Consider the following 1,105,812-nt stretch of genomic DNA (forward strand, 5'->3'; position numbering starts at 1 on the left):
ACTACACACACCATTGTTAATTGTATTTACATTACCTCAATAAATATATTTGTGTTTATTCCTAATCTCCACGTCGTCTCCCTGTTTGTTACAGACTTCGAGCCGATTCGTCCGGGATCATAAGGTAGCTTCCTAGACATTCTGTCGTACAGCACTTTGTTGCGTTATGAAGGACTGATACTAGCTTCGTTGGGATTACCAGTATGTGTGTTGTGTTTGGGAGAAACTCGGGAGGTGCTTTTGTTTGCATCTTTTGTTGCATCTTTTTTTGAGTTGTAATGTTTGGTGCCCAGAACTGGTTGCCTTTGTTTGTTTGGTAAACTTGCCACAGCGGTGGATAGTTGTGTGCTGCGTTGGGAGAGAGTACATTGGTTAGTTTCCAGGCCCCTGCCCAGGCTGGACACTCTTGCTCTACTCGCTGTTGTGACATCGGTCCGAGGAGGTGAGTACAGTCGGCTGTGTACCTCAGTAGGAGATTTGAGTAGGGTGGTGACACTTGCTGCCTGGAGCTATAGCCTTTTCCCCCCGTTAGGCTTAGCGACGTGTTTCACTTTGGAATACGTTGGGCATGGTTATTTTGTTTGTTGTTTTTGTGTGGTGTCTGTGGCCTGAGGGGGCACATCCGTGGCTTGGGGGAATCTGCCAGCGTGCTGGGTGGTTTATTTCCTTGCCAGCTGGCTACAGTGCATAATTACCCACCACAAATCCGCATGAAGAGTACGGTTGAGTTACTGTAGGTTTTGGGGAAGCTCCATATATGTCTCATCTCTCTTCTGTGGTGCCTGGTGTGATTGTCATTTCTCTGGTTGTGGTCTGGTGTGCTTAGCAGAGGGGAAAAGCGCTATTATTTGGGGGGGGGGGGGATTTACTTGTGACGGTGGCGTCGAATGCAGACGAGTTCATTCACTTTCCGTCAGAGGAACTGTTAGAATGTTGTACTAAAGAACAGCTGTTGAAGACCGCTGTACACTACAAGGTTGAAATTAGTGATAAATGTCAACAAAACAACAAGAGCGTCTACAGTTGGTTAGGGAAGGAAAGCTCTCGGGGGACAGTTTGCTCTGGGAAGGTGACCCAGATTTATCTAGGGGTCGCTCCTCTCTTGGTCATGCCCCGGACTCATTTGATATTTTTGGAAACTTACGTATGTTGCCAAAATGTCATGAGAAGGACTCTGAGACGCTCTTTTTGTTGCAGCTCGTGCGCCCTGTTCCTGAATGTCTACGTGATTGTCCTGTTCTGACGCTCCTGTCTGTTCTCTTCTGGTCTCGTTTTCTTCTTTCCTCTTAAAGGTTGCTTCCTGTGCACAAAGGTTGCTGAGGTCTGGGGAGGACGAGGTTGGCTGGGGCAAGTGGAAGTGTGAACACATACCCCCTTATCAATTTGGGACACAGGCTGGGTCAATTACTAGGATCCAGGGCAGTATTTGTTTATGTGTGACTGGTATGGTGTTCCGGGGTCCGTGTTGGTCCCTGGTTTTATGGGGGGGGGGGGGGTGACGACCCTCCCACTCTGTCTGCCGTTTTCTTTCTCTTTGCGCCTGTTTGCCTTATTAGCGGGCGGAACAGGGAGGGTCGTCAGCGACATGGGACACGCCTGGTCCCGGGTGTGTCCCGGGATAAATACACCTCTGCCCCATTCATTGAGGAGACTCTCTCCATGCAGACACACTGATAGAGTTTGGTTGTGGCCTTTTTGTTTGTTTGTTTGTTTGCGTTGGCACCTTTCAACAGCCCTCATGATCACATTTATACACGCAAACACTCACTCGCACTGCTGATTACTGACTACACACACCATTGCTAATTGTATTTGCGTTACCTCAGTTAATAAATATATTTTTGTTATTCCTGATTTCCACCTTGTCTCCCTTTTTGTTGCGGACATCGAGCCGTGGCAGCGTGTGCGCTTGGGAATGTGTGTACTACGATCTAGTCTGCTCAGCATTTAGAAAGGGTGGGCTTGAGGAAAGGGTCAGTAAAGGGATCGGATTACCACACCCCAGTCAGTCCCTAAAGAAAGTGAACATACACAGGGACTAGCAGTAGTGCCCCATCCCCGACACTTGCCTGCTCTTGCCTTGATTCAGCCCCATCTGGCCCGATTGTTTCACCAGCAATTTTGCAGGCAATCCCCAATCTGGCTGCATTTACTGCTGGATAAACTGCTGGATCCCAAATGTTGCTTGGATAGGGTATGAGATTACAAAACACTGTGTGTGTTTGCATATGGCATGGGTGTATAGGGTGATTTTGTTTGTGTGTGGGGATTTCTGTGAGTGTGAGCAGCCGCACCGGACCTAACTGACTCACCAGTCCAGGGACAAAGCCAAAGCCCAGGCGGAGTAGAATGGAGTGATGTGGAGAGATGTGATGTTTGATGCAATGCACTGCTACAGGCCTCTGAGCTATGCAGCACAATATTAAGCAGGCGGGCAGACCAGGGGAGATCGCTTCCTGTTTACCAGGTGCATCTTCAAAGCAGAACCGATCAGACAAGCCCCTCCAGAGCCAACAGGCTGACTGGGATGTCTCAGTTAGGGTTAGATACAGCGAGTCATGTTGTGGTCTACTCCAAATATACAGCGGAGGTGCTAGTTCACATGTATCGTAAAGCTTGATTTAAAAGAATGCCCAGTACAGTTTAGACCACTCTCAGCAATAGCTTTCCAGGTTTGTGGAAATAGCTGGATAGGTTTGCTGATCCAGACAACAGCGCACAAATTCTGAATAGACAGATGTGATAATGCACACCCGGATTATATTACCACTCACACAGACCTCCTACGCCCTGCTCACGCCCTGAATCACTTTCTAGACACACGCGCACGCACACACACACGCGCACACACACACGAAAACGTCCAGCTGCATGAGAAGAGTTTAACCCAGCCAGTCAGAAAAGGGGTGTGGTGAAGGAGACTGAGGAGGAGGGATAGAGAGAGAGGGGGCAAAGGAGAGAGGCCATATGAAACCAGCAGAGCATAAGCCACGCTTTATCCTGCCAGTCTGTCCCGCTCTGCGAGCACAGGAAACACGCGACTCCCACATCCCTCACTCACTCACTCACTCATTCATCACGCTCTTTCACACACTTCTACAGACACACACACACAGCGGCTCACAAAGGACTGGAGGATGGCTGTGTCCATGAGAAGAATGAATGGGTCCTGGAGAGGGATGGCTCTAGCCCTGGTTCTCTGTACTCTGCTCCTACACAGTGAGTACTACACCTCTTAAAGCCTCCCCACCTGGCTCTGTCTTACATGCTCAGTCTTAAACTATGGTTAAGTCAGCAAGCGAACTCTGCAAGCGCGGCACCTCAGTAAACGGATCCTTGTAGTCCTTTGTCTTCTCTCTGAATCTGAGAAGCTAGGAGAGAGTTAGAAGGTGACCAAGGCAGAGTACGGGGGAGAGAGTTTATGAGCGAGCAGGATGACGCAACATGAACTCGTAACTTAAACTTTATGCCAAGATGTGAACGTGCATGTGAGTTTTCTCACATGCGTGTTCAGCAATGCTTGTGTTATTGTGTGACATGAAGCAGTTTGGAGAGTTATGGGGCTGGTGAAAAGTTCTAGCGGTGGCCAGCTGACAAAGGGGCCTCATGCAACTGCTCTGGAGTGGAAAGTTGCCGTTGAGAATAATTGGAGACTACATCCTGAGAAGGGTTTGTGTGTGTGTGAACATAAAGATGTTTCATTGTCCCATACACCGGATAGGCGCAGTGAAATGTGTTGTTTTACACAGGGTCAGACAGAGTAGTACTGCGCCCCTGGAGCAAATTAGGGATAAATGCCTTTCTCAAGTGCACATTGACAGCTTTTTCACCTTTGTCGGCTCGAGTATTTCGAACCAATGCTCTAACCGCTGGTCTATCTGCCGTGTGCGTGTGTATGTGTGTGTGTGCGTGTGTGTGTATGGGTGGAGAGCAAGCTTTTACCAAAACAGGCTCCGCTCATTTCTGAAACATGGAGGTCCATTAAGCATATTTTATTCAGACATAATCTTCTTAAAACGGGGAAATATACTTCCGGGAGTTTAATCGGCATCTCTGAAGTGTGTTTGGGGGTCTTTCCATCTGCGTCCAGAAGTTTCATCGGAGAAGGAAGCTTATCCTGTGTCTGATTTCCTGCTTGTCCTCTGAAGATGCAGGATGTGTGTGTGATGGGGAATTTGCCCGTACATTATCTGTTGATTCAGCAGGGAGTAAAAATAGGTCCCTTAAGGGACGCCCCTTAGGTTGGTGGCAACCGTCAAACTGTATGTGTGGTGGAGATTTCTGTTTAAACGGGGACCTCTTTTTCCCTCATGTTGGGAAGGTGAGGGTAGAAGGTTCAGCAGTCTGGTCCAAATCACACCGTTAAGTCTGTTAATATAGATGATAATTGCAAAGTGTTGTGGCTTGGAGAGTTTAGTACCGGCTCAGCTGGACACAGGGACAGTAAAACATTAGTTCTCTGGCACATTGTGAACACTATGCCAGACCAACCAGGAGGAGGAAAATAAACGGTGTAGGGCTTAATGTTACCCCGAAGTGGACCAGAAGGCGTCCGAAAGAACACGCTCTATACGCACGGCACATTGGAAAGGCGCATGTGTCACGAACCGGCCTGAAGTTCGTAACAAAAAGGGAGACGACTTGGAGATAAGGAATGACAAAATATATTTATTAACTAAAGTAAACTAAATTAACAATGGTGTGTGTAGTCAGTAATCAGCAGTGTGAGTGAGTGGTTGCGTGTATAAATGTGATAATGAGGGGTGTTGAAAGGCGCCAACGCAAACAAACAAAACAGACACAAAAATGCCACAACCAAAATCTCAGTGTGTCTGCATGGAGAGAGTCTCCTCAATGAATGGGGAAGAGGTGCATTTATCCCGGGACACACCCGGGCCCAGGTGTGTCCCATGTCGCCGGCATCCCAATAAGGAAAACAAGAGCAGAGAGGTAGAATACGGCAGACAGAGTGGGAGTGTCGTCACACATGCCAATTGGAGCAGTCTGCTTATTAGATTCACAAGATTTTAATGGAAGTTCATTAAGGGACAGCCCCCCCCCCCCACCCATAGGTGATGAAGGAAGTGGTTTACTTTTTGGCATTAAACAGCTATACTGTAATTTTTTCCCTTTTGATTGTATCATTGGAGAGAACCCTAACAAATGGTTAGATGTTCAACTAACTATCTAGGTTTATATTGTGAAATTGGTTGAATCAGAACACTACTGGACGTCGGTAAAATGTTCCCATTCCCATTTCAGGTTAGCATCTTTTTCAGCTCTTGCTTTTCACTTAGAGAATCAATAGCACAGGGGTGTTGCCACAAGTCCTCCCTATCTCCTCCCCCATTCCAGACACAGCCAACCACGCTCCACTGGTCACACTCACCTGCAACATAGTTGACACTTGTGCCAAAGGCACCGCTATGTGAATTTGCCAGTGAATGCTCAGCATTTGGAACATATTTGAAAACCCTCTGCCAAACCCAGAACATAAACCGCTGTAGATTGTTGCCAGGGTGATTCAGTTCTGTGTGTATGGCCGAGATCTTTGGCATGTTTTGTAGAAGCTGGTGGTACTGCTTTTGAAATGTAAAGATATTCACTCCCCTAATGAGTCTATAGAGAGGCCCTGTGTTCCATATCAGCCCACTGACACTTTTCTGTCCCTTTTCTAAACTACATGAAGAGGTTGGATTTTAAGTTCCACGAAATGACATATTGTCAAAGAGAAATACTATTTTAATGTTTCACAGTGAATTAACATTGTATCTATATTGGGGAGGGTTTTTTATCATGTCTTGGTAAATTGATGAATCCAGCATCAGTCCAGAGGACAGTTGTAGTCTTGTTCTTGAAGGGTATTTGCTGTGGATAAGGTTTAATCAATGACACAGTGGAATTAGGGCCAGTGATGTAATCAACCCTGGGAGGAGAGGCAGCTGATTCCAGAGTTCTATTAAATAACCTTGTTTGTGCTTCTACTCAAAAGAGCCAAACATGAGCCATTACAGTACAGGCCTCTGGCTATATCTGGAAACTAATAAACTCATACCCCAGGGGCCACTGGGCTTATCTTTCATACAAACATGCATGTTTGTGGATAGTCTGATGGCAGCATAGCATGGAAAGCCTCTGGGGAGATATCATTGAGGTCAACCACATGACCCCCCCCCCAAGACACTGGAGCTCCACTGTGGTGAGTTACAGTTGGAAGCTACAGTTAGTTGGACCGTCATCTGCAGCAGTTGCAGCGTGGCTATGGTGACTCAAGGTTTATCGTGGGTAACTGAGATGGGAGTTCTCTGTAACTGTAGTCATTAGGGCTCCTAAGCACCTGACCACAGAAGGCCATGCATTCCAGTAGTAGATGCAGGGCTCAGATGTTACAGCAGGAATGCCAATGCAAACCTTTTTAGAGGTGTCAACCACTGAGACCAACAACCCAACCAACCAAAATTGGTTGTGTGAAAGTTCCCACAACTTTCATTAGGTCGCGGCAAGTGTTTTTGTAACACAAAAACTGTCCAGTCGTGCTGATGATAATAGAATTTTTGTACCAAATATTTGCCTGATGTTCTCAGAACGTTCCTAGAAAACATTTAATCTGTTATTTTAAGGTTCCCAGAATGTTTCATTAAGTTGTGGGAAAAAATATGTTCCCAAAACACAAACTGTCCAGTTGTGTGGATGATTCTAAAACGTTTATTTTAGGGGTGCAAAAAACATTCACCTGATGTTACAAGAACGTTATCAGAACGCATTTTGTCTGTTCTGTAAAGGTTCCCAGAACGTTTCTTTAGCTTGTTGGAACATTGTGGGGATATGACGAAAGAAAGTTTGTTTTTTTATACACACTAATAATTCGATAATCATAATAGTCCAAATGGAATACGCCGACTTTAAAACATCTGATTTTCTGAGCAGTCTTTCAGATGATCAGGACAAGTAAATGGTTTAACCGTGTTCCCGCGGTGTATTTGAACTACGCAGGTGCCAGCGCCAGCCTCCCTCTTATGCGCGAGTGAAGTGAGTTCTGAAAAACTCGAAATATACGTCTTTAAAATAGTTTTCACACACAAACTTCATATGTCCATATTTTCGGGAATAGGCTTCTCAAAAATAGCATGGTTGCTGTGGTGGAACGTTTTATTTTGATTGCCGATTTTCCTGCATTTAACCTATCAGGTATTCTGAGTTCAGATGTGTCCATGTACACAGGGTTATTATTGAAATCGTTCGTCTTGCAAAACATTCAAATATTTAAATAAAACTATATTAATCTGAATATTCACAATTATCATATTATTGTGTGCATGTAACCAGTGGCGGCCTGTCATCCAGGGCAGGTGGGGCTCCACCCTAACTGTTTTGAGACCCACATTTTTAGCAAAGAAATATACTTGGGGGGGGGGGGCTTGCCTGTTTTGCATGTTATTTTGGCATTAATACATGTCACATCAGTTTGCAAACAATGTCAAAAATATACATCATTGAGTTAATAAAGCCGCATAAAAACATGGTCTCTTTTGTTTTCTGGAGTAAGGCAGCTCCAAAATGCAGGTTTTTCAGCCTAGCTCAGTGCTTTCTGTGGTGGTGGGGCAAGCCAGCAGAAAATAGGAGTGATTGGCTTAATGTTCTGTCACTCATGGGGACACTATGTCACCACCAAGTGTAAGTCCTTGGTAAGGGTAGACATCGAAAGTTCAAGCCCTTTGGGTCAGGCCATAGTTACATTAGTAGTGCCCTTCCAAGAAGGCTCAAGGTCATTGGCCACAGATAAAATGACATCAAATCACGTTATATGTACAGTAGCTTTGATTGGACTGATGTCAACATCTAACTTTGAAAATCTTAGCTAGCAGTCATCATCGTGAATCAAGTCGACAATCTACTGGCAAATCCTTTTTAAATTATAGATCAAATGTATTGGTGCTCATCGGCCATTGGACATAAACATGTGAGTGGTTTGAAAGGAATCGGTTACAGTGGCTAACGAGCTCAGACTGGGAAAATAAGTGCTGAACGGTCATCCAACTCGGAATTGTAAATCCGGCCTCTTTCTCTTTCGTTGATGAAATGAAGGACCGACGCACATTTCCATAAAAAAATAAAAATGTAACCTTTATTTAACTAGGCAAGTCAGTTAGCAACAAATTGTTATTTACAATGACAGCCTATCCAGGCCAAACCCTCCCCTACCCCGGCCAAACCCTCCCCTACCCCGGCCAAACCCTCCCCTACCCCGGCCAAACCCTCCGCTATCCAGGCCAAACCCTCCCCTGCCCCGGCCAAACCCTCCCCTACCCCGGCCAAACCCGGACGACTGTGCACCGCTCTATAGGACTCCCAATCACGGCCGGATGTGATTCAGTCTGGATTCAAACCAGGGACTGTAGTGATGCCTCTTGCACTGAGATGCAGAGCCTTAGACCACTGCACCACTTGTCAAACATGTCTTATATGCTGCTGCATAAATGATGTAATATGCCAGGATGATATGTATACTGTCGCTAAGAAAGTAATACTAAGTGTATGTTGTGTAGTAAGCTGGGTTAGGCTTAGTTATTGACTACGTCCATCCTGGCTCGCTCATTAATGTCTGAATCGAAATTATGGATTGCCTCTTATCTGCTTGTCATCCCCTTATGCCATAGTTTGTACATCTCAATTGTCAGTAGAAACCATATTTGTTTAAGCAAGTCAGCCATATCAGCTATGGTTTTTTTAAAGGCCGTAAATGAGGCTGAATGAACTGTTTCACTGCCAGACAAGTCTCTGCCGATAGCCAGGTGTAGCAGTGGTAAGATGTTGTGGCAGCTGTTGGGACAGCTTCATGTAGGCCCTAACAGTTTATGGGCACCGTTTGTCACCGTTATAGTGCAATTCATGTATTGTGTAGTGTTGTGGCTCTGCTGGCGTACATCCCACGTTGTTTGCTTTTTGCCTCACCATGACATACATGCTCAAATCATCACTGCATGTAACCGTACTCTGAATCAACTCAATGGTGTGTTGGGCTAACCTGACGTTCTCTTCATATCCAAGCCTGCTGTTTAAACTACGCACTTTCCTCACAAACACTGATATCGTTTGTTTCCGTTTCCCATTGCTTCGATTCAGCATCTAGACAGTGTCAAATATGCATCACCGAAATGGACTGGGTCATAAATGCTTCATGATGTCATATCAACGCCTCTTGGAATACATGAACGCGAGGAGCCGTGGCGTCTGTAGAGAGGGGGGAATCTAGCTCTACCTTTACAGCTATATGGAGTAGAGAAAATTACACTTGAATGTGTTTTAATTTCACGGTTGGGTTGGTACTCCAGTAGCTGCTAAATGTGTCACTAACTCAGTGCTTGTGGCACAGTGGAGTGAGCCATTGCATTCCAAAGTATTTGCATCCAATCCGAACGGCTGAAGTGTGACAGACACAATGTGCATTCCTATCATTTGGGGGAATTCCAATCCTGTGCTCTCCTCACACCACGTCCTTTTACACGTCTGAGTATTTTGTCTCTATGACAACCGCTTGATTGATGTTTTGATAGCCCGGCTAGACATTCAGGTTAGCAGTGAAGCATAAAGTCTGGACAAAAATACGGACACCCAAAGCAGCACAGTGAAGACCAACACAAAGAGGAGTGATGGCTCTATGTTTGAGCCGGTTGGACGCCAGAGTATCCATAGTTGGAGTGGGATCGGTTCTGAATCTCGTTTCTGTGATATAAACTAACGGACAAAATACAAAGTTCAGTTTAAGGAGAGGCATTCCATTACCAATGGGGAGATAAGATTGTGCCCTTCAAGTCTCCATGCTTTGACTCTGCAATGCTCTCAGACAACATCTCCGGCCAACATAAACAAGGGCAGAATATTGGCACATTTTCTCATGGCCCTCGGATATTGACTAGCATTCCATCAGTCCCAAGTCAGAATGGTTAACGTTGGACTCACATCATCCAGAGTGGGGTGTGGGGCTTTTTAACATAACAGGCTGGCAGATAACGGTCTTATGACCGAGTGAGAGCAGGGTGTTGGGTGTGTGTCCTCTTTGAACTAGAGCTGGATGACAGTTAACTGGCAGTTTCCTCAGTGGTTTTGTAAAGACAAATTATGTATCAGTCTAAATGAAGTTGAAATCATCTTGTTTGTCGGTGTCATTTCTGGCTCGAGGGACCGACAGGAAATTTTCTCACAAACAAACAAACACAACCGCTCCCCTTTGTCCAGTCGATTACCTCAAACTCTGGACTATATCAACACACGCGCGCCATATGAAAGACCTCCTCCAATAACAAAGAGCCGTTCTCTTCAACAGAAAATCTCCATTTGGGCATTGGCTTCTATCAAAACTTAAACGAAGGCAACAAACCCAAGGTTAAGCACAATCACTACTGCCGACATTTACCTTTCCAGGACAAGGGACTGGACAAAGACAAAAGACTGTAGACTCTAGCAACAATATTTACGCAGCTAAACAGTCTTAATGAATTAGAGACGGTGGGTTACCATTCAAATATTGCTCTCATCATTATGACTGTTTCTAGCAATCTTTTTGTTCCTTATTCCCCTGGCACAGTTGTACAGCTGTTGTGGCTTTAACAAAAGCTGCATCCCAAATACCACCCTCTTCTCAACATGGTGTACAACTTTTTAACAGAGCCCTATGGACCCTAGTCAAAATGATTCCACTCCACTAGGGAATTACGGTGCCATTTGGATTATACCAAGGAGCAACAACATTCAACTCCTCTCCGTCACATTCTCTTTCATTTCAACTCACCACCGCAACCTGCCAGAGAGCAGAAACATTTTGGGAGCTTCGAGACAACACTCCTCCAGACTAAAGTCAGTGAATCTCATGAACAACCATGAAATTAGGGGACATTTCAAAACACCGACATGGACTCACGCTGTGTCTGTGCGTCTTTCTCCAATGCTTACATGAGCTCAGCCTCTGTGTTGAAACCTTATCACAAATTTAACTCATGGTCATTTGACGTCACAGATTGTCAGAATAGAAAACCACAGTGGGTTTACAAGAACAGTAAGTGTATGGCAAGTGTACATCGAAGGCAAGACATGCTTGTCAAGAGAAGGCAGAGTGAGGCACGGCTCTCAAGGGTGTTTAGTTTAGCCTGGGGAACAAAGGATTTTTAATGAGGGTTGGCTGAGGCTCTTTCACTGCTAGAGTAATTGCTCCTGGTAATTAATGTTCAGCTAGAAACTCATTGGGGCCCTTTATGCTGCTGGCTAAGTTGAAAACATAAGATTACATCCTGTTCCTGCTTCTAATGGCACTTTCTCTCTGTCTGTGTGTGTGTGTGTGTGTGTGTGTGTGTGTGTGTGTGTGTGTGTGTGTGTGTGTGTGTGTGTGTGTGTGTGTGTGTGTGTGTGTGTGTGTGTGTGTGTGTGTGTGTGTGTGTGTGTGTGTGTGTGTGTGTGTGTGTGTGTGTGTAGGGGCCCTGGTGTCTGGGAAGGTCTCAATGTGCGGGGTAATCAGGGTGTTTAACCAGTCAGTCTTTTATTCTTCACTCCCTAAACCACTGCATAAAGCCATCCAGTGGAGGAGGACTATAAATGTAGATATCCTAAACACAGCCTCTCCCCATTCTCTTCCCACTCTGATGTCAAAAAGCTGTGGGAACTCATCCAGCAAAATCTGCACTCAGCAACAGTAACAGCCCAGGCAGCTTTGGTTCTGACAGTGGGAGCTGTGAGGCGAGGAACAGGCCTGTCAGAGCAGCTGGTATTTGGTCTGTATCCCAAATGGCACCCTATTCCCTACATAATGCACTACTTTTGACTGGAGCTCTATGGGCCTTGGTAAAAAGTAGTACACTATGTAGGGAATAGATTGCCACTTGGGATGCAACTTTGGTGTAGAGGAGCGAGGAGCCGGCCCAGTCCTATCCTTCAGTAATGAGATGAATGGACTATTTAGGAAACAGAGGCTTAAGTTACGGAGGGGCTGCCTGCCCAAACTATTTTGATGAGAGCGTTGTTAGTGCTGGAAAAATACCATGCCCATTTATTAAGCTTATAACAAAGCCTCATCCACATTCAGGCCTTTTTTTCCCTAGAATTGATTTCAAAAGCAGACTTATGGAAATCGATTCTTGGCATAGTCCACAACAAAGTTGTGACAGTCACAATATATAGAAATATGCCTGTGGCAGTATAGAACCTTACATGTAGCCTATGAGTGATGGCTCTCTGTCGTTATGAGGTAATTGGTGAACCTGCTGTGTGTGTTTCTATGGGAGGCCTGCTGGGTATTATCGATGGCCCCAGCATACTCACCTCTGAGGCTTAGTGAAGTTTCAGCATGCCGCGTGCCGTGAGAGCCATATCCTGTCCAAGGATGTGCATGGATCATAACATTCCACCGTCGGTCGCGAAAAACACTAAGATGTTGCCACAGTGGATAGCAGCCGTTCTACAGGCTAAAAGACCAATTCTGCTATTGTTTTTTGTTGTTGCTGATTTTAACTTGTTCGAGACTATCCTATCAACGGGACTTGAACTGTAATGTTCTTTGTTTCAAGGAGTTGTCCCCACAGTGACCAGTACAGATGGTCTAGCTGACTAGTAGGAATGGGATCCCTTTCCAGCCTCCGTGGAAATCCACCCTGGCCTGGGTCTGAGGGAGGGGGGGGGCTCTATTAGGAGAACACGAGACTTCAGTTTTATAGCGCAATTGATATTGAAAGGGAATTACCAATTGAGCCGACATACAGTATCAGTCAAATGTTTGGACACACCTACTCATTCAAGATTTACTATTTTCTACATTGTAGAATAATAGTGAAGACATCAACTATGAAATAACACTTATGGAATCTTGTAGTAACCAAAAAAGTGTTAAACAAATCAAAATATATTTTATATTTGAGATTCTTCAAAGTTGCCACCCTTTGCCTTGACAGTTTTGCACAAAGAATATTCCAAAACATGCATTCTGTTTGCAACGAGGCACTAAAGTAATACTACAAAAAAATGAAAAGAAATTCACTTTTTGTCCTGAATACAAAGTGTTATGTTTGGCGCAAATCCAACACAACATATTACTGAGTACCAATCTCCATATTTTCAGGATAGTGGTAGCTGCATCATGTTATGGGTATGCTGGTAAATTGTTAAGGACTGGAAAAATCTTCCGGATAAAAAAAGAAACAGAATGGAACACAGTCAAAATCCTAGAGGAAAACCTGGCTGTCTGCTTTCCACCAGACACTGGGAGATGAAATAACCTTTCACCAAGACAATAACCTTAAACAGAAGGCCAAATCTACACTGGAGTTGATTACCAAGAAGACAATGAATGGTCCTGAATGGCCATGTTACCATTTTGACATACATCTGTTTGTAAATCTATGGCAAGACCCAATGATCAACAACCAACTTTGACAACTTGAATTTTGAAAAGAATACTGGGCAAATGTTGATCTTAGACTCACTGAGCGACTCACGGCTGTAATCGCTGCCAAAGGTGATTCTAACGTATTGACTCAGGGGGTTGAATACTTATCTAATCAATATACTTTATATTAATGTGTATTTTTTTACCATGTTTTTAACATTTTTTTTTTTTTTTTTTTTTACAAATGTCAGCATTTTTCTTCTCCTTTTGACATTAGTATTTTGTGTAGATCATTGACAAAAAAAGTGACAATTAAATACATTTTAATCCCACTGTAACACAATATTGTGGGGAAAGTCAAGAGGTGTGTATACTTTGAAGGCACTGTATATGTACTTATTATCGCTAATAATGCTGTGTGCCTTTTTAAAAATCTATAACTGTGGTTCCTGTTGTTGCAGGAACTGCCATCTATGTCAGTCTGCTTGTGGAAATTAGTTTATGGTTAACAAAATGTACCTGTTAGCGTGCATCAAGGCACATCACCCGAGGGAGGGGGAAGTTCCCAAGCCCAGAAAATAAATATTGGTTCATAAGCTTAGCCAAGTGTGCCTCCTTTGTGAGTGTCTCCAGAAGCTGACGATGCATTGACAAACGCATTCTGTCCAAGAAGTATTAGTGCACTGTATTGACGAAATAACTGCTGCGTTAATGAAATGCTGCTTAATAGTCTTGCCGTCCTGAGGAAGTTCTGTTTTGTGTATTATTTGAGTCCGCCTCCCCTTCAGTTCGGAGGTGAGCCCAAGGGTGTAGGCCGAGCCTGAGGCCTGTCTGACTCTGAGTGGCTTCTGACGTCAAGGGGCTCCTGATCGTCTGCCTGAGACTAGGCAGGGCTAGGGAGAGAGACAGACAGGGATTCCCCAGAGAGACTGACATCTGCAGTGCTGAACCCCACCCTGTTGGAGGCCCCCAGAACTCTACCCTGCTACAGGCCAGGCCACATCCACAGCCCTCCCCAGGCCCTAATTACAGAGGGGTTAGAGAGGCCATGCTCTCTGCGTGACCCTTTAATTCAGTGTGGAGATGTTTGTTTTGGTTCAGTCTCTATTCTCCTTCCCCACCCTGCATCTCTTACACTAGGATAACAAAAAGGGTCTATCGCAATGGGAAAAGGTTCCCGGAAGGAAGAGTAGAGGGAGCGAGGAAGAGACAGGGACACGTGAGAGTAAGTGCGAATAGCAGACATCTTCACAATAAATCAGCAAAAACGTAATAATATTTACATAACATTTTAGTCATTTTCAGACGCTGTAATACCAAAAGCAAGCATCTACAAAAGAGCCCAGTAAATCATGGTTTAATGGTCTGTAATTGAGGCATTGTGGTGGGCGACGAAAGCAGACAGATACGTGGCATGGCCAGTGGTGCAGAGTAAACATGATGCCACACAGTTTGTTGATCTCTCCACACGACATTCCTCCTGGCTGGGCTGGGGAGTCGGCCGCGTTCAGCTAGATCCTTTACAGCAGCCAAATGGCAAAAGTCACTCAAACCTCAGTCGTGTGCTCCTTAGACCCTCCTGGGGATATGGAGGGGACACTGGGTCATTTTCTAGTGCAAGGTCACACACATGGATACCAAACGCACACATGAAGATTCACTGGGGCTTGAGGTGAGTGGACATGTTCCACTGTTCTCCATGACCTCTTCTATTAGGCGTGCTCATCAAGACGTCTCTCTGTTTCCGTTCAAATCAAATAAAAGTGTACTGGTTGCGTGCACAGTTTAGCTGATGTTATAGTGGGTGCAGAGAAGTGCTTGTTTTACTAGCCCCTAGCAGTGCAGTAAAATGTCAAACAAGTACACAAATAATCAACAATAGAAATCAAGAGATGTCAATGAATCCAGTTAACAACTCGAACACTATCAGTAATCCAAATGCAATCTATGCGTATATACACCAAAAATATATACTAAGAATGGTTCTTGGATGTACACAGAGAGCAACATTAATAATATGCATGTCAATCTCTCCTGGCTCAAAGTGGAGGAGAGATTGACTTCATCACTACTTGTATGTGTGAGAGGTATTGACATGTTGAATGCACCGAACTGTCTGTTTGAACTACTGGCACACAGCTTCGGACACCCATGCATACCCCACAAGACCTGCCACCGGAGGTCTTTTCACAGTCCCCAAGTCCAGAACAGACGATGGGAGGCTCACAGTACTACATAGAGCCATGACTACATGGAACTCTATTCCACAGTACTACATAGAGCCATGACTACATGGAACTCTATTCCACATCAAGTAACTCATGCAAGAAGTACAATTAGATTTAAAAACCAGATAAAAAATACACCTTATGGAACAGCAGAGACTGTAAAGCAGCAGGCACAGACACATACACACACATAACATACACACTATACACACACACGAACACATGGATTTTGTGTTGTAAATATGTGGTAGAGTAGGGGCCTGAGGGCACACACTTAATATGTTGTGAATATATTGTAATGTAAAAAAAATGTATAATTGCCTTAACTTTGTTTGACCCCCTGGAAGAGTAGCTGCTGCCTTGGCAGGAACTAATGGGGATCCATAACAAATCCCAGGATGAGTAGCTGCTGCCTTGGCAGGAACTAATGGGGATCCATAACAAACCCCAGGATGAGTAGCTGCTGCCTTGGCAGGAACTAATGGGGATCCATAATAAACCCCAGGATGAGTAGCTGCTAACTTGGCAGGAACTAATGGGGATTCATAATAACCCCCAGGATGAGTAGCTGCTGCCTTGGCAGGTACTAATGGGGATCCATAATAAACCCCAGGATGAGTAGCTGCTGCCTTGGCAGGAACTAATGGGGATCCATAATAAACCCCAGGATGAGTAGCTGCTGCCTTGGCAGGAACTAATGGGGATCCATAATAAACCCCAGGATGAGTAGCTGCTGCCTTGGCAGGAACTAATGGGGATCCATAATAAACCCCAGGATGAGTAGCTGCTGCCTTGGCAGGTACTAATGGGGATCCATAATAAACCCCAGGATGAGTAGCTGCTGCCTTGGCAGGTACTAATGGGGATCCATAACAAATACAAATACACTGAGTGTACAAAACATTATGAACACCTGCTCTTTCCATGACAGACTGACCAGGTGAATCCAGGTGAAAGCTATGATCCCTCATTGATGCCACCTGTCAAATCCACTTTAATCCGTGTAGATGAAGGGGAGGAGACAGTTTAAAGAATGAGTTTTTAGCCTTGAGACATGGATTGTGTATGTGTGCCATTCAGCGGGTGAATGGGCAAGACAAAAGATTGAAGTGCCTTTTCACGGGGTATGGTAGTAGGTAGTTTCCTGTGTGCATCATGAATGGCCCAGCACTTGACACTGTGGCATTGGAGTCAACATGGGCCAGCCCCCCTTGTGGAATGCTTTCGACACCTTGTCGTCCATACTCTGACTGAATGGAGACTTTTCTGAGGACGAAAGGGGGTCCAACTCAATATTAGGAAGGTGTTCCTAATGTTTTGTTCACTCAGTTTATGTACAGCAGTATATATTTCAGTGAGATATGTCAAGAATCCAGTAGATGAATAAACAGTGTGAAAACAGTATAAAATAAATGGTCCAATGTTTTAATGTCTTTATATACTGTACACGGGACATCAGCGTACCGGCCTGGTAGACAGCTTGTGATTTCTGTTCAACAGTCTGATGGCCTATTGATAGAAGCTGTTTCCAAGCCTCTTGGTAACAGCTCTGATGCACTTGTACTGTCTGCTAGACTGTAGCAGAGTGAGCAGTCCGTGGCCCGGGTGCCTGAGGTCCTTCATGACTTTCTTGGCCTTCCTTCGACACTGAGTGCTGTAAATATCCTGGAGGGCAGGCAGCGTGCCCCGATAGCGTGCCGGGCAGACCGTACCACCCTCTGAAGAGCCTTGCGGTTCAGGACTGTGCAGTCGTCGTACCAGGTGTTGATGCAGCCAGCTCTCAACGGTGAATCTATGGACATTCTTCAGCCGCCTGAGGTTGAGGCACTGTTGTTCCTTCTTCACCACGGTGTCGATGTGACGGGACCATCGACCACCGTTGGTCCTGCTGTGATCAAACAGTTTTTACCCCGCGCTGTCATCATCTCACCTGGCATGGGTCCTGTCACACTCCCTGTGTGTGTGTTTTCCAAGTGGGTTAGGTATACTGGCTGCCCCGTTCCTGACCCACAGACTCACTACACTGCTCTGCCATGTGCACTAGCAGTGTGGAACAAACAAATTATCCTCTTGCAATCTTTCCCCTCTGCGCTCTTGCAAATCTGGCAACCAAATGTTATGCGTTTCGTTTTGGAGACCCGAGCTGCTCAAGAGCACAATCTGTTCCGTTGGTGCCACGATGACATCAGAGTGAAGGGCCCGGAAACACTCTCCACAGAGCTGGATAGGGCCTGGACCCTGTCTGAGAGGAGCTGGCGACACATATATACACACACACACACACTGGACTCCTCTCTGCACAAACACAGACACACCCACAGTCACATCTCAAACACTCACTGTAAGAGTCTGTCCTCAAATTCAACAACTATATCCGCTTGGATTGTCGGATCTTTTGGTTTCATTGTCTGTGTACCGCTGTGTATATGTGCAATGAATTGAACCGTAAAAACAGCAGCCATCAACTATTATGGGCGAATAGATTCATGTGTATAACTCTCTCTAGTCCCCTCGATATGCAACTTTTCAGGGAAGCCAGGAAGCAATACACACAGTCAGTTAGGAAAGCAAATGCTAGCTTTTTCAAACAGGAATTTACATCCTGCAGCAGTAATTCCAAAAAGTGTTGGGACACTGTAAAGACTATGGGGAATTAGAGCACCTCCTCCCAGCTGCCCACTGCACTGAGACTAGGAAACACTGTCACCACTGATAAATCCATGATAATCGAGAATTTCAATAAGCATTTCTCTACGGCTGGCCATGCTTTCCACCTGGCTACCCCAACCCCGGCCAACAGCTCTGCACACCCCGCAACAACTGGCCCAAGCCCCCCTGCTTCTCCTTCACCCAAATCCAGACAGCTGATGTTCTGAAAGAGAGGCAAAATCTGGATCCCTACAAATCAGTTGGGCTAGAAAATCTGGACCCTTTCTTCCCACAATTATCCACCGCCATTGTTGCAACCCCTATTAGTAGTCTGTTCAACCTCTCTTTCGTATCGTCTGATATTCGTAAAGATTGGAAAGCTGCCACGGTCATCCCCTGTTCAAAGGGGGAGAGACGCTTGACCCAGACTGTTACAAACCTATATCCATCCTGCACTGCCTTTCTAAAGTATTCGAAAGCCAAATGAACAAAGGGATCTCCGACCATTTCTAATCCCACTGTACCTTCTCCACTATGCAATCTGGTTTCGAGCTGATCACGTATGCATCTCAGCCATGCTCAAGGTCCTAAACGTTATCATAACCGCCAATCGATAAAAGACAGTACTGTGCAGCCGTCTTCATCGACCTGGCCAAGGCTTTAGACTCTGTTAATCACCGTATTCTTATCGGCAGACTCAACAGCCTTGGTTTCTCTTATGACTGCCTCGCCTGGTTCACCAACTACTTCTCAGATCGATTTGACACACTGAACTCTGTGGCCCTGTTGTCCGAACCTCTGGCATTCTCTATGGGGGTGCCACAGGGTTCAATTCTCAGGCCAACTCTTTTCTCTGTATATATCAATGATGTCGCTCTTGCTGAGGGTGATTCTTTGATCCACCTCTACGCTGGCGACACCATTCTGTATACATCTGGTCCTTCTTTGGACACTGTGTAAACAAACCTCCAAACAAGCTTCAACGCCATACAACACTCCTTCTGTGGCCTTCAACTTCCCTTAAATGCTAGTAAAACAAATTGCATGCCCTTCAACCGATCGCTGCCCACACCCGTCCACCCGAACGGGAAATCGCTACTCTGGACGGTTCTGACCTAGAATATGTGGTCAACTATAAATACCTAGGTGTCTGGTTAGACTGTAAACTCTCCTTCAAGACGCACATTAAGCATCTCCAATCCAAAGTTAAACCTAGTATCGGCTTCCTAGTTTGCAACCAAGCCTCCTTCACTCATGCTGCCAAGCATACCCTTGTAAAACTGACCATCCTACCGATCCTTGACTTCGACAATGTCATTTACAAAATAGCCTCCAACACTCTACTCATCAAATTGGATGCAGTCTATCACAGTGGCATCTGTTTTGTCACCAAAGCCCCATATACTACCCACCACTGCGACCTGTGTGCTCTCATTGGCTAGTCCTCGCTAAATATTCACCGCCAAACCCACTGGCTCCAGGTCATCTATAAGTCTTTGCTAGGTAAAGCTCCGCCTTATCTCAGCTCACTGGTCACCAATAGCAACTCCCACCCATAGCACCTCCTTTGGCTGCCTTTCCTTCCAGTTATCTGCTGCCAATGACTGGAACGAATTGCTAAAAAAAATCACTGAAGTTGGAGACTTTTATCTCCCTCACTAACTTCAAGCGTCAGCTTGAAGAGCAGCTTACCGATCGCTGCAGCTGTACACAGCCCATCTGTAAATAGCCCATCCAACCAACTACCTACCTCATCCCCATATTTGTTTTTGTTATTCTGCTCTTTTGCACACCAGTATCTTTACTTGCACATCCTCATCTGCACATATATCACTCCAGTGTAAATTGTTCAATTGTAATTATTTCGCCACTATTTCACTATTGGCCAATTTATTGCCTTACCTTCTTACTTCATTTGCACACACTGTATGTTTGTTTATCCTATGTGTAACTCTGTGTTGTTTCTGTCGCACTGCTTTGCTTTATCTCGGGCAGGTCGAAGTTGTAAATGAGAACTTGTTCTCAACTGGCCAACCTGGTTAAATAAAATAAAATAGTCCAGACACAATCCCCCATGCTCAATCGCTCAGCATATGCATGTCAGGATTAGTGTAAAGGGGAGGTATAGAGGGCCCATATATCTCAGATTTAGCTAGAAGGGCCAAATGGAGGTTGCCTGGATGGTTGGGAAGCAAAAACAAATGTGGGATCTGGCTTTCATACAGACATCAACACACATAAATTAATGATAAGAGACATCCTTCCCTCCCGCTCATAATCCTCTCCCTCCACTCCTCCATGGTTGGTTTACCCCGAGCAGCGATGGGAGGACTTGGTCTCTCTCCAGGCCAGGAGCAGAGCCCATGGGGCTTCTAACATCTGCTATGGTAACCTTGTTTGCTATGGCAACAGGGCCAATAAAGAGAACTACTCTCACTGTTTTTCAGTGATTGTTGTATCAGCTCCAACAGGGGAGCTACATGGGAGAAGAACCTATTATGTGTTTGTGGGGCTTATGAATGTACCATAAGTTTTTAGGTCTGTACATTTGGGTGTGTGCGTTCATAGTGATAGTGGTGGTGGCTCATCGTTAAAATGACCTGTGATTTATAAATCCAATTTATTCCTTGTGACCTCCCTTGAACTCTCAATAAAAATAAAAAACGATTGTGTACGGTCGTGAAATACACACTTTCGGGGATAGTACACACGTATTTATGGATATGTAGATACTATAGACAGTCACGTTGTACATATATCAAGTATGTCAAGTCAGTGACCTCATCCAGTGACATACACCGCTCCCCTAAGACAATATAACCATGGAGTCAACCTCCTCATCATAGATCAACCCATCAGAAATATCTACAGACACGTCTTTGCAGTCTGTCATGCAGACACATGGCTGTCCTCTCCTCTTACTTGGCCATAGAACCTTACTACTAACTACTGTATCATGGGCCAACAGTGTAATTACGGTTGATGGGTCAGGCCACAGCCACGCTGTAGAGGCAGACCACAGGGACCAGGCCCCTGTCACGGCCACACTGCAACCCATGATTTAGTGGCCTATGTCGGCCATGCCTCATCACCACACTGTGATACATGCTAAAACAGACAGGGTAGCATTGGCTGTGGATGGCTGAGTGTATTGAAGAGATTGTGGCCACCGCCTCACACTAGGTCAATGGTTATACTTTCACTGGTTTTCAGGCTCAATGCTCCAAGACCTCCAAAACAAAACATACTCATACAGGAAAGAAGAAAAGGTGTGTGTTTATGTGGAGTGTGATTTTTTTAGCGCACCTGTGTGTGTGTGTGTGTGTGTGTGTGTGTGTGTGTGTGTGTGTGTGTGTGTGTGTGTGTGTGTGTGTGTGTGTGTGTGTGTGTGTGTGTGTGTGTGTGTGTGTGTGTGTGTGTGTGTGTGTGTGTGTGTGTGTGTGTGTGTGTGTGTGTGGGCTGAGAGCAAGCTCATGTGGTGGTCTGACACGGTAGTGGAGTGTGGGGCTAACGGAAGGGCTTGGCTGTGGGGTAGGTAAGATTTCTCAATCAGACCTTAGCTGTGCAGTGTCCACTGAAGCCTCGCTCCCAGACGTGCTTAACACATTCCTTGCTCGCTTCGAGGCAGACGATACTGAGCCATCCAGGAACACTCCGGACGACCAGGTGTTTTCGATCTCCGAGGCTGACTTGAGGAAAACTCTCAAAATAATAAATACTCACAAAGCCACCAGCCCAGATGGCCCCTTGCGTGTGCTCTGACCAGCTGATGGGCGTCTTCTCAGAACGTTTCAACATGCCCCTGTCCCAGGCTGCCGTCCCCACTTGCTTCAAGGAGACCACCATCGTCCCAGTGCCCAAGAAGACCAAGGTGACATGTCCAAATGTCTATCGTCCCGTCCCACTCACTCCGGTCATAATGAAGTGCCTTGAGAGGCTGGTCATGGCCCATATCAAGGCCAGCATGCCAGGCACACTGGATCCACTCCAATTTGCCTCCCACTCCAACAGAACCCCGGGAGATCCATTTACATCGCTATTCACACGGCCCTAACACATCTGGGCAAGAAGAACACCTATGTGAGAATGCTGTTCATTGACTACAGTTAATTATTCCAAAACTCCATCCCACCAAAACAGGCTGAAATTTCAAGCAGTCTTTTCAAACAGCTCTTACACTAAAAGGGCATTGTCAATTTCACGGTATTATTACAACCTCATAGTGTGTAAATGTGTATATAAAACACAGAAAATTCACATTTTTGACTGCACTGAGCCTTTTTAAACATTGAGTTCATTCCCAGCTAAGCCAATTAAAATGTATACCCTGGTCTGCACAATGTCAAGATTGAATTGTAGCACATTTTACAGGGCTTAGTGTGCAGTTCTGTACACACGCTATCACTGTGGCTACTTGGCAACTATTAGCCAAGGAAAATATTGAGGTAATGCTTTAAACTTGTTGACGATGCTAGCTAACTAGAACTAGCTAACTTTCTAAACCTTACAAAGAGGTTGGCTAACATCCTCATCTGTGGTTGGCAGTATGTTCAATTCTTAAATTCATCATCGCAATAGAAGAAAAAGGAAGTTATTAAGATAAATAACATGTTGTGGTGTGCTCATAAACTCTGATTATGCCGCAGCGTTGGGTAGATAACTGTTCCAGTTATAGATAGGGCTTTACAAACCACACTTGTTTCCACCCACATCAGGAAGTGTTTCAACTGTTAACTTGCAGTGTAAAGTTAGTGCCGGTTAGCCATACACAGATGTTTTTATTTATTTGATTTTATGTGTGTTTTACAAAACAGTGTTTTGCTAACTTTAAAGGGTTGTGGCCAGAGAAATGTGAAATATGCTAAGTTTACCTCTTTGAGCCAGTGCCCAGAAAACAGTGGTTATCTTCATGTACTGTACCATATCTCAGTAACCCTGCTTTTAACAACTTGTACACACGGAGACAAGCACAAGGCCTCCGCTGTGTTAGGGTAGAAGAATACGTGTGCCTTTGTAAGTGTAACTAGATATCCCAGCTGAGGGGTATTGACGGTTGTGGAGCACGGCCAGTCCTTTCAGATGGAGCGTTAGCCTGCATTCTGGAGCCTGGGTGACGATGAGTTTGTACTCTAGAATACCAGCTCACACACTAGCCTGTTAGTGATCCCTCCATGCACCTATCTCTTTAGAGGGGTCAATTTGACAACACCCAGTGAAGCTGCAGAATTCAAACTACAGAAATATCCACATTCAAGATAACTGAAAATATTTGTGTAATAGATCAAAATAAAGCTTAATTTCTTGTTAATCCAGATTTCAAAAAGGCTTTACGGCGAAAGCAGACCATGAGATTATCTGATGACAGCGCCCCACACAAAAATATATGAAAATCATTTTCAACCAAGCAGGTGGTGACACATAAGCCAGAAATAACGATATAATAAATGCCTTACCTTTGAAGATCTTCTTCTGTTGGCACTCCAAAATGTCCCAGAAACATCCCATGGTCGTTTTGTTTCATAATGTCCTTCTTTATATCCCCAAAATGTCTATTTATTTGCAGCATTTGATTCAGAAATACACCGGTTCCAACTCGCCCAACATGACTACAAAGTATCTAATAAGTTACCTGTAAACTTGGTCCAAACATTTCAAACAACGTTCCTAATCCAACCTAACGTATCCTAAAATGTAAATAATCGATACAATTTAAGATGGGATATACTGTGTTCAATACCAGATAAAAATAACTTGAAGCGCGTTGCAGTTCACGCGCACCAAACAGAGTCCGCTTGGCTTGACACTCACAAAGAACAGCAGTACTTCTTTATTTCTCAAAAGAAAAACATAAACCAATTTCTAAAGACTGGTGACATCTAGTGGAAGCCGTAAGAACTGCAACCAGGTTCCTATTAAATAGAGATTTCATTAGAAAAAGAATGGGAAATGGGACAATGGGACATTATTTTAGCAGTTTCAGAAACTTTAGAGTGTTTTCTATCCAAATCTACTTATTATATGCATATCCTGCTTCTGGGCCTGAATAACAGGCGGTTTACTTTGGGAACGCTTTTCATCCGGATGTGAAAAATACTGCCCCCTATCTTTAAGAAGCTAGCTCATCTGCCCATAGGAACAATGCTGAAATTGCTCAACATTTGGACAGATAAATCATATCAAATGATTTTCAAAATGTACTTGCTCGTTATGAATCAGCATTCTAGGGTAGGGTAAATTTCTGCCCTGCTAGAGCTGCCCCGGTAAACTGTAAGTGCTGTTATTGTGATGTGGAAACATCTAGGAGCAACAAAGGCTCAGCCGAAAGGTGGTAGGCGACTCAAGCTCACAGAATGTCACCCCCGACTGCTGAAGCGCGATGCGCGTAGAAATTGTCTGTCCTCTGGAGCAGTGGAAAAGCGTTCTCTGGAGTGATGAATCACACTACCCGCCCCAATGCATAGTACCATCTTTAAAGTTTGGTGGAGGAGGAATAATGGCCTGGGGCTGTTATTCCAATGAAGGGAAACCTTAACGCTACAGCATACAATGACATTCTAGATGATCCTGTGCTTCTAACTTTTTGGCAACATTTTGGGAAATGCACTTTCCTGTTTCAGCATGACAATGCCCCCAGGCACAAAGCAAGGTCCATACAGAACTGGTTTGTCGAGATCGGTGTAGAAGAACTTAACTGGCCTGCACAGAGCCCCGACCTCAACCCCATCAAACACCTGCATTAATTGGAAAGCTGACTACGAGCCATGCCTAATTTCCCAACATCAGTGCCCGACCTCACTAATGCTCTTTTGGCTGAATGGAAGCAAGTCCCCACAGCAATGTTCCAACATCTAGTGGAAAGCCTTCCCAGAAGACTGGAGGCTGTTGTAGCAGCAAAGAGAGGACCAGCTCCATATTAATGCCCATGAAATTGGAATGAGATGTTCAACAAGCAGGTGTCCACATACTTCTGGTCATATAGTGTATCTTAGCAATGGTATCAGGTCTACATGTTGATTCATTTTGGTTTCTCTCGCCCAGATGAAGTTCACTGTCAAGATTCCATTGATACACCTCATACATCCGATGCCAAAGATGCCCCGGGTGCTGCACCCACAGCCTCCCCGGGTGCTGCACCCACAGACGTCCCAGGTGCTGCACCCACAGCCGCCCCAGGTGCTGCACCCACAGCTGCCCCAGGTGCTGCACCCACAGACGCCCCGGGTACTGCACCCACAAATGCAACAGGTAAGATTCCTGACCAAAGTCCACATCAAACCTTTGAAGTCAGTAGTTAGGCCTATATGCTATGGAGGATCCAAGGAGATGACAAAGGATCATGATTTTAAGATGTAGTAAAAGCACCTATTAAAATGATAGGAACATAATATTGATAGAAGTAGAGACTTTGTATAGCTCTGGATAATGACTATAGGGTAGAGTAATGAGTATAATACCTTTCCATTAACCAATGGTCAATCATCTATAAGTGAATTACATTCCACCCATTTGTAATGCATTTAATGACATTTATAACCTCAGCAGAGCTACTAGGCCTAGTGCTCAGAGTTCTAACGATCACACTGCTCTGCCGGTTTAGGAGTTCCAGCCCACGCAGACGACACTCAAGGTACTGATGTTTATTATTATTCCATCTGATAGTCCTCTTACTTTTTGTTCTTCATTTCCTTCTCTCTATTTAAAGAACATCGAACTAGATACAAATTGTGTTGATAAAAAAAGATGACGCGAAAACCAAACAGAACTCGTCCCCAATAACAGTCTTCCTCCCAAATGAACTTCAATCCACTTGACCATTCGTTTGGTCACCTCCCTTTCACAACTGTCGGTTTGTTATTATACGTTGTCCTGTCCACCTGTCCAGTAAGTTCGTTTCTACCAGTACCTGTTGCATGTTTGTTTGTTTTCTTCTTCACTTCCATTGTCTTCCATCAGGTGACTGGGTTAGGATAGGTCAAAAACTAGGGTTGTGATGGGGCATGTGGGTGGGATTGTGAGGATTCCGGAGGGTGGTCAAGAGGACTGGGTATTCAGAACTGTATGTTTTCAATAAAAATAAAAAATAAAAAAACAGGTACTGATGCCACCATCGAACCCCAAGCCCCTGTAGACGACAAGGCCACTACTGTCGCTAACTCCGCAGCTGACAACACTTCTGGGACCAGTACTCCAGTACCAGACCAGGACACTACCTTCATTCCAGTACCAGACCAAGACACTGCCTTCACCTCCATGGTGCCAGATCATGACCCCTTAGCCACAGGTGACACCTCTGGCACCACAGCTGACACCTCTGGCACCACAGCTGGACCTGGTGTTGACACACAGGCCACTGAAGCTACTGATGACCCGGGCGCACCTATTGTGCATCAGGCCCCTGTTTTTGTTCTTGTGAGTAATACCCAACTACATCATGGTGGGGAATGCCTACAATGCATTTAGATGCTGTATCATATTAACGTGCTAAAAGAAGGCTCAAGACAGTACATTTCTTCCAAATTCCCTGTATCATAATTCAATGTAAAGGGGCTGCTGCCAATATACATAGACTTGAACACTGGCCACTTTAATAAATGGAACACGAGTCTCTTTAATAATGTTCACATATCTTGCATTACTCATCTCATATGTACTGTATATACAGTATTCTATATTATTCTACTGTATCTTAGTCTATGCCACTCTGACATTGCTCAGATATTCCATATATTTATATTTTCTTAATTTCATTCCATTGTGTGTATTGGGTGAATGTTGTGAAACACAAGCACTTCGCTACACCCAATAACGTCTGCTAAACACCTGTGACCAATCAAATTTGATTTGATTTGAGGGAATGTAGCAGATGATTAGTGAATGGAGAGATACGTTTACAAAACTGATGTCAATTACTGAGTTGAAAGCTGCCGTCTCTGTCTCTACAGCCCACTGTTGAGTGTGTGGACAAGGAGGCAGTGAAGGACAAAGACACAGTCAAGGTGGAGCTTTCTTCAGAAACTAGCTGTGTGAGTATCGACATGTTTTACTGTTGTTATGAAATACATCCTTATGGGCTTTTCACATGCCCTATTAGCCTCTGTGGTGTACCACATGACCAGGTCTCATCTGTTACAGTACAGTATAGTCTAAGCAATTAACAAGGGTATCTCTGGTACAGTTACCCTCCCCCGTCCTCTACCAGTGCATACTGTGCTGTACTCTTTTCCCAACCACAACACTAACAGAGATATCAGCCTGTACCAACCAGCTACCTGTGAGACCGACATGCAGACAGAGATAGACAGACAGGAGGCAAAAGTTGTGGCCCCTTACCCCTCAATCCTGGTGCGACATTCCTTTATACCCTGGCCCTTATCTGGCTCCCAGCACCTTGGCCCGGGAGGAAGTCTCTGTTTCATTCCACTTAGCCACGGAAAGATTAATACGTCTCAAACTGCTCGTTGGAAATATGGGGCCTGATAAAGGCAGATGTTTTCTCAGATATTCTTTAGCCGTTCTAAATCATCCGTCCATCTGTCGTCATAGGAGATAAATGAGGAGGAGGACTGATGTCTCTTCCCTGGACGCCTCTGTGGGCTTTAGGGGTCTAAGGTCAGTGGAAGAATAGTAGGGGTGTAGCATGAGTCGCTGGCAACTGACTAGGTATTCCCCTTTCCCTTTCCATTAAACGAGATCCATTCCAAAGAAGAGGAAAATCTCTCAATGAGAAAAGTCATGTAATGGAGTCTCAAAAAAATGTGCCCTGTAAATTCCCATGAGAAGCAGTCCCTTTTTCTGAAGAACCAGTCAACACTCCCTATAAATAGCAGCACCTAATAATAACACAATTGTTATAAAGAACAGAGACATTAGTCTCACTCAAATGTCAATAGAAAACAGCACTCTCGCAGACCTAGAAATAGAAATGCAGACATGGAGTCGTGGTTTAAGAGTGAGGCGCGACGGAGAAGGGTGACATCTTACGAGTTCCTACCCGACTTTGCTATTTAGTGACTTTTTTGTGTTTTATCTATACTTTTTTTGTACAGAAAGTTCATACTATTATTACATATGTCAAAGCACTTCTTCTGGACATCAGATTATCAACCTCGATTTCGACTTCAACTTCTACTAAGCTGTTCCCTTGTTCATGTATGGCCTTAGCCCAAATGACAGGTGATTGGCTAAAGAGTATGGATGACAGGAATTTAGTGGGTACAGTGTTGTTAGACGTTAGTGATTCTTTCGATGTAATTGATCATGTGCTATTGACAGGTAAACTCAAGTGTTATGGATTCACATCCACTTCACTATCCTGGATGGAAAGCTATCTATCCAGAAGAACACAGATTTCTATTAATGGAAGTTTCTCATACAGTATACACCTAAGCTGTGGGATTCCGCAAGACAGCTGTCTAGGCCCCTTCTGCTACATTTTTACAAATTATTTACCATTTGTAATTTAAAAAGCAAGTGTGGTAATGTACGCTGATGACTACTATGTATAGACAAGAAAATGCTTTTACTTTGTCAGGTGATTCAATCTTTGGTCCTGTCACACCTAGAGTAGTGGCCATTAATATGGTCATCTGCAGTAAATATATATCCAGTACCAGTCAAAAGTTTGGACAAACCTACTCATTGAAGGTTTTTTCTTTATTTTTTACTATTTTCTACATTGTAGAATAATAGTGAAGACATCAAAACTATGAAATAACACATATGGAATCATATTTCAATACTATTATACATATTTATTACCCTTGTGTTACTATTTTTAGTATACATTTTTTACTCTGCCTTGTTGGGAAGGGTTCGTAAGCAGTCATTTCACAGTAAAGTCTACACCTGTTGTATTCGGCGCTTGTGACAAATAACATTTTATTTGAGAGGCCCACTGTGATGAACATAGAGATCCGGAACCCTGCTTTAAAAAGTCACTGGTGAGTGAGTGAGTCTCTTCCATTACGCAAAGGCATATGGCGTGGTGAACGCACGGACATAACAGCCTACTGTAATGAACACGATGGAAGACAGAGAGCTAGTTTCAAGTGCAGGGCACAGCAGGTGTTTATTGTAAAGGACCACAGGAGGAGGCAGGTAGCTGGGCAGAAGGTCATATACAAGGGATCCAAAAAGACAACAGTACGGGCAGGGAAAAGGCTAGTAATGTCGTCCAGGAGATCAGGCAAGAGGTCAATAGGTCAAGGCTAAAATACAGGCAAAAGGCATCGTTAGTGAGGCAGGCAAAAACTATCATACATGGGTATAAATTACAGGAAACCCAGGGCTCCGAATAGAAGTGTGTCACAAAACAAACAATACCTCACAATGACGGGGTGCAAAGAACTGAACTAAATAGTGTGTGATAATGACATACAGGTGTGTGAACAGGTGATTAGAATTCAGGCGATTGGGATCTGGAGAGTGAGCTGCGTTCAGGGAATCTATGTGTTTGAGAGTGTGAGCTGGAAGGTGGGTTGCAAAGTGAGCTGCGTTCAGGAGATCTACGTACTTGAGCGTGTGAGTTGGAAGCAGACGTTACACCTACAGTAACCTTTAACACTCTGCAAGTCTACTGTGAAGCACCTGAGAGGTATCAACACTACAGAGAGGGAGAGAATGCAGAGAGAGAGCATCGTGTACATTTGTGGGAACACAGCAGACGGCTCAAATACTGGCGTCATTGTGTGTTTGGTGTGGTGATGTTCAGATGAGGATTGACATGCCCTGCTTAGGACACCACCAACACAGTCTGAGCAGCCAAGTTCCTTATACTCACTGTACAACAGGGCATGCCAAAAGACTGTAGGGAACCCCGCCTGTCTGTGAGAACAAACAGATTAGAAATCAGTGTTGGGGTTTTAACATATTATAAATAATTGTATGTCTTATAGTTCAAATAGTGAGCAAAACGATATGATCGTTAATCTGAAATGTTTTTCCCATAGTCAGTGACCAAGAGAATCATGGAGGATTCAGCCTGGTGCACAGGAGACTGCAACCTTAAACTGTTCCAGGAGGACAACTCTAACACACTGGTTTTGACACGCTCTAATGGTAGATTTACCTGTGTTGTCTGTCATACTATAATGTGTTCGATTATTTTTTTAACATTTTGAATATTGGAATGATGAGTATTTGATTATTGGAAATTGAAAGGTGCCTTTTTCACAACTGCCATTTATCTCTCCCCTAACAGGTGGAGTCAAAGATTTGTCAGAGAGCCTGAACAGCCAAGACATCAAGGGCCAGGTATGATCCCTGTTAGCACTAGAGATGGAGTGTTCAATACTGTATTTATTCATGTTATACTATGTTTTCTACACGACTCTGAATGTACTGTGACACGAGTGCCATGACGGCTTTAGTTAGTTGTTTCATAGCAACCGCGACAGCAATTTGTTTATAGGAGAGACACCGCGAGTATAAAGAACCAAACGGGGAAGGGAAACACAAGGCCCCACTTACAAATCACTTGGACTTAATATAAAACCCGGGAGTGAACAGTCCCGTCACCAGGGTGAGGAATCTCTCCCAGCTTCCCAGAGTCCCCTTCACCCCAATGACGCCTCTACCAACTGACACAGCTCTGTGATCACAACGATGGCGAGAGTCCCTCCTCCCCACCATCTCTCTGTGATGTTGTCTTGTCCTGAGTATCCCAGTCTAGGTTACAAACTCTACCTTGGTCCCCTCCTAGATACAGTTATTGAGCCCATTCACTTTAATCACTTGAACAGCCATATTGAAATGCCAATGAGTGAGGCTAAGGTTAAGACGGTCGGTGCTATCATTATTGTCATGCCATGTTTCCAATTGGCTCATTCATCCCCCCTTCTCTCCCCTGTAACTATTCCCCAGGTCGTTGCTGTGAATGAGAATGTGTTCAGTCAACTTACCTGGTAAAATAAGGGTTAAAAAAATATACAATCAGCAATGGAGTTCAATTGGCAAGAGATCTGGTGGGATCTAGGTTAGCACATTGGCTAGCAAGCAATCCTAGATTCATGAGCAGAGTAGCTAGCTGCATGTCTTTTATTTTTGGGATGTATTTGCTGCATTGCCACTGGCTAGCAAGGTCACCAATTCATTGCCACTGGCTAGCAAGGTCACCAATTCATTGCCACTGGCTAGCAAGGTCACCAATTCATTGCCACTGGCTAGCAAGTTCACCAATTCATTGCCACTGGCTAGCAAGGTCACCAATTCATTGCCACTGGCTAGCAAGTTCACCAATTCATTGCCACTGGCTAGCAAGGTCACCAATTTGAAAACTGTCAATGTCTTCATAATTTACACTTTACTGAATTCACAATTAGTTTAGCTTTACATCTACACTGCTGATGACAAGATTGTGTACGAAGCTATCGTCTCTGCAAGCCAGCAAAAAATCTACCGTCTATGTCGTAAACGTCTCCTTCTTCGACTGCTTTCAGCATCCGTCTTCATCTGCCAATCTTTTTTAGTTAGCTAGCTAACTTGTTGGTGGCACATTTTTCCCGTTTCTGGTCCATCTACCCACCACTCTTTGAAAGGCAACTTTCCCTGCAAAATCCAATATGTCTGCCAACTGATGAAAGCCTTTTCATCTGTTTAGATGTTCTGTATGTTTGAAAGTCTAATTGCCTGAGAAATGTTAAATATAACATATTTGCAGTAGGGTCACTATGATTAAATAACTCAGTATTAACCAGTCATCTCTGTCTCTCTATTTATTTATTTCTCGTTTGTTCATTCTCTCTCTTTCTCTCGATTTCTTTTCTTTCTCTGTAGCTGGGTGTGGTGAAGGCAGCTCCTCAGTGGGGTAAACACTCTTCCACCGTGCTGGTGTCTCTGCTCGTCACTGGTCTGCTGCTGGCTGCTGCCCTCATCGGAGGCTACTGTCTGAAGAAACACTGGAGACACAACGCCAAGGGCATGAGGCTGGTCAGTCATCGTTGTTAGGCTATTTACTTACAGTCAAATCAAATCAAAGTTGTCACGTGTGCCGACTACAACAGGTGTAGACCTTACAGTGAAATTCTTACTTACAGGCTCTAACCAATAGTGCAAAAAAAGGTGTTAGGTGAACAATAGGTAAGTAAAGAAATAAAACAACAGTAAAAAGACAGGCTATATACAGACACCGTTTAGTCAGGCTGATTGAGGTAGTACAGTATGTACACGTAGGGCTATTCACCTGTTTACTGTTGTGGTTGACCGTTGTTTCAATGCATCTAGATTCTAGTTGCAATATGTAGGCTACCCTAGATCTCATTTGTGAATGACCTTAGGGTGCTACCCATTAGTTGATCTGTATTGTATTGCAGCACTGATTAACCTTGAGCATGGGCCAGATGTGCCCTATCCCCTTCGCTGAAGCTCCACCGGGTTAAATTGTCAATGATTTGATTGTAGATGGTACACTGTGCAGCTTAATGGAGTTTTTAGCATTGTGTGATTTCAAACAATGTTTTCACTGACCTGTGTTCCATTCATTCAAAATGCAAAGCTCGGTGCTTTCAATAAAATTGTACATTCCCCCAAAATATAATACACACATTTTTGTAGGCAGGTTTTTCAGTTTCATGATATTTCTAACACTCATACAAATCAAAATGAGAAAATAATCAAAACACTTTGTCACAGAGGAACTTTTATAATTTTTTTCTTAAAAAAAAATGTAACCTTGATTTATCTAGGCAAGTCAGTTAAGAACAAATTTGCATTTACAATAACGGCCTACACCGGCCAAACCTGGATGATGCAGGGCCAATTGTGCGCTGCTCTGTGGTACACCCAACCACGGCCGGTTGTGATAGAGCCTGGATTCGAACCAGGGAGTCTGTAGTGACTCCTTTAGCACTAAGATGCAGTGTCTTAGACCAATGCACCACTCGGGAGAACTTACAGTAACACTGTGAGTTCCAGCAGCACACACCCTATATAATGAGATCTATATAGCTGTGTGTGTGCGTGCAACGGTTTCATCTCCTTGCCAAAGAGCTACAGCTGTTTTTTTTTCTAAGACCACTGAGGTCACATGATAAAAACCCTCACCAGGTATGTGCCTTAGAGAGAAACCCAGAGAGTAGAGCCATATTGCGGACGTCACTGCTTTTGTTCAGTCACTACTGTAGCTCAAACCCAACTGCAGCTCAACTCCTCGAAGGGATTTTGATACTTTCAATCAATTCCAGTGATTATTAGATTCTAACATTCCAAATCGGTGGTGTGTACTGTATACAGTAGCATATTGTTAAATATATCCATCCACGTTTGTTTGTAATAGTCCAGCAGCATGTTGATGTTATGTTGACCGTGTTTGTGTTTGCCCAGGCTGAGGATGCGTACCCAGTGGATGAGGAGAACCAGGGGAACACCCTGGTGTCTGTGGCGCCTCTCAACCCCCTTGAGACCCGGGAGAAGCCCGCTAACGGGGATTCCCAAGAGGCCGCCAAGACCCAGCCCCCTCCCACCAACGGCCACTCCACCGCCAACTTGGCAGACACAGAGCTGTGAAGACCCCACTAGAACCCCTGGAGAAGAATGAAACTTACCCCTCCATCCCTCCAACACCAACCCTTCCCCTCAGAACACGGCAGAACTCCAGCGACCCCCATCCTACAGTGGACATCAAGGACAAAAACTGCCCCTCATAACCCCAATAACCCCCACATAAACACTCCTTCAGACTCTCCATGTCCCCCACTTCGGCTACATACAACTCCATGGTAAAGACAGATAAGATTGATGATGATAAGGCTTGATAATAATGTGAATGATGATGATGATGATGATGATGATGATGATAATGAGGCTGAGGGCTGTATCCCTGTCCCTTGGATGTTTTCGTCATTCAGGCCTGGAGGTTGGGCCGAGGCAGGACTGGGTGGGGAGGGTTTTATGTTGTTAATCACCACTGGCTCCAAGACGGCAGCTGGGGTCCCATCAACCACTCCATGTGCCCTGCCTGCCATCAGGTTTAAAGCTTCCTTCCAAAAATCCGTTAACCATAAATAGAAGCAAAGCTTCACGTTCAATTCAAATTGGTCCTTAGACCTTAGTTGATCGCCAAAAAAAATAGCAAAAAAAAAGTAACATCCTTAAATCTGTTTACAAAGTTCTGAGTGGAATAAAGGAGCGCTCCGAGCTTGTTTGTTCATCTTTGTGCATGCTTGTGTGTTTGTGCTTGTTTTTTTGTGTATGGTTGTGTATTTGAGCTAGCAATTTTGTGTGCGCAAGACTGTCGGCGTGCGTGTTTTTGCGTGTGTGCGCCAGCTATACATTTGTTTTTCTTTCTCAATTTTGTAAAATGAATAGACAAGGTGATGGCTTATGGAGTTAGGTCCCCAGTAGTGGTGAGGAGAGGGGTCCTCTTTTGGCGCTTAATCTCACTGCCAATCTGTAGGAGATGAAGCAGGAAATAGTATCCCCTTCATTACTGCAAGCTGAACCCAGATCAGCCAATGGTCTGACAAGAGGTAGAAAAAGAAGATCCACACCGTGTCACCATGGCAACTGCTGAAAACCACCCCAGACTGATTTGTATAATGTCTGGGTCACAGTGTCGTGTGTATATAAAGAGGTCAGGTGTGCCAATCCTTTCAAATAAGTCAGTATTATGATATTAATGGTATCAAATTAGACACTTAATACATACAGTATTATATTGAACAATGTTATATAATATGCTTGTTTTATGTTTTGTGACTCTTGTGTACTCACACTTGCTTTGTTCTAAGCCACAGAAATCATTTTCACCAGCTTGCCATGCAGACATTCTGTATAGGAAGGAGTGATCATACACAGAAATCATTTTCACCAGCTTGCAATGCAGACATTCTGTATAGGAAGGAGTGATCATACACAGAAATCATTTTCACCAGCTTGCCATGCAGACATTCTGTATAGGAAGGAGTGATCATACACAGAAAGTACTTATAGCTTCTTTTTGTTTTTCATTTGATGTCATACGAATTCTGAGGTTAAGGTATTGTTTGGGTCTCATTTAGTGTGTCTGAAACATGTCTTTAGCATAGTTGCCCATATACGCAGGTAGCCTAGTGATGAGAGTGTTGGACCAGTAACCGAAAGTTTGCTAGATCGAATCCCTGAGCTGACAAGGTAAAAGAAATCTGTCGTTCTGCCCCTGAACAAGGCAGTTTAGCCACTGTTCCTAGGCCGTCATTGTAAATAAGAAATTTGTTCTTAACCGAGTTGCCTAGTTAAAAAATATACATGTTGCGCAAATGCTTGGCAATACATTTTAGCAGAACTGCATTTAAAACACAGCCCAATCTATTGTTTAAAAGTACACTCGGCATGTATAGCAGGGTGATTTCTTGTTTATAGACCTCTACAAGTAGATGAATTCATATAGTCTACCCTTAAAATCAGGAACTAAGAGGAATGTTACAATATCCATTATGCATAACATTACATCACTGTTTTTGTTTTATCTAACTGGAGGAATTTGCCATTTAAAAAAACAAACATTTGAACACATAAGTGTTACCTTACTTTCATTTCTACTTTTCAGAAATGTTGTCATGCCAACAGTAAAGCATCCTGAGACCATTCATGTGTGGGGTTGCTTCTCAGCCAAGGGAGTGGGCTCACTCACTTTATTTTTTGCCTAAGAACACAGCCATGAATAAAGAATGGTACCAACACATCCTCCGAGAACAACTTCTACCAACCATCCAGGAACAGTTTGGTGATGAACGATGACTTTTCCAGCATGATGGAGCAACTTGCCATAAGGCAAAAGTGATAACTAAGTGGCTCGTGGAACAAAACATTGATATTTTGGGTTCAAGGCAGGGAAACTCCCCAGACCTTAATCCCATTGAGAACCTGTGGTCAAACCTCAGGCGGGTGAACAAACAAAAACCCCCAAATTCTGACAAGCTCCAAGCATTGATTATGCAAGAATGGGCTGCCATCAGTCAGGATGTGGCCCAGAAGTTAATTGAAAGCATGAAAAAGAAGGGTCAACACTGCAAACATTGACTCTTTGCATCAAATTAATGTAATGTCAATAAAAGCCTTTGACACTTATGAAATGTTTGTAATTATACTTCAGTATTCCAGAGTAACATCTGACAAAAAAATCTGAAGACCCCGAGGCAGCAGACTTTGTGAAAATTAATATTTGTGTCATTCTCAAAACTTTTGGCCACGACTGTACACAGACAAGGTTATGGCTGGGGGATTTTTTATTTTTTTTTAAAGCTCAACACCGCTGTAAATCCCATACAGCCAATAAGGTCACACAGCTGGTTTGCATAAGCAGTAGTAATGACATCACTTTCACTGTTTGGGTGGGGCAAAGAAAGCATCCCACAGCTGTCTCTCTGTGTTGGTCGTGATAACCAAGTGCCCGACAGGTTAAGGTTGATAGAGAAACCGACAAGTTTATTATTTGCAGTCTCTCTATAGACAGTTTGTAAGATAAGAGAGTAAAATATTGCTCAGCCCACCGTGATATCTACACACCCAAGCTATATTCAGCCTGTACTTTTGGATATAGCACTTTCTGTCAATTTATCTACACAGTTGGTCAACAGATATCTGCCACCATTTACACACCCCTCCCAGTAATCACAAGACACCCATGTGACCCCCCAAAGGGAAAATATTCATCCAAGGCCGTTAGTAAGATTATGAATGTGCCCTCATACCAAGAGCAAATGTGTCACAGACACTAGACAAAAGCAAGGCAATGCCTGGGGACAGTCTAATCAACAACTCTGACTTTATACAGATATGCCTTTGTCCAGAAGAGGAGTATAAACAGTATATGACAGTAGAGAGGCAGTATTACAATCACAGTACACAGTAGAACCATAGCTTATTAGAATGACAGTATTCTCTGGCACCATAGCTTAGAACACATAAAAGCATGAACATTCTGTCTGTAAATCCATCTCTCTACTGTTATCTTTTGTATCGTTGATAATATTGGCAGGAAAGTCATATTGGCAGGAATCTTGCTCCATATTGAGAAATTGCTGCATGATTTAACTTTACCTTTATTTTACTAGGCAAGTCAGTTAAGAACAAATTCTTATTTTCAATGACGGCCTAGGAACAGTGGGTTAACTGCCTGTTCAGGGGCAGAACGACAGATTGTGTACCTTGTCAGCTCGGGGATTTGAACTTACAACCTTTCGGTTAGTAGTCCAATGCTAACCACTAGGCTACCCTGCCGCCCCAAACATGATTTCACCAGGTAATTTTTTCTGTAGAGGTGAGGCAACGTTCGGAGAGAAGCCATCTATATTTTACCGGACAGACGTGTCTGGGCTGGGGTGGAGCTGAGTTTTGTATTTACTGTGTGGGAGGACCAGAGGAACCCACCCATGTGAGACAAATGAACGACGAACCTCCGAGAGGGGGCAAAGGCCGACCGCGGTACTGCAGGCATTGTTAACAGAAAGCAGTAAATGGGAAAAAAATGTCGATCTTCATTGTTCATCTTCGTGTAAATAAATAAAACGTTCAAAGAAAATCATGTTACCAACAGTTATTTCTAATAAACCAGATGTCCTTGAACCGATTATTTTAAAATCGCACACAGAAGTAGTTATAAGGATAATTTAGTTGCTAATGGCAGCCTGCAGTACCCCGGTATGCCTTCAACGTGAGTTAACCAATGAGAGGCAGCAGCACTGAGTTAGCCTGCAACGTTACGGCCACTTCAAGCCATTCACTCCTCCCTTTCACCTTTATACCACTCCATCCCTCTAACCCGGCCCTGTGTGTGACTAGGGTAGTCAGAGATTATGAACACATCTCAACTGGCTGTTTTCATGGCGGGCGGGTCTCCCTTGGTGTAGACACAGCTGTGCGGCACGTCATGTTTTTCCTCTTCCTGCCAAGACGCGCCCCTGACACCCCATCTCCCCTCACTGATGGTAAAATAATATCCGGCAGGAATGCAGGGAGAGGACAGGCCCGTAGCAGGTAAATCTGTCCCATAGGATTAGTGTCGCCAACACGTAATGGCAGAGAAGACTGATGATTCAAACTGTCAAGTAAAAATGAACTAAATCATTCCCTAATCCCACTGATATTTTTTTTAGGACTATGTAATGTTATAGTAGTTACATACTACACACAGACTAAGGCATAGTTTCTCAAGGAATAGTGTGGCAGCACAAGTATGTATCGTCCGTTCAATACTCACCAGTAGTCATTGAAGGTGGAGTCATGGCAACAACAACTGAAAATAATCAAAAGCGCTCCTATTTTAGATACGGGTGTGTTTGTAAATTCAATCTAGAGTGCGCTCTGGGCATGCGTAAAATCACAGTTTTGTCAGATTGTCCATTCATAAATGCAGAGCGTTGTTCAGAGCGCACACTGGATGCTGTGGCGGAGGAGCAGGGTGATCCTCACAACCGCAGTCAAGCACCCAACGCTAACGTGGGCTAGCTTGCAAGCTACTTCCATACACAATTTGTACTCGCCCTTGCAGAGCTGGTTAGGGTGTTTTCATGTTATCTAGCGCGTCGGTGACTGTAAATGCTGCTGGCAACAATTTAATTACGCCTTTTACCGACTTCACTGACACCGGCCATATTCAATTGGTGTTGAGCGTTCGTAAATGAATCAGTTATCCTGCGCTCTGGCTCTGAAATCGGAGTAGATAGCCAGAGTGAATTTACGAAAGCACCCTACTTCTTGAAATTTATCTCAGCATCAAACACCCTCTTCATGTGCCGGACGTATTGCGTTACATCCCGTGCTTATTTTTGAGCCGGATCCACCTCTCAGGTTTGGAATGTTTTGTTCCGGAACCTATTTGCCAGTATCCGGTATGTCTCCTGACATGAAACATACATTTCACTGTTTCTAATCCGAGTTGCCTCCTCTGTAATTCTGATACCCCTTAAAAATATGTAGACTAATGTGAAAACGTTCATTTTCAGCCTGCGGCCGATAATCTAAGAATTGTTTTATTTTGGGCCAGCCCAGGTTTATGATTTGCGCAACATTGTAGCCTAGAGACCAACTCGCGGCAGTTGCTGTTGTGTGAGAGAGAAGCCTGCCTGTATCACTCACAGAACCAGAATGAGATGAACTTTCTATGATCTCTCTCCCTTTATCTACTCTGATAGACATGAACCTGCAACTCTCATCTCTCCAGCGTTGCACTTCATCATGTATTTCGTTGTAGAATCATAGCCATGGGAAGGGTACTTCATCGGTTATTTCGTTGTAGAATCATAGTCATGGGAAGGGTACTTCATCGGTTATTTCGTTGTAGAATCATAGTCATCGGAAGGGTACTTCATCAGTTATTTCGTTGTAGAATCATAGCAATGGGAAGGGTACTTCATCATGTATTTCGTTGTAGAATCATAGCCATGGGAAGGGTACTTCATCAGTTATTTCGTTGTAGAATCATAGCCATGGGAAGGGTACTTCATCAGTTATTTCATTGTAGAATCATAGTCATGGGAAGGGTACTTCATCAGTTATTTCGTTGTAGAATCATAGCCATGGGAAGGGTACTTCATCATGTATTTCGTTGTAGAATCATAGCCATGGGAAGGGTACTTCATCAGTTATTTCGTTGTAGAATCATAGCCATGGGAAGGGTACTTCATCAGTTATTTCATTGTAGAATCATAGCCATGGGAAGGGTAATTCATCAGTAATTTCATTGTAGAATCATAGCAATGGAAAGAGTACTTCATCAGTTAATTCGTTGTAGAATCATAGTCATGGGAAGGGTACTTCATCAGTTATTTCATTGTAGAATCATAGCCATGGGAAGGGTACTTCATCAGTTATTTTGTTGTAGAATCATAGCAATGGGAAGGGTACTTCATCATGTATTTCGTTGTAGAATCATAGCCATGGGAAGGGTACTTCATCAGTTATTTCGTTGTAGAATCATAGCCATGAGAAGGGTACTTCATCGGTTATTTCGTTGTAGAATCATAGTCATCGGAAGGGTACTTCATCAGTTATTTCGTTGTAGAATCATAGCAATGGGAAGGGTACTTCATCATGTATTTCGTTGTAGAATCATAGCCATGGGAAGGGTACTTCATCAGTTATTTCGTTGTAGAATCATAGCCATGGGAAGGGTACTTCATCAGTTATTTCATTGTAGAATCATAGTCATGGGAAGGGTACTTCATCATGTATTTCGTTGTAGAATCATAGCCATGGGAAGGGTACTTCATCATGTATTTCGTTGTAGAATCATAGCCATGGGAAGGGTATTTCATCAGTTATTTCGTTGTAGAATCATAGCCATGGGAAGGGTACTTCATCAGTTATTTCGTTGTAGAATCATAGCCATGAGAAGGGTACTTCATCGGTTATTTCATTGTAGAATCATAGTCATGGGAAGGGTACTTCATCATGTATTTCATTGTAGAATCATAGCCATGGGAAGGGTATTTCATCAGTTATTTCGTTGTAGAATCATAGCCATGGGAAGGGTACTTCATCAGTTATTTCGTTGTAGAATCATAGCCATGGGAAGGGTACTTCATCAGTTATTTCATTGTAGAATCATAGTCATTGGAAGGGTACTTCATCATGTATTTCGTTGTAGAATCATAGCCATGGGAAGGGTACTTCATCATGTATTTCGTTGTAGAATCATAGCCATGGGAAGGGTATTTCATCAGTTATTTCGTTGTAGAATCATAGCCATGGGAAGGGTACTTCATCAGTTATTTCGTTGTAGAATCATAGCCATGAGAAGGGTACTTCATCGGTTATTTCGTTGTAGAATCATAGTCATCGGAAGGGTACTTCATCAGTTATTTCGTTGTAGAATCATAGCAATGGGAAGGGTACTTCATCATGTATTTCGTTGTAGAATCATAGCCATGGGAAGGGTACTTCATCAGTTATTTCGTTGTAGAATCATAGCCATGGGAAGGGTACTTCATCAGTTATTTCATTGTAGAATCATAGCCATGTGAAGGGTACTTCATCAGTTATTTTGTTTTAGAATCATAGTCATGGGAAGGGTACTTCATCAGTTATTTCGTTGTAGAATCATAGCCATGGGAAGGGTACTTCATCAGTTATTTCATTGTAGAATCATAGCCATGGGAAGGGTAATTCATCAGTTATTTCATTGTAGAATCATAGTCATGGGAAGGGTACTTCATCAGTTATTTCGTTGTAGAATCATAGCCATGGGAAGGGTACTTCATCGGTTATTTCGTTGTAGAATCATAGTCATGGGAAGGGTACTTCATCAGTTATTTCGTTGTAGAATCATAGCAATGGGAAGGGTACTTCATCATGTATTTCGTTGTAGAATCATAGCCATGGGAAGGGTACTTCATCAGTTATTTCGTTGTAGAATCAAAGCCATGGGAAGGGTACTTCATCATTTATTCCATTGTAGAATCATAGGCATGGGAAGGGTACTTCATCATGTATTTCGTTGTAGAATCATGGGAAGGGTACTTCATCAGTTATTTCGTTGTAGAATCATAGCCATGGGAAGGGTACTTCATCATGTATTTCGTTGTAGAATCAAAGCCATGCGAAGGGTACTTCATCAGTTATTTCATTGTAGAATCATAGCCATGGGAAGGGTACTTCATCATGTATTTCGTTGTAGAATCATAGCCATGGGAAGGGTACTTCATCAGTTATTTCATTGTAGAATCATAGTCATGGGAACGGTACTTCATCAGTTATTTCGTTGTAGAATCATAGCCATGGGAAGGGTACTTCATCAGTTATTTCGTTGTAGAATCATAGCCATGGGAAGGGTACTTCATCAGTTATTTCGTTGTAGAATCATAGCCATGGGAAGGGTACTTCATCAGTTATTTCGTTGTAGAATCATAGTCATGGGAAGGGTACTTCATCAGTTATTTCGTTGTAGAATCACAGCCATGGGAAGGGTAATTCATCAGTTATTTCGTTGTAGAATCATAGCCATGGGAAGGGTACTTCATCAGTTATTTCGTTGTAGAATCATAGCCATGGGAAGGGTGCTTCATCAGTTATTTCGTTGTAGAATCATAGCTGTGGGAAGGGTACTTCATCAGTTATTTCGTTGTAGAATCATAGCCATGGGAAGGGTACTTCATCAGTTATTTCGTTGTAGAATCATAGCCATGGGAAGGGTACTTCATCAGTTATTTCGTTGTAGAATCATAGTCATGGGAAGGGTACTTCATCAGTTATTTCGTTGTAGAATCATAGCCATGGGAAGGTTAATTCATCATGTATTTCGTTGTAGAATCATAGCCATGGGAAGGGTAATTCATCAGTTATTTCATTGTACAATCATAACCATGGGAAGGGTACTTCATCATTTATTTCGTTGTAGAATCATAGCCATGGGAAGTGTACTTCATCAGTTATTTCGTTGTAGAATCATAGCCATGGGAAGGGTACTTCATCAATTATTTCGTTGTAGAATCATAGTCATGGGAAGGGTACTTCATCAGTTATTTCGTTGTAGAATCATAGTCATGGGAAGGGTACTTCATCAGTTATTTTGTTGTAGAATCATAGTCATGGGAAGGGTACTTCATCAGTTATTTCGTTGTAGAATCATAGCCATGGGAAGGGTACTTCATCAGTTATTTCGTTGTAGAATCATAGTCATGGGAAGGGTGCTTCATCAGTTATTTCGTTGTAGAATCATAGTCATGGGAAGGGTACTTCATCATTTATTTCGTTGTAGAATCATAGCCATGTGAAGGGTACTTCATCAGTTATTTCATTGTAGAATCATAGCCATGGGAAGGGTACTTCATCAGTTATTTCATTGTAGAATCATAGCCATGGGAAGGGTAATTCATCAGTTATTTCGTTGTAGAATCATAGCCATGGGAAGGGTACAGGACAAGTGCTGCAGCACCCCTGATAAATTGGAATACATTTGCCAAAGTTCAAATCAAAATCAAAAACATTTTATTGGTCACATACACATGTTTAGCAGAAGTTATTGCGGGTGTAGCGAAATTCTTGTGTATCTAGCTCCAACAGTGCAACAATATCTAACAAGTAATATCTAACAATTTCACAACAATACACACAACACACACACAATTTTAAAGTAAAGGAATGGATACAGAATATATACATTTTTGGACTAGCAATGTCTAAAATGACTAAAATAGAGTAGGATAGAATAGAATACAGTATATACATATGAGATGAGTAATGCAAAATATGTAAACATTATTAAAGTGAGCTTGGAGGGTACTATGGTGTTGAATGCTGAGTAATAGTCAAAAAGTGACTAGTGTTCCATTATTACAGTGGCCAGTGATTTCAAGACTATGTATATAGGCAGCAGCCTCTAAGGTGCTTGAGATAGAAGCTGTTTTTCAGTCTCTTGGTCCCAGCTTTGATGCATCTGTACTGACCTTGCATTCGGGATGATAGCGGTGTGAACAGGCAGTGGCTCAGGTGGTTGATGTTCTTGAGGAAATTATGGGCCTTCCTATGACATCGGGTGCTGTTAGTGTCCTGGAGGGCAGGTAGTTTGCTCCCGGTGATGCGTTGGGCAGACCGCACCACCCTCTGGAGATATGCGTTTGCTGGCGGTGCAGTTGCCGTACAAGGCGGTGATACAGCCCGACAGGATGCTCTCAATTGTGTATCTGTAAAAGTTTGTGACGGTTTCAGGTGCCAAGACAAATTTATTCTGCCTCCTGAGGTTGAAGAGGTGCTGTTCACCACACTGTCTGTGTTAGTGGACCACTTCAGTTTGTCATTGATATGTATGCCGAGGAACTTGAACTTTCCACCTTCTCCACTGCGGTCCCATCGATGTACTCCCTCTGCTGTTTCCTGAAGTCCACAATCACCTCCTTAATTCTGTTGGCGTTGGGTGAGAGGTTATTTTCCTGGCACCACACTCCCAGGGCCCTCACCTCCTCCCTGTAGGCTGTCTCGTCATTGTTGGTAATCAGGTCTACTACTGTTGTGTCATCTGCAAACTTGATCATTGAGTTGGAAGCGTGCGTGGCCACGAAGTCATGGGTGAACAAGGAGTACAGGAAGGGACTGAACACGCACCCTTGTGGGGCCCCCCGTGTTGAGGATCAGCAAAGTGGAGGTGTTGTTTCCTACATTCACCACCTGGGGGTCGGCCCATCAGGATCTCTAGGACCCAGTTGCACAGGGCAGGGTTCAGACCCTGGGCCCCAAGCTTAATGATGGGCTTGGAGGGTACTATGGTGTTGAATGCTGAGTTATAGTCAATTAACAGCATTCTTCCATAGGTATTCCTCTTGTCCAGATGGAATAGGGCAGCATGATGGCAATTGCATTGTCTGTGGACCTATTTAAAAAAAAATATGTATTTTCTATTTAACCTTTATTTAACTAGGCAAGTCAGTTAAGATCAAATTCTTGCCTACAATGATGGCCTAGGAACAGTAGAGAAGGAGAAGGAGAGCACACAGTCCTTGGTAGCTGGCCGCATAGCACAGTGTTATCCTCAAAGCGAGTGAAAAAGATGTTTAGCTCATCCGGGAGCAAGACGTCGGTGTCCGCGACGTGGCAGGTTTTCCCTTTGTAATCCGTGATTGTCTGTAGTCCCTGCCACATAAGTCTTGTCTCTGAGCCGTTGAATTGCTACTCCACTTTGTCTCTGTACTGACGTCTTGCCTGTTTGATTGCCTTACGGAGAGAATAACTACACTGTTTGTATTCTGCCATATTCCCAGTCACCTTGCCATGGTAAATGCGGTGGTTCGCACTTTCAGTTTAAACTCAGTCACCCGTAACTGTGTATTCGTCGATATTATTGTCAGAGGTTACCCGGAACATATCCCAATCCGCATGGTCAAAACAATCTTGAAGCATGGATTCCGATTGGTGTTATAGAATTACTGCCATATGTTCATAAATAAATGAAATAATTCCGAGTAAAACATCAGGAGTAGATCAATAATTTACCCGAAGAGGATCAATAGCCTATTTGTTCTAAAATAGCCTAGCTATGGATTGTGTGTAGACCAATCACAAGGCATTGCCTACAGTCGGGAACACTTGGAAAACCTGTCAGTGAACAAACAGCATGCGGCCAAAATGACATGGAATTGCTTGAAATGCGTTGATTAAAGCGCCTCTACTCTAATGCGCTAGTCTAGACCTCTATTCACATGGGACAATATGCATGCGATTTTCCGGTCCCTCAGAGCTCCCAGGTCACCCCCCTCTCGCGCTCACTCTTTGTTCTGGCACCTCCAGATTTACAAATTAAGTACTGTTTACATCATGGCCACCCATGCTCAGGAGTGTCCCATTAGGAAGGAATGTTTACCAACTTCCTGTTTCTCTGGGACGGTGTTCCCGGTTGGCCTGTTGATGTTGACTCGGAGCTTATCTCTCGGCAGTGTAGACTCAACATCTGGCCTGACAGAGCAGGGCAGAATAACCTCTGGCAAGAACCCTTTCCACGGCTACAGAACAGATGTCCACGTAGTGTCTATCTGAGACCCTCCCCTGGTACCCTGTATGGAAATGGGAGAGGGATTTATTTTTACCTAGGAGTTGATGGAGAACTTGAAATTCTTTCTAGAGGAAATTGGCATTTCGCTGGTTATTGGATAGTGGTAATGTAGTACAACAGATAAGGATATGTTTTATCCTTTATGAGCATTTTAGTTGATACATGGCACTGCTTTATGATAATAACGATTGGCTCAGGAGACAAATATGAAATCATTTAAATGGCAATGTCATTCCTCCCCTTGACTATACAATAACAGTCACCATATGGACACATCTGAACCTTTAATGACAGTAGAGATGCATATAATGATTGAAATCAATGGGGAAATCCATAGAGTTCTCTCAAGCTCCCAAAAATGTTACACTGTAGTCATGAGGCCAAACAATAAGGCGTAGAACAGAATCCCAATCGGCCAATCTCAGTTTTCTAAATCCTGGAGTCAATGAGGCGGAAACAACGGCTGCTAACGTGCGGGCGGGATATCTGCAGAGTCAGGGGAGTCTAGAACGGTCTGGCTGTGTTCTCACTCTGTTTAGCCCTGAGAAAGCAACCTCTCAGACCCTCAGTCTGTTTCAACAAATCTGTAGTTGCAGTGTGGAGGGCGGAGAAGAGAACAGATTATAAAAGAGTTCTTTCATCAGGAACACAATATAGGCTGTCAGTTTGCTAGCCGAGGATCAGGTGCTTTTATAACCGAAGGAAATGTCTCATTTTGACAGGGCCTTTCTTTTTGGGGGAAATACCATTCCAAATTGGCACAGAGAGTTTTACCGTAATGAGCTACAATATGAATCAACATCAGCTGTAGGAACGCTTGTATCAGCTGGCCATTGAGAAGAGAAAAGCATGTCAAGGTCTCATTTCAGAGGGGGGAAAGTAGACATACATTTTTAGGCAAGTCAGTGAAGAACAAATTCTTATTTTCAAAGACAGCCTAGGAACAGTGGGTTAACTGCCTTGTTCAGGGGCAGAACAACAGATTTGTACCTTGTTAGCTCAGGGATTTGATCTCGCAACCTTTCAGTTATTGGTCCAACACTCTAACCACTAGGCTACCTGCTGCCCATACATCTTAACCGGAAGGTCAGCTAAGGACAAAATAACTGCAGCAAATAGATGTCTGATTATACACGGCGTGATGCCATAATGCCTAATATATATGGAACTTAATCTGACCGCTACCCTGACATGGTTAACCTTTAGTTGGGAATGGGGATCAATGTGTCCAACCCAGCCCCCACCGCCTGCACCCACCCAGACATTGGACAGTTATTTTGCAGATGTTATCACAGGTGCAACAAAAGGCTTTTGTTTCGAGCTCCAATAGTACAGTAATACCTAACAACACAAAACAATACACATTCATCCCAAAAATATAAAGAACGAGCAATGTCAGAGTCCGGAATAGAAATATACTCTGAGTGTACAAAACATTAGGAACACCTTCCTAATATTGAGTTGCACCCCTTTTTCCGCTCAGAACAGCCTCAGTTCATCGGGACATGGACTCTACAAGGTGTTGAAAAGCGATCCACAGAGACGCTGACCCATGTTGACGCCAATGCTTCCCACAGTTGTGTCAAGTTGGCTGGGTGTTCTTTGGGTGGTGAACTATTGATACACACGGGAAACCGTTGAGCGTGAAAACCTCAGCAGCGCTGCAGTTCTTGACACCCTCAAACCCGTGTGCTGGGCACCTACTACCGTACCCCGTTCAAAGACACTTGAATCTTTTGCCTTGCCCATTCACCCTCCGAATGGCACACAATCCATGTCTCTATTGTCTCAAGGCTAAAAAAATCCTTCACTTTACCTACACTGATTGAGGTGGATTTAACAAGTAATAGCAAGAAAGGACCATAGCAATAGCAGGTGTTCCTAATGTTTGTACACTCAGAATACATGTACATGATGGCGTGTATCGACAGTATAAGAATAGAAAAGGTGTGTGCAGCAGTAGTTAGGATGAGCCTTGACTAGATACAGTATATGCAGTGCCTTCAGAACGGATTTATTTAGTCCACATTTTGTTGTGTTACAACTTGAATAAGACGTGCATTACTGAACTATACACACAACACCCCATAATGTCAAAGGGATTTCACCACGAAGCCAATGGTTACAGAGTTGAATGGTTGTGATGTGAGAAAACTGAGGATGCATAGACAACATTGACCACATTGACGTGTGTACAGTATTCCGGATAGTAGCTCATATCCCGTTTAAGGTCTTATTCGGGATAAGCAGTTTACATGCACCTTTTATATCCTTCTCATGAGTATCATTGTATCCATGAGTAAACAGAATATTCCTAATTTAATTATGAATTAAATGGAACAGTAATTGAAATATAGACAATGACAGTAGGCCTATAACTTCTCACATGTAGAGTATTATAATAATAACTCTTGCAGAATTAGGCTATGTATTTCCTGCAGTGAAATTATAAAATAATTGCTATTTTTGTCTCAGTAACAGGAATGGAGAAATATGATTGATTTATTTCAGCATGTGAATGAGTGTGTAATGTGTTGTCTTTGACACTGTTATGCAAGCAGACAGTATTTCAACCACATAAAATACAGTATGTACCTAAGACAAACTGAAGTCTTATCGGAAACGCGTTTGGTTTTCTCAGCTTTAATTTCCTTAAAACGGGTCAAACTGATGACATTTGGACATTTTGCCAGGACCAACCTTTCCACTGTTTTGGAGTTTCCTCCCCGGTCTTAAACGAAACAGACAACTTTACCGCTGTTAACTAGATTACTAATGCATTTATTCTATCGATGATGACATTATTCTGGTGAGCACTACTTAATTTAAGCTTCTAGGTTAACAAGTTATGACAGAAGAGAAGCTGCATGTATCAAACTATAGTTGACAAACAAATGGCCAGTAGTAAATTATAGTAAATTCATTATAGTAGGCTAAATCATTATGGAATTATTGTGGTGGAGCGAACTGCACATCAAATCAATCAAATCAAATATATTTATATAGCCCTTCGTACATCAGCTGATATCTCAAAGTGCTGTACAGAAACCCAGCCTGAAACCCCAAACAGCAAGCAATGCAGGTGTAGAAGCAATTGACATTATGGGGTGTTGTGTAATATATAGTTCAGTAATACATGTTTAATTCAAGTTGTAACACAACCTGTATCCTACTTTATGAAGTGATTTGCTTGACAACCAGATGAAAACATCATCACACAACAAACATGGTATGTGAAACAGCCTGTGCAGCCCACAAAAACAACAGTAAACGGGATAAGATGTTTCATGCCACAGTATCCCATCTTAGATCAGCTTATCCCAAGGACCTTATCCGGGTTCCTCATAACCGGGATACAAGCTTTTTTGGGTTATTGTAAACAGGATATGATGTGCATATGCGTCAAATCAAAAACAGAATACTTATCCTGAAGTATAGTATCCTGAATAATAACGGTGTCACACCCTGACCATAGTTTGCTTTGTATGTTTCTATGTTTTGGTTGGTCAGGGTGTGAGCTGAGTGGGCATTCTATGTTACATGTCTAGTTTGTCTAGTTCTATGTTTGGCCTGATATGGTTCTCAATCAGAGGCAGGTGTTAGTCATTGTCTCTGATTGGGAACCATATTTAGGTAGCCTGTTTGGTGTTGGGTTTTGTGGGTGATTGTCCTTGTTTCTGTCTCTGTGTGACTTTGCACCAGTATAGGCTGTTTCGGTTTTCGTGTTACATTTCTTGTTTTGTAGTATTCGTGTTTCCTTTGTTTTATTAAAACATGAATCTCAATAGCCACGCCGCATTTTGGTCCGACTCTCTTTCACCTAAAGAAAACCGTTACAAACGGTATATTGGTGTGCATGTAAACGTGGTCTTTGTAGTTACTCCGCAATACTAATCTAAATGACAAGAAGAAAGCCTGTGCAGAATAAAAAATATTCTAAAAAATGCATCCTGTTTGCAACAAGGCACTTAAGTAAAAAATGTGGCAAAGAAATTACATTTTTGTCCCGAATAGAAAGTGTGATGTTTGGGGCAAAACCAACACAACACATTACTGAGGACCACTCTTCATATTTTCAAGCATGGTGGTGGCTGCATCATGTTATGGGTATGCTTGTCATCGGCAAGGACAAGGGAGTTTTTTAGGATAAAAAGAATCGGAATACAGCTATAAACAAAGGCAAAATCCTAGAGGAAAATCTGGTTCAGTCTGCTTTCCAACAGACATTGGGAGACAAATTCACATTTCTGCAGGACAATAACCTAAAACGTAGAATCAAATCTACACTGGAGTTGCTAACCAAGACAACGTTGAATGTTCCTGAGTAGCCTAGTTGCAGTTTTGACTTAAATCACCTTGAAAATCTATGGAAATATTTGAAAATTTATATTTAACAATAATCAACAATCAACTTGACTGTGCTTGAAGAATTTATGAAAGACTAATGGGCAAATATTGAACTATCCAGGTGTGTAAAGCTCTAAGAGACTTACCCAAAAAGTACTCACATCTGTAATTGCAGCCAAAGGTGCTTCTTATATAAATGAGACATTTCTGTATTTCCTTTTCAATGAATGTGCAAACATTTCTAAAAACATGTTTTCACTTTGTCATTATTGTGAGTAGATGGGTGAGAAAAAAATAGATTCTATCCATTTTTAATTCAGGCTGTAACACAACAAAATATGGAATAAGTCAAGGGGTATGAATAGTTTCTCAAGGCACTGTACATATAAAGTGTGTCGCGCCCTGGCCATAGAGAGGCTTTTTATTCTCTATTTTGGTTAGGCCAGTGTGTGACTAAGGAGTAGGAAAACCTGGTGGGCGCGGAGGACGGCTGTGACCTCCTGATCAAGGCTAAGATCCAGCTGGAGGCCAGGGTCAAAGAGGTGATGGAGAGGCTGGAGGACGAGGAGGGGATGAACGCCTGCGTGCTCGCCAAGAAACGCAAGCTAGAGGACGAGTGTGCTGAGCTGAAGAAAGACATTGATAACATAGAGATCACCATGACCAAGGTGGGAAGTTGAGGGGCACATAGCCTTTAGCTTCACGGTTTGTTTTGTAGTGTTTATTGTTTTGTTCGGCATCTTTTTAAATAAAGAAAAAATGTACGCTTATCACGCTGCACCTTGGTCTAGTTCTTTCGACGGCCTTGACAGAACTTCCAACCACCAAGGGACCAAGCAGCGTGGTAAGGAGGAGCAGCGTGTTCAGGAGTCCTGGACATGGGAAGAGATCCTGGACGGGAAAGGACCCTGGAGGCAGGCTGGGGAGTATCGCCGTCCACGGGAGGAACTGGAAGCAGCCAAAGCGGAGAGGCGACGTTATGAGGGAACACGGCGGGCAAGGAAGCCCGAGAGGCAGCCCCCCAAAAAATGGGGAGATGGGGAGTGTGGCAGAGTCAGGTTGGAGACCTGAGCCAACTCCCTGTGCTTACCGTGGCGGGCGTTGTACTGGTCAGGCACTGTGTTATGTGGTGGAGTGCAAGGTGTCTCCTGTACGCCTTCTTAGCCTGGTGCGCTACATCCCAGCTCCCCGCATCTGCCGGGCTAGGGTGAGCATCCAGCCAGGACGGATTGTGCCAGCCCTGCTCTCCAGACCTCCAGTACGTCTCTACGGCCCAGGATATCCTGCGCCGCCTCTGTGCACTGTGTCTCCAGTGCGTCCTGTGCCTGCGCCCCGTATGTGCCGGACCAAAGTCACCATCCAGCCAGGACGGGTTGTGCAGGCTCTTAGCTCGAGGCCTCCAGTACGCCTCCACGGCCCAGTGTATCCGGTGCCTCGGCCAAGGACAAGGCCTCCTGTATGTCTCCCCAGCCTGGTGAGTCCTGTGCCTGCTCCCAGAGCCAAGCCTCCTATGTGTCTCTCCACTCCAGTGATGATCCATGGCAAGAAGCCTCCAGTGATGATCCATGGCAGGCCAAGGTCAAAGAGGTGATGGAGAGGCTGGAGGATGAGGAGGGGATGAATGCCTGCGTGCTCGCCAAGAAACGCAAGCTAGAGGATGAGTGTGCTGAGCTGAATAAAGACATTGATGACATAGAGATCACCATGACCAAGGTGGGAAGTTGACTTTGTTTAGGGCACATAGCCTTTAGCCTCACGTAGTGTTTATTGTTTTGTTCGGCGTCTTTTCAAATAAAGAGAAAATGTACGCTCACCACGCTGCACCTTGGTCTAGTTCTTTCGATGGCCGTGGCAAAGTGTGTAAAACAGTATGTAAACATTATTTAAGTGGCCAATGTTCAATGGCTATGTAGATAGGGCAGCAGTCTCTAAGGTGCAGGGCAGGGTACTGGGCGGAGGCCAGTTAGTGGTAACTATTTAACAGTCTGCTGGCCTTGAGATACAGTAGGAGTTGTTTATTGGTCTCTCTTCATAGCTTTGATGCAACTCTACTGTCTCCGCCATCTAGATGGTAGCAGGGTAAACAGGCCATGGCTTGGGTGGCTGAGGTCCTTGACGATCTTATGGTTTTCCTCATTCATTGGGCTGATCGTATCACCCTCTGGAGAGCCCTGCGGTTACCGTGAAACAGCCTGACAGGATGCTCTCTGGTACATCTGTAGAAGTTCATGAGAGTCTTAGGGGCCAAGACTAATTTCTTCAGCCTCTTGCCTCGCTGTTTCACCTTCTTCACCACACTGTCTGTGTGGGTGGACCATTTCAGATTGTCAGTGATGTGCACGCCGAGGAATTTGAAGCTTTTCATCCTCTCTACTGCGGCCCCGTTGACGTGGATGGGGGCGTGTTCTCTCTGCTGCTCCTGAAGTCCACGATCAGCTCCTTGGTTTTGTTGACGTTGAGAGAGAGGTTATTGTCCTGGCACAACCACCAGGGCCCTCACCTCCTCCTTGTAGGCTGCCTTGTCGTTGTTGGTAATCAGGCCTACCACTGTTGTGTCGTCTGCAAACTTGATGACTGGTATGGAGATGTGAATGGTGATGCAATCATGGGTGAACAGGGAGTACAGGAGGGGGCAGAGCAAGCACCCTTGTGGGGCCCTGTTGAGGATCAGAGTAGCGAAGGTGTTGTTGCCACCTGGGGTCGACCCGTCAGGATGTCCAGGACCCAATTACACAGGGTGTCGTTCAGACCCGGGGTCTCAAGTTTAGTGATGAACTTGGTGTTGAAGGCTGAGCTGTCGTCGATGAACATCATTCTTACATTGGTATTCCTTTTGTCCCGATGAGATGGGGAGTGTGCAGTGCTATGGCGATTGCGTCATTCGTCGATCTGTTGGGGCTGTATGCAAATTGTAGCGGGCCTAGGGTGTTGGGTAAGGTGGAGGTGATATGATCCTAAACTAGCCTCTCAAAGCATTTCATGATGACAGAAGTGAGTGCTATGGGGTGATAGTAATTTAGTTCAGTTACCTTCACTTTCTTGGGTATAGGAACAATGGTGGACGTCTTGAAGCATATGGGGACAACAGACTGGGATAGGGAGAGATTGAATATCTCCAGACAGCTGGTCTGCACATGCTCTGAGGACGCGGCTAGGGATGCCGTCTTGGCCGGCAGCCCTGCGAGGGTTAACACGCTTAAATGTCTAACTCACGTCTGTCACAAAGAACGAGAGCTCACAGTCCTCGTGAGCGGCGGTGGCCAGCGTCGGCGGCACTGTGTTTACCTCGAAGAGGGAGAAGAAGGTGTTTAGTTTGACCAGGAGCAAGGCATTGGTGCCCACGACGTGGCTGCTTTTCCCTTTATAATCCTTGATTCTCTGGAGTCCCTGCCACATACGTCTCATTGGTACCGTTAGTGGTCGTTTTTGCAAGGAGATACCAGTAGTGGAGAATGCTCTGGAAAGCTTGATCCAAAGATCTAGGCAGAGAATATTTAAGGTATCGTAAATCTTTAATGCAAGCAGCTGTAGGGGAGATCTGTCTCTCTGATCACAGATCAGGGAAGGACTCGGTGGGGAGATGGTTGGATGTCCCTCGTATAGAGGGAGGTGATAATACAATCATATCTGTTACACAACAGCTATTTTATGCAAGCAACAGATCCAGAACCCAATGGCCTTGTGTTAGGGTGCAACAGTCTATGAAATGCAGTTCGTCACAGTTCACCACATCACAGAGCATAAACCATGAGAAGTTACAACAGCTCACCCCAAATTCCGCCACCACAATGCCTTTCCAAACCTGAGAGGGTTAATGAAATGGAGAGATACGCTGTAGCTAGCTGGCTCACATTCACATCATTTGACCCCTGTGACAGGGCTGGAATGTCCCACTGTACATCATACACATACTGTGTATGGTTAAAACACACAGGCACACCTCACACATAAATACATATACACACACATGCACACTTACACACACTCAACAATATCCAACAGAAACACAGCTGTGACATAGTAAGATATCCGCCAAACTAAACGCAGCATGGCAGGTTTTCTCAAGAGATGGTGAGGATGAGATCCATTAAAAGGGTGGGAGCGACATAAAGAAGCCAGTCTGGGTCCCCAGTGACTGGTCTGAGCACATGAGGGACAGGCCAGACACATCCACCCCAACCCCAGCCAAACACTGTCCTATCTCTCTCTCTCTCTCTCTCTCTCTCTCTCTCTCTCTCTCTCTCTCTCTCCCTCTCTCTCTCTCTCTCTCTCTGCCTTTTGTAAAAAAAAACATACATGTATGTAGTTCTGTCTTTGAGCTGTTGTTTATTAATGTTCTGTATTATGTAATGTTTCATGTTTTGTTTCATGTTTTGTGTGGAGTAGCTGCTGTTATTGCAACAGCTAATGATAATGAGGATCCTAATAAAATACCAAACACCAAAATAGTGGCTGTTAGTTTTATTAGTAACACAGAGAGAGATTTTACACAAGGAGCCCTCTCTCCACATACCACTGGAGGCCACGGTGAGGGGCGGGATAACTGGACAAACAGTTTTCACGAGTTCGGTTTCGAAAGGGTAGTAGTTGGTATTCACTAACATTGGACCTTCTGATCTTTCTACCATTTTTCCCGCCTTCACATATGAGACAGACTGAACTGCCCTGGTTTTGGCAACCTCCATCTTTTCCACCATATTTGGACATTACAAGGATGTTGCCTCATGCTCTCCACCACAGTTACATCACTTTATTAATTTGCCACTCTCTTCTGTTAAACAGTCTCCATCATGGTGACTTTCTCCGACACATCCCACATCTCAGCTCCTGTCTGTAGACACTTTCTACATGTCCAAAAATTTGACATCGCTTACACTGCAAAGTCCTGGATACGAAGGGTCTGAAAGGTTAGTACACGTATCCCAGCTGCAGTAGGGTTGGTAGGGACTCAAAAAACACAAGGACAGACAAACTCTTCTCCTTCTTTCCATTTAAACACACGATTCATCCAGTGGATATCGACCACTGCAGGAATTCCGTTTAGTGATACAATGTCAACTTCTTCGAAGCTCAAAACAATGACTCTTTAAATAGGTGCAATGATTTTACTTTACCCAACGCTTTCCCACGCCACTGTGGATGTTTCCACTGGGTTCACAAAGTGGGGCGTACATAATCCCAGAAAACGTACCCCTTCCAGATACGATGGGGAATTATAAACAGTGGCCATTTTCTTTCTCAGATAAGATGACAATGAGCTATGTAGCATAAATATCTGGTGCAATGTTTGTTGTACACTGTCCCTGTCAAGTTAAAATACATGTAATTGTATTGTTTGCATTAGACATCACATCCAAGTGTGCATAAGTGATACAAACATATGTTTCACACAAAGCAGAAGTCCTCTGATGTGAATGGAAATCTATGAGGAAACTCCCTGTTAAAGCACATCTGTTGTGAGGAACAAGAAATCATCTGGAAAACGTTGTCTCTTTCTCTCCACTGTGATTCAATGTTACACTCAACCAAGTTGATTTCCTTTGGCCCTTTAGTCAAACACTGGTCCATGATACACTGTTTGAGGCGCCACACATTCATTTATCTCCACATTTCATTTCTGCTTAATTGTTGTAATGTAGCCTAATATTGACATTAATTTTTATGAAGTATTTTCTTAGACACTACCTTCACCACGTCAATCAAGTAAAACTGTGAAAGACTGCGTCAGCGCATTAGTATAGGCCAAAAGCCACGAAAGATATGGCAACACAGTGAGAGAGAACAGCACTGTTCACTGTTCCAAAAGCAATAGAATGTCCTTCAAACCAGGATTTCTATCCTTGGGAGAGTACGCCCCCTTCTGTACTCATGGCCGTTCTACCTTTTTGTAAGGGTTTCAATAGGTTATTATTGAAAGGGAAAACTGAAAGAAACGAGTTAATTTCATTAGCATAATGGCACATTGTAATTATTATTTAATCAGAGATGTAGTTTATGGACAGGTAGAACTATTGTTTTATTGGGCAGTAGGCCTAGGCCTATGATAGGCTACTACTCTAATTGCGCTTCACCATCATCGTACAAATAAATAAAAAACACCGTGTAAAATGCAGACTGGTAAAATGGCTACATTTTAACGTGTGACAGGTTCAAACGTATTTAAACATGCGTCAAAAGCATGTGATTCCAGACGACGCGCCATTACGTTTTTGTACAGCAGCCAATCCAAAAGCAGGGGTGTGTGAGAGGGCGTGGTTTGAATGGGGCGCTCTGGAAAATTCGATGGATTAGCTGGTTTTAAAAGGAAACGTCTTGAAATAAAGGATCCAGGGACCAATGCCAGGATCATGTATTGTTGTCCAGAATGTCTATAGGACTTGCTATATGTGCGTCATAGATGAGTCCTTTCTGGCCAAGAGGGATGAAGCATGGATCATCATCACACACCACCATGGCTGCAGCCTACTGTCATTGTCAACGTCCCAGGTTATCACAGGTGACATTTTTAAAATTTTACATGTAGATAATCAGGAAATAACTGCTCACATTTGTATTGCGTGCTCCAAAATGTCTGGGTAACTGTTCTATAGTCTTCAAGCAGTTCCTGTTTCTAATATTTTATTCATGTTCATAGACGAGTCAGTCTTGACGTGTAGGCTACGGGGTTATGAAACAGTTGTTACGAAATATTTTTACAGTATGAATAAGCTACTGCGTACAAATGTATGATCGCATAGTAACAATTTGCGTTTTTACAAGAGAATAGTTCAATAAACTAATTGAAGACAGGATGGTGGGGAGGGTACCATAGCAGTAAAAAAAAATAGAAGGATGCTGCGAGAGAAGGGATAAGGGCTTGGCGCCTTGGAGAATGTTGCGTAGTTCTATTTACCTGCATGTCCGTATTTCTCTTAAGATGCTGCTTCTCAATAATGAGTGGCATAGCAAGTTGCGTTATATTTTGGATTGAGGTCAATTTACACCGTTTATATTATAAGGAATGTATACTATCTAAAGAGATCTGCAGAACTTCAGAACATATGTAGATATTAATAATGTCATCCAGTAAATGGCCTAAAATACGTCATTCTGTTTTCTTTGACTCTGCTAATGTTTACCGAAGTAGGCCTTTTGATAAATGACATGTTCATTGAAAGTACGTGAGATGCGCACTTATTATTTCTGATGTAAACAACAACAACAAAAAACATTACTCTTCTTGGACGATGGGTGTCGCTGTTCTGCAGCTCAGATGAACATGCATACATCTTTTTTCAATACTGAACGTGGACAATGAACGGTATCGACTCATCATCAATGTATCTGATTTTTCCACTTTAAATGATTTTACCTTTACATGGAAATCGCTTGACTCGTGAAACATTTACAGCAGTATTTCAATTGGAGTTCAATAAAATCAGTGATATTCCTTTTCCCCCCAGAGCAGGGTTTCCCAAACATGGTCCTGGGGCCTTCCAGGGGTGCATGTTTTGGTTTTTGCACAGCTGATTCAAATGATCAAAGCTTGATGATGAGTTGATTATTTGAATCAGCTGTGTAGGGCTCGGGCAAAATCCAAAATGCAGGCCTCAGGGCTGAGTTTGGGAAACCCTGGTCCAGAGGTCAGGTTTATGAGGCTGGCTGGCACATCCATCTGCTGTGTGTGCGGGTGTGTGTGCGCACGCTCACATGTGTGGGAAATAATGACGACGGCTCTCGTGACATCAAGGCCTCGAACCCTCAAGAGTACAAAGTGACGTCAGTGGATGCCAGCCCACGCAATGTTGATCTTATTATCTCCGCTATACAGAGATCTCTTTTTAATGGTGTGCAGATGTGGGCGGATTAAATCAATTACCTTTATTAAAGTCAGGATCTGAGTCAGGATTCAATGGATTAAAATAACGTCTGTGATGATCATTCTATCAAAACACTGATATGGATGCAAAGGGGGTCAAAAAGGTAACAAGCGTAGCACCAAGTATCATCGCTATGTAGGCATGGGCTCGATCATCAATCTACTCCTGTTATTATCGGATGCAGGGGGGAGCAATGTGTTTACTGTGCAAGAATGTACATGTGTATAGAGCTGCATAGGCCATATCCTGATATGAAGTGTTGAATAGAGTTTCATTGCGTACATATTCATCCACATACCATTACATTTCTTATCTTTCAGTAGACCAAAGGTGACACACGGCGTGGGCAGTCCAAATGATAGGTAAGTGTATACACAACATGATGATAATAATAAATACCAGATTTCTGAGTGTGCCAACGGCTGAGCCATATGATGTTATATTTCAGGGATGGATGGCGAAGGCTGTTTCCCATACAGCAACTACAACAGCAGCCATCCAGACCAGGGCACGTACCTTCCCTGAGAGGGAGATTAGGGTTTAGGAAGTGGAGCAGGCCTTTGAGATGACATGGCTAAAATGAACCCCGTGCCTAGTGAATGCGTGGTATAAATAGCTGACGGGAAGATCTCCAGGTTGCATGCATCATTAGTGACTGCACGTCACTATAAACACTGTCAACAAACATTGCCCGGCCATTGTAAACATGACACAGATTGGGATTGTTCTTGATATGATGACTAGTAGTGGTGTACTAGTCAACTATGTCAGGCTTACTGGGCTTTCGATGTACACAAAGATTTACAGTAAAGGCAACAATATGAGGCATATTTGTAAAGGATTGGTCTTATTGATATTTCTGAAACAGTATTTATGTCTACTGAAGTGTTGATCTTGGTATAGTATCTTGTAGCACATGTATCAGGGGCGGATCCTGGCTTTAACCCAGTCCACTGGTAAACCCTCACACCATGAGCCTACTGCTTCTGTTCCACATGTCTTATGTTGTGCTGGGTTGTTTAATCTGGGGATCTACTGACTGAGAGGAGACCAGATCGCCACCTCTCTTGTGAATACTCCTGCATGTACCATGTCTCCTCAGAGAACACACGCTTTAATCAGACAGATCCCTTACATCTCCTTGCTGCTGGCAGAGAGAGAAGCAGTGCGGAGATAAACGCTGATTATTTTACCGATAAGACTCCTTCCCTTCCCACCATGGTAAGATGAACCCAAGGTGTGAATGCTGAAGTGAACGCTCTCCCTCTTTTTTTCTCTATCTGAACCTGAAATGGGTCAATGCAACATACTGTCCTTACAATATGTAATTGGCTGTATCGTTAAACTGTTCCTTAAGCTGTTCCTTGACATCCATTTTATTATCACGTTATTACGGTATCGTCTTCATCCAAGTCAAAAAGTTGCCTATTCAATGCTCAGTCCAGTTGTGTCGGATGGGGTCAAACGGGAAAGAAATCAAGTTACTTTACACTTAGTGGTCTCGAAAACAAACGCTTCCTTTACAGCCCAGATAACAAAGTTAGTTTCTAGTCCGCGAGAGCTGTAGACAGACATGTTGTGGTAAGCCTTGTGGTGCGTAGCTAAACCTAATGACGGTTCTCCAGCCCTGCCTATGTCTGCTGGTTAGGGCTCCTCATTGTAATTCTCCAGCCATAGCTAACACCAGACACTTCCCACAATAACAGAAAGTGTGATCATCACCACAGGCGAAATTGGACAATGATTACAGGACTTTCTTTAAAACGGTACACGTTGAACATCACATTTCCCAGGTCCTTGGTCGTCTTCTGCTGCACCAATTGTTCTCGTGATGGCATTAGGTCTGTTTTTGAATATTGATGTTGTAATATCTTGGATGGTTCCTTGTCCTCCCCCCACTCCTATAAACGAGAAGCACCTGTATTTAAGAGGCTTTATGTACCTCTCTGTTTTTTGTTTTTTTTTGCTTGATGTTCCTTTAAAACAAGTGGCTAGTCAGGTGACCAAGGAGAGGAGGCTCGTCTCTGTCAGCTTAGCTCTCAGCTGAGAGAGAGAGACCCAAATTGAAAGGGGACACGGGGGAAAATGGGGACACAGGACACAGGATCTGTTACAGTCAGAGAGAAATGGGTGGATAGAGTGGGAGGTGGTAACAAGGTCTCTTTAACTGCAGCCCCAGCTAGCTGTGCTTAGCTGTCTGCTTGGCAGCCAGCAGTGAGCTGCTGGGTCGAGTTCTTCAAGAAGCGGCTGCCTGCGTTGGTGTGTGTAGCCACAATAGTAGCAGCCGAGAAAGCCCTGAAAATGAGTGCTGCGTCACACCGATCGAGGAAGAGAAATAGAGAGTGATCGTAAACTGGTGTGGCGTGCTGTTTGTGTGTATGGTCTGATCTGTTGGCGCATATCTGTGTCCGTGCAAAACTAGCTGTCGGGAAGAGCAATTCTGCTGTTGCAACAAGATGAAAATAGAGTGTGCGTGTGTGTCTGAGGGAGGTAGGGAGAGAGGGCTGAAGAGAGGGGGAAGAGAGGGAGGGACTGAGGGGGGGGGGAGAGTCAGAGAGCGAGAGATTTTGGATTAGTTGCTACGTCACTTTTTCACATCGAGGGGGGGAAACAGAAGCTAAGATAATAGAAGCCCGCAGTCATCCAGTTTTCTACCTGAGAGTTGGACGCAATGGTTACGGCGAGAACCCCTGCCTCCTCAGCCTCATCCGTAGTGCTTGTTACCAGCTTCTCCCTCAGCCACTACATCTGTGTAGTAGTTAGGCAGGGATCGTCAGAGAAGACTTCCAACATGGATGCTGAAGATGTGACAGTTAGTTTGTGTGGGTGTTTGGTGTTTTGATGGCATTGTGAGGTCGGAGTAAGGGGTGGTAAGGGGTGAGGCGCAGGGGTTATCGAAAGAACGTTCTGGAAGGTTCGTAATGTCAAGACGACGCATGTTCAGAGAATTATCGAGGTAATCGAATATTGCTATTATATGATTACATATATACCAATACATGATTACATAAATTATTACGTAGATATAGATATGTGTGATGTGTTGTCTGCCCTTATACAAAACCACATAGTAACCGGTATGGAGCTAATCTGCAGTCATTTTCTTCCATAGTACCTCCTAGAAGGTGCGAACCAGGCAATACAGTTTGTTTGTATTGCTATTCAGCATATTTGTGTGTTTTTACCTTCAACTTGTTGTGATTAACTCTTCATAGGGTCGAAGGCAGGAAGGAGGATGAGTGAACCCGGGATCGAGTAAACCCGGAATCAAGTAAACCTGGGCTTATTTTGTTATTAGGGAATCCAACAGGAGACCTATTTGGAGCCTTTATTTTGTGGCAGACCAGTATTTTCTTGTGATTTGTTTTCAGTCTCTAGGGCCACTGGCTGGGATTTAGTGGAAACCCTCCCTGAGGCATTTGTTTCTGCGTAGTTAGTGGAGACCGAAACAGAGGTGGTGACGCAGTCCTCCACTGAGCTGTACCTCTATGACAGCATGGCTGGACTTGTGTTTTTCTCTCCCCCATGTAGCTCTCTCTCTCTCTCTCTCTCTCTCTCTTGTTCTCTCTATCTCTCTATCTCTGGGAGGGAGGGAGGGAGGGCAGCAAATAGGGTCTAAATGTCATGGCTCGAGTTCAGAGAGGGAGAGAAAGAGGGAGGGAGACGGAGACAGTGAGAAGGAGAAATGTTTTACCTTGCTCTCTTGGTAACTCTGCACTGGCAGCTCTCCAGTTCACATTGACTAGACTTCCTGAAGCTGCTGCATCACAGGCCCCAGTGCCAGAGCTGGCCTCCCATTGGGTGGGAGGAGCTCCCTAGACACTGCTGGTAGCACAATGCTATTGGACGGGCACAAGGGAGCAGGTGGAGGACAGCTTCTGATTGATGGAGAAGTAGTGTTATTGTGTATGGATTTTTCTTTCTTAAAAAAAAAAGATGTTGTATAAGTTCTATAGGGGTTCTAATGAAATTTGTACAGTTACAGTATATGGTTTTGTTTTTACATTATTGTTTCTTTTCGACGGCACATGTGGCTGTATGTGCTCTATATTAGAATATATCATATTATTGTTTGTTCTATTCTGGAAGGAGTGGAAACATTATGTGCACTGTAGGTACACACATGAGTGTGTATCTGTTTGCTAGTTTCCAGTAATGTCTTGTGTAATCTGTTCTCACAGTCTGATTGGCTTGTGTTCTGTGTTGCTGACATTGATCAGCTCCTGTCTGTTTCCTGTGATACTGGGGGCCAACCACAGTCCACTTCCTGCTCTGTCCAGCTTCCCCTTCCCTTCCCTGATGAGCCAGCTTCTCAGTCTTTTAATAGTGTTTGGTTTGGTTGCTGTAGTACGGTTACGGTCCCTGAGACCGAGGGTTCTCTGAGCTGGCATTCTGTGATGTCACAAACCTGCCACATTGGCCATTTCTAAATTGATGGAAGAACAACTGTTTGCCAAGGGTCTGCATTGCAGCTGCTGCTGCTGCAGTTGGCACCACACTTTCGCTCTCAGGAACACTCAAGCGTGCACACACACTCGGTTTTTACGAAACGAAGGCAATACACACGCTCAAACACACACACTGAGTCTGTCTTACGCAGACGGCCCTCATCTCGGAGGTTGAGGGTGCTACATCCCGGTGGCACCCCATGGGGAATCATCTCTGATGAATGAGGATGCAACAGGAGAGGGTTAGCCTGCCAGTGTGTGATGGGGGCACACACAGAAAGTAATTAGAAGGATACAGGGAGGACACCCATACTTGTGTGTGTCCCCAGCACACGCTGGCGTGTGTGTGTGTGTGTGTGTGTGTGTGTGTGTGTGTGTGTGTGTGTGTGTGTGCGTGCGTGCATGCGTGGCACTTTCTTTTCACATTAATAGGTAACGTGATGCTTCTTTTTTAATAGATATCTATTATCACTTAGTCATGGTAGAATAATTTGATCCTGAATGGGTTAATAGTCACTTCAGGGTGTAATATATTACTCCTACGCATGTGTTCAAACCCCCTGTAATGGGCTGTTTGGATCGGGTCTACACAGATTAAGACCACCTTAGTGAGAAAATAATAACATTGGTTTAGGCTTCAGGCTATATTCTGTACATCTGGCTTATACTTTGGGTTTAATTTAGTTTTGATGGTGTTTCTTGATCAGGGTGAACTGGCTAGATTGATTATATTGAATAAAATGCTGTTGAAAATGTACTTAAGCAAATATACATATTTCTATATATATTTTATATAAATCTAAATCTAGGCAGGCCAGTGCTGTCTGTGTTGTTTTGGATGCACATGGAAAGGCTCCTGTCCCTTTAACTCTTTTATGAACATTACACAACAGGTCCAGGGAACACAGGCAACAAACAACCCAAAAAAGAAATCTGCCTGCCAGGGTAGGGTTGAGCCAGGGAGGAACCAGACACCCTGACCTGTCACGGTGGCCAATGAAAATAAACACTGAGTTCCCTTGACTCACTTGACTCTCCAGTCTGTCTATAGGTCAGGTTGATAAGAGCTCTAGGTTGCCAGGGTCTTTGCTCTTCCTCTCATTGTGGAAATCAAAGTAAATATGCATATTTGAAATAGAAAGAAAAAAAACAGGTAGGGAATATTTTGGCAGGAGCCTTTACATCCCTGACCCTCTTTTAATCAGATAAAGTACAAGGAGTGTTTGTGGGCATTGTCGAAGAGAGGGAAAATAAAAACAGATTAAGATGGGGGGTAGGACGGAGGAGAGATGATGGAGCTGAGAGAATAGAACAGAGAGAGTTAGACGTTGAATTACATAGAGGGTTGAAGGGGATTTTGGGAGAGAGGTTCGGCAGTTTTGTATTTCGCCGAGCTAATCATTTGGCACCACTGTAAGTCAGTGAGTTGGCCACTGCCTAATACCACGCCCTTACATTGTGCCTGCGTCATGGTTCTCTCCCTGACCGAAGCTACCTGAACACTTCCCCGGTGTTCTCCATAATGGCAGTAGTAGAGAGCTGTGAGTGTGAATACCACACCACTGTGAGGAAAGGCGAGGGGACCGAAGTCAAACGTCCAGCCAGCATCTGTCTCTGTCTTCAGGGCTGCAGGTAAAACTAGATTTAAAATATATATATATTTATGTTGATTTAGCATGCGTTGCTCCGCTCCAAGCATGACTGCTTTGTTTGGATCAAGTTTCAGGTTTGCTAGGAGGGAGTATGTGTGGTGTTCTCGCAATGGTTTTACATGTCTCTCTCTCTTTCTATCTGTTAGTGATGGGAGAAAAAAATCGACAGTTTCATATCGGTATATTGTTTTTGACCATACTGTATTCCGTATCGTTTTGATATCGCAATATTATTTTTGCGCTAGTTGGCTGTACCTGCACCAAAACTCCAGTATTTTTCCTTCTTCACTTGTTCTCCATCTTCTTTTTAAATAGGAGCAAATTTGTTATCAGCACTTTTATTTCCATGATCCAAACATGTGTTTTCTCGTGGCTCTCTCTTGTCCCTCTGCAGCAGACATATGGTGAACAATATGAGCAATGTTTGGAACATCAAATCACAATAAAATCACAGTATCGAATCGCAATACGTATAGAATTAGTAGGTGTGTCCAAACCTTTGACTGGTACTATATATATATATATATATATACTGCTCAAAAAAATAAAGGGAACACTAAAATAACACATTCTAGATCTGAATGAATGAATGAAATATTTTTATTAAATACTTTTTTCTTTACATAGTTGAATGTGCTGACAACAAAATCACACAAAAATTATCAATGGAAATTCAAATTTATCAACCCATGGAGGTCTGGATTTGGAGTCAAAATTAAGGTGGAAAACCACACTACAGGCTGATCCAACTTTGATGTAATGTCCTTAAAACAAGTCAAAATGAGGTTCAGTAGTGTGTGTGGCCTCCACGTGCCTTTATGACCTCCCTACAACGCCTGGGTATGCTCCTGATGAGGTGGCGGGTGGTCTCTTGAGGGATCTCCTCCCAGACCTGGACTAAAGCATCCGCCAACTCCTGGACAGTCTGTGGTGCAACATGGCGTTGGTGGATGGAGTGAGACATGATGTCCCAGATGTGCTAAATTGGATTCAGGTCTGGGGAACGGGCGGCCAGTCCATAGCATCAATGCCTTCCTCTTGCAGGAACTGCTGACACTCTCCAGCCACATGAGGTCTAGCATTGTCTTGCATTAGGAGGAACCCAGGGCCAACCGCACCAGCATATGGTCTCACAAGGGGTCTGAGGATCTCATCTCGGTACCTAATGGCAGTCAGGCTACCTCCAAAGAAATGCCACCCCACACCATGACTGACCCACCGCCAAACCGGTCATGCTGGAGGATGTTGCAGGCAGCAGAACGTTCTCCACAGCGTCTCCAGACTCTGTCACGTCTGTCACGTGCTCAGTGTGAACCTGCTTTCATCTGTGAAGAGCACAGGGCGCCAGTGGCGAATTTGCCAATCTTGGTGTTCTCTGGCAAATGCCAAACGTCCTGCACGGTGTTGGGCTGTAAGCACAACCCCCACCCGTGGACGTCGGCCCTCATACCACCCTCATGGGGTCTGTTTCTGGCCGTTTGAGCAGACACATGCACATTTGTGGCCTGCTGGAGGTCATTTTGCAGGGCTCTGGCAGTGCTCCTCCTTGCACAAAGGCGGAGGTAGCGGTCCTGCTGCTGGGTTGTTGCCCTCCTACGGCCTCCTCCACGTCTCCTGATGTACTGGCCTGTCTCCTGGTAGCGCCTCCATGCTCTGGACACTACGCTGACAGACACAGCAAACCTTCTTGCCACAGCTCGCATTGATGTGCCATCCTGGATGAGCTGCACTACCTGAGCCACTTGTGTGGGTTGTAGACTCCGTCTCATGCTACCACTAGAGTGAAAGCACCGCCAGCATTCAAAAGTGACCAAAACATCAGCCAGGAAGCATAGGAACTGAGAAGTGGTCTGTGGTCCCCACCTGCAGAACCACTCCTTTATTGGGGGTGTCTTGCTAATTGCCTATAATTTCCACCTTTTGTCCAAGCCATTTGCACAACAGCATGTGTAATTTATTGTCAATCAGTGTTGCTTCCTAAGTGGACAGTTTGATTTCACAGAAGTGTGATTGACTTGGAGTTACATTGTGTTGTTTAAGTGTTCCCTTTATTTATTGAGCAGTGTATTATACAGTGTTTCTTTATTTTTACTATTTTCTACATTGTAGAATAATGGTGAAGACATCCAAACTATGAAATAACACATATGGGTCCATATAGCAACCAAAAAAGTGTTAAACGAATCAAAATACATTTTATATTTGAGATTCTTCAAAGTAGCCACCCTTTGCCTTGATGACAGCTTTGCACACTCTCTCAACATTCTTCACCTGGAATTTGGCATTATCTCAACCAGCTTCACCTGGAATGCTTTTCCGACAGTCTTGAAGGAGTTCCCACATATGCTGAACACTGCTTTTCCTTCCCAAACCATCTTATTTGGGTTGAGGTCAGGTGATTGTGGAGGCCAGGTCATCTGATGCAGCGCTCCATCACTCTCCTTGGTCAAATAACCCTTACACAGCCTGGAGGTGTGTTGGGTCATTGTCCTGTTGAAAAACAAATAATAGTCCCACTAAGTGCAAACCAGATGGGATGGCATATCGCTGCAGAATGCTGTGGTGGCCATGCTGGTTAAGTGTTTCCGGCGCCGGTAATAGTGTTAACGGCGCCGACAGAGATGGCTGCCTCGCTTCGCGTTCCTAGGAAACTATGCAGTTTTTTTTTTTTTTACGTGTTATTTCTTACATTAGTACCCCAGGTCATCTTAGGTTTCATTAATACAGTCGAGAAGAACTACTGAATATAAGAGCAGCGTCAACTCACCATCAGTACGACCAAGAATATGACTTTCGCGAAGCGGATCCTGTATTCTGCCTTTCACCCAGGACAACGGAATGGATCCCAGCCGGCGACCCCAAAAAACGACTTCGTAAAAGAGGGAAACGTAGCGGTCTTCTGGTCAGACTCCGGAGACGGGCAAATCGTGCACCACTCCCTAGTATACTTCTCGCCAATGTCCAGTCTCTTGACAACAAGGTTGATGAAATCCGAGCAAGGGTAGCATTCCAGAGGGACATCAGAGACTGTAACGTTCTTTGCTTCACGGAAACATGGCTCACTGGAGAGACGCTATCGGAGTCGGTGCAGCCAGCTGGTTTCTCCACGCATCGCGCCGACAGAAACAAACATCTTTCTGGTAAGAAGAGGGGCGGGGGCGTATGCCTTATGGCTAACGAGATGTGGTGTGATCACAAAAACATACAGGAACTCAAATCCTTCTGTTCACCTGATTTAGAATTCCTCACAATCAAATGTCGACCGCATTATCTACCAAGGGAATTCTCTTTGATTATAATCACAGCCGTATATATTCCCCCAAGCAGACACATCGATGGCTCTGAACAAACTTTATTTGACTCTTTGCAAACTGGAATCCATACATCCTGAGGCAGCATTCATTGTAGCTGGGGATGTTAACAAGGCTAATCTGAAAACAAGACTCCCTAAATTGTATCAGCATATCGATTGCGCAACCAGGGTTGGCAAAACCTTGGATCATTGCTATTCTAACTTCCGCGACGCATATAAGGCCCTGCCCCACCCTCCTTTCGGAAAAGCTGACCACGACTCCATTTTGTTGATCCCTGCCTACAGACAGAAACTAAAACAAGAAGCTCCCACTCTGAGGTCTGTCCAACGCTGGTCCGACCAATCTGATTCCACACTCAAAGACTGCTTTCATCACGTGGACTGGGATATGTTTCGTATTGCGTCAGACAACAACATTGACGAATACGCTGATTCGGTGTGCGAGTTCATTAGAACGTGCTTTGAAGATGTCGTTCCCAGAGCAACGATTAAAACATTCCCAAACCAGAAACCGTGGATTGATGGCAGCATTCGCTTGAAACTGAAAGCGCGAACCACTGCTTTTAATCAAGGCAAGGTGACCGGAAACATGACCGAATACAAACAGTGCAGCTATTCCCTCCGCAAGGCAATCAAACAAGCTAAGCGTCACTATAGAGACAAAGTAGAATCTCATTCCAACGGCTCAGACACGAGGTATGTGGCAGGGTCTACAGTCAAGGCCCAGACGGCATCCCCAGCCACGCCCTCAGAGCATGCGCAGACCAGCTGGCTGGTGTGTTTACGGACATATTCAATCAATCCCTATCCCAGTCTGCTGTTCCCACATGCTTCAAGAGGGCCACCATTGTTCCTGTTCCCAAGAAAGCTAAGGTAACTGAGCTAAACGACTACCGCCCGTAGCACTTACTTCCGTCATCATGAAGTGCTTTGAGAGACTAGTCAAGGACCATATCACCTCCACCCTACCTGACACCCTAGACCCACTCCAATTTGCTTACCGCCCAAATAGGTCCACAGATGATGCAATCTCAACCACACTGCACACTGCCCTAACCCATCTGGACAAGAGGAATACCTATGTGAGAATGCTGCTGACTACAGCATTTAACACCATAGTACCCTCCAAGCTCGTCATCAAGCTCGAGACCCTGGGTCTCGACCCCGCCCTGTGCAACTGGGTACTGAACTTCCTGACAGGCCGACCCCAGATGGTGAGGGTAGGCAACAACATCTCCACCCCGCTGATCCTCAACACTGGGGCCCCACAAGGGTGCGTTCTGAGCCCTCTCCTGTACTCCCTGTTCACCCACGACTGCATGGCCACACACGCCTCCAACACAATTATCAAGTTTGCGGACGACACAACAGTGGTAGGCTTGATTACCAACAACGACGAGACGGCCTACAGGGAGGAGGTGAGGGCCCTCGGAGTGTGGTGTCAGGAAAATAACCTCACACTCAACGTCAACAAAACTAAGGAGATGATTGTGGACTTCGAGAAACAGCAGAGGGAACACCCCCCTATCCACATCGATGGAACAGTAGTGGAGAGGGTAGTAAGTTTTAAGTTCCTCGGCATACACATCACAGACAAACTGAATTGGTCCACCCACACAGACAGCATCGTGAAGAAAGCGCAGCAGCGCCTCTTCAACCTCAGGAGGCTTGTCACCAAAAGCACTCACAAACTTCTACAGATGCACAATCGAGAGCATCCTGGCGGGCTGTATCACCGCCTGGTACGGCAACTGCTCCGCCCACAACCGTAAGGCTCTCCAGAGGGTAGTGAGGTCTGCACAACGCATCACCGGGGGCAAACTACCTGCCCTCCAGGACACCTACACCACCCGATGTTACAGGAAGGCCATAAAGATCATCAAGGACAACAACCACCCGAGCCACTGCCTGTTCACCCCGCTATCATCCAGAAGGTGAGGTCAGTACAGGTGCATCAAAGCTGGGACCGAGAGACTGAAAAACAGCTTCTATCTCAAGGCCATCAGACTGTTAAACAGCCACCACTAACATTGAGTGGCTGCTGCCAACACACTGACTCAACTCCAGCCACTTTAATAATGGGAATTGATGGGAAATGATGTAAAATATATCACTAGCCACTTTAAACAATGCTACCTAATATAATGTTTACATACCCTACATTATTCATCTCATATGTATACGTATATACTGTACTCTATATCATCCACTGCATCTTTATGTAATACATGTATCACTAGCCACTTTAACTATGCCACTTTGTTTACATACTCATCTCATATGTATATACTGTACTCGATACCATCTATTGTATCTTGCCTATGCTGCTCTGTACCATCACTCATTCATATATCTTTGTGTACATATTCTTTATCCCCTTACACTTGTGTGTATAAGACAGTAGTTTTGGAATTGTTAGTTAGATTACTTGTTGGTTATTACCGCATTGTCGGAACTAGAAGCACAAGCATTTCGCTACACTCGCATTAACATCTGCTAACCATGTGTATGTGACAAATAAAATTTGATTTGATTTTGAAATAAATCACAGTGTCACCAGCAAAGCACCCCCACAGCATCACACCTCCTCCTCCATGCTTCATGGTGGGAACCACACATGCGGAGATCATTTGTTCACCTACTTTGCGTCTCTCAAAGACACAGCGGTTGGTACCAAAAATCACAAATTTAGACTCATCAGACCAAAGGACAGATTTCCACCGTTCTAATGTCCATTGCTCGTGTTTCTTGGCCCAAGCAAGTCTCTTCTTATTATTGGTGTCCTTTAGTAATGTTTTTTTTGCAGCAATTTGACCATGAAGGCCTGATTCACGCAGTCTCCTCTGAACAGTTGAGATGCAATTTCTGAGGCTGGTAACTCTAATGAACTTATCCTCTGCGGCAGAGGTAACTCTGGGTCTTCCTTTCCTGTGGCGGTCCTCATGAGAGCCAGTTTCATCATCAGGCTTGATGGTTTTTGTGACTGCACTGGAAGAAACTTTAAAAGTTCTTGAAATTTTCCAGATTGACTGACCTTCATGTTTTTAAAAGTAATGATGGCCTGTTGTTTCTCTTTGCTTATTTGAGCTGTTCTTGCCATAATATGGACTTGGTCTTTTACCAAATTGGGCTATCTTCTGTATACCACCCCTACCTTTTTACAACAAAACTGATGGGCTCAAACGCATTAAGAAGGAAAGAAATTCCACAAATTAACTTTTAACAAGGCACACCTGTTAATTGAAATGCATTCCAGGTGACTTCCTCATTAAACTGGTTGAGAAAATGCCAAGAGTATGCAAAGCTGTCATCAAGGCAAAGGGTGGCTACTTTGAAGAACCTCACAAATGAAATGTATTGTGATTTGTTTAACACTTTTTTGGTTATTTCATAGTTTTGATGTTTTCACTATTATTCTGCAATGTATAAAATACTCAAAGTAAAGAAACTCCCTGACATGCCTTCAGCTTTTATCCCATCCCATTTCCATTGGGTCAGAATTTACATACACTCAATTAGTATTTGGTAGAATTGCCTTTAAATTGTTTAACTTGGGTCAAACGTTTTGGGTAGCCTTCCACAAGCTTCCCACAATAATTTGGTGAATTTTGGCCAATTTCTCCTGACAGAGCTGGTGTAACTGAGTCAGGTTTGTAGGCCTCCTTGCTCGCACACGCTTTTTCAGTTCTGCCCACTAATTTTATATAGGATTGAGGTCAGGGCTTTGTGATGGCCACTCCAATACCTTGACTTTGTTGTCCTTAAGCCAGTTTGCCTTCTTTCCTTCTTCATGATGTCATGTATTTTGGGAAGTGCACCAGTCCTTCCTGCAGCAAAGCACCACCACAACTTTCTGCCACCCCCGTGCTTCACATTTGGGATGGTGTTCTTCGGCTTGCAAGCCTCCCCTATTTTTCCTCCAAACATAACGATGGTCATTATGGCCAAACAGTTCTATTTTTGTTTCATCAGACCAGAGGACATTTCTCCCAAAAGTACGATCTTTGTCCCAGCTTTGTGCAGTTGCAAACCATAGTCTGGCTTTTTTTATGGCGGTTTTGAAGCGGTGGCTTCTTCCTTGCTGAGCGGCCTTTTAGGTTATTATTATTTTAGGCTCAAAGAGATTACAAATTGGAAGGACAGGTTGGAATTCACGGATATTTGGAGCCTTCAAAAACCTGGATATCCAGCTAGTCGTATATATTTTTTATGTTTTATTTTTTTATTTTCTATGGTACCAAAAGTGAAATTATGGATTGAGGATCGAATGCGATCAGACCATCAGTTTATAGCCCTCCATGTAATTATAACAGACTTTCCACGAGGGTGGGGATATTGGAAATTTAACCTGGGGTTTATTGACTGACACTACTTTCTTTACAAAAACTAGGGAATTCAGAAAACAGGCTTTTTTCTTGCACAAAATCTCACCAAAGAAGGATTTGAATGAGGAGGTAAAATACTGTATGTTCTCTGGTCAAGTTCCTCCAAGCTCACTTGACGATACGTTTTGTGATATCCTTCTCCCAAAACATCATGTTAAACTATCTAAACTACACAAAAAAATTATTGTGAAGGCCTAATTACACATGGCAAACTATGGTTGGCGTTAATTCCTTTCCATTCCAATATAGATATGTCAAACTTTATGAACTACTGTAAGATCCATTACTATCATGTTTGAATTACTCATATAAATGGCAATCTGTCATACACACAAAAATACAGACTGATCTTTCTTCTACTGAAGCAGAAGCTAGGGGGCAATACAAAGACCCAATCTCTTAAAAAAATTGGAGGCCCCTCACAAAATATTGGCAAAATGTATTGCTGAGAACATTGAATTGTCAAGAGACATAAAACAAGGTTGCCCTCTGTCACCATACCTATTTCTTATGGGCAAAAAATTAAGGGATTAGAGACAGAAGTATCAATGTATGCCGATGATTTAAATTCTCTTGAGTCCTCAATCTTCAACCTTGAAGGGCCTCATTGAGGACCTGGATAATTTATCCAGTTTATCTGGATTAAAACTCAACTAAACTCAGAAAAAAAGAAACATCCCTTTTTCAGGACCCTGCCTTTCAAAGATAATTAATAAAAATCCAAATAACTTCACAGATCTTCATTGTAAAGGGTTTAAAACACTGTTTCCAATGCTTGTTCAATGAACCATAAACAATGAATGAACATGAACCTGTGGAACGGTTACAGTTTACAGACGGTAGGCAAATTAAGGTCACGGTTATGAAAACGTAGGACACTAAAGTGGCCTTTCTTCTGACTCTGAAAGAGTCTGAAGATGCCCATGGTCCCTGCTCATCTGCGTGAACGTGCCTTTGGCATGCTGCAAGGCGGCATGAGGACTGCAGATGTGGCCAGGGCAATAAATTGCAATGTCTGTACTGTGAGATGCCTAAGACAGCCTACAGGGAGACAGGACGGACAGATACGTGTAACAACACCTGCACAGGATCGGTACATCCAAACATCACACCTGCGGGACAGGTACAGGATGCAACAACAACTGCCCGAGTAACACCAGGAACACACAAGCCCTCCATCAGTGCTCAGACTGTCCGCAATAGGCTGAGAGAGGCTGGACTGGCTTCTAGGCCTATTGTAAGGCAGGTCCTAACTAGACATCACCGGCAACAACGTCGCCTATGGGCACAAACCCACTGACGAGTCGCGATTTTATCTTACTAGGGTTGGTGGTAGGATTCACGTTTATTGTCAAAGGAATGAGCTTTACACCGAGGCCTGTACTCTGGAGCGGGATCGATTTGGGGGTGGAGGGTCCGCCATGGTCTGGGGCGTGGTGTCACAGCATCATCGGACTGAGCTTGTTGTCATTGCAGGCAATCTCAACTCTGTGTGTTACAGGGAAGACATCCTCCTCCCTCATGTGGTACCCTTCCTGCAGGCTCATCCTGACATGACTCTCCAGCATGACAATGCCACCAGCCATACTGCTCATTCTGTGAGTGATTTCCTGCAAGACAGGAATGTCAGTGTTCTGCCATGGCCAGCGAAGACCCCGGATCTCAATCCCATTGAGCACGTCCGGGACCTGTTGGACCGGAAAGTGAGGGTTAGGGCCATTCCCCCCAGAAATGTCCGGGAACTTGCAGGTGCTTTGGTGGAAGAGTGGGGGTAACATCTCACAGCAAGAGAAAATCTGGTGCAGTCCATGAGGAGGAGATGCACTGCAGTACTTAATGCAGCTGGTGGAATGGTAAACCAAACAAGCATATTTATATAGCGAACATGAGTTTGGAGTGTTGAATATGATTAAACCTCTCTCTTAAAGCCTCCATTGGACCGTAATCGTGTCTAAATCCAAAGAGTTTGTCTGTCCAGGTACTCGGAGAGGCCCATCCTATGTTTAAGAGTGGGCTCTTTGCCTTTTTGCAGATTAAAACCTTACATTTTCAGTGGATTGACAATGGATCCCTGTTTAAAGTATGCTCCTTTTTAAATGAAGTCATGCAGAGTTGGCTACCATTTCAATTTCATCCTCCAGAAAAGGCCAATCTAATATTACAGCAAATAATGGCTAAACTCCAACGTAATGATATATATATATATTACAAGAAGGGTATAATATTTAGAAAGTATATTGTAAACAAGAACGGTAAGAATATGTCACACAAGGAACTAACAATAGTGCATATTATCAATTAAAAATTATAACCAACTTATGGTGGCACTGCCACAAAATTGTAAGAGACAATTACTAAAAACAATAATTGACACATCAATCCATTCATTTCAATTTAGGCTATAATATAAAATACTTGCTACAGAGAGAATGCTCAATATATGGGGCATTGACCACGATCAATCAATTGAAAATATCATTATACTATTGGGTAAAGTATTTATTTTTCGGGCAATATCGGTAGAAAAGTTACTAATAGGAGGGTTCAGGACCCTCGTAAGACATCATAGTGAAAAGGAGGGATGTTCTACAAGAGGAAATGGCATACTGGGAAAGATGGGTTCATCTGTGGAGATCGGTGGGTTGGAGTTCAAATCAGAATGAGTGGTGGATTAGCTGCTGTGGGTGAAAATCCAGCACTTGAAGAAAGAGGAATATATGTTGAATTATTGAACTACAGGTACCGTAGATGTGATTGAAAATAACTGTAAATAGCAGTAGAGGTATTGTTGTCCATTAGTTTACTCTAGAAGGGGTAGGGTAGGAGGGGGGGGGGGGGGTATTTAAAAAAAGAGGGGATTAGAAATGATGCTATCAACAAAATTGATAGAATCTACAATCTGCAATATTAAAGCTGATGGACCCAAAAATGCAGCAGACGTCCAATGGAAGCCCAGATACAACAGAGTGAATCCTATAGCCATGTACAATTGACTACCAGTTCTCCAATGACAGACAGGTATAATGGAGGACTCCAGTTTGAAAGATGTTATCAATCCTCTTTCCTTTACTGCCTACTGAGAGCATCCAGAGAATTGGAATACATGATGCATTACTCTATACAGAATGACCATGCATTACTCTATACAGAATGACCATGCATTACTCTATACAGAATGACCATGCATTACTCTATACAGAATGACCATGCGTTACTCTATACAGAATGACCATGCGTTACTCTATACAGAATGACCATGCATTACTCTATACAGAATGACCATGCGTTACTCTATACAGAATGACCATGCATTACTCTATACAGAATGACCATGCATTACTCTATACAGAATGACCATGCGTTACTCTATACAGAATGTCCATGCATTACTCTATACAGAATGACCATGCATTACTCTATACAGAATGACCATGCGTTACTCTATACAGAATGACCATGCGTTACTCTATACAGAATGACCATGCGTTACTCTATACAGAATGGCCATGCATTACTCTATACAGAATGACCATGCATTACTGTGCAGTTACCTTTGAATATTTCTCATTTGTACTTAACAAAGCAGTGATGCCTCTCAGATAGTATTTAAGACCACTATTTGAAGCTGTGGTGGGGAAACGGAGGACGTTCCTCCATCAGAGATTTACAAGATTAAAGTGCTCCAGTCATGCTCTCAATGCGTGTCCCTCAAATGGCACCCTATTCCCTATATGGTGCACTCTTTTGACCACCACAGCCCTTTGGGCCCTGGTTGTTTGCCTCATTCTTTGTTTGTTGTGTAGTAAATATTTCAGCTTGCATTGTCAACGTGTTTAATTATTTTTTTCCTGCAAAGCACATTGCATTGCATTCCATGTCTGAAATATGCCGTATAAAGAAAGCTTGATTTGATATAGGGAATAGGGACGCAGACAGTCTGCATCAGATCCTCCCAGGTCGGCCTGCCAGGGTATTTCATTGTCGCCATTGAAAATTGCCTGGCGATGTTCAGTTTCCAATGACTGAAAAGGCTGGCCTTTGCTGTGTTGTCTTCCTCGTCTTGTTTAGGGCGTACGAGTGTGCCTCTCCTCTCCCTCCTAGCACAACTAACATTTTGGACTTCAGAGGACAATAACACAGGTGATGGACGTGGAGGCAGGGTCTCAGGAGGAGACAGATTGTGTCTTATTAAAAGTGCTTGGGTCGGAGATCAACCGATTTTACTTTTGGTTTTACTTTTGGTTATACTTTTGGTTTTACTTTTGGTTATATTGGTCAAGTTTATTTGCCATATGCACGGGATACACATGCTACACAGTACAATGGAAAGATCACAGTACATCACTCTAGACCATGCGACATAAGAATAATAAAAAGGAATAATCAAATAAGTTCAATGGAATAATAATAGTTATTTGCAGGAATGTTTATACAGGGAAAGCACTCAAATAAATGTAAACATGCCAGGAGGGAGAATGGGGAGAAAGGTGTTGTTCAATAAGAGGATAAAGTGGTACCATACTATTACTATGTTATTACCAATTTATTCTGTGCTGTAATGCAAAGTGCTAATGAATGTTTCGTGTGTATCAGAGGTATCAATCGTGTTAAATCAGACACACCTCCCAAGCTGTTTGGTAGCTTGACAACCTGCAAACATTTGTATCGTACATTGCCAGCCTTGGTTACATCATACATGTTGACATGACAGTTTCTCTGCTAGCTAGGTGCCACTTAACCTGATTTAACGCTTGTCAAACACCCATCAACTCCGCAAAACGTGTGAGAATTTGACTTATGTGCAGCACATGACTCCATGAGCTCTAACGTGTATCCTAACACTTGCAATGATGAATCATTTTGTAACCAAGATGAATACTAACCATGTCACATTTTGTGTTCTAATGTCCGGCAGGTTCAGTGTGTCGTTAGTTTCATCAGTTAAGGTTGGCGTGATCTAACAATGCTCCTCTTGGAAGCTGGTTTCAGGTGGTGGCTTAGAGTGTTGTAGTCATTATCTAGCACCATTTGAAATCAGTGTTCTTGGGGTGGGAAGTAGCAACGTCTTCGCTGCGCCTCGGACCATCAACACCTAACCAAACACCCCTGGAATGACTGGAGTTGACGGACAAGCAGCCGAGTGAGAAAAAGATACTTCATATTGAGTGGGGGGAAACACTAAGGCCGAGATTCAATCAGCTTTAACCGGCGATAGCTGACACCTGCATAGCTGATGTTTTGGTGGTGTTGGGGCTGTCAACTCGGTGAGGAGCTGCTCTTGTGATCATTGTCATGGAAGCCACACCAGTCCCACTCCCGTTAGAAGTTCAGAACGAGAATGTGTGGGCTATATAGAAATAATAATGCTCAAATTGAAAATCATTCAAACAGAATCACGATTTCTATCAGCCTTATTGGGGTGTAGATTACCGCTCACATTCCAGTGTTCTAACTTGTAAACAAGGCTGCATGGGATTTCTCATAATGTGACTCCATGCAGCCGATGGCAATGTCCCCTTCGGGTATAATGCCGGCAGTCGCTTGTGGATTTAACAGCTCTAACGCAGTTCCACCTCCGACACATCAAAACATCAGCTATGTGGATGTCGGCTAAAGTGGATCTGATTAAATTGGTCCCTAAGTGCCATTGACTATATCCCTCAGTGGTGTAATGGCCTCTAGTCATCACGGATGTCACAGGAGAGACAGACAGACACCTCCGGCTAGTTGTCCTATCACCAAGGGTGACCGATTTCTTTTGGTGTTCAGAGTCTTGTTGTGTTTCTAGCACCATTTGAAATCGGTTACAATAAAGGACAAAGTCAACTGGACAGACTCAGGGGAAATGACTGCATTGAGTGAAGAACCGGACTTCTGAGGGGCTCTTGCTGCATCCCAGATTATGGGGTACATTCGTTTAAAATGGACCATGCATTTGTCAAACATTGCACACTGAATCACTTCACTTTAATGGGTAATAAGGTATTAGAGGCTGGTCAAAGGTAAATAACAATGCAATGAACATAAATTAATCAGACATTGCCTCTGTCTTTGCAGTGTATACACCAGCCAGGAAATCTGATGTAATTTGCAATTTAGTCCACCAGGTGGCAATGATCACATGAACACAGTCTCTCAGTGTCTTTCTCACAGTAGGAATTTGTCATCGCCCATAGTTTTCCTGACCATGTCACCTGACTCAGAAAGTATATATATATATATATTTATTTTTATACATGCATATTTATTTTAGTTTGGTAAATACAGTAATGGAAAAATAGAGGTGCAACATTTTCAAAGATTTTACTAAGATACAGTTCTGAAGGAAATCAGTCAATTTAAATAAATAAATGAGGCCCTAATCTATGGATTTCACATGACTGGGAATACAGATATGCATCTGTTGGTCACAGATACCCTTTTTTAAAGTAGGGGCGTGGATCAGAAAACCAGTCAGTATCTGGTGTGACAACCATTTGCCTCATGCAGCGCGTCACATCTCCTTCGCATAGAGTTGATGAGGCTGTTGATTGTGGTCTGTGGAATGTTGTCTCACTCCTCTTCAAAGGCTGTGTGATGTTTCTGGATATTGGCTGAAACTGGAACACTCTGTCATACACGTCGATCGAGAGCATCCCAAACATGCTAAACGGGTGACATGTCTGGTGAGTATGCAGGCCATGGGAGAACGTTGACATTTTCAGCTTCCAGGAATTGTGTACAGGTCAAGAGGTGATGGCAGCGGATGAATAGTATGACAATGGGCCTCAGGATCACGTTACAGTATCTCTCTGCATTCACATCGATAAAATGCAATTGTGTTCATTGTTCGTAGCTTATGCCTGGCCATACCATAACCCCAGCGCCACCATGGGGCACTCTGTTCACAACGTTGACATCAGCAAACTGCTCGCCCACACGTCATACGCGTGGTCGGCAGTTGTGAGGCCTGTTGGACATACTGCCAAATTCTCAAAAACAACGTTGGTGGCGGCTTATGGTAGAGAAATTAACATTTAATTATCTGGCAACAGCTCTGGTGGATATTCCTGTAGTCTCAAACTCAAAAAGGTCTGGGACACTGTAAAGTCCATGGAGAATAAGAGCACCTCCTCCCAGCTGCCCACTGCACTGAGGCTAGGAAACACTGTCACCACCGATAAAGCCTCAATAATTGAGAATTTCAATAAGCATTACGGCTGGCCATGCTTTCCACCTGGCTACCCCTACACCGGTCAACAGCCCTGCACCCCCCGCAGCAACTCAACCAAGCCTCCACATTTCTCCTTCACCCAAAGATTGGAAAGCAGCTGCGGTCATCCCCCTCTTAAAAGGGGGGGACACTCTTGACCCAAACTGCTACAGACCAATATTCTACCCTGCCTTTCTAAGGTCTTCGAAAGCCAAGTCAACAAACAGATTACCGACCATTTCGAATCCCACCGTACCTTCTCCGCTATGCAATCTCGTTTCAGGCCTGTTGTCCGGAACTCTGGCAGTCTCTATGGGGGTGCCACAGGGTTCAATTTTCGGTCCAACTCTCTTCTCGTATAACGTCAACGATGTCGCTCTTGCTGCTGGTGATTTTCTGATCCCCCTCTACGCAGACAACACCATTCTGTATACTTCTGGCCTTTCTTTGGAGGCTGTGTTAACGAACCTTGTATGGCATTGAAGATGAGCTTCAATGCCATACAACTCTCCTTCCGTGGCCTCCAACTGCTCTTAAATGCAAGTAAATATAAATGCATGCTCTTCAACCGATAGCTGCCCGCACCTGCCCGCCTGACTAGCATCACTACTCTGCACGGTTCTGACTTAGAATATGTTGACAACTACAAATACCTAGGTGTCTCGTTAGACTGTAAACTCTCCTTCCAGACTCACATTAAGCATCTCCAATCCAAAATTAAATCTAGAATCGGCTTCCCATTTTGCAACAAAGCATCCTTCACTCATGCTGCCTAACATACCCTCGTAAACTATCCTACCGATCCTTGACTTCGGCGATATCAATTACAAAATAGCTTTAAACACTCTACTCAGCAAATTGGATGCAAGCTATCACAATGCCATCCGCTTTGTCACCAAAGCCCCATATACTACCCACCACTGCGACCTGCTCTCGTTGGCTGACCCTCGCTTCCTATTCATCGCCGAAAACCCACTGGCACCAGGTCATCTATAAGTCTTTGCTAGGTAAAGCCCCGCCTTATCTCAACTCACTGGTCACCAGACGTGCTCAATGGGATTGAGATCCGGGGTCTTCGCTGGCCATGGCAGGACACTGACATTCCTGTCTTGCAGGTAATCAGACACAGAACGAGCGGTATGACTGGAGGCATTGTCATGCTGGAGGGTCATGTCAGGATGAGCCTGCAGGAAGGGTACCACATGAGTGAGGAGGATTTCTTCCCTGTAACGCACAGCGTTGAGATTGCCTGCAATGACAACAAGCTTAGTCCGATGATGCTGTGACACACCGCCCCAGACCATGACAGACCCTCCACCTCCAAATCGATCCCGCTCCAGAGTACAGGCCTCGGTCTAACGCTCATTCCTTCAACGATAAACACGAATCCGACCATCACACCTGGTGAGACAAAACTGCGACTCGTCAGTGAAGAGCACTTTTTTTTCTGGTGAGGACCTGCCTTCCAACAGGCCGACAAGCCCTCAGTCCAGCCTCTCTTGGCCTATTGCGGACAGTCTGAGCACTGATGGAAGGATTGTGCGTTCCTGGTGTTACTCGGGCAGTTGTTGCCATCCTGTACCTGTAACAGTATGGACATTGCAGTGTATTGCCCTGGCCACATCTGCAGTCCTCATGCCTCCTTGCAGCATGCCTAAGGCAGATGAGCAGGGACCCTGGGCATCTTTCTTTTGGTGTTTTTCAGAGTCAGTAGAAAGGCCTCTTTAGAGTCCTAAGTTTTCATAACAGTGACCTGTAAGCTGTTAGTGTCCTTTTTTAAATTTAACATTTTTATTTTACCCCTTTTTTCTCCCCAATTTTGTGGTATCCAATTGTTTAGTAGCAACTATCTTGTCTCATCGCTACAACTCCTGTACGGGCTCGGGAGAGACAAAGGTTGAAAGTTATGCATCCTCCAATACACAACCCAACCAAGCCGCACTGCTTCTTAACACAGCGCGCATCCAACCCGGAAGCCACCTGCACCAATGTGTCAGAGGAAACACTGTGCACCTGGCAACCTTGGTTAGTGCGCACTGCGCCCGGACCGCCACAGGAGTCGCTGGTGCGCGATGAGACAAGGATATCCCTACCAGCCAAGCCCTCCCTAACCCGGACGACGCTAGGCCAATTGTGCGTCGCCCCACGGACCTCCCGATCGCGGCCGGTTATGACAGAGTCTGGACGCAAACCCAGAGTCTGTGGTGGCACAGCTGGCGCTGCAGTACAGCGCCCTTAGCCACTGCACCACCCGGGAGGCCCAGCTCTTAGTGTCTTAACGACCGTTCCACAGGTGCATGTTAATTCATTGTTTATGGTTCATTGAACAAGCATGGGAAACTGTTTTTAAACCCTTTACAGTGAAGATCTGTGAAGTTATTTGGATTTTTATGAATTATCTTTGAAAGATCGGTTCCTGAAAAAGGGGCGTTTCTTTTTTTAATGAGTTTAGATACAGTATATATATATTTTTAAAGGCACACTTAGCCTACAAATCAACACATGCAAACTGTCTAGGTCAAATAGGGGAGAGGCGTTGTGCCGTAAACTGTTGCTTTATCTGTTTTTTGAAACCAGGTTTGCTGTTAATCTGAGCAGTACGAGATGAAACGGCGTTCCCATGCAATAATAGCTATATTTAATACTGTACACTTTCTTGAATTGGGAACTGTGAAAAGACCCCTGGTGGCATGTCTGGTGGGGTAAGTGTGTGTGTCAGAGCTGTGTGTAAGTTGACTATGCGAACAGTTTGGGATGTAAAAAAAAAAATTCTCCCCAATTTTGTGAAATCCAATTGGTAGTTACAGTCTTGGTCCATCACTGCAACTCCCGTACGGACTCGGGAGAGGCGAAGGTCGAGAGACATGCATCCTCAGAGATACGACCCTGCCAAGCCGCACTGCTTCTTGACACATTGGTCGCTTCACCCAGTAGCCAGCCGCACCAATGTGTCGGAGGAAACACCGTACAACTGTCGTCCGAGGTCAGCGTACATGCCCCTGGCCCGCCACAAAGAGTCGCTAGAGCACGATGGAACAAGGACATCCCAGCTGGCCAAACCGTCCCCTAACCAGGACGACGCTGGGCCAATTGACCGCCGCCTCATGGGTCTCCCGGTCGCTGCCGGCTGCAACACAACCCAGGATCAAACCCAGGTCTGTAGTGATGCTTCTAGCACTGCAAGGCAGTGCCTTAGACCACTTACATTTGCAAAAATGTAAAAAAAAAAAACAACAGTTTTTGCTTTGTCATTATGGAGTATTGTGTGTAGATTGATGTAGGGGGGAAACGATTGAATCCATTTTAGAATAAGGCTGTAACGTAACAACATGTGAAGAAAGTCAAGGGGTCTGAACATTGCGGAAGACACATTTCAGTTGTACAGCTGACTAGGTACCACCTTTTCCTCTTTTATCGTTGGGTTTATTCATTGTGTTATTATTTTTCTCTCTGCATTGTTGGGAAGGGCCCATAAATAAGCAGTTAGTCTGCACTTGTTATTTACAAAGCATGTGACAAATACAATTTTATTTGATATTCAAGATTCATTCTTGATTATCCATAATCACGGTAGCATCCAAGTGGTTAGATATTCTTGTTTTGGAAAAATATATATATTTTCGATTGGGCACAACATAATCCGAGACAAAAACAAACTGCAAAAGCATCCAAAAATCATGACTACTTTCAAAGGGATTCTCCAGTACTTGTGTATACTTTTTAGCCAATAGTTCTGAAGTAGCAAAAACATTTCCCTGAAAATGACACATTTGTACACCACATCATTGCTCTCTCTTGCTCTGCTGTGGGTGCATCATGTGCATCTTGCTAGCCGTCACTGATATGGCGAGGGGCTGAAGCTCATTGGTTGAACTTGAATTGGTAGGGGGCTGGCTCACGTGGAGGAAAATGCACATCTTCCAGAAAAACTGTTGCTTTCAAAACTAGGGATTTCTTGGATAATTGAGGTAAAACAGTAATTCTGCTCATAGATTATGTATGAACTACACGTCGACACATCCAGTCCAAAGCAGGAAGTTCCGGAGCATATCTTTAACACACAAATTCATTTGTCCAAATACTTATGACACCTTGAAATGGGGGGACGAGATAGATCAAATCCGAGTTTATTGGTCGCATACACAGTTTAGCAGATGTTATCGCAGGTACATTGAAATGCTTGTGTTACTGGCTTCTAACAGTGCTGTAAAAAAATGTCAAGCAAGTACACAAATAACAAATTTGAAACAAGAAATCACAAATGACAGGATGAATCCAGTTAACAACCCAAATAAGACTAATCAGTAATCCAAATTCAATCTGTGTATATAAACCAATATATATATATATATACACACACCCACACACAAAGAATGATATGTACAGCAGTAGATTTATTACAGTGAACTATGTCAATAATTCAGTTGATAAATACAGGCGGTGTGCAAAACAGTGTAGCAACAATGCAATGCACAGTAGTAGATCTATTAGAATGAGCAATGTGAAGAATACAGTATATGAACACACAGGGTGAAAACAGTATAACAGAAATGGTCCAGTGTTTAATGTCTCTATATACATGGGACAGCAGCGTTGGCTGTGTGTGTGTGTATGTATACCAGTGGTGGTCTGTGCCATTTAAGATGAGGGAAGAATTATTTTATGTGCGAGCATGTCCTTATTTCTATTACAGCATATTGGATGACTAATTCATATTCCATTCACCTAGTTCAATGTAACAGCGATAGGTTTAGGCTACAACATGATTCTCAATTTTCCCCTATACCCATGAGGTTGCAACAACCTAGCCTATGAATGTAAGTTTACAAAGTAGGCGCACGGGTCAAGAGAAATTTGAGTAATCAAGGTGACGGACATCGACACATTCAATACCGCTTTGCACACTCTTGCCTGCATCTAGCTGATCTAGGATGTGATCATTAGTCCAATAGTTGCAAAATAGTTTATATTGAACAAATTCAGGTATGTTTATTCCCACTTTGTTCAGTCTTAGAATTTGATCACACGCAAACAGTTCATTTTCATAGCCGCCACATACAAACAGCACGAACCCTTTTATTATCATCTCGCATCTACGCACGCTCCTCCTCTCACCTTTTCCCTTCACGTGTGGACATCAGCGATCACAACCAGGCAAAAAAAATAAAAAATAAACTAAGCCAAACCGTCATATCATAATTGAAGTCAATGTACCCAGAGGACAGAAAGTAGTTGTCCTCAGGCTACACCATTGTGTTGTTGCGGCTTCTGTAGACCTTCAGTGCAAAACAGTGTGTGTATATAAATAATTGCATGACGTGAATATATTTAGTATAATTTTTCTCTATTTGAAAAATAATACATTCACTACGGATGGTCCTACCCTTCCTCCTCTGAGGAGGCTCCACTGGTATGTAGGTGTATATATGGGAGTATGGCGACTACGTGTATGAGGTGTGTGAGCTTGTGTGTGTTTTGTCTCTTACTTACTCCAGGAGTACTACTTACTACAGGAGATGGTTGTTGGCTGATCAGGAGTCTGATCGCTTTAAGATACAAGCTGTTTTTCAGTACAGAGCCATGTTTTAGCTTCACTATCCAAATAAATACACAGGGGAATCTTCTTGGATATTTTAATAAATATGATTTCCTTCAAATTCTTTATTTCAAAAGGGTGTAAAACTGGCTTTGTGATGCAGGGTTGCCCTAAAGGGGAGAATTGTAACTAAGAATGTTGGCAATGAGATAAAGCAGGCTCAGATAAAGAGATATTTGTGAAGTACACTGGAAACATGAATAGTTATTGAATAAATCAGGTTTGGCCACTCATTAAGCACAAGCTTCCAAATGAGAGTGAACCAATTCATTCTTCATCATGAGGTTTCTAAACAATCACGTAATAGAACTTCCTTTGAAAGGATATGAACCCGGTGTTTGGGAGAGGCTGCTACATTCATAAGCAGGAGGGTAGTGCATTAAATCACAGCAGCATGTTCACTGTGACTCCCTTCAAGGATGCAAGAGGAGACTAAAGCAAATCAGAAGACTTGGTACTGAAAAAGAAAAAAACAAACAAAAAATACAGTTAAGACAACCCCAGAAAATACATTTCACATTTATTTCCACACATTCTCTGTGTGGATGGGTGGACCTGTGGAACATAAAACGGATAAATCTGTTGGACTTTGACACATACAATATATATTGAAAAGTATGTGGACACCCCTTCAAATTAGAGGATTTGGCTATTTCAGCCACACCCGTTGCGGACAGGTGTATAAAAATCGAGCACAGTCATGCAATCTCAATAGACAAACATTGGTAGTACAATGTCCTTACTGAAGAGCTCAGTGATGCTCACCCATCAAAATAAAAACATTTAGCATTTCACTCAATCACGTCACCCATATTTTTTTATTCCATCTTATTTCAATACAAAGCGAGGTCCATACAAAAATGGCTTGTTGAGATCGGTGTGGAAGAACTTGACTGGCCTGCACAGAGCCCTGACGTCAACCCCATCGAACACCTTTGGGATGAATTGGAACGCCGACTTATTATATGAACTCCGAAGTCCGAAGTCCATCTTCTTACTGTGGCCAAGGGTGCTACAACTCTTTGTCTTCAGAGTTACTAATGGCCACATTTCCTGAGTATCCAACTCGAGAGCTGTAACACAAAAGTCGAGCACTGGTCACCATGTCTGTATTTCTGGGTGTCCAGCAGGCCAAACCGAGCGTGCAACTCAGACGTGCTTTGTGCAAACAAGCCACTCCTTGCCACATGTCACATGCCAAACGGTTTGCTATATGGCACGGAGTGGTAAGGAGTGGAATGTTATGGATACCAGACTAGGCCAAACCCATTGGTCTCATCAATCTGCCACCCTTGCCTGCCATGTGTGTGACAACCCCTCTGGACCTCTTCAACGACAGACACACCAACTAGCTCAATGTTTAAGAACACTAGAAGATTTCTGGGACAAAATGGCCATTGCATTTACTTTGCAGCTCCACTACTGTGGCTGGTGTGTGTATATTGATGTTAAACACCAGAAAGCTTTGCAAATATAAAGCATGCAGCATTTAGCTGAAGCAGCATAGGTGGCTATAACAGCAGCAAGAACTCAAAAGAACACATGAAACTGAACAGTTGTTTTAGTGAGCGCAAAGAAAATAGGGAGGAGCCATGACAGGAAACAAGCCTGGATTGGATGTTAGTTAATGAAATAAGAATTTCTTACCGTGCTTTATATTTGTAGATTATAAATAATATAATACAACCAACGACTAGAAAGAAAAAGGAGACGTTTATAAGGTATTATTTTGTTTAACATATGAAGTAGTTCATTTTTACTTGTATAGAGTTTAAAACCACAACATTCCTTCTCCTTACTGTGAACAACATTAATAAATAATGGGATGTCAACAGAAGGGGGTATTGTTATAGGTTTGTATACCAGTAACAATAGAAAAGTATTACAAATAACTTCATGTCTGTCCTGCAAGAAAAGGCTTGAATAGAATACTACCTAGGTAATAAAAATACATTGGTGAGCATATGCTAGAAAATAAATGAAAATGTTCAACATAAAAATAAAAAAAATACTGCTTATCCCGTTCGTCTTCATAAGATGGAATATAATACAATTCTTGGAACTTGTTTTTGAGAAGATGGTATGACTTGATTTAACAGGTCACCATATTGTACTGTTACTGTCATTATCCACTGCAACTTACCAAGTACACTTAGGACACTCCCTAATGTGATCCAAGTGTGGTCTGTAAGAGAAACAAACAAAACGAGGGAAGGAAGATGCCATCATGAATTTGCAGTGAAGATGAATCATCACTAAATAGCCTAAACACTGCTTGAACCATCAAAGAGATCATACACTGTACAACATGTACGGATGAGCGCTAACTGTTGTAATTTCATACACTGTACAACATGTACGGATGAGAGCTAACTGTTGTAATATCATACACTGTGCAACATGTACGGATGAGAGCTAGTTGTTGTAACATGTACGGATGAGAGCTAACTGTTGTAACATCATACACTGTACAACATGTACGGATGAGAGCTAACTGTTGTAACATCATACACTGTGCAACATGTACGGATGAGAGCTAGTTGTTGTAACATGTACGGATGTGAGCTAACTGTTGTAACATCATACACTGTTGTAACATGTATGGATGAGAGCTAACTGTTGTAACATCATAAACTGTACAACATGTACGGATGAGAGCTAACTGTTCTAACATCAATAGGTAAAAGCTGGGTGACCGCTTACTTTTAGCATCAAGGGGACCAGGTACGCGATCTGTAACACAAAGAAGAGATATTAAGGTTTTTTTGCACACACACACACACACAATAAATACTTTATTTGAATCCAACAATCAAATGTACAAAAAAAGGATCCAAACACTTCAAAAGGTCCATGTATGCATGGCACTCAAGGGTACAGGAAAAGCTTCCCACGACAGCTGAAACAGAGCAGTACCTAGCCAACTGCTTTGCCCTAGTTTTCAGGCTCGCCACCAGCTTTCACCTGCACCCATTTCCATTCATGTTGCGACAGTTGAGGTTCATACTCAGAAGTACGGCCAGGTATCCCCGCCCACTACATGGACTGGGGATGGGTCGTGAATGCTCCATTGATGCTGGTAGACTCGGCCATTGAGTAGAACTTGTTTGAAAGCTTATTTTAGTGTTGTAACAAGCAGAAAAATAAAAAATTGTCCAAAATATCATCCAACCTTTACTGCATTAACGGTGGCAGTTGTTATGCTAGTAAATAATCATGTTTTACCACAGAGCTGCAGCACTCATGTCTGGTCGTGGCGAGCACGCACACACACAGTCTTACACAGCTAACCTTGTGGGGATATACAATTCAGTCCCAATCAAAATCCTATTTTGGTCCACACACACACAGAAGAATGGCCTAACTGAAGAGCTCAGTGACCTTCAACGTGGCACAGTCATAGGATGCCACCTTTCCAACAAAGCAGTTTGTCAAATCTCTGCCCTGATAGAGCTGCCCCATTCAACTGTAAGTGCTGTTATTGTGAAGTGGGAATGTCTAGGAGCAACAACATGCAAAGTGGTAGGCCACACAAGCTCACAGAACGGACCTCGGAGTGCTGAAGCGCGTAAAACCATCTGGTTGCAAAACTCACTACCGAGTTCCAAACTGCCACTGGAAGCAACGTCAGCACAAGAATTGTTTGTCGGGAGCTTCATGAACTGGGTTTCCATGGCCAAGCAGCCACTCACAAGCCTAAAATCGCCAAGCGCCGGCTGGAGTTGTGTAAAGCTCACCGCCTTTGAACTCTGGAGAAGTGGAAACGCGTTCAATCGAGTGATGAATCAGGGCTTTACCACCTGCCAGTCCGACAGACGAATTTGGGTTTGGTGGATGCCAGGAGAACGCTGGTTGAGAGAATGCCAAGAGTGTGCCAAGCTGTCATCAAAAATATTTGTATTTGTTTTAACACTTTTTTGGTTACTACATGATTCCATATGTGTTATTTCATAGTTTTGATACCTTCACTATTATTCTACAATATAGAAAATAATAAAGAAACCTGGAATGAGTAGGTATGTCCAAACTTTAGACTGGTACTGTATACATGGAAGGCGTGAAAGCACCCTAAGGAGGACATCTTTCACTAAGTTAGTTCTCTGCGTCAGACAATATTGTACTTCTAGTGTTATGACGTGTGTGTGTGTGTGTGTGACAGAGAGAGGCTGGGAATTGTCAACAACCTCACGATACGATATCGCAATACTTAGGTGCTGATACGATATGTATTGTGATTCTCAAGATTCCATACGTATTGCGATTAGATACTGTGATTTTATTGCGATTCAATGTCCCAAACATATTGCTCACCATAGGTCTGCTGCAGAAGGACGCCAGAGCCATGAGAAAACGAATGTTGATCAGTCAAATAAAAGTGCTGAAAACAAATTTGCTCCCATTTAAAACGATGGAAAACAAGCTATGAAGAAGTTTTCGTGCAGGTTCAGCCAACAAGTGCAAAAATATTATTGCGATTTGGTCAAAAGGGAGTGTTTCTACATTCATGTGGATGCTACCATGACTACGGAAAATCCTGAATGAATCGTGAATAATGACGAGTGAAAACCTCCCATTATTGTATCATTCTTCACAATTCATTCAGGATTATCCATATAATCAAGGTAGCATCCACATTAATGTAAAAGTGTTTAAAAACATATTCTCGGCCTCCCGGGTGGCATCGTGGTTAAGGGCGCTGTACTGCAGCGCCAGCTGTGCCATCAGAGACTGAGTTTGCGCCCAGGCTCTGTCGTAACCGGCCGCGACCAGGAGGTCCGTGGGGCGACGCACAATTGGCCAAGCGTCGTCCGGGTTAGGGAGGGCTTGGCCGGTAGGGATGTCCTTGTCTCATCGCGCACCAGCGACTCCTGTGGCAGGCCGGGCGCAGTGCACACTCACCAAAGTTGCCAGGTGCACAGTGTTTCCTCCGACACATTGGTGCGGCTGGCTTCCAGGTTGGATGCGCGCTGTGTTAAGAAGCAGTGCGGCTTGGTTGGGTTGTGTATCGGACGACGCAAGACTTTCAACCTTCGTCTCTCCCGAGCCCGCACGGGGGTTTTAGCGATGAGACAAGATAGTAGCTACTAAAAACAATTGGATACCACAAAATTGGGGAGAAAAAGGGGTAAAAAAACAAAAACAAATCTTATTTACAATAAAAGTGACTCCAAAATGACACAATACATTATTTACCATTCATTTCTATGACATTGTATCATCTCAAATCCAAAACAACAAAAATGTTCACTAAAAATACTTTTGTAGCTCACTGTAAAATTAGATTAGGATTGTGCCAAGCAGTATCAAAATGGACTGTACCTTCGTTTGTGGTTTTCTTTGAAGCAGTGGTAGTAGCTGCTGTGGTAGTAGCTGTTGTGGTAGTAGCTGTTGTGGTAGTAGCTGTTGTGGTAGTAGTAGTAGTAGTAGTAGTAGTAGTAGGGGGCTTTGTTGTCGTCGGAAGGGCTATAAAGGCATGCAATGCAATTAGGCCAATAACTATTCTTGTCTAGTCTGTCACATCAATGTACTGTTGTTATCCCTCCACATACCATATTGTCTTATCAAAATATTCTCTATATGTTTATATGAGATCAATTCAATTCAGAAAGTCAGTTTGCTGACACATTGGTCATCTGGCACTAAATACCAAATGAGGCACAAAATATCTGATCCAAAATACAGGATAAAGTATGTTAAGTAACACACTGAAACAAGCCTTACCTTTGCATGTGGGAATAGAAGCTGACCAGCCTTCTATTTCACATGTCAGACTGGCCTCTCCCATCATCTTATATCCATCGTTGCACTTATACCTCACAAAAGACTTGTGCTGGTAGGGGGGCAGACGACCTTCAATCCTAACGCCATTCTCAACAACAGGAGGAGGACATGAAACCACTGCAGATGTAAACAAAGAGATGTTTATTCTCTATGGTTGTGAAGTAAAGGTGGCCAAAGTCTATTTGTTGGTTTTAGGCTACTTGAAGCAATATAAACACAATGTTGTTATAACCACCTATTTATGTATATTATGCAACTAATCTTTTCAATAAATAGGCTATATTTTTGCAACTAATTTCCCCTGAGCTCAATGTTGCATCATGGTTTTAAGTGTATAGCACACATTAGGGCAGGGCTGCACATACATCTTCCTGGAGATCTACTGTCCAGTAGGTCTTCAGTCCAACCCTAATTTAGCATATCTGATTCAGCAAGTTAAGATCTTGTAGCGAAGCTAATAAGTAGAATCAGGTGTGTTAAATTAGGGTTGGACTGAAAACCCACAGGACTGTAGAGCTCCAGGAAGAGGGTTGGGCAGCCCTGCATTAGGGTGTGCACTGTTCAGACCGCTCCTTAGGCTGTCTCATGTACATCTGTATTATCAGGCTAGATACTGTGATATTTATACACTTATTTTATCATCTGGACTGTGACCTTGCTCATGATTGTGTAGTGGACAGGACTGGGTAGGTTCATTTCTAAATATAATCCGTTACCTGTCCAAAATTGTAATCAGTTACATAACATTTGGAGTACTCAAACACAGTAATGTAAGCCGATTACTTTTCCCTTAAGAGGCATTAGGAGTAGGCAAAGGATCCATCAAACGCATTTGGTGTGTCATCATAGTGGTCTCTTACTTATGGTCAGACTCGCTCTGGTGGAACAAACTTAAAACTTGCCCCGTTTTTCAAAGCTGAAATGAATGTCATTGAGAAAACAGAAAGGTGTTGAATGTAGAGGTTGACCGATTATGATTTTTCAACACGATGCCGATTATTGGAGGACAAAAAAAGCCGATACCGATCAAAATCGGCCAATTTTTAAAAATGTATTTGTAATAATGACAATTACAACAATACTGAATGAACACTTATATAATACATCAATAAAATCAATTTAGCCTCAAATAAATAATGAAACATGTTCAATTTGGTTTAAATAATGCAAAAACATAGTGTTGGAGAACAAAGTAAAAGTGCAATATGTGCCATGTAAGAAAGCTACCGTTTAAGTTCCTTGCTCAGAACATGAGAACATATGAAAGCTGTTGGTTCCTTTTAACATGAGTCTTCAATATTCCCAGGTAAGAAGTTTTAGGTTGTAGTTATTATAGGAATTATAGGACTATTTCTCTCTATACCATTTGTATTTCATATACCTTTGACTATTGGATGTTCTTATAGGCACTTTAGTATTGCCAGCGTAACAGTAAAGCTTCCGTCCCTCTCCTCGCTCCTACCTGGGCTCGAACCAGGAACACAACGACAGACACCCTCAAAGCAGCGCTACCCATGCAGAGCAAGGGGAACAACTACTCCAAGTCTCAGAGCGAGTGACGTTTGAAACGCTATTAGCGCGCACCCCGCTAACTAGCTAGCCATTTCACATCGTTACGCCAGCCTAATCTCGGGAGTTGATAGGCTTGAAGTAATAAACAGAAGAGCTGCTGGCAAAACTCACGAAAGCGCGGTTTGAATGAATGCTTATGAGCCTGCTGGTGCCTACCATCGCTCAGTCAGACTGCTCTATCAAATCATAGACTAATTATAACATAATAACACACAGAAATGGGAGCCGGATCATCTCGAAAACAAGACTTTTATTCTTTCAGTGAAATACGGAACCGTTCCGTATTTTATCTAACAGGTGGCATCCATCAGTCTAAATATTCCTGTTACATTGCACAACCTTCAATATTATGTCATAATTACGTACAATTCTGGCAAATTAGTTCGCAATGAGCCAGGCGGCCCAAACTGTTGCACACACCCTGACTCTGCGTGCACTGACCATAAGAGAAGTGACACAATTTCACCTGGTTAATATTGCCTGCTAACCTGGATTTCTTTTAGCTAAATATGCAGGTTTAAAAATATATACTACTGTGTATTGATTTGAAGGAAAGCATTGGTGTTTATGGTTAGGGCCACGTTAGAGCAACAACAGTCCTTTTTCGACGAATGCGCACAGCATCGATTATATGCAACGCAGGACACGCTAGATAAACCATGTTTAGTTATAACTAGTGATTATGATTGATTAAGTTTAATGCTAGCTAGCAACTTACCTTGGCTTCTTACTGCATTCGCGTAACAGGCCGGCTCCTCGTGAGGAAGGTGGTTAGAGCGTTGGACTAGTTAACTATAAGGTTGCAAGATTCAATCCCTGAGCTGACAAGGTAAAAATCTGTCGTTCTGCCGCTGAACAAGGCAGTTAACCCACCGTTCCTAGGCCATTATTGAAAATAGGAATGTGTTATTAACGGACTTGCCTAGTTAAAGATTAAATAAAAGGTGTAAAAAATAAAAATATTTTTTTTTTATATATATATTTTTTTAAATCAGCGTCCAAAATTACCGATTGTTATGAAAACTTGAAATCGGCCCTATTTAACCGTGCATTCCGATTAATCGGTCGACCTCTAGTTGAATACTTTCTGAAGTCAAATAATGCAAGTAATCTAGTTTTCAAAAGTATCTAATCTGATTACAATATCTTATCAGTGTGAACAGTTCATACGAACAGTTCTATGTCTTGTCAACAACCATAATTATGACTGTTTAAAACAGAAGGGGGGGAAAAGGCAAGCTTTCAACGTACTTTTACACTCCGGTGGAGCTGGCTGGAATTCTCCGTCCTTTTCACAGACTATGGATTTAATTCCAACCAGAGTGAATTCCTTCTCACAGCTATATTCCACAACACTTCCATAGTGGTACTCTTCATCAGGTGGGATAACAAGTCCACCGTTGACAATGGTGGGGGGCTTTCCACACTTCACCACTGCAGAGTAGAACACAACAGCAGTTATGAACAGTTTTGATCTTGGCACAAGCATAGAACTGTTTAAGATATTGTTATTTTCACTTGACTAACCTTCACATACAGGAACTCTGCCATCCCAGCCTTCGACCATACAGTTCCTTACACCACTGCCCACAAGCATATAGCTGAAAAAGAGAAAGATTAGACAAAAAGAGAAAGATTAGACAGTATTTGCTTTAAGGATAGCAAGGGTTACAACAGAGACAGCTCTGACCTTAAGCAAGATAGTAAAGGAAGATCATAGGCTAAACATGAAACATTTCCTTCAGCTTTTAGGGAGGGGAAGTATGATTAAGGCCGATCTGGAAATCATAAAATTAGGCCTACAAATGGACAGTTGACATGTTAAAGAACTCAGTTCAGCCCATGAAGATAGACTCATCATGGACATTGCCAATAAGGGTTTCCAGCATTTTAAAATAGCCAACTGGGTGGGGATTCCTATGAGTTGGGAGCCCAATGAAGAAGAATAAAAATGGACAACTTTAAAACATAATGGTCACAGATGCTATAATGGCACAGATACAAAGATGAGTGCTCTCTTTATGGTTCAGCCCTATGAGAGAGACAGAGAGAGAGACAGAGAGAGAGAGACACAGAGACGGACACAGAGAGAGATATGAGGCAAATAGCCTTGCACTGACCCAGTGTCACAGAAAGCAACAGCCATGGCGCCAAACAGAACCCCTGAGAGATTATATTGGCCGTTCATCACTTCTCCTGGTGAGCCACACGACCTTACTGAAACCATAAAAAATAAAATAAAAAAAGTCATGTACGGAGGAAATGTAGGCTAGCCTGACCTGTTTTGTGCCAACATTCCACTCCTTGCCACTGTGTCATATGCCAAACATGGCAAGGAGTGGAATGTTGAAAGAAAACCGGTCCAGATTCCAGGCTCGGCTACTTTTTCAGTGAGTTTTATGATTGGGCAATGAATATATCAAGTTGTGAGTGGGTGAGTAAAAACTGTTTAGTGAAAAGCATGAGCTGGTGCATACCCAAAAGAGTTAGGAGGTGCAGACTAACAGAGAGTAAACTATAGGCTATAAAAAGAGTTGCACACTGTATATACACAAGCTCCCAGCAATTTATTGGGTAAACCAACATTTCAAGATCACTGTGCCTTCTTCAGGGTAATATCATAAATGCTTGAACAGCGTTATATAATCAACCAGTGTAATTAATGCAACCAATGACTAGTGAGGGGTATGTCATAGTAATTAGGGTGCTGAGGATGAAAAAGTTACTGTTAAAAGACAATAGTTTACAGCATGTTAAATATATTAGGCTATTGTTTTCATCATATTACAACATGATTAGATATTGTACAAACACGAAAATGCATTTTACTATTTCATATATAGATTTAATTGTTTCCAATTAATTTAATCTTAGTCACATGCAAATCCTTTGGTTCAAACGCAATGCATAATAAGCATCTCTACCAGGGAACATCTTGGGTGCACACTGATAAGCTGTGGAAAGAATACGTTCATTTAGCAGACCTGGTCATAAAAAAAGGGGGACTTGTTTATTAAAAAGGGCCCGAGGTCCAAGTCAACATTCAGACCACTAGTATTTTTTTGTATAGGAGATCCAGTAGGCCTCCCTCTAGTAGTAGGGTCTCAATGTTACCTCCTCTCCTTGGTAGGAGAACATGCTCGATACCTCTTTTGTATTTGAGGGAAGAAATAGGATGGTTAGCCCCAACAGTGAGCTGCTACTGGGTAGTCAGTGTTCTTGCACCTGATTGAGCTGCGGTGTTCAGCTATGCGTTGTTTTAATCCCCCCCCCCCCCCCTTTGTCCTACATGGGTTTTCCCACATGGACAGGTGAGGAGATAGCTTCCTCCATGTGTCTTGCATGAGATGACACCACTAACAGGAATTTTTAGATTATGACACACCTCACTATTGTCATTGGTTGCACAAACTGTTTGTTTATATAGTCTGAGGTGCGCTCAGTTCGCTTGCTACATTGCAGAACGGTTTGTGCTGAACGACACGTTTCCCCAAATCGCTCTTGAACAGAGGTACATTTGCTCCCGTGTGGCGAGGTGTGGCTTGAAGCAATGAGTGACGTATTTAAAAAAAAAAAAAAAAAAGACAGAGCCACGATGACAAGGCTCCCCAACCCCTCCACGTTTTTCAACAGGTCGTTCCGTACAGCACCGCTTCGGTTTAATTGAATGCTCCAGAATGTAAACATTTACTGAGCGAAGCTCTGGTTCAAGCATTCATGATATTACCCTGAAGAAGGCACAGTGATACTGAAACATTGGTGGTTCACCCAATAAATTACTGGGAGCTTATATAGAGTGGGCGACTATTTATTTTTAGAACTAAAAATATTTACAGGAATATGGCCTAACTTTTTAGCACAATAAAAAATACAATTATTGGAAATACATTCGCATGTCAGTGTCACTGTACTCCACACGCCAGCAGTACAGGTGACTAATCGAGACCCTCTTGCACGGACATATCCAGTTGAACACTCAAAACTTGCTCTTGTTCCATTTCCAAATGTCTCTTGAGTTGATGTAAAAACCATGTTTGACCCATCTAACGGTATGGGTTTGGAGCAGTCTTGACCTGAAAACAAAGGAGACAAAATTGAATGATCAAGGTGGATAAATACTGGAGACAACACCTTCAAAACCCACATTGTCTCATGTCAGATGGGGTCATTCTAACCCGACACGCAGGAGCCATGTGTCTAACAAAACGTGGAACTCATGGTGCTTTCAAGACAACTCATACACTCGAAGGGTTAACATTTACGTACGTGTTTTGCGTAGAGCTTCCTATTGGTCGATTATTCCAAGTGGGAAGCTCTGAGCTCATTTTTCTACAGTGGGTTTCCAAGTCAAAAATGTTAGTTTTGAGCTGTCTTGAAAGCTGCATCTCTTATATTGAGGTTTTGCTCATTTTCCAAACACTAGTTCTTAGTTTTGAAAATCACGCAGATATAACGCACTGGTTACCAGAGACGGAAGTGGAAGCGAGACACCCCACTGTTCTTTTTCTGGTTCAATTAAAGGCAAATGAACTAAGTAGATCAGACTCAGTTACTATTGCATTGGTGTCTATAGGAGACCCACCCCGTTAAGTAGACCAGAATTTTTTTTACAGTGGTAAACAATCTGATTAAACCATCTTTGCTGGCTCCTACGGAAAGAAATGCTTGATCAGCTCCTCTTGCCCCAGCTAGCAGCCTTGTGCTAGCTTGTTTGAATGGCCAGTATGGTAGCTAGTTTGCCAGCTTGTTGATGAAGTTGTATGCCACTAAAGATACGGGACTGTTCTTAGAAATCATCATGCATCTGACTGGCACTGTCTCACTGCTTTGTAACGTTTGGCCAACGCGATGACGTCGCAGCTGGAACCGTTATTAACATTAACTAATCAGAACATTAATGAAAACGAATTTGTGTTATTAGATTGGTTTTTACGACTGCACTTGAAGAAACTTTCAAAGTTCTTGACATTTTGCGGATTGACTAACCTTCATGTTTTAAAGTAATGGTGGACTGTCGTTTCTCTTTGCTTATCGGAGCTGTTCTTGCCATAATATGGACATGGTCTTTTACCAAATAGGGCTATCTTCTGCATACCACCCTTAACTTGTCACAACACAACTGATTGGCTCAAACGCATTAAGAAAATACATTTCACAAAATGAACAAGACACACCCGTTAATTGAAATGCATTTCAGGTGACTACCCCATGAAGCTGGTTGAGAGAATGTCAAGAGTGTGCAAAGCTGTCATCAAGGCAAAGGGTGGCTATTTGAAGAATATAAAATATATTTGTATTTAAAAAAAAATTGTTACATGATTCCATGTTGTTATTTCATAGTTTTGATGTCGTCACTATTAATTTACAATGTGGAAAATAATACAAATAAAGAAAAACCATTGAATGGCTAGGTGTTCTAAAACTTGACTGGTACCGTACACCTAAATTAACATTGCAGGACTGTGGTTGGGTTCGGGACCAGTTCTTGTGGTAGCGTGTGGGAGTCGGACAGAAAGCCAAGAGGAGTGAAACTGGGCTGACATTCTGCACATTTTCTTATCAATGAAACTATCTGATCAATACATTTTTATGTTACCAAAACTATAATCCGTTACAAACACAGTGTACTAAGTTTCATAGACTTTGCCAAAGTTGACATTGTTTAGAAGTAGTGCAAGGTTAAATTGAGTTTGTTGTCCATCCTGCATCTGTGCACAATCTCTTCAGCACTCCACCAATCAGGCATTTATGGTAGTGGCCAGACGGAAGCCACTCCTTATTCTCCATGGACTTTTACTGAGAACACCTCCTCCCAGCTGCCCACTGCACTGAGGATAGGAAACACTCACCACCGATAAATCCACTATAATTGAGAATTTCAATAAGCATTTTTCTACGGCTGGCCATGCTTTCCACCTGGCTACCCCTACCCCGGTCAACAGCACTGCAACCCCCACAGCAACTCGCCCAAGCCTTCCCCATTTATCCTTCTCCCAAATCCAGTCAGCTGAAGTTCTAAAAGAGCTACAAATCAGCCAAGTTAGACCCTTTCTTTCTAAAATTATCTACCGAAATTGTTGCAACCCCTATTACTAGCCTGTTCAACCTCTCTTTCGTGTCATCTGAGATTCCCCCAAAGATTGGAAAGCAGCTGCGGTCAGGGGGGGGGGGGGGGGGACTCTTGACCCAAACTGCTACAGACCTATATCTATTCTACCCTCCCTTTCTAAGGTCTTCAAAAGCCAAGTCAACAAACAGATTACCGACCATTTCGAATCCCACCATACCTTCTCCACTATGCAATCTGGTTTCAGAGCTGGTCATGGGTGCACCTCAGCCACGCTCAAGATTCCTCAACGATATCTTAACCGCCATCGATAAGAAACAATACTGTGCAGCCGTATTCATTGATCTGGCCAAGGCTTTCGACTCTGTCAATCACCACATTCTTATCGGCAGACTGAACAGCCTTGGTTTCTCAAATGACTGCCTCGCCTGGTTCACCAACTACTTCTCTGATAGAGTTCAGTGTGTCAAATCAGAGGGCCTGTTGTCCAGGCCTCTGGTAGTCTCTATTGGACCGACTTCTCTGTAAATATCTTAAGGGATATTTTTTTATCAATAATGACTTAATTATGTATACATTTCAAATCAGGACTGACTAATCAGAATACTATTATGTTACTGTATAGATGTATGAATTCTTTTAATCCTAGTACGGAATATAATGTGTGTAAATATAATCAAGAATTAGAACAAAGACTGTCTGTTCCTTGGTAGAAATGAATGAACTTATCGTCAGACTGGCTAGAATGCTTATCTACACAAGAAGACCTTGGCCTGGTCATAAATTATCTAAATTGGTGGGAGGCGATGTAGGATGGCTTGAGAACTATACTGCCATTATACCGGAGAGGCGGAGAGACGGGACAGTTCGAAACCTAATGATGTCATTTTCAGTTTATAACCTGTTGTAAAATGTATCATGTTCATTACTCTCGAGAATAAACGCTAATGCTTGATTTTGAGACTGGTCTCTGCCCATTTTATGCAAATAAGTTTCTTAAAAATCCTTAGAAATGGGCTGAGTATTAATTTAATTGGGTATTAAACATATAGGAATTTAATTCCTCTAACATCATCAATGATGTCGCTCTTGCTGCTGGTGAGTCTATGATCCACCTCTACGCAGACAATACCATTCTGTATACTTCTGGCCCTTCTTTGGACACTTAACAAACCACCAAACGAGCTTCAATGCCATACAACACTCATTCCGTGGCATCCAATTGCTCTTAAATACAAGTAAAACTAAATACATGCTCTTCAACCGATCGCTGCCTGCTTCTGCCCGCCCGTCCAACATCACTACTCTGGACGGTTCAGACTTAGAATATGTGGACAACTACAAAACCCTAGGTGCCTGGTTAGACTGTAAACTCTCCTTCCAGACTCACATCAAACATCTCCAATCCAAAGTTAAATCTAGAATTGGCTTCCTATTTCGCAACAAAGCATCCTTCACTCATGCTGCCAAACATACCCTTGTAAAACTGACCATCCTACCAATCCTCGACTTCGGCGATGTCATTTACAAAATAGCCTCCAATACCCTACTCAATAAATTGGATGCAGTCTATCACAGTGCCATCCGTTGTCACCAAAGCCCCATATACTGCCCACCACTGCGACCTGTATGCTCTCGTTGGCTGGCCCTCGCTTCATACTCGTCGCCAAACCCACTGGCTCCAGGTCATCTACAAGACCCTGCTAGGTAAAGCCCCCCCTTATTTCAGCTCGCTGTTCACCGTAGCAGCACACACCTTTAGCACGAGCTTCAGCAGGTATATCTCTGGTCACCCCCAAAACCAATTCTTCCTTTGGCCACCTCTTTCCAGTTCTCTGCTGCCAATGACTGGAACGAACTACAAAAATCTCTGAAACTGGAAACACTTCTCCCTCACTAGCTTTAAGCACCATTTGTGAGAGCAGCTCACAGATTACTGCACATAGCTCATCTATAATTTAGCCCAAACAACTACCTCTCCCCCTACTGTATTTATTTAGCTCCTTTGCACCCCATTATTTCCACTGCAAATCTACCATTCCAGTGTTTTACTTGCTATATTGTATTTACTTCGCCACCATTGCATTTTTTTTGCCTTTACCTCCCTTATCTCACCTCATTTGCTCACATTGTATATAGACTTATTTTTCTACCGTATGTTTGTTTTACTCCATGTGTAACTCTGTTGATGTATGTCGAACTTTTGCTTCATCTTGGTAGGTCGCAATTGTAAATGAGAACTTGTTCTCAACTTGCCTACCTGGTTAAATAAAGGTGATATGATTTTTTTTATGTATATTTTTTTTATTGTAATTAAGATTTTTTTCTTAACTGACTTGCATAGTTAAAGGTTAAATATATATTTTTAAATACATTATGGGGTACTGTGTGTAGATTGGGGGGGGAATAATGGGGATTTGCACTGTATGTGTATTCTACTTGAACACAGCGTCCCCACATTTCCCACTCCAAATAGCCTGAAGCCACAGGCTTCTTTTCACACAGAGGTAAAGTTGGTTTTATAAATTCCACATTCGGACATTCAACGGGTGTTCTCCAAAAGCCATTTGAAAATCAATAACTAATTCACCGTTTGTCACAAAATCAGACTTATTCTATAAATGTCTAGCATAGTTTTACCTTTTTTTTGGTAGAAATTCCAGTTGACTTGATAGAAATACATACAGTGCCTTGCGAAAGTATTCGGCCCCCTTGAACTTTGCGACCTTTTGCCACATTTCAGGCTTCAAACATAAAGATATAAAACTGTATTTTTTGTGAAGAATCAACAACAAGTGGGACACAATCATGAAGTGGAAAGACATTTATTGGATATTTCAAACTTTTTTAACAAATCAAAAACTGAAAAATTGGGCGTGCAAAATTATTCAGCACCTTTACTTTCAGTGCAGCAAACTCTCTCCAGAAGTTCAGTGAGGATCTCTAAATGATCCAATGTTGACCTAAATGACTAATGATGATAAATACAATCCACCTGTGTGTAATCAAGTCTCCGTATAAATGCACCTGCACTGTGATAGTCTCAGAGGTCCGTTAAAAGCGCAGAGAGCATCATGAAGAACAAGGAACACACCAGGCAGGTCCGAGATACTGTTGTGAAGAAGTTTAAAGCCGGATTTGGATACAAAAAGATTTCCCAAGCTTTAAACATCCCAAGGAGCACCGTGCAAGCGATAATATTGAAATGGAAGGAGTATCAGACCACTGCAAATCTACCAAGACCTGGCCGTCCCTCTAAACTTTCAGCTCAAACAAGGAGAAGACTGATCAGAGATGCAGCCAAGAGGCCCATGATCACTCTGGATGAACTGCAGAGATCTACAGCTGAGGTGGGAGACTCTGTCCATAGGACAACAATCAGTCGTATATTGCACAAATCTGGCCTTTATGGAAGTGGCAAGAAGAAAGCCATTTCTTAAAGATATCCATAAAGTGTTGTTTAAAGTTTGCCACAAGCCACCTGGGAGACACACCAAACATGTGGAAGAAGGTGCTCTGGTCAGATGAAACCAAAATTGAACTTTTTGGCAACAATGCAAAACGTTATGTTTGGCGTAAAAGCAACACAGCTCATCACAATGAACACATCATCCCCACTGTCAAACATGGTGGTGGCAGCATCATGGTTTGGGCCTTCTTTTCTTCAGCAGGGACAGGGAAGATGGTTAAAATTGATGGGAAATGGATGGAGCCAAATACAGGACCATTCTGGAAGAAAACATGGAGTCTGCAAAAGACCTGAGACTGGGACGGAGATTTGTCTTCCAACAAGGCAATGATCCAAAACAAAGCAAAATCTACAATGGAATGGTTCAAATAAACATATCCAGGTATTAGAATGGCCAAGTCAAAGTCCAGACCTCCAATCGAGAATCTGTGGAAAGAACTGAAAACTGCTGTTCAACAATGCTCTCCATCCAACCTCACTGAGCTCGAGCTGTTTTGCAAGGAGGAATGGGAAAAAATTTCAGTCTCGATGTGCAAAACTGATAGACATACCCCAAGCGATTTACAGCTGTAATCGCAGCAAAAGGTGGCGCTACAAAGTATTAACTTAAGGGGGCTGAATAATTTTGCACGCCCAATTTTTCAGTTTTTGATTTGTTAAAAAAGTTTGAAATATCCAATAAATGTCGTTCCCCTTCATGATTGTGTCCCACTTGTTGTTGATTCTTCACAAAAAAATACAGTTTTATATCTTTATGTTTGAAGCCTGAAATGTGGCAAAAGGTCGCAAAGTTCAAGGGGGCCAAATACTTTCGCAAGGCACTAACTACGGCATCTATAAAATGCCATTTAAACAGTATAAATCAATAGCGTTTTCACTGACAATCAAACTAGGTATGATTTATTCTATAAATGTGTAGTGTACTTTTACAACCTTTGCTTGGAGTAGAATTTCCAGTTTTGATAAATACATAAAATCTAAAATATTGCATTTAAAGACAAAAAATATCAATAACTAATTCAGTGATTTCACAGAAAAGTGAAAATATGCATATTCTGTGGCAGTCCGCCAATAGCGTTGAATAGTCCCAGCGTTATGCAACTGTTCAGGGAAGTCAGGAACCAAGACACGCAGTCAGTGAGGAAAGCAGAGGCTAGCTTTTTCAAGCAGATATTCACACCCTGTAGCTCTAACTCCAAAAAGTTTTGGGACACTAAAGTCCATGGAGAACAAGAGCACCTCCTCCCAGCTGCCCACTGCACTGAGGCTAGGTAACACGGCCACAACTGATAAATCCATGATAATCGAAAATTTCAATAAGCATTTCTCAACGGCTGGCCATGCCTTCCTCCTGGCTACTCCAACCCGGCCAACAGGTTTTCTGAGTTACAAAAGACCAGATTGTGCTGTCATTTTGCACATTCTACAGTTCTAACAAACAGTAACATAATATCTGAATACTTCTCTGTATGCTTTAGTGTCTAGCAAGCCAAGACCACGGGACTTGGTGTATGTAGGAGCAATTTCTTATCGTGAATAGGGTGGTGAACCTAGTAAAGTGGCAAGTCTAGATATCACAGACAACTCCTTTTGAGCAGTGTCCGTCTGTTATACATTTGATCAATGGGTATAATGGTAAATCTGATCCCCAAGGGCTCACTTGGATATTTAGAGTTGGAGGTAAAGAAAAATATATAAGACTAGGACATTAAAACACTGGCAGAATTCTTTCATCCACATAAAGTATGTCTTTTAAAAGTATAAATACCTTTCTAAGACTACTGTCTTTCTGGATGTTTTAAAAGGTTTGCAAATAGTTCTTTCTGCAAGGAATGTGAATTGAAAGGGATACCCGCTAGTATAATGGGTATAAATGTGTGGTAGTTGCACACCTCCCTGCTGAATTATGTAGTGCCGATTTGGGCCAGTAGATTTATTTATTTTGGTCAGGTTTGCGCTGTTCTATGAAGGGAGTAGTACACAGCGTTGTACGGGATCTTCAGTTTCTTGGCAATTTCTCACATGGAATAGCCTTCATTTCTCGGAACAAGAATAGACTGACGAGTTTCAGAAGTGCTTTTTTTCTGGCCATTTTGAGCCTGTAATCGAACCCACAAACGCTGCTCCAGATACTCAACTAGTCTAAAGGCCAGTTTTATTGCTTCTTTAAAATCAGAACAGTTTAACTGTGCTAACATAATTGCAAAGGGTTTTCTCATGATCAATGAGCCTTTTAATGGTAAACTTGGGTTAGCTAACACAACATGCCATTGGAACACAGGAGTGATGGTTGCTGATAATGGGCCTCTGTACGCCTATGTAGACATTCCATTAAAACTCAGCTGTATCCAGCTACAATAGTCATTTACAACATTAACAATGTCTACACTGTATTTCTGATCAATTTGATGTTATTTTAAGAGACAATTGTTTTGCTTTTCTTTCACAAACAAGGACATTTCTAAATGATCCCAAACTTTTGAACTGTAGTGTATGTTATGGTTCACTCTTAGTTTTCGTTATCCCCACTGTGGAATGGCCATGTTGATCCTATTGGTCCTCTTGATCCACCAACCTGTCTTCTTTGATGACCCCTTCATCCTGTAGTTTTTTTACCCCTGTAATCTAATTTGACTTAAGATGCACATTTTATGCCAGGCCCCTTCTAATAGGGTATAACAGACTCCTTAGAACTTTGACCACGTGCCCTCTAGACAGACTACATGCCCTCTATCAAAAACTGTAATGTTTACACAAAACAAAGGTTGTAAAAGTATGCTAAACCTTTATAGAATAAATCATACATAGTTTGATGTTTGTGAAAAACGGTGAATTAGTTAATGATTTATACAGTTTTAAATGGCTTTTGGCTAATGTATGTTGAATGTCCGAATATACAACGAACTTTACCTAGGGTCTTTTCATTGGCTCTATTTCCCTGCATGGAAGCATTGCAAACCATCGGTTGGGATTTTTGACCTGGCTTCATGTACTCCTCCTGAACAACACTGCAGCCTATCGGTATGTTGTGCTATTTCTGTATAACAAAAATAATCGATGACGACCAAGTTGACGATTTTACAATGGGGGTCAATAGGAAATTGATGTTGGTATTCCCCAACTATTCTCATTGCATTCTCAAACCCTGGTCTATATGAAAAGCGTTCCCGGAAGTCTCGGAGTGTTGCGCCCCTAGGTTTAGAAACTATGTGGTACACGCTTCAAACCAATGGATGAAAACATGCAGTCATAGAAATAGAGTTCTGCTTGTAGATGACCCTACCTTGAACAGTGAGAACCATGAGGGCAAGGTGGACCATCCATATTGTCAAGAACCAACAGACGTCTTTAAAGGGCTGCATGACGTCTTCGTTTCCTGTAACGAGCAGCAGCACACAATCTCCTGAATTGGTTGGTTTGCTTGATAATCTGTACTGTAAAGTTTGTTCCCCTCTTATAAGGATGAATTTCTCAATATCCACTTGTCGTAATCACACTGTGTTCACAATAAAATACAGGTACAACTAAGTTAGCTAGCTGGTACTGGAGACTGCGAGCTAGCTAGCATGGCTAATTAACGTTAGCTAGCTACTGTGTTTGCGTACATCGCACTTTCTTCTATAACAATGTCCAATAATGATCAGTTATAGTATTAGGAAAACTCATAGTCTTACCTTATTGTACAAGTAGTCCAGCTACGACTTCTTCAACTGACAGCTCCGTCTGCCTGTTTCGCAACAGCAAATGAACGTTTATTTTGCGAATTTCCTGGTTTGCGGCGGTCTTGAAGGAAGTGAGAATAGTGGAATTTGCGGTTGGCCTTCAAAATAAAAGTTCCCCATGTAACCTAATCCAAAGAGTGGAATAATGCCATATTTGGACAAAAAAAATGCTAAACAGGGTTGTAATGGTGTTACATAACTTAAAAATAAAATACAATTATGATTTATATTTACAATAAATATAAACAGTCGAAATTCCACTGTGGATGTATTAGATCAGGGGTCTCAATTTGTCTATCACTGTGTGTCGCCAATTGATGTGATAACCATCTTGAGGGATGACAGAAATACTTTCCCCGAAACCTTCTCAATTAAACGTTAACTACAAAGTAGGCTTACATGGCAGAAGTAGTGTATATCATGAGTAAGTATGTTATTTTGATATATTATTTGTCATTTGCTAATTTAGCCATGAAATGAGCAATGGTTCTGTACTACTGCTGCTATCAACACATTAGATGGCACATTCCTCACTAGCTCGATGCCCAATTAAAGGGGAATTATACAAAAATAAAAAATATATATTGCCAGAAAATATAGTGCACGACTTTCTATTGTACACTAAGTACCTGGGGAAGAGTCACGGGGAAGAGAATAATGTGCCTACTTGAAAGCTAGTTTTGTAGCTCACAACATCTAAAAAAAAACATCTTTAAGTATCTCATTCTAGAAAAGTTTGGAGACCGCTGTATTAGGCACACTGGACTTCGAGTAAAAGTAAAGATACCTTAATAGAAAATGTCTCAAATAAAAGTAACCCAGTAAAATTATACTTGAGTAAAAGTATAAGGTTTAAAAAATAAATAAAAAGATGTCTATGTTTGCTTCAGATTTGGTCCAGTCTGGACCAGCCTTGATTTGGCCCAAACATAGATGCCTTTAAATGACATATTTTCAACTTTCATTGAGAAATGAAAATTTACCTGATTTCAATGTCTGGAAAATACATATTTTCACCTTTCATTCAGAACCTAAATCGAACTTCAACGTCTGGAAAAATACATATTTTAGACGTCTTTTCAGCGTAATTTATGCTTACTGGGACTACTCTTGTAGGCGGTGGCGGATTTAGGAATAGGCGACGTGGGCACAGGGCGACCGCACAATTTATTTTGTAATGGTGACATTTGCGTGATCTGTTTTCTATCGCTCATTTGCACGTCACGTCAATGATATCATGTCGCCATGTGGGACTGTGGGTCAATTAACCTTGTCTGAGTGGGCGCCCTGATTCTAGTTTTTGAGCTAAACAGGCTACTGCCTGGGATGGTCTCCCATTCAGAAGTATGAGGTCGGGAGGGGGGCTGGGGTAGGTTGACCTCAGGTCTCCCCACTGGAAGCCCGAGTCAGGGAGAGCGGGGGAATCTATCAAATAGCGCACCTCTAACTTTGTACAGTACTAATGCAACTAGTAAAGTTAGTCACACTACGAAATGCTACCAAATAAACCACAATTCATTCATAATACTGCGAATATTAGTTTCACAGACATATTGTTGCATTTTTTTCTGGTGTGTGCAAAATCGTTAAGAATAATATAAAACCAGTTTGCACACCACCAAGGTGAATTGGTTTAGTCTTGACTTGGTTGACAGTGTTGGGGGATGGGTAATGTATTGATGCTCGAGTGCCAAATCAACACAAATGGATAAGAAAAGGTCTAAGCCATCAGGTACCCAGTTTAGGAAAAAGAGGAAAGAAGAAAAGGAGAAACGTGCAAAATATATGCAACTATGTCATCTGTTTATGAGTATAATATTGTAATGACCTGACTAGATCATAAAATGAGCAATTGTCCAGACAGAGGCTTGAGTTTGCGAATTGACGTTTTATTAAACCAACTTTACACAGGCTACTGTTTGGGCCGTAGCACACGCCAAAAAGATAACAGATAACCCACAAGCCAATCGTGACCTTCTCTTGGGAAGCCCAGATGTAAGAGAGAGAACAAAAAGCTGAACCTGGTCTTAACTTCCAATGCTCCACCCCCCTGCCCAACCCCCCTCCACACCACTCCGCCAACCACCAGGATGCCCGGCATCAGAACATTCCAGGCATTCCCGTGATTGGCAGATAGCAGGTTGATTGACATGTCGGACCCCGCGAACACCGGGTACTGGTCAGTACAACACAACCACCTCCTAGCCTAACACATAACACACAGCTGTCTGTGCGGGTCGCTACAATATTATGGATGTAATGAAATGGGCTAGTATAACACTTATGTTTGATAGCCTATGTTGCTTGCTATGCTATTACACATAGGGCCACAGTATTCCGTTTTCTGTCCAACATGCTACATAACATTGGATATAACTAGCACATTATTGTTTTGGTTAACTTTTATTGAGGTGACAAAGGTTTTCTGTGATTGTATTGATTCGCCCACTGAACGACACACCGAATGACGACTTTCGGTGTATTGATGTGGCATTTCGCTTAGTCTCTATCTCAGTATTTCCCAACCTACGTTTTTGTGGGTATGTATATGGTTGTTGTCCTTGTTCGGAAGAGTCTTTCAGTGATGTTCCTATCAGCTGATTCGTTGCTAAATATACGAACTGACACAGTAAATCTCTGGGAGGTAGAAACTATGAAAGAACACATTTTCGCGCTTGATGTCAAAAGTGAGTGAAAAACAGACCATAAAAAAATATGTGCCTTGAGAAGTTCTGATATTAGTGCTTGTTGGTAAACAACACCACCAGGCAAATTTGTGGGGACGTCCCTCCTACGTAGTGGGGCGGTGGCTGCATGAATGCCTGACTTTGTGTCTCACTATGAGCAGACGAATACACAGGAAGTCGAAACTTTCCAATGAAAATACGTCAAATGAAAAGGTGCTCGTTCTAGCTTGTGGTTTGGATAATGTTTATAACGTTTATGACAAACGCAGTGGTAGGAAAAGTACCCAATTTTCATACTTGAGTAAAAGTAAAGATACCATAATAGAAATTGACTCAAGTTTAAGTGAGTCACCCAGTAAAATCCTACTTGAGTAAAAGTGTAAAAGTATTTGGTTTTAAATATACTTAAGTATCAAAAGTAAATGTAATTGCTAAAATATACAAAACTATCAAAAATAAAAGTATAAATAATTTCAAATTCCTTGAAATGGCACCATTTTATAGTTTTGATTTACGGATAGCCAGGGGAACGCTCTCAGCCTCAGAGAGAATTTACAAATTAAATGTGTTTAGTGAGTCTGCCAGATAAGAGGCAGTAGGGATGTTCTCTTGATAAGTGTGTGAATTAGACCATTTTCAAAATGTAAGGAGTACTTTTGGTTTTCAGGGAAAATGTATGGAGGACATCACTTTCATTAGGAATGTATAAAGTAAAAGTATAAAGTTGTCAAAAATATAAATAGTAAAGTACAGATACCCAAAAAAACTACTTTTTTTTAGTATTTTTACTTAAGTACTTTACATCACTGCAAAAATGTAATGTTGTTAATATAGTAGTGACTATATTCCATGGGATATTCAGGGTGAAATTCCCTCTTAAAACCAAGATATGGTCACTATGCAGGGTTCTCCCCAAATAAGAGGGGCGTTGCACTCCCTTGTCGGCTTGGCCGCGCCACTATGTAAAGATTTCAGAGTAAGTTAAACAGATACTTAGTAATGATAGAGTAACTACACAATATATAAAAAATCATGTGGACACCCCTTCAAATTAGTGGATTTGGCTACTTCAGCCACACCTGTTGCTGACCGGTGTATAAAATTGCCATGCATTCTCCACAGACAAACATTGGCAGTAGAATTGCCTTACTGAAGAGCTCACAGAAGGTAACTGCTGTTTGACAACAACAAAAAAGTGTATTCCCAGTGCTGAGCTAGTAGTGTGACTGACATGTTACATTAGCTAATATTTCATCCCCTCTTGACTTAGGTGAATGACCTGCAGTGGCGATTCTTGCTTGTATGGCTCCCTGGGCGAACCCCGCCACTCCCCTTAAGCCGCCCCCAACAAAAAAAGCACCATTCTGCACTAACTGTAATTTTTATTCTGACATTTGGAACAACACAAATAAATAATCATAAGATTTAAAACTATATAAATATATACAAAAATAAGACTCATAAATATAAAAAAGAAGTAACAAAGACAAATAGAAACAAATTGTAGTATATATATACAAATAAAAAAAGAGAATCAAATTATTACACTATTACCCTATTGCTAACAAAAACACACAAATAAAACTAAATTGCACAAATCCTATATCACACAAATAGAATAACACACTTATAAAGAAGAGAACCTGATTATTACACTATTGCACTTCAAACAAAAAACACACAAACTAAATTGCAAAACAAATTGTATTAGTACTTTACAAAGTAAGAGGTGCGCTATTTGATAGTCATCCACTCCCCTTACCTCAGGCTTCTAGTTGGGAGACCTGAGGTCAACCTACCTGCCCCCTCCACATCTCATACAAAAGTTGGCTAATGTTAACTAGCTAGCTAGTTCACTAACTTAGCTATTGTTTTTTCCTCAATTACATTAGATCTGAACGTACGATGAAACCAGCGGCCAAACGATTGAAGACCTGTCACACCCTGATCTGTTTCATCCGTCTTTGTGCTTGTCTACACCCCCTCCAGATGTCGCCCATCTTCCCCATTATCCCCATGTATTTGTACCTGTGTTGTCTGTTTGTTTTGTTCATCAAGCGTACCAGCGTTTTTCCCTTGCACCTGTCTTTTTTTTAGTTCCTGTTTTCTATTTTTTCCAGTTTTGACCATTTCTGCCTGTCACACCACCCTGGAATATTGACCTCTGCCTGCACTGACCCCAAGACTGCCTGCCGTTCTGTACCTTATGGACTCTGATCTGGATTACTGACCTCTGCCTGCCCTTGACCTGTTGTTTTGTCTGCCCCCTGTTCTAGTAATACACTTTTGTTACTTCGACACTGTCTGCATCTGGGTCTTCTCCAATATTTCCAGTGCAATGTGAGTTTTTATTAGTCAGTATAACAATGCCATGTTATCTGTCAGTTTCCCTAGCTAATTCCATACTTTTCACACTGCCTAGGCAAGTCAGTTAAGAACAAATTCTTATTTACAATGACGGCCTAGGAACTGCCTTGTTCAGGGCAGAACGACAGATTGTTACCTTGTCAGCTCGGGGATTCGATCGAGCAACCGTTCGGTTACTGGCCCAACACTCTAACCACTAGGCTACCTGCCGCCCCTTCCATTTTCACAAGGCTTCACTGTCATGGTGCACAGTCAGCACACAACACTATGCTAATCATGTCTTAGCAGGATCAGATGGTGACAGGTGTCCCAGCAGGGTCAGACAGCCAGGGAAGACCAGTCTACAGAGGTCAGGTGAATTTTGCAGTATATTATGACCATCAGTGAATGGATTCAAAGTTCCATCTTGAGTTGATCGGTAGGCTACAGTCTGAGATCTGGGAATAATAGTCATTTAAATTGTTGAACCATTTATTCTAATAGAATGTATGGGTAATAGAATGGGTAATGGGTAATAGAATGTATAAATGTACACCAATGGAATTATTTGTCATGACTCATCTGAGCAGGGTCAAATGGTGAAAGGGGTCTCATCAGGGTCAGGCAGCCAGGGATGACTAGTCTGACGGAGCTGAGGTGAATTTTTGCAGATACACTTTATTTCTACTATTTACATTCTCTGTGCGGCTAACGCTGGACAAGCAAAAAGATTGAAACTATTTTAAGGGAGTCTCTAAAGTTAATTTCCAAACTGTATCAAGGGTTGATAAAGGCTTTTCCCGATGACACAAAACATGTCGAACAATAGTGAGTTTTGCCACCAAAGCCCCATACACTACCCACCACTGCAACCTGTACGCTCTCGTTGGTTGGCCCTCGCTCCATACTCGTCGCCAAACGCACTGGCTACAGGTTATCTACAAGTTTCTGCTTGGTAAAGCCCCGCCTTATCTCAGCTCACTGGTCACCATAGCAGCACCCACTTGTGGCACGCGCTCCAGCGGGTATATCTCACTGGTCACCCCCAAAGCCAATTCCTCCTCTGGTCGCCTTTCCTTCCAGTTCTCTGCTGCTAATGACTGGAACGAACTGCAAAAATCACTGAAGCTGGAGACTCACATCTCCCTCACTAGCTTTAAGCACCAGCTGTCAGAGCAGCTTACAGATCACTGCACCTGTACATAGCCCATCTGTAAACAGCTCATCTATCTACCTCATCCCCATACTGCATGTATTTATTGATCTTGCTCCTTTGCACTCCAGTATCTCTACTTGCACATTCATCTTCTGCACATATTCCATTCCAGTGTTTAATTGCTATATTGTAATTACTTCGCCACTATGGCCTATTTATTGCCTTAACTCCCTTATCTCACCTCATTTGCACTCACTGTATATAGACTTTTCTTTTTTTCTACTGTATTATTGACTGTATGTTTAGTTTATTCCACGTGCAACTCTGTTGTTGTATGTGTCGAATTGTTATGCTTTATCTAGGCCAGGTCGCAGTTGAAAATGAGAACTTGTTCTCAACTTGCCTACCTGGCTAAATAAAGGTGAAATAAAATGAATAAATAAATAGGAAGACCTAGGAGACACTGTTGATGATGATGAATGGATAAAGATATGTTAGAATGCCCAGTCGTGTTCATAGAATCAGACATAAATTACTGCAGTTTAAGCCTATCCATACTATATGCCAGTGAAACTGAATATCATGCACACAGAAATGTAATTATTCTGTTGGAAGTGTAAAACACAAAAGGGGACATATTTGCATATGTTGTGGTCTTGTGAAGGCTGGCTGAATTCTGTCAAAGAGTATGTTCTTCTATCTCAGTATGTGTACAGATTCTCCCTTCTCCCTGTTTTTGTTTGCTTGGAAATGTTGATACTGGAGACTTATCAGAAGAAACTGTGTAACCTATCATTTATAGCAGCTAAGAAATGCATTGCCATTCATTGGAAGGTTGGCTATCCTCCCACTGTCACGCCCTGATCTGTTTCACCTGTCTTGGTGATTGTCTCCACCAACCTCCAGGTGTCTCCTGTTTCCCCCATTAATCCCCAGTGTATTTCCTGTCTCTCTGTGCCAGTTTGTCTTGCCAAGTCAACCAGTGTTTCTTCTAGCTCCTAGTTTTCCCATTCTCTGTTTTTTCCTAGCCCTCCTGGTTTTGAACCTTGCCTGTCCTGATGCCATATCCGCCTGCCTGACCACTCTGCCTGTTCTGACCTCGAGCCTGCCTATCCCCTGTTACTGTTTGGACTTGGAGCTGTTCACTTAACCCCTGCCTGTCCTGACCTCGAGCCTGCCTATCGCCTGGTACTGTTTGGACTCGGAGCTGTTCACTGAACCCCTGCATGTCCTGACCTCGAGCCTGCCTATCACCTGATACTGTTTGGACTCTGACCTGGTTTATGAACTCTCGCCTGTCCCCGACCTGCCTTTTGCCTACCCCCTTTTGGTGTAATAAATATCGGATCTCAACCATCTGCCTCCTGTGTCTGCATTTGGGTCTCGCCTTGTGCCCTTACACCCACAATGGATGGAAGAAATGTCAAGTTATGTATCACTAGATTGTACTTATTACAAAACTAAAGGTATACTGTGGAACTTTCATAAGGTCTGGATGCCATATGGAATACAGTCAACAAAAGGAGTCTGTATTGAAAATATGCCCACGTCATGGGAGATACCTATTAGGCAATCCCTAGCTGCTGTGCTGCTCAGTCCTAGTCTTGGGGGTCTGCCGTACTGTTGGTTGACACTGGTCTTGGCCTTACACACCTGAAACTAACAATGAATGTTGGTTTGGTGTGTTGGGTTGGTGCGCTGGGTTGGTGTGTTGGGTTGGTGCGCTGCAGGGACATAGACCCTTAGGGGCAGGACAATGGGACCCAGCTACATTGTGTGCAAGTAAAAAATATATGAATATATATGTTTCTGTGTGTTAATGTGTATGTATTTTTTTATTAAACATTTTATTTTTCCAAACCTTTCCTTGAGAGAAAAAGATAAAAGGAAGTTGTGTTGGGGCATGCAGTCGGCTCGGGCTGGTTTAATAAATAATCTTTATACTTTTTTTTTAGAGTTGTTCAGTTGTTAAGCTATTGGTTAAAGGTGCAACACAATATTGGTTATTTAATTATCATTGATCTAGTTCGGTCTTAACACTTAAACATATTTAATAATGACATCTTACCTAGCTTTGGCATTTTTGCTTACTTTATGTTCTAAATAGAGACTGCGAAAGGGTCATATTTAGATTGTGTAGAAATGCAGGAAATGAGCTTCAGATGCCCCCAAAACTGGGAGGTACCCCAGACCCCCCCCCCCCCCCAAGTTATGTCCCCCTCGCTTCTTAAACCAAAGTTGCGCCCCTGAAAATATCCATCTACTCTCATAGCATTTGTTGATCACACATTCTCAACCGAAGCTCTCAGATGGGCAGCATATACCAGACAGCACAAAGAAGCGGGGGAAATGTTATTAGCGGTATTTTGACATCCGTAAGTGAGAGAAGTGCTTTGATAAACCAACCTATGGATTACAGAATAGAGTTAGGAATTTTGATGCGAGACAGGAGTCAGGAATGTGTGTTTCAGTGAGATTGGGACTGAATAGGAAAATAGCCTATAGGGTCCAAGACAGGAGAAAATATAATTTCCCCCCATGCCTCTCGGAATTGTGAATAGATCGTGGCTGTGACAGCGATGCCTATGTAATGAATTGTGCATAGGCCTATCAAATTGGTAACTGTCTGAAGACACAATGAAAGCTCAAAGAGGCACACATTATTTTACATGTTATAGTGGTTTTCTGCAGGGTTAATTAACTGCATTCGAATCGCAATGTTAATTGTAAGTGTGACTAAAAAAAGGTTGTAATTTCCTAGGTCTTATCAACAACAATAAAAAAATACAAAAACAAGTTTCTATTGAATAAATTAAGGTAGGTCCCCCGTTTCCTTCCTATCAGGAATCAAGGTATGACCCAAGTGCAGACTGTGAAGTAACCATGTTTATTGTAACCACGGGCAGGCGAACGACAGGTCAAGGCAGGCAGGGGTTGATAATCCAGAGCAGAGGCCAAGGTACAGGACGGCAGGCAGGGTCAGACAGGTGGTCAGACAGGGTCAGGACAAGCAAAAGTTTTTAAAAAAACAGGAGGACGAGAAAAAGAGAGACTAGGGAAAAACAGGAGCTGAGACAACGCAGGTAGGCTTGAACAAACAAGACGAACTGGCAACCGACAGACAAGAAATCACGTGTCTAAATACACAGGGGATAATGGATGACACCTGGAGGAGGATGGAGACAAGCACAAAGACTGGTGAAACAGATCAGGTCGTGACAGTTCTGTTTGCTTTCGTTTGGTTTTTAAATGGTAAACGGTTTCCGTTGCGAGATGTATTGAATACACCCCAGAATGTCCAAAAAACCTCTTGTTTTTGTTGAAAAACATTTTCTGTTTTGAGTAAACAGTTTATTACAAAACACCCCAGCTAGGAACCAACCAGATCAAGTCAGTAGTGAACCTGGGTGTATTCCTACTACACCGGCTCTGACACTCGTCGGATGTGGCAGGGCTTGAAAATTGTTACGGATTACAAAAGGAAACACAGCCACGAGCTGCCCAGTGACGTGAGCCTACCAGACGAGCTAAATGCCTTTTATGCTCACTTCGAGGCAAGCAAAACTGAAGCATGCATGAGAGCACCAGCAGTTCCGGATGCCTGTGTGATCACGCTCTCTGAAGCCGATGTGAGAAAGACCTTTAAACAGGTCAACATTCACAAAGCCACGGGGCCAGACGGATTATCAGGATGTGTACTCAAAACATGCGCAGACCAACTGGCAAGTATCTTGACTAACATTTTCAACCTCTCACTGACCGAGTCTGTAATACCTACATGTTTCAAGCAGACCACCACAGTCCCTGTGCCCAAGGAAGTGAAGGTAACCTGCCTAAATGATTACCGCACCATAGCACTCAGGTCGGTAGCCATGAAGTGCTTTGAAAGGCTGGTCATGGCTCACATCAACACCATCATCCTGGAAAACCTAGACCCACTCCAATTCACATACCACCCCAACAGATCCACAGACGGCGCAATCTCAATCGCACTCCACACTGCCCTTTCCCACCTGGACAAAAGGAACACCTATGTGAGAATGCAGTTGACTACAGCTCAGCGTTCAGCACCATAGTGCCCTCAAAACTCATCACTAAGCTAAGGACCTTGTGACTAAACACCTCCCTCTGCAACTGGATTCTGGACTTCCTGACGGGCAGCCCCCAACTGGTAAGGGTAGGCAACAACATATCTGCCACGCTGATCCTTAACACGGGGGCCCCTCAGGGGTGCGTGCTTAGTCCCCTCTTGTACTCCCTGTTCACCCATGACTGCGTGGCCAAACACAACTCCAACACCATCATTAAGTTTGCTGATGACAACGGTGGTAGGCCTAATTCACCAACAACAATGAGACAGCCTATAGGGAGGTCAGAGAGCTGGCAGTGTGGTGCCAGGACAATAAACTCTCCCTCAATGTGAGCAAGACAGCGGAGCTGATCGTGGACTACAGGAAAATGCGGGCCGAACAGGCCCCCATTGACATCGACGGGGCTATTGTGGAGCAGGTCGAGAGTTTCAAGTTCCTTGGTGTCCACATCACCAGCAAACTACCATGGTCCAAACACATCAAGACAGTTGTGAAGAGGGCATGACAACACCTTTTCCTCCTCAGGAGACTGAAAAGATTTGTTATGGGTCCCCAGATCCTCAAATAGTTCTTCAACTGCACCATCGAGAGCATCCTGACTGGTTGCATCACTGCCTGGTAAGGTAACTGCTCGGCATCTGACCCCAGTTCATTACTGGGGCCAAGCTTCCTGCCGTACAGGACCTATATACTAGGCGGTGTCAGAGGAAGTCACAAACAATGGTCAAAGACTCCAGTCATAGACTGTTCTCTCTGCTACCGCACGGCAAAAGGTACCAGAGCGCCAAGTCTTGGACCAAAAGTCTTCTTAACAGCTTCTACCCTCAAGCCACAAGACTTCTGAACAATTAATCAAATGGCCACCGGACTATTTACATTGACACCCCTCCATTTGGTTTTCACTGCTGCTACGCACCGTCTATTATCTATGCATAGTCGCTTTACCCATACCTACATGTACATATTACCTCGACTAACCTGTACCCTTGCACATTGACTCGGCACCGGTACACCCTGTATTTAGCCCTGTTTTTGTTATTTTGTGTTCATTTGTATTATTTTTTTACTTTAGTTTATTTAGTAAATATTTTCTTAACTCTTTCTTGAACTGCATTGTTGGTTAGGGGATTATAAGTAAGCATTTCACGGTAAGGTCTACACCTGTTGTATTTGACGCATGTGACAAATAACATATTTGATTTATTACAACGATTCTGTTGCAAAACATTTCTTAAATGGAAGCCAACGGAACGAAATGGGGAGGGACCTACCTGAATTTGTCAAGTAGAGACTCATTTTAGTTGAGAAATGTAACATTGTCAACTGTTTGGACTAATGATTACACCCCTGAAGGAGTGGCACGCTGAGCTGGATGGATTGTTTTACTTTTAAATAATCACCACTTTGGTATTTAAAGTATCAGAACCACTCCATGTAAATGTGCTACGTAGAACAATTCTAAGTGTGACTCATGTAGAGTAACTGAGGAAACGGCACACCCTTTCATCATTTCCTGCCACTCCTCCCAGCTCTGACATAATATTTGTCAAAGCTGTAGATATGCTTCCAAATACTTGGGCAAGATATCTGGATATTTTATGCATGGTTTCTAAGCAGTAAGATACTGTAAGTATTCTTGTGTGTTTGTGGTTAACACAATATAATCCCAGCTTCCTCGCGGACAGTTCTGCTGTAACCATGTTCTTAAAGTGAGGACAGTAAAGACATTCCTTACATGTTTTACCAACTTTTATGGACACATCTGATCTCTTACTATACAGTAATCTATCACATATCAATGGTGGAAAACTTTTATGAGGTTATTAGTTTAAAGGAGGGGCTACAACCGGAAGTGGTTTGTCATTTCTGGACAAGATCTGAAAGGTTTGGCTCTCCATTATGTTGAGTGTCTACAGTGAAAAGTGACTCACGCTGTGCAACATTGTATGACACAGAGTTCCTAGGAGGGATAGAATAACAATCACCATGAGGTTATAAATGGATCATGAAATCATCTTGTCACACAACTCAGTATTCTCCCCTTCTAACAAAATTTGTGCCACAATGGAATCTTTTATTTATTACAACATACAGACGTTTATTTTTGAGCTCAACTCCATTTATGTTAAGCTTCTTTTTCCCTGTCTCCAACCAAAATCAATAAACAAGACTTGTTCTATACAGGGCAATCACAGGAAGAACACACATGGATTCCTGACAAACGCAATGAAAGTCACCAGACTCATTAAGCAACATTTGTTTATTGCATGATATCATTCACTTCCTGTTTTACTGTCACACTAGATCAGGTTTAGATCATTAATACACACAAGAATAGGCCTACAGTAAGTCAGTATTCAGACCCCTTCACTTTTTCAACATTTTGTTACCTTAGTCTTATTCTAAACTGGATTAAATAAAAAAATGTCCTGCGCAATCTGCACACAATACCCCATAGTGACTAAGCAAAAAACGTTTTTTTTTTTTTTAAATGTTAGCAAATTTTAAAAATTAAGAAATTAGTTAGTTGTACATACATTGTTAGTTGCGTGTTTGTGAAACACATACAGTTGGCTCCTAAATAATGATGCATCTGGTACTATCGTCTTAATGTTTAAAGGGATACGTCAGGATTTTGGCAATGTAGCCCTTCACCTTCTTCCCCAGGGTCATATGAACTTGTGGATACCATGTGTGTTTCTGCGTGCAGTTTGGAGGTAGTTGCTAACTAGCGTTAGCGCAATGACTGGAAGTCTATGGTAACTGTTAGTAGATACCATGAACTTCGTCATTGCGAAAATGCTGGTTAACATTGGCTCGCAAAACTACCTCAAACGTCCTTAATACAGATTTGTTTTTCTCATGAGCTCAGACTCTAAATAAAAAGGGCAGATCATTTCCAAAATCCTTAAAATTACAGAGGCCCAGAGCAGTTTCGGCAAGATAACAGACCCATCTGAGATGTGTAAATATTAGGTAAAGAATCAAAGACGGCCATGACCCAAACACAGTATACTGTAACAGTAACTATGGATACTAGTTCAGTATCAAAAGTAATCAATGGACAGACAAACGACACCGGTTCATGTATAAATGAGCTCTGTTTAATTGATTGGTACATTAAATCAAACGTGAAGAAAAAAAACGTTCATAATTGGCTGACCACAACTTACTATCTTAAGTGGTTCCACACTGATAATAAAACTGGTAATAGACAGATGTAAAGTAGAGCATTTAGAGTCAGTGGTGAAAGCTACATTATACTTAAACACATTAATATTTCATTTTATTCATTAAAAGTGCTCCTGTTAGATAGTCGTCTTAGATATAATGAAACAACCTTTTGGAACATGTATTTTCCTTCCATTTTGAAAACATGCTGTTTGACATTTAACACGGCTCTGTTTATTTAGTAGGGTACATTGATCAGAATAAATTAAACGTCAAACCTACTTTTATAGTCACCTAACATTGTGCTCTACTAAACAACAACATGGGTTCATATGAAGCAAACACTTGATTAGATCCCATGAAACATTAGAAATTAAATCGCATTTGCATCAACAAAAAAAGCTGTAAAGACCACCAGTATGAGACGACCAAGCAATGGAATAAAGAGGGGAGTTGGAAAAAGTCAGTCAAGATATCAAATAAATACAGGGAAAACTGCAGAACGTTGTGTCTTTACCATTGATAAAGCGAAGTAAAGAATCTAAAACTAACATTTCAAAATTCACTGTGCAAATTCATCTACTTTGTATAGTGAGTTTTTCTACTCTGTACTGTTGAGGAAGTAAGCATTTTCCTACTGTTACACGTGCTATTCTGTGCATGTGACAAATAAACAGATTCATTTGAGCCTTCTATATTAGTGAGAGCTGCAGGCTTCCTCCTAGAACACCATGGCCCAGTAGTCTTATTGCAAGAGACTTTGCATTTACTAAAGGCAGCAATTGAGCTGTCAGGTACGGTGGATGTTAAATTAGAAGTGGATTGAATAGCAGAGCTCCAATACATTTGCTCAATATGCTTCAGCCAGTTGCCATAATGAATCTCACACATTCAATGTGACACATTCAAGAACAGCTTACAGGGGGAAAAGTCTCAAACATGATTCATCTCTGGAAATAAGACATCGGAACATTACAGGCATTTATTTCCCCTTTATATTAAAACAAAATGTCTTCACTTTTTAAAAAAAATACATCTTTCCTTGGCTTATCTACAGTAGAACAATACAAAAATAGGCTATAAGTTCAAATAAAGATTCCAAAGCTGGATCATGAGCCAGAGCCCTTGATCCCTCAAAGAGCTAAACACACTCAAAAGTATACTCTGGTGTTTCAAGCATGGTCTCCTTGTAAAACCAAGCTTTTCAAATTCACATCACAATACTTGTCTAAGGCCAATGACTAGAGCTAAACTTGGTGAAAGCAATTGATTCACATTGAACCATCTTTGCTCTTGAGCTCCAGGATATGAGTGTTTCAACACACCTGCAACCTGCTCTAGCAAACCAATCATGTTGACCTTCGGTGGCATGACTTATATTAAGACATTGCGTCAAACACATTCCCCTATGTATTTATTTTGTCAGTGAAGCTAAAACTTAATTAGGCTCTGTACTCCAGCAGTTTAGATCAAATGTTTGATACGAGGCGACAGTACGGAACGCCACATTTGAGGGTATTTTCATACAAATCTGTTTTACTGTTTAGAAATGACAGCACTTTATGGTTCTATACTGGGAGTCTGGCTGGGCATCTTAATGGATATGATTTCCTTTATTTCAGAGCGGGCAAAACTGGCTTTGTGATGCAGGATTGCCCTAAAGGGCAGCTTCCATACATGAAAATTTTAACTAAGGTGGTTGGCAATGAGAAAGCAGGCTCAGATAAAGTTATTTGTGAAGTACACTGGAAATATGAATAGTTATTGAATAAATTAGGTTTGGCCACTCATTAAGCACAAGCTTCCAAATCGGAATGAACCAATTCATTCTTCATCGTGATGTTTCTAAAACATCACACGATCGAGCTTCCTTTGAAAGGAAATGAACCCGGTGTTTGGGAGGGGCTGGTGCATTCATAAGCAGGAGGGTAGTGCATTAAATCACAGCAGCCTGTTCACTTTGACTCCCTTATCAATGAAGCAAGAGGAAACTAAGGCAAGTAAGACGACCAGGCACTGAAAAATAAAAACCAAAAATTCAGTTAGAAAAATCAAGAAAATACATTTCACATTTTTTTTCTACACCTGTCCTGCTAAAAGAATGAACATAAACATGATAAATTTGTCTTCAGAGTTATTAGTGGGCACATTTCCTAAGTAGCCAAATCGATAGCTGTAACCCAAAAGTTGAGCAATGTATTTCATGACTGCATTTCTGGATGACCAGGAGGCCAAACCTAGCCTGGAACCCAGACCTGTTTTGTGCTAACAATCCACTCCTTGCCATGTGTCATGGCAAACTGTTTGTTATATGACAGAGTGGTAAGGGGTGGAATGTTAGCAAAAAACAAGTCTGGGATCCCAGGCTAGGCCAAACCCATTGCCCCAACAATCTGTCACCCTTGCCCGACACGTGAGTGGAAACCCGTCTGGACATCATCAATGAGACCCACCAACCAGTTTAATGTTTAAGAACACTAGAAGATTTGACAAAATGGCCATTGCGTTTACTTTGCAGCTCCACTACTGTGGCTGGTGTGTGTATATTGATGTTAAACACCAGAAAGCTTTGTAAATATAAAGCATGCAGCATTTAGCTGAAACGGCATAGGTGGCTATGACAGCAGCAAGAACTCAAAAGAACACACGAAACTGAACAACAGTTGTTTTAGTGAGCGCAAAGAAAAGCGGGAGGAGCCATGACAGGAAACAAGCCTTGATTAGATGTTAATGAAATGAGAATGACTTACCTTGCATAATATTTGTAGACTATAAATCCTATAACACAAACAAAACCTACAAAGAAAAAAGGAGAAGTTTGAATCCATGAGGTATTATTTGGGTCATTCTTACTTGGCATAGAGTTTAAAAACAAACATTCCTACTCCTTACTGTGAACAACATTAATAAAAAATAATGGGATGTCAACAGAAAGGGGTATTGTTATAGGTTTGTATACCAGTAACAATAGAAAAGTATTACAAATAACTTCATGTCTGTCCTGCAAGAAAAGGCTTGAACAGAATACTACCTAGGTAATAAAAATAAACTCAGGACCCTGTCTTTCAAAGATCATTTGTAAAAATCCAAATAACTTCAGATCGTCATTGTAAAGGGTTTAAACACTGTTTCCCATGCTTATTCAATGACCCATAAACAATTAATGAGCATGCACCTGTGGAACGATCGTTAAGACACTAACAGCTTACAGACGGTAGGCAATTAAGGTCTCAGTTACGAAAACTTAGGACACTAAAGAGGACTATCTACTGACTCTGAAAAACACCAAAAGAAAGGTGCCCAGGGTCCCTGCTCATCTGCGTGAACGTGCCTTAGGCATGCTGCAAGGAGGCATAAGGACTGCAGATGTGGCCAGGGTAATACATTGCAATGTCCATACTGTGAGACGCATAAGACAGCGCTACAGACGTCTTTATAAGATGGAATATAGTACAATTCTTGTTTTATTTAACAGGTCACCATGTTGGACGGTTACTGTCATTATCCACACAAATTCTATAGCAACTTACCAAGTCCACCTAGAACACCCCCTACTATTTTCCATGTGTGGTCTGTAAGAGAAACAAACGAGGGAAGGAATATGCCATCATGAATTTGCAGTAATAATTAAATCATCACTTAATAGCCTAAATAATGCTTGAACCATCAAAGAGATCATATACAACACCAATAGATAGCAACTGGGAGACAGCTTACTGTTGTAACAACATATACACGGAGTGTACAAAACATTCATATTGAATTTCCGCTCCCCCCATTTGCCCTCAGAACAGGCTCAATTCATCAGGGCTCGGGGACTCCCGAGGGACGCAGCGGTCTAACACACTGCATCTTAGTGCAGTGGTTCAAATCCAGGCTGCATCACATCCGGCTGTGATTGGGAGTCCCATAGGGCGGGCACAATTGGCCCAGCGTCGTCCAGGGTCATTGTAAATAAGAATGTTATTTTTTTCTTTTAAAAAACGGGATGCTGGCCCATGTTGACACCAATGCTTCCCTCAGTTGTGTCAAGTTGGCTGGATGTCCTTTGGGTGGTGGACCTTGATACATACTAAACTATTGAGCATGTAAAACCCAGCTGCATTGCAGTTCTTGACACAAACCGGTGTGCCTGGCACCATTCCCTGTTCAAAAAGGCACCTACATTTTTTGTCGTGCCTATTCCCCCTCTGAATGGCACACATACACAATCCATGTCTCAATCGTCTCAAGGCTTAAAAATCCTTCTTTAACCCGTCTCCTCCCCATTCAATTACACTGATTGAATTGGACTTAACAAGTGATATCAATAAGGGATCATAGACTGGCCAGGTGAAAGCTATGTCATGGAAAGAACGTGTAAAACATCAATAGGTAGCTTACTGTTGGCCGCTGGGGGACTAGTGGGACCAGGATCAGGTGCACCATCTGTTGCTAAAAGAGATGAAATTAGGGTTCACACACACTTAACACCAACAATTACAGCTTACTGATGTTTGATAAATCAAATAGATAAAAAAAAAGAGATGTTAGAGGCATGGCATAAACAAACTAGTGTTCAATTTCAACACAGCCAATACTTTATTTCTGTGTTCAAGGTAGTCTATGTGAAACATAACTCAAGGTAGGGTTCAGCCCTATGTGAATACAGATGGAGGTTTACTTCAAACGTTTTTGATATGGGTTGTATTTCCCCATGACTACTTGATAGGTACATTGTTACATACTGTATATTCAGATCACAAATCAATCCTTTGTCGTCTCCGGTGAAGGAGAAAAGCCACCATAAACGACCACTTGTTGGCGGCCAGGTTCAATTTGAATCTATAATTCAAGTGTCAATTCAAGTTGAGACAAGAATATATCTTTGGACACAAATAAGTAGGGGAATTTAGCGAGCATAATAGGCTGTGTACTTCACAGTACCAATGACGATTCTTCACCTCAGCCAGACTGACATGCAACTTTGTGTAGAGGTAATTTGAAAGCCTCACCACAAACACACCACTGGCTTATTCTATTACCATAAAGGATCAAAGGTTAGGCTAATGATGTCAGTTGAGGTGTTAGTAGGCCTGTGACGGTCATGTAGCCAAATGACTGCAGGTCACTGTAATAACCATTCAAAATGTTTTTGGGAAACACATTATCGCCTAGTAGGGGGCTTTGTTTTAGTCAAAAGGGCTACAAAGTAACGCAATACAATTAAGCCGGTACTTATTTTTGTCTAGTATGTCACAACAGTTTCCTGTTGTGATCCCTCAAATGCTTTAGTCAGCCAGTGTGGTCTGAGTAGAATGGTCTTGGACAAGATTCACAAATAAAGTGTTACTCAGCAGACCCTCAATGGAAGGTAAGCAGCTCACTAGATCATGGGATTGTTTGAATGGATCAAAAAGGTCAAATTTGAACACCAGTTTGTTTTAAATAGTAACCAACTTTGCTACTAAACGCATTAGGGCTGTTCTGGGGAGAAAAATAAATAATAATCTTGGTCTGTTCTTTCAACCATTGATTTTAAAACATGTACTTTTCCATATATAACCACACCTTGTGTTTTAATCAAAATCAACTATGCATTGAGATTTTCTGATGCTTTAAACTAGGAGGTCGACCGGTTAATCGGAATGGCCGATGAATCACGGCCAATTTCAAGTCATCTGCATTTTTTGGACACCGATTATGGCAGATTACATTGCACTCCACGAGGAGACTTCGTGGCAGGCTGACTACCTGTTATGCAACTGCAGCAAGGAACCAAGGTAAGGTGCGAGCTAGCATTACATTTATATTATAAAAAAGAAATCAAACGTAATCCACTAGTTAAACTAGTAATATCATCAACCATGTGTAGTTATCTAGCTTGTCCTGCGTTGCATATAATCAATGCGGTGCCTGTTCATTTATCATTGAATCACAGCCTACTTCGCCAAATGGGTGATTTAACAAGCGCATTCGCAAAAAAAAAGCACTGTCGTTGCACCAATGTGTACCTAACCATAAACATCAATGCCTTTCTTAAAATCAATACACAAGTATATCTTTTTAAACCTGCATATTTTGTTAATATTGCCAGCTAACATGAATCTCTTTTAACTAGGGAAATTGTGTCACTTCTCTTGCGTTCTGTGCAAGCAGAGTCAGGGTATATGCAGCAGTTTGGGCCGCCTGGCTCGTTATGAACTGTGTGAAGACCATGTCTTCCTAACAAAGACCGTAATTAATTTGCCAGGATTTTACACAATTATGACATAACATTGAAGGTTGTGCAATGTAACAGCAATATTTAGACTTATGGATGCCACCTGATCACTGAAAGAAAAAACATTTTGTTTTAGAAATTATAGTTTCCGGATTTGACCATATAAATGACCTAAGGCTCGTATTTCCGTGTGTTATTATATTATAATTATGTCTATGATTTGATATTTGATAGAGCAGTCTGACTGAGCGGTGGTAGGCAGCAGCAGGCTCCTAAGCATTCTTTCAAACAGCACTTTCATGCATTTGCCAGCAGCTCTTCGCTGTGCTTCAAGCACTGCGCTGTTTATGACTATCAACTCCCGAGATTAGGCTTGCAATACTATAGTGTCTATAAAAACATCCTAAAGTCAAAAGGTATATGAAATACAAATGGTACAGAGAGAAATTGTCCTATAATAGCTACAACCTAAAACTTCGTACCTGGGAATAATGAAGACTCAGGTTAAATAGGAACCACCAGCTTTCATATGTTCTGAGCAAGGAACTTAAACGTTAGCTTTTTTACATGGCACATATTGCACTTTTACCTTCTTCTCCAACACTTTGTTTTTGCATTATTTAAACCAAATTTAACATGTTTCATAATTTATTTGAGACCAAATTGATTTTATTGATGTATTATTTTAAGTTAGTGTCCATTCAGTATTGCTGTAATTGTCATTATTACAAATATATATTATAATGACAATTACAGCAATACTGAATGGACACTAACTTAAAATAATACATCAATAAAATCAATTTGGTCTCAAATAAATTATGAAACATGAGATATATATAACACATACATACAAAAAAAATAATAATTAATAAATATTTGTATTTTTTAATTTGGCCGATTAATCGGCATCAGCTTTTTTTTTGGTCCTCCCAATAATTGGTATTGAAAAATCATAATCGTTCGACCTCTACTTTAAACTCACGGTGATGAAAAAACACAAATGACTTAAGAGGGAGCCAGAGATCAAGATAACCACAAGGGAAAAAAGGTAACCTGTCCGACCATCCTCCTTCCCACTCCTACTGACATTCAGAAATTCTGCAGTTACTCTCCTGAAGTTGCCAGTAATAGGCTACACGAGGAGTCTGCAAACTTTCACATGTGGAATTCCAATTTATTTGACCATTTCTACTGATCTGCGTGCCAAGATAGGGTTTTCATATGCACACTTTGCGTGGAACAGTTTAATTTAATTTATAATAATGTCTTCGTATCTCAATATTTGTCATGTTATTAAACAAAATTCTATCCAAATGAAAATTCTACAACCCTAAAAAGTAACATCTATTGCCAACTACGTAAAAGCATTGGAGCCTGCAGGTAGAAAATATCCTGATGAAAAATAAATATCCTATAAATTACATAGACTGGCCATGCTTAGCCTGCAACAAACTTGAAACATTGTATCAACTATTAACTTGGGTCCAGACTGACATTGTATAAAATATTTTGGGCCCCTCAAGAGTTTGCTGCACCAGTGAGCTCAGGACATACACAGCTCTAGGGAATTTGCGCAAGGGATAAGAATTATTCAGGTAGGCCTATTTTATGAAATTTCCACTGGATCAGAGCATAACATTTTCCCCTTTCACGCTAATTGGTTCTCGAAAGGGAGAGAGCTGGAAAGATATTTAAAATATTGAGAAACTATTGTCATGCTCAATGGATGTAAAAACAGACTGTTTTCTTGCTGTTTGAGGTGAAGAGAGAGTGCGCATTCTGGAGGGAGACGTGCATTGTGCAGCCACACTCCCCTTCTTGGACTGTGCCATCCCTGCGGCCTCCGCAATGGATTTGCCTCGGCCTCCGCAATGGATTCGTTCACTGAGATGGGCGTGAATAAGACCGGTGTTGTGTGCCGTATAAATAAATACATTTATTTTACTGCTCGACTAAATGTTTTTAAATAATCTTGGTCGACCAACAGCCCATTATTGACCAGACAATCAACCAGTCAAATAATTGGGGTCAGCCCTAAAAAAAAACATGCAGGCGAGTAGCAAGGAATGGACTAGAAGGAAATAGATGGAAATCAAAATGACCAAATCCAAACTAATGCATACTGGGAAAATAATTACCTGAGGTTGCTATGCACAGCCATGCATATGGTGAAAAATAATGATTAGCATGAAGACTAGGCCTACCACACATCGCATTTTGTGTTATCAAAATAGTCTCAACATGTTTACATAAGATAGGGTCAATTCAGAAAGTCAGTTTGCTGACATATGTCTTCTGGTCCTAAACACCAAATGACGCACAAAATATCTAAGTTCAAATATAGGTTAAAGTGTGTTAAATAACAAACACCAAAACAAGCCTTACCTTTGCATGTGGGAATAGAAGCTGACCAGCCTTCTATTTCACATGTCAGACTGGCCTCTCCCATCATCTTATATCCATCGTTGCACTTATACCTCACAAAAGACTTGTGCTGGTAGGGGGGCAGACGACCTTCAATCCTAACGCCATTCTCAACAACAGGAGCAGGACATGAAACCACTGCAGATGTAAACAAAGAGCAATTTCGTTAGCTACTGTTGTGAACAAGGTGGGCCCAAGTCTCTCATTAGTTTTAGGCTATTTGAAGGCAATATCACAATTTTGCTATAGCCACTTATTTATGAATTCTGGAACTTGGCCTTTAATAAATAAGCTAGAGTTTTTGTTACACACTTCGTCTGAGCTCAATGTTGCATCATGGTTTTTAGAGTAGGCCCACAGTACACATAAACCATGTTTTAGACTGCTCTATTAGCCTGTGTTGTATGTTAATAGGTGGGTCTAATCCTGAATGCTGATGGGATAAAACTACATTCCGGCCTGTGTATTTCACAAGATACCACCTGCTAATCTATTTGCTATGTTCCACCGCACTGCAATCCACTGTCTCATCAACCCTGCCAGGAAATGTATAACTAATGGCGCGGAAGGAGTTGGCTGCCGTTTTAAGATCCCGTAACCAATTGTGCATGTTTTTGGTTTATTTGTAAGTTATTTTGTTGATGATGTTTCTGCCACCTTGTCTTATGACCGAAAATAGCTTCTAGATATCAGGACAGTGATTACTCACCCCGTACTGGGGGAATACTTTTCTTCAATTTACTTCAGACAAGGCCCTCATCCCTGTAATTCGCAGGAGAAAGAGACAGAGGTATCGTGGACGAAGATCCGGGTGCCTTGTTAGGATCCGTCACCGAAAGGGTATTCTACCTTTACCATCGTTCCTATTAGACAACGTGCAATCAATCGATAATAAAATAGAGACAAACTACGATCACGTATATCCTACCAACGGAACATTAAAAACGGTAATATCTTACGTTTCACAAAGTTGTGGCTGAACGACGACATTAATAAGCATACAGCTGGTGGGTTTTATGCTTTTTCAGGAGGATAGAACAGCGGCCTCTGATAAGACAAGGGGTGGCGGTCCATGTATATTTGTAAACAACAGCTGATGCACGAAATCTAAGGAAGTCTTAAGGGTTTGTGTATTTATCAAAGCTGTCTAAATACCACCGCAAACCGATACTGGCACTAAGACCGCACTGAATGAGCTATACATGGCCATTAGCAAACAGGAAAACACTCATCCAGAGAAGGCGCTCCTAGTGGCCGGGGACTTTAATGCAGGGAAACTTAAATCCATTTTACCTAAATTCTAATCAGCATGTTAAATGTGTAACCAGAGGAATATATATACAAATATAGACCACCTTTACTCCACACACAGAGAAGCGTACAAGCTCTCCCTCGCCCTCCATTTGGCGGGGGATACCTGACCAAAATTCTATCCTCCTGATTCCTGCTTACAAACAAAAACTAAAGCAGAAAGCACCAGTGACTCAGTCAATAAGGAAGTGGTCAGATGAAGCAGATGCTCAGCTACTGGACTGTTTTGATAGCACAGACTGGAATATGTTCCGGAATTCTTCTGATGGCATTGAGGAGTACACCATATCAGTCACTGGCTTCATCAATAAGTGCATCAATGATGTCATCCCCACAGTGACAGTACATACATACCCCAACCAGAAGCCATGGATTACAGGCAACATCCGTACTGAACTAAGCGTGAGCTGACCAACTGGCAAGTTGCTCCTGAATGGTGCAGTGGCCTAAGGCACAGCATCCCAGTGCTTGAGACGTCACTACAGACACCCTGGTTCGAATCCAGGCTGTATCACAACCGGCCGTGATTGAGATAGGGCGGCGCCTAACTTGCCCAGCGTTGTCCGGGTTTGGCCAGTGTAGGCCGTCATTGTAAATAAAAATTTGTTCCTAACCGACTTGCCTAGTTAAATAAATAAGTGTCCTAACTGACATTTTCAACCTATCCCTGACAGAGTCTGTAATACCAACATGTTTCAAGCTGACCACCATAGTCCCTGTGCCCAAGAACACTAAGAACCTGCATAAATGACTACCAACCCATAGCACTCACGTCTGCAGCCATGAAGTGCTCTGAAAAGGCTGATCATGGCTCACATCAACAATATCCCTCAAAGCTCATCTCTAAGCTAAGGACCTGGGACTAAACACCTCCCTCCGCAACTGGATCCTGGACTTCCTGACAGGCCTCCCCCAGGTGGTAAGGGTAGGTAACACCACAACCGCCATGCTGATCCTCAACACAGGGCCCCTTAGGGGTGCGCGCTCAGTCCTGACCTATAGGGAGGAGGTCAGAGACCTGGCTGTGTGGTGCCAGGACAACAACCTCTCCCTCAACGTGATCAAGACCAAGGAGATGATTGTGGACTACAGGAAAAGGAGGACCATGCACACCCCCATTCTCCTCACCGGGGCTGCAGTGGAGCAGGTTGAGAGGTTCAAGTTCCTTGGTGTCCACATCACAATCTAACAGGTTCCAAGCACACCAAGACAGTCGTGAAGAAGACTAAATAAAGCTAACTAGAACAGCTTAAACAAATGCAACTGCAGCTACTTTGCTGTTATTCTGGCTGCACTTTGACGTGACTAAGTTAGCCGTAGTTGGCTAGCTAGCAAGCAAGCAAGCAAGGGATAAGACCATTGCCAGCCAGTATGGCATTTAGAACGAACAACTGGGTCGCGTCCATAGACACAGAACAAAAGACTGAATGACTGGGTTGCGTCTCCAGCAATCCTACATTTGTGTCAGGAATATGTCTTGTGGAAGGATGAAATAGCATGAAGAAATTAATCAAAATAACGTTTTTTATTTGGTCAATCGCTATTTGAATATGTTGGTAACTCGTTGTATAAAAGTGGTTGTATAAATGTCCTCGACGCCGGTGTTTGGAGGATATATTGGCACGGTTTGCCGGCACTCGACGAAAACGAACAACGTTCGTGCCAATACATTCTTCAAACACCGGCTTCACGGGCATTATCACTGAAATGTCTCACGCACATCTCTGCTTATGTTATTTCTTTGTATCAGGCTAGATAGTGATATTTTTGTAATTTAAAAAAATATGTTCAGATGAGGTCATCTGGACCCTGACATTGCTCATGATTGTGTGGTGGAGGTTATATGTCTTGTCAACAACCATAATTATGACTGTTTAAAACAGAAGGGGGGAAAAAGGCGAGCTTTCAACGTACTTTTACACTCCGGTGGAGCTGGCTGGAATTCTCCGTCCTTTTCACAGACTATGGATTTAATTCCAACCAGAGTGAATTCCTTCTCACAGCTATATTCCACAACACTTCTATAGTGGTACTCTTCATCAGGTGGGATAACAAGTCCACCGTTGACAATGGTGGGGGGCTTTCCACACTTCACCACTGCAGAGTAGAACACAACAGCAGTTATGAACAGTTTTGATCTTGGCACAAGCATAGAACTGTTTAAGATATTGTTATTTTCACTTGACTAACCTTCACATACAGGAACTCTGCCATCCCAGCCTTCGGCCATACAGTTCCTTACACCACTGCCCACAAGCATATAGCTGAAAAAGATTACACAATATGAGACAGTATTTGGACCATTGGTTTTGGGATAGCAAGGGGTTACAACATACTGTTCACTGATCATGATATCATAAGCTTTACAAACATTTCCTTTAGCTTTTAGGGACGAAAAGTATTCGGCCTGCAAATTGTGAACTTTGTGAAACATGACATGTTAAAGTACTCAGTTGAGCCCTATTAAAGAATGAGAGTGCGCAAGCACAAGAGAGAGCGAGAGTGGGGAGGCAAATAGCCTTGCACTGACCCAGTGTCACAGGTAACCGCAGCTCTGGCACCGAACAGAATGCCTTCATCGAGAATATATTTGCCGTTCATCACATCTCCTGGGGGGCCACACGACTTTTCTGAAAACCATGAAGAAAACTAGTCAGACTCATGTACATAGGAAATGTAGGCTAGCTTGGAATATACTTGTTTTGTGCTAACATGCCACTCCATGTCATATGCCAAACATATTGGCATATGACATGGAGTGGCAAGGAGTGGAATTTTTTGCACAAAACAAGTCTGGTTTCAGGCTAGGCTTAGGCTAGTATTTCACTGAGTTTTATGGATGGGCAATGAATATAAATACAATTATTGGAATTACTTTTGCATGTCAGTGTCACTGTACTCCACACGCCAGCAGTACAGGTGACTGATCGAGACCCTCCTTCACGGACATATCCAATTCCACACTCAAAACGCGCAGTTGTTCCCTCTCCAAATGTCTCTTTGGTGATGTAGGCTTCTGTCAAAACCATGTTGGGCTTTCCTATGGGTTTGGAGCATTCTTGAGCTGAAAGATGTGGAAGAAAGAGTTCATGTTAATGACCAAGGCAGCCAAATGCAGGAGTCAAAACCTTTAAACCATAGACTGTAGACAGGGTGAGTTGCATAGAAATAACTGATTCTAGTTGACCCTACCTTGAACAGGAAGAACCATGAAGGCAAGTTGCACCATCCCTATTATCAAGGACCAACAGAGGTCTTTAGAAGGCAGCATGACGTCTTCTTTTCCCGTAACAATCAGCAACACACGATTTCCTGGATTGGTTTGTTTGTTCGTTAGAGTAAAGTTCCCCACCTAAACGGATGATCTTCTCGCAATATCCACTTTTCGTAATCAGACTGTGTTGACATGGAAAGAGACACCATTATGTTAATGTTAGCTGGGGGTGGGTATAACGTTCCAAAAACGTCGTAAATAACAAGGTTGCCAACAAACAACGCATTCAAAGTTGTATAGCGGCAGTGTAAAATACCAGGTAGAGAGCGGGCAATTTTGTTTTTCACTCACCACGTTTATTCCGAAAAACGTCTGTCCTCACTCTGGTAGCCCATGGACAAACAATAATAAGCTATGTGGTGAGTTGATGCCTATTCGGCAGCTAGTTAGCTAGGTGAATTGATCATGCGACTTTGTATGCGTTTGTTGGCATCCTTGTTATTTACGAAGATCTTGGAACAGTTTCCTGCTGGAACGTTCCACATTATACCACCCGTTAGCTGGCACTGGGTGGAACCTGCGAGATATCTAGCCTGGCTAATTAGCTAACGTTAACTGGATCAGTTAACTACCGTGTTTGCGTACATGGCACTGTCTATAACAAATAGGTCATAATGCCAAATAGACCGTTGTTTGTAGGATATTGGCACGGGTGTTAGACCTGAGAAGAAGTCTATACAAATCTCATCAGATGAAAACTAAAATGTTAGTCTAAAATAAAATTTGAGATAATGTCTAGATGCTTTTTATAGTGGAGAACAAGTTTATAATTTGCCTGGCAGGTTTGATGAGGCATTTTAACGTGGAATAGACACCGTCTGGAATGCGCTTTTAACCAAACAGCATTCAGGATTAGACCCACCCGTTGTATAATATCCAATAATTATCAGCTATGGTATTTGAAAAAGTCTTACCTTATTGTTCAAAATCTGTATGCTTTCTTCAAAACCCAACTGTCAGTCTGTCTAGCAGTAGCAAATGTACGTTTGTGTTGCGCATTTTCTTCTTCTTTGGTGAGGTTTTAACGGCGGTTGGCATCCAATATGTTGCATTAACGTCACGAACTGGACTGGAGTAAAAATCCGTTATACTTTGCGCTACAACAACGGAAAAGGAGGGGGAGTGGGCTTCAACAACGGAAAAGGAGGGGGAATGCCCAACCTACTAACCCTACACCCCGTTCCACTATTGTGACCCTATTTGACCCTACACCAGGCCACTTGCCTGGGAGGACAGGAGACTACCATTTAATACCCCCTGTGGCTCTTCTGCAGTTAAATCACAGACAGAACAGTGAGACAGCTGTACAATGAGACGGCTGTATAAATGTGAAGCAGTGGCCGGCAGTGGGAGATGGGACCAGATGGATTTTGGCCAACATTCTGCTAATTTACTCATCAACTAAACATTTGATTTCAATACAGTTTTCTCTTCCCAAACCTACAATCTGTTATGAATAGAGTGGACACATGTTTGTAGACTTTACCCTTTGCCAAAGTTTTTAAAAGTGTTGTTGTTTAGGAGTACAAAGGCGAATTGACTCTCTTCACCGAGTGTGCGTCCCCAACGGAAATGCGCCAATAGGATCTCGCTAGCTCGTTCTTGGCTCTGCCCACCTCCTTGCTTGTTCTGCCCACTATGACTCATTTGTTCCCAATTGAAAGGACAGACTGTTGTCTAGCTTGGTTTTGTTATAAAACAATATTCGATTAAATGTTGTAATAGCAAGTACTTCTCTGCAGCTGTCACCACAACACCTATTTTCTGTGACTTAAGGTCCATTCCTACGGTACAGTTGATAACCATGACCGCTTCAAAGCCAACCTTACTGAAGTAAATTTCATTCATTATCTTATCACTGCAGTTTCACCACGCTATCCACCGGGGTCAGTGTCACACCAGACGGCGGGCATCATCGGCCCCGGGAATCTTCCGTTTCACCCCTGCCTTTACACAGGTAATCATTCCTTTCAATGGTGCACTTTTCTTCATCACAAGACCACATCTTGACCACCACATATATATATATTATTTTACCTTTATTTAACCAGGCAAGTCAGTTAACAAATTCTTGTTTTCAATGACGGCCTAGGAACAGCGGGTTAACTGCCTTGTTCAGGGGCAGAACGACAGATTTGTACCTTGTCAGCTCAGGATTCGATCTTGCAACCTTTCGGTAACTAGTCCAATAAGGTAAGAGTTTTCATGAAGTGCTTTGAGAGGCTAGTTAAGGATCATATCATCTCCACCTTACCCAACACCCTAGACCAGTGGGGTGGGGGGATACATTTGGGGATAGAAAAATGCATTTTGTGTAAACTTAAACCACTAAAACCGATTAAAAAAATTATATATATATTTTGTAATATAATGGACATTTTCCAATAACAGACCATCATTTTTCAGAATTTACAATCAACAATAAAAGCAAGACAATAACGCCCCCATTGATTTTGTTAAAATGTTTGAGAATAACACAGCATTCGACATGTCAAAATGCGTAGAAAACTGCCAAATGTTCTCTACCTGAAGGCAAAATGTATAGAATTGCAGAAAATTGTCTTTAACATTTTTAAACTTTATTTCAGCTCTATGGCAGGATGTGTGGAATTGCAGGAGACAAGCTTTGAAACTGCAAAAATGTATCTTCGCTGCCAAGATAACTTTTTTTTACTTATTCTTTGGTCTGAATGTTTTTTCACCACTCAACCCTTATGGTGGGTCGCGACTCAAAATACCCCTCCCCTACACTAACTACAATTTGCATACTGCCCCAAAAGATCCGTGGATAATGCGATCGCCATCGCACTGCACACTGCCCTATCCCATCTGGACAAGAAGAATACCTGTGTAAGAATGCTGTTCATCGGCTACAGCTCAGGCTTCTACGCCATAATGTCCTCCAAGGTCATCACTAAGCTTGGGGCTCTTCGTCTGAAACCCGCACTGTGCAACTGGGTCCTGGACTTGCTGACCCCATATGGTGAAGGTAAGCAACAACACCTCTGCCACACTGATCCACAATACAGGAGCCCCAAAAGGGGACGTGCTCAGCTCCCTCCTGTACTCAGCATAGAGAGCACACCCCCATCCACATCGATGAGGCCTTAGTGGAGAGGTTGAAAAGCTTCATGTTCCTCGGCATGCGCATCCCTGACAATCTGAAATGGTCCATCCACACAGACAGTGTAGTGAAGAAAGCGCAACAGCGCTTGGCCCCTCAGACCCTCACAAACTTCTAAAGATGCAGCGTTGAGAGCATCTTGTCAGGCTGTATCACCGCCTAGTACGGCAATTGCACATTCCTCAACCGTAGGGCTCTCCAGAGGATGGTGCGGTCAGCCCAACGCATCACCGGGGGGCACACTTCCTACCCACCAGGACATACAGTATACAGCACCCAGTGTCACAGGAAGGCCAAGAAGAGTATCAAGGACCTCTGCCACCGGAGCCACGGCCAGTTCACCACACTACCATCTAGAAGGCAGAGAGAGTACAGGTGCATCAAAGCTTGGACTGAGAGACTGAAAAACAGTTTCTATCTCAAGGCCATCAGACTGTTAAATAGTCAACACTAGCTGGCCTCCGACAAGTCTACTACCCTGAACTTAGTCACTGTTACTAGCCGGTTACCACCTGGCACTTAACCCTGCACCTTAGAGACTGCTGTCCTATGTACATAGTCATTGAACACTGGTCACTTTAATCATCTTTACATACTTTTTTTACGCACTTCATATGTATATACTGTATTCTAGTCAAGGCTCATCTTATATAACTGCTGCTGAAAACATATTTTCTATTCATATATTGTCCATAATGTCTACACACACCATCATATACAACATGTGTGTATGCAACCAATACATTTGATATGATTTGAAATGAAAACACACATAATCTAACGCCTGCCTCAGACCACTCGTAGAACAGCTAAGTGCATCGTTTGATGCTTTGTTTTTTTGCCCTCGTCACTTTTATACACAGAGGAGCTCTGCCAAACATAGAATCAATCACATGGTTTATCCACCTCTCTCTGACCTCCAATAACCTCAAAACAAAGTTGCCAATGTCTTTGTAATAGATACAAACCAGCAACGTATAAAATGATGGTTCATGCAAGACAAAGTGAGTTAGCAATATCATCACCTGTCCATGTGGGAAAGCCTACATAAGATAAATGACAAGACAATTAAAACAGCGCATAGCTGAACACCGCAGCTCAATCAGGTGAAGAACACTGACTATCCAGTAGCAGCTCACATCCTATCTCTTCCCTCAAATACACAGGCATTTAGCATGTTTCCCTACCAAGGAGAGGCGGTAACATTGAGACCCTACTACCACAGAGGGAGGCCTCCTGGTTATCCTAACCAACATTGACCCCTAGTGGTCTGAATATTGCCTTTGATCTCAGGCCCTTCTTATGAACAATTTGCTTTTTTTTATTAACAAGTCTTATAAATGAATATATTATTTCTACAGCTTATCAGCGTACACCCAATATGTTCCCCCTGTTGATGATGCTTATAATGCATTATGGTTGAACCAAAACGTTACAATTAAATGAAATTGGAAACAATTAAATATATATGTGAAATTAAATTAAACAATAATGTATGTAGATGCTAATATTATGTACAATATCTAATTATGTTGCCATTTCATAACAATAGCCTAGTGTATTCAACATGCTGTAAATTACAGTCTTGTAAAAGTTTCACTTGATAGCCTTCAATATTGACTGTTCTAGAGAATTTTAAACCGTTTTTTGTAAGAACATAGTATATCGGATTGATTTTAAGAAATTTAGTGGAGATTCAGTGAAAATAAAAATCTCATTGATTTGTCAAGACCTGTCCCCATACTTGTCTCAGAGCAGCAACGGAACGGTGCTGAAATAGTTGACCACAGTAGGTAGGCTATTGCTTCAAATCCTATTGCTTCTAACTTCAATATCTTTTATAAAGAAATAAGACCGTTAACAGCACATTACTCAAAACTAGTGAGACTCATGTCGCCAACAGTATATCTTTTTTTAAATTTTATTTATGACGTGACTCTTAGCCAATAATTAGGTTTAGAGGATTGAAGGATTCTAAATTAATATCTAAATCAAATCAAATCAAATTTTATTTGTCACATACACATGGTTAGCAGATGTTAATGCGAGTGTAGCGAAATGCTTGTGCTTCCAGTTCCGACAATGCAGTAATAACCAACAAGTAATCTAACTAACAATTCCAAAACTAATTTCTTATACACAGTGTAAGGGGATAAAGAATATGTACATAAAGATATGAATGAGTGATGGTGCAGAGCAGCATAGGCAAGATACAGTAGATGGTATCGAGTACAGTATATACATATGAGATGAGTATGTAAACAAAGTGGCATAGTTAAAGTGGCTAGTGATACATGTATTACATAAGGATGCAGTAGATGATAGAGTACAGTATATACGTATACATATGAGATGAATAATGTAGGGTATGTAAACATTATATTAGGTAGCATTGTTTAAAGTGGCTAGTGATATATTTTACATCCTTTCCCATTAATTCCCATTATTGAAGTGGCTGGAGTTGAGTCAGTGTGTTGGCAGCAGCCACTCAATGTTAGTGGTTGCTGTTTAACAGTCTGATGGCCTTGAGATAGAAGCTGTTTTTCAGTCTCTCGGTCCCAGCTTTGATGCACCTGTACTGACCTCGCCTTCTGGATGATAGCGGGGTGAACAGGCAGTGGCTCGGGTGGGTGTTGTCCTTGATGATCTTTATGGCCTTCCTGTAACATCAGGTGGTGTAGGTGTCCTGGAGGGCAGGTAGTTTGCCCCCAGTGATACCTTGTGCAGACCTCACTACCCTCTGGAGAGCCTTAAGTGGCATATCTAAGGGCAAATCTGATCTGTGAGAATATCTAAGTGGCTTTTATATAATTATAAATTAATTAATAATAATCGCTTTGTTTTAAAAACTAATATTTTGGAGATTTCATTTTCAAATAACCTAATGTGAGCGAGAAAATGCCCATACTTGAAAATGCGGTGAGACATTGTTACTAATTTGTAAATAAAGCCAGTTTATTTATTTCTGTTTTTAGAGGGAGAGAGCCCACCGTCAATTCATGAATCTCCCGGTCACGGCCGGCATGGGTATCGAACCAGCATCTGTAGCAACGTCACTGAGAGTGAGTGTCTTAGACTGCAGCGCCACTCTTAATGCTGATCAATTGCCTTGCACAAAGTATCTATTGTCCTGCTAATAGACCATAATGGCGCTGTAAATCGTGACTGGTCAGGAGTAGGCTACAGTACTACAGTAAGAGCAAAATAATCCTAACATTTACACACTCTAATTGTAGATTAACCAATACCCAAATGGAGATTCAGTGAAAATAAAAATCTTATTGATTTATCAAGACCAGTCCCCATGCTTGTCTCCCCATGTCTGACCTCTGAATGCTGTCTAAGCTATATGTTTTGAAGATTATTTTCCAGTAGGCAACAATTTGTTTACCTTCATTAGCCTACTTTGTTCCATTATTTCTGTCATTCAGTGATATTTATTCCCATAGTAATTTGTTATGAATTTCTAAGGAAATTAACATCTGCATTTTGAAAGAGTATTTTTATAATTATTTATTAACTAAAGCACAAAGATGTTGATGAAGAAATATAGTATTGTACAGTATATGCTTTATCCGACATTTTTGCGGTTGCATGAGGTCGCCTGCACACACTTTAAACATTTGGATAATAAAGCATTTTGAAGATAGACGCTGCCTGCATTTGTTTATTAGGCTACGGTGCAGTCTGACAAGTACACATCCTTGGAATAGCAGAACAGAATTCACGGTCCAGACGGCCCTTGCTGTGCCTGGTGAGCAATTGGTCAAGTTCTGTTGTCAAAAGAGGAATGGAAATGTCAGGGTGAACCGACGACCTGACGAACCCGCCAGGTATGTTGACTCTTGCTGTTGGAAGTGGAGTTCCAGAGCTCACAGGTGTGCCTGGCATGGATTGTGACAACATCTCATTCCTCGCCCTGTTCAACACGTCATTCTCCACCTGACTCTCCGCCAATGACGTGTGACTCTCCGCTAATACCGCCTGGCTCTGGACCAATGCATCAGCTGTTGCCCGTATCTTTGCCCTCAGGTAATGTTTTTCTTTCTGCTGGTCTGCCTTCAATGACTCGGTCTCGGTCTTCAAAGTTTGAATTTGAGCCATGTGCATCTTCATCAGATGAGCAGAATGGTACCGCCCTGAGCCCCCATCGATTACAGTGGCCTATGATAGAAATGGTAGATCAATTAAGAATTCAAAGTGACTCCAACACATAAATCCTGCATACACATGAAAAATAATAAGACCTCCACCAGTTTAAAAAAAACATTACTCAACACTAGTGAGACTCATGTCGCCTACGTTAGGCCTACAGTATATCGAACAACAACAACAAAAATGTCTGACGTGACTCTCCGCCAATAATTACATTTAGAGGATTGGATGATTCTAAATGTATATCTAAGGGGCATTTTATCAATTAGTATATTATAAACCACAATAGTTGTTGTATTATTTGTTCTATCTTTTCTGGTGGATTAAACTGAAATTATAACCAACTTTCTATGGCTTGTTTAAAAAATAACTATATTTTGGAGATGAACTAGTTTCAAATAACCTAAAGTGAGCGAGAAAAAGGCTATTCTTGAACATGGGGTGAGACATACAGTAGTTACTAATTTGTAAATAAAGCCAGTTTGTTATTTAGAATTATTTATTTATGTTTTTAGAGGGAGAGAAACCAAAATCCCCTCATCCCCCTGTTGCAGCCAGCACAGGTACTGAACCAGCATCTGTAGCAACACAGTCTGCAATTCACTGTCTTAGACCACTGCGCCACACAGGCACTGTACAACATAGCACAGTAGGCTACAGTACCACAGTACTGTTTCTCTTAGAATAAAAACCTTAGTGGAACAACAGTTTTAGTAGGTAAGTGCACAATTATCAGTTTCTATTTGGTTTATGTCGCCCATTCATTGTCAGTTAGAGACAAAGTAGCACCTTTTAAAAAACATTTTTTATAACCCTTCGAACATCAGCTGATATTTCAAAGTGTTGTACAGAAACCCAGCCTAAAACCCCAAACAGCAAGAAATGCAGGTGTAGAAGCACGGTGGCTAGGAAAAACTGCCTAGAAAAGGCCAAAACCTAGAAAGAAACCAGGCTTTTTTTTCACCTTTATTTAACCAGGTAGGCTAGTTGAGAACAAGTTCTCATTTGCAACTGCGACCTGGCCAAGAAAAAGCATAGCAGTGTGAACAGACAACACAGAGTTACACATGGAGTAAACAATTAACAAGTCAATAACACAGTAGAAAAAAAATAGAAAAAAAAGAGTCTATATACATTGTGTGCAAAAGGCATGAGGATGTACGCGAATAATTACAATTTTGCTGATTAACACTGGAGCGATAAATGATCAGATGGTCATGTACAGGTAGAGATATTGGTGTACAAAAGAGCAGAAAAGTAAATAAATAAAAACAGTATGGGGATGAGGTAGGTGAAAATGGGTGGGCTATTTACCAATAGACTATGTACAGCTGCAGCGATCGGTTAGCTGCTCAGATAGCAGATGTTTGAAGTTGGTGAGGGTAGCAACACACATGTGTATTAATAAACTAGCACACCTGCACCCAGATAAAAGTCTCCAACTTCAGCGATTTTTGCAATTCGTTCCAGTCACAGGCAGCAGAGTATTGGAACGAAAGGCGGCCAAATGAGGTGTTGGCTTTAGGGATGATCAGTGAGATACACCTGCTGGAGCGCGTGCTACGGATGGGAGTTGCCATCGTGACCAGTGAACTGAGATAAGGCGGAGCTTTACCTAGCATGGAATTGTAGATGACCTGGAGCCAGTGGGTCTGGCTGCGAATATGTAGCGAGGGCCAGCCGACTAGAGCATACAAGTCGCAGTGGTGGGTGGTATAAGGTGCTTTAGTGACAAAACGGATGGCACTGTGATAAACTGCATCCAGTTTGCTGAGTAGAGTGTTGGAGGCAATTTTGTAGATGACATCGCCGAAGTCGAGGATCGGTAGGATAGTCAGTTTTACTAGGGTTGGCGGCGTGAGTGAAGGAGGCTTTGTTGCGGAATAGAAAGCCGACTCTTGATTTGATTTTCGATTGGAGATGTTTGATATGAGTCTGGCTATGAGGCCAGTCCTCTTCTGGCTGTCCCAGGTGGAGATTATAACAGAACATGGCCAAGATGTGCAAATGTTCATAAATGACCAGCATGGTCAAATAATAATAATCACAGTATTTGTCGAGGGTGCAGCAAGTCAGCACCTCAGGAGTAAATGTCAGTTGGCTTTTCATAGCCGATCATTAAGAGTATCTCTACCACTCCTGCTGTCTCTAGAGAGTTGAAAACAGCAGGTCTGGGACAGGTAGCACGTCCAGTGAACAGGTCAGGATTCCATAGCCGCAGGCAGAACAGTTGAAACTGGAGCAGCAGCACGGCCAGGTGGACTGGGGACAGCAAGGAGTCATCATGCCAGGTAGTCCTGAGGCATGGTCCTAGGGCTCAGGTCCTCCGAGAGAGAGAGAAAGAAAGAGAGAATTAGAGTGAGCATACTTAAATTCACACAGGACACCGGATAAGACAGGAGAAGTACTCCAGATATAACAAACTGACCCTAGCCCCCCGACACAAACTACTGCAGCATAAATACTGGAGGCTGAGACAGGAAGGGTCAGGAGACATTGTGGCCCCATCCGATGATACCCCCAAACAGGGCCAAACAGGAAGGACATAACCACACCCACAGCCCCCACACCACTAGAGGGATATCTTCAACCATCAACTTACCATCCTGAGACAAGGCCGAGTATAGCCCACAAAGATCTCCACCACGGCACAACCCACCTTGGGACCTAAAAGTATAATCAGTGCTCTAACTCCCCTTGCACTGGTCTGGAGCAATGAAGTAGTGACGCAGTGTACCGTACTAAACCACAAATTACCTGTAAGTCCCACAGCATAATCGCAAAACTTTTTGTTGAGCAACCACTGTATGTTTGTGCTTTTCTAAAAACCGTTTTCTGTGTTCATGCAAGTGACTGATTGAACAAATCCTCACTATCAGTATCTGCAATTTGGCAGTACGCCCAGATGCTTGTTTTGAGAATGAAAGATCTCTCTGTTTCAAGGTCTCATCTTAGAGACAAGAATCCTTGTGAGGTATTGGTCTGTCACACGCATGACCCAGTATTGGTCGGTCACATGAATGAAGCCAACGTCAATGATGAATTAATGATGAATTAATAAGCTAAATCATGAAGCATGATAACTTGTCTCTATATAAGAGATCTAACGGGACTGCCCCGTTAGAGCTCCTTACAGATGTTCACTATCGTGCATCAAGTTTGTTGGAACCTCTCCAGTTAACTGATAATAAACAATGATTCCTTTAAGATTGACTTTGCGTGTCCCTGAGAAAGATTTTCCACAACAGATGTGACAAATCTTGATTTTGTGGTTTATGATAGGGTAAGCAATAGAATAGAATAGAACAAGACTCCCCAATATTTGCAGCCATAGGTGATAATATCTTCCTAGGAGCTTAGCCGTCATCATTATTGTGAAATAATTCTAATGTTAAGGTAAGATCTGAATGGGATTTGCTGATCCAAGAGCAGCGTTGCCTTTCTTTTGATCCCATCAGGATCGACACGTGCCTCAACGAAACACTTAGCGAACGTTCTCTCTGCGCGGTGTTTTTGGGAAACATATGTTACATCTTCGTCTGTTGTAGGAAAGATGCATCGTAAAACACTCGTAAGCCTAAGTTCCATTGCTATCGGGAAACAAGGTTCTGGTCTGTTTGGTTGCTAGGTGAAGACAGGTTCCTGGGTGCAGAGTGATGTGTCAGTAAATTGGCCAGTACTTGTCTTCAGAGGTGTGGCTATGCTTGTCCTTAGTCTGTCACGACAGTCATAGCTTCTCTGGCCTGAAGCAGATGCAAGACGACAAGACTGTTTTACTAGTACAGACTGGAGTTTACTACAACGGTCACAGGCTTCACAAATAAGTGCATGGATGATGTTGTCCCCACAGTGACTATAAGACTGTATCCCAACTAAAAACCATGGATTATAGGCAATATCCGTGCTGGGCTAAAAGCTAGAGCTACCACTTACAACCTGTTTAAACAAGATCACCGGGCCAAACGGAATACCAGGGCGCTTTCTCAAAGTATAACCAAACCAGCTGGCAAGTGTCTTTACGAACAGTTGTAATCTCTCGTTGTCCCAGTCCTTAATCCCAACATGTTTCAAACTGATCACCATTGTCCCTTTTCCCATAAACTCCAAGGTAACCTGCCTAAACGACTATCGCCTTGTAGACACTCACATCTGTAATTATGAAGTGCTTTGAAAGGCTGGTCATGGCACATAAACACTATCATCCCGAACACCCTGGACCCAGTCTAATTCGCGTACCGCCCCAACAGATCCACAGATGATGCAATCAACACTGCCTTATCCCACCTGGAGAAGAGGGGAAATAACTACAGTTGAAGTCGGAAGTTTACATGCACTTAGGTTGAGTCATTAAAACTCATTTTTCAACCACTCCACAAATTTCTTGTTAACAAACTATAGTTTTAGCAAGTCAGTTAGGACTTCTACTTTGTGTATGACACAAGTCATTTTTCCAACAATTGTTTACAGACAAATTATTACACTTATAATTCACTGTATAACAATTCCAGCGGGTCATAAATTTGCATACATTAAGTTGACTGTGCCTTTTAAACAGCTTGGAAATTTTCAGAAAATGATGTCATGGCTTTAGAAGCTTCTGATAGGCTAATTGACATCATTTGAGTAATTTGAAGGTGTACCTGTGGATGTATTTCAAGGCCTACCTTCAAACTCAGTGCCTTTTTGCTTGACATTATGGGAAAAACAAAATAAATCAGCCAAGACCTCAAAGGCCTCCACAAGTCTGGTTTATCCTTGGGAGCAATTTCCAAACACCTGAAGGTACCACGTTCATCTGTACAAACAATAGTACGCAAGTATAAACACCATGGGACCATGCAGCCGTCATATCGCTCAGGAAGGAGACGCGTTCTGTCTCCTAGAGATGAACGTACTTTGGTGTGAAAAGTGCAAATCAATCCCAGAACAACAGCAAAGGACCTTGTGAAGATGCTGGAGGAAACAGGTATAAACGTATCTATATCCACAGTAAAACGTGTCCTATATCGACATAACCTGAAAGGCCGCTCAGCAAGGAAGAAGCCACGGCTCCAAAACCACCATAAAAAAACAGACTATGGTTTGCAACTGCACATGGGGACAAAGATCATACTTTTGGGAGAAATGTCCTCTGGTCTGATGAAACAAAAATAGAACTGTTTGACCATAATGACCATCGTTGAGTTTGGAGGAAAAAGGGGGAGGCTTGCACCGAAGAACATCATCCCAACCGTGAAGCACGGGGGTGGCAGCATCATGTTGTGGGGGTGCTTTGCTGCAGGAGGGACTGGTGTACTTCACAAAATATATGGCATCACGAAGAGGACAATTATGTGGATATATTGAAGCAACATCTCAAGATGGGTCTTGGGTCTTCCAAATGGACAATGACCACAAGCATACTTCCAAAGTATGGACAACAAAGTCAAGGTATTGGAGTGGCCATCACAATGCCCTGACCTCAATCCTATAGAACATTTGTGGGCAGGACTGAAAAAGTGTGTGCGAGCAAGGAGGCCTACAAACCTGACTCAGTTACACCAGCTCTGTCAGGAGGAATGGGCCAAAATCCACCCAACTTATTGTGGGAAGCTTGTGGAAGGCTAACCGAAATGTTTGACCTAAGTTAAACAATTTAAAGGCAATGCTACAAAGTACTAATTGAGTGTATATACACATCTGAATGTGATGAAAGAAATAAAAAGTGAAATCATTCTCGTTAATATTATTCAGACATTTCACATTCTTAAAAGAAAGCGGTGATCCTAACTGCCCTAAAACAGGGTATTTTTACTAGGAATAAATGTCAGGAATTGTGAAAAACCGAGTTTAAATGTATTTGGCTCAGGTGTATGTAAACTGTATGTAAGAATGCTGTTCACAGACTATAGCTCACCGTTCAACACCATAGTCCCTTCCAACCTCATCAACAAACTGAGGATCCTGGGACTGAACACCTGCCTCTGCAATTGGATCCTGGACTTCCCGACAGGCCTGCCCCAGGTGGACTACCCGCCCCCTCCCCCTTCACCACTCCTCTCTTCACCATGCTGAGCAGCAACTAACCAACACTTTTATCCTTCCCCTTACCCTGAACTGGGTTTATATCCGAACCTCAATCCCGCCCCTTACCTTAAACCGGGTTCATATCTAAATCCCAGCCCTACCTTCCCTGATCCATCACATTCTTTCCCTTTGACCCCTCTGTTTATTCATGTTTTTGTTTGGTCTGATGTTTTCTTTAAAATCCTCTTTTTGTTTTTCTTTTAATTTCTACAATCGTAAAGCGACTTTGAGTCCTTGAAAAGCGCTATATACTGTACGTCCCATGTATCATTACAATTACAGAGAGGAGGTCAGAGACTTAGCAGTGTGGTGCCAGGACAACAACTTCTCCTTCAACATCAGTAAGACCAAGGAGCTGATCATGTACTACAGGAGAAAAAGGGGAGTTACAGATGCCCCCCCCCTCAACCTCCACTGTCACAGTAAGGGTGAGAGGTTAGCATGTCTTGGGGATATGTTATTTGTGCTACTGTAGCTTTCTCACTCATCATTATTCACGATTCATTCAGGGTTATCTGTAATCATGGTTGCATCCACATTCATGTAGAAATGTTCAGAAATACAATCTACTCTTATCGACTCCAAAATGCCACAATACATTATTTACTATTAATTTCTATTGGCCACAAAATAATCTGAAACCAAAACAAAGAGCAAATGCATCCAATACATTTGTAGAGTCACAAACTTGATGTCGTAATTGCGTGCTAAGAACGTGGGACCGACCAACATTTTTTTGTCTTGTACTGATTGTATGTGGGTGTTTTGATGCGCAGGGTATTGCATTCATCATTTTGTTTATAGTGTGCAAGTGGAATTCAGCAGATGAGAATGCAACAGGGTTGGGTATGTTTCCACTTGACACTGCAGAAATACAGTGGGGCAAAAAAGTATTTAGTCAGCCACCAATTGTGCAAGTTCTCCCACTTAAAAAGATGAGAGAGGCCTGTAATTTTCATCATAGGTACACTTCAACTATGACAGAAAAAATTTGAAAAAAAATTCCAGAAGATCACATTGTAGGATTTGTAATGAATTTATTTGCAAATTATGGTGGAAAATAAGTATTTGGTCACCTACAAACAAGCAAGATTTCTTGCTCTCACAGACCTGTAACTTCTTCTTTAAGAGGCTCCTCTGTCCTCCACTCGTTACCTGTATTAATGGCACCTGTTTGAACTTGTTATCAGTATAAAAGACATCTGTTCACAACCTCAAACAGTCACACTCCAAACTCCACTATGGCCAAGACCAAAGAGCTGTCAAAGGACACCAGAAACAAAATTGTAGACCTGCACCAGGCTGGGAAGACTGAATCTGCAATAGGTAAGCAGCTTGGTTTGAAGAAATCAACTGTGGGAGCAATTATTAGGAAACGGACATTTTTTTGTCCATTAAAATAACATCAAATTGATCAGAAATACAGTGTAGACATTGTTAATGTTGCAAATGGCTACTGTAGCTGGAAACGGCTGATTTTTAATGGAATATCTACATAGGCGTACAGAGGCACATTATTAGCAACCATCACTCCTGTGTTCCAATGGCACGTTGTGTTAGCTAATCCAAGTTCATAATTATAAAAGGCTAATTTGTCAGTAGAAAACCCTTTTGAAATTATGTTAGCACAGCTGAACACTTGCACTGATTAAAGAAGCAATAAAACTGGCCTTCTTTAGTTGAGTATCTGGAGCATCAGCATTTGTGGGTTCGGTTACAGGCTCAAAATGGCCAGAAACAAAGGCTTTCTTCTGAAACTCATCAGTCTATTCTTGTTCTGAGAAATGAAGGCTATTCCATGCGAGAAATTACCAAGAAACTGAAGATCTCGTACAACTCTGTGTACTACTCCCTTCATAGAACAGCGCAAACTGGCTCTAACCAGAATAGAAAGAAGAGTGGGAGGCCCCGGTGCCGAGCAAGAGGACAAGTACATTAGTGTCTAGATTGAGAAACAGATGTCTCACAAGTCCTTAACTGGCAGCTTCAATAAATTGTCCCTGCAAAACACCAGCCTCAACGTCAACAGTGAAGAGGCGACTCCGGGATGCTGGCCTTCTAGGCAGAATTCCTCTGTCCAGGGTCTGTGTTCTTTTGCCCAACTTAATCTTTTATTGGCCAGTCTGAGATATGGCCTTTTCTTTGCAACTCTGCCCAGAAGGCCAGCATCCTGGAGTCACCTCTTCACTATTGACATTGAGACTGATGTTTTGCGGGGACTATTTATTGAAGCTGCCACCAACTCATTCAAGGGTTTTTCTTTATTTTTTTACTATTTTCTACATTGTAGAAGAATAGTGAAGATGTCAACATTATGAAATAACACATATGGAATAATGTAGTTACCAAAGAAGTGTTAAACAATCTAAATATTTTATATTTGAGATTCTTCAAAGTGACCACCCTTTGCCTGATGAGAGCCTTGCAAACTCTTGGCATTCTCTCAACCAGCTTCACCTGGAATGCTTTTCCAACAGTCTTGAAGGAGTTCCCACAAATGCTGAGCACTTGTTGGCTGCTTTTCCTTCCCTCTGCGGTCCTACTCATCCCAAACCAGCTCAATTGGGTTGAGGTCGGGTGATTGTGGAGGCACGGTGATCTGATGCAGCACTCCATCACTCTCCTTCTTGGTCAAATAGCCCTTACACAGCCTGGAGGTGTGTTGGGTCATTGTCCTGTTAAAACAACTAATTATATTCCCACTAAGCGCAAGTCAGATAGGATGGTGTATCGCTGCAGAATGCTGTGGTAGTCATACTGGTTAAGTGTGACTTGAATTGTAAATAAATCACAGACAGTGGCATCAGCAAAGCAACCCCACACCATCACACCACCTCCTCCGTGCTTCACGGCGGGAACTACAAATGCGGAGATCATCCGTTCACCTACTTTGCGTCTCACATAGACAAGACTGTTGGAACCAAAAATCTCAAATTTGGACTCATCAGACCAAAGGACAGATTTCAACCAGTCTAATGTCCATTGCTACTTTTTCTTGGCCCAAGCAAGTCTCTTCTTCTTATTGGTGTCCTTTAGTAGTGGTTTCTTGCAGTAATTCGACCATGAAGGCCTGATTCACGCAGTCTCCTCTGAATAGTTGATGTTGATGTGTGTCTGTTACTTGAACTCTGAGAACCATTTACCTCGGCTGCAATTTTTTGGGCTGGTAACTCTAATGAACTTATCCTCTGCAACAGAGGTAACTCTGGGTCTTCCGGTCCCCATGAGAACCAGTTTCATCATAGCGCTTGATAGTTTTTGCAAAAGCACTTGAAGAAACTTTCAAAGTTCTTTTCCTGTGCTTGCTAAAAGTATTCAGACCCCTTAACTTTCTCGCCATTTTGTTACGTTAGAGACTTATTCTAAAACATTTTTTATTTTTATTAAATGGAAATATCACTTTTACATACGTTTTCAGACCCTTTACTCAGTACTTTGTTGACGCACCTTTGGCTGCGATTACAGCTTCAAGTCTTCTTGGGTATGACACTACAAGCTTGGCACACCTGTATTTGGGGAGTTTCTCCCATTCTTCTCTGCAGATCCTCTCAAGCTCTGTCAGGTTGGATGGGGAGTGTCGCTGCACAGCTATTTTCAGGTCTCTCCAGAGATGTTCGATCGGGTTCCTAATGTTTGGTATGCTGTAGTGTAGTCATGACAGTAGACATGACCTGTGTCAGCTGTGCAGTTAAGCTTCTTCTGACAGTTGTCTCTCTATCTGGTGGCAACACACATAGAGATCACAGGCGGTATGTGGTACCTTAATTGCGGAGGACGGGCTCATTTTAATTGCTAGAACGGAATACATGTAATGGTATCAAAAACGCCAAACAAGGGGTTTCCATGGGTTGGATACCATTCCATTTACTCCATCCCAGCCATTATTAGGAGCCAGCCTCCTCTCACAGCCTACTGTGATAGGTTACACCCAAGCACCAAAATAGAATAGGCATGATGCAGATGTTTTAACAACTGTTAAGACAAGCTATCTCAGAGGAGAGAAAGTGAATGTACCAAGTAAGTCATTGTACTAAGGTATATATTTTTTTAATAGAAGACAAGATACTGCCAGTATGAGTACAACTGGTTCTGGAACTTTGACAGCTCTTTCTCTCTCTCTCTCTTACAGTAGTCCCAATCGGAACTGTTTAGACAGCTTTATCCTTGCCCCATATCATCTCTACAATTCTGCCTGATAGTTCAATGGTATTGTATGGGATTAACATGGATTGAGTTCTCTTTCAGGAGTTCTGAATCCTAAATGGTGATGCGCTGTCCCTGTGCTCAGTGACTGAAGGTCAGTGGACCAGCTGGACTGTGAAGGGGAATGCCAGAGAGAAAGAGGGAGGGAGTTAACCGTCATACATGATCTGAGCCGACCTCCACCCCGCCCCGCCCCGCCCCTACCTCCTGGCACTCCCTCTCTACTCTTAACTGTGTGTTCTGAATGTGGTTCAACAGGCTGGACCGCCTCCAGTACACTCTAGGGCTGGGCTGGAACAGCTGTTCAAGCATGTGTGTATGTGTGTGCGTACATGTGTCAGTACATCTATGTCTATCTTCGTTTCTATCTCTCTGTGTCTATGTCTGCCTCTCTCTCTTTCCCTCACACACACCGTGCTGAGGTGCTTCCTGAACAGGGCTCGCTCTAGGACCCAGTGAGAGAGAGACTAGGGGGCGCGGTGATATTTTTAATCTGACCACAGAGCCTGTTAACTCGCTGCTGCTGTTTCCTCGAAACTGAAGACAGCTCTGACAGAAGTGCCTTGTGCCTTTTAGCATAGTTCTTCATCCTCAGTGTGATACTAACCACTGTAGGGTAGTACCCCAGGCCGCTTGGAGCAGAGACACCCCCAGGTCCCAGACAGCTGGCCCCCCCTTCATGGCCCCGTGGCCCTGTGTGTCCTGACATGCCAGGCAGCAGCAGCAGCACATGCCAAGCCCCAACAGGCCAGCCATGGAGCAGCAAGCCTGGATACTGAGGGGCTTCCTGGCTCAAGTGGAGAGCAAGGAGGCTGAGGTGGAGGAGGCGGAGAGTGGCTTCACCGGGGAGTTCTTGGTGAGTTATTCTCTTTATTTGATCACTCTGTTACAGGGGGGCTCCTCTCTCAGACACGGGACGGGTTCAGAGCTGTCTCACTTTATCAACAAGTGGATTAACTCTGTTGGCGTTGGAGTGGTGCGGTCTTTACCTCTGCTGTGATGTCTAAGCTTAGAGAGCACTGTGTATTTGTTTGGATGTGAGTGTGGGCGGACATAGAGTGCTGTTGTGAGAAGCCAAACTGTTTCATTCCACTGGACAGAACTCTGTCAATGTCTCAAGAAGAATTGTACAAAAGAATGTCATGCTCAGAGGAGAGACATACTATTTACTGTATGTTGTGCTATTTCTGTATGGGTTGTCAGTCAATCCCCAACGACTGCTTATTAGCTTCCTCTTTCTGCACTGCTGCCTGTTTCTAAAGGCCCCCATACAAGGAAGGAGATCTACAGGCAAATGCAATGTTATTGATGTAGAACGAGCCCCCCACCACCAACCACCCTGCACACACACACGCGCGCTTAAACACACACGCAGACAAATACACATATACGCAAACACACGCACACACAGACACACACACACAGTGACTGACAATATGAATACAAAGAGTGTAGCTATTCCCTCCAAGGCAATCAAACAAGCTAAGCGTCAGTATAGAGACAAAGTAGAATCTCAATTCAACGGCTCAGACACGAGGTATGTGGCAGGGTCTACAGTCAATCACGGATTACAAAAAGAAAACCAGCCCCGTCACGGACCAGGATGTCTTGCTCCCAGGCAGACTAAATACATTTTTTGCCCGCTTTGAGGACAATACAGTGCCACTGACACGGCCTGCAACCAAAACATGCGGCCTCTCCTTCACTGCAGCCGAGGTGAGTAAAACATTTAAACGTGTTAACCCTCGCAAGGCTGCAGGCCCAGACGGCATCCCCAGCCGCGCCCTCAGAGCATGCGCAGACCAGTTGGCTGGTGTGTTTACGGACATATTCAATCAATCCCTATCCCAGTCTGCTGTTCCCTCATGCTTCAAGAGGGCCACCATTGTTCCTGTTCCCAAGAAAGCTAAGGTAACTGAGCTAAACGACTACCGCCCCGTAGCACTCACTTCCGTCATCATGAAGTGCTTTGAGAGACTAGTCAAGGACCATATCACCTCCACCCTACCTGACACCCTAGACCCACTCCAATTTGCTTACCGCCCAAATAGGTCCACAGACGATGCAATCTCAACCACACTGCACACTGCCCTAACCCATCTGGACAAGAGGAATACCTATGTGAGAATGCTGTTCATCGACTACAGCTCGGCATTTAACACCATAGTACCCTCCAAGCTCGTCATCAAGCTCGAGACCCTGGGTCTCGACCCCGCCCTGTGCAACTGGGTACTGGACTTCCTGACGGGCCGCCCCCAGGTGGTGAGGGTAGGCAACAACATCTCCACCCCGCTGATCCTCAACACTGGGCCCCACAAGGGTGCGTTCTGAGCCCTCTCCTGTACTCCCTGTTCACCCACGACTGCGTGGCTACGCACGCCTCCAACTCAATCATCAAGTTTGCGGATGACACAACAGTGGTAGGCTTGATTACCAACAACGACGAGACGGCCTACAGGGAGGAGGTGAGGGCCCTCGGAGTGTGGTGTCAGGAAAATAACCTCACACTCAACGTCAACAAAACTAAGGAGATGATTGTGGATTTCAGGAAACAGCAGAGGGAACACCCCCCTATCCACATCAATGGAACAGTAGTGGAGAGGGTAGTAAGTTTTAAGTTCCTCGGCATACACATCACAGACAAACTGAATTGGTCCACCCACACAGACAGCATCGTGAAGAAGGCGCAGCAGCGCCTCAGTGCATCAAAGCTGGGACCGAGAGACTGAAAAACTGCTTCTATCTCAAGGCCATCAGACTGTTAAACAGCCACCACTAACATTGAGTGGCTGCTGCCAACACACTGACTCAACTCCAGCCACTTTAATAATGGGAATTGATGAGAAATGATGTAAAATATATCACTAGCCACTTTAAACAATGCTACCTAATATAATGTTTACATACCCTACATTATTCATCTCATATGTATACGTATATACTGTACTCTATATCATCTACTGCATCTTTATGTAATACGTGTATCACTAGCCACTTTAACTATGCCACTTTGTTTACATACTCATCTCATATGTATATACTGTACTCGATACCATCTACTGTATCTTGCCTATGCCGCTCTGTTCCATCACTCATTCATATATCTTTATGTACATATTCTTTATCCCCCCTACACTTGGGTGTATAAGACAGTAGTTGGTTGTTGGTTATTACTGCATTGTCGGAACTAGAAGCACAAGCATTTTGCTACACTCGCATTAACATCTGCTAACAGTGTGTATGTGACAAATCAAATTGGATTTGACACAGACACACAGTGACTGACGATATGACAGAAGCCTTTTAATAGGGCCAAGTGAAGCAGCGTATACAAGGTGACATCAATCACCGGTGGACTTCAACTAAAACTCTGCGGTAACACTGTTTGGATAGTCCATCTGTGGACGCTCGACCCGCTATTAGTAACATTTCAACTAACTACTAACCCTAGCTCTACCCCGAACCCTCACCCTTATTCTAAACCTAACCGTAATCTTCGCAAGCAGTTTCCTATCAACAGATAGTTTGTTGACAGTATGACAAACTGCAGTGCATCTACAGATGGAAAATCTGGACTGTCCAGATAAAGTCTGACCAACGCCGCCTCGGGCCACCCCATGGTCCTGTTCCCGTGGATGGCATCACCCGTGGACCATCGCCATGGTGAGGAGTGACACCTCTGTGACTGAGGGTGTTGGGCCTACTCTCCTCGCCTCTCTCTCTCCGCACGCCGCCCTGCTTGTGTCATGCCCCTGCCGCCCTGACCACCCGGGGGAACAGAGCTCACATCACTTCCTTGTGGAACAAAAAGAGCTCTATGGTCTGCAGGGTGCAGATGTCTGCTCCAGGCCTGTTCTGCATCAGCCTTGTGTTCGGGCCGTCTGTGAGAACTGGGCCTGAACAAAAAGACCAGTGTGTTTGAGATACAGAGGACCAGGAAGGGGCACTCTGGGGCTTTATTTGGAGTGTCACTCATTCACTACTAATTGGAATGGAGTCACTGATGACTGGAAGTTCTCTCTTAGTCTGTGTTTAGGGCTGTTTCCAGTAAGGTAATGTCTGTACGTTTGAGCCATGCCAGAGCTGATAAAAAGCTTTGGCAGTAGTAGTGGTGTCACAGTGTTACCCACAGAGTGTACAGGGTGTGACTATAACACTGAATTTAGCTCTGGGGAGGAGTGACAACTTATTGCAGTTCAACCGTCTCTCCTCTCAATGAACACTGAAGAGAACTGTAAATGCAAACCATGGTGGGCAGGTACGAGACTCAGACATGGGAACAGTGACAACGGCAACCTCATTGTCTATGGCTACTTGCTTCCAGTTCCCCAGAGGAACAAGGTAATTAGACACCCTCACATTTAGCCACATAGATCAAAGCATTAGCCAGACTGAGATAAACCCTTCCCTCCTTCACATGCAAACATACGTGTTGGGTTCTCTAATATGTGCCTCACTTCCCTCTATTGCAGAGGCTCAAACGCCAGTCCACCAAGTACCGCACTGACAAAACCTACCCCACAAAGATAGCAGATAAGCAGGAGAACGTGAAGAAGAACCGATACAAGGACATTGTTCCCTGTAAGTCAGCTTTGACCGTGACAGTCTAATGCAGTGGTTTGAAGTGGTATATTTATGCAGTCCTCACTATAACATCTCACTACAATAGTGTCCTCATTTCCCTTCAGTTGACCACAGCAGAGTGAAACTGTCCCTCACCACCTCCAAGAACGATAATGACTATATCAATGCCAGCTTCATCAAGGTAGGGTGATGGGACTTTGTCCTGGTATACTAGACTGTACAATAGAAGAGTATTTGCAGCAGAGTCCCAGGTGGACAAGTGTGTGACACTGTGCTCTGCGTACCCCGCAGGGAGTGTCAGGGGCCAGGGCCTACATTGCCACCCAGGGACCTCTTCCCCACACCGTGCTGGACTTCTGGAGGATGCTCTGGGAGTACGACACAGAGGTACAACTCTGTCTCTGTGTGTCTCTCACTCTCTCTCCCCCTGTCTCTCTTTCTCTGGTGGGGTTGGTGTACTGATGGACTGATGGTGATCTTGTCTTCTAACAGGTCATAGTGATGGTTTGCAGAGAGTTTGAGATGGGCAGGGTAAGTCACTCTCTATGCTCATGTACACTATACACTTCTCTATTATTACACTCAGTGGTGGAAAAAGTACCCAATTGTCATACTTGAGTAAAAGATACCTTAATAGAAAATGACTAAAGTAAAAGTGAAAGTCACCCAGTAAAATTCTACTGGCGTAAAAGTCTAACAGTATTTGGTTTTAATATACTTAAGTATCAAAAGTATGAATAATAAAACGAGACTATTTTCTTGTTTTTTTTAATTTACGGATAGCCTGGGGCACACTCCAATACTCAGACATAATTTACAAACTAAGCATTTGTGTTTAGTGAGTGAACCAGATCAGAGGCAGTAGGATGACCAGGGATGTTGTCTTGATAAGTGTGTGAATTTAACAATTTTCTGTCCTGCTAAGCGTTCAAAATGTAATGAGTACATTTGGGTGTCAGGGAAACTGTATGGGGTAAAAAAAGTACATTATTTTCTTTAGGAATGTAGTGAAGTAAAAGTTGTCAAAAATATAAATAGTAAAGTACAGATACACCAAAAAACTACTTAAGTAAAAATACTTTAAAGTACTACTTAAGTACTTTACACCACTGCTTACACTGCATTTCATAGTCAAATACTGTGTTATTAAAATGGTCGGTGTTGTGGCTTTATGCGCATTGAAGACTGTTTCTTTTGTAGAAAAAGTGTGAGCGCTACTGGCCAAAGAAACAAGAGGAACCTTTTGTGTGTGACCCGTTTACTATTTACTGTGTGAGTAGTCGGCTACTTCCTCTCTCTTTCTCACTCTCTGACCACTTCCTGATTTGGTTGGTCAAATGGCCTCTTAACCATAACTAGGGTATCTTCACTGCAGTGATCAGTTGTCATGAATGTTAGATGAATGCAACCTTTGAAAATCCAGATACAGGCCCTTAAATAATATGTTGATATGCTTAGTATTTTTTGCTATGGGATTCTAATTACGGGGCTTCTCCTCAAACATGCCTGAAATATGCCTAAACATTGATAATCACTTGTGTCAAGTAAATGTAGTATACTAATGTCATTCTCAGGTTAAAAAGACTAGCCTCTGCAGGTTTTCTGTGTGAAAATAATGTTAAACTACCAACTCTGTGTGTTTGTGTACAGGACTCAGAGGAGAGTAAAGGAGACTATGTGAGCAGGAACCTAAGAGTGACCTACCGCAATGTAAGTACTGTTTATACCCTTACTATAAACTGAAATGCAGCTCTAATTAGAAACTATCATGGATAGAATCTGAGGACATAAATGCTTAAAAACGCAAAGTTGTGATGGAATATTTTGTGGGTGGAAATGTAGTATACTTTGGTGCCGAGCATGTCAGCAATAAATCCCCTCAAAACTAACATCACATGAGGTAGGGGTAAACAGGAAGCCCCGTGTGAGTACACAGGTCTCCTGGTGTGTCTCCCTGTCTGTGTTAACATTGAACTTTGTTGTTTGTCCCTTAGTGGAGTCGTACCCTGAGACAGCTGCACTATATCAACTGGCCGGACCACGGGGTCCCAGACACCATCCCTCCCATCCTGGAGCTCCTGCAGGAGATGAGAGCTTACCAGGCCCATGAGGATGTACCCATCTGTATCCACTGCAGGTCAGCTCTCCAACCCCCTACTTTAAGTTAACTGTGTACTGTGTGTATGAATCATTGTCTGATATGGAGAGTCAATAAACCATCGCAAAGCACGGAAAGTTAAGTTCCTTTTGCATCTAATGCTCGGCAGTCATATATCTCTATCTATGATGCTGTGGGGTCCTTTCTCATGAAATGGTAATTGTTCCGTAGGTGGAACACATTCTTGTGGGCCTCCTGTTGTAAACCCCTTTATGCTCAGGCACCTCCCTCTTCTCTTAGACACACAGACAGGAAGTGTTTGTGGGCGGATGGCCATCAGGCGACAGTGGGTTTTACAACAAACACTCGTATATCTTTTCCTTTTCTCTGACTGTCTCTGGCCATGGTTACAGCTAACACATGAACTCAAAAGTACTTAGCACTGCATGCTAAGCCAGTGAAAAGGTAATCGATTGTAAGTCCATTGCTTATCTGAGGGCCTAGTGCTGGTGATGTGTTTCTCAACCCTGTCCTCCTTTAATAACTCTGACTGACTTTTGTGAGTAAGACACGAGAGAGAGAGAGAGAGAACAGTGCTTTTTTTCCATACTATGACCACAGTGACACACGGAAATTCCATCGGTGGTGACAGGCCTCCTCTTTGAAAGTTGCACAACGTGTTTGTCATAGGCTTGAGTCAAGTGTTGCATGACACTCCAGAAAGGAGACTCAACAGATAAATCCTCAAATGCATCAAAGAGTTTTCCACAAGACATGTTATCCCCTCTCTCTGTTCTCTATAATAAGACTATGATAGACCCTCTTTAGCAACCCGTATTAGGGCCAATTGCGAGAGAGGATTTACCCCAGTCAGATGGCATTACACTTCAGTAGTCAGTGTATAGAAGTGACTGTGTACCAGGCTGACATCCAGGCGTGGTTTACAGGAGGCATCACAGATAGATGAACCACCAGGAACGGAATGTTCAGTCATAGGCATCAGGCATGCCCGTGCCATAAGACCCACGCTCTCCTCTCTACTCAGTCAGTTAACTCACAGGCAGGATTGAGGATAGGAAAGTGTTACCGTATGAAATGACAGATCTGCTTACACACGTTTTCCTTGGAACAGTTCAGTCTCCACGGGAGACTGGGCTGCCCTCATATCACCTACAGTTGAAGTCGGAAGTTTACATACACCTCAGCCAAGTACATGTAAACTCAGTTTTTCCACAATTCCTGACATTTAATCCTAGTAAAAATTCTCTGTCTTAGGTCAGTTAGGATCACCACTTTATTTTAAGAACGTGAAATGTCAGAATAATAGTAACGAGAATGATTTATTTCAGCTTTTATTTCTTTCATCACATTCCCAGAGGGTCAGAAGTTTAAGTACATTCAATTAGTTTTTGGTAGCATTGCCTTTAAATTGTTTAACTTGGGTCAAACATTCCGGGTAGCCATCCACAAGCTTCCCACAATAAGTTGGGTGAATTTTGGCCCATTCCTCCTGATAGAGCTGGTGTAACTGAGTCAGGTTTTTCAGTTCTGCCCACAAATTTTCTATAGGATTGAGGTCAGGGCTTTGTGATGGTCACTCCTTGACTTTGTTGTCCTTAAGCCATTTTGCCACAACTTTGGAAGTATGCTTGGGGTCATTGTCCATTTGTAAGACCCATTTGCAACCAGACTTTAACTTCCTGACTGATGTCTTGAGATGTTGCTTCAATACAACCACACAATTTCCTCCCTCATGATGCCATCTATTTTGTGAAGTGCACCAGTCCCTCCTGCAGCAAAGCACCCCCACAACATGATGCTGACATGATTTTGCCACCCCTGTGCTTCACGGTCGGGATGATGTTCTTTGGCTTGCAAGCCTCCCCCTTTTTCATCCAAAAATAACAATGGTCATTATGGCCAACAATTCTATTTTTGTTTCATCAGACCAGAGGACATTTCTCAAAGTACGATCTTTGTCCCCATTGTGCAGTTGCAAACCGTAGTCTGGCTTTTTTTATGGCAGTTTTGGAGCAGTGGCTTCTTCTTTGCTGAGCGGCCTTTCAGGTTATGTCGATATAGGACTCGTTTTACTGTGAATATAGATACTTTTGTACCTGTTTCCTCCAGCATCTTCACAAGGTCATTTGCTGTTGTTCTGGGATTGATTTGCACTTTTCGCATCAAAGTACGTTCATCTCTAGGAGACAGAACGTGTCTCCTTCCTGAGCGGTATGACAGCTGCATGGTCCCATGGTGTTAATACTTGCGTACTATTGTTTGTACAGATGAACGTGGTACTTTCAGGCGTTTGGAAATTGTTCCCAAGGATGAACCAGACATGTGGAGGTCTACAATTTGTTTTCTGAGGTCTTTATTTTGATTTTCCCATGATGTCAAGCAAAGAGGCACTGAGTTTGAAGGTAGGCCTTGAAGTACATCCACAAGTACACCTCCAATTGACTCAAATTATGTCAATTAGCCTATCAGAAGCTTCTAAAGCCATGACAACATTTTCTGGAATTTTCCAAGCTGTTTAAAGGCACAGTCAACTTAGTGTATGTAAACTTCTGACCGACTGGAATTGTGATACAGTGAATTATGTGAACTATTCTGTCTGTAAACAATTTTTGGAAAAATGACTTGTGTCATGAACAAAGTAGATGCCCTAACCGACTTGCTAAAACTATAGTTTGTTAACAGGAAATTTGTGGAGTGGTTGAAAAACAAGTTTTAATGACTCCAACCTAAGTGTATGTAAACTGACAACTTCAACTGTGCCTGGGCTGTTGAGTAGAGTCTGACGGTCTATCTGTCAGTTAGGCTGTGTGGGCCAGGAGCAGGAAGGACCAGGCCTGCAGGGACAGGCAGCAGAATGTATGTGCCAGATCAGAGCTGACAGAGTTGATAGCCAGGGCGTTAATAGCAGCCTGCAGTGCAGTGACTGCTCACACTGTGTACACTCACATACACTGCAGTTTGCAGGCTGGGGTGCTAAAGTGCTGTTGCACATTAATAGCTCAGCAAGGCTTTTCATCACGCGAGTTTGTACTGTCAACAACGAATGTATAGTGTACTTGTTTGTGGTTCTTAATTAATGTACTGTGTTTTACGTTAACCTTGTTTTCTTCCTGTTTGTCCCCGCAGTGCTGGCTGTGGAAGAACTGGAGCACTGTGTGCCATCGACTACACCTGGAACCTGGTGAAAACACAGGTGAGATAATGGTACCTGCCCTACCCTATACAGTAACATCTCCTCCGAACCAGAGTGTGAGCAGAGGACCAAAGACTACTGTGTCGATGTCGTGCTGTACTGAAAGATACCATTTCTGTATCTGTTTGTGTCACCTTACCGATTGTTACCAACGCCTTTTGTGTTCATTTCCAGCTGCTCACAGAAGAATTCAACATCTATGACCTGGTCAAAGACATGAGAACACAGAGGCCTTCTGTGGTTCAGACCAAGGTAGTGTTCTCGCTTGGAGTTCTTCGTAGGGTTTTTACGTATAAACACATCCGTTGTGACAGGCTTCTTTTAGACCAAGTGTGTGTTTTCACTTCATAGTGCCATTTTAGCGTAATCACATACAGCACATACAAACAGTGTGACATGCCTCTATCTGAGCAATTATCGCAAGGCTGTAGCTCAACATTATCTGATGCCAACCCACTCGAAGCCTTAATCTGTAACAAGTAGAGCCACCTATTTAGTGCAATCTCTAACGTTGGTAGCATCTCCCCACGTGCAATCTCTAATGACTATTTTGTTGGCATGCTTCACAATAATATCTTGCCGTGGCAACTGATAAGGGATCGATTGAACACTAACAGAACTGGTTTTGTGTTTAACTACAGGAACAGTACGAGCTACTATACAGAACCATCAAGTTCCTGTTTGAGAAGTACCTGCAGTCCATGGCACCAGTCCCCCCTTCCTGTTCAGAGGAGGTGAGACAGACAGCGTGTTTGAGGGGATCAGTTTGAGCAAGGCGAGGTGCAGAATCACTGATTTTGTTCACCTAATGAGTTGTTATTTGGGATGAAAGGTGATTTGTAGATCCGAGATTCTGTGCACAATGACTCTTGCTAGGGGAACCAGGCTGGCTGTGGTAGCAACAGTTAAACCACAGGCAGAGGAACACAGCAAAACAGACACGGACTATGACCAGTGATCTGTGTTTTATGTAAATACTTTCTCAGATTAAGCGTGCAATTCTGTTGAACTGTTTAGGTGCCAGCAGCCCCCTCACCCCCTACAGCCAGTGACAGTGAGCTCTCTGACCTCAGTGAGGAGTCTGAAGCTGGACAGGAACCAGAACCTGATCCCCAGCCTAAAATGGAACCACAGGCAGAACACAGGTACCGCACAGTAAAGACTTTTCCCCCATCAACCATAGATCTGACAATTCAAGTTTTTTTCATGGTGCATTAATGTAAACCTTGAAGCATATCTCTCTAGCAAAATACACTACATGACCAAAAGTATGTGCTCACTTGCTCGACGAACAACTCATTCCAAAATCTTGGGCATTAATATGGAGTTGGTCCTCCCCCTTGCTCCTATAACACTCTTCTGGGAAGGCTTTCCACTAGATGTTGGAACATTGCTGCAGGGACTTGCTTCCATTCAGCCACAAGATCATTAGTGAGATCGGGCACTGATGTTGGGCGATTAGGCCTGGCTCGCAGTCAGCGTTCCAATTAATCTCAAAGGTGTTTGATGAGGTCGAGGTCAGGGCTCTATGCAGGCCAGTCAAGTTCTTCCACACTGATCACGACAAACCATTTCTGCATGGACCTTGCTTTGTGCACAAGGGCATTGTCATTCTGGAACAGGACAAGGCCTTCCTCAAACTGTTTCCACAAAGATGAAAGCAAATAATTACATGTAATTGTATGATATAACGTTAAGTTTTCCCTTTACTGGAACTTCCTCCTCCTCCAAACCTTACAGGTAGCATTCTCCTGGCATCCGCCAGATGGCGTTTCCACTGCTCATGAGCCCAATGGCGGCCAGCTTCACACCACAGCCAATGCTTGTCAATGCTTGTCATTGCACATGGTGATCTTCGGAAACCCATTTTATGAAGCTCCCGACGAACAGTTATTGTGCTAACTTTGCTTCCAGAGGCAGTTTGGAACTTGGTAGTGAGTGTTGCAACCGAGGACAGAGCATTTTTACACGCTACACACTTCAGCACTCGCTGATCCCGTTCTGTGAGCTTCGGGGGCCTAACACTTCACAGCTGAGCCGTTGTTTCTCCGATGTTTCAATTTCACAATAACAGCACTTACAGTTGACCGGAACAGCTCGAGCAGGACAGAAATTTTTAAACTGACTTGTTGGAAAGGTGGCATCCTATGACAGTCACACTTTGAAATTCACTGAGCTCTTCAGTAAGGCCATTCGAGTGCCAATGTTATGCTATGGAGATTGCGTGGTTGTATGCTCGATTTTATACACCTGTCAGCAACGGGTGTGGCTGAAATAGTCAAATCCACTCATTTGAAATGGGTGTCCACATACTTTTGTATGTACAGTGCATTCGGAAAATATTCAGACCCCTTGACTTTTTCCACATTTTGTTAAGTCACAGCAATATTCTAAAATGGATTAAATAAAAAATGTCTTCATCAATCTACACAAAATACCCCATAATGACAAAGCAACAACAGGTTGTTAGAAAGTTTGCAAATTAAAAAAAAACCTTTACATACAGTTGAAGTCGTCAGTTTACATCCACTTAGGTTGGAGTCATTAAAACAGTTTTTTTCAGCCTCTCCACAAATTTCTTGTTAACAAACTATAGTTTTAGCAAGTCAGTTAGGACATCTACTTTGTGCATGACACAAGTCATTTTTTCCAACAATTGTTTACAGACAGATTATTTCACTTATAATTCACTGTATCACAATTCCAGTGGGTCAAAAGTTTACATACACTAAGTTGACTGTGCCTTTAAACAGCTTGGAAAATTCCAGAAAATGTCATAGCTTTAGAAGCTTCTGATAGGCTAATTGACATAATTTGAGTCAATTGGAGGTGTACCTGTGGATGTACTTCAAGGCCTACCTTCAAACTCAGTGCCTCTTTGCTTGACATCATGGGAAAATCTAAATAAATCAACCAAGACCTCAGAAAACAAATTGTAGACCTCCACAATTCTGGTTCATCCTTGGGAACAATTTCCAAACTCCTGAAGGTATCACGTTCATCTGTACAAACAATAGTACGTAAGTATAAACACCATGGTACCACGCAGCTGTCATACCGCTCAGGAAGGAGCCGCGTTCTGTCTCCTAGAGATGAACGTACTTTAGTGCGACAAGTGCAAATCAATCCAAGAACAACAGCAAAGGACCTTGTGAAGATGCTGGAGGAAACAGGTACAAAAGTAAATATATCCACAGTAAAACGAGTCCTATATCAACATAACCTGAAAGGCCTCTCAGCAAGGAAGAAGCCACTGCTCCAAAACCACCAAAGAAAATCCAGACTACGGTTTGCAACTGCACATGGGAACAAAGATCGTACTTTTGGGAGAAATGTCCTCTGGTCTGATGAAACAAAAATAGAACTGTTTGGCCATAATGACCATCGTTATGTTTGGATGAAAAAGGGGGAGGCTTGCAAGCCGAAGAACACCATCCCAACCGTGAAGCATGGGTGTGGCAGCATCATGTTGTGGTGGTGATTTGCTGCAGGAGGGACTGGTGCACTTCACAAAATAGACAGCATCATGAGGGAGGAAATTGTGTGGTTGTATTGAAGCAACATCTCAAGACATCAGTCAGGAAGTTAAAGCTTGGGCGCTAATGGATCTTCCAAATGGACAATGACCCCCAAGCACACTTCCAAAGTTGTGGCAAAGTGGCTTAAGGACAACACAGTCAAGGTATTGGAGTGGCCATCACAAAGCCCTGACCTCAATCCTATAGAAAATGTGTGGGCAGAACTGAAAAAGCATGTGCGAGCAAGGAGGCCTACAAACCTGACTCCGTTACACCAGCTCTGTCAAGACGAATGGGCCAAAATTCACCCAACTTATTGTGGGAAGCTTGTGGAAGGCTACCCGAAATGTTTGACCTAAGTTAAAAAATTTAAAGGCAATGTTACAAAATACTAATTGAGTGTATGTAAACTTCTGACCCACTGGGAATGTGATGAAAGAAATAAAAGCTCAAATAAATCATTCTCTCTACTATTATTCTGACATTTTACATTCTTAAAATAAAGTGGTGATCCTAACTGACCCATATGACAGGGATTTTTTTTTACTAGGATTAAATGTCAGGAATTGTGAAAAACTGAGTTTAAATGTATTTGGCTAAGGTGTATGTAAACTTCTGACTTCAACTGTAAGTATTCAGACCCTTTGCTATGAGACTCAATATTGAGCTCAGGTGCATTTTGTTTCCATTGATCATCCTCGAGATGTTTCTACAACTTGATTGGATTCCACCTGTAGTGAATTCAATTGATTGTACATTATTTTTGAAAGGCACACACCTGTCTATATAAGGTCCCACAGTTGACAGTGCATGTCAGTGCAACAACCAAGCCATGAAGTCAAAGGAATTTTCCGTAGAGCTTTGAGACAGGATTGTGTCAAGGCAGCAGCATTTACAGTCCCCAAGACCACAGTAGCTTCCAACATTCTAAAATGGAAGAAGTTTGGAACCACCAAGACTCTTTCTTGAGCTGGCCACAAGGCCAAAAATGAGCAATCGGGGGATAAGGGCCTTGGTCAGGGAGGTGACCAAGAACCCCACAAGTTCCTCTGTGGAGATGGGAGAACCTTCAAGAAGGACAACCATCTCTGCAGAACTCCACCAATCAGGCCTTTATCTTGGTGGCCAGACGGAAGCCACTCCTCAGTAAAAGGCACATGACAGCCCACTTGGAGTTTGCCAAAAGGCACCTAAAGCACTCTCAGACCATGAGAAACAATATTCTCTGGTCTGGTGAAACCAAGAATGAATTCTTTGGCCTGAATGCCAAGCGTCACGTCTGGAGGAAACCTGTCACAATTCCTACGGTGAATCATGGTGGTGGCAGCATCATGCTGTGGGGATGTTTTTCAGGAGCAGGGACTGGGAGACTAGTCAGGGTCGAGGGAAAGATGAACGGAGCAAAGTACAGAGAGATCCTTGATGAAAACCTGCTCCAGAGTGCTCAGTACCCCAGACTGGGGTGAAGGGGTATTGGGTATTTGTCATTATGGGTATTGTGAGGAAGAAAATAAACAATCCATTTTAGAATAAGGCTGTAATGTAACAAAATGTGGAAAAAGTTAAGGGGTCTGAATACTTTCCGAATGCACTGCATATCACAATAGCCAATTAGGGTTATCATGCATAGAGAAATGCCTCCAGTGGCCTTACTTCAATAAAATGTCTGGATAACTCCTATTTTGTTCCAGGCACACAGAGAGCGAGGAGCCTGGTGGGATATCCAATCACGGCATACCAGTGGCCTTCTTTGCCCCAGAAGTGCATGTTGACCCACTGTGTGACGCGGCTAAGTCCTCCCCCTCAGCCATCCTCAATGCTCTGAGAGCTAGGGACAGCCAGAGGGAACAGAAGAGACCATACTCCCTACAATCACAGACTGTGAACCAGAAACCACAACCCCGCAAGAAACAGCCCAATAACATGGCCGTCAATCAGAGACCACCATATCCGCTACCGACCCAGCCTAATTACCAGAGACCTTATTTCCTACACACACAGCCTGCTAACCTGCCCACCAGCCAGGACCTGAGGCAAGAGCCCAGCCCCAGTATCCCCATCATAACCCCTCAGGTACTCAGGCCTCAGGAGTTCTCTCATATAGCCATGGAGCAAGAGAAGGTGGAGATGGATAGAGAGATCACCCCACTGGAAATACCAGTGCTTCCTGTGGACTTATTCTCCAACTCCCTCTGTCTCACCATGGAGGACCCCTACTTTGGGCCTGACTCACCCCTGGCTGCTCAGGATCCCGAAGGGTCTGATGAGGAGAAGGCTCCACTGAGCCAGTGGACAGAGAACCCCTGTTTCAACGGACCCAGCCTGACCCTTAACAGCCAGCGGATGGAGCTGCCAGCCCTCACCACCACCAACGCTGCCCCGGGTGCAGTTTCTTCAGATGAAGACAGTCCACCTCCATTACCCGAGAGAACTGCTGAATCATATGTACTGGCTGCTGGTGCAGGTGAATTTTGACACGCTTCCTGTTTAAAATGTGGGATTAACATATTCCAACGAAATATTTGGAGGGCTAAAAAAAAGATCTTCCTGTGCCTCCGCAGAGCGTTCGGATAACATCTCTAAACCTAAGATGTTAGAAATCATCCTCCCTTCTAATGCTGAAGCGGAGGCCCTCAGGGGGGGGGATGGTGAGTGGAGGAATGGTGAGTGGAGGAATGGTGAGTGGAGGCATGGTGAGTGGAGGAATGGGGAGTGGAGGAATGGGGAGTGGAGGAATGGTGAGTGGAGGAATGGGGAGCGGAGGAATGGTGAGCGGAGGAATGGTGAGCGGAGGAATGGGGAGCGGAGGAATGGTGAGCGGAGGAATGGTGAGCGGAGGAATGGGGAGCGGAGGAATGGGGAGCGGAGGAATGGGGAGCGGGGGAATGGTGAGCGGAGGAATGGTGAGCGGAGGAATGGTGAGTGGAGGAATGGTGAGTGGAGGAATGGTGAGTGGAGGAATGGTGAGCGGAGGAATGGTGAGCGGAGGAATGGTGAGCGGAGGAATGGTGAGCGGAGGAATGGTGAGTGGAGGAATGGTGAGTGGAGGAATGGTGAGTGGAGGAATGGTGAGCGGAGGAATGGTGAGTGGAGGAATGGTGAGCGGAGGAATGGGGAGCGGAGGAATGGGGAGCGGAGGAATGGGGAGCGGAGGAATGGGGAGCGGAGGAATGGGGAGCGGGGGAATGGTGAGCGGAGGAATGGTGAGCGGAGGAATGGTGAGCGGAGGAATGGTGAGTGGAGGAATGGTGAGTGGAGGAATGGTGAGCGGAGGAATGGTGAGTGGAGGAATGGTGAGCGGAGGAATGGTGAGCGGAGGAATGGTGAGCGGAGGAATGGGGAGTGGAGGAATGGGGAGCGGAGGAATGGTGAGTACTCTTTATAAACTCTTCTTGATAAGTACTCAAACATGCATTTCCTCTCAACCTCATTTCCCCCCATAGGGAGTCCCCTGTCGCCTATCCCCCCACTGCCAGAGAGAACGCCAGAGTCCTTTGTGTTGGCCAACGACGCCGGTCGGAGCACTCCTGTCTTCCCTCCCCTCTCAGTCCCTGTAGAGAAGATGGTCCAGGACAGGCCAAAGGACAGCAGGATTGGAACATCCTCGGAATGGTGTGGCCATTTAGGGGACACACCAGCTCTGGTGGAGAAGAGATCTTGGACGAGGAGCAGGAGCTTAAAAGTTAAAATGACAACACTCTCAGGTAAATTTGTCAAAGATGTATTTTTTCTCAGAATAATAAAGAGGTCTTTTTTTATTGATTGATTAAAAAAAATATATATTATACGGATAGTCACAAAACGCCATGTGATTTTAATCTATGTCTCTGGCCTTTTCCCATTACAGTATCACCCCAGGTTACAGTGTCACCCCCGGTTACAGTGCCTCCCCTAGTTGTATCTTCGGTTCCTGCTCCCTGTACATCTATAAACCTTCCTCCTCCCCCTCCCCCCCCTCTGGTCCCTACTCTCTCACCTCCAGGTAAGCAAAACTGAAACCCATTTTATGCTTTCAATGTAACTTTTTCCTATAATGAGGGGTCCTCACTGACTTGTTTGCTTTCTTGTGAATGATCAGAGAGACTGACTCCGCCTCTACCTGAGAGAACCCCAGAATCCTTCATGGTGGTCCTTCAGGATGGTGAGAACATCTCTTCATCACCACCACCTTCACAATCATCATGTGACTGCTGGTCTCGATGTTAACACTCCGGGCAGAATTCATAAACGTGTAAACGGCTGTGTGTAAACTCTGTCTCAATCGACGTAATGAATCTACTGTGTACTAATCTGACGTTCTACTGTTTGGGCAGTTGCATTTGATCAAAACAGCACCCCCTGCCTGCAGAGTCTGAGCAGCCAGACCACAACCACACAGCAGAGGATCGGTACATCCTCAGAGTGGTCGGGGAACTCCCAACCCAAAAGATTCCTGGATGGAATCATGAATCGGAGCAAGGTAGCAGACATGCTGTAGCTAGAAATAGAAATAATAGAAATAATTCAACTCCAATGGAGGATGGTTCTTGTAATTACATTTCTGTGGTCTCATATACCCATATTTAGAGAGTTGGGCCTTTTATTTTTTTAGAATTTAGAATATTGTTCTAATTCTAGACATTCAGTTACTTAGGAGAATTTAAATAGTCCCCATAGAATGTTAATGGGGAGCCAACATGGCTGCCATAGAATGTTGTAGTCATGTAAATGCATCGTAATGCAGAAACCTCAACGGCCCAACTCTCTAAATATATGGCTCTGGTCACACTACCTGACAGTAGCGACTCACAGTCTCTTACTCTACCAGTCATGTGTATTTAATGGTTAGGTCTGGAACAGGATGCTGCCAACCACCCCTTTGTGCCATAGATTAATGCATCTTTCCTAAATGCCCCTTAGAGATATAAAAATCACTAAGCATTTTTTTTGTCTTCCTTGTGATTCATGCTATGACTCAGATGTTCCAGTTGTTGTTTATACTTTAGTACATTAACACAACACTGTAAATTGTTCACTCAGAGTGTCCGGGCAAAGAGTTCACGGCAAGGTAAGCTATTTTCACGGTATTGGCTGAGAAAAGCCATCTGTCTTTGGTGTGGTTTCCTTCTTCTGCAATCGGTCAAGTCTGTCTGTTTTGGAGTTGACAAAGACTTAAGTCAACTTCCGTCAACTTAAAGTTGTTGCTCTGGGCTCTACTCCCTTACACAATCAAATGCCCTAATAGGGATCATTTGAATAGAGTCATTTATGCAGAAGCTGCACCTACCAAAATAGAAGTCAAGATGATGAGCCACAATGTCAGTGTAAAGATAGGAGGTACTCTTTCAAGCCACTGGAGGGTGGTATTGAGCTATCTGATGTTTGAGACAAAATCGATGTTGATTATTCTGTCTGTTTCCTGTGCAGAGCACCTGGCGACTGTTCATCTGGTTGCGCCAGCCGTTGTGGCCTTGGCGACAGCAGGAAGTGGTGAGTTGCAACGCGCAGAACGTAGACCCCCCCAATTACAACTCAACTCTGTCTCACTTAACTACACCACAGGCCCATGTAAATCTGATCTCTCTCCTTGTTAAGAGGATTCACCATCCGCCCTATTCCCACATAGTGATGACTCTTGATGATATTGAATTTAACTTTCATTTTTAAATGGCTACCTAACTGTGAAACATCTGACTGTTTCTTAGCTGAGATGGAGCAGCAGCAGCTGGTGGTCAACAGCATCTCAACCAGCTCTGGTACTGCTGACAACAAATCAGACAAGGACAGTGGGAAGGGCATGTCTAGAACAAAGGTAATGGCTATGTACATAGTCATAGTAACTGACAGACTTGATCTATTGGTTAAAAAAATGGAGGATCTGGTGCTTCTATACTGTGATGTTATTCGAGTATGGGGGAGTGGGGTAAATTGAGCCATTTTCTGAGTTCATTTCTGTCAAGGGAAATATGATATTCTTTCAAACAAAGAAATGTACATATGTTTCAGGATGTTGCATATCCCTAGAAATAATCAGAATTCATGCCAAAATGACTGTTTTTAAAACATAGCTGGTCCATAAAGTGGTCTCTTGGCACAACTTACCTCGGGTATGGGGTAAGTTGAGCCGCGAGACATGGTAAGTTAAGCCTCCTACACATTTCTGTCCTGAATTAAACACCACTACCTTTATAGAACCATGTCTCTTTGTTTCCCAAACACAATTCAACATAATCACAATCGCTTTTTTGTCTCTTAATCCTTTTAGGCTTAACACTTAAACACTTTGTACTTTTTTTGAAAACCTTAACATATTCCAGGCCTTGTTGTTACCTCATATCCTAGCAATAATGCCTTGTATTATGCCTAGGAAGAAAACACTTACATTTTCGTAACTTGCCATTGGCTCAATTTTCGTCAAGGATTTTTTTTAGCCCACACAGATAAAATCATGCACTTCCATGCTAGCTTTAAGAACTCATAGAAGTTTATGGAGACCCCGACTGATATATAGAACAATATTTAAATGATCTCCTTTGGTTTAGATACAAGCATCATGAAGCATTTAACCCAAATTCCTTTGACTTGGTGAAAATCTGTTTTTTTGGACATAACTTGCTTGCCACTTTTTCAATGTGGTTTCTTCCTTCGCAGACTTAATTTTGTGTATGGTTTCCTAGAAACATGGGTTTCTCAACGTACCCCTTTGTCTTAACTTACCCCACTCTCCAGCTATGTCTTATCTAAAGCCAGCAGTCTGTTTTTCTTTTTCAGAGCCTGAAGTTCTTCAAGTACAGACAGAAACGTAAGTAACAGATCCCTGTAAATGGATCTGCTGCCTGGAACATACATCCCCCCCACCTCTAGTGTGCTTTCTGCTAGCTAAAATAGTAACACATTCTTCCCACCCACAGCAAAGACAGCCCCCCCACCAGCAACAGCCCACTCTGGACCACCTCCTCCTTATGGTGCCACTGCCTCATCATCAGTGTTCAAATTTGGTAAGCATTCTCAAAGGAGATCCATGCAAATCTCATTAACCATCAATAGTCCTTTTAATTCAAAAGTCTCTCAAAGAATCACAGTCTCACAAAGTCTGTTCTCTCTCCAGGATTTGGGAGTCGTTTTGTGAAGCCTAAAGGGCCAAGGACTCACCCCGAGACGTGGTTTTAAGGCGGTCAGTCAACAAAGCTGGACACGTCTGGCCACTGTCCTGAGATCACAGGGCTGGAACCCTGCATGTGGCTAATCGATACCGGCTACTCAACTGAACCAGTGAATGCCTGGTCCCAGGCCTGCTGGTGCCGTTTTTCCAACTCCTGTGTCATTATCAAGTGAGACCAGTGACCATTCCCAGACGAATTATCACAGTGTGAAGGAAGAGTATTTCATGAAGACATGGAGGATGACATACTGTACTGTAGCATTCTCCCTCTGCATAGATTCTGGAAGGACACAAGCACGGTTTCTCAAATTGCTGTTACGGCTTGGTGATCAATCTCTGATGAGGTTACTTTTACAGAACCACCTGCTATTCATGACACATTGATTGTACTGTGGTTGCCAAAAAGGCAAATCACATGTTGGCAAAAGGATGGATGAGTTGATAAATATGTTTAAGAGAGGGCTACTTTGGACTATTTTGCCTGGTCAGATACTGTAAGGTACTTTAAATTGTCGTCAACACTTGATACATGTTATATCCAGATAGTTTTGATTTTGTTTGTTTGTGTAATCTACTTTTGATCCAGACAAAAGCTAGATCTACACCTGCACTGTTCACCACGATGGGACAACTGTTTGTAGGATAAATATATTTGTACCGGTAATATTTTTTATGGAAGTGTGAGATAAGACCAATACTGTATGTACATCACGTATAAGTTGGTGGATGCGTTTTCTTTACAGGCTATAATTTAAAAGCAAATCCAAGACCAATTGCTGTAAATTTACCCATTGATGAGGATCACTGATTTCTTCTCTATAATGCTTACAAAAGTAATGCCACTCAGTTGTTTCATACATAACAGGCATACAGTTATTTATTTTTTTTAAACACAGGAAAAGTTGATGCATTCCATTGTGTGTTTTCTCAATTTACATGACTGATCACACTTTTAATAACATAATTCTATTAAATGTAACTTATTTTTACCCAAAAAATTCTTGACTTTTTGTTAGACAACATTAAAAAAAATCTCATGAATTAAAATACAAACATCAACAACAGTAACAGTATTCGTATTAACACTACACATAGCATGCCTTGGTCATCAGCCACACTCCACACCACAACAGAATATGACTAAGCTCAAAAGAAACCATAGCTGGGTCGTTCTACTAGATATCTTAAGTAGAAAATGTGCACCAATACAGAATTTGTTCAATCCTGTTGTATTCAAATAAGTGCCCTTTAATATAGACAATATGGCGAATTCAATAAATCAGTTTTTTAAATTTTAAATATATGAAGAAAGACTTACTAAAGTGCAGAAATGCAGCATTTTGACATGTCCCTTTCAGGGACATTTTATCCCACTTAACCCCAAACTATCTCCAAGTTTTCACCATTGTAATGCCCTTGTTATTTTGTTGCTTTGACAAAGTCATTTCTGACGATTATTTATTACATGTGATTAGAGGTTCCTTTAGGTCTGTCCCTCATTTTAAGGTAAATCCTGTTACGTGAACTGAACTCCAGTTTTAATATGATGAAATTCCTTTTTAAAACTTTTAAAAACTTTTTTTTCAAAAGAAACAATGAACATCTAATAATCAAATCATAGTTTTTAAAGCAGGTGACAACCCTGAATCCATTGATAGACAGGCTAAGATGTTTTCAAATTTGGTGAAACTTGCATTCAATTGCCACTCCCTGTTGTAAATAATAGGTTTCCCCTGTCAGAAGGGGATTGATGGCTGCTTTAAGATGAAATCGTCAACCCTGTCCCTTTATTTTGCACTTAATAGGCACTTACTATATATATTTTTTATTTTACTTCACCTTTTGAAATGGGAAAACATGTCATTTAAAAACTAATTAGGCAGTGTTCATGATATATACCATGGTCCTCTATTGACTGGTAAAGAGAGTTGCTTCAGTAACTCGTGAAAGAAGTTAGGAAACTCCCCAGAGGGATTGAAGTTTCAGTTACTAAAACAAATATGAAACACTGACACTTTTTCTGACAAATGTTTCTACATTTAAATTACACACTTCGGCTGAGAAGGGGAAAAAAAAATCTGGGCTTGTCTCAAACTGCATTTACACATACAAATAATACATTATAGTCAGAATAATTTAAAAGGAAAAAGTTCAACAATTTCAAGAAGAAAATTGTGATTGTGTTTTTTGTGTGTTTTTTTTACTTTTACATAGGAATGTCAGTCATAAATGCACACAGTTGCACTCCTTTAAATAAGCTCCTCTACCTCAGAGGGTAAAGGAGGTAAAGGAGTAAAGGGGAGCAGAGGTCATTTGAGGAAGTCAGTGGGGCAGTGACGCTGTACATCATGGTGGGGTCGGGGGAGTTGTAGTTTAGACCAGGGGGAGGAGGACGGACCAGGGCCTGTGGAAGCCTGGGCTCCAGTGTAGGGGGGTTAGAACCAGAAGCGACAGGTGACAGGTGGCTGATGCCCGGGTAGGGAGGTCGCAGGTGGGCAGACTTGGCAGGCTGAGGAGGGGCTGGTTGGGGCTCTCTGGGTGGAGTAGCAGGCTTCTGAAACACTGGTTCCTCTGTCTTGGCCACCCCTCCCTGGGTCCTGTCTCTCTGTGTTGGACCAGCGCAGTGGAGCACTTTGGCATCTGACTGGGCCGGGGAGAGGGATGATGAAAAGATTTTACCTGATGTTATGCTCTGGTCGTTGGGCTTGTGTTGGGTGTGCTCCCCCCCATCCTTCTCCTCATGGTACTGTCTGAGACGGATGTGCCAGGCCAGGCTGCAGACTGCCGACACAGTCTTGAACTGGTGGATAACATTACGGGGGATGAAGTAGATGTCGTCGTCACACAGCTGCACGCGGACATAGCGGATGCCCTCCCGCCTCAGCTGGTTCAGCTTGGCATCGTCCACCCACTGGACACACTGCAGGGAGAAGAGAATTAGGGGTAGGCCTGCCTGATCCTCCTAATTTCTCCTCATTGTAAAACGAGGATTATTCCCACAAACACCATGTTGTTCACTGTGTCAACGTTTTTCGGCCATAGATCTTTAAATAAATCCTGATCCTTCCCAAACATAAAAAGTAAGCCTGACGTATCTGGTATCAAGGTCAACACTACGGGTCATTCTCTGTGGCCAAAATTAAGCCTCTCGTCCTGCTAATTGAAGCTGGAAACCAACTCACTAAATGGCATGTTATGTCCGCTGAAGCCTTCCGCATTCAAATCTGACACTTGACCAGCTATCATCCCACACAGAGGAGAATCATACATCACCCTAACACCTTCAAGGCTCAACGAGAGCTCGGTTCCTACCTGAGACACGGGGGGCTCGTACAGATCCAGCTGCAGCCTCTGGACCACATCGTTAAAGTCCTCCGCGTGGAAACACACCGCATCTTTGGTTATCCTCGGACGCTCACTCCTGTTGACCAAAAGAACCGCCACAATCGTTAGCTCACCGGACATATGGATCACACAGAAATAAATGTTGATACACAAATCGGGAAAACTCAAGTGGTTCATAACAAATAACAGGCTGTCATATTGTCATGACAACAGTATCACTGGATGAAGCTTCCCAAACTGGAACTGTTTCACCAGTACATTCCTACTGCATTGCAGCTGAGAGCAGAGACAAATGAATGCCAAACACTTCATAAATACTCATCATTCCCCAAACGACACTAACAACCCACCACTCTCCAAACTGCACAGCCTTCAGCACGCCCACTGCTGCCGTACTCTGCCAGTCGAAGCTCTGGCCCACGTGGTCGGCGTGAGCCCTGGTCCGGTCCTCAAACAGAACCTCTCTGGGCTCACTGGTCCTAGGCAGGTAGTGAAGGTTCTTGATCTCATTCATGGACCTGCAAGGTAGAGAGGGAGAGCAGGTAGTACTACAATCATCCACCGGCCGAAGTTACCCTGGGTAATGCAGGCTGAAGTGACATCATGGCTAGAAGGGTCAAATAGAGCTAAGCGAATGAATGATCCTGAACTTTGGCAAAACTACACTGTGTGTACAAAACATTAAGAACACCCGCTCTTTCCATGAAGACTGACCGGGTGAATCCAGGTCAACGCTATGATCCCTTATTGATGTCACTTTTTAAATCCACTTTGAATCCAAATCACATTTTATTGGTCACATACACATGGTCGTGCTTCTAGTTCCGACAGTGCAGCAATATCTAACAACTACCTAATACACACAAATCTAAGTAAAGGGATGGAATAGGAATGTGTACATATAAATATATGGATGAGAAATGACTGAGCGGCATAGGCAAGGTGCAATAGCGGGTATAAAATACAGTATATAGAGTAATGCAAGATATGTAAACATCATTATTAAAGTGCCATGAATTAAGTGACTAGTGATTAATTTGTTAGAATCAGTATAGATGAAGGGGATGAGAAAGGTTAAAGAAAGATTTTTAAAGCCTTGAGACGATTGAGACATGGACTGTGTGTGTGCCATTCAGAGGGTGAATGGGCAAGACAAAATATGTAAGTGCCTTTCAACGGGGTATGGTAGTAGGTGCCAGGTGCACCGTTTTGTGTCAAGAACTGCCACACTGCTGGGTTTTTAAACTCAACAGTTTCCTGTGTGTATCAAGAATGGTCCACCGCACAAACTTGACAACTGTGGGAAGCATTGGAGTCAACATGGGCCAGCATCCCTGTGGAACACTTGACACCTTGTAGAGTCCAAGCCCCAACACTTTCAGGCTGTTCTGAAGTCAAAAGGTGGGGGGGTACAACTCAATATTAGGAAGATGATCTTAATGTTTTGTACACTCAGTGTATAAATAGGCTTATACTGTATGTATTACTATGATAAAAGTCTTGTCATGGGATCTACCTGCGCCTTTTGAAGGGGGACTTGGGCATGTCAGCGGTTGGCACCATCTGCTCGCCCGGCCGGACCCACATGATGGGCCCATCATCACTCTGGGAACGACAGTCCAGCTTCAGGCTGGAGAGACTGCCCCAAGGTAGGGTCATCTGGATGGACAAGACACAGAGGGTTGGAGCGACAAACTAACATATACTGTAATAACCGTAGCAGATTTGGAGTAATTCAAGATGCGCACATTGAGACAGAAATTACAAGTAACAACCATTTCTGTCTCACTTTGTCCATAAATGATATGTACTCTATTCACAAAAACATAAAATGAATCCATGTACACTAGACAAAAATTTAAAAGCAACATGTAAAGTGTTGGTCCCGTGTTTAATGAGCTGAAATAAACATTCACAGAAAAGTTTCATACACACAAATGCATATTACTCAAAAATGTGCACACAAATTTGTTTATATCCCTGTTAGTGAGCATTTCTACTTTGCCAAGATAATCCATCCACCTGACAGGTATGGCATGTCAAGCAGCTGATTAAACATGATCATTACACAGGTGCACCTTGTGCCAGGGACAATAAATGGCCACTCTAAAACATGTAGTTTTGTCACACAACACAATGCCACAGATGTCATGTTTTGAGGAAGTGTGCAATTGGTATGCTTACTGCAGGAATGTCCACCAGAGCTGTTGCCAGATAATTTAATGCTAATCTCTCTACCACAAGCCACATCCAACGTTGTTTTTGAGAATTTGGCAGTACGTTGAACTAGGTTCACAACCGCAGACCACATGTATGGCGTCGCGTGGGTGAGCGGTTTTCCATGGTGGAAGTGAGGTTATGGTATGGACAGGCATAAGCTACGGACAACAGACACAACTGAATTGTATCAATGGCAGTTTGAATGCACAGAGATACCGTGACGAAATCCTGAGGCCCATTGTCGTGCCAGTCATCCGCCACCATCACCTCATATTTCGGCATGATAATGCACGGCCCCATGTCGCAAGGATCTGTACACAATTCCTGGAAGCTGAAAATGTCCACGTTCTTCCATGGCCTGAAGACTCACCAGACATGTCACCCGTTGAACATGTTTGGGATTTTCTGGATCGACGTGTACGACAGCATGTTCCAGTTCCCGCCAATATCCAGCGTCTTCGCACAGCCATTGAAGAGGAGTGGTACAACATTCCACAGACCACAATCAACAGCCTCATCAACTCTATGTGAAGGAGATGTGACGCGCTGCATGAGGCAAACAGTTGTCACACCAGAAACTGACTGGTTTTCTGATCCACGCCCCATTTTTTTTTTTTTTTTTTTTAAAGGTATCTGTGACCAACAGATGCATATCTGTATTCCCAGTTAATAGTTTAGGTTCTAAGGAATTTATTTTGATTGACTGATTTCCTTATATTAACTGTAACGCAGTAAAATCATTAAAATTGTTGCATTTATATTTTTGTTCAGTATATATGTTCTAAACTACTTACAAGGCCCAGTAGGCCAGTAAAACTGAATCCAACGACACTACATCTGTTAATGAAGGGTGAATTCTAAGCAAAAATCATCCCTGCCTTTTTCCTCTGACTGACCTTTAGAAAGGGGGACTCCTCCAGCATGTCCAGGAACTCTGGGAAGTAGTCCCCCACCTCCTCTGCCATGGCTCCCACCAGACTGATCTGTCTCATAGGTCCGGCCCTGTACGTCCCCGAGCAGTAGGTTCGACCCACCTGCAAACACACACAGAGGGAGAGGTCATGTTGATTTGGCTAAACCTGAAATGAATGCAATGCCAACATGAATTTGTTTTAGATTATATAATTAGGATATCGGATTAACACTGACCTGGCTGGATGGTTAGTTGAGCATAGAGCCGTGCAAGGCTTTCCAACATTTAGATAACGCTAGTTAGTGCAGTATAATCAAACAGTGCCCTAAAGACAACATTCACCATGCATTAATTTAGCTCCCCTGAACCCATTAGTAGCTCTTGGATATTCCAGTGGAACAGCTGCATTAAATTAGGCCGAGGCTAATTGTCTGTGTAAACTGCACAGGGCACTGTGTGTGTGTGTGTGTGTGTGTGTGTGTGTGTGTGTGTGTGCAGTGCTATCAGTCCTATGAAGGAAAGGAAAAGAGAGATACCTAGTCAGTTGTACAACTGAATGCATTTAACTGAAATGTGTCTTCCGCATTTAACCCAACCCCTCTGAATCAGAGATTATGCGGGGGGCTTCCATAATCGACATGTCTTCTGTGCCCGGGGAAGAGTGGAATGGAAGATGGAGCTGACGGAGATGGCAGCATCGCGACGAGCTCTTAGAAAACTGCAGTATTGGTTGTTTTTTTAATGTACTATTTTTTTTTACATTATTAGCTCAGGAAATGTGTCATTACATACAGCTGGGAAGATCTATTGGATATGAGGACGGCGGTAACTCACCAGAACTACCAGCATTACGACCAAGAATATTCCTGGAGCAGATCCATTATCCACTCTCCCCAGAGCAATTTAACTTATTCCAGAGGCCGATCCGAAACATTGCTGGCGGAAAGGAAGCACTCGAGGCGGCCTGCTGGTTCGACCACCCACCGCTCCAGAGTATATTACTCGCTAATGTTCAGTCTTTGGATAACAAAGTTGATGAGCTAAGAGCAAGGATTTCTTTCCAGAGAGACATCGGGGCCTGTAACATACTTTGTTTCACGGAAATATGGCTCTCTTGGGATACTCTGTCGGAGTCGGTAAAGCCAGCAGGATTCTCAGTACATCTCGCAGACAGGAATAGATCTCTCTCCGGGAAGCAGAAGGGCGGAGGGGTGCGTTTCATGATTAACAACTCATGGTGTAATTCTAGGAACATACAGGAACAAGTCCTTTTGTTCACCCAAACTAGAATACCTCACAATTAATAGCCAACCATATTATCTCCCAAGAGAATTCTCCCCCGTCATCGCCAAGGCCGTTTCCTCGCTTCAGGATGGTTTTGATCACGTGGACTGGAATATGTTCCGGGTAGCTTTCGAAAATAATCTGGATGCATACACGGATACGGTGACTGAGTTCATAAGGAAGGGTATAGGAGATGTAGTACCCACTGTGACTATTACAACCTACCCTAACCAGAAACCGTGGATAGATGGTAGCAGTCGCGCAAAACTGAAAGCGCGAACCACCGCGTTTTACCATGGCAAGGCGACTGGTAATATGGCAGAATATAAACAGTGTAGTTATTCACTCCGCAAGACAATCAAACAAGCTAAATATCAGTATAGAGATAAAGTGGAGTCGCATTTCAACGGCTCAAACACGAGACGCATGTGGCAGGGATGACAGACAATCACGGACTACAAAAGGAAAACCAGCCACGTCGCCGAGACCGACGTCTTGCTTCCGGACAGGCTAAACACATTCTTAGATCCACCCCAATAGATCCACAGGCGATGCAATTGCCATCGCACTGCCCTATCCCATATGAAAAGAGAAATACCTATGTAAGAATGCTGTTTATTGACTAGAGTTCAGCATTCAACACCATAGTACCATCCAAACTCATCACTAAGTTCGAGGCCCTGGGCCTGAACCCTGCCCTGTGAAACTGGGTCCTGGACTTCCTGATGGACCGCCCCCAGGTGGTGATGGTAGGAAACATCACCTCCACTCCACTGGGGCCACACAAGGGTGCATGCTCAGCCCCCTTCTGTACTCCCTGTTCACCCATGACTGTGTGGCCAAGCACACCACCAACTAACGCCTCCATCATCAAGTTTGCAGACGACACAACAGTAGTAGGCTTGATTACCAAAGATGCCGAGACACCTCCTCCCTGTAGGCTAAGGGCTCTGGGAGTGTGGTGCCTGGAAAACAACCTCTCACTCAACATCAACAAAACAAAGGAGATGATTGTGGATTTCAGGAAACAGCAAAGGGTGCACCCCCCTATCTACATCGACGGGACTGCAGTGGTGAAGGTGGGAAGCTTCAAGTTCCTTGGCGTACACATCACTGACAAACTGAAATGGACCACCCACACAGATAGTGTTGTGAAGAAGGTGCAACAGAGCCTCTTCAACCACAGGAGGCTAAAGAAATTTGGCTTGTCACCTAAAACCTTCACAAATGTTTACAGATGCACAACTGAAAGCATCCTGTCAGGCTGTATCACCGCCTAGTACGACAAGTGCACCGCCCCCAACCGCAAGGCTCTCCAGAGGCTGGTGCGGTCTGCCCAACACACTACCGGGGGCAAACAACCTGCCCTCCAGGATACCTACAGCACCCGATGTCACAGGAAGGCCAAAAAGATCATCAAGGACATCAACCACCCGGAGCCACTGCCTGTTCATCCCGCTATCATCAAGAAGGTGTGGTGCATCAAAGCTGGGACCAAGAGACTGAAAAACCACTACCATCTCAAGGCCATCAGACTGTTAAACAGCCGTCACTAGCACATTAGAGGCTGCTGCCTATAGGCATAGACTATGAGTTACTGGCCACTTTAATAATGTTTACATCTCATATGTATATACTGTTTTCTATTGTATTCTACTGTATCTTAGTCCGTTCCGCTCTGACATCACTCGTCTTAAATAATTCATACTTAGATGTGTGTGTGTGTATTGGGTACATGTTGTGTAATGTGTGAGATATTACTGCACTGCACTGTCAGAGCTCGAAGCACAAGCACTTCGCTACATCCGCAATAACATCTGCTCATCACATGTATGTGACCAATAACATTTGATTTGATTAACTTGCTCAGGGGCAGAACCAGATTTTTTACCTTGTCAGCTCAGGGATTCGATCCAGCAACCTTTCGGTTACTGGTCCAACCACTAGGCTACCTGCCGCCGCTATGCGTGTCCATTGGTTTGTCAAACAACAGTAAAACGGCATGGAACAGGCCTCTATGGAGCATAGCAACAGGGAAAGCTTGGCAAGAGTTCAGCTATAGACTTAACGTTGGTGTACTTTGGACTGAAACAACTATTGGAAGAATGAGCTAATTTATAACTTTGTTTAAGATAAGTGCTGTTGTTGTCTCAGCTGAAACATAGTCAAACAGAACACCTGATTCACTTGGTCACTTTATCAGGCTGGTTGAGGTGTTGATGATGGGCTGGAACAAAAGCCTTCCCACCCTGTAGCTCTCTAGGACCAAGATGGTGACCACTGCCAGTGTATTTAATGTCAGCTAAGACAAAAACACAGTATGAAGTCCCATACAGGTAACATCAGGTCACTGACAGGCCATTTCCATTACTGTTCCATTATTTTTAATACTCTACCTGAGAGTGGAAGTTAGCGATAGTAGTGGTCTCTATATCCTTCTTCCCCAGGATCTCCATCTTGACCGGCGTGGAGGGGAAGTTGAAGGCAAAGTAGTCCAGGAAGTCAGGAAGGAAGGCAGCAGCCCCATGCACCACAGCCAGGGCGTAGCGGGCTGCCCCTCGGGGTCTCTCAGCGAAGGCCAGCTCTAGGAACTCCTGGGTGAAGCGCTCCATCTCCACGGGCCGTAGAGAGGCCAGCTCATCAGCGTAGGCGTGCAGGACCGACGCTCCGCCGTTGGCCTGGCGCTCCTCGTGGATGAAGCGGCCGTAGACGGTGCCTGTCTGCAGAGACGAGCTGCGGATGAAGTGGTCTTGGGGGGACAGGAAGGGGGGGTGGGTGTGGTTGTGTACTCCTTTAGGAGTGTGGTGGTTGTTGGGGCCTGTACCAGGCTGGCAGTGTTTCCCCTCCTTCACATGGCCAAGGCGAGCTGAAGGACTGTGGTCAGCCAGACCTCCATACACAGTCTGGACCTCCTTGTTGAATGTGCGGATCTTCTTACCACGCTCATCCTCACGACGCCTCCTCTTCTTCTTCCTCCTCCTCAACAGGTACACCTCCAGGGACTGGGCCTGGCTGTTCTCATCATGATGGGGCTCTGGAGGCAGGAAGACGATAGCTCATTACCATGCACATAATTTGTCCATACCAAAATTGCAATTGGTTCACAACTACAAGTATGCAAAACATCCTCACCTGTTTATGCATCACCTGGCTGCTTCTTTTCAACAGAATAGTCCGTTTGACTTAATTGTAAGTTTGCATATGATTCAAGCAATTAGAGTGGTGACATTAAGAATTAATAGAATAGGCAAGAATAACCTACCTTTGTTTTTCTTACATAGGCCTACCCCATGTTTCACGTTAGCCTCTGTGTTTTCCTTCTTGAGTTTGAGCTCTTTCTCACTGTGCTTTTCCTTGTTCTCCTGTATCTTGTCCTTGGGTTTGGCCACTTTGAGGGGCGTGAAAGTGAACTGTCCAGGCGGCAGAACCGGGTTTTTTTTCCTGTCCAACTTGGCTGCTGCAGATACCACCTTCTGCGCAGGCAGAGGAGGTTGAGGGTGCGTGTCCTTTGCGCCTTTGGTGTTGTTGTGGTGATGGTGGTGATAATGCTGGTGGTGCAGAGTAGTTTTTTCGGTGCTGGAGTTGCGTGGTTGTGGTTGACCATTCTGATGCGGCTGGTGTATTCGCTGCTGTTGAACATGTTGTGGGTGATGGTGGTGGTGATGATGGAGCTTCACTTTCTTTGCTTCCTTTTCGGATGAACGCTGGCGTTTATCCGTTGATGGTGACAGCTCCCTCTTGTTCTTTTTCTTCTTTTCTTTGGCTAATTTACCAAGGCTGTCCCTTACATGATTTTCTACTTTAATACGGCCCAAGTCGACCTGTGCAGCCATTTTGCACGTATATTTAAATGGCTAGAAATTCATACTGCGCAACTCGATCTGAATTTGTAGTTCTTGTATGCATCCAGCGATCCTGTACTTGCAGTTTATCCACCCTTTCTGCTCTGTCCACACTTGATGCGCACGCTCAGTATGTGAGCTCTACGGGTTGTGTAGTTTTCGAGTTGCATGGGCTGTATGGGAGTTGAAGTTCCTTTTTGGGCAATACGTGCGTCTCTGCACGCAATCACTACAGCTGACGTAATGTTTTTTTTTATTTTTTATAATCCGAGCGCCTCTGACAGACAACCTACTGAATGTCTGTCCCGCGCAATGGCGCGCACCGTTCAAAACATTTCAAATGTAATTTGGTAATGAGCTGTCTGTCCTATGCATATCATGTTTTTCCTAAAAAAAAAATTATTCGATAATATATTCTGCATATTGTATTTGCAAATAAAGCTGCATAGTTATTTTGATACTTTCAGATATTTCAAACCAAATTATTTTACTCAACCAGTGGTTATTACAGCAGACAGGACAGATTCATTGTACCATTAAATACACTTTACACAAAGGAATATGTTTATGTTTTCAAACTTTATTTATCAGTGCATGAACAGAACGCCATGACCAGATTACTTCCTCTCACCATTTTATTTTCTTCTTAATTACTTAAAAAAATAATAGAGCGATTTACATCATTTTTTGGGGAATGAAGGTAAGTATTTATACAGGTGCTGTACAATTTATAAACATTTACAACTACCACATAATGTAGAGACCGGAGGCTGTTCTGTTGAAGCAATGCAAGGCCACATTATTATATAGACACACGTGACATGAACAATACGGATGTAAAAGGGAAACTATACATAACTGAAGAGTTCATCAAAATCAGTATACTTTTCTAAGATTTTATCAAGAGATGGCAAAATGTGAATTGAACCACACCACAGGACAAGCATGGCGGACTAATCCGTTTCTCAATAGATTTTCATTCGAAAGCTATTCCATACATTGTGAGTGCATAATTCAAGGCCGTACGTAAAAATCCCGTTTTCCATGGTTGCTAGGAAGAAAAGACTGCTTTGTTTAACAGACTTTAAGCTGGACACACAAACGTAAAGGTCTTAGTAGATATGTTTCATACATGCTACATAATTTATGCCCTAAAACAGAGTAGGCTATACCATAACAATTGTTTAACATTATGTAGTATTCGTCAAACTCGGGTTTCAGGGATTCTGATCGTTTCTTTACTTCCTCCAGGAGAGGGCACTATAGTCTAAAGTGTATCAGAATAAACCAGGATATGTTTGGTATTAACTGGGTATTACTGTAGTCTTTAGATTGATTGAATATTAACATCTTGGACTGGTGCACAATTCAAAGCACATTTTGATGTGCACGTTAGAATAAGAAAAACGGCTATGTCGCAAAAAAATAAAAATGCAAAGGTCTCTACTTTTAACGTCAATCTGTTTATACAGCTAATTTACCCCCACATTTAGATTAGGAAACACCTTGCTAAATAAGACGCATGAGATAACGTACAGTCAAAGCTACAGCAATATCTAAAATAAATACCTGTCAGCTTGTAGTATACACATTTTGCCAGAAGACCTTAAATAGCTGCTGACAACAAACAACACCACGGATTAAGGATGGAACTGGCTGTGAATGGATAGAAATAGGATGTATAGGGATCATAGACTGACATACACAATTATCTAGTAGTCCTTATGTCATTTACGTGGCTCATCCAACATGGTGGCACAGTTCAATTGATACAGTGATGCATAAGTAATGTAATGTACACTAGAACACAGTAGTCATGAGCAATTTTTTGAAGTACTCCCACAGGTGTCTATGTGGCTAAAAAACACATTTACATTTTCAGTGGTTATGTCTCTTCTACACATTCTATTTCTATGCTTAGCTCATTACATCCAAATGTAGCATATGAATACGTAGATAGTGTGTGTGTGTATGTGTATATATATATATATATATACTTTGTCATAGTTCATCTCAATAAATTACTATATGCTTCATAATAAACACACGTGTAGCAGTAAGTAAACAATATACCTAACCACAAGTGTATGGTCATCAGATAGATGCATATAAAGCGTTGTCGTAGTGATCTAAAATCTACTGCAAAGCTGATAACAGCGATTCAGAGTCTACACAGAGAGCATGACTGGACTGGATATGGACAGACAATCATTGAAAACCCAAACCCCCTTCATCTCCCAGTGACTCGAGGAGTAATCACCATCACCTCTTTTATACACCCATCAGGGACACAGCAGTGGATCAATCCCACCAGGAACACAAAACGCTGAGTGATTTTGCCTGGATACGAGCCCATCCTTCAAACCTTCATACAGAGTGACAAGCAGCATCCTTCATCAAAGCCTCCTTTCATTACCGACAAAAAGAGTTTCACAGAAAGGATTATACAGGACATGAACCAACTCCCTTCCCAGCATGTCCGAGTCTCTGATTGGCACAAAACAGATTGGATTTCACTGTCCTTCACATCAGACAGGCACCCACCACCACTGCAGAGCCACAGACTGACTGCACTTTGAACATTAAGACAGCCTGGAAAGGTTGGCTGAGGCAAACTGTGAAAAGAAGCATTGATATGCAATAGGAGGCAATGTGATGATGAGGAGTAACACAGTGATGCTAAATAACCCCGATCCCCTACACTCCTCATTGGTCCATTCTAAATATAATCAATGCAGGTAAGCAGAACTGTAGTCTTGTATGGACGGGTTAGTACGTCTACAACGCATTCAGTTACCCTCCGCATGAGGGTGGATCTTGGCTGAGCTGGGGACCTTCCACGGCCCCGGGGTGATGGTGGCCGGTTTCTTACTGCTAGGGTTCCCGTTATATGTGTGCTCCTGGATAGCAGCACTACTTGTGCTTCCCCTGGTATCACTCGGATTCTCCTCCTCAGCCGCCTCTCTGTGCTTGCTGTCTCTTCCCTCTCTCTGACCCCCCTCTCTGCGATGCAGGGTTCCGCCCTCAGAGTCTGGCCGTGCCTTCTCCCTCTGTGTCTGGGAGTGGGATCTATGAGGCGCCGCCCCCCTGTCCTTCCTACGGCTCTCGCTGGTTCCCCAACCTTCGCTCTCTCTCTCCTGTCTGCGAGTGGGGTCCTCCTCCTGATTACTCCTCCTCTGCTCTCCCCCCTGCGTGCCCTCTCCAGAGGCCGGGTTGGAGCTGGGATGCTGCTGCCCTCCAGAACGCCTCTGACCCTCATCCTGGCTCCTTGAGGGCTGCCTGGAGACGCCTGCCTCTGGATCCCTCCTAGGGGTGGTCTTCCTGGGGCTGGAAGAGCGTCCCTCTCTGCCCTCCCGGCGCTCTCTCTGGCCGTGGCTGTGGGCCTTCCTCTCCCTTCTTACGTCTCCCTCTAAAGACTCGTTCTTGTTTTCAACAGTCCCTGCCTGGCTTCGGTCACCTCTGTCTGTCTTCCTGGGGCTCTGGGAGCGCTCTTTGGTATCAGCCCGGGCTTCCGTGGCTCTCTTGGGGCTAGCATGCTTGTTGCTGTGGGACATGGAGTCACTCTTCTTGGGGAGGGTGTTGGGACTGGTGTGTCCCCTGTGGTGGCGAGGCTGCTGCCCTCTGGCCTTGTTGGGCTCCAGCAGCCTGGAGGGGGAGGGGGCAGCAGCAGCGGACATGTCCCAGTCAGAGGGCTCTTCGGGGGCAGTGATGTTGGCGGACGAGGGCGGGGACAGCTCGGAGGTGGACAGGGAGATGGAGGATGGAGAAGCGGGGGATGACTGCTGGCCGGATGCAGAGAGTCTTGGAAAGCTTGAGGGTGAAATGTTCACTTTCTCCTTCATACCTGGAATAAAGGCATTGAGAGTCATAGTGAATGAGAAATGAAATGGTTTCACCTCTAGCTAACTGAGAGAAAAAAACAAACAAACAGATTGCTGTCTTTCCAATCTGCTTCAATATCACAGTTATATTAAAGTCTGGGATGTAATTGTATATTCAATATGTGGAGGTGGTGAAGTATCTTTAAATCTCTTAAAATAAGAGCACATATAACACAATTCATTTCTTTCTCTACTTTCCCAATTATAACCTTTCAAATATGAGCTTTTGAGTCAAATAGACAATATGAATGTGAGATATGCATCAGTGGAGGCCAGTGACATCAAAGGGAGGTAGGTGCAAGGTTTTCTCCATAGTCACACAGCTGACGTTTCAATTTCCCCCTCGAGCTGATAAGAGTAGCACTGGCGTGATTGAGAGAGCAAAGATGTAGCGGAGAACCAGCAAGTGAGATGGACTTATTGGAGCTGAAATGGGGTTTTCCATTTCTATGAGGAACAACTCATAGAAATCCATTCTTATTCATCTCAGGACAGGAAAGAGTTGATACCGGTGAACGCACACACACGTTTTTAACATTTGCCCTCCTTCCCATTGATCAACATCTCATTAACGACTTTCTCCTGGTCTCAATCATTGTGATGTCGTGTGCGTTCAGTGGCGTCAGTGTTTGGGTTCTGTAATAACCTTAAAACAACCTCGGGGGCTCTAGAGCCACGTCGTTCTCCAGCGTGGGTCTCGGGCCCCAATTCAATCAGTTGCAGATAAAGAAAAACTGCAGTTTCACTCAGAATGCTAACTCTATTTTAAGGCCATGGTTAGTTTTGTCCTTGAGAAAAACAAACTGTCTTTTCATGGTAAACACCTCTAGTACTGCATGAACATTCAGAGGGAACCTGGACTGTAGTGCAATTTCCTTTATCTATGATTGATTGAATTGAAACCATAGTTAGTAAACTTGTTTCCCAGGAGCCACTGCCTCCGTTCAGACCACCTCCTGCAGGTCACAGTTAGAGAAGCTCTCATCCTACGAGACCTTGTCTGGGGCATAAGGCTGCTATGAGAAGAGCTGTCCAGTTCTGATTGAGGGGGCAAGAAGGAGAGATAGACAGAAGCTCATTTTAAAAGGAGAGAACAGAGGCAAAGAGGAGGAGAGAGGAGAACGAGGTGGTTTACCAAGGTTATTAGGGACAGACCAAGAAAAGCAGTGAGGCCACTAGTGATGCTCTGGTTTCATGTAGAAGCACAGGGTGGAGGAAGAAGAGTTCACACCTACAGGGAGGAAGAAGAGAGAGAGAGAGACAGAGTGCCAGGACAGCCAGACAGAGGTAGAGCCAGATAGAGCGGTATAAAGCGAGAGAGAGAGAGAGAGAGAGAGAGAGAGAGAAAGGTAAAGAGAGACGCCTGCAACAGCCTTCACATGCAAAAAAAGGGAGGTACTGTAAAAGCTGGGTTATAATGTGTGTGTGTTTTGGAAGGAGTAGTAATAGTGTTTGAGCAGTGTTGAGACCCTACAAGTAGAATAAATAGTGTTCTAGAAATACAATACTAGAACGCACATGGTTAGTCCATGGTCAGTCTTCTATACGTATGTGTATCTTAAGCAGCAGTAAGTGTCTGAGGAGGCTGTGTGTCGAGTTTGGATTCTAATTCTCTGGTTGAGAACATGGTCACTCTTCCGTGTGTGTTTGAGAAGAGTATTCGTCCTATCGAGTCCGAGGTCACTCACTGGGGTCGGGGACCCGGCCCAGGCCAGGTCTGAGGAGCAGCAGGACCTTAGTGCCCCCAGCCTGGATCAGCTCGATGGCCCGGGTGTGTGTGATGCCTTGGGTGGGCTCGCCATTGATCTCCACGATCTGATCTCCAACCTGTGGTAACACACACACACACACACGACATCCCACAGGGATGGGTTGGGGGAGTGTTCAGCCGGGGTAGGTCGCCATTGTAAAATAAGAATTAGTTCTTAACTGACTTGCCTAGTTAAATAAAGGTTCAATTAAAAAACAAAACATTACAGTACAACTGGGTTAAACGAGTTGAAACTGGTTCTCTCTCACAGACGCCTTTCATCACACATGTAGTTTTGTACCCATTCTCATAGAACGAACAGAAGAAGCCCCCATTTATGGGAGCAAGTATTAACGCCCTGGGTTGACTCACGTGAATCCTGCCATCTTTCAGCGCAGGGCCCTCCTCCGCCAGTCTCAGTATGAACAGGCCCATGTTGTACTCCTTCCCTCCCCGCAGACTGAAGCCAAACCCCCGCTGGCCTCGCTCCAGCTCCACGTGGAAACAGCCCTGATCCAGAGAAAATATACATCTCTACCACGTTCAATTCAGTTATTCGGCTAACGTTTAGCTATAATGTCATGATTATGTTGTAATAGATTTGTGATTGCAAGCTTGATGATATTCGGGTACCCAATGTCGCTCACTCAAGGGTAGGAAATCAACCACAAACGCAGCAATAAACAACACACGGAAAACACACAGGGTTTGACCGTTTATCGCCATAGCCTCACCTGCTTGGGGCCCGAGGTGATGAGTTGTCCCAGCTCGCTGGGTGGGACGGACTTCAACTCTAGAGGGTCTTCATTCCTAAACAGTCACAGACAAAACATCACAGTGTCTGTGTTCTCTGCATCTACAGTACCGGACAGGTTTCTTCCCTCACAGGGTTCTGAGTGTCTCTTTCCTTCAGTGTGATTGTACAGCAGTGGGCTAAATTGTACACGCTGCAATTCTGCTGAAGAGACCAGCTGCTTGTTCTGTAAACTAAAGCAGCCGCTGCTTGCAGAGCTCATGACAATCAATTGTGGGAGCTGAGCGCCAGTGATACTAAAGAGTCCTTCTTAAAAAAAGTGTGCTTTCCCAGACTGCCTCTGTCTAACGGGGAGAGTTTACATACTTAAGAGTGCCGAGTCAACAGCCTCCCTCTCTTGCTCCCCTTACTTCCAGAGACCTGCCTGACCCGAGCCATGTGTTAGAGATTACCGAGAAGGAGGAAGGGTTTGACTTGATTAGAGAAGAGAAAAGGGAAATGAGGAGAGATCCAGGGTGAAACCACATGGTGAGCAGAAAGAGAGAGAGAGAGAGAGAGAGAGAACAGAGTTAGGGGAGGAGAGGGGAATTATCGGTCTGTAGTAATGGATTAAGTCTGACAGGTAATCTGGTTTAAACAGGAAGATCAAAGACAGAGTGCAGGAAAACCACCCTCTGTTAATCCTTCTCTTTCCTCCTTTCCTCTTCAGGATGGGCCATGTAGCGGTGTGTGTGTGTGTGTCCACTCCTGTACCTGTCAGTGTGGCTGGCAGGCTGCTGGCCCACAGCTCTGTGCTGTGTTGCAGGGCTCTGCTTGGCTGAACTGGTTTCAGATGCAGGACCACTATTCTCTAAAAGAACACAGAGGACTTTCAGTATGGAATGTCATGCACACGAGCACCTCATCTTCACCAGTCATCTCAACCCCGTACCAATCAAAATAACAAAACAAAAAAACGGGTACTGCGAGACTAACACACTTCGTAGCTCTACAGTAAACATAAACAAAAAAAGACTACAGACTCCCATTTCAAGTAGGACTCGATATCCCAGAGTTCCGCGTGTCTGTGGAAGTTCTTACCATCCTCCGGCACCACAGTGAGGGTGACAGTGTTGCCGGCCTCCTTGATGAGCTGGACGATGTCATTGTGGGACAGTTCCACGATGGACTGGGAGTTGACAGCTGAGATACGGTCGCCCACCTTCAGCTGACCGTTGCGGTCCGTGGGGCTGCCCTCGATGATGCGGCCGATCTTGTGAGGGATAACTAGAGCAAGAGAGAGAGAGAACGAGATGACAGGACAATTTAGCTCAGCCCTGTCAGGTACAGTGCAGATGGTGCTTGTGAGGCAGTAATTGTTTTTCAATGTACTACCAGCCTTACTACAGCACAGCTTGCGGGACGCCACAGAATTCTATGGCACGTTATTTAAGTGTCAGCCATTGTTGCCAGAATGACGCAATTTACCACAATCTGCCACCATCTACCACAAACCGTCGCGGCGTAAGCTCCAAACTTGGAAAGGAAGAACCCCTGTAATCAGACGAGCCGAGCGTTCTATGATATGACTCTCCCTCTCTCTTACCTCCGGGAGGCGGCTTGTTCTTGGAGGTCAGGATTACGAAGCCAAAGCCTTCGTTGTCTTTGCGTTGCAGGGTGACGTTGTAGCACTCTGGGTGTTGGGGGGAGCTGGCCGTAGGGACCTCGATGCGGAGGAGCTTGGGAGAGCCGTTAACCAGGGCTGGAGCAACCTTCTGCTGACCACCACCAACGTCCTCCTCTGATCACACACACACGCACACAGGGATGGGTTCATTTGGGGGAAGCTTACCGTTTACATTTGAATCACCTCATTTTGACATTGTTTATGGTCTCTCTCAGCCATTCGTATGAAAGTTCATAGACAATAAGTGGTTTTATAATGCTCAGTTTATGCCACCACATTATCCCTTTAGGCTGATCCAATGCCGTTCCAGTGCTCATTTTAAAATGAACCCCACAATTACCGTACTGAAAGACTCTGATGTGTGTACGGCATTATCTGAACTGAGCACAGAATAGGAAATCAATATTTGGAGTGAAAATCTTTGTCAAGTCTGGATATCAGCCGCAACGCGTCTATGATTGATGCTTCATTCTTCCAGTTCAACCACGTCTAACATTACAATACATCAAATCCAAAAGCAATTTCTAAAGTGTTCTCTCTTGTCATTGAAGCTTATTTGTGTGTGTAAACAAAGCTGCGTACAGCAGGGGCTTCAGTCTGTCCATCCGTCAAGATATAACAGACCAGAACTCGTCTTGTTTCCCTGTTTGTTATGTAAAATCATCTCTCACGACTGGATCTGACATCTACACAGCACTTCTCACAGCGATCATCACTTTTAGAAGAGTTGCATAAACGCACGCACGCACGCACACACACACACACACACACACACCTGTGTGAGCGAGTTTCCTGCGGACTGTCAGCAGGACTTGTCCGTTGCGGGCAGCGTTGGTCATCAGCTCCAGCACCTGCTTGTGAGATCTGCCCTTTACTGGTACCCCGTCGATACACATGAGCTCATCACCTGCCCGCAGACGCCCGTCCTTCTCTGCCGCACCCAGGGGTACGATGGCACCAATGTACACCTGAAGCCAGGGAACAAAGGAGGGCATGATGACATTTAACTAAGCCACTCAAACACAGGGGCATAACTTTAACCAGATTTAGAGCCAGTTTCCCAGATCCAGATTAAGCATACTTGTGGTCATTGGAGGTAACCCATTTAAACCACGAGGCTTAGTCTGGGTCCGGCTAAACAGCCCACAGTGTGCCCGGAGTCTTCATGCTGTCCGAACCAGTGGTCTCCTTGGGAGGGTACTTACGGGCTGATCTGGCCCCTCTCCTCCTAAAACGCGGAAACCAAAGCCCGACTCCTGGTTCCTCTTGATGAACACATCTAGGTCCTTGGTGTTGGGGGCTGGACGGGGAAAATGAGGGAAAGAAAGAGGACACATTGAATTCACCGCTGCTATAGAAGAACAGGCAAAGACCGAACACCTTCTATGTTCAGTACTCATGAGGACAGTGAGGGTTAAGAAAAGTGATGTGTGAGACTGGCACCCCGTCGATACACATGGGCTGTCGCGTAAGGAAGTGGTATGTACTGTATACTCACGCTTGCTGTCCAGCAGGGCCTTGGACTTGAGGTAGAGTTGTGAGGGGTCGGGTTTGGGGAGGCTGAGCGCATGGTGTTGGGGGGGAAGGGAAGGGGCTGGGGGGCCGGGGTCAGGGCTGGGTCTGCGGGGCTGAGGGTCTCGGTGCTGGTGGACATCTCCTTCTCCTGCCTCTCCTGCCTCTGCTGCGACATGGGAGCAGTGCACTGCAACACAACAAACCAGACAATTCATTTAATTCAACTCTACAGCACCTTTTAAAAAAATGGCCCGTATAGCATCATCTACAACTCAAGACACGTCGGGGTAATAGTGCTGGATTTAGCAAGACAGGACTTGTTCTTCTGTACTCTCAAACTACTCTTAGACGTTTTCCACTAGTGTCTGCAGTGCCGGCCTTTGTTAACACAGTCCCTCATAAAAGCTGTAGGGAAAAAGACTTCCACTGAGCCCGATTCTTCCATTTGGATGTATTATATCTCAATACAATTCTCTGTTGTTGACCCAGTAGACACGTATACTCTGTTGTAAAAGGCGGCACATCAGAACTGTTGAACATGGATTTACAGCTTAAAAACACTGTTACACAGTATAGCTACTACCAGCCAGGATGTTAAATAGCTGTTTGCCAGGAGCACATTCACCCATCCGAGTCAGTCGGCTGCCTCCAAAAATAACACCAGCCCAGCGTGCGTGTGGCTCACGAACAGCTCCCTGAATAATGTACGGCTCTCTACAGCAGACTGCCGTTGGTGGGGAATGAAACTAAGACAAAGTTATATCAGGGCTTGTTTTAATAATTCATCTGGGGTTTAAAAGCCCTGTGTTTCCATTTATGTTCCCAGACCCGCTCGACACTCTCTAGTCCCAAATGGTACTATTCCCTACATGGTGCACTACTCTGACCAGAGACCCGGGTCAAAGTAGCACACTACATTGGGAATAGGGCGCCATTTGGGACACACATCTCTGATTAGAATCCCCCCGTAGAGGCCACGGGGAGAGTCTCTGGAAGAGAGGAGAAGGGTAATTAAAAGCATTTATTTGAACTTACAGGTTTTAGAGACTTCACAGGTGATGTCTGACCTGGGGAGAGAGAGCGAGAGAGAAAAACAACGTTATTAGACAGAAAGATGACTCAATACAGTATAATACCAATGTATTACGGAGGACAGATTCCAGTGCCTTAGAGGGATGACTGGGTTAATGTGCTGGATGTGTAGAGGTATAATAATCTCTCTCTACTTCGCCACTCTTTTACTCCTGCTCTGCTGTGGACACATCCTCTTTCATCTGCTTTAGCGCAGTGGTTCCCAAACTGTGGGGCAGGCCCTCTAAGGGGGGGGGCGAGAGGGATCGGCGGGGCCGGACGGCGCAGGGGTCAGTCCGACTTTCAAGTTGTAATAGCACAAGGTGCCATTTTCGTAATTGGGTAGTGCATCCTCAGTTTTCCTATTTTCCATCATTGTATACATTCGAGAGCTATTTATAACTGGTCAGACATGTCCAGATCAACGAGCCCATGTCAGCTGACATTTTTTAGGTTTCTTTTTTGGGAGTAATGTTCGAGTCACTGAAATATCACATGAATACACATGGCAAAATGTATAGAATAGCAGTAAAATAAACTTGAAATGTTCTCTCCTCCAACAAGTTGGGGTGTGAACAGATTGTGTCATCTGTAGTGTTTGTGGCCATAGAAATAGACGTGGCGCGCGTGGGCACAGGATGTTCCCCAATGCTGGAAGGGGAGGGGCCTGCTCTTCAGAATGAGTAGTGACCATGACCGTAGCCCCATACGTCCTGTCTCCCTGCTCTCCTCTCTGATTCTAAAGCCAGGAAGTTCATGGTTCAACTTAACCAGCTGGTGGCACTATTCTCAAGCATCAGCATGGGAAGGATCTCTGATCTCAGCAGAGCAACAGACTGAGGGAAGAGGGATGAGAGAAGAGATATGACATTGTGCCTCGCCGTGGGTTAACCTTGTAATGTATTATCCACACCTGCCACCACAAGTCAGACAGTCTATTCAGATAAGGGCTCAGCAGTTCACCCTCATTAAGAGAAGCACAGTCACCATGAAGGGATGACCCAGCGGTGTATATCCAGCTGTATGACACACAGCTAGTCACCACCTTTCATTGACCATGGGGAATGGTGACAATCCACATTGATATTACTAGTACCACATAGGGCAAGCCCCAATACTGCACAGCGGAAGGACCCCGGAGGCTTCTGAGTGTGTGGTGTGGTCAGCCGAGGAGACAAGTTCTTGTTCCCCCTCTCTGTGTTGGTCAATGATGGAGAGCTGATCAGAGACCCAGGTTCTACACCTCAGCCCCTAGGTGATCTCAGAGGGAACTCTACAGTTAAACACCCCTCCTGATAACCCTGCCAGGCCAGGCTGTGGTCGGTCTCCTGCCAGGCCAGGCTGTGGTCGGTCTCCTGCCAGGCCAGGCTGTGGTCGGTCTCCTGCCAGGCCAGGCTGTGGTCGGTCTCCTGCCAGGCCAGGCTGTGGTCGGTCTCCTGCCAGGCCAGGCTGTGGTCGGTCTCCTGCCGGACCAGGCTGTGGTCGGTCTCCTACCGGACCAGGCTGTGGTCGGTCTCCTACCGGACCAGGCTGTGGTCGGTCTCCTACCGGACCAGGCTGTGGTCTCCTGCTAGCCCCTCCATCAGTCCCCCCACATCCTTCCCTGAAACAGTCAACAGCACAACCTGAATCGGCTCCCTCCCCCCAGGCCTCCTCACAACAAACAAACTCTCTGCCTGAAAATACTGCATCTTGACTCCTTCAGAGCACTGGAGCACACGTCCCCAGGTGAACATGCTGCATCTTGACTCCTTCAGAGCACTGGAGCACACGTCCCCAGGTGAACATGCTGCATCTTGACTCCTTCAGAGCACTGGAGCACACGTCCCCAGGTGAACATGCTGCATCTTGACTCCTTCAGAGCACTGGAGCACACGTCCCCAGGTGAACATGCTGCATCTTGACTCCTTCAGAGCACTGGAGCACACGTCCCCAGGTGAACATGCTGCATCTTGACTCCTTAGCATTCCTCAGAGTATTGGAGCATATTTCTGTGGGTCAACACAACGTACAGCATCTTGGCTATTGTAGTGCAGGCAAAACGGAAAGAGCTCTTCAGTTTATTCAGTGACAGCATCCTCTTTGAAGTGGTGAGCAGGGCCAATATCACTTTCCGTCGTCCAAAATGTCAGACTGCCTCTGTTAGGCTGTCTGCCACTGAATGCTTATCTAACTATCTAGCTAAACACTAGAGACACTTGAATCTAACTCCCACTAGCATCCACTCCTCCTCACCTTTCTGGTCAAGGTATCATATTCACAGCCCCACTATTACTGCTCTCTGAGCCTGCCTGCTTGTATGCAGAGGTGCAAATGGGAAATAGATAGTGGGATAGACGAGCATGAAATTGCTTTATTAAACGGTGGCTGGCTCTGGGGCTGGCCTCTGGGAGGGCCGGCTGCTGAGGAGCTGAACGGCCATCTAATTGACTTCCTCGAGGAACTTCTATTACTACAGTACGTATTCACAGCCGCACGACCTGGTCACACTAAAAAGTCATGACATCACTAATGTGGCAGTGTACAGTTTAGTCTCGCAGCTCCTCTGAATCCCAGTATGTTGACTGTGATGAAGGCACCGCCTCCATATGCATCTCCTCCCACCATCCCCCGCTCTCTCTCTCACCTCCCCTGAGTACCAGGATGTGGACCTCGCTGCCCACCGGCAGGTCTTTGAGGATGTCCACCACCTGGGCGTGGCTCAGTGTCTGGACGTTCTGACGGTTGATCTCCTTGATAACATCCCCCTTCAGCAGGCCACGGCACCACTGGGCATCCAGGATCATCTTCACCTGAAATGACATTCCAATAGGTTTCGATTGGATTGGATTCGGTTAAGCTATGTCACATTAGATTACCTTACTTATCCTCCGGAAAAAGTACATTCCGTAACTCTTAATGAACTTTTATAAAGTCTTTGCAACAGCTACTGCTACATAAGGCATTATTATAACAATCCGGCATACACAAGGTCATAAAACAAAACCGACAACTCGTCACCCAGATATAAATGGTACCTTCTGGCCCAGGGGGCAGTCTGCGATGGCAAAGCCAAACCCTCCCGGCCCCTTCACCAGGGGCACGCCCACCAGCTCCGGCTGCAGCAGTGTGGGGTCTGGACCCTCAGGATAGTGGCGCCCCCCGTTGGTCATGGTTGGTACTGCAGTGGCGGTGGCCTGTCAATCAATCAACCCAAATCTATTTATAAAGCCCAGTTTTTTATTTTATTTTTATCAGCAGTTGTCACGAAGTGCTTCAAGAGAAACCCAGCCTAGACCCCTAACAGCAATCAAAAACAGAATCACAGTGGCCAGGAAAAATTCCCAAGAAGGAAGAATCCTAGAGAGGAACCCGGGATCAGCAGGATGGCCCATCTTCTTCTGACTGTACCTGTCTAGGAAGGGTGCCTTCTGGGCTGGTGACGTAGTGGATGTCCTTGGTGTTGGAAGTGGAAGGTGACGGGCTGGCCTCGGGGGCCAGGGGCAGGGCGGTGGCTACATCCCCTGCGGCATCGTCACTCCCACCGGTGTCCTCAGGCAGGGGGTAGCCCCGACACAGCACCATGTCCACGTACTGGTTGACTGGGACAGACTGAAACAACTGAACCACATCGGCATGAGTCTTCCCCAGGACACACAAGCCATTGATGTCCACGATCACATCACCTGGTAGAGCGGAAGGAGAGGAGAAATAGGAGGTAAGATTTATCAGCATTGGGTACTGATGGGTACATTCCTAGAACGGGACTGCGCTGTGGTTTAGTCGTGACAAGGTCCAGAGAATAGAGTCAATTAAACCGCAAGTCCGTTTGGATCACTTTGTACCAAAGTGCCCATCCCAAAGCACATTCAGGTCAAGAGCTGAAACACGTAGCCTTGGAGTCCGCTCCACAGCTGCTCTGGGGCTGATGAACGAACAAGGAAATACGGTATAGCATAACTCTATATCATTCCCCTCGTCCTCCGTCATCCTAGCCTGGGTTTATTTGCTCAGCTGGTCCCAGACAGATCAATGAAGAGTAGGGGAATGTTCTCATCTCCAACCAACACAAACATCACTGCTGGCTAGCTGGGACTCTTCTCTCCCCCCCCCCCCTCCCTGAAGGAGCCACCCGACACAATCAATAGCTGTCGCGAACAAACACATCTAACATTTCACTGTGTTATATAAATGAGCTGAACAAACCAAGATGGATCAACAGCCAATCACTGTCAGGGCAAACACGGGTAATTAAGCCCATACTTCACGCACACACACGCACGCACCCTGAACGGTTCGAGTACGAGTCAGAGTTAAGGAACCCGAGTTAACGATTAAACTCAGAAATGAGATGGGACCGCTTCAGAGACCCAATGTCCAGATCAAATTACTCTACATGCTCATTAAAATGGCACCACTCTGGCATCAATTACTGCCAGCCGCACACTTAGCCTAGACGGTTCAGAGACAGAGAAACGGACGTGGTTTGGAGAGCATCTTATTGCTGTATTATTAAGGAATCAAAATGTACAGTTGGTCATCTCATCATTTTCGAGGACAGCGAGGGAGAACGACGAATGGAAACATTTGTTCCCTTGCGGTTGTACATTTAGAACGCTGGGCAATAGCATTGTTATGGTTGTGACACAATACGGCGTACAGCGCTCCAACGCGTTATCGCAGGCAGTAAACAACTCATTAGAACTGCCACGCATCTGATGTCACGGTCTATAGAATGAATATTATCCTAAAGCATCCAATGAGCCACTGGCAGGTGTATATCACTAGTAGTAATGGTTGTTGACAGCATGGACTATATTCTGTACGTCACAACCTGATCCAAGATACGTGACCACACTTCTAGATAAGCTCGTGAGAACCATAGGTACGCAAAGAAGCACAGCCAAGGGACCTATGAAATCTGCAATATATGGCTCCTCTTCAAATCAGGGTGCCCGCCCTGATGTGGAGTTTCACTGTCAAGAGGCAGGGTGTGGACCCTGTACAGTCCATGAAGATTAACCTTGCTGGTGTGTGTGTGTAAGAGTCTTTATGTGTTCACACGCACGCTCCTACACTCACCGGAGGCCATCTTGTTGTCGTACGCGGCAGGGCCGTCTCGGAGCACGTTCTTCACCTGGAGGAACTCGTCATGGCGGTCGCCCCCGATGATGGTGAAGCCAAACCCCTGGGGGCTCTTCCTTAGAGCTGTCCTCAGGACGGAGCCCTGGAGATGGGCTGGGTCCCGCACAAAACCCCTCACACCCACAACAGGCTCATCTGATGTGGGGAGAGAGAGAGAGAGAGAGAGAGAGAGAGAGAGAGAGAGAGAGAGAGAGAGAGAGAGAGAGAGAGAGAGAGAGAGAGAGAGAGAGAGAGAGAGAGAGAGAGAGAGAGAGAGAGAGAGAGAGAGAGAGAGAGAGAGAGAGAGAGAGAGAGAGAGAGAGAGAGAGAGAGAGAGAGAGAGAGAGAGAGAGAGAGAGAGAGAGAGAGAGAGAGAGAGAGAGAGAGAGAGAGAGAGAGAGAGAGAGAGAAAAAACACTTAAGAGAAAGATTACTCAATACAAGAAAAGCACAGAGAGAGAGAGCGAGAATGAGAGATGCAAATTGTAGGAGGGAAACACTATATCAGCATTTTAACGATAATTATTATGACTGTAATTCAGCTAATTGCTCTCAAATCTTATTGACCGATTGAAGTATTTTACTTGACAAATTAGTGACTATTAATTCCTTGTTTGTTTGTGGCATTATCATCACAAGGCCTGTCAGTGTTGTTCAGCTGCATTGATCTGACAGAGAAACCACGCTAGGCTAGCGCTAATCCACGATGACAGATGACAGTGACATATCTATGCCGCTACGCTTATTTTAGTCTAATATATCCGCATGGGACAACTGTATGTGTGTGTGTGTGTGTATGTGGCAGACAGACACAGATGCGTGCTCACAGGCTGTTAGCCATCTGTCCCCTGCATCGTCACAGTGTAGGCTATCGCCACGGTGACAAGACATCTGACAGCTGCACGTCACTCAGATGATCACTAATTCGACCAACACTCAAATCACATATCAACAGTGTATGGAGGTGTATAATCAAATACAACATGATAACTAACTCATCATGGCTCTGCCACAAAATTAGAAGAGACAATTGCTTTAAAAAACTATATATATATTTTATGATTAGTTTGTCAGCCACCCATTAAAAAAAATCATTACGGGCTTAAATAGATTAGTACGAATCCGAAAAGGTTTGACAGCAATACCCAAATAAAATCCAAGTCAGTTGGGAACAGGTTTTTGATGTCCCACTACCTTGTCATCGGGTCTACGAACTGACATATAAAACAACTATTGACACATAAATCCATTCAATTCAATTTAAACTATTATATAAAATACTTGCTACAGAAAGAATACTCAATATACGGGGCATTGAACAGTCAGCAGATTCTGCCACGAGGAAGGAATAAATCAATAGAACACATTTTCTGGTACTGTCCATCGGTGGCTCTCTTTTGGATTCAGGTCCAGGAATGCTTGTTAAGTCATAATATCAGGGTTCAGATGGACCTGCAAAATGTATTGTTAGGGGGATCTGAATAAACCATGATCAGTCAATGGGGAAATAGCATTATACTCTTGGGTAAAGTATTTACTATTAGGGCAATATCGATAAAAATGTCACAAATAGGAAGGTTCAGGACCCTCGTAAGACATCATAGTGAAAAGGAGGGATGTTCTACAAGAGGAAATAGCATACTGGGAAAGATGGGTTCATCTGTGGAGATCGGTGGGTTGGAGTTCAAATCAGAATGAGTGGTGGATTAGCTGCTGTGGGTGAAAATCCAGCACTTGAAGAAAAAGATAATTAGGAATATTTGTATAATTATTTAACTACAAGTAAATAGCTGTAAGTAGCTGTAGAAGTATTGTTTCCGTTAGTTTACTCCGATCAGGGTAGGGATGGTAGGGGGGAGAAAAGTAGAGACATTTTTACAATAAATGTATATAAAAGGGGGATTACAAACGGTGCAAACAATTAAATTGATAGACCCTACAATCTACACTACATATACAAAAGTATGGGGACACCGCTTCAAATTAGTGGATTGAGCTATTAAAGCCACACATGTTGCTGACCGGTGTATAAAATCGAGCAAACCGCCATGCAATCTCCATAGACAAACACTGTCAGTAGAATGGCCTTACTGAAGAGCTCACTGACTTTCAACGTGGCACCGTCATAGGACGCCACCTTTCCAACAAGTCAGTTCGTCAGATTTCTGCCCTGCTCGAGCTGCCCCGGTCAACTGTAAGGGATGATCTTGTGAAGTGGAAACATCGAGGAGCAACAATGGCTCAGCTGCAAAGTGGTAGGCCACACAAGATCACAGAACGGGACCGGCGGGTGCTGAAGCACGTAGCCAGTAAAAATTGTTCGTCCTCGGTTGCAACACTCACTGCCGAGTTCCAAACTGCCACTGGAAGCAACGTCAGCACAATAACTGAAATAACATGAAATGGGTTTCCATGGCTGAGCAGCTACACACAAGCCTAAGATCACCATGCACAATGCCAAACGTTGCTTGGAGTGGTGTAAAGCTCAATGCCATTGGGCTCTGGAGCAGTGGAAACGCATTCTCTGGAGTGATGAATCACGCTTCACCATCTGGCAGTCCGACGGACTAATCTGGGTTTGGCGCATGCCAGGAGAACGCTACCTGCCCCAATGCATAGTGCCAACTGTAAAGTTTGGTGGAGGAGGAATATTGTTCTGGGGCTATTTTTCATGGTTCGGGCTAGGCCCCTTAGTTCCATTGAAGGGAAATCTTAATTCTACAGCATACAATGAGATTCTAGATAATTCTGTGCTTCCAACTGTGGCAACAGTTTAGGGAAAGCCCTTTCCTGTTTCAGCATGACAATTCCCCCGTGCACAAAGCGAGGTCCACACAGAAATGGTTGTTTCGAGATCGGTGTGGAAGAACTTGACTGGCCTGAACAGAGCCCTGACCTCAACCCCATCAAACAGCTTTGGGATAAATTGGAACGCCGACCGCGAGACGGGCCTTATTGTTCAACATCCACACCAAGTGCCCGACCTCTCTAATGCTTGTGGTTGAATGGAAGCAAGCAAATATATCTGAGGAACGACAATAACATGGAGGCAAACAGAAAGAGAGCTAACCTCAGTCACAACAAATTTCAGCTCTCACCATGTGACTGAGACAGGGTGAGAGGGGGATGGAGAGAGATAGGAGGGAGAGAGAGAAAGGGAGAGAAAGAGAGAGCGAGGGAGCTAAATAGATGGACTGAAAGTGATAGAGACACAGTGGATAGATACAGAGGATAATCAGATGTGGCCTCAGTCATTTATAACCCCTGACCTTGGTTTCCATTGGGAGAGTTATGGGCTGTGTCCCCCTCTAATGTTGCTACACCCACTGGCGGATGGATGGATCGAGGAGAGGTGGGGGTATCAATCTCATTAGGAGGGGTAAAGATATACACCCCTCCCCTCCATGTCCTCTACCCGTCAATGTGTCATGGGATTTTGATTTGCATAATTGGATTTTCAGCGCTCTGAGAAAACAGATTATGCCGAGTGTGATTAACATGACATTCTCGCACACCAGCAGTGTCACTGAGCTGTTTGTGTGTGAGGATATGTGTGTGTGTGGAGGAGTTAAGGGGGTGCTACATAGACATGTTTACATAGCCCTGATTATGTCAAGGTAACACAAAGGGATGGCCTATTTCTCAGGCAGGCAGGCAAGGCCGCTCGCTGTGATTCTACGAAATGCCATACAGAGAGGATTGTCAACGAAGGGTAATGACGGTCCCCTACAGCTTCAGCACTGTGGAGACAGACAGCTGTCTCTTTCTCAGAGAGGATGGTCAGACTGGGGAACTTGGTCAAAACAACGTTCAAAGCCCTCCACGTGGCAACCCCCCCCCCCCCCCCCCCCCAGCCTACTCTCCACTCCGCTGGGAGACAGACCACCATTAGCCATTAATACTCATTAACAACCCCGGGGAGTATGTGGGGAACAGGGAGCAGAGTAGAGAGCTCTGTCAGAGCAGTGCAGAGAATCACCCTGGAGAAAACGAGAGGATCAGCCAAAAGAACCGTCCAGAAAATAATCATAATAATACCATGGAAAAATGATCTTTTAGCGGGACAGAAAATGGACTGGAGCTGTGTCTCAAATGGTACCCTGTTCCCTTTATAGTGCACTACGTTTGACGAGAGCCTTATCGGTCCTGGTCAAAATTAGTGGAGCATAAAGGGAATAGGGGGCCATTTGGGACACACACCCTGGGAGTTGTTCTGCCCTAATAGGCTATGCAAGTAGAGCAGTGTTTCTTCTATTCTAAAGGGTCTGAGTTGATCTGGTACTAAAATTAGGGCCTCTGTTCAATCAAACCCTGATTATTTACCACATAGTTTACCAACAACCTCCAAGGACCTCCCCCATCGGGAAAGATGACGATGATGCTCAAAGCAAAGCAACAAAGCCTGAGGAGCACACAGCCTCCCACGGCTAATATAAGGTTTGCTGGGTTTTCCATTGGCAGGAAAGAACAGCTACGTCCGGTAAGACGAGGGGGGGGGGTCAATAGTTCAATGTCCAATATTAAGGTTGTCTCGTGGTAGCGCACCTCATGATAAGCTGTAGATCACACTGTCTACCTGGCCGTCAATTTACCACTACAAACCGTCGCTGGCACTCATACAGCTTGTTGAGTGTGGTCTAAGTCAATAAGCAAACAAGGAAATGCTCATCCAGATGCGAGCCTACCAAACGGGCTCAATGCCTTTCATGCTCACTACAAGGCAAGCAACACTGAAGCATGCACGAGAGCACCAGGTGTTCCAGACGACTGTGTGATCACGCTCTCCGTAGCCGATGTGAGCAAGACCTTTAAACAGGTCAGCATTCAGACAGATTACCAGGATGTGTACTCCGAGCACGGATCAACTGGCAAGTGCCTTCACTGACATTTTCAACCTCTCCCTGCCTAATACCTATATATTTCATATGCCCAAGAAAGCGAAGGTAACCTGCCTAAATGACTATCGCCCCGTAGCACTCACGTCGGCAGCCATGAAGTGCTTTGAAAGGCTAGTCATTGCTCACATCAACACCATCATCCCGGAAACCCTAGACCCTCTCCAGTTTGCATACCTCCCCAACAGTTCCACAGATGACGCAATCTCAATCGCACTCCACACGGCCTTTTCCCACCTGGACAAAAGGAACACCTGTGTGAGAATGCTGTTGATTGACTACAGCTCAGCGTTCAACACCATAGTGCCCACAAAGCGCATCACTAAGCTAAGGACCCTGGGACTAAACACCTTCCTCTGCAATTGGATCCTAGACATCCTGAGGGGCCGCCCCCAGGTGGTAAGAATAGACAACAACACATCTGTCACGCTTATCTTCAGCACGGGGGCCCCTTAAGGGGTGTGTGCTTAGTCCCTCCTGTACTCTCTGTTCACCCACGACTGCGTGGCCAAGCACGACTCAAACACCATCATTAAGTGTGCTGATGACACTACGGTGGTAGGCCTGATCACTGACAACGATGAGACACCCTATAGGGAGGAGGTCAGAGACCTGGCAGTGTGGTGCCAGGATAACAACCTCTCCCTCAGCGTGAGCAAGACAAAGGAGATGATCGTGGACTATAGGAAACGGAAGGCCCCCATTCACGCCCCGATTCACAACGACAAGGCTGTAGTGGAGCAGGTCGAGAGTTTCCACATCACCAACAAATGATCATGATCACGCCTTTCCACCCCTCAGGAGACTGAAAAGATTTGACATGGGGTCCCCAGATCCTCAAAAAAGTTATACAGCTGCACCATCGCGAGCATCCTGACCGGTTGCACCTGCGCCTGGAATGGCAACAGCTTGGCAGCTAGCCTTGTTGTAGGAAAGAGAACAGTGACTTGGGTGACTGGAGTATTTTACCATTTTTATGGGCCTTCCTCTGACACTGCCTAGTATATAAGTCCTGGATGGCAAGAAAGCTTGGCCACAGTGATTTACTGGGCCAGACGCACTACCCTCTGTAGTGCCTTACGGTCAGATGTACCGGGGCGCCAAGTCGAGGTCCAAAAGGCTTCTTAACAGCTTCTACCCCCAAGCCATAAGACTGCTGAACAATTAATCAACCACCTTTGCATTGACCCCCCCCCCCCCCCCCCTGTTTTTACACTGCTGTTACTCGCTGTTTATCATCTATGCATAGTCACGTTACCCCTACCTACATTAACTTGACTAACCTGTACCCCTGCACATTGACTCGGTACTGGTACCCCCTGTATATAGCCTCATGATTGTTATTTTTTAAATGTACAGTGCCTTGCGAAAGTATTCGCCCCCCTTGAACTTTGCGACCTTTTGCCACATTTCAGGCTTCAAACATAAAGATATGAAACTGTATTTTCAACATTGGGTCAACATTGGATCATTCAGAGATCCTCACTGAACTTCTGGAGAGAGTTTGCTGCACTGAAAGTAAAGGGGCTGAATAATTTTGCACGCCCAATTTTTCAGTTTTAGATTTGTTAAAAAAGTTTGAAATATCCAATAAATGTCGTTCCTCTTCATGATTGTGTCCCACTTGTTGATTCTTCACAAAAAAAAACAGTTTTATATCTTTATGTTTGAAGACTGAAATGTGGCAAAAGGTCGCAAAGTGGGCCGAATACTTTCGCAAGGCACTGTATATACAGTATATATATATTTTATTATTATTACTACTATTGTTATTTTTATATACAGTACCAGTCAAAAGGTTGGACACACCGACTCATTCAAGGCTTTTTCTTTATGTTTACTATTTTCTACATTGTAGAATAATAGTGAAGGCATCAAAACTCTGAAATAACACACATGGAATCATTTAGTAACCAAAACAGTTGGTTATATTTGTTATATTTGAGATTCTTCAAAGTAGCCACCCTTTGGACACATCTACTCATAGGTGTAATATATATATTTTTTACTTTAGTTTATTTTGTAAAACTCTATTCTCTTTGGTTAAGGGCTTGTAAGTCAGCATTTCACGGTAAGGTCTACACCTGTTGTATTCGACGCATATGACAAATAACATTTGATTTGATTTTGATCATTGGGTGTTCAGGTTTTTTTCATAGGGGTTATTGTGGTCTGTTCAAGGACAGCATTAGCAGCCTGCTACTGTCCTGTAGGTCCACGTGTCTGTGACAACCAGGGCCCTCTAGGCTAAACGCTGGGATAGCTGGTACAGACAGTGACAGTGCTGTTGGCGTCTGTGTTTTCTTATGAGTCATATTGTGAGTCAGCCTCAGTGGTCGGACGGTCGTCACTTCCTTGTCTGACATATGTTCCATTCTGTGGGCAACACAGCAGAGAAATGTCAAATGGCTGGGTGATCAATATCCTTATTTCAACATAAGACTCGCTGAAAACCTCGGAAATCACAATTACCCAAACACAAGCCTGTAGTCCAAGATGTCTCAATAACATCACTCAGCAGTCAGCACGCAAGTCCCCGCCCCTCTCACCCCCCCCCACCTCCCTCGCCATGTAGTGTATTTGGCTTGTACGCTGATATGGTCTCTAAGCTGTTGAGATCTGATTAGGAAGAATCATTCACTTCAGATCACCTTGAGTAAGACAATCTGGGTTTATGCTCTGTCCCAATATCTACACTAGACTGCCCAATTTAAATAACCAATTCATGAAATACACTGCTTTATAATAAGTGGTACACCAGTTAGTGACCATGACAATGAGCAGTCTATGGTGACACGGGGCTGGGAGAGAAGCGTTACCTGAGGGTGTGGTAGCCCCCTGCTGGCCAGAGGAGGGGGTGTCCAGGCTCAGTTTCCTCTTGGCTTCCAGGACGGGGTTCTCAAACTGGGTCTTCTGGTTGATATGGCTGCAGTACAGACACAAAAACAGGACACTAGCTGAAGAGCTCAATATACAGGTCATATACACAGAGAGCATCTGTAAATACAGAAAACACTCAGAAATACAGCGTCGAGAAAGGACCAATACACTCGTGTTTAAAAATCGGACTGAAAGTGACACCGACTAAAGGAACGTGAGGCTTTCGTGTTTTCACAGCTTGCTGATCGTTGTCGTCCTCCTCCTTTTAGAGATGGGACACCAGTTACCGGTCTCTTCACTTGGCAGCATCTTTTAATTGGGTAACAATACAACAAAAATCTTTCTCGATACGTTCTCTTCTATGCTTGTGTCGTGACAGAAACTCCAAACGGGTTCCTGTCTGTTTCCCGCTACACTCACAGAACGCAGTGTATTCAAATCCCTGATCCCTATCCAGTCAGGCAAACCTGCACTTGGCATGCACACAAACTGGTACTGTACGGACTATCATCTGTAAACCACAAACCAAAACAAACCACGCCACAGTGCCCCTGTTGACACACCAGTTTACTGCTTATCCACTCGACACATTCAGCTGACCTAAGATCAGTGGGATAACCTTATAATCTGACCAGTGTCCATACCTCTGCTCACAATGGCCACGTCGGACTGACCTCGGATCAGGAAAGCAGCCGGTGTGCCTGCTGTTGCCTGCCAGCTGTAGAGCTCTAGCGTTTCGATACCAGATTCCCAGGTCAGCACTTTGTGTTTAAACATCTACTATTCAGAGAGGAGCACCCCCCCCCCCAGGTTGCATGTAAAGCAAGGAACGCATCTCATCTGCATAATGCGCTTTAACAGTTGTAGCTCTGAGCCAGTCGTGACTAGCTTTTATAACATGCACAAAACGGATGCCACTCTCGCCCTGCTCCATAAATCAGACGCATGCTGTGTGTGTGAGATACGGTGTGTGTATGTGTGCCAATTGCCAGTGTATGTGTGTGCCTATTTGTGTGCGTGCCTGTATGTGTTTGGGTGTGTGTATGTTCATGCGTGTCAATGTGTGTCACTATGTGTACGTGTGCGCGTTTCTAAGAAAAGTATTGTTTGTGCTCTCGTTGGGCATGAGTCACGCTGAGAGCTATCCTCCATATCCAATCAGGGAAGAGAAGCGCTCCTCTGTGACTGAGTGTGCTCAGTCCGCTCCTTTGATTACCATGGCTCTTGTTCTGTACTTTAGTTAGGAAATAATGAGCCATTCTGTCCTACTGTATTCATTCAAAACAAAAAGAAAGGGAGGGAAGGAAAAAGAAATAAATGGTTGTCCCAGTGATTCCTTAGCATAAACAGATTATATTCACGTAGTCTCTCTCCTCCTCTCTTCCCCACTCTTCCCCTCTCTCCTCTCTCCTCCCCTCTCTCCTCTCTCTTCCCCTCTCTCCTCTCTCCTCCCCTCTCTCTCTCGCTCTCTCTCTGCTCCTATGGGAGGCTATGCTGGGTGAACTCTGAGTGCCTGTGCGTGTTTCTGAACAGGGTGAGGTCATGCCTGTCACCCCTCCCATGTGCCCCCTGTACCAGGCAGTGGCAACCCTGTAGGGCACAATGGGAAGGCTGTATGGGAAGGCTGTATGGGAAGGCTGTATGGGAAGGCTGTATGGGAAGGCTGTATGGGAAGGCTGTATGGGAAGGCTGTATGGGAAGGCTGTATGCGAAGGCTGTATGGGAAGGCGAGTTGGCCTTAGTCCGTCTTGTCAAACTTAATTGTTAGTACAGGTTACATTTGAAAACCACACTGACTGACAAGTTCAGGTCTGCCTGTCCAGCATCTTCGAATGATTTCAACCTGGTGTATATAAATCCCAGCTCATGAAACAAAACACGTTATTATCAAATGGCACCATCTTCTAAAAGTCTATTGTACAGTATAACACTATGAAACAACGATAACATACACACTATACACACTTGGATTTTGTACTGTAGATGTGGTAGTGGTGGAGTAGGGACCTGAAGGCACACAGTGCGTTGTGAAATCTGTGAATGTATTGTAAGGTTTTTTTAAATTGTATAAACTGCTTTAATTTTGCTGGACCCCAGGAAGAGTAGCTGCTGCCTTGGCTAATGGGGATCCTTAATAACAACAAAATACAATATTTACCAAAGCCCATCTGTGCAATCTGGACTGAATAACAGCTAAATAAATAAAAGGGAACCATGCCACAACTCCTGTATAACCACAACATTACATAGAGAAACACTGCACCCAGAAATCACGGGCGGTATACTCACTCAACATAGTAGGTTCCATACTGTGGATCTTCAATCTTCTCCCAGCCATACGGAAGCTCTGCAGGCAAAAGACAGAAGAGGAAGATGCAAATCAGTGTGCTGCTACAGCTTCTGGAACAACGGAGACACAGTCTACACACACAATGAGGCACGCGGTTCTGAATGACAACTCACTGCATGGAACTAAGGATCCAGGGTTGAAACACACCAACTACAAACTACTGAGGGGGTTGCCTTATTTGTTACCGGGTGTTTGGTAGGGGGTAGGGGGAGAGAGCGCGAGGGAGCGAGATAGGAAGTAAGGAAATGTGGAGTTATGGCAATCCTGTAAAAGAATGGCTTGTCTTCTCCCAGCGGTGTGTGAGTGGAATCTGGAGTGTGTGCTGTCCTAGGACGAACACATGCAGAGGGGAAAGAGCGCTTCACGCAAGAGGGGACTGTGGAATTGCCTTTTTGGAGATACAGTGCTGATGAGCTCTCCGCAGGTCTCCCACAAGCCATTAGGGGACAGGGGGCAGGCTGGGTAATGTAGTGTGTCACCGCATCGCTGGGGCCTGCAGGGCCACGTTTAGCTGTTTACATTACTGTCCGTCTTGTCTACATGTCACAGCCTGCAGCGGCATACAGGATCCCCACTGATAGTTCTGTCTGATGGGCTGCATTGAGATTATGGACAGTAACATGTGCGCGTGTGTTCATTTGAAAATGTTACCTTTATTTAATTAAGCAAGTCAGCTAAGAACAAATTCTTATTTTCAATGACGGCCTAGGAACGGTGGGTTAACTGCCTTGTTCAAGGGCAGGACGATAGATTTGTACCATGTCAGCTTGGGGATTCGATCTTGCAACCTTTTGGTTACGAGTCCAACGCTCCAACCACTAGGCTACCCTGCCGTGTGTGTCGGGAGAGTGCCACCTTGCTGCAAGATGCTTGTGTAAGAACGTGTATTCTACACCGTCTGTGTGTGAGAACCAGAGTGTGTGTGGTCTTGTTCCTCTTTCCTCTTATAGGGACTTGAAACGTCCCCTGTAAGGACAATAAAACAAAGGGCAATCCTCCCCCGCGCGGACATTTTAAAGGAAATATATTTTAAGTCCTCAAAAGGAGAGAAGAACAAGTGTGTGATTCTCACCTCCATCCTCACACTTCTCCGGGGGCTTGGCCTTCTTGGCCAGCCTGGGGTCCAGCCAGGTAGTGGTCTTGGTGTTGTGACTGTGGGGACAGAGAGGCACGACTTTACACGCTGAGCAAAAACCGTTGCAACTCGATGAAGTATAGATATTCTAGAAGAAAAAGAAACGCACACCTATTAAGACGAGGTGCTGGCTAGCGGAATAGAAACTTGAAAATAAAAGAGAGCCGCACACTCTAGGAGCTCAGATGCAAAAATGTAATACCAACGTTTCGACAGCCAAGCTGTCTTTATCAGGGTATAATCACAAACGCCGCGGGATGACTTGTTTATATAATGTCAAAAGACACAGGTGTCTGTAATCATGGCCAGGAGTGGCCTAATATCATTGGTTAATAATCAAATATTAAAATGTCATACAAAGAACAGCATACAAACAACAAATGGATAGCATACGATCATAGATTAATTTGACTACACAAGTTTACAAACAATTACAATGGCAAAGTCACAATAATCACAAGAATGGCTTCAGATCAAAGTCTACGTTGAGACCGAAGGGCGCAAGGGTCTTTAAATTAAAGATCCAGGCAGCCTCTCGTTTTAACAATAAATTATCAAGGTCACCCCCTCCCCTCGGGAGGGTGACATGTTCGATGCCAATATAACGCAGTGGCCTGCCTCCAAGAAGTGGGCCGCAACTGGATAAGTAAAGTTTTTACACCTAATGGTGCTACGATGCTCTGAGATACGTACTTTTAATTCGCGCTTTGTTTTACCTACATAATTTTTACCACAAGGACAAGTTATAAGGTAAATAACTGCCTTAGTGGAGCACGTAATAACACCTTTGATTGGGATCTGTTTCCCTGTTTGTGGGTGTTTGAAGGATCTACATTTATAAGTGCCATTGCATTGAGCACAGCCATTACATTTGTAATTTCCATCCAGTAGGGGCGCAAATAGACGTTGTTCAGGAATATCTTGGGGTGGTAAATCAGAGTTTACCAATTGGTCTCTGAGATTTCTGCCCCGTGAGAATACGACCAGGGGAAGGTCCGAAAACACATTACCGAGACTATCATCGGATTTTTAGGATGTGCCAATGTTTGTGAACAATTCCCTTAATTTGTTCAGAGCACTTTGAATAGCGGGTAGTTAGAACGCAAGAATGCGTCTTTTTGCGAGACTGACCTTGAAAAAGGTCATGTCTCGTTTTGTTTTGAATTTTCTCAATGGCAATATTAATATTGAGTATAGATATTCACCAAACCACAGGACCCTCGTCCTCCCTCACCATTCTGCCAAACCCCAAACAAACAAATCAAACTAAAAGCCCCTTTAAAATCACAACCTGACAGTTGAAGTCAGAAGTTTACATACACCTTAGCCAAATACATTTCAACTCAGTTTTTCACAATTCCTGACATTTAATCCAAGTAAATATTCCCTGTTTTAGGTCAGTTAGGATCACCACTTTATTTTAAGAATATGAAATGCCAGAATAAAAGTAGAGAGAATGATTTATTTCAGCATTTATTTCTTTCATCACATTCCCAGTGGGTCAGAAGTTTACATACACTCAATTAGTATTTGGCAGCTTTGCCTCTAAATTGTTTAACTTGGGTCAAACGTTTCAGGTAGCCCTCCACAAGCTTCCCACAATAAGTTGGGTTAATTTTGGCCCATTCCTCCTGACAGAGCTGGTGTAACTGAGTCAGGTTTGTTGGCCTCCTTGCTCGCACACGCTTTTTCAGTTCTGCCCACAAATTTTATATAGGATTGAGGTCAGGGCTTTGTGATGGCCACTCCAATACCTTGACTGTGTTGTCCTTAAGCCATTTTGCCACAACTTTGGAAGTATGCTTGGGGTCATTGTCCATTTGGAAGACCCATTTGCAACCAAGCTTTAACTTCCTGACTGATATCTTGAGATGTTGCTTCAATATATCCACATACTTGTCGTGCCTCATGATGCCATCTATTTTGTGAAGTGCACCAGTCCCTCCTGCAGCAAAGCACCCCCACAACATGATGCTGCCACCCCCATGATTCACGGTTGGGATGGTGTTCTTAGGCTTGCAAGCCTCCCCATTTTTCCTCCAAACATAACGATGTTCATTACGGCTAAACAGTTCTATTTTTGTTTCATCAGACCAGAGGACATTTCTCCCAAAAGTACGATCTTTGTCACCATGTGCAGTGGCAAACCGTAGTCTGGCTTTTTTATGGTGGTTTTGGAGCAGTGGCTTCTTCCTTGCTGAGCGGCCTTTCAGGTTATGTCGATATAGGACTCGTTTTACTGTGGATATAGATACTTTTGGACCTGTTTCCTCCAGCATCTTCACAAGGTCCTTTGCTGTTGTTCTGGGATTGATTTGCACTTTTCGCACCAAAGTACGTTCATCTCTAGGAGACAGAACGTGTCTCCTTCCTGAGCGGTATGACAGCTGCGTGGTCCCATGGTGTTTATACTTACGTACTATTGTTGGTACAGATGAACATGGTACCTTCAGGAGTTTGGAAATTGTTCCCAAGGATGAATCAGACTTGTGGAGGTCTACAATTTGTTTTCTGAGGTATTGGCTGATTTCTTTTGATTCTCCCATGGTGTCAAGCAAAGAGGCACTGAGTTTGAAGGTAGGCCTTGAAATACATCCACAGGTACACTTCCAATTGACTCAAATTAAGTCAATTAGCCTATCAGAAGCTTCAAAAGCTATGACATTTTCTGGAATTTTCCAAGCTGTTTAAAGGCACAGTCAACTTAGTGTATGTAAACTTCTGACACACTGGAGTGGTGATACAGTGAATTATAAGTGAAATAATATGTCTTTAAACAGTTGTTGGAAAAATTACTTGTGTAATCCACAAAGTAGATGTCCTAACTGACTTGACAAAAACTATAGTTTGTTAACAAGACATTTGTGGAGTGGTTGAAAAATGAGTTTTAATGACTCCAACATAAGTGTATGTAAACTTCCGACTTCAACTGTATGTCGTTATTTTGGAATCAAGTGGCTCTTTAAGGGAGAAATGGAGGGAGGGATGACAGAAAGGAAGCCAGCACAGAAAAGAGGGAGACAGGTCGTTTGAGGGAGAGGGAGGGATGGAGGGAGAGAAGTATTCAGAGCAGAGCAGAGGCAGACAGGCCCTCAGAGGGAGAAATTGCAGGAGGGAAGGAGGAAGAGAGGGGGGAGGAGACAGGGAGAGGGAGAGAGAGAGAGAAAGGTAGAGCAGAGAGCAGATGCAGACATCTTGCAGAAAGCAGAGAGGAGAGAGAGCAGGCCTTTGGGAGCGTTCCATTTGTCCAATTGTTTCTCCTGTTTCTCTTGCTCAGAGAGAATGAGCTATTGATTTTAGGCCGGCTACAGCACCTGGCTCTGACTTCTGTATGCTGTGTGAGCCACACAAACAGAACAGACTGGTAAACAACGAAGGGAGGGGGAGAGGGCCAACGCTTTCAGCCCAAGCCCAGCACCACGACATCAAACACAGGAAAACAATACACCTGTACTCTAGACACCAGATAGGTTAATATAATGAATCATTTCACAAATCCTATGCCATAATTACAATAATACTATTGTTCACTTAAAAATCGCTGTACTGTGAGCCGCAGAAAAACAAGTAGGACTCCGGATCGACAAGTGTAACACCGAAACTATTCTCTGTACAAACAAATCACCATCCCTCTTTGAAAACTACCTCTCTCTACTACTAGCATCACCAACACCACCCTGGCACTGTACTGGAGTCGAGAACCAGAAGACCAGTACTTACTCTATGAAGTAGACCATGCCCGTCTCTGTGTAGGCCATCTCCCAGGTCTTGGGCAGGGGCTCCTGGCTCTCGTCGTGTGGTAAGGTGTTCCAAGTCCTGAAGTCCATAGCCCCACTACTGGACTGGTTATAGCTGGGTACCGTCTTCCTCCACTCCGGCCCAGCCTTGTCCTTGTGCTCTGCGTGGGTGGCCACGGAGGGAGAGAGGGACAGGGGGAGGGAAAATGGGAGAGAGAAGGGTGGTGAGCGTGTGGAGGCAGCATGAGGAACCCTGTGAGCTCCCTGCATTTCTCCTTGCTCCTGCTACTGCCGTGCTGCTGCCCTGGACAGACTGTGGGCTCTAGACTGTTACACACAGCACAGAGGGGAGGGAGAGAGAGGACAGGGAGGGGAGAGGGAGAGGGAGAGGGGAGGGAGAGGAGACAGGGAGAGGGGAGAGAGAAAGACAGGGTAGAGAGGAGAGAGAAAGAGAGGGTAGAGAGAGAGAAAGAGAGGGTAGAGAGAGAGAAAGAGAGGGTAGAGAGAGAGAAAGAGAGGATAGAGAGAGAGAAAGAGAGGGTAGAGAGAGAGAAAGAGAGGGTAGAGCGAGAGAACGAGAGGGTAGAGAGAGAACGAGAGGGTAGAGAGAGAACGAGAGGGTAGAGAGAGAACGAGAGGGTAGAGAGATGCAAAGAGAGAGAGTAAGAGAAAAGGTGGGCGAGCGAGAGAGAAAGAGCGAGCGAGACGGAAGCGCAGCAAGTGTGCCACAGGATTTGCATGTCAGCAGTGATGTTCTGGAGTGCGAGCGGCAAGCGGGCAGCAATGGGTAGAGCTGACCTAAACTACGCTTCAGCCCTACCCAGCACAGAGCTCAGAGCCCAGACCTTATTAGCATCACACAGCCCAGCCCTGTGTGTGTGTGTGTGCTCTTATCTCCAGGTTTATATTTGCATGCCTCTGACCTAACTCGTTAATGTATTCAGTGCTCAGACCTGTTTTTCCTGATCTGAATGGAGGCAGAAAATGGCACGTAAAAAGACGAACGTAAGGAGCTACTGACAGTAGTACAGTGCCCGACATATTTACATATAAAGAGAAGGAGCTCTTCATGCTGGAGGCATGGAGGCAATGGAGGGCTCCTTTGTAACGTCAACAATAGAATGCACATAATATCTATCACCCTCCTGCAGAAACGTGAGGAATAAGAAGCTTCCTGGTGTGTGCAGACCCTGAAGTGATGAGTGTGTCGTCTCGATGTATGAACGTCGTCAGTCATTGAACAGTCCAAAGGCTTTATCAAAACAGCCTTAACGACTCCGTCTACAAGCCTGGCTTCAAGACCTAATAGTATAGTTTGATGCTTGTACAATGTCTTCGCACCCTTTGGCTAAATGACTGAATTACCTACATCTACAGTAGAAGTCGGAGGTTTACATACACTTAGGTTGGAGTCATTAAAACTTGTTTTTCAACCACTCCACAACCTCCTTGTTAACAAACTATAGTTTTGGCAAGTCGGTTAGGACATCTACTTTGTGCATGACACAAGTCATTTTTCCAACAATTGTTTACAGACAGATTATTTCACTTATAATTCACTGTATCACAATTCCAGCGTGTCAGAAGTTTATATACAATAAGTTGACTGTGCCTTTAAACAGCTTGTAAAATTCCAGAAAAAGTCATAGCTTTAGAAGCTTCTGATAGGCTAATTGACTTAATTTGAGTCAATTGGAAGTGTACCTGTGGATGTACTTCAAGGCCTCCCTTCAAACTCAGTGCCTCCTTGCTTGACATCATGGGAGAATCAAAAGAAATCAGCCAAGACCTCAGAAAATTGTAGACCTCCACAAGTCTGATTCATCCTTGGGAACCATTTCCAAACTCCTGAAGGTACCACGTTCATCTGTACAAACAATAGTATGCAAGTATAAACACCATGGGGCCACGCAGCTGTCATACCGCTCAGGAAGGAGACGCGTTCTGTCTCCTAGAGATTAACGTAATTTGGTGTGAAAAGTGCAAATCAATCCCAGAACAACAGCAAATGACCTTGTGAAGAAGCTGGAGGAAACAGGTACAAAAGTATCTATATCCACAGTAAAACAAGTCCTATATCGACATAACCTGAAAGGCCGCTCAGCAAGGAAGAAGCCACTGCTTCAAAACCGCCATAAAAAAGCCAGACTACGGTTTGCAACTGTACATGGGGACAAAGATCGTACTTTTGGGAGAAATGTCCTCTGGTCTGATGAAACAAAAATAGAACTGTTTGGCCATAATGACCATCATTATGTTTGGAGGAAAAAGGGAGAGGCTTGCAAGCCGTAGAACACCATCCCAACCGTGAAGCACGGGGGTGGCAGCATCATGTTGTGGGGGTGCTTTGCTGCAGGAGGGACTGGTGCACTTCACAAAATAGATGACATCATGAGGGAGGAAAATTATGGGGATATATTGAGGCAACATCTCAAGACATCAGTCAGGAAGTTAAAGCCCTGGTCGCAAATGGGTCTTACAAATGGACAATGACCCCAAGCATACTTCCAAAGTTGTGGCAAAATGGCTTAAGGACAACACAGTCAAGGTATTGGAGTGGCCATCACAAAGCCCTGACCTCAATCCTATATAGAATTTGTGGGCAGAACTGAAAAAGCATATGCGAGCAAGGAGACCTACAAACCTGACTCAGTTACACCAGCTCTGTCAGGAGGAATGAGCCAAAATTCACCCAAATTATTGTGGGAAGCTTGTGGAAGGCTACCTAAAACGTTTGACCCAAGTCAAACAATTTAGAGGCAATGCTACCAAATACTAATTGACTCTATGTAATCTTCTGACCCACTGGGAATGTGATGAAAGAAATAAAAGCTGAAATAAATCTCTCGCTACTATTATTCTGACATTTCACATTCTTAAAATAAAAGCGGTGATCCGCTTAAATACAGGGAATTTATACTAGGATTAAATGTCAGGAGTCGTGAAAAACTGAGTTGAAATGTATGAAGCACCAGGGATCGGTGACGTGGGTATGATGCACTACATAGGTAAAGGTAGAGCTGTGTCTCTTTCATGAAGAAAATACCCCACAGTGGAAAGACACTGAAGTGTTCTCTTCATCCCACGCATTGACCCATTGTTGTGTGTGCCCAAGGCCAGAGAGATGGTGTGCATTGGAACGGCTCAGTCCTGCACGGCATCACTCATGTGGCTTTCTTTCTGCGGAGTCCCTGGCCTGTCTAACTGTTCTTAGACCTATGCTTCAGTCCCTTGGCACTTGAACGCCAAGGTCGTGGGTTTGATTGCTTCTGGGGCCACCCATACCAAAACCGTATGCTCGCAAGATTAAATCGCTTTGGAAAAAAGGGTCAGCTTACAATGGCATATATTTAATTCTTATTTTCATGCATTCAGAAACAGTCTCAGAGTAGAAGCGCTGAAATAGGATCAGTTTGTCTTTGAGATTGTGATGAATGAGATTATATGGACAGCGGGAACCTGATCCTAGATCAGCAACACCGAGACACTTTATGAATAAGGGCCCATGCCTCAGCGACTTAACTCTACTCAGAACTGTGTTTAGCCTTCCTGCCCTCAGGGCCTGCCCACGGCTTTTCTAATATGCCTGATCACAACTGAGACATTTTAAATCAGGCAGAGAGAGGACGGCCTTGGTGCCCAGCTGCAGGCAAGACCCTAAGGGGCCCATGGCACCAAACAGACTGACCGTCTAACGGACGGGAGGGCTACATTGTCCTCTCTCTCTCTCTCGGTCATTGGCACCATTCAGACTTGGGGTGGGGGAGTGCCCTTCAGACGGACCAGGATGAGCCAGAAAGAGGACACGGGGCTATGGTCAGAAGCTCGGCAGGGTGTTCCAAACCAAACAGGGGACAGCTGTGCTGTGGGAGCAGAGAGGAACACGCCAGCTGGAAGTTCTCCAAGCCCAGAGGAGAGATACTACTGGGGGAGCCTGGAGGGCAAATGGGAACACAGGCAGATGCTGCTCCAGGGATAGAGAAAAGGGAGCGGTGGAACTTGTCATATTGTGTCCACTCACTACTCATCCATTTACCTTCCATTTCTTTCATCGGATGAGAGTGGTGCATTTCTCTGGAATGGTACACCACGAATGGTTTGTGAAGGCTGAACTTGAAAAACTCAAATGTTTGTAGGGCCAGGAACATCATGTTATGAAAATTATCACAGTACATAGGTGCCGATATAATATGTATTGTGATTCTCACGATTCTATATGTATTTCAATTCCGAATCAGTACTGCAGTTTTTTTGCTGCTAAAAACACATTCATATTATTATTAGTACTTTTCTTATTTAAATTGTACTTTTTAGATACAAAAACAACATTGTGATATCTAACTGCATCAATCCCCCCCCCCCCCCTCTCCGTTTGATAAATGCTGTCTATTCTCAACCCTTTGTGAATAACAACCTTTGGCACTTTGTTTCTGAATTTGTTTCTGGTACATGTGAGAGGATACGGTCTTTGAGGGAAACACAACAACAACAACATGTATCCCTTAACCAGGGATTTCTACATTATTGATCTAGCTAGATGGAGAAGCATATGACTACTTCACCTTGTAGCGTTCGGATTTAAAAGTGTCCTTCTGTAAAGAACAGGTCATCCTGGGGTGTCCTCTTTGGGGGAAAGAGGTCATGAGTGTGGAGGGTGGAGGGAATGAGTGTGGAGGGAACGAGTGTGGAGGGAACGAGTGTGGAGGGAACGAGTGTGGAGGGAATGAGTGTGGAGGGAATGAGTGTGGAGGGAATGAGTGTGGAGGGTGGAGGGAATGAGTGTGGAGGGAACGAGTGTGGAGGGAACGAGTGTGGAGGGAACGAGTGTGGAGGGAATGAGTGTGGAGGGAATGAGTGTGGAGGGAATGAGTGTGGAGGGAATGAGTGTGGAGGGAATGAGTGTGGAGGGAATGAGTGTGGAGGGTGGAGGGAATGAGTGTGGAGGGAACGAGTGTGGAGGGAACGAGTGTGGAGGGAACGAGTGTGGAGGGAATGAGTGTGGAGGGAATGAGTGTGGAGGGAATGAGTGTGGAGGGTGGAGGGAATGAGTGTGGAGGGAACGAGTGTGGAGGGAACGAGTGTGGAGGGAACGAGTGTGGAGGGAATGAGTGTGGAGGGAATGAGTGTGGAGGGAATGAGTGTGAAGGGTGGAGGGAAAGAGTGTGGAAGGAATGAGTGTGGAGGGAATGAGTGTGAAGGGTGGAGGGAAAGAGTGTGGAAGGAATGAGTGTGGAGGGAATGAGTGTGAAGGGTGGAGGGAAAGAGTGTGGAGGGAATGAGTGTGACAGGGAAAGAAGCCCTCTCTCATCCCTCTTTCTCTCATTTTGGGCAGCGCGGTCAGCTATTGTTGAGCCAGAACAAATCGATCTCCGACACAGTGAAAGAGACTGAATGTACAAGCAAACATGGCTCCCTGTGGTGTTGCCATCGGTTGAATTGTTATTAGCCGTGTTTAATACAACATCAATGCCGTGGACGGTCAGCTTGAGGCAGTTGAGAGGATGGGAACATGTTGTCGTAGGACAGCGTGGGCATCTCACCTGTGAGCCCGTTGACCATTGGAGACCGCTCTCTCTCCTCCTCGTCCTCCTCCTCGGGGGCTGCGCTGTCCTTCCTGTCCATCTTGCTGACAGAGGTGGTGCGTTTCCTCTGGACCTCGGTGTCAAACTCCTCATCAAACAGCACCTGATCCACCAGGTCAGGGTGCACCGGGCTGGGCTCCGCTGGGGGCTTGGGCGTCCCGTAGTAGTTGCCTGGTAGAGAACACACACACAGCAGCGTCAACAGAAACCGTCTGCGGTAGCTTCCTGGTAGACGAGGTTAGATGATACTTCGCTGGAAGGGGAAAAAAATGATTGTTTTGATTGTATTGATTTGACAACAACAAGACAATTCAACTAAAAATATGGCAGGTGCAGCCACACACACACACACACAGTTTATACTCAGAGGGGAATGGATTCCCCACGGAACATTATGCCGTGCCTGACAAGAGCGTAGGCTCGCTCCCTCTCTTTCTGTCCCGCTCTCTCCTTCCCCATCTCTCTCATATTTACTGCAGTGCTGGGCTGGGGGGGCTCCCCAGAGCCCCGTGGCAGTAGCCTTTACCAGGACAGACCCGAGCGAGGAGCTTCTTGGCGCTATTAGCTGTGTTTTATTGTCCTGTGTCGTGTGCTGTGGCGCCCGGGGCCAAAACAGCATGAATCCCCTCTGTGAGGAGAGGAAAACTCTGTGGGGAAATTGACCCAATTTCTTCACTTCTTCCAACTCTCCACTTCTAGCTAACCAGACAGAATACTATAAAGAAAGAGAGGAATGAGGGGGGGGACAGCAAGTCAGGAAGCTATATAAATATTGATTCATTTTGCTGTTCCCTCAGCTCCCTGGGAAGCCAGTCCTCCAATGCCGTTGACAGTAGAGTAGACGGCAACACTAAATCATGTAGTTTAAAAGCACTGGAGTTTCTCAGGCTATCTGGGAGTGTTGGATTACAGCTGAACGTACCATAGAGAGTTATCACATGTGGAGAAACAGCTCCAAGCTCCAGCGGTCCATCAGCTGAGCCGACAAGACATTTTAGGCAGCTTGCAGCACTGAGGGTTCGGCTCATCTCATGGGAATTTAACATACACCCTAATATCTAAGAGTAGGAGCACGCTCAGTGTTTAATGACTATACTGTAGTGTTTTGTTTACGAAACATCCCTGGACCAGACCTCCACAGCCAAATGAAAGAGTTAATTATGCTAAATCATGATCATTATTAAGTTATTAACAGACATGGCTAACATTCATTGGGAACACGGCACCATTAGCATGGGGTTGGATGTCAAAACCAAAACATCCACATTGTTTTTAGACAGAGACCCTTGGCTCGCTCTTTAATTTATGCATAATTGGAAAGCCTCATTTGAATTAATTACACCCTGTATTAGCTTATTTAAAGAGTGGGAGAGAAAGACTCGAGGGGGTTTGTGAATTAAAACTCATTAAGCTACCCTCTCAACTCCACACAACCCTATGTTCTTTTGCTGTACATAATGCAGTACGTTTAATATCTCAATCAAGTCATTTGTGTAGAGTAAATGGCACAGCCGCTGTCGAGTAATACAATACACAACTTGACTATTTGCCGGTCTCAATCGGTCCGTCTGTGACAGGGAGTAGAGGCTCTGAGAAGGGAGGCAGGAGTCGTCTTACCGTCTGTGTGACTCACACCTTCTCTCCCTGTATCTCTCTTCTCTGCACTGTTCCGTGACCCTGGAGATACATCCAACAGCCCCTAGTCTGAGCCCCTGCTGGCTACAGGTTTATTAGCTATCGGATGACACACCAAACCCAGCGGCACAACGCTGAGAAACAAAAGGGATCAACACACCTTTTCCTTAAACAGACACCCAACCGATCCATCCTGATCCATTCTCCCTCTCTCCCCCATCTCCCACTGCCGACATGCAGCCGATCAATTTGCATTTGTCAAAAGACAGCTTCATTATGCCTCAGCACGGTGAGCACGATGAAGATGAAAGATAGGAGGCTTTCTTTAATCCAGACCTGTCACCACACAGCCCAGTCATCTCCCTCTCTCTCCTCCTACTTCCCATGCGCCCTCGCCCACTCGCTCTCTCCATCTCCCTCCCCACCACTCGCTCTCCCCATCTCCCTCTCCCCCTGCCGCCCTCTCCCCCTGCCTCCCTCAATCTCTCAGGCCCAGTGGTGCGTGATTAATAGCTCATAAACACCGCTCTCCTAGTCTCTGATTAATGTGCATTAGTGAACACAGATAGGAAGAGAGGAAGGGGGAACAGGAAGAGAGGATGGGGGGGACAGAGGGAGGGGATAGGAAGAGAGGGGGAGGGGATAGGAAGAGAGGAAGGGGGAATAGGGAGCGAGGAAGGAAGGAGGAATAGAGATTTGTAACAGTATCACCATTCAGCTGAAGGGAATACGTGGGATGTGCCAGGAGACGGGTGTGTGTGCGTGGAGAAGAGAGACGTGTTAACTAAGGTAGGTACTAGGCAGAGGGTGCGGACGGCTAGAAACCCACAGTCTCTAGCTGTGTGAACATGAGATCGTAGCAAGACGGACCCGTGAGCATAATGACGGCAACAAACGAACAGGACAGGATACGGAGGGTCTTTCAGGCTGTTCGACGACTATTTTACATTTCAGCCATAGAACAGGGTTCTACGTGTACAACCAACCTCATCAACACTACTCGACAGCCCCAGGCCGACAGTTCAGTCAGGCCAGCTTTCACATACACTATGCAGCTTGGAAAGCGCTACTCTGTACAACTGGTGGGAGACATGACCTTTCAACCTTCCCTTTCGATCCTTATCCATGACCAGGCTGTGTGGGTCCAGTCCCAGGCGGATCCAGGGCTGAAATATGCAGCAGGGCCTGGGCCATGGTACTCAGTGGTACTGTATTGTAGTGTGGAGAAGTCATGCCATCTGGATAAAGTAGGCAGCAGCTGCCAGGTTCTCAACCCGTGAGAACCTCTGTAGGACGGGAGTACAGAGTACAGGCGGCAGCCTCCAAAACAGGGATAGGAAGCGCCAGTAAGGTCGGCGCTCTCACGCCTGTCCTCTCAGTTTCACTGTTCCTCCCCCGTGGTCTTGTGCTCCCGTTCTCCATCTGTCTCTGTGGTGAAAGCATAGCAGTAGCACACCAGGAGACCGCCATTATGCGCGCACCGCTTCCGGCTCTGCGATGGGAAGCGCTGAGTGTGTTAGGGATGCGGGAACTGGGGAACCCCCCCCCCCCGTGTGGAGGTTTGGAACGTTGCCTCGAGAGTCTTATCCCTTCTCTCTCTGCTCTACCACTCACCCCCCCCCCCCTCTATTTATCCCTCCACTCTCTTTCTTTCTTTATCACTGTTGCTTACCCTGCCACTCTCTCTAACCTCTCCCCCTCTCTCTGCCTCTTAACTAGCCAGCCAAGGCTGTGCACACAGACACTCTTTAATCATGGAGGATGAGCCGTCTCTCTTTCTCCTGGTTAGTTCCCACTGTGCAGCCTTGCCTAGCAGCATTCCCAGCCTTCGCAGACTAGACGGCAGAGTGCCCGAGGCAGCCAGGCAGAGCCCATCTTGTGCTCCAGAGTTTAGACAGGCTCCCTTCCGCTGCTGTCACAGTGCAGGCAAAGCTGACTGTCTCCACAGCCACCCTTGTCACCTCCACATTCCTCTGCTGTGAGGGCGAGACCGTGTGAATGGACGCCTCTGCTAGACTACAGCTGCACCCTGTACTCTAGTAGAGACGTCTAGTAGAGACACTACAGCTGCACCCTGTACTCTAGTAGAGACGTCTAGTAGAGACACTACAGCTGCACCCTGTACTCTAGTAGAGACGTCTAGTAGAGACACTACAGCTGCACCCTGTACTCTAGTAGAGACACTACAGCTGCACCCTGTACTCTAGTAGAGACGTCTAGTAGAGACACTACAGGTGCCTGTGCTGAAGGACCAGAGCTGCTGCCTCTGATCAGTTCTTCCCCAAGTTCCCACTTTAGCAAATGCACTGCCACCATCTAGAACATAACATCTGTATTCTGTCCTCTGTACTCTTTTGGACAATGCGTTTGTCTTTTTAGAGCCACAATGAAACAACCTGAAAGTCCACCAACTTGATTGTGTATTCCGCAACTCTGACATTCCTTAGCATTGGAGCGTTTCCCAATCCTCCTCCCTAGGACTCACCCCTGCCTGTGTGTGTCTCCCCACTGCAGCACCTTGACCCTTTCCTTCCCTCCTGGCCCATAGCCCTGGCTGGTCTTATCTTCAGTAACTCTGCTTTACGGGAGCGCTTGAAATACCTATCAGAGCTGCCGTGTGATCTGCTGTTCTGTGCTCTCTTACAATGCAACATCATCACTGGAAACAGCACCGCAATCCCTGGCACGACTTCTCGTTCAGAACCCCACCGAGTCAGACCCACAACGTCAACAAGCAAACCCGGACTTTCTTATCTCAGCATTTGTCGATCTTGGTTGTATTGCATCGTTGCTTTCTTTCTCTCCAATTATCTCTGTCTTTCTATAATCCATCGTTCATGTTGCCCTGGCTGGCGTCCATATGGAGCGCTAGAGATCTGGAAGCGAAGTTAAGAATTGCGGCGTGTAGACTCACCTCCCCGATCTGGAGTCGAGGCACAACTCTCAAGAGCAAAGAGTACTACTCACGGCCTATCAGCCTCTCTGTGCCTCCCGAGAAATAATACAGGGCTAACCTTTGTTGGCACTTTCCTCCCTGAGTTTGAGTCAGCTACCCTGCAGTTGAGCACCACCTGAATGAGAGGCAAAGAGAGAACCCGGTGTTGCCAGAGCAACAGGGAGAGCCCAGGCGGTAGGGAGAGAGGGTATAGAGGCTAGAGTATTTCAAAAGAGGAGCAGAGCATAGTCCACCGGTGAACAGAACCAGGGGATTAAATAGAGAGAACATGAATGAGCAACAGGCTTGGGAGACAGCAGGCAGCGGTGCTGGAGGAGGTGAAGGCTGCCTGAAGACTGGGCCAGATGAGAGCACTGCTGGGCGGAGTAATGGCCCATCATATATATATATATTATGATCTTCATCAGATGACACTCATAAGACATCATGATACACAATACATGTATGTTTTGTTCTATAATGTGCATATTTATATCCAAAAATCTAATTTTACATTGGCACATTACGTGCAGTAATGTTTTGATTCCAAAACATCCGGTGATTTTGCAGAAATACTCATAAAAAACATTGACTAGTGTTATTCACAGAATCAAAGATAGACTTCTCTTTAATGCAACGGCTGTGTCAATTTTTTTTAAACTTTACGGAAAAAGCATAATCTGAGAATGGGGCTCAGAGCCCAAAACAGTCAGAGGAATACCCGCCATTTTGGAATCAACAAAGTTAGAAACAACACCATAAATATTCACTTACCTTTGATGATCTTCCTCAGAAGGCACTCCCAGGAATCCCAGTTCGACAATGAATGACTGATTTGTTCCATAAAGTTCCATCATTTATGTCCAAATAGCCCCTTGTTGTTAGCGTGTTCAGCCCAGTAATCCGACTTCATGAGGCGCAGGCACTTCATCCAGACAAAAATCTTGAAAAGTTCCGTTACAGTCATTTAGAAACATGTCAAACAATGTATGGAATCAATCGTTAGGATGTTTTTAACATAAAACATCAATAATGTTCCAACTGGAGAATTCCTTTGTCTTCAGAAAAAGCACTGGAACGCGAGGTAACTCTGTTGGGAGCGCGCGTCATGAGACCAAGGCTCTCTGCCAGACCAGTGACTCAGAGGTCTCATGAGCCCCTCCTTTATAGTAGAATCCTCATTCACGTTTCAAAAGACGGTTGACATCTAGTGGAAGCCGTAGGAAGTGCAACCTCATCCATATCTCAATGTGTATTCGGGAGGTCAAGCTGTGAAAAACTACAAACCTCATGTCCCACTTCCTGGTTGGATTTTTCTCAGGTTTTCGCCTGCCATATGAGTTCTGTTATACTCACAGACATCATTCAAATAGTTTTAGAAACTTCAGAGTGTTTCCTATCCAATACTAATAAGAATATGCATATATTAGCATCTGGGACAGAGTAGGAGGCAGTTCACTCTGGGCACGCTATTCATCCAAAGGTGAAAATGCTGCCCCCTATCCCAAAAATGTTTAACACTTTTTGGTTACTACATGATTTATATGAGTTTTATTTCATAGTTTTGATGTCTTCACTATTATCCTACAATGTAGAAAATAGTAAAAAAAGAAGAAAAACCCTGGAATGAGTCGGTGTGTCCAGCCAAAGTAATGGCGCTGCCGGTAATAAACCAGGCTGTAAGTCACAGTTTGACTCAAAGAGAGATCAGACTAAAGTAATGGCGCTGCCAGTAATAAACCAGGCTGTAAGTCACAGTTTGACTCAAAGAGAGATCAGACTAAAGTAATGGCGCTGCCGGTAATAAACCAGGCTGTAAGTTACAGATTGACTCAAAGGGAGATCAGACTAAAGTAATGGCGCTGCCAGTAATAAACCAGGCTGTAAGTCACAGATTGACTCAAAGAGAGATCAGACTAAAGTAATGGCGCTGCCAGTAATAAACCAGGCTGTAAGTCACAGATTGACTCAAAGGGAGATCAGACTAAAGTAATGGCGCTGCCGGTAATAAACCAGGCTGTAAGTCGCAGATTGACTTAAAGGGAGATCAGACTAGTCACACATTCCCGCCTGTGAACAAAAACGCATTGTTATGAGCTGAGAGAAAGAGAGAGAGAATGTACGTGTGTGTGTGTCTCAGTTGTCCAAGAGGGGATTCCTCAGAGGTCAAAAGGCCCTACATTAACTTCTTTGGGGTAGGGGGCAGAATTTTCACATCCGGATGAAAAGCGTGCCCAGAGTAAACTGCCTGCTACTCAGGCCCAGATTCTAGGATATGCATATTATTAGTAGATTTGGATAGAAAACACTCTGGTGTTTCTAAAACTGTTTGAATGATGTCTGTGAGTATAACAGAACTCATATGGCAGGCAAAAACCGGGGAAAAGAGCTGAGGTTTGTAGGTTTTCAAGTCTTAGCCTATCCAATATACAGTGTCTGTGGGATAATATTGCACTTCCTAAGGCTTCCACTAGATGTCAACAGTCTTTAGAACGTTGTTTCAGGCTTCTGCTGTGAAGTGGGAGAGAATGAGAGCTGATTGAGTCATGGGTCTGCCAGAAGCCCATGTGCTCAGTCAGGCGCGCGCCCGTTAGAGTTAGTTCCGTTCCCTTCCATTTCTAAAGACAAAGGAATTGTCCGGTTGAAACATTATTGAAGATTTATGATAAAAACATCCTAAAGATTGATTATATACATCGTTTGACATATTTCTACGAACTGCAATATAACTTTTTTGACTTTGTCTGGACCAAGTGGCTGCACATTTGGATTGCTGTACTAAATGCGCAAACAAAAAGGAGGTATTTGGACATAAACGACTTTATCGAATAGAACATTTATTGTGGAACTGGGATTCCTGGGAGTGCATTCTGATGAAGATCATCAAAGGTAAGTGTATATTTATAATGTTATTTCTGACTATTGTTGACTCCATAACATGGCGGGTATCTGTATTGCTTGTTTTGGTCTCTGAGCGCTGTACTCAGATTATTCCATGGTGTGCTTTTTCCATAAAGCTTTTTTGAAATCTGATACAGCAGCTGCATTAAGGAGAAGTATATCTTTAATTCCATGTATAACAGTTGTATTTTCATCAACATTTATGATGAGTATTTCTGTAAACTGATGTAGCTCTCTGCACTTTCACCAGCTGTTTTGGAGGCAAAACATAACGCACCAATGTAAACAGAGATTTTTGGATATAAATATGAACTTTATCGAACAAAACATGCATGTATTGTGTAACATGATGTCCTATGAGTGCCATCTGATGAATATCATCAAAGGTTAGTGGTTCATTTTATCTCTATTTCTGCATTTTGTGATTCCTCTCTTTGGCTGGAAAAATGACTGTTTTTCCGTGACTAGGTACTGACCTAACATAATCACATGGTATGCTTTTGTCGTAAAGCCTTTTTGAAATCGGACACTGTGGTGGGATTAACAACACGTTTATCTTTAAAATGGTGTAAAATACATGTATGTTTGAGGAATTTTAATTATGAGATTTCTGTTGTTTGAATTTGGCGCCCTGCACTTTCACTGGATGTTGGTCAGGTGGGACATTAAGAGTCCCACGTACCCTAGAGAGGTTAATAACTAGCATCCTGACTGAAGCAGCCATATGAAGATCAGCCGACGATATGGCCTCCCTGCTCCCTGTGTGGATGTATAATTTATCCTGCATACTGGTGCAGTCTGGATACAACTGGCTATGACGGTACATACCCCCAGGGTTCTGTGTCACAATGCTGACCGCTGGCTTCTTAGAAATCATCAACCTACTTTGAATCACAAGTGGGACAACGCTATTCTGCTCTTGAAAAAGCTAGCCACTTCATTTCACATTTACAATGGTATGAATGCTATCTTTATATTGAGTTTATCTGATGACCTGGATGGTGGTGACAGCTCAGCAGATACTATACAAACAATGCATAATTCATGGGAGATTCATTTTGTGATGCGGATGCATCCTTAGGAAATTGTTATTACTGCGTAGGGTCCACTCCCCTCTCCATCTCCCCTGCTCCCTTCCACCCTCCCCTAGACCAGTTGTTCCCAAACTGTGGGGTGAGAGGTCGACAGTGTGTGTGTGTGTGTGTGGGGGGGGGGGGGGCGCGACGACGACGACTTAAAACTTTAAAAAGTTTATCTGCACCCCATAACAAAATGTGTAGAGGTGCATGTGCCCATAGAAATAGACGTGGGGCGCGGGATGTTCCCCGATGCTGGAAGGGGGGCCTGAGTAAAACACTTCGGGAACTACTGCCATAGACCACCTCCCCCAAAAAAACATGCCTACCGTCATAGGTTCCACTCTCAAGCAGAAGGCCACTCTCCTCCAGCACGCGGAACTCCCCCACACTGATGAAGTTATAGTCAACCCCAGGAACCTCCCCCTCTCTGGGCTGTCGTGTGGTACCTGGGAAAAGACACCACAGCAAACATAAAGTGAGTAAAACAGACCCTTTCTCTGGGGCAGAGTGGTGATGCAGATCCAGCTAGGCATGAACAGGAGAGGGGTGGACACCATTTTCATCATGCACATAGGGATGTGAATTGTGTCCTCATATCCTGCAGGACCCCATGTCAGTATCGGGCACAGCTTACACCAAGGGGGGTTACTGAGAAACCAAGCTATGAATAGGTTATTTTAATGTGCCAAATTAGCTTCCACACATTGAGCAAGTAACATTTACGGGTAAGGCAAAAGTTATAAAGCTATTGGAGATAACCTCTCTCCTCTCATAGCCCAAATGGAAGATGAACAGTGTTGCAGTTGAAGTCAGAAGTTTACATACACTTAAGTCATTAAAACTCGTTTTTCAACCACTCCACAAATGTCTTATTACCAAACTATGGTTTTGGTTAGGACATCTACATTGTGAATGACACAGGACATTTTTCCAACAATTGTTTACAGACAGATTATTCCACTTATAATTCGATGTATCACAATTCCAGTGGGTCAGAAGTTTACATACACTAACTTGACTGTGCCTTTAAACAGCTTGGAAAATTCCAGAAAATTATGTCATGGCTCTAGAAGCTTCTGATAGGCTAATTGACATCATTTGAGTCAATTGGAGGTGTACCTGTGCATGTATTTCAAGGTCTACCTTCAAACTCAGTGCTTCTTTGCTTGACATCATGGGAAAATCAAAAGATATCAGCCAAGACCTCAGAAAAAAAATTGTTGACCTCCACAAGTCTGGTTCATCCTTGGGAACAATTTCCAAATGCCTGAAGGTACCACGTTCATATGTACAAACAATAGAACGCAAGTATAAACACCATGGGACCATGCAGCTGTCATACCGCTCAGGAAGGAGACGCGTTCTGTCTCCTAGAGATGAACGTACTTTGGTGCGGAAAGTGCAAATCAACAGCAAAGGATCTTGTGAAGATGCTGGAGGAAACCAGGTACAAAAGTATCTATATCCAGAGTAAAACGAGTCCTATATCGACATAACCTGAAAGGCTGCTCAGCAAGGAAGAAGCCACTGCTCCAAAACCGCCATAGAAAAGCCAGACTACGGTTTGCAACTGCACATGGGGACAAATATCGTTCAAATATCGTAACTGTTTGGCCGTAATGACCATCGTTATGTTTGGAGGAAAAAGCAGGAGGCTTGCAAGCCGTAGAACACCATCCCAACCGTGAAGCACGGGGGTGGCAGCATCATGTTGTGGGGGTGCTTTGCTGCAGGAGGGACTGGTGCACGTCACAAAATAGATGGCATCATGAGGTTGGAAAATTATGTGGATATATTGAAGCAAAATCTCAAGACATCAGTCAGGAAGTTAAAGCTTGGTCCTAAATGGGTCTTCTAAATGGACAATGACCCCAAGCATACTTCCAAAGTTGTGGCAAAATGGATTAAGGACAACAAAGTCAAGGTATTGGAGTGGCCATCACAAAGCCCTGACCTCAATCCTATAGAAAATGTGTGGGCAGAACTGAAAAAGCATGTGCGAGCAAGGAGGCCTACAAACCTGACTCAGTTACACCAGCTCTGTCAGGAGGAATGGGCCAAAATTCACCCAACTTATTGTGGGAAGTTTGTGGAAGGCTCCCCGAAATGTTTGACCCAAGATAAACAATTTAAAGGAAATGCTACCAAATACTAATTTAGTGTATGTAAACTTCTGACCCACTGGGAATGTGATTAAATAAATAATTCACTCTACTATTATTCTGACCTTTCACATTCTTAAAATAAAGTGGTGATCCTAACTGACCTAAGACAGGGAATTTTTACTTGGATTAAATGCAAGAAATCCTGAAAAACTGAGTTGAAATGTATTTGGCTATAAGGAATGTGAATGTCTTTTCTTTTTAAGGAGATCTGAGGTCTGTTCAACTCAAAGAGCTCAAAGGATGCTATTTCTCCTCAAGGTCCATCTTTTCTGTTTTGCCAATAAGCGAAAAGCCACAGTTAAATCTTACAGTTGAACATTCTAACCTTTGTCTTTTTGTTCCTTCTCTCCCTCTCCATCCTCCTCTCTTTTCCAACCCTAAATCCCCTGAAATCCTGGTTTTTGATCTGGAAACTGCAGCACCATACAGTCATTAAACAAACCTGCGAACGGTAACGGTCTGTGTCGTGCAACTAACTCCCAACAAGCTGGTCTATTTAACATGTTGTCCCCTTGTTGAAGACATTTTTTGGAAGTATTTTCCGCATCAGGAAAATCAGCTCAGATGTAATTGGGTGTTTACCTCACGTGAACGGCAATCTGACCGGCGCACCAATGGACTCTTAATACTATCCCCCCTGCCCTCCCTCCACCCTGTTCATCTGTTACTGCTGCTGTGAGAGCACTAACATCTGGAATGCTTTAAACCTGGTTATAAAGTAGACTATTGTATTCTGAGATTGTTCCCTGTCTGCTCCTCGGCTTCAAAGGCAGTAATATGAGAATCCTTGAACAGGGAAACATGGGGAAAAAGCAGAATACTGTATTCTTGTGTTTGCACAGCCATTTGGACTTGCCTGTCTGCATGAGTGTCATATAGGTCGTCCTTGTGATGTAAAGATCTGAAATGTGAGAGGGGACGCAACTCGAGTTCAATCAAAGAATCAATCCAGTCTTTTGAGGTAGAGGATAATCAAGGACAGGTCTTTTTGATGTAGACAGCAGCGAAGACAGTTTGTGCTGGGTTCAGGGTAAATACTGTAGCAGCTATCTTTTATCGGAGTCGATGTGGGAGTCAGAGGGAGGTGATGGAGCGGGAGAAGGAGGTGAGGGAGAGGAAGGTGGAGAGGGAGGAGAAGGAGAGGGAGGTGAGGTGAGGAAGGTGGAGAGGGAGGTGAAGGAGAGGGAGATAAGGGAGGTGAAGGAGAGGGAGGTTATGGAGAGGCAGGTAAGGGAGGTTATGGAGAGGGAGGTTATGGAGAGGCAGGTGAAGGAGAGGGAGGTAAGGGAGGAAAAGGAGAGGGAGGTGAAGGAGAGGAAGGTGGAAAGGGAAGAGAAGGAGAGGGAGGTGAGGAAGGTGGAGAGGGAGGTGAAGGAGAGGGAGGTAAGGGAGGTGGAGAGGGAGGAGAAGGAGAGGGAGGTGAGGAAGGTGGAGAGGGAGGTGAAGGAGAGGGAGGTGAAGGAGAGGGAGGTGAAGGAGAGGCAGGTGAAGGAGGCAGGCGAAGGAGAGGCAGGCGAAGGAGAGGCAGGCGAAGGAGAGGCAGGCGAGGAAGGTGGAGAGGGAGGAGAAGGAGAGGAAGGTTAGGAAGGTGGAGAGGGAGGTGAAGGAGAGGAATGTGGAGATTGAGGAGAAGGAGAGGGAGGTGAGGAAGGTGGAGAGGGAGGTGAAGGAGGGGGAGGTTATGGAGAGGCAGGTGAAGGAGAGGGAGGTTATGGAGAGGCAGGTGAAGGAGAGGGAGGTAATGGAGAGGCAGGTGAAGGAGAGGGAGGTAAGGGAGGTGAAGGAGAAGAAGGTTATGGAGAGGCAGGTGAGGGAGGAGAAGGAGAGGAAGGTTAGGAAGGTGGAGAGGGAGGAGAAGGAGAGGAAGGTTAGGAAGGTGGAGAGGGAGGTGAAGGAGAGGAATGTGGAGATTGAGGAGAAGGAGAGGGAGGTTATGGAGAGGCAGGTGAAGGAGAGAGAGGTGAAGGAGAGGGAGGTTATGGAGAGGCAGGTGAAGGAGAGAGAGGTAAGGGAGGTAGGGTAAGGGAGGTGAAGGAGAGGGAGGTTATGGAGAGGCAGGTGAAGGAGAGGGAGGTTATGGAGAGGGAGGTGAAGAAGAGGGAGGTTATGGAGAGGCAGGCGAGGGCGGTTATGGAGAGGCAGGCGAGGGCGGTTATGGAGAGGCAGGCGAGGGCGGTGAGAGCGGTGAGGGAGAGGGAGGTGGTAAGCAAAAAGCTTTGGGAGAAGAAACAGCACTAGGAGACAAGACTTCAATTGACTTCCATTCTTTGTTCATGTTCTCAAAAAAGTTCACCTTTGAAGAAATGAAACAATTGAACCAAAACAATACTGAACAGAGCAGCAACAAAACAAAAACGTTATGAAAAGGTATTGGGTTGTTTGGGGTGGATGTAGTGAACATGAATTGGCACTTTTCTCCATGAGGAAGCGTATTGTTGTGGAACAGGTGGGAGGTCCAGTCCAGACAGTGGAACAGGTGGATAAATGAAGATGTACATTACTGGTCAAAAGTTTTACACCTACTCATTCAAGGGATTTTCTTTATTTTCTACATCATAGAATAATAGTGAAGACATCAAAACTACGAAATAACACATACGGAATCATGAAGTAAGGGTGGCTACTTTGAAGAATCTTAAATATAAAAAATATACTTTGATTTGTTTAACACTTTTTTTGGTTACTATATGATTCCATATGTTTTATTGCATAGTTTTGATGTCTTCACTACTATTCAACAATGTAGAAAATAGTAATTCAAAAAAAGAAGAAAAACCCTGGAATGAGTCGGTGTGTCCAGCCAAAGTAAATGGCGCTGCCGGTAATAAACCAGGCTGTAAGTCACAGATTGACTCAAAGGGAGATCAGACTAAAGTAATGGCGCTGCCGGTAATAAACCAGGCTGTAAGTCACAGATTGACTCAAAGGGAGATCAGACTAAAGTAATGGCGCTGCCGGTAATAAACCAGGCTGTAAGTCACAGATTGACTCAAAGGGAGATCAGACTAAAGTAATGGCGCTGCCGGTAATAAACCAGGCTGTAAGTCACAGATTGACTCAAAGGGAGATCAGACTAAAGTAATGGCGCTGCCGGTAATAAACCAGGCTGTAAGTCACAGATTGACTCAAAGGGAGATCAGACTAAAGTCGCACAACAAAAACCTTGAATGAGCAGGCATTGTAAATCCTTTGACCGGTAGTATGTATGTATGTATGTATGTATGTATGTATATATATATATATATATATATATATATATATAGTTCACTCAGGCCATTTATCATAGAAAACAAATGTGTCTGTTTAACTGGGTGGCTCTCCCCAAAAAAATGTGTCAGTTCTTGTCTGTTTAACTGGGTGTGCTCTCCCAATTGAATAACTTCAACGGGGTCTCCTTTCTCTTCCATCTCTGATTGTGACAAGTACGCACAAACACCCGCAGATGCCAATTGTCGCAGAAAAAAAACCTACAAAAATCAGTGTATCAGTTCACACAGCGAAGCATCACCACCGCGAAACTCTGCCAGCTGCTTAAGCTACTTACAGGGAGACCAGGAGAAACGTTAACACCTACCGCTGGAAAGCTGTTAAACATAGTCACACTGAGACCTGGCGCTGTTGCAAGAAGGGCATATTTTGTTCAATCTGACAATATGGTCATGTGAAAGGGGAAAACCAGTAGCGGTCTGAAGACGAGTCTTGGGAGGATACACCTAGAGATGTTTATTGACTTTTCTTTATCACACTAAAGAGAAAGTAATACACAAAGTGATAAACATGTTAGGTCTACATAACTTGACGCTGTATAATGTCAATAACCCAGATAGGTACTGTGAGCCATAGGCCAGGCCCTGCTAACTTTAGTCAGTGACTAAAGTCATACAATCCTGAGCAGGCAGTATGGGGCATATCATCCTGGATATCAGAACAAAAGGAACATACAGATGTTCTCTATTAAAGGCAGAGCCAGGATATAATATGTAGTCTTTAGTTTCCCAGGTATATAAAAATAAATAAAAAAGGTTTAACGTAAGACCCTTAAATCTTGTCAAGAGAAAGCAATTCTTTAAATTGAATACAGGGAGCACTTTTTATTATATTTCTGTCATCCTTCTCTCTTTGTTATCTCCCAGTGAGCCTCTTAGAGCTTTCTGTGGTGCCCCTGCGGATATTACTGCTTCGAGGAGAAGAAGAGAGGGAGGCAGAGGGTTCAGCCGAGCTTCAAGGACCCCTGGCACCGACTCTCCTTCCTTCCTTTTCTTCCCTTCTTTCTTGGGAGCTTTAATGATGCCTCTGCCTGTGTGTTCAGGAGGGGACTGGAGAGAAGCCACGCTTCTCTCTCTGAGCTGCCATTTAGAGGGCTCTAATGAGGAGAGGCAGAGCGCAGCCAGGCGGCCATTCTGGCTCCCAGGGAGAGACTGAGACCATTCCTAATCCCTGGCTCTGTGTAAGGCCATAGTCAGTCACACAGCACAGGCTAAGCAGCGGCTCCCTGCACTGTGGAAGGCCAATCACAGTCACATAGCACAGGCTAAGTAGCGGCTCCCTGCACTGTGGAAGGCCAATCACAGTCACACAGCACAGGCTAAGCAGCGGCTCCCTGCACTGTGGAAGGCCAATTACAGTCACACAAACAGCAGTGGCCAAGTGGGACAAATGCAGTGGTGGGAAATGTGCTCAACTGTCGGACTTGAGTAAAAGAAAAGATACCTTTTATAGAAAATGACTCAAGTGAAATACTACTTGACTGAAAAATCTAAAATAATCTGGTTTTATATATACTTAAGTACAGAGGTGGAAAAAGTACTAAATTGCCATTCTTGAGTAAAAGTAAAAAGTGAAAATAAATTGCTATGCATCAAATTCCTTATATTAAGCAAATCAGACAGCACAATTTTCTTGTTTTTGTAAACTTACGGAAAGACAGGAGGAAAACTCCAACACTCAGACTACATTTACAAACGCAGGCAGAAATCTGTCCGGTGCATGACACAGCACTGTGATAAAGTCACTCTACACTGGAAGTTAAAACGGAATACGACTTTTAAACCACGAAAGCATCTATTTGTACATGTCAGATTTCATAACTGGCCGGTGTCATAACTCGGCAGGAGTTCTTCTCTCCAATGAGCCATTGATCATATTTCTGCAATAGTCCCACCTCGAGAAACGTGTCATTTAACGGAGGGTCTTGCACATTTCTCCTATTTGTCTGCCTCTTTCGTCCAGGGTGCATTACATGGTGCTGTTGCCAGAGATATTATAGGAGTGCGCTCCTTGTCCCAGAATCGCCCAGAATACACCGCACGGCCCATTGACGTAGCATGGGCAACGTTTCCCATCTCCTCAAATGTCTATCTGCCATTGTGAATGTCAGTCTCCACTAAGGTACATAGATCTGCAGGTTAAACATGGTGAATATACTGGTGAAATTGATAGTGCTGGTTGTTTTAGGCGATTTTACAGCTAACTAGCTACTTTAAAATGCTGATATTGTCTAACGGTATTACCTTGTGTAGATACCTTTGCCAGCCAGTCCGCCCAGAGAGAGCATTGAACTGGATATTGGAGTGAACTCGAGCTGCAGATGTCCACAACGATTTTCCATGCTGCTACCAACCTTATTATAAAACGCCAAAATTAAACATTTGTTCATAAAAAAAACAATATTGTTCTCAGTGTTCTTTAAATACTGTAAATTAAAGGAAGGAGTGGTTTTGGGTGGATTTTTCCTTTAAATACAGCACTGGACATATGTTGACCTACTGCAGCTGAACCACAGTGGTTTTTATGATGACCACACCATCATAACGTAACCCCTATCATGGATGAGGAGCAGGCATAAACTGACAGCCATGCACTAGAGACTAGGCTTAGACTAGGGTCACTGCTTGAAATGCAACAGTGTATTACTGTACAGACACACTGTAAATGAATATCTAAACAAGCTGCCCTTTGCCCTGGGTCCTTCCAAAAAAAACGAGGCATTGAGCAAATTTCAGGTCTGCTGAGCACAAACTTGAACCTTGTGAAACTTCTGTGCAACTTCCAGCACGTCTTTACTGTGAACACTTGAGGCTGTACCCGCTGTACAGTGGTCAAGTAGGCTACTGGGGCTTTTTGATCATAATGTAGGCCTAACAGGGTGGCCTACCATCAAAAACAATGGAGAATATATCAAATGTTAACATCGAAATAGCTGTTCTATCGTTCAGCCTACAGTAGCAGCCAACGTGTGGTGTTCAATGACATAATGTACATTCCATGAGACTGTTGAAAAAAAACAGGGCTTGACATTAACCTGTTTATCCACTTGTCCTTCAGACAAGGAAGTGCCTGAAATTCTTGCTTTGCTTGATAGAAGAAACCACCTTACAAAATAAAATATACTATTATTCCTATACCATTATTACAGACAATCGGACAAATTATGCTTCCCCCTGCCTCTGCCTGTCTCAAAATACATCATTGCCCCTTTAAGACAAAAAAAAGCTCTTTACCTGACTCGTTTTTTCAAAGATGCACACGTTTGTAATCTCGTAGGAAGCAAACACTCCCCCATTGCTGACTACACATGATCTATAACTGGGCTAACAACTCACTAACTTGCAAAGGATATGAACAAAACGTCCACGAGTGGCTACATGCAGCTCTTGCTTTGATCTCAAAACGAGCGCATCTACTCACGATCACAGCTGTAAACACAGTTCAGTTCAAAGTAAAATGGCACAGATCCAATATATGGCGATGTTCTATTTGCATATAGACCTACTGCAGCTCGGATTGGTTATGCTGCACCAGTCTGTGTAGAGTACGGGCTGAGTTATCGGCAATAGAATCCCACCACCCCCCCGGATGCGTTTTGCCTACAACAAAATCTACTGCATGGTTTGTTTTGATCCGGTGTGCTGCATTGAACGTGGATAATATGACGTTGATTGGATCACAATTGCCACAGTAAAAGGGAAGCGTGATTAGGTTTAACTAAAAGGGAAAACTCTAGGAAGTTGAGTGACGTTCAATCTCGTGCTTCTGTGGTTGGCCTGATAGTTCTTCTGCGCGAAGTCCCGGGGAGCTGCTCGGCGGTCTCGGGTTACTTAGGGGGAACATCGGTTATTACTCTTGTTTTATATGATTTTTCATAAAACACTACTTAACATAAAATGTCTACCGTCGTCTATATAACCATTCATTAATTACATACTGAGAACATTAACAATGCATTGACTCATGAAACTGACAGACTAAACAGATATACTCTATTGTCTCGGGAAAAAGCAATTTATTTTGTTGCCTGTTATTCCCAATTATCAGCGTTGTACGACGCCATTCAGGAGACTGTGCACGGCTCTCCCTCATAACAAAGTCACAAATTCGATTTTTTTTTTTTAGATGTGCAAATTAAAACCCTGACTCACAAAGATTATATAAATTAGTCCCATGACGTTCATGAGTGGCAAAATGGGGAGTAATTGCCATCTAATTCGTCAGAGTAGCGTAGAGAAATCTGCACGTTGCACTTTGAATCCGGCCAATTGGCCCTTTTGTCCTTTAAAAACCACTAGGGTATAAAAAATAAAAAGCTTTGACACACCACCTATTCATCCCTGTGATTTAAAGGAATCAGAGACACTGTTACGAGAGTTCAAGTGCAGTCATCCAAAGTGGGTGGATGAAGCACAGAGTAGGTAGCACTCTTAAGCACCGTAGAAGAAGAAATGAATAGGAAATATACATTAAATTATTAAACATAAAATACATGCATATAATATTCTGGACATTAACTTCCAAGGTCTACATTTTAGTATTTGAAAACGGAGAGCAATATCTCCTCACTCATCTATCAAATAGTGGGTTGTGTGTGTGTGTGTGTGTGTGTGTGTGTGTGTGTGTGTGTGTGTGTGTGTGTGTGTGATGGCTTTTATAGTGAAGGTTTGACGGATGCTTTGCAGACCTCAGTGATGGCTGAGAATGCCCCCCAGTTCCTGAGAGGAGAGGAATCCATGATTATACACACAGAACCATGATAAGTGAAAAGGGAAGAGGGCCAGAGAGATGGGACGGAGGAAGGGAAGGAGTGTGATTGAGTAGTCAATCTACCTCTCATCACTCTCCTCCTTATTCCACCGGGGCAGATACCGTGGAGGGGCCTGATGAATGCCAAGCACTTGTGTGCTCATGGGAGAAGGGCCGTGACCTTCAGCGAACAGCAAACTGCTCCACTGTTTATTGGGCAACTGCCATATGGGGCATTGATAGGTGACGGCAGGGCCAAATAGAACCACTTGATGGGACTGTGGTAAGTTTATGTGACTGTGGGCGAGCATATTCAGCTGTAAATAAAAACAGACCAAGAAACTAGCTGGTGCTAGTGAGGTGCTAGTGGCCCACCAGTGACGTCACCCGTCTTGAGACCTAAAGGTGACCTAGTCACATGGAATTGCTGTAATGAGCAGGGACATGTGGGGTAGACAGTGACCTCAGAGGAGAACAGAGACACATGGGGAGCCCGGGAACTTTACAACTCACAGGGAATGGTGCGCAGGTACAGGTTGTCCCTGATCACCTGCTGGAGCTTGTGGTCCAGCGAACCTTTCTGGAACTGCAGGCTGAGGTAGTGACGCAGGTCTGTATTCAGCACCTTGCCTGTGAAGAGGAGGACAACACATCTGGGTCAGTACAGTACACACACACACACAGTTCATTTACACTCTCCTCGAACATTTCTAAACACCTAGAAATGCATTACCACCAGTGTGTAGACGAGAACCACCGATGATCACTTTCAAAAACTCTTCTCAACAGAGAACATTTCATTTCATTTACATGATTTAGCGGACGCTCTTATCCAGAGCGACTTTCAGCAGCAATTAGGCTCAAGTGCCTTGCTCAAGGGCACGTCGGCACTATTTTCACCTCGTCGGTTTGGGAATTTGAACTGGCGACCTTTCGGTTATTGACCCAACGCTCTTAACCGCCAGGCTACCTGCTATACCAGTGTGTCGACGAAAACCACCTATCATCTCTTTCAAAACCACTTGTCAACTCTGACAGGTGCCCGTGATAGAAAGCATGCCCCCAGCGAGAGTACGTGAAGGAGGACCATTTTCAAACTTCAAAGATGTGGCTGTGTGACAGCATTGTCGTGCATGGGAACGAGGGAGACAGAGCCGAGGCCCATCGGCTGCGTCGGTAGAGAAACTGTCACGTCAGACAGATTAAATATTCATGGCCTTGAATCACCAAGTATCCAGATGCACACATGAGTAAGAAAAGAACACAATGGCTGGCAATGTCGCTGCCTCTGAGTTTCTGACTGAGGAGCAACAGAAGTCCAGGTGGAGTTCGAGGAAGTGTGGGGGCTGTGCAATCCTCCTGAAGGAGGGGAATTCAGGCATTCCCCTCAGAGCAAGAGGAGGAGGGAGCGAGACAAAGACTAGATCGAGAGCCAACATTCCCCTGGTGTCTGAACAGGATCCCTCTCGGAGCAGTCCAGTCTCCAGATGTTTAGAGGCTGGTCCGTGTGTCCCCTCCGGGTGGAGAGGATGTGTTTTGAGAGGACGCCAGTAACAGTGTTGTTAGCGTCGATACCCATTGCTCCTCTCCCTGAGCACACAAGGCAGCCGCCACTGACTGCGGGGTACTGTGCTTTCGTTTGGCTCGCCCCAGATGAGCGTAACAGGCTGAATAAATCAGCTGTGGGTACTCCCCAGAAACTCGTATAGTGTCAATTAAAGGAGCTCAGAGCAATGCGTTTATTTGAAAGGAGGGAAAATATCTGCAAACTGAATCTGGCGAGAATAACACATTTGAAATGTTTAAGCAGCCCAGCCTACGCACGGTTTGAAATATTCATCTTTAATACCATCCATTTATAGCATCACGCGGTGTGCATGCCTAGAGGAACAGGCCCGACTGATGTCGGCTGGCTGGCTCAGTAGTTTACAGGCAGCGAGGGGTGTTGTGGTGAGTCCCCCCCCCCCCCCCCCACCTTATTCACAAATAAATTGAATCAAAACAAGCCGCAGCTTTTCCTGCACTCTGATTCGTCCCCCATGGCGTTGAAAGGGACTGCCCACTGAGTTGGCAGATTAGCTGCGTTCCATTGGTTGGCTCAGATGAATACTAATACATTCTATTCCCAACTGTCCCCAAGAGGCCCATAGTATAGTATATATAGATTTGATTCCTAAAAACATTTAGAGTGCATTTTCTGTACTTCATTCAGCACCACAATTCCCTGTGAAATGTGAGGATCTACAGAAAGCTAGTAAGAGACTTGCATAATCTTTCATACAGGCCTAGTCAATATCATGTGACAAAAAGTCAATGCCTTAATTGCCTTGTTAATGCACTAGGACATTTGTAATACACTGCAACAGAGGAGCGTGTGTCAAACGTAAACCGTTTGAGTATTGGGTATGAATGACACCCTACATGACCAAAAGTATGTGGGCACCTGCTCGTCAAACTTATTCTAAAATCATGGTCATTAATATGGAGTTCACTCTTTGCTGCTATATCAGCCTACACTCTTCTGGGAAGGATATCCACTAGATGTTGGGACATTGCTGCTTCCATTCAGCCACAATAGCATTAGTGAGGTCAGGCACTGATGTTGGGCGAGTTGGTCTGGTTCACACTCGGCGTTCCAACTCATTCCAAAGATGTTCGTTGGGGTTGAGGTCAGGGCTCTGTGTAGGTCAGTCAAGCTCTTCCACACCGATCATGACAAACCATTTTTTGTATGGACCTCGCTTTGTGCACGGGGGCATTGTGATGCTGAAAGAGGAAAGGGTGGAACCACAGAATCGTCTAGAAAGTCTTTGTATGCTGTAGCGTAAAAATTTCCCTTTACTGCAACTAAGGGGCCAAGCCCAAAACATGGAAAAACAGCCCCAAACCATTATTCCTGCTCCACCAAACTTTACAGTTGGCACTATGGTAGTGTTCTCCTGGCATCTGCCAAACCCAGATTTGTCCGTTGGACTGCCCGATGGTGAAGTGTGATTCATCACTCCATAGAACTCGGTTCCCCTGCTCCAGAGTTCAAATAAGGCGAGCTGTACACCACTCCAGCAGACGCTTGGCTGCGACTTGGCTGCTCGGCCATGAGAACCCATCCTATGACGGTGCCATGTTGAAAGTCACGGAGCTCTTCAGTAAGGCCATTCTAATGCGAATGTTTGTCTATGGAGATTGCAAGGCGGTGTGCTTGATTTTATACACCTGTCAGCAACAGCTGTGGCTGAAATAGCCTAATTCACTAAATTGAAGGGTTGTCCACATACTTTTGTGTATATAATGTATTTTCTTAGTATGAATGGTATTTTACTCAAGTGTAAGCAGTCTAGCTACACTACTGTATGGCTGAGGTAGCGAGGGACAAAATAAACATGTCTCTTTACAAATTGTGTAAGTCTATAGACATTTTAATATCACAGTTAATACGACAAATTTAGGTCGAGGGAAACAAAAGCAACCTCCCGTCATGCATTGAACTGGTAAACATCAGGTTCCAGGTTCCACGTTCTCAGAAAATGATTCTATATATTATGAGCTAGGGAACAACAGTACACACACACAAAACAGAGAGCCCCCACCGAGCACTGTTCCCATGTCAGGTTGTTAGTTGAGACGGGGACCCCCCCCCCCCCCCCAGAAGTTCCTATCCTCACAGGGTAGGTTAAGTATAGACAATGGACAGCGCTAATTGTTATCACTGAACACTAGAGCTGAAGAATTCTCCCTCCCTCCCTCCATCCCTGTGTTTGCAGGCGAGGGCAACCTTCTGTAGCCTGGCTGTCAGGTAGTGTCAGCCTGCTCAGTCATATCACACACATACTGTACAGCCTCGAGACAGCTAGCGCATCACTGGACAGCCAGGCTGCTACACAACACAATGGGCTCCTTTGTGGGTTGTCGTCTGGGCATTAGAGGAGTGCGTGTACGTGTGGGGGGAGTTGGGGAATCATTAAAAACAGAGAGAGAGAAAGAGAAGAATGATGATGATGCAAATCGCACATGGGATTGGGAACCCACCACTACCCTCCTGTCCATTCTCTCTCTCTTTATCTCTCCCTCTTCTCTCTCCCAAGTCATGGAGTCTCATCAGCCCAACCAGCCCATTCCACAGGACTCCTCACCCTCAAAACAATCTGTGAGATAACTTCCTGAAAAGCAATCAACCTCCCATTTCCTCTTTCACTTCCCTATCCCTCATTTGTCTTCTTTTCTCACTACACTGGCCCCAGCTTCCTAATGTAATCCATCCACCCGTCTCTCCTCCTCCCTTCTCTACCTCCCCATCTCCTCTCGCCACCTCCACCCTCTCGCCACCCCCTCTCCGCCGCCTCCTCCTCCTCGTCGTCATCCTCCCCTCTGCCACCTCCTCCTCTCTTCCCCTGCCTCCCCTTCCCTCTCTCGCTCTCCCTCCGTCTCGCCGCCTCCCTCCCTCCCTCCCTCCCTCCCTCAGTCTCTCTCCCTCCCTCACTCAGTCTCTCTCCCTCCCTCACTCAGTCTCTCTCCCTCCCTCACTCAGTCTCTCTCCCTCCCTCCCTCAGTCTCTCTCCCTCCCTCACTCAGTCTCTCTCCCTCCCTCACTCAGTCTCTCTCCCTCCCTCACTCAGTCTCTCTCCCTCCCTCACTCAGTCTCTCTCCCTCCCTCCCTCAGTCTCTCTCCCTCCCTCACTCAGTCTCTCTCCCTCCCTCACTCAGTCTCTCTCCCTCCCTCACTCAGTCTCTCTCCCTCCCTCCCTCAGTCTCTCTCCCTCCCTCCCTCAGTCTCTCTCCCTCCCTCCCTCAGTCTCTCTCCCTCCCTCCCTCAGTCTCTCTCCCTCCCTCACTCAGTCTCTCTCCCTCCCTCCCTCAGTCTCTCTCCCTCCCTCCCTCAGTCTCTCTCCCTCCCTCACTCAGTCTCTCTCCCTCCCTCACTCAGTCTCTCTCCCTCCCTCACTCAGTCGCTCTCCCTCCCTCACTCAGTCTCTCTCCCTCCCTCACTCAGTCGCTCTCCCTCCCTCACTCACTCGCTCTCCCTCCCTCCCTCACTCACTCAGTCGCTCTCCCTCCCTCCCTCACTCACTCAGTCGCTCTCCCTCCCTCCCTCAGTCTCTCTCCCTCCCTCACTCAGTCTCTCTCCCTCCCTCACTCAGTCTCTCTCCCTCCCTCACTCAGTCGCTCTCCCTCCCTCACTCAGTCTCTCTCCCTCCCTCACTCAGTCGCTCTCCCTCCCTCACTCAGTCGCTCTCCCTCCCTCACTCACTCGCTCTCCCTCCCTCACTCACTCGCTCTCCCTCCCTCCCTCACTCGCTCTCCCTCCCTCCCTCACTCACTCAGTCGCTCTCCCTCCCTCCCTCACTCACTCAGTCGCTCTCCCTCCCTCCCTCACTCACTCAGTCGCTCTCCCTCCCTCCCTCACTCACTCAGTCGCTCTCCCTCCCTCCCTCACTCACTCAGTCGCTCTCCCTCCCTCACTCACTCACTCAGTCGCTCTCCCTCCCTCACTCACTCACTCAGTCGCTCTCCCTCCCTCACTCAGTCTCTCTCCCTCCCTCACTCACTCGCTCTCTCTCCCTCCCTCACTCACTCGCTCTCCCTCCCTCACTCACTCGCTCTCCCTCCCTCCCTCACTCACTCAGTCGCTCTCCCTCCCTCACTCAGTCTCTCTCCCTCCCTCACTCGCTCTCTCTCCCTCCCTCACTCACTCGCTCTCCCTCCCTCCCTCACTCACTCAGTCGCTCTCCCTCCCTCCCTCACTCACTCAGTCGCTCTCCCTCCCTCCCTCACTCACTCAGTCGCTCTCCCTCCCTCACTCACTCACTCACTCAGTCGCTCTCCCTCCCTCACTCACTCACTCACTCAGTCGCTCTCCCTCCCTCACTCACTCAGTCGCTCTCCCTCCCTCACTCACTCAGTCGCTCTCCCTCCCTCACTCACTCAGTCGCTCTCCCTCCCTCACTCACTCAGTCGCTCTCCCTCCCTCACTCACTCAGTCGCTCTCCCTCCCTCACTCACTCAGTCGCTCTCCCTCCCTCACTCACTCAGTCGCTCTCCCTCCCTCACTCACTCAGTCGCTCTCCCTCCCTCACTCACTCAGTCGCTCTCCCTCCCTCACTCACTCAGTCGCTCTCCCTCCCTCACTCAGTCGCTCTCCCTCCCTCCCTCCGCCTCGCCGCCTCTCTCCCTTCCTCCGTCTCGCCGCCTCTCTCCCTTCCTCCCTCCGTCCCGCCGCCTCCCTCCATCCATCTCGCCGCCTCTCTCCATCCCTCCCTACATCTCGCGCCTCTCTCCCTCCGTCTCGCCGCCTCTCTCCCTCCCTCACTCACTCAGTCGCTCTCCCTCCCTCCCTCCGCCTCGCCGCCTCTCTCCCTTCCTCCGTCTCGCCGCCTCTCTCCCTTCCTCCCTCCGTCCCGCCGCCTCCCTCCATCCATCTCGCCGCCTCTCTCCATCCCTCCCTACATCTCGCGCCTCTCTCCCTCCGTCTCGCCGCCTCTCTCCCTCCCTCACGCCGCCTCTCTCCCTCCCTCACGCCGCCTCTCTCCCTCCCTCACGCCGCCTCTCTCCCTCCCTCACGCCGCCTCTCTCCCTCCCTCACGCCACCTCTCTCCCTCCCTCCGTCCGTCTCGCTCCCACTCGCCTCTTTCCTGCTCTCTCCACCTCTCTCCCTCTCGCCACCTCTCTTCCTCCCTCCCTCCGTCTCGCTCCCGCTCTTCCTCCGTCTCACCGCCTCTCTCCCTTCCTCCCGCCGCCTCTCTCCTGCTCTCTCCGCCTCTCTCCCTCCGTCTCGCTCCCGCTCTTCCTCCTTCCCTCAGTCTCGCCGCCTCTCACTCCCTCCCTCCCTCCCTCCGCCTCTCTCGCCGCCTCTCTCCCTCCGTCTCGCCGCCTCGCTCCCTCCGCCTCTCCCTCTCTCTCCCTCCGTCTTGCTGCCTCGCTCCCGCTCTTCCTCCCTCTGTCTCGCCGCCTCTCTCCCTCCTTCCCTCCCTCCCGCCAACTCTCTCCCTCGCTCCCGCTCTTCCTCCCTCCCTCCGTCTCGCTCCCGCTCTTCCTCCCTCCCTCCCGCCACCTCTCTCCCTCCCTCCCGCCACCTCTCCCTCCCGCCACCTCTCCCTCCCTCCCTCTCGACGCCTCTCTTCCTCCCTCCCTGTCTCGCCGCCTCTCTCCCTCCCTCCCTCCCTCCGACTCTCTCCCTCCGCCTCTCTCCCTCCCTCTGTCCGTCTCTCTCCCTCTCTCTCTCTCTCCCTCCCTCCGTCCGTCTCTCTCCCTCCCTCCCTCCGTCCGTCTCTCTCCCTCCCTCCGTCCGTCTCTCTCCCTCCCTCCGTCCGTCTCCCTCCCTCCCTCCGTCCGTCTCTCTCCCTCCGTCCGCCTCTCTCCCTCCCTCCGTCCGTCTCTATCCCTCCCTCCCTCCCTCCGTCCGTCTCTCTCCCTCCCTCCGTCCGTCCGTCTCCCTCCCTCCCTCCGTCCCCCTCCCTCCCTCCCCCCTCCATCCGTCTCCCTCCCTCCCCCCTCCGTCCGTCTCCCTCCCTCCCCCCCTCCGTCCGTCTCCCTCCCTCCCCCTCCCCCCGTCTCCCTCCCTCCCCCTCCCCCCGTCTCCCTCCCTCCCCCCCCCCCGTCTCCCTCCCTCCCCCCCTCCGTCCGTCTCCCTCCCTCCCCCCCCTCCGTCCGTCTCCCTCCCTCCCCCTCCGTCCGTCTCTCTCCCTCCCCCTCCGTCCGTCTCTCTCCCTCCCCCTCCGTCCGCCTCTCTCCCTCCCCCTCCGTCCGTCTCTCTCCCTCCCCCCCTCCGTCCGTCTCTCTCCCTCCCCCTCCGTCTCTCTCCCCCTCCCCCCTCCGTCCGTCTCTCTCCCCTCCCCCTCCCTCAGTCTCTCTCCCTCCCTCCGTCTCTCTCCCTCCCTCCCTCCCTCCGTCCGTCTCTCTCCCTCCCTCCCTCCGTCCGTCTCTCTCCCTCCCTCCCTCCCTCCGTCCGTCTCTCTCCCTCCCTCCCTCCCTCCGTCCGTCTCTCTCCCTCCCTCCCTCCCTCCGTCCGTCTCTCTCCCTCCCTCCCTCCCTCCGTCCGTCTCTCTCCCTCCCTCCGTCTCCCTCTCTCCCTCCCTCCCTCCCTCCCTCCCGTCTCTCTCCCTCCCTCCGTCCGTCTCTCTCCCTCCCTCTCTCCCTCCCTCCCTCCCTCTGTCCGACTCTCTCCCTCCCTCCCTCTGTCCGACTCTCTCCCTCCCTCCCTCTGTCCGTCTCTCTCCCACCCTCCCTCCCTCCGACTCTCTCCCTCCGCCTCTCTCCCTCCCTCTGTCCGTCTCTCTCCCTCCCTCCCTCTGTCCGTCTCTCTCCCTCCCTCCCTCCCTCTGTCCGTCAGTCTCCCTCCCTCCCTCCCTCTCTCTCTCTCCCTCCCTCCCTCCCTCCGTCTCTCTCCCTCCCTCTCTCCCTCCCTCCCTCCCTCCCTCCCTCTGTCTGACTCTCTCCCTCCCTCCCTCCCTCCCTCTGTCCGACTCTCTCCCTCCCTCCCTCTGTCCGTCTCTCTCCCACCCTCCCTCCCTCAGACTCTCCCTCCGCCTCTCTCCCTCCCTCTGTCCGTCTCTCTCCCTCCCTCCCTCTGTCCGTCTCTCTCCCTCCCTCCCTCCCTCTGTCCGTCTCTCTCCCTCCCTCCCTCCCTCTGTCCGTCTCTCTCTCTCCCTCCCTCTCTCCCTCCCTCCCTCTCTCCCCCCCTCTGTCCGACTCTCTCCCTCCCTCCCTCCCTCCGTCCGACTCTCTCCCTCCCTCCCTCCCTCTGTCCGACTCTCTCCCTCCCTCCCTCCCTCCCTCTGTCCGACTCTCTCCCTCCCTCCCCTCTGTCCGACTCTCTCCCTCCCTCCCCTCTGTCCGACTCTCTCCCTCCCTCCCTCCCTCTGTCCGACTCTCTCCTTCCCTCCCTCTGTCCGACTCTCTCCTTCCCTCCCTCTGTCCGTCTCTCTCCCTCCCTCCCTCCGACTCTCTCCCTCCCTCCCTCCCTCTGTCCGTCTCTCTCCCTCCCTCCCTCCCTCTGTCCGTCTCTCTCTCTCCCTCCCTCTCTCCCTCCCTCCCTCTCTTCCCCCCTCTGTCCGACTCTCTCCCTCCCTCCCCTCCCTCTGTCCGACTCTCTCCCTCCCTCCCTCCCTCTGTCCGACTCTCTCCCTCCCTCCCTCCCTCCCTCTGTCCGACTCTCTCCCTCCCTCCCCTCTGTCCGACTCTCTCCCTCCCTCTGTCCGACTCTCTCCTTCCCTCCCTCCCTCTGTCCGACTCTCTCCCTCCCTCCCTCCCTCTGTCCGACTCTCTCCCTCCCTCCCTCCCTCTGTCCGACTCTCTCCCTCCCTCCCCTCTGTCCGACTCCCTCCCTCCCTCCCCTCTGTCCGTCTCCCTTCCTCCCCTCTATCCGACTCCCTCCCTCCCTCCCCTCTGTCCGTCTCCCTTCCTCCCCTCTATCCGTCTCCCTCCCTCCCCTCTGTCCGTCTCCCTCCCTCCATCAGTCTCGCCGCCTCTCTCTCGCCGCCTCGCTCCCCCTCTCACAGGGCTTTATTGGCATGGGAAACATATGTTAACATTGTCCAAGCAAGTGAAGTAAATAAACAAAAGTGAAAAACAATTACACTCACAGAAGTTCCAAAAGAATAAAGACATTTCAAATGTCGTATTATGTCGATATACAGTTGTCAGAGGGAGAGGCAGTGCTGCCACGAAAGAGTCTTTAATGAGGTCATTCCATGTTAGTGGCCCAGCCCAGCTGCTATCTAATTAGCACGTCATTAAGACCAATTGGCGTTCCAGGGTCACGGCATGGACGCACACCCTCTCCGTGTGACAGACAGGTCTCCTTCCTAAAACCCTATCAATGTCCCCACATCCCCCAGAACAAATGATGCCATACTTTCACTTTTGATACTTAAGTATAATTTAAAAACCACACACTGACCTTCACTCGAGTAGTGTTTTACTGGGCGACTTTCACTTTCACTCGAGTCCTTTTCAGATCCTCGCATTAACATCTACTTCTACTCAAGTATCAAAATTGGGTACTTTTTTTACACCTTCCTTACGGGGTACAGTTAAAATCTTGAGCTCCAACAATGCAGGTCAATGTTGAAAGAAGAACAATACTCGTAACAACAAAGAGTAGAAATCCACTGAACAAAAATGTAAAACACATCATGGAACAAGTTCAAAGTTCATAAGGAAATCAGATAATTAAAATATATACATTAGGTCATCACCTATGGATTTCACATGACTGGGAATACAGATATGCAAAAGTGTATCAGAAAACCGGTCAGTATCTGGTGTGACCACCATTTGCCTCATGCAGCGCAACACATCTCCTTCACATAGAGTTGATGAGGCTGTTGATTGTGGCCTGTAGAATGTTGTCCCACTCCTCTTCAATGGCTGTGTGAAGTTGCTGGATATTGGCAGGAAGTGGAACACGCTGTCGTACACGTCGATCCAAAGCATCCCAAACATCCTCAAATGGGTGACATGTCTGGTGAGTATTCAGGCCATGGAAAAACTGGGACATTTTCAGCTTCCAGGAATTGTGTTCAGATCCTTGAGACATGGGGCCGTGAATTATCATGCTGAAACATGAGGTGGAGGCGGATGAATGGCACGACAATGGGCCTCAGGATCTCATCACAGTATCTGTGCTTTCAAAGTGCCATTGATAAAATGCAAGTGTGTTCATTGCCTGAAGATTATGCCTGCCCATACCATAACCCCACCACTACCATGGGGCTCTTTACAACGCTGACATCAGCAAACCTTTTTGGGCACTCAGAGATTCCTACAACAGTGAGCTTGGGCAGACACAGCTGTAGGCTATTTGCACAAGGTATGAGAGGTAATCAGGTAGGCCTATTTTATTCCCACGGGATCAGAGCATGACATTTTTCCCTTTCACGCCGAGTGGTTCTCGAAAGGGAGAGAGCTGGAAAGATGTTTAAAATACGTTGAGGAACTATTGTCATTCTCAATGGATGTCAAAACAGACTTTGTTTGCTTGCTGTTTGAGGTGAAGAAAAACATTCCTTTGAGAAGCTCCACAGCTCCTAAGTGGTGGAAATACTAATGGCATCCCAAAATGGGCACATTTCCCGGTCTACATTTGCATGCTGGCCAGGTAGCCTATAGGCCTACTTCTACACGTAATCAGGTGCGCGTCCTTACTCAACATAGAGAGGAGAGCTCCAAACAAAAGACATGGACTCAATTGAAAATAAATGTGTAAATGGAATGAAACAAACCAAAACTGTTTTTAATTAACATTTAATTTTAAACTAGGCAAGTCAGTTAAGAACAAGTTCTTATTTACAACAAAGGCCTACCCCGCCAAACCCGGGCGACGCTTGGCCAATTGTGTGCCGCCCTATTGGACTCCCAATCACGGCCTGTTGCGATACAGCCTGGAAACTAACCAGGGTCTGTAGTGACGCCTCTAGCGCTGAGATGCAGTGCCTTAGACCACTGCGGCACTCGGGAGCCCCTACTTTTACAAGTGGAGCATAGGTTGTGCGCTCTGGAAACGTGTCCACCCCGACAATGAGAACGGTAAAAGACTGGAACAATATATTGAATGCATTAACAGACATTACCATAACCAAGCAAACATTTTAGATTAGAAATGATATCAATTAGCTACTGGTGATGTACAGTGCCTTCGGAAAGTATTCAGACCCCTTTCCTTTTTTCCAGTGGCAGGGACTGGGAGACTAGTCAGGATCAAGGGAAAGATGAGCAGAGCAAAGTACAGAGAGATCCGTGATGAAAACCTGCTCCAAGACGGGGACAGGGAAATCAGGTAAGCTGACTAGCGGTGGCAATTCAGCAGCCTGATGGTCTGGGGGGGTAGAAGCTCTTGGCCAGTCTTCCAGTTTTTTGCCATGATGCGCCTGTACTGTGGTGATGGAAGCGGGGAGAACAGGCCGTGCCTCGGGGTGTCTGCGGTCCCTGATGATCTTCTGTAGAGCCTTGCGGTCCGCGGCAGGGGGGTTGGCATACCGCTCTGTGACGCAGCTCAACAGTACGCGCTAAATGGCGCTCCTAGAACACGGAGGCCCTCTGGGACGAGCCACTTTCCTTCAGCATCCTGAGGTTGAAGAGTCGCTGTCGTGCCTTCTTCTCCACGGTGTCTGTGTGGTTTGACCACTTCAACATTCGATAGAGAGACATTGCAGGATGGTAGTATCCTGTACAACAGAGTCAAATATGAAATAGCAACCCCCCCCAATCGCCATCCTTTCCTCCCATTAGGTTATCTGGGCTCCTTCAGAGTTCCAATTAAAGGCTTGCCCTCTCAACGAAGGGGGCCACTGTGCACAGGGCAGAGAGAAGATCGCTGGAGACTCATCTCATGGAGCAGAGCTGGCTCAAGCCAACGACCAAGGTCCTGTGGGAAACACAGGATCTAGCATTAACTAGTCCATCGGGAGGGATATTCTTCTGAGATGAGCATACTTGACAAAACTGGATCAGATATCCCTCCAGCTAGTTATTCCAGAACACGGTCACTGGTACAGCCCGCCGAGCATACAGTGTGATAGTGCCAACTGGGGAAAATGCCTTCAAGGACTCGTGGCCATGAGTCTTACACAGCACAGTGAGAGATGGAAGGAAATGGCCTGGCTTCAAGGCGTGCAGTGATGAACCCTGGTCTTTACTTCCAGACGGACTGTAGCGCAGCGTGAAAAGGGCCTCCTTTCTTACAGCACAGGCTTTCAGTGTGTCAGAGACTCTAAAGGGGGTTGCTGGCCTCGGATGAACGTTGCCAACACTCCTCTTACAGCCGTCTGGATATCAATTCTCTCATTTACTAAATGATCAGTGGACTATTGAGGCGGCCATTTGCGTTAATGTTTATTCATAATGTCTGGCGCTTTTAATAGCATAAGTGATCATCATTATCACCCTCAGCAATTAAAACAGATGGGATCTCCTCCGTGCTTAGCAGTTAGCATCCACTAACACACCGACGGCTATGGATAACTAGTTCTGTAGCCTGCTACTGTTAGCATCCGCTAAAACACTGACCGATTCGGATGACTAGCTAGCTGGTTACTGCTTTCCTCCCTGTGTAATACTGAACACTCGCGTACTGTAGGCTTCTGACTGGTGTGGAGCTGCTTTCATAGGCTCTCTGCGGGTGGATGTGGAGAGCTCCCCTTGTTAGGTATCCGTCGGTTGCCTTGTAGACCATAACACTTCTTCTGAGCAGCAAGACGGTTAGATGTGTGAAGGAGTCTTCACACATCTATCTTCTTCGAGTCAGTGCTCGTTTAGGGGGGGGGGTGAGTATTGCTTGATGACTAGAGCTCTTTGTCCTCTAATCCACCTGCCTTCACTGGTAGCTTTTTACATTAAACAAGGACGGGTCACATGGAGGAGGAAATACTAACAAGATGATGTTGTTTGTGAGGAGAGTTAAGGTGGGGTTCATGAAAGTCCTTTTGTCGGTTTGAATCCCATACGTGGCTTTGAGCGAGACGCAGAGACCCTTAACAAAAGGTTGAGAAAGGTTGTGTGTGATCTCAGCATGTTGCTCTACTGTCTGTCTGTCTGGTCTTTGTGTGTGTGAGTGTGTGTGTGTGTGTGTGTGTGTGTGTGCGTGTGTGTGTGTGTGTAACACGTCACAGTCTAATCTGGAGAATGAGGCGCCCCAGTGAACACTCGTTCATCAACGAGGCGTGTGCTATCAGGGCTTGAAGACCCATATACAATTGTTTGTTGTTGTCATATCCCAAAAATATATAAATGAACTTACCACAACAAATTTCAATAGAAAGTTAGCAAAAAATAGACAAGATGGTGAAACCATGGAGAGGTAAATACTTGTCTATTTATGAAACAAAATTACACTGATGAACTCTTTAATCATATCACAACTCATTTCTGGTGCTGCCTACTCCCGACGACTAATTTCTGGTGCTGCCTACTCCCGACGACTAATTTCTGGTGCTGCCTACTCCCGACGACTAATTTCTGGTGCTGCCTACTCCAGACAACTCATTTCTGGTGCTGCCTACTCCAGACAACTCATTTCTGGTGCTGCCTACTCCAGACGACACATTTCTGGTGCTGCCTACTCATTTCTGGTGCTGCCTACTCCAGACGACACATTTCTGGTGCTGCCTACTCATTTCTTGTGCTGCCTACTCCAGACAACTAATTTCTGGTGCTGTCTACTCATTTCTGGTGCTGCCTACTCCAGACGACACATTTCTGGTGCTGCCTACTCATTTCTGGTGCTGCCTACTCCAGACAACTCATTTCTGGTGCTGTCTACTCCAGACAACTCATTTCTGGTGCTGCCTACTCCAGACAACTCATTTCTGGTGCTGCCTACTCCAGACGACTCATTTCTGGTGCTGCCTACTCCAGACGACTCATTTCTGGTGCTGCCTACTCCAGACGACTCATTTCTGGTGCTGCCTACTCATTTCTGGTGCTGCCTACTCCAGACAACTCATTTCTGGTGCTGCCTACTCCAGACGACTCATTTCTGGTGCTGCCTACTCCAGACGACTCATTTCTGGTGCTGCCTACTCCAGACGACTCATTTCTGGTGGTGCCTACTCCAGACGACTCATTTCTGGTGCTGCCTACTCCAGACGACTCATTTCTGGTACTGCCTACTCCAGACGACTCATTTCTGGTACTGCCTACTCCAGACAACTCATTTCTGGTACTGCCTACTCATTTCTGGTGCTGCCTATTCATTTCTGGTTCTGCCTACTCATTTCTGGTGCTGCCTACTCATTTCTGGTGCTGCCTACTCATTTCTGGTGCTGCCTACTCCAGACGACTCATTTCTGGTGCTGCCTACTCATTTCTGGTGCTACCTACTCCAGACGACTCATTTCTGGTGCTGCCTACTCAATTCTGGTGCTGCCTACTCCAGACAACTCATTTCTGGTGCTGCCTACTCCAGACGACTCATTTCGGGTGCTACCTACTCCAGACGACTCATTTCGGGTGCTGCCTACTCCAGACGACTCATTTCGGGTGCTGCCTACTCCAGATGACTCATTTCTGGTGCTGCCTACTCCAGACGACTCATTTCTGGTGCTGCCTACTCCAGACGACTCATTTCTGGTGCTGCCTACTCCAGACGACTCATTTCTGGTGCTGCCTACTCCAGACGACTCATTTCTGGTGCTGCCTACTCCAGACGACTCATTTCTGGTGCTGCCTACTCCAGACGACTCATTTCTGGTGCTGCCTACTCCAGACGACTCATTTTTCAAATCATATGAGCAAAAAAATATTTCACTTAATTTGGAACACTAAGCCAGACAAAATGAAATACGCCTATAAATGAACATGAGTTTGGGTGGCTGAAATGATTAAATATTAACGCATTAATCTGCTCACTAAAAGCTTCACTCATACAAAAGTTCTACTAAAACCAGAACTGGTTCTCCAGTAGATAAGAAAGGCTCATCCGTTGTTTCAAAAATAATTGCCTTTTTGCGTTTATATGGATCACAACTTCTAATTTTTGGGCTAATTGAAAATGAAACCTTGTTCAAAGTATCGCCCTTTTTTAAACAAGCCGTACAACCTTGTTACAATTTCATCCTCCTGAAAAGACAGTACAAATATTACAACAAATATTGTGGTTAAAGGGATACTTTGGGATTTTGGAAATGACTTTTATCGAACTCCCCAGAGTCAAGTGAACTCCCGGATACCATGTTTATGTCTCCGTGTCCAGTATGGAGGAAGTTCGAGGCGGTTTTGTGAGCCAATGCTAACTAGCATTAGCGCAATGACTTGAAGTCTACGGGTATCTGCTAGTATTCAGATAACTCTGGGGAAATAGAGTCTCATTGCCAAAATCCTGAAATATCACTTTAAACTCAAATACACTTGATTAATAAAACATTTACTGGTAAACAAAATGTCTACATATACAGTTGAAGTCGCACGTTTACATACACTTAGGTTGGAGTCATTAAAACTCATTTTTCAACCACTCCACAAATTTATTGTTAACGAACTATAGTTTTGGCAAGTCGTTTAGGACATCTACTTTGTGCATGACACAAGTCATTTTTCAAACAATTATTTATAGACACATTATTTCACTGTAAGTGAAAATCAAAAGAAATCAGCCAAGACCTCAGAAAACAAATTGTAGACCTCCACAAATCTAGTCTACCCTTGGGAACAATTTCCAAACGCCTGAAGGTACCACGTTCATCTGTACAAACAATAGTACGCAAGTATAAACACCATGGGACCACGCAGCTGTCATTCCGCTCAGGAAGGAGACGCGTTCTGTCTCCTAGAGATGAACGTACCTTGGTGTGAAAAGTGCAAATCCATCCCAGAACATCAGCAAAGGACCTTGTGAAGATGCTGGAGGAAACAGGTACAAAAGTATCTATATCCACAGTAAAACGAGTCCTGTATCGACATAACCTGAAAGGCTGCTCAGCAAGGAAGAAGCTACTGCTCCAAAACCACCATAAAAAAAGCCAGACTACGGTGTGCAACTAAACATGGGGACAGAGAGAGAAATGGGAGAAATGTCCTCTGGTCTGATGAAACATAAATAGAACTGTTTGGCCATACTGACCATCGTTATGTTTGGAGGAAAAAGGGGGAGGCTTGCAAGCTGAAGAACACCATCCCAACAGTGAAGCACAGGGGTGGCAGCATCATGTTGTGGGGGTGCACTTCACAAATAGATGGCATCATGAGGATGGAAAATGATGTGGATATATTGAAGCAACATCTCAAGACAATCAGGAAGTTAAAGCTTGGTCACAAATGGGTTTTCCAAATGGACAATGACCCCAAGCATACTTCCAAATTGTGGCACAATGGCTTAAGGACAACAAAGTCAAGGTATTGTAGTGGCCGTCACAAAGTCCTGACCTCAATCCCATAGAAAATGTGTGGGCAGAACTGAAAAAGCTTGTGCGAGCAAGGAGGCCTACAAACCTGACTCAGTTACACCAGCTCTGTCAGGAGGAATGGGCCAAAATTCACCCAACTTATTGTGGGAAGCTTGTGGAAGGCTACCCGAAATGTTTGACCCAAGTTAAACAATTTAAAGACAATGCTACCAAATACTAATTGAGTGTATGTAAACTTCTGACCCACTGGGAATATGATGAAAGAACTCCACTCTTCTGGGAAGGTTTCCCACTAGATGTTGGAACATTGCGCGTGGACTTCCATTCAGCCGTAAGAGCATTAGTGTGGTCGGGCCCTGACCTTGGGCGATTAGGCCTAGCTCGCATTCATCCTGTGTTCGATGGGGTTGAGATCGGGGTTCTGTCCAGGGAGTCAAGTTCTTCCACACCGATCTCAACAAACCCTTTCTGCATAGATCTCGGTTTTTCCATGGGGGCATTGTGTACCACAGTGTCTCCTGACCCCTCCTGTCTCAGACTCCAGTATTTATGCTGCAGTAGTTTATGTGTCGGGGGGCGAGGGTCAGTTTGTTATATCTGGAGTACTTCTCCAGTCTTATCCGGTGTCCTGTGTGCATTTAAGTATGCTCTCTCTAATTCTCTCTCTTTCTTTCTTTCTCTCTTGGAGGACCTGAGCCCTAGGACCATGCCTCAGGACTACCTGGCATGATGACTCCTTGCTGTCCCCAGTCCACCTGGCCGTGCTGCTGCTCCAGTTTCAACTGTTCTGCCTGTGATTATTATTATTTGACCATGCTGGTCAATTATGAACATTTGAACATCTTGGCCATGTTCTGTTTATAATCTCCACCCGGCACAGCCAGAAGAGGCCACCCCTCATAACCCGGTTCCTCTCTAGGTTTCTTCCTAGGTTTTGGCCTTTCTAGGGAGTTTTTGCTAGCCACCGTGCTTCTGCACCTGCATTGCTTGCTGTTTGGGGTTTTAGGCTGGGTTTCTGTACAGTACTTTGAGATATCAGCTGATGTACGAAGGGATATATAAATACACTTGATTGTCACGCTGACACAGAAAAGGGCCTTCCCCAAACTGTTGCCACAAAGTTGGAAGCACAGAATCGTCCAGAATGTCATTGTATCCTGTCGCGTTAACACTTCCCTTCACTGGAACTAAGGGGCCTAGCCCAAACCATGAAAAACAGCCCACACCATTATTCCTCCTCCACCAAACTTTACAGTTTGCACTATGCATTGGGGCAGGTAGTGTTCTCTTGGCATCCGCCAAACCCAGATTCGTCCGTCGGATTGTCAGATTGTGAAGCGTGATTGATCACTCCAGAGAACGCATTTCCACTGCTCCAGAGCGCAATGGTGGCGAGCTTTACACCACCCCAGCCGACGCTTGGCATTGCGCATGGTGATCTTAGGCTTGTGTGCGGCTGCTCGGCCAAGGAAACCCATTTCATGAAGCTCCTGACAAACAGTTCTTGTGCAGACGTTGCTTCCAGAGGCAGTATGGAACTCGGTAGTGAGTGTTGCAACCGGGGACAGAAGATTTTTACGCACTACACCACTCAGCGGTCCCATTCTGTGAGCTTGTGTGGCCTACCACTTTCGTGGCTGAGCCATTGATGCTCCTAGAAGTTTCCAGTTCACAATAACAATGCTTACAGTTGACCGGGGAACCTCTAGCAGGGCAGACATTTGTTGAACTGACTTGCTGGTTGGCATCCTATGACTGTGAAAGTCACTGAGCTCTTCAGTGAGGCTATGAAGATTGCATGGTTGTGTGCTGGATTTTATACACCTGTCAGCAACGGGTGTGGCTGAAATGGCCCAATGCACTCATTTGAAGGGGTGTCCAGATCTACTCTGTCCCACAGCTATGAAATATATGTGGGAATGTTTGCTAAATTCAAAGTTATAACCAACTGCTTGCAGCATTGCCGCAGAAATGGAGGAGGCAAGTGAAAGGGGGAGAAGGTGGCAGTGTTCCCCCTATATTCATGGAGAGGGGAGAGAGAGAGAGTGTGGCTCAGAGATGAAGGGGTGGAAAAGACAAGTTCTTCACCTGGATACATGGGCTAAGGTTTCTTTCATTTGCTTCAACAACGGACCTATGACTTGACAGTTTTATCTTTTATTTTATAAAAGCATCGAGCTCTTGAAAACATCTAAGATAACTAAAAGGACAGCCTATCCCATTTCTCACTGAACCGGTCGATGGAATCTGAAGTCTGCAGGGACAGAACACACGAAGGCCTTGGAAATGCCCCCTCCCCCCCCCCTCAGGTGTTAGTCCCCCAGTCCTCTCTTCCACACACACAGAGACAGGACTCTCAGGTGTTAGTCCCCCAGTCCTCTCTTCCACACACTGAAACCGGACTCTCAGGTGTTAGTCCCCCAGTCCCCCCCCCCCCCCCCCCCCCAGAGACAGGACTCTCAGGTGTTAGTCCCCCAGTCCTCACTTCCACACACACAGAGACAGGATTCTCAGGTGTTAGTCCCCCAGTCCCCTCTCTTCCACACACACAGAGACAGGATTCTCAGGTGCTAGTCCCCCAGACCCCTCTCTTCCACACACAGAGGCAGGATTCTCAGGTGTTAGTCCCCCAGTCTCCCCCCCCAGAGACAGGACTCTCAGGTGTTAGTCCCCCAGTCCCCTCTCTTCCACACACAGAGACAGGACTCTCAGTTATTAGTCCCCCTGTCCCCTCTCTTCCACATACAGAGACAGGACTCTCAGGTGTTAGTCCCCCAGTCTCCCCCCCCCCCCGCCCCAGAGACAGGACTCTCAGTTATTAGTCCCCCAGTCCCCTCTCTTCCACACACAGAGACAGGACTCTCAGGTGTTAGTCCCCCAGTCACCCCCCCTCCCCCCCCGCCCCAGAGACAGGACTCTCAGTTATTAGTCCCCCAGTCCCCTCTCTTCCACACACAGAGACAGGACTCTCAGGTGTTAGTCCCCCAGTCCCCTCTCTTCCACACACAGAGACAGGATTCTCAGGTGTTAGTCCCCCAGTCCCCTCTCTTCCACCCACAGAGACAGGATTCTCAGGTGTTAGTCCCCCAGTCTCTCTCCCCCCCCCCCGCCCCAGAGACAGGACTCTCAGTTATTAGTCCCCCAGTCCCCTCTCTTCCACATACAGAGACAGGACTCTCAGTTATTAGTCCCCCAGTCCCCTCTCTTCCACATACAGAGACAGGATTCTCAGGTGTTAGTCCCCCAGTCTCTCCCCCCCGCCCCAGAGACAGGACTCTCAGTTATTAGTCCCCCAGTCCCCTCTCTTCCACACACAGAGACAGGATTCTCAGGTGCTAGTCCCCCAGTCCCCTCTCTTCCACCCACAGAGACAGGATTCTCAGGTGTTAGTCCCCCAGTCTCTCTCCCCCCCCGCCCCAGAGACAGGACTCTCAGTTATTAGTCCCCCAGTCCCCTCTCTTCCACACACAGAGACAGGATTCTCAGGTGTTAGTCCCCCAGTCTCTCCCCCCCGCCCCAGAGACAGGACTCTCAGTTATTAGTCCCCCAGTCCCCTCTCTTCCACACACAGAGACAGGACTCTCAGGTGTTAGTCCCCCAGTCTCTCTCCCCCCCGCCCCAGAGACAGGACTCTCAGTTATTAGTCCCCCAGTCCCCTCTCTTCCACACACAGAGACAGGATTCTCAGGTGCTAGTCCCCCAGTCCCCTCTCTTCCACACACAGAGACAGGATTCTCAGGTGTTAGTCCCCCAGTCCCCTCTCTTCCACACACAGAGACAGGACTCTCAGATCTAGCAGGGCAAGAGAAGTGCACTGTGCTCTTAGCCTCAACTTCAGCTGTCACTGACAATATGATCACCGATGCATCAAGAGAGGAGAAACATGGAGACTCAAGAACACAGAGAGGTGTATGTGTGTGTGCCACTGTCTCACAAGGCAGAGAGGGGACATCCCATTGTCATGATGTACATATAAAAACCCATACAAATGCTATAGCATTTCAAATGTAAATGATTTCATCATATGAGACATGCTGCACCTACAGATGAGCACTGTGTGTAAAGAGATATAGGAACCTTGTTCCACTTATTGCCTCCAGCCCAGAGTAAGAGGCACCCGTGTGGACACGGTGTGACAGTGTGGCGAACGCATCCTCGTAGGATGCGGAGCCACGGGAGCTGCCTCGACGTGGGTCTCTTGTTGTGTCGACCTCGTACTGCCAGGATGCATGACTCATGCGACTCCCTTCAATGCCAACGCACTGCCTGAGCACGCGCACACATCTTTATTGTCGTGTGAGTCTCCTGTAAGGCAGGGTAAGGGCCTGTGCACTTGTGTGTTTGTGGGAGAGATAGTGTGTCCAGGTCTGGGTGCATGACTGTGGATCTGTGTTTGTACAGGGGGGCGTAAAATATAATTGTATTTGTCACATGCTTCGTAGACAACAATTATAGACTAACAGCGAAAGACTTACTGACGGGTTATTTACCAACAATACAGAGTTCCAGATGATAAAAGAAAACACAAAGAATGAGTAAAAAGTGCCAGTAACCGAGGCGATTTTTTTCACTTAAACTTTATTTAACTTGGCAAGTCAGTTAAGAACAAATTCTTATTTACAATGGCGGCCTAGGAACAGTGGGTTAACTGCCTTGTTCAGGGGGGCAGAACGACATTTTAACCTCGTCAGCTCGGGAATTCGATCTAGCAACCTTTCTGTTACTAGTCCAACGCTCTAACCACTAGGCTACCTGCCGTCCAATAGCCCCTAAAGCTATGTACTGTACATGCACAATACAGTAGGTAGGGGTAGTGACTAAGCAACGAGATAGATAATAAACAGTAGCAGCAGCGTATGTATGTGTGTGGCATCAGTATGCATGTGTGTGCGTTGGGGTGTCAGTGTAAGTATGCGCGAGTGTGTGGGCAAGAGCGTTAGTGCCAAGAAGGGTCAAATACAGGTAGTCCAGGTAGGAGAAAAGGGGGTAAAATAAATTACATTTAAATAATTTAAAAAAAACAGCTAATGTGGGAAACAAACATTATGTTGTCCGAGCTGAAGTACACATTATTTTACAAACACCAGGACCAAAGAGTTTGGTCAGATTCATTGAAAAAATGTTGCCATGGAAAAAAATAATAATAATCGCAATACTGGTATCGTCCCAGTCCTAACGTACAGGGCGGCTCAATAAGCTCAGCTGAACGGACAAGAGCAGGAGAGGTCAGAGGTCAGGCATTCTGAGGAGACAAGTTCACAAAAACGCATACAACAACTTCAGAACTACTTTGCTGTCGACGTCGGTGCAGTTTGAGCCAGTCTGAAGAGCATCGCTTGGTATTTCACAGCAGAACAGATGTTTGATTTTAATCAATTTCACATGACTAGTGACGGAACGGACGAGGCAGAAGGAGTGAATCCAAGCAGCGGGGAACGTCGGCGTGTTTGTGATCCTCTTGTGTTTTTGTACGATCAGCGCATTCACTCACCCGAGACAGTCGGCTAACACCCAATCTCCAGACGCACAGCCTAGTCTGGATTACAATCGCATGATGCGTAGAGAGGTGACGGACTACAGGCCATCTGTTAGGCCAGAATGAGATGAGGACCAGACAACAGCACCACAAAAACATCCTTCAGACACCCACATACAAGCTGAAAAATCCCTGTCAGGGGTGTCATGTCATTTAACATAAAAAGGGGTCATCTCTCTCATCACCTGTCCACGTGGGAAAGCCTACATGTGATAAATGACAAGACAATTAAAACAACGCACAGCCGAACACCGCAGCTCAATCAGGGGCAAGAACACTGACTACCCAGTAGCAGCTCACTGTTGGAGCTAACCATCCTATCTCTTCCCTCAAAAAAAGGTATCGAGCATGTTACCCTACCAAGAGGAGGAGGCAACATTGAGACCTTACAACTACAGAGGGGGGCCTACTGGATAGCCCATCTAAAAAAGACACTGACCCCTAGTGGGCTGAATATTGACTGATCGGGCCCCTTCCATGAACACTTCAACCCAATGAAAATGCTTTGCCTACAGTTTGCAAGCTTACACTGCATATCACGCTTCTCATAGTAATGCTCATTATGTGTTACTGTCGAACCACAAGGAGATACGTAATGAAATAGTGAAACATAGATGAAAGCACATTAAAAATGTAACAATAATGATTGTTGATTAACATGACGTAATACACTATATCGAATCACGTTGACACGAGACCTAAATAAATGCCTCGTGTATTCAACATCTCGACATGTGGTAAATATTCGTTTCATAGTTCCACTTACTATGACACACCCCTAACTCTGTTTTCATTGGCTGCACTAATCACACTATTTCTCTCTACATCGCCCGGTTCAAGCATTTACCACGTCACCCTGAAGAAGGCACCGTGTGCCGAAACGTTGGTCGCTATACCAACTAAATATCTGGGAGCGTAATTCAAGTGCGGAACTTTTTCCTCTGTTAGCCAGCACCTCTACCAACCACTTTTGGGTGTGCGTCAACCTCTGCCTTTACTGAGCCAGTCTGAAGAGCGTCGCCTGGTATTCACAGCAGAACAGGTTTGCAATTGAATCAATCATTTCATGACTAGTGACGGAACGAACGAGGCAGAAGGAGTGAATCCAAGCAGCGGGGAACGTCGGCGTGTTTGTGATCCTCTTGTGTTTTTGTACGATCAGCGCATTCACTCATCCGAGACAGTCGGCTAACACCCAATCTCCAGACGCACAGCCCAGTCTGGATTACAATCGCATGATGCTTAGAGAGGTGACGGACTACAGGCCATCTGTTAGGCCAGGATGAGATGAGGAACAGGCCAGAACCATACTAAATCACTATATAGTATATCATCAGTAAACCAGTCTATTTGGAGAAAGGTTGGTTTCCACCTGACTGTGCAGTAATGTATGTGATTGGGTGGATGTAACTAAAGCCCACGTTGACTAAGGTCTATGACTCAGTGTGAATGGTCAGGGGGCAGAGTCCACCCGGATCAGTATAAACCTTCAACGACACAGCCCGGCGCAGCCCACTCCCCTTGGCTTGGCCGGAGACATTGCTATGAGTATGATGTCATAGCTTGGTGGAATCATGGATGCGCCCAGAGTCACGGTCAAGGGACTGATTAGCTCCATGTGTGATCTGATGGCCATGGATTTGAGGAGCTCCGAGTCATCCACATACACATGCCAACTCCCACACACATTACGGACTACATGGATTACATTATAATGGATGTTACACCCTACCACCCCTCCCAGCTATTGTCGGTCATAGAAGCAGTTTGTGTAGACTACAATCTAAATTAGTGCCTGCCTGCTTCATATCCTGCTGATACACACGCATCGTTAGAAGGGATAGAGGGAGTTCTGTGAACCAGCAGTACACTGTGAAACACGAAGCCTGTGTGTGCGTAAGTACAGCCGTGTGTGTGTGTGTGTGTGTGTGTGTGAGAAAGATTCAGAGAAAGAGCACAGAGAAAGAGTGTGTGCGCGTGCATGCCTGTCTGCCTTGTGTGTATGTGCGGTCCGAGAGGTTAGAGAGTCGGTGAGGGAGTAGTGCAGTCTTTTGTGTTCTCCTCAGCTCCTCACCCGGTCCTCAAAAGGTTCCTGTGGCAGCTGAAAGCAGCAGAAAGACGGGTCGTGACAGAACTGGGAGCAGCAGCCTGGAGCCGCTCCAAAGCTGCCTTCGCTTCTTCTCGTAACAATATATTAAAGAATAAACAGCTCAGGCTAACGGGATAAAAAAATATGAGAGGAGTCAGTGGTCTGGGCTCTGGAGAGAGAGGCTATGCATGAAGAATTACTAGCTGCTCTATTCCAGTTCAAATGTATCTCGGTTGTCCCACAGTATGACTTTTGAACTTTACACATTTGGTTCAATGATCTAATGCGAAAAACAAAAATGGTGTAATCATTCTCAAGTCTCTCCTGGCAGGCGAGGAGAATGTATCAGGTTTCATTCCAGTGACTTGAATCATTGACTGGAGGACAGAAAACCAGGGAGAAGAATAGGATCCATTTGGATGACAATTCTGTATTTAATAAGGTGTGAGGGAACTGTGGGGAAATTCATCCAGCCTCTACAACACAATCCCCTTCTCCTGAAAATATCACCCAAACCGGATTAGCACTGGGAGAAAGCTACAGGAATGACTCGGCTCAGACCGCCAGAGAGAGAGGAGGAGGAGGTAATGAGAGAGGGAGAAGGGGTAGAGAGGGATCGAGAGGGGGAGAGGGAGGGAAAGAGATGGAGGTAGATAGAGACCAATGCTTTTTTTCCTGAGGAAGACTGTGGAAGAGGATAACACCACCTGTGGAGGCCATTTGTTAAACTTGGAGCCTCTTCACACTTACTAACCACTTCTGTAAAAACACTGTCGGCTACACATATGACTCAAACGCAAACTTGCGTACTTGCTACATCTCGACAGCTACCTCCAGAGGTAGAGCACAACAATCGCCCGACAGTTGCTCCCCACCCTTGGAGCAGGGCAGTGTTAACAGCATTGTCTCGGTGAGCCAACACTCCTACAGTATAAATGGTAATAGCAGCACAACGTTTTTGAAACGGCTCAAATGTAGACATTTTCCAAAATATTTGAGGAGGCCAATCCCCCCCCCCTCCCCCCACCACCACCACCAAAAACATACAAATAGGATGTGTTGCTTCATTTGTACATTGTGTGGTGATTTAGGAGGTAGCAGGTATCAGAGTGATGGGAGGGGAATTGTTTTCCTGGGGCCCAGAGTGTTTCCTGATCTGGTAGTATGCTAACCTCACCAACTCCGGACCCTAGTTGTAGCGTATGACATGGTAATAAAAATCAGCTGTTCTATGAGCTACCATGTGGTTTAAAAGAATACATTTTAAAAAAGATCCTGGAAAAACTCCTGGCCTCAGGAAGGATGAAATCATTAAAACCCTTTACACAGACAAGAGGCATCACCTGCAGATTGGACAAAAACTAATACAAAAACAGGGCTGAGCTGGCTGTATGAAGTGCTGCATCGTGGAGGCCTTTGTATCTAAATTAAAAACACTCTCATACATTGTCGTCACTATTGTGTTGATTGATGAAACCCACGCCTTTGGATTGACACAATTTGCTTTTTACCATATTGATAAAAATGTAGCCTAGTTTACTGTACTTTTATATTTGTGTGAGAGGGTTCATCGTTCATTTTTGATAGGATAACGTTACTTGACGACATGCTGTTATAGCAACTCTGTGCTTTTGTTGCATTATTCAAGAGTGTTATGTGTTTGAGAAGAAATGTTTGTGCTTACTGTCGTCTCGCAATTAATATTAATGGTCAACTTGAGCTGCGGACCAAGAATGTCGGGTTGCCAGCCACGACGAAAAGTCCGGCAAGGATGTAATGTGAATTGAAAAGTAGAATTCTCAATTCTAAACTATATAGACAAAAGTATGTGGACACCCCTTCAAATGAGTGGATTCGGCTATTTCAGCCACACCCGGTTGCTGACAGTTGTATAAAAATCGAGCACATAGCCATGCAATCTCCACAGACAAACATTGGCAGTAAAATGGCCATATTGAAGAGCTCAGTGACCTTGACATGGCACCGTCATAGGATGCCAAATTTCCAACAAGTCAGTTTGTCAGATTTCTGCCGTCCTATAGCTTCCCCGGCCAACTGTAAGTTCTGTTATTGTGAAGTGGAAACTCTAGGAGCAACCAAAGGCTCAGCTGCAAAGTGGTAGCCCAGACAAGATCACAGAATGGCACAGCAGTGCTGAAGCGTGTAAAAATTGTTTCGTCCTTGGTTGCAACACTCATTACCAAGTTCCAAACTGCCTCTGGACGCAATGTCAGAACAAGAACTGTTCATCAGGAGCTTCATGAAATGGGTTTCCATGGCCGAGCAGACGCACTCAAGCCTAAGAACACCATGCGCAACACTAAGCGTCGGCTGGAGTGGTGTAAAGCTCGCCGCCATTGGACTCTGCAGACAAGAAACACATTCTCTGGATTGATGAATCACTCTTCACCATCTGGCAGTCCAAAGGACGAATCTGGGTTTGGCGTATGCCAGGAGAACACTGCCTGCTCTAATGCGTAGTGCCAACTGTAAAGTTTGGTGGAGGAGGAATAATGCTCTGGAGCCGTTTCTCATGGTTCAGGCTAGGCCCCTTAGTTCCAGAGAAATCTTAATGCTGCAGCATACAATGCCATTCTAATTCTGTGCTTCCAACTTTGTGGCAACAGTTTTGGGGAAGGCCCTTTCCCGTTTCGGCATGACAATGCCCCCATGTACAAAGCGAGATCCATACAGAAATGGTTTGTTGAAATCGGTGTGGAAGAACTTGACTGGCCTGCACATCGCCGCAACCTCAACCCCATCTAACACCTTGGGGATGAGTTGGAACGCCGTCTACGAGCCAGTCGTAATTGCCCGACATCAGTGACCGACCTCCCTAATGCGTGTGGCTGAATGGAAGCAAGTCCTCGCAGCAATATTCCAACATCTAGAGGAAAGCCTTCCTAGAAGAGTGGAGGATGTTACAGCAGCAAAGAGGGGAGCAACTCTATAATGCCTATGATTTTGGAATGAGATGCTCGACGAGCAGGTGTCCACATACTCTTGGTCATGTTGTGTATCTTGTAGTGGGAGTAGGACCTAGAGGTGGAGAGGGAGCAGGAGGGTGAGAGCCTCCCTGTATTACTATCCAGAGTTCAGTATCACATTAAACATAGTCCCATTGAGAATTGTGAAACCTTGATAGAAATGAATAACAAAATCATTCAGAGACTGTCGAACGGGGCTAAACATCAGGGAAACCACCTGGGGCCAGCAGTATCATCATCTCCCATGGTAACTAACTGCAATGCAGTGCATGCCCTCTGTCGGGAGGCCAGGTAGGCAGGTGTTTTAGAGTCATTACAGAGGCTGAGACAATCAGTGTGTTCGCGCTTCGCAACCCCCCGATTTTAAATTACAATACCAGATGAATACTAATCAACATGCAGGTGGTCGCTCTGATGAGCTGTGCTAGAACAGCCAGCATGTATAATGGCATACGTTTCTGTTACGTTCTACAATACGTTTGCTTGCTCTGGGGCAGGGGAGCCGGTGGGATGGTGGAACGGCAGCGTGGGTGGAATAGGCACAGTCCCAGAAATCATCTGGAAAGAGAGCTAAGGGTCTATTTTCGTTGACAAGATTTTTTAGAGATTCGTGAGAGATCTTGATTCGAGAGACATTACTGTAATGTAAACGTGCACATTTCTCACTAAACACTAACAGCAGAGCAATGCTTTTGAAACTGCTTTAATGTAGGCATTTTCATTATATATCAGACTTGTTTTTATTGAGTTTTCACCTGAAATTGAAGTAACAGCCGGTTACATTCTGAAACCATATCTTTAAGGGTGTTTCTTCCCCATTGGCTGCTCTGAGCCACCCTCCAGGCAAGAAGCATGCAACAAGGAGATAATCAACTCACCAGGGGAATTAACATTTTCAGATGCAATTTTGCATTTAGTTCATATAATGACTTCCATGATACTGATCAAATTAAGCCTGGTTTGTTCTAAGGTAACTATGCTGTAACTGTACTTTTAAATTCGTGTGAGACGGAAAGCGTTCATGTTTGATATGTTAATGTTATCAGCATACAGTGCGGCAAAAAATTATTTAGTCAGCCACCAATTGTACAAGTTCTCCCACTTAAAAAGATGAGAGAGGCCTGTAATTTTCATCATAGGTACACTTCAACTATGACAGACAAAATGAGGGAAAAAATCATTTGCAAATAAATTCATAAATCCTACAATGTGATTTTCTGGATTTTTCCCCCTCATTTTGTCTGTCATAGTTGAAGTGTACCTATGATGAAAATTACAGGCCTCTCATCTTAAGTGGGAGAACTTGCACAATTGGTGGCTGACTAAATACTTATTTGCCCCACAGTAGCTTGCTACCTGTGTTATGGTCATGCAAGCTACATTTATTTAATGTGTGTACGAACGAGAAAACCCCTTTAATTGTACAATTATTCAAGAGTGCAATATGGCTTGGTTGCATTATTCAAGAGTGTTACTAATTGTTTGAGGAAAAGATGCTTGAAACTATTCAACAATGGAAGCAACAGCAAATCCGTCACTGACCAACAACATTAAGGCACCTCAGGGGTGTGTGCTTAGTCCCCTCCTGTACTCCCTGTTCACCCATGACTGCGTGCCCTGGCATGACTCAAACACCATCCAGTTTGCTGACGACACAACGGTGGTAGGACTGATCAGACAATGGTGAGGCAGCCAATAAGGAGGAGCTCAGAGACCTGGCAGTGTGGTGCCAAGATAACAACCTCTCCCTTAACTTAAGCAAGACAAATGAGCTGATCATGGACTACAGGAAAGGGAGGGTCGAGCAAGCCCCAATCTACATCGATGGGGCTGTAGCGGTGCAGGTTCACATTACTAAGAAATTATCATGGTCCACACCCACACAGTTGTTAAGAGGGCATGACAGTACCTATTCCCCCTCAGGAGGTTGAAAAGATTTGGCTTGGGCCCTCAGATACTCAAAAGGTTCTACAGCCGCACCATCGAGAGAATCTTGACTGGCTGCATCATCGCTTGGTATGGCAACTGCAAGGCACCCGACCACAATGTGCTACAGAAGGTAAGTGAGTACGGCTGAGTACATCACTGGGGCCGAGCTCCCTACTATCCAGGACCAATATACTTTGGAAGGCCCAAAAAAATGGTGCTGACTCTAGCCACCCAAGATATAGACCATTCTCTCTGCTACTACAAGGCATGCGGTACCACACACACACACACACACACACACACACACACACAGAGACAAGGTGCCTTCAGAAAGAATTCCCACCAGAGACTTTCCACATTTTGTTGAGTTACAGCCTGAATTGCTCGCCCACACGACGCCATAAACACTGTCTGCCATCTCTTTGCCATACAGTTGAAGCCGGGATTCATCTGTGAAGAGCACACTTCTCCAGCATGCCAGCGGCCAGCGAAAGAGAGCATTTTCCCACGGGAGTCGGTCACGACGCCGAGCTGCAGTCAGGTCAAGACCGGGTTTCTGACAGTATGTTCAGAAATTCTTCGGTTGTGCAAACCCACAGATTCATCAGCTGTCCGTTAGTCTGGTCACAAGCGATCCCGCAGGTGAAGAAGCCAGATGTGGAGGTCCTGTGGTGGCGTGGTTACAGGTGGTCTGCAGTTGTCAGGCAGGTTGGATGCGCTGCCAAATTCTCTAAAATGTTGGAGACAGTTTATGGTAGAAATATTAAACATTCATTTTCTGGCAACAGCTCTGGTGCACCTATGTAATGATCATGCTGTTTAATCAGCTTCTTGATATGCCACACCCGTCAGGTGGATGTATTATCTTGGCAAATGAGAAATGCTCACTAACATGGATGTAAACAAATTTGTGCACAACATTTTATAGAAATAAGCTTTTTGTGCATTTGGAAAATGTCTGGGATCTTTTATTTCAGCTCATGAAACGTGGGACCAACACTCACATGTTGCATTTATATTCAGCATAAGGTTTCCAAAGCCTCACAAAGAAGGGCACATATTGGTAGATCGGTAAAAAAAACAGGGATTGAATAACCCATTGAGCATCATGAAGTTATTAACTACAATTTCATACAGGCATCCTTCCTAATTCAGTTGCCGGAGAGGAAGGAAACAGCTCAACGATTTCACCATGAGGCCAATTGTGACTTTAAAACAGTTAGAGTTGAATGGCTGTGATAGGAGAAGACTGAGGATGGATCAACAACATTGTAGTTACTCAGCAATACTAAAATATAATTGCCAGAGTGAAAAGGAGGAAGCCTGTACAGAATACGTGCATTCTGTTAGCAACAAGGCACTAAAGTAATACTGCAGAAAATGTGACAAATCAATTCACTTTTTGTCCTGAATACAAAGTGTTATGTTTGTTGCAAACCCAATACACATTACTGATTACCAATCTCCATATTTTCAAGCATAGTGGTGGCTGCATGAAGTTATGAGTATACTTGTAAATCGTTAACGACTGGGGAATTTTTCAGGGTAAAAAAATAAAAGGACAAAATCATTTTTGCACAGGCAGAAAAAGGAAAAACCTGGTTCAGTTTGCTTTCCACCAGACACTGGGGGATGAATTCACCTTTCAGCAGGGACAATAACCTAAAACCCAAGGTCAAATGTACAATGTAGTTGCTTACCAAGATGACAGTGAAATGGCCGATATACAGTTTTGACTTAAATACATGGGCAAAAGCTGTACAATCCAGAAAGCTCTTCGAGACTTCCCCAGAAAGACGCTCAGGTGTCATCGCTGTCATCGGGGATTCTAACATGTGTTGACTCAGAGATTTACCGGTCAGATGTTTGGGCACACCTACTCATTCCAGGGGTTTTCTACATTGTAGAATAATAGTGAAGACATAAAACTATGAAATAACCAAAAGAAATTATGGAAGTGTGCAAAGCTGTGAAAGGCGGCTACTTTGAAGAATCTCAAATATTGTACAAATAAAGAAAAGCCCTGGAATGAGTAGGTGTGTCACCTTCTTATGGTACCCGTTTAAAAGTTAACGTTTTTTTTTTTTACAAATGTTATAACTTCTATTTTACGTTGACAGAGTATTTTGTGTAGATCGTTGACCAAGAAAATACATCTAAATCTATTTGAATCCCACTGTGTAACAAAATGTTAAAGTCAAGAGGTGAGAATACTTACTGAAGGCACTGTAACATGGCCAACATGCATACTGACGCCACACACTTTCACCAGCTGCCTATCAACTATCCTATCCTAGTCACTTTACTCCTACCTTTATGTACAGTACATAGCTCCTTCAATTACCTCGTACAACGACTCGCTACAGGTACTCCCTGTATTTAGACATGTTATTTATAATCACTGTGTATTTATTCCTCATGGTCACTATTTATATTTTTGGATTAAAATGTTATATTCTTTACCTTTAACTCTGCATTGTTGGAAAATGACCTGCAAGTAGGCATTTCATTGTTAGTCCACCTGTTGTTTACGAAGCATGTGACAAATAACATTTGACTGGATGTACAGTAAACGTGACATTCCGGCTCTGCGTCTCCAAATTGACCGTAAATGTCAGTATCACGTGACACAGATATTTGGAGACGCAGAGCAAGAATGTCACGTTGTCAGCCACACCAAAATGTAAGGCGAGGATGTCACGTAGATTTGAAATGTTTCGGTACATATTATGTCAATTGAAATCTCATCTCTAGGAGGGATGATGGAGAGAGGACGCCCATAAACACTGGACAGTGTCTGCATTGAGGGCTCCACTCTTCTGTGCACCGCGTACCGGTCTGTTGAACAAGAGTTCGGTACTACTGACGTTTGCCCCCTGTGTTGCGTCATTCCTTACTCGCTCTCAACGGCTACATTAAATAGGTTCCGTTGTCCCTTTCTTCATTCTTGTGATAGCTTGAAAGTATAGGACTAGAATTAGATTCGCCGGCTTTCACTTCTCTTCACAAGGATGGAATGGTTATGGGTCTGACTAAATAACAGCTGTATGCATTCAGAACATCATTTTCTCTTTCAAACTCCCCGCGAGTTATTTTGGCTGCTGTATTTAACTTTCAGCAAACAAGAGAAAGCTTGCATCCCTCTCCTACCAGTCTATTAGTTCAACTTTATTTATTTAACAACAAAAAAGGTCCAACTAGCTATTCTAGTCTAGCTTTGTTTGGTACACGACCAGAGCTAAGGAGAGGCCAGCTGAGAGCAGGTGTGTCGGTAAGCAAGCGAACAAGACAGTGGCTATACGTTTAGAAGCGTACGCATACTAAACCATCATTCATTAGCTCAATATAAAGCTAATGCGGCATTGAATTTACTACCTGCGCTATGCAAGACAGAGGCTGAAAAGTTACCTTTCAGGCTAATTTCCCTAATGACTTATGCGTTTCCGTCACTCGTGATCACTCGCTCGCATCAGATACTCGCTCACACGGAGCCTTTTCTTAATATTGTAATGACATACTTGAATAATATATATAGGCCTATTTGGGACTAGAATAAGGTGCAGACAGTTCTCTTCTCTTCATGGGGATTGAATGAGTCTAAAATAAATACCTTCTAAAGGCCACGCGTTCAAGATGGCCGCCGCCAACAAGGCTACTTGTTGTTGGTCATAAATGTGACAAATAATTCGACATATCTAAGAACAGGCATTTTCTAGAAAATAAAACAGATAAATATTCTCCCATTATTTTCTGCAGATCCTCTCAAGCTCTATTATTCAGCCCACAGTAGCAGCCAATGTGTGATGTTCACTGTAGGCCTACATTCCATGAGACATTAACCTGTTTATACACTTGTCCTTCAGACAAGGAGGTGACTGAAAATGTTGTGGTGTTTGATGTAAGAAATCCCTTTATTAAATAAAATGCATCATTATTCCCATACATTATCACAGATAAGACTAATTATGCTGCCCTCTGCCTGTCTCAAAATACAACACTGCCCCTTTAAGACAAAAGCTCTTTCCCTGATTCGCTGTTCAAAGATGTACATTTCCAGACATGTTTTGTGCTCTTGTAGTAATCTCTACCCGTTTGCTGACTACAAATGATCTATAACTGGACTAAACTCACTAACTAGTAAAGGATATGATATTTTTTTTTTTTTTAACAAATGTTCACACGTCGCAACATTTAGCTCTCGCTTTGATCTCAAAACAAGCACATCTACCCACGACCGCTGATGCTATAAATACAGTCCAGTTCAAAGTGAATATTCTTGCATATAGGCCTACTGCAACTCTGATTGGTTATGGTGCGCCGGTCTGTGTAGAGTATGTACCTGAGTCATGCCTGTCAATGCAATAGAATCCTACTTCGTTAAGTTCTGCCTACAACAACATCTCTTGCATAGTTAATTTTGTTTCGCTATGTTACATTGAAAGTGGCTAATATTGTGTTGTTTCGAACATAATTCCCACAGTAAAGGGAAACAGGGAAAACTCTAGAAAGCTGAGTGAAGTTCAATCTCATGCGGCAGGCGCACAGCTTAGAGGGAACATTGCTGAGGAGTATTTATGTTTGTAATAAAGCCCTTATGTGGGGGAAAAAACTCATTCTGATTGGCTGGGCCTGGCTCCCAAGTGGGTGGGACTATGCCCTCCAAGGCCCACCCATGGCTGCACCCCTGCCCAGTCATGTGAAATCCATAGATAATGGCCTAATGAATTTATTTCAATTAAACTGATTAATTAAACTGATTACCTTATGAACCATAAATCAAAATCTTTGAAATTGTTGCATGTTGCGTTTATATTTTTGTTCAGTATATTTTCCTTGTAGAGCTGTTTAATTCATGGGGTGCATGACAGGTGAAGCGGAATGTAGCTGAACGCTCACAGCCAATCTACTTAATAGGCAACGTGGGAATGCTTAGAAATGAGGCAACTTTCGAGGAATAAACACCTTCAATAACCAATTATACAGTAGCCGCTAGTTGGTGAAGGCCATTAAGAAACGGGCAAATGTCTACTGCCGTGATTCCCATTGCTTAGTGTATAGGGACCCCATGTATGCCTACTGCGCTATGCGATAAAACCAATTATATTATATTATACTACTCTACTGGGTCTGTTGTGATTGAGGTTGTCATATAGAGTTCTGATAGCTAAACCCTCCATTTATTGGGATGTAAATGGAGTCTCATCTCATGTGAATTAGCAACTCTTCCTTTCTTCCTGGGGGAGTTAACGCTCAATCTTTAATGTTTTGGGTTTAATTCACCAGTGTACTGTAAAGCATGAAACACACAGAGAATCTCTCTGCCAATAGACTGCCAATAGGTACTTATCACAGTGGGAAGTTGTCCTTTCTCTTGCTCGAACAAAAGCGGCACCTGCTGCGCGCAGACCCCATAGCAGCGAACATGCCACCAGACTAGAATTTCACAGATTGATGAAGTTATAGTCCACAAACTTCACAGTGCACTGACTCATCCAAGCTGTTTTTCCCGCAATTGTATTTTGAAATACGTTGCCTTCAGAAAGTATTCATGCCCTTGATTTGTTCCACATTTTGTTGTGCTACAGCCTGAATTCAAAATGGATGAAATATATTTTCTTCTCACCCATCTACACACAATGGGCCTACCCCATAATGAGAAGTGAAAACATATTCTAGAAATGTTTGCAAATGTATTCAATTAAACACAGAAATATCTCATTTACACACAGTACCGTTCAAAAGTTTGGGGTCACTTAGAAATGTCCTTGTTTTTTAAATAAATAAAAAAATAATTGTCCATTAAAATAACATCAAATTGATCAGAAATACAGTGTAGCATTGTTAATGTTGTAAATTACTATTGTTGCTGGAAACGGAAATATCTATAGGTGTACAGAGGCCCATTATCAGCAAACATCACTCCTGTGTTCCAATGGAACGTTGTGTTAGTCTTTTAAAATGCTAAACTTGGATGAGCTAATTGATCATTAGAGAACCCTTTTGCAATTATGTTAGCACATCTGAAAACTGTTGTCCTGATTAAAGAAGCAATAAAATTGGCCTTCCTTAGACTAGTTGATTATCTGGAGCATCAGTATTTGTGGGTTCGATTACAAGCTCAAAATGGCAAGAAACAAAGAACTTTCAAAAGGGGTTTCTAATGATCAATTAGCCTTTCAAATTTATAAACTTGGATTAGCTCACACAACGTGCCTTTGGAACACAGGAGTGATGGTTGCTGATAATGGGCCTCTGTACGCCGATGTAGCTATTCCATTAAATATGTATTTTGTTATAAGTTGTTTCCAGCTACAATAGTCATTTACAACATGAACAATGTCTACACTGTATTTCTGATCAATCTGGATTGTACAATATTTGCTTATTATTCATTTAAAAATTCTTTAAGTTCTGTCAAGTTAGTTGTTGATCATTGCAAGACAGCCATTTCAAGTCTTGCTATTGATTTTCAAACCGATTTAAGTCAAAACTGTAACTAGGCCACTCATAAACATTCAATGTTTTCTTGGTAAGCAACTACCATGTATATATGGACTTGTGTTTTAGGTTATTGTCCTTCCTTCCTCTAGGATTTTTCCTATGCTTTAGCTTTATTCCGTTTATTTCTATCCGAAAAACTCTAGTCCATGCCGATGACAAGCATACCCATAACATGATGCAACCAACACCAGGCTTAAAAATATGAAGAGTGATACTCAGTGATATGTTGTATTTGACCCAAACATAACGCTTTGTATTCAGGACATAGCGTACATTTCTTTGAAAAAAATAGATAAATCATGTTTTATGATGTACAGGTACATTTAGGTTTGTATTGTAGAGTAACTACAATTTCTTTGATCCATCCTCAGTTTTCTCATATCACAGCCATGCAACGCTAGCAGTCACCATTGGCCTCATGATGAAATGCCTGATACGTTTCCTTCCTCTCTGGCAACCGAATTAGGAAGGACACCTGTATCCTTGTAGTGAACGGTGTACTTATACACTATCCAAAGTGTAATTAATAACTTCACCATGCTCAAATGGATATTCAATGTCCACTTTTTTCATTTTTACCCATCTACAGTACCAATAGGTGCTCTTCCTTGCAAGGCATTGGAAAACCTCCCTGGTCTTTGTGGTTGAATCGGTGTTTGAAATTCACTGCTCGACTGAGGGACCTTACAGATAATTGCATGTGTGGGGTACAGAGATGAGGTGGTCATTCAAAAAACGTGTTAAACACTAGAATTTCACACAATTTCACACAGAGTGAGTCCATGCAACTTATTATTATCTGAGTTGTTAAGCACATTTTTTTTAAAGAAGCTATTGATCCTCAGCACCAAAAGCACCCTTCCCGCAGCTATGTTTTCCTTCATGCACTGTGCTCTCCCCAATGCCAAATAGTCAACACTTTGAATTATGAATTCAATGGATTGTGGTCAGCAATTCCATAGGAGGTGATTGCGTATATAGGCCTACTGTTACAATAATATTTCAAATAAATCTAGAAATCAGCAAGTAGCCTACAATTACAGGTGAATCATTTTAGTAAGTCAATGAACAAGTGTTCCTGTCTAATCGATTATTTCTCCTGTTTAGCCAATAGTGTTTTAGCTACATATTGTTCTAGAAACGCCGTGGCCTTTTTAACAACCCAAAACGGCACCAAGTTTCTCATAAGGCTAATAAGAAAACATTTCCAATGACTTGAATAGGCTATGGGAAAGTTGTAAACATTGCTTCAGGAGGCGAAGTGACTAAAATGTGTCAGAAAAGTATTGGAAACATCAGGGACGCTCATCAGGTAATAGGCGGAAGTGTGTGTGTGTGTGTGTGTGTATGTAGAGAAGATGTGCATTGCTTTCAATTGTCGTTTGGTCACAGTCCCTTCTAACGTTTCCTATGCAGCTGGTGAGCATTGGAGAGGAAAACAGAAAAACAAGTAGGCCTACACGTGTTGCAGAGAGGGAATGGGGTCATGGCTACTACGCGACTGAAGAGAAAAATAATCCACTAGGCTATAACGTGCTAGCAAAATGTTCTGATCAGTCCTGCGAACAGATGAGCCAACTGTAATAATCAGGCACACTCACCTCAATTTAGCCAACATGTCTCAGTGAAAACAAAAATCGGGATATTGGTTGATTTATCGAGACGAGTCCCCACTCCCCACGCTTGTCTCAAGGCAACGTGAAGGCACAGTACCAATCAAAATGCTGCTGAAATGATCATCTAGTTAACCACACGGCAAATGCTTTACATTTATTATAACGGTTTGGATGACTTTGGGAGTTTCACATAACCACGGCCCTATGAACTAAGCCACTAAGGGCTGACCCAATATCAATCAGGGCTAAAGCCCCGGAAGCCGGGTCCTGGTGACATCCCTGGTCTCTACCTCGGCTCCTCTCTTCCTCCTCTACCTCGGCTGCTCTCTTTCGACTCCTCTACCTCGACTCCCCTCTACCTCGACTCCCCTCTACCTCGACTACATCTCGACTCCTCTGAGGAGTCACTGGCACCCCGATGCACGTGTGGGATATTATGGGCTATAATAAAAAGGCAGTGCTCTCATTAATAACCACCCACCCCCAAACCATACCTCCCTCTGCTACCTACTGTACCCCACTGCTATTAATAAACGGTGAGGAGGTGGGTGGGGCTGGAGGGATGATGAGCGAATGCTGGAGCCTGAGAGAGAAACAACCTCACTCACATAGAAGAGGATGACTGGAGAGGCCTGACAGCACTCACACGCCAATATACAGCACACTCTCATACACACATGGCAAATACACACACAGACATACCACCAACACCAAAACACACACGGAGAGGCTCACATGCCCAGATGCCTGGCTCAAACCTCCGTCACAACCAAACTCACACCTTCTGTCACAGAGAAACAAGGATACAGTACAAGATGCCTCTTACCATCCCACCTAGACAGTTAGCAACACTGCTGTTAGAGTTTACAGGTAGGACTATAGGACAGCACATACTAGAGGGGCAGCAGATACTATTAAAGCTCGATTTTCCTGTCATACATTTTGTAATAGTCCATCAATCCTGGACTTTAGCTCATCTTTATTGGCTGTGTCATACAATCTATATTAAGCCACACCTGTCTCGTAATAAAGCGGACAATTGGGACAGAGGCTAGGTTCATTTTATGGCGATCAGATAAAGCCGAGCAGACAGGACCATCTGCTCTCTCCTTCCACTGATAAAGGGCAGAGGAGATGGAAGAGAAAATGGCTGCTCTAAGAGACCGAAAGGTGCAATGTCCATCTGATTCTACAGCCACAAACACCGGGCGGTGGGCAAACAGACATGGCAATCAGACCATGGTGGATGCCAGTCATATCGGTCCTCCTTCACTGCCCATGGCAAAATCATCCCGAGGAGACTAGGGAGTGTGAGGTAGGATTTATGGATTCGGGGAAATTGTTTACGAGGAGTGATAAAAAATGTATTCAAGGTCCCAGAGCAGGTGGAAGGAGGAACAAACAAGAAACCCACAATAATTGAATTCCGAGTTTAAATGTTGGAGGAGCAGTGGCACATATTGGATGCTACTAGCTGTAGGGTCCCTTTGAATGAGAACGATAACAAGGATGAAAAATAAAAAAGACAGCCAGACATACGGGAGACCAGGAGGAGAGGAAGGCTTCAAAAGATTTACATCATAGCGTCGTCAGTGTGCCACGATAGCACAGAGTGTCAATCAGATCGAGCCACAGAACACTGCATATTCAAATCACCATCCAGCTGCCTGCCTGCACTAGATGCATTTGGCTAGGCTCTCCCGGCATCCCATCCGCCTACGTACACGGTATAAATATTAGATGCGGCACACAGTGTCAAGAAGTTCACTCACGCTGCAAACTGAGACTTGCGATGGCACAGAGAAAGAGAGTGAAAAAGAGAGAACGAGAAAGAGAGAATGCACAAACAGAGACAGAGACACAGAGAGAGAGAGAGACAGACACAGAGAGAGACACAGAGAGAGAGAGAGACAAAGAGAGAGACACACAGAGACAGAGACACAGAGACAGAGAGAGACACAGAGACAGAGAGAGACACAGAGACAGAGAGAGAACGTGAGAGAGTGGAACAGTAGGGTCGGAGTAAGAAGCTCACGTGGCTCAAGTTAAATAAGATGACTATCTAGTATCCACTACTTCCAACCTCTGCCTGAAGAGAATTTAACCCCACCAGGAGTATGAATCAAGTGAACATACGATTTTCATCCTAAAGCGCTTTCAGTATTGTCTTTTTGTTTTGAGCAGGCTCCGCTGGGGCTTCTGTCCGCTGTGTGAGGGGAAGATAAGAAGATGACGTGGCAGGAGTGATGGAGAAAAACTAAACAAATTGAGAGTGAGTCAGGGATAGAGGTAGAGAGAGACGGGCAATCACAGCAGTGCAGGGCATCAAGCTTCCTGTAGCCCTCTGGGCAGGAAGTGTGTCTGTGGTGAGTCTACAGGTTGCTTAACCAGGGAGTGGTGTTCATACAAATGTCATCAAGCACTCTTCATATTTTTGAGACGTGCTGATTAGGCTTAGGTGGTATACCGTGTTAAAAGCCAATACCATCAAAACTATTTGAAGATATTCAATACATTTGAATATTTGTAGTTACTTTTTAATCTAATACCTGCAGTCAACTTGTGCAATACATTAGGAAATGAAGCATTGATTGCGTTCTTCATTACACCCGTCACATTTTACATTGTGAAGCTTACCGTAGTTTCCCAGAACAGTTGAGCCAGTCACGTGTTTGTTTGTAAATAGCACAACGGGAGACGGCGGGAGCTGGTGAGTCCATAGAGTTCTATATCTATTGGCGAGTCTCTGTTGTGCAGAGCACATGAGGTGATAGTTACACGTAACCAACTCACTACTAAATGTTTGCCATCAAATACATTACATGACCAAAAGTATTTGGACACCTGCTTGTCAAACATCTCATTCCAAAACCATTAGCATTAATATAGAGTTTGTCCCCCATTTGCTGCTATAACAGCCTTCACTCTTCTGGGAAGGCTTTCCACTTGATGAGGGAACATTGCATTCATTCAGCCACAAGAGCATTAGTGAGGTCGGGCACTGATGTTGGGCGATTAGGCCTGGTGTCAGTGTTCCAATTCATCCCAAAGATGTTCAATGAGGTTGAGGTCAGGGCTCTGTGCAGGCCAGTCAAGATCTTCCACACCGATCATGACAAACCATTTCTGCATGGACCTTGCTTCGTGCAAAGGGGCAGTCATGCTGAAACAGGAAAGGGCCTTCCCCAAACTGTTTCCACAAAGTTGGAAGCACAGAATCATCTAGAATGTCATTGTATGCTGTATCATTAAGATCTCCCTTCCCCGGAACTAAGGGTCCTGGCCCAAACCATGAAAAACAACCCCAGACCATTATTCATCCTACACTAAACTTTACAGTTTGCACTATAATTTCTGGCAGGTAGTGTTCCCCTGGCATGTGCCAAACCCTGATTTGTCTGTTGGACTGCCAGATGGTCAAACCAACGGGACATTTAAAACTGTAATATTTTATGCTTCACGGAGTCGTGGTTGAACGACAACACTATCAACATACAGCTGGCTGGTTATACGCTGTACCAGCATGATAGAACAGCGGCGTCTGGTAAGACAAGGGGCAGCGGACTCTGTATTTTTGTAAATAACAGCTGGTGCACGATATCTAAGGAAGTCTCGCGCTATTGCTCGCCTGAGGTCTAGTATCTCATGATAAGCTGTAGACCACCCTATCTACCTAGAGTTGTCATCAGGCCTACCAATGTTCTGTACAGCTGGCATTCTTTTCCCTGTGCTTCCTACTAGCTTTTTTTCTCCTCCTTTCTTCAGTCATGGCTAGAAGGGATCCAGGTTTGTCATTACTTTTTGTAGTATGTTTAAAATAATTTACGCAGCAGGTTAGGAGAATACCAAGGATTCCTTTTTCCAAGCTATACAGAGGGTGCTCAGGCAAACAAACAGCAGAGACCTGAGGACACCATCCAACCTGTATCTGAGTGAGTAATGTTTGGTCTGATCCTATTTTAAAAGCCAAGAAGAAAAATTAAAAATAAAAGTACATTACAATGATATATTTGACTTTATGGGGACTGAATGCTAAGCTAAGGCTGCCATGCTTGCTAGGACAGACCAGATACAACATCAATTAGCACGGAGGTGTGAAGAGAGAGGTGTCGAAGCCTTTTGAACCCAACAAATGGCAGAGTCTCTCACAGCCTACCCCACCCAAATCCAGAGGACTTTGAAGCCCCATCCCCCTGTTCAGAGACGATCCACTTTGCATTTTCTACCAGAAATCTGCCTCCAGAAATAAAAGCTTCTCCCAAGTGGGTGTGACACCTAGTCCCGTTGCCTGCTGAACTGCTGCTTGGATTCCACCTGGAAATCTGTTCACCGGCTGCCCTGGCCTGTCTCCCCCTGTCTGGTACAGGTACACCTCCCCCCCCTCTAACGAGCTTTCGCTCGCCTCCAACACACACGCACTGTTCGGGGAAAATGACTCTGAACTTACAATGGCTAGCCCCAAATCATTATCAATATAGATTTTTTCTTCTGCATTTTGCCTCACAACTCCTGCATCCTTTGTTGACTATGAACTTTCTTGTTTACCCAACCATGGGACAGACTGTTTGTTTCCACACTCGGGATTCTAACTCTCTATTGGCTACACAGACTATTGGCCTCCCATCCTATTCTATCCACCTCTAGCCGGCTTTGTATTCATGTTACCTGATGATATTGCTGTACAATATGATCTTGTTGCCATCTAATGCATATTCAAATGGCAAATCAACACTGCAGAGCTCTCCCTGTACTCTGCCGTGCCTTGATTGTATTACTGTTGACGATATCTGGAAATGTGCATGTACACCCTGGCCCATCTACTGTTGCCAGCCCAAATTTTGACTTGTGCTCTGATATCTGCTTCACTGATTTCTGCTCTCGTAAAAGCCTGGGTTTTCAGCACGTTAACACTAGAAGCTTATTAGCTAAAATGGATGGACAGATCCTCCAAAGGTGAGAGAGCGGCAATCTTTACCAAGGATCACCTTCAGTGCTCGGTAGTCTCCTCCAACTCTGTCCCAAAACAATTTGATTTGTTGGTTAAGCATTACACTTTCAAAATAACTCTTTGTTGAATGTTGGGTGTTATCGTCCTCCATCAGCACCGGCCTGTACCCTATCTGCCCTAAGCTCTCTCCGAGCCCCTCACACCAAGTCTGAAATTGTCCTGTTAGGTGACCTAAACCGGGACATGCATAAAACCACCTGACCAGGTCCTAAAGCAATGGGACTCCCTAAATCTTTCTCAGATTATTACCAACCCCAAAAGGTATGACTACAAACACCCAGAAAAGGCTACACTCCTTGATGTTATCCGCACAAATAATCCTGATAGGTCATTATAGAAAACACCAGACGCATTACCTAAGTGATCACTGTTTTACAGCCTGTGTTCGTAATGGCTGCTAAGTGAAACAACCTGTTTGGATTTGTCATAGACAGTTGCTAAAAATAAAACACTCCCCCATGAAGAAAATGAGAATTAAAAACAGGTTCAGCCCCTGGTTCGACCGAGATCTTGCAGAGTTACACCACCTCTAGAATTGCATTTGGCGAAAGGCTCGGCACACGCACACTCAGACTGACTGGCTCTCGTAAACGTAGTTACTTTAAGGAGCAGTTCGCTCTCTGTGGGTCTAACCCCAAGAAGCTCTGGAAAACGGTTAAAGACCTGGAGAATAAACCCTCCTCCTCACAGCTGCCCATGTCCCTTAATGTTGATGATGTGGTTTTTACTGACAAGAAGCACATGGCTGAGCTCTTTAATCACCACTTCATTAAGTCAGGATTCCTATTTGACTCAGCCATGCCTCCTTGCCAGTCCAACATTTCCTCATCTCCCACCCCTTCCAATGCGACTAGCCCCAATTCTCCTCCCTCTTTTTCCCCTTGCCCACTACAAAGTTTCTCCCTGCAGACGATCACTGAGTCCGAGGTGCTAAAGGAGCTCCTTAAACTTTTTGACTCGCGGGCCACAATGGGTTCTAAAATTTGACAGAGGGGCCGGGCCAGGAGCATTTGGAGGGAGTGTTTGGGCCGGATATACTAAAGCATTAAATGTAGTGTGTGCAAACCTCATAGCACAGTAAGAACACTACAACCCAATTTATTAACTGTCTTTCAAATGTGAAAAATAGCCCTTATCAGTTAATAAATTTGTCTCAAGGAATATGCAAGATATGGCATTTACATACTATTTTGGAGATACTGGGAGGAGGAAATGTAAATAGATTAAAATAACATACGCACTGTGATTTATCAAGATTGCGTCTGTTTTTAATAAGTTTCAATCGAAGGTGCAAAGTTAAAGAAATCAACATTTATTGAAAAATGGAATCACTTTCAACATTTAAAACATATTATTACACAACGAAATACTCAAGCTCAATAATATCTACTTGTGTTAAACTCCGCAAAATCATGGATGGATTGTCCTGACCGCGCGCTCTACAAACTCGCCACGGACGCCCTCGCCTTCACGCGCAAACAGTACACGTGTCGTTGCCAAGCACACAGACATAGGCTGTATTAAATATCAGCTGAAAATTTAAATTTAAATTAAGAGCGATGTGCGGCGTGTTAATTAAGCTACTGTACCGCTGCTGTGCGTAAATGCGCATTGCTCTTAATTAAAAGACGCACTTCCAAACTTTCCATATGCATTTTTTCATAACACAGCAGAAAAACTCACCATTTCAGTGGGAACAGTGTTGTTGGTCTCCCTTTTTTGCCAGTGCATCAAAGTCTGGAGTTAGTTTTGTTGTGGCAATTCTCAGGACAGATCTGAGGTGTTGGTCAGTTAACTTGGATCTGTGATGGGCTTTGTTGATTTTCATGACGCTAAACGTCTGCTCACACACGTAGGTCGAGCCAAACAACACCAGCATCTTCTGCGCCGTCCTCCGGAGGGTTGGAAAAGCGGTCTCGTTAAGTGAAGCGTAAAAGTCATTCAGTTTAAGAGACTTGAACTTCTCCTTTGAGACGGAGTCAGACTGAAGATCGATCAGTTCCAATTGCAGCTCCTGCGGTGCTGATTCGGGGTCTTGTGACAGGGGACAGGACACCAGTTGAAGTGACTTGTCAATTTTTTCAAAATCACAGAACCGACGGCAAAATTCTCTGTGCAGATCGTCCAGTGATTTGCAGTATTTCTTCGCATTTCGGGCGGCCTCTTTCTGCACGGCTAGTGTGGGGAAATGTGCGAAAGATTTGTTTGACATTTGCCTGGAGAATAAAACCAGCTTGGATTTGAAGGCTCTCACATTTGTGTAAATGTCGTGCGCAAACTGATCTTTCCCCTGTAGCTTCACGTTCAGCTCATTCATGTGTGAAAATATGTCCACAGCAAACGCAAAGTCACAAAGCCAGTTTGTGTCGATCAGCTCGGGGAAATCTTCGGATTTCCCCATTAAATTAAAAAATGAGCGAATCTCGTCTTTGAGCTCCCAGACTCGTTGAAACACTTTCCCCAAACTTAACCAGCGGACGCGAGAGTGGTAAAGTAGGTCCTGGTGATCCGCATTAGTTTCTTCCAGGAACGTAATGAACTGACGATGATTAAGTCCCCTTGCTCGTATGAAGTTAACAAGTTTTACAACTGGATCCACGACGTGATTAAGCTGCAATACAGACTTACACAGAGACTCCTGATGAATGATGCAGTGAAGTAAAATAACATCCTGGTCAGGGTTTTCTTCTTTCACTTTATCCTGGATTCTTTTCAGCAGCCCGATGTTTTTTCCAGTTAAATTTGGCGATCCATCCGTGGTGACATTGGCAAGTTTACTCCAAGGTAGCTTCATTCTCTCGATGACAGCAGACACCTGTTCATATAAGTCCTCTCCTCGCGTTTTCCCTTTCAGTGATTCCATGCTCAAAAGCTCCTCCGTTATCTCAAAACTGTCGTTAATCCCTCGGATAAAAATTAGGAGCTGAGCAGTGTCTTTTATGTCGTTACTTTCATCCAGTGCTAGTGAATATAACTTAAAGGACTCCGCCTTTTTGTTTAACTCGCTGACTATATCTTCGTCAATCAGTTCCACGCGGCGAGTCACTGTCCTGCGTGCTAAACTGATTTTTTCAAACTTGGCTTTGCTCTCCGGACACAAGAGACCTGCTGTCTCTACCATGCACTCTTTCAAAAACTCGCCTTCGGAGAAAGGCTTGCTAGCCTTTGCTAATTTGAATGCCAGCAAATAACTTGCCTTGGTACTTGACTCTTGAATTGCAGTTTGTCGGTGAAAAAAGTTCTGTTGACTCTGTAAATTAGCTGCCAACCTCTGAGCAGTAGCCGCCCGTTCTTGTGTTGACTGCTTGCTAGCATAGTTTGCATGCTTCGTGGCAAAGTGACGGCTGATATTGTACTCTTTGAAAACCGCAACAGCTTCTTGGCATATCAGACATACAGCCGTTGATCGGACTTCAGTGAAGAAGTATTTTGTTGTCCACTCCTTATTAAACACTCGGCATTCGCTGTCCACTTTCCTTCTCTTTGGTCCGCTCATTTTCACAGAAGGGCTTAATGGTGACGTGAAACGAAGTGAAAATTAAAGTGAAATAAAGAGAAATACGCGCCACTCCAACAACGGTCAATGTGTTTTGAGTGCGCCATCTATTGGGGAAACGTGGGCATTGCAGGGAAAGGGGAAAAAATGAGGTTTTTACTATAATTTGGACAAGTTCGGCGGGCCGGATTAAAAAGCCTAACGGGCCGTATGTGGCCCGCGGGCCGTAGTTTGCCCATGTCTGGTTTAGACCCTTTCTTCTTTAAGGTTGCTGCCCCTATCATCGCCTATCTCTGACATTTTTAAGCTCTCTCTCCTCTCCAGGGAGGTCCCCATTGCTTGGAAGGCAGCCACAGTTCATCCTTTATTTAAGTGGGCTGATCAAGCTGATCCTAACTGTTATAGGCCTGTCTATTTTTGCCCTGTTCATCAAGTGTTGGAAAAACGTGGTAATAATCAACTGACTAGCTTTCTTGATGTCTATAGTATTCTCTCTGGTATGCAATCTGGTTTCCACTCGGGTTATGGATGTGTCACTTCAACCTTAAAAGGTCCTCAATAATGTCACCATTGCCCTTGATTCTAAGCAATGTTGTGCTGCTATTTGTTTACCTGGCAAAAGCTTTTGATACGGTAGACCATTCCATTCTTGTGGGCCGGCTAAGGAGTATTGGCGTCTCTGAGGGGTCTTTGGCTTGGTTTGCTAACTACCGCTTTCAAAGAGTGCAGCGTATAAAGTCAGAACATCTGCTGTCTCAACCACTGCCTGTCACCAAGGGAGTACCACAAGGATCGATCCTAGGCCTCACGCTCTTCTCAATTTACATCTACAACATAGCTCAGGCAATAGGAAGCTCTCTCATCCATGTATATGCAGATGATACAGTCATGCTCAGCTGTCACCTCCCCAGATTTTGGGTAAACCGCTCAACAAAGCTGTCTTAGTGTCCAGCAAGCTTTCTCTGCCCTTGTCCTTTGTTCTGGAGGTGTTCAGAACAAGGTTGTGTGGTTTGGAAAGAAGAATGCCCCTCTCCCCACAGGTGTGATTACTACCTGAGGGTTTAGAGCTTGAGGTAGTCACCTCATACAAGTACTTGGGAGTATGGCTAGACGGTACACTGTCCTTCTCTCAGCACATATCAAAGCTGCAGGCTTTGTGCTCTTGAGTGACTAGATGTTCTTTACCATTCGGCCATCGGATTTGCCACCAATGCTCCTTATAGGACACATCACTGCACTCTATACTCCTCTGTAAACTGGTCATCTCTGTATACCTGTCGCAAGACCCACATGTTGATGCTTATTTATAAAACCCTCTTAGGCCTCACTCCCCCTTATCTGAGATATCTACTGCAGCCTTCATCCTCCACATACAACACCCGTTCTGCCAGTCACATTCTGTTAAAGGTTCCCAAAGCACAAACAACCCTGGATCGCTCCCCTTTTCAGTTCGCTGCAGCTAGCGACTGGAACGAGCTGCAACAAACACTCAACCTGGACAGTTTTATCTCAACCTCTTCATTCAAAGACTCAATCATGGCCACTCTTACTGACAGTTGTGGCTGCTTAGCGTGATGTATTGTTGTCTCTACCTTTGTGCTGTTGTCTGTGCCCAATCATGTTTGTACCATGTTTTGTGCTGCTACCATGCTGTGCTGCTACCATGCTGTGTTGTTGTCTTATGTCTCTCTTTATGTAGTGTAGTGTTGTCTCTTGTCGAGATGTGCGTTTTGTCCTACATTTTTATTTTTAATCCCAACCTGTCCCCGCAGGAGGTCTTTTGCCTTTTGGTAGGCCGTCATTGTGAATAAGAATTTGTTCTTAATTGACTTGCCGAGTGAATTGAAGGTAAAACTTCTTATTTTATTTTATTTTAAATAATAAACATGGCAGGTTACAATAATTAGTTTGATATTAGGAAAAGGGTTAGGGTTAGCTAACACACAAAAACATACATTTGACAGAAGCTGGATCCCATCTAGACATGAACCCATTCCTCTCTGTGTAAACATGCTACTCTTCCAGAATGCATCACAATTTTGTTCATTAGCACAATTTCTCTCGTTCCCTTTCGTTTCTAAATGTCCACACTCACTGAAAATTACATTCGGTAGCTACGCTTGTATAACTTTATTAGCTGGATTTGCAATTAGTTTGTTAATTTTCCCTCATTAGCATTTAGCCAACATGTGTGACTTCACTATTTGTTCGTGCAAATTTTGTTAGCAGTCTGATTTTTAGGGCCCACTGCTATGCCGGTACTACCGTAAATCCCGGGATAAGAGAAGGACAGTATGACAATATGAAAATCTGGGTTGCGCTCAACCCTAGTGCTGATCGTCAGTCATGTACAGTACGGTTTTACTATTTTTGACAGCATGATTGATTCTGGTGCCTAAACCACCACCGGGAGGACTGTAGCCTACAGTACTTTAAGCCAGCCAGCCAGGACAGGGAGAAGAGAAGACAAGAGATGTTCTGCATCATGTCCTTGAAACCTGACCGCACCACAGTGCTCCACAGCGGTCCGATTTAGAGTGCAAAAGGTATGTGATGAGGCCTCTGTAGGGTAGCCCCAGATGCTGGCTGGCATGCTGCTGGCACAGACAACCCTCTGCTACCGCCACTCGCTCTCCTCTCTGCCCTCCCTCTCCAGGCTAGAGGCTCCCGTCAGGTCTCTGGGATCTGCTAGCCTTATCAGACAAGCAGCACAGTGACAGCCAGGAGCAGGGCAGTGGTCTGACAGGGCCTGGACAGGTCACAACAGAACAGACCCACTCTCAGACAGAAGAGATATCACATTTCCCCACCACTTACAGGGAGGAACTGCTGCTTCAGTGGTGTGTGTGTGTGTTTTGTTTAACTATCATTGCGGGTACCAGAAGTCCTGACAAGGCTAGTAAAACAATTAACATTTTTGCTGGTCCCCACGAGGAAAGAAGCTATTTTAGGCTTAGGGGTTAGGTTTAGGGTTACAATTAGGGTTAGGGGTTACGGTTAGGATTGGGTATAGTTTTAGAGGTAGCAGCAGCAACACAAGAGGAAAGGAAATCATGCTGGGTTTACTCCTAAATAGAGCTTTTGATGTTTTTTTTTAAAGGAGCGGGCTGAGTAACGCAATGTAACCATCAGAACGGAGAGACTCAATGAGTGCCATTGACAAGGCTGGCAGGCAGCCATACAGAGAAGGAAGAGGAGGACTGGAAGTGCAGTGAGGAATGTGTTACGGAGGCCCTCCATTAGACCCACCGAACTGGTCGAGAGCTGTTCAACTGGATCAAACGAGGTCACATTAGAAGTCGACATTCGTCATTCCCTGATAACACCATGTCACAGAGCTGAAATCTCTACCAAACACCTTCTTAGTCAAGATGACTGCCTTAGGGAGAGAAAAAAAAAGCTATGAACCACATGATAGCTGAATAAGACGAGGCATTATTGTCTTACCTGGTGAAGGATCAGAGTTGAGGGTGATGATAGGAGAGGACAGCACATGAAAAAAAGAAACAAAAAACACAATTAAATATCAGCTCTTTTTTTGAATATCAATTCAAATATCAGCTTTGAATAGACATCTTACTTTTTTTTATGTCTGTCATTTGGATCAATACTTTCTCATTCAACAGCCACTTGATCTCCTAGATGGTATTCGTGCGGGGGGCATTTTACATTTCTGGTCCATGTGCCACAGTCATACCATCTTATGAAGGTTATATTATGATAGGCAGTCTCCAAAACATGGCTACAGAAGGAGATAATGAGGCTCTGAATAAACTCAGACAAGAGAAGGCAAGTTTATTATTCACACTGGAGGCCTATAGAATGATTTAAAGCGCTTATGTATTGATGCTTGAGACAGGCTCAAGTGGCAGAGTATTTTACTCGACACAACAAATGTCAATGTGTGTTAGAATCCAGAAAGCTAACGCTAAATCAGTCAACACACCCTCTAGTTGTTTTAACGCACAGTATCTAATGACCAGCATTGCTATGGACAAAACTCTCTCTTGTTGGTTCCATCGACTACTGAGTGAAAAGGCTCAAATAGGCCATGAGCCCTTCCTTACGCATCATCAACATGAGCGAAATGTCAAACAGAGGACGCCATTTGGTTTCCACTAGACAGCACAGCCACAAAGTCAAAATTGGCTTGTAAAAATGCATGAAAACAAAAATATGCTTTTTGGTATTAATATAAAGGTTCGGTTTAAAATCTAATTAGAAAAGATGCATGTAAAAATGGTTTATGACTTTGTGACTGCGGTACCTAGTGACGACAGGTGATGACTGGAACACTGGGTTGTGTTGCATGTCTGTGTGAAAGCCACGGCACAGTCCAGCACTGTCCGGGGGGACATGACAGTCTAGCCTACTGCACTGTAACACTGGAACTGTTGACGTGCCCTTGAGCCAAGCCGCCGGGAACCTAACTTTATCTTACCCTGCTTAGCCTGCATGGGGCTAGGTGTTCTATAAATGGACGACATGAGAAATACTCATTACTAAGGAAAGTTCCAATGGTGGTTGTCTACGCATCATGTGATGTTGCGTGTGGGCTTTTATTTGCATTCACAACAGTTTTCACTTCCAGGTATTCTATGGCATAGGTGACCTCATGTGAGAGAGTTAGGTGAAAGTTTTTTTTCAAGTCTTTATGTTATTACATATAGCAGTCAATACAAACTGAAATGCATGAGCATACAAAATATGGATGGATAAGACAAAATGACAAATACAATACAAATGATTCAATTCTAAGTCAAAAGAGGTTCACTGATCTTAAAGTGACTTGTTTATTAATGAGCAGAGGTATGGGATAGGTGACCTTTTGTACTTTTCAGTTCCCCATTTTGGGATTATCAGTTGATTTTGGGATTATCAGTTGATTTTGGGATTATCAGTTGATTTTTGCTGCGGCTGTTCCTGCCTGTAGCTGTGTTTCGGTCAGGGGGTTGCCAGTTTCTGAATGGAGAATTGAGGAGGCTGACAGCAAAGTCCATACAGAGCGGTGTCCTTCTTTTATGGAGCCGGGGTTGGGACAGGGTCAGTTGTGCCTCAGTAGAACTGGAGTGTCCTCCTAAAATGATGCAGCGCACTCTCTCCTGAACACACTCCAGGTCATCAGACTGGGCCTGGGTCAGTGAGCTTTGTCAAGCAGGAGTGGCATACTCCAGGGTGGCAAGTATACAGCCGGTGTAAATACTCAACAGGTCTTCGTGTGGCACATGTCATCTTTTTAAGGTGGCGCGGGGGGGAGATAAATAAATACAAATTTGTTGCTGCACTTAGTTGCCATAGAAGCAACCTGCTCGCTCCATTGTGGGTCCTTTTGTACAATTACCCCTAAAATCTTCACATTATCTAACACTTGGAGCTCCTGCCCCGCAATCGGGAGAGGGCATGCGACAGGTGGATTTCTTGCCAGGGTCAGTGACGTTCTGCTTGGCTGTACCCACATGTTGTCCACTGCTAGCTGTGGTGCACTGATGTTTCCAGCTGTCCATGTGTGGACCAGATCGAGATTGTCCACATATTTCCACCTACTGTTGACATCCCAGGCTGTGCTGTCAATGACCGCAGAGAAGATGAGGTGGACCCAGAAGAGTTCCCTGAGCCACACCTCCTGTCAGTCTGAGAGGCTGTCTTGGTCGCGTACCAGGTCTGACACACAGTTGGATTAGATATTTAATGGTGCAGTCGATTTTGTCAGCTGTGGGCTTAGGGTGGTTATGGTGAAGTGGGATGTCTGACTTCTTGATTGCTTGTATAAACAGTCTAGGACTCCAACAAGTGTGTGAGTAGATCTTTCTGGTCTGCTTCCAAAGTGTCGGGGGTCGATGTTGGGTGGTATGTTTCCCGTCATCCAGGTGGCAGCGAAGCTCTCTGCAACATTTGACAGCTTGTGGAGTCTTGCTGAGGAAAATCCGTCAGGGGAATCTTTCATTCAGAGGCAGAACCTTTAAGAGTCAGAATAATGATCTCGTCTACAGATTACACCGCCATTCCAGTCGCTTCCTGATGGAGGGCAGTAGAATGCATTTAGAAGCCGACTGAAAATGAAACCACTAAATTCCACACCTCACTACGATGAGCAACGTGCAGAACAACTCACTGCCAACGGACTTTGACTGGAGAAGTTCTTCACAGATTCAGAGGAAGAATCAAAACAGGGAGACTCATACAGACGAGCATAAAACAGCTGGAATATCAATCGCATTTGCTCCGGAAAACATAAGCAATTTATATTCATTAACTGTAATTGGCAATCTGTCATAACCTGGACAAGTCACATGTATTGAAATGTACAATTAAATCAAAATGTGTCTTTATATTACGCTCTATAAAATCTATTGTCGTTCTTCTCAAGGATATGCTAGTGCTCAAGCAGTGGCCTGAAACCTTCTCAGTCGATAAATACAAACTGCCTTCAACTATTGACAACCCGCATGTAGAGAAGCTAAAATACTGCACTTTCTGTGTGTGAGATCTATCTATCTATCTATCTCTATGTCTGTGTGTCTGTGTGTCTGTGTGTCTGTGTGTCTGTGTGTGTGTGTGGCTGAGAGTAAATCCAGAGCTGTATGCGGCTGAGTTTGGACAAGCTGATAATTATTCCAGTGGGAGATGGACGGCCGTCTGTTCAGTGTGCTGTCGAGCGCAGTAGTCACACGGGAAAGACTGATAACATGACCTCCATGTGTTTCTCCACAGACTTCAACAACTCATTACAGCTATTCAACACAAAGAAATGATTCAGTGCTGCTTTAAATCTCAACGATTCCTATTCTCCGCTTCTAATCTTCTCTGTGTCTGTCTGTGTGTGCCTGGCTGTGTGTCTGCCTGTGTGTCTGTCTGTGTGTGTCTGTCTCTGTGTCTGTCTGTGTGTGCCTGCCTGTGTGTCTGTCTGTGTGTGCCTGTCTCTGTGTCTGTCTGTGTGTGCCTGCCTATGTGTCTGTCTGTGTGTGCCTGCCTGTGTGTCTGTCTGTGTGTGCCTGCCTGTGTGTCTGTCTGTGTGTGCCTGCCTGTGTGTCTGTCTGTGTGTGCCTGCCTGTGTGTCTGTCTGTGTGTGCCTGCCTATGTGTCTGTCTGTATATACCTACCTGTGTGTCTGTCTGTGTGTGCCTGCCTGTGTGTCTGTCTGTGTGTGCCTGCCTGTGTGCCTGCCTGTGTGTCTGTCTGTCTGTCTGTCTGTGTGTGCCTGCCTGTGTGTCTGTCTGTGTCTGTCTGTGTGTGCCTGCCTGTGTGTCTGTCTGTGTGTGCCTGCCTGTGTGTGCCTGCCTGTGTGTCTGTCTGTGTATGCCTGCCTGTGTGTCCGTCTGTGTGTGTGTCCCTCTGTCCGTCCACGCTCGTCCTGTGCCCTTACCAAGGGCATTACTATCTCTAGCTTGGCTGAAAGGTGCAACACATGTTTATCGACTCAAGACTATAGCTCCTGGCAGGTTAAGAGATGGAGTGGCAGCCAGCTCTGTGACTCTTTGGTTCAGTGTTCTAGTGTTGTTGACTCCTGTGAGGGGGCTTCTTGAGGCTGCAGACAGGCTCTGGCCTGAATGGGGGACCCAGGAACCAAGCCAGGAGGGTTAGAAAGAAGGACAGGGGCTCTTCTGCCCGGAGTAAGAGAGAGGTACTGGGGGCTCTGTTAGAGAGGGGGACCAGAGTACTGGGGACGAGCCCAGAGGCTTTGAGAGGGCCTCTCTTTGGGTTGTGGACAGCCCAAAGCAATCGTACAACCTGAGGACACACTCACCAACACATTACTTCAGTGTGACTGAAGGGAGAGGGCTTTAAAAGCAGGCATTCTCGCTCTCTTTGCAGACACCACAGCACACAACCCCCTCCGAGGGTTTTACCTCTTAGGGTCTCATCCATCTGCTAGCCATCCCTCCCAATCATTCATTCTGCTCCTCCCCCAGGTGGCTCTTCTCTGTCTGTGGTGCGATGTGTGATTAAGCTAAAAACGAACCGTAAGGATTAAATAGAATCTAAAGTTCTCCAAGAGGAGATGGAGGAAGAGAGAGAAAGAGAGAGGACTAATCGTTCCATTCAGATGGTGTTGAGGCTGTGTGTATTCCCATGTACACTGCCAGTTCTAATCTGTTATACCTAGACGGTTTGTTGTATGTGGCAGATGGGATCTGCTTATGTTTAATCTGTACCTGCTGGCAGACAGCGACATTACAACAGTACACATCTTTCAACCTCCATTAGGATCTTTAGTAGTGATGTTTGTTACCAACATTCGGACCGTAACTAAAGAAGTTAAATACTGCATACTAAGTTCTTATTTTGTTTCCTGCCACCATACTAACGAGTATAGCGATGCTGGTATGGCTAGTAAACGTGATGGCTAGTAAAATCACGTCAACAAGATCACAATATACTGGCTGAGATACAGTGCATTGGTTTGACTATTCAAGCAACACAATTATTACTACCAAGAAAATATTGTCTTGACTAGAGCAGCAACAATATCTATATTGTACAGAGATATGCCTAATGAAGGAACTCCACTGACCCACTGTGGGCATCGTCACGGGGCGTAATGAAACCGGGAGAAAGCAGACTGTGTCTTTAAATAAGCTCTCTGGATCCTGCAGTGTCCCCGTTCCATTTCTAAGTGAGACTGGGACTCATCCTCATCAGTGTTCTTGCATGTCCTCCAAATGCACCACCCCCCCACCCCCCCACCCTCCTCCTCAGGTCTCCTCCAAAAGGAGGCTTTCAATCTTTTCCTCAACCTTCGTTGACGTTGCTCCAGGTTCCCAACAGCTCATCACAACCGTCGAGGGATGGTACAACTCTTAAGTGTGGGGCGTGCAGTGCAGCCACGGCCTCGTCAGTGTGGGATGGGGGAAGGGGTTGGCAGTCAACGCTGGAGTCACAGGACTAAAGGGGTTATACATTCTGAAAGTGGTTGGACTTTTTCCACAGTTTGTTTCATTATAGCCTTATTCTAAAATTGATAACATTATTCAGACCCTTTACTAAGTACTTTGTTGAAGCACCTTTGGCAGCGATTACAGCCTCGAGTCTTCTTGGGTATGACGCTACAAGCTTGGCACACCTGCATTTGGGGAGTTTCTCCCATTATTCTCTGCAGTTCCTCTCAAACTCAAATCAGGTTGGAAGGGGAGCGTCGCTGCACAGCTATTTTCAGGTCTCTCCAGAGATGTTAGATCTGGTTCAAGTCCAGGCTCTGGCTGGGCCACTCAAGGACATTCAGAGACTTGTCCCGAAGCCACTCCTGCATTGCCTTGGCTGTGTGCTTAGGGTCGTTGTTCTGTTGGAAGGTGAACCTTCGCCCCAGTCTGAGGTCCTGAGCTCTCTGGAGCAGGTGTTCATCAAGGATCTCTCTGTACATTGCTTCGTTCATCTTTCCTTCAATCCTGACTAGTCTCCCAGTCCCTGCTGCTGCAAAACTTCCCCACCACATGACGCTGCCACCCCCATGCGGAAACTCAGTTTGGCCGGTCAGACATCTCTAGCAAGAGTCTTGGTAGTTCCAAACGTGGAAGCCACTGTGTTCTTGGGGTACCTTCAAAGCTACAGAAATGTTTTCGTACCCTTCCCAAGATCTGTGCCTGTACACAATCCTGTCTCGGAGCTCTACGGACAATTCCTTTGACCTCAGATTGGTTTTTGCCCTGACATGCACTGTCAACTGTGGGACCTTTTATAGACAGGTGTGTGCGACCCTTTCAAAATCTTGCCCCAACAATTGAATTTAACACGGGTGGACTACAATCAAGTTGTAGAAAGCATCAAGGATGATCAATGGAAACAGGATGCACCTAAGCTCTATTTCGAGTCTCATAGCAAAGGGTCTGAATACTTGTGTAAATAAGGTATGTTTTTTTATTTTGTATAAAGTTGCAAACATGTCTAAAAACCTGTGTTTGCTTCGTCATGATGGGGTAGTGTGTGTAGATTGATGATAAGAAAAACATTTTTTAAATCCATTTTAGAATCAGGCTGTAACGTAACAAAATGTGGAAAAAGTCAAGGGGTCTGAATACTTCCCGAACGCACGGTATATAAAAAATTGTCACCTTAATTTAAGAAGCAGGAGCATCTAGGAGTCAAGGCCAACTGTCCCCCAGAGGCACACGTAGAGAGATACACCTAGGAGCAACGTCTCAGAAGTTTCCGTGTATTAAGGAGATTGAGAGAATAGTATGTGCGTTTACACGTATACGGCACAGCTGGACAACAAGTGAAGTGACACCGTCTTTAATATACTGTGGGATGCATGAAGTGGTTATAAGCGATGTCCTCAGATCAGACTTAATCCTGACATGTGTTTGAGGTATTTGTGTTGACCGATGACAGTACAGCAGATTCCCCAGCTGCTTGGAATGCAGACCCCCTTCAGCTGGTGGGATTTCATTATTAACCAGGGACTCATGGGTTAATGGCTCCTCATCCCATCCATCCGCCGCGTCTCATAAACACAACCCTGAGTGTGTAAAGGTATGCAGCGGAACCCTGAGGGAGTGAGGTATGCAGCGGAACCCTGAGGGAGTGAGGTATGCAGCGGAACCCTGAGGGAGTGAGGTATGCGGTCCTCTCCTCTACTCACTTCGTTCTAACACAGCATGTGGTGGAACACGATGCCTTGTATTGCAGGGCATTGCAGGCAACAGCAGGAAGGAGCTGATTACCAGCATCCTGGAATTTGGAATTCTCATCAACATTTGAAATATTTGTGCTGGTCAAAACATTATCCAGTATGAAGCGGAGGCTCAAATTGCTTTGAGTAGAAAAATGTTGTGTTGTTCCAAATCTTCACGCACCCTTCCATTAGAAACGTGGTACAGGACGTTAAGATTGGTGTTGAGCGGATCTAGGGCTTTGATAGTAAGTTATTTAGGTCATTACCAGAGAAATTCTGATCCAAGAACGTCTCTAACTAGAGATGTTCAAATTCCAGGAACATGACCTTTGATGAATAGTGTAGCATGCACACCTAGCAACCTAACATGTTGTACAGAGGTTGAGCCAGGAGCAAACCTGGCAACAAATCAGCTTCCCGTGATATCACCACAGAGGTTGAGCCAGGATCATACCTGGCAACAAATCAGCTTCCCGTGATATCACCACAGAGGTTGAGCCAGGATCATACCTGGCAACAAATCAGCTTCCTGTGATATCACCACAGAGGTTGAGCCAGGATCATACCTGGCAACAAATCAGCTTCCCGTGATATCACCACAGAGGTTGAGCCAGGATCATACCTGGCAACAAATCAGCTTCCCGTGATATCACCACAGAGGTTGAGCCAGGATCATACCTGGCAACAAATCAGCTTCCCGTGATATCACCACAGAGGTTGAGCCAGGATCATACCTGGCAACAAATCAGCTTCCCGTGATATCACCACAGAGGTTGACCAGGAGCATACCTGGCAACAAATCAGCTTCCCGTGATATCACCACAGAGGTTGAGCCAGGATCATACCTGGCAACAAATCAGCTTCCCGTGATATCACCACAGAGGTTGAGCCAGGATCATACCTGGCAACAAATCAGCTTCCCGTGATATCACCACAGAGGTTGACCAGGAGCATACCTGGCAACAAATCAGCTTCCCGTGATATCACCACAGAGGTTGAGCCAGGAGCATACCTGGCAACAAATCAGCTTCCCGTGATATCACCACAGAGGTTGAGCCAGGAGCATACCTGGCAACATAACAACTTACCATGTTACTGCATACTATACAGAGGCAAAGCTAGAAGAGTGATTCCTCATGAAACCAGGACAAAAAAGACCATAATGGTGGAGATTTTCACTAAATGTAAAGCCATAGAATGGTCCTTTGGAGGAAGAATTGTTGACATATGACGTTTGTATCTAAAAGCATAATTGAGAAATAATTGATCAAAGTTGGCATAGTTGACATGTTGGCCTCCTTTAAGACTCCATAATGTTTGATGCTACAAAGAAATAATGGGTGTCATGAAGCTGTATTTGATCTGTACTGAGTCATATTTTGCTAACTTTTTTTTACATTAATTTATGAAAGTAAGTAAAGCACACACAATAGTGCTCACACTACATTTATGCCCCCACATGAATACTTATATTTCTGCATTAGTCAATGTTCTCTATATTCTGGGCTGTTTGTAAAAATGGGCATAATCCAGAACATGGCTAGAGGACAACAATTCCATCAGCTGATTGGGCCAGGTCTCCACTATCTGCAGTCCTGTGGCTATTGGCTAACTCTGACCCTGGATCTGTCCAGTTCTTTTACCTAACCAAGCTAACTCTATCATGATGGACAGCAGCCATTACCTCACATCATTCATGACAACCTGCAGTGGAAATTGGACAGACCGTTACTCTGGGTCAATACCGCATGCAATGGACAGTACATCCCTGAGTCAATAGGCTATGGCATCAGCATACTATTGATACTGTAAGGCAGTGGACAGCACACAAAGTACCTCTGGCTGCGAGACAATAGCATCAGCATACTGTAAGACTGAAGATGGGATTTACCTCCATGGATTTCAACCCCTTGACTTTTTCCACATTTTGTTACGTTACAGCCTGATTCTAAAATTGATTTAATATATGTTTTTTTTCTCATTCATTTACACACAATACCCCATAATAACAACGCAAAAACAGGTTTCGAAATGTTTGCATATTTATCACAATTATATCACAAATCACATTTATAAGTATTCATTCCCTTCACACGGTAATTTGTTGAAGCACCTTTGGTAGTAATTATAGCCTGTATGACGCTACATGCTTGGCACATCTGTATTTGGGGAGTTTCTCCCATTATTTTCTGCAGACGCTCTCAAACTGAATTTACCACAGGTGGACTCCAATCAAGTTGTGGAAACATCAAGAATGATCAATGGAAACAGGATGCACCTGAGCACAATTTTGAGTCTCATAGCAAAGGGTCTGTTTTTATACATTTGCAAACATTTCTAAAACCCTGTTTTCACTTTGTCATTATGGGGTATTGTGTCGTGATTGACGAAAACAAACATTTCATTCATTTTAGAAGGCGGCTTTAACTTAAAATGAGGGAAAAGTCCAGGGGTCTGAATACTTTTCAAATGTACAAGTCATAGACTTTACAGTGCAGATTCTGAGCTAGGCTATTGATTGGACCAGGTTCAGGTATGGATCGACTGCAACTGCCAAAAATGAGCTGTGCAGACAAAACATTGTCCTTGGTGAACAACATAGGCAAACAAAGCACATTCATTCATGGCGCTGCTACGGGGGAGAAATAGTTGAACATTCCAAAGCGGTTTATATCACCATCCGTCTCTGCCTCTCTCTCTCTCCCGCTGTCCGTCTCTGGGCCTTTTAATCAAAAAGGATGCATGAGCACCAACATGTGAAATTCAAAAAGGAGCATATCAAATTGGGTGTCAAATGAAAGCCAAGAGTCTATATTTTTGGGGAAATGAAAGCAGATACGTTTAAAAAAAGAAATAATAATAATAATAATCGTCAAAATGTAGCATAAGTAAAGGCTTTGATTTCTGGATAAAAAACCATCTACCAGAAAAAGTCTTAACGGGTATCGGAAATATATCAAAACACTATAATGTTGCACGTTAAGACCCCCGCTAACTAACATCAACACTCATATTTTGTTTTGGAGAAATTGTTTACCTTATGGAAGTTGAAGAAACATTGCCTCGTGCTTTGTATTTTCATTATCAAAAACTCGCATAACTTTCAGATATTTTCACATTTCTCTCCTGAGGATAATGAACGTTCACAGAAGTAAAGTAAATTACTTAGTGATTTTGCTGATATACATTTCATTTATGAATTATTAAGTGATTAAAACTCATTATTGCGTTCATAAATTGGTTAGGGAATTACCAAATAATCAGTAACAGAATTACTGCAACTGAATTGGCTACAATAGGAAATCATAATAGTCACAAACCACAGTTGGGTCACCTGCTACTGTCCTCCTTTCCACTGGGATCCTGTTATGTTCAGCTCAGAACTATTTTCTTTGTCTTTCTGTTATCTGGTGGTCAAACCAAGAGTGTTAAAACAGTCTGGACAACCCCCTCTCTCTCTCTCTGCTTCCCCTCTCTCACTCTCCAGTTAATGTCACTTCTCCCAGCTCTTACTGACACCTACCCATGAGCCTCCTCTCTTTCCATTGACCTTAACCAGCATCCTGACCCACTGAGCACTGACCGACACCGGATATGGAAGGTAGATGACATTTGGTCAGTCCACCCTGGACTTGATGTTAACGTCCAGGTCATGTGGTTTTGTAAGAAGAATGCCCCTCTCCCCACAGGTGTGATTACAACCTCCTGAGTAGAGGCATGGCCGATTAATTAGGGACGATTTCAAGTTTTCATAACAAATCGGTAATCGGACGCCGATTATGGCCGATTACGTTGCAATCCATGAGGAGACTTCTTGGCAGGCTGACCACCTGTTACACGAGTGCTGCATCAAAAGGACCTTGTGGCTGCAATGAGCCAAGGTAAGTTGCTAGCTAGCGTTAAACTTATCTTATAAAAAAACAAATCAATCGTCACATAATCACTAGTTAACTACAAATGGTTGATGATATTACTAGTTTAACTAGCTTGTCCTGCGTTGCATATAATCAATGCGGAATCACAACCTACTTCAACTTTGTCAAACAGGTGGTGATTTAACAAAAGCGCATGTGTGAAAAAAGCACAATCTTTGCACAAATGTACCTAACCATGAACATCAATGCCTTTCACAGAAGTGTATATTTTTTTAAACCTGCATATTTAGTTAAAAGAAATTCATGTTAGCAGGAAATATTAACTAGGGAAATTGTGTCAATTCTCTTGTGTTCATTGCACGCAGAGTCAGGGTATATGCAACAGTTTGGGCCGCCTGGCTCGTTGCGAACTGTGTGACCGAAATTATTTTGCCAGAATTTTACATAATTATGACATAACATTGAAGGTTGTGCAATGTAACAGCAATATTTAGACTTAGGGTTGCCACCCGTTAGATAAAACACGGAACGGTTCCGTATTTCACTGAAAGAATAAACGTTTTGTTTTCAAAATGATAGTTTCCGGATTTGACCATATTAAATGACCAAAGGCTCGCATTTCTGTGTTTATTATATTATAATTAAGTCCATGATTTGCTATAGCAGTCAGAGGTGGTGGGCAGCAGCAGGCTCATAATCATTCATTCAAACAGCACTTCACTGCGTTTGCCAGCAGCTCTTAGAAATGCTTGAAACAAAGCCTTGTTTATGACTTCAAGCCTATCAACTCTGGGATTAGTATTCTAAAGTACCTATTAGAACATCCAATAGTCAAAGGTATATGAAATACAAATGGTATATAGAGAAATTGTCGACACGTCATAATAATAATAATATTGAACCACCAGCTTTCATATGTTCTGAGCAAGGAACTCAAACGTTAGCTTTTTTTACATGGCACATATTGCCCTTTTACTTTCTTCTCCAACACCGCGTTTTTGCATTATTTAAACGAAATGAAACGTTATTATTTATGTATTATATTAAGTTAAAATAAAAGTGTTCAATGTTCATTCAGTACTGTTGTAATTGTCTATATATATATAAAATTGTCCGATTAAATCGGTATTTACTTTTTTTTTGGTCCTCCAATTAATCGTTATCGGCGTTTAAAAAAATCATAATCGGTCGACCTCTACTCCTGAGGATTCAGAGCCATACTCCTAAGAACCTCATACAGGTACTTGGGAGTATGGCTCGATGGTACACTGTCCTTCTCTCAGCACATATCAAAGCTGCAGGCTAAAGTTAAATCTAGATTTTGTTTCCTCTATCATCATTGCTCCTCTTTCACCCCAGCTGCCAAACTAACCCTGATTCAGATGACCATCCTAACCATACTAGATTACAGAGACGTAATTTATAGATCAACAGGTAAGGGTTCTCTCAAGCGGCTAGATGTTCTTTCCCATTCGGCCATTAGATTTGTCACAAATTCTCCTTATAGGACACATCACTGCACTCTACTCTGTAAACTGGTCGTCTCTGTATACCTTTCGCAAGACCCACAGGTTGATGCTTATTTATAAAAACCTTCTTAGGTATCACTCCCCCTATCTGAGATATCTATTGCAGCCCTCATCCTCCACATACAACACCCGTTCTGCCAGTCACATTCTGTTAAAGGTTCCCAAAGCTCACACATCCCTGGTCCTCTTTTCAGTTCGCTGCAGCTAGCGACTGAAACAAGCTGCAACAAACAGTCAAACTGGACAGTTTTATCTCAATCTCCTCATTCAAAGACTCAATCATGGACACTCTTACTGACACTTGTGGCTGCTTAGCATGATGTATTGCTGTCTCTACCTCCTTGCCCTTTGTGCTGTTGTCTGTGCCCAAGAATGTTTGTACCATGTTTTGTGCTGCTACCATGTTGTGCTGCTGCCATGTTGTTGTCATGTGTTGCTACCATGCTAGGTTGTCGTCTTCTCTTCATGTAGTGTTGTGGTGTCTCTCGTCATGATGTGTTTTGTCCTATTTTTTAAATCCCAGCCCCCGTAGGAAGCCTTTTGCCTTTTGGTAGGCAGTCTTTGTAAATAACAATATGTTTGTTACTGACTTGCTGACATAATTATGCATTTCTGTATCGTACAGGTCAGGGACCCATGACGTCTTTCTGTTACCATAATTCTGTTACCGGGTGTAAATCCACTTCACTTACTGTAGTTCAATAAACCCAAATATATTTTTAACTCAACGTGTCCTGTCAAGACTTTTTCTGGTAGATGTTTTCTAAGATGTGTTTATCCAGAAATCAAAGCCTTTACTTATGCCACATTTTGAAAATGGAAAATGCCACACTATATTTTATTTTTTTCTCATCTATGCCTTCATTTCCCAAAAATAGACTCTTAGCTTTCATTTGACACCCAATGTGATATGGTCTTAAGAATTTCTACAGACATCTTTGAATCGTCATTTGGAGCAAATGTTTAAATGTTTGGGGGAGGGGTGTCATCAAACTGACCGAGATTATATCTTAATTACTTTACCAAAGTTAGCATCTGCACAGTTATTCTACTAAATTAGTTTCTGTCAATTTTCAGTGGAAATTGTTCAAAGTAGTCCTTGTGAATAGTTGTATGGTTTGTTAAAAATCTGTTTTTTGTACATGTGAAAGTGAAGTGAAAGCGTATTTCCGCTACCCTGGAATCACCTCTCTCCTCCCTCCTGTGGGCTGCAGGCAGGCAGCAGCACAAGCAGAGCTGACATTCAGTATTATTCAGCGGGGTCGTGGCGGTGCTGCATGCTGGGTAAAGCAATAATATGGAGGGAGTGCATGTGTGTGTGTCTACTGGATAACGCAGATATATTTCACCGACCCTGTCGAGCAGGCGTGAGCAGCCTAGGGGCCCCCTGTCATCTTGGGCGCAACACAGAAGAGCAGAGTAGGGAATTGGACAGAGGGAATTGAATTGACTTGGCCTAATTACACTAAGAAAAAGATCTTCATTTAATGCAAGAAAAATCGGCCTAAAATCTGGAATCTGTCATTGTGAATCAGTCCGTTTGCGATATGACAACAAGAAAGCAGCTACAGCGAAAAAACAACGTTCAGATAATTGTTTTACCTCTGACCATATAAGGAGCACAGTATGTACTGCAATTTCTTGACCATGCTGTGCGACGCTCCGCAAACCAAAACATTAACAACGATGGTGGGGCGGCCAGTGGCGCCGTTTTCCCCGACTGCGGAGTCCATCTTTAAATAATCAGAATGTCGGCCTATTTGCAGTCAGATTGACAAATCACTCATTTTCAATTTAAGCTGAGACTGTTTTTCCATAGCCTGTGAGGTGAGTTTGGCAATAGCCACATATAACTCAGTCAGTGTAGCCTTTTAAATGGTGGTGTGGTTGATCTGTAAGGGGAACTCTGGTGCACATGGTGGTTTAAAGGTCAAACATGACTGGAGGCTGTAGATAGGTATTTACAGTGAAGTGGACTGAATCCACCAGATGGCCGGGAGGGGGTTAGGGTTAGGGAGAGGGAGAATTAACTGATTTGAGAGTGGGAGGAGGTTGTAAGATTGAGGATGAGCCCCTTTGAATTTATTTGAGAGAGAGAGCCAGAAGGGGGAGCAGAGAGCAAGACATGTTTGTGAGCAGCAGTGGGGCGATGCCCTTTGACCTCAGCCTCATCCACTCTGCTATAGGACACGTGATAGGACCTTGTCAATGTTCACTCACCTGTCATGGAGACTTTTATTTACAGCGCTATGGCAACAAAACCCTGGGGGTTAAACAAACCTTAGGGGTAACTATACTGGTTTTCTTTCTCAGAGTGAGCCATAGAAAGAGATGGAAGATAAGGGTCAATATGGGTGGAAGATGACGAAAGTCAAAACTACCAAGTTGCACAAAATGAACAAAATAGATTTGACCCAAGATGACAGACTGCCCTTTCTCTAAGTTGGTCCTGTGGTTGAGGGCACTAGTTTAGCTGGGAGAGTTGAGGTCCAGTTAACTACAGCACCACAGGGGACTCAGCCATTGGCTTCTTACGTATTTATCCTAATTAAATAGCCGCCATTCCAGGGGATTTGGGGCGGCTGCATTATCAACAGTTGGAACTAATTAGTGTCAAGACGCTATTTAATTACAGAAACCAATGTTTGGAATTATACACACCATTACACTGTCTTTTTTTTTTTTTTCCTTCTCTCTGTCACAGTCTGTCGCAGAGTTGGGGGTGTGAGTGGTGTGAGCAGCAGGCTGGCTCGGAATGGAGTGAGACAATGATGCCGGAAGGGTGCGTGTGTCTTCTGATGTGTGCATGTGTATGTGATATATACATATTATTATTATTATTATCATTATTATTATTATTATTATTATAAAATATACATATGCAATTGAAGTTGAAGCCGGAAGATTACATACACTTAGATTGGAGTCATTAAAACTAATTTTTCAACCACTCCACAAATTTCTTGTTAACAAACTATCATTTTGGCAAGTCGGTTAGGACATCTACTTTGTGCATGACACAAGTAATTTTTCCAACAATTGTTTACAGACAGATTATTTCAATTATAATTCACTGTATTAGAATTCCAGTGGATCAGAAGTTTACATACACTAAGTTGACTGTGCCTTTAAACAGCTTGGAAAATTCCAGAAAATGATGTCAAGGCTTTTGAAGCTTCTGATAGGCTAATTGACATAATTTGAGTCAATTGGAGGTGTACCTGTGCATGTATTTCAAGGCCTACCTTCAAACTCAGTGCTTCTTTGATTGACATCAGGTGAAAATCAATAGAAATCAGCCAAGACCTCAGAAAACAAATTGTAGACCTCCACAAGTCTAGTTCATTCTTGGGAGCAATTTCCAAATGCCGGTACCACGTTTCATCTGTACAAACAATGGTATGCAAGTATAACCACAATGGGATCACGCAGCTGTCATTCCGCTCAGGAAGGAGACGTGTTCTGTCTCCTAGAGATTAACGTACTTTGGTGCAAAAAGTGCAAAATCCTTCCCGGAACAGCAGCAAAGGGCTTTGTGAAGATGCTGGAGAAAACAGGTACAAAGTATCTATATCCACAGTAAAATGAGTCCTAGATCGACATAACCTGAAAGGCCGCTCTGCAAGGAAGAAGCCACTGCTCCAAAACCGCCATAGATAAGCCAGACTAAGGTTTGCAACTGTACATGGGGACAAAGATCGTAGTTTTTGGAGAAATGTCCTCTGGTCTGATGAAACAAAAATAGAACTGTTTGGCCGTAATGACCATCGTTATGTTTGGAGGGAAAAGGGGGAGGCTTGCAAGCCAAAGAACACCATCCTAACAGTGAAGCACAGGGGTGGCAGCATCATGTTGTGGGGGTGCTTTGCTGCAAGAGGGTCTGGTGCACTTCGCAAAATACATGGCATCATGAGAAGAGAAATTATGTGGATATATATTGAAGCAACATCTCAAGACATTAGTCAGGAAGTTAAAGCTTGGTCACAAATGGGTCTTCCAAATGGACAATGACCCCAAGCATACTTCCAAAGTTGTGGCAAAATGGCTTAAGGACAACAAAGTCAAGGTATTGGAGTGGCCATCACAAAGCCCTGACCTCAATCCTATAGGAAATTTGTGGGCAGAACTGAAAAAGCGTGTGTGAGCAAGAAGGCCTACAAACCTGACTCAGTTACACCAGCTCTGTCAGGAGGAATGGGCCAAAATTCACCCAACTTATTGTGGAAGGCGACCGAAAACGTTTGACCCAAGTTAAACAATTTAAAGCCATTGCCACCAAATACTAATTGAGTGTATGTAAACTTCTGACCCACTGGGAATGTGATGAAAAAAATAAAATCTGAAATAAATCACTCTCTACTATTATTCTGACATTTCACATTCTTAAAATAAAGAGGTGATCCTAATTGACCTAAAACAGGGAATTTTTACTAGGATTAAATGTCAGGAATTGTGAAAAACTGAGTTTAAATGTATGTAAACTTCTGACATCAACACATCTACACACACACACAAACTGGGAGGGTGTGGCACTCAGGGGCCCCTCCATCTGTCAAGCCTGTGCTTCTGCGCAGGAGTCCCTTGCGCGTTCTCACGCACGTATGAACGTGTGTGTGAGTGTGCAAGAGACTCCTCCGCAGCAGCACAGGCTGGACAGATGGAGGGGCCCCTGAGTGCCACACCCTCCCAGTTGCAACCCTTCTCTAGCTCTTGTATTGGCTCTGAGCCAACCCAACATGGCGGGTTGTCATGAGGAGCCAGTGCAGTGGCAGAGCGGCACATCGGAGTGTCTCTCTTCATGCAGCCACCGAGCCAGTCACACTGCCCCATCTCCAGGAGACGTAGCAGAGTTTACCAGTGCCACATTGCCTCAGCTGCTATCTGATATGCTGTCACTCACCTGGCACTGCGGCAGGCGGCAGCAACCCGGGCCATCAACGACATCTTACGCCATCCCACTTGATCTCTGCCTTTTCTAACACATTCACCCTCTATTCTTCTCCCTCCTTTCCTCCTCCGTATTCTCTCACTAAGGGAAACATGTTGTACCTTGGCTTCTGGAAACCCAATTTGCCGTGGTTGAAGATAGAGATTTTCATACATCTGCAGGATTTTTTTTATTTTTTATGTAGCTACTGCCCAATCTGGTTGCTCGGTTATGGACCTTAAAAAGGTCCTCAACGTCACCATTGCCCTTGATTTTAAGCAATGTTGCGCTGCTATTTTAATTGACGTAGCCAAAGCTTTTGATACGGTAGACCATTCCATTCTTGTGGGCCGGCTAAGGAGTATTGGTGTCTGAGGGGTCTTTGGCCTGGTTTGCTAACTACCGCTCGCAAAGTGTGCAGTGTATAGTCAGAACATCTGCTGTCTCAGCCACTGCCTGTCACCAAGGGAGTACCCCAAGGCTCGATCCTAGGCCTCACGCTCTTCTCAATTTACATCAACAACATAGCTCAGGCAGTAGGAAGCGCTGTCATCCTTGCATATGCAGATGATGTAGAAATCTATAACATGAAATAAATAAAGCATCCCAAGGTTAATGCTGTAGATATTGTTATAAGCGAGTGTGAGACTTTATTGTTGTTGATATAGTTTACAGAGTGCTAAAAAGTATTGCTGTTGCTAGCTAACATGCCTTTCTGTGATGCAAATGGTTAGCTGAGCTGCCGACTGGTGATAGCGTTGCATTATGGGAGATGTAGTTTTAGCCATCTAAGGTCTGAATGGGATAAAGACGATTTCACGTTGTAGCTTGTTTGTATTACAGTGTTTTTGTACATGAGTTGTTGTATTTTAATACTGTCAACACTGAAAGCACCTAGCAATGTATTGGGGATGTGAGACAGGATATGTGTTTTACCTTTCTTCATGCTCCTGTATAGAACAACTTGTCTGATGGTGCATTGGAGACTGATGTGTTCCTGCCCAGTCTTTTCATAATACTATGGCAGATCGACATAAAAGCCAAAAAGACAGCCGTGGTGTCGCTCTTCATTTCTTGGTTCTCCTGTGGTTCACATAAAGACTGCTACACTTGCATAGTGGAGTCTTTTATTTAGACATGTACTATAGCTAGCTAAACAATGAACAATAATCCCAACTCATAATGTTATGATCCTGAAATTAATCTACAGGTAACTAACCAACCAGGTTCAATGTTAGCTAGCTAATATTACTACACAGACCATACATGTAACGTTTAGCTGGCTGGCTAGCTAGCTAACGTTAGCTGGCTCGCTAACAGTAGACTAACTTGAAATGAAAACAATTTTGACAAAATTAGAAACGTGTAATAACTGAAAATGTAGCTAGCTAGACTCCCGTATACATGGATGGATGCTTCTCGCCATGGTTGCCCTTAGTTTGAAGATGTAAACCAGAGCCATCTGTGTGTTCTCTTTTCGACTCGGTCTGCATATTTGCAATCAAACGCCAGAATGTTCTCCATATCTTTAGCTATCATACTGAAATGCCACTGATTTCAAAACACAGTCCTCCAGAAAGTAGAGAGCAACACTTATGCAGTTCAACCACATGATATATTTCAAAAAAGCTGCATTAGAAAGAATTACCTACACATACATACCAGCTCATATTATCGACAGAAGCATACTACATGGCAGACCAATCCGAACTAATCTCTCGGCATGTCCAGCACACTCATTATCTCAGCCAATCATTGCTAGTGGGAAGGTTGCTGGCTTTTTCCGTGGCTAAACCAACTAGGCTCGTAATTTTTTCTTCTTCTTGTATTTACAGATGTCATACAAGTTTGTTATTGAGGCACATGAAAGTTCACATGTTCCAGAAGGCATCTGTCAGAAAACACATTTTGAAAAAAAATAACAATGTATGTTCAAAAGATGCTTATGCGAAGTTGTGACGCGCGACATATGCCTAGTGTCCCTGAAACTAGTCACAATTACTGATTTTTGACATCATAATTGCAAACATTGGCTAAGCAGATGGCAGACAGGAAGTCAAATTAGAAGTGTTCTTATTTAGCAACTCCGGCTAGTGCCTACGATAAGGCAGCAACTACAAATATTAGCCCACGTCACACAAAAATTGATTGTTTTTGCTCCAATGCAATGTGTAGGGACTGTTTCCTGTTTGTGCAACTGCAATATCCGTTACAAGAGGGAAGGTTGTATAGCCTTCATTATATATGTTTGTTCAAATCGCCGCAGGCTTTTTATTTCAGCTGTTCAGAAATATGAGGTAGAGACATAGGCTATACTACAGTGGTTCCTCCTTTAAAAGTTGCAAGCTTACATAGTGGGACTTAGAGGTACCCAGCATCTCAGCTTCATTGCTCCAGATCACCACAAGGGGGAGTTAGAGAACTCATTATGCATTTGGGTCCCAAATGTGACCAGTCATATCGAGTGGTTCTAATGACGAATTTGACACGAGTCACCCGTCCCTGGTGGCTCTCTTCAACAAAGATGTCTGACAAAACATTACGGGGGAAGCAAATGTAAGTCAATATAATGTCATAACGAGTCAAGCTAAAAATGTACAATTGAGAGGAATATGTTAGTTAATGTAGAGAGATAATTGTGCATAGTTTTAGTCAAAGTTAATTTACGAGAATCGCGATATAAGAAGTTAGCTAGTCAGTTAACATTAGCCAGCTAGCTAGCTGGTGTTATGACATGAGGACAGAATAACATTGTAATTAGTGTTGTTTAATGTCTTAGAGACTCCTGAGAAAACCAGCAAACCAGGCTGTCATCTTGGGAAACAGTGGATGTAAAGAATCTAGCTAGCTTAAACATTTATTGCAAATTGAATGTACAATTGTGTAAGCTTGCCTTGCTGTGCAATGCAGCTGAAGTAACATAGCTAGCTAACTATTTATTTGCTTATTGTGTAGTGGAGGATAAAAATAACTGTATGCCTATGGATGTGTAGCTAGCTATAGTATGTAGCCGATTTATGTATGGACCCTAAAACGTTTGGTATGAATATTAGTTCAGAACCTATAGTTGTTGTATCAACTTCAAGTATAAGTGGCATTAAATGAAGCCTATGGATTGATTTGAATATAATAACTTTGTGCCGAGGATGCAAGTCCTATATACATTTACTGAATATATTCACTGATCATGTACTTTTTCTTGGCAAATAAGTGTGTGGTTCAGGTATGAATCTCTGAGACATTCTTTTTCAGTCATATCCAATAGCAGGTGTATCAAACTCCATTCTTTGAATGATGCTGTGTCTGCAGGTATGTATTACAATTATACACTTCAAAAACCTATGCATATCTAACTCCCTTCATCTGCATTAATCTGAGGACACAGGATAGTATTTCAATGAGATACTTAATTTGAACCAGTGGACGTTTTATTGAAAGAAGTTAATTATCCAGGTGTTATAAATACATAATACATGCATTACAATTACGATAATTGTAATATTATATTACAAATACAAGTTTAATCTGTACTTCAATGCACATATGGTATGGGAGAAAGACGAGGTGGGGAGAGAGGTGTAGAAGACAGAAAGGGAAAGAGGTAAGAACAGAGGCAGACAGCATATGATTAACTATGATATAACACATATGGAACCAGTTAACTAATTCGTATTTACAAGGACAGCCTCCTCCTTCCTCCCCGTCGGTGGATTGAACCCCTGTCTCCCGTCCGCACGACACAGGGATTCTTTAGCTAAATAGCCCGGTACTGTACTGCCGACCGTCATTTTGTACAGCGCCATATTTTCCGTTCTTGGTATATAGTAATTACTTCGCCACCGTGGCCTATTTATTGCCTTATCTCCCTTATCTTACCTCATTTTCACACACCGTATATAAACTTTTTCTACTGTATTATTGACTGTATGTTTGTTTATTCCATGTGTAACTCTGTGTTGTTGTATGTGTCGAACTGCTTTGCTTGATCTTGGCCAGGTTGCAGTTGCAAATGAGAACTTGTTCTCAACTAGCCTACCTGGTTAAATAAAGGTGAAATAAAAAATAAATAAAAATAGTTCAGAAGAGGGTGAGTAAAGAGAGAAAGGTGAATGGAGGTTGAGTGTGATCAGCAGCTACGTAGAATTCTTTCTTAAATAACAGAACATGTTCCAGATCCGTAGCTTTGAGGAATACATTTCCAGAGGGTCGAGGTGGGGCTGGGCCGAAAACTCTATTCGCAGTCAAGGCCTTTGTATGAACTACTCTACTGTATCTAGGTGCTAGGGATGAGTGATCAAGGACAGTTTATTTTCTCCCCATAGCAGTACTTTGCTGTCGCATTGAGGCTCGGTAGGCCAGAGCCCATAGCAATACTCTACTTTCGCCTCTCACAGTCACAGCCTGACCCGCTATGTGAGCGTGACAAAGCCTTGTTCACAGATTTTCTCTCTCTGAACCTGCTGAGACGCATCTAATTTAAAACAGCTCACACCTGTTGGGAAGAGTCATGAAATAAGGAAGACACCGGTTACCATAGAGATAAGAGATCCGTTTTCATGTGAATCAACGCCACTGTTGAACGGTGCTAATGTAACGAGGACATCGCTGAGCAGTGAGACATATTGTCCTTACTCGGAACTAACTTAAAGATGCCACGAGTTCATCTAGACAGTCATTATACAGAGTATAAATTGATAGCTCGATTAGCAAATTTGAAATGGTTCGTGTCTAAGACTAAAAATAAATGCAGAGGGATACTTCCATGATACCATCCATTGCCTACTTCCCTCCTCTCCCCTGTCCTGTGCTGCTGTGCATTCTGGGTAGTCCTGCGGTGTCCTCACCCAGTTTAAGGAGTCTTTGTCCTTGAGACGCAGAGTGGCATATTGGTGGCTCGGCTGGTAGCTCTCAGGCTGAGTGAAGTGGAGTGGACAGTTGATTATTTATTTTTTTAAAGCTAGGGGAGAGTAAAACAGAGACTGGGACATAAACAGCTTTTCTACGCTAGATGGCATAGGCCGACCCCCAGCCTGTACCACAGTGTTAGTGCATTTAACAAAAATAAACACACACGGCTATAATGCTTTTATCCATCACCCTAGTTGGTTTCTGGATCTGAAAATGTTTTATGAAATAGTCACTTACTCAAAGCTTAGACGCTAGTTTCCTGGGAAGGAATTTGGGATATTTTAGACACCGAGCTTTTGAGACAAGCCATATCTATGCCAAATTGAGAAGAACAGCCACACCAAAAGGGTTTACAAAAACATAATTCATAATCTCCTAGGGCGGACACACACACACACACACACACACACACACACGGGGTTGACCTTTCTCAAGGACCACATTTCCCACCAAAACCACTTCCGCCTGCTAAAACACACCACAGCTCTGATTCAGACAGTGATTAGAGTATGATGGTAATAACCAGAGCATTATGAATGAATGCCTCTTTCACCCACCACACATTCCAGGAGGTACGGTACTGTCGGGAAGTGAGGGGACTGAGGTGACTAATGGCACCCACTATTCACACACAACCGGGGGGGGGGGGGCTACTTCCTGAGTGTGTCCAATACGAACACAGATTTTTGTATTCAGCTGCACAGCGTTTTGCTATGGCGTGCCCTTCTGGACACAATCCCAGATCATTGCCCCTGTTGAGGTATCTTATTAGGTGAAAGTAAAATATCCCTGTAGAGAGCTTATGTTCACTGTCTGAATGTAAAACTACTACTTCTTAAAAGTGAACTGCTAGTATCTGGATGTCAGACAGAGGACTGCCATGATCATGACAGCCTGAATCAGATGTCCAGGCTTGCTCTTGAAGGTAAAACGGCGGAGTCAAAATTGTAATATAAAAACACACTTATGACAACTCTGCCCCCGCTTTCTTTACGGAAAGGCCTCAAACGTTTGAATGAACATTCAGTTCCAAGGTACAACTTCAAAGAATACTCCTCCTCTCTCCAGAACGAATGTGACTAAGAAAGCAGCCGAGCAGAGCCTTTTCGGTTTAGTTCTGTAAAGCATAATGTTCACGTAACACCAACGCTTTCAACAATCACACTGTGTTTTAGTTAAGCAGTGATATTCCATCCACGCGCATAAAACTATTGTTGACAAGCTTTATATTGTGATTGAGGTGAGCTGAAATAGACGGGTGTAAAGATCATGAGAATGTGATCCTATTTCCTGCCACCAGTGCAGTGGTTTGTCTCAGCTTGGCTGTAATGTGGTGCCGCAATGCACGAGCAGCAGGCAGATTGTGGAGGAGGGGAGGGAGAGCGGAGGGGAGGGAGAGCGGAGGAGGGGAGGGAGAGCGCTGTACTGTCGCCCAACCAACGGGCTGCCAGAGAATCGCTACACTTAATTAACTTCTATCTGCGGAGACGGGCGCTCTCTGGAACCATCGTTAGATATCTCACAGGATAAAGAGACAGAACGGCTCGAGAGACCGAGGAAGCAGAACGCCGTTGTTTATGTGGTCAGTGGTGGACAAAACAACCCCTGTAATCCCACAGGTCAGCTAACTAAGGCCTGGCCGGGGGGGGGGGGTACCCTGCGATGTGCAAAGGGTTCTCGCTCACTCTCCAAATAATGAGTGGGCTCTTCCCTTGATATTAAATATTATTAATTAGGCTAGAAACATCCAACAAAATGGGGCAGGAGAGCTGGTATGAGAGGTTGAACATTCTGGTCCTCTTCCAATGTCAGTCGCATCTGCCACTGCCAAAGGCCATTGTGGTCGGGACCATGTCGTTCTTCCCTCAATGTTCCCCGTTTTTTCATTACTTTGATCATTTCCTGTTATCATGACTCTAGCTCTGAGTAATAGAAGGGTGTCATGGCCTCGCAGGCTGAACCCGACTCCCTGTCTGCTGACAAAGTCATTTGCAAATGTTCAACGTTTTCCATGGTGCGGGAGAAGTCACAGTAGATACTCTTTGGCCATGTTCCTAACACATTACACACACTTTCAGTTCCAGTTCTGTTTACCCAACAGCCTGTGTCAGCAGCAATGCAGCCATTTCAAGCGCAGAGACTCGCTACCTCGCTCTGAAATTACACATATTAGCATAATTATGTCAACATCCCAGCTGCTGTTCCTTTTACTACCGTACTTATTCTATGATAGCTAAGACGACTAGCTAAAAATGCAATATTAGTACACAATAATTCCTAGTTTTGAAACCTTTCTGCGTGCACTTCAAGCCTGGTCCCAGATCAGTTTGTGATGTCTTGCCAAGTCCTATAATCATCAGGCGGTGACAAGACAGCACAAACAGATCTGGGACCAGGCTACTGCATTCCACCCACCGCTTCTGAGTATATTACTAGCTAACGTTCAGTCCTTGGACAATAAAATAGATGAGCTCAGGGCGAGGTGCTCCTTCCAAAGAGACATAAGGGAGTGTAATAGGGCTGCACAATTTGGACAAAATAACAAATTGCATTTTTTGGGGGGCCAGATATTGCAATTAGGATTATGAATATGGATTTTCAAACATTTGGTAATTCCATCAGACATGGTTAAACAACTGTCAGGCTACAGAAAGTTCCCTCTAAAAATGAGATCATATGAGAGAATACATACTGTACTAACTGAACACAAAACCAAATGAAACCAATGATCACAGACGGTATAATATTATCAAAATATAGTGTGTTATAAGCGCAGCACTACTTATTCATTAATTAATGAATAACATTGTTCCTATTTCCTACTTTACCATTAAATAAAATAATATTTTTCCAGGTAGCCATTGGCTGCAGATGGGAAAGGAAGCTTATGATAATGTAATTATGTTCAAGTAGGCTCAATCATTATTAGAATTTAAATCATTTAAGTCAAAGTGCCTTAAAAACATGTAACACGTAGCCTACCAATTGCAAGGTGCAGCCTGTGTCCAAAACATTGGAGGCAGGTTCCAGTCATGTAACGCGACATTCCATTTTTCAACTTCTCCTTTGATTTTGTAATACAGTGTTGGGATGGCGACTTGGGAGAAATACGTATGAGATCGAATCTTGTATCTCCTGTCCAGCTTGTTAATCGTCTTCTTGAAGCAGTCGTTGTTGACTGTGTAAATAGGAACCGTGACTTAGGCTACGTGATAAGTTTAAGATGATGCGGGATGTTTAACAATGAATCAATGCCTGTTTAACGTAGATGGCTGGTTGTAGCTGACAGGCCACAATCAACGTTTGGGATGAATATTCTTCAAATGATTGGATAAATGTGTTGTGCTGCTGCTTGTTGTCTCCATAACCCTGAGGCACTTTTTGCCAAACCATCTAGAAGGAGGACACAGTACAGGTGCTTCAAAGCTGGGACCGAGAGACTGATGGCAATAGAATCTAGTTAATACAGTCACCACATGCCGGCCTCCACCCAGCACCCTGCCATGAACCTCAGACACTCTCAGTCACGAGCTGTCTACCACCCGGTACTCTACCCTGCACCTTAGAGACCGCTGCCCTATGTTCATGCCTCTAAATTGTTTAACTTGGGTCAAGCATTTCGGGTAGCCTTCCACAAGCTTCCCACAATAAGTTGGGTGAATTTTGGCCCATTCCTCCTGACAGAGCTGGTGTAACTGAGTCAGGTTTATAGGCCTCCTTGCTCGCACATGCTTTTTCAGTTCTGCCCACACATTTTCTATGGGATTGAGGTCAGGGCTTTGTGATGGCCACTACAATACCTTGACTTTGTTATTCTTACGCCTTTTTGCCACAACTTTGGAAGTATGCTTGGGGTCATTGTCCATTTGGAAAACCCATTTGCGACCAAGCTTTAACTTCATGACTGATGTCCTGAGATGTTTCTTCAATAGATCCACATAATTTTCCATCCTCATGATGCCATGTATTTTATGAAGTGCACCAGGCCCTCCTGCAGCAAAGCACCCCCACAACATGATGCTGCCACCCCTGTGCTTCACGGTTGGAATGGTGTTCTTCGTTTCTCCAAAAAGTACAATCTTTGTCTCCATGTGCAGTTGCAAACTGTAGTCTGTTTTTTTATGGAGGTTTTGGAGCAATGGATTCTTCCTTGCTGAGCGACCTTTCAGGTTATGTCGATATAGGACTCGTTTACTGTGGATATAGGTACTTTTGTACCTGTTTCCTCCAGCATCTTCACAAGGTCATTTGCTATTGTTTTGGGAATGATTTGCCCTTTTCACACCAGTACATTAATCTCTAGGAGACAGAACGTATCTCGTTCCTGAGCGGAATGACGGCTGCGTGGTCCCATGGTGTTTATACTTGCATTCTATTGTTTGTACAGATGAACGTGGAACTTGCAGGCGTTTGGAAATTGCTCCCAAGGATGAACCAGACTTGTGGAGGTCTACAATATTTTTTCTTAGGTTTTGGCTGATTTCTTGCAGATGTCTAGTAGATGTCCTAACAGTCTTGCCAAAACTATAGTTTGTTAACAAGAAATTTGTGGAGTGGTTGAAAAGAGTTTTAATAACTCCAACCTAAGTGTATGTAAACCTCCGACTTCAACTGTCAATAACGAATGGTGGACGCTTTTCCTGTGGTTCATTTTCATAGGCTACTCGTTTTCATAGGCTACTTTCGTAGGCTACTAATGACCATCAGCGGCATCAGAGCTTAAAGAAGCCTAATTAGCGTAACTAAACGGTGTGGCGGTAATACGGTCACTGCAACAGCCCTAGGCCCTGGTTCCCAACACAGAGAGTGATGGGAATGTGCCGGGTAGGCTTATTGTCGAGGTGGAACAATGGCTCTAGTCACCCAGTATGAATGAGTATCCAACTGGTGCCTGTAGGATATTTGTTTTACCCATTCATTCAAAGAGCTGAGATTCACTCCAGATGGTTTATATTCAGATCAAACAAGCCTCAACAAAATAGGACCATACAAAGTCCCAGTGAGGACTGCAATTTTTCCCTGCTGTTGCCACCGATGGCTTGAGCCACCCTGTCTCTCTCTCGCCGCCTCTGCGGCCTCATTTCTCCTGATCTGAGTACTTATGAATGTTGTTCAGCAACACACATTCTATTATCTGCCAGATTGCTTCGTGTGAGACTTGCACTACTTTTACACAGATCACGCCAGCCAGGGAAACAGCTAGACCAACACCAGTCTGTATTCATCACATCTCTTCACGCCAGCCAGGGAAACAGCTAGACCAACACCAATCTGTATTCATCACATCTCTTCACGCCAGCCAGGGAAACAGCTAGACCAACACCAGTCTGTATTCACATCTCTTCACGCCAGCCAGGGAAACAGCGAGACCAACACCAGTCTGTATTCACATCTCTTCACGCCAGCCAGGGAAACAGCTAGACCAACACCAGTCTGTATTCACATCTCTTCACGCCAGCCAGGGAAACAGCTAGACCAACACCAGTCTGTATTCACATCTCTTCACGCCAGCCAGGGAAACAGCTAGACCAACACCAGTCTGTTTTCACATCTCTTCACGCCAGCCAGGGAAACAGCTCGACCAACACCAATCTGTATTCACATCTCTTCACGCCAGCCAGGGAAACAGCTAGACCAACACCAATCTGTATTCACATCTCTTCACGCCAGCCAGGGAAACAGCTAGACCAACACCAGTCTGTATTCATCACATCTCTTCACGCCAGCCAGGGAAACAGCTAGACCAACACCAATCTGTATTCACATCTCTTCACGCCAGCCAGGAAAACAGCTAGACCAACACCAGTCTGTATTCATCACATCTCTTCACGCCAGCCAGGGAAACAGCTAGACCAACACCAATCTGTATTCACATCTCTTCACGCCAGCCAGGGAAACAGCTAGACCAACACCAGTCTGTATTCACATCTCTTCACGCCAGCCAGGGAAACAGCTCGACCAACACCAATCTGTATTCACATCTCTTCACGCCAGCCAGGGAAACAGCTAGACCAACACCAATCTGTATTCACATCTCTTCACGCCAGCCAGGGAAACAGCTAGACCAACACCAATCTGTATTCACATCTCTTCACGCCAGCCAGGGAAACTGCGAGACCAACACCAGTCTGTATTCATCACATCTCTTCACGCCAGCCAGGGAAACAGCTAGACCAACACCAATCTGTATTCACATCTCTTCACGCCAGCCAGGAAAACAGCTAGACCAACACCAGTCTGTATTCATCACATCTCTTCACGCCAGCCAGGGAAACAGCTAGACCAACACCAGTCTGTATTCACATCTCTTCATGCCAGCCAGGGAAACAGCTAGACCAACACCAATCTGTATTCACATCTCTTCACGCCAGCCAGGGAAACAGCTAGACCAACACCAGTCTGTATTCACATCTCTTCACGCCACCCAGGGAAACAGCTAGACCAACACCAATCTGTATTCACATCTCTTCACGCCAGCCAGGGAAACAGCGAGACCAACACCAGTCTGTATTCATCACATCTCTTCACGCCAGCCAGGGAAACAGCTAGACCAACACCAATCTGTATTCACATCTCTTCACGCCAGCCAGGAAAACAGCTAGACCAACACCAGTCTGTATTCATCACATCTCTTCACGCCAGCCAGGGAAACAGCTAGACCAACACCAATCTGTATTCACATCTCTTCACGCCAGCCAGGGAAACAGCTAGACCAACACCAGTCTGTATTCACATCTCTTCACGCCACCCAGGGAAACAGCTAGACCAACACCAATCTGTATTCACATCTCTTCACGCCAGCCAGGGAAACAGCTAGACCAACACCAGTCTGTATTCACATCTCTTCACGCCAGCCAGGAAAACAGCTAGACCAACACCAATCTGTATTCACATCTCTTCACGCCAGCCAGGGAAACAGCTAGACCAACACAAGTCTGTATTCACATCTCTTCACGCTATCGCGCTCTGCTACTGCTCTTACGGAGAGAAAAAAGAAAAATGACACCCAAAACGCCATGGAGACGTGGGGGTGGAAAACAGTCCAGACAAAAACATTAATCTTGGAGAAAGATTAATGATGTGTTCAAGGTAAAACATTTAAAAAGTGTCAATTAAATGGACAAATTCCTTTTGCTACATAGCACATTCATTGCCCAACCTCATCCTGCTCCAGATATACAAAGTCTGAGTAAAACCACGAGGTGAAACTAGCCCATTACACATTTAAATTAGTAGGTGATGTAGGCTATTCTTTATCTCAATGTATAAATACTGTGCATTATTGCTGATTATACAATGGGTGGGTCTATTCCTGGATGCTGATTGGTTAAAACCGCATTCCAGCCTGTATCTATTCCACAAGTTAGGTCCGGCTAAATCTATGAATGTTGAAATGCCCATTTACTCTGTTCCATCTGACGGTGGAATCCACGGTCTCATCAGCCCAGCCAGGTAATTTCTATACTAGATCTCCACTATAAAAAGCATCTAGACATTATCTCCCATTTCTTTTAGACTAGCATTTGGTTTTCAACAGCAGAGATTTGTATAAACCTTGCTGCCTGTCCCTCTGAAATGTGCAACATTGTTTCAATATTGAAATTGGATCTCCAGCTGTCCTATTGGTAATTCATGTGTTGGGAGTCTTGACAAGACAGGCTGGCAGCTTTTGTCAGCCAGTCGGAATCACGAATCAGCATCATTTTTATGGATATATACAAAGACATGTCGATAGAAAAACCACAAAATGCAGAGAGTTTACAGTCATTCCAGCGTCTATTTAAAGTGATAGTGTCAGCGGTGCAATTTGCTATCTCTTCTGGACAGTGGCCTGGCGAAAGAGCAACTGTATACTATGCCAGGCGGCGCACAATTGGCCCAGTGTCGTCCGGGTCAGGGTTTGGACGGGGTAAGCTGTCATCGTGAATAAGAATTTGTTCTTAACTGACTTTCCTAGTTAAATCAAAATTGTCCTAGATGTATACCCCCCCCCCCAAAAAAATCTAATAACTAGAAAACATCTTAAACAAACACAAATGCAGCTACTTGGCTATTATTCTGGCTGCACTGATGGACTTGACTGTCTTAGTCAAAGTTGCCATCCATCATGGTAATAGAACATTTAGAACAAATGACTGGGTCGCGTCCATAGATACAAAACAAAAAAGACTGAACGACTGGGTCGCATCTCTGGCAGCTGAACCGATAGAATGGACGGCCAGTCGGCTTGGGTAGCAACCCGAGATGTGTGTCGGGACAATAGCTTGTGGAAGGATTAAATGGTATGAATAAATTCATCAAAATAACATTTTTAACGAAAATATATCAATCATTATTGGAATAGGTTGGTATCCCGTTGTGTAAAAGTGATAGTGCCCTTGAAGCCGGTGTTCGGAGGATATATTTGCACGGTTTACCAATATTTCATGCATTATCACTTAAATAGGCTACACCTCGCTCTGTGTCACAGTCTTTCTGAATGAATAAGCCCAGACTACCTGTCTCTTCTCTGCTCCGGCTGAAAAGGTAATGGGCGGCTACAACATCACCACCTACAGTCACTGGGGGTTACAACAAGTCTACAGAGCAACAAAACTACAGAGCAACAAAAGAGGTGGCCTTGCAGCCCTGCTACACAATGTTCTCATTGTTCCAGCACTGCCTCAGAACTCGGTGGATTTGACTCACGACCTCTATTGGCTTTGCTGCTGAAAACAAAACACCCGGGTCCAGGGAAGAAAAGAGGTGACCTAAAGCTGCCTGATAAAAATCAACTCAGCCATTGGGGGCATTACCTTTTCACATGAAAGGATTGAGCATTTTTGGGTGAGACAAGGGAGGTTTAGAGGTGTCTGAAGCCTGACAATGTACTGCTGCATTACTGGTGTGAAGAGATGGATTGTATCCCGTTCAGTAGGAACCATGACAAGCTGCATGCCCCTGAGATCTGGTAAGAATGATCAGAGAGCTCTTTTTTTCCATGGATGCAGTGTTTCAAACAGCAGATACTAGGACAGGAAGCCAAGGGGGAGCTCTGAGCATCCGATGTGGACTGCAGAGAGGGAAAGAAGGAGAGAGGCGCCAGAAGATTGCAGCACCTGCTGTTAGGGCCATTACTCAGTGTTACACGCCCAAGGTCTCCGCATCGCGCTCTCGCACAACTGCCTCCACTTTATAACCGACGCCATTCCACCGGGAAGGGAAGCATCTCACTCTTTCTGATGCTTGCTCTCATTCTCTCTATATGGACACACGCACAATGCAAATGTACACAGTACACACACACACACACCCTCATCGGTCCATACCTACGGTTAACTAATAACCAAAGCTTTTTCACAAATAACTATTGGTATGCATAGGGAGAGGTGGTGAAGTGTGTTAAGGGAAACGGAGAGATGAGGGGTGGGGAGGCATGATCCACTGCATGCGGACACCCTGCTCCACGCGAACACGCTTGAAAGATGTGGATGGGCACTGGCTGCAGTGGTGGCGTCAAGGTCACCGGTATGGAGAAGAAGCAGCACAGGGTGGATAAAGACATTGTGAATACTGCATACTCTCAAGTGTGATCACACAGTAACACACAGCATGGACGGGCCAGGCAGGCACCGGGTAATTGGGACAGGACAACTTTCATCTAGACTGAGGGTTGGGGGAGGAGGGACTACAGGAGAACGGCTGGCCTTTCATGGAATCTATAGCTTGGTTTCTAAAGCAGTGGTGAGCAAATGACCTTCCCCCGAAAGACCCCTAGAACCACATACCGCCCGGTGCTGGAGAGAGATAAGTGACAACAATGGCCCTTTGCCTGTTAATTAAAGAGGAGGGGTGTGTGTGTGTGTGTGTGTGTGTGTGTGTGTGTGTGTGTGTGCGCGTGTGTGTGTTCTAATGGGAACCATTATGTTAATATATTCAGTGATGTAAAGTCCAGGAGAATGGAGACATGGTTATGGAGGTAATTTTCTGGAAATATTCTTCCATAATAGAGCTGCTGATAAGATTGTTGTAACTCCCGGTCGGTAATGGTCCAACTGGGGGAGTGTTTCAGACACATATCTTAATAGTGCAGCGTAGATTGTGCTCTGTGTGAAATAAGCTGGCTGAGAATAAAACATGATCACTGGGCTTTTGTTGAGGTGAACAATAGCTCTAGGCTGCCTCACTTTGGGGACGGCACCTTCTGATTAGTAAAAAGACACTACGTTACCAACTGTGTGAGATCTAAACGGTATTGGGGATGACGGGCAAAACAAAATCGAGCTAGTATGAACAGAGGAAATGAGGGCCTATTGTGTGAGAGTCAGAGGTGGAGGGAAGGCGGCTCCTTTTGGCCTCTCTTCCTCTCTCTTCTATTAGTCTACTTCCTTTTTTTTTTTTTACCCTGAAGAAACGTCCAGGAGGACCTTCATCATCTTGACACAATTAGATCTCTATACAAAAGATCTCTTTGAAAACACGGAAGGGAAAAAAAAAGATAATTTAGCCAATCTCCAGTGAGTAATGCCAAAGATTGTTTATTATATTGACAGGATAGTCTAGGGACCGCTCTAACAATGGGAATACAGGTCCACAAAGATGGAAGGCAGGCAGGAGGCGGCGAAGATCAGGTGGGACCATTCTAGCCAATGACACGCGTGTGAACAACAAAGTCATTCTTCTCAAAGTTGCTGGAATGCCACACGAATCCACTTATATCAGTAGATTTGTAACGGCCTAAAACATTACAAAACTTTCTATTCGATCAAATAAGCCTCACGTAATTCGACACTCTCTCATAGACCATACCAAAAAAAATCCCCACTTGGTCTGCTTATCTCACGCGAACAGATTTGGGCGGAGTAAATCCTTTTGCTTCGCCTCTTCCTCTCTGGTAATGCTCACTATGGAGAAACCTGTGGGTGGTACAGAACATAGCTCTGTGTATAGCAATACCTTGGGTTGCCTTCCTCTAAAACATCTCTGAGCCATCCAACTTCCTTACAGGTCCACAGACTCTAAGGCCATTTCAATGTTCCATGATGACGCTAAATGTTTGCGCAGACACGTATCTCACAATGGCATAGAATGTCAAGGTGCCCATGAAGTCATCCCACACCACCAATCACAAGGTCAGGAATCCTGGCCCTTCCTCTCTGGGCTTCCTCAGAGAAAGAGCCTACAATTCAGCCCAACAGGTCCTTACAAAAAGCAGGAAGATAAATAACCGGTAATGTAGCAGTACCTCACTGTAGCTTGCTCCAGTCTATAGAATGACAAAATAATACTCACATAACAATGCGTCCATAGCAGTAACAAGGTTACGTCAAGTTACTTGGAAAATCTGCTTTGAGGCAAGGAGACAAATTACTTTGCTGTCAAGCAATCAGTGGCCTAGTGTGAGAACACAGAATTACCCTGTCCAATAGAGGTGGCTATCATCTGGGCAATGATTGATCCTCCTAACTAGCTTTGAGACAAACAGGGAACAAAATATCCTGTTTGACTGGCAAACAATACACTGGATGGTGTTCAGAGATAGATGGGAGGGGTTGAGTGGTGCTGAAGGAGGGGACTAAAAACAAACAACTATTGTATAACAATTGTAAAATATACAGTGTCCGTAAAATGTATATAGTATGTACAGTACAAGCTGGAAGCATAAGTGTTGTTGTCCATTAGTTTACACCGGCGGTAAGTCACCAGCATTACGACCAGGAACACAACTTTCCCGAACAGGATCCTTTGTTCGCACCCACCAGGGCAATTTAACTTCTCCCAGAGGCTGCTCCGAGATGCCGCCGGCGGAGAAGAGGTATTCGGAGTGGACTTCTAGTCCGATTCAGGAGGCGGGCACACCATCCACCGCTTCCGGCTATATTACCCGCTAATGTTCAGTCTCTGGACAATAAAGTAGACAAGCTCAGATCTCCTTCCAGTACTCCCTGTTCACCCATGCCAGGAAAACAACCTCTCCCTCAACAAAACAGAGGAAGCATGCCCCTATCCACAGTGATGGGACCACAGTGGAGAAGGTGGAAAGCTTCAAGCTACTCGGCGTACACGTCAGTGAGGATCTGAAATGGTCCACCCACACAGACAGTACGGTAAAGAAGTCACAACAGCGCTTCTTCAACCTCAGGAGGCCGAAGAAATTTGGCTTGGCCCCTAAGACCCTCAAACTTTTTTTTTGATGCATGATTTGGGATCTATCGTCCCACAACTGTCCCAGAGTCTGTTTGGAACAGGCCATTTTCTTCACGACAAACTGACCAATAGAATAGGTACACTTTTGAACTATGGTGGATAGTAGATTGACATGAGCTAGTGATGTTACTCATCTTGTTGGTTGAGGAAAAGTAAATGTGGACAGTAATTAACATCTGCCATGCTGATCCTGATCACCGGTTCAACTCAAGGGTGTGTGTTTAGTCCCCTCCTGTACTCCCTGTTCCTCCTTGACTGCGTGGCCAAGCGCAACTCCAACACCATCATTAATTAAGTTTGCTGATGACAACAGTGGAAGCCCTGATCACCGACAACGATGAGACAGGCTATGGGGAGGAGGTTAAATACCGGTCAGTGCAGTGCCAGGCCAACAAACTATACCTCAATGTGAGCTAGACAAAGGAGATGATTGTGGCTACTGGAAAAGGAGGGCCAAATAGGCCTCCATTTCCACCGACAGGGCTGAAGTGGAGAGTTAAGATTCTTGGTCCACATCACCAACAAAGTATCACGGTCCAAACACACCAAGACACTCACGAAGAGGGCACGACAACACCTTTTCCCCCTCAGGAGACAAACGATATGGCATGGGTCCCCAGATCCTCAAAAGGTTTTACAGCTGCACCATCGAGAGCATCTTGACCGGTTGCATCACCGCCTGGTATTGCAACTGCTCGGTATCTGACCGTAAGGTGCTACAGAGGGTAGTGTGTAGAACCCAATACGTCACCGGGGCCAAGCTTCCTGCTATCCAGGACATACAGTGGGGCAAAAAAGTATTTAGTCAGCCACCAATTGTGCAAGTTCTCCCACTTAAAAATATGAGAGGCCTGTAATTTTCATCATAGGTTCACTTCAACTATGACAGACAAAATGAGAAGAAAAAATCCAGAAAATCACATTGTAGGATTTTTTATTAATTTATTTGCAAATTATGGTGGAAAATAAGTATTTGGTCAATAACAAAAGTTTCTCAATACTTTGTTATATACCCTTTGTTGGCAATTTCTGTAAGTCTTCACACGGTTTTCACACACTGTTGCTGGTATTTTGGCCCATTCCTCCATGCAGATCTCATCAAGAGCAGTGATGTTTTGGGGCTGTTGTTGGGCAACACGGACTTTCAATTCCCTCCAAAGATTTTCAATTGGGTTGAGATCTGGAGACTGGCTAGGCCACCCCAGCACCTTGAAATGCTTCTTACGAAGCCACTCCTTCGTTGTCCGGGCGGTGTGTTTGGGTCATTGTCATGCTGAAAGACCCAGCTACGTTTCATATTCAATGCCCTTGTTGATGGAAGGAGGTTTTCACTCAAAATCTCACAATACATGGCCCCATTCATTCTTTCCTTTACACGGATCAGTCGTTCTGGTCCCTTTGCAGAAAAACAGCCCCAAAGCATGATGTTTCCACCCCCATGCTTCACAGTATATGTATGGTGTTCTTTGGATGCAACTCAGCATTCTTTGTCCTCCAAACACAACAAGTTGAGTTTTTACCAAAAAGTTATATTTTGGTTTCATCTGACATTCTCCCAATCTTCTTCTGGATCATCCAAATGCTCTCTTGCATACTTCAGACGGGCCTGGACATGTACTGGCTTAGGCAGGGGGACACGTCTGGCACTGCAGGATTTGAGTCCCTGGCGGCGTAGTGTGTTACTGATGGTAGGCTTTGTTACTTTGGTCACAGCTCTCTGTAGGTTATTCACTAGGTTCCCCCGTGTGGTTCTGGGATTTTTGCTCACCATTCTTGTGATCATTTTGACCCCACGGGGTGAGATCTTGCGTGGAGCCCCAGATCGAGGGAGATTATCAGTGGTCTTGTATGTCTTCCATTTCCTAATAATTGCTCTCACAGTTGATATCTTCAAACCAAGCTGCTTACCTATTGCAGATTCAGTCTTCCCAGGCTGGTGCAGGTCTACAATTTTGTTTCTGGTGTCCTTTGACAGCTCTTTGGTCTTGGATATAGTGGAGTTTGGAGTGTGACTGTTTGAGGTTGTGGACAGGTGTCTTTTATACTGATAACAAGTTCAAACAGGTGCCATTAATACAGGTAACGAGTGGAGGACAGAGGAGCCTCTTAAAAAAGAAGTTACAGGTCTGTGAGAGCCAGAAATCTTGCTTGTTTGTAGGTGACCAAATACTTATTTTCCACCATAATTTGCAAATAATTTCATTAAAAATCCTACAATGTGATTTTCTGGATTTTTTTTCTCTCATTTTGTCTGTCATAGTTAAAGTGTACCTATGATGAAAATTACAGGCCTCTCATCTTTTTAAGTGGGAGAACTTGCATAATTGGTGGCTGACTAAATACTTTTTTGCCTCACTGTATATACCAGGCGGTGTCAGAAGAAGGCCCCAAAATTTGTCAGAGACTCCAGTCACCCTAATCATAGACTGTTCTCTCTGCTACCTTACGGCAAGCAGTACCAGAGCGCCAAGTCTAGGTCCAAAGGGCTCCTTAACAGCTTCTACCCGCAAGCTATAAGACTGCTGAACAATTCATCAAATGGCCACCCAGACTATTTACATTGACCCCCCCCCCACCCCTTTGTTTTTACACTGCTGCTACTTACTGTTTATCATTTATGCATAGTCACTCTACCCCTACCCACAAATTACCTAAACTAACCTGTACCCCCGCACATTTACTCAATACCGGTGCCCCCTGTATTATAGCCTTGTTATTGTCATGTAATTCTACTGTGTTACTTTTTATTTTTATTTTGTAAATATTTTCTTAACTCTATTTCTTGAACTGCACTGTTGGTTAAGGGCTTGTAAAGCAAACATTTCACTGTGAGGTGTACACCAGTTGTATTCGGCGCATGTGACAAATGAAATTAGATTTCATTCCGTCTTCAAAGTGCATATCAGAATTGGTCACGAAGGACCGTACATCATTGCATCCTCAACTTGCATGCTCCGGTAAATGACCGCTAAATTAAAATGCTGCCGCTCAAATGTCCGGTGCCACATTTTCCTGATGGAAACTCTGACACGTCTGTTGTCAGCACACATACATGGACAGTCACATGCTCTCCGTCAACACACACACACACACACCAAATCAGTCAATACCAACCCATCAGCTCTTAAATTAGAGGCAGCCAGAGACAATGTCGGTAATGAGACAATTAACTCCAGCTTTGACATTTCGCTTTCTCCAAGACAGAAAACCCAACAACCTTTTAGTTGGGGGGGGGCACTCCTTCACCTTTGAACAAGGAGGGGGGAGGGAGGGGATGCACTGAAACAGGTAAACAACAATGTAATTTGGAGAATGTCAGGGGGCGACAGCTGAATGAGAAGGGGAGAGAATGGAGGGAGACAGCGACGAGTCAAAGGCTGTGGTAGAGAAAAGGGAGAGGAGAGAGGGAGCGAGGAGAGAGAGCGAGCGAGCGAGCACAGAAGAGAAGAGAAGACAAGAGAGAGAAAGGGTGGAGAGAGAGGAGCTGAGAGCGAGAGGATACAAAGCAACAACACCGAGCAAATACTTGCAATGAGTTTCCCCTCTCCAGCCACAGGGGAGAGAGAGGGGAGAGAGGACAGAGGCGTGAGGGGCTGAATGTGTCAGAGTGAGTGGGGTTGTCAGCCGATGAGAGCCACCCTCTCTGACCTCATCATTTCAACAGGCGGGTCTCTGTGTGAGGTCCAGGCCAATAACATAGCACAGAGGCTAGACACAGAGGGAGTGTTCACTTGCCCATTACAGCAGCTACTGACAGCCACCGACAGACAGCAGAGCAACAAGAGGCTAAGTGGTGCCTAGGAGATACATTCACGCTTCCTGTTTTAAAGGGACATTACACTCCAAAATCAATGTGTCAGAGGTCCCTTCAAGGACTCAAAAGAGTATAGAGTGCCCATTATTGGGGTGAGGATCCGTTGTTTGTGGTTGTCGTTCTGTTTTGTATGGCAATGTGATCGTCTTTGAGTCAAAGCTAACAGCCTTCATGGAAAAGCACCCAGTGGTCAAACACAAAGCTTAAAGAAAAGTGTAATTTCAGCTGTCTTTCAGCATCCTACATAAGAGATCAATTCCATACCAGAGGAACCAGGAAAGCATATTCAAATGGAGCATAATAGACATACCTATTCAGTATGTAATCATGTTTGAATAAGTAACACTTTCCAGCAATCACAATTCTCTCATGTTTCCTAAGTGGTGCAGTACAAATCGATGCTCACATTTTCAGACAGACTGGGTCAGTCTCTCTGTGTCCAGAGTGGAGATGGATGAAGATGGGATGTATACAGAGTGGACATGCAGGTTGATGGAGCACAATGAGCCTGTTTGAGCCCGTTTTGAACGCAAGAGCAGGGGAACAGAAGGGAGTTGTGTCTTGTTATTGATTAGGGAGCTAACTGAGATCCTGGAGGTTCATAGCGAGGGAAGGACCAATCCATTAAGGCCTGGCTCACTGACAGAAAGACGGACAGACCGGACAGAGACAGACAGACGTACGGAGTAGAACCCATGGCTCTATGATGGAGGGGTTCGAGATGTGAAAACTGACAGATTACAGGTTGTATATTTGAGACAAGGCAGTGCAGCAAACCAGAAAACTGGCTTGAATACGACAGCTGCTGTCAGTAATTAGAAAACAGTAGTGGTTGGACCAGTGCCCTCAGTAATTCATCCCTTAGGCCAGTCTATGGACCAGCGGTCGCTGGTCACTAAATCCTGCTGATGCGGGCTCCTAGGACCCGACTGAGAAGGTTTGGATAAGAGGGGGGCTAAATCAAGAGGTAAAAATGCCAAAGACAGTAAGACACGGTTCAGTGGTTCTCATGGTGTATTAACAAAGAGTCTATGAGCAGGAGTGCTGATCTGGGATCAGGTCTCCCTCTTATTTCATTGTCATTTCAAAAGGCCAAACTTATCCTAGATCCGCACTCCTAGATGCTTTGTGAGTACGGGCCCTGATCTAGTTATTTAGTTATAAACCTGATAGTTTGACACAGACAACCAGGGCCTTCTAAATGATGCTTATGCAACTCAAAACGAGGCTTGAGACAGTCAACTACTACCACCCTGAGTGTCTTTTCATTTCAGAAGCAAAACACAAAAACGCAGACCTGGTGTGATGGTGATGTTTGCCAGATTGGGGCTCTTTCGCTCTGCAGCTTTTCCAGCTAGGGCTTAAAAAGGTTTCCTGTAAGATGACTGAAATCCTATAGGAAATTGGCTCCGATCCCAAACAAATCCAATGGGATAATTTCATGTAATTCATTGGATGATGATATGCCTTTGAACCGGAGAATGGCAGACTTTTGTTCTCTCGCGTCATTGGGTTCCAACCCTGTAAAGACGACGTGTGGCCAACCGTCTTAGTGACCAACCACGGCTCATCCCCTGATTAGACACAGGGCTACATAATCAACGTTCGGGAGGCATCACGGCAACAGGCTTGTGTCACCGCGGCAGCACCCTGGTTTATTATGTGTACATCTGTGCTCGCTCATTCCCCCCCCAGCGCTCTCCTGCAGCACACTGCTGTTGCTCCCTCCACCACACTCATGTTCAGCCCTCCTGAGCTGGCCTGCTGGTTAAGGTTGTGCGTGCTGCTCAACATGCCCAAATCCTCTACAGATAGGGCTACATCGTGGGCTCCTCCTAGCCTTGCCTTCTAAACTAGGCTGGGCGTGTTGCTGGTCATCAGACCCAAATCCTTCACAGAAAGACACACCATCATGGGCTACTCCAGCAGGCCTGGCCGGCCTGCCTGCCCCCCCCCAACCCCCCAACCCCCCAACCCCCAACCCCCCAACCCAACCCATGTAGGCTGGCTTATGATCCAACCAAGCCCTCAGCCCTGCACTCAGTCCCAAAACCCTTACATAAACGGATCAGGGGCTGGGCATATGCCCCCATGTCTCGTGATGCTAACACCACCCCCACACACAGCCCCATCCCACAACATAAAAAGAGGGAGGGAAGGCAGGAAAGAGAGCAAGAGAGAGAGGGGAGAGAGAGGGCTACGGCGCAAGAGAGGAGAGATCGCGAGAGAGGGAAAGAAAGTGAGAGAGCGAGCGAGCAAGAGAGAGAGAGAAAAGAGGCAGACTTTGTCCAGACTTTGGGCTGAACGGTGAACTGGAGAGGCAGCCAGAGGCCATTGATCACAGTCAGCCAGTCACAGAGACCATTAATACCACCATCTCCAGGCCCCCCTCCTCTCTGAGCCCTACCCTTGTTCTTATGACTCAACCATTTTTATCAGCCAACTGGCAATTCTCTCAAATTAATTCCATCAGAAGAGAAAATGCCAGAGGATTTCCATTCTGAAATTAATACAAGCTGCAGTATGTTCAGTTGTACTCGGATATCTATTGTGAAAGCCTTGCTGGAAAGGTAAAAGGGAACAGTCAGTCTGCTATATTGTACTGTACCAAGTGCTATGGGCTCATTGTACCTGTAGTAGCATGCATCGTGGGAGATCAACAGATCCAATGAGAAGGAACGCCAGGTTGAGTATTTACAGTATCGGCGGGGCCTATCAATTGGCCAGCCATCCTGGGACATGCAACAGTATGCCTCATCTCCCGCAGTGCAGTACTCTCTGAGCTGAACAGAGTAGAGGAGAGCTATTCAGGGAATGGCACTGTGAACACTGAACAGTCCCTTAGGGATAGAGTCATGGGGAGAGCTTTCTGGGGAGAGCGCTGCCTCAATGGAGACCCTTAAAAACTATTTATGCTTGGTCCGGGGGCTCTGTACGGAGGGTTTGATGCAATTGTGGTGGCTCTGGAAGCTTGCGGTGGCTCCGGAAGCTTCCGAAGGCCAAATCGAGCTCCCTTACCGCATCGTCGTGCAACAATGCGGAGGGCTCCATATAGCCAACGCATTGACATGATTGGTTGACGGTAGATGGGGGCGGTACCTCCTGTATAAACACAAACTCACTCCCTTGACGACAAACATGGAGAACTTTGACGAAAGCCTATCAGAACAAGTTCACAATCACGTTTTTAAAAACTCTGAGACACCTCGTGCAGGGATTTCCAAGACAAGAAAATGATCTTAAACTCCTAGAAAGAGATCAGGGAGGTCATAGGGATGGATGGGGTCAAGAGGTCTTCTACTGCGGATAGCCAAAATATCCTAATGATTATGATCACACTCAAAATATTAATGGTGACACTATACCAAAGATGTTTTGGTAATGATTTAGAAACTTGGTAACCAACTCGAGTTATCGGTGTAGCCTGTTATCGCCTGGACTTTTTGAAATATCTTCAGGCCAAGAATTTTGTATTTTTTTTTTAAATAAATATGAAGTAATACAGGGAGCAGTTTTGAAAAAACGAAACCTCCTCCGGAATAGCAGACATTCAGGAGTAATAATTACATTACCAACGTTCTCTGGTAATACTAGTCCCGTGCGAATAGGGCTATAGTGTGAAATACACAAACAATAGCCTAAATGTAGGCTAATTTTGCTGGAGAGATTCAGGATGGAGATGCAGGTGGGAAAACGGTGCAGTCTTTTGACGTCATTCCATCTTGGCTGAGCTCCTTCGTGTCAAGCACCGGTATGTCAAGCACCGGTATGTCAAGCACCGGTATCAGGTCTTGTCTTTTTGTTTAGCCAGTTGTTTGTAATTAACTGGATTGCCCTGAATCCCTACGAGTGGTGCAGTGCAGACCAATTTATTGGATGTGTGCGAAACCTCCCTGATGCGCAAGAAGGATGAACACTCAGACTTCGGCGGAGGCCGCGTGGCAGTAAACGCTGTACGGCCACTGCAGATGTCGGATTGACCATGCAGAGCCCATCCGCATGTCCGCCTTATGCTGCCGGACATGCAAACACAGTCATGAGAGACAACGTCATGCACATTGAGTTCCTCCTTACTTGATTTTATCTGATTCCCCTGTGTACAGAACATATCTGGCCTGGTCCCAATTATGTTTGTGCTTGATAGAAAACTCATAAAAGGTTTTGGCATGTCAATCATGTCAACGGCCATAGGAGTAGGCACTAAGCAGTTTGGGGGATTAGCTAGGGTTGGGCGATTTGGCCTAAAAATAATCTGTTCATTTTATTTTACTTGTGGGCGATTCACGATATATAGTTCGTGGCTTCAGAAAATAAATCACACCCCTTGACTTTTTCCACATTTTGTTGCAGCCTGAATTAAAAATGTATTAAATTAAGATATGTCAGTCACTGATCTAAAACACAATACCCCATAAGGTCAAAGTAGAATTTTGTTTGTTGACATGTTTTGAAATGAATAAAAAATGAAAAGCTGAAATGTGTTGAGTCAATACTTATTCAACTCCTTTATTATGGTAAGCCTAAATAAGTTCAAGAGTAAAGATTTGCTTAACAAAAATCGCATAATAAATGAACTCATTGCGATCTACAAGGTCCCTGAATCGAGTAGTGAATTTCAAGCACAGATTCAACCACAAAGACCAGGGAGGTTTTTCAATGCCTCGCAAAGAAGGGCACCGATTGGTAGATATGTAAAAAAAAAAATGCTGAATATCCCTTTGAGTATGGTGAAGTTATTAGTTAGGCTTTGGATGGTTTACTGTATCAATACACCCAGGTACCAAAGATACAAGCGTCCTTCCTAACTCTGTAGCCGGAGAGGAAGTAAACTGCTCAGTGATTTCACCATGAGGCCAATGGTGATTTTAAAACTGTTACAGAGTTTAATGGTTGCGCTATGAGAAAACTGAGGCTGGATCAACAACAATATAGTATTTACTCCACAATGCTAACCTAAATGAGTGAAAAGGAAGCCTGTACAGGATACAAACTATTCCAAAACATTCATCCTATTTGCAACCAGGCAACAAGGCCCTTGTGGCAAAGAAAATGTACTTTTTGTCCTGAATACAAAGTGTTATATTTGGGGCAAATCCAACACAATACATCGAGTACGACTTCATATTTTCAAGCATGGTGGTCGCTATGTCATGTTATGGGTATGCTTGTCATTGGCAAGTACTATAGAGTCCTTTAGGATAAAAATAAACAGAATACAGCTATGAGCACAGGCAAAATACTAGAGGAAAACCTGGTTCAGTCTGCCTTCCAACAGACACTGGCAGACAAATTCAGGACTATAAACTAAAACACAAGGCCAAATCTATACTGGAGTTGCTTACCAAGATGACATTGAATGTTGCCGAGTAGCCTAATTACAGTTTTGACTGAAATAGACATGAAAATCTATGGCAACAATTAAAAATGTCTGTCTAGCAATGATCAACAAATCAACTTGAGAGAGCTTGAAGAATCTAAAATGAATAATGTGTAAATATTGTACAATCCAGGTGTGAAAAGCTCTTAAAGACTTACCCAAAAAGACACACAGCTGTAATCGCTGCCAAAGGTCCTTCTACTATGTATTGACTCAGAGGTGTGAATACTTATGTAAATGAGATCTTTCTGTTTTTCATTTTCAATACATTCGCAAACATTTCTAAAAACATGTTTTTGTCATTATGGGGTCGCGTATAGATGGGTGAGAATGAATTGAATCCATTTTGAATTCAGGCTGAAACAACAAATTGTGGAACAATTCAAGGGGTATGAATACTCTGTGAAGTACGTCAAGGCTTTTAATGTTCTCTAACTATAAGCTTTGTTGTACTATTAGGTCAAAAGCACTGCATTCAATAATATAATTGTGAAATTATACCTAGGCTAAATATAACCATACAACCTAGAAATCATTTAAATCAAAATAGTTTAACCTGCTTTTTTTTTGCAATAATCACTAATCTGGCTTTCATGTTTGTCTATGAACTCGCCCTATTTGTAAAAAAAAAATGAAACCAGAACAACATAATGCACATTCACTAATAAAGACGGACTTCTTGTCACAGGCATTACAGAAAATGAACACAGGTCTCATAAACAATCTCTCAAGGCCATGTGATAGTGAGGAGCCAGCTAATCTTTATATGTCGAGTCAACTTGGATCTATTTGCTAGCCAACAGGGAAGAACAGTTGAATAGTTATGAGCACAAACTTCTGTCCGTCTACAACTGTTTCAACAGCATGCTATTCTGTCCACTTTGTTCAGATGTTGAAATCAAGCGGCCAACCTTATTTCTTAGAATGAGAACGAGTTGCCAATTGTGTCTTGTGCTTATTGCACATTTATAAAAACAGACTAGACAGCTAGTATAACAGTCTTTGGCTAAAATGATGCTCGTGGTACATGGTACGTAATGCCACGCGACAGACTTGAGCATTCGTTTCCCACAATCAATGTTCATTGATACTCCCGTCTTAGTGGCGTCTGCTCTGCGCGCAATTTGAGCATTTGAGACGTAAAAAGGGTATCGTTAGAAAAGGTCTCTTCTCTATTACAGTAAAATAATGTCTCAAAGTGTTTCGGGTTAACATGTGAGATACTGTTGGACCAAACCTCAAAATGTAAGTAGCGAGTTGAAACCGCTCGTCAGAAGAGCTCTCATCTTTGTTGTGAGTGGCAGGGGGAGGGGCTTGATATGTGTGTGTGTGTGTGTGTGTGTGTGTGTGTGTGTGTGTGTGTGTGTGTGTGTGTGTAAAGAGCGGAAGAAGCGAAAGATTTCACTCTCACCAAAATCTGTCCGAAATAAGCCCAATGCATTTCTATGGCCTTATTTTGGACATAAATGTATCGCCTGCCTTCGGGAAACACGAATGACTGATGAGACCAGACCCAATCTCTCCCTCTCCACAGAAGAACTGGTCCCTTATCCCCATCTATCCAAACAGAGCCCTTACTCTCTACCTCCCTCCCATGCACCATGCACTCTGGTTCCCCAGCGCCCCCCACTTCAAAAACCTCCACACACAGCCTGCCTCTACTCTCCAGCCAACCCCTTATCTGAGCAGCAAACAGCTACGATAATGAAGGATGCCTCAGAGCCAAATTGCCTGGTGGGAGAGTGCAGAGCAGAGCTGGAAATGTTGATTGCACCAGAGATTGCAGAGTGTTACCTGCCAACCCCAGGTTGGGACTCTGGAGAGGGGAGGAGGACACCGCTTCTGCTCTACTGGAACATGGAGGGTTGTTTTATTTCCCGGAACTCAAGACACCTGCCTGGCCAAGTCTTCTGAGACGTGTGTGACCGTTGATGGATGTGTTACGGATGTGTTCCCCATGGAGCCGGTTGTTCTGACCCCAATCACCCCCATCAGACACGGCTCCAGCTATTTATTCATTCCTCCATGCCGGTGTCTGTCCCTCGTAGTCAGCCAGGTCCAACATACATGCATCGTGAGAATAATGGGATGGTTCAAGAAGGGATTTCACGTTACACTACACCTATTATCTACACGGAACTATCTACACATTACACTGGGGCGGCAGGGTAGCCTAGTGGTTAGAGCGTTGGGACTAGTAACCAGGAGGTTGCAAGTTCAAACCCCCGAGCTGACAAGGTACAAATCTGTCGTTCTGCCCCGGAACAGGCAGTTAACCCATTGTTCCTAGGCCGTCATTGAAAATAAGAATTTGTTCTTAAATGACTTGCCTAGTTAAATAAAGGTGTAAAAAAAATATTAAAAAAAAAAAACACTACACCTATTAACTACATGGAACACATTTTTTTCTAGCAGCGTTCTAAAGAAACTCAACCTGGAAGGGTGAACTCTAAATCACCGCCGTCGACACCAAAATAGAACTGCACAAACCTAAAATAAGATCTAGAGGGACTAACAGTGGGATGATTCATCGAGTGGTAAAGGTAGAGACCAGGTCTACGAGCCCGAAAGGGAAGTGATGTATACAGTTAGTCCAGTCGTGGATGTATTTTGGTCTACGCTGCGGGCGGACGGTCAGTCATCCAGATATGAGGTCACTGCTGTGTGAGGTCATTAGCGTTTCTACGACCGTCTCACGTGGGTCCTCCTCTCCCTGTCACCGTCAGACTCCTGGGAACCATGGCAAATCGGGCTCAGAGAGGAGGACAGGGGATGGGGAGGGAGAAGGGGGCAGCTGTGGCAGTGGGGCGAGTGAGTGGGGGGCGCGAGAGACGAGCGCCATTGTCGTCCTCATCATCAACAACAGAGAACAGGATGGGGATGGTAGGAGAGTGGGGTCACTAAGGGATAATGAGCTACTGAGTCACTGCCTTAGCTGAGGATGCGTAGTGTAGCAGTGCATGTCAGCAGCCCTGACTAAAGACACGTGGGCAAACATCAGGCGAACGTGCCTCAACTCAGAGAGAGATCTCCTCTGGTGTTTACTTAGAGAGAGAGTCAAACGCAGAGAGCAACCTACACTACAGTAGGCTACCCTGAAGAGGAAGGAGGAGGGCGTTAAAATTGGTCTTTCCTTTTGTTGTTCACAGAAGACTTTTCTAGCGAATCAATACAGAGCCTGCTGTTTGTAAGCATTTCTTCCTTCGTCGCAGTACAAAAATGATGACCATTAAATGAGCCGAGATCAGCGGTTAATAAGTGCCCTGGGACCATCTCATTGATCTCGGGCTGATCTCGAGATCTGGGGAACAATTCATTACTGACACGCCTACAGTAGATTTAGCTGACCAAAATAGTCTGGGTCTTTGATTTAATCCATCTAGAAAATTGCTGTTTGTAATTTTTTCTGAAGTTCAATCAAACTAGAGTGGTACAGGGAATACGTTTTGGAATTCAATGACGTACGAAGGGCTTATGGAGATCTTTTTTTTTTAAATCAGATGTACGCTACTCTCTCAAAAAAAATGTAATGGGATTTGAGGTTTGCGGCCCCAAAATAGAACAATGGACAACAGGTCAAATAGGGATGATACATTCATCCAAGACCCGTCAACTAAACCTGTATATGGGTAAGGATGAGCCAAAATGACATTGCTTACTGGCCCTCCCTAACCCTGCAGAGCCCCGAGCCTGTGCAGGCACAAAACAGATATAACAGGTGCTGCAGAGAGCTGGACTGTAGCTCCGTGGTTTACCAGGTCTGGACCGGCCAACGTGCTGAAGCTCCCCCTGTTCCGGTATGTGACATTTACAGATCAATACAACACGGGGCTGCAGAACAGGAGCGATGGGCAGTAGCAGCGGGGAAGTAATACCCCATCCAGTTAATATTGGTTGATTACAGGCACCGCCACATCAAGCTAGGTTGTGACAAGATAAAAATTGAACAATATAAGCAAGGGAAAAATGGGACATGCGACACAGATCTATCAAGGCCACAAGTCCCCTTGTTAATTACAGCCAGCATTTTTTTGGGCAGGCCCCGTTCCTGTTTACATAGCAGCGAGCACGGCCCAGCTTATACATACACTAAGGTCTATTGTTCAGGGGCCCTGCTGGGAACACTCTGCTCTCGTCAGCCTCTCCTCCTCTCACAAATGGTTTCTGCCGTGGCGTTGCCGCTGCACAAAAGGAGCAACCCCCCCCCAATCCCATATGAGCATTATCTACACTGTGAAACCACAAATAAGTTTGGAGTGGAGAGAAGGCTTCACAAGGCAAATTCATCAAGCTGGATGGCTGGCTGGCTGGATGGCTGGCGCTTCCAAGCAGAGGAGGGTGGAGTGGACGGATTTAGAATTCCTGTAGCTCTGAGGTTTGCTCTTCTCAACTGCAAAGACAAATGAACACGTCAAAGTGGGAGAGGAGGACTGATGTCGAAGAAGCCTGGAACGGACGACGGGAACTCTTTACGGTCTTAATTACACAAAGATTTTACAGAGTGCCTCAAGCTGCCTCTGGACCAGGCTCTTAGCGGGAGGGTGGAGGATGAAGATGAAGTGAGGCAGGTCCAAGAATGGAGGACACATCCTTGGCCCCGCTGGTTGATGTGATGGGCTGATGCCAGGTTGTGCAGAGGGAGGCTGAGCTCAGCAGAGGGCTGGAGGCTTCTCGCATCTCTCTGTGACTGTCTGGCCGTTCTCTGTGAGCGACGGGGTCCTGACAGTCAGTAATTAGCATCGCGGCCTGTCCTTCAGTCCATAGCTGTGCCCAAATGGCACCCTATTCCATATATTCTGCACTACTTTTGACCAGAGTCCTATGGGCTCATACATAGGGAATAGGGTGCCATTTAATATACATTCCTTCAGTCTTTCAGCAGAAGTGCACCGCTAGGGATTCTGTCGGGCCTCAGCTTTAATGCAGTATTGACCAAGGGGTCAACCACCGCAATGCTGGTCAATGCATATATAGGAATGGAGCCTGAGATCAATACTGTTCTCGAGGTGGATGGTGGTGCACACTCTTTCTTGTCACGTGCATATTACAAAAACACACGCCACAACACAGTACACACACGCCAGCTGCTGCAAAACCCAATGGATCAGGGTGGATCTTTCCATTTGAGCCGTCCTCCTCTTGTGTGTGCGGAGCGACGGACACTGTTCAAGGCGTGTCATTCAGGGATAAGGGTTTGAGCCGTCCTCCTCTTGTGTGTGCGGAGCCACGGACACTGTTCAAGGCGTGTCATTCAGAGAGAAGGGTTTGAGCCCTCCTCCTCTTGTGTGTGCGGAGCGACGGACACTGTTCAAGGCGTGTCATTCAGGGAGAAGGGTTTGATCCGTCCTCCTCTTGTGTGTGCGGAGCGACGGACACTGTTCAAGGCGTGTCATTCAGGGAGAAGGATTTGAGCGTGTCCTCTTGTGTGTGCGGAGCGACGGACACTGCTCAAGGCGTGTCATTCAGGGAGAAGGGTTTGAGCCGTCCTCCTCGTGTGTGCGGAGCGACGGACACTGTTCAAGGCATGTCATTCAGGGAGAAGGGTTTGAGCAGTCCTCCTCTTGTGTGTGCGGAGCGACGGACACTGTTCAAGGCGTGTCATTCAGGGAGAAGGATTTGAGCGTGTCCTCTTGTGTGTGCGGAGCGACGGACACTGCTCAAGGCGTGTCATTCAGGGAGAAGGGTTTGAGCCGTCCTCTTGTGTGTGCGGAGCGACGGACACTGTTCAAGGCGTGTCATTCAGGGAGAAGGATTTGAGCTGTCCTCCTCTTGTGTGTGCGGAGCGACGGACACTGCTCAAGGCGTGTCATTCAGGGAGAAGGGTTTGAGCCGTCCTCCTCTTGTGTGTGCGGAGCGACGGACACTGTTCAAGGCGTGTCATTCAGGGAGAAGGATTTGAGCGTGTCCTCTTGTGTGTGCGGAGCGACGGACACTGCTCAAGGCATGTCATTCAGGGAGAAGGGTTTGAGCCGTCCTCCTCTTGTGTGTGCGGAGCGACGGACACTGTTCAAGGCGTGTCATTCAGGGAGAAGGGTTTGAGCCGTCCTCCTCTTGTGTGTGCTGAGCGACGGACACTGCTCAAAGCGTGTCATTCAGGGAGAAGGGTTTGAGCGTGTCCTTTTCTTTACACAATCACACAGATATCCCCAATCCCACTGAGACTGCCCCTGGCTTGGCTCCAGAGGAGCGAGGGAGTGAAATAGCGAGGAGAGGAGCGAGGGAGGGAGGGAGGGAAGGAGCAGACACAGCAGAGCAGCAGCTGCAAGGCAGGTGAGGCATGCGTGGAGAAAGGCCTTGAAATTAGCAGGCAGTGGAATGGACTATGAGAAATGTCAGGAAACACAGGCTGCATGGGGGAGTATCGACAAGGAATTTAAAGAGGTCTTTGTTTGCCGCTGGCTGGGCTGAACACACACACACACAGTGCCTCGGAATGTATTGCTGTGACTACTTTACAACAGTTGCATCGGTCACAGGGAGAAAATGAGCTCTTTCAATTTACAACAATGTTCTACACTGGTACGGCTTTCACACACAGTCTGGGCTTCACTAAACTAGTTAGAAAGAGAGGTAGAAGGGGAGGAGACAGCCTGGGCTTCACTAAACTAGTTAGAAAGAAAGGGGAGGAGACAGCCTGGGCTTCACTAAACTAGTTAGAAAGAAAGGGGAGGAGACAGCCTGGGCTTCACTAAACTAGTTAGAAAGAAAGGGGAGGAGACAGCCTGGGCTTCACTAAACTAGTTAGAAAGAAAGGGGAGGAGACAGCCTGGGCTTCACTAAACTAGTTAGAAAGAGAGGGGAGGAGACAGCCTGGGCTTCACTAAACTAGTTAGAAAGAGAGGGGAGGAGACAGCCTGGGCTTCACTAAACTAGTTAGAAAGAGAGGGAGAAGGGGCGGAGACAGCCTGGGCTTCACTGAACTCGTTAGAAAGAGAAGGAGAGGAGACAGCCTGGGCTTCCCTAAACTAGTTAGAAAGAGAGGGAGAAGGGGAGGAGACAGCCTGGGCTTCACTAAACTAGTTAGAAAGAGAGGTAGAGGAGACAGCCTGGGCTTCACTAAACTAGTTAGAAAGAGAGGGGAGGAGACAGCCTGGGCTTCACTAAACTAGTTAGAAAGAGAGGGAGAAGGGGAGGAGACAGCCTGGGCTTCACTGAACTCGTTAGAAAGAGAAGGAGAGGAGACAGCCTGGGCTTCCCTAAACTAGTTAGAAAGAGAGGGAGAAGGGGAGGAGACAGCCTGGGCTTCACTAAACTAGTTAGAAAGAGAAGGGGAGGAGACAGCCTGGGCTTCCCTAAACTAGTTAGAAAGAGAGGGAGAAGGGGAGGAGACAGCCTGGGCTTCACTAAACTAGTTAGAAAGAAAGGGGAGGAGACAGCCTGGGCTTCACTAAACTAGTTAGAAAGAAAGGGGAGGAGACAGCCTGGGCTTCACTAAACTAGTTAGAAAGAAAGGGGAGGAGACAGCCTGGGCTTCACTAAACTAGTTAGAAAGAAAGGGGAGGAGACAGCCTGGGCTTCACTAAACTAGTTAGAAAGAAAGGGGAGGAGACAGCCTGGGCTTCACTAAACTAGTTAGAAAGAAAGGGGAGGAGACAGCCTGGGCTTCACTAAACTAGTTAGAAAGAAAGGGGAGGAGACAGCCTGGGCTTCACTAAACTAGTTAGAAAGAAAGGGGAGGAGACAGCCTGGGCTTCACTAAACTAGTTAGAAAGAGAGGGGAGGAGACAGCCTGGGCTTCACTAAACTAGTTAGAAAGAGAGGGGAGGAGACAGCCTGGGCTTCACTAAACTAGTTAGAAAGAGAGGGGAGGAGACAGCCTGGGCTTCACTAAACTAGTTAGAAAGAGAGGGGAGGAGACAGCCTGGGCTTCACTAAACTAGTTAGAAAGAGAGGGGAGGAGACAGCCTGGGCTTCACTAAACTAGTTAGAAAGAGAGGGAGGAGACAGCCTGGGCTTCACTAAACTAGTTAGAAAGAGAGGGGAGGAGACAGCCTGGGCTTCACTAAACTAGTTAGAAAGAGAGGGAGAAGGGGCGGAGACAGCCTGGGCTTCACTGAACTCGTTAGAAAGAGAAGGAGAGGAGACAGCCTGGGCTTCCCTAAACTAGTTAGAAAGAGAGGGAGAAGGGGAGGAGACAGCCTGGGCTTCACTAAACTAGTTAGAAAGAGAGGGAGAAGGGGAGGAGACAGCCTGGGCTTCACAAAACTAGTTAGAAAGAGAGGGAGAAGGGGAGGAGACAGCCTGGGCTTCACAAAACTAGTTAGAAAGAGAAGGAGAGGAGACAGCCTGGGCTTCCCTAAACTAGTTAGAAAGAGAGGGAGAAGGGGAGGAGACAGCCTGGGCTTCACTAAACTAGTTAGAAAGAGAAGGAGAGGAGACAGCCTGGGCTTCCCTAAACTAGTTAGAAAGAGAAGGGGAGGAGACAGCCTGGGCTTCCCTAAACTAGTTAGAAAGAGAGGGGAGGAGACAGCCTGGGCTTCCCTAAACTAGTTAGAAAGAGAGGGAGAAGGGGAGGAGACAGCCTGGGCTTCACAAAACTAGTTAGAAAGAGAGGGAGAAGGGGAGGAGACAGCCTGGGCTTCACAAAACTAGTTAGAAAGAGAAGGAGAGGAGACAGCCTGGGCTTCCCTAAACTAGTTAGAAAGAGAGGGAGAAGGGGAGGAGACAGCCTGGGCTTCACTAAACTAGTTAGAAAGAGAAGGAGAGGAGACAGCCTGGGCTTCCCTAAACTAGTTAGAAAGAGAAGGGGAGGAGACAGCCTGGGCTTCCCTAAACTAGTTAGAAAGAGAAGGAGAGGAGACAGCCTGGGCTTCCCTAAACTAGTTAGAAAGAGAGGGAGAGGAGACAGCCTGGGCTTCCCTAAACTAGTTAGAAAGAGAGGGAGAAGGGGAGGAGACAGCCTGGGCTTCACTAAACTAGTTAGAAAGAGAGGGAGAAGGGGAGGAGACAGCCTGGGCTTCACAAAACTAGTTAGAAAGAGAGGGAGAAGGGGAGGAGACAGCCTGGGCTTCACAAAACTAGTTAGAAAGAGAAGGAGAGGAGACAGCCTGGGCTTCCCTAAACTAGTTAGAAAGAGAGGGAGAAGGGGAGGAGACAGCCTGGGCTTCACAAAACTAGTTAGAAAGAGAGGGAGAAGGGGAGGAGACAGCCGGGGCTTCACAAAACTAGTTAGAAAGAGAAGGAGAGGAGACAGCCTGGGCTTCCCTAAACTAGTTAGAAAGAGAGGGAGAAGGGGAGGAGACAGCCTGGGCTTCACTAAACTAGTTAGAAAGAGAAGGAGAGGAGACAGCCTGGGCTTCCCTAAACTAGTTAGAAAGAGAAGGGGAGGAGACAGCCTGGGCTTCCCTAAACTAGTTAGAAAGAGAAGGAGAGGAGACAGCCTGGGCTTCCCTAAACTAGTTAGAAAGAGAGGGAGAGGAGACAGCCTGGGCTTCCCTAAACTAGTTAGAAAGAGAGGGAGAAGGGGAGGAGACAGCCTGGGCTTCACTAAACTAGTTAGAAAGAGAGGTAGAGGAGACAGCCTGGGCTTCACTAAACTAGTTAGAAAGAGAGGTAGAGGAGACAGCCTGGGCTTCACTAAACTAGTTAGAAAGAGAGGGGAGGAGACAGCCTGGGCTTCACTAAACTAGTTAGAAAGAGAGGGGAGGAGACAGCCTGGGCTTCACTAAACTAGTTAGAAAGAGAGGGAGAAGGGGAGGAGACAGCCTGGGCTTCACTAAACTAGTTAGAAAGAGAGGTAGAGGAGACAGCCTGGGCTTCACTAAACTAGTTAGAAAGAGAGGTAGAGGAGACAGCCTGGGCTTCACTAAACTAGTTAGAAAGAGAGGGGAGGAGACAGCCTGGGCTTCACTAAACTAGTTAGAAAGAGAGGGGAGGAGACAGCCTGGGCTTCACTAAACTAGTTAGAAAGAGAGGGAGAAGGGGAGGAGACAGCCTGGGCTTCACTGAACTCGTTAGAAAGAGAAGGAGAGGAGACAGCCTGGGCTTCCCTAAACTAGTTAGAAAGAGAGGGAGAAGGGGAGGAGACAGCCTGGGCTTCACTAAACTAGTTAGAAAGAGAAGGGGAGGAGACAGCCTGGGCTTCCCTAAACTAGTTAGAAAGAGAGGGAGAAGGGGAGGAGACAGCCTGGGCTTCACTAAACTAGTTAGAAAGAAAGGGGAGGAGACAGCCTGGGCTTCACTAAACTAGTTAGAAAGAAAGGGGAGGAGACAGCCTGGGCTTCACTAAACTAGTTAGAAAGAAAGGGGAGGAGACAGCCTGGGCTTCACTAAACTAGTTAGAAAGAAAGGGGAGGAGACAGCCTGGGCTTCACTAAACTAGTTAGAAAGAGAGGGGAGGAGACAGCCTGGGCTTCACTAAACTAGTTAGAAAGAGAGGGGAGGAGACAGCCTGGGCTTCACTAAACTAGTTAGAAAGAGAGGGGAGGAGACAGCCTGGGCTTCACTAAACTAGTTAAAAAGAGAGGGGAGGAGACAGCCTGGGCTTCACTAAACTAGTTAGAAAGAGAGGGGAGGAGACAGCCTGGGCTTCACTAAACTAGTTAGAAAGAGAGGGGAGGAGACAGCCTGGGCTTCCCTAAACTAGTTAGAAAGAGAGGGAGAAGGGGAGGAGACAGCCTGGGCTTCCCTAAACTAGTTAGAAAGAGAGGGAGAAGGGGAGGAGACAGCCTGGGCTTCCCTAAACTAGTTAGAAAGAGAGGGAGAAGGGGCGGAGACAGCCTGGGCTTCACTGAACTCGTTAGAAAGAGAAGGAGAGGAGACAGCCTGGGCTTCCCTAAACTAGTTAGAAAGAGAGGGAGAAGGGGAGGAGACAGCCTGGGCTTCACAAAACTAGTTAGAAAGAGAAGGAGAGGAGACAGCCTGGGCTTCCCTAAACTAGTTAGAAAGAGAGGGAGAAGGGGAGGAGACAGCCTGGGCTTCACAAAACTAGTTAGAAAGAGAGGGAGAAGGGGAGGAGACAGCCTGGGCTTCACAAAACTAGTTAGAAAGAGAGGGAGAAGGGGAGGAGACAGCCTGGGCTTCACAAAACTAGTTAGAAAGAGAAGGAGAGGAGACAGCCTGGGCTTCCCTAAACTAGTTAGAAAGAGAAGGGGAGGAGACAGCCTGGGCTTCCCTAAACTAGTTAGAAAGAGAAGGAGAGGAGACAGCCTGGGCTTCCCTAAACTAGTTAGAAAGAGAGGGAGAGGAGACAGCCTGGGCTTCCTTAAACTAGTTAGAAAGAGAGGGAGAAGGGGAGGAGACAGCCTGGGCTTCACTAAACTAGTTAGAAAGAGAGGGGAGGAGACAGCCTGGGCTTCACTAAACTAGTTAGAAAGAGAAGGAGAGGAGACAGCCTGGGCTTCCCTAAACTAGTTAGAAAGAGAAGGAGAGGAGACAGCCTGGGCTTCCCTAAACTAGTTAGAAAGAGAAGGAGAGGAGACAGCCTGGGCTTCCCTAAACTAGTTAGAAAGAGAAGGGGAGGAGACAGCCTGGGCTTCCCTAAACTAGTTAGAAAGAGAAGGAGAGGAGACAGCCTGGGCTTCCCTAAACTAGTTAGAAAGAGAGGGAGAAGGGGAGGAGACAGCCTGGGCTTCACTAAACTAGTTAGAAAGAGAGGGGAGGAGACAGCCTGGGCTTCACTAAACTAGTTAGAAAGAGAAGGAGAGGAGACAGCCTGGGCTTCACTAAACTAGTTAGAAAGAGAGGGGAGGAGACAGCCTGGGCTTCACTAAACTAGTTAGAAAGAGAAGGAGAGGAGACAGCCTGGGCTTCACTAAACTAGTTAGAAAGAGAGGGGAGGAGACAGCCTGGGCTTCACTAAACTAGTTAGAAAGAGAAGGAGAGGAGACAGCCTGGGCTTCCCTAAACTAGTTAGAAAGAGAGGGAGAAGGGGAGGAGACAGCCTGGGCTTCCCTAAACTAGTTAGAAAGAGAAGGAGAGGAGACAGCCTGGGCTTCACAAAACTAGTTAGAAAGAGAGGGAGAAGGGGAGGAGACAAAAACAGGGACAACTCGGCCTCTTCAGTTCACATTGCTGCACTAAAAGCTTAGACTTGAAGCCCATGGATGAATGCTCAAACTTCTCCAGACAGACGGATAGACAAACTGCAGACTCATGTCTCCGCCCTTTCCCACACACACGCACTTCTTGACAGTTCAGCAAGCACAGTGCAAAGTCATTGTGTAGTGATGTATGAGTGAATGGTGTGTGTGTGTGTGTGTGTGTGTGTGTGTGTGTTGGAGTGGGGGAGGAGGGGTCCTTTAACTAACGGCACAGCTGGGGTTCCAGGGAGCTGCATCTGCTGCTAACACACTGCTGTTGTTCTTCCCCTGACACAAGAGCCAGCCAGGCACGCAATTTGCGCCACCTCTCTCACACACACACACGCACATACACACACACACTCTCTAGAATACAGTCTGCTTCCTCCTTCCATAATGCCTTTACCAGGACATGGGAGACGGCAGGATTGAGAACAATAACCTTCAACAAACCACTCCTGGTTGCTTACCAATCTCACAAGAAACATTTCCTGAAGTTTTGGGAGTGAATGTACCCAGTCTGATGTAAGACATATTGCCTGGAGGCACTGATCGAGTGTTTGGCTGGCACAAGGTGTGACCCACTTTACTTGGCCGCTGGCACACTGAACTAACTTGAAGGGCTGAATGAAACTCTGAATGTGTGTGAGAAAGAGGCGGTGCCCTTTAAAAACTCTTGTATACACACTCCTTCCTGTACACGCATTCCAAGCCTGACAGCTGAACAAGCTAGAGGCTGACCTGGGGCCAGGTCTAATAAAACGCTTGCATTCTTCACCAGGTTATATGGCTAAAATAGCACCTCCACTGCAGCCTCTGAAGCGCACACCCCATTTCTCCAGTCTCCCTATACTAGCAGGCCCATTTCAGAATGGTGAGTCGGAGACGAACACACTTAGTGGAGATTGTTATCCAATAGAGACAATTGTCACTCTCGCATCGCTGCCTACTGGTGCCAAGCTGAGCCTGGAGACGACTGGGGATGCCACTCACCAAGCTGAATGAACACAACAGCGTATAGTGAGGCTGGTCCACAATAGGAGTCAAAGCAGAAGAGAGAAGAGGGAATACTACAGGTTCCAACTTTCAAAGAACGCACTTCAATTTACATCACCTGCGCAACATCATCTGCTCTTCGACATCATTTCAAAGCGACAACAACTTCAAAAAAACGCTCATTTCACCAATGAGAGTTTTGGCCTCTGAGCACATTATGAAAAGTTAACCTTCCCTTGAAATGAGGTGTGTAGTGACGCGGTCCAACCAAATGTGGTCTTGTTTGGTGGCGGAGCTCATTAGAACAACAGCCATTGTGTAGAATAATACCCAAGCATTCAAAAGGAGGACATTACATGTTTCTACCGTCGAGTTTTAACTTAATCGTTACCAAACATTAGATCTGCAATGTTCATGTAAATCTGTTTTTAAAGTGAAAAATCAAGTCTCAGCATCATTCTGCTACTGTGGAATTTGCGCTACCACAGTAGGGGGAGTTGCCTTACCAGCACAATCCTTTATTTTTAAAGGGTTAGATCAGTTTTAATATAGATTGTAGCTTCTTTCGATCATTGTAATTTGTCTGCATCATTTCCAATCCCCCATATTTTTTATTTTAAACATACACTACCGTTCAAAAGTTTGGAGTCACTTAGAAATGTCCTTGATTTCCATGTAAAATGAATAGGAAAGAGTGTCAAAGACGTTGACAAGGTTATAAATAATGATTTTTAAATTGAAATAATTGTGTCCTTCAAACTTTGCTTTCGTCAAAGAACTCCTCCATTTGCAAATGTTCTTCTTTGTGATCCGAACACCTCAAACATAGATTTGTCTGTCCATAACACTTTTTCCAATCATCGTCTGTCCAGTGTCTGTGTTCTTTTACCCATCTTAATCTTTTCTTTTTATTGGCCAGTCTGAGATATGGCTTTTTCTTTGCAACTCTGCCGAGAAGGCCAGCATCCCTGATTCGCCTTTTCACTGTTGACGTTGAGACTTTTCACTGTTGACGTTGTGATTTGCGGGAACTATTTAATGAAGCTGCCAGTTAAGGACTTGCGAGGCATCTGTTTCTCAAACTAGAGACACTAATGTACTTGTTGTCTTGCTCAGTTGTTCACTGAGGCCTCCCACTCCCCTTTCTATTCTGGTTATAGCCAGTTTGCGCAGTTCTGTGAAGGGAGTAGTACACAACGTTGTCCGAGATCTTCAGTTTCTTGGCAATTTCTTGCATGGAATAGCCTTCATTTCTCAGAAGAAGAATAGACTCTCGAGTTTCTGAAGATCATTGTTTCTGACCATTTTGAGGCTGTAATCGAATCCAATGTTGATGCTCCAGATTAGAGGTCGACCGATTAATTAGGCCGATTTCAAGTTTTCATAACAATCGGAAATCTGTATTTTTGGACAAGGATTTGGCCTAATTTTTATTTATTACACCTTTATTTAACTAGGCAAGTCAGTTAAGAACACGTTCTTAATTTCAATGACGGCCTAGGAACAGTGGGTTAACTGCCTTGTTCAGGGGCAGAACAACAGATTTTTACCTTGTCAGATTCAATCTTGCAACCTTACGGTTAACTAGTCCAACGCTATAACCACGTGCCTGTTACACGAATGCAGTAAGAAGCCAAGGTAAATTGTATGCTAGCATTAAACTTATCTTAAAAAAAACTAATCAATCATAATCACTAGTTAACTACACATGGTTGATGATATTACTAGTTTATCTAGCGTGTCCTGCGTTGCATATAATCAATGCGGTGCACATTCGCGAAAAAGGACCGTCGTTGCACCAATGTGTACCTAACCATAAACATCAATGCCTTTTTTTAAATCGAAACCATCTACTGTATCTTGCCTATGCTGCTCTGTACAATCACTCATTCATATATCCTTATGTACATATTCTTTATCCCCTTACACAGTGTAAGACAGTAGTTTAGGAATTGTTAGTTAGATTACTTGTTGGTTATTACTGCATTGTCGGAACTAGCACAAGCATCTCGCTACACTCGCATTAACATCTGCTAACCATGTGTATGTGACAAATAACATTTGATTTGATTTGAAGCTATACTGTGACACTGGCAATAATACGAAAGTGCCTAAAAGAATATCCAATAGTCAAAGGTATATGAAATACAAATCGTATAGTGAGAAATAGTCGTCCTATAATTCCTATAATAATTACAACCTAAAACTTCTTACCTGGGAGTATTGAAGACTCGTGTTAAAAGGAACCACCAGCTTTCATATGTTCTCATGTTCTGAGCAAGGAACTGAAACATTAGCTTTCTTACATGGCACATATTGCACTTTTACTTTCTTCTCCAACACTTTATTTTTGCATTATTTAAACCAAATTGAACATGTTTCATTATTTATTTGAGGCTAAATTGATTTTATTGATGTATTATATGTCATAAGGTGAATTCACCAATTTGTAAGTCGCTCTGGATAAGAGCGTCTGCCAAATGACTTAAATGTAATGTAAATGTTATATTAAGTTAAAATAAGTGTTCATTCAGTATTGTTGTAATTGTCATTATTACAAATAAATAAATGTAAAAAAATAATAATAATAATAAATAAATAAATAAATCAGCCGATTAAATCGGTATCGGCTTTTTTTTTTTGGTCCTCCAATAATCGGTATTGGTGTCGGAAAATCATCATCGGTCGACCTCTACTCCAGATACTCAACTAGCCTAAACTAGCTTATTTAATCAGGACAACAGTTTAACTGTGCTTACATAATTGCAAAGGGTTTTGCAATGATCAATTAGCCTTTTAAAATGATGAACTTGGATTCGCAAACACAATGTGCCATTGGAACACATGGTTGCTGGGCCTCTGGGCCTCTGTACGCCTATGTAGATATTCCATTAAAAATTCCAGCTACAATAGTCATTTACAACATTAACAATGTAGTGTGTGTGTCTGTGTGTGTGTGTGTGTGTGTGTGTATGTGTGTATGTATGTATGTATATATTGCATCTATTATTTCCCCCTAACCCTATCACCCCTCCAATAATTGGAGTAAACTAAATGGACAACAATACTTAGGCTTCCTCTTCCAGGTTTTTGCGAGGATTTTGGCATCACAACACTGAAGTGTAAGGGGTCTCCAGTTTTTTTTAGGTGGACTGGATATTTAGATTTACCATATGGGTCCCGTTTCAGTAATATTGAAATGAGATCTTCTTAACGAGTATCTGATAGTCTACCAATTGTGTGGTTAAAACATGTTAATAACGAACCTTTGAGTACATGGAAAAATATATGGACTTCCTCCCCATGTGTTACTGCAGCCGGTGGTGCCAGCACTGCTACTACCTGGGTGGAGTACTCCACCAGGATTCCTACCAGCTAGGTACGAGGTCGTTAAGGTTCTCATTAGCAGCTTTGAGAAAATCCTTGTATATTACGCTCGCCCATCCGGGGGCTTTGGCTTTTGGACCAACCCTGCCAGGCAGGATCAGACTCTCGAGGGGGCGGCGCTGCTTTAGAAGGCCTCTGACCACGTCCACCTCTCCGTCGTGGCGCCGTAGGCTACTTGCAGTAGGCCTATAAAAACTTCATTAAAACGATATATTTCAAATGTATATCCCATATCTGCGCAAGAGTAAAACTCTCGGTCGGTCACAACTCCTGCTCTCAGACACACATGGGCTCTGGCATTTGCACCCATTTTCCTTACTCACTTACACATCACACTTTTCCAATGACACAGGCCAAATCTTCCTACAAACCCGCACTCCCCTCACATATAAACCTGTACATAACCACCTACTGTGACTTTTATGTCCTCTGGCATTTTTTTTATATATATATATATTTTTTTTACCTTGATTTAACTAGGCAAGTCAGTTAAGAACAAGTTCTTATTTACAAAGACGGCCTACCCCGGCCAAACCCTAACAGCGCTGGGACAATTCTGTGCCGCCCTATGGGACTCCCAATCACAGCAGGTTGTGATACAGCCTGAAATCGAACCAGGGTCTGTAGTGACACCTCCAGCACTGAGATGCTGTGCCTTAGACCGCTGCGCTACTTGGGAGCCCATGTACCTTGCTGATTCCAGCCAAATTTCGGGCTTTGGGTTATTTTGTACTTACTGTGCTTCCTTTGAGCTCAACTTTGCAGTAAGATTGCCGGGACAGACTTGGATTACTCAGGAATATCAACTTCTCTATTTGATGTTCAAAATACTAATGTTGGCTAAGGTACAGTGGTGTGGTCGTGTGTGGACCCTAGCCACTGTAATGTAGGTAAACACAAGTGCTTGGTTTCGGTTCACAGGAATGTTGACACAGTCCATGTTTACTGGCTGTAAAGGGACCAAAAAGGACAAATGTGAGTATGAGGGTGTGTGGGGTCAGAGGTAGCTTATTCTCACACTTCCAAAGTCAAGAAGAACAACAAAACTGATTGCATTCGCTAGAATTTGACATGTGTTAGAACCAGTCTGCAAATTGGCTCAAGCGTGAGCTGAATTATTCAGAACCAACCGAGACTAAACTCATCACCGTTGTTTGGATTTCGAGCAGCACTGGACTTTGGTCAGTTGAAAGAATCGAGAGAAAGGCTTTGGTGCTCACACACCGTCACTACACCCAATACTACCGTGTCTCTGTTAGGCCCATTGACTGAACAGCAATACACTTATAAACCTCATGAGGCCAAGCCGGAGAAAAATATCAGAGCACAAATCTGAGTCATTAAAACAGCAGCTGTTCAAAGTGCACTCCCGACGCAGTACGCACACTCCTCAGTCAGTCACACCAGCCAACTTTACAACAATATGGTACTTTGAGGCATAGAGACATGGCTGAGTGACTAGATCTACCCTAATCACAGCAGTAGACACAAAATGTCATGACATTTCCTTGTGGTTGTATACAATTGAAGTCATTTGGGCGTATGTTACCCCTGTTGCTGTTTCCTGACAACTCTAGCTCTCCCCAAGCCGGTATGGAGCCTGGCTAAGTTTTCTCCAGCAGGAGGGAGGGGAGGGTTGTCTGTCTGAGCCATCCCCATCTTTTGCTGCTACTTTGGCGACTGGCTGGCTGGGAGTAGCCACACTGCTGTGAACATCCTTGATTCATTCAACCCAGCATCACACACACCCCAAGCCTCTCCAACGATACACAATCTGGCATGTGCCACCACAGCTAGTGACATTCAATCAAGCACATTCCTATAAATGGGTGCCTGAGAGGTAAGTGCACTGACTGCGTGACGTGGAGTGTGTGTTGAAGCATAGGGTTAGAACAGAAGGCACCTGCAGTGCTGTGGTAATCAGACAGCCCTTTCTTCTCTTCTCCAGGGTGACAGACAGCAGGGTTCATGGTAGCTGGATAATTGGCCTCGGTCTGTGTCTTTGTTCACATGTCCCTGAACACTGGACTGTGTCCACACACACACACACACACACACACACACACAATGACCCTACTATACGCCATACTTAGGGCCATAAAAAAAAAAAATCTGTTAAATGTTTTGCCCGATTACGTTTTTCCCCAAATTCTGTTCTCGGTTTTGTTTTTCCAGGTTTCTGTTTTCCCCTGACTTTTCAGATTTCCGCTCTCAAAATCACACGTTTTTAATAGAAACACAACTAATTGGAGGTTGTAAGTCCACAGCCATGCTTAAAAACAACATTAGGAGACCACTTTTGAGGTCTGGGATTTATTTTTATTTCAATTTTGGGTGTAGTTACTTTCAGAATTTCAGTGAGCACCTAGCAAGAGGCTGTTGTTTAGCTGTGTTTTGTAGCGCACGTGATGGTAGAGTTTGCAAAACAAATACCCACTGGATTTATGTCAATAATCATGATATTATAGTGCAAGGTAAGCATGGCCTACTTTGTAGTTAACATTTAATTGAGAAGGTTTTGGGAAAGCCTTTCCATCTACCAGAAGAGTGTATTAGCATCATCGCTAACGGCTACAGAAAGTGAAAGATGCGCACACCGCAAATATACAGACGGGGAAATTCTCATTGGTTCTTCAGAAAGTGGCAGGAACTACAAATCACAGATGCACTCCGTTAATGTCTTATGATAAACTTGGGCAAATTAATTAATTTAATAAACACGACAATTTTAGAATTCCGTTTTAATGTCTGGATTCCATCCGAGTTCTCCGCATTGCGGATTTTAAGGGGCCATGCATACTGTATCATGGGCTACATTGCATACAGAGTGCCGAGGTCCAGACAAATGCCCTGCTGTTGCCCTCCAGACCTCGGCCAGTACTTACAAAGAATGCTGATGTAGGATCAGTTTTGCCTTTCAAATTATAATAAAGAGGGGAAGGGTGGGGGGCTAATCGTAGATTAGCACATTTACTGAAATGTATTGTGAATACAGACCCAGATCCCCCCCAGTACAGCAGGACACACTGCTAACACTACAGGACACATTAGTTACACCATGATTGAGACGTTAGGCTGCCGTTATATGACACAACTTGCAACTGAGTTGTTTGATTTCTTCGTGAACCCCCCCCCCCCCCCCTCCCAATTAAAATGGATGTTGCAAACCCCCCCTTTGTTGAGGGACACATTATTCCATGAATCTTGTTATGTTCATACAAATATTTACAGATGTTAAGTTTGCTGAAAATATACGCAGTTGACAGCGAGAGGACTTCCTATTTTTGCTGAGTACACACACACACATACACACATATACACACACACACACATACACACATATATATATAAATAAAACTGGCACAAATTGTTTTCTTGGTGGTGGGTTAGAGTAGACGGCTGGATACTTTTTTCCCTAAGCTTTGTGTGGTGTCAGTGGAGAAAAGAGAAAACTATGCATGGCCGCTGAGTGTCACAACAGTCTTTCAGAGCCGCGGGTCCTGGCAATTCTCACAGCCTTCTGCAAGAATGGCGTTACTAGTACTGTGTGTGTCTATGGCGACATCAGATCTGGAAAAACAGGATAGAGAGGAAACACAATGCTCAAAGAAACTCCCCGAAACCCACAAACAAGTGCGGCTAGTTTTGTGTCGTGGCTGATAGCACAGTTACACACCTGCCTCAAGAGAGAGTGACAGAGAAGTGTAACCACGGAGTTTTACATGAGACTGTATAGGTCAAATGACGCCAGAGTCCATTCCGTTCAGTGTTTCCACACCCCTCCCGCTCTAGTTCTCCCTCCTCCTTATCCGCTGAGGCAGTCTAGTTTTTCAAGCAAGGAGAAACGAGTGGATTGATCTTCGATTCCATGTCCTACAAAATTGCCATCATTTAGCAGACGCTCTTACCCAAGAGCGACTTACAGTTAGTGCATTCATCTTAAGATAGCTAGGTGAGACGACCACGCATCACAGTACATTTTTCCTCAATAAAGAGGTTATCAGCAAAGTCAGTGCTAGTTGGAAACTCATTGAATTATGGGTGAAATAAGACAGAGGCCGTATTTAACCTCTTACACTTATGGTGGCGCTATTTCATTTTTGGAAGAAAAACGTTCCCGTTTTAAACAAGATATTTTGTCACAAAAAGATGCTCGACTATGCATATAATTGCTACTGTTCGAAAGAAAACACTCTGACGTGTCCAGAAATACAAATATCTTCTCTGTGCGTGCCCTTTAACGTGAGCTTCAGGCAAAACCAAGATGACTTGGCATCCAGGAAATGACAAGGATTTTTGAGGCTCTGTCTTTCATGATCTCCTTATATGGCTGTGAACGCAAGAGGAATGAGTCTGCCCTTTCTGTCGTTTCCCCAAGGTGTCTGCAGCATTGTGACGTATTTGTAGGCAGATCGTTGGAAGATTGACCATAAGAGACCACATTTACCACGTGTCCGCCCGGTGTCCTGCGCCGAAATTGGTGCGCAAAAGTCACCTGCCAGTATTTTTCCATGGGGCACAGAGAGAGAAGCAAGCTTCCAAGAACTGCATGTCAATGAAGAGATATGTGAAAAAACACCTTGAGGATTGATTCCAAACAACGTTTGCCATGTTTCGGTCGATATTATGTAGTTAATCCGGAAAAAGTTTCACGTTGTAGGTGACTGCATTTCGGTTCGTTTCGGTAGCCAGGCGCAATGTAGAAAATGGAACGATTTCTCCTACACACAGACGCTTTCAGGAAACACTGCGCATTTGGTATGTGGCTGGGAGTCTCCTCATTGAAAACATCAGAAGCTCTTCAAAGGTAAATGATTTTATTTATTTGGTTATCTGGCTTTTGTGAAAATGTTGCGTGCTACATGCTACACAAAATGCTATGCTAGCTTTGCATACTCTTACACAAATTAGTCAATTTCTATGGTTCAAAAGCATATTTTGAAAATCTGAGATGACAGTGTTGTTAAGAAAAGGCTAAGCTTGAGAGCAAACGCATTATTTTAATTTTATTTGCGATTTTCAGAAATCGTTAACGTTGCGTTATGCTAATGAGCCTGAGGCTTAGTCACAATCCCGGATCCGGGATGGGGAGTTTCAAGAGTTAATATACTCTCTGAAGGAGGTAGGGTTTCAGATCAATAAGATAAATATATTTCATCATCGTGATGTTGGGCTGACAGATGGTTCTTGGTCAGTTTGTTAAGATGAACCCTGAGGGGCTAGCCTGGATAAACCACCAACGCAGCATTCAGTCTGGGTTCACCAGGCTACTGAGGGGCACTCCTGCCATGCCCCAACCTGTCACCAACCCTCCTCCCCATCTCTCATTGTACAGTACTGTACCAATCTCTCCAGTCAATGGAGTGGAACGGACCCCCAAATTCATCTCTGCATCCAGTCGGCGGCTCCTTCGTAACTGAGATACACACAAATAAGGACAGAGGGATGAAGAGAGAGCATTGTACAGAGCATTGTAGAGGACAGAGAGTGGGCCCTTACCACCCCGTATCACCAAGCAGGGGGATGATGGATGAATAGGAGGCACATCACAATAATAGATACAACCAGGACTGGGAGTGGGGGCAGATCGTTAGCTGAGGAGGACCAGTGTTAGGAGGGCAGGGGGAGAGGGTTGTGTGTGTGTGTCAGCCAGAGGCTGGTTCACTCTGACCTCATTTGTGAACTCTCCCAAGCCAGGAGAACAGAAGGGGGCAAGAGCCAAGTGTGCAGCTGTCTCAGTGTATGACAACACCAAGGGCCTGAGGAACCATGATCAAACAGAAGAAGAGCACATTTCTGCTCTGTCAACTGAACAACAGTGAAACATAAGCCCCGAACTCCCTGGGTTGAGCTGTGACACACAGTGGAATGTCAGCTACAGAAGACACACACACACACACACACACACAGGAATGTCAGCTAGCCTATAGCAGTGGAAGGAGGTGAGGAAGCAGTGACTGAGGGCCATGATCATCATCATGCATACAAACTTTCAGGCTAACGCTGTTATTTGCTTGGAGACAATAAAGCTGGTCACATATTTACATATCATGGCACATGCTGGAGTGCTGCGATAAACCCCCACCATAAATCAGAGTAAACAAACAAACAGGCTGATGGAACAAACGAGGGAGAACGAGAGAGAGAGAGAGAGAGAAACACAGGTACTGCAGAGTGCAGACCTGAAACTCACTCAGCCAGTAGTCTGCCAGAATCTTATCTCCATACACCATTCAATTATGTGTGTACCTACTAGCAATGGAGGATACCTATTCTGTGGGGCGGAGATAAATTGGGCTTTGACAGGCAGCCGGGCCCTCCTGGATCTTGGCAGAGTGGGGGGGACAGCCAGGTGTAGAGACCTTCCCTCCCTGGGAGAGCCATGCTGTGACCAGTCTGTCACGAAATGCCTAGTCAGCTGGAGGCCTCAGTGTGAGTGGTGAGGACAACACAGGTCTCACTTTACATAGACCAGAGTAGAATATGGACAACTGGTGGAGGGAGGTTGGTCAGGCTGAATATCAGTACAGTGGAGGGAGGTCGGTCAGGCTGAATATTAGTACAGTGATAGGATCATGGAATGTACATTATGCTAGTAGTCTATTTATGTTTATAGTAAACTTTATCATTGTTTAGAGCAAATTCTCACAAAGACCAAATCAAATCGTATTAGTTAGATGTGCCGAATACAACAGGTATTTCACCTTACAGTGAAACGCTTACTTACGAGCCCCTAACCAACAACGCCGTTTTAAAGAATATGGATATGAAGAAGAAATAAAAGTAACAAGTAATTGAAAGGTTTTCCAATGCCTCACAAAGAGCACCTAGACAGGTGACTGACATTGAATATCCATTGAATATCCATTTGAGCTTGGTGAAATTATTCATTACAATTTGGATGGTGTATCAATAGGCCCAGTCACTACAAAGGAGAAGGACACCGTTTAATGGCTGTAATAGGATAAAACTGAGTATTGATCAACAACATCGTAGTTACTCCACAATACTAATCTAAATAACAGTGAAAATAAGGAAAGCCTGCACATAATACAAATATCGCAAAATATGTATTGTGTTAAATGTTATGTTAAAATGTGTTTGCAATAAGGCACTGAAGTAAAACTGCAAAAAAGTGGCAAAGGAATGTACTTTTTGTCCTAAATACAAACCGTTGTTTGGGGCAAATCCAACAACACATCACTGTGTACCACTTTTCATATTTCCAAGCATGGTGGTGGCTGCATCATGTTATGGGTATGCTTGTCATAGCCAAGGTCTATGGAGTTGATGATCAAAAGAAACAAAATATAGAGATATGCACTGGCAAAATCTTAGCGCAAAACCTGGTTCAGTCTGCTTTCCAACAGACACTGGGAGAGAAATTCACCTTTCAGCAGGACATTAACCTAAAACACAAGGCAAATTATACACTGGTTGCTTATTTAGGAATCCAAAAGTACACCATTATGGCTAATCCTTATTGTGGCTAGCTTCACATAGATGGGTCCGACATCCATTAATCAAATAAGAACTGTCTTACAAATTAGGGTTATTTTAGATTTTGACACATAGCTATATACTTAGCAAGCTAACCATATGGCGACTGAAGCAGATGTCGTTTTGCCATGTTCTTGGGGAAGAACATTGTTTGTATCCATGAGCTAGCTAGGTTTTTTTTAAATGACCAGCACTGTAGGTGCGCGAGACAACTTTACCAAGCATCAAAGCATACGTATCGATGAATCGTTATGACATATGAAATATGAGTGACCGTGTAATCAATATGTAATAACTAAGTAAAAAATGTATGAACATGTTAACTTATCTGATGCACAGTCTTATTCAGGTCCTGATTGGTCAACAAGCTTATTTGACACGTCAAATAGGTGTTAGACACTTCTGTTATTTAACATGTATCTTTTTTGACAGACAAAGACCCAAAGGATGTTTCATAGAAATCCTGGTTGAGAATGAAACAAATTAACAACGAAACAGCACAGCAAGTATGTGAAAGAAATAGGTTTTGATTATGTTTTACTGGTAATGGGGACTTACAGTTGAAGTCGGAAGTTTACATACACCTTAGCCAAACACATTTAAACTCAGTTTTTCACAATTCCTGACATTTAATCCAGGTAAAAATTCCCTGTCATTAGGTCAGTTAGGATCACCACTTGGTTTTAAGAATGTGAAATGTCAGAATAATAGAGAGAATTATTTATTTCAGCTTTTATTTATTTTACCACATTCCCAGTGGGTCAGAAGTTTACATACACTCAATTAGTATTTGGTAGCAATGGCTTTAAATTGTTTAACTTGGGTCAAACGTTTTGGGTAGCCTTCCACAAGCTTCCCAAAATAAGTTGGGTGAATTTTGTCCCATTCCTCCTGACAGAGTTGGTGTAACTGAGTCAGGTTTGTAGGTCTCCTTGCTTGCACACACCTTTTCAGTTCTGCACACACATTTTTAATAGGATTGAGGTCAGGGCTTTATGACGGCCACTCCAATACCTTGACTTTGTTGTCCTTAAGCCATTTTGCCACAACTTTGGAAGTATGCTTGGGGTCATTGTCCATTTGGAAGACCCATTTGCAACCAAGCTTTAACTTCCTGACTGATGTTTTGAGATGTTGCTTCAATATAGCCACAGAATTGTCCATCCTCATGATGCCTTCTATTTTGTGAAGTGCACCAGTCCCTCCTGCACCAAAGCACCCCCACAACTTCAGCTTGCAAGCATCCCCCTTTTTCCTCCAAACATAACGATGGTCATTATGGCCAAACAGTTCCATTTTTGTTTCATCAGACCAGAGGAAAGTACGATCGTTGTCCCCATGTGCTGTTGCAAACCGTAGTCTAGCTTTTTTATGGAGGTTTTGGAGCAGAGGCTTCTTCCTTGCTGAGCGGCCTTTCAAGTTATGTCAATATAGGACTCTTTAGTGTGGATATAGATACTTTGGTACCTGTTTCCTCCAGAATCTTCACAAGGTCCTTTGCTGTTGTTCTGCGATTGATTTGCACTTTTCGCACCAAAGTACATTAATCTCTAGGAGACAGAATGTCTCCTTCCTGAGCGGTATGACAGCTGCGTGGTCCCATGGTGTTTATACTTGCATACTATTGTTTGTACAGATGAATGTGGTACCTTCAAGTGTTTGGAAACTGCTCCCAAAGATGAACCAGAATTGTGGAGGTCTATAATCTGTTTTGTGGTCTTGGCGGATTTCTTTTGATTTTCCCATCATGTCAAGCAAAGAGGCACTGAGTTTGAAGGTCGGCCTTGAAATACATCTACAGGTGCACCTCCAATTGACTCAAACGATGTCAATTAGCCTATCAGAAGCTTCTAAAGTCATGACATCATTTTCTGGAATTTTCCAAGCTGTTTAAAGGGACAGTCAACTTAGTGTATGTAAACTTCTGACCCACTGGAATTGTGGTACAGTGAATTATAAGTGAAATAATCTGTCTGTGTCAGTAAAAAAATAAACTTGTCATGCACAAAGTAGATGTCCTAACCGACTTGCCAAAACCATAGTTTGTTAACAAGAAATTTGTGGAGTGGTTGAAAAACTAGTTTTAATGACTCCAACCTAAGTGTATGTAAACTTCTGATTTCAGCTGTACTTAAATGCCAACAAAACAACTTTTTGGTCAGTGTGGTGTGTAACCTTTATTTAACTAGGCAAGTCAGTTAAGAACAAATGTTTATTTACAGTGATGCCTCTTGCACTGAGATGCTGTGCCTTAGACCGCTGTGTCCATGTGTGTGTGTTAACCATTTAATTGTACTAGAATGCTTAAAAGGCTGCAATTTTTTTAAATATTGGTATTTGTTTTTTGGGGGCAAGAAAAATATTGGATATCGGTATTGGCCAAAAATGTCAAATCACTAGTGGAAACTAAATGTGGAATAAGTCAAGGGGTGTGAATACTTTCTGAAGGCACTGTATGTCCAGAGCCACTTCTCCAGGACAGAGCTCGGGAGAGGTTGGCTGTCTTGAAGGATCTCAACTTTATCCATCACTGCGCCTATGTCCCTTCTGCTCTGCCAAGCCGTAGAGGCTGCCAGCCTCGGTCTGTCAGCAGAAGTGTTGAATCAGTGAAAGAGCTGGGCTCATCTCCCAGACCCTCAGGAGCCCCACAGAACAGAAACACACAGAGCTCATTTGCAGTCTTGGCAGAGGACGTCACCCTAATAGTCCTCTCCTCAAATCAGCCTTGGACCGGACGGGCTGCTTCCCTGTTGCTTTACAGCTACAGTCATTGCTGTTTCCCGGCCACACTGTTGCCGCTCTCATTTCCTCCTGAGTGCTTCAACCAGGTCAGAGAGAGAGAGAGAGAAAGAAAGAGAGGGAGAAACAGAAAGCGAGAGACAGACCGAGACCGATAGAGAGGGGGACGGGGGGGCAGGTAAGAGACATACTCAGCCTTGACCAGGTTTGTTTATGAGGGATTGGAATGCAGTTCAGGCCCAGTTCTATAGCTTCTGTGGCCCAGTTCTACAGCTTCTGTGGCCCAGTTCTACAGCGTCGGTGGCCCAGTTCTACAGCGTCGGTGGCTCTAGAGGCGGCAGACCTCGTCACACCAATCTGTTTACATACCTATGTGGTATGTAAACAGAGACCAATACCCAGCCTTGACCAGGTTTGTTTATGAGGGATTGAATGCAGTTTAGGGCCAGTTCATCAGCTTCTGTGGCTCTAGAGGCATCAGACCTCTTCATACCAATCTGTTTACATACCTAAGTGGTATGTAAACAGAGACCGATACCCAGCCTTGACCAGGTTTGTTTCTGAGGGATTGGAATGCAGTTCAGGCCCATTTCTACAGCTTCTGTGGCCCAGTTCTACAGCTTCTGTGGCCCAGTTCTACAGCTTCTGTGGCCCAGTTCTACAGCTTCTGTGGTCCAGTTCTACAGCTTATGTGGCCCAGTTCTACAGCTTCTGTGGTCCAGTTCTACAGCTTTTGTGGCTCTAGAGGCGGCAGACCTCTTCAGACCATTCTGTTTACACACCTAAGTGGATCCTTGTTTAACTAGTTTCCAATGAGGAAAAATCACATTTGAAAAACACCAGATAACCGCATTTGCATTGGCTGGCTATTTTAGTTGTTTGACCATATTCCCTTACTGTGTTGTGGCCACATCAGTGAAATTAAATTAATGGTAAATCATGTAGTGTCATTTTGGAATCACTTTTACTGTAAATAACAACACTTCTACATTAATGTGGATGCTACCATGATTACGGATATTTCTGAATGACGCACAATTATTATAGCGCCGCCCCCCCCCCCAAAATAAAATCATGCTAACCTCCCCTGCTATAATAATATTTGTGCGACTCCAAAATGACACAATACATTCTATTGGGCACAAAATAATCTGAAACACAACCAAAACAAATGTCACAAGCTCCATATCAATCATTGCATGCTAGGAATATGGGACCAAATACTAAACGTTTGACTACTTTAATACACATAAGTGAATTCTGTGAGTTAAAAATAGGGGGAAAGTGTGTACAAAAAGTGCAGGTCAATACTTAGCCTAATAATCTAGTTATTATATAATTCAGTTTTTTTATGCATCCTTGCTTCACTTGTTTATAACATGGCAAACTTTTTAGGCTATTAACTATTACGTTGCCGGCGGTCACAGAGAAACAGATAAACGTCGTCATTCTACAGGGTTCATACACACAGATGGAATTTCATGACCTTTCCATGACTTCATGAGTTATAACCAAATTTCCATGACCAACAATGGGCGGCGTCGCTATATACGCATAAAAAGTTAGCGTAATATTGTATCGACTCAGGGGGGGGGGGGGGTGAAGGGCCTCCCAAAGTAGAATACCCGTTCGGAAATGTATAAAACACGTGGTCAACCCTCAGTCTGGAGAGCTACTGGGTGTACAGGCTTCTGGTCAAGCTCTGCTCAAACACATCAGAGCCAGTTGATCAAGGTCCGGTTTAGCAGCTCACTTCCAAAATGTGGTTTGTCAGAGGGGGACAGGAATAAAAGCCTGCACACCCATTAGCTCTCCTGGGAGGATGGTTGACCACCCTTTATGTAAAACACCGCAACATTACCACCGCATACTTTATATGCCGTTTTAAATAATTAGGTCATTCAAATGTATCGAACGGCCATGGTAGGCTACAAAACGTTTTACTGAGCTGAAGCAAGCCCACAAAATTTCATGAAAATGTACCTTTTCTAGTTTGGTCACATTTATCTTAGCTACCTTACAAGCGTCTACTTTGAAGGCTGACTGACCAGCATCAAATCAACTGGAAGTATCTACAAAACAAGCCACATAATCCAAAAGAAAATGCTACATCGAAATCTTATTTCTTAAAATGAATGTTCACGATTCCCTCATTTATTTTTAGTCACTTGATTCCATTCAACCCGAATACAATGGCGATGTGAATCATTTGTTTCGCCGAAAACTGAAACGTTAGCACATATTGCACTTTTACGTCCTTCTCCAACACTTTGTTTTTGCATTATTTAAACCAAATTGAACATGTTTCATTATCTACTTGAGGCTAAATTGATTTTATTGATGTATTATATTAAGTTAAAATAAGTGTTAATTCAGTATTATTGTAATTGTCATTATTACAAATACATTTTTTTTGTTATATATAATAAAAATCGGCCAATTATTCGGTATCAGCTTTTTTGGTCCTCCAATTATCGGTATCGGCGTTGAAAAATCATAAATCGGTCGACGTCTAATCACAACACTTCAGATCTGTATACCTGGGTCAAATACTGTGTGGCAGCTTGTCGCTATGATATTCAACAAAGAAAAGAGGCTGCTCCCACACACTCTGGAGCTTATTATGAGAGAATACAGTTAAAAGTACAGAGGAAAACACGTTTCCTTTTCCTGAGAATTACTTACTTACTTACTGAGAAGTAAGACCGTGTTTCAGTGAAATAGAGGACATCTTGTGCTCCTCACAGCTCCAACAGCCAAATGGAAACAATGTGAACTGGCTGCCAGAACACCTGTTGGTAACAATACACTTCTCTTGTGTCGACTACAGCGTCCCAGAAGCACATTCTGTTCTCACCGCCATCAAACTCTAAATATCTGCATTCCTTACATGACTTAATTCCCCACAAATATTAGTCTCGTCTTTGTACTCATGATATGCAAGGGAGCTATATTTTTACAAACACGGGGACTTATGTTACAGTACTCTGAAACATGTTTAGACAAGGCATGTCATTGTTGTCTGTGCAATGTTTAAAATCACTTTACATATAATAATAAACTAGCAGATACTACAGTAATGCTTCTTGTTCTTCAAGTAGTGTGACATTTTCCAGCTTGTCCTTAAAAAACGCTATGTGTTAAAACTGCTTGGCACGTACACAATTATATCTGAAGGGCTTTTTTGAAAAGCACCTTGGGAGAACTCACTTGCTGCCATCAGTGCTGACAGATCTATTTCTCGTGACACATTGTTGCTGATAAAAAGTCAATTAAAGGCAAAATGTACATATGCTGCTTACAATACTAGAATCCTCTCGCGGGGGAAACGAGGAGAGCAGAGAGACTCAATGATCAAGAGGAGGGAACGTGGGGGGGGGGAGACATGGCTCTCCTGGAACAACCATTGGGTCATCCAACCGTGACAGGTTGTCTTAGACAGTGCATGTAAGTTCCCGACAAGTCAACACATCTGAAGGATCCACACCGTCATAGACGGAGAGAGAAAGAGTGTGCCGTCTGTGGAGGGTGCATGAAAGACAAAATGGTTTTCATGCTGTGCCATCATATGCCGAGGCAATCAGTGATCCGGATCCCCAGTCTCTCCAGCATTAGAAGTGCTGAATGAGAACTGTTAATGGGCACTCCAACAGTCACATAATCACAGGGACAATACATAGAGCCACCTCTCATCTTCTCCCTTTGACCAATACAGTTGTAAAAGGGCCAATCTCAAAAGGACTACTGAGTTTAAAAAGGCCCTTAGAGGCCCCGGTACTGAGGAGTGCTGCTTGTGAAGAGGGGCCCTGTGAAGTTGAACTGAGCTCGAGCTACAGAGAGGCCATCCAGCCTTGTGCTTTCATCTGATTATATAAAGGCCTCCTCTTTTCAGAAGCAAAAACAATCTGCAATTCATCAGGAGGGCCGTGTAGAACAGGAAATGACAATTGTGGACTGAATAAAGGAGGTTGTGTGTCTTCCAGTCTTGCCGGCTCACAATGGTAGACAACAACATACCAATGAAATGTGAAAGATACACTTTAAAACTACCAGGAAATATACAAAACATTAAGAATAGCTGGTCTGTCTGGTGATCCCTTATTGATGTCACTTGTTAAATCCACTTTTAGTTAGTGTAGATAAAAAGGGAGGAAGCAGGTTAAAGAAGGGTTTTGAAGCCTTAAGACAGTAGAGACATGGATCGTGTATGTGCCAAGATAAAATACTTAAGTGTCTTTGAACGGAGTATGGTAATAGTTCCCAGCCGCACCCATTTCACGCGCCACAGTTTCCCGCATGTATTAAATTAGGTCCACCACCCAAATTGATGGTGGACCTAACTGTGGGAAGCATTAGAGCCATGCCCGACAAATCGAGGCTGTTCTGCGTGAAGGGGGGTGCAACTCAATATTAAGAAGGTGTTCCTAATGTTTGGTATAGTCAGTGTATACTTGCTGAGAAAACACACAATTAACCCTGTTGCTATCAGGAATTCTTTGCAGCTCCACTATTGTTTTTGTGTGTGTGTGTGTGTGTGTGTGTGTGTGTGTGTGTGTGTGTCCTTCCACATGGAGACCAGGGGTCCTACCGCTATGCTATGGATGCAGGCTTAACAGGCTGAGATTGGACCGATCAATAAGCTGTTAGAAAACCTCAAATGCAAGGCCAACCAAATGGCCTGAGCAGGATTTCTGGCATCCATGAATTCTGATGAGGACACTTATCTAACTGGAGCATTGGGACTCTGCAGTATTTTTGTCTCCCCCGGCAAATACACCAATCCAATGACATGACAGGTTTTAGAAATGAAGCTCACGTCCTACACTGACTCCAGGTAACCCCATAGAGATTGGTAATAATAAATCTGAGTGGAGCTTTCCTTTCCCAGAGCCTTCGATTTTCTGCGGTCCGGCAGCATTAACCATTTTTCCACCGTACGTACTTGTGTCCATCCTGTGGTGCAAATTGTGGCCTAATTCCTTCATCTGTCCAGTGGGAGACTTTATGAGGATGCAATAGGCAGGATAGCCAGCATGCTACAATATAACCAGACATCACATCACCCTTAAAAGTTCTCATGGTTGGCACTGGGCCCAAATCAGAGCTGACAACAGCTGCAGCCACAAAACAATCTGCAATTCATCAGGAGGGTCGTGCCTATTAGTGAAGAATAGGAAATGACAAATCGTGGACTGAATAAAGAGGTTGTGTGTGCTGTCGCAACATGTTGTCTTCCAGTCTGCCGGCTCACAATGGTAGACAACAACATACCAATGAAATGTGAAAGAGACCCTTTAAAACTACCAGGACAGGGATCCCGAGTGGCGCAGTGGTCTAAGGCGCTGCATCGCAGTGCTAGCTGTGCCACTAGAGATTCTGGGTTCGAGTCCAGGTTCTTTTGCAGCCGGCCGCGACCAGGAGACCCATGGGGCGGCGCACAATTGGCCCAGCGTCCTCCGGGTTAGGGGAGGGTTTGGCCGGCAGGAATGTCCTTGTTCCATCGAGCACTCGTGACTCCTTGTGGCGCCCAGGCGCATGCTCGCTGACTTTAGTTACCAGCTGTACTGTGTTTCCTCCAAAACATTGGTGCAGCTGGCTTCCAGGTTAAGTGGGCATTGTGTTATAAAAATACCAGGAAATATACAAGATATTAAGAACACCTAATCTTTCCATAACATATCTTTTACCTGGATTCACTTGATCGGTCTAGGATCCCTTATTAATGTCACTTGTTAAAAGCACTTCAAAAATCTGTGGAGAGGAGGTGTTAAAGAAGGATTTTGAAGCCTTGAAATACAGATTGTGTGTTTGTCTCATTCAGAGGGTGACAAAAGATTCAGTGCATTGAGAAGGTATTCAGACAACCTTGACTTTTTCCACATTTTGTTACATTACAGCTTTATTCTAAAATGGATTCAATTGTATTTTTCCCCTCTCAAATCTACACACAATAGCCCAAAGCAAAAACACATTTTCATAAGTATTCAGACCCTTTAGTTAATACTTTGTTGAAGCACCTTTGACAGCGATTACATCCTCGAGTCGTCTTGGGTATGACGCTACAAGCTTGGCACACTTGTATTTGGGGAGTTTCTCCCCTGCAGATCTCCTCAAGCTCTGTCAGGTTGGATGGGGAGCGTCGCTGCACAGCTATTTTCAGGTCTCTTCAGAGATGTTCGATTGGTTTCAAGTCGCGGCACTGGCTTGTCCCAAAGCCACTCCTGCGCTGTCTTGGCTGTGTGCTTAGGGTCATTGTCCTGCTGGAAGCTGAACCTTCGCTCCAGTCCGAGGTCCTGAGCGGGTGGTGGTTAATTTGAAGGTAGGCTGATGTGGCTTTCTTTTGTTTGATTCTGGTCCTGGAGGAAACCATGGGTACCGCCACCAGAGTGACTCAAATCGATTATTCAAGGTAGAGTGGCAGTGACAAACAGCTGAGTGGGTTGAGCTGGCAGCCTGGCACAGACCACAGAGACAATCGAGAGGCCTAGATGGGGCAGGGCCGTGGTCCAACACGGCCCTGCCAGGCCTGAGATCGAGAACCATCTCTCTGTAGTTCAGTGGTTTTATTACCACAGTCAGGAGGAGCACAAAGCAAGCAGGAAGCCGCGGGGCCAGACAAAGACAGCTTCGGGCCCATCTCTCCCTAACAACACCAACCAATCCCGGAGAAAGAGAACAGAGCGGGAGAATGAATCAAAGAAAACAAAAAGAGCTCTAAAAATACAACCAGCAGGGCGGAACACCTGCAACATCACAGAGCAGGACAGGGTGGGTGGTAAATAAGGAACATCTGTGGACATCAGAATGATGACTGAGGAAAGGAGAATCAATGACAACATCAAGCCCCAGCCTGCAGGAATGAAAAGCGCCACAAATCCCATCGTTCTAATTGCATCTCCCCTCAAAAGGCCACTAGAACTGAAGAAATAATCCTCATCTCGGCCTTAATTTCTCATTCTTATGCACGTGCGCTCACTGGCGGCTCACAAGGAGGGCTGAGAGAGTTATTTGCAGATATTATGAAACCAAAGAGCCAACTGTGCCTGTTCTCTAGTGGTGGGGTGTCGAGGGGAGTGTTAGTCAGGCTGGGGAGGAGTCAAAACTAATTTTATTATAGACGTGTGTGTGTGTGTACAGAGAAGCAACCCCACCCTCTGTCACATCCTCTCCCTCGCTCTGTATATTTGCATTTCTGATCCCTCTATAATCTCTGCATCTACTTCCATGGGAAACGTTCTGGTCAGGAGATTATGTGGGCAGAGATGCCAGCTGCCTCTGCTCCCAATGACCCTCGGTGCCTCTGCAGTGTAGAAGGTCATCTCGTACTCGGGAGTCAGACCAAATTGGACAATAGCGGCATTTCATACTAGCGATCTGCACGGTTACTAGAATATCCGAACGGACAATAGTATTTGAATACTTGTGCAAGTATTAAATAAATAGGATCATTTTAACACCGAAAAGGCCTTTTTCTTAATGCAATTAAAATATCCATGTGACATTGTCACGCACAACAAAAATATTTTAAAAAATGCAACATGCAACAATTTCAAAGATTTTACCGTGTTACAATTCATCAGGAAATCAGTCAATTGAAATTAATTCATTAGGCCCTAATCTATGGATTTCACATGACTAGGAATACAGCTAAGCATCTGTTGATCACAGATTCCTTCAAAAGAGATTATGATGCTGAAACATGAGGTGATGGCAGCAAATGAATGGCACGGCAATGGGCCTCAGGATCTTGTGCATTCAAATTGCCATAGAAAAAAAGCAATTGTGTTCATTGTTCATTATTTTTGTTTGCATAAGGAACTTTGACGTTTCAAATTATGAATTGAATAAAACACACTTGAATGTAGTTATGACGTGCATGGTGCGCCCCATAAAAAGACTGGTAGCATTCACATGTAGCTTGTTGTTCATGTTGGCCAATCAAACCGGCAAAGAAGCTCAATGAGTACAAGGGGAGTGACAGTTCACTAATGCAATGCAAGATGGAATAAAATGACAGAATAAAAAAAGTGTGTGAAATGAGAAGGAGTAGCTAGGCTACAAGGAACAACCGACAGGTAGGCAGTTGTTTCATCTGAATGAGAAGGAGTAGCTAGGCTACAAGGAACAACCGACAGGTAGGCAGTTGTTTCATCTGAATGAGAAGGAGTAGCTAGGCTACAAGGAACAACCGACAGGTAGGCAGTTGTTTCATCTGAATGAGAAGGAGTAGCTAGGCTACAAGGAACAACCGACAGGTAGGCAGTTGTTTCATCTGAATGAGAAGGAGTAGCTAGGCTACAAGGAACAACCGACAGGTAGGCAGTTGTTTCATCTGAATGAGAAGGAGTAGCTAGGCTACAAGGAACAACCGACAGGTAGGCAGTTGTTTCATCTGAATGAGAAGGAGTAGCTAGGCTACAAGGAACAACCGACAGGTAGGCAGTTGTTTCATCTGAATGAGAAGGAGTAGCTAGGCTACAAGGAACAACCAACAGGTAGGCAGTTGTTTCATCTGAATGAGAAGGAGTAGCTAGGCTACAAGGAACAACCAACAGGTAGGCAGTTGTTTCATCTGAATGGAGTTGGGGAGAAAGCGCAGCATGTGGCATAAATTAGTCGAGCTAGCTGAAGCTGACTAGCTTAGCTAGCTTCTCTACACTACTCCAGTCAAGATGTTGGCTTTAGGACCACGTTGACGCCTCGGAGTGGGCGGGAAGGCTGTTGTCCTGGCTGCAGTGAACAGCGCAAGTTTCCTCTCAAAACAGTGCAGAGTTGGAAGATGGCTCGGTAACTGCTGTTTGACTTGACATGAAACTAAATGTGAGTTTTTAATCCCAGCGGCTGAGCTAGTGCGTAGAATGTTTATGTCGCTTATCAACTGAGGGGAATGAAGCTACAGCAGCCAAGGTGATAATGGCTGGAGTAAATTTTGCTTGTTTTTGGTGTTCTCCAAATACCATTTTAGAGGTTTCAAATTGTTTATAAAAGCAGTAAAGCTTTCGATTGGACCTTTTGTGCAATTGACCAATAAAGTGATCATCTTACTTGAGATCCGCCCCTCTGTGCAGTGCACACGCCATCCAATCTTCCCTGCTCTCCCTCCTTTGTTTCCCTTCCACTCTCCACTTCCTTATCTCCCTTTAAAAGCATCTGGCTGTGAATAAGGACAGTCTGTCACCACCTTCATGAGATGAACAGAAATTCATCATTGTGTGCTTCTGTCCGAGGTCGACGTCACTGCTCAAAAAGGCACATCTTCACACTGCTGCTCGCGCTGTGATAGCACCCCCAGCCTCCCACCGTGTACCTGTCTCTCCAAGCATCAAGCCATTAGCCTGAAAGCTGCTTATCAGGGTGTCCATGACAGAGCTCACTCTGCTGCACAGGGGAATGACAGACCCCGTTTGTTTGTCCACGGCTGGAGGGAGGTAAAGAAAAAGAGAAACATTTCCCTACGTGACTAGATATCTGCCCCAGGATGCATTGTCTTAACAGAACAGCTGCATTATATTCCCAGGCCATTGACTCTTACGCTTTACCATTAAGCTTGGGGATAATGTTCCCTGTGACAGAATGTGTTATTTATACTGACCATTTACAAGGCTGACCTCACCTCATCTCCAGGGGAATAAACTGCAGCCATGATGCTTCACTGCATGGGGTCAATTAACAGACAAGAGACAGCGTGCGCGTGTTGTACTGCACTTCCACAGGCATCTACGTACCTAGAGACACGGCTGCTACCGCCGACACCACACCGTGGCACGGCCACTCCACTCCCTCGGTCAGGGAAATTAAGGGGGCATTAGTGTAGGCAGCAGACATCTCCTCTGTCTGTAAAACACCCGGCCTGCCAAGTCATGCCCCCCCTTCGGACAATGTGGCTGTTAGAAAAGACCACAGATCATATTAAAACGTCATCATTGCTGCCGGTCCTATTCATTACCATGCTGACGGTCTCAAAGTGACAGACAGGACAATAAAACAGGGATAAATAACAAGTGCCCGGGACACCCGTGTCACTCTGCATCTTTGTTAGGTTTCCAACGCGGGCTCCCACACACGCTGTCCGGTTCGCCACTAGTTATTAAAAGTCTGTTCCCTGCCAGGCAAACAAACAACAGTGGAATGTCTTTTAAACGCTACGCAGCTTTGATGGGAATGACAAGTGTTGGGCCAATAGACTGGCACCATAGAGCCTCTTATGTCTTCCCTGGTTCCCTTTCCTCCTCCTCTCGTCCTGTGAGAGGGTTCAGTGGGTCTCTCATGCTCTGTAATGTGGAAACGGAGGAGTTGAAGTACGGGCCACATTCCAGGCCGTCTCTATTGCACACTGCGCAGATGATTCGATGTCTGGAGAATGACGAAAAGTGTTTCTAGAACTTTTCAGGAAGCAAATGAAAAACACAGTAATCTTCTGAGATGTGCTCGAAGTTAAAACACTTTCTCCCGACCAGATCTGATAGTCTGCGTAGCTCGACTGCAATGCAAATGACCTGGAATGCGACAACAATAAAAGATGACCTGGAACACAGCCTATATAAAAATCACCTTAGTACTGAGCGAGAGCTGCTGCAGGAGTCGGCCGTGTCAGGGGCGGAGAGGGAGGGATGGAAAGAAGGAGGGGGGATGCTTTAGTATTCACAGCAGCTGCTGCTGTCTGGGGCCTCCGCGCACCCATCCGCTCGCTCTCACTCCCTCCCTCCCTCCCTCCCTCCTTCCCCACTGACAGCCTAGCTGTCGGACAGACGGGCGGATTGGATGGTGGGATGGCGGGCGAAGGAGAGTGACAGGGTTGGGGAATGAGCCCAGAGACAGCAGCCGGTAGGAGGGAATGAAACACGTCAGGCCTGTAATACCACACACACACACTGTTACGTTCCCCAGTTTCTGTATTGATTTGGGTTGGTATGTTGCAGCTGATTGGTCGGCCCCATTTCAGATTGGAGATCTGACCCCGCCCTCTCGTTAGGAGATACAGCTGTCTGCAATTACCGACTCTTTCTGCAGCTTGAAAAGCCAGTGTTCCTTTGTTAGGGGAGAGCTTCTTTGATGGCCTGTGTTGGTTGTTGTCCAGTATAAGTTGTTGTAAAGTATTTTATAGCCGGTCCTGCAGAGGAATGTGTATGCCATAGGACTTAGTGTTTTTAGTTTATTCAAATTGTTCACAGAGTTTGGTGACTTATTCTGTTTCATTCGTTCCCAGGGGGGAAGAGGATGGCACCTTGGGAGTGTTTAGGCAACAGGCCTGCGGGCATACATATACCCATAGTATGTACTCTGTCTATGCACAGTAGGTAAGACCTGGGCGGACCACCCCCTGTATTTTGGTTAGTGCACCAGGTGGTGCTAAGAATAGGTAGGAAGGAGGTGGGACTAACTTTTACTTTCTTTGCTTTCGTTCCATCCAGACCCTTTTCCCGACAATTACCGTTTTAAGGAAATACATTTCCTGTTAGTGGTAATATTCTCTGCCTCTGTCATCCTTACCCGCACCTACAGTCACATCTCTTTCACTCCACGGGGAGTTGTGTATTAGGATGTTGTGTTCCCTCTTCCAAAAGGCGTAAGTAACACACGCGGCTGGTGGCACCTTAATTGGGGAGGACGGGCTCATAGTAATAATGGCGGGAACAGAATAAAAGGGAGCGGTATCAAACAAGTGGTTTCCATGTGCTTGATCCCATTCACTCCCATTCACGCCAATCCAGGAATGACTCTGAACCCGTCCTTCCCTCACAAGCCTCCTGTGACGCACACGCGAAGACGAGATCAAGTGGAGTTCCATCTGAATCTGGAATGCAGTGGGCCAACAACGAAAGGGAGAAGGTTCTAACCGGTCTAAGCAGGCCGGGGAGACTGTAATAATGCTTCTACCTCAAACACTGGAGCATGACTGATAAGGGCTGATAAGAACCATTACAATGACTAACAATTCCATAGTCCATGATCATGGTGAGCTATAGAGCGTCAGAACGTTGTTACAAGCCAATTAAGTTCAGAGGTATCACTCCCCTCTGTGACAGGCCTGTTGTCAGTGAGCCTCTCTGCACCATGACGGACGTAAGACTGTGACCTTCTCCGTCTTGAAAGGCACCACCGAGGCAACGCTATATACCCCCCCCCCCCCCTCCGCCCAAATGAACACATTTGATCATCGCTAAACTTTTTTTTTTTTTACTTTTGGAGAATGTGTGTATTGTACTGCTAGTTATTGCTGCATTGGAGCTAGAAACATAAGCATTAGGATATCTAGGATATCAGCAAAACTGTGTACGTGGCTAATAAACTCTGATTTGATCTAATTTAAAAAAACGGACGACTGGGAGGAGTGTGACAGTGCAATGGCTGTTACTGTCACAGTGGTTAACAACCCACTGAGCGACAGACATTTACAAGGCAACCAACACTAGTTATTTACTTAGCTGGAGCCTTCTGTAATAGCATAATTTTCTGGTAGTGTTGTCTCCTACTGACATTGTGTGAGCTGGGAACAAGGGGTACCGTTCTACCCAAATACAAATAATGAAATGGTGTTTGGTGATAAAACAATGCTGTAAGGAGGAAGACTTTCCTGCCAGTGTATGGAGACAGCCGTTAGAATGGATACAAGACTTTGTCCATCGAAGCGGAAATGTGTTAAGAGTTTCGGACAGAAGTTGCAGACGTTGTTGGCTGGGTAAAGCTACCCTCGACTGGTTGAAACAGAGCAGCCATCTCATAAAACTAGCACTGTGAGACAAACCACATTAAACACCACACTGCAGCGGTACTCTGCTGGGCTGGAGATTGTAAAAGCAGTGTGAAATGGTTCTCTCATTAATGGTTTTATCATAACGAGACACTGCTGGGCTATTTAACATCGTTCCTTCAGAAAGTAAAGTATTCACACCGAGACTTTTCCCACATTTTGTTGGTTCCAGTTTTCATTTAAAATGGATTCAATAGAAGAAGAAAAGTACACCACTTTATTTGATTTTTTTTTACAAGTTAATTAAAAATCAAAAGATGAAATGTCTTGCGTGAATAAATATTCAACCCCTTTGTTATGACAAGCACAAATAAGTTCAGTAGTCAAAATTTGAGTAACAAGTCACATAAGTTGCATGGACTCCGTGTGCAACAATGGTGTTTAACATGATTTATGAATGTTTACCTCATCTCTGTATTCCACACATACAATTATCTGTACAGTCCGTCAGTCGAGCAGTGAACTTCAAGCACAGAATCAACCAGGGAGGTTTTCAATGCCTCACAAAGTGCAAAAAAAAAAAAAAAAAATCTGACATTGAATATCCCTTTGAGAATGGTGAAGTAATTAATTACACTTTGGATGGTGTAAAGGTACAACTCATCACTACAAGGATACAGGCACCTTAACTCAGTTGCCAGAGGAAGAGGACCACTCAGGGATTTCACCATGAGGTCAATGACATTAAAACAGCTACAGAGTTGAATGGCTGTGATATGAGAAAACAGAGGATGGATCAACAACATTGTAGCTACTCCATAATACTGACCTTAATGACAGAGTGAAAAGGAGGAAGCCTGTACGAAATAAATAAAAAATAATACAAAAAATGCTTCTTGTTTGCAACAAGGCAGTAAAGTAATACTGCAAAAATGTGGCAACACAATTAACTTTTTGTCCTGATTACAAAGTCTTACTTTTGTGGCAAATCCAATACATTACTGAGTACCACACTCCATAATTTCAAGCATAGTGGTGGCTGCAGCAAGTTAAGGGTATGCTTGTTGTTATTATTAAGGACTGTGGAGTTTTTCAGGATATTTTTATTTTATTTTTAACAGAATGGAGGTAAGCACAGGCAAAATCCTAGAGGAAAACTGCTTCAGTCTGCTTACCACCAGACACTGGGAGATGAATTCACCTTTCAACAGGAAAATAACCTAAAACACAATGCCAAAACTACACTGGTGTTGCAAACCAAGAAGACAGTGAATGTTCCTGAGTGGCCGGGTTAGAATTATACTTAAAGCTGCTTGACAATCTATGACAAGACTTGAAAATGGTTGTCTCGCGATGATCAATTCCCAACGACAGAGATTGAAGATTCCAGGTGTGCAAAGCTCTTAGAGACTTACTCAGAAAGGCTCACTGCTGTAATCACTGCCAAAAAGTGATTCTAACATGTATTGACTCAGGGTTGTGTGTAGGTACGTAAATGAGATATGTATTACATGTCCAATAAATTTGCTAAGATTTCTAAAAACATGTTTCCACTTTGTCATTATTGGGTATTGTGTGTATATGGGTGAGAGACAAATGGATTGAATCAATTTTGAATTCAGGTTGCAACAACAAAATGTGGAATATGTAAAGGGGTACAAATACGTGTCTAATTGTAGATCTGCTTACAAAAGCAGATCACACAATCAGGTTTGATTCCAGGATAACACTGGATGCATTACTTCTTTAAATTTTTCCTTCATTTTTTAAAACCATTTTTCTCCCCAAATTTCGTGATATCCAAATGGGTAGTTCGTCTTGTCCCATCGCTGCAACTCCCGTACGGACTCAGGAGAGTCGAAACGTGTCCTCCGAAACATGACCCTGCCAAGCCGCACTGCTTCTTGACACACTGCTCGCTTAACCCGGAAATCAGCCGCACCAACGTGTCGGAGGAAACACCGTACAGCTGGCAACTTAAGTCAGCTTGCATGCGCCCGGGAACCACAAGCAGTCGCTAGCGCGCAATGGGACAAGGACCTCACAGCTGGCCAAACCCTCCCCTAACCCGTACGACGCTGTGCCAATTGTGCACCACCTCACGGGTCTCCCGGTCGCGGCCCGGGTCTGTAGTGGCGCCTCTAGCACTGCAGTGCCTTAGACTGCTACACTAGTCGGGAGGCCCGTAGTCCACTACTTTTAACCAGGGAGAAATAGCACCCTATTCCATTTATAGTGCACTACTTTTCTAAAATGGGCCTTGATCAAAAGCAGTGCACTATAAAAAGGGAATAGGGTCCGATTTGGGACACAGCCTCTGGCTACTTAAAGAGAGGACGTGTGCTACGTTTCCAATCCTGACCTGGAGCCACTCAGCAAGATAGAGAGAGCAGCATCACATTGGCTCTTCTCCTGTTTGGCTCAGAGCCACAGATGTAATGCTCATAGCTAGAATATGCAGTTAAGACGGGATGGGAAATGCTCTTCTGGGATCATAGCACTTTCAGTGCAAATTTAGGGTGTATTAATCAACCACCCCATACTCATTTACACACAAACACAGCATCTGGATTGCACACAATCCTGAAGATGTACGTCAATGGAACAGTACAATAATGTAGTAAGCTATCAGAGTATTATAGATAGACCCATGGTGCTGTGGAGACTGGGGAAGGGAGAGAGAGAAGAGTCAATGAGGGAATAGAATGAAGGGGAGAGAAATCACAAGACAACAGAAAACCAATGAGAAGGCATGTCCCTAGGAGGGTAGATGAGGAGGCGGAAGCAGCGCAGAGAGAAGAGAAAACAACAGAGAAGGTGGAGAGCATTGAGCAAGCTAAGAGGGTAAGGAAGTGTTGAGATAAGGCAACACTGCAATAATTCTCAAAGATATGCAATCATGTGTTACTGTAGATTACTCTACTTGAGCATTGGACTTCTATGCATACAGGTGTGTATGTGTTGTAGTAGAACTTAATCCATCCCTCAAGGGAAAATGATTCATCACCACCGGCTTCGACAAGACAAAGTACAAAGACAGTCGTCGATAGCAATAAAGTATAGCTTTAACAAGTAAGCAAAGCAACAGATTAACGATTCCAACCCAGCTTCAGCTTTTGAGCTCAGGCCAGCCCCACCATCACAGTGTAGTTCAGGTGTCTGTTGTCATAAACTCACTGGCTGCCAACAGATGGGCAGTGGTGCCATGGTTACCACTAGCCAGGCTACAGTGTGACAGTCCCTACTTGTCTATAGCCCTGTAACCCAGGCCCTGCATCTCAGGACTGGAGTTCACAACCACACCGGCCTGGTTACATTGGATCCTCAGACAGCCTCATCTAGGCATGGAGACCCCATCAAAGATAGATGATGAGTGAATTAACCATGAGGCTGAAGGATAGACAGATAAACACTACACAGAGACTGGCTGGGATAGCGACACTGTGTAGAGGCTGGCACGGCTATCAAGCGCAACAGTTTGCCAAACCCCACATTTGAACAGAAGGTAGATAACAGGCGCACTATCGATTCTAACTATCGATTCCCTCACCCCCACGTCTCCCACTTCTCTACGTTTCCGTTGAGTGAAGTTGGGTCGTTAATATTTCTAAGTAGAAATGGTGTACCAACTGAATTTATGAAGTGATGAAATGAAGTGCCTTTTAATATAGACCACACGGCGAAGTCAATTAATCCTATTTTGTTTTTATATGAAGATTTGCTAAAGTGCTAAAAATGCAGCATTTTGACATGTCCCTCTGTCAACCCTGTGTTGCCCACTTCATTCCAAAATCTCTTCAAGTTTCACCATCTTCGTAAATCCCTGGTTATTGTGTTGCTTTGCTTTGACAAAGGTTATCTCTGAAGATTATTATTAAATCCATGCGAGTAGTGATTCTTTTAAGTCTGTCCTTCGTTTGAAGGTCAACCTTGTTACATGAACTGAACTCACATTTTAATATGGTGAAACCATTCCTTTTTAAATATATGTTTTTCAAAAGAAACATTGAACATCTAATAGTGTGAACAGTGTAAAAGCAGGTGAGCCATTCCTAGTCTTTTTTTTGTGCAATTTTCTGGTGTTTTGTGGTGGAAAACGGAGCAGGTCGAGCATAACGTGTCCACCCTGTTACAAAGACAGGCTAGAAATGTTCACACCTTGTTTCATGTGCAGCTTGCATTCAATTGCCCCTCCCTGTTGCACACAACAAGATTATAGTCCCCATGGGGAGTTCTGGCTCACTTAAGAAGAAATCATCAACCCTGTTACAGTCCTCCCTGTTACTGTATTTGTCACAGTCTTTTTTCTTGTACCTCTTCAGATGAGAAAATGTGTTGTTTTTTTAATCATGTTTAACATGTGATCTTTATGACAGGATGTTACAACAAAAAGGCACTGAACTGGTGGAATGACCCAGTTTACACTGCTTGATGTACTGACATAAGCAGTCTAGGAGACACATAAAGGCCACACACACCTGATCCTCCCACTATCCTGGAGACCAAAGACGCAGCCCAATTACAAGCTTGACTATTTATTCCATTCCAACCAGAGACCCTGTGCAGTCCCAGTTCACCCCACAGCTATGACTCAGGCCATTAACTGCCCTGGGCAAATAGGATTACACCGAAAGGACAACACATAGTGTGTGTACGGGCAAGACAACAATTCAAGTCTTCTGAATGTGATTATCTGAGTGGACTTTGGGGCAGGTGAGAGTTAACTAGAAGAATGCATGTTGTCACAGCTCACGTATGGGGTCAATTAGATTTTTCACAGACCAGACCAAGGTTACCATAGTACGACAAGTACGCCATATTACGAAACACATCATGTTAAAATGCATAACTTTGAAGAGGAGGCCTAGGCTGCAAAACCTCTGAACGGTAATAACAACACTAAACATACCTGGTTTGACGGTCTTGATACGGATGGGCTCCCGAAAGTGGCGGATGACAGCGAGGGTGTCTCGGTTGGTCAGGCCGCTGACAGGGGTGCCGTTCACTTCCAGAAGCACGTCCCCGATGTTCGGTAACCTCCCGACGTGACAGACCATTGCCTCCGTAATCACATGTCCCAGGTATGGGAATTCTCCCAGCTCTGCTCCCCCTTGTACGTCCACAACCGAGCCGAACTCCTCCGCATTCCCCCATGATAGCGCGCACTCCTGGACTTTACCGGACCAGTGCTTCTTCTTCTTAAGCGTTTTGGACATGTTTAATCCCTCTTGTAAATCTTTAGAGTCCCAGACTGTGTGGTTGTTTGAGAGACGAGACAAGCAGTTATTTTTAAGATGCAGATGTGACTATTGCACAGAGATAATGAGATGAGGCAATCTGCTCACTAGTGTGTTTGTATTCCATTCCAATCATTGAGCAAATGTCATTTCAAAGCATTATCCGCATGAACATCCCGAATTATTGGAACATCACCGGTCTGCGATACAATAGTAGACTGTAGTGCAAGACTATCTGCGTCAGTGTTGTCGCAGGAGGCTAGATCGATCGCGGGGATGCTGAGGTTGTCCCTCGCACTAAATTCTTGGGTAGCTGGGCAATGAAGCTCTACTTCTGAATGAGTAGCCTACTGCTTACTTACAGTGAATCGGTCTGATAAACCATTTTATAAAAGCCTATTACGCACAATAGCCAATAACTAAATTTTGGATCGATCCGTCGTTGAGTCTATAGCCTTGACTACAGACTCTCCACTTGACTCAGTCGATGTATCAATTCCATGAACTAAATTACCCCGAACAACTAGCTATGTTGTTAAATTATTGAGCATAAACAACTGTTGCCTACACCCTCTGACAATTCTTCATCCAAAATTCGCCAGGGGCCAACTTAGTTCCGCGCATTTGTTTTACCTCCTCCACCGGTGACTTCAGCGACGCAGTCCTTGGAAACGGAACAACATACCTGGCATCAGCAACGAATGTATTCGCAGAACTCGGGTAGTGTAGCCTACTCTGCTGGCAACTTGCTCCCTATTCTTCAACCTTCGTAAGCCCAGCTCAGAGAGCGCCGTCTCGTCAGTTGACGCCCCATGTGGTCTCGTGTCAGATTCAGCCCGGTGGCTCACAGAACTGGGGAGATTTAGGCGCAGGAGTCTATGGAACTAACAATAAAACAAGAACTCACGAATAACTTTTTTGCTTGTTTTCACCGTGTTGATTTCTGGAAGGAAAGCCCATCCAGGCGCCAATGACTGCTTGGGGTTGCCTCCAATCAGATGGTGGGAACGGAGTAAAACAATGCAAATCAACCAATGGAAATGGTTGGGCGGGGCTTCTGCGCAAACTCTTTTTCAATTGACCCGCTTAGCTTGATTTAGCTCGTCAAGCTTTCTGGGTGGACTGAGTTGCCAGGTACACGCGTTGGGTACGTTTTGGGACCCGGCGCTCAGCTGAGTAAATCGAGCGTGCCCACTAGGTAGATGAAATATTGCAACAATATTATTTTATTGTAGATTACAGACGCTGTCAATTAAATTGCCATCATAGTGCTATAAAACTACAAAGTAGTCCTAACAATTTTAATTAGTAGTTTGTTAACTGGAACCAGGACAGTGCAATTACAAATCAATTTGTATAATTTTCATAGCACACTGTAGGGCCAAGTATTTTCGCGTTATTGAGGGGAGGATGTCCAGTGCGTCAACTCTTGCGTGACTGTGCCATCTTGTGGTTAAATTAACTTGTAGGTCCTGAGAATGTGTAGACACAGAGCAGTAGAGGCTCCTCAGAGGAGGAAGGGGAGGACCATCCTCAGTGAATTTCATAAAAATGTAAATGGTAAAACACTTAAGTTATCCTTTTTAGATAAAACTATACTCACGTCACCAAATAATGGATTAAAATACACTATTTTGCACAGAAGGTCGACAGTAGCCTCAACAGCACTCTGTAGGGTAGCACCATGGTGTAGCCAGAGGACAGCTAGCTTCCGTACTCCTCTGGGTACATTGACTTAAATACAAAATCTAGGAGGCTCTAGGTTCTCACCCCCTTCCATGGACTTACATAGTAATAATGACAACTTCCGGAGGATGTCCTCCAGCCTATGAGAGCTCTTGCAGCATGACTGGCATGTTGTCCACCCACAATTAAAGGATCAGAGAATGAATCTAGTACTGAAAGCATAAACTACAGCTAGCACTGCAGTGATAATGTGATTTAACCAAAGATGAGCGGTATCCATTACTGGGAGTTACAGGTTTGCCAAATCAAAATGTCAGATTTTTCATCTAACCTGGTATTGGTGATACCATCTTCATTCTCGATTCGGCCAAACGTATATCTTCTAAAATGGAAGTGTCCAGTTGCAGATGGTGCATTTTAATTTAGAAAATGCACCATTATTGAAATAAAATATTTTTTTGCTCCATGAAGTAATCCAACAATGTGTACACCGCCATCTTGTCTACTTATTGATTGGCTTTCAAGACAAAAAAAAAGTCAAATCATGATGTCAACGATCTTCAGGTCGGAAAGTCGGAGCTCTAGAAAAATGCCAGAGTTTACTCCTGTTCGAAATTATTTTTTCCAATCAGATCTCGTTTTTTCTCCCCGATTTCCCAGATGTCTTGAACGCTCTGGTGACAATTTGAATAGTCAAACCTGTAACTCCAAGTATGGAGTTAATCACATTATCTGGTGTAACAATAGTATCTAGACAGTCTGAAAATCCCTCGATAGAGCTATAGTTCCAGACAGGGGCGCAACTTTCACTGGGGACATGACACATCCTCACCCCACACACACACACACACACACACACACACTTTTATAATTTCACTGTGATACAAAAAGTGGCATAGTTGTGCTTGAGTACCATGCAGACACCTCAGAGTGGTTGGGTAGGCTGTTTGCTTTTTCTCTGAGTAGTAAAAGCAAGCAGAGAAGAAACTGGCTGCTCTTTATTTGACTGATGTAGCTGTCAAGGTAACTGTTTGACTTAACAGAAATAATTAATATTTATTCCCAGTGCTGAGCTAGTAGTGTAACTGACATGTGACATTAGCTAATGTTTCATCCCCTCTCAACTGACGTTCTTTCTGTCTGAAGAGAATGAACTAGCTAGCTAGTAGCTACCACAGCCAGTCCAGCTCCAGCCCCTAGCTATCTGTCAGGTAGCAGCATCTAGCAGCTGTTGTGTGTATGGAAATGTTTTGTAGCCTTTTTGTCCAATTTCAACATAAGTAAAATAACTTGGATAGTTTGCCAGTTGATGTACTATTAGAGCTAGCCAAAAGTTGGCTAATGTTAGCTGGGTCATTCCAGAATTGGAGTACAATTTTGGCATCAACAATTTTGAAAAATGAACCCTTTATTTGATAATTTTCTGTTATGTATTTATGAAAAAATGCAATAAACTGTCAAATCATTTGTTTCGTCCAGCTCAGGCATCAAAGGTACACTTTTTATGAGATATTTTATTTGTTGTGTGCTATGCTTGGCGCAACCCTGTTATGAATACTCAGGCAAGATAAATGTCAAAAGTTGTTTAAATTAATATAAGTCAAGTCGTATCTGAAATTAAATGAGTATTCAATGTGACTTTCTTTACTTAATGGTAAAGGATTTATTAAACATTAATAAATGTTTAATAAATAAAGGATTTAAATCCTTTACCATTAAGTAAAGAAAGGTATATTCACATTCAATGCTCATTTAATTTCAGATAAGACTTGACTTATATTATTAATTTAAGCAACTTTTGAAATCTATCTTGCCCAACTTTTCAATAGTCACACGTTTTGTTTTAACAAATTGAAAAATTCTACTAATTTCAGTATTTATCTTCAAATTTTTGCTCAAATACGTCATGCATATAAACATTCAAACTATTAAAAGAACAATAGGTTAAACCCTCATGGTCTGAAAAAATCATTTAAGATCATTTAAATATAAATGCTATGGTAACAGGGTTGAAATTAGAATAACAGTGTTGCTCAAAGTAACAGGGTTGAATGGATTACATTTCTATTGATTGTAGATCATGACATAAATGTGACAAATAATACCCAGAACCATAGGAATGTTGTTTAATAATATTGTATATATCTTTTCGAAGAAGGATCAACAGGATGAGTAGGAATGATAAAAAAATAAACATGTCAACAAGACAACAAACTGGATCTGATCAAATATTCAATGGACAAAAATAAAAAATTGTCATATCACAGTAGGCCAACAACCTGGCATTAAAATGAATGAGCATATCAAAAATAGTAATGAACTGATCAATATTTTATAAAGCCGATGTTATAATGTACCGATTTAATTTTAGTGGCTGGCCAGAGTATTCCATACCTCACTTGCGATGTCCATGTGGCGTGAGGTAAAGTTCTCTGGGGGAGGAATGAGGGTCAGCACATCCTCAAAGGGATACCAAAGGAGATCATCCCTCAATGGCCAAATGTTGTGGTCATACACCAGGGCACAGCATCTCCCCACAACCTCTGGACTGTGCCACTGCACTTCTTTGGGTGTGCTGTGCATGGGGTCTTCTATGTGGTCATCTGTGGCATTAGAGCTGAAGCTCTGTGTTTTTTGGCAATCACACTCCAGATTCCCTGTTGCAGAACACATGCAGTTCACGTTGCGGTAGAGAATTTTCCCCAGGTGAAAGAGTGACCACCCGGTGGAGCCTCATCTGGCTTTTCTTTCACTGCATCCTCCACAGCTTGCTCCTGAATGTAAAACAATTCCACCTTTGATTGTCCCTCACTCAGAGCTTGGTACAGGGACAATGCCGTGGGGATATGAACTCCTTGGCTGACAAGCCTGTCGACCCTCCTCTCCAATGTGCCACCCACACCATCTGGGGCACCTTTGCCACGACTGGCTTCAAAGTAGTTCCAGGTTCCTCTTGTAAAACCCTTCTTGAAAATGTCAGTACAAAAGAGGTCAAAATTACCATGCTGCTTGTACTGTGTGCAAGGACCGTCGCAAAAAAAAAAAAAGATGGTTGTCACATCTGGTCATATCTCTCTGATTTCACTCAGGATGGGCTCCAGGTGTTGCCATATGGCAGGTAGTCCCTTCAGCCTGGATGCCGATACAGTGCAGGAGGTAGGGGCAGATGCCCCCTCCATGTGTGCAAAGTGGCCTGTTGGTGTGATGCACCAAAATGAACAGCTTGTGCTTGAGCGCTGTACTTGCAGCCGTAGTTCTCAGAGCAGTCAATATGGACTGCACATTAATTTGCAGGGAGGTTCAGCTTCAGGGCCCGTGAGAAAGCATATTGCTGTCTGATGTTATAGAGATGGCGCCTGGACTTCTGGAGCAAAACGTTAGATGTTTCCACCAGCTCTTCTTGGGGGCATTCAAATTATTTTTTCAAAGTGATCTTTGAGGCTGCTCCAGGATCATTTTTTGTGCTCTTTGTCCACAGTGGCCCACTGAAGGTAAGAGATGCGATCGGTGTCTCTGTAGTGGCTTTTGAGTGCATAGGTATTATTGGTGCATTGCTCACATTGCTTGCTTGTGATGGCATGTGTCAGGCTCTCCACATTGGATGTGTCGAGGATGTGCATCTGGTGAATCTTTTTGGCAATAAAGCCTAGAATTTCATGTTGTTTTCGCATGCACGTGTCACGATCTGCCGATGTTGGATGCACGACCCAGTAGAGGCAAAGTGTGCAGAACAGTGAGTATGATAGACGGAGGTTGGTATGCTCACCCAGGAACTTCAAAGGGAGGTTCTTCATTGAATCCACCACTAATCTTCTCTGCATTTTCTTCTTTTCTTTTGTCACCGTTTGCTTTTTTCCAGTTCCTGCTGACATCGTCACGTAAAGATAATAATCTCACCGTTGATCTCAGGGTGGCAGCAATCCCCTCGTGTTTCTTCCTCTGGTAGCTGTAGACATTTTCATTTGCCAGTTTTGTCCACCTCCTCCTTGAAAATCCAAAAACCTCCTCTGCCAATTAACCTGTACTACCTCAGGAGGATCCTTCCTCTTTGAATGTGTACTTGTTACGTACTTCCTCAGCTACTGCTGTATGAAACAACAGGTTTCTCCTTAGGGATGTGTCCGAGATTTGCCGAACCAACTTGTTGACTTTGGATTCTGGAGATGGGTTGTCCTTTTTCGATTGTTGGAGCCGCTTTCGGTATTTTTCTGATCGCTGTTTGACTTTCCTCAACTGATCTTGTATTTTCTGCAGCTCCCTGTTTCATTTAGCTTTAGCAGCCCTCCATTTTCTTCCTCCCAACATCACATTGCCTTAAAGAACATAGAAATATATTGTCACTTATCCATTTCACCTGCAGAGTGAACTGAAGGAGATACAATCCTGTTACTGTAGTGCAACACTGTTACTTGAATTACGTCACGCTCTGACCATGGAGAGCCCTCGGTTCTCTATGGTGGTTAGGTCAGAGCGTGACTAGGGGGGTGTTCCAGTCATTTTATTTCTATGTTGGTGAGTTGTATGGTTCCCAATTAGAGGCAGCTGGTAATCGTTGCCTCTAATTGGGGATCATATTTAGGAAGCCCTTTCTCCGACCTGCTTTGTGGGATATTGTTTTTTGAGTGCTGATGTTTGTTGTAGGTTCACTTTGGATTAAAAGTATGTGGAACTCAAATCAAGCTGCGCCTTGGTCCGTCTTTCCTCACGACCTGACAAATTATAGTAGCAGGGTTGTAAATCAATGCTAATGTTAGTTTTTTTTCTCAGGAATTTATGCTAGCTGTGGAATGTGGCATTACTGTCAAGGACAAACTTTGTCATTTGTAACAAACAGAACTCTGAAATGAATTTGTCTTATTCTGATATGAGTAACAGGGTTGTGTTGGTTAGTGACACACTCAGTCAATGCTGAAAAGATTGGGAAAATATGAAAAATAGAAGAGCGGACTTACCTTTGGTCAACCCATGGTGTTTGCAAATGGCTTGATGACTTCATGTGACTCACTGTTTTTTCTCTTCCTCTGCCAGGCTAAGTAGGTTTCAGTAACAGGGCTGTGGGACACAACTTCATGTTGTGGGACACAACTTCAGTGCATCATTTATATAAGCTAAAATATGTTGATGAAACAAATTGTTTTAACAATTACAAGAGGCATATCAACAAAATCGTATCAAAAAAAGTAGATTTATTAACTTATTTTAACTGTTATATTTGATGTGCAATTTGGTCATCAAGAAGGTGGAACAAGAGAAAAATGCCATTTTAGGGGGTGCTTGAGCTATTTGGTATTTTAAATCATTTTGGAACCACTTGTTCTACAACTAGATTTACATTTAGTCTCAGGACAAGTATAATTTAAACAAGTGCATGGTTTTGTATTTTGGGCATGGATTTTTTGAAGTTCCATGGGTGGGAAAGAAAATGTCCTCCAATTTTGGAATGACCCAGCGAGCTCACTAACTTTAGCTGTAATTTTTGCCTCAATCACACTTGACCTGAATCAAAGGATGAAACCAGCGACCAAATGATTGAAGACCAATATTCAAACATTTTTTTCAGGCCAATGGGAGTTTTTATAATTCAGCATAGCAATGTAACGTTATTGATCTGTCTGTTTCCGTACCTAATTCACGACTTTTCACACTGACATGGTATAAACAGCTCTACAGGCTACGCTGTCATGGTGCACAGTCAGTACACAACACTATACTCACCATGTCTTAGCAGGATCAGATGATGACTGGTGTCCCAGCAGGATCAGACAGCCAGGGAAGACCAGTCTACGGAGCTCAGGTGAATTTTTCACTATATATTATTATAACTATCCGTGAATGGATACAAAGTTCCATCTGGAGTTGATGGGTAGGCTACAGTCTGGGATCTGGGAGTGATGGTCATTTCAATTATTGAACCATTGATTCTATTCATTGATAATAGAATGTATAAATGTACACCAAGGTAATTATTTGTCATGCCTCATCTGAGCAGGGTCAGATGATGACAGGGGTCTCATCAGGGTCAGATGATGACAGGAGTCTCAGCTGGGTCAGATGATGACAGGGGTCTCAGCAGGGTCAAGCAACCAGGGAAGACCAGTCTGTGACAGCGCTGAGGTGAACTTTGGCAGATACAACACTTTATTCTCTCTGTGCAGCAAACACTGGACAAGCCAGAAGTTTCAAATATTGAAACTATTTTAAGGCATTCTGACAAACCTCCAAAGTTCATTTCCAAACTGTATCAAGGGTTGATAGAGGCTTTTACAGATGACACAAAACATGTCAAAACAAAAATGTTAGGAAGACCTGGGTGTCACGCCTGCTCTCTCTTCCACTCCCTGTAGCTCGAGGGCGCCAGGATCCCCAGCATTACGCACTCAAGCCACCATCAGTACGCACACCTGCCTTCCCCTCGTCACGCGCATCAGCAATCATTGGACTCACGTGGACTCAATTACTTGTGACATTACCTTCCCTATATCTGTCTGTGCCCAAGCTCTGTTCCCTGGTTCACGATTAATTGTCTCATGTCCGTGTTACCCGTGTTCCGACGCTGTTCCTGTCTTGTTTCCTTGTCTGTTCCCGAATAAATGTCTGACTCCCTGCACCTGCTTCTCCTGTCTGGCGTCGGCCCTTACACTGGGAGACACTATGATGATGATGAATGTATACAGGTATGGTTGAATGCCCAGTCATGTTCATATAATGTCAGACAAATGACTGCAGTTTAAGACCCTCCGTAGAGCATACTATATGCCAGTGAATCTGAATATCATTCACTCAGAAATATAATTCCTCTGCTGGAGGTGTAAAACACAAACACAATATTTGCATATGTTATGGTCTTGTGAAGACTGGCTGAATTCTGGTCAGGAGTATGTTCTTTTATCTCAGCATGTCTACAGATTCTCCCTTCTCCCTCTTTTTGTTTGATTGGAAATGATGATACGGGAGACTGTTATTAGAAGAAACTGTGTAACCTAGCATTTATAGTGGCTAAGAAATGCATTGTCATTAATCTGAAGGTTGGTTATCCTCCCACAATGTCACATTTGATGGCAGAAATGTCAAGTTATGCATCACTAGATTTGATTTATTACAAGTTTAACGGTATACAAGATTAAGGCTCCCAAGTGGCAGAGTGGTCTAAGACACTGCATCTCAGTGCTAGAGGCATCACTGCAGACCCTGGTTCAATTCCAGGCTGTATCACAACAGGCCGTGATTGGGAGTACCATAGGGCGACGCACAATTGGCTCAGTGTCCTCCGTGTTTGGCCGACATTGAAAATAAGAATTTGTTCTTAACTTACTTGCCTCGTTAAATAAAGCTTAAATAAAAAATACTGTGCAAATTCCATGCGGTTTGGGTGCCTAATATGGAATACTGTATGACAAAAGGGGTCTGTATGGAAAACAAGAAAAAAAATTGTCAAGCAGATGCAAATGGAAAAAAATATCTATGGCACACGAGATGCCTGTCTGATTTGCCCCTGTCTCAGTGGACTAATCCTTTGAGGAGTCCGCTGTGAAATCCATTGAGGAGCCATTTCGTGGGCATTCATTGTTTCATAACTTCATTGTGTGCATTGTCTGCTGTGTCTATCAAATCCCCGTTACATATATCACTAGCATTAGCCTACATTTACCGTTAATTCCCAGAATGTCTAATCTTAAGATGTTTGTTTGGTTACGATAATTTCTGTTAATGCATTCAATATTATTACAGTCATTTACCATTCTCATTGTCAGAGTGGACACAGTGTTTTGCAGAACTCAACCTATGCTACACTTTTTTCATTCCATTTACGAATTTTGTCAATTTATTTGTCTTTTGTTTGGCTACATACAGATCGGTAGTGGAATTCCCGCGAGAGAGTAATGGTTCATGTTATTAGATGTTAATTATTTGACTAGGCCTCCTGTATTAAACATTGTTGTTATTTCGCTGAACACCAGATACTTACTCGGGCAAGAAAAAAACATCACCCAAAAATGTATAGCCCCGTTGAGAAATATAAATGGACCATTTGAAAATGTGAATCACATTGTTATTTGGCAATCATTTGGTCGAAAGAAAAGACTACTCTTTCTCGACCAAGGTTTTTTTTTTGTCTGCTACAGCCTTAGTAGAAATTGAGGAAATTAGCTTTAGATGTACCCAAAAATGTGAGGGAGGACCCCCACCAGGTTATGTCCCCCGACTTCTAAAACTAGTTGCACCCCTGGTTCCAGATGCAGCCCAAACCATGTGACAATGATTGCCATCAGCAATTTTATGTGCTCATTCTCGTCCATTAATTCCCATTCATGGACTTTGAGTATGATCTGTGTTCTTGATACCGTGTAGGGCAGAATAACAATGCTATTTACTCCTCCTATGCGTAGACAATCCGTGGAACTTTTGTTTTAGCGTTTATCTGCATTTTTATTTGACACATTCTCCAACTTCTTAGGCAAGGCAGACATATCAAAGTTACTTAAACGTTCATTTGAAAATCAGGTTGCAAGTTAAAAGTAGCCGGTACAATTGTTTAGCGCAGTCTCAAACATTTCAAACTCAGTTACCTCTTGGTTGGATCAGCTGTTTTCCTGCGCGATAGGGCATCCTCAGCCAGAGGTTGTGAATAGTTCTGGATCGGTTTGACTTCATTTGTGCAAGACCACTTCGCCTAATATTCATGGTCATAGGGCTCCGATATTTTACAAACTGATTCACAGTGGTTTAAAACACTTAGTTGTGGTGATTATCAATGTTGTCATGTAGCTAACAGAGTAGGCCTATCGATGGCCTATATGCAGTGGTGACCTGTCATTCAGGGCTGTGCCGGGTGGAGATTATAACAGAACATGGCCAAGATGTTCAAACGTTAATTGATGACCAGGAGGATCAGATAATAATAATTACAGTGTTCGTAGGGGGTGCAACAAGTCAGCACCTCAGGAGTAAATATCAGTTGGCTTTTCATAGCCAATCATTCAGAGTTAGAGACAGCAGGTGTGGTAGAGAGGTAGTCCAAAACAGCAGGTCAAGGAACAAGGTAGCACGTCCAGTGAACAGGTCAGGGTTCCATAGCCGCAGGCAGAACAGTTGAATCTGGCGCAGCAAGATGACCAGGTGGACTGGGGACAGCAAGGAGTCATTGGGCCAGGTAGTCCTAAGGCATGGTCCTAGGGCTCAGGTCCTCCTAGAGAAAGAGATAAAAAGAGAGAGAATTAGAGTGAGCATACTTATATCCTGCCTGTTTGGCACTGTCCGGGGGTATCGTCGGACTGGGCCACAGTGTCTCCCAACCCCTCCTGTCTCAGCCTCCAGTATTTATGCTGCAGTAGTGTGTGTCAGGGGGCTGGGGTCAGTCTGTTATATCTGGAGTTTTTCTCCTGTCTTATCCGGTGTCCTGTGTGAATTTAACCCCACTCAATTTGCCAAAGCACAGCCCCCACAACACTAGAGGGATATCTTCAAACACCAACCTACTACCCTGTGACAAGACCGAGTATAGCCCACGAAGATCTCCCCCACGGCACGAACCCGAGGGGGGGCCAACCCGGACAGGAAGAGCAAGTCAGTGACTCAACCCACTCAAGTGAGGCACCCCTACTAGGGACAGCATGGAAGAGCACCAGTAAGCCAGTGACTCAGCCCCCGTAATAGAGTTAGAGGCAGAGAATCCCAGTGAGAGAGGGGAACCGGCCAGGCAGAGACAGCAAGGGCGGTTCATCGCTCCAGTACCTTTCCGTTCACCTTCACACCCCTGGGCCAGACTACACTATCATAGGACCTACTGAAGAGATGAGTCTTCAATAAAGACTTAAAGGTCGAGGCCGAGTCTGCGTCTCTCACATGGATAGGCAGACCATTCCATAAAAATGGAGTTCTATAGGAGAAGGGCCTGCCTCCAGCTTAGAAATTCTAGGGACAGTAAGGAGGCCTCATGTCAACATCATACTTTCAAAATCCTAGCTAGCAGTCATCATGAATCAAGTCGACAATATACTGGCAAATCCTTTTCAATCCTTGTCATATAAAGAGAAATAATGAAGAGAAATGATAGATAAAACGTATCGGTGCTCATCAGCCATTGGACATAAACATTACACAAGTTGGAAATAGCAAATTCAACAATGAGTGGTTTGGAAGGAATCAGTGACAGTGGCCTTGTGGTCCCAAATTTGGGATTAAGGGGCTCTTTTCCAAGTTTAAAATTGTATAAACATTCAATATTGGCCATGCTGTCAATTAGCATGATTTGTGCCGCGCTCAAAACAACTTAAAAACTTGTCTTCAGTGAGTTCAAGACAACTGGGAAGTCGAGAATAAATGAGCTCTGACTGGGAAAATAAGTTTTGAACAGTCATTCAACTCGGAATTGTAAATCTTGGCTCTTTCTAAAGCTACGACCTGAAGATCAATGACGCCATTATGATTCGACCTTGTTTTTTTCCCAGTTTATGAAAGCACCATAAATCCAGAGAATGCTAGACTTTGATGACAACATTTGCTCACGAAGGACCGCGGTGCCACCTTCCTGTTCAAGTGAGCACAGCACAACAAGGTGAGTCCAAAAATGTCTTGTATGCTGCTGCATAAATTATGTAATATGCCAGGAAGATATGTATACTGTAGCTAACAAAGTAATAGTAAGTGTATGTTGTGTAGTTAGCTGTTAATAGCCCATGTGCCTCACCCTAATCATTTGGGCTATTTACCCCTCTTAATTTTGCCTACTGTTCTGACTTGGTGGTGCACATGTAGCCTATAACCTGCTTTAGAGAAATGTAATCATTGAATATTGTAAGAGCTTATATGGCCCCTTTATTTATCCTACGGTTCTGACTTGGTGTACAGGGACAACAGTGTAAGAACGCCCCATGTTCTGAATTTTCTCGCTGTACATTTCAAGTGCTAGACAGATAGTTGTATTGACTACGTCCGTCCTAGTTCGCTCATTAATGTCTTAATCGAAATTACGGATTGCCTCTTATCCCCATGTCGTCCCCTTAGGCCATAGTTTGTACATGTCAACTAGATTTGTTTAAGCAAGTCAGCCATATCAACTGTTTTTTTTAAAGGCAGTAAATGAGGCAGAATTAACTGCTTTGCTGGCAGACAAGGCTCCGCTGATAGCCAGGTGTAGCAGTGGTAAGATGTTGGGGCAGCTGTTGGGACAGCTTCATGTAGGCCCTAACAGTTTGTGGGCACAGTTTGTCATCATTATAGTGCAATTAATGTATCGTTTAGTGTTGTGTAGTGGCTTTGATCACATGCACCCCCCTTTGTTTTTGCCCCACCAAGATTGACATGCTAAAAAGAGTATTGGTATGTGATATGGGAGGTCTTCAGTTTTAGAGGAAGTGTAGCTCTCTATGTGCATGGCAGAATAATATATTTGTTTAGTCTGGGTGGTTAGTTAGTATGCAGTGTTGCAGACAGGTGCTGCTCTTGGTAATTGGAGGCAGAGGATGGATAACCCAGAGATGTATTTCTGTGCCATTTACAGCTTTTAGTTCTCCACAAGTGGACCATTACCTAAAATACATCTCCACCCCACAGCCTGGCTCTCATCATGGCCGCCTCGCTTCGCATTTCTAGGAAACTATGCAGTATTTTGTTTTTTTTGTACGTGTTATTTCTTACATTGGTACCCCAGGTAATCTTAGGTTTCATTACATACAGTCGGGAGGAACTACTGAATATAAGAGCAACGTCAATTTACCATCATTACGACCAGGAATATGACCTTTCCTCAAGCATTTCGCTATACTCGCATTAACATCTGCTAACCAAGTGTATGTGACAAATAAAATTGGATTTGGATTGGTATGAAGTGTCATTTTAATCAATTGTAGATACCAGTTAAATCCTTGCTTAACGTATAGCCTATATAATACAATTAATAAAATAGGCGATTGTATACATTTTAAATATTTTTTAATGACGCAAATCCAAATGAGAAATGGTTGTACAATTAATAAGAAATACATTATTTATCAAATGTCTCCATCTGCTGGCGAATTATAGGCCTTACCATTCAACCATCCACTTCAAATAGGAGCTCTCTCAATGCACATGTCTGTGGGGAAACACCTGAACGGAGGACACGAACAACAAAAGCCTAAAATGCTTGTGTGTAAAAAGGTAGATAGCTTTTAAATACTAGCATTACGCGATGTTCTTGACAATTACATCATTTTCCTCTCAATATTAGTTATCTTAATATTTTCTATAGAGTTATCATCAGTCATTCATTTAAAAATGTTCCTGTGTTTATAATTAAGTCAACCAACTTGCTGCGTTCTCCATGGTCATCCCCCGTTCAGCCAGATGGACATTCACGTCACAAAATGGGTATTTTCATAAAGTTGTTGATATTTGCCCACCGCCGCTGGAGAGGTTACAGGCCGGTAGGCCTACTCCTTTCAACTCCTGCTGTCCTGATATATCCCTGGTAAGTTTCCTCTAATAACTGTTAGTGATGGTTCGTTCGCATATCAGAAAAGCCGAATCTATTAATAAAAATATATAAACAATGAATCATCAAACGATTTAAATGAATATAATTAACTAATTCAAATAACGAAAATATAAATAAAATAATATAGGCCTAAATACTCTAGCGCACACATTCGTTCTGACTGTCTGCTCAGACGAACACTCACCTGTTGTTCCTGTCAATCAGACACGCAGTGTCAACCAATGAACCAAAGATGTGTCAACCAATGATCCAAAGATGCGTGAGGGAGGGCGGAGCCAACTCACTCTCAGTCACACACTTGGCAGCGGAGGAGAGAGAGGAAGGACAGCTGTGAAAACTACAGCTGGAAAATGAGCCGGAAGTACAGTAGCATTTGCGGCGGAGTCAGTACCCTCATATACGTGTTCACATTACAAAGTTATACTTTAAATGCAAATGCGTAATAGCATTATTTTTCATAACAAACCAATGCATTTTTAAATACATTGTGGTTAAGGTAGAGTATGATTTCATTTAATAATTTAATTAGAATTTTTTTAACACCAATCATAGTCAAACTAACGCAAACTGACTTGAAAAAATACAAACCATTTTTTTTAAAGAGCCGTTTGGGAGCCTAAAGACCAGGCTCTTTTTGGTGAGCTGAGCCGAACGAGCTGGATCACTGAAAAGAGCCGGAATTCCCATCACTAATAACTACAGATTTACTTGGTAACTAACAGTGAAGACGGTTTGTTCAGACCGACGCATGTGATAGTGGCACTAAGAGGAAGAGTAATTATTGTAGATAATTGACACGAAGGCCAACGACCGGGTTCTATTCATTACGTCTTGCAACTGGACAGTTAACCGTTTAAGAATCAGACGGCAAACAGACAGAACGGGACCCAAGTCAATTTGTTTTCCATTTGGAGTAAACGGTTTGTCGCAAAACGTTTTGCAGCAGACAAAACTGTTTGCAAAATAATTGGTGTAATGAAATACCCCTGATTGTGTTTACACCATGTCGTTATGTTGTAATATTTGCCACATACATTAAATACAGGAGCTTTGTAAAGAAACGTAAGTTAAAGTTTTGAGTACTTGGGTTTTTGTAATGTGGTCTTTGCCAAATAACATCTAGGTTACTGCCTATTATTGCAATACATATTATTAGACCTACAAGACCTAGACCTTTTGCTTTTTGCTGGTCAACCAAACATTTTAGCCATTATGGTGATTATTCAGGTAGTTCTATGGCCCACTAATTCAGAGTTGCTTCAATTCTGTCTTCCTAGAGATGCGAGAGATGCTAAGAAACAGGTGTCATAGATGGATGTGCAGGTGTCTTCAAATCAAAGTTTATTTGTCACATGCGAGGAATACAACAGGTTACAGTGAAATGCTTACTTACAGGCTCTAACCAATAATGCAAAAAGTTGTTAGGTGAACAATAGGTAAGTAAAGAAATAAAAACAACAGTAAAAAAGACAGTGAAAAATAACAGTAGTGAGGCTATATACAGGCACCGGTTAGTCAGGCTGATTGAGGTAGTATGTACATGTAGATATGGTTAAAGTGACTATGCATATATGATGAACAGAGAGTATCAGTAGCGTAGAAGAGGGGTGGTGGGTGGCGAGACACAATGCAGATAGCCCACTTAGCCAATGTGCAGGAGCACTGGTTTGTCGGCCCAATTTGAGGTAGTATGTACATGAATGTATAGTTAAAGTAACTATGCTTATATGATAAACAGAGTAGCAGCAGCGTAAAAAGAGGGATTGGGGGGGCACACAATGCAAATAGTCCGGGTAGCCACTTGATGCAACAATGCCTCAGACCTTCTCTGTTGTAAGCTTTATGTTACCTTGTCCTTATGTAAACTGACACTCAGTCTAAGATTAAAGTTTAGATGTGCCATTCAGCTCTGTGGAATGTATAATTGTTACATTTACCTGGCTGTTGGGTTCCCCCTGGCTGTGGTGTGGTTCTGTTGAAGAAACATACAATCTACCTGCAGGGAAGCCTCTCAACGTTAACATTACATTGTCCTCTTGCAGACGCTCCCATCCAGAGCAATCGTAGGGGCAAGCAGGGTCAAGCGCCCCGCCCAAGGGCACCACAACAAATCTCCCACCAAGTCAAATCGAGAACCCAAACCTTAGAACAAACTCCCAACCATCCAAGATCCCCCCCCCCAGTTCCCCTGAGCTGCCCCTCAGCCATCCGAGACTCCCCCTACACTGAACAAAAATATAAACACAACATTCAACAATTTCAAAGATTTTACAGTTACAGTTCATATAAGGAAATCAGTCAATTGAAATAAATTCATTAGGCCCGAATCTAGTTGCCTAAAGTACTTAAATAACTTTAAAGTACTACTTAAGTAGTTTTTTGGGGTATCTGTACTTTTCTTAACTATTTATATCTTTGCCTACTTCTACTTCACTACATATCTAAAGACAATAATGTACTTTTTACTCCATACATTTTCCCTGACACCCAAAATTACATTTTGACTTGAAAATGGTCCAATTCACACACTTATCAAAATAACATCCCTGGTCATCCCTACTGCCTCTGATCTGGCAGACAAATAATTCCTGAGTGTTGGTGTGCCCCTGGCTATCAGTAAATACATTTTTTTTTAAATACAATTGTGCTTTCTGATTTACATATTATAAGGGAAGTTGACGTTAATACTTTTACTTTTTATACTTAAGTATATTTAAAACCAAATACTTTTACTCCGGTAGTATTTTACTGGGTGACTTTTACTTGAGTCCTATACTATTAAGGTATCTTTACCTTTACTCAAGTATGACAATTGAGTACTTTTTCTGCCACTGCCCTATTCTATGGATTTCACATGACTGGGAATACAGACATGTAACTGTTGGTCAGTATCTGGTGTGACCACCATTAGCCTCATGCAATGTAACATACCCACTGTATTAAATAGAAAAACAAGTTAAGTGGATATTGTTCCTTTTGAGAAGTTGAACACTTTGGTGAAATCTCTTACGTGCAGTATACTGTATCTCCTTTCAAATGGCTTAAAACAGCCTGAGGCAAGAGTTTGTGGACAGGACCCTTTTCCACGGGACAATGTGTAAACATCTCCACCTGGTCCAGTCCAGATGCTGTGGTGCCAGTACGAGCCACTACCCATATACCTGGTTCTGTAGTCCTGGCAACCTCCTGCATTACCTATGGACCCTGAGGAATGTAAGACAACAAAGGCCGGGACTTCACCTTAGCTGTAACTACTTTGCTGAAATCGTACTCAGCAGTGCTCTTACTAATCAACTATGTTGAATATTTCTATTCCCAATATTATGTAAAATCATTATTACATTTTTCAGATACATTTAATTAAAAGGTTCAGAGAGAAATAATTGGTCAATTTAATTCCAGTCATCCACTGACTTAAATAAGATTAAATACATTGCCCTGTTCTCCAGAGGGATTTGGAGTCCTTGGATCCACTCCAGCACTTTTCAGAGAGATTAGTGTTTTTGGTGGTAAAGAAGATGGCAGCAGGCCAAAATGACAAGCTGGCCAATCAGGGGACAGCTGATGTCCCTCTCAAATGGCAGGTTCCAGAGAGGATGAAGCATCCAACTCGACAGGAGTGATGTGTGAGCGTTGGGACTTAATCTGTTTGGGAATCTGCCCCCATAGCCTAGAGTATACGTAGATGCTTGTTTAATTAACGTTCTGACTAAATATTTCTACATGCCTTTGTTGGTTTTTCTAATATCAACATGCTTGATAGCGGTTTTCCTCTCACCCCGAGATGGTCTTTTGGAATCTATACGTCTATATGAATTGATCACATTGGCTAACTGTTACCTTGCACATATCTGATTTAAAGTAATTTTGCAAATATACCTCATCAATAAGCTAACAACATTTAGGGTGACCAGTTTTAGTGGAGGACCCCTGTAAATCTGTCCTTCCCTGGCCAAAAACAGTCTGTATAATATTCTAATTAAACAAATAATGTATATTCAATCACTCCACAGCCAAGTAAAGCCTGTTGTTAGCTGTGTACCGCCTCCATGTTGTAGCCACCTATTTAATGTCATTGGGCTCTCATTCTGTGCTATTCAGATCTCTCAGGTATGACCTGATGAAGTACTGCTGGATGTGGAGCTTCAAGGACCGGCCTGTGTTCTCCGCCATCATCAAGCTTCTGGAGTCCGACACATACCTGACACTAGACATCTACATCCCAGAGGGCATAGACATCTTTGACTACACCAAGAGGGCAGGTGTGCTCCTCTAAATATCTAGCCTAAAGCATCACATTCATGAATGAAGAGGCTAAAAGCAAGCAGGGGCAGACCAGCCATCTGGTCCATTTTTAGCTCAGTGAGCTTGTTAACTTTTTTTTTGTTCAAAACTATCATTATCTGGCGACAAGCTAGAAATTGGCCAGTGAGGGGGGGGGGCTCAAAAGTAAATGGCCTGGTGTGATAAACGCCAGGGCCGATTTCTGGTCCCAGTCTGCCCCTGAAAGCAAGGATTTGGTCCCTTACAAAGCATGGCTGTAGTTTTATTCTAGGTTCAGGTGTACTGTGGCATCAACATCCAGAGAGATTTTGTTAAACCGAGATTAAATGTTGTAAATGATTTAACATAAGGGTGTGTAAGTATTGTATGGCGAATGCAACCTATAGCCTTATTGTAAAGATTGTACAAATGTTGTAGAACACTGGAGATTTTTGGATGAGTGAGAATTTCAGCACAAAATGGATGTCAGGAAGAAATCTAATGTTATTGTCACGTCACAATTCCTCACCTCACATGTTTGGTCCATCAGTAGTGAATTATTTTTTGAAATTGTACAGATGTAATAAGCGTTCTTGATGTTATCTTGTCATGAAACCAGGCAAGTCATTATAAATCACCACTTTTTATTGTCAAAAGGTACAGAATAAAAAATACAGATCTTCATAAGACGATTACTGGTTTATAATTGGGTGAGTATCACTCTTGTGCATTGAACTGTAGTAATGAGGCATGTATTGTGGTCATACAGTTGAAGTCTTGAAGTCACTGATCATGCTACGCAAAATTGGCCTTTAAGTGTACTTCACTCCCTCTACGCTGTTGATTTTGTTCATAAAATTGCTTGCCATTGACCATGATGTTAACAAACCAGCAGTTTGGACCACGGAGGTGACATTTATAGGTGTACTGTAGAGTTGCTGTTGTCAGTCTCAAGATGTTTCAAAACAAACTCGTCACATTGTCTCCATCACTCACACACACATCTAAAATCCTAAAGCGAGGCACAAACCGCCATTTTCATAACACACCCAGTCATGCGGAAATGGAATAAGTCCTTGCCCGACCGACTGGATCAAGAACAGGAATATCTAGATATTTTCACACTACTGAGCGGAGCCGAACCAAGCCAAGATGAGCAGGACTAGTTACACATAAACCATAATTACTGGAACAGTGCTGGAAAGGACAGCAGGAAAGGAAATTATCCAAGCCAGCACAGTTCGGGCCGGCACTAGTGTTATGAAAAAAAAATTAAAAAAAATACATTCAATATACCTTGGGTAAAAAGCAATTTTTTTGGTACTACTGAAAGTGCAAAGCCTCCTAAAACAGAAGCAGAGGTGCACAAATACCAAATTAAAAGCTACGTTCACAGGAGACAAAAACCTAACCATTCGTGTAAATCAAATTGAAAGATGTCAAACCCTTACTAAGAATAAAATTCTGCTCCTGTGTTTTGAGTTAAACACGAGAACCAGTTATCTTACATGGATGCTCAATATTGTATTCACCATAGCTAGCCCGTGACATCTTTTTAAAATAGCACTGTAAATTCTAGTGATTCAAATATCTGGTGGGAACGTAAGCACTAATACATTTTGCCTCCAATGAAATGAAACTAATCTCTCGTCGCAATAGTAGGACAAAAAAAATGGACAAATTTAGGATTAAAGAATGCAGTTTGATGCTCAAAAACAAATGTGGTTTTTGAAGTTAAAATAAAAAAATATTTAACAATCCCATATGCACACAATGTATTATGTACAATCACTGTGGTAGAGTTAAGTAGAACAGAAGATACGAACCAAAGTCTGTCGACCATCATTTAAAAAACAAACCGGGTGGTTTGAGCCCTAAATGCTGAAAGCCATGGTATATCAGACCTTATACAACAGGTGGGTCTAATCCTGGACGCTGATTGGTTAAAACCGCATTCCAGCCTGTGTCTATTCCACAAGTTACCACCTGTTAAATCTGATGTTAAAATGCCTATTTACTCTATTCCAGTGGTGTTAAGTACTTAAGTTGTTTTTTGGGGGCATCTGTACTTTACTATTGATATTGGACAACTTTTACTTTACTGCATTTCTAAATAAAATAATGTATGGAATGAAAAGTACATTTCCCTGACACTCAAAAGTACTAATTATATTTTGAATGCTTAGCAGGACTGGAAAATGGTCAAATTGACACACTTATCAAGAGGACATCCCTACTGCCTCTGATCTGGCAGACACACTAAACACATATGCTTCGTTTGTAAATTATGTCTGAGTGTTAGTGTGCCCCTGGCTATCCGTAAAATTAAAATAACTGCATGAGCAATTTGATATGATTTATACTTTAGATATTCAAGTATATTTAAACAAATACTTTTTTTATCCCCTTTTTCTCCCCAATTTCATGGTATTCAATTGTTAGTAGCTACTATCTTGTCTCATCGCTACAACTCCCGTACGGGCTCGGGAGAGATGAAGGTCGAGAGCCATGCGTCCTCCGAAACACAACCCAACCAAGCCACACTGCTTCTTAACACAGCGCGCATTCAACCCGGAAGCCAGCCACACCAATGTGTCGGAGGAAACACCGTACACCTAGCGACCTGGTCAGCATGCACTGCGCCCGGCCCGCCACAGGAGTCGCTAGTGCGCGATGAGACAAGGATATCCCTACCGGCCAAACCCTCCCGAGCCCGGACGCAGGGCCAATTGTGCGTCGCCCCACGGACCTCCCTGTCGCGGCCGGCTGCAACAAAGCCTGGGCTTAAACACAAATAATTTTCTATTAAAAAAAAGGTATCTTTACTTTTACTCAAGTATGAAATTTGGGTACTTTTTCCACCACTGCTGTTCCATCTGACTGCGCAATCCACTGTCTCATCAGACCAGGCAGGGAAGTTAAACTTGATCTCCTCTACAAAAAGCATCTAGACATTATCTCACATTTCTTTTAGACTAACATTTAGTTCAACAGCGGAGATTTGTATAAACCTTGCTTGTCTGTCTCCGAAATTTGCAACATTGTTTCAATATTCAAATTCGATCTCCAGCTGTCCCATAGTAATAAAGGTGTCGGGATGAGACCGGCAGTCAGCTTTTCTCAGCCAGTCAAAATGAATCCGCATCATTTTTATGGATATATGAAGAAATATCAATAGAAAACTGGTCAAACGAAACAAAGTGCAGCTAGTTTGCAGTCTTTCCAGCTCGAGTTTGAAGTGATTGTGTTAGCTGTGGTGTTGGCTAGCTCATCTGAATTTTCTATGCCAGGTGAAATTAAATGTTACTAAAAAACACCTTAAAACAAATGAAAATGAAGCTACTTGTTGTTATTCTGTCTGCACTGTAAATTAGCTGTAGTTGGCTAGCAAGCAAGGGATTAGAACGTTGCCAGCCAGTATGGCAATGGAACATTTAGAACAAACGACTGGGTCGCGTCTCTGGCAACCTAACCGATAGAACCCTTACTTGGGGCGGCAGCGTAGCCTAGTGGTTAGAGCGTTGGACTAGTAACCGGAAGGCTGCAAGTTCAAACCCCCTGAACAGTCGTTCTGCCCCTGAACAGGCAGTTAACCCACTGTTCCTAGGCCGTCATTTAAAATAAGAATTTGTTCTTAACTGACTTGCCTAGTTAAATAAAGGTAAAATAAAAAGAACGAATGACCAGCCGGCCTGGGTAGCAACCCTAGATTTGTGTCAGGACTATATATCTCGTGGAAGGGGTAAATGGAATGAATAAAGTCACCAAAATATAATTTATGAAAATCTGTAAATCATTATTTGAATATGTTGGTAACCCGTTGTATACAAGTGATAATGCCCAAGAAGCTGGTGTTTGGAGGATAAATTGGCATGGTTTGCCGGCCCCACGACTTTGTCTCGGGCCTAACGCCCGTGCCAATATATCCTCCAAACACCGGCTTCTCGGACATTATCACTTAACTATTCCATGGGTATGACAAAATTACTTTTTACTCTTCTAATTACATTGGTAACCAGTTTATAATAGCAATAAGGCACCTTGCGGGTTTGTGGTATATGGCCAATATACCATGGCTAATGGCTGTATCCAGGCACTCTGTGTTGCATCGTGCTTAAGAACAGATCTTAGCAATGGTATATTGGCCATATACCACACCTCCTCTGGCCTTATTGCTTAATTATACAATGGACTTCTTTTGTATCTGCAATATGATGAAAATAAAATATTTTGAATTAAATATGTATTACAAATTGGGAGCATGCAATAAGTTTGAATCTACCATGTTTACAGTTAGTCTCAAATGACTATTAATTACTGAAAATACTTCATAATAGTTGGAGTAATCTCAAGCACAATTATGCACACAGTACACACAAGACAGTACAGTACAATTCTGCCATTGTATTGTAAAAACATAACTAGACATTCAAACACTGTATTAATCAAAAACAAAATGGCTAAGGTACATTACATTATCCATCAAGTGGTCATGATGAAAAAGGCAGTTAAATCTTACAAAAACATTAAAACGTCCTCTTACGTCCTTTTTCGATCCGCTGTGGATAGCTAGCAGCAGCAGTCTGGGAGCTTTAGTTAACCCCGGCGGACGGCCTGTTGACAAGCCATGTGTGAGTTTGGAGCAAGGCCTTTAACTCCTACTACACTTTGCAACTCCAAAGAGATGTTGGGAACAAAATGTAGGAGACAGACCACAACAGGTAGTACACACATGCCGGAGAGAAAGAGGAACAGAACACCATGACAACTCCTGCAAAACAAAACAGGAAAAACAAATGAGATGAGTCGTCTACCTAATGAATAGCCTACCTTTTTTCATGGCTGGATTATTGTGATCTGAAACCATTTTAGAAAGCTTTCATTTCGATTTAAAAAAGGCAAATGCCACCACTTTTCATCATCATATTCATTATCCCCAGTACCAAACCAGTGTCTACATACGCGAAAGCAGAGTTTCTACAGCATTGATCTGTGGTTAAAAAGATTGTTTTAGGACTAAATGCTCCTATGCGACTTCACAAAATAGGATGATTACATTTTTTTTTTTTACACAAATAAATAATGGGATTTTTTAAAACCTGCAACGAGTTTCTAGCCAGAGGGAAGGTATTTTCTTGCTCTCCAAGTCATAGTGGATTAGGGTTAGTGTTTTATAATCAGTGCTTTAACTTTTAATGATGTCATTGGGTAGACCTTTACTTAATTTCCCACATATGTAGACATTTGTATTGTGCAGAAGATAATGAAAATGAAGTTGAAAATTGGCGGAACTGCCCTTCAAGTAAGAACTTATTCTGAATGGAGTATTCGTATTACTGCTCACATGTTTAAAGTACCTGCGGCCTCATTTATCAAAGGTGCGTGAGCATAAAAAGCCTACTTTGCTTGCACAAGTTTACCCACAAAGGTTGGTATTTAGAAATGTTGAACTTGACGGGAAAGTGTGAAAATCTTTTGTATTGCAAGCAAATATAGTTATTTTTCGGGAGATGTAAGTGTTTGCACAGGAATTATAATAATGGTAGGCTAATAAAAAGTAGCCTAATGACAAAATGGATGCATTTGCAGTTGATAAGAAGATCGTATAGCAGCATGTCACCTAATACATTTATTATGCCCACATAGGCCTAAATCACAATCATATTGTAGGCCATGTTGCTCATTTTCTGACACAACTCGTCTATTCCCTCCACACAATATTACGCTACCATTTATCCACCGCTCATTCAATAGCCAACCATGCGCGAAAGTAAATAGACCAGTAACCTACGTAAGTATGTGTAGCTAGTATTGCTGTGCAATAGGAGCTCAACATAATAGCGTGTACCAAGGCAGGATATAGATACACAATCATGTATTGACAAACAAAATATTGAACAAGAATATTTTGCATAGACGGCGGTAGGCCACATTTACTTTTAAATTCTTCAATAGACAAATCTTGCAGAATGCACGGACAGTATTTGGCACTCGCTATAGGTGGCATGCATTTTTTTTGTGGTGAAAAGTTACTGCGAAAGATTAAAACATCCTACCCACATTTCTCCAGAAATGTGATCTAATTTGCTATTCTGATTTCTTTAAGAAACAGAGATGGCCAAGTACCAACATCTCCAAATCATACAGCAAATGAGGGCGTTTTTGTTGCCATAAAAGGTGAATGGAGGGTGTTTTCCAGTCCGAGTTGTAACGCTCGGTCTCGAGCACACAAATATAGCATGGCTCTGATTTATCAATTTATTCTGCAATGGTCATGAAAATAAAATAAAATAGTAAATAGATTCCTAAATCGAATTATTTGAGACAAATATTTTTGCTCTTCTCACTAACGGCAAATGGCTGCATCTTGTGATTATGAATAAGCGTCATAATATCCCCCGTTTGAAAAAAATAAAAAAATACTTAGTTCTACTTGCAATACAATAGTACAACCACTAGAAGACACTCGCATCAAGATCAGTTTTAAAGTGGGAAAACTGGTGCATGCACATTTTGGGGTACATGTTGTTTATACATACTCACCTTTACAAATGAGGCCCCTGGTATCAACATTCCAATAGACTTCACAGGACCAAACATCCATTTTTTGAAGAATTGTTTAAACATCTCTAAAAAAAAAGGTGCTATATTAACTATCCCAGAACAGGTTTTTTTTGTTTTACAGAGTAGCTGTGTGGACTAAATTCTCTGGATGCCACTTCCCAATAGGTAAACAACCGGACCGTCTGCACATGTGCGGGATTCAATACTTTACACCGCTTATTTGTTTTTATGTAGCCATTGCTCCCTCTGCTCCGCTTCCCTTCCTCCTGTTCTCACTCGACCCACACACACGATTGGGTGTCTTTGTCTGGTGTAGAAACTTCAAATTGTTGTAACTATAAACAATCATTGTCTGTTGTAACTATAAACAACAATTGAATTTACCCCCACACACACACATTGTACCATATGTGCAGCACTTGAATTGACGCGCCTTTGGTTATTAACCATGTTTCCATCAAACCTTTTTATGCCAATAAAGTGCATGCCTATAAAAATACAAAAACATGACAGGACTGACTGAAACAGAAAACGTTTCGGTAAACTTTCCAATTGTCGATAAAACAAAATTAGGCAAGACAAGGTGGGATCTTATTGGGTCGGTAAAATTAATTATGCTGAAATAACTTCCCAGAACCCGAGGTAGTAGGAACATATCGCCACAGCTTCTAAACATCACCGTTCATGCTAATAGCTAGCCAGCGTAACGTGCTAGCCATCCTGTAACGTGATGTACACTGTTTTCAAATAGAAAAAGTAAAGATGCCATCAGAGGCAGAATGATGTACAGTATGTCGTTGTGCAGAACACTATCCCAGTAAAAAGTGAACACACAATATTTTTTATACCAATGGCAATGACGTAGAACGCTACAACTACTATAAAGAACTGGAGGAGATTGTTGGACCCATCTATGTGGGAGCTGGCTTGCCACTGGCTGTTTGTGAAGTGTCAAACTCTTCTTAGCAGATACTACAAAAGCAGCTGTGAATAGGCAGTGTATTTCCATATTGCACAAGCTCACCGAGTTCTGATTCAGAGGGTTCTCTTTGTTGCACACAGAAACAATACTGGCTCCTGGATGCAGCACACTTAGGGGAAGGTTCTACGGGTTGCGCTAGATGGTGGTGGACAGAAATCATCCGCTCCTGCCATAGGCTTCCAGTAAAGTCTCTCTGAGGCGCTCTGAAAGCAGACAATTCGTCAGAGGCTGGGGGAAATGGAGTCTGTGGGAGCACGGACAGCTCCATTGAGGCCATCTCCATTTTGAAGTAGTCCATTTTCTTTTTCTAATACTTCTATGCGTTGTTAAACAAACTGAAAGGGTGCATATGGCCACCTGGAAATGTGTTGTTTGAACAAGCATAAAGGAAATGTTGGCGATTTACTGCCACCTCAAGTTATGGAATGTTTGCTCACAAGTATAATTCATTGTCTGATCCCTCCTGATGAACAAAATGGAATTATGTGATCCTACCTTAACCCATAGGAAGTCTCACCCAATTGACTACTTTAAAATGGTGGAAGCCCTCAATGGCAATGTTCATGCAAAAATGTGTTATTTCCATGTAATGATCTCTATTGAACTGCCTGATGTCACGGCCTAGCGTCAACATCCTCGCCGGACACAACATAGTAGCTAGCTAACTAGCAAGGAGGAGATCAGAAGTTATTTTTAATGGGTGCATTTCGCAAGTGGCTAGTTTGCATCCTCTAAAAACCACTGCAAAGGTTTTGCCTGAAAACGTTTCTCAAATCGCAACATCTTTCTACAGGCTACAGAAAGTGTTTGATTTTTCAGGCTCTTGCCTGCCTACCCAAACTCTGGGATTTCCGAGTCTACTAGCTAACGGGGAAGAACTAGATCCTACAATGCAAACATGGCTGCTAAGCCTCCCATGCAGGCTACTTTCTGTCCCTAACAACAAAAAACAGAATAATATAAAATACGAATGTTTTTAATCAAACTAAAACTGAATAAAAACCTCGTAAATCAAGTCAGAAAATGAACAAACTTAACTGAATACATTTAAAAAACAAAAAACAGATGTTTCCATCAAAAATCTAATATAGAAACAGAAAACTATAATAATGGAGAACAGTGCTCATTTAATAAAGCTGAATCAATATCTGCAAGATCACATAATGATTCATTAGTGTTCTACATAACATAACTGAATATAATAGTATAATGTCACTAAGACAAAAACATCCACCTCATTTAAAAATTAAAAATAAGAGATTTTCGCAAAATATGTGCTTTGATTGAAACAAAACCCAGATAAGACAGTTTAACATCTGCTTTAAAGGTTGTTCTAAAACACTGTACATAATTCAAAAATATCTAAATGCATTTTCCCATGAAAATGGTTGGCATGCAGATGCTGCATGGGTGTTTCACCAGTAAAACGTGAAGAATAATAATTCACGATGGTGTCGTGAGAAACGTGGAAAAAAGAGAGAAAATGAACAGCAGCTACGAAAAAAAAAAAAAACATAAACCAAAAAAAGGTAAAGTAGCACAAAGTGCAGAACGTGATACAGTTGTTCTGGGGAAGAGGCTTCCAGAGGTTGGCAGGACAGGGGGGCGGAAGAGGGCCGTCGATTTGAACGTGCAGCCTCAGCTTTTTTTTTGTGTGTTTCTAACTTGAATTCTACATTTTCAAGAGCTAATTCAGCATCTCCCTACTACCTATTCTACTAGTGCAGTTTGTTAACCCTGGTCCCGGGGACCCAAAGAGGTGAACCATTCCGTCTTTGCCGTAGCACTACACTCGCCCCGTGTAACCAGCCTGATCCGGCGAGCTTATATAAACGATCCGCGCAGCAAATTATTCATGCATGCTTGCGAGATCAGGCTTGGTTGTACGAGGCTAGCACTACACATTTGATTCCACTCATCATCAACCCTTTGATTCATTGAATCAGATGTGTAGTGCTCGGGCAAACACTAAATAGTGCACTCCTTTGTCCCCTGGACCAAGAAACACCGCGTCTGGTGTATTACCTCCAGCGTAGACCACCTTCTTCCAGGCCTGTGACTCCAGGACCCTGTCGTGAGGGTAGAAGCCCTGGTTGACCATGAAGAGGATCATGGCCACAGCAGTGACCCGCAGGATCACCATGTTACCTCCGGTCAGCAGGGAGAGACAGGCCAGGATGGCGGAAGAGTAGATACATGGCAGGCCACGGTACATGAAGGGGATGCCTGGAGATGAATAACCACAGAAAGAGAGACGGGACCTAAATGAAGACCGAATCTGACATATTATTCAGTCTTTATTCAGCCTAGACTTTGAATGATAAATACACGAAGACTGAAATTGATCATGCCATTATCCTGGCATTTCATGTTTCCTTGCTTCACTTACCGCTGGAGAAGAAGCAGAGGCGGACAAACACAGACAGGACGTAGCACATGCACAGGATGTTGTCCATTAAGGCATGTGTCCTCAGGAGCAATGATGTTGCAATCCCAAAGGTTGTGAAATCTGCAAAATCATCCAGTTTAGCACCTGAACCAGACAGAACGACAGGAAGTGACCAGTTATACATTTGTCTCATGACTTGTCTCACACGTCAGATTAATGTCCACATGCTACTGCTGTGAGGTTAGTTCACTGCTAACATAAGACAAAACAAGTCGATCTAAATCTCGTTGATGCCAATGGTCTACTTCTCCCTTTCCTGTGTGCGCATTTGTGTTTATGTAAAAAGGGGTCATCTGTAGTGGAAATGTCGGTGTCAGCATAACAGGCCTGCCACTTTCCTTTGTAAACAACATTCCCGAATGCCAGTCTGCTTGTCCCCCCAGAGCAGGGAGCATGTTGTCACCGAGAGACGAGCAGGAGGTGATTCTGACCCCAGCTTCAATGAACGAGATGGAATTCCACAGCACAGGGGTCAACAATTTCAGCAATTTCAGATATGTTGAGTGCCGAAAGCATTGGGATAAAAACAGACAATTGGAGCATGAGCCCCCCGAAGCAGACTGCTTAGTCGGAAAGTGAAAGTTCAACTGACACAAAAACGGAGCCACAACAACACCCACCTGCAAAGTCATGCAGAAAAACACTGTTGGAACACAAAGCCCCTGAAATATCCGGGTGACGATGCATTGTGGTGCACCTGCTGGGAGCTATTTCAGGCAGCCGTGGGATCCATGGCAGTGTAGACGTGACTATCTGCACACAGGAGGTCGTTATGTATAAAGCCACCTGTATGTGCCTTTTTATTACGTCATATCCCGTTATGATCACTTGAGAATATGATGTGTCGTGTACAATAGGAGTTTGCTTTAAAAAAATAAAAAATTACAACTTTTTTTTTTTAATTGAATCATTAGCTAGGCTATTTCCTAATAATACACAGTCTACGGCAGACAGAAGTCAAAGACATGGAACCAGTGCAATGCAGAGAAGATCATTTACTGATCTACCTACAGAGATAGAAGCTGATCAGCAAAGCTAAATGACAGCAAGTACACTTACTGCAACGAGATTCGTTTTTCTGTGGTTTGCTATCACTCAAGTTCCCTTTGGATTCTCCCATACATTAATGAATGTTTTTAATAGGGTCTTTGTAAGGAAAACCAGTTTGGTACAAACTTGTTGCAGTATGCAACCTACTGTCCCATAGGAGAACCCTTTTTGGTTCCAGGTAAAACAAAATATTTTGGGTTCCATGTAGACCCCTCTGTGGAAACCCAACAGTTTTACATGGAACCAAAAGGGTTCTTCTAAGGGTTCTACTATGGGGATAGCCAAATAACATTTTAAGGTTCTGGATAGCACCTTTTTTGTTTATGCTGATTGGGTTCTACCTCTAAAATATGCATATACAGTGCATTTGGAAAGTATTCAGACCCCTTGACCTTTGTTACATTACAGCCTTATTCTAAAATTGATTGAATAGTTTTTCCTTCCGCAATCTACATACAATACCTCATAATGCAAAGCAAAAACAGATTTTTTAGCTAATAAAATGTTTTTGTTGTGGAAAAAATGAGATCACATTTACATAAGCATTCAGACCCTTAACTTAGTTCTTTGTTGAAGCAACTTTGGCAGTCATTACAGCCTCAAGTCTTCTTGGGTATGATGCTACAAGTTTGGCACACCTGTATTTTGGGAGATTCTCAAATTCTTCTCTGCAGATCCTCTCAAGCTCTGTCAGGTTGGATGGGGAATGTTGCTGAACAGCCATTTTCAGGTCTCTCCAGAGATGTTTGATCGGGTTCAAGTCTGTGCTGTGGCTGGGCCACTCAAAGAAATTCAGAGACATGTTCCAAAGCCACTCCTACGTTTATTTTGGCTGTGTGCTTAGGGTCGTTGTCCTGTTGGAAGGTAAAACCTTCGCCCAGTCTGGGGTCCTGAGTGCTCTGAAGCGAAGATCTCTGTACATTGCAACGTTCATCTTTCCCTCGATCCTGACTAGTCTCCCAGTCCCTGCCGCTGAAAAACATCCCCACAGCATGATGCTCCCGCCGCCATGCTTCACCGTAGGAGTGGTGCCAGGTTTCCTCCAGACGCTTGGCATTCAGGCCAAATAGTTCAATCTCCACAGAGGAACTCTGGAGCTCTGTCAGAGTGCCCATCGGGTTCTTGGTCACCTTCCTGACTAAGGCCCTTCCCCCCCAATTGCTAAGTTTGGCAGGGCGGCCAGCTCTAGGAAGAATCTTGGTGGTTCCAAAATTCTTCCATTTAAGAATGATGAAGGCCACTGTGTTCTTGGGGACCTTCAATGCTGCCGAAATGATTTGGTACCCTTCCCCAGATCTGTGCCTCGACACAATCCTGTCTCGGAGCTCTACGGACAATTCCTTCGACCCCATGGCTTGGTTTTTGCTGACATGGCTGTCAACGGTGGGACCTTAGACAGGTGTGTGCCTTTCCAAATTATGTACAGGATGATCAATAGAAACAGGATGCACCTGTGCTCAATTTTGAGTCTCAAAGGGTCTGCATACTTATTTACATAAGGTTTCTGTTTTTTATTTTTAATAAATCTGCAAAAATGTCTAAACCTGTTTTCGCTTTGTCATTATGTCAGTATTGTGTGCATATTGATGAGGAACAAATGTATTTAATTCATTTTAGAATAAGGCTGTAAAGTAACAAAATGAGGTGGGGGAAGGGGGAATCAAGGGGTCTGAATACTTTCCGAATGCACTGGAGGTTGGTAAATGATCTTCTGAATTATACATGGCATCTTTTTTTTGTCTTTTAAGGTCGTAGCCGTTGCCCATTTAGGCCATTTGATCCATCAGCTATAATGACCAGCGCCAGTAGTAGATGGCTGGGTTGTGTGCATCACTAGCCTGATCCTGTGTGTGGTGTCTTTCCCGCTCATAACTACATGTTTCAGGCTAGTGAATCATCAGTGTCTCAGTTGAAGTTTAGCCCCGGCTAGAGGTATTGGACACCACTCCACTCACCAAGTGGTGAGCATGCATCAAGTCGCCTGGCAACTGCCCCATCTGCCAAATCCAGCAGGTAGCCAATCAGGACCAGCCAGCAGGCTGCATGTTGGTGGCTGCAAAAGAAGGGTAAAATGTTGGGTTGCAGTTTTACAAAATAGAAATGACAATACTAAGACACTACATGATACAACTGTAATTACACAGTAACCTATGGATTACTTGTTTATTACCACTGTACTTATGGCAATCACACCAAGGGCTGCTTTTTAGTTTTGGATTAACTTGGATTAACTACAATAAAACTACAATAAAACTACAATAAAACAAGGCTAAAAAACAATAAACAAAGGGGAATAAAGAGCATAACTTTGATACAGAAATAGATAAACAAGATGAACAGACAGAATAAACAATAAAAAAAGACTCCATTTGACAGCATCACTTTTGATTTAAACAACTTTCCATACACGTTTGTCCATGGAAGAAGTGGTCCTTAAGTTTATTTTTCCCTGAATGCAAAAATACAGGAGATAAAAGGTGCTCAAAGTTGACCCATTTTGCATACCCCCACCATACCATGACACATCCATGTCTTCATCACTGGAAAAGAGCAATGGTTGAGTTTCATATAATGTCAAAGCTTACAGTGTGGTCAAACTATTTGATTATTTATTTCATACATTTTTTGCTAATTTATGTTAAAGAGAAAAAAATATATATATACACTAGAAATTTATTTTTGTTATCCAGACAACCCTGTTTGTAAGCGTTTAAAAAAAAAATTATATCTCAAAACGTGTATATTTTCCATTTCCTACAATGGCCAAATATGTATGGAAGGTTTTGGCAAAGTCAACGGGGTGCTGTCAAAAATGGATTGAATTTATGCAGATCATAGACATACAAGCACCAGACGACACAATCACAGAGGTCAAGTATGTGTAAAACGTTTTAAAAAGCTGACATACGGTGCATTCGGAAAGTATTCAGACCCCTTGACTTTCCACATTGACACGTTACATCCTTATTCTAAAATGGATAAAATATTTTCTCACCTCAAATCTACACACAATAATCCATAATGACAAAGTGAAAACCCGGTTTTAGAATTTGCTAACTTATTTTAAAAAACAAAATCGAAAAACCTTACTTACATAACTATTCAGACCCTGTGCTATGAGACTCGAAATTCAGATCAGGTGCATCCGGTTTCTATTGATAGTCTTCCTCGAGCTGGCCGCCCGGCCAAACTTAGCAATCGGGGAGAAAGGCCTTGGTCAGGGAGATGATCAAAAACCCGATGATCACTCTGACAGAGCCCCAGAGTTCCTCTGTGGAGATTGTACTATTTGGGCAATGCCAAGCATCAGGTCTGGAGGAAACCTGGCACCATCCCTACGGTGAAGCATGGAAGTGGCAGCATCATTCTGTGGGGATGTTTTTCCTCGGCAGGGACTGAGAGACTAGTCAGGATCGAGGGAAAGATGAACGAAGCAAAGTACAGAGAGATCTTCACTCCAGAGAGCTCAGGACCTGAGACTGAGGCAAAGGCTTACCTTCGAACAGGACAATGACCCTAAGAGTACTTCGGTACAAGCCTCTACATGTTCTTGAGTGGCCCAGCCACGACAACAAAGTAGTGAGTAAAGGGTCTGAATTCTTATGTAAATATTTAAGTAAAATGTGATCATTTTTTATTTTGAATACTTTTGCAAAAAAAAAACTGTTTTTGCTTTGTCATTATGGGGTATTGTGTGTAGATTGATGAGGGAAAATTTTATTTGATCAATTTTAGAATAAGGCTCTAACGTAACAACATTTTGATAATGTCAATGGATTTGAATACTTCCCGAATGCACTGCAGAGTAGGAGAACTTTCAAGTAATGGAAATCGCACCAGGCTAGGCAGTCCTGAAATTAAATGTGGGCTTTGTTTTGGCCAAGTTAATTCAAAAAGGGGTTCCACATCTTAAAGAAATTCTGTAGAGAAAGCCTCATTGGGAATTAAATCGATGATCCTTTGTTCCCATTGACTTCTTGAGGGAGCCTTATTAGATGGCCACAGCAGAAGAATACATTTGTAGTTAAGTGTCAAATCCTCATCCCTTGTTCCCAGTATACAAGACTTTGCACGCAGCTGGGGAGAGCATTCAAATAAACTTTATCCATCTCCTGTAGAACCTATGACCACATTTTTCTATGGAAGGCCAATTCCAGAAACAATGAACGAAAACCTGAAACTATTACAGACTGCACAAATTAGGGTTAATTCTATACCTAGACACAGGAGTGACATACAGTTGACGTAGGATCCTAAAATTGCATTTAGGGCAGCTTTGTTGACAGAAAATATCATAAACGGTATCTTCTACTTACTGACGGCTTTTCGTGCCATAGACACTTCAGAAACAGTATATCATTTAACACCACCAATGCTTTAAGGGTGGTGGTTGATGTGTGCTGTATGTCTTAGAGCCGACGGTCAGACGACCTGACCTTGATAAGCTGCTTGCGTTCATCTGGCTTCCCTCAACAGCGCAGCCTTTTTTTTTGGCAGGACATGCGCTTGTGTCAACAGTCAACAGGACATTCAAAAAAAAGAAAAGCCTCACAGATACAACAAAGATGTATGCTATAATAACATAACACTGCCACTGTCTGTTAGCTATAGTATGGTTTTGTCAAAAAAAAAAATCAGATACTGTATGCTGTGTTCACTCACCCGTTCAGGCTGCAGAGAATAGAGGCCATGCCCATGAGCATGTTGGCCATAGACAGAGCATTGGCTGCATTTTTGCGTACAAACTCCTTGAGCTGGACACCCGTGGCCTGCTCGCTTAGAAATAGCTTATTGGTACGCTGGAAGAAACCTGAGAACAGTGAGGACAGTGATTGCTATTAGCTGGTGGTCTATGTTAGATTCACTTAGCTGCTCTTAAGAGGATTGTAGCTAAAACACTACAGATACGATAGGACCATATCATATCTGATGGACATACCTAAACTGCTGTACAGTATGTAAATCCTGTTTAAACGGACATGTCAAACAAACCAAACACGCAAAAGATAATCATTGCTTTAACCAATATTTTCTTTGCCAATTATCAGCTTTAACGTGTTTGGCTTGCTACTTGTGGCCCCTCAAGACCAGGACAGAATCAGAAGCTGTACCAAGATATGAAAAAAGATGAATGCAAATTAAAAGGGAAAAAGTCAAACCTCATGCACCCAACCTACTGTGCAGCATCCAACCTACAGTAGTACTAGTAACCAGCAGATTTCAAGTATAGGCGAGAACCTAAATAAAATTCACAAGTGGTTTAGGTTGTGCTTCAAAAAAAAATTATAGTTGTTACACAGTATTAAATAATGTATTTGTTATCAAAGAATGAACATTTGCAAAGAAACTTCATTTTTTATATACAAATTGTACATTATTTACAAACCTATGCAAGATTGATTCATGTAGCTAATAAAAAGTAGTAGCACTTACCAAGTAGTATGTAAGTTTATTGGAGACCCACCATTCGATAGACTAATCCACTTTTCAGAAAAGGGGCTGCCACAGTATGTACAGTAACCATCATTTGGTAGTGTTAATTTTCTCATAGTCATTGCCACACGGAATACTTATTCAGCAAATATATAGTGCATGTATAGCTGAGACGGGCTGGTGGGGAGAGAGTAAGTGACTGTCCACACATGGTACTATACTATTGTAATGGGACTGTCCACAAATAGTACTATAGTGCAACCCTGAGATAATGAGTCTACTGGGCTGTTGATTCATTAGGCTAGTCGACTGGCAAAACAGTGACCTGGAACAATGACAAAGGACATGACAGCAACATTCACATGGATGGGTAGCTTTTAAAAAGATTCAATTGCAGTTTGCTTGTTCAGTTTTTTTTTTCTTTCTTCCATAGTTTGCATTTTGTGGAAATGTCATAGTAATTACATAATTTCCTTATACATTTGTTATGTGAAAGCCAAGTATTGCTATATCAGAGTTCCTATGAGTGTCATACTGTGTAATTCCACCATTATGGTTATTAAAGTAATCGAAGAGTGTAAGGGCAATTTAATTGGACTTTCATTGAATTAATGATGCCAGAATCTTGAAGCATTAAAAAGGCATCATAGATAGGTTATCTTACTTAGAAAGCAGGACGGTCCAGTGACGCTAGGTACTTCACTATGGCCAGGGCTGTTTTTTGTCCTTGCAATGCTGAGGGTTTTCAAAGAAGGCAAACAAAGGATCTTTGTTCTTGAGTGTCTGTGGCTTCGCTATGGAGTTTGGATTTCACACAGAAGTTAATAAGCCGAGGTGATAAAAGTAGCCAAGAGATTATTCTCTGCCGACAAAGACCCATATACCTCTACATAAAATAAACAGAAATAAAAAAAGTTACCATAGCAACCCTTTTTAAAACTAAGAGTCTAACAAACTAACGTCTGTACGTGAAAAAGGGTTAAAGTCATGTTCCTACTATTCTGTTTTGCACACAGAACTTCGTGTGATTCCAAAGCCAGTCGAGTTCAAGAGACTCTTCATCTGAAAGAAAACAGTGTATGAGACATAGCACAAGCCAACAACAACTTTTAAGAAGTTCACTTGACAAGCATGCTTCTCATTTCTGATTTACATTTTACATTACTTGGCTTTCGACAACCTAACCAGAAAACCCCAAATAGTAAACTATGGCGAATCAATAAGCAGATACATTTATCTGCTAATCTTTGTCTGTTTGCCTAGAATGTCAACAAATATTGAAAAATATTGAAATATTGACCCAGTTAGCAGCTCTCCCGGAAAAAAAAAAAAAAATTGCCAACTTGTTTTTCATAACTCAATGGAAAGGATACGTCAGGTCTGATCCCTAATCCGGCCAGTCAATACTGTCTCACCACTGGTAAATACCACCAAGTATCAAGCCAGAGCCAGATACATTCACACTTTTAAGTTTATATATTTCTGGGCTTATAGTCACAGTGTCTCAGAGTAGAATTCCCGATCTAGGATCAGTTTTGCCTTTTAGATCATAAGCAATAAGAGACAGTGGGGACCTACTCTGAGACGCTCTGTGAATACAGGCCCAGGATGTCTGCCTATTAAGACGAGCATGGGGGGGCAAATTTCACAACTGGGAAATTATGGAATATGTACATTTAAAAAAACATCATGCTCACACTTTTAACTGAGAAATAATTTCCTATTAATTTAATATTACAAAAATGATGAAAAATAATAACAAAAACAAGATATTATCGTAGCATTACATTCTACCTAATCACATACAAACTGCATTAACATTTGATTATAGATTTAATTTTGATGAGTAACTATGTATTATCCACTCTACAATTTAATAGTTGACAACTTGCTATATAACTAAGCTAGTATAAGTGCAAGAAGAAAAAAAACTGATCTGAGTTGTGAAAAATATATATATATAATAAACTACACCGGCTTTGCATGATTCTTACCAGGCCTTGGCTCTAGTGTTGACACAGAAAATCACAACCATGTCATGCACATGTGTCCAGGGGCATCCAGCAATAAGCACTTACCAGAGGATGGAGTCAGCAGAATCATGATTCTCTCTGCGTCAGTCTGCCCACAGCACAGCAGCTAGAAAACAGTCTACATTTAGAGACTGTTACCCAGAAACAGATTAAACCTAGTTCTGGACTGAAAAGCATACTTAATGAAAAGCTTAAAATATCATTTTCAGTCCACGACTAGACTTGTGTGGCCAGGTAACTGGCCCATCCACTTGACTTATGCAAGAGTTGGATTGACATTAAAAGTTGCTCTATTGGCAGGGCATGATGAAGAGCAGTTGGGCAAATTGAGACTGCTCTGATGTTGCCCCATTGGGCAGGATACATTTTTTAAACTGCAAGAATTCCAGTAGCCTAAAACTGTTCTTTCTAGTTCCGGCCCACTGTTTATTTGAAAGACGGACAATCGGTACATTCAAATAATATCACCTCGAAACATAACACTCAATTATTATTTTTCTTTAATAGCAAATGATCATGCGTTTCAGACCAATATTATACTGCATTATTCATTGACTCACCATACAAGTTAAGTTACACACTGAAGGAAGGCCATCATACTGTGTCCAGGAATGTCCGACTGATTGATCTTCAACGATAATGACTTTATTTTCATTTGGCCATCTATCAGTCTTAATGTCATGATCAACTTCATAACAACAAACAGAAAAACCACTGCTACAATAGCTAATGGCTCACGTAAATCATGTCTTATTTAGAGCTTGAGGTTTTAAGCCATGTCTATTTGTCAATGATGGTATGCTACAAAACAATTAGCACTACTGGTTTAATCCTCTGCAGTTGATAATTGACCGAGCGATCTTCTAATCATTCTCGGAATGGACTCTTGTCAGGCGTAAATGAACACTGTATGCCTGCAGTACCTTAATCACCCATCAATATCTTGGAAATTGCAATGCATGTCTGAAGTTAATTTTTTTCCACAAAAATGAATAAATGACATTAGGCTCATGGTAGCCTAGTCAGCCTAGTTGCATGCTATACCAGCACTATCTAGTCATATATATATATATATATATATAAGATTGTCATTTTCAAGGAAAATCTATTTCAAAAGCAATAATTCTAGTTCATTAACTACATGATAAATGTACTACAAGATCCTACACACTTAAAGTACTAGATTATTTCGCTACAATGCCATGGATCACAAGGCACTCAGTGCTGCTCACCTATGCTATTGATTGACCCTATTGGTTGAGCCAGTGGGTGTGCGCCATAGAGATGGATAGAGGTCTCATCTTTGTCTCAATGTCGCTGCCCATGCAATCTCCATATGTGGCTGTGGATCCAACTATTTCAGGATATTTAATTTTAGTTGAGTTTTGGACACATGAGAGAACAATGTGGTGGTGTTTTTGTCTTCCAGGAGCCTAACTTTATATTATGCTATTATATTTTGTGTAAAATAGAAATGTAGTGGTTGAAGTGTTTCCAGTACCCATTTAGGCAAATGGCGCATTAATAAAATTGTCGACAGCTTGTATGCCCTCCCAACCTATCGGTGTCATGTCTCAGGTAGCCCACAAGGATAGAATGCAATAATTGACTAATATTTGACATTCTAATAATACTCATATGTCAACGTGTCGTCACAGTACGTGCCATGGTGAAACTTGCGAGCCAACCAGAAAAGCAAGGTGAAGCAATTCACACATTGTTGAAAGTCAGGACAATCCTTGCCCTGCAAATAAACTTTATTTTTATAGTTGAAAAATAGAGATTACAATATGCCGTGTTCTGTATTATTTGTTTTGTACCCAGAACTCTGGGTCTTATTCCGGTCTGCTCTTTTACATTTAGATAAGAATTGTATACCTGTCTTGTATACCTATACACTATTCGAGTGTGTGTTCGATAAAAAAATATTTGAAACAAAAATAGAGTTTACAAGCAGAAGACACTTAGAATTAAAATGTCGAGTGGAGCTTTGTGACATCACGCACCTCTTGTAACTTCTAAATTATTTGGCTAATCATCATGTTTTATAAAAACAGTTTCATTCACTTGTCGCAATAAAAAAAGTGTCACAAAAAGAAATCCACTCTAACGGATAAAAATATTTATCTTTGGAAAATGTATCCTACTGTCGCAGCCAGCCGCAACCGGGAGACCCATGGGGCGGCGCACAATTGGCCCAGCGTCGCCCGTCCGGTTAGGGGAGGGTTTGGCCGGCAGGAATGTCCTTCTCCCATCACGCACTAGCGACTCCTGTGGCAGACCGGGCGCAGTGCACACTGACACGGTCGCCAGGCGCACGGAATTTCTGCCGGCTGGCTTCCGGGTTAATTGGGCATCGTGTCAAGAAGCAAAGGTTGAGAGCCGTGGTTGGGTTGTGTTTCGGAGGATTCACGGCTCTCGACCTTCACCTCTCCTGAGTCCGTTCGAGAGTTGCAGGGATGAGACAAGACTAACTAATTGGATATCATGAAATTGGGGAGAAAACAGGATTTTAAAAAAATTATATATTGTTTTAATCCTATATCCAATTACAACTATTTTTTGGACAACATTGCTTGTCTAATAATCTTGAGTTGATGGAAACCTGTCTACTGGCTGATAGCTCCCAACCCATAGGAATCAAAATCCAGTTGACTATAAATTGCTGAAGCCCTCAATGGCAATGTCCATGCTAAAAATGTGTATATTCAAGTTGAGACCTCTACCTATCTCTATTGTGTGCGCACACTACGCAGTTTCTTCACTACAATAGCCACGCGCAACTACATAAATTCCTTACTAACCTTACAAAAAAAGATTGCAGTCAGAGTGCAGTATGGTGCAAATACTGCGTCCTACATACGTTTTTTTTACTGCAGTAATTTTGCAGTATAACTGCAATTACTGCGTCCAAAATATCACCGTCGACTGCAGTTACTGCACATTTACTACAGTTTCAAATCTGCAATCTTTTTTTGTAAGGGTTTCCCCTAAAATGTGTAAACTCGGGTGTTAAACGCATCATTCTCACAGTAGATGTATTTTTAAAATACAATAATTTTCAAAATACAAAAACAAAATGGTTGCTGCAATTTATTTTATACAAAGTGCGTCACACATTTAGGGGACAAAATCTATAATTCATTGCCTTTCTAAATAGAATTGACTGAAATGCTTATAATAATTATATATGGAAGTCAACAATCGGTATTCTGCGCACTATATAAACTGATTTGAGGATAGTTTAAACTGTCTGACTTACCTGGAAAGACCTAAAGATGATGCTGAAATAGTGCAAATGATTGACACGGCTTCAATGGAACTAAGCAATCGTATTAAATGAATCTCTTCTGTAATAATTACTTCTTCATGTGTACAAAGTGGTTGTTTGTTGCATCCCAATAACGTTTCAGTGGTTCACCTGTAAAAAAGCATCTCAGTCTGCGTCTCTGCGCGCCTGCTTTTAAAGTCCAACAGAAGAATCCGCTAGAATATTCCACCGGATGTGACGCACAATAAACTGTCTTTCGTTTGTCTGGCTACTGTACTGTACAACATTACATTATGAGAATATCATAATTTCACTGATGGATTTTGTTGTAACACAAGTGTAGTTGGTAATCTATTTTGTAAATGAACATTAACATATGTGACGCACTCTACCATAATCAGTCGGAAGTCGCTATGGCTAATTTCCATATGGTGGTTGTCAACATTTAGATTTTTCGCGGTTTGGTTTCATCTGGTTTTAACAAAACAATTGCTTTCATAATCTGTATGTTTCAACGTATAATTCAGAGTATAAATATATATTTTTTATCTTATAAGGGTAGAATGAAACATAGCAACGGAACACTTTTCCCATCGGTTCGGCGGACGCTAGCTTGTGACACACACCAGTTTGACCTCGCATTGGTACTGTAGGCCTACTTACTTTTCTGAGTCAATTTAGGTAGCATTCATCGTCCTGCGTGTGTGTAAACCGTGGCAGACAGCATTTTAAATAAGGAGATGTGCATAAAGATAAAGATCCTATGTGTTTATGGATCATTTCCCCTTAATGTGTCTTTTCAAAGACACAATCTCTAGGTCAGTAAAATAAGGAGTCTATTGCTTCACTACTTGTTTAGTTTTCACTTCTTGTTACTAGGTAAATAACCAACAGCCATTGATAACCATAAGGTGAATACGATGAGGAAACAGTCCATGTCAGCAGGGCCCATCTTTTAATGAAAAAACATTTATTTAAATCTCTAGTTGAGTAAAATAATGTATGTTCTGATTAGAAGATAATCCAGAAAAATTGCAGTAAACACCGCCACACTCAGGCATGTTCTATTCTCCGTCTCCAATATAATCGCATAGTTTACATCTCCGTGTAAAAAGGCGTCCCATGGTCTACTTCGTCAACGAGCTCAATGTATTCCAAACACTGGTGGTAAGAAGATGATCCCAATAGTTGAGGTATCCTAGTAAAACGATGCATCCCTCTGGTATAATCTATTGTGAACTCAAATATATTTTACTTATAAAGTCAAAGACGAAATTAATTGCAAACCACTGGTCTCAAATATATTGGCATAACTAGGCTACACAGGACCCATTGTAAAATGAGAGGCTGTTCCTCATTTTAAAAAGTGCTCAAGTCCAACATGCCTTAGCTCTGCCGATTGGGGCGTGGTTTACGGAGCGCTCTCTGAAATATGCGTTCGTATCGTTGTATTCCACTGGATTGAGTTATTTTACCATAGCGGCACTATCGTATTTGCGCAAACAAAACCTACACCGAAATCGCTATTTGTTTTGAATCAAGCTGCAATGGCCTATTTGATGGGATGATTTTCCTTTGTGCCCAATCAAAAATACTGTAGTATAACATGGGCGGTAAAACATTTTTTTTTAACCTCCGGCACCACTGTCACTCGCTCTTCAGATCTGTTAAAACCCCATCATATATTAGTCAGTCACACATTGTCCCTACTTTACTGCCTACACTTTCGATAGCTTTCTACTGCATCAATGGATTCCCACGAGAGATATATAGTAACGTTGTGCTTGGAGCTGGTCTTCTTCGGCGGTGTTTATTGGCTGTTGGTATCCAATGTTATGGTGCATTACCGCCACCTACTGTACTGGAGTGTGGGCCAGAGACAGGGAGAAACTAAATCCTACCTGCCAGCCCCGTTGCTCTTAAATAATAATATTTGAGACTATATCTAATGACGTTCTAGTCAATATACTCTTGAAAATATTTTTCTGTATCCCCTTCTCCCTCATACTAGAGCTCAGCCTCTCTCTTTCCCTCTGATACTGTCCACACTGTAGCGATACATGATCCACGATCAATAATCACACTTTCCTGTTGAATGCTTTCCTATCACATAAGGTCTACACTGCACATGAATCAGAGCAAATAACTACTCTGACTGGCTTGACTTCCTCCACCCACTGCAAGGCCAACAGTATGGCCCTCAGCTCCGCCGAATATACAGCCACATGATCTGTAATACATTTCCTGACTTTCACCCCACATTCCTGTACTACAAATGCTGACCCAGTATGTCCTGTCCTTTGATCTTTTGAACCATCTGTGTAAATGGCCACAACATCCTGATGCACAGTATCCAGATGTCTATTAAACAAATCAGATGGATCAAAACCCTCCCTATCTTTCTGTAATCTCTCCAACACTTCTAGATCAACTACCGGAGGCGAGAGTAGTCCTGCTGGATTTACAGGAATAGCTACCGTTTGACTAAACTCCCTTCCATACAGTCCCATCTCCTTCACCTGGGTATTACCCACCCACCCACAAAAGCTTGTGTTCTGTCTTTGCTCATGTTCCCAGCATGCCTGTAAAATCCCTTTCGAAGGATGAGACACCCCATGTCCCTTTGGGTTGACACAATAATTCATTGCCAGCTGCTGTCTCCTAATCTGCAATGGCATATCCCTCCCATCTCCACCTGTAGTGCAGCCACCGGGGACGTCTGAAACGCCCTACTACATATTCAGAGTCCTTGCCTCTGTATGACATCTAGACTTTCCAATAAGGTCCAAGCTGCCGAACCATACGCTATACTGCTATAGTCTATTATAGATCAGATTAATACAACATACATGGTCCTCGATGAGGAACGGCCAGCCCCCCACTCCTTCCCTGTCAGACAGCACATCACATTTAGCACCTTCTTACACTTTCCCACCACTCTCTCAATGTGTTCTGCCCAGGTCAGTCTAGGGTCAAAGTACACCCCAAGGAACCTGAAGGACCCCAGCCTCTCCAAGTTTCTCCCATATAACCGCAAGCATACCTCATCTCCCACCTACCTCCTGGAAAAGAACACTTGAGTTTTCTTTACAGAGAACCTGAATACCCACATAAATGCTCACCGCTCTACCTCGTCAATTACTTCCTGTACCATCCTGACTATGTATGGCACATTTCTTCCCCTCTCCCATAAGGGCCCATCATCAGCAAATAATAGCCAGCTGTACCTGAGAGTAAACATCACTGATCAGGGTTGAGAACAACAGAGGACTAATCACGCTCCCCTGTGGTGTATCGTTATCCACCAGGTAGCTGCCTGATAGAGACTTCCCCACCCTCACCTGGATAGACCTTCCAAACAGGAAATCCTTTATCCAGTTGTACATTCTTCCTCCCATTTGTACATTCTTCCTTCCTTCCATATTATCAAGCTTGATTAACAACCCCTCCTTCCACATCCTATCATGTGCCTTCTCCACATCAAGAAAGACAGCTACAACAGTCTCCTTGTTCACCTGAGCCTTCCTGACCTCTGCTTCTAAGCAGAGCACTGGGTCCATAGTTCCCCTACCCGTCCTGAACCCACTCTGATGTGGCGATACTAGCCCCCTGCTCTCCAGGAAGTAAGTTAGACTCTCCGTAATCATACGTTCCATAATCTTACATACATGTGATAAAGCTATTGGCCGATAGCTTGTTGGCCTCGTTGGGTCCTTCCCTGGCTTCCCGGATTGGTACCACTACTGCCTCCTTCCAACTGCCTGGTAGTTTCTCCTCCTCCCACACTCTGTTGTACAACACCAATACCTTATCCAGTGCCTCATCACTAAGATGGGCCAACATAACATAGCACACCTCATCTTTCCCAGGTGAAGTTAATCCAGCCTTACCTATTGCCCTTTCACCTCTGCCATGGTAAATGGTGCATTCAACGCATTATTTATATCCTCCCTCCCGTCCAGCACTCCAGGATGCTCCTCTCTCGTTCTCTCTCTCTTCCTCTGCCCTTCCTCTGCCAAATTTGCCAAGCTATGTACTTCGACAAATGCTTTGGCCATTATCTCTGCCTTCTCATCTGTTACTGCCACATCCTTCCCACTCGTCAACACTGGATAATCCCACTCCCTTCTGACCCCACTCATCCTCTTAATCATCCCCCACACTTCTCCCACTGGTGTCGCCCCTCCAATGGTGTCACAGAACTGACGCCAACATGACCTCTTTGCCTGACGGATATTTCTCCTCACCAGGGCCTGGGCCTGCTTATACTGAATTAGATGTTGGAAGTTATGTGTTCCTTTCAGTACTCTAAATGCCCTGTTCCTACTCCTCACCATTTCCCCATACTCCTCCGTCCACCATGGGACTACTTAGCTCCTTCATCTAGGGGTCATGAAAAGGGTTGTACCAAAATGTTTGATGTATTAGAATAATTGATTATGCTTATGTTTTATTAATAGAAGGGGAGGGGTCAGACATGTGTGACTGAGACAGAACTCTGCAGGAGAGTGTGGGAGGTAAGAGACTAGTCAGACATTCTTCAATAAATCAACTTAGGGGAGGGGATATTTATTGGCTAGCTTTTAGATAACACTGAAACTCTATGTCTGTATAGCTATGGATGCAGGGTTTTGCTCTCAGGAGTAAAAAGGTAATGACGTAGTCAGTGACCTCACTAAGGTGGGACTTCGGTTTAATAAAACAACTTGAGACCTTTTGTTTGATCCAGAACTTACTCGGAAACATGCGTGCCATGTTCCTGTTTGTCAACTTCTGTCTGCAATTGCATTAATAAATGCTTTTGAAGGATTTCATTAAATATATTGTCATAATGCTAATTTCACCAATGAGCCAATGATGATTGACAAGGACGAAAGAAACGAACCCTAACAGTATAGCCTCAGTAGCTGCCCCCACTAACGCTGTTCTCACCGAGTTATTCATACTATCCACATCCCCTCTCATATACACCCGAGCCATCACCTGCTCACTCAGCTTCTGAAACGGATCCCACTTTGCCCTTCCAAAAACACACCTTCCTACTCCATCCACTGACACCTCCTCCTTCCTCCGGCCTACCGTGCATACTATGGGGTAATGATCACTCCTCCCATACCTCCCACTCACAGATTCCTGCCATCGCACTAGATACCAGAGTGAGGTCCAAGACAGACTCTTTCCCTGTGGCTACATCAATCCTGGTCCCTCGGCCATCATTCAGGCACACCAGATCTTTCATTTGTAGTTCACTACCACTATCACCCCTCCTCTCAACCACACCTCCACCACCACGTAATCCTGATCAACACCTTTGCCTAGCATCATGTAGGGAAGTCCTTGCTTTTGGAAGGTGGCACATCCCCCCCTACATCTCTGTCGCTGCGAACCACTACATATCCCTATATGATAAACTCAACAGTTGGTTTGAGCCATGTTTCCTGTGCTCAAATCACATCAGACCTGGCTGGCATATCTACAATGAACTGCTTGAATTCCTGCCCATTAGCCAACAGGCTTCCAACATTCCATTGTAGTATTACCATCATAACTAAGAACCAGTAATACATGACTCCACCCTCGACTGATTGAGGTCATCTCGAACCTCTTCCCATGTCAACCCTGTCACACTCAGATGTCTCCCAGCAGCTTTCACTATTAGCAGAATCCTCTCTGTTTTAGACTCAGCTGTGCTATTGATAGCCCTTGCTATGAACGTCAACAGCTTTCTCTTACCTATGCATACCATATCGCCGCCCACCTGCCCTGTAATCACCCTCTCTCCCTTGAACCTGTATCTCCTGGACCACCCTCACAGCCTCAGCATGACACTCTTCTCTCCACTCTCACTTGTTGCACCTCCACTGCCTGCTTCATAGCCTCGCCCCCACTATAGTACTTTTTGACACCTGCAAGCATGGCGCTTGCAACGTCAGGGTTGTGGGTTTGATTCCCACAGGGAATCAGTAGGAAAAATGTCTGCACTCACTACTGTATGTCGCTCTGGACAAGAGCGTCTGTCAAAAGTAAATGATGAGGCTCAAGTAGGCTGACTAGCAAATTAAAGCCGAGTGTGAGTGAATGTGTGGCATGTGAGAGGGAAGTGGGGGACGTGTAGCCCATGCAACCTAGCTAGTAACTTTGGGACTTGTGTGTGATGGTAAGAGATTGGTTACAGAAATGCATGAAATGGCCATCAATAATGTTAGCACATAACATTATAGCAAACATGAACCATTTACAATACTAGTTTGTGTGTGTTCACACAGGCATTTCAATGAGTACAGGTTATTGAAAATGTATTGTCTCGGAGATTATGACGATGACTGAATGGTAAATAATTATATATTGTTATTTGTCTTATTTTTCAGATTTAAAACATTAGTGCTCATTGGCAAGATCCCCGTTTCCATGAACCTCTGTCAGCTCGAAAAGGGGAAAACAAAATGAAAGGAAAAGGAGGACATCATATTTTCTTGATAGACAGCAAATCTGCAGAGGAACATTCAAGGTCCTACAGGTAAGTGTTCTTTAGAGTAATACAACTTGTTGTTTTCTGTTATTATTGGGGATGCAACAGTATTAAACAGTTTGAGGTATTTTTTATTCTTTATTTAACTAGGCAAGTCAGTTAAGAACAAAATTCTTATTTACAATGACAGCCTACCGGGGAACAGTGGGTTAACTGCCTTGTTCAGGGGCAGAACAACATATGTATACCTTGTCAGCTCTGGGATTCGAGCAACTTTTCGGTTACTGGTTGAACTCCCTAACCGCTAGGCTACCTGCCGCCCCCAAGTATTTAACCACTACAGGGATCGGTATCCCCCAGTGGGACAGTTGAGCTAACGTAGGCTAATATGATTAGCATGAGGTTTTAAGTAACAAAAACATTAGACATATTTGATACGGGCAGAAAGCTTACATTTATGCTAATCTCACTGCACTGTCCAATTTACATTCACTATTACAGTGAAAGAATACCATGCTATTGTTTGAGGAGAGTGCACAGTTATGAAATGCAATTGCTCATCATTTTGCACATACAGAGTGGCCAAATTTAAATTGCACCTGGGCTGCAATAACACATTATGGCCTTTATCTTGCATTCCACAGATGTTGGTATAAAAAAAACAAATGCATGTTTTTTTCTTTGCATCATCTTTTACCAGATCTAATGTGTTATATTCTCCTACATTAATTTCACATTTCCACAAACTTCAAAGTGTTTTCATTCAAATAGTATCTAGAATATGCATATCCTTGCTTCAGGTCCTGAGCTACAGGCAGTTAGATTTGGGTATGTCATTTTAGGCCAAAATTGGAAAAAAAGTGTTGGATTCTATCATGAATAGAAATACTAGAGCTGGGAATACGTTGTGCCTTTCAGCACATATTAAGGGCTTTTAAATTATGTATTTTCTTGTTTCAGAATTTCTACAGATAAGCTGACTGCAGTGATAAAGTTCTACAAGGAACATGGTGTGGCTCCAAGGAAGAAAAGGTGTGGTGGTCGTTTTGCTAGCAAACATTTGTGTGCATGTGTATTCAGTGGTGTAAAGTAAAAATACTTTAAAGTACTACTTAAGTATTTTTTTTAGGGTATCTATTACTTGACTTGACCATTTTTACTTCACTACATTCCTAATGAAAATAATGTGTTTTTTACTCCATACATTTTCCCTGACACCCAAAAGTACTCATTACATTTTGAATGCTTAGCAGGACAGGAAGATGGTCCAATTCATGCACTTATCAAGAGAACATCCCTGGTCATCCTTACTGCCTCTGATCTGGCAGACTCACTAAAAACAAATGCTTTGCTTGTAAAGGATGTTTGAGTGTTGAAGTGTGCCCCTGGCTACCCGTAAATTTAAAAAACAAGAAAATCGTGCTGTCTGGTTTGCTTAATATAAGGAATTTTAAATGATTTATACTTTTACTTTTTATACTTAAGTATATTTTAGTGATTACATTTACTTTTGATACTTAAGTACATTTAAAACCAAATAATTGTAGACTCTTATTTTACTGGATGACTTTCACTTTTAAGGTATCTTTATTTTTACTCAAGTATGACAATTGGGTACTTTTTCCACCACTGTGTGTATGTGCACATGTATGCATGTACACATATGCCAAAAACAAGTGCACACCACATGTAGTCCTTGCACATATCATGGCTTGAACATGTGCAGTGTGAGAGTGTTTCTGTCATATGTACACTGAGTGTACAAAACATTAAGAACACCTTCCTAATATTGAGTTGCATTGCATTCAACCTGTGAATGGCACACACACGATCCATTCCTCAATTGACTCAAGGCTTAAAAATCCTTCTTTAACCTGTCTTTCCCTTCATCTATACTGATTGAAGTGGATGTATTAACAAGTGATATCAATAAGGGATCATAGCTTCCACCTGGATTCACCTAGTCAGTCTATACCATGGAAAGAGCCGTTCTTAATGTTTTGCACACTCAGTGTATATTTCCACACTATGAGGTTGGAATACTGTGAAATTGTGAAAATTATGATAATACCCCTTTAGTGTAAAAGCTGTTTGAAAACACAGCCTGAAATTTCAACCTGTTTTGGTGGGATGGAGTTAGTTAATAGACCAATAAGAGAGTTTGAAACCTCTCTTCCAATAACAGCACATTTTCAGTTTTCCCCTCCCCACCCAGACCAATTCCAAACATTCCTAGGAAAATATTTGCTTGAGAAAGTGCTCTTTGCTAAGAAGCTAGTTCTTTTTTGACAATTTTAATTGATCACAATTGGACCTTTAATGCATGTCTGTGGATGTGACTGTATGTGTACAGGTTTGCTACAAAATAGACTAACTTTCTTTTGAATTGTAGCTGCACATTGTGCAACAAACAGGACATTAACTGTAAAGGAATATACTCAGGAGTGGGTACAGATTAAGACACAATAGTACCAGTAAAAAAATATTGAATACTGGCCAATACTGACTATTACACCTGAAATCAGGTCATAGGGATACAACACTCCTCAGTGTAGTTTAGTTTACATGAATGTATTATCGTGTTGGGCTTCGAGTGAAGATTGACGATGTCATAAAATACTAGATGCAAAAAATATGGTACCTGCTATTACCGGTAAAGTTTCCTTTCAGTCCTATGAATAAACATTATTGAAAGACACCAGTGACTCGGTGTATAAGAGTTTTTGATTTCAGTTCAATTAGATTTATGACTCACAATAAGATTGTCCAGTTACCACACAGATTCCAAGGTTGATGAAAGGTAAAAAGTAAAATAGTCCCAAAGAAACGTTTTTTTTTGTTTGTTGTCTATGTGGCTATATTCCTATTCCTATCAGGCTGCACACCTGTCCGAACTGTTGTTGCTGACGCCATCTTTACTTACTCTACAGGCAAACCCACAACCGGCCACTAGGTGTCAAAACAATAAGGGAGTTTCAATTACCATAATGTTAATACAATTTCAATACATTTCGATTTAAAATAACAAATCAATCAAATATCTTTAAACACATTTTTGTTCCACACACAAACTGGCTCTAACACTACTATTTGACTTAATGCAAGAACTTCTATTCTGGATGAAATATTTGTACATGTTTGTCTTTGGCTTGTGTTTCATGGGAAACCTATATTTGTTGGGATAATTCCCCATCCACGCTTGCAATGTAACATTCACGTAATGCAGGTGAGCAAAGCAGCAAAGAAATAAAATAAAAATATCATTTTCAAATGCTATCATTGTGATTTATTACAGCATATAAGAATTTAGCGTGCCTTATCTAATCTGATACTCATCATATACATTAAGAGATTATGCCTTCGACGATATCCATGTCAGAAACCTGATTTTGATGTAACTTCCATGGGTAACATTGAACTTTGTCAATAGGACTGGTAATAGAGAAATCATCCTCACTTTCTCAGGCCTCTCCTGTGTAAAAGGCTGGCCCATACAGTTGAAAAGCACATAAAAAGGCGACTTAATTGTTTATTTATTTATTTATTTTACCAGGCAAGTCAGTTATTAAGAACAAATTCTTATTTATAATGACGGCCTACTCTGACCAAAACCGGACGACGCTGGGCCAATTGTGCGCCGCCCTATGGGACTCCCAATAACGGCCAGATGTGATACAGCCTGGATCTAAGGGTAACGATCGTATCATTTCCAGAATGTCCTAGGACTGGAGCACACGATAACTATAAGTGAAGTATTAAATGGGAAATAAACAACCGCAAATACAGTATGGCTGCAACTGTCTACAGCGTCAAAATAAGTATATAACAACAATAATATGACTGAGAAAAAAATACCAACTACTTAAAAAATAACGACTTGCAAAAGAATACAACTCACAAGATTATAAATAGCACATGAATGTTGTTTTAATAAAGAAACCCTTGGGAAGGTCAGGAACACGAGGATTATCATCCAATGGACAATAACATTGTGTAGTACACTTCCATTCACTAGAATGTTGTGACTCTTTTTCAACATTTGCCTTTAATCTAAAAATGAAACAGACAATATTAACCATTTCAAAAAAGGTTAAATAATATCTTCATCAATAATGAAAGCGCCAATAATTACTTCATAAATAATCAGTACATCATTCATACCCAGGTATATCTTATGATTAAGACCACACATATAGGGCTTTCAATGTATTCATGATTTGTGTGACAGTTTCTCATCTGTGTTTTGGCCACAACTCCGCAATTAACACACTAACATGTCCCAATGAGTAATGGTAACACAATCAAATAGTGTAACATACAGTAGTTTAGCCTAATCTTCAATTTTGTAATCTAATCGGATAGCCCAATGCAGAGCCATACTGTATATACAGTTGAAGTCAGAAGTTTACATACACCTTAGCCAAAATCCTTTAAACCCAGTTTTTCACAATTCCTGACATTTAATTCTAGTAGAAATTCCCCGTCTTAGGTCAGTTAGGTTTATTTTAAGAATGTGAAATGTCAGAATAATAGTAGAGAGAATGATTAATTTCAGCTTTTATTTCTTTCATCACATTCCCAGTGGGTCATAAAGTTTACATACACTCAGTTAGTATTTGGTAGCGTTGTCTTTAAATTGTTTAACCTGGGTCAAATGTTTCGGGTAGCCTTCCACAATAGGTTGGGTGAATTTTGGTCCATTCCTCCTGACAGAGCTGGTGTAACAGAGTCAGGTTCGAAGGCCTCCTTGCTCGTACACGCTTTTTCAGTTCTGCCTGCCCACAAATGTTCTATAGGATTGAGGTCAGGGCTTTGTGATGGCCACTCCAATACCTTGATTTTGTTGTTCTAAAGCCATTTTGCCACAACTTTGGAAGTATGCTTGTGGTCATTGTCCATTTGGAAGACTCATTTGCGACCAAGCTTTAACTTCCTGACTGATGTCTTCAGATATTGCTTCAATATAGCCACATAATTTTCCTACCTCGTGATGCCATCTATTTTGTGAAGTGCACCAGTCCCTCCTGCAGCAAAGCAACCCCACAACATGATGCTGCCATCCCCGTGCTTCAAGGTTGGGATGTTGTTCTTCGGCTTACAAGCCTCCCCATTTTTCCTCCAAACATAACGAATGTCATTATGGCCAAACAGTTCTATTTTTGTTTCATCAGACCAGAGGACATTTCTCCAAAAAGTATGATCTTAGTCTGACATTTTTATGGCGGTTTTGGAGCAGTGGCTTCTTCCTTGCTGAGCGGCCTTTCAAGTTATGTCGATATAGGGCTTGTTTACTGTGGATATAGATACTTTTGTACCCGTTTCCTCCAGCATCTTCACAGGGTTGATTTGCACTTTTCACACCAAAGTACGTTCATCTCTAGGAGACCAAACGCGTCTCCTTTCTGAGCGGTATGACAGCTGTGTGGTCCCATAGTGTTTATACTTGCATACTATTGTTTGTACTGATGAATGTGGTACCTTCAGGCATTTGGAAATTGCTCCCAAGGATGAACCAGACTTGTGGAGGTCTACAATTGTTTTTCTGAGGTCTTGGCTGATTTATTTTGATTTTCCCATGATGTCAAGCAAAGAGGCACCGTGTTTGAAGGTAGGCATTGAAATACATCCACACGTACACCTACAATTGACTCAAATGATGTCAATTAGCCTATCAGAAGCTTCTAAAGCCATTACATAATTTTCTGGAATCTTCCAAGCTGTTTAAAGGCAGTCAACTTAGTGTATGTAAACTTCTGACCCACTGGAATTGTGATACAGTGAATTTTAAGTGAAATAATCTAAGTGTATGTAAACTTCCGACTTCAACTGTAGATGTAGAAATACACAAAGTACACATCCATTTAGCTCTAGCACAAACCAGTTGACAACCCCTTCTCGGGCTGATGTTACTGTTGGTTACCACAGTTGTTGCTCAGACACTCCACTGAGACTGTATGGACTGAGGGGTCATGGTGGGAACGCCTGGGGAGCAAGACACTCATGGAGGAAAGGTATTAAAACCAAACATGAAGGGAACAGAGGGATGTGGGGAGGCAATACACAATAACCCAAGAAAATTATGCCAAGCTTTTCTGATTGCTCTACAACAGCAGAATCAAGCCTGAAATGAAGATAAAACATTTTTGAAGAAACAAATATAAATAAAAATGAAGCAACTTTAAGTTAACTGATGGTGCTCATTTTCAGAATATTAATCAACATAATCTTAAGATTACAAAAATGAAAACGTTTGTGAACCTCGTGATGTGAATTTTGATGCCATATTTGTCATGAGGTAAACCAGTGTGGGCGAGCATGCTCATTGGAGCTACATAGGTCACAGCTAGCGAGCACCCCACCAGGGAGGTTGCAACTGCTTTCACCTAAAGTAATCGACTCTGACTGTGTGTCTGTTAGTCCCCCTCCAATGTGTCTACCCCAATAAAAAAATTAGTTTGGCATGAATGTGCTTCCATACAGTGTTAGGCACAACAGCTAACAAAATGATGCAGCTGTTAAAGAGTTCAATATCAGACTTGTTAGTTTCTAGAAGACTGTAACCAAGGCTAGTTGCTACTGAACCTGACTGAGGAGCATCTTGAGGCAGTTCTGCGGTGACCCTCCTGAGGATTTAGATGGTCGAGACTCACATTCAGTACACACACACACACACACACACACACACACACACACACACACACACACACACACACACACACACACAGTAACAGTACACACTCGCTTTCAGTACACATATACAGTTCATACACAAACATCTTATAGGGGTTTAAAGAGAGGGTGGGGGTTGAGGGGCAACACATACATACTGAACTTATAAGTACACATGTAGCCACTCACACACACTCAGACTAAACTGATATTTTACCTGACTGGCAGATAGTTCCACATGGCTGACAGCAGAAGTAAAATGACAAAATGTCTTAGAATTCTCAGAACCACTCATAATAAAAAATAAAAAACACAATACAAATCGCCATTCATTCTTTAAAACACCTTGACGTCTTTTGAGATCTACTCAATCAAATGGGACGTCAGAGGAGACACTTAAACGATGACGATTTCAGCTAATTCTAAAACCAACCTCAGATCTCATGCATATCTGGAGAACACCACAACCTCCCCAACTTCAGGAGAGGTGAAAGAAAGTAGGCACGTGTAGCATGTGTTTTACACTGATCATCTTTCAAATGTAGAAATGAACAAACACATGTACTACATTATTATAAGGAGACAAATAACCGCTAGCGGGCCGTATTTCCATGTCTAACTTAATAGCACCAGGTAAAAAATAAAAAAAAATGTTTTACAGACACAAAAAATGGCAACCATGCTAGGTGTGGGAAGGCAAGTGATTACAGAAACAGATCAGAAACGATTTGGTTGAATGGAAAAGCACGAGTACTTCTAGTAGCGTTCTGTCTGTTTTTAAAATCCTGTCCTCCCCTGAGATGTGTCTTGATGATGCTTTGTGCCATGACCCCTCCCCCAATAGCGTAACACGTCTGTAAGCATGCTCACCACTACATTTCCCCTACAGAAGTGAAGAAAGAAGGCTTTAATGTCTGCAAGTATTAACACAACTAGGCCCTATAAAAAAAAAGCCCTGGACACACAGTATTAGAACCCAAAATCAACTCTAGGACAAAGAGCAGTTATGGTTAGTTTGCATGTTTCCCCCACAAATATATAATATATATTTATATGTATAGAAATAAAAATTCAGTGCTGTAAAAACATCTCCAACTCCATAGGATCTGATCCATTGTAGAAGGCCTATGGCATTTGACTCTTTCTCATGACTAAAAGCTACTGCTGGGAGTATGAAAACTGTACTGGATCTCCTGTGTCCTTCATTGAGAATACAGCACTAAGCAAGTGAAGATTTGTTAGTATTTGTTCACTTTTTTTTTGGTTCAATGCACAGAGAGCAAAATATAATTTTGTTGAGTAGCTTTGTTTTTGGTAGCAGCAAAGCACCATGTTTTTTTTCAAACTGACTGTATGTATGTATGTGGGCAAGTCTCTGTGAGTCTGATTGAATCTTGTCTCCATAGTCTCTGGGTGTGTGTGTGTGTGTGTGGGGGGGGGGCTGCTATAGGTCTATGAGGAGCAGCGCCCAACGTTGATGCCATTCTCTGCGGCGGCCTGCAGCTCGATGGGTCTGGCTGGCTGATCTCCCGGCCGGGCGTTCATCAGAGACAGGTTCCTCACACAGCATGTGAGCCCCGAGGAGAACTTCCCTCCCGTCATCGCAGATATATCTGGGGCTCCCCCTGTAGCAAACAGACACATGAGCGCACACACACACACACACACACACACACACACACACACACACACACACACACACACACACACACGTCCTTAGAGAAGACATATTATCACCTCTTTTAGTCAGTCATTTCCCTATTGATTTTGGACACTGTACTTTTGTACTATTTAGACACTTTGGGAAAGGGTAAAGTTCACATTTCCAACAGGATATTTAAGGTACTGTATTTTCCTACTCTTTGGAGACTGAAATATAATACTTGAGATTTTCCCAACAGGAAGGAGACGTACCCAGGTATACGTTGCCTTTGGTGTTCACCATGATGCTTTTGCCTTGTGATTGTCCTCGTTGAATGGCTGCTCCGTCTATCTGAATATATCCCTGTTTACCAGTTCTGATCACACAGAAGAAAACTACCCTTACTCGTATGATCAAGACACTTTGTCACAAAGCAGAGTCCATTCATTGAGAAAATACACCCCTACCAAAAATCGATTCAAAATAGATCCATCAGTGACATTAGAAATACATTTTTAAAGACACTGTGGAACAAGAGTTGAAAAATAAAAGGTAAAAAAAGACAGTCCCTCCAGGATTTTTGGTGATATTTGCAGGCAAAACAATGCTTGATTTTGCTGAAGCAATTCAGATTTTGCATGGCAACATTTGTCATGAAAATGTGCTGACGAGGGAAAACGTTTGTTGACGTCTGGCTTGATTGAACTATTTATGCGGTAAATGTGGGGTGATTGGTTGAAATTGTGAGCCCTCTTTTTGTACTGCGGGAATGGCTCAGTTTAATTCGATAATAATATAATAATGATTTCACTGTTTTAAGTGGAAATAGTGCAGTGATTGGTCAAATATGCAAACCCTCGTATAATATGCAGGGAATTGTTGATTAATCCCCCCCCCAAAAAATTGCCAATGCAGAATGGCGGAATCCCGGAGGTACTGATAATAGGAGGTGTAACAGAACACGAGTGGAAGGTCACGTATTGTACATTACCTCACGGCAGTGACCTTGTGCCATCTGCCATCATTGATGGGCTCTCTGGACTGTATCTGAGACTCTCCACTGCCCAGCTGGTAGCTGTGGACAGATAGGGAACATGCAACAGTAGCATTATTACTGCAGTAGGACGACATACGGGAGAATGAGCAGCTATGTGTAAACACTTTACCAATCAGTTATATACGAACCGTAATTATGGCATATTCCTTAGGCAACCACAATTATCAAAAAGAAAAACAGTCATGACAGTGATGCTTTCTTACCTGAAGACTAAGTGTCCGTTTTGCAGACCAAGACTTATAAAGTCCTTGCCCTTTCCTTGATCTCCAAGCTCCTGGAAATAAAGTTGTTTAGGTGACACATAGGAAAGTTATGACAGTATATTGATATATTAAAACCATAATGGATTTTTAGTTATTTACTGAGTGCACAGATTCTCTGTTATTAAGACTTGTGGAGTTGCCTGTATTGTAGAAGATGCATACATATATTTTTTATACCCATTCAAGCTTTGATCACAAACCTGAATCAAGCTCCTTTTGGTAGTACAGTACAAGCTAAGTTACATGCAACATAACAATAAGCATTGAAGCTGCCACAGCGATGGTGCATATTACAGTAACGTGTGAAAGATTGATTGAATTGATAGCTAAAAGGCTACTCCAGCCAGAGACAACGGATGCCAAGTAGCCTTATCCAGATTGTTGTACATTTCAAAACATGTCATCCATTAGTAGTGTAAGACTGTCAAATTCTCACAATACATCTATACATGAAGTACATCACAGGAGGCTGCGGAGTGGGAGGACGGCTCATAATAATGGTTGGAATTAAGTGAAATGATATCAAAACACACGGAAACCTTGTGTTTGATTATCAAGCCATTTATTCCATTCCAGCCATTACTGTGAGCCCGTCCTCCCCAATTAAGGTGCCACCAACCTCCTGTGAAGTACATATCCTGAAATATACCATATTTACCAGGTGTTTTGGTGAGGTGGATACCTTTTTACTAGCATGCATCCTGCGGAAATGGCTAGCGCCATTAAAGGGCTCCTGGGGAAGGTGGGGGTGGGGTCGGGTGAGAGAAGCAAAGAGTCAACCAGGCAACATGCAGTGCAGGCAAACAAAACAGTGCTGTCAAACCATGCCTGGACCTGGGACTGTCACATGGCTCGCTCAGAGCCAATCATGCCAAACCGACAGCCATTCTGTAAGTTGCATCAATCTCAATGAAACGAGTAAGGCGTGAGCAGTGAGAGCCAAACATTATTAATAACCAAACAGAAAAGAGCAGTTGAATGTCAAGCGAACCCATTTGAGTCTTAGAAAAGCTATTCATACACATGAAATGTATTCTTATTAATGCGAGTGTAAAAAGGTAGGTCATTTTGTGAAGGTGGGTTATTGGTAAACGTGTGATTAGATGGTAAGGATGATAAGGAGTGCTGCGTGGTGGGGTGGGGTACGGTGGCAAGGTTAGGACATACTACTCCCTGCCACAGGATCAGGCCCTCTTTGGAGGAGGTGTTGACCTTGAGCTCCATCTCGATGGTCTCTGGAGCGTCAGGGCCGCTGCAACACACACACAGAGCCGAGATTTTAAACTACAAAGACCACGTCAATGCCTCACTACAATAGTGACAATTTTAGAGAAGGAAACTGATACAGCTTAAAGAAAGTTGCTTCCTTCCCCACTTGGGATATACTGTCTCACCTTCTGGGGAAGATAGTCTTGGGAAGAGCAAGGTAACCGTTGTCATAGAATTGAGCTGCATACTCAATGGGGGCATCTATAAAAACAGAGTAGAAAACACAACACTTTAGTTTCCTGTATGTTGCCATCAGTGGCAGCAGCCTGAATAGAACCATCCAACTGGCTCAGTTAGAAACTACAGTAGTTACACAAGAGTGAAGACAGACATGGAAAGAGGGGAAAAGACAGAGCATCTTCTTATTGTTTGACTTTAGGAACAATATTTGAATTAACATTTCAAATAACTCTATTTTTGACATGTATTCCTTACAGTACAGTATTTTAGACCAATGTTGCAGATTGAAGATTCTGTATTGACAGACAAACTGTACAAAACTCCAGTCAGATGACATTCTCCATAGTACATGTCATTCCTTACACACACACACACACACACACACACACACACACACACACACACACACACACACACACACACACACACACACACTAGTCAAAAGATACAGGCATATCAGTGCAGTGGGGACCCAGATGATGTAATACTCCATGTTATCATCTTCAGGAGTTTCAACACACCCCTCATAATGCTTTCATCCAAATACTTTTAGTGGTTAGTAACTGACAACAAACATCCTTGTTCCAATATGTAGAAAATGCATTTCACAGTCAGTTTCCACCGACAGCAGTAGTGGAGTTGTTTCTCTTGTGGTTTTGGACAGGCAGTTCAGAGGACGGAACAGAGGTTCGTGTTGCAGTGAGTGGTTGGTTATTATGTCATAGACTTGACAGGACGCTTGTTTAGGAGAGGGGAAAAAAGGGGAATTCTACATTTAAAACCTATAAGGTTTATCAAACAAGACAAAGAGAAAGTGTCACTGGCCCAAAAGCTGCTGAGACGCAACTGCAAGATTATGCTACAGTACACTTAGCCTTTAACATAGAATTCCCCTCTCCCAACATGTCACAGATAGGACCACAAGCCACCAGTTGAGTAGAGAACAGACATGTGTAGTGTTGGTTTGGTAGTACACGTGTTGGTTTGGTAGTACACGTGTTGGTTTGGTAGTACACGTGTTGTGTAATTGACTTGTTTCTCTGATTTGCTGAGTGTGTTAGGCTGGCGGCGGGGGCCCACTGGGGCTCTTGAGAGCCCTCAGGTCGGTCAGTGGGGCCCCTGACGGTTAGTCACAGTTATGTCAGGCAGAACTGAAGGGTGGGATACTGTACCATTCCCCCCGCTACCCTCCAAATTCCACAGGGCCTCGGCGAAGCTGGAGACCTGGCCTGTGTGTGTGGGATATAACCATGAGAGGCCAGGGGTAAGACACATGTGGCTCAGACACCCAACACTTCAGAGCACGGATGGATCCTATAGACTAACTGTCTAATGTTATGGTATGGAGGTTCGAGTGTGGAGAATCATCTTCATATGGGACCATTCCTTAGACGAGGGGTCTGGTTGAGGTCTAGCTAACGCAACGTCCTATGGGATAGAGATAGTTACCAGTAGACATACAGTGCCTTGCAAAAATATTCATCCCCCTTGGCGTTGTTCCCATTCTGTTGCATTACAACCTGTAATTTAAATGGATTTTTATTTGGATTTCATGTAATGGACATACACAAAATAATCCAAATTGGTGAAGTGAAAAAAATAACTTGTTTCAAAAAATGTGAAAGAATAAAAAACAGAAAAGTGGTGCGTGCATATGTATTCACCTCCTTTGCTATGATGCCCCTAAATATGATCTGGTGCAACCAATTACCTTCAGAAGTCACAATTAGTTAAATAAAGTCTACCTGTGTAGTCTAAGTGTCACATGATCTCAGTATATATACACACACACACACACACACACAACCACCTGTTCTGAAAGGCCCCAGAGCCTGCAACACCACCAAGCAAGCGGCACCATGAAGACCAAGGAGCTCCCCAAGCAGGTCAGGGACACAGTTAGAGTACAGATCAGGGTTAGGTTATACAAATTAAAAAAACATTAACTTCGAACATCCCACGGAGCACCATTAAATCCATTATTAAAAAATGTAAAGAATATGGCACCCCAACAAACCTGCCAAGAGAGGGCCGCCCACCAAAACTCAGACCAGGCACGGAGGGCATGAATCAGAGAAACTGGTCAGAATTGAAGGAATGATGGATGGCGCTAAATACAGGGAAATACTTGGGGGAAAGCTGTTTCAGTCTTCCAGAGATTTGAGACTGGGACGGAGGTTCACCTTCCAGCAGGACAATGACCCTAAGTATACTGCTAAAGCAACACTCGAGTGGTTTAAGGGAAAACATTTAAATACCTTGGAAAGGCCTAATCAAAGCCCAGACCTCAATCTAATTGAGAATCTGTAGTATGACTTCAAGATTGCTGTTCTCCTGAGGAACCCATCCAACTTGAAGGAGCTGGATATGTTTTGCCTTGAAGAATGGGCAAAAATCCCAGTGGCTAGATGTGCCAAGCTTATAGAGACATACCCCAAGAGACTTGCAGCTGTAATTGCTGCAAAAGGTGTCTCTACAAAGTATTGACTTTGGGGGGAGGGGGGTGAAAACTTGCATGCTCAAGTTCAGTTTTTTGTAAAAAATATTTTGCATCTTCAAAGTGGTAGGCATGTTGTGTAAATCAAATAATACAAACCTCCCCCCCCAAAAAAATCTATTTTAATTCCAGGTTGTAAAGCAACAAATAAGAAATTGCAGAGAGGGGTGAATACTTTTGCAAGCCACTGTAACAATCTCGCTCAATATGATAAGTGTGTATTCTAAAACTAATGTGGTGTTGTGAAGAGATTTCCAGACATTTCTTTATCTCCTAGCTACTGAAGACACAGCACTGCAAACAAAATCATCATTCACAATTATACCATACATCAGCTTTTATGGTAACAGGGCAATTCTTGGAGTAATTGGTAGAAAACTAAAATACAATATATTAAAGTGTTTTAATAAGGTTTATAATAATTCCTTATCCAGATACTTTCATCCAGAATTGTTCCATTCGCTCTGTTGGTCTCCCTCATTCTCTTTGATAACAAAGTTACATCTCAAAAGGACTAAAAGATAATATAATAGATGTCCTTTAGCAGACGCTATTATCCAAAGCGACTTACAGTCACGCGTACATGTTTAAGTATGGGTAGTCCTGGGAATTGAACCCACTATGCTGATGTTGCCACTGCCACCGCCATACTCTACCAACTGAGCTTCAAAGGACCACCAAGACCCCAACAGAGGACCAAGATATAGTGGAATGGTTGTGTTGTGTCCAGTGTATAGGAAAATAAGAGCAGTACTTACTCTGTCCACAGATGGGGCCATTGAAGCCTACGGGACACACACACTGGCCATTCACACAGCTGCCTCCATTCTGGCACTGGTCACTGCTCTGGCAGGTGTCCCTCACCACCTCACAGCGCTCACCTGCAGAGGGCACAGGGTCAGGGTTTAGAAGGGTCAAAGTGGCTTTAGGAGGACAGATACACACTGCAGTGACCCCATTTGCAAAATAGTTAACCAATAGCTACCTGGACTATCTGCACTGACCCATCTTTGCACTAACTCTTGACTCTCATCACATACGCTGCTGCTACTCTTTATTATCGATCCTGTTGCCTAGTCACTTTATCCCTGCCTATATGTACAGTACCAGTCAAAAGTTTGGACATCTACTCATTACAGGGTTTCTTGATGTTTTACTATTTTCGACATTGTAGAATAATAGTGAAGGTATCAAAACTAAACTCAGCAAAAAAAGAAACGGCCATTTTTCAGGACCCCGTCTTTCAAAGATAATGAGTAAAAATCCAAATAACTTCACAGATCTTCATTGTAAAGGGTTTAAACACTGTTTCCCATGCTTGTTCAATGAACCATAAACAATTAATGAACATGCAACTGTGGAACGGATGTTAAGACACTAACAGCTTACAGATGGTAGGCAATTAAGGTCTCAGCTATGAAAAGTTAGGACACGAAAGAGGCCTTTCTACTGACTCTGAAAAACACCAAAAGAAAGATACCGAGGTTCCCTGGTCATCTGTGTGAACGTGCCTTAGGTATGCTGCAAGGAGGCATGAGGACTGCAGATGTGGCCAGGGAAATAAATTGCAATGTCCGTACTGTGAGACGCCTAAGACAGCACTACATTGAGACAGGACGGACAGCTGATCATCCTTGCAGTGGCAGACCACGTGTAACAACACCTGCACAGGATCGGTACATCCAAACATCACACGTGGGACAGGTACAGGATGGCAACAACTGCCCGAGTAACACCAGAAACGCACAATCCCTCCATCAGTGCTCAGACTGTCCGCAATAAGCTGAGAGATGCTGGACTGAGGGCTTGTCGGCCTGTTGTAAGGCAGGTCCTCACCAGACATCACCAGCAACAATGTCACCCATGGGCGCAAACTCAAGTCGCGGTTTTGTCTCACCAGTGGTGATGGTTGAATTCACGTTTATCATAGAAGGAATGAGCGTTACACCGAGGCTTGTACTCTGGAGCAGGATTGATTTGGAGGTGGAGGGTCCGTCATGGTCTGGGGCGGTGTGTCACAGTATCATCGGACTGAGCTTGTCGTCATTGCAGGCAATCTCAACGCTGTGCGTTACAGGGAAGACATCCTCCTCTGTCATGTGGTACCCTTCCTGCAGGCTCATCCTGACATGACCCTCCAGCATGACAACGCCACCAGCCATACTGCTCGTGCATGATTTCCTGCAAGACAGGAATGTCTGTGTTCTGCCATGGCCAGCAAAGAGCCCGGATCTCAATCCCATTAAGCAAGTCTGGGACCTGTTGGACCGGAGGGTGAGGGCTAGGGCCATTCCCCCCAGAAATGTCCAGGAACTTGCAGGTGCCTTGGTGGAAGAGTGGGGTAACATCTCACAGCAAGAACTGGCAAATCTGGTGCAGTCAATGAGGAGGAGATGCACTGCAATACTTAATGCAGCTGGTGGCCACATCAGATACTGACTGTTACTTTTGATTTTGACCCCCTTTGTTCAGGGACACATTATTCAATTTCTGTTAGTCACATGTCTGTGGAACTTTGTCAGTTTATGTCAGTTGTTGAATCTTGTTATGTTCATACAAATATTTACACATGTTAAGTTTGCTGAATGGAATCATGTAGTAACCACAAAAGTGTTAAACAAATCAAAATACATTTTATATTTGAGATTATTCATAGTAGCCACCCTTTGCCTTAATTTGACTGGTATGGTATATACAAAAGTATGTGGACACCCCTTGAAATTAGTGGATATTTTTTTGCTGACAGGTGTATCAAATAGAACACAGCCATGCAATCTCCATAGACAAACAGTGGTAGTAAAATGGCCCGTACTGAAGAGCTCAGTGACTTTCAACGTTGCACCGTCATAGGATGCCACCTTTCCAAGTTCATTTGTCAAATTTCTGCCCTGCTAGAGCTGCCCCAGTCAACTGTAAATGTTGTCATTGTGAAGCGGAAACATCTAGGAGCAACATCGGCTCAGCCGCAAAGTGGTAGGACACACAAGCTCACAGAAGGGGAATTCTGAGTGCTGAAGAGCGTAAAAATCACCTGTCCTTGTGGCAACATTCACTGCAGAGTTCCAAACTGCTTCTGGAAGCAACGTCAGCACAAGAACTGTTAGCAGGGAGCTTCTTGAAATGGGTTTCCATGGCCGGCAGCCACACACAAGCCTAAGATCACCTTGCACAATGCCAAGCTTTGGCTGGAGTGGTGTAGAGCTCACTAAAAATATACTTCTGTGTATTGATTTTAAGAAAGGCATTGATGTTTATGGTTAGGCACATTCTGTTACGGTTTTCTTCTAACTCCTCCTCTGACGAAGAGGTGTAGCAAGGATCGGACCAAAATGCAGCGTGGTAATTTTCATACATGTTTAATAAACGAATAAACACGAACAATACAAAACAACAAACGTACCGTGAAAACCTAAACAGTCCTATCTGGTGACAACAAACACAGAGACAGGAACAATCACTCACAAAACACTCAAAGAATATGGCTGCCTAAATATGGTTCCCAATCAGAGACAACGATAAACACCTGCCTCTGATTGAGAACCACTCCAGACAGCCATAGACTATGCTAGATACCCCCACTAAGCCACAAACCCGATACCTAACAAAACCCCAAGACAAAACACACCACAATAAACCCATGTCACACCCTGGCCTGACCAAATAAATGAAGACAAACACAATATACTTCAACCAGGGCGTGACACATTTGTGCAACGATTGTGCTTTTTTCGCATAGCGCTTTTGTTAAATCATCCCCCGTTTGGCAAAATTGGCTGTCTTTGTTAGGGAGAAATAGTCTTCACAGTTCGCAACGAACCAGGCGGCCCAAACTGCTGCATATACCCTGACTCTGTTGCACAGAACGCAAGAGAAGTGACACAATTTCCCTAGTTAAAAGAAATTAATGTTAGCAGGCAATATTAACTAAATATGCAGGTTTAAAAATATATACTTGGGTAATGGCGTTGATGTTTATGGTTAGGTACACATTGGTGCAACGACAGTGTTTTTTTCACGAATGCGCTTGTTAAATCACCCGTTTGGCCAAGTAAGCTATGATTCAATGCTAAATTAACAGGCACCGCATCGATTATATGCAACGCAGGACAAGCTAGATAAACTAGTAATATCATCAACCATGTGTAATTAACTAGTGATTATGTTAAGATTGATTGTTTTTTATAATATAAGTTTAATGCTAGCTAGCACCTTAACTTGGCTCCTTGCAGCACTCGCATAACAGGTAGTCAGCCTGCCACGCAGTCTCCTTGTGGAGTGCAATGTATTCGGCCATGATCGGTGTCCAAAAATGTCGATTACGATTGTTATGAAAACCCGAAATCGGCCCTAATTATTCGGCCATTCCGATTAATCGGTCGACCTTTAGTTGACACCTAATGGAAAGCCTTCCCAGAAGAGTGGAGGCTGTTATATCAGCAAAGGGGGGGGGGGGACCAACTCCATATTAATGCCCATAATTTTGTAATGACATGCACAACAAGCAGGTGGCCACATACGTCTGGTCTTGTAGTGCATCTACCTCAGTTACCTCATATTCCTTCATATCAACGTATTCCTTCACTGGTACCCCGTGTATATAACCAAGTTACCTCATATTCCTTCATATCAACGTATTACTTCACTGGTACCCGTGTATATAACCAAGTTACCTCATATTCCTTCATATCGACGTATTCCTTCACTGGTACCCCGTGTATATAACCAAGTTACCTCATAGTCCTTCATATCGACGTATTCCTTCACTGGTACCCCGTGTATATAACCAAGTTACCTCATATTCCTTCATATCGACGTATTCCTTCACTGGTACCTCGTGTATATAACCAAGTTACCTCATATTCCTTCATATCAACGTATTCCTTCAATGGTACCTCGTGTATATAACCAAGTTACCTCATATTCCTTCATATCGACGTATTCCTTCACTGGTACCCCGTGTATATAACCAAGTTACCTCATATTCCTTCATATCGACGTATTCCTTCACTGGTACCCCGTGTATATAACCAAGTTACCTCATATTCCTTCATATCGACGTATTCCTTAACTGGTACCCATGTATATAACCAAGTTACCTCATATTCCTTCATATCAACGTATTCCTTCACTGGTACCTCGTGTATATAACCAAGTTACCTCATAGTCCTTCATATCGACGTATTCCTTCACTGGTACCCCGTGTATATAACCAAGTTACCTCATATCGACGTATTCCTTCACTGGTACCCCGTGTATATAACCAAGTTACCTCATATTCCTTCATATCGACGTATTCCTTCACTGGTACCTCGTGTATATAACCAAGTTACCTCATATTCCTTCATATCGACGTATTCCTTCACTGGTACCTCGTGTATATAACCAAGTTACCTCATAGTCCTTCATATCGACGTATTCCTTCACTGGTACCCCGTGTATATAACCAAGTTACCTCATATCGACGTATTCCTTCACTGGTACCCCGTGTATATAACCAAGTTACCTCATATTCCTTCATATCGACGTATTCCTTCACTGGTACCTCGTGTATATAACCAAGTTACCTCATAGTCCTTCATATCGACGTATTCCTTCACTGGTACCCCGTGTATATAACCAAGTTACCTCATATCGACGTATTCCTTCACTGGTACCCCGTGTATATAACCAAGTTACCTCATATTCCTTCATATCGACGTATTCCTTCACTGGTACCTCGTGTATATAACCAAGTTACCTCATATTCCTTCATATCGACGTATTCCTTCACTGGTACCCCGTGTATATAACCAAGTTACCTCATAGTCCTTCATATCGACGTATTCCTTCACTGGTACCCCGTGTATATAACCAAGTTACCTCATATTCCTTCATATCGACGTATTTCTTCACTGGTACCCCGTGTATATAACCAAGTTATCGCTGTATTTATTGTGTTATTACCTTTCTATTATAATAAACAAAAATTATCTCTGCATTGTTTGGAGGGCCCGTAAGTCTACACATGTTGTTCACAAAGCATGTGACAAAAACAATTGATTTGGTCAATATTATCAGAATAGGATAGGGTTATTGAATACCAATTCTTAAATCAATCTATGGCATATAGCTCGATCCAAACGGAAATCCCATAGATTGTACGTCATTTAACATTTACAATGGACTCACCCTCGAAGCCATCCTTGCAGAGACACTGGTATTCATACTCAGCAGTGGGCATGCATCTCGCCCCGTTCAGACAGGGGTTGCGGTCACAGGGACTGTTGTCCTTACACTGGACGATGGCCATGCTCTCTGTGAAGCTGTAGGACAGGTCCACCTTCTTACCATTGATGGACACCTGGACAAGGGACAATATACATGGTAGAGGTTAAAGGTCCTGTCTAGTCAAATTGTCAGGGAAAAGACATTTTGTTTTTCCCCCCTCTATTGTACACGGATATTCTTTGACTGTTCTGTGACTGGATATCTGACGTGACATTGGCAGTACTAAGGTGATTATAAACATGACATTAGTGATTATGAATGGTAATAAAGGGAATCATGAATCCTCACGTGTCTCTCTCACTCTGTGTGTGTGTGTGTGTGTGTTGAGCGCACCTCTCCAACGCATCCATAAAACATATCACTGATGTTAAGGGTCTTGGGTACAATCTCAAAGTTGGGGACTCCTCCCAGGTACATGGGGGTGTGGATGTTCAGGCCCTGGGCCTTGCCAGGTGACGACCTCCTGACCTCGGGGCCACCGTCAACCGTCAGAGAGCCGTCCTTGTCGAGGCGCCCGGCTTCCACGCGGTGCCACTGGCCAAGGGTGATCGGTTCAGGACTGCGCAGGACGGCTTGGCCTGTAAAACAGAGACAGTAGTAGCATGGTTTCCACTATGTCCACTATGTCTGAAGGCATCAGTGCTTTCTAGATCTATAAGCTAAGATTCAAGAATCTATAGCACAGCCAGAAAAAGCTTTCAGCTTGAAAACGAAAAGATAAGTTGGAGAGGATACACCAGGATGAGTAGCTATCGCAGTATTCTATATACTTATTTTCCACCATAATTTTCAAATAAATGCATTAAAAATCCTACAATGTGATTTTCTGGATTTTTTTTCTCATTTTGTCTGTCATAGTTGAAGTATACATATGATGAAAATTACAGGCCTCTCATCTTTTTAAGTGGGAGAACGTGCACAATTGGTGGCTGACTAAATACTTTTTTGCCCCACTGTGTGTGTGTGTATATATATATATATATATTTATTTTTTTACTATAAACTGGGTGGTTCCAGCCCCGAATGCTGATTGGCTGGAAGCAGTGGTATATCAGACCGTATACCATGGGTATGACAGAACATTTATTTTTACTGTTCTACTTACGTTGGTAGTCAGTCTATAACAGAAATAAGGCACCTCAGGGGTTTGTGGTATATTGCCAATATACCACGGCTAAGGGCTGTATCCAGGCTCTCTTCGTTGCATTGTGCAGAAGAACTGTCAATAGCCATGGTATATTGACCATATACTACACCCCTTCGGGCCTTATTGCTTAATTATAATGTGTCTTTATGCTCTCACCAGTCCCCAGTTCATAGCGGAATTGCACGTATCCGTCCACCATCTCCAGGGAGACAAAGTCCTCAGTCTTCATCTTCTTGCCCACGCTAAAGAACATCAGGCCGTCCAGGGCCATGGGTTTGAACTCCATCTCGATGCGCAGGTCGTTGTGGATGTTGGTCAGAGGAGGGTATGCAATGTACGAGTCCATACCGTCAAACAGGGGAGTAGTCACCAATTCACCTAGAGGAAACAAACAGCAACAAGATGTTGAGATATTATGTGACCAAAATGCCTAAAAACAAACAGGATAGAGAGAAAATCTATTATATCTAGTAAGGTGTGATTATGCCTCAATTGCAATACAGGAAAGTGGGCAATGCACAGAAAAATATTTTTTTTAAATGGTGTCCCTTACCATCCATGCACTTGTTTCCAGACTTGCCCAGGTGGCATCGACAGTCGTAGCCCAGGATGTTCTGACGGTGGATGCAGGTGGCGTCCGGTCCACAAGCCTCTGGGTGGCAATGCAGGGAGGAGTGGTGCTGGCAGTTACTCCCTGTGAATCCTCTGGGACAGCTACACTTGTACAGACTGGCCTCAGAGTCCTGGCACATCCCTCCATTCTGAAACACAACACCTCAGTGAATGAACAAATTCATAGATTCTCAAGCGGGGTCTGAGGACGTGGTTGTCAGCTGACCTGACAGGGGCGGTCAGTGCAGACGGGACAGTTGGACACGCCCGTGGAGCTGCGCTGCAGATCCTTGAAGATGATCTCGTCACCTTGGATGACCAGCTTACGGATGCACCCTGCATAGAACCAAGAACAAGAACCGATGGGAAAATGTCCAAAACAGTGATCAGCAAAGTCTTGTTTACTGTTAAGAAATAACCAGTTACCAAACAAACAAATACTGCATGTTATAAATGTGTATCTACTGTTCCCTGAAGTATGGGACATTTGTGTTGCACCAGGTGTTCTGGTTGAAAGTGAACAAAGAGTGATCTCTCACCGACAAAGCCGGTCTTGAGGCCAGCTGTCTTGGCCAAGAGGGTGTAGTTGGGGTAACCACCCACATACAACTCCTCGTTTAGATCCAGTCCCTGGAACTTTCCCTGTGATACAAGACAGGAAACAGTGTTCATGGATTAATCTCCTTGATACTGTATGTACTTTATATGAACTCAACAGTCTTTGACGGACTATGTGAAACTACCCGGGAGCGTCTGTTGGATATTCTCTTCGTGTGAATGACATTGTTGAACAGTCTCTGGATCTAAAAAGAATGAGAGCGGGACACTACCTGTGAGCTCCCATTGACGGGGGCCTCCCTGTCCACTATGATGGAGCCCTGGGTTTGGTTGCGGTAAAGCTCTATGGTGTGGAACTCTCCCAGTTTGATGGGGGTGGGGTAGCGGATGGTGGCCATGCCAGAACCCACGTCAAACCTGGCAGGAGAAAACAGGTTAGCGTTATCGCTATCATTGTCGTTTTTGCCAGCATGATTGTGATCGCCATTATCATCAGCTAATTTTGACAGAGACTAAGGACAGTTCAAGTTACCATTCATCAATAGCTTGTTTACTCTTACACATTGAGCCCATGTAGTGTTCATAGTGCGCCAGAATGACAGCTAGGTGCTCACCTGAACTCAGGCCTGCCTCCCACCAGCCCCAGAGAGATGAAGTCTGCTCCCATGGTCCTCTTCTGTCCATTGTAGATGATCATACCTGGTGGACCAGTGGAGGTACAGTTAGCTTGGTACACACCCACACCCCCTGGAGCCAGTCAGAGAAAAACAGTCCCCCTGGCACCAAGAGGGGAGCTGAGGTCACTCAAATAAGCTGCATGCTAGCAGGTTAAAGGCCAAGCTTGGGACAGTCAAAAACAGGTTCTAGTATCTGCTGCCCTGGGGCATCGCTCTGCTCTGTATCAAACTGTTCGTCTGTCTGGCTTGATCCATCTCTGCCTTCACACGGGCCGCAAGCCAGTGACACATGCTCTGCTTAACTCTGCCCAACCATCATCAGCAAGGTCAAAGCCAGGGCAGTCGAAAACCATGCCTCCTCAGAAATGTACCTGTAGCATCTATGGCTCTGAAACGTAGCGGTTATAGCAGAGAGAGATTTCTTAAATGCGGCACAATTGTTTATGTTGTTTATTATGAGGCCTAATCGCTATATAGGCTAATAAGACATTCATTTTGCAATAATAACGCTTGTCTTAAGTAGCAGCAGGGCAGTCTTGTAGGTAGAAGCTGATGCATAAAGATGAAATGGATTGTATTGATGGCATCATACTGTCCTCATCAATAGGCCAAAGTCTAATGGAATGACGGGGGGGCAACACAGCCACCATGCCTGAATGAGGACATAGACCATTCTTCAATAGGCTTCTCTCACAGCCATCAGCTGTGCTCTACATTAGGATGCATTATGGCAAGGTAAAGGGTCAACATCACTGGTGGCTTTTCAGCCCAAAAAGCATCACCTGCATCAGTCCTGAGTGTGTGAGCTCAAGCACTGCGACTCACCCGCATAGAGGATGAGACCTTCACACCACATGGGTGAGAAGAGAGGGAGTGTGTGGAGGGACCGAAGAGGGGGGTGAAATCATGTGAAAAAAAACAAGGAAAGAGAACGCACTCAACGACACAAAGACATAACAGATGCAGGCAGGATCACTGTAGTCAGTGAAACTATCTTCAAAGCAAAAGTTGCAAATCCACTGGTGCAGAGAAAGCTATTTTTCAGTACATAAGTCTGACTGTAAGTGACTACAGCCTCACCATCAGGATTGTCTGGCCTGAAGCTGATCTTGATGCTGAAGGACTTGTAGGCGTTCTTGATGGTGGGCAGAGTGAGGTAGGACAGGGGCTCCTGGGTGAAATAGGGCATCACTCGATCTGTAGAGATAAAGGATGGAGAATCATAGAGTTAGATAGATACAGGCAATATCAAAAGTTCCCCTCCGATTGAGCTTACTGCCTATGAACTAGAGATAGGGGATGGGGAACCATGGTGTTGGATACTGGCAATAATGTAACAGTTGAAGTCAGAAGTTAACATACACTTAGGTTGGAGTCATTAAAACTCATTTTTCAACCACTCCACAAATTTCTTTTTACAAACTGTAGTTTTGCCAAGTCAGTGAGAACATCTACTTCGTGCATGACAAAAGTCATTTTTCCAACAACTGTTTACAGATTCCAGTTGGTCAGAAGTTTACATACACAAAGTTGACTGTGCCTTTAAACAGCTTGTGCCTTTAAACAGCTTGGAAAAGTCCAGAAAATTATGTCATGGCTTTAAAAGCTTCTGATAGGCTAATTGACACAATTTGAGTCAATGGGAGGTGTACCTGTGAATGTATTTCAAGGCCTACCTTAAACTCTGTGCCTCTTTGCTTGACACAAAGAAATCAGATTTTTTATTTATTTTAAATTTTAGACAATTTCCAAACGCCTGAAGGTACCACGTACACCTGTACAAACAATAGTGCGCAAGTATAAACACCATGGGACCACGCAGCCATCATACCGCTCAGGAAGGAGATGCGTTCTGTCTCCTAGAGATGAATGCACTTTGGTGCAAAAAGTGAAAATCAATCCCAGAACAGCAAAGGACCTTGTGAAGATGCTGGAGGAAACAGGTACAAAAGTATCTACACTGCTCAAAAAAATAAAGGGAACACTAAAATAACACATCCTAGATCTGAATGAATGAAATATTCCTATTAAATACTTTTTTCTTAACATAGTTGAATGTGCTGACAACAAAATCACACAAAAATGATCCATGGAAATCAAATTTATCAACCCATGGAGGTCTGGATTTGGAGTCACACTCAAAATTAAAGTGGAAAACCACACTACAGGCTGATCCAACTTTGATGTAATGTCCTTAAAACAAGTCAAAATGAGGCTCAGTAGTGTGTGTGGCCTCCTCTCTACAACGCCTGGGCATGCTCCTGATGAGGTGGCGGGAGGAGATCCTGAGGGATCTCCTCCCAGACCTGGACTAAAGCATCCGCCAACTCCTGGACAGTGTGGTGGATGGAGTGAGACATGATGTCCCAGATGTGCTCAATTGGATTCAGGTCTGGGGAACGGGCAAGCCAGTCCATAGCATCAATGCCTTCCTCTTGCAGGAACTGCTGACACACTCCAGCCACATGGAGGTCTAGCATTGTCTTGCATTAGGAGGAACCCAGGGCCAACCACACCAGCATATGGTCTCACAAGGGGTCTGAGGATCTCATCTCGGTACCTAATAGCAGTCAGGCTACCTCTGGCGAGCACATGGAGGGCTGTGCGGCCCCCCAAAGAAATTCCACCCCACACCATGACTGACCCACCGCCAAACCGGTCATGCTGGAGGATGTTGCAGGCAGCAGAACGTTCTCCAAGGCGTCTCCAGACTCTGTCACGTCAGTCACATGTGCTCAGTGTGAACCTGTTTTCATCTGTGAAGAGCACAGGGCGCCAGTGGCGAATTTGCCAATCTTGGTGTTCTCTGGCAAATGCCAAAAGTCCTGCACGGTGTTGGGCTGTAAGCACAACCCCCACCTGTGGACGTCGGGCCCTCATACCACCCTCATGGAGTGTGTTTCTGACCGTTTGAGCAGACACATGCACATTTGTGGCCTGCTGGAGGTCATTTTGCAGGGCTCTGGCAGTGCTCCTCCTGCTCCTCCTTGCACAAAGGTGGAGGTAGCGGTCCTGCTGCTGGGTTGTTGCCCTCCTATGGCCTCCTCCACGTCTCCTGATGTACTGGCCTGTCTCCTGGTAGCGCCTCCATGCTCTGGACACTACGCTGACAGACACAGCAAACCTTCTTGCCACAGCTCGCATTGATGTGCCATCCTGGATGAGCTGCACTACCTGAGCCACTTGTGTGGGTTGTAGACTCCGTTTCATGCTACCACTAGAGTGAAAGCACCGCCAGCATTCAAAAGTGACCAAAACATCAGCCAGGAAGCATAGGAACTGAGAAGTGAAGTGGTCTGTGGTCACCACCTGCAGAACCACTCCTTTATAATTTCCACCTGTTGTCTATTCCATTTGCACAACAGTGGACAGTTTGATTTCACAGAAGTGTGATTGACTTGGAGTTACATTGTGTTGTTTAAGTGTTCCCTTTATTTTTTTGAGCAGTGTATTATTCTGACATCTCACATTCTTAAAATAAAGTGGTGATCCGAACTGACCAAAGACAGGGAATTTTTACTAGGATTAAATGTCAGGAATTGTGAAAAACGGAATTTAAATATACTTGGCTTAGATGAATGTAAACTTCCGACTTCAACTGTATATTGCCTTCCACAGTGTTTCTATACAGCTGACTGACCATGGACTTTAAGGGTCGTTAAGGCCTCCACTTTGCCCTGCTTGTTGGAGGCAGTGCACACGTAGGTGCCAGAATCCTCGTGGGTCACTTCGGGAACCGTCAAGGTGTTGACTACCTGTCTACACTTAGGAGGGAGTTCCCCATCCAGCTAGAGAGAGAAGGACACAGAGCTGTTACAAAGGGTCAAATCAGGATCCTGTTCACCAGGCACAAAGCAGATGAAAATGGTCAGAAACAGATAGGCACTATCTTTAATAGTTTGTTGGCTACCTTGGACCATTTGATGGCAGGCACTGGGTATCCTGATGCCACACAGGGCAGGACAGCATCTGATCCCACTGTCACTTCGTTCAGCTCTGGCAGAGCTGCGATCTGGGGTAGGGCTTTACAAACAAATATCCAACATGATCAGAGGGGACAAGGGCTATAGGAGTATGTACGCGTGTTGTGTGTGCGTCTTTGTGTCTATGTGTGTTTTGCAGACGTACAGATGCAGTACACTTCTCTTTCTACTCACATTGGACATGTAGGACCACCTGAGACTGCACAGAGCCCACGTCGTTGGTGGCAGTGCAGCGGTACTGACCAGCATCAGCATCAGACACCTGCTCGATCTTCAGCATGCCTCCCTTCACCATGATGTGTGCCGGCAGGGGCCCTCCCACCCTGCTCCAGCGCACCGTGGGCTGGGGCTCGCCGATTGCCTGGCACTCAAACTCCACAGAGTTACCCACCATCACTGTCTGCACAGCGGTGCGTACGTTGATCATCACCTTGGGCAGGGCTGTAGACGGGAGAGAGTTAATACCAACATTAAATTAATGCTGGAATGGATATATTTAGGGGGTGTCAAACTCATTTTGCCCTGCAGGCCGCATTCAGTCTTCACCAAGGTCCGGAGCACTGCATCTAAAATGTGTTATATTTCCATGCCATCAAAACTAGCAAATAGCCCTCGAGCCATCGCTTTTAAAATGTTCCATGCTCCCTGACTGTCTAACATTAATTTCATTGACTGTTAGCAAGCTGGACAGAGAAAAGATACTATAAAATGTAGGTCCACTTCTACACAGTTTCAGTTGGGTTTTTAGCCATTTCAATGTCAATTGAGATCGTTTCCCCGCCCAGAAAAAATAAAATAAAAAAGTCACTCCCCTGCGGGCCAAATTGAATGAGCTCGTGTGCCGGATCTGGTTTGCGGGCAATATGTTTTATGCCCCTGATTTCGAACAGAATTATAATAGATTGCATAGAGCGGCTTTACAAAATTCTCCACTGTTATAACTCAGGGTTGTGTGTCAAAACGCGCGTCAGTGTGTCTCAGTGATTTTGTGGATGTTGGACAGACCTTGGATGGTAAGCTTGGCAGAGTCCTGGGCCTGGCCGTGAACACTGGTGGCTCTGCAGATGTAGATGCCCTCGTTGCGCTGCTCCAGGTTCTCAATCCTACATAAAAGTACACAAACGTATCAACGCAAGACAGATGACGGAAATGCACTTCCTGATTTCACCAAGTGGGACATGACCCTGGATCATCATCTGATTGATCCGTGTTTCCTGTATGCTGGGAATTGGGAAGCAAGTTCAGGGAGTGTATTTAATAAATAAATGAACATAGACCAAAACAAGAAACACGGGTAGCTTACAGACATGAACACTGGAACAGAAACAATAACGCCTCGGGAAAGAACCAAAGGGAGCGACATATATAGGGAAGGTAATCAGGCAGGTGATGGAGTCCAGGTGAGTCTGATGTGGGGCTGGTGCGCGTACCGATGCGTAATAATGAGCAGCCTGGTGACCTCGAGAGCCGGAGAGGGAGCATACACGACAGATCATCATTTAGTTGTGTTGATCCTGGATCGTATTTAAGTTGTGTTGATCCTGGATCATCTTTAAGTTGTGTTGATCCTGGATCATCTTTAAGTTGTGTTGATCCTGGATCATCTTTAAGTTGTGTTGATCCAGGATCGCATTTAAGTTAATTCTGGACCCTCATTTATTTGTGTTGATCATCATAGGTATTTTGACTGCCTGCTGTGAAGTTTCTCTCCTGGTGGGTGTGACTCACCTCAGCACCCCATCTTTGATGTGATGGTTGGGGGGCAGGGCTCCTCCCTCCTTCAGCCACTCCATGGTGGTCCCCAAGCCTCCTACAGCAGAGCAGGTAAACTCTACAGCACTACCCCGGGCCTTTACCTCCACCTGAGGAGACACACGCACTGCCAGAGGGGCTACACACACATCCAAACATCCACATCCCCACACATCCACACACCCACACATCCACACACGAACACATTCTGTTCTGAGTTCCCAGTCGCATGGCTTTTAAGTTTGCTTTTCATGAAAGCATTTCCCATTGCAAAGTAATTGAGCTGTCGGCTCAATTTGGTTTGCCAAATAAGAACAGACAAATCTGTAACTGAGCACAGTACTTACACCTGACAGTGACTGTGGCATGTGCTTCACTGGTGCCCACTTTGTTGGTGGCGACACACTTGTAGGTGCCAGCGTCCTCGGGTGTGGCTAGGTTAATCTGGAGGTCTCCTCCTTGGACGTCAGCCCTGGTGGACAGGCTGCCATTCAGCTTGGTCCACTGGAAGAGCAGGGGGGGAGTACCATGGGCCAGGCACTGCAGTCGGATCACCTCGCCCACACGCACTGCCACGTCGTCGGGCAGGGAGGTGGCATAGGGAGGAGCTGTGTCCCCGAGACAAGGAGGGTTAGTGAGTAGAGACAGGGACTGGTATTGAGACATTAAGATGATTTGAACATTACCTGACCTGTTCACCAGACGTGCTACCTTGTCCCGGACTTGCTGTTTTCGACTCTCTCTCTACCGCACCTGCTGTCTCGACCTCTGAATGATCGGCTATGAAAAGCCAACTGACATTTACTCCTGAGGTACTGACCTGTTGCACCCTTGACAACCAATGTGACTATTATTTGACCTTGCTGGTAATCTATGGGCATTTGAACATCTTGAAGAATAATCTGGCATTAAAAATGGCCATGTACTCTTATAATCTCCACCCGGCACAGCCAGATGAGGACTGGCCACTTTTAAGAGCCTGGTTCCTGTCTTTGGTCTCTTCCTAGGTTCCTGCCTTTCTAGGGAGGTTTTCCTAGCCACCGTGCCTCTACATCTGCATTGCTTGCTGTTTGGGGTTTTAGGCTGGGTTTCTTTATAGCACTTTGTGACATCTGCTGATGTAAAAAGGGCTTTATAAATACATTTTATTGATTGATTGATTGATTGGACAATGCTACTCATGAGCGAAGCAAGGAACGGGCACCGAAGACCAACATTCAGTCACAATGCAAAGCTATGTTTCATCTACAGTCATGGACCAGTTCCTTATTATCTATGTTGTGTATCAATCTTTCAGTTTACTCGTGTTCATATCTATACACTTCCGATCAAAAGTTTAGGGTAATTTAGAAATGTCCTTGTTTTGAAAGAAAAACACATTTTTTGTCCTTTAAAATAACATAAAATTGATCAGAAATACAGTGCAGACATTGTTAATGTTGTAAATTACTATTGTGGCTGGAAATGGCAGATTACTTATGTACTTATATCTACATAAGCGTACAGAGGCCCATTATCAGCAACCATCACTCATGTGTTCCAATGGCAAGTTGTGTTAGCTAATCCAAATTGGTCATTTTAAAAGGCTAATTGATCATTAGAAAACCCTTTTGCAATTATGTTAGCACAGCTGAAAACTGAAATGAAGGTTATTCCATGCGAGAAATTGCCAAAAAACGGAAGATCTTGTACAACGCTGTGTACTACTCCATTCACAGAACAGTGGAAACTGGCTCTAACCAGAAGAGAAAGAGGAGTAAGTAAACCCACAAATGCTGATGCTCCAGATACTCAACTAGTCTAAAGAAGGACCATTTTATTGCTTCTTTAAATCAGAACAACAGAACAACATTATTGCAAAAGGGTTTTCTAATGATCAATTAGCCTTTTAAAATGATAATCTTGGATTAGCTAATACAACGTGCCATTGGAACACAGGAGTGATGGTTGCTGATAATGGGCTCCTGTACGCCTATGTAGATATTCCATTAAAAATTAGCCGTTTCCATCTACATTAGTAATTTACAACCTTACCAATGTCTACACTGTATTTATGATCAATTTGATGTTATTTTAATGGACAAAAACTGGACATTAAACAAGGACATTTCTAAGTGACCCAAAGCTTTTGAAAGGTAGTGTATGTGTACCCATATCTATCTCCATAGTGTTTCTGTACAGACTGGGAACTTGCTTTCAATGATGAAACCAATCTATCGCTCATGACTAGCTGGCCAGACCAGCGTGCACAAATTTTGAGACTCACTCTCCACGTCCAGCATGATGGTGACTTCGGTGGTGCCCATGCTGTTGGTGGCGTTGCAGATGTACTCGCCAGAGTCTGCCCGGCCAACATTGGGCAGGATCAGCGTGTTGTCCACTACCTTATGTCTCCAGGGGAGAGGGGCACGCAGCTTAGACCACGTGATCTTAGGGGCAGGGAAGCCTGAAGAGTTGATTTTGAAAACACAATGAATATCCGTGTGTGAAAAGGACTTGTACAGTCAATTATTTGTCATGCCAATTCTATGATCTTAGCAAAGATGAGGTGACTATAACATCCATTTCCTCTCAGCTCTCATTTGCATAATATAACTTTACTTAAAAGTATTCTCTGTACTAACAAGTATCAGTACAAACAATACAACAATTATTCTCTTCTCAGTTATCTTTGCTATAGTACTCCTTTGTGTAATTTAAAGGTGGATTAGTTACCGTGAGCGTCACATCTCAGTGTGGTGCTCTGTCCCTCCACCACCACCATGAGGGGGTCGGGCACAGAGGCACGGGGTGTGACGGGCACCTGGGCAGCCCCCTCCACGATCACCTCCACCCTGGTCTCTGTGGTGCCCTCATCGTTGCGGGCTGTGCACACGTAGGTACCACTGTCCTCTGGACGGGCCACTAGGACCTGCGGAAGGGGAACAGCATTACCTGGTCTGCCAAGTGTAGAATAAATAACACACCCTGTCATTTAGTTTAGCGTGAAAATGAATTATATCCAAATACTAGGGCAGGTTACCCAGACACAGATTAAGCCTAGTCTTACACCAAGAAGCCCTTTGAATTGAGAACCTAGGATTCAACTTAATCAGGGTTTAGGAAAGAATAAAAGCTCAGTAACAATGACTTGGAGGTTTCATAGGAAGTTGAGGATCAGGAACACAAATGCCTACCTGCATGACGGCGTTGGACTCCATGGGCACAGGGCTGCTAAGCATGGTGTTGCGGGCTCTGTCCAGTCTGTGCCATGTGACAGATGGGCGTGGCTCCCCGGAAGCCTGGCACTCCAGGTTAATGGGTTCACCCATCTTGACTCGCACGGGCCCCTGAGGGGTGACGGTCGCTACAGGAGACTCTAGAAGGAAGGTTGACATCATCAGGACGAACAACGATTTGGTCACTCTGTTGCCACGGCAATTACTAAGGGGGTTGTAACAGAGGGCAGATGCTCACGGTGAACCACATCAGAAACATCAACACCGTATGTGTGTGTGTGTGTGTGTGTGTGTCTGTGTGTGCCATACCTCTGATGATCAGAGAGACGATACTCTGGGTGATTCCAAACAGGTTGGTAGCCACACAGTTGTAGGTGCCCTGGTTGCTAGGGCGGGCGTCAGCGATGGTGAGGACAGTGCCGTAATGGCCAACCTTCACATTGTCTACAGAATTAAAGGTTTCATGTGGAATCTTTTAGTCTGTCAAGTACATCTCTGACAAGCAGCAACTTTGTGTGTTTGATTAAAAACATAGCTAAATATGAAGGAAATGTAACAGGATACAGACTATATTATAGTACTATATATTACTGTAGATATTGCAGGTAGTTTGCTTGTGTGGATAATGACATGATTCTGACATCTGAAATTAATATTACTAAATGCAGTGGTGTAAGGTACTTAAGTAAAAATACATTAAAGTACCACTTAAGTAGTTTTTTGGGGTATCTGTACTTTACTTGACTAATTATAAGTTACAACTTTTACTTCACTACATTCCTAAAGAAAATAATGTACTTTTTACTCCATGCATTGTCCCTGACACCCAAAAGTATTCGTTATACAGTATTTTGAATGCTTAGCAGGACAGGAAAATTGTCCAGTACATCCCTGGTCATCTCTACTGCCTCTGATCTTGCGGACACACTAAAGGGAAAGAGGGATACCTAGTCAGTTATACAACTGAATGCTTTCAACTGAAATGTGTCTTCCGCATTTAATCCGACCCCTCTGAATCAGAGAGGTGCGGGGAGCTGCCATAATCGACATCCACGTCTTCGGTTCGGCGCCGTGGAACAGTGGGTTAACTGGCTTGCTCAAGGGCAGAACAACAGATTTTTACCTTGTAAAAAGCTCAGGGATTCGATCCAGCAAACTTTCGGGTTACTGGCCCAATGCTCTAACCACTAGGCCACATGCTTCGTTTGAAAATTATGTCTGAGGGTTGTAGTCTGAGGGTCTAATTAGGGTTGCTATCCGTAAATAAAATAAAAACATGAAAATTGCGCAGTCTGGTTTGCTTAATATGAGCAATTTTGATACGTATGTAAGTATATTTTTTGATACTTAAGTATATTTAAAATACTTTTAGACTTTTACTCAAGTAGTATTTTCTGGATGACTTTCACTTTTACTTGAATCCTTTTCTACTAAGGTATCTTTATTTTTACCCAAGTATGAAAATTGGGTACTTTTTCCACCACTGACTAAATGCCTTTCTGCAAAAGACGTATGGAATTGGAGCCTCCGGAGTGGCGCAACAGTCTAAGGACCCAGGTTCGATCCCAGGCTGTGCTGCAGCCGGCCGCGTCCGGGAGACCCATGAGAAGGCACAGGGGAGGGTTTGGCCAGCCGGGATGTCCTTGTCCCATCACGCTCTAGTGACTCCTTGTGGCAGGCTGGACACACGCACTCTGACTTCGGTCGCCAGCTGTACGACAGTACGGTGTTTCCTCCGACACATTGGTGTGGCTGGCTACTGGGTTAAGCGAGCAGTGTGTCAAGAAGCAGTGTGGCTTGGCAGGGTCGTGTTTCGGAGGACGCCTGAGTCCATACGGGAATTGCAGCGATTGGACAAGACTATCTACCAATTGGGGAGAAAAGGGGTAATAGTAAAAAAAATTAAAAGTTAAGACTTATTGAACTGAATGGGAGGGGCCTCACCAGGAAGGGGCTGGTTGTTGGACAGTTTCCACTCCAGCCGTATGGGCTCTGCTCCACCATAGACTCTGCACTTGAAGCTGGCTGACTCTCCCTGTCGCAACGCTGCACTTTGGGGCTCAATGGAGATGATGGGGGTCTGCAGACCTACTCCAGGAAACACACACCATTACAACAGGACAACATTTCCTCTCCTCACTCCAGTGGTTCTAATCCTACAACATTTACCAGACGGTGTACTGTAAGTACCAGATCAAGATCATGATACTATAGGTCTAGAGCCTCCATGGGAAGCAAATACAGAACACGAGAAACTAGGAACCCAGGAAGGTTTGAACCAGGATAAGATCACAGTGTGGAATAGAAAAACATACTCTCAGAGGTCACTTTAGGGAGGGTTGGAAAACAAACAACTGGAAAAGTACCACCGTACCTGACGAAAGGCCACTAAATAAAGTTCTCTAAAAAAACAGATGTTCCTACTGTATATGCCTCTGGCTTTTTCACCATTATCCCTGGTGATATGAGTGGGGAGGATAGTTTCATTGTACTGTCACAGAGAGAATGGCTTAGTGACTTACGAGAGGAGGTGGCAGTGACTGAGACAGAGACTGAGGCCTGACGGACAGGAGTACCAGGCCCTCCCTCCACAAGACAGATATACTTCCCAGAGTCATCTGGACTGGCAGAGAGGATACGCAGCTTGGTGCCCAGAACCTACACACGCACACACACACACACACAGTACATATGAGTGACTATTCAGCTGAAATAAACAGAACAAATCTTCATGACATTACCAATTAGCCTTTACTAGCTGTGCGTGTATGTGTGTGTGTATTCCAACCTGGTGATTGGTGGACAGGCGTCCACTTTCCCTCCTCCAGGTGACAGCAGGTGGGGGGTTACCAGGGACAAAACAGTTGAGGTCCAGGCTCTGTCCCTCCTGGACGTCAGCTATGGAGGGCTGGATGGTGATGGCTGACGAGATGGTGTCTCCTCCTATTGCTACACAGCAACAAACGCAGGATACAGACATTTACAAACGTTATATTACTGTCAACACCCAGCAGTACTCCTCTGGGGTAGGTTGACCTAGGTCGTGTTCAGTAGGGCGAAAACGTTTTGAAACAGAACAAATCAGTACTATCTGAACTTGTCCACTACAATACAGCAGTTTTTATATATTGTTGCACAGCATTTTAAAATGTGTATCCTACTGAAAACGATCCAAGTGCGACCTCTCACCTCTATTGACGGTGACCTCGATGCGAGCCTCTGAGGATCCGATGGAGTTGGTGCCCACACACAAGTAGGTGCCAGAGTCAGACGACTTGATGTTAGGGATTAGCAGGGTGCCAATGTCTGTGCGCTCCATACTGGCCTAGAGAGGACAAGGCAACGATCATGAAGAGGGATGAAGACTATGTCACAATTGCCTTAAGACACGGACTACTGTGGTATGAACTACCTGACAATGATCACATCTCTACCCAAATCCAATAGAAGAACACCATACAGACACATGAGATGACTTACCTTTGGAGAAACGCCTACTCTATAAACATTGGATTTCACAGACCATGGTGCAAACAACAGACATACTTTACATGATTTTTAATCCATGAGGAGGTAACACCAACAAAATCACACCATTGTTATACGTTTGTGATTTGTGACAATGTTTGTGTTATGATAATCATTAAAAAGTCTTTTCAGCTGTGCTTTGCACGAAAGAAAACAAAAAAATCAAACCCGTTGGTTGGCTGTTGAGAATAGTTTAGTTTCATCAACATTACTATGATGACTTTACAGTTACAACTGTTGAATTGACAACAAATAATGATCACTATTGAAATAGTTACCAATGACATACAGTAGATATCTTTGACACTAGTTAGTAGTAGACTACAGTAGGTATAGTAGTATGTTTTGCCGTCCATAGTAGTATGTTTTTGGACACTTTTGTACACTTAAAATAATCGTTGTTGAACTGATTCAGTACAATGTTGACAGGAATGGGAAACTGTTAGGGAATTAAGATATATGACATAGGTCTTTGAGCCAATGGTTTCATCACAGGCAATACAAATCTTCTCTATCCATGTATGAAATCACTGGAAATGCATTACAGATGTTTCCTAATACTTACAACATCATCAACCCTATGTCTTCATCTCTAAATGAATCCCAATGTTCAACAACCAAACACAATAGTAAGACAGCGTGATCCTCTTTTCCAATGGGGAAATAATCAGCCTGTGTATGGTAATGTCAAATCGAGTCCCGAAGCAACTACTTCACACTTAACTATAATGGACAGTGGGGTGGACCTTGTCAATATTTCAAACCTTATAAAACATCAGTGTGTAAAATGGACCAGTGTTATGGCTGAGAATACACAGTAGTATACCTAAAGACAATTTAAAGGGGTGTGTCTAGAGAGAATTTAAAGGGGTGTTTCTAGATGGAAAATTTAATGGGGTGTGTCTAGGTAGAGTATTTAAAGGGGTGTGTCAGGGCTGGGCTGGGTGGATTACAGTATCTGGGAGGTGGTGGTGGTGTGGCATCCATCCGTGGATAAAGCTGCTTAGGTCCGGCCTAGTCAACCGTGAGGGCCAGGCTAAAGTGAGCAGAAGCCGTGGCGGGCCCGGCTCAATGTGTGTCTGAACCCATTCACAAGATTTCAAAGCAATCCATTTGCGAGAGCACACAGAATTTCTGCGTGGCCGCACGGCAGAGCCCGAGTCCCCCTGGGAAAAGCTGACACAACGCTGAAGCTCTCTGAGGCAGAACAAAGCCCAGGGCCTCGGGTGGCAGAGGAGACACGAGGTACGGAGGGAATAACCCAAAGCCCCTTGGGGGGGGGGACCAAGACCTGGCACGAGGAAGCAATGTCCCAAATACCTAGCTATGCCCTGGGGCCTGGGTGTGTACATAGAGGAATACTACTAATAATGTAAACAGAATGGAGGGGATCAATATTTTTTTTAGGACAAACAAATGTCAGGGATGATATGATCATGTGGACAATTTTGAAAATGGAGGACGATGGATGGATGTGACACTTATAAGACAAAAACAACAACTAAACCATGCCATACGCATCATGGAGGCTTTGTGAGAAGCTATTTGCTTATAGTGAATGAATGGTGGTTACCGTGTGTGATGATGAATCAAAGGAACGTTTGATCATGCTTTTAGTAGAGTGTGTTGAAGGGTCAGTAGAGGTGAGTAGAGATCAACAGGTGGGTCAGTAGAGAACAACAGGTGGGAAGTAAGAGACGGGACAGACAGACATCGAGACAGAGGACAGATGGACAGACCTGCAGCTCCTCAATACGTCTCAGTAACACATCGAGACTGTTGCTTTTAAACTGTTGGAAACCGTGAGAAGGAATGGCCTGAGCAAAACGGCAAGGAAAAAGGGTGGGAATAAAAAAAGAGGAGAAGGAAACACAAGAAGGAAAAAAACAACGGTATGTCAAAATACTATACACCAGAATTCACTTTTTCACCAACACAACCCACGGTGAGATACCAGCGCCAAATATTATATACAATACATAATAGTTACTCTTCAGGTCAGGATATATCCCAACCACAGTCCCAGACAGATAGAAAGGACCTGTGTTTACCTGCGGGGGGAGTTGTCCTTCCTGTTTCTTCCAGGTGAGTCCGGGGCTGGGCCTGCCTCCAGCCCTGCAGTACAGCCTCAGAGTCTCACCCTCATAGATGTCCACCCTCTGGGGGCTCACCTGCACGTGGGGCAGGCTGGCACCTGAAGCTTTCAAGCACACAGGAAGGAAACAGGAGATGACCAAATGAGTACCCAACAAGACTGGTCGACAATATGGGCCGGATTCAGAGTATTCTCAAGTAACAATACCACCCTATGAACCTGTGACATTGGCCTGCTGTTGATGTTGAGACCCACTGTGTACGTAGGGCAGGGGTTCCCAAACTTTTTGGCTTCCTGACCCAATTGAGGTGTGTTTTGAGTCGCGACCCACCATAAGTGAAAAAACATACACACAAAGACAAAGTCAAAAGTAGATTCATCATCTCTTCTTCAAAATATTCAACTGAATATAGATTTGAGTATGGTCTTTAGTGACCAATTTTAAGAAACTGACTGTATAATTATGAAATTAGTTGTGCAGGGGTTTTTTGGGGATCAAAATGGGGCTTAGATGGTGAGCGTGAGATATGGCGAAGAAACGGGCTGAATTCTGTTTGGGCCCTGGGCAAGAACATTTGAGGCGCTCATCTTGGCAGCGAAGAGACAATCTACACATTTTGCCATGGAGCTGAAAGAACATTTTGCAATTTTAAAGCCAATTTCCTGCAGTTCTATACATTTTGCCATGGAGCTAGGAGAGAATCTTTCAGTTTTATGCTTAATTTCCTGCAATTCTACACATTCTGGCATGACTAATGCTGCGTTGTAATGCTCAAACATAACAAATTCAATGGGGGGCCTGATTGTCGAGCTTTTATTTTGGTGACTGTAAATTCTGAAAGATTGTTGGCTGTTATTAAAAAATATACACAGTACCTGTCAAAAGTTTGGACACCGACTCATTCAAGGGTTTTTCTTTATGTTTTACTATTTTCTACATTGTAGAATAATAGAGAAGACATCAAAACTATGAAATAGCGCATCTGGAGTCATGTAGTAACCTTTACCATCGGTCCTAATGAAATAGACAAACTAAGATCACGTAGATCCTTCCAACGGGACATTCTAAACTGTAATATCTTATGTTTCTCCGAGTCGTGGCTGAACGACACCATTAATAAACATACAGAGGGCGGGTTTTATGCTTTTTCGGGAGGATTGAACCGCGGCCTCTGGTAAGACAAGGGGTGGCGGTCTATGTATATTTGTAAACAACGGCTGTTGCAGGAAATCTAAGAAAGTCTCAAGGTTTTGCTCTCCTGAGGTACAATAACGATAAGCTGTAGACCACACTATTTACCAAGAGAGTTTTCATTTGTATTTTTCATAGTTGTCTACATACCGCCACAAACTGATGCTGGCACTAAGACCGCACTCAATGAGCTGTATATGGCCATAAGTCAACAGGACTTTAAATGGGGACTTTAATGCAGGAATACTGAAATCCGTTTTACCAAATTTCTAGTAGCATGTTAAATGTGCAACCAGAGGGAAAACAACTCTAGACCACCTTTACTCCACACACAGAGATGTGTACAAAGCTCTCATTTGGCAAATCTCAACAAAATTCTATCCTCCTGAATCCTGCTCACAAACAACAACTAAAGCAGGAGGCACCAGTGACTCTCAGGGGTGCCTGCTCAGTCCCCTCAGTCCCTTTTCAGTCAATCAAATTTAATCAATCTAACAGATTTATAAAGCCCTTCTTACATCAGCTGATGTCGCAAAGTGCTGTACAGCAACCCAGCCTAAAACCCTAAACAGCAAGCGATGCAGGTGTAAAAGCACGACTCCAACACCATCATTACGTTTGCCAATGACACAACAGTGGTAGGCCTGATCACCGACAACGATGAGACAGCCTATAGAGAGGAGGTAAGAGACCTGGCCGTGTGGTGCAAGGACAACCTCTCCCTCAACGTGATCAAGACAAAGGAGATGATTAACAGGAAAAAGAGGACCAAACATGCCCCCATTCTCATCGACAGGGCTGTAGTGGAGCAGGTTGAGAGCTTGGTGTCCACATCACGAACAAACAAACATGGTCCAAGCATACCAAGACAGTCTTGAAGAGGGCACGACAAAACCTATTCCCCCCTCAGGAGACTGAAAGAATTTGGCATAGGTCCTCTGATCCTCAAAAGGTTCTACAGCCGCACCCTCAAGAGCATCCTGACTAGTTGCATCACTGCCTGGTATGGCAACTGTTCGGCCTCCAACCGCAATAGAGGGTAGTGCGTACGGCCCAATACATCACTGGGGCCAAGCTACCTCTATACCAGGCTGTGTAAGAGGCAGGCCCTAAAAATTGTCAAAGACTCCAGCCACCCTAGTCATAGACTGTTCTCTGTTACCGCACGGCAAGCGGTACCAGAGGGCCAAGTCTAGTTCCAGACGGTGCCCCCTGCACATTGACTCTGTACCGGTACCCCCTGTATATAGCCTCGCTATTGTTATTTTACTGCTGCATGTAAATATTTATTATTATTTTTTATCTATTTATCATCTCTTTTTTTAAATACAGATTTTTTTTTACAGTTTTTATAGATTTTGTTTATATTTTATTTTTTTCTATATACACTACCATTCAAAAGTTTGGCGCCACTTAGAAATGTCTGTAACGGTTTTCTTTAGTTGAAGGAGAGGCGGACCAAAACGCAGCGTGGTGGTTATTCATGTTTAATTTAAAAAAAGAGATAAACACGAACACTACAAAAACAAGAAACGTGGAAAACCAAAAACATCCCTATCTGGTGCAAACACAGAGACAGGAACAATCACCCACAAACACACAGTGAAACCCAGGCTATCGAAGTATGATTCTCAATCAGAGACAACTAATGTCTCTGATTGAGAACCATACTAGGCCGAAACATAGAAATACCCAAATCATAGAAAAACAAACATAGACTGCCCACCCCAACTTACGCCCTGACCATACTAAATAATGACAAAACAAAGGAAATAAAGGTCAGAACGTGACAATGTCCTTGTTTTCCATGAAAACATACATGAAATGAGTTGCAAAATGAATAGGAAATATAGTCAAGACATTGACATGGTTATAATTAAAGATTTTCAATTGAAATAATAATTGTGTCCTTCAAACTTTTCTTTCGTCAAAGAATCCTCCATTTGCAGCAATTACAGACTTGCAGACCTTTGGCATTCAGGTTGTCAATTTGTTGAGGTAATCTGAAGAGATTTCACCCCATGCTTCCTGAAGTACCTCCTACAAGTTCGATTGGCATGATGGGCACATAAGTACCAAACGGTCAAGCTGCTCCCACAACAGCTCAGTAGGGTTGGGATCTGGTGACTGTGCTGGTCACTCCATTATAGACAGAATACCAGCAGACTGCTTCTTCCCTAAATAGTTATTGCATAGTTTGGAGCTGTGCTCTGGGTCTTTGTCCTGTTGTAGGAGGAAATAGGCTCCATTACGTGCCGTCCACAGGGTATGGCATGGCGTTGCAAAATGGTGTGATAGCCTTCCTTCTTCAAGATACCTTTTACTATGTACAAATCTCCCACTTTACCACCACCAAAGCACCCCAGACCATCACATTGCCTCCACCATGCTTGACAGATGGAGTCAAGCCCTCCTTCAGCATCTTTGAATTTTTTCAGCGTCTTATGAATGTTCTTCTTTGCGATTCGAACACCTCAAACTTAGATTCGTCTGTCCATAACACTATTTTCCAATCTTCCTCTGTCCTCTGTCCAGTGTCTGTGTTATTTTGACCATCTTTATCTTTTCTTTTTATTGGCCAGTCTGAGATATGGCTTTTTCTTTGCAACTCTGCCTAGAAGGCCAGCATCCCGGAGTCACCTCTTCACTGCTGACGTTGAGACGATTTGCAGTCAGGTCAAGATGATTTAATGAAGCTGCCAGTTGAGGACTTGTGACGCATCTGTTTCTCAAACTAGACACTAATGTACTTATCTTCTTGCTCAGTTGTGCACCGGGTCCTCCCACTCCTCTTTCTATTCTGGTTGGAGCCAGTTTGCACTGTTCTGTGAAGGGAGTAGTACACAGCGTTGTAAGAGATCTTCAGTTTCTTGACAATTTCTCGCTTGGAATAGCCTTAATTTCTCAGAACAAGAATAGACTGACGAGTTTCAGAAGAAAGGTATTTGTTTCTGGCCATTTTGAGCCTGTAATCGAACCCACAAATGCTGATGCTCCAGATACTCAACTAGTCTAAAGAAGAACAGTTTTAATTGCTTCTTTAATCAGCACAACAGTTTACAGCTGTGCTATCATAATCGCAAAAGGGTTTTCTAATGATCAATTAGCCTTTTAAAATGATAAACTTGGATTAGCTAACACAACGTGCCATTGGAACACAGGAGTGATGGTTTCTGATAATGGGCCTTTGTATGCCTACGTACAATAGTCATTTACAACCTCATTTACAACCTTAACAATGTCTACACTGTATTTCTGATCAATTTGATGTTATTTTTATGGACAAAAATGTTGCTTTTCTTAAAAAAAAAAACAAGGACATTTCTAAGTGACCCAAAACTTTTGAAGGGTAGTGTATATATATATTTTTTATTTTCTTAAAACTGCATTGTGGTTAAGAGCTTGTAAGTAAGCATTTCACTGTAGTATTTGGCGCATGTGACAAATACAATTTGATTTGATTTCAGGTCTGGGCAATTGTGGAGGCCAGGGCATTTGATGCAGCACTCCATCACTCTCCTTCTTGGTCAAATAGCCCTTACACAGCCTGGAGGTTTGTTGGGTCATTATCCTGTTAAAAAACAAATTATAGTCCCACTAAGCGCAAACCAGATGGGATGGCGTATCGCTGCAGAATGCTGTGGTAGCCATGCTGGATAAGTGTGCCATGAATTCTAACTAAATCACCACTACACCATCACAGCTCCTCCTTCATACTTCACGGTGGGAGACCATCCGTTCCCCTACTATGCATCTCACAAAAACACGGCGGTTGGAACCATACATCTCAAATTGGACTCCAGACCAAAGGACAGATTTCCACCAATCTAATGTCTATTGCTCGAGTTTCTTGGCCCAAGCAAGTCTCTTCTTATCTTCTTATCTTCTTGTCCTCTAGTAGTGGTTTCTTTGCAGCAATTCGACCACGAAGGCCTGATTCACGCAGTCTCCTCTGAACAGTTGATGTTGGCATGTGTCTGTTCCATGAACTCTGTGAAGCATTTATTTTGGCTGCAATTTCTTAGGCCGGTAACTCTAATGAACTTATCCTCTGCAGCAGAGGTAACTCTGGGTCTTCCTTTCATGGGATGGTCCTCATGAGAGCCAGTTTCATCATAGCGCTTGATGGTTTTTGCGACTGCACTTGAAGAAACTTTCAAAGTTCTTGACATTTTCCAGATTGAATGCCCATCATGTCTTAAAGTAATCACGGACTGTCGTTTCTCTTTGCTTATTTGAGCTGTTCTTGCCATAATATGGACTTGGTCTTTTACCAAATAGGGTACTATTTTGTATACCACCCCTACCTTTTCACAACACAACTGATTAGCTCAAACGCATTAAGAAGGAAAGAAATTCCACAAATTAACTTTTAACAAGCCCCACCTGCTAATGGAAGTGTGCCTTGTTAAACTTTTAACAATGAATTGTTTAACACGTTTTTGGTTACTACATGATTCCATATGTGTTATTTTCGATGTCTTCACCATTATTCTACAATGTAGAATATAGTAAAAATAAAGAAAAACCTTGGAATGAGTAGGTATGTCCAAACCTTTGACTGGTATTGTATATTCTACACACTTTCTATTTGGTTTAAGTCATTTAAGTTTAAACTGTAAGTGCTTTCCATCCCAAAAAAGTATATATATTTTTATATATACTGGGCAAAAATATAAATGCAACATGTAAAGTGTTGGTCCCATGTTTCATGAGCTGAAATAAAAGATCCCAGATATGTTTCATACGCACAAAAACATATTTTTCTAAATTTGTTTACTATTTTGTTTACATCCCTGTTAGTGAGCATTACTCCTTTACAAGATAATCCATTCACCTGACAGGTGTGGCATATCAATTTATGATGTCTTTAGGTAATAAAGCCTAAAGAGCATACCAGATTTATGACGTCTTTGGGTAATAAAGCCTAAAGAGCATTCCAGATAACATGAGGTAATGTTTTTGTGCTCTACCGTACCAAGGTGAGACGGGTTCTAGTTTGGAGTAGAGAGGGCCAGACACTGGTCTTTACAATGAAAACTGTTGACACAGCAGTAACTGTCTGCTATGTTTTATAGATATCTTCCATACAAATCTTAACCTTTGAACTGTTCCTAAAATCTGTGGTTCGTCAGTGTAAGTTGAGAGGGGTGTATCTTGGTTATAAAAGATCTTTGTACTTTTTGTTGGTACTTTTCAATGGTTCATTAGAGATAGTGCATCATTGAAAGTCAAAAAGGCTATTGCAAAGCTTATTATTAAAAAATATGTAGTTTAAGTATAACTCTGACTGGTGTGTGAAGTTTGTAACTCTCTCCTCATTTAGTAAAGCAGAAATATGCCACCACAGTCCTCACCACATCTTGACCTGACTGCAGTTGGGCGTTGTAACCTACTTCAGTGGGCAAATGCTCACCTTCGATTGTCACTGGCATAACCTACTTCAGATGGTAGACAGCGTGTATGGCGTGTAAGACAGCGTGTTCCAGTTCCCGCCATTATCCAGCAACTTTGCACAGCCATTTAACACGAGTGGGACAACATTCAACAGGCCACAATCAACAGCCTGATCAACTCTATGTGAAGGAGATGTTTCACACTGCAAGAGGCAAATGGTGGTCAGACCAGATACTGACTGGTCTTCTGATCCACGTCCCTACTTAAAAACAAAAACTAATCTATATTCCCAGTCATGAAATCCATAGATTAGTGCCTAATGTATTTATTTCAACAGACTGATTTCCGTATATAAACTCTAACTCAGTAAAATCTTTGAAATTGTTGCATGTTGCGTTTTATATTTTATATTTTGGCTTCCAGCGACCCACCTGGATCCCTGCTGTGACCCACGAGTGGATCCCGACCCACAGTTTGGGAACCACTGACGTGGAGGACAGCCCGTGATGAGTGTTCTCCGTGGGTGTTGAGGGCCTTGCAGACATACTCCCCCCCATTCTCCCTCTCCACAGCAGGGATGGTCAGGACCCCTCCACGGACCACAGCATTGGGACTCATCCTATTACCGGGACCTAAAAACACAGATTTCATGTTTCCCTTCTGTAAGTAATGAAATTATACAGTGTGAATAAACATTAACAACACCTTCCTAATATTGAGATGCTGGATTTAACACGCGACATCGATAAGGGATCATAGATTTCGCCTGGTCAGTCTATACCAGGTGTTCTTAATGTTTCATACCCTCAGTGTATACTTCCAAAACTTCAAGACTAAGCCAGCATAAACTCCATTGATAAAGAACAAGACAATGCAGTTCGTGCTGGCTTAGTTAATGCTATACATTTTTCACTGGCTATAGCCAGGCCTTCCTTACCTATCCATTCGATGGCAGGGGTAGGGTTGCCAGTCACAGTACAGTGGAACTCTGCATGGCTTCCTTGCTGGATGGTCAGGACAGAGGGAGTGACAGTAGCCACTGGCTGGGCCCCCTCGCGAGCTACAATAAGACAGAGAACAGTTCAGCATGATTCAGAAATACATAACCCGCAAAATACGGGACATTCGTGTTCAAAAAGGGGCAGGAAGGGGCTTTTCTGTAGGAAGGAGCTTTGTTTACCGTCAACACTTTACAGCTACTGCATGAGCTTGGAAATTATGTCACACTTGATCAACAAACACTTACCTCATCCATTTGTATAATAAATGGTAGCAATAAAGAATATATTCATGGCTACCAGACTGGAACTTGAAGAGACTTTAGTCAGAGTGCTTTTTTGGCTGTAACGAATTTCATTGAAGCTGGGTCCTGACTCACTCAGGCCAAGACTGTGTCTGTGTGCAAATGCTTATGATGGAAGGCAGAGAGAGGGTGGCAGGACGAAGCCTAAGTACGTGGTCTACGCCCGTGCCCCTTGACAGCCAGGGCCTCTGTGCAGCCGATGCAGATGAGAGGTGGCAGGCTGGCCTTGGCAGGGCACACGGTTCTCTGGGCACAGCTCTCTGTGCCAGCTTGACTGGACACTGAGCCCCAGCCACATTCAATCCCATCTGATCCCAGGGCGTCAGAGCAAAATAAATCCCCCTTTCAGCAGCCAGGGAGGACCATCAGGCTATTTAAGCTCTGAGATAAGCCCTGGTCTGGGTCTGGGACTTACTGATCTGACAGAAACAGACACTAAAAAGGCCAATATTTCGTCATCTTTGTTTTCTAAGAGGATGGGCACTGACTGTGGTGAGCCTCAACAATGAGACATGGAAATGGGTCTGTCTGGGTCTGGGACTTACTGATCTGACAGAAACAGACACTAAAAGGGCCAATATTTCATCATCTTTGTTTTCTAAGAGGATGGGCACTGAATGTGGTGAGCCTCAACAATGAGACATGGGAATACTGGAGGAACAAAGTATACAATGATATATAATAAAGTTACAGTGTGATGATTGAATATTAGGGCTTGACTTTGATGAAGACTTATACAGTTGAGTGACCTGCGTGTGAACTTTGCAAAGTTCTCTAGTCTATTCTACAGATTACTAAAAGCTTTTCCAAACCTGCCGTTTCCTTACAATATCACTTCTGTAAATGGGTGTTGAGGTGACATCAGGCCATGAGTATTCTATCTCATTGAAACATTCACTGTGACAGTTGAAGGAGGCTGTCTGTTGTTAGCTTCCAGAGGGAGATGAGGTGAACAATGAAGATGAGAGGAATTCTCCACCCTCCAGTGAGCTAACAGCCATGATGGTGGATATGATGCGGTGTACTAGGCACAGCATGATGTTTGAAGCACATTATGAAAGCTTTCCAGACCAGTGTGTGTCCCTGTATGGGAATGGCAAGCAGACTGCAGATAGGGTGAGTGTGGGTGGGGTCTCCTCTGTGTTGAGTGTTGATTGAAAGACAACAAGCTAAGTGCATCTACATAGAATGGGGAAATAAGAACATTCTAGAATCTTTTTGAGTATGTAACGTTCCCTCTAAATAGTTCAGATACTTGAATACTATTTGGTAAAGATACAGATCTGATCTCAGTCAGATGAATGTACTAAAATGTGCAAAATGCGAGTGTGAATTACTGTGCAAATGGAAAACTTGAGGGGACCTGAGATTAAGTGCATGAGGAACTTTGTGGGTGGACTCAACCTTTTGTGGACTCAACCTTTGAGAGGAGCTTCCAACATAAATGACCATGCACCTGCACCTATGAACCCATACCATAGGAGCCAGACATGGTCTAGTAATGCTAATGTACAACCTACTATGTACTGTAATAACTAAAGTATATGATGTCAAGAGTATTACCAACATATGTTATCAAAAAGATTATATATATGTATGTTTTCAGGAATATTGTCTGTTCAAAGGCTATACGTTTGAGGAGACGAAATGCAGAGCCAGCTTCGACTTGCATTTCGGCATTTCAATTAAGACCTTTGAAGATGCATGCCTCCCTATGATAGTCCAGTTAACCGTATAACCATGTAACCGTTTTTCCTTATGTGAAGTGCAAACTGTATGTAATCCCTGTGGTTGATTGTACATGGGCATTACCAGACCACCATTTTCATGCTGACGACGGCGGTAGATGAATGCATGCGTGACCGAGAGAGTGAGAAGCCCTCCAGGGGGTGAGGTGGGGTGGAGGTGGAGACGTGTAGCCATGCCATGCCCACTTACGCTTTCCATGTCCTTCCAACATTTCATAGGTCGTGTAAAACATCTGAGTCTGTGAGGCCTCTGGAAATGGGGGGAGGGAGGAGGAAGGGAAACTGACAGGTGAGTCTCCAGGTCAACGGTGGAACACTGGCATTGGAATCATCGTCCAATGCTCCTCCCACTGAGCCTGTGGCCCAATTATTCCCCAGAATACCGTGGTCCGTCCAAGTACTGCCTGGTATTTCTTGTGCCAGTGATTTTCCAAAAAGCACAAGACAAAACAATACAACAGTAGAATGATCTGCAAGGAACATACCAGAACTTGAATGCAATAGGCACCAAATCCCCATCATGCATTTTAAGTATTCAAACAGGTTCTCCAATTCAGATTGAGAACTGAATGAGGAACAACAACTACGTATTGAGGACACTAGCCCCTTTCTTCAAAGAAAAATGTGCATTTTCGAGGATTGTCCATTTAGACACATGCAAAAACTAATCTGATTCAGCCAGTACGACACATACAGACCAAGGAGTAAGGTAGCTTTTTCATGATGATCAGAGATCGCTGTAGTTGTATGTATTCACAATCAACACACACACTTACCTTTCAATGAATTTAGGTGAGTAATTGTATGCTTTCTGAGATATTTCTGAGGTTCTGTGAATGTTGGGTAGGATAGAAACCATATCACCTTGGAGATTGTGTTGTTGCATTCATATTACATACAGGAATGGGGAAAGGGGGATACCTAGTCAGTTGCACAACTGAATGCATTCAACCGAAATGTGTCTTCCCCCTATGCTATATAAAACATTGCTGCTATGAACTATGGTCATTTGCTGGTGTAACAGTGAATAATGTCTACTCAGAAAGATTCAAAATCAACTAGTTTCAGGTATACTTCACAAACACATGGGACAAGAGCACAACAATAAGGTATGGCAGAACACAAAAAAACAAGAATACAGATAGTAGAGAGACACATTTACGAAACATGCATGTTAGTAGTTAAGAAGTCATATCTGGAGCCTTGTCCAATGAGGGTGGTAATATCTTCTGATCCATTGAAGTCTCACTCTGCATGACTCAGTATCATATCTTCAAGTCTATGATCATTACTTTAATCAACTTGATATTTTTCACAAACATTTTCAGTTAAGATTATTCATTTTTTTCAACACATTGTGATATTTGTATATTGCGTCAGTATCCGTTAGGTATTACAAATCAATTTAAATCAGTACATAGTATACTGTACAGTAAAACATGTTTGAAACGGCACCTTTGGTTATCCTGGCAGATTCTGTCTATTGGCACACCAGCGAGATTTGAATTGGCATATTTCAGACACCGAATCAATCAATGTGTCTCATAGTAAGATACTGTGTAAATATATATATATATATATATATATATATATATATATATATATATATATATATATATATATATATATATATATATTATTAATTTATGTTTTTGACAAGACACATTTGAAACATAAAAAAATGAATGCACTGACAAAACACTTTTACAAACTTTTTATCTGTTGTCAAAATAAACGTAAACTGTGTTTTTATCATGCAAGTAAATGCATGAATACAGCGTAAAATCAAGTACTAACCAATCATCTTTCCCTATCTATGTATCTTGCAGTTTATGTAACATTTCTCTAACATTTCTCAAATTTGATTGTATAGTCAAAAAATTGTATGCTTGGATAACATATTGGTATAAAAAATTCAATTATATATATATATTTCTTTTTACTGTGCCCCTGATTTATAAATGTTGAATAAGATGTTAAACCTCAACACAAATTAAACGCAACAAAGTGTGACATACGCAAGCAAGTAAGTTGACTTGTGACAGCATTGAAATCAAACTAGCCTCAATAACCTTTCAAAAGTCAAATCTTGAACACATTTTCTTGGAGCCAGATTTACACATACTGGATAGTATGATGCAAAACAAGAAGCCTTACTTACTATTGACAATGCAATGCCTTGGACCCTCTTAATAATCAGATCCATAGAACAGATAGTGAAAGCAGCGATAGATATACTACAAACATAAAGTTCAACCACAGGTTCTTTACCTGCTGCAAGGTTGATAGCACCATTTTCAAAATTAACATTCATCAAAAAAATCAGGAAAGTAACAAAGGATCAGATTTTTATACAGTGTGTGCTGGTTCTTTCCCTGTATGATCATCACGTCACACTCGAGGGAGGATGGAGATTGGGATCGTGATGGGGCTTCTATACAGTACTGTATGTCCCCGGGGTGATTGACTGAAGTCCTCTTTGAATGTCAGTCCCAGTCAGAGTCACTAAGCACCCATCTTGTCATCCATATACCTCATCAACCACTACAGCTCAAGGAGAAACCACCACCTTCCCAGCCAGGGTTGCAGAGCTCAGAAAAGACACCGAATAACCAACACCCTGCTAGTAAGAGAATTGAAGTGGCACAAACTAGTGTACAAGTGGCTAAAAAGTTACCAAACCACCACCGAACCCACAGTGAAGACAGCAACAGCTAAAGATCAGAGAGAAGATGTCACCGATGGCAACAGAGACCAAAGGACTGTCACCGATGACAACAGAGACCAAAGGATTGATAAGTCCTCACTGAGTATTAAACCAAGACGCAACTTGAAAATTAATCAAATATATGCCACTGGGCAAGACCTTATTTGGTATATCCATTGGAGGTGGTAAGACCACAGTTCATAGTAACTAAAACTACTTGAAACTCTTGAGTGGGCAATATCTTTGGACTTTGGTAGCATTGAGGTCTACTGTGTGCTATGATGTCTTAGACATGTCTTAGACAAACCACACACATATTGCATCTTAAACTGATGGACCTTTTGATTATTTTATAATTAGTATATCCACAAGCGGCATACTGCTCATGGACCAGTGATTGGTTCTGACTTCTAAACTTGAAATATTGTTAATCATCAGGTACCCTAGGGAAAGGAGAAATGGCCACAGTCTGGTTTCTACACCAGAAGTTAATAGTTATCTGTAGAAGGAATGTATATGGTTGAGGTCACTGATAAGGGTGGAGAGCTGTGAGGTCAGGTCAGGTCAGGTCAAATTCAGGGAGAAGGAACAGTTTATTACCCACGTCACTTAACTTTATGACTAACAATACAAATGTAATGTTTATAGGGAATGAGGAGACATCACCCAAATTGGGGTATATATACTTGTGCTGGTGGGAACATGTTTTTCTCTGTTCCAGCTGTCTGACCCTTTGATTGATTCAACTTAGTTTAAGCTTTACTAATTCTCCGTGAGTTTTTAGAACCTAACACTAGTAAAGATTGTACACACAGTACGAAGGTCGGGCCATTATTAGAAAGACAGAGACAGGTAGCATAGAGAGAGATTGGAAAGGTTTAAAGTGAGAGGTTATCGGAGTTTAGGAAGTGGGGGGGGGGGGGGCAGGGGGGGGAGCGGTAGTGACAGGGGTTATGCTGTTTGCCAGAAGCCGCAGACAGATAAACACATTCAACACAGTGCCTGATATAAGGGAGACCGAGGCAAAGCAAAAGGAAGGAGGGTCATGCACCATTCAAGGAGGGCTAAGGGGAGGAACTCAAAGAAATAGAGCTTGTAGGGTGGTGGTATAGAGGCTGATGGCTAACAGCATGATGGAGCCTGGGATCACGAACCTGGCACGTAGAGGACGGCAGTACCCTCGTCCATGGCAAACATGTTGGAGCCTGTACACACGTAGATGCCAGCGTCCTCAGGCTGGACGTTCTGGATGGTCAGGATGCCGTTGAAGTCCATGGCTCTGTTGGGCAGCTTGCCGTTACCCCGCCGAGTCCACACCAGGGTGTAGGCTGGAGACTGGGAGAGGACAAATGGGTACAAGATGTGAAGTAAACACAAATAAGAGAGAAAGAAATGCAACAGGGTGGCCAGTAAGAGGGGGACAATTGTGCTTAATGTGTCTGACCAAGATGGCGTAGCAGTCGGACGTGTGTTTTGGCTTGTCCCGTCCTGTCCCTTGTATATATTGTTTTCTTTGTATATACAGTTGAAGTCGGAAGTGTACAAACACAGTTGTCAAATACATTTCAACTCCGTTTTTTTTTTTTACAATTCCTGACATTTAATCCCAGTAAGAATTCCCTGTCTTTGGTCAGTTAAGATCACCATTTTATTTCAAGAATGTGAAATGTCAGAAAAATAGTAGAGATAATGATTTATTTCATCTTTTATTTCTTTCATCAAATCAAATGTATTTGTCACATACACATGGTTAGCAGATAATTAATGCGAGTGTAGGGAAATGCATGTGCTTCTAGTTCCGACCATGCAGTAATATCTAACAAGTAATCTAACCTAAAAATTTCACAACAACTACCTTATACAACTACCTTATACAAGTGTACAGGAATGAATATGTACTTAAAAATATATGACCCGAACGGCATAGGCAAGATGCAGTAGATGGTATAGAGTACAGTATATACATATGAGATGAGTAATGTAGGGTATGAAAACATTATATAAAGTAGCATTGTTTAAAGTGGCTAGTGATACATTACATCAAGATGGCAAGATGCAGTAGATTGTATAGAGTACAGTATATACATATGAGATGAGTAATGTAGGGTATGTAAGCATTATATAAAGTGGCTAGTGATAAATTGATTACATAAATGTTTCCATTATAAAAGTGGCTGGAGTTGAGTCAGTATATTAGCAGCAGCCACTCAATGTTAGTGATGGCTGTTTAATAGTCTGATGGCCTTGAGATAGAAGCTGTTTTTCAGTCTCTTGGTCCCCGCTTTGATGCACCTGTACTGACCTTGTCTTCTGGATGATAGTGGGGTGAACAGACAGTGTCTCGGGTGATTGTTGTCCTTGATGATCTTTTTGGCCTTCCTGTGACATCGGGTGGTGTAGGTGCCCTGGAGGGCAGGTAGTTTGCACCCGGTGATGCGTTGTGCAGACCTCACTACCATCTGGAGAGCCTTACAGTTATGGGAGGAGCAGTTGCCGTACAAGGTGGTGATACAGCCTGACAGGATGCTCTCGATTGTGCATCTGTAAAAGTTTGTGAGTGTTTTTGGTGACAAGCCAAATTTCTTCAGCCTCCTGAGGTTGAAGAGGCGCTGCTGCGCCTTCTTCACCACGTTGTCTGTGTGGGTGGACCATTTCAGTTTGTCCGTGATGTGTACGCCGAGGAACTTAAACCTTTCCACCCTCTCCACTACTGTCCTGTCGATGTGGATGGGGGGTGCTCCCTCTGCTGTTTCCTGAAGTCCACAATCATCTCCATTGTTTTGTTGACATTGAGTGTGAGGTTATTTTCCTGACACCACACTCCGAGGGCCCTCACCTCCTCCCTGTAGGCCGTCTCGTCGTTGTTGGTAATCAAGCCTACCACTGTGGTGTCGTCCGCAAACTTGATGATTGAGTTGGAGGCGTGCATGGCCACGCAGTCGTGGGTGAACAGGGAGTACAGGAGAGGGCTCAGAATGCACCCTTGTGGGGACCCAGTGTTGAGGATCAGCGGGATGGAGATGTTGTTACCTACCCTCATCACCTGGGGGCGGCCTGTCAGGAAGTCCAGGACCCAGTTGCACGGGGCGGGGTCGAGACCCAGGGTCTCGAGCTTAACGGCGAGTTTGGAGGGTACTATGGTGTTAAATGCTGAGCTGTAATCGATGAACATCATTCTTACATAGGTATTCCTCTTGTCCAGATGGGATAGGGCAGTGTGCAGTGTGCAGTGTGATGGCGATTGCGTCGTCTGTGGACCTATTGGGGTGGTAAGCAAATTGGAGTGGGTCTAGGGTGTCCTTGATTAGTCTCTCAAAGCACTTCATGATGATGGAAGTGAGTGCTACAGGGCAGTAGCCATTTAGCTCAGTTACCTTAGCTTTCTTGGGAACAGTAGTAGTCCGTAGTAGTCCGTGTAGTCCGTGATTGATAGACCCTGCCACATACCTCTCATGTCCGAGCCGTTGAATTGCGACTCCACTTTGTCTCTATACTGACGCTTAGATTGTTTGATTGCCTTGCGGAGGGAATAGCTACACTGTTTGTATTCGGTCATGTTTCCGGTCACCTTGCCCTGATTAAAAGCAGTGGTTTGCGGTTTCAGTTTTGCGCAAATGCTGCCATCAATCCACGTTTTCTGGTTGGGGAATGTCTTAATAGACGCTGTGGGTACAACATCACTGATGCATTTGCTAATAAACTCGTTCCCCAAATCAGCTTATTCGTCAATGTTGTTGTTCACCGCAATGCGGAACATATCCCAGTTCACGTGATCGAAGCAATCTTGAAGAGTGGAATCCGATTGGTCGGACCAGCGTTGAACAGACCTGAGCACGGGAGCTTCCTGTTTTAGTTTCTGTCTATAGGCTGGGAGCAACAAAATGGAGTGGTGGTCAGCTTTTCCAAAGGGAGGGCGGGGAGGGGCCTTATATGCATCACGGATATTAGAATAACACTGTTCTAGGGTTTTGCCAGCCCTGGTAGCACAATCGATATGCTGATAGACTTTGGGGATCCATGTTTTCAGATTAGCCTTGTTAAAATCGCCAGCTACAATAACTACAGCCTAAGGTGGTTTCCAGTTTACATAGTGTCGAATTAAGTTCTTTCAGGGCCGCCGATGTGTCTGCTTGGGGGGAATATACACGACTGTGATTATGATCAAAGAGAATTCTTATGGTAGATAATGCGGTCGGCTTTTGATTGGGAGAAATTCTAAGTCAGGTGTACAAAAGCAATTGAGTTCCTGTATATTGTTATGATCACACCACGTCTCGTTAATCATAAGGCATACACCCCCGCCCTTCTTTTTACCAGAGAGATGCTTGTTTCTGTCGGCGCGATGCGTGAAGAAACCAGTTGGCTGTACCGACTCAGATAGCGTGTCTCGAGTGAGCCATGTTTCCCTGAAACAAAGGTTACAGTCTCTGATGTCTCTCTGGAATGCTACCCTTGCTCAGATTTAGTCTACCTTGTTGTCAAGAGACTGGACATTGGCGAGTAGTATGCTCGGGAGTGGTGCGTGATGTGCCATGTCTACGGAGCCTGACCAGAAGACCACTCCGTCTGCCCCTTCTACGGCGCTGTTGTTTTGGGTCGCCGGCTGGGATCCGATCCATTGTCCTGGGTGGTAGGCCATACAGAGGATCTGCTTTGTGAAAGTTGTATTCCTGGTCGTAATGTTGGTGAGTTGACATTGCTCTTATATCCAATAGTTCCTCCCGACTGTATGTAATAAAACCTACGATTTTCTGGGGTAACATTTTAAGAAATAACACACAAAAACAATACTGCATAGTTTCCTAGGAACGCGAAGCGAGGCGGCCATCTCTGTCGGCGCCGGCCATCTCTGTCAGCGCCGGAAGTATGTTTATCACATTCCCAGTGGATCAGAAGTTTACATACACTCAATTAGTATTTGGTAGCATTGGCTTTAAATTGTTTATCTTGGGTCAAACATTTCGGGTAGCCTTCCACAAGCTTCCACAATTTTGGCCCATTCCTCCTGACAGAGCTGGTGTAACTGAGTCAGGCTTGTAGGCTTCCTTGCTCACACATGCTTTTTCAGTTCTGCCCACACATGTTCTATAGGATTGAGGTCAAGGCGTTGTGATGGCCACTCCAATACCTTGACATTGTTGTCCTTAAACCATTTTGCCACAACTTTGGAAGTATGTTTGGTGGTCATTGTCCATATAGAAGACGTATGGGAAGACCTTTTTTATGACAGTTTTGGAGCAGTGGCTTCTTCCTTGCTGAGCGGCCTTTCAGGTTATGTGAATATAGGACTTGTTTTACTGTGGATATATACTCGGCAAATAAATAAACGTCGCTTTTTCAGGAACCGTCTTTCAAAGATAATTTGTAAAAACCCAAATAACTTCACAGATCTTCGTTGTAAAGGGTTTAAACACTGTTTCCCATGCTTCTTCAATGAACCATAAACACTTAATGAATATACACCTCAATATGTCCTCACCAGACATCACCAGCAACAACGTTGCCTATGGGCACAAACCCACTGTCGCTGGACCAGTCAGGACTGGAAAAACGTGCTCTTCACTGACGAGTCGCAGTTTTGTCTCATCAGGGGTGATGGTCGTATTTGCGTTTATCGTCGAAGGAATAAGTGTTACACCCAGGCCTGTACTCTGGAGCGGGATCGATTTGGAGGTGGAGGGTCCGTCATGGTCTGGGACAGTGTGTCACACAGCATCATCGGACAGAGCTTGTTGTCATTGCAGGCAATCTCAACACTGTGCGTTACAGGGAAGACATCCTCCTCCCTCATTTGGTACCCTTCCTGCAGGCTCAGCCTGACATGACCCTCCAGCATGACATTGCCACCAGCCATACTGCTCGTTCTGTGCGTGATTTCCTGCAAGACAGGAATGTCTGTTCTGCCATGGCCAGCGAAGAGTCCGGATCTCAAGCCCATTGAGCACGTCTGGGAAATCTACTATAATTGATCGTTTCAATAAGCATTTTTCTACAGCAGGCCATGCTTTCCACCTGGCTACCCCTACCCTGGCCAACAGATCAGCCCCCCTTGAAGCAACATGCTCAACCCCCCCCCCCCCCTCCCCCCCCCGCTTCCTCTTCACCCAAATCGATCGGGAACCTCACTTTCTAAAATTATCCGCAGATATTGTTGATATTTCTTTCGTTTCGTCTGCGATCCCCAAGAGTTAGAAAGCTGCCGCGGTCACAACACAACCCTCTTCAATGGGGGAGACACTCTAGACCCAAACTGTTATAGACTTATATCCATCCTGCCCTGCCTTTCTAAAATCTTTGAAAGCCAAGTTAACAAACAGATCACCGACCATTTCGAATCCCACCGTACCTTCTCCACTATGCAATCTGTTTTCCGAGTTGGTCATGGGTGTACCTCAGCCACGCTCAAGGTCCTAAACGATATCATAACCACCAGCGATAAAAGACAGTACTGTGCAGCCGTCAGCATCGACCTGGCCAAGGCTTTCGACTCTGTCAATCACTGCATTCTTATCGGCAGACTCAATAGCCTTGGCTTCTCAAATGACTGCTTCGCCTGGTTCACCAACAACTTCTCTGATAGAGTTCAATGTGTTAAATCGGAGGGCCTGTTGTCTGGACCTCTGGCAGTCTATATGGGGGTTCCACAGGGTTCAATTCTCAGGCCGACTCCCTTCTATGTATATATCAATGATGTCGCTCTTGCTGCTGGTGATTCTCTGATCTACCTCTACGCAGACGACACCATTCTGCATACATCTGGCCCTTCTTTGGACACTGTGTGAACAAACTTCCAAATGAGCTTCAATGCCATACAACACTATTTCTGTGGCCTCCAACTGCTTTTAAATGCTAGTAAAACTAAATGCATGCTCTTCAACCAATTGCTGCCTCCACCCGCCCGCCCGACTAGCATCACAACTCTGGACGGTTCTGACTTAGAATATGTGGACAACTACAAATACCTAGGTGTCTGGTTAGACTGTAAACTCTCCTTCCAGACTCACATTAAGCATCTTCAATCCAAAAATAAATCTAGAAACCTATTTCGCAGTAAAGCCTCCTTCAGTCACGCTGCCAAACATACCCTTGTAAAACTGACTATCCTAATGATCCTTGACTTCGGCGATGTAATTTACAAAATAGCCTCCAACACTCTACTCAGCAAACTAGATGCAGTCTATCCCAATGCCATCCGTTTTGTCACCAAAGCCCCATATACTACCCACCACTGTGACCTGTATGCTCTCGTTGGCTGGCCCTCACTACATATTCGTCGAAAAAGCCCACTGGCTCTAGGTCATCTATAAGTCTTTGCTTGGCAAAGCCCTGCCTTATCTCAGCTCACTGGTCACCATAGCAACACCCACCCATAGCACACGCTCCAGCAGATATATTTCTCTTGCTCCTTTGTACCCCATCATCTGCACATCCAGTGTTAATGCAAAATTTGTATTATTTAGCCTCTATGGCCTATTTATTGCCTTACCTCCCCACTCTTCTACATTTGCACACACTGTACATAGATTTTTCTATTGTGTTATTGACTGTACGTTTGTTTATTTGTAACTCTGTTTTTTTTTGTCGCACTGTTTGCTTTATCTTGGCCAGGTCGCAGTTTAAATGAGAACTTGTTCTCAACTGGCCTACCTGGTTAAATAAAGGTGAAATAAAATAAAAAATAGTTTAATAATAAGGTATATGGTAAACAAAGGTGTTGTCAATTATAACCTGTTTCAGGATGCTAGGTGGTATTTCGCACATCACTACTTCACAGGAGAGGCAATTGAACGTCTTTTTGGAAGAATTGCCTCCTGGAACATGAACTTTCATGTGCCTTAAAAACAAACATGTATTCCATCTGTAAATACGAATAAAATTGTTAAATTACGACCCTAGTTGGTTAAGCCACAGAAAAAGACCTTCCTGCTAGCTATGATTGGCTGAGATAATGGATGGGCTGGACATGCTGGGAGATGAGTTTGGATTGGTCTGCCATGTAGCATGCTTCTGTCTATAACATGAGCTGCACAGTGTGTGCTAATAGTCCTTCTCCCGCTGCATGTTTTAAATGTATATAATGTTAGCCATCGAGACCTACAAACGTTTTTCTACTTTACTTAACAACATTGATGCCCTGAATTTAGCAGGTGCTATTGACAGATCAGTTGAAAAAGTTGTAATGGGCTACTTTCTGCACACGCCACAGTCAGTGTGAACCGGAGTGACTTGACACAACATTCGCCAAACAAAATGGAGCCGTGTTCATCCATGTATACACGTAAGAGTCTAGCTACATTTTCAGATATTCTACATTTCTAATTTTGTCAGAAAGTCGTTTTCATTGCAAGTTAAAGCATACTGTTCGCTAGCTAGCGAACGTTAGATTGATGGCTCGCTAGCTAACGTTACGTTCATGATCTGTGTAGTAATATTATAGGAATCGGAAATACATTGCTGGTTATAGCTTAATGTTAACTAGTTAGCACTGAATCTAGCTGGTTAGCTTTAGGTACCTGCAGATTCAAACTACATGACAATGTTTGTATTGGTAGTAGTATGAGTTGGGATTATGCCAGTTCATTGTTAAACTAGCTAGCTAACTACATGTCTAAACAAAAGACTCCACCTCGGACGGATTATTACATGACCCATCAAATGAGCCAGATGTGTCTGTCTGAGGGTGATTACGGCAATCTATTGTATTTTATGAACATGTGTACATGTCTAGACAATAGTGACCCACTTAGCTAGATGTGGCTGGGGGGGGGGGGGGATATAGCTTTTCTTTCACACAACCCATCAATTTACACAAGTGCGTCGGTGGAAGCATCATCTAATAATCATTCAATATTTTTTATCTGGACACTTTCGGTTTTTGATATTCAAATAACCATTTCACTGTACAGTTTATCAACTTTCAAAGCAGAATTACTTTCCCATTGTTCCTCAACTGCAGTGTATGATATACAATTTTGTAGCTTTGAGTCTCTCCTTTTATCCACTGTAAAAAAAAAAACCTGAATTTCAAATTTTGCTACATAGGACAAAATCCAGGTGGTGGGAAATGATTTAAGCACAATGCCAACCATCAAAGATACATTAAAATAAGCCGAATTGATTGTATTAATGTCTCCATGTCGGTCGCTAGTCTTACCTGGCTCTTGGCTGTGCAGATGAAGCTGACTGTTGCGCCAACTGTGACACTCCGTGCTTTGGGCTCCTCGATGGTCACCTGAATGGGTTTGTACGAGACAGCTGGAGAAAGACATGCACAGAAACCATTCAGTAAACACTCAAATGTTCCAAGTTACAATTTCTTAAAAGTTTTTACTGTCTCAACTTCGACCATCTTTTGTTCAAGTCAGTTTTAACTATTCAACAACTATCTGTTTTTTTTTACCTTTATTTAACCAGGCAAGTCAGCTAGTTAAGAACAAATTCTTATTTTCAATGATGGCCTAGGAACAGTGGGTTAACTGCCTGTTCAGGGGCAGAACGACAGATTTGTACCTTGTCAGCTTGGGGATTTGAACTTGCAACCCCTAGGCTACCCTGCCGCCCTAGGCTACCCTGCCGCCCTAGGCTACCCTGCCGCCCTAGGCTACCCTGCCGCCCTAGGCTACCCTGCCGCCTGTAAGATCAGTGGGGGGGGGGGGGAATCACAAAGGTATTCCAAATGCACTATTTTAACAGACAATTAGAAATGCGTACTTGTGACGACAATCTCAGCGCGGCTCCTGTTGGTGTTGCGTTGGTCTCTGCAGGTACAGACATACATGCCTGTGTCACTGGGCTGAACACTGGGGATATGCAGCTCCTCTCCTGAGAGAATAGGTAGGAACACGGAATGAGATTAAATTACCAAGGGGAATGGACTAGTACTTCAATAGCGTAGAAAACCCTTACAGTTTCCCATGAGTCGCACCCAGCGATTTTACTGTTGAAAGGCGCTATCCAAAGTATAAATACAGTAAAGTACACACACTACAGGGTACAAAAATATGTTTTGGGCAAAAATATATTTTTTACAACACTGAACAACAAGATGTGTGATGTCATCACCTCCTCTCTTGCTTGAGAAAAAATTGAGGAGCAATAGTGAACAACAGAGGACAGCCCCCCCCCCCCCCCACACACACACACACACACACACACACACATGTGCCGAGTCATGACTGGCCTGGACCACCTATTGAGATGTGCCTTTTGTTAAGTAAATCGGGTGTTAAATGAGGTGAAAAGGAGACTGGAATGCCACTTGAAAGGAGAAGAGTAGAGATACTCGGTAGATGGGCTTTCTATTGTTCTTAGGTCACTCTGCTCCCATTTCACACCAAGTTGCCAGGGAACTCAGTCACCTGACAGGGTCAGTCAATCACAGGCCTTATCTGGTGGGGTAACAGAGCCCCACTACCATCTGTACCTCAGTCTTTCTCTGCAACTCCAGGAGTGAATAGCAAGGTGACCAACCACCTGGCTGTAGCAACCCACAGAAGACTGACCATGGACACTTCCCTCTCTGGACATTCCCTACTGTGTAGTGCATTTATGACCATACAACCACTTCTACTAGTCCCAGCTTGCTACATTGGTGTGTGTGCAAAAAAAGTGTGTTCTGTACATCTGTCTCCTACTGGTCATTACTACACCTTCTAACAGTGGCGCAGGGACAATTGTATCTACATTCAACAATACTGGTCTTTAGTGAGGAGTGGATACTGTGCCGCTATATACAACAACAGTAATGTATGTATGGCTCTTATGCTCGGCCAAGTCATACTCCCTATTACCCAGAACTGGTCTGTCCAGTATACTGTACCTTGTCTTTGTCTGACGGCGCTGTTGGTCACCTGACGTCCGTCCTCCCTGGACCAGTAGTAGTAGTGGGGTGGAGGGCCGGTCACCTGGCACCGCAGGGTCACTGGGCTGCCCTGGGCCACCAAAACCCTCTCAGGGTACACTTTCACCACCAGGGAGGCTGCCGCTGCTGGGTCAGAGGTTAAGGGTCAAAGGTTAGGGCACAAGGATCAATCACAGAGGCTCTCTTGGTGGTTACAGTCTGGCAGGAAGAAAAAGTAGATTGATTTTGAGTTCCTTTTCAGTTGGTTCACTCAATACAACATGTATCCAAGTCTACTGGACGTTTTGGGTTCCCTTACTATTGAATGGACGACACTTAATCCGGTCTTGTGGATTTCCAACGTATCCAGTTGCACAGCTGTAGGGGACAGAGAGAAAGGCATTCATATAGAGTCAACATGACACCAGACAAGACAGTGGTAGAACGCCAAAGGACACTGAAAAGCCAGTCTGAATAGAGTAGCCTGGTACTAGCTCAGTTTGTGTTGTATAGCCATTGGCATGACAATGACCACAGGACACCGACAAGACAGAACAAACAGATCTGGGACCGGGCTAGAATAGAGGGGACCGGGCTAGAAGAGAGAGTTGTGTCAGCTTACCGCTCACAGTACTGGCCAGTGTATCCAGGCTGGCAAGCAGTACACTGATAACCACCGTTACCAAGGCTCTCACAGGTGGGGGAGAACCTGGCAAACACACACAGATAAGCAAGTACAGTATACTCCAGTAATAACTAACCCAGTGGGATCTGTTCCAAGTTGGGATGTAGGGCAAAGTTTCAAAGACAGATATGAATGACTGAGAACTACATCTTGTTCCAATGGAGGACCATATTGATACTGTTTATCGTTGTTACAGAAGCAAAGCAACGACCCCTTTTTATCCCCCATCCGGACTGAGACTGTGTTCTGTGTCCTAATCCTGTTAGCGGCTCACTACTCACTGGTTGTCAGGGTCGGTGTGAGGGCAGGCACAGGGCTGGCAGTCCTCTGGGGTTCCAGCGGTGGGATCCCCATAGAAACCTGGGGCACACTGCTCACACAGCTCTCCCTGGGTGTTGTGCAGACAGCTCTGGAGATGTGGGAAGACGACACTCGCTTGTTATTCAATGTACTTGTTTCAAATCTACTGCTATTTTGGACCTGAGGCCATGTGGGTGGTGAGCTAGGAATCATTGTGATCTCAGAGGCTGAACTGATCCTACATAACGAGATTAACCTGGGTTAAATGAAGGTTAAATAAACTAAATGAGAAATTCATCAAAACAACTGCCCTAAAGAGATTCTCTGGGCTGCATACCGTGCAGATGCCATTCTCGGGGTGGCAGGAGTCAGAGTGCCCGTTGCACTCACACAGCTCACAGTGGCCCAGGTACAGGCCCCCTCCGGTACGAGTGTAGCCAGGGGCACAGTCCTGGTAGAGAGAGAGTTACAACTGTCATCACACATCACACCGTGGGCTTGACACTCTCAGGGTGGGTTTCCTGGACACGGAGCCTGGTCCTCCTTCGAGCATGCTTTCTCCAGGAGGCAAAAAATTTTAAAGTCTGCTGACTGTTCAAACATACATACATTTACGTTTGAGGTTAATTAGTCAACATTGTCACTTGTGGCAGAGTGAGAGAGAGAGAGAGCTCCTCTTACCTGACAGGAGAGTCCCTGGTAGGCGGGCGGGCAGCGGCACTGCTCAACCTCCAGAGCCTGAGCCAGGCCGCTGTAGTTGGGCACGGCCACCTCCATGCTGACCTCGGAGATGCTGGAGGACCTCATCTCTGTGTAGTAGGAGGCCCGCACCAGGATGTCATCCAGGTCAGCCAGCACCATCATCAGGTGCTCCCTAGTGGCAGGCATGCCGTCTGGGCGACGCCAGTTCTCCTACAGGGCAGGGAGATGGGAGTTACTACTATTGTATCACCAGGATGCTAGTGTGACCTGTGTCAATGAGGAACGGATGGTAAAGGTTGCAATCAAATCCCCATTTGAGGACTGTAAAGATCGCAGCTACTGTATAACACTGACCTCTCTGAAGACGAGCTCAAACTGGCGGGACTCTCTAGTCCCCTTTCCCCTCTGCCACAGCTGGCGAGACACCAGGGTGATGTCATTTCCCTGTGGGCAACAATGACAAGGGCAACCCGTGGCAGGTGAGTGTACAACGAATTGATGCAACAGCAGTACACGTTCATAACTTGTGGGGTCCTGGGTGTGCTATGGAATGGATGCAACAGCAGTACACGTTCATAACTTGTGGGGTCCTGGGTGTGCTATGGAATGGATGCAACAACAGTACACGTTCATAACTTGTGGGGTCCTGGGTGTGCTATGGAATGGATGCAACAACAGTACACGTTCATAACTTGTGGGGTCCTGGGTGTGCTATGGAATGGATGCAACAACAGTACATGTTCATAACTTGTGGGGTCCTGGGTGTGCTATGGAATAGATGCAACAACAGTACACGTTCATAACTTGTGGGGTCCTGGGTGTGCTATGCAATGGATGCAACAACAGTACACGTTCATAACTTGTGGGGTCCTGGATGTGCTATGCAATGGATGCAACAACAGTACACGTTCATAACTTGTGGGGTCCTGGGTGTGCTATGGAATGGATGCAACAACAGTACACGTTCATAACTTGTGGGGTCCTGGATGTGCTATGGAATAGATGCAACAACAGTAAATGAGATTGAAAGCTATGTTAACTTTGGTGCATACTTACAATAATCTGAACATCAGCGTCTTCGATGGCTGTTCCTCGCTGGCCGGCTACATAGGAGATGGTATACTTCAGCTTCCCACCATACGAGTTCACCTATTGTAGAGGTGGAGATAAATACATTTAGGGCCTCTTCTATTAGAAATGTGTCTTTCTATAAGAGCAAAAAAACGTGAAGCGATCATAGAGCACATGATGTATTACATTTCTCTCAGACGTTCATCTTCTCCAGTAAAAACGGAGTCATGCTTGACCTCCCACCACTTGGAGAAGTGTCTTAGTTAAACAGGGATCATGAATCAATAAGTGCTGTACACTACACAGGGTTGTCTGGCGGTGCCGCCCTGCCCTTCATTTCCCTTCCACAGCTCTGATAGTTCAGGTGGAGGAATGGTGGGGTGGTTCTGTGGCCAAACGGTTAACCGAAGGGTAAACACCCAGTCAGGGTGCAGGAAGGCTGGGCCTGGCTCGTACTGTTACCTTATCCCCTATGAACTGCTCTGGGAGCTGCCAGTAGAGGGTGTCATCCGGGTGTAAGCTGAAACCTTTGTAGAACAAAGCGTACTGGGGCAGAGGAAGGAGAGCATGAGAGAGCAAGCCAGAGACAGAGCTCAAAAGATACGCAAGGAGAGAGAGAGAGGCATCGCAAGCACAGTAGAGAGGAGAGCAGAGAAAGGGTTTACATTTTGGTCCCCTACTAGTTAACTACTACTTGGTGACAAAGTGACACTCACACCATGCGTTAACTGGCAACCAAAACAACAGCTTCCAGTGTGTATAATGTGAAAATCACAGCTTGTAAAGGTGACTGTGCGACATGTTTAGACCCTTATACAGTATAATTATAGATTACAGATCCAGTGCTACTCTTTAAGTGAAGAACTACAGAGTACGACTTTAACAGTAATTGTGTACTGTGCTTTAAAGAGGAAAATGCCACCCTGCTTAGTCATGGAATTTATGTACATACTGCCCTTTTCAGCCCTATCTTCTCTTTCTTGTTCTTTTGAAAAAGACCCAGGCGGCGATCACCTTGACAATACTAAGGAAAACTGTACAGGATAACCCTGTGAAATATTCACTCTCATGATTCGTGAATGGATGACTTTATGATCAACCTGATCGGTTGTTGATTAACCTTCCTGGCTACAGTACACTGTATGTTATCACATGGAGGGAGGCAGTTTCCTCTGCTTGTGTTTGTCAAGAGCAGGGACATGCAGTCAGACAGTCTGGTTGTCTGTCTGTCCGTCCGTTCATCACTCAGCCAGCCAATCAGTCAGCTCGCCAATCAGTCAGTCTGTCCGTCCGCCCGTCAGTCAGCCAGCCGGTCATCATGTCTACCTGGCTGGAGGCCCCTGCAGGCCCGGGGCCACTGGGAGGACCCACTATGTTCTTGGTCCCCCGCTGTTGAGTCTGTCAACAGGACCAGGCCCAAAAATAGAGTAAACCAGTCAGTAACCACAATAACAACAATGGATGAGCTTAAAAGTTAAAGGCTTGAGTGTTTCTCATAGGGGTTATTTCAGATGTACCTTCTGTCGAGGAGAGTGACCTGGGGAGGCTGGCTGAGGACTAGTAGGCCGTACCAGGGAGGAGATAACAGAGAGGGAGGAAGGGGGAGAGGGGGGCCTCAGGGAGGTACGAGACCCGGCCCGAAACGAGGCGCTGGGGACCTTCCTCTCAGAGGAAGAGGAGGGAGGGAAGGGAGGAGAGCCGGCTGGAAAGTTGGAGAGGATTGCCCAGATCTCATCATCCAGCTTCTTCACTTGTTCCTGGGGGAGAGGTTGGGGAGGTTGGGTGCTCATGAGGGTTTCCCCAAAGGAGACCGCTCACCATGCAAGGTAAGAGACACACCAAGCATTGGGGTCTGGGGTTGTTGGTAGGGGGACATGCTGTGTCATGCTCTTAACCAGATCTACAACCCTGTGGTATGTACACAACTTCACTCACTGGGGCCATTTAACTTCAGAGTTTCTACAATCCTAAAACAGGGAAGTCTTGACGCGAAACATCCCAACACGTGGGCTATTAGACACAACATGTCTCTGCTCTTCAAATTCCAGAGCGCCTCGCAATCCCATTCAGGTCTGTTTGTAATACACGCACACATGCATTTTTACGACACGCATCTGGTAAATGTACTGTCAACGTGCTGCAGTTGCTTTCATGCTGATGTCTACCATGCTACAGTAAATATCCAGTCACATACTGTCTTAAGGGTGGTGGGATTATCTTTCAAGGATGTCATGGCAATAGACATCCCAAAAGGCCATCCATATCAGGGTGTGTGTGGGGGGGGGGCTGGGTTGTACTGTTGTCATTAGATGTGTTGTATGGACATAGCAGTGGGTGGCTAGGCTACAGTAGGAATACCTGGCTAGCTCTTTTGGACCTGGAGGTGCCATTACCCTTCGAGGACATCATCATGTCCCAAACGGACGCATTCCTTCCTCCGTTGCTCCTCTGTCCAGGCGAAGTCTCTCCAGTGTTGTGAATAAACAAGGCTCCCGTGATCACTTTCTAATTCCCAGCGTGGGAGCCAGCGGAAGACTTTAGAACTAACGGGGGACTTGAAGAACTTAAACTGCTGTTCACGACTATCAATATCGGACGTCTGTACAACTCCTCCTGACTCAGTCGCTTCCGTACATCAGAGTCATCCACCGCGTGAATGGTCCATTCAACAGAGTGACGTCTAAGTAACCGATACGCGTAGAGTGTAACCCGCGATGGCATGTGCACCTGAAATATTCCTTATATTACAGAAATGTGTGTATTAGGGCCATTACTGTATGTCGATTGCTGCTACAATGGAGCTGAAACTAGGAACAATTTGAGACCATTGGAAATGCAGGAAACCCATGCATCTCAAACACACAAAACCTTCTACACTCAAGAAAACAAGGGTAATGTATGACGCATTTATCTCAAACACAAATCAAATCAAATCAGTACGATCAAATGACAAATCACACCAATCCTTTGTTTGAATTACAGGCAAACATTTTAGTCATCAATTCTTCACAAAAAAAGGTGTTATTTTTATTTTTATGTGTAAACTGTCGTTGGTGAGGGGTTGGTAAGTAAGCCTTTCACTGTAAGGTTGTACCAGTTGTATACGGCGCATGCAACAAATACAATTTGATTTGATACGGGTCAATCCACAATCATCACCACACAACAAGCACCGCTCTGGTTTACCTGGTGCGCTCGTCTCATACGAGCAAAGAAAGCGTCCTTCTATAGAGTGGACAGGCAAACCAAGAGTAAAAATAACTCAATTACACTTGAATGACGCATAAAGAACCAACATCTTCTCAAGACAAATAATGAAATGCATCCATGTGATGCTTTCTAAAAGTAGATGCATCAACAAACAGTACAGTACTGACTTCTATGGCCAATGCTTTCTGATGAGGTTCTCACGCATGTAATACATGGTAAATTCATGGAGCATACAACCAAACGACAATTTCCCACTATGAGATTGGCCCTCAAACTTAGTGTTTTCTACGATAACTCATTTAGCAAACCCTTTCACAACAAAGACCAGCACAGACATTCAGGCAGAAATTGAGAGAGCATTTAAGCGCTGTTTAGGAGCAGGAATGCTAGAGGATTCCCGAATGAGAAGAAGCCACTTCGCACCATATAACGAGAGAGTGGGAGTAGACGTCGGGACAGCGTTTGTATCGTCTCTGATGGCCACGGTGGACAGATCCTCATCTGGGACTCACCTTATCCCCTTGGAAAGCCTCGGGCAGCTGCCAATAGTGGGGCTCCTGGCCCAGGTAGTCAAAGTTGCTGTAGGAGAGCTGGGTGCCGTCAGTGGACACCTCCACGGTGAATCCGGTGGAGATACGGATGGTGCGCTGACGGTTGACCAAAGCAAAGCCCTGGAGGTTGCCTGGGGTAAAGGTGGATGACACCTGCAGGACACACATGAAGGGAAACCAATCGCACCCAGAGAGACAGGAAAACCATTTATTCAGTTCACTAGAACTTTACTGGCAATTGCGGCAGTAGAACTTTACTGGCAATGTTTGTGTGTTGACTTGCCTATATTCCTTAATTGGTCATTGTCACGTCAAACTCAAACAAACATGAGAGCAGCGCCAGGCTACTCTCAAAGTGCTCTCTTCACATATTTACTCATATATTATTTTCAGGAAGACGTTTGCTAGTTCTTGTCGTCTGGGTACCTGGTCTCTGTCGTGGGAGGAGCTGGAGCACTGCTGAGTGACTCCCATGCAGAAGCAGGACAGGCAGCCATCTTTGTTGTCTGTGCTGAGGTGGAAGGTTCCCTGCTTACAGTTGGAGCAATCAGGGCCCTCAACGTTCATCTGAGACACAATGATATAGTGTGAGAGGTGAACCTACACATACATAGAACATGGACTTGAATGGGAATGCCATTCGAGGGATTATATTTATATGGGACAAACCTAGAGAGATAACAAGTGGATAAGGATATAGGAGGATGTCAATGTGGCTGGCGGTTTTAATGAAAAACATAGAGAAGCCTTGGTTTGCTTACCTTGCAGCGACACACGCCATTTCCATTGCATCCTTCACTTCCTCTCTGATCACAGTCGTAGCAGTTACCTGTAAACATGCCATAGCTGAGCGTTGCACTCAGTGTGCCTTCATTCCACCAAATACTATAATGTACACAGTCGCAATCTGTTAGCATGGTTAACACCGCCCCTGAGGGGATAGAGTTATATTTAATTGAATAATCTATACCTACCATTTAGATCATTGTTGCCAACAATACACGTTTGTCCAAGCTGGGGGTTGCCTGTGTACCCAGCAGCACATCTGAAAAGGAGAACAGCCAACATTTACACTTTAAAGCAAACATTTCCAGTCAAAGAGGACACACACAGGGAAGGAGCAATGGGGGCAGGAAACTGAGCGAGCCGTGTGAAGAGATACGTGATGAGGCTTGTCCTCGCAGCACACTCTTGGCCCAGAGTAGACACATGAACATACACTGCTAGTCAAATACTACGCACGATGTATACACGCTACACAACAGAGCTGTCACATTATTAGCCAACAGCAACAATTTATTCATTGTGGATTTCCATTGTCCATGCACTAGGCATTCCCCAGGTCCCCTGCATTATGGGGGGGGGTTATTTTTTAAACACTACTCACAATCACATAGGGACACATACAGCTTTGCTACACCACTTGAAAATCCACTGACTTTTGAGTATCCCAGATGCAAAAGAAGGCTAAAAGATATGTATGTATTGCCGATGTTGGAGATAGACAAAGCACAGCCAATGCTACAACTCTCAACATGGGTCAAATGTTGAAACCATCTCTCTTCTCATTAGGTTGCTAGAAGATGAACTGAGGAAGGTTGCGTTGAAGTTCATTTTCTATTTTTAAAATAATGTGTCACCAAACCTTGATAAAGACAGCAGAGCAGAGAGAATGAACCGGAGAATTGAAGTCTAAGTGCAGAAAGAGGCATCATATCACATCATGATATAACACTGAGAAGCTAAGAAGAAGCAAGCTGAGGCACTATGTCCATCCACCAAAGCTCTGTCCAGCTAAAGAGCCCAATAGGCCAGGCCACCCTAGGGGAGAGCTACCCTAGCTGCTCCAGTTCTTACCTTGTCACTGGAAGCTCCACGGTTGAACAGCCAACAAACGCACAGCTTCAATGGGACTTTGGAAAAACCTGTCCAGTCTAACTTTACAGTAAGAAGCTAAAATGGTTTTTGGAAACTATCTGACCAATGCATGATGAAGCCAAATCTGGGATATTATTATTATGCACAGTAAGCAAAAAAATAAATAATTTGAAGTACAATCACAAGGCAGCAAGGGCAGAATGAATGCTATAAATACTTAATACACCACAATCACATTTACATACACAATCATATCGATACTCATCCAATCACAATAGCAGATGGAATTAAAACAGATTTACACCTGAACATAGGGACGTCGGAAAGCTTGGGCAAACTCACTTCAAATACTTAACTGGCAGTACTGTATAGTTTACATCAGTGGATGCTGGTGGGGGGAGCTATAGGAGGATGGGCTCATTGTAATGGCTGGAATAGAATTCATGGAACAGAATCAAACATGTGGTTTCCTACTGTTTGTGTGATGTGTTTGATACCGTTCCATTTATTCCAGCCATTACACAGAGCCCATCCTCTTATAGCTGCTCCCACCAGCCTCCACTTGTATACATATACAGTGCATTCGGAAAGTATTCAGACCCTTTCACTTTTCCCACATTCTGATACGTTACAGCCTTATTCTACAATAGATTACATAGATTTTTGTCCTCATCAACCTACACACAATACCCCATAATGATGAAGTGAAAACATCTTAGCAAATGTATAAAAAAATAAAAATAGAAACACCTTATTTGCGTAAGTATTCAGACCCTTTGCTACGAGACTTGAAATTGAGATCAGGTGCATCCAGTTTCCATTGATCATCCTTGAGATGTTTCTACAACTTGATTGGAGTCTACCTGTGGTACATTCAATTGATTGGACATGATTTGGTAAGACACACCTGTCAATATAATGTCCCACAGTTGACAGTGTATGTCAGAGTAAAAACCAAGCCATGAGGTCAAAGGAATTGTCCATAGAGCTCTGACACAGGACTGTGTCGAGGCACAGATCTGGGGAAGGTTACCAAAACATTTCTGCAGCATTTAAGGTCCCCAAGAACACAGAGGCCTACATCATTTTTTCAATGAAAGTAGTTTGGAACCACCAAGACTCTCCCTTGAGCCGGTTGCCCGGCCAAACTTAGCAATCGGCGGAGAAGGACCTTGGTCAGCGAGGTGACCAAGAACCCGTTGGTCACTCTGACAGAGCTCCAGAGTTCCTCTGTGGAGATGGGAGAAACTTCCAGAAGGACTACCATCTCTGCAGCACTCCACCAATCAGGCCTTTATGATAGAGTGGCCAGATGGAAGCCACTCCTCAGTAAAAGGTACATGACAGCCCGCTTGGAGTTTGCCAAAGGGCACCTAAAGGACTCTCAGACCATGAGAAACAAGATTATTTGGTCTGATGAAACCAAGATTGGACTATTTGGCCTGAATGCAAAGTGTCACGCCAGGAGGAAACCAGGCACCGCTTCTCACCTGGCCAATACCATCCCTATGGTGAAACATGGTGGTGGCAGCATCATGCTGTGGGGATGTTTTTCAGCAGCAGGGACTGGGAGACTAGTCACCATCGAGGGAAAGATGAACGGAGCAATTTACAGAAAGATCCTTGATGAAAACCTGTTCCAGAGCGCTCAGTACCTCAGACTGGGGTAAAGGTTTACCTTCCAACAGGATAACGACCCTAAGCACACAGCCAAAAAACACAGGAGTGGCTTCGGGACATGTCTGTGAATGTCATTGGGTGTTCTAGCCAGAGCCCGGACTTGAAGCCGATCGAACATCTCTGGAGAGACCTGAAAATAGCTGTACAGCGACGCTCCCAATCCAACCTGACAGAGCTTGAGAGAATCTGCAGAGAAGAATGGGAGAAACTCCCCAAATACAACTGCGGCAAAAGGTGCTTCAACAAAATACTGAGTAAAGGGTCTGAATACTTATGTAAATGTAATATTTCAGTTTTGTAAAACCTGTTTTTGCTTTGTCATTATGGGGTATTGTGTGTAGATTGATGAGGGGAAAAGAATTTGAATCCATTTTAGAATAAGGCTGTAACGTAACAAAATGTGGAAAAAGTCAAGGGGGTCTGAATACCTTCCGAATGCACTGTGCTTGCATGATTGGGCTAAACCAAATTTTACATGTACAATTTGTCCATATAATAGGGGTAATTTATAAAGTTTAAATGTAATACTCTCTAAATACTGTATGTGTACGTCTTGAGGTAGTCTGACCCACTGGGCTAAAGGAAAATAGCACATAACAACTCCTGTAAATACACACCTTTGAATATGGTAACTGTATATTATTTCATGATGCAGCTTTAAACACAATAACAATGTTGCCTCTACATGAAGAAGTTACTCTCAACTCACGCAGTCCTTTATAAAAAAAAGAAATAATTAGACTTATTCTATAGATACAAATACATACTAAAAATAAGCATAAATATCAGGACCACAAACAGATTCTTTTAGATACATGTTGAAATTTGTTCAAGTTTCAAAATATATATAAAATGTACCTAATAATCAGGGATAATTTTGATTGGAATGGCCAGCCTTCCTAAAACAATGTGAAAAGAACCATCGGAACCATCTTGCTTCTGTTTCTTGTTCTTCTGGGATGATTTTTGATCATTCCTTTGAAGTAGTTTGAGCAGGTCCAGAACATTGGACTGGGGCTGGGCTTTCTTCTTCTGTGGACGTCTCTTGGAACTAGTAGCTTTGACTTTACTCTTCGTTGTTAACCTGGAACGCTTTGAAGAAGAGGCCGTTTTGGTGGGTGCCGACGTGGTGGTGAGAACTTTCTCGGAGTAACTTGTTTTAGCTTTTGACACTTCCTGAACTTCGTGGGACGGTGGAGCCAACTGGTATGAGTCTGGAGCAGTGGTTTCCAAGTTAGGTCTCGAGTTCCCATCGTTTGAGTCGGCTGGTTTCTTGACAACTGTTTCTTTGAGTTTAACATTGGGTTGAACCTTTGAATGAGGTGCAACTGATCTCAAGGCACTGTCTTTTTTATCGTTGCTCCGTGCACGAGAAGCATCCTTTCCCTTTTTAGCAGCTTCATTACGTGACTTGGACACCTGTGTTGGAGGCTTACGTTTATGGGATGGTGGTGCCAGCTGATATTTAGTGTTCTCCAGATCTTCTACAGCTTCCCTTGGTTTTGATTGACGTGTCTGTGTTGAGCGCTTATTAGCGGTCACATGAAGCTTGGCCATCGTAGCCTTTGTTTCAGGCTTTGTCGTACTACGTGGTCTAGTGCTAGGCTTTGTCGTACTACGTGGTCTAGAGCTAGTCCTGGGTTTACTTATGGTAGTATTTTGTCTTGGGCTGGACTTTGAATTGACATTTCTTTTGGTGGATCTAGTTAATGGTTTAGGTTTTGTAGTTTGTTTGACTGTTTTGGTGGTGGACTTATGGGCCATTGTGGCTTTCTTAGCAGGGAGATGGGGCGTGGGTAAGCTATTGGGCACTGTGGCTCTAGTTTGTGACCTGCTGGTTGTGGATTGAGTCCCGACATTGGATCTCAGTGTTGTCATGGTTGTTAATTGAGAAGTCCTGAAGGAGTGTCGAATTGTGGTAACCCTTGGCACCAAGGCTGTGGACACTGGTGGCAGAGCCATCGCCTCCTTAGCAGACCGTGCTCTGTGTCTGACGCGTTTCACCTTGTTCATCTCCTGAGCCAGAGCAGTAAACCCATCTATCACAATCTCCAGACGACCCTCCAGCCTTGTCAGACGAGTTTCCATGTCTGTGTAGCTACTCTCCAGTTCGCCCACCCTCTCCTTCTTCTCCAGGGCAGACTGTGACTGCAGCATCTCCAGCTGGGTGCTGAGATTGCTCTGCTGGCCCCTCATGGCCTGGATGCCCTCCCTGATGTCCAGGGTGTTGCTCTCCAACATGCTGAGGCGCTGGTTGAAGCGGTTCATGTGGAGCCTCATTAGGAACTGGAAGCTGTGCTCTCTAACCTCAGGGCTGGGCGTGTTCAGCGATGGAACCCTGGGTGGAGTCCTATTCAGGTGGACTCGGACCATGTCAGCTATGGGGGTGGTTGTGGTTGGGTGAGTAGGAGTCGTAGGGTGAGTGGGAGCGGGTGGGCGAGTGGTAGGGTGAGTAGGGATGGTAGGGTGAGAGGGTTGGGTACGGTGGCTGGTAGTGGACAGTAGGCTCCATGTGGGGGTGTATGGTCTTTGGCTATAATCTGTGTCCTCCCCTTTTTCCTCATCTGGCTGTTGGCTGTATTCAGTGTCCTCCTCTTTTTCCTCATCTGGCTGTTGGCTGTATTCAGTGTCCTCCTCATCATCATCATCATCTGGCTGCGGACTATAGTCTATCTCCTCCTCCTTCTCCTCGTCTGGCTGTGGGCTGTAGTCCATCTCCTCCTCCTTCTCCTCGTCTGGCTGTGGGCTGTAGTCCATCTCCTCCTCCTTCTCCTCGTCTGGCTGTGGGCTGTAGTCCATCTCCTCCTCCTTCTCCTCGTCTGGCTGTGGGCTGTAGTCCATCTCCTCCTCCTTCTCCTTGTCTGGCTGTGGGCTGTAGTCCATCTCCTCCTCCTTCTCCTTGTCTGGCTGTGGGCTGTAGTCCATCTCCTCCTCCTTCTCCTTGTCTGGCTGTGGGCTGTAGTCCATCTCCTCCTCCTTCTCCCCGTCTGGCTGTGGGCTGTAGTCCATCTCCTCGTCTGGCTGTGGGCTGAAGCGTGTGTCCTCCTCCTCCTCCTCCGCATCATAATCCTCCTCCCTCTCCTCCTCATCTCCACTGCCCTCTGGCACCACATGTTTCCTCAGGCTAAAGTTGAACACTGCCTCACCACACCCGGGCGGGAGGAAACCCTCATAGTCCTCTTGCAGGTACGGGTCCACACAACTGTCTTGTTTTCTTAATGATCAAAACATTAAAATGAGACACAGGGCAGGGTCAACTTATCAAAACATACCAAATGTTTGTCTACCCCAGTCACCTCATCGTCATCTTTGCACATCGAGTAGCAAAGAGTCGTCAAACAGACATGACATTAGAAAATAGATTTATGCCTTGTAGAGAGAATAATGTCAACATGGCCCAGGCATAAACACTGGCAGTAGTCGCCCACAGCTTCTAAACATTTTAACAAGCAGCTAAAGCAGGAGACTCAGAGAAAGTTCTGGCAAAGCAATCAAGCTAAGGCAAAGGAGAGAACGCAAAAGCCATGTGACATAAGGTTTCCTCAGGACACAACTACAAGTCCAGACACGAAAAGACTTGGTTTCACCACTTATTACTTTTCTTGTTGTAAAAGCCAGTAACACAACTCATTATGACACATGTAATCCCATGGAACACCAGACCCATTTTTAAAACAAAAATGCCCATTGATAAACACAATGTCCGTTTGCCAAGCGCATTAACACAACCCAGATATTGACCGCTCAAATAGCATGAAGAGCAGTGCTACTGCGGAGACCAAACCCGACCCAGAGAATCCTTTACTAACTAACTGGAATGGGTGGCGTTGGTTTGAGATTCGCTTCTCCCACACCACTCCACGAAACACTCGCATATCAATCATGACTGGTGGGAGAGACTGGTTTGAAAGAGGGATGCAAATCGGACAGACATGCTACTATACCCGTTTTAATAAAGGAAACAAAATGGGTGCCAGACTAGTCAACTCTGCTTTCCCGTGCTTTGGCCAGCCCAGCATCCCCAGACCACTGACCAGTAAGGCTGGAAGGGTTAGGTGGAGATGGAGCGAGTCTTACCTTTCGCAGCGCCGGCCGGTGGAGCCAGGGGGACAGTTATCACATGTCGGCTGACCGTCCGCATCCTTGTAGCAAGACAGAGAATACCTGCAGGCAAGGACAATACTTTCATCAGTGTAAACCAGTAGACAACCCTACTCTGCATTGTAAATAACAAGGTGATCGCTGACACAACAGTGCGAACTGCATGGCCAGTCAATGACAGATCAAATGTCTTCACAAAGAGCAGGTTGACCACAGAATGAACTTTGATCTCTATGAGGTTGACCCATCAGTTAAATGGAGTGTTTTATAAGTAGATGAAAGATGTTTTTTGAAGACAATAAGTCTGGAGGTTGTTCCAGAGACATTGATCCATCTAAAAGGTGTAGTTCTGTTCTGAAGAGGGGTTACCAATTTTTTTCACTCAGGGCCCCACTTCCAGCATTGGGGAAAATCCTGCGAATAATCATGAGGATTTTGCAGGTTTAAAGCTTATTTCCTACAACTCTACACATTTTGTCATTTGGTCCAAAGAAAATGTTGCAGTTTTAAAGCACATTTTCTTGTAATTCTATACATTCTGCTATGTTTAATGTGTATTCATGTGATATTTGAGTGACAAAAAAAATTACAACAATATCTATGGGCTAGAAAACCTAATCCTTCCATTCCGCACCTCGCACCCCACAGTTTGGGAACCACTACTGTAGAGCATTGGTTCTCATCTGGTTTTGCCTTGGGACCCAATTTAAACCCGGTTGTCTCAGTCACAATCCAATATTAACATTGCCATTTTTTGTTGTTGTATTTTTTGTATTTTACCCCCAATGTCGATATTGTCTCATCGCTGCAACTCCCGAATGGGCTCTAGAAGTGAAGGTCGAGTCATGTGTCCCCCGAAACATGACCCGCCAAACCGTGCTTCTTAACACCCGGCCGCTTAACCCGGAAGCCAGCCGCACCAATGTGTCGGAGGAAACACCATTCAACTGACAACCGAGGTCAGTCTTTGGGCGCCTGCCAGCCACAAGGAGTCGCTAGAGAGCAATGAGCCAAGTAAAGTCCCCCTGGCCGGACGATCCTGGGCCAATTGTGCGTCAACCTATGGGACTCCCGATCACGGCCAGTTGTGATACAGCCCGGGATCGAGCCCAAGTCTGTAGAGACGCCTGTAGCACTGCGATGCGCAAGGGCCGAAAACTACTTTTAATACTATATTTTTTAAGTAATTGCAGCAATTCTTCAAGCAGATTCTTGATGAATAATAATAATTTACAAGGTCACTAGTTTGAGACCACAAAATCAGCCAAATCCACCGGAATAGAGCTGCTAATATCTCTTAATACTGTGATTGAAGAAAAATTGTACAGAGATTAAAATATTTAATGAGTTTCTACCACTTTCAAGCTGTTTTTTAGTCATCTAGTATAAGTTCAGACCGGAGTAGTACTTTTTCATTGAAATAAATACTCAGAGACACTCGACCCAAATTTAGGTCGCGGCCAACCAGAATTGCTGCTGTAGAGTACATGAGGAGGAGTGAACTCACTGGTTGCTGGGGGAAGTGCCAGGGCAGGGGCAGGACTGACAAGCCTGAGGTCCGTCCGTCACAGGGTTGCCGTAGAAACCTGGCAAACAGTGCTCACACCTTGGGCCGGCCGTGTTGTGAAGGCATTGCTAAAAAAGGGAGACACATGAGAGGGAAGATAGAGAGAGTGTCGGATCCATCCATGGAACAGTGAAATCCTATTATGAGCCCATGTGTGTTCGGAACCTGTTTCCACATGTTGGGATTCGCCATGAAACCATTAGCGCATTCTATAGCAGACTTCAAAGCCAAGTGCAGCTGTAGCACTGTACTACTGGCATACAGTACAACCGGAGGGTGGAGCGACTTACCAAGCACGCGCCTGTCTCCAGGTCACAGCCGCTGGCGTGGCCATTACAGTCGCACCTCTCACAGGTACCCAGGTAGAGCCCAGAGCCTGTACGGGTGTAGCCCACATCACACTCCTGTATAGAAACAGATTGAAAGACATGGGAAAACAACACGGGCCCGTGGAGTGAAAACAACGCATGCAGCACAGTTGACTGTCTTGCCGTTCCATTACAGCTCTAAGAGTCCCACTCTGTGTTTCTTTCCGAGACGTCTGCAGTACCACGGAACAAAGTGAGCACACTGGAACTTTACAACTCGAAGAGGTAACAGAGGAGGAACTATAAGATCGGGATGTACAGTACATTGATTTTTGTGGTATGTGTGTGCTGTACCTGACATGATGGACCGTTGTAGCCCTGAGGACAGGCACACTCCTCCACTTCCAGGGCCCGTTCGTTGCCTGTGGAATGTGGCACTGCAATGTCCATCCGGATGTCTGAGAGACTGAACAACAGACAGCGACACAGGTGAGGCAACAACAACAACAACAACCATAACAACATCAGCCACATGGGTGTTTACAGTAGAGCCTACTGAGAGCTGTTTCCTAAACGATTCTTAAGAATCCTAATCATGTGGAATCATTCGGAGTGAATCTCAACAAGGCACCTGGTTCGGTTTTACCTGGTCTCAACCATGTTGACAGCGTAGGTGGCTCTGATCATGAAGACTGTAGTATCAGCCAAGGCCATGAGGAGGTGCTCACGTGTGCAGGGCTGTCCATCAGCACGCCTCCATGCAGACTGGAGGAAACACAGGGAGAGAGAAATGAAGCTCAGTGCAACACTGCCATGGCAAACTCAGGACTGGAGTTGGGATTATAGCCATAATTAGGTAATGGTAATCTAATTAGGTCATTTGAACAAGATCATCAACGAAGACAACATGGTATTGTATGTTGATGTTAAGATTACAAACAGTTAAGAATCTGTCAAAAAATAAACACTTGAGCACCTGAGTGCACACACACACACACACACACACACACACACACACACACACACACACACACACACACACGGTGACCCACTTCTCTGAAGGTGACAGTGACAGTGGTGGGGGGGAGGGGCTTAATCTGGGAGAAGTGTTCCAGGAAGATGCCGTTGCCTTGGAGAACCACGTCTGGCTGTCTGTCAATCACCAGGGAGCGTTGCCGGGGCTCGTAGTGCACAGTGTAGCGCAGCTCCCCGCCGTAGGCTGTCACCTGGCAACAACATGTCAGAAAGAGACGTTCAAGATTCTAGAACAACCATTCTCTTAACTCTACTGGACAGTGGAAATGTATTTCACTCCATGAGACTCATTTAAATCACACCTTGCTTCCAGAGGGAAGACTACTCAGTCAAAAATAAACGTGGATGACAGTTTCTCCTGTCCCTATAGTCTACTCTCAGGGTAAGAGGAGAAATATATGCAAGTGTAAAAAAAAAGAAAGAGTCAAAGCCTCCAACCACTCATCTCTCCCCTTGTCTCTCATCTCCCCGTCTTCTCTCTCATCTCCCCGTCTTCCCTCTCACCCCTCCCCGTCTTCCTCCTCTTCCCTCTCTCCACCGTCTCCCCTTATCTCCACTCGCTCTCCCCTCTCTCCCCTTGTCTCCACTCTCTCCCCTTATCTCCACTCTCTCCACTTATCTCCACTCTCTCCCCTCTCTCACCTTATCTCCTCTGAAGCTGTCTGGTAGGACCCAGTAGTAGATGTCCTTGGGGATGTCAGAGAAGGAGCGGTATACCACCTCCGAGGAGCCTCTCTGAGCGATGCCGTCTGTGATTGTTCTGGTATTGGCTCCGTTGGAGAGGGAGAAGAGCTGACCATTCACACCGCCACGGACCTGGGGGACACAAACACACTTTAGACCCATGACACCTCTCCTCAAAGTACAAGCTAAAAGGGTGCGGGTACATTAAGACAGGCTCAATGCACTGCTGTGGTTTGGGACGTGCTTGTACATTCCTTGTATTTCCTGACCCCTAAAGTGTCTGCACTACTTCTCCCATGAGCTGCAGAGCATGCTTCTTCAACTCACAGTGCTAACACACTTGATTCAGCCAATCGTCAAGCACCATGATGAGCTGATTATTTCAAAGTGCACTGGTCCTTCACACCCAGTGTATCTCCAGGACCAGAGCTGGAAACTCCCGGCTTGCAGTAGAAAACGGTTTGTCTGTTGGCTGACTGTTAAGAGTCAGTATAGTATGGTTACTCCCTTGTTGTTGCGTGTACATTCCTTTTTATTTTCAGATCCCAAAATGTGCCCCCCCCCCAGTCCACTAACTCCCATGCCCTATAGAAGTTGTGTGTGTGAGTGCTAGTAAGGCCGGGCCACTGACCTGGTCTCGGCTCCACGTGGAGCTGACACACTGCTTGGTGACGCCCATACAGAAGCACTGCAGACAGCCCTCTGGGTTGTCCCCTGTCAGGTGGAAGGAGCCGCTCTTACACTCGTCACACTGCGACCCCGCCACGTTGGACTGCAACACACAGAAAACATCAGCCACGCACATCTGCCATGAAACCCTGGCTGTCCGACCGGCTCATCAGTCACTGTCTGTAATCGTAAGGGATGACTGTACAATGGCAGCTAAGCTAAACGGGCTCAGGTTTATGACTGCCTCTATGAACTGACAATGGTGTTCAAGTGTCGGTGATTGAGAGTGTACTCTTCTACTATGGCATATCAAAACTTCTACATCTAATATAAAGTACAGTAGGCCATAAAGTACAGTAGGCCATAAAGTACAGTAGGCCATAGCAACGTAGTATGTTACCTTGCAGGCGCATGGTCTGCTGTTGGAATTCACTGTTCCTCGAATATCACACTTTGAGTTTGCTGAAGGAGGGAGGGAGAGACAGAGGGTGGGGAGATGGATCAACACCTGGGGGTGCTCCACCAACTCTAACCCTTTCACAATCACTCGACATACCAGGCCAATGACCACACCTTCTCAGCAGGTATGATTGATGTTAATAATTACACTGGGTCAAGACCAGGGCTCTTAAAGGTAAAGTAGGACATAAAGCATGGCATGCACTATAAAACAGAGGCATAATTTATATGTACACATGTCTCTGTAAAACTGCCCAGGTGAATAACTTTCCTAACACATTTAAAGCCTAAAAATGTACGCCACTCCCACCCAAAAAAAACAAGAAACACTCACGGGTTGTAAAACATTTGCCATTGGGCTGCAATGGGTTACCCTGATACCCAGCTGCACACCTATGGGGACAAAACAAACACTTCCATCAACATCTTTTATAACTATTCCATATATACTGAAGCTAGCATTTCTTTAAAGAATGGGGTGAAAGGGGAAAATGTCACTTCCTTACTTTTCACAGCGACGGCCGGTGTAGCCTGGCGCGCAGGCGTCGCACGTGGCCTGGGAGTCATGGTCCAGGAAACAGGTGTCGGAGAACCTGAGGAGTCACAAATAAACGTCACAGGATTTGGACATTAATATTTACAGCTGCCAGTTAATGGGTAGCGAGAGGGGTCACAAGTTGACAACACCAGCAATGAATGAATAAGCCCAATGCTCTTCTGGAGTGCTTAGTGAATCTACCCAATATGGACGTAAACCCGCTGTGTGAAAAAGCTCTTTCCATCTCTCTGTCTCTCTCCCACGGTGTGTTTGTGTGTGTGTCTGTGTGAGTATGTGTCACACAGGCTCACACAGGAAAGCTACTCTGAAAATATAGCTAACCAAGCTACCAATTATGTCACACTGGAAGAAGTTAAGCTACACTAAAGTTACCCTTAAGAAAAGTATAGTTACTTAACTTAAGATACTTTGAAAAAGTAGTTCACTACATCCCAAAATGATCATATGTAAATCTGAAATGTCAGACTGCAAATCACCAGAACAGATCACTATGTGGTGATATGTTAACAGAATGTAGAAACGTGCCTATTAAACACACAAACTTTGTTTCAAGTGAGAATTAGGCAGGTCTGATGCCGAGAGAAAAAAATAAAAAAAATAAAATAAAAATTATTGCCTACTTCTTGCAAAAAAAGTAGTATGTAGTTCCAGTAGTTAGCTACACCGCAGCATGGCAAAAAAGTGATTAACTACTGAAAACACTACCTAGATTTGAATTCAGTTCAACTACCGCCAAACTACTGGAAAAGGTAGTTAAATTACTATTCGAACCACATGTAGTTCACTACTCCCCAACTCCGGGTGTACTGTGTGTGTGTGTGTGTGTGTGTGTGTGTGTGTGACACCTCATGGTGACCCCTCACCTGCGGGATGTCTCAGTGTATGGGCAGGGACAGGGCTTGCAGTCATCGGGGCGACCTCGCCTGGGGTCACCGAAGTAGCCTGGTCTGCACTTGTCACACTGAGGACCTTCAGTGTTGTGCTGGCAGCTCTGATGGAGGGAGAGGAAGGTAGTTCAGTTACTGCCTCTATATTATGTACACGTGTCCACAGGTCATTAAACAAATAATATGCAGCAAATGACTGGTACTTTTGAAAACAGCTACTACAGTCAGGTTAACAATTCAGCCACTGACTGTGAGAGCCACCAACTCAATGCGTTTGCTAGACATTCGCGACACTTGCAACAGATTCAATTTACAGTTGAATGACATAGAGGTCGAATACAACTTCAAAGCTTTGACATTCACAGCCAGGCTTTAGTATAATGATAACGTTGTGTTGTGAGGAGTCCTCACCAGACATTGTCCACTGATGGGGTCGCAGGCGCTGGCGTGTCCGTGACAGTTACATCCAGCACAGGATCCCAGGAAGTTCCCCCCAGACACACGCTCAAAGCCAGTGGAGCACTGTTCACAGGACAGTCCTGAGTAGCCAGGGGGACACCTGGGAGGAACACACACCATGGAAGCCATTACTACTGTCCACAGAAACTATCCTACAATTCAAACACAATACAATACAACGCTATGCTAATTTATTTACTGTATACCTACAGTTGCAAGAACTAAAAGATTCTCAGCACTCCTCCTCTTTTTTGTCACGGTTTAAGTCACTTTTTAGTGCCTGTGACTCTATGGAGCGATAATAAACAACATCTAATTCAAATCTTAACCTCGGCTGAAGTCAGTCTATGGGATCTCACCTGCACTCCTCCACATCTTTGGCATTGTCATGGATGTTGTACTCCACAGTGGTGGTGTCCATGACGATGTCGCTGAGCGCCACGCTCACCATGTGGTTGTCGTAGACGGTGCGGATGCTAATGCTCTCCAGGCTGGCCAGCGTCATCATCAGGTCCTCACGGGACACCTGGCGACCCGACGAGTGCTGCCAGTTGTCCTACAAGAACACACACAAACCATCAGAGGTCAGACATTGATCATGATCACACACGGCCCAGAAGGCTACATTTAAAACAATGGTCATTAACTGCACCATGGAAGGTTTAGACAGCAACATGTCAGCCAGTATAGGATCATAGATAAGACGTAGACAAATGATCTTAAACCACTGATCTTATACTGCTGGGATCATTAATTAGATTCAGCAGACTTTTTTTTCTACAAATCATTTGTGGACTGCAATTTGACTGCAAGAAAGCCCAAATAGATCATATTTGACTAAAACATAATCATTTCAAACCTTGCTTACATTCGTATACGATCACATATTGTATATCTCTATTATGTGTGGGAATACCTTGGAACACATTTCCAAAATTCAAATCACTTGCAGTTGATTTGCTGGTATTTATACAGTCTTTTATGTCTAACAATAAAAAACAAATGTGTGTTTCGGGGAGGGTCCACATAAAATCGCCCTTGGGATAAATTTGGCCCGTGGGCCGCCAGTTGGGGAACCCTGCTATACTGTACAAATAAGGACTAGAAACAGTTACATTGTTTTGTTCATAAACAGCTTGACAAAGTGTATATGAACCAAACTAAGCTAAAAGTGGGGTGGTTGTTGGCAGATGGACCCACCTCAGTAAACTTGATCTCCTTCTGGTTGACCTCTCTGGAGGGGGTGGGGTTGCCCCTGCGGTAGACCAGTCTCTGACCGTTCCCGGTCAGGACCACGTCTGGTTTCTCCTCAGGCTCAGTCTCGCCACGGGCCAGCGTGTAGCGCACCTTGTACTTCAGGGACCCTCCATAGGAGTCAATCTAAATAAACAGACATTCCGCCACCGTATTCATTTCATAGTTATATAAGCCAGACAAAGCTCAGACGAAGGCTGTGAGGCTGAAACGCGAGCCATTAATAAGAGTAACACAAGCAGTGTGGGGGAGCGTCTTCCTTTGAATATAACTTAAACACTTCTGACACACTTTCTGTGTGCTGACACTTTTAGATGTGCATTTAAATGTCTAATTCATATAGTAGTTATCTTGCTGGTGTAAGATCATTTCAACATGATGTCAAGGTGAGTCATTGGAGAGACAAGGGTTGTGTTCTCCTGCTTAGAGGTTACTGATGCATGCCAAACCATACCAACGCCTGGATAGGCCACATCCTATGGTATAGCAGTATGGTGCCTGACGTGGCATGCAACCATTGGTTGATGCATGCAACGCCTAAACAGGGGAACACGGCAAAAGTAGTGCAGAGCAGGAATTGATGTCGTGATGACGCCGCACCTTGTTTCCCAGGAACTGGCGTGGCAGCGTCCAAAACGAATCGAGGATGAGGAAGCGCCGTGATAGGTCGACGAGCTGGAACTCCTCTTCCTCTGGGTTGATGAGGAGCTGAGTGGAGGAGAGAGGAGGGGTGCCCGGCCGAGAGGGGTAAGTCACGTTCACTCCTGGAGTTAGGGAGGGAGGCAGGGAAAATTAAATAAGAGAGTTTTCTCGTACCAGTTATGACATTCATTCTATAAACAAACATTTTCATGCTTATTACCTCTTAAATGGGGAGCCCATTAGATTTGTTTTATTTAATTCAGTCTGGTATGAGAACGGTAGCCTCTATCTGCAAAAGCAGGGTGTCTGCAGAAAGCTTGGTTATCTTAGTTATTGATCAGTGCCTTAAAATCTTTGGTGTGACTTACTACCATATATGGGCATACAAATCTATAAGGGCAGGCCCGAGCCAATGACCTCATTTCAAGATGCCTGCTACCTACATTCCGGTTAGCGTTGTGAAGCATAAACTAAATAAACACAGAATACACACCGAAAGACACCGAAAGCCGGGACTCCTCAGATCATGAAGGTGGTCTTATTTGTCTGCCTGTGACCTACCGTTATTGATCTCCAGCCCAGAGAGTCAAAATGCTTATTTTACACAACGTTTTCACCAAACAGCTTCCAAGGCAAGCTTCCATTTGGTCTGTGTTTGAGCTATAGCTACATGGGGGGTATGAAATGAATCCTTCGGTTGATAGGAATCTAATATGTGTGACTTAATGGCAACATCAAATGTCCACCGAGTGACTATATCTTGGCGCATGAAAAATATGATGTTGCCTGCTTACGAGCCGAAGGCATCCATTACACAGGGGATTGGCTACTACACCACCTTGGCAGTCTTGTAGACAATGAGATAGGCTGTCCAGGGATATGCAGTTGACCTGGGTGGGACAAAGCACGGCCTAGAACATTTAATGCGTACTATTGAATACTTTTTGTATTCGGCGCATGTGACAAAGTTTGATGTGAACTATTGCTACCCGGCTCAGAGATGAGTTGCATAGAGCACGCTACATTACATTGTAAACAGATTTTATGGCTTTAATTTCATTGCTTTAGCATAAAAGATGGCTTCTCAAGGGAGAAAAAAAGGTGGGGGGGGAGAATATTGAACAGGAGGCTAAAAAGAAGGCAGCTATGAATAAGTATACCGTCATAGAAGCTTTGAATCTAATACTGGTCGGACTCGGATCAGGGGAGCGATTTGGACAACGAGGATTTCGACTCGGCTGACGAAGATTGCCTTCTAGAAGGATTGGATCCACTTTAAGGATTGTATTCATGTCTTTATATAGCTAATCCACTATATGTAAGTTGTCTGCTTTTTATAGTTTGAATTTATCAGAGCTGATTGCAATACAGTCTGCTTTCTAACACCAACACAATGTTTGAGTGAGGTTGACATGGTAGAAATTGTTTTTATACTGAACAAATAGCATTTAGGGATTGCAAATATGTAATAGCACTAGAATTATCTAATTTACAGACATATACCACTTTGGAGAGGTTTAGGGACACATGGAAGCGTCCCGTGACCACACCCGACACCACTTACTAAAACATCTGCCCATTTCTAGTTGTTAGGTCTATCAAACCCATTTCTTTCCCTTCTGATATTGTTCACATGTTATGGAAGCCATCTGATGTGTGTTTCCAGCTCTGGTCATCAATAATTCACTTATAGCTTTGTCAATGAAAGATGACTTCAAAAACAACAAAAACAGTGTGTGCTTGATCTTGTGTGTTCTGAACTATGTAACCCCTATCTATCTTCTGATCATTTCCTCATAATCTCCCAGATGTCTTATTTTCAGATATACCACGTTTCCGCATGCCAGAATCATGTAATTACACATAGCAGTTACTTTTGGGCATGTCTATTTAGGCGGAAATCTACACTTTGCCATTACGTTTAAGAGGTTAAAGACCTTGTTTATGTTCAGTAAAATCAATTACAAATGTCTCGAGTTTTTCGCAAAATGTTTAGTTCAGAGAAAATGACATCATTAGCATTAGTATTCGGTGAAGTCCAGTACCTTTGAAGTCGTCCTCGTCAGTGAAGCGCAGATTGATCTGGTTTCGGTAGCGTCCAGTGTTCCCACAGTTCTTGGTGATGCCGAAGCAGAAGCAGGAGATACAACGACCCTCCACACTGAAGTGACCGTCGGGACAGTTTCCTGGTGACGATGAGAGAGGATGACAAAACTGAACGAAAGGACAGTACGGTGCAAATAGAAGACATTAAACAGACAGAACAGGCAAATAGATGCAGACAGACATAACATGTTAGGCATTTCATATACTCACAAAGCCATTTTATTATTGAAATAATTCATTTTATGGTCTTTATACAGTGTTGTGGTGGCAGGGAAGAGTAGTACACAATACCTGATTCCCACTACAGAGCCAACACAAACCATACCCTGCTGGCTCTGATCTTTCCTTCTCACATTGTCCTTTCCAGCATGGTTCCAGCAGATATGGTGGATGTCCTTTCCAGCATGGTCCCAGCAGCTATGGTGGTTGTCCTCTCCAGCATGGTCCCAGCAGCTATGGTGGATGTCCTTTCCAGCATGGTCCCAGCAGCTATGGTGGTTGTCCTTTCCAGCATGGTCCAAGCAGCTATCCTTTCCAGCATGGTCCCAGCAGCTATGGTGGATGTCCTTTCCAGCATGGTCCCAGCAGCTATGCTTTCCAGCATGGTTCCAGCAGATATGGTGGATGTCCTTTCCAGCATGGTTCCAGCAGCTATGGTGGTTGTCCTCTCCAGCATGGGGTCAGCAGCTATGATGGTTGTCCTCTCCAGCATGGTCCCAGCAGCTATATTGGTTGTACTCTCCAGCATGGTTCCAGCAGCTATGGTGGTTGTCCTCTCCAGCATGGTCCCAGCAGCTATGGTGGTTGTCCTCTCCAGCATGGTTCCAGCAGCTATGGTGGTTGTCCTCTCCAGCATGGTCCCAGCAGCTATATTGGTTGTACTCTCCAGCATGGTTCCAGCAGCTATGGGGGTTGTCCTCTCCAGCATGGTCCCAGCAGCTATGGTGGTTGTCCTCTCCAGCATGGTCCCAGCAGCTATATTGGTTGTACTCTCCAGCATGGTTCCAGCAGCTATGGTGGTTGTCCTCTCCAGCATGGTCCCAGCAGCTATGGTGGTTGTCCTCTCCAGCATGGTTCCAGCAGCTATGGTGGTTGTCCTCTCCAGCATGGTCCCAGCAGCTATGGTGGTTGTCCTCTCCAGCATGGTCCCAGCAGCTATATTGGTTGTACTCTCCAGCATGGTTCCAGCAGCTATGGTGGTTGTCCTCTCCAGCATGGTCCCTGCAGCTATGGTGGTTGTCCTCTCCAGCATGGTCCCAGCAGCTATGGTGGTTGTCCTTTCCAGCATGGTCCCAGCAGCTATGGTGGTTGTCCTCTCCAGCATGGTCCCAGCAGCTATGGTGGTTGTCCTTTCCAGCATGGTCCCATCAGCTATGGTGGTTGTCCTCTCCAGCATGGTCCCTGCAGCTATGGTGGTTGTCCTCTCCAGCATGGTCCCAGCAGCTATCCTTTGCAGCATGATTCCAGCAGCTATGTTGGATGTTCTTTACAGCATGGTCCCAGCAGCTTTGATGGATCCATGCATAACCAGGCCAGCTCAGATCAGCTAGGCATAGCTTAGCTTGGCCCTATAGTGTGATTCAGGCAATAGAGTACATACCTGGTTTCTGTGTGAGGCTGAGCACCCCGTCAGGGATACCAAACACAAGGCCTTTGGCATTGATGGCCTCACAGGTGTACGCCCCCTGGTCCGCCTCCTTTACGTCACGGATGGTCAGGCTGCCACGCCCATTCTCACTGGTCATTGAGATCCTGGGAAGACCGATACATATACATTGCTTACATTACACTGATGCTTCAACCACTGCAGCCTGTGTTCGACTCACCTCTAACCAAACAGTGACGATTCACTTCAAAGTTAACACCGGCGTGTCTAAAGGGCGTTCAGAGGACAAGGAATATTATGACTCTAAATCTCTTTCCTGAACTGACATATTGCTACAGGAAGTGCCATACAGCCTACCCTCTGCAACTTTAGGCTTTCAGAATGGTATTTAATAGTGATTGAGTTAACTGTAGGAGTTTATTTTGACAGATAATATAGCATAACATAGCACTTTACTGTATAAAACAGCCATTCAATGGATGTACAGTAAGCTCTGTTTTTGGACATGATTGGCCACAAAGCAATAATTGAATAACTCAATACTTAATGACAGAAGTGTTTGAAAGATGAGTCTTCTTTGAATCAAATCAAACATGACTTGTCTGTAGATATATGACAGTGCTTAATCAGCAATGCATGAAATGCTGCATTTTGTGGCCTAACGAGATTGGATGGCGGACAAATCCTCAGTCATTTTAAAATCGTTATGGTCTGTTTCCAATCAATTATACGCAAGACTCATTTCACACAATCCCACAAATTAATCCCGGCTTTCTTTCCAGAGCTATCGCCGCACAGATCAACACTCTCTTCCATAATGGCATCAGACAGACAGAGTTTGACGAGAAGCCACTTGTAATCACGCAAACAGAGGGGTTCAGAACTCCACATGAAATACTTGTATGATGTATATCAACTTTAATGTCATCTTCTGGAGTCGAATGTTTGCCAACACTCACACACACATTTTCAAACACAACATAACATCCCATTGATTCAGGAGTCATTCAGAATGGGGCCATTGGCCCAAATGTCAAACTACGTTTGTGATAAGAGCTGTTATGGGGTGAACCAGACAAGGTTTGAAAGAGTAGGAGGACTGTACCAACTCACCTGCCACTGATGGGGATATGGCCCCAGTTGAGCCTCCAGGTGATGATGGGGGTGGGAACACCAACTGCCACACAGTTGAAAGTCACCGTCTCCCCCCGCTCCGCCTCAATAGATTCCTCCGGGGGACTGGTCACTGTGGGAGGAGCTTAAAGGGAAAGTTATGAGAAAACAACATGAGCATCTATAAAGCCAAGGATGCATGCACTGTGTGACGCATGATGGCGCACACACATTTCAAAACTGGTCCCCACTACCCAACCCCAATTTAAAAACGGCAGTGGTTTATTTTTGGTCTCAATCTCTTTGGTGAGGCACAAACATGATGGAAAGTTCGGTAAAATATAACTGTTTGAGGGAGAGAGAGAGAGAGAATGAGAAGGCTGAGAGAGACAGGCAGCTAGAGCGAGATTGTCAGAGAGAGACAGGACAGAGAAAGACTGACAGGGACAAAGACAGAGAGATGGTATGATGGTCAGGGACTTACTGCAGCCGAACTCATCCGAGCGGTCAGGGCAGTCGGGCTCCTCATCACACTGGTAGCTAGATGGGATGCAGGTGCGGTCACTGAGACACACAAACTGCTCTGGGGCACACGTGTCACCTGGACCTCTGGTGGCTGGAACACAAGAAGAGATAGAACATGACTTCATCTTCATTCATGTAAACAACGAAACTCACAATTGAAAGTGCTTTTTAGTCTAAGGACTAGAAAAGCGGTCCTTTAATGTTCAATCAATAAACGTGGGATGTGAAACTCACGGCAGTCGGTCTCGTCTGAGTTGTCCTCGCAGTCGTTGTCTCCATCACAGCGCCACAGCTTGAGAGCACAGCGTCCGTTCTTACACTTGAACTCATTGGGTTCACAGGGAGAGGGAGTGCCTGGAGCCAGACAGAGGGGCGTGATCAGAGGAGCACTTCAAATCAGACACATTGATCTGGTGTGTTGACATGAAGCAGATGCAAAGCTTTGTGACTGACGATCGTGTGTGTGTGTGTGTGTGTGTGTGTGAAAGGATGATGAAAGGGAGAGATAGAAAAGGGCACACAGAAGACTATTGCTCTCCCCTCTCGCCCTCCTTCTGTGTGCCTCCCTGTGCGTATACTGCACTTTTGAAGTCTTCGTGTGTGTCCCTGATTCTCACCACATCTGAACTCGTCGCTGCCGTCAGAGCAGTCCCTCTCTCCATCGCACAGGTAGTCTCTGGGGACACATTCCCCGTTCTGGCAGGTGGCCTGGTCCACTTTGCAGGGTCCTAGGGGGCTAATGGGGCGTGTGGACTTCTTGATGGGGGTGGTGGTGGGAGGGGTGGGGGTGGGGGTCACTGGTCCAGGCTGAATCTGATCTGATCAGATCAAAATCAAAAAGAGTTTATAAATACTGTTCACACAGCCATAACCAGAGTTGCCCTGAGATATGGCTGTAGACTCCATGGTGTTAGAAGCCACAGCAAGGCAATAACCAGATATAATGCTCTTCTTAGGATACAACAAACCTCAGACCCTTTGCCACTACTCCACACTCCACCACACCACACAAATGCCATTTCCACTACACCACACTAATGCCATTTCCACCACACTCCACCACACCACACCAATGCCATTTCCACCACACTCCACCACACCAATGCCATTTCCACTCACCACAATCCAGCTCATCACTCATGTCATTGCAATCAGGTCTGTTGTCACACAGGTACTCCAGAGGGATACAACCCCCATCCTGACACGTGTGCTCATCCTTCATGCAGGGCAGAGGGTTGGGGATCACTGAGAGAGACGGGGGAGGGGGGTGGGGTTCAAGGGTCAGACGTGCACGGCTAAAAGGCCACCACACAACACAACGCTTGCTGTTCAAAAGTCTGGTTTTTAATACAAGGACACCTTCCACGGTGGAGGCTGGCGTCACTTTAAAATCGGAAGATGGGCTCATTGCAACGGCTGGAATGGAATGTTATCACAGACGCCATGTGTATGATTCCATTCCAGTCATTACTATGAACCGTCCTTCTATCACCAGCCTCCACTGACCCTCCTGGGCCACTGCAGGTCACGCTCGGGCCTGGGGCTTCTCAAAGGTCTAACAGCTTACTGTACTGTACCGTTTGTGTACCGTAGGTGGGACATGGCCTGGTTTGATAGGCAATTGAGATCCTTCTGAAGAAACTCTTGACAATTTACACACTATAGAAACTCTGAAGGTTTTTTGAAACCTATTTTTTTGCAAAAAGCAATATCTGTAACTATCCTCATGCCATGCAAAAATCTTCGCAGTCCTCTTGGGCAATCCAAAAACCAAAACGTTGTCAGACATCTACTCTAGGTGCAAACATGCAGAACGTTCCTGCGTGAACTCTCACAGATTTCCAGAGATCTAATTGTCATCTCCATGCTCCTCATCCAGAAATAGCTACAGAACAGTCATATCGTTTCTACAGCAGCTCTGGCAGTCTCCGTGCAGCAGGCATGGTACCACACCTGGGTTCAAATACTATTTTACGTCTTTCAAATACTTTTAGCGTTTGCTTCAGCCTACCTGGAGTGACAGTCTGCCTGGAGTTGGCTCTTTTGCTAGTTTTCTACTGGTTCCATTGAGCCATGCATGCTCAATCAAACCCATCTAAAGTATTTAAAATTATTTCCAATAGCATTGAACCCAGGTCGGCATGGTACAGTACAAACCTGGGACAGCCATGGGGTTCACAAGGGGCAGAGCTAGAAACCAGAGAGACAAGTTAAGGACACTACTTAGAGTTCACCTAGCCCTCCTTTTTCTTTATTTTTATATTGTACTGTTTTATTGACAGAAATAGGCCAGAATGTTGGGGAGACTTATAAAGGAGAAGTCAAAATAGTGAAGAAGAGTGAAAAGAGGGCACCACCTAGCACTTTTTTAGCTTGATGCCCTGGGCTGGCTAGCCTAGCTTATTTGAAAGATTGTAATGAGATATGATCAATGTCTGAATTAAATAAAGAATACTACAGCTATGAGACTAGACCTTTTTTTCTCTCTCTCACTTGTACAGCATTTATAGTAGGAAGATGTCAGTTACAACTTCCTAAAATGGATGCCATACCTTTGACAACTTCATAAAATGGATGCCATACCTTTGACAACTTCCTTACATGGAAGCCGCTCCGTACACTGGACAGCCCTGATAATGCGGAGTCAACATTATCCCCTGTAGTCCTTACCTTCTCCCAGGCGTCTGAACTGGAATCCCTGGACAGAGGTGATGTAGGAGGCAATGGTTCCCTCCTTCACCACTCCATACAACACGTTGCGGATCTGATTTTCGTTGTTGTTGTAGTCAGAGCCCACGTCAAGCTCTACAAACACATCCACTCCATTCTGCCTGAGCATCTTCCTAAATAGACCAGGACAGAACCAAGGGGGTTTGTTAGAGACGGACGTGATGACAATAACGATTTGGGGCGGCAGGTAGCTTAGCGGTTTAGAGCTTTGGGCCAGTAACCGAAAGGTTGCGAATGAAGGTGTAAAATCAGTCGACGTGCCTTTGAGCAAGGCACTTAACCTTAATTGCTCCTGTAAGTCGCTCTGAATAAGAGCGTCCGTTAAATGACCCAAATGTATATTTTGCAGTACAGTGCTCACGTTTGAATTTATGTTTGGCTCGGGGCATATCATGATTTTCTCATGCTAAGAACATTGATTTGTTACACGCAGCTTGGAGACTGTGTTTGCTGAATCAACCAGAGGAGAGTCTAAGATGAAGCCTCAGCATTAGCTCTGGGAACCAAGTCTTCAGATCTCAGACAAGGCTACTCGTCACGTGATCATGGTTCCCTGAACCACCTTTGTTACACCCAGGCTTAAGCAAGTAAAGTGAGTCACAGCAGCTGGAGGTGAACAGCGATCTTACTTGATGAGGACCACATTTACAGTCTGGATGCCTGAGATCTTGTTGTATTCTGACTCCAACTGTGGAAGAGAGCAAATAATACTTAGATGGGTACAAACGAGCATACAGATGTTTTAAGTTTAAAAACGTTCCGAACAAGTGCTCTTACATACATTGATGTACAGTAGTACATTGTACAATAAAGTATATTGACTAAAATGATCTACAGTATTTGACCTGCTGACAGACATGACTTGGCAGTGGAATGCAAGGTGTGAGAATCCTGCCCTGGCCTGTGTAAACGATACAGCCCCTGTGGGGAGGGAGGGATGGATACACAGTGTAGAGAATCTATTTGGCTCTGGGATAGGTCTACTGTGCACTATATCTGGAATAGGCCTACCGTGTACAGTACACGGTTCTAGAATAGGCCTACCGTGTACAGTACACAGTATATGGTTCTAGAATAGGCCTACCGTGTACAGTACACAGTGTATGGTTCTAGAATAGGCCTACCGTGTACAGTACACAGTGTATGGTTCTAGAATAGGCCTACCGTGTACAGTATATAGTTCTAGAATAGGCTGTGTACAGTATATGGTTTTAGAATAGGCCTACCGTGTACAGTACACAGTGTATGGTTCTAGAATAGGCCTACCGTGTACAGTATATGGTTCTAGAATAGGCCTACCGTGTACAGTACACAGTGTATGGTTCTAGAATAGACCTACCGTGTACAGTGTATGGTTCTAGAATAGGCCTACCGTGTACAGTATATGGTTCTAGAATAGGCCTACCGTGTACAGTATATGGTTTTAGAATAGGCCTACCGTGTACAGTACACAGTGTATGGTTCTAGAATAGGCCTACCGTGTACAGTACACAGTATATGGTTCTAGAATAGGCCTACCATGTACAGTACACGGTTCTAGAATAGGCCTACCGTGTACAGTACACAGTGTATGGTTCTAGAATAGGCCTACCGTGTACAGTACACAGTATATGGTTCTAGAATAGGCCTACCATGTACAGTACACGGTTCTAGAATAGGTCTACCGTGTACAGTACACAGTGTATGGTTCTAGAATAGGCCTACCGTGTACAGTACACAGTATATGGTTCTAGAATAGGCCTACCATGTACAGTACACAGTGTATGGTTCTAGAATAGGCCTACCATGTACAGTACACAGTGTATGGTTCTAGAATAGGCCTACCGTGTACAGTACACAGTGTGGTTCTAGAATAGGCCTACCATGTACAGTATATGGTTCTAGAATAGGCCTACCAGGTACAGCACACAGTATATGGCTTTAGAATAGGCCTACCATGAACAGTACACAGTGTATAGTTCTAGAATAGTTCTACCGTGTACAGTACACAGTGTATGGTTCTAGAATAGGCCTACCGTGTACAGTATATAGTTCTAGAATAGGCCGTGTACAGTATATGGTTTTAGAATAGGCCTACCGTGTACAGCACACAGTGTATGGTTCTAGAATAGGCCTACCGTGTACAGTATATGGTTCTAGAATAGGCCTACCGTGTACAGTACACAGTGTATGGTTCTAGAATAGACCTACCGTGTACAGTGTATGGTTCTAGAATAGGCCTACCGTGTACAGTATATGGTTCTAGAATAGGCCTACCGTGTACAGTATATGGTTTTAGAATAGGCCTACCGTGTACAGTACACAGTGTATGGTTCTAGAATAGGCCTACCGTGTACAGTATATGGTTCTAGAATAGGCCTACCGTGTCCACCACCGCATCCGAAATCTCCTGGAAAGACAGCGAGTAGATGTCCTCCATGTCAGGCCTGTACACGATGGAGTCTGTGAAGTTCACCAGAGCTCTGTAGTACGCTAGAACAGAAAGACAACGGTTAGTTTAACCACATAATGACATACAGGGACCACAGCGCACATAAAGGCCAACATTATGTACACAAGGCCACATTTGCATGAGATTTTCCTTTGGTGGTGTTGCCTTGTTCAAAAGGAATTGAGATTCATTTAGAGTTATGCTTGGCTACTGTTTGGGAACAATGTGCCTCTGGCAGAACTTGGATCAATGTTTGGAGAAAGAAACTCGAGAAACATAACTGTGGCTAAATTCAGAGCCATTTACAAATGATGAGGCATAGTTCCATATTGTGGTCTGTAGTAAACCTAACAACTGGACCGCATTTACACTCGAACGAGAGGCACAGCAGGCATAAACATGCACACGCATGCCCGCACCAACACTCACACACACAAACACACACTCTGTCTATAACACAAAACGTGCACGTCAGACACACACTTACGTCAACACTTGTCATACAAATACACACACATCCACACGTGTGGACAAGCACACACAAGTACAAGCACACTGTCAGCAACGGTGGGTCACTCACTACCTTGCGAGCTACACTTTTACTCACAGTGAACAGGTGACATCACAGTTGGAGTTCGATACTGAATGAGAAGGGAGCCCCCAGCCCAGCTACGCCCCCAACCCAGGCGGCAGCACTACTATACCAATGGCTGAGGTGAAAAAAAGCTCCAGTGAGTGATTCTCGACATTCCCTTCCCATCCATGAAGTCAAACACATCAGAGAGGCTGGGGTTCTACTGCCTACGGAGAACAGAGGCTAGCTAAGCTATGCTGACCTGGCCCTATGCAGTTCATACTCAAGTAGGTCATACTATAGATACTGTACTATCCATAGTGGTGGTCTATGGTCGGTTTATGCAACTTATAAAGTGTCACCTTCTGTAGACATACTGTAGGCAACTGTCACTGCTTTTCTACTTGGTCTCCTAGCAACTAAAGAAACAACAACTAATGGTTCGTCTTATTATTACATGGTCTATTAAAGGGTCTATTTTTATTGCAGATCTATTTTACTTTCCAAGACGCACATCTTCTCCCATACCACTCACAAATACACCTCCTTTAAATAGCCCAGGCCGGCTCACCCTCAGGGTTCACCTATTTTCACAACCCTGCCAACCTTGTTGAGCTGGCCTGGGTCTGCCAGCTTCTGTTCAGCTTGGTCTCTGCCTGGCCTGGTCCAGGTTGGGGGAAGGAAGTCAATATTTGGGTTCTTTCTTACAGTCAGTTGCTACTTGCCATGGCTCTACTGACGAGTCGTGTTTTCTGTGGGTATACCCTGGACTGGGGCCTCAAGTCAACAGAACACACACACATGCACACATCTTCCCTCCTGTCTTTCTCTTTCAGCCCCCCCCCCTCCCTTCCTCTCTGCGGTTGAAGTAATTACATACTGCTAGACGACGTGTTGCTGTGTTCCTTATGACAATGACAGCGTGTGTTCATCATGCTTTAGGAACCCTGCTGTTTAATTAAAAGTTGGATTAAGAGTACCTCACACACACGCACACACACACACACACACACACACACACACACATTGCGTTGAGGCCCTAAGGGGTCTGATAATGATTGTGCCAGTGACAGGGCAGACTGGCCGGCAGCAGTGTTATTATGTTTGGTGGTGAGAATCTGCCTTTCAAAGCAGATCTTAGTTTGCTCTAATTACAACGGGACATTGGCACAAGCTGGTCTGGTTCCTCCATGACACCTGCCACTTCTTGTTGCAGAGTGAACAGACCTCTCGAGTGGGGCAGCGGTCTAAGGCACTGCATTGCATTGCTAGCTGCGTTACTACAGATCCTGGTTCGATACCGGACTGTGTCACAGCCGGCCGCGTCCGGGAGACCCACGAGGCGACACCCAATCAGCCCAGCGTCGTCCGGGTTTAGGGACGGTTTGGCCGGTCGGGATGTCCTTGTCCCATCGTGCTCTAGGGACTCCTTGTGGCGGCCGGGCGCATGCACACTGACACGGTGGCCAGCTGTACCGTGTTTCCTCCGACACATTGGTGTGGCTGGCTTTCGGGTTAAGTGGGCATCGTGTCGAGAAGCAGTGCGGCTTGGCGGGGTTGTGTTTCGGGGGACGCATGGCTCTCGACCGTCGCCTCTCCCGAGTCCGTACGGGAGTTGCAACGATGGGACAAGACTGTAACTACCAATTGGATATGACGAAATTGGGGAGAAAAGGGGTTTTAAAAAAAGACTAAAAAATAAACCCACAGAGTGAGCTGACTATCTAGTGTACAGCTGTATGGCCTGGCATGGACATGGTCGACTGTTCCATACAGTCAGCCGGGCCTAAAAGGATATATTGTATGGTTTGAAAACAGTACCAGAAAACAAGCAACATCAAAAGGGCTGACCAAAGGGCCTCATTTGACCCACAGATAATCTAATCACTTCCCTTGGCACTTGCCCTGCAGCGAACAGACACACACACACACCCAGTAACAGACATTAGCCCTGTCTCCTCTGAGCTCTCCGCTCTGATGACACGTCACGGCCTGGTGAGCACACTCAGTGCCCATGAGTTTTTGATTACAGCATTGGGCTGTGCCCTTAACGCTAACGAGGGCTCCCTGGCCTGCTCTCTCTATGTCCTCTCCCTCTCTCCCTCTCTCTTCCTCCTCCTATCCCTCTCTCTGACGAGCATTCTGCCGAATGCCAGTTACGGGAACATCCCCCGTCAAGCACCACCAAGGGTGATGAAACTGCCTGCCGAGAGTGAGAGAGTGCGGGGGAGAGGAAAAAAATGAGCCTGGAAAAATAGCATTCCAAACTATTAATTCATAAACGCATTTAGTTATTAAAGCTGTGCAGCAGAAATGTGGCGGTTTTGTGAGGCGAGACGCCCCCCCCCCCCCCTCCCCCTCTGAACACACAGAGGCCTGTAGCAAAAGACAAAGAGCTGATTGAGCACGCGCCCCAGGCTGGCCTTTAAAGCCCAGACGCTTTCAGCCTGACCTTCAACCCCCTCCTATCCATTCAGTGCCTATGGCAGAGGAGTGGAGGAGAGAGAGGGGGAGAAAGAAAGAAAGAAAGAGAAGGCGTAAGAGAATGAAAGAGAAGAGAGCGTGAGGGTTAAAATGAACGAGAGATAAATAGAGAAAGAAAAAATTGAGTGTGGGAGAACGAGACCATGAGCCTACAAGAACGAGACCATAAGCCTACAAGAACGAGACCAGGGAGACCAGGAGCCTACAAGAACGAGACCAGGAGCCTACAAGAACGAGACCATAAGCCTACAAGAACGAGACCATAAGCCTACAAGAACGAGACCAGGGAGACCAGGAGCCTACAAGAACGAGACCAGGAGCCTACAAGAACGAGACCAGGAGCCTACAAGAACGAGACCATAAGCCTACAAGAACGAGACCATAAGCCTACAAGAACGAGACCAGGGAGACCAGGAGCCTACAAGAACGAGACCAGGAGCCTACAAGAACGAGACCAGGAGCCTACAAGAACGAGACCAGGAGCCTAGAAGAACGAGACCATAAGCCTACAAGAACGAGACCAGGGAGACCAGGAGCCTACAAGAACGAGACCAGGAGCCTACAAGAACGAGACCATAAGCCTACAAGAACGAGACCATAAGCCTACAAGAACGAGACCATAAGCCTACAAGAACGAGACCAGGGAGACCAGGAGCCTACAAGAACGAGACCAGGAGCCTACAAGAACGAGACCAGGAGCCTACAAGAACGAGACCATGAGCCTACAAGAACGAGACCATAAGCCTACAAGAACGAGACCAGGGAGACCAGGAGCCTACAAGAACGAGACCAGGAGCCTACAAGAACGAGACCAGGAGCCTACAAGAACGAGACCATGAGCCTACAAGAAAGAGGCCCAAGTCGTATCACCACGGCATCCCACGGGGAATCGGCTAAGTACGAGGGTCTCTCTCTGTCCCCTCCCCCACCGCTGGTGGTCAGCCAAATAGCCCTGTTCTACAGAATAGACTGCTTCAGAGCTCAAGGGAATGACTTCTGGCCCCAATATTACTGGAACCCCTTTGTGCTCTCTCTCCCCAAGCACACAATCTGAATGTCAAAAAACCCTTCAGGGAAACAGCAGAACACTACTATATTGACTGTTTGATTTTCCACTCTATGTCCACTGTCGTGCCATGTTTGTACAGCACTGACGAATGTATAAGGCTGAAACGCATGCGTGTTTCTGTTCCCCCCCCCCCACCTTGCCCTGTCATCCTTTGCATTGTTTTGAGCATGGAGTACGTGAGTATATTATTTTAGCATCTCTGCCTCCTTGAGTTCTTCCTTTTTATGGTTTGAGTGCGAGTACTTTTTGAGCTCTCTCTATATTTTTCCTTCTACACACCCGGCCACCTTCCTTTTTAGTGTAAACACTCATATTGGCTTTCCACTACACATACAAAAATCCTACTGGCTGGCAGTGATCCTTTCACACAATCTGTTTGCATCATTGGGGTGGACCAACCCATTATCCAGTTTAGTTCCAACACTAAGCATGACTGAACTACAACTCTGAAAATGAAATAAGGGAATATTGGAAGTCACTGTAGTGTGAAACATGTAACATGATTTTCAAGACTAAAATGACACACGGCGACTCATCAAAAGAAGAAATGAAAACCTATTTTAACCTAGATGTTTTGAGCTGGAAATGCTGGTGTCAATGGGAGGGAGTGAAAGCTATGACAAGATGCAACAACCCCATAATTTTCCATTGGCAACAGAAAACATTGCAGCCTGCCTGAAATGGAAAAAAAACTTCAGACTGGACTCAAACTTCACAAGACCAAGAATCCCAGGAATGGTGTCTTGGGGTGAATGTGGAAATGAGAGTGTTTAGCTTAACAGAGCAGATGATGATAAGATTCGTCAAGGTATTTGAATAGAGGGAGAAGGGAAATAGTAACAATAGACATAGAGATCAGATAGACTTATTGAAGTCTGCCTGGTCTGGGCTTAGAATTTCCCCAATAAATGGAGGTTCCACCAGCAGTGCTATGGTAAGGGGAGTAGGGTGGGTCGAAGATAGGGGGTTCCCGAGTGACGCAGCAGTCTAAGGCACTGCATCTCAGTGCAGGAGGCATTACTATAGTCCCTAGTTCAAATCCAGGCTGTATCACATCCAGCCGTGATTGGGAGTCACATAGGGCGGCTCACAATCGGCCCAGCGTCGTCTGGGTTTGGCTGGAGTAGACCGTCATTGTAAATAAGAATTTGTTCTTAACTGACTTGCCTGGATAAATAAAGGTTCAATAATAAAAAATAAAAAATAGGAGTCAAAAGAGAAAACAAGAACAAGTGAGACGAATCAGGAAAAAGGACAGAGTTACTCAAGGCAGGTGAGTGTGGCACGGAGTGTGAGGGGAAAGAAAAAATGGAAAGCGTTGATTAGAAAGAACAGAACATTTCTCAAGAGAGTTCTCTCAACAGAAACAGTTGCACAACTAAGAGAAAGTCCCTGGGCTATTCAGACTGAATGAATTGTGAGGAGGGCTGAGCTTTGTGGAAATTGAAAATCGGGACGTGTGAACAGTGTGAAAATAACTCGTAGGGCACAAGGACAAGTCTGTGATAACCAATGACTGTTGGTTTGAGTGCGAGTACTTTTTGAGCTCTCTCTATAGAATCCTGATGTGTAATGTAAATCCAATGGAACTACAGCATATTAAATGTGGTTGCAGTCTATCAGTAGATTTGTTACATCCCACTGTCTTTAACGTCACGTCACATAGACATATGTGAACCAGATGATAAATGAGACACACATTTAATGAATATCAGAACACACGAGTCTGAGTTGCATGAGTTGTACACTATATCGTATAGCAGCAGTGTATCTGCAATGTGATATTCCTCTGACATCACTGCCACTTGTCACAGAGAGGGAACTTACAATGTTAACAACAATAAAATGTAAAAATGCTAAACAGTTGTCTATAATTTACAGTGCATCTGTAATGACCCATACATTCAATGCTAATGTCCATTCACAGAGCAAAGTACTTCAAATGTAATGATAAAATGACAAATACTGTACATTCAAAAAATATCTGACATGACAGTCCTCAATATATGTAGAATCTAAAGAGTATAGCAGCAGTGTATCTGATCACACTGCAATGAGTGATACGACCTGCAATGCTCCTTTGACATGCGTGTCCATTCACCCACTCATTCCAGTGTGAGCTTGATGATAAATGACCAACGCACTGAATGGAAAAACCAATGACAAAGCTCCGTTGCATGACAGAGTCCAGGGAAGAAGGTCAGAGGTTATCTCTTAGGGAATTATGTCAATATATCACTGGGAGCTGAATGGAAATCCTTCAGACTGAACACACTTCCCTCCACTCTCTGCATTTGCGTGTGCGTCACAAAATGAAAGCTTAAAAGTAGTGCACTACTTTTGACCACAGGGCTCTCGTCAAAAGTAGTGCACTATTTAGGGAAGAGGGAGATATTTGGAAAGCAGCCTGCTTCTCTGATGGTTGGATCCACTCTGTAAAAAAAAAGGGGGTTTCGGACTCGGAGCGTCAACTAGGAGTTGGCACTTCCTGTTGTTCCCATTAGGATGGAAAAGGCTGGGAGACTGGACTGATTTCTCACTAAGAACCAGTGCAATACATATCACACTGGAAGAGACAATGGGACTATTTTCTGATGACTCAATCATTCTTCCATTGCTTTGGTTAGACCAGAGGACATGCTCTGAAAGACATTGAGCAAGAGTTTGAGAAGAAATTCTCATTGTGTAAACATTTATACTAGGTCATTTAAGCAATAAGGGCCTATAGGGTGTGGTACATGGTCAATATACCGCAGCTAAGGGCTGTTCTTAAGCACGACGCAACGAGGAGTGTCTGGATACAGCTCTTAGCCGTGGTAATTTGGCCACATATCACAAACCCCTGAGGTGCCTTATTGCTATTGGTTACCAATGTAATTTCAGCAGTAAAAATATATGTTTTTTCATACCCGTGGTATACGGTCTTATATACCACTGCTGTCAACCAATCAACATTCAGGGCTCGAACTACCCAGTTTATAATAAACATTATATCACTGTAGTAGACTATTCTGCAAAGAAAAACATAATAATAATACAAATCTCATTTGCATTTATATCAGTGCAATAATAAGCATTATGCAATGCTAACTCTTACAGTGAGATCCGAGCTGGAGGAACTCTTAAAAAGGCTCCAGTCCAGAGTCTGTTGCAAGTCCCCTGTCATAAACTTGAACTGCTGGTGAAGCCTATATAATCAAGTAGGTATGCTGGATCCAGCCGTGCCCCTGCTGCGCACACAGAAACACACACGGGCCTTCGCTGAGACAATATCATTGAATAGACTAGAGAGAATCTATGATGCATGCCCCTCCCTTGCTTGGCGAGGAAGCTCGTACGATTTTAATGAAGGGATCGATGTAAGTTGACGCTCTAAAAACAGAAGTCACGTCTCTAGAGGACAGATGGCTTCAGCCAGCTCTGCTTCACAGTAACATTCTCCAGAAACAGCATAGAAGTGCCTATATGTTCCTGTCAAATACATAGAACAATGACAGTGTGGTGCGTGTCAAAAGGGTGGCGGTGGCGGCCCCATCCCTAAAGGCTAAAGGGTTTGTCGGTAGTCCAGTTCATGGTGACCCAACCTAATTAGTGTTAATGAAGCATCTGCACAACTTCAAAGAGCTACTGGAAATGTTGCGATCCTTGTCACAGTCGAATTGCTGCCATGAGAGAAAGAAAAAAGAGCAGAGAGCAGAGCGTTCGTGGCTAAACTCTCCTGTTAAGTCCTGGGCTACTTACTGTTTGCCGTCGACGACTCCGTAGGGTAAACACTGTTTCAGTGACTATCTGAGTTTTTACTAGATCAAAGAGTTGTGGGTAGTTTTGTTTCCCATTCTTTTGGTCATTTCAGCAGGTAATGTGAATTAGCTTTTTCAAACTACCGGAAGAAAAGCTGTAAACCGTTTAGCGAATCCCAGGAGAAGGATTATCACTATGATAATGGACAGTTGTTTACTCCCAAAACGTAGAGCAGGAAACCATGTCGAACTGAAATACACAATGAAAACAAACTCTGCACTGGAGGGAACTTGAGACTATTGAATAATCAGCTAGATAAGTGAACCACCATTACCTATTCACATATTTTCATTGGGATGTTCCGTAGTATTTATATCCAAAGTACATCTTAATATTTACCCTCAAGTAGCCAAATCGACTTGCTGGCCTGATGAGAACACATGCAGGATTAGATTTGCGGGACAGAGATTAGTTGATATCCAACTGACATCAGCGATAACCCCCCACTGACATCCTGTCAGTAATGTAGGTCAATTAGACAGATGTATTTGTTACCATCTACTACTACAAATAAGTTGAGAATTGTATCTGAAACCGTAACAAACTGTGTAAACTAAATCTCTTGAAGAAGTGTTTGCTAAAGAGGAGAGGAAAAGTCCACTTTTCCAAGGCAACATGAACTGTTATTGGCACAACCGACTGTAGCAGCATCAAGGGCCCAGAGCTGGAGTGGATGAGTAAACTGCTTCCCATGCCCCCTTTCATCATGACGGACATCCCCTCCCCCCCGATTAAATTAACTGCTACTATTGTTACACTAATATACAGTATGTTAACTATTCAAATGTAGTTCTTAAATTTAGCCTTTTTCTGACTAAGAAAGAGTACTTACAAATACCAGTACCTGGTTCCTCGTTCATATTGAAATCAAGAAGGGAAAAAAATGAAGGAAAATAAGCCAGTTTACTATTGTGCAATGTCACATTCCTTTTTTGACTAGGGTGGGGGCAATTTGTATTGTAGATATTCTTCATTTTAAATACAAATTAAAGTGGTTTGGGAACGATTCTAAGGGTGATTATTATGTTGCATAAACATGTTTAGTGCTTTCCCCCAGAATTATGGCCTAGATTGCTGCTTCTCAGGGGACAGATTGCTGCTTCTCAGGGGCCTAGATTGCTGCTTCTCAGGGGATAGATTGCTGCTTCTCAGGGGACAGATTGCTGCTTCTCAGGGGACAGATTGCTGCTTCTCAGGGGATAGATTGCTGCTTCTCAGGGGATAGATTGCTGCTTCTCAGGGGATAGATTGCTGCTTCTCAGGGGATAGATTGCTGCTTCTCAGGGGACAGACTGCTGCTTCTCAGGGGATAGATTGCTGCTTCTCAGGGGATAGATTGCTGCTACTCAGGGGACAGACTGCTGCTTCTCAGGGGATAGATTGCTGCTTCTCAGGGGACAGACTGCTGCTTCTCAGGGGATAGATTGCTGCTACTCAGGGGACAGATTGCTGCTACTCAGGGGACAGATTGCTGCTTCTCAGAAGATAGACTGCTGCTTCTCAGCGGATAGATTGCTGCTTCTCAGGGGATAGATTGCTGCTTCTCAGGGGATAGATTGCTGCTTCTCAGCGGACAGATTGCTGCTTCTCAGAAGATAGACTGCTGCTTCTCAGCGGATAGATTGCTGCTTCTCAGGGGATAGATTGCTGCTACTCAGGGGACAGATTGCTGCTTCTCAGGGGATAGATTGCTGCTACTCAGGGGACAGACTGCTGCTTCTCAGGGGACAGACTGCTGCTTCTCAGGGGATAGATTGCTGCTACTCAGGGGATAGACTGCTGCTACTCAGGGGACAGATTGCTGCTTCTCAGGGGATAGATTGCTGCTACTCAGGGGATAGATTGCTGCTACTCAGGGGATAGATTGCTGCTACTCAGGGGATAGACTGCTGCTACTCAGGGGATAGATTGCTGCTACTCAGGGGATAGACTGCTGCTACTCAGGGGACAGATTGCTGCTACTCAGGGGACAGATTGCTGCTTCTCAGGGGATAGATTGCTGCTACTCAGGGGACAGATTGCTGCTTCTCAGGGGACAGATTGCTGCTTCTCAGGGGATAGATTGCTGCTTCTCAGGGGATAGATTGCTGCTACTCAGGGGATAGATTGCTGCTTCTCAGGGGACAGATTGCTGCTACTCAGGGGACAGATTGCTGCTTCTCAGGGGATAGATTGCTGCTACTCAGGGGACAGATTGCTGCTACTCAGGGGACAGATTGCTGCTACTCAGGGGATAGATTGCTGCTTCTCAGGGGACAGACTGCTGCTTCTCAGGGGACAGATTGCTGCTTCTCAGGGGATAGATTGCTGCTTCTCAGGGGATAGATTGCTGCTTCTCAGGGGATAGATTGCTGCTTCTCAGAGGACAGATTGCTGCTTCTCAGGGGACAGATTGCTGCTTCTCAGGGGATAGATTGCTGCTACTCAGGGGATAGATTGCTGCTACTCAGGGGCCAGACTGCTGCTACTCAGGGGATAGACTGCTGCTACTCAGGGGACAGATTGCTGCTTCTCAGGGGATAGATTGCTGCTTCTCAGGGGATAGATTGCTGCTTCTCAGGGGATAGATTGCTGCTACTCAGGGGCCAGACTGCTGCTACTCAGGGGATAGACTGCTGCTACTCAGGGGACAGATTGCTGCTTCTCAGGGGATAGATTGCTGCTTCTCAGGGGATAGATTGCTGCTTCTCAGGGGATAGATTGCTGCTTCTCAGGGGATAGATTGCTGCTTCTCAGGGGATAGATTGCTGCTTCTCAGGGGATAGATTGCTGCTTCTCAGGGGACAGACTGCTGCTTCTCAGGGGATAGATTGCTGCTTCTCAGGGGATAGATTGCTGCTTCTCAGGGGAGATTGCTGCTTCTCAGCGGATAGATTGCTGCTACTCAGCGGATAGATTGCTGCTTCTCAGGGGACAGATTGCTGCTTCTCAGGGGACAGATTGCTGCTTCTCAGGGGATAGATTGCTGCTTCTCAGGGGATAGATTGCTGCTTCTCAGGGGATAGATTGCTGCTTCTCAGGGGATAGATTGCTGCTTCTCAGGGGACAGACTGCTGCTTCTCAGGGGATAGATTGCTGCTTCTCAGGGGATAGATTGCTGCTTCTCAGGGGAGATTGCTGCTTCTCAGCGGATAGATTGCTGCTTCTCAGGGGATAGATTGCTGCTTCTCAGGGGACAGATTGCTGCTTCTCAGGGGATAGACTGCTGCTTCTCAGGGGACAGATTGCTGCTTCTCAGGGGACAGATTGCTGCTTCTCAGGGGACAGATTGCTGCTTCTCAGGGGACAGATTGCTGCTTCTCAGGGGATAGACTGCTGCTTCTCAGGGGATAGATTGCTGCTTCTCAGGGGACAGATTGCTGCTTCTCAGGGGATAGATTGCTGCTTCTCAGGGGATAGACTGCTGCTTCTCAGGGGATAGATTGCTGCTTCTCAGGGGACAGATTGCTGCTTCTCAGGGGATAGATTGCTGCTTCTCAGGGGATAGATTGCTGCTTCTCAGGGGACAGACTGCTGCTTCTCAGGGGATAGATTGCTGCTTCTCAGGGGATAGATTGCTGCTTCTCAGGGGATAGATTGCTGCTTCTCAGCGGATAGATTGCTGCTTCTCAGGGGATAGATTGCTGCTTCTCAGGGGATAGATTGCTGCTTCTCAGGGGATAGATTGCTGCTACTCAGGGCTGTTGCTAACGTTTTGGCCCTGCATGCCCAATCAATAATTCGGCCATGATTACTACAAGGTTTAGATAGCTGGCTAGACCTAGCAATCTATAACATTTTAGCTGACATGGGCTAATTTAGTGAGTGTCAGTGACTGACATAAGAGGGAAACTGCTGATACCAAATTGAGAAGTTTCACATTGTGTATTGTACTAGCCTATCTGAAAGTAAGTTGTGACCCTGACTGACCTCCTAAAATCTAAGTGTTTATGTTGCTTATGCCTAGAGACCTGCTACTGCTTGTCAGAGTCTGGAAGATAGGCAAGCTGCCTCTGGGGAGACAAATTGACTTTCTTGAGCCTACTGCCTGAGATTCAGAGAAACAGCCCTCTAATTCTATAGCCTACTAGACACCATATATTTTAGAATAATAATAATGCCAAAGTTGGCTTTCAACTCTTAAAATTAAGCCCAATATAACCATTAGCAACTATCACTCATTTTGAGAAAAATAAACTTTCTCCATTTGGAAAACATTTCGAAAGATATCATTCTTATCCGTGTGTATGAATTTACCATGTTCAATTTGACTGCCCTATTTTATGTGTTCTAAGCCAGCACAGAGATGTGAGGGTTTGTTCAGGAGAAAGAAGAGAAGAGTGCAGGCAGAGCCACAGTCACCAGTTCGAACTCATAACAGATTATTATCGGGAGCCACAAATTATGTTGTCAAGAGCAGCAATTAAGGGCTGCGCCATTATTTATGCTTGAATCTGAAGAAAAACGTAAGGAACAGCTTTAATTGTGACCGACACTCCAGGCTAATATTCCCCTGAAGAAAATGTAAGCATTTGTTCAAAAAAATAATATTAAAATAATGCTTTGGGTCCCACAGTTTGGGAACCATTCAGTAAAACCATTCGTACTGACACTGAATAATAATCAAAGACAATGCCTTGGCACTGTGAACTAATAAACAATCAAGGATTAAGGGATGAAATTGAAATGCTTAACCCCATCAGACAGTGTCCTAAAATACTACAGTTGTTTTATTTTTCTTATCCTCCCATGAGTAGTCCTCCTATCACACACTATCCCTTCCTCCCGTAGCAAGTACTGCTCAGCTTTCTGCCCCCTGTTCACGTCAGGTGTGTCTGAGTGCGACCAGTGACCCCCTCCGAGAAGGCCTGAGCAGAACAACAAAGAACACACCAACATAACTGCAGCTTCCGCCGCTTGTCCTTCTGCCCCGTGTCGGTGTGACTATCTGAGAGCCCAGGCAGTCTGACAAACAACGCCAATGACTGACACACACATCACACGTCACACTGTACTATGAAACAAAGATAAATTAGATAAATAATGATAGTGAAAAGCTTCGGGCCACCTTAAATACATTTTTGGCAAAAAGGCTAACTCAGCTCCATCACTCATTGAATCAGATGGCTTATTCATCACAAAACCCACTGATATTGTCAATTATTTTAATGATTTTTTTCATTGGCAAGATTAGCAAACTTGGGCATGACCTGCCAGCAACAAGTTCAGAATCTAACTGACCACATTTTGAAAGACAACGTTGTAATTTGGAATTCTGTGAAGTGAGTGTGGAAGAGGTGAAAAAATGATTGTTGTCTATCAAAAACGACAAGCCATTTGGGTCTGACAACTTAGTAGTGGACGATATTGCCATGAGAATGCTACCTGCTCAAATGCATAGTGCCAACTGTACAGTTTGGTGGAGGAGGAATAATGGTCTGGTGATGTGTTTCATGGTGTGGTTAGTGGTTAGTTCTAGTGTAGGGAAATCTTAATGCTACAGCATACAACAACATTGTTGATGATTCTGTGCTTCCAACTTTGTGGCAACAGTTTGGGGAAGGCCCTTTCCTGTTTCAGCATGACAATGGCCCGTGCACGAAGTGAGGTTCATACAGAAATGGTTTGTCAAGATCAGTGTGGAAGAACTTGACTGGCCTGCACAGAGCTCTGATCTCAACCCCATCTAATACCTTTGGGATGAATTAGAACGCTGACTGCGAGCCAGGCCGAATCACCAGACATCATTGCTCAACCTCACTAATGCTCTTGTGGCTGAATGAAAGTAAGTTCCTGCAGCAATGTTCCAACATCTAGTGGAAAGCCTTCCCAGAAGAGTGGAGGCTGTTATAGCAACAGACGTGGGACCAACTCCATATTAATGCCCATGATTCTGGAATGAGATGTTTGATGAGTAGGTGTCCACATACTTTTGGTAATGTAGTGTATGTGGTAGTAGAGTAGTGGCCTAAGGGCACACACTTAATGTGTGGTGAAATGTAATGTCATGTTTTTAATTGTGTATATACAGGGAGGGCATTGTGAGAATCTTCCCATGACCCCAAAGTTAAAACAAACTTCCTGGAGGCCCTTTGACCCATCTTAAACAAGTTTTTGCTGGAAATAATTTCAAATATTAATTAAAGGGGATTAATTATGTATGTTTGAATTGTTTTAAAATAAATTAGTGTAAGACTACATGACACATTGTATATACATTTCCACCTACTGTTTGCAGATGTGATTTCAAACATCACAAAAAACAATAAATAACCAAACAGTCTCGAGGTCAATGTAGTCTGTGATGAAATGCCTTTAAACCAAGGGAAGACAGACCTAGTCAGACTGGAGAGAGTGAATTTTGAAGCCTCTGGTTTAAAATTAGCATTGGGAAGAACTCTCTAACTAACCTCTGTTTCTATGGCTCTAAACAATGTTCTCTGGCTGCTCTAGGAATGTCTGCAAGGAGGCGGGTGCATGTGAACCAGTGGAATACCGAGAGATGAAAGACAGGCTGGAAGATGTCTCCCATAGAACTGTATCGAGATTTGCTGCAGAGGTCAAGAGAGGAGGTTGGGAGGGACCATGCTGAACTGAACTTCAGAACCTTCAGTGGACCAAAAGACAATAGACAAGAGGTTGAAAATAACGGTTAAAGACTCTGGATTTGTTTCTCACACAGCTTCAAATGCCAGATCAACCGGTTCAAATGTTAGGTCCCTGAGAGACTAGGAAAGGGCGGAATCTTCAACACAGCAAACACAACAGTATGTGCATCATAATGGGTGCAGAAGTGGCACCTCTACTTCCATCACTCGGGGGAGGAAGGAGAGCCGAGGGCCTACATGCCACAAGGACAACCCGCTGGACAGGAAGACTCTGCACCAACGCGTTGACCAGACAAATCCAACTCAGGAAACCAGTAATGTTCCTTCCCAACTGCTGTCATATAATGGAACAGTGAGCACAGCACACTGTTGCCCCGGCCTTCACCGCTGCCAGACAAGGCAGATTTTCGATTCTGAAACAGAAAATTCTGTCTGAGTAATGGATACAGTACTTAGTCATGGATATTTACGAACAACAAGTCCAAATTGTAACACTAACTGAACTGAAGAGCGAAAGTTAAAATAGACATTTTTACTGCCAGAAATAGCAAGTTCTTCGTGATAGCAGTAGCAAAAAAGACTCCAGTGTAGGAAAAGCATGTCGGTACAGTAGAACAGTTAGACTTGATGGTTTATCAGACAATTATTCGGTGGAAAACCCCAGAAATCCCATATATTCTCAATGATATTTTCAGACTTTCCCACTTCCTTTTGTATTTGAATACACTTTTGTGTAGTGTGTAATGCATATCTGCCAAATCTCATTTGACCCCGAGGCCACTAATCCAAGCTTCCCAGCAGGATTTTGGCCGAGAACTACAAACACGCCCCAAGTGGTGTCTGGTGTGTTCACATCTATATTCATCAAATGGGTCAACAAACCACTCATGTGCTCCAAATTGACTGTTGGAGGCTTAGAGACTTTAAATCTACTACTGCGAGTGTGATCTGCTAATGCTGTGCGCAACCCGTAACTCACCTGCTTAGTCATGGCTAACTCTGGATGCTTCAATAAAGGAGGTGTACAGTTGAAGGACTTTTGTACTCCTTACCTGGACATATCCAGCTTGCTAGGCCTCAGTGCTGAGCCATTTCGGTGAAGAAACCCTTACAACTTTTTGTTTTTAAACAGCCATTTCACATGTGTTAACTGTTTTCCCTATAATGCTTTTTTTAAAAGGATAGATCACAGAAACAACTTTCATTATTCCTATTTTTTGATAAAGCACACTTTTCTTTAACCTCAATGCCAACCTTTGACATCGTATTGTTGTTTTTAACTGTATAGATTATGTATTTTGGATGTTTTCAGTGTATGTTCAACGCTTTCAGACAATATGATTAATCACTTCTTTTTTTTTACAGTGCACTAAAATTAAAAAAAGTGAATTTGAGTTAACGGATTAACTCTGACAGCCCTATTTCAAAAATCATCTCTTTGCAGAACAGTATCTCTTCACATTCCTTCCAAAAGCAAATGCATGTACACATTTTAAAATACATAAAAATCCCTGTTAGGCCTTTAGATTAAATGAAAAAAAAACATTGGACATCTAACAATAACAGAAGCTAGCTAGCTAGGGTGAAATGAAAGGCTAGCTATCGCCTATCACTAAGCTAGCTAGCGGTTAACAATTAGCATGCGACCATTAGATACAAATGTCATAAAAAGTAACCTTCTAAAATACATATCAATATGCAAGGTTCAAATGTACACATGCAAATACACTCAATATGAGCCCTCATTTGTAAAAAATAAAACCATTTAAGAGCCAAAAACATTTATAACGGATATTTAAACAAATCAATCCGAAACGCCATCTTGTTCTCATTGACTTGCATATAAAAGTGAACTAGCTAGATATACTTAGCCTGTCTACACTCCTGAAAATCTCTCTTGTTTTTCACTCGGTCAAAACAATTAAAACATACATAAAAATGACCAGAAAACTCATCACAGTTTAGTTAAACATGTAACCTATAGATTTTGAAAACGTAACCATGCGTACAAACCAGAAAACAGAATAAAAATAAGCCACTTCTCTGTTCTTTTCGCTTCTTCCAATGTCATTGTTTTTCACATGTGAAAGTGAGATTTACACATTTGGAGTTCTTACATGTGAAACTGCAAATGTGATTTTCATATGGGAACTTGCAATTTATTTATTTATTTTTTACCTTTATTTAACTAGGCAAGTCAGTTAAGAACAAATTCTTATTTTCAATGACGGCCTAGAAACAATGGGTTAACTGCCTGTTCAGGGGCAGAACGACAGATTTGTACCTTGTCAGCTCGGGGGTTTGAACTTGCAACCTTCCAGTTACTAGTCCATGTAAGGTGATCACATGTTATTCTCCTCACATGTATATAAAAATATATATATATATATTTTTTTTAAGAGTAGTGTTAACATGTGAACTCTAAACGTTAAATTTAAGCTCACTGCGTTTGCTTTTGGAATTAATGTGAACAGACACATTTCTACAAAGAGATGATTTTGAGTTTTAATCAGTTAACCTTTTGTAATTTTAGTGCGCTTATTTTTTGTTGTTGATTAATCACATTGTAGGAAAGCCTTAAATCGAAAATACAACATCTATACAGCTAAAAACAACAATGCGATGTCAAAAGTTGACATTGAGGTTAAAGAAAGTGTGCTTTATCAATTCACCTCATTTTGCTAACTATTAATTTGGACAAAAATCAAGATGTTCTATATAAAAAGAATTACAAGAATATTGACATCTCAAATTACCGCTCAATTTGAGCAAATTCCGAATATGCGATAAATCACAGCAAATCCTTGCTATTAACTGGATTTTTTTTATTTTATTACATTTGACAGCCCTATTTTGAATTGAACAATCAACATAATGGTCAAAACATTGGGTTCTCAAGGAGACCTGGGAGACCCAGGTTTTAATCCTGCCAGATACAAAAGCACACAGGTGAAACTTAGACTCACGTGAAATGTTGGGAAACCACGTGTCATGTGAAACACTTACACGTGAGAAATCTATGTAAAACTTCACACGTGTCCGAAAACCACGCATCTGACTCATGTTCAGTTTTGGTTTTCACATGGGATTTGTTCAAATCAAAAAAATGTACATGTATAAAAAAAACTAAAAAAAACTTTGTGTCCGAAAACCACGCGTCACACGATATTTTTTTCAAGTGAACATTTTCACACGTGATTTATTCCTACATGTGTCAGATGAGAGGGTGAATTCAAGTTTGCTAGTTAACTTGTAGTAAGGACTAGTGAGCTGTATCCATCCAAGTAACAGCTATAATATTCATCTGCATTTGGATATTGCCAGCTAACTGGCAAAACATGCTAGAGGTAAACAAACAGTGATGTAAGTTTAATGGGACAGCTATACTATCTTTACTGCCAGTGTTAGCAGGTCGGGCAACACATTTTTGAGGGGCAGAATAAGTATCATGAAAATCATTTGTTGTTGTGACAGCCAAGTATGTTCATAACGACACGTGAGGCTGCTGAAAAAGTGTCAGCGGTTTGCTTAGGATCCCGCCAAAGTTAAGCTAATTACATGGGAGTAACGGGAGTACCCTATGACTGTAGTCTACTCAGGGGCATGGTCACATTAAGCTGCGCCGTGCGTATCTATTGAGGAATGCAAAACAAAGGTGTTGGTGATGTTTGCTTCAGCTCTGTATTGTTTATCTTCTCTTTCATGTGCTTGTGTTTTCACCTCAGCCATTGGACGAAAGGAAGAGATGTGAATGTTTACATCTCGGGCAAAAATCTGCCTCCCTGTGTTATGACCAGAGACTCAGCCCTGTGAAAGATGGCGCAGCCGGATGTGAGGGGGACACCATCCAGAGACAGACTAACAGACAGTTTCTCCTGGATGCATTCAAACAAGCGCATGCACGCACGTACACACACACACACACACACACTCAGCGGAACCCACAATCACAGATGGGGGAAGACACCACAGACGAGTGATCTCTTCCACAGATCGACTAAATAAGGCCCTCACAGAAACGTTTCAACAAGCAAGGAGTGAAATTCCACTGCCAGTAAATTTTGCTGTGGAAGACCCTCTATGTAATGAGGTGGTGTTTAACAAATCATCAGTTTCGTCTAAAAGACCCACCATTGTGTGGATACTGTAGATAATCATGTACACTGAGTATAAAAAACCATTAGGAATACCTGCCTAATATTGAGTGTGTGACCGTAGGGCTGTGGCGTTCATGAAAGGTCATTTTTATGGTGGAAATTATCTTCCCCAAGCTTGAAACTCGAATGCTGGGTATGTATGCCAGTTAGGCTCTACAGCTGTTGTAAAGCGGAATAATGTGCTTCATTTGAAGTTATTTGGCCATTTTAGTGATACAAACGTTATCAAAACATATAGGCCTCGACAACATGAGGTGTGCAACTATGATTTGGTTAATTGTCATGCCAGCCAGGTAGGCTATACTCCTGTTGTAAAGAGAAGCAATGTGCTTAACATTTGGAAAGTTGCGAAATAAATATAAACTCTGCAAAAAAACAGTTGTTAAGACACTAACAGCTTACAGACAGTAGGCAATTAAGGTCTTAGGACACTAAAGAGGCCTTTCTACTGACTCTGAAAAACACCAAAAGAATGATGCCCAGGATCCCTGCTCATCTGTGTGAACGTGCTAGGCATGCTGCAAGGAGGCATGAGGACTGCAGATGTGGCCAGGGAAATAAATTGCGATGTCCGTATTGTGAGACGCCTAAGACGGACATCTGATCGTCCTCGCAGTGGCAGACCACGTGTAACAACTCCTGCACGGGATCGGTACATCACACCTGCAGGACAGGTACAGCATGGCAACAACAAATGCCCGAGTTACACCAGGAACGCACAATCCCTCCATCAGTGCTCAGACTGTCCGCAATAGGCTGAGAGAGGCTGGACTGAAGGCTTGTAGGCCTGTTGTAAAGCAGGTCATCACCAGACATCACCGGCAACAACGTCGCCTATGGGCACAAACCCACCGTCGCTGGACCAGACAGGACTGGCAAAAAGTGCTCTTCACTGACGAGTCACGGTTTTGTCTCACCAGGGTGATGGTCGGATTTGTGTTCATTGTCGAAGGAATGAGCGTTACACTGAGGCCTGTACTCTAGAGCGGGATAGATTTGGAGGTGGAGGGTCCGTCTGGGGCTGGGGCGGTGTGTCACAGCATCATTGGACTGAGCTTGTTGTCATTGCAGGCAAACTCAACGCTGTGCGTTACAGGGAAGACATCTTCCTCGTGATACCCTTCCTGCAGGCTCATCCTGACATGACCCTGTAGCATGAAAATGCCACCAGCCATACTGCTCGTGTTCTGCCATGGCCAGCGAGGAGCCCGGATCTCAAACCCATTGAGCACATCTGGGACCTGTTGGATCGGAGGGTGAGGACTAGGGCCATTCCCCCAGAAATGTCCGGTAACTTGCAGGTGCCTTGGTGGAAAAGTGGGGTAACATCTCACTGCAAGAAATGGCAAATCTGGTGCAGTCCACGAGGAGGAGATGCACTGCAGTACTTAATGCAGCTGGTGGCCACACCAGATACTGACTGTTACTTTAGATTTTGACCCCCCCCCCCTTTGTTCAGGGACATATTATTCAATTTCTGTGAGTCACATGTCTGTGGAACTTGTTCAGTTTATGTATCAGTTGTTGAAACTTATGTTCATACAAGTATTTACACATGTTAAGTTTGCTGAAAATAAACGCAGTTGACAGTGAGAGGAGGTTTATTTTTTTGCCTAGCCTATAGAAAGCTGATGGAGCCCCTTATTTTTAATAAGAGGCCATGAATGTTTTCTCACGCAATTGCATAGCCTATAGAAATGTTGCGCAACATGAGCTCATGGGCTCTCATGAAGTGTTTGATTTGATTTTCGATTACATTTGCATGATTCGAGGGAGAATAGAGTGCTGAGATCCAGGCAGTTAGCAAGTTTGGTAGGCTACTAACGACCATCAGCAGCATCAGAGCTAGGAGAAGCCTAATTACCGTGACTAAACGGTCACATGGAATTTGACTGCCTTCATGACTCGTGACTGCCAGTGTGGCAGTAATACGATTTCTGTAACAGCCCTAGTCCCCCCCACCCCCTTTGCCTTCAGAACAGCCTCAATTTGTCCAGGAATAGACTCTGAAAGGTGTCAAAAGCGTTCCAAAGGGATGCTGGCCCATTTTGACTCCAATGCTTCCCACAGTTGTCAAGTTGGCTGCATATCCTTTGCTTTGTGGACCATTCTTTATACACAGGCGAAACGTAGCGGAACAAAAGAACAGCGGCATTGCAGTTCTTGGCACAAACCGGTGAGCCTGGCACCTACTACCATACCTAGTTCAAAGGCAAATGTTTTGTCTTGCCCATTCACCCTCTTAATGGCAGCACATACACAATCCATGTCTCAATTGTCTCAAGGCTTAAAAATCATTCTTTAAACTTCTTCATCTATACTGATTGACGTGGATGTAATAAGTGACATCAATAAGGGATCATAGCTTTCACCTGGATTCACCTGGTCAGTCTATGTCATGGAAAGAGCAGGTGATCTTAATGTTTTGTACACATCTATGGGACAGGTGGCCATTTAAATGAGGCAACCCTGGTGGGGGATGTGTGTTTGTTTATTAGAATCTATTTTTAGCCCACCATGTGGTTTTTCTTCCAAGAGTGCAGGGAGTGTTATGCTCAGGGCTGAGGGCTCAGGGTTCTTACTTGTGCTGATCTCAGTCACCACTGTGGGTTCTGGCGTGCTTCCATCCTCCTCTCCACTGGGCAGATCTACGGGGAAGATAAAAGAGGTGTGGTCAGAATGTTAGCACAGGGAGGACGAGGGAGGACTCATTCATTTACTCAACAGGTGGAACATACATGTATATGTCTGAAGTGCAGCAGGGTCAAATCAAATTGTATTTGTCACATGCTTGGTCAAACAACCGGTGTAGACTGACAATTAAACACTTAGTTACGGGCCCTTCCCAACAATGCAGAGAGACAAAAAATAATAATAGAAAAATAATAACACAAAGAATAAATACACAATGAGTAACGATAACTTGGCTATATACACGGGGTACCAGTACCGAGCTGATATGCAGGGGTACAAGGTAATTGATGTACATATATGTATGTACACATAGGCAGAGATAAAGTGACTATGTAAGAAGATAGATAATAAACAGTAGCAGTTGCGATGAGTCAAGAGTTAGTGCAAAAGGGGTCAATGCAGATAGTCCGGGTAGCTGATGGTTAACAATTTAACAAACTATTTACAGTCTTAAGGCTTGGGGTTAGAAGCTGTTCAGGGTCCTGCTGGTTCCAGACTTGTTGCATCGGTACCGCTTGCCGTGCGGTAGCAGAGAGAACAGTGTATGACTTGGGTGGCTGGAGTCTTTACAATTTTTAGGGTCTTCCTCTGATAGCGCCTGATATAGAGGTCCTGGATGGCAGGGGGCTCCATGCCAGTGATGTATTGGGCCATACGCACTACCCTTTGTAGCGCCCTGCGATCGGATACCAAGCAGTTGCCATACCAAGCGGTGATGAAGCTGGTCAAGATGCTCTCAGTGGTGCAACTGTATAACTTTTTGGGTATCTGAGGGTCCATTGCAAATCTTTTCAGTCTTCTGAGGGGAAAGAGGTGTTGGTGTGTGTGGGCAATGATAATTCCTTAGTGACATGGACACCGAACTTGAAGCTCTCGACCAGCTCCACTACAGCCCCATCAATGTGGATGAGTGCGTCCTCGGCCCTCCTTTTGTCTTGCTGAAGTTGAGGGAGTGGTTTTTGTCCTGGCATGACACTTACAGGTCACTGACCCCCTTCATATAGGCTGTTTCGTCGTGGTCGGTGATCAGGCCAACCGCCGTCGTGTCGTCAGCAAACTTAATTATGGTGTTGGAGTCATGTGTGGCCATCGTGGGTGAATAGGGAGTACAGGAGGGGTCTAAGCATGCACCCCGAGGGGCCCATGTTGAGGGTCTGTGTGGCGGATGTGTTGTTGCCTACCCTCACCACCTGGGGGCGTCCTGTCCGGAAGTCCGGGATCCAAGTTGCAGAGGGAGGTGTTCAGTCCCAAGGTACTGAGCTCAGTGATGAGCTTGGAGGGCACTATAGTGTTAAATGCCGAGCTATTGTCAATGAACAGCATTCTTACACAGGTGTTCCTCTAGTCCAGGTAGGAGAGGGAAATAGAGATTGCATCATCTGTGGATCTGTTGGGGCGGTATGCCAACGGGAGCTGGTCCAGGGTGTCTGGGCTGATGGTGTCGATGTGAGCCATGACCAGCCTTTCAAAGCATTGCATGACTAAAGATGTGAGTGCTACTGGGCGATAGTTATTTAGACAGGTTACCTTGGTCTTCGTGGGAATAGAGACTGTGGTGGTCTGCTTGAAGCATGTAGGTATTACAGACCCTTGTGCACCCAGGGGATTATGGTGGAGATAATAGTTACAGTAAACAGTTAGGTTCACCATGGATGGGACCACTGTTAACACTGTTTGCAGTTTTGTAAGGAACAGTTCAGGGGTAGTATGAAGTTCTGTACAGTATAGTATTGTAATCGTGATCTTAAAATATCATAAATAAAAGTTTGCCTATGAAAAGAAAGCTGGTTTGCGATCCAGCTGTGTTGACCCTAGACCCCACCTCCTGATGCTTCATCGGCAGCAAAGTCCTCGTCATCGTCCAGGAAGCGCTGAGATCTTTGGACAACAGTCCTCGATGAATCCAGGTCCTCGGGCAGCGGCACTTCTCCCCACACCTTGGAGCTCTGAGCCACCTGCAGACAGAAAACACACAACACTACTTAAGAGATTTAGTCTCATGTCTCCAGATAGGGTGCCATTTGGGACGCAGCCCTGGTTGCCTATTTGGGGCACTATAACTCATAGGACTATGGTCAAAAGTAGCACTAGGGTGCTATTTGGGATGCAAGCCCAGGTTAGTTAGGTTACACCCAGCAGGACCATTATACAGGGCCTTGGAGTGGAAGGAAAAACAAAACCTGAGATGGTGTGAGGCTGGGAGCTTCACACAGGCTGGGAGCTTTAACATTCATTATCTAGGTCAGGGATGGGTAACTGGCAGTCCTGTAGACCCATGGCTCAACCCTTCCCCAAAAAATAACTGGTTTGGTTGTGCATCAGCTCTTGTTAGCCCATGTCAGCAATTTGTTTTTTGTTGTTTTTTAGATTGGTAAGTTAGTCTAGCCAGCTGTCTAAACTTGTACTAATCATGGTCGACAGGGGGGCACCCACAGGGGGGCACCCACAGGGGGGCACCCATTGTCACGCTCAGATATATTAAAAACTGATGAGCAAAAAAGACCGTTTAACACAATACAAATACAGAGCAATTTCTGCCCAAAAATGTAGCTAATTATATTCATTTAAAAATTGGCATCCTAAAGACTGCAATAAATAAAATCTAGCTAAATTAAAATCTCCATTAACATTCTACTTTTTAAAAAGTAGAATTAACTATTGTGGCCTTCCATGGCTTTCCTGTTTCACTGGAATATAAAAATGAGGAAACAAGCATATACAATCCCTTTCATCCATCACCATGGGGAAAGGCAAAAGACTCAAATGAAAGACAAATGATGGTTTACTTTCATAAACCAGGCAATTGGTACAACAAAAATATCACCACTATTAACATGTTTAAAACCACTGGAATAGTGGTAAACATGACTGGCAAAGGACGCAAGTGTATTTTGTCCTCAATGCAAAGTGAGTCCAAGGGCCACAGTTGGCAGAACTTCGTCACATCTTGGAGGTCACAGTCTCCATATCTACAATTAAAATGCCACCTCCATGCCAATAGGCTATTTGGAAGGGCTGCCATAAAAAAAAGCCTTTGAGAGCAAACAAATGGAAACGCCTGGAGTTTGCGAAACTGTATTGGCACTTTGATTGGAACCGAGTGCTATGGTCAGATGAGACTAAAATAGAGCTATTTGGCCACACACACACCAGTGGTGGGTTCAGCATTGAAAGGATGATACAAATGCAGAAAATAACCTCATTCCTACTGTAAAATATAGTGGTGGATCTTTGATGTTATCAGGCGGTTTTGCTTCCCACTGGTCATATTGGGGCCCTTGTTAAAGTAAATAAATAAACAATATTACTTCAACCGGGCGGTAGCCTTTTCAATAGGAGAGAGAGAGAAAAGGTCTGCTCCAAGCTGCCCAAGCATGCGGCAGGGTACCCTAGTGGTTAGAGCATTGGACTAGTAACCAGAAGGTTCCAAGTTCAAACCCCCGAGCTGACAATGTACAAATCTGTCGTTCTGCCCCTGAACAGGCAGTTAACCCACTGTTCCTAGGCTGTCATTGAAAATAAGAATTTGTTCTTAACAGACTTGCCTAGTTAAATAAAATAAAATTAAATGCAAAACTCTGGGGACACACAGCTATCCATTGACACAATGTGATCATTTTTGCTCATTTTTCAGAATAAAAGCCTGAAACTATGTCTAAAGACTGTTCACACCATGTGGAAGCCATAGGGAAAGGAATCTGGTTGATATCCCTTTAAATGGAGGGAAAGCAATGGAACAGAGAGGTTTAAAAAAAAACAGCACTTCCTGATTGGATTTTCCTCAGGGTTTTCTCCTGCAATATAAGTTCTGTTATACTCACAGACAATATTTTGATAGTTTTGGAAACTTTAGAGTGTTTTCTATCCTAGTCTGCTAATTATATGCATATTCTAGCTTCTGGGCCTGAGAAATAGGCAGTTTCATTTGGGTACATTATTCATCCAAACACTGCCACCTAGTCTCAAGAGGTTAAGGTCAATGGTAGAATGAACTCTACCAAGTCCCAGGACATTTTTTGGCAAAAAACTGGTTGCCTCTGCTAAGAGGCTGAAACTTGCCCACAAGTGGATCTTCCAGCAAGACAATGACCCCAAGCACACAGAAATGGTTAAGTGACCTCAAAAAACAACATTTTGCAATTGCCATCGGTCTCCAGACTTGAACCCTGTTGATTTTAATTGACGAGGGCTGTCCATAAGCAGACTGAATGACATCAAGGATCTGGATAGATTCTGTATGGAGGAATGGTCTAATGATCCCTCCAAAAGGTGTTGTCCAATCTCATGAAACATTGTAGAAAAGGCCTGAGTGCCATTATCCTCACACGGGGAGGGTGCACAAAGTATATTCATTATTTTTATATTTTGACACCTATCTTTTTTTTATTACTCTGTAGGCAGAGGTGTGCCACGTGCACTGTAGTGCAAAACAAAGAGTCAGACAAGGAAATGCAGTTCTCAAATGGAGATTTATTAACTCAAAAGCCTTAACATGTAGCTTTGGGAATCTTCATGTCCCAAAATAAAGTTCTCACTCAAACATGGCAAATGCTACAAAACAAACACTGGCCATTTAATTCAATAACTAAAGTAAACTTAAATACTGGGGAAGACCGTCTTTTACCCCAGGGTAGAGAGTGATTCAAACCATAATCATATTGGGGTTCAATTCTTCTGGCTGGTCCAACAATTGCGGCACAGCTTCAGTGTATCCTCCTCGCACCTGTCTACCATGTGAATGCCCCTGCATGGCCTCTGTGCTACTGCAGCCCTAATTGCAGCAAGGTGTGCAGCTGCAGTTTATTAAGCCTCTGGGGATAGCTGTCACACCTTGTAACGAGTCATTTGGCCACCAGGTGGGGCCAAAAGTGGGCCTTTCCCACCCTTACACCCCTCGAGTGCTCACAATTGGTTAAGCAAAATCTTATTCTCTGAACAATTTTATTAGTATGAAATAATATAATTCTCAAATTTTTGAGCATAACATTTTGCTCATGTGTATTATTTATTTTATACAGTATTTTTTATACTCAATAAGTTTGCCAATCATTTTGGAGGTGACTGTGTCTTGAAACCAGTGGCAAGTTGAGGTTGATATCAGAATAGTTAGATGACACAAATCAGTCCTGTGTGGCTCAGTCGGTAGAGCATGGCGCTTGCAACGCCAAGCGTCGTGGGTTTGATTCCCGCTGGGGCCACCCATATGTAAAAGTAGTGGCCCCAGCCGACTTGTAAGTTGCTTTGGACAAAAGCGTCTGCTAAATGGGATATATTTTTATATTTTAAATATGTTTTAAACTCCATCCACCCAGGACAGGCAGGCAGGAGAGCTTTATAGTGGGCCCTCAACAGAGGATCAGAAAGCACTTTGTCATGGAAAGATTGTCACCTCTTGGGCTAGTAAAAACATCCTCACAGTGGAGTAGAAATCACTGAAAGGGGGGTGATCAGAAGGTGTTCCTTGATTTAGTCAAGGTGTGAAGATATTGTTAAATGCAATTGGAGAAGAGGGCAAAGGTATAAGAATTTGATAATAGTTCAATAGTGGGGGAGGGAAAGGGGGAAAGTTGTACAACTGAATGCTTTCAACTGAAATGGGTCTTCCACATTGAACCCAACCCCTCTGAACCAAAGAGGTTCATGGACTGCCTTAAATCAACAGCCACGTCTTCAGCCCCCATAGAACAGTGGGTTAACTGCCTTGCTCAAGGGCAGAACGGCAGATTTTTACCTCGTCAGCTCAGGGATTTGATCCAGCAAACTTTCACTTAGTGGCCCAACGCTCTAACCATTAGGCTACCTGCCGCCCCGAGTCTATCTCTGTGGAAGGACATTACTGACCCAAAGAACCCATACAAATCTAACTGATACCTGATCATCTTGATAATGTCTTGATGATACTGCCCAAGGTCTCCAGACGACTCGCTCAGTTCCAAAACATGAGCTTAAAAAAAACAGAGCCCTAATCTCTCTCCCTGGGTCAGTACCATCCCCACCAGTCCAAAACCTGAGCTATAGGTTTGACTACTTCCCTGGCAGCATGCCACCCTTGGCATTACCAGTCAGCATGGCATGCCAGTTCCCATTCTCATCCGCCCTCATCATGGCAGAGTTTCCCGTTTAAATGACTCTGGCTAATAAATAACTTTATCTCTCCCCCAAATCCTCTCTCCCCTGACTGAACACCCTACAACAACAATCCCGGGCCTTTTTCAAAAGGAAACCGCTGACTGCACCAATTCTTTTCACTGGAGCCAACCAGCCAACCGTTGGTGTGATCATCTCCTGCTTCCCGGTCCCACTCCCTTGGGATGGATGGGGTCCGATGGGCTTCTCTCTCTCTCTGTCTCTCTCTCTCTCTCTCTCACTATATCTCGCTCTTTCACTCTCTCCCTCTCTCACTTATTCTCTCTTTCTGGATGGGCGATACATTGCCATTTTTGGGGCAAACTTCATCAACTGATATGTTCCTCATGAAACAATGCTGTGTCAGTTATCACATTTTCACTGACAGTCAAACATAGGGCTGTGAAGGTCATGGGATTTTGGATGACGGTTATTTGTTTTCTGACTGCATGTGCTGCTGTTGTAGGAAGGGGTTGGGGGGGTGGGGGTTACCGAGGCAACCAACGATTATTTGCTACAACACCTTGCTGAAACAAGGAGCAACAAAGTTTCATCAAGTTGTAAAGAGTCCATGTTACCGTGGAAACAGACTCAAACACATGCTTCATCTTTATGAATGCCCAGTAGTCCCGTCTTCAGTCAGCTGTTCATTCCACAAAGAATTCTAAAACGTCCTAGTTTTGCCTCCTCTCGTCTCTCCTTATATCGGATGTTAGATGTAAACTAAGCATACTTTTACTTTACTGCTTTTGGGTCAAGTTTGCTGACTTGAATATGAAGTTGATAAATAAATATACATTACCAGTCAAAAGTTTGGACACAACGACTCATTCAAGGGTTAATCTTTATTTTTTACTATGTTCTACATTGTAGAATAATAGTGAAGACACCAAAACTATGAAATACCACATGGAATCATGTAATCAAAATATATTTTATATTTGAGATTCTTCAAAGTAGCCACCCTTTGCCTTGATGACAGCTTTGCACTCTCTTGTCATTCTCTCAACCAGCTTCATGAGGTAGTCACCTGGAATGTATTTCAATTAACAGGTGTGCCTTGTTAATTTGTGGAATTTCTTTCCTTTTTAATGCATTTGAGCCAATCAGTTGTGTGTGACAAGGTAGGGGTGGTATACAGAAGATAGCCCTATTTGGTAAAAGACCAAGTCCATATTGTGGCAAGAACAGCTCAAATAAGCAAAAGAGAAACAACAGTCCATCATTACGTTAAGACATGAAGGTTAGTCAACACGGAAAATTTCAAGAACATTGAAAGTTTCTTCAAGTGCAGTCGCAAAAACCATCAAGCGCTATGATGAAACTGGCTCTCATGAGGACCGCCACAGGAAAGGAAGACCCAGCGTCTTGCGTGAATCAGGCCTTCATGGTCGAATTGCTGCAAGTAACCACTACTAAAGGACACCGATAATAAGAAGAGACTTGCTTAGGCCAAGAAACACGAGCAATGGGCATTATACCGGTGGAAATCTGTCCTTTGGTCTGATGAGTAAAAGGTTTCCAATCGCTGTGTCTTTGTGAGACACAGAGTAGCATTATATGCGCATTTGTGGTTCCCACCGTGAGGCATGGAGGCATTCAACAGGACAATGACCCAAATCACACCTCCAGGCTGTGTAAGGGCTATTTGAACAAGAAGGAGAGTGATGGTGCTGCATCAAATGACCTGGCCTCTACAATCACTCAACCTAATTGAGATGGTTTGGGATGAGTTGGACTGCAGAGTGAAGGAAAAGCAGGCAACAAGTGCTCAGCATCTTTGGGAACTCCTTCAAGACCGTTGGAAAAGCATTCCTCATGAAGCTGGTTGAGAGAATGCCAAGAGTGTGCAAAGCTTCTTTGGCTACTACATAATTCCATATGTGTTATATCATAGTTTTAATGTCTTCACTATTATTCTACAATGTAGAAAATAGTAAAAAATAAAGAAAAACTCTTGAATGAGTAGGTGTGTCCAAACTTTTGACTGGTACTGTATATACAGTATAAAACATGTATTTTATTATAATTGTATCATCATATTCAATGCATTATTTGTTTATTGATTATGTATCTATTTATTAAGCAGGTTATTTGATTTGATTTTCATCCATAATCATCGGTTACACCATTACCGTGCCAGCCCTCGCCAAATGTTTTAGATTTTTCCAGAACAGGAAAAAGATCAAAACTAGTGTGACCTTTGTGTCCCTCTTAAGAGTTGGGACAAGTCCACTGTCTTGTGGTTATCATTCCCTACAGATAATTTGAGACCCTGCGACCTGCTCTGCAATTTTTCTGCACCCAACCCAACCTTGTCAATGTAAAGGAGCTACACACCCAGGCAAAGTGGTGAGGGGGAGGGGGGGAAAAACACATTCCACCCATTGTTGGAATCCCAATGTTTACTTTTGAATTAGGCTTTTCACAATGACAAACGTTTGCCTTGCTAGAATGTAAAAGGAGGTACAGACAAAAAGGGACAGGCACACATTCTGTGGGGTATCAAAGGACAGGTGAGTCCACATGGTGAAGCCTCGAGACAAGATATCCCCTCTAAGTTTGCCCAGCTGCTGTTTACAGTGCAAGAGGAGATGAATACCAACATTTTGTCTCCGTGAACAATCAATGACCAGCAGCAGGGGCAGAATGATCAGGAGGAACAGGGGGAGTTGGGACAACGCCTCCAAGATCCCATCGTAGCGTAGAGCACCATCAGCTATCCTGCATGTCTTGAGAGTCAAACATCTGCTGTCATCATAGCGAGACACAGAGCCAGACAGATGTGTGCCCATAAGATGGTGTAAATAACCTTGTTTTTACACACACACACACACACACACACACACACACACACACACACACACACACACACACACACACACACACACACACACACACACACACACACACACACACACACACACACACACACACCAGTCCAGCATTCCCATCCCCACCATGACCCTGTAACAGCCAACAGCCAATGTCTGTCAAGAGAGAACAGCGTGAGAAGAATGTTCCAGGAGATCAACTTCACCACCTAAACCAGACATCTTCCAGATACAGATACAGCAAGGTCTAACTTGTCACTGAAACTAGCTACTGGTTTACTTCATTAAAAATGTCTTACAATATAATTTTCCGGCATTACACATCTTGTAAAAAAGTTCCTCTTTGGGCCAGTATTTCCTAATTGTGCTAAAAGGTTGCATTTCTAGCCTCTTCTGAGAATGCCGATCAAAGCAAGAGCTCAGACTCCATATCTCTGTAGAGTCCAGATGGTGGTGGGTGTATGATAGCAGCAACACAGGGAACAACACAACATTCAGAAAACCCCTTCATGTTATTTCCTTCACGGCTACGTCCTAACAATATCTCCTCAGACATGAGGAGGGAGGAGAGACGACGCTACCTGGGCTTTAAACAGGAACACAACTCTAAACAGTTCAGCTAGCAGCATTAAGTGGACGAAGGCATGACACGGGTAGGCTCTTCCCTGCCTGCCTGCACACACACTATAAAGCTTTCTGGCTGCTGCCCTGTGTAGAGTCCCACCGAGCACAGCACTTCATGGCACCAGGGACAAATGCTTTATCTCTCTGACCCCAGCTTTGGGACTATATGTAGAGTAGAGACACACACACACACACACACACACACACACACATGCTCAAACGTACGCACACAGGCACATGGACAAGCAAACAGACAGACACAGACACGCTGAGGACACGCTTTTTGTCCTGTCTATCATCCTCTTAGAAATGGCCTGACATTTTTTTAACGTTTGGACGAGTGATGACAGGCTTTAGGGAAAGAGGGAGAAAGTCAGTCCCTGGGAAACACTGTTATTCACACCTATTACACTGACTTAGAAACACTGTTATTCACACCTATTACACTGACCGAGAAACACTGCTATTCCACACCTCTTACACTGACTTAGAAACACTGTTATTCCACACCTATTACACTGACTGAGAAACACTGTTATTCCACACCTATTACACTGACTGAGAAACACTGTTATTCCACACCTATTACACTGACTGAGAAACACTGTTATTCCACACCTATTACACTGACTGAGAAACACTGTTATTCCACACCTATTACACTGACTGAGAAACACTGTTATTCCACACCTATTACACTGACTGAGAAACACTGTTATTCCACACCTATTACACTGACTGAGAAACACTGTTATTCCACACCTATTACACTGACTGAGAAACACTGTTATTCCACACCTATTACACTGACTGAGAAACACTGCTATTCCACACCTATTACACTGACCGAGAAACACTGCTATTCCACACCTATTACACTGACCGAGAAACACTGTTATTCCACACCTATTACACTGACTGAGAAACACTGTTATTCCACACCTATTACACTGACTGAGAAACACTGTTATTCCACACCTATTACACTGACTAAGAAACACTGTTATTCTACACATATTACACTGACTGAAAAACACTGTTATTCCACACCTATTACACTGACTGAGAAACACTGTTATTCCACACCTATTACACTGACTGAGAAACACTGTTATTCCACACCTATTACACTGACTGAGAAACACTGTTATTCCACACCTATTACACTGACTTAGAAACACTGTTATTCCACACCTATTACACTGACTGAGGCAAACAGGAGCAGCACAGGAGACAGACAGAGAGAGAGAGAGAGATGTCCACTGGTGATGTTTGACAATTATATAAAAATAAGATATAAAAATAAATAAATAGAGTCGCACACTCTCTGTATATTTACAGTTGAAGTCAGGAGTTTACAAAAACAAGTTTAATGACTCCAACCTAAGTGTATCAACCACTCCACACATTTCTTGTTAACAAACTATAGTTTTGGCAAGTCTGTTAGGACATCTACTTTGCATGACACAAGTCATTTTTCCAACAATTGTTTACAAATAGATGATTTCAATTAATCACAATTCCAGTGGGTCTGAAGTTTACATACACTAAGTTGACTGTGCCTTTAAACAGTTTGGAAAATTCCAGAAAAATATGCCATGGCTTTAGAAGCTTCTGATAGGCTAATTGACATCATTTGAGTCAATTGGAGGTTTACCTGTGGATGTATTTCAAGGCCTACCTTCAAACTCAGTGCACCTTTGCTTGATATCATGGGAAAATCAAACGAAATCAGCCGAGACCTTAGAAAACCTTTGTAGACCTCCACAAGTGTGGTTCATCCTTAGGAGCAATTTCCAAACGCCTGAAGGTACCACGTTCATCTGTACAAACAATAGTACGCAAGTATAAACACCATGGGACCACGCAGCTGTCATACCACTCAGGAAGGAGACGCGTTCTCTCCTAGAGATTAATGTACTTACGTGAGAAAAGTGCAAATCAATCCCAGAACAACAGCAAAGGACCTTGTGAAGATGCTGGAGGAAACAGGTACAAAAGTATCTATATCCACAGTAAAACAAGTCCTATATTGACATAACCTGAAAGGCCGCTCAGCAAGGAAGAAGCCACTGCTCCAAAACCGCCATAAAAAAGCCAGACTACAGTTTGCAACTGCACATGGGGACAAAGATCATACTTTTTGGAGAAATGTCTTCTGGTCTGATGAAACAAAAATATAACTGTTTGGCCATAATGACCATTGTTATGTTTGGAGGAAAAGGGGGAGGCTTGTAAGCTGAAGAACACCATCCCAATCGTGATGCACGGGAGTGGCAGCTTCAAGTTGTGGGGGTGCTTTTGGTGCAGGAGGGACTGGTGCACTTCACAAAATAGATGTCATCATGCGGAAGGGAATTTATGTGGATATATTGAAGCAACATCTAAAGACATCAGTTAGGAAGTTAAAGCTTAGTTACAAATGGATCTTCCAAATGGACAATGACCCCAAGCATACTTCCAAAGTTGTGGCAAAATGGCATAAGGACAACAAAGTCAAGGTATTGGAGTGGCCATCACAAAGCCCTGACCTCAAACCTATAGAAAATATGTGAGCAGAACTGAAAAAGCGTGTGCAAGCAAGGAGGCCTACAAAACTGATTCAGTTACACCAGCTCTGTCAGGAGGAATGGGCCAAAATTCACCCAATGTCACGACTTCTGCCGAAGTCGAAGCCTCTCCTTGTTCGGGTGGTGCTCGGCGGTCGACGTCCCCGGTCTTCTAGCCATCATTGATCCATTTATCATTTTCTTTTGGTTTTGTCTTGTCTTCCCACACACCTGGTTTCAATCCCATTCATTACCCGATGTGTATTTAACCTTCTGTTTCCCCTCAAGTCTTTGTCAGAGATTGTTTGTTATTTCAGTGTTGTTTTGTATTGGTGAGCGACGGGTCCTCGCACCCACTATGTTTATTTGTTACATTTAGTGTTTGGAGTATGTTTCGTTTATTGTTATTAAATAATTCCATTACACTCAGTTGGATTCTCTTGCGCCTGACTTCCCTGCTACCTATACACACGACTCTGACACCCAACTTATTGTGGGAAGCTTGTGGAAGGCTACCCGAAACGCTTGACTCAAGTTAAACAATTTAAAGGCAATGCTACCAAATAGTAATTGAGTGTATGTAAACTTTTGGGGATGTGATGAAAGAAATAAAAACTTAAATAAATCATTCTTTCTACTATTATTCTGACATTTCACATTCTTAAAATAAAGTGGTGATCCTAACTGACCTAAAACAGGGCATTTTTACTAGGATTAAATGTCAGGAATTGTGAAAAACTGAGTTTCAATGTGTTTGGCTAAGGTGTATGTAAACTTCTGACTTCAACTGTATAAACTGCCAGTGATTTATTGGGTAAAACACCAAATGGGAAGAAGGCACAGTGATACTGAAACATTGGTGTTTTACCCAATAAATTACTGGAAGCTTAAATAGAGTGTGCGACTCTCTTTGTTTTGTTAGCGTCCAGTTTATTCTCCGCTAGTCAGAGCTTTAGCTCCAGCTTTTTATTGACAATGGGAGTATGACAACATGATGACTCTGTGCCTGAGTGTGTGTGTCTGTGTAAATGCAAGTGAATTTCCTGTGTACGCTTAGCCCCTTGAACAAAGTGGTGGGGGGATTGACAAACTGCCACTTGTACCACTAAACCTCAGGCTGAGACCCTCTTGGATAAAGAGGACGGTGAGAGAAGCCCCTCTGCTCTCTACAGAGCTCTACACAGAGTCCAATACAAAGTGATGCTGGGACAGGAAGGAAGCATACGAGCCTCTTTCAACAGACAACAACTCTCTGACAACTAGCTACAGTGTTATCTATTTTCAATGTTCCATACAGACATTGACACATGCAGGGTTACAATATTTCGAAATGGAAAGACGGATAGGGAGAGAGAAAATGTAAATGTATAATGTGTAAATGAGTGTGACCGCATGGTGAGCTGTCACCGGTGGGATGTTTTAGCGTATGGGCAGTGTGTGTGTGTTTGTGAGATAAAATGAACAAAAATATTAGAAATATTACATTCTGACTGCAATACTCAGAATGACTGCAATCTTCCCCCAGGCCATTCATTCTCTCCTACATACAGGATGCCATGCATGCTAACAGCCCCCCCCCCCCCCCCACACACACACACATTTTATAAGAAATGTCATGCAATTGTACTAATTCATGTAAATGTTAACTTAGTGAAAGTGACTAACAAAATTATATCTTAACAAGAGAAAACTGCTGACGCACAGCCGAATGTTGAAATTGCACCTTATGTATTCTACTATTCTCATTAAGTTGACTCCTCCCCTCCTTCTGCCTGGAGCCGGCCCTGCATGCTACGATAAGTCACCACTCCCACAGGCATTCCAGTGTGTACCAGGCCCGGTATTTCTCTCTAGACACCCTTGACTAACGTCTTGGAAGGGTCCAGAGTCAGGCTCAGATTAGCTGCTCGTCATGTTGGAGACAGCCTATAATCTTCTAGTAGTGTGAGGAGGAGCTTTGTAGCCTATGTAGAGCTGGACAAAAATCCATATTTTGCGAGAAATTGCCTGAATTGATAACAATCATGCGCACCACAGTTTTTTTTAATGACCCTTTAAACTACTACTAGTAGTTTGATGTTGTAGCCATCAATTGTCCCATTAACAATCACCCATATTGCAAACCTATTTAATTTCCAACTTCACATTTCTGTGGTATAGGCTACTGAGCGTAATGAACTATATCAGCAATGTGCCTGCGATCAAGTGATTGGTATGGTTGGAGTCGGCAATTTCTGGTTTATCGACCCAAACTCAAAGCCAACGTACAGCTCCTAGTTTGAAGTCCACCATGTGTTTCACATCACACATCTACTGAACAAGTCATTGCGGGTAGCACCTGCTGCCTCTTACCTTCAATGTATAATCTTGTATTTTTCATATTTGCTGCATATATTGACTGTATGCCTGAATAACATGAAATAGGCTGATAAAATGGGAAGTGTTGCAAAAAATGATCAAGGAAAACAAAACAAGAACACAGTTGTCGTTGAAATGGTAACTATTGAGAGTATGAGTCATTTAGCATTCACGCTCGGTGTGTGCAACCCTTTATTGTTCTTTCACCGCGGCTGATTTCAGATAAAACAAGGGGAAACTATGGCCCTATATTGGGTTTCCCTGTCGTTTTTCCACACAAGGCCCTGGGAGGAACACTGTTAAAAACGACTTCTGCCTCAGCCTGCCAAGCAGAGACTTGAGCCTTGCAAGGGCAGCGCTCCTCTCCACAGTGTGTCACTCACACACACACACACACACACACACACACACACACACACACACACACACACACACACACACACACACACACACACACCTCTTTATTTACACCAGAGCTATTGTTCAGGAAGGCATGTCAAAAGAAGCGGCTGGCTTGTATGGACTTGCAAGGTGAGACTGCTGGAGCAGCAGAGCTAGGCAAGTGAGGAGAGAAAGGAGATGTCCAAACCACAATTAGAGGGAGGGTGTGATTAGAAATGAAGAAATGTTTGGCTGCTCCGTGTCTTGCTGGGCTGGGGAGATGCTTTTCTCTTTTTCCCCAGGGACAAAAGGAACAGTGGAGTAAGCCAAAGGAGGGGAAAGGATAACACACATGTACACACATGTACAAAGAGACAGACAATTTCAAACAAAAACATTTTGTAGATGAAACATATATACAGAGAGCCTAGTATGGAATACTTTTGAAAACAGAGAAACTATCTGGGAAGTGAGGCTTTGTGAAATTAAAGATGCTGGACTGGCAGGCAGGCTTTTGCAATTATTCCTGTGACAAATGTAGCCTAAAATACGTATTGGTTAACTGGCAACACTACAATTTGAAGCACATCTCACCTTCCTTTACTGTATATGAAAACACTAACAGCCATGCTGCAATATCGTAATTGATTGTGTTTTTGGAGGCAAAGGACCTACTCTGTTACAAGTGGCTGGCGACACAGAGACCAGAGGTGGGGCTGTGAAACCAGAGAACCCTGTCAGACACCACCCTAAATAAAACATCTAAAACCAGGAGAACCATTTTCAACCTTGATGATAGCAGAATCATTGAACACCGAGTACATATTATTAACATATTATGTATAGTGAAAAAGGCATTGGAAAGACCCAAGCTGATATGTATTATTTTCCTCCCATGACGTTCCTTGTCTATGAGGAGATGAGTTGGCCTATGGAAGAGGTTTGTAACAGGCATTAGGCAATGGAGGATCCTGGAACTATACTGAACAAAAGTATAACAACAAGCAATAATTTCAGCGATTTTACTGAGATACAGTTCATATAAGGAAACCAGTCAATTTAAATAAATTCATTAGGCCCTAATCTTCGGATTTCACATGACTGGGCAGGGGTGCAGCCATGGGTGGGCCTGGGAGGGCATAGGCCCACCCACTGGGGAGCCAGGCCCAGCCAATCAGAATGAGTTTTTCCTCACAAAAGGGCTTTATTACAGACAGAAATACTCCTCAGTTTCATCAGCTGTCCGGGTGGCTGGTCTCAGGTCATCCCGCAGGTGAAGAAGACGGATGTGGAGGTCCTGGGCTTATGTGGTTAGACGTAGTCTGTGGTTGTGAGGCTGGTTGGATGTACTGCCAAATTCTCTAAAACGACATTAGAGGCGGTTTATGGTAGAGAAATTAACATTAAATTCTCTGGCAACAGCTCTGGTGGACATTCCTGCAGTCAGCATGCCAATTAAACGCCCCCTCAACACTTGAGACATCTGCATCATCGTGTTGTGTGAAAAACATATTTTATAGTGGACTTTTATTGTCCCCTGCACAAGATGCACCTGTGTAATGATCATACTCTTGAATCGGATTCTTGATATGTCACACCTGTCAGGTAGATGGATTATCTTGGCAAATGAGAAATGCTCACTAACAGGGAAGTAAACAAATTTGTGCACAAAATTTGAGAGAAATAAGCTTTTTGTGCATATGGAACATTTCTGAGGATTTTTTATTTCAGCTCATGAAACATAGGACCAAGACTTTACATGTTGCGTTTATATTTTTGTTCAGTATAGTTGACAGGACAGAGTTACAGTAACAGAAAATATAGGCCAGGGGTAGGCAACTAGATTCCGGAACACAATTATAATCATTGTACTGTACACTGCAAATTGACCGCAACTAAGGCCCAAGTTTCTTTTTGCTAAAGTCCTGGTGATTTTAGTATTTATACCAAAAACTAAAATCCTAAAAACTCTGGGGGGCACCAAAAAAAATCACATGCTGCCTGTTGCCGACCCCTGGTATTGGTTAATCCATGTGTCAAACAAACACAAGGCCCGTGGGCCGAAATCAGCCCATGACACATTTCTATCCGGTCCAAGCAATAATTTGGGTTGTGAATTCATTTTGGCCTGCTTCCATAAAGCCCGCCGTGAGTTGCACTACAAGTCACAGCAAGCACTGCCAACGTGCTGCACGCCAAACGGCAGTGCATTTCCACACACACACAACCCCTCGTCCCAGACCCACACACACAACCACACACGAGGCAGCCAGTGCTCTGTATCATATTATCACTAATGGCACTGACCCAATCTTCTACCAGACCAAAACCTGCAACAAAACACCATGAAAAGGAGAAACATGTAGGTCTATGACAGCAAACATTTAAGCAGGAGCCTTTGCTGGCTACTCAACTACAAGACATTTTGAGTGCAACATACAGCAATGTTGCATTCAACCGCACCAGTGATCCATGCAGTGCAAAACAAAGGTCAACATGTTTTAAGTTAAAATATCATAACAACCTAGCTATGTTTTGTTATTTTGAGTTATGAAATCATTTTTGATTAGGGTCGCAGCACATTATGCAAGTCGGCAAGCATACCAGCAAAGGCTGGACAAACATTTTTGATCTCTTCTTTTGTTTTAATATGTTAAAAAATCCAATATGAAGCATCCTACGTACATAAGTGGACATTATAAAGTGTTATGTACTTGAGTGAAGACCCAAAAGCGGTTTTAACAGAAAACAGAGTTCTTTAATGAAAAAACAGGAATGGCATAAATCCTCTTCCAACGTTGTCAATGGAACAAAAAGAACGTTAGTATAATGCAGGATGCACCTGCCAGGCAGACTCCGACAGGATAGGACAAGGTGGAAGCAAACGAGACGACAGCTTGCTTCTGGCATCAAAAACACAAACAAGAATCAGACACTGAAAGTAGCAGGAACAGAGAGAGAAATAGAGACCTAATCAGAGGGGGAAGAGAGAACAGGTGGGAAAGAGTGCATGAGCTAGTTAGGGGAGATGTAGAACAGCTGAAGAATGAGAGACAGAGAAGGTAACCTAAAAAGAGCAGCAGAGAGAGACAGAGTGAAGAGAAAGGACAGGAACAGACATAACAAGACATGACAGTACCCCCCACTCACCGAGCGCCTCCTGGCGCACTCGAGGAGGAAACCTGGCGGCAACGGAGGAAATCATCGATCAGCGAACGGTCCAGCACGTCCCGAGAGGGAACCCAACTCCTCTCCTCAGGACCGTACCCCTCCCAATCCACTAGGTACTGATGACCACGGCCCCGAGGGCGCATGTCCAAAATCTTACGAACCCTGTAGATGGGTGCGCCCTCGACAAGGATGGGGGGGGGACGAGCGGGGCGCGAAGAACGGGCTTAACACAGGAGACATGGAAGACCGGGTGAACGCGACGAAGATAGCGCGGGAGAAGAAGTCGCACTGCGACAGGATTAATGACCTGAGAAATACGGAACGGACCAATGAACCGCGGGGCCAACTTGCGAGAAGCTGTCTTAAGGGGAAGGTTCTGAGTGGAGAGCCATACTCTCTGACCGCAACAATATCTAGGACTCTTGGTCCTACGCTTATTAGCGGCCCTCACAGTCTGCGCCCTATTACGGCAAAGTGCCGACCTGACCCCCCTTCCAGGTGCGCTCGCAACGCTGGACAAAAGCCTGAGCGGAGGGGACGCAGGACTCGGCGAGCTGAGATGAGAACAGCGGAGGCTGGTACCCGAGGCTACTCTGAAAAGGAGATAGACCGGTAGCAGACGAAGGAAGCGAGTTGTGGGCGTACTCTGCCCAGGGAGCTGTTCTGACCAAGACGCAGGGTTACGAAAAGAAAGACTGCGTAAAATGCGACCAACAGTCTGATTGGCCCGTTCGGCTTGACCGTTAGACTGGGGATGAAAGCCGGACGAGAGACTGACGGAAGCCCCAATCAAACGGCAAAACTCCCTCCAAAATTGAGACGTGAACTGCGGGCCTCTGTCGGAAACGACGTCAGACGGAAGGCCATGAATTCGGAAAACATTCTCGATAATGATCTGAGCCGTCTCCTTAGCAGAAGGGAGCTTAGCGAGAGGAATGAAATGAGCCGCCTTAGAGAATCTATCGACAACCGTAAGAATAACTGTCTTCCCCGCTGATGAAGGCAGTCCGGTGATAAAATCTAAAGCGATGTGAGACCACGGTCGAGAGGGAATGGGAAGCGGTCTGAGACGGCCGGCAGGAGGAGAGTTCCCAGATTTAGTCTGCGCGCAGACCGAACAAGCGGCGACAAATCGACGCGCGTCACGTTCCCGAGTGGGCCACCAGAAACGCTGGCGAATGGAAGCGAGCGTACCCCGAACGCCGGGGTGGCCGGCTAACTTGGCAGAGTGGGCCCACTGAAGAACGGCCGGACGAGTAGGAACGGGAACGAACAGAAGGTTCCTAGGACAAGCTCGCGGCGACGGAGTGTGAGCGAGTGCTTGCTTTACCTGCCTCTCAATTCCCCAGACAGTCAACCCGACAACACGCCCCCAGGGAGAATCCCCTCGGGGTCGGTGGAGACCTCAGAAGAACTGAAGAGACGAGATAAAGCATCAGGCTTGGTGTTTTTGAGCCCGGACGATAAGAAATAACAAACTCGAAACGAGCGAAAAACAGAGCCCAACGAGCCTGACGCGCATTAAGTCGTTTGGCTGAACGGATGTACTCAAGGTTCCTATGGTCAGTCCAAACGACAAAAGGAACGGTCGCCCCCTCCAACCACTGTCGCCATTCGCCTAGGGCTAAGCGGATGGCGAGCAGTTCGCGATTACCAACATCATAGTTACGTTCTGACGGCGATAAGCGATGAGAGAAAAACGCGCAAGGATGGACCTTGCCGTCAGAGAGAGAGCGCTGAGAAAGAATGGCTCCCACGCCCACCTCTGACGCGTCAACCTCAACAACAAACTGTCTAGAGATGTCAGGTGTAACAAGAATAGGTGCGGATGTAAAACGATTCTTAAGAAGATCAAAAGCTCCCTGGGCGGAAACGGACCACTTAAAGCACGTCTTAACAGAAGTAAGGGCTGTGAGGGGAGCTGCCACCTGACCGAAATTACGGATGAAACGACGATAGAAATTAGCGAAGCCCAGAAAGCGCTGCAGCTCGACGCGTGACTTAGGAACGGGCCAATCAATGACAGCCTGGACCTTAGCGGGATCCATCTTAATGCCCTCAGCGGAAATAACGGAACCGAGAAAAGGGACAGAGGCGGCATGAAAAGTGCACTTCTCAGCCTTCACATAAAGACAGTTCTCCAAAAGGCGCTGGAGGACGCGTCGCACGTGCTGAACATGAATCGGGAGAGACGGTGAAAAAATCAGGATATCGTCCATGTAAACGAAAACAAAAATGTTCAGCATGTCTCTCAGGACGTCGTTAACTAGTGCCTGAAAGACAGCTGGAGCGTTAACGAGGCCGAAAGGAAGAACCCGGTATTCAAAGTGCCCTAACGGAGTGTTAAACGCCGTCTTCCACTCGTCCCCCTCCCTGATGCGCACGAGATGGTAGGCGTTACGAAGGTCCAATTTGGTGAAAAACCTGGCTCCCTGCAGGATCTCGAAGGCTGAAGACATAAGAGGAAGCGGATAACGATTCTTAACTGTTATGTCATTCAGCCCTCGATAATCCACGCATGGGCGCAGGGACCCGTCCTTCTTCTGAACAAAAAAAACCCCGCTCCGGCGGGAGAGGAGGAGGAGACTATGGTACCAGCGTCGAGCGAAACAGACAAATAATCCTCGAGAGCCTTACGTTCGGGAGCCGACAGAGAGTATAATCTACCCCGGGGGAGTAGTTCCCGGAAGGAGATCAATACTACAGTCATACGACCGGTGTGGAGGGAGAGAAGTGGCCTTGGAACGACTGAACACCGTGCGCAGATCGTGATACTCCTCCGGCACCCCTGTCAAATCGCCAGGCTCCTCCTGTGAAGAAGGGACAGAGGAAACAGGAGGGATAGCAGACATTAAACAGGTCACATGACAAGAAACATTCCAGGATAGGATAGTATTACTAGACCAATTAATAGAAGGGTTATGGCGCACTAGCCAGGGATGACCCAAAACAACAGGTGTAAAAGGTGAACGAAAAATTAAAAAAGAAATGGTTTCGCTATGATTACCAGAGACAGTGAGGGTTAAAGGCAGCGTCTCACGCTGAATCTTGGGGAGAGAACTACCATCTAAAGCGAACAAGGCCGTGGGCTCCCTAACTGTCTGAGAGGAATGTCATGTTCCCGAGCCCAGGTCTCGTCCATAAAACAGCCCTCCGCCCCAGAGTCTATCAAGGCACTGCAGGAAGCAGATGAACCGGGCCAGCGGAGATGGACCGGAAAGGTAGTGCGTGATCCAGAAGGAGAGGCCTGAGTAGTTGCGCTCACCAGTAGCCCTCCTCTTACTGATGAGCTCTGGCTTTTACTGGACATGAGGTGACAAAATGACCAGCGGAGCCGCAGTAGAGACAGAGGCGATTGGTGATTCTCCGTTCCTTCTCCTTGGCCGAGATGCGGATACCCCCCAGCTGCATAGGCTCAGCATCCGAGCCGGCGGAGGAGGGTGGCAGTGATGCGGCAGGTGGCAGTGATGTGGAGAGGGGAGCAACGGAGAACGCGAACTCCTTTCCACGTGCTCGGCGACGAAGATCAAACCGTCGCTCTATGCGAATAGCGAGAGCTATTAAGGAGTCCAGACTGGAAGGAACCTCCCGGGAGAGGATCTCATCCTTAACCTCGACGAGGAGACCCTCCAGAAAACGAGTGAGCAAAGCCGGCTCGTTCCAGTCACTAGAGGCAGCGAGAGTGCGAAACTCAATAGAATAATCCGTTATGGATCGATTCCCTGACATAGGGAAGACAGGGCCCTGGAAGCCTCCTCCCCAAAAACAGAACGGTCAAAAACCCGTATCATCTCCTCCTTAAAGTCCTGATACTGGTTAATACACTCAGCCCTCGCCTCCCAGATTGCCGTGCCCCACTCACGCGCCCGTCCGGTAAGGAGAGAAATGACGTAGGCGATGCGGGCTGCGCTCCTGGGTAAGTGTTGGGCTGGAGAGAGAACACCACGTCACACTGAGTGAGGAATGAGCGGCACTCAGTGGGCTCCCCAGAGTAACACGGCGGGTTGTTGATCCTGGGCTCCGGAGACTCGGAAACCCTGGAAGTGGGCGGTGGATCGAGGTGGAGTTGGTGAACCCGTCTTGTGAGGTCGGAGACTTGGACGGCCAGGGTCTCAACGGCATGTCGAGCAGCAGACAATTCCTCCTCGTGTCTGCCTAGCATCGCTCCCTGGATCTCGACGGCGGAGTGAAAAGGGTCCGGAGCCGCTGGGTCCATTCCTGGTCTGATTCTTCTGTTATGTACTTGAGTGAAGACCCAAAAGCGGTTTTAACAGAAAACAGAGTTCTTTAATGAAAAAACAGGAATGGCATAAATCCTCTTCCAACGTTGTCAATGGAACAAAAAGAACGTTAGTATAATGCAGGATGCACCTGCCAGGCAGACTCCGACAGGATAGGACAAGGTGGAAGCAAACGAGACGACAGCTTGCTTCTGGCATCAAAAACACAAACAAGAATCAGACACTGAAAGTAGCAGGAACAGAGAGAGAAATAGAGACCTAATCAGAGGGGGAAGAGAGAACAGGTGGGAAAGAGTGCATGAGCTAGTTAGGGGAGATGTAGAACAGCTGAAGAATGAGAGACAGAGAAGGTAACCTAAAAAGACCAGCAGAGAGAGACAGAGTGAAGAGAAAGGACAGGAACAGACATAACAAGACATGACAATAAAGGGCCATATTTAAACAAATATGGACGTTTTTTGGTAACAGGCTATGTTTGGCCCACGTACATCTTGTGTTTTTCCAATATGGCCCTTGCGCTGATTGAGTTTGACACCCCTGGGCTAATCACCCTGAATGGAAAAACATGTGAAGTATATGTTACAAAGGTAGGCAGATATTCCATCTAGTAACAGTAGATTGTAACTGTCACGCCTGCTCCTGCTCTTCCCCCCTGGCGCTCGAGGGCGACAGGCTGCCCTGCATTACGCACTCCTGCCACCATCAGTACGCACACCTGCCTTCCCTCGTCACGCGCCTCAGCGATATTGGACTCACATGGACACAATCACCTGTTAATTACTTCCCCGATATTTGTCAGTTCCCCAGCTCTGTTCCTCCGCTGTTGCATTGATTGTCGTTTATCTTTGTGTTTCCCAGTTCTGACGCTGTTCCCGTCCTGTTGCATGTCCGTTCCAAATTGAATGTACCTGCTTCTCTTCTGCAGCGTCGTTCCTTACAGTAACTGTAATCTGTGGGTGTATAGATTGAGTGGGATGGAGCACATTCCAAGACAACTTTCCTTCCTTGACTGTGAGTGTGAGAGAGGGCCCCCAGATGGCACCTTCAGACCCCCCCCCCCCTTCAATTATCACCACAGCAGGGGTGCCAACAGGGTACCTCTCTCCACAGACTACCAAGGCCTCTCCTCAGTCCAAACCCCACACTGTCAATGACTGAGGTGGCTGAGACAACACCCCACAACTGTCAAAACAACCTAGTGAGACAAATTGACACACTTATCAGTCCACTGTAAAGATCAGACTTATTCGGGATATTATTCACAGATAATGGCCACCATAATGTTATGCGTTACTGCTTCGGCCTACTATCAAAAAAGAATCCACTGACGTTGCCAACCTGAGCTGACCCCAAAACTCAAAAAATGAATCACCTTGACTTAAAAAAACATAAACACGGAAAAGCATTTTTATGCGTCTAAAAATAGAGGTCCATTTCCGGTAAGGAGCTTTAGAGAGTGACCCAGCAGGCCTCCAAGAGACAGCGGCAGCATCCCAAAGAGCACCCTATTCCCTACATGTTGTACCTCTTTTGAACAGAACCCTATGGGCCCTGGTCAAAAGTAGTCCACCGCATAGGGAATAGGGTGCCATTTGGGATGCAGACTGATCCTCCCTGACCGTGTCCAGTTCCCTCAGACGACAGCTGGGACAGCGAGGTGCTGATTGAGGTGGTCGTCTGGCAGCTCACAGGGGAAGAGCAGCTAGGGTTATTTATAACGGGATGGAAGGGCCCCTCGCCCCAGGAACGCCACACTGTGTCATTTAAGAAGCCCCGATAACGTTTCCTTCCCCTGGATAACTCCTGACTGCTAGGCTCTGTCAGCCTACCAAGAGAAGGGATCAATAGCTTCGCCATGTAAAAGGACGGACTCACCGATTGAAGCTTGGCTAGGCTCCAAGTACCTAGTGCTGAATACTAGTGAAAAGGCCAAATATATTATATTCAAGGATGATGTACATCATTCTAGAATCATACAAAGGATGTAGGATGTATCTTACAATTTGTGTTCATGGTTGTCAACAATAATAAGCAGCAAAGTTAAAAAACACTTTTGTTCAAATATCCCCTGAAGATCTATTTGAATTCATCACAGATCTTCAGAAGATAGCAATAGCACCACAATTCTCTGCTGGATGATCTACGCTTCTCATGGAGTGTTTAAGCCAAGTAAGTCAAGCTCATCTGATTTCAAGCTCTGCCGGCCAGGAGGAGTTATGAAGGAAGTAGCGGTTGCTGTTTGATGACTCTGATAAAGCTCTGGTTTCTCACACCAATAGCAGCACCAGCAGCAGTGGCAGCTTTACATTCATCCTCCACTCTGGCTCTCATTTTCGCCTCAGGAGCGAAAGTCTGACACTACCTGTTGCCTCGGCCAAGCTAGCTCACACTGTGCCACGGACCACCAGGTCAAAAGGAATGAAATGAGTTAACTCACAGCCTTCTGAGTCTTACCATAGGAAAAGTCTCATTCTCATAGATAAAAAATTCATTGCAAAGCAGGACGAGCAAAGAAATGTCAAGAAAACACTGTAAAGTCAAATGACATATTTTAGTGCAAATCAGAACATTCTCAAAAATGACCTTGTTTACAAAGTTTTGTGAGAGATTGTGAGGTAAAAGATAAGTCTAAAACTAGAAGTTATCAGTCCTACATCAACTTTTTCATTGCTAAACTGGTCCGTGTAAAAGCCTAGGGAAAGAACATCCTCACGGCCAGGGGTAATTTCACGTTGCAAAGCCACTTCCAGACTGTTCCCAACTTCACAAGGTAATGCTATTTGGGACGGCTATCTCATAATTAACTGGGAATTGGCAGTGCACCACCGTGGTGAAGCTTTTGGAATGTCGAGCGAGCAGTGAGCAACGACAACATGCCGATGCCGAGCATCTCAGACCACGAGTTCAACCTCTTTGTTTGGTAATCTGATATGCTCCTTTTCAGCGAGGATCACAACAAAAACCTCCTGCTAACAGGACAGGCCACAGAGCTTTGTGGGGGGGCCCCATCTGCAATTCAAAGACGCAATGCTCTTTCTATTTGAGACCTTGCAGTAGATATTTCAACAGACTGACAAACATGGTCAGTAGTTATTTTCTGTTGAGGGATATACAGTAGGCATTATCATTCGATAAACAGTACATAAGATGACGAGAGTAATGTCCAGATGTTTTATGTAGCAAAATTGAGCATGACACAGAAGAGGTTATGAAGACTCATGCTGACAATATCATCAAAGGCCTGTGCGATGGAGAGAGGGGAGAAGAAGGAGAAGTATTCAAAGGTTATCCACTGCTTTAAAAAGCCTGCTCCATCCTCTACTCTGGAAATGACCTAACAGCTGTTTTATTTAGCCTGTGCTCTCTGGGAAAGGCAACACTGGGATGAGAGGAGACAAGACGACTGGGGAGGGAAATAAGATCTGGCTCGACACACACACCACAACGCAATATATCCTTGGGCATGAGATCAACTTCCATTACAAACCCCAGGAACAACAGTACGGAGAGACTTCACACACGGACGTCTTGTAACTTCTAAATGACGACCACAAGTCAAAGGAGTCTGCATTTTCAGAAAACCTTCCCTGTTTTATGAGAATGAACATGTCCTAGCCAAGTGCTCATCAATAATTACAGTCTATGGAAAGTTCCCAGAGGCGATTTTTGACAGAAAAGTCTGGACATCTCTGATGGATGAGGTCTCAGTGGATGATCATCTGATACCTTGGAGTTGGTTCTGATGATAGGGCCTCTTGGGCATCAGGCCTACGGTACACATGGTTGTCATTCCCTGTATGTGTCTGTCACTCTCATTAGTTCCCATCACTGTTCATTTGCAGTGCTGCTGTTATTTATTCAAATATCAGTCCAGTAGTTGTATTAGAGGGTTAGAGGATGAGTCACTGAACCACCGTCCTGTTCTAGATGACCATATGAGTTACCACCATGGGAAACTACAAAAACCCTGCAGGTAAGAAAGTAAGCATCCCATCCCTTGGAGAGGAACGTGACTGTCTGTAGACTGCAGGGTAGAATGAGTCATGCATAGAAGAAGAAGTCTCAAAAGGCTTTGGTAAAACCTTTGGATAGGCCATCAAGAAGCGGTGCCACATTCAACAGGCTCGGGGGACAGAGAAGTCATCTCGCCCAGTGACAAAAACGTCACACAACACACAGATCTGATTGAAACTGACTGGAGCTATTCTGGAACGACTCTGAATGCAATCCAGTCTCCTTTGTTGAGATTGTTATTCACTTATTAAATCAACACAGGACAAAAAAATGACTTCAGGGTAGGAGCTATCCTTCACATACTGTAGCCTAAGGGAACAACAGTCATGACTCATGACAAACAATGAGCGATAAATGTCTGCAGCTGTTTCCACATTACAATGTGGGTTTTGGCAGGAACATCATAAGTCAAGTCCACATCAGTGAACTAAGGTAACGGCACCAGTTAATTAATCACGTCACCAGGCAGCAAAAGTGTTTCATACAGAACAACCAGCAAGTTACACAATCCATTTTCCATTCAAAATCTAACTTGCTTCTCGGCACTTTCCCCTACCCTCTGTGTTGCATATCGATAAAATGTTTCGAATAATGAAATGACCAATTAAAAGTAAAATCGGTGACAACTTGATCAAGGCTTTGTATACGCAAAACTGTTAACAAAACCATTGCTCATTCACAAAGGTAGCGGTGGTTCTCAGCAACTTGAACCAACACTGACATTTGAGCAGTGAGGTTCATTTCTCCCTCTTGGCCTTAGGTTTCTGCTCTGTTCTCCACAGATTGGGTGATGGGGTGGGATGTGCTTCAGACAGTTTTAAAGATCTTGGGAGCCTCCCATCCAACAGAAATATCCCCCTATCCCAGGAGCTTATTCAGCAGTGTGCAACATCACTATGTTTGATGTAGATCCACATGTGTTATTCTCTATCATGCAGAATGGTCAGCTCATTTTAACACATAAAAGCTCATTCTGAAATACAGATGTGGGTGATACCTGCCCCAGGGTTCCGCACGTGTGCACATTTTTTTATTCCTGCCAGCACAAACCGCGTGTTCAACTATTCATGGCCTACAATTTCGACCACAATTAGTTGAATGAGGTGTTAGTGAAGGGCTGGAACAAAAACCTGCAAAGTCCTGTCCTGTATATAAAAGAAACCCTGTGGCTATCATGACAAAAATGTGTCCTTATGTACTGAACAAGCTTTTGATCGTTCATCACCTTAATGTCCCTCACTTGGGGATGCACATAGTTTTTATTCTATTTGACTGAGCCATTTACTTTACGTTCGTATTATCTTGTATTATTTGGTATTGTTGTCGTATTGTCGAGACGGAACCTGCATGTAAGCATTTAGTGTGTATACTATACATAACATTAATAAAACCTGAAACTTGACCTCGGGAACCAGGTGCAATGTTCTAAGGATTCATGAACACATACAGGAAAACCAATAAAAGGGTTTATAGTTATAAAAAGTGACACATGTTGAGATCTCCCCACTGTTCTGGTTTTGAGGATTAGGCATCTAGGGGTTGCAGTTCATCTGTCTAATCCCCTACAAGGAGAGAGAAAGGCATTAACAAACATTGACGTACGATAAAGGAGAACGTGCCCAATTGAATTACACGCATGCATATCCAACAGGAATATATATAACATTTAATGAATACACCATTGTAGTATTGCAATGGTGTATTCATTAAATGTTATATATATATATATATATATATATTCCTGTTCGAGATGCATGCATATAATTAAATTGGACATGTTCTCCTTCATCATTTGTCAGTATTTGTTTGTATCCAATGCATTTAGCTTACATTAGGATGAAGGAGCCTTCTAATCTAGTTGTACTGCATCATATTGCCTACCAATATTAGTTATCAATGCATAAGGTGAACATGGAAGCAAGCTACGTTGAACATCAGTGTCATTTAATAACATGAATGGGTGTTCTTTTTGTACAAATTTATCACAATGCAAGCCTATGTATTGGAGAGAGAAAAAACACCAGCAGTCCTAATGCAATGTAATAATAGCTTCACAATGAAACACCACTCTTCTGGCTATTTATCATTCTTAAACAGTAAGCAAAATAGCTTACTCCGCTATTTCAAATATGTTTAGCTTCAGCCTCTGTACAATGCATAAAACCTGACCTGTCCTGCGTCCACAACGCAGTAGCAGCAGACCCAGCAATTTGTGAAAGGAGGATCCCACATAAAATGATTCCGTCAGACTTAGGACAAAGTGAACACAATAAAAGCTTTGAACATGAAAATGTTTCTCAGCTACATCAGAACAATAGTCAACACAATCAGTGTATTCTGTAAAAGTCGGGCTCCTTGTTGCAACTACAGCTTCGCTATACAGTATTCCAGTGTATGAGGCTATGATGCTGTGTACAGATTCACCTGAGTCCAAGTTTATTTAAAGATGCTTTTTTTAAAGCCTCTCTACAGCCTATTTTTGCAAAACCGTTTCCCCATTTCCCAGAACCAAAGACATTGCCATCTTTACATAGCAGCCTGCCGTAGGCTACAGTAAGCAGCACACAGCTGCTCTGAAATCCTCAAACCTTGCCATTTGAGGTCATTCCACACTAAAGAAACATGCTTTACAAAAACTCCAGTCGCAAAAGAGTGGGACACAAAACCAGCCAACGGTTGCGCAGCACTTCGGGACACCCACTCCCATACTGTTCACACAAAAGGGGACTCCAGGAATATTTAAATAGGTCATGCTTTCTGTCCGATGTTCATTAGAGCAGGCATGGGTATTGGGTACAGTAATAAGAATTCAGAAGTCTGTATTAAAACATGAATCATTTATAAAAATAAAACGTAATAAAAAAATTGCAACAGAGAACTTTTCAACAAGTCATTAGTGTCATGACGCACATCCACCCATGCTAGCCGTGTGACCCTAAGCTTGGGGCTACCAAGAACTTTCCAGGGTTTGGTCCTTCTGTGTTTTACTAGAAGTGGTTTACTTTCCTCGATCCGATTTGTGATCATTTGAGAATAATGGTGGCAAATCTTCTTTATTTATATTTTAGTTAACCAGGAAGTTATGCGCCCAAAAACACCACCAGTAGTCTCTTTAAAACCATGAACCAACATAAAGCAGGAAAAATGTGAACATTCCTGAGGCCAATTATATGGGTTCAGCATGTGAGAAGGGATCAGGTGCACACTTGGTCTGCATGAAATGCTTTGTCTCTGATTGGCTCTCCTCGGCTCTATTCTCTGGTTTAAATCCTTGGATTTAGACTACCCCTGTCACCCACTGACAAAGGATCAAGGAGCTGGCCACTCGTGGACCGACGGACCACAGGATTATCTCTTCTAGAGGCTGGGTCAGAGATGAGAGGAGAAGGGTCTGTCTGGATGAGAATCCTGGGGATATGAAGGTTGGATTTCACCCTTTGACGGGGGCAGTTAGGGAAGACTGTCTTCTACAGGTCTGACTCTACTCAAATAGGACCATACAGGTCATTATATTCTATCAAACCTTGACATTCCAGGCTGGAGTCCAGCATAACTTGAACTTCTGCATAAATATATTGAAGCCAATGGTAGATTTACATAAACATACACTGCACTTCAAAAGTTTGGGGTCACTTAGAAATGTCCTTGTTTTTTAAAGAAAAGCACATTTTTGGTCCATTAAAATAACATCAAATTGATCAGAAATACAGTGTAGACATTTTTAATGTTGTAAATGACTATTGTAGCTGGAAACGGCTGATTCTTAATGGAATATCTACGTAGGCGTACAGAGACCCATTATCAGCAACCATCAATCCTGTGTTCCAAGTTTATAATTTTAAAAGGCTACTTGATCATTAGAAAACCCTTTTTCAATTATGTTAGCACAGCTGAAAACTGTTGTTCTGATTCAAGAAGCAATTGGCCTTCTTTAGACTAGTTGAGTATCTGGAGATTCAGCATTTGTGGCTTTGATTACAGGCTCAAAATGGCCAGAAACAAAGACCTTTCTTCTGAAACTCGTCAGTCTATTCTTGTTCTGAGAAATGAAGGCTATTCCATGCGACAAATTGCCAAGAAACTGAAGATCTTGTACAATGCTGTGTACTACTCCCTGCACAGAACAGCGCAAACTGGCTCTAACTAGAATAGAAAGAGGAGTGGGAGGCCCCGGTGCACAACTGAGCAAAAGGACAAGTACATTAGAGTGTCTAGTTTGAGAAAGAGACGCCTCACAAGTCTTCAACTGGAAGCTTCATTAAATAGTACCCACAAAACACCCGTCTCAACGTCAACAGTGAAGATGCGAGTCCAGGATGCTGGCCTTCTAGGCAGAGTTGCAAAGAAAAAGCCATATCTCAAACTGGCCAGTAAAAATTAAATATTAAGATGGACAAAAGAACACAGACACTGGACAGAGGAACTCTGCCTGGAAGGCCAGCATCCCAGAGTCACCTCTTTACGGTTGACGTTGAGACTGGTGTTTTGTGGGTACTATTTGAAATGGGCCCTCCTCCATATCATAACACATGATCATAGCACCTTTTGCATGTCCATAAAGTATAGTTCTGTACACACAAGGATATGATGGGCACCTCTTGCTGAGTCACTAAAAGACACATTCCTCTTGTGGGACTTATGATGTTGTTTCAACACTGTTGTAATACCTCCAAGAGCTCCGTGCAGAAACAACTCTGGAACTCCCGGCCAAGCCAGCGTGGGGCTGGAGTGGAAGACGCAGACAGCGTTTTACGGACATATTCAATCAATCCCTATACCAGTCTGCTGTTCCCACATGCTTCAAGAGGGCCACCATTGTTCCTGTTCCCAAGAAAGGTAACTGAGCTAAACGACTACCGCCCTGTAGCACTCACTTCCGTCATCATGAAGTGCTTTGAGAGACTAGTCAAGGACCATATCACCTCCACCCTACCTGACTCCCTAGACCCACTCCAATTTGCTTACCGCCCAAATAGGTCCACAGACGATGCAATCTCAACCACACTGCACACTGCCCTAACCCATCTGGACAAGAGGAATACCTATGTGAGAATGCTGTTCATCGACTACAGCTCGGCATTCAACACCATAGTACCCTCCAAGCTCGTCATCAAGCTCGAGACCCTGGGTCTCGACCCCGCCCTGTGCAACTGGGTACTGGACTTCCTGACGGGCCGCCCCAGGTGGTGAGGGTAGGTAACAACATCTCCTCCCCGCTGATCCTCAACACTGGGGCCCCACAAGGGTGCGTTCTGAGCCCTCTCCTGTACTCCCTGTTCACCCACGACTGCGTGGCCACGCACGCCTCCAACTCAATCATCAAGTTTGCGGACGACACAACAGTGGTAGGCTTGATTACCAACAACAACGAGACGGCCTACAGGGAGGAGGTGAGGGCCCTCGGAGTGTGGTGTCAGGAAAATAACCTCACACTCAACGTCAACAAAACTAAGGAGATGATTGTGGACTTCAGGAAACAGCAGAGGGAACACCCCCCTATCCACATCGATGGAACAGTAGTGGAGAGAGTAGCAAGTTTTAAGTTCCTCGGCATATACATCACAGACAAACTGAATTGGTCCACTCACACAGACAGCATCGTGAAGAAGGCACAGCAGCGCCTCTTCAACCTCAGGAGGCTGAAGAAATTTGGCTTGTCACCAAAAGCACTCACAAACTTCTACAGATGCACAATCGAGAGCATCCTGGCGGGCTGTATCACCGCCTGGTACGGCAACTGCTCCGCCCTCAACCGGAAGGCTCTCCAGAGGGTAGTGAGGTCTGCACAACGCATCACCGGGGGCAAACTACCTGCCCTCCAGGACACCTACACCACCCGATGTTACAGGAAGGCCATAAAGATCATCAAGGACATCAACCACCCGAGCCACTGCCTGTTCACCCCGCTATCATCCAGAAGGCGAGGTCAGTACAGGTGCATCAAAGCTGGGACCGAGAGACTGAAAAACAGCTTCTATCTCAAGGCCATCAGACTGTTAAACAGCCACCGCTAACATTGAGTGGCTGCTGCCAACACACTGACACTGACTCAACTCCAGCCACTTTAATAATGGGAATTGATGGGAAATGATGTAAATATATCACTAGCCACTTTAAACAATACTACCTTATATAATGTTACTTACCCTACATTATTCATCTCATATGCATACGTATATACTGTACTCTATATCATCGACTGCATCCTTATGTAATACATGTATCACTAGCCACTTTAACTATGCCACTTTGTTTACATACTCGTCTCATATGTATATACTGTACTCGATACCATCTACTGTATCTTGCCTATGCTGCTCTGTACCATCGCTCATTCATATATCCTTATGTACATATTCTTTATCCCCTTACACTGTGTATAAGACAGTAGTTTAGGAATTGTTAGTTAGATTACTTGTTGGTTATTACTGCATTGTCGGAACTAGAAGCACAAGCATTTCGCTACACTCGCATTAACATCTGCTAACCATGTGTATGTGACAAATAAAATTTGATTCGATTTGATTTGAAATAGCAACTTATTCCCTACATGGTGGGACTACTTTTGACCAGAACCCATTGGGCTCTGATCAAAAGTAGTGCACTCTATTGGTAAGAGGGTGTCACGTGGGACTCGGACAGACAGTGGATAAGCAGGCTGTGCTGCCTGTGAGACTGAGAGTGCAGGATGGAGATATGGTTATGAATGAGAGCTAGGGGGGAAAGCTGTTAGACTGCAGATTAGACTGGGGACAGCAGGCCAGCCAAGGTCAACATGGGATGTCTACTATGCCATATATTATTTTATTTGGCAGCAGTCCGATTTAATATCTGACTTATTACCATTCCAGCTATATACCCCTTGCTAAAACATGCAACTTACTGCATTGAATTTACAGTTTTCATATCAATACTAATTTGAGTGTGTTTGTATTCATTAAAAGGCCATTTTTGTGAAGATGCCAGTGTTCTGACAGAATATCTCCATTCTCTCCCGTCTCTTCCTCCCTGCTTATCAGATATAGTCCTAGTCTCTCAGACAAAGGCCTCCAGGATTACACACAACACAAACACCAAGATAACACATCAGGCTATTGACTGTATAACCACATTACTATGTGTGCCAATCAGAGGGCTAAAGTGTAAGACGAAAAATGTAAGTGCCTTTGAACGGGGTATGGTAGTAGGTAGGTGTGTGCCGAGTAGTCGGACAAAATAAGTATCGTAATGGATATGGGCAATTTTATGGATACGATTATGATACAACTATTTTTTTTATTATCTGCTGCTCTGATTGGATAGAGTGAAGCAGTATTTCTCCTTCCACTCGCTTCATAATTTCATCGGATCACTTTCTCGCATGTTTTTGGTCTGATCATTTAGATTGCTGCTGCCTGCTACAATAATACATCACATGAAGAGGACAATTGCTATCAAGCTATCAATGTGCATAATATCTAACAAGTTGGGCAAGGTTAGGGAAAAAAAGATGAAACGCTAATTCGCTTTCTGACTGAGTGACAGCAAACTTGGATGCCCGCTGCAATTGAGGACACACATACACACCATTAATATGGAGTTGGTCCCACGTCTGCTGCTATAACAGCCTCCACTCTTCTGGGAAGGCTTTCCACTAGATGTTGAAACATTGCTGCAGGGACTTGCTTCCATTCAGCCACAAGAGCATTAATGAAGTCGGGCAATGATGTTGAGCAATTAGGCCTGGCTCGCAGTCAGCATTCCAATTCATCCCATAGGTGTTCGATGGCGTTGAGGTCAGGGCTCTGGTGCAGGCCAGTCAAGTTCTTCCACACCGATCTCGACAAACCATTTCTGCAGGGACCTTGCTTAGTGCACAGGGCATTGACATGCTTAAACAAGAAAGGGTCTTTCTCAAACTGTTGCCACAAAATTGGAAGCACAGAATCGTCTACAAAGTCATTGTATGCTGTAGCGTTAAAGATTTCCATTCACTGGAACTAAGAGGCCTAGCCCATACCATGAAAAACAGCCCCAGACAATTATTCCTCCTCCACTAAACTTTACAGTTGGCACTATGCATTAGGGCAGGAAGCATTCATCTAAAACTCAAAGATTAGGCCTATTCAAATCCAGGTAGGCTTAAGTCGCTTTCCTCCTATTCAGAAGCTGCAGATGCAACCGAGTCTGACTGAAGGTGGCAGAAGCGGAAACCTACCAAAATATTTAAGTATAATTGTGTGTGAAACTAATGAGCAATAATCCCACCATTAAGAAACTCGAACCACAAACCACACTTCAGGGATCTGGGAACTTTAGGGATCACTTTTTCGACAAACAGATGTGCAATAAAGCTGATATTCTAGCCAAGAGAGGGATCTGCTGGTAAACAAAGCCTCTGAAAGTCTGCTTCTGTGCTCTGCCCCGGTGTAAATGTGCTGCTCATTACAATTAGCTAGCCCACATAGGAGCTGGACATGAAAGAGTGCAGGAAACCACATCCCATGTCTTAACCGCTACCCCCCAACGTTGGCACATATTCAACGCAGATCATAATTATGTACCTCGTGTGGTGTACCTAACAGTTCTCTCTCTCCTTGGATATTTTCATCCAATCTAAAAAGGATTTACAAGAGGATGAAACGTGTACATACAGTACTCACAGGGAGCATGTAGGGGTAAACTCAAAAAGCCTGGGTAGATTACTAATAACGTTATGTCCCTGCGAAGTGTACCCCTTACTGGAAACAGTGAACGACATTATGGGGTTTACGGGGATTACACAGCAGACCAACAGGCTGCCATCTCACTGCCAAGAAATAAACATACCCGGGAACATCACTTCGGTCCTCCACCATTTGACAGATGCATTTCACATCACCCATCCTTTCATTCAAACACTTGGTATAATTTAGAAGGTGCGTTGCAGACTGCGCACCAACACCGACTGCTTCTTTGCCACCTACCTAGACATCTGTTTGCCAGAGGTTTATGCAACAATACAAGAAAGCAGGGGGCCCATTGCTGGGCCTATTCATCGAGAGCAGATGTGAAGCCTCCATTTCCTACTATAATACGATGTAATTACAGGAATGGGAGGATCTGGGTGTCCGTGAAAAAGTCTCCCGAGCTCTGGATTGCAATCAGACAGACAAGTCAGGTAGACTAGAAAGCAGTGACACTAACTACAGACAGTTTGTTCTTATGTGACTCACAGGCATTGTTATCATCCAGACAAGCCCTCATCATGAGCCAGTTCGTGATCTTTCTTAAAGGAAAATGACTAAAAAGAGTCATATTTCAGCCTAAACTTTCACAATACTATTTTAATAAAAAGTGTCATTTTTTAAATATTTTCCCTGTAATTTATCTAGCAATCATTTCCTCACAACCCAAATATATGAGCAAACATTCTCTTGACATGATTCTAGCAGGGTTGGGGATTTGACCAGGAGAGGCAGCAGGAGAGGAGAGAGAACAGAGCTGACTGGTTTTAAGGGACATCCCACCCTGGTCTGGGCTGATCAGACTATGAAAACTCTGAGCCTGCCCTCCCCCTGTCTGTCTCATCTGGCCTTAAAAAAATGCATGAAAAAAAACAGCTTTGCCCTGCATTATTCTGTTATGTCTGTAAATCTCCCCTTGGTGCAATCTTTTCCATTAGTTCTGCACAAGGGATCCCTAACGCCTGGCGAAATAACAGCGCTGTGCCCACAGCGGGCAAGGCTTGTGTCTGTGCCAGGGAATCTGACTGCAGTCTTGCCTCTGTGCCAAATTGCTACCACCTTCCCACCCCTTGTGCCCAATGACAGGGCCAGAAAGGGCAGACAAGGCCAGAATAGAGGCCCAGCGGGAGTAGTTCTGGTGGGGATTGGGGAAAGTCTGGGGCCCCTCACCTCCCCGGTACAACTGGAACAGCCTCCCCCAGAGGCTCTCCAGCAAGTTGACATAAATCACAAACTCTCACAGTTAAGGGAAGAACCATTTAATTACCCATTTAAAGGCAATAATTGCTTGACTTGGCTAGAGGTGCTGTTAGCTGAGTGAATTCGAACTGTGAAGCCTCTAAAGGTAGATGGTTGTGGGGAAGTTTAGAATTGATAAACAAGAGCTGACTGGACACATAGATGACACTGAACTGAAACATTAGACTCAGACATGAAACATTAAAACAGGTCTTTCTAGAAATCCATGTGTCAACTACATTCTCTAATAAACAAGCAAAGGAATCCAAGACCCAAGACTCAAAACTGTAGTAACAACAATGACATCATAGGTGTTAATTAGGAATAAAAAAAGCACGTGTTAGAATGAGTTGCAGCTGTTGTGCCCACAAGCCCATGGTTCTCATTGTGTTTACCACAAACCACACTTCAGGGATCACTTTTTCGCCACAGATGTGCAATAAAGCTGATATTCTACCATCAACTGTGTTCCCTTCGACAGAGAACGGCAAGCAGGCCCGCCGCCAATGTGCTTCCAATACACTTCTGGTGGGACTCATCAAAAGATCATTATTACTAACCTGCTAAGGTACAACTGAGTCTTGTAATGAGTAAAGCACAACTTTAGCGTTTTAGCCTGTTGTGTCATTCTGGGAAGATTCGCAGAGGTAAGCTATATATTTACTGAGAACATCTGCTCAAGTACTGAAATATGAAACAATGAAGCCCTTAGAGTCATAACTCGTGATAAAAAACTTCTGAAAGCTGTGTAAAGTTAACCTCCAGATCTGTTATCTTAATTGGACCACTCTGTTGTCCTAGAGAATTTTCCTGCGCAGGAGAAAATGCTAATTGTAGTGTATCCAAGGTTAAAAAAGGCTTCTAAAAGTTTGAAATTTCCACTTTAACATTTCCGACTTGATTTTCCCTAATGGAAAATGTATCAACCTCTACAAAATGTCCCATTCATTATAATCCACATAGTGACTCACATTTCATGTTGCTGCAGGATTATTTTCCTGATGTGAAAATGAACCTTAACCATCTGTTGATTCATGCTGGGACGAGGCTGGGTGGTATCACCTAAACACACTCTGCCTGTCTATAGATAATCTATCTTAAAGGGATACTTTGGGGTTCTGGCAATGAGGCCCTTTATCTACTTACCCCCGAGTCAGATGAATGCGCAATGACTGGAAGTCTATGGTATGTGCTCGCATGTTAGCAGATACCATAGACTTCCAGTCCAGTGTTGGCTGCTGAAGGGAGAAAGGCTCATAATAATGGCCGGAAAAGAGCAAATGGAATGGCATCAAACACCTGGAAACCAAGTGATTCCGCTCCAGTCATTACCACGAGCCCGTCCTCCCCAATTAAGGTGCCACCAACCTCCTGTGTTCCATGCATATCGCATTGTCTGGCAAAACTACCTTGAATTTCCTTTATACTGGACACAGAGACAAAAAAAATGGTATCCGCACTGGTATCCATTTGTCTGACACTGGGGAAGTAGATCAAGGGCCTCATTGCCAAAATCCCAAAGTATTCCTTTAAGATAGATTATCTAGAGGCAGGCAAAGTGTGTTTGGGTGATACTACCCAGCCTCGTCCCAGCATGAATCAACAGATGGTGTAGAGAAAATAACATATAATCACTTTAGTCTGCAAGCCGCCGAAATTCCCCTCATGACTGGTAGTCAGTACTGGGTAAACCGTTCCTAAATATATAGCCAATTGTGCCCAACTTCTGTGCACACGATAGAATGTCCCAAAAACGTAATGCGAGTTCGGGCTTATGTTGATGATTATTTTCATCTGATGTGATTGCCTATACTATTTTCATGAACATAAAGAAAAACGTAGGTATGAAGTAATTCAGTCCCATGACTAGACAGTCTCCAGTGGACACATTTGAGATTAGGGAAAGTCAGTCGTACAACTGAATGCCTTCAACTGAAATATGTCTTCTGCATTTAACCCAAACCCTCTGACTCGGAGAGGTGCGGGGGGGATGCCTTAATTGACATCCAAGGCGTTAACTGGGTTAACTGCCTTGCTCAGGGGCAGAACAACAGATTTACCTTGTCAGCTCAGGGATTCAATCCAGCAACCTTTCGGTTACTGGCCCAACGCTCTAACCACCAGGCTACCTAGTGAGTAGAACATGTCTAGCAAGCATGGTGCAATGGTCATGATTGTGATCTCTTTTTTTAGTTCACCTTTATTTAACTAGGCAAGAGGAAGAGGAAGCACTCGGCCACACACAGGATCCACATTACATCCTTGCCCACAACTTCCTCCAGTAGCCTGTGGGAGACACACTCCATCCAGTCTGAATAACAATAACAGCCCACCTTACAAGGAAAACTTGACTTTGGCCTGAACCTCAGAGACGTTACTAATAGGTAGGCACATATGTTTGCCAAGTGGAAGAGGAAATAAAATGTTATTGGTCACATACACATATTTAGCAGACACAAATCTCAAATTAAAAGGCTGGAATTAAGAAATGCAGAAATATTAGGATGAGCAATGTCGGAGTGGCATAGACTAAATACAGCAGGATACAGTGTATACATATGACAATATTTAAAAATATATATATATATTATTAAAGTGACCAGTGTTCCGTTATAAAGGTGACCAGTGATTCCATATCTATGAACATAGGGCAGCATCCTCTAAGGTGCAGGGTTGAGTAACCGGGTGGTAGCCGGCTAGTCACAGTGACTAAGTTCAGTGCAGGGTACTGGATGGAGGCTGGCTGGCTATTGACGGCTATTTAACAGTCGGATGGCCATGAAATAGAAGCTCTTTTTCAGTCTTTCGGTCCCAGCTTTGATGCACCTGCACTGTATCTTTTTGGCCTTCCTGTGACATTGGGTGCTGTAGGTATCCCGGAGGGCAGGCAGTGTGCCCCTAGGGATGCGTTGCAGAGGCCGCACCACCCTCTGGAGTGCTCAGCAGTTGCGGGCGGTGCAGTTGCTGTACCAGGCGGGGATTCAGCCAGACAGGATGCTTTCAATGGTGCATCTGTAAATGTTTGTGAGGGTATTAGGGTCCAAGCTGAATTTCTTCAGCCTCCTGAGGTTGAAGAGGCGCTGTTGCGCCTTCTTCACCACACTGTCTGTGTGGGTGGACCATTTCAGATTGTCAGTGATGTGTACACCAAGGAATTGGAAGCTTTCACCTTCTCGACTGCGGTCCCGACGATGTGGATTGGGGCGTGCTCCCTCTGCTGTCTCCTGAAGTCCATGATCAGCTCCTTTGTTTTGTTGACGTTGAGGGAGAGGTTATTTTTCTGGCATCACTCCGCCAGGGCCCTCACCTCCTCCCTGTCGGCTGTCTCGTCATTGTCGGTAATCAGGACTACTACTATTGTGTAGTCTGCAAACTTGATGATTGAGTTGGAGGCGTGCGTGGCCACGCAGTCATGGGTGAACAAGGAGTACAGGAGGGGGCTAAGCACGCACCCTTGAAGGCTGAGCTGCATTAAATGCAGACAAAATGTGACTATATCTAGACAAAGAATTTCAATCGCTCCAAACGCATTGAAGATCATAGATAAGTTCAGCTTCATCTCAAGTTATAAAATGACTCTAACCAGATCAGCCCTACTGCATCTCAAGACCCCCATGGAGGACTCCATCTCTACTTATGGAATCACAATTTCACACGTTTCCCATTTTAAATATTTTGGGATTAGATATATCTCCTTCTTTAGATAAAACCATTGCCAGAAACTTGAACAGAACTCTAAAATCATTTCAATCCGACCTCAGTAGATGGAATAAAAACCCAATTGCTTAAACCGGCAGAATATCTATTGTCAAAATGAATGTATTGCCACGGCTGAATTTCTGTAGTTCAGCTCATTTTATGGCAAGGTAAGTATACTATATACTGTATACTGTATACTTTTACAAAGAGGGAAAGATGTAGGAGGACTATCCATACCAAACTTTAAATTGTATTTCGAGGCTTTATCATTTCGTCACATCCTAAATTGGTTTAGACATGATTCTTCTGCCCCCTGGCTGAGTATAGAGAGAAATATGGTGTCTCCTATTGCCCTGGATGAGGTGGACTTCACTCATATGTCCCTTAAACAATGTAAACCACGCTTTGGTCCTATTACTGCTCACGCAATTTGCCGCAAAATTGAAAGACAATGTAACTGGGAATCAAAATGACATACCCATACTCACATATTTCACAATAACGCATTGTGATCTTGAGGGCCGCCTTTTGGATCCCCCTAATGGTCTAAATGTGGACCCTTATCGATATCATGGACAGTAATGGTTTGAGAACATTCCAAGATTTGAAAGACACATACACATTACCAGGAAACTCCTTCTTTCTAGATTTACAATTTAGATCGGCTATGCTGGCCTATGGAGGCCTATGGAGTCCGTTGGGAAACGCAACTACCTAACCGTCCAATGATGTGATTTATAAATATACACGCAACAATGCAACAATTTCATTGATTTGACAGAGTTACAGTTCATATGTAGGAATCAGTCAGTTGAAATGGATTCACTGGGCACTTATCTATGGATTTCACATGACTGGGAATACAGATGTGCATCTGTTGCTCACAGATACCTTAAAACAAATGGGCTTCTTGTGCATATGGAACATTTCTGGGATCTTTTACTTCAGCTCATGAAACATGGGACCAACACCTTACATGTTGCATTCATATTTTTGTTCAGTGTAAATCATCTGGGCTTACTAAAGGACAACTTTTGGAAATCTCATATTCTGAGCTAATCATTACAAAAGTATGGTCCACAGATCTAACAAAGAAAAGAACATGAAAAAGACTACCAGTAGAGGGTAACACAAAGGTGGGGCATCGGGAGTCATTCTATAAGTTGTTTTTCTATAGTTTATAGTTTATTACAATTGTTGCATTACTAGAGAACATTTGCTATGAAGAGCATTCCTGGTATACTGTGGGAAGCCTCATTTTGAAGTACAGTAGCCCAGGGAAAAAAAATCTCCTTTTAATTCAAGTATATTGACACAAGAAGTATGAGTAGACCTCTCATATTGAATCTCTACAAAATAATATCCAGCTGATTGCCATCAGCAGCAGTACTCTCTCAGTCTTAACTGATGCACAATGTCTCTCTCATTCACTTACTCCACACTTCTTCATCTCTGGCCAACAGATGCAGGCCAAATTCTAGTCAGATACTCTGGAATTCACGCTCACTGATATTCTCTTGTCATTACATTAGCTAACACAGTGAGTGGTTATCATTTGGTTCAAATTGAGGGTTTTTCCAAGGCGAGATAATTTGGCTAATGCCAACGGAACCTGCTGAATGAACGCTAGGCTAACAAGCCTGTATGGAACATATTACCTGACTGGACGCGATTGAAGATGTGATGGAAATCAAAATATCACATGCGGCCCTTCAGAGGGAACTATTAACAGTAAAGTATGTAGTTCTGGCGAGGTTTGGTGCTATGGGGTCCTAGGTAATTAATTCATTTCCAGGTTAAGACTTACACGGCCCCACTATGCAGCTTTGACTGTGACCAAACAGTATATGAAAATCTCTCAACAGTCGACAGTTCAGTTCTGCTTGCTTCACGTTTCCACAGATCACAGCAACTGAGTTTCAACTTTTCTTCTGAGAACGAGATTGAATACTTGGAATGACGGTGCGGTGGGTTTGTGCATGTTCACTCTACATAAGGGGATTATGGGGAAAGCGGGGATATAAACCGTGTTTTGAGTCCACAGATAAGGACGCCTGAGAGGAAAAACAGGCATGATTGAAGATCTGGGGGATTTTCTAATCCAAACACAATTCAGAGAGCAGATAGTTCCAGGGAAGAGAAGAAAAACAACACACAGGGTTACTGCTGTGGCTATGTAGCCTAGGCCCTATAGGAAAGGACAGACAGGACATGGTCTGACTGCAATGCGCACCCCGCATGGCACAGGAAAGCCTGAATAAACTTTTACTCCGGGGAAGTGGGGCTCGACTTGTCCTGCAGATAAATCCAGGTGTCATTTCCCCCAACAGGACGATGTGTCAGCACCAGGGTGGCCCCGTTCTGTTCTGTAGACAATCGCAAACAACTAACCACCACACCAAACAATGGTCTGTTAGTTGAAGGGAAGAAAAAAAAATCCTAAATCCCAACCCTCTGTCGCCTGTTGCTCTAAAGATACCTCGTGATGAGACCAATCACTTCGCCAGATTTCCTCCCTGGTTTCTCAGGATACACCAGAGAGTGCTGTGAGAAGCAAGGCTCAAGCCACGCCCACCTGGCAATACACATCTCTTTGCCAGATTTTGGCTGTATTTGAGAAGTGCAGATTTTGTCATCTAATTGCCTCTTTACCAATTACTTTCAAAATAGAAACGGACAATATTCACACGATTACCTTCATTCACACGCAAACCACCTTTTCTCCTGGACGTTACTATCGGGGAAACGTCTGAAACATTGTCGCAAAGGGGTATCGTCAGAAATCGTTGACATGGGACAAAACTGTTTTGACCCGTGTGTTTATCAAAGTTTCCATATCGACGGGGATCAAACGCACTGACATGGCAACTACATGACAAGAGAGAAGCAAAAATGGTCGACTTACAGTACGTGTTCCCCTTGGTTGGATAGAAAATAGTTGATGTTTGATTAGATTATAATGTAAGGGCCTCCCGAGTAGCGCAGCGGTCCAAGGCACTGCATCGCAGTGTTGCGGTGTCACTACAACCTGGGGTTCAATCCCGGGAGTCCCATATGGTGCTGCACAATTAGCCCTTTTTACTCCGCAATTTCGTGATAACAATCTTGTCTCATCGAGTCATGCATCCTCCGAAAACATGACCCGCCACGTTTCGCTTCTTAACACCCGCTCTTAATCTTGAAGCCAGCTGCACCAATGTGTCGGAGGAAACACCATTCTACTGACAAATGAAGTCAGCTTACAGGCGCAACAAGGAGTATCTAGAGCGTGATGAGCCAAATATAGCCCCCCCGGCCAAACCGTCCCCGAACCCGGACGACGTTGGGACAATTGTGTGCCGCCTATGGGACCCGGTTGTGACACAGCCTGGGATCAAACCCCAGGCTGTAGTGAAGCCGCAAAACACTGCGACGCAGTGCCTTAGACCGCTGCGCCACTCGGGAGGCCCCTCTAAATATATATTCTATCAATATAAAAACAAAAACATATAAAAAAGGTCCATATAGGGTTTAAAAACCTTGGCGTGTATAATTTCAAGGAAGATTTTTTTTTATATTTAACATTCATTCAGCCTAGATTACATAGATTTTCTGTCTCTCATTATACATTATTGTACAATTGTTTATGTGCTGTAATACAGTCAATATTTGATGGATTCTTTTTTATAAATAAAAAGTTGAGAATCTTACTCCATTCTGCAGCTGTTACATTTATCGGAACGGTATTTTTTTTAACCTTCTATCACTTTTCACGACCGTTGCTACTGTGAATTAAGTCACGCAGGATGAAACTCGCGCTCAGGTGGTTTGGAGATGCAGCCGACGAGAAAGGCTGTAGTGAGCACAGTGTAATTTACTCAGCACATCCTACTGTGGCTTAACCCAGCATTTTCCAAACTAGGGGTCACGACCCCATGTGGAGTCACTTGATTTGAAAATGAGGGTCACGTGAAACTTTCTGATGCATTTCAGTCATTTCAAACCATCATGCTTCCTTCCCGATTGAAATACTGCCAAAAGTGCTGTCAGACTGATTTGTAATAGATTGTCATAGCCCCAATTACATCACTTTTTTTATATGATGAGGTCGCACATTTAAAAAAATAAAAAAATGGGGTCGAGGCACAAAAGAGTTTGGTAACCCCTAGCTTAACCAAAACCCTACTCCCACTACAGAGGCTGGTGGGGGAGGCTATAGGAGGACGGGCTCATTGTAATGGCTGGAATGGAACGGTATCAAACACATGGAAACCACATGTTTGACTCTGTGCCATGTTTGACTCAATTTCAGCAATTACAATGAGCCTGTCCTCCTATATCACCTCCCACCAGCCTCCTCTACCCCACTAGTACCCCAACACAAGGCATATACATAGAAAGCAAAGTTGAATTTACAAATAACACAAGGTATATTCTGTAGAGTCTAGAGGGAAGAGAGAGAGAGAGAGAGAGTGGTTGAATTGTCCATTCTCATAGGAAGGCTGTTGACATGCTAACTCCGGGCAGACTCTTGCTGGCCTCTCAGGGGGTTATCTCTTCGCTGCTCACTCCAGTCTAATGGGCTGTGTAGGCTGAGAGAGAGGATGAGAGGGGTGTAGAGCAGAGGCCCTGGGTGCTGACTAGAGAGCTGAACACTACCAGGCGCAGGACTACAGGACCATAGGACTACAGGGCTACAGGACTACAGGGCTACAGGAATACAGGGCTATGGGAATACAGGACTACAAGAGTACAGGGCTACAGGGCTACAGGACTACAGGACTACAGGGCTACAAGAGTACAGGACTACAGGGCTGCAGGACTACAGGGCTACAGGGCTACAGGGCTATGGGAATACAGGACTACAGGGCTACGGGAATACAGGGCTACAGGGCTACGGTAATACAGGACTACAGGGCTACAGGGCTACGGGAATACAGTACTACAGGGCTACAGGACTATAGGACTACAGGGCTACAGGAATACAGGACTACAGGACTACAGGGCTACAGGAATACAGGGCTATGGGAATACAGGACTACAAGAGTACAGGGCTACATAGCTACAGGACTACAGGACTACAGGGCTACAAGAGTACAGGACTACAGGGCTGCAGGACTACAGGGCTACAGGGCTATGGGAATACAGGACTACAGGGCTACGGGAATACAGGGCTACAGGGCTACGGTAATACAGGACTACAGGGCTACAGGGCTACGGGAATACAGTACTACAGGGCTACAGGACTATAGGGCTACAGGGCTACAGGAATACAGGGCTACAGGACTACAGGGCTACAGGGCTACACAGACTTTTGAATAAAGTATCACTTTTTACAGGATAAAATGACAAAGTTGTCACTCACAGTATCAACAGAGGCCCACGAACCCAGTAAAAAAATGTAAAACATAACCAGAAGTTACAAGTCTTTTCCCCTCTTAATTATCTTCCTTTTGCAGTGAGGCAAAATGACCCAAGGGCAGTGAAATTCCCGTTGCCCGGTTTCCTCAATAAACATCAATGATTTAATAACACCCAGGGAGAATGTGCATTTTACTGGAGTTAAGAAGGAAAAAAAGTATTGATAAAACAGAGCTTTTCTTCTCGGGACAAGCAGGGGCTTGTCTGACATCGAAGGAAAGGATGGCATGGGCCTTCTAGTCTCTGTTCAGTGGTTTGGGAATCACCAAATAAGGAAGCGGATTTGTAATCAACAAACCACAGGATGGCAGGATCACTAGGAGTTAAAAAAAAGAGTTAGGTTAAAAAAGAACAATACTTTCTTAATAATATACTTTTGGCAACAAAATAGAGGCTTCAAGCACATCATTTATTTAGCCAAAGAAGCCTGGGTAAATAGGGTAACTAACCCGCTTCAAAGTTGCAGAGCAGGGAAGTCTACAACCAGGGAGTAGGAACCAGACATAACAATGCATTAACTCCTCTGAAGGAGGGCATTCAAATGTCTTAACGTTAATGCAAGGGGAAAAGACAATTATGGAGATTCTACAGAACACAGACGACGATAAAGAGCCATCGACGGGAGAAAATGTCATACAGTTAACTTAGCATTTCAATGAATCTCCAATAAGTGCAGGCCAAGAGACAGGCAGCCGGGAGAGAAAGTCTACCAGCAAAATATGAAGTATGTTTCCTAAATGGCACCGTATTTCCATAGGGCTCTAGTCAAAAGCAGTGCACTTTAGGGAATAGGGTGCCATTTGGGACACACGGGAATAGTTTCCCTCGCTGAGGCCTCCGGCCAGTGGGTGACCTTGTCATGAACTCAACTGGCTCTCTGACTGACATACATAGTTCCATAAAAGAGGTATGAGGAAGAGTCCACCCAGACTAAAGCTTATTCACTCAAGCTGAATACCCCACTAAACAGTTACTGGCATCAGGTATATTAGACCTCACATTGGACTGTTTATGTCTGGAAGGACTTCTTAGAGGCCATTCCCATTGGTCACACCAGGTCATTTTAACGTGGAAATGTGGGTAATATTTGGTTGAGATGATTGATCAATGAGATTTCAACCTTTATTCCCCCACTTGAAAAGAGTTGAATTCCCAATGGGTCATCACTACGCTTTCAACCACCTAAAAGCACAATCAAATTCCAATGGAGTTGTCATCTGAATGTGTTATCTCTGCACTTTCAACCATTTAAAAGCACAACAAAGTTCAAATGGAAATACAATTTCAGATATTTTGTATTTATACAACAATCTAATGCAGGGGTGTCAACCTCATTCCACGGAGAGCCTGGTGTCTGCTGGTTTTAGTTTCCCCCTTTCAATTAAGACCTAGACAACCAGGTAAGGGGAGTTCCTTACAAATTAGTGACCTTAATTCATCAATCAAGTACAGGGAAGGAGCCAAAACCCGCAGACACTCAGCCCACCATGGAATGAGTTTGACACATGACTTAATGTGTTCTCATATTTAATAGCAGAACCAAATGACCTGGATTGCAGTTGAGATTACATTAAAAGTACGTAATGCAAGTGATCAATGATGTTCAAGATTCTGCACAGATTATTACAGCAATTGTGAAGATCTCCGCAGACCTGCAACAGTAGGCTAACCCCAAAATGTGGCCATGGAATGTTGAATAAATACGGTTACATTAGTTTGTTAGATAGCCTAAGGCTATGTACTGTACTACAAAAATATTATCAAATTTTGTTTGGTTGACAACACAACCAAATAACATTTAAAGGATATCGATTTATTGGATAGTTCCATCTGAGCAACTGGCTTAATTCTATTGTTTAACTTTTTTTTTGGTTTAGTTGGAGACGTGAATTCAACATATAATTTGTTAATTTATCAAACAAATTCATAGGCTATTAACTGTATTGCAAAAGTGATATTGAGTTGTGTTTGGTTGTCAACAAATTCCAGTTTGTCTACAAATGAATAATTTATATGTTGGATTTAGGTGTCCATCTCTACCAAGAATCAAAGAAAAAGAATTGGACTACATTTAAAAAAACTTTATTTAAAGTGCATTTAAAGTTTGATTTGATTATGTCTTACTCATTAACTTCTCTAAGGTAGGTGGCAGCATTGGGAGTTTTGGATGAAAAGTGTGCCCAAATTAAACTGCCTGCTACTGTGCCATAAAAGCTATAATATGAATATAATTAGTAGATATGGATAGGAAACACTCTGAAGTTTCTAAAACTGTTTGAATGATGTCTGTGAGTATAACAGAACTCATATGGCAGGCAAAAGCCTGAGAAAAAATCCAACCAGGAAGAGGGAAATCTGAGGTTTGTAGTGTTTCGACTCTTACCCCATATCGAATACACAGTGTCTATGGGGTCATGTTGCACTTCCTAAGGCTTCCACTAGATGTCAACAGTCTTTAGAACCTTGTTTGATGCTTCTACTGTGTTGTGAGGGCCAATTGTGGGGGCATTTACAACCAAACACAATTCAACATGCAGTTTGTTGGATTCATGTCTCCAGCTCAACAAAAACATCTAACTTAACCTCTTGAAACTCTAGGGGCGCTATATCATTTTTGGATAAAAAGACGTGCCCGTTTTAAGCGCAATATTTTGTCACAAAAAGATGCTCGACTATGCATATAATTGGTAGATTTGGAAAGAAAACACTCTGACGTTTCCAGAACTGCAAAGATATGTTCTGTGCGTGCCCTAGAACGTGAGCTACAGGCAAAACCAAGATGAAACGGCATCCAGGAAATGAGCAGGATTTTTGAGGCTCCGTTTTCCATTGTCTCCTTATATGGCTGTGAATGCGAGAGGAATGAGTCTGCCCTTTCTGTCGTTTCCCCAAGGTGTCTGCAGCATTGTGACGTATTTGTAGGCATATCATTGGAAGATTGACCATAAGAGACCACATTTACCAGGTGTCCGCCCGGTGTCCTGCGCCGAAATTGGTGCGCAAACCTCAGCTGCAAGTATTTTTCCATGGAATTCAGAGAAGAAAGCAGGCTTCCACGAACGATATATCAATGAAGAGATATGTGAAAAAACACCTTGAGGATTGATTCCAAACAACGTTTGCCATGTTTCGATCGATATTATGGAGTTAATTCGGAAAAAGTTTGACGTTGTTGGTGACTGAATTTTCGGTTCGTTTCGGTAGCCAAATGTGATGTACAAAACGGAACGATTTCTCCTACACAAAGATGCTGTCAGGAAAAACTGAACATTTGCTATGTAACTGAGAGTCTCCTCATTGAAAACATTCGAAGCTCTTCAAAGGTAAATGATTTTATTTATTTGGTTATCTGGTTTTTGTGAAAATGTTGCATGCTAAATGCTACTCAAAATGCTAAGCTAGCTTAGCATACTCTTACACAAATTAGTGAATAGCGATGGTTCAAAAGCATATTTTGAAAATCTGAGATGACAGTGTTGTTAAGAAAAGGCTAAGCTTTAGAGCAGGCGCATTATTTTCATTTTATTTGCGATTTTCAGAAATCGTTAACGTTACATTATGCTAATGAGCTTGAGGCTATAACTGTATACAGGTTTTTTTCATAGCCAAACGTGAACAAAACGGAGCGATTTGTCCTACACAAATAATATTTTTTTGAAAAACTGAACATTTGCTATCTAACTGAGAGTCTCCTCATTGAAAACATCTGAAGTTCTTCAAAGGTAAATGATTTTATTTGAATTATTTTCTTGTTTTTGTGAAAATGTTGCTGGCTGAATTCTAGGCTTATAGCTATGTTAGCAAACAATACTCTTGAAAAGCATATTTTGAAAATCTGAGATGACAGTGTTGTTAACAAAAGTCTAAGCTTGAGAGCAAATATATTTATTTCATTTCATTTGCGATTTTCATGAATAGTTAACGTTGCGTTATGCTAATGAGCTTGAGGCTATAAATAGAATCCCGGATCCGGGATTGCGCGACGCAACAGGTTAAAGAATAGGACTAAATCTAATCAAATTTGTAATGCACTATAAATAACATCTGATTTGATGTAGTCCTATTCTTTAACTTTGATGTTGAGTTGAGCTTGAGATGTGAATCTGACATATTAATGATTAACTTGAAGATTACATTTGAAATCAACCAAAGCTTGAAACCCTATGCCTCTATGTATTGCCTATTTTTAGTTGAACCCTGGGTTGAATTGAAACCCAGCAGCTGTTGATGACTTTGCAAATACTATATAGGCCTCAATAGTATCGTTGACGATACTATTCAATTTGCTCTTTTAAACCTACCCTTTAGAATGACTTCAATAGCAACAGTGAATATATTTAGTTATAAAGAGGTCTCTAAATAATCATTCTCGCAATAGCACAGTGGTAGTTGTCAGTGACAAATATAAAAGCGGAGCTTTGTTAAAACCCTGGACGGGAGACCAAATGAATAGCTATAGATCAACTCTCCAGTAGGAGGTGCTGCCCAGCCTTGCTTATTTTTATATAGTGGCCATAACGTTAATTAAAGATCAGATATTTCAAATGTACAAAAATTCAACATGTTTCATACAAGGTTTGTCTATGTTGAAATTGGCTACAATGACAAAATAATTGTAGCCCTTGTCCTACACTTAAAACATAGCTCGTGGGTCAGTCAAGATCTAGCATAATTCCACGAGGGATGAAGAGAGCAAGATTTCTGGCCAGAATGTCACAGCAACATTCTAGTAGTTTTGGATGATGTGTGTTCCAAAAAACAGGCTAGCAAAGATCTAGGGAAGAGAGAATAGGGAGGAAGAAAGAAAGAAAGGGAAACAGGGTTTCTCAGGGTCTCCTGTTGCATCAGGCAAGGTGGCACTAGGAGAGGAGCAGGCTATGCTGCTTCTGCTCATGTCAGCACATGCTCAGTCCTGCTGTACCAGCTGAGGTGCAGCTGTGCTTGGAGTCTGCCCTTCCGCCTGACACGGACGCGACACACATGAAAGCAAAGCACACGCTCCCCATAACAAGCACAACCGCAAAGCCCACTGCATTGTGAGAAGAAATATAAGAGGTTTGTATGTAGAGCGGAGTGACAAAACAAATTATTTTCTGCTATATTAACTGTGAGTGCCAAATACTCTGCACACAAACACTATGTTTGCTCTCCGACAAATGAGTAAGAATGGTGGGAGAGAATGAATACATTGTAAAATTAGATGCTTGAGACTTCACAATCAACTTGAAACAAGATGAAGAGTACAATTTTGCATGGGAACCCTGAATGGAAATGTGTACCCCCAAGGCACAGGGCAATCAATCTCTGGGGTGAATAAATCATGAAGAGGCCCATACTGTGAACTATGAAAAAAAGAGTCCTAACCTCTATGACCTGTGTCCACCCAGGCCCCATTTGTCACACCTCACTTCTACTGCAATGTAAATAAATGCTGCCTGCACTACCTATAGTGTCTGCTGCACTCCATATGTGCACAGCCATGTGTGTGTGTGTGCGTGCGTGCTTGTGTGTGTGCGTGCGTGTGCACCTAAATATGTTTGAGGAGGCCAGGGCAAGCCAGCCACTTCAGGATAGCATTGTCCTCAGAGACAAGATGGCCTCCTTTGCCTCCTGGGGGGAGAACTAAGTCAACAATGCAATGTTTGTCAAGCCAAGTCTTCACCCAATTAGCTCAAATTATTGAGGCCCAACTTTCTAAACTGCTGTTTGCACTGCAGTGCACCAGGGACCCTGGGTGGGGGCCTTACTGTGTGAATCTTGACTGCTGTGCAGTGAACAACAGGTAAGTTAGTCAATAGAAAACGTATTGTTGCTAATCGGTTTAGAGTGTCTGTATTTTTGATTGAACATAAAAAACTGGGTGTGCAGGCAAAAAGATGAAACACTGTAAATCACTGAACCGTTGCAATTCACTCACTGAAATACTGTATGTGGTCATTTTGGCTTTGGATCCCTGCATCTAAATCTCAACACACAGACAGATCTGTGGTGACAAAGTAGCAGCACACACAGTAACAGACGGCTCTCTATCCACCGGATGTGGACCAAACTCACTAAAAGCGGCAGTAATAAAGCCTCTCTTGAAAAAGCCAAACCTTGACCCAGAAAATATATTTTAAAAACTATCGGCCGATATCGAATCTTCCATTCCTCTCAAGAATTTTAGAAAAAGCTGCCTTCTGAAGACAAACAATGTATACGAAATGTATACGAAATGCTTCAGTCTGGTTTTAGACCCCATCATAGCACTGACTGCACTTGTGAAGGTGGTAAATTACCTTTTAATTGCGTCAGACCGAGGCTCTGCATCTGTCCTTGTGCTCCTAGACCTTAATGCTGCTTTTGATACCATCGATCACCACATTCTTTTGGAGAGATTGGAAACCCAAATTGGTCTACATGGACAAGTTCTGGCCTGGTTTAGATCTTATCTGTCGGAAAGATATAATTTTGTCTCTGTGAATGGTTTGTCCTCTGACAAATCAACTGTAAATGTTGGTGTTCCTCAAGGTTCCGTTTTAGGACCACTAGTGTTTTCACTATATATTTTTCCTCTTGGGGATGTCATTCGAAAAACATAATGTTAACTTTCACTGCTATGTGGATGACACACAGCTGTACATTTCAATGAAACATGGTGAAGCACCAAAATTGCCCTCGCTAGAAGCGTGTGTTTCAGACATAAGGAAGTGGATGGCTGCAAACTTTCTACTTTTAAACTCGGACAAAACAGAGATGCTTGTTCTAGGTCCCAAGAAACAAATAGATCTTCTGTTGAATCTGACAATTAATCTTGATGGTTGTACAGTCGTCTCAAATAAAACTGTGAAGGACCTTGGCGTTACTCTGGACCCTGATCTCTCTTTTGATGAACATATCAAGACTGTTTCAAGGACAACCTTTTTCCATCTAAGTAACATTGCAAAAATCAGAAACTTTCTGTCCAAAAATGATGCAGAAAAATTAATCCATGCTTTTGTTACTTCTAGGTTACACTACTGCAATGCTCTACTTTCTGGCTACCCGGATAAAGCACTGAATAAACTTCAGTTAGTGCTAAATACGGCTGCTAGAATCATGACTAGAACTAAAACATTTGATCATATTACTCCAGTGCTAGCCTCATTACACTGGCTAGCCTCCCTACACTGGCTTCCTGTTAAGGCAAGGGCTGATTTCAAGGTTTTACTGCTAACCTACAAAGCATTACATGGGCTTGCTCCTACCTAACTCTCTGATTTGGTCCTGCCGTACATACCTACACGTACGCTACGGTCACAAGACGCAGGCCTCCTAATTAACCCTAGAATTTCTAAGCAAACAGCTTGAGGCAGGGCTTTCTCCTATAGAGCTCCATTTTTATGGAATGGTCTGCCTACCCATGTGAGAGACGCAGACTCGGTCTCAACCTTTAAGTCTTTACTGAAGACTCATCTCTTCAGTGGGTCATATGATTGAGTGTAGTCTGGCCCAGGAGTGTGAAGGTGAACGGAAAAGCTCTGGAGCAACGAACCGCCCATGCTGTCTCTGCCTGGCCGGTTGCCCTCTCACCACTGGGATTCTGTGCCTCTAACCCTATTACAGGGGCTGAGTCACTGGCTTACTGGTGCTCTTTCATGCCGAGGGGTGCGTCACTTGAGTGGGTTGAGTCACTGAAGTGATCTTCCTGTCTGGGTTGGCGCCCCCCCTTGGGTTGTGCCGTGGCGGAGATCTTTGTGGGCTATACTCGGCCTTGTCTCAGGATGGTAATTTGGTGGTTGAAGATATCCCTCTAGTGGTGTGGGGGCTGTGCTTTGGCAAAGTGGGTGGGGTTATATCCTTCCTGTTTGGCCCTGTCCGGGGGTATCATCGGATGGTGCCACAGTGTCTCCTGACCCCTCCTGTCTCAGCCACTAGTATTTATGCTGCAGTAGTTTATGTGTCGGGGGGCTAGAGCCAGTCTGTTATATCTGGAGTACTACTCCTGTCTTGTCCTGTGTGAATTTAAGTATGCTCTCTCTAATTCTCTCTTTTTCTCTTTCTTTCTCTCGCTTGGAAGACCTGAGCCCTAGGACCATGCCTCAGGACTACCTGGCATTATGACTCCTTGTTGTCCCCAGTCCACCTGGCCGTGCTGCTGCTCCAGTTTCAACTGTTCTGCCTGCGGCTATGGAACCCTGGCCTGTTCACTGTGATTACTATTATTTGACCATGCTGGTCATTTATAAATATTTGAACATCTTGGCCATGTTCTGTTATAATCTCCACCATAGCCTGGTTCCTCTCTAGGTTTCTTCCTAGGTTTTGGCCTTTCTAGGGAGTTTTTCCTAGCCACCGTGCTTCTACACCTGCATTGCTTGCTGTTTGGGGTTTTAGGCTGGGTTTCTGTACAGCACCTTGAGATATCAGCTGATGTAAGATTGGCTATATAAATACATTTGATTTGAAATTTGATTTGAACAAATCGCTTACTTAATATACCACATGGCCTGACACAAAGCATGGCCTGACACCCTGGACTCTATCACTAGCTATATCAAGATGTTGCATAAGAGTTAAAAGGGGATCGTTTTACAGGATTAAAAAATAACAAGTTTATGACAATGGGCACACAGGCTGTATATGAGCTCAGAAATCCAGGGCAACCTTTTCTTACACACAACGACCAATGAAGTCAGGGGACACTTGTGGCTGTGGTATTCTATACCGGGAGGGAGGGCTCACAGAGCCAAAATAGTCAGCAGTGCTCGGTTCTGATGTCAGACAACCAGAAAACAAAGTGGCCTCCAAACTCCAAACCGCTCGTATTATCACGAGAAGGACAGGGTGTCAGGTTCATAGAGATATACCATGATCTATATCTATGGTCAGGACAGGCAGAGAACAAGATTAGAAACCCTGGCCCTGAGTCAACTACCCTGGACAGATGCTGGTGGCTTCATCAGTGTGTTAACAATAAAACCCTTTCACTTAAATTATCCCCAACATAAGATATTTATGGTTAAAGGCAGGATGAGAGCAGTTGATTGAGTTGTATTGACATTAACCAGGTTTCCATCCAACCTTTTCATGCGAGTTAAGTACATGTCAGATAGAAAAATGTAATGACACTGCCTGATGGAAACAGAACATTTGTCAGTAAACTTTCCAAATGTTCACAAAACAAAACATGCTATGCGGGATATTTTTGTCTGTAATGGCGTCAGACCATGAGAGAAATATCGGTGGAAACGCTTTTACGCTCAAATATTTAAATAATAACCATTACATCAAAGTAAACTTGCAGTCACACGATGACATGTAGTGTGACCCTTCGGGAAACGATGCAGTTTATTAGGCTACAGATTAAATAAATGATGATGAACTTCACACGGTTGTGAAAGTGAAAGTTGATGATCTTGAGGATCCTTTACAGAAAATATCAGCGGTCTTATTCTGGTGACATGATCATTGATGCTTGGCTTTTGTCCATAATAATCTCATCATGTATCTAGGCTATACCTGCACTGTATCTGCGAGCAGTTGACTAGCGCGCACATGCCAATACCATTGTGGGCACACTCACTATATAAAGCAACATTTTTTTTGTGAGAAACCATCAGTAGAGTTGAAAATGCAATGGAAACCCATTTAACTTGTTTTTTTTTTAAATTTGGTACATGGGAATTTAATATATTATGACATCAAGCACAGCCTTTTATCTGCAACAAGTCAATTTGATGGGAGCACATCTCTCGTGGGAAATTGCGCATATTGTTTTTAATCCGATTTTAGAATATTCACATGAAAATCTGTAGCCAATTTGATGGAAACCTAGCTATTGATTGTTTGAGTTGATTGCTAGAACTGGCCCTCACATTCCAGACGAGTGAAGGGGGCCCTATGCTAACATCAGTACATATGCTTAATTGAATCAAGTGTCAAGCCTGTCACAGTGCAGAGTCAAAACGCTGGAAACAGATACTGCTCCTTGTCCCAGATAATTCAATTATGCTGCTATTGTCACCGAGGTTACTTGTAAAACTATGAGAGCCATCTGTCATTACCAACAAGAAGTTGAGTCAACCTGTATAAGATTCCTGCCAAATAGAAACCCCAAAATAAGTTGATCTTCGATAGCGATTGATGATATGCTTGAAAATGCACCCGAAACAGAAAAACCACATACTTCATTCAGCCAATTGGACATGACAACAACAACACTTTCCATTATCGTCATGTAAACCACAGGAACTACAGTGGGCTCTTCTGAAAAGGCTTAACTTTTGATCAAATTAAAAACAGAGTAGTAGCAGACAGACAGGCAGACAGACCGTGACAAATTTTTCTCTTAGAGAAAAAATAGGCGAGAAACCAGACATGATCTCGGGTATAGTCTAGTAATTATTCTCATAATGTTTGATAAAGTGGCAACTCCTACAATGCACATCACTTGAATGCAGGGTCAGGCTACATCTTATACATGATCCTTATGATCCAAGGACTGTGAAGCTCTGTCTGAAGAGGTATTCACAGACCATTTTGAATGAATTGAAAACATTATGTCACTAGCACAAGGACTGTATCAAGTTGAAAAGTACACAGATGAATATTTATACAAGAACACGTGGCATGATCAAAGTATATTGACACAATGAAGATATGTTATAGACACCAGTATTTCCCCCAAGAAAAAAAGCTGTTACCGTTGATTTCATTGCACAGTCACTAAAAAACAACCAATTCTAGATGCTGAGCAGTCTCTTTCACTACCCGTCCATCATTATTTTATGTAGCCCTAGGTTACCTTTATTGTCTGCAGCTACCACCTATAACTGAATAAACGTAATAATCGGTTCCTTCTGTGTACCAAGTGAGTTAAATTAGCTACCATTGCATCATTTTGCAAATAATGGAAATGTGGTCAAATTTAGCTAATTTTCCTGAAGTGTTTCAAGTGAAGTGAGTGTCATTCAGATATAAGTTTGAAAAAGTTTAACGCATGTAGACGCCAGATAGACTATGAATAGACTGTTTCTATGGACAGAATTAGATCAACTCTATTCCACTAGACATGACTTTTAACAGCATCTTACATTTGCACTAGAGCAGATGATCTACAAAAGCTGGTTCACCAGAAATAAATGAAACTTCAAAATAAAAGTATGCAAAAAAATAACTTACATTCACTAGATGACAGGTAAATATCAACGAGACGATAAGTCCAGAGACCTTGTGGATCCGCGTGCCCATGTTCCACCAACCCAGCACAGGCTGCAAATGCTGGGGAAAGGAAAATCAATGTCTTTCACTTCTGGCCACTGAAGTAATATAAAGGTGCGCCTCAACACGTTCTACGTCCCACACGCGGTGGGACTTCATCAACAGAAAATTATCCCTTTGTGCGTTTTGTTATGGAAGCAGAACAAAAATACTTATCAAAAGTGCCGTGAAATAGATAGATCGGTTTGCGTCACTTCGGACCCACTGTCTTTTGCACTCAAAACTTCGACTTGTAATGCGAGCGCAAGTCAGTGAGTCACTGGGAAGTCTGACGCTATTGAGACACACGAGCCACTTCCCTGCATAAAAGGCGGAATGGAATTCAGGGAGTGCTGCTGATAGGCAGTCTTAATCACTCCGTGAGGAGACGCCACAGAGGACATATTTAGCGTTACAGTTTAAAAAAAAAACCCACATTGGTTCAAAATGTGTTATAAAGTTAAAAGAACAAATTGAATTGGATCATAAATTGGATTTGATGTGTAGATTAATACTTATGCATAATTACGTTAAATGTCTCACCAATTTAAAATCCACTCGGATGCAAATGTTGTACTTTTTCCTAATCACTTGACTGGTCACACAATGATGCCCTCTTGGCATGTATTTTAGATCTACTCTCATGCCCGCCACAGTGTGGCTCGCTTTTGTCATGCATAACCACAATCCAAACCAAAAGTGGTTTGAGGAGAGAGCTATGTTTTGATACTACACGATGTGGATCACTTTACCTTTAAAGCATTAACGATCCCAGTTGAAATTACTGTAGCCTGCAGGCCTATGTGGAAAGTTTGCACCAGTGGTTTTAGTCCTACCTTGAAGCTGAGGAAGTCTGCACATAGGCTCCCTCTGTTGATCTCAAATCCGTTGCCCTGGAATCAAATGCCCTTGTGGGCCAATCATGAAGGCTTGATGACGTTTCTCCACTTTATGTCAGATCATTTATGTGATTAACAGTACATTACAGACATACTATTCTTCATGAAATCAGCACACAAAACCATAATTAAGCAAGTACTTTTCTAAAATGATAATAATGTAAGCCTAGAGTAACAATTTAATAATAACTGAAAGAATTGTGCAACTGGACTCCATTGCAAACAAAAAGAGACTTGCTCTAACAGTTCGAGCCTACAGATGAACTATTAAGCCTACTAACCTTTAGGCCTAAAGCACGTAGGCCAGGTCTGGCTATTTTCAACCCCATGCTCCCATCCCCTGAACACCTACAGAGAGAGCATTTACTGACAGTGGATTTATGTTTGTGTTCATTCATATCCATAATTGGTACAAAGAACGCCTCCATCTCAAGAGATCACACCGAGCAGCTGCTGTCAATTAAGAGTTTAACGCTGGCATTTCAGCTGCAGATTGTTGCACTATGTTTCCACTGCAACAACACTGATTAACAGATGAGATATGTGTAGTTACATAGGCATGCATGGTACAGTGTAAGTACGGTGTAATACGATGTAACTACACTATAATTACATTATACCTGCATGTAATGTATATGCAGTAAACAGTGCAATATGGAACCAAAGTTACATGGAATTCAGGTGCCAAAGTTGCATTGCACGCCACCGTTATATGAACACAGATATACATACTGTAAATTGTGATCGGCTCCAGGGTTAGAGCTGGCTCCTCTGCTCTTCCTTGGCTTTTCACCTGCCCCAGTTCCTAGGACGATGAAAGCGGTGTGCAGGATGAGAGACTACAGGCTCGTCCGTAGTGCATGCGAGGCACACTGGACCCACTCCAATTTTCCTACCGCTCCAACAGCTCCACAGAACATGCCATTTCCATCGCTATTCACATGGCATGACATCTGGACAAGAGTAACGCCAACAGCATCAGTCAAAAATTTGGACACACCTTCTAATTCAAGGGTTTTTCTTATCTTTAATATTTTCTACATTGTACAATAATAGTGAAGACATCAAAACTATGAAATAACACATATGGAATCATGTAGTAACCAAAACAAGTCCAAATATATGTTATATTTGAGATTCTTCAAAGTAGCCACCCTTTGCCTTAAGTTCCTCAGCGTCCACAACCACAAGGCCCTCCAGCCGGTGATGAAGATGGACCGTGCTCCCACCCATCCAGGACATCTACTCGAAACGGTGCCTGAGGACAGCATCATCAAGGACCCCTCAAACCCCAGCCACGAGCTGTTCACTCCCTTACCGTCGGGCAGACGGTATCGGAGCATGAGGACTGACACTAACAGGCTCAGAGACCGTTTCTACCTACTAGCCATCAGACTGCTGAACAATTGAACTAGACTGACCACCTGCTCTGATTCTCCATACCTTAGCACACATGCACTCACTCACTCACACAGGCTTGCTGCTACCAGATGTGTATTTACTATAGCTAATAATGCACAATTTAAACACCCCAATCCACCCCTTCCCCAAAGCACGTGTACATATTGGACCACACATTGTGCCTTCCTGTATTATAATTCTGTTCAAATGTTTATTATATTCTACTGCCTTTGTTTATTATATTCTACTGCCTTTGACTTTATTTCTTGTTGTTGCATTGTCAAGAAGGAACATGCAATTAAGCATTTTATTTTACCCAGGTGGGGTGACACACTTTGGGAACTTGACGATCCAGCCTACCGAGAGATGAGCTGAACATCGTAGACGTCAATGTGCCTGATGAAGAGTTCTTGTGGCCTGACTGACATTTCTCCTGTCTGTAGGCTTTACTATCTATGCTCCCCCGCCACAAGCAACCGCTTTTCCATCCTGCCTCGATGTCTTATCATCTTAAACTGCGGAAGACAAACACCCAATCATCTGCCATCTGTTGTTGTGTGTTTTTTTCTTTAAAGAGACTATGAGATTGTTTGTATCGAAAAGCGCCATATAAAATAAATATATTATTATTCTCTTGGATTCAAGAATCACAAAGGATTATTTGTGTTGCAGAACTCTGAATCCACAATGGTGTGATTTGGAATATAAATGAAAATCATCCACCATTTGATGGATTTTTATGTATTGTGGACCACAGTTCGGGAAACACTGTTTGGCGTCATAGAGTCAGATGTTGAGGATTTGGTCTGTGTATGGTATGTACACAGACCAAATCCTCAACATCTGACTCACAGACTCCATCTATTGGACACCTACCTTTACATCCATCAACTTCTACTGTGTGAAGTATTCAAATGTAATAGAGACATAAGCAGTACTATATTTATATCTAGGTGTGAATTCTTTCCCCAAGAAGCTCTCTCCTCTAGTGCAGCCAAATGTGCATGGCTTCCAGCCGAGATACTCCAATGATAGATTCTAGCGTTTGCATCATTAGATTCAGGCCATGGACAACTGAGTTAAAAATGACAATTGACTAAGGCGACAGCCATAGTGAGTCAGTCAACTCTACAGTCTCTCATTAAATTGAGTGAATGCAACGGTAACCTTCAAAAAAAAAAAAACTGTATAGAAAGACAACCAGAACAGAGCATTACACAATTATATTTGGACATCACAACATTCATGATGGTTTGGGATGAGTTGGACCGCAGATGGACGGTACATTAATACCCATGCACTGAACACCCATTCACCTTAAACTAAATCACTCAAGATGAAAACAACATATTATAAACATTAGAAGTTCTGGCTAACAGTAAAGGTCGTCAAATCAAATCAAATGTATTTATAAAGCCCTTTTTATATCAGCAGAAAGTGGTTATACAGAACCCCAGCCTAAAACCCCAAACAGCAAGAAATTCAGAAGCACGGAGGCTAGGAAAAACTTCCTAGAAAGGAAGGAACATAGGAAGAAACCTAGAGAGGAACCAGCCTCTGCGGGGTAGGCCAGGCCTCTTCTGGCTGCGCCAGATGGAGATTATTTAGAGTAATGGCCATTAAGGCCAAATCATTGTTCAAATGTTCATAGATGACCAGCAGGGTCAAATAATAACCACAGTGGTTATAGAGGGTGCAGTACCGATTCATTTTTTGCAGAGCGCTTCAAGGAAAACCATTGTTTTTTACTGATTACAATGTTTTTGATTGTCACAAAGATGTTGCAATCTTGCAAGAGCAAAAATTGAGTGTAAAAACAAGAAAATAAAGAACATTTTAAAGGAACAAACATACAATTCCAATCTTGGTCCTATAGTTCACATATCCAAATAAACATTGGTAGAGGATATTGTTTTTAATGGCACATGAAGAGACAAATGTTTCCTGAGAGTGCCGTCATGCCTGGATTGGTCTCTGGCAGGGCAGGACTTGAAAGTAGAGAAGTTTGCGTAGAAAGTTAAAGGAACCAGGCATCTGTTTGTAGAGGCCTTTGGCTGAGTTTTGTGAAACTTCATGGTTTACCTGACCACAAACAAAAACATTAATAGCTTCATAAGAGAATATCCTTACTGCCGTTCAAAATAAAAATACAGCTTTATAACACCATTTTTTTTTTAAACTATAAATTAACTGTATAGTCATTTTTTTATATATTTTTTTACAATATTAAAAACAACAAACTCACCATCATTAACATGGTGACCAGGTCATTATCGGCAGCATTGTCTTCTAAGACGTTATCCAGTGTTTCTACATACCAGGAGCCAGCTTGTGTATCTCTCCAGGAGACGTAACCTGTTCAAGCCAGACAAACAGCCATCAGGGCGACGAATGACACTTTCTTGTGATTGATCACCACAAATAACTATTGTATTTGAGAGCAACCCCCCCCCCCACACACACACACACACACACCTGGGAAGGTGGAGTAGGACACCAGTATGTCACTAGGTGTGGGCAGTGTGGCCCTAGCGTCTGGCTCATCAGACGGAGTGCTCAGAGAGTCACTGCTGGAGGACATGGGCATGGCGTCCGTCTGGTCATCTGTTCCTCCAATACAAGGCCTATCCTCGTCAGGAGTCACCTCAAAGCCGGTGTCTCTCTCACCTGCCAGACCACAACGCATATGTATTATCTTTATTAGAGATATAGATCATGAACCTAATAGACATAGAAACATCCCATCTACAGTACCTGTCCAAAGTTGACACAGCTACTCCTTCCAGAGTTTTTCTTTATTTTTACTATTTTCTACATTGTACAATAATAGTGAAGACATCAAAACTATGAAATACCACATTTGGAATCATGTAGTAACCAATAAAAAAAGTGTTAAACAAATCAAAATATATTTTACATTTGAGATTCTTCAAATAGCCACCCTTTCCCTTGAGGGCATCTTTACACTCTTGGCAATCTCTCAACCAGCTTCATGAGGTAGTCACCTGGAATACATTTCAAATAACAGGTGTGTGTTTTTAAAGTTAATTTGTGGAATTTCTTTCCTTTTTGATGGCTTTGAGCCAATCAGTTTGAGCCAACAGAAAATAGCCATATTTGGTAAAAGACCAAGTCCATATTATGGCAAGAACAGCTCAAATAAGCAAAGAGAAACGGCATGAAGGTCAGTCAATCCAGGAAAATTTCAAGAATTTTCAACGTTTCTTCAAATGCAGTCCCAAAACCATCAAGCACTATGACGAAACTGGCACTCATGAGGACAGGAAAGGAAGACCCAGAGTTACCTCTGCTGCAGAGGATACGTTTATAAGGTCTTTGTGAGATGCAGAGTAGGTGAACGGATGATCTCTGCATGTGTGGTTTGCACCTTTAAGCATGGAGGAGGTGGTGTGTGGGTGATTTGTTTGTGACACTGTCAGTGTAAGGGCTATTTGACCAGGAAGGAGAGTGATTGAGTGCTGCGTCAGATGACCTGGCCTCCACAATCACCCGACCTCAACCCAACTGAGATGGTTTGGGATGAGTTGGACCGCAGATGGAAGGAAAAGCATCCAACAAGTGCTCAGCATATGAAAGAACTACTTCAAGACTGTTGGAAAAGCATTTCAGGTGAAGCTGGTTGAGAGAATGTCAAAAGTGGTTGAGAGAATGTCAAAATGTCAAGTGTGCAAAGCTCTCATCAAGGCAAAGGGTGGCTACTTTGAAGAATCTCAAATATAAAATATATTTAGATTTATTTAACACTTTTTGGTTACTACATAATTCCATGTGTGTTATTTCATAGTTTTGATGTCTTTACAATGTAGAAAATAGTACAAATAAAGAAAAACCCTTGAATGAGCAGGCATGTCCAAACCTTTGACTGGTACTGTAGATATTAGTATCCTAGCCTGGACTCCAGCAGTTCTAGGTTTCTCAAACATGAATCCAGGGTGGTGACTGACAGAGAGAGACTGGTTTCCCCAAAATATTTCCTCCACTGTTGGAGATGTAACCCAGTGTACAGACTAGTACTACAACACATTTACAACACTATTGTTACAGTGCTGCATAAGCAGTACTAAGGGATCACTAAGCATAAGAAACTCCTTCAGCGAAGTTGTCTTACCTCCCCCACAAGCCTGGATGAAGAAGAGCTTGGGCTTGCCCTGTAGGGATGGGCAGTTCTGACCATTGAGGTAGTTTGTGATGAGCTGAACTGGGACATTGGGCCCGTCCACTCCATGCACTGCACCAGGGAAGCGATTGTGACTTACCTAAAAAAAATATGCAATGAAATAACATTATTCATCTCCAGAAAGACAAACCTTTCTACTTTCTATGCATTTGTAAAAGGATAGAAGAAGTCTCTTACCTCCGTCCCATGTGATAACATGATCACCACACAACAATCACAGTGTGAATGATCCTTCTTGGACAAAGCTGATAGCTCCTGCCTTATTTGCTGAAATATAGTTATTACTGTAAGCATTAGATCATTAGGCCAGTATCTAAGTTAAACATGAATAGATATAAAGGAGGGTAGCTGAGGAAATACTCACCTTCTGTTTCAGGTTTCTCTTGACAAGGACAATAAAGTTAAGGGATTGAAATCTTCTCTCCAGTTTGTCGCAGTCTATGTTGGACCCTGTGCGGTTATTCAGCTCTGACTGAGGCTCAAAATCGACATTGTTTATGATCAGGCAGTGTCCACAGGGGCTGGCATCCATCTTATAACTCTGAGAGAACATGAAAGAAAAGCATGCATTGATTCCACAGTATATCCAAACTATAACATTAGGGAACTGGTTAGACTCAAATTTAGACTTGTTGTAATCTTGACGAGGCAAGATACAGTATGTGGATTTATATAGCATAATATGTGAAGTTAAATTCAACAGAACTGAGATACAACAACTCCGCTGGAGAGTACTGTCGAAAACCACAATAGGGAACGGATGCTACATTTAGCCTATAGTACATAGAGCCAAAAGGCAAGATAACTTACCTGAATACTGTCACGTCTAACTCTTCCTGTTGCCCTGGGTTTTCCAAACTCCCTTTCAGGGGCTGTAATAAACATCACCACTTTTATACTTGAATATTCAGAGACATATGTCAAAGTACGTACAGAAAATTGTTGTGATCACTTACATAAACTGGGAGTGGTAGGCGTAGGCAAAGCCCTAACTGGTTGACTTGGATAGACAGGGGTTATAGGCAAAGGTCTAACTGGTTGACTTGGATAGACAGGGGTTACCACTGTGTCCACATGAGAGTCTGTCAAAATAGAGCAACATCCAAAGCAAATATGAACATTTCAGTAGTATGGACTGACATTGCAATGAATCACAGATTATATTTAACCACATAGGAATACTTACAAACTGGCAAAGGCCTAACGACTGGCCGGACAGGCAGAGGTAGAGGCTGGCTTTGTGGTTCCCCTGCCAACAGGAGATCCGGCAGGCTATGCTGCCCTTTCTCACGAAGGCACTGTATTAAAGCTGGGAAGGCCCGACTCCCACGAGTCTCCAGGTCTCGAACCAACTGTCTGGCTTGGTCTCGTCTGGATCCTGATCTCTGAAATTGAAGAACAAGGCATGGGCTTGTGAGAACTGAAAGTAGCATATGATACTTGGTTAGAATTCCAGACTTTGCTGTGTGCAAAAGCATGGAAATGAGGATAGCCTCATCATAATGATGTCTATTCCTGGGAATCCTGCAAGAGAGACAATAATAGTCAAGAAGAATAGCGTCACACCTTACCTTTATCTCGTCGATCATGTCTTGAGTAAAGATTCCTTTTGACAGAAGTCCATCATACATATCTGATGGGTTCAGTTCTCTCACGAGATTGACCCTATTGCGTTGGAGAATCCTTTTGTGTCTCTCCTCCATTCTGTAGGCTTATATGAGGCATGAAACAGGAACTCTGCAATGATTATGTGGCAGAGAAGAGAAATGACCAAATCAGTGCCACTTCCATAAGTGTTCCTAAAAATGTATGTATTTACATGGTAGTACAAAGACAATCCCAGTACTACGAAATATTAATGAGCAATACAAACAGCAAACGGGCTGTTTGCCTGTTTGAAGGAATTTCGACTTCCGCGTTATCCCAACCCTTCCGAAAGACACACAAACATACGTTGGAGAGGTTAGAGCAGAGGGTAGCCATACTGTGGGGCCCGTGGATCAGTTGTGGAGGTTAACGGCCTTGCTTAAGGGCACAATGGCAGGAGATGGGATCTAGGATTTCTATAATGCGGGTGCAAACTCACTTCTCACTTATTTATTCCCCGGCAGACCCAGGATTCGAACTGGCAGCTTCGCGAAAAATTGTGAAAATGTACCTGGCTAAGACATTCACATTCGCTAACTATCTTTATCGCCTATTGACGAGAGTATCTTCTAGCCAAAGTCGTTTTATTAAGAGCCCCAACGCTCGTTCTGAATGTTAAAATGCATCGCTTGCAGGATGGTTTTGGAAACATCTTAAAAAATATATAAAAAAATAAAGAATATATATATATTTTTTTAAGCTTTCTAGGGTTAGGGTTCCCACATGGCCATATTTCTATGTTACAACGCTTGTTCAAACAGACGGAAGACAGAGGCATACCTGTGCCAATAGCTATCGAGTCTCCAAACACCTATGTGTAAATGGAAGACGTTCACCACAATGTTGTCACTGAAAAAACTGTGTTTAAACCAGTTCATACAGTGTGAGTGTGCTAGTAAGTTTATATTTTGCATTTGTGAAATGATATATTTTAATGTGATTTGAAAGTAAAGGGTTTTATGTTTCTAGAACCGTACCCGCAATTGAGAATCGATTCATGTTTAGATTGAGTATTTGGCTGTTTTGGTCGTCAGCGCCAATTCGCCTCTAAACTGAACATGTAAGGTCCTTGGACTAAGGAATACCGTTAGGTCCTTTAGTCCATTATTGGACTAGTTAGTACCTGCCTTTCCATAACCCTTTAAATATGGTATCATAATCATGTTATGTTTATATACATATTAATGGGTCCAACACCGACTTTGAGCACATTTTTAGCAGTTGTTACTCAATTAAACTCATTAGATAAGTCCATTTAAACGTTCTGTACCATTCGCAAACAGGCTGACGTTAGCTAGCTACATAATGAAAGGACATTGACCAGGGCTAAAGTAATGTTACACGGAAGTCTTGAGCTGACTTTTACAATACAGTATATGTATACATATTTAGCTGTATACATCTAGTATACAGTTGTACATTAGAATACAAATAACACACTGAATATAATGGCAAACAGTGGTGATAAATATATATTTACCAGCTCCGTGTGATCTCCTCACAGACTTAAATGTCCCTTTCTATTTCACCACCGACTTCCTTGTTTACATCGCACATCTTCGTGATTGATGGATTGCAATAGACTCAAATTCCCACAATGCTTCTCGGTGTAGCTGGTCCCTCCTTCACACTGGATGCAGTCCCAGCAGGTTATCATTTACGGAGGAGAGATAACGTTAGAGAGCTCGGATGATGCTTCAAATTACACCCTTTCCATGCTTTTCATTCGTAGAAAAGCAGTGACATAGACATTTTAGATGAATGTGACAGAAGAACAGTTGATCCAACCAGATTCTTGAGGTGCGTGTATGTTTTTCAACAAGCTAGCCTGGATAGCTAGCGAGCTCTCTGTTATAAATTGATGGCATAGCAATGTGGTGATTCAAGTCAATGGCAATGTAATGCATGTGTTCTGTTTTAAATCTTCACATTTGGCAATTATAATGCCTTTACCTTCTAAATGCTGTGTTTAGATGGTTATTTTAGTCTGTGTATATTTCAAAGGTTTCCCATTGGCATTCAAATCTTCCTTTTACCGATACAGACTCATTTGCCCAACCTTAGCTAGACATCCCATCAGGCAGATATGTTCTATCTGACTATCTTTGTTGGTGCTTTCCAGACAAAAACACATGGCAAGAAGAACAAGGATGTTTTTGACATTTCCTGGTATAGTGGTTGTCTGTCTGCATCTTCTGGGTGGCTCAATGGAGACAGCCAATGAAGTAGACCCATACAAGATTCTTGGAGTGACCAAAAGTGCAAGTCAAGCTGAAATCAAGAAAGTGTACAAGCGCCTAGTTAGGGAATGGTAAGAACATCTTTAACTGAACCTTTCCCTTCTGGGTGTCAGGACTCAGTGAATATATTTAGCATTAAGACGAATGACCCTGTTGACAAAAATGCATGGCCAGTGATGCATGGTTCCTTTATTTCTCTAAGGCATCCAGACAAAAACAAAAATGAAGGCGCTGAAGATATGTTCATCAAGATTACCAAATCTTATGAGGTAAGAGAGTATCCAATATTTGCCAACATTAAAACCTCAGCAGTTTACTGTAAATGCGTTATTCAGAAGGGAAGGCTCCACCCTCTGGTAACCATATGCATCTGCTTTCTACCCAAACTCTAAGATATTATCCAATGAGGAGAAGAGAACCAGCTATGACCGGTATGGCCAGACTGATGACACCCAGCCGTATGGTCATGGTCACTATGGTCACCGCCACGACCACTTCTACTTCGACGAGTCCTTCTTCCACTTCCCATTCAACAATAAGGGCAACCGGGAGTTTGCCGACAGCAAGTACGCTCTGCACTTCAACCAGTATGTGAATGACGTGGTGCCTGACAGCTATAAGAGACCGTACCTGATCAAAATCACATCCGACTGGTGTTTCAGCTGCATCCACATTGAACCGGTCTGGAAAGAGGTTGTGTTGGAGCTGGAAGCCTTGGGTAGGAAAGTTATGAAATGCATTACACAAATGAAAATGACTCAGCGACATCACCTTCCACATGATAGTGTTTTACATTACATGCTAGCCATTTAGCAGACACTCTGATCCCGAGCGACATACAATCAGTGCATTCAACTAAAGTAGGTAAAATAACCATACGGAGTCTTGATTTGGCTGATTGTGTTCAACTGGTGTGTTATGTCTTAGGTGTGGGGATTGGTGTGGTGGACGTTGGTTATGAGAGACGTCTGGCCAATCACCTCGGTGCTCACCGCACCCCATCCATACTGGGGGTCATCAATGGGAAAGTGACCTTCTTCCACTACGCTGTGGTGAAGGAGCACCTGAGGCAGTTTGTGGAGGACCTGCTCCCTCAGAGACTGGTTGAGAAGGTAAAATGATATGTTTTTGGCAGATTTGTTTTTTGACTCACCATTGTAGGCATCTCAGCAATTATGTTTACAAAAAACAAACTGTTTCAGGTTACAGACAGGAACGACTTTCAATTCCTGAACAGCTGGCATGAGCAGAACAAGCCACACGTGCTTCTGTTTGACCAAGTGCCTGTAGTTCCACTCTTGTACAAGGTAAGCCATTGTCTAGATCAGTCCTCAGGGTCCTGATTGGTGTCACAACTTCTCCTCCATCCTTAGCAAACACAGCTGATTTAAACTAATTACATTTTTAACTGAAGATTATGATTAGTTGATTATTGGAGTCAGGTGAGTTAGCTGGGGTGCGGGGGCAAAAGTGTGACACCAATCAGGCCCCCGAGGACGGGAGTTGCCCTGGTCTAGATTAGTCAGTCTGGCATCAGTTTTAACCACCACTGAGAGCGCTGTTCTGACTATCTATTATGTACTTCCTTCCGGGGGAGCATAGACCATTGACGACAGCTTTCTAATACTTGCTTACAGTTGAGTTTTTTTCCCTTATATTTTTTAGCTGACTGCTTTCGCCTATAAGGATTATGTTCAGTTTGGATACGTGGACCAGGGCCTGTCAGAGACTGCGAACCTACTGAAGCAGTTCAACATCAACACCTACGCCCCCACCATGCTGGTCTTTAAGGAGAGTACAGACAAGCCTGCAGACATTATACAGGTGGACACTAGATGCTTTACTAGACTCGACTACTGTGGATCCTCTTACTTTCCCACCAGACAGTTTGATTGAATAATTAAATAGCATTTGAATACCTGAGTGGTATCTGAGGTATTACTGACATATTATCTGTATTACTGAAATATCATTGATTATATTTAGAGATGTGGTGTTTGTTGTTAATTAAGCTGATTCGAGACATGGCATTTCATGTCATTGATGCCTATGTGCCGTTGTTCTCTAGGCTAAAGGGATGAAGAAACAAATCATTGATGAATTTGTAACGAACAACAAGTTTCTCCTCGTCCCTCGACTGGTGAACCAGAAACTGTTTGATGAACTTTGCCCTGTGAAGCAGTTCCACCGACGCAGGAAGTAAGCTGATGCTTTTCATTTCCTTTTTGGCTCAAGTCTATGTCTATTTCTAAACATACCATTTATGAACAGCCAGTTTACACGATTTCACTTTTGCATCATATTCCCAAACATCTGTCTTTTAGGTACTGTGTTCTACTGATCACTGGTGATGAGGACTCCTATACCATAGGAAACCAGGCCTTCCTCACATTTGCCTCTACCAACACTCTGGAGGTGGTGAGGTTTGCCTATGTCTACCAAAGACTGCAACAATCACTGTGTGATATTCTGCTGAAGACTAAGGACAGCACACCTCCACCACCACAGGTAAGTGTATGCTAACATAGCTGTAGTGGAGATTAACTTTGTTAATGTGATCTACTTGGATGCATCTTAAGAGCCATATGGAATGCAATTCAGTTTTTGAGAGCTTATGGTCGAAGTGTCTGTATAATGAGCTACAGCCACTCATCCTCTCTCTCTCTGTTATAATGTATCACAAGGTGAAATCACCTTTCCCTAATGCTATAAGCTCATGTGGATGTGTGTGTCTGCCTGGGTGTGCTTGCTCGGCAGGTGTTCATCTTGGAGCGTCGTAACCCAGCAGGGAAGGTCCTGTACAAGGAGGTGGCGGGCGGTTGGAATGGTACTGATGAGGATAAACAACGTCTGTTGGATGAGCTGGAGAGGCTGCAGAAAGACCCCTCCATCCTCAACTACGACGCCATGCTGCCGGAGCTCAACAATGAGTTTGCCTCTGTAAATTATGTTCCACAGTATTATCCTCATTAGAAAGGCTGGCCTACTTAAGTCTCTGCAGAGCAATGGTAATGATGTAGTAATTAGTACTGTGTCCAGAGATAAGGTATTTGATCAAATGTTCTTTTATGGCATTCCAAATCTGCAATGGTTTTTAATATAATGGATAATACAGTACAATTATAGGCAGTAAATGTATCTATATTTTCCAGATGTTTCTTATTCGATGGATCTACACAGCGTACGATTACATTTCTGAAATCCTTGATGATATTCTTCATAATAATTGGTAAGTTGTCTTTTATTAAAAATTGTAGGTTTGTATTTGGGAGCGGACGACATCAGGAGGAAAGGACATAATCAATGTCTGTCATGTGTTTCTGCAGGCGTGAGATGATGCCCCTCCTGTCGTTGATATTCTCTGCCTTGTTCATCCTGTTTGGCACTGTGGTGGTTCAGGCCTTCAGGTAAAATGGAGGAACAGTGTGATTCTGCTACTCAAACACATCACCTTGAGGGAAACTGTTTCGGCTTACCGTTCTGCTTTGTGGGGTTTCAGTGACTCCAGTGAAGATGGCAAATCCAAACCGAAGGCAAAAGAAGGAACTAAGGCAGAAAATGGGTCACCGGGTAGCAGCAGCACCTCCAGGCAAGACAGCGTTTTTTATTTTAAGCTATATTGAAAATATTCAAGCTGTGACTAAAATATGATGTTTTGTTTGAACTATCTGAAAAAATTTTTGGGGGTTATATTTTGACTTTCGCTTTCAATAAATGAAAATGAGTGGTTCAGTGGTTCTGCTTTTTATTTATTTTATTTTATAGTCGCCCACCTAAGAAGAACTTTGTGGAGGTGACGGAGCTGACAGACATCACATACACCAGTAACCTGGTGAAGCTGAGACCAGGCCATATGAACGTGGTACTGGTGCTCACTGATGCCACCAAGAATGTCTTACTCAGCAAGTTCGCCAAAGAAGTCTACTCTTTCACCGGGTGAGGGCAGGATATGATCCCACATGGTCTGGTGCTTGAGGTGAAATAGACATCCATTGAATGATGTATGTTTTGTGCTTATAACATGACTATTTATAGGCGAGTGGTATGGTGAACACAACTGCCATTTCTATATTCACATTCTAAATGCTTATACATGTTTAAAGGGTCACCAGCATATCATGTCTTCTCCTCTTGCCACGACAGGAGCCTGACTCTGCACTTTTCCTTCCTGAACATGGACAAGCACAGTGCGTGGATGGAAACACTGTTGGAGTTTGCCCAGGATGCCATGCAGATAGACACCGAAGAGGATGACTGTGCCATCCACAAGATAGACTACACAGGCTATGTGCTGGCACTCAACGGCCATAAGAAGTACCTCTGCCTCTTCAAGCCTGTCTACACCGGGGAGGAAGGCGGGTCCTCCGAGGAGGAAGGGCCTGGGGGCGCCACTGGGGGAGGGAAGAGGTCTAGGTCCGGGTCCAGGGACAACCACCCACCACGCAGGTCTACGCCCAGGTCCCGCTCCACCGCCACACTGCAGATCCACCACAAACTGGACCGCCTGGGGCTGTGGATGGAGAGGCTTATGGAGGGAACTCTGCCCCGGTACTACATTCCTGGCTGGCCGGGCCTGGACAAGATCACAGGCCCCAAATAGAAATCGTGTCAATTACTTATACTGTACGTTGTGAAAAAATATCCCCAACAAGATATGCTTGGAAGTTTGAGATGCATTGCATGCACACATCCCAAGTCAGGATACAGGCCTAAATGGACGCGTTCCAAAGCTATCTGTGTTTAAAAGCCACGACGAAGCCGAGGTATCCTCATGGCTGTGTTCAGAGGCTACTGTATGTTTTGAGTGATTGCACTAGGACATGGTTTGAAGAAGTTACATTCAATAGTGAGGTTGGCTTGGCTCATTGCGACAACTGTACCACATTTATCTGCCGTCATGTTCTGCTGCCTTTTTTGCACTTGAAATATTTATTTGTTACGGAAGTACTTAGAAAAGTAGGTTCAGTAAAAGAGGGAGGGTACAGAATATGGTGGATCTCAAAGCAACAACCGTTGGAACAGTTCCTAGATTGCGTTCCCTTTCGGATCCCTTCCTCTGCATGCTGTCATTAGTTAGCTACTTAGTTCTAATATCGACTGCTGTTACAACCTCTAGATGAGCTAACTGAATCACTGTGGTCATAAGTAGACTCCTGCCTTTTTAGAACCGTCATCCATCATTATTCAAATAACTAATCTATCAGATTGTGCTTTGATATTAGCTTCACTGTCCCAATGGTGATTGGTCAGTACTGTGAATAGTGATGCATGTCTCTACTAGATCTATTTTCTTCACCATTTTGACCTCACTCCCAAAAAATATATTTTATTCTTGTGCAATATATACTGTAACTACAATGCCTTCCATTTATCCTTGGCTGCTAATATTTCATGTTCATTCTTATTCATGTAGAAATAGGCTATTTAAAAGAAAAAGTCTAACGTTATACTTTAGCTTTTTGTTACATGACCAAGTTTTTTGCATTAGTCTATTTCCCTTTATTTTTTACATGAAAGACAAGAGAAACCCGCACACTGCTCTTGCTAGTGTCACTGTTCTTTATTAGGCTTTACATATCGTCCTCTTGGCATTCGTCAGAGCTTTTTTAGTTTTACAACAGAACTTGGCCAGTGGCTTCATATAGCAATGATATAGTGTACAGTGGCTTGCGAGAATATTCACCCCCCTTGGCATTTTTCCTATTTTCTTGCCTTACGACCTGGAATTAAAATAGGTTTTTTGGGGGGTGCTTTGTGTCATTTGATTTACATGCCTACCACTTTGAAGATGCAAAATATTTTTTATTGTGAAACAAACAAGACCCCAAAGTCAATACTTTGTAGAGGCACCTTTTGCTGCAAGTCTTTTGGGGTATGTCTCTATAAGCTTGGCACATCGAGCCACTGGGATTTTTGCCCATTCTTCAAGGCAAAACTGCTCCAGCTCCTTCAAGTTGGATTGGTTCCGCTGGTGTATAGCAATCTTTAAGTCATACAACAAATTCTCAATTGGATTGAGGTCTGAGCTTTGACTAGGCCATTCCAAGACATTTACATTTTTCCTGTTAAACCACTCGAGTGTTGCTTTAGCAGTGTGCTTATGGACATTGACCTGCTGGAAGGTGAATCTCCGTCCCAGTCTCAAATCTCTGGAAGACTGAAACAGGTTTCCCTCAAGAATTTCCCTGTATTTAGCATCATCCATCATTCCTTCAATTCTGACCAGTTTCTCAGTCCCTGCCGATGAAAAACATCCCCACAGCATTATGCTGCCACCACCATGCTTCACTGTGGGGATAGTGTTCTTGGGGAGTTGGGTTTGCGCCAGACATTTTCCTTGATGGCCAAAAAGCTCAATTTTAGTCTCATCTGACCAGAGTACCTTCTTCCATATGTAAGAGAGTCACCCGCATGCCTTTTGGCGAACACTAAATGTGTTTGCTTATTTTTTTTCTTTAAGCAATGGCTTTTTTTCTGGCCAGTTTTCCGTAAACCCAGCTCTGTGGAGTGTGCGGCTTGAAGTGGTCCTATGGACAGATACTCCAATCTCTGTTGTGGAGCTTTGAAGCTCCTTCAGGGTTATCTTTGGTCTCTTTGTTGCCTCTCTGATTAATGCCCTCCTTGCCTGGTCTGTGAGTTTGGTGGGAAGCCATCTCTTGGCAGGTTTGTTGTGGTGCCATATTCTTTCCATTTTTTAATAATGGATTTAATGGTGCTCCGTGGGATGTATAACCCAACCCTGATCTATTTCTCCACAACTTTGTCCCTGACCTGTTTGGAGAGCTCATTGGTCTTCATGGTGCCGCTTGCTTGGTGGTGTTGCAAACTCTGGGGCCTTTCAGAACAGGTGTGTGTGTGTATATACTGAGATCATGTGACAGATCATGTGCCACTTAGATTGCACACAGGTGGACTTTATTTAACTAATTATGTGACTTCTGAAGGTAATTGTTTGCACCAGATCTTATTTAGGGGCTTCATCGCAAAGAGGGTGAATACCAATGCACACACCACTTTTCTGTTTTTTATTTATTTATTTTTTAGAAATTTTGAAACGAGTCTCTCTTTTTTTTTTCACTTCACCAATTTGGACTATTTTGTGTATGTCCATTACATGAAATCGAATTATAAATACATTTAAATTACAGGTTGTAATGCAACAAAATAGGAAAAACGCCAAGGGGGATGAATACTTTTGCAAGGCACTGTGTGTTGGAGAATGGACAACATTTCATGCGACATTATCTGATCTATTTTGAAATAAAAACTAAACTTTATTGTGCTTAACTCAAATTAATTTACAAACAAACTAATATTGTTGTCATGACAATAGTTTAGTTGGATTTGGAAATGCTGTACATGTTCTACCACGTCATCTGTACATATATTAACATACTGTAATACATCAAATATTTGTTGTTTTTTACATGGATTTATTATAATAATGTGGTCATATCATTCACCAATACTGTTGTTTGTTCCATTTATAAACATGTTTTTGTTACAAAATTACTAAAGTACAATGTTGACTAAATAAATTAATCTGATGTTTCACATGTCTCAAAGGTTCTGCTACAGTGCATATCCTCTTGCTGTGTGAAATAAATGCTTTACGTTCATATGTTGCCAAGACAAATTATATTAAGTTGTATTTCTCAGCTTTATCAGTATCCTTGTTTGGCATGATATGGTCACACCAAGTGATTATTTTACCTTTGATTGTATTGTTGTTTGTACCTCAGGCGGCTGAAGAAATTCAGCTTGGCTCCCCCCCAAGCCACGGACGAACTCTGCTACCGTCCAACAGATGGAGGCGGCACAGGTGCGTCAGAGCTGGAAGTAGAAGCCTAAGTGTTGTTGCCCATTAGTTTACTCCAATTAGTGGAGATGTGGTAGGGTAAGGGGAAAATAATAAAGGAAAATATATTTAAAATAATATCTATAAAAAATATATGGGGGGAGACAATTACATTGATAGAAGCCACAATCTATTTGCAATATTAAAGCTGATTCACCCCGTTATAGAGAAAGTAAACCACTGGACACTTTCTGTTTCACACTTTAAATACTGTATTCTCGTGACAGCTAATTCTAATATTTATACTACTGTACATTGTTACACCCTGATCTGTTTCACCTGTTTTTCTAATTGTCTCCACCCCCCTCAAGGTGTCGCCCATCTTCTCCATTATTCCCAGTGTATTTGTAGCTGTGTTCTCTGTATGTTGCCAGTTCGCTTTGTTTCTCGAAAGCTACCAGCGTTTGTTTGCCTGCCCCTGTACTAGAAATAAACTTGTTTCTTCGACACTGTCTGCATCTGGGTCATACATGAAACGTGATAGTACGAACTGGCCATGACTGACCCAGCAGACTCGGACCAGCTCCGCAACGCCCTCTCCTCCTAAGGAGCCACCATTGGAATGCACAAGGAGTTGCTTTGTGGACTGATGGAATGGTACCAGACCTTGGCCGAACGCCATGACTGAGCGTTTAACACATTGCTGGAGCAATTCCGTGGGTTGTCTGTTAGGTAGCCTACCACAATGGTGATCTCCCAGCCTACCCCAGTGTCCCGAGAACCCCGTATACCTACGCTGGAGATTCCGGAACCTGCTGGGCTTTTCTCTCCCAGTGCTCCCTCATTTACGAGCTGCAGCCTTCTTCTTTCCCCTCGGACGGCTCGAGGATAGCGTTCACCATAATGCTGATGCCCGGGAGGGCACTCGCCTGGGCCACTGCGGTGTAGGAGCAACAATTCGCTGTCTGCCTCAGTCTGCAGGAGTTTGTGGAGGAGGTTTGGAAGGTGTTTGATTCTCCATTGTTCGGTAGAGAGGCTTCTCTTTCTGGAGAAGAAGGACAAAACCCTTCGCCCGTGCATCGACTACCGGGGTCTCCACGACATCACAGGGGGCCACCGTGTTCTCCAAGCCGGACCTACGGAACACCTACCACCTGATGCGGATATGGGAACGGGACGAGTGGAAAACTGCCTTCAACACAGCCAGTGTTCACTACGAGTATCTGGTTGTGCCATTTGGCTTTACCAATGCCGTATTCCAGACTCTGGTTAATGATGTTCCCCTCGACATGTTGAACCGGTTCGTCTTCGTCTACCTCGATGATATCCTCTTCACCCTCTCCACCCAAGAACACGTGCTCCACGTTCGACAGGTTCTCCAACACCTCCTGGAGAACCAGCTTTTTGTAAAAGCAAAGAAGTGCGAATTCCATCGCTCCGCCATCCCCTTTCTGGGTTACATCATCGCTGCAGGGAGTGTACAGATGGATTTTGGGAAAGTGAGAGCGTGGTGGATTATCCCTACATCCAGAGTAAAGCTGCAACATTTCCTGGGATTCGCCAACTTTTATTGATGCTTTATCCAGGGCTACAGCACCCTGACTTCCCCCCTGTCTGCACTCACCTCTCCCAAGGTTCCGTTCACGTGCTTCCCAGCTGCTGACCGGGCGTTTCGGGATCTCAAACACCGCTTCACCACAGCTCCCATCTTGGTTCATCCTGACCCATCCCGCCAGTTCGTGGTAGAGGCTGATGCTTCGGATGCTGAAGTGGGGGCTGCTCTCTCCCAGCGGTCTGCCCTGGACCTCAAGTTACATCCCTGCGCCTTCTTCTCCCACCGCCTCAATGCCATGGAGAGGAACTACAATGTGGGGAATCGTGAGTTCTCGAGGTGAAGATGGCATTGGAGGAGTGAAGGCACTGGCTGGAGGGGGTGGAACATCCTTTCATTGTGTTTACCGACCACAAGAACCTGGAACATCTCTGCAACCTCAAGCACCTCAATTCCAGGCAAGCTAGGTCAGCCCTACTGTTCACCCGGTTCTACTTCTCCCTTCCATACTGCCCAATTACAAGAATGTCAAGCCGGATGCACTTTCACACCGCTATAGTCCCACGGCTACTACCCTGGAACCTGAGACCATCCTTCCCACCTCGTGCCTAGCGATGGCACACAGCTGGGGGATAGGGAAGCAGGTTCGTGAGGCGCACCGTTCCCAGCCGAACCCCGGATGTTTGTTCCTGACGCGGTCTGCTCCTTGGTCCTGGTCTGCTCCTCCAAGCTTGCCTGCCACCTGGGCTCTCATCGGACACTGGCTTTTGTGCAACAATGCTTTTGGCGGTCCTGACATCTCCGCATTCGTTGCCGCTTGGAAGGTCTGTGCGCAGAACAAGACTCCTCGTCAAGCTCCGGCTGGTCTCTTCCAACCTCTGCCTGTCCCTCACCATCCCTGGTCTCACATCTCCCTGGACTTTGTCATGGGTCTCCCCCCGTCTGATGGCAATATCGCTATCCTGACTGTAGTGGATCGGTTTTCCATAGCCGCCCACTTCATTCCTCTCCCCAAGCTACCCTCTGCCAGACGGCCCAGCTCATGGTGGAACACTTCCGGATCCATGGACTGCCAGTAGAAATGGTCTCCGAGCGGGGTCCTCAGTTCTTGTCCCTGTTCTGGAAGGTGTTCTGCACCTTCATTGGGTCATCGGCCAGCCTCTCCTCCGGGTACCATCCCCAGTCCAACGGCCAGTTGGAGTGAGCCAACCAGGACCTAGAAACTACTCTGCGCTGCCTGGTCTTCGCAAACCCCGCCACCTGGAGCCAGCAGCTTGTGTGGGTCAAATACGCCAGCAACACCCTTCCCTGTTCTTCCACGGGCCTATCAGCCTTTGAGTGTTTCCTGGGGTATCAGACCCGCTCTTCCCTGAACAGACCCGCTCTTCCCGGCATACCTTCGGCCCAGATGTTTGTCCGCCGCTGTCGTCGTACCTGGAGGAGAGCCCGGTCGGCCCTCCTCAAGCCCACCTCCAGGTATCGACGACAAGCGGATCGTCACCGGACCCCGGCTCCCCTGTATCGTTTCGGGCAGAAGGTATGACTGTCCATCCGGGATCTGTCTGTCCGGAAGGAATCCCGCAAACTCTCCCCCTGGTTTATCGGTCCTTTTCCCATTTCCAAGGTCATTAGCCCCTTTGCCGTTTGTCTTCTGTTGCCCCGTACCCTCTGTATACATCCCACCTTCCATGTGTCAAGAGGGAAACCCATGTCTCACAGCCCGTTGTCTCCTGTTTCAATCTTCCCCATTATCCCCAGTATATTTATACCTGTCTTCTCTATTTGTCTGTTACCAGTTCGTTGTGTTTCATGAAACCGTCCAGTGTTTGTTCCCCTGCTCCTGTCTGTTCTTGCTCCTGTTTTCTAGTCCTTCTCAGTTTTGACCGTTCTGCCTGCCCTGACCCTGAGCCTGTTGTTCTATACCTTTCCTCACCTCACTGGATTACTGACCCCTGCCTGCCCTGACCCTGAGACTGCCTGACCCTGTACTAAAAATAACCTTTTGTTTCTTCGACACTATCTGCATCTGGGTCATACTTGAAACCTGATATACATTGCTTTTTAATTACACTGTAAGTGAGTGTTGCCAAAATGAATAATGTTTTGGAACGTTTTTGTTCTGCACAGGCTTCTTTCTTTTCACTCTGTCAATTAGGTTGGTAGTGTAACTACAATTCTATTTTTCAATGCTGTTTTCTCCTATTACAGCCATTAAACTGTATATGTTTTAAGGTCACTATTTGCCTCAATGTGAAATCCCTGAGCTGGTTCCTTCCACTCCGGCAACTGAGTTAGGAAGGACGACTATCTTTGTAGTGATTTACCATCCAAAGTTTTTAATTAATAACTTCATCATGCTCAAAGCAATATTCAATGTCTGCTTTTTTAATTTTATGTTTACACATCTATTTATCTATCTGTTATTTTACCAGGTAAGTTGACTGAGAACACATTCTCATTTACAGCAACAACCTGGGGAATAGTTACAAGGGAGAAGGATGAATGAGCCAATTGTAAACATTAGGTGACCATGATGGTTTGAGAACCAGATTGGGAATTTAGCCAGGACACCACGGTTAACACCCCTACTCTTACGATAAGTGCCATGGGATCTTTTATGACCTCAGAGTCAGGACACCAGTTTAATGTCCCATCCGAAAGACAGCCTGGGGCAATGGGATATTTTTTAGACCAGAGGAAAGAGTGCCTCCTACTGGCCCTCCAACACCACTTCCAGGAGCATCTGGTGTCCCATCCAGGGACTGACCAGGACCAACCCTGCTTATCTTCAGAAGCAAGCCAGCAGTGGTATGCAGGGTGGTATGCTGCTGGCTGCGTCACATATAAATGATTGGAGACAGCCGCAGGGATATGTAATAGGGGGTTTTAATACTCCACCCAAAAATACAACATGCCATGAAAGACACGGGGACGAAGCCCAAAACAAACACGTATACAAAAACACAGGGTTGTAACCCAAACAAAAGAGCGAGATAAACCTCTAATAAATACATGGGATGAGACCCGTAATAATAAGTGCACAACAATACATGGGACGTGACCCGTAATAACGAACACACAATACACAAAGCACAGGCACTCACAAGACCAACAGACATGGGAACAATAACCGACAAAACAATGGTGAACAGAGGGCACATATATATATATATAATTACTAATCAGGGGGAATGGGAACCAGGTGTGCATAATGAAACAGTTCAGTGACGCCTCGAGGCCGGTGACGTAGGCCTCCGGAACTGGTGCACGGAATGAGCAGCAGTACCGGGGGAATCCGTGACAATCTAACAATAGGTGCCCTTCTTTGCGAGGGGTTGGAAAACCTCACTGCTCGACTGAGGGACCTTACAGATAATTGTATGTGTGTGTTATAGAGATGAGATAGTTATTCAAAAATCATTTTAAACACTATTATTGCACACAGAGTGAGTCCATGCAACCTATTATGTGACTTGTTCAGTACATTTTTACTCCTGAACTTATTTAGGCTTCCCATAACAAAGGGGTTGAATACTTATTGACTCAAGACATCTCAGCTATGAATTTTTTATTAATTTGTAAAAACAGAATTCCACTATGACATTATGGGGCATTGTGTGGAGGGCAATGATTATTTTTTTTAAATCTAAATTTAATCAATTTTAAAGTCAGGCTGTAACACAGGAAAATGTAGAAGAGGTCAAGGGGTGGGAATACTTTCTGAAGGACCTGTATTTTTAACTATTGTTAATGTTTGTGTCGCCCTAGGTGAGGAAGACCACTACACACAATGAAGTGTGTACCTGTCCTCGGCTCCACTCGTAGGCTTCAGGTGAGTAGCGTGTTCCACACAGCTCTATCTGGACAACCCTCTTGCAGTCCAACAGGCCCTTCTACTCACAACGTCTGAAGGGGATCCCGGGCCAATCTTTGACATCCACATGGATGAGACCCACAGGGCCGTGTCTGACAAACACAGGACACAAATGTACTATTTTACAGAAATAGATTCAGCCTAGTCCTGCATAACAAAAAAAATGTGCTCATCAGAGATTCTCCATTGAAAGTGCTCTTTATTCCAGGACTAGGCTTAATCTTTGTTCAGAAAACCGGCCCTGAAAGTATTCTAGTTGTTCTTGCATATGAAAAATGCAGGCTTACAAGTACAATACTTATTTCTCAGCAAATGCTTGGAGAATACGGTATGCTACGGTGTGATCACCAGCTGTTTAAAAAAAAGGTGGCCTATACAGTTAAACATTACAACAAATGTATCTTGAGTGCTTCGTGTCAAAACATTATAACAGTAACCTTTGTCCTGCATCTGTCAGGAAGGTTCATTCGAGCCTAAATGTGTGACGAGGAGAAAGACGGAGCAGGTGTTGTTTTGAGGCACATCTGAAAGGTAAAACTGAACACTGCCGAACTGCAGTTTAGTAAGCCTTTGCTATTAATGTCCAAAATCACTTTCCTCACATCTCAGATTGCATAGTGCAGAAAAGGGGGCTCCTCCTCACCAATAGTAAGGTGGATCAAGCCCGTGGCCAGGATTGTACGGTAGGCCTCATCCACGTTGACGTCTCCAACATCAGCCACCATCAGAGACTCATAAGGCACTGCCCGGGTGTCACTTTTGTAGGCCCTCAACATGGCAGACCCTGCTCTGATCTGACGATGGCTAAATCTGTAAAGGACCACGCATTGTCTTACTTTTGCTCCCCTAAAATGGGGGTTCTATGTACAAAACGTGCTGTAATTTCGAAACAGTTTACCCGATATGCATGAAAATACCCTCAAATTAAAGCTGACAGTCTTTAACCTTACAGTCATTGTATCATTTCAAAACCAAAGTGCTGGAGTACAGAGCTAAAACAACAACAAATGTGTCACTGTCCCAATACTTTTGGAGCTCACTGTATTTGTTTTCTGAAAGCTCTACACACATGGGTGGAAATGGGGAGAGAAACTATTTTGACATTATTATTATTTTCCTTTTTCAGGTAAATTAAATGATTTTATATTGGTGGGTTCCCACAACTTCACAGAGTGACTTTTCTATTTCCACCACAATCTGAGGTCTTCCAGGTCCACGTTGGACATGAAGCATGTCTGTACTGTAGCTCTGCCTCTTCCAAGCTCCCACTGGGCCTGCAGCCTCTCAGGAGCACCATGGCAGACTGGCACAGCAGCCAATCAGCTAACATCTTCATACCAGCGCTGTCTTGATTGGCCAGGGCCCGCCTTCCCCAGAGGCTGAGATGCAGCATGTTGGCAGCCACTCTGGCACTGCAGAGAAACAACGATATGAGCATAATCTTCAGGGCATATCTCTGATAATGTAATGGATTTGCATACTAAGCACCAAACCCTTATTTACTGAACGGAATACTGAATTCGTCTTTAATACCTTGCATACCCTTCAATGAAGTAAAGGTTTGAAAATCCTAATTTAGACTCCTACCTTATTGGGGTTCCTTTGCATGAGCAGCCTGACCACTATTTTTTATTCTTTATTTATCTAGGCAAGTCAGTTAAGAACTAATTCTTATTTACAATGACAGCCAACCGGGGAACTGACTAGAGGCAGAACGACAGATTGTTAAATTGACAGCTCGGGGATTTGATCTAGCAACCTTTCAGTTACTGACCCAATGCTCTAACCACTAGGCTACATGCCACCCCAAGCTGCATGTCAGCACACTGGCAGGTAGGGCAGGGAGCTGCTTCTCCTGGAAACACCTGCTAGCCAGGCCCCCTGTTCCATAGAACAGGTTGGCCTGGCCAAATATCTCATAGGAAATGGCACTGACAGCCCTGGCATCTGTCTTGCTGTAATTGATTACCACTCCCTGGCTTGGAACTGCAGTGGCCACCTTTGGAGAGAGCAAAGATGAAAAGATGTTCAGCGGCTCCTGGTCGAACAATCGAAGTTTGATTCAAAAATTGATAGATAGAAAGGGTTTATAGAAGGTATGGCTGAACCCATTTAGTCGACTGGTCGATAGGCTGTGGGTCGACTGAGATGTTTTTAGTCGAGCAGTCGCAAATATACAGTATGTTTTTATTTTATTTTTATGGCACACGGACACCTGTCTGATTCACGCCTGTCTCAGTGGACTAATCCATTGCGAAGGTCGCGGGGATGGCACACCAGTAGTACGTTTACAGTTCTACAATGTCTGTTTGGGTACTAGAGTTTCTGTTAATGGATTCAACATATTATTATTACAGTATTTTACCATTGTCATTGTCAGAGTGGTCATGGTGTTTGCGGACCGTACAACCTAGGCTACGCTTGTGAGGAATGCGTTTTGGTTTATTTAATTCCATTTACGAGTTTTGTTTGTAGCGCTCCTGTCAATGTTGAGTCTGGAAGTACACCTGATTGTGCATAGAATTAGGCCTAGGCTAACTGGCCTGCACGCAAATGTAGGCCTATAAATGTACCCATTTGGGGATCTGATTGAGAAATATGAAGTCATTTTTTTCTTCACCTCAAACAGCAGGTAAACAAAGTCTGGTTTTACATATATTGAGAATGACAACAGTTCCTCAACGTTTCTCTTTCGATAACTCCTCGCGTGAAAGGGGGGGGGGGGGATATCATGCTCTGATCCGGTGGAAACATAATAAAGTAGGCCTACCTGATTACTTCTTATCATTTGCACAAATAGTTTACAGCTGTGTCTGCCTGGAGCTCACTGGCACAGGAAACTCGGGGGGCCAAGAATAGTTTATACAATGTTGCAAGTTTGCTAGTGCCAGCTTCAGGCCGGACCAAGACGGAAGCCACCTGGACCAATGTGTCGGAGGAAAACTGTACAACGGGGAACCGAAGTCAGCTTTTAGGCGCCCAGCCTGTCACAAGGAGTCGCTAGAACGCGATGGAACAAGGACATCCCGGCTGGCCAAACCCTTCTCTAACCCAGACGACGCTGGGACAATTGTGCACCGTCAAACAGGTCTCTCGGTCACGGCCGTCTGTAATACAGCCTGGGATTGAACCCAGTTCTGTAGTGATGCCTTAAGCACTACGATGTAGTGCCTTAGACCGCTGCACCACTAGAGAGGTCCTCCTGGCTCCCTTTTGAGTCATTTGTTTGTCTTAATTATTTGATCACAGTGTTCTTAAAGCATAAGACAAGCTCAATAGCCTACATATAGTTGATTTTAATAAAACACATAGGGTGTGTCTGTATAAGGAAAAAATGCACCTTTTAAAATTTCAACCAATCGATTGGTCAAAAGAACAGATGTATCTCGGTCGACCAAGATTTTATTTAGTCAGGGACAGCCCTAATAGAAGGGCTTGTTTTTTTTCAATGTTCAGGTTGTGTTATTGTATTTCTCTGAGGATGATTACCTTAGGTGCCATCAGGCAGGAGTCGCCATATTTGTTCACCCATATAGAGTTGAAGGGCAGCTGTAGACTAGAGTCTTTCTGAGCCAAGCAGCAGCCACAGTCAGTGATAACCAGCTGGGGGCAACCATCTGCACAATAAAGATATTAAATAACAATACGATTACTCAATGTTGGTTGAAATGAGGAAGAGGTCCAGCAGCTGCAGCACCATCAGAGAGCCCTCTCTCCTGCTGGGCACGTTCACCTCCAGGCACTGGCGTAACTATGGAAACAGGGGGAGGAGAGGTTAGATCAGTATACTCTGGGGTGGGTGAATATAGAGTTGGACGAATCTGGACATAATACATAATGGGCCGGTTTCCCGGACACAGATTAAGCCTAATCCTGGACTAAAAAAAACAAATGCTTTTTAGTCCAAAAGTTGGCTTCATCTGGGGCTGGGAAACAGACCCCAAGACATTGAGATAAAGCTGGAGGATGGATGGAGGAGAATGATCCTTACTTCTTCATGACCAAGAGCAGAGTACGGTTGTTGCCCAGGCTCTCAGGGTTGAGTCTGGCAGGACATCAGGGTACTCCTCCTGGGCACCAGGTAGAAGGGGTACGTCCGCTGTGAACGGCCGGTACACCCTGATCACATTGGGTTGGGCAGACACGTCCCCAAAATACCTGCAAAACTAACCAACAGCTGTTCAGTCAATAGAAATCAACTTGAAAGGCACTCTTGATTGCGTGCCAAAACTCAGTTTTATGTTCAATCAATCATTCGAGAGACAATCTCAAAATATGTTGGGCTATTCTGTGTCTATTGAAAGTAAGTTGATGCTGTGACTGATTGTTGTTACTAACCCGTTTAATCCAATCTGTTCCTCTTTTTCTTGTTGCCTGGTGAGAGGGCCTGCAGGGATCAGCTCCTGGGACATGGGTCTCAGAATAGCCTTGCTTGATGAACCAGCCTGCAGGGGAACAGGGAATACAATCGTATTACTATGCCAATTGCATGCTGAATATAGCCAGTATTCTACAGTAATATTTGAAAACCAAAAGTAACACACACTCCATGTGCCCCAATAATCTGTCCTTACTTGTTGTAAGAACAGGCTATACAGAGTTTCCCCCATATTTCTTCTACCACTCCTTTTTTTTAATCCATGAAGTTCATGATATCTGAATATGGCTGTGCAATTAAATAAACAAAAATGATTTTGACAATTTTATTATTTTATTGTACTACATGTCGTACTTCCTTTTGGTAGTTCGGAAATTGTAGATAGAACCTGTAGACAGTGACAATTTTAGCATGTAAATCTTGGTGGGGCAAAAAAAAAGTGGGATGCATGCCATCAAAACCACTACACAACACAACACTGAACAATACATTAATTGGACTATACCACTGCACACCTTGCTTTCAGCAGAGCCTTGTCTGACAGTGAAACAGTTCATTCAGCCTCATTTACTGCCTTTAAAAAAACATAGCTGATATGGCTGACTTGCTTAAAGAAATGTGGTTTCTACTGACAAGTGAGATGTACAAACTATGGCATAAGGGGACGACAAGCGGATAAGAGGCAATCCGCAATTTCGATTAAGACATTAATGAGCGAACTAGGACGAACGTAGTCAATGCAACTATTTGATCAGCACTTTTGAAATGTACGGCGACAGAATTCAGAACATGGGCGGTTCTTACAGTATTCTCCTTGTACACCAAGTCAGAACCGTAGGATACATTTCTCAAAAACAGGCTATAGGCTACAAGTCAGATCAGTAGGTGAAAATAGACCAAATTATTAGGGTGAGGCACATGGTCTACTAACAGCTTCCATACACTTAGTATTACTTTCTCAGCTACAGTATACATATCTCCCTGGCATATTACATCATTTATGCAACAGCATACAATACATTTTGGACTGACCTTGTTGTGCTGTGCTCACTTGAACAGGAGGGTGGTGCGGTGGTCCTTCGTGGGCAACTTCTGTCATCAAAGTCTGGCATTTTCTGAATTTATGGTGCCTCAAGACAACTGGGAACTCAGGGAAAAAAAAGGTTGAATCATGATGACTTCAGTGATGTTCAGGTCGTAGCTCTAGAAAGATGCCCGAGTTCACAACTTACAATTCCGAGTTGGATGAAAGTTCAAAATGGATTTTCCCAGTCGTAGCTCGTTTTTCCCGAGTTCCCAGTTGTCTTGAACTCACTAGTCAGACTTTGCAGTTCCGAGTTAGCAGTTGTTTTGAGCGCTGCACAAATCATGCTTCATTGACAACATATCCAACGTTGAATGTTTATAATTTTAAACTAGGAAAAAATACCCTTAATCTTAGACTTGGGACAATAGCCATAGCCACTCCACTGAATAGCAGGCTAATGATTACTTTGAAATGCTTGCAGTTAGCCACTGATTCCTTCCAAATCACTCATTGCTGAACTTGCGACTTCCAACTTGTTTTGTAATGTTTATGTCCAATGGCCGATGAGCACCGAAACATTTTATCTATTATTTCTCTGCATTATTTCTCTTCAATGATTAAAAAGGATTTGCCAGTAGATTGTCGACTTGATTCATGATGATGACTACTAGCTAAGATTTTGAAGGTATGATGCTGACAGTCCAATCTAAGCTACTATAGATATAACGTGATTTGACATCAATCAATCAATCAAATTGATTTATAAAGCCCTTCTTACATCAGCTGATGTCACAAAGTGCTGTACAGAAACCCAGCCTAAAACCCTAAACAGCAAGCAATGCAGGTGTAGAAGCACGGTGGCTAGGAAAAACTCCCTAGAAAGGCCAGAACCAAGGAAGAAACCAGGAACCAGGCTATGAGGGGTGGCCAGTCCTCTTCTTGATGTGCCGGGTGGAGATTATAACAGAACATGGCCAAGATGTTCAAATGTTCATAGATGACCAGCATGGTCAAATAATAACCAATTTGGGTTTCCAATCTCTCCAAAAGAATGTGGTGATCGATGGTATCAAAAGCAGCCCTGTCTAGGAGCACGAGGACAGATGCAGAGCCTCGGTCTGACGCCATTAAAAGGTCATTTACCACCTTCACAAGTGCAGTCTCAGTGCAATGATGGGGTCTAAAACCAGACTGAAGCGTTTCATGTACATTGTTTCTCTTCAGGAATGAAGTGAGTTGCTACGCAACAGCTTTTCCCCAAAAAAATGTTAAGAAATGGGAGATTCGATATAGGCCGATAGTTTTTCATATTTTTTGGGTCAAGGTTTGGCTTTTCAAGAGAGGCTTTATTACTGCCACTTTTAGTGAGTTTGATACACATCTGATGGATGGAGAGCCGTTTATTATGTTCACCATAGGAGACATCCTTTTTTCTGTCGCCAATGACCTTGAACCTTCTTGGATGGGCATTTCTAATGTAACTCTATGGCAGCACCCAAAGGGGCTAGAATTTCAGAGCACTACCCTTCGACTTGGCAGTGACGTAATCCCCATGAGTGACAGAACACTGAGCCAATCACGGCGCAACACTCCGTATTTTCTGCTGGCTTTCCCCACCACCACAGATAGCACTGTTCTAGGCTGAAACACCTGCATTTTGGAGCTGCCTTACTCAAGAAAACAAAAAAAAGAGACCATGTTTGTATGTGGCTTTATTAACTCAATGTTATATATATTTTTTTACATTGTTTGCAAACTGATATTTGACACATATTAATGCCAAAATAACATGCAAAACAGGCAAGCCCAAATAAATGTGGGTTTCATGACAGGTGGTGCAGCCCAAATGATGGGTCTCCACCGCTTGTAGATCAACTTGTAGCTATTAAAAATATTGCCAGACTATTACTCTGTCCAGCTATCTGATTGGCGTTATTAGATACTGTTTGGCGTAGAAGAGAATTTTCTGGAATTGAGGAAGTATCGACAAGTTAATAATGTTGGCCGACAATTCTCTTATACGCCAAACAGTTTCTAATAACGCCTTTCAGATACCTGGAACAGATTTATGTTATGACTAGGCAATATTTTTTATAGCTACAAGTTGATCTACAAGTTATATCTACAATTTCTGAACTATCAAAAGGAAGTATGACATTTAGTATGACCTCAAATCTGCTAGTGAATGAACTGGCTGCCTAGCTAAGACTTCACTCCAGTGTTCGATCCATTGCAGTGATCTTATAGCTAGGCTATAACTAACTACAGCTATTTTTATTGTATATATTTGCTGCCTAAAGCCATGTTGTTATTTACCCGGATTTCCTGGCATGTCACAGCACTACTTTTGTCGTTGAATTAAACCCGCCCCAGACCAAAAGCACCACTTTATTTCTTGGCAAACCGTTGCTCCCCAAACCTCCCGAATCCACCGGACTGCAGCTGTGTAGCAATATCACTCAACAACGTGTGGTAATATCGGTACCGAACTGGTAGGAAAGTTTGAGGCTGAACGGTGTGGACTGGTTGTCCTACACAAAGACACTCACCTTGGAACTTTGCTGTTAGTAACCTAACTGGAAAACTGACCGTTCCAACTCCACCCCACTGCTGATGTCATGTTTTACAGACATGCTTTACCAGTAAAGCAAGTTTATACTTTCTCCATCAGTCCTCGTCGTCCATAAGATCCACAAGGACAAATCGTTATGTAAACAAACTAGAACATACAGAGGCATCCTTGTTACAGTCACCGGACGTTATTTTGTTACTTGACCTGTTTTAGAATTAAAGAGACAATTAAAAGTGCGACAATTACAATTTTACCGGCATCAGCAAATTATGCAAATAGGCCTGAAAACGATTTAAACTTTACTCAATTGTCCTAAAGCACTTTAATATTTTTGAGTAATACATCAACTATTTTTAACATTGATACTTCAATCACTTCCAATCATACACATGCAAATAGTAATGTGAATGTGAGCTGTGTAGCCAAATATAATTTGATGTAATGGACTGTATTTCCAACACTTGTTAGAAAACACATTGAGGCATTTTCCTAATTTCTGAGACACAAGTCAATATCCACTGGCATGATCTAATACTAATAAATTGTCTAGTAGTCTTGTTGGAAGTCTAACATTCTTCATGTATGTGGGTAGGGGTTATTGACATTTCATGGACTTGTAATGCTGTTATGAATGATTCCTGTTTTTCCTCTTGTCTTGTGAATACTATTATGACCCATTCTGTGTAGTGAACATGGTCTTTTTCTTCAGGTCTTCAGGTCCAAATGACACAGGAAGCAGCTCTCCTACAGTCATTTCCACATAAGACCCATCAGGCTTGGATACGGACCACTGATCACCAAACTACAAGGGAAAAGTTAGTTGGATTACTTGAGGTTGTTCCATTATAGTTGGATGGCTTTGTGATGTTCCATTAACTTTAAATCCACAGTAGATGTAGGTTTCCTGGATTAAACCTTGGATCCATTATCAATGCAGTCTTTCCCATTCCCTTTCTGTTTGAATTCAATAACTTTTTGACAGCACCCCTTTTGATTTTAACAAACCTTTTCATACATGTTTCCTCATGGAAGAAGTGGTCAGAAAGTGACGTTTTGGTCCTGAATGTCAAAACATTCAGAAAATAAATGGGCTTAAAGTTGACCCATTGACCCATACCATGAGACATCCATGTCTTCATCACTGGAAAAGGTATGGCGGGTATGCAAAATAGGTCAACTTCTAGTACTTCCATCTCTTGAATGTTTCGACATTCAGCTCCAGAAAGTCACTTTCTGAGCACTTCTACAACGAGCAAATATCTATGGAATGTTTTGTTCAAATCAAAAGGGGGTGCTGTCAAAAAGTGATTGCATAAAATTGTTATTACCATGCGATCATTCACAGATCATTGACAAATCCAAGTTGTATAATAAATAATCGACTTACCTCTTGCATGAACTGTCTGCAACCTCCACATGGTGAGATGAACTGGTCTTCCAGGTCACTACAAAATCAATCATATCATCAGCCAACATTTACCCGCAGTGGTGATTTTCAGTACTGTGTTGTTAACCAATATTTTATGTTGACAATAATACAGTGTAGTAGTATTTAAACACTTCAGGGAGATCACTTGATAGGAGTAGAATGTTTTAACCATCTACACACTCTGACGGGCAGCAGAACCCAGTGAACTCAAACAATTTCATGTAAAAGTGTTATGTCGTCTGATGAACTCAACAGGACGAAATATAACTGAATCAATCAATATTTTGGATCAACTGTTGTTTACTCGGAAACAAGGCAAAGTTCAGGAATACTGCACCTGGCAATGGCAATAGTCTTGAAACGTCTGTATCCCTCGGAAACAGCTTTTGCAATAGTTGTTCTCTCTGCACAGAGACCAAGGTTGTAGCTTGCATTTTCTACATTGCATCCTGTTAAGAAATAAGGAGGATGCTTTATCGAATCAAATACAGAACACATGTCTTCATCCTTAACAACACTATAAAAGTATTTTAATGAATCTCAATGATCATTCTTGATTCAGATAACACTTAGAGGGTTAAATGTGATGCTGCTGAGGGCAGTCTGACGGTCATATATTGTTATTGACATTTCCATATTGTATGACCTGCACTAAACAGGAATGTAAATAATCAGGAATGTAGATATTCTGTATATTTGTACATCTCTGGACTAGTCGTACAGGCATATATATATATATTTTTTTACTTTGACATTTTAGTTATTTAGCATATGCTCTTGTCCAGCAATAAGTGACTTACAGGAGCAGTTAGGGTTAAGTGCTGTGCTCAAGGGCACATAGACAGATTTTCACCTTTCGACCTTTCGGTTACTGGCCCGTTTCTGTTACCCGCTAGGTTTCCTGCCTCACCTGACCCACCCTCCACCCCTCTCTGACAGGATTAACCATAAACAATCAAAATGCTAATGTGTCAAAAATATATATTTTAAATGAAACAGAAAATTTTATTACAAGTTAGTCTCGACCAGGCAATTGTTATATCATTCAAAGCAAAACAGGATAAAAAAAACAGTATTAAAACAAGGTTTAGACCTACTGAAAACATTTTTTTGGAATAGATTAGAATAATTAGTTCTGTAGAAAGTATTCAGTGCAAAATATACATGAGGAGGGATTTTTACTTTTAAGTAAAGAAAATAAAGTCTGTGTCCACAGTGGACAAGATGTTTGACTTACCAAGCCTTTACTCTACTGAGGACTTGCATTGCAATCACTTAACATTGCAGTGTCAATGAATGCAACAAATGTAACATTGCCTTGGTCTTAACAACCAATGTCATAGTATCAATACTAATAATTACTAAGTGCACAGTGAAATCAAAACATTGGCACCACTGACCAACCTGCAATAGTCAACATTGTGAGAAATGAATCTAATGAAACACCTAAATACTTTTTTGGGGTCGAAAAGTAGGAACGACTAAACAATCTAAACGCTGATGTGTCAAAAAATATTTGTAAAAATGAAACAGAAAACTATACAACAAGTTAGTCTCGACCAGGCCAAACATTAAAAATAAAAATATTCTGTCTGTGCAGTAGTTCAACAGGCACAGGAGTTTTACCAATATTGAATCAGGAAAATGCTGTTTGTATCCACTGATGGTGGCCAGACCAGCCACTCTGACAACAAGAAACTTTATAACTTATTATTCTCCTTTTAGTAATCCCATTCCTATACAGAAGGCACATCTTCTAATTCATTGTTCATAACAATGATCTAAGCAGTCATGACTGTGCTGTTGGGCTTTATTCAAGCAATCTGAAGAGTTAAATACGCAACATACTATACCAAATAAATCAATGGAACCATTTTATCAGCCCCCAACCCATGTATTATTATTATTATATTATTTGTAAGCCCCTCACCTGTGAAAACGGTTCCATCATGTGCCAACAGGGCTGCCCCCACCCGGAACTTGCTGTAGGGACAGTAGGAAAACTCTTTGGCCCCCTGGGACTGGTAAATAAGAGTTTTAATCCAATCCTCATTCTCTTTTTCACTCGAGTGATTGCTGGCTTCTGTGTCTGCTTCGTCGACCCTGAGGTCATTGATCCTGAGGTCTGTCATAACAACACTTTCTTTGTCAGTGTCTGTGTTGTATCTGTGTCCGTGTGAGAGTGTGTTGAGAGAGAGTTAAGAGGTAGAAATAGAGAGTGGATTGATTGACAGCTGTAGAGATAAAAGCAGGTTTTTAAGAGCCACGTGAAGTGGTGCTGTGTGTTTGGTGCCTACGATATCTGTAAAGACATAGTTTAAAATCAAATCAAACCTTATTTGCCACATGTGCCGAATACAACAAGTGTAGACTTTGTACAACAAGTGTAGTGCTTACTTACAAGCCCTTAACCAACAGTGCATTTCAAGATGAAAATATTTACCAAGTAGGCTAAAATAAAAAGTAATAATAAAAAGTAACACAATAAGAATAACAATGACAAGGCTATATACAGGGGGCACCGCTACCAAGTCAGTGTGCATGGGTAGAGTTTAATGGCTTGGGGGTAGAAGCTGTTGAGGAGCCTTTTGGTCCTAGACTTGGCGCTCGGGTACCGCTTGCCAGAGAAAACAGTCTATAACTTGGGTGACTGGGGTCTGACAATTTTATGGGCTTTCCTCTGACACACCTATTATATAGGTCCTGGATGGCAGGAAGCTTGGCCCCAGTGATATATTGGGTACTACCCTCTGTAGCGCCTTACGGTCAGATGCTGAGCAGTTGCCATACCAGGCGGTGATGCAACTAGTCAGGATGCTCTTGATGGTGCAGTTGTAGAACCTTTTGAGGATCTGGGGGCCCATGCAAATGTTGTCTCCTGAGGGGGATTTTTTTTCCCCGTGCCCTCTTCACGACTGTCTTGGTATGTTTGGACCATGATAGTTCGTTGGTGATGTGGACACCAAGGAACTTGAAACTCTCGACCTGCTCCACTAAAGCCCTGTCGATGTTAACGGGGGCCTGTTCGGCCCGCCTTTTCATGTAGTCCACGATCAGCTCCTTTGTCTTGCTCACATTGAGGGAGAGGTTGTTATCCTGGAACCACACTGCCAGTTCTCTGACCTCCTCCCAATAGGCCGTCTCATCGTTGTCGGTGATCAGGCCTACCACTGTTGTGTAGTCAGCAAACTTAATGATGGTGTTGGAGTCGTGTTTGGCCACGCAGTCGTGGGTGAACAGGGAATATAGGAGGGGACTAAGTAAACAATCCTGAGGGGCCCCAGTGTTAAGGATCAGCGAGGCAGACGTGTTGTTGCCTACTCTTCTTACCACCTGGGGGCAGCCCGTCAGAAGGTCCAGGATCCAGTTGCAGAGGGAGGTGTTTAGTCCCAGAGTCCTTATCTTAGTGATGAGCTTCATGGGCACTATGGTGTTGAACGCTGAGCTGTAGTCGATGAACGGAATTCTCACATACAGTAGGTGTTCCTTTAGTCCAAGTGAGAAAGGGCGGTGTGGAGTGCGATTGAGATTGCATCATCTGTGGATCTATTGGGGCGTTATGCGAATTGGAGTAGGCCTAGGGTTTCCGGGAGGATGCTGTTGATGTGAGCCATGACCAGCCTTTCAAAGCACTTCATGGCCACCGATGTGAGTGCCACGGGCGGTAATCATTTAGGTAGGTTACCTTTGCTTCTTTGGGCAAAGGGACTGTGGTTGTCTGCTTGAAACATGTAGGTATTACTACTCAGTCAGGGAGAGGTTGAAAATGTCAGTGAAGACACTTGACAGTTGGTCCGTGCTTGCTTTGAGGACACGTCTTGGTAATCAGTCTGGCCCAGCGGCTTTGTGAATGTTGACCTGTTTAAAGGTTTAGTTCACAACAGCTACCGAGAGCGTTATCACAGAGTCATCCAGAACAGCTGGTGCTCTCGTGCATGCTTCAGTGTTGCTTGCTTTGAAGCGAGCATAAAAAAGGCATTTAGCTCGTCTGGTAGGCTCGCGTCACTGGGCAGCTCGCGTCTGGGTTTCCCTTTGTAGTCTGTAATAGTTGTCAAGCCCTGCCACATCCGACGAGCGTCAGAGCCGGTGTTGTAGGATTCAATCTTAATCCTGTATTGACGCTTTGCTTGTTTGATGGTTTGTCTGAGGGCATAGCAGGATTTCTTATAAGCGTTCAGATTAGTCTCCCGCTCCTTGAAAGCGGCAGCTCTAGCCTAAAGCTCGATGCGAATGTTGCCTGTAATCCATGGCTTCTGGTTGGAATATGTACATACAGTCACTGTGGGGACGACGTCATCGATGCACTTATTGATGAAGCCGTTGACTGAGGTGGTGTATTCCTCAATGCCATTGGATAAATGCCAGGAACATATTCCAGTCTGTGCTAGCAAAACAGTCCTGTAGTGTAGCATCCGCATCATGACCACTTCCGTATTGAGCGAGCCACTGGTACTTCCTGCTTTAGTTTTTGCTTGTAAGCAAGAATCATTGTCCAAAGCGGTTCATCAGAAATTAATAATAAAATGAAGAAGTTGTGGTTTGGCATGTGGCTGTTCCACACAGAATTACATGAGATATTTGTGTTATCCCATACTATTGCTTCTGTGTTTGCCCTCTACTCAGAGCCAGGACCATATATTTAGAGTGTTGGACCAACTTTTAAACATTCAGTTACATAGCTATATAGAAATATTTCCCATGTAATGTTAATGGGGTGCTAACATGATTGCCATAGAATGTTTGTAGCATCATGTAAACTAACATAATGCAGAAACCTCAATGGCCCAGCTCTCTATAAATACATGACTCTGCTCAGAGTCACAGCCACTGCTCTTGTTCATATGGTTTCAAACTGTGGCAAGCAGGGGTGGAATAGGAATAATTTAGGAACCCCTCTCATCCCTGTGCGAGGCATCTTTCTGGGACGTTGGTCTTGATTCAGTTGATGGGGTTGTCATTGTTTCTCACTTTAGTGTAGACTCCTGGGAAGTAAGGGTTGGCACGGCTGACTTCCCATGAGACAATGCCTTCTAAGTTTCCATTGCAGATAAGGAGTCTGCCCGAGTCACCCTTGTGGAGGAAATTAATTAATTACATGCTATGCAGTTTAATTAGACATACTATGCTGTTTTTACTTAGAGAATTGTCCATTATCTAACAATATAGTTTTTATTTATTATACTATATTCTCATTGTAGAATAATAGTAAAGACATCAAAACTATGAAATAACACATGGAATCATGTAGTAATCCAAAAAGTGTTAATAGTGTGATGGTGTGGGGGTGCTTTGCTGGTGGCACTGTCAGTGATTTATTTAGATTCAAGGCACACTTAACCAGCATGGCTACCACAGCATTCTGCACATCCCATCTGGTTTGTGCTTAGTGGGACTATCATTTGTTTTTCAACAGGGCAATGACCCAAAACACACCTCCAGGCTGTGTAAGGTTTATTTGACCAGGAAGGAGCGTGATGGAGTGCTGCATCAGATGACCAGACCTCCACAATTACCAGACCTCAACCCAATTGAAATGGTTTGGGATGAGTTGGACCGATGAGTGAATGAAAAGCAGCCAACAAGTGCCCAGCATATGTGGGAACTCCTTCAAGACTGTGGAAAAGCATTCCTCATGAAGCTGGTTGAGAGAATGCCAAGAGTGTGCAAAGCTGTCATCAAGGTAAAGGGTGGCTACTTTGAAGAATCTAAAATATATTTTGATTTGTTTAACACTTTTTTTATTTATTACATGATTCCATATTTACATTTACATTTAAGTCATTTAGCAGACGCTCTTATCCAGAGCGACTTACAAATTGGTGGATTCACCTTCTGACATCCAGTGGAACAGCCACTTTACAATAGTGCATCTAAATCATTAAGGGGGGGTGGTGAGAAGGATTACTTATCCTATCCTAGGTATTCCTTGAAGAGGTGGGGTTTCAGGTGTCTCCGGAAGGTGGTGATTGACTCCGCTGTCCTGGCGTCGTGAGGGAGTTTGTTCCACCATTGGGGGGCCAGAGCAGCGAACAGTTTTGACTGGGCTGAGCGGGAACTGTACTTCCTCAATGGTAGGGAGGCGAGCAGGCCAGAGGTGGATGAACGCAGTGCCCTTGCTTGGGTGTAGGGCCTGATCAGAGCCTGGAGGTACTGCGGTGCCGTTCCCCTCACAGCTCCGTAGGCAAGCACCATGGTCTTGTAGCGGATGCGAGCTTCAACTGGAAGCCAGTGGAGAGAGCGGAGGAGCGGGGTGACGTGAGAGAACTTGGGAAGGTTGAACACCAGACGGGCTGCGGCGTTCTGGATGAGTTGTAGGGGTTTAATGGCACAGGCAGGGAGCCCAGCCAACAGCGAGTTGCAGTAATCCAGACGGGAGATGACAAGTGCCTGGATTAGGACCTGCGCCGCTTCCTGTGTGAGGCAGGGTCGTACTCTGCGGATGTTGTAGAGCATGAACCTACAGGAACGGGCCACCGCCATGATGCTGGTTGAGAACGACAGGGTGTTGTCCAGGATCACGCCAAGGTTCTTAGCGCTCTGGGAGGAGGACACAATGGAGTTGTCAACCGTGATGGCGAGATCATGGAACGGGCAGTCCTTCCCCGGGAGGAAGAGCAGCTCCGTCTTGCCGAGGTTCAGCTTGAGGTGGTGATCCGTCATCCACACTGATATGTCTGCCAGACATGCAGAGATGCGATTCGCCACCTGGTCATCAGAAGGGGGAAAGGAGAAGATTAATTGTGTGTCGTCTGCATAGCAATGATAGGAGAGACCATGTGAGGTTATGACAGAGCCAAGTGACTTGGTGTATAGCGAGAATAGGAGAGGGCCTAGAACAGAGCCCTGGGGGACACCAGTGGTGAGAGCGCGTGGCGAGGAGACAGATTCTCGCCACGCCACCTGGTAGGAGCGACCTGTCAGGTAGGACGCAATCCAAGCGTGGGCCGCGCCGGAGATGCCCAACTCGGAGAGGGTGGAGAGGAGGATCTGATGGTTCACAGTATCGAAGGCAGCCGATAGGTCTAGAAGGATGAGAGCAGAGGAGAGAGAGTTAGCTTTAGCAGTGCGGAGCGCCTCCGTGATGCAGAGAAGAGCAGTCTCAGTTGAATGACTAGTCTTGAAACCTGACTGATTTGGATCAAGAAGATCATTCTGAGAGAGATAGCGGGAGAGCTGGCCAAGGACGGCACGTTCAAGAGTTTTGGAGAGAAAAGAAAGAAGGGATACTGGTCTGTAGTTGTTGACATCGGAGGGATCGAGTGTAGGTTTCTTCAGAAGGGGTGCAACTCTCGCTCTCTTGAAGACGGAAGGGACGTAGCCAGCGGTCAGGGATGAGTTGATGAGCGAGGTGAGGTAAGGGAGAAGGTCCCCGGAAATGGTCTGGAGGAGAGAGGAGGGGATAGGGTCGAGCGGGCAGGTTGTTGGGCGGCCGGCCGTCACAAGAAGCGAGATTTCATCTGGAGAGAGAGGGGAGAAAGAGGTCAGAGCACAGGGTAGGGCAGTGTGAGCAGAACCAGCGGTGTCGTTTGACTTAGCAAACGAGGATCGGATGTCGTCGACCTTCTTTTCAAAATGGTTGACGAAGTCATCTGCAGAGAGGGAGGAGGGGGGGGGGAGGGGGGAGGATTCAGGAGGGAGGAGAAGGTGGCAAAGAGCTTCCTAGGGTTAGAGGCAGATGCTTGGAATTTAGAGTGGTAGAAAGTGGCTTTAGCAGCAGAGACAGAGGAGGAAAATGTAGAGAGGAGGGAGTGAAAGGATGCCAGGTCCGCAGGGAGGCGAGTTTTCCTCCATTTCCGCTCGGCTGCCCGGAGCTCTGTTCTGTGAGCTCGCAATGAGTCATCGAGCCACGGAGCGGGAGGGGAGGACCGAGCCGGCCTGGAGGATAGGGGACATAGAGAGTCAAAGGATGCAGAAAGGGAAGAGAGGAGGGTTGAGGAGGCAGAGTCAGGAGAAAGGTTGGAGAAGGTATGAGCAGAGGGAAGAGATGAAAGGATGGAAGAGGAAAGAGTAGCGGGGGAGAGAGAGCGAAGGTTGGGACGGCGCGATACCATCCGAGTAGGGGCAGTGTGGGAAGTGTTGGATGAGAGCGAGAGGGAAAAGGATACAAGGTAGTGGTCGGAGACTTGGAGGGGAGTTGCAGTGAGGTTAGTGGAAGAACAGCATCTAGTAAAGATGAGGTCGAGCGTATTGCCTGCCTTGTGAGTAGGGGGGAAGGTGAGAGGGTGAGGTCAAAAGAGGAGAGGAGTGGAAAGAAGGAGGCAGAGAGGAATGAGTCAAAGGTAGACGTGGGGAGGTTAAAGTCGCCCAGGACTGTGAGAGGTGAGCCGTCCTCAGGAAAGGAGCTTATCAAGGCATCAAGCTCATTGATGAACTCTCCGAGGGAACCTGGAGGGCGATAAATGATAAGAATGTTAAGCTTGAAAGGGCTGGTAACTGTGACAGCATGGAATTCAAAGGAGGCGATAGATAGATGGGTAAGGGGAGAGAGAGAGAATGACCACTTGGGAGAGATGAGGATCCCGGTGCCACCACCCCGCTGACCAGAAGCTCTCGGGGTGTGCGAGAACACGTGGGCGGACGAAGAGAGAGCAGTAGGAGTAGCAGTGTTATCTGTGGTGATCCATGTTTCCGTCAGTGCCAGGAAGTCGAGGGACTGGAGGGAGGCATAGGCTGAGATGAACTCTGCCTTGTTGGCCGCAGATCGGCAGTTCCAGAGGCTACCGGAGACCAGGAACTCCACGTGGGTCGTGCGCGCTGGGACCACCAGATTAGGGTGGCCGCGGCCACGCGGTGTGGAGCGTTTGTATGGTCTGTGCAGAGAGGAGAGAACAGGGATAGATAGACACATAGTTAACAGGGTACAGAAGAGGCTACGCTAATGCAAAGGAGATTGGAATGACAAGTGGACTACACGTCTCGAATGTTCAGAAAGTTAAGCTTACGTAGCAAGAATCTTATTGACTAAAATGATTGAAATGAAACAGTACTGCTGGAGTAGGCTAGCTGGTAGTGGCTGCGATGTTGACACTACACTAATCAAGTCGTTCCGTCGAGTGTAATAGTTTCTACAGTGCTGCTATTCGGGGGCTAGCTGGCTAGCTAGCAAGGTTGATTGCGTTCCGTTACTTTAAAAGAACGACAATAGCTGGCTGGCTAACCTAGAAAATCGCTCTAGGCTACACAATTGTCTTAGATACAAAGACGGCTATGTAGCTAGCTAGCTACGATCAAACAAAACAAACCGTTGTACTGTAATAGTTACTACAGTGCTGCTATTCGGGGGCTAGCTGGCTAGCTACGTTAGAAGAACGACAATAGCTGGCCAGCTAACCTAGAAAATCGCTCTAGGCTACACAATTGTCTTAGATACAAAGACGGCTATGTAGCTGGCTAGCTACGATCAAACAAATCAAACCGTTGTACTGTAATGAAGTGAAATGAAAATGTGATACTACCTGTGGAACGACGCGGAATGTTGACCGGGTAGTTGGAGTTCAATTCGGTAGAGGTTGGCTAGCTGTTGGCTAGCTAGCTAGCAGCATTACCTACGTTAAGGACGACAAATCGCTGGCTAGCTAACCTCGGTAAATTAAGATAATCACTCTAAGTCTACACACTCTAAACTGCACAATTATCTTGGATACGAAGACAACTATGTATCTAGCTGACACTACACTAATCGAGTCGTTCAGTTGAGTGTAATAGTTTCTACAGTGCTAGTGGACAGTGGATGTTAGCTAGCTGCTTAGCTAGCTGCTGGGCAGATACGTTAGGACGACGAAATACGATAATTATGCAATTGTCGTTGATACAAAGACGGCTATGTAGCTGGCTAAGAAGAAATTGCTAAGATTAGACAAATCAAACCGTTGTACTATAACGAAATGTAATGAAAAGTTATAAAAAGTTATACTACCTGCGGACCGAAGTGTAGATGCGGCCGCTCGCTCCAACCGGAACCGGAACCGGTGTGTTATTTCATCATTTTGATGTCTTCACTATTATTATTATACAATGTAGACACCCTTGAATTAGTCGGTGTGTCCAAACTTTTGACTGGTACTGCATGTTAATATTTTTTGCTGATGCAGGCTTGTCTTCTGTGACTTAGTCATAAGTCTGGGTGTACAGATAAGAGCCGTTTGGGTGCGACCGCAGTATGTGGCATCCTGTTTCCACAATCTACAGGAACTTAGCTGTGTGGAAACATGCGGGAATTGTTGATCTTGTTGAAATTGTTGAAATACTACATTTTTGCAAATCTTATAATAAAGTTGTTGTTTGAAAGAATCTGCAGTCTCTCTTCCTATAGAATTTCTACCATACCCTGTAGAACAATAACACAAAAGACACAATAGTGAACAAAAGCTATGGTCCTTTTGTTAGTGCTACAAATTTACTCTTAGTAACTTCTGACCAACTCACTCCGCTCAAACTCGAGCCAAGAACTGACCCTCTCCATCCACAAAGGATGCAGCATTCATCGACTTGGCCTCTATTGGCTGACCTGACATGTCATGATTGTTTGTTTGTTTTTTGCTTATAAAGCGCTTTGAGATGTCTATTCTGAAAAGCGCTATAGAAGTTTAACACATTCATATGATGATTTTATTATTAAGAGATCATAGCATACATATCCTATGACTTGGAGACCGCTATCTGATTTCCCTTGTCTGAACACATACATTTCCCTAATCCAAACAGTATATATCCCCATTGGCTCTGGCCCAGTTTTTAAGGGCCACACCCTGTTATTCATACCAGTTTATACCTAGGCTCTTGTGACAGATGTTAAGGATTTGGTTCTGGGTGCCGAGATTAGGCTTTACCTGACAGGAGTCCTTGCCACCAAAGTGGGTCCTACCGCACATCATGTTGTCTGTGGTCCTCCAGTAGCAGCAGCAGTAGCAGTAGTAGCAATAGCAGCAGTAGTAGCGGCAGTAAGGTCTACACATCCGCAGCACAGGGGACAGGTAGTAGCTGTAGATACGGGGTGATGCCCCAGGCGCTCACCGTACAGGTGGTGTACCCTTGGAGACCAGGGGTGTTGTCTTCTGGCAGTGCGGCAGGCTGAACGTAGGCATTGAGCTCGGCTCGCTCACTGAGCTAGAACACACACAACCATAGCAAAGGCGCACAATCAGATGCTGACCAATCAGAAGCAGGGATCAACAGGGACGGCGTGAAGGTATGGGTTTTAGTGTCTAGGCTGCAGTAGCATCTGAAGATGCGCAGTGAGCAGACTAACTGAAATATAAAGTACAAACAACCGTAACACCATCGATAGGTTCCGATATCTACACTAGCATACCATTTGCCCAAGCTTCATTGTAAGTGGTATGCCTGTGTGGGTATTGAAACGACTCTAGCCTCATGGTGGTGAAACGTTAAAATAAAGTCTCTTACCTTGATGAGCATGATGTTGTTGCGGCTGTAGTGATGGAAAAACAAAACCCTTTCATTTCAATTTAGGACCAATAGAATTGTCCAAAACCCGTTCGAGATAAGATGAATCCACCCAAATATGCTATTGTGTACACTGTACACCGATATCCATCACTCTCCCATAATTGTAGTCAGTACTCACGGTTTCCAGCAGTGGGCAGCAGACACACACCTACTTGGGTCGGATGAGTGTGGCTCCACGGTAGTGGTCCCTGTTACGCCTGGTACTTGATAGAGTATGGCTGGACCTCCTGGCCTCTGATGATTCTCTTTGTAAGTGTCTCTGTGGATTAGAATGAGAGGACAGTTATTCGTCTAAATTAGTAAACTGGTTTACACAGATTCCTACACGGGCGTACGTTAAAAACCAATATGGATACACTAATTGAACAGAAGGCTGAAAAAGAAATACACAAGGCCTGATTGATGATTCTGTTCAAGGTTCTGTGGCTCTCATTAGAAAAACCATGTAAATTATGAAACCGGTGAAAACTGCATTAATTACACAAAATCACTAACCAGCTGGATATTGGCAGCAACTGTACTTTAAATTGTCATACTATTATAATGTACAAACATCATGTTTTTCACTCACACCGTACCTTATGCTGTGTATATAAAAAGGAGTATACAAAACATTAGGATCAGCTTTATTGAGTTGCACCCCTATTTGCCCTCAGAACTTCCTCAATTCATCGGGGCATGGACAAGGTGTCGAAAGTGTACCACAGTGAGGTTGGCTCATGTCGACTCCAATGCTTCCCACAGTTGTGTCAAATTGGGTGGTGGACCATTCTTGATACACACTGGAAATGTTGAGTATGAAACCTAGCAGCGTTGCAGTTCTTGACTCACTCAAAATGGTGCGCCTGGCACCTACTACCATACTCTGTTCAAATGCACTTAAATATTTTGTCTTGCCCATTTACCCTCTGAATGGTACACCAACACAATCCATGTCTCAATTGTCTCAAGGCTTAAAGGGATACTTTGGGATTTTGACAATGAAGCCCTTTATCCATGTACTTCCCCAGAGTCAGATGAAGTCGTGAATACTGCGTGCAGTTTGAAGGAAGTTGCTAACCAGCGTTAGCGCAATGACTGGAGGTCTATGGGTATCTGCTTTGTGCTAATGCTAGTTAGCATTGGCTCACAAAACTATCTCAAACCTCCTTCATACTGGACCCCCGAGACATAACAATGGTATCCAAGAGTTCATCTGACGCCGGAGAAGTAGATAAAGGGCCTCATTTCCGAAATCCTGAAGTATCCCTTTAAAAACACTTCTTTAAAACCTCTACAGGATCGGTGTGCCCCCCAAGGGACGGTTGAGCTAACATAGGATAATGTGATTAGCATGAGGTTGTAAGTCATTTAAAAAAAATCCCAGGACATAGACATGTCTTATATGGGCAGAAAGCTTAAATTCTTGTTAATCTGACTGCACTGTCCAATTTACAGTAGCTGTTACAGTGAAAGAATACCATGCTATTGTTCGAGGAGAGTGCACAATTATGAACTTGAAAATGTATTAATAAACCAATTAGGCACATTTGGGCAGTCTTGATGCAACATGTACAAACATCATTGGCTCAGTCATTCAATCAGTCTAAAACTTTTCACATGCACTGCACATGATGCTACTAAATTGTGCCCGGGGTGGATAATACATTATGGCCTTTCTCTTTCATTTCAAAGATTATGGTACAAAAAAAACTAAATATGCATGTTTTTTTTCATTGTATTATCTTTTACCAGATCTAATGTGTTACATTATCCTACATTAATTTGCACCTACATTAATTTGCACCATTGAGAGCATCCTGACCGGTTGCATTACCGCCTGGAATGGCAACTGCTCTGCATCTGATCGGAAGGCACTGCAGAGGCCGAGCTTCCTGACATCCTGGACCTATATACTAGGCGGTGTCAGAGGGAAGGCCCAAACATTTGTCAAAGACTCCAGTCACCCAATTCATAGACGCACGGCAAGCGGTACCAGAGCGCCAAGTCTAGGTCCAAAAGGCTCCTTCACACCTTTTACCCCAAGCCATAAGAATGCCGAACAACTAAACTAATCAAACGGGCTTGTAAGTAATATTTCACGGTAAGGTCTACACCTGTTGTATTTGGCGCATGTGACAAATACAATTTGATTTCACTGTACTGTTTTACACCTGATGTATGTCAAAACAAAACGTTGAAACTAACAATGTTAGTCTGATAATGGAAGTTGTTGTGTTGTACACTGTTCAATGGAAATGTACTACAGGGACTTCAAAGGTCATAAGAACCTTTTCTAAAAGACCTGACACCTTTGTTGATGATGGTAAGATGTCACATACAAAAGTTATTCAGGGATGGACTTAGGCTAATCACAGCTCTTTTTGCATTAGATTTCAAATCAAATGTATTTATATAGCCCTTCTTACATCAGCTGATATCTCAAAGTGCTGTACAGAAACCCAGCCTAAAACCCCAAACAGCAAGCAATGCAGGTGTAGAAGCACAGTGGCTAGGAAAATCTCCCTAGAAAGTCCAAAACCTAGGATGAAACCTAAAGAGGAACCAGGCTATGAGGGGTGGCCAGTCCTCTTCTGGCTGTGCCGGGTGGAGATTATAACAGAACATGGCCAAGATGTTCAAATATTCATAAATGACCAGCATGGTCAAATAATAATAATCACAGTAGTTGTCGAGGATGCAGCAAGTCAGCACATCAGGAGTAAATGTCAGTTGGCTTTTCATAACCGATCATTAAGAGTATCTCTACTTCTCCTGCTGTCTCTAGAAAGTTGAAAACAGCAGGTCTGGGACAGGTAGCACGTCCGGTGAGCAGGTCAGGGTTCCATAGCTGCAGGCAGAACAGTTGAAACTGGAGCTGCAGCACGGCCATGTGGACTGGAGACAGCAAGGAGTCATCATGCCAGGTAGTCCTGAGGCATGGTCCTAGGGCTCAGGTCCTTTGAGAGAGAGAAAGAAAGAGAGAAAGAGAGAATTAGAGAGAGCATACTTAAAATTCATACAGGACAAGACAGGAGAAGTACTCCAGATATAACAGACTGACCTGTCAGGACCCAGTTACGAACCTGGGTCTCCGGAGTGAGGAACAGTCACTTAACCAACTGAGCCACGAATAGTCAGCAGAACCCAGAAGATGAGGCAGACACAGCAGTACTTAAGACGGTGTATTTAATAAAGTAAAAAGAGAAGTCCTTCAATACAAAATGGCAAATCCAAAAGGTGGTAGGTATAGCACAAAAAAGCCTCAAGAGATACTCAAAAACAGAATTCCACAAGAGCGTCCACCGGAATCGACAAGCGTACACAGAACACTAGGGCTGGGTGCTAACATACAAACACAGAGCACAGAACTGAGGGAAACAAAGGGTTTAAATACAATCAGGGGAAACGAGGCACAGGTGCAAATAATAATGGGGATCAAGGGAAAAAACATAAGGTCAAAAAGCACAATGGGGGCATCTAGTGACCAAAACACGGAACAACCCTGGCCAAATCCTGACACTGACCCTAGCCCCCCGACACATAAACTACTGCAGCATAAATACTGGAGGCTGATACAGGAGGGGTCAGGAGACACTGTGGCCCCATCCGATGATACCTCCGGACAGGGCCAAACAGGCAGGATATAACCTCACCCACTTTGCCAAAACACAGCCCCCACACCACAAGAGGGATATCTTCAACCACCAACTTACCATCCTGAGACAAGGCCGAGTATAGCCCACAAAGATCTCCGCCACGCGCAACCCAAGGGGGGGGGGGACGGGACGGGACGTCAACCTACTACAGCCTGCACACAAACAGGCACACTCACGCATTCAGAAGTATTTACCTTTCCGAGTACTATATTTGTTATTTGTTCTCTGCTCAAAACAATGGAGTTGATCAGGCTGTTGATTGTGGCCTATGGAACATTGTTCCACTCCTCTTCAATGGCTGTGCGAAGTTGCTGGATATTGGGTGAACCTGGAAAAACGCTGCCATACATGTTGATCCAGAGCATCCCAAACATGCTCAATGGGTGACATGTCCGGTGAGTATCCAGGCCATGGAAGAGCTGGGACATTTTTATATGGTCTGCATGTGGTCTGCGGTTGTGAAGCCAGTTGGACGTACTGCCAAATTCTCTTAAACAATGTTGGAGGTGGCTTATGGTAGAGAAATTAACATTACATTCTCTGGCAACAGCTCTGGTGGACATTCCTGCAGTCAGCATGCCCATTGCACGCTCCCTCAAAACTTGAGACAGCCGTACATTTTAGAATGGCATGTTATTGTACCCAGTACAAGGTGCACCTGTGTAATGATCATGCTGTTTAATCAGCTTCTTGATATGCCATACCTGTTAAGTGGATGGTTGTCTTGGCAAATGAAAAATGCTCACTCACAGAGATGTTAACAAATTTGTGCACAACATTTGAGAGAAATAAGCTTTTTGTTTGTATGGAACATTTCTGGGATCTTTTATTTCAGCTCATGAAACATTGGACCAACACTTTACATGTTATATTTTTGTTCAGTTTATATTGGTACCCTTGACAGATGAAATGGCTCATAGGAGCAGGAGCCTACAGTACATCCTATTTCTGAAGAGTGAGGCAGCTGGATGTACAAGTACACCACCTGGACAGGATGCTAGTCTATCGCAGGGCCAAGATAACTGCCCATAAATGCTTATTGTAGCCATCAATGAGCTTGCTGCACTTTTCTACTGGAAGCTTGGCCATCTGCTGTGCTGAAAACTGCTCCAATTCTGCAAAGTTTGAGGGGTGACTTCAACCAACTGCTGCTTTCAATGTGATTCAGACATGCACTCAACGCTAGCCACTACAGAACAGACAGTATCGTAATTTCTTCTTTAACCATTCCTGGGTGTTTTTAATGGGTTTGGTGTAATTGTCCTGCTGAAAGATGCATACTCTTCGACGGAGACCCAGTTCTTGGACACTAGGTCGAACATTGGAGTCCAAAACACCTTGATTTCATGATGCCTTGCACACGTTTAAGGCCCCCAGTACCAGAGGCAGCAACCCCACAGCATCATTGAACCTCCCACATGTTTGATCCAAGGGTGTTCTTTTCTTTGAATGTTTCATTTGGAACCAAATAAAACATTAAGAGAATTGTAAACCTAAGTTTCAAAAAGGAAAATAGTTTGTGCAATGTTGAAAATCCAATAAAATGGTATGGGAGACCAAAATATTATTTCTGATTTTTGAAAAAATGGGGAATTATTGAATTTATATATTCATCCACTATAGTTACAGTGTCATTGTGATAACCGTTTACATTGTTGTCTGATCCCATCTCTGATTCTATACTCCAAACCTTGATAGGAAAATTCCCAACAGACAGAAACAGTTTTGTAGGTCAATTCTAAGCCAACTCTTTTGTTACTCAAAAATACACGGAGGACTGAGGAGTTGTACTGTGAATATACTTGTTACAAACCAGGCCTGAGCTCCTGAATGAACAAGCCTATTGACACAAATTGACAAAACAACATCTGACAGTTCCCTATAGAGCTCATCACTGCTGTGACAGTAACGCAGACTAACCTCTCCATCCCTATAAAGTATGTTATTAAGCCACTCGCTATCAGTCCCTCTTCTGCTTGATGGTTGTGACCAAAGACCAGTGGTGGAAAAAGTATACAATTGTCATACTTGAGTAAAAGTAAATATATCTTAATAGAAAATGTCTCAAGTAAAAGTAAAATATGCCCAGTAAAGTACTACTTAAGTCTACAATTATCTTGTTTTAAATGTATTTAAGTATGGTGGTGGAAAAAGTACTCAATTGTCATACTTGAGTAAAAGTAAAAAGTAAAAGTAAATGCTATACATCAAATTTCTTATATTAAGCACACAAGACGGCACAATTATTTGAATTTTTCGAACACACTCAGGCATCAATTACAAACATGGTATTTGTGTTTAGTGTGTCCATCAGATCGGATTCAGTAGTGATGATGACAACGCATTATATTGATAGGTGCGTGAATTGGATCATAATTCTGTCTTGCCTGAGCATTCGAAATGTAACAAGTACTTTTTGGTGTCAGGGAAAATGTATGGAGTAAAAAGTACATATTTTCTTTAGGAATATAGTGGAGTAAAAGTAAAAGTTGTCAAAATATAAATAGTAAGGTAAAGTACATACCCCCCAAAATGACTTAGTACTTTAAAGTATTTTTACTTAAGTACTTTACACCAAGGACTGTGATTTACTAATGGCTGTTGAGGTGGTCCAAGGGCAGACAGTGGCTCATGACTCTGCTTTATATATGGGCCTTTGTAGCACCCTGTTCCAATTATGCTCTTACGGTAAATTGGGTTTATTGAGATCATGTTCTTCTTTTCCTGAAAGGAAAAGTAGAGCGTGTCACATTACTGTATATATCACAATGTTTGCAATTCAACAGCATACGTTTGCAATATTTTCCACATATTCATAAAGGAAATAATAGAGATTTTGAAGAAAGCATTATGCAGTACATTATGCTCAAGGATGTTCTTTCCTGATTGCCACTGTGTTAGTGATATCACGTTATTATATAGATACGTTGTGTATAATGATATACAGTCATGATTCTGTATATATTTTTCCAGAAGGTTCTGTTACAGTATAAAGGATATATATAGAATACTCTATGCACATGTTAGGGTGTAATCAACTTTCTAAGATTTCATATAATTCGTCCCAATGTAGATCAAGATAAACACAAAACCTTTCTCGATTAGAGTATATGTAAGAAGGAATTAACAGAGCATTTACGTTTGACCTTTTTAGATTCCGGAACTGGAATTTAGTGAGCGCATGGTCCACTGATATCTATCTGGTACAGAAACTTAAATAACAGACACCTGAGCTGGACTGTTAGGTAAATTCATCTCGATATCAAATGTTGTTACAGGTCAGGGGTCAAAACAGTGAGGTCACCGTCATCCAGACAGGTAGGATTTGGGTAAATTCCACTGAAATTCCAGTTAATTTTCTTTACAAAAAGGAACATTGGAATTTCCGTTTTACTTCTTGAATTGACAGAATTAATAAGGTATTGACCCCAATTATCCATGACCCCAGGGATATGAAGATGGGGTAATGCCCTTGCACCATGGAAAAACAGCTTTGGTCAGCACCCAGAGGATGAGCAGCGGAGGGAGGGAGCGAGGGAGGAGGTTGCATGCTGTGTCAGACAGTGTCAGATGCAAATTTGCTGGCTGAGGGCCATTAGCTGGCTGAGGTCAGGAGGTCCACCAGGGGAAGGTGGCACTGGTGAGAGAGACAGAGAGAGGGAGACAAAGAGAGAGAGAGAAATGCAGAGAGAGAGGGTGCGTAAAATGTCACTGATGAGCCCTGTCAATGCTCTGTGCTCCATTTTTAATGATGCCCTAGCTAGGCCTGTTGGGAAGATGTACTGGGCCAAGCCTGAGGCAGTACACTGCTGCGGCGCAGTCAAACGGTAGTCAATCATTCCAGACAGTAGAGATCAATAAGATAAGGCACAATAATGATGAGGAGCTGAAAAACATCACTCTTCCCTCTCTTTTTCATTAAGACATGAAGTTGACCCATTTCTCATACACATTGGTGGTACAGACCATTTTACATACACATTGGTGGTACAGCCCATTTCTCATACACATTGGTAGTACTTTAGCCGTAAAACGCTCACCAGGGGTGATCTTATGGTAAGACAGTGTATTGCATATAGGCCTCAATTCAATCAGTTGTAGGTCAAGACAAAACGCATAGCAGGTTGTTGCATTCATTCAGAGTGTTTACACCTACACCAGTGTGTTGAACATTTTACAAAAACACATTTACTTGAAGAACAGTGCAGATGCAAATTCTGGTAACAGAATGACGGCACAGACAGCACAAACCGTCATTTTGTTACCAAACTTCGCAGCTGCGCTGTTCTTCAAGTAAATGGATTTTTGTAAAAATGTTCAGTGGAAATTGTTCAAATTAGTCTTTGTGAATAGAATTGTATGGTTTGTTTAACTTTGCAATCATTGGTTTTATGTTTGGCATGTATTTTAAAGTGAAAAATTTGAGTCTCAGCATCACTCTGCTTCTGTGGAAATTGCCCTTTTGTCCCTGAGAAACTAGAGAAAAACATCTCCCGAGCCCAGCAGCAATCAGCCGCCTAACATTTCTTCCTTTCTAATCATTAGAAAAGACTGAAAAGGTCACAGTACAGGTTATTCCAGGGGGTGTAGGCTTTACGCTGCTGCTTCAGTTACAGTGCATTCGGAAAGTATTCAGACCCCTTGACTTTTTCCAAATGTTGTTATATTACAGCCTTATTCGAAAATTGATGCAATTCAATGTGTTCCTCATCAATCTACACACAATACCCCATAATGACAAAACAGAAATACCTTATAAGTATTCAGACCCTTTGCTATGAGACTCGAAATTGTGCTCCGATTTCCATTGATCATCCTTGAGATGTTTCTCCTGTGGTAAATTCAATTAATTGGACATGATTTGGAAAGGCACACCTGTCTATAGAAGGTCCCACAGTTGATAGTGCATGTCAGAGCAAAAACCAAGCCATTGAGGTTGAAGGAATTATCCGTAGAGCTCCGAGACAGGATTGTGTGGAGGCACAGATCTGGGGAAGGGTACCAAAACATTACAGCAGCTTTGAAGGTCCCCAAGAACACAGTGGCATCCATCATTCCTAGAGCTGGCCGCCTGGCCAAACTGAGCAATCGGGGGAGAAGGGCCTTGGTTAAGGAGGTGACCAAGGACCTGATGGTCACTCTGACAGAGCTCCAGTTCCTCTGTGGTGATGGGAGAACCTTCCAACAGGACATCGATCCTAAGCAAACAGACAAGACAACACAGGAGTGGCTTCAGTCTCTGAAGGTCCTTGAGTCGCCCAGCCAGAGTCCAGTCTTGAACCTGATCGAACATCTCTGGAGAGATCTGACAATAGCTGTGTAGTGAAGCTCCACATCCAACCTGACAGAGCTTGAGAGGATCTGCAGAGAAGAATGGTAGAATCTCCCCAAATACAGGTGTGCCAAGCTTTTAGCGTCATACCCAAGAAGTCTCGAGGCTGTAATCGCTGTCAAAGGTACTTCAACAAAGTACTAACTAAAGGGTCTGAATACTTATGTAAATGTGATATTTACGTTTGAATTTTTTTTGTGCAAACATTTCTTTATTAAACCTATTTTTGCTTTCATTATGGGGTATTGTGTGTAGCTTGATAAAAAAACAAAATCTATTTAATACATTTTAGAATAAGGCTGTAATGTAACAAAATGTGGAAAAAGTCAAGGGGTCTGAATACTTTGCGAATGCACTGTATATATTGTTCCAGGACGACAGGGTGGCCATGGAAACGGACATCGGAACTAAGAAACCTGAGAATACTGTTGAGTTCCTAGATCCCTTCACCTTAAGATTGGATTAGTGTAGCACAGGTCAAGGTGAACGTCTCTGCCTGGTCTGGCCTCTCCTTTGTTTCAGCATGGACCTGCCTTCAGTTTTACTATGTATACTTCTGGAACTCCTTGCTGTGAGCTGTAAGCAAATGTTTCATTTTCTATTTTCTGGTTAATTTACTGTTGTAGTACATGGCTGTGCTTGGATGACTAGTCCATTGAATGCTGATTTTATGATTGAATGTGAAAAGACGAAGGTAAAAAATGTAGAAAGGATTATAGTAGAATTTGCTCATTATGGTCATAATATCGTAAACTTTTAACAGTTTTTCTATGTTCTGTATTTCTTGTTTCTGATGTCATAGTCCCAAGGGGTATATCTTTTTGCCAATTATTTGTCACTGTCATTTTTTATCTAGAGATGATTATTGCTACAGTTGATTTGTTTGTAATTAGGAATCCTAATTTAGAAATGAAATCACGTTGACAGTTATGGCTGAGGTCCAAAATGGGAAGAGTCATTTATCGAAAATGTCAGGCTCACTCTCATCTGAAAAGGCAAGTTATGATGTCTGACTTATTTGTCTGACCAAACAATTATTGACCAGCTACTTTTCCACCCAAACACTCATGAGGTGATTTTCTTCTCGTACTATTTTTAACTTCTTTTTTAACAGATGCTCAATAATGCATTTGTACACTAGCAAATGTTTTCACACATCAATTACAGGAAAGAGGCGTTGTATGTATCCAAGTTCAAACATGCATTTCAGTTATACCGTTGGATTGAAAAACTATGGAAGCAACGCATGTTTATTAAGCCATGGAACTTAAAATCAATGTAGTTTCAGATTAGTATCTTCAAACACATGCTCTCTGTGCCTTATAGTTCTTGTTCATTATGTGTTAGTTCCCTAGGTCTTAGTTCCATAGACTTACGTATGTCATGAACGTGCTAGTTCTCATACTGTGCTAGACAGGACACAGTCATTGTCCATTTCAAGCACATACTGTACCAGAATAAGGGTGCAGTCTGTGCAGCTTGGCATTTACTGGGATGACTCCTGTACTGGAGGCAGCTCTGCAGAGTGTTCACTAGCTGGCAGAGCCACAAAGTCATCAAATCTGATTTTTAACTCTAACCTTAACACTGACCTTAACCACACTGCTATCCCTAATGCCTAACCCTAACCTTAAATGATGGCCAAAAGCACATTTTTGTTTCCATGAATAGCCAATTCTGACTTTGCAGCTCGCCCATTGCATTTATATTTGACGTTTTAATAATTTATTAGACGCTCTTCTCCAGAGTATTCATCTTAAGATAGCTAGATGGGACAACCACATACCATCTAGTGGAAACCGCTCAGTTCTGCCTCCAGGGCAAGACTCGTGACAATGAACGTTAACGTGCAGTTCGTGCTGGGTCATATTGTATAGGGTTACCTTTCCTGCTGCTTCTTACACGGAACTGTCTAATTATAGAGTGGGACAGGATCAATATCCAGAAACGTAATGGAGCATTGGCTTTCATTCCATAGAGAGATCTCAGTTCCTGTCTGGTCTCTACCCACTGGTCACAGACGTCATTTCAACTTCTAGTTTTGATTTACATTAGGATGAGTCGTCAACTCATGTGAATTCAACGTGAAATCAACAACAAATGTCACCATGTCCTTGGATTTAGGTTGAAACTCCCTTATGTTGATGATTTTTTCAAATCCAATCCGTTTTTTGACGTTGATTCAACATCATCACGTTGATTTCTTTAGTTGAAATGACGTGGAAACAATGTTGTTTCAACCAGTTTTTGCCCAGTGGGTGGTGCTCAAACCTGGGTTTTCTGTGTGTTAACTTTATTAAATACATACTGTACATAGACTGTGTGTCCTAGACAATTTCCCCTTCTAGGACAATACAAAAAAGACAAAATGTGGCAAGTATGATGCAGATAAACTTTAGTTAATGTAGTACATAGACTTTAGTTCACCCTGGTAAAATAAAGTTTATTGTAATCTATCCTATTCTATCTTATCCTCTCCTATACATGATGAGTAAACAGACAACAGTAAAATGAGGGATATTACTCAGAAACAGTCTTCGCAAGATGCTTTATATGTATAGATATACACAGAAACAGCACAAGCAAAACAAAGCATGTCATGGAAAATAAGATCCAATCCAGGTCAAATTCAATATTGTCCCCCAAAACATGTTACCAACATGAGAGGCTACACTCTATAATGGCCACAGTGAAATGTGATTGATATTGACTCTGTGCATGCCTGAGATTGGATTTTATTGATCTGTACAGCATCTGTGCCATAAAACCTTATGATGTTGTCTTTATGAGGTGTGTGCTGCCACAGTAACTGTTACAACCGTATGTGATTGTGTTGTGTACTATATCCTTATGTTTTGTTTTTTTATATCACAGGCCAGGAGCTGATACAAGGGCGTATAGTGGGAGGATATGCACCTGCACCACATTCCATCAAATACATTGTATCAATACAGTCAACTAGAGGACAACACTTTTGTGGAGGATCCTTGATAAATGCATACTGGGTGCTCACAGCAGCACATTGTACTATAGGGTGAGTTCATTTTCATGCCCCCCCCCCGCGTACAGTATGTATGTCGCAAGCGCAAACCTGATCTAACATGACAAAATTAACCAGGTCAGATATGATATAGCTATAGTATACAGCATTACTCACTCTGTAACTTAGTATTGATGGGAAATAATGTAGCTACGGTGGCCTCAAAAGTACACTATACAGGAACTGGGAAACAATATAATAGACTCATTGACACAGGGCAGCTTGACTTGACATCCATAAGAGTGTGTTTGTATGTGCGCATGTGGTGTGTGAGTGTGGTGTGTGTGTGCATGCATGCGCGTGCGGGCGGGCGTGAGTGTGTCTGTGGGTGTGTGTAAGTCAAGTCCATTAGCAGGTCCATGGAGAGGTATCAGATTGTCCCAGCTGAAACGTATCAAGGCTGAGAGCAAGTGCCTGAAAGCGATAGGGGCACCAAGCTCACAATAAGAGGTTTTGTGCCGTGATTCTGTGGCACAGCAAACTGACTCAAGCATCCCAGGGCCCAGAGGCTAATCGACATACTTACATACTGTCACCAAAACACAGAAGCTTTTGTTCGGGAAAGTGGATTTACACATTAACCCAAAAGGCAAGATTTATGTCTGTACATTTTTATGCATATTACATTTTTTTTAAAGAATGGAATCTAGGACAGATATTGTGATGCAAGCAATTATGGCTGAGAGACCTTTGTGACACTTTTTGGGGGGGGGGTAATATGTGACTGTGGGTGTTGTTATGCATGCATTCATTAAGCCTTTATAACAGATATATAACACATTTTAATATTTGTCATAAGCTGTCATAAGTACTTTTAAATAGTTATGAGTCACAGTGTGAGATGCTATGAAACCGGTTATAATAGTTGTTAAAGATGACGGTTCATCCTGTTGTCTTATGCTCTGTCAACTGCTAATAAAAACTGCTATTACATAGTCTGTATGACTCTTATGTAGCATGACAACTCATGCTGCATAAGAGTCAAGATACCAGATTTTGTAACAGGGTGTTATGTAATTTACCAACCCGTATTACATTGAAGTAATGATGGGCGTCACAACCATGTCATATGGTGTGCAAGGACAAGTACATTTACATTAATTTTGAGATGTTATAAAACAGTGATAAGTGGGCTTATACACACAGGATGAGTTGAGAATATCACAAACCTTGACCATTCAAAGGATCTCCAAGAGAAACGTGCAAATGGGAGCACAGATGTACTTAGCTTGCCAAAAAATACAGAAAAATGTTGAAACGAAATGGATAACAAAACCAACTTTTGCATGGGACACAACAGGATTTGTGACAGCTGTGAAAAATGAATATGTGCAAGCTGCAGTAACAATGACTGCTATATCATGAAAAATTGGCTTGCTAATCAGGTAATTGACTAGTTGGTTTATGTTTCAATAGAGAGAGATAATAATGGTGTCTTTTTGTAGGCACTCACGGAGGCTAACTCCGCTCGCTATGGCTCGTTGGGAAAAGATTATGGGGAATTATTATTTTTTTTTGTAGGGTTTTGGATACATGCTGAAAATAAGGTCTGTGGTAAACTAACTGTCAGAGAAATGGAACTACAACTAGCTAAAGCTAAATCAAATTATTTTCGACGTATATCTTAAAACCCCATTATTTTCTCTAATAATTTCCACCACGGGAATGGCTAATGAACCAGAGGTAGAAAATGCTAACTCATGTAGTTTTTTTAGGACTACTAGCTGGTGAGCTATATTGCAGCATTTCGCTGACCCACTGACGGCTAACGTTAGCTATCTAGCAATCTGCTAGCGCTAAATAGCTAACTTTACTAGCTAAAGGTGGAAGTAAAAAACTCTGTAGCACATTGCACATTAACATTCTCTTTTACATTAAACACAATTACCTTTTCATGCTAATACACGTTATTTAACTCAAGCAAATTAACATTATTGTTATCCATGTTATTTGCTGTAGCTAGTGCCAATATCTCTTCTCCCATCTTATTTCCCACCTGTTATTCTGATTTCAGCAATATGATTCCCTGGCACGAGAGCTCTCAATAACATGTCATTGGATCTCCAAACTGTCCATGAAATTTCAGCTATGTTATTGTGATTTACTGACACAAAGAAGATCCAATGAAAAGTCATTAAGAGCCCTTCTGTCAGATAATCATATTGCTGAAATCGGAAGGGTCAAAAGAAGGGTTGCAGGGGCCTCCCGGGTGGCGCCGTGGCCAAGGGTGCTGTGCTGCAGCGCCAGCTGTGCCACCAGAGACCCTGGGTTCCCGCCCAGGCTCTGTGTTAGCCGGCCGCGACCGGGAGGTCCATGGGGCGACGCACAATTTGTAGGGTTTTGGATACATTTTGGACGCACTAGCGTCGTCCGGGTTACGGAGGGCTTGGCCGGTAGGGATATCCTTGTCTCATCGCGCACCAGTGACTCCTGTGGCGGGCCGGGCGCAGTGCATGCTAACCAAGGTTGCCAGGTGCACGGTGTTTCCTCCGACACATTGGTGCGGCTGGCTTCCGGGTTGGATGCGCGCTGTGTTAAGAAGCAGTGCGGCTTGGTTGGGTTGTGTATCGGAGGACGCATGACTTTCAACCGTCGTCTCTCCCGAGCCCGTACAGGAGTTGTAGCGATGAGACAAGATAGTAGCTACTAAAAACAATTGGATACCATGAAATTTAATGAGTTAGCCACCATGCTAGAGTGGCTAATGCCTAGAAATGCTAGATGTTGCGTATCACGTTCAGCTAATCACACTGCAGCAGTCTGCTGTTTACCCCTGGCTGAATGCGGAGCGCAACATCAGGAAGTAGCATTAGCTACTCCAGCATGGTGATGAAAAATGGTGTTTCAAAAAGAAAGTATGCATATTTTCATCATTTTCTTCCCGCCTTCTCGCCATTAAATTGAGTTAAGGAGGAAATTGATGCATTTACAGCCTGAATGGACATGAACAGTCATTTTTAACACCCATTATAACCGGTTTTATAACATCTCATACTGTGACTCATAAAATTGCACCCAGAAGAAGTCTTCACATGGGATTTATGGTGTCATGTGATTGATGGCTTTGTCCATTCATATATATGGTCATTGGCAAAGTGTTACCCTAGTTTGTTTTTAACTATGTTGGTTGAGCTACAGTTATGCTCTGGTGAATGAAAAATAATTAGACTGCTGAACAGTCATTCCCTCCAGTTTGTCAACACATACAATAAGGCCTACTGTGTGTTTCCATGGTTGGCTCTGCATTAACTTGGAAGTAATACAAATATGTCTCTTTCCTTTAAAGGGTGGAACAAATTATGATAGTAGCAGGAGACTATTCAATAAGCATGTATGAAGGGACTGAACAGTTCTTCATACCCCAGCTCTTAATACCCCATCCTCAGTACAACAAGATTACGAACAACGCAGATATTATGCTTATCAAGGTAAAAGAGAGGAAGAAATACTGGTAATATCTGTAGTATCTAGGTAGGCTATGTAGTATACTATACCAATTGTACCACCCTTTGGCTTGATGACAGCTTTGCACACGCTTGGCATTCTCTCAACCAGCTTCACCTGGAATGCTTTTCCAACAGTCTTGAAGGAGTTCCCACATATGCTGAGCACGTGTTTGCTGCTTTTCCTTCACTCTGCGGTCCAACTCATCCCAAACCATCTAAATTGGGTTGAGGTCGGGTGATTGTGGAGGCCAGGTCATCTGATGCAGCACTCCATCATTCTCCTTTTTGGTAAAATATACCTTACACAGCCTGGAGGTGTGTTGGGTCAGTGTCCTGTTTAAAAACAAATGATATTCCCACTAAGCACAAACCAGATGGGATGGCATATCATTGCAGAATGCTGTGGTAGCCTTGCTGGTTAAGTGTGCCTTGAATTCTAAATAAATCATTGACAGTGTCACCAGAAAATCACCCCCACACCATCACACCTCCTCCTCCATGCTTCACGGTGGGAAACACACATGCAGAGATCATCTGTTCACCTACTCCGCGTCTCACAAACACACAATGGTTGGAACCAAAAATCTCAAATGTGGACTCATTATACCAAAGGACAGATTTCCACCGGTCTAATGTCCATTGCTCGTGTTTCTTGGCCCAAGCAAGTCTCTTCTTATTATTGGTGCACTTTAGTAGTGGTTTCTTTGCAGCAATTCGACCATGAAGACCTGATTCACGCAGTCTCCTCTGAACAGTTTATGTTGAGATGTGTCTGTTACTTGAACTCTGTGAAGTATTTATTTGGGCTGGTAACTCTAATGAACTTATCCTCCAGCAGAGGTAACTCTGGGTCTTCCTTTCCTGTGGTGGTCCTCCTGAGAGCCAGTTTCATCATAGCGCTTGATGGTTTTTGAAACTGCACTTTAAGAAACATTCACATTTCTTGAAATGTTCTGGATTGACTGACCTTCATGTCTTTTAATTAAGGTAATGATGGACTGTCATTTCTCTTTGCTTATTTGAGCTGTTCTTGGCATAATATGGATTTGTTCTTTTACCAAATAGGGCTATCTTCTGTATTCCACCCTTACCTTGTCATAACACAACTGATTGGTTCAAATGCATTAAGAAGGAAATAAATTCCACAAATTAACTTTTAACAAGGCACATCTTGTTAATTGAAATGTATTCCAGGTTACTACCTCATGAAACTGGTTGAGAGAATGCCAAGAGTGTGCAAAGCTGCCATCAAGGCAAAGGGTGGCTATTTTGAAGAATCTAAAATATATTTTGATTTGTTTAACACTTTTTTGGATACTGCATGATTCCATATGTGTTATTTCAATTCTTTGATGTCTGCACTATTATTCTATTATTCTAAAAAAAAAAATAATAACTTGAATGAGTAGGTGTGTCCAAACCTTTGACTGGTACTGTATTTTTTCACTCAAGGCTTAGTTAAATGTCATCATTAGGTGTTTTATTACTCTTTGAAGGCCTTGGTAAAGGACAGAAAGTTTTTTTCTTCAAACCTAACCTGACCCACATTTCCTGTGTCTGTCTCCATCTCTTTTCAGCTGAAAGCTCCAGTTTACCTGAATAGCTATGTGTCCATCGCTCCGCTGCCCCGCCAGAGTGCCTCGGTGGCAGAGGGGCGGTTGTGCAGGGTGTCAGGCTGGGGGTTCACCAGCTCTAGTGGGGGACAGATACCCTCCTCCCTGCGCACAGTCAAACTTCCCATCGTCTCCACAGCCAAATGCAACAGCAGTGAGTCTTTCAATGGGAACATCACATCCAACATGATCTGTGCAGGCTACAGCGCTGGCAGACAGGACGCGTGTAAGGTAGGACCCACGCTATAGTTACTAGGATAGGGTTTTACCATTTCTAGTGCTATGGGTCGGATTATACCTAATACTAGACTAAAAATCATGTTTAATACATATTTTCCATTAAGCATGGCTATTAGTCGAGGGAGTAGGTTTAAGCTTGGTCCGCCAAACATGCCTTGAATCTTTAGGATATCTAGAAAAATCGAATTTGGCATCCAAATATTGATTGCCATTGCACACGGTACAGAATAGTTTGTGTCTCTAAACTCCAGGCTTTTGTTTGTCTGTTGTTTCAGGGAGATTCTGGGGGCCCACTGGTGTGTGAAGGTCGGATCTATGGTGTGGTTTCCTGGGGGATGGGCTGTGCCGATGCCAAGTACCCAGGAGTCTACACTGCTGTGTCAAAGTATCGCAGGTGGATAGACCGGATCATGTTCAGCTACTACGGACGCTGCAGCAAGTATTAGAATCAAGTGTTTCTGTCTGAAACACTAACCTTATCTTGAACTTGAAACATTTCAGAGAGCTTGATGTGAAACACGTCCAATATTGGGGATAAAAAGTCTCCCAGTGTCATGTAGCTTTTCATTACTTTTATTTTTTATAAAACATCGATAGAAACATGGACCGTTCCCAACATGTTCTTGCAGTACAGTATGTTGCTACTTGTAGTCCCCTAGCAATGCTATTCCACAAAGCAACATGACAAACAACTGATAAAATATAAATCATGTCAACAATAAAACATTTATTTAACAAGAGATGTAATGCCAAGTTAACATGGTTTAGTTTATATGAACACCAGTGTTATCAACCAGACACTAATGCATAGAGCATACACTTGAATGAAGCAACTTCAAGTCTGAGAGGTGAGTGCATGTATATTTAGACTACATAGAATAGTTAAATAATTGTGAAATTGTAAGTGTGTTATAAAAAACCGAAGTGAACTGTATGTTTTCCTTGTTTTATATAATGCATCACTACCAATTCAAGGTGGACTGGTTTTATTTTCACAATTTGTATTACAAGTGTGTCATCCAGAATTAATTGAGGGATCAAATTCTGGACAGGCATATTTACAAAAAAAAAATAGTAGAGATGTTATCAACTTCCAAAGTTCCCGAACAAATATCCCAGCTGTACCCATAATTGTATTTATTTATGTAACCCTTATTTTACCAGGTACATTGACTGAGAACACATTCTCATTTAGCAACAAACTGGGGGAAAGTTACAGGGAAGAGGAATGAGCCAATTAGATGCTGGGGATGATTAGGTGGCCATGATGATATGAGGGCCAGATTGGAAATGTAGCCAGGACACCAGGGTTAACACCCCTACTCTTGTCTGCTCATTGGTGACGTTCATCATCAAATCTGCTTATATGCTGATGATGTTTTGATATTCATCTCTAGCCCTGAGACTTCTTGTTAATACTGTTGAATTACTCCGTGAATTCTCAGGCTACAAAATTAATTTAACTAAATCAGAGGCTATGCCACTTGGTTGTCTTCCCTCTTTACCTATTGCCTCTCCCCCTTTCCTTTTAAATGTCCCCCCTCAGGTTTTACATATCTGGGTATATTTGTAACTCCTATATTCCAGCAAATGTTCAAAGCCAATTTTGTTCCCCTATTCGATACAATAAGACAGGATCTGGAGCATTGGAACTCTCTTCCGATTTCATGGTTGGATAGAAAATCCCGCTTGAAAATTAACATTTGACCTGGACTACTTTACCCAATCCAAACGATCCTAGTCTTACTTTCCAATAAGGTAATAAACTATTTAAGTGGCTGGTTAAGTTCCTTCATATGGAGTAAACACAAGCCAGGACTTGACAGTACTGCAGCTGCCAGGTTCTACGGGTGGCTTGGATCTTCCCAATATTAGGTTTTGTCAGTGGTGTGCCCACTTCTGTTATATTTCTGACTGGATCACAAATGATGACTCCTCTATTTGGTTAGATATTGAGACTTCTTTTTCAAAATACAGGATATTTTATTTTTCAGAAGGTTAAAGCCTGTAAAAGATCACTGCAATAATCCCATTTCACTTAACACACTCAAAGCATGAAGGTCAGTTCAATGTTTTTTGGGAAAGTCCAAACTTACCCCTGCTCTTACCCCAATTCTTAACAACACAGATTTTCTACCAGGATTGCTGGATGCTGGCTTTAACATTTCGCTTAATAAGGGCATAGGCAGACTAAATGTTTTATTCGCTGATAAAAATGTAAGTTAATTTGAGCAGATGGTTGAGAAATATTGACTTCCAAAGCAGGACTTTTTCCACTTTCTACAAGCAGAACATTATCATTTGAAGAGCACCACCTTAATTGGCAACCCTGATGTGTCTGTCATTCAAATTATGCTTTTTTTCTCACAAAGGGAAATGTCTGTAAGTTTATTTTATGATGCTTTGAGGTCCTTTTCTACTATTGACACACAGAGGGTCAAGCAAGTGTGGGAGAAAGAATTGTCTGTTACTATTGACGAGGAGATGTGGGAGGACATGAGGAGATACATGTATGCAAAAACAATATCTATCTGTAGTCGTACTAGAGCAATCCATTTAAGAATAATACACAGATTACATATATCCCCAAATAGCAAAACATCTTTTTACAGTAGATTCTATTAAGGATTGGCATAGGATACTATTTGAATGGGTGCCATTGGATTATCTGACATGTACATTAAATTCTAAAACAGATCAGTTCTACAAAGTGTGGGAACCTTATTTAAATGACCTAGAACCTAATTTATCAGCTAGTATGCTTGCATAATAGCTTAGTTGTCGCTGGACTACACTGTACGTTCCATGTGTTGGACCTGATTCCTTTATTTAAACTGAGCTTTTGTGTTTACTTTCTGTCTGTATGTTAATTTAATATATACATTATTTTCTTTGTTATTCTTGTTTTATCTTTGTTACTGTATCTCTTAATATGGGAGAAAATTGTGATATTCCAATACAAATACTGTTACAAAAAAAGAAACCAACCCCTCCTCTTATGATAATTGCCATGGGATCTTTAAGGACCACAGCGAGTCAGGACACCTGTTTAACATCCCATCTGAAAGACAGCACCTTACACAGGGCAATGTCCCAAATCACTGCCCTGGGGAATTGGGATATTTTCTTTTAGGCCAGAGGAAAGAATGCCTCCTACTGGCCCTCCTCTTCCAGCAGCATCTGGTCTCCCACCCAGGGACCGACCAGGCCCAACCCTGCTTAGCTTCAGGGGCAAACCAGCAGTGGGGCGCAGGGTGGTATATTCAGTAATACACTGGGAGTGGGTTAATTACAGAAATAAAATCCAGTGGAACATAGCTACCCAGCTCATTAAGGATGTGCATCAGTCTTCATTACTTGTTTTCTGAGATACAACAGCGTCCTTATGTAGCTAACCATGTGATTCAAAATTAAGTCTGCATTTGCTCAACAGCACGACTGCACTAATTTCTGTCTCAAACACTTGTACAGTAGCCCTCATCTATACGTCATCCGGATATCACGGCCACTCTGTTTGCTTAAGGTCACCATCTTTAATAATATGGTTGTAGACGGTGCTCTTTGCTTGATGAATTACCTCAAGACTGGCGTAGAACCCTAATGAAGTATGCATAGAGTCAGGCCCGGCTCTGCTCTGCAATTTCTTCTAATGTAATGACTAAGACTTTGATTGATTCCCTCACCCTGCCTGGCGGAAGTGTAAACACTAAACCAAACAGCTGGGATTCCAGGAAGGACCCACCTGCCTCTCCTAGAGACTGCCTTAACACCTTGGAGAATATGTACAGAATCGAGCCACTCCTGATAGCGCTAGGCGTATCACAACAGAATGAATAGTTGATAACCTGCTTAACGGGCCTCTCTGGTTTCACTGCTGTTGGCCAGGAGTCATAATATGATTGACATGTTTCTTGGCCTTTTTAAAACTTTGCAAGTGGTTACATAAAGAGTGGTTACCATTGTAATGTCATCTGACATTTGACTATTTTAGTTTGCCATACATACATTAACCTCAAATAAATTTGGAAAAGTTTTTGTTGTGTTTGTTTGTTGAATAAAGAGTATTGTAGGCTATCGATTCTGGCACAGACAAACAAGCAATCCCAGGGGAAAGGGCTTCGTGACTGCGAAGACAAAGCTTGTTATATAGTTTGGGGAATGAAAATGGACTTCCATAAACTAGGCCAGGCAGCAATATCCATATTTCCATAACTGATGTGTTGGATGATTTTTTTTTACATTACATCCTATGGGAGAGATTTGTGACATACACTATATATACAAAAGTATGTGGACACCCCTTCAAATTAGTGGATTTGGCTATTTCAGCCACACCCCACACCCACAGCCATGCAATCTTCATAGACAAACATTGGCAGTAGAAAGGCCTTACTGAAGAGCTCAGTGACATTGAATGTGGCATTGTTATGGGTTGCCACCTTTCCAACAAGTCAGTTCGTCAAATTTCTGCCATGCTAGAGCTTACCCGGTCAACTGTAAGTGCTGTTATTGTGAAGTGGAAATGTCTAGGAACAACAACGGCTCAACCCGAGAAGTGGTAGGCCACACAAGCTCACAGAATGGGACAACTGAATGCTGAAGTACGTAGCTCGTAAAATGGTCTGTCCTTCGTTGCAACACTAACTATCGAGTTCCAAACTGCCTCTGGAAGCAACGTCAGTACAAAAACTGTTTCTTGGGGCTTCATGAAATGGGTTTCCATGGCCCAGCGGCCGCACACAAGCCTAAGATCACTTTGCGCAATGCCTAGAGTGGTGTAAAGCTCAGCAGTGGAAATGCATTCTCTTGAGTGATGAACCCCACTTCACCATCTGGTAGTCAGACTAACAAATCTGGGTTCGACAGATGCCAGGAGAACGCATAGTGCCAACTGTAAAGTTTGGTGGAGAGCCTCCCGAGTGGTGCAGCGGTCTAAGGCACTGAATTGCAATGCTTGAGGCTTCACATCAGCCCCGGGTTCGATCCCAGGCTGTGTCACATCCGGCCATGACGTGAGACCGATGAGGCGGTGCACAATTGGCTCATCGTCATCCTAGTTAGGGGAGGGTTTGGCTGGCCGGAATGTTCTTGTCCCATTACTCTCTAGTGACTCCTTGTGTTAGGCTGGGTGCCTGCAAGCTGATGCAGTTGTTCTGTGTTTCCTCCAACACATTGGTGTGGCTGGCATCCGGGTTAAACAAGCAGTGCGGCTTGGCAAGGTCATGTTTCGGAGGACGCATGGTCCTGACATTTGACTCTTCTGAGTCTGTACAAGGGTTGCAGCGATGGGAAAAGACTGTAACTTCTAATTGGGAAGAAAAAGGGGTAAAAGTACAAACAACATCAAAAAAGTTTAAAGGAGGAATAATGGTCTGAGGCTGTTATTCATGGTTCATGCTCCTTAGTTCCAAAAAAAAACTTGTCGAGATTGGTGTGGAACAACTTACACAGAGTCCTGACCTCAACCCATCGAACATCTTTGGGATGATTTGGAAAGCCGGCCCCGAGCCAGGCCTAATCGCCCAACATCACTGCCTGACCAAACTAATGCTCTTGTGGCTGAATGGAAGCAAGTCTCTGCAGCAATGGAGATTGTGGAGGTTGTTAAAGGTTGGAGGTTGTCAATGAAGGTTGTGGAGGTTGTTAAAGATTGGAGGTAGTCAATGGAGGTAGTGGAGGTTGTTAAAGATTGGAGGTAGTCAATGGAGGTAGTGGAGGTTGTTAAAGCAGCAAAGGGAAGACAAACTCCATATTCATGCCCATGATTTTGGAATCAGATGTTAGACGAGCAGATGTCCACATACTTTCGGTACTGTATATATATTATTATATACAGTACCAGTCAAACGTTTGGACACACCTACTCATATCAGGGTTTTTCTTAATTTTTTTACTAATTTCTACATAGAATGTAGAATAATAGTGAAGACATCTAAACTATGAAATAACATATATGGAATCATGTAGTAACCCAAAAAATGGTTAAACAAATCAAAATAAATGTTATATTTGAGAATCTTCAAAGTAGCCACTCTTTGTCTTGGCATTCGGCTTCATGGGGAATGCTTTTCCAACAGTCTTGAAGGAGTTCCCACATATGTTGAGCACTTGTTGGCTGCTTTTCCTTCACTCTGCGGTCCAACTCATCCCAAACCATCTCAATTTCTGTCTTTCGGATGGGACGTTAAAAGGGGTCCTGACTCTCTGAGGTCATTAAAAGATCCCATGGCACTTATCGTAAGAGTAGGGGTGTTAATCCCGGTGTCCTGGCTAAATTCCCAATCTGGCCCTCAAACCATGATGGTCACCGAAGAATCCCAAGTTTACAATTGGCTCATTCATCCCCCTCCTCTCCCCTGTAACTATTCCCCAGGTCGTTGCTGTAAATGAGAACTTGTTCTCAGTCAACTTACCTGGTAAAATAACGGATAAATAAAATAAAATAAATAAAATCTTCACATGGAATGCTTTTCCAACAGTCTTGAAGGAGTTCCCACATATGCTGAGCACATGTTGGCTGCTTTTCCTTCACTCATCGGTCCAACTCATCCAAAACCATCTCAATTGGCTTGAGGTTTAGTGATTGTGAAGGCCAGGTTATCTGATGCAGCACTCCATCACTCTCCTTCTTGGTCAAATAGCCCTTACATAGCCTGGAGGTGTGTTTTGGGTCCTTTACTTGTTGAAAAACAAATGATAGTTCCACTAAGCGCAAACGAGATGGGATGGCGTATTGCTGCAGAATGCTGTGGGAGCCATGCTGGTTAAGTGTGCCTTGAATTCGAAATAAGTCCGTGACAGTGTCACCAGCAAAGCACCCCCACTCCATCACACCACCTCCTCCATGCTTCATGGTGGGAACCACATATGCAGAGATCATCCGTTCACATACTCTGCGTCTCAAAAAGACATGGCCGTTGGAACCAAAAATCTCAAATGTGGACTCATCAGACCAAAGGACAGATGTCCACCGGTCTAATGTCCATTGCTCATGTTTCTTGGCCCAAGCAACTCTATTCTTCTTATTTGTGTCCTTTAGTAGTGGTTTCTTTGCAGCAATTCGACAATTAATGCCTGATTCATGCAGTCTCTTCTGAACAGTTGATGTTGAGATGTGTCTGTTACTTGAACTCTGTGAGGTGCAATCTGAGGTGCAGTTAATTGCTGATTTCTTAGGCTGGTAACTCTAATGAACTTATCCTCTGCAGCAGAGGTTACTCTGGGTATTCCTTTCCTGTGGTGGTCCTCATGAGAGCCAGTTTCATCATTGCGGTTGATGGTTTTTGCAACTGCACTTAAAGAAACTTTCAAAGTGATGGACTGTCATTTGTCTTTACCTAATTGAGCTGTTCTTGCCATAATATGGACTTGGTCTTTTACCAAATAGAGGTATCTTCTGTATACGACACATACCTTGTCACACCAGAACAAGTGCAATAAATCCGCAACTTAACTTTTAACAAGTAGTAAATACAATATAGCGAAGTAAATACAATATAGCAAGTAAAACACTGGAATGGTAGATTTGCAGTGGAAGAAAGTGCAAAGTAGAGATAGAAATAATGGGGTGCAAAGGAGCAAAATAAATACAGTAGGTGGAGAGGTACTTGTTTGGGCTACATCATAGATGGGCTATGTACAGGTGCAGTAATCTGTGAGCTGCTCTGACAGCTGGTGCTTAAAGCTAGTGAGGGAGTTAAGTGTTTCCAGTTTCAGAGAAGTAAATACAATATAGCAAGTAAAACACTGGAATGGTAGATTTGCAGTGGAAGAAAGTGCAAAGTAGAGATAGAAATAATGGGGTGCAAAGGAGCAAAATAAATACAGTAGGGGGAGAGGTACTTGTTTGGGCTACATCATAGATGGGCTATGTACAGGTGCAGTAATCTGTGAGCTGCTCTGACAGCTGGTGCTTAAAGCTAGTGAGGGAGTTAAGTGTTTCCAGTTTCAGAGATTTTTGTAGTTTGTTCCAGTCATTGGCAGTAGAGAACTGGAAGGAGAAGCAGCCAAAGGAAGAGTTGGTTTTGGGGGTGACCAGAGAGATATACTTTCTGGAGCGCGTGCTACAGGTGCTATGGTGACCAGAGAGCTGAGATAAGGCAGAGCTTTACCTAGCAGGGTCTTGTAGATGACCTGGAGCCAGTGGGTTTGGAGACGAGTATGAAGCGAGGGCCAGCCAACGAGAGCGTACAGGTCGCAGTGAAGGGTAGTATATGGGGCTTTGGTGAAAAAATGGAAGGCACTGTGATAGACTGCATCCAATTTATTGAGTAGGGTATTGGAGGCTATTTTGTAAATGACATCGTCGAAGTCGAGGATCGGTAGGATGGTCAGTTTTACAAGGGTATGTTTGGCAGCATGAGTGAAGGATGCTTTGTTGCGAAACTGGAAGCCAATTCTAGATTTAACTTTGGATTGGAGATGTTTGATATGAGTCTGGAAGGAGAGTTTACAGTCTAATCAGACACTTAGGTATTTGTTGTTGTCCACATATTCTAAGTCAGAACCGTCCAGAGTAGTGATGTTGGACGGGCGGACAGGTGCAGGCAGCGATCGGTTGAAGAGCATGCATTTAGTTTTACTTGTATTTAAGAGCAATTGGAGGCCACAGAAGGAGAGTTGTATGGCATTGAAGCTCGTCTGGAGGATTGTTAACACAATGTCCAAATAAGGGCCAGAAGTATACAGAATGGTTTCGTCTGTGTAGACGTGGATCAGAGACTCACCAGCAGCAAGAGCGACATCATTGATGTATACAGAGAAGAGTCGGTCCAAGAATTGAACCATGAGACACCCCATAGAGACTGCCAGAGACCCGGACAACAGGCCCTCCGATTTGACACACTGAACTCTATCAGAGAAGTAGTTGGAAAACCAGGCGAGGCAATCATTTGAGAAACCAAGGCTATCGAGTCCGAGGCTGAGCACGTGTTGGCTGCTTTTCCTTCACTCATCGGTCCAACTCATCCAAAACCATCTCAATTGGCTTGAGGTTTAGTGATTGTGGAGGCCAGGTCATCTGAGGCAGCACTCCATCACTCTCCTTCTTGGTCAAATAGCCCTTACATAGCCTGGAGGTGTGTTTTGGGTCATTTACTTGTTTAAAAACAAATGATAGTTCCACTAAGCGCAAACGAGATGGGATGGCGTATTGCTGCAGAATGCTGTGGGAGCCATGCTGGTTAAGTGTGCCTTGAATTCGAAATAAGTCCGTGACAGTGTCACCAGCAAAGCACCCCCACTCCATCACACCACCTCCTCCATGCTTCATGGTGGGAACCACACATGCAGAGATCATCCGTTCACATACTCTGTGTCTCAAAAAGACATGGCCGTTGGAACCAAGGCTATCGAGTCTGCCGATGAGGATGTGGTGATTGACAGAGTCAGGTCAATGAATATGGCTGCACAGTATTGTTTCTTATCGATGGCGGTTAAGATATCGCTTAGGACCTTGAGCATGGCTGAGGTGCACCCATGACCAGCTCTGAAACCAGATTGCATAGTGGAGAAGGTGCTGTGGGATTCAAAATGGTCGGTGATCTGTTTGTTGACATGGCTTTCTAAGACCTTAGAAAGGCAAGGTAGGATAGATATATAGGTCTGTGGCAGTTTGGGTCAATAGTGTCCTCCACTTTGAAGAGGGGGATGACCGCAGCTGCTTTTCAATCTTTGGGAATCTCAGATGACACGAAAGAGAGGTTGAACAGGTTAGTAATAGGGGTTGCAACAATTTCGGCAGATAATTTTTAGAAAGAAAGGGTCCAGATTGTCTAGTCCGGCTGATTTGTAGGGGTCCAGATTTTGCAGCTTTTTCAGAACATCTGCTGACTGGATTTGGGAGAAGGAGAAATGGGGAGGGCTTGGGCGAGTTGCTGTGGGGGGTGCAGTGCTATTGACCGGGGTAGGGGTAGCCAGGTGGAAAGCATGGCCAGCCATAGAAAAATGCATATTGAAATTCTCAATTATAGTGGATTTATCGGTGGTGACAGTGTTTCCTATCCTCAGTGCAGTGGGCAGCTAGGAGGAGGTGTTCTTATTCTCCATGGACTTTACAATGTACCAGAACTTTTTTGAGTTTGTGTTGCAGGAAGCAAATTTCTGCTTGAAAAAGCTAGCCTTGGCTTTTATAACTGCCTGAGTATATTGGTTTCTAGCTTCCCTGAAAAGTTGCATATCACGGGGGCTGTTCGATGCTAATGCAGAACGCCATAGGATGTTTTTGTGTTGGTTAAGGGCAGTCAGGTCTGGAGAGAACCAAGGGCTATATCTGTTCCTGGTTCTAAATTTCTTGAACAGGGCATGTTTATTTAAGATGGTGAGGAAGGCATTTAAAAAAATAACCAGGCATCCTCTACTGAAGGGATGAGATCAATATCCTTCCAGGATACCCCGGCCAGGTCGATTAGAAAGGCCTGCTCGCTGAAGTGTTTCAGGGAGTGTTTGACAGTGATGAGTGGGGGTCGTTTGACCGCTGACCCATTTCAGATGCAGGCAATGATGCAGTGATTGCTGAGATCTTGGTTGAAAACAGCAGAGGTGTATTTAGAGGGCAAGTTGGTTAGGATGATATCTATGAGGGTGCCCGTGTTTACGGCTTTGGGTGGTACCTGGTAGGTTCATTGATCATTTGTGTGAGATTGAGGGCATCAAGCTTAGATTGTAGGATGGCTGGGGTGTTAAGCCTGTTCCAGTTTAGGTCACCTCGCAGCATAAGCTCTGAAGATAGATGGGGGGCAATCAGTTCACAAATGGTGTCCAGAGCACACCTGGGGGCAGAGGGTGGTCTATAGCAGGCGGCAACGGTGAGAGACTTGTTTTTAGAGAGGTGGATTTTTAAAAGTAGAAGTTCAAATTGTTTGGGTACAGACCTGGATAGTAGGACAGAACTCTGCAGGCTATCTTTGCAGTAGATTGCAACACCACCCCCTTTGGCCGTTCTATCTTGTCTGAAAATGTTATAGTTTGGGATGGAGATTTCAGAATTTTTGGTTATCATCCTAAACCAGGATTCAGACACGGCTAGAATATCTGGGTTGGCACAGTGTGCTAAAGCAGTGAATAAAACAAACTTAGGGAGGAGGCTTCTAATGTTAACATGCATGAAACCAAGGCTATTACGGTTACAGAAATCATCAAAAGAGAGCGCCTGGGGAATAGGAGTGGAGCCAGGCACTGCAGGGCCTGGATTCACCTCTACATCACCAGAAGAACAGTGGAGGAGAACAATAAGGGCACGGCTAAAAGCTATGAGAATTGGTCGTCTAGAACGTCTGGAACAGAGAGTAAAAGGAGGTTTTTGGTGGCGATAAAACATCACTGCTCTAGAGAAGATCTGCATGGAGGAATGGGCCAAAATACCAGCAAAAGTGTGTGAAAACCTTGTGAAGACTTACAGAAAAAGTTTGACCTCTGTCATTGCCAATAAAGGGTATATAACAAAGTATTGAGATAAACTTTTGGTATTGACCAAATACTTATTTTCCACCATAATTTGCAAATAAATTCATAAAAAATCCTACAATGTGATTTTCTGGATTTTTTTTTCTCATTTTGTCTGTCATAGTTGAAGTGTACCTATGATGAAAATTACAGGCCTCTCTGATCTTTTTAAGTGGGAGAACTTGCACAATTGGTGGCTGACTAAATACTTTTTTTGCACTACTGTATATACATGGGACACGACAAGACGAGGACAAAGTACGTCTGATTGCTATGCCATCTTGGAATGAAAAGAATGCCAAGAGTGTGCAAAGCTCTCAACGAGGCAAAAGGTGGCTACTTTGAAGAATCTAAAAATCTAAAATATATTTTGATTTGTTTAACACTTTTTTGGTTACTACATGATTCCATATATATATATATCCTCATATCTTAGAGGATAGATTTTTAGATTTAGATTTTTAGAAAGCAGTATGTTATTCAATTGTTTTATCTTATCTTTAACTCTGCATTGTTGCTTTGAATAAGTCAGCATTCCACTGTTTGTCTACACCCGATGTCTACGAAGCATGTAGTAAATAAAATGATGTTTGATTTAAAGCAGCATAGCCTAATTGATGACCGCAGTAGATGCCACTGAGCACCACAACAGATGACACTTTTATCTGCTACTCACAGGTGTCCAGAGAGGTTAAATTCAAAGGATAATTGAATCAGTCATGACGTTACCATTAATGGATAACAAACGTTTTAACTGATGAAATTATCCTCTACAGTTCAGACTGTCATTAATACAGAAACATACCACTCAGAGACAATTCTCCTGCCAAGATACAAACAGAGACAAAGCGATCCATTAGCTAATGTAGAAACATAAGTCATAGCTCCTGTATGGTTGAAAAGAACAGAACAAATTCCTCCAGTTAATAGTTGTCCTGTCTCATAATTGGTCTGACAGACAGTCTCAAGCGTTTACAACCAGTCAGCACTGAAACCAATTACCACTCAAATGGGGCCCATGTATTCTTCCCCCTGATTGAGAGAGAAATCGAATCGACTCAAAATCAAATAGCATGCTTGGTAAACAACAGGTGTAGACTAAGAGTGAAATGCTTACTTACGGGCTCTTCCCAACAATGCAGAGAGAAAAAAATTATCAATAATAGAAAAATAATATCAGAGGAATAAATACACAATGGGTAGCCTTGCGATGACTTGGCTACCCCGAGCTGACAAAGTACAAATCTGTCGTTCTGCCCCTGAACGAGGCAGTTAATCCACTGCTCCTCGGCCGTCATTGAAAATAAACATTTGTTCTGAACCTACTTGCCTAGTTAAATTGAGGTACAGTTGAAGTCGCACGTTTACATACACCTTAGCCAAATATATTTAAACTCAGTTTTTCACAATTCCTGACATTTAATCATAATAAAAAATTCCCTGTTTTAGATCAGTTAGGATCACCACTTTATTTTAAGAATGTGACATGAATAATAATAGAGAGAATTATTTATTTCAGGTTTCAGATTTCAGCACGTCCCCAGTGGGTCAGAAGTTTACATACACTCAAATAATATTCGGTAGCATTGCCTTTAAATTGTTTAACTTGGGTCAAATGTTTCGGGTAGCCTTCCACAAGTTTCCTACAATAAGTTGGCCAATTCCTCCTGACAGAGCTAGTGTAACTGAGTCAGGTTTGTAGGCCTCCTTGCTCGCACACGCCTTTTCAGTCCTGCCCACACATTTTCTAAAGGATTTAGGTCAGGGCTTTGTGATGGCCACTTCAATACATTGACTTTGTTGTCCTTAAGCCATTTTGCCACAACTTTGTAAGTATCATTGTCCATTTGGTAGACACATTTGCGACCAAGCTTTCACTTCCTGACTGATGTCTTGGGATGCTGCTTCAATATGTCCACATAATTTTCCAGCCTCATGATGCCATCTATTTTGGGAAGTGCACCAGTCGCTCCTGAAGCAAAGCACCCTCACAACATGATGCTGCCACCCCCGTGCTTCACGGTTGGGATGGTGTTCTTCGTCTTGCAAGCGTCCCCCTTTTTCCTACAAACATTATGATGGTCATTATGGCCAAACAGTTCTATTTTTGTTTCATCAGGCCAGAGGACATTTCTCCAAAAAGTACGATCTTTGACCCCATGTGCAGTTGCAAACCGTAGTCTGGCTTTTTTATGGCGGTTTTGGCGCAGTGGCTTCTTCCTTGCTAAGCGACCTTTCAGGTTATGTCGATATAGGACTGGTTTTATTGTGGATATAGATACTTTTGTACCTGTTTCCTCCAGCATCTTCACAAGGTCCTTTGCTGTTGTTCTCAGATCGATTTGCACTTTTCGCAACAAAGTACATTCATCTCTAGGAGACAGAATGTGTCTCCTTCCTGAGAGGTATGACAGCTGCATGGTCCCATGGTGTTTATACATGGTTACTATTGTTTGTACAGATGAACGTGGTACCTTCAGGCATTTGGAAATTGCTCCCAAGGATGAACCAGACTTGTGGAGGTCTACCATTGTTTTTTGATGTCCTGGCTGATTTCTTTTGATTTTCCCATGATGTCAAGCAAAGAGGCAGTTTCAAGGTAGGCCTTGAAATACATCCACAGGTACATCTCCAATTGAATCAAAATATGTCAATTAGCATAACAGAAGTTTCTAAAGCCATGACATCATTCTCTGGAATTTTCCAAGCTGTTTAAAGGCACAGTTAACTTAGTGTATGTAAACTTCTGACCCACTGGAATTGTGACACAGTGAATTATGACAAAGTGAAATAATCTGCCTGTAAACAATTGTTGGAAAATGTATTTGTGTCATGCACAAAGTAGATGTCCTAACCGACTTGCCAAAACTATAGTTTGTCCACAAGAAATTTGTGACTCCAACCTAGGTGTATGTAAATGTCTGACTTCAACTGTGTGTACATATAGGTAGGGATAAAGTGACTAGGCAAGAGGATAGATAATAGACAACTGGAGAAAAGCTACAGTCGCAAAATGTCGCTAAATTGAGAAGAATAGCTCAAATGCAGAGTACTGTCAGTTTTGGCAGTGTGCACCCGGGAGAGCGCAGATATAGTTAAAACCCGGAGACATTTATAAGGCCTGTAAAACACTGCTTGAAGACAAGGAGAGGGGAAATGATGTGTCCTTTCCAGGGGCAGGGAGGGACACGCATTTGTCAGATGATGAAACACATTCCCTACTCTCTGTATTTGAGCCTAGTCATAATGAATGTGCCACATCCTCACCTTCCCATCTGAGATGGACTAGTACTGTGAAGGGAGGGAACATCATATTGTAATTGCATTATATTGTACATTGATTTGGATTTCGAGTGAAGGAACATAACTGTCCTATGTTGATCCAGGATTGTCGTTTACCTGTGTTAATACCGAATCATCATTAAATGGCAACAGCATATTGCAAATGCATGTATACCGCAGAGGTGGCTGGTGATGGGAGCACTGCTCATATTAATGGCTGGAATGGAGTAGATGGAATAGGATGAAACACGTGGAAACTAAATGTGTTTCATTCCATTTTATTTACTCCCTTCCAGCCATCCCCTCAGGAGTTCCACTGGTTGTATGCAGTGAGTGTCGGTGTATTTTCATACCATATTTCATACCTTTTCGTTGTAAATTATAATCTCTTAATTTATTATGCAATCTCCTATTCTGGAAAACCAGGACATCTGCTTAGCTACAATACAGCTAATTGACCCCTCGCTAAGCCCCGGAATTGTAGGCAACCAATCGTAGCGCTAAAATGGATAGCAAAATGTTGTCAAATCCAACACCTCGGACAAGCTCACATTTGAAACACATGAAATCCATTGAGGGCATTACAAAAACAAAGAGTTTTAATCCAAAACTGTTTGGATTGTTTAAATCAGGGGTGTCAAAGTCAAATGGACGGAGGGCCAAATAAAAAATTTAGCTACAAGCCGAGGGCCGGACTGTTCGAATGTTCATTGAAAAATTTTTAAATGACGCATATAGTCTAGTGAACCTAATTGAACCTACTGAAAACCTAACAAATATATTCCAATATGATCAGATAAATAAAGCAATATTTTCTTATGGCTCTGTCAGTAATCTTTAATTTTCAACAGACACAAAAGACAAATTTCCTTTATATAAAAATCCCCATAACATGAACATTAAATGAAAGAAACCGGTATTCAAGGCACCATCAGTAGCCTATATTTTCTATTTTAGCAAAAGTGGGCTAAATTTACTTCAAAGAAAAAAACAATAATAGCAATTTTCTATCATCCACTCAACTGAAATATTTTTAAAATATAATTGGATTGAAATACAATAAAATAAAGTGCAAAAATCTATTAATCAAAAACAACACTTTGTTTAAGGAGAAGTAACATGCAGTGAAAACAAATATTAAACTTTAACTTTTAAACTTGAACTGAGTAAAAACTCTAAATATGTGATTGCACAGTAATGTTCACTTGTTTGAGGTTGAGGGTGATACTTGGTGGTGTCCCATCTTTTCCACAAGTTCATCAATGTTCGGGGTAAGGCTCTGAGCTGAGGAAATCCTCAGAATTGAGTGGAGGTGTTCAGCAGTAAGTCGACTTCTGTGTGATGTTTTGTTCAGGTTCATCAAAGAAAAAGTTGTTCACACAGGTATGTGCTGCCAAACATAGACAACGTTTGAGCAGCCTGGATGCGCAGCTGGGGCATTGTGTCGGGGAGGAAACGGGCGAACTCCGCAGCACCCACTGCCGCATATTTTGCCCTCAGTGCATCATTGCATTGGAGGTCAATCAACTCCATTTGGAGGTTTGGTGGTGAGCTTTCCACGTCAACAGCAAATGGGTTACCGAGCAGTTCCAACCTGCTTTTTTGTGCTTCAAAGTCAGCAAATCGGCGTCGAAAGTCAGCGGCAAGCATACCTATTTTATCAGCCAACTGTGCGCTCGGGAACGCACTGGTAGAGAGCTTCTCTTTCATGGTCTGGCAGCTGGGAAAGTGGCTCAAATTTTCTTTCCGCATCTGCGTCTCCCACAGAGTCAGTTTGGTTTTAAATGCCTTCACTGTACTGTACATATCAGAGATGACATGATCCCGACCCTGCAGCTGCAAGTTCATTGCAATCAGATGACTCGTAATGTCACACAGAAAAGCCATTTCACACAGAAACATTTCGTCTCGGAGTTGTGTTGTGTCTTTCCCTTTGCTGTCCAAGAACAGACAAATCTCCTCACGAAGCTCGAAACATCTTTGAAGCACCTTTCCCTGGCTTAGCCATCGCACCTCTGTGTGATAAGGCAAATCACCATGCTCCGTTTCTAACTCCGTCAGAAATGCCTTGAACTGGCGGTGATTCAAACCTTTGGCTCTGATAAAGTTAACTGTGCGCGTGATGATGCTCATTACATGCTCCATTTTCAAGGCTTTACCGCACAACGCTTCCTGGTGTATGATACAATGATAAGCTGTCAGCTCACCTGTCGCGTTTTCCTCTTGCATCTTTTCCCGTATCTTCGCCACCAGTCCGCTCCTGTGTCCACACATCGCAGGTGCTCCGTCGGTTGTCAAACCCACGAGTTTTTCCCAAGGCAGCTCCATCTCATTTACACATCTTGACACCTCTTCATACAAATCATGCCCCGTAGTTGTGCCATGCATAGGACGTAAAGCCAAAAACTCCTCTGTCACGCTTAGGCTGGAGTCCACTCCGCGGATGAAAATTGACAACTGGGCAATGTCAGAAATGTCGGTGCTCTCATCCACAGCCAAGGAATATGCAATGAAATCTTTTCCCTTTTTCACAAGCTGCTCTTTTAGATTGATGGACAACTGGTCTACTCTCTCGGCAATGGTGTTTCTGCTCAGACTCACATTTAAAAAGAGTTGCCTTTTTTCTGGGCAAACTTCGTCACAAACTTTAATCATGCAGTTTTTGATGAAATCCCCTCCGTAAATGGCCGGGCTGATTTAGCGATCTCTTCTGCCAAAATAAAACTGGCCTTGACAGCAGCCTGGCCTTGTGATTTGGCTTTTTTGAACAGAGCCTGTCGAGATTTGAGGCCTCGTTTTAATTCCTCTGCCTTTTGTAGCCTTTGTTCCATGTCCATATTCTTGTTTTTGTCCGCGTGTTTCGTTTCATAATGTCGTCTCAGATTATACTCTTTCAGTACCGCCACACTTTCTCCACACAGAAGACACACAGGTTTTCCAGCTACCTCCGTGAACATATACTCCGACTCCCACCTTGTTTGAAACCCCGGTTCTCAGTGTCCACCATCCGTTTTGCCATTTTTGATGGGTATCTGAAAGTTAATTTTACTGTGATGCTGACGACTGCTGTGCCAATAAATATTGAAATGAAGCAGCCTACTGCTCGGTGCGTCACCGTTGCATTGTGGGAAATGTAGTATTGGTGCGTGTAAAAGATCTGCGGGCTGCCGGCTTGCTGCGGTCTGCGGGCCGGTTCTAATAATAAATCAAGATCATCCCAGGGGCCGTAAAAAACCTTCTCGCGGGCCGGATGTGGCCCGCGGGCCTTGACTCTGACATATGTGGTTTAAATGGTTAAATAATTCTACAGTGCACCAGGGGTACTTGCCACTGTGATTACTGAAATGCAAAGCCTGTTGATGGAGTATTTTTCGAATCCGAAATGATACTTTTGTTACATTGTTTGCTAGCTCAGCTGGTTAGCTAGCTCTCAGTCTTATTGACCAACCAATGTTGCTAACGCTAACTTGTTTTTTCGAAATATATGTTAGCTAGGTTAGTTAGCCATGTTATGAATACAACTCTTCAATGCTGTCGACATCAGGATACGATTTAACTGCACTAGTTTGCCACAAAAGTGGTTAATTACTTACGTTAATGACGGTTTCAAGTTTTTAATGTCACGTGCACAAGTACAGTGAAATGCCTTTCTTGCAAGCTCTAAACCCAACAATGACGTAATCAATATCAGTGTAGAACTAAAAATAATATCAGATAGAACAAAAACACACAAGACATAAAAACAAGAAATAAGACGATACATTTCGTGAAAATCAATTTAAAAATGAACACAAAAAGAATCACAAAATAGAAAAGTTGTGTCGGAGCTCAAAAAACATACAGTATGGCGCCATCTTGTTGTAGTCAGTCCACCACAACAAACCCGAGACTCTCCTGATTAACAGGGAAGGGTGCAATTGCGGCCTGCAATTCTGGGCGTTCTTGCATGTGGGCATTGCTGCTTCTGCAGGAACCACTCTTCATACTTCAATTGGTACATTTTTAAGTTTGCCCGGGGGGCGCTCGAAGGGAGACGTTCATGCAGGAACCAATGGGTTGCTCAAGGGGGGGGGGGTGTTAATGCAAGAACCAATGGGATGCTCGAGGAAAGGTTAAGATCATTGCGAGGGGTTTCGCCAGTGGTTAGAAGGGGAAATTGGGCTTCTCAGGAAAATGTTGTCCGAGGTTGCAACAGTAATAACTAAGGGAGGCTTAAAGAAAATGAATTCTATACGATTGTAGATGGGTTCAGACTGGATGTAAAGTAATATGTTCAGTTGTCCCTGTTGAGGGAAATGATGAGCATGAATACAGTGAGGGGGAGAAAGACGAAAGGGTAATTAGGCCCTACTCCACAATGTCTGTTTTCCTGAAGCGGCCAGAGTGCAGTGTTTCAGTATCCAAAAGTACCATAGTCGATACAGATGAGGCACAGCCAGTAGACACAACGTGGTGGATCATTTCCTCCCTATGCTTCTCTCTCTCTCTCTCTCTCTCTCTCTCTCTCTCTCTCTCTCTCTCTCTCTCTCTCTCTCTCTCTGTCTCTCTCTCTCTCTGTCTCTCTCTCTCCCTCTCTCTCTCTCTCTCTTTCTCTCTCTCTCTCTGTCTCTCTCTCTCTCTCTCTCTCTCTCTGGCTCTCTCTCTGTCTCTGTCTCTGTCTCTCTCTCTGTCTCTCTCTCTCTCTCTGTCTCTCTCTCTCCCTCTCTCTCTCTCTCTCTCTTTCTCTCTCTCTCTCTCTCTCTCTCTCTCTCTCTCTCTCTCTCTCTCTCTCTCTCTCTCTCTCTGGCTCTCTCTCTGTCTCTGTCTCTGTCTCTCTCTCTCTCTCTCTCTCTCTCTCTCTCTCTCTCTGGCTCTCTCTCTGTCTCTGTCTCTCTCTCTGTCTCTCTCTCTCTCTGTCTCTCTCTCTCTCCCTCTCTCTCTCTCTCTTTCTCTCTCTCTCTCTCTGGCTCTCTTTCTCTCTCTCTGGCTCTCTCTCTCTCTCTCTCTCTCTCTCTCTCTCTCTCTCTCTGACAGGGTGACGATCAGGAACTGATTGAGGTGATTCAGATGAGCTGATGAATCAGTCTACTGAGATCACTCATCCTCCAGTTCCATATTTTCAGACTGCATCATAACACTTCTTTACATTAAGATGCTCTTTTACCTGTGCCCAATGCTGCTACTGTTGTAATACCATTGTACTACACAGGTATAGGAACATGTTACCCATGTTAGCCATATATCTTGATTTTATAGAGACTGTAAGCAGCAATGGGACAATATGCTTTCAGGCACATTGGCCGTTCCTTTAATTTTTTTTCGCCTCTCGTCTTGTCCTTTTTAGCGGATTAGGGAGAAACTGGAGCACTTTATTCACGGTTCCTACAGTAACTTAACTTAGAGCTGCTGCCATCAAAGTGGTGGGCGGCTTTGTTCTCAGTGGAGAAATTGCTCACAACAGCCCTTCTTGGTGCACATCTGATTGGAGGCTAACTAACACACACTGACACACTCCCCACCCCCACAGCCAGCAGCAACACGCCCTGCTGAAAACTCATGTCACAAATGTTTGACAGCAACTTTGTTCTCACCTAACGGCCTCGAATGCTTCAATACACATCTGATGTTGCAGGCGTATGTACGCATTTGCTAATATCTGCTGTAATGCGTAAAGTTTGATTTTTGTGTCATGTGTTGGTCTCATCTCGTCTGGAATAGAGTGCAGTGACTAATTAGGAGTGTTGATGCTAATTTACAACTTGATTATGAATATGAATGCGTGCCACTTGAATCTCACAGTGTGATGGGCGACAGTCAGATGGATGATGGGAGATAGGGGGAGAGAGTGAGAAGAGAGAGAACTCTGAAAAATATGAGAGACAGAGAGAAAGAGAGCGGGAGAGTGAGAGTGAGTGAGAGAGAGAGAGAGAGAGAGAGAGAGAGAGAGAGAGAGAGAGAGAGAGAGAGAGAGAGAGAGAGCGAGAGATGGAGAGAGAGAGAGAGAGAGAGAGGAAAAGCGAGAGTGATTAACACTAAAAACAAGCCCACATGATGGTGTTAACTACTGATGACAGGCTTGTCATGTTTGAATGTGGATAGCTGTCATTTCAATGCCTCAATTAACACGCCTCAACAGTCTCCTGTCTACGTAAATTGAGATTTGGGGAATGTGTGCGATCCAGTCATGTGTGATGCATGATGACGGTGGACTGGGGCAACATCATGACCCTAAAAATACAGTTAATTAGTGCAAAGACTTTTAATGAAGCTTTTGATATGATGACTTCAACGTCGATGTCACGGCATTGCCGGAAGTACTGAGAAGATCATTCTGTTATAACAGCAGCAAGCAAGTTCTAGGGCACCAATTCTGGCAAATGATTGAAATGAATGATTTTCAAAATGTGAAAATGTTGTGATCAACAAACTGACCTAAAATATTCCTACATCACCCATTGTGATGTGACTGATGGAGCTGAAATTGTGTGAGGATAGGAAGAGGATAGAAAGACACTTGCATGAGAATTATTTTTGCAGTTAGTCTTTCTCCATTCTCTGTTTAACATTGTCGTCACTCAAAATAGACCATAATCACACTTCCAGGGAGGAATAAAGAAAAAAGAACAGAACTGAATAACTCTAAAGCAGTCACGAATAGGGGAGTGTGAGAGGTTTTGACACCGGCTGGTGAGTGTGTGGTGAATTGGCTCTGAACTTCCTGTTTGAAGATGAGTCACTCAGACAGAATCTTAAATAGACAGGGCAAACAGCCTGAATGTTCAATGCAGGCAACACCCAAAGGAAATCAACTTTAAACGCTCTTTAAGTCCCAATGGATAAAAGCCTGGTGAGATAATACAAACGTGTGCTCCTCTTGCCCTGGCTTGGATCACACTCAGAGTATGACCTTTGCATTCTAACTTGTTGCAACAAAACAAAGGATGTTAGAGGAACATTTGAATTGTTAGGAATTATGATGACATTGTTCTTTTATCCAGGCATGAAAAAAACTGCAAAGCTTCTGCGACATTGTCAGGCAACAGTGCAAACACAGTAAGCTCCAAAATCCACGACTTTAAAACTAGGACTATGCATATAAAGAGACATAATCCTTGTAAATCCAGTAAGATTTACAGCTCAACAACTGTTCCTCTGACATTTCTACAACAGGTAAGTTTCAGAACTGGGTTCAAATACTTGCACACAGATGTATTTGAATATATTTTTAAAGTATTTAAAAACCAGGTCTGGTGTGTAGTGATCCAAAAGAACAGAGATATTTCTTCCTCAGTGCCCCTCAGCCAACAGAGAGAGAGCACTTCCAGCTAAAGATGTGTGACAGATAGATCACATCTCATCAGTATGCACAAGGCCAACCTCGGTGCAGGATGCTGCTCTCTGTCTGTCACTTATCACTGCGATCAATAGGATAGAGAATACCGGATGGGATATTGGAGTACACCAGCCATCGTGATCCAAACCACCTCCCATCCAATTCAACACAGAGGGAGGGGCGGGGGGTGGGAGGGGAACGGCTGGGGGTGGGAAGGGAGCTACGAGCCCGGAGGTGGGGCAGGACGGGAGGGGAGCTACGAGCCTGGAAGGCCCTGGGGTGGTGCAGAGCCGCTGTTTAATGGAGTTTATGTTATGTTAGAGAGGGAACAGGAAGAAAGTGATCTTATTGCGAGGCAATGTAAACGTGTCGACGTGCACCTTGTGGGACCCGAGCACTTAGACAGAGGACGTCTACTGTCAAAGGGGCCCTGGGGAAGAATCTGAAATATAGACTGTTTATTTTATATGTCAACACTGATGGCAAGTCACTTACCACTGTAGCCGTCTACTGCTACTTTGGAGTTATCCAACCTATGGCTTGCACTGGCAAAATGATTACAACATTTAGACTTTGTTCTAGTACCAGATGGTTCAACAAGATGGGAAGATAGTGAGGATACAATTAACAAATCAAATCTAGTAGTTAATATGGGAGTTCATGTAGGCCTCTGCGCTACAGCACCAAACACAAATAGGAGGGGTGTTTGACAGCAATGATGAAAATCCAACAAATGGGTTTATCAAGAAAAACGAACAAAATGACTAATTTGAGGCAGAACTAGTTTTTCTTGGTGGCCCGTTTGTTGTATGTTAGTTAACATGTTATGCTTAGTAGCACATCATATTAAAGCCTGTTTGGCCAATATCCTCTTGAATGATTTTTATCCATTTCATCATCTAACAACATGGGGTATGGACCTATCCATTGCCATGTAAGCAATACCCAGTTTTATTCATTAGTGGTTTGGGGCTTCATAGATTATTAAATAACTCAAAGCTCAGACCAACTGTCACCAACTGCCTCTAGTTCCTACCAGCCTATGTCCTGGCACACAACCAAACAAAATGTTGCTATGCAGATTCACTTAGCTAGTTCAAACAAGAGACCATTAGACCATTCTGAAAAATAACTTTGACTGACAATGGATGGAATTTCATCTCTATAACAACATTGATGTGTTTTCTGCGTGTTAGTTCTCAAGGCAATGCAGTAGTGCAATTCAGTCAATCAGTACCGGAAGGGTCAAAACTGTTGACAATCAGTACCGGAAGGGTCAAAACTGTTGACAATCAGTACCGGAAGGGTCAAAACTGTTGACAATCAGTACCGGAAGGGTCAAAACTGTTGAAAATCAGTACCGGAAGGGTCAAAACTGTTGACAATCAGTACCGGAAGGGTCAAAACTGTTGACAATCAGTACCGGAAGGGTCAAAACTGTTGACAATCAACGCTCATATACAGTAATTAAAAAGAATATATAATAGTTTGATATTGAAATGTTATCAATCATAAACAATTCTTGTAATTAAAAGGGACCTGATAAGTTTGACAACAAGTGCACTAGAGTAGCAGCATGGCCAGAACTGCCTCCTCTCAAACTGCAGTATAATGATACCATTATTGTCAGCCACTAGTTAGGAATTTAATTGTTTTAAATTTATTTAACTAGGCAAGTCAGTTAAGAACAAATTCTTATTTTCAATGACAGCCTAGGAACAGTGGGTTAACTGCCTGTTCAGGGGCAGAACAACAGATTTGTACCTTGTCAGCTCAGGGGTTTGAACTTGCAACCTTCCAGTTACTAGACCAACACTCTAACCACTAGGCTACCCTGGAATTATGAGTCCTTTTAGGAAGACAGAATTACCCTTCTCTTTAATCTCAGTCTCTCCACTCACACAATACAGAATATGATACAGAGGACTGTTGACAAACTAGCTGGGATCGTCATTTAACTGTGCTGATCCTGGATTGTCATTTAGCTGTGTTGAACCTAGATTGTCATTTAGCTGTGTTGATCCTGGATTGTCATTTAGCTGTGTTGATCATGGATCGCCATTTAGCTGTGTTGATCCTGGATCGTCATTTAGCTGTGTTGATCTTGGATCGTCATTAAGCTGTGTTGATCCTGGATCATCATTTAGCTGTGTTGATCCTAGATCGTCATTAAGCTGTGTTGATCCTGGATCGTCATTAAGCTGTGTTGATCCTGGATCATCATTAAGCTGTGTTGATCCTGGATCTTCATTAAGCTGTGTTGATCCTGGATCGTCATTAAGCTGTGTTGATCCTGGATCATCATTTAGCTGTGTTGATCTTGGATCGTCATTAAGCTGTGTTGATCCTAGATCGTCATTAAGCTGTGTTGATCCTGGATCGTCATTAAGCTGTGTTAATCCTGGATCGTCATTTAGCTGTTGATCCTGGATCGTCATTAAACTGTGTTGATCCTGGATCGTCATTTAGCTGTGTTGATCCTGGATCGTCAATCATTTTTGCTGATCAATGTTGTGTGAAACACCAGTTCAATAAAGTGAAATCTCTCATATACTCATGGACCTGCCCTGAAAGAGGCAGTGTTAGGTATTACAGTCTCTCACAACTTGAAAATATGGCTTTTCTGAGAACCAACAAGTGATCAGGAGACCATTGAATCATCCAGTGTGACCAATGATCGGTTGATTTATCCAGGCCCCTGGCAACCGAAGGCACCTCTCTCCCTCTCTAATTGTTTTATCTGAAAAGCTGTTAGTAGGCCACAGAGAGGCTTTTTAAATGGCACATTGTACACTAGGTTGAATTCCGCTGGTTCAGCTAAGAGTCCTGTGTTAATACACTTGAAAGCAAGGCAAATGCCCAAATACTGTACAATATTGCTTATACTGTGCACCTTAACACAGGGATGGGGTGCACCCTCCTATAAGTATCGTACTCTACAACTGATTCACAGTATCTGTCAAAAGAAAACCCTTTTTTTTCTGAGTTTGAGGCAAAATGCGAAGGTCATAACTGCATTTTGCCAAGCCTTTTAATTCAACTTCAAGGCCATTGTAATGCATATTCACAATAATTTAATATGGTGAGAGCAGACACTATTCTCTCATACAATTCCCAGTTGTAGACTCTGCTTTCTGAATGTTTTATATTCTACCCACACTTCTCTGTACACCAGAACCCATATTAACAGATAATTATTAATGAAAAGGGCGTATTGTGTCAGACTTAAATGAGCTTGATTGTGATGTCCTTTGGCACTGGATCGATATGTTGCAAGCAATCCTGTGCATGTTATCTCACAGGGTAGAATCCCCCATTCCCCATCTTCTCAGAGCCAATTGAAGATGGCTTGCTTTTCTCTCTATTATTTAAAATAATCTCACACTCTCTCTGTTTCGGTTTCTCTCTCTCTCTTTCCCACTTACTCTCTCTTTCCCCTTTTCTCTCTCTCTCTCTCTTTCCTTCTCTCTCTCTTGTTCCTTCTCTTTCTCTCTCTCTCTTTCCTTCTCTTTCTTTCTCTCTCTCTCTTTCCTTCTCTTTCTCTCTGTCTTTCCTTCTCTATATCTCTCTCTCTTTCCTTCTCTTTCTCTCTTTCCTTCTCTTTCTCTCTGTCCTTCTCTCTCTCTCTATTTCCTACTCTTTCTCTCTCTCTCTTTCTCTCTCTCTTTTTCCTTCTCTATTGCTCTCTCTTTCCTTCTCTTTCTCTCTTTCCTTCTTCTCTCTCTCTCTCTTTCCTATTCTTTCTCTCTCTCCCTTTCTCTCTCTCTCTCTCTCTCTCTCCCTTTCCTTCTCTGTCTCTCTCTCTTTCCTTCTCATTCTCTGTCTCTCACTGCCTTTCCTTTTTTCTTTATGACCTTTATTTTAGACAGAATTCTCCAGAAACATTACTCTTAGAAAGATAAAACATCAATACTGTTCTGGCCTGGTACCCATTCCATATTATAAATAGGGTTTATCATCTGGACGAGAAAGACCATACATCAGCACAACAAGACAAAGTCAATTTCAAAGGCACAACTTAAAACTTTATTCCAACTTCTATATACTTGGCCTTACAGTAACTTCAGGTGGAATGATGGGCCGTTTGCCCCCATTTCATTAGAAAAAAATAGACATACAGTTCATTCAGAAAGTATTCGAACCCCTTGACTTTTTCCACATTTTGTTACGTTACAGCCTTATTCTAAAATGTATTAAATTGTTTTGTTCCCCTCAACATTCTACACACAATACCCCATAATGACAGAGAAAAAACAGGTTTTTAGACATTTTTGCACATTTATAAAAAAATTAAACTGAAATATCACATTTAAATACTGTAAGTATTTAGACTATTTACTAAGTACTTTGTTGAAGCTCCTTGGCAGTGATTACAGCCTCGAGGCTTCTTGGTGATGCTACAAGCTTGGCACACCTGTATTTGGGAGGTTTCTTCCATTCTTCTCTGCAGATCAAGCTCTATCAGGTTGGATGGGAGCGTCGCTGCACAGCTATTTTCAGGTTTCTCCAGAGATGTTCGATCGGGTTCAAGTCTTGGCTCAGGCTGGGCCACTCCAGGATGTTTGTCTTTCTGAGTGCTTCTCCCATCTCCACAGAGGAACTCTGGAGCTCTGTTAGATTGACCACCGGGTTCTTGGTCACCTCCCTGAAAAGGCCCTTCTCCCCCAATTGCTCAGTTTGGCCCAGGCGGCCAGCTCTAGGATGAGCCTTAGTAGTTCCAAACGTCTTTCATTTAAGAATGATGGGGACCTAAAATGCTATAGAAATGTTTTGGGACCCTTCCCCAGATCTGTGTCTCGACACATTCCTGTCTCGGATCTCTACGGACAATTCTTTCTACCTCAGGGTTTGGTTTTTGCTCTAACATGCACTGTCAACTGTGGGACCTTATATAGACCGTTGTGTGCCTTTCCAAATCATGTCCAATCAATTGAATTTACCACCGGTGGACTCCAATCAAGTTGGAGAAACAAACAAGGATTATCAATGGAAGCAGGATGCACCTGAGCTCAATTTCGAGTCTCATAGCAAAGGGTCTGAATATTTATGTAAATAAGGTGTTTCTGTTTTTATATTTTTATAAATGGGCTAAAATGGGTAAAAACCTGGTTTTGCTTTTTTCATTATGGGGTATTGTGTGTAGATTGACGAGGAAAAAAATCAATTGAATCCATTTTAGAATAAGGCTGTAATGTAACACAATGTAGATAAAGGGAAGGGGTCTGAATACTTTCTGAATGCACTGCATATCAAACAACAGAAGGACAGTGACATCCTGTCACGGGATTCATGGTTAAATAACTTTACTCACGCTGGATTTGATTTGATCATCTTTCTATTGGTAAATGAACTGGCCTGCTAGCTGTTTGCTATGTAGAGGAAACAACCTATTACAATAGAGATAAAGGTAGCCGTATTTCCCAGAAAACTCTTGTTTGTGCCAATATCTTTAGATACTGTTTGTCAAGGGACAAACCTAGACCCTGAAGGGAGCATCTAACCTCTCTGCTGACATTCCCCAATAGTCTTTGGTGGAATGGATAGTAAAATGTGAGGGGGGAAAAACTGTACTGTTTACAGTAAAGTGGGCAATATCGTGATGGACTTTCCTGGATTGTGTTTCGTGGGTGTTTATATTGTGTCTCTGTAGGTCAATTAAACTGAAACACACATTAAATATGTTTGTTTGAGAGAGAGAGAGACAAGGGTAGTGTGTGTGTGCACATAAACATGTGTATGTGTGTGCGTGCACCGTGTATGCGCATGTGTTTGCACAAGCGTGTGCATGTGTGTGTGTGTGTACGTGGGAGAAGAGAATTGCAAACAATTTCTCCTTTCCCTCCATGTGGTACAGTAATGTCTCACTTGGGTTCCTCCACTCTGATTGCTCATTTTCCACCTGGTGCCTTTTAATGTGGAAGGCCATCCTCTGAGGTAATTGTTGAAATGCCATAGAGTGCCATTACTCTATTTGGTCTAGTAGATCACAAAAGTGAAAGAGCGTAGCATACAGTGGTACTCCTGTGTTTTGTTTTTTTAGCAAAGCAGCACAACAAATATATTTGATCAGTCTAGCACATTTTTAGACACATTTATGCAGTTCTCACAGTGGAACAAAAAAACAAAAAAAGTTTATAATTTACAATTTGATCCGTTGTGCTGTACCGTTGTGCTCTATTCTTTGTATTTACAAATTGGTATGTTGTTTTCATATACCGTACCCTTGTTCAGCTTATGTTGATATAGCCTACATAATTCAGCTGTAAAGCTAAAAGATCCACCACCATACTTTACAGTAGGTATGGGGTTCTTTTGTGCATATGCATCTTTCTTTTGATGCAAAAAACCCACCGCTGGTGTGATGGCCAAAGAGCTCTATTTTCATGTCCTCCAACAAATGTAAACGCCTGGAGTTTGCTAAACGGCACTTGGATTGGAACCAGCTCTTGATCAGATGACATGAAAATAGTGCTCTTTGGCCACGCACACCAGTTGTGGGTTTTTGCATCAAAAGAAAGACTCATATGTACAAAAGAATCCCATACCTCCTGAAAACCTGTGGTTTGAATTGAAGAGGGCTGTCTATAAGTACAGACTGAAGGATATCGAGGATCTGGAAGGATTCTGTATGGAGGAATGATCTAAGATCCCTCCCAATGTGTTCTTCAACCTCAGCAAATATTTTAGACAAAGGTTCACTGCCATTCTTCTCTCAAGGTGAGGTAATGAAAGGTTTTGAAAACAGGGGTGCCAATTATTTTCGACCCATATCTTTTTGACAATTAAAAAAAAAAACTTTTTAAACTAAATCTGTATTAGCAATTGTATTAGAATTGTATTACTATAAAATAATATATATATATATATATATATATATATTATATATTTTATATTTTATATTTTATTTTCCAATCTCTTTGAGCATACCATATAGCTCAGTATTCATATTTTTTGCTCATCTTTATCAAGGGTGTCAGTAATTTTGGAACCGACAAGCATTTCGCTACACCCACAATAACATCTGCTGAATTTATTTGTGGCCAATACAATTTGATGGAGGCCAAAGCCTTATTCAAACACAAACACATCCGCATGAATTTGAATGTCAAGTATCAATAAAAATGGCAGCCGTTGCAGGAATGTCATAAATCACCATACTCTGCACCGCAGTATGTCAACAGTATATCAACTCTGCTGTCGGCTCCAAAAACCATAACAATGCTGTACACACATCTCACCAATGAGGTGAGTCAGTATGCAGTATTCAATTGGCAGGAAATACCCAGCCTAAAATGGGTTACTTTGGGTGAAGAAACCAAAGACTGTTGATGCGGCTCCATCTGAATATTTTATGCGATTAAAGGGATTGTTCTCAGCTAGCTTCCAGCTGTGCTGTTGTTATGCACACATATATCGGCTGTGTAAATTACATTATTTAGTCACAGCCAGGAGACGATGAGAGTCAGACAATCAAGAACAGCTACTCTCTGAAAGTCGTTTATTCAGCTTTGTCAACAAGCCAAGGTTCATAAATCTATAATTCTGCTTTGGGAAGCATCTCTAGTGTTGCCTTATTCATGTACAAGACACTAAAGAGCTAGCGGTTTCTCCTTGTTCCAGTCCATTTACGTAGAAATATCACATATGCTCAATTCCTCTCTCATCTTTTCTATTTTATGGTTGATTTTCTGGTTTATATGGGAGATCTGATTGAGATGGTCTTGTAACTTCTTCAATATTCAATATTGATTCGCAATATACAGTAATATAGACATTTAGATCCAACCTAATGAGAATGGGTTGGCAATTACAGAAACTTGGGAGACGCCAGACGTGAAGATATTGGTAATGGTGCATTCATGTTTGGAGGCACAAAATATAATAACAATAATTGCAATCATTGTCTATCTGTACAGGAAATGAGAATGAGTTCATTCATTTCATTATCATTTTTCATTAGGGGTTTTCATCATGAGCAAACCCCAGTGAGGCTGCTGAGTTACAAGCATACTAATGGGGAAGTATCTCGAGCTGAGAATGAAAAAAGAAACAATCCCAGCTCTGTATAATTTCTCTGTTGTCTTGTTTGATAGGTTATATATGAATGCTTTGGGAGGAAGGCAGAGACAATTTCTGTCTGGACTATTTGTTTTTAGCTTGGAGTCTGACAGACCATCATTAAGTGCCCTTTGAACAGACACTTCCCATAAACTCTCCTTGGTTACTTACCTCTAAGTGCTGACGTTCCCTCTGCTCAGAAGTCTCATTAGTGCTAAGGTGTAGGCCCAGCAGGTGTCTGCCAATACATATTATCAGAGAAAAGGGAACTTATATTTTAGGAGTTCTACAACTGCATGGAGTGGCCAGCATGCAATATTAAAAATAATCTTGTTCTCAGGCAGCCAAAAAACAGAATTACGGAACTGCCACTCGATACAGTGTGGAGAAATATCAGAAACAGTGTCTGCGAAGAAATGGCATGATTTGATTAGCATTGGCCAGTGCTACGACTCCCAGAGGACTGTGGAACTAGAACACCGCCTCACATCCTTTGAGAGGTCAAATAGTTCTGTCTGTGGTCTCACTCTCTGCAGGTGAATGCAGTGTAATTCTCTGGTGGCCTAATAAATGGAATAGATAAGGTCTGCATTCACTCCACTGTGTGACCTCATTCTAGAACACAACCAGAACCGTAAATAACCTAATTCTAGAACAGAGCTATGTCTAACCCGTTTATATTGTTGGCAAGTGAAGTCCCAATCTGAATGTATCAGAATTTGAATTGGTTTCAATGAGAGATGAATGATGAACTGCGTCAAGTGAGGGAAGGAGGGAGGAAAGCCATAGCGTGTGTGGGAAATCTACACTATGCTGTGCCTTTTACGACAAGGTATTGTAAAAAAATACAGTGCCTTGTGATTTATCCTGTTGTCTTGGACATCTAATTTAATACCCCTTTTGTAATTTTTTATTGGATAATAAATTAGTCACAGCACGTATTAACTATTTTGTTCTGCGTCACCAGGCTCTAGCGTTGTTCTCACAGAACTGTCAGATCAGATATTTCTAGGTCCAACGTTGATCTTTGTAGGTCAAACGTTCACTTCTATGGAGACCTATTATCCTGGGACCAGACCATGACATGATTTCTGTTCAAGGATAGCTTGAGGTGATATGCCTGAATGTCTGGGGCGAAGCTAATGAAGACCCAATACCCAGATGCCTCTCAGACACTCCAATCGGTCCTAGAGGAGAGCAGGGGCTGAACAGAGCAGAACAGAGCAAATCTGGCCTGAGTTTGGGGGGGGATCATTCTGCCTCCGTGAGCTGTGTGAGAGTGGTCATGGCTCTAAACGCTTGGCAGTGCAGACTGGCCCTTGACAACCACATTGTTTAAAGCCCCATGAGATTACCCCAGCCATAACTGCTGTGAGGCTGTGATATTAGTTGCTGGATGGATTTACAGCAGGTGGGGTAGAGGCTGAGCCTGAAGTGGGAGCCTGTGCCTGTGGGCTGAACTGAATTGAAGTGGGCTTGCGTCTGTCTGTCTCTCCTGGGACAGGTTCTTGGACTTCAGACAGGTCTGTTTATACCAGCAGAGCAGAGGGAATATCACGCAGGGAAATATCATTTAGTCCCTATTGTGAAGGTCTGCACCACTTTTATATCAGAGAAAGTTTCCTCCCATTGAGGTCTACACCACTGTTAAACCAGAGAAGGGTGGCAGCAGAGGTGAAGGCCCTCTGGTGATGAACCTTCACTAAGCAATCACATTTTTAAAAGGCTCTCGTTACACTAAGGAACATGCAATCAGGTGTGCTGTAAATCCCATTGTTTTCAATTTCTTTGGCTCAGGACTGACTTCCCAGCTAGTACATTTGGCTCCTTGGAAGTTGCGGGAACGTACGTTTTTGGTTTTCCATTGGTTCTGGGAACGAAGCCATAAGCTTCCTGACTGGTAAAACTGAAAGCTTTTTAAACATTCTGAAACATTCCTATTCTGGGGTAATTCAGAGAAGATTTACTGTGGTTCCCTGAAAGTTTCCCATGAGAGGTTTTATAGATTACTTGAAGGTAATGAAATAACGCCCTGAGAAAATGTTTCAATAAGACTTTAATAACACTTGCTGTTTTGAACTCCAAGCATAGACAGGACATATGGAAATGCATTTTCTTAGGCATTAATCATGCAAACACTTGTTAGAGGACAGAGAGAGCTTTGTTGACACTGAGAATAGAATTTATATGTGACCCGTTTCAAGAAGCGAGGCGTATGTTGCACGTCACTGCTTCACAGGAGAGGCACTTTAAAATATTTTTTTATTTGTATCAAAAAGTTTTTTGGGGTGGAAATGCCTTCTGGAACATGTTAACTTTCATGTGTCTTAAAACCTTTTACGGCGAGGGGTTCCGCTAGCGGAACGTTTCGACAACATCCGGTGAAATTGCAGAGCGCTAAATTCAAAATAAATTATTAGAAATATTTAACTTTCATACCATCACAAGTGCAATACAACAACATACAGCTTAACTTCTTGTTAGTCCAGACACCATGTCAGATTTCAAAAAGGCTTTACAGCGAAAGCAAACCATGCAATTATCTGAGGACAGCACCCCATCAAACTAACACATGCCAATCATATTTCAACCCGCCAGGCGCGACACAAAACTCAGAAATAATGATATAAATGATGCCTTACCTTTGAAGATCTTCTTCTGTTGGCACTCCAATATGTCCCATAGACATCACAAATGGTCCTTTTGTTTGATTAATTCCGTCGTTATTTGGCGCGTTTGATTCAGAAAAACACCGGTTCCAACTCGCCCAACATGACTACACATTATCTAATAAATTACCTGTAATCTTGGTCCAAACATTTCAAACAACTTTCCTAATCCAACATTATGTATTTTAAAACATGAATAATTGATTCAATTTAAGACGGAATAAACTATTCAATAGCGGATAAGAAAGTGCCGCAAGCGCCAGGTCGCGCGCCCCAAACACCACAGTACACTAGACTTGACACTCAGTCTGAACAGCCATACTTCTTCATTACTCAAAAGAAAAACATCAACCAATTTCTAAAGACTGTTGACATCTAGTGGAAGCCCTAGGAAATGCAACCAGATGCCTCAGAAATCTAAAATCCCATAGAAAAGCAATTGAAAACAGTCACCTCAAAAAAACATTTTCCTGGATGGTTTGTCCTCAGGGTTTTGCCTGCCAAATAAGTTATGTTATACTCAAAGACATCATTTTAGAAACTTGAGTGTTTTCTATCCAAATCTCCCAATTATATGCATATCCTAGCTTCTGGGCCTGAGTAGCAGGCAGTTTGCTTTGGGCACACTTTTTATCCGGACGTGAAAATACCACCCCCTATCCCAAACAGGTTTTAATATAACAAACGTGTATGCCATCTGTAAATATGAATACAATTGTTCAATTTCGAGCCTAGTTAGTTTAGCCATAGAAAAAGCCAGGAACATTCCCACTAGCCATGATTGGCTGAGATACTGGATGGGCTGGACATGCTGAGAGATGAGTTTGGATTGGCCTGCCATGTAGAACACTTCTGTCTATAACATGAGCTACTCAATATGTGTAGATAAACCTTGCTACAGCGGCTTTTTTTAAAAACTGAAAAAGTGTTGCTACTGCTCTCAACAACATTGCCGCCCTGAATTAAGAAGGCGCTATTGACAAAGATCAGTGGGAAAATGTGGTGATGGACTACTTTCCACAGACGGTCGGTGAACTGGAGTGATTTGACACAACGGCCAAACTAGCTCCAGCTAGCTACAAACAAAATGGAAAAGACACGCTGCCAGGAAGTGTTCATCCATGTGTACTAGTAAGAGTCTAGCTACATTTTCAGATATTATAAGTTTCTAATTTGGTCAAAAGGTTGTTTCATTGCAAGTTAAAGCATAGTTTTCACTAGCTAGCGAACGTTAGCTTGCTGGCTCGCTAGCTAAAGTTACGTACATGATCTGTGTAGTAAGATTATTACAATCAGAAAGCCATTTGCATGGCTAGTTATGGCCTAATGTTAACTAGTTAACATTGAACCTATTTGGTTAGCTTTAGCTACCTGCATATTCATACTACCGCTAAGACAGTGTTTGTTTTGGTAGTAGTATGAGTTGGAATTATCCCAGTTCATTGTTTAGCTAGCTAGCTATGTCTAAACAAAAGACTCCACTTTGCCAAATGATTACATGACCCATAAAGTTAGACCAGATGTGTCTGGGGGTGATTACAGCCATCTATTGTATTTCATGAACATGCGTACATGTCTAAACAATATTGACCCATCCACTTAGGTAGATGAGGCTGGGGGGTGGTTATAGCATTTCTTTCACATGATCCATCAAGTTAGACAAGTGTGTCAGGTAAGCATCATCTAATAATTTTTAACATTTATAAAATATTTGCATCTGGACACTATTTTTGATATTGCTATTATGCAAATATGCAAGGAACCATTTCACTGTACCGATTACTTCTGTATCCTGTGCATGTGACGAATAAACAGTGATTTTATTTTATATAGTGTGTGTTTACCAGAGACAGTATTGTGAAGAAGAACATGACCTGCACCAAAGCCAAATCAGGATATAGGCCAAGGACTAGATAAAGTGTATTTTTACCTGCCGTTTTTCCTTATTGTAGGCTACTACTTTCGTCACTTTTAGTCTTGAAATATTTGGTTGTTTACTACACTCTGGTTAGCACATGGCCTTACATGTGAATCCTTAAAGTGATGGGTGGGTCTCAAGAGGGTGTGAATTATGCTGAATTGGTGTAGACAATAAACAGCCCTCCAGTAGGTGTACCAAAACATTCAAGTGCCATTTTCTCAAAAGTGGGGTGACAAATGTATCAACTTTTAAAGAATAATTACTTTCCCATTATTCCTCAACTGAAGTGTATGATATAACATTTCATAACTCTGCGTCTGTACTTTTACAGAAAAAAAAACAATTTCAAATGTTGCTACATCTAGGCGGCCATGTACAACAACACCCAAAGATTTCAAGCCTAAGGCTGGTGTCAGGACCCGGTTACTAACCTGGGTCTCCGGAGTGAGAAACAGTCACTTAACCAACTGAGCCACGAATAGTCAGCAGAACCCAGAAGATGAGGCAGACACAGCAGTACTTAAGACGGTGTATTTAATAAAGTAAAAAGGAGAAGTCCTTAAATACAAAAATGGCAAATCCAAAAGGTGGTAGGAATAGCACAAAAAAGCCTCAAGAGATACTCAAAAACAAAAACAGAATTCCACAAGAGCATCCACCGGAATCGACAAGAAAACACAGAACACTAGGGCTGGGTGCTAACATACAAACACAGAGCACAGAACTGAGGGAAACTAAGGGTTTAAATACAATCAGGGGAAACGAGGTACAGGTGCAAATAATAATGGGGAACAAGGGAAAAAACACAAGGTCAAAAAGCACAATGGGGGCATCTAGTGACCAAAACCCGGAACAACCCTGGCCAAATCCTGACAGAATCCCCCCCCTAGGAACGGCTCCTGACGTTCCTACCAGCTCTCTCAGGGTGGAGCGCCCTGAACTGACGAATGAGGTCAGGATCCAGGATGTCTTTGGCAGGAACCCAGGAGCGCTCCTCGGGACCGTAGCCTTCCCAGTCCACCAGATACTGCCAGGACCGCTGCACCCGGCGGGAATCCAGTATCCGATGGACGGTATAAGCCGGCTGGCCTCCAATGACACGAGGCGGAGGGGGAGGTCTGTCTGCCGGGACAAGGGGAGAAAAACAACAGGTTTTAACAATGAAATGTGAAATGTGGGATTAATCTTAAGGGATCTGGGTAAGTGTAGGCGATAAGAAACTGGGTTAACTCTCCTGGCAACCTTGAAGGGACCGATGTATTTTTGGGACAGCTTGCGAGACTCCACCCGTAGAGGTAAGTCTCTTGTGGAGAGCCAGACTCTCTGGCCGGGGCGCAGGGTAGGCCCGGGACGGCGACGTCTGTTGGCTTGTTGTTGGTACCTCTGTGAGGAACGCATAAGATTAAGACGGGTCTTCCTCCACATAAGCCGACAGCGTCTGACGAACTTCAAGGCTGAAGGCACTCTGACTTCTGCCTCCTGGTCCGGGAACAATGGAGGAGCATAGCCAAATTGACACTCGTGCGGGGACATACCAGTGGAGGAGGAGCGCAAGGTGTTGTGCGCGTATTCGGCCCAAACAATAAAGGATGACCATGTGGACGGGTTGTCACGAGTCATACATCGGAGGGTGGTTTCCAGCTCTTGATTCATCCTCTCTGTTTGGCCGTTGGACTCCGGATGGTACCCTGAAGATAGACTGGCAGAAGCCCCCATGAGTTGGCAGAAGGCCTTCCAAAACCTTGAGGCGAACTGGGGACCTCTGTCAGAAACCATATCTTGAGGAATGCCGAAGACTCGGAACACATGATTAATTACCAACTCAGCCGTTTCCTTGGCAGAAGGTAACTTAGTCAGAGGGACGAACCTGGCCGCCTTTGAAAACCTGTCGATTATGACTAGGATAGTAGTATTGCCATGGGATGGAGGAAGTCCAGTAATAAAGTCCAATGAGATATGGGACCAGGGTCTGTGGGGAACAGGTAAAGGGTGAAGGAGTCCTTGAGGGCGGAGGTGAGAAGATTTGCCCTGGCAGCACACGGGACAGGCATTGACGAAAGTGGCAACGTCTTCTCTTATGGTAGGCCACCAGAACTTACGCTGGATGAACTCCAAGGTGCGACCTACGCCCGGATGACAGGTGAGGCGAGAGGAGTGCCCCCACAGAAGGACCTGAGTCCTCACTGCCTTGGGGACAAACAACCGATTGGCAGGACCTCCTTTCGGGTCCGGTTCGCTAGCTTGAGCACGTCTCACGGTATCCTCAACTTGCCACGAGATCGGAGCCACAATCTTAGCAGCAGGAAGGACAGGCATGTCCGTGTCATCTCGAATGGCAGGAGCGTAGACTCGGGACAGGGCATCCGGTTTGAGATTCTTCGACCCGGGCCGATAGGTGAGGATAAACTGGAATCGATTGAAGAAAAGAGACCATCTAGCTTGTCTAGAGTTCAACCGCTTCGCCTGCTGGATATACTCCAGATTTTTGTGGTCCGTAAGCACTTGAAACGGGTGAGAAGCCCCCTCGAGCCAGTGTCTCCATTCCTTCAATGCCATCTTAACCGCTAGGAGTTCACGATCCCCCACATCGTAGTTCCTCTCAGTCGGGGTAAGCCGGTGTGAGAAGAAAGCGCACGGATGAAGCTTCTTGTCTTCACCCCTCTGAGACAGGACAGCTCCAACACCTACCTCTGATGCGTCTACCTCCACCACAAATGGTTCATCCGTAGTCGGTAGTATCAGGATGGGAGCAGAGAGAACGCGCTGCTTGAGTCCTTGAAAGGCCGTCTCAGCTTCTCTTCCCCACAAAAACCTTGCATTGCCACCCTTGGTTAAAGCTGAGAGAGGGGCTGCCACCAAGCTGAAGTTCTTGATGAACTTGCGGTAAAAGTTTGTGAAGCCCAGGAAACGCTGAACTTCCTTAACGGATTTGGGGGTGGGCCAATCCGCTACCGCCCCTACCTTCCTGGGGTCCATTTGGACTCGACCGGGTTCCACTACAAATCCCAGGAATTGTACTCGGGATGAATGGAATTCACATTTTTCCGGCTTAACGTACAGATGGCTGTCCAGGAGGCGTTTGAGTACTTGTCTGACATGCTTAGTGTGTTCTTGAAGGGAGCTCGAAAAGATGAGGATGTCATCCAAGTAAACGAACACAAATATGTTAAGCATATCCCTAAGCACATCGTTTATGAGCGCTTGGAACACCGCTGGGGCGTTGGTCAGGCCGAAGGGCATCACCAAGTATTCATAGTGACCAGTAGGCGTGTTGAAAGCGGTCTTCCACTCGTCACCAGGTCTGATCCGCACAAGATGGTATGCGTTCCGCAGGTCAAGCTTAGTGAAAACAACTGCTTCCTGGAGCAGCTCGAAGGCTGTGGCCATAAGGGGTAGCGGGTAATGGTTACGGACGGTTATGGCATTGAGTCCCCGGTAGTCGATGCAAGGACGTAATCCACCGTCTTTCTTGGCCACAAAGAAAAACCCTGCTCCCGCCGGGGAGGTGGATGGACGCATGAGGCCTGCTTCCAGAGCGTCCTTGATGTAGGTATCCATAGCAGCTCGTTTGGGTGGAGATAGGGAAAAGATCCGACCCCTGGGGGCAAGTGCCCGGAAACAGGTCGATGGGGCAATCGTAAGGTCTATGGGGTGGTAGCATGGTGGCCCTCTGTTTGCTAAACACCAGTTTGAGGTCATGGTAACACTCGGGAACTCGGGTCAGGTCGATGGATTCTAAAGACTCGGGAGTAGAACTCGGGGAATTCTGGAAAATACAAGTAGCTTGGCACGTAGGACCCCACTGCTTGATAGTGCCCACAGACCAGTCGATGTGAGGGTTATGGCTGTGAAGCCAGGGGTATCCAAGGACGAGAGGGAACTCGGAACAGGAGATCAAATGAAAGTTCATCAATTCCTGGTGTTGTGAAACTGAAAGTCGCAAGGAGGTAGTGACATGAGTGACAAGTCCAGATCCCAAAGGGCTTCCATCCAATGTAGTGACCCTCATGGGTTCACTTAGAGGTTCAGAGGGAACGCCATTCTCCTTCGCCCAGACACCATCCATGAAGTTACCTGCGGCTCCAGAGTCTACCAAGGCTTGAAGGTGAAGCTTGTGGTTGTCCCAGGAGAGGGTGACTGGAATGAGCAGACGGGAGTTGGACGGATGGGAGGAGGTTATGTTTCCCGTTACAGTTCCCCCCGGTCTGTACGGGACAGAGCGTTTCCCTGGAGCCCGGGACACGTGGAACGGAAATGGCCCGGTTTGCCACAATATAGACAGCGTCGCTCCCTCATCCGGCGGTCTCTCTCAGCCTGGGAGATGCGTGCAATCTGCATGGGTTCCGATGGAGCCAGCGAGGATAAAGGTGGGGACTCGGAGCTGGGACTGATAGGGGCTAGAGGTCTACGGTTGAGTTCTCTCTCTCTCAGACGCTGGTCAATGCGTGAGGCCAACTTGATCAGGGACTCGAGATTGTCTGGTGGTTCCCGAGTGGCCAGTTCATCTTGGATAGTGTCGGAAAGGCCTTTCAGAAAGCACACCGTGAGCGCCTCGTTGTTCCAGCCACTTGCTGCTGCCACCGTGCGGAACTGGATGGCATAGTCCGTCACGCTGCGCCAACCTTGGTGGAGAGTCAGGAGCTGTTTGGCTGAGTCAGAACCACTGCTTGGGCCTTGAAACACTCGTTTGAATTCCTCAGCAAAGGCAGAGTAGCTGGCACAGCAGGAACTATGGGCATCCCACACAGCAGTAGCCCAGGCCAGGGCTTTTTCCGACAGCAGGGTGATGATATAAGCGATCTTAGACCGGTCGGTGGGAAACGACGAGGGTTGTAGCTCAAAGGAGAGAGAACATTGGGTGAGAAACCCTTTACAAGCACTTGGATCACCTGAGAACCGTTGGGGAGGTGGAAGACGAGGTTCAGCCAGGGGGTTAACTGCCATGGGTACGTGAATCTGAGGTACTGGGACGGGAACTGTTGCCGGGGTAAGACGATCAGATATTTGCTTAATGGAAGTCAGCATCTCCGACAGAAGATGAGAATGTCTAGCCATTAAGGCCTCTTGCTGAACCAGGGCGGCTTCGTGGCGTTGGACAGTCTCCTGGTGGTGGGACAGCATGGCAAAAAGGTCCTGGGAACTGGCTGCCTCTGGGTTCATTTTTGGCTCTGTGTTTCTGTCAGGACCCGGTTACGAACCTGGGTCTCCGGAGTGAGAAACAGTCACTTAACCAACTGAGCCACGAATAGTCAGCAGAACCCAGAAGATGAGGCAGACACAGCAGTACTTAAGACGGTGTATTTAATAAAGTAAAAAGGAGAAGTCCTTAAATACAAAAATGGCAAATCCAAAAGGTGGTAGGAATAGCACAAAAAAGCCTCAAGAGATACTCAAAAACAAAAACAGAATTCCACAAGAGCATCCACCGGAATCGACAAGAAAACACAGAACACTAGGGCTGGGTGCTAACATACAAACACAGAGCACAGAACTAAGGGAAACTAAGGGTTTAAATACAATCAGGGGAAACGAGGTACAGGTGCAAATAATAATGGGGAACAAGGGAAAAAACATAAGGTCAAAAAGCACAATGGGGGCATCTAGTGACCAAAACCCGGAACAACCCTGGCCAAATCCTGACAGCTGGTTTATACCACGGGTGTGTTCGTACATTTAATCTGGAGTGCGAGAGTGTGCTCTGGGCATTCGTAAACTCAGAGCATTGTCAGATTGTCTGTTTGTAAATTCAGAGCGTTTTGATCTCGGAGCGTTCAGACAGCACACTCGACTCTCTGGCCAAGGAGTAGAGTTGATCCGAGCATTCTGACCTCACAACGGCAGTCAAGCATACAAACAAACTGGCTAACACTGGTTAGCTTGCTAGCTATTTCCAGACACAAATGAGAGAACAGCTTACCCTGACCATTTTACTCGCCCTAACAGAGCTGGTTAGGCTGTTTTTATGTTGTCTAGAGAGTTGGTGACTGAAAACGTGCTGCTGGCAACAATTTAATTACGCTTTTTTGCAAACGTTTACTGGCCAATTCAACGGGTGTTGAGCATTAGTAAATTCATCAGTTATTCTGCACTCCACTATGCAAGTACCCATTTCATTAGAATGTTCACGATGTCACTGCGACAACTATCGATAGACGTAGCTGGTAAATTCGCTCAGACTGGAGTGCTCTGAAATCAAAATAGAGAGGGAATTGACTGTCTATTGACAGTTGTCGCAGAGACATAATCTTTTGTTTCGATATGTAGCTAGCTAGCTAAACAACTAACCAGAATCCCAACTCATAACGTTACTACCCTGCATGAAACTGCAGGTAGATAACTAACCAGGTTCAATGTTAGCTAGCTAACAAATAATAATATATGAATAATATTACTGCACAGATCATGCAGGTAATGTTAGCTAGCTAGCTACAGTGCCTTGCAAAAGTATTCACCCTCTTGGCGTTTTTCCTATTTTGTTGCATTACAACCTGTAATTTAATTAGATTTTTATTTGGATTTCATCTAATGGACATACACAAATAATCCAAATTGGTGAAGTGAAATGAAAAAAATAACTTGTTTCAAAACATTCTAAAAAATAAAAACAGAAAATTAGTGTGTGCATATGTATTCACCCCTTTGCTATTGTGAGGGTTGAAAATGTGCTTGGCCTATCATGAGGGTGTCTGTGTGTGCTGGAAGTAACATTTTGCAACATATGGTGTGACTAGCGGAAAGACTATGGCTATCCTTGGGTGTGGGCCGTTATCATGAGTTGTGGGGGACACATACAGAGCATAGTGTTGCGAAAACAAACTGTCTTTTGTTAGACAATAACAGGAGCCAGATGTGTGATAACTGTATCCAGAGTGTGGGCCCAGAAGATAATTTGCACAGCAACAACTACACCTGCACACGGGAGCGTCTGGGGGCTGGGACCAGCCTGTGCGCCAACGATAGGCTTAGTGAGGCTAAACCATGCTCAGCCTCTACTCTGACAGGCCAGCTCAGAAGCGGGAACTACTTCTGTCAGAGTATAATAGAATAACTTTGTCAGGAACTAGTCAGTTCTCTGTTCTGCCCTGCGTTGTGTTACAGTGAACCCGTATATACGGAAATTGCATTTACCATTTATTGCTTGACTAATAATAAAAAACATAGAAGATTCTCTGTGACTGTGTCACCTTCGGTCCTGATGCCAGATTCGATTGACGCAACCCTAACACTATGAAGCCCCTAAATTAGATCTGGTGCAAGCAATTACCTTCAGAAGTCACATAATGAGTTAAATATGAGAATGGTGTTCATCGACTACAACTCGGCATTTAACACCATAGTACCCTCCAAGCTCGTCATGAAGCTCGAGACCCTGGGTCTCGACCCCGCCCTGTGCAACTGGGTACTGGACTTCCTGACGGGCCGCCCCCAGGTGGTGAGGGTAGGCAACAACATCTCCACCCCGCTGATCCTCAACACTGGGGCCCCACAAGGGTGCGTTCTGAGCCCTCTCCTGTACTCCCTGTTCACCCACGACTGCGTGGCCACGCACGCCTCCAACTCAATCATCAAGTTTGCGGACGACACAACAGTGGTAGGCTTGATCACCACCAACGACGAGACGGCCTACAGGAAGGAGGTGAGGGTCCTCGGAGTGTGGTGTCAGGAAAATAACATCACACTCAACGTCAATAAAACCAAGGAGATGATTGTGGACTTCAGGAAACAGCAGAGGGAACACCCCCCTATCCACATCGATGGAACAGTAGTGGAGAGGGTAGTAAGTTTTAAGTTCCTTGGCATACACATCACAGACAAACTGAATTGGCCCACCCACACAGACAGCATCGTGAAGAAGGCGCAGCAGCGCCTCTTCAACCTCAGGAGGCTGAAGAAATTCGGCTTGTCACCAAAAGCACTCACAAACTTCTACAGATGCACAATCGAGAGCATCCTGGCGGCTGTATCACCGCCTGGTACGGCAACTGCTCCGCCCACAACCATAAGGCTCTCCAGAGGGTAGTGAGGTCTGCACAACGCATCACCGGGGGCAAACTACCTGCCCTCCAGGACACCTACACCACCCGATGTTACAGGAAGGCCATAAAGATCATCAAGGACAACAACCACCCGAGCCACTGCCTGTTCACCCCGCTATCATCCAGAAGGCGAGGTCAGTACAGGTGCATCAAAGCTGGGACCGAGAGACTGAAAAACAGCTTCTATCTCAAGGCCATCAGACTGTTAAACAGCAACCACTAACATTGTGTGGCTGCTGCCAACACACTGACTCAACTCCAGCCACTTTAATAATGGGAATTGATGGGAAATGATGTAAAATATATCACTAGCCACTTTAAACAATGCTACCTAATATAATGTTTACATACCCTACATTATTCATCTCATATGTATACGTATATACTGTACTCTATATCATCCACTGCATCTTTTTGTAATACATGTATCACTAGCCACTTTAACTATGCCACTTTGTTTACATACTCATCTCATATATATATAATGTACTTGATACCATCTACTGTATCTTGCCTATGCTGCTCTGTACCATCACTCATTCATATATCTTTATGTACATATTCTTTATCCCCTTACACTTGTGTATAAGACAGTAGTTTTGGAATTGTTAGTTAGATTACTTGTTGGTTATTACTGCGTTGTCGGAACTAGAAGCACAAGCATTTCGCTACACTCGCATTAACATCTGCTAACCATGTGTATGTGACAAATAAAATTTGATTTGATTTGAAATAAAGTCCACCTGTGTGCAATCTATGTGTCACATGATCTGCCACATGATCTCAGTATATTATACACCGGTTCTGAAAGGCCCCAGAGTCTGCAACACCACCAAGCAAGCGACACCATGAAGACCAAGGTGCTCTCCAAATAGGTCAGGGACAAAGTTGTGGAGAAGTACAGATCAGGGTTGGGTTAAAAAAAATATAAAAAATATAAAAAAATATCAGAAACTTTGAACATCCCACTGAACACCATTAAATCCATTATTAAAGAATGGAAAGAATATGGCACCACAACAAACCTGCCAAGACTCACGGACCAGGCAGCCAACCAAAACTCACGGACCAGGCGGGCATTAATCAGAGGCAACAAAGATAACTCTGAATCAAATCAAATCAAAGTTTATTTGTCACGTGTGCCGAATACAACAGGTGTAGATCTTACAGTGAAATGCTTACTTAGAGGCTCCATCCAAAAGTGCAAAAAAGGTATGAGGTGAACAATAGGTAGGTAAAGAAATAAAACAACAGTAACAAGAAAAGGCTAAAAGAAAAGGCTATATACAGACTAAAAAGGCTATATACAGTAGCGAGGCTACATACAGACACCGGTTAGTCAGGCTGATTGAGGTGGTATGTACATGTAGATATGGTTAAAGCGACTATGCATATATGATGAACAGAGAGTAGCAGTAGCGTAAAAGAGCGGGTTGGTGGGTGGGACACAATGCAGATAGCCCGGTTAGCCAATGTGCTGGAGCACTGGTTGGTCGGCCCAATTGAGGTAGTATGTACATGAATGTATAGTTAAAGTGACTATGCATATATGATAAACAGAGATTAGCAGCAGCGTAAAAAGAGGGGTTAGGGAGGGAGGCACGCAATGCAAATAGCCCGGGTAGCTATTTGATTACCTGTTCAGGAGTCTTTTGGCTTGGGCATAAAAACTTTTTGTCCTAAACTTGGCACTCCGGTACCGCTTGCCATGCGGTAGTAGAGAGAACAGTCTATGACTGGGGTGGCTGGGGTCTTTGACAATTTTTAGGGCCTTCCTCTGACACCGCCTGGTGTAGAGGTCCTAGATGGCAGGCAGCTTAGCCCCAGTGATGTACTGGGCCATATGCACTACCCTCTGTAGTGCTTTGCGGTCAGAGGTCGAACAATTGCCGTAGCAGGCAGGGATGCAACCAGTCAGCTCTCGATGTTGCAGCTGTAAAACCTTTTGAGGATCTCAGGACCCATGCCAAATCTTTTTAGTTTCCTGAGGTGGAATAGGCTTTGTCGTGCCCTCTTCACGACTGTCTTGGTGTGTTTGGACCATTCTAGTTTGTTGTTGATGTGGATAACAAGGAACTTGAAGCTCTTAACCTGCTCCACTACAGCCCCATCAATCGTTGTCGGTGATCAGGCCTACCACCATTGTGTAGACTGCAAACTTAATGATGTTGTTGGAGTCGTGGCTGGCCATGCAGTCATGGGTGAACAAGGAGTACAGGAGGGGACTGAGCACGCACCCCTGGGGAGCTCCAGTGTTGAGGATCAGCGTGGCAGATGTGTTGCTACCTACCCTCACTACCTGGGGGCGGCCCTTCAGGAAGTCCAGGATCCAGTTGCAGAGGGAGGTGTTTAGTCCCAGGATCCTTAGCTTATTGGTGAGCTTTGAGGGTACTATGGTGTTGAACGCTGAGCTATAGTCAATGAATAGCATTCTCACATAAGTGTTCCTTTTGTCCAGGTGGGAAAGGGCAGTGTGGAGTGCAATAGAAATTGCATCATCTGTGGATATGTTTGGGCTGTATGCAAATTGGAGTGGGTCTAGGGATTCTGGGATAATGGTGTTGATGTGAGCCATTACAAATATTTCAAAGCACTTTATGGCTACAGACGTGAGTGCTATGGGCCTGTAGTTATTTAGGCAGGTTGCCTTTGTGTTCTTGGGCACAGGGACTATGGTGGTCTGCTTGAAACATGTTGGTATTACAGACTCAATCAGGGACATGTTGAAAATGTCAGTGAAGACACATGCCAGTTGGTCAGCACATGCCCGGAGCACACGACCTGGTAATCCGTCTGGCCCCGCAGCCTTGTGTATGTTGACCTGTTTAAAGGTCTTACTCACTTTGGCTCCGGAGAGAGTGATCACACAGTCATCTGGAACAGCTGATGCTCTCATGCATGCTTCAGTGTTGCTTGCCTCGAAGCGTGCATAGAAGTGATTTAGCTCGTCTGGTAGGCTCATGTCACTGGGCAGCTCGCGGCTGTGCTTCTTTGTAGTCTGTAAGAGTTTGCAAGCCCTACCACATAAGACGAGCATTGGAGCCGGTGTGGCATGATTCAATTTTAGCCCTGTATTGTAACTTTGCCTGTTTGATGGTTCTTCGCAGGGCAAAGCAGGATTTCTTGTAAGCTTCCGGGTTAGAGTCCCGCACCTTGAAAGCGGCAGCTCTACCCTTTAGCTCAGTGCGAATGTTGCCTGTAATCCATGGCTTCTGGTTGGGGTAAATACTTACAGTCACTGTGGGGACGACATTCTCAATGCACTTATTGATAAAGCCAGTGACTGATGTGGTGTACTCCTCAATGCCATCGGAAGAATCCCGGAACATGTTCCAGTCTTTGATAGCAAAACAGTCCTGATTGTTTAGCATCTGCTTCATCGGAGCACATTTTTATAGACCAAATCACTGGTGCGGTGAGTGGTTTCCTGTTAGCTTATTTACTTATACAGCTGACTGAGTGTGGTCTTAGTGCCAGCATCTGTCTGTGGTGGTAAATAAACAGCCACGAAAAGTATAGCTGAAAATTCTCTAGGCATGTAGTGTGTCCTGCAATTTATCACAATATACTCAACTTCAGTCAAGCAAAATCTAGAGAATTCCTTAGATTTCGTGCACCAGCTGTTGTTTACAAATATGCTCAGGGGGTGTTTTGTATCGGCAGGGACTGGGAAACTAGTCAGAATTGAAGGAATGATGGATGGCGCTAAATACAGAGATATTCTGAGGGAAACATTTTTCAGTCTTTTAGAGATTTGAGAATGTGACGGAAGTTCACCTTCCAGTAGGACAATGACCCTAAGCATACTGCTAAAGCAACACTCGAGTGGTTTAAGGGGAAACATTTAAATGTCTTGGAATGGCCTAGTCAAAGCCCAGACCTCAATCCAATTGAGAATCTGTGGTATGACTCGAAGGGGCTGGAGCTGGAGCAGTTTTGCCTTGAAGAATGGGCAAAAATCCCAGTGGCTAGATGTGCCAAGCTTATAGAGACACTGTAATTGCTGCAAAAGGTTCCTCTACAAAGTATTGACTTTGTCTTATTTCTTGTTTGTTTCACAATGAAAAATATTTAGCATCTTCAAAGTGGTAGGCATGTTGTGTAAATCAAATGATACAAACCCCCAAACAATCTATTTTAATTCCAGGTTGTAAGGCAACAAAATAGGAAAAATGTCAAGGGGGGTTGAATACTTTCGTAAGCCACTGTAACAGTACACTAAAACTTGAAATTAAATGTCTTTCTGACAAAATTAAAAACGTGTAATATCTGAAAATGTAGCTAGCAAGACATGGCTGGATGCTTCTCTCTCTCTGTCATGGACGCCATGGTTGCTCATAGTTTGAAGATGTAATCTGGAGACAGGTGTTTTATACAATAGCCTTCTGTGTGTTGTCTTTTCAACTCTGTCTGCATATTTGCAATCACACACCAGAATTTTCTCCATCTCCTTAGCTATCATACCCTAATTCCACTGATTTCAACACAGATTCCTCCAGAAAGTGGAGAGGAACACATGTATTTCTACGACGTTATATCTGTCAAAAAAGCTGCGTTAGAAAGGATTACACCAACTGACCAGCTCATGTTATAGACAGCAGCATGCTACATGGCAGACCAATCCGAACTCATATCTCGGCAGGTCCAGCCCATTCATTATCTTAGCCAATCATGTGTATCCCACACATTTACAGGGACATTCTCAGGTCTCCTGCAACATTCAATTAAAATGATAAATCACATTAATGTCAAACCAGGAATGGTGCAAGGTGATAATTATAGGAGATGGTAGACTTATTATGAACTGTCAAGATCATACAGGAATTTTCACTTAGAAATGCTACGATTATAAGGGCATTACACAGACAAGCCTCCATGACTTCTCCAATATGAATCAATTCACTTCTGCCTCTCACTTCACATAATGTATCTTAGAAATGAAATATTTTGCCAGGGTGTGCATCTAAAATGTCAGATTGTTCCCCATATACTGCTCAAATCTTAACCTGCTCAAATGAAGTGGAATATATAGGGAATTAGAGTGCCATTTCAGATATAAAATTCTTTTTTTTATGTAGTAGCCTATAAACAAACCCACATCCACTATCCCATTATTGGGGACTAATAGTGCCCTTCTTCCTACCTTTGCCACTTCAATAGAGATTTGCGTCTCACCTAATGGAAAGCTGAGGCAGGTTCATGGCTGGATATTTACAGCTGCTCCAGTCCACTATTTACATACTTTATTGTCTATCAGGTGAGCAGAGGAGGAAGCCATTTGCTGTTCAAACCCTCAGTGGTGAGAGAGGCTGACCTCTAATTTAGGTTAGAGACCAGTCACCTAACATACTCTTCTGCAGTAGCAATGGGAGCCCCATGGAACTACACAGGAAAGCAGAGAAGAGAAATGGTGGTCGCCAGATACAAATGTACTTCTACTACTATTTACAGTATCTATTACATTTACTGTATAGCATATGATATATGAAAATGGCGCCAGAGAAGAAGGCAGGCGTTTTAAGTGTCCCCAACCGATAGAGGTTTTTTGTTTGTTTATTTGCCTTATTTTTTTACTTATTATGTTCATTATGTTGCCGCTACCATCTCTTATAACCGACAATAACTTCTGGACATCAGGACTGCGATTACTCACCACGAACTGGCAGAATCCTTTTGTTCCTTTAACGAGCCCGACGCGATTGATATACTGCTTTCTTGGGAACAGGAACAGATCCCTGTGATTTGCGTGAAGAGGAAGCAGAGAAAAAGGGGCAGGAGAGTAGGCTGCCTTCTGAGAATTCGTAGGCGATCAAATAAACCCCAACTTCCTTCCATTCTGCTAGCAAACGTGCAATCTTTGAAGAATAAAATCGATGACCTACGCGCAAGATTAAACTACCAACGGGACATTCAAAACTGTAATGTCTTAACTTCATGGAGTTGTGGCTGAACGTCGACAGTATCAACATACAGCTGGCTGGTTATACACTGTTACCGGCAGGATAGAACAGCGGAGTCTGGTAAGACAAGGGGCGCAGGCTACGTATTTTTGTAAATAACAGCTGGTGCACGATATCTAAGGAAGTCTCAAGCTATTGCTCGCCTGAGGTAGAGTATCTCATGATAAGCTGTAGACCACACTATCTACCTAGAGAGTTTTCATCTGTATTTTTTGTAGCTGTTTACATACCCCCACAGTCAGGGGCTGGCACTAAGACAGCATTAAATGAGCTTTATTCCGCCATAAGAAAACATGACAATGCTCACCCAGAGGCGGCGCTCCTTGTAGCCAGGGACTTTAATGCAGGGAAACTTAAATCCGTTTTACCAAATTTCTATCAGCATGTTAAATGTGCAACCAGAGGGAAAAAAACTCTGGACCACCTTTACTCCACACATAGAGACGCATACAAAGCTCTCCCTCGCCCTCCATTTGGCAAATATGACCATTATTCTATTAAGCAGGAAGCACCAGTGACTAGATCAATAAAAAAGTGGTCAGATGAAGCAGATGCTAAGCTACAGAATTGTTTTGCTAACACAGACTATAATATGAACCGAGATTCCTCCGATGGCATTGAGGAGTACACCACATCAGTCATTAGCTTCATCAATAAGTGCATTGATGACGTCGTCCCCACAGTGACCATACATAGAGTACATACCCCAAACAGAAGCCATGGATTACAGGTCACTTCCTCACTGAGCTAAAGGCTAGAGCTGCCGCTTTCAAGGAGCGGGACTCTAACCCGGAAGCTTACGCGAAATCCCGCTATGCCCTGCGACGAACAATCAAACAGGCAAAGAGTCAATACAGGACTAAGATCGAATCGTACTACACCAGCTCTGATGCTCGTCGGATGTGGCAGGGCTTGCAAACCATTTCAGACCACAAAAGGAACCACAGCCGCGAGCTGCCCAGTGACACGAGCCTACCAGATGAGCTCACCTATTTCTATTCTCATTTCAAGGCAAATAACACCGAAGCATGCGTGAGAGCACCAGCTGTTCCAGAAGACTGTGTGATCACGCTCTCCGCAGCCGATGTGCGTAAGACCTTTAAACAGGTCAACATTCACAAGACCGCAGGGCCAGAAAGGATTACCAGGATGTGTACTGTGAGCATGCACTGAAAAACTGGCAAGTGTCTTCACTGACATTTTCAACCTCTCCCTGTCCGAGTCTATAATACCAACATGTTTGAAGCAGACAACCATATTGCCTGTGCTCAAGAACACTTAGGTAACCTGCCTAAATGACTATCGACCCGTAGCATTCACGTTTGCAGCCATGAAGTGCTTTGAAAGGCTGGTCATGGCTCATATCAACACAATTATCACAGAAACCCTAGACCCACTCCGATTTGCCCCAACAGATGCACAGATGATGCAATCTCTATTGCACTCCACACTGCCCTTTCCTACCTGAACATTAGAAACTGCTATGTGAGAATGCTGTTCAGTGACGACAGCTCAGCGTTCAACACCATTGTCCCCTCAAAGCTCATCAAAAAGCTCAGGACCCTGGGACTAAACACCTCCCTCTGCAACTGGATCCTGGACTTCCTGAAGGGGCACCCCCAGGTGGCAAGGGTAGGTAACAACACATCCGCCACGCTGATCCTCAACACGGGGACCCTCAAGAGTGTGTGCTCTGTCCACTCCTGTACTCCCTGTTCACTCATGACACAACAGTGGTAGGCCTGATCACGACAACAATGAGACCTGGCCGTGTGGTGCCAGGACAACAACCTCTCCCTCAACATGATCAAGACAAAGGAGTTGATTGTAGACTACAGGAAAAAGAGGACCAAGCATGCCCCCATTCTCATCGACAGGGTTGCAGTATAGTATCACCAACAAACTTACATGGTCCAAGCACACCAAGACAGTCGTGAAGAGGGCACGACAAAACCTATTCACCCTCAGGTGACTGAAAAGATTTGGCATGGGTCCTCAGATCCTAAAAAAGGTTCTACAGCTGCACCATCGAGAGCATCCTGACTGGTTGCTTCACTGCCTGGTATGGCAACTGCTCGGCCTCCGACCGCAAGGCACTACAGAGGGTAGTGCGAACGGCCCAGTGCATCACTGGGGCCAAACCTCCTGCCATCCAAGACCTCTGTACCAGGTTGTGTCAGGGGAAGGCCCTAAAAATTGTCAAAGACTCCAGCCACTCTAGTCATAGACTGTTCACTCTGCTACCGCACAGCAAGCCAGGTCTAGATCAAAGAGGCTTCTAAACAGCTTCTACCCCCAAGACATAAGACTGCTGGACACCTAATCAATGGCTACCCAGATTATTTGCATTGTCCCCCCGCCCCTCCCTCTTATTACACCGCTGCTACTTTCTTTTGCTGTCAATCTATGCATGGTCACTTTAATAACTCGACCTACATGTACATATTACCTCAACTAACCGGTGCCCCCGCACACTGACTCTGTACCGGTACTCCCCTTTATATAGTCTCGCTATTGTTATTTTGTCATTTTACTGCCGCTCTTTTAATTACTTGTTACTTTTATTTCTTATTCTTGTTTTGTATTTTTTTTAAACTGCATTGTTGGTTAGGGGCTCGGAAGTAAGCATTTCACTGTAAGGTCTGCTACTGTGACTAATACAATTTGATTTGATTTGATTTGATTACAAGGACAATTCAAGTGACCAACATCTCAGAATCAGAAGTTAGCCTATAGGATCATTTTCCTCTGTAGTCCCTTGACAGAGTAAATAAATATTGATAGCTGGTGACTAGAAAACAGTCTGTTTGGTGTGATATACGTCTCGAATAACCCTGGTGGTTATTAGATTCTCAACAGGACATCCCTCCTCCAGAAAACCTATGTTCCTCGGATGTTAATGAAGACATGGTTGTGGTCTGGTGTGCTGAGCAGTTATTTTTTCCCAGTTTAATGTCTTGTTAGTGGCACATCTCATTACGCTCAGCCTCCCAGTCCCTCCCCAATGTGATTTGAGGTGACTGTTTTCTCAATGCATCATCGAGACGCTCCCAGAAAGCAATAAAGTGACACAAAACACAGCAGTATTACAGGAAAGGAACATCGTGTCCCAGTCTATTCCTCACAGATTGGCAGTCTCATGAAAATATACAGTTTAGTCCATGTGATTATAGGATAGAGTCTTGGATGTTGTATTGTGTCCGGAGCCAGTTTGCATTGAATTTTGACCAGCCAGTGTGATCATTTTAATGAAGCAAGTTGTAGTTGATGTTTAAAAACTTATACAATACAGTGAGTTGAAGAAATCACGTTGTGTCCATGTTTCAGTAAAGTAGGAGGCTGTGGTTGGATTTGATCCTATCAAGATGAATAGCTCTTTGAAGCAGAGAGAGGTAGAGACAGTATTTTATTCAGCATGTTATTCAGCATAAACAGATGTTAACTTTTTACCTTTCAGCAATTGCAGTTGCAGATTGAGGTCACGGGTGGTCAGTGAATTAAATAACCCTGACCAAGAACTTTCCTCGAATCTCATTCTCGAATTCCAGCAGATTCTTCAGCAGTATCACTCTCTTAACAGTCTTGTGACAGATGTTAACATTTAAATGTTAACCAAAAATAATAGCTAGCCAAAGCATACGCTAGATTTGGCTTCTGGGTGTAATGTAAACGCAGGAAACTGGAGCAGATGGTGAGTTCAATAATAACGAACATGGAGAATTACAAAACAAGAGAAGCGTCTGGACATGAAAACTAAACCAATACTGCCTGAAGAGTGATGCTAGTGCTATATATAGGGGAAGTAATCAAGGTAGTGATGGAGTCCAGGTGTGCCTCATGGTGGTGTGCAGGTGTCCGTAATGACTAATGAGGGTTGCCAGAACTGGTGGGTCGTAGACCGGTGATGCCGTAGAGGGAGAGCGGGAGTAGAAGGGGGAATTTTTGGATGATGCTGGGATCTAGAATGTCATCCACCGGAACCCAGCACCACTCCTCTGGACCGTACCCCTCCCAGTGGTACATTATGTAAATCCCTGTTCAGTGACTTTACTTTCCTTGAGATATTTCAACAACTGGATTGGAGTCCACCTGTGGTAAATTCAATTGATTGGACCTGATTTGGAAAGGCAAACAACTGTCTATATAAGGTCCGACAGTTGACAGTGAAATAAATAATTGTCCATAGAGCTCTGAGATAGGATTGTGTCAAGGCACAGATCTAGGGAAGGGTACCAAAACATTTTTGCAGCATTGAAGGTCCCTAAGAACACAGTGGTGTCCATCATTCTTAAATTAAAGAAGTTTGGAACCACCAAGACCTTTCCTGGCTGCCAGGCCAAACTGAAAAATCGGGGGAGAAGGGCCTTTTCAGCGAGGTAACCAAGAACCCAATTGTCACTCTGACAGAGCTCCAGAGTTCCTCTGTGGAGATGGGAGAACCTTACAGAAGGACAACCATCTCTGCAGCACTCCACCATCAGGCCTGTATGGTAGAGTGGCCAGACGGAAGCCACTCCTTGGTAAAAGGCACATGACAGTCAGCTTGATTCTCTGGTCTGATGAAACCAAGATTTAACTATTTGGCCTGAATGCCAAGCATCACATCTGGAGGAAAACTGGCACCATCCATACAGTGAAGCATGGTGGTGGCAGCATCATGCTGTGGGGATGTTTTTCAGCAGCAGGGACTGGGAGACTAGTCAGTATTGAGGGAAAGATGAACGGAGCAAAGTAAAGAGAGATCCTTGATGGAAACCTGCTCCAGAGATCTGATCTCAGAAAGTAAATTCACCTTCCAACAGGACACTGACCCTAAGGACACAGCCAGGACAACGACCCTAAGGACACAGCCAGGACAACGCAGGAGTGGCTTAATAAAACAAGACCAGAAAATATCTGTGCAAAATATCTGTGCAGTGACGCTCCCCATCCAATCTGACAGAGCTTGAGAGGATCTGCAGAGAAGAATGGGAGAAACTCCCCAAATACAGCAGTGTCATACCCAAGAAGACTCAAGGCTGTAATCGCTACCAAACAATGAACTGAGTAAAGGGTCTGAATTGTGTGATAATTCTGTTTTTTTATTTTATAAATTTGCAACAATTTCTTTGCTTTGTCATTATGGGATATTTTGGGTAGTTTGATGAGAAAAAAAGAACAACTTAATCTATTTTAGAATAAGGCTGTAACGTAACAAAATGTGGAAAATGTCTAAGGGTCTGAATACTTTCAGAATGCGCTATAGCTGGAGTTGTCCATCAAAAAATATGTTTTTCAGTTTTAATGTCAGTTTCAAGCATACTGTTATGTATCAAAAGCCCTCAACACATGCACACACAGACACATGCACACGCACAGACACTCATAATTAACAAGCACATGAACACACACATTTTCCATTCATGGACATTATATGTGACCCAGGCAGTGTTTTCCTTGATTTCATCAGCTGTGTCTGAATCAGTCTGAGATCCCATTGGATCAGACTGTTTAGTGTCTGAGAGAAGGTGTCTGGAAGACGCCTGATACAGCACAGCTCCATGGCTGTACATGTGTATTGGTTAACAGTGGCTGATCAAAGGACTGGCTCAGACGGCTGTTCAGAAAGCAGCTCTGGTTGGCTCTGAGAGGAGAGTGGGTTGACTGACAGGGGCTCTTCAGATATGGGATTGGGGGATACGAAACTGTTACTTGAGTGCAATTTCTCTCTCTCTCATACACACGCGCAGGCACGCACACACACACTCTCTCTCTCTACTCTTATCTTCTTCGTCAAAGAGAATATTAAACCCTCATGCTTACCCAATAGAAACACAACAACAATACACCCAAGATAAAAGGTATCTCTTCTGGTATTTTGTCTAATCTGTCTACAACTGATAAATCTGGACAAGCTTTTGTATCCATTCATTATGACAAATTGACCAAGATGCTTATTTTTCAAAGCTGTCATGGCCGAAAGGTGAGGAAGGCTTTACTGAATAGACGAGACATCAATTGTTAGGGTACTCTTTTTTTTAAATGTTTGTACCTGTAAAAGAGACAAATGTCTTTCCTGTCTTTTCCTTTGGGTTGAGTGAAGACGATGCTGAGATTAACATGCAGAGTTTGAGTTTCCATCACAACGGGCTCTGCAGCTCCATTCATAGGTCTCAGTAAGTCCTCCACAGTTGTGATGAAGAGACCAGTCAGATGGCCTGTCAGTCTTTGATCCCAGCGTTGTTAGTTACTGCCCATTACATTAAAAAAACACTAACACTTCCTAATAGAGTATTAGCAAGGTAAAGGTTATCTCTACTGATGAAGTTCTGCAAAGATCAACTTCCTTCCCTAGCGGGTCAACACTATGACAACCACAAGACTCCAGATGATCCGTCAACCAATGAGAATGCTTTATTACATAAGGCCATCATGGCAACTTTGAAATCGACGGATGCATTGACTTATCCAAAACGCAGTTTCATTTAGAAGTGATTACACTTTCCCCTAATGCCTTCAGAGATAAGTGCTTTCAGAACAACCTAGGTACGTATTCATGGTGCAGTGCTTCATGAAGGAAGGAAGAAAGGCAGGAATGAACAACCCAGCTAGAAAATTGGATTCCTTGAATGTTGCGGGAACGTACGTTTTTGGTTTCGCATTAGTTCTGGGAACAAAGCCATGAGTTTCCTGACTGGTAAAAATTTGAATGTTTAGCCTATTCTGGGAACGCACATTTTTACATTGAAGGGAGGTTCACGAGAACGGTGTTCTACGGTTCCCTGAACGTTTTCTTGGGAGGTTTTATTAACGCTGTGATAATGGAAATTATAGGTTATTTGGATGTTTTTAATAAAACTTTCACTGAATGTTTCAATAACACTATTAGCTTATTTTGGGTTAACGTTCTGAACTCCAAGCACAGATAAGACACAAGGAATCATGCAAATACATTTATTTTTTATTGTGACAAGGCATCAGTGCAATTTGAACCTATCGTCTTCTGTTCTCTATCCATGGAATTGGTCCACTGCGCCAACAGAATGGAGCTAGCATGTAATTTTTTTAGGCATACAATGCTGTTCATTTTAGTGTATTCAAACAGACCCCATTCAAAGGAAACAAACACTCATTAAGATCAGCTGTGGTCAATTAGTGGGTGCGGTTTTACACCTGAACACACCTAACAATATAGAGGATAGAGAGAGTGTTGTTGATGCTGAGTTTTGAGTTTTGAGTTTTGTTGATGCTGAGAATGGAATGTATGTTTTTAAATCATATTCTTAGAACGTTCTTGAATGTTACTAAAGTTTTCTTGTGGTTTTCATGCAAGGTTTTTTTTAACATTCTCAGAACAATTTGAGAACATAACTTTAAATAGATCCATGGGGAAACCTGTAGGAAAGGTTATGCTGAAGTACTGAAATTCCCACAGAAGAATATTGTTTCTTAACATTGCTTTAAATAGATCCATGGGGAAACCTGTAGGAAAGGTTATGCTGAAGTACTGAAATTCCCACAGAAGAACGTTGTTTATTAATGTTGTCTGAACTATTTGAGAACATTCCTAATGTCAAACCAGTTAGAGAAACTTCCTATAATATCAATATTCATATCAATTAATATTAACATTTGAATGTAACTTTAAGGAAACATTCTGTTATTAAACTAATGAAATACAAATATATATATTTTTTTGGTCCAAGTTCCGTAAATGGGCTGAGAATGTTCTAAAGCCACTATCCTGCACCATTCTCAGAAATTTGTGGGAAGGTTGTAAGCAAAATAACTATAGGACAACCACGCTCTCCAAAACATATGGTTCTCAGAATGTGATGTGTTAGCTGGGAAAGTTTAGGGGTGAGAACGAAGGCTCCATGGAGGTCTTTGGAAATGCGCTTTTGTATATTTACGTTTGAGTCATTTAGCATACACCCTTATCCAGAGCGACTTGAAGGAGAAATTAAGATTAAGTGCCTTGCTCAAGGGCATGTTGACAGATTACCTAGTCGGCTCATTGATTCAAACCAGCAACCTTTCAGTCACTGGCCCAGCAATCTTAACCCGCTAGGCTACCTGCCACCCATACTGTATATGTAGCTTAATATCTACAAAGTTAACTTTCAACTTTTAGAACTTCCTCTGTAAATCCGGAACTAAGATGGCAGCGTCTGGCCTTAGATAAACCTTAATGCTGTATAACGTCTTGCATCTCTAATCCATTTTGATCCTTTTTTAAAGCAAGCCTCATTGCAATACCTCTCTTAACGGTACCTGCAGGGTTTCATCACAGCAGATTGACAATTTTGATAATGATTTCCTGCTGATCACAAAATGAATGTCAGCTCTCTCTGCCAGGGAACCGGAGAGGTTTCATCACACAAATGGATTGCCAAGGACTGAGATAAACCAAGCGGAACGCAATAACCAAGGTCAGGTCATCTGTACAATTAAATATGTACAATAAAGGGAAACCAATTACAGTCTGAATTTGACATGTAAGGTGTCAATTAAATACACATTTTCTTTAACAATATGATTTCAATCACTTTCTGAGGGCACCCCTTTTGATTTGAACGAAACCTTCCATACTGTACATATTTGCCCATGGTAGAAGTGTTCAGGAAGTTACTTTTTGGACCTGAATGCCAAAACATTCAGGTGTTAGAGGTGCTCAAAGGAGACCCATTTTGCATACCTCACCCATGAGACATCCATGTCTTCATCACTGGAAAAGATAAACTGTTGAGTTTGATATCATTTAAAAGCTTCAAACAGGGTTGTCAAACTGTAATATTAAGGTTTAATTAGTATAACTAGCCTAAACATCAAATGGCTTCAGAGGTGGCACTAATTTTGTATGATTTTAGATAACAATCTTACCTATAAATTGTTCTTATCAGAAGCCCATTCATATCTTATTCAGACGAGAATAACTGGGGTTAACCTCCTGGTGGTTTTAATCGGAGATAGGAGCTGGGAGAGATGGAGGGGGTAAACCAAGGTGAAGATAGCAAAGAAATATCCAGCCTTCCCTTGGCCCCTTTATGTTGTTCTTAAAAAAGCTGGACATTGCCACAATGTAATTTGGTAGCATAGTGTATGTTGTCTATTTATTTTATAGCATAAAGTTAACCCCCCCCACTCCCCCCCCGCAAAAAAAAAGTATATCAGGGACCAACTGACTCACATACTCCCAGAGTTATACCATAATTATACCAAGCCGTTTCAACACACATCCGGAGACATTACTAACACCTGGATTAATTAGCACACATAAAATAACACTTTTACAAAACAACCAACCACCCTCTTCTCTCCAGGTTATTGATTTCATAATTTGTCTCGAAATGGGGCTAACGATGTCAGTGGAGGCTCTGCCAGAAGCAAGTTAAATGGGAATGTGTCACCTTCTTACTTCCTATCTGTGCTGTGGCTGGAGTTCATCATTGTGGAGCACAGCCAATGATGTTGCAGTACGTCTATGACTGTGGAGCCCAGCTTATGCCACCGCGGTACATGAGTCTAGCAATAAGAGGAGGTCCTCAAAGGATGAAACCATATATCATGACTGTGATGTCATGTAATAAGACAGCTAATGATGGACAGGTAATGTGTATGTCTATGAGTCTAACCGGAAGAGGACCATAGAGGATGAACCCATATCATGACTGTGATGTCATGTAATAAGACAGCTAGTGACGGACAGGTAATGTGTATGTCTATGAGTCTATCCGGAAGAGGACCATAGAGGATGAACCCATATCATGACTGTGATGTCATGTAATAAGACAGCTAATGACGGACAGGTAATGTGTATGTCTATAAGTCCAACCGGAAGAGGACCATAGAGGATGAACCCATATCATGACTGTGATGTCATGTAATAAGACAGCTAGTGACGGACAGGTAATGTGTATGTCTATGAGTCTAACCGGAAGAGGACCATAGAGGATGAACCCATATCATGACTGTGATGTCATGTAATAAGACAGCTAATGACGGACAGGTAATGTGTATGTCTATGAGTCCAACCGGAAGAGGACCATAGAGGATGAACCCATATCATGACTGTGATGTCATGTAATAAGACAGCTAATGACGGACAGGTAATGTGTATGTCTATGAGTCTAACCGGAAGAGGACCATAGAGGATGAACCCATATCATGACTGTGATGTCATGTAATAAGACAGCTAATGACGGACAGGTAATGTGTATGTCTATGAGTCTAACCGGAAGAGGACCATAGAGGATGAACCCATATCATGACTGTGATGTCATGTAATAAGACAGCTAATGACGGACAGGTAATGTGTATGTCTATGAGTCTAACCGGAAGAGGACCATAGAGGATGAACCCATATCATGACTGTGATGTCATGTAATAAGACAGCTAATGACGGACAGGTAATGTGTATGTCTATGAGTCCAACCGGAAGAGGACCATAGAGGATGAACCCATATCATGACTGTGATGTCATGTAATAAGACAGCTAATGACGGACAGGTAATGTGTATGTCTATGAGTCCAACCGGAAGAGGACCATAGAGGATGAACCCATATCATGACTGTGATGTCATGTAATAAGACAGCTAATGACGGACAGGTAATGTGTATGTCTATGAGTCCAACCGGAAGAGGACCATAGAGGATGAACCCATATCATGACTGTGATGTCATGTAATAAGACAGCTAATGACGGACAGGTAATGTGTATGTCTATGAGTCCAACCGGAAGAGGACCATAGAGGATGAACCCATATCATGACTGTGATGTCATGTAATAAGACAGCTAATGATGGACAGGTAATGTGTATGTCTATGAGTCCAACCGGAAGAGGACCATAGAGGATGAACCCATATCATGACTGTGTTGGTAATACGTACACAGGATGTAATGGCAACACTTTATAGACTGGAGGTATAAGGATTGATTACCAAAAATATGTGTTTATATTGTCACATACAGTGTATTCGGAAAGTATTCATACCCCTTGACTTTTTTTCACATTTTGTTACATTACAGCCTTTTTCTACAATGGATTAAATAGTTTTTTCCCCTCATCAATATAAACACAATACTCCAAAAGAAAAGTAAATTCAATTGATTGGACATGATTTGGAAAGGCATACACATGCCTATATAAGGTCCCACACTTGAAAATAGCTGTGCAGCGACGCTTCCCATCCAACCTGACACAGCTTGAGAGGATCTGCAGAGGAGAATTGGAGAAACTCCCCAAATACAGGTGTGCCAAGCTTGTAGCGTCATATTCAAGAAGACTCAAGTGAGTAAAGGGTCTGAATAGTTATGAAAATGTGATATTTAGGTTTTTAGACATTGCAAAAATGTCTAAGACCTGTATTTGCTTTGTCATTATAGGATAGTGTGTAGATTGATGAGGGGAACAAAATCAATTTAATAATTTTCAGAATAAACTTAACAAAATGTGGAAAAAGTCAAGGGGTCTGAATACTTTCCTAATGCAGTGTGCAGTGAAATGTGTTGTTTTACAGGGTCAGCAAATTAGGGTTAACTTCTTCGGGATCCATCCACGGGATGGTTGAGCTAACGTAGGCTAATGCGATTAGCATGAGGTGGTAGGTAATAATAACATTTCCCAGGACATAGACATATCTGATATTGGCAGAAAGCTTAAATTCTTGTTAATCTAACTGCACTGTCCAATTAACGTAGCTATTACAGTGAAATAATACCATGCTATTGTTTGAGGAGAGTGCACAATGTTGAACATGAACATTTATTAACAAATTAGGCAAATTTGGGTGGTCTTGATGCAAAATTTTGAACAGAAATGCAATGGTTCATTGGATAAGTCTAAAACGTTGCACATACACATCTAAATTGCACCTGGGCTAGAATAATACTTTATGGCCCTTCTCTTGCATTTCAAAGATGATGGTACAAAAAAAAAGAACGATTGTTTTTTTCTTTGTATTATCTTTTACCAGATCTATTGTGCTATATTCTCCTACATTCCTTTCACATTTCCGTATTCATCAATCTGGCTAAGGCTTTCGACTCTGGTTCACCAACTACTTCTCCGATTGAGTTCAGTATGTCAAATTGGAGGGCCTGTTGTCCGGACCTCTGGCAGTCTCTATGGGTGTGCCACAGGGTTCAATTCTCGGGCCGACTCTCTTCTCTGTATACATCAATGATGTCGCTCTCGCTGCTGGTGATTCTTTGATCCACATCTACGCAGACGACACTGTGTTAACTAACCTCCAGATGAGCTTCAATGACATACAACTCTCCTTCCGTGGCCTTCGACTGCTCTTAAATGCAAGTTAAACTAAATGCATGCTATTCAACCGATCACTGCCGCACCTGCTTGCCCGTCCAGCATCACCACTCTGGACGGTTCTGACTTAGAATATGTGGACAAATACAAATACCTAGGTGTCTGGTTAGACTGTAAGCTCTCGTTCCAGACTCACATTAAACATCTCCAATCCAAAATTAAATCTAGCATCGTCTTCCTATTTCGCAACAAAGCATCCTTCACTCATGCTGCCAAACATACCCTCATAAAACTGACCATCCTACCGATCCTTGACTTCGGCGATGTTATTTACAAAATAGCCTCCAACACTCTGCTCAACAAATTGGATGCAGTCTATCACAGTGCCATCCGTTTTGTCACCAAAGCCCCATATACTACCCACCACTGTGACCTGTATGATCTCGTTGGTAGGCCCTCGCTTCATACTCGTTGCCGAACCCACTGGCTCCAGGTCATCTACATCTAGTCTTATCTCACCTCACTGTTCACCATAGCAGCACTCACTGGTCAATCCCAAAGCCAATTCTTCCTTTGGCCACCTCTCCTTCCAGTTCTCTGCTGCCAATGACTGAAACAAACTGCAAAACTCTGAAGCTGGAGACTCTTACCTCCCTCACTAGCTTTAAGCATCAGCTGTCAGAGCAGCTCACAGATCACTGCACCTGTACATAGCTCATTTGTAAATAGCCCATCCAATCTTCCTCATCCCCATACTGTATTTATTTATTTATTAATCTTGCTCCTTTGCACTCCAGTATCTCAACTTGCACATTCATCTTCTGCACATCCTACCATTTCAGTGTTTAATTGCTATATTGTAATTACTTTGCCACCATGGCCTATTTATTGCCTTTACCTCTCTTATCCTACCTCATTTGCACATACTGTATATAGATTTTTCTACTGTATTATTGATTGTATGTTTGTTTATTCCATGTGTAACTCTGTTGTGTTGTTGTATGTGTCGAACTGCTTTGCTTTATCTTGGCCAGGTCGCAGTTGCAAATGAGAACTTGTTCTCAACTAGCCTACCTGGTTAAATAAAGGTGAAATAAAAATAAATCAACATTTACATTTTTTTACATTTAAGTCATTTAGCAGACGCTCTTATCCAGAGCGACTTACAAATTGGTGAATTCACCTTCTGACATCAGTGGAACAGCCACTTTACAATAGTGCATCTATTAAATCATTTAAGGGGGGGGGTGAGAAGGATTGCTTTATCCTATCCTAGGTATTCCTTGAAGAGGTGGGGTTTCAGGTGTCTCCGGAAGGTGGTGATTGACTCCGCTGTCCTGGCGTCGTGAGGGAGTTTGTTCCACCATTGGGGGGCCAGAGCAGCAAACAGTTTTGACTGGGCTGAGCGGGAACTGTACTTCCTCAGTGGTAGGGAGGCGAGCAGGCCAGAGGTGGATGAACGCAGTGCCCTTGTTTGGGTGTAGGGCCTGATCAGAGCCTGGAGGTACTGCGGTGCCGTTCCCCTCACAGCTCCGTAGGCAAGCACCATGGTCTTGTAGCGGATGCGAGCTTCAACTGGAAGCCAGTGGAGAGAGCGGAGGAGCGGGGTGACGTGAGAGAACTTGGGAAGGTTGAACACCAGACGGGCTGCGGCGTTCTGGATGAGTTGTAGGGGTTTAATGGCACAGGCAGGGAGCCCAGCCAACAGTGAGTTGCAGTAATCCAGACAGGAGATGACAAGTGCCTGGATTAGGACCTGCGCCGCTTCCTGTGTGAGGCAGGGTCGTACTCTGCGGATGTTGTAGAGCATGAACCTACAGGAACGGGCCACCGCCTTGATGTTAGTTGAGAACGACAGGGTGTTGTCCAGGATCACGCCAAGGTTCTTAGCGCTCTGGGAGGAGGAAACAATGGAGTTGTCAACCGTGATGGCGAGATCATGGAACGGGCAGTCCTTCCCCGGGAGGAAGAGCAGCTCCGTCTTGCCGAGGTTCAGCTTGAGGTGGTGATCCGTCATCCACACTGATATGTCTGCCAGACATGCAGAGATGCGATTCGCCACCTGGTCATCAGAAGGGGGAAAGGAGAAGATTAATTGTGTGTCGTCTGCATAGCAATGATAGGAGAGACCATGTGAGGTTATGACAGAGCCAAGTGACTTGGTGTATAGCGAGAATAGGAGAGGGCCTAGAACAGAGCCCTGGGGGACACCAGTGGTGAGAGCGCGTGGCGAGGAGACAGATTCTCGCCACGCCACCTGGTAGGAGCGACCTGTCAGGTAGGACGCAATCCAAGCGTGGGCCGCACCGGAGATGCCCAACTCGGAGAGGGTGGAGAGGATCTGATGGTTCACAGTGTCGAAGGCAGCCGATAGGTCTAGAAGGATGAGAGCAGAGGAGAGAGAGTTAGCTTTTGCAGTGCGGAGCGCCTCCGTGATACAGAGAGGAGCAGTCTCAGTTGAATGACTAGTCTTGAAACCTGACTGATTTGGATCAAGAAGGTCATTCTGAGAGAGATAGCGGGAGAGCTGGCCAAGGACGACACGTTCAAGAGTTTTGGAGAGAAAAGAAAGAAGGGATACTGGTCTGTAGTTGTTGACATCGGAGGGATCGAGAGTAGGTTTTTTCAGAAGGGGTGCAACTCTCGCTCTCTTGAAGACGGAAGGGACGTAGCCAGCGGTCAGGGATGAGTTGATGAGCGAGGTGAGGTAAGGGAGAAGGTCTCCGGAAATGGTCTGGAGAAGAGAGGAGGGGATGGGGTCAAGCGGGCAGGTTGTTGGGCGGCCGGCCGTCACAAGAAGCGAGATTTCATCTGGAGAGAGAGGGGAGAAAGAGGTCAGAGCACAGGGTAGGGCAGTGTGAGCAGAACCAGCGGTGTCGTTTGACTTAGCAAACGAGGATCGGATGTCGTCGACCTTCTTTTCAAAATGGTTGACGAAGTCATCTGCAGAGAGGGAGGAGGGGGGAGGGGGGGAGGAGGATTCAGAAGGGAGGAGAAGGTGGCAAAGAGCTTCCTAGGGTTAGAGGCAGATGCTTGGAATTTAGAGTGGAAGAAAGTGGCTTTAGCAGCAGAGACAGAGGAGGAAAATGTAGAGAGGAGGGAGTGAAAGGATGCCAGGTCCGCAGGGAGGCGAGTTTTCCTCCATTTACGCTCGGCTGCCCGGAGCACTGTTCTGTGAGCTCGCAGTGAGTCGTCGAGCCACGGAGCGGGAGGGGAGGACCGAGCCGGCCTGGAGGATAGGGGACATAGAGAGTCAAAGGATGCAGAAAGGGAAGAGAGGAGGGTTGAGGAGGCAGAATCAGGAGGTAGGTTGGAGAAGGTATGAGCAGAGGGAAGAGATGATAGGATGGAAGAGGAGAGAGTAGCGGGGGAGAGAGAGCGAAGGTTGGGACGGCGCGATACCATCCGAGTAGGGGCAGTGTGGGAAGTGTTGGATGAGAGCGAGAGGGAAAAGGATACAAGGTAGTGGTCTGAGACTTGGAGGGGAGTTGCAATGAGGTTAGTGGAAGAACAGCATCTAGTAAAGATGAGGTCGAGCGTATTGCCTGCCTTGTGAGTAGGGGGGGAAGGTGAGAGGGTGAGGTCAAAAGAGGAGAGGAGTGGAAAGAAGGAGGCAGAGAGGAATGAGTCAAAGGTAGACGTGGGGAGGTTAAAGTCGCCCAGGACTGTGAGAGGTGAGCCGTCCTCAGGAAAGGAGCTTATCAAGGCATCAAGCTCATTGATGAACTCTCCGAGGGAACCTGGAGGGCGATAAATGATAAGGATGTTAAGCTTGAAAGGGCTGGTAACTGTGACAGCATGGTATTCAAAGGAGGCGATAGACAGATGGGTAAGGGGAGAGAGAGAGAATGACCACTTGGGAGAGATGAGGATCCCGGTGCCACCACCCCGCTGACCAGAAGCTCTCGGGGTGTGCGAGAACACGTGGGCGGACGAAGAGAGAGCAGTAGGAGTAGCAGTGTTGTCTGTGGTGATCCATGTTTCCGTCAGTGCCAAGAAGTCGAGGGACTGGAGGGAGGCATAGGCTGAGATGAACTCTGCCTTGTTGGCCGCAGATCGGCAGTTCCAGAGGCTACCGGAGACCTGGAACTCCACGTGGGTCGTGCGCGCTGGGACCACCAGATTAGGGTGGCCGGGGCCACGCGGTGTGGAGCGTTTGTATGGTCTGTGCAGAGAGGAGAGAACAGGGATAGATAGACACATAGTTGACAGGCTACAGAAGAGGCTACGCTAATGCAAAGGAGATTGGAATGACAAGTGGACTACACTTATCGAATGTTCAGAACGTTAAGCTTACGTAGCAAGAATCTTATTGACTAAAATGATTGAAATGATACAGTACTGCTGGAGTAGGCTAGCTGGCAGTGGCTACGTTGTTGACACTACACTAATCAAGTCGTTCCGTCGAGTGTAATAGTTTCTACAGTGCTGCTATTCGGGGGCTAGCTGGCTAGCTAGCAGTGTTGATTACGTAACGTTACGTTAAAAGCACGACAATAGCTGGCTAGCTAACCTAGAAAATCGCTCCAGACTACACAATTGTCTTAGATACAAAGACGGCTATGTAGCTAGCTAGCTACGATCAAACAAATCAAACCGTTGGACTGTAATGAAGTGAAATGAAAATGTGATACTACCTGTGGAGCGAGGCGGAATGTTGACTGGGTTGTTGAAGTTCAATTCGGAAGACGTTGGCTAGCTGTTGGCTAGCTAGCTAGCAGTGACTCCTACGTTAAGGACGACAAATAGTTGGCTAGCTAACCTCGGTAAATTAAGATAATCACTCTAAGTCTATACACTCTAAACTACACAATTACATTGGATACGAAGACAGCAAAGACAACTATGTAGCTAGCTAACACTACACTAATCGAGTCGTTGAGTGTAATAGTTTCTACAGTGCTAGTGGACGTTAGCTAGCTGCGGTGCTAGTGGACGTTAGCTAGCTGCTGGTCAGAAAGCAGTGTAGACTACGTTAGGACGACGAAATACGATAATTACGCAATTATCTTTGATACAGAGACGGCTATGTAGCTAGCTAAGAAGAAATTGCTAAGATTAGACAAATCAAACCGTTGTACTATAATGAAATGTAATGAAAAGTTATACTACCTGCGGACCGAAGTGTAGATGCGACCGCTCGCTCCAACCCGGAACCGGAAACAAATAATAAAACATTTCCACAAACTTCAAAGTGTTTCCTTTGAAATGGTACCGAGAATATGCATATCCTTGCTTCAGGGCCAGCTACAGGCAGTTAGATGCAGCTATGGTGGTAGCTAACTCACTTCTAAGTCTGACTAATACAGTAAACTAGGACCAACAAGCCGTAACAGTGTCATTGGCCTGAGTCTAATCCAATCTGGAGCTACAGTCAGTCTTCATCTGTAAAGCATTGAATTAGGGTTTCCACTAGGTACCACAGCCACACGTCAAAATTGGCTATATCGTACAAATTCCTGAAAACAAAAAAATGCTTTCTTATTTTAAAGTTAGGGTTAGACATAAGGATCACAGTGTAGTTAGGGTTAGGTTTAAAATGGGTTGGAACCAAAATTATTTTCCAATCTTTCCTTTTTAACAAAACCATTATTTTTTTTCATTCCATTCCACTGTTTCGGATCTTTGAATGTTTTTGAACTTCCAATTTGGTTTAACGTTGGACCAGAGCAAATGTTAGCTAGCTAGCTACTTAGCTAATCAGCTTTTGTGTGCAGAGCAGCACTAGAATTAAAAACACGTCTTACCTTTCTGGAGTTAATGAATCAGGTTGGTGACATTTGGATTTAAGCGTCCTCCTTGTTCCATATATAGGAACGGTCACAGTTAGGGCATGTCTGCATGATGCTGAGGGTCCCCTTGCTTGTCTTCTCTATGTTGCTACCATTGAACTAACATTGAAAAAGTAAATCCATTCTTCTCTAATTAACCCTTCTGTTATGTTGTGGGTCATTTGGACCCATTTCCACTTCCACTTATTCTCCCTGAAATTAAATTACTCTTCCTCATTTAAGGTCATTCCATCTCCTGCATCAGATGAGAGAGAGACAACCATCACCCAGAGAGGACAGGACATGAAAGTCTAAAGATGGTACTATAGAATGGTCACCGTCACCACAACAAAGTCAAGATAGACAGCTTCCAATGTAATCAGAATTGTTCTCGGGCCTACACGATTTGCTCTGCCCACCTCGACAAGACAGTAAAACCAGCACCACTTTTGCAGAATGCAATGAATACATCTGCAGAAAGCACACACGTACATTATATTCAACATGTGGAGAAAAGACTGAAGGGATCATTTTGACCAATAGGGTCAAAATCACACCTGAGTGTTACTGTTACTGGGAAATGCAAGACAAATGCCTACTTGTGAGAAGGAAATACGCTTAACAAATAGTTCTTAAATATAGAGTTTTTGAAATGTTCTTGTATTTCTTCTTTCTGTGTCCTGACCATAGAAAGCCTTTATTTTCTATGGTAGAGTAGGTCATATTGTGACTAGGAGTTTAGTCTAGTTTATATTTTCTATGTGGGGTTCTAGTTTGTTTTTTCTATGTTGGTGTTTTAGTATGATTCCCAATTAGAGGCAGCTGGCTATCGTTATCTTTAATTGGGGATCATACTTAAGCAGCATTTTTTCCACCTGTGTGTTATGGGATATTGTTTTGAGTAAGTGTATGTAGCACCTCTGTTGTCATGGTTTGTTTGTTTGTTTATTTTGCTAAGTTTCATAATTAAAATTAATTATGTGGAACTCAACATACGCTGCGCCTTGGTCCGTCTATACAAACGAACGTGACAGACTATCCCAGCAACAAAAGACCAAGCAGCGTGCCCAGGAGGAGAAAGTATCCTGGATTTGGGAAGAGATTCTGGATGGTAAGGGATCCTGGACTTGGGAAGAAATCCTGGCAGGACAAGATCGCCTTTCATGGCGGGAGACGCAAGGAGAGAATGGAGGACAGCGACGACGCCAGGGTTCGCTGCCACGACGCAAGCCCAAAAGACAGCCCAAAACCTTTTTGGGGGGGAGGGCACACGGAGTGGTCGGCGGAGCCGAGGAGTGAACCAGAGACTCTCAGTGAGTTGAGGGAGAATGTGGAGGAGTGAGGAGTCCAGGCACAACGTCCAGGCTCGCTCCATGGCGGGAGCCTTCCCCTGCGCCGATGTCCAGTCCAAACACGGCGTACCAGTCCAGCTCCATGGCAGGAGTCCTTCTCTGCCCCAATGCCCAGTCTTGACACGGTGTCCAGTCCAGCTCCATGGCAGGAGTCCTTCTCTGCCCCGATGCCCAGTCTAGACACGGCGTCCAGTCCAGCTCCATGGCAGGAACCCTTCTCTGCCCCGATGCCCAGTCTTGACACGGCGTCCAGTCCCGCTCCATGGCGGGGGCCTTCCCCTGCGCCAATGTCCAGTCCGAACACGGCGTCCAGTCCCGCTCCATGGCGGGGGCCTTCCCCTGCGCCAATGTCCAGTCCGAACACGGCGTCCAGTCCCGCTCCATGGCGGGGGCCTTGCCCTGCGCCAATGTCCAGTCCGAACACGGCGTCCAGTCCCGCTCCATGGCGGGGGCCTTCCCCTGCGCCGATGTCCAGTCCGAACACGGCGTCCAGTCCCGCTCCATGGCGGGGTCCTTCCCATGCGCCAATGTCCAGTCCGAACACGGCGTCCAGTCCCGCTCCATGGCGGGGGCCTTCCCCTGCGCCGATGTCCAGTCCGAACACGGCGTCCAGTCCCGCTCCATGGCGGGGGCCTTCCCCTGCGCCGATGTCCAGTCCGAACACGGCGTCCAGTCCCGCTCCATGGCGGGGGCCTTCCCCTGCGCCGATGTCCAGTCCGAACACGGCGTCCAGTCCCGCTCCATGGCGGGGGCCTTCTTCTGCACCTAGGTCCAGTCCAGGCACAGTGTTTAGTCTTGGTCCATGGCTGGATCTGTGGGATGAGAGGGTTCTTCGTTCCGCACCAGTGCTAGCAGGATGAGCGGGTGCTTCGTCCCGCACCAGAGCTGCCACCGACACTAGACCCCCCCCAACCCTCCCTTTTTTGTTTCAGAGTCGGAGTCCGCACCTTTGATTCCCAATTAGAGGCAACTGGCTATCGTTGCCTCTAATCGGGGATCATACTTAAGTAGCATTTTTTCCACCTGTGTCTTATGGGATATTGTTTTGGTTAAGTGTATGTAGCACCTCTGTTGTCATGGTTTGTTTGTTTATTGTTTGTTTTGCTAAGTTTCACTATTAAATATTATGTGGAACTCAACATACGCTGCGCCTTGGTCCGTCTATACAAACAAACGTGACATTTATGAAAGGTCTGACAAGACAAAATAAAGTTCTGGCTGTTTTTACTTGTTTCTTTGACCGTGTTGAGTGTGTTTAAACTGCGGGTCATTCTGACCCATACCACAATGGATGTCTTTTTTTTTTAGGGGTTAAACATCTCTCCCTCATTTCTGAATTATGCTTGTAATGTCATCAGTAGGCTAAAGTAAGCTTCAGAGGGGAGGGGCAGGTAGCCTATACAAATGCACACCCACTGGCAAAGATCTCTAGGCAGATGCTGAAATAAGTTTGAGTGACAGAGTGAGGTGCTTAGTTGCAATTTTGGTGGGACTGGAAAAAAATGCCCTGAACTTAAAAGTTATTAGCCAGTTCCCATGCTTTTAAAATAATGTTTCTGTTTTGGGAACAGTATAGATCAGACCACATTTGTTTTTGGTTCTGTTCCCTGAACCGGTTCCAACCCCTTGGTTTAAAATCTAATTTTAAGAGAAACTGTGGAAGTAGGGAGCCTGTATGACTGTGGCTGTGGGAACTAGTGTCGCCCTAAAATTAGCTTGACCCTAGTTACTGCCATGAGGACTTCATCAACAACTGTAATGTGTTTTATGTGAAGTGTTATTATTTATCCGGTTTGATAAACTAGTAGGTTAATTACCCATTCAAGTAGAGTCATTTTGGTTGTGAAGTGCATTATCAAAATGCTTTGTCCTTTAACAAAATTGAATTTTCCAATTGGCTGTCTATTGTATCACCCTGTCACAGTGCTTTCTAGTCAACACCACCTCATAAGATGAAGTTTGAGGATTGCCTGCTACAGTTGTTTGAGAGATGTCCAGTTTTCAACCGAACATGCAACATAGTTTAAGGACAAGGTGAGACCCAAATGCAGACACAGGAAGCAGATGGTTGAGCTCTGATATTAATATAAATCCAAGGGGTAGGTAGGTCGGGGACAGGCAAGAGTTCATAAACCGGGTCAGAGTCCAGGGTCCAGGCAGGGGTTCAGTAACCAGATCAGAGTCCAAACAGTACAGGGGGATAGGCAGGTTTGAATACAGAACAGGGAGAGCGGTCAGGCAGGTGGGTTTTTGGAGTCAGGACAGGCAAGGGTCGAAACCAGGAGGACTAGAACCGAAAGAGACAGAGGGTAAAGGGAGGGGAAATAGGCGCAAGGAATACCGCTGGTTGACTTAGCAAACAAGATGAACTGGCACAGAGAGACCGGAAACACAGGGATAATAAGCGACACCTGGAGGGGGTGGAGACAATCACAAGGACAGGTGAAACAGATCAGGGTGTGCCACATAGAGAAGACCAGCAAGGGGACCCTCAGCATCACGCAGACATGTCCTCGCTCAAACCATAAACGGAACAGGGAGGACACTTGAATGAGCTTGGTGACATTTGGTCAAAGGTCAAAACAGTTTTGAGTTTTGTCCCAATTCATCTTCATCATCTAGCCTGGTGGAACCACATATCATGAAATCTGAAGTGAAATAGAAGGAATGCAGCGATCAGGATTGTTCCACAATCCTAGTAATAACCACCAATGATAATGAAATCAGTGGTCTGTGTGTGTGTTTGACAGACCAGTATCTTTGTGGGGCTTGGAGCAGATCTATGCTGCCATGCCCATCAATGGGGCTCTGGCAAAGACCTTACCTCCAGCCTAACCTCTTGTCTGCTCACCAATGGTCGTCGATTGGGAGACCATAATTGGGTAGGTTTTATCTGACTTGTTCAACCTTCAACATGGTACCTGTTTTTGTTACAGATCTTGCCTATCCTAACTGCCATTGGTAATAGAACAGTGACTATGTGTTTACAGAAACATGTATGGAGCCAGCACATGGAGACTTGCAAGATGATGTGATGAAGTCCAAACTGACAGACAGGCTTGGTAATGATGCCTCTAAATGGAGAGAGACCTGTCACTCGGCATTAAACGTTTACTAGCTACAACTTCTACTTGTATTTTTATTTTATTTTTTATTATTGAATGGTATAAGTCAATATAGGGAGGGAGAAACTGTGTATTCTGCACCAGGGAACTTCTGTGGTGGAAATGGGACACCACACAGGAAGGTATGACCACTGACATGTTTACCAAGGTAGCCCCATTGCCACCAGACAAAATGCCGATAGGTGCAGTATCTGTATCGGCTGGGAATGACAATGATAGGGGAAAGGTACACATTGTCATATTAGTAGAACACTGCCTCTATGGTAATATGTAAATTGTTTTTTATTCTACATGAACTTGATACTACATTTGAAAGTTATCAAACTGCTTAGTTTATAATATCTACATAAATTCAGAAATTGCATTCCTCTCGTATTACTCTGCAGGCTACTGACCTCTTCAAAGCTTCCCCCGGCATCTCCCTATGCATTTGCCTGTAGTTATTGAACTCAACCTGTTTGTTGTGATTGAGTGGGGGGAAACCGCTGGGGGCAAGGGAAATATAAGATATCCCGTAAGAGCGTTCGTGCAAAACCCGACGCAATGCAAGAAGTCTAAACGGTTTGGCCATGTGTCAAGTGTTTGCAGACGGAAGGAATGTGTTATTGAAGCGTGAATGTAAAATGTTGCAACTGTGGTGTGGATCATATTCCCGAATTCCCTGAGTGCCCTGTTAGGGTGAAAGAGGTTGAGGGGTCAAGGATCAGGGCTGTACAGCAAATCTCCTACTGTATGTGGAGGCGGTGAAGAGCGTTGAAAGGGCAAGAGGCCACAGTTCTGAAGAACATATGGCGGTGGATGGACCACAACCAGTTGCAAATGTTATACGTCAATCAAGTGATCTGGATACACTTATTGTGACGCTGGCGGATTTTGTAGTATTTATAGCCACAGTTATTAACTGTACTGCACAAGTGTCCAAGACGTCCATGAAGCTGGACATCATATCTGCAGCCGAGAAGTGTTTGGGCCTCCAAGATTGAATGAGAGAAGCACTGCAAGAACTACTGTTGCCAGTAAATGTCCTGCCCTTACAGGATCCCTCGGAGCCCTTGTAGGGACCTGATTAGAGCGGAAAAACAGGCTGATTGAATTTAATACCATTTTTGTTATTGATAGCTTGTATGGATTTTCTTTTGACATGTTCTCTCATAATACATTTGTAATTCTTTACCCTGCGTTATTTAGATTTTTGGGGGGATCCTAATTATATACCTGTACAGTAGGTGGCAGAATGCACATATAATTGTTGCAAACGCCATTATACCAAAGAGGGAGAAGAAGCTGAGGGCAAGGTCATGACAGATGGGTGAGTCTTGGTGGTGGCAAGGACACACCCAAGAAACACCCACATCAAACCACACCCCAAGCCAACTCACGTTTGTCTTCTGTCGTGGCTGCCAGATTTTCTTGAGGAGCAAGCAATAGGCCAAATCAGGGGGTGCAGTTCTCCTTTAGGTACCTCGCTCAAGGGCACATCAACAGATAAGAAGGCTTAAAATACATGATTCCTCTCTGAGTAGCAAAGGTTTTAATGTACACAGCTATGTACATGTGAGCTTCTTAGATGAAATATTTATTCTGCCGTTGAGAGTTTTAAGTGGACAGGCTAGTAATGGTGGGATCGTTGGAAAGTACAGTTAATGTCTTTACATAAAACCAGCTCCAGTGCATTACATAAAAAAAGTGCATTACATAAAACCAGCTCTATTAAATCTGAGGAAATGACTTTGCTCCCAGTGAGTATTAATACAGACTGAGCATAAAGATTCAAGGCAGTGAAATGTACTGTTTCAGTATTATGAATTTACCAACACCTTCGCCATGCTTTTCTAAGACACTGGAACAGTGCATTTAGGCTTGCCCTCACTATCCTACAAGAGAAAAGTAGAATATTAAATATTCTACCATTTCATTGACTTAGCATGCATACAGTACAGGCTAAAGAAGGACTGTCTAGGCAGTGGTTGTTTATTTATTACATTCCTATCAGACTCTATTTGTTATGATGGAATAACACCATAAAGGTTTAATGGTAGTAACTTACCCCTGGTCCTCATGAATTACAACATTGTTTCGCAGATTTTTAAGGCCACAGGTTTTATGGGTTCTGAATCAGACGCTGTAGAGTACAAATGGCTGAACATAACAGAGTTGTGTGTGTGTGTGTGTGTGTGTGTGTGTGTGTGTGTGTGTGTGTGTGTGTGTGTGTGTGTGTGTGTGTGTGTGTGTGTGTGTGTGTGTGTTTCTGACTATATTGAAGTATTCCTTCCCCCTTTCTGAAGGGCCATACAATATTCATCACAAACAAGTCTTTATTTGTCAACTATGTCAAGGAGCCGAAGCCTCGTGGGGAGGCTGCTTGGGTGGAAATAATGCTGTATAATGATAATCATCATAGTGATGCCTTTGACAGTAGAGATTATTTTCTTCTCTGTTTTTTGACAGCTTTGCGTAACAGCAAAACACGGGCCAGGTCATCTCATTTGCAACTTGCAAGGTGTGCAAGTCTTTTTTTTTAGGAGCACATTTTAAGAGATTCAAGAAATGGAAAAGGTCAGCAAGCTTAGTTGGTTTGGAGCTCAGTGGGGTTGCATTTTGTCCAGTTTGTCACACAATTTGACTTCTACAAACACTACATGACCAAAAGTATGTGGACACCTGCTTGTCTAACATGTCATTCCAAAATCATGGCCATTAATATGGAGTTGGTCCCCCCTTTGCTGCTATAACAGCCTACACATTTCTGGGAAGGCTTTCCACTAGATGTTGGAACATTGCTGTGGGGACTTGCTTTCATTCATCCATAACAGCATTAGTGTGGTCGGGCACTGATATTGGGCGATTAGGCCTGGCTCACAGTCGGCATTCCGATTCATCCCAAAGGTGTTCGATTGAGTTAAGGTCAGGGCTCTGTACAGGCCAGTCAAGTTCTTCCACTCCGATCTCAACAAATTATTTCTGTATGGACTTCGCTTTGTGCACAAGGGCATTGTCATGCTGAAACAGGAAAGGGTCTTCCCCAAACTGTTGCCACAAAGTTGGAAGCACATAATCATTTAGAATATCATTGTATGCTGTAGTGTTAAGATTTCTCTTCACTGGAACTAAGGGTCATAGCCCAAATCATGAAAAACAGCCCCAGACCATTATTCCTCCTCCACCAACCTTTACAGTTGGCACTATGCATTGGGGCAGGTAGCGTTCACCTGGCATCCGCCAAACCCAGATTCATCCATATGACTGCCAGATGGTCACTCCAGAACTGACTTGCTGAAAAGCTGGTATCCTATAACGGTGCAATGGTGAAAGTCACTGAGCTCTTCAGTAAGGCCATTCCACTGTCAATGTTTGTCTATGGAGATTGCATGGCAGTGTGCTTGATTTTATACACCTGTCAGCAACGAGTTTGACTGAAATAGCCAAATCACTAATTTGAAGGGGTGTCCACATACTTTTGTACATATACAGTAGTGTATCTCTCCTGGGATGGATTCGCATCCCACCCTGTGTAATGCCCAGGTCTTCCATATAGTAGGCCTAGATTCAGATGTATGGCACGATACAGATGCACAGTAATAATTCCAGTAACATTGTTTGTCTTACGGCATTCACGCATTAATGTGTTATGTTATATCCAATTTGCCCATCTGCACACGACACACAGTAATAATTCCAGCAACATTGTTTGTCTTGTGGCCTCCATTCATTACTGTGTTATGTCTGGCATGGGCGCACTTAGCGGAGGAGCCGTACAGCGTGTTGTGTAAACGGGTGCGTTCCCAGCAAAACAGAGCCAATGTGAACCGACGGTAGCAGAGCAGGCTAGGTGGCTCATGGTACATCATGGATGTCTTCCCAGAATACTGGGGCTCAATCGCTATCTCACCATCTATTCCAGAGGCTTGTTGGCAGCGAATCAGCCACCGGAGACTGGTGTTCTTAATGAACATGAAAGAAATCTAATCAAACACGAGGCAAGACACATGGTGTGTTATGTGTTGCCCACATAATATGTGGAACACACATACATGGAATTGCTGTAAAACGCAACATATTATGCAGCAGTGAAGAACAAAGAGGTAGCAGGGAGTCTGTGGGGGACATGGTGAGGTTGCTCTGCCCTCGCAGCTGTTCTCTACCTGGCTTTCCCAGTATCTCTCTCTCTCTCTCTATCTGTAATCTAGTGAATAACGCTCAGGGCAGTGTGACACCACCACAGGCACATCCTCGTCGCCTGGTGTGCTGGGGAATACGATGTTGCGTTCCACAGCAGTTCCACGTCCGTGTGTCCCAGGAAAAAGAGCCTTTGGAGAATGTGCTAATCAGCTCTCCTGGACACCAGGCAGCAAGAGGAGAGGGAACAAGGTATGCTGTGGGCAAGACATTTCGGATCAATGAGCCATCGCTCAGAAGGGAGAGGTGACAGAGCGTGTGTGGGTGTGTGGGTGTGTGTGTCCGCATGTGTGTGAGTGTGTTTGTGGTGATTCTGTTGGGGGAGGGGGCGCACATGCATGTGTATGGAAATATTTATTTCACCCCAAGGACCAAATCAGATATTTTATATTACATTTCACATTAGTTCTCAATAAAAAGCTATCTATAATAAATGTACTCTATAAATACAAAAGTATGTGGACACCCCTTCAAATTAGTGGATTCGGCTACTACAGCCACACCCGTTGCTGGCAGGTGTATAAAATTGAGCACACAGCCATGAAATCTCCATAGATAAACATTAGCAGTAGAATGGCCTTACTGAAGAGCTCAGTGACTTTCAATGTGACACCGCCACCTTTCCAACAAGCCAGTTCGCAACATTTTTTCCCTGCAACTGTAAGTGTTGTTATTGTGAAGCCATTGGACTCTGGAGCAGTGGGAACTCATTATCTGGAGTGATGAATCAAGCTAAACCATCTGGCAGGTTGCCGGTCAAATCTGGGTTTGACGCCCCAATACATAGTGCCAACTGTAAAGTTTGGCGGAGGAGGAATAATGGTCTGGGGCTGTTTTTCATGGTTCGGGCTAGGTCCCTTGGTTCCAGTGAAGGGGAATCTTAACGCTTCAACATACAATAACATTCTAAACGATTCCAACTTTAAGGCAACAGTTTGGGGTAGGTCCTTTGTGGTTTCAGCATGACAATGCCCTCGTGCACAAAGCGAGGTCCATACACAAATGGTTTGTAGAGATCAGTGTGGAAGAACTTGACTGGCCTGCAAAGATCCCTGACCTCAACTCCATCAAACACCTTTGGGATGAATCGGAGCGCCGACTGCGAGACAGGCCTAATCGCCCAACCTCAATAAAAAAATATGTATAGAAAATAATATGCGCTTGTGCTGAATGGAAGCAAGTCCCGGCAGCAATGTTCCAACATCTAGTGGAAATCCTTCCCAGAAGAGCTGCTGTTGCTGTGGCAGCAAAGGGGGGACCAACTTCATATTAATGGCCATGATTTTGGAATGACATGTTTGACAACCAGGTGTCCACATACTTTTGATCATGTAGTGTATTTTCACACAAAATACAAAATGAACTGTATGTATTGTCTTTTGTATTCCACTAAGGTGGACTAGGGTAGATTTGTGGTTGGGAGTTTCCTGATTGTTTCCCTACAGACTGGTGATCCTCTACCTTCTCAGAGGAAGTTTATTAGTGAATATATTGACAACAACAGTTCCAGAAAATCTCACCAAAGACCAATCCATCTCAATCATTTAAACCGGAGTAAGTTGAACTGGCTCTGTGTTCTGCAAGCTCGGCAAACGAAAAACGACAGGAAGCCTCCTGTATGGCGAAGCCACAACAGGTCAGTTTGTTTGTTACATAACTAAACATTGTAAATATACACATTTGTGATGTGTTTTGAAGTGTGAATGTTATATTGTATTATTATTTACCAAAAGCTGCAGGAACTGGAGAAATGTATAATTATGATAATTATGCTTAAAAAGTATATATCCGTTTAAGAGAACTAGAATATCCTTTTTGTGAGCATTTCATTAGAATATCACATCACAAATGAATTTGGTCTGATATCTTGATTAGCATATTGACAGTAAAAAAGTATGACGGCTTCCTGGTATCCGTCTCAGTTCAGTTGGTTCTGTATCAGTCTGACAGGCGGCCCACTCTTGCCTAGGCAGGGAATTGGTTATTTTCCTGAACTATTCAATGCTCTGATTAATTGGTTCACTCCGAGGAAAGGGCTGAGTGGCCAATACCAGCCCAGCAGAGATTGGTCCGTCCGATCTACATCTAACCAAGTGGCAAGGTCCAATTTAGATGTGGTTTAATGTGGCGCGACTGTTTATGTCTTGTGGTGGTGGATACTAAACAAGACACCTCTTCGGGTAATTGTGGCCCTGAGAAGCTTTGTGTTTAGTTGATTTCTTTGTTGTTCCATATTTTGTTTAGACTAACTTCCTAACATAGAATATTGTGGAGATGAGAATCAAATCAAGCTCTCAGATTTACCATAATCAGACAAAGGCTCTATGCTCAGCTTTGATTGTCAGTAGCTGTCTAAATTTGTCACTCATATACAAAAATGAAATTCTGAGGGTATTTTTTTATTGCTTATTACACAATAGCTTAATTTCATGTAGATGTAACAAAGATCACAATCACAATGTTTTTGTTAAATAGTAAAGACTCAGTCTTTAAGAAATTAGATCAAAGAATAGACTAAATATTTTGTGGTCTGGTTCCTTCACCTGCTAGAAACAGATGTATCTTTCTTTTCTCAGTGTGTCTGCCATTTTGAGAGGGAAAAGGTCCGGCAGTCATGCAAACACATCCTTAATCCCGCTGATAGAAATATAATACACACTCAGGGGGCATGTATCTCTGTTTTGTTTATAGGTAAAACAACAAATGTTCAAAAACGACACATATTTGTGCATACTCTCATTTGTCTCCTTGGTCACGAATGTATCACAGTGTGGAGATATCACATAACAACAGCCGTGAGATCAAAGGCGTCTCATTGAGAAAGACAAAAGACTCAGCATTAAATGTCACTGTGGATATAAATAATATGTAGGGCTTTAACAAATGGCAGCAATAAACATGTCAACTCAATGGCTTGATTCCCAAATTATAGCCTAATTCATTAATCTGCTGTTGTAAAACTGTATTAAACTTCTGCTCGGGGTTGAACGCACTCAGAAAGGTCAACTGTGGAAAATCACATTATACACACGGTCTTAGTAGAAAGTATACATATTTTTCATATAAACAACCTCTCTGAAAAAGTACAAGTCCATCAAAATGTGCGTACCTTAAAACACTGTATTTACAAAATATCAAGTTACACAGAGACGTAAAAACAATTTGGGTTTGGGTGATATGTGAGACCTGGCAGTACTATGACGAGCTCAGTGTTAGTTCTCTCAAAAGTCTCGGAAATTGTTCCCTTTTTAATTGTGCTATTATCCGTCTCTCACACAACCCTCATTGTAAAACACTCAGTCTCACCAAATTGTTACAGTAAATTGAAATGGACGAACCAGAGTCTGTCTGAGCCGTCTGAAAATATATATTCCTTTCCCAAACAGAGATTTTCTTCCTTCCTTGACCCAGAAGAGCACTGGAGGAGAACTTCCCTGACAGACACTGCAAATTGTGGACAACAGGAAAGAGCCAGGGAAAGTAGGTGACCAGTGAAAGGAGAAGAGGACGAATGTGGCTCTGTGGTAATATGACACCATATCCACGTACTCTCCTCTCACACTAGAGAACTGACAAATGTCAATGTGTTGTTGTTGCTGTCGCTGATGCTTATGTTGATGTTGATATAGCACTCGTCCAGTCCATTAACTATGTCCCCTTGGCTCATCTCACATGACCCATATGACTGAGTTAGGTCAGTGTCCTTTAGAGCTTCTTCATCTCCCTCATACCCTTCTTCCTCCACCTTCTCATGCTCCACCTCTTCCTCCTCTTCTTCCTCCTCTGTGATGGAACAGAGACGGGTGGTGCTGGGGCCTCCAGGGCTGTCGGCAGGTGGCCGGTAGTGGCATTGCCCGTTGAGCAGCTTCCTCAGAGGCATCAGCGGCACCATGTCCTCCCCCAGCAGCTGCTGTTGGCAGTGCCTGAAATCACTCTGCCTCTTCAGCCGCTTGAACTCACTGAAGGCTGAGGTGGACGTCTGGTAGAGACTATGTGCGATGGCCCTGGCCTTCTCTGACTTGCTGACCAGAACAGCATGGCACCGGAGAACCACTGCCTTGTTCTTGACCTGATGTCTGTAGATCCAGGCTAGGATCTTGGGCCGGCAGGGGTCAGCTGTGCAGCAGGTGATCCGGTTCAGAGAGTATAGGTGGGTGGGCTTCTTCTTGCCTGTCTTGTCTGTGCCCATCCGGATGCCCTGCAGACCCACTGTTAACATCATCTTGACGCTCTGCTCTCCGTAGTTACTCCTTTGCCAGATCTTAGCCACAGGGTCCTGTGTGCAGCCTCCTCCTTTAGCTGTGATGGTGACGATGCTTCCCAGGTAACGAACGTTGTAGGTGTGCTCCTCTTTATTGAGCTCTACCGTCTGCCTCTTGCTCTGGAAAACGGAGCCCAGCCAGTCAAAGGGAGTGGAGTCAGGGAGCAGGTCGGGACAGGAGCGCACCAGGGAGGAGATGATGGACTGGTAGGTCAGCCCCACTCCAAGGCTCTTAGGCTTTGTCTTGGCCTCATCCTCCACAAGAACAAACTTACTTCTTCTCCAGGGCAGCATGGTGCAGGCTGAGTGAGTTTGAGGCAGCGAGCCCTCCTGCCTGTGTGTTTTTGTCAGCAAAATAGAGAGAGAGAGAGAGTGAGAGAGAGAGAGAGAGAGAGCAGAGAGAAAGAGGGAGGGAGAGAAATAAATAGAAGCCTCCCTGCCAAGCACAGAGGAAAGACTGAGAGCTGCGAGCCTCAGCCAGTCTGTTCCACCAATTGCTCCTCCTTCCTCTCCTCCTCCCTCCTCCTCATCTGTCTGCATCATCCAGCTCTGATCAGTGCTGGAGACTTAGCCCCGTGCTTCAGAAACACCCCTCTTCCTCCACTGTTTTCATTCCAAATAGCTCGCCAACCCCTCTCATTTATCTGTCCAGGTCTGAGAAGGAGATTGGGATTTCTCTGTATTTATGTTTGTCTTAACCCTGAGTACGCTGAGACAGAGAGGGTTCATCCGGATGTCATTGTATCCTCAGGGTGGATTGATTATGTATTTGATTAGCTGTTACATTATGATATGGAGGTCAAAGGTTGGAACGGTGTTCTAATTAATTTTACTTCCTTGTTTTGGTGAGTGTTAGTGACATTGACAAAAAAACTATTATCACCACCATGGGAATGTCAATGAACTTCAAAATGACCATACCAATCCTACTACTTTGGTTCCCAGCACATTTAGCTGAAAACACAAGCAATACAAACATTATAAAGGTTGAAACCCAGCAGATGCTTAGACTTGAATTATGCATAGTTAAACTCCAAATCAGCGGGATTCTGGGTTGTTATGAAAATGTATCTAATATTGTAAATGTTGGAATGTTACATGTGACCATGACATCTCCCTCCATCTGACTTTATTGTGGTCTGTGCTATGTCATGCTTGACTGATTTACTCTATATTGGGAGGGCCAATCACAGGGCAGCGTTTCCGGCTTTGCAGCAATGAATCATTGTGAGTATTATTTCTATCTGTCACCAAGGGTGCCAGAGAGTGGGACTACATTTGTCATGCGTAGATGAAGTGAGAGAATGACTCAAACTGAGAGGAAGTAGCTGTGTAATAATATGAGGGCAATTCCACGATAACAGAGTGATACTGAGTCTTACTTTCACTTTAAAATGTATGCCAAGCAAAAACCATAGGTTGTAAAGTTTAACGAACCGTACACCCCTATGCAGAGGTCTACTTTTAACATCATTGTACATTTGACTAAAACACATTTACTTAAGGAACAGTGCAGATGCAATGTTTGATAACAGAATGACAAAAGGCTGAGGGATATTTTACTATATGACCACATTTTCAAAGATGTCTGCAGAAAATAACCCACTGGGTGCAAACTGTTAGAATCAACAAGTGGCTTGTATTCATGGAAGCCAAGGGAAGCCAGGCTTCCCCCAAAAATGTACCAAGAAAAAAACATACAAAATAATTAATTTAGTCTCTATGTGTTTTCCTAATTTTCCTTCAATTCACAAGAGGCTGAATGTACTGTATCTCACCGCAGAAAGCATCCAAGCGAGCAAAACAGAGCCCCTCTGTCTCTGTATGTGTAGGCCATCTATCTGATGCTGTCTGGTCATAAAGAATATGACAATGCCCGTAGCATTGAATGCACGGGAAGCCAGCGAGCTTAGCCAATCAGCCATCAGCCGTCATTATGGGGTAGTGTGTAGATTGATGAGGGAAAAACATATGTTTAATCCATTTTTAGAATAAGGCTGTAATGTAACAAAATGTGGAAAAAGTTAAGGGGTCTGAATACTTTCCGAATGAACTGTATGCCTAGGGTTTCAAGCTTTGGTTGATTTACAATTTAATCTTCAAGTTAATCATGAATATGTCGGATCTCCATCTCAATCAGAAGTCAAAACTGGTGTGTGGGACGATATCAAATCAAATGCTATCTAAAGTTTGATTAAATGTGCATTTAAAGTTTGATTAAATTTGATTTAGTCATATTCTTTAACTTAGATGTTTGGTTGAGATGGAGATGTGAATCCAACATATCAATTATTCATTTGTAGACAAACTGGATATTAAATATCCAAATATCAGCATTTGAAGGAGATGTATCTTCTGCTTGGATAGTTCCATCTGTGCCACTGACTTAGTCTGGCTTTAATTCCTGCTTGTCTCCAAATTAATAAATAATATGTTGGATCCACATCTCCATCTCAACCAAAAATCTAAGTTAAAGCATAGGACTGAATCAAATCCAACTTTAAAATCCACTTTTAAATAAGGTTTAATTGGATTTAGTTCTACTCTTTAGCTTTTTTTTCTCGGTTGAGATGGAGAAATGAATCCAACATATAAAATATGAATTTGTAGACAAACTGACATTTTTTGACAACCAAACAATTCAATAACATTTTTGAAACACAGTAAATAGCCTATTATCTTTTGAACAAACGTTATGTTGGATTCATGTCTCCAACTAAAACAAATATCAAAGTTAAACAATAGTATTAAGCCAGCGGCTCAGGTGAAACTATCCAAGCATTAGATATCCTTTAACTGTTGACATTTGGTTGCGGTATCAATCAAATACAATAATGTTTTTGTAACACAGCAAATAACCTAATTGTTACGGTTTTCCTCTGGTGAAGGAGAAGCGGACCAAAATGCAGCGTGGTAATTTTCATACATGTTTAATGAACAAATAAACACGAACAATACAAAACAACAACCGTACCCTAAACAGCCTATCTGGTGACAACAAACACAGAGACAGGAACAATCACCCACGAAACACTCAAAGAATATGGCTGCCTAAATATGGTTCCCAATCAGAGACAACGATAATCACCTGCCTCTGATTGAGAACCACTCCAGACAGCCATAGACTATGCTAGATACCCCCACTAAGCCACAAACCCAATACCTAACAAAACCCCAAGACAAAACACACCACAATAAACCCATGTCACACCCTGGCCTGACCAAATAAATGAAGACAAACACAATATACTTCGACCAGGGCGTGACACTAATGTAACATTCAACCTTAATATTAGTAACACATTCATGGCCACGTTTTGGGGGTTAGCCTACTGTGTCTTATGCAATCATAAAAATTGTGCAAAGGTCACAGGTCTGTGGAGATCTTCACAATTGCTGTAATAATCTGCACCGAATCTTGAACAGCATTGATCACTGTCATACCCTGGCCTAAACCAAAATAGAGAATAAAAGCCTCTCTATGGCCAGGGTGTGACAGTGATCAATGCTGTTCAAGATTCGGCGACTAGGGTGTGACTAGGGTGGGCATTCTAGTTTCTTTATTTCTATTTCTATGTTTTGGCCGGGTATGGTTCTCAATCAGCGACAGCTGTCTATCGTTGTCTCTGATTGGGAATAATACTTAGGCAGCCTGTTTTGCCACCTTAGTTGTGGGTAGTTGTCTTTGTTAGTGGCCTGTATAGTCAAAGTATGTTGATGTTGATGTTGATGTTGATGTTGATGTTGATGTTGATGTTGATGTTGATGTTGATGTTGATGTTGATGTTGATGTTGATGTTGATGTTGCTGTTTATAAATAACAAGACATGTACGCTCACCATGCTAATCCCATGTCCGGTAATTTCCACTCTGACAACGGTCGTGACAATCACTTGCATTAAGTACTTTTAATGTCATCTCAACTGCAATCCAGGTCATTTGGTTGCGATATTAGATGAAGCCCAGTGATATCACATTAAATTGTTGTATAAATACACATCTGACATTGTATTCCCATTTGAACTTTGTTGTGCTTTTAAAATGGTTGAATGTGATGTCATTAAATCAAAAATAAGACAGTGTTTTTCCATTGGGTTTTGGTTTTAGATGGGCGAAAGCATAGTGATAGCTCAAACTCCTTGTTGTCTTTTGAGTGGGTGACTGAAAGGTTGACATCTGATCAACGTCTCAACCAAATATGATCAACATTTCCACGTTGAAATGATGTGGTGTGCCCAGTGGGAATGGGCCGTCAGCTGTGATATACACCTTGAGTTTGAAAAAAATCAATTTTGGTTATTGAGCTACAGTAAGTGAAGTGAATCAACCCCGGGTAACAGAATAACGGCAACAGAATTACATTGTGGGTCCTTGATCTGTTGTACAATACAGAAATTCCTAGTTATGAATGTCATTCTCTTCATGGTGATGTATCCTGAATAGGTACACGTGTTTGGGTATTATTCTACAAACTGGCTGTTATTCTAATAAGCTCCGTCCCCAAACAGGACCAAAACCGAACCAAATCTCTACCAATCATAGACGTCTGGGTTTGGACCTCACAGGACAGTACAGTAGAGTCAAGTAGAGTTCAGTACAATACAGTATAGTACAGCACAGTACAGTAGAGTTGAATATAGTTCTGTACATTTTTATGACATACTGTTCTCATGTGTACTCAACTCTACTCAACTGTACTCTAAACTAATCTTCTTTACTGTACTCTACTGTCCTCTACTGTATAGTACTGCACTCTACCGTAACTGTGGTTTGTGACTACTATGATTGCCCATTGTGGCCAATTCACGTGCATGCATTCTGTTACAGATTTTTCGGTCACTCTGTTACCAATTTGTCAACAGAGTGACGCGTTTTAATCACATCATAATTCTTTTTTTTTAAAGACCAGTAAAATCACTAAGTAATTGGTTGGTGTTCCATTACATGTTACTTCTGTTAACTTTTATAATCCTCCCTCTTCACGAGGGAGAGAAATTAGAAAATATCTTAAAGATAAGTGGGTTTTTGGTAGCAGACACTGGGTAATATTTCTTAAACTTACAGAAGGCAAAGAAGTTCAGCAAAACTAGTTACAAATGGTGATATTGTTTTTTCCAGGGTCCTTTACTTCAACATGATAGTGTTTTGATGTATTCAAAAGATATCTTTTAAAGGGAACGAATGTAGAAAATGAATTTAGATGACTGCATTTGTGAAAGAGCCATTAACATCATAGCCATTAACATAACAAGCATTATTTGGAGATTCAAAAGAGAAGACATCTGCATTCACTCCTTTCAACAATAACTACTTAACAGCATATTCCATAACCCAAGACGTGCTTAATTAAAAAGAGCCTTTTTCAACATGAACCAAATCCATAGCCAAAGGCAATGACCAACTTTTAGATCTATTTTTACTTTGGGTTTGAGAGAGACTCAGAAATAATGAACTGCAATTTCCCCCTTAATGGTTAGAGCGGAGGAGGATGGGGGATGTGCTAGATACATTAGGATAGGAGACACACTTACAGTTTGCCCTCATGAGCAGCTCAAAATATGCAGTTGAGGTCGGAAGTTTACATACACTTAGGTTGGAGTCATTAAAACTCATTTTTTTAACCACTCCACAAATGTCTTGTTAACAAACTATAGTTTTGGCAAGTTGGTTAGGACATCTACTTTGTGCATGACACAAGTCATTTTTACAACAATTGTTTACAGATAGATTATTTCACTTATAATTCAATGTATCAATTCCAGTGGGTCAGAAGTTCACATGCAGTAAGTTGACTGTTCCTTTAAACTGCTTGGAAAATTTTGAAAACAATGTCATGGCTTTACAAGCTTCTGATAGGCTAATTGACATCATTTTAGTCAATTGGAGGTGTACCTGTGGATGTATTTCAAGGCCTACCTTCAAACTCAGTGCCTCACGTTCAACTGTACAAACAACAGTATGCAAGTATAAACACCATGGGACCATGCAGCCGTCAGGAAGGAGATGCGTTCTGTCTCCTAGAGATGAACGTACTTTGGTGTGAAAAGTGCAAATCAATCCCAGAACAACAGCAAAGCACCGAGTGAAGAAGCTGGAGGAAACAGGTACAAAAGTATCTATAGCCACAGTAAAATGAGTCCTATATCGGCATAACTTGAAAGGCCGCTCAGCAAGGGAGAAACCACTGCTCCAAAACAGCCATAAAAGAGACAGACTACGGGTTGCAATTGCACACGGGGACAAAGATTGTACTTTTTGTTTTTGGAGAAATGTCCTCTGGTCTGATGAAACAAAAATAGAACTGTTTGGCCATAATAACCATCGTTATGTTTGGAGGAAAAAGGGAGAGGCTTGCAAGCTGAAGAACACCATCTCAACCGTGAAGCACGGGGGTGGCAGCATCATGTTTTGGGGGTGCTTTGCTGTAGGAGGGACTGGTGCACTTCACAAAATAGATGGCATCATGAGATAGGAAAATTATGTGGATATATTGATGTAACATCTCAAGACATCAGTCAGGAAGTTAAAGTTTGGTCGCAAATGGGTCTTCCAAATGGAGAATGACCCCAAGCATACTTCCAAAGTTGTGGCAAAACAGCTTAAGGACAACAAAGTCAATGTATTGGAGTGGCCATCACAAAGCCCTGACCTCAATCCTATAGAAAATGTGTGGGCAGAACTGAAAAACTGTGTGCAAGCAAGGAGGCATACAAACCTGACTCAGTTACACCAGCTCTGTCAGGAGGAATGGACCAAAATTCACCCAACTTATTGTGGGAAGCTTGTAGAAGGCTACCCAAAATGTTTGACCCAAGTTAAACCATTTAAAGGCAATGCTACCAAGTACTAATTGAGTGTATATAAACTTCTGACCCACTGGGAATGTGATGAAAGAAAGAAAAGCTGAAATAAATCACTGATCTAAGACAGGGAATGTTTACTATGATTGAATGTCAGGAATTGTGAAAAAACGAGTTTGAATGTATTTGTCTAAGGTGTATGTAAACTTCCGACTTCAACTGTATATATATATTTTTTTACCTCAAACTAGAGAGTTGAATATGTAAGTAACCAAGCCCTACTGAGGTCTGACCCATTAGGAGTGTGTATCTTAGGATCATGCCTTCCCTTGTCTCTCAGTCTCAATGGAGCTTGATTGAGCAGATTTATCAGAACATACTGTATGGGGCTTCATAAATCACTGATGTGATTTGAGGCAGCTTCTTTCTCGCCTCAGGGGATTAACACAGGCTGCATCCCAAACTGCATCCTATTCTCTTTATGGGCCCATAGAGCATAGAGCTCTGGTCAAAAGTAGTTCACTTTATAGGTAATAGGGTGCCATTTGGGATGCATCCACAGACCCGTACAGCATAGCTGGATTCATCCATGATCAATCACTGCTTGGCGTTTCCCGAGATGGATACCCGTGTTCAGTATTGACATATCCGCCATCAGGGTTATCACACTATTGGAGAGTCGGTGAAGGAAATAAGGAAACGTCAGAGGGAAGATCAACTCCTAAGCCCGTCTTAGATTTCCTTTTGAATCTATTGCAGTCCTTTTTGTTTCTGGAATTGTACTCCGCTCAATCTGAGACTCATAGAATGGATCTTATTATAATTCTTTTGCATGTGAGGGCAAACTGCTGAACGTTCTTCAATATCATAATAAACAGGAGGAATGAGCAGCTGCAGCTACGGTTGAAGTCGGAAGTGTGCATACACTTAGGTTGGAGTCATTATAACTCGTTTTTCAACCACTCCACATATTCCTTGTTAACAAACTATCATTTTGGCAAATTGGTTAGGACATCTACTTTGTGCATGACACAAGTCATTTTTACAACAATTGTTTAGAGAGATTATTTCACTTATAATTCACTGTATCACAATTCCAGTGGGTCAGAAGTTTACATACACTAAGTTGACTGTGCCTTTAAACAACTTGGAAAATTCCAGAAAATGATGTCATGGCTTTAGAAGCTTCTGTTAGGCTAATTGACATAATTTGTGTCAATTGGAGGTGTACCTGTGGATGTATTTCAAGGCCTACCTTCAAACTCAGTGCCTCTTTGTTTGACGTCATGGGAAAATCCAAAGAAATCAGCCAAGACCTCAGAAAAATGTTGTAGACCTCCACAAGTCTGGTTCATCCTTGGGAGCAATTTCCAAATGCCTGAAGGTACCACGTTCTTCTGTACGAACAATAGTATGCAAATATAAACACCATGGGAGCACGCAGCCGTCATACTGCTCAGGAAGGAGACGTGTTCTGTCTCCTAGAGATGGACGTACTTTGGTGCGAAAAGTGAAAATCAATCCCAGAACAACAGCAAAGGACCTTGTGAAGATGCTGGAGGAAACCGGTACAAATGTATCTATATCCACAGTAAAACGAGTCGTATATCTACATAACCTGAAAGGCCGTTCAACAAGGAAGGATCCACTGCTCCAAAAACGCCATAAAAGAGACAGACTACGGGTTGCAATTGCACATGGGGACAAAGATTGTACTTTTTGGAGAAATGTCCTCTGGTCTGATGAAACAAAAACAGAACTGTTTGGCCATAATAACCATCGTTATGTTTGGAGGAAAAAGGGAGAGGCTTGCAAGCTGAAGAACACCATCTCAACCGTGAAGCACGGGGGTGGCAGCATCATGTTGTGTGGGTGCTTTGCTGCAGGAGAGACTGGTGCACTTCGCAAAATAGATGGCATCATGAGGAGGGGAAATTATGTGGATATATTGAAGCAATATCTCAAGACATCAGTTAAACGCTTGGTCGCAAATGGGTCTTCCAAATGGTCAATGACCCCAAGCATACTTCCAAAGTGGTGGCAAAATGGCTTAAGGACAACAAAGTCAATGTACTGGAGTGGCCATCACAAAGTCCTGACCTCAATCCTATAGAAAATTTGTGGGAATTTTTTTTTAAAAAGTGTGTGTAAGCAAGGAGGCCTACAAACCTGACTCAGTTACACCAGCTCTGTCAGGAGGAATGGGCCAAAATTCACCTAACTTATTGTGGGAAGCTTGTGGAACCAAGTTTTCCTCTAGGATTTATACTATGCTTAGTTCTACTAAGGTAACATGTGGAATTGTTTTAAGATGGTCATACAAAGGACCATTTAGCAATTTGATTTGGAATTTTAGGACCCATTAAGTATAAAAAAATATATATACACATTTGGGGGGGGGGGTGAAACATTGAATTTGGTCTTACGGCTATTAGCCCATAGAAACACATTGAATAACAGATACATTTTCTTAACTGGTACAGGGGGCTACCTTTAGAAGAGACATCCTAGAGCAAAACTGTAACCCAAACTGTTCGGACGAACCATTGGAATACCTCCTTGGAATACCTCCAAGACGCAACATATGCGTCTTGTTAAGCACTGTTTTTACTCCTCAAAAAGAGTTGAATACTTACCGAAGACATTTCAGCTTCTCATTTTTTATTCATTTGTAAACATTTCTGAAAACAGAATTCCACTTTGACATCTACTGTGTAGATCAGTGACGCAACATCTCAATTTGATCCATTTTAAATTCAGGCTGTAACAACAAAATGTGGAAAAAGTCAAGTGGTGTGAAAACCTTCTGAAGGCCCTGCATGTGTTCGTGTATGCAGTCTAACATTGCTCGAACACCCGTCATACTCTCAGGAGAGCATCATTTATTCAGTTGATAAAATAGCAGACGTGGTTTCGATTGTTTCAGCATTAATAAAGAGAACAGTAATAAGAATAGAATAGTTAAAAATTCTACCCCCTTTTCATTCTGAGGGGCATCATAGAGAATCAGCTTTGTCCCCATGGCATGGTAAAAACAGTCATCACGCTGTGTAATGAAGTATTTGTGTTCATTAGACTACAGCACTGGAACAAAATGTCAGTTGAGGAAAATTTGGCAACTCCATTGCTGCTTTATCATTAACTTGACTGTGACCCAGAGGGTGGAGTCTGCTACTGCTATTAAAGGCCAGCATCCACTTTCCTGAATGAGCTGCAGTTCGGGTTTGTTTACAGGAAGCTGGAGCCTTTGTATGAGTCTTAAATAATGACCCTACTCCCTATAAATTGCAAAAACATTTACCAGAGCCATATACTGACCCTTCTCTAAAATATTACACTTCACAGGGAAACATATCAGGATACCCACTTGGACACAGCTTCAGCTCCAACCCTTAGCCCAGCTGGCTTTTTCTGGCACCCTCACCCTTGTCCATTTGTTATCAGCTCTCACATGTGCCCCAAGCCGGGGTGCAGAACGCTCCTATAGACGGATTGGTTGTTTAGCAACAAAACCGACGCATGCGCAACTATGGGGCAAAACAGACTGGGTTGGCTTAGACTGTTAATAACATGTCAACTATATTTGGTGTCCGACGTTTATTGAAAACAAAGTTGCATAAACGGGCACTTGTTTCTCCAATACATTGTTACAGTTGTTGGTTGGTTAGCTAGCTAGCTAGAAAATCTTAGACATATTTGCATAGATGTCAAAACAAGACATGGCATCAAGATCAAACAAGCTACTTATTTAACCTGGCAAGTCAGTTAAGAACAAATTCTTATTTTCAATGACGGCCTGGGAACAGTGGGTTAACTGCCTGTTCAGGGGCAGAACGACAGATTTGTACCTTGTCAGCTCGGGGTTTGAACTCACAGCCTTCTGGTGACTAGTCCAATGCTCTAACCACTAGGCTACCCTGCCACCCCAGGATTTACCACAGGGCAGTTTCTTGTCATTGTTGCCAGCCATCTGGCCATCCAGAACCATAACACACGGCCTTCTGCCCATTTGAAACACCCATAGTTGTCAATGACTACAGCAATCGAATGACTCTTATCTGAGCCCCCCCCCCTTCTGCATCAGGCAGAAATGAGCTTTTGAATCAGGAAAGTTTCCTCTCACGACCTCTACAAGCCAGAATGTTGAATAAAAGGACATTTTAACGTACTTTACCGGTTGTCCGTGCGGTTGGTCCTTTTGGTGGTAGGCATGCGAGAATATATCCACATGAAAGTATAATAACATCCACTTTTCAAAGCGCTGGTAGTGTGCTCAGATTTCTATCACCTGAAGCATGCGCACAGGATAAAAATACATCCAAGAGACACATGCATAACTGCCGAGCTCGTGCACTGGTCTGCATGGTTCAGTGGTAGGCATCTAAATGCACTACCAGCGCTTTGAAAAGTTGATGTAATTCTACTTTTCTGTGGCTATATTGTCTCACATTCCTATTAGGGTAGTTACTGTATGTCACTTTTTATAGGAGCATAGAGTTTAGATTAATTTGTGTTTTCTTTTTGCCATGGGAAATGTGGTATCGTTTTATCACAATACTGGTACGCTATAATTAGTGGATTTGGCTATTTCAGCCACACCCTTTGCTGACAGGTGTATAAAATCAAGCACACCGCCATGCAATCTCCTTAGACAAACATTGGCAGTAGAATGGTCTTATTGAAGAGCTCGGTTACTGTAAGTGCTGTTATTGTGAAGTGGAAACATTCTGTAGAAACAATGGGAAAAAAATCCCTACCAAGTTCCAAATTGCCTTTGGAAGAAACGTCATCACAAGAACTGTTTGTCGGGAGCTTCCCAAAATGGATTTACATGGCCGAGTAGCTGCACACAAGCCTAAGATCACCATGGCTGGAGTGGTGTAAAGCTCACCGCCATTGGACTCTGGAGCAGTGGAAACACATTCTCTGGAGTGATGTATCACACTTCACCATCTGGCAGTTCGGTGGACGAATCTGGGTTTGGTGGATGCCCGAAGAACGCTACCAGCCCCAATGCATAGTGCCCACTGTAAAGTTTGGTGAAAGAGGAAAAGTGGTCTTTGGCTGTTTTTCAATGTTCGGGCTAAGTTCCAGTGAAGGGAAATCTTAACGCTACAGCATACAATGACATTCTAGATGATTCTGTGGTTCCAACTTTGTGGCAACAGTTTGGGGAAGGTCCTTCCTTGTTTCAGCATGACATTGACCCCGTGCACAAAGCAAGGTCTATACAAAAATGGTTTGTCAAGATCAGTGGGAATTTGACTGGCCTGCACAGAGCCCTGACCTCAACCCCATCGAACACCTTTGGGATGAATTGGATCGCCGACTGCGAGTCAGGCTTAATCGCCCAACATCAGTGCTCAACCTCACTAATGCGCTTGTGGCTGAATGGAAATAAGTCCCTGCAATGTTCCAACATCTAGTGGAAAGCCTTTCCAGAAGAGGAGAGGCTGTTATAGCAGCAAAGGGGGGGATCAACTCCATGTTAATGCCCATAAGTTTGGAATGAGATGTTCGACGAGCACATCCTTTTGGTAATGTGGTGTATCAATACACACTTGTACATGTGTGAAGTAGGACAAATATAAGCAACCACCTAAGTATCATATGTTAAAATTGGAACTCTTTTGAGTTGAGGCATCATCTTTTAGAACTTACGCGAAGGTTACCAAACATGACATTTACAGAGAACCTTCACAGAAACATCTGACTCCCTGCACAAATAGTAATTGCTTTGTGTTCAATATATCCTGAACCCAAGAGCCTTATGAGCAATAAATACAGCTCAGCTGTCGCCGACTTTAATACAAATGTTCCGTACAGTATGTTCCGTACAGTATACAGAGGATGTTCTGAACAAGTTCCATGCAGTATGCTCAATTCTATCCCAAACATACAGCTTCATAATCAGAATCCTTAAATGCTCCTTCTTTAGATGTAAAACATTTCCCTAAACCCACTGCTCATGGAAACACATGACAGTGACTAGATTAATGGCACCTCTGTTGGAATGATTCAGCATCATTTGCATTGTGTAATTCTGCATTCTGCATGTATATTATAAACGCGCTTCACGTTTGACGTTTTCTAAAGGACAGACAGGAAGAGAAAATGAAAACCTGCCATAACACAAGCCTGGCCAAATAGCTTCATTACTCATCCTGTGCTGCTTTTGTTTAGTGTAATCCTCAAAGGCAACCCTCCAGGTTTTTAACATTCAGCACATACTGTACCTACCCAGAATGCCATCAGATTTGAATGTCTGAGTGATGTGGTTTCTGTTTGATCACATGCTTTATCAAATGCTTTTATATGCAGGAGAAGAAATAACAGGGTCGATGTTATAGAAACACACCAAAGCCATTATAATAAGTGCAGAAGAAAGAAAAAGTACTGAGTCCTTAGTTCTTTCTCAGGGTGTTTACAAGTTACAGGGAAAATCTCCAGCTCTGCTCCATAATCAGATATGACATGTTTCTCGTTGTAATATCATCAATAATCCATTTTTATATAGCCAATCTTCATTTTACATTACATATAAATTGGATTCATTTCGCAGACACTCTTATCCAGAGCGTCTTACAATTAGTGCATTCATCTTAAGATAGCTAGGTGACACAACCACATATCACGGTACATTTTTCCTCAATAACAAACTGATCAGCAAAGTCCGTGCTTGTAGGAAAAGGGTAAAGTAGTTATGATACTGTAATAGAAGTAACAGGCATCACCATCACACTGACTCATGCTCAGAGCATCATAGCTCATCCATGGTATTGTATCGTTGAGTCCTATGTTGAATCTGTGTTACAGATCCTTATCCCCCTTTTTATGAAACCGAAGGAAATACCGAAGCATACCGTACCATTCATACCAATGTGGGATGAAGAAAACAGAGAATCCATTACAATTTCTGTAACATTCCTCGCCACACATATTTACTTTTGCACATTTTGATGAAAGAGTTGGTAGAAAGAGCTGCTAGATATGAATAATATTGTAGATTCTCAGAATGAAAAGACTGGGGGATGCACAAATCTACTTGACTACCAGATGAGCATGTACATAATTCCCAATCAAAACAAGGAAGCAGGCTACATATCCAGGCCTGGAGCTACATCACTGCATCAAAGTGACTAATGTTGAGATAAAGACCTCAGGCATGTTTGGTTCCCTTTTTCAGTTGATATGGAAGAGGTTAAGCTACACCTCTCTTGTATTTGGGACTCCCGAGTGGCGCAGCGGTCTAAGGCACTGCATCTCACTGAAAGAGGTGTCACTACAGTACCTGGTTTGAATCCAGGCTGTATCACATCCGGCCATGATTGGGAGTCCCTTATTGCGGCGCACAATTGGCCCAACGTCATCAGGGTTTGGCCAGGGTAAGCCATCATTGTAAATAAGAATTAGTTCTTAACTGACTTACATAGATACATTTAAAAGTTGAATGATCTCAAAGCCTGATTCAGTCTACTGAATGTTTTTATTATATATTTTTTTAATATAAATTCCCCATAGGATTCAATGGAGAAACCAATTTTTTATATCAATAAGATTTTTTTTATATCAAATGTTTAATTATCGATACAAAACATTTTAATCGTTGATATCAAAAATGTTGTAACGATTCTCCTCCTCTTCTGAGGAGTAGGAAATATCGGACCAATGCGCAGCGTGGTAAGTGTCCATGTTGTTTATTAAAACCAGAACGCTGAAGTAAAACAAAAATAGAACAAACCGCAACAGTTCTGTCAGGTACTCACACACAACACTAAACAGAAAATAATCACTCAGAACTCAAAATGGGAAAACAGGCTACCTAAGTATTGTTCTCAATCAGAGAAAACGATTGCCAGCTGCCTCTGATTGGGAACCTTACCAGGCCAAATACATAGAGACAGAAAACATAGAATGCCCACCCCAACTCACGCCCTGACCAAACTAAAATAGAGACATAAAAAAGGAACTAAGGTCAGGATGTGACAAATGTAAATTATAGATTTTTTTTGTTTGAATTATCAATATCAAAAATGTATTTCTCCTTTGAGAAATTATTTCAAAATAATTGTTGAATTTCAGATATATTAGCACATATTTAGCATTATTAAGAGGTGGTACCACTGGTCCCAGAGTGGTGTGGGGCACGAAAAAAATCTGGGGCCTGTAGTTTTTCCTGATCTGGTAACCCAAGCAGGTAAAACTCCGGACCTTATACGGTATGACGTGATTAATATGTTGTGAAAAGGTTTAATATGGGCTATGATTGGATCAGATTGTTGCTAATCAGGTCACATGATTTAAAAAAATTCCTGGATGAAAACCCTGTCAAACTGCTGCAAACTTGTCCATATAAATGATATATTAAAGAAGGACTAAGGGGGTTTCCTAGACACAGGAAGCAACATCATTGAACAATAAAACTCACAGGGCCTAGCTTGCTTTATGCAGGTTTGCATTGTGTAGGCTAGTATTGCCCTATTCAACTGTAGGCCTAATAAAAAAATGTGTTTATTGATTAATTAAGTCTAGGTAGCCTAGTCAGCCCGAGTTTGAATATAAACCAAATTTGATCCTGTTCACATTTTCTCAAACAAAATGTTACTGCGTTGTTTTACCTGGCCAGAGGGACAGGGTACATAGAAGACTAGACTATGCAGCCGCTGTTGTTAGTAGCCTACAGTTGATCAGACTTAAAAATAGCCTCATTACCAAATCAAATCACATTATATTTGTCACATGCGCCGAACACAACTGGTGCAGATTTTACAGTGAAATGCCTGCTTATTAGCCCTTCCCAACAATGCAGAGTTGGAAATTGTGCAAATTGTAACACGAGAGGAATCAAATAAAATACACAAGAATGGAGCTATATACAGGGAGTACCAGTACCAGAGTTTCCATGCAATACAGCATGTCAGATCGCTAATATTTAGGTGTATATGTCAAGGCTCAGGAGAAGACCCAGATGCAGACAGTTTCGATGTAACAAAAGTTTATTACAAAAACAGGGGCAGGCAAACGGCAGGTCAAGGGCAGGCTGAGGTCAGTAGTCCAGAGCAGAGTCCGAAAGGTACAGAACGGCAGGCAGGCTCAGGGTCAGGGCAGGCAGAGGTCAGTAATCCAGGGTGGTATAACAAGGTACAGAACGGCAGGCAGTCTCAGGGTCAGGGCAGGCAGAGGTCAGTAATCCAGGGTGGTATAACAAGGTACAGAACGGCAGGCAGTCTCAGGGTCAGGGCAGGCAGGGGTCAGTAATCCAGGGTGGTATAACAAGGTACAGAACAGCAGGCATGCTCAGGGTCAGGGTCAAGGCAGGCAGGGGTCAGTAATCCAGGGTGGTATAACAAGGTACAGAACAGCAGGCAGGCTCAGGGTCAGGGTCAAGGCAGGCAGGGGTCTGTAATCCAGGGTGGTATAACAAGGTACAGAACGGCAGGCAGGCTCAGGGTCAGGGCAGGCAGAGGTCAGTAATCCAGGCTGGTATAACAAGGTACAGAACGGCAGGCAGGCTCAGGGTCAGGGCAGGCAGAAGTCAGTAATCCAGGGTGGTATAACAAGGTACAGAACGGCAGGCAGGCTCAGGGTCAAGGCAAGCAGAATGGTCAAAAACCGGGAAAGCTAGAAAACAGGAATTAGAGATGGACAGGCGCATGGGAAAAACCGCTGGAAGGCTTGATGAAACAAAAGGAACTGGCAACAGAGAAACAGAAAACATAGGTATAAGTACACTGGGGATAATGGGGAAGATGGGTGACACCTGGAAGGGGTTGTAGACAAGCAAAAAGACAGGTGAAACAGATCAGGGTGTGGCAGTATACTGTAGGCTGCGACATTTACGTTTAAGAGTTTTCCTTGTCTGGAGTGTCTGCCGTAGGGAGACCGGGCAATGGGAGGAGATGGCAGGACTTAGAAAACCGATCCACAACTACCAGGATTGTGGTGTTCCCCTGAGACGGGGGAAGATCGGTAAGAAAGTCCACCGACAGATGAGACCGTTGTGGAACGGGGAGGGGCTGTAACTTCCCTCTAGGCAGGTTCCTAGGAGCCTTACTCTGAGCACACACCGAACAGGAAGAGACATGGAACCTCACGTTCTTAACTAAGGTGGGCCACCAGTACTTCCCCCTAAGACCCCGCACTGTCCTCGCCACACCAGGATGACCTGAAGAGGGTAGCGTGTGAGCCCACCGACTCAATTGATCACGGACACCAAGCGGTACGTGCTTAAGACCTGTAGGACAATGTGGGGGCGCAGGTTCCAATCGTAAAGCCCGCTCGATGTCCACCTCCCATACCACCGGTGCCACCAGCCTTGAAGCTGGAAGGATGGGAGTAGGATCGATGGGCCGATCCTCGGTGTCATAGAGATGGGACAGGGCATCGGCCTTCGTGTTGCACAAAAGCAGGCGGGCATCACCGGCTTAAATAGCCCCCCGAACAGGAAGAGGAGCCACCTTCGGTGGGAGTCGTGACAAAGGTTAGTAGAATCTTATTCAAATGGATTCACAGCTGTATTGGCTGCTTCCACCAAGTATTAACTCTGGGGTGTGAAGGCATACCTAATTAATACAATTTAATTAAAAAATTCAGGCAACAAAATGTGAAGAATGGGTAAGGGATGTGTAGACTTTCACCAGCGACTGTATGTAGGAGCATGCACATGTAATCCTGCCCCCATGAAGGTCATTACCATAGATTTTTATTTATATCGAATCTCTGTGCTGCACCCAATTAGCACAGGCATACAGTGATGTAGAGATACAAATATATAAATCCACATTCATCCCAAATGTTGAAGGGAAGTACACGACAGGCCTATGCATTGTACATTTAGCATCATTGTCACACATTGTTTGTAGATGTTGCATCCTTGTCACATCTTGTCTATCGGATTTCATTGCATTAGTTATTTGACCACAAATAATTTTTAGGAAACCAAGTCCCACATGCCCCTGCCTGTAACCCTGTAACTAAATATCAAATTGGCTATGACTGTTGAGTGTGGAAAACCAGCTGACGAAGCAGAGATTTTATGCTAATCCTGTACTCATTATGATTGCCCCCAAAAAATGTGTAGGGTGCGTCCCAAATGGAACCCTTATTCCTTATAGTGCACTACTTTTGACCAGGACACAATGGGCTCTGGTCAAAAGTAATGCACTATGTAGGGAATAGGGTGCCATTTGGAAAACAGATCTAGTGAGAGAGAAGAGAATGGTGGCTGCTGCCTGTTAGACAGTGGGGCAGGACGAAGTGAGAGTAAGTTGGTGGATTTATGCACAACAGGCTCAATTGAATGGTTCTGAACTGAAGCCTGCTTTTCTCACTGCTGCATGCTGGCACTTACCATATTTCACCCTGAATAATTGAATGCTCTACATCTTTATTGCTTCTCTACACTTCTCCATTGCATCATTGTTCATTGTCCTTTATGAACGAGATCAAGTTGTGATGTGTCCCAGTTTGATATCAAGTCTTGTTATATTATCCTCTTTGGCTTGTTCAGCAAATTGCAATGGGCTCCCCTACCCATTTATGTGGGCCAACATCTTTACATGAGAAAGAGGTAACAGAAAACATTGGGAAAATCACTTGAAATCACTGGCCACTTTAATAATGTTTACATATTTTGCATTAATCATCTCATATGTATATACTGTATTATATTCTACTGTATTGTAGTCTATGCTGCCCTACCAAGCAAAAAGGCAGTAACTGCTCATAGTGTGGAACTGAGAAAAACGGCTTTGATTTACCTTGGTTTCACAGTAACTTTATGCAGTTACCGCTAACATGACCCCCATTTTCTCCAAAACACAATACAATAGAGGCAGGATACTTGTCCACATGATTAAGCAGTAACTTAATCTGCTTAATCCACATGATTAAGCAGTAATGTAGCAAAATTGACATTAACTCATCTTCGACCAAATGAGCAGTTCCTGCCTTTTTGCTTGGTAAGGCAGAACGCCGCTCTGACATTGCTCGTCCAAATATTTATATAGTCTTAATTCCATTCCTTTAGATGTGTGTGTGTGTGGTTGTGGAATTGTTATTACTTTTTAGATATTATTGCACTTGTTGGAGCTAGACACGCAAGTATTTTGCTACACCCGCAATAACATCTGCTAAACATGTATACAGTATGTGACCAATAAAATGTTATTTGATTTGAAAGTGCAGTGATGTTCACAAAATTCCTTAAACTCCCACCTTGTTTCCTGTAGCTGCATGTACTAATGTCTCTCACACAATACAATGCACATTTCTGTATGTTGTAAAAACGCTACATGGTCGCTGCCCATATCATATCAGAGGTCAGAAGCAACTGTTTGCATGTGCGTTACCACTCCACTATGTCTCCCTGTCATGGCTTTTACACCATCAGTACAGATACCAACACATCTTGACCACCAAAGTCCATTTTATGTCACAAAGCTGTCCAGTACTTAAAAAAAAATCCTCTCACCTTGTAATTGTTTCCAGTGGTTTGCAGAAGAGGATCTTTCCCTTAACTGACCCCACATAAACGTAAGGGACATATACCAGGAGCTGTGCCAGGCCTAACACTTCTGTTGACTCATCCAGCTGTAAGGCATATCATTTAATTGCTTCAAAACATCTCATACCATGTCACTGATGCGTGGTTAAACAGTGTTGTTTGATGGAGGAATTGTCTGTATAGTATTTTTTTTGGGGGGGGGGCTTCTTTTCCCCCAGCCATATCCGCAGCAGTAGGGAAATTAAGTCCTCCACAATAGTATGGGCCTTGCCTGTCCTAGCTTTTCAAATGGTCATGTTTCGTTTGTAAATGTCTGCGCATGAGTGAAAGTTTCCCGCGAGAGAGTAAGTAGCGGTTAATGTGATAATTATTTGACTAGGCTACCAGTTTTATGTTATGTTCCTGTGTTTCTTTTATTCAATAAACCACTAGAAAGGCAATACATTTTGAAGATATGTTTCATTTGGGCTACACAATATTATTTGTCATGAAATCAATGGTTCTTATTGACCATTCTAACATTGATAACCTCGCTAAACGTGATATGATCTAATGTTTTATCACAGGGCCCATAAACATAGATAAAAACGAATCTGTGCTGTGCTTTTCAATTGATAAATGATTGAACACTGCTCCCTGCTGGTCAAATGGCCACATTGAACTGACTTTATTTTGAATTGAAAAAGGATGGAACCTCCCAAGGATCAGATATCAAGGATCAGCATGTCCCGTGCGAGAAAGGCAGGTTGATGTTTCCAGGGTTAGAGTAGGGCAGAGGCAGTGAAGAAAGTAGAGGAAGATGGGTCAAGGGGGAGGGATCCTGAGAGGAGTGGTGTGAGTAGGAGATCTGTACCATTACAGAGGGATAAACCAACAAGTGATATGTTTCAGTAAGATTGGATTTTTGGCATTTATAGCAATGGTTATGAACTGTAATGCAGAGATGGAACGTAAGTCGCAGAAAATAGAGGTTGTGGTGGCAGCTGCAGAGAGTCATTTGGGTGTGTGAGACTTGACATCAGAAGAGTCACAGGATGTGTTAAGTGGTGGTCCCATCCTTTCAGGTTGTTGGCCTGGAGTGGGACTAAATAGATTTAAATAGTGGAGTATGGTATTTATTATTATTTAGAATTTTTATTGTGAGTGTAGTGTTAGATGGTAAGGTATTTGTGTGTATATATATATAAATTAAGCATTATATAAGGGAGTTGTACTCCAGTATAGTAGGTGGCAGTAATGCAACATTTATTGGATGCCAACCGCCGTTAAACCTCATCGAAGAAGAAGTAGAACATAAAATAAAAAATATTAAAAAATATTAAGGCAGTGGAGGGTGAGCACAAACTAGCAATTCGATGTGGCTTTATTTAGCTAATCTTGAAACGAAATCAATAGTTTTTAAATATAAAAGTAGCCAGTCTATTAAAATTAGCTTGTTGAGAAATATGTGTTTACAACTAACTAGCTAGCTAGCTACGTCACTGCAGGGCTAAATTGCAGAGCCCGGACCTAACTAGTTATGTTTGGTAACATTAACTACAGTAGCTAACTAATTAGATAGCTAGAGTAATGTCAACAAACCTGTTTAGTCAATCGATTTTGTATAATTGCATGATACCACATATTTTGAATTTTGGCGACAACGTTATCATTAGTATTCGAAATGGTCACTCGCCTACAGAAAGTCACTCATCAACCCAAGTTGATTTTGACTTGCCCGAAAGAGAGAACTCCAGGGTTCGCTAAAAATAGCTAGGTGGCAGTCAAGTCTCTGTAAGAATGGGTTTTTAGGCTGACAAATATAATACTGTAATTCCATGGCATTCATACATTCCATAAGGTCCAACTAACACATTGAATCACATGACCATAGCCTTATAGACTGTCAATGGCAGGGCAACAGTTGTCATCTGATTTACGGCCCAGATGTGGATCCATACACCTTCCTCTTGTGTTCTTTGACATGCTCTTTGTTGTTTCAGATCAAACAGAAGATCACACGATGGATACTAGTGGGAAACCCTCCACAGCCCAATTTTTGCTATTGGCCACCAGCTCAGCACTTACTGCAGTCTTCTACTCTGTGTACTGGAGGAGGACAACAACAGTAGCAAGATTAAAGGTAATAACATTGCAGCCTTGCCCCATCTATCTTATCTACCTTATCTCTTTAAATCTGTTAGTAGCATGTTTAGTAGTTAGGCTAAACATTGAAGGTGGTTTAAAATATTTTGTTTGCAACTTACCAGAGCACATCACTGCGCCCAGAAATCCAATGTAATGTTATCAATAGTTCAGATCATTGCAGTTGACCAGGAAACAATTTAACTTAATCACAGTGACTATAACTGCATTGACAATGAACATTTGAGGTTTTTGATTGTTATTCAATATCATTTATGTTTTACAGGGAGCCAAGAAAGTGTCTATTGATCAGGATATGAAGAACATCCTGACAGAAGCACCAGGAAAATGTGTCCCGTACGCTGTTATTGAAGGTGTTGTGAGATCTGTGAAAGAAACCTTGAACAGCCAGTTTGTGGACAACTGCAAAGGGGTCATCGAGAGGTTAACTCTAAAGGAGAAGAAGATGGTGTGGAATCGCACCACTCATCTCTGGTAAGTGCTAAAGTACACTAAAGTGTTATAATATTTTGCACCCTCTCTTACTGTTAGGAGGCTCAATTTGTGTGGATTTATTTTTTTTGTGTGTGGAGACACTTTCACACACTGACGATGGCCTAGTAATGGCTAACTTTTGTTCTGCTTATGCTACCTCTGAGAATGAATTAATAAATATGGTACCTTTTTTTTTAAAGTAAAAAAAATTATAAAAACAAACTTGATGATGAAAAACATTATACTCTATACTGCATCTTTTTGTGGATACACATCTCTGTAGGTATCTAATATTTTATGCCTGTCAGGAACGAGAGTGAAAAGGTCATCCACCAGCGTACCAGCACGGTGCCCTTTGACCTGGTGTCCCACGACGAGACTGTGGCAGCCACCATTCGGGTCATCCGTCCCCTGGACTCCTCGGAGCTGGACCTGGAGACCACCTATGAGAACTTTCACCCCACTGCCCAGTCCCTGACCAACGTCATCGGCCACTTCATCAGCGGGGAGCGCCCTAAAGGTGTGGTCCTGTGTGGCTCAGTTGGTAGAGCTTTTTCTTTTCAACAGCAGGGTTGTGGGTTCAAGTCCCGCTGGGGTCACCCATACTTACTAAACTAGGGGGGAAAAATACCATGAATTTCAATAAATGTAATCCATGGAATGGTCCTTGGGAAGAAGGATTGTTGATATATATTTTACATTTGTATCTAAAAGCATAATTTTGAAATAATTAATCAAAGCAAAGTTAATATATTTCTGCCATTTTGGACCCAGGCCACCTTCAGGACTCCATAATGTTTAATCTGTAGGTTTCAATATATTGATGAACATTACACACCCTTCAGGCATATCAAAGTTCCAGATTGGAATCGCTGCAGCTTTTAGAGTTATGATGTAGTGATGTAATGATGTAGTGGAGGGTGAACACACTTTTTCAAATAGTTTCAATATTCAAATAGTCTGGATAACCATTTGATTAGATGTTCAGGAGCCTTATGGCTTGGCGGTAGAGGCTGTTTAAAAGCCTCTTTGACCTAGACTTGGCGCTCTGGTACCGCTTGTCGTTCGGTAGCAAAGAGAACAGTCTATGACTAGGTTGGCAGGAGTCTTTGACAATTTTTAGGGTCTTCCTCTGACACCGCCTGGTATAGAGGTTCTAGATGGCAGGAAACTTGGCCCCAGTGATGTACTGGGCTGTACGCACTACCCTCTGTATTGCTTTGTGGTCGGAGGCCGGGCAGTTGCCATACTAGGCAGTGATGGTCTTGATGGTGCAGCTGTAGAATCGTTTGAGTATCTGAAAACCCATGCCAAATCTCCTGAGGGGGAATAGGTTTTGTCATGCCCTCTTCACAACTGTCTTGGTGTGCTTGGACCATGTTAGTTTGTTGGTGATGTGTTTGTTGGTGAAGCTCTCAACCTGCTCCACGACAGCCTGTCAATGAGAATGGGGGCGTGCTCGGTCCTCTTTTTCCTGTAGTCCACTATCATCTCCTTTGTCTTGATCACATTGTGGGAGATGTTGTTGTCTTGGCACCACACGGTCAGGTCTCTGACCTCCCTGTAGGCTATCTCATCGTTGTCGTTGATCAGGCCTACCACTGTTGTCATCTGCAATTTATTTATTTATTTTTAACTAGGCAAGAACAAATTCTTATTTACAATGATGGCCTAGGAACAGTGGATTAACTGCCTTGTTCAGGGGCAGAATGACAGATTTTTAATTTGTCAGCTCAGGGACTTGATCGACGGGGCGGCCTGTCAGGAGGTTCAGGGTCCAGTTGCAGAGGGAGGTGTTTAATCCCAGGGTCCTTAGCTTAGTGATGATCTTTGAGGGCACTATGGTGTTGAACGCTGAGCTGTAGTCAATGAATAGAATTCTCACATAAGTGTTCCTTTTGTTCAGGTGGGAAAGGGCAGTGTGGAGTGCAATTGAGATTGCATCATCTGTGTATCTGATGGGGTGGTATGCAAATTGAAGTGGGTCTAGAGTTTCTGGGATAATGGTGTTGATGTGAGCCATGACCAGCCTTTCAAAGCACTTCATGGCTATAGACGTGAGTGCTACGGTTCGGTAGTCTGAGACCAGGGAGGTTTTCGAATGCTTCGCAAAGGGCACCTACTGGTAGATGGGTAAACATATAAAATGCAGACATCGAATAACCCTTTGAGCATGGTGAAGTTATACACTTTGAATGGTGTATCAATACACCCAGTCACTAAAAAGTTACAGGCGTCCTTCCTAACTCAGTTGCCAGAGAGGAAGGAAACTACTCAGAGAATTCACCATGAGGCCAATGGTGACTTTAAAACAGTTATAGCGTTTAATGGTTGTAATATGAGAACTGAGGCTTGATCAACAACATTGTACTTACTCCATAATATTAACCTAATTGACAGAGTGAAAAGAAGGAAGCCTGTACAGAATTTAAATATTCCAAAACTTGTATCCTGTTTGCAACAAGGCATTAAAGTAATACTGCAAAAAATGTGGCAAAACAATTAACTTTCTGTCCTGAATACAATGTTATGTTTGGGGCAAATCCAGTTCAACACATTACTGAGTACCAGGGCATAAATGTACTTTTTGGTCTACGAACCGCTGTGGCTCAGATTTTTTTACCAGCCAAAATATTTTTGAAACCACTAAAATTACACCAACAAAACACACAAAAAAACAGATGAGCATGCTTTGTAATGTTAAAAAAAAATACATGTATTTCTTTTAAGTAACTAATGTGGTATATTGAATAATACAAACAGTATTTTAACCAAAATATCACAGATGAGACAAAAATGTTCACCTGAAGGTTACCTATGTAGCGAGAGTCGAGTCTTGTTTGTGCCTGTGATATTGAGTCTGACTAGTAGAAGTGGTTTTCTCTTTCCTAGCAGTTGAAACTCAAACGTATAAAACAACCTCGCTTGTGAACAAAACAAAGTAAATAGCCAAGAAACGCAAGGATAGTCTCACTTCAGTAGACTTTTTATTTCAAGTGAATTAGAGCATATTTTATGCCTGTGCACAGCACTTCTAAAAAGGTGTCTTTCAATCAGCTCTTCAGGTGCGTACAGCCCCCAGCCAGGCAGTGTTGCAGTGCGAGGTGTGAATGTTCCTCAGTGGCCAAGTTACAGATTTGACTTAAATCTGCTTGAAAATGTATGGCAAGACCTGAAAATAGTTGTCTAGCAATGATCAATAACCAATTTGAGCTTGAAGAAGTTAAAAAAAAAGATTAATGGGCAAATATTGCACAATCCAGGTGTGGAAAGCGCTTACACTTACCCAGAAAGTATTGACTCAGGGGTGTGAATACTTATGTAAATTAGATATTTCTGTATTTAATTTTCAATACAATTCAATTTTCAATGTTTTTTGAAATTGTTGGGTTTTCACTGTCATTATGCGGTATTGTGTGTAGATGGGTGAGGGAAAAAATGTATTTAATCCATTTTGAATTCTGCCTGTAACACAACAAAATGTGGAAAAAGTCTAGGGGTATGAATAAGGGATTTATTATTTTAGATCATTCAGAGTCTGTCACTGTTTGTCATAAGTTTTGAACAGGGAGCCTTTCCTTCGCCGGGTGGGCTGTTTGGGATTTTTTTGGTGCCAAATTGGAGTATTCCCACTTCTCCAGGCACCACTACACCACTGGTTGTGATCCAATTAGATAAAATGACCGAATGGGAAACTGTATTCAAAATGGTTGCTCTCTGCTGGTGATTTGCAGGATGTGCAATGTTTACAAGTAAGTAAAATGAGGCCTGTGATTGGTTTACATTGCCTACTATGCCAATTTCGCTGGGCCATAACTTTTAACCTAGGAGAAATCCCTGGGTAAGGCCAAAATGTCAAATGTGCCAACTTTGATAAATTATTTCCCAATTATGCTTTTAGATACAAACGTCATATGTCAACAATTCTTCCTCCAAAGGACTATTCTATGGATTATTTTGTGAAAATCTCCAAAATCATGGTCTTTTTTTTTGTCCTGGTTTCGTGAGGAATCAGTCATTTGAATAATGTAATGTACTTTGTGATTGATATACTCTTATCCAATAGATCAATCAATAAAATTCTATCCTAAATGGTATGTTATTATTATCTTAGGTATCCACGAGATGGAGGAGATGTTACGTCTGGGGGAGAGTGTGACCGGGGTCGGGGAGCTGGTGCTGGACAACAACCTGGTGAAGCTCCAGCCTCCCAAGCAGGGCCTGAGGTACTTCCTCAGCCGACTGGACTATGACTCCCTGGTGGAGAAGCAGCAGAGCACAGTCAGGTTCTGGAGGATCCTGACTATGATGTTTGGTGTAGTTGCTTCCACAACGCTCTTCTTCATCCTGTGGAAGCAGTGGGCTTACCATAGACAGAGGAGGAAGAAGAAGAATGTTCTGGAGGAATTCAAGGAGCAGCAGAGGAAGAGGATGAGGGAGCTGAATGTGGAGGAGGCCAGTGTTTCCCCTAGTGCCTGTACAGTGTGTTTGAGCCAGGAGCGTTCCTGTGTGTTCCTGGAGTGTGGGCATGTCTGTGCTTGTGACCGGTGCTACCAGGCACTGCCAAAGCCAAAGAAGTGCCCTATCTGCAGGGCGACGATAGAGAGGGTAGTGCCTCTTTATAACAGCTAATGGACAAAAATGGACTGATCTAATGTCACTGAAAAAAGGATTGTCGTCTTATTTTTCTGTTTTCTTTGCTTTTATAATGTTTAATTGAAAGATCAAGCTGACTTGTAGCTTGATTTGAGTTATATCAGTTGAAATGAAAACATGTCATATCCAGGATCCTTCTTAGTTGTAGAATCAACTCAGAACTTGAATGTTTTCACCTCAATGTTTCTCCAAAGCCCACATCAAAGCGATTTTGAATAAATAAAGACAAACAAAATAAATATATCCTCAACCTATTTTACAAATCTGTTGGCCCTATACTATCCACATACATTTATGTAAATGTTTATGGCTGCCAGGAGAGGGTGATGTCTGCCTTGCATACCTTTTCAACAGGGAAGAAAGAGTACATCGTATTTTATGATTTATATAAACCATTGCATTTGCTCTAAGCAGAAAAGGCACAGAAATCATGTACAAAATAAAGGTTTTTGCAAATTAAAAACCATTTGATCAAGTATTAAGTTTTTTAAGTGACAATCAGTAAGTTATAAAAGAAGGAGCAATACACAATGGTGTTAATAACTTATTCATGAAGTGTTGACTGTTACGGGATGTCCATTGAACCGAGAAAGTAAAGAATAAGTACAATATCACCAGTGTGTCGTGACGAGACAAGTGAATGACCCAGGAAAAAGCTGCCTCAGTCGGTGATGGATCTTCTGCCAATTCTGCTAGGGATTGTTTTGCATCGCTCTCCTACACTATTTGCATTTCTCTCCATCAGACTTTTATTCTGTAAATGACTATTCATTCTGTAAATACCCATTTATTCGTAAAGAGGATGGAACATTTTGGATAAAATGTGTTTTATGCAAGCGATATCATAGGCTACAGTATAATGTTCAGTTCATTATCAAATCATCTTTTTCACTGGCGTCTTTCAGTATCGATTATTGACTAAGCTTTTATTGTGAAGACATGTCAGAAAGTATTGCCTTACAATGAGAAAAACTCATTATGGTGCTGATGGCGACAGGTCTCCATCACCGGTCTCCTTGCAGGATGCCAACAACTTCTATTGTAGCCTACTTCACAGACTAAAAAAAACACTTCAACTCTGACAGATTGGGAGAAGTGAAAGAGGTGAGAGACTATTGTCAACCATAGGACATCTCTAAATAATCATTACAGTAAAGGCAATGAACACTTTTGGAAATAGGACAAAGGCCTAGTGTGTGTGTGTCCAAAAATACAGTCGGCCTCTTATTGGAAAATGTGTTAATATTTACCAATGGCATTACTGGACACAGCATGTAAAATTAACTTTCCCATGAATAGATCAAGGCTGAGTTGAAATCCACCATCTCGTAGTTGATGCTTGCCTGCATCCTGAATCAGAATCTGACTGAATTCTCACAATTGCGTTCTCTTATCAGCAGTTATCATTGAAGATGACAGAATAGATGGTGAGCTGAAAGACCCAACAAAAAGAACAACTGCTGGTGTCTAAAATAACCCAAAAGATGGTTGGAAGATCAAATATAGGCCTACCCTACCCTCCTTGCTCAACAAATAAACCATTTGGAGTGTTATGGCATTGTAATCCTCAGCAACTTGTCCTCCAAGTTTAGCTTGAGATGTAGACCCCCCCCAAAAAGTACTTGAGCAATTTGATTGGTTGATGATAGGCCTGTGACATCAGATCTCAACAATGATTGGAGCAGTAAGCTTAGGCTACCACATCCTTATATATACATGTTTTTTTTATAAGCGCAATGCGACTGCAAGACAGGTTGGAATGTCTGACTGAAATACGGGACAAATCAACCTTTCTAAATTGGTGGTGTTTGAATTTGTTGATAAAATGCGGGACATGATTGTTTAGTTTGCGGGGCGATCGGACAAAATGCAACACTGTCCCGCACAATCCGAGATGTGGTCACCCTACCTTTTTGCAGTGATGAAATACTGAACCACTTGTTTTTTACAGAATGACAATTGAAGGAAAACCATTTGTATTAATCATGCACTTGTTGCTGTCCCTAGTTGTACTTATGCCATTGCTCTGAACTGCCGGCTCCTATGAAACAACAAACAACTAGAATGACTTTGGTGATGTCATTTACAAAATAGCCTCCAACACCCTACTTAGCAAATTGGATGCAGTCTATCACAGTGCCATCCATTTTGTCACCAAAGCCCCATATACTAACCACCATTGCAACCTGTATGCTCTCGTTGGCTGGTCCTCGCTACATATTCGTTGCCAAACCCACTGGCTCCAGGTCATCTATAAGTCTTTGCTAGGTGAAGCTCTGCCTTATCTCAGCTCACTGGTCACCATAGCAACACCCACCCGTAGCACGCACTCCAGCAGGTATATTTCCATGGTAATCCCCAAAGCCAACACCTTTCTTTCCAGTTCTCTGCTGCCAATGACTGGAACGAATTGCAAAAATCACTTAAGTTGGAGACATATCTCCCTCACTAACTTCAAACATTGGCTGTCAGAGGAGCTTACAATTCGCTGCAACTGTACACAGCCCATCTGTAAATAGCCCATCCAACCAACTACCTACCTCATCCCCATATATATATTTTTTTAATTCTGCTCTTTTGCACACCAGTATTTATACTTGCACATCCTCATCTGTGCATCTATCACTCCAGTGTTAATTGCTAAATTGTTATTACTTTGCCACTATGGCCTGTTTATTGCCTTACCTCCTTACTTGATTTGCACACGCTGTACACAGATTTTCTATTGTGTTATTGACTGTACGATTGTTTATCCCATGTGTAACTCTGTGTTGTTTTTGTCGCACTGCTTTACTTTATCTTGGCCAGGTCGCAGTTGTAAATGAGAACTTGTTCTCAACTGGTTAAATAAAGGTGAAATAAAAAAGGTATTTAACCTACCTGGTTAAATAAAGGTGAAATAAAAAATGTAAAAATCATTTGATAGTATTGTGCTGTCGTAGGGTCACAACAGGTCACAACTGTCCCAAATATCTCAGATGATGCCAGCACATTAATTTATTCTCAGTGATACACTACATCACCAAATGTATGTGGACAGCTGCTCGTCGAACATCTCCTTCCAAAATCATGCGCATTAATATGGAGTTAGTGCCCCCTCTTTGCTGCTATAACAGCCCCCACTCCAATGGGAAGGCTTTCCACTAGATGTTGGAACATTGCTGCAGGGACTTGCTTCAGCCAGGAGCATTAGTTAGGTCAGGCACTGATGTTGGACGATTAGGCCTGGCTCACAGTCGGTGTTCCAATTCATCCCAAAGGTGTTCGATGGAGTTGAGGTCAGGGCTCTGTGCAGGTCAGACAAGTTCTTCCACACTGATCTCAACAAACCATTTCTGTATGGACCATGCTTTGTGCAAGGGGGCATTGTCATGCTGAAACAGGAAAAGGCCTTCCCCAATCTGTGTGTGACTGAAATAGCCGGAAACACTAATTTGAATGGGTGTCCACATACTTTTGTATATACAGTGCTTTTTTCTAAAATGGATTAAATAAAACATTTCCCTCATCAATCTACACACAATACCCCATAATGACAAAGCAAATAAAATAACAGAACTACCTTATTTACATAAATATTCTATTGATCATCCTTGAGTTGTTTCTACAACTTGCAAAAACCAAGCCATAAGGTCGAAGGTATTGTCCGTAGAGCTCCGAGACTGTGTCGAGACACAGATTTGGGGAAGGGTACCAAAAATGTTCTGCACTATTGAAGGTCCCGAAGAACACAGTGGCCTCCATCATTTTTAAATGAAAGAAGTTTGGAACCACCAAGACTCTTCCTAGAGCTGGCTTCCCAGCCATACTGAGCAATTGGGGGAGAAGGGACTTGGTCAGGGATGTGACCAAGAACTCAAGGTCACTCTGACAGAGCTCTAGAGTTCCTCTGTGGAGATGGGAGAATCTTCCAGAAGGACAACCATCTCTGCAGCACTCCACCAATCAGACCTTTATGGTAGAGTGGTCAGACGGAAGCCAATCCTCAGTAAAAGGCACATGACAGCCCTCTTGGAGTTTGCCAAAGGCACCTAAAGAACTCTCAGACCATGATAAACAAGATCCTCTTGTCTGATGACACCACGATTGAACTCTTTGGCCTGAATTCCAAGCGTCACATCTGGAGGAAACCTGGCACCATCTCTACAGTGAAGCATGGTGGTGGCAGCATCATACTGTGGGGATGTTTTTCAGCAGCAGGGACTGGGAGACTAGTCTGGATCGAGGAAAAGATGAACAGGCAATGTACAAGAGAGATCCTTGATGAAAACCTGCTCCAGAGTGCTCAGAACCTCAGACTGGGGCAAAGGTTCACCTTCCAATAGGACAACAACCCTAGGCACACAGCCAAGACAATACAGGAGTGGCTTCGGGACAAGTCTCTGAATGTCTTTGAGTGGCCCAGCCAGAGCCTGGACTTGAACCCGATCTAACATCTCTGGAGAGACCAGAAAATAGCTGTGCAGCGACACTCCCCTTCCAACATAACAAAGCTTGAAAGGATCTGCAGAGAAGAATCGGATAAACTCCCCAAATACAGGTGTGCTAAGCTTAGCGTCATACCCAAGAAGACTTGAGGCAGTAATCACTGCCAAAGGTGCATCAACAAAGTACTGATGAAATGGTGTGAAAACTTATGTAAATGTGATATGATATTTGCAAAAATGTCTCAACCTGTTTTTGCTTTGTCATTATGGGGTATTGTATGTATATTGAGAAAAAACATATAATCAAGCCTTTAATGTAACAAAATGTGGAAAAGGTCAAGGGGTCTGAATACTTTCCGAATGCACTGTATTGTGTAGCTTATAGCTCTTCTGAAGCATTTTCCAATATGAGTTTAAATTAAAAAACCTTCCTCTTTCATGGTTTGCTACAAACACAATCCCTGCCTGTCAATTTATCAAAGGTTCAAATGCTCAGCTGGCAGACAATGGGGACTAGGTTTGATGTGAACATTTACTATTCATTACATACCAACAGAGACTCAACATAACCTCCGCCCGAGCCCAGAGAGCGACAAGCCATCTCATTGAGTGGCAGCGGATGCTAATGTCACAGCCGGACAGGGTTATTGAAAAGATCCAGGGAAACCACCCAAACACAGGCATGAGGCACACCATCAGGAAAGGGTAGTATGATATTCTCCCTTTCTTTTCTTCCTTTTGGCTCCACAGACATGGTTTACATAACGGAGGATCAGATATCCTTGCTGCTGAGTGACTGTCACCAGGACAGTAGTGGCTCAGTGGCAGTTATATAAGATACCATGTAACTGTGAGCAATACTGGGTTCAAGGGCCTGGCTACAGTTATTGCGCTTTTCACGGGCAAAGGGCAGATGCACTACAGTTCTCTATTAGAGTTAATGAGCACCATTCACCTCATCATTTAGTACAGCTTGGTGACCTTTTCAGTGGTTACAGTATGCCTAGTTCAAATAGGACTGGTGTGTGAATTTTCAAACTTAATGGAATATGCAACGATCCTATACATCAGATGATTTTTAAAGGCATAAACTGGTTTGCTATGTCAGCTTGAAAAGTGCCCACGCATACTATAGATTAATTTGATGCTATTTGATGCAAATCAAATTGTATTTGTCAAATGCATAGATAATAACAGAGAGTAGTAGCAGTGATCCGGGGGGGTCAATGCAAATGGTCTGGGTAGCCATTTGATTAGCTGTTTAGGAGTCTTATGGCTTGGGGGTAGAAGCTGCTTAGGAGCCTCTTGGACCTAGATTTGGTGCTCCAGTACCGCTTGCCTTGCGGTAGCATAGAGAGAACAGTCTATGACTAGGGTGGCTGGGGTCCTTGAGCATTTTTAGTGCCTTCCTCTAATACCGCCTGGTATAGAGGTCGTGGATGGCAGGAAGCTTGGCCCCAGTACTTCCCTCTGTAGAGATTTATGGTCGGAGGCTAAGCAGTAGCCATACCAGACAGTGATGCAACCCGTCAAGATACTCTCGATGGTGCAGCTGAATAACCTTTTGAGATCTGAGGACCCATGCCAAATCTTTTCAGTCTCCTGAGGGGGAATAGGTTTTATCGTGCCCTCTTCACAACTGTCTTGGTGTGCTTGGACTATGTTAGTTTGTTGGTGATGTGGACGCCAAGGAACTTGAAGCTCTCGACCTGCTCCACTACAGCCCCGTCAATGAGAATGGGGGTGTGCTCGAACCTCCTTTTCCTGTAGTCCACAATCATCTCCTTTGTCTTGATCACGTTGAGGGAGAGGCTGTTGTCCTTGCACCACACGGTCATGTCTCTGACCTCCTCCCTATATGCTGTCGCCTCGTTGTCAGTTATCAGGCCTACCACTGTTGTGTCATCAGCAAGCTTAATGATGGTGTTGGAATCATGCCTGGACATGCAGTCATGAGTGAACAGGGAGTACAGTAGGGGACTGAGCACGCACCCCTGAGGGGCCCCCGTGTTGAGAATCAGCGTGGCGGATGTGTTGTTACCTACCCTTATCACCTGGGGGCAGCCCGTCAGGATGTCCAGGATCCAGTTGCAGGGGGAGGTGTTTAGTCCCATGGTCCTTAGCTTAGTGATGAGCTTTGAGGGCAATGGAGATTGCATCATCTGTTTTGTGCAGTATGCACATTGGAGTGAGTCTAGGGTTTCTGGGAATATGGTGTTGATGTGAGCCATGGCCAGCCCTTTTAAAGCCTTTCATGGCTACAGATGTGAGTGCTACGGGTCGGTAGTCATTTAGGCAGGTTACCTTAGTGTTTTTGGGCACATGGACTTTGGTGGTCTGCTTGAAACATGTTGGTATTACAGACTCAGACAGGGAGAGGTTGAAAATGTCAGTGAAGACACTTGCCAGTTGGTCAGCACATGCTCGGAGTACACGCCCTGGTAATCTGTCTGTTCCTGCGACCTTGTGAGTCTTGACCAGTTTGAGGGTCTTACTCACATCGGCTGCGGAGAGCTGTGGAGAGCGTAATCACACAGTCGTCCGGAATAGCTGATGCTCTCATGAATGTTTTAGTGTTACTTGCCTCGAAGCGAGTATAGAAGTTATTTAGCTCGTCTGGTAGGCTTGTGGCCCTGAGCAGCTCTCGGATGGGCTTCCCTTTGTAGTCTATAATAGTTTGCAAGCCCTGCCACATCCGGGATTTCTTATAAGCTTCCGGGTTAGAGTCCCGCTCCTTAAAAGCGTCAGCTCTACCCTTTAGCTCAGTGCGAATGTTGCCTGTAATCTAGAACTTCTGGTTGGGGTATGTACGTATAGTCACTGTGGGGACAACGTCATCAATGCACTTATTGATAAAGCCAGTGACTGATGTGGTGTACTCCTCAATGCCATCAGAAGAATCCCGGAACATATTCCAGTCTGTGTTAGCAAAACAGTCCTGTAGTTTAGCACCAGCTTCATCTGATCACTTTTTTTGTAGACTGAGTCACTGGTGCTTCCTGCTTAAATCTTTGCTTGTAAACTGGAATCAGGAGGATAGAATTATGGTCAGATTTGCCAAATGGAGGGCAGGGGGGAGCTTTGTGCCTCTGGATGAGCGGTTTCCTGTTTGCTTATGGCGGAATACAGCTCGCAGAGCGCGGTTTTAGTGCCAACATTGGTCTGTGGTGGTATGTAGACAGATATGCAATATAATAGTCCATTATATCATAACACCTTAATGTCCACCCCCCCCCCCCCCCCACACACACACACCACCACCAATACCACCACACACACGCACACACACACTGAGCAAACACAAGTAATTACAAGGTCTAGCTCCACACAGCAGTCCATAGAGATGCATCGTGGTGCAGATCTATAAAAATAAATCCTACCTAGTCTCAACATTGAAGCAACAACTGCACTGGGAGACGGAGCTGGAGGCTTCGAGCAGTTGCCAAGGCAACTGTCCTGGCAGTCTGTGTGGTGTGTGTTATGTGTTACGTTTTCTCAGCTCACAGTTGTCATACCAAGAGTGCCGCCATGTGTTATCACAGTTTCCTGAGGAAATTGCTGTACCCCAGGGTGTCTAACATGATGATTCCTATCACATTTTAATGATATCAGCAGGAGTTAGAAACTTCAATTAAGCCAACAACCAGACAGTGTAAGGCTAAAGTCTCACACAATGTAATGCATGGTGTGCACTGTTTTTCAACAGTATAGATCACTAAGGCTGCATTTACACAGGCAGCCCAATTCTGAACTTTTGCCAAATGATTTGCAAAAGATCTGTTTTGATTGGTTAATTAGTGGCAAAAGAGAAGAATTAGGCTGCCTGTGTAAACACAGCACAATTGCCTCACTGCCCTGTCGTATGTCTCAAATGTTTATCAGTAATTAATTCACTCATTATATTGACATGCTCCTGTAAGATGGAGAAACGCAGCATCATGATCATCTGAAAAGCAATGTGAGACCATGCTGGTGAAGCATTTTAATCTACTGTCATGTGCTGTGAATTGAAACCTGAGAAACAAGCGTCCAGATAAATGAGTCTCCATCCTATAATGTTGGTAAATGGCTCCTTTGCAGACAAAAATAATTCAGCAGATCTTTTAATCGGCAACATGTACCTTCAGTATAAAACAGGGATTGTGAGTTTTTCTTTTCCAATCTTCTTACTCTGTAACACACACACTTCAAGTCCTTCTGATTAATAATGCACATTTAGTATGGGCTGCATATTAGATGTTTGAAAGTGAGGTGTTGTTTTGATTAAGCATTGTGTGTTTTGTTCCTCGATCACGTCAGTTAATTAAGGATGATCTTTCAAAATGACATGTTGACTCCCTTCAGTTGGGGCCTATTCCTTGGGGAGCCCTCGTCATTCCACAAATGTGTTCTATTCCAACACAAGCTCTCCTGATTCAAGTAGTCAACGGACCTAATCATCAAGCTCTTGATTAATTGAATCAGGCGTACAGTGCTGGAATAACAAATATGTCCATGACATGATACTGGGTTAATATATATGTAATGGATTATGTGTGCCAGGTGGAATTACTGTAATATATGGTAGAGTTGCTCATAGTGGGCTCTTCTGTATCTAGCTGAATATCATTGATGTAGCCCTTACATCCAAACCATGATTTCAAATGATCTATCTATTGTGGCTGGCATTTCCTACTGGCCAAACAGAGCTATTGAGACAAACACACTGAGCACTGACAATGTTGTTTGTTTTATGAAAACAAATTAAGTGTATTATGTATTCATGGAAGCAACCAGTCCACCTGCCTACATAAGATAATACAAATCAACCATGAGGAAAATGAGAAATATAATTGATTAATTATACAGGAAAATGGTTCAGCTTTTATCAACCTCGTGATCATTTATAATATTGCCCCTCCTACAGCGGTAAGGATAGACACCATTCTAAATAGGAGTTATATCCGTTGTCATTAAATATGCCCCCAATTCAAAGCTAATTCAGCTATATACAATAATTGTAGATACAAATCAGGATACTAATCATCGTTGGTCATTTAAGATTGTAACCTATACCGTAACGATACTAGTACGCATACCCGTCTCTGTACTATATTTTCTACTAGCCCAGATTATACCTTTGTCTTTCTCCTTGAGACCTGGGCCTTGCCTGTGAGCTAATTGAATTCACCGGTGTGTAATTACTCTGCACCTCTGTCAGACCGATTGGGCCGTGTAATCAGTAGCTTTGAAAGGCTACAACGATTACTGGAGCAGTAGTGGATATTCAAGTGAATCTTTTGTTCTGTAACAATCTTTAACCCCGTAGTAGTGAGATAGACACCAAAGGGTGTTTCTGCATTAAACAGAACATTTCTATTCAAATATAAGGTTGGTTTAGGTACAACACCGAGCCACACTGAGATGGTAAAAACAATAGGAGATCTTCAAGGAGGCAGTGAATCAGTGAAGTTGCCCAAGTAGCTGTGATGTGCACTTTTAGGTCATCATAAAAGGATTACCAGTGAGAGGAGGGCCATTAGGTCCATCTTGCTTGATTACCTGAGAATAGTCTGGGGTCCTCAGAGAGTACCACTGTCAGTTAATACCTCCTCTGATGGAGAGTGCTGTGAACAAAAAGGGTCTCAGGGTAGCTGTAATGGTTATATGTGGTAAATGGCTTGTTTGGTTGTAGGATAGTGCGAAGAGACTCAGGGTCAGCCAGGGTAAAGAAAAACACAGTAGAGAACTCAATTTCACAATTTATTACTGCTTCAAAACTGTTTCTAGCTCCTAGCCAACTGTACATTACAAATATAGCTCTGTTCAGTGCCCTATTTTGCCCTATTTTGTTAATTGAAAAGAGTGCATACACAATATTCAAAGAAGATATTCTTCAGGTCTGTCATTCCAAGTTCCAAACAATATGTATGCCAATTTGTTTTTTTGTTGTTGTTTTTTTTACCACTTTTAGACACTTCTGTTCTGACTATTCCGTGCAGGGGCAGATATAGACAGCCCTCAAACAAACATTACAATCAGAAATGCACATTGGACCATCCGACATACACATGGCCAAAAGTATGCTGACACCCCTTAAAATTTGTGGATTTGGCTATTTTAGTCACACCAGTTGCTGACAGGTGTATACAATCGAGCACACAGCCATGCAATCTCAATACAAAAACATTGGCAGTAGAATGGCCAGTACTCCACTGTCATAGGATGCCACCTTTCCAAAAAGTCAGTTTGTCAAATTTCTGCCCTGCTGGAGCTGCCTCGATCAACTGTAAGTGCTGTTATGGTGAAGTAGAAAGTCTAGGAGCAACAACGGCTCAACCATGAAGTGGTAGGCCACACAAGCTCACAGAACGGGACCGCCGTGTGCTGAAGCGTGTAAAAATTGTCTGTCCTCGGTAGCAACACTCACAACGAGTTCCAAACTGCCTCTGGAAGCAACATCAGCACAAGAACTGTTCATCAGGAGCTTCATGAAATGGGTTTCCATGGCCCACCAGCCGCACACAAGACTAAGATTGCCATTCGCAATTCCAAGCATTGGCTGGAGTGGTGTAAAACTCTGGAGCAGTGGAAATGTGTTCTCTGAAGTGCTGAATCACATTTCACCATCTGGCAGTCTGATGGACGAATCTGGGTTTGGCAGATGCCAGGTAGACGCTACCTGCCCCAATGCATAGTGCCAACTGTAAAGTTTGGTGGAGGAGGAATAATGGTCTGGGGCTGTTTTTCATGATTTGGGCTCGGCTCCTTAGTTTCAGTGAAGGGAAATGTTAATGCTACAGCGTACAATGACATTCTACATGACTCCCACTTTGTGGCTAGAAGCTACACTATATATACAAAAGTATGTGGACACCCTTTAAAATTTGTGGATTTGGCTATTTCAGCCACACACAATTTGGGGAAGGCCCTTTCTTGTTACAGAAGGACAATGCCCCTGTGCACAAAGCAAGGTCCATACAGAAATGATTTGTCAAGATCGGTGTGGAAGAACTTGACTGGCCTGAACAGAGCCCTGATCTCTGATCTGTTGCGGGGGATTTTAACAAGGCTAATCTGAAAACAAGACTCCCTAAATTTTATCAGCATATCGATTGCGCAACCAGGGGTGGAAAAACCTTGGATCATTGTTACTCTAACTTCCGCGACGCATATAAGGCCCTGCCCCGTCCCCCTTTCGGAAAAGCTGACCACGACTCCATTTTGCTGATACCTGCCTACAGACAAAAATTAAAAAAAGAAGCTCCCACGCTGAGGTCTGTCCAACGCTGGTCCGACCAAGCTGACTCCACACTCCAAGACTGCTTCCATCACGTGGACTGGGACATGTTTCGTATTGCGTCAGATAACAACATTGACGAATACGCTGATTCGGTGTGCGAGTTCATTAGAACGTGCGTTGAAGATGTCGTTCCCATAGCAACGATTAAAACATTCCCTAACCAGAAACCGTGGATTGATGGCAGCATTTGTGTGAAACTGAAAGCGCGAACCACTGCTTTCAATCAGGGCAAGGTGTCTGGTAACATGACTGAATACAAACAGTGCAGCTATTCCCTCCGTAAGGCTATCAAACAAGCTAAGCGTCAGTACAGAGACAAAGTAGAATCTCAATTCAACGGCTCAGACACAAGAGGTATGTGGCAGGGTCTACAGTCAATCACGGACTACAGGAAGAAATCCAGCCCAGTCACGGACCAGGATGTCTTGCTCCCAGGCAGACTAAATAACTTTTTTGCCCGCTTTGAGGACAATACAGTTCCACTGACACGACCTGCAACGGAAACATGCGGTCTCTCCTTCACTGCAGCCGAGGTGAGTAAAACGTTTAAACGTGTTAAACCTCGCAAGGCTGCAGGCCCAGACGGCATCCCCAGCCGCGCCCTCAGAGCATGCGCAGACCAGCTGGCTGGTGTGTTTACGGACATATTCAATCAATCCCTATACCAGTCTGCTGTTCCCACATGCTTCAAGAGGGCCACCATTGTTCCTGTTCCCAAGAAAGCTAAGGTAACTGAGCTAAACGACTACCGCCCCGTAGCACTCACTTCCGTCATCATGAAGTGCTTTGAGAGACTAGTCAAGGACCATATCACCTCCACCCTACCTGACACCCTAGACCCACTCCAATTTGCTTACCGCCCAAATAGGTCCACAGACGATGCAATCTCAACCACACTGCACACTGCCCTAACCCATCTGGACAAGAGGAATACCTATGTGAGAATTCTGTTCATCGACTACAGCTCGGCATTCAACACCATAGTACCCTCCAAGCTCGTCATCAAGCTCGAGACCCTGGGTCTCGACCCCGCCCTGTGCAACTGGGTACTGGACTTCCTGACGGGCCGCCCCCAGGTGGTGAGGGTAGGTAACAACATCTCCTCCCCGCTGATCCTCAACACTGGGGCCCCACAAGGGTGCGTTCTGAGCCCTCTCCTGTACTCCCTGTTCACCCACGACTGCGTGGCCACGCACGCCTCCAACTCAATCATCAAGTTTGCGGACGACACAACAGTGGTAGGCTTGATTACCAACAACGACGAGACGGCCTACAGGGAGGAGGTGAGGGCCCTCGGAGTGTGGTGTCAGGAAAATAACCTCACACTCAACGTCAACAAAACTAAGGAGATGATTGTGGACTTCAGGAAACAGCAGAGGGAATACCCCCTATCCACATCGATGGAACAGTAGTGGAGAGGGTAGCAAGTTTTAAGTTCCTCGGCATACACATCACAGACAAACTGAATTGGTCCACTCACACAGACAGCATCGTGAAGAAGGCGCAGCAGCGCCTCTTCAACCTCAGGAGGCTGAAGAAATTCGGCTTGTCACCAAAAGCACTCACAAACTTCTACAGATGCACAATCGAGAGCATCCTGGCGGGCTGTATCACCGCCTGGTACGGCAACTGCTCCGCCCTCAACCGTAAGGCTCTCCAGAGGGTAGTGAGGTCTGCACAACGCATCACCGGGGCAAACTACTTGCCCTCCAGGACACCTACACCACCCGATGTTACAGGAAGGCCATAAAGATCATCAAGGACATCAACCACCCGAGCCACTGCCTGTTCACCCCGCTATCATCCAGAAGGCGAGGTCAGTACAGGTGCATCAAAGCTGGGACCGAGAGACTGAAAAACAGCTTCTATCTCAAGGCCATCAGACTGTTAAACAGCCACCACTAACATTGAGTGGCTGCTGCCAACACACTGACACTGACTCAACTCCAGCCACTTTAGTAATGGGAATTGATGGGAAATGATGTAAATATATCACTAGCCACTTTAAACAATGCTACCTTATATAATGTTACTTACCCTACATTATTCTTCTCATATGCATACGTATATACTGTACTCTATATCATCGACTGCATCCTTATGTAATACATGTATCACTAGCCACTTTAACTATGCCACTTTGTTTACATACTCATCTCATATGTATATACTGTACTCTATACCATCTACTGTATCTTGCCTATGCTGCTTTGTACCATCACTCATTCATATATCCTTATGTACATATTCTTTATCCCCTTACACTGTGTATAAGACAGTAGTTTAGGAATTGTTAGTTAGATTACTTGTTGGTTATTACTGCATTGTCGGAACTAGAAGCACAAGCATTTCGCTACACTCGCATTAACATCTGCTAACCATGTGTATGTGACAAATAAAATTTGATTTGATTTGATTTGAACCCCATCAAACACCTTTGGGATGAATTGGAACGCCAACTGCGAGCCAGGCATAGTCGCCCGACATCAGTGCCTGACCTCACTAATGCTCTTGTGGCTGAATGGAAGCAAGTCCCCGCAGCAATGTTCCAACATCTAGTTGGAAGCCTTCCCAGAAGAGTGGAGAGTGGAGGCTGTTATAGCAGCATAGGGGACACTAACCATGATATTGGAATGAGACATTCGACAAGCAGGTGTCCATATACTTGGCCATGTAGCGTATGCCTACTCCAATTCTTCTCATGGTGCAAAATGTATTTCCCAGACATAGGGTCTATATTACTGTTGGCTATTGTCATTCCGTGTAACACAATGAGAGCAGTAACTTGGAACAGCATTGTGTAAACCTTTATCCATGTCAAAACTGTTATGCTATTTATTTTTGTCAAAGTCAAGAATGGTTTAAATTAATTTATTGCACCACAAAATAGATGTACAAGCCAATATTAGCTAGAAAAGGTATCCAAATGTCATGACTTGGACTCCACTGTACCTATAATGACGATGCAAAAGTTGGAGTCCTCAAAGGCCGGCCCTCTTACGCTTGTTTCCATTCATATTCCTCACTGACATGAGGCCATTTGTCAGGGTTCTATATAGAACACAAAATATGTACTTTACAAGCAACACACCATGACCTCATTTAAAAGTGAAACAAATATGGTAATAGTTTACTGGTGCATTGCTCTCTTCTCCCAGTCTGGGATGTCTCCCCCCCCAGCTCTGAGAGATCTGTAATTTTACAAAAGGAAAATAATGCATTACACATGGACAGGATTTTCCTATCCAGTACTACATGGCAATATGTCATTCAACTCATACCAATAAAACATTTAATTTCTCACCAAATATTTTGATAATCATTCCCCATTAGCTGCTCTTCCATCTTTAATAAATCTTCCGGACTCGGGCGACTGTCCTTTAAAAAGGTCACAGTTGTCACAAAGGAGATATAGGACTCTTTTTTTAAATTTCTGAAACAAAGTAGTTTTACATTTGTTCACTTCCTAATGTTACAGCCTAATTTTAATATCATTCAAAATGGTTTAAAAAGGAAGTGTCATACTTGCTTCCGGCATAGAAATAAGGTCTGAGCCTTTGCAGCGCTTTAGTGAGGGAGAAGGAGACCGCTGTCTCCCACATGACCCATCCCTGGAGAACGAAGGCTCAAGATTCTCTGCAGTAAAATATTAGACAACATCATGTCAATTCTTGGTACAACTAGAATATCGATGGGGTTGGCTTACTTTTTTGAAGGGTCCTTCTCACTATAATTGTTTGGTGGCTTGCGCAGCATTTTAGTTTGCCATTTCCCCTCAACGCCAATACTTGGTGGCTTGCAGGGAGTTTTAGCCTCAACCCCATCGAACACCTTTGGGATGAATTGGAATGCTGACTGCGAGCCAGGTCTAAACATTTACATTACATTTAAGTCATTTAGCAGACGCTCTTATCCAGAGCGACTTACAAATTGGTGAATTCACCTTCTGACATCCAGTGGAACAGCCACTTTACAATAGTGCATCTAAATCATTAAGGGGGGGGGTGGTGAGAAGGATTACTTATCCTATCCTAGGTATTCCTTGAAGAGGTGGGGTTTCAGGTGTCTCCGGAAGGTGGTGATTGACTCCGCTGTCCTGGCGTCGTGAGGGAGTTTGTTCCACCATTGGGGGGCCAGAGCAGCGAACAGTTTTGACTGGGCTGAGCGGGAACTAAACGCCCAATATCATTGCTCAACCTCACTAATGCTCTTCAAATCAAATCAAATGTATTTAATATAGCCCTTCGTACATCAGCTGATATCTCAAAGTGCTGTACAGAAACCCAGCCTAAAACCCCAAACAGCAAGCAATGCAGGTGTAGAAGCACCTGGCTAGAAAAAACTCCCTAGAAAGGCCAAAACCTAGGAAGAAACCTAGAGAGGAACCAGGCTATGTGGGGTGGCAAGTCCTCTTCTGGCTGTGCCTGGTGGAGATTATAACAGAACATGGCCAAGATGTTCAAATATTCATAAATGACCAGCATGGTCAAATAATAATAATCACAGTAGTTGTCGAGGGTGCAGCAAGTCAGCACCTCAGGAGTAAATGTCAGTTGGCTTTTCATAGCTGATCATTAAGACTATCTCTACCACTCCTGCTGTCTCTAGAGAGTTGAAAACAGCAGGTCTGGGACAGGTAGCACATCAGGTGAACAGGTCAGGATTCCATAGCCGCAGGCAGAACAGTTGAAACTGGAGCAGCAGCACGGCCAGGTGGACTGGGGACAGCAAGGAGTCATCATGCCAGGTAGTCCTGAGGCATGGTCCTGGGGCTCAGGTCCTCCGAGAGAGAGAAAGAAAAAGATAAAGAGAGAGTTAGAGAGAGCATACTTAAATTCACACAGGACACCGGATAAGACAGGAGAAGTACTCCAGATATAACAAACAGACCCCAGATCCCCGACACATAAACTACTGCAGCATAAATACTGGAGGCTGAGACAGGAGGGGTTCCAGAGACACTGCGGCCCCATCCGATGATACCCCCGGACAGGGCCAAACAGGAAGGATATAACCCCACCCACTTTGCCAAAGCACAGCCCCCACACCACTAGAGGGATATCTTCAACCACCAATTTACCATCCTGAGACAAGGCCGAGTATAGCCCACACAGATCTCTGCCACGTCACAACCCAAGGGGGTTGTCTTCAGTGACTCAACCCACTCAAGTGACGCACCCCCCCAGGGACAGCATGAAAGAGCACCAGTAAGCCAGTGACTCAGCCCCTGTAATAGGGTTAGAGGCAGAGAATCCCAGTGGAAAGAGGGGAACCGGCCAGGCAGAGACAGCAAGGGGAGTTCGTTGCTCAAGAGCCTTTCCGTTCACCTTCACACTCCTGGGCCAGACTGCACTCAATCATATGACGCACTAAAGAGATGAGTCTTCAGTAAAGACTTAAAGGTTGAGACCGAGTCTGCGTCTCTCACATGGGTAGGCAGACCATTCCATAAAAATTGATAAGGTTTGTATCACAACCAAAGTTGCCAAATAAGTTCTTAGCCTAACTGGCATACATGCGCAGCACATGATTTTCAAGTTTGGGGAACATAATTTTCACAATAAAATGGACCTTTATAATAAAATAATTACATTGATAATCACATTTCAAATCAAGGCTAATTTATTTGTCACATGCGCCGAATACAACAGGTGTAGACCTTAGCGTGAAATGCTTACTTACAAGTCCTTAACTACAATGGTGTTTTAAGATAATAGAATTAAGAAAATATTTACTAAATAAAAAAAGAACGAACACAATATAATAACAATAATGAGGCTATACACAGTTGGTACCGGTACCGAGTCAATGTGCGGGGGTAATTTAGTCGAAGTAATAGATAATAGATAATAGATAATAAACAGTGAGTAGCAGCAGTGTAAAAGCAAAGTGGGGAGGGGGGGGGGGTCAATGGAAATGGTCTGGGTGGCCATTTGATTCTTTGTTCAGCATTCTTATGGCTTGGGGGTGTAAGCTGTTAAAGAGCCTGTTGGACCTAGACTAGGCGCTCCGGTACCGCTTGCCGTGCGGTAGCAGAGAGAACAGTCTCTGACTTGGGTGACTTTTTGTGGTCACTTTTGTGGATGGTATTTTTCTTCTAATGGAACTGTCACGCTTATAGCCTACTGCGGTGTGTGCATTGTTGCGCTTGTAATCTAAATATATAGTCTAATAGTGTATCGACATGGAGGATAGTAGATTGACATAGGCTAGTGCTTTTGCTGTTCGTTAGGCCTACTCATCTTGTCGACTGACGAAAATTAAATGTGGACAGTTCTTCCAATATCTTCAATATGCTCCTCGGAATTAGATAAGGATACATGCAGTTGCATCCCTGATGTGTCTGTCTTCACTTGTAGCTTGTGAGAAAGACCCAATCAGAGAGCCATGTGAGTGAGAGGTGCTTCTGCGTGCAGTGGGAGAAGAGAATTATAATTAGTACATTCAGCCCAAGGGCACAACGGCCAATGGCTACAAAAGGGTGCATTACAGGCACACAAACGGGTTGCAGTCAGGTAATTCAGAGCATTATCAAGTGCTTGTCAAATTGTGAATGAGAGACTGATGAAGTGTGTACAGCCTGCGCAAAAAAAAGAAAGCAGAGCTCATGCCTTTCATGCAACTTTTTTCAAATTATCATTAAAGTCGCATCATGTAGCCTTAGAATGTATTGCAAATCCAAACATATAGCCCAACATTTGTGTCACAACTAAAGTTACATACATAACTGAGTTAACTCTTTTTTAACTGTTCAGCACAGAATAGCCTCATGTGCACACATTTTATTTTATTCAGCTATGTTCAATTGTATTCTTCATACTATAAAATAGTGTAAAATAATGCCATGGAATTCTAAGCAAATCTTGTCTCCTAAATGAACTAGTGTAGCCCACAGCCATATGGAATTGCCAGATCAGGGCCTAACATACCACAACTCAGAATATTCTATTCTGTTCTTCTGAAATAGACTACATTTTCTTCATATCATGTTTCTTTAGACCTGTCTAAAATAAATAATGGATTTATTGTGAAGGTGTACCTTATATTACATGGATATATTAGACTTTTTAAACTGTAGATGTTCCAAAGGCCTCAATCAGTGGCTTGTAGGCTATGCCTTGGAAGCCGGGAGATGCCAAATAGGTTTATGTTAATTAATGGTCAATTCCCGTGTGATTGCCAGTTATTTGCTTGACAATCACCTTCTTGACCACCACAACCCTATGACTGTTCAAAATAATTTTTCCCAGTCGGAGCTTGTTTCTTTCCAAGATCCTAGTTGTCTTGAACGCACTGAAGTCAGAAGTCAGTGATTTCTGAGTTCCCAGGTCCGAGTTCCCAGTTGTTTTGAATGCTGCATTAATGCTCAGAGGGGAGATGGCAGGGTATTCCCTTTGAGTCAAAGCCAATTTATGCTTCATCCGAAAATGTGGCCGGAGGCTTTGTATGGTGATGCAATTGCGGAGCCCCCGGGGGCATGCGGTGACCAAATCAAGCTCCGTACTGCATTGTCTTTCACCTCTCAAATTTTGTAACAATGCACAGGGCTCTGTATAGCTCCACGTTGAAATGATTGGTTGATGGTAGCTCTGTAAAGTGCAAAAAATATGTTTACTCTGACTGCTTCAGAGGCCGCTTTGCAGTAAACAGCTGTACAGCCATTGCAGATGTGAGACTGACCATGCAGAGCCTTTTAGGAACAAAAACTCCATTGTAGTGACGTGTGAATGCGTTGTATGCAGCATTCGGACACATGACAGCTCAATCAGCTGTTCGATTTCACTTACCATGTCAACTGAGCCAGGATCACAGTCAAAAGGATTGGGAAGTAGGTCCGTCCCAAAGTGCTCTTCCAAGCGTTGGAGGTGAGCAGTCATCACTTGTGCCGGACACTTCCTGATGCTGTTTTCTGTTATTTTATTTTCATTTCACAGAAAGTCAACCAAGTCTGTTATTTGTTTTTACATCTATTGTGAATAACAACAGTTCCTCTCTTAATGCGAAAAATCTTTCCAACACTCCCCCTCAGTAACCACCAAGCCTCCATGGGAAGTACTGTAGACATATGTTCTATTTCACACCAATGCGTGGTGGTTATCAAGGGCGAGCGTTGGAAAGATTTTTCACATTGAGAGAGGAACTGTTGTCATTCGCAATGGATGTAAAATAAACAGGTTTGGTTGACTTTCTGTGCGCTTTTCACGCTCTGATCCCATGTCTCCACGTAGGTTTGCAAGCAGGTGTGCACATAGTCGATGTGGTTTGATGTAGTTTACAATCAAAGTTACCTGTTGCAGTATATGTGTCTCCGAGTTCTGTGCTCAGCTCTTTTGCCGCCAGTTGCTCTCGGTGTATAACGTGTGTTATTCAGTGCATCCATATGGCAGAGAGAGACACATTCATAACTGGAGTGCAGAGTCCTGCCTGCCACCCCGTGATGGATGGAGCCCCATCTGTGTAAAAGCCCGCCATTCCAGCCCATATGGAATCTGTTTTTCGTCAATATAGCCAAGTAGCTAGGGCTGTGGCGGTCATGAAATTCTGTCAACCGGTTATAGTCATGCAAAAGACTGCCGGACTCACGGTAATTGCCCATTAATTAACATAAGTTTCGTATCTCCGGACGTCCACACACTGGCTACACCCCCCCCCCCCAAAAAAAAAAAATATTTGAAAAACCTTAGGGTTATTGGCACTGAAAATTGTCCCCAAAAGTTTATTAAGAATATGTATGCTTGTAATGGTTGACGAGGAGGAGTAGTAGGAAGGATCGGGGACCAATGCGCAGCGTGGTAAGTGTTCATGATATTTATTATAACTCAGAACACTAAAGAATAAAACAACAAAGAGACCAAAATGAAACCGAAACAGTTATGTCTGGTGCAGACACAAAACAGAAAATATAATCACCCACAACTCAAGGGTGAAAACAGGCTGCCTAAGTATGGTTCTCAATCAGGGACAACGATTGACAGCTGCCTCTGATTGAGAACCATACCAGGCCAAACACAGAAAGACCAAATCATAGAAAAAAGAACATATAGACTGCCCACCCAACTCACGCCCTGACCATACTAAAACAAAGACATCACAAAGGAACTAAGGTCAGAATGTGACAATGCTCTAAGAATATGTTGGAGGCTAGCTGTATTGGTTGCAGATGACTGAACTGCTCATTTTTGTGTCTGTGTCTGTAGGTATACTGTCAATTGGTATGTTATGCAGATCACATGTACCATCCTCCTCCCTTACCTCTTCAATGAAAATCCCATAGGCCTCTACATTACGGACAAGGTATGTGTAGGAAAACCATAATCAAAACAATTATTTACATTCACATTTACCACAAAAAAAACAATAATGTCATGTGCATGTTTTGTTAAAAATATGTACTATTAAAAACATTTGGATTCACAGACTTCACCCTCCCTATACCCCTGTTGAATATAACAGTAAACCTGTAGAAAAAAAAGGAGGAGGAAGGGAAGGGCTGCTAAGGTACACAATAGTAAATTTTGGTAGGCAGAAGGTGTTCATTGGTAAAAGGGGTAAATTGGTTGTCAAAAAGAAAGGAGGACCAAGGCACTCTTCATATAATTAATTACAATGCCTTAATTTGTTCAATAGAGACAAAGTCAGGGAGTACAAAGAAATGATAATACAATGTCCTCTTTTGAACAGCTTTTCCCAATCAGCCCTAATTAGAAGAGGGAGCTGTTACAAAATTGATTGGACAACACCTAGTAAGCAATATTATACACATTAAAAAGTGAAATACTGTACACATGTTATCAAAATGTTTTACTCCAAGCTAGAAGCATCAGAACGCCTAGAAAGGTAGTTCTAACCTTAAATATGACTGTTAAAAAGCCACCACTAACATTGAGTGGCTGCTGCCAACACACTGACTCAACTCCAGCCACTTTAACAATGGAAATTGATGTAAAAATATATCACTAGCCACTTTAAACAATGCTACTTAAGATGATGTTTACATACCCTACATTACTCGTCTCATATGTATATGTATATACTGTACTCTATATCATCTACTGCATCTTTATGTAATACATGTATCACTAGCCACTTTAAAATATGCCACTTTGTTTACATACCCTACATTACTCATCTCATATGTATATACTGTACTCGATACCATCTACTGCATCTTGCCTATGCCGCTCTGTACCATCATTCACTCATATATCTTTATGTACATATTCTTTATCCCTTTACACTTGTGTGTATAAGACAGTAGTTTTGGAATTGTTAGGTTAGATTACTCGTTGGTTATTACTGCATTGTCGGAACTAGAAGCACAAGCATTTCGCTTCACTCGCATTAACATCTGCTAACCATGTGTATGTGACAAATAAAATGTAATTTGATTTGCCAAGAAAAGGAAAAGTTTCTTGTGGACTTTTGGAAGAAGATAATACGTTTCTATTGAACATGCCATACAAATAAACACATTTTAATTCATTATATGAAGAATGCCTTGGTCCTCCTTCCTTTTTGATAACAGGAAACCTGTTCTATCACCATGCACTGCAAAATCATTCTGGCTATGAATATGGAGAACATCAACACATTAACATCAACACACCAGAGGATATACCCATTGGACTTGGGGCTCTGCTGGGAGTTTACCTCATATTTCATGTTTTTTATTCTGCTTTGCCACTAAAATTATAGTGTGTTATTGTTGTTACTATTAATAATAATATGCATAACAGAGGGGGGCTAAACTAAAAAATATATTTAAAAAACAAGGGTTCTACAAGAGTTCTAAGATCCTCAAAGTTATTTGAAGAATATATATACACTACCAGTCAAAAGTTTGGACACACCTACTCATTCCATGGTTTTTCTTTATTTTGACTATTTCCTACATTGTAGAATAATAGTGAAGACATCCAAACTATGAAATAAGCCATATGGAATCATGTAATAACCAAAAAAAAGTGTTATACTAATCAAAATATATTTTAGATTCTTCAAAGTAGCCACACTTTGCCTTGATGTCAGGTGTGCACACTCTTGGCACACTAATGTCAGGGAAAGAAAGAGCACAATCTAATTTCATGGCAATCCCTGGTGCCACTGTCCGTGGCTTGCAGAAAAATCCTGTCTTACTCCATCAGTTGAAGGGTTGTACATGGAGACTTCAACCTCCCGACTGCTGCCTTCGATCCATACTAGGCCGAAACATACAAATCCCCAAATCATAGAAAAACAAACATAGACTGCCCACCCAACTCACGCCCTGACCATACTCAATAAATACAAAACAAAGGAAATAAAGGTCAGAACGTGACATCTCCTCCCATTCCGCATCCGATGACTCGCAATGTCCCCTTTCCTCCCGGCCGGCTCTCCCTTCCTGCTCCGTGTCTGAGTGACTCTTTGCGAGCTTACAGAACAGGGCTGCGGTAAGCCGAGCAAAAAAATGGAAGAAAGCTAAACTCAACCCCATCCCTTCCTCCCTTTTGCAGACCATCTCTGGAGACCTTCTCCATTCCTCACATCCCCCATTAACTCATCTCTGACCAGTGGCTGCATCCCCTGTGACTTCAAAATGGCAGAGTTGCTCCCCTCCTTAAGAAACCAACACTCGACTCCTCTGATGTCAAAAACTACAGACCAGTATCCGTTATTTTCTTTCCAAAACACTCGATTGCGCTGTCTATGACCAACTCTCTCACCATCTCTCTCAGAACGATCTTCTTGACCCTAACCAGTCAGGTTTCAAGATGGGTCACTCAACCAAGATTGCGCTATTCTATGTTACTGGGGCTTTCCACACTGCCAAAGCTGACTCTCTCTCTCTCCTCATCCTCCAAGATCTATCCTCTGCCTTTGACACAGTGAACCATCAGTTCCTTCTCTCCACCCTCTCAGGACTGGGCGTCTCAGGCTCTGCACTCTCTTGGATTGCATCCTACCTGGCAGGTCGCTCCTACCAGATGACGTGGAGAGGATCTGTGTCTGCACCACATACTCTCACTCTCGATTCTAGGCCCTCTCCTCTCGATACAACAAGTCACTTGGCTCTGTCATATCCTCCCATGGTCTATCCTATCATTGCTATGCAGATGACACTCAATTAGCCCCCCCCCACCACCCACCCACCCGACACCCAGGTGGCGACACTAAATCTGCATGCCTGGCAGATATCTCAGCTTGGATGTCAGAACACCAACTCAACCTCGACAAGACGGAGATGCTCTTCCTCCAGGGAAAGGCCTACCCACTCCAAGACCTCTCTATCACAGTTGACAACTCCACGGTGTACCCCTCCCAGAGTGCAAATAACCTTGACGTGACCCTGACAACACCCTGTCATTCTCTGCAAACATCAAAACAGTGACTCTCTCCTACAGGTTAGTTCCCTACAAACCTCAAACTCAACTCTATGTGCAATTAATTATCAGGTAGAACAGAAAACCAGTTGGCTACAGACTTCATAGGGTAAGAAATGAGTACCCCGCTCTACAACATCCGTAGAGTATGACCCTATCTCATACAGGAAGCCGGCACAGGTCCTAATTCTGGACTACTGCAACTTGCTGTTGGCTGGGCTCCCCGCTTTGTGCCATTAAACCCCTGCAAATCTTTCAGAACATTGTAGCCCGCCTGGCGTTCAACCTTCTCAAGTTCTCCCATGTCACCCCGCTCCTCTGCACATGCCACTGGCTTCCAGTCGAAGCTTGCATCCACTTCAGGTCCATGGTACTTGCATACGGAGCAGCAAGAGGAACTGAACTTCCCTACTGTGAGCGGACCAAGTACTTGGAGGTTGCTCTACAGCGGAAAGGTGGAATAAACAATTCAGGAGCAGGTTTTATTAGATAAACCAAGTTCTCTATTGAGGTATTTTTTTCCCTTCTCAAAGACTTCAACACAATAAAGGATGATATCCCAAGGAAAACACAAATCTTCACAAGAACAAGGAACACAGGTGAGTATCTTTAAACTATAACATAAATCACGGGTGTGTCACCGCCTTCACGATCAGTCCGTGGAGAGCTCCCTTCAGGTGGTCGTCCGGATCCATGGTGACCATCCCCAAGAGGTGGTGTGTCGCCTTCTCCCTTCTGAAAGGTATGTCCTCTCCTTTGTCGAAACAAACACTCTTTTCTCCCCTCTCTGCCGGTTCCCTCCTCTCTCTTGTCGGGGAAAGAGAATAGCTCATTAGTACCGTCAGCTGTGCTTAACTGCCTCTGATCACCTTGACTCACATGCCGGGCTGGGCTGCTGTCCGTGGGAGCAGCCTGCCCTCTGGTGGTCCTTCCACACTACCTACATCCCAACCCAAGCATTCCGTTCTGACATCTTTGGTCTCTTGGCCACCCCCACCTGTACGGAAGGGAAGCTCCTGCTCAGCCCAGTCCAAACTCTTCTCTATCCTGGTACCCCAATGGTGGAACCAGCTTCCGCCATTGTTCAGAACACATTCTTATTTACAATGACAGCCTACCAAAAGGCAAAAGGCCTCCTGCAGGGTCGGGAGCTGGGATTAAAAAATACAACATTTAAAAAAATTCAGAACAAAACACACATCACGACAGGAGACAACACAACACTACATAAAGAGAGACCTAAAGACAACAACATATCATGGCAGCAACACATGACAACAACATGGTAGCAACCCAACATGACAACAACATGGTAGCAACACCACATGGCAGCAGCACAACTTGGTAGCAGCACAAAACAGGGTACAAACAGTATTGGGCACAGACAACAGCACAAGGGGCAAGAAGGTAGAGACAACAATATATCATGGAAAGCAGTCACAACTGTCAGTAAGAGTGTCCATGATTGAGTCTTTGAATGAAGAGATTGAGATAAAACTGTCCAGTTTGACTTGTTGCAGCTCGCTCCAGTCGGTAGCTGCAGCGAACTGAAAAGAGGAGCGACCCAGGGATGTGTGAGCTTTGGGGACCTTCAACAGAATGTGACTGGCAGAACGGGTGTTGTATGTGGAGGATGAGGGCTGCAGTCGATATCTCAAATTGAAGGGCACATTTCCATCCCCTGCACTGGCTTTGGAGGGTAGCTCTTCAAAGCAGCGTGTAGTGTGTACCATATGTACCAGCAACAGGACCAGCTGAAGCTCTGTGTTTGATCTTCATAAAGAAATGGTCAAGATGGACTTCTGTTGCATCGCCTGTCTTTACGCTAATGAGCCTTGCTTCATCTTTATTCACGCTCTCTCTCTCTCGATATCTCTTTCTCTCTCCCACACTCTCTCTCCCGTCTACCTCCATCTATCCCTCTCTTTCTATCGCTATCCCTCTCTCTCCCCCGCTCTCTCTCCCCCCTACCTTCACCTCTCTCTCTATGTAGAGATGTGTGCTTCACCAGGTTGTGGTGTTGGTAGCATGACCAGATCCTTTCCACTGGGCACAGACGTCAGGTCAACGTCTAGTTTTGATTGACATTTGGTTGAGTGTTCAACTAATGTGAATTCAACAAAAAAGGTCAAAAGACAAAATGTCCTTACGTTGAAGACTTTTTGCAAATCCAATCAGTTTCCCACGTTGATTCAACGTCAGTGCATAGATTTTTGGGGTTGAAATGACGTGGAAACAGCATTGATTCAAACCGTTTTTGCCCAATGGGTTGTTATCCTTAATGAGCTCTTTGATTTTCTCAAGTCATGGCTCCTTCCTACACTTGTTAATGAGTCAGCTCTAGCTTACCTGACCGAGTTGACAAGCAGTCGTTAGTGAGTGATCCTGTAAAATATGAAAACACATTTTTTCATTTCAGTGAACATAGTGGCCTTTTGGTACAGACATTCTATACAGTTGCATGAGAGAACTTTGCATTTGAACTATACTGAACAAAAACATAAACGCTTCTTTACATCCCTGTTAGTGAGCATTTCTACTTTGCCAAGATAATCTATCCACCTGACAGGTGTGGCATATCAAGAAGCTGATTAAACATGATCATTACACAGGGGCATCTTTTGCTGGGGACAATAAAAGGCCACTAAAATGTGCAGTTGTGTCACACAACACAATGCCACAGATTTCTCAAGTTTTTAGGGAATGTGCAATTGGCATGCTAACTGCAGGAATGTCCACCAGAGCTGTTGCCTGAAAATTAAATGTTAATTTCTCTACCATAAGCAACCTCCAATGTAATTTTCGAGAATTTGGCAGTACGTCCAACTGGCCTCACAACAGCAGACCATGTGTAACCACGCTAGCTCGGGACCACTACATCCAGCTTCTTCACCTGCGGGATTGTCTGAGACAGCCAACAGAACAGCTAATGAAACTGTGGGTTTGCACAACCAAAGTATTTCTGCACAAACTGTGAGAAACCATCTCAGGAAAGCTCATCTGCGTGCTCATCATCCTCACCGACTTCAGTGGGAAATAATCACCTTTGATGGCCACTGGCATGCTGGAGAAGTGTGCTCTTCCTGGATGAATCTCGGTTTCAACTGTACCGGGCAGATGGCTGACAGCATGTATAGCGTTGTGTGGGCGAGTGGTTTGCTTATGTCAATGTTGTGAACAGAGTGCCCCATGGTGGCAGTGGGGTTATGGTGTGGGAAGGCATAAGCTATGAACAATGAACACTTTTGCATTTTATGGATCACCTCATGCTTCAGCATGATAATGCACGGCCCCATGTGGCAAGGATCTGTACAGAATTCCTGGAAGCTGAAAATGTCCCAGTTCTTCCCTGGCCTGCATACTCACCAGACATATCATCCATTGTACATGTTTGAGATGCTCTGGATCTACGTGTACGTCAACGTGTTCTAGTTCCCCAATATCCGGCAACTTTGCACAGCCATTGAAAAGGATTGGTACAACATTCCACAGGCCATAATCAACAGCCTGATCAATTCTATGTGAATTGCATGAGGCAATTGGTGGTCACACCAGATACTGACTGGTTTTCCGGTACACGCCCATACTTTTGTTTGAAAGTTATCTGTATTCCCAGTCATGGGAAAGCCATAGATTAGGGCCTAATGGATTTATTTGAATTGACAGATTTCCTTATATGAACTGCAACAGTAACAACTTTGAAATTGTTGCGCGTTGCGTTTATATTTTTATTCAGTGTACATAGTTGTCAAATTGTGGCGCAACATCCACTGACTATGAATAGTAGTCATGGCCATTGAGTCATTGAGAATGACACAAATATTAATTTCCACAAAGTTTGCTGTTTCAGTATCTTTAGATATTTTTTATCAGATGTTACTATGGAATACTGAAGTATAATTACAAGCATTTCATAAGTGTCAAAGGCTTTTATTGACAATTACATGAAGTTGATGCAAAGAGTCAATATTTGCAGTGTTGACCCTTCTTTGTCAAGACCTCTGCAATCCACCCTGGCATGCTATCAATTATCTTCTGGGCCACATTCTGACTGATGGCAGCCCATTCTTGCATAATCAATGCTTGGAGTTTGTCAGAATTTGTGGGTTTTTGTTTGTCCACTCGCCTCTTGAGGATTGACCACAAGTTCTCAATGGGATTAATGTCTGGGGAGTTTCCTGGCCATGGACCCAAAATATCGATGTTTTGTTCCCCTGAGCCACTTAGTTATCATTTTTGCCTTATGGCAAGGTCACCAAACTGTTCCTGGATGGTTGGGAGAAGTTGCTCTCGGAGGATGTGTTGGTACCATTCTATATTCATGGCTGTGTTCTTAGTCAAAATTGTGAGTGAGCCCACTCCCTTGGCTGAGAAGCAACCCCACACATGAATGGTCTCAGGATGCTTTACTGTTGGCATGACACAGGACTGATGGTAGCGCTCAACCTTGTCTTCTCTGGACAAGAGTTTTTCCCCAAACAATTGGAAAGGGAATTCATCAGAGAAAATGACTTTACCCCAGTCCTCAGCAGTCAAATCCCTGTACCTTTTGCAGAATATTAGTCTGTCTCTGATGTTTTTCCGGGAGAGAAGTGGCTTCTTTGCTGCCCTTCTTGACACCAGGCCATCCTCCAAAAGTCTTCGCCTCACTGTGCGTGCAGATGCACTCACACCTGCCTGCTGCCATTCCTGAGCAAGCTCTGTACTGGTGGTGCCCCGATCCCGCAGCTGAATCATCTTTAGGAGACGGTCCTGGCACTTGCTGAACTTTCTTGGGTGCCCTGAAGCCTTCTTCACAACAATTGAACCACTCTCCTTGAAGTTCTTGATGATCTGATAAATGGTTGATTTAGGTGCAATCTTACCGGCAGCAATATCCTTGACTGTGAAGCCCTTTTTGTGCAAAGCAATGATGACACGTGTTTCCTTTCAGGCAACCATGGTTGACAGAGGAAGAACAATGATTCCAAGAACCACCCTACTTTTGAAGCTTCCAGTCTGTTATTCGAACTCAATTAGCATGACAGAGTGATCTCCAGCCTTGTCCTCGTCAACACTCACACCTGTGTTAACGAGAGAATCACTGACATGATGTCAGCTGGTCCTTTTGTGGCAGGGCTGAAATGCAGTGTAAATGTTTTTGGGGGATTCAGTTAATTTGCATCGCAAAGAGGGACTTTGCAATGAATTGCAATTCAACTGATCACTCTTCATAACATTCTGGAGTATATGCAAATTGCTATCATACAATCTGAGGCAGCAGACTTTGTGAAAATTAATATTTGTGTCATTCTCAAAACTTTTGGCCACGACTGTACTGCCTTTCGGTGCAATTCTTTTTAAATGCCAAATGTCATTAACTGAACATAAAACTGGACATAAACCACAACTGCACCATTCAGGGTAACGTTCGTTATATTGTTTGTGTGTGTTACGGTTTTCTTCTAACTCCTCCTCTGACGAAGAGGTGTAGCAAGGATCGGACCAAAATGCAGGGTGGTAATTTTCATACATGTTTAATGAACGAATAAACACGAACAATACAAAAACAACAAACGTAACATGAAAACCTAAACAGTCCTATCTGGTGACAACAAACACAGAGACAGGAACAAATGAACACTAAGGACAATCACCCCCGAAACACTCAAAGAATATGGCTGCCTAAATATGGTTCCCAATCAGAGACAACGATAAACACCTGCCTCTGATTGAGAACCACTCCAGACAGCCATAGACTATGCTAGATACCCCCACTAAGCCACAAACCCAATACCTAACAAAACCCCAAGACAAAACACACCACAATAAACCCATGTCACACCCTGGCCTTACCAAATAAATGAAGACAAAACCAATATACTTCGACCAGGGCGTGACAGAACCCCCCTAAGGTGCGGACTCCAGGACGCACACCAAAAACCATAGGGGAGGGTCCGGGTAGGCGTCTGTCCATGGTGGCGGCTCCGGCGCGGGACGTGGACCCCACTCTATCAAAGTCTTAGTCCCTCCTCCTCGCGTCCTTGGATAGTCCACCCTCGCCGCCGACCATGGCCTAGTAGTCCTCACCCAGAACCCCACTGGACTGAGGGGCAGCTCGGGACTGAGGGGCAGCTGGGGACTGAGGGGCAGCTGGGGACTGAGGGGAAGCTCAGCACTGAGAGGAAGCTCAGCACTGAGAGGAAGCTCAGCACTGAGAGGAAGCTCAGGCAGGTGGTTGGATCTGGCAGATCCTGGCTGGCTGGCGGATCTGGCAGATCCTGGCTGACTGGCAGATCTGGAAGAGTCTGGCTGATTGGCGGATCTGGAAGAGTCTGGCTGATTGGCGGATCTGGAAGAGTCTGGCTGATTGGCGGATCTGGAAGAGTCTGGCTGATTGGCGGATCTGGAAGAGTCTGGCTGACTGGCGGATCTGGTAGAGTCTGGCTGACTGGCGGATCCTGGCTGACCTGGAAGAGTCTGGCTGACTGGCAGATCTGGAAGAGTCTGGCTGACTGGCAGATCTGGAAGAGTCTGGCCGACTGGCAGATCTGGAAGAGTCTGGCTGAATGGCAGATATGGAAGAGTCTGGCTGACTGGTGGATATGGAAGAGTCTGGCTGACTGGCGGATATGGAAGAGTCTGGCTGACTGGCGGATCCTGGCTGACTGGCGGATCTGGAAGAGTCTGGCTGACTGGCGGATCTGGGAGAGTCTGGCTGCCTGGCGGATCTGGAAGAGTCTGGCTGATGGCTCTGGCTGCTCCATGCTGACTGGCAGCTCTGGCTGCTCCATGCTGACTGGCGGCTCTGGCTGCTCCATGCAGACTGGCAGCTCTGGCGGCTTCTTGCAGACTGGCAGCTCTGGCTGCTCCTTACAGACTGGCAGCTCTGGCTGCTCCTTACAGACTGGCAGCTCTTGCGGCTTCTTGCAGACTGACAGCTCTGGCTGCTCCATGCAGACTGGCAGCTCTGGCAGCTCCTTGCAGACTGGCTCCTTGCAGACTGGCAGCTCCTTGCAGACTGGCAGCTCTGGCTGCTCCGTGCAGACTGGCAGCTCTGGCTGCTCCATGCAGACTGGCAGCTCTGGCTGCTCCATGCAGACTGGCATCTCTGGCTGCTCCATGCAGACTGACATCCCTGGCTGCTCCATGCAGACTGACAGCTCTGGCCGATCCAAGCAGACTGACAGCTCTGGCTGCTCCATGCAGACTGACAGCTCTGGCTGCTCCATGCAGACTGGCATCTCTGGCTGCTCCATGCAGACTGACATCTCTGGCTGCTCCATGCAGACTGACAGCTCTGGCTGTTCCATGCAGACTGACATCTCTGGCTGCTCCATGCAGACTGACAGCTCTGGCTGCTCCATGCAGACTGGCAGCTCTGGCTGCTCCATGCAGACTGGCAGCTCTGGCTGCGCTGAACAGGCAGGAGACTCCAGCAGCGCCGTAGAGGAGGAAGGCTCTAGCAGCGCTAAACAGGCGGGAGACTCCGGCAGCACAAGAGAGGAGGAAGGCTCTGGCAGCGCTGTACAGGCGGGAGACTCCGGCAGCGCAGGAGAGGAGGAAGGCTCGGGAAGCGCTAGAGAGGCGAGGCGCACTGTAGGCCTGATGCGTGGTGCTGGCACTGGTGGTACTGGGCCGAGGACACGCACAGGAAGCCTGGTGCGGGGAGCTGCCACCGGAGGGCTGGTGTGTGGAGGTGGTACAAGGTAGACCGGACCGTGCAGGCGCACTGGAGCTCTTGAGCACCGAGCCTTCCCAACCTTACCTGGTTGAATACTCCGGGTCGCTCTGCCAGTGCGGCGAGGTGGAATAGCCCGCACTGGGCTATGCAGGCGAACCGGGGACACCGTGCGCAAGGCTGGTGCCATGTAAGCAGGCCCAAGGAGATGCACTGGGGACCAGATGCGTAGAGCCGGCTTCATGGCATTTGGCTCGACGCTCAACCTAGCCCGGCCGATACGCGGAGCTGGAATATACCGCACGGGCTATGCACCCGCACTGGAGACACCGTGCGCACCACAGCATAACACGGTGCCTGCCCGGTCTCTCTAGCCCCCCGGTAACCACAGGAAGTTGACGCAGGTCTCCTACCTGGCTTCGCCATACTTCCTGTGAGCCCCCGCCCCCCAAGAAATTTTTGGGTCTGACTCTCGGGCTTCCATCCGCATTGCCGTGCCGCCTCTTCATACCAGCGCCTCTCCGCTTTTCCGCCTCCAGTTCTTCCTTGGGGCGGCGATATTCTCCAGGCTCAGGGTCCTCTCCCGTCGAGGATCTCCTCCCATGTCCAAGAGTCCTGTGTCTTTGGCCGCTGTTGCTGCTGTCCGTTACCACGCCGCTTGGTCCTGTTGTGGTGGGTGATTCTGTTACGGTTTTCTTCTAACTCCTCCTCTGACGAAGAGGTGTAGCAAGGATCGGACCAAAATGCGGCGTGGTAATTTTCATACATGTTTAATGAACGAATAAACACGAACAATACAAAAACAACAAATGTAACGTGAAAACCTAAACAGTCCTATCTGGTGACAACAAACACAGCGACAGGAACAAATGAACACTAAGGACAATCACCCCCGAAACACTCAAAGAATATGGCTGCCTTAATATGGTTCCCAATCAGAGACAACGATAAACACCTGCCTCTGATTGAGAACCACTCCAGACAGCCATAGACTATGCTAGATACCCCCACTAAGCCACAAACCCGATACCTAACAAAACCCATGTCACACCCTGGCCTTACCAAATAAATGAAGACAAAACCAATATACTTCAACCAGGGCATGACAGTGTGACCAATGGGACCAATAGTTTTTGCTTTGTCTCAATACAAACTTTTACGGCTTTATGAGTAAACACATTTTATTACGTGCAGCCCCAAACAAACAGTCAACAATCTTTTCAAAACACACAGCAGCAATGGCGAGGTACACTACATATATATATATATATAAAAGTATGTGGACACCTTTTCAAATGAGTGGATTTGGCTATTTCAGCAACACCCATTGCTGACAGGTGGATAAAATTGAGCACACAGCCATGCAATCTCCATAGACAAACATTGTCAGTAGAATGGCCTAAGAGCTCAGTGACTTTCAATGTGGCACCGTCATAGGATGCCACCTTTCCAACAAGTCAGTTCGTCAAATTTCTGACCTGCTCGAGCTGCCCCGGTCAACTGTAAGTGCTGTTATGGTGAAGTGGAAAAGTCTAGGAGCAATAACGGCTCAACCGCGAAGTGGTAGGCAACACAAGCTCACAGAACGGGACCTCCGAGTGATGAAGTGCGTAACACATAAAAATTGTCTGCATTGGGAACGCGTTCTCTGGAGTGATGAATCACGCTTCACCATCTGGCAGTTCAACGGATGAATCTGGGTTTGGCGGATGCCAGGAGAATGTTACCATAGTGCAAACTAAATTTTGGTGGAGGAGGAATAATGGTCTGGGGCTGTTTTTCATGGTTCGGGCTAGGCCCATTAGTTCCAGTGAAGGGAAATCTTAACGATACATCATACAATGACATTCTAGACGATTCTGTGCTTCCAATTTTGTGGCAACAGTTTGGGGAAGGCCCTTTCCTGTTTCAGCATGACAATGCCGTGTACAAGAACTTGACTGGCCTGCACAGAGCCCTGACCTCAACTCCAACGAATACCTTTGAGATTAATTAAAAAGCAGATTGCAAGCCAGGCCTAATTGCCCAACATCAGTGTCCGACCTCACTAATGCTCTTGTGGCTGAATGGAAGCAAGTCTCTGCAGCAATGATCTAGTGGAAAGCCTTCCCAGAACAGTGAAAGCTGTTATAGCAGCAAAGGGGGGACCGACTCCATATTAATGCCCATGATTTTGGAATGAAATGTTAGACAAGGAGGTGTCCACATACTTTTGGTCATGTAGAGTATGTTTGACCTCGAAACATGAAAAATACAACTTCGCACAAGTAAAGCCAGCCACCACAACCACTATAAGCTTATACAGATCACAATTACATTATGACATTTCTAGAGATGCGTCCCAAATGGCACCTTATCCCCTATGCAGTGAGATACTTTTGACCAGATCCCTGGTCAAATATAGTGCACTATAAAGGGAATAGGGAGACGTTTAAGACACACCATAGATCTCATCTCCGACAGCCAAATGCAGCAGAATAGGTTGACTGTGGGGGAATTGCTTTGCTCCAATTGTTGATACATCTTTTAAAACACAAACACCTGGTTTCCATGCAGCGGGATGGATGCAATGTCAAAGCCTGAGGAAAAGAATATTTCCTGAGTAAAACAACACAAGTTTATGAGTAAATATGAGAGCAAAGTACAATGCCTTGTAAAAGATAACAAGGACCAAGGAAAACATTTATATCAAATTATTCAGAACTATGAAAACATCTACAAAGAAAACATGCTGAGCATTTTGTTACAAGGAAACACAATTAATACAGTATTTCAAACAACATGTTGACGAATGGACAATGCATGACATCAGCAAAACATCCAAATACGTATTCCAGATAACCAATCGTTGTTTGTGTTGGATCATTGTTAGGCACTTATGGCTGATGAAAATACAATAAAAACACATTAAACACGAGAAGAGGAGTTCGCAAAGTTGGCAAAACGGCACAAACAGATTTTTATATCACAATATGGGTTTTGAAATGATGGTGATGATCAAACACATTAGATGCACTATTAATAATTGGTATTGTTTTGGCAGATTCTCTCATCATCGGACATCAATATGATGGACATATTAAACACAAACAAAACATATATTTTCTCTCAAATATGTAAACAGTCAGCAAGTAACTTTACAGCACGTTTACGCGAACACTTCGGATTTCTTTCACTGACCCATAGCTAGTGAATGCATGGTCTGTATCCATCCACATGGAGACAACAAGCATGCCTCTGAGAAGCTTCTGACAAGTTATCACAACATGATTAATCCAACTACACAATGCTCACAACAACCTCACTAACAAAATCATCAGAACAGCAAATACAATTATTTTGTTTGTAAAGCGTCAGTTAGCATAGTTGGATATGTCGGGGTGGAGGACGGTGCATGCGATGCGATCAGACACTGTTGGGGTTGTAGCAGAGCATGTTGAGCTGCAGGTTCTCGTCCCAGTGTCTGAGGATGATAAAGAGCTGGTTGGCAGCAGACTTGACCGAGGCTAAGTCCTTTCCTTCAGGGATGCTCTGGGCACTGAGCCACATGCTAGCCTTAGCTGCTATCAGCTCCCACTCTATGAAGTAGCTGGCCGAGCTGTGCTCCAGCCAGGCCAGGGCTACAGCCGTGGCCCACACCATGCCCTCCGTATCCAGTCTCTTCTCAGACCCAAGGGGCGCTGCTGGGGGGCTTTCCACACTCTCCGACTTCGAGCCCCGTCCGCCGTCAGTCAGGGAATGAGGGTAGAGAGGGGGCTCGGCGTAGGTGGTAGGGGGGGAGGGGCCGCCCAGGAAGAAAAGAGAAGATCCTGGCCCACCCTCCATCCGGAGACTCCTGGCCAGGTGTGAGGGGCTGTGGCCCGTCTGGCTGTGGCTGCTGACAGCCAGGTCTCCAGTCTGGTGGTGGCCTGCCAGGCTGGTCTCTGTTACTTTAGCTGAGCTCTCAAATGGAGACGGAGAGGTGGACTTTTGGCTGTCCTCTGCAGTGCTGCTGTCTGAGCGGCAACTGGCTGAGTGGGAGACGTGGTGACTCAGACTGACCCGGTGGCTGGTGAAGGGAGATGTCCACTTCAGCTTGTCCATGTGCACATTGATGGCCTCACACAGAGCGCTGTCCAGGCAGAACGCACCACATGCCAACTGTAAGGACACCTGTACCAGAGAGAGGGAGATGTAGGGTGTAAAAAGATAAACATTTATATATTCAAAAACGTTTTGTCACCACTGACCACGCACCAGAGGAATGTAGTCTTTTTTTTCAGTCTCGCTCTCTCCTACAGAGTTGCTGGTTTTGCTGTTTGAGCCAAACATGAAGCCCCTGGCAGCCCGGGTCAGAAGTCTTGTCCGGCTGAGAGTCAGCCTGTAGAGGACAGGAGAGAGATGCAGCATCTCAATATCAACTTCAAGTTTCATTCATTGCCATTTGTAAGCACAAATACATACACTGGTTTTTCTCTGTGACATAACGAAGCATACGGAGCCCTTATTTCCTGCTCCTAGCATAACCCTGCCATTCTCAGCACATACCTATAGTTCAACATAAGTTAAATTGTTTTCATTTTGAGAATGGAGGGGAAAGGGACATTTTTCCAACACTGGGAAATGCACAAATGATGCATAGCGGAAAAAGGTGACTGAGTAATGTGTGCCTGAGAGATAAGACTGGGTGAGATTAGGATGAAATGGAGAAGGGAGACATTACATCACACAAAAAACAATGTACTCGAAGTAGGGATGTCCCCAACTAAAACTAATCTTACAAAATGTTAAAACGTGTACTTTTCCATATATGTGATTTGTTTAAGGAAACTAGGCATATGTCGCACGTCACTACTTCAGAGGAGAACATGTGAACATAAACATTTATTTTCTTATCAATTTTTTTGGGGGGGGCAGAAATGCCTTCTGAAACATCTGAACTTTCATGTGCCTTAATAACAAACTTGTATTCCATCCATAAATAGAACATAAATAAACATTTTTGAAATTCCGAGCCTATTTGGTTAAGCCACGGAAAAAGACAGGAATTTTATCGCTAGCCATGATTGGCTGAATGGGCTGGACATGCCGGGAGATGAGTTTGGATTGGTCTGCCATGTAGAATGCTTCTGTTTGTAACGTGAGCTGTTCAGTATGTGTTGCTAGTCCTTTCTACCGCGCCGTTTAAAAAAAAATAAAACGTTAGCCATCGAGAACTACAAAGGTTTTGCTACTTTTCTCCACAACATTGATGCCCTGAATTTAGCAGGTGCTATCAACAGTTCAGTTGGAAAAAGTGATGGAAAAAGTGATGTTCACACGAGATGTAGCTTCAAATAAAGCGTAGTTAAATGGTTCCAGTCTGCCGTGAAATGTTCATCTGTGTATACAGGTAAGAGTCTAGCTACATTTTCAGATAAACGTTTCTAATTTAGTCAGAAAGTCGTTTTTATTGCAAGTTAAAGCGTACTGTTAGTTAGCTAACGAACGTTAGCTTTCTGGGTCACTAGCTAACTTTACGTGTATGATCTGTCTAATAGTATTATTAGAATCAGAAATCAATTTGCATTTCTAGTTAAAGAAAAAAATAACACATGACATTTTGTCCCCTTTCATGCTGAGTGGTTATCGAAAGGGAGAAATCTTGAAAGATTTTTATATAGGCTATGTTGAGGAACTATTGTCACTCTCAATGGATGTAAAAACAGACTTTGTTTACTTGCTGTTTGAGGCAAAAGAAAAAAATACCTTGAGAAAATACCTTGAGAAGCAGTAATGGTGAGTTATGACAATCAGAAATAGTAGCAGATCCCAAAACGGGCACATTTATAGGCCTACATTTGCGCCCAGGCCAGGTAGCCTAGGCCTACTTCTATACGTAATCAGATGGGTGTCCTTACTCAAAATTGACAGGAGCACTCCAAGAAAAAGACAATTAATAAATTAACAACTCGTAAATAGAATGAAATAAGCAAAAACAGGTGTAGCCTAGTAAGACTGTATCAGTTAATATATTGCATGTATTAACATAAATTACCTTAACCAAACAAACAATATAGATGAGAAATGATGGAAATGAATGGTAGGCTAAATGTACTACTGGTGATACTGGTGTGCCATCCATATGGCCTATTCAATGGATTAGTCCACTCAGACAGGCGGGAATCAGACAGGTGTCTCATGAGCCAAAATGTTTTTTTCCCAAATGTTGTTATGTTACGTTACAGACTTATTCTAAAATGGATTACATTAAAATGTTTCCCTCATCATTCTCTGAATACTAATGTGCAAAAATATGTAAACCTGTTTTCGCTTTGTCATGAGGGGGGGAAAACTATTTAATACATTTTAGAATAAGGCTGTAACGTAACAAAATGTGGAAAACGTCAAAGGGTCTGAATACTTTCCAAACGCACTCCATTTGCCACTGCTCTACTAAAAAAATCTTGGTCAACCAACCGCCTATCGACCAAACAATCAACCAGTCGACTAAATGGGGTCAGTCCGAACTCGAAGTCACTAGATCTAGCAGGTGCCCTCAGAATATAGAGTAACAGGAAGTAACAACTATCAGTTGGCAATGAGACAGCACTAGCAGTCTAGTTAGTATTTTATTCTCCACCCTGGCCCTCTCCATCACCCACCTGGCTGAGAAGAGGCTCTCCACCAACTTCTGTGATTGGTCTGAGGTCACAGACGGGCTCCTCTGGGGGGCTGAGAGAGAAAGAGAGAGAAAGACAGTCAGTCAGGGCAAGTTAGTTTTCCATTTAGCTCTCTCTCCTCTCTACCCTGAGCATCACGACTACACTCCACATCACACCACCACACAGTACACAGATAAGACACCCACAGAAGGTTGGAAGCCACAGCAGAGGACAAACACAATCTAGCAGCTGTGTGGGGTGTGTGTGTGTGTTTGTGCGTGTTTGTGCGTGTGAGCGTGCATGTTTAGACGCTATCAATGTACACCATAAGAAAACAAATGGGCTTTTTAATGAAGACATTAATATTATTTGCGAGCCAGTGATTTTCCTTGAAAGCAAAACAGGCCAGATAAAAACTCACCATTTGTAAAGCTGCTTCTTTCCCAGGCAGAGGATGAGGGGGAGCTGCATGGAGAGGCCCCATCTTCCACACCTAAAACCCAGCAAAAAGATAGGTCAATGTCATTTGAAAAGTGTCACTGTGGACAACATGAATAGTATACTACACAGGTAAAACACTCAAAGCATATTCATTCATTTGACTGTGATATGTGGTTGTCTCACCTAGCTATGTTAATATGAATGCACTAACTGTAAGTTGCTCTGGATAAGAGCATCTGCTTAATTACTGAAATATAAAATGTAAATGTTTTACATACAGATCTCACATTTCTGTATTGATTCAAACTTTTAAAATATTGTTCACAGATGTATTCTTTGTACAGTTTTTATTTATTTAATGTAGTTATTTGTTACATTTGACTGTTTAAAACCTAGCAGTACTAGTTTTTCTGAGAGTGAGGCGGATATATAGCGTTTTGCCTAAAAACATAATTATTTGTCCCTCTGAAATGAAACCATCAATTGATACATTTCGAACAAATACATGTCTGTCATTGCACAAACCCATGCCACGACTAGATAGTCAAAAAACACACAACCTATTTCATAACTTCTTTAAACAATAAAAGCTAATTTCACCATTTCTGAAAATAGCGTTTTGGAATGAAGCTTTTCATATAGAAATGACTAAAAACCTGTCAGATCTGTCTGTTTGGCAGGTGTATGACCTCTTCAAACTATCACCTGTCACACATTTTCACACGTTTCTACTATGTAGTACAGTAAAGGACTTACTGGGGTGCAGATGCCCATCCTCAGCCTCCTCTGACATGCAACCAGACTGGGAGCGGCCCAGTCCGATGGAGTAAACCTGGTTCTTCCTACTCCCCGAGCGAGAGCCCCACTTCCGACCCTCACCTGAAACACCCAACAGAGACACAGTGTATTTCCTAACCTAAAGGGTGACAGCAGTCTTAGAACTGTTCACATTTGTGGTATTAAAGGACAAAGTTACCTTGATTTTTAATAAAGGTCTGAAGAAGAGTCAATGGTTAAAATAAGCATTAAAAAAACTCTCATCCATTCAATGTGAACGTATGCATACCAAGAATTCTAAAATGTTTTGGAACACTGTAAAGTCCATGAAGAATAAGAGCAACTCCTCCCAGCTGCCCATTGCACTGAGGCTAGGAAACACTGTCACCACCGATAAATCTACGATAATCGATCATTTCAAAAAGCATTTTTCTACGGCTGGCCATGCTTTCCACCTGGCTACCCCTACCTCGGCCAACAGCCCCCCCCCGCAAAATCTGGATCCCTACAAATCAGCTGGGCTAGACAATCTGGACCCTCTCTTTCTAAAATAATCACCGAAATTGTTGCAAACCCTATTACTAGCCTGTTCAAACTCTCTTTCTTTTAGACTGAGATCCCCAAAGATTGGAAAGCTGCCGCGGTCATCCCCCTCTTCAAAGGGGGAGACACTCTAGACCCAAACTGTTAGACCTATATCCATCCTGCTCTGCATTTCTACAATCTTCAAATGTCAAGTTAACAAACAGATCACCGACCATTTTGAATCCCACCGTACCTTCTCCACTACGTAATCTGGTTTCTGAGCTGGTCATGGGTGCACCTCAGCCATGCTCAAGGTCCTAAATGATATCATAACCGCCTTCGATAAAAGACAGTACTGTGCAGCCGTCTTTTTATCAACCTGGCCAAGGCTTTCAACTCTGTCAATCATCGCATTCTTCTCGGTAGACTCAATAGCCTTGGTTTCTCAAATGACTGCCTTGCCTGTTTCACCAACTACTTCTCAGATAGAGTTCAGTGTGTCAAATCGGAGGGCCTGTTGTCCGGACCTCTGGCAGTCTATATGGGGAGGCCAAAGGGTTCAATTCTCGGGCAGACTCTTTTCTCTGTAAATATCAATGATGTCGCTCTTGCTGCTGGTGATTCTCTGATCCACCTCTACGCAGACATCACCTTTCTGTATACATCTGGCCCTTCTTTGGACACTATGTTAACAAACCTCCAGACGAGCTTCAGCTTTAACTCTGTGTTGTTGTTTTTGTCACACTGCTCTGCTTTATCTTGGCCAGGTCACTGTTGTAAATGAGAACTTGTTCTCAACTGGCCTACCTGGTTATATAAAGGTGGAATAAAAAAATAAATAAAAAATGAACAGGAGTGTCTCACCTGGGTTGATGTAGTTGATTAAAGTCTGTAGATATTCATTAGTGTCCAGATCAACAGGGACAAATGCAGTGTATTTACTGAGAATGTTACAGGCCTTGCTGGTGTGGATGGCATACAACTGGCATCTTCTGCCAGAACCTGGAAAATAACATGTTGTCACCTTATCATCTTTGATTTACATAAATTCCATTATAAACTGATTTGAAGAAGTAAACTATTACCAAAACAAAACAATAAAAGACAATCACTCCAAAGGATACCATTTGTGACTGAATCCAGGTTATGTCAAATTTTCAAGGTTAGCTTTTTCTACAGACTCAGAGCTTCAAAATGGTGTATCATACACTGCAGTTAGGGGAAACGTGATAAATGTGATAAACGTTGTGGCAGACGGCAGGGAGAGGTGAGGGGAGTGGTTATTGAGGGGAGATATCTTGCAGCCCACTGGCTCCACCCCCGAGCCTTATATGGACGTCCTGCCCCAAATAGACAAGGCTGTAGATTGTTAAGCCAGGGATTGCTTGGGGTTAAAGGAGGAAGCAGCCAGCACAAAGGATCAGAATAAGGAAAGAGCAACGTGCGTTATGAAGAGTGGGAGAAGAGAGAATAATATCTGAGATTACCCGTTGTGACCTAGACTGTCGGATTAACCCCCTTGTGTACTGAACTGGATTGGCTGAGGACCCGAGTTTTAGGATTACCCCTGGAGAACGGAACAGGCAACGAGAATGGCTTGTGGACTGTGAAGTAATTGGTGAATTCTCACTTCTTCCCCAGTGTAAAAAAATCCCTAATAACTTCCCATTTGCATTCTAGTTGTGCTACTGGTGTATGTTTTGTTATTGAACTTGGTGACGTGGAAACCCCACACCCTTGAGCATGCTACAATGTGTTATATAACTTTGGAGATAAGTAGGAGAAAAATGCCATTCAATTATTTTTACTACCATTTAGCAATGTTCACAACTGAAGCCTTAGACCCACCCATCTCTAAGAATTCATATGTAAACGCATGAGTCAGCATGACATTTTCCTCCAGAATGTGGTCTCTCTGTTATCCCCCTCCCTTTTCTCAGCCAATCATGGATCCTGCCTTTCTCCCTATATATCTCAGTGCTTTCGACTGGGCTAAACTCATTTTGAGATTTTTTTTTCATATTTACAGATCCCGTACAAGTTTGTAATTAAGGCATATGAAAGTTAACATGTTCAAGAAGGCATTTCTGCAACAACAAAAAATAATAATAATATTTTTTTAACATTTAACACCCCTACTGTGATGTAGGAAATCACATCAAACACCCCGATCCTGAATCCGGTCACATTTGAGCAATGAGATATTACCCATGTCTTACGCACCATGCTCAATCTCACACTCCTTATCTGCCATGTTTTCAAAATCCTGAATAATGGAACGTCCAGCCAGATGATGGAACGTTTCGTTCCACAGTTCCTCGTGAACTTTCTCTTCCCGCTCTCTGCCCTTCAGGTAGGGGTTTATGTCAAAGGTCACCTCCCACTTGACTGGCTTCCCGCAGAGCAGGCCCGACACCACGGCCTTACAGTCCCCCTTCACCACCTCCTGACAGTCTGGGGTGGTGTTCAGGTCTGGCGTGGCTGGAGGCTCCTGGGGGGATTCTATCTCACACAGCTGATTGGGGTAGCAGTCTGGTAACACAACAATGAGAAGTTAGACGTCTTGTCTGGGATATCAGTTATTTGATCGATTAGTGTGTCTACCATTGCTCAATGTTTGAGTGAGTGGGCGGGCTGTGGTTATGGACGCACCTGCGTCTCCTAAGCTGCCGACAGAAGGGTCAGTGGAGGAGGAGCAGTCCTCCCAACCGGTGCTCTTGGTTCCTCCTGGAGCGTGCTCTGGGTCAGCCCTGCTCCTGGTGGCTTCGGCCTGCAGGTTGGAGCCGGGGGGCTGGGCCTGCTCTGGGTCCACCTCTTGGGGAGCCCACTCCAGATGGGGGGAGGGTGTGTGAGAAGTGCCGTTGGCAGGGCGCTCCCTGGAAGCCGTGGCAGATGTGGCACACAGGTTCACTAGCTGTGGCTGTCAGGGGTTAAACATAAAGATACATGTTTAGCTAAATACTATGACCAAAGATGTTATTAAACTTTATTACAATGTTAATTTAAGTTCAGAGTAATTGCAATACATCCACTGACTTACTCCCCACGAATGTGAACCGACCATAGAACCGTACCCCTTCAAACATTCAACCCCCAGCTGCGTACCCCCTCTACTAGCACCAAGGTCAGCGCACTCTCAAATGTTTGTTTTTTTGCCATCATTGTAATCCTGCCACACACACACACACTATACAATACATTTATTAAACATAAGAATGAGTGTGAGTTTTTGTCACAACCCAGCTCGTGGGAAGTGACAAAGAGCTGTGTGTTGTCCTTGTTAATGCAGACAGAAGAGCTCCAACTTCTTAATCATAGCCTCAATTTTTTCCGCACATTGAATATAGTTGCGGAAAGTCCTTGTAATCCTAGATTCAGATCATTCAGGCTGTCACGACTTCCGCCGAAGTCGGTCCTTCTATCTTGTTCGAGCGGCGTTCGGCAGTCGACGTCACCGGCTTTCTATCCACCGCCGATCCACTTTCATTTTCCATTTGTTTTTTCTTTGTTTTTCACACCTGATTTCAATCCCACAATTACTGGTTCATTATTTAACCCTCTGTTCCCCCATGGGTTTTGTGAGTGATTGTTTATTGTATTTTCAGTCTGTCATGGTGTGCGTGTATTTGTTACTTTGTATATTTGACATTTTGAGTAAAAGTACGTTGATTACTCATATCTGCTGTCCTGCACTAGACTCTCTACACCAGCTACACATAGGACCCATTACAGAATCACTCACCCGAAGAATGGAGTCAGCAGGAGCAGACGCCCTCCCTGTTCCAGCGGAGGAGCGTGTTCAGCAGTACGCTCCCATGTTGCAACGTCTGGGCACTGCCATGGATCGCGTGCTGCAGACTATGGATCGTTTAGAGAGAGGAGGAGGTTTTTCAGTGCCTCCACCAGCCCCACTACAACTGGTCCCACTGTCCACCCCTCTTTCCCCTGGTCCCAGTGGGATTCGTCTCGCGCTCCCGAGGGAGTATGATGGGACGGCTGCCGGATGCCTGGCGACCGTCCACCCGGCTCCTTCAGGACGTGCGAGTGTGTCCGCCCTCATCTCCTGCCTCTCAGGCAAAGCCCTGGTGTGGGACAATGCCATATGGTGTGAGGGAGATGCGGCGTTATATCATTACGCAGAGTTCACCCGCGGCTTTCGGGCAGTGTTCGTTCCACCTGAGGCAGGGGACGAGGAGCACGCAGGATTTCGCCTTGGACTTCTGGTCCCTGCGGCCAGCGCGGGATGGAACAATAAGGCCCTGATCGATCACTACAGGTGCAGTCTGTGCGAGGACGTCCATCGGGAGTTGGCCTGCCGATACACCACCCTCACATTGGACCAGCTGGTGGACCTGTCCATCCGGCTGGACAACCTGCTGACTGCCTGTGGATGTCCCGATTGGGACCTGTCAGTTCCATCCCCCAGCACCTCCGCTCCGACGCCATGGAGATGGGAGTTGCTGCACTTAGGGCGACCGGAGGAGGGGCCATTCCCTGCAGCATCTGTGGCCACAGAGGGCACACTGCTAGTTGGTGCTGGAGGGGTTCCTCAGAGAGTCGAGGCAGCAGGCAGGGCACTATCATGTCACCCCAGGTGAGTCGTCACCAGGCTCACCCAGAGCCCCCTGTTGCTCACATGTATGTGTTTATTTAATTTCCTGAGTGTTCCCCGCATTCCCAGCATAAGGCACTAGTAGATTCAGGCAGAGCTGGGAATTTTATTGACCGTTCATTTGCTCATAGTTTAGGGGTGCTGGGCTTACCCTGGTTGGCCTATCATGACCCCACTATTTCGTGGCAACATAGGGCGTTCAAGGGGTGGTCACGAGAGTGCTCAGGGATGTGTGTGGGGGTTTCAATCTGTGCGACTACAGTGGAAAGTCCAGACCAGGTCTCCACCGTGCACATCCCCTCAGGATATGCCGATTTGGCGACTAAATGACCACCTCATCGACAGGGGGATTGTTCGATAAATCTCGTGGTGGGCGCAGCACTTCCCAGGATGTCACGTGTATCCTCTGTCACAGGAGGAGACGGTGTCTATGGAAATATATGTCTCCGAATCCCTGGGGCAGGAATACATTCGGCCCTCCACTTCACCTGCCTCCTCGAGTTTCTTTTTTGTGAAGAAGAAGGATGGTGGTCTGTACCCATGTATTGACTATCGAGGGATCAATCAGATCACTGTGAGGTACAGCTACCTGCTGCTTCTCATCGCCAGTGAGATCGAGTCAATGCACAGGGCGCGCTTCTCAAGAGCGCTTACAACCTGGTGCGTATCTGGGAGGGGGACGAGTGGAAGACGGCATTTAGTACCACCTCAGGGCACTATGAGTACCTCGTTATGCAGTACGGGCTGATGAATGCTCCATCAGTCTTCCAAACCTTTGTTGACGAAATTTTCCGGGACCTGCGCGGGCAGGGTGTAGTGGTGTATATTGATGACATTCTGATATACTCCGCTACACGCGCCGAGCATGTGTCCCTGGTGTGCAGGGTGCTTGGTCGACTGTTGGAGCATGACCTGTACGTCAAGGCTGAGAAATGTCTGTTCTTCCAACAGTCTGTCTCCTTCTTAGGGTACTGCATTTCCACGTCAGGGGTGTAGTGGAGAGTGACTGCATTTCCATGTCAGGGGTGTAGTGGAGAGTGACTGCATTTCAGCCGTGCATAAATGACCGACTCCCACCACGGTAAAGGAAGTGCAGCGATTTTTAGGGTTTGCCAACTACTACCGGAAGTTTGGTCAGGTAGCAGCTCCCATTACCTCACTGCTGAAGGGAGGGCAGGTGCGGCTGCAGTGGTCGGCTGAGGCGGACAGGGCTTTTGGTCACCTGAAGGCTCTGTTTACCTCTGCTCCGGTGCTGGCTTATCCGGATCTCTCTTTGGCGTTCATAGTGGAGGTGGACGCGTCCGAGGCTGGGCACGCCACCAACGCTCCGCTCCTGTGCCTTCTTTTCAAAGAGGCTCAGCCCGGCGGAGCGAAACTATGATGTGGGCGACCGGGAGATGTTGGCTGTTGTCAAGGCTCTGAAGGCGTGGAGACATTGGCTTGAGGGTGCTAAACACCCTTTTCTCATCTGGACTGACCACCGCAATCTGGAGTACATCCGGGCAGAGAGGAGACTGAACACTCGCCAGCCAAAGTGGGCTATGTTCTTTACCCGTTTTGTTTTCACCCTATCCTACAGACCAGGTTCCCAAAATGCTAAGGCAGGCACACTATCCCGGATGTATGACATAGAGGAGCGGTCTATGGATCACACTCCCATCCTTCCGGCCTCTTGCCTGGTGGTGTGGGAGCTGGACGCGGACATCGAGCGGGCGTTACGCACAGAACCCACCCCCCCAGTGTCCAGCTGGGAGCCTGTACGTTCCGTCTGCTGTCCGCGACCGTTTGATCTATTGGGCCCACACGTCACCCTCCTCTGGTCATCTTGGCATCGGACGGACGGTGTGTTGCCTTAGTGGGAAGTACTGATGGCCCACCTTGGCCAAGGACATGAAGGTTTATGTTTCATCCTGCTCGGTGTGCGCCCAGTGCAAGGCTCCCAGGCACCTGCCCCGAGGAAAATTACAATGGCCGTGTTCACACCTGTCGGTGGACTTCCTGACGGTTCTTCCTCCCTCACAGGGCAACACCACGATCCTGGTCGTTGTGGATCGGTTTTCTAAGACATGCCGTCTCCTGCCTTTGCCCGGTCTCTGTACGGCCCTACAGACTGCGGAGGCCCTGTTCACTCATGCCTTCCGGCACAACGGGGTGCCTGAGGACATAGTCTCTGATCGATACTGATAAATACTGGGGTATCAGCCAGTTCTGGCACCGTAGCATCAGAGCCAGATCAAAGCTCCTGCAGTGGATGAATTGTTCAAGCACTCGGAGGAGACCTGGGACGCCGCCCATGGGCACCTACAACGGGCCGTTAGGTGGCAAAAAGAGGGCACTGACCGCCACTGCAGTGAGGCCCCGGTGTTCGCACTGGAGGACCGGGTCTGGCTCTCGACCTGAAACCTGCCCCTCCTCCTGCCCTGCCGGAAGCTGGGTCAGCGGTTTATGGGGACATTTAAAGTCCTGATGAGACTGAACGAGGTATGCTACAGGTTACAGCTTCCCCCAGATTATTTTAATAATCCCTCGTTCCATGTGTCTCTCCTCAGGCCGGTGGTGGCTAGTCCACTCCAGGAAGCTAAGGTGCGGGAGGTTCCTCCGCCCCCTCTGGACATCGAGGGGCCCCGGCATATGCTGTTCGAGCTACCCTGGACTGGAGGTGTTGGGCGAGGGGCCTTCAGTACCTCGTAGAGTGGGAGGGGTACGGTCCGGAGGAGAGATGCTGGGTGCCGGTGGAGGACGTCCTGGACCCTTCGTTGCTGCGGGATTTCCACCGTCTCCATCCAAATCGCCCTGCGCATCGTCCTCTGAGTCATCCCCGAAGTCGCTGTCACCTCTGCCGCCTCTTCTTGTTCGGGCAGCATTCGGCGATCGACACCACCGGCTTGCTATCCACCGCCGATCCACTTTTCATTTGTTTTGTCTTTGTTTTTCCACACCTGATTCAATCCCACAATTACTGTTTCATTATCTAACCCTCTGTTCCCCCATGGGTTTTTGTGAGTGATTGTTTATTGTATTTTCGGTCTGTCATGGTGTGCGTGTATTTGTTACTTTGTATATTTGACATTTTGAGTAAAAGTAGGTTGATTACTCATATCTGCTGTCCTGCGCCGGACTCTCTACACCAACTACACATAGGACCCATTACACAGGCGATAAAAAACATCACCCGGATACGTCATTGCATAGTGCAGAAAATACACGAGTTTAGGGTTCTTGCTTTAACAAACTACATTTTCACTGTAGTGTTCAAAATGTCTTTCAAGCTGTCAGGCATTCCCTTAGCAGCAAGAGCTTCTTGGTGGATGCTGCAGTGTACCCAAGGCGCTTCCCAGGAGCAACTACTTGCACGCGGGTTACCACTCTACTATGTCTCCCTGTCATGGCTTTTGCGCCATCAGTACTTTTACTCAAAATACCAACATGAGCAGCAGCTACGTTTGGCTACATACGGACCGTTAGTGGAATTCCCGCGAGAGAGTAACGGTTAATGTGATTGGATGTTAATTAATTGACAAGGCTACCTGTATTTGACATTGTGTTGTTATTTTGCTGAACACTGAGGCTACTCAGGCGAGAAAATATGTCATCACATTTTTATTTGGCGTACCCCCGACGGCATTGCTTGGGAATACCTGCACTAAATCAAGGACAACGCCTTTTATGACATGGGTTATGCCACAATTTGAATAAGCTGATGTCAATTTGTATAAAATGTTTTCTTATATTTCTTTATACGCTTTCTGTTGATGACCATAAAACCTGTTTTGTCTTAATAAGCAGATCAATAATTTCAGCACTCAGAACCAAGTCTTGTGTGCACTAGTAACTATCACACTATGCAGATCAAAGTCAAATTCCAAGTATATCATTTGTACAAGGGCAGAAACCATGGAATGACAGTAGAGCCTTGCCTCATTATGCCAAAGCACTCTGGGCAACTTTCAGACAGTCCATTATCATTCATGAAATGATGGTGGCCCTCATTAGTGATGAGAACATTCCTCTTTTGTATTCGTGATTACACTCCAACTCAGCCCAGGGTCAGATCGCTTTCTCCCACGCCATTATTACTCATCCAACGTCACTGCAATTTCAACACTGACTTCCTGGCATATCTTATCGAAAAGACAATATAATTGTCCGAAAGAGATTTGGGGTTTTCATGTTTGTGTACAAAATGCCATATGCTGCAAGATCAACCTGTAAAAAATTATACTTTCCAGAATAATGGTTTTTACTTTTACCATGAAAGCCTATTAATTTTGCACCAATGTCTTAGGTATTCTGTGGTGTTTCATAAATTGCTTTTGTGTGGTTATGAACAAAGAATAAATTGGATTGTCACTTAAACGATTCTATTTGAAGATTGAAATCAATGAACCATGTGTATCATATTAAGACATGTTTCTAATGATTTCTATACGTGTTTTTCTTTTTGAACAATTCCCCTCGTAGTCATTTTTCTTCAGGTTATAAGTAGAGTGTGAGATAGATGAGGACAGAGACACAGTAGGAAGAGGGGACATAGGAATCGAACTGCAGTCTCCAGGGTCGAGACCCAGATCTGTTGGCAGTGCCACAAGATCACAGACACTGCACTCACGTGGTATTCAGTCTTCCACTGTGCTCCATAGTCAGGGCTGGTCTGTCCATTCAGCTCCTGGACCTTAGCTCTCCTCAGTGGGTTCTTCCCCTCTACAGAGCTGGGGTCACTGGGAGTGCAGGTCTTCTTCATGTTTTGGTTGTATTCCACTATCTGGCTGGTGCTATACACACGTCTTCTCGGTGACGTTTTGCTCTCTATTCCTATGGGTTTATGAAAAGATCACATTCATTTGTGTGCACAAACACACAGTTTCATGTCTGAATGTGTGATCATGTCTGACCAAGTGTTCGTTACCGCATGAATTGGACCAACTAAACAAAAATGGCATTTGAACCAGTGGAAAGGAAGAGATGATCTCAGACCTCTAGATTCTTACCCATGGCTTTGTGTTCTGTGGGGCCAGGGCTGCTTTCTGACATGGAGTCCAGATAGGAGTCCAACGGCAAGCTTGAGTGTATGTCCCTGTGCATCCCTGGACCGTCAGAGAAGCCTGTAGTCGTCTCTGGGTCCTCCTCTTGGGAGTGGTAAAACACTGAGCTAGCTGACACATTGGAATGCATCATACTGTATCGCCTCCTTTTATCCTGGCGGAAGAGTTGAAAGAGGAATGTCTGAGTGCTGCATCTCTACACCACTTGGGAGTATAATTGATAGTTGCTGACCGAGACATTCATTTCAAGACATAGCTTTTCGACACCTTTCATCAGAGAGGATATTTTAGCCTTCAAAAAAGAATCCACATCCTTCACTTGAATCACTTAACATAGAAACGTTCTATTGAATTGAAATAGAGAGAAACAGATGATGTGCTTGATTCTCATTCAGGAGTGAGGAGACTTTATCTTAATCACACTAAGAAATATGAATACATATTACATAGCCACTTTATGTCAAGGTGTAGGCCGACTTACAGATTTGGGATTGGGATGGTAGCGCGTGGTGTCGCACACCACGCTGTAGCCAATCAAACAGTCCCCAGGGAACAGGAATGTGGAGCCCACTGGGGAGAGCAACACCTCCTTGGTGTCAGGGAACAACCAGTCGATGGCTATGTCACTCAGCACTGGGGCCATGGTCTTCTTCAGCGACTTAATAATCTGGGAGTATATACAGATAGAGAGATGCAGTTGAAATAGAATAGAAACAGAGATCTATTGAAGTTATTCTTATGAGTTTCAGTGATCTGGGAGAGTACGGGCAGAGATGCAGAGGACATTGCCTTCCTTGAGTGCCAGCATTATAGAGGTGAAACGCGGATTCCTAGAATATCGCATTGTCTACTGAAATAATGACATTCCCTCCGTCTGTGCAATGCAATTTGTTTTGTGAAAACAAGACTAGAGCCTGTAAGCCTGGTAGAATGGAATAATAAAGGACCCTTTTAAAACATAACATATGCTGTGAATTAGACTGATTCTAATGGGCGTTTTATTCAACAAAATGAATTGTTAATTGCTAACAGTGGAGAGCACTCTGTCTGAACAATTTGCATCCACTGCATAATGGCCCTCCTCTATGACATTCAGAATAGCTGGTTGTCGCAAAGAGGAGGATAAACATGTCATTGGAAATGAGGACCTTGGGCTGCAGTCTTTCCCCTTCTGCCAAGAACTCTGCCGTTCCTTTGGAAACGGCTGCCAGTCCTGTCATCAGTCTCCTGCAAGCACTCTGACCGATGCCGAAGGTGTAGCACCTGCCAAAACAAGATTCACATCTCAGTGGCTTAGTGGCCTGGAAAGACCAGCGGCCTGAAAATGTCTGTAGGTATCGGAGTCGCATAACCGTCAGACACCCTATTACTCATAGACATTTATTCCCTCACAGAGACCTCTTGAGATGGTCCAGTAGCTCAAAGTTGTGGTGGTATATTACACCCCCCCCTCCCCCACAAAGGCTTTGGTTTATAAGTCCATGTAATTTGTTGCACATAGCAGCAGAAAACTAGATGATGCGAAATGTAGTTAATTCTCTGCAATGAGAAGTATGTAGCAAATGACAGAGCAGTGGAAGAACTTAGTGTGTCATCAGGCACCCCCAAGGCAGTCAATGAATGCATTGCGCCAGGAGTAGTTCACAAACTAGACCTCGATTCAAATGTATCGAGAAATATGAATCTGTATGCCGAGCAATCAACAAATGTGCATCGTTTAAAGCACACGTTTACAAGTCTCAGTCACAAATGACAGCTCCAATAAACCCCCTATGGTGAACAACATTGGTGCTTTCAAGACAACGGGGAACTCTGAAAAAAAAACGAGGACGAATCATGAAGTCAATGAAAGAGATCCGAGTAGGAATTCTGAGTTTTATGACCCTTCAAAAAACAAACAAAAATTCCCCAGTTGGAGCTTGTTTTCTTCTGAGTTCCCAGTTGTCTTGAACACCCTGAAGTCAGAAGTAGGAGATCTCCCAGATCTGAGTTCCCAGTTGTTTTGAATGCGGTACATGTGAACAAGAGGCTCGTAGAATCATTCATGACTCTTTTCGAGTTTTCAGTTCATCGTTTGTCTGTAAATAAAAATGGATAGGGGGTCCTAGTGGCTCTGGCCATTATTGAGTCAAATGAATGAAATTAGTCTAAAGATTCGCTCTTTTGACTAAATTATTCGAAAAGATCAGAGTCAGTAAAAAGAGCAGAAAAAGAGGACTGAGAGTGAGACGGACTCTGTTGATGGTCAATTTGATGGTCAATTTTCATCATCATGCAGCCAAATGCCATGTCTCCTTATCAGTTTTCCCCGTTAGGTTTGTCAATTTCACTTCACATGTCACACTGAGTACAAATTAGAGATGTCAATCTCCATCTCAGCATCAGCCAATGCACCAGTGATGGCCACTCTGCATAGTTGTTGGGGGCAAACAGCGGGGATTAAAAAGGAGGCGCAACCTTTAGCATAGCGACATGTCTGACGTGGTCTATGTCCAAAATGGCACCCTATTTCCTATACAGTGCACTACTTTTGACCAGGGCCCATAGTGCACTACTTTTGACACTATGTAGGAAATAGGGTGCTATTTGTGATGCAAACCTGGTAGCAGAGGTTCATTAGTATTTTCGCTGTCCCCTGACCGGGGATGTGCTGATTTGTGAGTGTGGAGCAATAATGATTCTGGGCGCGCGGACGGATTGGCCAGACCACTCTGTATCTAATCCAATCATCTAGGGGTTATTCATCCTTTAAAAAGGGGAATATTTAAAGTTAATTACATCAGTTGTAGTTCAAGAAAGGATGACTGCGGACTGGGATTGGAGATGCAACAACCATAGTGAAACAATAACCAATTCCCTGCAGACAGTATTGTGTTATTGGCGGTCTTGGTCTATCAACAGCTGGTGTTTTGATTCTTCAAGGGCATGTTCAGAGCATCTCCCCATGTTCAGATGTTGCAGTGTTTGAAAATATTAGTATATTACCATATGACTTTGTTGACACTGTGATTTGCTTTGACTTTACCATACCCAATAATGTTGCGCGGGTTGATTCATAACCAGCAGTCCGCGCGGGGCGGGTTTAGGGCCATGAAATATTGTGTGGATTAAGGGCGGTGGTGGCGGGCGTGTTGAATAAAGAGAAAACAATACCTTAAATCCATAAATGTAGCCTATCATTCTTGTGCAATTTATATCTATAGGCTACATTGGCATTTTTATTTCATCATTTTATGCTCTGGCATTTGCGCATAAGCCTGAACTTTATAGGCCAAACTGTATGAATGCCAAACAGCCTACACGCTAATCGACAAATGCTTTTGGTATCGGTCAGGAAATGTTAATGTCTGTCCATGGAGGCGAAAAGGACAATGTTGGAATTTAAAGCTGCAAAATATGTAACTTTTTGAGTAACCTTACCAAATCCACATAAACATTTGTGTTATAGATTGGTTATTCTAATTGAAAGCAAGTCGAAGAAGCAGTACATCTGTTTTATGTGCACTATTTCTATGCTTCCCGTTCTTACGTTTCGTTTTTGCATCTTTTATTTTCGGTTTTGTACACCAGCTTCAAACAGCTGAAAATACAATATTTTTCGTTATGTAAAATATATTTCACAGTGGTTTAGATGGTGCAATGATTCTCTATACTATGCTTGCTTGTTTTGTCACGTAAACTGAAATGAGGGGACTATTAGAATTTTAGCAACCAGGAAACGGAGGAGTGATTTCCGCATAGCGCAACCTTAAGTCAATAAGCGAAAAGCTGCGAAATGCGGAGTTGAAAATAAAGAAAAGGGAGGGCCAGAAAAGTAATGTTTGGAAACTATGGATACTATACCAATTGGATAGTCGCATGGCACCTCAAGGAAACTGTAGCCTACTGTTTAGATGGCTTAATTGGAAACTGAACTCTGGACACTGCAGGTCTATAACATCTTACATGACCTTTATATTAACTCCTGCAGAATTAAGCATTTCTTGCAATAAAATGATACACCAAATGTAGGCAAAATGTTGACTCGGGAACAGGAGTGGAGAAATATGATTTATTCCTTTCAGCATCTTGAAAGAACGTGAATGCAGTTCCATCTGTAGTGTTGCTATCTTTAAAAGCTGATAGTAGCCTATTTCAATACATAAAATATGGTCATTTTCAAAGCTGTTTGGTCGTTTCCATTGCTTTGTATTTCTTACAACAGGTCAAACAGATGTGATTTGGAAATTTTGCACAGAAAATATTTCCCGTTTTTTTTCTTCTCCCGGGTCTCTAAACTTCTTTGCTCAGAGAAAGAAGCAGAAATCACATGGAAAACTTTACCGAAGTCAACTAGATTGAATAATTAATAATTAATAATAATAATTAAATAATTAATACTTCTATAGATTTATGACATTCTGATAAGTAAGGGTTTATTCAGTCTTCTAGGGCAACATATAGGCCTACTGACAGAAGAGAAGCTGTATGTATATACTGTAATTATAGACAAGTTGACTAACAAACATCCCACCAAAATGTCGGAAATTATAAGCAGAAATAACTAAAATCAGGCAACAACAAAAAATAATCCTGCACCCCCTGTCAAATTATTCCATCATCTCTGACTAGCCTAGAATGCATTTTCTATATTATCAGGTTAGGGTTGGGTGTGGGCCTCAGATTTTCACTTTACCACATATAGTGCCTTCGGAAAGCTCTGGAGCAGGTTTTCATGAAGGATGTTTCTGCACTTTGCTCCGTTCATCTTTCCCTTGATCCTAACTTGTCTCCCAATCCCTGCCGCTGAAACACATCCCCACAGCATGATGCTGCCACCACCATGCTTTCCCGGGGGGATGGTGCCAGGTCTCCTCCAGGAGTGACGCTTGGCATTCAGGCCAAAGAGTTCAATCTTGGTTTCATCAGACCAGAGAATCTTGTTTCTCATGGTGCCTTTAGGTGCCTTTTGGCAAACAACAAGCGGGCTGTCATTTGGCTTTTACTGAGGAGTGGCTTCCGTCTGGCCACTCTACCACAAAGGCCTGATTGGTGGAGTGCTGCAGAGATGGTTGTCCTTCTGGAGGGTTCTCCCATCTCCACAGAGGAAGCTATGAGCTATGTCAGATTGACCATTGGGTTCTTGGTCACCTCTCTGACCAAGGCCCTTCCCCCCTGATTGCTCAGTTTGGCTGGGCAGACAGCTCCAGGAAGAGTCTTAGTGGTTCCAAACTTCTTCCATTTAAGATTGAAGGAAGCCACTGTGTTCTATGGGACCTTCAATGCTGCAGAAATGTTTTGGTACCCTTCCCCAGATCTGTGCCTCGACGCAATCCTGTCTCTGAGCTCTACGGACAATTCCTTTGACCTAACGGTATGGTTTATGCTTGGACATGCACTGTAAACTATGGGACATTATATAGACAGGTGTGTGTCATCCCAAATCATGTACAATTAATTGAAATAATGTTCAAACAAGTTTTAGAAACATCTCAAGGATGATCAATGGAAACAGGATGCACTTGAGCTCAATTTGGAGTGTCATAGCAAAGTTTCTGAACATTTATGTAAATAAGGTATATATATATATATATATATATATATATATATATATATATATATATATATATATATATATATATATATATTGTAATACAATCCCCCCCAAAAAATCTAAAAACCTGTTTTTGCTCTGTCATTATCGAGTGTTTTGTAGATTGCTGAGGATTTTTATTTATTTTATATAATACATTTCAGAATAAGGCTGTAACGTAACAAAATGTGGAAAAAGTCAAGGGGTCTGAATATTTCCCGAAGGCACTGTAGTGTCGGAAGGTTGTGTATGGGTTATTAGCAAATGCGGGTGCGGTTGAACAAACAGCTGACCCGCGCACCCCTAATCCAATCCTGATTGAGCTACAGGTTTTTGAAGTCACACCTAATAATATCAAGTAATGTGCGAACATAAGGTACATATTTCCAAGCTTAATTTTAAAAGGATTACTGAGCAATAACAGCACAGCCACCACATAACGTTCTGAGAGCCATATGTTTCTTAGAGCTTAATGAGCGTGGTGGTGTCATATGGTTATTTTGCATACAACCATCACACAACCTTCTGGGAATGGTGTAGGATAGTTGCTTGGCTTTGAAAATTCGCAACACATTTAAACATATATTTGTTGGTACTGTAGCCCAATGACCAAAAGTTCCCTCTTTGGCCTCATGGGTGGAATGTTATTCATATTTTTCATAAAGATAATTTTTTAAATGATTGAAAATCCGGTGTTTCTATATAAAACAATTGTTATATATTTCAGTCTTCTGTGTTGTATAGAAAGTGAATACATTTCAACTTTATATCTGACATGGCACTGGTGTCTTCTTTCTTTAAGCCCATAACCATGTGTGTGAGGTGTATACTTTAGTTTCAAAGTAGATTTGCCGAGGCCGACTACCAATAATCACTGTGGCCCTGATTTAGCCCACTGCAGTAAAAGGTTAACAGATCGTTTCCTAAAAGTTGAAACATGGTTACATTTAATTACATTTTTAATTTAAATGTTGGTAATGTTATATGAACGTTCTCCAACTGGTTTGACATTAGGAATGTTCTCAAATAGTTCAAAGAACTTTAAGAAACAACGTGCTTCTGTGGAAATCTCAGGACTTCAACATAACGTTTCCTACAGGTTTCCTCATGGTTCTATTTAAAGTAATGTTCTCATATTAACCCTTCGCTTAAGCCCCACCTCCCATGGTTACAGTTGCAACCTCGGACAACATTTTCCCCGGGAAGCCCATTTCCCCATACGAACCACTAGCGAAATCCCCTCGCAATGATCTCAAACTGTGTTTTTAATACATAATGAAATGAAACACAGACTACCCCTTGCTAACCAGGAAACGCTCGGGTATGTTGTGGTGGACTGTCATTACAATTGCTTTACGAGAACCTGGTGAAATTTGTTTTGTAGTGTGGCTAGCCACTGAATGGCTCTGAATTCACTGTCAGCATGCAGGGAATGCTAGTTACTGCTTTCAGATCTTGATGTCGACAGCAGATGGCAGTTGTATTAATAACATGGCTAATTTCGCTAGCTAATATACATTTCAGAAAGCAAGTTATATTAAGTGGCTAGCTAGCTAGCATTAGCAACATTTGGTGGCCAATGAGACTGAGAGCTGGCTAACCAGCTGAGCTAGCAAACAATGTAACAAATGTATAATTTCGGATTCGAAAAATACTCCATCAGGCTCTGCATTTCAGGAATCAGTAGCAAGTACCCCTGGTGCACTGTTAAATTATTTAACCATTTAAACAATGTATTTTTTTAAAGAAAACTCAATTTCATATGTTTTAAACTTAAGCTTGTCCGAGGTGTAGGACTCGACGACAGTTTTTATCCATTGGAGCACTGGTTGCCACAAATTCTTGAGGGGCTTAGCGAAGGGTCAGTTGTTCCGAGAACGTTAAGAAAACTATCCATAAAAACCACAAGAGAACGTTCTAAGAATGTTATTTAAAAACATATATATTCCGTTGTCAGCATCAACAAAACTCTCTATCCTCTTCCTTGTTAAGTTTATTGGCCACGCCCACTTATTGGCCACACCTGATCTTAATGTTTGCTTGATTCGTTTGAAATGAGGCCTGTTTGAATAGACGAAAATTAACAGTTTTGCATTATTATAAAAAAAATTTTTTTTAAAAGGGCAGGGCATGCTTGCACCATCCTGGTGGCGCAGTGGACTAATTCCATGGATAGAGAACAGAAGATTATAGACTCGAATCTTACTGATGCCTTGTCACAATAAAAAAATAATTGTGTTTGCATGATTACTGCCTAAGGAAATAAATGTCCATGTGTCCTATCTGTGCTAAGCCAAAATAAGCTAGCTGTGTTAATAAAAGTCTTAATTAAATATTCAGTGGAAGTTATTTAAAAAAAAAACTAAAAACCTATAATTTCTCATGAGTAAAACCTCCCAGAACCTCTCTAAAAGTTTACATTCCCAGAAAAGGTGAAATTTTCACTTCTGTTCTCAGATCATTTAAAGAAAGATACCAGTCAGGAAACGGCTTCGTTCCCACAACCAATGTGAACTTACAAGGAACCAAATGTGCTAGCTGGGAAGGTTTTGCAATAACGCCCCCTCCAATCCCCTAGACTTGATTACATGTCTGAATGGTATGTTGTTTATTTGCTTTGTGCATAATGCATTAGTAAGCTCAATCAGATTTAATATGACTACTGTGCTAGTTAGTGTTGTGCTGCTATTGTTCTTGTGTCCAATTCCATTACAACTCTTAAAGTGGTGCCCGAGGCCGTCTGATTCACACGTGGTATCAAATGGGGCACTTTGTAACGGGTTTAGATTAGAAGCCTCCAGCTAGGGCAAAACGAACAGCAATTTAACAATACCCATAAAACACTTTACACCATGGTGTAAAGTGGGTTTGCATACTGATTGATACCCCCAGTGCCTGTAAGAAGAGGAAGTGAAGGACAGGTATATGTTGATTGTCTGTTTACCTGGTGTAGCGGGCATGGCTGCGGACCAGCTCGATGACCTTCCCTGTGTTGTTGACAGCCCCGTCCGTGAGCAGGAAGAGCATGCGAGGATGACCTGCGTGCATTGGTTGCCTCAGGATCCATTTGAGCGGTGCCAGGATGTTGGTGCCGCCCATGTCAGCTCGGATCTTCTTGATGTACTCACAAGCCATGGTTACTGTTTCCTGAAAAATGTAGAAAGCAAGAGAAAAGGCATAGTAGTATTTAATAGCCTAGCAGTTAGAAAGGCTAGCCTGCAACCGGAGGGTTGCCAGTTCAAATCCCAGGTCTGACTGGAAAAATCTGGTGGCAAGTGAGCTGGCAACCAGAGGGTTGCTTGTATCAAATTCTAGACACTATTGCCTGCAGTTGTGCCCTTGAGCAAGACACTTAACACCCCAAAACAACAGCGCTTCGGGCGCCCAGTGTGGCAGCCCCCGCACCTCTCCTATGGGCTGGGTTAAAAGTGGAAGTCAAACTTCGGTTGGATATTGTGTGCAATTGACCAATAAAGTGATCTCTCAATAGACAAATGTGTCTCTGACTCACACTTTGATTACCTATAGTTGTCAAATCTGGCCTGCGAGATTAAGTATTTACTAATAGAGATTTTATCAATGACATGCAGTTAATTAATATTGACCTGAAAGCAGAAACACTACATGTCCTGCCAGCCTCATACCTCATCATAGCTCTGACTGGTAGTAAACAGTGTTTTGAATGTGGAGCCAAAGCCAATGATGTTGAAGAGGCTGGCAGGCACAAGGCTCTTCAGAATCACCACCATGGCATCCTGGAAACAGAACAGACATGATAGAAACACAAGGTCAAGAGGTAGAAGAGCAGAATGAGAAAAGTGGGAAAGAGTGAGGAAGAGAGCAAAAAGAAAAGAAACAAGACAGGCAGACCAGGCAGTCAATTTTTAGGTCATTGTCTAACAATCAACCTTGTTCACCTGCTGCAAGTGTTCTTTACCTGTATGAGGAAAATTGTTAAAACATTTTTGGCTGCAGCAGTACGACCGGATTACAGCTCCTCTGACACGGTCTTCTCCGGCATCAGGCTAGTTATTACAAACGGTTTAGTTTAAAGTGTTATTAGTCGTATGTACAGGACACACATGGTATACACTGTCCAACAAAATGCTTACTTACAGGTTCCTTCTTGATAATGAAACAACAATAAGAAATAAGAACAGATAAGAATATTAACAGAAAGTAAATGGCTTAGTAGAATAGACATTTTAGCATATGTATAATACAGGAAGTTTATAGTAAATTAATTACATGTATGTTTCAGGGAAGGGCGGATTTGGGTGCAAGTGTTTCAATTGTGCAGTATTAGTATTGTGCAGTAACCTCTGAGATCAACTTCATTTTTACATTTAGCTCATTAATTTACTTCCCCAATTACTGCAGATAGAGCAGCTTGCTGTGGATCGGGTAAGATAGTTGTTTACATGTCTGAATGGTGCAGGCACGAAATGAGACTGAAATTTCACGGGTGGGGAGAGAGCGAGAGAGAGGGGTAGACATGGAGGGGGCTTGGCTTGAAGAACTGAAATATCATGACATGATGTGAATTGGAATGTGTTTAGCCTATCACTAGCATTATAACTTCACCAAATTACATAATTATATACTAGACATGAGTTATCATTTTGGAGCTAAAAATAAAATGATTTACTGGTTCTCAAGAATTGACAATACTGGTTCCGTTCTGGAAAACTAGAGATCAACCACATAATCTCCTCCTCTTTTTCCCTCCTTATTTTAAGAGGTGGTATCAAATAGATGTTTAAATTTTTCATTCTCTTTATATTCAGTCAAAGGTGGTATCAAATTGGGGCCTGGCATTTTAGGGGAGTTTCTGGCTGTTCAAAGAAACAGAGGAGGAATGGTTGCATCGATTTGACCAGCCTTTAAGCCAGACTTTGGGGTATCAGAGAGTGTCGAAGGAAGAGGAGGCCCATCCCTCCACAATCAGAAGCTATCTGAGTCACACTGGCCCGAAGTGCGTCAGACTGAGAGAGGTTAGTCAAACATCACTCAGCCTGGCCCATTCAGGTAACGTTACGGTCGGATGCACTGGAAATAAAGTCTGAGCTGGGCTGAGTTTCCATTGACCATTCCATTTAAAGGTGTGGCAGCTTCACTCCATCTGTGTAAAGACTACTTTCTATGAGCAGTGAGTCATTGAGTCATTAATAGCACACCCATTTGTGTATAACCGCACTTAAGACACCTAATTAGTATACGACATCATTCCTTTCTCATTAATTAATTTTTCTTTGCCCTGAATTAACAAGTTTAGAATGTAGTTAATTATGCTTACTATATGCATTTCTTATGAATGTGTTATGTATGGGTTATTATGAAGTCTCGTACAGTACCTTGACACGGCTGATGTTGACCCCGCTCATGCTCCCACTGCGGTCAATGAGGAAGATGTACTCTCCATGCACCTTCCTCAGGTCAGAGGTCATGGACTTGAGGTCTGGGCAGAAGTTGAGCATGACCACAGGGTTGTGAAGGATGTCCTTGTGGAGACGCTTACGAATTATATCCACCTACATATGGCCATGTGACCAGAGGATAACATGGTGAGTGAAGTGCTTGAGATCTAGTCTACACATGGTCCAGAGGATAACATGGTGAGTGAAGTGCTTGAGATCTAGTCTACACATGGTCCAGAGGATAACATGGTGAGTGAAGTGCTTGAGATCTAGTCTACACATGGTCCAGAGGATAACATGGTGAGTGAAGTGCTTGAGATCTAGTCTACACATGGTCCAGAGGATAACATGGTAAGTGAAGTGCTTGAGATCTAGTCTACACATGGTCCAGAGGATAACATGGTGAGTGAAGTGCTTGAGATCTAGTCTACACATGGTCCAGAGGATAACATGGTGAGTGAAGTGCTTGAGATCTAGTCTACACATGGTCCAGAGGATAACATGGTGAGTGAAGTGCTTGAGATCTAGTCTACACATGGTCCAGAGGATAACATGGTGAGTGAAGTGCTTGAGATCTAGTCTACACATAGTCCAGAGGATAACATGGTGAGTGAAGTGCTTGAGATCTAGTCTACACATGGTCCAGAGGATAACATGGTGAGTGAAGTGCTTGATATATAAGAGAAGGGCGAACAAAAGAAAATGAGATCAAAATTACATCATGCATGCTTTGAATGAGAGCCATATCCACATATTGGAATAACTTTGTATATGCATTTGTTTTTAAATGTAGTTATCTTACAAATCACATCTGATAAGATCAGCATTAAAAGAGCTAGCTCTTAACAAAACAGTGTTCCCTTAAGCTAAACTACAACACAGCTGTTTCCTTAATGCAAAAAGGTGCATGAAATACATAGATCTAACAGTTAAACATTATCCGCGCGGAATGTTTTTGATAAACTGAATTACAGCTATGCTTCTTTAAAAAAACATATTTCATAATTCAAGGATTTTCTTTTCTTTAAGAGACACATTATTTGAGAAAGAAAGGGCACTCGATCAACTGGTGCATGTGTTCTTGCAGGTAGATCCAAGCAGAAGGCTGAGGACCTTTCATTGTTTCCATAGTAACGCCTTTTTAATCACACACACACCATTTTAGGGCGTAAGTGTTTTCTCTCTCCCTCCCGTTTAGGTCTACTGGTCACTGAGGATGTATGTGTGTCTACCAATGTTGTGCCATTCTGACATGTGGAGAATAAGGTATAATCTGTACTGACACATGATTTCACCTCAAGAAAAATTATAAACCAACCATTTAAATAACATACCGTAGCTCCAATGTGTGTCATATGTGGTTTAACAATCATTTCAGAGAGGTGGAAATAAATCAAACACTTTTATGTAATAATAATGGACACAGGAATGATGTACAATACCTGAATCATGTAAAAGTTGCAAAAGGTATGGGGGCAAAAACCCTGTGCTATTCTGGAACACGAGTACAGGACATTACAGGGCTGCTTCCGACCGTTCTACCACAAATTCTGGGAGCTGACGCTGTCATAGTCCATGTGGGGTCAAACGACCATTAGGAAGGCTAGCTCAGAACTTCTGAAAATGTATTTTTAAAGAACTGATTCTAGCACTGAAAGATTCCAAAAAGTGGCCAATTATTTCACGTCCGGTACCATCAATGGCTGCGGGTGTGAAAGATTCAGCAGGCTACTGGCATTACACAACTGGATAAAAGATTACTGTAGCTCTGTTGGAATCACTTTTATAGATAACTTTGGCACCTTCTGGAAATGGAAGATGCTCCACAGGAATGACAAAGTCCATACAAATCATCTTGGGTCCTGGACACTGTCCACACATTTCAAGGCTCCGTTGAGACAATGACTTATCAATGACACACGCCCAGCTCAGATAATCCCAATCACTGTCTGAGTTGCTGAGTTGTCGTGGTGCTGCTGCAAATGTACATTGTCCCAGGGGTGTTGGCAGACACAATGTAAGTAACTTAATTTATGTCCCTCTAACTCCCCTGAATGTCTCTGTTGATCCTACAGCTATTGTATGCAATAATCATGTGCCTATGAACCAGAGTTATACTGTTAGCATGAGGCAGTGTGCCCTAGTAGGAAGTCCACCGTGTGCAGCTCACCCTGCACAGCTCAAACATAAATACTATTGTCATGTCTACTTCTCATAAGCTTCCCAAAAAAGCAATTAAAACAATCAGGCATCCCAGAGATGTGCTAAAAATAGCCCACAATAAAAAAAGTAGGGAAAGAAACAAGGTTCGTGAAATCAATAACATGCTAGTAACAGATGACATTCATATTCTAGCTCTGTAACTCACTTGAATAATACCTTTGATGAAACAGTGATAGCAATATATGGCTATAACATGTACAAAAAAGACAGAAATGTCAATGGGGGTGGAGTTGCAGTCTATATTCAGAACCACATTCCTGTAAAGATTAGAGAGGATCTCACGTTAAATACTTTTGAAGTAATATGGATACAGGTTAATCTGCCTCCCCTAAAGCCCATTCTTGTGGGAAGCTGCTATAGACCACTAAGTGCTAACAGTCAGTATCTGGATAATATGTGTGAAATGCTTGATAATGTACAGTGGGGAGAACAAGTATTTGATACACAGCCGCTTTTGCAGGGTTTCCTACTTTCAAATCATGTAGAGGTCTGTAATTTGTATCATAAGTACAATTCAACTGTGAGAGACGGAATCTAAAACAAAAATCCAGAAAATCACATTGTATGATTTTTAAGTAATTCATTTGCATTTTATTGCATGACATAAGTATTTGATCACCTACCAACCAGTAAGAATTCCGGCTCTCACAGACCTGTTAGTTTTTCTTTAAGAATCCCTCCAAGTTCTCCACTCATTACCTGTATTAACTGCAACTGTTTGAACTAGTTACCTGTCCACACACTCAATCAAACATACTCCAACCTCTCCACAATGGCCAAGACCAGAGAGCTGTGTAAGGACATGAGGGATAAAATTGTAGACCTGCACAAGGCTGGGATGGGCTACAGGACAATAGACAAGCAGCTTGGTGAGAAGGCAACAACTGTTGGCACAATTATTAGAACATGGAAGAAGTTCAAGATGACGGTCAATCACCCTCGGTCTGGGGCTCCATGCAAGATCTCACCTCGTGGGGCATCAATGATCATGAGGAAGGTGAGGAATCAGCCCAGAACTACACGGCAGGAGCTGGTCAATGACCTGAAGAGAGCTGGAAACATCATTCTTTGGGGATGCTTTTCTGCAAAGGGGACAGGACGACTGCACCGTATTGAGGGGAGGATGGATGGGGCCATGTATCGCAAGATCTTGGCCAACAACCTCCTTCCCTCAGTAAGAGCATTGAAGATGGGTCGTGGCTGGGTCTTCCAGCATGACAACGACCCGAAACACACAGCCAGGGCAACTAAGGACTGGCTCCGTAAGAAGCATCTCAAGGTCTTGGAGTGTAAATTATTTTTTACAATGGCCTACCAAAAGGCAAAATGCCTCCTGAAGGGACAGGGGCTGGGATTAAAAATAAAAATATAGGACAAAACACACATCACGACAAGAGAGATACCACAACACTACATAAAGAGAGACCTAAGACAACCACATAGCATGACAGCGACACATGACAACACAGCATAATAGCAACACAACATGGCAGCAGTACAACATGGTAGCAGCACAAAACATGGTACAAACATTATTGTTTGGCACAGACAACAGCACAAAGGGCAAAAAGGTAGAAACAACAAAACATCAGGCGAAGCAACCACAACTTTCGGTAAGTGTCCATGATTTAGTCTTTGAATCAAGAGATTGAGAGTTTTTTGCAGCTCGTTCCAGTCGCTAGCTGCAGAGAGCTGAAAAGAGGAGCGACCCAGAGATGTGTGTGCTTTGGGGACCTTTAACAGAATGTGACTGGCAGAACGGGTGTTGTATGTGGAGGATGAGGGCTGCAATAGGTATCTCAGATAGGGGGGAGTGAGGCCTAAGAGGGTTTTATAAATAAGCCTCCACCAGAACAAGTCTACAGAGATGACCAGTTTACAGAGTATAGAGTGCATTGATGTCCTATAAGGTGGCAAATCTGATGGCCGAAGAGAATATCTAGCAGCTTGAGAGCACCCTTACCTGCCGATCTATAAATTAAATCTCTGTAATCTAACATGGGTAGGATGGTCATCTGAAACAGGGTTAGTTTGGCAGCTGGGGTGAAAGAGGAGCAAATACGATAGAGATTGAACATTGCAGATTTGAGATTTGCAGATTTGATATGTGCTGAGAGAAAGACAGTGTACTGTCTGGCCATACTCCCGAGTACTTGTATGAGGTGACTACCTCAAGCTCTAAACCCTCAGAGGTAGTAATCACACTGGTGGGGAGAGGGGCAGGTTAAAGCCAGCGAAAGCTTGATGAACACAAAGAAAATTTTGTTGTAGAGCATTTGTTGTTGAGAAAACTTTGTTGTAGAGAAAACTTTGTTGTAGAGCACCTCCAAAAATCCGGGGAGGTGCCAGCTGAGTATGACTGTATCATCTGCATATAAATGGATGAGAGTGCTTTCTATTGCCTGTGCTATGTTGTAGATGTAAATTGAGAAGAGCGTGGGGCCTATGATCGAGCCTTGGGGTACTCCTTTGGTGACAGGCAGTGGCTGAGACAGCAGATGTTCTGACTTTATGCACTGCACTCTTTGAGAGAGATAGTTAGCAGGCCCACAAGAACTGAATTGTCTACTGTATCAAAAGCTTTGGCCAAGTCAATTAAAATAGCAGCACAACATTGCTTAGAATCAAGGGCAAAGGTGAAATCATTTGGCACCATTAAGGTTGCAGTGACACATCCATAAGCTGAGCAGAAAAAAGATTGCAAACCAGAGAGAATACTATAGACATCAAGAAAGTCAGTCAGTTGATTATTGAAAAGTGTTTCCAACACTTTTGATAAACAGGGCAAAATAGAAATTGGCCTATAACAGTTAGGATCAGCTTTATCTCCCCCTTTAAATAAAGGACTCGTGTGGCTGCCTTCCAAGCAATGGGAACCTCCCCCAGAGAGGAGAGACAGGTTGTCAAAGTTCTGTTTCATTTTTGAGTGTGCTCCCTTAGGTTACCGCTGGAGGGCACCTTACTTTATTTCTAGTGTCCAGGTTCCCCTGATTGTTATTATTGGTTTCACCTGTGGTTGATTGCCCTGTGTTTGATTCACCTGTGGTTGATTGATTCTCAGTTCACATGTTGACAGGCTATTTAGTTTCCTCTGTGGGCAGGGATCTTTGCTTAGGTCTCATGTTTTGATTAGTGTGCTTGTGTGCTATTGCTTTGTTTTTTTTCTGTGAAGACCTTAGTAAATGTTCTGGATTTACCCTTACCTCTGCCTGCTTTGTTTCTCTGCGCCTGGGTCCGAATTCATACTAGTATTATTGTCACACAGGTTAAAAAGGTCAGAGATAGGCTTGGCGATGATAGGGGCTGCTACCTTAAAGAAGAGAGGGTCTAAACCATCTGACCCAGATGTTTTTTGGGGGTCAAGTTTAAGGAGCTCTTTTAGCATCTCAGACTCAGTGACCACCTGCAGGGAGCAACTTTGTAGCGGGGCAGGTGGAAAAAGAGGGAGGAGCATCAGGGCTAATCGCATTAGAAGGGATGGGAGATGAGGAAATGTTGGACGGGCAAGGAGGCATGGCTGAGTCAAATAGGATTCCTAACTTAATGGTGATAAAAGAGCACAGCCATCTTTGTCAGTAAAAACCACATCATCAACATTAAGGGACATGGGCAGCTGTGAGGAGGAGGGTTTGTTCTCCAGGTCTTTAACCATTTTCCAGATGTTCTTAGACCCACAGAGAGAGAACTGCTCCTTCAATAACTAACTTTGGCCTTCCTGATAGCCTGAGTCCACTTATTTCTCATTTTCCTGAATGAGAGCCAGTCAGCCTGATTATGCGTGTGCCAAGCCTTTCACCAAATGGAATTCTTGAGGTGGAGGAGGACCTCTCCCAGATCACGGTCGATCCAGGGACTGAACCTATTTTTAATTACACATTTTCTTTATGGGGGCGTGTTTGTTAACAATACCACAGAAAATATTAAAAAATAAGTTCCAAGTGTCTTCGACAGAAGGGATAAAGCTGATTCTATAGAAATTTACAGAGGCCAGGTCATGAAGGAAGGCTTGCTCATTAAAGGTTTTTAGCAGGCGTCTATGACAAATAAGGACTGGTCGTTTTGCTGAGCAGCCATTACGAACACAGGCTGTAAAACAGTGATCACTTAGGTCATTACAAAAAACACACGACTGATACCTATCAGGATTATTTGTGAGGATAACATCAAGGAGAGTAGCCTTTTCTGGGTGTTTGGAGTCATACCTTGTGGGATTGGTAATAATCTGAGAAAGATTTAGGGAGTCCCATTGCTTTAGGACCTGGTCAGGTGGTTTATGCATGTCCCAGTTTAGGTCACCTAGCAGGACAAATTCAGACTTAGTGTAAGGGGCCAGGAGAGAGCTTAGGGCAGCTAGGGTACAGGCCGGTGCTGATGGTGGATGATAACACCCAGCAACAGTCAACAAAGATATATATTTTTTTAAATTGAATGCTTATAATCAGAAAATCTAATTATTTGGGGACAGAATTGGTGGAGACAATCAAGCACTGAAGGTGTTGGAAAAACATGTGTTACACCATGCTATATTGTGGATAAAGAGTAACCTGTCAAACAGAACACAGAGGGTGTTCTTTAATGGAAGTCAATCCAACATAATACAGGTTGAATCAGGAATTCCCCAGGGCAGCTGTCTAGGCCCCTTATTCTTTCAATCTTTACTAATGACATGCCACTGGCTTTGAGTGAAGTCAGTGTGTCTATGTATGCAGATGACTCAACACTATACACTTCAGCTACTACAGCAACTGAAATGAACTGGTGGCAAGGAATACATTAGTCCTAAATATTTCAAAAACGAAAAGCATTGTATTTGGGACAAATCATTCACTAAACCTTAAACCTCAACTAAATCTTGTAATAAATAATGTGGAAATTAACAAGTTGAGATGACTAAACTGCTTGGAATAACCCTGGATGTTGATACAACAGTAGCTAATATGGTGAGAAGTCTGTCCATAATAAAGCGCTGCTCTCTCTTCTTAACAACACTATCAACAAGGCAGGCCTACAGGCCCTAGTTTTATCGCACTTGGACTACTGTTCAGTCATGTGGTCAGGTGCCACAAAGAGGGACATAAGAAAATTACAATTGGCTCAGAACAGGACAGCACTTAAATGTACAAGGAGAGCTAACATTAACAATAATTATGTATGTCAATGTCTCATGGCTTAAAGTGGAGGAGGGATTGACTTCATCTCTACTTGTTTTTGTAAGAAGTGTTGACAGGCTGAATGCACTGGGCTGTCTGTTTAAACTACTAGCACTGATGGACACCCATGCACACCCCACAAGACATGACACCAGAGGTCTCTTCACAATCCCCAAGTCCAGAACAGACTATGGGAGGTGCACAGTACTACATAAAGCCTCGACTACAAGGAACTCTATTCCATGTCAGGTAACTGATGCAAGCAGTAGAATCAGATTTTTTTTATGATAAAAATACACCTTATGGAACAGCGGGGACATTTTGTATTGTAATATGTAGTGGTGTAATAATATTATATGATGTACTGTTTTATTATTTATTTTATGTGTAATGCAAGTGCCTTAATGTGTTTGGACCACAGGAAGAGTAGCTGCTGGGGTCCAAATAAATACAAATACAAATATTTGCAGAAGGTCTTATTGTCTGATGAGTATATTTGAATATTTATTATACGACACACTTTTCTTCTTTAATTATAAGCATCATCTTTCCATTTTACAAAGCCTGTTTAATCTAAAAGTCATTTTCTGACAGCTGTTTCTGTCTCTCATTAAGGCTGCTGTGTAAGATGCATATCAGATCTGATGCAGCACTCACTTTCTTTTCATTGCTGGAGTCCTTCTTGGTGGCCTTGATGAAGTCACTCTTCCCCGCGAGGTGATCATCGTACTCCTCCAGTGTCATGTCTCCATCCTCAATCAGCACATGTGGTAGATGAGGATCTAGACAAAAGAGGAGATTTTGGCCATTAGACTAATGTGATACGGTATCACCTAGACAACAAGCATGTTTCCGTATGAGCTAGATAGTGGCTAGATATAGTACGTATTTTTTCTGTCACAGAAGTCCGTCTTGGATTTAGATTTCCAAGTTGTAATGATGTCGGAGTGAAAATGATAGTCCCATTACTGTTATTTCCTGCTCAAATTCTGCTCTCCACAGGCATCTCTCAAAACATCTCTCTGCAGTGAACTTTACGGCGAGCTGTTTTTATTGACCGTTTACCAAATCAATGGCGTTTTCTTTGAAAACCGACAATCATTTTTCATAATCATTCAAGTTAATTTAGCTATACCAATACTGATGAAAAACCGGCAAGCACTCCATTCATCGCTCTATTTTTGTTTCACCTTTATTTAACTAGGCAAGTCAGTTAGACCCCTGCGCCATCCATTTGGTTGAGCTCAGCAATTTCCTTGATGAGATTGAAACCCCAGCACCACATCGGGCTGAATTGAATTGCACAGCGAGCAACTGGCCCCAGGTCTGTTTGTAGACAAAGCCATCTCTTAGCGCCTGTTGAATAAGAAATCTGGGGATTTATTATTGCCTCTGGGAGACAACTGGTCCATGCAGAGGTCAAGACAACCAGAAGAGGATGTATAGACAGGGAAAGAGAGCAAGAGGGGGGAGAGATAGAGAGAGCAAGAGAGGGAGACAGAGAGTGAGAGTGAGCGAGAGAGTGGGTGGCTGGGTAAGCCCGAGGACGGCTCATACATTTGCACAAGGTGGAGGGTGGATGGAGTGGAGGGGCTGAGGGTGAACAGATATGCAGAGAGAGAGAGAGAGTGGGTGGCTGGGTAAGCCCGAGGACAGCTCATACATTTGCACAAGGTGGAGGGTGGATGGAGTGGAGGGGCTGAGGGTGAACAGATATGCAGAGAGAGAGAGTGGGTGGCTGGGTAAGCCCGGGGACAGCTCATACATTTGCACAAGGTGGAGGGTGGATGGAGTGGAGGGGCTGAGGGTGAACAGATATGCAGAGAGAGAGAGAGAGTGGGTGGCTGGGTAAGCCCGAGGACAGCTCATACATTTGCACAAGGTGGAGGGTGGATGGAGGGGAGGGGCTGAGGGTGAACAGATATGCAGAGAGAGAGAGAGTGGGTGGCTGGGTAAGCCCGGGGACAGCTCATACATTTGCACAAGGTGGAGGGTGGATGGAGTGGAGGGGCTGAGGGTGAACAGATATGCAGAGAGAGAGAGAGAGTGGGTGGCTGGGTAAGCCCGAGGACAGCTCATACATTTGCACAAGGTGGAGGGTGGATGGAGGGGAGGGGCTGAGGGTGAACAGATATGCAGAGAGAGAGAGAGTGGGTGGCTGGGTAAGCCCGAGGACAGCTCATACATTTGCACAAGGTGGAGGGTGGATGGAGTGGAGGGGCTGAGGGTGAACAGATATGCAGAGAGAGAGAGAGTGGGTGGCTGGGTAAGCCCGAGGACAGCTCATACATTTGCACAAGGTGGAGGGTGGATGGAGTGGAGGGGCTGAGGGTGAACAGATATGCAGAGAGAGAGAGAGAGTGGGTGGCTGGGTAAGCCCGAGGACAGCTCATACATTTGCACAAGGTGGAGGGTGGATGGAGTGGAGGGGCTGAGGGTGAACAGATATGCAGAGAGAGAGAGAGTGGGTGGCTGGGTAAGCCCGGGGACAGCTCATACATTTGCACAAGGTGGAGGGTGGATGGAGTGGAGGGGCTGAGGGTGAACAGATATGCAGAGAGAGAGAGAGAGTGGGTGGCTGGGTAAGCCCGAGGACAGCTCATACATTTGCACAAGGTGGAGGGTGGATGGAGGGGAGGGGCTGAGGGTGAACAGATATGCAGAGAGAGAGAGAGTGGGTGGCTGGGTAAGCCCGAGGACAGCTCATACATTTGCACAAGGTGGAGGGTGGATGGAGGGGAGGGGCTGAGGGTGAACAGATATGCAGAGAGAGAGAGAGTGGGTGGCTGGGTAAGCCCGAGGACAGCTCATACATTTGCACAAGGTGGAGGGTCGATGGAGGGGAGGGGCTGAGGGTGAACAGATATGCAGAGAGAGAGAGAGTGGGTGGCTGGGTAAGCCCGAGGACAGCTCATACATTTGCACAAGGTGGAGGGTCGATGGAGGGGAGGGGCTGAGGGTGAACAGATATGCAGAGAGAGAGAGAGGCTGATGATTCCCCCCATGTGATCTGATTAACTGTCCTCATATAAATAACAGGACATTATCTAAATGAATGGTTTGCTGCAGATAGTCAATGATTTAACACCGAGGATAAGTAAACACTGGTCTATTCTGGGTATGTGATACTGTATTTTGAAGAGGAGTGAGTAATTGTTGTGTCTGCCAGGCTGAGTGGTGGGTGGTGGATGGTGTGTCTCCTAAAGTGCAGTACCCACCGCTGGGGTAGATGAGGATCTCCACAGGGCAGTCGTAGGTGTATTTGTCAGCCAGGGTGATGACAACGCTGGTGGCTGAGCGGGCCAGGGGGTCTGCGTCGGCCCGGATTGCATGAGAGGGGCTCTCCACACCTGCACAAAAACACCTCTAAAGCATCTACAGTGTAGAATCTACAGTGTAGTATAAACAGTGGCATCCACTGTGATTTCACTTGACAAAGACATAAGTTATATACAAAAGTATGTGGAAACCCTTCAAACTAGTGGATTTGGCTATTTCAGCCACACCCGTTGCTGACAGGTGTATAAAATCGAGCACACAGCCATGCAATCTCCATAAACAAACATTGGCAGTAGAATGGCCTTACTGAAGAGCTCCGTTACTTTCAACGTGGCACCGTCATAGGATGCCACATTTCCAACAAGTCAGTTTGTCATATTTCTGCCCTGCTAGAGCTGCCCCAGTCAACTGTAAGTGCTGTTATTGTGAAGTGGAAAACTCTAGGAGCAACAACGGCTCAGCCACAAAGTGATAGGCCAAACAAGCTCACATAACGGGACTGCTGGGTGCTGAAGCGTGTAGAAATGGTCTGTCCTTGTTTGCAACACTCACTACTGAGTTCCAAACTGCCTCTGGAAGCAACGTCAGCACAAGAATTGTTCATCGGGAGCTTCATGAAATGGGTTTCCATGGCCAAGCAGCCGCACACAAGCCTAAGATCACCATGCGCAATGCCAAGCGTCAGCTGGAGTGGTGTAAAGCTGCCACCATTGGACTCTGGCGCTGTGGAAACGCATTCTCTGGAGTGGTGAATCACACTTCCCCATCTGGTAGTCCGACGGACGAATCTGGGATTGGCGGATGCCAGGAGAACGCTACCTGCCAGAATGCATAGTGCCAACTGTAAAGTTTGGTGGAGGAGGAATAATGCTCTGGGGCTATTTTTCATAGTTCATGCTAGGCCCCTTAGTTCCAGTGAAGGGAAACCTTAACGATACAGCATACAATGACATTCTAGATGATTCTGTGCTTCCAATTTTGTAGCAACAGTTTGGGGAAGGCTCTTTCCTGTTTCAGCATGACAATGGCCCCGTGCACAAAGCGAGGTCCATACCGAAATGGTTTGTCAAGATCGGTGTGGAAGATCTTGACTGGCCTGCACAGAGCCCTGACCGAAACCCCATCAAACCCTTTTGGGATGAATTGGAATGCCGACTGCAAGCCAGGTCTAATCGCCCAACATCAGTGCCTGACCACACTAATGCTCTTATGGCTGAATGGAAGTCCCCGCAGCAGAGTTCCAACATCAAGTGGAATGTTTTCCAAGAAGAGTGGAGGCTGTTATAGCAGCAATGCCCATGATTTGGGAATGAGATGTTCGACAAGCAGGTGTCCACATACTTTTGATTATGTAGTGTATCACAAAAATACTAGAATAAATCCTGTTTGTGTGTGGAGGTAGCTTTTTACTCATAGTGGAAGGATGTCTATATCAGTATGCAAGTCACTGTTGGTCAGGAACATAAATTGCATGTATTATTATACAAATGAACTGCAATGTGTAGATGGTTGTGTGTTGTGTCTCTGACCTGCAAGGAGATAGGGGGCTCTGATCTCCAGCTGGAAGCTAAACTCATAGTCGATGGAGTTGATGGCCTCTTCCTCCAGTAGCAGGGCCATGCACAGCTGGGGATTTATGGGTGTCTGGTCATGTGGACCCAGTGCACAATTATGCCTGTCCCTCCTGTGCAAAAATACCACAATACAAAATCATATCATGAACATATATATATATCTTAATATATCTTGTCCACGAGTCAGCTCTTTCTCTGTCTAGAACATTTAAAATAATTTATGTCTAATACCGGAAGGTTGTGAATAACTTAACTTCTAAGTTCACAGTCAAAGGGATACTTCAAGAGTTACAAGACTGTAACTACCAATTGGATACCACAAAATTGGGCAGAAAAAGGGGTGAAAAAAATAAATAAAGATCAAGTTTTCTTTAAAGATCAAAATGGCACTATACATTTTTTATTTGGACAAGACAGCGTTGACATTCAGTTGTGGTTATGATGATGACACATTGTCACAGCATTCTTACGTTCTGTTCTGGAAGTTAGGGGAGAGTCCCTGCTCCTCGTTGATGGTCCTCTGGACCCTCGGGGTGCACACGGAGGGTGACGTGACACGGATTCCCCCGTCCGGCAAGGTGGGCAGCTCAGAGGAGGTGCTGACCAGCACGTTGACCGTCTCCAGAGGTGGGATGACCCCCAGATTCACCACCAACACCGTCCTCTCCAAGTCCTCGTCCAGCACTATCTGTCCTGGAATACCATAACAGAACAACTCACATAAATGGTAATGTTTTGTATTTTTCTGAGCAATATTATCATTATTCACTGGATTATATTCTAGATACGTAGTTGGAACCAAAACCACTAGACTGGTCCCTGTTTGGACTGTCTTACCATCTCCAATTGTCATTGTCACACAAATGACCATAGGAGTTGGCAAGATGGCACAAATAGACCTGTGGCCAGGCTCCAGATCCACTGACCACTTCATGACAGTGTGTGACGATTCCTCTAACCTTTAGAGGTGACATGGTGTGAGACACATTCTTACCACTGCCACTCTGAAGGGCTCCATTAGCTGTAGTGCAGCAATCAAAGTAACAGTCATCCATCTTGGACTTGTCTTTGATTTGCACTGTTATTATTTGGCTGGAGATCATAGCCTCGAATCCCACAACGGTAGAGCATTCTTCCAGTGGGTAAATGAAGATACCTGCATCAAATGAAGGCAGGTAATTAAGTCAAACTAACGCAATTATGTCAATACAGCCCCTGGACAGTGCCTATGTAAATGTTTACATTGAGAAACATTGTGGAAGCTCTAGAGGCTACCTAGGAGACAAGGGAAGTAAATTCAGAATAATAATTTTAAGCACACTTGTATAAGGACCCCAGGGAATGTTCATGATCACTTGTAGTAATGATATTACTTTGTTGTATATGCTGACAAATGAGGACCTCACCTTCAATAGGATGGTCCTCGAAGTTGTTGTAGGTCATGGATGCTGTCAGGGCTAGAGTGTAACCTCTGACACAGGAAGTGATCTCGGAGACACTGAGAGGCAGAGCATTCTGTCTCTCCTTGTTGATCAGGCCTGGCATGGTGATGCTTCTTTTATGTTTGAGTTTCTTTTCATTACCAATCATAGACTAGGGGGTAAATAACAAATTGTTCAGTCACGTTTTTAATAACTCAGAAAAAAAAATATATATATACATACAAACAAACAGTTTTCATTATAAGCTCTGATATCCTCTCCCTTGTATTGTTATCCAGTAATAACATCAAAGAAAACAGAGCGGGCCTTATTAATGCCTTTGAAATAATTCAAAACTTTAACTAGGCAAGTCAGTTAAGAACTCATTCTTATTTACAATGACGGCGTACACCGTCCAAACCCGGACGACGCTGGGCCAATTGTGCGCCGACCTATGGGACTTCCAATCACAGCCGGGTGTAATACAGCCTGAATTCGAATCAGGGTGTCTGTAGTGATGCCTCGAGCACTGAGATGCAGTGCCTTAGACCGCTGCGCCACTCAGGAGCCCAAAACGTTACATCCCTGCAGGCAGGCCCAGACAGTAAAACCACAGGGAAATTAAAACTATCAGTTCAGTACATGCATGCTTAGACTACAAAAGTGATTGAAAATGAAAACAAAAACATTAGAGATAGAGAGATCATGTTTTTTACTGTAGTATGACATGAGTGGGGGTCTCTGAACTACATGTAAAGCAAAGGCAGCAAAAAAACAATATAACACATTTGTCCAAGGTTATATTCAGGACACATTTCCAGTTCCCACTAAAGAAAAAGCATGACTCATCCAACAAACAGAGGATCAACATCAAAGTTGCACTGGTCTGGTCGAATATTGCATGAATGAGTGTGTGAGATGAGACGTGGCTATGAGAAGTGGACAATGCTTATGGCCAATATTTTCATGCAAATGTCATGTTACATGGCAGCTCAACCTTTATTACCAGTCAAAAGTTTGGACACACCTACTCATTCAAGGGATTTTCTTTGTTTTTATTTTAATTTGATTTGTTTTCTACATTGTAGAATAATAGTGAAGACATAAACTAGGAAATAACGCATATGGAATCATGTAGTAACCAAAAAAGTGTTATATAAATATATATTTGAGATTTTTCAAAGTAGCCACACTTTGCCTTGATGACAGCTTTGTACACTTTTGGCATTCTCTCAACCAGCTTCATGAGGTAGTAACCAGGAATTACATTTCAATTAAAAGTTCATTTGTGGAATTTCTTTCCTTCTTAATGCATTTTAGCCAATCAGTTGTGTTGTGACAAGGTAGGGGTGGAATACAGAAGATAGCCCTATTTGGTAAAAGACCAAGTCTATATTATGGCAAGAACAGCTCAAATAAGCAAAGAGAAACAACAGAGCATCATTACTTTAAGACATGAAGGTCAGTCAATCCGCAACCTTTCAAGAACTTTGAACGTTTCTTCAAGTGCATTCACAAAAACTATCAAGCGCTATGATGAAACTGGCTCTCATGAGGACCGCCACAGGGAAGGAAGATCCAGAGTTACCTCTGCTGCAGAGGATAAGTTCATTAGAGTTACCAGCCTCAGAAACTGCAGCCCAAATAAATGCTTCACAGAGACACAATTGCTGCAAAGAATCCACTACTGAAGGACAACAATAAGAAGAAGATGCTTGCTTGGGCCAAGAAACACAAGCAAATGACATTAGACCGGTGGAAATCTGTTCTTTCGTCTAATGAGTCCACATTTGAGATTTTTGGTTCCAACCGCCGTGTCTTTGTGAGACGCAGAGTAGGTGAACAGATAACCTCTGCATGTGTAGTTCCCACTGTGAAGCATGGAGGAGGAGGTGTGATGGTGTGGGGGTGATTTGCTGGTGACACTGTCTATGATTTATTTAGAATTCAAGGCACACTTAACCAGCATGGCTCCCACAGCATTCTGCAGCAATATGCCATCCCTTCTGGCTGGTGCTTAATAGGACTATCATTTGTTTTTCAACAGGACAATGACTCAACACACATTTCCAGGATGTGCAAGTGCTATTTGACCAAGAAGGAGAGTGATGGGAGTGCTTCTACAGATGACCTGGCCTCCGCAATCACCCAACCTCAACCCAATTGAGATGGTTTGGGATGAGTTGGACCGCAGAGTGAAGGAAAAGCAGCCAACAAATGCTTAGCATATGTGGGAACTCCTTCAAGACTGTTAAAAAGCATTCCAGGTGAAGCTGGTTGAGAGAATGCCAAGAGTATGCAAAGCTATCATCAAGGCAAAAATAAAAAATAATCTAAAATAAAAGATATATATTTTGATTTGGTTAACACTTTTTTGGTTATTACATGGTTCCATATGTGTTATTTCATAGTTTTGATGTATTCACTATTATTCTACAATGTAGAAAATAGTACAAATAAAGAAAAACCCTTGAATTAGTAGGTTTTTCCACATTTTTGACTGGTACTGTATGTGGTGTTCTGGGTCTGTTGTGTCCGGAGAGCCATTGCCTGAGCGTCTAAAACTGGCTTTATACGAGGTGTTGTGAGGAAAGCAATTTCCATAGAAACTGAGAGGCTGCCCGCCTAATATACCAGTATTAGTGGCTATAAGACTACACAGACTACAATACCTCCACATAGTGAACAACTCTACCTACTTCTTCAGACAAAGAGTATTTTCTGTGAAACCTCAAGATCTTAATTATCTACATGATGGAGCTCAAGATTGTTGCTCTCCCTGGCTCCCTAGACTCGATAAGATGACAACATTTAACAGCTATTTAACAGACATTTAACAACATTTAACAGACCAGACCACTGTCATAATGCAGCCACACTTTTCAGGATCCATAATTCATTGACAAAATGCGTTCCCCCTCCTCGTACTACTTAATCAAAAGGAGGTTTTGGCTGGCCGGCACAGCATTGTCATTTATTGAAAAGGAAAAGGTCAGACAGATGCATCAACATTGCTCACGTCTGCTCTGCTCTGTTCTGCAATCAGTGTCAACCGTGCCACCATGTGTCCTAAGGGGCACAAGCTGGGAATATTGATATAGTATTATATTTAATTATATTATTAATATTGATGTTGTAGAGATGCAGTGTATTTTTCCTGTAAGACTCAAAATCTTTCACAGTACACTGATGCCATTATTCTTACTTTATTCTAAAAACATATTGAACAGCATAACCGGACTGTAAACTGTTTTAGCTATGTCATAGCTAAAACAGCTGTAAACTGTTTTAGCTATTTTTTATAGCCATGCTAAGCAATCATGGTGGGGGGAAAAGAAAAAAAAACACACACACATATATATATACATATATATATATATAGTATGCATGTTTTCTTTCTTCTTTTTCCCCCACCATGTATGCTTAGCATGGCTATAAAAAAAGTGTATGTATGTATATATATATATATATGTATATATATATATATATATATATATATATATATATATATATATATATATATATATATATATATATATATATATATACATATATATATATATACACACATATATATATATATATATATATATATATATATATATATATATATATATATATATATATATATATATATATATATATATATATATATATGAGAACAGGAACTCAAATTGAGGGGGAATGTTCACATAAAATGTTCACAATTAAGTCGATTTATCTTATGCACAAAACTATCCCCTTTCAATAATGCCAGAAACTTGCTCCAATTATTTATGTCCAGTGGTCAGAAGGCAATCTATTAGCGTTTATCTTTTAATGGGAGTTTCCTTTTTCAGTCTGACGGGTCATGATATTGATTGTGTCCAAGTGATAAACCCCATGAGACCCCCCTCCTTGTCGTATGAATCATCCTGAAATCTCCAGAGAGGTTCATCCGAACATAACCTAATTTCATCCACTATAAATATACCAGAAGCCATCATTTAATACAGTACAGACATAATAACATCACAATAACAACAGCTTTCCAAAGAAACAGGTCTGAAAAAAAACACCTGTTGATTGCTATTGCTCGATTTCATTGCACTCATATAATTGAAAAAATATCAATGCCGTTATACAATATACATGCACAATATTTAGCAACTTTTCAAATAAACAAATCATATTTAGAATGTAGAGAATGGAAGCAGCATCATGTCATGCAATCACTGACATCATCTGATATCAACACGTCTTCTTACCTTTCATTTGTGTCAACTGGGAGTGAAATTATGTCTGTCTTTTGGATGCCCACTTTTCATGAAAGATGTCCTTTCCCTTCTATTTCTCTTCCCTCCTTTTTTTCTTGCCTCTACAGTATATGGCGTAGAGGAAATGCCAGCTGTCACAGGTGGGCAGAGAAACTATTAATTAAATGGCTCTGGCTTTTCACAGAGGGACTAAACAAATCAAAGAACGACAGTTGACAGGCAGCAACCGTGGCAGCAATTCAGTCAGCACAGCAACATGTGGTTATAAAAAGTATCTCTCAGCTCAGTCGCTGTCCTCCCTCCTTGTGGCTGGAGTTAGAGGCTTTTGCTAACGGAGAGAGAGAGAGAGAGAGAGAGAGAGAGAGAGAGAGAGAGAGAGAGAGAGAGAAAGAGAGAGACAAACAGTCCTTTGCAACAGATTAGCATCCCTTTCCCCTACTACCTCTCCTTTTTGCATTTATAGCATCAGCACCATCACTCTCCTTCCCTGCAATCGATGATGCGAGACCCCATTTATGGATCCTTTTTGATAGCTGGTGGATCAGACTAGATAGATGAAATGCAGCACCAGGCATGGAGGTCTAGTGGGGAGGGGGGCATAAAGCATGTCTCTCTTGCCTCCACCCAGGGCAGGCATCAACCTTCCCACTCACCATCGCTGACAAGTGCTCTGTCTCTGGTTTATTGGAAAGCCTATAATGTTTTTATTCTAATGTGGGTAGTGGGAATTTAGCTGTCTGCATTGTGGCCACTGTTAGTCTGATCCACCTATAATTTTTTTCCACTGAGGAGGTAACCATGACAATCGATATAGAGTTCTACTGGCATCTTAAAAGACATTTTGGTTGGCATGAGGGAGGGAGTTGTGTGGGTGGAGGGTATTGGCTGAAGCTGCATCCGCTCCTCAATTATATTAGCATAATGCTGGCCATAACCCCCCTCTCTCTTTCCTCTTTTAATCTGTGTGTGTGTGTGTGTGTGTGTGTGTGTGTGTGTGTGTGTGTGTGTGTGTGTGTGTGTGTGTGTGTGTGTGTGTGTGTGTGTGTGTGTGTGTGTGTGTGTGTGTGTGTGTGTGAGAGAGAGAGAGAGAGAGAGAGAGAGAGAGAGAGAGAGAGAGAGAGAGAGAGTGATGTGGACTGTCAGGTCTCTACCTGGCTGAGTCACTTTCATTAGGACCAATCAGGACATCCATAGTCTCTTCTTCTCAAAAAGAATAAACCATATCAAATGAGATAGAAATGACATATCATTTATAGCTGTGATATGTTAACGATTAACAAACAATAGTTTAAACTGACAAGTAAAAAATAGCCAACCTTGCTTATCTGATAAAGATTGTAATTATTCCAATATAGTCTGTGGTATTGCTCATGCTAAACCATCTCCTACACAAACACATTTTGGGGTAAAACAAAGTTGATTGGAACTCAGAATTCCACTTCCGAGTTTCCATCGGAATGAATGCAGCTGAGCTAGCCAGAGCCGGTGCGCTTCAGCGGTAGCTTATTTGGCTTGGCAGGCAGCATCTCTTTCGACGCCCAGCTTGATTGCATTGTTTGTGTAGCTAAAACTTCGGAAACTTGGTCTAAAATAATATACATTAAAGGTTAATCATGGCTACTGACTCTTGGGCCCTTGCTGTCGATAAACAGGAAGCTACGACTGACTCAGTAAGTTTAAATGTATAGGCTAGCAAGTTTAGCTAGCTTGGTACAATTAGCTAGACAGCTATATTCTCAGTTTTACGAAAAGTATCTAACTTTATGCTGCTAGTTTGCGAGCCCAGCCAACTGCAACTGGGGCAATTTGTGGCCGAATTATTACTTCAGCATACCATGTGCTGGTGGTGTTCCACTTATTGACACACCGTTTGAAAGCACTGCCATTGACTGTAGCTGTGTTTGTCATGGCTTTGTTGTTGGTAGAATTTGACACATGGTTGCCAAGATTTTATGAGGGTAAGCTTTCATTCTGAGACGAGATATTTGCGTACTAATAAAACATTTTTGTTTCTCTTCCCAGTTCGCCTCCTTGGTGATAAGATCTCTACCTCGAGGTGGAGGTGATGCTGCACATAATAAGGCAAAAAAGGGTAAAACCACTGATGCCAATCAAACATTTGCTCTTGATATTCTTCCATGTATTGTCCATTTAATTTTTGTGATAAAATTATGTGATGAGTTTGTTTTTCTGCCAGGTACCACAAAGCAAGTGGAGAATGGCACCAACATCGAAGGGGAGGAAAAAGGTGTGAATTCTAGGCGTTTATTCTCATCTCCCTGTCATGTCTCCATTCAATTCGTGTCGTCGAACAGGTCATTCACCTGTCACTCTTGTCTTTTAGAGGACAAAGCGGCCCAGTCATTGTTGAATAAAATGATCCACACCAGCCTTGTGAACACTACAAATCAAGTAGAGGTTCTTCAGAGGGATCCCAACTCTCCTCTTTACTCGGTCAAGACATTTGAAGAGCTGAGGCTGTAAGTGATATCTGATTTCAAATTCAACATTGCTTACACCTCACACGAAGCCTAGATTATACAGTGTATTTCAACCCGAGTTCGGATCTGCAACGGGTTTTTTTTTGTGGCATTGTGTGGTGTTGTTTGGTCAGACTTTTTATTATATGTTGTCCTTTTCGTGGCCTCAATGCTTATTTTTTAAAATTGTACATCCATCTCAGGAAAGATAAGCTGCTGAAGGGAGTGTATGACATGGGCTTCAACAGACCCTCTAAGATCCAGGAGAATGCCCTGCCCATGATGCTGGCAGAGCCGTGAGTACCCATTTATCAATAACAGAGGAAATAGCCTAGATATTCTGGACATACGAAGGTGTTGTTGTGATGTGTGTTCTGAGGTTACACATTTCATTTCCACTTTCAGTCAATGTAGTCAAGCTAGTTGTTAACCATTGTCTATGTACACAGTAATATAGTTTGATAAAAAATTTTATGTGAAATTAATGGAATCTACCTTCTTTTAGTCCCCCATTAATCTCTCTTCAGCGTGTATTATCCCTCTGGTTCCAGACCTCAGAACCTGATTGCCCAATCACAGTCCGGTACAGGTAAAACAGCTGCCTTTGTGCTGGCCATGCTCAGCCATGTCGACCCAACTAACAAATGGGCACAGGTGAGCGGTATCTCCATCTTCAGCAATGCTATGGTCCGTTAGCATTAGTCAGGCTATGAGAGAGGTTAGACCTCAAGAGGTCAGGTAATCAGTAAGGTCAGAAAGAGTTTGCTCTTTAGGTGGATGTTTATGGGTTGTTTTATTAAGAGCACTTACAGATCAGAGTTACAGGAAAGTGTCTTAGTTTAGAGAACATCTATCACAATGTGTTGATTTTGTAGATGGAAGCCTCTTATTACTGAAACGTCTTATTTTGCCCCCTCAGTGTCTTTGCATTGCCCCAACGTACGAGCTAGCTTTGCAGACTGGTAAAGTCATTGAGCAGATGGGGAAATTCTATCCTGAGGTCAAATTGGCATATGCCATTCGTGGCAATAAATGTAAGTCTCAAAACATTCCTACTTTTGTATTTATTTTGAATACAACCTGTAATGTTTGGGTGCCTAATTTCACTGGGGAAATGGTAGGCCTATGCTGTCACTGCCAGTGGTCTCACAAATTTCATGTCGAAAGCATAACTGTCAATGAAGAAAATGCCATACGTGTATTAGAGTTGATGTTCTGTAAATATAAGATGCTGATGAAAAGCATCATTGTAACAATATCATTAACTGTCCTGTTTGTCTCTGGGTGTTGAGCAGTGGACCGAGGGGCGACGCTTCAGGAGCAGATTGTCATTGGGACACCTGGCACGGTCTTGGACTGGTGCTCCAAACTGAAGATCATCAACCCCAAGAAGATCAGCGTCTTTGTCCTGGACGAGGCTGATGTCATGATCGCCACACAGGGTCACCAGGACCAGAGCATCCGGATCCAAAGGTGAGTTCTCCATATAGAAAGTTGTAAATGCACAGTACTCTCATCTAGCAGGACTTTAGTGATGCGAGACAAGTTCATCTTGCAGGCCAGTAATCACGAGTGCTGCCATTTAACTTTGTTTACAGACACCTGTAAAAGGGCTCTTAATGACCGCTGATGATTTTCAGATGCTATTCGACTCAATAACAGCGTAACAGTCTAGTTATCTAAGGACATTTCTTTCCCCCATTCAGAATGTTGCCAAAGGAATGTCAGATGCTGCTGTTCTCTGCCACCTTTGAGGACTCCGTGTGGAAGTTTGCTGAGAGGGTTGTGCCAGACCCCAACATCATCAAGCTGAAACGTGAAGAGGAGACTCTGGACACCATCAAGCAGTATTACGTGCTTTGCAGCGACAAGGAGGAAAAGTTTACAGCACTCTGTAATATCTACGGCGCCATCACCATCGCCCAAGCTATGATCTTCTGTCACGTGAGTATCCTCAACTTATCCGAGGATTGAAGGAATTCTCTGGGGGATTTGATTTGATACGGTACATAAACTAATGAAGTAAAGAAATAAAGTAGACTTCTTTGCCTCTAGACCCGAAGGACAGCTGGCTGGCTGGCTGCAGAGCTGACCAAGGAGGGCCATGTGGTGGCGCTGCTGAGTGGGGAGATGACTGTGGAACAGAGAGCGACCATCATCGAACGCTTCAGGGAGGGCAAGGAGAAAGTCCTGGTGACCACCAACGTATGCTCCAGAGGTATAAAGACTGTCATTGAAAGCTAGATTAATGGTACCATTTATCCGAAGTAGGAGGGTGAGGATGAGTGTTTAATTCATTTTTAATTATATATATATATATATTTACATATATATACATATATATATATTTTTACATTGAATAGGCCTAAGGGCGGGCATGTTTTTTCTCTTTTTCTATTGATAGGCATTGATGTTGAGCAAGTTTCTGTGGTGATAAATTTTGACCTGCCCATGGACAAAGACGGAAACGCTGACAACGAGACATACCTTCACCGGATTGGTCGCACAGGACGTTTCGGCAAGAGGGGCCTTGCAGTCAATATGATTGACAGCAAACACAGCATGAACATTCTCAACCAAATCGAGGAACATTTCAGTACGTCGCTCTGTTTCTAGAAGTCTTCACAAGCTTGTTCATTTTGATCTATAAGACAATGTTCTAATAATTTCCTCTTTTTTTTCCATAGATAAGAAGATCAACAAGCTTGACACTGATGATCTCGATGAAATAGAGAAAATCAGCAACTAGATGCTGCTAACCTTGATCACTAATCATTTAATGCAACTATTTATGCAGTTTGGACTATTAACTAATTTGGGCTTTTGGACTTGTCACTTTAAGGATTTATTTGAATGTTTACATTAAATAACAGCTGTTAGCCATGCCTTAAATGCAAAGCATTTTCAGGACAATAGTTCATACCAAAGAGAGGTCATGGCTCGGAGGGATGTCAAAAGTTGACATTTTTTGTATTTTAGCAAACCCTAACCCTTTTCCTAACCTTAACCTAATTATCATAACCTGCAATGAAAAGTAAAACCTGACAAAAGCAGGATACCTTCATTGATACTATTAGCATTATGGTTGGTGTTCAGTTTCTATATATTTTATTTTATTTTATTGAGTGGTTGCACTAAACTAATATTTTACCCTCTAGATGTTGAAGTCTCTCTGAGGCATGTATAGGTAGCCATTGGTTGTTAGCAATATACAATATATTGAATCAAACAAGACTTTGCAATTGTTAGAATGGGGGAAGTTTGCTGTGCTGATTGGTCTTAAAAACCCTTTTGTTATAGAATAATACTAGTGGAAGGTAATGTGATTTGAAGTTGAGCAAATGGGAAGTAGTACCCAAACTGGAGAAATGTCCATTCCTTATTAATGAGAAGGCAGGCAACACATGATCAGTCTAGACTAACAATCCTCAAGTGATATAAAGCATTTCAGGATCACAACACTAAATACATTCTTGATTGTTTAGATGTGTGCCTCACAATAATCCAAAGATTCCATTGTAGTAATACTGCAAGTATTGGAGCAGTTGCTCCCTCTATTTTATTTTTTTCCCCAATAGGTTCTGCAAATCTCTATTGCGGGAGGTTGTTTCAGTGGAAACAAGTTTTGTTCAGTCACATTCAAGCTTATTCTGTCACCTGACAGAAGTTGGTCACTTTTACCAAGTAAAATAATATTGTATGGAATATACCTAAATTGTTAGGAATAAATATTAGATCTATTTCAAGAGGAAAAGCTTTATTGAGCAAAACACCATTGAATTGTTTTATTTTCTACCTCCAGTGAATATGATTTATATTTGGACTGCTTGAACTAAACAAGAGTTTAGTGTTTACCTTGGCTATGAAAGCTAAAATAGCCTCTGCTGAGCCTCTCTTCTCTTATACTTTCTGCACTTTTTTTGGTTTTGTCATTTCTAAATGGTGGTTGTAATAAAGATTACTTACCTAAAGTATGTCTGTCTGGGCTTATTCTGTGGCACAGTGGCTGTGAGAAAAGGCAAGTTTTTTTTAACCTTAAATGCAAAACACACCTTCCTAAGCACCTCTTTACAATGGAAACAAGCACTCTTTCCTCTAAAAACATATGGCTTCATTGTTAATATAATATATAGGCCTACTTGTCATAACTTTAATGTTTGTTATACTGTGTCATCCATCTTGAGTTCAGGCAGAGTCCATATCCAACTGAAAGATGCACAGTACTGATCTATTTAAAATGCCACATTGGGCCAAAGTCATGTTCAAGTCTGTGAATGTCCTTCGGAGGGGTCTATCCACAACACTCTTAATGTAGCCATCCACGATCTCAATGTAACCATGCTCATATCTGGCCCCATACCTGGCCTCTGCACTGGCAAGCACCGTCAGTAGGGTGTCTGTGGGTAGGAAGTGGTACTCAAACCTCCTACCACACGGAGCACGGATGGCAAGGAGTAAGCTCAAAGGATCAGGAGTGCCAGGGGAGAATACTGGTGGGCTTTCTGCCTCTGGGGTTGTGGCCATCACGCTGAGGTTGGGAGTGGGGCAGACCTTGCAAAGCACCTCAGACACGTTGCCTATCTCCGGGTTGCTCCGGGATTCTGCTCGGGTCCTCACTGAGGACAGCTGATGCTCCCCGTGCCCTTGCCGAGCCTGGACAATAAGGCTGTCGGACAGACTGAGCTTGGATGTCTTCTCCTCCATGCCCCTCAAAGAGATACCCTCCTCTGACGTCTTCTTCTCAATAGAGGGGAGGGGCTTGTATTTGTTCCAAGGGAAGGGAAGAGTGGGTACCTTGGGAACAGTATCTAGGGAGTCTGGGTCTTGTTTCACGCTCAGCTGGCTGCTCTGCCTGAAGAGGGATTGAGAGCGGGAGCGGAGGCAACGATCTGACCTGTCGTAGTCCATTGAAGGAGGCTTCGGGATCAGTGGTGTGTTGTGGAAGCTGTCAGCCACATCCATGTTTGGCGTGTGGCTCAGGTTGGGTCGACTACGCCCTTTCGAGGACTTTGGCCTGGTCAAATGCATTCTCCACAGCAGCCGAATGTTTTAGATGTGACTCAACTCTAAAAGATGGGAGATAAGAGAGAACTGAAATATAAATGTAATAGCTATTCTGTGACATTCTCTGTCTCATCAGTCACACTGTGAATGGCATTCTTGTTGAGAGCCTCTGGGTGTGCAGGCTTTTGTTACATCCCTGCTGAAAGTTATGTTACTGTCTGCTCATCAGGGTTGGCTCAAAAGTCTTCATACCCAGTAGCTGTTAAGGAGACTGGCCACCCTTTTTGAGAGCACTGGCCAGCTTGAAAGTTTACTAATCTTGAAATGCCAATGACAGAAAATGTCTTCTATTTGATTTCCTTGTTGACCAGTTAACGTTACCAAATTAACGTTAGGTAACTAAGCTGTCCGATCCAAGTAGGTGACAAAGAGGGAATATACTTGCCACTAGAATTACAGATAGTGCACGATAAGAATACTAACAAGCATATGCAGCATACCTTGCATTTCAGCTGATAGATCAGTCTCTTTTTTTGCTTGTCAACACTCGAGGGAAGTTTTCAAGCTTTTTCAGCAGGCAGCGTAACTCAAGTTACCGATACAGCTATGGTTACCTTGACAACGCTGCGAGCCTCACACAGCAACAAAGCTGCCCCCTGGTGCAAGTCAAGGAGCGTGCAGCATCAGTCGTATCTATTATTTCTTATCACACTGCTCCAGACTAGGGTTGCAAGATTTCAGGAACTTTCAATAACTTCCCTGGTTCTCGTAAATCCTGAGTAGACGATCCTGATTCCGTATTTCCTGTTTATTCCCTCCTGATTCAGGGAATCCTCCAACCGAGACTTTGGGGATACCAGAAAATGTATTGAAAGTTCCTGTAATTTTGGAACTGTACTGCAGACAGAGATGTTTTGCATTATGCAAATTGTATTTGAAACATTGCACTAGATTTAACGCTAATATCCATCTTCATTCTTAGGTTATATAACACCATGACACAATTATGAAGAAACATAAATCATTACAGAAATAGAACAAAGACAAAGTCTAGACTTATCAGGTCTCTGTGTTTAATTTATAATTTCATTCATAGTGAACAGAAAAAATGAAAAACTGTAAGATTAAGTGGTACATATTTTAAACAATAAACAAGGCAACAGTAAACGTCATCCACCCCCCTTGGGCCAATCAGTGTAATTTTGTAAATAACAGACTTCTAAGGCAAAACCAGAGGAGGCTCCTCAGAGGATGAACGGGAAGACCATCCTCTTCAGTGAATTTCAGAAAAATGTAAATCATTTAAAAAGTTATCATTTTTAGATAAAACTATACTAAATATAATCACATCACCAAATAATTGTTTAAAACATTATTTTGCAAAAGTCTACAGTAGCCTCAACAGTACTCTGTAGGATAGTACCATGGTGTAGCCGGGGGACAGCTAGCTTCTGTGCTCCTCTGGGTACATTGACTTCAGTACAAAACCTAGGAGGCTCATGGTTCTCACCCCCTTTCATAGACTTACACAGTAATTATGACAACTCCCAGAGGACATCCACCAGCCTATCAGAGCTCTTGCAGCATGAACTGACATGTTGTCCACCCAATCAAAGGATCAGAGAATTAATCTAGTACTGAAAGCATAAGCTACAGCTAGCTAGCACTGCAGTGTATACAATGGGGTGAGTAATTAACTCAAAGAGAATGACAGTAGTTGGAACAGTTTTGATCAAATTAAGGGGAAGCAAGAGAAAAATAGAGATTGTTATTTTTCCCCACTTTCAGAATCACTTACTTTGCTAGCAATTGCAGCTGGCTAGTTTAGCCTACTGAAACACCCTGCTCAAACAGAGTGATGCTATGTTAGCTCACTGGCTATGACTTTCCAAACTAACACTGGAACTCCTCCAAGTTGTTTTTTAATTTTTTTTCTCCAAGGTTTTTCCAAGGTAAGCTTTTGGTATTACTAATTTATTGCCATCGGGGCCTCGTTGACGTAACTACTCACTGACCGTACACTGTAGCGTTACTGCCTGCCGGGTTTACAAACGCGTTAGTTCTATTTTCTATGCAGACTATGACACTACTTTAGCTAATATGGTGACAATGATGTAGGCTGTGTGTAGCGGTTTGGCTTACAAAGGTTTTTTCCACCTGGTCACATACAGCTGATGGGTTGTGCATTGAAGTCCACAACAAAGGGAAGAGGTGAGGAGGAGAGATGCGAAAAGGAATACAACGTGGCTGTTATGAAAGTGATGTGTTTACACATTATCAGGGGTGTATTCATTCAGCCAATTCTGTTGAAAAACATTTCTTAAATGGAAGCAAATGGGAACAAACAGGGATAAACATACCTGAATTTGTCCAATAGAAACTCGTTTGCAACTGTTGGACTAATTATGACACCCTATGTCTCTCGACCTGTGTGCACCTACGCTGTAAACTTTCATTCATAGGCTAGGTTGTAGCAACCTCATGATTGGTATTGGGAAAATATGAGTATCATGTAGTAGTCTAAACCTAGGTGAATGGAATATGAATTAGTCATCCAATATCCTGTGATAGAAATAAGGCCATGCTCATGAAAAACATTTGTCCTCCCTCATCTTAAACGGCACTGACCGCCACTGGGAAAGACTCATCATTCACCCAAGTTTCCTCAAAAATCAGCCAGTGGTGCACGATTCAGAAGTTTGTTCAGCTGTTTACGTACTTACCCACAATTGCTAATAACCCATCTGCAACGACTGACTATGTGTGTTAAAGTGAAAATCTGAGGCCCGCACCCGACCCAGCAAATATAGAAGATGCCCTGTAGGCTATAGTCAGACCACAGAATACATTTTTTGACAGGAGGTGGGGGATTTTTTTGTGTGCCTAATTTAGCTATGTTCCTGCTTATAATTTCAGACATTTTGGTAGGCTATTTGTTAGGTAACTTGTCTATATTTAGACAGGCCTACATGCAACCTCTGTTCTGTCATTATATGTTGCCCTAGAACACTAAGGGCGAGTTGGTAAATTCACTCTGGCTATCTACTAAGATGTCAGAGCACTACTCTGAGTATGCCTGAGTGCAGAATAACTGATGAATTTAAGAATGCACAACTCCCGTTGAATATGATCGGTCTCTTCCAAATAAAGATTACAGTTTTGGAACTGCAGTAAAAGCGTAGTAACTAGCTGACTGTGGTATTTTGGATGCAGTAATAACTGCAATACACTGCACTGTAACTGCAGATACACTAAGTTATTTTGGACGCAGTATTTGCAACATACTGCAGTTATACGGCAATCTTTTTGTATCAGTTTACTTCAAGAAATGCTTAATTCTGCAGGGGTTAATATTAAGACTCTGTGAAAGGTTATAGACCTACAGTCAGTCTCAGGTTTTCAGTTTCCATTTAACCCATTTGAACAATGGGCTGCAGTTCCTTTGTCACACGCCATCTGGATAATCAGTGTAATTTTGTAAATGCCTGATTTCTATGGCAAGACGCATCATTCCACAAAATTGCTGTCGATTTGTCAAAATTGGGCCAGTGCGGTCCGAGATATCACGTGTGACGAACGAACGTACAGAGACAGATCCACAGTCCCCTCCCCAATTTCATTGTGGGGGGACAATTAAGGACATGTATATCTTTAGATTAGACAAGACAGACATACAACCTAAAAATATGTTATTGCATTTGCAATGAAATCATACTCTTCCCATAATACAAAACCTACTTTGAGCGCTAAAAACTGATGCATGCCTAAACAAATTAAGGAGAGACTTAAATGCAAAGAGATGTGTTGCACAAAGACAGCACTGAATGCCATAGAAATCCCATTTCACAATTCTAATTAGAAATAAATACATGGGTAATGCTGCCTTACTACATAATAATGTAATGTACATACAGTAATACACCCATCTCTATACACCAGAAATTGTCACCAAGAAACAATAAGGAGCAGCACAGATTGCCAGCATTGATGTGCTGGTTGGACTACGAGGCCTACAGTAGCCTGGTGGTCTCCGATCTATTTATGCTGTCTTGCCAACTCTTATAAACAATTCCATTGGAGTTGGCAAGATGACACACATAGATCTGGGACCACCAGGCAACTACTACTACAGTACTTCCTGCCTACTAGGGCAAGTCCAATATATTGTTCTGGGCATAGAGGTCCTCTGTCACTTGGTACACCTCAGAGATGAGCGGCAGGGCATCCCCTAGCATGGCCACTACCTGCTCTGGGGTACCTACATTCATCACATCAAAGAACGTGGCACGCCCTGGGAGAGCCCAGAAAGCTGTACCGGCAGCCTTGCGGATGATCCATGCATGGTGTTGGGAGAGGGATTCATTATAGGCCTCAGAGCACATGACAGAGGTCTTGCTTTCTTCAGTGCTGGTGCGCAGCCGTTCGAGAAAGAGCTCCAGCCAGCGCAGGGCACGGTGCAGCCTCAGGAGGGTGCGGCAGCCGGACTCGGGGAAGCTGCCTCTCTTAGTCAGGTCCACCAGTTGGTTGTCCAGTTCGTATTTGACCATAGACTGGACGGTGACGTAGTGGGCCCCATTCTCACTGTTCAGATGGTTGATCAGGATTTGGATCTTGTTGACAGCATCCTTGGCGATGAAGGAGAACACACTCCCCAGGCTGTTCATGAATCTGGATACAAAGGACAATAAACACATTTAATACAACATACACAAGTTTTTTTATTGGAAGAGTCTTCAAATATTTCATTATGCTAAATGGCTCTATATATTTTTTTATTTTACCTTTATTTAACCAGGTAGGCAAGTTGAGAACAAGTTCTAATTTACAATTGCAACCTGGCCAAGATAAAGCAAAGCAGTTCGACAGGTACAACAACACAGAGTTATACATGGAGTAAAACAAACATACAGTCAATAATACAGTAGAAAAATAAGTCTATATACAATGTGAGCAAATGAGGTGAGATAAGGGAGGTAAAGGCAAAAAAAAGACCATTGGTGACATAGTAAACACAATATAGCAAGTAAAAATAAAAATAAACCACGAATGGTAGATTTGCATTGGAAGAATGTGCAAAGTAGAGATAGAAATAATGGGGTGCAAAGGAGCAAAATAAATCAATACAGTAGGGGGAGAGGTAGTTGTTTGGGCTAAATTATAAATGGGCTATGTACAGGTGCAGTAATCTTTGAGCTGCTCTGACAGCTGGTGCTTAAAGCTAGTGAGGGGGATAAATGTTTCCAGTTTCAGAGATTTTTTCAGTTCGTTCCAGTCATTGGCAGCAGAGAACTGGAAGGAGAGGCGGCCAAAGTAAGAATTGGTTTTGGGAGTGACCAGAGAGATATACCTGCTGGAGCGCGTGCTACAGGTGGGTGCTGCTATGGTAACCAGCGAGGTGAGATAAGGGGGGACTTCACCTAGCAGGGTCTTGTAGATGACCTGGAGCCAGTGGGCTTGGCGACGAGTATGAAGCGAGGGCCAGCCAACGAGAGCGTACAGGTCGCAGTGGTGGGTAGTATATGGGGCTTTGGTGACAAAACGGATGGCACTGTGATAGACTGCATCCAATTTATTGAGTAGGGTATTGGAGGCTATTTTGTAAATGACGTCGCCGAAATCGAGGATCGGTAGCATGGTCAGTTTTACAAAGTTTTACATGTTTGGCAGCATGAGTGAAGGAGGCTTTGTTGCGAAATATTAAGCCAATTCTAGATTTAACTTTGTATTGGAGATGTTTGATGTGAGTCTGGAAAGAGAGTTTACAGTCTAACCAGACACCTAGGTATTTGTAGTTGTCCACATATTCTAAGTCAGAACCGTCCAGAGTAGTGATGTTGGACGGGCGGGCAGGTGCAGGCAGCGATTGGTTGAAGAGCATGCGCATAGTTTTACTTGTATTTAAGAGCAATTGGAGGCCACGGAATGAGAGTTGTATGGCATTGAAGCTCGTCTGGAGGGTTGTTAACACAGTGTCCAAAGGGCCAGAAGTATACAGAATGGTGTCATCTGCGTAGAGGTGGATCAGAGACTCACCAGCAGCAAGAGCAACATCATTGATGTATACAGAGAAGAGAGTCAGTCCAAAACTTTAACACTGTGGTACCCCCATAGAAACTGCCAGAGGCCCGGACAACAGGCCCTCCGATTTGACACACTGAACTCTATCAGAGAAATAGTTGGTGAACCAGGCGAGGCAATCATTTGAGAAACCAAGGCTATCGAGTTTGCCGATGAGGATGTGGTGATTGACAGAGACGAATACGGCTGCACAGTATTGTTTCTTGTCGATGGCGGTTAAGATATCATTTAGGACCTTGAGCATGGCTGAGATGCACCCATGACCAGCTCTGAAACCAGATTGCATAGCAGAGAAGGTATGGTGGGATTCGAAATGGTCGGTAATCTGTTTGTTGACTTGGCTTTCGAAGACCTTAGAAAGGCAGGGTAGGATAGATATAAGTCTGTAGCAGTTTGGGTCAAGAGTTCCCCCCCCTTTGAAGAGGGGGATGACTGCAGCTGCTTTCCAATCTTTGGGAATCTCTGACGACACAAAAGAGAGGTTGAACAGGCTAGTAATAGGGGTTGCTGCAATTTCGGCAGGTCATTTTTAGAAAGAAAGGGTCCAGATTGTCTAGCCCGGCTGATTTGTAGGGGTCCAGATTTTGCAGCTCTTTCAGAACATCAGCTGACTGGATTTGGGAGAAGGCTTGGGTGAGTTGCTGTGGGGGGTGCAGTGCTGTTGACCGGGGTGGGGTAGCCAGGTGGAAAGCATGGCCAGCCGTAGTAAAATGCTTATTGAAATTCTCAATTATAGTGGATTTATCGGTGGTGACAGTGTTTCCTATCCTCATAATGAGACAACCAGAATAATTTCAGGGGTTGACATCAATGAACCATTAAGATCAGTACTGGGATTTTGTATTTGTGTTGCTATCAGTAAATAAAAAAATCTCAGTGCAGGCTCAACTTGCCCGGGTTGGCTGACATCACTAAAATTATGCGTGCACATTGATGTGGCATGCGTTCGTATGATTCTGAATGGTCAGATAGCAAGCATCAATGACAAAAAGCTGCCATGTGGGAAATAGTAGATGGCTCATTTCAGCTCGTAGCTTATTATTGATACCATGTCTTGTTTTGACTGATGTCATGTATATGCCAATATGGCTCAAATTTGCTAGCTAGCTAACCGACAACTGTAAAGATATATTTGAGAAACAACTGCTCATTGTCAAAATTTGTGTTTTCAATAAACATTTGGAGACTAAATACAGTTTACATGTTATCAAGTCTACGCCAACCCTGTCTGTTACAACCAACCTGTCTATAAATACCATACATTGTCTGTCTTTCAATTAAACAATGGTGAGGGTCCAGAAAGATCAGTTTTAGGCTAATGGAATTCTTTAGAGTTTGGTTATTTTGTCTTTTTTTAAATTAACATGCACAATGGTGCAATCTCAGAGCAGGCTCAACTACTCACTTCACTTGCCCCAGGCAATAGGGCAACACTTAAAGCTAGAGTCCTTAGTTGCTACATCCATTTTTAAAATAGATATAATTAATTTGCAATATATACCCATTGATTCTTGAAGAATATAACGTATAAATGCCTCCTGAGCTTTAATCAACTGTTGTAGCCATCAGAACCTAAACATGAGCTAGCTTTTATTTATTTGTAAACAATGTAAACAAACACTGTAGCTATATGCCCAAAACATAGTTCAAACTATAATTTTGATACCAGGGATGGTCAGTTCTTGCATAAATAGCTCTTTCTACGAATTTGATTGTGGTAACATTTCTCCAGGCCAATCTCTCAGCATTTTATCAAAACAAAGGTTGGGTAACGCTGTGTTATTGTTTCAACTAAGGATTCTAACTTTAATGTTAATCTCTGTAATGTACATAGCAGATTTGTTTTTAGTACATATAACTAGATCATGTGCACTCAATGATTTGCCAGCTGTTTGTTTAATGTTAGCCCAGGGCTACCTAGTTAGCTAAGAATCTAGGCTAGCATAGATTTAAACGACTTACCTTACAAGACCAAGCCATCCTGCTACATAATGTTCGAGGAATACTTCTTTGTTTTCAGATAGGCATGACTTAAAAGTGTCAAGAACCTCTTGTAAGGTGAATTTCGGGTCCTCTACTGCAACAGAATCGGCCATGGCTACACGGAAGTACTATACGTCGAAAAATGATATGAATGAGTGCAGCAATTCTACAATATTGTTTACTTGCTAATACAGATCTTCATATGAATGTTTTATATTCAACATGTGGGCATCCTTAATAACCTGTTATTAATAGAATTGCTAACAAATTAACTGCATTCTGATAATATCGTACTTGCGAACTCTGTCGTCCCACGGAAGTAACGTTACTAGCTAGGTTTCCACTAGCTTCTAGCAACAAAGTCGGATTCCACAGCCACAAAATAGCAAAAAATGCAATAACAAAAAACAAAGTATACGGTTAGCAGTGTGCTTAGGGTTATGATTAAAATCACATTTTAAAAAGATAAATTGTAATAATGTGCGGGGTTTATGAAGCTATTGAAGACCAAAACACTGCGAACGGCCCTGCGCAGGTCCGAAGTTCGTGAGTACTGCAGTGCAGTTGCACATCCTCGCCAATTGGTGTCGATAATGATGGGTGAAGCGCGTTGGAACAAACAGTATAAACACCGATAAGCTAATGAGACCATCTTTGGTGTAAGTGCCACTGCTAGCTAGCAACAACACACGCTGCTAACCAATCTTTCTAAAACAAAACTGCTTCTTGCAGCCATCGAGCGAGCTAAATACATTTTTTGCAGGGAAAGCTTTGTCCATCATAATTTAGCCGGCAAATCAGTCTACATTAGCTAACTAGTCATCTACTTTTCGACCCATTCTAGTTTGAACACCCAGCCAGGATGCCTAAGATAAGTGACACCACTGGTTAAATCGAAAATTCTTCAAAATACAGAAATGTAGCTAGCCACGAACTTTAGAGCACGTTGTTTACCGCTAGTTTAGCTAACTCTCCTATAGCCTGTGATTCCACCAACGTTTCTAAGCCGTCTTTGATTTCACACTCATTCGAAAGAGACATCTGCTAGAACACATATAATATTTTATATTGACCAGATACTCTAGTGGCCGCTCTCTACTTCTTAGCTGAGCTTTAACGGCGGCTGGCATCCAATAAAATGTTGCATTACCGCCACCTGCTAGACTGGAGTACAACTCCCTTATACTTTGAATGAAAAAATAAGTAAATACCCTACCACCTAACACTACTCACAAAAAAATACAAAATTACACCACCCTACTCCACTATTTAAATCTATTTAGTCCTACCTCAGGCCAACAACCTGAAAGGATGGGACCACCACTTAACACACCCTGTAAGTCTTCTGATGAGAAGTCTCACATGACCAAATACCTCTCGGCAGCTCCCACCACAACCTCAATGTTCTACGACTAATGTTCCATCCTTGCATTACAGTTGATAACCATTGCTATAAATGCTAAAAATCCAATCTTACGGAAACATACACCACCGTTCAAAAGTTTGGGGTCACTTAGAAATGACCTTGTTTTTGAAAGAAAAGCACATTTTTGTCCATCAAAATAACATCAAATTGATCAGAAATAGAGTGTATACATTGTTAATGTTGTAAATTACTATTGTAGCTGGAAACAGCTGATTTTTTAATGGAATATCTACATTTTTTGTTATTCTTAATTTAACCAGGTAAGCTAGTTGAGAACAAGTTCTCATTTACAACTGCGACCTGGCCAAGATAAAGCAAAGCAGTACGACACAAACAACAACACAAAGTTACACATGGAATAAACAAGCGTACAGTCAATAACACAATAGAAAAAAGAAAGTCTATATACAGTGTGTGCAAATGGCTTGAGGAGGTAAGGCAATAAATAGGCCATAGTAATAATTACTTAGCAAATGAACACTGGAGTGATAGATGAGCAGATGGTGATGTGGTGATGTGCAAGTAGAAATACTGGTGTGCAAAAGAACAGAAAAGTAAATAAAAACAATATGGGGATGAGGTAGGTAGATTGGGTGGACTATTTACAGATGGGCTATGTACAGCTGCATCGATCGGTTAGCTGCTCAGATAGCTGATGTTTAAAGTTATTGAGGGAAATATAAGTCTCCAGCTTCAGTGATTTTTGCAATTCGTTCCAGTCATTGGCAGCAGAGAACTGGAAGGAAAGGCTGGTTTTGGGGATGACCAGTGAGACCTGCTAGAGCGCGTGCTACAGGGCAGTGTTGTTATCATGACCAGTGAGCTGAGATAAGGCGGAGCTTTACCTAGCATAGACTTATAGATGACCTGGAGCCAGTGGGTGGAGCCAGTGGCGACGAATATGTAGCGAGGGCCAGCTGACTAGAGCATACAGGTCACAGTGGTGGGTGGTATAAGGGGCTTTGGTGACAAAACATATGGCATTGTGATAGACTGCATCCAGTTTGCTGAGTAGAGTATTGGAAGCTATTTCGTAAATGACATCGCCGAAGTCAAGGATCGGTAGGATAGTCAGTTTTACGAGGGTATGTTTGGCGGCATGAGTGAAGGAGGCTTTGTTGCGAAATAGGAAGCCGATTCTAGATGTAATTTTGGGTTGGAGATGTTTAATATGAGTCTGTGAGGAGAGTTTACAGTCTAGCCAGACACCTAGGTATTTGTAGTTGTCCACATATTCTAAGTCAGAACCGTCCAGGTTAGTGATGCTAGTCGAGTGGGCATACAGAGGTCCATTATCAGCAACCATCACTCCTGTGTTCCAATGGCACATTGTGTTAGCTCATCCAAGTTTATAATTTTAAAAGGCTAATTGATCATTAGAAAACCCTTTACAATTATGTTAGCATAGCTGAAAACTGTTGTCCTGATTAAAGAAGCTATAAAACTGACCTTCTTTAGACTAGTTGAGTATCTGGAGCATCAGCATTTGTGGGTTCGATTACAGGCTCAAAATGGCCAGAAACAAAGAACTTTCTTCTGAAACTCGTCAGTCTATTCTTGTGCTGAGGAATGAGGGCTATTCCATGCGAGAAAATGGAAGGCTTTCTGCCATTCTATTTTAACAAACCATCTCCATTTTTAACCGACTCATACTCCCCCCCCCTCTCTCTTAGACCTCCATTCCTCCTCCGTAATCCAAGTATACGTCTCCTTATGATTATAATGCACTTCTGACATACATATTGTTATTGTCTTCTCGAGGGACGCCATTTAACAGTCTGTCACAATCAGCTCGAACCCCTCGGGATGTGGCGCTCAACACTGCATCACACTTGATGTTATTCTTTATCAAAAGCTACCGCAACACTTTTCCATTTCAAAGCGCGCTCTTTCATCCACCGTCTCGCTTCAAGCAGTCCCAGAGGCCGCTCTAACAATGGAAATACATTTCTTCAAAAACAGAAGATCAGGTGGGACCATTCTAGCCGACGAGAGGGCATATAACGGTGTGAACAACAGGCACAACTGTTACCACTAGTTGTCATGAAAGCTATACTTGCTTTTTGGTCATAAGGTTAGGTATAAAATCACATTTTCAGAAGTTAAATTGCAGAAATAGTTTGGGTGTAAGACTATGGTTGTGGTAATTAGTGACAACCAGGCACAACTCCGACAGTGTTTTTCCCTCAAAGTTGCTGGGATGTCACGTGTTCTACTTATATCGGTACACCCCTAACAACCAAATCGTTAGAAAAGTTATATTCGAGCAAATAAGCCATTCCATATTTTTTTTAAATAAATTAGACACTCTTGTTATGGGTGTAAGATGGCACGAACAAGACTGGTAACTGTCATCAATTACTTGTCTTGTCATTTAACATCCAAACAAGTCTCATTGAGCTCCATACAAAAACTCATCGCTTGGCGTGTGGAAAAAACGCAACCTGCTGGAGAAGACCAATTGTGGATCCAGTTACACCACACCAACAGTGTCTTTTCGCAAGAGTACTTTGCATAATCTAGATATGTGTGCAAGAAAAGTTCAATATACACCTTTTCTTCGGGAATGTAGTGAAGTAAAAGTAGTCAATAATAAATACCCCCCCAAAAAACGAGTACTTTAACGTATTTTTTACCTAAGTACCGACAGTGTTATTGCATTTTGGTACACCAGAAGTACATCCATTTCCAATTGAACGTTGCAGAGGCAGTTGCAGTACGCCTTGTGCGGTGCACAGATTGGATGTATCGAACATATGCATAGATGGCTTGACAGAAATGGTAGCAGAAGGCGAATGTGTAACTTTTCTTGCACACATACAGATGATGCTGTGTAGCACTTTCCGCAAAAACACTGTCTGTGTGATCGAGGCGTGAAGCTTGAAGCCGCTTCCTCTCTGGATAGAGCTCGCTAGCTTTGGTCCCTACGCATGCATTGGATGCACATGCAGTTTACATTCCTTTCACCTTGATAACACCTACAGTGTTTTGCGCAAAATGGTACGCAGCATTATCTGGATAAGTGCAGCATTATCTGGATAAGTGCAACAGAAGTTCAACATTCACGTGCAGGTTGAAGCATACATTCAACAAATCCAACGTATGCACCACACAGAACTCAAAGCAACTGCCTCTGCAATGCAATGCTGCAAGGCAAATGCAACGTTCCATTGGAAATGAATGTACCTCTGGTGTACTAAAATGCAATAACTGATCATTTTTGTTTGTATTGGAGATTATCATATGCATGTGCTCTGGGCTTTCAATCTTAATGGTCAGTTGCCATCACTTTTAAGAAATCAGTAACATTATGGATGGGATGTTGTTTGTACCTCATCCATCTGTCCTTACTCAGGTGCTGGACAGGATGTTGGCCACGGCTGCATCCTTGTCTCGATTGGGGGAAAAACTATTATGCTTGATTGTGGGATGCACATGGGTTTCAATGATGTAAGTAGCTGCATGATTCTCAATGTAACTGTCCCATTGTGTAATTTAGATAATCTTTTGGTCCTTATGATGTTCCATTATTGTGCCATTGTTGTCTTTCCAGAGACGATTCCCAGATTTCTACATAACACAAGGACAGCATGATAATGCACGGCCCCATGTAGCAAAGATCTGTACACAATTCCTCGAAGCTGAAAATGTCCCAGTTCTTCCATGGCCTGGATACTCACCAGACATGTCACCCATTAAGCATGTTTGGGATGCTCTGGATCATTGTGTACGACAGCGTGCTCCAGTTCCCGGAAATATCCAGCAACTTCGCATAGCCATTGAAGAGGAGTCGGATAACATTCCACAGGCCACAATCAACAGACTGATCAACTCTGTTCAAAGGAGATGTGTCACACTGCATGAGGCAAATGGTGATCACACCAGATACTGTCTGGTTTTCTGATCCACTGACCTTTTTTCTAAGGTAACTTTGACAAACAGATTCATATCGCTATTCCCAGTCATGTGAAATCCATAGATTAGGGCTAAATTAATTTAATTCAATTGACTGATTTCCTTACGTGAACTGTAACTCAGTTAAATTGTTTTGGTTCAGTATAGATTTATTCGCCACACTGGGTTTTGCAGCTGCAAAAACACACATACAATTCACACAAGCATATATTTATACCTTCCAATGTGGCGGAGTCACCTTGCATTTCTAGGATAAACAATCAGTCTCTGTTGGTAGGCAAGAACTGAGTCTGTTCCTCCTATTGGTGTTATCGTGGGCCAACCTGAGTCCAGAACGTTCATGGGCAGGGATGTGTGTGTATGAGATAAGACCTCAGTTTGAGTATTGTTGGGATGGACACCTCTAGCCCCCCTCTCAGAGGTTTCTTCTCTCTTCAACTTTGTCCTCACCTCCACGTCTTTCTTTGCCATAGTTCCACAGAAAATCGCCTGACCTTACCAGGAACTGAGAGTCGACTTTGGCTCTTTATCTACTTCCTTTAGACATATGAATATAAAAGGAGTTCACTCACTGCTTTAGAATGTAGTGAAATACTGGTAAATTGAAGAGGGTGCTAATAAATCAATGTCTAAACGTAGTTTTCATTCATTCAACTAATCATTAGATTCTTCTCTACCATTTTATAACCTTAATATGCTTGTACTTAACCGTGTTGAGTGAAATAAGAACCTAAGTTTGTTGTGACCGTTGGTAGTTTAAACTGCCCTGCTCTTGGTTGTATCTCTTCCATTTTCGGCATTGGGAGGTAGTAACATTATGAGGCGTTTCCACAGTTTGGACCAATCAACTAGACCGATTGTCTTCGTGGGAGGGTAGATATGGAAATTCAGTCTGTTTAGCTTTATAAATCAACAAATACATAGACCCAATTTGTTTTGTATTCTGCAGATTTAATTTAGAAAAACCCAATGTTATCACACAGGAACCTGCAGCCACTAGCTAGCTTGTCAGTTGATTTTTGAAGTTAGCACTGTTCTGGCCGCAGAGCAGTAGCAGAGTTCTATTGAGCAGCGACCACTTTTTGACCACGGTCATATTGACATTCTATTCACTCTAACCATGCTAAATTCTCAGAGTAAATATTCTAACTTGTGAACCATCTGTTAGAGACAGGATTTGCACTATTGTTCTTTTTCTTCCGGATCGACAGGGGCACACACCAACACTCAGACATCATTTACAAACGAAACGTGTGTTTAGTGAGTCTGCCAGGTCAGAGGCAGTAGGGATGACCAGGGATGTTCTCTTGGTAAGTGTGTGAATTGGACCATTTTTCTGTCCTGCTAAGCTTTCAAAATGTAACGAGTACTTTTGGGTGTCAGGGAAAATGTGTGGAGTAAAAAGTACATTATTTTCATTAGGAGTGGAGTGAAGTAAAAGTTTTCAAAAATATAAATAGTAAAGTACAGATACTGTTGTGGAAAATATTGAGTCAAATATTTACACAGATACCGGAACTTGTGAATTCAATTTAGACTAACAGAGCTGAGCCCTTCCAAGGAAAATACAAAATTCTTATATTACAGAGTCCTGCCTTAAAATTATTCTGTCTTTGCACGACATATAGAGTCCCCTCCCTCTATATGAAAATAGCTTCCCTTGACCTTTCTCCACCATTATCTTTCCATCTCAGTTCTTGCTTGTTAACGCCCACATCTGACAGCCGTCTATGTTATAATGGTAGCGGGGCCCTGGTCCTATATGTTCCATTCCTTATATAGCCATTCTGTCTCAGCTCTTCAAAGTGGACAGCCTAGATGCTGCTAATAACGCAAATGTAATCATAGTCATGAGTTTTGCTCCCACAATACCCCAAAAAAACGACTTCATTTTAATCAAAAGCTTGTCTGGGACAGCGAAACCAGGGCCAAAATCACGTAGCGTACACCCGACTTAAAACAGGCTCAAAAGTCCTCCCTCTGGACCAGCGATCACTCGCATGTTCCACACCACCTATAAAACACAACGACTTGAGCAGAGAAAGAAAATGCATCTTAATAATTTCACACCACCCTTGATGAGAATTAGTTTGGGGCAAGGACCACCTACTCGATCTGTTCCATGCCAATGGGATGTTAGATCTTCTGCTGGGCTCTGAAGATGGGACTCTATTGGTTTCCCTCACACGTTACCCCAGACTTCCCTTCAGATCATCAGAGAGAACACACTCGCTCCCTCTCCTTCGTTCGCGTATTTGGGTGTCATAGCAAACTACGAGCTTTGTAATGACTTAATTGCACCATGTAGTCCAGGAAGCCATATGTATGGCATTAACATTAAGGTTTTGATGGCATGGTAAAATAAGGCCCCTTCCATCAAGATAACAATTTTGTCTAGCATTGCCCAAGCTGTATATTCAACTATCCACATAATTTGTCCCTTAGTCCATGACCATGTGGTTACTACTGCATCTCCAACAGATTTGGCTATCCCTTTTACACTTTCACCCTCCACAACTGCAGTCAATATCAATGACACGGTGAATCTATTCACGCTGCTAGTCGAAACTCGTAATGAATTCAATTTGAGTGACATTCACTTCTCTTATAGGTGTGTCATTCACCACTAGTGCCTTGGTGAACACTTCACCATGGTTGGAAGGTGCTGTTATCGCCTGTTCACCCGTGTCTGAGTCTAACACCCCATAAGATTGTTTATCTGCTTCTAGGCTCTTCCATTAGATAACTGTCTGTTCCAAAATGATGCTGCCAGTAGTGTTTTGCTCGCACATATTGGTCAATTTAGGGGCTCGTAAAGGGATTGTTTAGCGGCTCGTAAGTAAGCATTTCACTGTAACGACTACACCTGTTGTACACCTTGTTTGATTTGATCAACGAGTTTCACTACAATTGTAGTTTTGTTAGCGTATTGCTCGGTTAACATGTTTCTTAGAGTTGTGTTATCCCAGCACAGAATGTTATTGGGTAGGAGAAGCTTTCCCCCCCCCAAAGAGAGTCTGTGTTTCCATCTTTAACTTGATACACTATCGGCATTTGGGGAACAAACATTCTTTTGACTACTCAGCCCTGAGCTACTCTCAGAAGGCTGAACATCTATGACATATCTGGGGTGGGTTTCCTGCTCCCTTCTCTCTGGGAGGATGTGAAAGCATATGGTTTCAAGAGTGTAACTTTCACCGCTTCCTCCACACCAGGGCGGTGTTGCCGCAGGTACAGTAGGAGGGACAGTCTCATCTAGTTCTTCAGACATGAAGTGCCGTTCTGCTCTCTCCAGATCCATTTCTGCAACACAATGACTCCGCCCAGGGCAGAACCCAGCCTCGGAGTACTGGTTTGTTTTTTACTCTCCTAGAACAACCCACACAGCATGTCCACAGTGATTAATGTTCTGCTTCGCACCTGTGACATTAACAGCACTTCTCACCCAATGCACCCTCTCATCTGTCCACTCTCCTATCCATTGTACTGGCATTGAAATGCAGTCATTATCATTGTTCCCCTAAATCACTACTGCTAGGAATACGGTTATCACTACACGGATGCTGTTATGACAACACTTTTCTTAACATAACGCCTACTCTCCAGTCTCCTTTTCTCCAGCTCTTCTTCCAGCTTACCCATTAGTCAGAACGGATCTCATTTCACATGAGAAGTATGGATCCACCAGAGAGAGGCTGTGGTTTTCACCTCTGTTATCGCGGTGAGGGGTACCGTTTGGGGTCCGGACCAGCTGTTTATTCTCCAAACACACCGGCTTGGTGAACTTTGATGTACACTCGGTCCCCCAGACTCAGGCCGTGCTCGCGGTTATCTCCTGGGGTTCCGTTGCTCGTGTGCTACTTTTACCTGTGAATTCACACACTGCAAGGCATGGGTCATTTTCTGATAGTAATGACAACAATGATTCTGCCATTATGGAATCACCTCCCTTAGGAGAGTCTGAGCTGCAAAGTTCAGTGTAGATTTATTGCAGCTAGAAAAGCAGACACACAATTCACACAAACATATGTTTATACCTTCCAATTAGGCGGAGTCCTTGTATTTCTAGGATAAACAATCAGACGCTGTTGCTCGGCAAGAGCTCAGTCTGTTCCTCCTACTGGTGTTATCGTGTTTCCAGCCTCTGTCCAGAACCTTTGTGGGCAGGGATGTGTGTGTGATAAGACACATTAGGAATGTGACCAAAATAGCTTTTTACCACCTGATGAACATTGCCAAGGTGCGGATGTTTCTCTCTCAGGCTGATACAGAGGGACTCATCCACAGTTTTATTACAAGCAGACTTGACTACTTTAATGCTCTCCTGTCTGTTAAATCAATCTACGATTGTGCACCCCAATACATATCAGACATGCTTTTGAGTTATGTACCCAGTAGGTCCTTCAAGTCCTCTGGCACTGGCCTTTTAACTATCTAAAAGCCTAGGACAAAGAGGCATGGAGAGACAGCCTTTAATTACTATGCACCCAGACTCTGGAATAGTCTGCCAGAGAACCCGAGTGGGACAGAAACTGTGGACATATTTAAAATAGCTCTTAAAACACAACTTTTTAGCTTTGCTTTTCCTTAGGGTGCTTTTTTAGTCTTTCAGTTCTATTGTTTTCTTTTGCTTTTTTATCCTCTCACGTTTGAGAGGGCCGCCCACCAAAACTCACGGACCAGGCAAGGAGGGGTTTAATCAGAGAGGCAACAAAGAGACCAAAGATAACCCTGAGCTGCAAAGCTCCACAGCGGAGATTGGAGTATCTGTCCATAGGACCACTTTAAGCCATACACACTCAAGTTCTGTTTTGTCTTATTTCTTGTTTGTTTCCACCCCCCCCCCCCCCCCCAAAAAAAAATGTGCGTCTTCAAAGTGGTAGGCATGTTATGTACATCAAATGATTCAAACCCCCCAAAAAATCTATTTTAATTCCAGGTTGTGAGGCAACAAAATAGGATCAATGCCGAGGGGGAGAATACTTTTTTCTTTTGCAAGCCCCTGTACCCCTGTCAGGTGGGTGAATTGTCTTGGCAAATGAGAAATGCTCAATAACAGGGATGTAAACAAATTTGTTCTTAAAATTTGCAAGAAATATTATTTTTGTATGGGATCTTTATTTCAGCTCATGAAACATGCGACCAACATTTTACATGTTGTGTTTATATTTTTGTTCAGTATAAATGACACAGTGAAAAGAAGGAAGTCTGTACATAATAAAAATGTTCCAGAACTTGTTTGCAATAAAAGTAAACTGCAAAGAATGTGGCAAAGAAATTAACTTTATTTCCTGAATACAAAGTGTTATGTTTGGGGCAAATCCAACACAACACGTCACTGAGTATTACTCTTCATATTTTCAAGCATGATGGTAGCTGCATCATGTCAGGGGTGTGCTTGTCATCGGGAAGGACTGGGTTTTTGGGGGGGATAAAAATATATACGGAATAGAGTTAAACATAGGCAAAATCCTAGAGGAAAACCTGGTTCAGTCTGCTTAACAACAGACACTGGGAGACAAATTCACCTTTCCGAAGGACAATAACCTAAAACACAATGCCAAATATACACCGGAGTTGCTTACCAAGATGACATTGAATGTATCTGTGTGGCCTAGTTACAGTTTTGACTTTTTGAAAATCTATAGCAAGACTTGAAAATGGCTGTCTTGCAATGATCAACAACCAACTAGACAGAGTTTGAATAATTATTTTAAGAATGTGCAAATATTGTACAGCCCAGCTCTTAGAGACTTACCCACAAATACTCACAGCTGTAATCGCTGACAAAGGTGATTCTAGCACGTGTTGACTCAGGGGTGTGAATGCTTATGTAAATTAGAGATTTCTGTATTTAACTTTCAATACAAAAAGATTATTTTTCTAAAACATGTTTTCACTTTGACATTGTGGGGTATTGTGTGTAGATGTCTGGGGGATATTTTTTTAAATACATTTTTAATTCAGGTTATAACAAAATATGGAATACAGTGCATTCAGAAAGTATTCAGACCCCTTGACTTTTTCCACATTTTGTTACGTTACAGCCTTATCGTAAAATGGATTAAATCATTTTTTTTCTTATCATTCTACACACAATACCCCATTCAGACCCTTTACTCAGCATTTGTTGAAGCACTTTTGGCAGCGATTACAGCCTTGAGTCTTCTGGGCACACCTGCATTTGGGGGGGTTTCTCCCATTCTTCTCTGCAGATCCTCTCAAGCTCTGTCAGGTTGGATTGGGAACGTCGCTACACAGCTATTTTTCAGGTCTCTCCAGAGATGTTAGTTAGGGTTCCAGTCCGGGCTCTGGCTAAGCCACTCAAGGATATTGAGACTTGTCCCGAAGGTGAACCTTTGCCCCAATCTGAGGTCCTGAGTGCTCTGGAGCAGGTTTTCATGAAGGATCTCTCTGTACTTTGCTCTGTTCATCTTTGCCTCGATCCTGACTAGTCGCCCAGTCCCTGCCGCTGAAAAACATCCCCACAGCATGATGCTGCCACCACCATGCTTCAACATAGGGATGGTAACAGATTTCCTCCAGACGTGACGCTTGGCATTCAGGCCTTAGAGTTCAATCCTAGTTTCATCAGACCGGAGAACCTTGTTTCTCATGGTCTGAGTGTCCTTTAGGTGCCTGTAGGCAAACTCCAAGCGGGCTGTAATGTGCCTTTTTCTGAGGAATAGCTTCCATCTGGCCTCTCTACCATAAAGGCCTGATTGGTGGAGTGCTGCAGAGGTGGTTCTGGAAGGTTTTCCCATCTCCCCAGAGGAACTCTGGAGCTCTGTCAGAGTGACTGTCAGGTTCTTGGTTACCTCCCTGACCAAGGCCATTCTCCCCCAATTTCTCAGTTTGGCCGGGCAACTGGCTCTAGGGAGAGTCTTGGTGGTTTCAAACTTCTTACATTTAAGAATGATGTAGGACACTGTGGTCTTGGGGACCTTCAATGCTGCAGACATTTTTTGGTACCCTTCCCCAGATCTGTGCCTCGACACAATCCTGTCTCGGAGCTCTACAGATGTTTCCTTCGACCTCATGGCTTGGTTTTTGCTCTGACATGCACTGTCAACTGTGGGACCTTAAATAGACAGGTGTGTGGTTTTCCAAATAATGCCCAATCAATTAAATTGACCACATATAGACTCCAATCAAGTTGTAGAAACATCTCATAGCAAAGGGTCTGAATACTTATGTAAATAAGGTATTTCTGTCATTTTTTTAAAATTCTGAAAACGTGTTTTTGATTAGGAAAAAATTGCATGTAGTCCATTTTAAAATAAGTCTGTAATGTATCAAAATGTTGGATAATTCTAGGAGTCTGAATACTTTCCAAATACATTGTACAAAACACAAGAAAACCACGTTTTTGACTGACATTTTTTGAATGAACAAATCTCGCTTAGGGCCTCTGAAAGGCTGGAGGCGGTGCCTGGCCCTGCCCTGCCCTAGTGGTCATACATACATAATAGGACCTTTATTCTGCATTGTGAATTTTGTATGATTTTATGATTTTTTTCTTACCTTTTTAATGGATAAACTGTTTTTTAAAAATGGCTGTTTAACCTTTTAACTGGCACACCAAGAAAAAGTATGAGAAAAAGTATTTTTCGTCAAAATTTGTATGTAGCCTCAATATAGGCCATAAATTAAGATGTTTATGTGCATGATTTAAACTTTGATAATGCATCACAAACATCTCAACCAGCCAGTTGTTGCCCAATTAGCGTAAACTCATTTTGTACTGAAATTTGCATAGATTTTTTCAGTCATCTAAACAATTATACATTATGTCTGCTTCATTAACTTACAATGGAAGTTAGGACTGATATCAAATATTAATAAAATATGATACGTGTAAAAATATGAATATTAGAATGCATGTAAATGAATGCATGTAAATTATGTTTAAAGTACCAGTACAATTACATGTACTGAATGATATTATGAAACATATTGAAGATAACAGTCATACAGTGAACAATGATATGGATTTGAAAGGATTTTTGGATTTGCACAGATTTGAAAAATCCCATAATATTTCTCCATTGTCCGTTATCTCTAGCTTTGACTTAATAGCATTCCGTTAATGGGCAACTCAACCGACTGGTAGAGGATGTTTTTCAACAGTTCCTAAAATTGTAAATCAACAACATATTAGTAATTTAATCATTCTGAAGTTATGTTTTCAAGGTCAACAACATTTTACAACATTCTCATTTCCCATTTTAAACACAATTAGTCAACTAAACGTGTGGTACTGTAAATGAGGTTTGGTTTTGCTCAAATGATTTAGATCCATGCTTAGGTGTTCTATAAGAAACCATTTCTATTCTGTGTTGTCATAGGGCCGCGTGGTTTGATAAGGGTCGGCCTGACATCCTCATCTCAGAGTCTACCTACGCCACCACCTCCCGTGACTCGGGGAAAGGGACTTCCTGAAGAAAGTACATGAGACAGTGGAGAGAGGAGGAAAGGTGAGGACCACCACACAGGTTTCTTCTGTCCCTATAGCTAATTGCTCTCAGGTTCTGATACCAGTCTTTGCCCTGGGAATAGCTCAGGAACTATGCATTCTATTGGAAACATTCTGGTAAGGTTTTGATTCCGAGTTTAATTTGCCAGTTCAATTAGTATAGTGATCATGGTGTCCATTTGTTAAGATGCCATTAATTGTGTGTTGATTTGGCGTTAGGCAATTCAGAAAATGATTTCACAGTAACACTCTCCTCTCCTTCCAAGGGGAGCGGATGAACATGAAGGCCCCCCATCTACTTCTCCACAGGGCTCACAGAGAAATCACCTCTACAAACTCTTCATCACCTGGACCGATCAGAAAAACCTTTGAACAGAGAAACACGTTTGAGTTCAAACACATCAAGGCCTTTGATCGCTCCTACGCAGACAACAAAGGACCAATGGGGCAGAAACATCATATTTTTGTATGCTACTGCTATAACATTACTTTACAGTTGCAAATGTTTAATGTATGTTTAGGCATTGATATGCTTTAGATACAGACAATTCCAATCATTTGTCCATTATAGATACTATTCTTCTTACCCCAGTGAATATTCTACATAGTCACTGTAGACCCGTTATTATTAGGTTTATCCATTAAATTGTGTTGGAGCAGATAGTGTGCGACTTTCTAAATGAAATTATTGAAATATCACTACTGAAAAATCTGTGTTCCATGCTGGTCAGGAATGTTGCATGCTGGTCAGTCTCTACAGATTTTCAAGAAGTGCGCTGGCAATGAGAAGAATATGGAGAGTCCCATTTAAGATCTATACCATAAGCCTCCCGAGAGGTGCAGTGGTCTAAGGCACTGCATTGCAGGTGTTAGCTGTGCCACTAGAGATCCTGGTTCGAGTCCAGGCTCCGTTACAGCCGACCATGTGAGACCCATGTGACGGCACACAATTGGCCCAGCGTAGTCCGAGTTAGGGGAGGGTTTGGCCGGCAGGGGTGTCCTTGTCCCATTGCGCTCTAGCGACTTACGTGGCGGGCCGGGCGCATGCGCGCTGACACGGTCGACAGGTGTACGGTGTTTCCTCCGACACATTGGTGTGGCTGGCTTCCGGGTTAAGCGGGCATTGTGTTAAGAAGCAGTGCGGCTTGGTTAGGTCGTGTTTCGGAGGATGCATGGCTCTCGACCTTCGCCTCTCCGAGTCCGTAAGGGAGTTGCAGCGATGAGCCAAGACTGTAACTACCAATTCGATACCACAAAATTGTGGAGAAAAAGAAAACTATTTTTTTTAAATAAAAAGTATACCATAACTTCAATTAAATGGCGAGTCTCAAATAGCCACCGGGTCTAAATGAACTGTTTACGAGGTTATCATGAATTACAATCAATGGGTTTAATGTTTGATTTGTTACATTAAAGGTGCCTTGTGCAGAAATTGCTCTGCCGTTTCCTGGTTGCAAAAATTCTAATAGTTTGTCTAATCTCAGTTTGTAACAAAATTAGCAAGTATAGTGTAGAGAATCATTGTACCATCTACACCGGTGTGAAATATATTTTTATTAATTTGTTTGAAGCTGGTGTACAAAACCAAAAGTAAAAGATGCAAATCCGAAACTTAGGAACAGGAAGCATAGACATAGCACACATAGAACAGATCTACCACTTCTTAGACTGGATTTCAATGAGAGTGACAGATCTAACTAACTGGCAAACACAAAAAGTCTATTTCGGGGGTAAAGACCCCCAGAAATTGGCCAATCGCCCTCTACTGGCAAAAGGAAGAACTGCCGAAAAATGCACAGTGAAAGTAAAGAATCAATTTTCTGTCATGGAAAAGTGTTTTTATTTTTTTTAGCCATACTAAGACAAACATGACAAAGTGTGTAAATAAGAACACATTAGTGCCGGATATGAAGAAATGTATTAAAATGCTGGAAGTGGATGCTGGAATTAAAATAATTACCACGCGAAGGAGAAAACGCTGTGCACATTAAGGAAATAGAAGCCTCTCTCAAGCAAGTTCCTGTTGTGTTCAGTGATTTAAGCAAATAAATTCCGGGCTATTAATTGAAGTTTGATGTAGATTACAGAGCTGAAGTAAATACCCATTACTGCAAAGTTGGGGAGAAAAACAATCCTACTTTTCATTTTCTGTTTATCAGATCATCATGACTGGACATTGTGTGCACGGCACCATCAGACTGACACAAGATCCTGAATTGTCAAAAGAAACTGGAGATGGAAAATAGACAAACTCTAATACAAGATGAGATTATATTGAACTTGATGTATAATCATGATGTTACTGCAGTAATAGATATCAAATGGATACGTTGATATTGAGATCGGTGAGCCAACCTGCTGAGTTTGTCCTCTGTCTGTGACCCCTGCAGGTGGAGTACATGTCGTTCAGCGCCCTTGCAGACGCTAAGGGCATCATGCAGCTCCTCCGCATGGCAGAGCCTTGCAACATGCTGCTGGTGCACGGAGAGACCAGCCAAGAAGATCTTCAAGTTCTTCAAGATCGAGCATGTCATGTCTTGTTATGTCTGTTCCTGTCCTTTCTCTTCACTCTGTCTCTCTCTGCTGGTCTTTTTAGGTTACCTTCTCTGTCTCTCATTCTTCAGCTGTTCTACATTTCCCCTAACTAGCTCATTCACTCTTTCCCCACCTGTTCTCTCTTCCCCCTCTGATTAGGTCTCTATTTCTCTCTCTGTTCCTGCTACTTTCAGTGTCTGATTCTTGTTTGTGTTTTTTGATGCCAGAAGCAAGCTGTCGTCCCGTTTGCTTCCACCTTGTCCTATCATGTCGGAGTCTGCCTGGCAGGTGCATCCTGCATTATACTACGTTCTTTTGTTCCATTGACTACGTTGGAAGAGGATTTATGCCATTCCTGTTTTTTCATTAAAGAACTCTGTTTTCTGTTAAAACCGCTTTTGGGTCTTCACTCAAGTACATAACAGAAGAATCAGACCCAGAATGGACCCAGCGGCTCCGGACCCTTTTCACTCCGCCGTCGAGATCCAGGGAGCGATGCTAGGCAGACACGAGGAGGAATTGTCTGCTGCTCGACATGCCGTTGAGACCCTGGCCGTCCAAGTCTCCGACCTCACAAGACAGGTTCACCAACTCCACCTCGATCCACCGCCCACTTCCAGGGTTTCCGAGTCTCCGGAGCCCAGGATCAACAACCCGCCGTGTTACTCTGGGGAGCCCACTGAGTGCCGCTCATTCCTCACTCAGTGTGATGTGGTGTTCTCTCTCCAGCCCAACACTTACTCCAGGAGCGCAGCCCGCATCGCCTACGTCATTTCTCTCCTTACCGGACGGGCGCGTGAGTGGGGCACGGCAATCTGGGAGGCGAGGGCTGAGTGTATTAACCAGTATCAGGACTTTAAGGAGGAGATGATACGGGTTTTTGACCGTTCTGTTTTTGGCGAGGAGGCTTCCAGGGCCCTGTCTTCCCTATGTCAGGGGAATAGATCCATAACGGATTATTCTATTGAGTTTCGCACTCTCGCTGCCTCTAGTGACTGGAACGAGCCGGCTTTGCTCGCTCGTTTTCTGGAGGGTCTCCTCGTCGAGGTTAAGGATGAGATCCTCTCCCGGGAGGTTCCTTCCTGTCTGGACTCCTTAATAGCTCTCGCTATTCGCATAGAGCGACGGTTTGATCTTCGTCGCCGAGCTCGTGGAAAGGAGCTCGCGTTCTCCGTTGCTCCCCTCTCCACATCACTGCCACCTGCCGCATCACTGCCACCCTCCTCCGCCGGCTCGGATGCTGAGCCTATGCAGCTGGGGGGTATCCGCATCTCGGCCAAGGAGAAGGAACGGAGAATCACCAATCGCCTCTGTCTCTACTGCGGCTCCGCTGGTCATTTTGTCACCTCATGTCCAGTAAAAGCCAGAGCTCATCAGTAAAGGGAGGGCTACTGGTGAGCGCAACTACTCAGGCCTCTCCTTCTGGATCACGCACTACCTTTCCGGTCCATCTCCGCTGGCCCGGTTCATCTGCTTCCTGCAGTGCCTTGATAGACTCTGGGGCGGAGGGCTGTTTTATGGACGAGACCTGGGCTCGGGAACATGACATTCCTCTCAGACAGTTAGGGGAGGCCACGGCCTTGTTCGCTTTAGATGGTAGTTCTCTCCCCAAGATTCAGCGTGAGACGCTGCCTTTAACCCTCACTGTCTCTGGTAATCATAGCGAAACCATTTCTTTTTTAATTTTTCGTTCACCTTTTACACCTGTTGTTTTGGGTCATCCCTGGCTAGTGCGCCATAACCCTTCTATTAATTGGTCTAGTAATACTATCCTATCCTGGAATGTTTCTTGTCATGTGACCTGTTTAATGTCTGCTATCCCTCCTGTTTCCTCTGTCTCTTCTTCACAGGAGGAGCCTGGCGATTTGACAGGGGTGCCGGAGGAGTATCACGATCTGCGCACGGTGTTCAGTCGTTCCAAGGCCACTTCTCTCCCTCCACACCGGTCGTATGACTGTAGTATTGATCTCCTTCCGGGAACTACTCCCCCCGGGGTAGATTATACTCTCTGTCGGCTCCCGAACGTAAGGCTCTCGAGGATTATTTGTCGGTTTCGCTCAACGCCGGTACCATAGTCTCCTCCTCCTCTCCCGCCGGAGCGGGGTTTTTTTTTGTTCAGAAGAAGGACGGGTCCCTGCGCCCATGCGTGGATTATCGAGGGCTGAATGACATAACAGTTAAGAATCGTTACCCGCTTCCTCTTATGTCTTCAGCCTTCGAGATCCTGCAGGGAGCCAGGTTTTTCACCAAATTGGACCTTCGTAACGCCTACCATCTCGTGCGCATCAGGGAGGGGGACGAGTGGAAGACGGCGTTTAACACTCCGTTAGGGCACTTTGAATACCGGGTTCTTCCTTTCGGCCTCGTTAACGCTCCAGCTGTCTTTCAGGCACTAGTTAACGACGTCCTGAGAGACATGCTGAACATTTTTGTTTTCGTTTACATGGACGATATCCTGATTTTTTCTCCGTCTCTCTCGATTCATGTTCAGCACGTGCGACGCGTCCTCCAGCGCCTTTTGGAGAACTGTCTTTATGTGAAGGCTGAGAAGTGCATTTTTCATGCCGCCTCTGTCCCTTTTCTCGGTTCCGTTATTTCCGCTGAGGGCATTAAGATGGATCCCGCTAAGGTCCAGGCTGTCATTGATTGGCCCGTTCCTAAGTCACGCGTCGAGCTGCAGCGCTTTCTGGGCTTCGCTAATTTCTATCGTCGTTTCATCCGTAATTTCGGTCAGGTGGCAGCTCCCCTCACAGCCCTTACTTCTGTTAAGACGTGCTTTAAGTGGTCCGTTTCCGCCCAGGGAGCTTTTGATCTTCTTAAGAATCGTTTTACATCCGCTCCTATTCTTGTTACACCTGACATCTCTAGACAGTTTGTTGTTGAGGTTGACGCGTCAGAGGTGGGCGTGGGAGCCATTCTTTCTCAGCGCTCTCTCTCTGACGGCAAGGTCCATCCTTGCGCGTTTTTCTCTCATCGCTTATCGCCGTCAGAACGTAACTATGATGTTGGTAATCGCGAACTGCTCGCCATCCGCTTAGCCCTAGGCGAATGGCGACAGTGGTTGGAGGGGGCGACCGTTCCTTTTGTCGTTTGGACTGACCATAGGAACCTTGAGTACATCCGTTCAGCCAAACGACTTAATGCGCGTCAGGCTCGTTGGGCTCTGTTTTTCGCTCGTTTCGAGTTTATTATTTCTTATCGTCCGGGCTCAAAAAACACCAAGCCTGATGCTTTATCTCGTCTCTTCAGTTCTTCTGAGGTCTCCACCGACCCCGAGGGGATTCTCCCTGACGGGCGTGTTGTCGGGTTGACTGTCTGGGGAATTGAGAGGCAGGTAAAGCAAGCACTCGCTCACACTCCGTCGCCGCGAGCTTGTCCTAGGAACCTTCTGTTCGTTCCCGTTCCTACTCGTCCGGCCGTTCTTCAGTGGGCCCACTCTGCCAAGTTAGCCGGCCACCCCGGCGTTCGGGGTACGCTTGCTTCCATTCGCCAGCGTTTCTGGTGGCCCACTCGGGAACGTGACGCGCGTCGATTTGTCGCCGCTTGTTCGGTCTGCGCGCAGACTAAATCTGGGAACTCTCCTCCTGCCGGCCGTCTCAGACCGCTTCCCATTCCCTCTCGACCGTGGTCTCACATCGCTTTAGATTTTATCACCGGACTGCCTTCATCAGCGGGAAGACAGTTATTCTTACGGTTGTCGATAGATTCTCTAAGGCGGCTCATTTCATTCCTCTCGATAAGCTCCCTTCTGCTAAGGAGACGGCTCAGATCATTATCGAGAATGTTTTCCGTATTCATGGCCTTCCTTCTGACGTCGTTTCCGACAGAGGCCCGCAGTTCACGTCCCAATTTTGGAGGGAGTTTTGCCGTTTGATTGGGGCTTCCGTCAGTCTCTCGTCCGGCTTTCATCCCCAGTCTAACGGTCAAGCCGAACGGGCCAATCAGACTGTTGGTCGCATTTTACGCAGTCTTTCTTTTCGTAACCCTGCGTCTTGGTCAGAACAGCTCCCCTGGGCAGAGTACGCCCACAACTCGCTTCCCTCGTCTGCTACCGGTCTATCCCCTTTTCAGAGTAGCCTCGGGTACCAGCCTCCGCTGTTCTCATCTCAGCTCGCCGAGTCCTGCGTCCCCTCCGCTCAGGCTTTTGTCCAGCGTTGCGAGCGCACCTGGAAGGGGGTCAGGTCGGCACTTTGCCGTAATAGGGCGCAGACTGTGAGGGCCGCTAATAAGCGTAGGACCAAGAGTCCTAGATATTGTTGCGGTCAGAGAGTATGGCTCTCCACTCAGAACCTTCCCCTTAAGACAGCTTCTCGCAAGTTGGCCCCGCGGTTCATTGGTCCGTTCCGTATTTCTCAGGTCATTAATCCTGTCGCAGTGCGACTTCTTCTCCGCGCTATCTTCGTCGCGTTCACCCGGTCTTCCATGTCTCCTGTGTTAAGCCCGTTCTTCGCGCCCCCGCTCGTCCCTCCCCCCATCCTTGTCGAGGCGCACCCATCTACAGGGTTCGTAAGATTTTGGACATGCGCCCTCGGGGCCGTGGTCATCAGTACCTAGTGGATTGGGAGGGGTACGGTCCTGAGGAGAGGAGTTGGGTTCCCTCTCGGGACGTGCTGGACCGTTCGCTGATCGATGATTTCCTCCGTTGCCGCCAGGTTTCCTCCTCGAGTGCGCCAGGAGGCGCTCGGTGAGTGGGGGGGGTACTGTCATGTCTTGTTATGTCTGTTCCTGTCCTTTCTCTTCACTCTGTCTCTCTCTGCTGGTCTTTTTAGGTTACCTTCTCTGTCTCTCATTCTTCAGCTGTTCTACATTTCCCCTAACTAGCTCATTCACTCTTTCCCCACCTGTTCTCTCTTCCCCCTCTGATTAGGTCTCTATTTCTCTCTCTGTTCCTGCTACTTTCAGTGTCTGATTCTTGTTTGTGTTTTTTGATGCCAGAAGCAAGCTGTCGTCCCGTTTGCTTCCACCTTGTCCTATCCTGTCGGAGTCTGCCTGGCAGGTGCATCCTGCATTATACTACGTTCTTTTGTTCCATTGACTACGTTGGAAGAGGATTTATGCCATTCCTGTTTTTTCATTAAAGAACTCTGTTTTCTGTTAAAACCGCTTTTGGGTCTTCACTCAAGTACATAACAGAGCAGTTCAGGGAGTGACACCAGGATGTCCTTGTAACCCTAACTGTATCAAGAATGTCAGGGGTTTAGAGAAAAGGATATAGAATTGCAGTGTGTGCCACATGTTTGAGGAGCTCTGGGTAGTGTTTAGTAGTAGGGCACAGCGAAATGTTTAGCAACAGAAAACAACATTCTTCTTATTAGACGAGTTCACATTTCGCAGTGGTGAGAAAAAGGTTTTCTCCCCACTGAACAGCCCTGGTATTATCCATTTATTTTGATCGGTGTTCATTGTTTGTGGATTTGTAAAAAGTTTTTTAAAACAGTCGATGCACTGAAATGAAACGTCCGAAAATGAACACTTGGATTATAGTGATGTTTGTGAGATCAGACATAATAATGTAAAATATGTTTCGATAGGTGTAACCTAGAGCCACGTGTGTTGAATTTTAATCTGAGGGTATCCTGTTATTGACACACTTGTTGAATTATGCAAGAGAATGTGACAACTAATTAATGAGGCAGTCTAGACCGCACATGCGAGTGCAGGTAGTGTAGACAGAGCAAATGTTGTTTGGTGTTTGTAGCCATGTCCCTCCCCTTTATGTTAATTTATTCATATATACAAAGGAATCAATGTATTTATTCAGATGAGACACAAATATCCAGATTTTTAACACACACACAAAAAAGACTTGATTCAATAAGAAAAAGTATACATGAGTGCATTCTAAGACAAAAAGAAGTGACATTTGAGAGTGAATTGAATACCTGATTTCCCACCCGAATCACTGAATTCCATTCATTATTTGTACTTACCAGTAAAATGTTTTATGTGCTAGAATTCAGTCGATATCTGACAAATGACAAAAAATTGAATAGTTTGGAGTATCTTCATGCATTGTCCAAGAATGTTGCATTTATTACAATTGTTTTTAAAACCTTAACAATTTAGATGACCAGTTGCTAGTGTTTGTAATTCAGGGTGCTTTATTCTCTGCCTTTGGCCTTGCAGGTTTTTGTCCTATTATTGCCCTTGGATCACTTCTCCCCCATTTGATCCCCTGCTCTCCCTGGGTGTAGAGTCTTCGGCTGGTCTCTCCAGAGCAAGCTCTTAATGAGCTGGGCCTCAAGATGCACCAGCTCCGCTTCACTTGCCGAGTGCAGCCCAATGACACGCACAGTGACCCCGACACCCCCATCAGGATCTACACACACTTCAATAGGTACAGTAAGACAAAGTCGACCATTTTTATTCTTATTTGGGTAAAGTTTGGGCATAAAATGTACAAAGTTTGTTCTATGTCTTGAGCAAAGAAAAGTATACATGTATCACAAAAAAAAGTTACAGTAAGAGGACTAATATGAATGATTCATTCTCCCATTTCTCTCTGTATTGCCTCTGTTCTAGTCTACTGAAAGGTTACACAATCCAGCACCTCCCAGGCTCGTCAGCTGAAGACCTATCAGGTAAGGAGGATGGGTGTTGGAAATGAGTGTTATTGTGCCAGACCACAGTGTCTGCTTAGCAGTATGTCTGGGTACACTGTCCATACATGGCTTGAACCAGGGTCTGCATCGCAAACACGAGTGACCGCCTGTTCGACAACGTACTAGCCAGTTGCACCACTGAAAAGCCTGAACCCTGTTGCACTATACACATTATGGCGCAGCCCACAACCTTAAAGAGTCCTGGGGTTTCTATAACTTGAGTCATCGTCGCCATATCCTGTGACGCACTTCTTTTTATTTGACCAAAAACATCTAACTACAGCTGTACATGTAGCGACCACAAGCCAGAACCTTTTAGAATCTAACCCTTTTTAGATAAACACTGTATAAATGTCAATGATATGATCAAAATACACTTTAGGTTAGTATGTTTCCTGATAGAGCAGATTTACTAATCACAAGTCAAACTACTCCATCACATTCTCAGAGAGTTTATTTCAATCCAAATGATGTCAACCTGGCTTTATTTGTAGGTTGAAGATCTGGGGAGCTTTCTGTCTACTCTGCTGAAGAAAGGACTTCCATCGCGATTGTCTTCAATATGATCCCATTGTTCAGTGTAGCTTTCTGTAAAGGTTTGTATGTCTATTGTACAAAGCTTGAATACATACAGTTGAAGTCGGAAGTTTACATACACTGACGTTGGAGTCATTAACACTCGTTGTCCAACCACTCCACAAATTTCTTGTTAACAAACTATAGTTTTGGCAAGTCGTTTAGGACATCTACTTTGTGCATGACACAATAACTTTTTCCCAAAATTGTTTACAGACAGATTATTTCACTTATAACTGGAATTGTGATACAGTGAATTATAAGTGAGAAGTTTACATACAATAAGTTGACTGTGCGTTTGAACAGCTTGGAAAATTCCAGAAAATGATGTCATGGCTGAAGAAGCTTCTGATAGGCTAATTGACATAATTTGAGTCAATAAGAGGTGTACCTGTGGATGTATTTCAAGGCCTACCTTCAAAAAGGCCAGACTACGGTTTGCAACTGCACATGGGGACAAAGATATATAACTGTTTGGCCGTAATGACCATCGTTATGTTTGGAGGAAAAGGGGGAGGCTTGCAAGCCGAAGAACACCATCCCAACCGTGAAGCACACGGGTGTGAAGCACATGTTGTGGGGGTGCTTTACTGCAGGAGGGACTGGTGCACTTCACAAAATAGATGGCATCATGAAGTAGGAAAATTATGTGGATCTATTTAAGCAACGTCTCAAGACATCAGTTAAAGCTTGGTCGCAATTGAGTCTTCTAAATGGACAATGACCCCAAGCATACTTCCAAAGTTGTGGTAAAATGGCTTGAGGACAACAAAGTCAAGGTATTGGAGTGGCCATCACAAAGCACTGACCTCAATCCTATAGAACATTTGTGGGCAGAACTGAAAAAGCGGGTGCGAGTAAGGAGGTCTACAAACCTGCCTCAGTTACACCAGCTCTGTCAAGAGGAATTAATTGAGTGCCTGTAAACTTCTGACCCACTGGGAATGTGATGAAAGAAAATCTGAAATAAATCATTCTCTCTACTATTATTCTGACAGTTCACATTCTTAAAATAAAGTGGTGATCCTAACTGACCTAAGACAGGGAATTTTACTAGGATTAAATGTCATGAATTGTGAAAAACTGAGTTTAAATGTATTTGGCTAAGGTGTATGTAAACTTCCAACTTCAACTCTACATGTATGCAAAGGTTGGTGGTTTACGATGACAAAAAATTGCTTCATCAATTGGCTTCAGAGTTTGTGAGTAGAATATAAAAAGCATACAATTACATTAGCTGATTGGATACAGTTGGAGCTAGTTTATCCAAACCAGTCACTGTCCCACAGCAATGGTATAGAGCCCCCTATTCCTCCTGGCCCAAATCCATCTGAACCAGGCCATGGAGGGACTCCACTTACAGTGACTAGTGGTGAAGTAGTAGAGCAGGGGGTCCAGACAGCTGTTGAGGCTGACCAGAGCCAAAGTCACCTGCCGGGCATTGTAGATGGCATTGGCATGGGGACAGTGATGGATGGCCCCTTGACGGCGGAGCAGGTGCAGGAAGTGAACCACATGGTACGGCAGGAAGCAGAGCAGGGTGATAGCCAGGATGGTGTAGATGACTCTCAGGGCTCCGCGGGCCGTGTTGGTCCGGATGAGAGCGATGCGCCGTGCCACCAGAGGGTAACACACCAGGATGACCACAGAGGGCAGTAGCGAGCCGAAGACGAGACTGAATAAGCTGTACGGCGCCACACGCCTGTCCCACTCGTGCTTTGAAAAGTTCTCAAAGCAGCTACGGCGCTGGGGGCGACCTCCGCCAGGTTTGCTGTCCAGAGGTCCCACTCGGATGAAGGACAGAACAGCCACCCCCGCCACCACCCACACCGCCACACTCACCACTACAGTATAACACGAGTTCCGGAGCCTCAGATAGATGTGAGGATGTGTGACGGCCGTGTATCGATCCACACAGATACAGGTCATGAAGGCGATGCTGATGTAGATATTGGCGAAGAACATTGTTCCTGTAATGCGGCATGCCATGTCTCCGAATACCCAGTCGTTTCTGTTGAGGAAGTAGTGGATCTTGAAGGGCAGGGTGCAGAGGATGGCGGTATCGGCGAGGGCCAGGTTGATCACGTACACGTTAGATGAGGTGCGGGGAGTGATCTTGAAGATGAACATGTAGAGGGCTCCCACGTTTCCTGGCAGGCCCAGTGCCATCACCAGACTGTAGACGGCTGGGAAGAGGTAGAACTGGTAGTCTGCTGGGGTACTGCAGTTGCCAGGGAAATCTCCAACAGATGTATTCATTGTTTCAGGTTGGATAATAAAAATGAGCTTGTAGGCGACAGAGCCAGTGGGAGAGTTTACTTCTGCTTTCCTTTGCTGATTATGGAACCTATGGTGAAAGTGTTCACAGTCAGATATTATCACTGTTGATGTTTTACAGAAGATATTTCTCATCCTATCCTTCTTTTGCTTGACTTATCATGCCGTAGTTCACCAATACAATCATAGCTTCCATTGCAAAAAGTTGCTGTTTGAATTTCTTTATCTGATTTACATTTTAGTCATCGAATTGAAACTATCAAGATATTTTTCAACTTATGAACACTGTGTGTATTCTGTGACTATAAGCTACAATTCTTAACTATGACTAAATCAAGTAAACTGTGTTGGTAAAAGATAAAGTATGTTTAAAGAAAAAAGTACTTGCGTTTCTGAAGAACACTCGCTGGATCCACAAATCCACCAAAAAAAGTCAGCTAATTATTACACAGTAGGCTAACAAACATGAGCACTAAACAAATGCATTGTCTGTTTCCCCCCACACCTTCATATGAGCTTGGTGTCATGGGCATGGAAATTTCTTTGTGAGATCTGTCGCGTGAGTGGGTGGTGCTCAGTGCTATATCAAACAACACAGGAAATCTTCAGTGCATGTACTGTGCTCCTCCGTGGGTGGGTTGTAATCAGACACCCATCATCCTGTCATGTCGTGGCCTCGTTATTTTTAGTTGAAGGTGTTAGACCTTATTAATAACAGTACAGGACTAGATGTCAACACAAGCAAGCCATGCCATTGAAATTTGAAAATGATCCAAGATGGCGTAGCAGTCAGACGTCTTGTTGTGTCGTGTCCCTTGTATATATCGTAAAAAAAAAAAATTAACATATTTTTTTCTTCGCATATCTTTTAAAACATTTTGCTAAACCTCAACATCTAAATACTCTCCTGCAACCCGCCTCACCCAATGTAGCGTGGATCTGCTTTTTTTTTCTAAAGTATTTATATTTACTTCGGATCCGGAACCCCTCAACTGAAGCTAGCCAGCTAACTACCAGCTATCAGTCGGCAAACCATTGCTAGCGGTCATCAGCTAACCGGTCATCAGTTAACCTTTAGCTCGGAAATCTCTCGCCAGTTCGAACAACGCGACTCTAACCAGAGCATAACGGACCTATTATTTTTATTATTTTTTTCCCCGGATTCCCACCGCAAATGGAACATTCTCATCTGGATCTTCACAACTAGCTAACTAGCTAACCGCAACCCCGGATGTTTACTCCTGGCTAGCGTTTCCATCCACTTAGCTTGAAGCTAGCCCGGCCAGAGCTCCTGTGCTACCACCGAAGCATACTCCTGGGCTACAATATCAGGACCCACGACCGATCCATCGATGTCACCGCATGAAGAGGCATAAATAGACTTAACCCCATCGCGACGTCCACCCAAAGGCTAACTTTCTAGCCCTTGCTATCTGCTTGCTTGCTAATTCGGCCTGCTAACTGCTAGCTTGTTCAGCCCGTCTGCTAACTGCTAGCTTGTTTAGCCCCGGCCTACTAACTGTCTGAATCACCGCGTCCCCAGCCAGCCCAACCACTCACTGGACCCATATTTACTTTCAATCTCTTTTCGATTTTTAATTTGATTATACCTCCCGGTAACCTGCCTCACCCAATGTGATACGGAATCGCTATTATTTTAAATTTTTAGAACACATTCAAGAACCTCCAGAAGCTAACCAGCTAACTAGCTACAAGCTATTTAGTCATTGTTAGCCACTGCTAGCGGCTTTTACCTTCTGCACAGCCAGCCAGTTATTTATATATATATATATATATATTTTTTATATATATTTTTTAACCCTGGATAATACTCGCAAGTCGAGCTTCCCTGCCCCATCCACCGCTGCCCCCTGGACACTGATCACTTGGCTACATAGCTGATGCATGCTGGACTGTCCATTAATCACGGTACTCCATTCTGCTTGTTTATGTTTTATCTGTCGGCCCCAGCCCCTGGACACTGATCACTTGGCTACATAGCTGATGCATGCTGGACTGTCCATTAATCACCACACTCGGGGCGGCAGGGTAGCCTAGTGGTTAGAGCGTTGGACTTGTAACCGAAAGGTTGCAAGTTCGAATCCCCGAGCTGACATGGTACAAATCTGTTGTTCATTGAAAATAAGAATTTGTTCTTAACTGACTTGCCTAGTAAAATAAAGGTAAAAAATAAGAACTCAGGCTCTGTGTGTAGTTAATCCGACCCTCCCTGCCTAGTCAACGACATTTTACCTGCTGTTGTTGTGCTAGCTGATTAGCTGTTGTTGTCTCACCTACCGTTTTAGCTAGCTCTCCCAATTCAACACCTGTGATTACTGTATGCCTCGCTGTATGTCTCTCTCAAATGTCAATATGCCTTGTATACTGTTGTTCAGGTTAGTTATCATTGTTTTAGTTTACAATGGAGCCCCTAGTTCCACTCTTCATACCCCTGATACCCCCTTTGTCCCATCTCCCACACATGCGGTGACCTCACCAATTACAACCAGCATGTCCAGAGATACAACCTCTCTCATAATCACCCAGTGCCTGGGCTTACCTCCGCTGTACCCGCACCCCACCATACCCCTGTCTGCGCATTATGCCCTGAATATATTCTACCATGCCCAGAAATCTGCTCCTTTTATTCTTTGTCCCCAACGCTCTAGGTCGACCAGTTTTGATAGCCTTTAGCCGCACCCTCATACTACTCCTCCTCTGTTCCGCGGGTGATGTGGAGGTAAACCCAGGCCCTGCATGTCCCCAGGCACCCTCATTGGTTGATTTCTGTGATCGAAAAAGCCTTGGTTTCATGCATGTCAACATCAGAAGCCTCCTCCCTAAATTTGTTTTACTCACTGCTTTAGCACACTCTGCTAACCCTGATGTCCTTGCCGTGTCTGAATCCTGGCTCAGGAAGGCTACCAAAAATTCTGAGATTTCCATACCCAACTATAACATTTTTCGTCAAGATAGAACTGCCAAAGGGGAGGAGTTGCAGTCTACTGCAGAGATAGCCTGCAAAGTAATGTCATACTTTCCAGGTCTATACCCAAACAGTTCGAACTGCTAATCTTAAAAATTACTCTCTCCAGAAATAAGTCTCTCACTGTTGCCGCCTGCTACCGACCCCCCTCAGCTCCCAGCTGTGCCCTGGACACCATTTGTGAATTGATCGTCCCCCATCTAGCTTCAGAGTTTGTTCTGTTAGGTGACCTAAACTGGGATATGCTTAACACCCCGGCAGTCCTACAATCTAAGCTAGATGCCCTCTATCTCACACAAATCATCAAGGAACCCACCAGATACAACCCTAAATCTGTAAACAAGGGCACCCTCATAGACGTCATCCTGACCAACTGGCCCTCCAAATACACCTCCGCCGTCTTCAACCAGGATCTCAGCGATCACTGCCTCATTGCCTGTATCCGCTACGGAGCCGCAGTCAAACGACCACCCCTCATCACTGTCAAACGCTGCCTAAAACACTTCTGTGAGCAGGCCTTTCTAATCGACCTGGCCCGGGTATCCTGGAAGGACATTGACCTCATCCCGTCAGTTGAGGATGCCTGGTCATTCCTTAAAAGTAACTTCCTCACCATTTTAGATAAGCATGCTCCATTCAAAAAATGCAGAACGAAGAACAGATATAGCCCTTGGTTCACTCCAGACCTGACTGCCCTCGACCAGCACAAAAACATCCTGTGGAGGACTGCAATAGCATCGAATAGTCCCCGCGATATGAAACTGTTCAGGGAAGTCAGGAACCAATACACGCAGTCAGTCAGGAAAGCTAAGGCCAGCTTCTTCAGGCAGAAATTTGCATCCTGTAGCTCCAACTCCAAAAGGTTCTGGGACACTGTGAAGTCCATGGAGAACAAGAGCACCTCCTCCCAGCTGCCCACTGCACTGAGGCTAGGTAACACAGTCACCACCGATAAATCCATGATTATCGAAAACTTCAACAAGCATTTCTCAACGGCTGGCCATGCCTTCCGCCTGGCTACTCCAACCTCAGCCAACAGCTCCGCCCCCCCCCGCAGCTACTCACCCAAGCCTCTCCAGGTTCTCCTTTACCCAAATCCAGATAGCAGATGTTCTGAAAGAGCTGCAAAACCTGGACCCGTACAAATCAGCTGGGCTTGACAATCTGGACCCTCGATTTCTGAAACTATCCGCCGCCATTGTCGCAACCCCTATTACCAGCCTGTTCAACCTCTCTTTCATATCGTCTGAGATCCCAAAGTATTGGAAAGCTGCCGCAGTCTTCCCCCTCTTCAAAGGGGGAGACACCCTGGACCCAAACTGTTACAGACCTATATCCATCCTGCCCTGCCTATCTAAGGTTTTCGAAAGCCAAGTCAACAAACAGGTCACTGACCATCTTGAATCACACTGTACCTTCTCCGCTGTGCAATCTGGATTCCGAGCCGGTCACGGGTGCACCTCAGCCACGCTCAAGGTACTAAACGATATCATAACGGCCATCGATAAAAGACAGTACTGTGCAGCCGTCTTCATCGACCTTGCCAAGGCTTTCGACTCTGTCAATCACCATATTCTTATCGGCAGACTCAGTAGCCTCTGTTTTTCTGATGACTGCCTTGCCTGGTTCACCAACTACTTTGCAGACAGAGTTCAGTGTGTCAAATCGGAGGGCATGCTGTCCGGTCCTCTGGCAGTCTCTATGGGGGTGCCACAGGGTTCAATTCTCGGGCCGACTCTTTTCTCTGTATATATCAATGATGTTGCTCTTGCTGCGGGTGATTCCCTGATCCACCTCTACGCAGACGACACCATTCTATATACTTCCGGCCCGTCCTTGGACACTGTGCTATCTAACCTCCAAACGAGCTTCAATGCCATACACACTCCTTCCGTGGCCTCCAACTGCTCTTAAACGCTAGTAAAACCAAATGCATGCTTTTCAACCGTTCGCTGCCTGCACCCGCATGCCTGACTAGTATCACCACCCTGGATGGTTCTGACCTTGAATATGTGGACATCTATAAGTACCTAGGTGTCTGGCTAGACTGTAAACTCTCCTTCCAGACTCATATCAAACATCTCCAATCGAAAATCAAATCTAGAATCGGCTTTCTATTCCACAACAAATCCTCCTTCACTCACGCCGCCAAACTTACCCTAGTAAAACTGACTATCCTACGATCCTCGACTTCGGCGACGTCATCTACAAAATAGCTTCCAACACTCTACTCAGCAAACTGGATGCAGTTTATCACAGTGCCATCCGTTTTGTCACTAAAGCACCTTATACCACCCACCACTGCGACCTGTATGCTCTAGTCGGCTGGCCCTCGCTACATATTCGTCGCCAGACCCACTGGTTCCAGGTCATCTACAAGTCCATGCTAGGTAAAGCTCCGCCTTATCTCAGTTCACTGGTCACGATGGCAACACCCACCCGTAGCACGCGCTCCAGCAGGTGTATCTCACTGATCATCTCTAAAGCCAACACCTCATTTGGCCGCCTTTCATTCCAGTTCTCTGCTGCCTGTGACTGGAACGAATTGCAAAAATCGCTGAAGTTGGAGACTTTTATCTCCCTCACCAACTTCAAACATCTGCTATCTGAGCAGCTAACCGATCGCTGCAGCTGTACATAGTCTTATCGGTAAATAGCCCACCCATTTTTACCTACTTCATCCCCATACTGTTTTTATTTATTTACTTTTCTGCTCTTTTGCACACCAATATCTCTACCTGTACATGACCATCTGATCATTTATCACTCCAGTGTTAATCTGCAAAATTGTAATTATTTGCCTACCTCCTCATGCCTTTTGCACACAATGTATATAAACTCTCTTCTTTTTCTACTGTGTAATTGACTTGTTAATTGTTTACTCCATGTGTAACTCTGTGTTGTCTGTTCACACTGCTATGCTTTATCTTGGCCAGGTCGCAGTTGCAAATGAGAATTTGTTCTCAACTAGCCTTCCTGGTTAAATAAAGGTGAAGTAAAAATAAAAAATAAAATAAAAATTGCCATAAGGTCAGTTGAAGATTGACTTACTTTATAATTGACCCACTGTTTAATCTTCTACTTAACTTGCATGATAGTTTAATGGATCCTTGATACTTCCCTGGGGGTTGTGTCCTCACTAAATGATGCTAAGCTTGTCAAATTGGTGGCACTTGTCAGTGCATTTGATATGCTATTCTGGGTGTCTTGACTCTTCTTCAACACTGGAGGGCGCTGAACACAAGTCAAATGTCCTTTTCTGCTGGTCATATCATTGTCTGCTGCACAGCAACAAGCCATACCGCTGACAGTAAAGCAAAATTCAAAAGCATAATTATTGAAAGAGATTTTGATCCATATATTTGCTGTGAGGGCTTAATTAAAACATTTATTTCATCCAAAATAGGATGTTTTGACGGTGACATTCAAATCATTATTTTTGAGTTATTTTTGAGTTATTCCCCAAAAAACAATGCTAAATTACACACAATAATTCAATACCGTGTATATCATCATCATGGGATATCCAGCAATGCATATCTTTCATCCTCTTGGATGACTGGAATGTTACTGAAATCCATTATTGATTTGTACTGTAAGGGTTGTTCAAAGAGAATAATCAGGTGCTGTTCATGTTGTCAACTATTCCTGAAAACCGTAGACAACTGGTTTGGACCTGGTTATAAGAACAGATGGGAACCCCCCCCCCCCCGTCACCACCAGGGAGAATCCAACACAGCCAGAGTCGGTTGGACACAGGCAGCAATCACCGGCCAGATGTACTGTAGTCTTCTTGGCCAAGCACAGCATGATGGATGGCTGACACACACACAGTCACACCCACAATGCACGGCTGATAAGTCACAGAATCAAGCCAGGAAGTAGCTCTCTCTCTCATCCTACCCTCACTCTCCAGCCCCCCCCTCTCCGCTGTGCTGTTGCCTAGCAACGCTGCGGCTGTATTCAGAGGAGGAGGGAAGAAAGAGAAAGGGGGATACATAGTCAGTTGTCCAAATGAATGTACTCCACTGAAAATGTGTCTTCCGCATTTAACCCAGCCCTGAATCAGAGAGGTGCGAGGGGGCTGCCTTAATCCACATCCACGTCTTCGGTGCCCGTGGGAAGAGCACTGCCTCTATCAGTGTTCGACACATTTTACCTCAGCCACAAGACATGAGCGAGGGCTAAGAGATATTTTGTAGCTGCTCATTTGATGGTAACTCCATACACTGTAATTTTCCAAGCGGTGTATATGTCTAAAGTAGCCTATGTGAGGGTTTAGTAATTAACCCGTGTGAAAAGTGGGTTGAGAGCTGATAAGTAGTGCTTACTATGGAATCTCTGCATTCAGATGAGGGTCAGAAACCATACATATTTACTGATGGTGTGAGGAGACAAATTAAATGAAAATGAAAGGCTGAAATGTCTTGAGTCAATATGGTAGGGCAATCCTAAATATGTTCAGGAGTAAAAATGTGCACTCACTCTGTGTGCGATAACAGTGTGTTAACGTGATTTTTTTTATGTTTACCTCATCTCCGTACACCACACATACAGTTATCTGTACAGTCTGTACTACCCTACCCTCTGTACTACCCTCAGTCGAGCAGTGAATTTCAAACACAGATTCAACTACAAAGACCAGGGAGGTTTTCCAATGCCTCACAAAGAAGAGAGGGGGAAAAAACTGACATTGAGTATCCCTTTGAGCATGGTGAAGTTATACTTTAGATGGTGTATCAATACACCCAGTCACTAGAAAGATACAGGTTGTTCTTCCTAACTCAGATGCCAGAGAGGAAGGAAACCACTCAGGAAATGGTACCATAAGGCCAATGATGACTTGAAAACTGATTGACAGAGTGAAAAGAAAGACTCCTGTACAAAATAAAACATTTCCAAAATATGCATCCTGTTTAGGACAAGGCTCTAAAGTAATACTGCAAAGTTTTTTTCAAGAAATTCACTTTTGTCCTGAATACAAAGTTTTATGTTTGGTGCAAATCCAATACAACACATTACTGAGTACCACTCTTCATATTTTCAGGCATAGTGATGGCTGCATCATGTTAAGGGTATGCTTGTAATAATTAAGGACGGGAGTTTTTCAGGATAAAAAAATTAACGGAATGGTCTTAGCACAGCATAACCTTGTTCAGTCTGCTTTCCACCAGACACTGTGAGATTAATTCACCTTTCAGAAGGACAATAACCTAAAACACAAGGCCAAATCTACCCAATGAGTTACTTACCAAGAAGACAGTGAATGTTCCTAAGTGACCCAGTTACAGTTGACTGAAATCTGCTTGAAAATCTATGGCAAGAACTGAAAATGGTTGTCTAGCAATGATCAACAACCAATTTGACAGAGCTTTAAGACTTTGAAAATAATAATAGGAAATGTTTCACAATCCAGGTTTGGAAAGCTCTTAGAGACTTACCCAGAAAGACTCACAGCTGTAATCATTGCCAAAGGTGCATCTACAAAGTATAAACTCAGGGATATTGTCAGGACCCGGTTTCGAACCTGGGTCTCCGGAGTGAGAAACAGTCACTTAACTAACTGAGCCACGAATAGACAGCAGAACCCAGAAGATGAGGCAGACACAGCAGTACTTAAGACGGTGTATTTAATAAAGAAAAAATCCTAAAATACAAAAAATGGCAAATCCAAAAGGTGGTAGGTAAAACACAAAAAGACCTCAAAAGAAACTCACCAAAAATAAACAAAAACAAAAAACAGAATACCACAAGAACGTCACCCGGAATCGACAAGAGCACACAGAACACTAGGGCAGGGTGCTAACATACAAACACAGAGCACAGAACTGAGGGAAACAAAGGGTTTAAATACAATCAGGGGAAACGAGACACAGGTGCAAATAATAATGGGGATCAAGGGAAAAACATAGGGACAAAAAGCACAATGGGGGCATCTACTGACCAAAACCCGGAACAACCCTGGCCAAATCCTGACAGATATGAATACTTATGTAAATTAGATACTTCTGTATTTCATGTTCACAAAATCAACAAAAAACAAGTTTTCACTGTCATTTTTGTGTATTGTGTGTAGATGGGTGAGAAATCAAATATATTTAATCCATTTAGAATTCAGGCTGTAACACAACTAAATGTGGAATAAGTCAAGGGGTATGAATATTTGTATCTGCATATCACACTGTATCTGTAACGGCTGTCGTGGGTTGAAGAAGGTGAGGACCAATGGGCAGCGTGGTAGGTGTCCATATTGTATTTAATACGAATACTGAACACTTGAACAAAAACAATAAAACGGCAAAAAACAAACAGTCCTGAACAGTGCAGCAAAACACAGAACAGAAAAAATCACCCACAACTCAAAGGTGAAACCAGGCTACCTAAGTATGGTTCTCAATCAGGGACAACGATTAACAGCTGCCTCTGATTGAGAACAATACCAGGCCAAACACAGAAATCCCAAACTATAGAAAAAAGGACATAGACTGCCCACCCCAACTCACGCCCTGACCATACTAAAACAAAGACAAAACAAAGGAACTAAGGTCAGAACGTGACAGTATCTGCATGTACACTCCTCTACATGTTTATTTGGACATGAAGCTAAAAAAGTTTAATTTGGCTCTTTACTCCATAAGTATTTGGACAAATTCACTTATAGTGTATTCAATTCGTCAAAAGTTTAGTATTTGGTCCCACATTCATAGCACGCAATGACAACAAGCATGTGACCACAAACTTGTTGGATGCATTTGCAGTTTGTTTTGGTTGTGTTGCGGATTATGTTGTGCCCAATATAAATGAATGGTAAATAATGTATGGTGTCATTTTAGAGTCACTTTATTGTAAATAAGAATACAATCCATTTTTTTCTGAACACCTAAATTCATGTGGATGCTACCATGATTACAGATAATCAGCAAATAACACTGTATAATGCTTACCTTCCCTGTTATTTCCAATGGCGAAAGGTTACGTGTGTTTTGAAGATATGATCTTTGTGCATCTGTTACTTTCAAACGCATTATTATTCACGATTCATTCATGAGTATCTGTAGTCATGGTAGCATCCACATTAATGTAGGAGTATTCTTATTTACAACAAAATTGACTGCAAAATGTGAATTTGTACAAATACTTGACACCTTCAAATGTGGGGCCTAGATACATAGTGTTTTCATTTCTAAACGGTAAAACAGATATGTTTGAAAATACCTTCAAATTAAAAGGGGACATTCTGTAGCGGAAAGTGTTTCTACAAAACCATATACAAAATTAATAATGCGACCAAATATTTAGGAAGAGGTCATCATTTAATGGAGTTTGTGAAGGAATAAACCACATGTAAAAAAAGAGGTAACTAAGTTAGGTCCATAAAACGGATTTTCACCAAGTCGAATGTGTGCTATGGGTTTCATTATGCTTTTACCAAACCAAATTATACAGTTTTCACATTGTTCTATAAATCAGTTGGGATCTTTCAAAGCTTCAATATGAAGTCCTAAAACGAGCATGAAAGTGCATCCATGTAGCTGTGGGCTACTATAGTAAACATTTTTGCCTTGGTGTAAATTGAGCCATTGGCCACCAAAACCTATAGAAATTATGTTTATATTTTGTCCGGTTAATGCATTATATGTATAGTATTTTTGCAATGTGTCATGCATATGAACTCAAAATAGGGCATTTTTGTTGTTATAGAGCAGACATCATCATGCCCTGTGCATACGAACATAAAACAAGCAGTCTTGCCAATGGCGTGCCGTGGGCCTGGGGTCTGGGCCTTCAGTGAAGTCCTACACAGTCGCACCCAAATTAATCCACCTCTTATTACCATCATTATGATGCCATGGCTCTAGACACTATACATTTAGACAGAGACGCAGTATAACCAGGCGTTGCGTCACCTTGAAATTGACATTTTTTTTCAGAGAATTGCAAGGGAAGAGTACAATACCTTTTCATTGTGCAGCTCCGTTGCCCTGCGCGCTTGTTCGTTGAGCTGTAGATCCACTCGGGTGTCCCCAAAAGTTTTTAAAAGCACCATTGCTTGTAAGTGCCCAGCCGTACTTTGGTGTCTCGTTGCTGCCTTGGTTAGACAACTCAAGTTTGCAAAGCCAGTGTGGCTCCAAACACCAAATCGATCACTTGCAAATAATAGGCATTCCCAGCAGTACAGTTTGCAATGCTTCTCGGCGCCTGTGAGCCATTGACAGCGCTCGTAGTTGGAACTTTGAAAGTGGCGAACGAACCCCTTTCCCACCTGTGACAGGCTTTGTAGCGTCAGCGTCGGGCGACCTCTCCTGACTATGTCTAATTTTTCTTGAAAAGTTTGTCTTGAGAATGACGTTATAATTATATCCTCAACCAAATCGATATCTTCTCCTCCTTCCGCCATTGTGGGTTGAAAAAACAGCTTAGTAGTACGCAAATTAATTAGTTTATCAAATTCAGTTTCCTAGTTCTGAGGTTCTGCATAGACCTGCCCATATAGGACCTGCCTCTGTACAATAGCCAACTCTAAAGCTGATTGGTTGACAATAAATTTTCATTTCCATTCACTTCAAGCTACAAGCCCCCGCACTGTTGATTCTGAAGGCCTGGGGGCAGATTTTAGACACCTGGCAACACATGATGGCTGAATATGATTGGATAAAATATCTAACATAAAGACCAGCCCTCCAAATCTCAACCTGGGGCTGGAAGCAATGCAACCAAGAGGAAAGCTATGAAATGAAGAGTATAACTCTTACTCTGGGGAATCATTTAATACATATTTGTGGGAAAATATATTTAAAAAAAATTATATTCTGATGCTGTTTAGGCCAGCAGAGAAGGCCTTGCTGGCCCTGACGGCCCACCACTGAGTCTTGCCCCCATTGAAGTTCTTGAGAGAGCAGACAAGGAATTGAGAGAAGGGAAGAAGTCCATTCGAGCAGCAGCAAAGGATAAACACATTGACTGAATAGCTAGAATTCCATCCAACTGTCCGGATTTTCCTTGCAAGTATTCTAAAATCTGCATAAAGAAAATATGCAGATTTTCCCACCAGTGGTGTTACTCTTGTTGTTGCAGACAAAAATCAGTGTGTGATGACAGTGCACACAAAATGTACTTTTCGATTAAGTTTTCATGTACTGAATAAAAATCTAAAGATCAATGTGTTTCCATCGCATTTTCAACTCTACGGATAGTTTTGCCGCACACCATTGCGTTACAAAGCAAATGTGCCTCCTCTGGTGTTGGTTTGTGCGCAGTTTCTAACAGCTCGCAAATACCGTGCGGGTAAACTAGTCTACTTGATGAGATTATTATTGATAAGAGCGAGAATATTTTCATTTGTCAAACAGCAGTCAAGCATCTATCATCATGTCACTCACCAGAATAAGGCCCTTGATATTTATTGGAAAGGAGAATCAAGCTCATCACCATGCACTTTCACCACCCTGTGAAATTCATCATAATTTATTTAATCTGTAGCCGAATAACTGCATAGTGTCATGAGTGTCGGGGGACCACACACCATATCATCGTGTCACTCCAAGTTTACTTCGATAAGATAGTTATTTTATCAATATTTGCGCATAAAGGCATTTCCACCATCATTTCTCGTACATTCATTTTAAAGAGACAAAAAGATTCCACCATGTCAAACTAACAAATTATCTGTAGGCATTTATAAAATTGTACAGAAACTTCCAGTGTCCATCATAGCTGTCATGATTTTTATTAATTTAGTGCATTTGGAAAGTATTCAGACCCCTTGACTTTTTTCACATTTTGTTAAATTATAGCGTTAATTCTAAAATTGATTAAATCGTTTCCCCCCTCATCAATCTACACACAATAACGCATAATAACAAGGCAAAAACAGTTTTTTTAACGTTTTTTTTTTTTGCTAAAGTATAAATCAAATTGAATAACTAATATCACATTTACATAAGTATTCAGACCCTTTACTCAGTACTTTGTTGAAGCACTTTTTGCAGCAAATACAGCCAAAAGTCTTCTTGGGTATGATGCTACAAGCTTGGCACACCTGTATTTAGGAAGTTTCTCACATTCTTCTATGCAGATCCTCTCAAACTCTATCAGGTTGGATGGGGAGCATCGCTGCACAACTATTTTCAGGTCTCTCCAGAGATGTTCGATCAGGTTCAAGTCTGGGGTCTGGCTGGGCCACTCAAGGACATTCAGAGACTTGTCCCGAAGCCACTCCTGCATTGTCTTTGCTGTGTGCTTAGGGTCATTGTCCTGTTGGAAAGTAAACCTTCTCCCCAGTCTGAGGTCCTGAGTGCTCTGGGGCAGGTTTTCTTGAAGGATCTCTCTGTACATTGCTCCGTTCATCTTTCCCTCGATCTTGACTCGTCTCCCAGTCCCTGTTGCCGAAAAATATCCCACAGCATGATGCTGCACCACCATGCTTTACCGTAGGGATGGTGCCAGGTTTCCTCCAGACGTCACACCCCATGAATTAAACTGTGACCTACCAGCACCACCAAGCACTTGTCACAGGACACCATCAAGCAGTGTCACAGGACACCACCAAGCACTTGTCACAGGACACCATCACCCACTTACTCCAAGGTGGCTCAACTTACCCTGCCCCGACGCTCAACTTACCCCATACCGGAGAACAATCTGTGTTTTTAAAGCTGTTATGTTTACATGAATTCTGATTATTTCCAGGGATACACAACAACCCCCCCCCCCCCAAAAAAAATGTAAAGAATACTAGAATTCCCTTGACGTAGTGATGCTGAATGTAAAAAAATGGCTCAACGTACCCCACTCTCCCCAACTGTAGCCTCATGAAACATTTGATCTCAAATCCAAAATACTGGAGTATAGAGCCAAATTAATAGTTTTAGCCTCATTGTCTAAATACATACGCAGGGGAGTGTGTATGTGTTAGGATTGAGGGGGGGGGGGGGACTAACAGCTGAGTAAAGCCTGCAGCTCATCTTGTCCTACCTTTCCAAAAAAACTATGTGCATCACATACATTCACCATCTGAGTCGGAATTATTGAAATAAACGTAATGTCTTAACAGTCAGAGACAATGGCTTTCAGGACTCTTATAGTGATAGCTTTGAGTCCACACAATGAAGCACTCACTCTCTCATGTTTGTTAGCACTTTCCTGGGTAATCAGCTTAATGCTAATCTTCACTGCTTCACTCACTCATCCCAGAGCAGTTCCCTTGTATTATTGGCGAATGTTCATTTCATTTTTTATTGTCCTCTCTGAAAATTTACTGGTACTTTTCAGTTATTCAAGGGACTGTTCAAGCATGGAATTTGACAAGCCTACTTTGGAAAAAGCGTGCCAGCGTACTACTTCCTGATCAAAGGAGCCATGTGCATTTGAATTGTGCTGCTTTAGCTCAGAAATAGAGGGGAGGGTATAGAGATAAGGAAAGATTTGTTTACAGTATCATGGAAGATGCTCAGCAACTAACTATTAGTTCAGGTCTTAAGAATGTCCCAGAAATCATACATTCAATGCTACATATCTATGTATTTTCACAAAGCCCAGTGTGTCCTTGTATTTCATTGTTTTGCCCATCTCTGAGTATGATCATCAAATTTTGTGAAGAACTGTTACATTCCAGTGTCATAAAAATGGCATTCCAAGACGTTCCACATGGGGTTTGATGTTCTGTATCCCTCTTCTTCAGAGCAGCTGGCAGTTTGAAATGAACAGTACTTTCTTTGTACCTGTACCAGCGGGTCTGACTATGACCCTGATTCATGTTAGCCAGCCGTGGCTTCATAAGGATACTCTACTCTTGTTGTCTTGGCTGAAGACTTCAATTGTGATTACGACAGCACTAAGGCTGCTATTGACTTTGAAACAGTGCTTCCTCTACAGCACAAAGACCTTGTCGGAAACAAAGGGGCTTTGCCTGCCTGGCTTTGACTGTCAGTCCGAGGCTCCTTAAGTAATTAGGCTTACCCAGGCTAACACGATTAACACACAATGGAGCCAAGGTCAAAACTTTGAATGACTCTTACTACTGAACATATTTAAGCCTGGTTGCTTTTACATACTTTTCTTAATGGATGTTGACATACTGAAGGCTCCTCAGCAGAGTTGTGATTAATGTCTGGATCCCTCCCTGGGTTTATATAATGTAAACGACTTTCTAGGTTAAATATATGGATGAATATCCATTTAAAGGGGCAGCAGGTGAAACAAAACATAGCGTTCTTCCTGCCCCTGTTTCGGTAAAAAGCCTAGGGATGGGTCTGAAGAAATGTAACCACTCTCAAATTCAGAGACTTACCATGCATGATATCAAAATTATAGTTGAACCATGTTTTGAGGCTAAATATTGTTTGCTTAAATTAACATGGTTTGCACACGGAGTAAAAAAAGGCAGTTAACCCTTTATTGAAAATAAGAATTTGTTCTTAACTGACTTGCCTAGTTAAATAAGGATTGAAAAAAATGGATGTAGCAACTGCAGATTGCCCCTGTAAATGTATATTTAAAGACACATGCCACTACATTACATGTATCCTGAAGAAGTGCATTACAGAACCAGCACTGCATATGAGTCATATGCACGAGATGATCATCCCATTTACTTGTCACCCAACATCATCAACATGTTTTGACAGAGTCATATTTAATGCAAAGGCCTGAGTGAACATATTATAAAATGTGCACGAAGGACCGTGACGGAGATCTAACTAAAGTACAATTTATCACCCGCTCTCTTCAACACGACTTATTGATTTTACATTTGATTGGCACTACCTTGTACTTGCTTACAGTGTCGGTAGCGATGTAATGTAGATCGATCACACACAAAATAACTTCATGTCAGTACATTGCAGCACCCAGGAATTGAGAGAGCCAGATGTGACGTGTGCACACAATAAGACACGACCAGCATAGGGAAGGCTCTTTGCTGGCTTGCCTCCAGTAGCCAATGCTACAGCTAGTGCCCTCGGCGGCAGATAGAAGGGAGGGAGCAGTGGGGCTGAAAGACTTGGTAATCAACGTTAACAGGGGCTCTTGAATTAATCATGGCTGCTGTTAGCATGTTGGCTAAGTGCCTCGGGCTGGTCTCATACCTCTCTGGTAAAGGAAACGGCATCTTACGAGCTTGACCTACAAAACGCCACGAGGGCATGAGACACATCTTGTACAAATGTTGTATACCCCAATGTGTATGTGTGATGATGTTTATCATTAACCATTTCAATTATTGATAAGGTGCTCACTCTCAGGTTATTCTCCTTCGTAGTAAAGTCTCACTAATCATTATAATTTCAGAGTAATTGTATTGTGTGATGATCAATAATGAACCACTACAAAGAACCCACTGGGAGAAACGTGATGACGTTGAAACAATGCCGATACTGATTGGATTTGCCAAAATTTAACTTAAGGGAATTTAGTATTTTTTCACCCAACATTTAACCTTAAAGCCAATGTCATGGTGAAATGTCTTGTTAAATTCATGTTGAATTCACATTAGTTGCATAGCCGTGGGAAGTAGGGGTGCTGGGGGTGCTGCAGCAACCCCTGAAAAATCAGAATAAAAAAATATATTGATAAAAAAATATATACATATATATATATATATACTCTGCTCAAAAAAAATAAAGGGAACACTTAAACAACACAATGTAACTCCAAGTCAATCACACTTCTGTGAAATCAAACTGTCCACTTAGGAAGCAACACTGATTGACAATAAATTTCCATGCTGTTGTGCAAATGGAATAGACAACAGGTTGAAATTATAGGCAATTAGCAAGACACCCCCAATAAAGGAGTGGTTTTGCAGGTGGTGATCACAGACCACTTCTCAGTTCCTATGCTTCCTGGCTGATGTTTTGGTCACTTTTGAATGCTGGCGGTGCTTTCACTCTAGTGGTAGCATGCGACGGAGTCTACAACCCACATAAGTGGCTCAGGTAGTGCAGCTCATCCAGGATGGCACATCAATGTGAGCTGTGGCAAGAAGGTTTGCTGTGTCTGTCAGCGTAGTGTCCAGAGCATGGAGGCACTACCAGGAGACAGGTCAGTACATCAGGAGACGTGGAGGAGGCCGTAGGAGGGCAACAACCCAGCAGCAGGAACGCTACCTCCGCCTTTGTGCAAGGAAGAGCAGGAGGAGCACTGCCAGAGCCCTGCAAAATTACCTCCAGCAGGCCACAAATGTGCATGTGTCTGCTCAAATGGTCAGAAACAAACGGTCAGACTCCATGAGGGTGGTATGAGGGCCCGACGTCCACAGGTGGGGGTTGTGCTTACAGCCCAACACCATGCAGGATGTTTGGCATTTGCCAGAGAACACCAAGATTGGCAAATTCGCCACTGGCGCCCTGTGCTCTTCACAGAAGAAAGCAGGTTCACACTGAGCATGTGACAGACGTGACAGAGTCTGGAGACGCCGTGGAGAACGTTCTGCTGCCTGCAACACCCTCCAGCATGACCGGTTTGGCGGTGGGTCAGTCATGGTGTGGGGTGGCATTTCTTTGGGGGGACGCACAGCCCTCCATGTGCTCGCCAGAGGTAGCCTGACTGCCATTAGGTACCGAGATGAGATCCTCAGACCCCTTGTGAGACCATATGCTGGTGCGGTTGGCCCTGGGTTCCTCCTAATGCAAGTCAATGCTCGACCTCATGTGGCTGGAGTGTGTCAGCAGTTCCTGCAAGCGGAAGGCATTGATTCTATGGACTGGCCAGCCCGTTCCCCAGACCTGAATCCAATTGAGCACATCTGGGGCATCATGTCTCGCTCCATCCATCAACGCCACGTTGCACCACAGACTGTCCAGGAGTTGGCGGATGCTTTAGTCCAGGTCTGGGAGGAGATCCCTCAGGAGACCATCCACCATCTCATCAGGAGCATGCCCAGAAGTTGTAGGGAGGTCATACAGGCACGTGGAGGCCACACACACTACTGAGCCTCATTTTGACTTGTTTTAAGGACATTACATCAAAGTTGGATCAGCCTGTAGTGTGTTTTTCCACTTTAATTTTGAGTGTGACTCCAAATCCAGACCTCCATGGGTTGATAAATTTGATTTCCGTTGATACTTTTTGTGTGATTTTGTTGTCGGCACATTCAACTATGTAAAGAAAAAAGTATTTAATAAGATTATTTCATTAATTCAGATCTAGGATGTGTTATTTTAGTGTTCCCTTTATTTTTCTGAGTAGTGTGTATATATATATATATATATATATATATATATATATATATATGGTAGATATCTAAATAAATATTTCAGCATCTCAGCTTTGGAAAAAAAAGGTAGTTGTAGAATTAAGAACCAGCAGCATACCACCCTGCATCCTACTGCTGGCTTGCCTCTGAAGCTAAGCAGGGTAGGTCCTGGATGGGAGACTAGCTATTGCTGGAAGTACTGTTAGAGGGTCAGTAGGGTCCTCAAAATATCCCGGGGGAGTGATTGGGGACATTGCCCTGTGTAGGGTGTTGTCTTTTGGTTGGGGACATTGCCCTGTGTAGGGTGTTGTAGGGTGTTGTCTTTTGGTTGGGGTGTTAAACTGGAGTCCTGACTCTCTGTGGTCACTAAAGATCCCATGGCACCTGTCATAAGACTAGGGATGTTAACCGCTGTGTCCTGGTTAAGTTCCCAATCTGGCCCTCATACCATCATGGCCACCTCGCCATCCCTAGCTTCCAATTGGCTCATTCATCCCCTATAACTACTCCCCAGGTTGTTGCTGTGAATGAGAATGTGTTCTCAGTCAACTTACCTCATAAAATAAGAATCTTGCAGGATTCAATAGTTGGAATTGTTACCCTTTCTCTGCAATTGTTATTCTAATTTAATCCAGAAAGAACAAAACCCTGTTCTCAAACATTTACATCAAAAGGTGCAAAGTTATGAGCAAAGACTCAAAACATCAAAAAGCATGTTTTTTTTTAAATAAAAATGTTGCAGTATTAATTTACCATCCTTACAAACCACTTAATGTAAACATACATTACTGTACTGTACATGGGGTGGTCATCTAAGTTTGTACCTGTAGATTTTCCATCACATAAAGAAAAACAATGCACAATACAGTAATTAAGTACACTGAGACATCAAGTGGTTTGTGATGATATGATGTGATGATGTGGCTCAGTTGGTAGAGCATGGTGCTTGCAATGCTCTGGTTGTGGGTTTGATTCCCATGGGGAACCAGTATGAAAATGTATACACTCACTACTGTAAGTTGTTTTGTGTAAGACCGTCTGCAAAAATGGAAATGGAATGACTAGACCATTTCAGTTTTCACATAGAAATAAGTTGTTTGTCAGACAAGTGTTTTCATATTCCACAAGTGTTATCAGATTAACTGTTTTGTACAGATAATTATCAGATTCAAGTTTCAAACGCTGGTAAACACTAAAATACATTTAGTTTTTTATTTAAATCACAAAAGTAGTGCACTGGGCCTTTACTTGTCCTGTATTAGTGGACCAATATAGCCATCTTCAGTTCAGGCAAACAACAAAAAATTCTGCATTACCCATCGGCAAAAAAATCGTAGCACCCCCAAACTACTTCCCGCGGCTATGGTTAGTTGACAACTCAACCAAATGTGAAAAAAACATGTACGTTGAGCTGACGTCTGTGCCTAGTGGGAAAGCACCTCCCATTAGAACAGCAACATGTATTATCTGTAGCATCCTCAGTAACCCCATTAAGTTTTACACAGCATTCACCAAGCTAGATGCTGTCAGCTGTCTGAGGCACAGGAGGTTGGTGGCACCGTAATTGGGGAGGACGGGTTCAAGGTAATGGCTGGAGCAGAATAGGTGGAATGGTCTTAAATACATCAAACACACGGTTTCCATGTGGTTAATGCCATTCCATTTGCTCTGTTCCAGCCACTGATCATCCTTGGAGAGATTCCCTCTGTTATGCAAAGAGTAGAGTGTAACATCTGGCATGCAATGGTGTCTTGATCCTTCACACTGTGGTGCACATGGATACTTCCGTTTTGACATTTGATAGTTGAAAGTTGACAGTTGAATGGTCAAACAATGACTCATTATTCCTTGAAGAGGAATTAGAGTCTACTCTGCTCCAATGAACTGTGAATGGATAATGAAGGCAGCCAATCATCATTTTAGTACTCCGTTATTCTTCACATTCCCTTTCACTCTGTAGGAGATAAAAATCGGTTAGGTAAAAAAGCTGACATAATGGGGAATAAATGTTTGAGTAGGGAAGTAGTGCGAACACACACACACACACACACACACACACACACACACACACACACACACACACACACACACACACACACACACACACACACACACACACACACACACACACACACACACACACACACACAAACACATAATATGAAATGTTCATAACAACACCCGATCCACTCCAGAGGTTCTTCGTCAACCTCTGCAACAGCAGTCAGATGGGATAATGTTACAAGCTTTGTGCTCAGTGATGTGACTCACTCGAAGCTCGCCCCTCGCACCAGCAGACCAAAAAAGGGAGAAAGTGGAATGCATACTAGGATAGTGGAAGGGAGCAAAACTAGGTCACCTTCCTAGAGACCCACCTCTCCCGATATTTCCACGCTTCTGCAGCAGTGCTTGTGTTTGCCGTGAAAGGGCTGTCCCAGAAATCGGAGCCGACAGCATCAACACCCTCGACCTCTTCTCACGATTCAGAGGCTGACATTTTACATCTGCACTCTCTGTGGTGGATGCCACGCAGCAGGGGACAGGTCATGAGTAGGGCAGTATAGGCTAGTGGAAGTCAACCCATGCTTAGACATTTACACATACTGTATCAGTCTTCCACCGCACTCTGAGGCCAAGATTTCATGATGAATATCTGCCTTTAACTGGTTGATGTTTGACAACTTTGTCTTACTATTGTCTGAATAAAAGGACCTAATGACGGCTCACTATGATCCTTTGTCATTGTTTTAGTGAAGGGCCTATGGATCTACACTGAGTGTACAAAACATTAGGAACACCTTCCTAATATTGAGATGCACTCCCTTTTGTCCCCAGAACAGCCTTAATTCATCAGGGCATAGACTCTACAAAGTGTCGAAAGCGTTCCACAGAGATGCTGACCCATGTTGACTCCAATGTTTCCCACGGTTGTGTCAAGTTGGCTGGTAGTGGATCTCTACTCTGAATAGCTAGTTTTATCTCATCCCACTGATGATAAATTGAATTGAGATCTGGTGACTGGGCAGCCCATTGCAGTAAACTGAATTCACTGTCATGTTCGTGGAACCATTCCTAGACAATCCTAGCCTTGAGGAATGGGGCATTTTCCTAGTGAAAAAATCAATTCACAGATGGAAACATTTCTGCCATGAAGGGATGCACCTGATTAGCAGTGATTTTCAGATATACTGTGGCATTCAAATGCTGCTCCACTTTTATCAAGGGGCCCAATGTGTGCCACGAAAACACACCGCACACCATCACACAACCACCAGCCTGCAATGTTGACAAGCAGCATGATGAATGCATGTACTCATGTGGTTTTCTCCATGACCTAGTGTCCTCCCATCAGCGTGAAACAGCGAGAGAAAGAGAGAGAGAGAGAGAGAGAGAGAGAGAGAGAGAGAGTACCTGAATACCTGTACCCCATTATATTATATCCTCACCTTAATGTAGAGGTTGTAGAGGGCTTTGCCTCCCACCCCCTCAAACTCCCCCAGTCTCGGAGTGTTAAAATCTAACAAGTCCTCCAAACCCCCTTGCCAGTCCCCAGTCTCTGCCGTCACCTGCAATGGTGGAAACATTGGTGGCCCCTCCCCCTTTGGCCGCTCAAACACCCCCAGTACCTCCTGGACCTCCTCCAGGAACCTCTCCAGCAGCCTAAGAGACGTTATTCCTGTTTGTTGTGCCAGGACTGCCAGGGTTTTCCACCCCTCCTCGCCCAGCAGTCGCAAGTCACCCAGCCTTATCAAATCAAATCAAATTTTATTTGTCACATACACATGGTTAGCAGATGTTAATGCGAGTGTAGCGAAATGCTTGTGCTTCTAGTTCCGACAATGCAGTAATAACCAACAAGTAATCTAACTAACAATTCCTAAACTACTGTCTTATACACAGTGTAAGGGGATAAAGAATATGTACATAAGGATATATGAATGAGTGATGGTACAGAGCAGCATAGGCAAGATACAGTAGATGGTATCGAGTACAGTATATACATATGAGATGAGTATGTAAACAAAGTGGCATAGTTAAAGTGGCTAGTGATACATGTATTACATAAGGATGCAGTCGATGATATAGAGTACAGTATATACGTATGCATATGAGATGAATAATGTAGGGTAAGTAACATTATATAAGGTAGCATTGTTTAAAGTGGCTAGTGATATATTTACAACATTTCCCATCAATTCCCATTATTAAAGTGGCTGGAGTTGAGTTAGTGTCAGTGTGTTGGCAGCAGCCACTCAATGTTAGTGGTGGCTGTTTAACAGTCTGATGGCCTTGAGATAGAAGCTGTTTTTCAGTCTCTCGGTCCCAGCTTTGATGCACCTGTACTGACCTCGCCTTCTGGATGATAGCGGGGTGAACAGGCAGTGGCTCGGGTGGTTGATGTCCTTGATGATCTTTATGGCCTTCCTGTAACATCGGGTGGTGTAGGTGTCCTGGAGGGCAGGTAGTTTGCCCCCGGTGATGCGTTGTGCAGACCTCACTACGCTCTGGAGAGCCTTACGGTTGAGGGCGGAGCAGTTGAGGTACCAGGCGGTGATACAGCCCGCCAGGATGCTCTCGATTGTGCATCTGTAGAAGTTTGTGAGTGCTTTTGTTGACAAGCCAAATTTTTTCAGCCTCCTGAGGTTGAAGAGGCGCCGCTGCGCCTTCTTCACGATGCTGTCTGTGTGAGTGGACCAATTCAGTTTGTCTGTGATGTGTATGCCGAGGAACTTAAAACTTGCTACTCTCTCCACTACTGTTCCATCGATGTGGATAGGGGGGTGTTCCCTCTGCTGTTTCCTGAAGTCCACAATCATCTCCTTAGTTTTGTTGACGTTGAGTGTGAGGTTATTTTCCTGACACCACACTCCGAGGGCACTCACCTCCTCCCTGTAGGCCGTCTCGTCGTTGTTGGTAATCAAGCCTACCACTGTTGTGTCGTCCGCAAACTTGATGATTGAGTTGGAGGCGTGCGTGGCCACGTAGTCGTGGGTGAACAGGGAGTACAGGAGAGGGCTCATAAACGCACCCTTGTGGGGCCCCAGTGTTGAGGATCAGCGGGGAGGAGATGTTGTTACCTACCCTCACCACCTGGGGGCGGCCCGTCAGGAAGTCCAGTACCCAGTTGCACAGGGCGGGGTCGAGACCCAGGGTCTCGAGCTTGATGACGAGCTTGGAGGGTACTATGGTGTTGAATGCCGAGCTGTCGTCGATGAACAGCATTCTCACATAGGTATTCCTCTTGTCCAGATGGGTTAGGGCAGTGTGCAATGTGGTTGAGATTGCATCGTCTGTGGACCTATTTGAGCGGTAAGCAAATTGGAGTGGGTCTAGGGTGTCAGGTAGGGTGGAGGTGATATGGTCCTTGACTAGTCTCTCAAAGCACTTCATGATGACGGAAGTGAGTGCTACGGGGCGGTAGTCGTTTAGCTCAGTTACCTTAGCTTTCTTGGGAACAGGAACAATGGTGGCCCTCTTGAAGCATGTGGGAACAGCAGACTGGTATAGGGATTGATTGAATATGTCCGTAAACACACCAGCCAGCTGGTCTGCGCATGCTCTGAGGGCGCGGCTGGGGATGCCGTCTGGGCCTGCAGCCTTGCGAGGGTTAACACATTTAAATGTTTTACTCACACTGGCTGCAGTGAAGGAGAGACCGCATTTTTCCGTTGCAGGCAGTGTCAGTGGCACTGTATTGTCCTCAAAGTGGGCAAAAAAGTTATTTAGTCTGCCTGGGAGCAAGACATCCTGGTCCATGACTGGGCTGGATTTCTTCCTGTAGTCCGTGATTGACTGTAGACCCTGCCACATGCCTCTTGTGTCTGAGCCGTTGAATTGGGATTCTACTTTGTCTCTGTACTGACGCTTAGCTTGTTTGATAGCCTTACGGAGGGAATAGCTGCATTGTTTGTATTCAGTCATGTTACCAGATACCTTGCCCTGATTGAAAGCAGTGGTTCGCGCTTTCAGTTTCACGCGAATGCTGCCATCAATCCAAGGTTTCTGGTTAGGGAATGTTTTAATCGTTGCTATGGGAACGACATCTTCAACGCACGTTCTAATGTACTCGCACACCGAATCAGCGTATTCGTCAATGTTGTTATCTGACGCAATACGAAACATGTCCCAGTCCACGTGATGGAAGCAGTCTTGGAGTGTGGAGTCAGCTTGGTCAGACCAGCGTTGGACAGACCTCAGCGTGGGAGCTTCTTTTTTTAGCTTTTGTCTGTAGGCAGGTATCAGCAAAATGGAGAACAACAAGCCTTATGCCGGTAATAAAATCCTATTTTCAGCTTGAGCTTCCTTATCATGTTCTCTACATGCACAGTAAAGCTCAGCTCATCATCAACCCACACACCCAAATATTTGTACACTTTAACTTGCTCTATAGTATGTCCAGCCAATGTAGCAATGACATGATTTGTAACATGCCTGGCATTTTAATCAGCTTTAAATCATACAGATTATGTTGTATGATGTTAAATGATCTTTGGACATTTTCAAAAGCTAAAGATAAACTACTACCACTTGAATAAAGAACAGTATCATCTGTATAAAAATGAACATCCTGTAATGGCTGTCTTGGGAAGAAGGTGAGGACCAAAGCGCAGCGTGGTAAGTGTTCATCTTATTTAATGAAAAAACTGAACACTGAATAACAAACAACAAAGAAGCAACCGAAACAGTTCTGACTGGTGCAGACACACAAAGACTGAAAATAACCACCCACAAAACACAATGGAAAACAGGCTACCATAATATGGTTCTCAATCAGGGACAACGATTGACAGCTGCCTCTGATTGAGAACCATATCAGGCCAAACACAGAAAATCATAGACAAACTAACATAGACAGCCCACCCAACTCATGCCGTGCCCATACTAAAACAAAGACATAACAAAGGAACTAATGTCAGAATATAACAGTACCCCCCCCCCCTCCCCAAAGGTGAGGACTTCGGCCGCAAAACCTAAACCTATAGGGGAGGGTCTGGGTGGGTGTCTGTCCGTGTTGGCGGCTCTAGCGCGGGACGTGGACCCCACAGTCCCGCGCGACCATAGTCTTTGTCCGCCTCCTCAACCGCCTCCGTGGACTCTTTCGAGCAGCGACCCTCGCCGCCGACCTCAGACTGGGGACCCTAGCACTGGGTCCCGAATGGACGGGAGATTCCGGTAGCGCCGGACAGGCGGGAGACTCCGGCTGCGCCGGACAGGTGGGAGACTCCGGCAGCGCCAGACAGGCTGGAGACTCCGGCAGCTCCGGACAGGCGGGAAACTCTGGCAGCTCTGGGCAGGAGGAAGGCTCTGGCAGCGCTGGACAGGCGGGAGCACCTGTAGGGAGGAGACGGAGAGACAGCCTGGTGCGGGGGGCTGCCACCGGAGGGCTGGTGCGTGGAGGTGGCACCGGATAGACCGGACCGTGGAGGCGCACTGGAGGTCTCGAGCACCGAGCCTGCCCAACCCTACCTGGCTGAATGCTCCCCGTAGCCAGGCCAGTGCGGCGAGGTGGAATAGCCTGAATAGCCTCACTGGGCTGTGCTGGCGAACCGGGGACACCATGCATAGGGCTGGTGCCATGTACACCGGCCCGAGGAGACGCACTGGAGACCAGATGCGCTGAGCCGGCTTCATGGCACCTGGCTCGATGCCCACTCTAGCCCGGCCGATACGAGGTGCTGCAATGTACCGCCCCGGGCTATGCACACGCACCGGGGACACCACGGTATAACACAGTGCCTGCCCGGTCCCTCTCTCTCTCCGGTAAGCATGGGAAGTTGGCGCAGGTCTTCTACCTGACTTGGCCACACTCCCCGTGTGCCCCCTCCAAATTTTTTGGGGGCTGCCTCTCGGGCTTCCTTGACCGCCGTGCCAACTCCATTCTCCGGCAACCCTCCTCACATTGTTCCAGAAAATCCCAGGCGGGCTCCGGCACTCTCCCTGGGTCGACCGACCACCTCTCTGCTACTGCTGCCCGTTACCACGCTGCTTGGTCCTTTGTTGGTGGGTGGGTCTGTAACGGCTGTCTTGGGAAGAAGGTGAAGACCAAAGCGCCGCGTGGTCAGTGTTCATCTTATTTAATGAAAAACCTGAACACTGAATAACCAACAACAAAGAAACAACCAAAACAGTTCTTTCTGGTGCAAACACACAAAGACTGAAAATAACCACCCTACTAAAACAAAAGACAAAACAAAGGAACTAAGGTCAGAATGTGACACATCCGCTGTTTCAATAAGACCCCCAATGTTGTTGATATACAAAATGAACAACAGTGGGCCCAAAATAGAACCTTGCGGAACCCCTGAGCACACCTCTATGGACTCAGATTTACAACCTTCCGCCATTACACATTGTGTATGATTTGATAGGTGATTTATAAACCAATCTAGAGCATGACCAGTAATTCCACAACATTTTAACCTTTGTACTAACACAGCATGGTTCACGGTGTCAAAAGCCTTCAACAAGTCAATAAAAACAGACACACAATGTAACTTCTTATCAAGAGCACAGTGGATGTCATTTAAAACCTTCAATGTTGCTGAAACAGTACTGTGGCCAGACCTAAAACCTGATTGCATTCCATTTAAGATGTTGTTTTCTTGGAAGTAGGTCTTTAGCTGCCTACTAACTAAGGACTCCAGTACCTTTGACAGTACAGACAATTTTGATATGGGTCGATAGTTGTCAAGTAGCGAGGGATTTCCACCTTTCAGGAGAGGCAGTACAAAAACAGATTTGCATAACTTGGGGATTTCCATCAAGCGTAAGGTTAAAAATACATGTTAAGGGGGAAGCAATGATGTCTGCAGCTAGGTGTAGGAGGCGGGGGTCTAGTTCATCAGGGCCAGGGGATTTTTTAAAATCAAATACAGATGTGCCAAGCTTGCAGTGTGACTCAAGGCTGTAATCACTGCCAAAGGTGCTTCAACAAAGTTCTGAGTAAAGGGTCCGAATACTTATGTAAATGTGATATTTAGCTTTTTTATTTTTAATGAATTTGCAATTATTTCTAAAAAACGTTTTTTTATTTTATTTATTTTATTTCACCTTTATTTAACCAGGTAGGTCAGTTGAGACAAGTTCTCATTTACAACTGCGACCTGGCCAAGACAAAGCAAAGCAGTGCGACAAAAACAACAACGCAGTTACACATAAACAAACGTACAGTCAACGTACAAACACAATAGAAAATTCTTTGTACAGTGTTTGCAAATGTGGAAGATTAGGGAGGTAAGGCCTTAGAGGCCAAATAATTACAATTTAGCATTAAATTAACACTGGAGTGATAGATGTGCAGATGATGATGTGCAAGTAGAGATACTGGGGTGTAAAAGAGCAAGAGGGTACTTCAGTGATTTTTGCAATTCGTTCCAGTCATTGGCAGCAGAGAAGTTGAAGGAAAAGCAACCAAAGTAGGTGTTGGCTTTGGGGATGACCTGTGAAATAAACCTGCTGGAGTGCGTACTACGGCTGGGTGTTGCTATGGTGACCAGTGAGCTGAGATAAGGTGGGGCTTTACCTAGCAAAGACTTATAGGTGACCTGGATCCAGTGGGTTTGGCGATGAATATGTAGTGAGGGCCAGTCAGAGAGAGCATCTAGGTCACAGTGGTGGGTAGTATATGGGGCTTTGGTGACAAAACGGATGACACTGTGATATACTACGTCCAGATTGCTGAGTAGAGTGTGGGAGGCTATTTTGTAAATTACATCGCCGTTTAGGATAGTCAGTTTTACGAGGCTATGTTTGGCAGCATGAGTGAAGGAGGCTTTGTTGCGATGTAGGATGCCGATTCTAGATTTAATTTGACATTGGAGATGCTTAATGTGAGTCTGGAAGGAGAGTTTACAGTCTAGCCAGACACCTAGGTATTTGTAGTTGTCCACATATTCTAAGTCAGAACCATCCAGAGTAGTGATGATAGTAGGGCAGGCAGATGCGGGCAGCAATCGGTTGAAGAGCATGCATTTAGTTTTACTAGCATTTAAAGGCACTTGGAGGCCATGGAATGAGTGTTGTATGGCATTGAAGCTCGTTTGGAGGATTGTTAACACAGTGTCCAAAGAAGGGCCAGATGTATACAGAATGGTGTCATCTGCGTAGAGGTGGATCAGAGAATCACGCTTAGCTCTGTCATTATGGGGTATTGTGTGTAGATTGGTGAGGGGGGAAATGATTTAATACATTTTAGAATAAGGATGTAACATAACAAAATGTGGAAAAAATCTATGGGTCTGAATACTTTCCGAATGCACTGTATGTTCATAGGTGCAGGGGTGGCCTCTCTCTCTCTCTCTCAAACTCTCAAACTCTCTGCATGGTCGCATTACACGAGAAGTTTCCTTCAAATATCGCACCCAGCGTGTTCAGATCAGTCTGCTGACTCAGTAGCTTTCAAAAGCTGTGAATGTGGAACGAGAAGAAAGGCTTTGATCTCGGAGGAAGAAAGGGAGCAAGGGATGAGAGAGAGAAAGGCCTTGATTTAAGCAAGTCTAAATTTAGGGCCTGAAGAGATGAAGGATGTAAGAGAGACTCATGGGTTTGCAGCATGCAGGGATGCTGCTTTTGTGATAGACTAGCGAACTCCACAACACCTGCTCTAGTAGAACACATTCCTCTATCCTCTTCTTGCCTCAAGGACAGTTGACCCACTGTCTCGGCTCACTGTAATGCCAAAAAGAAAGAATATGGGTCAATGGCTGTCTGTCAGATACATAGACTGAAACACAGTATTTTAATGGGAAAGAGAGGAGTTTTCTAAGTAAACTTTAACACTTCATCAAGGAAAGGAAGTAGTAGGAAATTTAATTTGCTGCCACCACAAATGTTTTTGTGTGTGCGTTTTTTTGGCACAGGGTTGGCACCTGTGTTAGAGAGTCAGTCCCCAGATTTCAATTGCGATTACTCAATGGGTTACATTTTGCAAAGCTCTAATAAATAACTATATCTTTAAATCATAATTTAAACAAATGCCTGCCCTCCATTTTTCCTTTCATACATATTAAAACCTGTCATGTATAATCTCACTCCTGGGGCACAGTAGTCCAATTTAATCACACTTTTAAAATGAAATGGTCTTGAGAGTTGAGCCAACAGTGGTGTCATTGAATGACATCAATGAAATGAACCGCAATATTATGGTTTCCAGGGTCTATCCCATGATCGGAATGTATCCATCCTTTGCTTCACCCCTTATCATCATTTAGTTTATTTAGTTCTTGTGACTTCATGCTTACATCTCCATGAAAAAAAAAACGAGTTAGTCAGGCCAAGTCTTGACTGGTAGCATTGCATCCAGCTAGTCAAGACATCTCCCCATCAGCAGAGTAGTGAGGCGAGGGCCGGGCGATGAGATCATTCCTATTCCGGGGCACAGCTAGCCTCTGAAAGCAGGGATACGAAGGAACAATAGTGTTCTATAAAAACCTGCCATGAAATCTCTAGCACTCTCTCCCTCCAGCTTTCCCATTTCCTGTGAGTTAATAATATTCTTTATTTTTGGCCTTACCTATGGGGATGGGGGGGGGGGGGAGAATGGAGGATGCACTTGAAATATGGTATTCTATATTTATGGGGTTCATTGAACAGCTGGCAGGTAGATGTTTCTCTCTCATCATCTTAGATAATTAATACACCTGTCATGAATTTCTTCCCCATAATTTCCATAGGTTGTTAGTGCCTTATTGCTATTATAAACCAGTTACCAACATAAATATAACAGTAAAAAAAAGTAGTTTGGCATCAGGTATATTGTCTGATATACACACGGCTAGAATGCTGTTTCAGCCAATCAGCATACACGGCCCAAACTACCTGGGTTATAATGTCCATCATGATGTTGCCTGGGTGTGGGTGTCTATAGTGTTAGTTATTTTATCACATAGCAATAGAAGACCATTTCACAGACTGAAGAGTTAGGCTGTATGTGACTTTAGAATCTCAGACTTGTGATTCTAAAGGGACAGATTTGGTGATGACAAAAACCGACCCATTGCATGTGTGAGAGGCGAGTAGGGGTAATAAATTCCAGATTAATAGTGGAGATTCCAGCACAGCTCTAGAGATCCTCAACTCCTTCTTGAACCAGAGCCATGCCAGATGTTAGCATCTTCGCTGTATCAGTTATCACATTGGGCTGCCAGTGAAGAAATCCTTTTTAATATCATGTTTCTCTGTGAGAATCTGTTTGCCTGTGTGAATGTGTTGCCTCCAGATATCAACAGAGATGGGCACTGGGGAAAAGAGGAATTTAGTTGTGCTTCAGTCAAGGACTGCCAGCTGTGATGAGAGGCCAAAGGTCATCTGACTGACTGAGCCTAGAGAGGAAACTCCAAGCTCAAAACAGTTAATTCACTCTGATACACTCTCAAGTATCCTGACTTTAGTACCAGTCATTCATGCAGGCACGCACACACGCACACACACACACACACACACACACACACACACACACACACACACACACACACACACACACACACACACACACACACACACACACACACACACACACACACACTGTGTGATAAGCGTCCATGAACTGCTAGGGTTCGGGCAAACTGCAGGCTATGTGCACTTATACTGTCTTTGCAGTATTGGCGTAATACCTAGACATACATTTGTTTTATTTATATTGACATCATGACCTTATACACAAATGCTGTGTGTTGTAGGCTATCATATGCCCGGTGATTTCAGTCAGGATAGATCCCTAAATTTGAGTGCGCTTTTTGTTGAGAATGAACTATGACGATAGTCCCTATTTTTGCAGCGGTCTAGCGGTTCAAATATGCCAGGCTCTTGTTTCAGTTTAGTAGCACAGTGAAGACGGGGAGAGTTGGCTATCGCTGCACATCGGAATAGTCTACATATATCTACAGTCTTCTATCGTTTATAATTTTCTGGAAATGAAATTTATGAATTAAGCTTGAAGACTGAATCCAGCCAAAATGACGGTGGATTTTGAAGAATGTGTGAAAGATTCACCCCGGTTCAGGTAAGAATTTGCGCAGATATTCTGCTCGCTTGTTGAATTCTTCAGGGATTCGCCCTATCGAGGAAGACGATTTCCAGGATTCAAACATTCCAAAACGCCATGAGTCTGCAAATAGTTGAACAGCATAGCCTTTCAATTACTTCATATTGTAAATAAGCTATGGTAAATTGCTGTCAGAGTGATTTTTTTTGTGTGTGCCTAATTTCAATTCATGTATCCTATATTTCCATTGCAAGGCAATTATTGCAGTGAATTGCATAAGGTTGGACATGGCTATTTACTATTAATACATATATTTGCCATTTTTAAAAGAAATGCGTAAAAATGTCCATTGCTTATCATCGGACAACCTTGGATGAATGGACAGTGAGCGCATGGTGAATTAACCCTGTGTGAGACCCAGCATGGATCCAAGTGAGGAAAACGAAATATTTCCCTTCAGAAATACTTGTAATAGACCTCTGATTATGAAAATAATCCGTTTTCCAAATGTAAATTTTGTGGAACAATATTCTGGAAATGTTGAACAAATGCAACATTTTGTGGTAAGAAAACAGAAATGATATCAAAGGCATTGGCATGTGATGGAACATATTGTGTAATGGTATACATATTTTTGAAAGCAGCAACTATTTAGTGGGTTTTCTATGTATGGAGACCATCTTGTCTTTTGTAATATTTGGTTACCTTTCTGACTAAACCTGACAGCCTAATTTCTTACTTCTTTACCATTAAACGAATGGTTGTCAATGGCAGTATTCTGACCTCCTCATAAATCACATAAGAAAAAAATATATAATCATGTTTGTTCTTTTATTGTGTAGAGGGAACATCAAAGTTACTCTTGAAGTATCTGCGAAATTTGCAGAACTTGGAAGGGAAACGATCTCTCTAACTTGTCCATCAATATGAATGTGGCCCTATGCCTCAGTCTGGAAACCAATGATGGCAACTGTAAGACAAATGTTTTCCTACCTCTAGTTCTGGCTCAGAATGTTGATTTCTCAATCATTTTCTTCTATATAATAACTACATCGTACTTGCATGGATGGCTTATAACATATGCTTGTGTAGGAGACCTGTGTGGTCAGACAAGTGGACAGGTTACTAAGTGTTTCAGAGGCTACTGATGCCACAATAATCATACTGACGCACAACACATACTACTAAGAGATACACCTCAGTCTAAGGAGCTGCACTCGGCAGTGTTTGACGTTATTTAATTCGTTTAGAACCATCATGTGTCATACATGTGTCATACACTGACCTTGTGTTCAACTGCACGGTCACCGTCTGTACACATGTTGGTAATAATGTAGAATTTGAATGACCCTTTGATCTTCTACTTGTTCTTTAGATAACACAATACTTTTTGTTCATGAAAAATAGCCCTATTGTCCATTCCTGAAACACATGTCCATCCCTTGTCTCCACTAGATATCGGAGTATTACTCGGAGCATCTAGAGAGATGAATGGGACTGATTAGCTGGGATGTTATATGGCAGGAACTCTCCCAACTCCAAAGTCTCTTCCTCTTTAATGAACTGTTTTCCTGACAAAACGGCCCAGTCCCAAAAGGAAGCACTTCAAAACAGTGGATCTGAGGGAAACTACAAGCTCTCACGCACTGCCTCGTGCTCCTCGTACCTACGGCTGTAGCGCTTGCTGCGAAGCACACATAGCACCAAAAGTTAGGTAAATAAAGGAGGCATTCCTTTACACCCACATCCCTTCCCAATCCCCTTCCCAGCCTCGGATCTCATTCCTCCCATAGATTCCTACCTCCCCTGCCTGTGTGTGGAAGGAACTGGAGGGGCTGTCAGGCAGGCTGTTTGGGGTGTCCGCCTGCATGCCTGGGACTTTTTTTTTTACATGTGTGTGCACCACTGCCACAGTAAAGCTCCCACGGATATAATCTGCTCTCCAAATCAAAGACTTCCAGACTTGGCAGCAGCACCTTAATGACTGCCATCTGGGCCTGAGAGAGAGGAGAGGCAGGCAGGTCTCAGGAAGCGCTGAGTGAAGGGTATTTACAGAAACCACTCTCTCCGTGTTTATGTGCTAAAAGAGCACGGCTGTACTGTAGCAACCAGAGTGGATCATCTGGCACTAGGCAGACGTTGGTGAGCCCATCTCTCAGAGCTTCTCAGAGTATCTTCCTTGAATGCCTCAAGAGAGAGACTCAATGTAATAATAAGAAAATAGATCTTTGTTTTTTTTCTCCATTGCTTTCCATTTGGAATGAAAATAACACTCCTTAAATGCAAAAGTTGGCAAGAGCTACTGACCTGTAAAATCACATAAAAGAGTTCTTATCATGTGCAGACTTTCAAGCAAAGTTGAACGATAGCTATGCCAACTCTGTAACTAAATTCTAATGCAATGAGGCTGTTTTGTACCCTGAAATGACCAGCGCAGACACCAAAAGAGGCACACTTCTGAAGCATATTCTTCCCACTGAATCCTGTCGGTGACAGGGCATTGAGTCCATATTCAAATGGGCCTTTTTGGTGGCAGTTAAAAACAGTTGAAGTATTACGTAAGAAATCCTGGAGCTGGACTGACTGACTGGGAGGAAACAGTCAAAACCAGAATAGAGGGAATCTAGCGTATTCACATTTGATATTGAAAAGGCATGCTAGGCCTAGTGGGCTACTTCCCCCGCGTATAATAACATGCAGTCCATCAATTCTGCCTGGCTGTCTTCACACTCGGGCAATGTCGGGGTTCGTCATTGTGAGCATTGTGAGCTAAGACGGCTGTGGTTCACCATTGCAATCCTCATCAATACAATTTAATGTGCAGTTGTCATATTTGTGACGGGCTTTTTAGTATGCTTGATGTAGCCTTTCTACAGCTCTTCTGTAGGACAATGCTCTTTCCACCCTCTTCAGTTGTGTTCTTACACTCTTGGATTCCAGATTACCAAGAAGCCAAATTACATGGTGCATTTAAGTGGCCACCCGTGTAGCTCCGAAATTGTGAAAATGTCTCCATTGTCCTCCATGACTGTGTGTACCCCCTGTTTGGTCTCTATGGATACACCATTGGGATGGATGCGAGAGTGCAGCCATGGCACTCCGATCCACATCTGTTTCGAGAGAGGTTTATAATGGTCACTCAGCCGTAGGGATGCATGTGTTTGTGTTTGCCGCAGCACAACATTTGGCAACATACAGTAACATTGGTGCTTGTTTCTCCCTTACTGAGATGTTAGCTTGAGGTCGCACTCACGTGCTTGTCAAACATGTCTCGTCTGTCTGTGGCCTCACTTTCACTTATGAAGGAGTCCCACATAGGGCAACAGTGTGGGTCACACACATTGCTGTATCTCACTGGTGCCGCTCTGCCTATAAACCATGTGTAATGTAACAACATTACATGATGTAATGTAACAACAAATGGTGGCATGTATAACACAGTAGCTAACATGATAGCATGTAGGAGTATTTTCCGACTGACCCATTTTCTCCTGTTAATTATGACCTTACAGTGCACTTTAAATAACACTGCCCGTGTTTGTGGGTGAGTACTGAGTATTCGTGAAGCTGTGATGTGCGGTGCGGCTGGAGAGAACAGTCAGTTTACAACCAGCCTCCTGTCAATTAATGTGACTGCTGGCACTATAGCTCTTTCTGTCCCTGCTCTGTCTCCTCCTCAGTTTGTAAGCAGAATGTGGGCATTGTTCGCCCAGTTCCCGAGTTCCATGCTTCCGCCGTGACAATACAGACTTTTTAATTGGAGCTGACTGGCTTCAGGCATTGAGCTGTTAGTGTAGGTTGAAAATAACAGAGGTTTAAGACCACGTAAAAGTTCCGTGCCGGAGTGTTTGATAATAAACAAATTCATTGGACGAGCGCCTTTGCGGATTCTACAGGATTAGCATTGACAATGTGACCAGTGGTCAGGAAATCAAGTAATAAAGTGGCTGTAGATCATTTGCAAAAACATTCCATGTATAGAATGACTGTAAACAGTTATCTTATGTAGTTAGCTGAAATTCACTACGATTGTGCTTATTTTCCACTTTAAGGGCTGTACTGCTAAATTCACTTTGTCGTTTTTGCTCGTATTGTTGGTCCGTTTAACATTTATAATTTTTTTGACCTTTATTAAACTAGGCAAGTCAGTTAAGAACAAATTCTTATTTTACAATGACGGCCTACTCCGGCCAAACCCTCCCCCCCACCCGGACGACACTGGGCCAATTGTGCGCCGCCCTATGAGTATCAAGGCACAAGGCGAGACCCAAATGCAGACACATGAGGCATATAGTTGGAGTCTTACAATGTTTATTGATCCAACGGGGTAGGCAAGAGCATGATTGTGGACACGCAAAAAGGTCAAAACCAGACCAGAGTCCAGGAGGTACAGAGTGGCAGACAGGCTCGTGGTCAAGGCAGGCAGAATGGTCAGGCAGGTGGGTACAAATTCCAGAAACAGGCAAGGGCCAAAACCGGGAGGACTAGAAAAAGGAGAATGTAAAAAGCAGGTGAATGGGAAAACCTCTGGTTGACTTGGAAACATACAAGACCAACTGGCACAGAGAGACAGGGATAAATAAGCGACACCTGGAGGGGGTGGAGACAATCACAAGGTCAGGTGAAACAGATCAAGGCGTGACAATGGGATTCTCGATCACGGCCGGTTGTGATACAGCCCAGGATCGAACCAGGGTCTGTAGTGACACCTCGAGCACTGAGATGCAGTGCCTTACACCTCTGCGCCACTTGGGAGATATTGGTTAGAAGTCTTCTGCATTTATGCAAAGACTAATGGGATATTAGAATCCTATTGTCTTATCCTGTATTTTTTCAACCTTGGCTGTTATGTATAAGCATGGATCCTCCTTCTCCATTCTAGGAAACATCTGAGGCCAGTGTGTAATGTGAGGCTGCCTTGAAGCTGACTGCCTGCCGGCCTGGTTGTCATGATGAGCTCTGACAGATTCTAGGAGGACAGCCAGGGAATTCAAGGTCACTAACCTTTGACCTCCACTGTGTGTTTGTGCGTGTGTGTGTGTGTGTGCGCGTGTCTGTCTTTGAGAGAATGAATGACTTGATACACGACCCACAGTCAGTTAACTGGGAGGAAAATCAGAAATGTGTCAGATTCCAGGATATGGCCTGCACTGGAGGAATGCTGAGCATGTGCCACAATGTCCTGCTCCGTAAAAGATGACAACTCTACCCTGAGGATACATTTAGTGTAATTTTGTATCTTATTAGGTTCTCAGAGAGCATCACATATTCTTCCAATGACAAAATGAGTTCATACAATGGCTCACATTATGCTAAATCTGAAATCCCGTTCTGAATGATCAGTGCAAACAAATTCTATTGTGATGATATTACGTGACATTACTGTACTTATCTGATTGAGCTCGATCATTTCTTATGTCTGACTGTGCTTGTCTTTCAAATGTGAATTAAGCCAAAACAACGGGTACAACTCAGCGGTAGTATAATCGCAGGGTCTAATCGCCTACTATCCATTTTGAGGCTCAGGGGAATGTAATGTGGCTTGGATATCATTTCGCTATTTAGTTGAGCTTTTACTTGCAACAATTGTTTTTAATCAAGACATGAATTGACTGTAGCTACAATTTCAGGACATAACCTCAAGCAACCTCTCCTTTCACAAATCAACATGTGACAAGTATTTACAGTGAGATTAGCTAACCTCACATTCCTAGTGTATTCTTCAAGAGCAACACACTTGTTGCTGCAAAGAAACACCCTGGATTAATCCAGTGGACTGCTCTAGGAGAAGACCTGCCCAGGGTTAGTCTATCTCTGCCAGTAACTACTAGGGAAGTATATTCCCATTCTGCTCCTCAGAATGAACACTGAAGCACTTATGTTGAAGAGGATGAAGTGGGTCTTTTTAAACATTTAAAATGGCCGTCATCCAAGATCTGCATAAGTGGTGCACTGTCCTTGCCCACAGGTTTTTCACAATCTCAGTGGTGGATGTTGTTGCTATGACGTCGGAGTGGAGACATGACACGTGTTGAGAAACCTCTCCAATAGTTCTGTATAGAAGGAGAGATATGCAATATGTTGCTTCCATGTCATTTTTATCCACATCCCCTATTTTAGAGACCTTTTTAAATGACAGTTGTTCTCATAGCAACAAGCTGTTCGGGTAATCAAGAGATTTTGTGGCTTCTCGGACATTTGAACGGTAGTTGTCCTTCTCGAAGATCTGCTTCGGACACAGCTGCTCTGAGCTGGAAGAGATTCCTTCCTGCTGCGCTTAGTCCTGTTGCTTCTGCTCTATTTCATACTGACCTGCTTCTTCCATTTTGAATCTGTGAGTGAGCCGCCCTTCTGCTCCCTTAACTTAACAGTGCTCCTCCCAAGACACCCTGACCTTGGGGGGTCATTGTCCTAACAGCAAGATGCCCATCAAGTGCATTCGACCACACAGCTATGACTGCAACTGATACCCATAGTCGTGTGGTGAAGCTGTGACGAATTGTGAGTCATGCAATCTCATTGTGAAAGAGAAAGGATACTGTTTTAGGTCATGGATGGAATGGGGTGGAATTATCTGGAATGGTGGTGCCTAGACTGTTTTATGTTTCTCACATGGTTGTCCCATTTTGAATCCCACATTAGACAAAATGCAGTTTTGTCTCTGCCGCCTTTCTCTCCCTGCTGCCGGGTTTTTGGGGCTGTTTTAGCCTCTGTGATTTAATGGCTTTCCAACAACGGGCAGGCCTACGGGCATTCTTACCATTGAGGGTGTCAGTGATACTGTGCAGCGGAGTGAAGCTGACAACTCCAGGTGAGGAAATCGGGTGACAGGGATTAAGTCAGCAGTTTGTCAGTCTCTCTTTTTAATTTTTTAATTTTTTATTTCCCCCCCTTTTTTGTAGTATCGGTAGTTACAGTCTTGTCCCATCGCTGCAACTCCCGTATGGACTCAGGAGAGGCGAAGGTCGAGAGCCAGCTGGGCCACACTGCTTCTTGACACAATGCCTGCTGAAACCCGGAAGCCAGCCGCACCAATGTGTCAGAGGAAACACCGTACACCTGTTGACCATATCAGCGTGCATTGCGCCCGGCCCACCACAGGAGTCGCTAGAGCGCGATGGGACAAGAACATCTCTGCCGGCCTAACCCAGACGACGCTGGACCAATTGTGATCTGCTCCATGGATCTCCCAGTCGCGGCTGGCTGAGACAGCGCCTGGATTCGCACCAGGATCTCTAGTGGCACAGCTAGCACTACGATGCAGTGCCTTAGACCACTGCGCCACTCAGGGGCCCCAGTCTCTCTTTCCTAATCAGGGATTAGCCCACATTCTCCCTCTCTCTGTTCTGTTCAATCCCAGGAGAGGAGGACGTCACAAGGTGTTTCATCTCACTTCCAAATAAACATATTGTGCTGCTGGTGCAATGTCACGCTGGTGGGTAAATATTATTCAAATCAGTCTATTAGAGAAGCAAATGGTTCCCTATTCTCAAAGTGCACCTCTCATTGGACACCTATTGCCAAAGAAGCACTCTGTTTCATTTTACAATTTATTAAACAACCTTCACCTCAGCAGAAGCCAGCATTGGTTTCCCCCACTTTGAAACTGAAGCCATTGCATGCAGGCAAAAAGAAAGGCTTTCTTTCTTCAAGAAATGAGATAACTCTTTTGCCACTTAGAACCCAGTCTCACCAGGCTCTGTCTCCTCCAGCCAGCCAGCCAGCCAGCCAGCCAGCCAGCCAATGTAGGGCAGTGTAACAACTTTCATTAGAATAAGGTGAAGACCAAGGTGCAGCGTGGTACGTGTTCATCTTATGGCAAGCGGTACTGGAGTGTCAAGTCTAGGACAAAAAGGCTTCTCAACAGTTTTTACCCCCAAGCCATAAGACTCCTGAACAGGTAATCAAATGGCTACCCGGACTATTTGCATTGTGTGCCCCCCTCCCCAACCCCTCTTTTACGCTTCTGCTACTCTCTGTTTATCATATATGCATAGTCACTTTAACTATACATTCATGTACATATGTACATACTACCTCAATTGGCCCGACCAACCAGTGCTCCCGCACTTTGGCTAAACGGGCTATCTGCATTGTGTCCCGCCACCCACCACCTGCCAACCCCTCTTTACGCTACTGCTACTCTCTGTTCATCATATATGCATAGTCACTTTAACCATATCTACATGTACATACTACCTCAATCAGCCTGATTAACCGGTGTCTGTATGTAGCCTCGCTACTTTTATAGCCTCGCTACTGTTTTTCACTGTCTTTTTACTGTTGTTTTATTTCTTTACTTACCTATTGTTCACCTAACACCTTTTTTACACTATTGGTTAGAGCCTGTAAGTAAGAATTTCACTGTAAGGTGAAACACACCTGTTGTATTCGGCGCACGTGACAAACACACTTTGATTTGATTCTATCATTCATCCTACAGTAGCAGCCAATGTGTGGTGTTCAATGTACTGTAGGCCTACAGTCCATTCCATGAGGCTTTTGAAGAAAACATGCAGGACATTAACCTGCTTATCCCTTTGTCCTTCAGACAATGAGGTGCCTGAAAATGTTGTTGTGTTTGATGCAAGGAACCACTTTACAAAATAAAATGCATTATTATTCCCAGGCTATTACTACAGCGAAGACGTTAATACTTCCCTCTGCTTATTGGCTACTACTAGCTTTTTCAAGCCTGTCTCAAAATACACTGCCCTTCAAAGACAAGGAAAGCTCTTTACCTGATTTATTTTTCTTTTTTGTTTCAAATTTCCAAATGTTTTTCTCTTGTAGGAAGCAATCACTCCCTTATTGGTGAATACACATGATCTCTATAACTGGGCTAATAACTCACTAACTAGCAAAGGATGTGAACAAAATGTGCACAGTGGCTACATGCAGCTCTTGCTTTGATCTGCCAACAAGGGCATCTACTCACGACCACAGCTGTGAACACAGTTCAGTTCAAAGGAAATGGCACAGATCCAATATATGGCAATGGTGTATTTGCATATAGGCCTAGTGAAGCTCTGATTGGCCATGCCACACCGGTCTGTGTAGAGTACAGGCTGAATTGTGCATGTCAATGCCAATAGAATCCTTACAACAAAGTCTCTTGCATAGTTCATTTAGTTTCGGTGTGTTGCATTGAAAGTGGGTAATATTGCGTTGATTCGATCAACCATTGCCACAGTAAAGGGAAAAGTTGATGGTGTTAACTAACAGGGAAAACTCTAGGAAGTTGCGTGAAGTTCAATCTCATGCTTCTCTCCAAATCAAATCAAATCAAATGTATTTATATAGCCCTTCGTACATCAGCTGATATCTCAAAGTGCTGTACAGAAACCCAGCCTAAAACCCCAAACAGCAAGCAATGCAGGTGTAGAAGCACGGTGGTTAGGAAAAACTCCCTAGAAAGGCCAAAACCTAGGATGAAAACTAGAGAGGAACCAGGCTATGTGGGGTGGCCAGTCCTCTTCTGGCTGTGCCGGGTAGAGATTATAACAGAACATGGCCAAGATGTTCAAATGATCATAAAAGACCAGCATGGTCGAATAATAACAAGGCAGAACAGTTGAAACTGGAGCAGCAGCACGGCCAGGTGGACTGGGGACAGCAAGGAGTCATCATGTCAGGTAGTCCTGGGGCATGGTTCTAGGGCTCAGGTCCTCCGAGAGAGAGAAAGAAAGAGAATTAGAGAGAGCATATGTGGGGTGGCCAGTCCTCTTCCGGCTGTGCCGGGTGGAGATTATAACAGAACATTGCCAAGATGTTCAAATGTTCACAAAAGACCAGCATGGTCGAATAATAATAAGGCAGAACAGTTGAAACTGGAGCAGCAGCACGGCCAGGTGGACTGGGGACAGCAAGGAGTCATCATGTCAGGTAGTCCTGGCGCATGGTCCTAGGGCTCAGGTCCTCCGAGAGAGAGAAAGAGAGAGAGAAGGAGAGAATTAGAGAACACACACTTAGATTCACACAGGACACCAAATTGGACAGGAGAAGTACTCCAGATATAACAAACTGACCCCAGCCCCCCGACACATAAACTACTGCAGCATAAATACTGGAGGCTGAGACAGGAGGGGTCAGGAGACACTGTGGCCCCATCCGAGGACACCCCCGGGCAGGGCCAAACAGGAAGGATATAACCCCACCCACTTTGCCAAAGCACAGCCCCCACACCACTAGAGGGATATCTTCAACCACCAACTTACCATCCTGAGACAAAGCTGAGTATAGCCCACAAAGATCTCCGCCATGGCACAACCCAAGGGGGGGCGCCAACCCAGACAGGACGACCACATCAGTGAATCAATCCACTCAGGTGACGCACCCCTTTCTCCGTGGCCTGATAGTTCTTCTGCGCTCTGCGCAGTCTCGGGGCTACAGCACACCCGCGCGCAGCTTAGAGGGAACATTGATGGCAACGGAATTTCATCGTTTCTGTGTACTACATGCATAACTGTGGATAACAATGCATAACTATGGATATGAATGTCACTCTTCATGTTTCTAAGTTTGGACATCACAGCACAGCATCGCACAGTAGACTACAGTGCAGTACAATACAGCACGGCAGAGTACAGTACAGTAGATTTCAGTACAGTAAAGTTCAGTACAGTACTATACTCTAATTTTCTGTACTGTATTGTACTGTGCTCTACTCACTGTACTGTGCTGTGCTATCCTATCCTTATCATGCTGAAACATGAGGTAATGGCCGTGGATGAATGGCAGGACAATGGGCCTCGGGACCTCGTCACTGTATATCTGTGCATTCATATTGCCATAAATAAAATGCAATTGTGTTCATTGTTCGTAGCTTATGCCTGCCTATACCATAGCCCCACCTATTTTAGAGTGGCCTTTTATTGTCTCCAGCACAAGGTGCACCTGAGTAATGATCATGCTGTTTAATCTGCTTAATGATATGCCACACCTGACAGGTGGATGGATTATCTTGACAAAGGAGAAATACTCACTAACAGGGTTGTAAACAAAATTGTGCACAACGTTTTAGAGAAATAAGCTTTTTGTCTGTATGGAGAAAAAAAATTCAATATACTTTTTAACATTCATGGGATGTCCGGTGTCGGTCAGTGATCGGTGGGTCAGGATGCTGGTTAAGGTCAATGGAAAGAGAGGAGGCTCATGGGTAGGTGTCACTAAGAGCTGGGAGAAGTGACATTAACTGGAGAGAGGGGAAGCAGAGAGAGAGAGAGGGCTGTCCAGACTGTTTTAACACTGACCAGATAACAGAAAGACAAAGAAAACTGTTCTGAGCTGAACATAACAGGATGCCAGTGGAAGGGAGGACAGTAGCAGGTGACCCAACTGTGGTTTGTGACTATTATGATTTCCCATTGTAGCCAATTCAGTTGCAGTAATTCTGATACCATTTTTTTTTGTTTTTTTTTGGGGGGGGGGGGGGGGGGTAATTCCATTGAATCACTTAATAATTCATAAACAAAATTGATATCAGTAAAATCACTATAATTATTTGGTAGGTCTACCATTACTTGTTACTTCTGTGAATGTTCATTGTCCTTAGGAGCGAAATGTTTTAATATTTTAAAGATATGTGGTTTTTTGATAACGAAATTACAAGCACAAAGGCAATATTTGTTAAACTTACAGAAAGTAAACAATATCTTCAAAACGAAATATATGTATTGATATTAGTTGGCAGGGGTCTTTATGTCAACATTGTAATGACATGATGTATTTTTGATACCTTTAATACTTTCTGGGAGAACGTTTTCTGAGACTCCTTTTCCATCTGTATCCAGAAATCAAAGCCTTTACTTATGCCTATTTTTTAAAGATGGAAAATGGTTGAAAAATGTATCTATGCCTTCATTTCCCCCAAAATAGGAACTCTTAGCTTTCATTTGACACCAAATTTGAAAGGCTCCTATAAACACTCACATGTTGGTGCTCATGGGTCCTTTTACATGGAAATGCCCAAAGCCGAAGCCAAAGGCAATGTGTGATGATTGCGGCGACTCTGTGATAGATCTCAAGATGAAGCACTGAGATTTCGAACTGGGGGGAATCAGGAGCACTGATACAACCTGATATTAACACTGGAGTCACAACAAAAGATGTAGCAGAAAGTTCAAAACAGAAACCATCTAGATACATCTGATTTTAATGTATAAATCGAACTGCAACAGGTTCTCTGTAGACATTATGCTGGGACATTTGTACAAATGATTTCCAGCCATGCGAATGTTACAAAAGCAAGTCCTCTAATTTCCTGTTTGTTCTATGAGTTATTGGTGCTAATGTAGACGAGTGAAGAATTCTGCTATAATGGACTAGAGGGGTCTGGAATTAGCCTGCTTGAGTGGCTGGGGACACAGCACAGGGATGATGTCATCCAAGTCTTTGTGTTGGAGAGTCCTGGCTGTCCCTCTCATTTCTGCCTGATGAATAGCAAGATGCCATTCACACAACTCCACACAAAGGGCTGTGGTGCAAGGCGCTGCATACTGAACAGGGTGATGGTGGTGGTGTGTGCGTGTGTGGTAATCCACTTTTATAGGACATTCTGCATGATGACAAAGAGACCTGGGATTTGAGCCAGCAGCCTATCACACACAGAAACCTGTCTTGCCCAGGTCTTAAGGGCACAACCAGAGTGTGTGAACACTTTATTAAGTGCGGGGAAATCTAATTGTCGAACCGTATCACTGTCACTCCTTTTTTACAACTGGCCGCCCTCTCTTTTCAACGCGATCGGCCAGTATTACCACAGGATGTGGATGCTGCGTTGACGTCATTGAATCAGCACTATGGTGATAATGGTAGTATTCACAGGGATAGGCTAAATTATGCATAGGGTTATACAGATATTATTATTCCTATCACAGGCCACAGTCAATGACTAATAAGACCCACAGACGAAGGTTCACTTTGATGTGTAACAACAAGAATCACACGGACCGCTTTCTTAATGATGTACCTTTTTGGTCTTTGTTTTGTCACAGTCTGTCTGCCTCAAAACATTACGTGCTGTGTTTTTCCCACCAGATTTAGATTTTTGGTTGGGCAACCCAACGTCTGATCTCAATTCGATAGAGCTATCAGATATCTGTCAACCGTTTTGGGGAGAAAAATCCACTTTTCTCTTGACCTATATCCGGGCGGCTCCAGTTTCTGTCAGGGAACGGTCATGTTAGCAGTAGGACTAGTCATCTGAAAAATACAGTGTGTCACTGCTACTTAGTAATCATCTAGTAATAACGATCGTCTTTGAGTCACGGTACAGGAAGGGGATGTACAGTGCACAACCCAGACGATTTTGCTGGGAAACACAGCAGAGCCTACAGGTTGCTGGAATAACCATAGGATTAGCATCATCTGTGTACTGTTAACATTCCCCTCTCGCTGACCTTCTGTTGGCGAAGAGTTAAGCAGCCACCGCCACGTGACTCCGTCCGTTGAGGTTATGGCGACGCGTTTGAAATGCGCTATAACTCAGAGTTCATATAAATCGTCTGCCTAAAGCCCCTAGTGGATTAACCATAGTCTATATTGGAGCTGTGTGATTTAGTGTAGGAAGCTCGAGGATGGTGAAACGTAGGAGGCAATCTAATGAAGATGTCAAGTCTCTCTTTGACCGCATATTGTTTCTTGTGCCCCTCCGTGACGCTATTTTGCAGCCCCCTATTTCAACACATTGGAAAATGGCATGTTTTCCTGCGGAATGCAAGAGAATATGCCCGCTCTGCTTAGGTCCAGCGTAGTAGAGCAGAGGCAGAGGCAGAGCAGAGGCGTCATCTGAAGTACTGGTCACTCCGAGACCAGAGCAAATGCAGAGAACAGAAGGGACTGGCCTCTCTCAGGGGAACATACTTGGACCAGGCTCTCTGGCCCTGTGTCTGTCGGCTCTGAATTAGTCATCTTCCAGCAGATGTTTGCCATGCCCACCGAGAGAAGACTAGTTGGATTAGTGGGAGGTAAGGAGACCTGTGCTGCACAGGAGGTCTCGTGTGATTATGCCTCCAACAGATAATCTATCCCAACATTCAATCAATTCTCTCTCACAACTACAGCAGTTTTATAGCGATGATAACTAAGATCTTTGATATTGGTTCATTGATATCACATGTGACATGCTAAAACTATAAACAAGGGGGCCTTTGGAGGTGACATAAAACACGTCGCGCTTAAATTCATTGAGGGCTGCGTCTTCTTTGAGCTGTGTCTTTGTGTACCGACTTGGCGGTTGTATCAGGTTGACATGAGAGTTATGAGTGACAGACTGCTGCAGTTTTATGGAATGCGTCTGAAGTGACATGTCTCCCCTGGCAACCGGACTGCTCAAATGTTCTCGAGAACGTACTGTATCTTGCCCTGGACACAGCAGTTCCAGGTGCGTCAACATTGCCCACCCACTAGCACCTTCACCTCGTATTGTCTGGATTTACTTCCAAGTGGATCAGGAATTGGGAGGCTGGGGTTGGGTCCCTAATGGTCACTGATAGCAGTGGCGATTTCAATCATGGACTGAAGTCTCCATACTGTCACAGACCTGCTGTGAGAGTTACTCAAATAACATTGATTCATCCAATAACTGTGTGGCATGACAGGAGAGACATTTTAAGGATGAAGTTGGAGTAGCTACACATGTCCAAGGAGGATTCAGTGTGATGTTTAGCTGTTGACTCAACAGTAAAGGAGAGAGATCTTACTGGAGCTGAATGGGTTCTGGTCCACAGGCACTCTGGGCGTTCTGGTTCTAGAATGCTGAATCATATGTAACCCAGACCAGGCACCAGGCATCTGTTTCCGATTTGGCCCATCCCACTCACACACTTTCACTCCCCTCTCCTCCTCCTCTCTGTCTTCCTGCTAGGCAGGCGATGGGAGCGGGGGCAGCAGACTTCCCGGTTCTCATCCCTCACAGGGCCCGGGCTGGAGCTGGGGAAGCATCAGGAAATGCGTCAGTCTACTGAAATATTAAAGAGGATTTTGAGTAAAGGCCATCGAGGGATATGGCCCGTGCTGAGGTGGCTGACCGGGACCTCCCAACGCCCAGCCCTGGAGCCTCCTCTCTGGGAACTGATTCACTACTGGATCCTGGCTCTAGAAATCACATGTCTGGGGGTCAGGTTAAATTACGTTAAATCACATACTATGTTATAGTGAGTTCACCAACACAGTATACAATATATATTAATATTTTACTGCAGTGGGCTGAATCAGGATCACACGAGTGAGTCTTGGTACTCTTAAACCTATCTACTTTGAAACAAAAGTATACACCTCACACACATGGTGATGGGCTTAAAAAAAGAAGACACCTGTACCATGTCAGATATAGAATTACACTTTATATACACTACCATTCAAAAGTTTGGGGTCACTTAGAAATGTTCTTGTTTTTGAAAGAATAATTTGTTTGTCCATTAAAATAACATCAAATTGATCAGAAATATAGTGTAGACATTGTTAATGTTGTAAATTACTATTGTAGCTGGAAACTGAAGATTTCTAATGGAATATCTACACAGGCGTACAGAGGCCCATTATCAGCAACCATCACTCCTGTGTTCCAATGGCACGTTGTGTTAGCTAACCCAAGTTTATCATTTTAAAAGGCTAATTGATCATTAGAAAACCCTTTTGCAATTATGTTAGCACAGCTGAAAACTGTTGTCCTGGTCAAATAAGCAATACAACTGGCTATCTTTTGACTAGTTGAGTATCTGGAGCATCAGCATTTGTGGGTTCGATTACAGGCTCAAAATGGCTAAAAACAAAGAACTTTCTTATGAATCTCGTCAGTCTATTCTTGTTCTGAGACGTGAAGGTATCATGCCACATGGCGAGACCCAGATGCAGACACAGTTGGCAGATGGTTGGAGTCTTACAATGTTTATTAATCCAAAAGGAGTAGGGAAGAGAATGGTCATGCACAGGCTAAAGGTCAAAACCAGATCAGAGTCTAGGAGGTAGAGAATGGCAGACAGGCTCATGGTCAGGGCAGGCAGAATGGTCAGGCAGGCGGGTACAGAGTCCAGAAACAGGCAAGGGTCAAAACTGGGAGGACTAGCAAAAGGAGAAATGCAACAAGCAGGAGAACAGGAAAACCTCTGGTTGACTTGGAAACATACAAGACGAACTGGCACAGAGAGACAGGAAACACAGGGATAGATACACTGGGGAAAATCAGCGACACCTGGAGGGGGTGGAAACAATCACAACGACAGGTGAAACAGATCAGGGCATGACAGAAGCCTATTCCATGCGAGAAATTGCCAAGAAACTGAAGATCTTGTACAACGCTGTGTACTACTCCCTTCACAGAACAGTGCAAACTAGCCCTAACCAAAATAGAAAGAGGAGTGGGAGGCCCCGGTGCACAACTGAGCAAGAAGACAAGTACATTAGAGTGTCTAGTTTGAGAAACAGACACCTCAGAAGTCCTCAACTGGCAGCTTTATTAAATGGTACCCACAAAACACCAGTCTCAACATCAACAGTAAAGAGGCGACTCCGGGATGAGTTCCTTTGTCCAGTGTTTGTGTTCTTTTGCCCATCTTAATAATTTATTTTTATTGGCCAGTCTGAGATATGGCTTTTTTTTCAGCTCTGCGTAGAAGGCCAGCATCACGGAGTCGCCTTCACTGTTGACATTGAGACTGGTGTTTTGCGGGTACTGTTTAATGAAGCTGCCATTTGAGGACTTGTGAGGCATCTGTTTCTCAAACTAGACACTCTGATGTACTTATCCTCTTGCTCAGTTGTGCACCAGGCCTCCCACTCCTCTTTCTATTCTGGTTAGAGCCACTTTGCGCTGTTCTGTGAAGGGAGTAGTACACAGCGGTATATGAGATCTTCAGTTTCTTGGCAATTTCTCGCATGAAATAGCCTTCATTTCTTAGAACAAGAATAGACTGACGAGATTCAGAAGAAAGTTCTTTGTTTCTGTCCATTTTGAACCTGTAATCGAACCCACAAATGCAGATGCTCCAGATACTCAACTAGTCTAAAGAAGGCCAGTTTTAGTGCTTCTCTAATCAGGACAACAGTTTTCAAGTGTGCTAACACATTTGCAAAAGGGTTTTCTAATGATCAATTAGCCTTTTAAAATGATAAACTCGGATTAGCTAACACAACTTTCCATTGGAAAACAGGAGTGATGGTTGCTCTGTACGCCTATGTAGAAATTCCATAGAAAATCTGCTGTTTCCACCTACAATAGTAATTTACAACATAAACAATGTCTACACTATATTTCTGATCAATTTCATGTTATTAAAATGAACAAAAAATGAGCTTTTCTTTCAAAAACAAGGACATTTCTACGTGACCCCAAACCTTTGAACGGTAAATATGACAAAACTGTTTGACATAGAAACATCGGATTTTGGTCTGGGTTTTTGAAAGAATGTTTATTAATGATGATGAAATTATGAAAAATAGGAATAACATTCCACCCATGAGGCCAAAGAGGGTGCTTTTGGTCATTGACTGCAGGAAAGGGCTACTGGGTGGGTCTGTTTAACTCCCTGATCATAGAATACCTTTTTCAGTCTCGTGTGATGGATGAGTTGACTATCACACTATAACCTACAATCAATTTACTTGTTTATTGACCCTTCATTGGATAAGTGTCAGCTTTGTCCTTCAGTGAAGTCATTAGCTGTTGTTTTCTCTGTCTTTGTTGATGCTCTTTATTGGTCAGGGGTCTCATTTAAAAAACATGCGTACGTACTAAACACATAAAAATATAACCTGACGTGAGAATGTGCTCACCAGTGGAGGCTCCTCAGAGGGGGAAGGGGAAGACCATCCTACTCAAAGAGAGAGAAAGACAATAGTTGAAGGTTTCAACAAATGCATTTCTTCAAAAAAAAAGGAGATTCAGCAGAGAGGGGAGAGAGAGCTAGCAAGCTATATTTAGATGTATTTTATTTGTTATTTTTCTCTGACTTATTTGAGCTAATGCAGCTAGCTAGTTCCCTTGCCAAATAAAGCATAAATTACAGATAAAGGTGAAAACATTCTGCTTTTGGTAAATAGACTGGAAGTTTATGTAAAATATTTGACATTATGGGTAGGCTACAGCATTGCTGTACGTGTGACAGAAGCGCGACATCATTGCCTGTTTAATCCTAGAGCCGATATCAAGGCAGGACATAGAAACACAATAACCTACTGACGTACTAAACACTGAACTGAAATGTGTTTGTTGCACGCCGTGGCCAAAATAATGTCAATAGTTCCACATTATACAGCAAATAAAAGGGCGTTGTTGTCCCCATAAAAAAAAGTGAATGGAGCCGTTTTCCAGGTGGAGTGTTTATGCTCATTCACGCCCGCACAGTTTTATGACAGGTCTGATTTTGTAAAGGGAAACCATGCGTATGTGTTGCACGCTGCCGAGTTTATAGATCTCAATGTCTTTGTATGTGCGTCGACTTTTCAGAAATGCAGAACGCAGATATTTAGTGTGAAATTTACACAACTGTTATAAATGAGGCCCCTGGTCTCTAGAGGCTGTGGTTTGTAGTGGAGCCCAGCGAGCCATGACTGACTGAAGCCTGCCGCTCTGTTTGTAAACTGATGCTCCGTTGCTGCTCTGCTCCTTGTTCATTTAGGCTCCACTGGGACTAGCAGGAATGCTAGAGAGAACTGTTCAACGCTATTTTCCAGCATTGTTCACTGAGGAAATAGATCTTCCATTCTCTTTCATTCCATGATTGTGATGCCAAGTGTCAAGGTAATTGGTTGTATTGTAAATGCTCCCCATTTGCCTCAAGTTAGGCTTCCTCTCAATAGACCACTCCGGAACATGTTTCTGAAGAAACCTCGACTGACTAGAAAAATCAACAATGGTGCAAGGCTCCCCTTCTCTCTCGGCAAATTAACAACAAACAAACAAAGTCCCGCCTCATAAGCTTTCACACTTTTACGGTGGCAGCCAGCCAGGGTCTTGCCAGGACCAGGCATGTGTGCGTTCACAGTTCACACAGGGGCTTGATCAACAACCTGGTCCTCCGCCCACTGGGGAGGGAGGGAGTCGTGGCACGGAGAGACGCAGGACAGATGGTGACGTCAGGGGGAAAGTGCTGACTCCAGAGTTGGAGGAAACACCTGGGGGAAAGAGGGGACAGATTGACATGGCCCAGACCCACCAGTCACCTCCATTGTTATCTCTGTGTCTGTGTGTGTAAACAGTTCTTCTCACGTGAGGTCTGTGGCGGGCAGCATACAGTGAATGAACATATTTACACAATCTGTATGACATGAACTGCATACGACTGTTGTTAGTGTTGGAATTAGTTTCCAAATGTACCAATGTACTTTGAGCATTTCTTTCCTATCCTTCAAGAACTGGACCTGTACAAACCTTTGTTTTGGCCTAGTACAAATGTGCTCAGTAAGAAATGGCCAACAATAATCGGATATAATATGACTTTTTTTGTGAGGACAGCTCTCTGAAACACAAACACTTAGTCTTTTGTTTCTGCGAGCCACATCTCCGACTTCTCAGACAGGAAAGAGCTGAATGCTTCACACGTCTGGTATGTCTTTCTAGTGCGAGCCAAGCTGCATGTTTAGCCCACAAAAATGCTGGGAAGACTCGCAGGCCCAGGCCAGCTCAGACTCAGCCCCGCTAGGCAGCACTGACTGGACATCATGGTGGGTGTCTACGAAGGGATTTTCACTGGGGGAATTCACAGGCAGTAATTTCACGGAAATATCAGGATTTGTCTTAAACGTTTTCACTCCAATGTCAGGAGTTAGGATGTGAGGATCACCTCAGATACTTGGACCAGACAGACCAGTGCTCCTTTCAATTTCTTTCTGCAGTTCACCCAGTCCATTCACTCAGAGAGAGAGAGAGAGAGAGAGAGAGAGAGAGAGAGAGAGAGAGAGAGAGAGAGAGAGAGAGAGAGAGAGAGAGAGAGAGAGAGAGAGAGAGAGAGAGAGAGAGAGAGAGAGAGAGAGAGAGAGAGAGAGAGAGAGAAACTGGCTTGGTGGGCTGCTGCCCAGAATAAGGCTCAGACTCGAGGAGGGCTGGTGCCTTGTCTGTCTGTGTACCTCATTGTCTCCCACTCCACCACGGAACATTTTCTAGGGCCCTGTTCCCGCTACCAGAGATGAAGTAGAGTCTGAGGAGCTAATTGGCAATAGAGATTTGTACTTTTCAATTCACATTACATTCTTGCCTTCCCATTGTTATGGCTGGCAACGTGGCAACGCAACATTCTTGGTCCCCAGATCAAATTTCATGTAAATATCACGGTAGCCACTAGCCAGTAAGCACAGACTATTTAACAATCCAAGAAACTTTTCTACTAGAACATATTTCAATATGAATAATGCAACCAAACCATATTACACTCTTGAATAATGCAACAGTCCACAAGCATGTGCAGACAATTAACGCTGCAATATGTCATTTCTTGGGCGACCTGATCAAATTCACAGAGAAATGTGAGCTGTCATTCTCATTGAAAGCAAGTCTAAGAAGCGATAGATCTGCTTTATCTGCTCAATTTCTATGATTCCCTTTCTTAAGTTTCTTTTTTGTGTCTTACTTTCGGTTCTGTATACAAGCTTCAAACAGCTGAAAATACAATATTTTTGGTTATTGAAAAAAATATTTCACAGCGTTTTAGATGGTACAATCAGTCTCTTGCTTGTTTTGTCACATAAACTGACATTAGACGAACTAAAAAAAAAAATCAAGACTCTTTCTCAAACAAGAATGCAGTGTGGTGTCTGCCACAGTCAGACTAGCCATCCTGTACGGTAACAGACATATTTGAATGCTATTCGGAAATAGGCCACTTCACAACCACTAGGCCTACATGCTGAGAGAGAGGCTTAATGGTCCGTGTGTGTAATGACACAAAGCGATGTGCTGACAGCCTTTGTTGCCCAGCTCTGCTCCCTGTCTGAAGTGGCGTTTCCCCATGGGCTGTGGCCTAATTGCACGACCCCAACAGTGACTGGGGAGGTTGGGTTAGCAGCACTAGCTGCATAATGCATAGCTTTTGACACCCAGCAGCTGCCTCAAATAATGATCGCCAATGATAAGGACCTCTGTTGCCTTGATTACACAGGAAGGATTCAGCATATTGAGATGAGATCTATGGATCTCTCACCAGTTAATATTAGAGGTTTTGAGGTTATGTCAGAGCGATGGAAAGTTATTTATTTTCTTGAATGTAAATTGCAGGGATGTTGCCATCTGCTGTCTTTCTTTGTTTTTCCTGCTCTCGCACGCCGACACACACACACACACACACACGCACACGCACACGCACACACACACACACACACACACACACACACTCACACACACACACACACACACACACACACACACACACACACACACGCACACACGCACATTCAGTGAAACTGGCCCTGGCTAATGAGGACAGCATACTACACTAATTGGTCATCTGGTTGGTAATATGGAGCCGTTGAGCAATCTTGCCATTCGCCGAGATGTATGGGAAGATATTGTACTGTGTCCACGTTGAGATGAGAATATGACATATTTTCATTGTTCAGTTACAAGCTGTTGCCTGATGATTCATACTGTAACACGTCTGTAATGAAGTGGCATTTTGGCACAATGTCCATTAATTCCTCACACTATATTGTTATATCATGTAATGTTAGATTGTGTGAGGGGCAACAGGATGGACACATTCTCCCATAGTCAGCACCATCACCATGCTCTGGGATTTCCAACATGACTTCATCACCATTATGACATAATACCAAGGTCATGTGGCTAGTGCTGTGAACTCTTGGTGTATGCTGGCCATGTTCCCAATCATTGTTTCTCGGTCAGTTCTGTGCTGTTTTCCACTCCAACTGCCAATTAAACATACTGTTGACAGGATGTTCGGGAGAGTGAGTGGGCAACACATAGCTAGCCTGGTCCCAGATCTGTTTGTGCTGTTTTGTCAACTCTTTCACACCAAACATTGTGACAATGCATGACCATAGAAGTTGGCAAGACAACACAAACAGATCTGGGACCAGGCTAAGCCTAACACATAGGATAGCAATTGGAGTAGCAACCAGATTCAGTCAGGCTTTCGAATCCATAAATATGCATGACATATTACCCCCCGAGCATTATAGTAAGTGGGTCCATTATGTATGCTTGAGTGTATGTCATCAGTTATTGTCAGATAATCCCATAAATCTCCAGTGGCCTGGTTTCCTGGTGTCCAGTGAAGAGGGCAGGGGACGGACTGTGCTGACCAGACCTGGACTGGACAGGTGGTTGGCTAGAGCACGTCAGAGAAATTAGAGTCGTTGTGATTTACAACCATTAGCTTAATCCATGCCGATCTGATCCGTCAATTACTCTACAGGAAGCAGACCACAGTGTCCCTGTGCCACTTCATATGTGTTGCTGTATGTGCAACACGCTATCACAGCTTAGACACAAATGACTTATTTGGAATTCGTGACAGACACACACAAAAAAGTCTACCTTTTCGTGTGGATTACAGGATTTTCATCACAATGCATTTCGTGTGTATTACATGAATTCCAGTTTGTTGTGGCTAACATTAGCTAGGCTAGCTAGGTGGCAAATGTTAGCTAGGCTAGGGGTTAAAGTTAGGGTTAAGGTTAGGTAACACAAGTAGTAAGTAGTTGCGAATTTGCTAAAGTTGTCCATGATGAGATTCAAACACGCAAATTTGGGTTGCTAGAGATTTGCATTATACACCCACCTATCCTCCCAGACCAAACTCCCTCATATCGCTTCTGTCTTAAGTAACATATTTCATCTGTGATTGAAATTCATTATATACAAAAGCGTGTACTGCACGTTTATTTTCTGTGTGCCTGTCGCAAATTTCCAATAAACAATATATTTCACAATAATCTGTTGATGTTGATGACGCATGTCTGAAAGCAGGAAACTGGAACACACCTGCCTTGACCAATCACTTCTTTCTCAGGAAGGAAGGATCCCACAGGTCAGTGCTCTGACGGCCTGCCAGTGCTACTAGCCCCCACCCCACAGAATAGGATTGAATTACTAGAATGGACATTCCCATTCAAGTTAAGGTTTTGTGATGCATTGACCCGGAAACTCATTGAATGTAATTGCCATGGTCTTGAAGGGCTTCTCCAGCTCTAGTCATTCCATTTCTATGCCCCAGCCCACCCCAGCCTCAACATCTCCCCTGGCCTTCTCCTGCCCTCCTGAGGCCTTAGCCAGAGGCTTGTCACAGACGCCTACCAGCCACACAGCCACAAATCCCAGCAGATTCCCAGATAAAACCTGGTGCTCTGGTGCTGTCCTCTCCGACAGGCACTCCCCAGTGTTTATTCCCCCTCAGCGAGACTGACAGCCCTGTGTTAGCAGTCAAATCCCTCAGGGACAAGAGAAGAATGGCTGCCTATCAGATTATCCAAACAGTTCAGGCGGTCAGAAAAGGTGCTTGTAAAAGTAACAAGAGAACAACAACTGAATGAAAGAAATGTGGACGGTCACAATAAGTTAGACATGGAAAGGTTGGGGATTTTGTGGGTCTGAATGGATCTTTGGTTATTCTCTCTGAAATGCAGTAGAGTGTGTATCTGCCAAGTAGCAGTAATATCCAGACATCTGCCTGAAAGCTGTCCCCAAGTTACAGCTTTGAACTATTAGCGGAAAAGGCTGACGCAGGAAAGAACATTTTTCAAGATCCAGCTCGGATAAGAGAATGAAACATGGTCTTTTCATAAGACCTTTTTCAATAAAAAAAAGAATGTTGCTTAGGCCTGTGACATTTTGGTTGAGATTTTAAACCACATTTCAGTATAATAATAGTGTTTCACGTACTGCATCAATCATTAATTGTTAAAGCGTGGTACTGCAACTGCACAGGTCATTTGCCCTATGAATCTGTCTGTCAGACATGGTCTCTTGTCTTGAACAGCTGCTAAAATTAGATGATCCAAATGTTTTGCCTATTTGTATGGCTTACAGTGCCCTCGGCTAGGTTAGAGTTGGCCATGATGCTACTTTCATTATTCAGGCATCACAAAATCTCCAAAAGCGTAACGGGCGACTTCACATTGTTTGAAAAAGCAATGAAGGAGCCCTTGTATAAAGCTTGAGCTCTTATCTTTTGATCTCAGTCAAAATGGTACAGCTCTTTCTTCTGACTCTCTTCCTATTTCTTTGACGTAATAAGATTTAGTTTTAAGATATTATTGACAGTTTTGTGCTGTCATTTGTTGTACTACAATAAATCTTCATCAAAATATGTTCCCTCTCTGAACAGAGGCTTGTCTCTGCAGTCTTGGTGGTCATGTACTAGACCAGGAAGTCAAGACAGACATATTCTGAAAAGAGCGGGAAAGTAGCTTCTGTACCGTAGCTTCCCTCAACTTTTGCCGCCAGTCATAACAACAGTGCTTTGTCTCTCGGACTCGCTCAGTGGATCTGTGGAGACATACAGGGTGGCTTTGTGTCCTTTGGCAGCTATTTAGCCCAGCCTCACTCATCCAGCCAGGCCATCTCTTTGGTTGGTTTTTGTGAGGTCTGAGCCTTCTGTGTGATGGGGCTATCCCAGTCGCCCAGGCCAGTCCATTTGCATGGTGGTTCATGAGTTTGTGTGGTCTGAGCCCTCTGGCAGGCCAGGTATCAGCTGCTCTATCCCCAGGGGTCAGGACACCATTTCAGGTTCACATCCAGGTCACAGCAACAGTTACACTGTGACTAATTAAGCCATTAAGTGCCAGAGATGTGTTAGCTGTACTTCCTCCAGATTATCGGAGGTAATTGATTGGTGTGTGATTAAAATGTAGCGTTATTGATTCATGCTAAATGAGACCTTGCTTTGTGCATTGATGGACTGCATGGGAAGGACAATGAGGAGCCTGGGGAGTTAGGGAGGCTGTGTTCCTTGAAGTACAACCCCTTTGCCAAGCAGTAAGACAGTTCATTTAGTATTCTCTTGTTGGCTCTGGGTGCCGAGATGCTTGATTTCGAGACCTTTCGGGCATTGAAGTCATGAAGGATTTAGTGTGGATGTGAACGGCATAGCCCTCCTCCACACACCTGCTGATTCTAAGCTGAACAAAGCTTGCAATTTCTTATTCATATAGGGCTTGGGTAAGGACTAAATGTCACTGTTGCATTTTCATAGATTTCCAAATTGATCTCAGTTGAGAGAGTCTTCTTACAGACGTATTTATGGATCTATAAATGCTCCCTGTCTACTGACTAGCCATGTGCAAATGAACTGCTGGAGTTGAGTGTTGTTTTCTGAATTTCTTGGACTCTTTTGTAGAGTTTGAACAATAACCAGACAGCTTTGGCAGCAGTATGGCAGTAAGGCCAGGAACAGAACAGAGTTCTCACGGGCCAGAGGGGGCTTATTTGGTTTGAATGTCTCTGTGGAAGAATGTGTCTCTGTTCTCTGTTCTCTCCATCTTGAGAAGACGGGATGCATGTGGTCAGATTAAATGAGAACGTTCTCCCGAGCTCAGCTCAGCTCTGGAGCTGCCTGTGAAACATTGGTTGATGTTGGACGCTACCAGCGCTGACGTCTCTCTTTCTCCCAGGGAGGAACAGAAAGTGTTTGCGCACCACGTGTCGTTCAAGGCTCAGCAAGATACTTGTAGTTCCATGTGTTACTGTGTAACGGTTCTCTGACTAACGGCGTCCGGAGCACCTTGTTTTGGTTTAAAAAAAGGGAGGCGGTACCAACAGATTCACAGCTTCTTATCCAATAGGACATTGCTAAATTGTTACAGGACAGTGCTAGCCAATACCCCGTGTCCTCTCTGACGCCCAATGAATGCACCATGAAGTTCAAAAGAAAACCACAAACTTTGAAGATATTGGACTTTCTTAGATTATTGCTATTGCCAGTGTAAACACGAACTCATCATTTCGCTTAGAATGCAGCACTTTTTCCTGCTCAACCAGTCCAAGGGTGGAGCCTTTTGTAAAGCTTTATGTGTTTGAGTCATTGACATGGTTTGAGTTATGGGGCTTATAGGGAAGCGTCATAGATGAGATGATGGGTATGGGAGGTGTCCTAATGCCGGGCTAATCCAGGATGCATGTGTATGGGCTGTTGTCCAGGGGAATGGTAGTCAGCAGAGGGGCAGCAGTGAGGCAGCAATGAGGCCGCAGGGAGGCAGCAGTGAGGCAGCAGTGAGGCAGCAGTGAGGCAGCAGTGAAGCAGCAATGAGGCAGCAATGAGGCAGCAGTGAGGCAGCAATGAGGCAGCAGTGAGGCAGCAGTGAGGCAGCAGTGAAGCAGCAATGAGGCAGCAATGAGGCAGCAGTGAGGCAGCAATGAGGCAGCAGTGAGGCAGCAGTGAGGCAGCAGTGAAGCAGCAATGAGGCAGCAGTGAGGCAGCAATGAGAAGGGCGGAGGCGCAGAAAGCAGACGGTCAGAAGTTCACCCTCAGCAAGAAGGCGGTTGGTTGGTCGTCTAGGTCAGACACAGGCCAGCCCATTGGAGGGGACGCCATGATATCTTCAGTAAAACCCTGTTGATTTTGGAGAGGTCAGCGTGCAGTCAGGCGAGGGGAAACATTACCGGGAGCCAAAAAAACGAGCCCCCGTCCTCTACAGTCCTCATCCTCTTTCCTCCAGCCTGCCATCCCAATCCCAGACGACATTCTGGATTAGCAAGGCTGGGGAAAGGACTTGTCCTTAGCACACCACACCACTTCTAATTCCAGATCCAGAGAAGAGATGAGATATCACTGTTTAGAGCTTCTCTGTCAGGCCAAAGTGAGCTCAGCTGGTCTTTGCATGCGAATAAGCCGCTCATCCCAGTGCGTGTCTATGGGGAATCCGTGTTGGGGAAAACACAGCACATGCGGGGTGTTGCTTTCACATATATTCACACGCACCACTCGGGTTTGGTGGACAGTAGACTGACTGCTTGCTGTCTCCAATCTGTCAGTCTCAATAGGTGTGCCAACTTCCAAATCCTAGCACAATTTGTGCTAGCGAGGCACCGTGGCCAAAGATTGCCGGCTGGGCATAGCATGGCAACTTTTGTGGCACGTCTGGCCTAGTGTCCTCCCTCCCCTCTGCAGTGGAAGACAGGCAGACCAGACGTGGTTGGTAGAGAATGCCTGTGCGGCTTGTCTCCCGGCCAGGAAGTTAACTGGCCTATTAGATGATGGCGCTGCCCAGATGAATCCAACGACTCAGTGCCAATTTTAGAATGTGGGACGGAATGTACTGTTTATGTGGACTCAAAATGAGCATAATTTCTCACTCTTATGCAATCTGCTCTCATATGATGCAGTCTGACAAAGAAATCCAAATGTTGTTTATTGCAGTGTTGTAGTGTGTTTTTTTTTAAAACACATAGTTCATTCCCTTGACCGACAGTAACCTTTTCTCTCTGTGTCTCACAGCTAAGGAGAGAGGGACAAATGGGGCGTGTGTTCCGGAATGGGTGAAACCATTACAGATTCCCAAGCAGGCCCGCATTCAGGGCCCTGAATCCCTAGGCCCCTGAATCCCTAGGCCCCTGTGTTTGTGTGTGTATGTGTGCACATGTGCGTGTGCGTGGGAATGAATAGGGTCAGGTAGCAGAGGAGGCTGTCATGGTCACTTTAGTTAGAGCTGCTCTCCTCTCAATGAGAGCCCTGGGGAGGCTGGCTGAAGGTTGTCATGTAGACAGCATGGCAGGAAGTAAAGGAAGAACCTAGATTCTTTTGTCATATTTAGTCACAGGCCTATTGCTCTTTCCTCAGCCAATGGTATTGCGTTCTTTTCTTCTCTTGATATAGTCATTGGATTTCAAGCAGTCATTTCCTGTTCACCTTTCCCGCGTTTGCCAGACAAGGTTTTGCTAAGCAGTGGAACAACTTAATGTCCAACTCAGCAGTGTATCTTGCGTCCAACCGTAGAGTGGTGTAATGTAGGACCCTGGTGGTCCTCGGGTTCTCTCCATTCGAAACACTCAATGGGTGGGCTGAGGGGTAACTGCGAGGGACGTGTGTGTGTGTGTGTGTGTGTGTGTGTGTGTGTGTGTGTGTGTGTGTGTGTGTGTGTGTGTGTGTGTGTGTGCGTGTGCGTGTGCGTGTGCGTGTGCGTGTGTGTGTGCGAATGTCTCGACTCTACGATGATTGCCCTGGAAACAGAGTTCAGTACATTGTTGCCACTCAGCTGTTGGCTACTTGGGGAAAACATAGGGGGGGGGGGGGGTACGAGGTGAGGAGAAACTGTTCTAGATGCATGTGGAGGGATTCTACGTCGTGCTGTGTCCTGTACGTAGACGTACAGCAGAGTGACATGGTGGACACACACACACACATGGTTGACACCTTAGACACCACGAGCCATTGTAACCATGTGACGAAAACGCGGTAGAATCCACGCCTGGAAAGACAGTAGCACGCTCTGTCTCCCGGTACGGTGTAATCAAAGCATAGAGCCATTCTCGCTTTGCAGATGTGTCAGGTCTACGGGGCCGTTAGTGCAGAGGTGTGCATTCAGGGCCGTCCGAGGGTAACGCAGCAGCACTATGATGTCGTCTCATGAGCACTGACGTGAGCAATGTTCTACAGTGGGGTTGTTGAGTGCAGCACTCTCAGGAAAGAAAGCAGTTGCAGCCAGAGGTAGAAATAGAAGCCTTCAAGAGGAAAGAACACGAGTTAAATGAGAGCTCGGCAACTTGAGGGTTTGTAAGATTGAAATAACGTGCTGAATATACTGTAGCTACTGCACGTGTTTGGGGTAGTAAGGTATTTTTGTTGGCATTCGAGGCAACTATTTTGTTCAGCTCTCAAAATAGGTTAGGATGGATTTGTTTAAGAATGGCATAGTTGACATAGTTGGGGGCATCTGTCTGACCCTACATCACACAGTGGCTGAGGTCTGGGCAGGGCATGGGGTGGTGAGGTATAAGGAGACAAGCAGCTAGCTAAGAATAACGCTGGATACAATTTAAGGCCAAAGGAAAGGGAGTGCAGGCAATACGCTCAGGGACAGAGACACACCCCCCGCCATCAACCACCCATTCAGCCATTTACAAGGGTCTCAATCAGAGCTCTTAATGCAATCAATATTCCGACAAAATGCTGCCGACCCCCAGAGAGGAAGTGCCTTCAACACAATAGGGCCCTCAGACAGACCAGGGACCCACCGTCCCCAGACCCCCCCCCCCCCCCAAATAGCCCACTCTCCTCCCCACTAAGTGACTCGAAACACCCTCTCTGTCCCCTGTCGTATAAGATTATGTTAACCCTGTCAGATAATGTTCCCCTAATGTCCCCTGTTTGTCTACATGATGATTTTTAGAGCTATCAAAGGTGAAATATTGATGAAGGCTTATTGGCTCCATTTCTAGAGAAATAAAATCAACTGGGCAATGGGCAGCATAAGTATACTCACGGTTGATCAAACACTCCAGTTAGTGATCACAAAGGATCACTTGAAGCCACTGCTCTGTTCAGTTTCACAGCTGTTCTCGCTCTCATTTGCATGCTGGGCTGTCTGAGGGTGTTCATTGGTTGATTGGATCCCCCCAATGGGTTTGGCTTCCAGTAGGTTGGTGCGTCTCAGCTGGCGTTTGGTTTGGTTGTGGCTCAGGTGTTCAGTCAATGTTCAGGGGTCAGTACCTCAATTCTCGGTCCTGTCTCTGGTTCGTTCCTCTCCTCAGCAGACCCTCTGCTCATTACACACACACACACAGGGCAGGGCAGGCCACCAGTCACCAGTCAGCTCTGCACCAGGCAAGGCTGGGTGGTTCTGGCTCTCCCAACCCTCAACTCTCAGGGGCCTCTGGCTCAGCGGTCTGTCCTCTCTTCTCCTCCATCAAGTCCATAGCAGTCTGGCCCTGCCCGCTTACTAATGACCATGACAGAGCTGCAGACTGCATTTGGAAGTTTGGCTGTGTATGGGTGTTCTTATGCATATAGGCTTAATGCAAATGTTCAGCACCACAATACAACTCCTGCCAAGAACCTCTATTCTCTCCAGGGTAGCTGCTGTGTGAATCCAGTTGGATTGAGAAGTGGCCCATGAAAGAAGTAAGGGAAAACAAAAGGCGTTTTGTGTTTGGAGTCGTTAGTTTGGCGTAGTAAACATCACCTCAGCCCTTCCCTTCCTTTACCCTGGGGAAGCTCAGTCAGCATGTCAATGGGCCAACAGCAGCCAGAGAAGCGCTTATTCAGCACAATAGTGCTGTTTATTATTTTTCAACTACACGCACACACACACACACACACGCACGCACGCACGCACGCACGCACACACACACACACACGCGCGCACGCGCACACACACGCACACGCACACGCACACGCACACGCACACACGCACGCTGCTCCAGATCTGCAATGTTCCATGTCAGAAAAAAAACCACTCCCAGATTCTGCCTGCTAGGCCAAGCTAGTACCTCCAGCACTACAGCATTAAGCTGCCCAAACCAGTTAGTGGCTGCTACTGCACTCTCTCTTGTGAGTTTGCTCATGTTTCATCAGACATCAGGACACGCCATTGAAGTGTCCAGTCAAATAGGTCAATGAGGTGGACATATCACTTCTTTGTGGCACGGAGTAAAGGAACTGAATACATGTGTATTGATATTGAGGGGCAGTAAAGGTCTGTTGATGACTTATTAACAGCAGTGGTCCATTGATTGGGCTACACAGGCTGGGGTCAAGGCTGTTGTGTCATATAACCTCTCCACTCCCTGCGGTGTGACTGTGTGTAGGGGTCGACTGACGGACTTCCACAATGGGATCCAACGTAGCCCACTTCGGGTGGGGGGGGTGGGGGTTGGTTACCACGGCAACAGGCATAGGGGGCGCCGTGTGCATCCATTATGGAAGTCATGTGTAGTGAGACGGGGCGATGGGGGGCGAGGGCCTGGGGGCATGGGGGAGCAGCTGTCCCCCAAGCCAGCCCCCGATCAAACGGGAGAAACATCTGGAAGGCTAACCGCTGCAGGGGGTCCAATCCATGTTAGCTCCACTAGGCTACTGTCGAGGAGAGACGTGTTGCCTGCAGGGGATCATGCTCTAATACTGTACAATTGACAGGAGAGGCTAGCCCCCGCCCTCTATACAGGAGTTTTTAAACTAAAGCCCTTTCCTATCTAACTTGTCTATGCTTCACTGTTGTCCTTTATTGCCAATACCAATTGTTAATCAATAGCAACACTATTGATTAGATACTGTAGGAACTCGGAAGAGCGTTTACCGTTCTTCTGTGCTCACAGTCACAAGAAGAACATCTCATTAGGGAAGTAAATGGCCGACACATGGGAGAGTAAAAGAAACACGACATTTCAAGAACACTCCCTGTCATGCTGCCTCTCAGAGGCACGAGCAAAAAACATAGCTGTACAAAAGCAGAGCTTATCATATTATATTAACGGGCTGTTTAAAACTGACATCAGCTATTAAAAAAAGCATGAGTTGTTCGCAGTAGGATTACTGGTGGGTGCGGTCAGTAGGCCCGAAAAGTCTCAAATGGGAATCAGGTAAGGTTATAAAAAGGGGAATCGGTTTAGGTCACAAAAAGGTGAATCAGTTTAGGTCATAAAAAGGTGAATCAGTTTAGGTTATAAAAGGGGAATCGGTTTAGGTTATAAAAAGGGGAATCGGTTTAGGTCACAAAAAGGTGAATCGGTTTAGGTCATAAAAAGGTGAATCAGTTTAGGTTATAAAAAGGGGAATCGGTTTAGGTTATAAAAAGGGGAATCGGTTTAGGTCACAAAAAGGTGAATCAGTTTAGGTTATAAAAGGGGCATCAGTTTAGGTTATAAAAGGGGAATCGGTTTAGGTCACAAAAAGGTGAATCATTTTAGGTTATAAAAGGGGCATCAGTTTAGGTTATAAAAGGGGAATCGGTTTAGGTCACAAAAAGGTGAATCAGTTTAGGTTGTAAAAAGGTGAATCAGTTTAGGTTATAAAAAGGGGAATCAGTTTAGGTTGTAAAAGGGGCATCAGTTTAGGTCATAAAAAGGGGAATCAGTTTAGGTTGTAAAAGGGGCATCAGTTTAGGTCATAAAAAGGGGAATCAGTTTAGGTTATAAAAAGGGGAATCAGTTTTGGTTAAAAAAGGGAAATCAGTTAAGGTTATAAAAAGGGGAATCAGTTGAGGTTATAAAACATAGAGCCATATGTTTGGTATTGATTAGGCAGGAGTATGGTTGGAATCCAAATCTAAGTCTGACCTTCGGATATTCTCTGTTCATAGTATTCAGGCATGCTCCAGTTGACTGACAGTAGTAAATGCTGTGGCAGAGCGGAAGACAAGAGCACGTGGCGTCCTTCCTCCCCTGAGCCTTGAGCCCTGCATACTGCGGCCTGAGCCAGCCAACCGGCCTAATCTACAGTACCCATGGCCAGGGGGATGGAGAGCGCAAAGGGAAGGAGAGGGAAAGGAAGTGAGTAGGAGAGGGTGAGAGAAAAGAAGGGAAGATGAGAGAGGGAGGGAAGGATTGCGAGAAGGGTGGAGAGAAAAGGAGAGAGGAGAGGGAGAGAGAAAGAGAGAGAGAGCACTGTTGTGCGCTGCGGCCTCTATCTCCTCTCGTTCCAATGTAAAACGTGAGAGATTTGCTGCTGCTTTCTGCTAATATGGAGCTGTACAGTCACCCTCCAAAAGTATTGGCACCCTTGATAAATAAATGAGCAAAAAAGACTGTATAAAATAAATACTGAGCGATATTGTATGCTAAATAAAATGGGAAAATTATATACTTTTAAACTAATACAATTGCTCAGAGGAAGAGATTTTGTTCAACAAGTAATAAAACAAGTCTAAAACAAGATATTTGTCAAAAGTATTGGCACCCCTGAAGATTCTTATAATTGAAATCAAACTAAATGTAATCTGCATAAACGTTCTACTTTTTAGAGTAAATTTCATCTTCCTCTGGTACTTTTGCATGCTTTTTAGCTAGTACTGTAGTTCTGAATCTAGCGCTCACGAGCCAAAAGTGGTCACCCGAAAATTGCTCACTTCGTCACTTATGTGTAGATACGGTATCTGTACCACATCATTTCCCTCTCTCTCTCCATCTCTCCCTCTCTCTCTCCCTCTCCCTCTCCCTCTCTCTCTCTCTCTCTCTCCCTCTCTCTCTCCATCTCTCTCCCTCTCTCTCTCCCTCTCTCTCTCCCTCCCCCTCTCTCTCTCTCTCTCTCTCTCTCTCTCTCTCTCTCTCTCTCTCTCTCCCTCCCTCTCTCTCTCCATCTCTCTCTCTCTCTCTCTCTCTCTCTCTCTCTCTCTCTGCTGTGTGTGCATCTATTAGCTGTCACTCAAATTGCTAGGAGCTAACGTTTATTGGCTGGAACTTGAATTGCTAGGGGGCTGTCCCACGTAGGGGCTGTCCCACGTAGGGGCTGTGTCCAGGCACTCCGATTCACATCCGTATTTGTATTATTATTTTTTTAGTCTTTTTTTACTTTATCAAGGGTGCCAAATCCCATTTGGAGGTGACTGTATGAGCTAAGAGGCAAGAAGAATCGATGATGTGTTTTCTAATTTACACTGACTGACTCAAGTCAAGTGTGACCTTCCCAGTCCCACAGGGTCGTGAGAAAGTATGGGAGGATGTTTAGACATGATATGGCTGGAGATGATTCAGTACCTGTTTCATTGAGTTGTTCTAATTATGTCACAGCCCTTCATCTTTATACCCCAACATCACATCACCCTTTCATATGGTCTCCAAGCAATCTGAGGAAGCCGCCACCGTGCTCACCCACAGCTGAGGCTTGTATAAACAGTGGTGTGGGCTCGTGGCTAGGGCAGGGACAGCGGTGGACCACTGTGTAACCCACTCCCTAAGAGCAGGGTAGAGGCAGAGGTCTCATATGCTTTGGGGTGGGGTGGCGGCAGTGACTAGGTGAAGAGTTTTTCGGGGGTGCGACTGTACCACAGCTCTGCTGAACATCTTGTCACTCTGTTATGTCTGAGCTCAATTGTTTCCAGCCAGTGTCTCGCTCTGTCACTTAACTTGTTAACACTTCTCCAGAGAACTCCCAAACCCGGGCCTGTTTCAGCTCGAACATGTCTGTGTTCAGATCCAAGAACATCACTGTCAGTCTAAGATGAATGTTACTTTCCCTTCTCTTCCCAAGGACATGGTAAATGTGTGGTACAGTCACGGCGTATGAAGCAGGAAAAAAAATCATTCTGCTAAACGCAATGTAACTCTTCTCTGAACTGATAAAAACGTTTTTTTAAATGTTTTATCTTGCAGGGCGAACATTAATGAAGTGGAGACGGAGGTGGTGGAGATTGAAGTGAAACTAGACAAGGTAAGAAGCCTTTATTTTAATAACCCTTTATCCTCCTTTTCAACTAGCCTCTAGATCCTATTGTCACTGTAATATAAGCCAGATTATAAACGGGGACATTTGGGTCCCTGATGCTCATTGGCTGAAACAGCATTTGAGCCGTGTGTATATCAGACAATAACCCTGGTATGACCCAAAAAAAAAACATGTTTACTGTTCTATTTATGTTGTTAACCCGTTTATAATAGCAATAAGGCACCTTGGGGGTTTGTGGTATACGGCCAATATACCACGGCTAAGAGCTGTATCCAGGCACTCCGTTTCTTGTCGTGCATAAGAGCAGCCCTTGGCCATATACCACACCTCCTAGGGCCTTATTTCTTAACTAAACCACTATTGTCCTTCTAACTGTTGGCTTCAAGTGCTCAATGGTTTTATTTTGATAGAACGCATGTGATATATCCATTACAGCATATTTACGAGTTCATTTTGAACTTACTGTACATCCCATCTACTACTACACCAATAATGGAATGAAATTCCAGGCATATAGACTGAGAATACAAAACATTGCTCTTTCCATAACATAGACTGACCAGGTGAATCCAGGTGAGAGCGATGATGCCTTATTGATGTCGCTTGTTGAATCCACTTCAATCCGTGTAGATGAAGGGGAGGGGACGGGTTGAGGAAGGAATTCTAAGCCTTGAGACATGGATTGTGTCTGTGTGCCATTCAGAGGGTGAATAGGCAAGGCAAAAGACTTCAGTGCCTTTGAACGGGGCCTGGTAGTAGGTGCCAGGTGAACCCGGTTTGTGTCAAGAACTGCAACGCTGCTGGGTTTTTCATGCTCAACAGCTTCCCGTGTGTATTGAGAATGGTCCACCATCCAGCCAACTTGATACAACTGTGGGAAGCATTGGAGTCAACATGGGCCAGCATCCCTTTGGAATGCTTTCGACACCGCGTAGAGTCCATCCCCCTGGCGAATTGAGGCTGTTCTGAGGGCCAAACGGGGGGGTGCAACTCAATAGTAGGACCCTCATGTTTGGTATAGTCAGTGTACAGGACTGTATATTGCAGGATTAAAGGATGATGGTGATAGCAGCTACCAATTTAACACCAGTTAACCTGCTACACTGGTGTGCCCCGTTTACACACACACACACACACACACACACACACGCACACACGCACACGCACGCGCACGCACACACACACACACACACACACACACACACACACACACACACACACACACACACGCGCGCGCACGCACGCACACACACACACACACACGCACACGCACACGCACACACACACACACACACACACACACACACACACACACACACACACAGAGATTACCAAAGTGGCATGCAGCCCTCCTATCTAGACAACCTGAGTCAGACAAGTAGGCTAGTTGGGGAGTCCTACTACTACTACATTTACACCCATCAGTATAACACTGTATGCTTGTAATGGGATGGCCTGACTTAAACCACTGAGTACTGGGGGCGATTAAAACGGAAAGCATAATCTCACACTGTCGACTTGCTTAATGTTTCAGCAGCTCAGGTTTGTGTGGGCTAAACGTGACGTGGCAGGGAAGAGGACCGACAACATTAGAATGCATTAGACTGGCTTTCAAAGCATTGGGTTACCCTCTAACGAGGAAGCCTGATGCTTTGTGGTAATGCTCATGATGTCACCAGTCCATCTGTTCCGTTTGACCTTGAGTTATGTGAGTTATGTGTCTGCGGAGGTTAGTCTGCTGCTTCGCTCTCCCTTCACTATCATCACTGTTGGCATGAGCAATGACCGTGAAAAGTGCAGAATGTCTCAGTGTGACATTATGTGAGGGTATGCGGCTCTTTGGCTCGTCAGATGTCATGATTTGGGTGTTAATGTAGTGTACGTACTGTACAAATAATAGAAACACTTGAGTTTTTAAAAAAGAAAGAGACTGGTCGGCAGGTAGCCTAGTGGTTAAGAGCGTTGGGCCAGTAACCAAAAGGTCACTGGTTTGAATCCCTGAGCCGACTCGGTGAAAAATCTGTCAATGTGCCCTTGAACAAGGAACTTAACCTTAATTGCTCCTGTAAGTCGCTCTGGATAAGAACATCTGCTAAATGACTAAAAGGTAAATGAGGGATACAAAGTATATTGAAAGCAGGTGCTGCCACACAGGTCTGGTTCCTGAGTTAAATTAAGCAATTAAGATCCCATCATGCTTAGGGTCATGTATAAAAATACTGGGCAGGTTATCATTTTGGTTACCATTTCTATACCACCATAGGACGACAATTTACCTCATCCACAGGGCACGAGGGGTCACTGAATGGTTAGACGAGCATGAAAACGATGTAAACCATAAGCCGTGGCCGTCTCAGTCACCAGAACTCAACCCAGTCGAGCACTAATGTGAGATTCTGGAACGGCGCCTGAGACAGGGTTTTCCACCACCATCAACAAAAACAACAAATGATGGAATTTCTCCTGGAAGAATGTTGTCGCAGCCCTCCAATAGAGTTCCAGACACTTGTAGAATCTCTGCCAAGGTGCATTGAAGCGGTTCCGGTGGCACGTGGTGTCCCAACGCCCTATTAAGACACTTTATGTAGGTGTTTCTTTATTTAGGCTGTTACCTGTATTTAAGCTTACATCTTTTGGTATTAATTGTTGAATTACAAACATATGTGAGAACATGTACCAAGTGTTATGCCCAAGGGTTTTGCAGGTGACTCATACTGTTTGGGTTTGAATTTGACTCACCCATGTTAACTCTCACCAGAAGCCCAAATCCATTAGCGTACTATCACAATACACAGGAGGGCATTACTCTACCCGAACATCAACCCACTGTCAAACCACTAATCCTGGCTCTGACGCCTTTTCTTATCCCTCAGTAGGGAAACAGGTGGGACTCTCCTCTCAACCGAAAACACTGGCAGCCCATTCCTAGTTCTCTCCCCAGGAATTAGCGTGAGAGGATATGGTTGGCCGGCCCTGAGTTGAGTCTGGCTAGGGGCTGTGAGGAAATGGCCGTTTGCTTGAGATGGGTGAGGGAGAGAGAGAGGGGGGCTGGCCTTGATTCAATGTCTTGCGAATGTAGAAAGAAACGACACACATTGTAGTGAACCATAAATCAGGCTACGTGGCAGTTCAGCTGTCAGAAGGTAAACATTGTGACAGGCCTTTGGTGACTCCTGAGGGTCAAGTCTTCCACCTCTCTTTAGAGTCCTGTGAAGTTAGAAATGTGACTTGTCATCTTGCCCTGTGTTTTTCAGCGTGTGGATTGGGAGAGCACTTTCGGCAGTTTGATTCTGTCCTATCCAAAAATGTCCATGTCGCAACCCTAGAGTAGATAAATCAGTTTACAGATGAATCTTTGTGGTTGTAACCAAAAGTCTTTACACTGAAATCCACATGGTTAATTCCCCAGTCCTGGACCGCATCTCCCCCCCCCCCTCATTAGTGGCATGTGTGTTAGTTGCATGCTTATGTCATGGGGTAACATAACAAGCCACATGAGAAATGTGCTCCACCACACCACACATTACTATGGGTGATAATTGAGGGGCCAAAAGTAACATGCAGCCGTAGGACACGCGTAGTCGCCAAGTGTGGTGAGCATGTGTTGACATGCACACAATGGTTAGGTTGGGAATCTCTGTGTGGGAATATGATGTGGCTGTTTGCTGTGGAAAGGGGGACACTGTAGATGCTACAGGAGCTCTGTCCTTACGGACGTCATCCAATCTGAGGGGGCACAAAATCAAGTGGCTGTCCTCAGGATTCAACCATAGGTTTCACCTCCGTGACATAATCACAATAGACGGCCCATTCCAGGTTTTTATTTCACCAGTGAATTTATAGACCAGAGAAAGTCCCTCCGCTGTGCACAGTATTTAAGATTGGAATTGATTTGTACTGTATGTAGAGAGGTGTATCATTTGCTACTCTGTATGCGTACCCTAATTTCCTCTCCCTACTTCATTCTCTGCACCTCGTTCTCTGTTCTCTCCTCCCCTAGTTGGTGAAGCTATGCAGTGGGATGATCGAGGCAGGGAAGGCGTATGTCAGCGCCAACAAACTCTTTGTGAACGGGATCCGGGACCTGTCCCAACAATGCAAGAAGGATGAGATGATATCGGTGAGGTTCAGTTGGATCCGGGAATGTCATATACCACAATGTCTAATGTAAGGTGTAATAAGTTGACTTCCACGTGTTAGGTTATAGCCTCATAACCTTGTTATACTGTATTATGCACTTATTCACTATTTACTGGATATTAATCATATACAACACAACACACCTAGACTTTCTGCAGGTTGCCTAGCGATTAAGAGCCCTGGGTCAGTAAAGGAAAAGTTGCTGGTACGCTGGCACTTAACCCTCATTTCTCCTGTAAGTCTCTCTGGATAAGAACATCTGCCAAATGACTCAAATATAAATGTAATAATATCTAAGTCCATCACGTAAAATGTATTCCTACAAAGCACAAACTAGCCTTTTTGTATGTGGTAAAACACGCTTGAATGTCTTGGGGCCGGGCTCTGCGTAGTGCTTAATCTTGGAAGTAGTGCTTTCCTGCTCTCTGACCGCGTGCCTGAGTAAGTCTGTGTGTGAACCTGATTACTCTACGAATGGATTAGTCAGTGTCAGTGGAAGGATCAGGCCTGGAGTGGAGGCTTACGACGGTAGGCCTACGTCTTGGTCAGGGTTCCAGGACCAGAGTCCTCCAGAACTTTCTCCATAAGAGCTGAGTTTACGCCAGAAGTAGTCGACTCGTTGCCGCCAACATTAAGTGGTATTAAAGGCTTGCTAGTGCATGGCTCTCCAATTGGTTCACCCTCTTGTCTAATTCTGAGGATCTCGTTAAACGCTGCTCTTATTTGTATTTTCCATTGAAAACATGGAAAAGAGTTAGGCCTGCAATTATGTTTCCATTCTGTCTTAGTCTTGTACAATATGAGTGACAAAATCCATCAGTAAAATTGGAAAATGCTAACTTAATTTGACTATTTGTAAAATATAAATGAAATTATACTTGGCATGGCAGCATTAGCAAAGGGAACAGGATCCCTCTCTGTCTCTAATCTTGTTAAAATGCTGTAATACAATATACTGAAGCTATTGTGGCTTGTATTCCTTGCAGGAGTGTCTGGAGAAGTGTGGGGAGAGCCTCCAGGAAATAGTCAACTACCACATGGTAAGTCTCTCCTCCTTCTCTCTCTCTCTCTCTCTCTCTCTCTCTCTCTTTCTTTCTCCCTCTCTCTCTCTCTCTCTCTCTCTCTCTCTCTCTCTCTCTCTCTCTCTTTCTCCTCTCTCTCTCTTTCTCCTCTTTCTCTTTCTCCTCACTCTCTCTCTCTCCTCCTCTCTCTCTCGCTCACTCTCTCTCTCCTCCTCTCTCACCTCCTCTCTCTCTCCTCCTCTCCCCCCTCTCTCTCTCTTTCTCTCTCTTTCTCCTTATCTCTTTCTCTCTCTCCTCCTCTCTCTCGCTCACTCTCTCTCTCCTCCTCTCTCGCCTCCTCTCTCTCTCCTCCTCTCTCTCCCCCTCTCTCTCTCTCCCTCTCTCTCTCTCCCTCTCTCTTTCTCTCCCCCTCTCTCCTTCTCTCTGTTCCCCAAACTCTACCCACATACTCCAGTCCTGATACTGTACTGAAAGTCCATAGAGACCAGGTAGCACTGAGCACAATGATACAGTATCATAACATCTTGAAATGCTAAATGCAATGGTCTCTTATTCCCTTTGTCTGATCTGTCTTTAAATGATTCAACATGTAGTAACATTTCATTCACAAATCATTCAATGTCTCTTCTCTCTCATTGTTCTCAGTTATGTGATGGCTCTGTCCTGACTCTGTATGTGGTCGTGTAACTATCGCCATCTGCCAATCAGCACACAGTAGATCAGAGGGCACGAGAGGGTTGGATACGGCATAGCAGCTGTCTTCGACTCCTTCAGTTGCTTTTGGAACGTGTATAGTCTGGAAAATGTGACAGTGGAGAGATGCCGCCAGATATTTGACGGGAACGCTATGACTGCGTAACGTTTAATGAAAACCGTTTCCCACAGGTTTTACAGTTGAAAAAAACATGTTTCCTTTACTCGGAAGAGGTTTTTGCAGACGTTATACCTGTTCGGTTGGCGACACGAGAAGCATCAAGGCAGAGTCACAAATCGCAATAACAACTTTGAATAGACAAACCACTGTGCCGGCTGTATTTTCTTTGGACATGTGGAGGCTAAGGGAGCGTCTACACAGACAAGCACAGACTTAGCTCCTGCCTGGAACCAAAAGCCCTGTAATGTATTGCTGTGTTGTTTCACCACCTCCCTCCAAACTCAGACCCCCTGCTCTCTGTAGCTTCTTTGAAGTCCATTAGTCTAAAACCCTGGCGCATGTTTGATGTTTCTGTTAGAGGAGCGTGAGCTTCACATTCCTTCTGAGGCCAGGAAAAGGGCCACGATAGCAAATCACCATAGCCTTTTCTATCAGGAGACTATATCTAGGGAGAAAGAGCAGCGCTATAAATGGGATGTTGATGGGTGAGGTCACTGAGGCCGGGGTGAATTAAGAGTGTAGGAGCTACAGGGATGACCCCGTCTGACCCTGCTTTCATCATGCAGGCCTCGGTGCAATGTGATTCAGAGAAGCCAGCAAGACCTGAATTGGTCAGAGGATCAGTGAAGTGATGAGGACAATTGATACAGTTCATCACAGTGTTTGTCCAGGGCTACAGCAAAACAATGTTTACTGTTGGGGGGTACTCGAGGACTGGAGTTGGGAAACACTGGTTTACTGTAGGTACATCATTCATATCTTCACTCTTGGCCTTGTGTAACTAGTAAAGCCAGTGGTATTACTGTCTGTCTGGTAGATACGTGCGGGTTGCTGCCTTTCACCTGAGAGAGAGTTTTGGACAGTCTGATGAACACCCAGCTGGGAGCACCCTTCTCCCTCTTGTCTCCCCTCGCTCCATCCACTCTTATTCTCTTCTCCCCTCTCTGCTCCCTCTAGCCCACATGAAAGCCAGCTTGCTGTACATTAGCATTACTGCACTCTTAGAAAAAAGGGTTCCAAAATGAGCTCTTTGGCTGTCCCCATAGGAGAACCTTTTTTGGTTCAAATTAAAAACCCTTTTGGGTTCCATCAATAAACAAAAAAAGAGTTCTAGCTGGAAGCAAATAGGGTTCTCCTATGGGGACAGCCAAATAATTGTTTTAGGTTCTGGAGAGCAATTTTTTTTCTAAGAGCGTGGGTCTCTGTCGTGCTTTGTGTTGCTTTGATGTCTTGAGTGAGGAGGAGCAGACCAAGGACACAGACAGGATTGATAGTGATACAGTATGTATGCCATGAAAGGAATCAGAGGGAATCTCTCTTTGGTCTGTAACATTATCTGACATGTGTAACTTTTTGACCAAATTCACATAGAAATGTGAGTTACAGAGCTATCATTCTCATTAAAAGCAAGTTTAAGAGGCAGTAGATCTGTTCTAATACTGAACACAAATATAAATGCAACATGTGAAGTGTTGGTCACATGTTTCATGAGCTGAAATGAAAGATCCCTGAAATGTTCCATACGCATATAAAGCTTCTTTCTCTCAAATGATGTGCACACGTTTGTTTACATCCCTGTGATCATTTCTCCTTTGTCAAGATAATCTATCCACCTGATAGGTGTGGCATGTCAAGAAGCTGATTAAACAGCAGGATCATTACACAGGTGCACCTTGTGCTGGTGACAATCAAATGTGCAGTTTTGTCAGAAAACAATGTCTCTAGTGTTGAGGGAGCATGCAGTTGGCATGCGGACTGCAGGAATGTCCAACAGAGCTGTTGCCAGAGAATTGAATGTTAATTCATCTTATCATAAGCCACCTCCAACATTGTTTTAGAGAATTTGGCAGTACGTCCAACTGGCAGTACGTCCAACTGGCCTCACAACCACAGTACGTCCAACTAGCCTCACAACCACAGTGCCCCTGCCCAGCCATGTGAAATCCATAGATTAAAGCCTAATTTATTTATTTCAACTGACTGATTTCCTTATATGAACTGTAGCTCAGTAAAATTGTAAAAACTGTTGCGTTTATATTCTTGTTCAGTATATGTGCTCTATTTCTATGCTTATTTGTTCTTAAGTTTTAGTTTTTTGCGTCTTTTAGTTTTTTGCGTCTTTTACTTTCAGTTTTGTACACCAGGTTCAAACAGCTGAAAATACTATATTTTTGGTTATTGAATATATATTTCTCAGCGGTTTAGAAGGTACAATGATTCTTTGCTTGTTTTGTCACATAAACGGAAGTTAGGTGAACTATTAGAATTTTAGCATCCAGGACATTTCTGCATATGGCACCTTTAACATAATGATCTTTACACAGATCACCAGTCAAAGTAGCCATGTCCCCTTTCTGATCTGACGATAAGGGCTTTGCAGTTTTTATCAACTGAAGTACCATTGTAAAACTACTGTAGGTTTTCATCTTTTAGCTACATCTTTTGTTTCTTATCGACAAAGGGGCAACATTTTGAAGTGGCCTTGAGTCTCCATTTGTCCATTCAGTAGTGTTGCAAGCGATTAATGAATAAGAAATTATGAGGGGTACATCTGTAGTTTATGACATGCCCCTATGAAGTGTGTGCGTGTGCGTGTGTGTGTGTGTGTGCACGTGTGTGTGTGTGTGTGTGTCTGTGTGGAGCGGCATGGCAGCTGCCACGGTGGGCACCCCTCCAGACTACTAAAAGACCCATACAAATGGGACCATTGAGTGCCAACTGCCCCGGTCACAGCCAACCCCTAGTGCCCTCATAACCCATATTCATAACCCATATTCACAGTCATACGCATGTGGGTAGACAGACACATACACTTGAAGGAGGCACACATGTCTAAAGGGAGCGCCCTGGCACTCTTCTCTCTCCACTTCCTGCTAATTCAGTTACTATGCCAGACCAGGCCAGTCACCACAACAGAACAAACAAGCTATGTTTGCTTGGAAGTAAGACACAAGCCAGCCAAGTATAGCTCCCTTCTGAGCTCAGAAACTAGGCCTGTTTGTTCTTCTCTGGGGGATTCACAATATATTTCTCTGTCTTCTAGAACAACAAATCATCAAGGAAACTGGGCCAATTGTTAAATAGTCACTGTTTCATTCAAGCGTGACAGTACATTTGAGTTTTTGATGAATTATTGATGTACTTTTGTCTCTCTTAACATCCATTATTTTAGAACTGGGGTAATGGTAGCGATGTGGGTGAGGAAAGGGAGAGACTAGGGGAGAGACTAGGGGTGAGACTGGGTGAGTGACTAGGGGAGAGACTAGGGGAGAGACTAGGGGAGAGACTAGGGGAGAGACTAGGTGAGTGACTAGGGGAGAGACTGGGTGAGTGACTAGGGGAAAGACTAGGGGAGAGACTAGGGGAGAGACTAGGGGAGAGACTAGGTGAGTGACTAGGGGAGAGACTAGGGGAGAGACTGGGGGAGAGACTAGGGGAGAGACAAGGTGAGAGACTGGGTGAGTGACTAGGGGAGAGACTAGGGGAGAGACTGGGTGAGAGACTAGGGGAGAGACTGGGGGAGAGACTAGGTGAGAGACTAGGGGAGAGACTGGGGGAGAGACTAGGTGAGAGACTAGGGGAGAGACTGGGGGAGAGACTATGGGAAACTAGGGGAGAGACTAGGTGAGAGACTAGGGGAGAGACTGGGGGAGAGACTATGGGAGAGACTGGGGGAAACTAGGGGAGAGACTAGGGGAGAGACTGGGTGAGTGACTAGGGGAGAGACTGGGTGAGTGACTAGGGGAGAGACTGGGTGAGTGACTAGGGGAGAGACTCGGGGAGAGACTGGGGAGAGACTAGGGGAGAGACTGGGGGAGAGACTATGGGAGAGACTGGGGGAAACTAGGGGAGAGACTAGGGGAGAGACTGGGTGAGTGACTAGGGGAGAGACTAGGGGAGTGACTGAGGGAGAGACTAGGTGAGAGACTAGGGGAGTGACTGAGGGAGAGACTAGGGGAGTGAGTGGGGGTGAGACTAGGGGAGAGACTAGGGGAGAGACTGGGGGAGAGACTAGGGGAGAGACTAGGTAGAGACTAGGGGAGAGACTGGGTGAGTGACTAGGGGTGAGACTAGGGGAGTGACTGGGGGAGAGACTCGGTGAAAGACGAGGGGAGAGACTAGGGGAGAGACTGGGTGAGTGACTAGGGGAGAGAGTAGGGGAGAGACTATGGGAGATACTGGGGGAGAGACTAGGGGAGAGACTAGGGGAGTGAGTGGGGGTGAGACTAGGGGAGTGAGTGGGGGTGAGACTAGGGGAGAGACTAGGGGAGAGACAGGGGGAGAGACTAGGGGAGAGACTAGGGGAGAGACTACGTGAGAGACTGGGGGAGAGACTAGGGGAGAGACTAGGGGAGAGACTAGGGGAGAGACTGGGGGAGAGACTAGGGGAGAGACTAGGGGAGAGACTAGGGGAGAGACTGGGTGAGTGACTAGGGGGGAGACTAGGGGAGAGACTAGGTGAGAGACTGGGGGAGAGACTAGGGGAGAGACTGGGTGAGTGACTAGGGGGGAGACTAGGGGAGAGACTAGGGGAGAGACTGGGGGAGAGACTAGGGGGGAGACTAGGGGAGAGACTGGGTGAGAGACTGGGTGAGAGACTGGGGGAGAGACTGGGGGAGAGACTAGGGGAGAGACTGGGTGAGAGACTGGGTGAGAGACTAGGGCAGAGACTAGGGGAGGGACTAGGGGAGAGACTGGGGGAGAGACTAGGGGAGAGACTAGGGGAGAGACTGGGGGAGAGCCTGGGTGAGAGCCTGGGTGAGAGACTAGGGGAGAGACTAGGGGAGAGACTAGGGGAGAGACTGGGGGGGAGCCTGGGTGAGAGACTAGGGGAGAGACTAGGGGAGAGACTGGGTGAGAGACTAGTGGAGAGACTGGGTGAGAGACTAGGGGAGAGACTAGGGGAGAGCCTGGGTGAGTGACTGGTTGAGAGACTAGGGGAGAGACTGGGTGAGAGACTGGGTGAGAGACTAGCGGAGAGACTGGGTGAGAGCCTGGGGGAGAGACTGGGGGGGAGACTAGGGGAGAGACTAGGGGAGAGACTAGGGGAGAGACTAGGGGAGAGACTGGGTGAGAGACTAGGGGAGAGGCTAGGGGAGAGACTGGGTGAGAGACTGGGTGAGAGACTAGGGGAGAGACCGGGGGAGAGGCTAGGGGAGAGACTGGGGGAGAGACTAGGGGAGAGACTAGGGGAGAGACTAGGGGAGAGACTAGGGGAGAGACTGGGTGAGAGACTAGGGGAGAGACTGGGTGAGAGACTAGGGGAGAGACTAGGTGAGAGATTAGGGGAGAGACTAGGGGAGAGACTGGGTGAGAGACTAGGTGAGAGACTGTGTGAGAGACTAGGGGAGAGACTAGGGGAGAGACTGGGTGAGAGACTAGGGGAGAGACTAGGGGAGAGACTGGGTGAGAGACTAGGGGAGAGACTGGGTGAGAGACTGGGGGAGAGACTGGGTGAGAGACTAGGGGAGAGACTGGGTGAGAGACTAGGTGAGAGACTAGGGGAGAGGCTAGGGGAGAGACTGGGTGAGAGACTAGGGGAGAGACTGGGTGAGAGACTAGGGGAGAGACTGGGGGAGAGACTAAGGGAGAGACTAGGGGAGAGGCTAGGGGAGAGACTGGGTGAGAGACTGGGTGAGTGACTAGGGGAGAGACTAGGGGAGAGGCTAGGGTAGAGACTGGGTGAGAGACTAGGGGAGAGACTAGGGGAGAGGCTAGGGTAGAGACTGGGTGAGTGACTAGGGGAGAGACTAGGGGAGAGGCTAGGGTAGAGACTGGGTGAGAGACTAGGGGAGAGACTGGGTGAGAGACTAGGGAGGAGACTGGGGGAGAGACTAGGGGAGAGTCTAGGGGAGAGACTAGGGGAGAGACTGGGTGAGAGACTAGGGGAGAGACTGGGGGAGAGACTAGGGGAGAGACTAGGGGAGAGACTGGGTGAGAGCCTAGTGGAGAGACTCGGGGAGAGACTGGGTGAGAGACTAGGGGAGAGACTGGGTGAGAGACTAGTGGAGAGACTCGGGGAGAGACTGGGTGAGAGACTAGGGGAGAGACTCGGGGAGAGACTGGGTGAGTGACTGGGGGATGTGGGGGCTTATTGCCAAGTCTTAATGTAATAAAACAGTTACTGAACACTATTTATTTACACACAATCCCTGGATTATCAGCGGGGGTTACAGCAACGTGACCATCCAGAGCTTTGGGGCTGGAAGCTGTAGACAAAGCATGAGGATGGGATGGGCAGGATTCCCATTCCAATCCCCATCACGTTCCCAGTTAGGATCAGCCAGTAGGGATTCTCTGGATACTGGTCCAGGGGAGTGGGATTGGATTGGACTGGATTCTTTACATTAGTCGAATTCTGAAGTGGGATGCCAAAGTTCTGGTTTCTTGGCCATGCTAACTGATTGAGAGGACAGAGTGGGTATCTAGCATTCCACCAAGAGCATTCCAGCAACCCTTCCATGCAGAGAGTTAGTGCTTAAGGTTAGCCTATAGATGGTGGTGAAGAGGCCAATGGACCGCAGACCGTTGGGGATAGAAGAGGGACGCCGGATAGGCCCACGTTCAACAAATCTGATCGAACCAAGTGGATATTTGTCCACTCCGTCCTGATTGCCGTATAATAAGAGACCCACAATGTGGGTTTACTAAAGTCAGATGTTGATATATTTGTCTGTTTTCACTGGATAACATTTAGAAGTTGTCCTTTATCCGGTTTAGAAGAATTGACTGCTAAATGCTAACTCCCGTTTGTATAAACGGGTAGCATAGTTAGCATAGAGAAATCTGTGGCGGTAGTCAAAGTCTTTTTTAACTGTAATGCAGCTGATTGGTGATGATGACATGAACATGTGTTGGGGTTGACATCCATACAGCATTATACTCTGATTTTAACCTCAACATAGTGTGAAATACACATGTAAACAGCCTAAATGTAAGCTAATGTTGCCTGTGGGGCAATGAGGAGATTCAGGATCTTTCCCCACGGTATCATTCCCCCACTCGTTTCCATGGCATTTTAAATGATTTTTGGTTGAGTTCCAATGACCTATTTACCACATCTATACAGCATTTCACTACAAAATAGATAAAGCCATCTACTATAAGTACAGTAGGGATCGGATTGCTTGGTGCTGAGTGGATTGGTGATATCTAATCTTTTGATTGCATCAAACATCCCCCTGTCCCAACATGTGCAGTTGTGATCCCACCCTCATTCTGGAGGTCTACTCTCAGGACATAGAGGATATGTGTTTCACATTTCCCTGTTCTTCTAGTCTATAGAAACTATCCACAACCCCTTGTTTCTGTCTTTAGAGATGGATCAGTGAACCAGCAGGCAGTCTCTCTCTCTCTCTCTCTCTCTCTCTCTCTCTCTCTCTCTCTCTCTCTCTCTCTCTGTCTCTCTCTCTGTCTCTCTGCAAACAGGGAGCACCTGTGGCATCGTGGCCTAATTAAGGCAATGTATCTCCAGCCGCTCTGCCTCCACACACACACAGGCTGCTGTCACCACAAAGCAGCCCAGGAATGTCACAGTCTGTACAAAACACAAACCGCCGAGCCGGGCTGGGCTGGGGTGGACTGGGCTGGGCTGGACTGGGTTGGACTGGGCTGGACTGTACTGGGCTGGGCTGGGCTGGACTGGGCTGAGCTGGGCTGAGCCCAGGAAACCCCTCAGCACTTTTCTGTCTCCATAACACACACATGGAGCTGTAGGGATGTTAACTACAAACCTATGTAGAACACGTTATCCACCTCAAACCTCCTCCATTTAAACCTCTGTAGAACACGTTATCCACCTCAAACCTCCTCCATTTAAACCTCTGTAGAACACGTTATCCACCTCAAACCTCCTCCATTTAAACCTCTGTAGAACACGTTATCCACCTCGAACCTCCTCCATTTAAACCTCTGTAGAACACGTTATCCACCTCAAACCTCCTCCATTTAAACCTCTGTAGAACACGTTATCCACCTCAAACCTCCTCCATTTAAACCTCTGTAGAACACGTTATCCACCTCGAACCTCCTCCATTTAAACCTCTGTAGAACACGTTATCCACCTCAAACCTCCTCCATTTAAACCTCTGTAGAACACGTTATCCACCTCGAACCTCCTCCATTTAAACCTCTGTAGAACACGTTATCCACCTCGAACCTCCTCCATTTAAACCTCTGTAGAACACGTTATCCACCTCAAACCTCCTCCATTTAAACCTCTGTAGAACACGTTATCCACCTCAAACCTCCCCCAACTACACACCAACATGTCAGACGTACGCCCCATCAGAGTGTCCAACCTGACACGCCCACCTTACTTACACAGTGGTGTTTGTTGCCAGGCCCTGTTGATTGCATTTTTGCTTGTCCGTGTGTCTGAAATGTCACACAAGATTTTCAATTACCACTTGCTGTGTTGTGGCTTATGAACTTGGATCGGGCAAAGCAAATCAATCGACCGCACACAGCGAGAGGCGAAGAGACCGAGAGAAAGAGAGCGAAAGACGTTGCTGTTTAGTGTGTTTTCCTCTCTGCTTTGCCAAGCTCTGCTGATTTACAGTGACAAAGGGAGGTCGGCGTCCGGCTCCTAACCCGACGCTTCATTTGAGAAGCGATCCCACAAACCTTTAGAAGGGCCAGAAGCATCAAAGGCAGTATATTTACTGGAGGCAGAGAGGTGTAACCTTCGGATTAGCATATTTATGGCTGGTTGAATGAGGCAGACTCTCGTTGTTAATCAAGGGGGACGCTGGGTCCTGTTGAGGGGGGAGAAACACTACACTTCCAAAAGGAAAGACTGTTCTGTTGCCCTTCTCTCTCTTATTCTCTCTCTCTCTCTTATTTCCTCTCTCTCTCTCTTATTCTCTCTCTCTCTTATTCTCTCTCGCTCTTATTCTCTCTCGCTCTGTCTCTCTCTCTGTCTCCCTCTCTCTCTCTCTCTTTCTCCCTCTGTCTCTCTCTGTCTCTCTCTCTCTCTGTCTCTCTCTCTGTCTCTCTCTCTGTGTCTCTCTCTGTCTCTCTCTCTGTGTCTCTGTCTCTCTCTCTCTCTGTCTCTCTCTCTCTCTGTCTCTATCTCTCTGTCACCCTCTCTCTCTCTCTTTCTCTCTGTCTCTCTCTCTGTCTATCTCTCTGTCTCCCCCCCTCTCTCTCTCTCTCTCTCTATCTCTATCTCTGTCTCTCTCTTTCTGTCTCTCTCTCTGTCTCTCTATTTCTGTCTCTCTCTCTGTCTCCCTCTCTCTGTCTCCCTCTCTCTGTCTCTCTCTCTGTCTCTCTCTCTGTCTCTCTCTCTCTGTCTCTCTCTGTCTCCCTCTCTCTGTCTCTCTGTCCCTCTCTCTGTCTCTCTCTCTGTCTCCCTCTCTCTGTCTCCCTCTCTCTGTCTCTCTCTCTCTCTGTCTCCCTCTCTCTGTCTTTCTCTTTCATGAATTGCCTTGTTTGGACCCGGTGAAGTACAACTAACAACTAACCGTAAAAATACACAGCTTATACCTTGTCAATTACACCTGTACAAACTTTGTAGCGTTGTGGTTACAACTTCTGGTCTTAATTGAACAAAATGACATGTTTTTAAATGAGCCGGTTTGTCTCATGGTGGTGTCAGGTTTGCCGTGCCGACGTATGCAGTCTTAGAAGTCTTAACAAGGTCATTGTGTGGCGTCATTGTAATTGTATGTTGATACCCAGTCATGTTCTTTTCCACGTAATAAAATCAGCCAATGCTCTGTTCAATGCATGTGCCATAGCTACAGTACTGCACTTGGTTTCTCTTCAGTTGTGATCTAAAATATGCACCCGATCACGACCACATTGCCTCGTGGTTTTAACATGAGTGATAGACTGTGTCATGAAAAATGCCCAAAGCTATCCTACCATGGTTCAGCATCCTACCATGGTTCAGCATCCTGCCATGGTTCAGCATCCTACCATGGTTCAGCATGACGGCAACAGGTTTTGGAACCCTGGGGGGTGGAAACATATCCAAAAAGAGAGCCTTTGCTTTGGTCGAACCACTTTACATGGTCTCCCAAACATCCTCCAGAATCTGCCTTCTAATCCGAACACAGGAAGGGTCCCAGCTACCAATCACTCTGTCCCTCAGTCAGAGAGAGGATGGGCCACCATCCACCCTAGCTCTGACCTAACCCTGCTCATTGCTAAACACCGACATCAAATTCAATTGTTTTCTGAACAAAACCAGAGAAAAACAAATTGTTTGATTGCATGTCTTTTCACTGTGTACTGTTCTGTAGCCCTGGTATAGATTCTGTATCTGCAGTGCCGTCAAATTTATACCGAAAGCCTCCTCCCCGCCCTCCCTCTCTTCCTCCCTCCCTCTCTGCCCCAGTGACCTATTTTACTGCAGCCGCAGCGTGGCAGAAGCAATCAATGTGAATGTCCTCAGAAGAAGAGAGGAAAGGGGATGAGTTGCAGTGTAGTGTGTGTGTGTGTGTGTGTGTGTGTGTGTGTGTGTGTGTGTGTGTGTGTGAGTGTGAGTGTGTGTGTGTGTGTGTGTGTGTGTGTGTGTGTGTGTGTGTGTGTGTGTGTGTGTGTGTGTGTGTGTGTGTGTGTGTGTGTGTGTGTGTGTGTGTGTGTGTGTGTGTGTGTGTGTGTGTGTGTGTGGATGTCTGAGTGTGTTTGTGAGCACATGAATGTTATTCATCTCACCGTATTTGAATGCATGGAAAGGGTGATCTCAATTTTGTGTTGTTGTATTTGCAATTTTGCTTTGAATCAAATGAGAGTTCAAGTGTTCTAAAGGCAGTCCTTTATCGCCCCCTGTTGGTGGAGATCTTATTTTACTAACGGACCATCAACAGCCAGAAACCTCTCCGTATCTACGTTTGTGGGCACAAAATAAGTTACGTACCAGCTCAGAACATCTCGCTCCACAGTCCTGATTAAGACATGTTAATGGAAACTCATTTTGTGTTTCAGATTCTGTTCGATCAAGCCCAGAGATCTGTGAAGCAGCAGTTACACACCTTTGTGAAAGAGTAAGTTCAAGACAACTTCCTTCCGTTGTCTCATACTGTCTCCCCTGTATAGCGAGGTAGCTTGAGACGATCCCCTCCACCGCCCCTCGTTGTGTGGACTGGGACCTACCTGAGGGGAATGAAACTTGACTGATTTTTGATGTTAGTGCTCCGCGTCAGAGAACGGGAAGCAGACAAAAATATCCTGAGGCTCAGGGCCTTTTACCTGGGAAAGGTCAGGGGTCATGACCCTGCCCTTGTTGTCTTAACTACAACCTCCTGGGAAAACCCCTAGTTTGACAGCAGACTGAAACCACGGTTCAGGGATTTCTTACCCACTACCAATAGGAAGGTGAACTAGGATGATCTGGGTGGGAGAATCAGGAACATGTGTCAAACAAACTGAATTCTTCTTATTGAATCATCCAACCACAAACAGTGTTGCCATTTTCAACCATGTATTCAACACACCAGTCCTTAGTGAATCGTTCAATCATAATATTATACAGTATTGTCATTTTCAACCATGTAGAAGGCATCAGCATGCCTCAATTCGGCTGGCAGCGAGCCAACGAGTGTGTTCACATACTCCCTAAAAATACCTTTGCTTGAAAAAGTAGACAAAAGCGGCAATAGTACTTTTTGTCACTTTTGGGATACCGTAGCCAGTATCCACTTCCTCAAAATAGTCATAATTCTAACTCAAGAAATCTGCCATTAATTTAGAAGTTTGTGCCAAGAAGATCTTAGTCACACAATTTTACATCTTAAGATGTTTGGTGCAGTATATCTCAAAGAAGAAATGTGCATGACAACGAGACGTGTCTCATTGAATGACAACAAAGACTTTATTGAAGAACCCCTACAGTTGACCAATCATGGACAAAGGGGGCGTAAACTGGAGAGAGAGACATTTTGTGTGCCCGGAAACCCTTCCCGAAGTCCAAAACAAACAAAAGCATCCCAAAATGTTGTGACAATATATGCACAAACTCTTCTGAACTGCTTCGACTGGGAAGCAAGCAGACACATTTAATCCTGTTATCTGCTCAAGTAGAACTATAGAAATCACATGCGGTATCTGTTGTTCCTCGGACCCAATCTCAGTGTCCCCAATTTCTCATTCTCAGAGATGTCCGTAAATTCAAGGAGACCAAGAAGCACTTTGACCGTGTGCGTGAGGACTTGGAGATAGCCCAGGTGAAGAACGCCCAGGCTCCCAGGAGCAAACCTCACGAGGTGGAGGAGGCCACCGGTACACTCAGCATCACCAGGAAGTGCTTCAGACACCTGGCCCTCGACTACGTACTTCAGGTCAGCGATAGAGAACCGTAACCAGGGATATATGACGAGAGGAATTGAGACAGATGAGATACCTTTGAATTCTGTAGGTCTAGAATAGAATAAAATACCAATTGGATTAGTGATTTCACTGGCAGGCCCTTAAAGATGGTGGTACAGTAGCTATGGCATTGTACTCAGTTAGGAAATTGTAGTCACATATTGTGGTTCAACATGGTTTTAGCTCTGCATGCACACATGTTGTCTCCTCTCCACTCAGTCTCTCGACAGCTACTATGTCTATCTTTAGGAAACGAGAATTGATGTGGTGTGATCTCTGTGGCTCCCTCTGTCTGCAATATGTCTCCCGGCACTAACGTCCTCTCTGCTCTAATTTTGCAGTGTGTGTGTGTGTGTTTGTGACCCTGTGTGGTTTTAATTGGCTGAAGGCAGAGAAGGTCACGGTTGTGTCTGGAGATGTATTCTAGTGACCCCTCAAATGTAGCGCAAGATCTAATTTAGGTTTGCATCATTCATTAAGATAGCCAATGAGCTGAATGAATGTTTTTTTTCTTCTTAAATGCCAACATGATGACCATAATTGGCTCATATAAAGGTCATTGCAGTATCATGTTGATGTAATGTTATTTGGTTCGTAACATACATAAAAGCTGAGAGACAGGCAGGACTGCAGGACACATGCAGCACAGCTCTCTAGTGTCGTAAACGGTTGGTCACTGTTCTGACATCAGTGAAGTGTAACTATTGTCCACAAGAGGGAGATGTTTCGATGCATGGCAGTATCAGATCAGGCTGATTCTGGCGGAGTTGTAACATACCATATTACTACTCACTGTCACCCACTTCTCTCCCGTCCTGCAGATTAACGTCCTTCAAGCCAAGAAGAAGTTTGAGATCCTAGATGCTGTAAGTGCACTTAACGATCAGTCCCAACAACATGGAGTACAGCTCTGTAAAGTGTTTTGCCGTTGTTAAAAACATACCAATAATAGATTGCTTGTATATTCCTCTGTCTGTCTCTGTTTCCCCTGCAGATGCTGTCCTTCATGCATGCCCAGTACTCCCTCTTTCAGCAGGGCTACAACCTGCTGGATGAGATTGACCCCTACATGAAGAAGCTGGCTGCTGAGGTGAGCATCACTATGACCCTCACCGTCCTCATCCGGAGCCACGGCCAGCCTACAGCTTTGCTGTTCCGCCGGGCCCTAAACCCTGGTTCCTGATTGGTATTGGATTGGCTCCGATGGAAAATATCGACCCAGGCAGAGTTGCATCACCGATGCCCTGTCCGCTGTGCATTAGCCTGGTATCCTCTCACACGTCCAGCATGCAGAAGAGTGAGACAGACTCAATCAGACGCTTCGTGACAAAACATTGACCCCGCGCATGCCCCCCCCCCCCTCCCCTCCAAAAGTGTGGCAGTTCCGTCTCTGAGCTCCACTCTGTCTGACGGCTATTCCTTCACGTTGCCTCTGTTTAAAACGAGGCGCTTCTGTGGACATTCCTTGCCTTGGCCTCTTCTCTACCCACAAGTCTCAGCTATGTGATCAACGCCATGTGTGTTTTGTGAATCTTGTTTCCAGTTGGATCAGTTGGTGATTGACTCGGCCATGGAGAAGAGGGATATGGAACACAAGCACGCCACCGTACAGCAGAGGGTAAAGCAAGCAGCCATTTCACTCTTTCTGCCTCTCCTCTGGAAGTTACCCAGGGGTCTGGGGAATCTTGAGTTTGCTAGCCTGGTCCCATATCGTGTGTGCCATAGCCATGACTTCTCTATCGTTGCCATGCGCCGCGCATGTATGGCTTGATAGCACAGGAGGTTGGTGGCACCTTAAATTGGGGAGTACAGGCTTGTGTAAATGAACACAGAATGTATCTGCTGTCTTCTATTCTACTGTATCGTAGTCTGTGCCGCTCTGACGTTGCTCGTCCATATATTTATATATTCTTAATTCCATTCCTTTACTTAGATTTGTGTATATTGTGTGTATTGTTGTGAAATGGTCAGATATTACTTTCTAGATATTACTAAACTGTCGGGAGCTAGAAACACAAGCACTTCGCCACACCCGCAAAAACATCTGCGAACCGCGTGTATGTGACCGATAAAATGTGATTTGATTTGATCAAGTACATAAAACACATGGTTTGCAGGTGTTTGATGCCCGTCCGTTATGCACCGTTCTCCACTCAGCAGCCTCCTGTGCTTGATAACGATGGAAGAGTTGCAGGGGACAAGGGCTAGGATGGTCTTCTGTGAGTTGGCCATGTCTGTGTTGGGACTAGGCTGGGAGTTTGGCTGTGGTTTAGGAAACACATCAGAGCTCCCTCCAATCCTAAATTCACCACCTGGCTACTGTTATGACTGGGGGGATTAGGGAGGAGACTGGTCAGCGTTTGATTAGTCTGCCTCAGAAAGGCCAGTCGTTGGTTTAACCGTTAAACCAAGTGGAATTAAGTGTTTTTAAGAGGCTAATCCCAGTGTTGTCCAGTGTAAATAAGAATGTTCAGCAAATTCGGTGTATGCTAGGCGAGCTAATCATTGAGATTTGTGGCCCGAACTGTATGTTTTTTTTCTGACATTTGAAATGTGGGTTCTCTCCGTTCCGTACACGTTTACACAGGCGGCCCAATTCGAATATTTTTCCCCTACAAATTGGTCTTTTGACCAATCCGTTCAGCTCCGAAAGAGATTGGATGTGAAAAGAATTGATGTGATTGGTCAAAACACCCATTAGTGGAGAATAATATCCGAAACGGGGCTGCCTGTGTAAACGCAGCCTAGGAGTACAGAATGGAGAGAGACCACTTTTTTTTTTAAACAGACAGTTAGGGTGTAGACGTAATTCCTCTGATGTTATTTTAGTGCTTTAATGGATCATTTAGGTCTCAGATACAGGTCTTCTGTGCCATGCTATATTAGTGATACAAATGTACCCGTCTGCGGGCTGTCAGTTTGCTGTGAAACTGGCAGAAAACACACAGATACATTTGGGGCGAGTTGAAATTAGAAGGGGAAAAAAATTGGTGCCTGTCCTCCAACGTCTACGACGATTACCGTGGGTTGGCAAAGGCAGGCACAAACAGATCTGGGACCAGGCTAGTCCTGTTCTGGTTGTGAATGAATAATCCCTGGCTTGTTGAGTGGGACTTCCTGAGGTCCTCGCCATCTCCATATGAATGAGACACTGCAGTCTCCAGTCTCAGGGTACTGAGCCCCAGGAACAATACTTACTTACCTCAGGAAGGATCAGTGGCCATCTGTCCATCTGCCTATAGACAGCCAGGCAGACAGCCATGCAGACAGTCATGCAGGCAGCTAGACAGGCAGCCCTGGACACCCTATTTATCACCAGGCCACTGCCTGTAGTCTGGACACAGACAGAGAAACAGGAGGTGGCAGATTGGATAAGGGCCTAGCAGTTAAAAAAAAAATCTGTTTATGTCTGAAAATCAGTTATTTTCTTCTTCATGCAAGCGTCAAACTAACACACTCCATTGGAAAGTGGTAGTCTGTGAGCATGTTAGCCAGTGAGCATAATGTCAGCATCTGGTCACAAATAAAACGTAGGCTATGTTTTTATAGGGCTGGTCATTCTAAAGAGGAGCTCAAATATCAGGGACACTGTCTTCTAGAGTCAGATTATGAGATGCTGGAAGGCCAATAAATAGAATTATAATCTGAGGTACAAGGAAACAGTTGAGATTATTGTATTATCACCCCACAATTGGTCTCTGCTATGTCCTCTTGCGTGTTATAATGCTGCCCTCTCTCTCTCTTGTTCTCTCTCTCTCTTGTTCTCTCTCTCTCTTGTTCTCTCTCTCTCTCTCTCTCTCTTGTTCTCTCTCTCTCTCTAACCATGCTGCGATCTGCTCTACCAGACTCTCATGCAGGTGAGTACATTTTATACTTCACATGCTTGTTGTCTGCTTCTTGTGAGAGACTGATGCAGACGTACAGCACAGCTCAGAAGTGCCTCTGGAGAACATTAGCCAACCCCTTTGAAGTTATCTTAAGCACTAGTGTGCGGAGCTGCAGAGGCACACAACTGTACTCTGTGAATCATTTATATGACGCAATCAGATCCTCAGCGCGGACTGCTATCGGGCATAGCATAGGATAGTATAGCATATACAGCCGTTTGTTCTGTAGTGGATGGTTCTGTTCCCATGAGACTTCTCTTCTGTTCAGAAGTGTTCGGCCGAATGATTTTTTGGATGTTTTTTAGACTCCGAGGCAAAGAAAGGTTGAATCTTATTGATGGATATTTGTTCTTAATTTCATACTATTGGGAAATGTGTTTGTTATCACGCCACTTCAAGCATCACCTTCTTGCTCAGCTACGGCATTTGACAAATCAGTAGTGGCCTTATTACAATGGGCACCATTTTGTGTTGCCCTCCCCTCTCTGATGTCATACTCCGCTCTGAGCTGGTTAAATATCACAGGGATTTGATGGTCCTTCTAATCACATCTGGACATGAGCAATAACCCTTGTGTAAAGGTACATGGGACAATGGGGCATCCCTGATATTACCAGCAGAGAGATGAGAATAAAGTGCTGCCACCAAGTGTGACCGGAGCTCCTCTGGTAAACAGAGCAGAGAAAAGCCTGTAAATGTCAACCCTCTGTGAGGTCTTATTCATTTCTAACTGTGGGTTTAATAGAGGAATTCTGTCCTCGGCCAAGTTTGATCTCTCTAGCTCAACACTAATACGGTACCATCATTCTCTTCGATTATAATCACAGCCGTATATATCCCCCCCCCAAGCAGACACATCGATGGCTCTGAACGAACTTTATTTAACTCTTTGCAAACTGGAAACCATTTCTCCGGAGGCTGCATTCATCGTTGTTGGGGATTTTAACAAGGCTAATCTGAAAACAAGACTCCCTAAATTTTATCAGCATATCGATTGCGCAACCAGGGGCGGAAAAACCTTGGATCACTGTTACTCTAACTTCCGCGACGCATATAAGGCCCTGCCCCGCCCCCCTTTCGGAAAAGCTGACCACGACTCAATTTTGCTGATACCTGCCTACAGAAAAAAACGAAAAAAAGAAGCTCCCACGCTGAGGTCTGTCCAACGCTGGTCCGACCAAGCTGACTCCACACTCCAAGACTGCTTCCATCACGTGGACTGGGACATGTTTCGTATTGCGTCAAATAACAACATTGACGAATACGCTGATTCGGTGTGCGAGTTCATTAGAACGTGCATTGAAGATGTCGTTCCCATAGCAACGATTAAAACATTCCCTAACCAGAAACCTTGGATTGATGGCAGCATTCGCGTGAAACTGAAAGCGCGAACCACTGCTTTCAATCAGGGCAAGGTGTCTGGTAACATGACTGAATACAAACAATGCAGCTATTCCCTCCGTAAGGCTATCAAACAAGCTAAGCGTCAGTACAGAGACAAAGTAGAATCCCAATTCAACGGCTCAGACACAAGAGGCATGTGGCAGGGTCTACAGTCAATCACGGACTACAGGAAGAAACCCAGCCCAGTCACGGACCAGGATGTCTTGCTCCCAGGCAGACTAAATAACTTTTTGCCCGCTTTGAGGACAATACAGTGCCACTGTCACTGCCTGCAACGGAAAAATGCGGTCTCTCCTTCACTGCAGCCGAGGTGAGTAAAACATTTAAACGTGTTAACCCTCGCAAGGCTGCAGGCCCAGACGGCATCCCCAGCCGTGCCCTCAGAGCATGCGCAGACCAGCTGGCTGGTGTGTTTACGGACATATTCAATCAATCCCTATATCAGTCTGCTGTTCCCACATGCTTCAAGAGGGCCACCATTGTTGCTGTTCCCAAGAAAGCTAAGGTAACTGAGCTAAACGACTACCGCCCCGTAGCACTCACTTCCGTCATCATGAAGTGCTTTGAGAGACTAGTCAAGGACCATATCACCTCCACCCTACCTGACACCCTAGACCCACTCCAATTTGCTTACCGCTCAAATAGGTCCACAGACGATGCAATCTCAACCACACTGCACACTGCCCTAACCCATCTGGACAAGAGGAATACCTATGTGAGAATGCTGTTCATCGACTACAGCTCGGCATTCAACACCATAGTACCCTCCAAGCTCGTCATCAAGCTCGAGACCCTGGGTCTCGACCCCGCCCTGTGCAACTGGGTACTGGACTTCCTGACGGGCCGCCCCCAGGTGGTGAGGGTAGGTAACAACATCTCCTCCCCGCTGATCCTCAACACTGGGGCCCCACAAGGGTGCGTTCTGAGCCCTCTCCTGTACTCCCTGTTCACCCACGACTGCGTGGCCACGCACGCCTCCAACTCAATCATCAAGTTTGCGGACGACACAACAGTGGTAGGCTTGATTACCAACAACGACGAGACGGCCTACAGGGAGGAGGTGAGGGCCCTCGGAGTGTGGTGTCAGGAAAATAACCTCACACTCAACGTCAACAAAACTAAGGAGATGATTGTGGACTTCAGGAAACAGCAGAGGGAACACCCCTATCCACATCGATGGAACAGTAGTGGAGAGAGTAGCAAGTTTAAAGTTACTCGGCATACACATCACAGACAAACTGAATTGGTCCACTCACACAGACAGCATCGTGAAGAAGGCGCAGCAGCGCCTCTTCAACCTCAGGAGGCTGAAGAAATTCGGCTTGTCACCAAAAGCACTCACAAACTTCTACAGATGCACAATCGAGAGCATCCTGGCGGGCTGTATCACCGCCTGGTACGGCAACTGCTCCGCCCTCAACCGTAAGGCTCTCCAGAGGGTAGTGAGGTCTGCACAACCCATCACCGGGGGCAAACTACCTGCCCTCCAGGACACCTACACCACCCGATGTTACAGGAAAGCCATAAAGATCATCAAGGACATCAACCACCCGAGCCACTGCCTGTTCACCCCGCTATCATCCAGAAGGCGAGGTCAGTACAGGTGCATCAAAGCTGGGACCGAGAGACTGAAAAACAGCTTCTATCTCAAGGCCATCAGACTGTTAAACAGCCACCACTAACATTGAGTGGCTGCTGCCAACACACTGACACTGACTCAACTCCAGCCACTTTAATAATGGGAATTGAATGGGAAATGATGTAAATATATCACTAGCCACTTTAAACAATGCTACCTTATATAATGTTACTTACCCTACATTATTCATCTCATATGCATACGTATATACTGTACTCTATATCATCGACTGCATCCTTATGTAATACATGTATCACTAGCCACTTTAACTATGCCACTTTGTTTACATACTCATCTCATATGTATATACTGTACTCGATACCATCTACTGTATCTTGCCTATGCTGCTCTGTACCATCACTCATTCATATATCCTTATGTACATATTCTTTATCCCCTTACACTGTGTATAAGACAGTAGTTTAGGAATTGTTAGTTAGATTACTTGTTGGTTATTACTGCATTGTCGGAACTAGAAGCACAAGCATTTCGCTACACTCGCATTAACATCTGCTAACGATGTGTATGTGACAAATAAATTTGATTTGATTTGATTTGATCACAACATTCTGGGCTACTGTTCCTCTAGCACACAGCTTGTTAATGAATTAGGCTGAAAAAAAAAAAAATATATATATATATATATATACATTTTGATCATTAAAAAAAACTTTTCAGTACTTTAATATTCAAGATTTCAGGAGTCCTGAGGTTTCTATACACAATCTCATTTATAATTGAGGCTTTTACCAGCATTAGCAGTATAGTGCAGGATTGCGATTTCAAAGACTTAATCGGCTAATTTGCCTGTAAAGGTCGTGGTTAGGGGAATGAGAATGTGGGAGTTCTTTTTCACCAGTGTTGTACAGTGTCCACGCACTCAAGATGGGCTCGGTTCCATGGTAACTGTTTCTCGTGGCAACAGCGAAGGGAGAGCTAAATAAACCAGGTGGGGCTCCGGATTAGGTCAGACAGGCTGTTGTGTTGTGGGTGGGGCTGAGGCTAGGGCTGGTAAGGCAAGGTGCCAGGTTAGTCAGTGGTAGATGACACCTCGGGTATGAGGGGACAAGAGGATCCTTGCTGGCTGCAGACAATAGTGGTGTAGTATGTCACTGCAGACAGAATGGCTAATCAGTGCCACCAACTGTCCTGTCCTGGCCAGGGCCCATGTGGCAAAGAGTGAGGGGGCATATGTGTCTCAGAGGGGTTTGGTAAAATGCGGAAGACACATTTCAGTTGAATGCCTTCAGTTGTACAACCGACTAGGTATCCCCCCTTTCCCTTTACCAGGTGGATGAGATATCAGGACGTTCCTCCCCAGTCCAGTTTAGTTTAGTATAGTCAACTTTAGCGTGTTCTTGCCTCATTTAACGTGCGCCTCGGCTGATCCTGATCAAAATCTCTGTCTTGTAGTATCTATGTGTATTGTTTATCAGCTGCATGAAGTAGGCCACACACACCGCTGTGATTGCTGCTGCGACTGGGCCGTTAAATGGCATATGTACTGCTGAGGTGAATGAGTACATGGACATTAATAAGTAACCGTTGTAAAAAGTGGCAAGTTATTTCTGTGTAAACTGTCTCAAATGGCTTAGGGCAAGAACACACTCAGGAGGCTAAAGGGCACATTTTATTACCCCTTCAGCCGCTAACTGCCACTCCTTGATAGTCCTGGAATTCTCTCCCCTGAAGTCGTATTTGGAACGATATCAGAGAGGGGTTTTCCAAGGGAACTTAGCACATACTTAACCAAGGGATCCTGAGATGCTCATGATGAGAATGAGATCTTAATATCTTACACACATTTCAGTCAAGCAGAGTCTCTCTCTATCCAATATCCAAGGGAGGAGTAATGGCAGAGTACATCAATAGTGGGCCTTGTTGTCGGTCCAGAGGAAAGCCTGTGGAGAGTCGGACACCCACGTTGCTTTGCTCTGACCGATGGAGACCCGGAGCTTTGATATTGGAGAGTGTTGAGGGGTTCCTTCTCAAAGTTACATAAATGTGTTGTTAGTTTGCCCTATAACTTCTTCGAATGGAGAGCAAAACATTGTCATAAGCCCTCCACAGCTCTGTACTCAGTAGCCTCTGACCTCTGCCCTCTGTGGAACATGGCTGCTGGAATTAACGCTTTTCACCTGCATCCAACATCCATTCAACATCCATGCATCATCCATTCTAGTCTCCTTTCAATAATTGACTTATCAAATAAAGCACAGATGGGATTGCACCAGTAAATAGTTAGATTCCTTTTGAGTTATCTGCACCTACTAATTGGTGTAATATGTCTGACCAGAGCCATGACACACAACTCTATGTCTGACTATCTCACAGGCTGCTGTTGTCCCTTCCACGTCCTTTCACATTCCACAGCTCCCAATCCCCCTCATCTGGCACAGCTCTGCTGCTGCCGCCCTCCAAAACAAGGATCAGCTCATATAACCTACGTTTAAGTTTATGGGGACACAACAAAGCTCTAACAGTAAATAAATAAATGAAAAGTAGCCTTTATTGTGAACCATTTGGTGTCTCTTGTTTTTTTAACACGGTGGCCCACTTGACTACATTGCTAACAAGATGCTCTGCTTCTATTCTTGTTGAATTATTGAACTGCCAGTCATTTCCCCTCTGCATGATGCCAGATCATGAATAATGAATGGCCTTTATTGTTGGTTAGCTTGCATACAGGAAATATTTGCTTCCCTTTTTCATAACATGTGTTGGGTTACTCTAAGGGCATTATGTTTATGGTAAGGACAAACGTTCGTGAAGGGTACTGGACTAATTGATAAGTGCATGTTTGTGTAGACTACACTATATGGTAAATGTGCTGCTACTGACATGTTTTCTGTAGTGGCTTGCAATTTAGTTAGTTTACTCTTTGTTCGGGTCGATGGCAAAGTCTCAGCTTCTCAGTGGTGATTGCTTGATTAACTGGGCTGGTTGCCAGATGGAATCATAGGGACGCGGGCCAGGTTCCATTTATTGCGCGCTGCAGAACACTCACGGTGTCCGAGTGTTGAGGAGTCGTAAAAGTGTCCAACCAGCGCAGCCTGGATTCTGGTGTCATTTTAACAAACTGCACGTCTTTGGGTCGAGAGCGACTGAAGGCAACTCTGATTTGGAAGTTCGACGTTCCGCGAATAAACTAGCAGCTGTATGATAATAAGATCTAATCCAAAGACCCACACAGTGACGGCAGCAGGCAGGTGCTATTGTGGAGCGCGCACATGTCTGTGTAGGGTAGTTATTCACGATGCGGTACTAACAGTCCCAGAATTGTTCAGCGATCAGAGGACTTAACGTTTCGTTTGCAGCTCGACAGCGATGCCTATTCACTGAGCATTTGATTAGAGTTCCTAGATTTTCTGTTATATTTTGGTTTGCCTATTTACATGTCCAATGCTGGATAATTTAAAACGTTTGAAAATGAAGATATTTGGACGGTTGGACCACACTCTGGTGGGTTGAGCTTTATTTTGTAGTGTATTAATCATTTTATTGTATTATTCTACTTTGTATTGTTTGGATTGCATTTGCATTATGTTGCTTTATGGAGAGTTGACCTTTTGTGAAGAGAGGAGACCCATAATTTGAATACGGATATTTTTTTGTGTCATGAAAATATGACTTTTTCATTTGTGTCATGGAGTATTGAACAGCATATTTAGAAATAGGCTAGTTTATGGTCAACAGCAACACATTGTAAGATCAGACTGTAACAACAAATTGTCGTAGTTGTATCATTCAAACATGGAGTGACTAGTAGTTAATGGCGTGCTGCCCTGCTCAGTGCTGCTAATACCCCGTTATGAAACTCAACTGATCACAGTGTCGGATGAGATCTGACTGTGTGCACCGTCACTGGCGTTCGTTTATCTAGGTCAGCTATGGAGCTATTCTGAATCTTCCTAAAAGAAAGAAACGACAGATTGGACAGTCGTCAAACCTTCACCGTTTTATTGCTTTTCATTAGAGAACTCATTTATTCAGATGGAACTTGACCACGATGGGAAGATTGTGTTCAATAGGTTGTTTGTGTATTTGTCATGAAAAAGAACCCAAACTGAAGCTAGATCAATGTTCTGTACCTATTCACCTGTCCATGGGTGAGTGTCACGGGCTGAGTGTTTCAGGACATCAAATGATTCTAATCTCATACCTATTCTTTCTTTCTTATTCTTTCTTAATACTTGATTCTTTCTTAACATTGGAGCGGCAGGGTTTCCTAGTGGTTAGAGCATTGGACTAGTAACCGAAAGGTTGCAAGTTCAAATCCCCGACCTGACAAATCTGTTTTGCCCCTGAACAGGCAGTTAACCCACTGTTCCTAGGCTGTCATTGAAAATAAGAATTTGTTCTTAACTGACTTGCCTAGTTAAATAAAGGTATAAAAAAATTGTCTCACAGTGGACCTCCATATTCCTTCTCTGAGAACTCTTTCATCAGGACTATTCGTTAATGAGACAATTGTGTCTTGGCAGAGGAAGCTTTACCATTGTGATGTAATGTGGTTAATGGGCCAGGCCAGGCACTAAAATGTTTCTTTATTTCTGTTGAAGGCATGGTTTTGTACATGTTGGTCTGTGTTGTGAGACATGCCTTTATTTCAAGAAGGATGCACATCCGAGCTACTACTTTCTAAATTAAACCAAATGACTGTCTGACTTGGCACAACGATTCATGATTCCGCTGAGACTTGAGCCGACGGACTGCACTAGGACACTGAACCTCAAGTAGCTGCCTTTCAGTGTGTAGTTGGTGTAAATGAAGAATCTGTGAAAAGGGTAGGGGGGTGGTAGTAATTATCTTCAGCCAGAAGATGCTTACACAACCATTTGCGTCACAGTGAACATCTCAGATGGGAGTTCCTAAAGGGCACAGTGAATCGCTCTGTGAGGATGCATGGCACACTTTTCCCATCACATGCGCGCACACACGTGAATTGTGTTAACATGACTGCATAATTTTATGCATCTTTCATGGAGGGCTTATATCACATCCTGATCTTATGCGATGTCATAGTTCAACAAAGCGCAGAAGAGACTCCATTTTAGTGGTTCTCAAACCTCTCCTTTGGATCCCCTAGACTTTTCACAATCTTGTTGTAGCCCTGAACTATCTCACCGGATTCCCCTTTTTATAAAGGGATTGTTGAAGAGTTGACCAATTGAATCTGGCGTACCAGCTCTGGAATCGATCAAAGACATGGAACGGCTAGGGTCCCGAAGAGGAGTTTGAGAACCACTGCTTCAGTCACTGTCCCTCTCAAATGCGTTCCCTCACTGATCAGTGAAATACCCTCATTTTTTCCTATGTTGAGTGGCCAGAGGGTTAACTTGGGGTCCCCTTTTTGTCTCTCTCAACTCTGACAGGACTTCTCGTATGACGACTCAAAGGTGGAGTTGTTCAACGTGGACGCTCCCAATGGCGTGGTCATGGAGGGGTACCTGTTCAAGAGGGCCAGCAATGCTTTCAAGACCTGGAACCGGTAACTAGATGACTGACGAGTAGCCATCACTAAACCAGCCACACTCTGGCTTCAAATCTATATATGCAGTATGACAGTAATCCTGTTGATTTGGTCTCTACCTTGGCAATGGTATGTTTTGTGGATATTGTATAGGATATCAAGACATACCATAGGGTACTAAAGAAATACAGTCTATTCACTAGGAAACCAATGGCCATACTTGCTAGCATTGAGTTACCTTGGTTAGAGAGATATCCCCATCGCAGGACATAGTGGAGATCTATAATATATACTGTCTGTAGAAACATATCCATTTAACATCCATCTGTTATTCATTTCTTGTTTTTCAGGCGGTGGTTTTCCATCCAGAACAGTCAGCTGGTCTATCAGAAGAAGCTGAAGGCTAGTCCACATAACCACCAACTATCATCTTTATAGGTCCCTGGGGGGGGGGGTTGAGTGCAACTTTAATGGGGTATAGAGCTGCTCTGAAAGTCACAGTGATCTACATTGGCGAAACGCAACCCTCCCTCATTTAACACTGACTGCATTAGGGCAGAGGACCGTTACAGGATACTCCTCAAGAGTCCTGTCCAAAGACAGCGATGGATGGCTGTGTGTGTTCACCCCATCCTCCGGCCTTACATCGACCCTCACATGACTCCATAGTGGGATATAGAATGTGAGCGTCAGTGTACTCGTATGCACATTGGCTCAAAAGGGGAAAGGTGCTCAACTTGGGAATCCAAACGACATGTCTTACTTTACTCCAGGACACATTGGACATAATGTTGGTGTGATGAATAATTGAACTGATTTGACTAACCGGGCCTTATTCACTGTTACTGACCAATAGGATTCCCTGACGGTGGTGGTGGAGGACCTCAGGCTTTGCTCTGTCAAGCCCTGTGAGGACATCGAGAGGAGGTTCTGCTTCGAGGTTGTCTCCCCCACCAAGTATGTTCTTCTTCGTGTCCTTCTATTCAGGAATGAACTGTAAACTCAATTCACCTTTGTTCCAAGGGATTTGTCTTACACATGCATTCAATTTATTTAAATCCCTTGATTTAAAATGTCCAATAAGATTTCTTCTAAATCATTCGCCTCCTTCTAAGAGGGCCAAGGGGCTATCGTTTTGTACTGTTGAGAGACTGTGTGTTGTAATATGGGGCTGTCTTTCCATTCTACAGGAGCTGTATGCTCCAAGCGGAGTCGGACAAGCTTCGGCTAGCCTGGATCCAAGCAGTGCAGGCCAGCATTGCGTCGGCATACAGGGAGAGCCCAGACTACCATTATGTCGAGGTCAGTTGGTCCATCTATCGTAAACATAACTGTCAAACAAACAATGATTTTTCTCACCACGACACGTCATTTATAAGCTTATATGCTTGCATGAAGTGATAGTCATTTGTGAGCTATCTAAAATCAAGAGTCTCATGCCTCAAGAGAATGATTGCATGCCTCTGTTATGCTCCGTTTGCCATGTGCGCGTGTCTCGTCTCACCACTAGCGCCTGGACAGGACCGCCTCGCCGTCTGTCAGCAGTATCGACTCGGCCAGTGAGCCTCGGGAGCGTAGCATGAGGGGGGAGAGTATTCTGCACCGCATCCAGTGTCTCCCGGGCAACGAGTATTGCTGTGACTGTGGCCAGGCTGACCCGCGCTGGGCCTCCATCAACCTGGGCATCCTGCTTTGCATCGAGTGCTCCGGCATCCACAGGTAATGTCAGTTTGAATAGAGGCCAGGGCATCCTGCTCTGGCATCCACAGGCACTGTGTCTGGATGGACTGGAGACAACTGAGTCACCTCAGTTTATATAGAGCATAATAAAAGCTATAGTCTTACGAGTTATATTCTAAATATATTAGCTCAAAAAGTATAGCTCTATTTTAGCTAGTATAAGTTTAGTATAGCTAGCTTGGCCTGCCGAGAGCGACTACATAAAGGCATACGACACTGGCCACGCATACTGTTGTATGGTCTACTCTAGACCTAAGCTCCTTTTGGGTGTAGATCAATGGATGTAATGTAGTAGCAGCAGATTGTAGCGTAGGGCAAGGGGTCATTTTAAGGGGTCACTTGTGACTGTTTCAGACCATGTTTCTTACCATGTGCTGGTCTCTTGGCTCTGAGAATATGAAAGAGTCCCAATGACCAAAAGGGTGCCTTAGCCTTACCTTGTCATCTGCTAGTATTGGGCACGTTCTGGGTATACTATGCGGCTAGGCTGCTTAACTCTACTTATGGGATCACGCTGTGTTTGATTGGGAGAGCTCATTGAGTGAGTAGACAGGATGGGAGTTAGACGATAAGCACCACAGCACTGAGACACTGAATATAATGGCATCCCTTTAATGGTGAAAGTACGCAATTGTCGACTAACCGGGCCAAAGCAAGCCGAAGATTCCTGTCTAATACCCGTCTGTCCTTAATACTGTGTCTCTGTTGACTCCAGAACTGCATTCATCATAGCTGTACCCCGCCAGGGTATTTGTTAAGCATGAGGCTAGATGGGGAAAGTTTTCCTCCATTTACGGTTTACTGCAGAGATGCAGCAATTATCAACGCTTATGTAATCACCACCTCCTCTGGACCATCTGCTGAATATTCATGATCTGTTTCTCTCAGAGCCTGTCTTCTCACAGTGCTGAGGTGAGATCACATGAGGTTTCCCATTAGCGTGGCGGAGGGATACAGAGACACTATCTCACACAGTGTTTATTTTTGGCATGCAGCGCAGCAGTTGCCTGGATACCAAAAGGTTTTGTTTGTGGAGCGGAGATTTGCATGACATTGAGGGCAGCTACTCTGTTTCCAAGGGGATAACGCCCGTGTGATTTGAAACCCCCTACTGCAGCTTTTCAACTGTCATGGAGCTTCCTGTGTTGCTTATTAGGGGAGGCTATTACGTATGCCTTCTTAATGTTGTTATAAGCAAAGCAAGGGTGAAGAGAAAAATATGTGCGTCGTGTTGTTAGCAACACTAACTTCAAATGCTTCTTACCCAATAATAATTCTAGCTGCGGAACTTGAAGACATACAGGATTCAAATGCCATCACGTTAAGACTAGTTGTGTCTCGGTCTCTGTTGCAGGAGTTTGGGGGTTCACTGCTCCAAGGTGCGCTCTCTAACGTTGGACTCATGGGAACCTGAGTTACTCAAGTTAATGTGCGAGCTGGGAAACAGTGTCATCAACCACATCTATGAGGGAGCATGTGAGGAGCAGGGCCTGAAGAAACCAGGGCCCTCAAGTTCCAGGTAAGAACTGCCACACCCTATTCAAATGGAGACTGGGAATGTCCTCTGAGCAACTGTGTATATTTGATGGTTAGATGCTAGGGTCATTGTGATCAATCAATATTCCATGCTATCTTCTGCAGGCAAGAGAAGGAGGCGTGGATCAAATCTAAGTACGTGGAGAAGAAGTTCCTGAAGAAGTTGGGGGCCACCGAGGTGCTGGTGAACGGCGGGCGAAAGTCAGCGCGCCGGTGGAGTGTGAAGAAGTGCCGGAGACACAACAGTGCCACCACAGTGCCCAAGACCCGACGAAAATATCGCCAGGAGCTTGGTAGCGCCTCCCCTGCCACCCTCTCCTCAGGTACTCTAATTGCTCTCCTGCCACTTTCGAAAGGATACCTTATTTCTTTGTATTCGTTATTCCCCATGGTGCTAAACCATCCGATGACAATGACAACCCAGTACATAAGACATTTAACATTTACACATTCCCTCCTTGTGCTTAACAGCGGCTTCAGCTCTAGAGAGGAAGTTCCGGCGAGAGTCACTGTTTTGTCCAGATGAGCTGGACAATCTCTTCTCTTACTTCGACACGGGATCTGGGCCTCGTAGTAAGTTACCTACCCGTCTAATATACAAACACTACACCCTAAACCACAGAGATACTTGAATCCTTTATGTGGTGTGTAAAATTAAATAACTAGAAGCAACGCTAACGTGCCCATGGCTTGGCTCCTATTGGCCCTGCAGGTCTGAGCAGTGACAGTGGCCTGGGGGGCAGTACAGACGGCAGCACAGACATCCTAGTGTTCGGCTCAGTGGTGGACAGTGTCACAGAGGAGGGTAAGAGAAACCCATACGGGTAACTGATGGAATGGGGAAAAAAATGTGTAACGTATGTTCAGCCATCGTTTTGAAATGCCATTTTCAGAAAACCTGACAATTGATCTCAATCATCCTTAATTGCCCTTGAGGGGATAAATAAAGTTGTATTGAATCCTAGTTGTCGCGGTTGTTGTTCTGGTTTTGTACCTCTGCTGCTTCGGTCTCTCCGCAGAGCGTGAGGTGTCAGAGGACTCTAGCGGAGAGGCTGAGATGGAGCCTGAGACCCAGTCGGACCCAGAGGATGGGCGTGAGCTCCACCCTGGGGCGCTGCTCTACAAGGCCTCCCAGGCACGCAACCTGCCCGTCATGGCCGAGGCGCTGGCCCACGGGGCTGAGGTCAACTCCGTCAACGACGAGGATGATGGCAAGAGCCCACTCATACAGGCTGTGATTGGGGTGAGCCATTGTAATAACAGGCAGGCTTGTTCTTAGTACACTGGCAAAGGCAGTCCTTGTCGTTCACGATGAATAGCGCTGGAGGCATCTTGCTGAAATATTCTTCTTCAGTGGGCTCAACTGACAGCACTGCAACATACGTGAATGTGTGCATCTATCGATACAGGATGTCTATGCATGATCACAATATTCTAAATATGCACAACGTATTGGGAGCATATTTAGAGTGTGCGATTTTCTGTAATTATTTTAATACAGTTTAATACATTTTTGGGTGTGCGTTTTTACTGACCACAATATTCTGTCACATTTTATATGCGCTTTATTTGGCCATATGGAGAGAGCCTCACAACGTGTGTGTGTGTGTGTTCCATTCCAGGGCTCTTTGATAGCCTGTGAGTTCCTGCTCCAGAATGCAGCTGACGTCAACCAAAGAGACGCAAAGGGGAGGGCGCCACTGCACCACGCCACATATCTGGGACATACAGGGTGAGTAGTGCCAAGGCATAACACGTTCCCTGTTTCTTTCCTTACTATTGTCAATGTTCTTTTTGAGTCAGTAGTGAACATTTTTTAAAGAATAGTTTTCATGGACAATGATGTAGCTTGCAAAGCAGATTATTGTTCGGTTCTTCTTCTTTTTTTACATTCATATTGTTCCTCGGGCTAGATGGCATAAGGGACGAAGCTGCAGGGTCCAGTTCTTTTCATGCTGATTAAAATGTGGGAGCGTTCAGTACATGTTCCCATCTGATCCGTCTCCATGCTGCCCTCTACAGGCAGGTGTGTTTGTTCCTGAAGAGAGGAGCCACGCAGAACGACGGGGACGAGGATGGCCAGGACCCTCTGAGTATCGCTGTGCAGGCAGCCAATGCAGACATCGTCACCTTGTGAGTTTCAGTAGGACACAACACCCTTGTCCCTCAACTTGCTCAGCCTCACACGATCCTTTGAAATACATGTTATGACCGGGGGTTAGCTTGCTAGACGACTGTAGCTCCTCACTTCTGGCTAGTATGAGTGGTTCCATCTAACATGTTGTGTTCCATCCCTCCCTCTTTCCTTCTCTCTCCCACCTTCCTTTTTTCCCCCAAGGTTGCGTCTGGCCAGGATGAACGAGGAGATGCGGGAGTCGGAGGGACCGTTCGGCCAGCCAGGTCAATACCCCACCAGCAGCCCCACTGAACAGCAGTATAAGAAATGCATACAAGAGTTTATCTGTCTCAACATAGCTGAGTGCTAGAAGTCAGTCACACTTCCTGGTCCAGTTCAGTCTTTCCCTTTCTGGTCATGGTTGGAGGGGAAGCCAATAGCATACCAGGACTGTGGCGGGACAGGCCTGTCGGGAATCTTGTGCAGGAAGGAACGTAGTCCAAACCACACATTTCTCTACCAGATTCCCTACACGCTGCTGTCCCTCCCAGCTTAATGGTTCTTCTCTTAAAAAACCTGTTTTACCCAGTGCTGCAGACTAACATTGTTCAAACGAGGCCACACCAGAATATGCCAACTACTATTCCTTATCAACGGCATAGGATGTCAGTATCATTAACTCTTGTCATGATGTCAAAACTGTACTGTTGACTTGGACTTGCAACATTTAGTTCAGAGTTAGGTCATTTGTCAACAAATGGTTAGGGACCAACTTTATAATCGACTTTCTAAGTTAATTTAAATCATAATGTAACCTACCTAATAACCATGTCAAGTGGATTAATTCAGCTGCTCTTTATTCATTTGGAGAGGGGACAGGTGTTTGCGTGCGGTTCTCAAGGTAGGGTAGTGTGCTCCGAACCAAAGACCAGATCAGACCAATATGCTGCACGATACTTTCATCAAGCTACTCTGCCTGCTCATGTAACAATACCAAAGCAGCACACGGGTAGTCTTGTCAAGGGTATTAAAAACAGACCTTCATTTCAAGGCCTGTAAAGTTGTTGTCGTTCTAGCTTGTCGGTTCTGCTCCAGCTGTGTTGTGTTGTGGCATGAGGTGGTTCTTCAGTACACGCACGCTGTGTGAAAAAAAAAAAAAAGAGGTGTGTACTTGTGAATTTCATTATGGTGATTCGCCAGGATAACAATGAAGCTAAGGAACAACTGTGATTGAGTGTAGATGATATGGATTATTTTATAATTTCATAGATTTTTAAAGCAACATTATGCACTTTTCCTACCAACAATGATTTTAATTTAATTTAGTTACTTTTCGGTATTTTCATTTAGTAATGTAGGTTTTCTCCCTTAATTTATGATGAACTGCCCAGAGCAATAGTGCAATGATAATTTAAATACAGATACTCTGTATTTTTTTGTATTCATTTTATCAATATGATGCAGATGGTATTTTTTTAACTGGATATATTTTGTTAGATTTTATTTTCCTGAGCACTCACACGCACAAGGCCAGTTAACCTTCAGTCATTTCTTCACCTCTCTTCTTGGAAAAGACGACCACAACTCACAATCTTATAATAGAAAATGACCGAGATTTACCTTAAACTGCAATGAGATGGAAGGTTTTTTTTTTTATATATATAATATGAAAACTCACATGTATTGGGTACAGTATTTGTATATGTTTGTCGAAAATATTGACTTATTATGGTATTCTGATGTATCATGGCTATACAGTATTAGATTAGTTCTGGGTTTCTTGGTTGAATAGTGCATGGGTTGCCGGTGCCCAGGTCTTTCAAAGCCATGTTGGTTTTGTTTACTTCATTAGTCTGTGTATGGTAATATTTTATATATTGTTAAAAGAAAATAACTGCGTGATGTGCTGCCAAATCATGAGAACTGTACATAAAAAGACATTACAGATCAGTTAGATCTGTGGTCTATAATCAAACTGAAACTAAAAACAGATATATTGGATAGAATATCCCATAATATACAGGCATAGTTTCCCAGGCCTATGAGAACAGGAGAGAAAGATTGGTCCATGCAAATATGCCAGCTTTCCCTCTAGCTCCTCTGAAAACCAACAGAATACCCCCTTCTCTGTAAGCACTGCCCGTGTACACACTATACATGGCGTGTGTACATAGCGAGAGGGTGACCACAGTGCCCAGGTTTAATTTGATACTGTGCAGTTGCTTACTACCATTTTGAAATAATCTTAAACAGGAAATGTAATTAGTTGTCCTCGCTTAAGGCTAGTAACAACTTATGTTTGGCATTGCGTTTGTGTTGCTTGAGTTTACTTCAAGCCAAAGACCACACAAAGTTCAAGTCATTTGAGGAGAAAATAATGAGTAGAAAAGAAGAGGAGGCCAAGAGTAGTGACTCTTGTGAAATATCTGGGAAACAATGTTATGACTAAACAATGCCGATGATTTGCATCAAGCCACTAAAGGTTTACATGTTGTACAGTGTATGAGTCAGTGGATTGATTAAACTATTGGTTGACTAGGTGACTGTTCTGCTGTAGATATGCTAAAAACTATTAACACTTAAAACTGCTTGCTTCTATCTTCTGTATTTTCATTTTTGTGTTTCTGACTTAAATCTGTACATTTTCTTTGTAATAATATTGTTAGAGAACACGTGTCTCTGGATATCTTTGTGCAAGTTACACTACTGCTACCGTTTTATGTTCATTCCCTTTTCCTAATATCTTCTAAAATGAGAAAATACTGAAAATAAATGAAAGATGTGATTCAAAGCCTGACTTCAACCACTGCTTCTTGCTTCATTTATTTTGTTATTTTATATATCACCGTTATAACACTTTCCCTCTGTCACTACAACTAACCGCATTAACCTGAACTGGCACTGAACCTAATTCGTCAACACATTTTCAGAGATTAGAAACGTTGTCCTCTGACATTTAACTCAAGTATGGATTCAATTGAGTTCTGATGATGAATCCAGTTTGCCCCTATAACATCAGTGATGTACAAAACCTTACTTGTTTCAGCGCTTTGTTTTCAATTTCTCACCTGTATGTAGGTGGTGTGCTGCTTAAAGAAAAGGTTCACCCATTTTGAATGTTATATTGTTTCGGTGCATCTCTGAGGGATGTTCTATTAATTCCCGCGGTCATTTCACGATTTCATGTGTATCTGAGTTATTGGCGTTCAAGTAGGCAGAAATCTGGCTGATATGACGTAGCGGCATGACAAAGCCGCTCTCACTACACTGGAAGTTAATAGGAATATGACTTTTAGATCGCGAAAACATCTATCATGTCAGATTTCAATACTGGCCGATGTCATAACTCGGGAGGATGTCTTCTCTCGTATGAGCCATTGATCATAGACACACACACCGGAAGAGACTGGAATGTTATTTTTAATTAGTCAAGCTGAGAATTTCTCAGGAGGTCGAAAGGAGTTCGACTGGCTGTAACCATGGTCACCAGAAAACTGAAGCTTGAGAATTTAGAAATAGAGTGAAGCCGAGCGTCTTGGTGCCTAGACTGTGGTTTTGTTCCTCTGTTGATTTATCGAGATTAAAGGCTCTGTCATTTTTGAAAATCATTTCAGGTTTTGAACAATCAATGTCATGTTTTTTTTTTAACACAAATTCCACATTGTACGGTAGGCCTACTGTTATTTACCAGATCGATTTAATGCAATTCTTGATAATGTTCTGTTACATTGCTTTCCTTTTTTCAGGAGACACTACTTACCTGGATATCTTCCGAGAGTTTTCTCACATGGCCTCACACAACCCAGAGAAGCTGAAGCGGAGGAGTGTGCATTTCAGACACTCTTTCAGGTAGCCCACGGAGGGATGAGATGTCTGGGAAGTCATACTTGAAGAGTGCAACAGTCACTTTCCTTACATCATTACAGATTTGCACAGTGAATCTAGCCCCCTCATTTTCAGAACCTGACTTCACTAATCCTCTCAGATCCTCAAGTCATAAATGTTCTTCACAAATGAGAACCACTATTGCCCTCTTCCAAATTGCCCCACAACAACTATTATCTCTACTGATAATCCCAATACCACCTCACACTAAATTACTCCGCTCATTTTACTGGTAAAACCACTTTTGTCAACATGCACTATAGTATATGGGAGATGCCTAGAAATGTTGCCTCTGAAAGCATAGGGAGATGCTCTCAAGAATTGTTGTCACTGTGCTACAAACATCTGGGGATTCTTAGATGATATTCACGTATTACTTCTTTGACAGAAGATGTTGATGCTTTTCAGCAATTGGGAAGCGTATTTTGTTGGAGAATGCTGTAGGTTACAAATGTGTGAGATGCGTATTCTGTTATCAAATCAATCCTTTTGTTTTGATAACGTTTTGTGATGTGGCCTGTACTCGCTTTATGAGGATTTGCTGGACTTGTCCTCTCTTATTTACCTTACGACATCGTTTTTAAGCATTGCTGTTCAACCTTAACTGTAGATGAATCCAAGCACTTAACAGTTTCTCATCCTGTGTTCTAGATAGATGTCAGGAGCCTTTAAGCATTATACATTTTCTTTGTGTGCTCATATCAGCTTTATTAATTTGTTCTATGTAAATGACTCATTATAGGAATATAAGCATATTATTTACATCGCAAAATGTTTAGTTTTTTTTTTGTATTCAGCTGTGTGTAATGCATGACTTTGGTCCATTTTATATTTCTTACACATAAACAAACTTGAATTAAGCAGCAATGCCTCTACACTACAGCCTATAGGCTTGTTTACTGTGTCTACCATCCAGTTCTTTGAAATGTGTTATAATGTCAGTATTATTTTTAAAATGTGTTTTGTTTTTATCCTGGAACTATATGGAAGGTGATTTTTGATATTGACTATGCTGGTATAGTCTTAATTTTTGATGAAATGTAATGAAAAATCTCTTTATATTCATACCACTATGAATTTCAATGCAGATATTGTATATAAACGCTGTAGAGGCAAAATGCTAATATATCTGAAAGGAAAGTTATTTTGTCATTAATATTTTTGGAAGATGTATGCCTCTTGAAGGGTGAAAATAAAGAAAGTCTCTTAAATCTGACTGTTCTTTTGTTGACACAATGGTTTGTTGCCTGACTGGCAGTTAAACAAATTACACAAGACTGATGTGTCCATATTTCTGAAACTAATTGTATTTAAGGCCAGGCGCCACAGGCTGAAATTACATTTTTGCATCTACCTACTTACCAATTTTGAGATTTTTGGGGTATTTTGGTCCATCAATATTAGTATGTTCAAAAAGTAAACAAAAAAATGTTAACTTGATAAAGGTATATACTTTCTTTAGTTTATCATACTACCGTCATCAATTATCAATCATTTCAAAGCTCACTACATTAAATTACACATAATTTAAAAGCCCATTTCATAGAGAATGTTACAAACTGGAATATATTTAGTAACTTATTTTGAAGAGATGTTGATTGGGTCTAGCGTTTGGTAGCTTAAATTCAGTGTACTTGTCTAACTGCCCTTCCCTGAAACATTTTCTCAGCTTCAGAAGCATCTGCATTCACCAAATGGTGTATGGTTATCCTTAGATATATTCTCCAGACTTGCCCAGATGGAATTGTTAATATGTTGTCAATTCTTTATTCTAGACAACATTTTCTTTGGAAGAATTTGCCAAAAATGCATTTTACAAGCATGTCTTTAACTATTTTACAAATAGAATGATGAAAAAAAGTATTTATCCACAATCTGCTCTGGATAAGTCCGAAACCAAAATATTTTGACTGGCTTCAATACAGTGTCCAGGAAAATGGATTTAAGCAATTTGCAAATATGCACATATTTAATGACATATTTCCTCATTTGCATATTTTAATAAATTATTTAAGTTTATTTTATTCCAAAAATAATTAGATTTGGGTCTTTATTCAACTGGTAAAAGTATATATAATATGATTCTTAAAAATATGACCATTGGCTGGCAGCACTCTGATGAGTTTGAGAGTCAGAAGGACACGGCATAGAAAGGCAGTTTGAGAGACTAACCATATTTCCATCCGAGTACCATATATAAAATATAAAATCATGACAGCTGTGATAGAAACTGGAAGTGTTGGTACAATTTTATAAATGCCGATAAATCATTATTTAGTTCAATATGGAAGGATCTTTTTGTGTCAGTAAAATAAATGATGCAAGAAATAGCAGTGGAAACGCCCCGATGCACATATATAGCCTAACCATCATATCAAAGTAAACTTGTGGTCACGTGATGATATGCTGTGTGGTCCTCCCACTACGACTCAGTAATAAATTATAATGAACTTCACAGTGTGGTGAAAGTACACGGTGATGAGCTTGATGCTCCTTTCCAATAAATATTGAGGGTCTTAAACTCTTATTCTGGTAATATGATGATCAATGCTTGCCTGCCATTTGACAAATAAAAATTATCTTGCTCTTTTGCCAATAATAATCTCATTATGTAGGCTATACCCACACTGCATCTGCAGGCTGTTGGCCAGAGTGCACAAGGTTGAGTAATAATAACAACAAAATCATGCCGGTGATGTGACAGTTCGGGAGGATGTGCCTCTGCGTTTCATATAAAACCATACATCAATAAGACTCAGCGCAACAGGAAAGCACTGATGGTCTTCCAGGTATTTGTTGAAACATAGTTACATTCGTAACTTTTCGTTCTATTTCATACCTTTCAGACCATCAGTACAGTTGAAAGTATGGATGACTCATACCAACAAGGTCTCGAGGAATAGAACCACTAACCTCTGATTAATGCCACTGGGAGAATGGTAGACCCCATTGTTTGGCAGGATGCGACGTTGACCTTGTAAAATCTTGAGAACGTGCAGGGGACATCAACAATCCAATGTGAAAGCCTCTGCTTGGACAATACAAGTCCTTTTGATTTCCCACTGAAGCCCAGGAAAAACACCTTGTAAGAATTTTCAGATGAGGCCGTGGACCCATCGCTTTACCATCGATGCGTAAATGGTTTGCTGGTATGACTGAGACATTCACCTTCAAGGTAAAATTAGAGCGACCTGTGTCCAATAGTGACTGAAGGAAGCTCAGTATCACAGGTACGGAGCAAGACACCGGGTCCTCCGCCCTGGTAGAGCTCCATTTGGTAAACAGGTTCCAGGGACCAGCATGCATCATCCTGCTTGATAGTGCTCTGGCGTTCTGTAAAGTCTCAATGACATTGGGATCGCAGCCGATCAGTAGAGGGTTGGGCTCTTCAGAGGCTACAACCATAGATGTAATTGGTCCGGGCTGGGATGCCATATCCTCTGGTCCAAATTTGAGAGCAAGTCTTGTCTAGGTGGCAGCTGCCATGGCTCTCCCTCCAGAAGACTGAGAGGGGTTGGAAACCAGGGCCTGTGCAGGGTTTCTAAGATCAAGGGGAGTCAGAGGGAAAGCATACAGCAGGCCCTCTGGCCATGTGTGCACTAAGGCATCCATGCCCAGGGGGCTGTTTGTCTCTGCCAGAGAGAACCAGAGTGAGCAGTGGGATGTTTGCTCTGAGGCGAACAGGTACATATCTGCTGTTCTGAACTGCTGCCATATCATCTTCACTACTTGTGGGTGAAATCTCCATTCCCCCGGGGGCGGTTTCTGTTCCAACAAGAAATACGCCACCTCGTTCACCTTGCCTGGCAGCTGGATGTCTCGAGGGTTTGCCAGTTGTGGTAGGGCCCATGTCAGGAGATGTTGGGCCACCTGTAGGGACCGTACAGACCTACCTCTGATCGCATCAAGACATGTTTGTGTTTGAGAACAGGCAGAAAGTGTTTCAGAGCGAGGTAAACTGTCCCATGTTCTAGAATGTTGGTGTGCTCTTTCCTCCAGTGGGGGAACCACTCTCCAGTACAGTCCTGTGTTGCCACACTGCTCCCCAGCCTGTTAGTGAAGCAGCGGTCATCACTACTTCCCGCCTTGATGGAATTGATCTGAGAGGGATACCTGTAGTCAGGTAGGTTCTCTTTTTCCACGGTCACAGAGTAGAGTAGCACGCCCTTGTCGCTGGGATTTTTGTGTTTCTGTCCTGCTTGGGGTCCAAGCAGAATTTGTTGAACCACACTTGAAGTGGTCTTAAAGACAGCAGGCCTTAAGGTGTCACCCCAGAGGACGTCACGAGCTTGTCGTGCATGTGAAATGGCTAGCTAGTTAGCGGTGGAGCGCGCTAAAAGTGTTTCAGTCGATGTGGCTTTCATGGTGTGATGGGTAATGAAGCTTCGTGAGTGACTGTGGTTGATGTGTGCAGAGGGTCCCTGGTTCGAGCCCAGGTTGGGGAGAGGGACGGAAGCTATACTGTTACACCTGCAGCAATGTTCCAGCATCTAGTGGAAAGCCTTCCCAGAAGAGTGGAGGCTGTTATATCAGCAAAGGGGGAACCAACTCCACATTAATGCCTATGATGTTCGAGAGCAGGTGTCCACATCCTTTTGGTCATGTAGTGTATCGTTGCAAATAGAAATAGGAGACATGGTCTGACCTAAGGTTTTATATGAACCATGGCGGCACGACTTTGCTTTTATTATTACTCAACCTGCGAGGAGCGGGAGGGACATATCCCTCGTTCAAAACTGGGAACTCACAGCTGGGAACCATAAATCTCCGACTTCTGAGCGTTCAAAAACAATTGGGAACTCGGAAAAATTGAGCTCCAACTGGGAAAAAAAATCTATTTTAACAGTCATCCAACTTAAATCTCTTTCCAGAGCAACGACTTTCCGACCTGAAAATCACTGACGTCATAATTTGACCTCGTTTTTTCTGAGTTCGCAGTTGTATGGAACGCGGCAATAATCCATACTTTCAACCACACTGACGGTCTGAAACTGTAGAACCGACAAGTAAGTTACTTTACGCTCATAAAAAGGATGGAAACATGATTACTGAGCAACATCAGAGCATGTGTGCAGTGTGTCACAAAGCCGAAACCTCGTGATTTGGCAAAGAGTTCTAAAGAACTCTAAAGAATGTGGGCTTTTATTTTGAAGATTTCCTCATTACTATACAAAGTGGCGTCATCATTTGTGCTGCTGGCATAGGAATACTAGTGATGGATCATGGTCTCTCCTAGTGTTTTTGGAATTAGTTTGTCATTTTCTAGCTAGCTAGGTATCTCCAAATTATATGATGTCGTGTGATATCTCCGTAGCTAATGCTACTATGATGTTCCGGTTGATGGTGTGAATGATGTCGCGTCAGAGGAGAGATCTCTAGGGGAGGTCTTCTACATGAATCTCGCCGTAGCTGCAGCTAGCTAACACTTCATTGACCAAGAACAATGTGGCCTGCTGTTTCGGGAAAACGATTGGAACTGCGGGACTAAACCAAACACAGGTGACGTTAATCTGTTTTTGTTTTACATTATGTTATTTTCCGGCTGTTGACAACCCGTTTTCCAAAACATTTAGCTAGCTATAGCTTCCTAGGCTGCTGTTTTGTTCCGCAATAACATGGCTGGCGCCGCTAGCAGAACACTGATGATCTACTACAGTTTGTAAATATAGTTCACTCGGTATGAGTTGTCAAGGTGATTTAATTTAAACTGATTTCAACTGTCTGATCTATTACAACTATGTAAGACCACTAGCTACTTAACACCAGCTGTCAGTTTATGGTGATTTTCCCGTGTGGTTCAGTTGGTAGAGCATGACGCTTGCAACGCCAGGGTTGTGAGTTCGATTCACACGGGGGACCAGCATGAAACATTTATGCACTCACTACTGTAAGTCACTGCCAAATGACTAAAATGTAAATGTAACATGCAATCATCTCTATTTGCCTCCCATTTTGTGTAGACATGGCTTCCGAGCTCCAGGTGTTCTCCTCACCCTCAATCTCCTCCAGCGCCTACACTCGCTCCAAGAAACTGAAGGTAGAGAACAGTGTGTGGGATGTGAGCAGCCAAGTGGGAGACAACAACAGCAGTTACTACCAGCAGCAGGGCCCCAGCCAGGGCAATGGAAACACATCCTCCCCCTCTGTATCAAGTTTCAACCCAGCATACAACTCATCCAACTCCAACCAGGGGTATCCATCAATGGGGGCAGGCTCCCGGGAGCAGACGGTCGTACGGGCGGCAGACAGCACCGGCAGCGTCCGAGGACCACCTTCCTCTTCATCTTCCTCCTCTTCCGCCAGTTGCCTTGTCAAAGATGCTGCATCATCATCCTCCCAGCCAGGCGACATATACCAAAATCAGTATGGTAACAGCCTGAAGAGGAAGAGTGAGGAGGTGGACAGCAGTGACAGTGTTCAGATCCTTGAGGAGCTCTCGGCCCCTGTGCTCTCCAACCGCACAGCTGCTGGCGGGGGGACCACCACAGCCCAGTCCATAGCACATTCCACCTCCACCACTAAGAGTAGTAACTCCCACAGTGAGGGGGACTACCAGCTAGTGCAGCATGAGATCCTGTGCTCTGTGTCCAACAGTTATGAGGTGCTGGAGTTCCTAGGGAGAGGTACATTTGGTCAGGTGGCTAAATGCTGGAAGCGTGGCACTAATGAGATTGTGGCCATCAAGATCTTGAAGAATCATCCCTCATATGTCCGGCAAGGTCAAATTGAGGTTAGTGTTGTGTCACTAAGCAAAAGGGACGTTCTTGTAAGCTTTAACCAAAACATTTTTGTAAAAGTTTGGGAGGAGAAAGAATAATTAGAAATATAATTGAACACGTCTGCCCTTCTCCACTCGCCAGGTGAGTATCCTGAGCAGACTGAGCACAGAGAATGCTGACGAGTTCAACTTTGTGCGTTCCTACGAGTGTTTCCAACACAAGAACCACACCTGCCTGGTGTTTGAGATGCTGGAGCAGAACCTCTATGACTTCCTGAAGCACAGCAAGTTCAGCCCGCTGCTACTCAAGTCCATCCGGCCTGTGCTGCAGCAGGTATGATACAGTCCACCATACGCTTTATTATCCATATGGGGAAAATGGTCTTGAACACTTTTTCAGTACTGCTGTTGACTGTATGCAAAACAACACAATACATTTTGCATTACCCACTTGACACATACATTGATACATATATTGCACGTTACCCATATCCTACACATATCATACAGCCATCTACATAATATATACACTCTCCTATGTATTTATTTGGACAGTGAAGCTATACATTTTAATTTGGCTCTATACACCAGCGTTTTGGATTTTAGATTGAGTGTTTTTATAGGAGGCTACAGTACAGAATGTTACCCCCTTTTTTTGTTAATTTTTTTCATACCTGTTTTGCTGTTTAAAAATTAATGCACTTTAGGTATCTAGTCCCACCCATTTGAAGGTGTCATAAGTATTTGGACAAATTCCCTTAAAGTGTATTACATTTTGTCAAAAGTTTCGTATTTTTCCTACCAAGTGGCGAATTGCAGTGCTTAAGGTCGTCACTACAGCCAGTTGTACGGTGTTTCCTCCAACACATGGTTGCGGCAGGTTTCCGGGTTAAGCGTGCAGTGAAGCGAGCAGGGTGTCAAGAAGGAGTGCGGCTTGGAAGGGTTATGTTTCGGGAGGACGCGTGGTTCTCGACTTTCGCCTCTGCCGTGTCCGTACGGGAGTTGCTGCGATGGGACAAGACTGTAGCTTCCAATTTGCTTTCATAAAAAAATACAAAATAAAAGTTTAGGATTTGTATTTTATAGCACGCAATGACTACATCAAGCTTGTGACGCTTGGATGCATTTGCAATTTATTCAGGATTATTCATAATCATGGTAGCATGCACGTTAGTGTAGAAGTGTTCAGAAATGTATATTGTATTCTTCGTTAAAGTAGAAGTGACTCCGAAATGACACAATGCATTATATATTATTAATTTCTATTGGGCACAACATAATCCGAAACACAAACAAAACAAATTTGAAAAGCATCCAAAAAGTTTGTAGTCACAAGCTTGATATAGTCATTGCGAGATAGGAATATGCGACCAAATTGTATTTGTCACATGCGCCGAATACAACCGGTGTAGGCCTTACAGTGAAATGCTTACAAGCCCTTAACCAACTTAAGGGCTTGTAAGCATTCCAATTGGAGTAAACTAATAAACACTTAGGCTTCTACCTTCAGTTAATACATCTTATACACATTTTACAGACACAATCTATTTTACAATAGTTATATTTAGTTTTTATTTTGTCTCAAATCCAAGATGCTGGAGTATAGAGTCAAATAAAAAGTTTTAGCTTCACTATCTGAAGATTTATTCTTATTTCATCTTTATTTTACTAGGCAAGTCAATCTTCCTCTTGATACTCCCCATCCCAGATCCGGGATCGTGAATAAAGCCTCAGGCTCATTAGAAAAACGCAACGTTAACGATTTCTGAAAATCGCAAATAAAATGAAAATAATGCGCCTGCTCTCAAGCTTAGCCTTTTCTTAACAACACTGTCATCTCAGATTTTCAAAATATGCTTTTGAACCATAGCAATTCACTAATTTGTGTAAGAGTATGCAAAGCTAGCTTAGCATTTTGAGTAGCATTTAGCACGCAACATTTTCACAAAAACCAGATAACCAAATAAATAAAATCATTTACCTTTGAAGAGCTTCCGATGTTTTCAATGAGGAGACTCTCAGTTACATAGCAAATGTTCAGTTTTTCCTGAAAGAATCTTTGTGTAGGAGAAATCGCTCCGTTTTGTACATCACATTTGGCTACCGAAACTAACCGAAAATTCAGTCACCAACAACGTCAAACTTTTTCCGAATTACCTCCATAATATCGACCGAAACATGGCAAACGTTGTTTGGAATCAATCTTCAAGGTGTTTTTTCACATATCTCTTCATTGATATATCGTTCGTGGAAGCCTGCTTTCTTCTCTGAATTCCATGGAAAAATACTTGCAGCTGAGGTTTGCGCACCAATTTCGGCACAGGACACCGGGCGGACACCTGGTAAATGTGGTCTCTTATGGTCAATCTTCCAATGATATGCCTACAAATACGTCACAATGCTGCAGACACCTTGGGGAAACGACAGAAAGGGCAGGCTCATTCCTCTCGCATTCACAGCCATATAAGGAGACAATGGAAAACGGAGCCTCAAAAATCCTGCTGATTTCCTGGATGCCGTTTCATCTTGGTTTTGCCTGTAGCTCACGTTCTAGGGCACGCACAGAGAATATCTTTGCAGTTCTGGAAACGTCAGAGTGTTTTCTTTCCAAAGCTATCAATTATATGCATAGTCGAGCATCTTTTTGTGACAAAATATCTTGTTTAAAACGGGAACGTTTTTCATCCAAAAATGAAATAGCGCCCCCAGAGTTTCAAGAGGTTAAGAACAAATTCTTATTTACAATGACGGCCTACCCTAGCCAAACCCGGACGACGCTGGACCAATTGTGCGCCGCCCTATGGGAGTCTCAATCACAGCCGGATGTAATGCAGCCTGGAATAAATATGTAGGGAGTGTATATTTGACTCTCTTGTGTTCCATCAGGTGGCCACAGCCCTGATGAAGCTGAAGAGCCTAGGTCTGATCCATGCTGACCTGAAGCCAGAGAACATCATGCTTGTAGATCCTCTCAGACAGCCCTACAGGGTCAAGGTCATCGACTTTGGCTCTGCCAGCCATGTCTCCAAGGCCGTGTGTTCCACCTACCTGCAGTCCCGCTACTACCGGTGAGTGTCTGACTGTCTCATGGGAGGCACAAGCATATAAATAGAATTACTGGAACAGGCAAAGCCCATCAGACCACTGCAATTTACTTAAATGGGGATACTAGTTTTAGTAATTATATTTCTATGGGCACAATCTGAGTCCCAGTAGCCATGGAGGATGTATTGCAGGCTCAATGTACAACTATGGACATGTCCAATGGTTTGTGTGTGTTATTACAGGGCGCCAGAGATCATCCTGGGTCTTCCCTTCTGTGAAGCGATTGACATGTGGTCTCTGGGCTGTGTCATTGCTGAACTGTTCTTGGGTTGGCCTCTTTATCCCGGTGCCTCAGAGTATGGTCAGGTCAGCAGCAATTATTCTACTGTCAGTGAGACAATACACTGTCATCCATTGTTGACATGTATTTGTCTCTTTCATTTTGTAGTTATACAGTATTGTATTTTATCTAGCATTTTATACAGTATTGTCTTTAATGCAATGTGCGTATTGTACTAAAAAAGCAGCACTCATAATACAATTTGCATTTCCCTTGGTTGCATCAGATCCGGTACATTTCCCAGACCCAGGGTCTGCCTGCTGAGTACCTCCTGAGTGCAGGCACTAAGACCAGCCGCTTTTTCAACAGAGGCCCTGACTCCAGTTACCCCCTCTGGAGGCTCAAGGTACAGTATGTGGCAACAGAACATCTCTGGGTTGTTGATATGTACATATTTTGTTCATGAGTGTAGCTAGGCCTATATGAGACAGTACTTTTGGTAGCATGTTATTACTAGTTGTAACTAGTTTCCAATTTATTACCATATTATTGCTCCCTTATTCCGCGCAGTAGTGTGTAGTGCTACAGTATGTAATAGTTTTCTGCTGTATTTTGTTTTTGTCTGTAGACACCTTCAGAGCATGAGGCAGAGCTGGGGATAAAGTCAAAGGAGGCGAGGAAATACATTTTCAACTGTTTGGATGACATGATGCAGGTGAGGGTGAGCAGGTTAACATTCATTCTGTTAAATAACTCACTCCTGCGTTTTATGTCTTAATGTTTTTGTATTATGCTAATAAATTGGTTTGTTTCATGTCATAAATGTATTTGATTTCTTCAGGCGAGACTTGATGTTTAAATTTGAGTCATTTAGCAGACATTCTTAGCAAGAGAAGGCAACTTTCTGTGTTTTGTTGCAGGTGAACATGACTAGTCTGGTGGGGACTGACGTCCTGGCAGAGAAGGCTGACCGGAGAGAGTTTATTGATCTGCTAAAGAAAATGCTGACGCTGGACGCAGACAAACGCATCACCCCCATGAAGACCCTCAACCACCCCTTCGTCACCATGACACACCTGCTGCACTTTCCTCACAGCTCACAGTAAGTAGAGTCAGGGCTAGGGCTGTTGCGGGGACCATATTACCGCCACACTGGCGGTCACGAGTCATGAAGGCAGTCAAATTCTGGTATTCAGCACTCTATTGTCCCTCTAATCACTCTGACATCAATGCAAATGTATTCGAAAATCTAATCAAACACTTAATGAGCGCCCATGAGCTCATGTGCTATATTTCTATAGGCTATGCAATTGCGGGAGAAAACCGAGTGATGGCCGCTAATAAAAAGAGGAGGATCCCATCAGCTTTCTATTGGCTAGGCCTACTATATTTATTTCTCAACTTTCCTAATATTAAGCACATTGCTAATTTACAACAGGAGTATAGGCTACCTGGCTGGCATGAAAATAAACCACGGAGAAAAGTATCCTCTATTCGCTATTTAAGTGCATAGATGACATGCATTTTTTCCCACACTGCCCCTATTTTGATACAGGTGCATGATAATGGTCTATTCTAAATCAAAACAAATGTCACACATATATTATTTAGTATATGTAAAGACAAAATTAAAAAAACAAATAGCCTGATGGGTGACTATTAGCCTAACACTTGTGAATTATATATTATCACTTGTGAATGATGCCCAGCATAAGAAACAATGCCTTAAAAAAAAAAACTTGTTTGAATTATAGTTGCACACCTTATGTAGCCTAGCCCATAGGCCTATATGTTTTAATAAGGTTTGTATCACAACTAAAATGGCAAAATAACTTAAAATTAAGCACATTAATCCGCTTTACAACGGGTGTAGATCCTAACTGGCATATAAACTCAGCAAAAAAAGAAACATCCTCTCACTGTCAACTGCATTTATTTTCAGCACACTTAACGTGTAAATATTTGTATGAACATAACAATATTCAACAACTGAGACATAAATTGAACAAGTTCCACAGACATGTGACTAACAGAAGTGGAATAATGTGTCCCTCAACAAAGGGGTGTTTTAAAATCAAAAGTAACAGTCAGTATCTGGTGTGGCCACCAGCTGCATTAAGTACTGCAGTGCATCTCCTCCTCATGGACTGCACCAGATTTGCCAGTTCTTGCTGTGAGATGTTACCCCACTCTTCCACCAAGGCACCTGCAAGTTCCCGGACATTTCTGGGGGGAATGGCCTTAGCCCTCACCCTCCAATCCAACCTCAGTTGGATTGAGATCCGGGCTCTTCGCTGGCCACGGCAGAACACTGACATTCCTGTCTTGCAGGAAATCATGCACAGAATGAGCAGTATGGCTGGTGGCATTGTCATGCTGGAGGGTCATGTCAGGGTGAGCCTGCAGGAAGGGTACCACATGAGGGGGGAGGATGTCTTCCCTGTAACGCACTGCGTTTAGATTGAGCTTGTTGTCATTGCAGACAGTCGTATGATGCTGTGACACACTGGTGATATCTGGTGAGGACCTGCCTTACAACATGCTGGTCTGAGGGCTTGTAGGCCTATCTCAGCCTATTGCGGACAGTTGTTGTTGCCATCCTGTAGCTGTCCCGCATGTGATGTTCGGATGTACCGATCCTGTGCAGGCGTTGTTACACGTGGTCTGACACTGCGAGGACGATCAGCTGTCCGCCCTGACTCCCTGTAGCGCCGTCTTAGGTGTTTCACAGTACAGACATTGCAATTTATTGCCCTGGCCACATCTGCAGTCCTCATGCCTCCTTGCAGCATACCTAAAGCTTTCTTAACTGTGACCTTAATTACCTACTGTCTATAAGCTGTTAGTGTCTTAACGACCGTTCCAAAGGTGCATGTTCATTAATTGTTTGTTTATGGTTCATTGAACAAGCATGGGAAACAGTGTTTAAACCCTTTACAATGAAGATCTGTGAAGTTATTTGGATTTTTACGAATTATCTTTGCAAGACAGGGTCCTGAAAAAGTACCGTTTCTTTTTTCGCTGAGTTATATGCAGCGCGTGAGTTTCAAGTGTGGGGAAGATAATTTACACTATAAAAATACACATTTATAATAAAATCATTACATGCATAATTGCATTTGTGGTCACTTTTGAGAATGGCGTTTTCCTGCTCGCCTACTGCCGTGTGCGCATTGCTGCGCTTATAATGTGAAGAAATAGCCTAATAGTTTATCAACATTTTAAGGTAAATGTTCTGATCTGTTGCGTTAGCCACATTGCATAAACATTTTTTGGGGGGATGCTATTGGTTGTATTCATTTGGGATCTATCGCATCCCACAACTGGCCCAGACTGTTTGGAATATTTATTTCTCGCACAGAATAGAATAGGTTGATTTTTGTACTATGGGGGACAGTCGATTGACATAGACTAGTGCTTTTGCTGTTTGTTAGGCCGACTCATATTGATGGCTGACGAAAAGTAAATGTGGACAGTTCATCCAATATCTTCAATATGCACCTCGGAATTAGATAAGGATGAGCGCAGTTGCGTCCCCAATGTGTCTGTCTTAACTTGTAGCCTGTGAGAAAGACCGATTCATGTAATGGAGAGCCGTGTGAGTGAGAGACTCTTCGATTGTGCAGCACACTCAGGGAGAAGGCCGCAAAAGGCATTTATTTCAAATGCAATTTGATGAATAAGTTACTTCAGAAGCTGTAAGATTCATTAACTTACCAACAACAACAGCTGCAAATCCCAATAAAACTACATTTCCTTTTTGAAGCTTGCTTTGTCTAACAACACTCGTGAAATCATGAAGGTGTATTTTCCTCTGTTGAAGCCATTCTGTTGTTGATTTACTTCTGTGTTTTGGGTCGTTGTCCTGTTGCATCACCCAACTTCAGTTGAGCTTCAGTTGGCGGACAGATAGCATAACATTCTCCTGAAAAATGTCTTGATAAACTTGAATTCATTTTCCCGTTGATGATAGCAAGCTGTCCAGGCCCTGAGGCAGCAAAGCAGCCCCAAACCATGATGCTCCCTCCACCATACTTTACATTTGGGATGAGATTTTGATGTTCGTGTGCTGTGCCTTTTTTTTCTCCACACACACAGTGTTGTGTGTTCCTTCCAAACAACTCAACTGTAGTTTCATCTGTCCACTGAATATTTTGCCACTAGCGCTGTGGAACATCCAGGTGCACTTTTACAAACTTCAGACATGCAGCAATGTTTTTTTTTGGACAGCATTGGCTTCTTCCGTGGTGTCCTCCCATGAACACCATTCTTGTTTAGTGTTTTACGTATCGTAGACTCATCAACACCGATGTTAGCATGTTCCAGAGATTTCTGTAAGTCTTTAGCTGACACTCTAGGATTCTTCTTAACCTCACTGAGGATTCTGCACTGTGCTCTTGCAGTCATCTTTGCAGGACGGCCACTCCTAGGGAGAGTAGCAACAGTGCTGGACTTTCACCATTTATAGACAATTGGTCTTACTGTGGACTGATGAACATCAAGGCTTTTTGAGGTATTTTGTAACCCTTTCCAGCTTTTATGCAAGTCAACATTTGGTAAGCTTAAGTCTTCTATCTCTTTTGTTTGAGGCATGGTTCACATCAGGCAATGCTTCTTGTGAATAGGAAACTCATATTTTGTGAGTTTTTTTTTATAGGGCAAGGCAGCTTTAACCAACATCTCCAATCTCATCTCATTGATTGGACTCCAGGTTAACTGACTCTAATTAGCTTTCCGAGAAGTCATTAGCCTAGGGTTTCACATCGTTTTTCTAACCTACACTGAATGTTTAAATTATGTATTTAATATAGACAAGAAAAATACAATCATTTTTTGTTGCAACTTAGATGAAGATCAGATCAAATTTGATGACCAATTTATGCAGAAATCCAGGTAATTCCAGAGGGTTCACATACTTTTTCTTGCCACTGTATATGCTTTGCGTCATATACAGTGTCTACTGGTATTATTTTCAATTGAGAACATTAAGAACAGTCTCAATTCGTTGGGGCATGAACTCTACGAGGTGTCAAAGCGTCGGACAGGGATTCTGGCCCATGTTGACTCCAATGCTTTCAACAGTTGTCAAATTGGCTGGATGTCCTTTGGGTGGTGAACCATTCTTGATACACACGGGAAACTGTTGAGGTTGAAAAACCCAGCAGCACTGCAGTTCTTGAAGCAAACTGTTGCGCCTGGCACCTACTACTATGCCCCATTCAAAGGCACTTAAATATTTTGTCTTGCCCATTCACCCTCTGAATGGCACACATACACAGTCCATGTCTCAATCGTCTCCAAGCTTAAAAATCTTTCTTTAACCTGTCTCTTCCCCTTCATCTACACTGATTTGATTCTCCCCATCTTAGCTACTGTTGCATCAATATGTTTTGACCATGACGATTTACAATCCAGGGTTACTCCAACCAGTTTAGTCACCTCAACTTTCTAAATTTCCACATTATTTAGTTGAGGTTTAGGGTTTAGTAAATGATTTGTCCCAAATACAATGCTTTTAGTTTCAGAAATATTTAGGACTAACTAATTCCTTTCCACCCACTCTGAAGCTAACTGCAGCTCTTTAAGTGTTGCAGTCATTTCAGTCACTGTAGTAGCTGACATGTATAGTGTTGAGTCATCTGCATACATAGACACACTGACTTTACTCAAAGCCAGTGGCATGACATTAGTAAAGATTGAAAGATGTAAGGGGCCTAGACAGCTGCCCTGGGGAATTCCTGATTCTCCTTGGATTATGTTGGAGAGGCTTCCATTAAAGAACACCCTCTGTGTTCTATTTGACGGGTAACTCTTTATCCACAATATAGCCGGGGGTGTAAAGCCATAACACATACATTTTCCAGCAGCAGACTATGATCGATAATGTCAGAATCCACAGTCTTTTTATCATGAATTTCTCTCAGCCAGCCATCAGTCATTTGTGTAAGTGCTGTGCTTGTTGAATGTCCTTCCCTATAAGCATGTTGAAAGTTTGTCAATTTGTTTACTGTAAAAGAGCATTGCATCTGGTCAAACACCATTTTTTCCAAAAGTTTACTAAGGGTTGGTTACCAGGCTAATTGGTTGGCTATTTAAGCCAGTAAAGGGGGATTTACTTTTCTTAGGTAGCTGAATGACTTTCTAGTAGGCCTAAATTGTCAGCTATTATCCTCTGTAATTTTCCATCCAACCTCTTCCACACTCACTTTACGGAATTCAAAATTACAATGCATGTCTTTCATAATCTGGTCACATTATATACTTGAATGTGTTGTGTCAGCGTTTGTTGCTGGCATGTCATGTATAAGTTTGCTAATCTTTCCAATATCTGTTGGTTTTGTGATGAATGATGGAGCTGAGCCTTTTTTCCCAATATTTCATTTAAGGTGCTTCAAAGCTTTTTACAATCATTATTTGTCATTTATCTTTGTTTCAAAGTGTAGTTTCTTCAGTTTAGTCACATGTTTTCTTAATTTGCAATACGTTTACCAATTTGTTGTCCAGCCAGACTTATTTGCCATTCCTTTTTGCCTCATCCCTCTCAACAATACGCTTTTTCAAATCCTCATCCATCCAAGGGGATTTAAGTTTTTACCATCATGTTCTTAACGGGTGCATGCTTATTAGTAAGGAATTAGCAATTTCATAAATGTGTCAAGTGCCGTTTCTGTTTGCTCTTCATTACATACCATGGACCAACATATTCTTTATATCAACAACATAGGAATCACTACAACACTTATTGTATCACATCTTATACACTATATTAGCCCAGCCTTTGGAACTTTGGTTTTCCTAGATATGGCTACTATATTGTGATCACTACATCCGATGGCTATGGATAATGCTTTCATGAAAATTTCTGCAGCATTAGTAAAGCTGTGATCAATATGTGTTGATGATTTCATTCCTGTGCTGTTTGGAACTACCCTGGTAGGTTGATTTATAATCTGAACCAGGTTGCAGGCACTCTTTACAGTTTTAAGCTTTTTCTTGAGTGGGCAGCTTGATGAAAGCCAGTCAATATACCTCTCTGTTGATATCATGTACATTATCAAGCATTTCACACATGTTATCCAGATACTGACTGTTAGCACTTGGTGATCTTTTGCAGCTTCCCATCAGAATGGGCTTTAGGTGAGGCAGATGAACCTGTAGCCATATTACTTCAACACTATTTAACATGAGATCCTCTCTAATCTTTACAGGAATGTGGTTCTGAATATAAACCGCAAAACCTCCACTGTTGGCATTACAATTTTTTTCTGTAAATGTTATAACCTTGTATTTCTACCGCTGTATCAATAAAGGTATTATGTAAGTGAGTTTCAGAGATAGTCAGAATATGAATGTCATCTGTTACTAGCAAATTTACTGATTTCATGAATCTTGTTTATTAAGCCACATATGTTAACGTGGACTATTTTGAGCACCTTTTCTTCTGGGGGGCTTACTTGTTTTCATTGCTTTACTGGGAAGCTTACCAGAAGAAGATATGCTCATGTTATTGCAGGGTGAGCTGCACACAGTGGACTTCCTCCTAGGGCACACAGCCTCCGTGCTAACAGTATAAATCTGGTTCATAGGCACATGATTACTACATACAGGATCAGCAGAGGCATTCTGGGCAGTTAGAGGGACATAAATGAGGTTACTTACTTTGTGTCTACCAATGCCCCTGGTGTAATGTTAATTTGCTGAAGTATTATGACAACTCTGCGTCACAACGGTAGGGATTAGCTGAGCTGGGCTTTGAAAGGATCCAGGTACCCGCATAATTTGGGTGGATCCCATCCTTTTTATAAAACGTGTTTTGTTTCCAAAAGGTATCGAAAGATTGTCAACAAAAGTTAAACCCATTGAGCTGCAATTGTCCCATAGCCAGCTGTGAAGAGAATGAATGCTTTAGCAGGATTCTATGCCACGATTCAAAGAGGGCACAGGGCCAGATATGATGAGTATTTTGTTAGTGTCTAGCAGAGTCCCTATCAGCTCTTTTTAAAATTCACTTTCAACTGTTCAGAGCTGCCCTTCATAATGTCATTAAAACCCACATGGACTACGATAGTACATTCAGGAGCAGCTTAGTAATGTCATTTACCCGAGCTCCGGGATAGGACATTGTTTTTGCACCAGGAACGGTCACATTTCTTACCATGGAGCTGCTCATACAGTGCATTTGGAAAGTATTCAGACCCCTTGACTTTTTCCACATTGTGTTACGTTACAGCCTTATTCTAAAATAGAATCTGTCCGTCCCCCCCCTCATCAATCTACACAAAATATCCCATAATGTCAAAGCAAAAACAGGTTTTTATAAAGTTTTGCAAATGTATAAAAAATATAAATATCACATTTACTTAAGTATTCAGACCCTTTACTTTGTTGAAGCAACTTTTTAGCAGCGATTACAGCCTCAAGTATTCTTGGGTATGACGCTACAATTTTGGCACACCTGTATTTGGGGAGTTTCTCACATGCTTCTCTGCAGATCCTCTCAAGCTCTGTCAGGTTAAAGGTGGAGCTTTGCTGCACACCTATTTTCAGATCTCTCCACAGATGTTAGACCGGATTCAAGTCCGGGCTCTGGCTAGGCCACTCAAGGACATTCAGTGACTTGTCCCGAAGCCACTCCTGTGTTGTCTTGGCTGTGTGCTTAGGGTTGTTGTCCTGTTGGAAGGGGAACCTTCACCCCAGTCTGAGGTCCTGAGCGCTCTGAAGCAGGTTATCAAGCATCTCTCTGTACTTTACGCTGTTCATCTTTCCCTCGATCCTGACTAGTCTCCCAGTCCCTGCCACATACACAAAACATACACACAGCATGATGCTGCCACCACCATGCTTCACCGTAGGGATGGTGCCAGGTTTCCTCCAGACGTGACGCTTGGCATTCAGGCCAAAGAGTTCAATCTTGGTTTCATCAAACAAGATAAACTTGTTTCCCATGGTCTGAGTGTCATTTAGGTGCCTTTTGGCAAACTCTAAGTGGGGCTGTCATGTGCCTTTTACTGAGGAGTGGCTTCGTCTGGCCACTCCTCCACTCTAAAAGCCTGATTGACGGAGTTCTGCAGAGATGGTTGTCCTTCTGGAAGGTCCTCCCATCTCCACAGAGGAACTCTAGAGCTCTGTCATTCTACCCCGATTGCTTAGTTTTGCTGGGTGCCCAGCTCTCGGAAGAGTCTTGCGGGTTCCAAACTTCTTTCATTGAAGAATGATGGAGGCTACTGTGTTCTTGAGGCCCTTCAATGAAGTATACATTTTTTGGTACCCTTCCCCATATCTATGCCTCAACACAATCCTGTCTCGGCGCTCTAGTGACAATACCTTTTTTGATTTCATGGCTTGGTTTTTGCTCTGACATGGTCTGTCAACTGTGGGACCTTACATAGTTCCTCTCCAAATTATTTGTAATAAATTTGCAAACATTTTGAAAACCCTGTTTTCGCTTTGTCATTGAGGTATTGTGTGTAGATTGCAGATAATAAATAAATAAATAAATAAATACATTTTAGAATACCAAATTTATAATGTTTACGATACTACATGTTGGACCACTTTTTATATTGTTGTGTAGTTTACCAATACAATGGTCTGACGGCGACGTAGACATACTCTGTATTCATATCCCGAAAGGAAGAAATGCTCTCATTGAAATGATCTCATTACAATACATTTTTATAGAAAGTTAGCAAACACAGATAAGATCTTGCTACCGTGGAAAGGAGAATACCTGTCTATTTGTGATTTAACTCTTTAGTCATTACCTATTTGCTTATGGGCTTGTCTACACCTAGCGACTTGTTTTTTAAATTATATGAGCAAAAAATATTCCCTTTTATTAGGAACGGCAAGCCAGACAAATTAAACGTGCCTATTTAAAAAATTAATATGAATTCGGAGGGCAGAAATGATTAAATATTAAAACATTAGACCTCTCACTAAAGGCATCAGTCATTCAAAAGTTCTACTTAAATCCAAACTGGTTCTCTAGCAGATTAGTAAGAATGCCTCATCCCATGTTCAAGAATGGCCTTTTCCCCTTTATTCAGATTACAAACTCTAACTTTCGGTTATTTGAAAATGAAATAATCTCCAAAATATCACTATTTAAAACAACCCATAGGAAGTTGGTTGCAATTTCAGTTTAATCCACCAGAAAAGACAGAACAAATAATACTACAACATATTGTGGATAAAATCAAATGTTTTTTTTATCAGTTAGTGTGTATATATGTGTGTATATATTTTTACCCCCTTTTTCAATCTTGTCTCATCGCTGCAACTCCCCAACGGGCTCGGGAGGCGAAGGTCGAGTCATGCATCCTTCGAAACCCGCCAAACCAAGCTTTATGACCCGGAAGCCAGCCGCACCAATGTGTCGGAGGAAACACTGTTTCAACTGACGACCAAGGTCAGGAGTTGCTAGAGCGCGATGGGCCATGTAAATTATTATACAAAGTTCGACTAAAAACAACAACTAATGTACAATACTGTGTCCTTAAAGTGTATATAGGTTCATAACTTTTGTGAAACAGCACAGTTAAAAAATATATGGAAAATAGAACTGGATGGTCTTCAGAGATACATGGGATGGTCTGAGGGCAGCTGAAGGGTGGCATTTAAAAACAACTATTGTAAAATACATTGTGTCCGTAAAATGTTTATAGTGTGTCTAGAGGCCAAAGTGGTGTTGCCCATTAGTTCATTCCAATAACAAGGGGTTAGGGGAAGGTAATAATATATAAAAAAAAAGGGGGATTGGAAATGAGGCAGACAATTACATTGATGGAAGCAACAATCGATCTGCAATATTAAAGCGGATCTACCCCTCTTCAAGAGATTTCCAGTGGTAGCAAAGCACAGCCAACAGCCATGTGGACGTCCTGAATGGAGACGAGGAAAAAAAGTGTTTTGTCACCAGAATGTTTTAGAACATGTTGTGACGTTTGACTTTACCTGCGTCATAATCAGTGGCACACATTACACACAGCACCCCTTCTATAAGTGTGTTGGGGGGGGGGTTCTTGAAATGTAACATCCAATCTCAATCTTCCACTTCCACTGGACCATTCAAACTGTTTTTTGCGATACAAAATTCTCCAGACCTCCAAGGAGACGTGACAACTTGATTATGGAGGTATTGCAACGTGAGACTAGGCATAATGTTAGCAGTGTGGTTAAAGTTAAGGTTTTGGTTATTTTTAAAATCTGATTTTAATAAGATACATTTTAGAAGTGGGGGTTAAGCCATAATTATGACTTTGTGACTGTGGTAACTAATGGGTACATTTGCGGACAACATTCTAACTTACTCAACCTTTACATTCTATTTGATTTAAAAAAATAATAATATGTAAATGGCATAGAGCTCTTACACACAACAGTCCAGGATTAGGATAGCTTTGCAAATCTTGTTTTTCTCTTTTATGATTTTCCATGGCCTCTCCTGTTTACCTTGCTCCTTTATTGTTACATGTGCCTTGACAAATATGATTCTTTTTCAGTGTGAAGTCATGCTTCCAGAACATGGACATATGCAAGCGCAGGGTCAGCGCTTTCGAGAATGGAAAGAATCTGTTTTCTAGCAACAACAATCCCAGTGCAGCTACAAACCTCACTGTTACATTTAGCAGCCAGCTCAACCAGCACAACCAGGTGAGAAACGAATGCCTTGTATTGTCAGACTTCCTCAGGATGTCCTTTCAACACGTAAATCATATTTGACAACACGTGTCATGTTATCCCCGCCGTGTCAGATGGCGTCCACCGGTGGCCAGTCACTGTCAGTGAGCAGCAACGTCCCTCTGCTGAACTACCAGCCGGGCCTGTATCAGCAGGCTACGATCAACATCCCCGGTCTCCCCCAGCAGAGTGTCCCTCTGCAGACCAGACCCACCCAGCTATGTGGCCAGGCTGAGCCTTTCCAGCAGACTCTCATCGTCTGCCCCCCCACCATCCAGGGTGAGCAGAGCAGAGAAGGAACCGTATGGAGCAGGGTTACAATGTTAGGACCATAGTTTGTTTGCCTCTCTTTTTGCGCTCGTATGAAGACCAAATTCATGTCGCAGCTAAGTAAATATGTTGTAATGTGGGAGACAACGGTCAGTGGGACATCTTGTCCGTAGCCTTATGTGATCTATTAACACGGGAGGATCTGAACTTCATCATTTTGATTCCGCCCAATTGTCTTTAAATTAGCCGTAAAGTCTGTAGTCTGCTTCTGCAGAGCTGTATATTCATGACATTGTAACTAATCTACCTCCCTCCTTTCTTTTGTAGGCCTCCAGACATCCGGCAAACACTCTGGTTTCCCAGTGAGGATGGACAACGCTGTTCCCATGGGGCCCCAGAACCAGTCCACTCAGCCTCTACATCTCCAGCCTGGAATGCTCACACAGGTACATCGAGGCTGACTGCTGCGTGACCACCCACCCGCAGCCTGACTCCATGTTTGGAATCCTATGAATAACTTGGGTGTATCTCACCAGAGTAAAGACAGGATTCATCACAACGTGTTAAACCTGTTTTAACGTTCCTCTCCTTTCTTTGGGAATCAAATCTCAGACTGTGGTGAAGGGATGTGGCGATCAGATCTGTCCACCCCCCCCCCATGTCTAGTTATCTAACCCCTACACCCGTCCCTCAAACCTCCTCCCCTACCAGGCCTCCTGCAATCCTTTGATGGTAGCCACTCTGCACACCCCTGTGGCAGGAATGGCCCCTCTGTATTCGCTGCCCCTGGGCTGTGGGGCTGGAAGGCCCGGCCTGCTGGATCAGAGCTCCACCATGCTGGTAAAGCACAAACACCACTCCTGCTACCCCCTGTTGCCCCCGTCTTCCCTGTACCCCTTTTCTCCCCCTGACACATTTCAGGGGTGTGCAGAGCATGGGATGCATGTGCTGCTGCTTACTATAGTCTGTGCTTTTGCTTGCAGCGTCTCATCTGTCCCTTTCTCCCCCCACGCCCCAAAAAAAAATAAAAAATAAGGCTTTTGCATTATTATACAGTGACAGCTGAAGTTTCCGGGAAGTCTTGCTGAAATGTAAATAAATTCAACCAAATATATAAATGTGCCCTTCATCGCTGCAACCTTGGGAAACCTGCTGTTGTTACAAATGATTAATGCCGTTGCTTTGGTCCTGGAATCGTGCAGCAGACATGGGAAATGCCCGCTGGAATGCTGCCGCTTGATTATCTGTCATGATTCGTCTGAGTTCCAGGTCTTCAACCAGTGTTTTGAACGGACCTTCTCAGTTCTACAGGACTGCCTTCCAGGACATGTGTGCTTGGCTTGAGAGCATGACCTGTTTTCTCTTCTGCCAGTTGGAGTTCCCATTTGAACAGTGTTTTGATTTTCAATCCTATTTCTTTCCTCGGCAGTAACTATTGTTTAGGTCGTGCTTTGGAAGTCTGAGGAACAGAGACCGGTCATTGGATGTTTTTTTGTGTGTTTTTTTTCAGTGTATCTTTCTCTTCTGAATTTGATCTTGACTCAGTGGGGGCGTGCTGGATGCCTATAACTTTTCAGGTGTGACGGGAACAGACACCGAATCATGTCTGTCTACGAACTGCATGTGCTCGTCATGCACCTGCATTCTGTGGTGGTCTGACTGTCATACTCACATTTAGCACAGCATTTTTCAATTTCTCTCAAAACAGACTGTTCAACTTGCAGTATGATTTCAGTATCAGTTGTTTGAGAAGCAAACCTACAGTCACTCTTTTAATGTGTGTGTGTGTGTGTGTGTGTGTGTGTGTGTGTGTGTGTGTGTGTGTGTGTGTGTGTGTGTGTGTGTGTGTGTGTGTGTGTGTGTGTGTGTGTGTGTGTGTGCGTGTGCGTGTGTGTGCAGCAGGGCTGGCCAGCAGGGACCCAGCAGATCCTTATCCCCTCCACGTGGCAGCAGATGCCAGGCATGGCCCTTCACAACCCCAGCCAGAGCCAGACACTGGTCCCTGACTCTCCCATGGGAGCCCCTCTCTCTGGTGGAGACGGCTCAGGACAACAAGCATCACACCGGAGGTGAGTACTGCAGGGTTGTCCCTCTGGGCTCCGTCACTAAGGCCAAATGTACTTATTTTTTTACCTTTTTATTTAACTAGGCAAGTCAGTTAAGAACAAATTCTTATTTTCAATGACGGCCTAGGAACAGTGAGTTAACTGCCCTGTTCAGGGGCAGAACGACAGATCTTTACCTTGTCAGCTCGGGGATTCGATCCTGCAACCTTTCGGTTACTATTCCAACGCTCTAACCACAAGGCTTCCTGCCACCCCATATCACTGACTAAACAGCAGAAAGTTAGAGTAATTTCAGAGGAAGCCCTTATTTGATATATATGCAATTTTTTTGGTATCTAGGTTACAGTATGTGGAGACATTAGTTGGTTCAGATAACTACCCACTTATGCCAGCATGTTGTACTGATTCCAATATGCTAGGGAAGCTAATTCCAACTTGTTGTGATGCCAGGGGTCGTCATGGCAGTCAGTACGATGGCATCATGCAGCAGGACCTTGCACTGGGGCGTCAAGCACCCACGGCCCCCTCCCAAGCAAGACCCCAGCAGGGGAAAGGGTGTAAGGCTCGACATGCCGACAGTAGGGCCAGGTAACTTTCAAACCCAAAAGGGACTTTTATACTGTATTGTTCCCTTCCTCACCATGTATGTAATTTATGTGAATCAGTGAGAGCTTTATGATTGACCACTTTTAAAATGTTTACATATTTTAATTGCATTGAAACATCTCGGTGCACTTTACATTAAAAAGGAGTGCTGCCCCTTTGCAGGCCTGTGTTGTCGCTGGAGCAAGCTGCCTCTGTGGTCGACAACACCCCTGCCTTCAATGGTGATCCAATCGTCATCTCCGATACTCCCAGCCCTGCTGCCAGCATTATCTCCATCCACAGCGACACAGAGGACGAAGATGACAGGAAGTTCCCTGCTGCCGGGTGAGGTCACGTCCAGTGTAATCTCATGCATCCATCTAATGTGTGAATTCATGAGACGCTGCTGTTTTGAGTAGCTGAATCCAGCACTATGTATGACCCTGGCTTTCAACCCCTTTGGGTATGTGCGTCCTGTCTCTCAAGGGGTTGGGTTGAAAGCAAAAGATGAGTATCTGTTTTCTGAAAATAAAATTCTGAAGTATTCTTTCTCTTCTCTGTCACAGCTCTGGTGTTAACCAGCGAGCCAATGTGATCAGCTGTGTGACGGTGCATGACTCGCATGACTCTGACTCGTCGATCAGCAGTCCCCTGAGCCCCAAGCGCCTTGCCACCAACTCCTCCTCGTCCCAGTCCTCCTCCAAGTCCCTTGCCATCATCCTGCCCTCAGTGAAGACTCAGTCTGGGGAGAGCGGGACCCACAAATCAGGTTAGCACACACATCCAGCCTAGTGTTTCCACTACCATTGTATAGGTGGGGCGGCCTCTAGCTTTGTTGCTTTGGGAACTTTGTGTACCACCTGCAACTCCTCACACTAAACTATTTTCACAGCATTAAATATGTGGGATGTTTTTTTTCTTGTTTTTGTTTCTCAGATCAACACGTTAATGTCTCTGGTAAGTCCAAGAAGGTGACAGCTCAGCAGTCCAGCAGGGCTGGAGGGGCCTCCAGCTCTGATCGCCATCAAAGGGCCACAACTAGCAGATCTCAACCCCTCAACCTGAGTCAGGTATAAAGCAATATTTTTGACCTCACTTGTCATGTCTTAAGGGTTTTTGTTTATCCTCTTCTTATTTCAAGTTTAGTCTCGGAGGCAGAAAGTATCTAAATGCGAGTATCGTATTATAATGTACAATTATATTCCTCCCCAGGTACAGCAGTCTGTGATGTCATCATCACAAGACCGAACAGGAGGCAACAGCAGCTCCTTGCGTCGTCAGCCCACCTACCCTCCTCCAGTCTCCTCCCACTCCTACCGTTTGCAAGAGGCTTCCTCCATCTTCACCTCTACCCCTAACCTGTACGCCTACCCTGCCTCTGCCGCCCTGGCCTCTGTCTCTCAGGCCATGGACCAGCTCCACGCCGGGGGCTCTTCTAGACACGCCCGGCCCAGCGGGCCCTACTCCTCCCTGGGGCTCCTTCATGCCCAGGGACAGTACCACCAGCAGCAGCAGCAGCAGCTGGCAGCCCAGCCTTACCCCGTCCCACGGTCCAGCGCAGCGGCCTACCAGCTCAGCCAGAGGAAGCTCAGTCAGTACCCCTACCTGTGAGGAATAGAGGCTGCTATTTCTGTGGAAAAAAACAGCTATCTCGCCCAGCGGAAGACCAAATGGAGACCAAGACTATAAAGGCGCAGCACTGCACAAGTTTAGCACAGGCACTATGATACTTAAATACCACAGATATTTTTAAATGTGCAATTTAGTAAGGCCTCGTTTAGAATTATTTTAACAGCTTTGTTCGCAATGTCCTGATTTCAAGTGGTAAATATTTTTCATTCCTTGTTACTTAAATGAAACGCGCTTATGTGCAAAAAAGTCCTTTAAACATTTGTCTTATGTAAAGCCAGTATTTTGCTATCTTTGTTTTTAGAATATTACGCTTGTAAAAGCACTAACCCGTGTGTCCATTGTCGTTATCATGACATTTTATTTCCATGTACTGCAGCTAATCAAATTGTACTAGAATTACAAGACGGACCTTTTTTTAAATGTATTTGTTTTTATCATTATTTTGAATGTCTACGTATTGCAAATAACGCTGAACAGAGTTTCTCTGTTTCATAAGTGTGTTTTCTGTGTCTGTTGTAAAAGAATACAGATAAAACAATGAGTTTGTCGACTAAATGTCACCTTACCTGAAACACTTCCCTACACATGTACACTCCTCTATTTGTTTGGCCAATGAAGCTTAAACTTTTGCTTTGGCTCAAGCATTTGAGCTCAAATGTTGTATACGAGGCGACTGCAGAACATCACCAGGATATTTTCATGTGTAACTCTTTAGATATGAATGCACTTTATATATCTAGTCGTGTCCCCCCCCCCCCCCTTGAAGATGTCATAAGTGTATTAATGGGCGGCAGGTAGTCTAGTGGTTAGTGTTGGGCCAGTAACCAAAAGGTTGCTAGATCAAATCCCCGAGCTGACAAGGTTAAATCTGTCGTTCTGCCCTGAACAAGGCAGTTAACCCACTTTTCCTAGGCCGTCAATTGTAAATACAAATTTGTTCTTAACTGACTTGCCTAGTTAAATAAAAGTTCAAATTACATGTCAAGTTTAGTATTTGGTCCCGTATTTCTAACACGCAATGATTACATTAACCTTGTATGCATTTGCATTTTGTTTTGGTTATGTTGTGCACCTAATAGAAATGAATGGTAAATAATGTATTGTGTTATGTCGTGCCCCCAATAGAAATGAATGGTAAATAATGTATTGTGTTATGATGTGCCCCCAATAGAAATGAATGGTAAATAATGTATTGTGCCATTTGAGTCACTTTTATTGTAAATAGAATGTTTCTGAACACTTCTACATTAATGTGGATGCTACCGTGATTAAGGACAATCATTAATGAATTGTGAATAATGACAAGTGAAGTTTAGAGGTGTAAAATCATATCCCTCCCCAAACAATGCTATACCTTATTGGTGTTTTGGTGGCATTATCTTTGTTCAGATGGGACTACATATATAAAGTGCTTTCATGTCTAAACGGAAAAACGGATGTATGAAAATACTCTCAAATAAAAGGTGACAATGTTGCCTGATAAACATTGGGTCAAATCCAAAATGCTAGAGAATAAAGCCATGTTAAAAGTTTCAGCTTCATTGTCCATATAAGGACATGGAGGAGTGCATCTTCTCCAGCATGTCACCGAAGCGCCTGTCAAAGGCCCTTTAACACGTGATTCCCACACACCAATCACGTGTTCATCTCACCACTTTAGGCCTATTGATAGGCCCCTGTAACTTGGTTAAACTAACTCTTGGACTGAAAAGTATGTTCAATGGAGAATGCCTCCACGTCCAGGAAACCAGCCCTGTGTGTTATAAGGATCCGTTTAGTAGGCTGTCTAGGCCTTATAAGTCAATAGTGCTGTTGATAGTTAGGATCTTGTCTTGTGCAATGATGGTGTATGTGAACTTGTTAATGTGTAAAGTAGAAATCCGATTGGGCAGCTCACACTAAGTAACCACAGTCTATTAGACCGCATTGCTAATGGTGATATTCAGTCAACCTTGAATTCATTTGGTGAATTGTATTGAATCCAATGATGATTCATGAGTATATAAATAGCTGTTGGATATGAGAGTGAATGGTTTGTGACACGGTCGTTCATACAATCTTACTATGTGAAGTGCTACATAGAACACACTGTAATCAATATATTTAGATAGCTATTGTATTATTGCCAATTGTTCAATCCCAAATTCCCCCCCCAAAAAAAGAATACACTATCCATGTCTCAAAATTTCTTTATTTTTGATCTGATGAGTGCAATAATGCTTTTTGTTGATAAGCAAAGGGCAATGACAATATAGTATAGAATCTAAACTTTCATACAAAACAGCTTTATTGATGGACGCGGATCTATCTATCTGTGTCCGGTTGGCCCTGGCTGATCTGGCTTGTTCACCTCCTCCCAAATGCAGATCAGATCGGCTAGGAACGTCTGGATCTGTCAAAATAAGTCATATTAGTTATGATTTTGAACATGCTGGTCTAGTGGAAATGCCCTCTGAATACCTGAGAGTTGATGAATGAGTAATAGAGGATTCACAATTTATGCAAATGTCTAGTCAATATGATATGATATCCGCTATATATTCTGGCAGATGAAGGAAATCCCTGTGATCAGAGACCGGCAAATTATGCATCAGAGCACAATGGTCACATATCAGGATGTTAATCATTTCTACCCCGCTATGATGTGCTGTGAGTTCATGAGTAATAATGAGTCGTGAGTTAACAGTACCCTAAAGTACCTTCTCCAGCTGCTTAATAGTGTCCTCTGGAGCAATAGGCGATTCCCCAGTGTCTTTCGCTCTCTTGCACACACACTGGTACAGATTAAGAGTGGCCATCTTGATTGTGCCCAACAGCAGTGTCTTCTTGGCAGCTGTGTTCTGAATGTGTGCCCATCTCGATTCCTGTATATCAAGAGAGAAATGGCCATCCTTTGATCAGACACTTGGTTCCCTTTGAGGACACTCAGGGCTGGTGTCCCGGACACAAACTGAAAAGGGGGAGGTTCAGGACTAGCTTTATTAAGCCGTGTCTGGGATACTGTCCCTCAGAGATCAATCGCTGTAAAATACCCATAGGGAGTGCGATCATCTCATGTCTCACCCAAATCATGCCCTCAGCACGGGCCTTGTCCAGCTGGCTCTGTAGCTGGGCCAGAGTGTTGTTGTAGTGCAGCAGGGTGTCATTGCTCTGCTCTGTGAAGCGGGCCAGCTGGGCCCGGGCATTCTCTGTGCTGTCCTGGTTCTGCTGGGTGGTCCGTACCAGGTCCTCCCGGGTCAGCATCAACGTGTCGTAGCGAGACATCACCTGTCTGGCCTCCTGAAACTGAGATGCACAAAATGAATTCCAAATCAACACCTAACCCCTACGGTTTAGGCTCTTGTGTAGACCTAAGAGGATGGGACAGGTGTCAGCAATATGGCTACAATATTCCACCTGGCTTATCACAGGGCAAGATGGAGCCACCAATATATTGCTTAGAGCTATCCAATCTGGTCAGATACAAGTGGCTAGGGATTGGTTTGTCTGTGAAGGCCAGTCAAATCACACACTACCTCAAAGAGTTCTAATCCTCACTATGACCTACCTGTTCACTGGCCTGTACCACTTTATCAAGGTAATGGGGGTATATGGCATTCTTCTGCACTCGTTTCTCCAGACGGTCCCTCTCTTTGACGAGAGCTTTCGTCTCCTCCTGGAGAGTGAGCAGGTCCACCTGCTTCTGATTGGTCAGTTCCCTCTCTCGGCCGGCCTTCCTAACAGCTCGACATCGTTTCACCTCGTTCTCCTGAAATGAGATCACGGAAGAGCATGACCAATTCATCTCAGTCTGACTGACGGGCAGACTACAGGATGGGGTCAGTAGTTTAGTCTAAGAAGTGATGTTCAGAAGCTATGACCGTACCTTCAGAAAGTTGTCAAATTTCTGCAGATATTCCTTCATCTGGCCCTCCTTCTCTATGAGCTCATCCTTGCGGATTCTCAGGGCTCTGAGAGTTGACTCAAAATCCTGAAACCCAAACCGAATGTGAAGTGAGACCTTATCATACAGGAGGATTGTGTGGAGACTTGACTTAAGAGGATTGTACTAATTCGTCATATCATTTTATTGCCAGGAATTGTTGGTTTGAGGTACAATGAGACAATATAAATAAATAAATATTATATATATATATATATATATACACACACACACACACATATACACACACACCTCTCTTTGCAGCGTCATAGCATTGTTGACCTCCATGGCTTCCCGTCTCTTCTGCAGGAGACGGGAGGAGGGGGCCAGCATCTCATCTGCTGCGGACGTGGCCTTCCTGTCAAAATGGTCAGTGGGGATTGACTATCTTATTTCTTCTTAACATAAACCATGAGCCTTCTGCTAATGATAATGTTGTGTTTGGGTAGGGAGAGGAAAGTCATACATTAAATGGAACAGATAGAAGCTGCTAACATTTTAGGGCGAAAAGTTCCTTAAACGTCTAGGTTAAATGTCATATTTTTTACTCACAATAGCTGGTCTCGAAGGTTCTCGCCAAAATAGCTTTTGAAATAGTCTGACAAGTTTACAGACATGTTTATAATATTTGGTCATAAATAAGATAATTGATCATTCAAGGCCTAATGTTATTGTTTTGACAATTTCTGTGGGTGGCTGTAGAAAGCCAATGCGGTTCACAGAATTTTGAGTCAGAAAATAACAATGGTCTCATAGCAACTACTACAAATAAAAACAGAATGAGGAAAAATCCACTCATGGCAAGCTCTACAAAGTTGTACCATTTAAAAAAGCCTAGTGGAAACCTATTGGCCATCAAGTTAGTGTGCTAAAATGATGAAACATTTATGGACGCATAACACATTAGGGTACAAAGTATGGTCAGAGATTGATGAGAAATATTTATTGGTTTTACATGTAAATCGGGAATACAATGTATAAAGCGTTGTCACATTATGATAGCATGAGCTTTTTCTTTGATAAATTCAATGAGATGACAGGAGCTCAAGAGGGATCCAAATTACTGATATCTCCACAGGATATTGTCCTTGAAGCAGGAAAACAATTGATGAATGCATATTATACATATATTATAGAGCTTTGGCAAAGCATGACAAGGGGTAATACGGGATTTCTTAATGACAATTAAGTCATATACATCAGAAATGTATGGAAAATATGTAATTATCATAACCTGAATAAAACACAAGTATTGAACAACAAAATACACTGGGAAAATACTGAATATTATTTTGACTGATTTATAAAAAATGTCTTTAAGAGAAAACAATAAACGCACACCAACAACAAATAAATAAATAAGTTAATTTCTTACACCAGTTTCAAACATTAAACTGAGATGTTGACAATCGACTAGCATTTTGGAGATGCTTAAAATGCACAATCCCATTTGGAATTATAGATACAAACGTAAACAAATGTATTGGAAATAAAATATATGACCTATTGCAGCAGGGAGTTAAAACATAATTATCACACATAAGCACTAATTGTAAAGAACAGGACAGATCAGAGAATCATAAACACCTATTAAAAATGTACCAGTGTAACCCTTAGTACAAGGGCAGCAAGCACATTATGGAGTCAGTGAGTGTGGAGAATACAGTGGTTACTGTGGTTCAGCTCAATCATGGACATGATTGCTATCTTCGTAAAGACCAGTTACTTCCAAGCAACATTGTGGTACGCAGGTAGGCTATAGCTAATTTTGAAATGGCAATGAAAATATGTGATGTAATTACTTTCTTTATTTTGGATTTACCATTGTTGTGCGAGTTTAAAATCAACATGTTTGTAGTCAAATTAGAGGCCCTGCTACAAATAGGTTTGATTGTGTAATCCTTAACTTACACTACTTCGATAGAGGGGGGAAAAAAAGGAATCTTGTTTGAATCCCTCATATACATACATTTCACAATATAGCATCCACACAAATGAACCATGAAGGTGACGTAGTGTCTAGAATGCACTGAAAAAGACCAATACATAGAGGTAAGACAATTCAACTTGAGTACCACTGTAGACAGAAGGCAGACCTCGGCTATGGTTCATTCTGATGGGATGTTTAGAAGAGGCAGACAGTCCAGATATGAAGGATGTTTTAGGCCTTACTTTAAGAGTCAGTAGAGGAGGCCAGGGCGGGTCAGTCGGCTGGGACTAGGATTTAAACACAATTGCACACTAAAACAGCTTTTTTTTCCAGACAGACCTGTCGTTACAGCAGACTTACCAGGATGCACCCATTAGAAGGGAAAAAGGGAAGGATTTTGTAGGACAGTTCGTCTTTAGAGCTTAGAACTCCTCGTGAACATTCCGGGCATAGTCCATGAGCTTGCTGCCAGTGAAGTATTCGCTGTACTTGAGAATCTCCTCCAGTTCCAAGTTGTGGTTCTGGTTCTCGTCGGCCACAGCAATCATCTGCTTAGCCTCGTTCAGCGCGTTGTACTCGTTCATCGGGTCCATGTACTCCTGGAGAGCAGAGAGAGCACGGGGGAAAGACGGGGGAAGAATAAAATAGTGTAAAAAAATGTTTGATGGAAAAACACTGTGTAAACTTCAACTACTAAAATCATATACAAAGTATGGATAATGGAGCTATTTATATATATATATATATTTTATAATATCTTTGAGAACTAACAAGCACCAAAATATGAACTACACAGTGAGGGAGAATTGAGAATTCCAAAAACAATGAATTTAGTAGTATTTATTTGTTATTTAAAAAATAGCATTAGCCATGGCAAAATGCATAGAATGGGAGGAAATGTGTTGTTTATAGGACATTTGCTTTTAAAACTGAAAAAGTTGCTAAAGTTTCTCTCAGCTCCATGGAATATGTGTAGAACTGCAGGAAATGTTCTTTAAAAAAAAAAATTATTCAGCGCCAAGATGAGGCGGGTTCTGTCAAATTTAGCCACGCCCACCCAAACCCCTTTTTTATTAGAAAGGACCATGCCATCAGGTCCTGCAGTATAACCAGCACACACGGCACCCACCTGTAGTTCCTCCATGGTTACGATGCCATCATGGTTGCCATCGATGACCTCCTCAAACTCCTTTTTCCTCTCTCGTACCCAGTCATCATCTATGTCCTGAGCCTGCTGGTTCTCCACAGTGCCCATGGGCAGGGAGATGAACTCCGACAGAGTCAGCTTCTTGTCACTGTCCTGGTCTGTAAAAACAACACAAAATACACATCACACTCAGATAGCTTTATAGTAACACTTTTCATGATCGATCATGGGCATCCACAACTTATGTATTCATTCTGCATGTTTGTCTTCCACCTTTAATTCATTCTTGTTTTCATACTCTTAACTATCACTTATACTAAAACGTATAGCATGATACATAGAAACAATAAACTGAATTCTAATCCAAACTAAATGTGAGCGAGTAGAGAAGAGCGTACCTAGGTCGCGAACAATCTCCTTGACCATGTATTTGAGCATTCCTTTGCTGTGCTCCGGGTGCAGGAAGGAGAGGAACTCTTCCTCATTCAGCAGCTGGTCGGCTGGGGGGTTATCAGCCTGGAACCAGCGGTCCTTCAGACTCTCCAGCACCTCCTGGGCTGCGAAGAGACAGTAAGTACAAGCATCACTGGCAGAGCTAGGAGCAATAGGCTACTATCGGGATGTGATCAGGAAAACGTAGGGGGGGGGGGGAATGATATTGGTTTGGGGGTAGGTCAGTTTCAATGATAGTATGAAAAGAGGATAGTCAGAAAAGCCAGAATTCCTGTTTAATCAGTAGAAATGCACAGACTACAACCAGAATAGTGTTGTGCAGGTCGTATTGTTGTGGATAAACTTACTCTCCTCGTCTACCTTCAGTTCTTCACTGTTCTTTATCTTGTCAGCCATTTCCTTCTTGTTGAATCCTTTGCTGGCCAGAAACTTCACCCGGTATTCATCCCATGTCACATGGCCTATGACGAGAATATAGCGGTTTAGGGATTGGGGCTAGACCGTTTAGGAAGGATTTTGAGGCAGTTTTGGTAAACAGTGCTCTATTGTCATCAGGTCGGAGATGTATTGTGGACCACACATTTCAGGTCTGAGATGTATTGTGGCCCACACATTTCAGGTCTGAGATGTATTGTGGCCCACACATTTCAGCTCTGAGATGTATTGTGGCCCACACATTTCAGCTCTGAGATGTATTGTGGCCCACACATTTCAGGTCTGAGATGTATTGTGGCCCACACATTTCAGCTCTGAGATGTATTGTGGCCCACACATTTCAGCTCTGAGATGTATTGTGGCCCACACATTTCAGCTCTGAGATGTATTGTGGCCCACACATTTCAGCTCTGAGATGTATTGTGGCCCACACATTTCAGGTCGGAGATGTATTGTGGCCCACACATTTCAGCTCTGAGATGTATTGTGGCCCACACATTTCAGCTCTGAGATGTATTGTGGCCCACACATTTCAGGTCGGAGATGTATTGTGGCCCACACATTTCAGGTCGGAGATGTATTGTGGCCCACACATTTCAGGTCTGAGATGTATTGTGGCCCACACATTTCAGCTCTGAGATGTATTGTGGCCCACACATTTCAGCTCTGAGATGTATTGTGGCCCACACATTTCAGCTCTGAGATGTATTGTGGCCCACACATTTCAGGTCGGAGATGTATTGTGGCCCACACATTTCAGCTCTGAGATGTATTGTGGCCCACACATTTCAGCTCTGAGATGTATTGTGGCCCACACATTTCAGGTCTGAGATGTATTGTGGCCCACACATTTCAGCTCTGAGATGTATTGTGGCCCACACATTTCAGCTCTGAGATGTATTGTGGCCCACACATTTCAGCTCTGAGATGTATTGTGGCCCACACATTTCAGCTCTGAGATGTATTGTGGCCCACACATTTCAGGTCGGAGATGTATTGTGGCCCACACATTTCAGGTCGGAGATGTATTGTGGCCCACACATTTCAGGTCGGAGATGTATTGTGGCCCACACATTTCAGGTCGGAGATGTATTGTGGCCCACACATTTCAGGTCGGAGATGTATTGTGGCCCACACATTTCAGGTCGGAGATGTATTGTGGCCCACACATTTCAGGTCGGAGATGTATTGTGGACCACACATTTCAGGTCGGAGATGTATTGTGGCCCACACATTTCAGGTCGGAGATGTATTGTGGACCACACATTTCAGGTCGGAGATGTATTGTGGCCCACACATTTCAGGTCGGAGATGTATTGTGGCCCACACATTTCAGGTCGGAGATGTATTGTGGCCCACACATTTCAGGTCGGAGATGTATTGTGGCCCACACATTTCAGGTCGGAGATGTATTGTGGCCCACACATTTCAGGTCGGAGATATATTGTGGCCCACACATTTCAGGTCGGAGATGTATTGTAGCCCACACATTTCAGGTCGGGGATGTATTGTGGCCCACACATTTCAGGTCGGAGGCCTAACAGTAAGACATCAGTGTCGGTAACAAACGCATTGCTCTCAACAAATAGGTCACCATCATGGCTATGTATCAGGGTTGTATTCATTAGTCCACAGCTACAGAAAATGAAAAATATTGGTTATTGCTGAACAAGTCCAGGTAGTCCCTGCTTGTTTCAGTCTGTTTTCATCCAGATACAACTGTCGTCTCGCTTACCATCTCCATCTGGGTCCACAGCATGGAAGCTCATCTTGTTCTCCCTCACAGCCTCCTGGAAGTGTTCCTCTGTCTTCTCCACGATCCAGCGCTGCATCTCCTTGGCACTGACACTCTTATCTTTATTAAAGTCCACCCTGAAGACAGTCAGCATTTTTTCAAACAAACACTCAAATGGAATATCAAGTTCAAGTAGTTTATTCAAACCCACTCTCATATATCTGCTTCAGCCACAAACCCAGATTATTTTGGATAGTTTTCTAACTAAGTAAGATGCAACCTTAGCTCAAAATATGCTTTGAAAATGTTTCAGCTTTCATGCTATTCCAACACAGTCACTCCTTTACCATATAGGGTCAAGATAATGGAATGGTGGTGAGGATTTGTCAAGGCACCTTAAAATTTGGCGAGGGTGACAAGTCGGACTAAAATACCTGGACTGTTTCGCTTCAACAGTATTTACAAAATCAGACTCCTAGCTTTTACTACTTGACACCTAGCTTACCCAGTATGGGGTGGATAAGGCCAGATATTTACTTAAGACTGCTGTGGTTGACCGAGTCGGTGCACTCACGTCTCCATTCTCAGGAACACTGCTTTGTTTATCATAAGAGATAATCTAGCCTCATTTGTTCGTGCCCACCCTATCCTTTAAAATAGGAACCGGACCATGAACGGTGTACACATTAACGGGATGGGTATAGGCTACTTAGACATGATCCAAACTCCCAACTAAGAAATGTGGATTTATCGTAATTACAACCTCGCACCTACACACCATTTCACAATTTGGCCCACACAAAATGATAGAAATACAACGCAGACACTCTGCCCAGCTAAAACTGGAAACATCTGGTGGACGTACTCAACACAAAGAGTATGTATATGAATCATGAGTCAAGAAATTGAAAGCCAGACATCCCCACTTACTTTCTGAAGATGTCAATGAGCTTGTTCCTGTTCCTCCTGGGCTCAGAGTCCTCTTCAAACTCCTCCATCTCCTTACCCAGGAACACCTCCTGGTGGAAGCCTTTATTGATGTGACCATCCATCTCCAGCTTCATCCCGTTCAGATGGTCTGGGGGAAGGATCTCATTCTCCTCCTTACTGGTGGGGCTGTTCTTGTCCTTCAGGGATGACATGTTAGCTGGCCGGGCATGGACGTCCATGGTGTTGTGGAGCAGGCAGAACAGGGCCATGGACACAGCCAGAAGGTGTCTGCGCAAAGCCGCCCTCCAGTAGTTAGCCATGGCTTCTTCCAGGTTCAGTGTCCTTGCTTGCTCACGGACTGATGAACACACCTGTCTAATACAACGACACTAGGTAAGGTGGATAGCCTCATCACTTGACTATAATAGTGTTGTTCTTGGCTCGCTAGTCATAACAAGGACAGCAATAATTTTTGCCAACAGCGCGGCGTGGTCGAAGTGGGAGAAGAAGAGGAGCTCACTTGGAGTCCATCAAAACTTCCAAACGGTTTAAACCATTTGATTATGAGACTGAGGTGAAATCAAAAGTTGTGCCTATTCATTGGCTATGTCATAGCACATTTTTAAAGATAAACATTGATAATTACTAGTTATAACAATTAATTAATGGGTGATGCTGATCTTAGATCAAATATGTGTGTGTGTGTTCCTCTCTTATGATTCAGCTCAGGTGCCTCCATATACAGTGGGGCAAAAAAGTATTTAGTCAGCCACCAATTGTGCAAGTTCTCCCACTTAAAAAGATGAGAGGCCTGTAAATTTTCATCATAGGTACACTTCAACTATGACAGACAAAATTATTATTTTTTTTCTCCAGAAAATCACATTGTAGGATTTTTAATGAATTTATTTGCAAATTATGGTGGAAAATAAGTATTTGGTCAATAACAAAAGTTTCTCAATACTTTGTTATATACCCTTTGTTGGCAATGACAGAGGTCAAACGTTTTCTGTAAGTCTTCACAAGGTTTTCACACACTGTTGCTGGTATTTTGGCCCATTCCTCCATGCAGATCTCCTCTAGAGCAGTGATGTTTTGGAGCTGTTGCTGGGCAACACGGACATTCAACTCCCTCCGAAGATTTTCTATGGGGTTGAGATCTGGAGACTGGCTAGGCCACTCCAGGACCTTGAAATGCTTCTTACGAAGCCACTCCTTCGTTGCCCTGGAGGTGTGTTTGGGATCATTGTCATGCTGAAAGATCCAGCCACGTTTCATCTTCAATGCCCTTGCTGATGGAAGGAGGTTTTCACTCAAAATCTCACGATACATGGCCCCATTCATTCTTTCCTTTACACGGATCAGTCGTCCTGGTCCCTTTGCAGAAAAACAGCCCCAAAGCATGATTCAGCCCCATGCTTCACAGTAGGTATGGTGTTCTTTGGATGCAACTGGGCATTCTTTGTCCTCCAAACATGACGAGTTGAGTTTTTCCAAAAAAGTTATATTTTGGTTTCATCTGATCATATGACATTCTCCCAATCTTCTTCTGGATCATCCAAATGCTCTCTAGCAAACTTCAGACGGGCCTGGACATGTACTGGCTTCAGCAGGGGAACACGTCTGGCACTGCAGGATTTGAGTCCCTGGCGGCGTAGTGTTACTGATGGTAGGCTTTGTTACTTTGGTCTCAGCTCTCTGCAGGTCATTCACTAGGTCCCCCCGTGTGGTTCTGGGATTTTTGCGATAATTTTGACCCCACGGGGTGAGATCTTGCGCGGAGCCCCAGATCGAGGGAGATTATCAGTGGTCTTGTATGTCATCCATTTTCTAATAATTGCTCCCAAAGTTGATTTCTTCAACCCAAGCTGCTTACCTATTGCAGATTCAGTCTTCCCAGCCTGTTGCAGGTCTACAATTTTGTTTCTGGTGTCCTTTGACAGCTCTTTGGTCTTGGCCATAGTGGAGTTTGGAGGGTGACTGTTTGAGGGTGTGGACAGGTGTCTTTCATACTGATAACAAGTTCAAACATGTGCCATTAATACAGGTAATGAGTGCAGGACAGAGAAGCCTCTTAAAGAAGAAGTTACAGGTCTGTGAGAGCCAGAAATCTTGCTTGTTTGTAGGTGACCAAATACTTATTTTCAACCAAAATGTGCAAATAAATTCATTTAAAAAATCCTACAATGTGATTTTCTGGATTTTTCTCTCTCATTTTGTCATTCATAGTTGAAGTGTACCTAGGATGAAAATTACAGGTTTCTCATATTTTTAAAAGTGGGAGAACTTGCACAATTGGTGGCTGACTAAATACTTTTTTGCCCCACTGTACCATAGACACATACATCATTTGCAAACACACACAGCTCAGAGAGGCCCAGCTAATGAGCTCCATCAGCAGCAATTTACATTTTGAATGGAAAATGTGTTTGTGTGACATTTGGACCCCATATATCTAGATGCAAATCAAATCTTCTTGAAAGGGAATGATGCACATTAGGGATGTAACGTTCACCGATAAACATTTAAACCGGGACCTGTGCCTAAGATACAAGCGCATCAGTCCAAGGGAGCCCAAACGGATCCAAAATAAGCAAGCGTCGGTCAGAAAACCGATTAAAACGTTAAGAATAACCATTCAGTAATGTTGGTTTTATTTTATTATGGTTTTATTCCAAAAATATCTTCTCTGTTGTGCCTGAAATGATGCGTCCTGCTCATAGCCTATCGAACGTTTATGCATGTAACTGACTACGACTGTCAGATGACAACAGTGCAGGAGACACAGCTGCTCGTGTCAACGAGAGGCAGGCCTATCCTAGCGGACGAACCCTCACTTCATGGTGAAGGCCGTTTCTGATGAACTTCCCCAAAGGCTGGAGCCGACACCAGGCTTTGTGGAATCTAGCTCCGAATACGTCGATTTGTAGAAGACCAATATTTAAAAAAAAATGTGAATCATGAAAAATGCCCACCTTGTTATTTTAAATACCACTACCGAGCAACAGCAATGAGCAAACAGTCAGTGGGTGTCTTTTATTAACATTTATTGAAAAAGTACAGATTTCAGCAAAGAAAAGCACGCAACTACAGAGGACAAATATACAGACGACAACACAGTTGGCATTTCATAATTCACTTCTTAAAAAAAAAAAATTAAGTATTGACCTTGGGCGAATCGATGTAGCTAGATTCCACAACGCCTGGTCTTGCCTGTATGCCTTTGGCTAACTTCTTTCACCATGGAGTGGAGTTTAGTCTACAAGGCCTATCCCTGTTATAGGATATTCACCTTCATACGCTTGTAAAAATGGCTTTTGCCAGGTATAGCTTTGCATAGGCTTCATTAGTAAAGCATAGGCTTTATTAGTTGAGTGAAAGCCAATGCAATTAGCTGGTTCATTGTTACGAAATGAGCTGGTCTTTTACCGGAGTAGACACACAACTCGCATCCAACTGCTGATTGGGGTTTTCAAATCATTCGGATTCTAATTTTTCAGGTTCACCATAATATCTCGTTTTGGTAGTTTTAGTGTAAACAGTGTATTTGGTCATTTTTACATGAACAGGCTAATTTCATCAATTTGAGATTTTTGGTTCCAATCGCCTGTCTTTGTGAGACGCAGAGTAGGTAAACAGATGATCCCTGCATGTGTGGATCCCATCGTGAAGCATAGAGGTGGTGTGATGGTGCTTTGCTGGTGACACTGTCAGTGATTTATTTAGAATTCAAGGCACACTTAACCAGCATGGCTACCACAGAATTCTGCAGCCATACGCCATCCCATCTGGTTTGGGCTTAGTGGGACTATCATTTGTTTTTCAACAGGACAATGACCGAACACACCTCCAAGCTGTGTACCGGTTATTTAACCAAGAAGGAGAGTGATGGGGTGCTGCATCAGATAACCTGGCCTCCACAATCACTCGACCTCAACCCAATTGAGGTGGTTTAGGATGAGTTGGACCGAAGAGTGAAGGAAAAGCAAACAAGTGCTCAGCATGTGGGATCTTCTTCAAGACTGTTGGAAAAGCATTCCAAGTAAAGCTGTTTGAGAGAATGCCAAGAGTGTGCAAAGCTGTCATCAAGGCAAGGTGTCGCTACTTTGAAGAAGTTTATATTTTAGATTCTTCAAAGTAGCCACCCCTTGCCTTGATGACAGCTTTGCACACGCTTGGCATTCTCTCAACCAGCTTCATTAGGTAGTCACATGGAATACATTGAAATTAACAGGTGGGCGTTGCTAAAAGTGAATTTGTGGAATTTCTTTCCTTATTAATGAGTTTAAGCCAATCAGTTGTGCTGTGACAAGGCAGGGGTGTTATACAGAAGATAGACCAAGTCCATCACGGGTGTTCGGGGGAAGCCCGTGAACCCGACAGGGACACGCAAGCCTTGCATTAGCCTACATTCACAAGATAATAAGCCTAAATAAATAAATAAAATCGTCCAATTAAATCGGTATCGTTTTTTTTTGGTCCTCCAATAAATCGGTATCGGCGATGAAAAATCTTAAATCGGTCAACCTCTATCTTGAACTCATTAAAATCAGATCTCCCAGATGTTTTGAGTGAGGCAGAAGTCATGCGGGATTGTCACCATGACCAATGTAGAATGTTTATCCTTTTAAGCTTGGAAAAATACTCTTAAACCCAGACTTGGGACCACAAGCATTTCGCTACACTCGCATTAACATCTGCTAACCATGTGTATGTGACAAATAAAATTTGATTTTGATTTGACACACCCAGTCCACTGAATAGCAGGCTAGTGATTGCTTTGCAATGCTTGCAGTTAGCCACTGATTCCTTCCAAACCACTCATTTTTAAATGAGAAATTTCCAACTTGTTGTGTAATGTTTATGTCCAATGGCCGATGAGCACCGATATGTTTTATCTATAATTTCTCTTCATTATTTCTCATCATATGACAAGAATTAAAAAGGATTTGCCAGTAGATTGTCCACTTGATTCATGATGATGACGACTGCTAGCTTGCTAGCTAATATTTTGAAAGAACGATCAGTCCAATCAAAGCTGCGGAAGATATAACGTGATTTGACGTCATTTAATCTGTGGCCAATGACCTTGAGCTTTCTTGGATGGGCACTTCTAATGTAACTCTATGGCAGCACCCAAGGGGATTGAAGTTTCGAGCTCTACCATTAGGCGGTGACGTAGTGTCCCTATGAGTGACAGAACACTGAGCCAATCACGGCACAACTAGAGAACATTACCAACCCCTACGCTCCATATTCCCCGCTAGCTGTCCCACCACCGCAGAATGCAAATAAAATAAAATGTTATCGGTCACATACACATGGTTAGCAGATGTTAATGCAAGTGTCGCGAAATGCTTGTGCTTCTATTACCGACAGTGCAGTATTATCTAACAATTCCACAACAACTACCTAATACACACAAATCTAAAGGGATGGACGATGACCAAGCGGCATAGGCAAGATGCAATAGATGGTATAAAATACAGTATATACACATGAGATAAATAATGTTTACATATCTTACATTACTCAAGTGGCATTATTTAAAGTACCTCCTGATCCATTTATTAAAGTGGCCAATGATTGGAGTCTGTATGTAGGCAGCAAGCCGCTCTGTGTTAGTGAAGGCTATTTAACAGTCTGATGGCCTCTGATGGCACTGCGCTAGGCTGAAACACCTGCATTTTGGAGCTGCCTTACTCAAGAAAGCAAAAGAGAGATCAAGTTTATATGCAGCATTATTAACTCAACTAAAAAAAAGATTGTCTGCAAACTAATATGTGACACATATTAATTCCAAAACAACATGTAAAACAGGTAGCCACTGGAATTTCGACATATGGGCTAGCTGTTAGACTCTATGCAAGGTGTTGGCATACGCAGGGGATTGAGGATAACATTGTAGTGAATTTGAAGGGCAGCCTGCAGGGTCTGAAACGCACAACTCCATGTCTTCGTGGTCTGTGACAGTACCAAGAGAGTTAACTCCATTAGGTGTCCTGACAATGCACCATGGCTGCTAGAATGGTATAGCATTGCTTTGGGGATATCTGGTGTGAGTGTGTGCCTCCAAGGACCACATTAAATAGACCACTTTATTTTATAGTGTAGGCAACACTAATCCACCCCGCATGCGTGGATCAGAAAATGTAGAACTTCAGAAATTGAAACTTATATTCTATTATTCAAGTTGAACAAGTGTATTAGATCATTAGACTGTTAAACGTTACAAGGACCAAGCTCTCTAAAATGCCTAATGGTCTAAACCATTTACTTTTGAGAAGGGGGTCAAATCCAAAGTTGCATTATATTAAAAAGGTGCAAAATGCAGAAATCGCACTACCATTTCCTGGTTGCTAAAATTGTAACAGTTTCAGTTTGTGACAAAACAAGCAATGTTAAGTGTAGAGAATCATTGTACCAAATATATTTTCAATAATTAAAAATATTGTATTTTCAGCTGGTGTACAAAACCAAAAGTAAGAAGCAAAAACTAAACTTAAACGGGAAAAAGAAATAGTGCACATAGACCACATCTACCACTCAGAACTGCATTCAATAAAATGACATCTAGAACTCACATTTCTATGTGAATTTGGTCAGGTTGCCAAAAAAGTCACATATTGCTGCCTTAAACATGATACCTTCATTATATATTTTTTCAAAGAAAATTGGTCTTTCCTCTATCAGTACATTGGAGTTTAGCCATCTGGAGGATGAAATTGGAATCGTAACCAGCTCTTTATGGCTTCAAAACATTATACGAACCAGCAGCATACCAAATCAAATCAAATTTGATTTGTCACAAACACATGGTTAGCAGATGTTAATGCGAGTGTAGCGAAATGCTTGTGCTTCTAGTTCCGACAATGCAGTAATAACCAACAAGTAATCTAACTAACAATTCCAAAACTACTGTCTTATACACACAAGTGTAAGGGGATAAAGAATATGTACATAAGGATATATGAATGAGTGATGGTACAGAGCAGCATAGGCAAGATACAGTAGATGGTATCGAGTACAGTATATACATATGAGATGAGTATGTAAACAAAGTGGCATAGTTAAAGTGGCTAGTGATACATGTATTACATAAAGATGCAGTAGATGATATAGAGTACAGTATATACGTATACATATGAGATGAATAATGTAGGGTATGTAAACATTATATTAGGTAGCATTGTTTAAAGTGGCTAGTGATATATTTCACATCATTTCCCATCCATTCCCATTATTAAAGTGGCTGGAGTTGAGTCAGTGTGTTGGCAGCAGCCACTCAATGTTAGTGGTTGCTGTTTAACAGTCTGATGGCCTTGAGATTGAAAAACAGCTTCTGTCCCTCGGTCCCAGCTTTGATGCACCTGTACTGACCTCGCCTTCTGGATGATAGCGGGGTGAACAGGCAGTGGCTTGGGTGGTTGTTGTCCTTGATGATCTTTATGGCCTTCCTGTAACATCGGGTGGTGTAGGTGTCCTGGAGGGCAGGTAGTTTGCCCTCGGTGATGCGTTGTGCAGCCCTCACTACCCTCTGGAGAGCCTTACGGTTGTGGGCGGAGCAGTTGCCGTACCAGGCGGTGATACAGCCTGTGCATCTGTAGAAGTTTGTGAGTGCTTTTGGTGACAAGCCGAATTTCTTCAGCCTCCTGAGGTTGAAGAGGCGATGCTGCGCCTTCTTCACGATGCTGTCTGTGTGGGTGGACCAATTTAGTTTGTCTGTGATGTGTATGCCGAGGAACTTAAAACTTACTACCCTCTCCACTACTGTTCCATCGATGTGGATAGGGGGGTGTTCCCTCTGCTGTTTCCTGAAGTCCACAATCATCTCCTTAGTTTTGTTGACGTTGAGTGTGAGGTTATTTTCCTGACACCACACACCGAGGGCCCTCACCTCCTCCCTGTAGGCCGTCTCGTCGTTGTTGGTAATCAAGCCTACCACTGTTGTGTCGTCCGCAAACTTGATGATTGAGTTGGAGGCGTGCGTGGCCGCGCAGTCGTGGGTGAACAGGGAGTACAGGAGAGGGCTCAGAACACACCCTTGTGGGGCCCCAGTGTTGAGGATCAGTGGGGTGGAGATGTTGTTGCCTACCCTCACCACCTGGGGGCGGCCTGTCAGGAAGTCCAGGACCCAGTTGCACAGGGCGGGGTCGAGACCCAGGGTCTCGAGCTTGATGACGAGCTTTGAGGGTACTATGGTGTTAAATGCCGAGCTGTAGTCGATGAACAGCATTCTCACATAGGTATTCCTCTTGTCCAGATGGGTTAGGGTAGTGTAGTTGAGATTGCATCGTCTGTGGACCTATTTGGGCGGTAAGCAAATTGGAGTGGGTCTAGGGTGTCAGGTAGGGTGGAGGTGATATGGTCCTTGACTAGTCTCTCAAAGCACTTCATGATGACGGAAGTGAGTGCTACGGGGCGGTAATCGTTAAGCTCAGTTACCTTGGCTTTCTTGGGAACAGGAACAATGGTGGCCCTCTTGAAGCATGTGTGAACAGCAGACTGGTATAGGGATTGATTGAATATGTCCGTAAACACACCAGCCAGCTGGTCTGCGCATGCTCTGAGGGCGCGGCTGGGGATGCCGTCTGGGCCTGCAGCCTTGCGAGGGTTAACACGTTTAAATGTTTTACTCACCTCGGCTGCAGTGAAGGAGAGTCCGCATGTTTTCGTTGCAGGCCGTGTCAGTGGCACTGTATTGTCCTCAAAGCGGGCAAAAAAGTTATTTAGTCTGCCTGGGAACAAGACATCCTGGTCCGTGACTGGGCTGGATTTCTTTTCGTAGTCCGTGATTGACTGTAGACCCTGCCACATACCTCGTGTCTGAGCCGTTGAATTGAGATTCTACTTTGTCTCTATACTGACACTTAGCTTGTTTGATTGCCTTGTGGAGGGAATAGCTGCACTGTTTGTATTCGGTCATGTTTCCAGTCACCTTGCCCTGATTAAAAGCAGTGGTTCGCGCTTTCAGTTTCACACGAATGCTGCCATCAATCCACCCTCCATTCCACTGCTTGCTTGCTTCTGAAGCTAAGCAGGGTTGGTCCTGGTCAGTCCCTGGATGGGAGACCAGATGCTGCTGGAAGTGGTGTTGGAGGGCCAGTAGGAGGCAACATATATATGCCCTGGGGCAGTGATTGGGGACACTGCCCTGTGGAGGGTGCTGTCTTTCGGATAGGATATTAAACAGGTGTCCTGACTCTCTGAGGTCATTAAAGATCCCATGCTCTTATTGTAAGAGTAGGGGTGTTAACCCTACTGTCATGGCTAAATTCCCAAGCTGTCCCTCATATCATCACCAGCTTACATTTGGCTCATTCATCCCCTGTAACTATTCCCCAGGTCGTTGCTGTAAATGAGAACGTGTTCTCAGTCAACTTACCTGGTTAACTAAATATAAATATTTTGCAACGAAACCATTTACTCTAGGAAACAAAAAGAACGAAACGGGGAGGGTCCAAATTAAATTTGTCCAATAGAAACTCTCGTTTTCGTTTGGAGTAAACGGTTTCAGTTGCAAAATATTTCACAACAAACTAAACGTTTTGCAACGGAATCAGACTAGTGAATACACCCCAGCATATCTAATAAGCCGGCTAACGTTAGCCGATGAGAGGACAAGGCTTGATGACCTACCTAGTGTTGAACTCCAACGACACAAAATCTGGAACGCCGCTCAAAATAAATTGCAGGAAATTGAAGAGATAAGGCACTAGCTAGTTAGCTAGCCCACCTAGCAATGGCGAGAATGCATCGTCGTACGAGCAAAACAAAACTGTTAGCTCGGTTATATTTCATGTACACGTGGCTGCCACTACGAACTTCACGCAGGAGCAAACGTCTCACTAACTACCGAATCAATCCGCATACACAGCAAATGTTTGATTAGGTGAGTTGGGGGATTTCTATTTTCAGGAAACAAGCTGCTACTCACGCCGTGTGTACACAGATTGCGTCACCACGTTGCCGTGCGGTACATCAGACCAAAGATTGTGGATATACTGACAAGATACATGTCTCTGCCCTTACCATGGGAGTCGTTGTGCACAAAGCGGCACGGCAGGATGTCTAGCGCTCGCCTATCCTGGTGGATACGTGTCATTATTCTAATAATGTTTTTAAATATTCGATGAGGGCTGTTGACGTCAACCGCCTGTATTCAATGGAGAGGGAGCGAGAGAGAGAACGCTATTCAATAGCCATAACATGACACTTGAAATGTTCATTCATTTGAAACTTGTGTGTACTTTTTATCTTAATTTTGTATTGTTTATCATCTATTTCACTTGCTTTGGCAAACATATGTTTCCTATGCCAATAAAGCCCTTTAAATGTATTCTGGATAGAGGCTACGCTACCAGCCTCATCTCATGAATATGCATAGCCATCTTACAATTCCGATATTAAGTGCTATTTTAAAGAGTTGCCGGGATATCACGTGCCCTACTCATATCTCACGCAGTAAATAAGCCATTACTTTTTATTTGCCCCAATTCGAAATTTATCTCCATACAAAAACTCCTTGCTTGTCGGCGGAACAACGAACAAACGCTATCTACTGGAGGGAGACAAATGTTCTGCCGAGTTGGCCTCTCTTCCTATTTCTCTCTGTTGTCACTCAGGTTGTGATTTCGTCCATCCTGATGAAATTGGGGGCGTTCGTTTTTGAATCGCTTGGTGCCCGGGGGTAATTGAGTTTACTCACGACCATTCCACAAAGAATTCTCCATGCATCAGGGGAACCGACCGAGGCAAAACGAGCGTTACCCAGTCTACAAAGATGGCATTTGAAAACCACCAATCTACAGGAGACTGACCACTGGCGGGGGAGTTGGTAATTGTCACATTTAAAGCCAAATTGTGAATGTGCAAGTTGGTCACTAATAAAATGTAATGCACCCAATTACATTTTCACATGTAAATAATGCTTGATTACTATGAATATGTAATGCTCAAGTTAGGAGGATAACAATACTGATTTTAGAGGTACGATTATTTGATGCACTTTTTTAAAACTTCACCTCTGGGTGGCACTGTGCACAAAAGTTATATTTCTACACAAAACATAAGTGATGAGGCTCCATCCAGATCATCACCTCAAAAGTACAGTATGTGTAACTGTAACTAGGCTATGCAGATTTTATTTAGGCAGACTTTGACCACTGGGGTCTCAGTGGTTGATGAGAAATTCTGAGAAATGTTATTTTTGTATTGGTTGGGTACACATATTTTGCAGATGTTATTGCGAAATGCTTATGTCCCTAGGTCCAACAGTGCAGTAATACCTAACAATACAAAACAATACAAAACAATACACACAAACCCCTCCAAATTAAAAGAAAGAAATGAAGAAATATGGAAATATTAAACAAGCAATAAAATACCATAATCGGTTCCCAGCTAGAATCCTTAGATGCTACATACATTGTTGGACTTGTAAATTTAAAGGTAGACTCAGCGATATGACATAGATACAGAAAGTAAGCATAGTGGGTCCATTTCTGCAACAACTAAGAGCGTTGAAGCGCGAAGCTCAACTCCTCCACTATTTTGGTGTCCTGGCTACCAAGCTGTGAACAGCATGAAGCTAACCCATGCACATGCTCAGATACTGTGTGGGACTATGTGAGAGCGACGTCTCACATCTCGCTCATAACAATATTTGCTGTGCTGCTTGTGGCAACATAATTTAGCTGAGTCTACCTTTAATGATATACAGTCAGTTTCAAAAGTATTGGGACAGTGACACATTGTTTTGTTGTTGTTTTGGCTCTGTACTCCAGCACTTTGGATTTGAAATTATACAATAAATATGCAGAATGTCAGCTTTAATTTAATTCATATCAGGTGAACTGTTTTGTCAGCTTGGGGATTTGAACTTGCAACCTTTCGGTTACTAGTCCAACAGCTCTAACCACTAGGCTACCCTGCCAAACCAATGTAGTCACAAGCCTGATGTAGTCATTGCGTGCTATCAATATAGGACCAAATACTTAACTTTTTACTACTTAAATACACATATAAGTAAATTTGTCACAATACTTTTGGTCCCCTAAAATGGGGGGGGCGGGACTATGTACAAAAATTGCTTTAATTTCTAAACGGTTCACTCGATATGGATGAAATTACCCTCAAATTAAAGCAGTCTGCACTTTAACCTCATAGTGTCATTGTATCATTTCAAATCCAAAGTGCTGGAGTACAGAGCCAAAGCAGGTAAAAATGTGTCACTGTCCCAATACGTTTGGAGCTCACTGTATACCCATTGATTCTCGAAGAACGTAACTTATAAATGCCTCAGGAGCTTAGTTCAATTGCCGTACCACAACAGAACCCAACATTTAAGCTTATTTTATTCCAATATTTGTAAACAATGTAAATGTAAACAAACACTAGGCCTATAGCCTCAAAACATGGTTAGAACGATCATTTTGAGATCATGGATGGTCAGTCCTTGCACCCATACCCCTGCCTACGAATTTGAGAGTGGTTCAATTTCTCCAGGCACATCCATCAGCTTTTTACCAAAACTGAGGTAGGGTGTCCGATTTGTTATTATTTCAGGATTCTAGCTTTAATGCATGTACAGCAGGTATGTGTGGATCCCATGCATGAGAGGAATTTGTTTGAAATGTAAAAAATTCTGCTCTTGGCATAAAAAGATACATTTCTCTTGAAAACATTTAACATCGCTCTCAAGAGAATTATTCCTTATTTGAACTGGTCTCCACATACATTTTTTGACAAAGGGATCAGCATCAAGAGATTTACTATAAACCATGTCTTACTCTTTTTATACTGTGTTTGTTTATGTAACAATCAAATGTAAGTGAGTAACAATACATTCCACAACATTCCAGACAGGCTATTGTATGAGGCGACTCCTTGTAAAAGCAGATCCTATTTCAACACCTATTAAAAACACGAGAACAAGTACATGTAGCCTACATGTAACCCCCCCCCTCCCCCCACCACCACCACCACCACCACCAACATGGGACAATCAGATTTGGCACTTTGTCAAACAACAGATTACACAAGGTACGTATATAAATTCCTGAATATGATTTGGATCCAAACACAGAGCTACACACACACACCACACACACACTGTAGTTTGTCTGCCAAAGAACCTCCTCAGTTTTCCAAAAAGGAGTCAAGCATTTCGTCTATGAGATAAAACAGAGACTGAACAAGCCAGCGGGGTTGCCAATTCACTGATGAGAAAAATAGAGGCAGCTAGGGGAAGGAAGAAGAGAGAGAGAGAGAGAGGGAGGGAGTGACGATAAAACTCCACTGTGAGCACTCCTGTAAGCTCAGTCACAGAGAGCAACAGAGAAGGAGAGAGAGAGTGAGAGTGTGTAACGAGGCAAGGAAGCAACAGGGACTTACCACACACACTGACACACACAGGCAGACAAACAGGGCTCTCTGAGGTGAAATTGCACATGTTTTTGTCCCCCCAGAGCAGACGGACTGGGTTGATGAATGAGCAGTAGTGAGTTATGTACAGCTGGGTGTCCTGGACAGCAGAGACTGTGTTGCTAATAACCCTCAAAGTGTTTTTAACACCACTTTGAGGTTTTCTCTCTGGATCTGCTGCTGCGGGGGACCAATTTTATACCCTTTAAGGAGAAAAGAAGAAGGAAACTCTCAAAGGCTAAGAAAATTGGACCATCTCCAACTCCCCGTGGACTTTTTTTCATTCTCGGTCTACTCCTGAGGGAAGCACGTGTGAGGAGGACTGAGGGATTGAATGCCAAGCGGTATTCTCTGAAGAAAATCCCAACAATTATGGGACTTCCACTTTACCCAACTATCGAAATGCTATGAGGAAGATCCATTGCTCAGTGTGAGAGGAAGAGCAAGAAAGAGGGTGATAAAGAACTCTACCATCCACTTCTACCCAAGGGTTCCCTCCCTCCCCCAGCTTCAAACACCCCTCCTCTCTGCCTCTCTCTCCTTTGCCCCCTGCATCCCCCTCCTCCCCCCCACAGAGCAGAAAGCGTGAAAAATCTCACTAATGGGTTTATTTGCTGTCAGATCTGTGCCGATCTGTCATTCCCCGGGACCACATTTCATAGTTGAGTAAGCCGCCTGGCTTTCTGGCTAGAGTTAGCTGTGCTCCAGCTCCAGCAACACACTGCTGTCTGGCTCAAAGATCATCAGGAAGAGAGCAGCAGCAGGCAGCCAAACCAGGAGTCAGTGTTGTTGTAGTCCTCCAGTTTGAGGTCCAATCATCTTGGTTGGGGTCCTTGCATTTTTGTAACCGGGCAACAACATTATTATTCCCAATCGTTGGACAGTTTGGACAGACCACTGGGTCAGTTGATCAAAGTTTCAGGGATCTTTGGGTTGATTTAGTGTTTGTTGAAGATGTGGTGTGGGCCGCTGGCCGTGCTGGCTGTGGTGTTCTGGACCCAGTTTGTCCTGCTGGAAGGGGTGGATGCCAAGAAGGAGAGGAAGAGGACACAGGAGACCCCCCCACAGCACACAGAGGCATACAACACTACCCTCTCCAACAGCGAAGAGGTCGGCGGGAGCACCAAGGTAAATTTTGATTTGAAACGGACTAAAAAAGTGGTTTTGAAGTCACCAGCACCAGCCTCTTTGCTCTGTCGATCTGCTGGTGTATTTCAAACTTCATGGCCGAAATGTGTATATTTGGTCTGATCCTAGGAGTGCTGAACATCAGAAGAATGTTTATGATTAGTACGTGGAATATGTCATGAACTTTATTAGCGGTTTTGGATTGTGACTTTTGATTTTCATAAACCTTATCTTATTAATATCAAAGTATAAACCTCATAGAAAATAACATTGTGGTAGTGCTACCTAAATTGAAACAACCTGCTAAGTGATCTGATCGCATTCTCTTAACCTTGGAGTCTATTCTGAGATGTATACTTGAGCTGATAATTAACTTGTTCAATTATGGACTGCAATGACTGGCTATGGCAGGTAACATGCTCTGACAGATTTATCTGGACTTGATTCAGGCTTTATGAATGTATCATTCATTTCAAAGTGTTTTATAGAGAGAATGAGTGTAGTGGTGTAGTGGCAATAGACCGTATAGAACAGGTTTGCCCTACTGGGTCAAGCCTGAGAAAGTGAGTTGTGCCTGAAATGTGTGCAAACCTAAATGGATGACTTCCTGAAGAATGTGTGGAATGTGGGATGATCAATGCACCAATTAGTCCTCACTATGGGGGGCTAACACCGATTTCCCAGCCTATCAGATTTAAGGATTGTATATTGACAAATCGGGGCTCAAGAGGGTTTGAATCAACGTGAATTAGGGATAAGATGTGACAGTTTAGTCTAAATTCTCTAAATGTGTAGCCAAAGTATAGTATTTATTTAAATATAAAATATGGACAGTAATTTGGCATACAGATAGAAACTTGTATTTTTACACCAAAAGTACAATATGAAAAAGGTGTAGTAAAAGTTGTTTTCTGTTGAAAATACACCATGTGGTACTCGGGTAAACACAAAATGCTCCGTTGCCACTGATTCATACATCTACTTTTCATTTATGTTTCCCTGTCCAAAAACAGCATTTGACCTTTCACATTCTTATTTATTGGTTTATTGCTGGTATTACATATTTCCAGGAGTTTCCAATGAGGTATTTGTTTTGCCTTGAGCCCACCCATTGTGTTGGCATTCTCAAACAACCCTCACTGCCCAATCCGCTCAATACCAGCCCTTCCTCCCAGTCCAAGCTCTACCAGGTTGTCTCTCTGCCCTGTTGGTTGGTTGGTTAGCCTATGACTTTTATTTGCCATAGATAGAGTGGGGATTTGTTTCTGTATTCTCAAGAAGAAGAACACATTAGTCAGCCCTAGCCTGTCTCATTGTGATCTGGCTGTGTTTATTTGACTTGGTTTGCCCTGTAAAAGCAGAAGGCTCTGAAGGATGACCTTGTGTCAACCCCCAGGTTGCTGAAGACTGAGGATTTCTGCACCCCACTGGGATATATCTGTTCAGTTCTCTCTCCCATCTATCCAACCCGAGCCCAGGGTGTCTCTGTCTCCATAGCCCCCCTCCGCCCCCCTCCATCTCTCCCCCCATGGTCCAGCAACAGGCCACAGGCAGACTGCCATGATGTAGTTCCTGGGAAAGTTAGGTGGGCAGATATTTAAAGAGCTTTGGCAGTACTGTTCCCAGCCCATTGATGCTGTCATTCACAGGGCCAGTCTGACTCCGCTGTGTCTGGGACATCCGATAGGGGCGGTGTGGCCCAGAAGAACTGGGGCAGCGTGCCGTGTAAGCCCCTCACAAAGCCCCATAGAAAGGGTCCTGAAAGAGGACACCTCGACAAGGATTAGCCCCCTGTGCCCCCCTCACTTACATTCTTTTCATCTTGTCTCCCACAATCTGAGGGTAATGACATAATCACTCCTAAGACCCTGTGTTATGGCAGATAGTGTCTCGGCCAAATACTGTCACCTCTAGTTGAGGACCCTGGGGTTTAGACTTTACACCTAAGGTTAAAGAGGGTAGATGTTGAAGGTTAGACAATGCAACAAAACTAATTTAGGCTACATAAGACTCATTAAGGCTACAGAAATTGAGCACTTCTTATTGTAACGTGGTCTTAGGGATATTTCTTTAATTCTGTACGTAAATCTGTGAAATTCCATTTAGTATGATAAATGACGTTACGTTAGGTTACGTTACGTTAGGTTACATAATGAATGCAATATTGGTCGTAGGATCATTGGTCATATAGTATCATACATCTTACCTGGTCGTACAATAGCATATTAATTGAATCATGTGACCCATCATACATCCTGGAGGACGTATAGTATTGCACATCTTTATCTGATACCAGGTTGCTTGTTGCGCTGTAAAAACAAAGGAGAATTACTGGGAAAATTTACGTTGGCGGTTAGGGGAACTAAGAACAAAGATTAGGAGAACTAAAATGACAAATGTTTGGAGAACTAAAACAACAAAGGTTAGGCGAATTTACTTTTAGAATAAGGGTTAACTGAAGAGTTAGCTAAAATGTTCAGTTTTCTCTGACACGACTCAAAAATTCAACCTTTGGATTGCTCGAGTGTGCCTTTGGATTGCTCGAGTGTTGCGGATTATGCCCACCCATCTCTCCGACCAACCTCCCTACATTAGTTTCTGTCTTAAGTAACTAGACCATTAGTAGGTATCATATGTCTTGGGGATGCTCAGAAATACATCAAGTATATTTCGTATTGGCTCTGAGGCCAGGCTGCTTATTATGCATTTTGTATGGACAATGTCACAGCAAAATGGAATGCTGTATCATCCAGAGTTCAATGAAAAAGTATCCAGTAAAAAACGAATGTCTACCATGCCAACTGCAAGCAGTGCTTGGTAGCTTTATTTCATGATGGAATCTTAGTTTGTTCAAGTTTTATCACTTAATCCTCAGACATTTACATTCACTCAGTCAAGGGAAATATTAGCATTCTTTCTAACAAAGATATCTACGTATATTTCAGGATGTGGTGTATCCCTGGAGATAATCCAAATTCATTACAGTTTTTGAAAACATAGCTTGTCCAAGAGAAGGGGTCTCTTGGCACAACTTCCCCCGGGTATGGGGTAAGTTGAGCTGTGGGACAGGGTAAGTTAAGCAGAGGGACAGGGTAAGTTAAGCCGCCTACACATTTCTGTACTGAATGAAATATTACCACTACCATTTTAAAACCATGCCTATCTTTATTTCCCAAACACAATTCACCACAATCACTTTTTTTCATCTTTTGAATCATTTTACACAGGCTTTACACCTTAACACATACTTTGTACTTTTTAAACACTTTTAACACAGGGTCTGTTGTTACCTCATATCCCAGCGATAATGCCTTGCATTACAACTGCGAAGAAAACACTTACATCTGCTCAACCATTGGCTCAAATTAATCCATGACCATTGGCTCAACTAATTCCAAGGCAAACATTTATACCATATTAGCACACACAGCTACAAGGATACGATTTCATGCTAGGTTTAGGACCTTATATCGAATGTATAGAAGAGTCTTAAAACTATCTACTTTGGTTTAGATGAAACCTCTAACACAATACATGCATTTGACTTGGTGAAAATCAGTTTTTTGGACCTAACTTGCTAACCACTTTTTCCATGTGGTTTCTTCCTTCACAGACTTTATGAAATTCTGACCTCTTCCTAAATATTTGGTCAAATTATTCATTTTGTGTATGTTTGGCTCAATTAACCCCTTTGGCTCAACTTGCTCCACTCTCCCCTACCTGTAATGTTTTGGAGAAAACAACCTCCTTATTAAAGTGATGTTGGCAGGAGAACACCGGCTTGTATCTTCAAACAAGCCAAACAGTTTATACATTTGCATGTTTTTCTTTTTGCTCATGCAGTGGAAAGTCTTCTTGTGATGGCATTCATTTTGTATCTGGCCCAACCCCAGTGAGCGCTGTTGGCAGGATGCAGCAGACCACATTCCATCAGAGATTTTCCATTTGAAATTGATCACAATTGAGGTGTGGAGTGGTGCACTTTGTGAAATTTGGTGAGATGATACAAAGCAGTAACCTTTTGTTCCAAGCAGTAATTCTTTTGCACCAAAATCAACATTATGTCTGCTAAAATCGCTGACAGCACAACACATGTATTTTCTTCTACCATTCTTTCTGGGCATGTCTCGAAGTAATAACATAGATGGGTAATGGTTCACAGTCCATTCTATCATGATTTCACTGACGAGCACCGTAAATAGACTGTGAGGGCAGAACTGCGTGAACAATATATACATTTGGATGTCACTTCTTTCCAAAGTGCAGTGAAATCTGTCCGTGTTGAGCAGCAAAGGGCTCGGTCAGTGAAGGCAGTAGTTGAGGCAGTCAAATCAAACATCACACCTAGCGTGTTGAGTAATGGCTAATCAGTGCCCTGGGGGAGGGCTTGAGTTTCCCCTCTCTCATCCCAACACCATGATTAATGAAGGGGTGTGTGGCACCGTTTGAATTGCCCCATACACAGGGGACCGGACCCGTCACCCACAAGAAACACTAGGCCCACTGACACAATGGGTGCACACACACAGACATAGGCTACACACACACACACACACACACACACACACACACACACACACACACACACACACACACACACACACACACACACACACACACACACACACACACACACACACAGAGAGTTAGGTAAGTAGTAAAAAGTTACAAACAAACACCTCATCTCTCACACTTGTAAAGGAAGTATAGCCCACTAAGCTTGCCCATCCCCATATCCAACCACAAGTTTGGAAAGGGTCCGATAAGGGTCCCATAGTGAGAGTATGACTTTTATAACATGTCGTAATGATCATTGTGTAGTTACACATTGCACGATCAATTTATGCACTGATTGAAATCCTGACAGACAGCGATAATAACAATAAGCAGCCATTTGTCATTAAATCTAAAATCTACAAGTAAAATAAACTGTTAGGACGATATTCCCCTGGAAATAAAATGTTTAAAAAAAATATATTAGGCAAAGAGGTCCTGTTTTATTTGGATGACCTCTTATTTTAATAACTTCTAATTGATGCCAGATTTATAGAAATCCCTTAATCTTGCCTGATACGTATCATGTGCTGATCATGTTCCTCTACCTCAGATTCACATTGGACTGGAGTCTTGAAAGTAAAGAATAATATGAGGGTGTCTACGCCTACTGCCGTGCAAATGATTGTTAAAATGTTGGCAATCCTTGAAACGTTTTCAGAGCCATTGTTGTTTTGTAGCAAGAGTTATGTATTTTTTTTTCCTGTGATATTTACATCAGACCTACATTTGACTGGTGTTGAAGCCAGGGAGAATTTGGCATCTATTCAAATTTGCCTTTCAGATGAACTATAAATTACATTTTTATTTCTCTCTTATATTTTGTGCTTTTCTACTTACAACATGTTTTTAATACCTCATAAAGTAAGTGAGCACAGTACTTACACAATAAAAGTGCTTAAACCTAACAGAACGGAGGACTCTGCACTTATGTGGTAGAGCGGAACCACAAATGGAGGCTATGGAGCACATAAGAGTAGAAATGATCTCATGAGTATCTACAATATCTACCTGGTGCATTCCACAGTGAATAGAACCATGGAGCATAACTCAGACCTGGGATCAAATACTATTTGAAATATTTGAAAATACTTTGAGTGTTTGCTTTACCCTGTCTGGAGTGCCTGGTGGGCATGATTTGTATGCTTGGGAATCCTCTATTAGTTCCATTGCAAGTTCAACCGAGCACAAAACGTTTTTCAGAACGTTGTGCTCTACAAATTAAGTATATCAAATAGTATTTGAACCTAGGTCTGGAAAAATGGTTCAGTTTTCAGTTTGATATGGAAGTGGAACCAGAGTCATTTTTAATGGATCCTCTTACCTACCACAGATACAGGGGGAAATAGCCCCCATTTGAGCAATTTGAAGACTATAATTTGAACACAAAGCAGGTGTGTCAGCAATCAGACTCTCTTCAGATTTTTTGGGGACTTAAGCACAGTTATTATTCCCTAGGAGGTTTCATGAATACATTTGATTGCTTTAGTAGCTCTTACATGTCTTCACTGGAAAGGAATGCACATTCAAGGTTTGCATAAATATCTACGGCATGTTGACACTGCAGCAGTTGTTTTGTGGAAAGAAAGGAAAGATGATATGACGGCTACACCAGAGGAATTATGTGCACGTGCAGCATACCCACAAATACTGTGACTTGAAACGGGCTCCATCCTTTACAGTCGTATCATTTGATCATTTGATAGAGATCATTTGATAGAGATCATTCATCTAGAGATGAAAATGGTGTCTACGTTTCATGTGGTTTATATGCAAAAGGCCAACACTTTTCTCATATCCTCAACAACTTTTATGTGACATCTCTACAAAGTTAAAGTGCAGCGTTGCGTGCAGGGTGCACCAGTTGCACGGGTTGCACGTCTAACCATATTTAGTGTTGTGGTGGTAAATCCTCTTGTCTATGAGGTGCATCGGGGGAGAACTGCGGTGGATTGGATGCTCATTAGGGGGGAACGGGTGGATGCGTGACGGTGGGGAAGTATTTGGGTTCCCCCTAGCCCAGCCCTACTGTAGCCTGGGGATCCCTGCCTCCCAGGATGCGATAGGCCCTCCCTTAGTTAGCCTCCTAAACGCATGCATGGATGACTGCAAAAGGACTATAACGATATAAAAACAAGGGATTTAGGAACGCCTCGACATCATCCTGTCCCACGTCAAACTAAATATGTACCTGTTCACAAAACATACATTAGACATAATCTTACAAGCTTATTTGTTGGTGTGGCTGGTGCACCCTGCTCTCACATTTACATTTGTTTGGTACAAACAGTAGGATAAAAACACGAGTCCATTCCAAACATTTTATTTTAAGAGCTTTGTCACGGACTAGTCAGTTAACATTACAAGATATTGTTTGCACGGTGTAGGTATTTTTTTTTTCTGTATTAGTTGGTGCATTTTAAGCAGTAAATTATGGATACTTAGTAATAAGTTAATAAGGACAATTAAATTAGAACAAGCTAAGAAGTTATGTGCTATACCGTTATGTCTACAGAGGCGGCGGCGATGCTTCTTTCTCATTCTTAAGGATTCAGAAACTACCTGCTATGTGGAGTGCTGTTCTGGTTGAGGATCTATTGCAGCCAATGAGACAAGTTTTAACAGTTATGTCTGTGGCTGAATTCCAAATGACACCCTATTCCCTACATAGTGTACTACTTTTAATCAGGATCCAAGGCCATATGGCACCCTATTCCCTACATAGTGTACTACTTTTGACCAGCTCTGGTCATTTGGAACGTACAAAGTGTTTTTGATGGCATGCTGCCCCAGGGACATATTTCCCTCCCTTTCATTGCTTCAAATAAAATTCTACCTAATTTCACCAAGCTACATCACAAACATACAAATCAAATCAATTGTTGTTTGTCACATACATGTGTTTAGCAGATGTTAATGCTTGTGTTTCTAGCTCCAACAATGCAGTAATAATCCAACAGTTCACAACAATACACACAATACACACAACCTAAAAGTAATGGAATTAGGGAATATATAAATATTAGGATGAGCAATGTCAGAGTGGCATAGACTAAATACAGTAGAATATAATATAGTATATACATATGAGATGAGTAAAGCAAAAATGTGTAAACATTATTAAAGTGACTAGTGTTCCATTATTAAAGTGGCCAGTGACTTCAAGTCTATGTATAAAGGGCAGCATATACATAGACTTGAAATGACTGGCCACTTTAATAATAGAACACTAGTCCCTTTAATGATGGAACACTAGTCACTTTAATAATGGAACACTAGTCACTTTAATAATGGAACACTATTCACTTTAATAAAGGGATTATTCATCACAACTGTTTCCTGAATGATCATGGATATAATGAAGCAATAATTAAATTGGGGAATCGCATACATTGTAGGTAGGCTATTACATATTTGCAACCTTACAAGCAATGTTCAACAACATAGTGTTGCAAAAGTGTCACGATATTGTACATCATGCATACAAACTGGGATGTTCATCATATATAGTGGTCACATATTTGTAAGTAAAGTTCATTGCACTATAAGGATCGGGGCATGTAGCAATATACACCATCCCTTCGGTATGAATAAAGCCCCCACCGATGAGGCAGACAAACAGTGTTTGATGTTCTTAGGAATACCTTTTTTGTTTAACACTTTAAGAATGTCTGACACATTTTCCAAATCACCACTGGAGCGGTGTGCTCTCACAGCTGTTGAAAGACACGGCCATTGGATGGCACTCATACAACAGCCGGGATCAAAGGGAAGTTCAGATTGATACCTGTATCTATCCTGTTCACTTTGTTCATGTGCTGTACGCGCTGATATGAAGGTATGTGAGTGAGAACATTGTTTAATTTGCGCCACAACTCAATAGGAACTGCATTGAACATACAGTAACTGACAGCTTTCCTATTTCGTCATGCGGTGGGATTTTAATTTCTCTGTGTATGGACTCAGTCCTTCATCTGGGGAATATTGAAGATAGTTTGCCTGAGGTGCATTGAATCATCATTTCTTGCCAGCTGTGGGAAGCGCCACCATCTATCACTATTGGATGTCATGGTAGCAAAAATATTATGCTGAGTGACGTACAGCGCGATCAATGAAAGTGAGGAATGTGTGTCCATACTAGAAAGACAAAAGACTTGAACAGATCTAAAAATCCTCATGATTTAATGTCTGACGGATGCACTCCTGACACCAAATAGCAATTCTCATGATATGTTGTGTTACTACACACGGTATAAAAGTGTCAAAAAAAAAAGGTGATTTGCTCCATTTTGCAGTTCGAATAACAGTTATAATTACCTTGGTTACAGGCCAACTTCCTAAAATATCGAAAATCCTTTAGGGCACGATTTTACGCGTTTAATTACACATGCGCGTGCTAACAATACAAGACGATAACAAGCAGAAAGAGAGGCCTCCTGTCCTGACAGTGCTATTGTTATGCGGGGAATAGCTACGGCAGCATATATAATTATAAGTTGCATGTGTGGGCTGACTTGAGGTGGTCTAAAAACATCTGACATACAGTACGATGATCTATGTATGACATCAATGTGAGAGGAGAGGTGCAGTTATTTTGAGACTTGCAGGATGAACCGCCAGGCGTATTGTTTAAGGTCCTTGTTTTGCGTTTCACTCGCTGTCAATGTTCAGTGTGCATCACTTAAATCAAACAGAGTTGTCAGAGAGGGTCCTCAGCGATTATTGTCGGTGTTTAAATCAAACGTGGGGTTTAGGAATAGAGTTGCAGGCAGCTCTTTCAGATTCTTTCGGCGTCTCAAACGCAAATAATTTTTCCTATGAGCTTTTAAGGTCGGTATGAAAGTGAGAGGTATAATTAGAGATAATTCCTATGCAGCATGAGCTGTAGAAAGGAGAAAAAAAGGTTCAGTATAACCAATTAAATGGCCCGGGCAGTGTTGCAGTGTTATGGAAAAGATGTGGTGGATTATGCAGTAACAGTATCTTTGGCTTGACAAAATCTGTCTGCCATTTATCTGTCTCCAGGCTTCGAAAACACAACAAAAACCCACAGACGTCTAACAAGCACAAGGCACTGGGTTACTTAACTTGTTTATTTTGTCTGCCGTCACAAGAAAAGAGAGACGAGAGAAGACGGAGAGAAAAACAAACCCAAAATATAAAACCTTTTTTTTTATTCCAGTATATTGAAGACAAGACAAACAAGGGGCTACTTTGTTGCTTTTGAACAGAACAAGAGGTGAGTCTCTCTTTCTGTCAAGAAAAAGGGGCATGTTAGTTTTGCAGATAAGTGATCCGTGTCCTCCTGCCAAACCTAAATAAATACAATTTCAGACAGCTCACCTCCATGGCTTGTCTTAATCTCCTCTTTTATCTCCACCACAGTCACTTGATGTTTGGGGAGGAGGAAGAAGGCCTTTGCTTGGGGAGGATTCAAGGCATTTTGTGGTTATAGGAATTCATACAGCATCGCTTTTCACCCAAATGAAATAACGTCAGCCAGGGTGGGTTAGGGTTAGAATTATTTGGTGGCAGAGGCCTTTCATTTTTGATAAATGAGATATGCGAGGGTGTTTTTCTTCAACATCACCACACATCCAGAATCCCTGCATGTCAATCAAAGGTCTACAATCATTACCACGAGCATGAGGGAGTTTCCGCTTAGAAATCATGTACGTCCATGCACTTCTTTAGCAGCCTCTGTTGACTTTTATGGTATGCCTCCATATCTATTATTGTGTTCATCAGGGTCGTTTCGGTCAATTCCTTCCTGTTATAGCTTACATTTTCAATTGTGTGCCAAAAAAAGAAAGAAATTTCATTGCTGGTATGTTTGTAGCTAGACATAGGTGAAAGTGTTGATGGATGTTTAGAAATCTTGTCGTAGGCTAATTGGTCACTAAAATATCCTATGGATAGAGTCATTTTTCAGGGAGTCCTGAATGCACGGTATGCTCATGGAAATGTTTGTGGTGAAAAAAATAACTTCAGAAGTCTTGTTTATTTTCCTCTGACCCTATTAGGCAATTAAGAATTGACGTGGCACCTGAGTGAGTTATCTGGAGAGAAAAAAACAAGCAAAACAGGGAAAGTCTTGGGGGGGAAAAAGTGACTGAACATAATTGGCAAAGTGAAAGATACGACACAAAAAGCCTTCTTCCCTCTCTCTGGAATGGCAGTAGATCGGCAAGGAGACATGGAGAGAGAGAGAGAGAGAGAGAGAAAGAAAGAGAGTTCACTTAACAGTGTGACCTGCCTTGATGTCTGGCACCATTTAATAGTATCTTAAGGCAAGATTTTCCAATGGAGGGTAAGCAGAAATGATGACTCATTGGATTCAGTTACATAGTTACAATACTTTGCATTGTGTGCCGGTGGGCGAAATGATTCCAGACTGAAATATCTGATGAATCTTGCAATTAGCACTGTTCTCCTTAAAGAGCCGTTTTGATTGAGGAATAAGAACAGTCTGGGACAAGCTTGATTGTAAGTACATTCTGGCAAAACCCTTAAATCACACTTTATTTCACTGGGCACTTGTTTAATGCTCACCATCAATCAGCCAGGTTTATGTAGGTACACCTGCCTCTCCTTGTGGCATCATTGATTCATAGTAGGCCTGTCTTCGTTGCAAAATCAGACCTCTGAAGTGGTTTGATGTTGAATGAAAAATGTCTCATGGGTTTCTCTGTCTCATGTATCCTATAGAATCCTGACAACCAGAGAGTGGATCCCCTGGGATCATGGATGGACTTTGTGAAACGACCTGTAGGCAACTTCCCTGGGAAGTGCCGCAAACGCAAAAGGCCACTGGTAAATATCACAATGGCTTCAGTAGTGGTTCAAAGAAGCTAGCTGATCAAGCACCGGTTCGTTCAGGGTAGCCTAGTGGTTAGAGCATTGGACTAGTAACCAAAAGGTTGCAAGTTCAAATCCCCGAGCTGACAAGGTACAAATCTGTCATTCTGCCCCTGAACAGGCATTTAGCTGTCATTGAAAATAAGAATTTGTTCTTAACTGACTTGACTAATTAAATAAAGGTTTAAAAAAATGACATTGGTCACGAAGCATCTAGTACGATACATAAGTAGAATATTGTTTGTTTGAATATTGAAACAAGTTTCTGTTTCAAATCGTGTTCACAGCAGTGGAGGCCGGCTCATACTAATGGCTGGAATGGAGTCAATGGAGTCATGTATCAATCACATGGAAACCACATGTTTGATGTGTTTGATACCATTCCATTGACTCCCTTCCAGCCATTATTATGAGCCTTCCTCCCCTTAGCAGCCTCCACTGCTGTACAGCAGATTATCTTCTTATTCATATGATCCTATATTATTATGTAATGTGTTATTATTTCCTGGTCTCTGTCAGCCCGGGCCACCAGGTCCTCCTGGCCCCCCAGGCCCCCAGGGACCACCTGGATCCCCCGGGGCAGAGGTCACCCAGGAAGTCCTCCTCCAGGAGTTCAAAAAGATGATAAAAGGTGACATCATATAAAGTCCTAAAATGGCATATAAAGACTCAACATGTGATAAAGTCTGATCTCGTCCTTTGCTGTGTATAAGAGGACTCATTGATTTCAAGCCATTGGTGATGGATTGTTACTACTGATGGATCATTGTCTCAGTGAAGGCGGACGTATTTCATTAGTACCTGACCATCCACGGTAGAGATTGGGTCAGCAAGCTCACTGCTCTATTGGTGTACTGTAGTGCCAGAGAACGTTTTTTCCTCAAGTTTAAAGTCAAGTCCATATTCTTGTCATCTTTCTAGTTGAGATGATCTCATATTCCTTCTGTGTTTTAATCAGAAGCTACAGAGAGGAGAACTGCCGCAGTGGACAGGCAGACCAGTACCAGTCCAAGTCAGATACCCACGGCCCACATCGCCCTGGAAGGAATGACCTCTTACAGGCGGATAGAGGAAGCCTTCCACTGTAAACTCAAAGGACCTGTGGTTATTGACAAGAAGACACTGATGGAGTTACAGAACTTTCAGACGGTACGTTTTGGAGGAACAATCGACACGTTTGTTTAGGATTTAGACGTTTGTGAAGTATTTGGTCACCCCCCCCCCTTGAACATCTTTTGGATCCTCTTGTCTTACTCTTAATCATTCAGTACACAACATCAAGCCCATATTAACATACACAATCAGGTTTCGATCTCTCTATTTTCTTTCTGTTAGCCGTGTTTGAATATTGGGTTTGATGATTGAACCAGCGATGATGTATAAGAATGATGCCAGGAATCCTTAAGGATCACCACATCCCTACAGTCTGACAAAGCAGTACCAGGCTGGAGCTCAGACTGGCTTCTTGGTCAAAAATGCAACGCTCCACATCACTTTCTGGTCTCGGCATACAAAAGGCACTCTGTCTGTGACTTGGAATGTGGTGTGGAGAGGACAAATTTATACACTGTTTAAATTAGCATGCTGTAGTGGAAGAACTATGCCCAGGGATATTCTGAGGCGGGAGGTTAAAGGGGCAATCAGCAGTTGCTACATCCATTTTTAGATTTATAAATGAATGATATATACCCATTGATTCTTGAAGAATATATCTTATACAGTTCTCATGAGCTTAGTTTAACGGTCGTGCCCCATCACAACCCAAAATATAAGCTTGTTTTACTCCAATGTTTGTTAACAAAGTAAATGTAAACAAACACTGTATAGCCTCGAAACATGGTTAAAACTATAACTTTGATACCATGGATGGTCAGTCCTTGTATTCATAGCTCTGTCTATGAATTTGAGAGTGGTTACATTTCTCCAGCCCCATCCCTCAGCATTTTACCAAAACAGTGGCAGGGATACGCTTTAGTATTGTTTCAACTGCTGATTGGTCCTTTAAGAGTAGACATATACCAAGTTTATGAAATGTCAGTTGGAAAAGTTCGGATTTGATTTCTCCGGTGTTCACTTTGGCAGACGTATAGAAAGCAATTGAGCCCAAATTCGAGATGTAAAACTTGTTATTTTCGATCTGTCACTCATTGTATAACTCTATTCCGCATGTCACATTGTATTTCTCCTTCCAGCCTCTTGCTAAAGGTGCCTTCCTCAGAGGGACAGGAATGGACCAGTCCACAGGGCGATTCACGGCTCCCGTCACAGGGATCTACCAGTTCTCTGCTAATGTTCATATCGGTAGGGAATACCTCTCTACAATAAGGAAATCTAATTAACAAGGAATCATCTTGGGAAATATATTGATTTGGAAGTTGGAATTCAATATTGAGACAATGAATGAGGCCCCATTTCTACAGATATTTTGCTAAAATATGATATATTTTCAGAGGACTCTGTGGCCATTTATTCAGAGAGGTGTTTCTGAGCTGGATAATGTCTGACCTCAGATGAACTCTGTTTTCTCCCTGAAGACCACAATGAGGTGAAGAGGAGTAAGAGTCAGCTGAGAGCCAGGGACAATGTGCGAGTGCTGGTCTGCATCGAATCCCTGTGTCATCGATATACGTGAGTGCCATCAGTCTCAGTCAGTAACACTTCACTGTAGGTGTCCTTTGGAATGAATTCATAAAGGCTTTATCACAGCTATATAGCATAATGTAACGTTTGTCATAAGCTGTCATAAGTAGCTTTAAATAGTTATGAGTAATGGCAGAAGATGTAATTCAACTTGTTTTGATGGGTGTTACAGATAACTGTTCACCCTGTTGTCATATGCTCTAAAGTCAACTGTTAATAACAACTGCTATTAAACAGTCTACATGACACCTTATGCAGTATGTTGTCACATGCTACACAAGAGTCGACATACCATGTGTTAGAGCAGGGTGTTATGTCATTTACCAACCTCTTGTGTCACATTATTACATTTCCTGGAATGATTGATGTCATGACCATGTCATATGACATTAATTTGAGGTGTTATAAAACAGTTATGAGTGTGCTTATACCACAGGATGAGTTGAAACTATCACAAAACTTTACAATTCAAAGGATCTCCAACAAACATGGGCAAATGGGAGCACATATGTACTTAATATTTTCTTTATGTTGACAACGAGACAATGAACAGCTCCGAGTTGAACCAATCAGACCATGTCCAGATGTAAATAAGGACACATTATAATGCCATCAACTTGCAAAAAACAAACAAAAAAAACACACAAACATTTTTAAACGAAATGGAATTAAATAGAATTTTACAACAAAATCAAGGTTGCTGGGGCACAACAGGATTTGTGACCGTAAAACCATCTGAATAATAATGACCCAGTTAGGTTGAGTTAAATAAGATTTGTTAAGATGAAAAGGTAATTGTGCAAGTAAAATAGGATGTAAATGTGTAACGTGACAAAGAGTATGTTTTTTATTTATTTATTCCACCTGTAGCTAGTGAAGTTCGCTAGCTAGTGCTAGCAGATAGCTAACGTTAGCTAGATAGCTAAAGCCGTCCGACAGTTGCGAACTGTGGCTATTGAACCTTGCCTTTCAGTGGGGGAAATTTCTTTGTACCAAATTAAATAATCAAGAAAATCACAGAGACAGAACCCACATTAACATTACCAGTAACAACAACCACAGTGCTTACATTAACTTATGGTAACCCACCTAACGCCATCAATATAACAATATTACCAAAAGTGACAACAGTTCAGAACATAAAGTAACCAGTGATCTAAAGTTTAAATGAAACAACGTTTCACACACATAGTGCATTATTTTCAGAGATAGCTAACAACAGCAAGTGAGCTGCAATAAAAAAAAAACTGTTCCCACCCATTACAAGTTAAAATGTGATTGGTTGATTCCACTGTCACTACAACATTCTTCTATCAAGCTTCTGAGGGCTTAGCGCCTGGTGAGCTATCTAACTAGATTTATCTCAACAGAAACCACCAATGAAAAATCCTGATTAGATGTTTTTTTCTCCTCAGTTTTAACCCTTTCCAACACAAACGGAAGAGATTAAATCAAAATGTAATTGAAAAGAAGAATATAATCAGAATGTAACGACGTTCTTCTTTAGTTGAAAGAGAGTCGGACCGAAATGCAGCGTGTAAGTTACTCATGTTTATTTAGTGAAGACAAACGAACGAACTATACACGAATAACTAATAAATACAAAAATAACAAACAGAACGTGAAACCAATTACAGCCTGACTGGTGCAAACTACACAGAGACAGGAACAATCACCCACGAAATACAAGGCGAAAACCAGGCTACCTAAATACGGTTCCCAATCAGCGACAACGAGAATCACCTGACTCTGATTGAGATCCGCCTCAGGCAGCCAACCTATTAACACACACACCCCTAATCAACTACAATCCCAAACACTACAAACCCCAATACGAAAAAACAATACATAATAACCCCATGTCACACCCTGGTCTGACTAACTAATAAACTAAAACACAAAATACTAAGACCAAGGCGTGACACAGAATACCATTGAAATATTATTCAAAAGATTAAATTGAAATGAAAATGACATTTATATTTAAAAAATACAACAATTATTTTATAATTGGGCCTTCTCTGAATGTATAGATTGCCTTGACGGTTCCCCACTGCCATCCGTGGGTTGTAAAAAATAACGCAATTGCAACGTCAACTACTTATTACTTAGTTACCTGACTAACAAGCCATTTTTTTCATAATATACAGTGCCTTTCAGAAAGTATTCATAACGCTTGACTTTGGCAGGACGTCCAACCGGCCTCACAACCGCAGACCACATGTATGGCGTTGTGTGGGTGAGCGGTGTGCTGATGTCAACCTTGTAAACAGAGTGCCCCACGGTGGCGGTGGGGTTATGCTATTGGCAGGCATAAACTACGGACAACGAACACAATTGCATTTGATCGATGGCAATTTTAATGCACAGAGATACCGAGACAACATCCTGAGGTGCATTATCGTGCCATTCACCCGACGCCATCATTATCATGTTTCAGCATGATAATGCACAGCCCCATGTCACAAGGCTCTGTACACAATTCCTGGAAATTGAAAATGTCCCAGTTCTTCCATGACCTGCATACTCACCAGACGTATCACCCATTGAGCCTGTTTGGGATGCTCTGGATTTACGTATACGACAGCGTGTTCCAGTTCTTGCCAATATCCAGCAATTTCGCACAGCCATTGAAGAGGAGTGAGAAAAGGTTCCACAGGCCACAATCAACAGCTTGATCAACTCTATGTGAAGGTGTGTTGCGCTGCATGAGGAAAATGGTGGTCACACCAAATTCTGATCCACGCCTCTATCTTTTTTTCTAATATACCTGTGACCAACAGATGTATATCTGTATTCCCAGTCATGTGAAATCCATAGATTAGGGCCTAACACATTTATTTCAATTGACTGATTTCCTTATATGAACTGCAACTCAGTAAAATCTTTGAAATTGTTGCATATTGCGTTTTATATTTTTTTATACCAGGGCGTGGTCCATTTTTTACAGCTCAGACCAGTGTATTGTCTCATTGTCAAACACTTCAAATGAATGTCACTTTACTTACGGTGTCTTTGCACATTATATTAAGGGCAGATGACATGGTTATGACATCGATCATTCCGTGAAATGTAATAATGGCACACAGAGGTTGGTAAATGACATAACACCCTGTTATAACACATGGTATGTAGACTCCTATGTAGCATGCAATAACATATGACATAAATCATGTCATGCAGATGGTGTAAAAGCAATTGTTATTAACAGTTGACAGAGTATATGACAACAGGATGAACAGTCATTTCTAACACCCTTTAAAAAAAGTTTATTTATGGCTTATGCCGTTACTCATAACTATTTAGAACTACTTATGGAAGCTTATGACAAATGGTATGTGCTATATAGCTGTTGTAAATTCTTTATGAATGCATTCATAAGGACACCTACAGTGAAGTGTTACCGTCCCAGTCTATTGATCATCTATGAACAAATCAGTATGATAAAGTTTTTTAAATTGTATTTATTTCACCTTTATATAACCAGGTAAGCTAGTTGAGAACAAGTTCTCATTTACAACTGCGACCTGGCCAAGATAAAGCAAAGCAGTGCGACACAAACAACAACACAGCAACACATGGAATACACAAGTGTACAGTCAATAACACAATAGAAAATCGAGTCTATATACAGTGTGTGCAAATGGCGTGAGGAGGTAAGGCAATAAATAGGCCATAGTAGGGAAGTAATTACAATTTAGCAGATTAACACTGGAGTGATAAATGAGCAGATGATGATGTGCAAGTAGAGATACTGGTGTGCAAAAGAGCAGAAAAGTAAATAAAAACAATATGGGGATGAGGTAGGTAGATTGGGTGGGCTATATACAGATGGACTATGTACAGCTGCAGCGATCAGTTAGCTGCTCAAATAGCTGATGTTTAAAGTTAGAGAGGGAAATATAAGTCTCCAGATTCAGCGATTTTTGCAATTCGTTCCAGTCACTAGCAGCAGAGAACTGGAAGGAAAGGCGGGAGAGATATACCTTCTGGAGCGTGTGCTACGGGTGGGTGTTGTTATCGTGACCAGTGAGCTGAGAAAAGGCGGAGCTTTACCTAGCATAGACTTATAGATGACCTGGAGCCAGTGGGTCTGGTGACGAATATGTAGCGAGGGCCAGCTGACTAGAGCATACAGTTCGCAGTGGTGGGTGGTATAAGGTGATTTGGTAACAAAACAGATGGCACTGTGATAGACTGCATCCAGTTTGCTGAGTAGAGTATTGGAAGCTATTTTGTAGATGACATCGCCGAAGTCAAGGATCGGTAGGTTAGTCAGTTTTACTAGGGTAAGTTTGGTGGCGTGAGTGAAGGAGACTACGTTGCGAAATAGAAAGCTGATTCTAGATTGGATTTTTGATTGGAGATGTTTAATATGAGTCTGGAAGGAGAGTTTACAGTCTAGCCAGACAACTAGGTATTTGTAGTTGTCCACATATTCTAGGTCAGAACTGTCCAGGGTAGTGATGCTAGTTGGGTGGGAGGGTGCGGGCAGCGAACGGTTGAAAATGATGCATTTGGTTTTACTAGCGTTTAAGAGCAGTTGGAGGCCACGGAAGGAGTGTTGTATGGCATTGAAGCTTGTTGGGCCAGATGTATACAGAATGGTGTCATCTGCGTAGAGGTGGATCAGGGAATCACCCGCAGCAAAAGCGACATCATTGATATATACAGAGAAAAGAGTTGGCCTGAGAATTGAACCCTGTGGCACCCCCATAGAGACTGTCAGAGGTCCGGACAACAGGCCTTCCGATTTGACACACTGAACTCTGTCTGCTAAGTAGTTGGTGAACCAGGCGATGCAGACATTTGAGAAACCAAGGCTATTGAGTCTGCCGATAAGAATACGGTGATTGACAGAGTCGAAAGCCTTGGCCAGGTCGATGAAGACGGCTGCACAGTACTGTCTTTTGTCGATGGCAGTTATGATATCGTTTAGTACCTTGAGCCCGTGGCTGAGGTGCACCCGTGACCAGCTCGGAAAACCGATTGCACAGCGGAGAAGGTACGGTGGGATTCAAAATGGTCAGTGATCTGTTTATTAACTTGGCTTTCGAAGACTTTAGAGAAGCAGTGCAGGATGGGGTGTAGGGTGTCACCCCCTTTGAAGAGGGTGATGACCGCGGCAGCTTTCCAATCTTTAGGGATCTCGGACGATAGGAAAGAGAGTTTGAACAGACTGGTAATAGGGGTTGCAACAATGGCGGCGGATAGTTTTAGAAAGAGAGGGTCCAGATTGTCTAGCCCAGCTGATTTGTACGGGTCCAGGTTTAGCAGCTCTTTCAGAACATCTGCTATCTGGATTTGGGTGAAGGAAAGGCTCGGGCAAATAGCTGCAGGGGGGGGCTGTTGGCCAGGGAGTTTTTGAAAGGGGGATGCTTATTTAAGATGGTGAGGAAATTACTTTTAGAGAACGACCAGGCATTGTCGACTGACGGGATGAGGTCAATATCCTTCCAGGATAACCGGGCCAGGTCGATTAGAAAGGCCTGCTCGCAGAAGTGTTTTTAGGGAGAGTTTGACAGTGATGAGGGGTGGTCGTTTGACCGCGGACCCATACCGGATACAGGCAATGAGGCAGTGATCGCTGAGTTCCTGATTGAAAATGCCTTCAATATCTAGTCATCCCACTCCAAACGTTTTCAACATATGACCATATGGTTCTGATTTGTTCTGGCTTTTGCAACATACTTGGAGTCTAGTAAAAACAAAACAATACCAAAACTATTTTTGCTTTACCCCCAAAAGAGTTAGCTAATCCATTCTATTGTCTGCCAGGGCAGCCTTTCTTGTCGTGTTCTTGAGGCTCTATATTGACAGCAGTCATTGAATCCAGTTTTATGAGCTGTTAAACAAGTTGTTTGTTATGCGTTGTGTGGAACAAGTTAGACATTTCCTGTGTAAAAGTGAAGCACAGCTTTAATAAATGAAATGTCCTCTCACTTCTTCCCCTGGTCCCTTTCGCCTCCAAAATCATTCTAGACTCACCTTTGACACCTGAGAAACGCTGCTGCTGCTTCCAACACCACAGGCCAGGGTCGTTTATCATCATAGCAAAACATTTTGCAATGAAGAAAAGGAACATTTCATATTGGAAAGGTGCAGGTAGTCCCTCACTGTTTCAGTCCTATTTTTTTTTCAAATTGGTTGCCGATTGAATATGACCCTGAATAGAGAAATGCCCTTTTTGGGATGTGTGAAGGATGAATTTTACACACTCATTTGTAAATACTAGAATATTACACACCCATTTTCGGTGATATGAGAACTGTTGTTCACATTCTTTGGCCTTTTTTGTTTATATAAAGTAAGCAAAATCTGAAATGTTGAAACGAACAGTACCCAAGATTTCCTCCATATATACAGGCCAACAACCTTGCTTCACAACCTGGTATTATGAAAGAAATGTATAAATAATATTGTTATCCGAAAAAGTGGGCTCATTCTTTTTTGCCTTTCCACCCCTATGCCTCCAGCCTGTCTCGCTCTCCCACACATGAAAATGCAGAGAATGTGAAATGAGGCTCATTGCGATGGCAGTTCAAGTGAAGACAAACATGATTGATTCACCATAAAAATGTTGCGTTTTCCACGAAACAGGAGCCAGTGGTCTCAGCAAGAGTTGTAACGACTAGACTCCACGCCTACTCTATTACATATTACTCTCTGCACTGCAGGCTTCATTAAAGACTCACTGTAATGATTATGATGATTCAAGACTCAAAATGAAGCAATGGCTTGTTTATTTAATGTGTACAAAAACATATTTTGCATGAAGTATCATGCAATTAGATGATTTCGTTTCAGAACCTGTTAGGTGTGTATAGATTAAATAAAGTTATTTCGAACAAATATAAAGTACAGGAAAAAAAGATGATGTTTAATTGTCAATCATTTTTTGTTTTCTTCATCATTGCAGGTCATTAGAGATGATTGTTGGATTGGAAAGTAACAGCAAGATCTTCACAGTGAATGTGCAAGGGTTACTAGAGCTACAGGTAGGCTTATATTTATCAAACCACGTTCACCATTTAGATTCTCCAGTAGGGTTGAGCTGAATATAAAGCCTTTTAGAAGGGTTGAGAAGTATAATTACTATTGTACAGTCATGGCCAAAAGTTTTAATAATGACACAAATATTAATTTCCACAAAGTTTACTGCTTCGGTGTCTTTAGATATTTTTGTCAGATGTTACTATGGAATACTGAAGTATATTTACAAGCATTTCATAAGTGTCAAAAGCTTTTATTGACAATTACATGAAGTTGATGCCAAGAGTCAATATTTGCAGTGTTGACCCTTCTTTTTCAAGACCTCTGCACTCCGTCCTGGCATGCTGTCAATTAACTTCTGGACTACATTCTGACTGATGGCAGTCCATTATTGCATAATCAATACTTGGAGTTTGTCAGAATTTGTGGGTTTTTATTTATCCACCCGTGTCTTGAGGATTGACCACAAGTTTTCAATGGGATTAAGGTCTGGGGAGTTTCCTGGCCATGGACCCAAAATATCGATGTTTTGTTCCCCGAGCTCGTCACCAAACTGTTCCTGGATGTTTGGGAAAAGTTGCTATCAGAGGATGTGTTGGCACCATTCTTTATTCATGGCTGTGTTCTTAGGCAAAATTGTGAGTGAGCCCACTCCCTTGGCTGAGAAGCAACCCCACACATGAATGGTCTCAGGATGCTTTACTGTTGGCATGACACAGGACTGATGGTAGCGCTCACCTTTTCTTCTCCGGACAAGCTTTTTTCTGGATGCCCCAAACACCCGGAAAGAGGATTCATCAGAGAAAATTACTTTACCCTAGTCCCCAGCAGTCCAATCCCTGTACCTTTTGCAGAATATCAGTCTGTCCTTGATGTTTTTCCTGGAGAGAAGTGGCTTCTTTGCTGCCCTTCTTGACACCAGGCCATCCTCCAAAAGTCTTTGCCTCACTGTGCGTGCAGATGCACTCACACCTGCCTGCTGGCATCCCTGAGCAAGCTTTGTACTGGTGGTGCCCCGATCCCGCAGCTGAATCAACTTTAGGAGATGGTCCTGGCACTTGCTGGACTTTCTTGGGCGCCCTGAAGCCTTCTTCACAACAATTGAACCGCTCTCCTTGAAGTTCTGATGATCCGATAAATGGTTGATTTAGGTGCAGTCTTACTGGCAGCAATATCTTTGCCTGTGAAGCCCTTTTTGTGCAAAGCAATGATGACGACACGTGTTTCCTTGCAGGCAACCATGGTTGACAGAGGAAGAACAATGATTCCAAGCACCACCTCCTTTTGAAGCTTCCAGTCTGTTATTTGAACTCAATCAGCATGACAGAGTGATCTCCAGCCTTGTCCTCGTCAACACTCACACCTGTGTTAACAAGAGAATCACTGACATGATGTCAGCTGGTCCTTTTGTGGCAGGGCTGAAATGCAGTGGGAATGGTTTTTTTGTGATTCATTCATTTGCATGGCAAAGGGGGACTTTGCAATTAATTGCAATTCATCTGATCACTCTTCATAACATTCTGGAGTATATGCAAATTGCTATAATACAAACTGAGGCAGAACTTTGTGAAAATTAATATTTGTGTAATTCTCAAACCTTTTGGCCTCGACTGTATAATGAGTTGTATTATCACTATAACAAAACAAATAGTAATCATATTCTTGTATTTAAAATGTTATTGTATCTCCTCAGGTTGGACAGTACACCTCAATATTTGTGGACAATGGAGCTGGGGCATCCATCATAATACAGAATGGCTCTGACTTCATGGGCATGTTGCTGGGTGTATAGCCTTACGTCCTGGCCTTGGAGCTGGGGGTATACCTTACCTCTTCCCATTGGACACCAGGGCCCTGGCCACGCAAGGCATCTGTATCTAATTGGACTACTAACAGACGCTACTGGCATATCACCATCCATGGAGGAGAAAGGACCGTTTTGAAAGCTTTAGGACTGTGTCTCTCCACAGACACCATGAAAGCAAGCACTCCCATGGGCCAAGAAAGACATTAAGTACATTCCAACAGACAAATCCAAATAGACAAGACTTCAAATCACTCAATGAAATGTTTTTATTTGAAAGGTTTTCATGTCAATCTATTCATTTGTATGGCAGTAAGTAAGTACAGTACATAGACCTGTGAGTGTGTATATACACTGGATGATGCAAAGATGCTCAGATGCATTGTATGAGATGCATGAGAGCAACATTTGTTCCGGTTTTGGGGGTTTCGTCACTGGTTATTTGGACTTATCAGGATTGGGCGAAGGCGGTGCTTAAACTGTTTCGCCTCGAGTGCTTCGTGCGTGTGCCCACATGGATCAGAAGGGGGGGGGGGGCTTTGGCTGAGAGTTTCCTTTTGTGAGGGTGGAGACTTCATTTTTGCTGTAACTCTCAATTTCTAACACGTATGAACACAAAAGTTAATCACACAGCTGACCAAATTTACACAACATTTTACTTCTGGGTTAACAGAGATTAGTTTCTGTTTGGAACTATTTTGTGGGATTCAAATCCAAACTAACCAATTTGGTTAGAGCGTTTAAATTAAATGTGAGTGTGTTGGCCATTCTGTTTTATACCGATGTATTTAATATACAGTGTTTCCAAGTTATTCTTATGCCAAATTATATAACTGCCATGGTCAAGCAGAAAAGATGTTAAATATTGTTTTATAAAATGCCAGTTGTTTCAGCAAAAGAGACTGATCATGTTATCTATTCAATTAGAAAATACTCACATATAAGATCTGTGTTGTGTATATCTATACGTTTTTTTTCCGCCATGTAGTTGATTAACTTTTCTGTAAATTATTATAATATTTAATTAATACACATGGTTAAGAATTGAATTTGGACGTACATGGAGTTTATGTTCAAATGTAACCACAAATGGATATTCATATCTTTTCTCACCCTAGGGATTCATTTACAGGTTATATAAAGTTTCAAGACTAGCACAGATTGGAGTACCATTATGTCTTATACTGATTTACTTTTTAATAACTAATACAGTATGATATATTGTAATGAGATCAAAATTAAACTATGGTCAAATATTATGTTATTTCTGTCTTTACTAAATACATGTCAGTGCTGAAAAAAGAGTGTTAAGATCTTCCAGATATTGAGTTGCATCCCATTTTGCCCCCAGAACCACCTCAATTCGCCAGGTGGATGGACTCTACTATGTGCCTAAAGCGTTCCACAGGGATGGGGGAGGGGGGGCATGTTGACTCCAATGCTCTCTACAGTTGTGTCAAGTTGACTGGATGTCATTTGGGTGGTGGACCATTCTTGATACACACGGGAAACTGTTGAGAGTGAAAAACTCAGCGGTGTTACAGTTCCTGACACACTCAAACCAGTTCGCCTGGCATCTACTACCGTACCCCATTCAAAGGCACTTAAACCTTTGTCTTGCCCATTCACCATCTGAATGGCACACATACACATTCCATGTCTCAGTTGTCTCTAGGCTTCAAAATCCTTCTTTAACCCGTCTCCTCCCCTTCATCGACACTGATTGAAGTGAATTTAACAAGTAAGATCAAAAAAGGATCATAGGGTTCACCTGGATTCACCTGGTCAGTCTATGTCATGGAAAGAGCAGGTGATCTTAAAGTTTTGTACACTCAGTGTATATTGGAGAAGACTAAAAGTATCAATAATCAATGCATTTTACAGAGAGGATTGTGAGCCTTTTTACCGCCTCGACCAGTCATATAATGGAGTTATAATGAGGGTATGGATATATATATATTTTTTTTTCAATATCTTGGGTGGTCTGTGTATCACAAGGCCCTAATAAGCAGCTTTTAGCCTCCATTGCACAAATGTCAGTCCATCCACTTGTACGAGCTTGTTAGCATCAAGTCATGAATGCCTTAATAAGAGAGTTCTGCTCATGGAAGCATTGTTGAGCCCAAAGTGCCATACACTGTACCCACACACACCAAACACAAAGACTTTATCTACACCAGTCAAACTACAACAGTAATCTGCTGATCCAAGGGAAAGCCCTTTAAATTCCATTTCGGCTGCATCTAAAGCCTGGATTTGGACTGTATCAGACCCTTCTACCAGTATTTATACTGCCTGTGTTAATTGTGTTAGACTAACCACTAACCTGTCATTTCTTATACAGGTGAATCAGACATGACTTTTAGTGTGTTTGGGACAGGAATGAAGACTGGATCGGTATACAAATGACTTACCGTATTTAAAATGATGTCATGAGAGGGAGGGGCAATTCCCAAAACTCATACATCTTTTATCTGCCATACCATAGGGTTCCAAGAAATGGGGCCAGAGAAATTGCACCCCATTTCAACAATGCATGTCCTCCTTATTGCTTGAGAGTTGAATGCCATGCCAAGCACACACTTGAGAGTTTTGATTGTCTTATGTTTTTCTAAAAATGTGTTTAAGGACAGCTTTGTGAGCATGCCGCGACTCATTCTCTGTCCTGGCATCTAACACACACACACACACACACACACACACACACACACACACACACACACACACACACACACACACACACACACCCGAAAGAGCCTGCCTGCCAAAGCGGTTGCAAAACCACGTCTTCGACTGAGACTCCCTGACAGGAATTTCCCATCGCCCCATTATCAGCATCAGACGAGCTGAGTGATCGCAATTACATCTGCCCAAATGCTAAGAGCAACCGTTTTTCCTCGTTTTCCACCTCCTATCCTATCCCAGAGAGGAGAGGTTGAGTTTATGAATGGGCCCATTGTGAAATTGTGTCTTTCTGTCTTTCTGTCTGGCTGTCTGACTGGTTCAGGGTTATGTAAACAAGCCTGTATAGCTTTAATGAGGCTTTAGTTAGCTAGCAGGATTCCTCCCTGTTTAGAAGCGTACTGGGGTCTGTGGGGTGATGGTGGGACGGCTTTAGCAAAGTGCCTCCCATGGTGGGCAGTGATTCACACCAGAAATCTATGGCTACTTGTAACAATGGTTACCTACTCGTGTGCCAAGTACCAATGCAACATTATCAGTGTTGTGCATCATTGTCTCTGCAAGGAATAAATCAAGACAGGTTTTGTAGAAGCGAAGCACTAATGGGTTGTGTCCCTGTCATGAAATGGTTCATTTGCATTGAACTGCAAAGTCGTGAGTGGTTTATTTCGGCTTCTTGGCACAGAGGAAAATGATAATGCACATTTCAGTTACTTATTCAGCTCTTATCTAGTGAAGTAGCTTGACTTTTTAAAACACAGGTTGATATTTATTGGGATGTACCCTGTCCTGGAGGCAGAGTTATTTAACTAGGCAAGTTCTTATTTTACTGATGGCCTACCCCGGCCAAACCCCGGACGATGCTGGACCAATTGTGCCACGCCCTATGGGACTCCCAATCACAGCTGGTTGTGATACAACCTGGAATCGAACCAAGGCCTGTAGTGACGCCTCTAGCACTGAGATGCATTAACTTAGACCGCTGTGTCACTCGGGAAACCCGTTCACTCGGGAGCCCCCCTATATATCGTCAAAATTCTTGACAACAAACAGTTGCTCTTGGTCTTATTTTAAGGTGAGGGTTAGGGTTAGGAATAATGTTAGCAGTGTGGTTAGGGTTAGGTTTATAATACAATTTTATGACTTTTTGACTGTGCAAGCTCGGGACTACTCTGCAGAGCTGCCTCTAGTACATGAATCATCCCAATAAAAGCCAACCTGCTTTTTAGACAGGGTGCTTCCTCTGTTCTCCCTTCATTGTTACAAGCAATGCAGTAAAACATTTTTTCTCCCAATCATACAACACAGATGGGAAGTTTTCAAAAACTAGATTGCAGCTGAACAATGCAGAGGGGACGTTGTTTGGATGAGAGGTGGCTTTCTGTCTCGCTCTCCTATTTGTCAGCACTTCCAAACAAGGCTACCTGCAGAGAGCAGAGCAGACAGAGTGTGTGTCCTAAATGTCACCCACTTCTCTACACAGTGCACTACTTTTGACCATGGGCCATGGTCAAAAGTAGTGCACTATAAAGGGCATAGGGTTCCATTTGGGACACAGTCAGAGAGACTGTCTCTCCCTTGGAGACGCACGCCAAGCTCCTGTATATTATGTTTTGTGCATGCTTTGAATTTTTTCACAGCAACCCAAGTTTCTCCAAACAGTTACTCAGTCCAAGACCCACTGATACCTAGGCAGGGTACTCTAAACTACAGGAGGCTGCTGAGGGGAGGACGGCTCGTAATAATGTCTGGAACGGTGCAAATGGGATGGCATCAAACACAAGGAAACCATGTGTTTGATGTATTTGATGGAAAACAGAAAGCAAAACGCTGCACACTGCTGCTCATGCTCCGAGCTGATATGATTTGTAATAACGTTTCGACCCTGAGGTCTTCATCAGGCATCCATATCCCAGATGGGGGTGGAAGGTCCTATACAGTGCCTTGCAAATGTATTCATCCCCCTTGGCGTTTTTCCTATTTTATTGCATTACAACCTGCAATTTAAATGGATTTTTATTTGGATGGACATACACAAAATAGTCCAAATTGGTGAAGTGAAATGAAAAAAATAACTTGTTTAAAAAAATGCTAAAAAATTCAAAATGTGTATTCACTCCCTTTGCTATGAAGCCCCTAAATAAGATCGGGTGCAACCAATTACCTCCAGAAGTCATATAATTAGTTAAATAAAGTCCACCTGTGCTCAATCTAAGTGTCACATGATCTGTCGCATGATCTCAGTATATATTCACCTGTTCTGAAAGGCCCCAGAGTCTGCAACACCACTAAGCAAGAGACACCACCAAGCAAGCGGCACCAGGAAGACCAAGGAGTTCTCCAAACAGGTCAGGGACAAAGTTGTGGAGAAGTACAGATCAGGGTTGGGTTCTAAAAAAATATCTGAAACTTTGAACATCCCAAGAAGCACCATTAAATCCATTATTAAAAAATAGAAAGAATATCAACACAACAAACCTGCCAAGAGAGGGCCGCTCACCAAAACTCACGGACCAGGCAAGGAGGGTATTAATCAGAGAGGCAACAAAGAGACCAAAGATAACCCTGAAAGAGCTGCAAAGCTCCACAGCGGAGATTGGAGTATCTGTCCATAAGACCACTTTAAGCCGTACACTCCACAAAGCTGGGCTTTACATAAGAGTGCCCAGAAAAAAAGCTATTGCTTAAAGAAGAAAATAAGCAAACACGTTTGGTGTTCGCCAAAAGGCATGTGGGAGACTCCCCAAACATATGAAAGAAGGTACTCTGGTCAGATGAGACTAAAATTGAGCTTTTTGGCCATCAAGGAAAGCTCTATGTCTGGTGCAAACCCAACACCTCCAATCACCCCGAGAATACCATCCCCACAGTGAAGCATGGTGGTGGCAGCATCATGTTGTGGGGGTGTTTTTCATAGGCAGGGACTGGGAAACAGGTAAGAATTGAAGGATTGATGAATACAGGGAAATACTTGAGGGAAACCTGTTTCAGTCTTCCAGAGATTTGAGACTGGGATGGAGGTTCCCCTTCCAGCAGGCCAATTACCCTAAGCATACTGTTAAAGCAACACTCGAGTGATTTAAGGGGAAACATTTAAATGTCTTGGAATGGCCTAGTCAAAGCCCAGACCTCAAACCAACTGAGAATCTGTGGTATGACTTAAAGAATGCTGTACACCAACTGAACCCATCCAACTTGAAGGAGCTGGAGCAGATTTGCCTTGAAGAATGGGCAAAAATCCCAGTGGCTCGATGTGCCAAGCTTATAGAGGCATGTCCAAGAGGCTTGGGGGGGTAGTTATGCACGCTCATGTTTCTGTTCTTTTGTCTTATTTTCTGTTTGTTTCACAATAAAAAATATCTTGCATCTCCAAAGTGGTAGGCATGTTGTGTAAATCAAATGACACAACTCCCCCCCCCCCCCAAAATCTATTTTAATTCCAGGTTGTAAGGCAACAAAATAGGAAAAATGCCAAGGGGGTGAATACTTTTGCAAGCCACTGTATATAGGGGCAGTACTCAGTGACATCACTTCCTGAAACAGGAGGTACAAATAATATTAACAATATTATTTGACATTCAGTGTATCAAAATATATGAACATACACAAGGAATGTGATCAGTATTTACAGTAATACACAGTACCAATCAAACATTTGGACACACCTACTAATTCAAGGGTTTTTCTTTATTTGTACTATTTTCTACATTATAGAATAATAGCGAAGACATCAAAACTATGAAATAACACATATGGAATCATGTAGTAACCAAAAACTGTCAAACAAATCAAAATACATTTTATTTGAGATTATTCAAAGTAGCCACCCTTTCCCTTGATGACAGCTTTGCACATTCTTGGAATTCTCTCAACCAGCTTCATGAGGTAGTCACCTGGAAGGCATTTCAATTAATTAACAGGTGTGCCTTGTTAAAATCCATTCCTGGTATTTATCTCCTTCTAAATGCATTTGAGCCAATCAGTTGTGTTGTGACAAGGTAGGGATGGTATACAGAAGTTAGCCCTATTTGGTAAAAGACTAAGTCCATATTATGGTAAGAACAGCTCAAATAAGCAAAGATAAATGACAGTCCAAGACATTAAGGTCAGTCAATCAGTAAAGTTTCAGGAACTTTGAATGTTTCTTCAAGTGCAGTCGCATAAACCATCAAGCGCTATGATGAAACAGGCTCTCATGAGGACCGCTACAGGAAAGGAAGAAGCAGAGTTACCTCTGCTGCAGAGGATAAGTTCATTATAGTTAACTGCACCTCAGATTGCAGCTTCACAGAGTTCAAGTAACAGACACATCAACATCAACTGTTCAGAGGAAACTGTGTGATTTAGGCCTTCATGGTCGAATTGCTGCAAAAAAACACTACTAAAGGACACCATTAATAAGAAGAGACTTGCTTGGGCCAAGAAACATGAGCAATGGACATTAGACCAATGAAAATCTGTCCTTTGGTCTGATGAGTCTAGATTGTAGATTTCTGGTTCCAACCACCGTGTCTTTTTGAGACACTGGGTAGGTGAACGGATGATCTCCGCATGTGTGATTCCCAATGTGAAGCATGGAGGAGAAGGTGTGATGGTGTGGGTGTGCTTTGCTGGTGACACTATCTGTGATTTATTTACAATTCAAGGCACACTTAACCAGCATGGCTACCACAGCATTCTGCAGCGATACGGCATCCCATCTGGTTTGTGTTTAGTGGGACTAGCATTTGTTTTTCAACAGGACAATGACCCAACACACCTCCAGGCTGTGTAAGGGCTATTTGACCAAGGAGAGTGATAGAGTGCTGCATCAGATGACCTGGCCTCCACAATCACCTGATCTCAACCCAATTGAGATGGTTTGGGATGAGTAGGACCGCAGAGTGAAGGAAAAGCAGCCAACAATTATTCTACAATGTAGAGAATAGTAAAAATACATAAAAACTCTTGAATGAGTATGTGTGTCCAAACTTTTGACTGGTACTGTATATACACACATTATTCAATTAGGATAAAAAAAACACAATAATTTTGACATTTTGAAACTATAAAAACTTCAAAGTCAAAAAATCTCATTAAGGCCAAGAGGAGACAGTGTGTTCAGCCTGTAGATCCAGAAAGAATCCCTTTGATGAAGTTTCCTCTCAATGTCCCCTCGCCTGCATGACATCTTGACCATTTCCATCCCAATGTATCTCAGAGAACTAATAGGATGTCCAGCTTGTACAAAATGAATAGCAACCAGATTTTGTGTCTCACCTGTCCGTATGTTGCTGCGGTGCTCACTGATCTGGGTCTTAAGGCTTCTACGGGTTTTCCCTATGTAATGAGGTATTTGATACCATTCCACTAATTCCACTCCAGCCATTACCACGAGCCTGTCCTCCTCAATTAACGTGCCACCAACCCCCTGTGCTCTAAACACAACTGTTGCTATGACACCAGCTTGGTATCTAAGTCTTTTCTCTTGTCTCTCTGTCGGAATAAAAGGTGAAAGGAAATGCAACGGAGGGGTCATGTGTGGCATTCCTTAAGCTTTTCTACTATCTTTCTCTTTGGGGAGTCTCTCTCTCTCTCTCTCTCTCTCTCTCTCTCTCTCTCTCTCTCTCTCTCTCTCTCTCTCTCCCCCGTTACTTCTTTCTCGCTACTTAGTCGGGCGGGCTGGTAAATGATCCCCTAGTCAAAGCTTACATTACAAAGCTTACATTATAATATGCAGCTCAGTGAAGATTGGAAGATTGGAATGAGCAAAGTACACAGCCAGTGAGCAACGCTAGGTTTTTCTATAAATTGTGCTCTAGATGCAGAAGCAGGGGTTGTTTTTCAGACCTGGAGGCTCCAGGAAGGCATCCACACCTTGCCAGGAGGACTGAGAGATGCCTAGGTCACACTTCTCTTTCCAGTCTGTCAAAGAAACCTTCCCAACTAACTGCAAGTTCATTATTATGAATTCTTGTCCTTTGCTTTTGCAAAGGTTTCTGTGGCTTATTAGAGGAAGTAATAATTATATCTGGCCACTCATACCTGCAAAATATTTGCAAATTGCACACTCATCCCCTCCATGATAAAGTCAATTCAAACTGTCCATCCTATCTCTCGTATCTTCATTTAGCTAATCTGTTTTACATCTGCCTTTCTGAGGAAATGTTTTCTTTATGAGCAGACAGCAATAATAGAGTAATTTCCTGCCATTTCCTTCTAAAATTACACAGCTGTCAAGTGCATTTATAGTTTCGTACTTTCTCATATGACTTTCACACACACGCTCCATCCGTGCCTGTTTCTGGCCTTCCCACATCAAATTATCTTCAGTCCCCTTACATTTTTTGTCAAATGCAACATGCAATATGTACTAAACAGTGGAAGAACACAAAACAATCTCGAAATCATCCCCATCTGTATTGTGAGACATTACAACACCACAACAAAACAAACCATCCGTCCCAGCTCCCAGCTTCTCTATACTATGGTTCTGGGTTTAACTGTGCACAAATTGTGTAAGGACACAAAGCCAAATATATTACAGAAGCACAACAAAACAAGGTAATTTGTCCCCGACTCTCTTACCCCAGGTCGGGACAAGGTTCCTGTCCTGGGTTTAGACTGGAGACGGTGGACGAAGTCATAATGACACAGAGAGTGTCTTTCAGAGCATTCCCATAATTATCCTCCTACCCTCCATCTCATCTGTCTGACGTGGATCTGTCACTGACATTGATTGTTTGTCCTGATGCCCACCTCCTTGGGGAGTGGAATGGGATGGTGGGGGATGTTTGGATCCTCCTAGACTGGAGTCGGAAAGGTTGTATTGAGGAGCCCATGGGAGAGCTAGAGGCCCGTACTGACTGGAGCCATTGGTGAGATTGGTATCGTGTTAATGGGGGCCAAGGCTCCAAGACACATAGCGGGAAAAACCATAAGAGCCAATGGAATGTAGAGCTCCTTGAATCAATGTCAGAATTTCTGAATTAGAGACAATTGCAGACGCAGCACACAGACATGAGACAATGTGCCCTGTTTAGAACCTGGCTGGGCTGAGTTTTTGTTCACCCTCGCTCAGTGTGTGTGTGTATGTGTGTGTGTGTGTGTGTGTGTGTGTGTGTGTGTGTGTGTGTGTGTGTGTGTGTGTGTGTGTGTGTGTGTGTGTGTGTGTGTGTGTGTGTGTGTGTGTGTGTGTGTGTGTGTGCGTGTGTTTATATGTGCATGCGTGCATGTGTGGTGTACCTGCGTGCCTGGCACCAGCTGATTACCTAATTCGACAGCGCCACTAAGCTATGTCGTAATGAAAAACATGTCAAGCATCTTCACTGGTCTGATTATGACTAGACAGGGAATAGAACTAATGGCACTAAAACGGCTAAATCTCCCCCTCATTATGTCTCCCCTGACTGATAAGGGATGTAGAGGGGCTGGGGGTAGAGAGGCTGGGACTGAGACTTGGGTAGGGGGTTGGTATTATGTTATGTGGTAGGGGGCTGGGGGGCTGAGAATAGGGAGTGAGACTGGGGTAGCGGTAGAGAAGGGCTGGGCTGGTGTGGATGGAAGTGTCCTGGTCTGAAGATGAGTTTATAGACTCAGTGATAATCCCTGGCCATGAAAAACAGACATGGTAGCTTAGGTGCTCCCCCAGCAAACAGGGGATGTCCTAAGGACATTAGGCAACATTCCTATTAGGTCCCTTATATGGTTGTGGCAATATGTTATCCCACTGTTCTGAGAATGTTCTAAGATCATTAAAATAAGACGTTCACCTCAGGACCATAAAGGGACGCTACAATAAAGTATTTTGATGTTCACTAGTGAATGTTAAAAATAAAATGAGAAGACACTGAAAGTTACAAACAAAATTCCCAATGACGCACTAATGCAATTCCACAAAATACACAATATGCACAGCAGCAGATTAGCAAAAAATAAAATAGCACATTATCCAAACAGGTTGTCGGATGGAAGCCTCTAGCCTAGCCTATTAACTGCACACAAAGTCGCCATGAATTCAAACCACACGCATAATTGACACTGCTGGACTGCACACGCGACACAAATGCAGTTAATAAACCCTACAGGAAACCCATACACTATAGCCTATACAACAACGTGTGCCTCTTTGAGCTGTCATTGTGACTGTTCCGACAGTCACACATTTGATAGGCCAATGCGCAATTCACTACATAGGCATATCTGTCACAGACATGAAGTCTGTTAACAATTCAGAGATGCATGAGGGAAAATTTGATTTTCTCCTGTCCTGGACCCTATAGGCTATTTTCCTATCCAGTCCCAATCACACTGAAACCCAAACTCCTGACTCCTGTCTCGCATGAAAATTCTGTGATCCGTAGATTGCCTTATCAAAGCACATCTTATGCATGTCAAAATATCGCTATACCATTTCCTCTGCTTCTCTGTGCTGTCTCGTACTTGCTGCCCATATGAGAGCTCCATTAGAGAATGTGTGATTAACAAAAGGTATGAGGAAAGATATGGATATTTTTAACAGTGTTGGTCCCAGTTAAGATACTTTGATATTTAAACTATTTATACTCTTCATCTCCCTGCATGTTATCCATGCGCTGGTCTGCTATCTGTAGGCCTATAATCATCAGCTCAATTTAGCCAAATATAGGACATATTCTGTCATTCGCTGAAGGAGGTTATCTAGCAAGCTTAGCGACTTTGGTCACCTGACTTTTCTTTAACTGCCGTGACAAAGTTTGTATGATTCGACAACGCTATACTCCACGATTTACGATGGAGTTGAGCGGCGACTAGTGTGGGCAGACTGGAGCTCCGAAGTCAGATAAAATTACCTTTTAAAAAAAAAAATGATAATACGACATTGTTCTGTGTAATTGTGGCCTACTATTCTTTAGGTGAGGAAACCAGTCGTTTTTGATAAACATGTATTTTTTCAAAGATAGTTTATTATTACTAAGTATCAGTTTCATTTTCTCTGAAATCTTTACATAGTGGCGCAGCGCCTTCTTATTTAGGGAGAACCCTGGCAGAGTGACCATATCTTGATTAGAAACACTTTCATTTGATTTAGATTTAATAGGATCACTAATAAAAGATTAGAGGCCCTAGAGAGCTGCCATTTTTTTGCTCTATTTCCCAGTGATCTCTGGATAAATACAAATTATTCCTGGTATTGAAACTTGGTAGATTTTTGGGAAAATGTCAAATCTCTAGTTCTGACATAAAGTTGTCCTCATTGACCACAATGATATGTTTTAGACAGGACATTCAGCAAACACAAGGGGATTACCAGTACCGTTCCTGGTTTACTTCTGGCAGTATGGTACAATAAGGTTTTTGAATGACCCTGTTTCTTTATTTTATTTTAGTTGACCCCTTTTCCCCAATTTCATGGTATCCAATTGGTGGTTACAATCTTGTCTCATCGCTGCAACTCCCGTACGGACTCGGGAGAGGCGAAGGTCAAGAGCCGTGCTTCCTCAGAAACACAATCCAACCAGGCGCACTGCTTCTTGACACAATGCCCACTTAACCCGGAAGCCAGCCGCACCAATGTGTCGGAGGAAACACCGTACACCTGGTGACTGTGTCATCATACACTCCCGTACACACCCTCAGGAGTCAATAGTGCGCGGTTGGACAAGGACATCCCTGCCGGGCCAAACCCTCCCCTAACCCAGACGACGCTGAAATTGTGCGCCGCTGCAATGGTCTCCCGGTCGTGGCCAGCTGCAACCGAGCCTGGACTCGAACCCAGAATCTCTAGTGCCACATCAAGCACTGCGATGCAGTGCCTTAGACCACTGCACCACTCGGGAGGCCGAGACACTGTTTGGCTTTGACATGACGTTCTCCTCGTGTCATTCAATGAGCACAAAAGGATGTTCCACACATGTCCTAGTTTGCTTTAGCCAGGATGTTGTGTCAAGGATTCTCAAGGGGAACTCTCAGGACATAAATGTTTCTAGTCCCAAGGGATCTTTCTCTGGGGTGCCTTTGTCTACTTCTCTGTAAGTTACCAGGATGTTGATGAAGACCATGTGAGGACATTTTTAAGCCGTTTTCATGACATTTGTTTTACCAGTCATCAGGACATCGCATGATGGTCCTCTGGGAATATTCTCTGGGGGAACTTAGTCTAGTTCCTTGTACGTTTCCAGGACATCGTTGAGGACAATGTCAGGACATTTTTAAGACATTCTCGGGACATTTGTTTTATAAGTAATGGAATGGAATTGGGGGTTTTAGGTAAGTGGGACAATGACACTTTTTTAATACTGGCTTTTTAATATGACCCTCACATGGGCTTTGAACTGAATACTGATCGTTCTGCAGTGCCACATAGTCTGTAGCGTTCTTTGAAGTCCCCAACACATTTATTACCTTGAATATATCTCTGCACTTAGAAAAATAGTGCTGTCAGTTAATCTGACTATTCTCTCACCATTATCACAGCAATTTGAGGCATTTCTGTATAGTTGTCTAATGTTGGTGGGGAATTTTACTCTGTTTTTATGTTACTCCTTCATCACTATGATCAATAACACTGTTTTTCTTGAGTGTATTTGTAACAGAACTGAGTTCAGTTCCAAAGTGTGGCAGTACAGGTGCGCTCAGCCATTGACACGGACATGGTGGTGTAGCAGGAAGATTGGAACCAAGATTGCAACCATGAACCAATAGGCTGTGAGTTCAAATCAAAGGTGAGAACATGTTGAATAATAAGTACTGTACAAATGAACATGCACAATATAATCATGTACAGTGCATTTGGAAAGTATTCAGACCCCTTGACTTTTTCCACATTTTGTTACTTTACAGCCTTCTTCGAAAATGGATTAAATTGTTTTTTTTTACCCTCATCAATCTACACGCAATATCCTATAATGACAAGGCAAAAACTGTTTTTTAGAAATGTTTGCAAATGTATGAAATTAAAAAGTAAGTATTCAGACCCTTTACTCAGTACCTTGTTGAAGCACCTTTGGCAGCGATTACAGACTCGAGTCTTCTTGGGTATGACACTAGAAGCTTAGCACACCAGTATTTGGGGAATATCTTCCAACCTTCTCTGCAGATCCTCTCAAGCTCTATCAGGTTGGATGGGGAGCTGCACAGCTATTTTCAGGTTTCTCCAGAGATGTTTTCATCGGATTCAAGTCTGGGCTCTGGCTGGGCTAGTCAAGGACATTCAGATACTTGTCCCGAAGACACTCCTGCATTGTCTTGGCTGTGTGCTTAGGGTCGTTGTCCTGTTGGGAAGTGAACCTCTGCCCCAGTCTGAGGTCCTGAGCGCTCTGGAGAAGGTTTTCATAAAGGATATCGCTGTACTTGGCTCCGTTCATCTAGTCTGCCAGTCGCTGCCACTGAAAAACATTCCAACAGCATGATGATGCCACCAGCATGCTTCAGCATCGGGATGGTGCCAGGTTTCTTCCAGATGTGACACTTGGCATTCAGGCCAAAGCGTTCAATCTTGGTTTCATCAGACGAGAGAATCTTGTTTCTCCTGGTCTGAGAGTCCTTTAGGTGCTCTCAGACTAGGAGAAACTCCAAGTGGGCTGTCATGTGCCTTTTACTGAGGAGTGGCTTCCATCTGGACAGTCTACCATAAAGGCCTGATTGGTGGAGTGCTGCAGAGATAGATGGTTTTCCTTTTGGAAGGTTCCCTCATCTCCACAGAGGAACTCTGGAGCTCTTTCAGAGTGAATATCGGGTTCTTGGTCACCTCCCTCAGTTTGGGCGGGCGGCCAGCTCTCAAACTTCTTCCAATTAAGAACGATGGAGCCACTGTGTTCTTGGGGACCTTCAATTCTGCAGAATTATTTCCGTATCCTTCTCCAGATTTGTGCATAGACACAATCCTGTCTCAGAGCTCTACGGACAATTCCTTTGACCTCATGGCTTGGTTTTTGCTCTGACATGCACTGTCAATTGTGGGACCTTATATAGACAGGTGTGTGCCTTTCCAAATCAGGTCCAATCAATTGAATTTACCACAGGTCAAGTTGTTGAAAACATCTCAAGGATGATCAGTGGAAACAGGATGCGCCTGAGCTCAAGTTCGAATATCTGAATACTTATGTAAATAAGGTGTTTCTGTTCTTTACTTTTAAAACATTTGCAAACATTTCTAAAAATCTGTTTTTGGCTTTGTCGTTATCGGTATTGTGTGTAGATTGATGAGGGAAAACGTACATGCAATCAATTGTGTGTGGGTGTCCATGACCGTGCCAGCATGACAAAGAGCAGTGAAAGGATCAGTGGTTCACCATTCAGGGCCTTGATGGGCTCAGTAAAAGGGGTCCTTGCCCACTGGTTGATTCAACGTAATTTCAATGAAATTACATTGAACAAATGTGGAACAGACAATGAATAGACATCTGTGCCCAGTAGATGGAGAATGTCTCTGGAACAAACTGGGAACTAAACAAAACCATAACTGTAGGTGACCGTTCCGAGATGTCCTTGCGACTCATTGCCAGTCATTGGTCTTTCATGGCTTTCTGTAATTGTCTTGCATCCCATACTGTGTTAGTACCTGTATTGGGCTGATTTCCTATTATATTTTCGGTGTAAATGACTTACAGAATCCCTGAGCAGCTACAGGAAAGAGGGAAAAAGTGAGTGAAAGTTATATGAGCTGGATGATATGTTGCCACTACACTCCTCTAGAAAGTTCACTGTCAACAATCCAACTAGAGTTCTCCTTCTCCGGATGGTGGTGGAATGTGGACTGGGCTTGGCGTGGATTTGTACAGCCTTCCTGCCATCTCCCTCGACCCGCCATCACTCACTCCTCTCCTTGTTACCGTGTTAATAAACTGCAAACGTTAAACCTGGCTACACTCTGCCTCGTTAAAATGTGTGAGCACCATTCATTCCTTCCCAGGTTTGATTGTGGGGCGGGGGGGGGGAAAGGCTAACCTATGCTATGTGGTGGCGGTGCTTCTGCCTCTAATGAGATGGGAGAAGGAATGGAGAGATGAAGATGGGGGAATCTGAATCTAGTCCATAGGGAGCTCCCATCATCCTGGGCCTAGAGTCGGACAAGAACAGGGTTGTGTTCACTAGGCACGAAACAGAAGAAAACGGGCTGAACTTGTCCAATAAGAAACACTTGTTTTCCGTTGCACTCATTTTTTATACGTTTGCCCAAATGAATACCACCATTTTCACTCTGGTCCAGAGGGGGTAATGAATCAGCAATAGTATTTCAGTCCTAAAAATCAAAGCTGTCGTGATTGTATATAGTGTATGTCCAACCTGTGTCTGATCTAGCCCCATAAATGCCCTCGCTGCTCTACCATCCATTTTTAAACGTCTCATCCCATACATCAGAAGTCACGTGCGGAGACGCTGTAATCTTTCAGAAGCTTTTAGTTGAAATCCCGTTGACCGTGTTTCAAAAAAAATATACCCTTGTGATTATTCTGTTCGTAGCGGTTTACTCAGACATGGGCTCTAGTGCGATAGGGTGTGGGATGAGTCCTTTTGGATATTAAATCGATGTATTTATATGAAAAAGACTGTCTAGATCTCTTGGCAGGCTGATAAAACTTTAGAAAATAATATAATATTTGTGGACATAACTCTCCTGGCTTCAGACAGGTTTACAGTCTCATGCTGGCAGAATGAATTCCTGAAATAAACTTTCCAGACCCTGGGAGTGAAAACAACTCCCTTTCTTTTGTGGGCGAGGAGCAAGAGACTGGCCTCAGACCGATATTCATCAGTAGGGATAACCTTTGACCCGGGAATCATATGACGCTGAGTGCTGGAGATCCTTGTGCAGCCAGACAGTCTGACTGGCTGTGGCGGGCGGGCGGCATCTCTCCCTAACACTTTCTCCCTCTCTCTTTCTCCCCGACCCTCCCTCTCTTTCCCAGTCTCTCTCTCTCACTCTCTCTCCCTTTTGCTCACTTAGTTTGCAGCACTCTGATCTACGTAGCTCCCAGATGCTAAAGCGGTCTGAACCCTAGCAGGAGGAACCAAGCTTCTGTCTGTCTCTCCACAGTCACACCCATCGTTGAGATGATGTGTCCCCTATAAATGTGTGTCCCCGTTAAGGATGATGTGTCCCCTATAGAGATGATCTGTCCCCTATAAACAGACAAGACAGACAAGACACTGGGCTCTTAGCGCTCCTGGCAATTACCATTAGGTACGCTATGACAGAGGCATTCGACACCGTCCAACAGGCTGAAGCAGCTGCTGACAAGTCTCTCTCTCCCCGCGCCTTCTACTCCAGACCAGTCTACAGGGATGCTGTTGTTGTGACACTGGTGTTCAGATAAGAGATTCCTACCTAGGCCCAGCCATAGTTCAGGAGAAAGACATTGAGGACATGCAGTCTGGCAAGCAAGATGAACCTCTCTCAGGATTTGGACCTCTCTGCACGTCTCATTCGGCTTACAGGAAGAGGCAGCCTTGCCCATAAATATACAACCCTGTTAATTTCACAACCTACCTGGCACCCATAAAGCCGTCATTAATCAGAGCTGGAGGCATTTCACTCAGGTGAATCACAGTAAGGAACAGAGAGCCGTGCCAAGGAGGTCCCGAGGATGAGCGCTGCGGGGACGAGCTGCGGTGTGGTGCCTGGAACAGGCGGAGGGGAACGTGAGGTGACATGTTCTGCTGGTATAGGAGGAGATGGGAGTTCTCCTGTAATGAGTGCTTTGTGTGATATAATGGAATGGACAGCTAGGTCCGCCCCCTGCTCATGTTCCCCCCCACTCACTCAGCTCCCAGGGGAGAAACAGCAACAAGAACAATGCTGAAACATGTCAAGCAGACTTGTAAGAGGGTGAGAGGGAGACCTGGGAACACTCTCATTTAAAGCTGCGTTGTGTTGCACATACAGTAGATGCATCACATGGATGCAGTACAAAAGCGTACTCATGTGATAGCTTCATTAAGGTCCATGTCTATGTGGCCAAGGTCTCCTGAGCATCACACGACTGTGTTAGCCTGCTGAGTTAAAGCCTAGGCATTATCTTGGAGCACTAACACACGTCATCAGGTGTCAGGTAAGGTTACTAGTCATATGAGTTTGATTTACAGAACCACCTCCGTTACATCTATTCATCTTGTAGTAAACCTATCATGTAGCAGTTCAGTGTAGTTTACAGCTGTTTAGACAAACTGTAAATGCTTCTTGTACAGTCATTCACACCACTCTGCTTCCCCCTAATATGAATTACCATAGAAAACATCTGTGAGGTTCAACAGACACAGTTGGCTTTGATATTGACGTTGTTTTTGATTCCCAGCCATGCCAAAGGCAGTAACATGCAGTACAGTATAGCAGAGCATAGAGTTAGAGAGAGAGAGAGAGAGAGAGAATGAGAGAGAGAGAGAATGAGAGACAGGGAGAGAGAGAGAGAGAGAGAGAGAGAGAGAGAGAGAGAGAGAGAGAGGGAGAGAGAGAGTGGGAGCGAGAGAGAGAGAGAGAGAGAGAGAAAGAGAGAGAGAGAGTGGGAGCGAGAGAGTAAGAGAGAGCGAGAGGGTATGGCTAACAGCTGTGTGCTCCTGTCTCGGGACAACTGGCTCTGACGGCATTTCCTTGGATATTCTCACATACTGTGTCTTTATTTCCAGTGGTCAAACTGCTGTTGCTGGATCTGTGTGCAGCGCTCGGCGCGCGTCGTGGATAAATGCTGCTTTGTCAGTGTTTTTCCCCTCTGCTCTGAGCAGCTGTCCTGTCCACAGCCTCTTAGTCTTATAGACTTCAACAGCTCAGCAAGCTAAGCACATGCAATGGCTCACAGTAGTAGTAACACCAAAACGAAGGTGAATGTTTAGACTGGTTTTCTTTATACCACTTGGAAAAATATACACAAAATAGACCTACCAGTATTTCTAATATGGACATAGGCCACCCAGCAAAATATGCATTGTAACAACAAAGGAGAATTACGTTGGTGATAAGGTGAACTAAAGACAAAGGTTAGGATAATTTACATAGCCGGTTAGGGAATTGGGTTAGCTAAAATTCTACAGTTGTCCCCGACGCGACCCAAAACCCACAAAATACGTAAAGTATGTTTAGTATGGCTCTGAGGCCAGACTAGAGATACAGAGTGAGGGAAAGAGAGAGAGACTCAGAGTGCGAGAGAGCGAGAGACAGGGGCACCATGGGTCAGAGAAGCAGCCGCCTTGCCTCTCTCCTTGCCTCTCAGTGACTGATTAAATGCACGAGTGCCCCTGAAGTTGGAGCCAGGGAAAAGAAGCCCAGAGAGAGCATGTTACTAATAAGGCCTTGACTATTACCTGGACTGACAGCCAGAGAATGGGAGGAGAGGGGCTGGCTCCAGAGCACTCAGTCAGCCAGAAAGCTCCCAAACTGTGGGGCTAACGCAGGTCAAGTGATTTGGCGCCTTGGGTGTATTAAAGCTATTTACAAGAGTCCAAAGGATTTACGGCTACTCCTCGTAATGGCCTGCTATATTATACGACCTGGCACTAGGTGGTCGTGTTTTCTGATCCACTCAATCAATATGCAAGGCCAATAAAGAATGTTTTCCTTAATATTTATCAGTGTGTTGTGTTTGGTTTTTGGTTGTGTTGTGGGAGAGAGGGCTTTCTTTTTATTAGTGGCTCCATGGGCCTTGTGTGAGGGTAAGTGCACCGGTCAATTATATATATAACTGTCTATGATACCTGGCTCACGATTGGCGCAGCGGTCTAAGGCACTGCATCTCACAGCTAGAGGTGTCACGTCAGACACACTGGTTTGAATCCAGGCTGTATCACAACCGGCTGTGATTGGGAGTCCGGGTTTGGCCGGTGTAGGCCATCATTGTAAATAAGAATTTGTTCTTAGTTGACTAGTTAAATAAAGGTAAAAAACAAATAATGCACACACATTCCCTTGTTATTCTCCAATAGTTTCACTACTCTTAACAGTAGCTTATTCAATATGGTGCACAAGTGATCGTAGTGGGGGAAGTAGAAGGAAATGTTGTATATAATAAAACATTTTGTGACTTTTGGCAAGGTTACAGTCAAGGCTGCAAACGCCTTCTGAAATCATAGGTCTACCCAATCACAGAGCATTTCTTCATCTCCATCTTTGATATCTTTCTATTTCATCTGATGAGAACAACTATTGTTCAACAGCCAAAACACCAGATAATCTTTACACTGAAGTTATGTCTTCTTGCCTTGTTGCCACACATCAGGTCAACCAATACTCAGTCAAACCTTTACTGCCATCTAGTGGAAAGCAGTGTAAGGTGCATGGAGATAAATCTAAACTACCCCATGGCTCGGGTTAGGGTTATGGCTAAGGTCAGGGTTATGGCTACGGTTATCAACCGGGATGTGGACATGAAGTTAGGGTTATGGGTAGGGTTATCAGATGGGTTGTGGACATGGAGCTAGGGTAAGGGTTATGGGTAGGGTTATCGGACAGGGTGTGGACATGGAGCTAGGGTAAGGGCTATGGGTAGGGTTATCGGACAGGGTGTGGACATGGAGCTAGGGTAAGGGTTATGGGTAGGGTTATCGGACAGGGTGTGGACATGGAGCTAGGGTAAGGGTTATGGGTAGGGTTATCAGATGGGTTGTGGACATGGAGCTAGGGTAAGGGTTATGGGTAGGGTTATCGGACAGGGTGTGGACATGGAGCTAGGGTAAGGGTTATGGGTAGGGTTATCGGACAGGGTGTGGACATAGAGCTAGGGTAAGGGTTATGGGTAGGGTTATCGGACAGGGTGTGGACATGGAGATAGGGTAAGGGTTATGGGTAGGGTTATCATCCGGGATGTGAACATTAAGTTGGTGTTAGGGTTATAGCTAGGGTGAAGGTTTTGGCTTAGGGCCAGTCATGTCCCCTTAGTAGAACCCATTCATGCACAGAAGGGGCTAACACTCCACATCAGAATATACTGAAGCACTTGGGTATACAAACCACTTCTCCGCTGGTAATAAATCTCCCGTATTCAGTACACATCTGCACCCAGCCAGGGTGTAATAGGTTCTTGTAATATGCCTCTACTAAACAGACTCTAATGAATTATTAATGGTTGCCCTATGATCACATCAAACCAATCAATGACTCAACTATGCAGATCATGAATAAAATATCAAAATAGACCCCAGTCACACACACACACACGCACACGCACACACACACACACACACACACACACACACACACACACACACACACACACACACACACACACACACACACACACACACACACACACACACACACACACACACACACACACACACACACACACACACACACACACACACACACAGACCCAGACAATATGACATTGTGCATCAAAAATGTCATCAGTGAGAGGTAAAAGCAATATTACAATCAAATGATTCACATCAATCATATGCTATAATTAAACAGAGCCACATAGACCCCAGGAGGGTAAACACAGTGGGCGCATCCAAAATATTCCCTATATAGTACGCTAGTTTAGAATAATAATTTGGTGAGTGCTTATATTTGTCCTGTTTCATGTGTTTCAATGTTTTTTTTTGCACATCCCAATTCCCCCGAGACACCCTCAGAGAGAGTGGGGTCATGGCCAGCCATTATCAACAGTGATCCTGGAGGAATTCGGGTTAAGTACCTTGCTCAAGGGCACATCAACAGATTTTTCACCTTGTCGGCTCAGAGATTCAAACGAGCAAACTTTCGGTTGCTGGCCCAATCTAACCTCGAGGCTACCTGCCACCCTCAAGTAAAATAACACTACTGTGTATACAGTATATAGTGAATAGGGTGCCATTTCAGACACCGTGTGTAAACTAGCCAGACAGTCAGCCAGGTGTGTGTCCTCAAACAACAGTGGGCTACCCTAGAAGTAACTTAGTAAACGTAAATCTGGGACACTCAAATGAGTATGATAAGTTACGTTTGGTATGGTACATAAGACAGATGGTTACTTAAGGCAACAATGAAAGTAAGGTAGTTGGCCAGGGTGGATGGGTGGGCATATAACGCATTCAAATGTCATCATGGACAACTTTAGCATTTGAGCTAATTAGCAACTTGTCAACTACTTACTACTTTTTAGCTACTTTGCAACTACTCAGCATGTTAGCTAACACTAACCCGAACCTTAACCCTTTAACTATCACTTCCTTAACCTTAACCTTTTAACCTAAATCCTAAATTTAACCCTAATCTTAACCCTAACCCTAGCTAGAATTCATGACATATCATGCATCTTGCAAATCTGTAACATACAGAGGGGTTGGACACATTACAGTTGAATGCATTCAGTTGTACAACTGACTAGGTATCCCCCTTTCCTAATACGGATTGTAATTTGTAACATATCATACAAAATGAGTGATTTACGTCCACAAATTAATACATACCAGTGGAGGCTGCTCAGAGGAGGAAGGAGCGGACCATCCATTCATAAAAATAAAAATTGTGAAACATGAAAAAAGTTTTCCTTTTTAGATACAACTATACTAAATATATTCACATGCACCAAGTAATAGATTAAAACATTATGTTTTGCAATGGTCTACAGTAGTCTCAGCAGCACTCTGTAGGGTATAACCATGGTGTATCTGGAGGACAGCTACCTTCTGTCCTCCGCTGGGTTCATTGACATCAATACAAACCCCCCTTCCATAGACTTACACAGTAATTATGTCAACTTCCAGAGGACGTCCTCCAACCTATCAGAGCTCTTGCAGCATGAACTGACATGTTGTCCACCCAATCAAATGATCAGATAATGAATCTAGCACTGTCATAAGCTACTGTACAGCTAACTAGCACTGCTGTGCAAAGAAATGTGGTGAGTAGTTGACTCAAAGAGAGAGAAAGACAATAGTTGAACAGTTTTGAACAAATTTATTTCTTCCAAAATTAAGAAGAAGCAAGAGAGAGAGAAAGAGAGAGTGAGCAAGCGAGATAACTATATTTGGTTGTATTTTTCTTTCACTTTCACATAACAAGCAAATTCAGCTAGCTAGTTTAGCCTACTCAAACACCTGGCTCAAAAAGAGAGGGGAGCTATGTTAGCTAGCTGGCTATGGCTATCCAACACTGTCCAACCAAGTCAAGGTAAGCTTTTGGTTTTAGGAATTTATTGCCACCGGGGCCCACTGATGGAACTGCTAAACTACTTTCTGACTGTACACTCTACTGCAAGATTGTACTGGGTTTACTAACGCGTTAGTTCTAGTAGTTGTAGTAGACTATGACGTGACATTGATGTAGGCTGTGTGTAGCGGTTAGCAGTCATGATGTGAAGGTTTGGCTTGGAAAGGTTTTTTCGCCTGGTCATAGACAGCTGATGTGTTGTGCACTGAAGTCCACAAGCTCAGGGAAAGGTGGGAGGAGGAGAATAGTTGCGAGATGGAATTATATATGCAATGAACAAAGTGATCATTCTGTTTTTATGTGGCTGCTATGAAAGTGAACTGTGTTTGCGTTTGATCAGGGGTGTATTCATTCTGCCATTTTGGTTGAATTTGTCCAATATAAACTTTAATTTGCAACTGTTGGACTAATGATTAAACCATAGATTAGCTAGATGCAGGCAACCATGTGTAAGGTGGTATTGAATGTGTAACTGTCTGTCACCTTGATTACTCAAAATTCTCGCAACAGGTGCACATACGTTGTAAACTTTCATTCATAGGCTACGTTCTAGCAACCTCATGATGGGTACAGGGAAAATTCCAGTATCAAGTAGTAGCTTAAACCTATCAATGTTACATTGAGCTGGGTGAATGGAATATGAGTGAAAGTCATCCAATATGCTATAATAGAAATAAGTTCATACTCATACATCTTCTTATCACCCTCCCTCATCTTAAACGGCACCAACGGCCACTGATACATACAGTACCATACGAAATGTAACATATTGTAATGAAACAACAGGGAGCAAGTCTCGTACCCTTGACCTTCGAGCCCGAGGTCCGGCGCGCTATCGAATGTGCCGCAAAAGCATGCTCGTGCGACAGAGTCGATTTCCGCACTTATAAACCAAAGGGTCGTTACAATATCAAACCAAATGGAGTGTCTCGGATTTACTTATAGAATAATATGAAATGCTCTGAGACCAGGTTGGGCTGGTATACAGGGTCTGTTAGATGTAGTTGTTCGCCGTGTTAAAGGTAGTTTGGGGGAGAGCTGCCTGTGATCTGCAACTGGGATTGAAGACAGAAATACAACATTCTATGCAGGTACATTCAGGTGTGCCCCATAGCTATATCCAGATGTTTCCGGAAGGGGTCACTCCTGCTTGAGCAAATGACCATATCACAAAGTTGGCTCATGTTACACACGCATCTCTTCATTCCTCCATCTCTCCACCCTTCCATCTGTCCATCCCTCCACACTCCATCCCTGCTCCATTGAGGCCTGATATGTACTTATCCCTCCATACTTATCTGTGCGATGAAATAAAGCATGTGTACAGTGACTCAAAGTGTATTGTACCTGCTCGTCTCTCTAAAATCAGAGAAATGTAATCGCCTTTAAGTGGGAGAGAGGTAATCTCATTAACGGTGTGGGAGGGAACAATATGCTGTCAACATTCCGTGCATCTGCAAGATAGAACAGCTGCCTCCGGTAAGATAAGGGGGGGGGGGTGGTCTGTGTATATTTGTAAATTAAAGCGGGTGCACAAAATCTAATATTAAGACTCTACGTTTTGCTCATTTGAGAGAGTATCTCATGATAAGCTTTAGACCACACTATTTACCAAGAAAGCTTTCATCTATTTATCACCACAAACCGATGCTGGCACTAAGACCCCACTCAACGAGCTGTATAAGGCCATAAGCAAACAAGAAAATGCTCATCCAGAGGCGGCGCTCCTAGTGGCCGGGGACTTTAATGCAAGGAAACTTAATTCCGTTTTACCTCATTTCAGCATGTTACATGTGCAACCAGAGGGAAAAAACTATAGACCACCTTTACTCCACACAGAGAGATGCATACAAATCAAATCAAATCAAACGTATTTATATAGCCCTTCGTACATCAGCTGATATCTCAAAGTGCTGTACAGAAACCCAGCCTAAAACCCCAAACAGCAAGCAATGCAGGTGTAGAAGCACGGTGGCTAGGAAAAACTCCCTAGAAAGGCCAAAACCTAGGAAGAAACCTAGAGAGGAACCAGGCTATGTGGGGTGGCCAGTTCTCTTCTGGCTGTGCCGGGTGGAGATTATAACAGAACATGGCCAAGATGTTCAAATGCTCATAAATGACCAACATGGTCCAATAATAATAAGGCAGTTGAAACTGGAGCAGCAGCACGGCCAGGTGGACTGGGGACAGCAAGGAGTCATCATGTCAGGTAGTTCTGAGGCATGGTCCTAGGGCTCAGGTCCTCCGAGAGAGAGAAAGAAAGAAAGAAAGAAAGAAAGAAAGAAAGAAAGAAAGAAAGAAAGAGAGAATTAGAGAGAGCACACTTAAATTCACACAGGACACCGAATAGGACAGGAGAAGTACTCCAGATATAACAAACTGACCCTAGCCCCCCAACACATAAACTACTGCAGCATAAATACTGGAGGCTGAGACAGGAGGGGTCAGGAGACACCGTGGCCCCATCCGAGGACACCCCCGGACAGGGCCAAACAGGAAGGATATAACCCCACCCACTTTGCCAAAGCACAGCCCCCACACCACTAGAGGGATATCTTCAACCACCAACTTACCATCCTGAGACAAGGCCGAGTATAGCCCACAAAGACCTCCGCCACGGCACAACCCAAGGGGGGGGGGCGCCAACCCAGACAGGAAGATCACATCAGTGACTCAACCCACTCAAGTGACGCACCCCTCCCAGGGACGGTATGAAAGAGCCCCAGTAAGCCAGTGACTCAGCCCCTGTAATAGGGTTAGAGGCAGAGAATCCCAGTGGAAAGAGTGGAACCGGCCAGGCAGAGACAGCAAGGGCGGTTCGTTGCTCCAGAGCCTTTCCGTTCACCTTCCCACTCCTGGGCCAGACTACACTCAATCATATGACCCACTGAAGAGATGAGTTTTCAGTAAAGACTTAAAGGTTGAGACCGAGTTTGCGTCTCTTACATGGGTAGGCAGACCATTCCATAAAAATGGAGCTCTATAGGAGAAAGCCCTGCCTCCAGCTGTTTGCTTAGAAATTCTAGGGACAATTAGGAGGCCTGCGTCTTGTGACCGTAGCGTACGTGTAGGTATGTACGGCAGGACCAAATCAGAGAGATAGGTAGGAGCAAACCCATGTAATGCTTTGTAGGTTAGCAGTAAAACCTTGAAATCAGCCCTTGCCTTGACAGGAAGCCAGTGTAGGGAGGAGAGCACTGGAGTAATATGATCAAATGTTTTGGTTCTAGTCAGGATTCTAGCAGCCATATTTAGCACTAACTAAAGTTTATTTAGTGCTTTATCTGGGTAGCCGGAAAGTAGAGCATTGCAGTAGTCCTCGAAATGACAAAAGCATGGATACATTTTTCTGCATCATTTTTGGAAAGAAAGTTTCTGATTTTTGCAATGTTACGTAGATGGAAAAAAGCTGTCCTTGAAATGGTCTTGATATGTTCTTCAAAAGAGAGATCAGGGTCCAGAGTATCGCCGAGGTCCTTCACAGTTTTATTTGAGACGACTGTACAACCATTAAGATTAATTGTCAGATTCAACAGAAGATCTCTTTGTTTCTTGGGACCTAGAACAAGCATCTCTGTTTTGTCCGAGTTTAAAAGTAGAAAGTTTGCAGCCATCCACTTACTTATGTCTGAAACACATGCTTCTAGCGAGGTCAATTTTGGGGCTTCACCATGTTTCATTGAAATGTACAGCTGTGTGTCATCTGCATAGCAGTGAAAGTTAACATTATGTTTTCGAATGACATCCCCAAGAGGTAAAATATATAGTGAAAACAATAGTGGTCCTAAAACGGAACCTTGAGGAACACCAAAATTTACAGTTGATTTGTCAGAGGACAAACCATTCACAGAGACAAACTGATATCTTTCCGACATATAAGATCTAAACCAGGCCAGAACTTGTCCGTGCAGACCAATTTGGGTTTCCAATCTCTCCAAAAGAATGTGGTGATTGATGGTATCAAAAGCAGCACTAAGGTCTAGGAGCACGAGGACAAATGCAGAGCCTCGGTCTGATGCCATTAAAAGGTCATTTACCGCCTTCACAAGTGCAGTCTCAGTGCTATGATGGGGTTTAAAAGCAGACTGAAGCATTTCTGTTCCAATTTTCTGGAAGCTTGCTTTAGAGCTCGGGTATTTTCTGTGTACCAGTGAGCTAGTTTCTTATGAGAAATGTTTTTAGTTTTTAGGGGCGCAACTGCATCTAGGGTATTGCGCAAGGTTAAATTGTGTTCCTCAGTTAGGTAGTTAACTGATTTTTGTCTTCTGGCGTCCTTGGGTAGACAGAGGGAATCTGGAAGGACATCAAGGAATCTTTGTGTTGTCTGTGAATTTATAGCACGACTTTTGATGTTCCTTGGTTGGGGTCTGAGCAGATTATTTGTTGCAATTGCAAACGTAATAAAATGGTGGTCCGATAGTCCAGGATTATGAGGAAAAACATTAAGATCCACAACATTTATTCCATGGGACAAAACTAGGTCCAGAGTATGACTGTGACAGTGAGTGGGTCCAGAGACATGTTGGACAAAACCCACTGAGTTGATGATGGCTCCGAAACCCTTTTGTAGTGGGTCTGTGGACTTTTCCATGTGAATATAAAAGTCACCAAAGATTAGAATATTATCTGCTATGACTATAAGGTCCGATAGGAATTCAGGGAACTCATTGAGGAACGCTGTATATGGCCCAGGAGGCCTGTAAACAGTAGCTATAAAAAGTGATTGAGTAGGCTGCATAGATTTCATGACTAGAAGCTCAAAAGACGAAAACATCATTTTTTTTTGTAAATTGAAATTTGCTATCGTAAATGTTAGCAACACCTCCGCCTTTGCGGGATGCACGGGGGATATGGTCACTAGTGTAGCCAGGAGGTGAAGCCTAATTTAACACAGTAAATTCATCAGGCTTAAGCCATGTTTCAGTCATGCCAATCACATCAAGATTATGATCAGTGATTAGTTCATTGACTATAACTGCCTTTGAAGTAAGGGATCTAACATTAAGTAGCCCTATTTTGAGATGTGAAGTATCATGATCTATTTCAATAATGACAGGAATGGAGGAGGTCTTTATCCTAGTGAGATTGCTAAGGTGAACACTGCCATGTTTAGTTTTGCCCAACCTAGGTCGAGGCACAGACACGGTCTCAATGGGGATAGCTGAGCTGACTACACTGACTGTGCTAGTGGCAGACTCCAAGGTGCCTGGCCTGCACCTTATTTCATTGTGGAGCTAGAGGAGTTAGAGCCCTGTCTATGTTGGTAGATAAGATGAGAGCACCCCTCCAGCTAGGATGGAGTCTGTCACTCCTCAGCAGGTCAGGCTTGGTCCTGTTTGTGGGTGAGTCCCAGAAAGAGGGCCAATTATCTACAAATTCTATCTTTTGGGAGGGGCAGAAAACAGTTTTCAACCAGCGATTGAGTTGTGAGACTCTGCTGTAGAGCTCATCACTCCCCCTAACTGGGAGGGGGCCAGAGGCAATTACTCGATGCCGACACATCTTTCTAGCTGATTTACAAGCTGAAGCTATGTTGCGCTTGGTGATCTCTGACTGTGTCATCCTAACATTGTTGGTGGATCTGTTACAAAGCTCTCCCTCGTCCCCCATTTGGCAAATCTGACCATAACTATATCCTTCTGCTTCCTGCTTACAAGCGAAAACTAAAGCAGAAAGTACCAGTGACGAAATATGGAAGTGGTCAGAATGTGGTCAGATGATACAGATGCTAAACTACAGGACTGTTTTGCTAGCACAGACTGGAATATTTCCCTAATTCTTCCGATGGCATTGAGAAGTACACCACACCAGTCACTGGCTTCATCAATAAGTGCATCGATGACGTCGTCCCCACAGTAACTGTACGTACATTACCCAACCAGAAGCCATGGATTACAGGCAACATCCGTACTGAGCTAAAGGGTAGAGCTGTAACCCGGACTCTTTTAAGAAATCCCGCTATGCCCTCAGACGAACCTTCAAACAGGTAAAGTGTCAATACAGGACTAAGATTAAATCCTACTGCACCGATTCCGATGCTCGTCGGATGTGGCAGGGCTTGCAAACTATTACGGGCCACAAAGCGAAACACAGCCGCAAGCTGCCCAGTGACACAGGCCTACCAGATGAGCTAAATGACTCATATACTCGCTTCGAGGCAAGCAACATTGAAGCATGCGTGAGAGCACCAGCTGTTCCGGACGACTGTGTGATCACGCTCTTCGTAGCCGATGTGAGTAAAACTTTTAAACAGGTCAACATTTACAAGGCTGCAGGGCCAGATGGATTACCAGGATGTGTATTCCTAGCATGCACTGACCAACTGGCAAGTGTCTTCACTGACATTTTCAACCTATCCCTGACCAAGTCTGTAATACCAACATATTTCAAGCAGACCACCATAGACCTTGTGCCCAAGAATACCAAGGTAACCTGCCTTAATGACTACCGACCCGTAGCACTCACACCTGTAGACATGAAGTGCTTTGAAAAGCTGGTCATGGCTCACATCAACACCATTTGCATACCGCCCCAACAGATCCACAGATGATGCAATATCTATTGCACTCCACACTGCCCTTTCCCACCTGGACAAAAGGAACACCTACGTGAAAATGCTATTCATTGACTACAGCTCGGCGTTCAACACTATAGTGCCCTCAAAGCTCATCACTAAGCTAAGGACCCCAGGGCCACCAGGTGGTAAAGGGTAGGTAACAACACATATGCCACGCTGATCCTCAACAACGGGCGCCCCTCGGTGTCACAACTTCTCCCGAAGTTGTTGCCTCTCCTTGTTCGGGCGGTGCTCGGCGTTCGACGTCACCGGTCTTCTAGCCATCATTGATCCTTTTTTCATTTTCCATTGGTTTTGTCCTCCCACACACCTGTTTTCAATCCCATTCATTACCTGTTGTGTATATAACCCTCTGTTTCCCCTCATGTCTTTGTCAGAGATTGTTTTATTGTCAGTGTAGTGTGTTTGTTGTATAGGTGCGCGTCGGGTCCTTGTACCCATGTTTGTTTGTTATGTACTTTTAGTGTTATGGAGCATACTCCGTGGACTTTATTAAAAGACTCCATTTTACACTCCATTTGACTCTCCTGCACCTGACTTCCCTGCCACCTATTACACCTATGCATGACAGAATCTCTGACCATATATGAAGTCAGCAGGAGAGGACACTATGCCCATGGACCTGGAGGAATGCGTTCAAGAACAAGCGAGGGAGCTTGACGTTATCAGCTCTGTCATGGATCACATTGTCATGAAAATGAATCGCTGGGAGAGACAGGGAGTTTCTCCAGCGCCACCACCACCACAACCGGAATCTCCCGTCAACGTTTTTTCCTCTCCGGAATCAAAAATCCATTTATCTCTACCTACGGGATACAACGGAGATACTGCCGGCTGCCAGGGTTTTCTCCTTAAACTGAACTTGTATCTAGCCACAGCCTCCCCAGTACCATCTGACTGTGAGAAGAGTTACGCCCTCGTCTCATGCCTCACCGGGAAAGCCCTGGAATGGGCCAGCGCTGTGTGTAGTAGGGAGGATGCGGCGCTGGACCATTTTGAGGAGTTCACTAGCCACTTCCGGATAGTATTCGATCACCCACCTGAAGGCAAAGCAGCGGGTGAGCTTCTCTATCATCTGAGGCAGGAGACGAGGAGTGCCCAGGATTTTGCTTTGGAGTTTAGGACCTTGGCTGCCGGCGCTGGATGGAGCGACAGGGCCCTGATCGACCATTACCGGTGTAGTCTACGCGAGGACGTCCGTCGGGAGCTGGCCTGTAGAGACACCACCCTCACCTTCGACCAGCTGGTGGACATGTCCATCAAGCTGGACAACATGCTGGCTACTCGTGGACGTCTAGATCGGGGTCTGGTTGTTCCATCCTCCCGCACCCTCTCTCCTGAACCTATGGAATTGGGAGGGATGGTGCGCAGGGAGACCGGAGGGGGTCCCCGCTCGAGCACCATTCAAGGTCGCAGAGAGCACACTGCTGGTCGGTGCCGGGTTGGTTCCTCTTGGAATAGAGAGGGCAGGCAGGGTATTCTGGCGTCACCCCAGGTGAGTAGGCACCATTCTCATCCAGAGCCCTCTGCTGCACTAATGTTTGTCTCTGTCTCTTTTCCTGATTTTTCACTGCATTCCCAGTATAAGGCGCTAGTAGATTCAGGTGCGGATGGGAATTTCATTAATAAAAGTCTAGCTCATAGTTTAGGGATCCCTATTGTTCCTGTGGATATGCCTTTCCCTATTCATGCCTTAGATAGTCGACCATTAGGGTCAGGGTTTATCAGGGAGGTAACCGCACCTTTGTGTATGATAACGCTTCTTGGTCACAAGGAGAAGATTAGTCTTTTCCTTATTGATTCTCCTGCGTATTCTGTGGTGCTAGGCCTACCCTGGTTAGTTTGTCATAACCCCACTGTTTCTTGGCCACAGAGGGCTCTCACGGGGTGGTCGCGAGAATGCTCAGGTAGGTGTTTAGGGGTTTCCGTTGGTGCTACTACGGTGGAAAGTCCAGACCAGGTCTCCACCGTGCGCATTCCCCCCGAATATGCCGATTTGGCTCTCGCCTTCTGTAAAAAGAAGGCGACTCAATTACCACCCCATCGACGGGGGGATTGTGCGATAGATCTCCTGGTAGACGCTGCATATCCCAAGAGTCACGTGTATCCCCTGTCGCAAGCGGAGACGGAGGCTATGGAGACATATGTCTCTGAATCCCTGCATCAGGGGTTCATTCAGCCATCCATTTCACCCGTCTCTTTGAGTTTCTTTTTTGTGAAAAAAAAGGATGGCGGTTTACGCCCGTGTGTTGATTATCGAGGTCTTAATAAAATCACAGTGAAATATAGTTACCCGCTACCTCTGATCAATACGATTATTGAGTTAATGCACGGGGCACGGGGCACGTTTTTTCACAAAATTGGATCTCAGGAGTGCGTACAATCTGGTGCGTATTATGAAGGGTAATGAGTGGAAGACGGCATTTAGCACCACCTCAGGTCGTTATGAGTACCTGGTCATGCCATATGGGTTGATGAATGCTCCATCAGTTTTCCAATCATTTGTAGATGAGATCTTCAGGAACCTGCACGGGCAGGGTGTAGTGGTGTATATCGATGATATTCTGATATACTCTGCTACACGCGCTGAACATGTGTCCCTGGTGCGCAGGGTGCTTGGTCGCCTGTTGGAGCATGATCTATATGTCAAGGCTGAGAAATGCTTGTTTTTCCAACAAGCCATCTCCTTCCTAGGGCATCGGATTTCCACTTCAGGAGTGGAGATGGAGAGCGACCGCATTACAGCCAAGCGTAATTGGCCGACTCCAACCACGGTAAAGGAGTTGCAGCGTTTTTTGGGGTTTTCCAATTACTACCGGAGGTTTATCCGGGGTTTTGGTCAGGTGGCAGCTCCCATTACCTCACTGCTAAAGGGGGGCCCGGTGCGCTTGCAGTGGTCGGCTGAGGCGAACAGGGCTTTTGAGCACCTGAAGACTCTGTTTACCTCGGTGCCTGTGCTGGCTCATCCGGATCCCTCTTTGCCATTCATAGTGGAGGTGGACGCATCCGAAGCTGGGATAGGAGCAGTGCTCTCTCAGCGTTCGGGTACGCCACTGAAGCTTCGCCCCTGTGCTTTCTTTTCGAAGAAGCTCAGCCCGACGGAGCGAAACTCTGATGTGGGGAACCGAGAGCTGTTAGCTGTCGTAGAAGCTTTGAAGGTGTGGAGGCATTGGCTTGAGGGGGCTAGACACCCTTTTCTCATCTGGACTGACCACTGCAATCTGGAGTATATCTGGCAGGTGAAGAGATTGAATCCTCGCCAGGCAAGGTGGGCCATGTTTTTCACTCGTTTTGTGTTTACTCTTTCTTACAGACCAGGCTCCCAGAACGTTAAGGCAGACGCATTGTCTCGGCTGTATGACACAGAGGAGCGGTCCATGGATCCCACTCCCATACTCCCAGCTTCGTGTCTGGTGGCGCCTGTAGTGTGGGAGCTGGACGCGGACATTGAGTGGGAATCACGTGCAGAGCCTTCTCCCCCGAGTGTCCAGCTGGTCGTCTGTACGTTCCGTCTGCTGTCCGCGACCGATTGATATATTGGGCTCACACGTCACCCTTCGCTGGTCATCCTGGGATAGGTCGGACGATGCGCTGTCTTGACGGGAGATACTGGTGGCCCACTTTAGCTAAGGACGTGAGGATTTATGTTTCTTCCTGCTCGGTGTGCGCCCAGTGCAAGGCTCCTAGACACCTGCCCAGAGGTAAGCTACAACCTCTACCCATTCCTCAACGGCCGTGGTCGCACCTGTCGGTGGATTTTTTGACTGATCTTCCACCTTCACAGGGTTACACCACGATCCTGGTCGTTGTGGATTGGTTTTCTAAGTCCTGTCGTCTCCTCCCTTTGCCCGGTCTCCCTACGGCCTTACAAACTGCAGAGGCCCTGTTTACACACGTTTTCCGGCACTATGGGGTGCATGAGGATATAGTGTCTGATCGGGGTCCCCAGTTCACTTCAAGGGTCTGGAAGGCGTTCATGGAGCGTCTGGGGATCTCGGTTAGTCTTACCTCAGGTTTTCACCCTGAGAGTAATGGGCAGGTGGAAAGAGTTAACCAGGATGTGGGTAGGTTTCTGCGGTCTTATTGCCAGGATCAGCCGGGGGAGTGGGCGAAGTTCGTGCCCTGGGCAGAGATGGCTCAGAACTCGCTACGTCACTCCTCCACTAACCTTACTCCCTTTCAATGTGTATTAGGGTATCAGCCGGTTCTGGCTCCTTGGCATCAGAGCCAGACCGAGGCCCCTGCGGTTGACAATTGGTTTCGGCACGCTAAGGAGACCTGGGAGGCAGCCCACGTCCACCTTCAGCGTGCCATAAGGCGCCAGAAAATTGGCGCAGACCGTCGCCGCAGTGAGGCCCCAGTGTTCGCACCAGGGGACAGGGTCTGGCTCTCGACCTGAAACCTGCCCCTTCGCCTGCTCTGCCGGAAGCTGGGTCCGCGGTTTGTGGGGCCGTTTAAAGTCCTGAGGAGAGTGAACGAGGTATGCTATAGGTTACAACTACCCACTCATTACCGTATTAACCCCTCGTTCCATGTGTCTCTCCTCAGGCCAATGGTGGCTCGCCCGCTCCAGGAGGCTGAAGTGCGTGATGTTCCTCCGCCTCCTCTAGACATCGAGGGGGTTCCGGCGTACTCTGTTCGATCCATTTTGGATTTGAGACGTCGGGCGAGGGGCCTTCAGTACCTCGTGGACTGGGAGGGGTACGGGCCGGAGGAGAGATGCTGGGTTCCGGTGGAGGACGTGTTAGATCCTTCCATGTTATCAGAATTCCACCGTCTCCATCCGGATCGCCCTGCACCTCGCCCTCCGGGTCGTCCCCGAGGCCGGTGTCGACGCGCAGCTGGAGCCGCGCGTCAGGGGGGGGGGTACTGTCACGACTTCTACCGAAGTCGTTGCCTCTCCTTGTTCGGGCGGTGCTCGGCGTTCGACGTCACCGGTCTTCTAGCCATCATTGATCCTTTTTTCATTTTCCATTGGTTTTGTCTTGTCTTCCCACACACCTGTTTTCAATCCCATTCATTACCTGTTGTGTATATAACCCTCTGTTTCCCCTCATGTCTTTGTCAGAGATTGTTTTATTGTCAGTGTAGTGTGTTTGTTGTATAGGTGCGGGTCGGGTCCTTGTACCCATGTTTGTTTGTTATGTACTTTTAGTGTTATGGAGCATACTCCGTGGACTTTATTAAAAGACTCCATTTTACACTCCATTTGACTCTCCTGCGCCTGACTTCCCTGCCACCTATTACACCTATGCATGACACTCGGAGGTGTGTGCTCAGTCCCCTTGTTCACCCATGACTGCATGGCCAAGCACAACTCCAACACTATCAGTAAGTTTGCCGACGACACAACAGCCTGATCACTGACAACAACGAGACAGCCTATAGGGAGGAGATCAGAGACCTGGCCGTGTGGTGCCAGGATAACAACCTCTCCCTCAATGTGATCAAGACAAAGGAGATGATTGTGGACTACAGGAAAAGGAGGGCCGAGCGCGCCCCCATTCTCATCGACAGAGCTGCAGTGGAGCAGGTTAAGAGCTTCAAGTTCCTTGGTGTTCACATCACCAACCAGCTGTCTTGGTCCAAACACACCAAGACAGTCATGAACAGGGCACGACAACGCCCCCTCAGAAGACTGAAAAGATTTGGCATGGGTCATCAGATCCTCAAAAAGTTATATTACTGCACCATCGAGAGCTTCCTGACGGGTTACATCACTGCCTGGTATGGCAACTGCTAGGCCTCTGACCTCCAGGCACAACAGAGGGTAGACTCCAGCCACCCTAGTCATAGACTGTTCTCTCTGCTATCGCATGGCAAGCGGTACCCGAGCGTCAAGTCTAGGTCCAAATGTCTTCTTAATCTTGAAACTCTGGGGGCGCAATTTCATTTTTGGATGAAAAACGTTCCCGTTTTAAACAAGATATTTTGTCACAAAAAGATGCTCGACTATGCATATAATTGATAGCTTTGGAAAGAAAACACTCTGAATTTTCCAGAACTGCAAAGATATTGTCTGTGGGTGCCCTAGAACAGGAGCTACAGGCAAAACCAAGATGAAACGGCAACCAGGAAATGAGCAGGATTTTTGAGGCTCTGTTTTCCATTGTCTCCTTATATGGCTGTGAATGCGAGAGGAATGAGCCTGCCCTATCTATCGTTTCCCCAAGGTGTCTGCAGCATATGTGACGTATTTGTAGGCATATCATTGGAAGATTGACCATAAGAGACTACATTTTCCAGGTGTCCGCCCGGTGTCCTCCGTCGAAATTGGTGCGTCATTTTCAGCTGCTGGTATTTTTCCATGGGATTCTGAGGGGAAAGCAGGCTTCCACGAACGGCATATCAATGAAGAGATATGTGAAAAAACACCTTGAGGATTGATTCTAAACAACGTTTGCCATGTTTCGGTCGATATTATGGAGTTAATTCGGAAAAAGTTAGACGTTTTGGTGACTGAATTTTCGGTTCGTTTCGGTAGCCAAATGTGATGTACAAAACGGAGCGATTTCTCCTACACAAAGATTCTTTCAGGAAAAACTGAACATTTGCTATGTAACTGAGAGACTCCTCATTGAAAACATCCGAAGCTCTTCAAAGGTAAATTATTTTATTTATTTGGTTATCTGGTTTTTGTGAAAATGTTGCGTGCTAAATGCTACGCAAAATGCTAAGCTAGCTTGCAATACTCTTACACAAATGCTTGTTTTGCTATGGTTCAAAAGCATATTTTGAAAATCTGAGATGACAGTGTTGTTAAGAAAAGGCTAAGCTTGAGAGCAGGCATATTATTTTCATTTCATTTGCGATTTTCAGAAATCGTTAACGTTGCGTTATGCTAATGAGCCTGAGGCTGTATTCACGATCCCGGATCCGGGATAGGTAGTATCAAGAGGTTATAAGAGCTTCTACCTCCAAGCCATTAGACTCCTGAACAGCTAACCAAATGGCTACCCGGACTATTTGCATTGACCAACCCCTGCCCCATTTTTACGCTGCTGCTACTTTCTGTTTATTATCTATGCATAGTCACTTTACCTCTACCTACATGTACATATTACCTCAATTAACTAGACTAACCGGTGCCCCCGCACATTGACTCTGTACCGGTACCCCCTGTATATAGCCTTGTTACATTTTTTTTTAAATCCATAAACAACTGTCTATCAACAGTCATGCACGGGTGCACCCACCCACACACATACACTCCCACACACGTACACACTCACACACGTACACACTCGCTTGCACGCAAGCACATGTACACACGCATACACACCAACACACACAGTGTTGCCCAGTGTCCAGTACAACAGTACATTCACTTTTTGAGGACAGAAAGGGGCTAGAGGAACAAGGCTCCTCCCTGGGAGTTTGTGAAAACATTCCAGCCACGTGAGCGAGCCAAAGAGTTTGAAACCCAAGAACCGGGCCTCTCTCTCTCTCTCTCTCTCTCTCTCTCTCTCTCTCTCTCTCTCTCTCTCTCTCTCTCTCTCACCTCCACACACACACACACACACACACAGTTATTCACGAACACTCACACTCTGTAGGAAACCAACCATAAGTAGACCACGCGGAGACCGGACCAGACAGGAGGAAGTATTTTTGCTACCTGGACTTACGTACAGGACGCCCAGACTGTCCCTTGGATCTATCAACCATGTCAACGGCTGTCCCCTTCCTCCTCTCCTTAGTCCTAGTCCTCACCAACGGTCAGTATTACTACCAGGGTCTCATGGATTATCTGGAGAACAGATTCCTTGCCATTGAGGTAAGAGACAAACTCCTAAACAACCGTTCTTTTTGAATGCTAGTGAGACAACATCCATCTGAAAGAACAGCAAACAGCAGTTACTGTGAAATCAGGGACAGAGAATCAAGGCCATGTGTCAGGCTTTATCTCTGGCATTCTGCAAAACTTTAGTTCGCGCTCAGTGTCTGCCTGCAAGGTTTCTTTTTATTTATATATTTTTACGTGTTGACTAAAGCAGTCCAATTAATACAATCTCTGTTCGACTCATCAACTTCTCGGGCAAGGGCCCTTAGAGAATATCAGTGGCCGTGAGCTGTCGTATCTATGCCCGCGTACTTCTCCTATTCTCTTTCCCCTTCTCAGAATACACACTAAGCCATGTGAAACTCTTCATGAGGCGCAAAGATGACAACACGTTGATAATGAAAACAATAGGAACATTTACAGCAGTTACTGACAAAGAAACGATAATGGTAAAATCATGTTCTTTAGGATAAGCAAGAACAGGTGTACCTTGCAATTCCTCTTGGCCAATTGAAAAGGCTGTCTGAGGCACTGTACAATATTCATTTTGTCAAATATAATATGCCAGGTTTGTGGGAGTGTGTTCTACTCCTCCTATATTGCAGCTATTCTATACTGATTATGCCAAGTTTGCTTACAGTTGAGTGTGATGAAGTGTCCAAGTAGTAGAATGCAACTCCATTCTGTCTGTTTCAGATCCTACAAGTATTACAGTTTTTCTCAATTGCTAAAACACTCAAGCCCATTGGCTGAACAAAGTTCTCAGTTGCTTGGACTCATTTAGCTAATTATGCAGTCTGTTGTCAATACCTTAAACCATTTCACATGGTGAAACACAATTTGCAGATCTCACTTAGACTTTTCAGCAAATCTCTAAACACATTCTCATTCTCAAAACACATTCTGCACTCTAATGCACATGTCGTCCATACTGGTAAACACAAGTGGCCACAATCAAATACAAATAGAGAACATATGTCATTGATTGAACACAACCACTCAAAATTGATTTAGCCTGTTTCAAATGATGCGACACAACCAATATAAGCCAGTTCAGAGAGCAAACAGGTTGTTGAAGGTGGGAAGGAGAAAGTCTGAGAATGGATACTGTAGTACAGTGCATTGTAGGCTGTATAATGTACAATGGACAAATTGTATGGCCCTGAAAATTGTGCTTTACATTTATTAATAGTACTGACTGCTCAATAGATTTTGACTGGTTGCAGGTTCATATCAACAAAGAACATGAATTACAGTATCACAGAGACAAAGGACAGGTTTGTGAGATGTAGGGTGAAGTACTGTACAAATAGGGGTACAAGGAGGAGGAAGAACAAAAAACAAAATTGCAAAGAGCAAAGCAGAGTAGTAATTTCTGATCAATTTTGAGCTACTATGATAGAACCTGTTTTCGTTCATCAAAAGACTATGACGGAAAAAATATGATTTTTTTTAATTTTTATTCAAAATGTACTTCTCCCTGAGAATTGTATGTTTTGAACAATGTGTTTTCTATTTTTTGGGGTATTGTTTACTGACTGCTTGAGAGTGTATATCATTTTGATCACTTTGTTTATGATTTGAGAGCAGTGTTTGATTTTGAACACAGGTAAAACTGTTTTGAGGCGAACGTTTCATTTTTTCAAGAGGAGTCAGAGGTTATGTAAATAGTGCTTGAAGATGAGGTTTTTGTGTTTAATGTTTTCAGGAAATGGAGCAAGGTTTCAGAAGTTGTGTTTTAGCAATTGAGAAAAACTGTATTAGCTACAGTAATCAAGAGTCCAGAATGCAGTCATTTATATGCACCAATCTATCCATTCATTATGACCATGTCATCAGTTTCCTCTTTCGAACCATTTTCAAATATAGCACCCCCCAAAAAATTGGGAAAATAGTGTGAGAATACAAATAACATTTACTTGACTGTAATGAATAATTTGTTTATCATTCAAATCTTCCTACCCCCTCCTGTTCTTTTGATCTTTTAAAAAGAATCTCCCTCCCGTGATGTCGCTGGCTCGACTCTTACATTAGTTATTAGAATAAGTCAATTCAGAAAGTTATTTTCATTTAGTATTTTTATTCCAATCCAACCAAGGACTCACTCAAGTACAGTAGTAAAAAGAGAGAAAATTCAACTGTGGGTCTTAGACAGAGGAGAAATAATCCGCTGTTATTCCTTGTCAGTCTCAACCTCTCTCGATGACATGATCCATTGGCGTAACGCACCCCCTATTTGACCTTTCGTCAATCTTAGCATGAGTCAACCTCTGTGGTTCACTGTCACTGAACCAGATCACTGAACAACATTGTGATAATAAACAACACACTTGTTTCCTCTTGTGAGGTTTTGATGGTGGAATTGATGTTGATGGGTGCTGATACCTTCTGCCACGATAAATGATCACGATGACCCTGTTTTGACACACGTTCAAACACCAGCACCTGATACAGTTTTCTCAGAACTATGTCCATAGTGTTATCCTTGTGCCTAAGACCTGTGCGATTGGAATGAACTAGGGTCTGATACTAGGACAATTACATTCACCCAACATTACAGTAATCCTCAATCGTCGGCCACACACCAAATCAACGTCCTCGATAACACATTATGCTCCCCCAGGATCGTATGCTCATATGGCACGAGCAGTCGAACCGCTACAACACAGAGCTGCGGCACTTCAAGAAGCAGACTGCTGAATTTATAAAGGGACTAAACCAGGACCACGGGACCCTGCGCCAAGACCTGGAGGGGACAGGGGTACGAGTGGACCGCGTCGAGAGAGAGATGGACTACATCGAAACCCAAAACCCCGCTAAGCCCTGTGTGAACCAGGCAGACAGAATGGTGGATGTGGACCTGGAGGTGAAGGAGCGGGTGAAGGAGAGGAAGAGAGGGGGAGAGGAAGATGGGTACTCCAGAGTCTTGGGTGAGTAGAGAGAGGAGCAGTGTATGGGGAGTTGGGGGGAGCGTGAGGCGTAGAGCTCTGACGTCCTGTACAGGATGACTGCCTTTGATCTAGTGCCTTCATTTCCCTGCCTGAAAGAGACTTGGCTAAGGGAGACCTGTTGGCTTATGGAGCAAGGTTACAGTATTTTTAGGCTTACAGTAAGCTCTTTACCACTCGTGGCAGTTGGTGTCCTCCCCTGAAAACCCATTCCACAGGAAAAGAGGTAGGAAACAAAGATTTGTTTCAAGTAATTTTTTTGTTGTTGTTGCAATTTAGAGCTACATTTTGAATCACTGGGTAGGCTAGTCATTAATTTTATTTTCCTATAGATTTATCGCTAGTTGGCTATGAGTCATTTATTTCAAGGGGGGAACCAGTCTCCAATTTGTACGTCATGGACACGGGTGGTCTGGCTTTACTACCTACGATGTGACTCACAGCGGGTTGGTACAAATAATGTTGCAATTCAAAGTTCTGTTTCACAGACAGTAGGTTCATTTAGTCAACTGTATAACCTCATGTAAAACACAGAGCAAACAGACGTCTCACTAAGAGTTTCAGGTTCGGTAGCACATTAACATAAAAAAAAGGTTTATAAAAGGTTTAGAAGTAGTTTATAAACGGTTAATTATTTGTGTATACATTTCAAATAAACAGTTACAACATTAATGTAAAGTGTTTACCAGGCGCTCTTACTCTACCTGAAAGGGCGAACCAGATGCTGACCTCAGGTCAGTGGCAATACTTTGAAAGTCCATATTCAAGGAGTGTTCCATGCATACGGAACAGCAACCCCCCCCCCATTGTCAATGATTTAGACACACTCTATCCTAATTGAGAGTAAGTCTCTTTGCTCTTTGTTGTCTTGAGAGCTAAAATTTACTTTTTTTATCAGCAAAAAAAAAACACTTTTGCTATACTTCAGCATATCTGTGTCACCCATCTTTCTCATGTTCCAAAGCACAATGTAGCCGTTTCTTCCACTTCTTCCACTTCCCTTTGATTGTGTCGAGTTCATTTTCATTTGGACTGCATTGAAATAGCCTGCTGCAGCCTGCGGGGTAGATGATGTGCCCGGCATGTTGAAGTAGACATCAAAACAGGTTTCAGGTGGGCAAGGACACATCAGGTGGGCAAGGAGGCATTCTAATGCAACACGAGAAGGAAATGTGAACTGGATGCCTAATGTGAGCTGGATGCCTGGATGCTAACCAACCTGGTTTCAGAGCATTTAGTCGTTTTCTGTAAGTAAATCCGAGACACTCCATTTAGTATGATATGTAATGTTTCGTATGGTATGTATTCATCTGTGGATGTCCATCACATCTGACAATGATACGTTACGAATGACATTTTGTATTATATGTTACGAATTTGCAAAATGCATAATATTTGACGAATTCCAGCTAGATGGCTAATGTTAGCTCGGCTAGGGGTTAGGGTTAGGGGTTCGAGTTAAGATTAGGGTTAAGTTTAGGAATTAGGTTAAAGGGTTGAAGTTAGGGTTAGGGGAAGGGTTGGCTAAGATTCTAAGTACTTGCGAAGTGGCTAAAAAGTAGTAAGCAGTTGAAAAGTTGCTAAAATTTTCATGATGAGATTCAAACTTGCAACCTTTGGGCTGCTAGACATTTGCATTATAAGTACCGTAAACATCTTTCTTATGCAACAATACTAAACGTAACATATCATACTAATTTGAGTGTCCCGGATTTACAATTACTATGTTACGTCTTAGGCTATGAGACCCAGCCTGACCAGCCTGAACTCAGCTTTGATTTTAAAAACTACAAATAGACCATTAACATTTATATAATAGTAATATTTGATATGTTATAATAATTATCTGTTGTCATTTTATACAGTATACTGTACACAAAGGTCTTCATAATTACCCGATTTTTCACGATACCACCTCCATTTCTCTATCAACAGATTGTATAGACATCATCTCCAGCATCAGAGCCATGAAGATCCTGAAGAGGATGGGCAGCCCCAAGGGCATGTGGACTAAAGACGCCAGGACCTCTAAGGTCTACGTCTTCAACGGCACGGCAGAGGACACCGTGTACCAGTTCAGCTCTGTTCTCGACTTCTCGTCCTCCCCAGGAGTGGCCCACAGCAGGCCTATAGGACTGCCCTCTCTGTGGAGTGGCACCGGAAGTGCCGTCTACAATGGCTATGCCTACTACGTGACGGAGGGGGCCGACGAGCTCCAGGTGATTAAGTATGACCTGGCGAATGGCACATTGGCAGACAGTGCTGTGTTCCCAGTGGAGGTGGCAGACCATAGACCCGTCTACAGCCTCAACCCAGAGACTGCTGTGGACCTGGCTGCCGATGAGGAAGGCCTCTGGGCCCTTTACACCACCAGGGAGAGTGAGTCCATCAACCTGGCTAAGATGGACCCTGACAGCCTGGATATCGAGCAGATGTGGGATACACAGTGTCCCCAGGAGAACGCGGAGGCAGCCTTCGTGGTCTGTGGGACGGTCTATGTGGTCTACAACACTAGGGTGCCTAGTCGCTCTCGTGTTCAGTGTGTGTTTGACGTAAACGATGCGGTGACCAATGAGGAGGCTCCGCTACTGTATTTCCCCAGGAGGTATGGACTCCACGCCAGTCTTAAGTACAACCCTCAGGAGAAACAGATCTATGCCTGGGATGACGGCTACCTGATCCTTTACAAACTGTCCATGACGAGGAAGCTAATGGTTTAAGTGGATGGACTAGTGGGCATTTTAGTCAAATAACATTTTAGTCCGAGAAATGGCCGGAAAACATTCTAACATGAAGACTATCACTGGAGACATGTATTTGTTTTTTGATACCACTCACCCCACTGTCCATACTGTATACATTGTCTCTACAGGAAAATGTACCTCTGTATTTTTTTACTTGAAATAATGCATTGAATTACTGTACTGTAGGTGCCCGTTACCAAACATATTATTGCTACCCCAGTTTGATAAAGTTGATGTTGAATGGAGCTCTGAATTAGATTGGAATCGTAATATGTCCGCAACAACTGGATTTATTTCGGGGCAGAGATCAGAAACGGTGTGTAATTGAATGCCTTGATGGAATGTATGGCCCAGTTCTCCTCAAGATTTAATTTGGCTATTTGCATTCCACTTGTTTGAGTTCATCCAATTTACTCTTCCCTGCTGCTTGCTCCCTTTGTTGTTCACTTTGACATACGTAGTCGTGAAAGTGACAGTCTCCGGCTAAAGTTCATCGGCACAATCAGAGAAAAATATAAAGTCACAAAAACTTTACAGAGGAGAAATCTTACATGAATAAAAAAATATATATACATATTATGTGTGCCACCATAATTCATCATACACGACCGTTCAAAAGTTTGGGGTCACTAAGAAATGTCCTTGTTTTGGAAATAAAAGCACATTTTCTGTCCATTACAATAACATCAAATTGATCAGAAAAACAGTTTCGACATTGTTAATGTTGTAAATGACTGTTGTAGCTGGAAACGGCTGATTTCTTTAATGGAATATCTACGTAGGCGTACAGAGGCCCATTATCCACAACCATCACTCCTGTGTTCCAATGGCACGTTGTGTTAGCTAATCCAAGCTAGAAAACCCTTTTGCAATTATGTTAGCACAGCTTGAAACTGGCAGCTTCATTAAATAGTACCTGCAAAAAACACCAGTCTCAACGTCAACGGTGAAAAGGCGACTCCGGGATGCTGGCCCTCTGGGCAGAGTTGCAAAGAAAAAGCCATATCTCAGACTGGCCAATAAAAAGAAAAGATTAAGATGGGCAAAAGAACACAGACACTGGACAGAGAAATTCTGCCTTGAAGGCCAGCATCCCAGAGTCGCCTCTTCACTGTTGACGTTGAGACTGGTGTTTTGCGGGTACTATTTAATGAAGCTGCCAGTTGAGGACTTGTGAGGCATCTGTTTCTCAAACTAGACACTGAAATGTACTTGTCCTCTTGCTCAGTTGTGCACCGGGGCCTCACACTCCTCTTTCTATTCTGGTTAGAGCCAGTTTGCTCTGTTCTGTGAAGGGAGTAGGACACAGTGTTGTACGAGATCTTCTGTTTCTTGGCAATTTCACGCATGGAATAGCCTTCATTTATCATCACAAAAATAGACTGACAAGTTTCAGAAGAAAGTTATTTAAATACGCAACAGATAATTTGTTTTTTGTTCAATTTATTACACATTGGACCTCATGTTATGAGTCATTAACAATTCAGGATTTAAACGGAAACATAAATAAATCAACCCTAACAGGCTTCAATTACAAGAACAGTTGTCAAAACAGTTATATTACAAGTACAAATCTTCAATAAAAAATTGGAAAGTCCGTGCTGTCCATGACGAATGGACAGGATACAAGATCATATTGAGAAACACAACAATAATAATAACAACAGATAAAGGTCTTTAAAACAGTACATAAACTGAGGCTAAATGTATATAACATGATATCATTACGTACTATGGATACAAACACACTAGTCCATATTGTCAGAACAGAAGATCATCATCATTAAACACACCACTGAAACAGAGGAAGAACAAAACTACAGTCAGTTATTTCATATACTTTTGTCAAATAGAAACAAACTTGGAGTCAAATATCAGGAGTCTAAAATAAATGACATAAATCTAATCAGAAATGTAATCAACAAGTGTATACCTACTGTATATATGTGAGAAAACATAAAACCATCCTTTTTTTTAAACAAACTGGAGTGAGTCAGATATGAGGAGTCTACCAGTAATGGAAGGAAGGATCTTATCACGATTGTAACCAGTAAATATAGTATGTGAGAAAACCTGAACAATCCTATTGTGAAGAAAGACACAATAATGGTGTGAGGGAATCCATCAAGTGACTCATTGTATTGTGTCTCATAGACCTACCAACTGCTAATTAGAGAAAGGTCACTGACTCACTGCAAGAAATTGGCCTGCAACTATCTCTAGGCTAGTTTCCCCCACGCTATCTGTCTGTATATCTGTCTGTCCGTTTTGTCTCCCAGACGAAATGAGGTAAACGCCTGCTCTCTCTAGAGGAAGGAAATGGCTAAAACAGTAATATAATGTGTGTGTGTTAAGTACATTTGTTCACTTTTACCATGCTTCTTCTGCATCCTCTGTTTGATTTATACCATCTTCAAACATGCTTTTGCTGCATAGTTGTAGTCAGGCGGAAGCCACATTGTCATCTGGATGGCCATTCCAGTACTATCATTAAGTCACTATAACCTCTTGGGTTACAAAACAACTACTACTACCAAATCTCAGTGCCAACGTTGTGTAGATAGAATGCACAGAGAAAGAGTTCAAGCAACTACTTCTACAT

General features: G+C 43.8%; 25 protein-coding genes, 5 long non-coding RNA genes and 3 pseudogenes across 60 annotated transcripts; 15 read left to right on the forward strand and 18 right to left on the reverse strand.

Moving 5' to 3' along the window:
• The first annotated feature begins 2,946 nt into the window (after positions 1-2,946).
• Positions 2,947-34,390, forward strand: LOC135528350 (mucin-5AC-like). Of its 2 annotated transcripts, none has more exons than XM_064957375.1 (9): positions 2,947-3,219; positions 25,285-25,491; positions 25,844-25,873; positions 26,366-26,655; positions 27,189-27,269; positions 30,195-30,303; positions 30,446-30,498; positions 32,020-32,172; positions 33,565-34,390. In XM_064957375.1, exons 1-9 carry the CDS (start codon positions 3,138-3,140, stop codon positions 33,745-33,747), a joined length of 1,188 nt encoding a protein of 395 aa, XP_064813447.1. In that variant the 5' UTR covers positions 2,947-3,137; the 3' UTR covers positions 33,748-34,390. The 2 variants fall into 2 exon arrangements, with proteins under 2 accessions (XP_064813447.1, XP_064813446.1); XM_064957374.1 differs by having other exon boundaries at positions 2,948-3,219; positions 26,339-26,655.
• A 21,890-nt stretch (positions 34,391-56,280) lies between these two features.
• Positions 56,281-58,734, forward strand: LOC135528353 (uncharacterized). The gene is made up of 3 exons (XR_010453538.1): positions 56,281-56,543; positions 58,227-58,268; positions 58,355-58,734. It is a non-coding gene; the product is annotated as an uncharacterized LOC135528353 (long non-coding RNA).
• Positions 58,735-83,000: 24,266 nt separating this feature from the next.
• On the reverse strand, positions 83,001-105,171 carry LOC135528351 (membrane cofactor protein-like). 3 transcript variants are annotated; one of them, XM_064957377.1, is made up of 12 exons: positions 105,056-105,171; positions 104,665-104,757; positions 95,733-95,918; positions 93,966-94,062; positions 93,373-93,446; positions 93,097-93,279; positions 90,214-90,390; positions 89,812-89,955; positions 87,196-87,225; positions 86,636-86,677; positions 86,140-86,185; positions 83,001-84,949 (listed from the first exon to the last, which is right to left on the reverse strand). In XM_064957377.1, exons 2-12 carry the CDS (start codon positions 104,741-104,743, stop codon positions 84,925-84,927), a joined length of 1,083 nt encoding a protein of 360 aa, XP_064813449.1. In that variant the 5' UTR covers positions 104,744-104,757; positions 105,056-105,171; the 3' UTR covers positions 83,001-84,924. The 3 variants fall into 3 exon arrangements, with proteins under 3 accessions (XP_064813449.1, XP_064813450.1, XP_064813448.1); XM_064957376.1 differs by lacking the exon at positions 83,001-84,949 and adding an exon at positions 84,956-85,565; XM_064957378.1 differs by lacking the exon at positions 86,140-86,185 and having other exon boundaries at positions 105,056-105,170.
• A 2,001-nt stretch (positions 105,172-107,172) lies between these two features.
• LOC135528356 (uncharacterized) lies at positions 107,173-113,203 on the forward strand. The gene is made up of 3 exons (XR_010453542.1): positions 107,173-107,282; positions 109,911-110,130; positions 112,321-113,203. It is a non-coding gene; the product is annotated as an uncharacterized LOC135528356 (long non-coding RNA).
• Positions 113,204-118,465: 5,262 nt separating this feature from the next.
• Positions 118,466-133,022, reverse strand: LOC135528352 (C4b-binding protein alpha chain-like). 2 transcript variants are annotated; one of them, XM_064957380.1, is made up of 11 exons: positions 132,683-133,022; positions 131,687-131,890; positions 131,370-131,558; positions 131,025-131,124; positions 130,685-130,758; positions 130,409-130,591; positions 127,145-127,321; positions 122,938-122,982; positions 122,085-122,126; positions 121,305-121,350; positions 118,466-120,570 (listed from the first exon to the last, which is right to left on the reverse strand). In XM_064957380.1, exons 2-11 carry the CDS (start codon positions 131,763-131,765, stop codon positions 120,546-120,548), a joined length of 960 nt encoding a protein of 319 aa, XP_064813452.1. In that variant the 5' UTR covers positions 131,766-131,890; positions 132,683-133,022; the 3' UTR covers positions 118,466-120,545. The 2 variants fall into 2 exon arrangements, with proteins under 2 accessions (XP_064813452.1, XP_064813451.1); XM_064957379.1 differs by having other exon boundaries at positions 122,938-122,988; positions 132,683-133,017.
• On the forward strand, positions 131,957-138,614 carry LOC135528355 (uncharacterized). 3 transcript variants are annotated; one of them, XR_010453541.1, is made up of 4 exons: positions 131,957-132,127; positions 133,633-133,725; positions 133,861-134,757; positions 137,868-138,614. It is a non-coding gene; the product is annotated as an uncharacterized LOC135528355 (long non-coding RNA). The 3 variants fall into 3 exon arrangements; XR_010453540.1 differs by having other exon boundaries at positions 131,961-132,127; positions 133,633-133,961; positions 134,357-134,757; XR_010453539.1 differs by having other exon boundaries at positions 133,633-134,757.
• Positions 138,615-149,579: 10,965 nt separating this feature from the next.
• On the forward strand, positions 149,580-171,170 carry LOC135528347 (tyrosine-protein phosphatase non-receptor type 12-like). Of its 7 annotated transcripts, none has more exons than XM_064957366.1 (24): positions 149,580-150,172; positions 153,789-153,897; positions 154,005-154,081; positions 154,192-154,287; positions 154,393-154,431; positions 155,101-155,172; positions 155,551-155,610; positions 155,895-156,037; positions 159,146-159,212; positions 159,387-159,464; positions 159,854-159,946; positions 160,230-160,357; positions 164,422-165,194; positions 165,292-165,423; positions 166,174-166,434; positions 166,578-166,712; positions 166,809-166,871; positions 167,044-167,189; positions 167,750-167,777; positions 168,137-168,199; positions 168,415-168,521; positions 169,463-169,511; positions 169,621-169,707; positions 169,818-171,170. In XM_064957366.1, exons 1-24 carry the CDS (start codon positions 150,047-150,049, stop codon positions 169,877-169,879), a joined length of 2,994 nt encoding a protein of 997 aa, XP_064813438.1. In that variant the 5' UTR covers positions 149,580-150,046; the 3' UTR covers positions 169,880-171,170. The 7 variants fall into 7 exon arrangements, with proteins under 7 accessions (XP_064813438.1, XP_064813440.1, XP_064813441.1 ...); XM_064957368.1 differs by having other exon boundaries at positions 165,292-165,408; XM_064957369.1 differs by having other exon boundaries at positions 149,581-150,172; positions 169,481-169,511.
• LOC135528349 (lysine-specific demethylase 9-like) lies at positions 170,731-181,592 on the reverse strand. The gene is made up of 7 exons (XM_064957373.1): positions 180,896-181,592; positions 180,030-180,667; positions 176,333-176,470; positions 174,733-174,875; positions 173,567-173,734; positions 173,184-173,292; positions 170,731-172,791 (listed from the first exon to the last, which is right to left on the reverse strand). Exons 1-7 carry the CDS (start codon positions 181,464-181,466, stop codon positions 172,135-172,137), a joined length of 2,424 nt encoding a protein of 807 aa, XP_064813445.1. The 5' UTR covers positions 181,467-181,592; the 3' UTR covers positions 170,731-172,134.
• Positions 181,593-182,035: 443 nt separating this feature from the next.
• LOC135528357 (membrane-associated guanylate kinase, WW and PDZ domain-containing protein 3-like) lies at positions 182,036-375,289 on the reverse strand. Its single transcript, XM_064957381.1, is given in 25 exon segments — positions 182,036-185,319; positions 187,045-187,183; positions 187,479-187,616; positions 187,841-187,916; positions 188,614-188,710; positions 188,941-189,126; positions 189,446-189,640; positions 190,302-190,494; positions 190,732-190,826; positions 191,025-191,075; positions 191,078-191,228; positions 192,077-192,108; positions 194,739-194,904; positions 195,130-195,288; positions 195,503-195,777; positions 197,174-197,371; positions 204,930-205,036; positions 207,280-207,337; positions 208,413-208,492; positions 212,196-212,373; positions 217,753-217,965; positions 226,671-226,790; positions 237,039-237,155; positions 373,987-374,328; positions 375,000-375,289. Coding segments are annotated over 25 exon segments (4,428 nt in total). The 5' UTR covers positions 375,007-375,289; the 3' UTR covers positions 182,036-184,264.
• LOC135528358 (uncharacterized) lies at positions 373,634-383,393 on the forward strand. 2 transcript variants are annotated; one of them, XR_010453544.1, is made up of 4 exons: positions 373,634-373,790; positions 381,726-381,794; positions 381,990-382,114; positions 382,345-383,393. It is a non-coding gene; the product is annotated as an uncharacterized LOC135528358 (long non-coding RNA). The 2 variants fall into 2 exon arrangements; XR_010453543.1 differs by having other exon boundaries at positions 381,729-381,794.
• A 97-nt stretch (positions 383,394-383,490) lies between these two features.
• LOC135527583 (uncharacterized) lies at positions 383,491-388,665 on the reverse strand. Its single transcript, XR_010453458.1, has 3 exons — positions 388,288-388,665; positions 388,029-388,087; positions 383,491-385,187 (listed from the first exon to the last, which is right to left on the reverse strand). It is a non-coding gene; the product is annotated as an uncharacterized LOC135527583 (long non-coding RNA).
• Positions 388,666-393,362: 4,697 nt separating this feature from the next.
• Positions 393,363-414,912, reverse strand: LOC135528359 (transmembrane protein 269-like). Of its 4 annotated transcripts, XR_010453545.1 has the most exons (9): positions 414,671-414,912; positions 414,512-414,533; positions 411,295-411,355; positions 408,446-408,593; positions 405,739-405,836; positions 402,674-402,817; positions 402,310-402,510; positions 400,327-400,487; positions 397,411-397,509 (listed from the first exon to the last, which is right to left on the reverse strand). XR_010453545.1 is itself a non-coding variant. In XM_064957382.1 (8 exons), the coding sequence occupies exons 1-8, from the start codon at positions 414,682-414,684 to the stop codon at positions 397,400-397,402; spliced, it is 798 nt and encodes a 265-aa protein (XP_064813454.1). In that variant the 5' UTR covers positions 414,685-414,889; the 3' UTR covers positions 393,363-397,399. The 4 variants fall into 4 exon arrangements, 2 of the variants coding, with proteins under 2 accessions (XP_064813454.1, XP_064813455.1); XM_064957382.1 differs by lacking the exon at positions 400,327-400,487 and having other exon boundaries at positions 393,363-397,509; positions 414,671-414,889; XM_064957383.1 differs by lacking the exon at positions 400,327-400,487 and having other exon boundaries at positions 393,363-397,509; positions 414,613-414,887.
• Positions 414,913-424,891: 9,979 nt separating this feature from the next.
• Positions 424,892-593,018, reverse strand: hspg2 (heparan sulfate proteoglycan 2). Of its 4 annotated transcripts, XM_064957384.1 has the most exons (82): positions 592,652-593,018; positions 537,991-538,123; positions 536,057-536,122; positions 514,734-514,843; positions 513,001-513,059; positions 512,312-512,484; positions 510,761-510,886; positions 510,259-510,459; positions 509,876-509,995; positions 509,601-509,732; positions 509,117-509,261; positions 507,998-508,149; positions 506,337-506,477; positions 504,250-504,413; positions 503,596-503,775; positions 502,755-502,951; positions 502,348-502,495; positions 501,913-502,040; positions 500,997-501,083; positions 500,825-500,883; positions 500,432-500,493; positions 499,994-500,134; positions 499,321-499,494; positions 498,696-498,869; positions 498,290-498,408; positions 497,998-498,109; positions 497,626-497,739; positions 497,276-497,403; positions 495,745-495,831; positions 489,084-489,154; positions 488,871-488,938; positions 488,536-488,676; positions 488,071-488,262; positions 484,334-484,426; positions 483,632-483,721; positions 483,257-483,487; positions 482,913-483,026; positions 482,557-482,684; positions 482,213-482,299; positions 481,910-481,968; positions 481,570-481,737; positions 480,462-480,572; positions 479,905-480,005; positions 471,905-472,085; positions 468,234-468,293; positions 465,930-466,052; positions 465,424-465,624; positions 458,360-458,508; positions 458,048-458,125; positions 455,970-456,105; positions 455,569-455,729; positions 455,303-455,438; positions 454,725-454,868; positions 453,090-453,224; positions 452,739-452,920; positions 452,278-452,473; positions 451,829-452,008; positions 449,910-450,170; positions 449,539-449,701; positions 448,816-448,913; positions 447,985-448,251; positions 447,738-447,850; positions 447,468-447,615; positions 444,908-445,024; positions 444,653-444,670; positions 443,765-443,849; positions 443,423-443,567; positions 443,132-443,234; positions 442,819-442,928; positions 442,534-442,741; positions 442,137-442,358; positions 441,167-441,411; positions 440,735-440,906; positions 435,325-435,447; positions 433,242-433,298; positions 432,015-432,090; positions 431,788-431,872; positions 431,303-431,353; positions 430,561-430,631; positions 430,292-430,375; positions 429,573-429,676; positions 424,892-429,283 (listed from the first exon to the last, which is right to left on the reverse strand). In XM_064957384.1, exons 1-82 carry the CDS (start codon positions 592,718-592,720, stop codon positions 429,111-429,113), a joined length of 10,716 nt encoding a protein of 3,571 aa, XP_064813456.1. In that variant the 5' UTR covers positions 592,721-593,018; the 3' UTR covers positions 424,892-429,110. The 4 variants fall into 4 exon arrangements, with proteins under 4 accessions (XP_064813456.1, XP_064813458.1, XP_064813457.1 ...); XM_064957386.1 differs by lacking the exon at positions 458,048-458,125 and having other exon boundaries at positions 431,279-431,353; XM_064957385.1 differs by lacking the exon at positions 431,303-431,353.
• Positions 593,019-596,237: 3,219 nt separating this feature from the next.
• On the reverse strand, positions 596,238-602,445 carry casp9 (caspase 9, apoptosis-related cysteine peptidase). The gene is made up of 11 exons (XM_064957388.1): positions 602,355-602,445; positions 600,799-600,964; positions 600,414-600,612; positions 600,184-600,309; positions 600,038-600,099; positions 599,592-599,768; positions 599,405-599,494; positions 599,159-599,306; positions 597,505-597,696; positions 597,275-597,384; positions 596,238-597,111 (listed from the first exon to the last, which is right to left on the reverse strand). Exons 2-11 carry the CDS (start codon positions 600,928-600,930, stop codon positions 596,986-596,988), a joined length of 1,362 nt encoding a protein of 453 aa, XP_064813460.1. The 5' UTR covers positions 600,931-600,964; positions 602,355-602,445; the 3' UTR covers positions 596,238-596,985.
• Positions 602,446-602,501: 56 nt separating this feature from the next.
• Positions 602,502-611,419, forward strand: LOC135528363 (dnaJ homolog subfamily C member 16-like). Its single transcript, XM_064957389.1, has 15 exons — positions 602,502-602,674; positions 602,997-603,185; positions 603,317-603,383; positions 603,508-603,832; positions 604,042-604,226; positions 604,317-604,421; positions 604,780-604,938; positions 605,183-605,313; positions 605,439-605,622; positions 605,872-606,054; positions 606,267-606,343; positions 606,441-606,521; positions 606,614-606,703; positions 606,880-607,050; positions 607,258-611,419. The coding sequence occupies exons 2-15, from the start codon at positions 603,007-603,009 to the stop codon at positions 607,712-607,714; spliced, it is 2,394 nt and encodes a 797-aa protein (XP_064813461.1). The 5' UTR covers positions 602,502-602,674; positions 602,997-603,006; the 3' UTR covers positions 607,715-611,419.
• Positions 611,420-618,028: 6,609 nt separating this feature from the next.
• Positions 618,029-621,815, reverse strand: LOC135527469 (serine/threonine-protein kinase PINK1, mitochondrial-like; annotated as a pseudogene).
• A 2,805-nt stretch (positions 621,816-624,620) lies between these two features.
• Positions 624,621-628,051, reverse strand: LOC135528364 (cytidine deaminase-like). The gene is made up of 4 exons (XM_064957390.1): positions 627,675-628,051; positions 626,082-626,193; positions 625,703-625,760; positions 624,621-625,117 (listed from the first exon to the last, which is right to left on the reverse strand). Exons 1-4 carry the CDS (start codon positions 627,874-627,876, stop codon positions 624,983-624,985), a joined length of 507 nt encoding a protein of 168 aa, XP_064813462.1. The 5' UTR covers positions 627,877-628,051; the 3' UTR covers positions 624,621-624,982.
• A 2,631-nt stretch (positions 628,052-630,682) lies between these two features.
• On the reverse strand, positions 630,683-637,934 carry LOC135527470 (trypsin-2-like; annotated as a pseudogene).
• A 6,820-nt stretch (positions 637,935-644,754) lies between these two features.
• On the forward strand, positions 644,755-655,441 carry zmp:0000001088 (trypsin). Its single transcript, XM_064956075.1, has 6 exons — positions 644,755-644,771; positions 646,700-646,761; positions 649,058-649,217; positions 652,510-652,651; positions 654,247-654,513; positions 654,798-655,441. Exons 2-6 carry the CDS (start codon positions 646,707-646,709, stop codon positions 654,966-654,968), a joined length of 795 nt encoding a protein of 264 aa, XP_064812147.1. The 5' UTR covers positions 644,755-644,771; positions 646,700-646,706; the 3' UTR covers positions 654,969-655,441.
• Positions 655,442-732,540: 77,099 nt separating this feature from the next.
• On the reverse strand, positions 732,541-734,579 carry fam43b (family with sequence similarity 43 member B). The gene has a single exon (XM_064956076.1). It carries the CDS (start codon positions 734,427-734,429, stop codon positions 733,431-733,433), a length of 999 nt encoding a protein of 332 aa, XP_064812148.1. The 5' UTR covers positions 734,430-734,579; the 3' UTR covers positions 732,541-733,430.
• Positions 734,580-754,693: 20,114 nt separating this feature from the next.
• LOC135528365 (mitochondrial ubiquitin ligase activator of NFKB 1-like) lies at positions 754,694-761,275 on the forward strand. The gene is made up of 5 exons (XM_064957391.1): positions 754,694-754,773; positions 755,423-755,562; positions 755,851-756,059; positions 756,368-756,579; positions 760,174-761,275. The coding sequence occupies exons 2-5, from the start codon at positions 755,443-755,445 to the stop codon at positions 760,689-760,691; spliced, it is 1,059 nt and encodes a 352-aa protein (XP_064813463.1). The 5' UTR covers positions 754,694-754,773; positions 755,423-755,442; the 3' UTR covers positions 760,692-761,275.
• A 34,570-nt stretch (positions 761,276-795,845) lies between these two features.
• LOC135528366 (von Willebrand factor A domain-containing protein 5B1-like) lies at positions 795,846-839,538 on the reverse strand. The gene is made up of 23 exons (XM_064957393.1): positions 839,350-839,538; positions 835,088-835,274; positions 834,676-834,837; positions 834,152-834,374; positions 833,637-833,791; positions 832,047-832,178; positions 829,486-829,610; positions 821,393-821,569; positions 819,683-819,793; positions 818,983-819,185; positions 811,615-811,729; positions 810,948-811,133; positions 810,413-810,620; positions 810,034-810,236; positions 803,465-803,732; positions 803,036-803,344; positions 801,677-801,814; positions 800,267-800,389; positions 799,491-799,562; positions 799,070-799,139; positions 796,683-796,806; positions 796,272-796,598; positions 795,846-796,208 (listed from the first exon to the last, which is right to left on the reverse strand). Exons 2-23 carry the CDS (start codon positions 835,269-835,271, stop codon positions 795,852-795,854), a joined length of 3,972 nt encoding a protein of 1,323 aa, XP_064813465.1. The 5' UTR covers positions 835,272-835,274; positions 839,350-839,538; the 3' UTR covers positions 795,846-795,851.
• Positions 839,539-840,809: 1,271 nt separating this feature from the next.
• On the forward strand, positions 840,810-845,812 carry LOC135528367 (ATP-dependent RNA helicase DDX19A-like). Of its 2 annotated transcripts, none has more exons than XM_064957395.1 (12): positions 840,810-841,028; positions 841,381-841,450; positions 841,556-841,606; positions 841,703-841,838; positions 842,042-842,134; positions 842,366-842,492; positions 842,758-842,872; positions 843,134-843,311; positions 843,545-843,782; positions 843,894-844,056; positions 844,243-844,434; positions 844,526-845,812. In XM_064957395.1, the coding sequence occupies exons 1-12, from the start codon at positions 840,972-840,974 to the stop codon at positions 844,585-844,587; spliced, it is 1,482 nt and encodes a 493-aa protein (XP_064813467.1). In that variant the 5' UTR covers positions 840,810-840,971; the 3' UTR covers positions 844,588-845,812. The 2 variants fall into 2 exon arrangements, with proteins under 2 accessions (XP_064813467.1, XP_064813466.1); XM_064957394.1 differs by having other exon boundaries at positions 842,390-842,492.
• ubxn10 (UBX domain protein 10) lies at positions 845,779-846,898 on the reverse strand. The gene has a single exon (XM_064957396.1). The coding sequence runs from the start codon at positions 846,864-846,866 to the stop codon at positions 846,024-846,026; it is 843 nt and encodes a 280-aa protein (XP_064813468.1). The 5' UTR covers positions 846,867-846,898; the 3' UTR covers positions 845,779-846,023.
• Positions 846,899-847,893: 995 nt separating this feature from the next.
• cptp (ceramide-1-phosphate transfer protein) lies at positions 847,894-855,995 on the reverse strand. The gene is made up of 3 exons (XM_064957398.1): positions 855,198-855,995; positions 854,883-855,031; positions 847,894-851,510 (listed from the first exon to the last, which is right to left on the reverse strand). The coding sequence occupies exons 2-3, from the start codon at positions 855,014-855,016 to the stop codon at positions 850,988-850,990; spliced, it is 657 nt and encodes a 218-aa protein (XP_064813470.1). The 5' UTR covers positions 855,017-855,031; positions 855,198-855,995; the 3' UTR covers positions 847,894-850,987.
• Positions 855,996-868,333: 12,338 nt separating this feature from the next.
• LOC135527471 (integrator complex subunit 11-like) lies at positions 868,334-877,862 on the forward strand (annotated as a pseudogene).
• Positions 877,038-881,220, reverse strand: LOC135528369 (lysophosphatidic acid receptor 6-like). Its single transcript, XM_064957397.1, has 2 exons — positions 881,099-881,220; positions 877,038-880,780 (listed from the first exon to the last, which is right to left on the reverse strand). The coding sequence occupies exon 2, from the start codon at positions 880,690-880,692 to the stop codon at positions 879,709-879,711; it is 984 nt and encodes a 327-aa protein (XP_064813469.1). The 5' UTR covers positions 880,693-880,780; positions 881,099-881,220; the 3' UTR covers positions 877,038-879,708.
• A 30,342-nt stretch (positions 881,221-911,562) lies between these two features.
• acap3a (ArfGAP with coiled-coil, ankyrin repeat and PH domains 3a) lies at positions 911,563-987,375 on the forward strand. Of its 3 annotated transcripts, none has more exons than XM_064957399.1 (24): positions 911,564-911,889; positions 946,064-946,121; positions 950,137-950,256; positions 951,263-951,316; positions 963,105-963,163; positions 964,273-964,456; positions 965,306-965,350; positions 965,479-965,574; positions 966,028-966,102; positions 968,330-968,341; positions 976,790-976,905; positions 977,238-977,289; positions 977,744-977,844; positions 978,078-978,189; positions 978,398-978,606; positions 979,982-980,146; positions 980,269-980,486; positions 980,635-980,736; positions 980,867-980,968; positions 981,183-981,406; positions 981,786-981,895; positions 982,186-982,296; positions 982,502-982,563; positions 986,026-987,375. In XM_064957399.1, exons 1-24 carry the CDS (start codon positions 911,843-911,845, stop codon positions 986,130-986,132), a joined length of 2,541 nt encoding a protein of 846 aa, XP_064813471.1. In that variant the 5' UTR covers positions 911,564-911,842; the 3' UTR covers positions 986,133-987,375. The 3 variants fall into 3 exon arrangements, with proteins under 3 accessions (XP_064813473.1, XP_064813471.1, XP_064813472.1); XM_064957400.1 differs by having other exon boundaries at positions 980,876-980,968; XM_064957401.1 differs by lacking the exon at positions 986,026-987,375 and having other exon boundaries at positions 911,563-911,889; positions 980,876-980,968; positions 982,502-985,082.
• Positions 987,376-991,321: 3,946 nt separating this feature from the next.
• On the forward strand, positions 991,322-1,012,984 carry hipk1a (homeodomain interacting protein kinase 1a). Of its 7 annotated transcripts, none has more exons than XM_064957403.1 (18): positions 991,322-991,663; positions 992,125-992,894; positions 993,025-993,216; positions 995,769-995,950; positions 996,170-996,293; positions 996,494-996,613; positions 996,836-996,928; positions 997,128-997,309; positions 1,007,712-1,007,862; positions 1,007,964-1,008,168; positions 1,008,487-1,008,605; positions 1,008,871-1,008,999; positions 1,010,062-1,010,228; positions 1,010,676-1,010,813; positions 1,010,994-1,011,155; positions 1,011,377-1,011,579; positions 1,011,747-1,011,880; positions 1,012,023-1,012,984. In XM_064957403.1, the coding sequence occupies exons 2-18, from the start codon at positions 992,127-992,129 to the stop codon at positions 1,012,419-1,012,421; spliced, it is 3,468 nt and encodes a 1,155-aa protein (XP_064813475.1). In that variant the 5' UTR covers positions 991,322-991,663; positions 992,125-992,126; the 3' UTR covers positions 1,012,422-1,012,984. The 7 variants fall into 7 exon arrangements, with proteins under 7 accessions (XP_064813475.1, XP_064813474.1, XP_064813478.1 ...); XM_064957402.1 differs by having other exon boundaries at positions 991,323-991,663; positions 1,010,059-1,010,228; XM_064957405.1 differs by having other exon boundaries at positions 991,324-991,663; positions 996,836-996,922; positions 1,010,059-1,010,228.
• Positions 1,012,985-1,014,878: 1,894 nt separating this feature from the next.
• Positions 1,014,879-1,016,697, reverse strand: LOC135527472 (coiled-coil domain-containing protein 42 homolog). The gene is made up of 6 exons (XM_064955988.1): positions 1,016,617-1,016,697; positions 1,016,308-1,016,412; positions 1,015,990-1,016,190; positions 1,015,506-1,015,727; positions 1,015,142-1,015,306; positions 1,014,879-1,014,902 (listed from the first exon to the last, which is right to left on the reverse strand). The coding sequence occupies exons 1-6, from the start codon at positions 1,016,695-1,016,697 to the stop codon at positions 1,014,879-1,014,881; spliced, it is 798 nt and encodes a 265-aa protein (XP_064812060.1).
• A 588-nt stretch (positions 1,016,698-1,017,285) lies between these two features.
• LOC135528374 (45 kDa calcium-binding protein-like) lies at positions 1,017,286-1,032,978 on the reverse strand. Its single transcript, XM_064957410.1, has 7 exons — positions 1,032,634-1,032,978; positions 1,022,995-1,023,369; positions 1,022,065-1,022,201; positions 1,020,242-1,020,355; positions 1,019,840-1,019,998; positions 1,019,424-1,019,599; positions 1,017,286-1,018,893 (listed from the first exon to the last, which is right to left on the reverse strand). The coding sequence occupies exons 2-7, from the start codon at positions 1,023,312-1,023,314 to the stop codon at positions 1,018,717-1,018,719; spliced, it is 1,083 nt and encodes a 360-aa protein (XP_064813482.1). The 5' UTR covers positions 1,023,315-1,023,369; positions 1,032,634-1,032,978; the 3' UTR covers positions 1,017,286-1,018,716.
• Positions 1,032,979-1,036,242: 3,264 nt separating this feature from the next.
• On the forward strand, positions 1,036,243-1,061,655 carry LOC135528375 (adipolin-like). Of its 2 annotated transcripts, none has more exons than XM_064957412.1 (8): positions 1,036,243-1,037,547; positions 1,048,810-1,048,914; positions 1,049,479-1,049,590; positions 1,049,921-1,050,108; positions 1,051,152-1,051,260; positions 1,051,494-1,051,587; positions 1,058,519-1,058,597; positions 1,060,286-1,061,655. In XM_064957412.1, the coding sequence occupies exons 1-8, from the start codon at positions 1,037,374-1,037,376 to the stop codon at positions 1,060,382-1,060,384; spliced, it is 960 nt and encodes a 319-aa protein (XP_064813484.1). In that variant the 5' UTR covers positions 1,036,243-1,037,373; the 3' UTR covers positions 1,060,385-1,061,655. The 2 variants fall into 2 exon arrangements, with proteins under 2 accessions (XP_064813484.1, XP_064813483.1); XM_064957411.1 differs by having other exon boundaries at positions 1,036,246-1,037,547; positions 1,049,918-1,050,108.
• A 21,182-nt stretch (positions 1,061,656-1,082,837) lies between these two features.
• LOC135528376 (olfactomedin-like protein 3B) lies at positions 1,082,838-1,104,064 on the forward strand. Of its 2 annotated transcripts, none has more exons than XM_064957414.1 (3): positions 1,082,838-1,083,119; positions 1,100,142-1,100,448; positions 1,102,402-1,104,064. In XM_064957414.1, the coding sequence occupies exons 2-3, from the start codon at positions 1,100,148-1,100,150 to the stop codon at positions 1,103,184-1,103,186; spliced, it is 1,086 nt and encodes a 361-aa protein (XP_064813486.1). In that variant the 5' UTR covers positions 1,082,838-1,083,119; positions 1,100,142-1,100,147; the 3' UTR covers positions 1,103,187-1,104,064. The 2 variants fall into 2 exon arrangements, with proteins under 2 accessions (XP_064813486.1, XP_064813485.1); XM_064957413.1 differs by lacking the exon at positions 1,082,838-1,083,119 and adding an exon at positions 1,096,929-1,097,512.
• The last annotated feature ends 1,748 nt before the right edge of the window (positions 1,104,065-1,105,812 follow it).

The sequence above is a fragment of the Oncorhynchus masou genome, chromosome 33, assembly GCF_036934945.1.
Source record: "Oncorhynchus masou masou isolate Uvic2021 chromosome 33, UVic_Omas_1.1, whole genome shotgun sequence".
In the NCBI taxonomy this organism is placed as follows: Eukaryota; Metazoa; Chordata; class Actinopteri; order Salmoniformes; family Salmonidae; genus Oncorhynchus; species Oncorhynchus masou.

Excerpts from the sequence above, each read along its gene's own strand:
- LOC135528350 (XM_064957374.1), top strand. The coding sequence starts at position 3,138 with ATGGCTGTGTCCATGAGAAGAATGAATGGGTCCTGGAGAGGGATGGCT. Across the intron at positions 27,270-30,194 it reads TTTCTTCAGAAACTAGCTGT|TCAGTGACCAAGAGAATCAT; the intron begins GTGAGTATCGAC and ends TTTTTCCCATAG. Across the intron at positions 30,304-30,445 it reads GGTTTTGACACGCTCTAATG|GTGGAGTCAAAGATTTGTCA; the intron begins GTAGATTTACCT and ends CTCCCCTAACAG.
- LOC135528351 (XM_064957376.1), bottom strand. The coding sequence starts at position 104,743 with ATGCAGCCCTTTAAAGACGTCTGTTGGTTCTTGACAATATGGATGGTC. Across the intron at positions 95,919-104,664 it reads CATGGTTCTCACTGTTCAAG|GTCAAGACTGCTCCAAACCC; the intron begins GTAGGGTCATCT and ends CTTTGTTTTCAG. Across the intron at positions 87,226-89,811 it reads AAAGAAAACCACAAACGAAG|ATCGCGTACCTGGTCCCCTT; the intron begins GTACAGTCCATT and ends TTTGTGTTACAG.
- LOC135528352 (XM_064957379.1), bottom strand. The coding sequence starts at position 131,765 with ATGCTGCCTTCTAAAGACCTCTGTTGGTCCTTGATAATAGGGATGGTG. Across the intron at positions 131,559-131,686 it reads CATGGTTCTTCCTGTTCAAG|CTCAAGAATGCTCCAAACCC; the intron begins GTAGGGTCAACT and ends CACATCTTTCAG. Across the intron at positions 130,592-130,684 it reads CAGAGTTCCTGTATGTGAAG|TGGTGAAGTGTGGAAAGCCC; the intron begins GTTAGTCAAGTG and ends TCTACTCTGCAG.
- LOC135528347 (XM_064957366.1), top strand. The coding sequence starts at position 150,047 with ATGCCAAGCCCCAACAGGCCAGCCATGGAGCAGCAAGCCTGGATACTG. Across the intron at positions 150,173-153,788 it reads GCTTCACCGGGGAGTTCTTG|AGGCTCAAACGCCAGTCCAC; the intron begins GTGAGTTATTCT and ends CCTCTATTGCAG. Across the intron at positions 168,522-169,462 it reads AGGGCATGTCTAGAACAAAG|TCTGTTTTTCTTTTTCAGAG; the intron begins GTAATGGCTATG and ends TAAAGCCAGCAG.
- LOC135528349 (XM_064957373.1), bottom strand. The coding sequence starts at position 181,466 with ATGGCTGCACAGGTCGACTTGGGCCGTATTAAAGTAGAAAATCATGTA. Across the intron at positions 176,471-180,029 it reads TCGCTAACTTCCACTCTCAG|GTGGGTCGAACCTACTGCTC; the intron begins GTAGAGTATTAA and ends GTGTGTTTGCAG. Across the intron at positions 172,792-173,183 it reads ACGAGCCCCCCGTGTCTCAG|TGTGTCCAGTGGGTGGACGA; the intron begins GTAGGAACCGAG and ends TTCTCCCTGCAG.
- LOC135528359 (XM_064957382.1), bottom strand. Across the intron at positions 411,356-414,511 it reads TCATCTTTAGGTCTTTCCAG|CTGCTGTGCTGTGGGCAGAC; the intron begins GTAAGTCAGACA and ends ACTGTTTTCTAG. Across the intron at positions 402,818-405,738 it reads TGATGCATGCTCACCACTTG|GTGCTAAACTGGATGATTTT; the intron begins GTGAGTGGAGTG and ends TGTCTGGTTCAG.
- hspg2 (XM_064957384.1), bottom strand. The coding sequence starts at position 592,720 with ATGGGCACGCGGATCCACAAGGTCTCTGGACTTATCGTCTCGTTGATA. Across the intron at positions 499,495-499,993 it reads CCACGTGGAGCCGAGACCAG|GTCCGTGGCGGTGTGAATGG; the intron begins GTCAGTGGCCCG and ends TGTGTCCCCCAG. Across the intron at positions 497,404-497,625 it reads TGGAGACAGGCGCGTGCTTG|CAATGCCTTCACAACACGGC; the intron begins GTAAGTCGCTCC and ends TCCCTTTTTTAG.
- casp9 (XM_064957388.1), bottom strand. The coding sequence starts at position 600,930 with ATGGAGGAGAGACACAAAAGGATTCTCCAACGCAATAGGGTCAATCTC. Across the intron at positions 599,495-599,591 it reads AGAGAAACCTGAAACAGAAG|CAAATAAGGCAGGAGCTATC; the intron begins GTGAGTATTTCC and ends ACTATATTTCAG. Across the intron at positions 597,385-597,504 it reads GTCCTACTCCACCTTCCCAG|GTTACGTCTCCTGGAGAGAT; the intron begins GTGTGTGTGTGT and ends TGGCTTGAACAG.
- LOC135528363 (XM_064957389.1), top strand. The coding sequence starts at position 603,007 with ATGGCAAGAAGAACAAGGATGTTTTTGACATTTCCTGGTATAGTGGTT. Across the intron at positions 604,227-604,316 it reads CTCAGAGACTGGTTGAGAAG|GTTACAGACAGGAACGACTT; the intron begins GTAAAATGATAT and ends AAACTGTTTCAG. Across the intron at positions 604,422-604,779 it reads TAGTTCCACTCTTGTACAAG|CTGACTGCTTTCGCCTATAA; the intron begins GTAAGCCATTGT and ends TATATTTTTTAG.
- LOC135528364 (XM_064957390.1), bottom strand. The coding sequence starts at position 627,876 with ATGACAGACCTCAGGATCAATGACCTCAGGGTCGACGAAGCAGACACA. Across the intron at positions 626,194-627,674 it reads TGATGGAACCGTTTTCACAG|GATGCAATGTAGAAAATGCA; the intron begins GTGAGGGGCTTA and ends ATTTCTTAACAG. Across the intron at positions 625,761-626,081 it reads AAGACTATTGCCATTGCCAG|TGACCTGGAAGACCAGTTCA; the intron begins GTGCAGTATTCC and ends TTGATTTTGTAG.
- zmp:0000001088 (XM_064956075.1), top strand. The coding sequence starts at position 646,707 with ATGGACCTGCCTTCAGTTTTACTATGTATACTTCTGGAACTCCTTGCT. Across the intron at positions 649,218-652,509 it reads GCAGCACATTGTACTATAGG|GGTGGAACAAATTATGATAG; the intron begins GTGAGTTCATTT and ends TTTCCTTTAAAG. Across the intron at positions 654,514-654,797 it reads GCAGACAGGACGCGTGTAAG|GGAGATTCTGGGGGCCCACT; the intron begins GTAGGACCCACG and ends CTGTTGTTTCAG.
- fam43b (XM_064956076.1), bottom strand. The coding sequence starts at position 734,429 with ATGCTGCCCTGGAGAAGAAGTAAGTTTGTTCTTGTGGAGGATGAGGCC.
- LOC135528365 (XM_064957391.1), top strand. The coding sequence starts at position 755,443 with ATGGATACTAGTGGGAAACCCTCCACAGCCCAATTTTTGCTATTGGCC. Across the intron at positions 755,563-755,850 it reads CAACAGTAGCAAGATTAAAG|GGAGCCAAGAAAGTGTCTAT; the intron begins GTAATAACATTG and ends TATGTTTTACAG. Across the intron at positions 756,060-756,367 it reads AATCGCACCACTCATCTCTG|GAACGAGAGTGAAAAGGTCA; the intron begins GTAAGTGCTAAA and ends TATGCCTGTCAG.
- LOC135528366 (XM_064957393.1), bottom strand. The coding sequence starts at position 835,271 with ATGATTGGTAATGAAAAGAAACTCAAACATAAAAGAAGCATCACCATG. Across the intron at positions 819,794-821,392 it reads TCAACATCAGCCGTGTCAAG|GATGCCATGGTGGTGATTCT; the intron begins GTACTGTACGAG and ends TTCTGTTTCCAG. Across the intron at positions 801,815-803,035 it reads GGAGTGTGAGATTGAGCATG|GTTCTGGCAGAAGATGCCAG; the intron begins GTGCGTAAGACA and ends GTTATTTTCCAG.
- LOC135528367 (XM_064957395.1), top strand. The coding sequence starts at position 840,972 with ATGGCTACTGACTCTTGGGCCCTTGCTGTCGATAAACAGGAAGCTACG. Across the intron at positions 841,839-842,041 it reads ACATTTGAAGAGCTGAGGCT|GAAAGATAAGCTGCTGAAGG; the intron begins GTAAGTGATATC and ends CATCCATCTCAG. Across the intron at positions 843,312-843,544 it reads CAGAGCATCCGGATCCAAAG|AATGTTGCCAAAGGAATGTC; the intron begins GTGAGTTCTCCA and ends TCCCCCATTCAG.
- ubxn10 (XM_064957396.1), bottom strand. The coding sequence starts at position 846,866 with ATGCATTTGACCAGGCCAAAGTCCTCGAAAGGGCGTAGTCGACCCAAC.
- cptp (XM_064957398.1), bottom strand. The coding sequence starts at position 855,016 with ATGGCCGATTCTGTTGCAGTAGAGGACCCGAAATTCACCTTACAAGAG. Across the intron at positions 851,511-854,882 it reads GGATGGCTTGGTCTTGTAAG|ATTCATGAACAGCCTGGGGA; the intron begins GTAAGTCGTTTA and ends CTTTGTATCCAG.
- LOC135528369 (XM_064957397.1), bottom strand. The coding sequence starts at position 880,692 with ATGAATACATCTGTTGGAGATTTCCCTGGCAACTGCAGTACCCCAGCA.
- acap3a (XM_064957399.1), top strand. The coding sequence starts at position 911,843 with ATGACGGTGGATTTTGAAGAATGTGTGAAAGATTCACCCCGGTTCAG. Across the intron at positions 977,290-977,743 it reads TCTATCAGAAGAAGCTGAAG|GATTCCCTGACGGTGGTGGT; the intron begins GCTAGTCCACAT and ends ACTGACCAATAG. Across the intron at positions 980,737-980,866 it reads CACGGGATCTGGGCCTCGTA|GCCCTGCAGGTCTGAGCAGT; the intron begins GTAAGTTACCTA and ends TGGCTCCTATTG.
- hipk1a (XM_064957402.1), top strand. The coding sequence starts at position 992,127 with ATGGCTTCCGAGCTCCAGGTGTTCTCCTCACCCTCAATCTCCTCCAGC. Across the intron at positions 996,929-997,127 it reads ATGACATGATGCAGGTGAGG|GTGAACATGACTAGTCTGGT; the intron begins GTGAGCAGGTTA and ends GTTTTGTTGCAG. Across the intron at positions 1,007,863-1,007,963 it reads AGCTCAACCAGCACAACCAG|ATGGCGTCCACCGGTGGCCA; the intron begins GTGAGAAACGAA and ends CCGCCGTGTCAG.
- LOC135527472 (XM_064955988.1), bottom strand. The coding sequence starts at position 1,016,697 with ATGCTGGCCCCCTCCTCCCGTCTCCTGCAGAAGAGACGGGAAGCCATG. Across the intron at positions 1,016,191-1,016,307 it reads AATTTGACAACTTTCTGAAG|GAGAACGAGGTGAAACGATG; the intron begins GTACGGTCATAG and ends ATCTCATTTCAG. Across the intron at positions 1,014,903-1,015,141 it reads CTATTAAGCAGCTGGAGAAG|GTATTCAGAGGGCATTTCCA; the intron begins GTACTTTAGGGT and ends ATCAACTCTCAG.
- LOC135528374 (XM_064957410.1), bottom strand. The coding sequence starts at position 1,023,314 with ATGGCTAACTACTGGAGGGCGGCTTTGCGCAGACACCTTCTGGCTGTG. Across the intron at positions 1,022,202-1,022,994 it reads CTCATTGACATCTTCAGAAA|GGTGGACTTTAATAAAGATA; the intron begins GTAAGTGGGGAT and ends GACTGTCTTCAG. Across the intron at positions 1,018,894-1,019,423 it reads TAACCATGGAGGAACTACAG|GAGTACATGGACCCGATGAA; the intron begins GTGGGTGCCGTG and ends TCTGCTCTCCAG.
- LOC135528375 (XM_064957411.1), top strand. The coding sequence starts at position 1,037,374 with ATGTGGTGTGGGCCGCTGGCCGTGCTGGCTGTGGTGTTCTGGACCCAG. Across the intron at positions 1,037,548-1,048,809 it reads AGGTCGGCGGGAGCACCAAG|AATCCTGACAACCAGAGAGT; the intron begins GTAAATTTTGAT and ends TGTATCCTATAG. Across the intron at positions 1,050,109-1,051,151 it reads AGTTACAGAACTTTCAGACG|CCTCTTGCTAAAGGTGCCTT; the intron begins GTACGTTTTGGA and ends TTCTCCTTCCAG.
- LOC135528376 (XM_064957413.1), top strand. The coding sequence starts at position 1,097,402 with ATGTCAACGGCTGTCCCCTTCCTCCTCTCCTTAGTCCTAGTCCTCACC. Across the intron at positions 1,097,513-1,100,141 it reads ACAGATTCCTTGCCATTGAG|GATCGTATGCTCATATGGCA; the intron begins GTAAGAGACAAA and ends ATGCTCCCCCAG. Across the intron at positions 1,100,449-1,102,401 it reads TGGGTACTCCAGAGTCTTGG|ATTGTATAGACATCATCTCC; the intron begins GTGAGTAGAGAG and ends CTCTATCAACAG.